The sequence below is a fragment of the Neofelis nebulosa genome, chromosome 3 (assembly GCF_028018385.1).
Source record: "Neofelis nebulosa isolate mNeoNeb1 chromosome 3, mNeoNeb1.pri, whole genome shotgun sequence".
Lineage (NCBI taxonomy): Eukaryota > Metazoa > Chordata > Mammalia > Carnivora > Felidae > Neofelis > Neofelis nebulosa.
In genome coordinates this window covers 134,933,755-135,943,580 of record NC_080784.1, presented here as the reverse complement: position 1 = coordinate 135,943,580, position 1,009,826 = coordinate 134,933,755, and the positions used below count along the sequence as shown (strand labels likewise).

The following is a 1,009,826-nucleotide window of genomic DNA, read 5'->3' as shown; positions in this document are numbered from 1 at the left end:
AAAATATTTACTGAAAAGCATACAAAAGTGTGTATAACAAATGCAATTTGGACTATAGAAAAATTTTAAATTCAGAAAAGTTAAAAGGCAGAAATAAAAAGTAGTCACTGGACATGCTAACGTAATTAATAAAATGAATAATAATATTTAAGATAAATAAGCTCACATGTATATTCACATTCATGGCAGCATTATTCACAATAGCCAAAAGATGGAAGGAGCCGTGTATCTGTCAATGAATTAATGGATAAACAAAATATGGTATATACATATTTTATACAATAATACTCAGCCTTGCAAAGAAAGGAAATTCTGACACATGCTACAACATGAATGAATATTGAGGACATTCTGCTAAGTGAATAAGCCAGTTACAAAAGTGCAAACACTATATGATTCATTTATAGGAGATACCTAGATTAATCAAATTCACAGAGATAGAAAGTTCAATGTTAGTAACCAGGGTCTAGAGGAAGGGGGTAATGGGGACTTGTTTAATGGTTGTAGTGCGTTGAAAAACAAAATACAGCTGAGTTCATGCGAAAATCTAATGGCTCTTTTAAACAATTCATGAATCAGGCACCATTCCATCTAGCAAGTAGAAGGAAGCTCCTCTGATTTAAATAAAACAAAGGTTTCTAAAGGCAGAGAGAAGATATTGAAGAAGAAAGAGGAAGATGGGGGGCAGGGGTGGCGGCTGTTGACTGTTTGAAAGCTACATTCCTAGGGGGTTGAGACTACAGTTAGGTTAGGTATTTAAGTATTAAGTCTTCGTTCACTGACTTGGGGACTTAACCCGAGGGATGCCATTTTGGGCCTGTGGTTTTCTTTTCAACAAGAGTTTCAGTTTTACAAGATGAAAAAGTTCTGGAGACTGGATGCTAAACAATGTAAATATACTTAACACTATTGAACTGTATACTTAAAATGGTTAAAATGGTAAATATTATGTGTATTTTACCACAAAAAATAAATTTTAAAAATGCAAAAAAAGTAAGTAAATATATAAATAAATAAAATCATTCAAGATACTAAAATAAAAATAAGCAGCAACTATGGAAGTACAAAGTCCTTGGATTTCCAAAAAACAGGCATAAATTTTATCTGAGACTGTGACCCACCCAGTTCCTGTCATGGTGATGCTCACTGTATGGCGATGTTCACTGTCATGGTGAGCATTACTGACGCTCCTTGTTGGAGAACAACTGTTTAAAGTCAGTGTGAGAAGCAGCATAGAGTAGTGTGAAGTGCATCGATGCAGAGAAAGCTAACCTGGGTTCAAATCCCTGCTTCTACTTTTTACTTGCTTTATGACCTTGAGCAAGCTGCTTGACTTCTCTGTACTTTAGTTTTTTCATCAGTAAAGAGGGTTAATAATCCTACATTTCTCATAAAATTGTTATAAGAATTAAGTTAAGAGTTTTAAAGTGCTTAGAAGACACTCTTACATTGTGAATTAAATAAGATAATAGTTTCAGACACACATTAGACCTCCTTTTCATAAAAGCTTGTTTTCTTTACTTTCTTTCCCTTTGGGTACAAGACTAGAAGAGTCTGAACTCCTTACAATAAACTGCTCCTCTAAGAGGCATTGAGTATTTACTCCATGCCAAGTAACCAGCAAGTGACAAATCCATCAGCCTTTCAATGATCCCTCTGTGCTGTGTGACCTGGACAACAATGGCCCTAGGATCTCCCACTGTCAGACCAAGTTTTCCTCAGGCAGGGATTCACTTCCTATTCTTTCATTAAATCTTTGAGCCCTCATTTCTCCACTCAGCATATGATGGGCAGGTAGAAAAACAATTCATGAATTCAACTCCCTTCCTGGATTTTATTTCTACATTTTCCCATGGAACATCTTAGTGTCCAAAAGAAAACATTAATTTATTTCATGAAGAATCTGACTTAGTGTGAACCAGTAAAATAAAATAAACTGTTATTATACTTTTATGTCAATTCATGGTGAAATATTAACCAAAAATAATCAAATTAAACACTTAGACATGACTTCAAAACCTAGAAATTTTGCCTGTTTTCTAATAGAGGACAAAATAATATTCCCTTCTTCAATTTTATTTTATCCCTTAAACATAGATTTGATATATGAATTTTATTTTTTTTTAATTTAAATACCATTACAAAGAGTTGGGTAACCTACCAAGAATACAAATACTTTTTTAAAAAAAAGAAAGAAATCTTATTCAATCATGAATAGAAATGACATAATGTACCTCAACATAGTTGAAAGGCAAAAAAGAAATATGTGTAGCTAAAGTGCATAATAATTCTAATGAATTAAATGGCCTACTTTATCTTTGTTGATTAATTTTTAATCCTCACATCTCTTGCTCTCATTTCTCAACAACATAGAAGACATATCATTTCTTTTATCATTATATCCTGAAGTTTCACGGACTAGTTAGTACTCACTAGTTCTACAGTGCACTTAAAAATTACAAGCATTGGAGAAATATGAAAGTTCTCCTTACCCTTTACCATTACTTCATTTATCTGGGCCGTCTCTAAAATACAGAATGTTAGCTTTGATTTTGTCATCAGACTGTTCATTCATTTAACAATTTCTATTGACTGCAAGGTGCAATATGCCAGGAATGGGAAAGTAACAGGAACAAGTTCCAGCTACATAAAGATTGCATTACAACTGCAGAAACAAATAGGTATTTAAGCAGAGAAGTTCATGTATTCAAGGGAGAAAGAATGGCAAATGCAAGAACCCTAAGACAGGACAGAGCTTGGTGTACTCAAAAAACAGCAAGGAGGTCACGGAGAAATGAGGGAACAGTAGGAAATGAGCCCAGAGGGGTAACCAGGAATTGTGGTAGGGACTTCAAATTATATTCTGTATAATGGCAAACCATGGAATGTTGAAAACCAAAGGGATGGTCTGACTCACACCAAAAACCCACTCTGGGAGCAGGAGATCGAGTCTAGATGGAAAAAGCAGAGGCAAGGAAATAAATTAGGCAAGAGATGATAGTGAGTTGAAAGAGGATAGTAGGAGTAGATAAGAAGAGAGGTGACTGGACTCAAGTATTTTGAATGCAGAGAAGACAGATTTGCTGGTTGTAGGACTGAATATACAGGATGTCAGTAAGTGCTTGTTTTTTACTTATGAATATTTCATACAAATTATGACAACTCATATTACAAAGTTTTAGTAGAGTAACAAATTGTCACTCACACCTGTACTAAAAGAAAACAACTAAAGTTTTAACAAATTCCAACTAAGCCAAAGAGAAGGAAAAAAAAACCAGGTTTCTAAATAATTACATATAAATTGCTTTCTTACACATGCAATATTCTTGGGCATATCGTTGGCATGGTAGGATTTATTTGGAATTTAAAAAGTACATAAAAATTTTTTCATACTTTGATATTCATTCACTTTTCCTTTACTGCTTATCTTTCTCAGTTTTAGAGGAAAAAAATAAGTTTTAATGTAACATAAAATAAGTATTTCTATAATTAATAAGTAGAAATATTGCCAAGCTGTTGATTAGCTAGTGTGGAAACATTTGGCAAATTTCTTGTTATGCAACCATTTTAATCTACCAATCCCTGTTGATTATGGTTACCAATCTAACAATAATTGCTAATCTACCATTTTAAAACGCAATGAAGCGAAACTCAGCATCGGAAGTGGCACAAGCTTTCCAAAGGATTCCCTCACAGTTAACAAAATTTCAGAAACAGAAATAAAAGCAAAACAAAGCAAACAAAAATAACTCAATGTTTGACCTCAACAGTGTTATTTCTCTTATCTCACTGCTTTGCTAACATTTCCTATATGCCTTTCTTTTTCTTTATAATAGGAACTATTTAATCATTGGTCTTTTACAAATCAGTCATATATCTTTAATATGAACTGATAATGGGGCGCCTAGGTGGCTCAGTCAGTTAAACATCGTACTTGGGCTCAGGTCATGGTCTCTTGGTGTGGTTCGTTAGTTTGAGCACCACATCTTGGAGAGTACAGAGCCTGCTTGGGATTCTCTCTCTCTCCCTCTTTCTGCTCCTTCCCCACTTGTACTTTCTCTCAAAAAAAAAAAAAAAAAAAACCTTAAAAAAATTAATATGACTGTTAAGGATATTTCTGAAAATCTATTTGGTTTCCATGAATTACTGCTCAAGAATTTTGAAATAAGGAAAATAAACTTAAGATTTAAAATTGTAAAAATCCACACACAATGTATATGATTATCTCCTAGAAGGGGTAAATCAAGAGATTGCCGAAAATTAAACTGAAGAGTTTGGAACACCCAACACTCCATGAACATTACCTAGGTATAATCTCCATGATTTCAGACTGGAAAGTGGTTATAACTTAGTAAAGTGAAACAATCAATTGTGTTGTGTCTCATGTAGAGAAAGACCATGTATAGCAAGGGGGTATTTAGCCTAAAGCACACAGAAAAGAAATCGTAGGATTCCATAGTATTTATCCAGACTTAACCAGGTAAAGAGAAACAAAAGGACCAGTAAAGGAAAAAATATGTTTAAAATATGCAATTCATCACTCAAAATCTGCCCCCTGAAAGTACGATACAAAAGAATTGTATCCCACTTCATCATTTGTAAGTATATGTTTAATATAGGCTTTTCCTTACCGGATTATAAATTCCATGAGGAGAGGGATCATGTCTGTGCACCACTGTAGCCCTAGTGCATTCTGTCAGAGTGGAACCCCATTGCCCCACTCCTGGATGACATGGAGATAACTTTCCTTAACTATCCTGGTATCTCTCCATCTCTTTATGCACTCTTCTTATAAGAAAAATGAAAAACTGGGAAGAATAATTGGGCATGTTTGGTTGCACCATTCTCTCTCTTGGGAGCTGCCTGCCTGTAAGAAGATGTTTTTCACCTCACCTCTAGGATCTAAGGCATCCTTATGCAGGAGAGGTCTATCTTGCTCTAGAACTGCAGTGACTTATGGGTAAGTATATCTAATTCTGAGATTCAGTTCATTAGTCTATGTGGTTCTCTCATGAATCTTTGCTCTCAATCTTGCTCTATGAGTGAGAGAGATGATATTTTGCTTCCCTCTGACTGGTTATTTTTTTCTCTTAGACTTTTCAGAAACTAAGCAGGAAGGAAAAAGGTCCTGTTTACGGACCCCCTTGAAATCCTACATGTAATACAATATCTGACTTTTTGCAGTTACTTAGCAAATATTTGTTGATTGACTGTAGAGATTATCACAAAAGGCTAATTGTGTAATTTCTATGCCAACAGAAAAGATTTATATACTATAGGTTGAAATTTGAAGGCTTAAATCTTGACTGTTGAGTGCCCACTTTTCAGGTAAGATAACAGAATGATCTAGGGCTCTGACATCTAGGTTGGGCTAGAATATCCCTGGAGACTGGTTTGGATGTGGAACATCATTTGCCTCAAGGCTTCAGTAGAGGAGTGGGGTGGGCTGTCTAAAAAGACTATTCGGTTAAAAAGATATACAGAAAGAGAAAATCTAGGCATGAAGACAATAGGATAAAAACCAGAGATATGTAAAAGAATAGATTAGAACAAAGGTCTGTGGAGAGGACATATTCTGGAGAAATACCCTGATCTGACTTGCATATAGCTGCAGTGTATTTTATTATGAATTCCATTACTGGAGGTGGGGTAGGGGAGGGATTTGGTCAAGTTGTGCTTGTTTGGCTGGTTCTGAGGAGGGCAGCAGTAATGGTCTGAGACAGACAGGATGTTCCTCAAGCTTAAGGATAGAACTAAACTGCATTTTACTTGAAAAGAAAAGATAATTTCCTGCTTGATTCAATTTAATTTTGCTAATGATTTTCGGCTCTTGGGTATTATTACCAAAATATGCCCATTATTAAAACAGCCACATATTAAATTAGAAACAATAAATTAGAGGTTTTTTTTCATAATAAACAACTATTTAGATACAAGTTTACCAAATCACACAATATTTAATCTTCTCAGCTCACCCAAAATCTTGACTTACAAAAAGTATTTCCTGATATTTGTCCTCAAAGTTCAGGTTTGGACTGGAGCAAGTCCCTGAGCACTTATCTCTGAACAGCTGGCACTGCATCTGCTACGGTGTTTTATTCAATCTCTGCACATTATTCAACACAAGTAAAGGGAGAGCCTTAGTCCCCTTGTTTGGAGGCTATTATATTCACTCTCATCATAGGGTAGAAGAAAAGGAAAAGAAAAAAAAAGGCAGGTACATAGTTCATGTTGACATGAAATGAGTAAACTGAAATGATTTTGTTCTTCAATTAGCAAGTGTTTTTCTATGTTTTAGATCCCTTCCAATATCAGATGTCTGTGTTTCTTATTGGATCTAGCCAACTCTTATTTATACGTTACTATGTACTACTTGAGTGTAGGGTTTATGATGGTTACTTAGCATGGTGAGAAAGTTGTCTGTTTAAAAATTATTTGGGGGCACCTGGGTGACTTAGTCGGTTAAGCATCTGACTTCAGGTCATGATCTCGCGGTTTGTGGGTTCGGCCCCACATTGGGCTCTGTGCGGACAGCTCAGAGTCTGGAGCCTGCTTCAGATTCTGTGTCTCCCTCTCTCTCTGCCCTCCTCTTGCTCTCTCTCTCTCTCAAAATAAACATTAAAAAATAATTTAAAAAATGAATAAATAAAATAAAAATTATTTTAAATACAGAGAACAAACTGAGGGTTGATGTAGGGAGGTGAGGGTGGATGGGCTAAATGGGTAATGGGCATTAAGGAGGGCATTTGTTGGGATGAGCCCTGGATGTTATATGTAAGTGATGAATTACTAAATTCTACTCCTGTAACCATTACTACACTATATGTTAACTAACTTGGATTTAAATTTTTAAAAATACAACAATGAAAAGAATATTTTAAATATGCAAACAAAAATATGCAAAAAAAAGTTAAAAATTTAAAAAGTGGTAAAAGTACTAAGCAAATGGTAAATTATCAATGTAAATTTATGAAGTTATAACTATACCATAATCATGTTAAAAATTCACATCCTAAAGAGTCATAATGTATAATTTAACTTGTGATTTATCTCAAATAGTTCATAAATAAAGTGTGTGTGTGTATAATACACACACGGCTTACATAAAACATGCTACAGTTACTATGGTGTTTACGCTATTTTTGTCAGTTAATGTGTATATATATTACAGCTATGTCTAAAGATATAAAAAATGTATGAGTATTAACTTTTCTATATAACTCTAAAATTAATAACTGACAAATGTTAATTAACACCCAAATACAGCAAATATAAAAGTGAATACAAGAAGAATCAAGAAGATTAGTATAGAGCCAATTCAGTTATTTGCCAAAAGATATCTTAGATGAATTTTACTTATTGGTCCTTATGGGTATTTGAACTAAAACAGCAAAGTGCATAGTGTCTGTGACTTACTGCCTCTGGAAATCCTGACCACTGGCCTGATGTCCAAAAACTTGCCTACCTCTGTTTGTATTTCCAATGTTATCATAACAAGTCAATTCAAGGATAACAATTGAATCTAGGTAACAAAGGCAATATCCAAATCATTTTTCATCATGTAACCTTAATATAATATAAACAGAAATATAAACACACATAAAGATAAATAATAAATAATACAAATTATATCATGACATTTCTGTTTTCAAAAAGAACACAGATTTAACACAACAGCTCATCATTTTGTTTCTAGCCCTAGAACACTGCCTGGCATAAAGTAGGCACATAATAAATTTTTGTTAAATGTTAAATGACCAAATAAATGAGTTAATGAATAAAATATAATGCATGTAATATTCTTAGTAAAAAAATTGAAATATAGAACTCAGTATACTAGCTCTTAGCAATAGACACCCAACTAGTTATTAATACTACTAAATTGTTGTTAGTATGTACTGTATTAAATAGATCTTTGCTCTCCTATGAAGGTAGTCAAGCTATTCCTCAATGGAAATGGTGTCAAAATTGTCAGAGATACCAGTATGTATGTATGTATGTACATATACATATACATACACATACATACACATACACAAGCACAATCCTCCAAGTTTTAAAAGAATTAAGGCTATACTTTAAAAATATTATTGTTAACAAATGTAAGCCAAGCCTTGAATTATAAAAGAATGGTGAAGCTTTTTTACCTCCTTGTAACTTTGAACTTATGCTAGGTATTTATAATAACAAGATATAGTAATATTAGCTAATATTTGTAAGGCATTTATTAAATACTTACCTTATAGCTTTTTATAAGTTCTACATGATTTTTAAGTGATTCATATATTTAATTTAACCCTGTGAGAAAGAGGCTATTCATTCTCCCGATTACACAAATGAAAAAATCAGGACATAGCCAAATCAGCCTGGAGTCCAGGTTCATTATTGCTATACTATTCCGCATTTCAGTGGCAAATGAGATTCAGGTGATAAGATAACAAAAGACAAAGGATGATACCACTATTCATAGCCTGAAACAAAACCACAAAGCTAAATTTGTTGCTTGGAGAGAGTTATGCCACCTATGCACAAACTCCCCAAGCAGAATAGACTACTGCTGTTGCATAGAACTTTCAAGAAGCATGGAGTTCATGAACTGGCAGATTTACAGAAGCAACAGCAGGTTGGTATTAGCTGTGGAAGCATGGCTATATGGGTCAGACTGTTGATAATAGTTTGGTCTGCAAAACATGTTCACTGAAATGAGTTGGGCTGACTTTCAGAAATAAGGGGCTGTCACTAGTTGGCTGGCCTCAAGAATTACATTCATCGAAGTGAGTTGTCATTGACAGGTTTAAAACCCGTTCTGGTAGTTTTGTTACCATGGCTAAAAAACAATTAGTCTTTTACTAGGAGCATGGGAACTATTATTCTTAAACCATCCTCTCAGTCCTTTCTCTTGGCCACAGTTGCCAAAGAAACCATCAAGGATTGTCCAGATTTTCATCACTGTTATTGATGCACCTTAAAAATAACATTTTGTTTGTAGAGATGTGGTTTTCCCTTTGAAGGTGAATCAATTCGATTTCTCTTTGTTTTATCTTTGAATCATCCATTAAAACAGTAGCTGCCTCAAAACATTTAAGGTTTTGGCTAATAGACATGGATGACAGGGAAACAAACAAGAAAAACTAAAAGTATTATAAAAGCGACTAGAAGGCACTCTGGGAACATAACCCTAGATTTCTCAGCTTTACCCAAGTAAACAAGTTCCAACAATTCCCTAAGTCTACCTTAGTGAGTTGTATTTTCTTTTAGTTTAAATATTATCAGGGGCTGAATTGTGTCCCCTCGAAATTCGTATGTTGAAGTCCTAAGCCTCACTACCTCAGAAACACAGAGGCACTTGGGATATGGTCTTCAAAGAGGTTATAATGAAGTCATTAAGGTCAGCCCAATCCAAATCCAATATGACTTCTAAGAAGTCCTTATAAGAAGAGGTCCTTATAAGAAGGGGAGATTAAGACACAGACAAAGTAGACCCTGTGAAGACACAGGGAGGAGAAAATGGACATCTACAAGCCAAAGAGAGGCTTCAGAAGAAACCAACCCTGTGAAAACCTTGATCTCAGACTACTACCCTCCAGAATTGTAAGCCAATAGACTTCTGTTGTTTAAGGCATCCAGTCTGTGATACTTTGTTATGGTAGCCCTGGCAAACTAACACAGATATAGATTGTTTCAAGTCACCTATGGCATTAATCCATTATTACATGAAATTAAAACAACAGTGTAAATTCCTCTCTGCTTGTCCAAATGAAAACCAAGTCTCTTCAATTTTCAATAAATACTTATGCTAAAGAATTTAGACATTTCTGTGCCCCCAAGGTACAGACACTATTGTTTGCTATATCAGTCAAAGTAAATAGAAAACTTTAATGACCACCCGAAGTTATCTCACACCTAGTGATGGTATTATTATCTTTAGGAGTTTCTTTCACCAATTATTGTTTATTTTACCAGGAAGAGTTTATTCCTGTCTTACCAGTTTCAACCTTTGGGTCCTTTCTGAGTCCGAGTGTGCTGTCTCTTGGATATGAGTTGTGATTTCTTGGCTTTTGTGTGCCTCAACTTTTTTATGGCACGCCAGACACCACACATAGAACAGTAGAAACTTAATAGTATTTATGCCTGGATATGGACACACTTCTTCAGCTAGCCGTTTCCAACTGTGAGACCATGTTCTGTACAACAAAACTTTAATCAGTTCCTTAAAATCCAACACAGCATGGAGATTAATTTAACCATGTTATATTGGAACATTACTTTTAATTCTGGAAGCAATATTTTAAGAAAAGTGTACTTCGGGGGTCACTCAGTTAGTTAAGTGTCTGACTTCAGCTCAGGTCATGATCTTACAGTTTGTGGGTTCGAGCCCCATGTTGGGCTCTGTGCTGACAGCTCAGAGCCTGGAGCCTGCTTCAGATTTTGTGTCTCCCTCTCTCTGTGCCCTCCCCCACTTACACTCTGTCTCTCTCTCTCTCAAAAATAAATAAACTATTTAAAAAAAAGTTTACTTCTTCATCTTTATGAAGATTTGGCCATATGGACAATCTTATATATGTGTACATTGCTATTAAATTTAGGGGAGTCAGTTAATGTTTTCATTACTTGTTATTATTTACTCCTATATTATTATCAATCAGCTTTCATTCAATCTTTCTACACTAATAAACACTCTATAACAAGAACTCTTTCAACAACTCTTTCATTTTATGCTCATGTTAAAGGCCCTTTGCTGGTGCAACAGCTGTATGCTCCCTGTTGTCTTCATTCTGGGACTCAAGCTAAAGGAGTACCCCTTGTTCAGGACATGCTATTCTAGTAGTGGAGGGAAAGAGCAATAGACAAGCCACCTGAAGACTTTCAAAACTGCACATCAGACATGCCATAAGTCACAGGTTGGGATCTTCAAAAGCAGATGCGAAAATGGAATCTGGGGGCATGATGTGATCTGAAGTCAACACCTATGAAGAAAGTGGGAGAAGCAGATTGGTCAGAACTAGAAGCAAACTGTGAAGCAGGGTTAAAGCTTTTGCCGACCCTGAGTGGAGCTCTGGAGCAAACACTGCCCATCAGAGTATCTCAAATGAGGCAAATATTGTTCGGTCTTGATACTCCCCACTCACTCAGTTACCAGATGCAGGCTGTCCTGGGAAGGTCATGATCCCAGGAGAGGTAGCTGTCTGCAGCTAAGGTGGATCTTAAAGAACCTAACAGCTAGAGGCTATCTGCCAAATGCACTTCCCACCTGGACAGTAAGTCCTTCCTTTTGAAGGAGGATCTGAGTGAAGCATCTCTAAAATGCTGCTGCATACATTCTGCTCAGATTTCTATAGCCAGAGAAATTCATATGTCCAAGTCTGTCATCAGAGACTGAAATAGTATTCCTCTCAACAGGAAGTAGGTCAGAGGAAGGTTAAGAGAAGATTCCAAAGTAGGAGCCCTGAAAGGATGGATGGACCAGTACAAAAGAGCAGCAAATAAGTAAGAACAGTAATAAAATGTATCACAATGTCCAAAGACCAAAATTGTCCAATCTTACCTCTTCATTTTATAGTTTAGAATGCAGAGACCCAGAGATATTAAGTGACTTGCCCATATGATATATGTAATTCCTAACAGTGTACCTGGCACATAGTAAGCACTCAAATTCTCTAGACAACAAAAATCCAAACATAACTAATTAACCAATTTGCTGACATTATTTATATATTATTCAAAGAGGTCATAAATTAGATAACTGGTGCTTTTCATGTTGGCTCGTCCCTCTGTGGATACTTAGGTTTCAGTTTTGCCTGCTCTGTAAAGGAGCTACTACTTACCCTCCAACTTTCCATCTTATGAAAGCTTGCTGCAAACGTTTATCTGCTGATGTCCTTGTAGGTTGTTATTCCTTCTTGGTCAGTGTAGTGGGTTATTACATGGTGTTGAATATTCCATGTTTAACCTAAAGTCCATAATTTAATTTAAACTACTGATATGACTGTGTATATGGTAACTAGTATGGAAGGAATATATTTGCATTCAGTAATCCAGTTTAAACTCTCAAAGCTTAAACTTTTTCATACAGATAACATGTATTTATCATATATATATATATATATATATATATATATATATATATATGTGTGTGTGTGTGTATGTAGATGTAGATGTAGATGTATATAAATATAATATGTTTACATTTAAAAAATTATATTTTCTGGGGTGCCTGGGTGGCTCAGTCATCTGAAGTCATCTGACTTCAGCTCAGGTCTTGATCTCACAGATTCGTGAGTTCAAGCCCCACATCAGGCTCTGTGCTGACAGCTCAGAGCCTGGAGCCTGCTTCGGATTCTGTGTGTGTGTCTCTCTCTCTGCCCCTTCCCCGCTGTGCTCTGTCTCTCTCTGTCTTAAAAATAAACACTAAAAAAAATTTTTTTAATAAAAAAAATAAATAAAAATAAAATCATCCTTTCTTTTTTAATGGACTTAGCTGCCATGTACAGGATGCTTAATTTTTAATACTACATGTTTCTAGGGTGATTCATTATTGAGACTTGCAGGTTTTTAAAGACTGAATATTTCATTGTGAAAGGATGTCAACCTAAAATAAAACTGGAGGATATGAAATGGAGAATCTATCTAATGCATGCACCTCAAAAGAATAGAACTTTAGATATGAAAGACTGATTTCCGTTGAATGCCTGATTTACAGAAGACTAAGACCTACCTCCTGACCAATGAACATCCACCAAGAATCTCTCTCCACCCTTAAGCCAATGAACTTACTGCATGGACTCTGGCTGCACTTCCCCTTCTGTTGCACTCCTTGCCTATAAATACAGCCCACCCCAAATGCTCAATAGACTCACCTGTAGCCTACTCCAGCATGTTTCCTGAATTGCAATTCCTCTGCCATTCTCAAATAAACTTACTTTCTGATAATTTAATTTTGCCTCAGTTTACCATTTCATCTGTTGAGTGGTTCTCAATCCTACTCAACCCAATATATACAAACTTTAATAACAAATCTTTTTATCACTCTACTACCATGGAGTAAAATTTACAGATAATACAACCTACCTACATATATAATTCTAGAGAATCAATACAATGCCTCAACTGTGAAATAAAGGAGAGATAAAATTTTATGTACATAGTAAAATAATATGCATTTCCTTATTTAAGTTTCAGGTATGCTCCACTGGAAAAGAAAAGGAAGTCAGATTTTTGCCCTCAGTTGTAATGAATTCATTTGGATTTAAGAAAAGGTAATATTCAATTGAATATTGTCAAAGTTTCTTCTCTATATATGTCGTTTTAAAATAAGGGATAAATAAAGATATTCAGGGTTGGCTAGATAAGAGGGAGAGGTTCTTTCAACACGCATGCAATAAATGATCCATTTTAGCAATTTTAATTCCACAATTGATACTGCCTTCAGTAACATATTTTGAACCCCTAGTAATTTTTAAAACATAAAAAGTTGTATAAAATCTTTCCTCTAGGGGCGCCTGGGTGGCTCAGTCAGTTAAGTGTCCGACTTCAGCTCAGGTCATGATCTCATGGCTTCTGGGTTCGAGCCCCATGTCAGGCTCTGTGCTGACAGCTCAGAGCCTGGAGCCTGCTTCGGATTCTGTGTCTCCCTCTCTCTCTCTGCCCCTCCCCCGCTCTCACTCTGTCTCTCTCCCTCTCAAAAATAAATAAACAGTAAAAAATTTTTTAAAATAATACTAACATTTCTTTACCAACTAAAGTGACCAAAAATGCTAAATAACTGAGTTAATAAAGCCCGTGCTCTTGATTATCAGATATGGAAATTTACCTGGCCAGATTTACCAATATTAGCTTTTACCATCTAGATGGAATGCATAGACAGGTGCTTAAGACTGAAGGCATCTTCATGAACCTGGTGCTCATTGTTAGGAGAGAAAAAACATACCCCCTTTGTGTACCTGTTTATACAATTGGTTCTTATTCAGAAAAGCAAAGTACAAGTGATAAGTGGTTTAATTGACATTTTATATACATATATAAATGTATACTAATATATTAGTATACTATATATATATTAGTTTCAGCATACCTTCAGCAGCCCACTGTAAAGAAAGTAGGCATATGTCTCTTATAGGCTTTGCCTCTTCAAGAATCAACTACTGTGAGTTACTCTTCATGAAGCTGCATTATGGTTGAACAGATAAAACATCATCTGTACTCTTGTATAAATCTCTCCCAGTGTGAAGGCAAGGATTAAAACAGTCTTTCCTGCAGTTCCCCGAGCTTATTCCTCTAATTCTATGCTGGACTCCAGTATTACCCTAGGGAAATCATTTACTCTCTTGGTTCCAACTGGAACTAATGATTCTGACATCCTAGGTTTGTTATCCAAAAGTACTAGCAATTTAGTGTTGTTTGATGTGCATGACTAGCAGGTGTTATATGTGTGTTGAGGCACGTATAGCTCCTCCCAAGGAATCCAACATTTGGAAGTGCTTTCCAAAGCATTTAGTCCAAGTTACTAATCTTCTGTCCAAGCAGGTATTACCCTTGGTAACTTCCTATGCTTGACTTTGAGAGAGTAGCAATCAGAGCCTATGCCACACAATCTATCTGAGAGATTTCATCATTTTACCTCTTTGTATTGTCAGTGCAACTTTTCTGAAAATATTAGAATATTGTTTAGGAAAGATCCTTTTGTTTTCACCATAACTGGATTCATTTTCAGATGTGAAGTCTACACACAAACCAGTTATAAAACTTATGAAAACAAAACCAAAGATGCATAACTTACATTCGAGCCTGTTTTTGTATTAATAGATTCTTCTTTAAGCACACTTTTAATACATAAAATTATATTTAAATTTCTCAAACTTGCATGTCACCAGATTCAAACCTCTATAAATATTATCACAGATCACCATTCTAATTATCATAGAAAACTCTACTTGAATAATTACCCTTTAAGATAAAAACAAATAGAAACAAAATCCATTAAAACTTTACACTTTACCCTCTGGTCATATTAGCCTGAATAGTTAAATCTTTAGTCATATGCAATCTTTGCTTACATGTGTTTTTCAAGTATCTTATAATTGAAGAATAATAGGACTATCTACTCTAAGCATTCACAACTTTTTTTGGTAACTCCACATCAAGCTAAGTGTAGAATGGAAAATGGGCACAGGTCTGCTTTTATGGCTTACAGAGCCAGCGGTCAGGCTACCTCTCTAGGCAGTGAACTCTTATCTCTGGTGATCCTCAAATGAAGGTTTGAATTTCTTGGGAGTGTAGGAGAAGAAATTCCTGCATTGAGTGCCAAATTAGACTGGATGAAGCTAAAAATCCCCATGCAATAAGATAGACGATATTGTTTATTAACATTAGGGAAGGAGATTGGGTCATTTAGGGGAAAGCTCTAGAATAGCCACGCAGATCATTGTCTTTTGATTACCAGGATGCACTCACATTCATTTCCTTCTAGGGAACCACGCCTTTCACATTCTCAGCCCAACTTCTTCACATAAATGAATTCTTCCTCTAGGATTCTTCCTCTAGGACCAATGTATGCCTTGGCAAAGCCAAGCAACACATTCCATCTGCTGGCCACACTGGTGATCTCTGGAGTGAGCACTAGATACAAAATGGGCCAATTAAGACCATAAAATAAACTCAATTCTAAAATTTTCTTTGCAGCATCAGAGAAGTGGAGTATCTCTTATGCTGGATTGTGTACTATTATGCTGTGAGCCGAAGTTCTGTAAGGCCAGCTGGTAGAGCATGAAAATGGAGCCAACTGAGAGGAAGCAGAGTAGAAAAGTAGATTCTGAAGATATCTTTTGAGTTCTGAACCAATGCATGTCTGTTCAGTCACATAAACCATTAAATAAAGTCTTTTTTGACTATTTGATAAAGCAGTTTGAGTTGGATTTTTAAAATAAAGTCTTAACAGGTAAAATGAGGATAAGAGTTCTCCACTCCATCCCCAGTCCTAAGGATGGTGTCAGACACATACTGGGTGCTCAATAAATACTTGCTGAACGAATGAATAAATTCCCTAAAGGGGCTTCAAGCAACTAGAAGGACTCAGAAAAGGAAAAGAGTAAGGAAGAATGGATGGTAACAATGTGTTGGTGAAGAGATTGTGTAGAAGAACAGGAAAGGTTATTATTATGAGTATGAAACTTTAGGGAGATAGAGAGAGGGAAATGTATTCTATTATAATCTACTCCTATATAAAGGAAATATAACCTAGTGTTCTGCAGTCTATTGTTCAAAGATTTGGGAGTTAGACTTATGTCTTTGAACATGAGTTCTTGTAAAGACTGGCTTCGAGACAGAGCACACTTGCCAGATTTAATAAGGATTACCCATATGTATGTAAATTCTTTAAGTAGAAGTTGAATTCAAATGTGCTGCTAAAAATAGCCATGTCTTGACCTTTCATCAAGGAAAAAAAAATAAAAGAAACTTTTCTTCCCTTTAAACATGGCAAGTTAAGATCATTCAGCAAGATAATTCAAAACGCTTATGCTATAAATCTGTGGATATTTTCTTCAATACAGTCAACTCAAATTTTTGGCCATCTAAGTTCATTTTTTACAGGTTTCTCTTTTATTTCAAATTAATGGTTTTGCTCCTTTTTTTAAATTTTTTTTTTAACATTTATTTATTTTTGAGACAGAGAGAGACAGAGCATGAATGGGGGAGGGGCAGAGAGAGAGGGAGACACAGAATCGGAAGCAGGCTCCAGGCTCTGAGCCATCAGCCCAGAGCCTGACACGGAGCTCGAACTCACGGACCCGCGAGATCGTGACCTGAGCTGAAGTCGGAGGTTCAACCGACTGAGCCACCCAGGCGCCCCATTGCTCCTTTTTTTAAAAGGAAGTCTTGGGGCGCCTGGGTGGCTCTGCCGGTTGAGCGTCCGACTTCGGCTCAGGTCATGATCTCACAGTCCATGAGTTCAAGCCCCACGTCGGTCTCTGTGCTGATAGCTCAGAGCCTGGAGCCTGCTTCAGATTCTGTGTCTCCCCCTCTCTCTGACCCTCCCCCGTTCATGCTCTGTCTCTCTCCGTCTCAAAAAATAAAATAAAAACATTAAAAAAATTTTTTAAATAAAAAAATAAAAGGAAATCTTTACTAGCCTTTGCAAAGAAAAAGATGTATATTAGAGAATTAAGAAATTTGATTGCTATATTGACTTTGACAATCCTATAATTTTTCATAAGCTTAGAAAAATATTTATGATTACCTGTAGTTCAGTAATTTATAATAAAAATTAATGTTTCTAACAGAACCACTACGACGCAAATATTGACAAGCCAAATATTTTAAGTATTGCTACTATAGCTTTTGTTCCATTAAGTCACAGGGCTTTTTTGAAATTTCAAGGAAATTTTTAACTTTTTAAAAACATGTGATGTTAACATGTGCACCTTTTATTTAAACTCTGTGAGACATTATCATTAAATCCGTGGGTCTGGTCAAACTCAAAGGCTTTAAGCTGAATGATGGAAAATGAAAACAAAGGCTCTCCATGACACCAGGGACAACAATAGTGATATGACTGCATGTTCTATAGTAACTCTCTATGTGACCTTAAGTGTCTGTCTTCCTTTATGTGTCACTAAGTCAAATAAGGTGAAGCACCTCTTTAAGGGTATTTAAGTCCCACTCAATTATTGCAACATTAGGAACACTTAAAACATGTTAGTGAAAAATGAAAATATAGATGACTAATAAGAAATAGGAATTGATAGTATTTGAAATTATTTCTCTTTGAGCAAATAACAATACATAACTGAAATACTGGCTTACCAGTATTTCAAAACAAAAGCATGTTTTAGTGATTTTTTTTTTTAGAGAGTATATATCTCCAAGGTATATATCAAAATTGGGGAAACATGCATAGTGTGAAAGTAACTATTTACCTTTTGTTTTGACTGATTGTTAAGTTTCAAAATGTTTGCTTTTAATCTCAAAGTGTATTAAAGAGGATTTTTAATTATTAACAGTGAGAAATAGTAATTTAGTAGGTTTAAGGAGAAAACAAAATTCACTTAGAAAACTGAAAACTCAGGAGACACAATTACCTATGGAAAGGGATATTGGGGAGAAATACAATATTTGACATTCTAGCACATTTTCTACTTAATTAGGATCTCATTTATTTTAAGAAATGAAATGAGATTTGGATCTACTATGACAGATTATGACAGAGCCTTTACCAAATCTTGGCTCACAGAGAAAACAATATTTATGAGATACTCTGGGGTAACAGATGAGATTGCTCCTAGCTGAGATGACAGCCAAAAGCTCTGGGCCACCTCCAGTCACAACCCAGCTGCTCTAGTGGCTGAGGGGATCAATATCTCCACACATCTGTGTCCATTGTTACATAATCTGTGGGAGAATTTTGCTCTCCAAAATGAAAGGGCATGTAAATTTTCCACTACTTTTGGAAAACAGCTCAAAGTACACATATTTACAGTAATGAGTCAGTGAAAATCCACTACATTATTGCAACATTAAGTATTCTATACAAGCTATTTAGGAGCCAAAGGGTCCTAAAATAAGCTCAGACTTGCACACAAAAACAAGAGCTGTTGCTTTCATTTGATAATCACACCAAAAATGAAGTACTCAATATTAGAGCGAAAGTTTGAATCCATATTTATTGGTTGATATCTAAGATATTTAAAAATCCAACTGTCTTATATTTGGACAATTAACCAAAATTAATTAACCAAATTTAATCTTATAAAGTAGATGCTTTCTCCTTGCCACTTGAAGTTTTTAGCTAGCCATTTTGATTAATGTCATTATTAGCTAACATATACCAACATTTTCTAAAACCATACTTTCAGGTAGTAACCAATAACTAAGAAGTGTTAATCACAAAAATGCCAAGAGGAGGAACAAAAGAATACAAGATGCAACTAAGTCATTGTGAAGAAAATGGAACAATATTAAATCACCAGATAATGATAATTGTAGAGGTTGGGCAAGGTACGGCCAGGGTGAGATGAGGTTGCCAGGGAGGGGGAATAATGTTTCACTGGATGCATCATACCCTCCTTTATATCTATACATAGGGGGCATTTTTAGGTAAACAATCCTTCAACATGGAAGGTCTGGAGCTCCTCTGTCAAATATGGTAGTCAAATATGGTAGCCACTAGCCACAGGTGGCTATTAAGTATTTGAACCGTGGCTAGACCAAATTGTGATGAAATGTATGTGTAAAATATACACTGTATTTTAAAGACCTCATTTCAAAAAATGTAAAGTATCTCAATAATAATTTTTATATTGATTACTTATTGAAATTAAAATATTTTGGATATATTAAGTAAAATACAGTATTAAAATTAATTTCACCCCATGAAAAAAGTCAACATGGCTATAAGGAAATTTAAAATTCCATAGGCAGTTCACCTTTGAGGCTCTTGTTTTATCTTTATTGGACAGAGCTAGCCTAGAATAAAACTATGTGGGAAAGAAGAAAAAGATAAAATGACCATACAACAGGAAAAAAAAAAAGATGCTTTAGAATAGATCAGGAAAAACATATTTTCATTAAACTCCTAAAAAGTTTCTATTAATTTGTCAGTAAGAAAGAACGATAAGAAGCCCACTATTGGCGTCACTAACTTAACTGTGTTTGGTTTTCACTCTATAAAGAGGATTTAGTCATGCTGAATGAAACCTTTCATTGTCATCTTAATAAATTTCTCCTTTAAGTGTTGTGATTGATAAGAAAGACAGACAGACATACATGTAGACAGATAATCTCTACTCCGTGGAACCTTACTGACAATTGCAAAAAAGAGATGAAGAAAATGTGGCCACATTACAATTATATATTTTATGAGGAATTGCCAAGGCAAAGAAGGACAACAACTTCAATTCTGTTTTCAAGGGGGAAGTAAATGATTCATTATTCAAAACAGATAGTTAACTTCTGTTTTAAAGATTTCCAAACATTTTGAAAGAAGAGATAAATGGTATTTGGCATCTTCCCCCTTCCTCATTGGGAACTTCCAGAAAGTGTTTGTCTTTCTCCCCTGGGCTCCAAGGTGCAAGATATCTTCTTTTCCTAGATTGGCAGTACCTACAATTATCCTCCCTGGGCAATACCCTCTTTTCCTCTTCATTTAGAGAGGTGTGTTATCAATTGCCATTTATTTGACACTTAGCACGTGCATTCAATTACGATCTATTTCAATTTATCCTGATAGTCAATGATAAGGGGGAAAAAACATGGAAATAGGCGTGGTTTCAGTTCTCCAAATGTTCTTCATAGACAGTTAAGTAAGCACTGAATCAGCTATGTCAAAATAAGCAAATTTTCAGGCTTTTCCTATTCCAATCAGACACCATGTAGAAAAAAAATGGTGCTTTTTCAAGATGTGGATATAGTGAACCACCTTCCACCTTTCATCTCTGTCCCCAACTATCATCATTCCTAATACAAGTGTTCAATGGAGTTATGGAGAGACAGATGATTGAGGATAGATAGATAGATAGATAGATAGATAGATAGATAGATAGATAGATGATAGAGACAGACAACAACAAAATTTGCTCTTTAGGTAACGAATAAACACAGAAATTTAATTTGGTGGAGGAAATGTCCCTAGTATACTACTTGTAAAGACTTTTTTTTTATTTTTAAAGGTTCAAAATCCTACAGGAGAAAATAGGCAACAATTGGCCTAGGTCACAGCAACTTCTTACTTGATGTGTCTCTGGAGGCAAAGGAAATAAAAACAAAAATGAACTATTGGGACCTCATCAAGATTAAAAAAAAAACCTTCTGCATAGCAAAGGAAACAATCAACAAAATTAAAAGGCAACTAATGAAAGGGGAAAAGATATTTGCAAATGGCATATCTAATAAAGGGTTAGTATCCAAAATATATAAAAAATTTACCAAACTCAACACCCAAAAAACAAATAATCCAGTGAAGAAATGGGCAGAAGACATGAATAAATGCTTTTCCAAAGATGACATCCAGATGGCTAACAGACACATGAAAAAATGCTCAATATCACTCATCATCAGGGAAATACAAATCAAAACCACATTGAGATACCACCTCATACCGGTCAGAGTGGCTAAAATTCACAATTCAGGAAACAACAGATGTTGGCAAGGATGTGGAGAAAGGGGAACCCCTTTGCACTGTTGGTGGGAATACAAACTGGTGCAGGCACTCTGGAAAACAGTGTGGAGGTTCCTCAAAAAATCAAAAATAGAACTATGCCATGACCCACCAATTGCACTATGAGGAATTTACCCAAAGGATACAAAAATGCTGATTTGAAGGGGCACATGCACCCCAATGTTTATAGTAGCACTACCAACAATAGCCAAAGTATGGAAAGAGTCCAAATGTCCATCAACTGATGAATGGATAAAGAAGGTGTAGTATATATATACAATGAAATACTACTCAGGGATGAAAAAGAATGAAATCTTGCCATTTGCAATAATGTGGATGGAACTAGAGGGTATTATGCTAAGCAAAATAAATCCATCAGAGAAAGACAGATATGATTTCACTGATATGTGGAATTTGAGAAACTCAACGGATGAACATATGGAAAGGGAAGGAAAAATAAGATAAAAGCAGAGAGAGAAGCAAACCATAAGAGACTCTTAAATACAGAGAACCAACTGAGGATTCTTGGAAGCGGGGATTAAATGGGCGACAGGCACTAAGGAGGGCGCTTATTGGGATGAGCAGTGGGTGTCATATGTAAGACATGAATCACTGGATTCTACTCTTGAAGCCAAGACTACACTGTATGTTAACTAACTTGAAAATAAATTAAGTAAACAAACAAATAAATAAACAAATAAATACCCAAAGATCTTGTTGCTAATTATGAATGAGTATTTATTATATGCCAGATGCTGCTTTCACCACTCTAAAGATGACTAACTCATTTCAATTCGTAACAACTCTATGTGGTAGGTAGTAGTATTATCAATCTTTTAAGTATCTTAAGTATCTATAATCTTTAAGTAGTATTATCTCATCTTTAAGATGAGAAGACAAGCTCAGAAAGTTAAATCACTTGCCAGCAGTCAAGCACGTGACTCAGGCAGAGCTAAGACTGAACCCAAATATGCCTGCAGAATCCATGCTCCCAGGTGATGCACAATTCTGCCTCTCTCAAGGCTGAATTCAAGGGTAAGTCAAAAGATTCTTACTGAACACATAGTTTTTCTTCTAGCATTAATGTCTCTTGGTATGAATAATATACAATCTCCACTTTTGTATTATGAATAGTTTGAGGGCAAGAATCACAGCTTTAACCCGCACCCAACATGACTTTATCAGTTGGTTCATTTGACAAAGCCACCACTGAGCACGTAACATACATTAGGTGCTTTAATAGGCACTGGGAGTAGTAGACAAGCAAGACAGTCTCTGACCTTCATGTCCTCACAGGTTGAGCTGGTTCCTAAGCTGCAATACGTGACAAATGCCACCCTAGTGGTATGAACCGAGGGCCATGAAAGACACAGAGAAGAAAACAGCTAATTCTGTCTAGCAATATGAGAAAAGAATGAAAACTTAATAATGACTTAAAAAGACATTTATTTTAAGTATTTCATAATGCATATAAAATTATACACTTGGTACAAAAAAATCAGTTAGATGAGATGTAAATGAGTATGTGGAACTACAGCCTTAAAAACATGATGCAACTCAAGAATTTTTGGGGGGCATGTATTGCTAATACATAAATATATGAATAATATATTCTCATACAGACATATAAATCTATTTTTCATACCTTACAATCACGTCATGTACAATGTGACTGCTAAACTATCATTATTTTGCCACTTATTGGAAATTTTAATGATATGCCTTAGGGTTAAAGAAGTTTCTGACAAAAGTTCACCTCTTCTCTGACATTAGTTACTGATTTTTTTCTCTTAGTTGTTGAGTATTATTTACATTGTCCTTCTACTAATGTATTCTTTCCCACATCCATATTTAGTATAGTTTCTCAAGACAAAATGTCATATTAAGAAGGAGCAGATATCTTTCAAGCCCTGAGGACAGTACTATAGCAATGTACAGGGAAAATAAACAGGGATAGTAATTATTTTCTTCTGCCTTCCTTCCTTCCTTTCTTCCTTCCTTTCTTCTTTTCCTCTCTCTCCCTTCCCTCCTTCTTTCCTTCCTTCCTTCCTTCCTTCCTTCCTTCCTTCCTTCCTTCCTTCCTTCCTTCCTTCTTTCCTTCCCTCCTTTCCCCCTCTCTCTCATTCCTTCTTTCTTTCCTTTCTTCCTTCCTTTCATAATTGCAGAGAGGCTCACCTTACTAGGAATAGTAAGTCACCACAAAGACACGAAAGCCCAACAGAAAATACCTTTTAGTTCCAAAGCCCATATTAGTGTACTCAAATTAGGATATTTTTAACAGTTAATTTATTTTCTATAATAAATGAGATTGAGCCAACTTACATTTTTCATAAAAATAAAACATTACAATAAACTTTCTAACTGTATGTTATTCAACATATAACAGATGCTGCTCTCTGAAAGAAGAGTTTAATGGTGGGATTTGCTCCCTCTCAGTTTCTTTGGAAACCACTTGCTTCTAATTCAATGACATTTTAGTGGCAAAAGTTCAGAGGTTTAACTGTAAGATCTACTTATAAAATAATTCTACACTAAGCTATAATTAACCATTATTCTTTTATTTTGTTAAAGAGTTACGTCAGATCCAAGATTTCATTATGTGCTTACATATGCATGAACAGTAAACATTGATTGCAAAATCAAATGTGGGTCATTAGGTCAATTGTCTCAGTAAACTGTAACTTACAGAATTACAAATTAATGGACTTATTATATCTGACTACATGCTTTATTAATGGAATTTCGTCTCTTATTTGTCTCTATTCCTTTAACAGTATTAAAAATATATTTAAAACAAAGTACTACATGAAAGGCACTAAATTTTGAGTCACAAAATGAATAGCAAAGTATGCCATAAATAAACAGTTTATCATTAGCTTCTTATACATTACAGCAGAAATTCAATTTGTGAAACGCTTTTTACATCTTGTATGTATGTGAATATATAATGTGGTATATAGGTACTCATTATTCTGTCATCTGCTAGGACTAGCTTTTACTGATTGACACTTTGGCTTCAGACTCTTGGCTTCCATTGAAAAATAATGTAAGAAATAGCATTAAAAATTACAATAGCTAAAAAAAAAATTGCAATAGCTAGAGAGATGTTTTTGAGATCGTTACCCACTAGAGCATCCTATATAAAGTGCTACATAATAAATATTTTTATATCTTATAGCCAGAAAAGGCTTTACTCCCATTACAAGTTGATATTTTTTTTCTTACTAATTATGTTCCTCATTTCACTCTGTCTACCTGGAAGCTTACACCTAAATGTGTGACCCAAATTCATTACATAGACCACTGTATTCTCCACATTCTACTCTGTATCTTCTAGTCTAACTTACACTTTTCTTTGTCTCACTTTTTAAATTTTACTCACTAACATTTTTCTATTTTATTGTATGTCTTGAAAGTGGAGTAAAAATAAATAAACTTATATATTTTATTACTGACCACTATGACCTTGAACAAATCCCTTAATCTCTAAATTTTTATTTTCCCATTTGTAAAATAAAGGTAATACGGGATGTTGTAAGACTCAAAATAGATTATTTATAGCAGTATTTACAGGTCATTTTACAAATACTAGGGCTTCTTATCTACCCAAAGAGAGCAGTACAGAAATTTGTATTAGGCTCATAACCTCAGTATTAGATATCTGCTACTGTTTTAGAGTCTCTTAAAATTTTCTTTTGAAAAACTATCCCACCTCCCTCACTGCATAGCTCCAGAGGTGGACGCACAACTCAGACCTGGCTAAAAGCACCCCATACCCACTAGTTCCATATGGGCACAGACCCAAGCTGAAACAAAGAAAGTCATACCTGAGATTTGCTGGAGCACAGGGACACTGGCATTCTCATTTCATTGAAATTATTCAAATGAGATGTCCTAAGGGTAGAGATGCTAAGTGGACATCTTTCTCACTTCATAGGGAGAGTACACTTTAGAATAAAACCAAACCAATGCAAAGGAAAGCAGAATTGAGAGAGACAGAGATGGTTTTCTGATCACAAAGTTTGGGTCCTCTGATCCAACCATATCTGAAGCCACCTGTACCCACAAACACAGCATCACAGGAGTTACCATCATCATCTCTTGAATTCACAATTTTAATTCAGGAAAATTCACAGAGCAGAAGAACTTATTTGATCATCCTATAATACTGTTTTAAAATATGTCCAATCAGTACAGAAAATATTAAAAAACTCATTGGCTAGAATATTTTAAAATAAGCCACCAAATATGTGAGCAAAACATTTGGGATTATGAGGGAAAATCCTCTATAGTGCAGTATGTTAATCCAGATTTTCTGAGCAGTAGATGCTAAAATGGGATAAAAAGTTTAAGGATTTCATTAACAGAAATTTCTGAGTGAAAAAAAAAAAAGGAAAGAAAGTTGGATGAATGCATTGTAGACTGCAGTGCAGTCTAGAAGGTCCAGCAAGACCACTAGGGAGACCTTGAGTCCAAAATGGCCCAGGTATCCCAGGAATTGGCTTGCCTTAGTATTCCTGCCAGTCGGTCATGGACAGGAGACAGTTCTGGAAACAGGGAGTGGGCTCAGATGCAACAGTGGATTTCAGAGTGAATAGACCGAGCACTTGGTCAATTACACCCTGCTGTTTGAGATCTGTGAGGCACAGTCTCACGGCCAACACCTATAGTGAGATCTTATGGCACAGGTGATACAAGGCTATAGCAGCAGTTAAATATAGTAATGATAGGGGCGCCTGGGTGGTGCAGTCGGTTAAGCGTCCGACTTCAGCCAGGTCACAATCTCGCGGTCCGTGAGTTCGAGCCCCGCGTCAGGCTCTGGGCTGATGGCTCGGAGCCTGGAGCCTGTTTCCGATTCTGTGTCTCCCTCTCTCTCTGCCCCTCCCCCGTTCATGCTCTGTCTCTCTCTGTCCCAAAAATAAATAAAATAAATATAGTAATGATAAATAGTGAATCAGAGGAACAATGGCAGGAACTAAGTCAAACTTTTCCTGATAGTTCAAAAACAAGAAAACAAGAAATACTATGGCTTCATATGGATTCTTGGCACTGGATAATATGGCATGGTTAGTTATAAGACTCATAGCCTTTGCCTAACTTTTTCAGAGGGAACCTGAGTAACCACTTTCTTCTCCCCCTTCTGGCCCTTTTATTTGTGTCTGCTTATCCTCCCAAAGTAAAAAAAAAAAAAAAAAAAAAAGGAAAAAAAAAGGTTGCTATGACACGTATAAACCAAAAACCAAGGTAATAATCATGTTGTCATGATGTCAGGTCCAAACTCGTAATTCTCAGTTGTAACCTCCTACTGTCAAGTCCCCAAATCAGAGCACATTACTTATTTCTTTTATATCTTCCCTGAGTTCTCAGTCAAGTTTTAGGAATGCATCTCCACAGTCTGAACAATATTCTGTTCCATTCTCATGAAGTGATCTTCACTCTGGGTGTACTTAACAAGTATACCATCTGCCTGATAGAGGAGAGGGTGGTGCAACAGTCAAGGCAGAAAAGCAAAGCCATCAGTGAATGCTCTCAGATCTCCTCTTGCAATTAACTCTTCCTGTGACAATTGCACCCTAAGGCTGAATGCACAGATTCTAGGACTCTTTCTTGAATCCCAGATTTCCATTACTCTTGATTCTTAATTCATTGGCATTTTTAATGTTAATGCACTCACCAATGCCTGTTTCATGCCACTTCCATATCATTCATTAGGTGTGATGATTTTTGTTTTTATATGCTATGCAAAAAGTATTTTATCACTGTTTAAAACTCTTATTATGATCTCTTTAAATTCAATTCTAGGAGCACCTGGGTGGCTCAGTTAAGTGTCTGACTCTTGATATTGACTCAGGTCGTGATCTCCCAGTCGTGGGATCAAGCCCCACATTGGGCTCTGCAATGACAGCATGGAGCCTGCCTGAGATTCTCTCTCCCTCTCTCTCTCTCTCTCTCTGCCCCACCCCTGCTCATACTCTCTCTCAAAATAAATAAATAAACATTTAAAAATAAATTAATTAAAGTTCTTGCTGTTTGATCCTGCCATTTTAAGTCCCATTTAAAATGAAAAGAAGCAATAACATTTCAGAGGAAGATAATCTGTAAGCAGAGAAGGACAAATCTATGCACAACACTGGAAGAAATCTTGAAGGTCAACATATGCACCAGATATTGAAAGCTCTTATTTCAAAGCCAGACAATAAGAGTAGTGCAGTGGTTAAGGACTCTTGCTGTGAAGACAGGCTACCTGGGTTCAAATTCCCTTGTGTATATTTCCTAACTCTATAACATTGAACAAGAAAATAGGGATACTACTATTACCTACTTCTGAGAAGGGTTTATGTGGATTAAACAAGAAAATCCTATACAGGAGTTTGGCATGATTCTGGCATGTATTCAATCTCATTTATTTTTGTTGTTTCATATAAAGCAATTTATAGCATGCAGCATTCAGTAAAAGGTAGCTCTTATTGTGCCCATAAGGACACGTGTAGTTGTCAAGCCATATTTGCTGATTTGGGGTTATAAAACAACAGTCTCCATATTAAGTCATTTTTGAAGATCTAGTCCAACTATGTATTTATCCTGCCATCTATCAGTTAGAGCTGGTTGATAAGGGAATCCATTAGGTATGGAAGCAAGGACCTAGCAGACATCCCATGCTGAAAGAACTCGCGGGAATTTAGGAGCCAACTGCCAAGTTAAGTGTTAGTTAGATAGTCAAAAAGGAGTTTTTCTTTATGTTCCCCTATTGCCAAGAGCCCAGGAAGGCTATAAGGAGCCAGAAGAAATACTGTGAAAATTTGAGCCTGCAAAGTAGGTAGTTCAATGTCTTTTATCCACACCCCCCCCCTCCCCGGTTTGACTGGAAATAATAAGCAGAATTTTCTTACTAAGAAAAGTTGGTGAAAAGGAAATTTTTACTGTTTTTTTTTTCCTGTTTTGCATTTTTTCCCAACCAGCTGTATTTGTTTATTATTTTTTAAGTAAGCTCTACACCCAACATGGGGCTTGAACTCACAATCCTGAGATCATGAGTCGTGTGCTCTACCCTCTGAGCCTTTCCAGGTTTATTGAGATCTAATTGACATATGATGTGTAAGTTTTAGGTACACAACATGTTGGTTTGATACACTTCTACATTACAAAATGATTACCACCAAATAGCATTAGCTAATACCTCCATCCCATCGCATAGTTACCACTTCTTTTTTGTGGTGAGAGCATTTAAGATTTACTCTCTTAGCAACATTCTAGTATATAATTCAGTATTATTAGCTATAATCACTATGTTGTACATTATGTCCTCAGAGTTTATTTGCACTGTAGCTGGGAAGTTTCTACCCTTTGACCAATATCTCCCCTTTCACCCACCCTCAGCCCCTGGTAACCACCATTCTAGTCTTTTTTTCCTCTGATTTTGGCCTTTTTAGATTCCACATATAAATGATAGCATACAGTATTTGTCTTTCTCAGCCTGACTTACTTTACTTAGTATAATACACTCAAGTTTCATCCAAGTTGTCACAAATGGCAGGATTTCCTTCTTTCTCAAGGCTGAATAGTATTCCATTGTGTGTGTGTGTGTGTGTGTTTGAGAGAGAGAGAGAGAGAGAGAGAGAGAGAGAGAGAGAGAGAGAGAGAGAGAAAGAGTGAGAGAGAGAGAAATCACATCCGATGTATCCATTAATTCATTGACAAACACTTAGGTTGTTTCCATATCTTGGCTTAATTGTGAATAATGCTGTAGTGAACATGGGAGTGCAGATAACTCCACCAGAACCTGATTTCAATTCCTCTGCATATATACCCAAAAGTGGTATTGCTGAACCATACAGTAGTTCTATTTTTAATTTTTTGAGGATCTCCCTACTATTTTCCATAGTGGCTATACCAATTTACATTCCTACCAACAGTACACAAGGGCTCCCTTTTCTCTAAGCCTTCATCAACACTTGAGATCTCTTAGATTTTTGATGATAGTCATTCTAACAAGTGTGTGGTGATATCCCATTGTGGTTTTGACTTGCATTTCCCTGATGATTACTGATGTCCAGCACCCTTCCATGTTCCTGTTGGCCATTTGTATGTCTTCTTTGGAAAACTATTCAGTTCCTCTGCCCATTTTTTATCAGGTTGTTTGCTTGTTTTGCTATTGAATTGTATAAGTTCTTTATACATTTTGAATCAGAAATATGATTTGCACATATTTTTCGCCCATTCCATAGGTTCCTTTTCATTTTGTTGATTGTTTCTTTTGCTGTGCAGAGGCTTTTTAGTTCAGAAGTCTCACTTGTTTATTTTTGCTTCTGCTGCTTGTGCTTTTGGTGTCAGATCCAAAAAATTATTGCCAAGACCAACATCAAGGAGCTTTTTCCCCTATGTTTTCTTGTAGGTGTTTTACAGTTTCATGTCTTATGTTTAACTTTTTAATTCATTTAGAGTTTCTTTTTCTGAATGGTGTAAGATAGGGGTCCAAGTTCATTCTTTTACATGTGGCTGTCCAGTTTTCCCATCACACTAATGGAAGAGACTGTCCTTTCCTCATTGCGTATTCTTAGCTTCCATGTCAAATATCATAGGTATGTATACGCAAAAGTTTATTTCTGGGCTCCTGACTCCATTCTATTGATCATTGCGTCTATTTTAATGCCAATACCATACTGTTTTGATGACTATAGCTTTGTTGTATAGTTTGAAATTAGGAAATGTGATACCTCTAGTTTTGTACTTTCTCAGGATTGCTTTGACTATTTGAGGTTTTTGTGGCTCCATACAAATGTTAAGATTATTTTTTGTATTTTTGTGAAAAAGGTTATTGGAATTTTGAAAGGGATTATATTAAACCTATACAAGGAAACCATTTTTAATACAAAGTTAACTAAAGGCTCCTTTAAGCCTGATGCTGAAATCTCTCCTATAGTCCCCTTGTCAGGCTAACTGCTGGGAAGAAGAGATATCTTTTTATAATTTGCAGAAAGTACCTATATACAAAGTTGGCCCAAGCCCTGAACCCCTATGTGTCATGTGTCTTTCTGGCCCTAATAATGTCTATCTGTTGTTGTGTTGTCTTAGTAAGTTCCTAAATTTATTTAGATAACTCCTTGATATAATTCTAAATCAAGAATCTTCTCAGAGCAATGGAGAACTGGCCACTGCTTTTAGACAAAGATTTTAACATTTCCCCATTGAAAGTAAACCACACTCCATATAATGGGTATTATTGCCACTATGTAAATAAAGTTATTCAACACTGAAAACATCTGCAGGCACTCCCCAGGGCAGTATCCACCTAAATTGCATGGGGAATTAGAAACCATAGGAAGCCTGTGTCTGGGGCCTTGGCTTAACCTTGCTAATCCTCCCCAAAACTAGAGCCTACTTCTAAACTTTAATATTTAACTGAAAGCCTACCTTTACCAAGGCCCATCTGGATTTCTACATTTTTCTCATACCTTACTGACTTTAGGGTTCATGGTATGTTGTACCAACTACATACTACTTCATCATAAACCTTCTACATGCTTATTCTGAAGCCAGTCTCCCTGGAGTCAATTGCCAGTGTCACCAGTTGCTGTGTGTCCCTAACAAATTTTTAACACTTCAAGGTTCAGTTTCTTCATTTTTAAAATGGGGATAATAATAGACCTAATCCATATGAGCAATGAACGATTTAGCATTTTAGTCTTAGAACAGTGCCTGGCACATGGTGAGCACTCCATAAATGTTGGTGGTAGTGACAGCTGTCTGTGTCTCTTATTGCCTGCCACCATGGTGTCCAGACACTGAGTTCCACATTCTGACTAGATTGTTCTCTTCTGAATTAATCTGGCTGGTGAACCAATCTGAACCAATCTAGTGGGCATTCCTGGTTTCTGGGTCGGGATTAACCAATTATGGGTTCAATAATAATAATGGATAATACCATTTCTCATATTACATATAATTTTTATATAGCCACAGACGATTTTCTGGTGTTAAAATGAAAAGAATTGACTGTTCAATATGACATAATGGTAGAGTGATATGTAATAATTGGCTATACACTTCAAATAACAGTTAAAGGAAAAATTTGGCTATGTTCTTTTGAACATTAATATTTACATTTTATTCTTTTAATTAAACATTTGACTTTAGTCCAAAGAGGAGGTACCCACATACTTTGGTTTTGAAAATTCAAACTCCCAGAATTCTTACTAGCCTTAAAGAAACCAAATGTAAATTTGCATACTGACATGGCACGCATATCATTTTCCCCCGTATTCAATATATGAAACTTACATAGAATTACTTCCTCAAATTAAAGGTAATTTTTTAAATACATTATAGGTATTTACCATCCTAACAACACCTAGAGCCACAGAATATGTGGGCACATATGATCAAACCTGATCATGCTATTGTACTAGTAACACATCCTTAGCTGGTAGAGTATTGGGTTTTCAGCTGTGTGACTTCAGGCAAGTGTCTGTTTCCTCATCTGTAACAAGCAAATATTGGAATCTCTATTCATAGGTGTGTTATGAGAATTAAATGAGTTAATTCTCTTAGCCCAGTAGGTGGAATGACAAATGTTAGCATTCATCATCATCATCTTCTTCCAACCACCCCAATAACTCACATCCATGTGATACTTTGTAACTGAAAAAATAGAAGAAATAGGGAGGTTAAAAAAAAAAACAAAAACGCAAAGCTTCAACCACCTGAGCAGAATAATCAATGCCTATGGCTGGAAAGAATTTAGGCAAATAAAGAAACCAGAAGATGTTCAAAAAAGATTTTCTTTTTCTTTTTCAACTTGGAGAATGTTTAAGGGTATGGGTTTTCCTTCTGGCAGCACTGCCTGCTATAATTTCACAGAGACACAAATGATTAACATAAGGCTATCCTATAGGAAGAGCAGGATAGCATATGAGAACTGGACATTTAAGAAGAATAAGGGTTAAGGGGAGAACTGTATATGGAACATGACTGTGCTGGCAACAAGGAGGCCAGCAGAGCCACTTGGCCTTTCACTGTGGTGAGTCCAGTTGGGTAAGCACTCCAGAAGCAGTAGCAGTAGTTCTCAAAATGTGGTCTCTGAACAAGCAGCCTTGGCTTCACCTGGAACTAGTAAGAAACACAAGCTCTCTGGCCCTACCCCAGACCGACTGAATCAGACATTCTGAAAATGAGTCTAGCCATTCTGCTGCAAGTTAAGTCTTAGAATCACTAGCTTACAATCTACTCAGAAAAAAAAGAGAAGTAAGCAAGAAGATACAAACCTCTGTGATAGGTACTCTGTACAATGATGCTATTCCCGTGCTACTGGAGTACACTGGAAGGTCATCTACCCCAACCCAGAATAGGAGGTGAGTCTGAGGTAAATCTTCAGATATAAGTGTGAATCAATCAGGTGAAGTAGGAACAAAAGACTAGATTGGATTCCAGATCGCTGCACTTTCACTGAACACCGAACACAGCTCTACCATAAGTAGTTAATAGCTACTATTTGTTTAGTACTCCTTATTTTCCAGAATTTATATTAAACTCTTTTAGGCATTATTACGCTTCACATGTAGGGCATCTCTATATGAAAAGCAATATTATTATCCCTACTTTGTTGAAAAGAAACAAAGCTTTAGAAAGCAAATGTTCCTGAGAAGATGGGCAAGAAAATGTGACCAAAAGTACACATGGAGGATGGGAGGAAGTAGACTTCCCTAGAGTCACAGAAAGGAAAACAGTGAGGGCAGAGTGGACAGGTTCATAGATTTGGTCTACAAATGTCTTCTGCTGGGTAAAAGGCAATGCTGGGAATTGAGCCCAGCCAGTCTGCCAGCAGAGTCCATGACACTAACCACTATATTTTGCTGTCTGATTACATTTGCCATATTGAATTACAATTGCCTGCCTGCCCCCCTCGTTAGATGAGGGAGCTCTTTGATCTCTGAATTCCAAGGTCTGAACACATAATGGGCTCTCAATTTTTATTAAATTTGTAAGTGAAAGAAAGAAAGAAAGAAAGAAAGAAAGAAAGAAAGAAAGAAAGAAAGAAAGAAAGAAAGAAAGAAAAAGAAAGACACTAAAATCATTTGTGTGGCTTATTTTAAGAATTGGGTAAGAGACAACTGCAATTAAGTGTGTATTTTTTTAAAAATCTGGGGGCGCCTGGGTGGCTCAGTCGGTTAAGCATCCGACTTCGGCTCAGGTCATGATCTCGCCATTCATGAGTTCAAGCTCCCCGTCGGGCTCTGTGCTGACAGCTCAGAGCCTGGAGCCTGTTTCAGATTCTGTGTCTTCCTCTCTCTCTGACCCTCCCCCGTTCATGCTCTGTCTCTCTCTGTCTCAAAAATAAATAAACGTTAAAAAAAATTAAAAAAAAGAAAAATCTGGCCATAATTTTAGGCCTGAATGAACATGATTTCTCCACAAGGAATCTCTCTCTCTTTTTTTTTTTTTTAATTTTGGTTCAGGTCGTAATGGACAGTCCGTTTATCATTCTAACAACCATTCTACCCCGCATCCATGATGTACACCCATGTGGTTCTAAAAAAGCTGGCTTTACCACTAAACTCAGGAATGGAGTACAGAACCTAGTCCAAACCAATCACTGCATTCCACCCTCTGTGCACTATTATCAGTTCATTCATGAGCATGTGATCTAGGCTAATACAATCAGGGAAAATCTCAGAACTTAAACTGGAAATTCTAATATACAGATAATCTCTACTTCTCTGAAATATGTGATGTGCAAGTGTAATAACTGGAATTGTTGCTGCCATTTTACTATCATGAAAAAAGCAATCTGAGGAACAAGCAGACACACAGAGTAGGGAAGAACCAAAATAATTTTATGAATCAGTGTCCTGATCAAACTATGCCTGACATCCATATTACTGCTGGATTTCCCCATTTTGAAATAAGTTCCTTATTATTTTGGCCAGTCTGTGCTGATTTTTCCCTAAACCTAGATAACTGATATAGTAGACCTCTTAATAGGTCTCAGTTTCTGCATTCTTTCTCTTTCGACAATTAGAACCATATGTATCTGGGAGTGATGAGGATGTTGAGTTTTCTAAATTCTTTATATATTTTGGATACTAACCCTTTATCAGATATGTCATTTGTAAATATCTTCTCCCATTCTGTAGTTGCCTTTTAGTTTTGTTGATTGTTACCTTTGCTGTGTAGAAGCTTTTTATTTTGATGAAGTCCCAATAGTTTATTTTTGCTTTTGTTTCCCTTGCCTCCAGAGACGTATCTAATAGAAAGTTCCTATGGCCGATGTCAAAGAGATTACAGCCTATGTTCTCCTCTAGGATTTAAATGGTTTCCTGTCTCATATTTAGCTCTTTAATCCATTTTGAATATACTTTTGTGTATGGTATAAGAAGGTGATCCAGTTTCATTCTTTTGCATGTTGCTTTCCAGTTTTCTCAACACTACTTGTTGAAGAGACTGCATCACACTACTAGGTAGTTACCTGAAGAATACAAAAATACTAATTTAAAGGGATACATGCACCCCAAGGTTTATAACAACATTATCAACAATAGCCAAATTATGGAAACAACATTAAGAAAAAAATTTTAATACAATAAAATTTTAAAAAGGGAGGGGCGCCAACTTCAACTCAGGTCATGATCTTGTGGTTCATGGGTTCAATCCCCACATCAGGATCTATGCTGACAGCTCAAAGCCTGGAGTCTGTTTCGGATTCTCTCTCTCGCTCTCTCTCTCTCTCTCTCTCTCCCCTCCCCCGTTCATGCTCGCTCTCTCTCTCTCTCTCTCTCTCTCCCCCTCCCCCGTTCATGCTCGCTCTCTCTCTCTCTCTCTCTCTCTCCCCCTCCCCCACTCATGCTCGCTCTCTCTCTCTCTCTCTCTCAAAAATAAACTTAAAAAAAAAAAAAAGATTTGCCTTATTTGGGGTCTTAGCCTAAAAGTTCTTACTCTCTTAGGGAAATGAAAACATCCTTCATACTGTAGAGTATGAATTATCCCAACTGAAGATAAGTAATAAATACATTTTGCATATGGATGCTATGTTTTATTAATCTATCACCCATATAGACTCTACATATGTATGTATGGTATATTATAGGGACTTGAGAAGTGAAGTGAAAAATTATAGAGAAAATACATAACGTATCTTTCCCAAGATTTGGCCTAAAATATAGAAATTTTCTTCATTCCAAAGCTATTCCCTTGTTTCAGATGACCTTGAACGAACCTTTTTCTCTAAACATACTATCACTTACCTCAACGAAACGTCAAGCCCCAAACAGCACATAGCAGAGCCTGACTCTACTGCAAATAAACACACTATTAATCATTTCAAACTACTAACTCCCTTTAGTACAGTAATCTACACACAGCATACACTCAATAAATGTTGGAAATTATGATTAATAGTATGAACATTAAAGGCATACAGTAATCAATAAACATTGTTGAATAACTTGATTTAACAGCAAATTGAGAGTGGATAGCTAGGGAAAGAAATGATTTTTTTTTAATCTGGAGTTATTTTTCTTAATGTGTGGTGTTTGCCATTTCTAAATCACCATCTAAAATGTGTTTTCTCTTCAAACATATTGTATACTTTTATCCAATGTCATAAAAAGTATTCTATTTTCAGACATCAGAGAGAAATTATAACTAAAATAAGAGATTATTAGACTTTTGGTAAAATCATTTGCTGTAAAATGTACCAAAACAGTAACTTGAAACTCATCAAGAAGACCTAATCAATTATAAGCTAAAATAAGCAACTGCAGATTTTAATATAAATGCTCCTCCTTTTGTTTTTTAACAGTCTTTCTTAAAGGCTAGATCAATTAAACTTATTTATTACAAAACAGTAATGGCAGAATATTTTCAAGGATCCACCTAGGATTTTCCTTTCACAAATTTGAAAATATATCTCTTCTGCTGGCTTTGAAGAATAGCCTTGACTACAAAAATGTGTCATTTTCTATACGAAAAAGTATTTCTTTATCACATCTCTGTGTTTTTATCAATTTTCCTGCTTTTGTTTTCCTTCCTTCCTTTGAGGGTGGTAAAATAATTGAAACATCAACTCTGCAAATTAAATACCATATGCAAAATATTACTGCACATTCTTATTTAACAATGGATCTCTACAACACATACACTTATGAACACAAAAATTGTATATATAGTAATTTATCATACAATGTGATCTTCCATAATTACACTGTAGGACTCAGATCAAATGAATATACCATCAGTGTTAGAGGAGATCACATTTTAAATCAACTCATTTCCATAAAATTTAATATATTCATGAGTAATAAAATTGAGTTGCTTTAATAATCACTTGGTATTTGTTTTCTGTATATATTTTACTTAAATTTCAAAATTCACCAGTTTTGATGAGTGATTTTGTAATGAAAATGAAATAACATTTCATAAAAAAAAGTATTCATTGAGATTAGAGAAAAAAAACATAACGCTTCAAAACACCTGTGTTCCAACTTCTGGCTTATTTTCTCTTACGACCTTTTCTAGAAATCTCTTTTGCTCAGTGGCATCAGCTAATATCCATGACAATAAATTGTCATTGTTATAAAAGGTCTTGAAAACAAATATCAAAGGACCCAAGGAAGAATATCTAACTGTATCTTAGTCATCACTGTGTCTACCAATAGAATTGTCCTCACTCACTCATTCCATCACCGATATTCTGAATGTCAGTAAATATGTGCCAAGTTCTGCACTAGGATAAACAAAAACTAAGGCCTGGTTTCTTTTGCTAAAAAGTTTAGAGGCTATAAAGAAATATGAGTCATAAAGGGGATTACAGTAAACACATCATAAATGTTTGATAAGAGGCAGCAATTCACTTGAGACACAAGGAGTTGGGTAGATTTGAGCAACAAATGGCTGTCCCATGCTGACACCTGCTTCACTTACTTGTAAGGACAGCTCTCAGTCCAGTTTTCTAAATACTGGAATACAATAGCAAACGAGAGCTTACTGAGAAATGAATCAGATGTGAAACTAAATATTTATTTAGGATTATTGTGGAACTAATTCTCTTATTGTTAAAACTTTTTCTTATTAACTATTATGGCCCCATCATTAATCCACAAATCCAGGGAACAATGGTGTCCTAAAGGACTAATGAAAAATTATATTAAGGTAACTGTCTAAAAATTCTAGTTTTTAAGTATACAAAATCTATTTTTGGATGAAGTAATTTAATGCATACACATGTGTATGTGTGTGTATACATGTGACTTACTCAAATGTGCATTAGGAGTTCCCATTTTCTGGGTCATTTCATCAAGTTCTACTGCTCTTTTTTGTTTCCTGCTACAGTGACAACAGTATCAAGTACCTGATTCATATGTTCTAGATTAGTGGGTAATGTGCTTTTTCTCACATTCTTTTCTTATGTTTAATAGCAATAAATTATTAATTATCTTAAAAATATTTTAAATTGCTTAGGTTTAAAGAGAAATGGGTAAGAGGACAAACTTTTTCTGACTTATTCATCTTGTCTTACCTAAATCATGATTACATTTTGAGCAATTCTTGAAATAATGTTTTATTTTTAGCTCTGTGTGTGATTGAAATTTTAGCCTTATAAGCAAAATGGAATTTAGCCCCCAAAAAAGTTGCTATTTAATTTTATCTAAAAATATTAGCGCTTCTAAGTAGTAACTGAATAAACATTTGCAGTTATTCCAGGTTTTTGAGAAACAGACTCTTCTAATTACTTCAATATTTACCTGATAGTGTATAGATATATTCTATTTATTCTCACTATGATTAAATTAGATGTCTGTGCATAATAACCAGGCAATGGAGAACTAGATTCTAATCCTTGCTCTCTGTGACTCAAGAAACACACTTAAAGGGTACCTGAGTGGCTCAGTTGGTTGAGCGTCCTACTCTTGATTTTGGCTCAGGTCATGATCTCATAGTTTGTGGGTTTGAGGTCCACGTCAGGTTCTACACTGACAGCACCAAGCATGCTTGGAATTCTGTCTCCCCTTTCCTTTGTCTCTCTCTCTCTCTTTCTCTCAAAAATAAATAAACATAAAAAAAGAAATACACTTAAACCTTATTCTTTCATGTGTAAAAAGTGAAGAGAAACTTAAAAATCTCTTAAGTTGCCTTTCATTATTTCTGCATTTTTAGTCATTTTTTTTTAAACTCACTGTATCCTAGACACCATGCTGTAAACTAAGAATACAAAGGTAAATAAATAATACATGGTCCTTGCCCTAAGGAGTTCATAGTCTATCAGGGGAGAGAGACCTATAAACATAATTGTAGTCCTATTTGAAAAGAACAATAATGGTTAATATTTAATGATTCCTAAGTATGTGCCAGGTTCTGTGCTAAGTATTTTGCATGTATTATTAATTTTTTTGTCCATAATAAAATAATCATTAAAGAAACACCATCATTACCCACATTTCACAAGTGAAGACAATAAAGCAGAGTTTGTGTAAGTTGACCAAAGCACACATCTCAAAATGAGGAGGAGACAGAGCTAAGATTTTAATTCTGGTGGCCTGACTTCAGGGCCCATGGCCTTAACTATTAAGTATACTACATCCAAGAGTAGGAGTACAGAATGCTGTGAAGACATAAGAAAAACCAACCTGTTTCTTTGGGATAGTCCATTTTACACATATTTTCCCAAGATTGTTTTCAATAGTGTCCCTCAAAATATCTCATGATGATGATAATTATTTGGTCATTCTATTCATGGAGGAAGTTGTGTTTGAGCTTATATCTAAAAAAGCAATAGGGTGCCTAGGTGCCTCAGTGGGTTAAGCATCCAACTTTTCATTTTGGCTCAGGTCATGATCTCACAGTTTGTGAGATCAAGCACCTGTTTGAGCTCCATGCTGACAGCGCAGATCCTACTTGGGATTCTCTCTGTCCTCCCTCTCTGCCCCTCCCCCTGCTTGCGCTCGCTCTCTCTCTCTCTCTCTCTCTCTCTCTCTCTCAAAATAAACATGTTAATTAAAAAAAAATAAAAGTAAAAAAGAAATAGAAGTTAGCCATCTGGACAATGGGTTGTTCAGGGAGGAATGATCCTGCTCCACGCAAAGGAGATACAAAGCACCAAGGAAAGGAAATTGAGTATAGCTCAAGAAGAAAGGGCCTGCCAGTCAATCTTTGCCCACCACTAACTAGCTGTAAATATTGTCTCCACCACAGTTAGAGCAAGCTTTTCAAAGCAACAATATCGTTCCAGCCCTCTGACAAAATTCTTTCAGGGGCTTTCCATTTGCTCTTAGAATAAAGCCCAGATTCCATACCATGACATACAAGTCTCTACAGAGTCGGGCTGCCCTCCTCTGCAGCCCCATCACGTACCTCTCAGCCCCATGCTCACCATACCCTGGGTTTACTCTCCTCTCTGTGGCCAACTTCAAGGCTTTTCCCATGATTTCCCAGTTCCTCAGAGAGGAACTTTCGTACTTAAAGTAGTCCTCCCCACTCACCAGCTCCACTGGATTATCTATCCTAGCACCCTGTAAGCTACGTCCCTGATAGCTTCATACATCTGTTAATTATTTTGTGCATTTATTTTGAGTATTTATTGGCCATCTGCCTCTGACATTTCAGCCCTCGAGAGCGAGAGCCTTATCCATCTTGTTCACAGGTACATGGTCCTGCAGCATACAGGTATTTCATGAACTTTAACTGGGTGAATGACGTGTACTATGCTGAATATATTACATTCCTAAGAGTACTTGCATTTTTTAAAGAAGAGAGAAATAGAAGAAAATGGCTAACACATGGGAATGATCCTCTAATGTTAAATTTGAGGGCATAGGCTGGAAAGAGATTCTTCTAAATACTTGAATCTTTTACTGACAATATATTCAATTTTGTCTACCACTTAACTGACATGGCCATCAGTAAGGACACCCACAATAACTACAACTATCACTGCCACCAGCTGTGAGTTCCACTGTATGCCAAGTGCTTTACATGTATTATTAGCTAGTTTCTTATTTGCTTTGAGATAGTGATATCTTTCTGGTCCTTTCATTGCATTGACACTTACTAAGGACTTAAATATTGAAATGAGAAAAAATGGCTATATATAATATTATTAATATGCCTATGAGAATAGCATAAGAATCAGAATAACCTATTTGTCTTTTGAGAAGTAAATATTACACAATTTTAAACATTACATATATTAACATCATTGGCACTGTCAGTAACCCAACAAAGACATAATTATCTTTAGTGTACTTCAAGGTGGCATATTTTTAACACTCACTAAAGTAAATTTCAAAGCAGACTGGCAAGCTTATAAACATAAACATGAAAAGTTTTAAGGGTATATGATACACAGGAGGGTATATGAAACTCAACTGGGAGTGTTATCAAAATGAGAACAGCCTGTTAAGATAATGAAAATTGGAAAATCCTAGCAAATAGGCATTACATCAGGAAGCAAAACACATTAAGAAAAGCATAAGAGTTATTTTTTAATGAATTTTAAGTCTTTTACCAAGCCTTTGTTGTTATTTGCTAATGCGCTTTGTGAAGGTTGAAAACTAACGCTTATTTTCTCATTAGCTTCACTCTTTTCCTCTGGCAGACATCAATACTCTCTTTCTAGACCCACACTTCAGAAAAACATAGAACTAAAATGAATATAGCAGTTATATTCCCCTCACAGTACATCAGTATCACAATGAAGTTGAAACAGCTTAGTGTACAATGCATATTACTTACAGAAGCAACTGTGAAAAGAAAAGGTATTCTAGGATAGTGACATTCTAAGAATGTTCCTAATTATTATCAGATAATTATTTCTATAAAAAAAATTCAAGTGGAACAAAATAATTTAAATAGCCCACCTTCAGTTGCCTTTCCATTCTTAAAATACCAGAGCATCAACATAATGCGGTGAATAATGACTGAGAATCTGTTATGCATATGACACTATATTTATACTCTGAGGATATAAAGAATCTTAGGCAAGGCCTCTATCTTAGAAGCTAAACATCCAGAAGCTAAACACAGAACACATATGCATATGCAATAAACAACAAATCAACCAGCGGATTTAGATGACAAAGGAATTAAGGCATAAAAGGAAAGAGTAAGGTGTCTGGGATCAAGCAGATCTTAGTTTAACTGATAGAATGAGTTCAGATAGGATACTTAGCTTTTATTAATAAAATGTTGGTAAGTAATAAAAAGTAAGTATTGACTAAGAAGTCAAACCAGTGAATGTATGTAAACTCCTTGGCATAAAATAAAACTCAACAAATAGTGGCAGTGGCTTTAGTATGGACAGCAGATGTCCTTGCTAATGGTTATGGCAGTTGGGTGGTCGATTATAGAAGGTACAGATAATTTTCAACACAGCCTAGAAAATCTGGAGGCCTTGCACCTGGCACATCTGACATGATGACAGCATCCCACACCAGTCACACTGTATCTTCAGGGTATATCTGAGATGTCCCCAGGCTGTGCTGAAAAGTATCAGTATCACACATCCTGAAATGTGTGTGTTTCCAGGCTGTGTTGCTGTGTGCTCTGAAAACACAGTCACATTGTGTTTTTCCGAGTGTGCCAAATACAAATTAATAATAACGGGTTTAATTCTCCATGTGAAACATAGGTCAAGAGATCCCTCTCCTTCTATTTCCTCAGAGTATTTACCTTAGAAAACTTGTGAGTCCTTTCTCATCTCTTTAAAAGGTATCCCTTTCACAACTAGATAGGTTTTTTTCTTGTCAGCTGGCCCTTTCTTTTCCTTTTTCTTTTTTTCAGCTTTATGACCTAGGTTCTTTTTCAAGAACCTGAGAGCCATCTTTTTGAAATATAAACATCAAAAGAGATCACTTCTCTAACTCCCAGTTCCTATGAGGATAGGAAAACAACCTCAGTGGGCACCTTGGTCCAATTTACAAAACTCCCTCTTGTTATGAAGATATGAGAAGTTTGTTTTTCCTCCGGATGAAACCAACAAACTAAGAGAGAGTCATCCCAATTATCAGATGCAGTTAGGGTGAACTATGTGTGACAAATGGCACTACCAAGTCCTCTTGAAGACTAGTTATTGTTTATCTAGAAAATATGCATTTAATGGGTTGTATCTGCTTGGCTACATGGCAGGGGTAAAGGAGATTTGTTTTGTTTTGTTTTGCAATGTCTGAGCATATTGCTTGTGATGCACATCACATTCTGGTCTAATGCTTATTAAATAATAAAAATGTTTCTGTCTCTACCAAAAAAAAAAGAAGAAGAAAGAAAGAAAAAAGAGAGAAAACCTGGAAACCTTACTTCACAAAGAAAACTTTGAATATTATTTTTTGTGAAGGGGAATAATACAGGGAGAGTGTGAGAATGGTGAAAGCCCCACAGGTGTGGGGCTTCACCTGTACTCTAGTGTGAGTACTGAGTATCTTGGTTTTCCTGGAATGAGGGTCCCATATAATTAAGTAGTGAGTATAGGTTTGGGAGGTTTTCATTGCCAGGCAAGCATTTTATCCTATGGGAAAAAAGAGAGTCAATATAATTTTGAGCAGGGAAGTGGCATGGGTAAAGACATTGTTTTAGGGAAAGTAACCTAAAAGTAGTATACAAAGTGTACTGAAAAGGTAAAGACTTGAAAGATCTACAAACCAATTAGGAGACTGCTGGAATATTCATATAAAGGAAGTGCCTCTGAGAGATCTTCCCCTTTATAAGGCTGAAGACACCTTATGCAAATATCTTTGATGATATGCTACAGCTCATGAAATTCCACCAGACTTCCCATCCTCAGACCCATTTCCTCAAGTCATACATCCCTTGTTTCCATCATTTTGCTTCAACTTAGATTCTCTCTGTCCAGCACCTTTGTGAAGGAGTCCTAGTTGGAGTGGCTGCCTGATCTCAATCTGGGCTCACCATAGGAAGCTGCCTATTAAGTTCTGCTTGGCCACCTCCACCAGTCCATCCTACCTTCATATTTAAGAAACCAGCCTGAGTCCAGAGCTTTGGAGTCTTGCTACTCTGAGGGTGAATCAGAAAAAAAGGAATTGTGAATAATTTGATGTGGGAGACAAAGAAGAGAGAAAAGTTAAAGGTGACTTAGATAATTCAAACATAATTGACCGTAAGAAATATGTCCTGCTGGCAGATAGAGGTGGGGAAATAAGTGTCAGGGGAAAATGTCACGGCCACAGTGGAAGATTTAAGGAGCATCTCAATGAGCCTCCTAAGGAAAGACTTTTGCGAGGGAACAACAGAATGTCAGGGGCTGAGCCTACACTCAGGGCCAGGAGAAAGAAGTACTAGCAAGGAAATAAAGGAGGGAAAGAGGCAAGAAGGTATATAGATAGTGAAAGTCAAGGAAAGAAAAAAACCGGTACTTAGAGGCAATGAAAACAGTGAAGAGGTGAACAAGATTAAGAAATGATGAATCCCCTCTTCTTTCTAATAGACTTTAATTTCCCCAAATATTGCTTGCTAGTTTAACAGTAGATAATAGAGCATTAGTCTTAAAACAAAATGACTATTAGTTTCGGAATTATTTCACATTTTAAAATGTCTCCACTGGAAGCTGCATGTATTAGTTTAGCTTATTTTAAAATGTTTAAATATATACATCATATAATGAAAATAAATATATATGTATATACTATAATATATATAGTATATATGTCTATAGTATATATATGCATACTATAATGACTCCAAGTATTGCTCCCAAGTAAAAAGAAATTCAGACTTTATTATTTTCACTAGACTCCTAAAAACACATCCATTTTATCTGTTGGAGATTTCAGTTTTTCTAAGATCCTTCTTCAAACCATCCAGTTTCAATGACTTAAGGACTCTGATTAACCTATGGTTTCTTTCTCCACTTGAACTTTTTTCTTTTACAGCTCTCAGAGACAGCTATATCTTAAATATGTCACAAATAAATTAAGATTTTTTTCTAGATTCAGTCTAAATTAAGCCATACTAAAGACTGCTACATTTCAAATGTTTGTTTCAAAAAGTCTCTGTATTCCTTTCCCTTTCAATGCTTTGGCCTCCCCTTTCCTTTTCAGCATTTTTGCCTCTATTGTTTAATCTAAGGACTAAATTAATTATGATTATTTCCAACATTTTCATTATTTCTATTTATGGTATACTATATTACTGTCAAGTATGCCATCTGTAATATTTAGACAAATACAAGAACAATGCTAAAACTTCCCTTTTTAAGTGTAATATATTTATATCCCCTTGTCTATAAATGTAATTTTTATTATGATCTTTACTAAAGCATTTATATTCAAAATAATTGGTCTGACACTATACATTGGATTTTTAAGTCCTTTTCAGAATAAAAGTACAGGCAGAGTGTGAACTTGGCTCAAACATCCAAATTCCCAATTTCTCTTTCAGTGTTCCTATAGTTTCAGACAGATATGAAGCCAGAACAATACATCAAATCCTGTACTGCCTCTTGGAAAATAATAATAATAACTACTTTTTGTTGAGGGCCACTGTGTGCTGGGCAATAGGCTAGGGCTATGTATAAACTATTTTAATCTTCACTACTTCTTAGTAAAAAGGTAACATCATTCTCATTTTACAGAAAAGGTAGCTGAAGCTCAAAGAGGCTAACATTGTGCTCAATAACATCACTAGTAATGAGTGGAAATAACATTCACCCTAGCTTTGCCTGACTTCAGAGTTCATGCTTTCTATTATACACACAAGCTTCCCTACAAATCATTCTAAAATTTGAAAAATGTAAATATATAAATGTAAATTTATTTGAATATTGTTATGGTTTTAAAGTATCGAATTATATTGATGGATAACACTAAAACAGCCACAATTATTAACCTGAATTTACTTAAGTAAACACTTATAAATAACTTGTGCTAAAAATTGCATAGTTTATCAGAACTTCAGAGATGTAATTTAAATATTTGAACTAGTTTACCAAATCATTTTAAGTCAAAAATGTTCTCCACTATCCAGTGGAGTAGATATTTTCATAATGTTTGCTGTAACTTATCCTCTCTATGAGATTACAAAGCCGCTTAGAGTATGTGTCCTCCTGTAATCTGTATGATGTCCTGCTCAATGTTGATACTCTGTTAATATCTAATAATAAATGGATTTAAACCACAGAAACAAGCAGAGAGAACTAACTAGCATTCAAACTAGAATAGTCCCCAAAAGCATCAGCAGAAAGTAGTGCATGAGAATGGTTTAAGCAAAAAGGTAGAGGTGGGGAGGGAGTATGGAAAAACTGGTGCTTTCATTTGAAATGCCCAAGATACAATAGATCAAAAAATCTAAAGCAATATTCTAGACCAAAAGGTGAAGTTTTCAATAAAAATAATTGAGAATCAATGTTATGATTTTAAAATATCCTCACCCACACGGGAGATAGTTTGCATGTCATCAATTTTTTAAGACTTATCTCTTTCACATTTTAACATTTCTGAAGTTAGCTATGTCTTACACTTGATGGCATATCATAATTGTCAAAATTTGTTTTCTTTCTTAGTGGTATATGAAATAAATGGTGCATTTACAATAAATTGTGTGGTAGCCAGCATCCAAGATGGCTCCCAATGACCCCACTTCCTGGCATTTGCAGCCTAGGTAGTCCTCTCCCACAATGCACCAGGCATGGGTCATGTAACCAAAAGACCATGTCAGAAGTTATAGTATGTGATGTCCAAAATAAGGTTATAAAAGATATTGCTGTTTTGTCTTGGTGTCTGTCTCTCTGTCTCTGTCTCTCTCTCTCTCTCTGTCTCTCTCTCTCTCTCTCTCTCCACTCACTTTGGGCTTTGGGAGAAGTCAGAACAATTCTGTGGATATCTCACATGGTGTAGAACTGAGTCCTTTTGTTAACAGGTAGGAAATGAAGCCTCTTGCTAACAACCTCATGAGTTAGCCATCTTGGAAGCAAGTCTTCTAGCCCTGGTCAAAGCATCAAGTGATGGTAGGCTAGCCAATACACTGACTACCACCTCAAGAAAGACCCTAGCCAAAATAACTTTATGTTGATCCAGGATTCCTAACCCTCAGAAACAGTGTGAGATAATAAATGTTTGTTGATTTAAATTGCTAAATTGGGGAATCATTTGTTATACAGCTATAGATAACTAATATAGACAATCTCTTAGATTCAATGAAACAGAATAAGAGGTGATTTGTAAGGAGAATTTAGTTAAAAGGACCCTTAAAATTCTATAAGTCCACTCCCCACCATCACCAAAGAGTACTAAGGAGGATGGAGAGGTGCTTGCCCCCTCATTTCAAATCTAGGAAAGGGTCTTTAAGTTCTAGTTAGGATAATATATGACCACTGTAGTTGGGCACACAAAGTGAAATGGAAGCTTACTCCCACCTAAGAAAGCCAATAAATAAGAAATCATAGTTGGCTCCCATAGGCCGGAAAAAGGGAGGAGCAGTGGCCACCTTGGCTTGGCCTCAAAAATACAAATGTATCAGGCCAAAGGATATATACATGTATTCCAAGATATAGATATATTCCAGAGGTGGGACACCTGAAAAAAAAATGGCTTGCAGCTATTTACATTTGGCAAGAGGACCACTTTGGAAGAGTGAGAGGGCTCAACAGAGAGGCTCTGTATGGAGCAGATAACCAAAAAAACAAAGCTGAGAGGGAAGCTGCAGCAGGGAAAATAGAGCATCACTGTCTCTGTCAGAAAAGACATAGGGAAGCTTCCAAAATACCCAGGAGAGAAAGATCCAGCATTAGACATCTGCCAGACGCACAAAGCATAAAGCCATGCTATAGCAAGGCAAATTAAGAACTTTCTGTCTCCTTTTCCCTCCCTCCCTCCTCCTGCTCCTACTGAGGGAGTAGCTAGCTAGAGAGAAATGCCACCCTGCGACTAGCCACAACTGGGAGAGAGAACAATATTTAATTGCTGACCTAAGACGTTGTTTCCAACTTAAAGTAAATCAAAGATTTTATTACTAAGTGATCAGAAAATTTGACATTGGCGAGTTTTCATCCAGGATTTCTAAAAATCCTGAAAAATATTTAGAGAGATGCATTTGTTTTGCAGACCACAAGTTATGCTGGTCAAACACGCCAATTTCACGTTGTGTACTGAATCCCCCTTTTAGGAATACATAAGATATCTGGAAAACACATCAAGAAAGTTGTATGCTAAACGTTCTTCAATCCTGTGTATCCTCAACTTTTTAAACATGGATCCCTTTCTATTCACTTACCATCTACATTCTTGTGCAAGTCACTTTGCCCAGTTCACCCAGGTTTTCCCCATATTTAAAATAGAGATAACAGTATATACCTAATATGTCACTTAAGATAATGAAATAGTTGAATGAATGTAAAGCACTCAGCACATGATAAGTATTCCATAAATGTTGGGAAAGGAAAAATCAACATCTGCAGAGAGTTGGTACTTAGTTTTTCATTTTTTCAACTTGATCACTTTTTTTAAGGAAAATATCAAAGCTGCATTAAATGATCAAATGTGGTTTCCAAGTCAAAGAAAACTGCCTATGTCACCTGTGCAACTCAGAACTATGTTAGTAGCTCAGTGTCTAGTGCCCTCCTAATTTTCTCCAGTTTCTCACAGTTGTCCTCTGTGAAGCTCCATTCATATTCCTACGGATCAAAATTATCCCTTCTTTGTCTCATCCAAATTTTCCATCCTTCAAGGATGGAAAAGAGTAGATGGTCTTTGAACTACTTACCAACATAAACTTTGTCTTATCTATCTCTGAATCCATAGCATCTACATAAGTTCTATTATACATCAGGTGCCCAAGAATGATTCAAAAAAGAAAAAAGGAAAGGAGAGAGGAAAAGATAGCAGAAGAGAAAGAGATGTGAAGAACAGATAGCACAAACTTCTCCAGTGTATACTGACAGCTTAAAAAGCTGAAACTAGGAGCACCTTGGTGGCAGAGTCAGTTAAGGTCTGACTTTTGATTTCAGCTCAGGTCATGATCCCAGGGTTATAGGATCAAGCCCCACATCAGGCTTCATGCTCAGTGTGGAGCCTGCTTGAGATTCTCCCTCCCTCTCTCTCTCCCATCTCTCTCTCCCCCTCTACCCTTCTCCCCAACTCACACTCTCTCTAAAAAAAAAAAAAAAAAAAAAAGCTGAAACTAATTTACATAAATAAATCTTTTATTTCCTATTTCTTCTTTGAATATATTGTCAATATTATGTTCTACTTCTCTTATTTTAGTGACTCGCCTAAAATGTAAAATGTATATTTATCTTAATGTCAGACAATATAACTGTTCAGGCCACACCCTTTTATCTTGAAAGCTACTGTTTTCCAGTATTTTAATTCACCTTCATCTTTTAACCCCACAAATTAGATAAAATTATTAACATTTAACATACTGAATTTTTTTTATACTTATCTACATGTTTACCATTTTCTTTGTTCTCCTTTCCTTCTTAGATCTTTCAAGACCCACTTGGAACAGTGGAACTCATTTTCCAACTGTTGTGCAACTGTTCTTGGAAGAGAGTTTTATGTGGCACAGAATTCAAGGCTAGCAATAATTTTATCTCTGCCCCTTAAAAGTTTCATTACATCTTCTGCCTCCTATTGTTGCTATGTAGAAATTAATTGTAAGTACTTATCATGCAGCTGTTAAGATCTTCCCTTTTTTTGAAGTTTTGCAGTTTCACCCAAATACATCTCCGTGTGGATTTATTTTTAAAGATTCTTCTAGGGATCCACTGGGCCTCCAAAATTTGACTTTCATACCCTTCACCATTTTTGGATAATCCTATTATTTTTTTTCCAAATATTGTCTCTCCCTCATTTTCTCTAGTCTCTCTCTGGAACTCCAACTAGATGTATGTTATGCCCTCTCTATCTTACATGCCATATATATCTCTTTCATAGTTTCCAGCTGTACCCCACTATGGTTCAGAGCATGTTACAGTTCATTATTTCTTTTATCATTCATCATCCCAAATCTGCTGTGTAAACAATCCTTTGAGTTTCTCACAAATTATTACATATTTCATTCCAGAGTCCTTCTTCTTCTTGTAAATCTAATTGCTTATTGGGGCACCTGGGTGGCTCAGTCGGTTGATCATCTGATTTCAGCTCAGGCCATGATCTCATGGTTCATGAGTTTGAGCCTGACATTGGGCTCTCTGCTCTCAGCACAGAGACCACTTCAGATCCTCTGTCCCCTCTCTCTCTGCCCCTCCTCAGCTCACACACTCTCTCTCTCTCAAAAATAAATAACCAATTAAAAATAAATAAATAAATCTAATTGCTTATTTTTGTTAGACTATCATCCTTTATGGTACTTTTGATCGTGTCCTGCATCTTCTTTAAAAATGTTAAATATTCAAACTACATTTGGCTTCTGATAAATTCCAATATCCACAGTCTTTGGTGGTCTGATTCTCTACTTTGATATTTTTACTGGTTCTTGCTCATGGTTCCACATATATTCTAAGATTGTTATTGTCTATTCATATGCATAGGAATTTTATCTGCAAGATTTCATTGAGGCCTGAATTTATAATTAATTCCTCCAGAAATTTGCCTTCGATTTTGCTGGGGCCCAGAAATGTTTAAATCCTGAGAGCACTTTATGTTTCAGCCAAAGGTTTCTTAATCCATAATAGTATGGATTTTGGCAAAGAAATCTATGTGAAGGCCAGTCTCATGGAGACTTCTCAAGGGACACATTTTCTCCTGCTTCACATAGACCCCAGGCAAAAACAGGCAAGAATGACTACATCACCCTCTAGGAGTCAGGGATTTTTCTTGTCTACTCACTAAAGATGTGGAGCATCTAGCTTTGTGGCCCAACCTTCCACTTTATACGAATCCCATAACTGGTCTCCCATACCTCTTTCACAGCTCATTAAAGGGATTCTGACTGTCTCTTGCCCTTCTGATTCATGCCTTCTTGCCATTTCAACAATTTTCCTTATTTTCCAAATAGGTCATCTAAGCATTAATTTTTAAAAATTTTATCCAGGACCTGTAGATTTTCCTTACAAGAAGGGTTACTCCAGATATGTGGTATGCCATATTATCAGAAATAGAAATCCCCGAATCTCTAAATAGTAATGTTTCTGGCACAATAGCACGCAGTGTTGCAGGAACTGTTCTCACTGAACTAAAATACCATCAGCCAGACACCCTCCTTTTCTATTTTTGCCTGGGATGGCCTTTCTTCTGAACATAGGGGATCACAGTATTGAGGAAATGATAGATAGATAAATAGATAGATAGATAGAGAAAGAATTTTCCTCATTTTTCCACTTAGCAATTATGACTTGTTTCTCTGCCATAAAAAAAAAAAGAAAAGAAAAAGTGCTGTGTTGTTTCAAAAATAGAAATGACATATTGAGTCCTTCGACAATGTAAGGCTAAGGAATTACTTCTTAATATTTCATAATTTTTTAACGCAAATTGTCCTCACATAAATTTTCTTCATGCAGAAGGAATATTAATAGTAGCCAGAATACAGCCCAATACTAGTATTTATGTACTAAATGATGAGGAAATATCTGCCCATCATTGTTAACTCCAAATAGACTGGTTTCTTTTTCATTTGTCAAGATGCAAATGTTACCATCCATTGGATTTATTCTGTACATTAAACAGTATTTACCAAGGTTTTTGTGGGTTTGGTTTTTTGTTTTGTTTCATTTTTATCTTTGGCTTGGAGGATTTCTGAGGAAGGAATCAGTATATATGAACAATAATATTATCATTCAACAAGGATTTTAAAAAATTGCTTTCCTCCATTTTGTATATTATCAGTATTTTCTTTTTTGGAAGATTATCTGGGCCTGCCACTTGCTTCCTCAGCACAATTGAACACATAATTACTATGTAAATTTGGGTTTCCACATGCTTCCAGAGGAACATAGACTATTTGGCATTGGAGATTTTGAAGCATTAATCATTTGGAATATGGTATGTTTGACTTAATCTGTAAAATGAAGATAATTCTTATCTGCCTTTCAGGGTTTAGTATTAGGATTAATTACTCAATTTTGGATAAGAAATCCAAATATGAAAGGCATTACATAAATGAAAATAAGTCCTAACATTATTAAAACAGAAATTATTGAGCCAATGTGCAAAGCAGCACAGAGATATCTTTTCTGTTTATTATTATTCTGTTGTTATTATTACTTTTATCATGTTGTTTACTAGATCATTATCTAATAGTTTCTAGATTAAAAAATATAAGGCAAGTGGACCTTTATTCTTCAAGACCTGACACAGAGGTGTTTTCCCTCCTTCACAAAAGTAGTATTAAGCATATGATTATCATTAAAATATATGATTCCCTAATACAATGATATTAACCTATTTCAAAAAAATATCATGATATGTCTAAGACCATTGAAATTTTTTTTGATTGAGAAAGTCTTGCTTAAGATAAAAGAAGTCAGATATATATAGATAATAGATTTACCTTTAAAATCAGTTCCCAGGGTTACCTGGGTAGCTCAGTTGGTTGGGTGTCCAACTCTTGGTTTGGGCCCAGGTCATGATCTCATGGTGCATGGGATCAAGCCCTGTATCAGGTTCTGTAATCCCTGCTTGGGATTCTCTCTCTCCTCTCTCTCTCTACCCTTCCCCCCACTTGCTCACTCTCTCACTCTCTCTCTCTCTCAAAAATAAATAAGCATTTAAAAATAAACAAACAATTCCTAAAACTAATGAAGAAAGAATGCATTTCATTTTAATTTAGGAATTACAGATATCCTACTATGTAACCAGGTAGATTCCTGGTTATATATAAAAAAATACTGAAGAAATAGTTATTGATTGAAAATCCAGCATTCTGTAAGAAGAGGGGGAAGAATAGCATAAAACATAAAACTGATCTCTGTTATTAAATGGTTCAATGGCTCTTCATTTTCTATAGCCTGAAGTATAAATTCATCAACATAGCATTAAAGTCATTTTCCTACTGCCTATTTCTTAAACCTCAATCATTCCTTCATTCAACCAGTAGTTTTTAAACAATTATTCATTGAGCATCCACCACATGCCAGGCCCTTTGTTAAGTGCTCTGAATACAAAAGGAGAGAGAAGAAGAAAGAAAGAAAATTCCCTACAGCACAGAGATTAGACTCTAGCAAAAAATACAGATACTTAATTAAACCTAATCTGAGGGATAGAAAAAACTGTCCCTAGAGAAGGGAGATGTAAGCTAAGAACTGAAGAATAAAAAATTATCTATCCAAGAAAGTTGTAGGAGCAAGAAGCGGGGCAGTTGACAATATGTGTAAAGGATCTGAGGGATAAGGGGTTTGGCAAGGTAGAGGAAAAGAAAGAACGTGGCTGGAGATAGGGCTACAGGTGTAGGCAAGAGTCCAGATTAGAGAAACCCTGTAAACCAATTAGTATCAAATCCTAAGAGCAACAAGAAACGAGTGAAGTCCTGGAAACCATAGTGTACTTTTCACAGGTGTACCTTTTAAGAAATAATTGTGGCTGTTGTATGGAGAACAAACTGACAGGGATAGGAATGAAAGCCAAGCTATTATTGTTAGAAGACTATTATTGTTGCAATAGCTTAGGCAAGAAAAGATAGTAGGAAAAACAGAAAGAAAGGAGGAAGAGAAGGAGGGAAGGAGGGAGAAAAGGAGGAAGGGGAAAAAGAGAAAAGAAAAAAGAAAGCTCTTAAACAATTTCAAAGGTCAAGTGACAATCAAGAAAAATTATTTTTGGGCGCCTGGCTGGCTCAGTCAGTAGAGCGTGTGACTCGTGATCTCAGGGTCGTGAGTTCAATCTCCACATTGGGCATAAAGTTCAGTTAAAAAAAGAAAGAAGAAAAAGAAAGAAAAAATATTTTCTATAATATTAGGCAAAGAGCTAATTCCCACAATATACACAGAGCTTCTACAAATCAATAAAAGACTAACTCAATTTTTTAAATGAGCAAATGATGAAGAGTTTATAGAAAAGGAAATAAGTGTTATAAATGTATGAAAATATGTTCATAATTAAAGTATTAAAAATTAAAATAATATCTTTCAATCTTTTTCATCTATAACATTGGCAACATTGAGGGCTCAACTAAGTGCCACTTTGGGAGTTTAGGGGTTACCTGACAAAATAGTTAAATAGGGTATCTACTCAAAATTTTATATTCTACTCATGGAAATTCATATTCCACTTTCACATAAAAGATATTTCAAAACACTGCAGTAAAGAAATTTAATTTGGTTTAACCCAGTGCAGGTCAGGTCTTCAGAAAACAGTTTCTAAATTAGAGATTTGTATGTAGGAAGCTTATTGGAGGTTGGTCCATCCTCTAGGAGCTAAAGCTGATAATAGGAGGTGCTGCTATAGAATTCCACTCACTATTGCAGTGAGGATGACAGAATCCCAGAATAGCAAAGCTAAGTGGTGGCACTTAACCCTTAGACACAAGAAAAGCATAATTAACATAATGGACAGCAAGGACAGAATGGTCTTATTTACAAAGATCAATAGAGAGGGCAAATGAGAAATAGAGTTCCTAGAGGAAAGATAAATGAACAGCCACTAAGGATAATCCTCAATTTATAAAACCAGAGGAGATGATGAATGAATGAATGGAAGGCTGAAGTCAGTCCAACCAAAATCATGAATCCTTGTGCAATTTCCAAACCTGAGCCAATTCTCAGACCCAGAATTCACTCACTGAAGAAGAGGCTGGATCTACATTAGGAAGGATAATAAATTGCCATGGAAAGTGTACATGGTAGTAATTCCCCAAACCTTCCCCCAAGGGACAACAGCAATTCACTCAGTTAATGATACAATGGAAAAAGAGAATAGCCAGATCTTTGGGGAGCTATTGCACACAGGGTCTGACTTCACACTGATTATCTGGTGATACAAAGTGTCATTATGGAGATGAGGTGGCATATAAAGTCCTGGCCAAGTCATCTCATGATTTGCATTCACATGACACAAACAACAATATTAATTCAGAGTCTTGACCCCCAGCTATAATTCTCCTGTTCCCTGTTACAATGAAGGCACTTGGGACAGTCTATAGAGCATCCCTTTAATTCACTATACTGATGATATCATATAAATCATACCTGATTAGCAAAGAAGTGACAAGTATTGTGGGTGTCATAGTAAGATCCACATGCTCCAGAGAGTGAGAAATAAACATTACAAAAATTCAAGGGCCTATCTCATCAGTAAAAACTTTTTTAGACTCCAGTGGTCTGAATCATGTTCAAGTATCCTCTTCAAATTAAAGAGAAAGTTATCCACCTCACAAATCTTACCATTAAGAAAGAAGCACAACACTTAGTAAGCCAATTTGAGATTTTAATGCAGTATATTCTGCATTTGGAAAATAACATCCAACCATTTATTGGGTGATAAAGAAGACTGCTAGATTTGATTTGGTCCCAGGGCAGGCAGGCAGGCAGGCAACAATGAATGAATGACTGAATGAATGAATGTCTTTATGGAAGGTCTAGGCTATGGCAAAAGCACATCTTGGGCCATGTTAACCAGCAAATCCCTAGCAGTAGATGTGACTTTGGTAGAGAAAGACATCAAGTAGAATTTCTGACAAGCCCCAACAGGGGTACAGACCCTTAGACTTCGAGAGTTAGGGCATGCTATTTGTAGCATTATGTGCTATGTAGAGTTATGTGCCATTTCAGATCGGTTTCTGGCTTGTTGCTGGGCTCAGGTGGAATTTGAACATCTGATCATTGGACATGCAAATGACACTATCAAACTCATCCCATTGTGTCATAAGGTGATGCTGGCTGAGGTAGATATGGAGACCTCTCAAAAAACAAAAACAGAAACAAACAAACAAACAAAAAAACTTGCCAGCCAACAGTAAGAAGTGAAAACAGCTTCCAGTTATCTGTTCCTTTCGGGTCTACCTCAACTACCCAAGGTCACCCTGTCTCCAGGGCCCACCTCTGGTGACTAAGGGAAATAAGGGTGCAAAGACCTGGCTGCTGCAGCCTGCTGCAAGACACTCCAGTGGATACCATTTGCTTCAGAGCTCCCAGCCAGGTTAGCTGAGACCTTGGGACCTGCATGGAAGTTTGACTTCTTCCTCTCCCCAATCTTGCTTCTTTCTACTTCCTGTCACAAATGTTGATTCTTTAAAAACATCTTGTCCCTCGAACTTTTTCCTAGGGTCTGCTTCCGGAGAACCAACCCTAAAAATACTTATAAAATTAAAGCGGTATAACTAGCAGGTTCAGAGTACCCAAGAAAGCTGTGCAACCCTGTGGCCCAGATTCCTATGTCATTCACCACTGTTGTCCAAATGCCTTTACCTCAGCTCATGCTGGGACCTAATAGGGGTAGGGATGGGGGAGATTCCCCAATACCAGCTGACGAAGAATAAAAACTGAACTTGGCTCACAGATGGGCAGCTCAGTATGTCAGTACAAGCTGATAATACACAGCTGCTGGTTTGCAGTGCCAATCAGGTTGACCCTGAAAAAGGGCAGTAAGAAGAAATTACCCCAGTGGGCAGAGCTTTGGGCAGAGCACCTGGCCATTCACTTTGCATGGAGAAAGAAGTGACTAAGATAAGAATATACACAGTTTCTGTGAGGCAAGTTTGCTTAGCTGGTTAGTCAGAGGCCTGGAAGTAGCAAGGTTGGTAAATCATGGACGAGAATGTCAAGAGAAGAAGCATGTAGGACTTAAAGCAATTGTCACAAAGATCTTTGTACCACGTGTTAATGCCTCCCAGAGAGTGGCTACCACAGAATAAGTGCTAAAAAATGAAGTGGACAGGATGACTCTGCCACTAGGATGTCAACTAACTTCTGTAGTTGGCCGCCCCAGTGCTGGAGTGCATGAACAGAGTCCACAGTAGCAAGAATGGAGGCTATGCATTCATGACTGCAACAGCACAGGCTCCCTCTAACCAAGGTTGATCTACCTGCTATCACTGAAGATTATGCAATATGTCAGCAATAGAGACAAATGTTAAGCCTCCAATACAGAGCCATCCCTCATAGATACCAACCAGCCTATTAATGTGAAATTGGTTACATCAGGTCCCTTCCTTCCCAGAAAGAGCAATGATTTATTCTGACCAGAATTAACAGGTATTCCAATTATAGGGTGAGATTTCTCATAACATTGTGTCTGGTCAAGGAACCCATTTTATGGGAAAGGAGGAATGACGATGAGCCGATGATAATAAAATCCACTAGTCTAACACATACTTCCACCATCCAAAGCTGCTGACCTGATAGAACATGGCTTCTTGAAGATACAACAAAGGACCAGTTTAGAGATGACACACTGTGAGGACAGATTACTAACCATCAGAACTCATTAAACCATGAGATTTTATTTGGTGCTATGTCTCCAAAAGGTAAAATATGTGGGAACAAAGGGGTAGAAGTAGCTGTATTATTCACAATCACTCCAGTGACCCACTTGATGAATGTGTACTTCCTATCTCTGAATCTTTAGACACTATATGTCTGACTCTCAGTGGGTACTCATTTCTACCGGGGGATACATTAAGAGCTCCACTGAACTTAAAGCTATAGTTGCTGCCTAGTCACCTTGTGTTCTTTGTGCCAGGAGACCAGCAAACAGAAAAGTTAATACACTGGCAGGGATAATTAACCTTGGTCACCGTGAGGATTAAGTACTATGGCTACATAATGGGGGCAGTTAGAATTATGGATTGATACTTAGATACAATCCACAGGACATCTTTTAGTATTCCTATGTCCAGTCTCAATTCTAAATGGGTAAATTCAAGAACTTTAGTTGGATAAAGACATCATAATCAGGAGCTCAGACTTTCTAGGACTGAGGGTCTTGATCACTAAAGTAGGCAGGCCATCTAGAGCTGAAGAAGTGCTAGCTAGGGGAAAGGAAAATAGAATGAAAGGTAAAAGCAGAAGATAATGAGCATCAGTTATGGATCTCGGGATCAACTGCCACAGCAGGGGCTGCAGTTTATCCTGCTAACCTTCCTCATATGGATGTTTCCAGAAATAGGGTCCAACCAGAATCTTGGAGAAGCTACACTTAGCTAGAGTGAGGTTAATATGAGAAGCAGAGGATTTCATCAGTGCAAGGGAGGACTGAATCAGACACTGTTGATGCCCCTCTCAGATCTCTGGACTCCATTAGTACCTCCATCATTTAACTATGTAATTTCTGTTACCGACTCACATTTGCCTCTTTCTCTCAAGAGTTTCCTGTGGACCATAGAGGATTTCTCCCCCACCAGGACATTAGTCTCCCTAGAAATCACAGCTGGAGCCAACCCACAGCTAATAACTGCCCAGTACAGAAAGCTAGCCTCCTTTCCTCAAGATGGTACCAACCTTTCAGTTCAATTAATACTCTGGAACTCCTCTAGTATTAGGTGGAAGTAAGGCTTCAGCTGACAGCACATTCATGGCTCACTTTAGCACATTCACAGCTCGCTTTTCTTTCTTCTCCTGTCCTGATTCCTTCACCCTCTTTCTTCTGAGAGTACTCCTGCAATAAATCATTTGCATAAGGAACTCCATCTAGGACTCTGCTTCTAAAGAACCCAAACCAAATCACTGTGCCTCACTTTCCTCACCCAAACCTACTATTATCATCCCTTTGTTCAGAAAAGGAAATTGAAAATTAATTAAAAATTCTTAGAACATGCCTGGCACATTAAATGTTCAGTGTTAGCTATCACTAATATTTCCTCCACAAACTTTATGAAAACATAATCTCAACTTGCAAAATTTAGAATCAGAATCCTTCATTAGGCTCAAAGAAACTGTCTTATTGTATTCTCATAAGAGGGATAAAAATGCTCAAGTTCCCAGATCTTTTCCACTATAAAATATAGATGTATCTCCAAATACTAGCTATTATATTTGTGTCCCATTTACCCAACCTTTAGTCCTATGTAAGTGACCACAACTAAGCAATGGCTAAGATTCCCCATGATTTACAAACTTTCAACACTAAATTTTGTCTTAAATAGTTATAGATACATATGTATAGTGATCTAAAAATGAGATAAACAGAGTGTGAGAAGAATAAGCCAAAAACATTCTTAGATATTGTCCACCTAAGAAACAAATCTCAGTAATGAAAACTGATTCCTTTTGAAACTGTACTTTAAAATTAAATTTACCAATCCTTTAAAAGGCAAGAATTTATACTCATTTATTGAACATTTATAATATGCCACATGTATCACTTATCTATCCCTCTGTAATAGCCTACTCCAATCAGTAGCTGAAAATAGCACCCATTTTACTTGTTTATGATCCTATGGATCAACAGTTTGTACTAGGTTTAGCTGGGTGGTTTTTCTTCTGGTTGCACATGAAATTATTCTGATCAGATGTCGTGTCTGGTGAGACCCCATTTCTTAATTCATAGATCAACTGTCTTCTCACTGTGTCCTCACATGGCAGAAGGAATAAGGGATTTCTCTGGGGCCTCTTTTCTAAGGGCACCAATCTCATTCTTAAGGGATCCACGTTCATGACCTCCCAAAAAAGTGCCACCTCCAAATACCATCACATTGAGCTTTGGGATTTAACATGAATTTTGGAGAGACACAAATATTCAGTCTATAGCAACTGGGCTGGGTAGGTTAATAGGCCTCCTTCCCATACCTAATGATTGATGTTGGCTGATGATTGGGCCTCTCTCTCTACCTGGTCTCTCATTCTCAAGAAACCTTCTCCACATGGAAGTCAAAGAATTTCAAGAGGATAAAAACAAAACCTCAAGACCCTTTGATGCCTCAACACAGAAGCATCACAATATTATTTCAACCACATTTTATTAGTCAAAGTAAGTTTGAATGCCAGCCCAGACTCAACTGGGAGCTGTGTGGGTAGATAGATCAGGGAGACAAATATCATCTCTGTATGGAAGAAATAGAAAATCATGTTACAAAGGAACATCAATATGGGGATGCAAACAACCATCCACCTATTGCAGGCTCCATGCAGATATTTTAGACATATTCACTATGTTATTTCTCTTCATAACAATATTGTAGGATAAGGATTTTCGGTCTCACTTCATAAATGCAGAAAATGTGGATCAGGCTTAGGGTCTTATTTTTATTTCTGGATTATTGTATTAAAATCTCCCCTAGCCTGCCCATATGTTTCAATCAAATTGATGATTTATTATATTAATCACTTTATTTTTTTCATAAATTTTTTTAATGTTTATTTTTGAGAGCGAGAGAAAGAGAGAGAGAAACAGAGCATGAGCAAGGGAGGGGCAGAGAGAGTGAGACACAGAATCTGAAGCAGGCTTCAGGCCCTGAGCTGTCAGCACAGAGCCCAACCCAGGGCTCAAACCCATGAACCACGAGATTATGACCTGAGCCGAAGTCGGACGCTTAAACAAGTGAGCCACCCAGGTGCCCATATATTAATCACTTTAAAAGTAGAAAGTAGACTAATAAACAGAGCTTTGTGAGCAAAGAAAGATATAGCAGGAATTACACATCAACTCTTTCCCATCTATAGTCCAGGGTCAAAATATCCTCACAGAACAGCTGATGGATTTGAGGTATTAATAACTACTAGGCCATGACTGGGCTGGGCTGGGCCAGTACCAAGACTCCAGAGCAAGGAAGCACTGAAGGAGTAAAATTCATCCTTGGTATCACCTACACTAGTATTTTTAAACTGAGGTTCATGACACATTAATGAGCAGTGAAATCAATTTAAGGAGCTACCACTAGCATTTCTTAAATGAGATGTTACAAATTACAACAGAAGAGAAACTATTGTAATGCCACCACAGCACCCATAGACTATGGCTAGAGCTCAAATATTTAAAAATGTAGGTCTAATAGCTCCTGTCAACCAGAAAAGGCTAGCTCTTCACTAGTCTCTTTTGTTCCATCTGTTATATTAGCTACAGAGTTTCAGTGCTTATTGGGTTCTGATGATTATTGGCTTAGTTGGTTAATAGTACTTATTTGGCTATAATCATACTTACTAAGCTGAGCCAAATTCAACTAATATTAGAAATAAAGTCTTCTTAAAGCCAGTGCAACATTATCTAAGAGTCACTGGGCATTTTAAATTATATCAGATTCAATATGTAGGGGCCTAGGGCAGGCTGCCCCAAGATGGGTCACTCTGGCATGAAAACTATTTTGAGTTAGGAGCAATCAAAACCCAGCTGGTTCAGGAAAAGCTCTTTACCTCCTCCCTCAACTGCCTAAATTTTCATTGGAAAGAGAGCCTGTGCCAGGAAGAGAACAATCAAGAAAGACTCTTTACCTAGGAAACTTATTTGTATAAGAGGGCAACCTTTGTTTTTCAAATATCATCTCTCACCTTCCTGCTAATAATCTTCCTCCTCTTTGTATCCCCAGACCCCATTCCTCTCCTTAGCTCTTGTTGCCTCTTGTTGCCTGTCTTTGGAATTTCATGTCTGTGTGGATTCCCCATACATACAAAACTAAATTTGATTTTCCCCTGTTAATCTGTCTGGTGTCTATTTGACTCTTAGTCCAGCTAGAAGGATCTTGAAAGGCAGATACGATTTCTTCCTCCTCAACAATATCTAACATCAAACTTAGTGATAATATAATAGGGAAAGATAGGATAAAATAGGCAGAGAAGGAAAGGTTAGTATATGAGTCCCTAAGTGGGGAAAAACACATATTTTGGAACAATGTTGGCAGCATTTGACTACAGCAAACCCTTTTGGGGCATAAGGTCCCTCTTAAGAATGTAACAGACATCACCTACCCCCCCACCTCAAGTTCCCCTCCGGAATTTGACAATAAAAAATACCTAGCTAAACCATAAAATTTATATGTGGGACAGTATAACCAGTCTGACTCCTCACAATGGAGTCAAGCCAATCAGGAATGGACAATCCAGTACCTAGAGCTGTCCAGCCAGTAAGGGTACAACCTAAGGAGGAATGAGGGGGAAGGGCAGGGGGTGCTGACTAGAACCTTATAAAACAAGGACCCTTGCCTATAGTAGCAAGTATTCACCTTCGAATACCCCCTATCTGTAAAGAGAGCTTTTCTACTATTCTTACTTTCTTTATTTTTATTTTTTTTATTTTTGAGAGAGAGACAGACAGACTGTGAGTAGGGCAAAGGCAGAGAGAGAATCTGAAGCAGGCTCCAGGGTCTGAGCTTTCAGCACAGAGCCTGATGCAGGGCTCAAGCTCATGAACCACGAGATCATGACCTGAGCCGAAGTTGGACGCTTAACCAACTATGTCACCCAGGCACCCCACTACTCTTACTTTCTAATCTTCTACTCTAATAAACTTTTGCCTGCTGCTCATTCTGTGTTCACCTCTTCCTTCTTTGAAGTAGCAAGACAATGAATCCTAGGTATTGAGGTAAAAAATCCTGCAACAGTAAGATTTATACCATATTATTGTTCTAAGGGGAAAATAATCACAATATTTTGCTTAAAATTTGTGTACAGAAGATAAAACCAACTTTTCTTTTTCTTTACCATTCAAGATGAAATAATCTTATAGAAAACTATAAAAAATGTCCTATTCAAGGGGTGCCTGGGTGGCTCAGTCTGTTGAGCATTCGACTATTCGTTTTGGCTCATGTCATGATCTCACAGTTTGTGAGTTCAAGCCCCACGTCAGGTTCTGAGCTGACAGTGCAGAGCCTGCTTGGGATTCTCTCTCTCTCAAAATAAATTTTTAAAAAATTTAGAAAAAAGAAATGTCTTATTCAATTAAGGAACTAGGAGAGTTCATCAGTCTCTTCTATCAACTAAAGAAATTTGGATACAGAATACTACCCCACTTCCCTGAATTTTGTACTTCTGGCACTCTCAGTCACTCTGAGCAAAACTAGACTCTAGATACAAGTATAAAGGGCTCTGAATAACTCCTAGGTGGCCAAAATGGAAGTCCCAAAGTCTAGAAGCTAAAATCCGTTCGGTTTTATTAAGATAATTTTTACCTCCTTTGTTTTTATTGATATCCCAATTATAGCACATCTGAAAATTACAGGGAAAAGTTTCAGTTAGAGGCAAACATAGTGACAGCAACTGAAATGGCAGCTAATAAATAGCCCACTGAGGTAAGAGAGAGGACAATTATTAAAAGTCTAATTAGAGGACACCAAAAGCATAGCAGTCTGTGGTCATTTCGTATAAGCACCATTTAGCTTTTTGGTGCTATTTTAAGTTGTATCTTCTTAAAATTTCTTTTTCCAATAGTTTTGTTGCTGGTATGTAGCAACAGAATTTATTTTTATATACTGGCTGATGTGGAAAACAAAGGCAGAAGGAAATGGCAGATAAAGTTAAATATCCTTACAACCTGCAGCCCACTGACAAATACTTCAGGCAGGCAGAGTATTAACATTTCTTCAGGAACTCCCTACTGTCTTAATGTGAATACTTTGCTAGAGGGAAAAACAACCTTAGCTGACAACAGCTAGGCCTCCAGGATCCTGTGAGTCTTCTTCAGCATATGAATACCCTTTTGAAAACTTCCCTTCGTCTTTACCTCCCCCAACACCCAAGTATATAATCAATTTCTTCTCACAAACCCTGGGCAGCTCTTTCTGCCCTTGGGTCCTGCCCCTGTGCGTTAGTAAAATCACATTTTTTCACCAAAGACACCTCAAGAATTCCTTCTTGGCCATCAGCTCCAGACACCCACCACTCCAAAACCACATCACTGACTTTATATCCAACAACGTAGTTAAGTTCACTTACTAATCCTAAAATTGACCTGTAGTCTTTTGGGTTTCATATGAATCTAACTATGTCATATGTGCATGATGATTGTTTTATTTCTTCCTTCCCAATATTTACGCCTTTTTTTTTTTCTGGTCTTTTTACCCTGGCAAGGACCTCACATGAAAAAATGAAGCACATGGTGATAAAGAACATCTTCTTGTCTCTTTCCTTATATTAGGACAAAGCCTTCAATATTTCACCGTACAAATAATATTTACCACAAGCTTTTTATTGATATTCTTTATTGAATTAAGGAAGTTCCTTTCTCTTCAGTTTGCTGATTTTTGTTTTTTGTTTTGTTTTTGTTTTACTATGCTTGGGTGTTAAAATTTATAAATGCATTTTTCCATCCATTTAGAGAACCTTCTAATTGTCTTCTTTTTTTCTGTTACTGTGGAGGGTTACTTCAATTTGATGAGGGCACAAAAGGTAAGCTGAGGGCAAAACACAAGCCTAACAACACCCACCCTCCCCTCCCAGGTGGGATGTATGCTACATTCCTCAGGCACTCCTGGCTGCCCAAGAACAAAGGAAAGGAAAGAAAACAAATGTTTAACTGATAGAAATCACAATCTTGCAGGACAGGAGTCTCTACCCGTTTACAAATATTTTAGTAAATTACAAGAAAAAGGCAATCTTATCAATATCCTAATCTCCAGAAACCTACCGACTCAGTTTCCTGGAGCCCCTAATATCACCAGCCCCTCCATAGTGATATGGGGAACAAAGACAAGAAGGAAATGGCAGGTAAAATTAAATTTCTTTATAACCTGCAGCGTATTGACAAACACTTGAGGCAAATGCAGAGTATAACATTTCTCCAGAAACCCCCTATGGTCATAATGTTAATCCCTTACTAGAGGGAAAACAACCTTAGCTTGACAATAGCAAGGCCTCAGGTATCTTATGAGTCCTCTTTAGCATATCAAAGTCCCTCTGGAGGCCTCCCTTTTGCCTTTACTTCCCCCAACTCCACAGTACGTAACCGGTCACTCCTCACAACCCCAGTGCAGCTCTTTCTGCCCACAGGTCCTGTCCCTGTGCTGTAATAAAATCACATTTTTGCACTTAAGACATCTCAAGAATCCTTTCTTGGCCATCAGCTCCAGACCCCCATCACTCCAAACCCCCATCAAATTGATATTTCAAATGTTAAACTCACATTCTCGTATTACTGAAAAAAAAACAATTGGATTATAATACATCATCTTTTTTAGGTTCTTAGATTTTGTTTGCTAAAAATGTATTTAAAACTTGTTGTATCTTTGTCTATGAGAGAAATTGGCCTTTAATTTTCCTTTACTATTACATCCTTGTCAATTTTATATTGATAATGATGAGGATGGAGAGGAAACAGAATACTTATATATGACTAGTGGGAGTATAACCACTTTAAAAAATTGTCTAGTAAAATCTTCTTACTCTGACCATATACATAACCTATGACCTTACAATTCTACTCCTAGTGATACACTGGGAATGCATACAGATATACACCAGAAGACATGTTCAAGTATGTTCATTACAACATTATTTGTTTGAGCACAAAAGTAAAAAAAAAAAAAAAATACTGATGTCCATCAATAGTAGAATTGATAAATAAATTGTGGTATATTCTTGTAGTGGAATATTCCACAACAATAAAAAAGAATAAACTGTTGCTAAATATACCATCATTAATAATTCAAAAATAAATAGTGGTAATTCAAAGAAGCTAGACCAGGGCATCCGGGTAGCTCAGTCAGTTAAGCAACCCACTCTTGATTTAAGCTCACATCATGATCTCACAGTTCATGGGATTGAGCCCCACATGGGACTCTGTACTGGCAGCATGGAACCTGATTGGGGATTCTCTCCCTCCCTCTCCCTCTGCCCTAATCCTGCTGGTGTCCTCTCTCTCTCTCTCTCTCTCTCTGTCTCTCTCTCTCTCTCTGTCTCTTAAATCAATAAACTTTAAAAAAAAAAGAAGCTAGACCAAAATAAAAGTATATGCAGAGTGATGCCACTTATATAAAATTCATCAATAGGCAAACAGATCTCTGGTGTTAAAAATTCAGGACACTGATTACCTCTGAGAGGGAATTAGTCACTGACAGCATTAAGTTGGAAGAGGAAGTGACTAGAAATGCTCTCATTCTTTATCAGGCTAATATTTTCACATTGTGAAAATTCATAGAGCTGTACAGTTCCATCTTATACATTTTTCTTTATGTATATTGTACTTCAATAAATTTTTTATGTAAGAAAAGATTAGGTAAAATATTTTTTAAATGTGATTGTGCATTTTATCTCTGGTGATCAAACCATAAAGTGCAAAAATGGAACTTGTGTTCATTCAAGTCCTACAAGAAGCTGCCAAGACAAGATTAAACATGCAAGGATTTTACTCAGAGAAATGCCTATGTGAAAGCAACTGAGTAGGAAGCTAGGGAGCTTGAGAAAGCCATAACCACCATGCAAGTGTGACTTGAGTGAAGAAGGAAAGGAAGGTTGGGCAGAAGTGTCCTACTCTACAGTATAATCTATGGGAGGTTCAAAAAGTCCACTGGAGAATCCCATGACTCCAGAGTATGGACTTGCCGTGTTATCCCTGCCATGCTCAGTCACTGGCAAAATGCAGCAAAGGATTTCAAGCACAGCAGCTGGGCCCTTTGGTCAGTCACTCTCCCATTTGTTGGAAGTGTGCAGTACACATTCTTATGGCCACTACAGATGCTTCAGCATGGTATTTTCTATTTCCTATAAAAATAGAATTTTAAAATTTTAAATTTAAATACAGATTTTCACTCATTTTTTAAATTTCCATAAAGTGAAATTAACTTTTTGACAGGCATTTCTATGAGAATTGACAAACGCATACAGTTGTATTGTTACAATCACTATTCATCAGTTCCTTCGCCCTAAAAGTTCCCTTGTGATACAACTTTAAAGTCTCTCTCTCACCCAGACCCAGTTCCTGGCAATCACAGAATTGTTTTCTAGCCTTATAATTTTTCTTTTTCTGTGAAATAAGTGGAACTATGTATCATGTGGCCTGTTGAGTGTTAAGGAATACCAGATGAAATCATATTCCTACATGCGTCAGTATTCATATTCATTTTTTTAGATTTCTGAGTGCTATTCCACTGCATAGATGTACCACTCTTTTTTATGCATTCATCAGTGGAGGCTATTTGGGTTGTTTCCAGTTTCTGACAATTATGGATAAAGCCACTGCAAATATTTTCATATATGTTTTTCATTTTCCTGGGTAAATACCTAGAAGTAAAATTGCTGAGTCATCTGATAAGTGTGTGTTTAATGTTCAGGAACAATCAGTTTTCCAAGTGGCTCTACCATTTTTGCACTCCTACCAGCAATATGGGACAGTTCTGGTTGTTCTGTGTTCTTAGAGACACTTAGAATTTGTGTGTTTGTCTTTTATCCATTACGATAAGTGTGTAGTACTCTCTCATCTGGAGTTTAATTTATATGTCCCTAAGGACTAATGATGTGGAGCACATTCTCGTGTCTTCAGTTGCTATTCATATAACTTTGGTGAAGTGCCTGCTTAAATCTTTTAAATACTGTGTAGTTTAATCCATGAAAAATAAATCTGGTTTTTAGCCCCAGAATTTCTATGTTCAAATTTTTTCTGAGTTTCAAGTGTACATTTTTACACGTGAATAAAAACAAAACCTTTAAAGGAGATCTTTCACCTCTCTCCAAAATGTAACTCTAAGTGGGAATACACATTCATATAACTTTCACATTCATATAGTTTGCAAAAAGAAACATTTCAAGGTATTTAACCACCAGTGCAGCACAGACACTGATCAATCAGGGAGTACACCAGCCCTAGACTAACAGCATAGCTGTACCAAGATACATGAACAAATAGTAGCCCTGAGTGACCCAATGCATCAAAATCTTCAAAATATGTATGTTTGTTGAGATGTAAATTCCATATCTAATAATTTATTATAAGGAAATAATCAAGATATATATCTATACACATATACATACCTACATATACATGTACATTCAATACAGTGTTGTGATATAAGAATGTTGAGGGGTGCCTAAGTGGCTCAGTCAGTTAAGCATCCGACTCTTGATTTCAGCTCAGGGCGTGTGATCTCACAGTTTGTGAGAGTGAGCCCCACATTGGGCTGCACGCTGATAGCACAGCACAGGAGCCTGCTTGAGATTCTCTTTCTCTCTGCCCCTCCCCCACATGGATTCCCTTTCTCTCTCTCACTCGCTCTCTCCTTTTCTCTCTCTCAAATTAAACAAATAAGCATTAAAAAAAAAAAGAATGCTGAACATAATCTAATAGTATGGCATTGTTGAAATAAAACATAATGTGTCCATATAATGGAGCATCATTTAAAATGGTATGAGTCTACTTATACAAAAAGAAATATTTATGATAAGTCACTATGAGAAAAATCAGATCACAAAAGATATTATTGAATGTTTCTATTTGTTTAAGAATGTATATACATATGACTGTGCATTTGAAAACACACAGAGTTAGCACTGATTATCTCTGAATAAGTGTAATAAATGGTGCTTTCCTGTTTGTATTTCTGATTTTCTATAATGAATATTGCTTTTGTGATAGAGACGGAGGAAGGAATAAAAGCAAAGCATTACAGACAGCTACAAACATCATATTTAATTATTAATAGTGATGGATGAATCATCAAGAAAAAGTTAAAATGTGTTTGGTATATTTATTAAAGAAAGCAGATTCATATTAAATATTAAACTATTCTATTTAGTTGAGTAAGTTTCATTCGTTTAGAGAAAACTTCATTCCTCAACAATGCCAGATAAAGGAGATGGGGTGCATTTGTGTGTGCATATTTGCATGTACACACCATGAATGTGTATGTGCCTGTCTATGTGTTTTACAAAGTAAACCTGGGACTCCCTAGGCTTGTTCACTTAGTCAGAGAGAATATCTGACCTAGATAAGGTCATGTTCTGATTCATCCTAAAGCCTCCACAAGAATTGCTAAAATATCCTTATTATTTTGCTACAGGCCTTGAGTTCACAAAGGAACTCATGCTTTGATAGTTTCTTCCCTTGGTTTGAGTCAAAAGACCTACTTTTTTTACATTACAGTTACAGAAACCTTTTAGCCACAAAGCACGTGTCCCAAAAACATGCTATTTCGCAAAAGAATTTTCAGGCTTCAAACTGTAGCTTTCCTAGTTCATATGGTTGTATGGATTTCTTTTCACTGAAAGCTACAAAGGTAATGCCCAGAGGACTTTACCTTTTTTATCTTTTTTTAATAATCCCAGACCTACTGACTACTAGAGCACAGAACGAGCATTTTCCTAAATAGAGGGTATTTTCTAAGTCATTCAAAAGCACTGTACTTTCCAAAGCAATCTTAAGCAAGGTAACAGCAATCTGATATAACATAAAGACTCTAATAATTTAGAAAACATGGACTAAGGTGTCAATCAGATCAGAGGCATCACCCAAACTAGAGGACAAGGAAAATCAGAAGATAAGACAAACAGCACTCAAGGAACATTCTGGTTCCCTGTATCGTACCCATTGAAGGCTCTTCTGGAGATTTCTGGTATTTTATTAATGAATAGAAATGGTTGTAAATTCCCTCAGGAGCTTGAAAAAAAATGTATTTCTAGGGACACAAAAGGAGGTCTCTTTGTGAGTTATTAAAATATGGAGACAAAAATCAAACACGCTCAACAAAAATTGTCACATTCCCTGGGAAATGCTAATGGAAACCAAATCAGACTCTGACTATTCCAGAGTAAAACTAATGCTTTGGTTTTCCATTTTATCCTTGATCAGTTAATCACTAAAAGAAGCATTAGTGGCATTTTTCAAATAAAATGACAACTAGAATAGGAGTGCTAGCAGATATATTTGTTCTAATTTGAGTTGACTATAGTAGAACTCGTGGCAATAATAACCCGCATAATGTTATTTTTAAGTTCATCCAAATTCTTAAAATATTTCTATCTTTTTTCATATTAACTTTTCTTTAACTTTCTATTATAAAAATTTTTAATGTATTAGAAATACAGATAAGCTGGGGCGCCTGGGTGGCTCAGTCAATAAGCATCTGACTTCAGCTCAGGTAATGATCTCATGGTTCATGAGTTCAAGTCCCACATCAGGTGAGCATGAGCCCCGTTTCTCCCTCTCTCTTTCTCTCTCTCTCTGCCTCTTTCTGTCTCTCTCCCTCTGCCTCTCCTGGGATTCTCTCTCTCTCTCTCTCTCTCTCTGTCCCTCCCTCACTTGCACCCTCAAGAAAGAAAGAAAGAAAGAAAGAAAGAAAGAAAGAAAGAAAGAAAGAAGCTAATTTAAAGCTCAAAACAACTACCGGATAAGTATCATTGCTGTCTCTATGTCAAAGCAAAGAAAATTAAAACACTTGGAGATTAATTAGCTTTCCTAAAGGTACACATAATTAAGTATTAATATTTTGTTATATTTGCTTTGAATCTTTTGTTCTTTTTGGAAATAAAATATATTACACACAGATGAAGTCTCTGTTTTATCCCTCACTGATTCAATTACTCCTTACATCTCCAGAAGGAATCACTACCCTAAAGAAGATATGTACCTTTCTATTATAATATTTTATTTTTATTACACATATATATATCCATAAACAACATGTAGAATTATTTTCTGTATATTATTCTACATCTTTTTTAATCTATGTTTTTATGATACTGCCACTTTAAATCATATAAATCAATGAATTCATTTAACTTCATTATAGTGTTCCATTATATTAATATACCACAATTTAATTATTCCTTTTCCTAATGACAGATATTTAGGATGTTTCAAACTTTTTCAATATTGAAACAATGCCACTGAACAGACATCCAGTTTCTAGGCAGTCATGTAAGGAGCTTGGAAATTGGCAGTCCATTATAACTGCAAGTAAAAAACTGAAAATCAACAACTCTTCTTAGAATCATCAAAGAAGTGAGGTCATAGGGCAAACTGGTGGTCCCCAAATTGGAGAGATGAATACAAAGAATCACAATTTACCAAAGCAGAAATACACAAGCAGAAACCCCCACTAGGAATCAATGCCAGGGTAGAAAAACCTGTACTGTAATTGAATTGCTGGAGAAATAGTGTGGACAAGTCCAAGAGTTAAAACTCCAGGGAGAGCCATTTTAGGGGACCCCACACTTTTATACACTTTAGCTTTAAGACCTTTACCAAGTTCTCACTGTGAATACTGGAAGAAAACCCTCTTGTGCTTCTGGCAGGAGGAGGAGTAAAGTAACCATTTTGAAATTGCCAGAGCATTTTGTTCTTTTTAACAAATGTACCCTCAGAAGAAATTATTTTACCAGACTTTGAACTACTGGGGTTTTATCATAGTCTAATATACTTAGGCAAAGGGACTATAGCCACTCAATCCCAACTCCAGTTCCTCTAATCATCCTACCCCACTTAAGGCAGGAGGAAAAGCTGAGATGCACTTGTGAAGTTGACAGACCAGGGTGCAGTTTCACTAAATGACTGAGACCTAATCATAGGATTATAGGAAACTTCCCCTCCCCCACACCTTACTACCCTACTGCTAAAGGTCTATTTACAAGAGTTCCGTTTAACCAGTATACCATGTTCAGCTTTTTAAAAGGTAACAAACACAATTTGAAGAGAATGAACAAGCATCAGAACCAGATTCAGATACGGCAGGAATGTTGTAATTATTAGACTATGAATTTATGATGAATATGCTAAGAGCTAAGAATAAACAAAATGCAAGAATAGATGGGTAATATAAGCAGAGAGATAGAAATTCTAAGAAAGTATCAAGTATCACACAATGACTCTAGCTATCATCTTATTTGAAAAATGCCACTAATGTTTCTCCTTTTAGTGGTTAACTGACCAAGGATAAAATGGAAAAACAACCCATTAGTTTTATTTTTTCTGGAGGAGTCAGAGACTGAATAGGTTTCCATTAGCATTTCCCAAGGTATGTGACAATTTTTGTTGAGTCTGTTTAATTTTTGTCTCCATACTCTAATAACTCACAAGGAGACTTCCTTTTGTGTCTCTTGATTGAAATAAAAGTTACTTTACTTTGAAAAGTATCCAAAATGAAATGCTACAAATCAAAAACACTATAAGAAATGAAGAATGCTTTTGATGGTCTCATTAGTAGAATACACATAGCTGAGGGAAAATTTTCTGAGCTTGAGGATATGTCAATAGAAACTGAAAAGCAGGGCATGAAAACAGACACTCAGATCAATGGAAGAGAATAGAGAACCCAGAAATGGACCAAATGTATGGCCAACAAATCTTTGACAAAGCAGGAAAGAATATCAAATGGAATAAAGATAGTCTCTTCAGCAAATGGTGTTGAGAAAATTGGACAGCGACATGCAGAAAAATGAACCTGGACCACTTCCTTACACCATACACAAAAATAAACTCAAAATGGATGAAAGACCTAAATGTATGACAGCAAGTCATCAAAATCCTAAAGGAGAAAGCAAGCAAAAACCTGTTTGAGCTCAGCCACAGAAACTTCTTACTCAACTCGTCTCCAGAGGCAAGGGAAACAAAAGTAAAAATGAACTATTGGGACCTCATCAAAATAAAAATCTTCTGCACAGCGAAGGAAATGATCAGCGAAACTGAAAGGCAACCCATGGAATGAGAGAAGATATTTGCAAACGATGTATCAGATAAGCAGTTAGTATCCAAGATCTATAGAGAACTTATCAAACTCAAAACCCAAAAAACAAATAGTCCAGTGAAGAAATGGGAACAAGACATTAATAGACACTTCTCCAAAGAAGTCATCCAGATGGCCAACCGACACATGAAAAAATGCTCAACATCACTCATCATCAGGGAAATACAAATCAAAGCCACAATGAGATACCACCTTACACCTGTAAGAATGGCTAACACTAACAACTCAGGCAACAACAGATGTTGGCGAGGATGCAGAGAAAGAGGATCTTTTTTGCACTGTTGGTAGAAATGCAAACTGGTACAGCCACTCTGGAAAACAGTCTGGAGGTTCCCCCCAAAACTAAAAATAGAACTACCCCACGACGCAGCAATTGCACTACTAGGTATTCATCCAAAGGATACAGAATGCTGATTCGAAGGGGCACATGTACCCCAATGTTTATAGCAGCACTATCAACAATAGCCAAAGTATGGAAAGAGCCCAAATGCCCATCGATGGATGAATGGATAAAGAAGATGTGGTATAGATACACATTGGAGTATTACTCGGCAATCAAAAAGAATGAAATCTTGCCATTTGCAGTTACATAGATGAACTTGAGGGTATCATGCTAAGCGAAATTAGTCAGTCAGAGAAAGATAAATATCATATGACTTCACTCATATGAGGACTTTAAGACACAAAACAGATGAACAGAAGGGAAGGAAAGCAAAAATAATATAAAAACAGGGAGGGGGACAGAACATAAGAGGCTCATATATAGAGAACAAACAGAGAGTTGACGGAGGGGTTGTGGGAGGGAGGATGGGCTAAATGGGTAAGGGGCGTTAAGGAATCTACTCCTGAAATCATTGTTGCACCATATGCTAACTAACTTGGATGTAAATTTAAAAATAAATAAATTGTTATTAATACAAAAAAGAAACTGAAAAGTAAAGATTAAAAGACTTAAAAAAAAAACAGAGCAGAACATTTGAGAACTGGGGACAACTACAAAATGTACAACATGCATATAATGGGAATACCAGAAGGAGAACAAAGACAGAAAGGAACAAAAGCGATATTAGAAGCAATGATGATTGAGAATTTCCCCAAATTAATGTCTGACACCCAATGATAGCTCCAGGAAGCTCAGAGAATAGTGGCCAAGATAAATGCCAAAAAATAAACAGACAAACAAAATTCATACCTAAGTATATCATATTCAAAACAGAAAATTAAAGAAAAAAATCTTGTTATCTGTCCATTATATTTCAATTTAAAAATAAAATTAAAAAATCTTAAAAGAAGCCAGCAGATAAAACACTTTGCCTATGGAGAGGAACACAGCTAAGAATTACATCTGACTTCTCTTCAGAAACCATGCAAGCAAAAAGAGAGTGCAGTGAAGTATTTCAAGTGTTAAGAGGGAAAACCACCAAAATAGAATTCTGTGTCCTGTGAAATTATTTTCAAAAGTGAAGGAGAAATAAAGACTTTCTGACAAAAATTAAAAATGAGGAAATATGTTGCTAGTAGATCTGATTTGCAAGAAACGTTAAAAGAAGTTCTTCAGAGAGAAGGAAAATGATATAGGTTAGCCACAGATCTATAGAAAGAAAGGAAGAATAGTGGAGAAGGAATAAATGAACATAAATACTAGTTTTGTTTTTCTTAATCTTAGTGAACCTAACAGACAACAGTTTGTTCAAAATAATAATAGCAACAATATTTTCAATGATTATTGTTTCTGTATAAGTGAAATGATGACAGCAATGATGCAAGGGATGGGAGGGAGGAATTAGGAATACTTGATATATTAGAGTTCTTCAGAGAAACAGAACCAATAGAAGATACACACAGACACAAAAACAGACACACACATACACACAACACACACACACACACAATGAGGGATTGGCTCACACAATTATGGAGGTTATGAAATCTTAGGATCTGTCATGTGCAAGCTGAAGATCCAGGAAAGTCTATGGTGTAATTCAGTCTGAGCTCTTAAGGCCTGGGAGCTAGTGTAGCCAATTGTGTAAATCCCAACTGAGGATAGTAAAAGATGAGATGAGCTATCTTAGCTCAATCGCTGAGGCAGGGGGAAAATGGGTAAATTCCTCCTTCCTTCAACTTTTGTTCTAGTCAGGCCAACAGATTGGATGATGCCCACTCATATTGGGGATGGCAATTACTTTATTGAGTCCACCAACTCAAATGTTAATCATATCTAGAAACACACCCTCACAGACACACACCCAGCAAAAAGTGTTTAATCTGGGCCCCCTTTGGCCAGTCAAGTTGACACATAAAATTCACTATCAGACTTGGTTAATGCAGTGCTTGCAGTGCTTGCAGTACCTGCAAAGTGGTACAGTGTTACTTGAAAGTGTACTTGAATTTGTTGTAAATGTATACAGCAAACGCCACTAAAAATAGTAAAAGCATGGTAGGAAAGCCAATTTCATAGATGCCATGGGTATCAATTGCCACATTCTTTAGAAATCCTAAAATAAAATATTTGAGAATTATATTACCTGATACATCCAATAAATTTTTTATTAAAAAAAAATTCCAGGAGCACCTGGGTGGCTCAGTTGGTTAAGCATCCAACTTTGGCTCAGGTCATGATCTCATGGCTCATGAATTTGAACTCCAAAAGAACAAAAAAAAAACTGTAGGAGTGAGATCTGTTCTTCCCCGCAGAGCCAAAGAAAACCCGCCAAACTAGCAGGAAAAGCAACAGTGGGTAGAAAAGTAAGGATGGGAGGCACCTGGATGGCTTAGTTAAGCATCTGACTCTTGGTTTCAGCTCAGGTCATCATCTCAAGGCTTGTGAGATTGAGCCCCACATTGGGCTCTGTGCTGACAGTGCGAAATCTACTTGGGATTCCGTCTCTCCCTCTCTCTCTAACCCTCCTGCTTTCACGCTCACACACTCTCTCTCTCTCTCAAAATAAATAAACTTAAAAAAAAAGGCACTTTCATGATCAAACTTTAAAAAAAAGAAAAAAGAAATTTAAGGATGACTTATAGAGCAGCTGGACCAGTCATGACCTTCTCCTGAGAACTGCTCCCTAAAACGAGGAGAATCTCCTGGGGAGGGGAGCACATTAGGAGGTCGGGGCTGAAGGGAGAAGATGAAACAAATGACAAGCAGAAAGATCCTCTGTCAGATCCTCTGTCCCCCTCTCTCTCTGCCCTTTCCCCACTCACACATGCTTGCTCTCACTCTCTCTCTCTCTTTCTTAAAAATAAATTAACATTAAAAAAAAAGATTTAAAAAAAATTCCACTGTGAATATGTCTCCCTGAGCACATGTGGATTGGAACTGTTCAGTTACAGGACCTTCAAGGGCATCTTACACTCTGCTAGGCATTACCACATTATCCCCAAAGTAGTTGTACCAATCTGCATTCCACCAGCAGTTCCTGCTATTGTTATCCCTCCCTGTTGATACTTCTTACCATAAAACTTTTTAAATATTGGAGTGTGAAATGATGTAACTCATTCTAAGTTGCTTTCCCATAATCATCTTTTCATGTGTTCATTAGCCTAAACTTCCTCTTCTATGATTTACCTGTGCATATCTTTGCTCATTTTTCTATCAGTTTGTTTGCCTTTTCCTTACTGATGTGTAAGAGACCTTTACATGCCCTAGTAATAAGTCTTTGTTGGTTCTATATGTTATAAATAAATATCTTTTCTCAGTTTTTGGAATTCATCTTTTCACTTATTTATGGTGCATGTTAAATTTTTATAACATGAACTCCTTACAAATGAAAGTATGATACTTGCAAAAACATGCTGTATAAACCAGGCCTCTGAATTACTCTTCCCTGTGTTTACAGCTTTTGTTTTTGTTATTTAATTTCTTTTTCTTTAATAAAGAGCATATGTGCATAGCACAAAATTCAAAATACACAAGATGATAAACATAAATAAATCTTCCTTCCTCTGTTGCCCAAGACATTCAGTTTCTCTCCCCCGATGCAAACACTAGTATTAATTTTTTTGTGTGTATTTGTGAAAATAGATCATATATTTATAAACATTTATCAATATATTATTTTTTCTACAAAAAATTATACACTACATCATTCTATTCCTTACAGTTTTCTCACAAAATATGTATCTTAGAATTATTTCTAGACAATCTAGATCATCGGTACAATATGTAGAGTGGCTTCCTTCTTTTTTTCACCTTCCTAGAATTTCACATGTATGGGAAAAACTATAGCTTAGTAAGAATATGTACACTCTAAAACCTAAGTTTGAGTCCAAGCCCCTCTATTTATCAGGAATAAGTTAGTTGTCCTTTCTGTGCCTCAGTTTCCCCTTTTGTAAAAAGAAGATAATAATGGTTCATTCCTCCTATATTTGTTGTGAGACTTAAATTAAATTATATATGTAAAGTGCTTACTACAGTACTTGGCATACAATAAACATTTCAAAAAAGCTCTTGTTATTCTCACAAACCATAGTGTATTTAACCAAGACTCTATTAAACAGCATTTGAGTTACTTCCAAATGTTTCTATTATAAACAGTACTGTCATGAATATCTTTTACATATTCATTATGCTCATGTATAAGTAGGATCAATACATAGAAAATATATATATGCCACATGAATTTCTTATATTGCTAGATATTGCTAGGTTACCCTCCAGACAGTTTTTATCAATTTACACTCTCACCTGTAATGTAGGAGGTAAGTTTCCCTATGTCTTGCTAACCATGTACTATCAAACTTTTCTTTACCAACTTAAAATAGTGAAAAAAGTGCATATTGGGGCACCTGAGTGGCTCATTTGGTTAAGCAACTGACTCCTGATTTAGGCTCAGGTCATGATCTCACAATTCATGAGATCAAGTCCTGCCTCAGGCTCTGTGCTGACGTCTAGGAGCCTGCTTGGGATTCTCTCTCTCTCTCTCTCTCTGCACCCCTCCTTTGCTTGCACTCTCTGTCTATCAAAAAAAAAATAAACTTTTTAAAAAAGTGGCATATTATTACGGTTTTATATCTGTCTTTCTCTTACCATGAGTGAAGTGTTTTCATCTGCTTGAGTCATTTTCATTTCCTTCTTTTGTGAGGTTTCCTATATTTAAAAATTAAGTACTTTTGGGGCACCTGGGTGGCCCAGTTGGTTGAGCATCCAACTTTGGCCCAGGTCATGATCTTACGGTTCGTGGGTTCAAGCCTGGCATCGGGCTCTGTGCTGGCAGCCACGAGCCTGGAGCCTGCTTCAGATTGTGTCTCTCTCTCTCTGCCCCTCCCCCACTCGTGCTCTGTCTCTCTCTCTCTCTCTTAAAAATAAAGAAACATTAAAATTTTTTTTAATTACTTTTGTATATGATTCCAATTTTTTCCAGTTTTATTCTTTTTCTATGCTTATGATGCTTTCAGTTTTTTTTATTTTCATAAAGTTGAATTAAATAATCTTAATGGATTTCAGAGGGTTTATGTCATTTATAGAAAGAACTTCCAAATGGTTATGAAACCATCCCCAATATTCCTCTGGTACTACTATGGTTTAATATTTTAATATTTATGCCTTCAACCCATCTGGTTTTATTTTGGAAGAGATAGGGGTTATCCTTTAAGCTTTCTTTGAAGAAACCATCCAATTTATTGGATAATTGACAATTTAGTGAACAAAGCATCTTTTCACCATGATTTGAAATACCACTTTTATATTAAAATCCCCTATACATCCAACTCTATTACATAATTTTCTATTCCTTCTATTAATATACCAGTGCCACACTTTTAATTAATGTAGCTTTACTGTAGCATATACATATTAATATATGGTCAGCAAATCTTTCCTAAATATCTCTCTCTCTCTCCCTCCCTCCCTCCTTTCTTCTCTTTCTCTCTCCCTTTCTCTGTCTTGCTAGAATCTTCCAGACTATAGTTCCTTGATCATTTTTCCATATGAAATTTAGAGTCAACTTGTCTCTTTAAAATGAAAATGCCTTACTGGTACTTTAGCTTAAATTAATTGATTAATTTAGGAATAAATGTCAGCTTTATAATATCATTTTCCTATTTAAGAGAATGGTATGCCTTAACATCTGTCCAAGTTTTCTTTTTGTTCTTTAGTGATATTTTTATTAATTTTATTACTTTCATTCCTAGTATTTCATATTTTATCACTATTATAAATGGGAGTTTTCTTCTATTACATCTTATACCTGGTTGTTGTTAGTCTCTTGTTCTTGGAGGCTCATTTTCTTATCTCCAGATCTAATACTCTGAAAATTTTCTATCCCCATAATCCATCAAAATTTTCTGGAGCTCTGACCAACAGTTACTAACCAAAAGATAAAATAAATGTCATCATGGTCGTGAAGTTAACATAAACATATGCATCCTATTTACTTTAGGGACTTAGGATAGAAATTCAAGCTAAAGAAGAAAAATAGTCACATAGATCAATGGAACAGAAGAGAGAGCTGAGAAACAAATCCACGTTTATATGATCAATTAATCTATGACAAAGGAGGCAAGAATATACAATAAGAAAAAGACAGTCTCTTTAACAAATGGTGTTGAGAAAACTGGACAGCTACATGCAAAAGAATGAAACTGGACCACTTTCTTACTCCATACACAAAAGTAAACTCAAAATGGATTAAAGACCTAAACGTAAGTCCTGAAACCATAAAATTCCTAGAAGAAAATATAGGCAGAAATTTCTTTGACATCAGCTATAGAAAAAATTTTCTAGGAATGCCTCCTAAGGCAAAGGAAACAAAAGCAAAATTAAACTATTGGGACTACACCAAAATGAAAAGCTTTTGCACAGTAAAGAAAACCATCAAAGAAACAAAAGGACAATCTACTGAATGGGAGAAGATATTTGCAAATGATATATCTGATAAGAGGTTAGAATCCAAAATATATAAAGAATTTATACAACTCGATATCAAAAAAATAAATAAATAATCCAATTAAAAATGGGCAGAGGACCTGAATACACCTTTCTCCAAAGAAAACAACAGGCACAAGAAAAGATGCTCAACATCACTAGTCATCAGGGAAATGCAAATCAAAACCACAATAAGATATCATTTCACACCTGTCAGAATGGCTAAAATCAACACAAGAAACAAGTGTTGACAAGGATGTGGAGAAAAAGGAACCTTCATGCAATGTTGGTGGGAATTCAAGTTGGTACAACCACCATGGAAAACAGTATGGAGGTTCCTCAAAAAATTAAAAATAGAATTTCCATATGATCCAGTAAGTCTACTACTAGGTATTTACCCAAAGAAAATAAAAACACTAATTCAAAAAGATATAGACACCCATATGTGTATTGCAGCATTATTTACTAGTTAAAAAATGGAAGATCTGAGTGTCCATTGATAGATAAATGGATAAAGAAGATGCAGTATATAAATCTTAATTAAAGACTACCAGTGGTTTCATTGACTCATATTTCCCATTATATTTCTTTAATTATATCTCAATTTACCATTTCATAAAATGAAATAAAAAAACTAGAAAACGTTAATATGACATATAATCTAATTAAATAGTTTTGGGTAACTAAGTACAATGGACTGTCCCCACCATGACCTTCAATGAGTCATGCATGCCTTTACATAATCCCTTCAATGCAAAAGAAACTATGGCTTGCTTCTTAGTCAACAGAATATGGTAAAGATAGTAAGATAATCATTCCCTTGATTAGATTATATTATATGGCAAAAGTGATGGCATAGTCACTCCTATGCAGTTACATTATGTAAGACTCTGTTTTTCAGACTGGAGAAAGAGATACTTCTGTTGATCTTGAGTCAGTATGCTGCCATACTGTAAAAGGGCCATGAGTCAGGATTATAAGAGGACTCTAGGAATTACCTGGTTAATTGCCAGCAAAAACATGGAACCTCAGCCTACAACCTCATGGATCTGAATTCTGTGAACAATCACAGGAGCTTGAAAGTCGACCCAGAAAGAAATGCAACCCAGCTGGCCCTTTGATTGCAATCTTGTAAAACCCTGAGAAAGGACCTAACTAGAGTATTCTTGAACTCCAAATCCAGGGAAACTGTGAGATAAATAAATGTGTGTTGTTTTAAGCCTCTAAATTTGTAGTAATTTGTTACAGCAACAGTAAAAATCTAATACACTACACAAATCCTGTCCCTGAATGCTACAACTATAAACAGCAAATAGCTCATAGTTTAGTAAATTTATGGTGGCACTTAATCTGGAATGAAATATCAGTATAACATAGTTTCATTCTCTCTCTAAATTTACGGTACTGTGAATAGGGAATTCCAGAATATCCTTTAGATACTTCAAAGCTCAAAACTTTAACATAACTCTTTCATACCACTTACTTCAAAACTTAAGCTAAATATTATTCATCAGCATTCAGAATTTATCTAAGTTGAAATATTTTCTAAGTGCAAGAGTCTATTTGAAAAATAAAAATATTATTTTAATTTTAACTGAAAAATTGGCAGGGAGGGGAACCCAGAGTCTTATTTTTCAGTAATTGAAATGCCTCATTGATCTCTGCTTCTGCCTCTTCAGATACCATTGGAGTGTAAAATCCAGTGCTTTTCTTTTTTTATGGTCAGAAACAAAATCACAATAGCCTATCTATAGTTATATCTATGGCAAAGCCAATTTTCAAGAATTTCACACAATATAGCTATATGAACAGCCAGCACATGGGTTCAACTTTGACATTCAACGTCTCAGTTTTAAGGCAAATTATTCCATCTCTTTCATACAGAATATTAAGATGTTGGCTTACAAAATAATATGCTGTCTGATCAAACCTTTTTAATGCCTGCAGTCCTAGAACTCAAAAATATTTCTTTTTCTTCTCCCACACATTGTAAGAGTCTATGAAATTAGCGTATGACATGCTATTGAATGTAAATCCTAGTGTATAATTTACCCTCAGTCACTCAGAGAAAAGAATCACATCCAAAGTCACATTTTAGAGAGACCCTGTAGGTTGTAGATAAGAGTTTTCTGAAGAGGATGGGAATTTACACTACAGACTTATAAAAGCTTGTCCCCACACAGGATCAGAGAGAAGCATAGACCAAAAATGAGGGAAGCAAGACCGTTTATTTGTAGAGTTGTATTCATCATTTAGTTTTAAGCTGTCTTGTTCTACACTGTTAATACTAAACCTTCTGGAAACCTGGTACACAACAACCTTATATTAGCCATACTGCTATAATTTATTAAATATAACAAACTACATATTCTGAGGATGAGGAAGTGAAAAAAGGAGACCTTCACCAAACCATCTTGCCTTAGACCAACATAGTAATAGCATGAATAATAACAGCCAACGTTTATATGATACACTATGTGCAAAGCAAAGCACTTATCTATAGGTAGTGAGTCAAATAAACTGCCTTAAGTTGGCTTCCTCTGAAGCAGACACTGGGGAAATGAATTGTGTGAAAGTATTTAATAAAAGAGTTTTTAGGAGACATAAGAGTGGTGAAATGGGACCAGGAAGTGAAGGAGGCCAAGCAAAGATGTGAGCCATGTTGGAGGGAGAATGACCGAAGCTCATGGGACCTCTGGTATAAAACATATCTCATAGTTCATTAATATCACCCATGTGTGACTTATGGCTAGGGGACAAGGAAGATGAAGGATTATACTCTAAAAGTGTTAGTCATTGATTAAAAGCTGGGGGAAGAGGGGAACAAGGAACAAGGAACAAAAAACTACTGAGTGCTTTTGGGTCTTGAGTAATACAAATAATGCAGGTTCTGACAGGCAAGTGCAGTTGACAACAAAGACACCAGGTGCTGGCTCGGAAGGGACAGCTCATCTGGAACATGCATGCACAAAAAATGGAAAAGAAATCTGAGGATACTGGACAACCCACTTGCTACATAACTCCCACAACCCAGTGAAGTAGCTATTGGTTTTATATCCATTTTACAGCTGAAGAGACTGAAATACAGAAAGATTGAGATGTCCAAGATCCTACGGCTGACAAGTGTCAAGCCAGGATTTGAAACTAGGCCATCTGGCTTCAGAGTCTGCATATTTATCCATTGTGTTATTAAATCAAGAGCTAGAGCAGAGCATGCAGTGGCCCAAGGCAGAACCAGAACCACGCATAGGAACTAAACAAGAGAGAACAGCCTAGAACCAGAAATGACTAGCGTGCAGCCCCAGTGTACCAAAGCAAAGTGATCCTTGTTTGGGGAAGGTGGGTAATTAGATCTTCTATTAAGTGATTAGAGCACATCCAGGCATCAGACACTTGGGCTACATACACAAAATCATTCATTTTTGCTCTAAGCTTGCAAGGGAGAGGAATTATTCCAAACAGGGAAGTAGCTGTAGGGAGAGGGCAAGAATAAAAGAAAAATTTCTCTCCCTTTTCTCTTTCCCTAATTCTCACTTCCTCCTTTCCTTCTGCAAACACACACACACACACACACACACACACAAACACACACAGAGGGAAATCTGAAAGCTTCTTTCAGTTTGCTTCTGATATTTATTGAAAATAATTAGAGAAAGTTGGCAAAGACATTAAACTCAACACACCATAGTGAAGACCAGTGTCAGAGAATTTCCTATAAGCTGAGTATGCCTATCAAAATAGCTTGGGGAACAAATAGCTTTTTAATTAATTTTAAAAGCTAGTTGCTTCAATATACAACTTGAGACAAGCTGAGAAGATCTGTGATCCATAAAATATCTTTTTGTTGATCAGGTTACCACTGAATCTAATTAGATCTTTCCTCATTTGAATATTATAGATTTTCAACTTTTAAAGAGTCCTTTATGGCCTTTAGCAACAGGGCAGACTGAGACGTACAGATTCTCCTCATATTACCAGCATAACAAAATGCTGGATAAAATATAAGCCCCAAATTAGTTTACATACCTGGGTAATAATAATAAATTAGAAAGGTAAATCTCAAGTGCCTGAAATGAAGCAGGAACTCAATGCCAGAAATGTAAGTAAAGAAACAGAAACCATGGATCTGGAAGGCAGGCCCAGGAATGATAGCACAGAAAATCAAGTCCTGGAGCAGGCTTAAAACCTAGGGAAAAACAAACAAACAAAGTAAAACAAAACAAAACACCCAACGGCACAGGCAAATGAGGAAATAATTTCAATCTGGACCTCAAGTTGAAGAAAAAAGGGATACTTAATTATCCCTTCAGTAATTAAAACCCCAAGGCTGAACCATACTTGGATAGATTTCTGTATTTAAAAATATATATTTATTTTTTAATTGGCATAGACATTTACAAATAGACCAAGAGAACCTGTTAAAGATGACAGAAAGAGATCAGATACAAATGGGAACTGGATATATGGCACAGATCACATTAAAAATACCAGAGGAAAAGGGATACAATAGCCAATGAATTCTGGTAGGCATTTTGATTATCCTTAAGAAAAAATAAAATACCCAAGGGATACAGGAGTGCTGATACATAGGGGCACTTTTACCCCAATGTTTATAGGAGCACTTTCAACAATAGCCAAATTATGGAAAGAGCCTAAATGTCCATCAACTGATGAATGGATAAAGAAGTTGTGGTTTATATATACAATGGAATACTACTTGGCAATGAGAAAGAATGAAATATGGCCTTTTGTAGCAATGTGGATGAAACTGGAGAGTGTTATGCTAAGTGAAGTAAGTCATACAGAGAAAAACAGATACCATATGTTTTCACTCTTATGTGGATCCTGAGAAACTTAACAGAAGACCATGGGGGAGGGAAAGGGGGAAAAAAGTTACAGGGAGGGAAGGAGTCAAACCATAAGAGACTTAAAAACTGAGAATAAACTGAAGGTTGATGGGAGGTGGGAGGGAGGGGAAAGTGATGGGCATTGAAGAGGGCACCTGTTGGGATGAGCACTGGATGTTGTATGGAAACCAACTTGACAGTAAATTTCATATTAAAAAAAAAGAAAAAAGAAAAGAAAATGGGGCCCCTGGTGGCTCAATCGGTTGAACATCTGACTCTTGATTTCGGCTCAGGTCATGATCTCATGGTTTGTGAGATCAAGCCCTGCATTGGACTCTGTGCTTGGGATTCTCTCTCTCCCTCTCTCTGCTCCCCACTTGCTCATGCTCACTCTTTCTCAAAGTAAATAAATAAACTTTAAGAAAAAAAAAGAAAAAAGAAAGTAAACTAAGATCTCTATCTCACACCATACCCAAAATTACATTCCAGATAGATCAAAAACATAAATATAAAAATCAAGTCTTCCAAAAAGTATAGGAAAGTATTTTTATGATATTTGATTAGGAAATTATTTCTTAAACATATCATAAAAGGCACAAATCACAAAGAAAGGGATTGAGAAAACTGGAATGGTAGAGTGTACCATTGTCAACATATTTGCTGCCCCTCCTACCAGGTTCAACTGTGGGAGATTATGTGCCTTCATCCCATGTCATTGCTTTGGCCAGTGAAATGTGGCCACTATCACCACGTATAGTGATATGTGCCTCTTGCAAAGAGAAGCTGAAGAGACTTCTTGTGGGTCTATACACTGTCATTTCTCTCTGCCACAAGAACAGCAGGCCCAAGACAGAAGCTGTGTCTTCATCTGTGGTCCCTAAAGTGAAGATATGGAGCAGACAGAGCCTATCAACCTATGTAAATAAGAGTGAGAAATAAACTTTTGTTGCAGTAAACCCTGAGATTTGGGAGTTTTGTTATCACAGCATGCTTTAACTTAAGCTGACTGAAACACTTAGCTACACTCAAATATAAAAATGCTGCATACATGTATACATACATATGTATATGTATGTGTATATGTATATGTAAAAGATACCACAGGCAAAAGATTAGGTATCAATATTTTCAATGTATATAATCAACAAAGAAATTAGTATATGGAAAACATGAAGAATATCTACAAATCAATAAGAAAAGCAAAACAACTCAAGAGGAAAAGGGCAAATAATATGAATAGCTATATTGCAAAAATAAATAACTAAATGGTCTATAAATATGCTAAAATAAGCCCAACCTCATTACTAATCCGGAACCAAAAACTAAAACAAAAAGATATACCAGTGCGTGCACAACAATATAGCAAAAACTTTAGTCTGACAATATAAAGTAATACAAGAATATGGAGCACAAGGAATTTTCAAAAAGTGCTGGAAAGAGAGATGGATATAAATGAGCACAACTTTAGAGAAACATTTGACAGTATCTAGTGGAACTCCAGAAACTCCACTCCTAGGTGTACACCCTAAAGAAACTCTTTTACATGTACACAAGTTAAAAGGTACACACCTAAAAGACTTTATTGTTTGTAATAGAAAAAAAAAGTGTTAAAACACCCTATGTATCTATCTAGGGAAGAATGGATTTTGAAAAACTGAATATTCCAATAAGGTAATGCCAAATAATAACAAATAGTTTAAAATAAATGAACTAGAGAGACATATATCAACACATGCAGATCTCAAGATTCACCACTTAGTGAAAAAAAAAGTGAAGGAGATATATTATGGATACAGATATAGACATAGATAGGTATAGATGTAGATAGATATAAATAGACATATTGTATGGATACCACTGAGTAAATGTAAAACCCATCAAACAATACCGTGGAGGGGGGATGTGTGTGTGTGTGTGTGTGTGTGTGTGTGTGTTTAGTGAATCATACATTAGCAGCAAAGTCTAATAACAACAAAAAGAGATATACATGCACCTTAGCATGGCAGTTAACTTTGGGGAAAAAAGGAAATAAAATAAGTTGTGAGGTTTCCCAAGATCTGTAATTTATATTTTTTAATTGTTTTGGAAACAAATATGGTTAAAAATGTTGACACTTGTTAAGTAAGGTGGTAAATAGTAATAATGTCGAGTTTTACTGAAGCCCTGTAATACTGGAAAACAGGGATGGTTGAAGAAATCTCCCCAACCAACCTTTTGTGTTTGGACAAAATGGCTTACTACAAAGAACCACTGGTCCCCGTATATACCAGAAAAGACTCACAGGTGTACCCTTGTTTATTTTAGACATGGCCACATACAGATCCTCCAAATTCTTTGCCTCATAAATGATTAGCTGAACTGCTTGTCCCAACTAAACAGTCAGAACAAAACATGTGTTGATCCAACTGAGGTTAAGCTTCTCTCCTAGCCCCAGGTCCCTGAACTTTGGCAAGCAAACAACTCTGCCTTCACAGGCCCTCCTCAGAACAGACTGGCCTCAGGACAGAATGTTCTCTAATCTACTAGTCAGCTTTCTAGTCTCTCCTTTCCCCACTTCCCCACACCTTTATACAAAAGAAAGTCCCCTTTCGCCTGACTCTTGAGATGCCTGCAGATTTTACTTCTTTGTGTTTTGAATACTTCATAATACAAAGTAGATTTTGAAGAACTCTTATTAAATAGAAAAAATAGTTGATTAAAAAGTTGAAACAGTTGGGGGCACCTGGGTGGCTCAACCAGTTGAGCATCCGAGTCTTGATTTCGGCTCAGGTCATGATCTCACAGTCATGAGATACAGCCCGCATTGGGCTGCTTACTGTGTATGGAGCCTACTTGCGATTCTCTCTTCCCCTCTCTCTGCCATCCCCCAACTTGTGCTCCCTTGCTCTCTTTCTCTCAAAATAAATAAATAGGCTTTATTTTTAAAAAGTTGAAACAGTTGTTTTTCAAAATGTGTTGATAAAAACAGCAACAGGACTCAAGTCATACCAACTTTCTAGTAGATGTAGGATTAAGAATTCTCAATTAGCCAGGCTTGTCAGGAAACTGATATGAAATACAAATGAAGGAACCGAGAATGTTAAATCTGGGAAAGAAAAGATTCAGAGAGCAGAGCAGCTGCCTTCAGATATACAAAGGGTTGTTATGTGGGAAATGGAATAGGAAGTTTCTGTTTGTTTGTTGCCATTAAGTAGAAGTGTGTTAAAAAAAAAAAAGCGTGATCAGTAAACAAGCTTTAGGAAGACTTCAGCACAATCTAATAAAGAACCATCTAAGAGAGTTGTCCAAAGGTGGTATGGGATACCTTGCAAGCCATGAGCACATCACCAGTGCCAGTATCCACACATGATCTGCATGAACACTTAGAACACAGTGTTGAATGGTTATTGGACCATGTAACCAGACAGCTTCTGGAGTCTATGGTTCTGTCCACTGGACAGAGAGCACGGAGAAAACTTTATTTTAAGAGCCAGGCCATCGTTTATTGCCAAGATTTTCCAATGCCAATAATTTCCAGTCTCATTAAACACAAGTAGCAGAAAGAAGATAGCAAATACCTTTCATTGGGAGATATATGCTTTAAGAATTTTTTTTTAAAGAGAAGGAGCAAAATCAAAACAATGAATAAGTACTAGAAATCATTCTTTCGTCAGAATGGGCACATAAAAATAAACCAAAATAACTCTCACTCCCAAACACCAGATGTAGCTATGCTTCTGTCTTTAATGGTACTGCATCCATTTTAGAGCTTTTATAAGACTAAGCAAACTATAAAAAAATTAATGTGAACTCTTCATCAAATTATGTGATGGCTGAATGTTAGGGCAAAGAGAGGCTTTTTCTCAAAAAGTCATAAAAGGAAAGTGAATGGCTATATCAATCAATCCAACATAATCTAGACAATACAAGGTTCTGGAATAGCAAAAGAAAATGACAGCTGATGTAAGAGTTAAGTCATTCTTTTAGACAAAGGAAAAAACTGTTTTGCAGATTTTTCTATCAATTATTTTCATATTCCAGCCTCCATGACCATGAAAGCCACACAAGGGGTATAATTATATTTCACAGAAGCTGTTCTTGTTTTAAATCTGCCCTTAATATAAGGCAGCCAACAGAGGAAATTATATTTAATAAGACATCTTGCTTCTAAATGAAGATGCATCCCATTTTTATTCTAAAATAATTTTAATTTGGTTTGTAATTGAAACATGAAATTGATGTCATTTGGAGTTTCCTGTCCCAGAGAATTATTTTTACCAAGAAAATACCAGAATATTTTCATGATACAAGACTATGCTTTTATGACAAGTCTGAATAGATGTTTTGACATTAACATCTTCTAGGAGAATTTAAATTTTTTTTATTCATGAGATTATGTTTGCTTTAACTAAAATGAATAACATAGGAGAATGGCTTTATCCTCTGATGTCTTTTTATTTTAATATTTATTTCCTAATCTTTTTAATCTATTTGTTTTTCCAAAGTTAGTGTTTTTACTTATTCCTGTTTCGGTTAAATAAAATTTCTTCTGTTTCATTTCATCTCCCCTATTTTTCTCCTCCTTTGCTTTTCTCTCATCCTGCATCTTGGTCCTTCTTTATTCTATCTTTGTAGCTGAAAGGCTTCATAACTATGTGGTATCAAGGGACACAACCAAATGTTAGTGGAAGGAGTTATTTTGCATGCAGAAAATCCTCCTTTAGGGAAAGACAAAAAAAGACTAAAAAATTTATCACAGAAGGTAGTTAAAAGGTGAGGTGACAAAATAATAAAAGAATGTCCAAACAAACCAAAGCAAAAGTCAGACTACTGAATATCTAGCAATTAAGATTAGTGGCTATTACATTTACCAAAACAAAGCAACTTATAAGTTCTATTTTTACTAAAAGACTTACTGATAACTTATTACTAATTAAAAAGTAAAATATTTGGTACTGACAGTACAGATGCAAGGAAAATTTGATACTATGGGGAAATTATCACTAAGAAAAAATTATTTCATGTCCAACATCTGATCTATTCTTTTAAAATAAGAGATTAACTGGCGAAAACTGAATCTAGTGAAAGCCTATACACAAAGCCATCACTTCTCAAAATAATTGGCCTCCTATGTCTTCTTAAAATTATACATGCAGTTATTCCTGAGTTTATCTGAAAAATAAAAATACACTTATAATTTAAAATAAAGTTGATTATATAAAAAAGGTTGTTTCCCCAAAATATAAAACATTTTACCACATTATTTCTGTTATCATATACATTATAATACAGATTTTATGAAGATCAAATGGAGTGTATTTGTTAGGATGCTGAAACACAGCTGGCTCAATTAAAATGCCTGAATGAGGCTTTTTGCCTGCAGCAGAAATTGTTACATAATTACTACAATGCATCTGCTATATTTTTACTTTTTTTAAGAAAGATGAACCCAGGTGATTTCTGGGTTCTCTAATAAGAATCAAGAAGAACAATTGTAGAAACTAAAAATGTAAATAAAATATGTGGAACTCAGAGTAATTCAAGAACTTTGCCTGTGAATAAAATTAGTCATTCGTTTTTCAAGAGTTTAGATTTTGTGGTAGTTATTAAGAAAATTTCATAGCAACGTTCATCAAAAATAAACTAATTGTCATAATAAACAATGTCATAATAAACTTACTGTATGTATCAGATTGAGTACAGCAAAATCAAATTAAGTTCAGGAAGACTCAAAATTGAGTTCAGGAAGCTGAAGTGCATTATATATATATCAACTTCTAATTTCAGCTGTTTTTAACCTTTAAATTGATGAACATTCCAAGTTAAAGATGTTTCCTTTTTAGAAAAATAGAACTCAGAAGTATACAAAGTTGTCTTGATAATAGGAATTTATTTCATTTTGTTTTTTTTTACAGTAGGCTAATATTATATCTTCTACAATCTTATTTTCCCACAATGTTTTTAATCTAATAAAAACAACTCTAAATGGTATTTATGAATCTTGTTAAGAAATCTTCAAATACAATGGATTAATGGGTTTATTGAATTATCCATTTGTGAACATCTGAGAGGAGTGGTCAGGCATTTTACTCATACAATGAGGTAAAAAAAAAATTATAGACTATAAAGAACACATAAGATTCATAAATGTGTAGGGGCGCCTGGGTGGCTCAGTCGGTTAAGGGTCCCACACTTGACTTGGGCTCAGGTCATGATCTCACAGTTAGGGAGTTTGAGCCCCATATCAGCCTCTGTGCTGACAGCATGGAGCCTGCTTGGGATCCTCTCTCTCCCTCTCAATCTGCCCTCCACCCTCTGCCCACAAATGGTGTGAACGTGCTCTCTTGCTCTCTCTCTTTCAAAATAAATGAATAAACTTAACCCAGTACTTTAAAAAATGTGTAAAATTTTATACAAATAACTACATAGGGAGAAAATATTCCTCGGCAGTTTTCAGGGGAAATCATGTCATTTCTGATTCATTTATATTTGGCAATGTAAATACTGTTTTTTAGACATTCTATGTAAGACCTGTGAAAACTCTGAAGTCTTTCTAAAATGTTTTGCTTAGAAATAGTGGCCTTAAAATATGTTGAAACCACAAGAATTGTATTTCTATTTGGAAGGAGTCAAAGTGGCCATATTTCAAAGGATATCACATATCAACTATAGATGTTACCTTACAACAACACAGTTAAGTTTTACAAAAAGAGGAAATGAGTGAACCACTGTGTAAGTTTTCTTAATTACTAAGAATTCCACTCAAACTAGAATAAGCATAGAGAGATGTGTTTTTTTTATTACATAAAAAGAAAAAATAGAAATATTTCAAAGGGGGGCACCTGGATGGCCCAGTGGGTTAAGCATCCGACTCTTGACTTTGGTTCAGGTCATGATCTCATGGTTCCTGAGTTCAAGCCCCGCGTCAGGCTCTGTGCTGACAGTGTGAAGTCTGCTTGGGATTTTCTCTCTCCCTCTCTCTCTCTCTGCCCCTCCCCCCACTGGTGCATATACGTGTGTGTGTGTGAGTGTGTGTGCGTGCGCATGTGCTCTAAATAAATAAATAAATAAATAAATAAATAAATAAATAAACTTTAAAAAGAAAAAAAGAAGTATTTCAGGGGACTTCAAGACAGAAAGTTCAGTCAGACTAACATAGCTGAGTCTTAGAAATTGGAAAGAGATCAAGAAATAGTCTTTCTTCCTTCACCCTCTGCCTAGTTTTTTTCTGCTCCTTCACTCCCGTGACCCAAACACCACCATGACTCCCAGTCCTAGCAAATTTATCAACACATCTGCACTCCGTGTCAAAATTATAAATACTCATTAGAGAGAATCAAAACTATTTCAATCGAGGCAATGCTTTCACCTTCCCTTGTTCTGATGTCTGTCCCTGAACTGCTAGCTGAGGTCAGGGAAAGGTAGGGACTTGTAATATATCTATAACTGCCAGAACTGCCCTTTCCCTCTGGAAAGGGAAAGCTCCCAGGGAAATGAGGTAATTTGGGCAACCGGTAATGCTATCTTCCAGAGATAAGTGTTATTAACAACTCAGTCCAGTTCTACATATGTTTCCATGCATATATATGTGCTTTGTTATTCATAAATGAGATCATGCACTAAGTATTATTTAGCAAATTTTTTTAACTTTACACTGTATCTTGTATTTATTTCCACTAGGAATTCAATCTCATTCATCTATGAAGGTATGTCATTGACACTCAGTTATTTCTTGGAGCTGAATGAAGTAACTATAAACCTACCTTTGATTATTTTTCCGGTTAACATGGAAAGTTTTAAAGGTTCTTACAGGTCAATCTGTAGCAGTGATTAAACGGTGTTGAAATAGCTTATGTATACAGTAATTGAACATCCTAAGACCGAATCCATAATGCATAATGCATGATGCAATTAATATAGTTTTGAAAAACAAAATGAACTAATTTACCTATTATTATATAATGAAATGAAACCCAAATGAAATACTTAAATTGGAGTTATTATGAATGAGAACTCAGAAGTTGCCCTTCAAAAACTTAGATATGCCCAAGCATCATTCAGCAATTTCCATTCCCTATTGTCTGTGGCAGAATGCACTGAGAATATTTTCTCGCACCCAATATCATACTGCTCATGAAAATCTTTCTCTTCTAGCTTCATCATCACCCTTGACCACTTCACCCCACTATACCCCAGTTTAGTTCACAAAACTAGAAAGGGTGCTGAAGGCAAAGTATTGACTAACATAGTACCTGACACAAAGTTGTTCCAAAGAAGCTCGACTAGACATATAAAGGAAGGAATAAATAAATGAGTGAACACATTTCGGTGGTTCTTCAGGAATCTTTGAAATACCCCCTTCCACCCTGGCACAATATGAAGAAAACAAATGTTTGGAAATAAAGGCAATAAAACTTATAGCCATGGGCATTAAAATCTAATCATCATAAACTCTGCCCAAATGCATTTCCTCAAACACAGCTTTGAAGCTGCAGGATTGTCCCTCTGAGAAAGTAGGGGAGTAAAACCTTTACCACTGTCATTCCCACCTCCAAACTTCTACAAGGTGTTTACCCCCCAATTAGTTTCCATTAAAATATTTGGTGTGGTTCTCCTCCATTAGTTGAGTGTTGACCTCAGCTGTGACACATAATAAACCTTTCCAGAAATCTCTCTCCTGGTGTGAGTTATATGCTTAAGGAGGCTTATTTGTCCTCAAGGCTGAGCGACCATTTAAGAACATCACAATGGAAAGAATGACTGAAAGGCAAGTATGAACTGCTAGAAACAGGTGCCTAAGACAACAGAGCTGTCTTATAATTTTAAGAAGACAAAAAATTCAAATTATCCCAATGCAACCATCTGTTGAAACCTGACAGGCAAAGTAAGTACATTTTGTTCAAGTCTGGATTGCTTGATTCTCTACGTTCTTGGCACTTTTGAGTTATTTTCTTTTGCTACTTTGAAGTCAAGTGGAAGTAAATCATGGAGTTTTAGTGATTCTAAATGAAAAGTCACAGAAAAGAACAACAGTAATGAAAGAAGAGAAGGGAGAAATATTGCAGCTTATTAGAAATCAAACTTTTCCAAAAATTTAAAATTTATTTCACAATACAATTAAGTATACTATTTCAGGGAGAGGATTCATTTTAAAGATGTAATGCTGGCCTTGTTTATTAACAAAAATTCTTACTAACTTAAAAATAAATTATAATGGGTATTAAGGAGGGCACTTGTGATGAACACCAGGTGTTGTATATAAGTGATGAATCACTAAATTCTGTACCTGAAAATAATATTACACTGAATGTTAACTAACTGGAATTTAAATAAAAACTTGGAAAGGGTGTAGGGGGAAGAAGAAAACAAATTTTTAATAAATTATAAAACAGACATATTTTTGCTGACTTGTACACTCCTACCTAGTTCATTTATAGGGAGATAGGGCAGATGGACATTGTTTTATAGCTCTTAAATTCTCCTCTGTGCCTAACACAGTGGTCAATGATTGTGAATTTTAAGTTGAAATTTGTGTAATGATATCCAAAGATCAGTGCTACTAGATTTCATTTTAAACAACCATCAGTCCAACAAAATAAATCCTACTTGCAGAATAAAATGCTGAAATTAAGTCAACATCTTAAATATTACACTCCTCTTTTCCTTTACTCTTTTCACCCTCACTTCTGGCTATCGAGAGAAAGAGAAGGTAACAGGGAGAGACAGAGACAGAGAGAGAGCTCCTGCCACCCTAAAACACCATGTTTTATTCTAACAATGAGAAACTATTGTTTATTGACTTGCCTCTTCCAATAAGCACTGTTTTGACAAAGGAAATGACCTGAAGAATCTACACTCAGTCAACTTTGGGATTAAATCATAGCAGACTTTTTATCTCCTCAACATTAAATCTGTTCATCCTGCCAGAATATGTTTTTGACATTTTACACATGGGGCCCAAGAGAATAAGGCACAGTACTCCAGCACTTTTGGTCATGTCTAGGATAACAGCCTAATGAAAGATGGAAATAAGAAAATTAAGATAAAATAAATACCTGCCACCAAAAGAGATTTGAATTTATTCAATTTCTTGCGCACCTGATATTTTTCACATTTTTTGTGGCGAGCATGAGATATTCAGCTTTCCAAAGAGCTAATTCTTTAGTGCAAGAAACAATTCTAGCTGTTATAGCAGGGGTTAAAATGTGCAAATGCCTGCGGCAATTCACTCTCTCTAAGCTGTCAAAACATTTAAATTGTGTCCCTGTCAATCCTCCGTTCCTCCTCTACCCTCTCCCCAGCAGGGGTTCCCAGCACTGAATCTTTGTCAAAAGAGAAGATACAGTCAGATTAGCAAACTATACCTTTCTCAAAGATTGCCACCTTTTTTGTGTTGCTTGTCATGTTTATTTCTTTGTGTCATTTTTGTATAATCCTTGCCGATTCTTTTTAGTTTGATTTAGTGTAAATGCCCATACTTCAGGTTAGTTAACAACTTAACAAAAGATAGTATGTGTGGTTAGTGATTGTGCTCTAAAAAAAATCCAAGTAACTGGAGATTGTCACTGTCTCTGAACCATGAGGAAAACAAGCACTTTGCAGAATCACTTTATAATTACTTCAACTGGTAAGTAAGAATGTAGAATAAACTGTAGCAGAGACTTCACTAAACATGTTGCTGAAATTCTGAAATGTGTACAAGGGAACAAAGGGTAACACAAAGAATGCTGAGCCACAAAACATCACCTTAATATTATAAGTAATTAAATAGTATTAAAATAGAACATTATATAACAAACACATTATATAAAAATCATTAAAATGTTAGAAGAAATTTTACTAGTAAACACCTGCCAAAAACAGGCTCTATGTCTCTAATTATTACATCTAATCTTCACACATCTAGCATTCATTGAGTGCCTACACTATGCTAAGTAAGTCTTGGAATATGAAAATGAAAGATACAACTTTTGTCCCTCTAATAGCTCACAGTCTAGGGACAGAAAATGACCAGCAAGCTTATTTATTTATTTTACTTATTTATATTGAACACAAGCAGGGGAGGGGCAGAGAGAGAGAGAGGGAGAGAGAGAATATGAAGCAGGTTCTGCGCTGTCAGTGCAGAACCTAATGTGGGGCTCAAACTCACGAACTGTGAGATCATGACCAAAATCAAGATTCAGACCCTTAACCGACTGAGCCACCCAGACACCCCATGTTTTTCATTGTGATATTACTGCAGCAATTTTGAAACTATTTTTGTGGGTACTGTAAGACTGAGAATATGAATAATGTGATGGTGTTGCTGGGAGCCAGGTTCCAACCATGGAAAAGAAAGATAAATTTATGGAATGAGGTAGCCAAAGAAAACCCTGCAATTATCATAATAAAGATTCATTCAGACAAGAATTATCTATGGATGCAAAATCCAGGAGGAAATGTTTGATAAGAAGCAGGATATGTTCATAGTCCTAAGGTGTTTCCCCACAGATTATTCACTGGTTGAAGGAGGAAAATAGTAACTGTTCAGTGGAGAAACTAGAAAACTCTTTGATTAGGTGATCAAATTAACATCACTACTAAGGGTAAGGCAGACATCAGATGCCACCAGTTGTTGTACCCTAAGAAGGACACATTGCTAATGCTGTATGTACCTAGGAACACACAATCTGAGTCCAGTCATTAGGAAACACCAGACAAACCCAAGGTGATGAACATTCTATAGAATAGTGGTCTTATACTCTGAAAATATCAGTGTTGTGAAAGATAAAAAAAAAAAAAAAAGGTGAGGAAAGCTTTCAAATTTGGATACTAAAGAGATAAGACAACCAATTACAATACATGATTTTGAACTGATTCCCAATATTGGAAGGGAAAAAATGCTATAAGAGACATTATGAGGGCAATTGACAAATTGGATTATGGACTATAGACTGGATAAAACTATTGTTTCAATGTTAAATTTCCTGAATTTGACAACTATACTATGGTAATGTAAGAGAGTATCATTTTTCTTAGGAAATAGACAATAAAGTACTAAGAAGTCAAAGGGAATGACATTGCAACCTATTCTCAAATGGTTTATAGAAATAAGTAAAAATAGCATATATATAGAAAAAGACAATACAATAAAGCAAAAATGGCAAAGTGTTCAAAATTATTAAATCTGGATAAAGGGTATATGAGAGCCCTCTATTATTATTTCAACCCTTTCATATGTTTGAAATAATTTCAAAATTAAACAAAGGCATCACCCTGATGGGGAATATTGATCATAAGGGAAGCTATGCATGTGTGAGGGCAAGGGGTATATGGGAATCTCTGTAGCTTTTTCTCAATTATGCTGTGAACCTAAAACACCCCCCAAAAATTCAGTTTTAATTTAAAAAATAATCAAATGAACAAACACAAAAGACAAGAGAGGTATAGGAGTTCTGGGTGATGTAAAGTCCAAGCTTTAATTTAAGGTAGATTGCTCAATAGTCTAAGTGACAGATATTATTGTCCTCGTTTTACTGAGAGGAAGTAGGGATTCAGAGGCCTCAAGATCTGATGCTACCTAGCAAAGAGAAGATAAGGCCCAGGTAAAGAGAGAATGAGCCAAGTTCCTCCCTTGGCTCCACTTACCATCTTAATTCAGTCCCTCAATAGTCATCTATTGATGGATGACTCACTGAAGGAAAAGCAGCCTCCCTCACATCATTTCCCCACCTCTTCCCACATCTGAAATGATGTGCTGCTCAAATCACTAATCATCTCCTTAAGGTTTCTGCATGTACTATTCTGTAACATTGACCATATACATTGTCCTTTTATTCTTTCGACATAGCTGAAGAAAAAGAACCCATTGTAAGATGTCTACTAGCAGTTTTCCCCAACAATAAGGGAAATGATACCTTTTCGTCGATATCTGGTTTCAGCTTTAATAAGTGTGATTTCTAGTTTTCTCAAGTTCCTTGCATACAATTTTATGAATTGGGTAATATCCTGTAACCCAATTTTCCTAATAATAGGAGGGTAGTATTAGAGCTACATTACTGGACTGAGTTGAAATAGTATCTAGGGCTAAGTCTTGTGCAACATTTAAAACTATTTTTGCAATACATATCCCTCTAATCACCCACACTTCTCTCCTATACTGGCTTTCCCCTTTCTCAGTAATTTCTGGTGTTAACTCTAGTTTTGGAGTCTGGCACATTTCTTTTTACTACATCATGGCGCTGAGCCCAAGTTAGGGTCAGTTCCAGGAAGAGCTATGAAGTGGACAAAGATTATCTTTACTGCCCACCTTTCTCTCTCTTCACACCCCTGCAGTCTTCACTCAGCCCAGAATCCTGTAGTAGATGGTGAAACATGGCATCAAACCCTTCCCCTCCTTGTAGTATTGTAGATCCTACCATCAAAAGAGAGATTCTATTTCTCTACCCTTTGAATCTGAATTTGGCCACAAGACCCTGCCAAATGGGACACTAACAAACATGAGGTACAGCAGAGGCTTGAAAGTGCTTGTACTTGTTCCCTTGCTACATCTGGAAATCGGAAACCACCATTTCACAGGCCTGTTGTAACATGGTAGAGGATAAGAGGCCACTGGAGGAGAACCACAGTATCCCAGCCCACAGCAGGCCAACTACCAGACATGTAACAGAGGCCATCTGGGACCAGCCAACCTCCAACTGACCTACCAACTTATCCAGAAGGATCTAGGAACCATAGACTCATGAGCAAATCCAGCTAAGACCAGCAATAAAACTACCAAACTACCAAACTGATCCCATACTTTAACCATCACATACCTTAGTGTTTTAGGCCACAAAGTCTTAAGGTAGTTGTTTGTGCAGCAAAAAAAGATAATTAATATAGACTTGAACACCTCCAAGTAGGAACTACTGTCACCCTGCCTCCTGGTTACCCATCTTTATCCAACTGTCAACCAACTACCCACCCAAGAGGTGAGATTTTCTCCACCATCAAAACTCATTTGTTTCACATATTTTACAACCTCAAAATCCTTGATTAAGCTGATAAACTGATATGAATTAATTCATTTATAATATAAAATAATTAATCATAATTAACGTGATTAGAGTGTAATAAATAAGACAACACACATACACACAGAAAAGGCCCAAAAATAAGTTTTCCCACTTCTTCCATCACTCTCTTATGCAACATTCTGACTAATAGCAGCAAGGAAAGGATTTCTCCTTCCAAAACAGCAACTTGAGAATTCATAGGCTTACTTCTTTTTTCTCCTTCCAAGAGATAAAAGTTAATTGTTACTATATCTGCTAGAGATATATCCAAGTTATGAAATCATTGCTGTAACTCCTTATCTCCTTCCCTCTAGTCAAATTTGAATGGTTTCCAAATGAGTTGATTAACCTTTCTCTACCAAAATCAACATAGCTTGAGTAATTTCCAACTCACTCTCTGAACAGTTAAGACCTTCAAATGTCCTTGTCTATTCCTCTATGAGTAGTCAATCCCCCCACCTCCAACGTCAAGGTTTATCAAAAATCTCAAATAACAAGCCAGATATGGTTTACATTCTCTCAATATGTTAGCAAGTCACAAAATGTTTATTTAACCTACAAAACTTGCCTCCTGAGTAGTCAACCATTGTTCTTTCCCAACTACAATTTTACAATAAACAGCATATCTGACTCTTCAAAAACATATCAATTCATTTGAGAAACACTCTGTACTTGCCTTACAGAGAAACTTCTTTCTCCTGATCTCATGATTCCATGAGTAAGAACTTCTGCAACAATAATACTCCTGGCCTTCCTCCCCACCTCCTCACTTATTCACCCCAGGGGAAATAAAGGAAGTATATTTTGTGGACTTTGGGAGAAAGAACTGAGTTTGCAGAGGTTCTTCTGAGCTGCAATTTTTCATATCTGCCAGGCATATCCTAGTTGACTCTCTACTATGTTATAAGCATAGCAGGCCAGGTTCTACCCCCTACAAAGAGAATCCTACTATTTTGAAGGGTTAATTTCAATTAATAGGAGATTATTTAATAACAAAAAACAAAAACAAAAATAAAACAAATATCTTCCTGCTTTGATCTCCTGACCACCTGCACAAAGGCACTGGCTCTGGGACAAACAGGGACTAGAAACTAGGCCAGCTTCTTGCATACCAAGCCTGCCCCTTGGCACGTCTCTTCCAGCTTGTCTACCCAGAGGCAGTCCTTCTGTACAATCATCTTCCAGGAGTGGGTGTTTTCTTCTAATTCTTATGCCCAAAGGAAAAAGGTGCCTTTTTCTAATCTGAACAAAGATAGTTATGTGCTAGCAGCAGCCTATTGATTTTCAGCTGACTCCTCTATCCCTTAATTGATTCCCAGCTTAAGAAGGAAAGCAATGTGTCACTTATTTAGCTCCTAAAATTCCAACACTACTATGTACCAGAAATTATGATAGATATTAGGGGGAAAAAGATGAAGCAGACAGTCTCTGACTTCAAAATGCTCACTGTCTAGCTAAATTCCCTATGTTCTCAAAACCACTGTTTGTTTGGTTTTTTGGTTTGTTTGGTTTGTTTTGGTTTTTTGTTTGTTTGTTTGGTTGTTTGGTTTGATTTTGTATAGAAAGATGCAGATTGCTCTCTTTCTAGGGATGTCTATATTCTTGGCTCCCCTCTCAGAGTCTTAAGGACTCTTCCAGACATGGGTGAAGTGGTGTGGACCAAGGGCTTAGAATAGGGCACAGTGATAGTGAGGATAATAACACTGTGACTGAGGAAAACAGACACAGGCATAGGATACAAGTTCCTTAAAAGTAGGTGAACAGCAACCAAGTAGGTGCACTACAAAGTTTACTTTACACACTGACAGCTACACACAGCGCAACCAAACTGACGGGCACATGTACCTGCCCAGTAGAGGCACCCACGTCATGATAGCTAAGCATTTGCTCAAGGTAAGATCCTGCTGTGTCCCTCAGAAAGCTCTCTCTTTGTCATTGCCACGGAGCTTTGTTATATCCTCCAAAGCCCACTCCCAGTTCTAGAGACTCTGACTAGGAATCTGCTTGCCCACCAGGGTTACTGCAAGCAGGTTTACCGCATGCTGGATGAATGAAAAGTCAGTGTCTCAATATAGTGTCTCTCAACAACTCTGGTTCAGGGCTGCCCAGGCCTACTCATGCGATCAGTAGAGACCCCATAAGCAAAGAGATGAGAAGAGCTGGGAGATGGGCAAGGGTGCTAAGGCCAAAAAATGACAGGAAGGCTAAAAATAAATAAGTAAATAAAAAATGACAGGAAGGCTGAAGGTTGTCAAATCCGAAATAGCCAGAAGCAATTTTCAAAGTGGAGTCAAATCCCAGAATCCAGGACCAGATAAAAGAGAGCCCAAACTACAATCTGGAAACAAATGAATGAGGAAAAGGAAACACAGAAAGAAGAGGATCCAGCAACTAACTAGAATATATAATAAAGACTACTCCGAGAGCTTTTTAAACTGGCTTTTTTATGCAAATACATTGCTCCAGTATAAGGGGTTAAGATCAAATGGACAAATAACAACTTACTCTGACATCCCTCATAGATAACACTTCTTTTTAAACTGCAATTTTTGGGGTCCCTGGGTGGCTCAGTTGGTTGAGTGTCTGACTTCACCTCAGGCCATGATCTCACGATTCGTGGGCTCAAACCTCACATAAGACTCTGTGCTGACAGCACGGAGCCTGAAGCCTGCTTTGGATTCTGTGTCTCCCTCTCTCTCTGCCCCTCTCCCACTCACGTTCTGTCTCTCTCTCTCTCTCAAAATAACAAATAAACATTACAAAAAAATTTTTAAACTGCAGTTTTCAGGTGCCTTCACCTTAGGAGTAATAGGTATTGTAAATATATTTCCTCAACCAAAACTAAAACATGATCTTACAGCTTGCCCAAATTGCTTAAAACTCAAGCCACCTTGGGAAATTTGACTCCCAATAGTAATTTTAGATAGAGAGCACATAACTTTATTCAACAGCTACAACATTCCCAGCATTTTGTTAAGCACTTTACATCATCTCATTTAATCATTATACAAAGAAATACGAAAAAATTATTGTCACTTTCCAAATAAGAAACCGAGGCCTAATGAAATTAGGACAAAGTCATGTGCATGGTGGTATTAGAATCTGAACTGATGAAGTCTGGCTCCAAAGGTTACACATTGAACCACCACTACATCACCACAGAGCTAACGAGGGTAGATGAATATTTTTATTTGGCCAAAAGAAGGAAGAGTATTCTGCCAACAAATGATGCCCGGGAATCAGGTGCTAATCTAGGGAAGAGAAGGGGAGAAGGGAAAGAGTTGGCCACAGCTCCTGATGTTAAAAATCCTACTTTATAAGGCTGCTATCCCTACAACTAAACTGCCTGCTGGTGTAACAGGATCCCAATCCTTATCATGCCTTCTCAAGACCTTCCATCAGGGTAATTTGCATGTCTCTTTTCACCGAATCTAGTCATTGCATGCCAAATCTGTAGGCTGTATTCTTACTTCTCTTAGCCTCAGAAATAAATTCACATAACCACAACCTCATGAACCAAGTTTCTCAATTTCATATCTGAATGCCTAAATCAAATTTCACTATTCTGATTAAGGAAAAAAGAAGAGGTGCCTGCCATTAACAAACCACTGTCTGCAAAAAGTAAAATAACTTACTCATTGGGACATTATTTTGTTTTCTTTTTGTTGTTAAGGATCCTTGCTAAAAAGGAAGTGGTTAGAGATCCAAATTAGAAGCTGGAGAGGACATTCACACTTAGTCACAATCCCTAGCCACACTCTATGTGTAAGGTAAAAAAAATAGACCATTTCTCATCTGCTGTTAAAAAATAAAAATACTTGTACATGCTTGAAAAATATAGAACAAAATTATAAGGAATCAGCATAAACAACAACCTATGAAGGACTTTTTAAAGTTTAAGCATTAAAGTGACACACCTTCCCACTGAGAAATAAAAATAGATTATTACCTGATATGGTACATGCATCTACATGCTTCAGTTTAGGGTCATTCTTGCCAGACAATAAAGTCTAAAGGGAAAGGATCCCTATACCAAAGCCCAGTTCATTTTCCTCCTTTACTCCATCCCTGCCCAGAAGGAAGCCCATGGTTAGGAGACACCATTTCCTTGTGCCTTTCTCTTCAGTATTAAGTGTCTACCTATGAATGGTTGCTGGATGGTTTTTGAATATACAGTTTCATAAGCTGCCCTACTTGGCTGGAAATTTTGAAATTGTTAAAAGGGGAGTATGTATATGTGTTTTATAGTCCTTCCTACCTCTCTTCCTCTGATCCCCAAGAGAAATAAGGTATGGTCTTGAGTCCGCCCTTCCTGAGACAGACTGGTCATCTCCCACCCCACATGCTACCACTGGCAGGCTCTTGCTCGCTTTCTCTCTCCAGGTTCTCTGGCTTCCTTCCCCATGTGGGTTGGTAATGGAAATGCATCCCATACAAGCTCTCCACTAGGTTTTGAGACAAAAGCTCTCTAGTTCCTTCCTCTGTATCTCATGCTGTCTTCAGCCTCTTGTTAGCAGATAATAATGGAGTAATAAGAATGCAGTTCAGATCCCTGCTATGGATTGGAAGTGAGCAGAACAGGCATTTAACCCCTTTTAGTCCTAAACTGTTCAGGCTAACATAGCTTGTTCAATGGAGTCTCTGGTAGAGTACAATCTAGCTCACTGGAATTCTTCAACAGAAACATGGTATATTTTCTTCATGCTTTTTTTTCAGGATCCTGTAAAGAAGGATTACTAGTGAGCGGCTGGATCAAGTTTTTCCTAGATCCCAGACCTACTACAATTAAGACACCACAACCCAGAGGCCCAATACTCTATTTCAAGAAGAGCCATTATGCAGTTTTCATATTCACTCTTTCCCTCAACCATGGTGATTTACAATGTTTCAGATGGTGGCTATTCCTTCATCTTGGATTCCAAGAGGAAGGAGACTTGAGCAAAACTCTAGCCAAACCAAGGTAGGCATGCAATGTAAAGTGAGAAATACATCTTGTCATAAGCCACTAAGACTTCACAGTGGTTACCCACCATAATCTACCTTATCCTAATACAGTGATTGATAATGATGGTGGTGGTGGTGTTTCAGGACGTAGTTCAAACCTAAGTAGTAACAATACATCAAATTTGGTGTGCCAAAATTTATGGTTGACAACATAGCCAGTACTGTCTCCTTGAGACTGGCCTCCAGGATGAACTGAACTATCCTAGATGTCTTAGGGCACTTTGAGAACAGCAGTGGAAACTGAATGTTGAGAAGAATCTGCTCAGGGTGCTGGGCAGCTCAGTCAGTTGAGCATCCAACTCTTGGTTTCATCTCAAGTCATGGTCCTGCAGTTCATTCTGTAAAGTCTCACAGAGTAGAGCCTGCTTGGGATTCTCTCTCTCCTCTCTCTCCTCTCTCTGCCCCTTGCTGCTTCCTCTCTCTCTCTCTTTCTCAAAATAAATAAATAGACTTTAAAAAAAAAGAGAAGAATCTGTTCAAGTCTCCTCTGAGAATGTAGGACTTGTAGTGAATGGTCTCACCACCACTCCCACATTCTAGTTAGGGCCAGACATCTATTGACACATAAGATAACACTGATGCCTCGATGTCTATTTACACCCACTTACATATATATTGAAGGTTTATTATGTAATTGTAGAAGCATAAGCAAAAATCTCTACCCTGAAATTTCTCTCCCTTCCAGATGTTAACAGTGCCTTTAACATCCCCATTTTCATTGTTCAAAGAATCAAATGTTAACAACTAAACAGGAGTTTTGGCTAGCTAAATTGAAATTCCCACCACAAATAATTTCTCTTTTGCATCCTTGACAAATAGCCATCCTGACTACTTACAAGAACAACTTGTCACAAGGTGACTTCTTTCATTTGGCCTGCAAAAATTGTTAGAAAATTCTTCCTTATAAGGTTGAAATTTGCCTCCACATTCTTTTCTTTTAATCTGACATTTAAAGCTTGTGACCATTCTACCTGTCTTGAATTTACAATTTTTTCTAAGTTTCCAGGGAAGAGGTTAATCTTGGCAAGAAATGAGGATTTGAAGAAGCAGATTAAAACGTTTGTTAGAAAAATATTCTCTCTCCGGGTCCTTGGAGTTAGTGTGTCCTGGATTCTGAATCATGTATAGTCCAGGACAATTACAGAGATGGGAAAAAAACAGCTCCTAGATAAATGGAATTAGTCAAACAGGGATAGACAGGAAGCCAGCTTGGGTTGATATAGAAGTTGTAACTTATTTTTTGTGTGCTGTTCTCCTTCACCTTTCTACTTTCAGTAAAGACTTGCTACTAATTATAGTCTTATCCAGGATCATTAAAACCTATTAGTCTGTAACTCGATGAAGGCAGGGACTTGTCTTTTTTGTTTCTTTTTTCTTTTCTTTTCTTTTTTTTTTTTTTTTGCTTACTTTCTTTTATCAGCACTGCCTATCCCTGAACCTAGCATATATTAGGCACTCAATACCTATTTGTTGAATGAATGATAAAACAACATATGTGGGAGTTAGGAAGTGGCCTGGGTTTATCTTGGGGATTATCAAGGGAAATAATTTAAAATCTGCAAGCATAATGCTTTATTTCAGACTGAACTGGATACAGGGGGCCCAATCTTGTAAAGGCACTGTAACCAATTTCTTGATATTTTAATGTTTAATTACGAAGAATTTCAAATCTACTCAAAAGTAGATAAAATGGTATGATAAATTCCTAAGTATCCACCTGGTGCCAATACCTATAAGCCCATGGTCAATTTTGCCCTATCCATATCTCCATCCACCCTCTCCCCCAACTATTTGAAGGCAAATCACAGGTATCACATGATTTGATTTATAAATATTTTAATGTGAATCTCTAAAAGATAACAACTTGTCTTTAAACATAACTAAAATACCATATCACACCTAAAAATAATATCTTGATGATATCAAACATGTAATGTCAACTATTTAATTGTCTCATAAATCTTACAAATAGGTTTTTCACCATGCTTATTTTAAACAGGACCCAAATAAGGGACAGATTTAGTAATATTTGTAGTCATTTAAGTCTCTTTTAATTTTCAAGTTCCACTTTCACCGCCTTTTGTTTTCCTCTTGCTATTTGTTGAAGAGCTGTGTTTGAATGTCCTATATAATTTCCCACTAAATTTGACTGATTATATCTCCTCAGTATATTCTTCTTTTTTTCACTTTTTTTTTTATTTCTGTTAGTTAACATACAGTGTTATATTAGCTTCAGATGTACATATAGTGATTCAACACTTTCATACATCACCTGGTGCTCATCAAATGTGCACTCCTTAATTTCCATCACCTATTTAACCCATCTCCCTACCCTCCTACCCACTAGTAACCAACAGTTTGTTCTCTATAATTAAAAATGAGTTTCAGGGGAGGAGCCAAGATGGCAGAACAGCATGGAAGCTTTTTGTGTGTCTCGCTCCCATGAAATACAGCCAGACCAGCACTAAACCATCCTACACACCTAGAAAACAGATCAGAAGATTAACACAACAATCTCCACAACCTAAACCACAGAATTCTGCAGGTACATGACATGAAGAGCTGCACTTGGGGAGCAAAAAGCCACGAAAGGTAGGGAACCCCTTTTGCGGGTGGAGACAGGACAGAGACTGGGGAGGGGAAGAGCATACAGAAAAGCACCCCTCCCCAAAAGCAGCTGGAGAGAAAGTGGAAAATTGGAAACAGCCACAGGGACTAAACTAAAAAGGGAGAAAGGAGAGGGTTTAAATTCCATTAAGACTGTAAACAAGGGGAGCACAAAGGCTGCAACTCTGCAGCTCGATACCTGGCAGTGCTCTGGTGGGAAAGGTGAATCCCCAGGAACAAAGTGGGGTCAGGGACATTCTCAGGCCACACAGGGAAAAGTGGTTCCACTGTGGGAAGGACATTTGGTAGAGACTGTGGAAGCCACCTGGTCCTAGCAACCCTGGAAGACAGCTACATTCGCTGGTGCTGGGGCAAGGTCATTGAAGGTGAAGCCTGGTGCCAGATGCGTGTTGCGATTTTCCATAGTCCCTGAAATGCTGATGCTACACTGTCTCACGATCTTTCTTTGGGGTGGGCTGGCACCTGGCCACCATCTTGGGGCACCAGCAACAGCATGGTCCAGCGGGCATTCCTGGGTGCAGCTGACATTCAGTCATTGCTCATGCAGCCATTGCTCGATGAGACCCTCCCACAGAGGGGCAGAATGGGTCAAAGCCACAGTCCTTCAGAAGTAAGGGGCCGGGGGAAAACAGCCGCATCTGAGACAAAACTTGGGAGAGAGGTACTGCCTGGGGCCTGGTCACGGAGAATGGAAAAGAGGGGAGTGGAGGAGAGCTGAAGATGGAGGACTGGTGCGCAGTTGCTGATCCGGGAGAACAGACTGGGTAGGTGGGTGGCACCATTGTCACCGCTCCCGCGCATGCGCATGCACACCTATGAGCACCGCAGCAATCCACCCCAGTAGGCTAGCAGTGCCATCTAGTGGAGAGCAGAGCTGTTACACTGAGCCCCGCCCAACTAGGCCAACTTCTCTCTTCAAGAACACAAACCTCACTGCCGGCTTAATTTATGGACTATAAACAGCTACATGGACTGACCTCTAGGGGAAACGAAGTAATTTCAGTCCTACTTCAATCTGTTAGCAGGTTCATCTATTCAAGTTTTTTTTCTTTTTTTTTTCTCTGTTTCCTTTTTCTCTTTTACAATTCTTTTATTTTTCTTGAATACAGAAAGAGAAAAAACTCATTTTTATTTTCAATTTTTATTAAAAATGTCTTTAATTTTTATTACTATATTTTTTACTTTTGTGTAATTTTTTAAAAATTCTACTTTACTTCCATCATTTCATTTTAGTCTACTTGAGTGTACTCACCTTTTCAAATTTTCAATTACCTTTTTTTTCTTTCTTTTTCTTTTTTTATCTTTTTCATTTCTTTTTCTTGAATGCAGAAAGAGAAAAACTCCATTTTTACTTTCAATTTCTTTTACAAATATTTTTATTTAATTTTTATTACAATATTTTTTGCTTTTATGTAAATTTTTTCAAATTCTATCTTACCCCCACCATTTCATTTCAGTGTACTACAGTGTATTCATTTTTCAAATTTTCAAACGATTTCTTTTTTCTTTTCTTTTTTCTTTTTTTAACTTTTTTCTTTTTTATTTCTTTTCTTTTTTCTTAAATACAGAAAATGAAAAAATTCATATTTCTTTTTAATTTTTATTAAAAATATTTTTCTTTAATTTTTTTCTACTATATTCTCTACTTTTGTGTATATTTTTTTCAAATTCTATTTTACCCACATTATCTCATTTTAGTCTACTTTAGTGTATTAATTTTTTCAAATTCTCAAATGATTTCCTTTCTTTTTTCTTTCCCCCATTTTTTTTTCATTTCCCTAATCTGTCAAACCACTTTCAACACCCAGAACACCCAGAACACACCTAGGTTCTAGCATCATCTATTCTATTTGTGTGTGTGTGTGTGTGTGTGTGTGTTTAATTTTTAATTTTTAATTTTAATATTTTTTAATTTCAATTTTTTTTAATTTCAATTTTTCTACCTCATTAATTCTTTTTCTCCCTTCAAAATGACAAAACAAAGGAATTCACCCAAAAAGAGAGAGCACAAAGAAACAACAGACAGGGATTTAACCAACACAGATACAAGCAAGATGTCTGAACCAGAATTTAGAATCACAATAATAAGTATACTAGCTGGAGTTGAAAATAGATTAGAATCCCTTTCTGCAGAGATAAAAGAAGACAAAATAGCCAGAATGAAATTAAAAATGCTATAACTGAGCTGCAATCACAGATGAATGCAGTGGCAGCAAGGATGGACGAGGCAGAACAGAGAATCAGCGAGATTCTATAAGTTTGAGAGAATAACTTATAGAGAATAATGAAGTAGAAAAAAAGAGGGAGATTAAGGCAAAAGAGCACGATTTAAGAATTAGAGAAATCAGTGACTCATTAAAAAGGAACAACATCAGAATCATAGGAGTCCCAGAGGAGGAAGAGAGAGAAATAGAGGTAGAAGGGTTATGTGAGCAAATCATAGCAGAAAACTTTCCTAACCTGGGAAAAGACACAGACATCAAAATCCAGGAAGCACAGAGGACTCCCATTAGATTCAACAAAAACAGACCATCAACAAGGCATATCATAGTCAAATTCACAAAATACTCAGGCAAGGAGAGAATCATGAAAGCAGCAAGGGAAAAAAAGTCCCTAACCTACAAGGGAAGACAGATCAGGTTTGCAGCAGACCTATCCACAGAAACTTGGCAGGCCAGAAAGGAGTGGCCAGATATATTCAGTGTGCTGAATCAGAAAAATATGCAGCCAAGAATTCTTTATCCAGCAAGGCTGTCATTCAGAATAGAAGGAGAGATAAAAGTTTCCCAGACAAACAAAAATTAAAGGAGTTTGTGACAACTAAACCAGTCCTGCAAGAAATTTTAAGGGGGACTCTCTGAGGGGAGAAAAGACGAAAAAAATATATATAAATAAATAAATACCAAAAGCAACAAAAGATTAGAAAGGACCAGAGAACACCACCAGAAACTCCAACTCTACAAGCTTCATAATGCCAACAAATTCATATCTTTCAGTACTCACTCTAAATGCCAATGGACTCAATGCTCCAATCAAAAGACATAGGGTAACAGAATGGATAAGAAAACAAGATCCATCTATATGCTGTTTACAAGAGACCCACTTTAGACCTAAAGACACCTACAGATTGAAAATAAGGGGATGGAAAACCATCTATCATGCTAATGGTCAACAAAAGAAAGCTGGAATAGCCATACTATATCAGACAATCTAGACTTTAAAATAAAGACTGTATCAAGAGATGCAGAAGGGCATTATATCATAATCAAGGGGTCTATAGACCAAGAAGACCTAACAATTGTAAATATTTATGCACCAAATGTGGAGTACCCAAATATATAAATCAATTGATCACAAACATAAACTCATCAATAGTAATACCATAATAGTAGGAGACTTCAACACCCCACTCACAGCAACGGACAGATCATCTAATCAAAAAATCAACAAGGAAACAATGGCTTTGAATTACACATTGGACCAGATGGACTTAGCAGATATATTCAGAACATTTCATCCTAAAGCAGCAGGATATACATTCTTCTCCAGTGTACATGGAATGATCTCCAGAATAGACCATATACTGGGACACAAATCAGCCCTAAGTAAGTACAAAAAGATCGAGATCATACCGTGCATATTTTCAGACCACAATGCTATGAAACTCAAAATCAACCACAAGAAAAAATTTGGAAAGGTAACAAATACTTGGAGACTGAAGAACATCCTACTAAAGAATGAATGGGCTAACCAAGCAGTTAAAGAGGAAGTTAAAAAATATATGGAAGTCAATGAAAATGATAGCACCACAACCCAAAACCTCTGGGATGGTCATAAAGGCGGTCATAAAAGGAAAATATATAGCAATCCAGGCCTTCCTAAAGAAGGAAGAAAGATCTCAGATACACAGCCTAACCTTATGCCTTAAGGAGCTGGAAAAAGAACAACAAAATAAAACCCAAAACCAGCAGAAGACAGGAAATAATAAAGATTAGAGCAGAAATTAATGCTATCAAAACAAACAAACAAACAAACAAAAAAAAAAAAAACAGTAGAACAGATCAATAAAACCAGAAGCTGGTTCTTTGAAAGAATTAACAAAATTGATAAACCACCAGCTAGTTTGATCAAGAAAAAAAAGGAAAGGACCCAAATAAGTAAAATCAAGAATGAAAGAGGAGAGATCACAACCAACACAACAGAAATAAAAACAATAATAAAAGAATATTATGAGCAATTATATGCCAATAAAATGGGCAATCTCCTAGATTGGACAGAAGAAATGGACAAATTCCTAGAAACATATACGCTACCAAAACTGAAACAGGAAGAAATAGAAAATTTGAACAGACCCATAACCAGTAAGGAAATCGAATTACTAATCAAAAATCTGCCAAAAAACAAGAGTCCAGGACCAGATGGCTTTGCAGGGGAATTCTACCAAACATTTAAGGAAGAGTTAACACCCATTCTCTTGAAACTATTCCAAAAAATAGAAATGGAAGGAAACTTCCAAACTTTTTCTATGAGGCCAGCATTACCTTGATTCCAAAACCGACAGAGACCCCACTAAAAAGGAGAACTATAGACCAATTTCCCCGAGGAACATGGATGCAAAAATCCTCAACAAGATATTAGCCAATCAGATCCGACAATACATTAAAAAAATTATTCACCACGACCAAGTGGGATTTATACCTGGGATGCAGGGCTGGTTCAATATCTGCAAAACAACGTGATTCATCACGTCAATAAAAGAAAGGACAAGAACCATATGATCCTCTCAATAGATGCAGAGAAAGCACTTGACAAAATACAGCACCCTTTCTTGATAAAAACCCTCATGAAAGTAGGGATAGAAGGATCATACCTCGAGATCATAAAAGCCATATATGAATGACCCAATGCTAATATCATCCTCAATGGGGAAAAACTGAGAGCTTTCCCCCTAAGGTCAGGAACAAGACAGGGATGTCCACTCTTGCCACTGTTATTCAATGTAGTATTGGAAGTCTTAGCCTCTGCAATCAGACAACACAAAGAAATAAACAGCATCCAAATTGGCCAGGAGGAGGTCAAACTTTCACTCTTTGCAGATGACATGATACTGTATATGGAAAACCCAAAAGATTCCACCGAAAAACTGCTAGAACTGATTCATGAATTCAGGAAAGTTGCAGGATATAGAATCAATGCACAGAAATCGGTTGCATTCCTATACACAAACAACGAAGCAACAGAAAGAGAAATCAAGGAATTGATCCCATTTACAGTTGCACCAAAAACCATAAAATACCTAGCAATAAATCTAACCAAAAAGGGGAAAAATCTATACACTGAAAACTATAGAAAGCTTATGAAAGAAATTAAAGAAGACACAAAGAAATGGAAAAAGATTCCATGCTCCTGGATAGGAAGAACAAATGTTGTTAAAATGTTGTTACTACCCAAAGCAATCTACATATTCAATGCAATCCATATCAAAGTAACACCAGCATTCTTTACAGAGCTAGAAGAAATAATCCTAAAATTTGTATGGAACCAGAAAAGACCCCGAGTAGCCAAAGCAATCTTGAAAAAGAAAACCAAAGCAGGAGGCATCACAATCCCAGACTTCAAGCTATACTACAAAGCTGTAATCATCACAACAGTATGGTACTGGCACAAGAACAGACATTCAGATCAATGGAATAGAATAGAGAACCCAGAAATGGACCCACAAACGTATGGCCAACTAATCTTTGACAAAGCAGGAAAGAATATCCAATGGAATAGAGATAGTCTCTTCAGCAAGTGGTGCTGGGAAAACTGGACAGCAACATGCAGAAGAATGAACCTGGACCACTTTCTTACACCATACACAAAAATAAACTCAAAATGGATGAAAGACCTCAATGTAAGACAGGAAGCCATAAAAATCCTAGAGGAGAAAGTAGGCAAAAACCTCTTTGATCTTGGCTGCAGCCACTTCTTACTCAACACATCTCCAGAGGCAAGGGAAACAAAAGCAAAAATGAACTACTGGGACCTCATCAAAATAAAAAGCTTCTGCACAGCGAAGGAAACAATCAGCAAAACTAAAAGGCAACCAACAGAATTGGAGAAGATATTTGCAAATGACATATCCGATAAAGGGTTAGTATCCAAAATCTACAAAGAACTTACCAAACTCAACACCCAAAAAACAAATAATCCAGTGAAGAAATGGGCAAAAGACATGAATAGACACTTCTCCAAAGAAGACATCCAGATGGCCGACCGACACATGAAAAATGCTCAACATCACTCATCATCAGGGAAATACAAATCAAAACCACAATGAGATACCATCTCACACCTGTCAGAATGGCTAACATTAACAACTCAGGCAACAACAGATGTTGGCAAGAATGCGGAGAAAGAGGATCTCTTTTGCACTGCTGGTGGGAATGCAAACTGGTCAACCACTCTGGGAAACAGTATGGAGGTTCCTCAAAAAACTAAAAACAGACCTACCCTATGACCCAGCAATTGCACTACTAGGTATTTATCCAAGGGATACAGGTGTGCTGTTTCAAAAGGACACATGCACCCCAATGTTTATAGCAGCACTATCAACAATAGCCAAAGTATGGAAAGAGCCCAAATGTCCATCGATGGGTGAATGGATAAAGAACATGTGGTATAGATATATACAATGGAGTATTACTCGACAATCAAAAAGAATGAAATCTTGCCATTTGCAAGTATGTGGATGGAACTAGAGGGTATTATGCTAAGTGAAATTAGTCAGAGAAAGACAAAAATCATATGACTTCACTCATATGAGGACTTTAATACACAAAACAGATGAACATAAGAGAAGGGAAACAAAAATAATATAAAAACAGGGAGGGGGACAAAACAGAAGAGACTCATAAATATGGAGAACAAACTGAGGGTTACTGGAGGGGTTGTGGGAGAGGGGATGGGCTAAATGGGTAAGGAGCATTAAGGAATCTACTCCTGAAATCATTGCTTCACTATATGCTAACTAATTTGGATGTAAATTTTAAAAAATAAAAAATAAAGTTAAAAAAATCTGTTTCTTGCTTTGACCCTCTCTCTCTCATTCTGTCTCTCTCTCTCTCAATCTCTCTTATTTTTTTTCTTTTGGTTGTTTGTTTCTTATTCCACAAATGCATGATATCATATGCTATTTGTCTTTCTCTGACTTATTTTGCTTAGCATTATACTCTCTACCTCCATCCATATTGTTGCAAATAGCAAGATTCATTCTTTCTGTGGGTGAACAATACTCCATTAAATATATACCGCATCTTCTTCATCCATTCATCAGTCAATGGACACTTAGACTGTTTACGTATCCTAGCTATTATGAATAGTGCTACTTTAAAGAGGGGTACACATGTCCCTTTGAATTAGTGTTTTTGTATTCCTTAGGTAAATAACCAATAGTGCAATTGCTGGATCATAAGGTAATTCTACTTTTAACGTTTTGGATTTAATTTAAATCCAAGTTAGATAACATGTAGTGTAATAATGATTTCAGGAAGACTCTCCATATTGTTTTCCACAGTGGCTGGCTGTACCAGTTTGCATTCCTACCAACGACACAAGAGGGTTCCCTTTTGTCCACATCCTTGCCAACACTGTTGTTTCTTGTGTTATTTTAGCCATTCTAACAAGTATGTGGTGATATCTCACTGTAGTTTTGATTTGCATTCCCCTGATGGTAAATGATGATGAACATGTTTTCAAGTGTCTGTTGGCCATCAGGATGTCTTCTTTGGAAAAATGTCTGTTTGTGTCTTCTGTCCATTTTCTAATTGGGTTATTTGTTTTTTGAGTGTTGAGCTGTGTAAGTTCTTTTTATATTTTGGATACTAGCCCTTTATCAGATATGTCATTTGCAAATATTTTCCCATTCCATAGGGTGCCTTTTAGTGTTGTTGACTATTACCTTCCCTTTGCAGAAGCTTTTTATTTTGATGTAATCCCAACAGTTAATTTTTCCTTTTGCTTCCCTTGGCTCAAGAGATGTATGTAGAAAAAAGTTGGCTATGGCCAATGTCAAAGAGGTTACTGTCTGTGTTCTCTTTGAGAATTTTTATGGCTTCAGTTCTTATATTTAGGTCCTTAATCCATTTTGAATTCATTTTTGTGTATGGTGTAAGAAAGTGGTCCAGTTACATTCTTTTGCATGTTGCTGTCCAGTTTTTCCAACACCATTTGTTGAAGAGACTGTCCTTTTCCCTTTGGATATTATTTCCTGCTTTATAAAAGATCAATTCACCATATAATTGTGGGTTTACTTCTGGGTTTTCTATTTTGTTCTATTGATTTATGTGTCTATTTTTGTGCCAGTACCATACTGTTTTGATCACTAAAGCTTTAGAACATAACTTAAGTCCAGAATTGTGATGCCTCCAGCTTTGATTTTCTTTTTCAAGATTGCTTTGGCTATTCAGGATCTTTTGTGGTTCCATACAAATTTTAGGATTGTTTTTTCTAGTTGCATGAAAAATGCTGTTGATATTTTGATAAGAATTGCATTAAATCTGTGGATTGCTTTGGGAAGTATAGACATTTTAACAATATTTATTCTTCCAATCCATAAGCATGAAATGTCTTTCCATTTTTTTGTGTCATCTTCAGTTTCTTTTATTAGCTTTTTATAGTTTTCAGAGTACAGGTCTTTCACCTACCTCTTTGGTTAGGCTTATTCCTAGGTATCTTATTGTTGGTGCAATTGCAGATGGGATTGTTTTCTTAAATTCTCTTTCTGCTGCTTCATTTTTAGCATATAGAAATGCAACAGATTTCTTTACATTGATTTTGTATCCTAAACTTTACCGAATTCATTTATCAGCTCTGGAAGTTTTTTGGTGGAGTCTTTAGGGTTTCCTATATATAGTATCACGTCATCTGCAAATATTAAAAGTTTTACTTCTTTTTGCAGACTCATTACTGTGGCTGAGACTTCCAGTACTTGTTGAATAAAAATGGTGATAGTGACCATCTGTCTTGTTCCTGATCTTAGGGGGAAAGCTCTCAGTTTTTCCCCACTAAGAACGATGTTAGCTGTGGGTTTTTCATAGATGGTCTTTATTATGTTGAGGTATGTTTTCTCTAAAACAATTCTATTGAGGGTTTTTATCATAAATTGATGTGGTACTTTATCAAATGCTTTTTTTGCATCTACTGAAATGATCATAAAGTTCTTCTCCTTTCTCCTGTTGATGTGATGTATCAAATTGATGTGTGAATATTAAACCATATTTGCAAGAAATAAATCCCATTTGATCATGATGAATGACTTTTTTTGATGTTTTTATTTATTTTTTGAGAAAGACAGAGTGCAAGTGGGGGAGGGGCAGAGAGAGAAGGAGACACAGAATCTGAAGCAGGCTCCAGGCTCTGAGCTGCCAGCACAGAGCCCGACACAGGGCTTGAACTCATAGACCATGAGATCATGACCTGAGCTGCAGTCAGAGGCTTAACCGACTGAGCTACCCAGGTGCCCCTGATCATGGTGAATGATTTTTTAATATATTGTTCAATTCAGTTTACTAGTATTTTATTGAGAATTTTGCATCTATATTCATCAGGGACATTGGCCTGTAGTTCTCTTTTTTAGAGGTGTCTTTATCTGGTTTTGGTATCAGGGTAATGCTGGCCTCATAGAATGAATTTGGAAGTTTTCCTTCCTTTTTTATTTTTTGGAATAATTTTTAGAGAATTTTTAACTCTTCTTTTTTTGTCATTATTTTTAATTTTTTAATTTAAATCCAAGTTAGATAACATATAGTGTAATAATGATTTCAGGAATACAATTTAGTGATTCATCACCTACCAATAAGACCAGTGCTCATCCCAGCAAGTGTCTCCTTAATGCCTCTCACCTATTTAGCTCCTCACCCCACCCAACATCCCATCAGAAACCCTCAGTTTGTCCTCTGTATTTGAGTTTCTTATGGTTTGTCTCCCTCTCTGTTTTTATATTTTTTTGCTTCCCTTCCCTTATATTCATCTGTTTTGTATCTTCAAATACATGAAGAAATCATAGGATATTTGTCTTTCTCTGGCTGAGTTATTTCTTTTAGCATAATACACTCTAGTTCCATCCATGTTGTTGCAAATGGCAAAATTTCATTCTTTTTTATCACCAAGTAACATTCCATTGGGTTTACATATACATATACATACCACATCTTCTTCATCCATTCATTAATCAATAGACATTTGGGCTCTTTCCATAGTTTGGCTACTGTCAATAGTGCTGCTATAAACATTGGGATGCATGTGCCCCTTCGAATCAGCACTCCTGTATCCTCTGGATAAATACCTAGTGGTGAGGGGTGCCTGGGTGGCTCAGTCGATTGAGTGTCCAACTTCGGCTCAGACCATGATCTCGCTATTTGTGGGTTTGAGCCCTGCGTTGGATTCTGTGCTGACAGCTCAGAGCCTGCAGCCTGCTTCACATTCTGTGTCTCCCTCTCTCTATGCTCCTCTCCTGCTCACACCCTGTCTCTCTCTCAAGAATAAAGGAAGATAAAAAAAATTAAAGAAAAAAAAAACCTAGTGGTGAAATTGCTGGGTCATAAGATAGTTCTATTGTAAATTTTTTGAGGCACTCCATACTGTTTTCCAGGTGGCTGCACCAGTTTGTATTCCCACCAGCAGTGCAAAAGGGTTCCTCTTTCTCCACATCCTCACTGCCATCTGTTGTTGCATGAGTTGTTCATTTTATCCATTCTGACAGGTGTGAGGTGGTATCTCATTGTGGTTTTGATTTGTATTTCTCTGATGACGAGTGATGTTGAGCATTTTTTCATGTGTCTGTTAGCCATCTGCAGGTCTTCTTTGGAAAATTGTCTATTCATTTCTTGTTCCCATTTCTTCACTGGATTACCTGTTTTGGGGACATTGAGTTTGATAAGTTCTTTATAGTTTTTAGGATACTAATCCTTTATCTGACATGTCATTTGCAAATATCTTCTCCCATTCTTTCAGTTGCCTTTTAGTTTTGCTGACTGTTTCCTTTGCTGTGCAGAGGCTTTTTATCTTGATGAGGTCCCAATGTTCATTTTTGTTTTTGTTTCCCTTGCCTCTGGAGACATGTCAAGTAAGAAGTTGCTGTAGCTGAGGTCAAAAGGGTTGTGGCCTGTTTTCTCCTCTAGGATTTTGATGGCTTCCTGTCTTATGTTTAAGCCTTTCATCCATTTTGAGTTTATTTTTATGGTACGGTGTAAAAAAAGTGGTCCAAGTTCATTCTTCTGCATGTCGCTGTCCAATTTTCTCAACACCATTTACTGAAGAGACTGTCTTTTTTCCATTGGATATTCTTTCCTGCTTTGTCGAAGGTTAGTTGGCCATACAACTGTGAGTCTATTTTGGGGTTCTCTATTCTGTTCCATTGATCTATGCGTCTGTTTCTGTGCCACTACCACACTGTCCTGATTATTACAGCTTTGTAACACAGCTTAAAGTCCGGAATTGTGATGCCTCCAGCTTTGCTTTTCTTTCTCAAGATTGCTATGGCTATTCGGGGTCTTTTCTGGTTCCACACAAATTTTAGGATTGTTTTTTATAGCTCTGTGAAGAATGCTGTTATTTTGATAGGCACTACAGGTTTTAACTCTTCTGTAACTGTTTGGTAGAATTCAATTGTGAAGCCATCTGGTCCTGGACTTTGGTTTGTTTTGGGAGGTTGTTTTTTTTGTTTTTGTTTTTGAGTACTGATATAATTTCTTTGCTGGTTATCAATATGTTAGGATTTTCTATTTCTTTCTGTTTCAGCTTTGGGAATCTATATGTTTCTAAGAATTTATCCATTTCTTCTAGGTTGTCCAATTTGCTGGCATATGGTTTTTCATAATATTCTCTTATGATTGTATTTCTGTGGTGTTAGTTGTTATTTCTCCTCTCCCATTTGTGATTTTATTTATTTGAGTCCTTTCTCTTTTCTTCTTGGTAAGTCTGGCTAGAGGTTTGTCAATTTTAATGATTATTTCATAGAACAAGCTCCTGGTTTCATTGAACTGTTTTATTGGATTTTTTAGTTTTTTTTTTTTTTTAATTTTTTTTCAACGTTTTTTATTTATTTTTGGGACAGAGAGAGACAGAGCATGAACGGGGGAGGGGCAGAGAGAGAGGGAGACACAGAATCGGAAACAGGCTCCAGGCTCCGAGCCATCAGCCCAGAGCCTGACGCGGGGCTCGAACTCACAGACCGCGAGATCGTGACCTGGCTGAAGTCGGACGCTTAACCGACTGCGCCACCCAGGCGCCCCGGATTTTTTAGTTTTTATGTCACTTATTTCCACTCTAATCTTTATTATTTCCTTCCTTCTGCTGGTTTTAGGTTTTGTTTGTCGTTTTTTATCCAGCTCCTTTAGGTTCAAGGTTAAGTTGTTTATTTGAGATTTTCCTTGCTTCTCACTATAAACTTCCGTTTTAGAACTGCTTTTTCCACATCCCACAGGTGTTGGACCATTATGTTTTCATTTTCATTTGTTTCCAGGTGCTTTTTTATTTCTTCTTTTATTTCCTAGTTGACCCATTCATTGTTTAGTAGCATGTTATTTAACCTCCATGTATTTGTGGTCTTCACAGATTTTTTTCTGGTGGCTGACTTCTAGTCTCATAGCGTTGTGATAAGAAAATATGTATAGTTTGATTTCACTCTTCTTGAATTTATTGAGGTTTGTTTTGTGGGCTAGTATGTAATCTATTCTGGACACTGTTCCATGTGCACTTGAAAAGAATGTGTATTCTGCTGTCTTAGGATGAAATGTTCCAAATATATCTGTTAAATCCATCTGGTCTGGTGTGTCATTCAAAGCCATAGTTTCCTTGTTGATATTCTGTTTAGATGATCTGTCCACTGATGTAAATGAGATGTTAAAGTCCCCTACTATTATTGTACTTTATCAATTATTTCCTTTATGTTTGTTATTAATAGCTTTATGTAGTTAGATGATTCCATGTTGGGCACATAAGTATTTAAAATTGTTATATCTTCTTGTTGTATTGTCCCCTTTATGATTATAAAATGTCCTTTGTCTCCTGTTACAGTTTTTGTTTTAAAGTGTATTTTGTCCTATGTTGGGATGAGTACTGGATATTATATATAAGTGATAAATCACTAAATTCTATTCCTGAAATCATTATTACACTATATGTTAACTAACTGGGATGTAAACTGAAAAATAATAATAAAAATAAGAAATAAATAAAGTGTATTTTGTCCATTATAAGTATTGCTACTCCAGCTTTCTTTTGACATCCATTTGCATGATAGATGTTTCTCCATTCTCTCACTTTCCTTTTTTTTATGTTTATTTATTTATTTTGAGAGAGAGAGACAGAGAGTGCAAATGGGGAGGGGCAGAGAGAGAGGGAGAGGAAGAATCCTAAGCAGGCTCTGTGCTGTCAGCATGAAGCCCAAGGCAGGCCTCAATCCCACAAACTATAAGATCATGACGTGAGCCCAAATCAAGAGTTGGATGTTCAACGTCCAAACCACCCAGGTACCCCCACCCTCTCACTTTCAATCTACAGGTGTCTGTAGGTCTAAAAGGTTTCTTATAGGCAACATATAGATGGGTTTTTTTTATATACATTCTGCCACCCTATGTCTTTTGATTGGAGTATTTACTCCATTTACATAAAAAGCAATTATTGATATATATGTATTTATTGCCATTTTATTACTTGTTTTGTTGTTTCTGATTTTCTCTGATCTGTTCTTGTCTTTCATGTTTTGCTGATTTTCTTTAGTGATATATTTCAATTTCTTTCTCTTTATTCTTTACATATTTATTAGTGGTTTTTGATATACAGTTACCATTAGGTTTGTATATAACCTCTTATGCATACAGCAGTCTATGTTTATGGTCATTTAAGTTTGAACCCATACTTTTCTCCTCTTCTCCCAATGTTTTAAGTATGTTATTATATTTTATACCATTTTTGTGAGTTCCTTGACTGATTTTTTACAGAAATATTCATTTTTACTGCTTCAATGTTTCCTGCCTTAAAGTGTCACTTTTGATCTTTCCTTTCCACTCAAAGAGTCCCCTTTAATACCTTTTTGCAGGGCTGGTTTAGTGGTCATGAACTCCTTTAGTTTTTGTTTATCTGGAAAACTCTTTATCTCTCCTTTTGTTCTGAATGATACCCTTGATGGATAGAGTATTCTTGGCTGCAGATTTTTCCTATTCAGCATTTTGAATATATTATGCCACTTCCTTGTGGCTTAGAAAGTGTCTGCTGAAAAATCTGCTAGCCTTATGGGTTTTCCCTTGAGAATTAATGACTTATTTTGTCTTGCCGCTTTTAATTTCTTTTCTGTATCACTATATTTTGCTAATTTAATTACAGTATGTCTTGGTGTTGGTCTGCTTTTGTTGATTCTGTTGGGGGTTCTCTGTGCCTCCTGGATCTGAATATCTGTTTCCTTCCCCCAGATTAGGTAAGTTTTCAACTATTATTTCTTCAAATAAATTTTCTTCCCCCCTTTCTCTCTCTTGTTCTTCAAGGTTCCTATAATACAAATGTTATTATGTGTGATGGAGTCACTGAATTCTCTAGGTCTATTCTCATTTTGCATAATTCTTTTTTTTCTCTCTTTTGTTCAGCTTGATTACTTTCCATTATTGTCTTTTAGGTTGCTAATTCATACCTCTGCTTCTTCCATCCTGCTACTTATTCTATCAAGTGTATTTCTTTTTTCATGTGTTGTACCCTTTATCTCTGCTGTTATTCTTTTTAAAAAAAAAAAACAATGTTTTTTTAATGTTTATTTATTTTTGAGAAAGAGAGCACGAGCGGGGAGAGCATGAACGGGGAGTGTCTTCTGCTCTTGGAAATAGTGACTTTGTGAAGAGGAGGTCCTGGAGTGCCCTATAGTGCAGTGTCTTCTGTTCACCAGAACCTGGCATTTCAGCAGAATATCCTATATGTGTTGCTTATGCCCTGCTCTTATTGAGTCACTTTGCCTTTCTATGCAATCGTCTGCACTGACTCTGCCTGTTGTGGGCTGTACTTGCTCTCTGTGATGTTAGTGGGACCCAGACAGGGCAGCTCTGTGAAGAGTATGCCCGTTGGGGAACTAGAAAGCATGGCTGCAGTGTTAGCAAAATGTGCACTGGCCACTAGTCCTATGCCAGATCTCCTTAAGTGCTCAAGTGGCTGGGGGCTGCATGCTGGCAGCCAGGGGCACAAGTCTGGGTGTAGCATGCAATGGTGGCTGGGGGTGTGTGGCTGGGAGTGTGTGGTGGTTTGGGCCAGTGTTGTGGCAGGGCACAGCACAACTGCAACTATGTACATGGCAGCTGCTTATTTGCTGGCAGGACTAGAGGAGACACACAAAGGTTGTTGGGGGTGGACAGCTAACTGCAGCAGGGCAAATGTGCATGGTGCTCAGTGGCAGCTGTGCATCTGTTGACTGGACAGGAGGCTCACTCAGCTTTAACAAAATTTTCCCTGAGCCCAGGACTGAAGACGGCAGGCTTGGAGTAGGCAAGTCTTCAGGAGATCTCATGGGCATGGTGTACTAATAACAGGTTAGGTTGCATGTGTGCATGCAGCTCCACCTCCAGCAGTCTGTGCTCATGCTGGGGAGCAGGAGAGAAATGGTGCCTGCCAGTTCCATTGTTTTTGGAGAAGTCTCAAAATGCCTCCCAATCAGCATGCAAGTCAGTATAAACAGATCTGTCTCCTGTTTGTCTCCTGCATTGTATAAACGGCTGTTTTTACATTGCCTTACATTGCCTCTCCACAAAGGCTGCTATCTCTTTAAGGGCAAAGACCCAGCTACCACCTGCCCTCCAGGCTTGCCCAGTGCATAGTCAGCGTTTCAAGTTCTACTGGTTTTACAAATTCACAGAATTCAGTTCCTCTGGTTTTCAAAGCCAGTACTGTGGGGATCACTTTCCCCCACATGAGCCCCCTAGTGTGAGGGCCTGTTTATCTGCCCTCTTTGCATGTGCAGCTCCCTTCCACCTGTAAGCAGCCTCCCTCCACCTTTCTGACCTTCCTAACCTTTCAGATACAGCTTCTCCTATATATTTAGTTGTGGAATTTGCTCTGCCAGTCTTCAAATGGCTCTCTAATTTATTGACTTGGATGTGGATGATATGTAATTGAAAACATGGGATAGGGTGAGCTTAGGGTCCTCCTACTCTGCCATCTTCCCAAGTTCTTCCCTCTCCTTAGTATATTTAACATGTTCTTCTGTCCTCTGGATTCCTTGGAAACCGGTAGTTGGATCTAGAGGTTTAACCAGATTCACTTTTTTTATAATATAATATATTAATTTCTACAAAAAAAACCCATTAATCTCGGTTTGGGCCAAAAATTTATTAATAAAATCTTTTTCCTAGACTTTATACCAGATGATATTAGATAAGATATCAAAAACTTAAAATTTATAACTGAACATAGGGCTCTGTTTTTTGTGAAAGAGAATACACACACACACACACACACACACACACACACACACACACATACACCCAGCACCAAAACTAAACACAAGAAAAGTTCAATACCAATGACAATAAATGATAGGAACAACAAATGCAAATTAACCTGAGTATCAAAGAAATTACAGAGTCTGAGATTCATTAAATGCTTTGCAGTCATTTAAATTGAGGCTCATGTGTTCAAAACCCTATTTTTGATTCAAAGAAATGAGCTCCATGCCCCAGGCTTCAGTTCAGCTTGCCTCGGCAACCACTAGAGGGAGGCCAAGATACATCTGAAAAACCCACACTTATCATCTCAAACCTGAAAGATTTAATTTTTACTACATAGTTTAAAAAAAATCAGACATAATTCCAATTAAAATTTTTAAATGATTTATTTTGTGTTTTACAATGGAACATCATACTAAAATAATTTTATATCTAGGACCTGCCTCTAATGTAGAGGAAAAAAACAGCCCTTGTGTGTTCTATACAAAGTTCATGACACAAAATGTGCTTCTGAAGACTTCCTTTACCCCAGTCCTTTTTAATGCATCCAAAGGTGCAAGAACCATGTAGAAATCATTTCAATAGTTGAATTGAGTTTTTAGAAATTCTAAGAATTTTTTTAAGTTTATTTTTGAGAGAGGAAGGGAGGGAGGGAGAGAGAGAGAGCATGTGTACAAGAGTGGGGAAGAGGCAGAGAGAAAGGGAGAAAGAGAATCCCAAGCAGGCTCCCTGCAGTCAGTGAAGAGCCTGATGTGAGGCTTGATCCCACAAACTGTGAGATCATGACCTGAGCTGAAATAAAGAGTTGGATGCTTAACCTACTGAGCCACCAAGGAGCCCCTAAGTAACTTTTTACATGCAATACCCAACTCCATTTCAAATTATAATTTTAAAACATTAAATTGTAAAATAAAGGTGCCTGGGTGGCTCAGAAGTTTAAGCGTCTGACTTCCATGAGTTTGAGCCCCTTGCTGGTCTCTTGTGCTGACAGCTCAGAGCCTGGAGCTGCTTCAGATTCTGTGTGTGTCTCTCTCTCTGCCCCTCCCTTAGTCACACTCTGTCTGTCTCTCTTGTTCAGAAATAAATAAGCACTAAAAAAAAATTTTAACTGTAAAATAAGCATAAAGATATCCAACAAATTCCTACCATTCCAATCATTAGTTTATTTGAGGGAATCAGGGAAGACAGCAAATTCTTCCTTCTAAAAGATAAGTAAATACTCCTTTGCTAGAGGACTACACACAGGCTTTATCAGACTTGTGGATAACCCAGTGATTTCTCATCTTATAAATAATAAACTAAAATGTGAGAAATAACTTATGTCTTCTTTTGCTGCAAAATATATGCTCTCCTTATAATGCTTATACTTTCTATTAATGTAGCTCTTTACGTTTTACAACTCATTTTCACATGCTATTTTATTTATCCTCAAAATTTTATAAATGGAGAATATTGTTCCCACTTTAGAAGAACACTCCAAGCAGTGAAATATATTTTGCAAAGTTCCACAGTTGTAATTTGCATAAACAGAACTCACATACAGAGGCACTGAACTTCTAAAACTCAGGTGCTCTACAACTTTACTGATAATACCACTGCTAGGAATTTCAGGTACCCCACGAACAAGCCTGTTTCTCATTGTCAACACCTGGAAGACTCTAAAAACATCAAAGTGATGCTTATGCTTTTCATCTCAGTAGACTTTGCAAGGAACTAGGAAGGCCTGCCTAGTGAGGTCATCTCAGTAGACTTTGCAAGGAACTAGGAGGCCTGAGGTGAATGGCCAGCCTCAGTACCAAATGAAAGATCCATCCTCGGGTTCCTTGGTTCTTCTAGGACAGAGGACTCAGAGCACAGACAGCACTGCGGCTGTTTAGGCGACAGGAGCAAGCCCAATGGAGTACATCCCTGGGAGGCATACAGATGTGCAGAGGCTGGACATTTTCCTCGTGATAATGAAAAGTGTGCCTTTGGTCACTGACCATGAACATCTCTGCTAGAATATGGGGACAGGGGGTGGTATTAACCACAAACCCAGAAGAAATAAAAATCCAGTCCAGGGCTAAGTAGTATGCTGAGGGATCTTTAACAACTAGCTCCAACAGAGGACAGGAAAGAAGACCGTGATTTGTAGTTTGCCAAATCATGCAATGATATATATACTCCCATCAGGGAGAGTTTCAATCTACCAAGGATCTCTGAATGTGGAGTTGAGAAGCAATGCTAACAATCAGTTCTTGTACACCACTTCTCTGGCTCTAGGCTTACAGCCGCCCTATTAGAGCGGGCCTAATGGGGAAAATCTACTTTTCTCTATGGAGTCTATAAGGATTGATTTTCTGTGAGCATAGCTGGATTCCTGAGCCATCCCTCACTTCTCCCTGGGGAATGAAGACCTGATTTATGTGATTTGTGTGTTAGGGACAAGGAACTCTGATTCCTCTCAGGTCAGACTGCCTGAAGAAGGTATACTTTCTACTTTGACTGCTGCCATGAGTTAAAAGTCAGTGACCTCATGTTATAATCTTCCCTGAACAGTCCTGACATTTCATCCTACTAGCACCTCCTTTAACTCTCAAAAGTGTCTTGGTTTGGACAATAAGTTACATCACCTTAGGTAAAAGAGACTACCCTGAAGAGCAAAGCCCACAGGTAGTCAGAAGAAGGGCTGCCTAGTCTGGGTGCAGTCCTAGGAAAACCAGTTACCACAAAACTGAGCCCCATTTTTATTTCATCTCCTTGACTCTATTATCTAGCTCTAATTATGTTTCAAAGCAAGGAAATAACAACAGAGGAATTATTTTTGGATACCCTAAAAACTGTAACAAACTGAGTGCCCTGAAAATTGACTGGTTGTGGTTTCTGGACAAAAAGAATGTGGAAGTCCAGTTGGATGCTTAGTCAATTAAGCATCCAACTCTTGATTTAGGCTCAGGTCGGTCAGGACCTCATGGTCTGTAGGATTGAGTACCGCATTGGGCTCTGAACTGGACGCTGCTGAGCCTGCTTAGGATTCTCTCTCTTCCCCTCTCTCTGCCCCTCTTGTGTTCTCTCTCTCCCTCTCTCTCTCAAACTAAACAAATTTTTAAAATTAAAAAAAAAAGAGAGTGGCCCCTGGATGGCTCAGTCAGGTTAAGCGTCCCACTTTGGCTCAGGTCATGATCTTACAGTTCATGAGTTTGAGCCCCACTTCAGGCTCTGTGCTGACAGCTCAGGGCCTGGAGCCTGCTTCAGATTCTGTGTCTCCCTCTCTCTCTGCCCCTTCTCTGCTAGCACTCTCTCTCTCTCTCTCAAAAATAAATAAACCTTAAAGAGAAAGAAAGAGAGAGAGAACATGGAAGTCTATAGGCATAGATACAATGGAGACGAGTTTCCTTCAAATGAGGACTTACAAGATCCCAAATCTATATTCCACAAACAAAAGATAAAGTTTTAGTGAGAGCTGACCCATCAACAACCTTACCACGTAAAAGTTTACAATAAAATAGGGGTGACTTTCTAAGCTATAAGTCATCACCACAAATACGTATTTCTTGTTGCCTAAGCATATTTAGGCTAGCTACCAATAGGGAGACCCTATGAGCTCCAACTATCATTCTTATCCAACATTACCCTCTCTTTAGCCCTGTAAGTAAACCTCAAACTTTCTTTAGCCCCTTATCTGTGCTTCTCTATAGATAAAGTTGTGGAACATTCAAGTGGCACTCAGGGTAAAATAACAAAGTTCTTAGTATTTGTGAAGCACTTAAATGTGCATTATTTCAGAATATGTCTCCAAACTACTTTCTTATCTTAAATCAAAGTCCACCTGACCATATGTTTACACCAAATATGGAATTGATCATTTACTTTTTAAAGATCACATCATTACAAAGAATCACAACTGGCTCATACAGCTCAAAACCAAAAATAAATAAATAAATAAATAAATAAATAGATAAAATGGACAAAGGACCTGAATAAACATTCTTCCAAAGACATAAAACTGACCAATGGGTACATGAAAAAGAGCTCAACATTACTACCCATCAGAGAAATGCAAATCAAAACCATAATGAGATATCACCTCACAACTGTTAGGATGTCTACTATACTGTTAGAACTAGTAAATAAATTCAATAAAGTTAGAGCATACAAAAATCAGCTGCATTTCACTACATCACCAGAAAAAGAAGTTTTTTTAAGCCCCATTTACAATTGTATCAAAGAGAGTAAAATACTTAGGAATAAACCTAATCAAGAATGTGAAAGATCTGTACATTAAAATCAGTAAGATATTGATGAAAGAAATAAAAAGAGACACAAATGCGTGCTCACAGATTAGAAGAATACTGTTAAAATGTCCATATTATCCAAAGCAATTTACAGATTTAATGCAACACCTATCAAAATTCCAATAGCATTTTTCAGAAACAGAGAAAATAATCCTAAAATTTGTATGGAACCACAAAAGATCCCAAATAGCCAAAGCAATCTAGAGAAAGAAGAACAACACTGAAGGCATCACACTTAGTGATTTCTAACTATATTACAAATCTATGGTAATCATAACAGTATGGTATTGTCATGAAAACAGATACATAGATCAGTGGAAAAGAAACGCCCAGAAATAAATCCATGCATATAATGGTCAATTAATCTATAACAAAGAATACAAGAATATACAATGGGAAAGGATAGTCTCTTTAATAAAGGGTGTTGGGAAAACTGCACAGCCACATGCAAAAGAATGAAACTGGACAACATTCTTACACCAGACACAAAAATCGACCCAAAATGGATTAAAGACCTAGATTTAAGACCTGAAACTACTAAAAGAAAATTTAGATGTAAGCTTTTTTGGATTTGACACCAAAGCAAATGCTACAAAAGCAAAATAAACAAGGAGGACTACATCAAACTAAAAGTCTTCTGCACAGCTGAAGAACCCATCAACAAAATGAAAAGGCAACCTAGTCAATGAGAGAAGATATTTGCAAATGATATATCCAATGAGAGGCAAATATCCAAATTATATCAAGACTCTTACAACTCAACATAATAATAACAATAATAATAATAATCTGATTTAAAAATGAACAGAGGACCTGAGTAGACATTTTTCCAAAGATGCATACAGATAGCCAACAGACACATGAAAAGATACTCGACATCACTAATAATCAGGGAAATGTAAAAAACAAACAAACAAACAAACAAAAAACCCACAATGAGATTATCCTTTCATATCAAACAGAATGGCTAGTATCAAAAAACCAAGAAATATGGGTGCCTGGGTGGCTCAGGAGGTTAAGCATCTGACTCTTGATTTCAGCTCAGGTCTTGATCTCACGGTTGTGAGATGGAGCCCCACATTGGGCTCCACACTGGGCATGGAGTCTGCTTAAGATTCTCTCTTGGGATACCTGGGTGGCTCAGTTGGTTGGGCATCTGACCTTGGCTCAGGTCATGATCACATGGTTTGAGTTTGAGCTCTGCATCAGGCTCTGCGCTAACAGTACCAAACCTGCTTGGGGTTCTCTCTCTCTCTCCTTCTCTCTCTGTCCCTACCCCTACTTGCTCACTCTCTCTCTCTCTCTCAAAATAAATTTAAAAACTTAAAAAAAAATTATTTTTCTCCCTCTACCCCTCCCATCCCCTCCAAAAAAAAAAAAAAAAAAGACAAGAAATAACAAGTGTTGAGAGGACATGGAAAATAAGGAACCCTTGTTGTGTACTATTGGTGGGAATGTAAATTGGTGCAGCCACTATGGAAAACAATATGGAGTTTCCTCAAAAAATTAAAAATAGAAATACCATTCAATATAGTAATTCAACTTCTGGGTATTTAACTGAAGGAAATGAAAACACTTATTCAGAAAGATATATATACCCCTGTGTTTAGTGAAGCATTATTGCAATAGCCAAGATATGGAAGCAACTCAAGGGTCCCTCTAAAGATGAATGGATGAGGAAGATTACTCAGCCATAAAATAGAATGAAATCTTGCCATTCATAACAACATAGATGGATCAAAGAGTATTATGCTAAGTTAAATAAGTCAGACTGAGAAACACAAATACCATACTATTTTACTTGTATCTGAAATATAAAAAACAAAACAAATGAACAAACAAACAAAAAACAGAAACAGACTCATAAATATGGAGAACAAACTAGTAGTTGCCAAAGGGGAGGAGGCTTGGGGGATAGGCAAAATAGGGGAGTAAGAGGTACAAACTTACAGTTATAAAATAAATAAGTCACAGGTATTAAAAGTACAGTATAGGAAATACAGTCAATAATATTGTAATACAGGGGCACCTGGGTGGCTCAGTCAGTTAAGCATCCAACTTCAGCTCAGGTCATGATCTCGCGGTTCAGGAGTTTGAGCCCCACATCAGGCTCTGTGCTGACAGCTCAGAGCCTGGAGACTTCTTCAGATTCTGTCTCCCTCTCTCTCTGCCCCTCCCCTGCTCATACTCTGTCTCTCTCTGTCTCTGTCTCAGAAATAAATCAAATATTTAAAAAAAATTTTTAATATATTTTGTAATACACTTTTTGAGATGAGCACTGGGTGTCATACATAACAGATGAATTGCTGGGTTCTACTCTTGAAGCCAAGACTATACTGTATGTTAACTAACTTGAATTTAAATAAAATAATAATAATATTGTAATAACTTTGTACAGCAATAGATGGTAATTACACTTGTGGTGAGCATAGCATAACATATAAAGTTATTGAATCACTATTTGCACACCTGAAACTAACACAATATTGTATGTCAACTATACTTCAAATAAAAATTAAAATTAAAAACATATGTATCATGAAAAGAAAGAATGAAAATGTGGCATACACATAAACACACACACACAATGAAATCCTATTCATTCTTTAAAAAAAAAAAAAAAGGAAATCCTGCCATTTGCCACAACATGGATGGACCTTCAGGGTATTATGCTAAGTAAAATAAGCCAGACAGAGAAAGACAAAGTGAAATAAGCCAGACAGAACAGTATCAATTATATGTGGAATCTTTTTTGTAATTTTGTAATTTTCTTTATGTAAAAAAATGTTTTAATGCTTATTCATTTTTGAGAGACAGAGACAGAATGTGAGCTGGGGAGGGGTAGAGAGAGAGGGAGATACAGAATCCAAAGCAGCCTCCAGGCTGAGCTGTCCCCACAGAGCCTGACGCAGGATTCAAACTCACAAAGGGCAAGATCATGACCTGAGCCGAAGTCAGACACTTAACTACCTAACTGAATGAGCCACCCAGGCAACCCTGGAATCTTTTTTTAAAAAGTTAAACTCATAGAAACAAAGAGTAGAATAGTGGTTATCAGGGGCTGGGGGAGAGTGGGGAAAATGGAGAGAAGTTGGTAAAAGGGTTAAAACTTCTAGTTACAAATAAATAATTTCTTTTTTTTAACTTGTTTTATTTTTTTTTTTTATTTACACCCAAATTAGTTAGCACAACTATGTACAACATAGTACAACATAGTACAACAATGATTTCAGGAGTAGATTCCTTAGTGCCCCTTACCCATTTAGCCCATCCCCCTTCCCACAACCCCTTCAGTAACCTCAGTTTGTTCTCCATATTTATGAGTCTCTTCCGTTTTGTCCCCCTCCCTGTTTTCATATTATTTTTATTTCCCTTCCCTTATGTTCATCTGTTTTGTGTCTTAAAGTCTTCATATGAGTGAAGTCATATGATTTTTGTCTTTCTCTGACTAATTTCATTTAGCATAATATGCTCCAGTTCCATCCACGTATTTGCAAATGGCAAGATTTCATTCTTTTTGATTGCCGAGTAATACTCCATTTATATCTATACCACATCTTCTTTATCCATTCATCCATCGATGGACATTTGGGCTCTTTCCATACTTTGGCTGTTGTTGATAGTGCTGCTATAAACATTGGGGTGCATGTGTCCTTTTGAAACAGCATACCTGTATCCCTTGGATAAATGCCTAGTAGTGCAATTGCTGGGTCACAGGGTAGTTCCATTTTTAGTTTTTTGAGGAACCTCCATACTGTTTTCCAGAGTGGCTGCACCAGCTTGCATTCTCAAAAAATAAATAATTTCTAAGGATCTAATATCTTACATGGTAACTATAGTTGATAATACTGTATTGTGTAATTGAAATTGGCTAAGAGAGTAGATCTGAAACATTCTTACAAAAAAAAATTTAAATAATTACTGTTAGATGTTCACATCTTTTTCCAGTTAGAATTTTGTAAAGTGAAATATTCCTTTCAAGCATGGTAGCCACCCCCTATGTTTTCAAACTCCTCCTAATCATTATCTAATGACAGTGATAGACCCCAGGATAACACACAGATAGACACATACTCATAGAAAGCACAGTATAGAAAGTTCTACAAAAGCAAAGTGGCTCTGTATTCCATTAATGTAATCAAACATTGAAAAGGAGATTTACTTGGGCACCTGGGTGGCTCAGTTGGTTAAGTGTCTGACTTCAGCTCAGGTCATGATCTCGCGGTCCGTGAGTTCGAGCCCCGCGTCAGGCTCTGTGCTGACAGCTCAGAGCCTGGAGCCTGCTTCAGATTCTGTGTCTCCCTCACTCTCTGCCCCTCCCCCACTTGCACTCTGACTCTCTCTCTCTCTCTCTCTCTCAAAAATAAATAAATATTTATTTTAATTTAAAAAAAACACAAAAAACTAGCCATAATAGTTATGGTGATTCAATTCTCAAACCAAAAATCAGGTCACACAATAAAAACAATTTGAATCCACTTATGGCAGAAGCATATCAGTTCATTTGAAATCAAGGTTGTGCTGGAACACCCAGATCATATGATTCTATTAGAGTTATTAAGTTCAAGCACGTAGCAGTAATCCTAACCTGATTTTCCACTTCATCAGGAAAAAGATAAATTTGAGTACTAGGTGATGATACACACTATACTAATCAGGAGCTTCAGTTTAATACCTAATTTCCAAAGTTAATTTCACAAAGGGTTCTGGGCCTCTTGAAATTTACATTTTCCCTTGAACATTGGTTATTTTGTAGTAATTACACCTATGCTTCTTTCTGTACCCGAAAGAAGCATTATTGGCACCTTATACTAGGAAACTCAGTTGTATATATTTAATATTTGCCTCACCTCTATATCAGTTTCCCCATAAAAGGATAATAATATTTACTTTTCTTCCAAGGTGTGTTGTGATGTTTAATTTATGTTTACAAAGTATTTAGTAACCTGCAGATGAAAGATGCTTGAGAAGTATAAAGTAATATCATTAGTCTGACTCATCAGTTACCTTTATTAGGTATGCAAAATGAAAGCCATATTGCTACAACTAAAATAGTTATGAATATGCATTAGGTCAAATATAAATCCCATAACAACTTAAATCTATATACTGCATCTACAAAGCAAATACAGGAAGCTCCTTTTTTATTAGAGCAATATGCTTTTTTTTCTGTAATAACTGCTTAAAACCCCTTAACTTTTAAGAATGTAAACTGACTAGAAAGTGAAGATAATAATAAAGACATGATATCTCTGAAAAACATCCTAAGTCTTTATATTTTAATATGAAGATAAAGATTCAATCTGCAGTGATTTGAAACCAAACAACTTGAAAAAAGAAAATTTGATTCTTCGTGACTGAAACTAGCAATAGTAACCTGAATGTCACAGGAGACTTAATAAACTGACAATTTAGTTGGCAGTTTAGTTTAACTGATGTTTCTTGAGTTTAAATGTGCACTATGTTGAGGTGTGTGCTATTTCATGTACAGTTCTCACAGTTTTCAGCTAAGTATACAGCTACTTATATAATAATAAGTACATATTTATATTTTATATATTTCTGAACCAAGGTATTATTTATAATATATACATTGTTTGGGCACATAAAACTAAAATATCATTTTATTGTGCAACATGGGGCTCTTTTTCAAGCTCTTTTCAGGTTCTATGTCCTAATTCCCACTTGCTTGTGTAGCAAAAAGAGAATTAGGAAATACAAAGTCCCCTATGATGAGAATTCTCTTACAATTAGTTGGGGTAAATCCATACTATTCATCCATAGCTTACCCTGGATGTATAGTTTCAAAAAAAACTAATGGTCTTAAGAGGGAAAACACAACACACACACACACACACACACACACAACACAAAAATACACATGCACACACACATATATCATTATGCAAAAAACAAATTCCACAACTGTTCAGAGAGACAAACAGGGTTTATCATTATATTGTGTCAGAGAATAAAATAATGACTGTCCTTCACTCAGAAAGTACATGGTTGAACTTTTCTGCCAAATTCCCTAACAATTTGATCAATTTGGAAATTTGTGATCTAGACAGGTTTACATGGATGGTAAAGAAGACTTGCATCCATTCCATTCCCAAAAAACATAAAGTTAACATTCTCCTGGTTGAAAGTAAAGACTATTTTTGGAATGATTAACTCTTTGCCAAAAAAATTGGTAGGTCATTGCATTACAGGACTGAAGAGGCTTTTAAAGGTCAGCAGATTCAATTACATCTTAATCAGTCCAGATATAAAGTCATAGAAGTGTTGGAAATAATCTGAAATTATTTTCTTCTACCTCTATAATGACCACTTTTCTCATCTCCATATCTTCTTTTCTTCCTCAAATGTGTCATGACCTATATATTTATAAGATAGATGTCCCCAAAATAGTCATCAACTCTTTCCATTGCCATATATTTTTAAAATATATTATGTGAATTGGGGGTGCCTGGGTGGATCATTCAGTTGAGCATCTGACTTCAGCTCAGGTCATGATTTCATCTCTCAAAAATAGGTAAACATTTTTTAAAATTTTTTAAATAAATAATAATTAATTAATTAAAAAGCAAATAATCCTTTATCTTACCATATGGTGGAAAACAGGTATCTCCCACCTCATGCCTAATATTTCATAAATTCTAAGGGCGCTTTATTCTGAGTCACTTCCTCAGATTTCTTGCTTCTGCTGAATTCTCAAATGTCATCTCTTATGAATGTTTCCTTAGCTTTATTCCATATTGATTCAACACGGAATACTTCCTAAAACACTAATTTCCCTAAAACACTTAATCTCATAAAAACTAATCACACTATAACTGTGATCAGACATCTTCACTGAAGTTTCAGTGACAACATGAGGTAAAAGGTATACTATATCATGGTGCAGCATAGTAAAAGATTTCAAATAGAATTATTTCTGTTCAAAGATACATTTTTCCTATTTTAATGTATTTCGAATGTTGATATTTCTTACAAGCAATTTGTGTATATTTAATATCTTGTTATTTTTTGCCTGAAAAGCTTTTATTAAATTGACAGTGTATCACATTATCCATGGTATCCTGAAATCAAAGAGATGTGATTAAAAGTCCAAAGCCACACTCACAATCAGAAACTTTCCACTGACCATCTCCCTTGGGATCCTAGCTCCTGTCCCATTCCCACTCCAACATTCACTACATGCCCTCCTATTTCTTCCTATCTCCCAATTTTTCCCAGGCCCTGGACTTTCTCACATTCTTCCTCCAGACTGCTCCTTCAAACCTCATAAACCTTCTTGTTTATTTGTCTTTACATTACCACTAGACCACTCTCAGCATGTTCTGAGTTGTATTTTCCACAACAATGTGTACCATCAAGACAACTGACTAAACAAAAATGCTCTTTTTGAGGAATTTTCTTGATATCTTTTGTTTGTTTACTTTCCTTTTTATCAATGTTTTAAAAATTTAAAAATTGAGGTATAAGTGACATATAACATTATGTAAATTTAAGGTATATATCATGTTGATTTTATAAATTCATATATTGCAATATGATCATCATAGCATTAGCTAAGATCTCTATCACATCACATAACTATCAGGTTTTTTTTTTTTTTTACAATTTTCTATTATACTCCCTCCTTTGAGACTCTAAAGGCATCTGGTGACTCGTGATCTTCTGACTGGCAGAAAGTCATTCGTATTTTTGGAGGTCTTGGCAAATGGATCCCACAGTTCTTCTTAGAATAAACTTTTGTTATTTAGCTTTGTAGTCTATATTGATGATGCAGAGAGAATCACCACCTCACAAAAAATTCCTTATTTTCCTTTATGTGCTAACTTTGAGTTGTCCATGGTAAGTTTTGGTGAAGATGCCTTTCAGAATGGAAACATAAGTCCAGAATATAGAAGGGCGATAAAAGTTGAAGATTGAAATGTGAGAGCCATGTGCTATCAAACTGGATAAGAATTGCAAGGGAAAGAATGTAAAAAGAGAAGAATATTAATTATAGGTGCTGGAAGAATTCTATATACAAGGAACATTAATTTTTTAAATTGGTGGAGAGGCACCTCGGTGGCTCAGTTGGTTAAGTGTCCCACTCTTGATTTTGGCTCAGGTCATGATCTGACAGTTTGTGAGACTGAGCCCCACACCAGGTTCTACGCTGGCTGCACAGCCTCTCTTTCTCAAAATAAATAAATAAACTTTATTTTTTAATTTAAATCCAAGTAGTTAACATGTAGTATAATAGTGATTTCAGGAATAGAATTTAGTGATTTATCACTTACATATAACACCCAGTGCTCCTCCCAACAAGTGTTCTCCTTAATGGCCCTTGCCCCTTTAGCCCATCCCTTCCCCCAGCACCCTGCCAACAACTTCCAGATTGTTCTATGTATTTAAGAGTCTCTTACAGCTTGTCTCCCTTTCTGTTTTTATATTATTTTTGCTTCCTTTCCCTTATGTTCATCTGTTTTGTTTCTTAAATTCCACAGGAGTGAAATCATATGATATTTGTCTTTCCTTTTTTTATTTATTTTTATTTATTTTGAGAGAGAGAACAAGTGGAGGAGTGAAAGAGAGAGAGCGAGACAGTCCCAAGCAGGCTCCACACTATCAGCACAGAGCCCCATGCCGGGCTTGACCTCACGAACTGTGAGATCATGACCTGAGCTGAAGTCCAGAGTCAGATGTTTAACTAACTGAGCCACCGAGGCACCGTGATATTTATCTTTCTCTGACTGACTTATTTCACTTAGCATAATACACTCTAGTTCCACCCACGTTGTTGCAAATGGCAAGATTTTGTTCTTTTTTATTGCCAAGTAATATTCCACTGTACATATATACCACATCTTTATCCATTCATTAGTTGGTGGACATTTGGGCTCTTTCCGTAGTGCTGCTATAAATATTGGGGTACATGTGTCCCTTCGAATCAGCACTCCTGTATTCTTCTGGATAAATACCTAATTGCTGGCTCGTAGGGTAGTTCTATTTTTAATTTTTTGAGGAACTCCATACTGTTTTCTAGAGTAGCTGAACCAGTTTGCATTCCTACTAGCAGTGCAAAAGGGTTCCTCTTTCTCTGCGTCCACACTAACACCTGTTATTTCCTAAGTTGTTCATTTTAGCCATTCTTTTCATGTATCTGTTAGTCACCCGGATGTCTTCTTTGGAAAAGTGTCTATTCATGTCTTTTGCCCATTTCTTCACTGGATTATTTATTTTTGGGGTGTTGAGTTTGATAAGTTCTTTATAGATTTTGGATACTAACCCTTTTATCTGATATGTCACTTGCAAATATCTTCTCCCATTCCATCAGTTGCCTTTTAGTTTTGCTGGTTAATAGATAAACTTTTTAACAAATTGAAGATATTATCTTCTGTTCCTGACCATCTCTATTAATGGAACTATAATTTTCCTAGTCACACAATTTAAAAAATTTAGCTTTGATTCTTCTGTCTTTGTCTTATCCTATATTCCTTCAATTATCTAATTCTTTTTTTTTTTTTTTTTTTTTTAATTTTTTTTTTCTCAACGTTTTTTATTTATTTTTGGGACAGAGAGAGACAGAGCATGAACGGGGGAGGGGCAGAGAGAGAGGGAGACACAGAATCGGAAACAGGCTCCAGGCTCCGAGCCATCAGCCCAGAGCCTGATGCGGGGCCATCAGCCCAGAGCCTGATGCGGGGCTCGAACTCACGGACCGCGAGATCGTGACCTGGCTGAAGTCGGACGCTTAACCGACTGCGCCACCCAGGCGCCCCAATTATCTAATTCTTTTAATTCAGGCTCTGAAACAACCTTTCCATTCCCACCTTTGCTACCCCATACTCTTTTAATAAAATGGGCACCTAAAATGCCTCTCTAGCCTCAGATTTTTTTTTTCCATTTAATCTAATCCTTCCCATGTACTGCTACCAATAGACAGATTTTTATGAAGTACATGCTGATGATATCACTTCCCTATAAAATCTTCAAAGGCTCTTTATTCCCTACCAAACTGAGTATACACTCTTTAGTAACTTTCCCATTGCCAAATTCAAGGATCAGTTCTCAGTCTTCATTTTATTCAACCAGTCAGAAACATTTGACTATTAATTTCTAGCCTGGATTTCTACAGCTAGTCTCCGGCTTCAACCCTTACCTAATAATTACTTCAAAAACTGTCATGGTGATACTTTTAAAACATAAGTCAGACTATGTCACTATTCTAATTAAAGTTCTCCACTTGCTTCTTTCTATCTCACACAGGGTAAAATCCAAAGCACTTACAAGGGCCTGCAAGACCCTATATGATGTCTGACTACCCACTGCCTTTCCAACCTTGTCTTCTACCACAATCCTCCATCTCTCTAAACCTACGCTAGCCTGTCTTCTTGTTGTTTCTCAAAGACGAGGAACAAACTCCCACCTCAGAGGCTTTGCACTAGCAATTCTCCTCCCCTGAGCTGCATGGCTCTACCTCACTCAAATATCTATTCAAATATCACCACACTAGAGAGCCTCTCTCTCTCCATTCTATTTGAGCAACACTCTTCTCAGACTACTTAGGCCCTCCCCATTCTCCATAACACTTAACACCACTTGAAATATTACAGTTATGTGTGTATTATTTTTCGCCTGTCTCTTCCCACTAGAATATAAGCTCCCTGACAGGAATGCTTTGTTTCTTTCACAGCTGTATTCCCAGAATCTAATACAGCACCTTGCCCTTAGTTCAATAAATATCTGTTGAATGAATGAAGAAATCTCTTACAAAATGACCCTCCTCACAGAAACCCTATGCTAGCCCAGTAGAACTCAACCTGTGGGCTAAAGACCTGGGAGGTATTGAAGTAATGTAAAGGGGTCTATGAATCCACACAATTCCAATTATATAGGTCTCTTCCCATTATATCATAAGTGCCTTTACTACTATATATAGAAGAGACACTGAAAAATATGCTGTGAACCCACTGTTCCACTGAAAGTTCTTCTATGGCAAAGATAACATAGGCAAAGCTTTAAAGCACCAACAGAGTAGGAGAAAAAAAAATGTGTGTGGTGTGTGTGTGTGTGTGTGTGTGTGTGTGTGTGCAGATACAGTTGAGATAGCTATACATAGCTGTAAGACCCAAGGGGATATGGGTGAGGACCTGACCACATCTGACCACCACAATATACATAAAAGTATGAGCATATATATGGATGAGAATATATAAGAAACATGTATCAAAAAAAGACTGAAAAATTAGATTGACAAATTAAAACATATCTTATAAATAATACCCTTGTCAGTGTTTTTAAAAGGAAAAATAATCGAGAAAAAATATTTTCCATATATATAACAAACTATTATCTGGAATATACAAAGAGTTCCCACATATCAAACATAGACAAAAACAACCCAATAAAAATGGATAAAGACTATAAACATGGAAAGAATAAGAAGCAATTCCCAGAAGATGAGATGGTCAGTAAACATAAAAGGATGAACAACCAGGAAAATAAAAGTAAAAATAACAATAAAACACCAGTTCTTAGCTATCAGATTGACTAAAAATTTGTTAAAGTTTGATAATATCAAGTGTTGACAGATGTGCAGACAAAGAAATGTGGAGAAAGAGCCCTTTGATTATCATTGCTGCTTCAGAGGGCAACAGCCTATCTATCAAGCCAAAAATGCACATACCCTGTGGCCAACAATTCCACTTCTCCACATCTCTCCTAGAAAAATATCCATGTGCATAAAAATATTTATGACAGCATTGTTTGTAATTCTGCAACAAGGCTAAAAAGGAGATATGCTAAATATTATGGAATACTATGTCACTATTTAAAATATAAACTAGAGGGGCACCTGGGTGGCTCAGTAGGTTAAGCATCCAACTTCCGCTCAGGTCATGATCTCACAGTTTGTGGGTTCGAGCCCCGCATTGAATTCTGTGCTGACAGCTCAGAGCCTGGAACCTGCTTTGGATTCTGTATCTCCCTCTCTCTCTGCCCCTCCCCTACTCATGCTCTGTCTCTCTCAAAAAATATAATTAAAAAAATTATAAAAAATAAAATATAATATAAACTAGGTGTATGTATAATAATATCATATATAAATCCCTAAGATGTATTCTTAAGAGTAAAAAGCAATTGCATACATTGGTATAATATTTTACTACTTGTGTTGAACATACTCACTCATACATACATAAACCCTTATTTGAGTTTACAAGAAGTATCAAAAAACTTCTGTGTGTACTTGTACATGTATCTCACAGCTTAAATAATATCCAGAAGTGTCCACAAACCTACCACTATGGCTACCTCTAGAAAGAAGAGAGGATTGTGAGTGGGGTGCCAGTCAAAGGAAAATTTAGTCATTTCTGTCAAGCTTCCATTTATGGAGAGAAGCATTATTCACACGCCATCTGTGTAGTTGATGCTAAAATAACCAACATGGTTTTTGATGGCTTGTGGATTCAAGAGCAGATCCTTGAAAACAGGTGCCAAGGCTCATGAGTTTGCACTTCCCACAGAGTTCTGCTCAGTACTGTTTACCTGGTAAGCTTGAGTAAGTATGTGCTTGTTAAAATGGATGAAAGGATGGGGATGAAGCAAGAGGGTGAAGCCAGGTCATGAGAGCCTTAATTTATGAGTTCAGGAGTTTCGAGTTTATTTGGTAGAGCAAGATAAATTAATTGAGACAATATATGTAATACAGTTCCTGTCGATATATTTTAGCATTTACGATTAATATCACATTTCAGTTCTATCCTGTTTCATGACCAGAAGATGGAGCTCCAAACATTTAAACGATTTTTTTTTTCTTTTATCCTGTTTCGTTGGAGTCTTGGTAGAGGTTATAGTTCTGTTTCTTACTTCTGTTTTTTTCCCTTCTCCATTTAAACCCTTCCGTTTTTATTCAGTTCTCAGATGATCAAACTCTCGCTGATTGCAGAGCAGAGGAATAACCTATAGGGGAAGCCGCAACCTTCGGTCTGATTTTCCTACCTCTGGGACATCTTCATTTTACATACTTGCTCATAGCATCTTTGTTCAGCTACTCCCACTTTGTTCCTTCCTCCCCACAAGGGAAACGCCCACTTACACAGGTGCTGATCCCATCTGTCCTCATGGGAAGTAAAATTCTAACCTGCTACACATGGACTTTGTCACTATGTGCAGCCAGGAACATGTACACTGAGGAAAGAACATGGCACGTGTGGAATATATATTTTGGACTGTTCTCCAGTTTCTATGCTTTTCTAACATAAATTCCTTACCCACAGAATTCTTCCTTGAGACCTCTAAAGACTCATGGGAAATAATGAATTTTCTTTCTATAACATCTGCTCTATTACACTTACGCTGATATTACTCATACAACTATATCTCTAGCTATTTATTTAAAATTTATTTATTCCCTTTTTTCAATAAATATTTATTGACCACAACTGCAGAATTGCAGAAGGGTTATGGATTGGTGGGACACGCACACACGCGCGCGCGCACACACACACACACACACACACACACCTCTACTCTGAATCCTCAGTGTATTTACCCAAGAATACACAACCCAAGAAAGCCAGAACTGACTCAAGCAGAAGCAGTGTCACCCATTAAGATTGTTCCTTGCCCTTTGTTTCTTATATTGAGGACAAAACTGTCAGTAACTCTGGTAAGATTTCATACTGGTTAAATTCTGCAAGAAAAAAGAAAAATTGCTTGCTTCACAATTGCTCTGTTAGGCCAAATTAGCATTTTGAAAATAGTTACACTAACAATATAAACACCACTGTTTAAGGAAACATTTATATACATTTGGCTCCTTTCTTTCTTGATCCAAATTCAGCATCAGGAGATACATCTTCACCCTGGATCAACAACCAGATGTATTCCAGCAAAATCTTTCTACTCCCTGCTTCCAGGTCCTTCACAAAAAATCCTGTGTCTATCCCTCCCAAACCTCTCCCAGGCTCCAAATGTCTACCTCTAAATATCTGCTGGTCATTCCCACTTGTAAACTGACAAGGTTTAAATTGAACTTATTTTCTTTCCTATTCCCTTTCCTCTCCTACACAAAACTGGTCTCCTCCCAGCTTTCTGGAGATCATTTTTCTGTAGTCATCTACTCAGTAATCTAAATTTAAAACCTTGCAGAAATTACTTTGGTTTTCACTTCTCTCTCACCTCCCACATCCCATCAGTCAGCAAGCCCTGCCCATTCTATAGCCACAGTGTGCCCCAAATCCAGTCCCTGGGTATCACTGTCCAAAACCATTCTCTTACAGTAATTTCAATCATCTTCCAGCTATCCCCACTTTCTCCCTACATCATCTATATAGACTATATAGACTATATTAACACCATAGGAGTGCCAGATAAAATATAGGGCATCCCGTATCGTTGTTCAGATTGCTAAATCCGGCAATCCTGCACCACACTCATCTTTATACACAAATTTCTGGTCAGGCAATGCTCCTATTGGGCTTTTGACTTCTGGCTTTTGGTTTTTGTTGTTGTTGTTTGTTGTTGTGTCCCGACCATTACTGAATTAAGGCTAAACTCCTCAGCCCCTCATTCCAAAAACACTCATTGCCACCTGCTATGTACACAATACTCTGATTTGGGTTGTGAAGTGTGCAAAATAAATAACTTATAGTCTCTGTCCTTAAGGAGCTGATAAGCTAAAGAATGACTGTTGACATAAAAACACCCCACAAGCTGACACAGAATGGTAAAACACAACTTAGAGTGAAGGGTGAGGAGGTTCCCAGGCTTACAATCATGTGACCTACATTTTAATTTGGCCTTAGGCCAATGAAAGCTTTTAACCCCACCCACACTCTGGTCCTAAAAACCAGTCATCACTGAAACAAGTCAACTTCTCAACATCTGCCTTTGGACTACGATGAAGGCAGTCCTGGCTATTAAAACATTTTCCCCAGTGTATAAAGAAAAAGAAAGCAAGTTGTCTTTATTCAGTTTCACAGCATAAAGGTTGCATAACTTAAACAGAATCCTAAATGATTCAGGGAGACAGGAATAGAGTCCAACATTATCAGTATTCTTTCTGAAGCTAAATTCCTTGCTTAACAGGACTTAAAACCTTTGAAGAATAAGGAATTTTACTTGAATAATCAAAATATAAGGAGTGATATAGTAATAAGCAAATCAAACATAATTAACATAGGAATAGCTGTTTCAAAGTTTCAAGATTAAAAAAAAACAGGATATTCTAAACATATGGTTTTGGGGATTTCAAACAATGAGATTCACTGGGTCAAAAATAAATAATGAGGACAAGATGTCTAGCAACAACTTCCGAAAAATAACCCTAAGGTGTGGAAATGTATCTAGCCCATATATTTTTCGTATATGTTCATCAGTGCTATAGAACTGATAGAGAATTGTATGACTATTTTTGGAAGCCTTAATATAAAGCAATTCTGTGATATATCTAGAAAGAAATATAACAACTGCATGGTTGTGGAAAGGAAAGGGGAAAAAGTTATCTTTTACTTTTACTATTTTCTTTCTCATGAATTCTGTACCATGTGTATATATAATCATCCAAAAAAAGTTAAACAAAAAACTTTGTCTATTAAGGAATATCAACTCTTTGTGGATGTGTAATGGTTTCATTTTTCCAACAAGTTTCCTAAACAGATACCACTTTCCTGCTGAATAGCAGCTCCCCAAATACATCTTGCCAATTATGTGCTTTTCAAGCAAATATTGTTATTACAACAATCTCATTCAGCTATTTCAGACTCAGCCCTGTTCATTTAAACATTCCAATTGTATATTCAATCAAAACTCTACTTGTTCCATGATCCAGAAGAGGTTAGGTTTTCAGTTTCAGACTAAAAGCTTAAGGTTGGCAGATGTGGGGGCTGGGGCTGGGAGAATGAGTTCTGGCTCTTTGTATCTCCCCCACTTTCTTCTACTAGATGTGAGCTGCTGTGGGATTGAGGCAGAACAGAAGGAGAAAAGAAACAGGCGCATCTCCTCATGTGACTGGGCAAGTTGTCACCCTCTCCTGGGTTGATTACAACTACTAGCCTGGACTACTGTCTATGAGCTCCATGAAGACAGTGGTGGCTCCAAGATGGTGCTCTGATGAGAGATTTGGTTATATCTTTTGGCAGATGCTCCCCTGGTGGTCTGCCCCCACATGTGGACCTTCTTCACCCCTCATACTGCATCAATACTGTGACAACTGTGGCTCCCAATCTCATATATCCTCACAGCCAACTCTCAGAGTCAACGTCTGTAGCCACGTGAGGACTTCCTCACCTCGACTGTGAAGGCAGAGGCCCCCTCTCCACCTACTTGCACTCCACTCACACCATCTTCACTAAGTCCTCTTCCTACATTCCAGGAGCACACAAGGCACATCAGCAAATCTGCTACTCAAGAAGGTCATACATCCTGGGAACAAAATGTCTACAAAATGTTTACTTTTCTTTTCAAGAGATTTACTTAGTTTTCCCCCCTCACATACCTCTCTTGAGAGAAGGAATAGAGTATACATTCACTCCCCAAAAGGCTGTCTTCACCTCTCCCAACCTCCCTTAAGAGGTGGGGATGTGTTGAGTGGTTGGACTAGTTCTCTAACTATGGGCCTTTGAGAGAGCCATGCAGGAGGGTGGCTAACCCCAACTGTCAGTGACTTTATAAATTAAAAATATGGAACACATTGTGTCTTTTGTCTTCAGTTTGGGTTGAAACAGTAATTAAGAGGCAAAACACAAATTCCTACTTGACATCCTGTAAAACTTGTCTGTGCACTTGGTTCCCATCATCCATATTCAGACACCATTATAATTCAGTTCTAAAAGAGTAGAATGTTTTTGGTAATAATGATTCTCTCTCTCTTTTTAAGTTTTATTTATTTATTTATTTATTTATTTGGAATCTCTACACCCAAAATGGGGCTGGAACTCATGATCCTGAGATCAAGAGTTGCATGCTCTTCCAAATAAGCCAGCCAGGTGCCCCTGGTAACGATGATTCTCCAACCTAGCTGCATATCAAACTACCTAGGAGGTTTATCGGGGGAGGTTTTTGTTTTGTTTTATTTTTTTAAAGAACAGAGTTCTAACTCCATCCCAGATCCACTTGATCAGAATATCCAGGATTGTCTGCAATTGGTGTCCAGGGTGTCTGCAATTGTTTAAAATACAAACATCCGACATTTAGGACCCTCTGGATGAGAATTCCAAAAGAGAAGGAAAAAAAAAAAGAGTTTTAGATGCAAAGTCAGGAAGCTTGGGTTAATATATATGCTTCATGGGGAAATTTACTTTTGTAGTTCCAACACTTAGAACAGGGACTAGCATACTATATATTTATATAATATATTCTATAAGTGCTATATATTATGTATATATGTATATATATAGCATATAGAATAAATATAGCATATACATTCCCTGCTTAAACAAGTGGATAGTGGAACATTTACATTTCATGGGCAAAGCAACTACCCATCTTACCAACATGTACCATAGTATATAGTAGGAAAACAAGAATCTACTAAAAGTAGTTGTACTTTTTCTATACTCATTATAATATAAACAAATAGCTCCTTTTTGAACTTGGACAAAATTAATTAGATGAGATGAGAAATGCTACTTAGGCTGACTGGCCACTTTACTAAGACTTCTCAAGCCTGCTTTACCACCGTGATGAGATCTTGACCATGCAGGATCTGGAACTAATCAGGAGGGAAGAAATTAGAAAAAAGTTGGGTGATCGCCATGATTGCCAAGCTAATGATCACTTGGTGCATCCTTTTACACCATAGCAATATACCTACCAACATGACCAGACCATTTAAAAAGTACTAGAGATTTACTAAAAAAAACTCACTCTCACTGGTTACCTTTTCTCCAGATTCCCTTCTGTTTATCAAACTCTAAGGTTAACCAGTCTTTGCCTAAGCAAGTAATAAAGTAATTGGTTCTATTAGAGCCTATTACATTAAATCATGTTTAAGACCCCTCACTCGGAGAATATACTGAGACACCCTTGATTAGAGTATATAGTGTATAATCAGATGAGTTAATAAGGAAAACACCTAACTGATACCTTGGGATTGATTTGATGTGGTGGTTGTTGTTATGGGTTATTTTACTATTGTGTTGATATTGTTATTCTTGCCACAGATTCACCAAAGAAGTATAAAGAATCTCTTTTCCCCACCCCACCACAGGAAAGAGGAAGCACTGGTTTCTAAAGGTTGAGCTCATCACCTCCCTCACCAAAAGAGAAGTAATCAGCTTTTGTATTTGAGGTAGATTAGAGGAGATTCAGCTAATTCCACAGCAGAGGTGGTATGGTGGTAAGATGGTAGAAGTTGCCACTAGAGGAAGAGAAGGGAGACTTCAGCGTAGAATGGGACAGGATTTGGAGTTGTAAGAGATGGCAAGTCAGCAAGTCATGGTGTCTTCTGACACAAAGAACCCAGGCTGGAGCTGCATGACCTGAGAAGGAGGCTAGACACCACACCAGGAAGACTCAGCAAAAGATCCCACCAACTACCAAGAAAGAGGGAAAGGAGCCACTCCTCCTTTAAGTAAATACCAGGGGCTTAGATAACAAGTTTCTGGGCAGCTACCAAAGATAAACCCTTACAAAGGGAAGGAGCTCTCAATAATGATTGACATTCGGCATCTCACCACCAGCCCCACCATGAATAAGGGCTTGGAGACAGATTTCATTTGATTTAGAAAATGAAGTACTGTGATTTTTCTCATGCCAAAGCATTGCAGAGAAATTTGTATCCCCTAAAGTCTGTCCAAACTCTTTAGACCCAGACTTACAGGCAATCTCTCGTGGTTTAGTTGTACAGGTGGCTAATCCACAGCTTGTGGGTAAATTTTAGTCTTAGCGATTACATATTTCTATACAACTAGGAAACACTTCACTTTGCTTCCATGTGCCACCAAAAATCTGTTCAAATATAATGTTATTTTCTACTATTCACAGAGAGTAGGAAACACTTACAAGAACCCACAAGACCACCAACTAGTCAGACAAGTCCAAACAGAAAATGAAAACAGCTACATCATTTTTACTTTCTCACTAATATAGACAACATTTTCTTTTTTTTTTTTTTTTTTTTCAACATTTTTTATTTATTTTTGGGACAGAGAGAGACAGAGCATGAACGGGGGAGGGGCAGAGAGAGAGGGAGACACAGAATCGGAAACAGGCTCCAGGCTCCGAGCCATCAGCCCAGAGCCTGACGCGGGGCTCGAACTCACGGACCGCGAGATCGTGACCTGGCTGAAGTCGGACGCTTAACCGACTGCGCCACCCAGGCGCCCCTAGACAACATTTTCTATAGAAGCACCACCTTCTGTGATTTCTGAGAAAAAGAAATTATATTTGTTGGCCTGTGTTATGTAACTTGGTCAGGATTCCACAGGAGAAAATATGCAGACAGATGATTCATTTCTCGGTTTTTCTTTCTTCCTTCCTAACTTTTGTTTTCAGCTGCCAGTAAAAAACTACTGGCATATAAGGAGTAGATAAACTGGTATCAGATTTCTTTTCAAATCCTTTCCTTCTTGTTCAGGCCTAGTGGAGAAATACCTTCAGTTACCTCACCATTTCACTACAGTCAACCTGCCTCCAATTTCGCTACACATTCTTATCATATTAATCTTCCTAAATTATAGCCTTGACCATGTTACCCCCATTCTGCCATCAAATTCCTGAATCTAACACCATTCCATCCAAAGAATGCTTACAGAGGAACTAAGAAGTTCAAGACGTTGTGGTTAACACTCTGAGAAACATGAATGTGAATAAAACAACTCTGCCTTCAGGCAGTTTCTACTCTCACAGCAGATACAACTATTTCCCAACCTACCAAAAGGTAAAGCATGCTGACTATTCTAATTAAGGTCTAGATTAAAGCTATAGGAGTTGAGGCAAAGGAAAGGATAAAGCTGGTTCATTTTTCTGATAATGCCCATTATTTACAAAATAATCAGAATCATTTAGCAATAAGCATACTTTATAAACTGGCATCATCAACCTATTCCTATCTCATTCTGCATTCCACAAACCCTCTGTAGATTCAGCCAATTGGTCTATTCAGCTCCAAAAGCATCTGGCAGTTTCCATCTCCCTCTCTCTTCTAATGCCACTTGCCCTGAGAAGATCATCCCTCCAGTCTTCCCTTCCTGTCCTAATTCTACCCACTCTATATACAGTCTTTTCTACGTAAACCTTCGGCAGCAACCTCTCTTCCTCACATCTGAGTCACTCCCTAGAATCTTTCCCTCCACCTCTCTGAATCTGCAGTTACCTCCATATGCACTATGACTCTGGAACTTACAGAATTCCAGGTCCTTCCTGCCTGATATCTCTACCCCAGTCTATCATCCTACACTCACACTATTGGCTTTAGCCTGTTAACTGGCCCTTCACTGCCCATATCCTTGGTGCTATGCCCGGTCCTCAATCTCCAGCTCCGCCTCTAGTAGCTAAGGGGTCTGGGACCTCGATATCCTACCCCTCCTATTGATGTTGCAGACTCTTGTCCTCTAACATGTGCTTCATGTATCCTCCTATTTACCTCGGCCAATGAAACTGACTCACAAAAAAAGCAACAATTTAGCATAATTTGACTGTGACTACTTAGTACAACAGGGGATGAAACATGAAAGATATTATGCTAATTGAAATAAGCCATAAACTAAAAGGCAGATATTATATGGTTCTGCTTGTATGAGGTATGTAAAGTAGTCAGATACACAGACACAGAAAGCCTAAGAGTGGTTACCAAGGGTTTGAGGGAAAGGGAAATAGAGAGTAATTGTTTAATGGGTACAGAGTTTCAGTATAGAATGAAGAATGAGCAGTGTTCATATATGAACAGTGGTGATGGTTGCACAATAATGGGAATGTACTTAATGCAACTAAACTGTAGACTGAAAAATGATTAAGATGGTAAATTTCATGTTATGTGTATTTTACCACAATAAAATAAATAAATAATTTTTTAAATGAATCATTCACAACATGAGAGAAAAAAGAACAGCACCAAAGAGTTTGATATAAAATCAAAATAGAGATCTCCATCAGCACTCATTCTCTGAAGATTCTTTTTTTTTTAAGTTCTCTTATTTATTTTTGAGAGAGAAAAAGAGCAGGGGAGGGGCAGAGAAAGGGGGAGAGAGAATCCCAAGCAGGCTCCATGCTCTCAGCGCAGAGCCCGACATGGGGCTTGAATTCACAAACCCTGAGATCATGACCTGAGCAGAAAACCAAGAGTTGCGTGGCTTAACTGACTGAGACACTCAGGCGCCCCATTCTTTCCAGATTCTTAACTACCTGGCTAAATATATCGCCTGCTAAGATTTCACAAGACTGAATATTTGCTCTGGATATGCCTTTGTTCTTTCCAGTTTTTGGCTCTAGTTTCTTCTAGGCCACTTTGTAGCCTGACTCCGAATAATGAGCTTTAAAATAAAGTATATAAGCGGTTCAGAGCCAAGGTTACTGAACAAATATATTTCACCAAGGTATTACTTCCTGCTCTCGGTCCTACTGCTTGATTTTCCCACCCTCTGTGGATTTCACGTCCCATGGACCCAATCTCACTTACTCCCTGACTAGTGAATATGCTTCTCCCTTGAGAGAGAGAAGAAGCAATCTCCTTTACTGTCTCAGTTTCCCTCCTGATCTCACAGAGGCACTACCTCTTCTGCATACAATCCTGGGCCCTAGGTGCCCTTAAAGACACAGCCCTCTACTGCCTCCTCAGGGATTCTGTTGCCATAGCCACTAAATTTATTTACCTTATACCTCCCAAAGCTCTTCATTAATACTTGTCTTTCCCACCACATAATGTTTCCTTATATAAGTTACCTCTCTGGAAGGCGGAGGCAGTGTCTGATATGTCTTTCTACCCTTGTCAGTGCCTTTGATAATGCATGCTATATTATTTTTGAAATATAACCAGAATATCACTTAGACATTTTCAAGAATCATATATCATAATTAACAATCCATAAAAAATAGTTTTTAAATTAGCCAATTTCTTTAAGTGTGAACCTATTTATTACTTTTAGATTTTACTTCTGTTTACCTAAGTTCCAACAAACTTCATGCAAGCTATGCTCAGAATCCACTGAATTCCACTGCAACGCTCCTCAGGTATGAATCACAGAGACTTAATACACTGTCAGTTTGATAAATCCTGCTCATCCAAATAAAAATTTCCAAGACAATATGGTATGAATACTCTTCCTCTGTCCTATAATTCACTTAAATGTCTTTGGTGGAATTTTCATAAAATTCCTCAGTAGGGTGGTTTCTGGTAAAATTCCTGGACTTTGGATCATGCCATTGATCACTATTGTGAAAACTGTCTAAGCTCTATATGTCTAAGTCAACCTATGCTATCATCCATTATGAAATTTCATCCAAGTATCATTCTCCAATGAAGGAACAGGGTTTCTCAGAGAAATGTTGATTCTAGGTCTTGGGTAGGACAAAAATAAGATGAGCCCAGAGCATTTGCAGTGCCGGAAAGCTCAAAACACAAAAGGATGGGGGTGTGTGATAGGTACACAGCAGCCAACCTGAAAGAATTCCCAATGGCCAAAGCTGGAACAATTTGAGCAACAAAATAATGTGGCACTGATTACAATCCAAAGTATAAAATAAATACTCAAAAGTCCATACTGATATAAATGAATGAGTGAATAAGTAAATAAATGGGGATGGGGGAAGAGATGTATTTTTCTTACAGATGACTTCCAAATAATATATGTAGAGACTCCTGCTTTTTGGAGGCAAAGATTATTTCCATGCACACTCTGTAAGTATGAGTGAGGTTTAGTGACTTGTTTCCAAAGAATAGGGTTTAGAAATAGAAAAATAGTAACTTGCCAATGGAGAAACCTGACAAAAAACAACTGATGTGGTTAACATCACTAAGATTAGTCATGTTGACGGCATGTGCTTCTGATATGATGTGATTAGAAGGGTGCTTCAATCCTGTGACATTCTTTTCAAAAACTTGTAATCTCAATCTTAATCATGAGAAAAACATCAAACAAATCAAAACTAAGGTATATTCTACAAAATCCCTGACCGGTATGCCACAAAACTATCCAGGTCATGAAAAACAAGGAAAGATTGAGAAACTGTTGCAGACTAAAGGAGATTAAGGAAATACGTTGACTAATTGTAATGTGGCATCCTGGATTGGATCCTGGAACAGAAAAAGGACAGTAGTGAAAAAACTAGTGAAATCCAAATAAAGTATGAAGTTTAATAAATAGCAATATACCAACGCTGGCTTCTTAGTTGTGACAAATATACTATGGTATTATAAAATATTATTAAGGGAAACTGATGAGAAGTATACAAAAGCTCTGTACTATCTTTGCAACTTCTTGTGAGTCTAAAATTATTACAAGATAAAAAGCTAATTTTAAAAAGTCCATTCATAGGGGCGCCTGGGTGGCGCAGTCGGTTAAGCGTCCGACTTCAGCCAGGTCACGATCTCACGGTCCGTGAGTTCGAGCCCCGCGTCAGGCTCTGGGCTGATGGCTCGGAGCCTGGAGCCTGTTTCCGATTCTGTGTCTCCCTCTCTCTCTGCCCCTCCCCCGTTCATGCTCTGTCTCTCTCTGTCCCAAAAATAAATAAAAAACGTTGAAAAAAAAAAAATTTAAAAAAAAAAAAATAAAATAAAAATAAAAATAAAAAGTCCATTCATGCTTTCTCCAGTCATCTTTAGAAGCAAATGGAAACATATCTGATCTTGCTCATTGGGAGGCCCCTGTTCTATCCTTGGAGTTAAAAAAACAATACAGTGGATTCATGTCCATTTGTGTACATGCCTTAATACTTTTTCTCTATTTTCTCATAACTGGCTTTTTGCATCCTTGTTTTCATTTTGAGTTTTCTTGGTGACATTAAAGAAATGGTCCCTTAAACTTCATATCTGGGAAGTGAACACCTGAGATTCTTCTGCCAAAGCCAGAAAATTCCACAATAAGTTTAAAGAATCTGAAAATTATGCTAGAAAATAATTCAAGCTAATTACTGCCTAAACAGTTTTAATAATTTATTCGAAATGGACAACCCAAGAATCACATGAACATATAGCCTAAGTTAATTATATTCCTTTCTATCAACAATATACTTAATTAACCTAAGAACACGTTTAAATGTGTGTATTCTTTATGCTATGAGATACCTCCATAAACTCTTTGGCCTGTAATGGTAGTAAAATAATTCTCAAAAGGAAAAGTGCTAAACTGGAAGAATTTGATCCAGCAAATTCCCAGAGCTGAAATGTTGAAACATTTGCTGTTACGATACTGCACAGGATACTTCAAAATGTTTTATAAAATGTAATACAAATAATATGAGAAAATTTCTATCAAATCTATGGCCATTGTATTTTGGGGGGATAGAATTAGACCCAAGAAAACTACGGGATGTATCCTCGAAATTCACAGTGAATCTATTGCAATACAATAAGAAAGAAATGTAATTGGGACATTTTATTTTCCCATGTCCCCAGACACTGATCAAACTATGAGGTTCTAGTCAATTGAAAATAGATACAGGAAAACTAGAAGGGATAATCTGGCTCAAGGCAAGATTGAGGCAATAATAGTACCTACTAAAGAATTTAGTGATATCGAGGAGAGTATAATCCACACTAAAAATCTCTTCAACATTCAGCAGGCAGTCTTTTTACATAATTCTTATACTAGTAAATATGCTTACATAAATCCATGCTTTTTTTGGACAGTTTTGGTTTTAATGTTTAATTTTATTTGACATAATTCAAAGAAGTGGAGCCAGGGCTAAGAAAGGGCTTTTTTGTTTATTTTTCTAGATGGAAACAGATGTGTATTAGAGAACAGTTCCTCATGAGCAACTAACGTACTGCCGTCACAAAGCCCAGACACTATTGCATTTATTCATCCTGAGGTTTCACATTCTAGTGAAAAGCTTTCTCTATTTAATTTTAACTTTAAAACTTTCCTGAGTTGGACTTCACATACTGTCTTCTTAAAAGGAAAATGCAGCCTTGTTAAAATTCAACTTAATTTTTCTTCTTTCAGTTGTAGAGGAAATCTCAAAAAAAAAAAAAATTTTCTTGCTCGTAGGGTTGTCTTTCTATCACTTTCCTCAAAAATAAAAATTGTCACGTATTTCAACATTGTATACTGTACTAATCAAAGAGATATTTCTATAAAATATAAAGAATTATTTAGTAAACAATGGTTCGATATAAGTAAAACTATATTTAAGTCATACCATATTCCCATAAAGAGGTAATTATAAAAAATGAAACTGTAAAGATCTAAAGATAGCTCTTCTTTTTCTCTTCTTCCTCCCTTCTTTTCCAGAACAACTCACTCATAAAGCCATTAGGTAAAAGACAAGCAGAAGAAGCATTTTCACCAGGATAGGGAAAGCCATGGTAGCCCAGAATGAGGTCAGATGAGCATCTGCATAGGAGGAAGGGCTAAACAGGCGTATTGGAGACTGTGCAGGGTGAGGAGGTACTCATGCATGAAGGTGGCCCAATTTAGAGTATGTGAGACTGGGTAAGAGGAAGAGGGAGTCCACGTGGTTGTGTCTGCAGTAGCAGCCCTGCAGGCCAAGTGCAGTAAAGTTGTTATAAGGAAGGTGATGGTGGTGGCAAAAGGAGATTGGTGTGTATAAAGGAATTGATTAAAGAAGTGAATGTATTAAAGATAATGAGAGCCAGGGAGAAAATGAGATTGAACTTCCTGATGATGGATTGGAATCGGAGGTGTCTGTGTGAACATAATGTTTTTCAGTATTGTAGATTTCTATGGAAATAAACATAGATATAAGGGTGTGGTGTGTGTGTGTGTGTGTGTGTCTGTGTATACAAATATTCTCTACCCCTGTCCATAGACAGGGAATGGGAGCAGCAATATCACAGTAGTAATAATTGCACCTACAATGCAGATCATGGTTTCCAAATACAATTCTTCCCTAAAAAGAATCAGGGATCTTTGAAGAAATGACTCACTTGGGGTGCCTGTGTGGATCAGTCAGTTAAGCACCTGACTTTGGCTCAGGTCATGATCTCACAGTTCGTGAGATTGAGTCCTGTATTGGGCTCTGTGCTGACAACTCAGGGCCTGAAGCCTGCCTTGGATTCTGTGTCTCCCTCTCTCTCTGCCCCTTCTCTGCTCACACTCTGTGTCTCTCTTTCATAAACACACAGAAAAAATTTTTTTTCAAAAGAAATGACTCATTCAAAGGCTGAGAAAAAGAAAGTGCAAATCAGCTTGGAACACCTTATTGTGGCATTAATAAGGAAGTAACAATGGGTGACATGCCAAAAGGACGAGAAGCCAGCTTACTGGGACTCAAGACTCAAAGCTTTCCTAAGAAATATTTAAAGTTCCTATCTTTTGCCTAATTTTCTATCAGGTTGTTTGCGTCTTCATCATACTGCTTTTCAAGATTCTTTACCTATCCTGTAAACCAATCCTTTCTAGGTTATATGTGTACAAAATGTGTTCTCACTCATGGTTTATCTGGTCACTATCTTTTGATAAACCACCATTATTAATTTAAATGTAGTTGAACTTACCAATTTTTTTCTTTATGGTTTGTGATTTGTGGGCCTTGTTTTATTTTTTTAATTTTAAAAAAATGTTTTAATTTATTTTGAGAGAGAGAGAGAGAATGTGAGTGGGGAGGGGCAGAGAGAGAGAGAAAGAGAGAGAGAGGATCCTAAGCAGGCCCTGTGCTGTCAGTACAGAGCCTGACTTGGGGCTCAAATTCATGAACTGTGAAATCATGACCTGAGCCAAGACCAAGAGTTGGATGTCCCTGTGGACTTTGTTTTATAAGTTTTTCCCACACCACGTTCATAAAGACAGTATCCTAAGTTGTCTTCTAAAAGTTTACAAGTTTTACTTTTCACAATTCGGTCCTTAATCCACAGTCTTTGTTTACACATGGAGGAAATGTAGAGATGCAATTCCTTTTTTGCATATGGGTAACCAACTATCCCAGCACTATTTACTATACTAAGGAAGAGTCACTCCTCTTCCCTGAGTATTCTATCCCAACATCACACCACACTGCTAAATCCTTATAATAGATCTTAATACCTGGTAATCCCTGTTTTAAATCTTTAAGTATATTTTAGATGATTTTAACCCTTTTCTACTCCATGTAAATTTTAGAATAAAGTTGTAAGGTTTCACATCCAACCTTTTAAGATTTTAGTTGGAATTGCATTGTACCCATAAACCAAATTGACAGGGGATGTCTTTACCATATTCATTTTTCCTATCCATGAACATGGTACTTCATAAAAATATTAAACTTTTGTAGATATAAAAATAATAATGAAAAGACAAAAATGGGGAACTATTTCTAACCAACATGATGGTTCGAAGGTTTATATGTGTAATATTTTTAAATTTCATACTAAAATACCATGGAATGATGAGAAAAGATTTGACCAGATAATTCATAAAGAAGAAACACGAATTAGAAATAAATATATGGAAAAATGCCTGGCCAAATTAATAGTAAAGAAATGCAAGTTTAAATGCCCACAAGATGCTATTTCACCTATCAAATTAAAATTATTTTTTAAAATGTTATTAATGGTCACATCAGCTTGAGTTTAAGTGAAAATCAGCCCTCATCAGGGTTGAAGTCATGGGGTGGGCTTGCTAAAAATCTATTTGTATGCAAACTGAAGAGCCTCTTGGAAGAGAACACTTTAGAAGGAAGAAATTAGAAATAATGAGTTTTGGCCAGTAAAACAGCAATTTTCCTTGGTACAATCTGGTCTGTCTTTCAGATATGTCTTCTAGTTCAGTTCCCCCATTGAACTCCTACAGAGGAAAGGAGAGAGGCCATGGGGGGGGGGGGGGGGAGGGGGGGAGGGGAGGAAAAGAAAAAAAAAGGAAGGAAAAGAAAACAAATCTAAAAGAGCAATTTCATTATTTTTGAAGCACTGGAGCATACCAGCACAGCTTGAGGCCTTTTAAAGTGACACACTGGGAGAAAAGGCACCCTCCTGCACTTTGCACAGAACTTTCTAAAGCTCCAAACCTCAGCTACTGGGCTGAGGCAAAGCCAATCAAAAGGAGGTTGGTATGTGAACACAAAAGTGAAGTCCTAGGCACTTTTAGAAAAACTTGATCACAGGGTTTAGAGAGAATTTCCAAAAGCACTAGAGGTCCCACATCGGCTAGCAAGGTGGGATAAAAAAGTAACATTGAACTTCTTAGTTTTTATATGGCCTCTTTCCATTCCCCTAAGTTAATAAACTAATGAGGGTTGGGAAAAGCTAAGGTTAAATTATTATTCATTATCAGCAAATGTACAAATCACATGCCCTCAAATACTGTTGTTGAGAGTAGAATTGAGACAAATTTGGGGGGAAATATTTTGCAAAATATATCAAGATTATTTTTTAAATTTTAAGTTTTGGCCCTAAAATTGTCCCACTAAAAATCTTGTCTAGTAAAATAAGTAAAGAGACATAAATAAATATGAGTCCTAGGACAATTGTTGTAGTACAGTTACAATAATAAAATCTCCAAATGATCTACTAAATGATCAATCATAGGAGTATTAACCTTAAAAAAATAATGTTGCCGGTTATTTTATCAGCAAAAATGAGTTTATTTGGAAAAAGCAGAGAATTGCAAGCCAGGACAAGCAAGCTACAGCAAAAAACATAGGCAAGTTCAGAGAACAAAGGAGAAGACCACTCTTTTATTGAGGAAAAGGGGAATTTGGGAAGGCTGTTATAAACAAAAAGTCCTTTGGAGTAAAGTAGGAGTTGGAAGTATAGTGGCTTATCCTTGGCTGAGTTGTGAGTGTCTCTCATTAGCTGGGCTGTCACCAGGGGGAGGAGGTAAGCCTTTCTTCCTCTTGCCCTGACAGTAAAGTAGTACTCCTGTTCAAGGTCCCTCTCTTCCTACTGGGTCTGCAATTGATAATAAGTGATAGGATATGAAAACTCCCCCTGACAAACCTCCTGACTCCATTTCATTGAAGTTTCTCTATAATATTTTCACAGGAGGAAAGTTAAATGAGCAATGGGACAACTAAACAAATGGGTAGATGATTAAATATTATGCAACTCTGTATTAGAAAACACTGTTGATAGTAAAACATAGGGTATCAAGTTGAATGTAGAAAGATACACCTATGTTGGAAATTTTTAACTAAGGGATTTTCCTTTTGTAAAATTACTTCTTTTGCCCTGTAGGTCTCCACCTACTGGATCAACCAATGCCTTAGGAGAAGAGAAATTCATTGGCCAACTTGAATGCATTTTTAACTCAAAGCCGGCTTACCACTCTAAAGCAAAGCATTGATACATAAGAGCTAAACCATTGTGAGAGAATTGGGGCTCTTTGGAATCAATAAAAAGGTCATGATTGTAATACTGAGGCAGAATCTAGAAGACTTGCATATAGACATGATAAAAATGAGTCACAGAATAAAAATAATGCAGTATTTAACATAAAGTCAATTTCCCACCTGGTGGAAGGAAGAAGAAAAATTCCCTCCTATGTGGCAGAGAAAAGACTGGAGAAAGACGGAAAGAAGAGAAGAAAGTCAAATGTAAGAAGAGTCCCTGAGAGGACTGTCCCCTTCCTGGACTGAAATTCAAGATGGATACTTGTGCTCCAAAGAGGTTCCAGGATCTGAGAAAAGAAGGTACTTTTGTTCCACTTCCTTCATGAAATCAGGGAAGAGCCACTTTTGGAATGCCCACTGACAACCTAGGGTGGCTACAGAAGTCTATGAACGGCAGCAGGTCAGGACTAGAGACAGAGGGGGCCTGTGAGAGCCACCTGCCCCCACAATCCGCATGGTTCCTGCAGAGGGAAATGGAAGGGAGCTGAGAACAATGAGACAGCCAGCTTGTGGGTGGGTGGGGGTGGGGGATGACCACAGCAGAGGATAAGGAGGCCCCATACTAAAACCAAGGGAGATGGGCTCTCAGCAACAGCAGGGAAAGATGACAAAACTCCCAGCAGCAACTGCACCGCACTGCAGTGCCGGTGCCCAGAACATAAAGGATGTGCTACATTAGCAGGAGATCGGTGGGGCCAGGAACCCATAGGCAAATCTACACAAGGCAAGACCAGAGTCAGAAAGGACTGGATGGTAACACGAAGACCAGATACCCATCCTGCTGGCAGGATGGCAGCATGAACTTCCTCTGTTCTTAGAGGCCATCACAGGGAGGAAGGAAGTGGGAGGAAGGGGTGAAAAGAAGAAATCCTGAGAGGGAGTCTGAACTGGCAACAAATTGACTTTAGTTCAAGAGAAATTTAAAGTTATTTTTTACTCGAAATTCTTTACTACAAAACTAGGACATCTATATACAATGCTATATCGACCTATCCAGTATTTGTTCTCTCTTCTTCTGATAAAAGCTACTTAGTTTCCTGGGTCCTATTTTTTCAAGGCCTGGGTGTTTCTTTGATTTTTGCAGCCTGCCAAGAAATTCCTTTCCTTCCTTAAATTTGAAACTAGGTCAGTTTCTGTTATTTGCAACTAAAGAATGCCGGCTGATATGAAATACATAATCCTAATTTTGTAAATGCACAAGAACACACTGGCACACACACACATCTACATGTGGAAAAGATTAGAAGGAAATAAACAAAACGTTAATAGTGATCACTCTGGGTAATAGGATTACAAATACGGTTATTTTCTTCCCGCTTCATTTCTAAATTTTCTCTTCTCCATAATGAGTATGCACTGTATTTTTATTCAGAATATGGAAAGATAGAAGTATTATGGACAGTGTCCAGGAAAATAACATTAGGAAGCCCAGTTACATTAACAAGATGTGTCATAGCTCTTTGTCTCTTGGCATCCAGGACCAGCCAGAAGCAGCAAGCATAAGAACTGGAGGGTAGGGTGGTACAGTGGGAAGAGCACGAGATGATGGGCCTAGAGACCTGAGTTACAGCTCTAACTCTGTCACCTGTTAGCTTCAAGTCTCACAACCTCCTGAGCCTCAAGTTTCTTCATATGTGAAATGAAGGGTTAAACTCTCTATAAGATCACAGAGGTCACGGACCTGTCAACCAGACCTTAGCTCAGGTTCCAACTCTCAACATTTCTGGGATATATGTGTGACAGGACAAAATGTCCCGGTTATGCCAACCAAAGTTTTAACTTTCGAACACCCTCAAAGGACCTCTGCTTATTATTCGGCTTCTGAGATAGAAACCTAACAATATCACTTTGATGTTTTCCAACTTGTTTTCCAACTATCTGTCAGAAGGGACACTTTACAACCCAGGATTGCCCGTTACCAGAATGAGAGTACAGTTAGTGCTTGACCCCGATGTCAGTCCCAGATCAGCCTAAGAACCTCAAACCCCACCATACTGGGTTGTGCCATATCTCTTCCTACCCATAGCACATTGCCTCAGCATGCAGTTGGTCATCAGAGCCACAGACAGCAGGGAAGAGCTTACAGAGGGACCTAGTGAAGGGCAGATTTGCTACTGCTGCCACTTCAATCTAGGAAATCACAAAGCCAAGGAAGCTCAAAGGAGTGTGGTACAATATTTCATACCACATCATCTGTTAGTGGGGGTCTGTCTTGGGGAGGGGACAGGGGACGTAGACATAGCCCAGATGAAGTAGGTACACAAAGAAGGGTGCGGTTTGAGTGGAGCTGTAGAAATAACAAAGACCATACTTGCAACTTTTATATCTATTCTAAACTAACCATGACCTCATCAAGCTAATCTCTCAGCTATTTTTTTTTTCTTCTTCCATTCTTGTATCCATGTCTTGCAACTTCCTCTGGGAATTTTCTTCCTCTTTTTATGTATAATGTCTAAAAGTCCTCTTTGGCTTGCTGAGGACAAACTCTCCCTGCACCAGAGTGATGCATGACCTGAGACTCTTTCCATCATGTCTCAGGAGACCTCTAACTTGCAGGGCTCTAAGGAAAATATAAGCCCCAAACCTTTTAATTCTGTATAGTAAAAATCTATGGCCCTTTTTTTCTGTTCATCTTAGTTTCTAACCTGAGGGGAAAAAATAAAATGGAAATGGACTGGCTAATCTTTTCCAAGAAAAACTTGAAATTTTTTAAGTGCTAAAAGAAGAACTAAAATTTGAATGCAGAAAAGATACAATTAAGCACACTTGCAACTTTGGCAAGTGCATTAAGGGGAGTGTAAAGGGAATAGACTGCGTGGGAGTCAGGCTCAGTCCAAAGAAAACAGGCCCAGGAATGTTTCAAGATGAGATCTAAAGAGATGGAGTGAGTCACTAAATGAAGAAGGGAAAGGAGAACAGAAAACACCAGAAGAAAGTCATTCCAGTGAAAGGAACCCCAAAACTAGCAGTGAGGAACTTTAAAGAGTAGAAATGAAAAAAATATGATAGAAATGTTATTAAACTGAGACTGAAGAAGAACAAGCAGAGAGAAATGGTGATTTGTCTCTTTGCCAAAGTCAGTGTTGCTGATGGGGAGGGAAGAGAATGGAGAATGTGGGAGGGATGGAGGAATTCCAATAAGAAGGTTATCTCCCCCAAAGAATGCCTGAGAAGGGTTTTTTCCACAAAAGATTAAGTCATTATTCTAAAATAACCCAAGAGTTCATGCATTGCCTCTCGGGTGCTTACTAGTTTAATCCCTGAGCAGAAAATCATTTTCTAATATGAAGTCCGGGAGCAGGAGGTAACAGAAAGGATAAAGATCCCTCAAATTAAAAACAAGAAGGCATTCAAATGACTTATGGTTTAAACGTGCCCCCCCCCCACCAAAAAACTGCTGATTCTGCAGACAAGGGTGACCTAACAGACTACATCATAGTTAACTGCCTACCAACCATTCTTACTGAAAATACAGCAGGATAGGAAGCAGCAAACATCTCAATAGTCCCTTGTCACTCTCATAAACTGCTTCAAGTCACAGTTTTAATTTAGTGAATCAGAGCATCACCTGCTTACATGCACCACTTCCAAATTTGCCACTGAAATTAGTGAGAAATGCAAACTAATTTAATAAACAGAGAAAATATATATAAAACAAACTGTAGCCACTTTAAGTATAGTTCAGTGATTAGAAAAAAAGATCACTGCTATTTTGTTGACATTGGGGATTTCTGGTAGTGGTCTATCTGGCAAGCTTCTCAAACAATAGTTCTATTGAACTGCTAGAAAGGAAGTCACTATGACCAGATTGCTTCCTGTGGTGAACAAAGGGCTTTTGCTGACAGAGCAACTTCATGGTTACAGAGACAAGCCCACGAATTTTGTCTTTCAACATTGAAAATTGTTCATTTTCTTCTTTTTTTTAAATTTCACTATTTCAAGAAGAAACAAAATCTTCCAACTTGCTTCCTAAGGAAGAGTTTCTAAAAGAAGAAAAGGGAGAAAGGAAGGAGGGCAAGAAAGAAAGAAGGGAAGAGGAACACAAGCACGAAAAAAAATATCATGGCCATGTTTCTCAGGGTTGTTTTTTGTTTTCTATTACAAAATATTAAGATGTTGGACAATAAAGAAGCCAAAAAAATGTTACAAAGCCCATGTGTATATCATCATAAGGTTAAGAAAATAGGACAGGGCTCGCACAAGCACAGATACCGGGTTTGGAAATGTGTGCATTTGTTCACCTGAAAACTTTTTAAGGAATAGAACAGATGTATCAGGTCAAAAGGGTGGAGCTCATGAATGGGTGCATGAAGAAATAAGATACTCTCTCCCCATGTCTTTAACTTCTCTCCCCTTGTCCCCAGTGTTGAGGGGATCTGATAAGACAGAAAAAGGCAGGTGTGCTCTCCCCAGAGCAACTTCTCCAAAACAGAAACTTTTCCCATGGTAGTTAAGGCCATGATGAAAAGACCTCAGAAGAATTACTAAAATATCATCTGAGATGGCTTTCCAATGGTACAATGTAGGTCTCCATGGTAATGGAAGAGAAATGAAATATGTCTTGATTGGAAAGTCTCTAATGAAACACATGTATGATTGTTGCATTTTTCCATTGCAGGACACCAGGGAGAAGACCTGCAGGAAAGTCTGGGGGGAGCATAAAGGCCCAGATGGACAGGAAGAAGAGATGTGTTGATGGGAAGAAGGAATACAGGTTAGCACTTCAAACATTTGTTCCAAACAGACTCTGACCAGGGACAGTTTGCCTTAGTCCTAAATATATCCAAACAGAACAAGCACTAATTTCGTGTTTTAAAAAATTAGTCATACATTAGACATACATTAGGGAGTATCTGTATCATTCTTCCTTTGAAAATAAAAGCAAACCACTGCAACAAAACTGGTTACATAACTTGCAAGGTCCACTGCAAATTGAAAATGTGGGGCTCAAAACTTACTAAGAATTTCAAAAGGGCAACAACAGAGCATTAAACCAGACAAGGGGTGCTGCTAAATGCAGGTTCTGTGTGACTGCACAGGACATACATCTATGAAGTCATTCCCTGCCCCACAATTAAAAGCAGATTTGGATGGTTTCAATAAAGCATTTTGAGGAAAAAAAAATCCCAGATGTAAGTTCCCACTGTAAGAGTTCAAGAGGGAAAGCTTGATAATGGCAGTCAGAAGACCACTTATTGGGGCACCTGAGTGGCTCAGTAAGTGAAGTGGCCAACTTCAGCTCAGTTCACGATCTTAAGGCTTGGGAGTTCGAGCCCCGCATAGGGCTCCCCTGTCAGCAGAGAGCCCGCTTCAGATCCTCTCTCCTACTGCCCACCACCCCCCGCCCCGTCTCTGCTCTTCTCTCGGTCTCTCAAAAATAAATAAACATTTAAAAAAAAAGACCACTGGGGGTCCTGGGTGGCTTAGTCAGTTGAGTGTCCAACTTCGGCTCAGGTCATGATCTCACGGTTCATGAGTTTGAGCCCCATGTCGGGCTCTGTGCTGACAGCTCGGGGCCTGGAGCCTGCTTCAGATTCTGTGTCTCCCTCTCTCTCTGCTCTTCCCCTGCTCACACTCTGTCTCTCTCTCAAAAATAAATAAAGATTTAAAAAAATTTAAAAAAAAAGACCACTTATCTCTGAATTTCTATGAGCGGTAGTAGGTCTAGATATCCTCAATGGTACTTCCAATCCTACCTAGCGTCTTTACTATTCCACTAGACCACAACCTTCTCACTATGAACAACAAGGGAGCTCAGAAGGACATCGTATATGGCTCTCAGAAATAAAAATGGCTAAAAACATATCCTGGATAGTTTTGGTTCTTTTAAAATACTTTTATAGTTTTAGAATACCATGAGACCCAACTAAATTGATGCTTTCACTGTTAAAGTTTAGTGATTTCCATTCTAGAGCAAAGTGAAAATACTACTGTTTATTTCATGTAATGCTAAAACACCAGTATAAATTCTAGCAGATGCCTGGATGGCTCAGTCAGTTAAGTGTCCGACTCTTGATTTCAGCTGGGGTCATGATCTCACAATTATGCGAATGAGCTCCATGTGGAGCTCCAAGTTGAGGGTGGAGACTCCTTAAGATTCTCTCTCTCTGTCTCTCTCTCTCTCTCTCTCTCTCACTCTCTCTCTCCCTCTGCTCCTCCCCCACACTTACACATTCTCTCTATATATAAAATAAAAAATAAAATATCAGTATAAATGATAGCATTTTATTTTAAAGTTTAAAAATCAGTCAAACTAAATATTCAATAGATTTAAAATATAAAAGTGTATAAACATATTACAAAGCATCAAATAAAAATGAAAATTTATAAAAGTATAAATATTAATCATTTATTATGGTTGTGATAAAAACTATTCATAGATGAAATTATTAAAAGTATTTTTAAGTATATTGAACGCTATCTTCAAGTTAATTGAGTGAACCATGAAAAATCAGAAGTGAAGTAATACACTTTTAATTAAAGGCAGTATAAAAACAAAGGTATTCATTATGTCATGATTAATTCTTGAGCAAAATTTTGAACAATTTCTTCCATCTTCTGTGAAAAGTATTCTGACTATATATTAGTTGGAAAATGGTGAGAAATAATTACATGTGCCAACACCAAAGAATTTCCTCTGGCCCTTTGTTTTTAATTAATTATATTTATTATTTGATAACATTGAGATAAACTTTGGGACCAACTTCTTTTTTTAGGGACTACAAAGTTTTAGTTGATTATGATTATATTGTTTTGCTGGTATTTTAAGTTCATTTTCATTTTCTTTAATTTTATCATGAATAAATGAAGACTCTCAGAGTTAACCATATCACTTTCAAAACTATTATTTTATATTCCACCTGTACAGAAAATCTTTGAACTAGAGTGAAAATTAATTTTTCAATAGAATCTTTCCACTACCACAATATGATTGCCTATTGAGACTCATATATATAAGCCTATTTGGAGTAGAGTTATCTTCCTGCATAAATTGAATTTTGGGGTTATTGATCTTGTCACAAATGATTCAGATGAAATAAATGATATTACAATGTGTAATGGTATTACATGAACAAAAATACCAATATGGAAGGGATCACAAATATCACTGCACAGGAAAGTAGCAGGTTACCAAATATCAGCTTTGTCATCATTATATGTTTCATTTACTTTTGTAATCTAACCCCTCACATATACACAAGAGTTCATTTTATTTTGAGAGTTTCAACATTATCCTTGAGAAAAGTAGAGATGCGCTATAGTATCAAAAGCCTGAGGTTGCAATTATTGCAATGAAATTCCGATCAATGAGAAAATTATAAATTTTGAGACAGACACAGGATGCCAAAGAACATGGTGTAAACAAGTCTTCAGCCATCAACTCATTTTTCATTCTTCAACAGCAACCAACTCGGGCTATGAGGTACCTTGGAAATGGAGGTTCACCCACCATGGAACAAGACAGAGGACCCTGGATCCTGACACAGTGGAGTGTCAAACTGCCCTTATATAACCCCTTCAAGACATTTACAAAGGAGGAAAAACTATTTTAAGCCACAATTATTTGAAATGTTCTGCCACTCAGAGTCAAATCTAATACTAACTAATACAAAATTTGCTGTACAAAATAGGCTGCTTCAAAAACAGAACCTGAAATATCGTGGCAATAGCTCCATGAAAGGAGTTGAAATACTTTCTTAAGAGCTGGAATGGTAACAGCCCTTCTTATGTCTTAGCAAAACATTTAATAAAACTGTTACCTATGATAATATGGAAGGCAGACAACCTGCTAATTAAGAATACAGTACTTGGTAAAGGATTAGAAAAACATCAGAATACCAGTACTTGTTGGCTGCATGAAATTCTTATAAGCTCGAGCTTGAGCTAGCCAGACAGCAAGCAAAGGTGGAAAGGACTTCAGCTCTGCTGCTAGAGACCTACTCTGCCTACAGCCTGCAATCAAAGGAAATTGAGAGTCTGATAAAGTAGTCTCCCAAGATTTAAAAAGCCAAGGCTTCTCTCCCCCAACACAGAATTATATTTCTCTCTCCTAGACAATAATCTCAGTTTATAATTACATATTCATTTTATGTATGTACATATGTATGTTACAGTCTGTGAAAATTAGAAATGTCTGTGTTCTCAGTTCTATTCCCTCCCAGTGCCTAGCACAGTTTTTGATGAAAATAGGCGCTCAGTAAATATTGGTTGAAAGAATTAATAAATTTTACCTATTAATTCCATTTATAAGCATTCTATTTTAAATACTTGGGATACAAAAATGATAAGTAGCATTATAATATGGCAATCAAAGTTCATTTAAGTTTATTTAAATAAAATACTTTTATCAAAAACTATACTCCCATCAAAGAAGAATACATTTAAAAAGACATAAGGCATATTATATCCTAAAAGTCAGGCCTCTCAGAACTTTTCAGGGCAGAGAATAAGCAAATCCATCTCACAAGTGATCTATAAATTATTATGTATTATAATCAGTACCATTCAAGAATAGCTTTCACGTCACCATAACTGCCAACTGTGTAGATTTACCATCTGCTTCAAGGACAAAAAAAAACTTCTTCATGTAAATGTTTCCTAAGAGACATCTTTCTCACAAACATTCTGAGCTTTTGCCGAAGGTGAACAAGTACACTTAGGACTCAAAAGTACATACACATCCATACCCACTGAGTCAGGGTCTCACAGAAAGATCTAATGTCATTGAAGTATGACAATAGACAGGCTTTTGTAGTATTTTGTGTTAGATCTACAAGGCTGATATAGCATTCAATATGCATCAGAATTTAAAATAGAAAAGACGCAATAGCGTCACTATAGAGCAGAATTTCATTAATAGAAAAAAAAAAAAAAGGAAACTTCCAAATGTCAGAGGTGTAATAGAATTCAAGTTTAATTCTTGCTCACTTGAAGTCCTCTGAAGCTTGCTTTTCTTTGTGTGTTGGTCCACTTTCTATGCTGCTTTAGTATTATGGCACTTGCCTATCAGCCCATGTTTCCACAACCCTGGTAATACATTTTCCTCCCGAAAATGATGTATATCACTTCTACACACATTTCATAGGCCAAAGGTAGCCAATAGCTATACCTCACTTCAAAGGAGGCAGGTAAATACAATTCTCTTATTTCCTTAAAATAGAGAAAAAGAAGAACTAAGTGAGCAGTAACAATGCTATCCATAGCACCTTAGAGTCATCCAGATTTGTGGCAGTTTGTATAGTTTGACCTCCATCTTATAATATTTAGAGTAAAAATGGTATATGTATATGTGTTAGTCCATCAAATAAACCTACTCATTGGTATTACAGAAATTTATGTTTGCTACTATTTAATGAGCACATGATATATGCTAAATGCAGTAATGTCAATTTTTTTATTTTGCTTTGTTTTTGCCTATGAATTTTCTTTTTTTTTTAATTTTTTTTTAACGTTTATTTATTTTTGAGACAGAGAAAGACAGAGCATGAACGGGGGAGGGTCAGAGAGAGGGAGACACAGAATCTGAAACAGGCTCCAGGCTCTGAGCTGTCAGCACAGAGCCCGACACGGGGCTCAAACTCACGGACCGTGAGATCATGACCTGAGCCAAAGTCGGCCGCTTAACCGACTGAGCCACCCAGGCGCCCCTTGCCTATGAATTTTCTAACTAGGCAAAACCAGATAAAAGAATTTTATTATAATTTTAGAAATTGCCTTTATTCAATGAGTAACTGTAATTAAGCTTGTGAGTGAATCACAAACAGTGGGTAAAATTTTGTCAAAAAGATCATTCCAGATTTTGAATTTTCATTAAAGATTAGGTGAAGTAGCTACTTCAAAAATAGCATGAATTTTCTTTTTCCAAAATATTTTCTTGCAACTCTTTACTGCCATAGCAGTTTGGGCCTGAATTTTATTTTCAAAAGTTCAAAGACAGATTTATATTCCTGCTGAGTTTTTGACATTAGAGGATACTATTAAAAGATAACTTTAGTGGATTAAATTGTATCTTAAAAACAAGGGGGAAAGAAAGAATCAGAAACATAGGGGTGCCTGAGTGGCTCATTTGCTTAAGTATCTGACTTCAGCTCAGGTCATGATCTCACTGTTCATGAGTTCAAGCCCCACATTGGGCTCAGCTGACAGCTCAGAGCCTGGAGCCTCCTTCAGATTCTGTATCTGCCTCTCCCCTGCTCGCTCGCTCGCTCTCTCTCTCTCTCAAGAATAAATAAACATAAAAAAAATGTTTTTAAAGAATAAGAAACACAAAAGGGAGAGTTTAAAAGAGGAAGAAAGAAAAAGAATAATACTCAGAACCTCCTAGTGGGGAGATCATTCTCCATGGGTCTCTGACATTTCTGCACAACATGCAAGCAGAGAAATGGACTTTTTTTTTTTTCCTGAATTACCTTTTCAGGGATGTCTGTACAAAGAGCAACAGCGGGGGGCGCCTGGGTGGCTCAGTCGGTTAAGCGTCCGACTTCAGCTCAGGTCATGATCTCACACTTTGTGAGTTCGAGCCCCGCGTCGGGCTCTGTGCTGACAGCTCAGAGCCTGGAGCCTGTTTCAGATTCTGTGTCTCCCTCTCTCTGCCCCTCCCCCGTTCATCCTCTGTCTCTCTCTGTCTCAAAAATAAATAAACATTAAAAAAAAATTTTTAGACAAAGAGCAACAGCAGGTATAGAAGGAGTATATCTCTTTAGAGCAGCAACAGAGGGGATAGAAGGAGTATATCTCTTTAAAGCAAAGGGCAGGTTTGTTTCTTGCACAGTATACTTAAGATAATGTTTCCCTCCAGGGCAAAGATTGGGCAGTTTATCTTGCAGCCCCCTTATAATTAATTGGAGTTTCCTAAGCTCGGGGTCCCTCAACTGTGATACAAACCCACTGCTTGTGCAGCACTCACCTGGGCCACTGCACATTTGCAGGGATACAAATGACATGAACATGAAACTTATGCTGCCTGATGTGCTATGAGTAATAAGTCCTTTTACTCTGACCTAGGGTCTCATGTCTTTTGCCAGCATACACAAAACTGTACCAAGTTGACTTGACAACTTTTGATGGCAAGAATGGGATAGTGACAGACATGACTTACTGGAAGACAAAAGACAAGAGATCCTAAGGACTGAGTTAAGTCTTATGAGAAGACTCTCCAGGACCCAGTGAGTAGTGAAGTACTTACCCAAACAGTGGACAAGGGGTGATGGGAGGTGGGGGAAGAACTAAGTGTTCTTAGAATGTTTAGAGTCTAAGTGGCAAGTGGCAGGATTGAAACAAATTACCTAAATGGTCGTCTGTTTAATTGTTACTCACTTCTTTCTGAGAGGGAAGAGAAAGGGTCAAGGAATCCCAAAGCTGATAGAGGACTTTGGGTAGTCTGAAACATCAAAATTTAGTTTTGGTTGAGCCATGAGTAGCCACCTGGTCAATCAAAATGGAAAGCAAATGTGCTTTGCTTACTGGCATGGAGCCACTCACCCTCTTCCTACACACCCCCAGATTCCTCCTTCCATCCCTTCTACTCTTACGTCAATTACTTTCAAGAGAAAAGTAATTGGAGGTGGGGTTGAGGTCTTTGTGTCCCAGAAAGCATGCTGGGGAACTTAAGGGAAGAGAAGGATTCAAACTTCTATGGCTCTGTTGGACACAGACACTCAAGTCAACTATATCTACCTAATTCTATGTGAAAGGCAGTGTTCAGACTCAATTTATATTTGGGTTTTCAGGGTTTCCAATATTTGGGTTGGGTCAGGGTTTGCAGTAGGGATGTAATGCTAATATGACCTCTGCAGGGTTTGCAAGATTTGGGTTGGGCAAGGGTTAACAGTAGGGATGTAACACTAATATGACCTTGTCTTCTACGATGTCATCCACTCCTATTTTCCTTCTACTTCTCTAAGAATGCTTCAGTTTTCTTCAATGGCTCCTTCACCCCAGATCACTTCTTCAATTGAAATTCTTTTTGGCTTTTTTTAGGTTTTTGTTGTTGTTGTTATTGTTTATTTCTTAAGTTTATTTATTTATTTTGAGAGAGAAGGAGAGAGCACAAGTGGGGGAGGGATAGAGACAGAGAGGGAGATGGAGAATCTCAAGCAGGCTCTGTGCTGTCAGTGCAGAGCCCTACATGGGGCTCGAACTCACAAACTGGGAGATCATGACCTGAGCTGAAATCAAGAGTCAGTGCTTAACCAACTGAGCTACCCAATCACCCTTTCAATCAGAAATTCTTAAGGAAACAGGACAGGAGAGTGAAGAAATTAGGTGCTATAATGGGACTTTGAGGGGAAATAACTGAATTGCCATGATTAGAGGTAAGCTGAGATTTTTGTATTTCCAAAAGGAGGCATGGGTTAAAAATGAAGGAGGGGCACTGTCTAATGTGTCTTAAGTGTTGATGTTTTCCACAGTTTCATCCTTGATGGCCATTCTTTCTTCACTTTTAGATACATGCTTTCACCTACATTCTGGAAGCTATTTATATGCTCATGATTCCCAAGTCTGTATCTGTAGTTCAAAATTCTCTTCAACTTCCAGTCCAGCTTTTTTGCAAATGCTTGTCAACTGGCTATTCCACAGGCACTTCAACCTAATGCATTAAAAAGACTAAAATAATCATATCTCTTTAAATATTCTCTCCTTTCCCATTATGGTTAATGGAATCAATATCCTCAAATCTCCTAATTAAAAAAAAAAAAAAAAAACCTTCATCCTAGAGGCCATCCTCTTCCTAAACATTTATATCCAAATCCTATCCATTTTCTTTCAGAAATATATCCAAAATACAGCCATTTTTTTCCCATTTATATTGCCACTAATCCAGTTTACACTTATGATCTCTATCCTAGACAAATGACATAGTGCCCTATCTGGTCTCTCCCTCACCAGTCTCTCTTACAATCCATTTTTACACTCCTGCCATAATTATATTCTTACCAAACAAATATGATTACATCCTTCCCTTTAACAATTTCTCCTGATTTCCCACTAGCTACCCTATAAAAGCCAAGCTCTTTGGGTACAATGCCCTTCCTGATGTAACCCCAATACACTGTTCCAATTTCATTTCCTTCCACTCTCCACCACAACCCTAAGCTCCAAACCACAATGAGCTCCTCACATATCTTTTCAAAACTCTATGCCTTTGCACATTTTGTTCTCTTTGCCTGAAATGCCCTTTTTCTCCTCTTCTTTCCATAGCAAATTCCCATTCTGTCTTCAAAACTATCCAGAGTTCATCTCCTTAGTCAAGCAATCCCTGACATTCCTAGAATCTACCACAGCATTCATTTGTTTATTCAATTTATTTCTTCATGTATTTGCCTCTTCCACTAAACTGACTTCTGTAAGAGTAAAGATTATCTCAAGGTTTTGCATTTTTTTGAGTCCTGCATGCCTAAGCAGAATGTTTTAATATGGCTAAATAAATGCTTATTGGTTTAATGACTTAATTCCTTATGTCAAATCAGGATCCAAGGATAGCCTTAGCTTGGAATCACTTGTTGAGCAACCAAATGCTGGTATTTAACAAATTTCCATATTCTATATTATATAAATTTTACTCTGTGAACCTTTGATTCTTTGACTACCACCATTTCATTATTTAAATGAACAAAATGAACTATCACAGGAAGAAAAAAATAACTTTACATTTCTGTTCCTTATTATAAGTTTAAGAGATTTTGTAAGAGAAAATACAGAAACTATTAGCTAAATTAAGGATGAAGAGCACTTTTGAATTATTCTTGCCTCCCTTGGGGTCATAAAAAAATCAAGAATGTAACTATTTGACTAGATATGAATGCATTACTAATTACATCATGCCTTATAATATCAAAAACTCCATTTATAAAATAAAAGAGATTAATTTGAAGATAACAAAAGATTATTATATTATATTATATTATATTATATTATATTATATTAATTATATTATATTTTGTTCAGAGTATGGATTACATTGCTATGAGCCATAGTATTTCATTGGCCACTGCATTTTATCTAGTCATTTTATCAAACTGATCAAACACCTCCTATACGAGTGGGAGCTCAGGGGCAAGACAATTCATGAAGAGGAATGGGAAAGCTGAGGCAACATGTGTTTTTATATTAAATGTACCCTGGTCTGTGTCCGTAGGTTGATGAAATTTGAAGAACTCTGAGTTCTCCACATCCCTAGAAAATTACAAGTTTCTTAAGGACAGAGAGTTTTGTTTTGTTTTGTTTTTCCTTTTTATTTTCAAGTTTTTATTTTGAAAATTTTTAAAGCATACAGAAATCTATACCCTCCACCTAGATACACTAATTAATTGATCATATAAGTATGAGTATATTTCTAGGCTCTCTATGCTGTCCATTGAGCTATGTATCTATTTTTGTTACAGTACCATACTATTCTAATTACTGCAGCTTTGCAGTGTATCTTAAAATCTGGGATTGCAATATGTCCATCTTTGTTCTTTCTCAAGATTGCTTTGGCTATGGTGGTTCCATACAAATTTTAGCATTATTAGTTCTAGTTCTATTTTTAAAAAATGCTATTGATATTTTGATAGAGATTGCATTGAATCTGTAGGTTTCTTTAGGTAGTATAAACATTTTAACAATATTAACTTTTCCAATCCATAAGCATGGAATATCTTTTCATTTGTTTGTGTCATCTTTAATTTCTTTCATCAGTGTTTTATAGATTTCAGAGTACAATTCCTTCACCTCCTTGGTTAAGTTTATTCCTAGATATTTTATTATTTCGGTGCAATTATAATTTAATTGCCATCTTAAGTTCTCTTTTTGGTACTTCACTATTAGTGTATAGAAATGCAATCAGTTTCTGGATACTAGTTTTGTATCCTGGAACTTTACTGAATTCATTTACAACTGTAATAGTTTTTTGGTGACGTCTTTAGGGTTTTTAATGTATAGCATTATGTCATCTGCAAATCGTGACGATTTAGTTTCTTCCTTACCAACTTGGATGCCTTTTATTTCTTTTTTCTTGTCTGATTGCTGTGGCTAGGACTTCCAGTATGTTGAATAAAAGTGGTAAGAGTGGATATCCTTGTCATGTTCCTGATCTTAGAGGAAAAGCTCTTAGTCTCTCACCATTGAGTGTGATATTAACTATGAGCTTTTCATATATGGCCTCTATTATGTTGAGGTATATTTCCTCTAAACCTATTTTATTGAGAGTTTTTATCATAAACAGATGTTGAAATTTGTCAAGTATTTTTTCTGCATCTACTGAGGCAATTATATAATTTTCATCCATCATTTTGTTAATGTGGTGTATTACATTGATTGATTTGCAAATATTGAACCATCTTTGCATCCCCAGAATAAATCCCACTTAATTGTGGTAGATAGTTTTTTTAATGTATTGTTGAATGTGGTTGGCTAATATTTTGTTAAGGATTTTTGCACTTGTGTTCATCAGGAATACTGGCCTGTAGTTTTCTTCTTTTGTAGTGTCCTTGTCTGGTTTTGGTATCAGGATCATGCTTGGCCTCATAGAATGTATTTGGAAGGTTGCCTTCCTCATCTATTTTTTGGAATTGTTTGAGGAGAATAGATGACTCTTCCTTAAATATTTGGTAGAATTCAGTTGTGAAGCCATCTGGTCCTGGACATTTATTAGTTGGGAGTTGTTTGATTACCAATTTGATTTTGTTACTAGTAATCGGTCTTTAAGATTTTCTATTTCTTCCTGATTCAGTTTTGGAAGATCATATGTTTCCAAGAATTTACCCATTTCTTCTAGGTTATCCAATTTGTTGGTATACAACTTCATCATAGCCTCTTTTAATCTTTTGCATTTCTGTGGTATTGGTTGTTACTTCTCTTTCATTTCTCATTTTATTTATTTGGGTTCTCTCCCTTTTTCCTTCATGAATCTGGCTAAAGGTTTATAAATTTTGTTTATCTTTTCAAGTAACCAGCTCTTAGTTTCATTGATTTTTTTTTCTATTATTTTTTAAGTCTCTTGTTCATGTATTTCTTCTCTGATCTTTATTATTCTAACTTTGGGCTTGTTTCTTTCTCTTTTTTTAGTTCCTTTAGGTGTAGGGTAAGATTGTTTATTTAAATTTTTTTTTTGTTTCTTCAAGTAGGCCTGTAGTGCTATAAATTTCCCTCTTAGAAAACTGCTTTCGCTGCAGAGTGTAAAGAGCTTTTATTCATCTCTTCTCCTCTCAAGATAAAACATTCTAAATACATCTTTACTGAATTATCTTGAATGGAATGCCTTACTATTTCTTTACAAAGTTCTAGATGATACTCTATTAAAGTATACTAATCTATTATCTGATATAATAAAAATAGCACATGTACATTAAAAAAGAATAAAAAGACTTGCTTTTAACTCTCATGTAATATTTAGTAGAAATAGATAAATATTTTTAGAGGCCAGAGGAAACTGCAAAGTAATTGCTGACATGGTCACTAGAGATGAAAATAATCTACCTCTGTCAAGTAAAAGAGATACTACATAAAACCAACCCTAGGGAAAGGAGAAATATTTTGATTTCAGAAAACAGAATTGTGATTGCAAAAAGAATTAGATGCTGAGCAAAGCAAAAAATATAGTGTTTATTTATTATGGAGACTTTTAAAGTCTGAGATACAAAAAGAAAAACTAAACCACAAGTTGAAAAATATCTTCTAAAATCTGAAAATCCTTAAATTTTTTAAATTTAACAACATAAAAAATGAAAAACATTTTCATAACATTGTCAAGATAGTCAAGTTGTAAGATGCTCTTACAATTTCCTGCTCAGTCTGTGCTCAGCTGTAACCTCTAGGACTTTTATTTTTTCGGAGTGGGCTAGGCAATGAAACCAGTAAGATTCGCCCTCTGGGTCAGAGCCATTTTAAATACCGTGCTCTGCCTACTCATCAGATACAAAAAAAGCAGTGAATCATTCATCTTGTAACCAAAATTAAGCTGGTTAAGTGCATGGCTATCAACCCTGACAGCTAATGTTTACATTCAAGTTTTGGGGTAAAGGGTAAATGAATTTTTAACAAAAGAAATATGAAGCGTTCCATTAATGAAATTCTAACTGGAGTGCAACCAAATCTTTTTTCTTTTTTTTTATGACAATAGTAAATGTTTTAAAGATGTCATTACTTCTTGTTTTCCAGTCTTTCCTGACCACAACCAGTATAAGATATAATAATTCTAAAATAACAACCTCCTAAGTTATGTTATTGTAGAGTAGTTTTACAGCCCAACCCAAAGCAAAATAAACACCAGTAATGAATTGCTCCCATGAACCAACCTAAGGAAAGGCTGTCACTAAAAACTAGTACATTTTAGAAGCCTAAGAAAGGTAAAACTCTGAGGTATGACAGTTTCACTGCTGATTTATGTCATCCAAGATTGCATCCAACTGAGCAATTATTTAATTAGGAAATAATATCTCAAGAATCTTATTGGCTCTAGTTGTAATCATTTGCAAACATCTAATAAACTGATATTTCAAAGGGTAAAATTGTTCACTTACTCAACACTAGCTGTTGAAATTTAATGAAATTAAAAAATGTTTAGTTTCATCCAAAAGTAGGTGTCAAATATTTTTTCTTATTAAAGAACATAGCGATGACTGATTCATCACAATGTTTCTTTTTGTTTTCATATCAGTTATTTGGCATTCAAGGAACTCAATAAGTCATGGGGAGTGGAAGGGAGGATGCAATAGGAGTCATATTTTTGAAAATGAAATTGCCATTTTCACATACTCTTTCCATTGACTCTTAAATTCAGGCATTTAGAGAAATGTATCTAATAACATCTTTATCCTAAGCAGAATCATTGTTACCTCGATGCTAAATAGTGGCAATAAATTTAATGTTTCATCCTTCCACCTACTCCCTAAGAAGCAATTCTACACTCAGTCATTCTTTAAAAATAAATACCTGAGGGCACCTGGGTGATTCGGTCAGTTAAGCATCCAACTCTTGATTTAGGCTTAGGTTATGATCTCATGGTTGTGGGATCGAGCTCCACATTGGGCTTGGACTGACAGTGTGGATGGAGCCTGCTTGGGATTCTCTCTCCCTCTCTTTCTGTCCCTCCCATGCTCATGCGTGCTCTCGCTCTCTCTCAAAATAAAGAAATAAACATTTAAAATAATAATAATAATAAAAATACATACCTGATTAGTTTACTGATAACACACAGAGGTAAAACAAAAATAAATAAAGTCTATATTTTTAATTCCAACTGGCTATAATTTCTAGTTTCAAACTAGTATTGTCTTCATTCTTTGATTAGCCTAGATTGAAAATTTAAATATAGAGCACCTAAACAAAACATATTTATGAACCAATTCATAAATTTAAGTCACATAAATCCAGGAAAGTGTATGCTTATTTGATGTTTCAGAATTTCTCCACCAACAAACAAGTTTTTATATTCCATCGACTTCAGGACTAATCATGAATCTTTGTACTTAGTTTGGTGTCTTTCATCTTTGGCCTTTAAAACCCTTTATGAGCCTTAATTAATTCTTACCACACCTCTCTGAGACAGGTTGGTATTATCATCCCCTTTTTATAGTTGAGGAAACGAAGACAAAAAAAGAATTAGTATGAGATTTGCCCAGTGACATAGACTAAAGCAGGGACTCGTTCAGTGTAAGCTACAACACTCCTCACAGATAACCATGCTGCTGGCCTCTTCGTTTCTCCTTCCCATCAGCATCAATGTTTTAACATCCTCAACAGAAAAACTATCTCATTTAGCAACATAGCTAAGTTGAATTGCTTTCTCACTCTGTAAAATTTACATTGCCTCTTGGAAGATTTATTTCATAGCTTTCTCTTTGCTACAAAATGGATTTTTGACATCTTGCAACTAAACGTACAACTTGGCATTCTGAAGAAATTAGAGTATACATTACTTACAAGTAGATAGAAAACATTCAGGAAATTCTAGCATACAGTATCAGATCACTTATAAAGACATTTTAGAGCCCACAGTGGCCATTCACCTAAAAATCTTTATGGTAATATTATGATACAACCTCACACAGTGACTCATGTTGGCTTGTCCAGGCTTGCGCTCTTTGTGAACTGAAGACCTGCATAAACCCAGTTACAACTAGTTTCTCTGCTATTGCATTATGCCTCATATTGACTGTCAAAGTAAATCTGCATATCTATTTTTCATTTAGAGTTCAACAGCAAAAGTTTGCAACCAAATGAGAAAAGAAAACTGACACTTTCTTGTTACTTTTTTTTGTTATTATCACTTATCACTTATTTTTTTATTGAGACATCCCAAAAAGTTCACCTTCAGACTTCACCAGATCTAGTGGCCTTGCTTTTTCTATCCTCCATATGATTAGCATCTCTTACTAAAAGAGATAATGTCCATCTTTCAAAAGAATATTAAAAATCACAGGATTTTTTAAATCTTATGGGTGAAATAGGCAAAAGGGATTAAAAGGTCTGAGCTTCCAGTTATAAAATGAATATATAAAATATAACATTGTATGCCAACTGTATGTACTTCAACACTTTTAAAAAGTAAATAAAAATCACAAGATTTTAAAAACTATATTTAAAATTACCTTGTCTAGATGGAAATACTTGTTAGGAGATATTCCCATTATTAGATTTATTCCAAGTTTGGTTTGCTTATGCTTTCTGGTTTTCTTAAAATGTCTTACAAGTCAAAAAAAAAAAAATACAAAAGCAAAAGTCCTACTAAACAATTAAGTTCTATCAGATCACGCTACCAGAAAATGGCCTCTCTTTTCACGATAAAGGGCCTCTCTCTTCTCTTCTTTCCCCTGAGTGATTTTTTATAACCATTTTGAATAATTTTTTTATAAAATACAATGCAATGATTACCTTTGAGGAAAAGGTAAAGACAGGAATGGCAAAAACACACCATTTTAATTTTGAAACTTTTGAAACTATACTATTCAAATATTTTATGTTGTGCTGTACCTTCATGCCCACTCGTCTCCCTTAACATAAAATCATCACTTTTTAAATTTAGGATATTACTAGACACATGATCTGAAGATTAAGCAATTTGTTTAAAAATTCTTCTATACTCAGTTAAATCAGTAAATTTAAAGTTCGCTATACGTGTGTGTGTGTATAGGTATATATATATATACATATAATATGTATATCATTTAGGGAAAATAGCAAGACTTTTCAATATGAAAGGATAATTTATTCTATGTCTCAGGGCCAGATTGAGTAAATCTCAATTGCTGGATATTTTAAATATTTTCCAAAGTCCATGTAGTGTGCCATAAAGCTTGGAGAGTGTATGCCCACATAGCTTGGACACGAACATGTTACAAAATAATCTTTTCTTCTTAAAATATAAATATGTTCCATTTCCTTAAATGACAGCTTTCAAAATAAAGACACACCTTTCAGTATTTATTGCAACTTATAATGGCATTCTTATTCTAAGGTTTGGATAGAATCAGTTACGCTTGTTTGTCTTACACTCACAAATATTTATTTCTGAAAGTAGTTGATAAACCTGCGTGTTCTATCTGGTCGCTTAGAACTAGGTCAATTTCACCATTTGGAGCTAAACACCATTCATCACCCTTATCTCTCTAACAGCTAATCTGAAGTAGTTAAGTAGTAATATATTGGCATTCCCTTTTTTAACTGATGTAGCAAGCTATAAAATTAGCATTGCAAAACAGAAAGGAAAAAAAACCTGTCCATTAATTCTTATTGATTTGGGGGTAGAAAGCTTGGTAAAGTATTTTCAATTCAAAATAAAGAGCCTTAAAATCATTTTCACACAGTTAGTCAGTGGATTCTTTCCTGCTAGGCACAGGACACCATGGAATATATTTAATGACCTGTGAAAATAATAAATAAAGCCTTTTGCTCTTATAGAGTTCATGTCAGAAACAGAGCAAAGCACATTAAATTCTTCTCACAATACAGTAAAAGCCCTGTTTAATATCCTCAATGACTCTGTCAGTTGCTGTGTATCAGGACTTTTTATGATATGTGTGAATAATATAATGCATAGTAATAGTAGTAATGGCAGTATTTCTACTAATCATTCAGTCATGCCTTAATAAACCAGACTCTAGTATGCTCCAGGCATATTTCAGCTGAGTTTCAAAAGCTCTTTTCATTTTCACTGAGAGCAATTCACAAACCTCTTCTCTCTTTCCCAGAATCAACTCTTCATTGTTGCTTCTCTTGTTGACTTACAGTGAATGAAAAACTGCTCTGACATTATTGAGGTCTGCTTTTTATGAAAAAACTAGTTGTGCTGGAGATAGATGATAGATAGGAGACAGAGTGAAATACAATATTAATTAGTAGCAAACACAAGGCATAATTATTTGAAAGCACACAGTATGAAAGTGGATAAATTAGATAAAAATAGATAAAGAAGGAAACAAGACACAGGCACAACCATTGCTCTCAGAAAACTGGCAATCTAGTTAGAAGAAATAGAAATGGTTTCCTCCTTTGCAATTTATGATGAACCATTATTTTTCCCCCATTCTTATTTTTATCACCCTAGTTTGGGCATTTACCACTTCCTGCTTAGATTACTACAGTGGTGTCCTCTAAAAAAAAGGCTAAAATCACTTAGCCTCTGGTAAATCCTCCCACTTGATCCTTCCTGGATTGACTATTCATTCTAACTTTCTTTTGGATAGTATTCACATGAGATTGTATAATTCTGTTCCAAAAGTTCAAGAATTAATACCGTTGGAATAAAGTTTTAATTTCTTAGTCTGGCCTCAGCCTCAATGCTTCTAAAATCAGATGCCAATCTATCTCCTCACCAACTTTCTCTGCTACAATATCCCCACATGTAAGTTAACTATATGACAAATCATTCCCTATATATGACACACACTTTCCCATTTTTCTACCCTGGATTATACTGTTCCCTGTGTTTAGCATTCCCTCTGTTGAAATCTTTCCTATTTAAGGTCAAGTTCTTACGCTGCTTCTTTTGTAAAGTCTACCCACAATTCCTCCAGCCGAAACTGATAGATCTCTATGTGTGTCTCTGTCTCTGTCCCTGTCTGTCTCATTTAAATGCTCTAAATTCTTTCTTGGTTTCAGTTTATGGCACCAGTCAAATACTACCTTGTACTGTTATGTTTATTTCTTTCTTCCTTACAAGCATATAAAACCCCCCGCATAACTCTTGGCATGTGTCATATATAGTGAGCACTTAGTAAATATTTGTGAGATGCTGCATGAAAACACTGAGAGGAGCAAGCAAGTGTGCAGAGATGAGGGCAAATGCATAGGTAGAGATAAATGTCATGTAAAGTTTTGTTAAAATAAAAGAAGTGGAATTTAAATTTAATATTGAAGAAAGGAATTTTATTCATAATTGTATCTTGATTTATAGTTTCCTTACAAGAAACTTCTAATTTCTCATGTAAACATTTCATTCATTTCTAAAATATGAAGGAGGTACAAAAAAGGTATTTAGGCCAGTGGATGAAATCATTTTGAAAATTCCAGGAGATGGAGAAATTTCAGAATAGCTAAAAAAGAATTTATTCAAAGGAGTGGCATTATCTGCTCCAAGACAAGTAAATGTCCAGATTTTATGTGCCGAAATATCTATTTAATTTTTGTCTTCTATGTTTATGGTATCATCAGGTAAGCAGGCCCATCTGGGATTGGAATAACTTTTCTGATTACTTAATACATATAACCTATTTCCTTCTGGTTTACATAGCTTTGAGGTGAACTATCTCCTGACCACTAAAAAATACTGGCTGTATGGTGCTTTGAAAAAGAAACACAAGGAGAGAAGAGGAAAGAGACTGCAATTGTCAGAAGTAGTACAGGAGTTGTCTCCCTGCAAAGCAGCTGGTCTCAGAGCCTCTTGCTTGTTTCCCCAGTACAGTCTTTCTTTCCTCCCTCCCTTAAGATTTAGTACTTGATTCAAAAGGAATTCTAGCTGACCACAGAAAAAAGATAAGAAGTAGTTGTGTAAGGCATTTATTTGCCCATGGACGAAGAGATGAGGAGATACCACCAAATGAATCCTGTTCTCCCACTCCCCATTCTGCAATGCAGACAAGTCCGTATGATCCTATTCAGGTATGGAGCCATGGGGAGAGATCCTTTCCCCTCTTCCTCCACACTTTAAGGAGATGGATGGAACAAGCAAATGTTCTTTAGGCTGGATTTAGGCCTCAAAGCTCTTGAAGGGGGTACATTTCCGGCAGGGCAAGATAGTCTTGGGGAGGAATTCTTCAAGTATACAAGGTCAAACTACTCAGGAGAATAACACAATAGAGTATTTGCCTAGGCTTGTGGAACAATCTACATTTATTCAAGCCAGAGATGGTGGGGGAGGTTCAAGGGCCTCCCACACTGGAAAGTGTGCTTAATGGTTTGGCATCCTGAGAACTTATCCAGACTAGCAGGAGGAAGTCTAACCCCACAAATGTGCTTCTGTGAGAATTCTTCTTACATTTCCCACTCCCACTTGAGAACACAGCTGGTTGCACATGTGGTAGCCAGATGGCTCCCCAATTCTCTCAGAATATGAGAAGATGGGGACACAAGAGAATATGGGTCAGCCTCCTACTGTACACTAACAACACATTAGTCAAATCAAACTCACCTATGGACAACTTTGTGTTTTAATAGCTCAGAGCAATACATTTTTATTGATGAAATTCAGAGTGTATTTTTATTTTTATTTATTTGTTTTTTTTAGAGTATATTTTTAAATTACATATACACTCATTTCTTACTTTTCTCAGAAGAATAAATCCATGTTAAAATGAAATAAAAGTTTTAATTCCCAGCATTTTTATTACTTTGTAGTGATATTAAAAGACAAGACAGAATACAAATATTAAATGTAGAATGTATTAAATAAATATTTCCTAACACTATGGTCGACTATAAACATGCTCTCAAACACAAATATTTTCTCTAAAAGATAGCACAATATCATAATTGACCAAAAAGTGAGACACACAATCCAGGCATTGAAAGATCTTCAAGCTCCTTCCAAATCATTAGAAATGAAATTGTATTTAGTTTGTTCTAAACCAACTCTAAGAGACATAAAGCACAATGAAAGCACAAGTAGATGGATATAGCATTTTTTTTTTATGTAGCACATATTTATATAGCAAAAATAATCCAATATTCAATGCTTCAGGCCGGGAATAGGTAAGTTTCAGCCTTTTTTTTTTTACAATGCTTGTTGCATATACCCTCCCCACCTTCCTGTCTAAGTTTCTGTGACAGCTCACCATTTCTTACATTCAACTTTCAAGTTTCTTTACTTGGTCTTTCTACTCACATTGCTCTCTAACACTTCAAATGTGTCTCCAATGACTTCCTTACGTACATAAAACTGCTCAAGATAAATTGGTCTATGCATTGTTTCCTGAATTCATCATTCACATCGTTCCTACCTTCATGGTTTTGCTCAAACCCTTCCCAACTGTTTTATCACTTTTCCATTACCTTTCTCTCTTTCTTTTTTTTTTAAGCTATTTTTTTAATGTGTATTTTTGAGAGAGAGTGAGAGTGGGGTAGGGACAGAGAGAGGGAGACAGAGGATCCAAAGCGGGCTGTGTGCTGTCAGCAGAGACCCCAATGTGGGGCTCGAACTCACAAACCGTGAGATCATGACCTGAGCCTGCAGTCCGACACTTACCCAACTGAGCCACCCAGGCGCCCCTCCATTACCTTTCTTGAAGATGCAGTTTAGGGGGCACCTGGGTGGCTCAGTTGGTTAAGTATCCGACTTCAGCTCAGGTCATGATCTCACGGTTTGTGAGTTCGAGTCCCATGTTGGGCTCTGTGCTGACAGCTCAGAGCCTGGAGCCTGCTTCGGATTCTGTGTCTCCCTCTCTCTCTGCGCCTCTCCTGCTCACACTCTCTGTATCTCTCAAAAGTAAGGAAAAAAAAAAAAAACATTAAAAAAAAAAAAAAAAAAGAAGATGCAGTCTAAGTGCTACTCTTCCAGGAAGACTTTCCCATCTATCTCCCTACCAACAGATCCACACATATTCATACCTTTATAGAACACCCCTTCCCTGTACTCATCTGGCAAGTGTTGTCTGAATTACCAGGTGGTCCTTACTGCATGTTATACCATCCATTGTTGTACTACATATATTCATTCCTCTTCCCAAGGTTAAGGATCAGGTCTACTATCTATTTTTATCCCCAGAAACCAGAATTAAAAAGTACTCAATATGGGAATGCAAGCTGGTACAGCCATTGTGGAAAACAGTATGGAGGTCCCTCAAAAAACTAAAAATAGAACTACCCTACAACCCAGCAATTGCACTACTAAGTATTTACCCTAGGGATACAGGTATGCTGTTTTGAAGGGACAAATGCACCCCAATGTTTATAGCAGCACTATCAACAATAGGCAAAGTATGGAAAGAGCCCAAATGTCCATCAATGGATGAATGGATAAAGAAGATGTGGTATATATACACAGTGGAGTATTACTCAGCAATCAAAAATAATGAAATCTTGCCATTTGCAAGTATGTAGATGGAACTGGAGCGAAATTAGTCAGAGAAAGACTTCTATATCATATGACTTCACTCATATGAAGACTTTAAGACACAAAACAGATGACCATAGGGAAGGGAAGCAAAAATAATACAAAAACAGGGAGGGGAACAAAACAGAAGAGACTCATAAATATGGAGAACAAACAGAGGATTACAGGGGGGATGTGGTGGGGAGAATGGGCTAAACGGGTAAGGGGCACTAAGGAATCTACTCCTGAAATCATTGTTGCACTATATGCTAACTAATTTGGATGTAAATTTAAAAATAAATAAATAAATAAATAAATAAAATTAAAAATTAAAAAAAAGTAATAAATACTGTTACTGATAATAATGTTGATGTGATGCTAATGAACCCATAGAAAACAAAGACTAGGGTAGAATCTCTTACAAAATAACTGGCTACAAAAAATACAAGTTTATCTCACTAAAAACACCCTATTCCTTTCCTAAATTTGCCAGATATAAAAGTAACTTACAACATGTTTTCACTGATAATCACCAATTTCTTTGTTTCCTTATGGTAATTACATTCATTTTGATGTACATCTTTTAAGACTCCACTTTTAAATTACCTCTATTCCACATTATATGTTTAAATATTATGTAAAAGTATGCTGTCTCATATTTGACAACTCAACACAAAATTATTTCCAGAATTTTTTTAAAGTTGTAGTCATATTGTTAGTGTTTTTCTCCCTAGGTGTATGGTAATTTCTTTATCTATGCTAGTCCATGCTGGTTTGCTTATACCTCTGAGTTTCCTGATAACTCATAATTCTTGAAATGGACAAGAACATACATACCCAAGAATATGTGCTGTGATTCTCTGAAAACCCTCTATAGCTAAGAAGCGTAATTTCTTAATTCTAATCTTGACTCTACTACTGTGTCACTTTCCTATCAGTTAAATGAGAATAACAACATCTATTCTTTCCTTACTGTATATTAGATAATAGATACGACAAAATAGATCTGAAAATCCTTATAGGAAAGGTAATACATAAAGTCAAGGTATTACTCATTAAGGTAAAAGTCTAAGATAACCAAGACTCACATTTCTTCATTGCTTGGGGAAAAAAATGGTTTTCTAACGTGCTAGGTTTTATAATGTGCTAGGTAGTGTGTTCCTGGGGACTCAAAAATAAATAAGACCAAGGACAGGTTCCAGATCTCAAAATATAGTAAAGGTAAAGAATTAAACAAACAGAACAGAGATCAGAATTCACTGCCTGTTTTTGTAAGGCTTGTGAGCTAAGAATGGTTTTTACAGATAAGCATTTGCAATCAGTTTGATGAATGGAAACACTAAATTTGAACTACAAGTAAGAGAAATGGTATCCTCTACAAAAGAATTCCATTCTTCGATAAATGTATCACTATTACAAAAAATTTGTACTTATTATTATTTTATTTTTAATTTTGTCAATAAAAATCATTAAACTTTATTTTCTCTCATTATATAAGTACCTACATAATATCCTTGATTTTGCCTCTTGGCCTGCAAAGTCTAAAATGTTTACTAACTGTAAACTTCACAGAAAAAGTGTGCTGACCCCTGAAATAATTAATTATACTATAATGTGGTAAATATAATGATAGAAAATATAAGTTGAGAATTCAAGTAATGATGAAAATATTGGGGAGGAGCACCTAAATCATCTTTGTGTAATGGTTTCAGGGCAGACTTCTGGGAGAAGATGGCATTGGACTGAGTCTGAAAAGCTAAGTAGGAATAAACAAAACAAGAGGGATGGGTCGAGGAGTCACTATGGGTGGTTGGTGGAAAAACTTTAGTCATCCATGGTCATTTCAGGTCCTCAGATAAGCAGATACCCAGATGGGATTAGATATGATTAGTTCTAGGAGTTGATGACTCTTCACTCTGCACCCCAACCATAGACTCAATTCCAACTATAACCAGTTGCCTGATGGTTTTTTACCAGCTCTAGAAGAGCTCTGTGAGTGCATGTAGAAAACCTGACCTGCCTTTAGCACATTCACTGTTCAGTTTTTAAAGTTGCATTGTTTTACATAAAAGAGTAAAATATTTCATTTTTTAGTGGCAGAAATCCATAGAAAATAAAATAAAATTTGAAAAACAGTAAGAGTCTTTGCACTGATACCCAACTTGTAAATATATATTTCCAGTAACAGATAATGAATAGAACACATGTATATGCTTATCCCTTCTGCCTCATAAACATCACAAAAATTATGGCAGGAAATGGCTTTTTGAAGATATAAAACATTGATGAAAAGGAAAACTGGAGAGAAAAGAGCAGAGAGAACTGTCAAAAATAAATTGACAGCTGCAAAGCAGATGATCAGGTAAGTAGTAACTAACTTCTTAGCAGACCAGAGGCTGAAACGTAAATGCTTGTAGCTGGGAAAGTCAAGGAGCAAATGAACTCATTATATAAAATCTTGGAAAACCTCAGGAACTAGAGTCACCTAGTACCTCTAAAAGGTAACTACCAGCGGAGCCACAAATAGGAGATTTGGTTAAAAGTCTGAACGAGAAACAGGTTACTCAATCCCCCAGCTCCTGACAACCACGTGAATCAAGGCAACTACCTTCCCTCAACTCAACGGAAGACTGGAGGTTTACTCTCCAAAGATTTTAAAACACAGGGACTCTAGACTTGAGGTCACTAAGCAAGATAACGGTTAGAGTGCCATAATCAAAACAATGAATTAAATTAAAAATCTATATCTTAAATGATGAGAATTAACCTGTTCTCCAAGTTAGCTTCCACAATGCTCGAAAGCATTCTGGGATATCTGGCTGCATATCTCCTCATAACACTACATTAAAGCTCAACAATTGATTTCTTGGTCACATAGTAAATTATAATTTAAGTGTATAATTAATTTATACGAAGTCAGCTATATAATGTGTCAGGTCTCTTGTTCAAAAAGCAGGGGGAAAAGTGTCATTAAAAATACTAAAATAGGGAATGCCTGGGTAGCTCAGTGATCTCAGCTCAGGTCTTGATCTCAGAGTCGTGAGTTCAAGCCCTGTGTTAGGCTCCACGCTGGGTGAAAAGGCTACTAAAAAATAAAAGAATTGAAATAGAAAGGTTTTTTTTTTTTCACCCTCAGTCTCTCTTTTGATTTGTCATGGTGTTTTTCTCTTTTCTTTTTTTCTTTCTTTCTTTCTTATTTATTTATTTATTTGGTCATGGTGCTTTTCTTATTTACTAATTAACATTTTTTAAGGAAAGGAAATTGAACATTTAAATTATTTAACCCACTGTTTAGCAAGTAGCGCTGGGAAAACTGATGGCAACATGAAGAAAAATGAACCTGGACCCCTTTTGACACGATACACAAAAATAAATGCAAAATGGATCAAAGATCTAAATGTAAGACAGGAAGCCATCAAAATCCTCAAGGAGAAAGCAGGCAAAAACCTCTTTGACCTTGGCTGCAGCAAATTCTTACTCAACACATCTCCGGAGGCAAGGGAAACAAAAGCAAAAATGAACTACTGGGACCTCATCAAAATAAAAAGCTTCCGCACAGTTAAGGAAACAATCAACAAAAAAAGGCAACCAAGGGAATGGGAAAAGATATTTGCAAATGACATATCCGATAAAGGGTTAGTATCCAAAATCTACAAAGAACTTACCAAACTCAACACCCAAAAAACAAATAATCCAGTGAAGAAATGGGCAAAAGACATGAATAGACACTTCTCCAAAGAAGACATCCAGATGGCCGACCGACACATGAAAAAATGCTCAACATCACTCATCATCAGGGAAATACAAATCAAAACCACAATGAGATACCATCTCACACCTGTCAGAATGGCTAACATTAACAACTCAGGTAACAACAGATGTTGGCGAGGATGCGGAGAAAGAGGATCTCTTTTGCACTGCTGGTGGGAATGCAAACTGGTCAACCACTCTGGAAAACAGTATGGAGGTTCCTCAAAAAACTAAAAACAGAACTACCCTATGACCCAGCAATTGCACTACTAGGTATTTATCCTAGGAATACAGGTATGCTGTTTCGAAGGGACACGTGCACCCCAATGTTTATAGCAGCACTATCAACAATAGCCAAAGTATGGAAAGAGCCCAAATGTCCATCGATGGATGAATGGATAAAGAACATGTGGTATAGATATAAATGGAGTATTACTCAGCAATCAAAAAGAATGAAATCTTGCCATTTGCAAATACGTGGATGGAACTGGAGCATATTATGCTAAATGAAATTAGTCAGTGAAAGACAAAAATCATATGACTTCACTCATATGAGGACTTTAAGACACAAAACAGATGAACATAAGGGAAGGGAAACAAAAATAATATAAAAACAGGGAGGGGGACAAAACAGAAGAGATTCATAAATATGGAAAACAAACAGAGGGTTATCGGAGGGGTTTTGGGAGGGGAGATGGGCTAAATGGGTAAGGAGCATTAAGGAATCTACTCCTGAAATCATTGTTGCACTATATGCTAAGTAACTTGGATGTACTAAAAACATAAATTAAATTTAAATAAATAAATGAATAAACAAATAAATTATTTAACCTAAATTTCACCATTCATCTTTATATTAGGCAATGCCTTTTTAAATTCAAATATAAGTTGGGGCGCCTGGGTGGCTCAGTCCGTTAAGCGTCCCAATTTCGGCTCAGGTCATGATCTCACAGTCCGTGAGTTCGAGCCCCGTGTCAGGATCTGTGCTGACAGCTTAGAGCCTGGAGCCTGCTTCGGCTTCTGTGTCTCCCTCTCTCTCTGTCCCTCCCCCGTTCATGCTCTGTCTCTCTCTGTCTCAAAAATAAATAAACGTTAAAAAAATTTTTTTTAAATAAATAAATTCAAATATAAGAGCATTTATTTCAGGGGCGCCTGGGTGGCGCAGTCGGTTGGGTGTCGACTTCAGCCAGGTCACGATCTCGCGGTCCGTGAGTTCGAGCCCCGCGTCAGGCTCTGGGCTGATGGCTCGGAGCCTGGAGCCTGTTTCCGAATCTGTGTCTCCCTCTCTCTCTGCCCCTCCCCCGTTCATGCTCTGTCTCTCTCTGTCCCAAAAATAAATAAAAAATGTTAAAAAAAAAAAAAAAAAAAAAGAGCATTTATTTCATATACACAATCACTGAAATTGCACAATTTATATTTTGTAGCTCATACATGCATATGTAATTTGTTCTCATCAAAATAGTGGAAATACTTCATAAAACTAACTCAATAATTTATTTCAAATCAATATGCACACATTCTACCAATTCTCTACTTTTGGCTTACTGGAATCAGCAATTTTACCGTAACTGTTTTACTGTGAAGTAACAGTGTGAAGTAACACTGTGAAGTAACAAGAATAAGAAAAAATATGACAGGATTTCTTACTCATTTGTGTTTCTTAGAATGCCATTATATTATTGCTGGATTAGAAATAATTGTGGGGTGCCTGGATGGCTAAGTCAGTTAAGCATCCAACTTCCGCTCAGGTCATGATCTCATGGTTTTTGAGTTTGAGCCCCACATTGGGCTCACTGCTGACAGCACATGATTTGGATCCTCTGTCTCCCTCTCTCTCTGCCACCCCCCTCTGGCTCTGTCTCATTCTCTCAAAATAAATATGTAAATAAAACTTTAAAAAAAGAAAAAGAAAAGGTAAGAATTCTGGTTCAGACAGAAAATATGGCTTCTAGGGGCTGTCTATCCCCACTTAGTCACAGATGTAACTCGCTTACCTTGTACAATCTTTGAGTCTCACTAAACTCTCATGCATCATGGGCCCACTGGAATTATGTGTTTATGGAAATCTTGAACACTATATGCAAATGGAGTAGCAAGTACTGGCTGAGTTCTTGCTGGTGTTCCAGTATTCCAACACAGTTTAATTATGAAACACAAGTTCAAGTTCAAATTCAAAACACAAGTACAAACAAAGATAAGATGAATAAGAAATTTCAAGACAGCAACAGTAGAACAGTAGGATAAGTAGGGGGGTTTTCCTTATTCAGTTGCACAGATCTCATCCCTGGGAAGCTGTCAACTATATAAGAAAGTGCCAAGTTGTTTTCCAATAAAGTTGTGTCATATTGCATTCCCACCAGTAAAGTTTGAAAGTTCCAGTGGTCTGCATCCTTACTATTAACTAGTAATGTCAAACCTGTTAGATATAGCCATTCTGGAATATATGTATAATGACATCTCATTGTAGTTTTTATTTGCAGTTCCCTAATGATTATGTTGATCATTCATTAACTAGTGAATTATTCATTCATAATTACAAATAATTATGTGCTTATTTGCCACCTGAATTATCTTCTGGGTTGTGTGTGTGTGTGTGTGTGTGTGTGTGTGTGTGTATGCCACAATGGTCCATGCTGTCTTTTATTCTTCTGTTTTGCTGCTTGATTCAAAATGTTTTCTTGTTTGTTCTCATTTTTGTTTTTAATATAATTTATTGTCAAGTTGACTAACATACACATTGGCTAATATGCACACGTTCTACCAATTCTCTACTTTTGGCTTACTGGAATCAGCAATTTTACCATAACTGTTTTACTGGTTAAAAAAACTGGCTGGCCATCTGGATATCTTCTTTGGAAAAGTGTCTATTCATGTATACAGTGTGTTCTTGGTTTTGGGGGTAGATTTCCATGATTCATCACTTACATACAACACCCAATGCTCATCCCAATAAGTGCCCTCCTCAATGCACATCACCCCTTTTCCCCTCTCCCCACGCCCCCTCATCAACCCTCAGTTTGTTCTTTGTATTTAAGGGTCTCTTATGGTTTGCCTCCTTCCCTCTCTGTAAGTATTGTTTTCCCTTCCCTTCCCCCATGGTCTTCTGTTTAGTTTCTCAAGCTCCACAAATGAGTAAAAACATATGATATCTGTCTTTCTCTGAATGACTTATTTCACTTAGTATAATACCCTCCAGTTCTATCCACGTTGCTGCAAATGGCAGGATTTCATTCTTTCTAATTGCCAAGTAGTATTCCATTGTATATATAAAACACATCTTTTTTTTTTAATTTTTAAAATTACTTTTTTATTTTTTTAATTTTTTTTAATGTTTAATTTTTGAGAGAGTAAGTAGAGTGTGAGCAGGGAAGGGTCAGAGAGAGAGAGATAGGGAGACACAGAATCCGAAGCAGGCTCCAGGATCCACACTGTCAGCACAGAGCCTGACGTGGGGTTCGAACTCACGAGCTGTGAGACCATGACCCGAGCTGAAGTCAGACGCTTAACCGACTGAGCCACCCAGGTGCCCTTAATTATTTTTTAAATATAATTTATTGTAAAATTGGTTTCCATACAACACCCAGTGCTCATCCCAACAAGTGCCCTCCTCCCTGCCCATCACCCACTTTCCCCTCTCCCCCAACCCCATCTACCCTTAGTTTGTTCTCAGTCCTTAAGAGTCTCTTATGGTTTGCCTCCCTTCCTCTCTGTAACTTTTTTTTTCCACTTCCCCTCCCCCATGGTCTTCTGTTAAGTTTCTCAAGATCCACATATGAGTGAAAACATATGGTATCTGTCTTTCTCTGCCTGACTGCCTGACTTATTTCACTTAGCACAATACCCTCCAGTTCCATCTACATTGCTGCAAATGGCCAGATTTTATTCTTTCTCATTGCCAAGTAAGTATTCCATTATATATATATAAATCACATCTTCTTTATCCATTCATCAGTTAATGGACATTTAGGCTCTTTCCATAATTTGGCTATTGTTGAAAGTGCTGCTATAAACATTGGGGTAACTGTGCCCCTATGAATCAGCTCTCCTGTATCCTTTGGATAAATTCCCAGTAGTGCTACTGCTGGGTCGAAGGGTAGTTCTATTTCTAATTATTTGAGGAACCCACATGCTGTTTTCCAGAGTGGCTGATGATGAGTGATGTTGAGCATCTTTTCATGTGTCGGTTGGCCATCTGGATGTCTTCTTTGGCAAAGTGTCTATTCATGTCTTCTGCCCATTCTTCACTGGATTATTTGCTTTTCAGGTGTTGAGTTTGATAAGTTCTTTATAGATTTTGGATACTAACCCTTTATCCAATATGTCATTTGCAAGTATCTTTTCCCATTCCATTGGTTGCCTTTTAGTTTTGTTGATTGTTTCCTTTGAGGTGCAAAAGCTTTTTATCTTGATGAGGTCCCAATAGTTAATTTCTGCTTTTATTTCCCTTGCCTTCAGAGACGTGTTGAGTAAGAAGTTGATGCAGCTGAGGACAAAGGGGTTGTTGCCTGTTTTCTCCTCTAGGGTGTTGATGGTTTCCTGTCTCACATTTAAGGCTTTCACACCTGGATATCTTCTGTAATGAAATGTCTGCTTAAATCTTTTGCTCATTTTAAAAACGGGGTTGTTTTCTTGAGTTTTGAGAGTTCTTTATATATCCTGGATATAAATTCTTTTATTATTATTATTATTATTATTATTATTATTATATCATCATCATCATTTATTTCAGTTTACATCCAAGTTAGTTAGCATATAGTACAACAATGATTTCAGGAGCAGATTCCTTAAAGCCCCTTACCCATGTAGTCCATCCCCCCTCCCACAACCCCTCCAGTAACCCTTTGTTAGTTCTCCATATTTAAGAGTCTCTTATGTTTTGTCCCCCTCCCTGTTTTTATATTATTTTTGCTTCCCCTCCCTTCTGTTCATCTGTTTTGTATCTTAAAGCCCTCATACGAGTGAAGTCATATGATATTTGTCTTTCTCTGACTAATTTCACTTAGCATGATATCCTCTAGTTCCACTGGATATAAATTCTTAATCAGATATTTTAAACAAATATTTTCTCAGGGTGCATTGGTGGCTCAGTCAGTTAAGTGTCTGACTCCTGGTTTTGGCTCCGGTCATGATTTTGTGGTCTGAGATCAAGCCCCATATCAGATTCTGGGCTGACAGTGTGGAGCCTGCTTGGGATTCTTTCTCTCTCCCTCTCTCTCTGCCCTTCCCCCACTTCTCGAAAATATATTTTTTTTCTCCTAATCTGTGGCTTGTCTTCTCATTTTTGCAACAATGTCTTTTGAAGACCACAAGGTCTTAATTTTGTTGGCTTTAATTTTAATTTTTTTTAAATTACATAAACTCTACCCTTAGCTTGGAGCTTGAACTCATGACCCTGAGATCAACAGTCACAAGGTCTACTGACTGAGTCAGCAAGGCACCCATAGGGTCTTAATTTTGATAACATGCATTAATTTATTTCTGTTATAGTTCATGCTTTCTGGGTCCTAAGAAATCTTTGCTAACCAAATGTCACATTTTCTCCTAGAAATTTTTACAGCTTTCTTCTAGAAATTTTTATAGCTTTTGGTCTATGGTTCATTTCAAGTTAATTTTTTTAATCTATTATAGGTAAGTTTTAGGTTTAGTATAAAATTTTATATATTTTTTTAATATGATATTCAATTGTTCCAGCATTTTAAAAAATTTTTTTAAAAATGTTTATTTTTGAGAGAGAGAGAGAGAGAGAGAGAGAGAGACAGTGTGAGCAGGGGAAGGGCAGAGAGAGAGAGAGACAGAGACACAGAATCCAAAGCAGGCTCCAGGCTCCAAGCTGTCAGCACAGAGCCCGATGTGGGGCTTGAACCCACCAACTGTGAGATCATGACCTGATTCAAAGTCGGACGCTCAACCAACTGAGCCACCCAGGTGCCCCCCAACACATTTTTTGAAAAGCTATCTTTTACACCATTAAATTACCTTATCATCTTTGTTGAAGATCATTTGACCATATACTTTGTATTTCGGTTTCAAAATAATTTTGCCTTTGCATTTTCAAATAAATTTTAGAGTAAATATGTCCATTTCTACCAAAAAGTTGCTTCAATTTTTATTTGAATTGCATGGATTCTATAGATAAATGTGAGATAATTAACATCTTTAAAAAAGCAGTTCTTTAGATCCATGAACATGGTATATCTCTCCAGTTATTAGGTATTCTTTATTTCTCTCACCAATGTCATAGTTTTCAATGTATAAATCTTCCATATTGTTCTTAGATTTATCCCATAATATTCATGTTTTGATTCTGTTGTGATTTTTTTTAAAGTTTCAATTTCTAATTGTTCATTGCAAGAAAAGATAATTGATTTTACAATTATTTAGCTGATTTCAATTATTTAGCTAAATAATTCACTCATTAATTTTAGATTTTCTTCTTTTTTTCACTTTCTTGGGATTTGGAGGGAATAATCATGTCAACTGAAAGTAATGATAGTTTATTTCTTTTCTTTTTTTTTTTTTAATTTTTTTTTCAACGTTTTTTATTTATTTTTGGGACAGAGAGAGACAGAGCATGAACGGAGGAGGGGCAGAGAGAGAGGGAGACACAGAATCAGAAACAGGCTCCAGGCTCGAAGCCATCAGCCCAGAGCCTGACGCGGGGCTCAAACTCACGGACCGCGAGATTGTGACCTGGCTGAAGTCGGACGCTTAACCGACTGCGCCACCCAGGTGCCCCTCTTTTCTTTTTTTTTATGTTTGTTTGTTTTGAGACAGAAAGATAGTGAGCAGGGGAGGGGCAGAGAAAGAGGGAGACAGAATCCCAAGCAGGCTCTGCACTGTTAGCACCGAGTCTTATGTGAGGCTAAAACCCACAGAGAGATCATGACCTGAGCCGAAACCAAGAATTGGCTGCTTAACCAACTGAGCCACCCAAGTGCCCTGATAGCTTTATTTCTTAAACATGAAAGGGTAGACAAGAATCACAAGATATTTGAGCAAGGCCTTTAACAAAAAGGGGAGAAAGAAAAAAAAAGAAAGAAAGAAAGAAAGAGAGAAAGAAAGAAAGAAATTTAAAAACTTTCCAGAAAATAGAAAAGACAAAGAAAAGAAAATTAAGGGAGAGTGGAGTATCAGAAAAATTAGAGGTTCATCATGTGATTAATGGTAGCTCCACAAAGAGTGAGCAGAGGCATTGGGGTGGAGGGGGGGTGGGAGGCACAAGCAGAGTTATTAATGGAGTTATAGTACAAGAAATTTTCCCTGAATTAAAAAGCCTGACTCTCCAGTACCCACCATAATGATATTAAAAAGAACTACATTATGCTCATCATTGTAAAACTTCAGAGGATCATAGACAAAATGGAAAAGGATTGTAAACAATCCACTGAGGAAAAACAATTTATATACAAAGATTCAGGAACTGAAATGGTATCAAACTTTACACTGCAACCCTATTTAAGTTAAGAGTCAATAAAACAGGGGCGCCTGGGTGGCTCAGTTGGTTAAGTGCCCAACGCTTGGTTTCGGCTCAGGTCATGATCTTGCAGTTCTTGAATTTGAGCATCACATAGGGCTCTGCGCTGACAATGCAGAACCTGCTTGGGATTCTCTCTCTCACTCTCTCTTTCTGCCCCTCCCACTCTCTCTCTCTCTCTCTCAAAATAAGTAAACTTTTAAAAAAAAGAAAAAGAAAAAAAGACAATGAAACAGTGCCTTTAATATTTTGAGGGAAAATAATTTCCATAATATAATAATTATATTTAGAATAAATGTATTTTAAGACATAATGTATTTAAGATAAAATGTATTTAAGACATACAGGGTCTACTGGAAAAGGAAAAAAAACTATAAGGAGAAAGAAGAAGGCATAAGATCCAGAAATAGGGGATCAAACACACAATAAAGATAAGAGGAATCTCAGGACAATGGTGCAAAGAAATTCTAGATGCTGTCTATGCAGTGAGGCCTAAAGAACATCAAGTCCATATTGGAGCAGGAGAAAGCAACACTCTAGGAAGAAAGTCTCCAAGGGGAAAAAATTGTTAATTTGCCAAATGTGTCCAATCTTATCAAGTAGATTTATGTTTCTCATAGATAGTTTAGGGATATTTAGCTACATAGAATACAAAGCAAACGAAAAAAGAAATTATTTACTCTGGGGAGGAAAAGAAAATATACTGAATATAAATGAATATACTAATATACTATGTGACTCAATTTTGAGTAATACATGGTCGTAATCATGATAAAGGCTGAATAGCGACATAAACAGAAATTGTGATAATTGTATTGGGAAAATGGGAGGAATAGAAGTCTAATGGATACAATATAAAGCTGGAAAATTATATAATTGTATTTATCTAGCAAATACTTATAGAACACTTAACTATACTAGGCAGTAAATACTTCAGAAATGCTATTCATCTACTGCTTATATTGGCTCTATGAGTTAGTACTATTATTAATTCTAATTTGCTGATGGAAGAAGGATATCACAGAAAACTTAACTTTCCCAAGATCAGTGATTCTCAACAGGGGGTGATTTTGTTTCTTCAGGGGACATTTGGCGATACCTGAAGACATTTTTAATTGTTACAGCTCGGGTGAGGGTAGAGACCAGGGATATTGCTACACAGGCTAAAATTCACAGAATAGCTCCCTAAGACAAAAAGTTATCTATCACACTGTGTCAATTGTGCCTATCAAGAAACATTGACCAAGATAAACAGAAGTGGTGCATATAGAGGTGGGATTTGAATCACAGAAGCTCTTGAATACCGCCTTAGTATGCTGCCTTTCAACAACAGCCTATGGATGTTATTTAGAAACATGAAAGTAAATATCAGAAGAAGGAGCTGAAAAATTGAAAGCAGTTGCCCCTACAGAGAAATAACTTGGGGAGGGGAATAAGGGCCAGTGGACTATTTGGGGGTTGTTTTTTACTGGGGGGGGGGGGGGGAGAGGGGGCGGGGAGTGTTTGTTGTTTTGTTGTTGTTGTTTCTTGCTGTTTTTTAAAAGACCTGAAGCACTATTTGAATTATACTTACTTTTAAATGTTACAATAATTATAAATATTCAAATCAGAAACTTTTTTCAGCTTAATTATTGTTTCCCTTATCTTAGAAGTGTTTAGTAAAATGCAGTTTATAAGAGTAGTCTCTCAGTAAATTTTGAAAAGAAGGAAAACTACACGAAGGATTGAATATACACAAAAAGACAACTTTTGTCTTGATTGACATCTTGCATATCAAGTTCCAACTTGCACCATAATGAAGTATTTCAGACAGAAAATCCTGATGATCCAGATTCCTAATGGAAAAACCATTTCAGACCTTATTATAAGGAAACAAGAAAAAATGGCTTTACTAGATAATGAGAGATTACCAGCTCTATCATTACATACATAAAAAAGCATCTATATTAGAGGAACAATGAAGCTACTTTTTAAAAAACATTGAAAGCGAGTTAAATAAAGGTGATACTACTGTTGTTCTTAATAATTATTTTTAGATTCATACATATCACTCAACCTTTAAAACTTTTTTTTTAAGTTTATTTATTTAGTGTGCGTGAGAGAGAGAGACAGAGACTCCCAAGCAGTCTCCATACTCAGTTCAGAGCCAGACACAGGGCTCAATCTCATGAACCGTGAGATTATGACCTGAGCCAAAATCAAGAGTCGGACACTTAGGCTGAGCCATCCAGGTACCCCTCACTCAACCTTTAAAGATCCATAGAGAAATTATAAATCCAACCTGGAAACTCATCCATCTCCCAATATCTTGTAACAGTAACAATAGATCTTTAACAGGATACACCGCAGACAAAAGGAAGAAAGATACTGATTTCCTGTCACTACTATAGCAATACATTGGATCAGCAGATTATCTCTACTCTCAGAGAAAACAAAAGCCATTTTCAAGAATCTTTCCCATCTCTATTTCTTTCCTCACAGTTCTATTTTCTTTTCTCAGATTTTCTTTTCCTGTTTAAGGTTCTATATGTGTGCCTTTTGTTGTTGTTTGAACCAGGTAATTTTACCTGTTTCATAAAGCAAAATGACATCAAAATGTATATAGTAAGAAGTCTTGCTCTTGCAAGACCACATTCAAGAATGCGGTCCATTCCTTCCTGTTTACAGGTAACCATTTTGAATAGCATTTTTTAATGGCATGGATCTTCTCAATATTTCTTTATGTAAATACAGTCAAATCTAGATATATGTGTGTATATACACGTGTGTATTTTTTCTTATATTTCCCACAGTTTCTTACTTTACTTCACAAAACAAGTTTTGAAATAAAATTTATTATGTCAGTTAGAGTCTGGCCATCCTAGAGATACTCATCACTTAACAAACTAGAAATTTTAAGTCTATATAGATGATATCTCTATTAAAGATATTGACTGCCATAATAATTATACAACAATTATTTAATTATGAAATAATTATTTAATAATTTTTAAAAGTTTTTCAGTTTCCAGATACTAAAAGAATATTTTTAAAATCAGGTGTGCACTTTCTATGTTTTTAGGATGTTTTTAAAAGTTACTAGTTAAGCCAACTTCAATAAAACCTGTACTTCAACAAATAGTTATGTTGGAAACAAATTCATAATGAGACCTAACAATATCCCTTGTATAAAAATAAATCAGTGGTATTAATTTGGCTAAATTTTGTATCATTTTCTGTGCATTCAATGGTAATTACTTAAAATTTAAATAACACACTGCTTTATCAAAGATTTTAATTTCTCATATTTAAAGAAAATATCAGGGTGCCTGGGTGACTCAGTCAGTTAAGTCACTGACTCTTGATTTCAGCTCAGGTCATGATCTCATGGTTTGTGAGATCAAGCCCCAGGTCGGCTACATGCTGACAGCATGGATCCTGCTTGGGATTTTTCCCTCTGCCCTTCCCCCGCTCATGTACTCACACGTTTGCTCTCTCTCTCAAAATAAATAAATAAACTTTTTAAAAAATTAAAAAATATCATTCTTGTTATAGTCAAAGGTCATAAAACAAATCCTAAAAGCCTTAGTAATAATGTTGAAATCAAATTTCTTTCAACAAGATTTTAATGGGAAACTATGGGGCCTGGAATTGAATAAATAATTAAACCCTTCTACCTTTCTTTCTGTCATTTATTTCCCATCCCCTCACCCCATGCAACCTGGGCAACTCAGTTGGAAACATACTTCTTAAGGTGGAGCTCAGAATGGGGACTTGGTAGAGGAGAGAAAGAAAAATGCAGCCCCTAACTATCCACCAACTTCACCTAGGAATACTCCTCTTCACAGGCTTCACAGTGAGACTGATTGGGCTTGGAACTGTGAAACCAAAGGAGAGTTTGTTTCTTTTTGGTTCTGCCAAGATTCTTCCCAGGAGCAAAGCCTATACCATAGTCACAGGAAAATCACTATTATAGAATGTCGGTGGTATCTGAATGAATGGTCTTCTATTCCAATTTAAAATAATATTATATTTGGGGTATATATTAAATTTATTGCCTCCTTTTTTATTTCAAGTGGGAAAAGAAATTACTTTGAACATAGGGAAACACCCAGCAGACAATCAGAAGTCATGGCACCATGTCTTTTGGAATTTCTGTAGGCATATGAACCTGTCCTTGTCTCAAAACAAAAACAAAAACAAAACAAAAACAAAAAAATGGAAAACTCAGCTCCATGGTCTCAAAACAAAGAGAGAAAAAAATAATAATAAATGTAAAGAAATATAAAATAATAAGAAAAAATTAAACATCTATTAAATAACCACCATAAGCAAATGTATATGTCCCTTCCAAATGTCTACAGGTCAAAAAATAATAATGTGCTATCAAAAATATGATAAAAACCATCAAACTATAGATTATATTAGCTCTCTAATTAGGAAAATTAAATTGAGATTCTTTCATGAAAATTATATATATTCACATGCAGGAAAATGAAAACGAAGAAAAACAATTAGTACTTTATCAAATCTTCACCAATGATATTTCAATCATATCAAATTCTCCTAGAAGATGTTCTGTCTTAACAAATATATATGTTCACTCTTATTCATTTTTGCAGAGTGAAGTTATCCTTCTTTGAGTTGTTTGTTATCATATTTGTGTTTTTTGGTGAAGATGAGATATGATATCGTGAAATTCTTTTTTTGAGTTTATTTCTTTATTTTGAGATAAAGACAGAGAAGGAGTGCCAGTGGGGGAGGGGCAGAGAGAGAATCCCAAGCAGACTCCACACCATCAGCTCAGAGCGCAATGTGGGGCTCAAACCCACAAACTGCGAGATCATGACCTGAGCCAAAGTCGGAAGCTTAAAGGATTGAGCCACCCAGGTTTCCCCCACTTTTTTCAATTTTTATTTATTTATTTATGAGAGAGAGAGAACACAATTGGGGGAGAGTCAGAGAGAGAGGGAGACACAGAATCCCAAGCAGCCTGCAGGCTCTTAGCTGTCAGCGCAGAACCCAACACAGGGCTCAAAGTCACCAACCATGAGATCACGACCTGAGCCCAAGTTGAACACTTAATCAACTGAGCCACCCAGGCACCCTAAAATTCTTTGTATAATTTACATCCATGCATCTTTGCACACACTATCATTTTTTAAAAATATTATTAATAGGAATAAAAGCATGACACTAACAGTTGAACTGCAGGATATTGGGTATTATTAGCTGGCATTGATGAATTCCTAAAAATCATCAAAAAAAACCATGCTAAGTCATTCCTACCTATCTTTAAACACTGAGGTGGCAAGTGAATCAGGTGATTTGCAGATGGCTAAATAAAAACTTATTGTCTGTTAAAGTATTATTAATCAGGTGCCAAATACAGTAAGAATTCTCCAGAACTTTACAGTGAATCTATAAGCTTTTTTCTTTGTCTTCAAAATTACAAGCAATATTTATCATATACAAAAGTGAAAGTAACAACAAATATCAAAGTCATTTATGAAAGAATAGAAAAAGTAAGCCAAAAGGAATCTCTAGTTGTTTCACAGTCAAAAACAATCAGTGTTGGGAAGAAGAAATTTAAAAGTTCAAGGCAAAATAATGAGTACATTTTCCTTTACACTATTAGAAGCACAGTATAAAATGATATTATTTTCAAGGGGAAAATGCCATATTACTAATATAAATAGATGCTTTCCAGATAATTATTACAGTAATAGTATGAAATAGACAAAATTAAGCAAGGGTTTTTGCACTCTTATCATATAAATATTAACTCAGGACCTTAGTTTTACCAGAACCATATAAACCTTAACTTCACTCGTGATCATGTCAAATTTACTTTGGCTATTTGTTTTCTCCTCCATTACAGGCCTCTTGTGCCTTAGAGCTGTTACATTTTACTTGGCTTAATCTATAACTAAAGGAAGATTGAAATGATCACCTGAGTTACCTAAAGAAAACACACTTGTATGACACTGGGGTGGGGGGGGTAGAGAGAAGCAGTGGCCTGGCACCAATGACCATCAAACAGAAATTGGGAACTAAATCAATGGACCTGTAAAGATGAGTAATTTGATAGCAAATTTTCTATAGTAACTGAGAAACCAATGCTACTAATATAACCTTTGTCAGATTTTTGGATTTAGTTGATAACTATATTTATATTTTTATCTTACTACTGTGGTTATAGTTGAACATGTTATTAATATAATTGTTGAAGTGATATAAAGAAAATTATTTTATGAAAACGTTATTGTAATTTTTTAAATTTATTTAAATTTGTTTTAAATTGAAATGCTTATAAAGTTCTTGTTTACTTAGAGATTCATAGAAAACTTATTATTACTACATCCGTATAACCTGTTCAACCTATTCTTACCAGCCACTGAACCAAACTGCCTGTAGTACACCCATGCTGGGGATACTAATGCAGAAGATACTAATGATTGCCTTAGTAATCCAGTATTCATTTCCAAACCCTGTTTCCCATGCCTGCCTTTGCTAGACAAGAAAAGCTAAGTACTTGCTTCCTTGCTTTCCTTGTATTTAGCTGGACACAATTTTGGCCACTAATATGTAGGCGAAAAGAGTAAAGTCTTTTAGGAAAAGCTTTTAATTTTATACACACACACACACACACACAATTATATATACATAGAGAGAGACAGACAGAGACACAAAGAGACAGAGAACAGCCAAGGCTGACTCCATATTTCCCATCCTTCATTTGGTCTTGAAAGAGGATTGAATATCTGGAGTTACAGCCATCCTATTATGATTTTTTAATTTATTTATTTAAAGTCAAGATAGTTAATATGCAGTGTAGTATTGGTTTCAGGAGTAGTGATTCATTACTTACATACAACACCCAGTGCTCATCCCAACAAATGCCCTTCTTAATGTCCATCACCCTTTTAGCCCATCCCTCCACTCACCTCCCCTCCAGCAATCCTCAGTTTGTTCCCTGTATTTAAGATTCCCTCATGGTTTGCCTCCCTCTCTGTTTTTATCTTATTTTTCCGTCCCTTCCCCCTATGTTTTGTATCTTAAATTCTTCATATGAGTAAAGTCATATGATATTTGTCTTTCTCTGACTTATTTTGCTTAGCAAAATACACTCTAGTTCCATCTACATTGTTGCAAATGACAAGATTTCATTCTTTTTGACCACTGAGTAATATTGCAGTGTGTGTGTGTGTGTGTGTGTGTGTGTGTGCGCACGCGTTGTGTATATACTACATCTTCTTTATCAATTCACCAGTCAATGGACATTTGGGCTCTTTCCACAATTTGGCTATTGTTGATAGTGTTGCTATAAACACTGAGGTGTATGTGTCCCTTAGTATCAGCATTTTTATACCTTTAGATGAATAGCTAGTAGTGTGATTGCTGGGTTGTAGGGTCCTATCATAATTTGAAGAGGAAGGCAAAGAGAACTGAAGTGCAGTGACCCTGGCTTGGACATCAGAAACAGTTGCTTACCACCTGGTTCCTATTTATTTATTTATTTATTTATATCCAAGTTAGTTAGCATATAGTGCAACAATGATTGCAGGAGTAGATTCCAATGATTCATCCCCTATGTATAACACCCAGTGCTCTTCCTTAATGCCCCTTACCCATTTAGCCCATCCCTCCTCCCATAACCCCTTCAGCAACTCTCTGTTTATTCTCTATATTTAAGACTCTCTTATGTTTTGTCCCCCTCCCTGGTTTTATATTATTTTTGCTTCCCTTCCCTTCTGTTCATCTGTTTTGTCTCTTAAATTCCTCATGAGTGAAGTCATATTATATTTGTCTTTCTCTGACTAATTTCGCTTAGCATGATACCCTCTAGTTCCATCCACATAGTTGCAAATGGCAAGATTTCATTCTTTTTGATTGTTGAGCAATACTCCATTGTATATGTATATACCACATCTTCTTGATCCATTCATCCATCAATGGGAATTTGGGCTCTTTCCATACTTTAGCTATTGTTGATAGTGCTGCTATAAACATTGGGGTGCATGTGTCCCTTTGAAATAGCACACCTGTATCCCTTGGGTAAATACCTAGTAGTGCAATTGCTGGTCATAAAGTTCTATTTTTAATTTTTTGAGGACCACCTGGCTTTTTATGAGAAAAATAACACTATCTGATTAAGCCACTACTTATCAGAAATTTTATTGCTTGGAGCTAACAGCCTTTCTGATGCACTGCCCTATTCTACTGAGAAAAACATGGTCAGACACCCAAAACAAAGGATTACCCTTCAACTAGAAGATATTTCTTCTATCTGAAAAAGAATGGTACTTATCCCCAGCACATTCTCCTGCAATATTCTGATTACCAGAGTCTGGCTATTTGCTGAACAGGAGGGCTGGTGGTCTCTCAAAGCATCTATTTGGAAGAGTTTATGCACAGAAATACTTTTATGTTTGGTTGAAGAACAGGGAAAGAGTATGTATGTGAGAGTATGTGTGTAGGGTGATGACAGTAAAGGGAAAGGAAGGCATGGCATGGTGACTACCTCCCTTCACTTTCATGTACTTAAAACAGTGAATTTCAACAGAGACATTGTGATATAATGAACATGAACAGTGCCACTTCAAGAACCATGTGACAAAATATTGCACAATGGTGCCTTACTTCTGCAGAGGAGCCCAGCCCAGCTCTGTCTCATTGCTGACAGCTTTGGGGAACACTTGAAGACAATCTCCTTGACACCGATACTCATTGTCTCTTGGAGGGTATGGGCCACAGCGGAAAGAGCAAGCACGTGCCTTCATGTGATGTTCAGGCATTAGACTTTCAGGAAGAGGTTTGAGCACAAGAACGAAGACAAACATTAGAGAGAACATGTAAACCATTACTTGGAGATTTCTAGAAGTATGAGAGGTAGACAACACATTTTCTGGAGTCTAGGGGTCCTCTGGGAGAAGACAGGACTCAATTTGTGTTATTTATGTAACTGGAATCCATCCAGTCTATAGCCCAAGCTGGTGAGAGTTTTAAACACAGTGATTTTTGGCTAACAGGCTTTTGGCTGATAAATACTGTAAGTCTTCATTTAGTTAGAGTTGCCATTGGTGGCACTGGAAAGACTTCCCATTAAGAGAACTGGATAAGAAAATGGAGGATCATTCAAACTATAATGAAGCAAAGGAATGTTTACTGAAAGCCGAGTAATTACAGTATATTCTCTGACCAAAGGGAATAGAGTTCATTACTCTTTGAGTTCATATTACCAGCAAAGTTTAGTAACTGTTTTGAGAGAGTAAGAAAAATCCCTTTTCCCCTCCACACTCCAAGAGTATACTGTATATTTGCATATTTTTTTAATTTTTTTTAATGTTTTATTTTTTTTTAATGTTTTATTTATTTTTGAGACAGGGAGAGACAGAGCATGAACAGGGGAGGGTCAGAGAGAGGGAGACACAGAATCTGAAACAGACTCCAGGCTCTGAGCTGTCAGCACAGAGCTCGACGCGGAGCTTGAACTCAAGGACCTTGAGATCATGACCTGAGCCGAAGTCGGACGCTTAACCAACTGAGCCACCCAGGCGCCCCTATATTTGCATATTAATATCTCTACTGTTTATCCTCACCCGTTTCTCTCTCCTTCTCCCAGTAGAATACCAAGAATAAAGAGATCAACCAACAATCAACAAAGATTAATATCTTCAGAACACTTGCTGGATATAACATCCTGTGTTAAGTGCTACATGGGGATTTTTTCAAAATAAAATAGCTCTATTAAATTACCTTCACTTGGTCAAACCACATTACAAGATTAACTGATGTTCTCCATTCCCTCTATAAAAACACACAGACTGATGTCCATGGCCGCTGAATGTTTACTAATGGGCTATATCATAGCATACCTGTACATTTCTGCCTCCTCCAGCTGAGTTATAACCACCAGCAGCCATTGATTCATTCCTTTAATAGTGTCTGAGTGTCCACTTTGTGACAGGCTCTATTCTAGGAGGGAGGGACACAGCAGTGAATAAAACAGACTCAAATCCTGCCCTCATGAAACTTACATAAAAATCAATTGTTTTGTGGGGTGCCTGGGTGGCTCAGTCGGTTAAGCATCCAAGTTCAGCTCAGGTTATAATCTTGCAGTTCCTGAGTTCGAACCCCATATCAGGCTCTGAGCTGACAGCTCAGAGCCTGCTTCAGATTTTGTGTCCCTTCTCTCTCTGTCCCTCTCCTGCTCTCTCTCTCTCTCAAAAATAAATAACATTAAAAAAAAATTTAAATAATTGTTTTAGTTTCCCAAACTCTTAATGTGAGTTATTCTTGCTAATGTACTTAGATAATTTAACTTTTATACACTTTATTAAGTATAAGTGCAAAGTGAAAATTAAGTTGAAAGTTATAAACACACTTAGAGTAGTGAGTTTTAGATTATGTATATTTTAACACAGTTTTTTTTTTTTTTTATTACTTTATTTTTGAGAGACAGAGAGAGAGACAGAGCATGAGCAGGGTAGGGGCACAGAGACAGAGAGACAGACTCTGAAGTGAGCTCCAGGCTCCAAGCTGTCCGCACAGAGCCGGACATGGGGCTCAAAGTCGTGAAAGGCAAGATCATGACCTGAGCCGAAGTCAGACGGTGAACCCACTGAGCCATCCAGGCGCTGCTAACACAATTTTTAAAAATGAAGTTGAATGCTATAAAAAAGCAAATTACTGCCACGAATTACCAGAGGTAAGAAAACTGTAGTGTCCTCAAGTTCTACGCTTCCTTTAATAAAAATCAAAAGAGAAAATTGTAGATTTTGCATTTAGGAAAGGTTTATGTAAAAAAGACAATCTACAACTCTCAACCACAGATTTATGGTCTGAAAAGCCTTGGCCCAACATCAAAAGATTGGCTAATGAATGTATAATGATAGGTTTTGGGTAAAAATAAAATACTTAATTTACATATGTATAATTTTTAATAGTTCTCTACTTTAAGGTGAACTAAAGAACTACTAATCTTAACAGCTTCAACTCTCCAAGTAAGACAAATTTCCTCTCTTCATGTGGTTGTAAAATGTGGCATTTCTCCTGTTTATATGAGTATTCTAACTCTGGATTTGGCCCTAAATCAATAATTAGTGTTTGTAGATAAGACTATTTTTCCTCCTAAGTTTTGTATTAGACATTATACGAGAAAACGTAAAAATCAATCAACTGCTAAGAAATTTTTTGCGAAGTGATGCTTTGTTTTATTAAACACTCCAGCTCTGCCTAACAAAGCCTTTAATGATCAACTTTCTTGCACAGCAGCTCACTCCCATGGGACAGTGTGAAATCACCCTCTTTAAAACAGAACATAAACTAGAAAGCTTCACTTCTGATTTGGTGTCCATTTCTGGGAACACTTAAGAAAATCAAGGTTAGCAGTCATGAACCCTAAGGCAAGGCCCTATAGGTCAGGTTTAGATGACAGTGTGTTCATATTAAGTTACTTTGTGTATGCTCAAACCTGGCTTCCTTTCAAACAACAAAAGAGCTGTGCTTATTTGCCATACTCCCTTCAACCAAACTGAACAGGCAGTTACATAACTTGCCAGGACAAGTAGTAGAAATGAGTCAGAGACAGGACCAGCCCTAGTAAAAATTGTGAATTGGCAGTTTGAGTTCAGTGCCACACCCCTTCAGTACTACACATACTTCCCTGATCCCCTCCCTTGGTATCATCAGCCCTGCGGGCCACCCTCATACCACACACCTCTCCCCCCACCAAATTCTTCTCTCCCTCTCTTCCACTCCCCGAAACTAGCTTCCCTCTTTTCTTCTTCCCCTTCAAGCTAATTAAAATTTGCCTCCCGAGTATCTCTCACCCTCAGGGTTTAAAGTGACAACTACCCTAATCTGATAAACCAATCTATACTAATGTGTGAAGAGAGAAAGCTGAAAGGTAAAGTGAATTTTTACTTCTACCTTCTAAAGTTAACACCCTTGCAGTTTAACTCCTGAAAGTGAGGATTTCTAGGTGAGGCACTCAGGAAACATTTGGGCTCAAGCAGAGCCATTAGGCAGCTGGCAAATCAAGAAGGAGTAGGTGAATGTTTTTAGCCTAACACACCGCCAGCCCTAATCAGAGTAACTGACAAACCCTGGTCAATTGGGGGCCGGTAGGGGGGAAACTGGAAAAGAGCTTAGAGTCTTGTTGGTAAAGAAAATTTGTTACAGCAGTACCACAATTAAAATTTTCTGAATGAATCTTTTATAAGAGTATCTAGCACTGGTACCTGATTTTTTTTTTTTTTTTTTTTTAAGTTTCTCTTCAGGGTCGCCTGGGTGGCTCATTTGGTTAAACGTCCAACTGTGGCTCAGGTCATGATCTCATGGTTTATGAGTTTGAGCCCCACATCAGGCTCTTTGCTGACAGCTCAGATTCTGTGTCTCCATCTCCCTGCCCCTCACTCACTAGCGCTCTCTCTCTCTCTCTCTCAAAAATAAATAACCAGTTTTTAAAAAAAGTTTCTCACTAAGGAATCTACTCCTGAAATCATTGTTGCACTATATGCTAATTTGGATATAAATTTTAAAAAATAAAAAAAAATTTTTTAAGTTTCTCTTCAGAATGAGATTTAAAAACTTTTTTTTCTCAATAAGTCTAAAACACTAATTCCAAAAAAGTCTGCATAGCTTTTGTTGTTATTGTTGCTTGATTTTCTTAAATAGCACTTTAAAGTTTACAAATATTCCATGAAATACTGCTGAATACTGAAATAACATTACAGGCTATTATGTGCAGAACATACCTGCTATTCTTATTTCCTTCTCTTTATAAATGAGGAAAATGACACTCAGAGAAGTGAGGAGGCTTGCCAAGGTTTGTACTTGGGTCTTTTGAGTGCAAATGCTATGCTCTTTCATAGTACTGAGCTACCAGGCTGCCTCCCAATGTTTAGAGTTATCTGTGCCATTGCTGTCATGTAACTCTACATCCTAGGGGAATTCTCACATTCTAAAGAGAGTTCAACCACTACCAAAAGAAAATAACCTGTTTATTCAATGGACCTGAGGGTAATTGTAGTCCTATCTGGTTTCCATTGCTGCACTTTTCCCCAGCTAATTCTTGGTTCACTTGGAAGTGTCAGTACTGTCTCACAAAGTCTTCCTTAAGCGCTGTCAGACTTTGTGCTCCAATTACCTGCTCATGTTTTGGTGGATTACTTATCTTGCTTCTGCTTCTCCCTTGGGCAAAGTTCCCATCACAGTCCTTACTCTGTAAGCAAAAAAGAATAATATGTTTCTGGGCTTAAAGGAAGAAAAACACTGACACAGTTAGTACAAGCGGGAATACAAATGTTTCATATTGAGATGAACACAAGAAGCCAGCTGGGAAAACATTGCTATTTACAGATTTAGATTAGCCTAGAATTCATTTCAACCTTTGAGGTAAAGGTGATGTTTTAAAACCATTGACATTTCAAGCACACAATCTTAACATTTTGGAAAGATATTAAATTTACCTTTCTGAACTTTCTGAAATGTATAGATACTTTCCCTAGAAAAATGCACAAATACACAGATCTGGAATACAGTCTTAAGGAGTCTGTTAAGGGATGATCCATGGGTCCACATAAAATATTCCTGACTTAAAGTGAGACACAAGTTTGGTCTCTAAATGATGAATATTCTGAGGTCCATGAACCACTTGGGAGCCCAATTAAATCTGTGTTAAGTCCAGCTGTTTAATTTCTTTATGTTAGTAGTGATAATCTGCTGACCTTTTTGCTTATTTATAGAAGCTGGCAAAAGAGAAATAATTTTTATTTAGTCTTTAAGAGAAAAATCAGCTATGCTAGCCTCTAAAGTAGCATTGTCCAATAGGACTTACAGTAATGATGGAAATGTTCTGCATCTGTGCTGTGTCATTCAGGAGCCAGTAGCCACACAAGGCTGGCTAGTGAGCACTTGAAATGTGGCTACAAGCACAGAGGAACAGAATTTTTTTTAATTTAATTTAAATTTAATTAATTTATAGAAAAGTTTTTTTCTTATGATGAAAACTTTTAAGATCTACTCTCAGCAATTCTCAAATATATGATACATTGTTATTAGCTATAGCCCCAATGCTATACATTACATCCCCATGACTTATTTATTTTATATCTGGCAGTTTGTCTTCTTAATACTCTAGACCTTTTCTAACAAAAGTAACACACACATGTTGTAAAGATTTTAAATAAAAACCTTTCAGAAATGCAATGTTTACGTAATTCTAATCCTCGGAGAAACTGTTAGTATAAATTTTGCAGTATATATAGATAGATGTATTTTTTAATGGATATCATATTATTTTTTATTTTGTCACAGGATAATATATATGGGTGGCTGTATTTTATTTAATCATTCTGTTATTATGGACATTCGTTCTGTTTTTAAATTTATGACTACCAACAATACTGCAGTGAATATTCTTGATCATATCTCTGGTTATATATGTAAATATTTAGGACAAATGTCCTAAGTGGAATCAGCAAATGGGTATAAACATATATTATGAAAGAAAATGCAACTACACTCCCAAATGGAACAAGTGAAACTGTAATCCTACCAAACAATCATGGGATGGTATCTATTTCACATGTTTTCACCAATACCAGATAGCATAAGTCTTTAAAATCTTTTTGATTTGATACTTGTAAATAATTTCATTTTTATTTTTTTCTTTATACAGTTGTATATAGACAACAGTGTATAAACTGTATACAGTTTATTTTCAAATATTCATTGCTTTTCTGAATTTCTTCTTTTGTAAATTTCGTATTCATTGTTGTTTTCATTACTATCTAGAAGCTTTGTATTCTATGTAGCAAAATTAACAAATTCTTTTAAGATTTGGGAGGCAAGTGGGTATCTGCTGCTATCACCAAAATAGATTCCATACAAATCAAAAAATAAAATGTGAAAAACAAAGCCATGAAAGTCTAGAAGAAAAAAATGGAAGAATATTTTTTGTAATAGAAAACAAAATGGCTTGTAAGCATGCAAAAAATACTCATATGAGAATGAAAACTATACTTGTAATGTGACAACATTCTGTACCTATTAGATTGGAAAAGATCAATAAAGTTTGATAATGTCATATTGGTGAGGGTGTGGGGAAACAAAATGAGCTATCAAACTTTCCACCTGTATTGGGATGACTAATTGGTACTACTTCTTTAGAGGGCAGCTTGGTTTTGTCTATCATATGTAAAATGTGCTTACTCTTTAATCCAGCAATTATACTTCTAGAAGCCAAACCTACAGTTCTGTTTCACATGTAAAACAGGACCAAGTACAAAGAAATGGATTTCTAATTGTAAGGAATAGCAGAAGTTTGGGAATAACCTATATGTCCATTAAAAAGGGAGGAGTTAAATAAATTATGTCGTATCTAAGCAATAGAACATTAAACAGCCATTCAAAAGAGCTAGGTGTATCTAGAGGATCTGATGATAGAGATCAAAGAGATATTACAAAGCTTAAAAAAAGCATTAGATAAGTATGTGAGCTAACCTTACTTCAAAAAAGAACATGTGTATGTGTGTGTGCCTGAAAAGGTACACAAGAAATAGCTAGATTTCTCAACACTATTCATTGAATGATACACATTCCTCTTTTATTATATGTTGCACCTGGTATATATCATATACTGTACCTGGTATTTAATTTAATGTGCTGGATAGAAATGACCGAGCCCATTTCCTCATGAGCTTTTTTTTTTTCAGATTTTTAATTTTATTTTTTAATTTACATCCAAATTAGCATATAGTGCAACAATGATTTCAGGAGTAGATTCCTTGATGCCTTTATCGATTTAGCCCATCCCCACTCCCACAACCCCTCCAGTAATCCTCTGCTTCTTCTCCATATTTAAGAGTCTCTTATGTTTTGTCCCCCTCCCTGTTTTTATATTATTTTTGCTTCCCTTCCCTTATGTTCGTCTGTTTTGTCTCTTAAAGTCCTTATATGAGTGAAGTCATATGATTTTTGTCTTTCTCTGACTAATTTCATTTAGCATAATACCCTCCAGTTCCATCCACATATTTGCAAATGGCAAGATTTCATTCTTTTTGATTGCCGAGTAATACTCCATTGTATATATGTATACCACATGTTCTTTATCCATTCATCCATCGATGGACATTTGGGCTCTTTCCATACTTTGGCTATTGTTGATAGTGCTGCTATAAACATGGGGGTGCATGTGTCCCTTTGAAACAGCACACCTGTATCCCTAGGATAAATACCTAGTAGTGCAATTGCTGGGTCATAGGGTAGTTCTATTTTTAATTTTTTGAGGAACTTCCAGACTGTTTTCCAGAGTGGTTGCACCAGTTTGCATTCCCACCAACAGTGCAAAAGAGATCCTCTTTCTCCGCATCCTCGCCAATATCTGTTGTTGCCTGAGTTGTTAATGTTAGCCATTCTGACAGGTGTGAGATGGTATCTCATTGTGGTTTTGATTTGTATTTCCCTGATGTTGAGTGATATTGAGCATTTCTTCATGTGTCGGTTGGCCATCTGGATGTCTTCTTTGGAGAAGTGTCTATTCATGTCTTTTGCCCATTTCTTCACTGCATTATTTGTTTTTTGGGTGTTAAATTTGATAAGTTCTTTATAGATTTTGGATACTAACCCTTTATCTTGTATGTCATTTGCAAATATCTTCTCCCATTCCATCGGTTGCCTTTTAGTTTTGCTGATCGTTTCCTTCACTGTGCAGAAGCTTTTTATTTTGATGAGGTCCCAATAGTTCATTTTTGTTTTTGTTTCCCTTGCTTCCGGAGACGTGTTGAGTAAGAAGTGGCTGCGGCCAAGATCAAAGACGTTTTTGCCTGCTTTCTCCTCGAGGATTCTGATGGATTCCTGTCTTACATTTAGGTCTTTCATCCATTTTCAGCTTATTTTTGTGTATGGTGTAAGAAAGTGGTCCAGGTTCATTCTTCCGCACGTCACTGTCCAGTTCTCCCAGCACCACTTGCTGAAGAGACTGTCTTTATTCCATTGGATATTCGTTCCTCCTTTGTCAAAGATTAGTTAGCCATACGTTTGTGGGTCCATTTCTGGGTTCTCTATTCTGTTCCATTGATCTGAGTGTCTGTTCTTGTGCCATAATCATTGGTTATTTCTAAAAGGTTAATATTGCAAATGAATTTTGAAAGTATTTTCTCAAATTCCCAAAAGTATTGTTACACATTTGGTTAAAATTTTACTAGGTATATAGATTACTTGTAGAAGATATTATAATTATATGATGTTTGAGTCTTGGTATTTAACCTAAAAGTATATCTCTTCTTTATTCAAACATTTTTTGTCTCATAAGGCCATCATTTTTAAAGTAAATTTTATTAATTTCTTTTGGTATTCATTTTTAGTTATTTAATTGTGGTTATTATAAATAGGATACTTTTTATATTGTATGTTCTAACTAGTTAGGGTTTGTACATGGGGAAAGCTGTTGATTTTGTATATTAATTTTTATAACTGGTTACCTTAACTCATTTTAAAAGTTTTTCAATTGATCTATGGAGTTTTCATATAATTTGCAAACAAATGACAATCCTAATCTACTTTCAGTATTTAATTTTGTATTTCTATTCCATGTCTCATTGGATTGGCTATCATATCCTTGTTTCTGACTTCAATGGGAATAATTACAATGTTTCATTATAAAGCAAGTTTCTGGCTTTGGTATAAAATACATATTGTTAAATTATCTATTTTAAATTCTTTAAAAGTTTTTAAGGAATGATGCTAGATTTTACAAAATACTTTTAATTATCAGTTGAAACATTCATACAGATACATAATGCCTCTTAATTTTGCCATAGCATTTGTGACATAGTTCTGGGTTCTAATTGTATTTTAGGTATTTTCATTTTCCATTATATCCAAAAGAAGATTAACTTGTAGATTTCTCTTTTGTATTATCAGGTTTTGGTATCACAGCCACTTATTTTAAAACCAGCCTTTTAGCTCATACGAAACAGAGGGATTACTGGTGAAAAGGCCTTGAGGGCAACCACCTGAAATGGCCTTAATGGGAAAAAAAAATGCTCACAACACTGTGGTTTGTCTACTTTTGTGAAAATTTCCAACACTCTACTCTTTACACTTTCCTTCTGACTTGAATTTGCATTTGCTTTCTTTCAATGGCAAATCGAGGCAGATATTCTACCTTACCACCCTGATACATCAACCAGAATACTTAAAAAAAATTCCTATTTCAGAAAATGGGGGAAGGACTAGGGAAAGGACTTCAATCCTTGACTTCTGTCTCCAATTTGACTGGGCTGGTCTTCTCTATTATTCTACTATTATCTACTTTCACCACTCTATTCCTGCTGTTGCACTTTGGTTTTACGTTGTTTGCCTCAATTTTCTGTTTCCTCTTCTGTGCTTCATTCATCCCACTAGGTACCCTTCAAAACCCAGTTTAAATTCCCCTGCTCCTTAATGTGACTGATCGAGTCCATTCTACCTACCACAGACTTTCTTTCATCTGCTCCTGTACTCAGTTTGGCTGCACATTCTAGCCCTGATCTCAAATTGTTTCAAGAATGCTACTTTTTCTTAGGCTCTGTGGTTAGCTCCTTGAGGGCAAGGACCTTATCTCAAAATTTCGCTCTGCATTTTCCATTGTGTTTAGCACTGTCAGTAATTACATTCAGTGCATACTTGCAAGGCATATTTGACTGAACACATACATCACAGTTATTCATTTAGTAAATGAGATAATGAAAACTCGAGTGCTCGCCAGAGGTAAATCATTACTATTAATTCCCTCATTCATCATACATGTACAGCAGCCTCAGGGGTTAGGGAGCCTAGGACTGCAGTTTTAATTTCGCCTCAGATCTCTCCATTTTGGAGCCAAGAAGTTTAGATTCACCTAGGGCTCAATGCTGTCAGTCCAGGACTACATTTACCCCCAGGTCCCCTTCCCGGAGTGGCCCAGGTTACCCTTATACCTCCGAGAATTAACCCAAACTTTTGAAACTCAAATGACAAGATACTGTTTGCTCTTGAATTCAGCAAGACTTCCTTCTTGATTGTTGAAATCCAAATCTTTTTGCAGGAGGGCAATTGCTGCTAGGACATCTACTTTGCCAAGTCGCAATGTGTAGTCCTACATAGAAAATTGGATATTCTCTATTTTATTCGATTACGTTAAACCTTTTAATTTTTTTAACTTTAGGAATATCTTAGTTTCAGAGGAATTTTAACATAAGAATTTACATACTTCCCCCCCCCCCCCAAAATATGAGTATTTGAGTTTTCCCGAGGGCATGTGGGTTGACGCAGCGCTGCCAGCACACCTTTGAAGATCACTTTACAACTGTGGGAAAACTCACCGAGCTGTTTTCATTGACCCCGCCATTTCCAAGTTGCTATATTGCTGCAGGGAGCTGGCAGAGCCCAGCCCTTTCTCTCTCTCCCCTCTTCTCCTCACCCTTTCAAAGCCCAAATCCGCCCGGTGAGAGTATGGAAACAAGGCTGGAAGCAAGGGAGGGCAAGGTGGGGGAGGGGTCACTTCGATTCACAGGGAAAGAGCGAGCAGTTAGACATTTTTCACTCTCCCCTCACACTCCCCAGGGCCAAAAAGTTCTGTTTCTGAAGTTGGAAGCGCAGGGGCGGTCGGCGGCGTTTTCGGCTTGGCCTAAAAGTAGGAGTCCACCGTGCAGGGGCTAGGGACTTGGCCGCCCGGCTATCAACCTGAGCTTCTGGTTAGCCAGAACTCTAAAAGCCAGGCCCTAGGCACCGGTTGTCAGGGGAACCGGGGCGCTGGTCTCCCCGGCGACCTCGTCCCTGGGGAGGGGGGCGGGGCTGGATGCCTGGCAGGCCAATGAGGCGGAGAGGAGCACAGGGTCGCCGATCGACGGTACTCCTAGAGCCCGGGAAAAGGCTTGAGTGACAGGGACGGGGGCGGGGCCGTGCCGGCTGCCTGAGGTGGAGCCCGAGCTGTGCTAGTAGCTCCGGCGGCCGCGGCGCGGCGAGGGTCACACACCATGGTCGCGGCCCCTGGAGACCGGCTTGCTGGCGCGCAGCACTCCCTAGCTCCCCGATCTGCCTCAGCCTTCTCGGCAACGCTCGGAGCTGGCTGCAGGCGTTGAGCCGCCCCCCGCCGGAGGATTTTGGCGAAGCTCTAGGAGGCGCGCACAGGACAGGAGCGCAGAGAGGGTGCGCCCGCACTCGGGGGTCAGGCGGTCGGTCGGGGTCGCCGCCGGAGGGGTGTTTCCGAGGCGTGGAGGAGGAGGAGATGCTGCTCCTCTTCGCCCCCTCCCCAGGCTCCTTCTTCAGCTACTTCGGCCCACGCCCGCAGCCGTTTGGCGGAGAAGAGGTGGTGGCTCTCGGCGCCCCAGGCGGCTGCCGGCGGCCCGCCCCAACGCTGCGTCCCCTCAGCCCTCGCCCCGCGCTCCAGTAGCAGGACCGGGTCTCCGGACGAGCGGGTAAGGACGAGAGCAGCCCTGGGCTGTGCTGGAGATATGCAGAAGTGCAGAACAAAGTACACCACGCTCCCTGTCCTCCTCTCTCGGCTTCTGCTCTTGCCCCTGCAATCAACTCTTCTGTTGCCCAGCTGGGAAAGGAAGTTTGCTTTGGTCTTCGTGGTGGGGTGGCTGGCGTGGGGAAGGAGGAGGCGAAGTTTCACTGTGAATTCTCTAGATCCACCTTCTCGGCCGGATTCCTGGGAATGAAACCCCAGAGGGGGCGTAAGAATAGGTTGTGGGGTAGTAGGGAGTGACATCGCCCCATCCTGCTAGTACAGCTCTGCTCTGTGCGTGCTGTGGGAAGGGATCCCGGAGTCTGTTTCTAATTTCTGTAAATGACTGTGGACATGGTGTGGTTAGAGGCCGCCCAGAAGAATGTGTATATGTAAGGGCTTAGAGAAGAAGGGGTGGGAAGGGGGGAAGAGGGGGCAGAGGGAGAGACACTGCCTGATGCAAGCTCTTTTATTGCTTTTCTCTCCGTGTCCCAGTTAAATACCGCCCCCCGCCCCGCCACATACCCGGCCTTTGCTCATTACATGATACTTAGTACAAAAAGCTGGAAAGCTAAAGTTTGCGAAAGTCGAGAAAGTTCTTAAAAAGTTTAATTGTGAATATACTGGAGAAGGGGGGATGGAGAGAACTATTACCACTAAAATAGAGTTGTAACAATGCAGTTTTCATTTGCTTTACACATATGTGATTGACACCTCCACACACTTCCAGCTAATCTCTTCGACGGCCTTGTGTGTCATGTTCGTTTAATTGCATCTTTGAAACAACAAACGCGGTGACTTCATAGGGAGCTGCCTGGAGCGGAGTTTACCTCTCAGAAAATGGGGCAATCGGGTTTGTTTTCAAGGCGGGGACCTAAACAAAATGTAGGACACCTGATCTGTGGGATGAAGGGCGCTGGTAACTAATTAGCAAGATTTTAAAATTTACATCTACATTGTTTTACTAAACGTTGGGAAAATTTAGAAAAGTTGCTGTGTTATGAAACAAGTGTTGGTATTTCCCCAAATTTGTGATGACCGGGTTGGCAGGATCAAAGTGAAAACTTGCTACCTGCTCACTGGTTGCTTCTGGGTGGTGCTTTGATAAACATTATTTCTCCTTTTAATATCATTAGCATTTTTATTCAGTTTATGCTTGTATTGATTCAGTGAGTTCATACAGAGGCGAACTAACTGCTTTATTAACCAATCCTAAATTTATTGTACTTTTTTATAATAACGTTGTGTTCTGACTTTGATGTTCTAGAGGCTTTGTATGCGTGGGGGAGAGGGTAGGATGGAAGCTGGAATTAAAACTAGAAACGTATCTGTGGTTAGTTATTAAGAAAACGGTTTAATTTGTAGTGACTTTCACTTTTACAATTAAAGAATTATTTCTTTTACCATTACGTACGTTTGACTTTTGAATTGACATTTGCCCCACCAAAATTTTTACTTGCATGTAAAGCCTACTTAGTTTTTGGAGGGTGATTACGAGCATCCAGAAATATTTATAAGTAACTTTTCATGTCACAAGTAACACACACACATACACAAACTGTTAAAACCAATGTCAATTTAAAGGATGAATTTTGACACTATGATTGGGGTCAAAAGTTGTAGAACTTATATTATCTTTTTCTGGAGGCGTGCCTCAAATGCAGGAAATGAGTGAGAATTGGCTAATCAGTTGTTTCTGGGTAGATAGGTGTCATTCTTTAAATGAATGGAGTTTATGTATCCTTTCTTAAAAAAAACAAAACAGGTCAAATCCTTGCTTTATTCCACTTTTAATAGGCTAAGGACTGGATGGGGGAGTCTTGTAGCTTCTCTTGTATCAATTGAGTATATTTTTTTCTAGCTCATCTTCTTACCCAGCCTTAAACATACTGGGGAAAAAGGCTGCTGGGGATTAAGCTACTGCTGCTGTTTTCTCTTTGACAGAGTTCGTAATTTTTAAATAAATTATGAAACATGTTTTGTGGTATAATTAAGTAGTAATTAATACCATTTGAAATGGAAAAGAAACACTGCCCATACACCAAGCCAGTGCATTTAGGAGTTAATCCTGTCAACGTATTCTTATTTTGGAACATGCTTTGGAAGAAGTCTGTGCCATTAATTAGAACAGTGAGTTGAAGGTATTCTCCTTTCTGGCCTCTGATGTAACCAAATGTGACTCATTTGAGTTAATGTCACTTTACAAGGTAGGGGCCTGAAAACGGAAGAAAGATCTTGAGTCTTGGGATAGAAGGATTAGTGCTGTTGGGAAGGGTGAGGACCTCTGTTCTGGATTTACCTTCTTTTTTTTTTCCTCTGAGAAGTTTTCTGCCTTAATTTGAAAACAAGGGAGCGCCCGTGTAGCTCAGTCAGTTAAACATCCAACTTCAGCTCAGATCATTGTCTTGTGGTTTGTGAGTTCAAGCCCTGCGTGGAGCTCTGTGCTGACAGCTTAGAGCTGGAGCCTGCTTCGGATTCTGTGTCTCTCTCTCTGTCCTTACCTTGCTCATGTTCTGTCTTTCTCTGTCAATAATAAATATTTTTTTAATTAAAAAAAAACAAAAAGAAAAAGAAAATTAAGATGCATTGAACAACTCAGGAACCGAGTTTTTAAAACATTGTTTTAATGAGTAAATTAATGTAAGACTTTCAATGACCTAGGATAAAATAAGAGTTCCTTACTCACTGTGAATATGATCATATCAAAACTGTGGTCTGTAAACTGCTCTGTGAGGAGTTCCTGTAATCCTTGGAGTGGAGGAAAAAAGGATTACAGCCTTTTAAAAGTCTTTAAAATGAAATAAAATAATAAAAATGAAAAAATAAAATGAAAAACTCTTTAAAACCCCTTATTCCTGTTTAGTGTCAGGCGCTGTGAATAAGCGTCTTGTTCTATCCTGTCCAAAGAATGTGTGACTATAGCTAATAGCTTATGAGACAGTAGGAGATCAGTTGTTTTAAGTTCTTAGGATAAGAGGCAGCAAGTCCTAAAAGGTCTAGTGTAGGGGCTGGTATAGATTTGAAGCATCGGCAAAGCTGTTTTCCCCAGGGTTTGCTATCAGATACTTAGATAATGCGGGAACAGGGACTGGTTTAAGTACCTGTTTAAGTGTGTTTGCCTTCTTTGCTCTACCACTGAATGCTGCTTTTTCTTTTTCTTTTCTTTCTTTTGTTTGATTCCAGTGTGAAAATTTACTGCAACAAACTTCCTCAGAGAGAACCCTCTACTGTAATATATAGAGTGTGGACTTTACTGTTTGATAAACGTGTCCAAATCCTAGAGAATATCTTTAAATTTACCTTCCACATCTGTAAATAAATTAATAATATCTACCTCCCAGCATATGTTGAGGATGAAATTAATAATATACACAAAAGTGGTGAGGGCAAGTTGATACTCAATATTTAGTTTGTTTCCTTCCTTTCTAATCTCTTTTACATAATTGAATAACATTCAGTAATCACAAAAATTTATGATTGTAAAACCCAAATCATTTATGAATGTTTAGAATGTTAAGCTCATATTTAGCCCTCAGGTGTTTTGACCTGCATCTGGGTTGTTAAAGGCTGCCCTCTTTGCCTACCAGCAAAGAAATGTCTTCAGTCACATATTACATCTATGCATAATAAATAATTTCTCATTTTCTTTCTAGTTTAGTAATTCTCAACTCTGGCTGCATGTTAGAATCTCCTGGGTCGCTTAAAAAAATTTTTATGCCCAGGACTCTACCCAGACCAATTAAACCAGAAGCCTGGGGAGATGAGACCCAGGCATCCATATTTTTGGAAGTTTACTAAGAAATTACAACATGGAGCCAATTTGTGAACCAATATTCTAGTCCTCCCTAGAAGGTGAGTATAGAAAATTTGATTCCCACAAATGCAACAACGTTTTTATGTTGTGACATAGTCCTTTCCTCTTTATAAATCAGAAAAGTAAAAACAAAAAAACAAAACAAAACAAACCCAAAACACTTATGTTTCAGAAGCATCTGTGTATATGTCTATCTACAGGATTTTTACTATTTGAATCCGAGTTTAAGGTACAAATCCCTCTACTTCCTTAGTGCTTCACTGTCCGATGTAGTAGTCCCAGCCATGTATCACTAAATTTAATTTAATTAGATGCAACTTAAGATTCAATTTCTCATTCCCACTAGTCACATTTTCAGTGCTCAGTAGTCACTTGTGGCTAGAAGCCACTATATTGGACAGCTCAGATACAGGACATTTCTGTAATCACAAAATTCTGTGTTACCTGAAGGTTTTTAAAAATTTTTAATTTTTATTGTAGTATAGTTTGATGCACACTACCTAGAGATTTTCAAATTTATATTCCATTTCTCATCATCTGAAATGGGTGTGTATATAAATATAGTCATTTCCTTCAGATTTATCATTTTAAATATGTTATTTTTGATACTTTTTTTCTAATAAGGAGAATTACTGCACGTTTGATGCTTATATTACATCTTTTCTCAGTCTGCTATACCTAGTTGTAAGAGTTTCCTTTCCAAAGTTAACTGAGGGGTGGAACTTTAGTATCCTTGTGTGTATTATTTGTATCAGTAAGTCCTGGATCGAACCAGTGGCTTAATTGCCCTTGTGTACTACAACAGTTTCAAATCTGAAAATAAAGTCCATCATTTCACCTGAAGTGTTGGAATTTGATTCAAGGATTTTCAATCCTTGGTGAAGGTTTCTTTTTCTCTTTTAGATATGGAGACTCTTAGTTGTCATATAATATGATTGAATTTTCCAAGAGAAAACCATCATATTAGTTTCAACATGAACATACAGAGGCATGAGAGATTTTATGTTTTTCCCATAAGGGAAAGCATCCCCTTCAACAAAAATGAAGTTCTTAAACTATTTGAGGTGATTGGAAGCTAACACTGTGTCATGAATTTTAATGGTGTTTGCCACTTGTTATCTACTGATGGGCAGCTTAGAAGAAACAGTAATGTTCCATCTCACGTGTCCTCCCCGCCTCCTTAATACATCTAAAAAAAAAAATCAGTTTTCTTTATTGGTTTAGTGTGTAAGTAGACAAGGAATCAAATTATTTTCTTTCTCTTTTTTTTTAAGTTTTTGTTTTGTTTTTTTTTTTAATGTTTGTTTATTTTTGAGAGAGGGACAGAGACAGAGACAGAGCACAAGCAGGGGAGGGGCAGAGAGAGAGGGAGACACAGAATCTGAAGCAGGCTCCAGGCTCCAAACTGTCAGCACAGAGCCCCATGCAGGGCTGGAACTCATGAACTGCAAGATAATGACCTGAGCCAAAGTTAGACACTTAACCTGAGCCACCCAGGTGCCCCCAAATTATTTTCAATTAAAAGTATTCTTTTTTTTTCTCCTGCAGGTAGATGGTACTTTTGTTTTTTTATAAACACATGCTTTTTTACCTACTCAGATCAGACAAGTTGCATCCAGAACATTGAGAATTATTTTGTTGAAAGGATGCCTGATGGAATATTTTGTATACAATATCATTTTAATGTTTTTCCACTTAGATCTTTTTTTTTTTTTTAATGTTCATTTTTGAGAGAAAGAAAGCAGGAGCCAGAGAGGGTGGGAGAGAGTTGGAGCAACAGAGGATCTGAAATGGACTGCGCTGATAGCAGAGAGCCCAATGTGGGGCTTGATCTCACGAACCAAGATCATGACCTGAGCCAAAGTCTGTTGCTTAACTGACTGAGCCACCAAGGCGCCTTTCCCCTTAGTTCTAATGTAGTCCATGGAACAAAAATGAAACATTCTTGTTGAATACCTTAAATTAAGGTTAGAATGACTATATAACCTGAGAATGTGGTAGAAATATTCAAAGTTGGTGTTTTTTGTCTGCTTCTTTTTTTGGTTTTTTTTTTGGAAGAAAGATAAAGCCTGGGAATTTTTTTAAATAAGGGAGCCTTTTTAAGAAATTTAGTTTTTGTCAGTACTGCTAAGTATTACTTATGCACTTTTTCTAGAGAAGTATAATTTTTAAACTAAACATATAAACTATGAGGAGATGAATATTTTAGGTCTTAGGGCAATCAGATATATCTTCTGGAGAATATAACGTAATTCAGTTTTGAAGTAAAAATAAATAATAAGTATTTTGGTACAGAAATTTCCCTTATTGTAAGGTTTTGATTTATTCTCAATGTCTTTCATATTCTTGTGCTGAGGTGTAATTTTATGGAATTATTTGAGCATAGTATTAATTCATCCTTCACACAATCTGTTTTAATTTAATTCTGATGTTAGTGTCTATACTTAGTTTAAGGAATGAGCTTCAGGCAATGATTCAAATATAATGTATTTCAGTTTTCTAAGTACTGTGTGAAATTTACCAAGGCTAAATTGAATTATAGCTGCACTCCATGAAAGCTTGAATAGGTGTTTTGTTAAAACAGAATACAAAACAAAACCCTGAAAATTAAAAATATATGTATATATAATAAATATAATAGAAACTTTAGTTCAAGAATGTTCAGTTGTCAAATCTAAGCTAGGTAAAACTGTATTGTAGATATGTACCATTCAGTTGAGTTCAATCAGAACTTCAAAATTCTGGCTCTACTTTGAGGGGTATACAAATGAATAGCAAATTGGAAATGTGTTATTACACAGTACCCAGCAATATTGTTACTTTAGTTATAATTCAACTCGACATATTCTCCAACACTCATATGATATAGTTCTTCAAGTTACAATGAGAAATCTAGACTCTTCTCCATTATTAAAATTTACTAGGAATTTCCTTTAATTTTTAAGTAAAAGAATATATTTTAATGTGGTCACATAATGTATCATACTCATTGTGTAACTGAAGACCAAACTGAGCTATGTCTTTAAAGTAAGATTTTATCTGAATCTTTCTCAGTGTTTATGTTAGTACACCAAGACTTCTAACTTCAAAGGGATTTTAAGATTGTATTGAGATACTAAGATTTAATTGAAAAATGAGTAATACTGTTCTTCTATCTAAATGGATACTAAAGAATCACTTTTGGTGAGCCAAGCTAGCTGAGTGTGTTTCTAGTACCAGTATTGATGAATCTGGACCAATCTGACCACATTCAGATGGGATGCCCAGCTCCCTTTTTAATTGTTCTTTATTCAGTAAATATATATTGAATTCCTATTTTCTGCCAGACCCTCTGCAAGGCACTGGTGGTACACAGAAAGGACACATTTCTAAGACAGCAGATAAATGGAGTAGTCTCTGGCCACATAGCTTTAATTACTCGAATTCATGCCACTGAGTCCACCTAGTGACAGGATATACTGACATAGAACAGCTGTGAAGATAAAATTAAATGACATGTAAAATTGCCTTATAAAATCCCATAGACACATGTATACCTATTTAAGTATGAATAGTATGAATTGTTTTTAGATGCTACTGTGCATGATGTTGACCACTTCTGCTTGATTTAGAGAGACAGAATAGCATGGTATAGCATAGACTCTGGAGCTAGACTTCTTGGGGTTTGATTTCTGACTATGATTTAGTTTGTGTAAGTTTTTTTTTTTAATTAAAATTTTTTTTTAACTTTATTTATTTTGAAAGAGAGAGAGAGCAAGCACGAGCAAGGGAGGGGCAGAGATAGAGGGAGAGAGAGAATCCCAAGCAGGCTCTGTGCTGTCAGCACAGAAACAGACACGGGGCTCGAACTCACAAACCGTGAAATCATGACCTTAGCCGAAATCCAGAGTCGGATGCTTAACCAACTGAGGCACCCAGGCACCCCTGTGTAAGTTTCTTAACCTTATTGTCCTTTAGTTTCCTCATCTGCAAAATGAGGATGATGATCAGGCCGCTTTCATGGGATTGTTGTAAGGACTAAATGAGTTCGTACATGTAAGCACTTAGAGCAGTGCCCATTGCATACTAAGTATTTAGTAAATATTAGCGATTATTATTTGTGATATACTTTTGATTTATCGCAGTTTGTTTTTCGTTTTGTTTTTTTTTTCTTTTTTTTAGCACTGGGTAAAGGTAATATGTGAACTTAAATATGCTTTTTTGTTTCAAATTTTATGGCCCTACTTTGTTCCTTGGACTGCATGTTTCTTCCACTCATTGTTTGGGCTCGTTGGTATATATAACGTGTTCCTGATTTTTACACAGTTAGTGGAACTTATAAATGTCATTCCTCTCAAACATTTTTAGAACAATATATCTCCTATTTTGAGTTACTTTTAAAGTGTATAGTGTGTTGTTTTTAACTTTTTTTTTTTAATGTTTATTTATTTTTGAGAGAGTGAATGAGCAAGTGGGGAAGGGGCAGAGTAAGAGGGATACCAAGGATCCAAAGTGGGCTCTGCGCTGTCAGCAGAGAGCCAGATGCAGGGCTCAAACCCTCGAACCCTGAAATCATGACCTGAGCTGAAGTCAGATGCTTAACCAGCTGAGCCACCCAAGTGCCCCTAAAACTATGGCATGTTTCTTTGAATCTCCTTTTTAGTGGCACAGCTCTTTAAGAGTATTTTGATTCAGTTTAATAATAGATTTATTCTTATTTTAGAAAGGTGAGCATGTAAGGAGGATAATTTGAATTAAAATGAAAAATGCTTATAAAATAAGGAGTGATTTTTAAAATATGGCTCAAAGCATAATTAGAAAAGAGAGTCCCAGAAATGTTTCTGATATCATTATGTTTGAGGACAAGTGTATGTATCTTTCCAAAATACCTATTTTCAAAGATAACACTCTCAGATATATAAATTCTAGTATAGTTAAATGTACATGTTCACAGTCTCACAAACAGAGTTATTACCTAATATTCGCAAATCTTGTGTGTCCTCTGGGAGTGTTGTGTAGCATAACCTAAAATTCTTTAGAATGTGTTTGTGGGCATACTTCCCCACTAATCCTGTGAACGCTTTTAGAACTTTTAATATACTGATATACCTTATGAATCTCCCAGATGATGTCATATGTGTAATTTTTCATTTATTTGGCAATAACTACAGAATTTATAGTACATGTCTTAGCATCACTCATGATAGAGGCACTGATTTGGGAAAAATGCTGCCTGAGGTATTCTTTGTGTCTGTCTTCTCCAAGACCACTGCAATGAATTACTTGTTCTGCTTTTTCTAATTAGAAGTTTCATTGCATTGCTAGTACAAGAGACCTGAATACAGTGTACAGTGTAGGATGGCCTAAAGAAGGGAGGGACTTACTTTTCTCTAACATATCATGAAATCCAGCCATAATATTCCAGAGTAAGTATGGCACTTTCAAGACATGGCAGTGAACCCAGACATCTTTTTTCTTCTCCACCTCCTTGGTGCATGGCGTTCATCTCAAGATGGCCTGTGGTCACAAAAGGACTGCCAGCATTCTACTCAAAATGCACTGTGTTTCCAGGCAGGCAGAATACAGAAGAAATGGCAAAAAAAGGTGTGCCTTCCAGATGAGTCAGATTCTTTCAAAAGTTTTCTTGAAAGCCCTACCCAGTGGCTTCTGTTTATATTGGCCACCCCTACTTGTAAGGGAAGCTGGGGATTTAAGTTTTTTGCTGGGTACTTGGCTATTCCAAAACTAATTAAGGAAACTAGATATTGGGGATTCAATTATTGTTCTTGCCAGAGTTCCCAACATCTGATGTCCATTTGTTTCCAGTTTAGTGGAATTTTATTGAAGTATATATACATAGATAAATTATAGACCATATGCTAGCTTTTGTGGGGGGATGGATGGGGACTTGGTTTTATTGACTTACCGGTTGATATCTAACACATAAATAATGCTAATTAAAGTGCCTTGACCCAGAGAATATTTAAGAAACTCTATTTACTGTCTGTGCAGGCTGGATCATGGCCATTAAGATTATTTGGTACTTTTATACTTTGTATTGTTTGATATTTAAATTCCTGGTGATAATATGTCTTCATTCATATGACTTTTAAAAATCAGTATTTGACCTACCATTGAAATTTTAAATTGAGTTATTGTTAATCTTTAGCAAAGCAAAATTAATGTATTTATATTCATTTTTAAGTGTTCAGCTTTTGTGAAAACTATAGCTAGTGTCATTTATTTATTCACATCCAGACATAAATTAGGTGGTATAGTGTAGTAGAAAGAACACATAATTTAAATTTAGATAGTCTTTGGTTTGTATTTAGCTCTTTTAGTAATTAGAGTTGTTTTGGATAAGACATTTACTCTTGGATCTGATCCATAAAATGGAAATAGTAATGTCTATCTCATAAGGTTTTGTGCATTTCTTCCTGAGTTATTGCACATACAGGTTATTGCCCACTGATTCACTTTACAAGAATTCTTTACCTTTCACTTCCCTCTTCAGCTGTGTATATATTGGAGGAAATAGCAGCCAGACGTATGATGAATAATCATTAGACAAAAACATAGTTTATCTCTTTATCACCCAAATTTTAGCCTCTCTAATATACATTGTCTTGATTATGTCATTGACTATGTCTTGGGTATCAGATTGGTTTTTATGTCTGATCTTTTTAGACATGGTAGCTACATATAGGTCATGTTAAGACAAAAATAGTTGGTATTTTAAAGGAAATAAAATAGGCAAATCTGCCATATCCCTTTGAATATGTGGAAAATTTGGAAGTTGGTAGAAAAGAATATCCACAGGATTCTCTGACTATAGTTAAAATAGTAACAATTAGAGCTCAGTTTTTTTTTAGGAGGGGGTTAGAAATGTTTTATAAGTAGTATAAATTTATTTTTGTCTTGAATGTCTTTTGTTTCTTGTCTAAATGAATTATACAGTTGTAAAGTATTTACTCTGTGTTCAGAATTTTTTTCTGTGTTTTTGAGAAATACTGAAAAATAAAAGGAAAATGGTTCTTACCAAAATACCTAAAATCTACACTAAAAAAATGTATATAGGAAACCATTATATTATAAAACACTGAATAAGTGCAATAAAAGTTTTAAGGAAGAAAATGTGGCATGATTCACTCAGGGTTCACTTGGGGGCCAGAGCCTGAGCTGGTTGGAAGACATTAGTAGATAGGTGTCTGGGAATGAGGATTGTGAATCAACAGGATAGAAGATTTGAGTGAGTGAATTCAGGAGAGAGGAAATGTTTAAAAAGTGCTGAAGATGGTATGTGAAAGTGAGAAAAGTATGGGGCTGGGGAAGGAAGTGTCTAAAGAGTAAAAGAGCTAGGAAAGTGTAATGTTGAAGAAAAGTGCATTAGGGGAGTCTGTCAAGGGAGTACGTGACTAATAGTGCCAGACGCCACAGGGATCCAAAGAAAGATGACTGAAGAAAAGCAAAAGAAAAAGAATGGTATGATCAGCTGAATATTATTACCTTCAAAAGAAGCATTTTACTATACTGATAAGAAGGGGAGGAAATAGCAAGGAAATTAAAATGGAGGATAGCATTTGGTGGCAAAACAGATGAGATTTGATTGATATAAGAGATTTCATAGGTAAGAAAAAAATTTAGTTGCAGGATTGAAGATGGTAAAAGAACAGATTCTGTAAGATTAAGTGATTTAAAATACCAGAAAGGGTGAAACAGTAATTTCCTCTGGATGGGAAGGAATGAGCCCTAGGTAGAATTGTTAGCATTAGTCATAAGGAGAGCGATTTTTCTGTAAGATTGAAGGGAAGGCTATGAAGATAGATGTGGGTCTATTGATGAATAGAAATGAAAATAAGGTTGTGTAGGAGATTTCACACTTAACGCTGTTATCTTCAGAAAGTGCTGTCAGAGGCAAGGTTACCTGTTTTTAAGTATGATTTGGGTAGTGGTGAAGAATTGGAGATTTGAGGAGAGAGGTAAAGGTTAGAAATCACGGTTAGGAAAGTGATGGGAGATTGATAAAGGACTTATAGGTCTTATCAGTTTAAAGTTGAATAATTTGAACAGTGTTGGGCTAAATCTGAAGAAAATGGAAAGTAATGGCAGGTATTAATGTAGTCTGTGATGTTCAACTAGAATATGAGACTTAGAATAATGAGGAAACCTCACCGAGGCTGGGAAGATTGGGTCAAATGGGAAGTAATTTTTTATCAGCTCTTACTGAGCTTGCTCAATGAGTCAACTATTGATTGATTGGAAGGTATTTATCATTTGCTATCTGCCACTTTAACCAAATAAGCTGACAAAGGATATTAACTCTGTGACGTGTGATTTTCAATTGAAAATGCTATGTAGACTAGTTACTGCTTGATTTGCTAAATCTAAGATTGGGGATTATATTTAAAATCAACTATCTCAGCTATAAATTCAGAAAAAGTGTTTAAATAAGAATCCATTTCTGTTGTTTAGTATTCTGCTATAATATTTGGATTATTTATTTGCCACTAGTGTGACTTTCCTGTCAGCTTGTATACTTAATTATTATGATGATGGTTACCAATAGGATTCAAAACTTAAAATTATTTAGAAATGTCTGCAGACTGCTTTAGCTACAAGAGATTTTTTAATCCTCTTCTTAGAAGTTAGCATTATCATTGGCAGATATCAACCCCTAAAAAGTTTAGCAATAGACTCTTGTTTCCATTTTCAATCCAAGTAAATGTTTTATCTGCTATATCAAGTGTGATGTAGGGAATGCAATTCAAAAATATATTTAGTATTTTACCAACTCAGAACTTGCTTTATTCTTTAATTTCTGAAACAACATACTACTAAAATCTTGGCTATTTCCAAATAGTTGGTTGATTGCCTAAAGTCACCTAGTTGATTGTTAAGTAATAGCAAAATTCGGTGTAGGTCTCTAAAAATAGTGTCTTAGCTGGCCAAATCATTTAAAGGATTACTTGTCATTGCCTTGATTAATAAAGTGTACATAGTGGTGGCTGGCGCCTTTTCCTTTTCTGTTGCTTTTTATAAACTACCAAATAGTTCTAAGGGGAAAAAAAAAAGCTAGAATTAATGTTACTCTAGCTTATAAATTAGTTCACTAGATACTAGTTCACTTAGCATCCTTGTAAGTATATTTGACCTTTAGTTATGTGAAAAAGTCTTAATCAAGAATTTATTCTGTCTGAAGAGAAATAGTTTCAATAACGTATGATATAAACAGTGAAATTCATTTCTTATGATGCCATTAAAACTATTAGTTAATCTTTAAAAAATTATTTAAATCCTCTTTATTACCCTAATGACAGACATTACAAAAATTTTCATATCTTTATTTTTTTTTTTATTTTTTAAATGTTTTATTTTATTTTTTGAGAGAAAGAGTGAGGGAAGCGGCAGAGAAAGAGCGAGACACAGAATCTGAAACAGGTTTCAGGCTCTGAGCTGTCAGCACAGAGCCGATGTGGGGCTCGAACCTAGGAACTGTGAGATCATGACTCGAGCCACAGTTGGACGCCCAACCAAATGAGCCACCTCCTATCTCTCTTTTTGACAATTAGCTTTTTAGACTGAACAATATTTTTAAAACTAACTATATAATGTAGCAGTATGTAAATATGCATCTGTGCCATCATAATCTAGAGATTAAGCCAATAATTGATACACAAACCACACACATATATATTTATGATGTCTTTGAAACCACCTAAACATTGAACATTAAAAATGTTTAAATGACAAGATGCTGTTTGTGTGTGTATTTACTATGTGCTAGGCACAATTTTAAGAATTTGACACATAGAATATTATTTATTTTGACTATAATCCCATGAAATGTGTGCTATTATTCTTATGTTATAGATGAGAAAACTAAGGCTTTAATGAGCTGTCATAGGTCACACAGCTTGTTGGTAGTGGAGCAGGGATTTGAATCTGTGTCTGACTCCAAAGTTAGTGATCTTAACCATAGCTTCTCATGTGAATAGAATCTTTTAAAATGAGGAATATCAAGAAGGGGCAAAAAAATTATCTCAGTTTGCATAGAAAATGTATAGAAAACTCCACAGTCTGTGTTGGAATCTAAATTTATGAAATTGTGAGCTTTTCAATAACTGTTCTTGCATTGGTAGTATATTTTCCTTTCAGCTTTTTTCCCCTGAACGTCTCCTTCTAACCTGTAGTCTTCATAGCATCAAGTTTCTATCAACTGTTATGTAAAGATAATAAAGCATCCTTTTGAAAATCTTTAAAAACTGCTTACATGCTCATCACAGCATTATTTGTAATGTTATAAAATTGGAAACAACATAAGTAGCTTACAGAGGAAGAATGAAGTATTCTAAATCCTTACAATGGAATTTTGTGATCATCAAAAATTAGGTTGGTAAGAGGTTGTTTATAACATAGAAATATGTTAGATAGAAAGAAGATAAAACTTAGTAAATCATAAGTATAGCTATAATTTTTGTTTTTCTTTATTTTTTATGAAAACTTTTTTCTTACATCATTGAGAGAATATGCATTGCTCATTAAATGAAAAGAATGACGAAGCTAGAACAAGCAATCCTAAAATTCATATGGAACCACAAAAGGCCCCGAATAGCCAAAGTAATTTTGAAGAAGAAGACCAAAGCAGGAGGCATCACAATCCCAGACTTTAGCCTCTACTACAAAGCTGTAATCATCAAGGCAGCATGGTATTGGCACAAAAACAGACACATAGACCAATGGAATAGAATAGAAACCCCAGAACTAGACCCACAAAAGTATGGCCAACTAATCTTTGACAAAGCAGGAAAGAATATCCAATGGAAAAAAGACAGTCTCTTTAACAAATGGTGCTGGGAGAACTGGACGGCAACATGCAGAAGAATGAAACTAGACCACTTTCTTGTGCCATTCACAAAAATAAACTCAAAATGGATAAAGGACCTGAATGTGAGACAGGAAACCATCAAAACCCTTGAGGAGAAAGCAGGAAAAGACCTCTCTGACCTCAGCCGCGGCAATTTCTTACTTGACACATCCCCAAAGGCAAGGGAATTAAAAGCAAAAATGAACTTTTGGGACCTCATGAAGATAAAAAGCTTCTGCACAGCAAAGGAAACAACCGACAAAACTAAAAGGCAACCAATGGAATGGGAAAAGATATTTGCAAATGACATATCGGACAAAGGGCTAGTATCCAAAATCTATAAAGAGCTCACCAAACTCCACACCCAAAAAACAAATAATCCAGTGAAGAAACGGGCAGAAAACATGAATAGACACTTCTCTAAAGAAGACCTCCAGATGGCCAACAGGCACATGAAAAGATGCTCAATGTCGCTCATCAGGGAAATACAAATCAAAACCACACTCAGATATCACCTCACGCCAGTCACAGTGGCCAAAATGAACAAATCAGGAGACTATAGATGCTGGCGAGGATGTGGAGAAACGGGAACCCTCTTGCACTGTTGGTGGGAATGCAAACTGGTGGAGCCACTCTGGAAAACAGTGTGGAGGTTCCTCAAAAAATTAAAAATAGACCTACCCTATGACCGAGCAATAGCACTGCTAGGAATTTACCCAAGGGATACAGGAGTACTGATGCATAGGGGCACTTGTACCCCAATCTTTATAACAGCACTCTCAACAATAGCCAAATTGTGGAAAGAGCCTAAATGTCCATCAACTGATGAATGGATAAAGAAATTGTGGTTTATATACACAATGGAGTACTACGTGGCAATGAGAAAGAATGAAATATGGCCCTTTGTAGCAACGTGGATGGAACTGGAGAGTGTGATGCTAAGTGAAATAAACCATACAGAGAAAGACAGATACCATATGTTTTCACTCTTATGTGGATCCTGAGAAACGTAACAGAAACCCATGGGGGAGGGGAAGGAAAAAAAAAAAAGAGGTTAGAGTGGGAGAGAGCCAAAGCATAAGAGACTCTTAAAAACTGAGAACAAACTGAGGGTTGATGGGGGGTGGGAGAGAGGGGAGGGTGGGTGATGGGTATTGAGGAGGGCACCTTTTGGGATGAGCACTGGGTGTTGTATGGAAACCAATTTGACAATAAATTTCATATATTAAAAAAAATGAAAAATTTGTCTACTTTTTTTTAGTCTTTTTGTATTTAAAATTATTAAAAATTTTTTTAAAATGCATTTAATATAATCTTTAATAGGCTGGTCTAAAATAAAACCTCTTTTTCTGAGATATAGATGGTTTTATTTATTTTAGTATTTTTTAAAGTTTTAGTTTAAATTCCAATTAGTTAGCATACTGTGTTGTGTTATTTTCAGGTGTACAACACAGTGATTCTAAACTTCCATACAACATCCAGTGCTCATCACAAGTGCACTCCTTAATCCCTATCACCTATTTAACACATCTCCCCATCAGCCTCCCCTCTGGTAACCATCACATCGTTCTCTGTAATTAAGCGTCTGGCGCCCGCCTGGGTGGCTCAGTCAGTTAGGTGTCCAACTCTCGATTTCGGCTCAGGTTATGATCTCACATTTGTGAGATCAGGCCCTACATCGGTCTCTGCACTGGGCATGGAGCCTGCTTGAGATTCTCTCTCTCCCTCTCCACCTGCCCTGCTTGTGCTCTCTCACTTTCAAAACCAAACAAACAAAAGTCTTTCTTGACTTGCCTTTCTTCCTCTTTTTTCCCCCCTTTGCTAGTTTTTCTCTTAAACTCCACATGTGAGTGAAATCAAATGGTATTTGTCTTTCTGTGATTTATTTTGCTTAGGATTATACTCTCTGGCTCCATCCATGTTGTTGCAGATGGCAAGATTTCATTCTTTTTTTATGGCTGAGTAATATTCCTGTGTGTTTGTATGTATCACATCTTCTTTATCAGTCATTGGACACTGGGCTATTGCTCTGTCTATAATTTGGCTATTGTAGATAGTCCAGCTGTAAACATCAGTATGCATGTATCCTTTTAAATTAGTAGTTTTGTATTCTTTGGGTGAATACAAAAAGAATACAAATATGAAAATTTTAATTCTAGAAAAGACCAGAAAGAAACAAAAATCCTCCAAATGGTGATATGTAAGGGAAAACCAACCTGTTTTAGGAGTTCAAAGATTAGGTTGTGAGGAGCTTATGACATATAGAAATGTTCTGTTGAGAAACAGATTATATTTTAACTGAAGATTTTTCTTTTAAATATGGAAGAGGCTTATTATAATGCATTGAGTTCTCTTAGCCAATTCTTCAGACAACTAGTAAATGTATTTGAGGCTGGGTTATTGTTTTATAAGAATATTTATTTAATAAAGATAATACACACTTATTAAGTGTACTGTTTAATGTAGTAAAAATTTAATTCCTTAAAGCAACCTTAAAAAAGATACTATTGTTATTTTCATTTTTATAGGTAAGGAAGCAGAGATAGACATTTGCCTAAAGTAATATAGGTGGTTAAGAGGGAGAGCCAGCATTATGAATCTCTTCAATCTGCTCCCTTAAGCCTTGTTTTCATTTTTTAAAAATGTCTACTTATTTATTTTGAGAGAGAGAGAGAGTGCATGCATGCAGGGAGAGGCAGAGAGAGCGGGAGAGAATCCCAAGCAGCCTTCACACTGTCATTGCAGAGCCCCATATGGGGCTTGATCTCACGAACCATGAGATCATGACCTGAGCCAAAATCAGGAGTCAGACGCTTAACCTACTGAGCCACGCAGGCTCCCCATGTTTACATTTTAATAGTGAGAATCATTTATAACTTAGTTCAGGGTTAGAAGTAATGATCTTATTAAGGTATGGTCATTAAGAATACTTTGACCAACTTGCCATTCCATTCTTAGTGCATTTAAAAATTGTTCTTTGATTTGTTGACAACTGTTATTTACAGAGTCCCAAACTGTTGGTGACTGCTAACAAAGTTTCTTTTCTTCTCCTTTGAATCAGCTCTTTCAGTAGGCCTGCATGCTTTGTATGTGGCAGTGTAAAAAATATCTGATAGGAGAACTCCAAAAAGGTTTAGTTTATCATGTGGTTTTAAAATTCATTCACAATATTATTGGCTGACGATTATTCTTATTTAGAGAAGTAGAATTTGTAAAGTATTTTGTGATATAAAATTAAAATCACTTACTAACCCTTTCCCTTAATTGCCTTCACATACTTTTGTTTTCTTTCTTTTTTTTTTTTTTTTGGCACATAAAAGTTGTATACTGTTCTCACACAATTAGTTTCGGTGATCATGTAGTTCTTTTGTTAAGTAAACAGTTTTGTTGCCCTATGAAGGGGTTGAGTTGTCTAGACTTTAATTATTATCGCAGATAAAGTTTGCTTTCTTAATTTTTAGAATAGATAAAACATATATATTGTATAAGATTTAAAGGTACAAAGATTGAAGAGAAGTCAGCTTTCTATTCCTATCTCCAGGTACCTTCCCTGGGGTGCTCTGCTGTGTTCTTCATTTTCAGTAGTGTCTCCAAAGCCAGGAGGAAACACTGAGTGATGTGCCAAACTGTTTTAGTCTTTCTTAATGTGAAACATGTACCATTTCAATATGGTACACATTTCTTGAAAATAATTTATACAAATAAAGTTTTCCTTTTTTATATATTAAATAGTGTGTCTTCATTTTTTTTTGCTTTTCTTTTTTTCTCTCAAGTTATGTTATCAGTCAACATTTCTCATACTTTTGGCCTGTTAATTCCCATTCTTTTATTACCAGTTAAAAATATGTTACAGTAATAGCAAACATGAATGACTTATCTCTAATTATACTGTTGTATTTAAGTTGAAAGAAATTTTTTAACTGAGGTTGACAAAGATTGGGTATAGCTGAAGTTGGATCCTTTTACAGTTGGAAGGGGAACTTAGACCCTATTTCAGTTCTCTTCTTATAAAGCACTGAGGTGCAGAGAAATTCCAATATAGAGATTTTTGGTGTATAGAAATTTGATGTATAGCATTCTTTTTTAAACATGCTTTCTTTTCTAGTTTTCTTGGTTGAAGCATGAATACTGAAAACTAAATACAGAATTACTCTTATTGTGTACCTAAAGTGTACCTAAAGTTCAGACTTTTTTTTTCTGCTTAAGTAGAGTGCATTGGGAGGAAAAGTATGCCAGAGCATAATTTTGTAGTAACATTGTTTTAGTTCTTTGTAATTATGCTTCCTTTTATGTGTACCTTTTAAAACATTGGCAAAAGGTAAGGTGGATTGTGGTTTCCAGATGTGAGCTATATTTGAATTATCAATGAATCTGTTAAAAATAAACATTTTGGGATACTTCCTAGACTCCCCAGGAATCTATAGTTTAAAAATGTGCCACAGATGCAGTTTTCCTACAATTGGTAGAAAATAAGTACTCTTTTCAATGTATCTTTCTAGGAATCAATCACATCTCCCCTTCAAAAAAATAAAATAAAAATAAAAAGATATTTTAGTGATGCTTTTATATGTTTGTTTTCTAAGTTAAAAAGAATGGGTTAATTTGTTAGGATATGATTATACATACCCTCAGTCAGGTGTCACTAGCCTAAATGTCTATAAAGACAAGAAGTGCTGGGGGTAGTTGGGGCGGGGCGGGGAGGGGGGGGAAACAGTAGTGAGTGATGGACACTGTAGTAAACTAAAGGGCTCAGACTCTAGCTAAAAGGGACATCTGCTCCCTACCTTGAGTGCTACCATATCTCTTTCCCCAAGATTTTTGTATGAAGTCTCTCCAATTTGTGAAATTTTCCAATTTATAAATATTGGCTACAAATAACACTTGTGTAAATTTGATATGACCATTACTTTATAGGCCAAATACAACATGTCTGCAGGCTAAAGAAAGTCCATGGACCACTGGCATAAAACCTATGCTGTAGGAATTAAGTACCTTACACTTGCGTGAACTTGCCATATTTTGTTTTGACATTTAAGGGATAATAATAATGCTTCCAGCTATCTGCTTATTAAGTAAGTAAACATTAGCATATTAAGTAAGTAAACATTGGTTTTTGTGTAGGAAGTAAGAAAAGAACAAAAGACTATTTTGTAAAATATATAGAAGATAATGTCTGATGTGCAAATGTATCAGATTTTTGGTTTCTGTGATTTTTCTTAGAAAAGTTTTATTTTCAACCCTCTCTCAAGGCCTGCTATTCTTCCTTTTTCCTGCCTCCTCCTACTTGGTATTCAGTATTTCCCTGCTCCTCCCATGAATGTTCTTTTCATTTGCAAAAGTTATAAAAGAAGAAAAATCCTTCTTATAGAAACTCTGTAGAATGAAAATCACTTTGTGACTTACTTAGCTGCACAAACTTCTAGACATTCTTCCCCATAGCATTAAAATTCCTTAGGCTTAGTACTATTTCTTTGAAATGTGCTTTTTAAACAGAAGAATGACTGCCTTTAAGGCAGTTGGAGAAAAGACCCACACAGAAACAATCTAAAGAGTCGGCCTCATAACCATGTAAGATTTGACCCCAATCCATCAGGGATTATTGAACTGAGATGCCATTTACAGTGGTTCAGTACAGAGAAATAAACATAATAAGCTAGTGAAACTAACCCTTATAGCCAAGAAGGAATAATAGGGATGGGATTTACTGTCTTGACCATGACAATTAAAAAATGGACAGAATATGTGAAACAGCAATTTTCAAGACAATGGAGATCAAATAGTGATATGCCTGAGAGATGGAAATAAGGGGAGGCTATGATTTCTCAGCTTACTACCTTGAGAGAGTTTCTGGGCTGTGGTGCAAGATATGGAAGCCAAGTAGAGAATGGTAGACTCCCTGCATTCAGGAGATGTTGCTGAAAGTCTAGAGAGACTGAGGCAGCTAGAGTTAACAGAGTACTGGAGAGGGAACAACAGCACAGAGAGAACCCTGAAGATCTACAGAGATCTACCCCTTCAAGTATTAGCCAAGTACTCAATAAGCACAGGCATATGAGGAACCTTCCTGAGCAGACAAGAACCACACAAAAGAATTAGAGGAAACAGTACTTGTGTAGTCCAGCAGGGCCAGGAATACACAAACCAGAAGGGAAAACCTCAGGATTCATGGGGCACTAGGTGGAGTGCACAAAAGAATCTTGTTCCAATAGGGAGTGATAATTAGACCTAGACTGAGCATTGCTCTGGACCAGGCTAACAAATCTTACTTAAAAGCTAGACCCAAAAGGATCAAACTTCAAGTTTTCAAGTAATTTAACTTCATTCCTGAGCAAACTCAAGATTTTTTTTAATGTTTATTTATTTTTGACAGAGAGAGAGAGAGAGAGAGAGAGAGAGACAGAGCATGAGTGGGGGGAGGGGCAGAGAGAGAGGGAGACACAGAATCCAAAGCAGACTCTAGGCTCTGAGCTGTCAGCACAGAGCCCAACGTGGGGCTCGAACTCACAGACCATGAGATCATGACCTGAGCCATCCAGGCACCCCCAAACTCAAGATTTTAAATGCTTTTTTTTTATATTTACTGTGAGGGAGAGGGAGGGACAGAGAGAGGAGAGAGAGAGAATCCCAAGCAGGCTTCATGCTGTCAGTGCAGAGCCTGACACAGTGCTTGATCCCACCAACCATGAGATCATGAACTGAACTGAAATCAAGACTCAGCTGCTTAACAGGCTGAACCACCCAGGCGTCCCAAGATTTTATTGTTTATTTATAAACGTATCCAGCATCCAACAAGGTAACATTCACAGTATGTGGTATCCAATGAAAAATTTCCAAGCATGCAAAGAAGTAAAAAAATAAGACCCATAATGAGAAGATAAATCAATCAAACTGCCCAAGAACTGATACAGAGGTTAGGATTAGTAGATAAGTGTATTAAAATAGCTTTTATAATAGTTGTAACTGTATTCCATATGTGTAAAAGTTAAGTAGGAACACAATGAACTTCTAAAGATGAAGACTATAATGTCTGAGATGAAAAATACATGGGATGGGCTTAATGGCAGATTAATTTTACTGAAGGAAAGATTAGTGAGTTTGAAGACATACCAGTATAAATGATTCAAAATGGAGCACACAAAGAAAGGAAAATAATTTAAAAAAATGAACAGAACATCAATGAATTGTGGGATACTTCAAGTGACCTAATAAACATTAAATTTGAGTCCCTAAAGGAGAAGAGAAAGAAAGCCTGCTGGGAAAAAAAATGTTTTTAATAAGTAATGGCTTAAACTTTTCCAAGTTTAATGAAAGCTGTAGACACTCAGATTCAGAATCTCAATGAACCCTAGCATAGAAAACATGAAGATTATACCAAGGCACATCATATTCAAATTGTGATAAAAAGAAAATCTTAAAGGCAGCCAAAGAAAAAAAGACACATTCCAGATGAAGAACAAAGATAAGGATGGCAGTATATTTCTGGTCAGAAACCTTACAAACAAGAGTATCAACATTTTTTACTGAAGAACTTTATTGTACAGCAATATCTTTACTGAAAGAAACTGTCAACCTAAATCTCTACCCAATGAAAATCATTCAAGAATGAGGTGAAATACTTTTTTAGAGATATAATAGCTGAAAGAATTCATCACCAACAGTCCTGAACTACAAGAAATGTTGAAGTCCTTCAGGCAGAAGGGAAGATCCAAAAAATAACAAAATGATAAACCTAACTGTATTAGTAATCACGTTGAATGTAAATTACTCAAAACCCCCAGCTAAATGCCAGAACTTGTCAGATTGGATTAAATAATCCTGAGCCAACTACATGCAAGAAAAGATGTACCATTTTGACTAAAACTGGCTATATTAATTAAAAACAGTTTTTTTAAAAAAAGAAAACTGGCTATATTAATATTGGACAAAGTTTATCTGAGGACAAAGAATTTTACCAGGTTAAAAAAAAATGCTGCTTCATAATGGCGGTGAGATCAATATATCTAGCAGATATAACAAGTCTAAACATTTATGCACCTAATAACAGAACTCCAAAATACACAAAGCAAAACAACTGTGAGAAGATGTTGAAAAATCTACAATTATAGTTGGAGATTTCAGTGTTTCCCTCAATAGCTGCCAGAACAAGTAGAAAATCAATAACATATAATACTTTAACAACGCAATCAACTAACATGACGTAACTAACATTTATAAAACACTTCACCCAACAATGGCAGAATATACATTCTCTTCTAGTGCACACAGTATATTCACCAAGTTAGTTCATTCTGGATCATAAAAGAAGTTTTAATGCATTTAAATGTAATCAAGTCATACAAAGCATCTCTGGAAAATCCTCAAGTATTTGAAAACTAAATAACACTTCTAAAAAAATCCATGGCGAAAAAAGAAGAAATGAGAAAGTACATTGTTTGTATACAAATGACAACATAATATGTCAGAATGTGTGGGGTGTAATTCCTAAAGCAAGACCTAAGGGAAATTTTATAGCACTAAATACCAATAATAGAAAAAAAAGTCTCAAACCAGCTTTCACCTAGATAAAGGAGCTAAGTAGTTAAGTAGCAGAAAAGTAAGTAGAAGAAAGAATAAAGATCAGAGGAGAAATCAAAAAGAAAACAAACAAAAAAACAGAAAATTAATGAAACCTGAAGTTTCTTCCTTGAGAAGAGCTATTACATGTATAAACCTCTAGCCCAACTGATCAGGAAAAAGAAAAGACTCTTAATTACCAGTATCAAGAATGAGAAAGGTGACATCACAACAGCTTCCGCATTTATTAAAAGAATCATAAAGGAATATTATCAACGATTTTATGCCAATAAATTCAATAACTTAGATGAAATGGGCAATGCTTTGAATAATCTACTGAAACTTAGGCACTTTCCAACTTTAAATATTACTATTTAAAGAGATGTCATGAACTAGAAAAGTTTTCCAACTGTTTCTTTTGTTTTCTTGCTTTTCTAGAGAAATTAATCTAAAATTTAAAATATTCAAAGAGTAAGGTCTTTAACCCTATCTTTTATATAATCACTTTTTTAGAAAGCTTGGAAAAGTACTTGTAAGGATTGTTTTCATTGCAAATGCTAATGTCTTATTTTTGAAATGTTAAACATAAGTCTGGAGGTAGGGCAGTTCAAAGTTTATTCAGCAGCTCAGTCATGCATTTCGTAAGGTTTGTAGCTTGCTCCTGCTTCCTTTTCTCCCCCCACTCTTTTTCTTAATATTTTCTTGAGTCCTTGAGGCTTATCATCTAGTAGTTGCCGTAAATATGGCTGCTAATGTTCCAGATACTGCCTTTAGACACCCTACTGGCGAGTGTTTTGAGGGTCTCCAAGACCAACCCAGGTTCCATGATTTGCTGGGAGAACTCATGGGACTCAACACAAAAGATTTGTCACAGCAAAAGGGTACTAAACAAAATCAACAAAGGGAAAAAGGCAGTGGGATTAAGGCCAGAGGAAACCAGGAGCCTACTTCCAAGATTCCCAGTGGAGTCACACAGGAGTGCTTATTCCTCAGCAACAGGTTGTTACAACACATGTTAAATATTGTCTACCAGGGAAACTCATTAGACAGTGCTCAAGTGTTTATTGGGGCTATTCAGGTGGGTATTCTCTGTGTAGCATGTACAAAATTCCAGACTCCCAGAAGGAAAGCAGGTATTCAGCATAAACCACATTGTTTGCACAGTTTAGACACAATGAGGCACTCTTCTGAGTTATGGGAATGGTGGGAACCCTCTCATAATCCAAGTTCCCAGACCCCAGCCAAAGGCCAACTTCGCCAGCCAGCCTGCTATGTTAACTTTTTCTGCATAGCTAGACAAAGAATAAAGACATTTTCTCTCATGTATCTTTTTATTAGGAATAAAAATCCTTCCTGGTTTCCCTTTTACTAGATTGTGTTTCAGTACCATTAGCTAGGTTGGGTTGCTATCTGTGTCCTGACTACAGAAGGCTGGGAAGTATCTAGAATTTCCAGCTTCTGTAGTGGCAGACAGATTCTGCTAACAAGAAAGAAGAGCAGTTGGGAGAGAATGTCTGTTAAGATGCTGAATATTTTTTTAATTCATAATGGTCAGTTCTAATATTTTTAAGGGTGAGGCACTAAGATACATTGGCTAGGAAAAATAAGTACCATGACCGCTTACTTTTAGTATGAAAGATCGTCGTAGCAAATTTTCAGCTATTTAGGAAGTTTTTGTTGTATTCTAATGTGTAAGACAGATTTGTAGACATTGTTTAAAACAAAAACTTTATCGATAAGCTGAACAGGAAAACAAAATTGTAGATTACTCCCATTTATGAGCAAAACAAAGTAACCCCACCATGACTTGCTCCTAAGGCTGATTCATTAGTTTAAAGGAAATTTTCTGTATTATAATATCACAATTTTATTTTCATATGAGTTTTTGTCTATGCTAGTATATGATTGATTTTCTAAGATGATAAGATACTATTCTTCAAAAAGATCACCTTATTTATCACAAGTATTTCATCATTTCTGAGTGAAGTCATTATCTTTAGTTTGACTTCTAAGTATTTCCTTTGCCTTTGACAGAATACTTTTGTCATAGTCAATTAAATACTTCACTCAAGTAAAAAATTCCATTGGAATTATCAGATAAATTTAATTACCTTGGGCTTTTACAATCAAAAGGCATCAGAATTCATTTCCTGATATGAAGGTTGTTCTGTGTTGGCCATGGATTTAAACAGAATAGTCCTGTAGTGGAGAAAATAAAACTTGCTTATCCAAAAATCTCAGTATTAAGTGAGTGGTACTAATTGCAGTAAGGATTGCTGATTTTGGAAATATCTGTAACATTAGACTACTAAAATGGAGATTTAGGTTTAAGAATGCTGAAATACCCTTCATAAATGAACAGGCTTAAAAATTATGCCTCGTTTTTGAGTGAAGAAAAAACATGGTATGAATATAATTGCGCTGATTACCTAAGATGTAATTACCAATGAAAGTAAGATATTGTCATCCAGGTTCTGATTATTCACTAACAAGTTTGAATCTGCTACCAAACTACATGGTTAGTACTAACATATATTTGAGTACACAATTTGTTTTAGCTGTTCTTTAAAGATCTTAAGAATTAATTGACCTATTAGTTGTAGATTTTAAGACCAACTCTCTATGGTCTACTGATTGGAACCAAGGACTTCTATTTTGTTGGTCTAAGTGAAATTTTAGAAGAAGGCATTTGCTATTGAATTCATTTTGTTTTTCTTAATCAAGTACTGTTAAATTATGACTGACTCTAATAGTGCTTATGTACAAATAACATTGTGACTATGGTAATAAGATCTGGCACGTTGTTTTAAGTTGAACCATAAAAATGGTCAAATGTCGATATCGTATGATTCAACCTGTTAGTTGGGTATATTTCTATAATACAGGGACAAAATATTCTTTTTTTTTTTTTAAGCTTATTTATTTATTTTGAGGGAGGGGCAGAGAGAATCCCAAGCAGGCTCCACATTCAGCGCAGAGCCCAACATGGGGCTGGATCCCATGACGGGTGGGATCATGATCTGAGCGGAAATTAGAGAGTCAGACGCTTAACTGACTGAGCCACTCAGGTGCCTCTAGTACAAAGTATTCGTAATTATTCAGTAGACTATTTGTGTGTTATAACTCTGTTTTGATTCTCATTTTTATTCCTTGCTGTCAGCTTTGTGACTTATTACTTGTAGCAAGCAGGAAGCAACTTGTCAGAAAATGACTGACACATTAACTTGCACTCATTATAGCATTTTACAGACAGTATAATGTTGGACTTGGAAAACATGTTAGAGGTTACCAAAGGCCACCCCACTCACCTAATATAGGAAAATATGTCATCCCCTACATGTAGTTATTTCCCTCTGCTTGACCACTTCAGGATATTCCCTCAAGAGTTTTTCTGTATTGTTAGAAAGTGTATGTGTTGAACTGAAAACTACCTAATGTTAACTCATCAGTAACATCTGTATTGTTAGGAATACTGTAAAAAAGACTACTCCTTCCAGATGGCAGATGTAATGTTAGAGGAGAGATGTGCTCTATACTCTTACTCTCATCCTCGTGAGAAACAATCCCAACTTATTCCAATTAAAATCATAGAATCAGCATTTTAAGATTTAAGAATCTTTAAGATTTTTCCAGAGGTGATCCAATTTACAAGGTCTAGGTTGCTTTCAGTTTGAATTCTCCACATTATTTGATGCAGTCCCTTATAAATAACGAGCACTGAATAAACATTTGTTGAATAAATGTGAGACTGAGAGAGGGTTAATGAGGTTTTAGTTTATTCAGTCATTCAATAAATATTGAGAATCTGTTGTGTGTCAGATACTGTCCTGGATATTTGAGATATACCAGTTAACAACAGAGACAAAATCTCTGTCCTCGGGAGTTTTATATTTTGCTGTGATAGCAACATTCAATAAAGATTAAATCTATAATATATGGTCAGGTATTGTAAATGCTGTGAAGTATTATATAATTAGATAAGGATATGAGAAAGAGGAGGTAATGCTCTTATTTTAGACTGAGTGCTCAAGGAATGCCTTTCTGTGAGGTAATTGATCAAGGACTAAATAAAGTGAGGATGCTCAGCCTTGTAAATATTAGAGACAGGAGCCTTGTGGACAAATGCAAGGGCTTGAGTCACCGTGGCTAAAATTGTATATGTCAGGACTGAAGGTAAGAGAATAGTTGAGGTGGAGAGGTAGCCTGGAGAAAAATTATGCAGGGAGCTATAAATCTAAGTAGAGATCTGAGATTTATTTCTAAGTGTGGTGGGAAACCATGAAGCAGAGGAATGACATGATTAGATCTACATTTAAACAAGATCACTTATAGCTACTATATTGGGAATAAGTTACATGAGGGTAAGAGAGGAAGCAAAGAGACCCATTCTAGCCCCACTGTTACAGTCTTCCAGACTTTCAGTGTCCATACAGTAGCTACAAGTTATATGTGATCATTTAAAATAAATAAAATTAAGTAAAAATGTAAAAATTCAGTTCTCTTGAATTAGCCATATTTCAAGGGTTCAATAGGCACGTGTGGCTAGTAACTTCATCATACTGGACAGCACAAATATAGGACATACCATCATCACAGAAAGTTTAGACAGTACCATTCTAGACAATGTATAGTAGCCAAGACTGTAGGGTAGCAATAGAGGTCATGAGACTTGTCAGATAGATTTAAGACGTATTTTGAAATAAGAGCTAATAGTATTTTCTAACAGATTGGATGTTGTATATGAGAGGAAGGTAAATGTCAGGTGATTCTAAATTTTGAGGCCTGAATAAATGGCTCAGTCCATTTCAAAATGGCAAAGAAGTTTAGTACTTGAATTTGAGAAATTCAGGTTTGAAATTGAGAAATGATATGCCTAATGCAGAGATTTGAGTATACAATGAAGATTAAATTTGGCAACAAGGAACTTAATGTTTTTAAAAAATTTTTCAAATTACCGATTTTTCTGTTTATTATTTGCCCTACAATAATTGAGTCTGTCTATATACTATGTACTTTTATCTATAAATGAGGATATAATTGTTTAGTGTGTTAACTACATCAGAAAAGTGTTCAAACTTCCAATTTAAGTAGATTGAACATATTAGCTTAATTTCCTAAGTCTTTGCTTAAATGATAGTAAAGAAATTAAAATGCTACAAACACAATAAAAAAAGTGAACCATCAAAAAAAAAAAAAAAAAAAAACAACAAGTATTGGCCAGGATGTGTTCAAAAGGGAGCCCTTGTGCACTATTGGTGGGATTATAAATTGGTATAGTCACTATGGAAAACAGTATGGAGGTTTCTCAGAAAATTAAAAGTAGACCTACTGTATTATCCAGCCATCCCACTCTGGGTATATATCCAAAGGAAGCAAAAACAGAATCTTGATGAGATATCTGCACTCCCATATTCATTTCAGCATATTCACAATAGCTTAGACAATGAAACAACCTAAGTGTCTGTCCACAGATGAATGAATAAAAAAGAATGGATAAAGAAGATATTGAGTTATATCAATAAAGTTGGAGACATTTTTAAGTAATTAAATTAAATTAAAATGCTACAATTATAAAAAGAAAAGTGAACTGATGGGGACCATCTGTAGAAGTTTCAACGACTATATATATATATATATATATATATATATATATATACACACACACACACATACATATATATATATGTATACACACACATATGTATATATATTTTTTAAAGTTTATTTATTTTAAGGGGGGGGAGGGGCAGAGAGAGAGGGAGAGATATAATCCCAAGCAGGATCTGCACTGTCAGCACAGAGCCCGATGGGGGACTCCAACTCACTAACCCATGAGATCATGACCTGAGCTGAAGTTGGACACTCAACCGACTCAGCCACTCAGGCGCCCCAAAGTTTCAAAAATTTTAAGTGATCATAAGGAGGAAAGGTATTTGAAGAATCAAAGTGGAAGAAATCAAGTGCAGAAAATAAACAGAATGGGATAGAAAAGAATGGACTCATCTTGTCCCACAGAACCCTGGACAAACCTAGGATTCAGAAACATTAGGTATGAAGGGGACCAGAAATGGGATGTGCTACAGGAAACAAGGATATGGATTGGAAGATTTAATACATATCAAGTTTATTAGTGCTTCAGGGTTTTTTTTAAAGGTTTTTTAATTTTTTTTTTAATCTTTATTTTTGAGAGAGAGAGAGACAACGTGAGCAAGGGAAGGACAGACAGAGAAAGAGGGAGACACAGAATCTGAAGCAGGCTCCATGCTCTGAGCTGTCAACACAGCCTGACGCAGGGCTCGAACTCACGGACTGCAAGATCATGACCTAAGCCAAAGTTGGACGCTTAACTGACTGAGGCACCCAGGCACCCCAGTGCTTCAGTTTTAATTTTTTAAAATCCCATTAAATTATTACTATTTTAAACAATATTTAACATCAGTGAAAGTTCAAAGTATACATAATATATAATTTAAAAAAATTTGTGAAAGCATTAAAACAATTTAAGACACTCCAAGCCTTGACCATGTATTCATTGTATGCTGAATCCCAATTAATTTTTAATTTTGGGGGAGACAATCCAGATATATAGCTCATGTGGCATAATTAGAAAGGAGGGAATTATAATGGAATACTAAATATGAAGGAATTATTTTCAAGTGCTTCCTGTCCCATTTCTTACTCTTCGCCTCAGTCAAAGAGGGAATTAGGAAGAATTACCTTTTAGCTACACAACAGGGAAAATTCAGTACATTGAAATCTTACTCTGTGTGCCTTCTCACCCCCGATTCTCTCTGTAATGGTGAAATTGGATAGCCTGAAATTAGACCCACTGAAAGAGGAGCAAGTTATGAATTCATTTATGTAAAAATGCTGTTTCTTTTGTTAAATTAGAAAATATAAAAAATATGTAAACACGTGATCTAATTGGAATGTTTAATTTAGGTATAATATGTTTCATTAAATCAGCAGTGTTGTCTATGTAGACATGAGATTCTGATGTATAGTTATGGGTCATGAAATTTGGAGAAAGAGGTTCTAGAATGCTTTTGCTCTCTTCCCCTACACAAATAGCCATTAAATGTTAGTGAGCCCATTAATGAATCATCTTCGTCTCTTTTCCCTTAAGAATAGAATTTCCTATAGCTTGTATTTCCCATACTTTCTTTATTTGTTTGAGTGCTGCCATTATACTATAATCTTTGCTATATCCTAATGCCATTTACTTAATATTTTAAAAATATCTCATTTTCATGCTTGAATTTCTTTAAAAAGGAAATCTTAGATCAATATTATTTCCTAAAGTGGAAAACAGTAAAATGTCCCATTAATGGTAGGTAAGTGCAAAAGTCAATACCATTATGATATCTGAAAACATAATAATGTTATGAAATGTCAGCTATGATAGGATGGCTTGCCTGTGCAGCAAGGCTTCAAGCTCAGGACATGTCTCTATTTGTTAAAAGGGAGATTAGCAAGTAAAACAAACTAGCACAACTGGGACTTTTTCCATGACCTGATCAGAAGTATTGAAACAATTAAAAACAGAGTAACTTGCTTATTATGGAATTCAGTTTTCTAAAATTTAGCTACAGAAATTCTTTATTTATAAGTATTACTCTTAGAAAAGCCCAACCATAAGCCAAATGTAATAATCGAGACGTAGGAAAGACATTTAGAAATATGGAAATATAATATAGTGATAGGAGTTGTATTTGGGTCTCTTCTCCACTGCCTCCTTTCCACTCCTCCTAAGAAGTGAAAGGCCTCAGGATATGGAAGGCTTCCAGAACTATCTGTATTTTAATTCAGTTTCAGCATGTTTGATTACTACAACGACCAGCTGTGCCTTTTTCTTCTTTAAGATTTACCATTGTATTAAATATTTAAAAGATCAAAGAGCTTGAATTTTCTTTCTTCAACTGTATTAAGCTCATCTTAGGCTATTTTGCTTGTAATAATGTAGCCTACATTCTCCTTTTCTTTATCAAATTATCATCTGTGACCTGTCAGAAAGACTGAAAAATCCAGGTGTTGTTTTTTTTTTTTAATTTCTTCACTGAGATCTCAATAATCTTTTTTTTTTTTTAATAATTTGAGACTTGGAATTTTTTTTAAGTTTATTTATTTGAGAGAGAGATCATGTGGGTAGAGGGGCAGAGAGAAAGGGAGAAAGAGAGGATCCCAAACAGGCTCTGCACAGGCAGCAGGGAGTCCCACATGGGGCTCAAAGTCACAAACAATGAGATCATGACCTAAGCTGAAACCGAATTTGGATGCTTAACCAACTGAGCCACCCAGGCGCCCCACAGTAATCTAATTTTTAACAGTAATAGCTAACATTTATTAAGCAATTACTTTGTGCTAGGCACATGTTCAAATTGCATGTACTAACTCAGCAATCCCCATTTTCAGATGAAGAAATCCACAGTGCTTGACTACACATCCCAGCTCCACAATTTACTAGCTGTATAATCTTGGGCCAATTATTTAATCTCTGCACCTCAGCTCCTCATTTGTAACATAGTCATAGTACCTACCTCATGGAATTGTTGAGATACGACAATATTTTCCTGTGTTCTTGAACAGAACTGTATAGAGCTATATCTCCTGTTAAATATATTCAGTTTGCCCATTAGCTTAATTCAAAAGTCAAGCCTTCCTTGTTCTGTTTGTTTGGTTTGGTTTGGTTGCAGTTTGGCATCAGGGAGAAAAATATACTCTATAACTTGTGAAGTTCTTACAATGGGACTGAAGAGAAGAACACACTTCATTTTAAAACAGTGCCAATAATTTAGTGCGTGTTCTTAGAGAAACCATTCACAAAGTTAAGTCTCTTTAATCAAAGCATGGTTTCAATGAAATGTTTGGAAATAAAGAACTTTAAAAAGAAAAAAGAAAACTATACGTCTTGAGCCCTGTGTGGAATGTTCTCTTGTGGTGTGTGTAGTGCCCTAGTAACTTTAAAAATGAAAATGGAACTGTTCCTACAGGGACTAAAAGTTGAGAACATGCCCAAATATTTCATCCATTTAGATACATGAAATATTTATATAGTACACCTTGGTGATTTGGAAAGTTTCCATCCATTTAGGCTATGATGTCATGAATATCACATATGATATAATATAAATAACAATATTTAAGCATCATATTCTTTGAACCATAATGTTCATATAAACTGAGTCACATTCTCCAGAAGTAATGAACATAGAACGTAATTAACTCACCACTGTGCTCATTAATCAGATGCCAGTGTTTAAGTCTTGTTTCTACAACCCAGATTACTGGAGACCCAGCCATCTGTAGATACCCTAAGATCTTCTCAAACTGATAAAGTCTCTGCTTTGGAAGCGAGTTTAGAAATAAAGGTCAAATAACTATTATTACTTTGTAGCCCCAGCTCTGCTTCCCTCTAATTACCTGAGTTTTTACAACTAATTAATTACCATTGAAGATTTGCCTCTTTTGTTTACATATTTATTGTCTCTGGAAGCCTCTCCTGAATATCCCTAAAGCACACATATGCAGTGTAACTCTCTGTCATGTACACTACCCACTACCTCTGACTGGGCCCTGTACTTCCAGTTTCTCGCTGGCTTACTGAATTCCTTATCCTCAGAAAGCAGACAAAACCCAGCCTGGGCTACACATGTGGAGTTCACACTGCAAACTATGAATGTAAACAGAAAGTTCTTTGTTAGGAATGTGATCGCTTTAACAATTAGAGGATCAACAACTCTTACATTCACAACAGGCAACAGAATTTTTTTTTTTTTTTTTTTAATTTTAATCTCTACTTTCAAAATAGTCCTTGGGGCGCCTGGGTGGCTCAGTCGGTGAAGCGGCCGACTTCGGCTCAGGTCACGATCTCGCGGTCCGTGAGTTTGAGCCCCGAGTCGGGCTCTGTGCTAACAGCTCAGAGCCTGGAGCCTGTTTCAGATTCTGTGTCTCCCTCTCTCTGACCCTCCCCCATTCATGCTTTGTCTCTCTCTGTCTCAAAAATAAATAAACGCTAAAAAAAATAAAAATAAAAATAAAAAAACAAAACAAAATAGTCCTTAAATATAATCTTGACTTTACCATATAAATTTTAATTGGGTTCAATTCCACCCTCAAGTCCTTAGCATTATGTCAAAGTGCTCCCTAAGGTAATAGAATTTCTTATAAATCTAGTGAGCCTCTTTAATGAAATAGATGTCCACAATCCCTTATCTGCAATTCTAGAAAAAGCAAAAACATTTTTGTAACTTATTTGAAGGCAGACTTGACCTGAGCTTTGTTGGTGACAAAGCTGACTTGACCTAAGACTATTTATAGTTTTTATTTATCCTACTTAGTGTGAATATTAGTAAGTTTGCTATAGAAATGTGAATGTATTGGGTTACTGGATGCTGATCCACACCTTTGCTGGAAATGTTTCATAGTACACAGTATAAACACTGCGTTAGTTTTCTGAAATCCGAGAAACTCTCATTATTAAAGCACAGTTGGTCCAGAGTTTCACATAAATGGTTGGGAACCTGTATACAAATATACATAAGAGATAGAGGGAAGCTAGACTTTTTTTTTTCTTTCTGATTCTTTTAGTGTTCCTTTGTCACCCATCTCCTTTCTCCCCATCCCTCTCTCCTTCTTTTCTTCCTCCCTCTTTCTAACAAACATTCAATAATTATAATCCAACCAGCAATGTCAGATGTGCTAGGAGTTCTGTTCTTAAAATATATATATATATATATATATTTTTTTTTTTTTAAACATTTTATTATTTTTTAAGTAATCTCTACACCCAATATGGGGCTCAAACAAACCCGAGATCAAGAGTCATGTGCTGTATCGACTAGCCATCCAGGTGCCCCTCTTAATACATTTTAATTGACCTTAATAAGTTCTGTAGTTTATCATTTATAATGGAATTCATAACAGAATCTAAGAGAAACACTATTCTTTTGTAAAATTTTTGCTTTGCCTCTGAAAGGTCATTTGAGTTAATATTGCAACCCTGTTATTAGGTCATTTTATTTTCTTCCTTCTGAATTGCACATTGGGTAATAACCTCACAGCATAATAAAATTCAGTTGAATTTATCTTTAGACTGGTACAGTATGAGAACTATGGCAGTTGCCCTATTCCATACCTGTAGACCAGTCTGAACATGAATTATAAGTGTTATTTTTTTATCATTTATTTTAGCTTGGATTTTTTTTTCTTTTCTTTTTTTTTTTTTTTTAGCCAATGCTAGTAAAGACTAACTTCAAAAACAGATACTGTAGTTTTGAGAGAGAATTGCAGAATTCATAATGCAGGCTATGGAGAGTCTTGGGTAATAACTAAATACATAAAATCTTTTTAAAGTGAACAAATGAAGACTAGAAAAACCTTACCTGTTTGCTGTGACTGTAATTCATCTGTTTCTAATGATGGGAGTCTAGAGCTTAAAATGAGAGAGAAAAAAAAATTGGACTTTAAAAGTATAATCAATTTGTGTTCAACAAATCACTGGCATAAAATAACTAAGGGATTATGTTTTAGATTAAAATATCTATACAGTGTACAGACCTTGTTTAGATCCTGACTTGAACAATTGCAATTAAAAGAAACCAAAACCCAGAGACATCTGGGTGGTTCAGTTGGTTACGCATCTGAATCTTGATTTTGGCTCAGGTCATGATCTTGCAGTTCATGAGTTGGAGCCCCACGTAGGGCTCTACATTGGTAACGCAGAGCCTGCTTGGGATTCTCTCTCTCCTTCTCTCTCTGCTCCACCCCTGTTTGCGTGTGTACTCTCTCTCTCTCAAAATAAATAAATAAAAAAAAAAAAACAAAACCACACACCTTAGACCACTGGGATCTCTAAGAGAAGTGTGCTTGAAGTAAAGCCATTCATACTAAGTGTTCTTTTCTTATTAGTCTTCATTCCTCCATCCTTGAGATTCAGGGCTTTCAAATGCCAAGTATATGCTGAAAATAATCTAAATCTATATTTTTATCCCAGACTTTTCCCATAAATGCCACACTCATATCCAGCTATTTACTTGGCATCTTCACCTGAATGTCTAATCAGCATCACAAACTTAACACGTACAAAAGTGAGCTCTGAAACTTCTTCCCAACCAGTTCCTCACACATCTTTTCCATCTTAGTTAATGGTAACTCCATCCTACCAATATCTCAGGGCAAAGAGCATCCATATCAGCAAATCCTTTTGGCCTTCCTTCAAAATAGTTCCAGAATCTGATTAATTCCCATCTGCCCCCAGCTACCATTTTGGGTCAAGGCATCGTAGTTCCTTGCCTGGATTATTGCCACAGCCTGCTAATTGTCTTTTTGCTTCCACCCTTGCACTTCTATATATTCTCACAACAGCAGCCAGAGTGGTCAGATCACATTTTAACTCAAAACCTTCTGGTGAGCTTTCCATTTCAGTGTATATTATCAGTGCTTTTTTCACTGACGTAGAAGATCCTCCATAGTTTATCTTGTATTTTTTCTTCCTCTCATTCTCCTTGGTATTCCTGGGACATCCTCCTGCCTCAGGATGTTTTCACTTTCTGCCCAGAATGTTCTTTTCTAGATATCTGCATGGCTTAATATCTTAACTTCCCTCAGTTCTTCGCTCAAATGACAAGCTTTTGACTTTTTTTTTTTTTTTAAATGTATACCTTTTAACCTCTCTGGTAATCATTAGCCCTCCTTGAGTTATTTTCCTCTATGGCATTAATAAACATATATTTTATTTCCTTATTTATTGTCTCTCTTTTCTAATAGAATGTAAATTCTATAGGGCCCAGTATTTTTGTCTGGTTTGTTCAATGCTATATCTTTAGTGCTTAAAAGAGTATTTAGCTTATAGTGAGTACTCAGTAAATATTTGTTGATTGAATGAATAAAAACTCATCACCTACCAATGCCTAGCTCACAATAGAGCTTTAATAAATATTTAAATGAATGAATGGTTAAATAATCTGGTAATGGCTCATCCTAGTCTTTTTCCTAATCTACTTGACTCTCTTGTAGTTTTATTTTCATCTAGCCTGGATTCCACGTTCCATCCCTTCAATAACTCCTTACAGCTCTCAACTCTTGTTCTTTTATCATATCCACCAAGCAAAGCTTTGGCTTCTCTGTTTTTATTCATTGGCTGCTAAGTGCAACCAGGTAAAGCTGAAGATCTGACTCTAGTTCTGGGGGCAGCCAAGAAAGAGAACACCCAGGGCCAGTATTGTCACTAGGAGATAACATATGATTTCATAGCTCCATGCTACAATTCCAGCAGTCCCTTTGCTTTGGTTAGTTTTCTACAATGAAGGGGTATCACTAAAATAGTCCTTTATTCATGATTTAATTCAAGAGCCTCCAATTGCTAGAAATCAAGGATGTATGGTAAGGAAGTACTCATCAGGCTGATTTCTGAGTCATAAAAAGAATGTCTGACATTGACTACTCCCCTTTTAGAATTAGTATCAAGATGGTCATAGGAGTTATTGGAATTGAGTGTTAAAGCTTTATCCAGAGATGGTTAGTGCAGTGATACTAACATTACTGTGTATGGGAATTACCTGCAGAACTAGTTTCCTGAGTACATTCTGAAAGAAAGTCAATCTTTGCAGTATGGTTACAAATGGACTCGAGTACTAAGCATTTTGAAACAAATCACAAGGACTGCTTCACTGAGCCCATGAGACATTTAGGCAAGAAGTCTTCCATCCAGTTTATTTCCATCTGCACACATGCTTCTTTCTCTTGACTTCAGTGGACTTGATGAAGCATCTGAAAGGTAATTACCCTTGCCTATTGGTTGCCCACTTCCTCCTGTACCTTCAATCTCTTTACTGGCTCTTTCCCTCAGCATGTAAACACAAAGCTTCTTACATACTAAAAATCAAAGCAAAGATCATCTAACCCTCACCTTGAAATTTGTCATCCTAATTTTACTTCTTCAGTTACCAACCAAGCTTCTAGGAAGTAGTCAACCCTTAAGATTCTGTTTGCTTCTGGGGTGCCTGGGTGGCTCAATCAGTTAAGCATCTGACTTTGGCTCAGGTCTTGATCTCACAGTTTCATGAGTTAGAGCCCCACATCAGGCTCTGTGCTCTGTGCTCCCAGCTCAAGGCCTGGGGCCTGCTTCAAATTCTGTCTCTCTCTCTCTCTCTTCCTCTCTCTCTCTCAAAAATAAACATTAAAAAAGTCTTTTTGTTTGCTTCCTGCCCCGCATCAATTTGTTTTCTGTCCTACATGACTAAAACTTCTTTTGATAATGTTACCTATGACATCCAGATAGGCGAATCCATACGCTCTTATATTGTATGACTTCTCTGTTATTTGAGACTGATGATGATTAATAACAATTATTGTGTAAGAACTTCATATACATCTTGTTTAATTCTTGCTAGCTTCTTATGAGATAGGAACTGTTAGTAATTTGTTTTGAGAAAAAAACTGAGCCTAGAGATGTTAATTGGCCCCAAATTACAGAGCTGGTGATTTGAACCTAGACAAACTGACACAAAGATCCACATTTTTAATCCTTGTTCTACAAATCTCTTGTTTGAAACTTCTCTTTCATCCTCTCTAACAACAATCATCCCGTTTTCTTCATATTTTTCTGGCTGTTTCTTTGCAGTTACCTTAGTAGGCTCTTTTTCCTCCTCTTATATGCTATTGTCCTCTAGGTCTTTATATTTGGTTCTTTTTCTTTATATGCTCCTCCTGAGAGACTCTACCCATGATTTTGTCTGTCGCTACCTATTGATCATTTCCAAATCTATAAGACCTCTATTAGTTTCACACTAAGAAAACTAATGAGCCTTTAAAAATTCAAAATAAATCATTGTATGCCTCACTCTGAAGTTTGTCAATGCTTCCCCATAGGTTTCAGTATAAAATTTTAAACTGTTTTGCAAATCACAAAAACACCTTTTAGCAGTGCCTGGCTGGCTGATTCAGTGGAGTATGCGACTCTTGATGTGGGTGTAGAGATTACTTTAAAAAAAAAAAAAAAACCCTTTTATGATCTGATTCCTATTGACTGCTGTAGCCTCATTTCTTGCCCCCCCCCCTTTAGATAATCTGCAGAATTTGAAAGCATACTACTGTTTTATATCTTTCTTTTCACATACGTTATTTCCTTTGCCTGGAAGACCGTAACTCTGACCCGTTGATATCTTCTCCATTTACCTTCTTCCTGTTTATTCCTCCAGAATGATCCAAAAGTCACCCTCCCCACTCCAATCTCAGAATTGTTTCTATGCTCTTTCTGGTCTAATTAAAAGCGTTTTGGAATCCCATGGTACTTTAAGCCATTATAACATTTAACACCGTGTGTTGCCATCATTGATTTATTGTCTCATTTACAGATACTGAGTTTGTTTAATATCAGGTTTCATGCCTTATTTAATTTTTTTATTTCAGAACTCAGTATATAACTTACTATGTAAGAGGTAGTCGATTAATATTTAAGTAGTGAGTTCATTTATGGATAAGTTTGGAGTTTATTTAGTAATCAGTATGGCCTTAGTTGAGGTTTATGAGGGAGATAAAGATCTGATGACAACTCTGCTTTAGAATTGCTAATTTAGAGGTGAAGTAGATCGGATGTAGTTTATACAAAATTAATCTTTTGTAGTGAGACTTTAGTAGATAACTCAGGAAACCTAGATATAAGTATGTTATACTTATAATGATGGTTGCTAAAGGTTAAAGTGTGTCCTCACCAAATTCATATATTAAATCCCTAATGTCTAATGCCTTGGAATGTAACTGGATTTGGAGATAGAGTCTTTAAGATGTAATTAAGTTATAACTGGGTTCAGGGTGGCCCCAATCCTGTGACTGGTGTCCTTATGAGAAGAGGTGATTGGGACAGACAAAAGATTGTGGGAAAACAGAGGGAGAGGACGTCCATCTACAAGCTGAGGAGAGAGTCCTCAGAAGAAAGCAACTGTGCCGACGCTTTGATTTTAGACTTCTAGCTTCCAGAATTGTGAGAAAATAAATTTCTAGTGTTGAAGCTACCCCGTTGGTGGCACTTGTTTTTTTTTGTTTTTTTTTTAAATTTTTTTTTAACGTTTTATTTATTTTTGAGACAGAGATAGAGCATGAACGGGGGAGGGGCAGAGAGAGAGGGAGACACAGAATTGGAAGCAGGCTCCAGGCTCTGAGCCATCAGCCCAGAGCCCGACGCGGGGCTCGAACTCACAGACCGTGAGATCGTGACCTGAGCCGAAGTTGGACGCCCAACCGACTGAGCCACCCAGGCGCCCCCCGTTGGTGGCACTTGTGATGGCAACCCTAGCAAACTGAAATAGTAACCAAATGTAGAAGGTTAATGTTCAACCTCATTAGTAATTACAAAAATGGAAATTAAAACTATAATATGGTTTCATACTTACTGGTTCGATATCAACCCTATCAATACCTACTACTGGCATTTGACACAGCAAGGTCTTTTATGCTACTTGAATGAGTATAGGTTGGTGTAACCACTTTGGAAAGAAATTTCGCTTTATCCAGGTGTCCAGGCTATGCGTACTATATGACCCAGAATTTCTATTCAATTATCATGTATGCAAAATGTTCATAGCAACATTATTTTTGTTAGTAAAAAACTGAAAACAATCTAGATTCCTAGATTCCAACAATGGAATCCTAATCAGTAGTAAAAGTGAATGAGTAACCCAAATGCACATGAATGACTCACAAAATAATTTGGAGTGAAGAAAGCAAGTCACAGAAGCCTATTTACAAAATAATTACTCTTTTAAAAACTCAAAAGTATGTATACCTACAAAAAATGAGGGGAAAGAATGGATGGTAGGAAAAATGAGACTTGAAAGAAAGATTAATTTGGGAGAAGTTAAGAGTGAATAAGCAACAGCTATTGATGGCAAGACTAAGAGGAAAGGGAGGAAAAAAGACAAAGAAGAGAGACCTTGAGCCTGGCAGGTGGAGGAATAGTAGTCCCATTAATCTCTTTGGAACAGTTAGAGGAGCTAATTTGGAGGAAAAGGTTGTTTTAGGCTTTAGATTTATTGAATTTTATACCAGAGGACAGTATTGAAGAAAAAAATGGACAATACATAGTTAAAAATTGAAAATCTAGTATTTGGAACAAGGCTATCTCAAGGCTGGAGTGAGATTTAGGAATAATCTGCCATAAGGTGATTAGGTGAAGTCTTGATAGCAGGTGCATTCTCCAATAAGAACTGGGTATAGAGAACACTAGCTCTAGGGGAACGGATGGAGATTATATGAGTAAAAATTCTGACCCTGAGTGTCATTCGTTAGAGTTAGAAGGGATGATGTGATGTAATCAGAAATTAAGCCAGAATTCTGACAAATGAATTGTAGTGGAGCATATTATTCCAGTTCTATTCTGTCATATGTTGACAGTAAATTTGAATAATTGATCCAGAGTGATTTTGTCACTTGTCTATAAGCCAGAATTCCTTTATCTTATGTAAAAAGGTCTCCATTGTTTTGCATATTAGTCATTTTTATTTATGGCAGTTACACAAGAGAACTGTGTAGTTAATTAAAATTAAAATTGTAGATATAAAAACTATACCTCGAGAAACACATTTTATAGAGTTAGTTGGATTGCAACAGAATGAGAAGCCCAAACCACGTGGTTTGAAATTAAATTCATGAGTTCTTGCAAGTCATGCTACTATTTAAGCTATAAGCAATAATCTAGTTTAGTTGTCACAATTATGTGAAGTAGTTTGAAAATGATATAATGAACAACAGTATTCAATATGAATATTTCTGTGTCCATTGCTTAGTGGTTTAGATTTGGGTTTTAGATTTCTTGAATTATTTACTAGATACAAAAATTAGTTATTTTTAAATATTTTTTTCTTAACTTTTTAAAAAAAATTTAACTTATTTATTTTTGAGAATGTGAGTGTGAGCCAGGGAGGGACAGAGAGAGAGGGGAACAGAAGATCCAAAACAGGCTCTGTGCCGACAGCAGCAAGCCTGATTCAGGGCTTGAACTCATAAACTGTGAGATCATGACCTGAGCCAATGTTGGACGTTCAACCAACTGAGCCACCCAGGTGACCCCAAAATTAGTTATTTTTAAGATTGAAATGTTGTATAACACATTTCAAAATGGAAATTGGTAATATCAAAATCATTATTAGAACAGAGTAGTTTAAGTAAAATTTTGACCATCTATGGTCAAAAAATTGACCAGCTTAATATTAATCTCAATATTCAGTTGAGATTATTGTTGGAACTACTGGAGTATTGTTCCAATAACTGGAAATTATTGTTGCAACTACTCAGTAGGTTTTATTATGCTTCTTTTGTGGCTTGTGGGGTTGTTTGGGCTTACTCTTTTCATTTATTTTCTCTAGAATCAAAGTTGATTTTATGCACATTAATATAGAATGACTCCTGCTACTTTACTTGACCAGCATATAAACTTACCCAAAACTTTTAGATATTGTAGCTTTGTAAGAAAAGACAAGGGAAGAAGATAGACCTCACTTTCACCTTCAGTATTCTAGTAGTTGCTGAATAAGTAATGTTTGTTACCTTCTGCTTTTAATACTTCTAATAGCCAGCTTCTTGCTTATCAGATCATAAAGGTACATACTGCTTGGTCATGAGAATGCTAAATGGTGGAAAATCAGAAAAGTGGCAGCAATCTCTTTAATGGGCTGTCACTGCCTTGCTTATGTTAGTACTTCACTTTGGAGTAGAGTGAGCTTTGATCAACCTTTCTGGATCATCTAACACTACATCCCAAACCTAATATTATAAAAGCCACCTCAGTGCAAATCGCTTTGCCAATTAAAACATGAAGTGATAGGTTTGTAAGAAGCTTGAGGTCTTGAAGCTCAAGAAAGACAATGATTAATTTACTTAGAATGTTCCCTGTCTTGTAAGATTTCTTTTCAGTCTAAAAACAGCATCCAGAAAAACTCAGAAGTGTAGTAAGAGGGCTTGCTGTGTTACATTTTTTTCAAAATCTATACCCTGGTTGTATTAGTTTTCTCTTGCTGTATAACAAATTAGCACAAGATTAGTAGCTTCAAGCAACACATGTTTATAATCCTACAGTTTCTGTGGGTCAGGAGTCCAAGTGCAAGTTAACTGGGTCCTCTGTTCAGGATCACATCAGGCTGAAATCAAGGTGTTTGCCAGGGATAAAATCTTATTTGAGGCTTGGAGTCTTCTTCCAAGCTCACTGGATATTGGCAGGATTCAGTTCCTTGCAGCTGTAGATCAAAAGGTCATGTCTACTTGCTGGCTGTCAGCTAGGGTCTACTCTTAGCTCATCAGTGTTACTCTTGTGTCCTTGCCATGTGGCCCCTTCCACAGGCAATTCAAAACATGGTTTTTTTCCTTCATCATAGTCAGCAGGAGAAATTTCCCTGCCTTTGAATCTCCCTACCGTCTGCTCCAACAGAGTCTTCTTTAACATAACCCAGTCAACTGAGAGACTGTCCTTTGATACTGATAGGTTCCACCCACACTCAAGGGGAGGAGGAGATTATACACATCTGGTATATCAGAGAGACAGGAATCTTAGATAACACTTCAGAATTCTGCCTACAACAGTCTGCTTTCTGGGCTCCAAGTATTCATGTCCCCCCACCCCATACACACAAGGAAGCAAAATCTACCTGTTCCTGTGGTTTCCAGTGTTCTCATCCTATTGAAGCATCACCTCAAAGTCTAAAACTTTATTTAAATCATCTAAATTGGATATAGATAAGGCTCCTGTGTATCATCTTTCTGTGAACCTGTAAAATTAAACAGTATCCCAACATAAAATGGTGGTAGGGGCATGGGGTAATTATTGTAGACATTATGGTTCATAACAGGCAAGGGCAGGGGCCCCTGGGTGCCTCATTCAGTTGAACATCTGACTCTTGATTTCAGCTCAGGTCATGATCCCAGGGTCGTGGGATTGAGCCCCACATCAGACTCCATGCTGAGCATGGAGCCTGCTTAAGATTCTCTCTCCATCTCCCTCTGCCCCTCTCCCCTTCTCACTCTTTATAATAAGTTTTTTTTTAGTTTTTAAACATAAAAAAAAAAAAAAACAGGCAAGGGTAGAATAGAAGGTTAAAAAAGGAGTCACTGGTCCATAACAGTTCTGAAATCCATGTTGGCAGACTCCAACAGGGTTTTGGTTAGGTTTCAAGGCCTGGGAACTGCCCTTCATGGCTCTCAACCCTGTCCTTTCAGTCTTGGTTCCAGCTTCTGGAACTGTCTTCCTTTTCTAGGAAGGTAGCATATGTTTGCAGCTGCTTAGTTTTATCAGCCTCTGTTTCACCAGTGGCCTTTGGGATGAGTCCAGCAACCTCTTTCCATTTTCTATTCCTTCTGTTTCCTTTTAGTTCAAGCTGGCAGTGTTTATGCTGAAACACTTTTCTCAAACTCTGGGTTTTGAGTGGATTTTTCAGGGATTCACTGCATTAGACAAAAGCTATGCTTGCAATGTTTTCAAGAAATGAAATAATCTTTTTGTGTCTTTGTCTCTTGCTGAGATGGCTAATAGACAACTCTAAAGTTTACCAGAGACCCTTAAAACATTGAAAGGGTCCTTTGTGCACTAAATTCTTTGGCCTTTTGATCTTTCTGAAATTTTACCAGAAGGTTATCTTTTGCTCTAGTGTGTTTTTGGCAGCCATTTCTGATTTTTAAATCTTTTGCTATCTGGAGAGGCTGGGCATTTTCATCATCTAGTCCTGTTTCCTGACTCCTTAATAGCTATTTCCTCAATTTGTCACTTTCCCCTTGCATTTTACTATAAAGAGCCAAAGTGAACCAGACGGTGCCTTCAACACATCACTTGGAAATCTCCTTAGCCATATATCCAGCTGTGTCACTGATAAGATCTGCTTTCCATATAACTATAGGACATAATGTTGCTAAGCTTTTTGCTCCTACATAACAAGGATTCCCCTTATTCCAGTTTCCAGTATAGGCATATCCCATTTTGTTGTACTTCACTTTATTGCATTTTGCAGATACTGCATTTTCTACAAATTGAAGGAAGTTTTGTGGCAACCTTGCCTCAAGCCAGTGTTTTGGTGCCATTTTTCAAACAGTATTTGCTCTCTTTGTGTCTTTGTGTCACATTTTAGTAATTCTTGTAGTATATCACATCTTAAGTTATTTTGTTATGGTGATCTGCGATTGATAATCTTTGATGTTACTATTGTAATTGTTTTGGGGTGCCACAAATGTGCCAATGTAAGATGGTGGATCGAAAAATGTTGCATGCACTCTGGCTGCTTTACCAACTGGCTGTTACCCCATCTCTCTCCCTCTCCTCAGGGCTCTCTCTCTCTCTATTCCCTGAGATACAACAATATTGAAATTAGGCTAATTCATAACCCTACAGTGGCCTTTAAGTGTCCAAGTGAAAGGAAGAGTCCCATGTCTCTTGCTTTAAATCAAAAGCTAAAAGTGATTAAACTGAGTGAGGAAGGAATGTCAAAAGCCAAGATAGGCCAAAAGCTAAGTCTCTTGTGCCAGACACTCAACCAGGTTGTAAATGCAAAGGAAAAGTTCTTGAAGGAAATCAAAAGTGCTGCTCTAGTGAATACAGGAATGATAAGAAAGTGAAACAGCCTCATTTCTGATATGGAGAAAGTTTTAGTCGCCTAGATAGAAGATCAAACCAGTCACACAACATTCCCTTAAGCCAAAGCCTAATCCAGAGCACAGCTCCAATTCTCTTCAATTCTCTGAAGGCTAAGAGTGGTGAGGAGTCTGAAGAAGAAAGTTGGAAGCTAGTAGAGGTTCATGAGGTTTAAGAAAGGAAGCCGTCCCTATAACTTAAAGTGCAAAGTGAAGCAGCAAGTGCTAATGTAGAAGCTGCAGCAAGTTATCTAGAAGATCTAGCTAAGAAGATTACTGAAGGTGGTTTCACTAAACGGATTTTCAATGTAGACAGAACAGACTTCTATTGGAAGAAGATGCCATCTAGGATTTTCATAGCTAGAGAGGAATAGTCAATGCCTGATTTCAAAGCTTCAAAGGACAGGCTGACTCTCTTGTTAGGGGCCTAAGGCAGCTGGTGACTTTAAGTTGAAGCCAATGCTCACTGACCATTCTGAAAATCCTAGGACCCTTAAAAATTAGAAATCTAATCTGCCTGTACTTTCAATGAAACAACAAAACCTGGATGATAGCAAATCTATTTACAATATGGTTTACTGAGTGTTTAAGCCCTCTGTTGAGACCTACTTGCTCAGGAAAAAAGATTCCTTTCAAAATATCACTGCACATTGACAGTACACCTGGTCACCCAAGAGCTCTGATGGAGATGTACAAGACTAATGTTGTTTTCATGACTGCTGACACAACATCCATTCTGCAGCCCATTAGCCAAGGAGTGATTATGACTTTTAAGTCTTATTATGTAAGAAATACATTTTGTAAAGCTTATAGCTGCCATAGATAGTGATTCCTCTGATGGATCTGGGAAAATACGTTGAAAACCTTCTGGAAAGTATTCACCTTTCTAGATAGCATTAAAAACATACATGATTCATGGGAAAAGGTCAAAACATCAACGTTAATAGTAGTTTGGGAGAAGTTGATTCCAACCCTAATGGATGCCTTTGAGGAGTACAAGTGGAGGAAGTAACTGCAATTGTAGTGGGAATAGCAAGAGAACTAGAATTGTAAGTGGAGCCTGGATGTGACTGAATTGTTGCAATCTCATGATAAAACTTTAACAGATGGGGAGTTGCTTCTTATGGATAAGCAAAGAAAGTGGTTCCTTGAGGTAGAATCTACTGGTGAAGATGCTGTGAAGATTGTCAAAATGATAACAAAGGATTTAGAATATTACATAAATGTAGTTGATAAAGCAGCAACAGGGTTTGAGAGGATTGACTCCAGTTTTTAAAGTTCTACAGTGCTATCAAACAGCAATCCATGCACAGAGAAATTATTTGTGAAAAAAAGAGTCCATCAATGTGGCAAATTTCACTGTTGTCTTATTTTGAGAAACTGCCACAGTCACCCCAACCTTTAGCAACCACCCCCTTGATCAGTCAGCAGCCATTATTATCAAGACAAGACTCTCTACCAGCAAAAAGATTACAACTCACTGAAAGTTCAGATGGTAGTTAGCATTTTTTTAAGCAATAAAAATTTTAAGTTAAGGTTTTTTTTTTTTTAGATATAATGTTATTGTACACTTAATAGACTACAGTGTAAACATAACTTTGATCTGCACTGGGAAACCAAAAATTTCATTTGACTTACTTTATTGTAATATTCGCTTTATCCATGGTGGTCTGGAACTGAACCGGTAGTATCTGTGAGGTGTGCCTATGACATGCCCCTCATTTCCTTCTGAGTCCTCACCAGCAGCATCCAGATTAAGATCCAGATGTTTATTAAAAATCTATTCAATGTAAGTTAGGCTTTCCCTATCACACTTCTGAAAATTCTTGTAGTTTCTGCCCAATATCTAATTCCAAAGCCACTCTCACATTTTTATTGTTAATGCAGCATCCCACATCCAGGTACCACAATCTGTGTTAATTTCCTGTTGCTGTCTAACAGATTACCAGCTTAAAGTTTTGCATCTTAAAGCAACACATTAAAATCACAATGTATGATTTTACATTTCTTTGGTCAGGAGTCTGGGTACAGATTAGCTGGTTCCCCTTTTCAAGATATCGCCAGACTGAAATCAAGGTGTCAGCTGAGACTACAGTATCATTTGAGGCTCAGAGTCCTATGTGAAACTCATTGGTTATTGTTAGAATTCAGTTCCTTGTGATTGTAGGACCATTTTCTCTCTGGTTGTTGGGTGGAGTACACTGTCCATTCCTAGAGGCCACCCTTTGGTCTTTGCTGTGTGTCCCCTACATAGGCAGTCATAACATGAAAGGAATATTGAGGGCAATCTCAAGGTTCTGCCTACCAAAGTAATTTGTTTATTACAATATAAAGGACAAATATTATTTTTTTCTTGGTCTTTTATGCTTCATACATATTGGTTTCCTTTAATGGCTGACCACTCTGATACGCTTTAAGTTGACATTTCTTGAAGAAGACTAGCAAATACTCTAAAGCAATGATCTTATCAAGAGTCAGTAGGTGGGGAGGAGGGGTGATATAGAAAGGCACTGCTCAAAACTGAAATTCTACCACTAGATTATTTTCTGTTGGTAACTCTCAGTTGGTAAGAAGAAATGTAACGTTGAAATTAGGGATTTTTCCTTCCATTTTACTTCTCTCCTAAGTTTAAATGACATATAGAGAGTGAAGAATTCCACAGTTTTTCTTCTTGTTTTTTGAAGCTGTCCCCTGAAAGCAGGGAACAGGCATATATGATTTCTATTTAGATAAGTGGTTGACATGAACCAGAGGCCCAGAAAGGCAATTTAGACTTGTGTTTGTTTTAGTTTCTCTTCTCTCACTGGAAAAATGTAATGGAAAAGTTGACAAATATTAAGCACTACTCCAACTTCAATAAAAATGTTTAGACACATGCTGTTTTCTATCTTGAGGCAACATCCAATAAAAATTTCACTGAGTTTTATCTTTTTCTCCTTAAAATCCCAATTCTTCCTCAGTCTTTCCTAACTATATTAGGCAATAATGCTTTTTCTCTACTACCTGATCTATCTATACCTACACCCTAATAGAAAGAAATAGTAATGTATTTTTTTAATTAGCTTTTAGTCTTCTAGAGTTATAATAGTGCTTTTATTGTTTCCACTTCGTATATATCGGTCTTGGTGTTGACCATTCTAGATTAATAGATAAAAGAAATACTTTCACATGATTTAACATGTCCTCTATTGTAATTATCATTTTGGATTTAAATGCTTAGGAAATTAGAAGCTAAGAGAAAAACAACGGATTGCTACCTTGAGTAATGGATTTTTAAAACAATTGTGTTATCAGTTCACAAATTCTAATTTCAGTAACATCTAAGTGGCATCTTAGATACGCTTTGGCTGTTTGAGGAGGGAAGATCTTAGACTTTAGCCATAGAATTTGGTTTCGTTAGCCTTAAACCTTTTTTTTTTTTTTTTTTTTTTTTTAAATAGGAGAAGTTTCCTTTTAGAAAACACATCTCTTTTGTTTTTTGTTTTATCAAAGTATGTGTTACCTGAAGTTGGGGCTTGTTTTTTTCTGACAATAAAAAAACATCCAGACAGCTTCATGGGACAAAGAAAGGCAGTGCTGTCTCACTTTTGTCACGTTTAGTTTGTTTTTTCTCTTGTAAACAGCATTGTTGAGGCATAATTGACATATGTATAAAAAACTATACATATAAAGGGCACAATTTGGTAAGTTATGAAATACAGATGCATCTGTAAAACTCATCATCACAGTAAAGGTAATGAACATAGCCATCATCTCCAGACATTCTTTTTTTTTTTTTTAATTTTTTTTTCAACGTTTTTAATTTATTTTTGGGACAGAGAGAGACAGAGCATGAACGGGGGAGGGGCAGAGAGAGAGGGAGACGCAGAATCGGAAACAGGCTCCAGGCTCCGAGCCATCAGCCCAGAGCCCGACGCGGGGCTAGAACTCAGGGACCGCGAGATCGTGACCTGGCTGAAGTCGGACGCTTAACCGACTGCGCCACCCAGGCGCTCCAGACATTTTCTCATGTCCCTTAATAATCACTACCACATGCTTCTCCAAAGAGCAATGCCATCCTCAGGCAACTGAACTATTTTCTCTAACTATAAATTAGTTTGCATTTTCTGTAATTTTTTACATGTGTAATCATAAATTATATACTTTTTTGGTCTAGCTTCCTTTATGCAACATGATTATTTCGAGATTCATGTTGTTGCATGTATCAATAACAGTTCATTCCTCTTTATTGCTGATTAATAATCCATTGTGGAAATACACTAAATTTGTTTATCCATTTACTTGTTGATAGACATTTGCTTGTTTCCAGGTTTTGGCTTTTACAAATAAAGCTGCAATGAAGATTTGCATATAAGACTTCATATACATATGTGGTTTAATTTCTATTGGGTAAATACCTTGGAGTGGAATGACTAGACCATATGGTTGACTTAAATTTAATTTTTTAAGAAACTTTCACCAAATATTTTTCCAAAGGGTACCATTTTACATTCTCACTAGCCATTGTTCTAGTTCCTTGTCATCTTTGTCAATACTTAGTATGGACAGTCTTTTTCATTTTAGCCATTCTGATAACTATGTAACAATGTCTCATTGTTCTAATTTTCATTTTCCTAATGACTAATGATGTTGAGTATCTTTTCATATGCTTATTTGCCATCCGGATATTTTCTTTGACAAAGTGTGTATTCAAATATCTTGCCTATTTTTTTTAAGTGGGATTGTTTCCCATTATTGACTTTTGACAATGCTTTATATATTCTGAATAAAAATCTTTTATCAGCTATGTGATCTGCAAATATTTTCCTTTAACTTGTGGCTTTTTTCCCCCATTCTTTTAGCAGTTCTTTTCAAGAAGCAGAGGTTTCAATTTTGATAGATTCTAATTTATCATTTTTTTTCTTCTAAGGATCAAACATTTGATATTGTATTTAAGAAAACTTTATGTAACCCAGGATGATTTTCTGAGTTAATTGATTTTTTTTCCTAACTTTGAAAAAATGGCCTCTGGAGTATTATTGTGTGCAAAAAAGATTATTAAAATTATTTTTAAATTTTTATTAAATTAAAAATTTTAAAACCTAGTTCTTAAGCTTCTAAGGTCGATTTAATTACTTTATTGTAGAAAAATTTAAGTCACTTTCAAGGAGTTATTTAATTGGGTATATAATTTTAAAACTTTGTTAATTAAACTTTTTAAAATATTTTAAGCTTCATTCATATTTTTAAATATTAAATAAATATTAAATAAAAATTTTTTTAAGTATTTCAGTTGTCTGACAAAAAAATCATCTTCCTGATTATTTAAATAAATCTGATGAATGAAAACTTACAAGTATGCTAAGATTAATTTCTTTTATATGTTCCAGTGGTATTTGATACATTTTAAAATACAAGTCTGAACTCATTTTCTCAATTACATTATTTAAATTGATATCAAAGACCAGATCTATTATTCTAACTGACCTATTTCTCCTAAATATTAGAAACACCTAAAATACCAAATATGTACAGATTCTTTAATTTTAAAAAATACTATTATATGGGCTTGCATCTCTTAAACTTTTTATAAACTTCATTGTGAATCTTTTGGATCAAAAGATACTTAAAATTTTGGAGGTTGCCTTCTCAACTCATTATGATTTCTTTTCTTTTCTTTTCTTTTTTTTATGTTTATGTATTTATTTTGAGGGAGAGCTTGAGTGAGCAGGGGAAGGGCAGAGAGAGGGAGAGACAGAGAGAATCCCAAGCAGGCTCTGCACTGTCAGCACAGAGCTGGTCACAGGGCTCGATCCCATGAACTGTGAGATCAAGACCTGAGCCGAAATCAAGAGTTAGATGCTTAACTGACTAAGCCACACAGGTGCCTCTCATTATTGTGTCTTAATGGCCAACGAAGTCCTTAGCTAGGATGGTGAATAGATCTTTGCCCACACAAAGAGCTCTGTAGTGGCACACACAGAGCTCTATTTTATAGTTGTTTTGTTCTTAAAATAGGGTAATCTTATAGCCCTATTTCCTTAGAATCAATTTAAACAAACCTAATTCATTAGTCTAACCCCAGACGGATTGTTACATGACTTGATTGGATTCAGTTAATCTGTTTACTATTTCAATCTTTTTGGAAACACTTTTCTATGCTTCCTATTTTTGAGTGCCACAAATCCCTCAGGATTAAAATGACATCTGTTAGAATCCTTCTGTGGCTTTTCTGACTGGGCACAGTTTTAAGGTCATGACCTAATATTTGTGTTAACCAAAAACACAAAGATTCTGGTTATGTAATATAATTAATTTTTCTTATTTGAAAATCTTCCCTTAACCTTCATTATCATGTAGCCTACCACATTCAAGGAAACAAGTAAATAATACAGGTATGTTAATTGTAAAACAGAACCTCTTTGATGGTAAAATAATGCCAGTCATACATCTATACCCCAAGTTGTCTAGTACTGTGTCTAAAGGAAACAACTGAAGTTAATACACTTTTAAGAATTTTCATGACAAATTGTTTCTGTCATCTATTGGTTGACTTCAAGCTTTTTTTCCTCCACTTTTCCACTTTTTATTTATTTTTTATTTGCATTCTTCTTCTACTTCTGCATTTCTTTCATTCCCTTGTCTTCTTTCAAAAATTTTTTTTACATTTTTTATTTTATTTTTGAGAGAGAGAGAGAGAGAGACAGAGACAGAGACAGAGCACAAGTGGGGGAGGGGCAGAGAGAGAGGGAGACACAGAATCTGAAGCAGGCTCCAGGCTCCAAGCTATCAGCACAGAGCCTGATGCGGAGCTCAAACCCGCAAACTGTGAGATCATGACCTGAGCCGAAGTCAGTTGCTTAACCGACTGAGCCACCCAGGTGCCCCTCCCTTGTATTCTTTCAGAGATAGTGATATGGAAAGCCATAGTAAAGGTGAATAAAAATAGAGAAAACTGATAACGATAATGATGGCAATTGTCAAACATGGTGATGGTAGATAATTTGTAAATTATAGTGTTGTTTGATTTTTAGAAAGCTGTTTTAGCAGTACATTAAGTTTTGAGATTGGATGATTTGAGGGGCGAGGCAGTTTTAAAAAGTCTTAAGCTTTTTTTCTAGCAAGCTGTAAATTAAAAATATCAAATCTATTTTGTTAGCTATATAATATTGCTTTCAAAAATAGTGTTCCTTCTATGTTTTGAAGTTCTAACGAGTTCCAGCTAGAGATGCATAGAGATCCTACTTCACTGAATAGACAAATACTTTCTAATAAAAATTAACAGGAGACTAATACATAATTCAGCCTGATTGAGTCAAATAACAGAGGTATAATCAGTAATCTTTATAAGACAAATCAAGCACTGAAAAATTCTGTTGTGTTCAGAAGTTACTTTTACTTTTTCATTTTCTTATAGGAAGTAATTATATATTTATTATGGTGATTTTCTTTCTTTTTTTTAAATTTAAATTCTAGTTAGTTAACATACAGTACAATATTGGTTCCAGGAGTGGAATTCAGTGATTCATCACTTACATACAATACCCAGTGCTCATCACAGCATATGCCTTCCTTAGTGCCCATCACCCATCTAGCCCATCTCCCACCACCTTCCTCCATCAACCTGTAGTTTGTTCTCTATCATTAAGAGTCTCTTGTGGTTTGTTTCTCTCTCTTCTAGCCCCGCCTTTCCCATATGTTCATCTGTTTTGTTTCTTAAGCTCCACATATGAATCAAATTATATGGTATTTGTCTTTCTCTGATTGACTTATTTTGCTTAGCCTAATACATACTAGCTCCATCCACAACATTGCAAATGGCAAGATTTCATTCTTTTTGATGGCTGAGTACTATTCCATATTATATATATATAAACACCACATCTTCTTTTTCATTTCATTAGTCAATGGACTTTAGGGCTCTCTCCATAGTTTGGCCAAAATTGAAGAAAATAATTATGTTTTAAAAACCAATTTCTTTAACACTAAGTATAAACCTGTATCTTAAGTTTTAGAACTTTGTATATGATACCAATCATTTGCTTTACAATGGAATGCATAAGGTGTAATCATAAGCAACTTATTTTGTCTCCTTCCTTCCTTCCTTCCTTCCTTTCATGAGGGAAGTTCTTCTCTTGCCTCTATGTAGAAATTCAGGTCCATAATTCTCTCCTTACAGTCACTTAAGAACTACAGTCACTCAAGTTGAAAATACAAGGTCAATTCCATCATTAAAAATGCCTAGTCAGTATATTAATCAACACTTCAGTCTTCAAAGCTATTCCTTCCCATAGCTACGATTAGCTATAGGCGGGAGGCAATGTGCTTAGCTTCTCCTTTTGTTACTTATCTCCTCACCCACTTGCAAGTTGCTTTATCTGACCCAATTAGGATTTAAACTGGGGGAAGGAAGAAAGAGAGGCAAATAATTTTTTTTGCCTGACTTGTAACTCATTTTGAACTTGGTATGTGCTTAAGGCTAACTGTTTCTCTTATGTGTACTTTATTTTTTTATTTTTTTAAATTTTTTTTTTTCAACATTTTTTATTTATTTTTGGGACAGAGAGAGACAGAGCATGAACGGGGGAGGGGCAGAGAGAGAGGGAGACACAGAATCGGAAACAGGCTCCAGGCTCCGAGCCATCAGCCCGGAGCCTGACGCGGGGCTCGAACTCACGGACCGCGAGATCGTGACCTGGCTGAAGTCGGACGCTTAACCGACTGCGCCACCCAGGCGCCCCTCTTATGTGTACTTTAGTGTGTTCTTCAGAGACCTTCACTGGAGCTGTACTTTCTGTGACACTTCAAAATATGATCCCTTCTACTAGCCAGTACCTAATTCTTCTTCTGCTTCCTTCTCCTTCTCCTGTCTTCCTACCCCCTCAGCCTTCCTGTTCATCCCTCCTACCCCTCTCCCACCTTTCTCCTCCTGATGGTACTCGGGGAACCACAGGAGGTACTCTGAGTAGGATTACTTTTTTTAGACAGCTTTACTGAGATATAATTGACATACCATAAAATTTACCCTTTTAAAATTTACCTTCAGTGGTTTTTAGTATAGGTACAGAGTTGTGCAACCATTGCCGCAACCTAAATTTCATAACATTTTCATCTGGGTAGAATTTTGTTAGCTCCAAGCTGTTTATACCCCACCCCAATTACAGCATGTTTCCTCACTCTGAGTCTTGTATGCTCTCTCCTCTCTGGCTGCTGTCTCAGAGTGACAGCCAAAACCTGTAGATTCCTGAAGTATCAGGCACCAGTCTATGGTGTCCTCCTTTTGGTGAACTCCCTAACACCGGGGAAGCGCTCCTGGGGGTTCCATTGAGGCCTCTTTTGCTGGCTAGATGTTAAACAAAGGCACCTTCCTGCATCCCTTCTACTTTGAGGGAGACATGAAAATCAGTACAACTATCTTCAAAGAAATTCCTCACATGTAATGTTCTCTGTACTCTTTATACCTTATGTGTAGGTTTTAGAGCTATCTAACCAGTTCTCAGACATATTACTTTGGAAATTTGCTGCAGGGTAGACTTACTCACAAATCCTGTTGGGTATCTGATTCCTAATAGTATCTTGACGCATCTGTTGAAACTTCCAATTCAATACAGTATTTTACGTAGAAGATAATAACTCCTATCTCTTAGAAAGGAATGAAGCTTATTATTTTTTAAAAAATAAATATGCTGCCATTTAATAAAGTGAATATGAAACTGGGAGTTTTTTGGGGGAAGGGGTGTTTGAATAAATAATCACTTCTATACAAGCTAAATAAAAATGACTTTGGCTTTTTCTAAGCAGTATCTTCTGTCTTCCCTTTTAACTACCACATTGTTGCACTTAAGTACACACCCCTCAAGGTAGACTCTAAGCATCAAATGCTATGGTAAATATTTGAAAAGAAAAGTAACAGGACAAGGCTGACCTCATTTGTAGCTGGAGTTGCTTTTTTTTCAGTCTGGGTTAAAGTATCATAAATGTAATTTGAAACAAAATATTAGCTATTCTTGTTAGTTGAGTAAACAAAATCAACTTTTCTCTAAAACAGCTGTTTTTTGTTGGTTAATTTTAAAATTTAATGGTTATAATTACAGAAAATAAGCATTTAACATTTTTCACTCCCTCTAGCTTCTTTGCTAAACCCATCTGCTTCTACCTACCAGTAGATACACATTATGCTCAAATTGGTTAGTTTGGATAGAAATCTTAGTGATCATTGTAAGGAATAATTTTCTTTTCAAGGAATGTCAATGTAGGACACTTTATATAGATGATATCGACTCCCCCCACCCCCTGCCTTCATAACAAAAATAGAATTATTGAACACCGTAGAAAACCTTAAAATTTATTAATATTATCACCCACTTAATTTAATGCCATTGAAAAAGATTGTCCCTACAAAAATGTCACCACAGAGTCAACCTCCTGATTTTTTATTAATTCAGCCTCTACAGAGTTAGATTACAAAGCATGTTTACAGGAATAACCCTTTTCCCTGCCATAGCCACCCCAAAATGGCAATGTTGTTACTATTATTATTATTCCCATGTCACGGATAGAAAACTGAGGTTAGAGGTGAAATGGTCTTTCCAGGGGCAAATGGTAAGTTGGCAGCAAAGTTGGGTCTGAAAGTAGTTAAGTCCATCAGTGAAAAATTTTATAGTTATACTGTATATATTGAAGATGTAGAAATCAATTAGTGAGTAGAAGAAATGTGTTCCATCTTATTTCAGCTTCATGCACCATGGCTGTAGAAGCTCTTCTCTACTCTTTTTTACCTGGGATGGATAGGATGAAGCCTGGAAGTATAATCTGAAAGGCCTTCAGTTCTGCTCTGATTTAATCATCCACACTTTGGTGCCTCCTGGTACCTTCAAGTCTCTCTCTTCTGCCATGAAATAGTCACCACCTATTTTCCAGTTCAGGCTCTGAAGCTGATCCTGTTGGGCTAGGGCAAGTAGTTATTTTGAGATTTTTTTTCCCTCTAATTCTTCTATCCTCCATGAGTTTAAGCTGTAGGATTATGTTTAGATTAAAGGCCATATTGAGAAATTAGGTAGATAGGAACCTCAGTCTCGCATCACTGATGTAGAACTTTCACCACTACAAATGCAGTGCAAGTTGCTGATATGTACCCCTTCTGTTTCCTTTGTTTCTTAGGTAATATGCACGTGTCACTAGCTGAGGCCCTGGAGGTTCGGGGTGGACCTCTGCAGGAGGAAGAAATATGGGCTGTATTAAATCAAAGTGCTGAAAGTCTCCAAGAATTATTCAGAAAAGGTAAGTTTTTTTTGTTTTTCTGGGGTTTTTGTTTGTTTGTTTGTTTGTTTGTTTTTCTGTTTGTTTTTTTTTTAATCAGGTAGCTGAAAAGGGCAAAGTATAGAAGGAATACTTCCCCTTATCTTTCTTTGGGCTAAAAAAAGCTCAGATATCTGAGCTTCAATATCTGAGAACATCTTCTATGTCCCTGATACTGTGCTAGGTGCTGAAAGTATAATGGTGATCAAAACCAAAAACATTCCCTGTCTGGAGCTTGTAATCCAGTGTAGAAAATAACTATTAGTAAAATACTTATATAAACAAATGTGAAAAATGCAACCATGACAACGGCTACAAAGGAGGGGATTCAGTGATTCTATGAAAACCTGTAATAGGTTTGACCTGGTCATGGGGACGAAAAGGAAGGTTCCCTGAATAAGTCATCTCTGAGCTAAGATCTGAAAGAAAACAAGTTAACCATATGAGAAGGAGGGGGAAAGGTTCCTGGCAAAGGGGATAATATGTGCATCCCTGTAATTCTAAATTGGGTTAATGTGGACCGAATAACTAATTAGTTTGGTGCTTCCCTGTAGAGACAGTCACCTGGTCCAAATGACTGTGTAGCATTTTGGAGCTAGAAAAGTTAGGGAGTCACTCTTTGTCCAAACACATTTAATACTATACTGAAAGTCTCCACGTGAAGACTTTGAAAATGGTGTTTGCCATCCATTCACTCCACATGGCCAACTCCTATTTAGAATAGGAAAGATACCAAGCTTCATCTAAAAGAAGAATTAAACTGTAAAATTGATTTGCATGATATAATCAAGCACAGTAAACATTACAGAAATGGGGGCAGATTTGAGTGTATAGTAGTTCTCAAAGTATGGTCTCTGGATGAGGAGCATCGGCATCACCTGAAGCTGGTTAGAAATGCAAATAATGCAGACCCACACTAGACCTACTGAATAAGAAACTCTAGGGGTAGAGCCCAGCAATTTGTGTTTAACAAGTCCTTAAGGATATTCTAAAACGTGTGTTAAAATTTGAGTCATTGTACAGTGGAATTGCTAAAGACATGAACCATGGGAACCTTTTGGAAGGTGTAGGGGTAACCACTGATTGAGTGTAGGAAGGTCTAGAGAAGAAAGGAAGAATTTTGGGGACAGATGGTAAAGCTTTGTTATTGTTGCTATTACTTTCTAACCCTGGGACAGGGATTTAAAATAGTGTTACGGCCCACCTAATTCTGCTAGAACCTAGATGTTTGAAGATCTTTGATTAGAGTTAGGATTAACCTAAAGAAAATTTATTCATTTTCTCTAATGCCGCTTACCTAAAATCTAGCTATGTTAAGTAGACTTTGTTGTTTTGTTTGCTTCATTTTAATTTTGGGGAAAATTTGGAAGTATAGACACTCTGGAATATAGAGCGGTAACCATGCTCCATAGATGCTGTTGAAGGAAGGGTATGTTGGTGACATTCCTTAATTAATTAACAAAAGTCAATTTAATATTTAAGAAACAGTTCTTGCTTGTGAGGTAGATCCTCTTACTTGCCTTACTTGTCTATTGGGAAGATCCCAATAAACAGAGGATGAGACTATTGCCCTTAAGGATTCATTCAGATCAGACAGATGCATGTGGAGAGTTTACTACTTCAAAACTGTGCCAAATGAGTGATTGGGATGATAAGTACCACAGATGTTCAAAGGAAGGAGAGATAATACCTCTTTTTATTATAGTAATGGCAGGATCACTGCCCTGTTCATGATTCATGCAATATAAAGCATCTTCCACACTGTGAATGCTTAAGGAGTTTTCTTCTTTCAAATTTTGAAATGTTAATAAAGGTTTTATTGTCTGAATGTAAAGTACTTGTAATTAAGATGCAATTATTGCATAACATATTGACACATTACAGAGAAGAGACTTACTGGATGTGTTATAAAATTAATTGTGAGGCAGTTATATTTTAGACACTGTTCAGTGGGGGCTGGTTACCATAGGGCCTTCAGTTCAATTCACAGGGTAACATCAGTAATAGAGAGAAATTGCATTTGGCTTCTTTGGCAGTCTGGGAATTGCCAACTATTATATTTGCCAACTGGGAAATTTGTACTTCTTTGGAGGAAATTTATGCTTATTTGATTTAGTTTATCTGAAATCTCTGTAGTTTTTCATTCCTCGTTTTGATAGCACAATGTCTTTTTGGCACAAGTTCATCACCTGTTATAACAAATTGAAATAAAATAATTATTAGTTTGCTGATTTTGTGAATGAATGGTGTTGGTCTTGGTTTTCTATTAGACACCCTTATGAATATAAAACTAAGAATGGTGGAGGGTGGAAGCAAGTAGAATACAATGGTCCTTAAGAAGTTTGTTTTTCTAAAATGTATTTTCTCAGTTTTATCTTTCTGTGTCTATTACATAAACCTTAGTTTTGGCTCTTTTGGCGTTTTTTCTTCTTGAATTTGTATATTGCTCCTATGTCATTTTCAGTATGTAAGTGCAAGTTTGCATTCTTATGAATACAAGGCTGGAAATAAACATTTCTGCTGGGGGATTATTGAACACAAATCAAGAAAATGTTGTTTCTTTATCTTTTTGAGCCTCTTAGCAATTTAAGTCGTTTAGACTTTTTTAAAACAAAATGTTGGTGGCTGTTATTCAAGAATAATGATATCTAAGCATGACCTTATTGAAAGACACCATATGTAAATGAGTTTCTCTTCAGAGAAGGAAAAATATAAAACTTTATTATTAAAATGTGCAATCTATGTTGACTATTTCTTAAAATTTTTTGAGTTTTTTTTGTGGCCTTGCATATGGTCTATTTTGTAAAATATTCTGTGGGAATTTGAAAAGAATATATATCTTCTATTTCTAGGATACAAATTAAGTTGGTTAATATTCATGCTTTTAAATTTTTTCTGTAACCATAGTTAACTTTTTTCTGTTTGAGTTTATTTTTATTTATTTTGAGAGAGACAGAGTGTGCGCTCACGCAAGCCCGGGAGGGGCAGAGAGAGGAGACAGAATCTTAAGCAGATTCCATGCTGTCAGCGCAGAGCCTGACACAGGGCTCAGACTCACAAACCATGAGATCATGACCTGAGCCAAAGTCAAGAGTCGGCCACTTAACTGACTCAGACACCCAGGCGCTCCCATAATTACTTAAAAAAAAATTTTTTTTTTTACATTTATTTATTTCTGAGAGACAGAGAGACAGAGCATGAGCAGGGGATGGGCAGAGAGAGAGACACACACACACACACAATCTGAAGCAGGCTCCAGGCTCCGAGCTGTCAGCACAGAGCCCAACGTGGGGCTTGAACCCACAAACCGTGAGACCTGAGCCGAAGTCGGACACTTAACCGACTGAGCCACCCAGGCGCCCCTCCCATAATTACTTTTTATACTTAATCTGTCAAATTCATAGAGATAGTTAAAATCTCCCATTATAGTAATGTCTATGCCTATCTTCTTACTACTGCCAGCATGTGTTTTCATGTTATTTTGTATGGTACATATAATGGCTAATGACTAATGACTAATTTAAATGGACTGAATATTTTATCAATATAAAATAAGGCTTTTTTTCCCCTTTTTACTACTTATTGACTTAAATTCTATCTGGTCTGCTCTTAATATTGCTACATCTTCTTCCTTTTCCTCACCATTTACCTAGTATATCTTTTTTCCTTCTTTATTTTCAGACTGTATTGCAATTTAGGTATCACTTATAAATAGTAGACAGCTAGATTTTATACTTTTTTTGCCTATTTTTTAATTAGGAAATTAAATGTGGCCAGTGAAATGAAAGTTCTGGAAGAATTTCATTAAGGGTCCTTCCATACTATGACTTTCTACTTGTGTGCTTCTCAGTCCACTTTATAAATTGATTGGGAGGCATAGCTAATGCCAGAAAATAGATATACATTTAAGATTTTAGCTTTTACATCATGGATGAACTCATGCAAGACTCAGTGGTCCTAGATAATGAAAAAACAATTCCATTCTCATGTGCATTCTAGATAATCTTTAGAACTGAAATTATTGCTGCCTTGGAAAATTTAGTTTACAATTTTTTTAGTTCCCCAAGACTGTGATTTTTTATTCTTAGTTATGGAACTGTTGCTCTTTGAAGAAAACAGATGTTTTGAATCTAAGGGATTTCAAAGTATTAGGGTGGATGATTGGTTGTTGCTAAAGTTGCTGCTTCATGACTAATCAGAGGAAAAGAGACAATCTTCCTTTATGAATCAAAGATATAAATCCCTTTATATGTAGTCATTTCTGGTTCCCTATTTATTAAGTAATAATTAGTGAAATTAGTAAATTAGTTACAAAGATAATAAAATAAAGCATTTTGATAAAGTGCTAAAAAACAAACATTCACTGTCTAAATAAAAACATTCAAAGAGTTACCAGCAAGTATCCTTAGAAAATTAAGAAGACTAGGGGCGCCTGGGTGGCGCAGTCGGTTAAGCGTCCGACTTCAGCCAGGTCACGATCTCGAGGTCCGTGAGTTCGAGCCCCGCGTCAGGCTCTGGGCTGATGGCTCAGAGCCTGGAGCCTGTTTCCGATTCTGTGTCTCCCTCTCTCTCTGCCCCTCCCCCGTTCATGCTCTGTCTCTCTCTGTCCCAAAAATAAAATAAAAAACGTTGAAAAAAAAATTTTTTTAAGAAGACTATGTTATATTTCATATTCTTTTTGGGAAACAAATCTGAATAAGGTTGCAGAGAGCAGGGCATATAGACTCCTTTGGCTCTATTTCATGTAAACACTTGCTTATTATATGCATGAGTGAAAATACATTACAACAGATATCTGGGACAAATATCAAATAAACTTCTCTGTTCTTATTGAAAAGTGTTTAAAAATTAGAGTTTTGGAATACCTTTTTAAAAAAGTCTTATGAGAGAATTGCCTATTATTTTATTATCAAAATTAAGTGAAATATTAGGTTTGTTATTTTTTGTTGTTGTTCTGTGGAATTGCTTTCATGAATAAATACTTTCAGGGAAATTTTCTTGCTACTAAAAATGAAAAATAACATACCAGAAACATATAAACTTAGAACCACACATACATATGTTTTTTTAATTTATGGAATCAAACTCTTTGAGCTGGAAAGATCTTAACCCATTTCACCTAATCATTTTTAGAGATAATGAAATAAGGCCCAGTTTAAATGACTTGTAAGAATATTGGCAGAGCAGAAATAATATAACTATTTTAAAATAAGTCATTGTCATCCGGATGGCCAACAGGCACATGAAAAGATGTTCAACGTCGCTCCTCATCAGGGAAATACAAATCAAAACCACACTCAGATACCACCTCACGCCAGTCAGAGTGGCCAAAATGAAGAAATCAGGAGACTATAGATGCTGGAGAGGATGTGGAGAGACGGGAACCCTCTTGCACTGTTGGTGGGAATGCAAATTGGTGCAGCCGCTCTGGAAAGCAGTGTGGAGGTTCCTCAGAAAATTAAAAATAGACCTACCCTATGACCCAGCAATAGCACTGCTAGGAATTTATCCAAGGGATACAGGAGTACTGATGCATAGGGGCACTTGTACCCCAATGTTTATAGCAGCACTCTCAACAATCGCCAAATTATGGAAAGAGCCTAAATGTCCATCAACTGATGAATGGATAAAGAAATTGTGGTTTATATACACAATGGAATACTACGTGGCAATGAGAAAGAATGAAATATGGCCTTTTGTAGCAACGTGGATGGAACTGGAGAGTGTGATGCTAAGTGAAATAAGCCATACAGAGAAAGACAGATACCATATGGTTTCACTCTTATGTGGATCCTGAGAAACGTAACAGAAACCCATGGGGGAGGGGAAGGGAAAAAAAAAAAAGAGGTTAGAGTGGGAGAGAGCCAAAGCATAAGAGACTGTTAAAAACTGAGAACAAACTGAGGGTTGATGGGGGGTGGGAGGGAGGGCAGGGTGGGTGATGGGTATTGAGGAGGGCACCTTTTGGGATGAGCACTGGGTGTTGTATGGAAACCAATTTGACAGTAAATTTCATATATTAAAAAATAAATAAATAAATAAATAAATAAATAAATAAAAATAAATAAATAAAAAAAAATAAAAAATAAATAAATAAAATAAGTCATTGTGAGCAGTACCTATTTAAAGCCATAAAATTAATTCATGTATACATGACAGTAAAGTTTTAAAATTGATAACTTTCCTATGAGCATATCACCAGGATGTTTAGAGAAATAATATTAGATGACAAAAGTGACATCACTTCAGATTCTACACATTTTAAAAGAATAATAAGGGAAAGTTATGACCAAAGGTATTGAAAAAATTGAAATGGAAATTGAAATTCAGTGCTGGAATTGAAATACACACCTTATAGATAAAGAAGATGTATATATGTACAATGAAATATTAGTCATCAGAAAGAATGAAATCTAGCCATTTGTAAGAAGTGGATGGAGCTAGTGTGTATTACACTGAGGTAAATAAGTCAGAGAAAGACAAACACCAATGATTTCATTAATGGGTGGAATTTAAGAAACAAAACAGAAGAACATATGGGAAGGGAGGAAAAAAGAGAGAGGGAAACAAACCATAAGAGACAGTTATGTTGGAGAACAAACTGAGGGTTGATAGAGGGAGATGAGTGGGAGAAGGGCTGGATGGGTAGTGGGTATTGAGGGTACTTTTAATGAGCACTGGGTGTTGTGTGTAAGTGATTACTCAAACCAATAATGCACTGTATGCTAACTAACTAGAAATTAAATAACAATTTGAAAAGAAAAATATCACAATGGTATTGGATAGATCCATAGCAACATTGAATGCCATATCACAATGGAGTGATGTCTTCAAATTACTGAGGAAGCATTCTTTCCAAGCCAAATCATCAATCAAATGTAAGTATCAAATAAAGACATTTGCAAACATACAGTGTCTCAAAAAATGTACCTTCTATACACCATTTTTTAAAGAAGCTATTACAAAACAAAGGAACAAACAAATAAACAAAAATGGAAGACCCTGGGTTGAAGGTGCATGATATATGCACAGCCGAGAAGTGAAGGTAAATCCTGGGCTGATAGCGGTTCAAAAATCCTAGAACATGTCTAATTTAAAGAGCAGGAGACAAGAAGCCTCCATTAAGATGTCTTTCAGGGAAAAAGAACTACTAATCATTTTCAGAGAGGTTTAACAATTCTTTGGAGGGTATAGGAAGGGCAATGAAAATGAAGCAAATGACTACTAATCAGCCTTCTAAAGATATTTGATTTATTAATTTGTGTATACATATTGCTTTCATACAACATTAACTTTAAAATACTTGCACAAGAATGCAAAATGCAAAGATATCATTATATCACTGTATGTTATATCACAAAATTAAAAATAATCTAAATGTCAGTAGGAGTATGATTATATTATGGTACTGCCAAATGAGAGATTACTATGTATCCTTTAAGAAGGAGAGAGAATCTGGATGTGTACTAAATGAGAGCTAGATATATGTTTAAAGGGGAAGAAGGGAACAGGTTCAAAACTTGGCTACATAATGTGATCCTGTTTTTTAAAGTAAAAAAAATTCTTCTAAATATATATTACCTTTAGACATTGAAAAACAAAAAATTGGGGAACTTTGGATTTTTACTTCCTAATTAAATTTTTTTGTATTGAATTGTTTACAATGAGGATGGCCTTTGTGTACTCACAAAAATCAACACAGATGAATTTTTACGAAGATTACTTTTGAGCATAGAAGTCAATTTTTCCATACTTTCATTTAACAAAATTCACTCATCAAACTATTGTGTTTGGTATTGGGGAGACAGAGATGAATAAAGTATATTTTCTGTATTTAATTAAAAAAACAAAATGGACACCTTAAAAGACAAAAACTACCAAAGCCCATTCAAGAAAAGTAGATAACCTGGATTGCCCTATATCTATGAAGATGAATGGATGTATATTTTTAAATGTTCCACAAAGAAAACCCCAGGTCCACATTGCTCCACTAGAGAATTCTAAGAAGTTATAAAGAAATAATAATAATTTTATATCAAACACTTGAAGAAAATTGAAGAGGATCAAATACTTTCCAACTAATTCTGTGAGGTCAACATTAATATCAGAATCAGATAAACCCATTAGAGGAAATAAAACTGTAAACTAATATATCTCATGAATGTAGAAGCAAAACTTTTTAACAAAATTTTAACAAATTGAGTCCAATAATATATAAAAATGTTAATATATCATGACCAAGTAGATCCCAAAAATACAAGACTGGCTAACCATTCACAAATAAATCAGTGTAATTCACCATATTTATAAACTATAGAAGCAAAACCACATATTCATCTCAGTAGATGCAGGAAAAAAATTTAATAAAATCTAACATCCATTCCTGATTAAAAAAAACAAAAAACAAAACAAAACAAAAAAACCTCTCTGCCAACTGGAAATAGAAAAGAACTACTTCAACTTGATAAGGGAATCTACAAAAAACCTATCACTAACATCATACTTAATGGTGAAACAATGAATTTCCCCCCCCCTGAGATTATGAATAAGTCAAGGGTGTCTGCTATCATTATTTATACTGAACATTGTGCTCAATGTTCTAACCAATGCAATAAAGCAAGAAAAGAAATGGAAGGTATCTGGATTAGAAAGAGGTAAAACTATATTTATTTGAAAGCAACATGGTTATCTACATAGAAAATCTGATAGATCTACCAAAAAAGAAATGCATTAGAACTAATAAGTGACTTTAGTAAGTTACAGGACACAAGATTAATATACAAAAATGAATTGTATCTTTACATAGTAGCAATGAACAATCAGAAATTTAAGTTTTTAAAAAGCATATTAAAATGATAAAAGGAGATTAGAAGATGGTGGGCAGAATAGGAGGACTGTAGGCTCACCTCATCTCATGGATACAACTAGATAACTATCAAATCATCCTAAATATCCCAGAAATTGCCCTGAAGACTGGCAGAACTCCACAACTAAAGGTAGAGAAAAAGCCACATCAAAGAAAGTAGGAAGTGTGGAGACATTACTTGGGAGACAGACAGATTGGCTGCTGTACTGGGGAGGGAGCCATAGTTGCAGAAAAGAGTGAGAAACAGTCCAGCACAGAGGGGAGCACACAGGGAAAACAAATCCTCATAGCAATTGGCTTGGAAAGGGAAAGAGCCTGAATTTCATGAGTTCTTGCAACCAGTGGGGTATAAAGCCTGGACTTTTAAACGTCACTGGCTTGGCTCTGAGAGAGCTTGAGCAATATTGGGGCTGCTCTTGGAGAGAAGGTAGGCAAACAGCCTACAAATATATAGCATGGAAAACAATGATCTGAAGAGCACCTGAGGCACACATTGGGGAGGTTATTTACTCATTTTGGAGTGTGTCCCAGAGAGACTGCATTTAGGGAGAGACCCCTCTGAGAAAAAAGGAACTGACTGGCACCATTTTGTGCCCCTGGCACTAGGCATAAGCACAAGGCCAGCTGCAGGAAGAGCTCAGGGCCTACATTCACTATCTAACTTGTTCACACCGAGCCAACCCCCACCCTATGCTCCGGTGGAACCACCGCTCCCAGTCACATTGGCCTTAGTCCCAGCACAGTGGGCCCGTTCTCCCAGAACACTGGCCCAAACCCCAGCCAATACCACATTTCCCCACACGAGAGTTTTGCAGAGCCTCAGTTCCTGCCATGGTGGCAACAGGTTTTATTTCACAAACAGACAAGAGCACATCTGGTTACAATGTACCACATTCAGACCAGAGACCAAACATGCCCACAGCAGTCAAAGAAAGCCTCTGCAGAAAACTGGCCTGAAGGACAAAGTGTCCAGGACAAAACATGAGAGTACATGCTGCCTACATTGGAAATATTCCCAGAAGAGCCAGACCTTGGGAAACATGAGACATTACATGGCAGGGCACTCCAGGACCTCTTCTTTATAAGGCCATTATCCTCAAGAACAGGAGACATACCTGATTTTTCCTAACATAGAGAAACAGGCACAGACTTACACAAAATAAGAAGACAGAAAATATATCCCAAATGAAAGAACAGGACAAGGCAATGGCCAGAGACCTAAGCAAAACATAAAAGTAACATGCATGATAGAGAATTTAAAATAATGGATCATAAGGATACTCACTGGAATTGAGAAAAGAGTGGAAGACACTCTTTCTTGACACAGAGATAAGGAATAACATAGTATAGATAAAGGGCTCAATAAATGAAATGAGAAACATGCTTGATGGAATGAACAGCAGGCTGGAAGAGTAGAGGAATGAATTAGAGACCTAGAAGAGAGTAATGGAAAGTAATGGAACTGAACAAAAGAGAGGAAAAAGAATTATACAAAACAAGAATAGACATAAGGAACTCAGTGATTCCATCAACCGTAATACCATTCTTATTATAGGAGTCCCAGAAGAAGAAAAGACAGAAAATAGGGCAGAAAATTTATTTGAAGAAATAATAGCTGTAACTTCTTTAATCTGGGGAAGGAAGCAGATGTTCAGATCCAGAAGGCACAGAGAATTCCCATCAAAATCAACAAAAGCAGGCCCACACCAAGACATATTGTAATTAAATTGTCAAAGTATGGTAATAAAAAATTCTAAAAGCAGCAAGACAAAAGAAAACAGTAACTTAAAAGGGAAACCCCAGAAGGCCAGCAGGAGATTTTTCAGCAGAAACTTCATGAGCCAGAAGGGAGTTGCATAATATATTTAAAGTTCTGGGTGGCTCAGTCGGTTGAGCCTCTGACTTCAGCTCAGGTCATGATCTCACGGCTTGTGAGTTGGAGCCCCGCGTTGGGCTCTGTGCTGACAGCTCAGAGCCTGGAGTCTGCTTTGGATTCTGGGTCTCCCTCTCTCTCTGACCCTCCCCCATTCATGCTCTGTCTCTGTCTCAAAAATAAATAAATATTTAAAACAAAATTAAAGTGCTTAATAGTAAAACTCTGCAGCCAAGAATACTCTATCCAATATGATTATCATTTGGAATAGAAGTAGAGCTACAGAGTTTCCTAGACAAACAGAAACTAAAGGAGTTCATGACCACTAAGCCAGCCCTGGAAGAAATAGTAAAGGGGAATCTTTAAATCAAGAGACCAGAAGTGACAGGATAAGGTGTGAAACATAAAAACAGTAAAAATGAATATTTCTGTGAAAAATCATTCAAGGAACTCACAAAATAAAAGGATGTAAAATATAAGAACATATACCTAAAAATGTTGGAAGGAGAGGAGTAAGGAATGGATTGCAACTTAAACAACCATCAACTTAATATAGACTGCTGTGTGCAAAAGAGGTTACATACAAACCTAATGGTAACCATATATCAAAACCCCCTAATCTGCAAAGAATAAAGAGAAAGAAATTCAAATATATCACTAAAGAAAATCTACTAAACATGAGAGAAAGACAATAAAGGATCAGAGAAAATCTTTAGAAACAATCGCAAACAAGTAATAAGATGGCAATAAATACATATCTATCAATAATTACGTTGAATGTAGCCAGAGTAAATGTTACAATCAAAAGACATAGAGTGACAGAATGGATTAAAAAAAAAAAAACAAGACCCATCTGTATGCTGCCTATAAGAGACTCATTTTAGACATAAATACAGCGGCAGATTGAAATGAGGGGATGAAGAAATACCTATCATGCACATGGATGCCAAAATAAGGCTGGAATACTAATACATATATTGGACAAAATACACTTTAAAACAAAGACTATAACAAGAAGCAAAGAAGGACACTATGTATAATAATAAAGGGGACAATCCAACAAAAAGATATCATAATTGTAAATATTAATCCAATATAGGAGCACACAAATACATGGAACAGTTAATAACAAACATAAAGGAACTAACTGATAATAATACAATAATAGTAGGTGACTTTAACACCCTACTTAAATCAGTGGATAGACCATCTAAACAGAACATCAAGAAGGAAACAATGGCTTTGCATGACACACTGGATCAGATCGGTTTAACAGATATATTCAGAACATTTCATCCCAAAAAAAGCAGAATACAGTGTTCTTTTCATGTGCATATGGAACAGTCTCCAGAATAGATCATGTATTAGCCCACAAAGCCAGCCTCAACAAATTCAAGATAGAAATCATGCCATGCATATTTTATGACCACAATGCTATAAAACTAGAAGTCAACCACAAGAAAAATATGTGAATCTCACAAATACATGGAGGTTAAATAACATGCTACTCAACAATAAATGGGTGAACTAGGAATTAAGAAATAAAAAAAAAAGCACATGGTAACAAATGAAAATGAAAACACAATGGTCCAACACCTGTGGGATGCAGCAAAAGCAGTTCTAAGAGGGAAGTTTATAGCAATACAGGTCTACCTCAAGAAGCAAGAAAAATCTCAAATAACAACCTTGCACCTAAAGGTGCCGGCAGGGGGCTGGGGGACTAAAACCAGTGGAAGGAAAGAAATAATCAAAAACTCCCAAACAAAAGTCCAGAACCAAACTGCATCTCAGGTGAATTCTACCAAACATTTACAGAAGAGTTCATACCTATTTTCAAACTATTCCAAAAATAGAAGGGTAAGGAAAACTTCCAAATCATTCTATAAGGCCAGCAATACCCTGATACCAAAACCAGATAAAGACACCATGGGGCAGGGGCGGGGTGGAGGAAGAGGACTACAAGCCAATACTCTGATGAACAGAGATGCAAAAATCTTCAGTAAAATACTAGCAAGCCAAATCCAACAATAGATTTTAAAAAATCATTAACCACAATCAAGTGGGATTTATTCCTGGGATGCAAGGGTGGTTCAGTATTCACAAATCAATCAGTGTGATACATCATATCAATAAGAAAAAGGACAAGAGACATGATCATTTCAGTAGATGTAGAAAAAGCATTTGATAAAGTATAATATCCATTCATGATAACTCAGCAAATTAGGTTTAGAAGGACCTATACCTCCACATAATAAAGACCAAATATGAAAAACCCACAGCTAACATCATCCTTAATGGGGAAAAACTGAAAGCTTTTCCGCTAAGGTCAGGAACAAGACAAGGATGTTTATGCTCACCATTTTTATTCAGCAGTCCTGGAAGTCCTCGCCACAGCAATGAGACAACAAAAAGAAAAGGAATCCAAATGGGTAAGGAAGAAGCTTTTTCACTATTTGTAGATGACATGATACTATATATAGAAAATCTGAAAGACTCCACCAAAAAATCTGCTTGATCTGATAAATGAATTCAACAAAGTTGAAGGAAACAAAAGCAATGTACAGAAATCTCTCACATTTCTATACACCAATAATAAAGCAGCAGAAAGAGAAATTAAGAAAGCAATGCCATTTACAATTGCATAAAAAATAATAAGATACCTAGGAATGTACCTAATCAAAGAGGTAAAAGACCTGTACTCTGAAAACTATAAAATACTGATGAAAGAAACACAAGGAAATGACACAATGAAATGACACAAGGAAATGGAAAGACATTCCATGTTCATGGATTGGAAGAATACTGTTAAAATGTCTACAATACCCAAAGCAGTCTACACACTTAATGGAATTCCTGTCAAAGTTCCAGCAGTGTTTTTTACAGAACTGGAACAACTTGTGTGGAACCATGGAAGACCCCTGAATAATGAAAGCAATCTTAAAAAAGAAAAGCAAAGCTGAGGCATGACAATCCCAGACTTCAAGTTATATTATAAAGTTGTAGTAAAAAAAACAGTATGGCACTGACACCAAAGTAGACACATAGATCAATGGAACAGAGTAGAAACCTAGGAATAAACCCACAACTATATGGTCCATTAATCTTCAACAAAGCAGGAAATAATACCCAACAGGAAAAAGACCCTGTTTAAAAAATGATGCTGGGAAAACGGGGCAGCAAATGCAAAAGCAAGAAACTAGTCCATTTTCTTATACCATACACAAAAATAAGGTCAAAATGGATTAAAGACCTAAATATGAGACAGGAAACCATTAAAATTCTAGAGGAGAGTGCAGGCAGTAACCTTTTTGACATCAGTCGTAGCAACATTTTTCTGGATATGTCTACTAAGGCAAAGGGAACAAAAGCAAAAATAAACCATTGGTACTACATCAAAATAAAAAGCATCTGCACAGCAAAGGAAGCCATCAGTAATACTAAATGGTATCCTATGGAATGGGAAAATTTTTTGCAAATGACATATATGATAAAGCGTTAGTATCCAAAATATATAAAGAACTTATACACCTCACACTCAAAAAACAAATAACTCAATTAAAAAATGGGCAGAAGACATGAGTAGATATTTCTTCAGGGAAGACCTACAGATGACCAACAGACACATGAAAATATGTTCATCATCACTTACCATCAGCGAAATGCAAATCAAAGCTACAATGAGGTATCACTTCACACCTGTTAGAATGACTAAAATCAACAACCCAAGAAACACAGTTGTTGGTGAGGGTGTGGAGAAAAAAGGAACACCCGTGCACTGTTGGTGGGAATGCAAACTGGTGCAACCACTGTGGAAAACAGTATACAGGTTCTTCAATAAGTTGAAGATAGAAGTACCCTATGATCCAGCAATTGAACTATTGTGTATTTACCCAAAGAATACAAAAACGGTAAATTCAGAGGGAATACATGCACCCTTATGTTTATAGCAACATTATTTATAATAGCCAAGATATGGAAGTAGCCCAAGTGTCCATTGATTGATGAATGGATAAAGAAGAAGTGGTGTATATAGCAATAGGATGTTATTAAGCCATAAAAAGAATGAAAATTTGACATTTGCAACAACATGGATGGAGCTAGAGAGTATAATGCTAAGCAAAATAAATCAGTCAGAGAAAGACAAATGCCATACCATTTTACTCATATGTGGAATTTAAGAAACAAAACAAATGTGCAAAGGGAAGAAAAAAAGAGAGACAAATCAAGTAACAGACTCTTGATTATGGAGAAAAAACTGATAGCTACCAGACGGGAGGAGGGTGGGAAAATAAGTTAAATAGGTGATGAAATTTAAGGGGTACACTTGGTGTGATGAGCACAGGGTGATATGTGGAATTGTTGAATCACTATGTTGTACACCAGAGACTAGTAGAACACTGTATGTTAACTAACTGGGATTAAAATAAAAACAGATAATCAAAAAAAAAATGTAAAGTGTAAGTTGTGAAGTAAAAAAATATGAAACCATTAGGAATAAATCTGACAAAAGATGTGAAGACTTATATAATGAAAACAAAAACGATGTTGAGAGAAATTAAGGAATATCTAAATAAATGGAGAGCTATGCTGTGTTCATAGATTTAAAAACTCAATATTGTCAAAATTCTTTGAATTGTCAAGTCTATAGATTCAGTTGAGTCCCAGTGAGCATTTTTTGTAAAGATTGGTGAGTTGATTCTAAATCCCTATAGAAATTTAATGGACTTAGAATGGCCAAAACAACATTGAAAAAAGAACATTTTGGAAACTCACATTACCTGATTTTAAGACTTATAAATTACAGCAGTCAATGGGATATTATAGAGTCTATGAAGAGACCCATATTCATATGCTTGTTTTTGGACAAAGATACAAAGTATGATTCATGAATGGTGCTATAACCACTGGATATCCATTAAATTTTATTCTTACCTCATGCTACAGACAAAATTAATTTAAACATGGATCATAGATCTAATTATAAAACTTAAAATTACAGAAGTTTGGGGAAAAAGCATAGGAGACCATAACTGTGACCCTGGGTCACAAAGACTTCTTAGACATGATACCAAATGCATGATTCATAAGACAAAATAGATAAAATGCAGTCCAGAATTAAAACATCTACTCTTAACACATTATTAAGAAAATAACAGAAGTCACAGGCTGGGAGAATATGTTTGTAAATGATATAAGTGATAAAAGGTTTGTATCCAGAATATATAAAGAATTTTAAAACTCAGTAGTAAGAAGAACATGACCCCCCCCCCCAAAATGGGTCAAAAGATTTGAATAGTTCACCAAAGAAGATACACAGATTTCAGATTTCAAATAATTTGAAATTTATTAGTCTCCAGGGAAATACACAAATCTCAGTATCATTAGTCATCAGAAAAGTAATAAGATTAAAGCCACAAAGAGATATTACTACACATCTATTGGAGTGCTTAAATTAAAAGGTTGACCATACCAGGAATTGGCAAGGAGTTGGGGGAACTGGAGCTTTCATTTACCATTAGTGGAGATATAAAATGATATAATTTCACATTTTGGATGCTTTTAACAATTTCTTTAAAAGTTAAATATATACTTACCATGTATATTTCTAAGCATTTATCCCCCCAAAATTAAAACCTACCTCCATCCAAAGACTTGCATGTGTATGTTCATCTTAGCTTTATTTGCAGTAGGCAAAATCTGGAAACAAACCAAATTCTATCAACAGGTGAATGGATAGACAAACTGTGGTATGTCCATGTAATAAACACTATACAGCAAGGAAAGGGGGTAAACTATTGATACATGCAGCCATGTGGATTAATTTCAAAATAATTATGCTGAGTGAAGGAAGTCAGACCATAGAAAACTGTATTGTATGGTGCTAATCTAAAATTCTAAAATATGAAAACTATAATGATAAAGGAGATAAGTAGTTACTTGGGGATGAGAGGTACAAGAAGGGATAGGATGCAGGAATTACAAAGTTTGTGAGGAAAATTTTCAGAGGTGATAGATAAGTTTATTATCTTGATTGTGATAATAGTTTCACAGATATATTCGTATCAGAACATCAAAGTGTACTCTTTCAGTATATGTAGTTATTGTGTGTCAATTATGCTTAATAAAGCTACTTTAAAAATATATCAAACATTCTGTAACCATTATTTTTAAATTTAGAACTTGCCTTTTTTTCTTATTCATTTGAAACTCTGTGTTTTTAAAAGAAAATCTTTTCTGGGGCACCTGGGTGGCTCAGTCAGTTAAGTAGCTAACTCTTGATTTCTGCTCAAGTCATGATCTCACAGTCATGAGATCAAGTCCCACGTTGGGCTCCTTGCTAAGCATGGAGCCTGCTTAAGATTTTCTCTTTCTCTAGCTCTCTCTCTCTCTCTCTCTCTCTCTCTCTCTCTGTTTCTGCCCCTCCCCCCTGCTTGTCTCTCTATCTCTCAAAAAAAAAAATGTTAATTAAAAAAAAATAAAAAATCTTTTCCAGTCGAATGCTGACTCTGACTGCCTTGGTTTATTTTTCTCTTCATTAATCAAACAGCAGAAGTAGATTCCCCACCTTAAAAAATTAATATCATCGGGGCGCCTGGGTGGCTTGGTCAGTTATGCGTCCAACTTCGGCTCAGGTCATGATCTCACGGTCCGTGAGTTCGAGCCCCGCATCAGGCTCTGTGCTGACCGCTCAGAGCCTGGAGCCTGTTTCAGATTCTGTGTCTCCCTCTCTCTCCGCCCCTCCCCTGTTCATGCTCTGTCTCTCTCTGTCTCAAAAATAAATAAACGTTAAAAAAAATAAATAAAAAATTAATATCATCTAATTCTAAGAATAGAATCATCTAATATGTATATATAAATTAGTATATTAAGTTTAATATATTAAAATGATTAAAGATATGAGGGGAAAAACAAAGTTCAAGACACTGAAAATTTAAAAAATAGGTAGTGCTACAGGCTGTATTTTGTTTTCTCAAGAGTCATATATTGAAGTCCTATCCCCCAATACCTCACAATATGATTGTATATGGAGGTGGGTCTTTAAAAGGTTAATTAAGTTAAAATGAGGTTATTTGAATGGGCTCTAATCCAATATGACTGATGCCTTTATAAGAAGAAGAAATTAGGACATACACACACAGGGCAAAGACTATGTGAGGACACAAGGAGAAGATGGCCACTAACAAGACAAAGATAGAGGCCTTAACCAGAAAGCCCTATTGGCACCATGCTCTTAGATTTCTAGACTCCAGAATTGTGAGAAAATTCATTAATTGAAGTTACTCAGGCTCTGATATTTGTAATGGTAGCCTTAGCAAATTAACACAAGTAGGATGAAAAAAAGTTAAATAAAACATCTAGAAATTAAATAAATAGATCCTAAATTTATAACCTCATAGGAGATCTTTAACAGCAGTTGACACAGATACTTTTTTCTTTGTAAAGAGAAAATTAGTAATATGGACATAGAACTGAGGAGTTCACCTGGATTTAAAAATACAAGGGAGTTAAGGTTCACGGAAGATTGAATGAGAAGGTCCAACATACCTCTAATATGAGTTCCTAAAGAAAGCTCTAGAGAAAATGAGAAAGAGAACAATAAGTGAAAATATAGTAGTAGAGAATTTTTCAGAGTTGATTAAATACATAAATCTATATTCTAGAAGTTTAAATCATAGTCAAAATAAAAATATATCCATACCTAGATTTGTGGGCTTGGACATACAGGACACAATAGATAAAGAGAAGATTTTTAAAGCCATCAGAAAAGGAAAGATGGATTATTTACAAAGAAAAAACAGGCTAATAGCAGACTATATAGCAGCAACAATAAATTAGAATTTGGTAAGATATTAAAACTGCTATGAGAATGTGTTATAATTATTTTAAAAATAGTAAAACAGAAAATCATTGAAGAATAATAACCTAGAGCAACAATGTCCAATGGCAATACAATATGTCATATATATATAATTTAAAATTATCTAGGAGCCACATTTTAAAAGGTTAAAAAAGAAATAGATGAAGTTAATTTTAATATATTTTGTTTTATCCGATATATTAAACTGTTCTAATATGTAACCAATATAAAAATATTAATAAGATATACACTTTTTTATACTAATGTAAAATCTGTTTTACACTCACAGCCCATCTGAATTCAGACTCTAAATTTCATCCAAAATATTTAGGTTTTATACAATGATTGATAAAAAAAATTTGTATACTCAAGTTGTTGTGAGCATACTTTTATTTGTTTGTTTGAAGTTTATTTACTTTTGAGAGAGAGAAAATAGGGGAGGGGCAGAGAGAGAAAATCCCATGCAGGCTCAGCATTGTCAGCAGAGAGCCCAACATAGGGCTGACTTCATGACTGTGAGATCATGACCTGAGCTTAAATCAAGAGTTGAATGCTTAAGTAAGGGAGCCACGCAGGGGCCCTGCAAGCAAACTTTTTAAAGTTTCCCAGTAAATGATTAAATATTCATTTTAAAATTTAAATATAATGTAAAATTTAGTTCCTCAGTTATGCTAATCATATTTCTACTTCTTTAAGGCCGTATGTGGCTAATGGCTACTGTACTAGAATGTGCAGATAGAATTTAATGTCCTCCTAAACTGTGGTTGAAGAAACAGGTCAAAACAAAAGCATTTTCACATAAAAACTGAATATTTACCATCAACAAAACATCATTGAGGAAACTATTAAAAGATGTATCTCAGGAAGAAGGAAATGTAGCCCAAAAGGAAGAAGAATACTTCCAGAAGGAATGATAAGCAGAATAATTCATTAACTTGACAGTAACTCTAAATAGGCATTGGCTATATTAAAACATGAATAATAATGATGTCAAATTTAAAATTGTGAATAAAATAATGACATTTAGACTAGGATAGATGATAGAAGGCAAAACAGTTTAAGAGTTTGACTTATGAGAATGGTAGGTTTATTGACCATTTTTAGACCTTGCATAATCAAATATCCTTAAACTTTTGAAGGATGATCACAAAACAAAAAGAAATGTAAAACTTCCAATATGGTAGAACCACATGCATGAGAAGGGAGACAAAGCACTGAACTTCAAACTGATTTCCTGGTTTTGTAAACCTTTGCAGGAAATATAGAAAGTTCTTATGGATTAAAAGCCTTTGAGTAAATCTTTGTATAGTCTGTGCAGCTTTTAAAAGACCAAATCCTAACTAGTCTCTTTATATTACATTCCTAATTATCTACAATCATAATTTTCTTGATTAACAGGGTGTATCAGTTGTCTTGACAAGCTACATCTTGCCTTGCCTTTTTAAAGCCACAATGAACAGGTCCTTCAAGTTAAATGTGTTGGAGCCAGACAACATTACCCCATTTTCTCCCTGGAAACAAACTATAAAACATGAAATTAATATCTAGCATTCTTAAAATGAATAATGTCCCTTGCTTAACAAGTGTAACCACCCCCCACCCCCAGAAAATACACAGTCAATACACTGTTTTGATTTGAAATTTTTTTGGCTCTAGATGTGACAGACTATTTTATAAACTTAAAGTCATACAGGGCGCCTGGGTGGCTCAGTAGGTTGAGCCTCCGACTTCGGCTCAGGTAATGATCCTGTGGTCTGTGAGTTCGAGCCCCACGTCGGGCTCTGTGCTGACAGCTCAGAGCCTGGAGCCTGCTTTGGATTCTGTGTCTCCCTCTCTGCCCCTCCCCCACTCTTCGCACGTGCTTGCTCTCTCTCTCTGTCTCTGTTTGTCTCTCTCCCTCTCTCTCAAAAATAAACAAACATTAAAAAAAAAAACGCTTAAAGTCATACATTTATGAAGGAAAGTTGCTACAGATCATGCTTTCTAGCCTCATCCTAGGCTGATAAATACAATTTTACTCACCATATATATTGTTTAAATTTTATAGTTACAGGATTTTAAAAAATATATATTGAAGTATAATATATATAGTAAAGAGCGTTATTCTTTTTCTTTTTTGTAACTGGATGTTTGTACCTCTTAATCGGCTTCACAAGAACATTATTGTTAATTGTACAGCTTGATGAATTTTATGAAAGTACACACCCGTGTAACAACCACCCAGATCAAGATATAGAACATTTCCAGGACCTGATAACGTCTCCCTCATGCTTTCCTAGTCAATTATTTTTTTATAATGTTTATTTATTTTTGAGAGAGAGAAGGATCATGTGCAGGGGAGGGGCAGAGAGGAAGACACAGAATCCAAAGCAGGCTCCAGGTTCCAGTGGACAGCGGAGTCCAACGCGGCGCTCAAACCCACCAACCAGGAGATCACGACCTGAGCAGAAGGGGGGATGCTTAACCGACTGAGCCGCCCAGGTGCCGCCGCCCTTTCTTTTTGAGTGTAGTTAACATACAATATTATATTAGTTTCAGGTATATAGCATGGTGATTCAACTTCTCTATATGTTATGCTATGCTCAACACAAATGTAGCTACCACCTGTTGCCATACAACACTCTTACAATGTTATTAAGTATACTGTGCTTTTTATTCCCATGACTTACTCATTCCATAACTGGAAGCCTGTATTTCCCACTTCGCATCACTAATTTGCCCACCCTCCACCTCCCTCCCTTTTGGCAGGCATCAGTTTATTCTCTGTATTTATAGATCTGATTCTGATTTTTTGTTTCTTTATTTGTTTTTTAGTTTCCATATATGAGTGAAGTGATATGGTATGTGTCTTTCTTTTTCTGACATATTTCACTTAGCATAATACCCTCTAGGTCATGTTGTCACTAATGGCAAGATCTCATCCGTTTTGTGGCTGGGTAATATTCTGGGGTCTGTGTGTGTGTGTGTGTGTGTGCATGCGCGTGCGCGCCACATTTCCTTATCCATTTGTCTATCAGTGGTCACTTATGTTACTTCCATATCTTGGTTATTATAAATAATGCTACAGTAGACAGAGGAGTGCCTGTAACTTTTTGAATTAGTGTGTTCATTTTCTTTTGCTAAGTACCCAGTAGTGGAATTACTGGATCATATAGCGTTTCTATTTTTACTATTTTGAGGAACCTCCATACTATTCTCCACAGTGGCTGCACCAATTTACATTTCCACCAGTAATGCGTGGGGGGTTCCTTTTCTCCACATCATCCCAACACTTGTTATTTCTTGTATTTTTTAACTATTCTGACAGGTGCAAGATGCTATCTTGCTATAGTTTTGATTTGCATTTCCCTGCTGATAAGTGATGTTGACCATGTTTTCATTTATGTGTTGGCCATCTATATTTAGAAAATGTCTTTTCAGGTCGTCTGTCCATTTTTTAATAAGATTGTTTGGGTTTTTTTGGTGTTGAGTTGTAAAATTTCTTTTTATATTTTGGATATTAACTTGTTATTGGTTATATCATTTGCAAATATCTTCTTTTCAGTAGGTTGGCTTTTAATTTGTTGATGGCTTCCTTTTCTTTTTTTTTTTTTAAATTTTTTTTTAACGTTTATTTATTTTTGAGACAGGGAGAGACAGCATGAATGGGGGAGGGTCAGAGAGAGAGGGAGACACAGAATCAGAAACAGGCTCCAGGCTCTGAGCTGTCAGCACAGAGCCTGATGCGGGGCTCAAACTCACGGACCGCGAGATCATGACCTGAGCCCAAGTCGGATGCTTAACCGACTGAGCCACCCAGGCGCCCCGATGGCTTCCTTTTCTATGTAGTCCCAAGAGTTTATTTTTGCTTTTGTTTCCCTTGCCTTAGAAAATATACTTAGAAAAATGTTGCTACAGCTATGTCAAAGAAATTTTTCCCTGTGTTCTCTCTAGGATTTTTATGGTTCAGGTCTCAATCCATTTTGAATTTATTTTTGTGTATGGTGTAAGAAAGGTGTTTCTTCTTTTGCATGTAGCTGTCCAGTTATCCCAGCACCATTTGTTGAGGAGAGTCTTTTCCCAATTATTATATTCTTGCCTTCTTTTTTGTATATTAATTGGGCATGTAAGTATGGGTTTATTTCTTTTCCTAGATAATCCTTGGTTACCAAGAGTAATCATTATTATGGCATGTTATTATGGCATAGATAGATTTTGCCTGAATTTAAACATCATACAAATAGAATCATACAATGTAAATTAAACTCTTTTCTATCTGATTTCTTTTAGTCAACATTTGAGATTTAACATTCTGTAACTAAGCTTTTTAAAGAAAGCATTCTACAATTAATTCTCTATTCCTGTTCTCAAATATAGAAATTAAAAAGGGGCTTTATGTCTTGTATCATTTAGTAACAGGTTAAGATTTTTACCTTCTTGGGGTGATGTGTATCAGTCATTCTTTACGTTTCCACAAGAAATGTTTCCTTTTGGAAATGGAACTGTTTACCATTCAAACATGCCTCCTTTTCCCTTTTCTCTTTGAGAAGGAAAAGTTCTTGAAAATATAAATAGGGAGGTTATATTTGAGGAGCAGCAGAGAATGGCATTAGTAAATACAAAAATATTTTTCATAAATAGCTTCAGATCATGGTTATGTGGAATCATGTCATTATAATTAAAGCCAGTTTCTCTCTGGAAAACTATATATTTCCTTCTTCTAGAAACCGAAAATATGCAGTAATCTTCATCGACCTTTTCATCCAGTTCTCCAGAGATAAAATAAATGCTAGTCACCCTTGATATTATTAGTTTTCCAGTCTTTGTATAAATTACAAGTCCTCGAAAGCAATTACAGGTTGCTGAGTTCATTCTTAAAAATGTGTAATCTTTTTTCCCCTGGTTTTATGCAGATAGCCGGAGTAGAGGAAGATGTTTTTTTAGGAACTTGGAACTTTGTGTTGGGGGGAGAAAAAGTAAAACCTGCTATCTTATAATGGCCTTTCCTATAAAATTCATTTCTGTTGCTAATTCCCTCCGTTATACTTTAATTTGGCAAAATATAATGCAGCTACTGTGTGATCTACAGAGACTGTCATGAAGTTGCTGGGTGGCAGTAGAAATGCCACTGCTTCAAGATTAGCACTTGGTTCCAAAATTGTTCAGTGAGCGATATAATCAAGGCTTTAAATAGACTTTACCATTCAAGGTGCACATTTTTGCAACTACTTCAGTGGAATGGTGAAATAAGATACGATTGATGTATTTTTAAAAAAATTTTTTTAACGTTTATTTATTTTTTGAGACACAGAGAGACAGAGCATGAACGGGGGAGGGTCAGAGAGAGAGGGAGACACAGAATCTGAAACAATCTCCAGGCTCCGAGCTGTCGGTACAGAGCCCGACACGGGGCTCGAACTCACAGACCTTGAGATCATGACCTGAGCCGAAGTTGGACGCTCAACCGACTAAGCCACCCAGGCGGCCCCGATTGATGTGTTTTAAGAAAGAAACCATTTTCAAGCAAATTTGTCTTTAAGAAGTCTACAGCGTGAAAGATTACATATGGAGGAAATAGTGCTGCTCTTGCCGTTTGGACCCTCCTTCAGGAAATAAAAATTGCTATTGGTCCCAGGATGTTTTGTAGGTACAAGCTGTATGCTTAATGACACATGCATATATCAGACAGGGTAGGGGATCAGGGTGCTCACCGCAAGGCTTAAGGAGATACAACACATATCCTGCGTTTCTAGAAAGTGTTGAAGAAGAAACAAAATGCATAGGAAGTTCATTTGTAGTTTGCTTTACTTTGGGAACAAGAAAGAAAAAAAACAAAAATTAACTTTATTAGGTGGGTAAGGCAATTTCTTTCTAAATGCACAGTGAGATCTTCAGTTTGATGCCATTTATTCAGCTTTTTCCTTATAAATAGAAAAGAACTATTTAGGTCTCACTTCCAATCTAAAGTTATTTATGACAGCCATTCTGCCTTTCTAACACAAAATGACTTTATTATAATTTGGATAAAATAGTTACTTGTTAACGCTTTCTGATTTGCCATATCTCTACCTCACTTGTGGCATAAAGCTGAAAAAAAAATTTTAAGCATTAGGGGAGAATATAAAGGTATACATACTCCTCTCATGATGTTCTTACTATCAGTTAGTTGACATAAAAATGAGGCAAGCACAAGAAGCAAGTTGATTGAGCCATGATACCATTTTACTGACTCTGTTAAGGGCAATAGTTCTCATACGTGTGTCGGATCAACTGGTATGGTTATCCGAATCCCCAGGAAGCTTTTAGAAAATACTGTGTAGAATCCTGTGCCCTGTCTCCAGAATCCACACCAAAATCCTGTGACTTAGGAGACCGGAGGCTTGTGTACTTTCTTAATTACCCCAACCCTCCTAAGGCAGATACTTCATAAATTTGACTTTGTTTCAATATTCTGATTAACAAAACTGACACTTTCTTTGAATCATAGTTGGAAAAAAATAACTGAAAATAATAAAGATTGGAGAATAAAATAAAGATCCAGAATAATCTCTTAGTAAATAATTTAAAGTTCCAAAGAAAACTTTAGTTTTTTTGGAGGATTTTTTTTTCATAATGAAGCTCCAAAATAACCTTTTTTTGGTGACCAGCAAAATGTAAATTGATAAATTGTGGTCATAACAGAACAGGGCAGAAGGACACCTTTAAAAGATTGCGGACCTGTAGTATAGAGTTGGAATTGTAAACAAGTTCATTTTTTTCAAGTATCGCGATTGTATTATTATGATAGCATTATACTTGATCACTAAGAAATTCATAGTTCATATCCTTAAGTCACTTACATTCTAGAAAAAAATGTGTAAAAACAGTTACAAAAGCATTTTTTTCAGTATTTTGACATATAATTTTTGGATTTGCAGGGGCTTTTTTGTTTTTGTTTTTAATTTTTTAAAAGTTTTTGAGAGAGCATGCAGGCAAGAGAGGGACAAAGGGAGGGAGGGAGGGAGGGAGAGAGAGAGAGAGAGAGAGAGAGAGAGAGAGAGAGAGAGAATTCCAAACAGGCTCCACACTGTCAGTGCAGAGCCCAACTTGGTGCTCAATCCCACAACCCTGGGATCATGACCTGAACCAAAATCAAAAGTCAGAATTTCAGCCAACTGAGCCACCCAGGCACCCTGGGTATGCAGGTTTTATTGATGAGCATAAAGAAAGTTGGTGGAAAAGGTAAACACCAAAGAAAAATGAAAAAGTAGGAACTTAACATATGAAAAGAATGAAGTGGGCAGCTTCCTCAGAATATAAGAATGAAAGAAGATGTGATAGGAACTGCTATTTCTTTCATGCTGTTTGGATCAGGTGGCCCGGAAGTTTGCTGAAGAAGAGAGCAAATTCTTAAGACCAGTTTCCTTCTATACATATTGTCTAGCCATATATGCCCTGTTGCCTTTAATAATCATAACCAATTTAGTTTTACTAATAGATTCTCTACATACCACCTTTGTTAAAATCAGATATCACTGGTGTTTTGTTAACAAGATGCATGATTTGGAATTACCTCAAGAATCTTGCAAGTACATAACAAAACAAAACTACTAGAAGTCTAATTGATCAGATGCCCTACCAAGATTCCAGTGGTTGTGGTTTGGATAGGTGGCTTACATGTGTTTAGTGTTTAAAAGCAAAAAAGAAAAACAAATGTGTGTACTTGTGTGAGTAAATGTCATCATTAAGAAATAAAAATGTCTTTTTTTTTCCTCTTCTAGTGAAGAAAAGCTCATAAAAATACATCAATTAGAGGGCCTGTATGCATAATTTCATTTTATTGGCATGCTATAAAATTCTGTTACAAATAAAAATTTCTAAAACTGTATGCTGACACCATAGTTGATATGTGTACATTCAAATTAACATCATCTAATAATTCATGTCATACCTTAAGGTAATCAATTTCACATGAGTAGTTTACTCAGGAAATACAAAGTGTATTGATTACAAATTTGGGTTTAAAAAAATTTTTTTAATGTTTATTTATTTTTGAGAGAGACAGAGACAGAATGCAAGTGGATTAGGGGCAGAGAGAGAGGGAGACACAGAAGCAGAAGCAGGCTCCAGCCTATGAGCTGTCAGCACAGAGCCTGATGCGGGGCTCAAACTCAAAAGCTGTGAGATCATGACCTGAGCTGAAGTTGGTCGCTCAATCGACTGAGCCACCCAGGCACCCCTGATTATAAAGTTTTAAACTAGGTTTCCTAAATTTGAGGTCTATGCTAACTAGGAATACCATATAATAAATGAAACATTATAGAAGATAGATTCCCCCAAGGAACTAAAGAAAAAAATATTTTATGATACCTTGTACTTTAAATCATCTGTATTTCTTATGACTTCTAGGTAAGAGATGCCAAAAAATTCCTAAAAATCTAATATTTTCTATTTTTCTGAAATTTACAGTACTTCTAATACAGGCACCTTCTTCTTTTGGAGAAAAAAAAGCTAATAGGTGATAAAAGATGAACTTAAAAATTTTTTTTTAATGTTTATTTGTTTTTGAGAGAGCAGGACGGTGTGAGCAAGGCAGGGGCAGAGAGCAAGGGAGACACAGAATCTGAAGCAGAATCCAGATCTGAGCTGTCAGCACAGAGCCTAACACAGGGCTCGAACCCACGAACCATGAGATCATGACCTAAGCCGAAGTCAGATGCTCAACCGACTGAGCCACCCAGGCACCCCAAGATTAACTTTAAATAGTGTCTTTTTATTAGATGTACTGTCTACATCTGATATCTTCAGAGAAAAGACTTATTAAATAATAACAGCTACCACTTTTGTGTATGTGCTGCCAACATGAGCATAACAGCTACTACTTTTGTATTGTACTTTCTGTGTGCCAGGAACAGGTCTAAGGGCTTTTTCCATGAATCCTCACAACAACCTTACCTACCTGAAGAAGTTGAGGCACAGAGAGGCTAGGAAACTTATTTAAGATCACAGTATAAGTTGTAAAGGTCAAACCTAAAATATTAACCTAGGGATTCCGGCTTCAGTCCAAACTCCTAACCATTATACCATACTTCTGCTCTTAAATAAGACTACATCCTAAATTAACAGTCAGATACTAAAAGGAATGATATGAAGCTGACAGCCGTCTGGTATGTTTCTAAGTCTCCTGGTTGAGTTTAGAGATTTTGATGATTAGCAAAGTCTGGGACCTATTGCACCAGAATATAAATTCTTGAGGACCAAAGATTTGTAGGCATTTATTAAAAGAAAATATACGTGATGTAAACATTAATGTCTTTGAAGACACTATCATTATTAATGTACACTATATAGATGTCTTAATTCCCATTATTTACACAATTTGTTCAAAACGGGATTGCTGTTCTATTCTGATTCATATTAGAAAAACTGAAGTTTTGGGGCGCCTGGGTGGCTCAGTCGATTGAGCGTCCGACTTTGGCTCAGGTCATGATCTCACAGCTCATGAGAGTTCGAGCCCCGCGTCAGGCTCTGTTCAGACAGCTCAGAGCCTGGAGCCTTCTTCTGCTTCTGTGTTTCCCTCTCTCTCTGCCCCTAACCTATTCGCATTCTGTCTCTGTCTCTCTCAAAAATAAATAAACATTAAAAAAAATTTTTTTTTAAAAACTGAAGTTTTAAAAAAGTAGTAACAAAATTTATGAGGTATCAAATTTTTAACTGGGAATTGATCTATAGGATAGACTGTAATTTCCAGTAAATCTTAAATAATTTATCACAAAGTTTTACTAATCAAGAAAATGTTAAAACATTCTAAACCAATTATTTTTTTCTGTTTGTGCATTGTTATACCAGATGATTTATCTAACAATGTCTATATTTGTATGCACATATGAACTGAATTTTTTAGAGAATTCTGTTTTATAGAATGAGTTCGTGGAATTCTTCGGAGTTTGGAACAGTGACCTCTGCATAGATTTTTGCCAATCACTCTAACAGAACATATAGAAGTAGGACTACAATTTCTGTATATATATTTAAATAAGGAAAGGGATTTTTCAGGTCAACATGATGTTGTTGTTCTAAGTCTTTAGATGATTTCCTGATACTTTTATTTAGTTCTGTTATCGTTTGTGTTACCAGTTATGATCATTTCCCTCTTAATGCCATAATTGAAAGGCCAAAAAATAAAATGAAGGGGACAATAGAAAGTAAGCTCCCGCAGGAGGAAAAAAAAAGCATGGATATGGGTCTTAGTTTAAGGGAACGTCAGAAAGAAGCTCTAAGTAAGATGCTTCTTTGCATATCAGATTTTTGCTTATTTCTAACTTTGCCTCTAGCTGCTTGAAATTCTGTTTAAGCAACTTTTTCTGTGGAATGTTGGTAAAAATCTATAAATAGAATCATTTGACTCCTGGAATCAGTTCACATCAGATTTACTGTTTCATAATAATAGCATTCTTGAGGATAATCATCACACAACTAAAACATTGTAGGACATCAAATTACAAGCTTCTGGAATTCCATTTTTAAATATTCTTTTGTTAGCGTTCTGTGAAGGATTCTGAATGCATTTGCTTTAAATTCTTTCCTTGTAGTTAGACCAGGACAGTGAATTACACTCATTTGAACCAGTACCCTACCTCTCCTCACTTGTGGGTTTGCATGTGTGTATGTTTTGGGTATTTGACAACAATGTAGTGTGTTGTTGCAGCTGCTTTAGTTTTATTACAAGACATTTAAAAAACACATTTGAAAACAATGAAAATAATCCATGTCATTCCTTTATGTGTGTGTGTTTTCTAACAAGCAAAAATATGACCAACCTTAGTAATTCTGTTTCTCACTGCTCTCTACCATTTCTCTGCCCAAAGTTCTTGCTGTTCCTTGTACAAACTTAATAATTTCCTGGCCACGTGTCTTTACTTTGGCTGTTTCTTTTCCTTGGAATCTCCCCCTTAACCATGGTCAAATCTTACTCATATTAAACAGCCACATATAAAACAAAGAAATTAATTCTTTCTTCATTGTAGTTAGAGTAATTATGTTGCCTCTAATACTCCCTTTGTATTCTTTTTTTCTCAGATACCTCATGCTTTCTCTCTGTAATACTGTGGACTCTTGAGCAAATGACTTGTCATGTTGGGAAGATTATGTTTAAATGTGAATAGTGTTTATAATAATGGCATACTTTACATAAACACAAACCTGTTGTACAAAGTACAATTTGAAAAATAAAGTTCTTGCCATAGTAACAGTAGTTTTGCTGACCTTGGTTGTGCTCATAAATAAATCTCTTAATTTCAGACTGTTAAGCGATTATGGATTGCTTTCACCTTTTACAGTTTCTATACTGTGCTACCCTGTCAAGGATAGGGTTAGTCTGCGGTCTGGGATGAGGAGGAGAGTAGCAAACTCTTTTGGGTCTAAGTGGACACCAGTATCCAGTATGGCAGGACAGAACATAGCCTTTAGATTTCCGAGTGGCATTTATGCCTCGAGTTAGCTGTGATGTCCAATTATTTACAAATTCAAGTGGTAATAGATATACTAGAAATCATAATTCTATCCCCCAAATAAGGCTGACAGGAATTAGATATGAGAGTTAGAATCCCAGCTTCTTCTCTTAGCTTTAGGATTAGAAACTGGGCAGCTGTTTGGAAAGACTAACAAAAAGAATTATTTAAAATAGTGAGGTGGAGATTGGGAGTGATGAGTGAAAGAAGTGTGAGAGGGAGATTACAATACCATGCTTGCACAGATGCCCAAGAGAAGAACAACCTGTAGAAAAAAGACTGACAAGGGGCAGTCAGTCTTAATGTTGAAGTACCCCAGGGTACAATCCTTGTCCTTGATTTCTTTTCTATCTCAACTCATTTTTTGGTGAGTTTACCCAATCACAAGACGTTAAATACTGTCTAGTAGGCCAGTGACTCCCCAAATGTATGTCCAGTTCAGACCTTTTTCCCAGTTCCAAATCCAGCTGCCTACTTGATACAGATCTAGTAGATACTAAATGTAGCAGATCCCATTCCAACCACCATCTTGCAAGCCCTACCTCAGCAACCTGTGCCATCCTGTATCTTCTCTACCTCAGTTGATGACCCTCCATCTTTCCCATTACTAAGACCAAAATCTAGGAGTCATCCTGATTCTTCTCTTCCTCTTGCTTCACATCCAGTTTGTCAGGAAATTCTGTTGTCACTCCCTTTAAAATACATTCAGGTTTTAACAGGTTCTCCACCACCCCTACTGTTACTAAGATGGTTCTAGGCCATCAGTATCTCATATCAAATATTAGTGAATTGCCTTCCTTACTGGTCTCCTAGTGTTTGTCCCCTTTTATTGCTAATTTGAAAGGAATTGGTTGTGGACTGTTTTATAAATATCTGTGACATGGGAAATACCAGTATTTCAGATAGCATCATTTGGCAAAGAAAATATTGTTCTGCCTTGTTTGAGTTCTCTTTAGTTTGATTGTGTAATATTTGTGCATGAAATACCCAAGAAGAAGCATTTAACAGAAAATGTGTAAAGTGGCTGTGAAAGACAACAATATACCTAGGTTTACCAGCTGCAATGATTCATTAAAACATACGTTACCTTAAGAATTGTGAGCCGTGTTTTTAGCGGTCTGATATGTGATTGGGTAGGACCGTAAGGATCATTGGTCTGTAACTCAGCTTTGGTGCAACGTAAGATGTGCTGACTGATCAAAGGATACGTTCAAACACACTTTTCTCCCTTGACACAGTTATTAAAGACATGTTTCAGATTCATGAAAAATGCAGGAGAACATATAGTTGTCCTTTTAGTCTTCAAAAAAAGAATGAATTTTAATAGTTTACTTTTTATTTCATTTTATTCTGATGGTCAGAATCTTGACCATAGGTAGAGGTTTAAAAGTCAGAAAGGATGGATGATTCAGTTCTAATAAAAGTTGTTTTCAGGAAAGAATAGGTACTATAGGATGTTTAACAAACTGTGCCATACACTCTGGCAATTTCTTATGATTTGACTTAGATATCAGTACAACCTGTTCAGATTGCATAATAGCGGCATTGGCAGTCACAGGTCTTTTGTGACTTTATAGCAGTTTCTTGAGTCTGTGATCCAGTTCACATAGCAGTTACCTTAAAACTTATATTAAATTCCTTTTGAAATGGGAAGACAAAATAAAATTCCCTCTAATAAGTATATTTTGTTGAGCCTAATGTATACCTTTACTTATGGGAGAAGGCCTGCTAAAATCTAAGGAATTATTTTTTTCAAGAGATTTTTTAATTTTTTTCTTTATTTTGGAGAGAGAAAGAGTGTAAGCAGGGTGGGGGGGGCGAGGCAGAGAGAGAGAAAGATTCTTAAGCAGGCTCCCCACTCAGTGTGGAGCCCAATGCGAGGCTTGATCCCAAGATCCTGGGATCATGACCTGAGCCAAAACCAAGAATCAGACGCGCAACTGACTGAGCCACCCAGGTGCCCCTAAGGAATTTTTTGTAATGCTTTTAAACATGAGCTCTTAGGCACCACACAGGCAAGCATTGAAACAAAAAATTGTTAGAGACCCCAATGATCACATTTGCTAGTACAGAAGCTGCCTGAAGTTCTAGTGAAATGAACAAACACAAACAAAACAAAAATTAGAATTCAGACAAATACATATTTTGTTGCAAAACAAGAGACTTTCATATAGTTGAGACTTTGCTAATTCCAAATCTGATGAATGGTCAAAGAAATTATTTTTTATGTTTGACAACACTATAGTCTAAATCAGGAAATCTTACTTAGCATAGGGTCCATAAAAGGGCTATAGGGAGATCCATGAATCTCTTTTGTGTACAGTTTTATATTTTTTATCCATTTCCATGAAAAAGAGACCATACTTTTCACCAGATCCTCAAAAGAATCCATGATCCCCCCCAAAGTTTAAGAACTACTTGATCCTTGTGCACATTTGTATCACTGCGGTAAAGTTTTTGAACCACATTTAATTCTCATGACTGACAGTGAAAATCTGTATTTCTACTTTCTAAGGTTTACCATCTAAGTTTTAAAAGATTAAGTCCAACCAAGGTGGTGTTGCTGGTAATGCTAGTAGCAGCAGATACGTGAAACCCACTCTGTTTGTAGCATATTGATTTGGTGTTTGTCACTGCACTTGGACACAATATGCATAGGCTGGGATAGTCATTTAAATGATCTATACTTTGATTATAATTTTAAGCAGTTTTTTTTTTTTCTTTTTATTCTATGTGGTTACAAACCAGTAAGCGTGGCTGATCCTGCTGCCCTTGGTTTCATCATTTCTCCATGGTCTCTGCTGTTGCTGCCATCTGGTAGTGTGTCCTTTACAGATGAAAATATTTCCAATCAGGATCTTCGCGCATTCACCGCACCAGAAGTTCTTCAAAATCAATCACTAACTTCTCTCTCGGATGTTGAAAAGGTAACTGTTAAGTGTTTTTAGCTTGGTTTTGTTTTTTTATTTTGGGTGGGGGTAGGAAAAGTAAAAGACCCTGGGCTACCCTCCCTCCACCCTCTGAAAAAGAGCCACTGAATTTTAAATGATCATGTATTCCAAGAAGTGCGTATTTATTTTGTGTGAGAATAGTTTTATAAAAATTTATGGATCTAAGAAACAATATTTTTTATTAGTAAGGTGAGCCATTATTAAGTCATGTTTAAAAATACTAAATGCCTGCTGTGTTTAAAGCACTGTATTTGTGAGGAAGATGCAAAAATAACTAGAGAATTGATCCTGATCAATGTGTATAGAACAACCTGTAATATATGGATTAAAATAAATATATGGGGTAGACTATTTTAGAATGTTGGAAGAGGAGCAGTTAATTTTTAGCTTAGAATGATATCACAGGAAAGGTAGCATTTGTGTTGGGCTATGAAGAATGAGTAGAATTTAGAAAAGTAAAAATAAGTAGATGTGAACGTTCCACTCAAGGTTGTTGGTATATGCAATGATAAGAGATAAAAAATTGTCCACTATGATAAGGGAATGTTTGGTTAGACTAGCTAGGCTAGAGCATTAGGTACCTGGAAGCCTGTGGTTAAAGAGAAGGAGACTATTAAATCAGAATAAAGAAGACTTTGAATACCAGTACTTGAGACTTTCTTCTGAGGCATATTTTCAGGAGAGTGATTATGATGTGACTTGTGATTTTAGAGGGGAAGTTTGACAAAAGTGTGGATAACTAGATAAGATGAAAGATTATATAGGGATTGTATTAGATAGGAATATATACAATATACAAAGTCTATACTACACACATCTATACACACATAACAAACTGTATAGGAATTGTGTAGAAATTTAATAAGGGACTTTTAATAATCTGGGGAAAGAGCTGAAAATCATGTGATGCCTTGGGAATATAAAGGCATGGATAAAAGGGATACAATGGAAGCAAAGCTCACAGTTTGACAATTCATTTGATGGAACAATTAAGAAGGAAAAGTTCATGATGGAAATATCCAGTCTGAGGATGGCAATAGCATTGACATCAGATCTCATTTCATTGTCAAGGCTATGAAAAAATTTATATATATATATATATATATATATATATATATATATATATATATATAGTATATAGTATACTATATATATAGTATATAGCAGGTTGCGATAATTTAGATATGGAACTCTGGAGAATTAAGAACTGGGTATGAATATTATTTCCCTTACATTATTCCACATAAGTGTAAAAACTAACATAATAATTTCCTGGTAGTAAAACCTAAAAGTTTGTGCATTTTTTTTTAATGTTTATTTATTTTTGAGAGAGAGTGGGTTAGGGGCAGACAGAGAGGGAGACACAGAATCCGAAACAGGCTCCAGGCTGCGAGCTGTCAGCACAGAGCCCGACGCGGGGCTTGAGCTCACAAGCCGCAAGATCATGACCTGAGCTGAAGTCGGCCGCTCAACCGACTGAGCCACCCAGGCGCCCCAAAAAGTTTGTGCATTTAAAATTTTGATATACATTGCCTAATTTCCATGTAAAAGGGATTGTACTAATTTATCCTTCCATCCTATCACTGTCAGTGAATGTTTCCCTTTTCAGAGAGGGAGAGAGAGAAGGAAAGAGGAAGAGAAAGCGTGTGTATTTGTGTATGTGTGTGTGCATGCATACATGTGTATTGATTAAGCTAGAAGAAGGCATCTTGATTTGAGCCATTGTGTTTCTAAAAGAAGACTAAATAGAATTGGTAGAAAATCCAGGTTTATCTACCCAGTTTATCTACTCCATGAACTGCTTAAGAATTTTGGGAGTGTTGGTCATTGTTATAGATCATGAGAGTATTCAAATGTACTGGTAGTGTTTTATTAAGCTGGATAGCACATATATAGTTATTTACTGTTATTATTTAAATAGCATGCATTCATTCTGTACATTCTGTATGTGTGGTTCATTTAATAATAAACTTTTAAAAGATATAAGGTAATTAGAACATTGGAAATAGGCATAGTGTGTGTGCAACTTATTTAACACTTGATATCTCTAGATCTTAATTGAACTCCAGGATATCTACAAACCAGTGAAATGGCAAACTAAGTTTTGCATGTTTGAGCATGTTCAGAGAAGGGTGTCCATAACTTTATCAGTCTCTCAAGTGGATCTGGTGACCTCTGCAATAGAGTAAAGCCATGGATGTCTTAGTTTTGAAAACTTCTACTGAATTATAATAGGGTTTTTTCAAATTATGAAAAGTTTTGCACAGTGGTTTATGAATTCTTTCTGGAAGGCATTTAAAATCCACAATAGAAGAAAAAAGTACTTAGTAAAACTTTTAGGTGCACAAGTGCCTTTCTAATTTGCATAAGCTTTCCCATTTTGCCCTGTGATGTCAGGATACCCAAACAAGTAAACTGCCTTGTGTTTAGGTTAAATTGTTAGAGCACATGGTTGAGAACGTGATTGAAGCCTGCCTCTTAACTAGACTAAGTTTTAGGAGCCAGAGCTGAGATGCGATGGGTGTGGTATTGTTGCCATTACTGTGGTAAAGTAAAGTTGATTTATTTGTGAATCTAATGGGAACTTCTGTTTACCTCATCTCTTGCCTTAAAAGCTCCAGTGCAATTCTAAGTATGAAGAAAATCAAAGACAAGTGTTTTGATCCCATTCCTGTTTGCAATATAAGTATGAAGCAAAGGTCAGAGGAGTAGTCTTATATTCTAGTATTCTTTTTGGGGAGTGGAGCAAAAGGAATTACATTTATTTGACCACTAATGGCCAATAAATTCATGGAAACTTACTAATTTCACATTGTGGTGTGAAAATTAAAATTAAAAAGCACTATTCTAGTATTATGATTTTAATGGGGCAGGGGTGTACTGAAAAAGAGGACGGTAACTGCATTTCACAACTTTTATGAGTTAAGAATATGTCATTAACTAGTATGCAATACATTCTTGCTATTGATAGTATATAATATATCAATATTTTTTTAAATAATACTCGATGCCTAGCACAGTATTGTGAATAACAATGAGTATTTGGTAAGATCTTGATGCATAAAAATGTTTTCTTCATTCAATGGAACTTGTTTTGTAAACTGTATATGTACAGCTGTATGAAAAAATTTACCTCAACTACCAGCTCTATAAATAGGCACTTTCATTTATTTGCCTTAAAGTTTTACTTTTCAAGATAACATGACTCTTTAAAAACTCGACAGGTTTATACAGGTCACACTAAGATTTTTGATCCTCTGGCTTTTCTGTCTTACTGGTAATTGTTCACTTCCTGCTTGCATGGTACATGCTGTGCTTAATTTGGCAGTTCTTTTGAAATCAATTTGATGGGAATGGAACCTGAGACAAATTCTTGTTGTGATTTGTCTTCAAGAATATTGATATACTCCAGGGATTTGTACTATATCCCTGATAAACTAAAGGAATCTTAGTTTAAGTGTTTATTGCCACTAATTTGTAATCTAAATATCAGGAATTGTGGCCCCTATCATCTCTGTTCTTCTTGAAAATCAAGGGTCATCTTTATAAGAACAATACTGGAAATTTGCTTCTCCAACCTTAGCAGAAGCTTCAACTGAACTTGTCAAAAAAGACCAGGGGCGCCTGGCTGGCTCAGTTGGTGGACTGTGTGACTTTTGATCGAGCCCCACATTTGGTAGAGATTACTTAAAAATAAAATCTTTAGGGGAGGGAAGATGGCGGCGTAGGAGGACGCTGGGCTCACCGCGTGTCCTGCTGATCACTTAGATTCCATCTACACCTGCCTAAAGAACCCAGAAAACCGCCAGAGGTTTAGCAGAACGGAGTCTCTGGAGCCAAGCGCAGACGAGAGGCCCACAGAAGAGGGTAGGAAGGGCGGCGAGGCAGTGCACGCTCCACGGACTGGTGGGAGGGAGCCGGGGCAGAGGGGCGGCTTGCCGGCCAAGCAGAGCCCCCGAGTCTGGCTGGCAAAAGCGGAGGGGCTGGACGGACTGTGTTCCGACAGCAAGCGCGACTTAGCGTCTGGGAGGTCAGAAGTTAACAGCTCTGCTCAGAAAGCGGGAAGGCTGGAGGACAAAGGGAGGGAGAGCTGCTGAGCCCCCGGACGGCAGAGCTCAGCTTGGCGGGGAACAAAGGCGCTCACCAGCGCCATCTCCCCCGCCCATCCCCCAGCCAAAATCCCAAAGAGAACCAGTTCCTGCCAAGGAACTTGCTCGCTCCGCGCAAACACCCAACTCTGTGCTTCTGCGGAGCCAAACCTCCGGCAGCGGATCTGACTCCCTCCCGCTGCCACAGGGCCCCTCCTGAAGTGGATCACCTAAGGGGAAGCGAGCTAAGACTGCCACTCCTGCCCCCGTGCACCTTGCCTACCCACCCCTGCTAATACGCCAGATCCCCAGCACCACAAGCCTGGCAGTGTGCAAGTAGCCCAGACGGGCCACACCACCCCACAGTGAATCCCGCCCCTAGGAGAGGGGAAGAGAAGGCACACACCAGTCTGACTGTGGCCCCAGCGGTGGGCTGGGGGCAGACATCAGGTCAGACTGCGGCCCCGCCCACCAACTCCAGTTATACACCACAGCACGGGGGAAGTGCCCTGCGGGTCCTCACCACTCCAGGGACTATCCAAGATGACCAAACGGAAGAATTCCCCTCAGAAGAATCTCCAGGAAATAACAACAGCTAATGAACTGATTAAAAAGGATTTAAATAATATAACAGAAAGTGAATTTAGAATAATAGTCATAAAATTAATCGCTGGGCTTGAAAACAGTATACAGGACAGCAGAGAATCTCTTGCCACAGAGATCAAGGGACTAAGGAACAGTCACGAGGAGCTAAAAAGTGCTTTAAACGAAATGCAAAACAAAATGGAAACGACGACGGCTCGGATTGAAGAGGCAGAGGAGAGAATAGGTGAACTAGAAGATAAAGTTATGGAAAAAGAGGAAGCTGAGAGAAAGAGAGATAAAAAAATCCAGGAGTATGAGGGGAAAATTAGAGAACTAAGTGATACACTAAAAAGAAATAATATACGCATAATTGGTATCCCAGAGGAGGAAGAGAGAGGGAAAGGTGCTGAAGGGGTACTTGAAGAAATTATAGCTGAGAACTTCCCTGAACTGGGGAAGGAAAAAGGCATTGAAATCCAAGAGGCACAGAGAACTCCCTTCAGACGTAACTTGAATCGATCTTCTGCACGACATATCATAGTGAAACTGGCAAAATACAAGGATAAAGAGAAAATTCTGAAAGCAGCAAGGGATAAACGTGCCATCACATATAAAGGGAGACCTATAAGACTCGTGACTGATCTCTCCTTTGAAACTTGGCAGGCCAGAAAGCTTGGCACGATATCTTCAGTGTGCTAAACAGAAAAAATATGCAGCCGAGAATCCTTTATCCAGCAAGTCTGTCATTTAGAATAGAAGGAGAGATAAAGGTCTTCCCAAACAAACAAAAACTGAAGGAATTTGTCACCACGAAACCAGCCCTACAAGAGATCCTAAGGGGGATCCTGTGAGACAAAGTACCAGAGACATCACTACAGGCATAAAACATGCAGACATCACAATGACTCTAAACCCGTATCTTTCTATAATAACACTGAATGTAAATGGATTAAATGCGCCAACCAAAAGACATAGGGTATCAGAATGGATAAAAAAACAAGACCCATCTATTTGCTGTCTACAAGAGACTCATTTTAGATTTGAGGACACCTTTAGATTGAGAGTGAGGGGATGGAGAACTATTTATCATGCTACTGGAAGCCAAAAGAAAGCTGGAGTAGCCATACTCCATACTTATATCAGACAAACTAGACTTTAAATTAAAGACTGTAACAAGAGATGAAGAAGGGCATTATATAATAATTACAGGGTCTATCCATCGGGAAGAGCTAACAATTATAAATGTCTATGCGCCGAATACCGGAGCCCCCAGATATATAAAACAATTACTCATAAACATAAGCAACCTTATCGATAAGAATGTGGTCATTGCAGGGGACTTTAACACCCCACTTACAGAAATGGATCATCTAGACACACAGTCAGTAAAGAAACAAGGGCCCTGAATGATACATTGGATCAGATGGACTTGACGGATATATTTAGAACTCTGCATCCCAAAGCAACAGAATATACTTTCTTCTTGAGTGCACATGGAACATTCTCCAAGATAGATCATATACTGGGTCACAAAACAGCCCTTCATAAGTTTACAAGAATTGAAATTATACCATGCATACTTTCAGACCACAATGCGATGAAGCTGGAAATCAACCACAGGAAAAAGTCTGGAAAACCTCCAAAAGCATGGAGGTTAAAGAACACCCTACTAAAGAATGAGTGGGTCAACCAGGCAATTAGAGAAGAAATTAAAAAATATATGGAAACAAACGAAAATGAAAATACAACAATCCAAACGCTTTGGGACACAGCGAAAGCAGTCCTGAGAGGAAAATACATTGCAATCCAGGACTATCTCAAGAAACAAGAAAAATCCCCAATACAAAATCTAACAGCACACCTAAAGGAAATAGAAGCAGAACAGCAAAGGCAGCCTAAACCCAGCAGAAGAAGAGAAATAATAAAGATCAGAGCAGAAATAAACAATATAGAATCTAAAAAAACTGTAGAGCAGATCAACGAAACCGAGAGTTGGTTTTTTGAAAAAATAAACAAAATTGACAAACCTCTAGCCAGGCTTCTCAAAAAGAAAAGGGAGATGACCCAAATAGATAAAATCATGAATGAAAATGGAATTATTACAACCAATCCCTCAGAGATACAAACAATTATCAGGGAATACTATGAAAAATTATATGCCAACAAATTGGACAACCTGGAAGAAATGGACAAATTCCTAAACACCCACACTCTTCCAAAACTCAATCAGGAGGAAATAGAAAGCTTGAACAGACCCATAACCAGCGAAGAAATTGAATCGGTTATCAAAAATCTCCCAACAAATAAGAGTCCAGGACCAGATGGCTTCCCAGGGGAGTTCTACCGGACGTTTAAAGTAGAGATAATACCTATCCTTCTCAAGCTATTCCAAGAAATAGAAAGGGAAGGAAAACTTCCAGACTCATTCTATGAAGCCAGTATTACTTTGATTCCTAAACCAGACAGAGACCCAGTAAAAAAAGAGAACTACAGGCCAATATCTCTGATGAATATGGATGCAAAAATTCTCAATAAGATACTAGCAAATCGAATTCAACAGCATATAAAAAGAATTATTCACCATGATCAAGTGGGATTCATTCCTGGGATGCAGGGCTGGTTCAACATTCACAAATCGATCAACGTGATACATCACATTAACAAAAAAAAAAGAGAAGAACCATATGATCCTGTCAATCGATGCAGAAAAGGCCTTTGACAAAATTCAGCACCCTTTCTTAATAAAAACCCTTGAGAAAGTCGGGATAGAAGGAACATACTTAAAGATCATAAAAGCCATTTATGAAAAGCCCACAGCTAACATCATCCTCAACGGGGAAAAACTGAGAGCTTTTTCCCTGAGATCAGGAACACGACAGGGATGTCCACTCTCACCGCTGTTGTTTAACATAGTGCTGGAAGTTCTAGCATCAGCAATCAGACAACAAAAGTAAATCAAAGGCATCAAAATTGGCAAAGATGAAGTCAAGCTTTCGCTTTTTGCAGATGACATGATAGTATACATGGAAAATCCGATAGACTCCACCCAAAGTCTGCTAGAACTGATACATGAATTCAGCAAAGTTGCAGGATACAAAATCAATGTACAGAAATCAGTTGCATTCTTATACACTAACAATGAAGCAACAGAAAGACAAATAAAGAAACGGATTCCATTCACAATTACACCAAGAAGCATAAAGTACCTAGGAATAAATCTAACCAAAGATGTAAAAGATCTGTATGCTGAAAACTATAGAAAGCTTATGAAGGTAATTGAAGAAGATTTAAAGAAATGGAAAGACATTCCCTGCTCATGGATTGGAAGAATAAATATTGTCAAAATGTCAATACTACCCAAAGCTATCTACACATTCAATGCAATCCCAATCAAAATTGCACCAGCATTCTTCTCGAAACTAGAACAAGCAATCCTAAAATTCTTATGGAACCACAAAAGGCCCCGAATAGCCAAAGTAATTTTGAAGAAGACGACCAAAGCAGGAGGCATCACAATCCCAGACTTTAGCCTCTACTACAAAGCTGTCATCATCAAGACAGCATGGTATTGGCATAAAAACAGACACATAGACCAATGGAATAGAATAGAAACCCCAGAACTAGACCCACAAACGTGTGGCCAACTCATCTTTGACAAAGCAGGAAAGAACATCCAATGGAAAAAAGACAGTCTCTTTAACAAATGGTGCTGGGAGAACTGGACAGCAACATGCAGAAGGTTGAAACTAGACCACTTTCTCACACCATTCACAAAAATAAACTCAAAATGGATAAAGGACCTGAATGTGAGACAGGAAACCATCAAAACCTTAGAGGAGAAAGCAGGAAAAGACCTCTCTGACCTCAGCCGTAGCAATCTCTTACTCGGCACATCCCCAAAGGCAAGGGAATTAAAAGCAAAAGTGAATTACTGGGACCTTATGAAGATAAAAAGCTTCTGCACAGCAAAGGAAACAACCAACAAAACTAAAAGGCAACCAACGGAATGGGAAAAGATACTTGCAAATGACATATCGGACAAAGGGCTAGTATCCAAAATCTATAAAGAGCTCACCAAACTCCACACCCGAAAAACAAATAACCCAGTGAAGAAATGGGCAGAAAACATGAATAGACACTTCTCTAAAGAAGACATCCGGATGGCCAACAGGCACATGAAAAGATGTTCAACGTCGCTCCTTATCAGGGAAATACAAATCAAAACCACACTCAGATATCACCTCACGCCAGTCAGAGTGGCCAAAATGAAGAAATCAGGAGACTATAGATGCTGGCGAGGATGTGGAGAAACGGGAACCCTCTTGCACTGTTGGTGGGAATGCAAATTGGTGCAGCCTCTCTGGAAAGCTGTGTGGAGGTTCCTCAGAAAATTAAAAATAGACCTACCCTATGACCCAGCAATAGCACTGCTAGGAATTTATCCAAGGGATACAGGAGTACTGATGCATAGGGGCACTTGTACCCCAACGTTTATAGCAGCACTCTCAACAATAGCCAAATTATGAAAAGAGCCTAAATGTCCATCAACTGAAGAATGGATAAAGAAATTGTGGTTTATATACACAATGGAATACTACGTGGCAATGAGAAAAAATGAAATATGGCCTTTTGTAGCAACGTGGATGGAACTGGAGAGTGTGATGCTAAGTGAAATAAGCCATACAGAGAAAGACAGATACCATATGGTTTCACTCTTATGTGGATCCTGAGAAACGTAACAGAAACCCATGGGGGAGGGGAAGGAAAAAAAAAAAAAAAGAGGTTAGAGTGGGAGAGAGCCAAAGCATAAGAGACTGTTAAAAACTGAGAACAAGGGGCGCCTGGGTGGCGCAGTCGGTTAAGCGTCCGACTTCAGCCAGGTCACGATCTCGCGGTCCGTGAGTTCGAGCCCCGCGTCAGGCTCTGGGCTGATGGCTCAGAGCCTGGAGCCTGTTTCCGATTCTGTGTCTCCCTCTCTCTCTGCCCCTCCCCCGTTCATGCTATGTCTCTCTCTGTCCCAAAAATAAATTTAAAAAACGTTGAAAAAAAAAATTAAAAAAAAAAAACTGAGAACAAACTGAGGGTTGATGGGGGGTGGGAGGGAGGGCAGGGTGGGTGATGGGTATTGAGGAGGGCACCTTATGGGATGAGCACTGGGTGTTGTATGGAAACCAATTTGACAGTAAATTTCATATATTAAAAAAAATAAAAAATAAATAAATAAATAAAATAAATAAATGAATAAACTTAAAAGAAAAAAAAATAAAATAAAATAAAATAAAATCTTTAGGCGTGCCTGGATGGCTCAGTAGGTTAAGCATCCAAATCTTGATTTCAGCTCTGGTCATGATCTCACAGTTTGTGGGATTGAGCCAGCATTGAGCTCTGCACTGACAGCACAGAACTTGCTTGGAATTCTCTCTCTTCTCTGTCTCTGCCCCTCCCCCTGCCTGTGCACGTGCTCTTACTCTCTCTCTCAAAATAAATAAACATTAAAAATTAATCAATTAATTAATTAAATCTTAAAAAAAAAACGACCGAATATCTTTACCCCCATTATACTATACTTACTCCATATTAAATCTTATTAATGCATCCTTTCTCCCCTCCTTCTCCTTTGTTTATTCATTCACCCATAAATTTGATAAGTATACTTATTATATGACAGGCACTATGCAGATCACTAAAGAAGAAACTCCAGGACTGTCTAGTACCAGAGTCCAATATGCAGTAACACAATTAGATTGAAAACTTTAAATACTGGGGTTGTGGTGATGTCTACCTCACACCTACTAGGATGGCAACTATCAAAAGAACAGAAAATAGTGTTAATCAAGGATGCAGAGAAATTGGAAGCTTTGTGCACTGTTTTTAGGAATGTAAAATGATGCAACCAATATGGAAAATAGTACAGAGTTTCCTGTGTGATTACTGTGTAATCCAATAATCTCACCTCTAGGTACATATCCAAAAGAATTCAAAGCAAGATCTTGAAGAGATATTTGCATATCCATGTTTATTGCAGCTGTATTCTTAATACCCAAGAAGTTGAAGCAACTCAAATGTCCATTGATGGATGAATGGATAAAGAAAATGTGGCACGGGTAAATGTGGTAGGGGTAACTCAGTCGTTTAAGCATCCGTCTTCGATTCAGGTCATGATCTTGTGGTTCATGAGTTCAAGACCCACATCAGATTCTGCTGACAGCTCAGAGCCTGGAGCCTGCTTCAGATTCCATGTCTCCCCTGTCTCTTCCCCTCCACCACTCACGCTCTGTCTCTCTCTCAAAGATGAACATTAAAAAAAAAAATGTGGCATATACATCTAATGGAGTATTATGCAGCCTTTAAAAAGAAGGAAATCCTGTCACATGCTGCAACATGGGTGACCCTTTGGACATCATGCTAAACAAATAAGCCAATCACAAAAAGACAAATACTCTCTGATTATACTCATGTTACATATATAAACTAGTCAAACCTTAGAAACAGAAAGTAGAAATGTAGTTACCCAAGGCTGGTGAGTGGCTGAAGGAGGAATTTATGTTTAGTATATACAGAGTTTCAGTTTTGCAAGATAAAAAACTTTGAGAGATCTGGTATACAACAAAGTGAATATGCTAACACTGCTGAACTGTACACTTAAAAATGATTAAAATGGTAAATTTAATGTTATATTTTGTACCACAATTTTTTTAAAGAGTCAAATGCTATGGTTGTGATAGGTACAGAGCTCTATACAAACTTAGTTCTTTTTATTTTTTTTAATTTTTTTTTTTTTTTTTACTGTTTGTATTTATTTTTGAGGCAGAGAGAGACAGAGCATGAGCGGGGGAGGGGCAGAGACAGAGGGAGACACAGAATCGGAAGCAGACTCCAGGCTCTGACCTGTCAGCACAGAGCCCGGCGCGGGGCTCGAACTCACGGAGTGTGAGATCATGACCTGAGCTGAAGTCGGACGCTCAACCGACTGAGCCACCCAGGCACCCCTAAATTTAGTTCTTTTTAAAGTATCATCACCTCTGCTAAGTGAAATAAGCCATACAGAGAAAGACAGATACCATATGGTTTCACTCATATGTGGATCCTGAGAATCTTAGCAGAAACCCATGGGGGAGGGGAAGAAAAAAAAAAAAAAAAAAAGAGGTTAGAGTGGGAGAGAGCCAAAGCATAAGAGACTGTTAAAAACTGAGAACAAACTGAGGGTTGATGGGGGGTGGGAGGGAGGGGAGGGTGGGTGATGGGTATTGAGGAGGGCACCTTTTGGGATGAGCACTGGGTGTTGTATGGAAACCAATTTGACAATAGATTTCATATATTAAATAAAAAAAAATTCTCTGAAAAAAAAAATAAAGTATCATCACCTCAATATACCATGTTCCACTAGCTAATAAACTAATTTCTGATAATATGTTATTCAGAGCTAATGGCATTATGTGGTACTCTTGTCAGGTAATATAGTTTCATCATATTAGTCTTTTAGTATATAGGGTCTTATATACTTGAATAATTCTTATGATGGAAACTTAAACCATGAAAGAGAGACACAGGAGACCAAAATAGACCCTGAAATATCCCATTTCAGCAGATTCCTGAGGCCAGTCTATAATGAGTGGGTCTCCTCCAGATACTCATGGTCTGTAGTGTATATAAACTAATGTTTCAAACCCTACAATAGCTTAGAGTAAACTAAGTTGTCAGATAGGTTAAGATAGTAGTATATATCAGAAACTAGCTGAATGTACTTCTCAAATATCTAAAGTGTGCTGAGATGTAGAAGGTAATGGGTGAGGGGAACAGGTTAATTTTAAAACTAGAAAATGCCAACCTGCTGATTTGAGATTTCAAAATAATTGGGGGCGGGGGGGAGGTACCCCCTCCCAGGAAGTACAGAAAGAAAAGAAGAGTTATGACCAAGTAAATTTTTACAATTGTTTTATATATTGGGATCCTAACCCATGATACCCTTCAAAGTCAAAGGAATGGATTCAGGAGGCCATTAAAGTTTTTTTAATTATATGCCAAGAAAATATGAATACATGTATTTTTCTGGATAGAGGGCTCTTGGCTTTTATCATATTCTTGTTTATTTTTATTTATTTTTTTATATGAAATTTATTGTCAAATTGGTTTCCTCTTTTTTAAAGGCTAAACATCCATGACTATCTGCTGCTAGCTCCCAAACTTATGTATCTTTTTTTTTTTTTAATGCTTATTCATTTTTTTCAGAGACAGAGCATGAGCAGGGGAGGGGCAGAGAGAGAGGGAGACACAGAATCTGAAGCAGGCTCCAGGCTCTGAGCTGTCAGCATAGAGCCTGATGCAGGTCTTGAACCCACAGACTGCAAGATCATGACCCGAGCCAATATCAAACACCCAACCAACTGAGCCACCCAGGCACCCCTCAAGTTTATATATCTTTAACACAAAGCTCTTTAATTTAAATATACAGCCACATGTTAGATATATTCACCAGAATGTCCCACAGGCATCTCAGATTCACTAGATCTGAAACTAAATATCTTTTCACACACTGGAAGCTTTCTCCTCTTTTGTGTGCTCCCTGTAAATAAATAGGCCATCATTTCCCCAGTTTGCAAGAAAGACTCTTAAGATGTCATTCTTAACTTTTCATTCACTTCAGGCCCTCGTTCCTAAATCTAGTCAGTGATTAATTCCTATTGATTCTAATTCTTCATTGTCTCTTACATCCATCTATTTCTATTAGTCCTCAGTGCCTCTACTTTGTCCAGTCCATCATGAATGACCAGTGCTGCAAATACTTTCTAATAGTCTCCCTGCCTCCAGTCTTGCCCCTGGCCAGTTCATTCTTTAAACTAGCCAGTGCATTTTTGAAAAATCATATTTGATATTGTCCCTTTGCTGCTTAAAATTATTCAGGTTCTTGGGGCGCCTGAGTGGCTCAGTCGGTTAGGCATCCAACTTTGGCTCAGGTCATGATCTTGCAGTTCGTGGGTTCGAGCCCTACGTTGGGCTCTCTGCTGTCAGTGCAGAGCCCGCTTTGGATCCTCTCTCCCTTTCTTTCTGCCTCTCTCTCTCTCTCTCTCTGTCTCCATCTCAAAAATAAATAAACATTAAAAAAATATTTAGATCTGTATTTCACTTGAAGAAACTTTAGACTCCTTACCATGGGCTTTGAGGGTACACTGCACCAGCCTTCTCTCTGAGCAGTCTTTATCTCAAGCTTTGTGCCTCAACCATTCTGGATTTACTTCAGTGTCTTGGATGTGCTAAGTGCTTTCTTTCTTCTTAGTCTTTGCACATTCCTTTCCTCCAGCCTCGAATACTCTTTCACATCATCTCAGCTCTTGCCTCATCTCCTCATTGTCTGGCTAACTTTTCCTGTAAATCTAAAGTTTTCTCTTACACTAATTGTAGTCTCTTGTACACCACATTATCTTGTCTTGGTTACTGAAGTAGAAGGTTTGAGATGGAAGGGACCCTGTCTCATTATTATAATACTCATTATTATCGCCTCTGCTCTATGCTGGTGGTTCTCAAAGTGTTGTCTCTCAGCCATCAGCATCAGCATCATATGGGAACTTGTTAGAAAAGCAAGTTTTCAGGGACACCTGAGTGGCTTAGTTGGTTGAGCAACAGACATCGGCTCGGGTCATACTCTCACAGTTTGTGAGTTTGAGCCCCGCATCAGTCTTGCTGCTATCAGCACAGAGCCCGCTGTAGATCTTCTGTTCCCCTCTCCCTCTCTGTCTCTCCCCCACTCACACTCTCATGCTCAAAAATAAATAAAACATTCTTTAAAAAAAATTTTTTTTAAAGAAAAGCAAGTTTTCAGACCCCACACCAAATCTACTAAATCAGAGATCACAGAGGTAGGACCCTTATCTGTGTTTTACCAGATGATTCTGATCTGTGATAAAGTTGGAGAACCATTGCTGCACTCCATATCTGCCTCTTAGGAGATGCTCAGAATTTGTTGAGTGAGCAGAAACAATTAAGGATTTTTTTTTTCACCCAAAGATATTTATGCTTTATTGCTATTAAATAGAGAGCCACAAAATCTCAAGGGGTTTTGCTAAAAGGAGCTATGTAGCGCATATAAAACAGTTCTTATTTCTTCAGAGAGATCACTGGGTGGGAGGGATCTGCATATCAGACTGTAGTATCTTACCCAGTGTCTTATGGTCAGTGAGCCAAAGCTTTGAAGACTTTCCAGCTCCTCTTTACAGAATGGATGTAGAGGTAGAGGGTATTCTTTGAGCCTTCTCAGTGATGACTGTTTCATTATTATCCCATTTTGTTTTTCAACAAATATTTATCAAATGTGGGTTCTGAGTAAAATTTCTGGCTTTGTCACTTGAAAGATGTGTGACCACATGCAACTTGCTTACTGTTCTATGCCTCAAGTGACTTCTATATAAAGAGACGATGATATTACTTGCTTCATAGTGTTATTAAAAAGTTAAATAAAATAGTACTTAGAACAGTACTCAGCACAGAGTAAGCACCCACTAAATATTATCTATCTCTATTATATGTCAAGTGTTATTCAAGGTCCTGGGATAGAGTAGTGAATAGGACAAAGTCTTTCCACTGATAGAGTTTACATTCCAGCCCATTATAGCTAACTGTAAAGATAAAAACACATTTTTGTTCCCCATCAGTTATATTAACTAGCTCACTCAAGTGCCCTCCTGTCCATGCACGTTTTCTTTGTATCTTTATCTCTGACTCTTCCCTTTTCACATATCCACTTAATTGCCTAAATTTCTTAAGTCCAGTTCCCAAGCCTAGCCATCCTTGTCCTTTCCAATGCCAAAGGCCTGAAAACTAGGATAACTGATGGTAAGTTCCAGCCTGAAAGCCAGCAGGCCTGAGACCCAGAAAAGCTGATGTTCAAGTCCAAAGGCAAGAAAAAAGCTGGGCACCTGGGTGGCTCAGTTGGTTAAGCATCCAATTCTTGATTTCCACTCAGGTCATGATCTCACGATTTCTGGGATCGAGCCCCATGTCAGGCTCTCTGCTGACAGCCAGAGCCTGATTGGGATTCTCTCTCTCCCTCTCTCTCTGCCCCTCCCCCACTCATGTACGCTTTCTCGCTCTCACTCTCTCTGTCACTTAAAATAAATAAACATTAAAAAAAATTTTTTTTAAAGCTTATGTCCTAGTTCAAAGACGGTCTCACAGAAAGATATTTTCTATTCCTCAGGAACGGGTAAACCATTTTATTCTATTCAGCCTTCAGATGATTGGATGAGGCCTACCCACAATAGAAGAGCAATCTACTTTACTCAGTCTACTTAATTATGTGTTCATATTATCCAAAAAACTCTCACAAAAATTCCCAAAATACTATCTAGGCATCCTGTGGTCCAGTCGGGTTGATACATAAAATCAATCATTATAATATATACATAGATGATCAGCAGGTATACAGTTTTATAACCTAATTTTAATAATTGTGCTACTAACTTTATATAGTCATTTATAAAAATTAATATATAGTAACTCATTTGGCATATTGAGAAGTAAATATAATAATCTTAGAGCACTATCTCATAATCACAAATCAATATTAACGTGTTAAAAGAAATATATTTGAATATGTAACTAGTTTTTTATGCTAAAGCCATGAAGTATTTTTCATATATGTGGGATTCACATATGAGGTTCTTTGAAAAGAAACCGAAACTGAAATATGCCAATAGCCTGCACTATGCTATCTTAAACTTAATGTACATTTAATTAAGTCCAGCAGGCATGAATTGAATATCTACTGTGTACAAGTTCTGTGTTAGTAGTTGAGAGATATACTTAGCTATGTAAAAAACACTTCCTCCAGGAAGACAAACATGGACACATCTTAATTATATTATAGGCAGTATTAGTTAACTCTTTTATTAGAGATGCGAATGAAATATATCTGTACGTGAAAGAGAGAATCTTTATCCTGTTTGGGAAAATTTATATGGCATACATCTCTCGACCATCAGTAATATGTAGGAATTTTATTGACAGATGGAAAAAAATTCTTAGTAGAAAGAACTGCTCAAGAAAAATTGAGAGAAGGTTTTATTTTGCCAAGAGAAAATTATTTCGTAGTGCTGAAGTGTTTAGGTTGTAATCGGTAGAGGAGTATTACAGAGGAAAACTTATAAATCTGTCTAGAAAATGGAAGTGGAGGCAAGTCAGACTGACTCTTGTTTATCATTATAAAAAATTGGGATTTTTTTTAAGATGGGAGCTATAAAAATATTTGAAAAGAAGAACAACTTTTCTAATCTGTGATTTGGAATAAATTAGGAGGCAAAGTTAGAGTAGGTTAAAGTGCTGTGAGGTTATAAAGAGCCAGTTTTGTTTGTGCATACCCCACCTATTTCTAAAGAGGATTTGACACAGTTTCCAGAATTAAAAAATAAAAATGAGAAAATAAGAGCAAAGTGAAAATAAAGACAAGAAAATAAGATGATGTTGGAATAAGATTGGTGAAAAAAAATACACATAGTAAGGGGCACCTGGGTGGCCCAGTCAGTTAAGCACCCGACTTCGGCTCAGGTCATGATCTCATGGTTCTTGGCTTTGAGCCCCACGTCGGGCTCTGTGCTGACAGCTCAGAGCCTGGAGCCTGCTTTGGGTTCTGTGTCTCCCTCTCTCTCTGACCCTTCACTGCTCACACTGTGTCCCTCTCTGTCTCTCAAAAATGAATAAACGCTAAAAAAAATTTTTTTTTAAATACACATAGTAAGATTACACAGTATTGATAGAGATGGGCTAAAAGTTTAGCTCTGAATTTCTTCACAGGAGGAAAAAATGGGAAATGATTACTTATAGGATTAACTGTCCTCACTTTCATCCCGCTTCCTGTCTCACAGGAAGGAAGTAGAAGCAGTCAGAAGAAACTTTTCCCAGGATCTCACTACCAGATTACTCAGCTAAATTCCCACATTCTCTGCCTCCTTACTACAATTGAGCCACCCTGTGCTTCTCTGTCCCGCCAACTCCTTCCCTGGTGCTGTACCTTCCGCCCTCTCCCACTTACTCAACAGTGCTATCCCAGCAACCTTGCTGTCTCCTGCACTTCCAGTTTTCCCTGTTGGATCACTTGTATCAGCAAAAAAAATGTGTTGTTATTTTTTTAATCTTTAAGGAGCAAACAAACAATGCAAGTAAAATCTTTTTTCACCCAACGTCTTCCTCCATCTACCACCCCATCCATTCTTAGTAAGAAAAATGCTAATCAAAATTTCAATTCAAAAAAAATTTCAGTGAGATTTTTTTTCCCGTTTCAGATTGGCAAAAATCTAGATCTTTGTAGCACATACTATAGACAAAAAAAATTTTTGTGAAAAAAAATCTCTTATATGTTGCTGGTAGAAATGCAAAATACTACAACTTCTTTGTAGGAGAATTTAACAATGTGTATCAAAATTACTGATGATTTACTCTTTTATTCATAATCTCTGAGAACCAAGTCAAGAGAAATACCTGCATGTACAAAATGACATCACCTATATCTCTTGTTAAATTAAAAATGCAAGTGCAGAGTAATTTTAAAGTTTCTGACATTTTATAAAAGGGGAAAAATTAAAAGATGTATCTGTGGGGTGCCTGGCTGGCTCAGTCTGTAGAGCATGTGACTCTTGATCTTGGATTCAGGAATTTGAGCCCCACCTTAGTCATAGAGATTATTTAGTTTTAAAAAGAAAGAATACTCAGGTTTCTCTTCAGATCTAATAAATCTTTCACCTTTTATTTAAAAAAAATATGCAGTATTAGTGTGAGTTTACATAAAGAAACTTTAAAATAAATAAGAACTAATAAAATTATTGACAGATGATAGGCTAGGAAATAAAGGGGGAAATTTGTTCTGATCATTTCTAGTCTTATTTTCTATTTTAAGTTCTTACATACGTTTATGCAAAGTATGAAATGATTAATTTCTCAAATCATATGTTATACTTTATCTGGGACAAAAAGTCATGAATATATAGTACTTGCTAATTTTTTTAGTACTTGCTAAAGTTTTAAATTTTATTTTACCATAATATGATTTTTAAAATTCTATTCCTAGATCCATATTTATTCTCTTGGAATGACATTGTATTGGGGAGCTGATCATGAAGTGCCTCAGAGCCAAGTAAGTCAAATTGTCACATCTGTACAACTTCACCCTTTTTAGAAAGTTCTTCCCTGTATTTATATATGTTCTACAGCATATTATCAGGCATACCAGCATTTCTATGCTGTTCCATTAATAATGTCATACTCTCAGAAGGAAATAATAAAATTCTAAAGACATTATTATTCTCAGAATGTTCTTGGAATTATATCAGTTGCTACCCAGGTTTCAACAATTTAGTCTGTGAAATGTAATGGCCTCTTCAAAAATTACAGCAAGTCCACATAATTTCTTCTAATTTAATGACTTATAAGAATGGTTGTAGATGTTGATGATTTCATTCTTGAACTAAAGTGATAACCTTTTTTGATGCAGAAGCATAGGAATAATAGATCTCAAAGTATATGCTTCATTACTTTTTTTTTTCTTGTCCCTTCAAAAGTATACTCCGCTAAGCCTATGGCAGCAAACACCATTATTAAAGCAACACTTTCTGAAGTCTTAGGTTCCAATGATCATTGCGTTGTTTCTAGTCCTTATTTTCTAAAATAACTGATTCCTAAAGACCCAATATAAACATAATAACAAATAGTAACTGAAACTATAAAAATAACTTATTTCAGACTATCTAAGTGGCTCAGTGAATTTAGCATGTGACTTTTGATCTCAGCTCAGGTCTTAATCCCAAGGTCATGAGTTCAAGTCCTGCACTGATGTCTGCATTGGGCTCCATGCTGGGCATGAAGCCTACTTAAAAAAAAAAAAAAAAAAAAAAAAAGATAACTATATTTCATCAGAGCAAAGATTTAACATACATAATTAGGTTTTATTTTAGGCATTTAGAGTCGAAAAGAAAAATAACTAGGTGTAAGGGTTTGTTTTAATTAAATTAAGAAGTAACAGGCTTTTTAGGCTTTTATTCTAAAATCCAGATATCCTAAGATCCGTGAAAGATGGATGATGTCTTCAACTTGGTTCAGTCTCATTTTGTATCATGAAAAACCCTCAGTTTCAACTTGATAAATAGAAGTGAAAAGTTAAATTATTACTGGATATATTGGTATCATATATTATACAACCTAACATACGTACAAAATGTGATCACAGCCTATGACTAACACTTTATACTCTTCAGATAACTGAAAATTAAGTCAGTATCAATAATGTGTAAATTGGAGAGGAAGTATATAAACTTTCACTAGTATTTTGCTATCAGAAATCATAGTCATTTTGCAAGTATTCAATACCATTTCAAAAGTTGAAGCCCCGTCTTGTGTCAGACACTGTACTAGATACTAGGAATAGAATGGCCCGTGCCTGTGGAGTATATCCATGAGTCCAGGCATTAAATAACCAGTTATAACAATGCGTGAATGCTGTGGTAGGGAACTGGAGGGTGCCATGGAACACCAGAGTCAGAGCCTTTAACTAGATTTAGAGGGTTAGGATGTGTTTATTAAAGGACACTGCATCTAAGGTGAGATCTAAAGGATGACATAATATACAAATGGATGAGAAGCGGAAAGGAAGGGTCACAGGGAAAGCATGTTTCAACCAAAGTGGATGTACCAGTTTAAACTCCCACCAGCAGTGCTTTTCTCCTTATCAATATTATCAGTCTTCTTTTTACCCATTCTGTTTAGTCATGTAGTGGCTTCTTTTTGTAGTTTTAATTTGCATTTTTTTGTATGCTTATTGGATATGTGGATATAATGTTCTACAAATCATGTCAACTAATTAAAAAATCTTACATTCCAGTTTCTCTGATTCACCAGCATAATGAGAACTGATATTCAAATGACTTGAGTCATTGCAGTATTTGAAATCTAAGTTATCATGAGAGTATCAAATTATATTTAATATATAATGAATATGTTACATTTTGTCAATTGTTAGGAAATCATTTATTCACCCAAAATGTACACACACACTCACATAACTGCTTACCAAAATATTTGAATGACCTAGGAATTCCATTTCTTTATTATACCCTACCCCCCTAACCCCCCTACCCCAAAAAAACTGTTTTTCTGTAATACTTCCTGTCTTGGGAGATGTGTGTTAACCATCCTCTGCTAATTTTTTGGATTATGAAAAGATAAAATACACTAAAATGTACATACTGCTAGATAAGGAGCTCATTTCTTCCGAGTATTTGAAATGTGTTTGGTGTGGTTCCTATGACTCCTGAAATGGCTTGTTTGTTAGATAAGATTTACCCACACTTCTGAAAGTGCCTTTTCTTTCATTACATTAGCCTATCAAGCTTGGAGATCACCTCAACAGCATACTGCTTGGAATGTGCGAAGATGTTATATATGCTCGAGTTTCTGTCCGGACTGTCCTGGATGCTTGCAGCGCCCACATTAGGAATAGCAACTGTGCACCTTCATTTTCCTACGTGAAACAGTTGGTCAAACTGGTTCTGGGAAATCTTTCTGGGGTAAGCCACAGTTCCGACTGATGCAGATAGTCATATTTTAAAATTTAGCAGAGTATCACAGGATTTTCTTTAAAGATACTATTGGTAGCATTTTCTCAATGAAGATGAGGACAGGAGAGTAAATTTCTTGTTCTAATGTCAATGGTTTATTTGAGATGTCACTTAAAATTTAGAAGCCCAATCAATGACTTAGTCTCCTAGATTTCATAAGAATTAGTCTTTTTTTTTTTAGAACTGTATTCCAACAAGTACTATAGAGTCACAGCATGTTAGAGCTGAAATCATCTGCTCTTCGTCCTTTCTTACATCCTCAGCAAGTGGTTCTGTCTATTATGAAAAACGCACTGACATACAAAATGGGTTTTCACATTAATAACGCACTTTCTGTTGCTCTGTAACCTCTTTCTTGACCGCTTACTTGTCTGGACAAGGCTATTCCTGAAATCCTCTCCACCCTCTGGGGACACTGTCACCTGATGGGCAGGGGTGATACATGCTTGTATCTCTGCTAGATTGCCCCAAGACCTGGACTCTCCCATTCTCTCTCTTGTCTCATATGTGAAGAATCCCCAAAATAACACACACGGTATTTATCGTCCCACCTCTGCGTTTCTTGAGCTACATTCTATCCCATTTGCCTAGTTTCCCTTGGTTTCTGATATCTGTTTAGATCCAAACTTCATCTGCTCTTACCCTTTCAAGTGAAGTCCTTCTCCTTCGTGTGGGCCACAATTTGCTACTGTCACACAGTGTTCTTGATGGCTTCTTACTTCGTCCCTAGGAGTTCAGCTCTGTCATCTTAACCAGGATGTTGTATGGCTGGCAGGGGTATATCCAAATTCCATGCAGTTTGCCAGTTAACAAGAAACAGGCTCATAGATTCTTCCGGGCAAATGGTTTGTAAACTGTACCCCATGCAGCCTTGGTACTTCTGTAGTGAAAGGAATACAGGTAGTAGAGGCTGAGTGAATGCGATTCTTGGCTGCTGATTTCCCCTCCTTAACTAGAGCTGCCTCCAATTTTAATTGATTTATTTGTTTATATTCCTGCATGTGACTTAAAAAAACAAACAAACAAAGGTAAATCTACTAAAAATCTATGAAAGCCCTCTATCCAGACTAAAGTTTCCCAAATATTTTCAAATATAGTTTTGTTTTTAAAAATTCCTGTGTGGGGATGCCTGCGTGGCTCAGTCAGTTAAGCATCTGACTCTTGATATTGGCTAGGTCTTGATCTTAGGATTAGTGGCACTGAGCTCCACATCGGACTCTGCACTGACAGTGTGGAACCTGCTTGGAATTCTCTCCTCCTTCTCTCTCTGTCCCTCCCCAACTTGTGCTGTCTCTCTCTCTCGCTCTCAAAATAAATAAATAACCATTTTTTAATTAGATTAATAAAAATTCCTTTGTGATCAAATAATTTCAAGGAAAATCTAATATTTAAGAGAAATTAGAATATATTTTCACTGCAAAACTTCTCAGAACCTTTAATACACTAGACTGTATTACTTTCAAGAATGATATGCCTACATGTAGCTGAAACATTTCCCAAACTTATTTGTGTCTTTTTTTTTTTTATAGATTTTTCCCATAATACTAATGTTCTGTAAAGCTCCCTTTGAGAAATATTGATCTGTACTAACTTACTTTATAAAGAAGGAAATTGAGACTCACACAGCTTATGGGGTATATGTTTCCTATTAGTCCAGGGATCTTTCTGTTATACCACACCTCCTCTAAGACTTGTCTTGCTATTTTTTTGATACAGTAAAATTGTTGAAAATACTTTTTCTTCCCATTTCCATGAAGAAATATTCCTCCATGAAATTCTATTATCCTTCTAATAGTTGCCCATGTTAGATAAAAGATGTCTATCTCTTTACATTTAGTATTTAGGTCAGTTTATTGCAGTAACTATATATTGCTCATCTACATATGAAACGTGCTAGATACTGCAGATATATATAAATTTGAATAAAATGTTTGTTCTACCTTCTAAGAGCTCTTATTTAAAGACCATTTGCTTAATTATAAAATGCAGAGAACGGTATGGAAAGCAACACAGGAAGAATTTTAAAAGCATTTTGAAGGTTTGAGGGGAAAAGATACAAATTATGACTGCATTGAAAAATAGCACTTTGAACTAGATCCAAAAGTCTAGATAGAAAGTAATCTAGGCAGAGGGAAGTAAACCTAGATAAATGCTGTGAAGTAGGAAAGAACAGGGTATGTTTGAGGAACAGTATTAAGTCTGTATGGGGAGTGTTGTGGGATTGGTTAGTAGGAGAGAAGAATAGAAGGGTCAATTAGAGTTCATATATAGGGAGCCTGCCTTTCCATAGGCAAATTTCTACTAAGAAGAAATAGCAACGTTCCAGTCATCGTTCCATTGCTCTTGCTAGTATCGCTGGACAGAACTCCCAACAGCTACCGTTTTGTTCTGTTTTGTTTTTTAATGTTTACTTATTTTTGAGAGAGAGAGAGAGAGAGAGCAAGGGAGGGGCAGAGAGAGAGAGGGAGACACAGAACCTGAAGCAGGCTCCAGGCTCTGAGCTGTCAGCACAGAGCCTGACGCGGGCTTGAAGTCATGAACCATGAGATCATGACCTGAGCTGAAGTCACATGCCTAACGGACTGAGCCATCCAGGTGCCCCTGGATTTATAATCCATATGCAAACAGATTTCACTAATGGAGCAATATTAAAATATGTGTGTTTGTATGTGTGTAAACAAGTATGTATGCATTCCCCTGGTGCCAGATTTAAATAATTTCTCTTCATCATTATCTCTCCTTTTTCTTGGAGTTTTTACTCTAATTGATCATCTAAATAAACCTAGTGTTCTAATTTTTCATCCCTAATCATGTGGAATTTGATCTAAGTTGATACACTTTTATTTATTTTTTAAAGGTAATGTGCTTTTTTTCCCACCAATACATTTTTAATTTATTTTTTTTTAATTTTAATTCCAGTATAGTTAACATAAAGTGTTATATTAGTTTCAGGTATACAATATAGTGATTCAACAATTCTATACATCATTACTCAGTGCTCAGTTGCTCATCATGATAAGTGTACTCTTAATCCCCTTTACCTATTTCACCCATCTGCCCACCCATCTCCCCTATGATAGGCTTTATTTTATTTTCAATTTTTTAAAGTTCTTACTTTATTAATCTTCTCATGAGAAATCTGCACAATCACCACAGTCACTGCAGAATCTTTTTATTCCTTCTGTTGTCCAGTCTCCTGCTCACTGCTAGATACTTCATTTCTTTTTGTCAACACCAATAATTGGCTTTTGCACTGTCGTCTTGACTTTCTTCATTCTGTTCTTGTGTTCCTTTCACTGTTTTCTTGAGGTCTTTTTCTTCTCAAACAGGCCATCTCTTTGTTTGGGTTCACTTTTCTTTGCATAATCCAAGGAATCCCAAATCATGCCAAAGCCAGTTGTCTTACCACCACCCGAATGAGTTCTGAATCAAATACAAAGATGGTGTCTGGTGTTGTCTTGTACATTTTGGGTAGTTTTTCCCAAATTTCTTAGGTACTATCACCTTTGGGGGATGAAGAACATCAATAACCATTTGTTTCCGCTCAAGTACTCGGTTGGTTATGAACTTCCCAGTCCGGATAGCTAACTGTGTCATTCATGATGGCAATCGAGCTTCAAGGAGCCAGGGAGGAAAAAAATAACATGCTTTATTTCAAAGGAGTACCCTTAGTTAAAGTTATTAAAGCTTAAGACTACTTAAACATTTTATTATAAAGGAGATTTAAAAGAGCATTGATTTAAATTTAATTGTCATCCCTCAATATGTCATTTAGTTTAAAACATTTCTCAAATGTAATTTCTGGCAGGAAAAATCTGGTAAATTATTTTTGAAAATAATTAAGTCAGTACCCTCAATGCATAGTTAAATCAGGAGAAAATTTATTATACCAGAATTAATATGATTTTAAAATTATAATCTAACTTGAGAGAGTAATGTAATTATCAGGAAAAAAAAAAAACTCTTCAAGTTTACTGTTTTCAGATGGAACTCATTTTAACTACTTCAGTTTGGCTTTCTTCTATAACTCTGCCTTGCCTTTCATTTCCTGAAGAGTAATTGGCCAGAACTGAGCTACATAAATCCTGTTGAAGGAATACAAATTAACAATAGTAAGTGTTGAGTGTCTTTAGTTAATGTTTTACTCCAAAAATTGTCTAACTAATGTCATTCTGTAGACAATTACCATGAAAACAAAAGGCAGGTTGTTTTGTCAAACTTGATTTTTGATTATCTGTGTACAGACGGATCAACTTTCCCGTAACAGTGAACAAAAGCCTGATCGAAGCCAGGCTATTCGAGACCGATTGAGAGGAAAAGGATTACCAACAGGTAAGAATATATTAATGGGAAACTTTTGAGCTTTAACCTTATTTCATTGTTTCTTTTATGAAATCATATTTACCTGACTTGGAAATCTGATAATTGTGACCATAATTAGAATACATGTATGCAGGGGCGCCTGGGTGGCCCTCTCTCTTTCTCTCAAAATTAAATAAACATTTAAAAAAAAAAAACAGAAAAGAATATAAGTATGCAAAGTGGAGTCAGGGAACCGACAGGAACAGTAACTATATTAATATATAAATCCTTTAAAATTATGCAGAAAACATTACTAAGACAGCCAGGACTCACATAGTAAATCATTTCCTTTCCAATATTGTTATTATAGCAATAATATAATTTATTTACTTTATCATGGAATTTTATATTAAAAATAAATTTTTTTTTGAGAGAGAGAGCATGAGAGAGCAGGGGATTGGCAGAGAGAGAGAGAGGGAGAGAGAGAATTCCAAGCAGGCTCCATGCTGTCAGCCGAGCCCGTGCAGGGTTCGAATGCATAAACTGTGAGATCAAGACCTGAATCAAAACCAAGAGTTGGATGCTTAACCAACTGAGCCACCCAGGAGCCCCAAAAATGCATTTTAAAGCAAGGTGAAATAAGCACATGGACACTATTGAAACAAAGTTTCAGAAAGCAACATTACTTTTGCTGCACTCTATTTTGTTTCTTTGTTTCTTTTTTTTCAAGATTTAATTTTATTTTTTTAAGTAATCTCTACACCCAAACTGGGACTTGAACTCACAACCCTGAGATCAAGAGTCCCGCCCTCTCCCAACTGAGCCAGCCAGGCGCCCCTACTACACTGTTGTCTATTCTATTTCTTATTTTAATCGGAATCACAACCCCCTATGTCAATTTCATTACCAACTAATTTTATGACTTGCAGTTATCAAATACTGTTTTACGTTATAAGATACTTAGTAAATAAAAACTAATGAAAAGTGGTTTTGCTGTTACAAACAGCATTAGATAATTATGGGTCCTATATAATCACTTTTTTAAGAAAATGATTACAAATCCCAAACATGTAAAATGAAAGCAGAAAAAATTAATTTTTACATGAAAATTTATTTTTGTGTTAAATTTCAAGCTTGGCTTATTTATGAAATGAACTTTTGTTTTTGCTGATTATCTTTGTTCTCTATTTCTTAAGCAATATTGACAATTATGATAATCTAAACATGAAAAATATTTTATAGGTGAAGCATTTTGTTGTCTTAAATCTTGGGGTTGTGAAAAGTAAATGTAAATATTGCTTAAATATATTCTAATAAAACATTCTAATTGATAATAGATTAAAAAGCTAAGATGTTTAACTTTTTAATTTAATCAGATAATCAGGGCACAGCTGTCTTAGTTAAAGCCTATGAAAAAAGTCTCATTGTGAAACCTAAATATAGCCACTTGATTATCTGAACCAATTGTTTTACAGAATTCAGAACTCTTATATTGAGAAGGAAAAATGTGCCCCTCAGCAAGTGTAGTGCTTATCTTGAGAAATCAAGGAAAAGATAAAATCGTTTCTGATGGAGTGATTCTGTAAATGGTTTAGTTAAGTGGCTGTTTTGGTACTTCTGTTTTACTTATGGAATAAGGACTACTTTTTTGAAAAAGTACCTTTGCTTTCATATCATCAATATAATCAATTTATTTCTGGTTACATAAGGTTACTTTTCTAACACATATATTATTTATGCATGGGTCAAAAAAACAGAAGGCAGAATATATGTGTGTATATATATATGTGTGTATATATATATACACTATATAGTATAATGTAGTATAGTTTTAAAATAAAGGGAAATATTTTTACCTTCTTCTTGTAGGTAAAAATATTTCCCTTTATTTTAAAACTATACTACAACTTGAGATATTGATATAACGTGAACTTTGGTGCTAAGAAGAGCAGCATTTTGTTAATCCATCAACTTTTCAGTCAGTCTCCTGTTTTAGAGCTGAATAATAATAGAAAATTATAGTTAAATGTCAATGGCAAGCTGGAAGAGTCTTTTTCAAGAAGACATAGTGAGCACTTTAATAAGTGAATGTTAAATTTAAAAGAAATTTTTCTTTCTTTTCTTTCTCTTATTTATCATCTTTCTGGTTTCTCCTCCCTTTCCCCCATCCCTCTCTCTCCTTCCCTCACTCTCCGTTTCTCTCTCTTCTTCCTTATTTCTCATTCCTTTCTTTCTCTAATCTTTTTCTGGAATTCCCTTCTATCATCTCCTACTATCATTAAATGGCCATGTTATAGAATTGAAGTTGGTTTTCTTGTTTGTTATTTGTTGAGTTAGTAACTATAATGTTATATTATTAATTGTTAATTTTTAAGTAGTTTTTTCCTTAAAAAAAAAAAAGAAATGTTCCTATATATATGAGTCCCCCATTTTATCCCTGTCCATCATATATTCTATAGAAAAAAAAAAAGATCTTCATGCCATATTTAAAGACTTAAGTGTTAACATTGTTTAGATTGTATTACTTTCAATCACTCAGTCTTATTGTTACAGACAGTAATTATTACATACTATTTTAGTGTTGATAGTTTGAGCTGAATCTATATCTACTCTAAAACATACTTTAAATAGAAGGTTATTGGGGCGCCTGGGTGGCTCGGTCAGTTAAGCGTCTGACTTCGGCTCAGGTCATGATCTCACAGTCCGTGGGTTCGAGCCCCGCGTCAGACTCTGTGCTGACAGCTCAGAGCCTGGAGCCTGTTTCGGATTCTGTGTCTCCCTCTCTCTGTGACCCTCCCCCGTTCATGCTCTGTCTCTCTCTGTATCAAAAAAATAAATAAACGTTTAAAAATAAATAAATAAATAAATAAATAAATAAATAAATAAATAGAAGGTTATTTTATTGTCATTTACATTTATACATATTTATACATATTTTTTAATAAATGTGTATACAAAATTAAGCTTTCTGGACATGTAGATGCTAAGGAAAGAGAATACCTATTATATTAAGCACACTAGTTTTTGTAGATGAAAAATGAATATTTGTCAATTCAATGGATATGAGAAAAAGTTTTATAAGACTATTAGATTTCATAATACATTTGTAATACAATTTTAATGGTTCCATAAAGAAATATATAAGACTCTATGATTTATTGTTTTAGATAATCTATGTTTAAACATTAAGTTGTATGCAAAGTAAAAAAAAAAAAAAGCTGTAGTTCACCATCTTGGCTCATATTATTAGACTATTTTCTTACTATAAAAACAAATATATCAGAAGTTTTAGGGGCGCCTGGGTGGCTTAGTCAGTTAAGCATCTGACTCTTGATTTTGACTCAAGTCATGATCTCATGGTTTGTGAGTTTGAGCCCCACTGAATCAGGCTCACGCTGACATTGCAGGAGAGCCTAGTTGGGATTCTCTCTCTGTCCCTCCCGCACTCAAACACATGCACTTTCTCTCTCCCTCTCTCTCAAAATAAACTTTAAAAAAAGCTTTAAACCAAATTATTAATGCCTTTTGTGATTTTGTTTTTATAATATTAAGAGGTATTCAGTATTATTATCTAACAGTTCTTTAGAATGCTTATGATTCATAGACTATCCAAATGCAGATAATTTTGGCTTGACTGTAGTGAGTTTACAATTTTGACAGAGAAATCTTTAGACTGTCCATTGATTTTATATCCAGTCATATCCTTTTATTGGAGAATTAAATCTTTATACCAATACTCAGGAGAATTTGTAAGGAATTACAATTTATCATTCAAGATAAACCAAATTTTGTTTGTGTTTACATTTTGGATAGAATTAGAGGTCCTTATACTTAAACAATAGCCTTTTTTAGATCACGTGTCATGGAAGAGTATTCCTCAGTTCTTAGCCATTGCTTTGCACAGTAGTATTACTGCTCAAGGGCTCTCTTAATTACCTTTAACAAATGTATAAAACCACATCTCAAAGATAGAATCAATATAATATACCACTTATAGCCAGTACCAGACAAGCAATTAGCAGCTAATAGTCAATGGTATATACTAATATAGCATATATAGTTAATATAAAAACTTTAAGATTAAAAAAATTACCTTGTGAAGAAGAAATATTCTTCTAGGACACCAGTGTTACTTTTGGGCAGTGCCAGGGTTTGGTTTTGTGTTGTTGTGTTTGTTTGTTTGTTTGTTGTTTTAATGCTTGCTTGCTTATTTATTCATTCATTCATTCATTCATTCATTTATTTTGAGAGAAAGGGAGAGTGTGGGCAGGGAGGGGGCAAAGACAGAATCCCAAGCAGACTCCACAATGTCAGTGCAGAGCCTCATGTGTGGCTGAATTCCATGAGATCGTGACCTGAGCCGAAATCAAGAGTCGAACACCTAACCAGCTGAGCCGCCCAGGTGCCCAGGCAGTGCCAGTTCTTAACTGTCAGTGGCCACTTGCAGCACAGGGCCTTGTTATACTACATCAGTACTAAAACATTCTCTTTGATGCAAACCAACCTGAAACCTTTATGTAGTGATAGCTTTAGTTTATTAGGTTCCTAGCCACAGTTTTCAGAAAAGAAAATTTCAAAATGGGCAGTGAGATACAAAATTAGGTTAAAAGAAGTAAGCGATTTTAGGGTTAACGCCTATATCTAAGTGATTTGGTCGTCAGATTGAAACTTAACAATGACATTTTTATCTATCAGTAAATGACCTTAAAAGGTCTTTCCTCGTATCTTACCTCTCAGATCTGTTACAAAAGCTTAAGGCCTAGGGGCGCCTGGGTGGCTCAGTCGGTTAAGCGTCCGACTTCAGCTCAGGTCACGATCTCTCAGTCTGTGAGTTCGAGCCCCGCGTCGGGCTCTGGGCTGATGGCTCAGAGCCTGGAGCCTGCTTCCAATTCTGTGTCTCCCTCTCTCTCTGCCCCTCCCCTGTTCATGCTCTGTCTCTCTCTGTCTCAAAAATAAATAAACGTTAAAAAAAATTAAAAAAAAAAAAACAAAAGCTTAAAGCCTAAACTATTGGGCTGTCTGCCCCCATTTTGTTATTTTATACTGCCAATGCTGATAAAATGGCTTCAGTAAGCAGAAAGAAATCAAACGTTTCCTGCCAAGCTTAAGGCAGAAACCTACACCGTGATCAGATCAGCATGATAGTGCTTCAGAACTTGGACGTATTGACAATATCACGTTTCTTTTTTTATGTACTTGAACACACTTGTGAGGACAGATGGGTAATCGGGGAGCCTCTTTTAATACTGAAATGTCATTTTGAACTTAGCTTCTAGGGGACACTTGAATTTTTGAGTCTTGTCTGAGCGGAAAGGTGAATGATGGTATCCAAGTAAGGATGATGTTAATCATATGTAACAAAAATAATTAAACACAATGTACTTTACAAGGGAGATTTTTTTTAATTTAGCTAAAATAAATGGACTATGTTCTATTAAGAAGACTTTTTATATTCTTAAAATCTTTTATTTTTATTTATTTTCCCCATTTAGTTTTTAGCAAGCTGTGTATTCTCCAGAAGGAAAATGTTTATGGATTCATTTTATATTTGGATGCTCATAATTGTATGTAAAATAATTGTGTCTGTAAACTCTCTCTGAACTCAGAGCCTTTTTGAGAGATGAAAAATCCACCTGTAGTCACCATTTATCCTGTTTTGAATAATTTGATTTTTTTAAATTATACAATCTAAAACTTTTGTTGGAGATCTTTTGATTTCTGGTTTCATGATTTCTTCCAAAGGAACTTTTAAATTCCCCCTTGGTAGATAATTATATGCTGAGGAAAATAAAGCAGAAATGAAAGGGAGGAGGAATTTAGAATTTTATGTTGCCCTTATTCAGAAGATCTCATAATAGTTCACTAGGGGTTAGTTCATTTATCCTGTCCTCTTTAAGAAGAAAGCATAACAAGTTATGTCCACGGTTTTGTAAATGAAGTGAGAAACATAGATATTAAGTGGCTTGCCCAAGCTCATGGATTGAATTTGGTAAAGCTAGAATTAAAACCCAGGTGTTTTGACAGTAATCTTTCTGGTAAATTATGCTACCTAAATTGGCTTTAAAAGGTTTCAAGAAGTTATGCATTCAGTCCATTCTACAATCATTCTTTTGGAACGTCTTTAATCAGGAACTAGAAATACAAAAACAGGTAAGACGTGGTTTCTTATGTTATTGTTCCAGTGGGGGAGGGGTGAGGAAATGAGTGGGAGTGATGACAGATACCAATATAATGGATAATTTTAATATAGTGAAATGTCCTAAGAAAGGGTCAGAATGCTCTATGAATATAGTGACAGGAGCTAGTAATTCTCCCAGGATGGGAAAATATTAAAGAAGTTTCCACCTGAACGCTTTTAAGAGTAGTTACAATGGCACTGCCTTCAGAAATAATTAACTTCCTATAATCAAAATGGGTAGTGAGCACAGCTCTTAGATGTACTTAATGTTTTCAGTGCTGTTTACTGCCTGTTAAATAAAATAATTGTAATAGCCCAGCTATTATATATATATATATATATATATATTACATATAATAAAATATATATAATACATATAATAAAAATACCTGGAAAGCAGTTGAAGAAATTGCACTTTATGCAGCCTCAAATAAAGTTAGTAAGTAAGGGGCACTGGTGTTAACAACAGTACATGGTTCTCGCTCGTCTAACAGACTTGTGCACCTAATAAATGAGTCTGGAATTCCATGTTTCTCCTCACTTAAAGGGCCAGATTCTATATTTGAACAGATTGGTGATATTTTTCCCACAGTGCTTTAGCAATTCAAGGCAACCATGATATGTTATTTGATGTTGTATATATTTTATCCACTTGTGAAATGTTAATCAGGCAAATACATACCCAGTTGTATAGTTGAAGATAATGAGTATCATTGACATGACAAAATGCACTGAGACTCCTGCCAGTTAGTAATATGTGATTTAAAAATGGTGTGTTTAGGGGCGTCTGGGTGGCTCAGTCGGTTAAGCGTCCGACTTCGGCTCAGGTCATGATCTCACAGTCTGTGGGTTCAAGCCCCGCATCAGGCTCTGTGCTGACAGCTCAGAGCCTGGATCCTGCTTCCGATTCTGTGTCTCCCTCTCTTCTCGGCCCCTCCCCTGCTCATGCTCTGTCTCTCTCTGTCGCAAAAATAAATAAAAACATTAAAGAAAAAAAATTTTTTTAAATGGTGTGTTTATACCAGCCCAAATCCATCTCTCTGTTACCTACCTGAAGGTTGTCTTTTTTTTTTTTTTTTTTTTTTTCCTCATCTAAAAAGCAAACAAAAGCAGTCATAAGCCAATAGGCCCACTGGAGAAAACACTCCAAACATCTCTTTCCTAACCCTTCTTTTTTCTTCCTTAAAAAATGATCTACACTCAGTTTCTGCCTTTAACGCTTTTGTGGTTCATAGCTCTTACAATTTTACTTTAGAGCATATACATACCAAGTATATACATATCACTTTGAACCTTGTTTCACATGACCACAATTTTTTGCCCATTTTCCTCAAGAGTATCAATCCCTCACCCATCCCTTTTTTCTTTCTCACTCCCCTTCCTATTTCACCATTCCTTCGTTTTATTGGCTACCAGAAGAGACATTATTATGGTTCAAAACTATCTTTTATTCGTAATAGTCATGAGACTTTAAGTTGGCTATCATAATGTGATTTTCAGACATGGAGAGCAAATTGAACCATGGTTAAATTTGGCATATTTTGTAGATGGAGAGCACCAAAGTAGTGCAAACTTTTAAATGGATTATTTTCTTTTATTTATTTTTTAAAATTTTTTTAATGTTTATTTATTTTTGAGAGACAGAGTGCGAGCAGAGGAAGGGCAGAGACAGAGGGAGACACAGAATCTGAAACAGGCTCCAGGCTCTGAGCTGTCAGCACAGAGCCCGATGCAGGGCTCAAACCCATGAACCTTGAGATCATGACCTGAGCTGAAGTCGGACGCTTAATTGACTGAGCCACCCAGGCGCCTCTTAAATGGATTATTTTCATTATAATTTTGTCTGACCTCACAGAATTTAAAAATGATAACTTTCTGGACTTTTAATAAATAGGAACTGAAATATTTTTATATCTACTATTTTGCATAAAGACAAAAACCTAGCATTTATAGAGCAGTAGTTATCCAAGAACCACCTTATTAGCAATTAGTTTTAAATTTTATATGGCTGGTGAGAAGACACGGTGCTTTTAGGATCCCATGGCCCATTAATATATTGTTAGTAAATACTAATGACCTAAAAAAGAATGATAAATCTACCTGTTACAGATAGAATAAACTCATGGCTCATATGGTGATTATTTCAATAGTGGTCAGAGTAGGCCTCACTGAAGAAGTTATATTTAAAATAAAAGTATAGGATAAGAAACAACTAATCATGAGAAAGGTCTGGACCATTCAGGCCAAAGAAAACAATATGTATAAATGTCCTAACATAGAAGAGAGCTTAACAAGAAAACCTGTGGCCTGGATGGAATAAAAGAAGTGGAGATGAGACTAAGAAAGATTCAAACAGCAGACCTGAAAAGAGTCCGATTTTATTTTGAGTATGATACTATGCCTTTGAGACTTATTTAAAAAGGTAGTGGCATCATGGAATTTATCTTTAAGAAGATAACTCTGACCGCTGAATAGAGAGTGGATTGAATGAAGAAAGAATGGGGTTGGATGAAGAAAGAATGGGGGAGGGCTATCCAGAAGCCATTGCAGTTTTCTAGTCAAGTGGTAATGTTAACTGGGAATAGGGTGATGCCAGTGAAAATCGAAATAATCACATGGAGTAAGTTATCTTTGAGAAGTTAAATAGTCAGTACTTCTGATGGATTTGATATGGGCAGTAAGGATGATGAAGGATTTCAGGATGGTGCCTTTATTTCTGTTTTGAGCAATCAATTGGATAATGATGCCACTTTCTGTAATTGGAAAGATTGGCATTGAATGGATATCTCTGGATGTAGGAAGCAAAAAGTTGGTTTTCAGCATGTTCAGGTTGAGGTGCTTCTAAGATTTAGTAATAGAAGTTACAACTATGTTATAATGGAGCTCCCAGAAGACATTGGTGCCAAGAATTTAAATTTGGGAGTTATCAGTATATAGATAATACTTAAAGCCTTGTTAGCAGATGAAATTATATAAGAAAAGAGTGAAAAGATAGGGTTCTAAAACTGATATCTGAGGACATCCAACATTTGAATATCTGATAGAGGAGGAAAAAGCAAAGACTAAGAATGAGCAATCTAAGAAGTAGGAGAAAACACTCTTGTAAAGAGAGGATTGTTCTTTATTAAGTGACTGTCATCACCATCAGTTGTTGCTGATGGGTAGTTGTTGCTGTAGAGGTAGGTAGGATATGGATATAAAATCATTGGATTTGGCAATATGGGGGACATTAGTGATACATAAGGAGAGTTGCCCAGGTGTGGAGGAGTTGGAAGTTGGCTAAAGTGAGACTACTGAATGCGAAGTAAGAAATTGGAGACAGCAGTGGCAAGAGGGAAATGTGGTAACAGGGTAGAGGTTTTGTTTAGTTTGCTTTTTATTATAGAGACATTAAAGCATGTTTATGTACTAATGGTAATGACTCAATAGAAAGAGGGGTTAATTAACATGGAGGACGGAAGTTAACCAAAGAAGCAAAATCTCTGATAACATGAAAGGAGAGGGGATTGAACACGTATTGGGAATTGGCCTTCACCTGGTAAAAGATTTCATCTTTTGAGACAAGGGAAAAGATTGGCAGACATGGGTAGATGTGTAGAATTAGCCATGGAAAAGTGAGAAAGCTCTCTTCTGACAGATTCTATTTTCTGGTTGGAATATGAGATAAGATCATCAGAAAAAAGAAGAGGGAATTAAGGTGGGAAAATTGAAGAATGAGAAAAAGTGCAGCATGGTAGAGAGTGAGTGAAATTACTATTAACACATGGTGCTGAGTGTCCAACTTGTTTGACTATGAATTTATGACATTGCCAAAATACTCACTTGTTTGATTTTCTAAGTTTGGCTACTTGTTGGTAGCTAAGTGGTAAAAGAAAGCAGCAGATTGTTGAGTTCGTCTGTGGTTGTATGACCCTTAAGTCCTTTCAATTCTTATTTTTTATCTAATGTATTCTATCAATTTTGAAGAATATCTGTTCTACATTTTTAATAAAATTCTAAATTAATGAGTTTCAATATGTGGTTTAAGAATGTGATTTATCTCTAAAATACTGTAACATAAACATGTGTTTATCAGTTTTAAATTATCTTAGATTAGAAGCTAGAGTCTGTGATAATCTATGTCTAGATGTGGTGTGGTATATTCTCAGTGATCTTGATATGACATGCCCCAAATATTGATGTTATATTATACTTATTTGCATTTAAAAAGATCCATGTTCAGGGAAACATGAGTTGCAAGAAAAGCAAAGTATTTGAATCTAATTCTCCAGTAAGCAATTATTTGTGGACCATTCTGAAATAAATTCACTTTTCTAAGATTTTTAAGGTAAATTTTGAAGTCAGGGAATTAAAGCTTATAGCTATCGCCCTGAAGAGGCAATTGACTTATACAGACGAATTACTAAGCAATTTAGTATTACTAGGAAAGTTTTAGTCATTATTTTATATTGTGTACATAGCAAATAGGTTATTAGGGATCACAGAAAGTCACACAGGAAATCTTCAGTGTTTATGGGCTACTGGGTTAGTAACTCTGAAGTATTTTTCTACATTTCTTTTTCTATAGTGGAGCCATAAATATATGACTTTTTTATTCACTTTATGGATTTCAAAAATTAATTTCTGGTTGGACATTTTTGCTGTGTCTCAATGCATTTTTAGACTGGTGCCTTAGAAAAATTAGAATGGCTTACCAGTTTTTAACTACATCAAAGACTAAAGAATAAAAAGACTTTATTCCAGTTGACAAATATTGATGCATTATGTTTAAGACAAAAACTATTTTAGTACATGATGGTCTGCCATGGAAAAGTTAAGTTTTTTACATAATTTAAACAATCAAATTATCTGGATTTCAAACGTTTCTGAAAACATATCTAATTATAATAAAATTTTGATACTTAAGGATTCTAAATGCTACAGTCCTTTTTTCATCCAGAATATAGCAAGAATTCTTTGTTTCTTCTTTAAAAATATTTACTTAAATGACCAGAAAATACCAAGGCTTTATGTTGAAGTGATACATGTTTGAATTATACCTTTAGAAGTTAAAGGAGTATACTCTACCTTCTATTATTGTGCCAAATCATTTCATGGATAATTAATATTTTGCCAAATTGGATAATATCAGAAACTTTAGTCTATTTTTTAAAACCAAATAATTCACCTTTGAACATAAAATAACACTGCTCAAAAAAGTAAGTTCACTACATTCTTGTTTTCATTAGGTAAGAAACATTGGACCATGAAAAGTTACACAAACATAACTTCTCTTTCCACTTTCACTATCGGCACCATCCCATGTCATCTCTGATCCTCCATTAGGAAATTTAGAAAATTACAAGCACTTTCACTGTCAATAGTAAGATTACATTCCAGTTATTTTCTAAAAATTCTGTACATACATGATAGATTCTTATCATTCCAGGAAGAAGCGCTACTTCTGATGTACTAGACATACACAAGTCTCCATTCTCTCATCAGACCTTTCTTAACAAAGGGCTTAGTAAATCTATGGGATTTCTGTCCATCAGAGATACACAAGATGAGGAAGATTATTTCAAGGACATTTCATCAGATAATAATTCTGCACGTGAAGATTCTGAAAATACTTGTTCCCCTTACCAGTTCAAAACTAGTGGCCCAGAAAAAAAAACTATCCCTGGTATTGATGTGCTTCCCAAGAAGAAGATTTGGGCTTCATCCATGGACTTGCTTTGCACAGATGAGAGAGACTTTTCTGGGGAAACTGGTGGATTCCGACAATATCTCCCTGAGGCAGTAACAGTGAGGACTTCAACTACTCCTAGAAAAAAGGAGGCAAGATACTCAGATGGAAGCATAGCCTTGGATATCTTTGGCCCTCAGAAAGTGGATCCAATGTTTCATACTCGAGAATTGCCCACTTCCTCAGCAATATCAAGCGCTTTGGACCGAATCCGAGAGAGACAAAAGAAACTTCAGGTTCTAAGAGAAGCCATGAATGTAGAAGGTTAGTAATTTTGTGTGTGTTTGAGAGAAAATTGAATTGAAATATTTAAAATTGTGTTTTGAAATAAAGAAGGGTTATTAAACCATTCCACAAGTCTTATTTCCACTGTCAAACCTTTATACCCAGGTTAGTCTCTTTGTCAGTTTCTGTTCTCCTTTCCACCAAAACTGTAATCGAACTGTATTGCTCCCACAAAGTCATCTCTAGTAAGCATCCTAGTCTGGGCACTTTATAGCCCTACAATATTTGGGGTAGTAGATTTTTTTAAGATTGTAATCTTCTCAAGGCAGGAGCCATATTTTCTTCTTCTTTTTAATCCTCCACAGCACCGTCTATCATGCACTGTCTCATAAGAGGCTTCCCTAAAGGACTGGTTCATGGCAATAAGAGGCAGTTAATCAAAATCAGAAACTCTAGGGAGGCAGAGTGGCATGGTGATAACGCAATAGTTCCCAAACCACCAGCTTCAAGAAACAAACTTAGGGACACAACTCCTGAAGATCATAATTTGTTTGCTCTAGAATGAAGTTTTAAATCGATATTTTAAAAGTCATAGTATTTAGGTTTATAGATCTAAAGACAGACAGCCTAGGTTTGAATTATCTATTGCATCAGTAGCTACATGATCCTTACTTCGGCTACTGGGCTTAATCCCTCCAAACGTAAGTTACCCCATCTGTAAAATGTGCTTAACCAAAATAGATGAATTAGGTAATAAATGTGAAGTGATTAATAAATCAAATTATTACAATGTTAGTATGAGGGGCATAAAAACAACTTTATAAATGATAAATTCCTTTTTTTAAATGTTTGTTTATTTATCTTTGAGAGAGAACAGGGACTGGGGAGGGGCAGAGAGAGAGGGAGGGAGACAGAGAATCTGAAGCAGGCTAAGTGCTATCAGCACAAAGCCTGGCATGGGGCTCAAACCCATGAACTGTGAGATCATGACCTGAGCCAAAGTCAGGCACTCAACCCACTGAGCCACCCAGGTGCCCCTATAAATGATAAATTCTTATTATTTGCAGGACAAAGCTCTGGTTCAAAATACCTGATTCACACACAAACCTCAATATATTGAGTAGAATAAAATTATGTTTTAGACATATGGATAGAGGCCATTTTTAACTTAAATAAATGGAAGAGAAAACAAAATTAGACTTACCAATCTAATCCTCTACATTTTTGAAGATTAAAGCTATGTTATCTTCCTTTGCCTCCCAGACAAACTTTGGGACATAGTTCAAATGTCACTTTAAGGTGCCTTCTAGTTTAGCAAGAGTAGTGACATAATCAATTGTCATATTCATGTTTAAGGCCATTGTTCCAGTGGAATATTTTTGATTCATAGATTACCTTTAAAGTGCTTTGCTAAAGGTTTGTTCTGTTACTTAAGCTTAAGCATAGCCCTGGGCTGAACATACTCTACATGTTGTACTTTACTTCTAATAAAAGAAGCTTTGCTTCTTTTTTTTCAATTCAGGAATTGCAAATTAGTGATGAATTTGAAATAAAGGAAATTATCAAACACTTAATTGATATTATGGGTATGTGTGTATATATATATACGTATATATATATACACACACACACATATATACATACATGTATATATACACATATATGTATATATATACATGTATGTATATATGCATTTTTAAAAATTAGCCACCTTTATGAGATTGTTGTATATATTCTTGATCTGAAAACTTACAAGGACAGAAAATAAGAACTTAGAAATGTGTCTTATGCATGATTTTACTGTTTAACTCTGATCAGTAAACTTTTAGAGTTATGACAGCAAACAATAGGCACTTTCTATAGCTTAAGGTCTCCTCTTTCAGAAGTTGTACTTCATGATTATTTAATGTTACACAACAGCTAGCATATGAATAAAAACGTCGCCTGACCTTCTTATGAACATGCCTTCATAGAGACATTGATGTGAAGAATTCTTGCCCATCATGGACAAAAAAAAAAAACTAAACCTTTAATTATTCAAGTAGATAAAACCATGATAGTCTCAGAGTATAAACAGTGGAGATACATACCGATATAGACGACTAGTTCTAACATATATGTGTTTTTTAACATGTGAAATATATTTTCTTAACATGCAAATATTAAAAATTAACTCATAATTTCTAATGTTCTCGTGTGTGTTTCAAAAGAATATTTACTTATTATTTGGTAAATGAATAGTAGTGTGTATTAGTGAAGTCTGAGGAAAAATGTGTTTCTTTTAACCCCTTGAACCTTGGTTTGAGAGTTAAACAGTAAGAAATTAAACACTAATGGAAATATATTTAATCTGTTAAATTTCACTACAGTAGTCTGATATATTTTGTTTGAATAGGTAATTTTTTTATTACCTATAAAATGAGTATTAAGCTAAGCAGTGTCCTAGTTTGCATATGAGCCTTTTATCAGGGATTGTGTGCCAAGCACATGTAAAAGAAACTTGTTTGCATCTTGTTTCCAAATATACATGTATATCTACAAAGATGATGCATATAATGTTATTGACACTTATTGGTTAAAAATGTTAACTTGTTATGAAACCTAACTTCCAGATTAGGAATTTTATATTTATTACAAGAAATACAAAAAAGATTTCTTTTTCAAAATAAAATATGCTTTGAATTGTTTGATTCAGGACCATTTCCATTCTGAAAGGCTATTGACAAATTTCCAAAAAACATTTGTTCTCACAAAGAATCTATACATTTTTTCCCAGAGTATATTTTATAATCAAGTTAAACAAAACACCTTGAAAATGTTGGTATATTATGGAAATGCTTACACCATCTTAAAAAAACTCTATTATTATACAGTAACTTGTAAGTAGTAATAAATTATAGTTGCTTTAGATGAAAAATATTCTTCAAAAAGAATGTTTCATGCTTATAATTCAAAAGCAATTACTCTTAGTTACTTAGTTGAATACTTTGCTGGTTTTATGCTGTGTTTTTTCTAAAAGTGAAATAATTTATATTAGCTGTTCAAACACAATTGCAGATTGCTATACAGAGGTTTTAGCTAGTATACAAAGGAGAAAAAAGAATTGAAAATGATACAAATCCCATTTATTTCATTTAATTCTCATGAAAAGTAAGCTCCATAGATCCCTTTTATGTGTGAGAAATCAAGTAGAACAGTGGATATTATTAATGTACACCTATCTTTTTAAATATTCTTGTTCTGAAGCATTTAATGGGGCACGTGGGTGGCTCAGTGGGTTAAGCTTCCAACTCTTGATTTCCGCTCAGGCTATGATCTCATGGTTCATAGAATCGAGCCCCACTTGGGGCTGTCTGCTGGGAGCAAGGAGCCTGCTTGGGATTCTTCCTCTCTGCCTCTCTCTGCTGCTTCCCAGCTTGCACAGCACACTCACTCTCTCTCAAAATAAATAAACTTAAAAAAAATAATAATAAAACATTTAAAAAAATTAATAGTGCTCTGTACAATTTTTGTGATCTTTAAATTCAGCAGTTGCTACTGGCTACCAGTAATTTTTGAATTAGAAGAGGTCTTGGAGCTCAATATCCCTGAGCTTGTGAAGATTTAATGACTTACCCAAGATCACATAAGCAGTTAATGATAGTTTCCGTCATTGTGGGAGTTTGTGGATTTACATCTAAATTTGGGAGCTCCAGTATAAGAATTTCCAACTACATGCTACTTCCTAATTTTTAAAAAATATGTATTTCAGTATTCATTGGGTTAATAGAGCAATTGGAAGAAAAATTGCTAAATTTCAGTTTGTCCTTTTAGGCTTGCGGGGAGGCTCATTGAACTAATGGGAAAGATGTTATCTCCTCCAACCTCAGATATATAGCCCTTTCCTTAGTGCATCCTCTTGAAAGGAGCCTTTACCCAAATCACCTCTATGACATCTCCTTAGCTGACATCAATCAGCCAACTAGCACAGGGAAGACCGGAATTTGGTATGGGGAGAAATCCGGATACTATTTAAACCAAACCTCTCATTTTCAAAACCCCAAGTAGACTAGTTTGCCAAAGGAGATACATAATTCATAATTTATAGTAGAGCTGTATTTAGAATCTAGATCTCTTGAAATCCAGAATAAGATTTTTTTCCACTCTGCCATTCTGATTTTAAGCAGAAACAAGATACATTTCAGATACATTGTTTGGAAAATTTATTACTGCCAGGAAAGTTGGACATTCAACTAACCACCTAACAAAACCCTTAATAAAGTCTTTTCCTAATAAAATTATGTAATTTTTAATACAGTAAAACAAGATAGTACAATGAAAAAAAAGGCTCAAGTAAGGCACTTTTAGTTCTTTCTGCAGCAAACCACACTGGATAGGGGTTAAGATGGAGCTCTCTCCTGTGTCGCATGGACTATTGTGGTAGTGTTTTGTGTTGTTGTTTTTTTTTTTTTAATTTTTTTAATGTTTATTTATATCTGAAGGAGAGATATACAGAGCATGAGTGGGGAAGGGCAGAGAGAATGGGAGTCACAGAATCCAAAGCAGGCTCCAGGCTCCAAGCTGTCAGCACAGAGCCAGACTCAGGGCCTGAACCCACAAACCATGAGACCATGACCTGAGCTGAAGTCAGACACCCAATCAACCTAGCCACCCAGGCGCCCCTATTGTGGAAGTGTTTTAACAGGACTTTCCTACAGTAGGATGTAAGACAGTTATCCTGTAGCTGACAAGATAAGAAAGTAAACTATTAAAAAGCTGTGGTTGGCATTGAGTGCTCAGATTTCCTTAGAAACAAAACAAGAAAGGAACAGAAAAGACCCCAGGAAAGAAACTGTAGAAGTTTAAAAATTATAAATGTAAGATTGTTTCTATAATCATTAAGCTCACGCTTAATCTTTCAGATAGTTCTCTACATTACAGAAAGCAGTAAGGATGGGGCAGGAAGAAACAATAACAGGTTTCTCTTGTGGAAAATAGTTTTAAAATTTGATGTGACTCTGTTTGCTTTATTCTTTTTTTTTTCAATATATGAAGTTTATTGTCATATTGGTTTCCATACAACACCCAGTGCTCATCCCAAAAGGTGCCCTCCTCAATACCCATCACCCCCCCTCCACCCCCCATCAACCCTCAGTTTGTTCTCAGTTTTTAGAGTCTCTTATGCTTTCGCTCTCTTCCACTCTAACCTCTCTTTTCTTTTTTATCCTTCCCCTCCCCCATGGGTTTCTGTTAAGTTTCTCAGGATCCACATAAGAGTGAAACCATATGGTATCTGCCTTTCTCTGTATGGCTTATTTCACTTAGCATCACACTCTCCAGTTCCATCCACGTTGCTACAAAGGGCCATATTTCATTCTTTCTCATTGCCACGTAGTACTCCATTGTGTGTATAAACCATAATTTCTTTCAACGTATTTTATTTTTATTTTTTTTTGGGATAGAGAGAGACAGAGCATGAACGGGGGAGGGGCAGAGAGAGAGGGAGACACAGAATCGGAAACAGGCTCCAGGCTCCAAGCCATCAGCCCAGAGCCTGACGCGGGGCTCGAACTCACGGACCGCGAGATCGTGACCTGGCTGAAGTCGGACGCTTAACCGACTGCGCCACCCAGGCGCCCCCATAATTTCTTTATCCATTCATCAGTTGATGGACATTTAGGCTCTTTCCATAATTTGGCTATTGTTGAGAGTGCTGCTACAAACATTGGGGTACAAGTGCCCCTATGCATCAGTACTCCTGTATCCCTTGGGTAAATTCCTACCAGTGCTACTGCTGGGTCATAGGGTAGGTCTATTTTTAATTTTTTGAGGAACCTCCACACTGTTTTCCAGAGTGGCTGCACCAATTTGCATTCCCACCAACAGTGCAAGAGGGTTCCCATTTCTCCACATCCTCTCCAGCATCCATAGTCTCCTGATTTGTTCATTTTGGCCACTGTGACTGGCGTGAGGTGATATCTGAGTGTGCTTTTGATTTGTATTTCCCTGATGAGGAGCGACGTTGAGCATCTTTTCATGTGCCTGTTGGCCACCCAGATGTCTTCTTTAGAGAAGTGTCTATTCATGTTTTCTGCCCATTTCTTCACTGGGTTATTTGTTTTTCGGGTGTGGAGTTTGGTGAGCTCTTTATAGATTTTGGATACTAGCCCTTTGTCCAATATGTCATTTGCAAATATCTTTTCCCATTCCGTTGGTTGCCTCTTAGTTTTGTTGGTTGTTTCCTTTGCTGTGCAGAAGCTTTTTATCTTCATAAGGTCCCAGTAGTTCATTTTTGCTTTTAATTCCCTTGCCTTTGGGGATGTGTCGAGTAAGAAATTGCCGTGGCTGAGGTCAGAGAGGTCTTTTCCTGCTTTCTCCTCTAGGGTTTTGATGGTTTCCTGTCTCACATTCAGGTCCTTTACCCATTTTGAGTTTATTTTTGTGAATGGTGTGAGAAAGTGGTCTAGTTTCAATCTTCTGCATGTTGCCGTCCAGTTCTCCCAGCACCATTTGTTAAAGAGACTGTCTTTTTTCCATTGGATATTCTTTTCTGCTTTGTCAAAGATGAGTTGGCCATACGTTTGTGGGTCTAGTTCTGGAGTTTCTATTCTATTCCATTGGTCTATGTGTCTGTTTTTGTGCCAATACCATGCTGTCTTGATGATGACAGCTTTGTAGTAGAGGCTAAAGTCTGGGATTGTGATGCCTCCTGCTTTGGTCGTCTTCTTCAAAATTACTTTGGCTATTCGGGGCCTTTTGTGGTTCCATATGAATTTTAGGATTGCTTGTTCTAGTTTCGAAAAGAGTGCTGGTGCAATTTTGATTGGGATTGCATTGAATGTGTAGATAGCTTTGGGTAGTATTGACATTTTGACAATATTTATTCTTCCAATCCATGAGCAGGGAATGTCTTTCCATTTCTTTAAATCTTCTTCAATTACCTTCATAAGCTTTCTATAGTTTTCAGCATACAGATCTTTTACATCTTTGGTTAGATTTACTCCTAGGTATTTTATGCTGCTTGGTGCAATTGTGAATGGAATCCGTTTCTTTATTTGTCTTTCTGTTGCTTCATTGTTCGTGTATAAGAATGCAACTGATTTCTGTACATTGATTTTGTATCCTGCAACTTTGCTGAATTCATGTATCAGTTCTAGCAGACTTTTGGTGGAGTCTATCGGATTTTCCATGTATACTATCATGTCATCTGCAAAAAGCGAAAGCTTGACTTCATCTTTGCCAATTTGGATGCCTTTGATTTCCTTTTGTTGTCTGATTGCTGATGCTAGAACTTCCAACACTATGTTAAACAACAGCGGTGAGAGTGGGCATCCCTGTCGTGTTCCTGATCTCAGGGAAAACGCTCTCAGTTTTTCCCCATTGAGGATGATGTTAGCTGTGGGCTTTTCATAAATGGCTTTTATGATGTTTAAGTATGTTCCTTCTATCCTGACTTTCTCAAGCGTTTTTATTAAGAAAGGGTGCTGAATTTTGTCAAAGGCCTTTTCTGCATCGATTGACAGGATCATATGGTTCTTCTCTTTTCTTTTATTAATGTGATGTATCATGTTGATTGATTTGTGAGTGTTGAATCAGCCCTGCATCCCAGGAATGAATCCCACTTGATCATGGTGAATAATTCTTTTTATATGCCGTTGAATTCGATTTGCTAGTATCTTATTGAGAATTTTTGCATCCATATTCATCATGGATATTGGCCTGTAGTTCTCTTTTTTTACTGGGTCTCTGTCTGGTTTAGGAATCAAAGTAATACTGGCTTCATAGAATGAGTCTGGAAGTTTTCATTCCCTTTCTATTTTTTGGAATAGCTTGAGAAGGATAGGTATTATCTCTGCTTTAAATGTCTGGTAGAACTCCCCTGGGAAGCCATCTGGTCCTGGACTCTTATTTGTTGGGAGATTTTTGATGACTGATTCAATTTCTTCACTGGTTATGGGTCTGTTCAAGCTTTCTATTTCTTCCTGATTGAGTTTTGGAAGCGTGTGGGTGTTTAGGAATTTGTCCATTTCTTCCAGGTTGTCCAGTTTGTTGGCATATAATTTTTCATAGTATTCCCTGATAATTGCTTGTGTCTCTGAAGGATTGGTTGTAATAATTCCATTTTCATTCATGATTTTATCTATTTGGGTCATCTCCCTTTTCTTTTTGAGAAGCCTGGCTAGAGGTTTGTCAATTTTGTTTTTTCAAAAAACCAACTCTTGGTTTCATTGATCTGCTCTACAGTTTTTTTAGATTCTATATTGTTTATTTCTGCTCTGATCTTTATTGTTTCTCTTCTTCTGCTGGGTTTAGGCTGTCTTTGCTGTTCTGCTTCTGTTTCCTTTAGGTGTGCTGTTAGATTTTGTATTGGGGATTTTTCTTGTTTCTTGAGATAGTCCTGGATTGCAATGTATTTTCCTCTCAGGACTGCCTTCGCTGCATCCCAAAGCATTTGGATTGTTGTATTTTCATTTCCATTTGTTTCCATATATTTTTTAATTTCTTCTCTAATTGCCTGGTTGACTCATTCATTCTTTAGTAGGGTGTTCTTTAACCTCCATGCTTTTGGAGGTTTTCCAGACTTTTTCCTGTGGTTGATTTCAAGCTTCATAGCATTGTGGTCTGAAAGTATGCATGGTATAATTTCAATTCTTGTATACTTATGAAGGGCTGTTTTGTGACCCAGTATGTGATCTATCTTGGAGAAGGTTCCATGTGCACTCGAGAAGAAAGTATATTCTGTTGCTTTGGGATGCAGAGTTCTAAATATATCTGTCAAGTCCATCTGATCCAATGTGTCATTCAGGGCCCTTGTTTCTTTATTGACCGTGTGTCTAGATGATCTATCCAATTCTGTAAGTGGAGTGTTAAAGTCCCCTGCAATTACCACATTCTTATCAATAAGGTTGCTTATGTTTGTGAGTAAGTGTTTTATATATTTGGGGGCTCCTGTGTTCAGTGCATAGACATTTATAATTGTTAGCTCTTCCTGGTGGATAGACCCTGTGATTATTATATAATGCCCTTCTTCATCTCTTGTTACAGCCTTTAATTTAAAGTCTAGTTTGTCTGATATAAGTATGGCTACGCCAGCTTTCTTTTGACTTCCAGTGGCATGATAAATGGTTCTCCATCCCCTCACTCTCAATCTGAAGGTGTCCTCAGGTCTAAAATGAGTCTCTTGTAGACAGCAAATAGATGGGTCTTGTTTTTTTATCCATTCTGATACCCTATGTCTTTTGGTTGGAGCATTTAGTCCATTTACATTCAGTGTTATTATAGAAAGATATGGGTTTAGAGTCATTGTGATGTCCGTAGGTTTCATGCTTATAGCGATGTCTCTGGTACTTTGTCTCACAGGATCCCCCTTAGGATCTCTTGTAGGGCTGGTTTAGTGGTGACGAATTCCTTCAGTTTTTGTTTGTTTGAGAAGACCTTTATCTCTCCTTCTATTCTAAATGACAGACTTGCTGGATAAAGGATTCTCAGCTGCTTATTTTTTTCTGTTCATCACATTGAAAATCTGCCATTCCTTTCTGGCCTGCTAAGTTTCAGTAGAGAGATCGGTCACGAGTCTTATAGGTCTCCCTTTATAAGTTAGAGCACATTTATCCCTTGGTGCTTTCAGAATTTTCTCCATATCCTTGTATTTTGCCAGTTTGACTATGATATGTCATGCAGAAGATCGATTCAAGTTACGTCTGAAGGGAGTTCTCTGTGCCTCTTGGATTTCAATGCCTTTTTCCTTCCCCAGATCAGTGAAGTTTTCAGCTATTATTTCTTCAAGTACACCTTCAGCACCTTTCCCTCTCTCCTCCTCCTCTGGAATACCAATTATGCGTAGATTATTTCTCTTTAGTGCATCACTTATTTCTCTAATTTTCCCCTCATACTCCTGGATTTTTTTATCTCTCTTTTTCTCAGCTTCTTCTTTTTCCATAATTTTATCTTCTAGTTCACCTATTCTCTCCTCTGCCTCTTCAATCCAAGCCATGGTTGTCTCCATTTTATTTTGCAGCTCATTGATAGCATTTTTTAGCTCCTTCTGGCTGTTCCTTAGTCCCTTGATCTCTGTAGCAATAGATTCCCTGCTGTCCTTTATACTGTTTTCAAGCCCAGCGATTAATTTTATGACTATTATTCTAAATTCACATTCTGTTATATTGTTTAAATAGTTTTTGATCAGTTCGTTAGCTGTTGTTATTTCTTGGACGTTTTTCTGAGGGGAATTCTTCCATTTGGTCATCTTGGATAGTCTGGAGTGGTGCGGAACTGCGGGCACTTCCCCTGTGCTGTCTTGAATAACTTGCGTTGGTGGGCAGGCCGCAGTCAGACCTGATGTCTGCCCCCAGCCCACCGCTGGGGCCACAGTCAGACTGGTGTGTGCCTTCTCTTCCCCTCTCCTAGGGGCAGGATTCACTGTGGGGTGGCGTGGCACATCTGGGCTACTTGCACACTGCCAGGCTTGTGGTGCTGGGCATCTGGCGTATTAGCTGGGGTGGATCGGCAAGGTGCACAGGGGCGGGAGGGGCAGGCTCAGCTCGCTTTTCCTTCGGAGATCTGCTTCGGGAGGGGCCCTGCAGCACCAGGAGGGAGTCAGACCCGTCGCCAGAGGGATGGATCCGCAGAAGCACAGCGTTGGGTGTTTGCGCGGTGCAAGCAAGTTCCCTGGCAGGAACTGGTTCCCTTTGGGATTTTGGCTGGGGGATGGGCGAGGGAAATGGCGCTGGTGAGCACCTTTGTTCCCCGCCAAGCTGAGCTCTGTCAGCTCTCCCTCAACAACTCTCCCTCCCATTGTCCTCCAGCCCTCCTCCTCTCCGAGCAGAGCTGTTAGCTTATAACCTGCCAGATGTCAAGTCCCGCTTGCTGTCAGAACACACTCCGTCCAGCCCCTCCGCTTTTGCAAGCCAGACTCGGGGGCTCTGCTTGGCCTGTGAGCCGCCCCTCCGCCCCGGCTCCCTCCTGCCAGTCCGTGGAGCGCGCACCACCTCTCCGCCCTTCCTACCCTCTTCCGTGGGCCTCTATTTTGCGCTTGGCTCCAGAGACTCCGTTCTGCTAATCCTCTGGTGGTTTCCTGGGTTATTTAGGCAGGTGTAGGTGGAATCTAAGTGATCAGCAGGACGCGTGGTGAGCCCAGCGTCCTCCTAGGCCGCTATCTTCCCAGGATCCCCCTGTTTGCTTTATTCTTTTCACTTTTTTACCTCAGTATAGGACTTTCCTAGTCTACTTGTTTCTTCTTCCTTGTTCCTGATATCTTTTTTCTACCACATTACTCCATCTCAATATCTGAGAAATTGTATGTTTTCTAGTAGAAGTATCTTTCACCATCTCTCTTGTTTGTAATTATCACACACTCCCTATCTAACATTGCCTTGTGAGTTGGCAACACATTCCTGATTATGAGAGATTGACTTGGAACCAGTACTGTGAGTATAGTATGAACAGCACCCCACCCCCTGGGTGGGGACCATGAATACCATTTTGCTTCCAACAGTTAAAACTCCTCTACATTCTGTATAAATACTGGAAAAGGACCTGAAGAATAGATATAAGTAAGTCCTTCAAAGGTGACTGTGGTTAAATGTTACTATTTAAGGAGTTTTAAGTCAATCTACTATACATCAACCTTAAATATTGCTTAAAAGACAGTATTGTGACCTCTGGTCTAGCCTAGTTTTGCTGTTCTGTGACTGCCTTGTGAATGCAGCTTAAACTCTGTGTTGTGCAACTAGAATATGTAAGCACTAAAGTATGTGAGCCTGTTCTTATTATTAAGGCACCTTAATGCTTCATTTTCATGAGAAGATTGAATTTGAAAGTTCATACATTTTTATAGTTGCATTTTAGAAAAGCAAGGGGATGGATTTATAAATATTACAGTTCACCATGTAGGATACTTCTAGTGACATGTTCTAAGGGAGAAATTTTTTTCAAAAATTATCTCTCCTCTAAAATCCAAACTATTCAGTTTTTATTTCTTCACCTTATTTCCCTTTGAAAAGAAAAAAAGATATGATTGAGTTGTTATTTGGATTACTTCATGAACTAAAATAATTTAATATTCAGTTTCTGTTTCACTCATATCAGTTCCACAAAAGTAAATATGAATAATCAGGGATTTTAGGTGATATTGGTCAAATATCACATGTATTTCAGAATTGATAACTCTATTATTCTACCAAGATGCAAATATATTTTGTATCTCTGAAGAACACACTATTATAGATGGAATCAACATCTTAGCCAGAAAGAATAAAGTGCCTGCTATATTTCTAGGACTAAATTTTAAAGATTTGTATTTTAGACCAGCATTGTCCAATAGAACTTCTTCAGTGGAGGAAATGTTCTATATCTACAAAGTCCCAACTCAGTAGTTACAAGCCACATGTAACAGTTGAGCACTTACATTGTGGTGGCTAGTGCAACTGAGGAACTGAATATTTTATTTACATTTACATAGCTACATATGGCTAGTGGCTGCCATATTAAAATAGTACAGCTTCAGACCATTCTCATATAAAGTTAGTCCAGTATAAAATACCAGTATTTAAATGAGAGAAGATTTGGTTTGAGAAATACTTGGGAAGGAGAATAGACAATTTACTTCCGTTCTTTAGATTTATCCAAGTAGAAAGAATGAAATTGCATTTAAAACACTAAAGAAAGTGAATGGTGAAACAAATACAAACTTTCCAGTATCTATATTCATAGTAACATAATATTGATTTTGGAGTCTAAAGAAATCATAGGCTATTTTATCAGAAATTAGGGACCTAATTTAAATTGAACTGATACATAATTAACATATACCCAGTTTGGCTTTGGCATAGATACCTGAGAAGCATGGATTGATGTGTTTTAAGAAAGATTTAAGATGCATCATACTAGCAACAGTATCATAGCAATTTTTGAGACCTGGCAATTTAAATCTCTGAAAATTTCTTCATTTCATCCCAATCTCTCAATTCCTTGCTCCCATGGACTATGGAAATAGCTTTCTAAATTGCTATTTCAACTACCATTTACGTCTTCCATTTTCCTGCCACACAAATCTGAATAATTTCTTCTCTGCCTCAGCCATGAACTTGTCATCATCTGAACAGGGTAAAATTCTAGCTCCTTAGATCATGTCTCTCCAGTCTCATCCTTTAGCATTTCCCATCTCACACCCCACTCCAATATGTGGTGCATTCTCTCAGTCTGTCTCTCTGTCTTCCCCTCTTTTCCTCCCTCCAGCCAATTGTTGTCATTGCCAATTGTCATTTCCATGCCTTTATTCATACAGCTTTCTGCCTCAAGACTATCAAAGCTTTCAGGCGTTTCTGGTTCCGGAAGCTCTCTCTCACCTTCCCAGTTTAGGATGATGGCCTCATTTTCATTGAAATTATTTGTTTTAAGGAGCTTGTTTCTCCTCCTATAGATATCAGAAATTTGGCATAATCTAGTCCATAACTGTATCCTTAGTATCTACCACTATATCCTACATGATACTGTTTATTAATCTAAACTGAGTATTGCAATGTAGCTATTAATATTAAATATTTGGCATGTGCTGTTTCAGATATGTGATACAACAATATTCTCTGATGAATTATGCATAGTGAGCAGAAATCCTTCTTCTCCTGTGTTTTATCCAACTTCAAGAGAACTCATAACCTGACCAACCAAGAGTAAAGGCAATCAATTTCCTTTAGAACTCTATACTGTTCATTTGAAAGATTTAGAATGGGCAATAAAGTCATAACACGGGATCCTGGAGGATGCTAGAGGAGTGGTATAGCCAACCCAGATGCAAGACACAGCCTACATTGGTGGCCACTACATTGCACAAGTCTCCTGTGAGGGAACTGGAAACTTTGTTCTTTTTACCATTCCTGCTTTGCACAAATTTTACATCTCTAAAGTAATTTATAGTTCACAGAGCATTCTCCTATGTATCTTTCCTCAATTACATATGTTTATATTTGCATGAGTTCTGTTCCTCCTGTTGACAAAAATTTTTGACTTTGTCTAGCTCTCAATAGGTTTTAGAACATGGTTTGTTCATAGATCATGTAGTATGGTATATGAATACAGTGGACTCTAGTGAACATATAAAAGGTATAATCTTTAATCTCTGAAAATTACTCCCTTGAAAAGAAAGCATAAAGAAAAACATTTCATACATGGAAACATAGTATCATTATTTTGGTTTCTCTGTTTATTTGAAAACTGAAATATTTTGTCAGGGCTAATAACCCTAAAAATGCAGGGTTTGAAAAATTGTTATAATTCTTTAATTCCTGATGCTGCACTTGTCTGAGTCTCTCTTTCTGCATGTTACATGTCTGAGCTTGAATATGTGTCACTTGTAAATGATGTTTTTAGATTACAGTTTGTGCTGGTTTAGGTTCATTTTAATGTGAAGATTATAGATTTGAATGTTTCATCTGAAATAGCTTTATGTAAGCTCAGAATATTATGCAAACCATAATACCCTAAATATTAAGAGTATAGTGTTCATGATCATGTCCCACAACTTTATATGTTTAAAGTGTTAAGTGTGAAAACAAAATTTTAACTGAAGTGTTAAGTATTGGTGCAAATTGGAACTCTTAGTTGTCAAGAACTTATGGCTAAATGCTCTAGCCTATTGAAAAGCTGCTTTTCATTGGTACTATATAAGTAGAGTCAATAGGATATTAGAGTTGGAGTGAATTTTGTTTAAAGGATCAGATTACAGGGGCGCTGAGCGGCTCAGTTGGTTAAGCATCCAACTTCGGCTCATGTTATGATCTCATGGTTCATTGGTTCAAGCCCCATGTCAGGCTCTTGAGTTGACAGCCTGGAGCCTGCTTCAGATTCTGTGTCTCTCTCTCTCTCTCTCTCTGTCCTTCCCCCACTTGTGCGCACATGCTCTCTCTCTCTCTATCAAAAATAAAGAAACATTAAAAAACTTTTTTAAATAAAATAATCAGATTTCAGCTAAAGAATAATAAAATATTTGTCAGATTTTCATATCTTGTATTCTTACAAGAAATAGTATACTCTTAATTATGGTAAAACAGTACTAGAAACTAAAAGATGTCTTCAATTGTCAGAGTATGTATGATTACCGAATCTCTATAAGTAGACCTCTCTCCAAATGTTAATTCATTAAGCCATCCTTCTGTAGACCCTATTCTTCTCATCCTCTCACCACTGTTCTACTAAGTGTAGGTTCTTTCCTAAAACTTCATTTTCCACATCTAAAAACTAAGTACTCATAGGGAATCAAAGAGAAGGAAATCAGTAAAATGAGGAATAATCATGACCCTAAATGGACCCTGGTACACTGATTTGTTCAGTATAGGTTTCATTTAAATGTTTACTGAGAAATTTGCAAACCAACAAATTAATCTAATTTTTATCCCACAAAAGCCAAATATAGTTCTGCAATTATAATGGTGAAGGCTTAAATTTTTGCTATATTTCAATGAAAGTGGCCATTGTACATTTTATAAAATGCCTATTTGGTTTTCTTAATTTAAATTTTAGTTAACATACAGTGCAATATTGGTTTCAGTAGGAGAATTCAGTCATTCATCACTTACACACAACACCCAGTGCCCATCACAAGTACCCTCCTTAATGCCCATCACCCATGTAGCCCTCCTGTCACCCACCTCCCTCCATCAAGTTTGTTCACTATTGTTAAGAGTCTCTCGTGGTTTGTTTCCCTATCTCCTCTTTCCATCCCCCACCTTCCCAGTCATCTATTTTGTTTCTTAAATTCCACATATGAGTGAAATCATATGGTATTTGTCTTTTTCTGATTGGTTTATCCCATTTAGCATAATACATTCTAGCTCCATCCACATCATTGCAAATGGGAAGATTTCATTGTTTTTGATGGCTGAGTAAGATTCCATTGTGTGTGTGTATACGTGTGTGTGTGTGTGTGTGTGTGTGTGTGTGTGTGTGTGTATACATGACATCTTTATCCATTCATCAATTGATGGACATTTGGGCTCTTTCCATAGTTTGGCTATTGTTGATAGTGCTGCTATCATGTACGCCTATATGTTGATAGGGTGCATGTACCCCTTCAAATCTGTATTTTTGTATCCTTTAAGTAAATAACTAATAGTGCAATTGCTGGATTGTTCTATTTTTAGTTATTTGAGGAACCTCCATACTCTTCCTAAGAGCGGCTGCATCAGTTTGCATTCCCACCAACAGTGCAAGAGCGTTCCTCTTTCTCTGCATCCTCACCAACACCTGTTGTTTCTTGTGTTGTTAATTTTAGCCATTCTGACAAGTGTGAGGTGGTGGTATCTCATCGTAGTTTTGATTTGTATTTCCCTGATGATGAGTGATGTTGAGCATCTTTTCATGTGTCTGTTAGCCATCTGAATGTCTTGAATATTCTTAATAGGTCCATTGCACATCATTCAAGAATGTTGGCATTCATAAAACTTTGTAGTATACTATATAAATACTTAGGAGCATTTCTTTGTTTAAAAACATAGTCTGACACTTTTTAATTAAAATAACAATCACCAGGTTGTATTGATCTGGGTATGTGATGATTTATTATACTCTCTGTTTTTGTGTCTGTGTAGAAGTTTTCACAATAAAAAAGCTGGGTTTTTTTTTTTTTTCTTTTTTAATCACTCAGTTAATACCACATTCCTGGGATCTAGGACAAATCTAAAGTGCTTAAATTATACATTTAAATGTAGATAGAAAACATGTCTGTGGTATCTGGATCCTTCAAAAAGAAAGTTGTCAATAATGTTAGGACACCTCATGGATAATTAGGGATTAACCTTCTTCTGCAGATCAGAATAGAGGATGAAAGCTGCCTTCAAGTAGGTTGCCTTCAAGTAGGTTGTCTCAGAAAGCCAAGCCATGTTCCTGTCAGATCATGTGATTTGTAAGCATGCAAAATGTGCCTCTCCATATACACCAATGCAAGATATACTCTTGGTAAAGATTATGTTTGTAATAATTTATGTTTGTAGTGAATTTTATAATAATTCCTGAAATGATTGAATTTATTATTTAATTCAGAAATAGAAAGCGTATATTTACAAAGGCTAGCCTTTCTCATAAGCATGACTGAGTAGTGAATGTTGCCTGGAACTTGAATCTGGCCATGCCATTACATGAAAGGAACATGGCTAGCAGCATTATAAAAGATACATTCCAGAATGAGAAGCTTACAAAAGAGATTCCTACACTCTAATTAACATAGGCTCCCCATTCCCACCCCAGTCCTAGAAGAAAACAAGGAAGTCTTCCCATCCCCTAGTAGTGCTGCAAAACTAGCCATCGATCGCATGTTTCTGAAGTGCTAGTGCCCCATTACTATAAAGCAATAAAGGATCATAAGGCAGTGCCCACCCTCCCCCGAACATGTGGTGCTGATAACATTTGCAGACCAATACCTCATCAAGGGGAAATGATTTGTTGTTATACTTTTAGGAGGGGATAATCAACATTGTATTAATTTGTCTCACACAAGGAACCCAAGAATTATAAAAAGGAAAAGGAATATGGACACATGAAATAATATAAGAACAATTATAAAGCACCACCAAAGAATGGAAATTTTGGTTAAGATGTATTTGCTGTCCTACAGCCACTTGGCAGAAATGGTTATAAAACAATAAATTCATTCAATGTGGGGTATGAAATTGTTATTGTATGGCATAACATCTAAGTGACTGAAGTTCTCTATCTACTAAGTAGGCATATTGCAACTTCGTATTTTTCTTTGTAAAGTAAAAACAGTATTGCCTCTGTACTTTTGAGTCCACTCCTTGGCCTTGTTCGTTCTATTTACTGTGCTGTGTACATCGCAATGCCAGGTTTGTAATTTGTTCAAGTTACCTTGGAAAAATCCCTCAGAAGTTTAACATGGGGATTCTATAACAATACAACAAAAAGCTTGTCAGTGCCCCTTGAAAATAGCAGTTCTTCTTAAGTAACCATTTAACTATGTTCATTACATTTAAATAGAATTAAACAAAACCATTGTCTGATGTCTTCTACAATCTTTTCAAATCACATTTATCTTAAGCCAGAGGAGTTTTTTAAAAATTATCTTATTTACTGTAAGACTTCCTTGTGGTAGAATGGAATCATTTTTTAGAAACACTGGTAAATATTTGGATTTTTAACCCTAAAACCCTTTCCACTAATTATAGTATTATTTAATACTCATTTTCAGTGTGTATAAAGCTAAACAAAGTAGGGGTCTTCTATATTAAGCCTACTGTCCCAGGTAAACATTGGCACAAGAACAATGGCAACTCCATCTCCATCAAGCCCACGGCCATTTTTACTTCTACTCCTCTCACCTCTTTAAAGTTTTGCCTCAGCATGACCTCCTGATCCTGCCAGCACATCATTTCCGCCCTGGTTCTGTGATGCCATTTGACTATTTCATTCATTTATCCATCTCTTTTTCTTTCAACAATCTCTAGTGAACACCTTGCAGCACAGGAATAATTCATTCTGCAAAGTTCCTGTTCTCAAGCTTGCAAACTAATAAAAAAAGAATCCCTCACATGTCTCCATTGTGTGCTGTCATACATCCCATGTCTCCCCTCAGTTCCAGGAGTTTCCCATGGTTTTCCTTCTCTACTGCCAAGAAAAAGCCACAAAACCATTCTGATTGGTTCCAATAAAATTCATGCATTCTAACCTAATCTATACTCTCATGGCTATATAAAGGGTGTCATGTGGTTTTTACTGACTCTTATCAATAAATTCTTCATAGCAGAATTTCTTTACTCTTCTGAAGTTCCCGGCCACTGATTCCCAGGAGTAATGCACTTTTTCATTACCAGGAGTAAGGCAACTTCTGATATGAGTATCCTGGATTCCTTCTATATTTTCACTCTTTCCCTGTTCATCATTTCTTTCTCTTATGAAGAAAAGGTTCTTCCTCCTTGCCAAACTGACCATCCATGTATGTTGGGGTGTTTTTCCATTTCCTGTCTCCTTCAGCACATTTTTTCATCAATTTTCCCCACTATCGTTTGCAATTTCAGTCTTTCCCAATCTGCAGGCTTATTATCCACTGATTAACATCGTGCTCAGACGTTCCAATCTGCCACAAAGATTCAGATAACTCATTCAGTCGATTTTTTTTTTACATTGAGTTTTTAAAGCCCTATTTAAATGTATTTTTGTATGTTTTGGGGAGTGGGTAGAGAGAGGTTTGTAGTTTCCATCTAATTCTAACAAGTGTATCTGTGACTTCACAATATGAAGAGCCACTGCTATAAATGTAGTCAGAGACCAGGTTGTTAAAGGCTTTGAATATCAAGCTAAGGAGTTTATAAACTGTATTTTGAAACTTTAAGAGATGATAGCAATATGCCCAGATTTTTATTTCTGGAAAGTTCACTCTCTGTAATGTGAATCATAATATGAAATGGGTAAGATTGCAGAAGAGGGAATCTAGGATACATGAAGTAGTCTAGACATGAGATGAATAGTGATCTATGACTGTGAGTATGAAGAAGAGAAATGAATTAGAAACATTTAGAAGATAGAATTTTTATTTTAATGTGGTCCTACCCACCTTTTACAGGGCACACACTGCACAACCCCACAAAGTACCCCCCCACACACACACACTCCCAATGCTTATTCATCTCATTCTGGTAGATCTAAACATCCTGTCTTCAATTAAGTATTTTTGTCCTTAAACATTTTAAATTATTTGAGCTTGGGACTGTGTCTTTGGGTTTTCTATTCCTTTATAGCATGTAACACAGAGAATTACACATAGTGACCTTTCAAAAACTGCTTAATGATGATGTTTATATAACATCCACTGTGTTCTAAGAGCTTTGCATATATCACTTCATCTGATGCTCGCAACAACACTACTAGGTGTACACTATTATTATACCCCCTTTTCAGCTGAAGATGAGTCACAGGAAGCTTCAGTTACCTTCTTAAGGTGTCACACACCTGGAAAGTAGTGAGCTGAGATTCAAACCCAGGCAATCTGGTGTCAGAGTCCAGGTTCTTAACCAGTATGCTAACCTGCCTCAAAATTGGAATCACGTTGTTTATCATCCAGCAATTGGTAAATTTAAAGCAATACATAAAATGTTCTAGTCTCATAAGAGTAAATGCAATATCGGATTTGTGTGGAACAGAAACGGATTTGCTTTCTAATGTTTTTCTTTTAATTCTTTTAGAACCAATTCGAAGATATAAAACTTACCACAGTGATATCTTTAGTACTTCCAGTGAAAGTCCATCTATTATTTCCTCTGAATCAGATTTCCGACAAGGTGAGAGGCATCTGAATTACCAAAATGTTTTTAAGAATCCATGAATTTTCAGGGGCACCTGGGTGGCTCAGTCAGTTGAGCATACGACTTCGGCTCAGGTCATGATCTTGCAGTCCATGAGTTCGAGCCCCGCGTCGGGCTCTGTGCTGACAGCTCAGAGCCTGGAACCTGTTTCAGATTCTGTATCTCCCTCTCTCTGACCCTCCCCCGTTCATGCTCTGTCTCTCTCTGTCTCAAAAATAAATAAACATTAAAAAAAAATTTTTTTTTGAATCCATGAATGTTCTTCTTATTCAGTAGTGTTAAGATATAAGGTATCAAAAGAATAATTTTATATGAAATTTAAAAATTATAAAAAGCTGCCAGTTACTCATATTAACAGTATTATAGGAACTTAATAGCAGTTTCATCAAATAACAATATAGTCATTTTCATAATAGGAAATAATTCACTGTCTTCAAAAATAACTTACCTCTGAAGAGTTTAATGACATATCATTAATTTGGTGGTATGAATATAATTTGTAAAAATTATCTTATGTATCTGCTCAGTGCTTTAGTTTTAAATAAGTTACTTTATATTTTTATTACCTGTGTTATTTTTTTTCATTCTTTAGTACGAAAAAGTGAAGCTTCAAAAAGGTTTGAGTCCAACAGTGGTCTCCCAGGGCTGGATGAAACCCCAGGTCAAGGCCCATCACAGAGACCAAGGTATGTGATAGGAAAAATAGTAATATATTTCCAGTGACACATGGGTTTTTTTCCTTTATTAGAATCAAGGAGAATTTTTGAAAATTATCCTTTTTTCTCTATTTTCTCCATTTTCCCTTTCCCTCCTCTTTTTAATTCTTGGAAATTCATTTAATTATGTGAAAGACATTGTAGTAGTTTGAGTTGTTGCATCTTTTAAAATTAGAATTAGCTCTGATTATTTATAGTCTGTGTTTGAAATTAAAATTGTTAATATGAATATAAAATCATTTATTAACAGGAAGTTCAGAAGGCATGGCATTAAGCATCTGTGAGAAGATAGTAAACCTTGATTTCTAAGACAATAATTTCTCTTTTGAAAGGTTGAATAGGCTCCACAAGCAGATTTTCAGGGAGTATTATTTGTTGAATGAATAATGAATAGGTTACTACTAAATAACCTATTATGTAAAAAGTTAATTATTCACTACATATTTACTGGCTTACAAGAGGTTACTTTGTGTTTTTTTGTTTTTGTTTTGTTTTTTTTAACTTGTGTTTTTTTTTTAAGTCCAGTTTGGGCTGTTTAGAGTTCATTTTCATACTGAAATGGTCGACTTTGTAATAAGGTGTTAGGTATTATTCATGTGTTGGGCTTAGGATGGTAGTATCATAGCTGTATATTGATTTACTTTGTTTAAAGCAAAAAGTGTCAAACCAGTAGTGAATATATTGCTGTGTATCCTTTTCACATGTGCACAGTTCCCTTACATGAATAAAGCATATTGTTAATGTTAAACATTAATTTGAAATTTATAAAAAGGTTGCTTTAGAATTTACTTAGAAACCATGCAAATCCTTTTAAATTTGATACCTCAGTTCGTTTAGTTCAAGTGCCACCATATACAAAAGAATCATTTGGAGATTAACAGAAACTTGCCCGTAAGCTAATTAATTCTGGTAGACACTGTTTCACACCCGTAAACTATTAATAGACCAGGTAACCCTAGCCATGTGATTAAAGCAGACAATTTATCTAGGGTTTAGAATCCAAGCAATTAATTACATTGCACTAAAGTAATTCCTTTCAGCATTCCATTTTTTATTAAATTTATGTCTTTTTCTCTTCTCTCTTATGCTTTTTTAAGATAGTCCATGATACTTTATTTACTTTGAGGAAAGCTCTAATAAGTATTCATTTACCTAAAGCTGTGTTATATTTGCATAATAGAATTTTATATTAATAAGACCCCAATGTGGTGAGACCCCGACTTAGTAATTTTGAACAAAGAGGTAAGAGACAAAAAGATTTATGTTTGGTATTATACATTTTCTTAAAGACACAAAAGCATTTGGAGATGAACAGCAGTAAGAAGCAAATATTGAAATGCACTAAGCTCTATGATGAATTGAGGGAGTCACTCCTATCTATATGTTTAATTTGGAGAAAATTTATATTAATAGTATGATGCCCTTTAGGTTGATGAAAAGCATGAGTAAAGATAACAACAGGAGAATTATTAAGCTTATGATTTAAAAATTAATTGATTTTATAGTTCATTTGTTAGTTATTTAAAAATATATTCCTCCAAATAAAATTAAGTCATTTTGTGAGCCTTATTTCAATTTTCTTGGTGAGTTACCTCAAAAGATTATGAGAGAACCTTAGTTCTGACTGATTTTATTTTTAGGGGATGTTAATTTTAAGGCCACTTTAGCTTATAAAATTGTGTTCTAATGATAAACTATCTTTTAGTTCATACTTTAAGAGGAGAAAAAAACTCCATGTAGCATCCATAGCATCTCCATTAGATGAAAACATAATAAAAAATATTTCAAGAAGTAGATTGTTAAGTCTGTATATATTAAACTTGATGTAATATGCTAAACTCAACTTCTTTTAGACAAGTCTCACCCTCTTTTTCTGCCCACAGGAAAACACATTAACTAAAATACTCTAAATTCCTTATTCAAGCACAGAATTTTCTGAATGTATACAAAGGTTTCTGATAACATCCTTAGCATGCTGGCACACAATTAGGAGGTCCTGTTTTGTTCTTTAGGTCATATATTTGTGAGATCTATAAATAGTGTTGTATTTTGACATGTTGCATGCTTCTTTATAAAAATTTCCATTCCCTTTAGCTGGAATCAAATGGAAGAACAGATCCAGGCAGTCTATTGATTTGTATCGTAAAGGGTGGGGGGAAATTAACAGGAAACTATGAGTCAGATGCAGCAGAATGAGTAATTTTTTGATTCTGAGTTATCAAAAGTGTCTTTCAGTGACCAAAAAGGATATTCAAAGCTATTTTCCAAAGAACATCTCTAAGTTTTTTCTGTGTTAACTTACAAAGTTCAGTTTATACGTAGTACAATTCCCATGGCTTCTGAACCTATTTGCTTGACATGGTAGCCTGTTTTTCTGACTTAAAACAACCTGTTTATTCATTCCTAAATGATCCAGATTTTCTTAGTTTTGTTCTTTTGTTTGCTTTGTCTTTATTTTTGTTTTATTTTGGGTTTTTTGTTGGGTTTTTTTTTTTTTTTTTTTTTGGTCTCAAACTTTTTAGCCTTTATAGGAACTTCAACCAGATATTGTGTTGAGAGAGATTAAATGATAATTAGTCATTTTGGCTACCTGTTTGTAGCTGTGGTATAAAATAATTTGAACAAGAAGGCCAATATAGTTGATGAAAATAACAGGTGTGGGTTAAAATGTCTAGATTCAAATTCTTATTATTATACTAGACCCCCTTAAGTGAGAGAGCCATAATATTATATTCTGTCATTTGCTCAAGAAATGATTCCTGTGAACCTACCATGTACTGGCAACTTTTAGGTACTGTAGATAAAGCCATGAACAAGACCATACAAAAAAAAAAAAAAAAATCAGATAATGATGGTGCTTTGAAAAAAAATGAAGCATGCTAAAGGGATAGAGAGTGCACATAGAAGGAAACCATAAACAAAATGAAAAGTCAACCTATTGAATGGGAGAAAATATTTATATGAAAATATCTGATAAGGGACCATAGCTAAAATATAAAGAAATTATACAACTCAACCCTCCCCCCAAAAAAAGCCAAATAATCCAATTTAAAAACCACAGTGCATATCATCTCATACCTGTTAGAATGGCTAAAATCAAAAAGATAAGAAACAAGCATTGGCGAGGATATAGAGAAAAAGGAATCCTCAGGCACAGTTGCTAAGAATGTAAAATGGTGCAACCACTGTGGAAAACAGTGTGGAGGTTCCTCAAAAAATTAAAAAGGAACTATCATATGATTCAATAATTCCACTAGTGGATATGTACCCAAAGAAAATTAAAATATCAAATTTAAAAACATATATGCACCTATATGTTTATTGCAACATTATTTATAATAACCAAGATGGAAGCAACCCAAGTGCCCATCAGTAGATGAATAGGTAAAGAAAACACGGACTCTCTCTCTCTCTCTCTCTCTCTCTCTCTCTATCTCTCATACACACACACACACACACACACACACACAATGAAATATTACCCAGCCATAAAAGAGAATGAGATCTTGCCATTTGCGACAACATGGATGGACCTAGAGGGTATTATGCTGAGTGAAATAAGAGAAAGACAGATACCATATGATTTCACTTATATATGGAATCTAAAAATCAAAACAAATGAACAAACACGAACAGACTTACTAATCAACCAACTGTTAATTGCCAAAGTGGGAAGGGATGAAGGAGGATTAGATAAAGAGGATTAAAAGGTATGGTCTTCCAGTTATAAAATAAATAAGTCACAGAAAGGAAAAATACAGGATTGGGAATATACTTAGGAATATTGTAATAATGTTGTATGGTGATGACACTTAATGTGGTAAGATTGAATAATATAGAATTGTCACATCACTATGTTGTTCACCTGAAACTAATAAACCACTGTATATCAACTACACTTTTATAATTTAAAAAATTGTTTAAGGGAGAGCAGATACATGCAAGCGGGAGAGGGGCAAAGGGAGGAAGAAAGAGAATTTTAAGCAGGCTCCAACACCCAGCATGAACCTGACACGTGGGGCTCCATCTCACAACCATGAGATCATGACCTCTGCCGAAATCAACAGTCGGATGCTTAACCACTGAGCCACCCAGGTGCCCCAATAATAAAATTTTTTTTTCATTGAAAATTTCATTAAAAAAAAAAAAAAAACAAAGAGAAGGCAGGCTAAAAGGATAGAGAGTGCAGGGGTGTGATGTCCAAGTTCTATTTTACATAGGTTGGGCAATTAGAGAAGTCCTCTCCAAAGGGTTACATTTGAAGAGAAAACTATTTTAAGGGACAGTGTGAACTATGCAGATATCAGGAGGCAGAGGGTTTCTTCCAGACAAAAGAAATTACAAAAGTAGAGGCCTTGAGGAAGTAGAGGTATGGGAGATGTGTTGCATGTTAGACTGTTAGAGGAATACAGGAAGGACAGTGTGGGTGCAGCAGGATGAGTGAAGGGGGCAGAGTGGGTGGTAACCAGGACCCAAATCATGTCAGACCTCAGAAACTTAGGTGGATACTTTAGATGTTATTCTAAGTTTAATGGGATGCCATTGGATGGCTTGAAAACCTAGATCTAATTTACATTTTAATGGGATTACTCTGTTTTGTTCTGTGAAGAACAGATTAGAGCAAGAGACCAGTTAGACAGTGATAGTAGTACATTTGGATGGATACAGCACAGACTAGTATGTTGGTGATAGAGAAGACTCAGATACAGATATTTTCAAGGTTCTGCCTACAGGATTTGCTACTCAATTGGACATGGGATTTGCAAGATAGAGGAATCAAGAATGATTCCCAGTTGTGTTAATTTACATTTTAATGGGATTACTCTGTTTTGTTCTGTGAAGAACAGATTAGAGCAAGAGACCAGTTAGACAGTGATAGTAGTACATTTGGATGGATACAGCACAGACTAGTATGTTGGTGATAGAGAAGACTCAGATACAGATATTTTCAAGGTTCTGCCTACAGGATTTGCTACTCAATTGGACATGGGATTTGCAAGATAGAGGAATCAAGAATGATTCCCAGTTGTGTTGTAAGCAACCAGTTTGAAAAAAGCTTCCACATGGGGGAGAAATATCAAGAATCTGGTTTGAGACATATTAACCTAAGGATGGATATTAACATCCAAGTAAAACACTCACGTAGGCAAATAGAATTAGAATTCAGAGGAGAGACTGGGTTATAGGAAAATGTAAAGTAATTAAGGCCATGTAATTAGATGAGATCATGTAGGTATGGAGTATATATGGAGACTTGGAAAATCTGGAGGGCTGAGGGCTGTTGTAGTCTAAACACTAGATTATAAACGAAGGAGGAGCCAGCAAAAGAGACTAAGGAGGAAGAGCCACTAAAGTAGAAGGAAAATAAAAAGAGCATGGACTTCCCAATGGGAAATGTTTTAAGAATTGGAAGGACTGAGCAACTATATCTTTTGGCACTTAGAGGTCAAGTAAAATGAAAATTGATAACTATCTTTTGGCTTTGACAGCATAGAGGTCAGTCATTTTTGTGAACAGCTTCGGTGGAATAGTAGGGACTAAAACCATTGGTTTGAGTCTAAGAGACTGGGAGATGAAGTAGAGATAAAGCTTAAATAATTTGAAGAGATTTACTCTAAAAGACAGCAGGAAAAAAAATGGGATAGAGTCTAAAAGGGGTTGTAGAACCAAAGGAGGATTTTCTGTTCTGAGTAGGAAATAGTATATCATTTTTGTATACTAATGAAAATAACATAGTGTACAATGCATGTGAGGGGATAATTGCAGGAGCAAAGTCTTTGAGTAGGAGAGGGGGTGGAATTTTATGCACAGTAGAGGTATTGGGCCCATGTGAGTGTGCAGGAGACCATAGTTGTAACAGAAGAGAAGGCAGAATATATGGACGTAGATGTGGAAAGTTTGGTGGTAGAAGGATGAGGAAGTTACTTCCTGATTGCTTCTTATTTCACCAAGACAACTGGGGAAAGGTCATCAGTAGAGAAGGAGAGAGTATCTGAGCTTTGAAAAGAAAAGGGAAGGAAGAAGATATAAAATAGTTCTCTAAGAAAATGAGTTACCAGGCAGTGCTGAGAGCCCAATGAGATCAGTCAGCATGGTTCTGCAGTTTCAGGAGAGTTGAGATTGTTTGCAAAGGGGTGATTTTAATAACGGGCTTTGGAATTCAAGCAGGATAAGGGCAAAGAGATAACAGAAAGTGATGGAGTCAATGAATTATTTGAAGAAGGGTATTCGAAGTAGTGAGCTAAAAAGAAAAAGAAAAAAGACAAAAAAAGAAGGGATTATATGGAGAGGCCATTGGAGGATAGAAATAGACAATTATTGTTTATAGGCAGCATGACCATGGGAGTAGATGGCTGGCAGAAGTGGAGGAGGCCAGAGTGCTGGAGGACTCCTCAGTCTATGTGACACCACCTTAAATGATGACAGGAGCACTGGTGGAGAAGAGGACTGAGTCAGGCACTTAAATCTTTAATGAATAAGGGAGTGTTGATCAATAGGACAATAAATATCTACAGCAAAGCAGAGCAGTGGATTGAGTGATTTCATAGCATGTACTTCAGGGAGGCTGGGGGCTGTTGTAGGTCAACAAGGGTCAGGAAGCTGATAGAAGAATTAAGGGAAATCTCTATCCCATCTCCAGGCCCAGTGGTACATACAGGACTCTAAGAATAAAACAGCCCCATCTGAAGAGAATCGCAGTGGAAGCAGTGTTCAGAGGATGCTAGAATGTTCAGAGAAGAGGTGGAACATATAGATCTATCCAGTGAAAATGGGGCAGCATACTATATCGATACATTTAAAAAGTAGGATTGAAATGTTACTGCACGGGTTATTCTGAGATGACAAAATAAAATCTGTGTAAATTCTTGATACCTTACTTAACATGTTTTTTTTTCCCTTGATTGGACTTAAAATAATTATTTTCTTCCCAACCCTTTTCTCTTTTCTATATAGTAGACAATATGAAACACCCCTTGAAGGCAACTTAATTAATCAAGAGATTATGCTAAAACGGCAAGAAGAAGAAATGATGCAGCTGCAAGCCAGAATGGCCCTTAGACAGTCTCGGTTGAGCCTGTATCCAGGAGACACAATCAAAGCCTCTATGCTTGACATCAGCAGGGATCCCTTAAGAGAAATGGCCCTTGAAACAGCCATGACCCAAAGAAAACTGAGGGTAAGTTAATTCTCAGATTACTGCATTTAAACTTGGTCTCACAGGCTCTTAAAAACTGAGAACAATCTGAGGGTTGATGGGGGGTGGGAGGGAGGGGAGGGTGGGTGATGGGTATTGAAGAGGGCATTTTTTGGGATGAGCACTGGGTGTTGTATGGAAACCAATTTGACAATATATTTCATTTTAAAAAAATTAAATAAATAAATAAATAAATAAATAAAATTTATTTATGGAAAAAAAATAAAATAAATAAACTTGGTCTCACAGGGAAATAGTATGCAAAATACTTTTTGAATTCTATAGGTGTCCTAAAGTTGCCTGTAGATGAAATTGAAATCCCATATTAATCTATTAGTGTTAAATATCATATTGGTTGATGTTAAATATTTAGCTGTTTTCATGATTTCATTTTTAGAATAACATTAAATGGATTTATAATAACTGTATATTTTAAAAATATATTCATGATCCTTAAAGTCACCTAGATTTATTCAGCAATGTAGGAGATTATCTTTTAATATTAAGAAATTTATTATCCCACAAACCAAGATCAGGAATAGAGAACTAAATGTTGGTTCAGAAGCTCAAGAATGTTATGAAATGCATTCAAACTTTCTGCTCTGCCATTTTCAGAATTTTGATAGCAATTTATTTTGTAGTCAAAAGATGACCACATTAGTTCCAAGTATCATATCTTTATATTACAATATTCAAAGACAAAAGGAACAAATCTGCATCTTGTATCAGTGGAGGATTTTTTAAATGTTCAGTTAGTTTATATTTTTCTTTCAACATATGTCCTATATAATTTTATAAACATAAGCTCAAAATAAACAATTCTCTCATGTAAAATACCTTGAACATTTAACATCTTCTATAATATTGTTAATGGCTGTAAAATACTCCATTATGTGCCTTTATCATGTATGGTGATTTCTTCAATCAGTTTCCAGTTATTGGACATGAAAAATATTTCTAATTTGTTGTTGTTGCTATTGTAAGCAACGCTCTGATGAACATCCCTTTAGCTAAATCTTTGCAGGTAATTTCCTCCCAATAGAATAGCGAAGTCAAAGGCCAACACCTTTTAGGACATTTGATATGTATTGTCGAATTGCCCCTCAAAAGTTTGTACCAATTTATGCTTCCTGTGATCATGCCTTTTCGTGATATTCTTAACTACTCTGGATACTGTCATTTTTTTTATCATCATAAATTTGATCGGTGAGGCAGTATCTTTTTTTGTATTGTTCCTTCACAAATAACTCTTCAAACATGAAATAAATAGTAGTAAAAGTAATAAAATCTAGAGTGAATTTTTTTCTTTTTAGCTCTGCACAAAGTGTGTTACCCCATTCTGTTTTGTTTTTTGTTGCTTATTTCAAAGAATTATCTTAAAAGCACATTTGTATGCCCTAGAGTTGAGAGAATTCAAATTTCTGTCATAGTTTTCTAAGAAGAAATAGTATTGGGTAAAAATTGCATTGAACCACACATTCGAAGACTTGGTTTCTATTGTTAATAATGCTGTTAAATGACTTTAGGTCAATTTTTAAACCAGTTTGTGCCTTACTCATGCTAATTTTTAGAATGTGGTATTGGGTCATACTTTATAAGATATCCAATTTTAAAGTTATTAGATTCTAATAAAACATAACTGAATTTATTTTAAGCTGAAAGGAAGAAACTCAATGAGGTCTCATCAATTTATGATTAGAACCAATACCTTTGTCAAAAGTAAGCACTAGGCAGAATATTGTACAATTTAGTTGGGTCCCCAATAATTAAAGGCATGCATAAAGCATAAAGAGCGCATATATATATATACACAGTTCTAATGCAGAACTGTGGCTCATTAGAGATTCATAAATGGTATTCTTTCCCTTTAATTTTTTTCTGTTACTTTTGGTGCAGACACACTTTAACTTGTTTATATACTGTTGCCTTAGTTGATCTGTATTAGATTCTGTGTTTCCCACGGCAGACCATTTTCATCTTTTCTGCTCTATTTCTATTCTCGTTTAAAATGTGGCCTACCAATTGGTTCGTTGAGTATTAACAGGCACTTAATGTTAAAGTTTTACTTAAATGGTATCTGTCACATGTTCCACACTTGGTTAATTGGATAGAATTCCCACACCATGAAGCCAAAGAAGAAACCAAAAAAAAAACAAAAAACAAAAAAACCAATAAAACTCTGGTAGCCTTCATTAGTGCAAACACATGCATGTGCATTAACGCGAGCACACACACATGCACACACACCACCTGTTGTCTTTGGCCTCAAGATAGCCCTTGTCCATTTGGACATAAGCTTTCAGTCTATTCTGAATCCTACTCCCATCTAGAGTTTAAGTTGTTTCCTCAACTAGTTATCCACTCTTGGCAAAACTTCTAGATATACAAGAGGTAAAGGAAAAGACTAGATTAAAAAGCAGTAAATGCAGTGTGTGGACTCCACTTTTGTCTCCCCCATCTCCCCCATCTTCTGAGACAATGTTTTCTCACTAGAGGCAGCAGTTGGGGACAAAGACTGATGCCTTAATATCCCTAGTTGTCACTATTTAGAGAAAAAGAAAAAAGATACAGTGTCACAGTGTTCCAAAAACATGATTATGAATAGATATGTATATTTTGTAATTACAAGTACATGTTGTCCTTTAACTGTGATTTGTTTTGGAATACTTTAAATATCACTCTCTAAAACAAATGAAACTGTGTTCAATCACTTGACACATTAGCAGTACTAAACCGAATCCTTATCATGAACTTGATAATTGTATTACATCGGTAATTAAGACTACCACTGTGTTTGAGCATCTGAGTTTATCTAAAGGCCAAAAAAAGAAAAACTTATAAAACAGTATGAAGCAAGGCTTTACATTTGACATCACTGTCGAAGATGAAACTGAGGAGGAACTTCTGTTTATATTATTATTGTATTATTTTCCCTTTAAGGAAAGCACTAGAGTAAATGGTAAATACTGTTCATTCTACCTATGTGATTTGCAGAATTTCTTTGGCCCCGAGTTTGTGAAAATGACGATTGAACCCTTTATATCTTTGGATTTGCCACGATCTATCCTTGTAAGTAATAAAACCAATTTGTGTCACTCTTAGAAACTATTTTCCGTAATGACTGTTTTAAAAAACAGTTAAAATTCTTATAATATTCATTTTAATAGATGTCCTTCCTTTTTTTTTTTTTTTCAATTGTAGACCAAGAAAGGGAAGAATGAAGATAACCGAAGAAAAGTAAACATAATGCTTCTGAGTGGGCAGAGACTGGAACTGACTTGTGATACCAAAACTATATGTAAAGATGTGTTTGATATGGTTGTGGCCCACATTGGCTTAGTGGAACATCATTTGTTTGCTTTAGCTACCCTCAGAGGTACCAAGATATTTTAAGTTCAGGGTGTAGTATAGAAACTTGGCAACAAGCTGACTTCCATACCTGTTATTGCCCAACTTGTCTTGGGAAATGTTAACTACATGAACATGTCAGCATTGAGAAGTAGGAGTTAGGAACTCCCTTCTCCTAATTAGGTTCACTGTTTTAATAGCTGTGTCTTGTAGCGTCTTCTATACCTGACCATGAAGATTTTCCTTTAGCTCTCACTATACAAAAGTGGATTTTAATTATTCTGTTTTGGGGACCATTATATATGTCAATTGCCTACATATGTACTCTAGAAATTAAGTATCCTGCTAATCTGAATTTGAATATATAGCAGGACCTGTTTCTGAATCCCCACTCACATCAACTTCTTCAGCCTACTATCCAAAAAGAAATATACAGTGTCTTTTTTAAATGTTTTCAGTACATGACTGCAAATGAGTCATTTTACATATTTTTTAAGCTTTATGTGCACTGAACTTTGAAACATTCACAGTGGGCTCAGAGCACAGCTTCAGTAGAAACCACTCCTATTGGGTCGCCCGGGTGGCTCAGTCTTGAGCATCCAGCTTCGGCTCAGGTTGTGATCTCACAGTTCATGAGTTCAAGCCCCACAGTAGGGCTCGCTGCTATCAGTATGGAGCCTGCTTTGGATCCTCTGTCCCCGCGGCGCCCCCTCTGCTCCTCCCCTGCTTGCACTCTCTCTCTCAAAAAATAAAACATTTAGGGGTGCCTGCATGGCTCATTCGGTTAAGCATCCAACCCTTGGTTTTGGCTCAGGTCATAATCTCACAGTTTCATGGGTTCAAGCCCCTCATCCTGCTCTGCACTGATGGTGCAGAGCCTGCTTGGAATTCTCTCTCTCTCTCTCTCTCTCTCTCTCTGTCTCTCTGTCTCTCTCTTTCTCTCTCTCTGCCCCTCCCCCACTCACACTGTCTGTGTTTCTCAAAATAAATAAACTTAATTTAAAAAAAAATTTTTTTTTAAAAAGAAACCATTCCTATTTATCATTTCAAATTTCCATAGCTGCTGCTTGCTTTGGAGTTGGGCTTTAATAAATGCTTCTTTAATAAATCATTATATTTATAAGTCACTCTTTAATATTTTAGATTCCTATTTACCTCAAAATTTCACTTAGCTTAGACAACAGAGTACTATAAATTACAACTAAGGATCAAATTATCCTGAAACCCTACAAGATCAGGATAATGTCTTCTTTGTCACAAAAGAAATGTTTTCTTCAACTTAGTTTTTGAATTCTTGTTTCTTAAAAACTAATAATTCACTTGGTAGAGTCATCCAATAAATATTAAATTAGTGCCTACTAATGTTCTGTCACTTTACTAGTTGTAATTTTGGACTAATCAGGTGACACCATTCACATGAATAATTAATCAGAATTTCTATTTATAATACATTAATTTCTTAAACATTCTGGACAAGTCAGATTTTATTGAATAATTTTTACTTGGAAAATCAGTAATATTTAAATGAATTAAAAATAGAAATAAAATGATGATTATTGTTTCTCCTAGGTTTCGGTTGGAAGCTCAATAATAATAAATAATAGGTAATATTTATTGAATGCCTACCATATGCCACGTGTTTTACCAAGTGGTTTATATACGTTAGGTCATTTGTTCCCTACAGCAATGCTAGAAAGCAGGAATTTGCACTATCCTGATTTTACAGACAAGAAAATTGATGTCTAGAAAGGCTAAATAATTTATTGAGCGTCCCGCAGATAGTAAATGATGTAGTGGTGTTGAAGCCAGTTCTGTCTGCCCATAGAGCCCTCATTCTTACAAGACAGAGCCCTAGCATCTTGCCCCCATCCACATGGAGTGCCTCAGAGTTCCTTGCCATACTCCTTAGAAATCCGGTTTTATTCTCGTGTGAAACTGTCTTGTGCAAGTCTGATAAAAAAGAAAAAAAAACCTGACGGAATCAGAAGAAAACATTAAAGTATTTTACTATATCTGAATGTTTTCTCTTTCTGTTTTAGATAATGAATATTTCTTTGTTGATCCTGATTTAAAATTAACCAAAGTGGCCCCAGAGGGATGGAAAGAAGAACCAAAGAAAAAGAGCAAAGCCACTGTTAATTTTACTTTGTTTTTCCGGATTAAATTTTTCATGGATGATGTTACTCTTATACAGTGAGTACACAAGAGTTTCTGTCTTTCTCTTTTTGGTGCCTAGTCTTTTGACCATTTAGTTTACTTCTTCTGAATTATTTGATTCTGACCAATGATAATGTTATTATCATAAAAGGAATATTTCCTTCAACATAGTTTATTAAATTCTTGTGCCTTAAAAGCTAAATAATAGGGGCACCTGGGTGTCTCAGTTAGTTAAGCGTCTGGCTCTTGATTTTTGGCTCAGGTCATGATCTTATGGTCATGAGATCGAGCCCCTTGTTGGGCTCCATGCTCACAGCACAGCCTGCTTGGGATTCTCTCTCTCCCCGTCTCTCTGCCCTTCACCTGCTCATGCATGCTCTCTCTCTCTCTCTCTCTGTCCCCAAATAAATAAATATTTTTTTAAAAAGCTTAATAATAAACCATCTTGGGAACTAAATTTATAGGCCAATAATAAAAACCACCTTAGATTCAAGATAAAGTTTACATGTTTTCTGCATGCATTTATTGTTCTAGACATACTCTGACCTGTCATCAGTATTATCTTCAGCTCCGAAAGGATATCTTGGAGGAGAGGGTGCACTGTGATGATGAGACTTCTTTATTGCTGGCATCCTTGGCTCTCCAGGCTGAATATGGAGATTATCAACCAGAGGTAGGATTTGCTTTTCTCCAGGGCCACCTTTTTATTAATACTTTTATCCTCAACATAATTAAGAACTGAACCCAGTTCATGTGTTTGCTATTTAGATTTGGAGATTTTTGAGGCTAGTTTAGTACCTCAAAGTGACCAGGTTCCCTGCATACATTTGTATATAAAATCATACAGCATAGGGGCTCCTGGATGGCTCAGTTGGTTAAGTGTCCGACTTCGGCTCAAGTCATGATCTCACAGTTTGTGGGTTCCAGCCCCACGTCAGGCTCTGTGCCTGGAGCCTGCTTCGATTCTGTGTCTTCCTCTCTCTCTGCCCCTCCCCTGCTCACACTCTGTCTCTGTCTCTCAAAAATAAACATAAAAAAAAATTTTTTTAAATCATACATTGTAGCTTTCCTTTTTTTTTTTTCTCCTATGTAAAATTTCCTGTTTCATAGTTTCAGGATATCTTCTCCCAATTTCTAATTAATAGATACTAGGCACAGGGGTTACCAGCCTAATCTAGATCTAAGGGGTCTTCTGCCTTCCACGTGGGTCCATGCAGCAATAGCCTGGGAACCTGACAGAGCTCACAGTGCAGAGAACAGATGTTCACGGCCAATTATTCCAGAAAAAAGTGGATCTCAGAAGAAGCAAGGGCAAGATTCTGCGACTCGAGTAGCATCCTTCATAACATTAACCCTGACTGTAGTGATATTTGCCCCTTCTTGTCTGTCTCCTTAAGCTTGTTAATCAGTTAAATCATTTTACCTCACAATGAAAGACAAAGATTGATGCATTCCCTCTAAAACTCCTCAGGGAGAAGTCTAAATAAAAGTGTCTTACTTCAGGATGCCTGGGTGGCTCCATCCTTTGGGCGTCTGACTTCGGTTCAGGTCATGATCTCACAGATCACGAGTTTGAGCTCTGTGTTGGGCTCTGTGCTGACAGCTCGGAGCCTAGAACCAACTTCAGATTCAATCTCTGACTCTCTGCACCTCCCTGCTCTCTCTCTTTCTCACTCTCTCTCAAAATATAAATAAACAAAAAAAATTTTTTTTTTTTGGTGTCTTACCTCTCAGTTTAGGCAAGAACTTTAAGATAGGACGAAGAAGGCAAACAGAATTGCTTATAAAAACATTCTCTTGGGGCACCTGGGTGGCTCACTTGGTTAGGTGACCAACTTCGGCTTAGGTCATGATCTCACAGTTTGTGAGTTTGAGCCCCGCATCGGGCTCTGTGCTGAAAGCTTAGAGCCTAGAGCCTGCTTCAGATTCTGTGTCTCCCCCTCTCTCTACCCCTCCCCTGCTCATGCTCTGTGTCTCTGTCTCTCTCTATCTCTCTATAATAAATAAATGTTTAAAAAAAAATTTTTTTTTAATTTTCTTTTCCAGGTTCATGGTGTGTCTTATTTTAGACTAGAACATTATTTGCCTCCCAGAGTGATGGAGAAACTTGATTTATCCTATGTTAAAGAAGAGTTACCCAAATTACATAATACCTATGTGGGAGCTTCTGAAAAAGAGACAGAGTTAGAATTTTTAAAGGTAAGTATGTAAGATTACAAATGATAAACTTTGTATCTTTTTCAAAGTAAGCAAGAAATATTGGAGGACATATATCTAAAACCTCATTTGCCAATAACTGGATACTATTCATTATCTCATGTCACTTATTCCTGACTAAAACCATGATATTTTAGTTATCTTGTAAAAGAGAGAACTGAAGCTCAAAGAGGAAATGTAGTGCTCCCAAGTCGATGGCCGGTATGTAGGGTGAAACAGTGATTTGAACCCATATCTATCTGGCTATGGATTCTTTGCTTTTATTCCATTCCACACTCAAAATACATTATAAACATATCAAGAAGCATTATAAAGTAACAACTGAATTTTGTGACTGGGTATAGGATTCGCGTTCATATTGATTCTAGAATTACTGTTTTTTTTTTCTTAAAAGGCTTAAAATTCAATTATATCTTCTAAAAATGGTCTTTCAACTAACATCTAATAATTCACATAATGGAAGGGGGCCAGAAAAAACTCACTTATGATTCTAGTTCTGCCACCAGCTTTCTTTGAGACCTCAGACAAATAGTGCGTTTGTGATCAGGAAAGATAGTTAACTTCCAATAAGAATAGCAAGTATAGTATTCTGTTGAAAAGAGAAACTTGCAGAACATTCTCCTGGTTCACCTCCCTAGCATGTAACAGTATTCCTTCCATTTGCTGCTCCTTATTGGAGGGAGCCAAGTTTCCCAGCCTTAGAAGTGTCTATGAAAGGGTTTCACTCACAGACTTACACCAGCTTTAATCTAGAGTTTATGGTATGAAAGACAAGGTGGTTTGTTTTGTTTGAGTCAACATTTAAAGGCATTAAATTACGTAGTTATATTTTCCCTTGGTTATTACATTTTTATACTTGTAGGACATAAATATCAAATTCTGTCATTTTTTATTAGCAAAGATAGAAAGCAGATTAGCACAGTGGTAAGAATTTGTATGGGGATTTCTAGTCAGAGAGTCTTGCACTTGAGTTCTTGTTTCAACCAGCTGTGTGAACTTGGACAATCTGTTTAACCTTTCTGAGCATTAGCTTTCTCTGTGTAAGTAGTGTGCATAATGCATCAGTAGGTTGCCCTACTCCTAATAATGTATACTGTTACTCTGTTCTCTTTAACTTCAGCATCTTTCTTCTAACCTGAGGTTTTTTAAATCTCATGAATACACCTTTCTAAAGTTACACTTCTGCTATATATTGCATTACCTTTGAAAAACTTTTATCTTTCTGCAAATATGCTTTATTGAGGCATAATTGACATACAATAAAATTCATAACTTTTGAGTGTTCAGTAAATTTTGAGAAATATATATAGTTTGAGAAATATATATATACCACCATCTGTATAATCATGATGAAGAACAAGGATTAGCAAACTGTGGCTTGCATATTTTGTAAATAAAGTTTTATCAGAACTTGGCCATGCTCATTTGTTTCCATATTGTCTATCTGCTTTAGCACTACAACAGCAGAGTTGAGTAGTTACAGCAGAAATCGTATGACGCCTCCCCCAAAAGCCTAAAGTATTTACTATCTGGCCCTTTATATTTTTTTAAATTATTTATTTAAGTAATCTCTACACTCAGGATGGGGTTGAACTCACACCCCTGAGATCAAGAATCATATGCTCTTTGGACTGAGCCAGGCAGGTGCCCCATATCTGGCCCTTCAAAGAAAAGGTTTTACCCACCCCTGATATAACACATTTCCAATACCAAAAAGTGTCTTCATGTCCCTTTACAATCAGTCCACTTCCCCCACCCCCACCGCAGCCCTTGGCAACTACTGATCTGCTTTCTATCACCATAGTTTTTTCTTATTTAGAATTTCATATAAAGAATTACGTATTATGTAGTCTTCTATATCTGGCTCTTCTCACTTAGAATAATACTTCTGAGATTCATCCATAGTATGGTGTGTATCAGTAGGGTTTTTTTTCTTTTCTTTCTTTCCTTTTTTTTTTTTTTATTGCTGGGTAGTTTTCCTTTGTACTACACTTTCATCAGTTGATGGATATAGAGCTGCTATAAACTTTCAAATACACATTTTTATGTGAACATATGGTTTATATTTCTTCTGAGTAACTACCTAGTAGTAGGGTTGCTGGGATCTATGGTAAGTGTATGTTTAACTTTATAAGAAACTGTCAAATGTTCTAAGGTGGTTGTCCAACTTCATAGTATTACCAGCAGTGTGTGAAATTTCTAGTTGTTCTGCATCCTCAAAATTCTTGGTATGTTCAGTCCTTTACACTTTAACTATTGAAATAGGTAAGTAATGGTATATCGTTGTGGTTTTAATTTATATTTCCCTAATTACTTTCATATTGAGCATCTTTTCATTATTTGCCATTCATATATCTTTTTTGTTGAAGTGTCTAATAAAATATTTTGCCCCTTTTTGTATCTGGTTAAGTGTCTCCTTATCGCTGAGAAGTACCTGGTTTTTTAATATATTCTGGATGCAGTTGCTTTTTATATATATCTCCTAGTCGGTGGCTTGCCTTTATATTTTATCATTGACTTTTGAAGAGTAAAATTTTCAGTTTACCAATTCTTCCTTCTAAGATTCATGTTTTTTATGTCCCATTAAAGATATCTTTGTCAAACCCACACCCACAAAGATTTTCTAAGCTTTACAGCTTTAGCTGCTATATTTAGGTCTGTGATCCATTTGGGGTTAATTTTCATATACTGGGTGTAGTAAGGGTCAAGATTCATTTTCTTGCATGTGAATATCTATTTGATTCAGCACATTTGTTGAAAAAACTGTTCTTGCCATGTTAAACTAGGATGGTACAACTTCTGTATCTGTATGCCACCCTTTACTAAGGTGCATTGCTATGGTGTGGTATTGTTCCCACAGGTCTGTCAAAGGCTGACAGAATATGGAGTTCATTTTCATCGAGTGCACCCTGAGAAAAAGTCACAAACTGGAATATTGCTTGGAGTCTGTTCTAAAGGTGTCCTTGTGTTTGAGGTTCACAATGGAGTTCGCACATTGGTCCTTCGCTTTCCATGGAGGGAAACCAAGAAGATTTCTTTTTCCGTATGTCCATTTTAACCCCTTTCCATTACATTTTAAAATAGGTGTTGTCAATTTCAAATGTAACATATTAGTTGATTTTCCTCAAGTAAACTCTACATCCTTCTATTCAGTAGGGCTAATACATTTTAATACTATTTACTCTCCTTTCTTAATTGTAGGAAGTATTATTAGGATTTTATTTGGTTTTAGTTTTCTCAGGAAGTAATTTTTAAAAGAATAGTATACATTCCTAGCTGGTTACATGCTCAGTTAACTTTAGTTAAATTACAACCAAGTTGACTTTTCTGTTAATTCAGAACTTATTCTAGCATACTAACTTCTCACATGGAGAAGCTCCTCTAATATATTTAAAATAAATAATTACTTAACCCTAGTAAATTTTATCTAGCTCAATGTTGGGTCCCTCACAACAACTGTTTTTGAACCTTAGCAGTCCAGAGATGTATTGGATTTTATGAACTAAAGGACTTTTTTTTTTTTTAATGTCCCAGGACTTTCTGCAGATTTAAGTTTTAGTGTATACTTCCTGTGATGATAACACTTTTAGAATATCATGTTTATGAAAGATAGTGAGCTGTAAAGGCATATTTTGATTTTGGAAATTGTTGTGGAGTATCTGAACATTGAAATGCAATTGGGAAGCCCCAGAGATGAATCAAAAATTATGTTGAGGTATTTGTTTTCCTAATGGTATTCGGGGTCCACTGACATCTCTAATTCATACTTGGGATGAAATAGGGTCTCACTAGTACAAGGGTTATAAGGATACCAGTCTCAAAGTCCCAACTCACTCTGGTTAATCTTCAACCTAGAGACCCTTTGAAATCAGTTCTAGACTTGGCGGTTAGCTGGTTGGTTTTCTGTGAAACTCTGAGATACACTAAGATTACCAGATAATAATGTGTTCTCTCAGGAAAGCCCAGACATTCTCATGTTCCCAAGATAGTCAAGACCAGGAAATTACCAGGGTATAATGTACATTCCCCAATGGAAATGCTGGCAGCACAAATATCTGGAGGAAACCTTAGATTAATTAAATACAAATCTAATTTTGACCAGTTTAGAAAAGGCAACAAATCAAATAAATTGTCTAGCATATAGCTCTCTGTTGTTTGCCAAGCTATCACACCAGCCCCGCTATATATAGAACTGACTGTGATTAGCTCATATTTAAAGATCTCCAGTAATAGAGAATAGACCACATTCCCAAGCAGACTGATCCTTGTGTTTAGCAAAACTTGTTTATCCTAAAGTTCCTTCTCCAACACAGAGCTCTCTTTCTAACCCTCCTTTTTTTTTCCCACTAGCCTCTGGGGAGCTGGAAAAGTCACCCTTTGCCCTTCTCATCTCTCACAATTGAATTCCCTGGGGCACATTTCTTGTCCAGTCTATCAGTAAACACTTAGAATCAATTATTTTTATGATTTGTTTGAAACCTGTAACTATTTGAATAGTTACTAGTTGTATCACTGATAGTCAAGATACTAGTTTGGTGCTACTATGTCTTTAACTCCCCTTTAATACTCCCTGATTTCCTTTTTTTTAGCAAAGAGAGAACAGGGTCCCAGAGATTTCATTGGCAACACATCCAGCTAGAATTTAATGATCTCATTTTGTTCTTATTGCATTGATTACATATTTTTAATAGCTGGACTCTATTTATGGCAAGTGGTACTAGTTTTCTATTTATAGCTGTGATACAAAGCTTAAATGAATTTATGTAAATAAGCAAAGTCAATTTTAAAATTTATGAATAAACAAGACCAGAAATTATGAAAAAGCCACCTGCATGATTGAAGTTTGAGTAATACTCTGTTATTGTGTCATTTGTTAGCCTTACCAAATTTGACTTTCCCATGCCTGCTTCTCCATTTGAAGACAAGGGACATGAATAGGGAAAATAATTTGCACAGTAGAAGCAACCAAGAGCTAGAGTAGAGTCTAACTGGATGTAAGCAATTCTCCAGAGACATTATTCTTAGATCCCTGGCATGCTGAATGTTAATCTTTTAAGATATACGGATCACCTGCAAGCCTCACCACAGAGGTTGCAACATTTCAGATGCCCTCTTAAGCAGGAGACATCATTTTTCAAGAAATATATGAGAGATAACACTAATTGGTGGTTCTCCTGTTTCCCCTGAATTTGAATGCAAGAATCACTCTAACTCTAAATATCGATTTATTTTATCTCTCATCCCAGCAGCCATGTTACCCAGTGCCTCTCCATTCCCACATTTTAGCTTCTCCCAATTTCCATCCCAGCCTACAGGCCACCAAGATTCTTCTTGGTAGAATCACAGCTCTTATATATTAATAAATCAATTTTTGCCAAACTTCGTTTTCTTACCCAAGAAGAACATATTTCCGTGACGTCTTTTTCAAACAGCTTTGGTATTTGTAAACATTGTAGTAAACTCAAAATGTTAATAATCTCATTAAGGGTAATTTTTCCCTTGCCAATAGCCGGTACACTGTCTGATCTAGGCTACGATTTCTGAAAGTGACAAATAATATTAATTTCATTTATTTCCTGAATCTGTAGTAATAACAGGGTTATATTTTTTCCATATTTATGTTAGAGGCAGGTCAAGGAATACTCTTGCCTCGTGGGAAATAAAAATAATATCTCTACTTATTAATTACTGTTTACAGAATTTAGTCATAAGGTGATAGGAAAACATCCTAATTATTAATACCCCTAATTAATATTGCAGAAAAAGAAAATCACCTTGCAGAACACATCAGATGGAATAAAACATGCCTTCCAGACAGACAACAGTAAGGTGTGCCAGTACCTGCTGCATTTGTGCTCTTCCCAGCACAAGTTCCAGCTGCAGATGCGAGCGAGACAGAGCAACCAAGATGCCCAAGATATGGGTAAGGACAAGCAAATTGGGTCAGATGATCAGGATATGTGCTTGATTTTTGCCACAAATTTTAAAAGAATTTCCATGTTGAGGATGAAAGTTAGACTAAGTCAAGTTTATAAAGGTGCCACAGATGAAGCCAAGATTTCAATTTCATGTTCATTTTGAAAACAGTGACCCAAAACTGTCAGGTAGTACCTGTTGAAATGTTTATTTTGTGCTTATCATTAGGCTAACTGATGTAAGTATTACATTTGGGTCACAGTCGCTACCCATAGTAAAGTTACATGCTATTTGGGAAGGTAAGACCAACATACACGAAACAATAGTACACAATAGAGGGTCAAGGTTTTAATAACAGATTATATCATACAGACTACATGATCTACACCGTAAGAACAGAGGGAGGTCAGAGGCCAGAATACTCCAGTGGTGGCAATGGAACTGGAATTTGAAGGACAAAAATAAGTAGGTTAAAGATAAATGGCAGGGCTTTCCAGGTGAGGGAAAAAACCTGGGAAACAGGGCAGGGAGCAGGGGGAGTATGCACCCAGGACAGTGAAGTGACATACCATAACAGTTGGGGGTGGCAGATTTCCCACGTGTTAGTTTTACTTGAGTGTGTCCTTCTTCAGAGACTGAGGTCAATAACCACCATACACAGTGTAAATGCTCAGGAGAGTGGTTTCAGTTCCTTTTGAAAAGGAACCATCAGAAGGAACTAGTTCAGCTCTGAAAAAAATATCTCTGTCAGAAATGAAATATTGAAAGTTTACTCTGTAAGACCACATGTACAGATTAAAGTTACACAAAACCTAGTTATGCATAGTAAATTCTTATAGTTTTCTGTGAAATATTCTGAAGAATTTGATTTTTAAATTTAATGGAATGGCACTGGTGACCTTGTGCAGCAGAGAGAGTCCTATAAATCCTGTGTGCAAACTTTCTCATATCCTGAAACCCTACAAAAAGTGTGTTCCCTATAGGATCAGACTGGGGTTATGGCAGCCTATGTATAGATGTTTCTCAGCCTTTCAGAGCCAAGACGGTAGGGGCTGTATGCTTATTAAAAATGAAGATTCCAAAAACCTACCTGAAACTTGGTGAATCATCATATTTGGGTATTGGGTCTCTGGAATCTGCATTTTAACAGGCTTTCCTCAGTAATGATTTTTATGCATGCTAAAATATGGTGATTACTGCTGTAATGTAATCTAATTATTCCTTTTCTTTCCCTACTTTGCTCTGCTAGAAAAATTGTATGCTCTTACATATTTTACAAGTGCAGTGAAATATCAAACTTATTAGAGCTATCAGTTTTCCTACCTGGACTAATATTCTATTCAATACAAATGAAAATTGAACAGTTGAAGGTTGCACCATTACAGATGTGGTATAATGTGCTGTAATGAAAAAAATCTGAAGACAAAACTACAAAGTTAGTCCTGCATCCTCCACATTCCTTATACTGAAAAACAATATAGTATAGGAGTTAAGAGCATGAACTGTGGAGCCAGACCCCCAGCATACAAACCTCACTCCATTACTTACAAGCTCTGAAGCCTTGGGCAGGCACTTAAACTCTCTGCCTTAGTTCCCTGTCTGTAAAGTGATTATCATAATGGTAATACCTACATCATGAGGTTGTTGTAAAGATGAAATGAATTCATACATGTAAGCACCTTAAAGGTGCCTGACACAGAGTAAGTATTGAATAATATTATTGTTATCATCACTATCATCAACATTGTTTTACCACTACTACCACTGATGGAAGCAGTAATCGTAGCAGCAGTATAATGACCCCTTATGAAAGGAACTGACTTCTTGGAGTCTCATTTTCCTCATCCGTGAAATAGGAATGCCCTGTGTAACTCACAGGTTTGCACCGAGGAACACAACAGCTGTGTGTCCTTGAACTCCTATGTTAAAGCACTTTAAAACAGTATTATCTACATCTTATCCTAGATTTTGTTAAACCTTCAAAATAATTATTTTTTGCTTAAAATGGCTTAAAAGTAACTACCTGCCTACTTAACTATTAGTACTAAACAAGTGAAAACAACTGGTATTATCTGTAGGAGGCTGGTGGGCTAACAAATGTATGTTACTTCTTTTGCATCGTAGAATGTTGGTGCTAGAACCTTAGAGGCCATTAAGTCAAACTTCTACTGACAAGGAAACAGGTTCACAACATAGTGTCTCACCTAATTTCAAAAAGGCCAAACGAGGCTGGAACCCTGGTATCTTAATTTCTATTTGATGAGTTTTCATCAAATAGAATCAACTTCATACATAGAATGAAATTAATAATCATTTATTGAGCACTTAACTACTTGTAAGATATCATGCTGGGTGCTGTGGGATAACAAAAATAAATGAAGTTCCTCTCCCCAGAAGAGCATACAGTTAAGTTGACAGCGTAAGGGAATACAAAAGGGTACAAGGGACTGAAACAATAGCACAAGCAGAGATGAGGTAATGTGGATTGCAGAATCAGTGTGGAACTAGCAAGCCTTTGAGTTCACATCTGAAACATTAGTATTAGGATGTAGGCTCATTCCAATGTCCTTTCCAATCCTGGCAGTCCATATTGGAGTCCTTTCTAGGTGAAAGGGATTAAGGACAGACCAGATAAATGAATAGTTTATGCTTCCATCCAATGAATATATACAGTATTTTAAGTCCTACCCAGGAGTAGGCTATGAATGGGATTGAATAGCATAAGCTTTGATATGTTTACAAAACAGACTGTCCCTATTTCTCCCAAAATCTGGTGTACATTTTCCTTATGGGTGAAGAAATCTGTTGGGTGTAAAGGCATTTCCTGGTAGTTGAATCTATGTAAGACTCAGTTTTGTATCTTTGATTACAGTGTGCTCTCAAAGCAAAAATAATAGATAGATATAGATATAGATATAGATATAGATATAGATATAAATAATATTACTTGCTCTAATAAAACTGTTATTTTAAGCTAAAAAGTTCATTCTGGGAATTTTTAAACCAATATCTTATTTTTATTCTCATGTTTTAACTTGGTGTCCACTCCTACGTCATAGAAAGAACAGTGAATTTTCCTGTTGACAAGGAGATTGTCTAAACTTCATTCTGATGCATATTAAAAACCTTAAGTGTTTTCCTATCTGTTTAGGCCTGAGGTGAAATATTATTAATCTTCCTAGGAATTAGAAGATAAATGAAACAGAGTCCAAAGATCTAAGTTAGCAACATTTGACAATTATTTTTTTAAAGGAAGTTGTTGTAGCTGTTTTACATAGTGGTCAAACCAGAGTCCTTATAGAGTGTAACACAGGGTTGGTATTTTCCATGGGGACACCAAACAGGGTGCATTATAATGTGAATTACTAGTTCATGAACAACTGAATCATGTGAAATTTTGTGCTCCTGGCCCTTTATATACATGAAAGAATTTTGATGCTAAAATTCTGTGATACAATGCTCTTTCATTAATAGCCTCAAATGGTCAAGTACTGCCATGACATTGGCTCTCACAAAATAGAATAACCAAGCACTTGTTATAAAGTATCTCTAAATTTAGCCTCTGCAAGACTTTAGATGTGTATTTCGGAGTGAAAGGAATTTAAGCATAAAGAGAACCCCAGCTCCTTCATCATGTTAATAAAAAGAAACCAAAAAAGAAAGAAGGCAAATAATACCTGATTCTCCCATGCCCCCTGAGCCTCACTTAAATCACAAAAAATCAACGAAGTGGGGAAGGTGAGATTGGCATAGTAATGAAATAACAAAAAAATAATTTTCTGTAAAAGCTTTTTTTTTCTTTGTGGTAAAATTTTATTGAGGTATATATAATTCACATCCTATATAGTTCACCCACTTAAAGTGTACAGTTCAGTAGTTTTTAGTATATTCATAGACTTGTGCAACTATCACCACAATCCGCCATAAGCTTTTAAAAATCTAATAACCAAGAACTTTTTCTCTGAGCAAAATTCTCCTATGCATAGCTTCTTTTTCAGGCATGATCTCACTATGTCAGTCGTCCAGGCTTCATCTCTCCCTCTCCCCATCCTTGGCTTGCCGATATTTTAGCAGAGACACTACTAGGGTTGAACATTTCCATGCCAAATGTTGTTGTCATTTTTAACTGAAACCCGAAATTGGGAATGTGGAGTCAGCAAGCCCAAAGCCCAGACAGTATTAGATGCACAAGTTTCGTTAGATGGAGTAGGAAGAGCTACAGGGATGGAAAGATGGTTTGAAAACCAGGATCTTCTAGCCTCCTTTTTCAAATCCTTGATTGCCACAGTTGGAAAGCCACTACTTACCTTGGCAATCAAGACAATTAAAAAAAACTGCATGCTGTATTTTATTTATTGAAATAACTCTTCTCATAAAGGTACTCGGTGTTTCCATCGTGTAAAGCCCTCCTATTTCCTTGTAGAGAGAGCTTCGTTTAGGAGCCTGAACCTCCAAGCAGAGTCCGTTAGAGGATTTAATATGGGACGAGCAATCAGCACTGGCAGTCTGGCCAGCAGCACCCTGAACAAACTTGCCCTTCGACCTCTGTCCGTTCAAGCTGAGATTCTGAAGAGGCTATCCTGCTCAGAGCTGTCGCTTTACCAGCCATTGCAAAACAGTGCAAAAGAGAAGAGTGACAAAGCTTCCTGGGAGGAAAAGCCTAGAGGGATGAGTAAATCATACCACGATCTCAGTCAGGCCTCTCTCTATCCTCATCGGAAAAATGTCATTGTTAACATGGAATCCCCACCACAAACCATTGCGGAGTTGGTAGGAAAACCATTACACCAGATGGCGAGATCTGATACAGAATCTTTGGCAGGATTCACAAAACTTAATAAGTAAGAACATAATTACCCAACTACGTCTTTGTAAATTCTACATTTCATACATTTGTTTTTGTTTTGACGTTTTATTATTTTCACCATATCTTTTTACATTGACACATCCCCCTCCTACTTTCCTTTTCCCTCTTTAGTTCAAAGTCTGTTGCAAGTTTAAATAGAAGTCCTGAAAGGAGGAAACATGAATCAGACTCCTCATCCTTTGAAGACCCTGGTCAAGCATATGTTATAGGTCAGCATAAACAAGCTTACCTTCTTTCTCCCGTACCTCATGCTCATAGTGAAGTGAACGAAATAATGTTAGCTACCAAGATAATATCTTTGCTTCTTTGTCCTAATTGCCAAAACTGCTCATGTATATGAAATTTTAGGCTGCTTACAAATGCACCAAGTCAAATCAAAAACTGATTTAACAGGTGATTACTTCATGGCACAGACTGTTACTTCACTTTCTCTTGGTTGCAGAGAAAAACCATGACAGTCTTGCTGAGAGAACCCACACAGCCTGGTACCGTGGCTTTGTTTTGGATAGCCTCCCTTTGGATTCTCCCCTACAAACCTGTGAAAGTGGACCCCACTCATACTATATTTTTTAAAGAAATGTTTCTTTAGGGTACTTTCAGCTTAGCATGAATGGAATTGTCTCTGAGACCAGATAATTTTATGAAATATACTATGGTTGGTAGGTGGAAATTCTTAGTTGATTTAAGTTTTTTTCCAGTTCTCCCAGCTAGCTGGGTCACATTAATTATTTAAATGTAGAAGTGTATAAACACATACTACCTTATAAATAGTTCAGGTTTCCTGTTGTTTTAGGCATCTTAAAAGGGAAATGCACTGCAATCTTTCAGAGGAGTAGATATTTAAGCACAGAAGTGTGAACGACTACTCAGAATAAGAAATAGCTGGGGAGACAAAAAAAAAAAGAGAAACAAGGACACCCTCTTCTGCTGTTTTACCAAATAATACTAATTAACTTACTTAGACCAAAGTTTGACCATTTAGCCCTAATTACACAAAGTTAAAAAATATTTTATTTGTAGTTGGATTGAAGATCTATGGAGTAAATGAAGTCAAAAGAGAACTCTAGTCTATAGTTGACAGTTGATATTTCCGGAAAGTAACATTACTGTATTGATGTAGGTTTCCACAGCTTTCAGAGATGATACTATCATCAATTTAAATTGAATTGGTGAAAAACTTTAGATTAAAGGCAAGATTTCACCCTATAGGTCACTCAATATGTTGAAAATAGCCTAAGAAACTAATTCAATCTTTCAAAAATACTTTTCAAAGTATATTCATATATAATGGGATCTCTTATAGATTCTAAATAAAAATTCTACATAAAAATTCATCACATATCAGATGTAGAATAGTAAATATTTTTCTGAATTTGTTTTTTGATTAAGATTATTCATTCTGATTACTGAATTTTCTTTTAACATTTGACCAAATGCTTTTAAAACTCATTTCAGTGTCATCATTTCATATTTGACATATCAAAATGTCATTATCAGAAACAATACACTTGTGTTTAAATTTATTCTGCAAAACAAGCTGATATGCTTAATTTGGACATTAAAAATAATAAGCCCATGTCAGAAGACATTTTTCTGAGTGTAAATTTAAAAAATGTTTCCGCCTTAATGTTTTATTGATTTTTATGAATTTATCAGAAATTACTACTATAGTATCTGACCACTTTATAAACTGTCTAATAATTTAATTTATGCCACAGGAATGACTTTGCATAGTTCTGGAAATTCTTCATCCCAAGTACCCTTAAAAGAAAATGGTAGGTTTATAAAATGTTTTTCCCCTCATTTCCATCGTATCTTTTCTCTTGTACCTAATGAGATCATCCTGGACGTAATATTGAAGAGTCTTCAACTCCATGCTGAGGATTTTAGGCCTTATCTTGGAGTCAAAGGACAGCTGTATTTTTCAGCACCATGGTGATGTGATGGGACCTGTGATTTAGACTAATATTGATGAACTAGAGAAATGGCAAACTATAAATACAGACACTAATTGGGAAGCTAAGATAGTAGTTCAGGTGAAAGGTAATTTTGATTAAAGAGTTTTAACTGAGGCAGTTATTTCAACTGAGGATGCTTGAGCTGGATCTGAAGATAAAAGGAGAAATTATCCAGGCAGGCAAGTGGATAAGCATTCCAGACCAAGGTCATAGTGTGATCAGACAAGGAGACAAGTGAGAGGATGACAGACTTAGGTAACTGCAAGGGTCTCAGGATGGAGGCACATGGGGCCAGTGTGATGCTTGAGAACTAAATAGGGACTACCTCCGAGTCTTATCCTAAATATTATGGAAAGAATTTGAAGACATTAAGTCTTGAGATTTATGGTTCAGAAGGAGTCTAAGAAGTAACAAAGTTGTAGGAAGAAATTTTGTGTAGTGACCTGAGCCCGTGGATTCAAATTTTTTAGTTTAGATTATAAAATGCCTTCATCTACATTATCTTACTTGATCCTTTTAACAACTTTCATGAGTATAAAGAATATTTTATTACTGTGTATATACAACTTTTCTCCAAAAATGTTTCAGTCTTACCCTTAAGTTTAGTTCTAATTTTCCTGAGAGCCAAGGCAAAAATGAAGGTATGAGAGTAGATTGAACCTATGAAACTGCAGTTTTTGTAGGTTAAAACTGTCAGAAACCAAGTACCATTTTGTATAATTATCATTTTTTAATAGACATACCCACAGCAATTCTTCAACACAGGAAAACTTTCCTCAGAAGTAAAGTTGAGTCAAAGGGTAAAAATACACACAATATCTTAAATACTCATAGCAAATGAAAGATATTTTATCTCATTTTTTTAATGTATAAATACTCAAAAAAATCTGAGGGTGTATCGTTAAAGAAAAAAACAGTGAATTTATGCTTTGGCTTAAGTTACTAAAACCCTGATATGTAGCTCTGTGATGATTAAATGTCTCGCATGGACTGAATTTACAATATTTATGTACCTGAAATAACTCAGTTTTAACATCTCCATAATGGTAAAAATTTTGATTAATAGTTATTGAGTGCTTACATGTGCCAGATACTGTTCTAAGCACTTAGTGTTTAATCCCTCATTTAATCCCCACAACAATCCTGTGAGGCAGGTGCTAATGTTATTTTCTTTTCACAAATGAGAAACCAAAGCATACAGAGGTTGCGTTGTGCAGAAGTTTACAGAACTAGCAAGTGCTGGAGCCATGATTTGAACACAAAAAGTGTGTTTCCAGAGCCCATACTCTACTCTTTGGAGTGTCTCTAATGCCTAATCATCTGTAGGTGTTATTTCTCTAAGTAAAGGTTTGATAGAAGCTGGGTAATAATATATTAGAAGATGAGAACCTAAAATGTTTTAGCCTATGTTCTGATGGAAAAGAATATGAATTTACACTGGACACCAAATGAACAACAATGTACAGGGTAATTGCTCTACTTAAACCTTCAGAACCCTCATCCTCTGAGGTTAGTGCCGCTTACTGATGAAGGCAGTTCCTTCATGAGGAAGATGACCAACTCACCTTCCTGAGGAGGTGTGCACCAGTTGCCTTGCAGACAAGTCTTATTTTCTTCAAAATTCTCTTTGAATCCACCCACATAGCCCTGAATTAGTGCTGTGTTGAGAATCAAGTTTTCACTCAACAGAGCATGGCAAACACATTTTTCCAAATAAGGTAACTGAGTCCCAAGAATTTTAAATTACTTGTCCATGAAGCAGATAGAGGACTTCTCATTGTCATTTCAGTATTCTTCTTTGCTAGTCAGGATTATTAGGAGACAATTAGAAATGAGCATCAGTTAATATTGAACTATTCATCATTTAATACAAAGACCAACAAATAAAATTCAATCTTAACCTCTTATGATGTTCAGAGACCCTTAAAGAATGTGAAACTTGAAAAAGAAGATAAAGGAAAAAGGCATGAGCCTTCGAATCATATAAAACAGAGATATGGGAAGGATTACAATCCTCTGATTAATTGTGATTTCAGAAAAAAAAAAGTTAATCTTTGAAAAAACAGACTTCTTCTATTTCTTCCCAAGAGAGTAAAAACCAAACAAGAAAATATAGAACTGATGCAAGAATTATGTAAAATTGGTTTTCAGTGTTTCTTGTTTTACTATAAGTCAGAATTCCCATATAATTGAAAAGCAGCTTTTAACTTGTTACCTTCCTTCCTATCCAAACCACAAAAATGGGGTCAAACACTGGACTCTTTTTTTTTTTTTAATTTTTTTTTTTTTTTTAACGTTTATTTATTTTTGAGACAGAGAGAGACCGAGCATGAACGGGGGAGGGTCAGAGAGAGGGAAACACAGAATCTGAAGCAGGCTCCAGGCTCTGAGCTATCAGCACAGAGCCCGACGCGGGGCTCGAACTCACGGACCGCGAGATCATGACCTGAGCCGAAGTCGGCCACCCAACCGACTGAGCCACCCAGGCGCCCCAAACACTGGACTCTTAAAAACAACATGCAAAGAGTACCTGGGTGACTTAGTCGGTTCAGCATCCGACTCTTGATTTCATCTCCGGTCATGATCTCATTTCGAGTCCTGCATGGGGGTGGAGCTGGGTGGGGAGCTTGCTTAAGATTCTTTCTCCCTCTCCCTCTGCCCCTCCCCCACTTGCCCCTCCCCCACCCACCCACACACACATACACACACACACACTCTCTCTCTCTCTCTCTCTCTCTCTCTCTCTCTCTCTCTCTCGCTCTCTCAAATAAATGCAAAAAAAAAAAAAAAAAAGACAGGTAAAGTAGGTCATTCCAGTGCAGAGTAACTTGGTACAGACACTGAAATAAGCTTTTTAACCCAATATTAGGACTGATTATTGCCCTTCTAATCAATCTCAATTCCAAGGAATAAAATGTTATACAAACAGATTTTAAAACCCACTTTGTTTAGTCAGATGTCAAGGAAGAATGTAATGCTAATGCTAGATTTTTCTACCTAAGTCTTAATTAGAATACATACAAAGTTGAAAATTATAATAAAATTGAAGCCCAAAGTGCTCACAAAAGAATTCAACAGATAACAGGAATTAACCAGAAGAAAAAAATAAAGTCAACTAAATTGAGACTGAAAGGAACTTTATAGTATATTCAAACCAAGCCTTTACATCCTGTGGGTTGAGTTGAATAAGTCCTAGAGATGTTATATGGCCCCAAATTTACAGAAATAAAACACCAAAATTGCCATTATTGTCCTCCTTACCCTACCACTGAGGCAGTTAGTATATTAGGTAGGATAATAATGAAAAATATCTGTCTTTGTTTTTATACCAATAATGTGCTACAGATTCATCATCCCCAGGATTTGAAATGCATCTTTTTCTCTAGAGTAAGTGATGAATTTATCCAGAGTCTCCTCTACATACAGTCCAGTTCCTCACAGAATCAGTGGCATGGAACTGCTTGATATTTGACAAGGGTCTTTATCTATAACCAACAAAATCAGTTTTTCTTGCAAAAAAAAAAAAATTTGTTGGCTCATACTTAGATTGATTATGTGACCTTGGCCTTATCAGAAATATGCTCGTCCTGGGAAATTTCGTTTACTCATAGATATATCTATCATTAATATGTAAAGTTATTTGAGGGGACTATGTCCACGGGAACCTTAAGAGAGATGAGAAAGGCAGCAGTGGAACAGATATGATGGAGAGAAGGTATACATTTTTCTTCCTAAATTTTACATTTATCAATCATTCTAAAGAAATTTCCCAGGTAAACATTGGGAATGACACAAGCATTTGAGTTGAGTCTCTTTTTAACTTTAAAATATTTGTAGAATTTGCTGTGGTCATAGAGTATACTAATGGGAAAAGAAAATTATTTTAAGGACTTAAAAATGTGTATTTCTCCAATATTAAAGCTTGTTTTATATAATAATACCGATAACCAAGAAATGTCTTCGTACTTGTGAGATGCCTGCCTGGCTCAGTCAGTTGAGCATCCAACTCTTGATTTCAGCTCAGGTCATGATCCCAAGATCCTGGAATCAAGCTCCACATGGAGCTCTGTGAGGCTGCTTAAGATTCCCTCTTTCCCTCTGCCCTTCTATCCCATTTGCTCTCTCTCTCAAATAAAAAAAGAAGAAGTAGAAATGTCTTGAAATATCTAGCTGCCTTACTTTCAAACTCATAAATTCTATTCAGTCCTCATTGAACTCTGTAAATATCTTTTCAGTTAACTTGAGTTGTCATGTACTATATATTTCAGATACTTCCTCCTCCATCTTTTTTGTTAAACCAGTGGAAAAGTATTTGAGCATCTATATGAATAGAAGGCATGTAGAATACAAATAGAAACTGGGTATGTTCACGGTATTGTCTAGTAACATGCAGCAGCACACCATCCTTCCTTCTTTCTGTTCCTCACATTAGTAAGTTACTTTATATCAGTGAGGTGGGATGAGGGGCCAGATGAAGGACATCCCTGTTAAAAAAGAGTGGGCTAGCAAAGCTTCCCTTTCCAAAAGAATACTTACCTCCACCCTATTCAAATCTTGTACTCTAGGCAAACTGATCAATGACATTTCTCCAGGACCCTTTCTGCCTTCTTTCCATCTCAGCTTTTGCTAATTCCTTGTGTTGCTACATAACCAGCTCCATAATCTACTTATTAAAATCCTACACCATTTCCTTGAAGTTGTCTTTATTTCTGGCAGGAAGAAGCCTCTCCTCTCTTAGAAGCTTGATTCATGCCTTTGTAATGCAGCTATTTCACTGACAGTGTTGACATTTCTATGTGTCAGTCAGGCTAGATCTTTGCTCTTACAGCCTGATCTGATTCAGCTCACAGTTACTATGCAGCAGCTTTCATATATAGAATCTTGTTTTATTTTCCCAAATTGCCTAGTGAGAGACTTTGACAGGAAAGTTGTTCAGTCAACATTTTAAGGATGAAATAATCAAATGAATGATTACTCACATCCCACTGGTGAATCTCTGAATACAGAGAGCTTAATCTGTTGCTTCTAGTTAGGGAGATAAATATGTAAAACAATATTGCACATTTATTTTGTGTGTGTGTGTATTCTATTAATGTTTACCTGGGAAATATCTTTACACACACACACACACACACACACACTTATTAGTCAAATAAATAATATAAATAACCTATCTTGTTAAGTACATACATTGGAAAAGAAAATGGCACTTTTATTCTTTGAATCAATACGTTTGTCTTCTAACAGATACCCTTAGGAACATTAAGAATATTGATCGGTTTTGGGGCGCCTGGGTGGCGCAGTCGGTTAAGCGTCCGACTTCAGCCAGGTCACGATCTCGCGGTCCGTGAGTTCGAGCCCCGCGTCAGGCTCTGGGCTGATGGCTCGGAGCCTGGAGCCTGTTTCGGATTCTGTGTCTCCCTCTCTCTCTGCCCCTCCCCCGTTCATGCTCTGTCTCTCTCTGTCCCAAAAATAAATAAAAAAAAAAAAAAAAAAAAGAATATTGATCGGTTTTATAATTGAATGCAAAAACAATTTACATAAAGCAAATGGACTTTGTCTTTACAATGGTGACAAAAGTTTACATTTAATACCTAACCTGACCTTATTCTCGTGTTTATTTTATTTTATGGATTTTGTTCTCTTGTGGTTTGTATTTGGTTCTAGCTGAAAATTAGGATACTTGTCTATTTTAGGATAAAAGTATTTTGGATACTTAGATGATCATATTAAGCTAGGCATTAACTAATTCATGTACTTTATGCTTATATACGTATGTGTATATATATAAATATACATATATCTTTATATCTTACACATATGTTTATATACACACCTAATATAAAGGCTCTGCACACCATTGCCAAGGGAATTTTTTTTTGGAATCTTATAAATTAATTAGAAATACTGAATTACTACTCTTATTGACTATAACTAAGTTTTAGTCAAAAAGAAACAGTGAAATAGGAACATGTATACTACAGAGCGCTAGCAAACTTGCATCAATGCTTGGTGTTTAAGGGATAAAGTTAATTTACTCCAGAGAGCAAATGATTGCTGTTATTCCTTATGATATTAAAGTGCCTTATTTCTAGAACATGAAGTATCACATTTGCATCATTTAAGCATTAATCCATGTTGTAAAAGTTACTTATTTTATATCATTCATATAATCTCAAATCCATAGATATTCTTATGTTGGCAAATAATCTGTAATTTTCAAAAAGCTTCAATGTGTATAAGAACCATGCAGAGATGAGTTGGAGGGTTTAGTTTACAAAAATATCTGAGTGTGTTGTTTTCATCTACCACCACATCACACACAAACCATTTTGAACTAACAAATTATAATTGACGTTAAAAAGGTGTATTAATTTGCTAGAGCTGCTAAGACAAGGTCTCTCAGACTGGGTGGCTAAAGCAACAGAAATTCATTTCTCACCGTTCTGGAGGCTAGAAGTCTGAGATCAAGGTGTTGGCAGCATTGACTGCTTCTGAGACCTCTCTCTCTCCTTAGCTTGTAAGTGGCCGGCTTCCCCCTCTGTCCTCACATGGTCTTCCCTCTGGGTGCGCATGTCAGTATTCAAATTTCCTCTTATGAGGACACCAGTCATACTGGATTAGGACTTCACGTTAATTTTTTCTTAATTTAACAAACACAGTTAAGTTCTGGGGTGCAGGGACTTAGGAGTTCAACATATAAATTTGGGGGTGGGGTAAAATTCACCCCATAACAGGAAGAGCTAGAGAAAGTGGTGTGTTTGTGTGCATGCGCGCAATTTCAAATGTTCAGACTGTTACGTAAATGAAGTAATTTTATTAACAGACAATTAAGTAGCATGTTTATTGGCTTAATTTAGGTGATATTTGTGAATGATCAACCTACTCAAAAAAATAAGTAAATAAAGCCCTCATTGGAAGTAAGAAAAAGTAAATTCTAGTTCTGATGCTAACATTCCCTCAATTTATTTAACTAGCATTTATCAAGTACTGACTTTAGGCATTTTGCTGAGAGTAATATTAACTTGTAATGTTGAACAAGTCATGAACTATTCCTCATCTGCAAAACAATGATTTAAAATTTCTTTACCTAATTCAATTCATGAGATTGCTTCACAAATAAGAAATAAATGAAAATCCTTTGAGAACGTAAATGTGCTAGCCAAGTCATTATTAACAGGATTTTAAAAAGTAAATCCAGGGGTGCCTGGGTGACTCAGTTGGTTAAGCTTCTGACTTCAGCTCAAGTCATGATCTCACGGTTCATGAGTTTGAGCCCCACATCAGGCTCTCTGCTGTGGTCAGGCTCTCTCCTCTCCTAGAAGAGCCCACTTCGGATCCTCTGTTCCACTCTCTCTCTGCCCCTCCTCTGCTCGTTCTCTCATTCTGTCTCTCAAAAATAAATAAGCTTTAAAAAAGAAGTAAATCCATTTTCTTCTTATTGCTGCTTTACCATACAACTTACCATGAATATTTTATTCATTATAAATAAAAATGTGAACCACTTATTAGTTGAAAATTCTTACCATAGTGAGCACTGTCAAATGCAGAAAGTCAACTGTGATATAACAGGAACAGTGTCAGAAAACCTAAGTTTAAGGTTCAGCTCTCGCCTGTACTAGCTGAGTAAACCTGTTCAAATCATTTAAACCCTTGAAATTTATTTACTCATTTGTAACTGTAATATACTTATTTCACAGGCAATCATTTATGAGGAATAAATGTGATATCAGTGGCAGGCTAATCACATATCGAACCATGTGGTGATAGTATCAGTCCTTTCGTAAACTATAAATCATATCAAAATAGAAGAAGATCAAAATATCAAATCATACCTGAAATACAATATTAAAGTGACCAAGTAATCTATTAAATCTGTTAAATGTTAACATTTAAGTTGGAACAAGCAGACAGTCTTAGTGCCTGAGCATGTTATGTTTATCTTAACACTATACTTTTCCAATAGATGTTCTACACAAAAGATGGAGCATGGTATCTTCACCAGAAAGGGAGATCACCTTAGTGAGCCTGAAAAAAGATGCAAAGTATGGCTTAGGTAAGTCACTGTAAGATTCTTAAAGGTTTGTAAGAATCAAAGAGAAAAGGTCTATCTATATAGCAAAGCATTGGCATTGAGCACCGGTTGTCTACCCACAGCCCCTCCACCCCACCCACCTGGTCAGGAAATGTGAAAGATGAAATGTTCACAAGCAAATCTTCCACCAAACTTAGCAGTCCTATTTCACATGTGTTACCTACTTATTATATTTGATATGAGAATCTCTACACTTCTGTGTATTGGACAGACTGATTATTAATCACTGAAAACACCAATATAGTGAAACTCTTTTTTCAATGTGCTATTTCACAGGATTTCAAATTATTGGTGGGGAGAAGATGGGAAGACTGGATCTAGGTGTATTTATTAGTTCAATTACCCCTGGAGGACCAGCTGACTTGGATGGATACTTAAAGCCAGGTACTTTACATATTAGATAATTTCTTACGTACTTAACTGACAGGCATGAATTTGGACAGATGGCGAAAGTGGAACTCAAGCAAAACAAAAATAAAGAAGGGGGCAGTGACATTTCTAAGACTTAGCATGAATTTCTCTTTAGTTCTGAAAATATTGGATTGTCTGTTTTTACAGGAGACCGTTTGATATCTGTGAATAGTGTGAGTCTGGAGGGGGTCAGCCATCATGCTGCAATTGAAATTTTGCAAAATGCACCTGAAGATGTGACACTTGTTATCTCTCAGCCAAAAGAAAAAACACCCAAAGGTAATGCTGTAGATGTTTCTTAGCTGTGTGTTCTGTTTCACTTTTCACAAGAACTTCACTATCATGGCCTAATACATTGGATTTAAGTTCCTTATTTCCTTTCTGAAAATTTGATGTATGTAGTTCTAGTTTGTTTTAATATTATGCATTAGTGTAACTTTTCATTCATCACTTCCAAGGTTTCCTATCTCATTCATCTTTAGTAATATATGCATAAAAATGGATTTGTTGTGCAAAATTGATGTCACTTAAGTAAATGTCTTAGGCCAAATCAGAAATAAAATTCTTTATCATTGTCTAATTCATGTAATTGTATAATAGTTATCTATGAAGTCCCACCCTGAACAAGATTATATAAAGTAAAAAGACAAAAACATTAGAAATTTAAAAACAAGACCTTGTCATTTTGTCTCTTAATTTCTGCCATTAGCAAGTTGCAGGAGAAAGGGCACTTAATGAAGATTTGATGACTTGAGTTTGAGCCATGGTGTTTTTCTGTCTTTAAGGAGACAGTGATCTTGGCTCTCCTTGTCTACCTTGCACAGAGTTGCTAGGAGGCTCAAGTGGTGAGGCAGTGTTTGTGAAAGAAGCACAAATACTAGGGGCACCTGGGTGGCTCAGTCGGGTAAGCGTCTGGCTCTTGATTTTGGCTCAGGTCATGATCTCACAGTTTGTGGGTTCAGGCCCCACGTCAGGCTCTGTGCTAATGCTGCAGAGCCTGCTTGGGATTCTCTCTCTGCCTACCCTCTCTTTCTCTGTCTCTCAAAATAAATAAACTTAAATTTTTTTAAAAAAAAGAAGGAAGGAAGGAAGAGAGAGAAAGAAACAGAGAAGGAAGGAAGGAAGGAAGGAAGGAAGGAAGGAAGGAAGGAAGGAAGGAACGAAGGAAAGAAAGAAGGAAGAAAGAAAGAAACACAGAAACACAGAAACACATATTGTACATGCCGGACAGTGGGAATGGCTCCAAAGTCTAGGCTCAGACTCTGTTTCTGCCGCTTAACACCATGTACCTTGAGTAAATCACTTAACATGGTAAGCCTCACTATACTCATATATCAAATGGTGAACATAGGAGTGCCTATCTTACAGATTTTGAAAATTAAATGAGATAATACATGTAAAGAATTAGCATATTGCCTGGTACCTATTAGGCACTTAAATGTGAATTTTAGGTGTCATTATTTCTTTTTTAAGTTTATTCATTTATTTTGAGAGAGAGAGAGAGAGAGTGTGTGTGTGTGTGTGCATGACTTGGGGAGGAGGAGGGAGAAAGAGAGAGGGAGAGAGAGCACAGAGCCAGAGGAGGGGCTGGAGCTCACAAACGGTGAGATTATGACCTTAGCTGAAATCAAGAGTCAATGCTTAACCGACTGAGCCACCCAGGCACACCTAGGTGTCATTATTAATGGTATTTTTCAAAAACATTGAAGTGCTAATTATGTGCAAGTTACCTTCATCCCAAAGATACTAAGAAATATGTAAAAGAATAATTAAATATTAGCTGAGAAACAAGTTTAGATAGTGAATTTTAGGCATAACTTCAGACAATTATGATAAAATAGAAAAAATATTTTGTACAGTGTGTTGTGACATAAAAATTTCTTACATTTTATACAGATGAGTTATTTTGACTATGGTTTCTTATATTCACTAAATACTTTGTATGTATATAGTGTATGTGTGTGTGTATATATATGTGTATATATATATAAATATGTACGTATATAAGTAATATTTTCAACAGATAGAACAAACACAACAGATAGAAAACACCATCACTGCCCAAAAGAGCCTTATAATCTAATTGTAGTCTAGTCATCTTAGGCAAAGGAAGATGATTGCATTTGAAAATGTTGTAGCATACTTCTGAGTTTCAAGCACCCAAAACCAAACCAAATCAAGCAAAACAAAACAAACATTGGGTTCTTTTACTCACCATGTTTTAGCAAAAGAAGCATATGATTCAGAAGAAGCTCATTTTTCCTCTAAATATTTAAAGCTCTAAGGGATTCACATCTTAATTTTCTTTTCAATAGATATTTTATAGAAAATTCACTCATTTGTTCAACAAATTTTTTTTTTTTTATGTTTATTTACTTTTGAGAGACAGAGATAGAGCATCAGCAGGGGAGGGGCAGAGAGAGACGGACACAGAATCCAAAGCAGACTCCAGGCTCTGAGCTGTCAAACTCACGAACATGAGATCATGACCTGAGCTGAGGTCAGACACGTAACCTACTGAGCCATCCAGGCACCCCTCAACAAATATTTATTGAATGCCTGTGGTGTGCAAGACACAGACACTCTACCCTCATGAGACTTACACTTTATCAGGGGAGACAAATATTGAAATATTGAACTAAGCAAATAAATGTTTCATTGTAAGTATGATAAACATTAGGAAGAAGTTCCAAGGTGCCAAGAGAGCATTTAGCAGAGAAACTTTACCTAGTGCAGGGATCAATGAAGCTTTTTTTTCCAGCAGACTTTCATGTGGTTATTTTATTTTTTACTATTCATTCTCAATAAAAGTTAAAAGCAAAATGTTAAAATACAGTTCTGTGAAACAGTTTCTTCAGAAAGCTAGATTACTCTTCCCATCACGTGTAGCTATACTGTAGTGTAACTTAAAATAAAACTCAAAGAAGGTAGAACATTACTGGCATGTATCTTAGACTATCCCTCTCAAGTATCAACCACCAAAGAGGAAGTTTTATTTTTCTTTGTGTTTGCTAATTTTTTTAAGTTATAGAATACATACTAGTTTGTTAAAATAAATCCAATTTATACAGAAATCTATGAAGTAAAAAGTCTCCTTATCCCATTTTCTAGGGAAACTGTTTGGTGTCTATGTCACTTTCTGTATATTATAGATACATTATTGAAAAAAAAGTGGTAACTGTATGCATGTCCACACAGACACACACACACTTTTTTTAACTAAAAATCCAATTATTTTTTATAATCTAAATATCAATTTGTCACTTGCACACTGCATATTCTGAACATCCATGAATATACACCTTTTTCATATGGCATTATATTTCGTGTCATGGGTGTATTAAATTTTAATGTTTTTCTGTTGTACATCTAGGTTAGCTATAATCCTTTTATAAATGTTGCTTCAACAAATATACTTGTATACACACCGTTGGAAAATGTACGTATTTCTAGAGGTTATATACCTAAAAGTGTATTTAGTATGCACATTTAAATTTTCGACAGAATGCTATCAATTTGCCCAAGTTTTATCAATGTATATTTAGCCAAGTAGATGTGACAGGGCTCTTCTCACACCATCAGTGGTATGAGAGATTATCAGTCATTCTCATTTTTGTCAGCCATACAGGTAGAAAACTGCATTAAGTTGCATATCCTTGAGCAACAATGAGGATGTTGCTTTATATATTTATTATTTGTATTTTACTCTGAATTTCCAGGCTACAGGGGCACCTGGTTGACGCAGTCGGTTAAGCGTCCAACTTCAGTTCAGGTCACGATCTCACAGTTCGTGGGTTCAAGTCCCACGTCGGGCTCTGTGCTAATAGCTGAGAGCCTGGAGTCTGCTTCAGATTCTGTGTCTCCCTCTCTCTCTGCCCCCCACCCCCAACTCTGTCTCTGTCTCTCAAAATTGAATAAATGTTAACAAAAAAAATGAATTTCCAGTCTACACATCACACCCTTGTTGCATAGGGGTTTTAAATCTCTTTCTTACTACCTTTTAGAAACTCTTTGCATATTAGGAATATTAACCCTTTGATTATTTTTTGTTATTTTTGCAAATATTCCCTTTCCAGTTCCTCATTCTTCTTTTAAATTTTCCTTGGTTTCGCATGCTACATAAAACTTTCAATTTCTTATAAATTTGCATCTGTAATTTTTTATACAAATCTATGATTTGTGTCTTACTTAGATACACTTTAAGTGGTTTTTGGATAAGAAATATATATATATATATATATATGTATATATATATATATATATACATATATATATATATATATACACACACACACACATATATAATGAATTTGGAGTTGCCTTTATAATTATTTGGAGTCCAAAAAATGCAGTCTGGGAGGACAATATAAAATAAATAAATAAATAAATAACCATTAAATAAGGATTAAAGAGTTTGGGTGATTCAAATTAATTTTAGTTAGGGAATCAAAAAAGTCTTCACAGAGGAGACTCGTTTGAAGTAGGTCTTGGAGAATGGAAATAAAAAGTTAAGGCAAAGGGGATATGCATTTTTATAGGAGATGCAGCAGGAATGACCAAAAGAGGGGACAAAGGAATCACAAAGCACCTGCTACACCTTTTGGGTCCTTATTTTGGTTCCAGGCCCCAGATCAGGTGTTGTGGATATGTTATCCTGTGTAAAATTCTCCCACAATCATTAAGAAACGCTCTGCAAGTATGTAAGCCCAGACATGTGTGTCACTAACCTGTTACTCTCCTTGATGGATTTTTGACTTCTAGCGCCTTCTACTCCTGTGCACATTGCCAATGGCATGAAAAACTACCTGAAGAAACCTTCCTACATGCAAGACAGTACTGTAGATTCTTCTGAGGATCACCACTGGCCACATGGTACCCCAAGGCACATCTCAGAGAGCTCTTGTGGGCAGTCTGGGGGCCTGCGTGAAGGAAGCCTGAGTTCTCAGGATTCCAGGACTGAGAGTGCCAGCTTGTCCCAGAGCCAGGTCAATGGTTTCTTTGCCAGCCCTGCGGGTGACCGAACCTGGCAGGAATCACAGCACGGCAGCCCTTCCCCTTCTGTGATATCCAAAACCACTGAGAAAAAGAGGGCTTCCGCTGACAGTAATGGAAACAAGACTAAAAACCCAGGCATTTCTGATGCAACAGATTACTCTGACCGTGGAGATTCAGACATGGATGAAGCTACTTATTCGAGCACTCAGGATCATCAAACACCAAAAAAGGCATAGTTTAATTTAAATCTCTGGTTTGTTTTTGTGTGTGTTTGTTTTTTTCATTTAATAAAGCAAACAATAGCAAATATATTACAGAGCAGGATAATCTACTCTAAACTGCTTTTATTAGTCTGGAAAGGAGGAATCGTGTATATATTATGTTACTAACTAACTGCTGCTGCATTTGATACTAACTTTCTGACAAATTAGCAGCTTTGAATACTAATTCTAAAATGGCTATTATTCTGGGAACTTGCTACCTGATAACAGAAAGGAATGAATAATCAGGTTATGATTATTTTTTACAAGTCATTTATATCTTGCATATTTAACATTTCTATTAATAAGAGAATTTAATATCTGAAAATTCTGTTCTTAAGTAGCTCACATGATGGGCAGTTGACTTTACTGTTGATAGTCTGAATTCTTCTGAAGTTCTGAATGTACAAAAATAATAAGAACAACAACATACAAAATTGCTCATTTCCTAGAAATGACATAAATTTAAACTCACATTCACAAGCGGATTCAGAAAAGACCCATAAGCTCTTTGTTCATGGAGGAACCAACATTCCTCACAAGAGGGTAATGCCCTTACAAATGGGTCTTAGGTATTGTTTATATTGGATTTGTAAATATAAGCAAAGTAAACATGAAGCCTACTCATCTTAGAGGTCCAAGTTAAAAGCTGCTGCTTTGATATATATTGATTTTTAAAGGAAATAGAAATACTTTCTACATTCAGGAGCATAAAAAGCATTGGACAAGGATTATGTAAAAGCTAGGTTTGAACTGGGTTCTGGGATTCCCTCTGCCTTATCTAGCTGTTTGACCTGAAGGAAGACCTTTAATGTCTAGACCTCAATATCCTTAACCATAAAATATGAAGGCATTGGATTAAATGATCTCTAAGATGTCTTCCTGCCCTCATGATCTTTGAATTTACTCTATCCTTTAATATCTTGCTTTTTCTTAATTTTTCTAAAAAACACATATTGATCTTCCAGTAGTAATTCATTCTGACTCTAACAAGAAATCTTTTTGTTTTTCTTTGTTAAGGAATCCTCCTCCTCAATGAATACATCCAACAAAATGAATTTTAAAACTTTTCCTTCATCACCTCCTAAACCTGGAGATGTCTTTGAGGTTGAACTGGCTAAAAATGATAACAGCTTGGGGATAAGTGTCACGGTACTGTTTGACAAGGTTTTCAAATGTTTTCTCTTCTCTATTTCCAGCAACCTATTGTATGCCAATTTATTAATTTATTTTGCTTCGAAAGGGAAACCTGTCAAATATTTCCAAAATTAAAAATTGAATTGTATCTTAAAACTTTTTAAAAAATAACTTTTGTGCTAGGCACTTTTTCCTGTGATTTAAAAGAAATTAGACAAGTCTATCTACTCAAACCCCTTACGTTTCATAATGTTTAATCTGAATACAAGACTTAGAAAACATAAAATTAATAAGTATGTTTTGCATACATTTGACACTTCTGCATAAGCATGGAATAATACATTTTAACCCACATGATAAATAAATTCTAATGTATATTTATATGCCCTTTCTCTCCATAATATATCTAAATTTGTAAATGTGATTAGTATATTAAAATTAGAGGTTCCCAAGGAATATATGTACTTTTAAGGTAGTTAAAATATGAGCATAGGCTATTTGATGAAAATGCTTGAGACTTGTATTAATTCTAAAGTGTAACATTATCATTTATGACAGTTGAAGGGTATTGTTAGGTAGGAAAAGCCATTTAGAAACATGGTAGAAATAGCACTATTAATATACCGAGGTCAAAAAGAAAACCTAATGTTCTAGCACTTTTAAAAATATCATAATCCTTTACCTCTTGTCCTTAACTTCTTTAGAATTTTATTATCTTTCTGTTGTGTAGGGAAAGAAAAGCTGTATATCCACAAAAGATGGAGAATATACTCATTAGATCTCATCTACATTATAACAAAACTTACCTACCAAAGCCTTTTAAAATGAAAAAAAAAAAAATGTTTTTCTTGACTCATGAGATTTGCAAGTTTCAGTTTAGCAGATATGATCTGAAGCAAATTATTCTATTTGCTGTTTTTTTCAGACAGTCATCTTCTACTAATTTTGCATAGATGGATTTTGCTTCCTGCTTGCTCATAACTCATGGTATAGACTTACAAAGGGAGAGCAATTCTTCATACAGTCAAGATCTGACATGTTGTTTTCTGAGTAAAGAGTTTTTCTAAAATGTAACTGCTTTACATTTGGAAAACTTGGCTAGAAATATTCTTGGGTTTCGAATTAATTGCATGTGCTGATGTGGTACTGCTGCTTTGGCTGATGGATTGAACGCTTTCTAGGTCTCAGATTTGAAAGATGGAGTGTGAAATTTCTCATATTACAAAATGTTATTTTACTTGTCTTTTTCCATTTAGGGGGGTGTGAATACCAGCGTCAGACATGGTGGCATTTATGTGAAAGCTGTTATTCCCAAGGGAGCAGCCGAGTCCGATGGTAGAATTCACAAAGGTAGAGTGTGTGTGTACAGGAATTGCATATAGGATTATCATTTCAACAAATAAAGTAGAAATTAGGAAATTCATAAAGACCTTTAAATATTCATAATAGAAGAACACATGCAATTTTTTTAAGACTAAAGCATTAAAAAAAACTCCTTGATGTCATTCCAAAACTCTTCTTTCCAGCCTAATCTCTAGTATCAGAAAATATCTTGACAGTGTTTCAGTTCATGTTTTGTACTTTCTGAGAAGCAAATTGCCAGAAAATGAGAAAGGAATAGTGCTCTTGTAAAAACACTGGCATCTACATTTTTAATAACAGCTAACTAGGTTAGTGCCCTCCAATCTCTCTACATTTATAGTCAGTTTATTTAAATTGACTTTATAGGGGCGCCTGCGTGGCTCAGTCGGTTAAGCCTCCGACTTCAGCTCAGGTCACGATCTCGCAGTCCGTGAGTTTGAGCCCCGCGTTGGGCTCCGGGCTGACGGCTCGGAGCCTGGAGCCTGCTTCCAATTCTGTGTCTCCCTCTCTCTCTGCCCCTCCCCCGTTCATGCTTTGTCTCTCTCTGTCTCAAAAATAAATAAACGTTAAAAAAATTTTTTTTAAAATAAAATAAAATAAATAAATAAATTGACTTTATAATATATACAATATCTTCTTCTAAATTGTATTTAAGATTAGTCATAAAATTAGGAAAGAAAGTAAACACATATTAAAGAAACTCTGTGACAGAATTTTGTCCAGAATTTGTCTGAGTCTCTCCTTAAACAAATTAATACAAAACAAGACCACAAGATATTAGAAAGCATATAGAATCTTTATTTTATCATCTACTTTTCTCAAAATTGCTGCCTAATTTATAGGTGATCGTGTTCTTGCTGTTAACGGAGTTAGTCTGGAAGGAGCTACCCATAAGCAAGCTGTGGAAACACTGAGAAATACAGGACAGGTAATAAATAGCTCATTATACCAACCACTTAAGATAGCTTACAAGAACATAAATAATTTGTGAATAATATCTGTCTCACTAAGATCTCCAAATTTATTAGTCAAGAAACCAAGCCTGATTCATGTAAACGTTCTAATATTTTTTTCCCTTCAAATTGGGAAGCAGGTATTATTGCAAGAGGTTTTTCACTGAGGGAACTTGACTGTCTATATCACATTTAGCCATAATATTACCAGATCTGACGGGAGGAAGGGTGGAGTTTGCATTTTTTTTAACTTTTTGTCAACAAGGACAAACATCTAGTGATTTTCACTTCTAGTCATTTTTCAGCCCAAAGCTGAATTATTTTCTAAAGTTTACCAAATTATTTATAATGGTCTATGTATTATAGCATAGTGGTGTTTTTATTCTAGTGCCCAAATTTCTTATAACATGTTTATGTTATTTCTATAAGAGAGAAATTTCTTTTTAATTATTTTTTATACAGAAAATAAGAAAAACTTGACTCTGAAATTTTCAGTCCGTTGCTTTGTTTTTTGTTTTTGTTTTTTCCCCTCCCTCTATCTATGTTTTTGGGTTTTCTTTTTTTTCTCTCCCTCTATCTATATTTTGGTGGACCAGTTACTTTAAATGATTTTATAAGATCAACCATATAAAGTCCTCAAAATTTACCTACTTTCTTATAATTCTTCTTAGTTAATGAAATGCTATTCCATTTGTCCAGGTGGTTCATCTGTTATTAGAAAAAGGACAGTCTCCAGCCTCCAAAGAACATGTCCCCATCACCCCACAGTGCACCTTTCCAGATCCAGATGCCCAAGGTCAAGCCCCAGAAAAGATGAAGAAAATGACTCATGTCAAAGACTACAGCTTTGTCACTGAAGGTCAGGCCTTGGGAGACTGTCATCTCACCTTTAACTTATTCTTGACTTACTCAAAATTTGATTTTTGTATGTTGGATCATAATTCGTGCCTGAGTCCCTCTAATTACTCTTGTCAAGTATAAATAATCTGATGGATCACTATACCATTTTTTTTTAAGGACATATATATGCACCTCTTAAGTCTGAAAGACCTCAGGTAATGAAGTCATGCATGAAACAACTTTTGGTCACTTAATAGTCCTTTGAATAGTTATAAAATTCAAATGAAATTTTTAAGGAAAAAAATAACTATAAATAATTGCTGAGAATGGCTTCAAACTCATATGAAACCTTGACTTGTAACATTTTCTATATTTTTGATTAATTCTGTGGACTTGTCAAGCTAACCCTAGGTAGAAATTCACCTCATAGTTCCCAGATCATGATCTTTCTTACAAACTTTGCAAGCTCTTGGACATACTGCTACTTGGTAGTAAAATAAGAAATTAAGAATAGGGGCACCTGCGTGGCTCAGTCCGTTAAGCATCTGACTCTTGATCTTAGCTCAAGTCATGATCTCACAGTTCAGGAGTTCGAGCCCTGCAGAGTCTGTCTGGGATTCTCTCTCTCTACCTCTCTCTCTGCTCCTCACCCGCTCTTGTTCTCAAAGTACATAAATAAAAGTTTTTAAAAAATAAGAAAATTAAGAATGAGGTAGTACTGAGCTTTTCATAAAGCTAAGTGTTCATAATACAGAAATACCCTTTATTCTGAGATTTCCATCTATCTCATTTTAAGGGGCATAAATGTCCTTTACTTTAAAAATGCTGATGGTGGTATATACCATTGTTTTGCTTTTTATTTTAAATCCTTATTTGATTACCAAATGCTTAGTGCCTCAGAATTAGTTGCAAAAGTAAGGAGAAAAAATAGCCCAGCCTGTATTATTTTATCTGATTATGAAAATAAAATTAGCATACCTACTTTACCTCTTTATACTGCCTTGTATTGTTTATTTCTTCCATCACTCCTTCCTTAAATATGTTACTTCATTCTTTTCTGGTTATTGTTCTTTGAACTTCTTTTGTTGATTGAAATTTGTCTATAATGCCATATCAATTTACTGGATTAAATTATACCTCACTGAAACACTGGAATGTCAGCTTACTTTCCCCTACCCTTCTCTAACATTTGCTTCACTCTTCTTACCATCTTTCTCCCATTGTGTCCCCAAACTTCCTTCATTCTTACCCTTCCCCAGATTTTTCTCTTTTTTTTTTTAAATGTTATTCTATAATCTTTGAAAACACATGGGATTAAAGCATAATTTTATTTTCAGAACCCAGATATCAAACCCTCTCTTCTGTTCAAGTAGCTTAGTTCATGCAGCTTAGTTTATTAAGTTTTTTTAATGATAGAGAGTGTGAAATAGGATTTGAATATAGAATAAAAGTACAGTAAGTACCTGTAAAGCTGTAAATATTCTGAGAAGATGGGTTTTTTTAAATGTGTCTAAAAGCACATACGTTTGTATGTACATATGTGTACACAGCACGATAAGAATATTTAAATTTTTTTAATGTCTTTTTTTCTCCAGAGAATACATTTGAGGTTAAATTGTTTAAAAATAGCTCAGGCCTAGGATTCAGTTTTTCTCGAGAAGACAGTCTTATTCCTGAACAAATGAATGCCAGCATAGTAAGAGTTAAAAAGCTCTTTCCTGGACAGCCAGCAGCAGAAAGTGGAAAAATTGAAGTGGGAGATGTTATCCTAAAAGTGAATGGAGCCTCTTTGAAAGGACTGTCTCAGCAGGTGAGCCCCCAGGTGTTGAATGTAATACTTTTAATAATGAGATGGATTAGCCTTTCATTATGATTTCATAGTGCTATCTTAACTGTATCTTCATTTGTCATTCATGGTACCCCTAGGAAGTCATCTCTGCTCTCCGGGGAACATCCCCAGAAGTATCCTTGCTTCTATGTAGACCTTCACCTGGTGTGCTACCAGAAATTGACCCTGCTCTTTTGGTGAGAACTATGAAAAGTTAATTTATATTTTTATAGAATAGCAATTGAGTGATTAATTCAGCTGTCATGGTTTTGTCACTGATTGATCTCCTGGGTCTCATCTACTTTATTCTTTAACTAGGAGTATCTTGGGTGTGTCACGTGACCTCCAAGTGCAGTCTGCATATGTAATATAAAGTAATTCAATTCACTTTCTCTTCTCTCCTTTCCACTTATAAAGTTCTAGGATTTTAGGAGTTTGTTTTCTAAGCATAAATAGGAAAAGATTTCAAATCATGGTTACAGGGGTGCCTGGGTGGATCAGTTGGTTAAACATCTGACTCTTGATTTTGGCTCAGGTCATGATCTCATGCGTTCATGGGTCCGAGCCCCGCATTGGGCTCTGCAGAGCCTGCTTGTGATTCTCTCTCTCCGTCTGTCTCCCCTCCCTGCTCACACACTCCGCCTCTCTCTCTCTCAAAATAAATAAATAAACCTAAATTTAAAAAGTAAATAAATTAAAAATAAAATACAATAATGGTTACAAAGCCCTTCTGTCCATTTCTTCATTGAACCAAACTGGGAAGCATAATTCTCATTCTGAGCTAGTTTAAATAATAAAAACGATTTGAGGGGAGCCTGGGTAACTCAGTCCGTTGGGCGTCCAACTTCGGCTCAGGTCATGATCTTGCGGTTTGTGGGTTTGAGCCCTGCATTGGGCTCTGCACTGACAGTGTGAAGCCTGCTTGGGATTCTCTCTCTCTCCCTGTCTGTGTCTGCCCCTCCCCCCACTTGTGCTCGCTCGCTGTCTCTCAAAATAAATAAATAAACTTTAAACAAATAAATACATAAATAAAATTTATTTGAGAGTTTTTGCCCTTATTTTTAATACTAGAAATCACAGAGCAAGCAATATGTTTGTCCATTTCCCTTTCTTATGTCAAGGAATAGCTAAAGGATCCAAAATCTATTTTGATGGTTATTTATAAATTACATGCTGATAGGTAGGAATCCATACATAGATGGATAATAATATTAATACAATTGAAGGACAACTTTTGTCCTCTCTACTTTATAGTGTGTTCCATTACCAATAAACATGACCCCTGGGTATGAAAGGCAGCAGTGTCTGGCCCCAGAAACTTTGGTCTTTATGTCCGGGAGAGGGGTAGTTGTAGGATATTAATAGGAAAATATGATTTCTGTAAGGTGTATTATAAACAGCATTTTATGAGACTCCATTGATTTTTGGCAACAGATAGGAAGAACTGAGTAGAACTCTCCTCTTAATGAGTATATAAATTGATACAATCTTTGTAGAAAGCAGTCTGGAAATACTTAGCAAGGCCTTTCAAAGCATCCTATGTACTGACTATTATATAGAAAATTATAAGGAAATAATGAGAAACTCAGGTGAAAATGTACATACAAAAAAGCTCTAGATTTCTATTGTAGCAGAAAGTTGGAAGCAACTCTATAAAATAAAAGAATTCTGAAATAAGTAAAAGGTATAGCCATCTGTGGGATCATTACATAGTTTTATGCAGTTTTTTTCAAAGCATATTTAAGGACCTTAGAAAAAACTCATGATCGAAACCTAAATTTCAAAGTAGGCTACAGGGGTGCCTGGCTGGCTCAGTTGGTGGAGCATGTGAGTCTTGATCTCAGGGTTGTGAATCTGAGACCCACATTGGGTATAGTGATTACTTAAAAATAAAATCTTCCATGCTGTTCCACCATCTTGGCTCCCCCCTACTTAAAAATAAAATCTTAAAAAAAAAAAGTAAGATATAATATATAATTCTGATGTAAAGTATAAGTCATATGATATTGTTATTTTCGCATATATTTATATATGATTTTTCTGTGTAATGAGCATAGGTTACCTTTATTATCAGAAAATAATTGAATATTTTAATGGAAAGTGCTGCTGTTCAGCATGTTCCTTTTCAATTAAGTGTTTTAGCGTTAATATAAGTTGTCACACCCCGATCTCTTTAAATGTGTCCATTACAGACCCCGTTGCACTCTCCAGCACAAGTTCTCCCAAACAACAGTAAAGACTCTTCTCAAGCAGCATGTGTGGAGCAAGGCACCAGCTCAGATGAAAATGAAACGTATGACAAAAACAAGAAACAATGTACATCCAGGAGAGACAGTTACAGTGACAGCAGTGGGAGTGGAGAAGACGACTTAGTAAAAGCTCCAGCAAAGATACCAAATATGAGTTGGAGTTCAGCTTTGCATCAGACTCTGAGCAACATGGTATCACAGGCACAAAGCCAACGTGAAGCATCTAACGATCAGGAAGACACCATTTGTACCATGTTTTACTATCCTCAGAAAATGCCTAATAAACCAGAACTTGATGACAGGTATTGTCACTATTATGTGACACTATTATGTAGCACTGAAAGCAACTGCTTCTTGTTTGTGACAGGAGCAGCAACATACATTTCTCTAAGAATGAAATATGTCTGTGTGAACTTCACAGTGATCAGGCAGATGATGGCTGTATTGGATATCCAGTTACTGTGACTGACAGTTTTAGTTAGCAAAACCGTAAGCTCTCTAGCCGTTCAGCCTGAGACTTGCTGCTCTCTTGAGTATATTTACTAGTAATTGGGAAAGTTGTTTGTATTTCACCATAATTCATATTACTTACAAGAAAGAGAAAAGACCTATTTTGATACTGATGGGGTAGGAGAATAGGGAGTACTAATATAAAGAGAAGTGATTGGTGGGGAGGAGACAGTTTGCAAAAGGTAAGCATAGAGGCAAAAAAAGGAAAAGACTACATCTGTACCTCTAACAATTAATCATACATTTTACTGTTTGGTTACATCTTTGTGTATATCTAGGTGCAACCATACTTGTTCAAGTTCTTTTGGTGTTTTGGGGCTTTTTTTCCCCCATTGGATCATCCAAAATAACCACAGGAATAAGACTTATATTCTTTTTCTATTTCTTCTCTTTCTTATTATGTTGAAACACACATTAGGCTTCTGAAAATATTGGCTTCAGCCTTTAGTTAATGACTAGGAATCAAAAGTCTATTTATTTAACCTGTCTTACTAATTTATGCAGCTTGAAGAGCTTCAAAATAGAATCTGGACAGGGGCACCTGGGTGATTCAGTTCAGATCTCACAGTTCTTGAGTTCGAGCCCCATGTTGGACTCTGTGTGCTTTGGATTCTGTGTCTCCCTCTCTCCCTGCTCTTCCCCTGTTTGTGCTCTCTATCTCTCTGTCTCAAAGATAAATAAACATTAAAAAAAAAAAAAAAAAAAAGAATGTGGACAGAGAATAAAAATGGGTATTGTTAGCATCTAGCAGACATGAAATAAATTCATAGTCCAGAGTTAGGCAAAAATTAGCTAGGAATGCAATCATAAGCAGACATGAATATGTGTTAAGCGCTTTCTGTTTGTGGCACAAACTTACTGTATTGACATTGAAATGTATTTGAAAATAGTCTTGCTTCTTTCTCTCTGTAGCAATCCTCCTTCCCCTCTACCACTGGACATGACTCTTGGGCAGAGCTATCAACCCCAATCAGAATCTGCTTCCACTAATTCAATGGATAAATATCATATGCATCACATTTCTGAACCAACTAGACAAGAAAGCTTGACATCTTTGAAAAATGACTTAGAAAACCACCTTGAAGACTTTGAGCTGGTGAGTTGTTTCCTCTGTATTAAGAAAATTCTGGGGCACCTGGATGGCTCAGTTGGTTAAGTTGATTGGCTCAGTTGGTTAAGTTGGTTGATTTCATGATCTCATGTCTTGATCTCATTGTTTATGCGTTTAAGCCCCACGGAAGTCTCTGCACTGACGGTATGGAGCCTGTGTGGGATTCTGTCTGCTCTTCCTCCACTCACACCTTCACACATGCAATCTCTCTCTCTCTCTCAAAATAAATAAACGTAAAAAACAAATTCCATGTTTTGTCAGTTAAGATGTAGTTACACAAAGCTTCCCTTTAGGGAAAAGGCTGTCTTTTTGAGTAGGTTCATATCCAGGTCCAGTAAGTAGATAACATATCTGCTGTGTTTCTCTGCCAAGAATCAGGGGAAAAGACAAAAAGACCTGGAAATAAATCCTGACGCTACAACTGACTTGCTATAATTTGGCAGATGCCTATGGAATTACTTCATTCATCTGAGCCTTAGTAGTTCTGGCTATAAAATGGGGCTAGTAACCTCCTAGGACTGTGATGAGGATTAAAAGAAATATAGGTACAGTACCTAATACAGTTATCTACTATTTCCCGAATCCTGATGAGTTGCCTATTTAATTTTTAATCAAATTTGAATGTAAGTTTTTCTCTTCCACACTTTTTTGTATATGCCCAAATGGAATCCTTTACATTGTACAAATAACCCTATAACTTCTGAATCTTTAAATTCAGTTTGGAAGCCAAATCTCCAAGAATAATATCCTTTACATTGATTGAAAGTCAGCCTTTTTCAATATTGTTTTTATTATCCAAGTAATAAATATTTATCATTGGAAAATTAAAAAAACAGATTTAAAAAATACTGAAACCACTGATAATCTCACCACCTAAAAATCATAAACATTTTGGAGTTAATCTCTTCAGATACTTGGTTTGCCTAGAAGAGTGTGTGTGTGTGTGACATATACATCTTCAGTTTCATTCTCAGCAATAGAAAATAATCTTTTCGAAAAGAGAAAAAAAGCTTTGCAAGATTTCCTTTAGAAGTGTGTCATCACCCCTGTAAACTATAAGCAACCTTCATATCTCATTCAAAATCTTTTTTTTTTTTTTAATTTGAGAGAGAGAGAGCATAGGCAGGGGAGAGGGGCAGAAGGACAGAGAGAGAGAGAGAGAGAGAGAGAGAGAGAGAGAGAGAGAGAGAGAGAATCGCAAGCAGGTTCCAGAGTCAGCATGAAGTCCAACACAAGGCTTGATCCTACAACCCTGGGATCATGACCTGAGCCGATGTTAAGAATCGGATGCTCAACTGACTGAGCTACCCAGGCACCCCTCAGTCAAAATCTTTAAAAAAAAATTTTTTGTACAACTAAATGAAGTTGTAATATCTAATCACCTAAAGGCTTCATGTTTTTACAAGAAAACCTTTTCTTTTGTGGCTCTTGGCATCTATCTTAATTGCTCAGAAATAGATGAAGAATTTTCCTACACCTTCCCCTCAAAATATACATCAAAGGATCATCAAAGTATAACCATTCATGTGTCCTTGTTTACCTTGAAAATACAAAAATTGAAGCATGAGTAAGTTTTGTCTCAGCTATCTTTAGACAACACATAGTGTTGCTTCTAAACCCAACTCTTAGATGGGGATACATTCTATCTAGAATTGGATAGACCTAGCTTCACTTGGCTGAGATCAGTAATCTTTTAAGGTTTGATTTCCTCCTCTGCTATTCAGTAGAAATAATAGTCATCTCTGTTCGTCAATGGGCAAAAATAGACAACCTAAAGAGTCGCTGTTTTCTTCCCTAGGAAGTAGAACTCCTCATTACCCTAATTAAATCAGAAAAAGGAAGCCTGGGCTTTACAGTAACCAAAGGCAATCAGAGTATTGGTTGTTATGTTCATGATGTCATTCAAGATCCAGCCAAAAGCGATGGAAGGCTAAGACCTGGGGACCGGCTCATAAAGGTGAGACATTAAAGAATGGATTTATGCAAATGTGGCCAGAGACCAAGTCAGGGCTGGAGAAGGAAGAACAAGAAGGTTGAGTTAATATAACACTCCATTTCTTTGTTTGGTTTATGTTTTCCTTCTCCACCTCTTAAAAATAAAGGCCTTTGTATAGTTAACAGTTTAGGGAATGCTGAAAGTGCCCTTTTTAATTTGAAAGTTCCTCTACTCTTACTTAAAGCATTACATAAGCTGTCTTGAGTCTTAGGGACAGAAAGTTTCTTAAATTACCATGAGGATAAATTTCCTATATTAGCAAAATAATGATGCGTTTGTTAGATATTTTATGTTATTATTTCACATGTAATTACTTGCTCATTGTACTTATGATTTCCACAGTAAAGGGAATTAGCAATAAATTAGAGACCATTCTCTTACTGGCTAAGGTAGAGCTAGGGAGATTGCTGTATTTTCATGGCAACTTCTCTTTCCAAAACTGTAATCTATTTTGCCTCTTTCTCATTTTTGTAGGTTAATGACACAGATGTGACAAACATGACTCACACAGATGCAGTGAATCTGCTCCGAGCTGCACCCAAGACAGTCAGATTAGTCCTAGGACGAGTTCTAGAATTACCCAGGATGCCAGTGCTGCCTCATTTGCTACCTGACATTATATTAACATGCAACAAAAAGGAGTTGGGTAATGCACATTCAGGCTGTGTGCAGTGTGATTTTGTTGGCTAGGTTAAAAGTAAGTACTCTTAAGACTAAGGAAAACCAATATTTTCTATTCCCTGAAGGTTTTTCCTTATCTGGAGGTCATGACAGCCTTCATCAAGTGATATATATTAGTGATATCAATCCGAGGTCAGTTGCAGCCATTGAGGGTAATCTCCAGCTATTGGACATCATCCACTATGTGAACGGTGTCAGCACACAAGGAATGACCTTGGAAGAAGCTAAGAGAGCATTAGACATGTCCCTTCCTTCAGTGGTGCTGAAAGCAACAAGGTACTCTGCAATTACTTGTGGGTTTTGTGTGTTTGCTCATGTTTCAGGCTGTTGATCACACCTACGTTATCTTAAAAAGATATTCCTGAATTAGTAACTCACAGACTAAACTGGCAGTTTATAAAGCTAGAACAGACTTCTTAATAGGAGATTCCAAGAGCACTTTAAGTGGATTAGTGTTTGGATTCATATTTGCAGTTGATAATAGGGTGGTTACCACATTTGTCAGGATGTTTTCAATTGCAAGTAAAAGAAAATACAACTCAACAGTGGTTTAAACAATAAAGGGAACTTACTAGTTTATAGGATTTAAAAGTGCAAAGATGAGGTGGTCATCAGGTGAAATTTGATGCAGGCTATGGCTCCATTTTTTGCTGTTTTCAATTACTCTCTTTTCTGTGTATGTGTTTCCTTCATGATTGTTAAGTGGCTTTGTCACTTAACACATGGCACCGTCCAGAGCAATCTTCTAACAATTCTCACCAATAACCATGGTAAAGCAAGGACTGTCTGTTGCTTGCCTTAGACCTAAATTAAGGCTATCCCTTGAATTGAGACCAAGAAATAAGAATATGTCAATTGGCCTAGGCCAGTCCTGGCCCATTCCCAGAGCTGGAACAGACTTAGTTCTGCCCAAACGTCATGTCTACAGCCAATGAGGCATAGAATTGTCACTTTCACCATACCTCATGACAATTTCACATTGTAAGAAATGCTAATGGCAACTTTTCCTTCACTTAATAATAGAAATAAATTGAAAAAAAAAATGTATGCATTAGTTTCAAATTACTACAAATATAGTGGCATAAATGATAAGTTTATTAATAGTTCTGGAGGTCAGAAATCCAAAATGAAAAAAAAAAAAAAAGATCCAAAATCCAAAATGGATTTCAGTTGGCTAAAATCAAGATGTTATCAGGGTTGCATTCCTTCTTTAAGAGGTTACAGGAGAAAATCCATTTCCTTGCCTTTTCCACCTTCCAGAGCTTCCCTTCCATCCTCAAAGCCAGCAGGCATAACACTCTACTTATGTTGTCACATCTCTTTCTCTGACTCTCTTTCCTCCCTTCCTCATTCATTTATAAGGACTTCTGTGATTACATTGGGCCCACCCAAGATAATCTCCTCATCTTTAGATCCTTAACTTACATCTTTAAAATCCCTTTTACCCTGTAAGGTAACATATTGACAGGTTTGGCAGATTAGGATGTAGCCACCTTTGTGGGGCCATTATTCTGCCTACCGTAATGTACATACAGCCAGACTTTCTAAATTACACATTTATGTTACATTTATGTCTGTGATACATGGTGAGTTTTACATAGTATGTCTTTAAAAGTATAGAAAATGTAATTAAATAATTTGATCATAAACATTTGTTCCTTCTAAACCTTTAAATTTGATTGTGTACTTTTTTTCTTTGAATATAATCCCTAGTCTGTTTCCCTCATATATTTCTTTTTTTTTTTAAGTTTATTTATTTATTTTGAGAGAGAGAGAATCCCAAGCAGGCTCCAGACTAACATTGTTAGTGTAGAGCCCGACATGGGGCTCAATCCCATGAACTCCAAGATGATGATCTGAACCAAAATCAAGAGCCAGATGTTTAACCTACTGAGCCATCCAAGCACCCCTACCTCATATATTTCTAAAAATTAGATTGGAATACATTTATTTTCATAGGTGTAGCTGAATGTTAATGAGTGGAAGAGGAAAGTGTTCAATCTGGAAAATATTTTTGTGAAAATTAACATCTCTGTGAACCATAGAGCCAGCTAATTTTTTTTGCCTCAAAACTAGTAGAGTACCCTTCATGCTAGCTCTAAAATCACTCTCTTTTGCCCTTCTGCTTTTCTCTTCACTTTAGTCACAACAGATATAGTGGTGCTAGTCACAATTACTTTCCCCTTCATTCTTCTTCCAGCTCTCTCCACTACTATATATATCTACCCTCTTTGAAGCCCACAGCCAGCAATAACAGAGAGGTATATATTTGTGGTCATTGTCTGTATATCAAGAACTGTACAGGGTCTGTGGTCTTACCCAACTTGCAAGCTAATAAGCCAGCCTGTTATTGTTTCTTGGATGCTGGTAGAATGTATGAAACTCCTGGGTCAGAGACAAAATACTTTTTTGGTAACCACAAGCAACAATGGCATGGTATTGGGACAAGTTCCACACATCTTCTAAGTCTCCTGAAGATGACACATGTGGCCTAGTGGATTCCTGCACATGCAGTGGGTTGTAGTACCAGAGAGAAATACCATGAGAAGAAGAGGAACCCTGCCCTTCATGGCAGCCTGTAAGAAAACCTGCTTTTTATTTGGAGAAAGAGCCTCCCTCATCCCTCAAGCTTGCTCATCACAAACATAGCCTTGAGAACTGGCCCATATAAAAAGCAGTCAGGGCCTTTCATTTCTGGGGTACCCAGGAAGAATATGTAGGATGTGTAGGGCCCATAGTAAATTGCTTCTCCCAGCACTATATACTTTAGGCAACCTCCCTTTTCTCTCAAGTACTAGCAGTGTTAAGATTGCATACCAGTCCTGTTTCCAAGGTGATGTCTTTAACAGTTTTTCACATTGGGTGGTACTATCCTTCTTATAATCTTTTAAATATATATATATATATATATATATATATATATATATATATATACACACACACACACACATATATACATATATATGTATATATGTATATATATAATGTATATGTATATATAATATATGTATATTGTATATATGCATATATGTTTATATGTATATATATAATGTATATGTATATATAATACATATGTATATATATTGTCTAGATTTTCACTTTAAATAACTTTTTTAAAAGCATGTATCAAGGGTTTCAGATATACAAAACTTAGTCATCTATAATTCCTAAGTTATCTTTGAACCATCACCTGAATGACAGTGAACTAAGTTATTAGATCATGAATATTACAAGTGTTTTAAATGAGGGGAAATACAGTAATGTGTTAATCCTAAACCCAGAGAAAAATTATGTAAAGAAATGATTCTTAATCTTTTTTGGGTCAAGAATATCTCCCTCTAGAAAAGAGGTAGATGAAAACTGATAAATATTTTGTATACAGCTTCCGGGTGCCTAGACCCCCTGAAGCCTATCTGGAATAAAATTCTTGTGGCTCAATAGTTACCAAGTGGTTTGAAGGGTATTTAAACAAACATCTTAAATAATTTGGAATTGCCTTTTTTTTTTTTTTCTATGACACAGAGATGGCCATCCAGTGGTCCCCAGTTCCAAGAGGCACACTCTTGCAACCCCACAGTCAACCAAAGTCAACGGTAAGGATACATTCATTTTGTGACACAAGTAGTTATGCAGAGATAACTATTTTTTTTCCCAAAAGCAAAATTGGAGACTATCACTACAGTGTTTTTATCACCCTTCCAGAGTGCTTTTCAGGATCTAAGTACAAAAAATCACATTTAAATAAAAGCATCTCTAAAATTCAGTGCGTAATAGGAAATAGTTGAGCAGCATGGACCATGGGATTTACAGCCAGATAGACCTGAGTTTATAAGTTCTGTGTGCCCTTAGGAAGTTACTTGATCTGTATCCAAGCTTCTATTTCCTATTAGTAAAATAAAAATGTTAGTACTATCTATCTTATAAGGTTATAATGAAGCATAAATGCAATAATAATATGTAAAATGCTTATCATAATGATTGTCACATAGCAATTTATTCAGTTATTGAATCTCTTCTGTGTGCCAGGCATTGGTCTGGGCATTGGGAGCATGGCAATGAATACACAAAGTATCTGTCTTACATCCTAGCATAATAAAACAAATTGTAGTATTAGTGGTCGCGACCCCTGCTAACATAAATTTAATGCTTATTCTTCAGAATAAGCATTCTTCTAAGTGCATTAGTCCTCAAAACAACCCTGTGAGAATAGTGTTACTATTATCCTCCGTTTATAGAAGGAGAAACTGAGACACAGAGAAGTTTGATAACTTACCCAAACTCACAGAGTTAATAAATGGGAGAGCCAGAATTTAAACCTGGGGTTTCTGATTCCATGCTCTCATTCACATAATCGGGTTCAGTAAACGTAGCTTCTGATGCCCATGATAAGAATGATAGACGTGGGAATGTGGTTGAAATTAATGTATTTGAAATGTGAATTCAGTACTTCATACATAACTAAACTTTTAGGTCATCAGGCAGTAACATCTACCAAAAGAATCTCACTACTACAGTTGTAGTTTATCTTCAAAACACTAAATTACATCTGTTCCCCTCCTCGCCAGTTTTCTTGAATGCCTTAGGGATCTCAGCTTCTCTCTAATAGCTCCAGTTCACGTTAGAGAGGGACTATCTCACAGAACGGTCAGGAGAGCATTTTTTCTAGTGACTTACGGGTAGTTACTTGTTGCCTGTTTGTAGTTTCAGAGCTAAAGAGAGCTAAGCCCTGCCCACCTTGTAGAAACTGCCTAGTGAACTGTCTTTATGGGGTTCTCTCACTTGACTCCCTTAGAACTGATCCTTTATGAGTTCTGAAAATCAGTATCAATAATAGGAACTCTCTTATAGTGATGGGAATATAAAATGGTACAACCATTTTATAAAACAGACAATTTCTTTAAAAAGTTCAGCATGTGCCTCCCATATGATCCAGCCATTCCACTCCTTTTTGTTTACCCAAGAGAAAAGAAAGCATATATCCATACACAAAAAAACTGTACATGAATGTTTTAGCAGCTTCCTTTGTGAAAGCCAAAATCAAAAACCACTCAAATGTCCAAAAACTGCTGAATGAAGAAACCAATTGCAAAATATCCAAACAACAGTACTATTCAGTAATAAAAATGGTCTGGTACTCATAGCAACCTAATCAAAATAACCCCTCCAAATAAGACAGCTGAGTGAAAGAAGTCAGACAGAAAAAAGTTTATACTGTATGATTCCATTTATTCAAAATTAAAGAAGATGGAAATCATAGTGACCGAAAGTAGATTAGTGGTTGCTTAGAGACAAGGTGAAGGGCAATTAGGGGAACAGGAGGGAGACAGTACAAATAATAAGCCATGATGTTCTGAACTATTCCAATATGACTTTTTGAACTAGTAGTTTATTACTGGTATGCTCTTTCAGTACTTTTCTTGGAAGGTTGATAATGTTTTATACCTCCTGGAAATAATATTAAAAAACATTCTTGACTGTAATAACATCATCCACATAATTATAGAAATTCATGTCTAAAAATTTCCTGTCAACCTTCATCTTTCTAGGTGGAATTATTTTTAGGTCATTTTCAAATAGAAGTCCTTGAGTACACAGATGGGTACATTTTTTTTCTTTTCTGTTCTTTTCTTTTTTAACTTTCCAAACTCTGCTATATGTTTCAAAGTCTCTTAAAGATATAATTTGATGAATCAAATTATTTTTAAATATGATTTTTAACTGTAATACGTATTACATTTTTAATGTAATATGTATTGAATCTTTGTACTGGTGGCTAAGAGTTAAAAGTAACATTTGGTTTAGACATATATTAAAAGTTCTGTTTAGTTGTATCCGTAACTTACTTTACTGTGTTAAATTGATAGCCGTTATGAAATGATATGAATGGCTCACTATCTTTCCTTAAATAGTGAAGTTAATGTAGATCAGTACCTGTGATGCCTCTCCCATTCAGTTGAGAGAATTTACATTCAGTGTCTGATACTAGAACCATTCAGACCGAACTGAGCTTTTGTGCAGACTATAGTATTTTCTTTTAAGAAATTAGCTTTTTCCTTGGGATAAACCCTTTTCTAATATTTGATTTTGTGTAGCTGGTTTTAAATCATTTTGCAATATGACCTCTTTTAGTGCACTAATGAAAATAAGAACATGCACAGAAGTGTGGGTTTTCTTTCACTGTTTTGATGTCCCTATTGGGTTCCAACTGGCTCTTCTCTTACTCTCTGTGTTGTTCCTTTCAGGTCACCACACTGTGGAGCCTTGCCACAAGCCTGTCCTCACTCCTAGTAATTCATCCTCCAAGGTAAGGAAAAGGCTACCTTCTTCCTGTCATACTGCCTTATCTAAATACCCAGCTTGTTTGTGTCTTGAACCAAACTGATTTCGCATTTAAATATTTGCCTTTTTTAGATACACGTACTGATATAAGGAATATATTTTAGGGAACTAAATAGACCTTGCTGAATAAAGCACACAGTGTAAAGGTCCTACATGAGCAACCCTACATCATTTGGCACATATTCAGCTCTTATATAAGCTAATCTCTTAAATGGATAGCTTCAATACTTAGATCTTTTTATGAAAGTTCACAGTTCTTTTGGTTGTGTGTTAGATACCCAGAAGAGAAGAACATACATAATTAAGAGTAGAATTGGTCCTTTGAGTTAATATTGGTCAACAGTGACCCTCAAATGACAATCCTCTACTGCTAGTAAGGAAAAACAGTACTGACAAAAGAAATAGACATACTTGCTTTTAGAAGGACATGGAAAATGCTTTACCTCATAATAAAATGTAAGAACCTGGGGCGCCTGGGTGGCGCAGTCGGTTAAGCGTCCGACTTCAGCCAGGTCACGATCTCGCGGTCCGTGAGTTCGAGCCCCGCGTCGGGCTTGGGCTGATGGCTCGGAGCCTGGAGCCTGTTTCCGATTCTGTGTCTCCCTCTCTCTCTGCCCCTCCCCCGTTCATGCTCTGTCTCTCTCTGTCCCAAAAATAAATAAAAACGTTGAAAAAAAAAAATTAAAAAAAAAAAAATAAATAAATAAAATGTAAGAACCTAAATCATTTAAGATTAACAAAGAAAAATCTGGAGGTGAATTAGCAAAGCTACTTTAATACATAGCTGAATTCCACTTCAAGCTTTCTCTTTAAGGCTATGTGTATGCCCATTCGTTTGGCTAACATTTCTTTTTATGATTTTCTTTTGGCATGTAATGAACATTCTAAAATGATCCCAGCTGGATATCCACTTTGTGGAATTGTTTAATCCCACACACACCCCATACAGTCTGAGCCCCACTATTTGAATGCCTTTCCACATAAGCTCCAGAGCTGAGGCATTGCTCTCCTAGTAATCTGAAAATCCTGTCATCTCAGCAAAATCTGGACAAAAGCTGGATTTAACATAGAAGGAAAATTTAGTGACCAGAAGGCCAAAATTCCATGCCTTTCACCTCACTGGTCCAGCAAGTCTTTAAAAGATATTGCAATAGAAGAATTATTAGGCAGAAATGATTGGGGCACAGAAATAAAAATGCCTTGGTCTTGGTATGTTTGTGGATTGAGAGAAAGCAAGACCCACTATTCCCTGTTTATTCATAAGGTCTACAGTTACACAGAGCTGGAACACCTGGATTTTCATGTATTTCTAGTGTTAGTCATGTTGTATGGTGCTTATTTTCTTTTTAAATATCAGCATGTTGTTGAAAGGGAGAAGGGGAGAATTTCTTTTTAAGTTAACATAAAACACTCAGAAGCTAGGACCTTGGTTATTCATGGTTGCAAACATTTTTTGTTGGAGTTAAAGTCTTTCAGGAAGTCTCTCAAGCAATACTCTGTCCTTGATGCTAATGTCTGTGCTATGAATTTCTCATGAAGATTGGAGTTTCACAATCCAGTAAAATCTGACATTGTGTAACCATTATTTATGAAGAAATAATTCTATTGCGTCTATCATTTCTACTTTTTATCTTGATAAAAAGAGTAAAATCTTTGGAGCAAACCACCTTTTATTTGTATAAAATTATTTCATTTTATCCTAACCATTTAATTTTGCATTTTTACCCAAATCATTTTTCTTTCAATAGGCCATGTACCATGAAGTGTTCACAATTTACCATTGAGTTAGAAAGTTAAATTCTGTTCAATAAGTAATTTGTAGTTATGAATCCATTGTTATTCTTCTTAAATTGAGATGAGATTTAGACTAGACTTAAAAATCTTTATATCCAACAGTTGACCAGGATGTGAAACTGGAGTTTATGTCCAAGTCACAGCTTCACAAATACTTAGAAGATTTTTTCCCTTTCCCCCAACTTATTAGTTTAGTAATCCTATAAAACTTTTAGAAAAGATTTAAAGGAAGACAAGTCTCATAAAATATGCCTCAAAAAAGAGATTTCTGCACTCAAATAAGCTTAGGAAATACTACATAATAGACTCTTGGCAACTCAAAATTTATATTAGTAAACACTGTGAGAATTCTTAGAATAGAAATACTGATTTGATGTTGTATTATCTGCTGTTTCCAGAGGTTTTTGGTGATGGAAAGTCCCATTCTCTTTGTACATTCCATTGTACTGATGTTTCCTAGAAACATTCATCTATCATGGAGAGATATCAAATGGATTATGTACAAAGAAAGAGGGAGAGAAGGACACGATGGGGCAATCTACAGTCCCTCCCTAATCCTGGAAGTTAGCAAAATAGTAAACTAATGATTTGCTCTGGTTTCATACTTTAGGTTAATGGGGAAGAAATAATTGAAGTTGTGTGCCCTGAAGGAAAATGCTCTACTTATCAGATGAAGGGATCAGCAGACTTGATTCTCTCCAAAGGTAGTTTTTCCAAATCAGTCATCCAATTACTCTAAATGTCCTAATAGTTCAGGTAATAAAGAAATATTAGGTATTGGGCTTACATGTTTCTATAGTGTAACAAGGAAAGATTGTTGTTCAAAGAAATAAAAGAACAATGTAAAATTAATTATTGTTCATTCATTACTGTACAAATGTGCTGTATCCTAATATTAAAAATATTTTTAGATGATTAAAAAGATAGCTGGTTTTGTTTGAATAGTGTTTCTTACATTCCTTGGAAGCAGCAATTCACAGGTAACCTAATTAGAAAATTTTTCTTGGACATGTATGGGCTACCCTATTATATCCTTAATTTTTGTAACCTAACTTCTTGAGTTTCTTTCATGAATTAGTAATTTGGAATCAATTTAGGAAAATAAGCATTAAATTCCTGATGTCTCATGGAAAGATTTATTCACAGACATAGATTTTGGTTTGTTCTTTTTAAGCTACATTTGTGTGATCTTCTGTCACAGCAGCCAGAGGAGTGCTAGAACTAGAAATGGCTGGGTTGCATGAGTCTAACCGCTTTTCCAATCATGGCTGCCTTTCAAAGTAGATGCTTGAAATTTGAAAGACCTGATGTAGCGTCTCTTTCTCAAATCAATATTTTTAAAGTAAAATCTCATATAAAATTACTGTTTTTCAAGAATCTAATGTACAAGAAGATGATATTTATGATGATCCTCAAGAAGCTGAAGTTATTCAGTCTCTGCTGGATGTCGTGGATGAGGAAGCCCAGAATCTTTTAAACCAAAATAATGCAGCAGGAGATGTCAGTGTTCCAGGTAGATGAACCAGAATGAATAAGTTGGTACACTAAGGAGTGCAAGAAGGAGGCCTCTAGGAAGCATTTTAATTTCTCTTGGCCCACTTATTTCTTCCCCAGGTTCATTGAAAACCAATGGGAAGTTATCTGAAGGGAGAGCAGAAGATACAGACTGTGATGGTTCACCTTTACCTGAAGACTTTACAGAGGTAAGGATAAGAGCTAGATAAACACCATAGGAGGTTATCTCTTGTTAGAATTATGTATCTTCTTACATAAAGTTTGTTTTCTCTGCTGAGGCCTTATCTCTGCCTCCACCAACCCCCCATTTCTGATTTTCCAACACCGCTCATCCCCTGCCCCAACTCTGGCATTTGCAGGTTTATGTTTACTTGTCTGGTTCCTGTAGACATTTGACTTTGCAGCCTATCCTAGTGTGCTAGAGCTGCCACAACAAAATACCACAAACTGAAAGACTTAAGAAACAGAAATTTATTTTCTCATAATTCTAGAGGCTGGAAGTCCCAAGGTGCCAGCAGAGTTGGTTTCTGGTGAGACCTCTCTCCTCCGCTTGCAGATGACCACCTTTTCACTGTGTCCTCACATGCCCATTCGTCTGTTTTCATGAACCCCTGGTGTCTCTTCCTTTTCTTATAAGGACACCAATCCTATTGGATTAGAGCCCCATCCTTATGACCTTATTTAGCCTTAATTACCTCCATAAAAACTGTCTCCAAACAGTCATTTTGGGGTTAGGGCTTCAACCTGTGAATCTTGCGAGGGACACAATTCAGTCTATAACAATCTATTCTTTAACAAGTTATAAAATATAATTAAATAAAATTTCATTCACAATAGTTAAATAAAAGTATAGGCATAAATTCAACCCAAATGTACGAAACCTATATTATGAAAACTTTAAAACTCTACAAAGAAGCAGAAGAAATATTAAAGAGAAACATTTCTTATTCCTTGATAGAAAAACCCAAAATTTAACTTCTCCCTAGATTTACCCATAAATTAATATGGTCCCATAAAATATTTCAACTTTTTTTTTAATGTTTATTTATCTTGAGGAGGGGAGTATGAATGGGTAAGGTTAATAATGATGGGTAATGGGACAGATAAAGAATGGGTAAGGGGCAGAGAGAGGGGGAAAAGAGAGAATCCCAAGCAGTCTCACTCTGTCAGTGCAGAGCCCAATGCAGGGCTCAATCCCATGAACCATGAGATCCTGATGCTGAGCCTAAATCAAGAGTCCAACACAACTATCTGAGCCACCTAGGAGCCCCTTCAACTTTTTTTTAATGAGAGGCAGGCTAGCTTGGTAAAATGATTTTAAAGTTCACTTGGAAGAAATTAGGATGCAAAACTGTTAGGAACAAATCTAAAAATTAAGGTTTATGGAAGGAGAATATTCCTACCAATTATTAGTAAATATCATGTAAGTTGTTCTACCACCAAAGTGCAGATAGATCCCGCAAATATACACATTGAGAATTCAAGATGTTAAAGACCAAACATTTTGGGACAGTCCATCCTTTAAATTTAATAAATTGACGCTTGAATATATGGGACATCTGCTTCAGAAGAGATTTTGACTAATAGTAAACAAAACAAAGAAAGTGAAAAAACAAATTCAGGAAAGGAGAAAACAAAGTACTGAGATAAAAACATGAAGAAGTTATATTTGTATCAAACTCTAAATGTGTTAAAATCACTATGGAAATTATATTCATAAGCAGACAAATTCAAAAAAGACAAATATGACTAATCTTTGTAGCTGAAAGGAAGACTAAGCCAGTATTCTGGAAACGTTTTCTGTTTCATTTTAAATTTCTAGAATGTTGCCTACATTTGAGTAGTTTTAAGAGTTACCTAGAATTTCTGAAAATATTTAGTTTTTCATAAGTATGCTTCTTTGGGACCACCCTAAACAAATTGTAGATTATTTATTGAACTGGCTCATAATAGTGTGTTCTACAACCCTGGAAGTTGTTTTGTTTTTGTTTCTTTAACTTTTATTATTGAAGTGTAGTTGAAATACAATGCTCTATTTTCAGTTATGCAACATAGTGATTTAACAATTCTATACATTATGCAATGCTTACCACAGTAAGTGTAGTTAACCACCTGTCATCCTTCAAAGTTATTACAATGTTATTGATTCTCTTTCCTGTGCTATACTTTTCATTTGGTGACATTTTTATAATTAATTAATTTATTTTAGGTAGCTCCATGCCCAGAATGGGGTTTGAATTCATGACCCCAAGATCAAGAGTCACATGCTCCACCAACTGAGCCAGTCAGGTGTCCCATGACATTTATTTTATAAAGTTTGTATCTCTTAATCCCCTTCACTTATTTCACCTATCCCCTCAGCCCTGCCCCCCCTGCCAACCACCAGTTTGTTCTCTGTATTTATGAGTCTGTTTCTGTATTTTGTTTGTCTATTTATTTTTTAGATTCCACATCTAAATGAAATCATATGGTATTTGTCTTTCTCTGACTTACTTCACTTAGCATGATATCCTCCAGGTCCATCCATGTTGTCACAAATGGCAAGATCTCATTCTTTTTTATGACTGAGTGATATTCCATCATGTGTATATACCATATCTTCTTTATCTATTGTTAGGCACTTAAATTGGTTCCATATCTTGGCTGATGTAAGTAATGGCTGCAGTAGGGGTTCTTGTCTGGCTCAGTTGGTAGAACACGCAAGTCTTGATCTCAGGGTCATGAGTTCAAGCCCCACACTGGGTGCAGAAATTACAAAAAAAAAAAAAAATGTTTCAATAAACATCGAATTTGTGTTTTCATTTTCTTTGTGTAAATACCCGATAGGGAAATTACTTGGATTGTATGTACAACCCTGAAAGTTTTAGGGTTTTAACCCTGAAAGTTTTCTCATGAGTCAAAAGTTAAGCTACTTTTGACATTATAAATGATATGATGATGATATTATAAATAGTATAGTATCACACAGGGTCATTTGTCACTGTCTTGTAACTTGTCTCTCTACACTTAACTACCTTTTAATGAAGTACTTCAGGCCAATGTCTGAGCTTTATTTATGAATGAAGGAATGAATGCCAGTCATATACATAGTGTAAATCATCATCTAAAGTTTCAAAACTATTCACTTAGCTATTGCTGAACTCGTTTGACCCTGATTAAGCTGGGGATAACAAGGTAAGAAGGTATATCAGGGTTTCTGTCCTCAATTTGCTTGTATAGTCTAGTAGTCAATTTGGGAGCTGTACAATGTAAATAAGTAAGTACAATTTTTAAAACTATAGTAAAAACATGTCCTGATAAATGTTTATATGGAATCCAGAGAATGTTACAAAGAATTGTGGAATAATAGGGACTATACAGGAGTTGATGGGTATGGTTATTAAGGCTTCTGAGAGAATTAGCATTTTATTTATTTATTTTTTAATGTTTATTATTGAGAGAGAGAGACAGAGCGCAAGTGGAGGAGGGGCAGGCTCCAGGCTCTGAGCTGTCAGCACAGAGCCTGATGCGGGGCTCGAACCCACGGACCGTGAGATCATGACCTGAGCCAAAGTTTTAGCATTTTGAAGGTATTCGGTAGGTGAGATGCAATAGGAAAGAGCATTCCATACTGAGGAACTGCTTAGCAAGGACATGAAGGTCTGGATCAGCCTGGGACATTCAGGGCACTAAATCATCGCAAGTAGGGTGTCATGTGGTATCTTGAAAGCTAAGACTGAAGAGATAGGGAGGGGTGAGTTGAGCAAGTGACTTAGATGTCATGGCAAGGAATTTGGTCTTTCTACACCTCTGGACAGGCAACTTTCCTGAGAGAGATAGAAACATGTCCCCCATTAGCTCAAAACATCTAAGATGGAGAGAAGAAAGGCATGGCCTCCTAAGACATGACATCATTGTGCTGAAATACATCAGCACACTTCCTATGTTGTTTCTAATACTGGTTATTAATCAGTAAACAATAGAAACTTTCAGTGGCTTTCCATCACCTATAAGATAATCATGCTTGACTGACTGTAGGATCCTGGCTTTACGGGCATTCGACTGATGTAGTCACACAGCCCTATGCTTAGAAGAGCTCCTCATGTGCTGTGCCATCATCTTGAAATTCTCAATTTTTTAACAAGATATCCCATATTTCCATTTGACAATGGGCACTACAAATGATACAGTTTGGTCTTGGACCCAGGAGATATCTCTACTCTTCAAGTTGCTGGATCTGGATTCTTTGAGCAATAGGATAACAAACCAACCTTCAGATGGGCTGGCCATGGTAAAATCTAAGTCTTTTCCTTGAGGCAGTGCTGCAGCTGCCTTCTCTTCCAAGGAGCCTACAATCCAGAATGAGAAGAGAGACCGAAGGCCATCTCCTTGACCCAAACCTACCCCATACACAGGTGAACTTTGCAAAATAGTGGGAAATTTTTCTTTAAGTTTTTAAATTCCAGTTAGTTAACATACAGTGTAACATTAGTTTCAGGTGTATAGTTTAGAGCACTTCCATACAGTGCTCATCATGACACATGTGCCCCTTAATCCCCATCACCTATTTAACCCATTCTTCCACCCGCCTCCCCTCTGTGGTAAACCATAGAATTTCTTCTCTATAGTTAAGAGTCTGTTTCTTAGTTTGCCTCTCTGGTTTTTTCCCCATGATTGTTTGTTTTGTTTCTTAAATTCCACATATGAGTAAAATCGTATGGTATTTGTCTTTAACTTATTTCACTTGGCATAATACTCTGTAGCTCTGTCCACATCCTTGTAAATGGCAGCATTTCATCCTTTTCATGGCTGAGTAATATTCCAGTGTGTGTGTGTGTGTGTGTGTGTGTGTGTGTGTGTGTGTGTACACATACATATCTTCTTTATCCATTGATCAGTCAGTGGACATTTGGGCTCTTTTCATAATTTGGCTATTGTAGATAATGCTGCTATAAACATGGGGGTGCATGTGTCCCATCAAATTAGTATTTGTATGTCTTAGGGTTTAATTACCCAGTAGTGCAATTGCTGGATCATAGAATAGTTCTATTTTTAACTTTCTGAGGAAACGCCATACTCTTTTCCAGAGTGGCTGCACCAGTTACATTCCCACCAACAGTGCAAAAGGGTTCCCCTTTCTCCACATCCTCACCAACATCTGTTGTTTCTTGTATTTTTCATTTCAGCCATTCTGACAGGAATATTGATATTGGAAAATTGATATTGTTGTAGTATCACTATATTTTATTTCCAATTGGGTTTTATCTCACCATTTTCATATTAATAACAGTTGACTCTTATAAAAGGCTTTATACTTTTCAAAAGTATCACACTCATGGTAGATTCTTAGACCAGGCTTTTGATGGGAAATACAAAATCCAAATAACTTTACTTGGAAAAAAATCAACCCAGACTAAAATTATCAACTTGCAGAAACAGGTAACATCTAAGAAGCTTCCTTTTAGTGGATAAAAGCTTCCTTTTATCCATGGATAAAAACAAGCTACACTTTTTTTCTTCCTCCATAGAAATTCTGCATTTTCCTCAAACTGAAGTTCATATCAGAATAACTTAATTATAAATACTTCTTAAGTCTAAAGGTCTATAACTGAAAGATCGTATTAAAGATTATTTATATCTTGGGGCACCTGGGTGGCTCAGTCGGTTGGGCATCTGACTTTAGCTCAGGTTATGGTCTCACGGTTTGTGGTTTCAAGCCCCATGTCAAGCTGTGTGCTGACAGCATGGAGCCTGGCGCCTACTTCAGTTTCTGTGACTCCCTCTCTCTCTGTTCCTTCCCCACTCATGTTCTGTCTCTGTCTCTCAAAAATGAATACACATTTTTAAAAATATATTTTTTATATCTTTATTAAAGAAGTGAGACAACCTTCCGTGGCTCAGGCATAAGCACGTGTAGGCACACAGTGGTAACCAGATGTGGTTCCTGCCCTTGTGGAGCTTATAGTCTAATGAAGAGGACAAGACAATGATCAAATAAACACCCAAGTAAACATGAAATTACAAGTTGTGATAAGGTCTATGAAGTTTAAAAAGAAAAGAAGCGGTGCCTGGGTGGCTCAGTTGGTTTGACGTCCGACTCTTGATTTCAGCTCAGGTCATGATCCTGGGGTCATGGGATTGAGCCCCACATCGGGCTCCATACTGAGCATGCAGCCCGCTTGGGATTCTTTCTCTCTCTCTCCCTCTGCCTCTCTCCCCACTCGTGCTCATGCTCTCTCTCTCTCTCTAAAATAAGAGAAAAAGAAAAAAAGTGCTACAAATAAAAGCAAATGGATTATGGAGGTAAACAGCAGCCAGATAATTCAGGGTCTTGAAATGAAAGGACTGTCCCATTTGTTAAGATAATTTGTCCTAATAAAGATTGGAATGTAAGATTTATTAATCATCTAAGAATGAAACTTGTCATCTTCTGATTGTAGCAAACTGCACTTGCAGTATTTGGGTCTCTGAGACACCATACTCACTTAAAGTATGAGCTGATTGGTCTATGTTCTCCACAGAAGGACCCATCACTTTAATAATAAAAGGGCAAGATAATTTAACACACTGAAAATTACTAAGATTTTTCTGGAGAGCCCATTTTCAGATTTTAAAATTGAAGTAGTGTAAAAATATATACAGAATATGCATGTCTAATCATACTTCAGCTATACATCTTGTCTTCTCCTTACCTCTGTACCATTAATATCCCTTATGAGAAATGAAAAGCCAGTCAGTAAGTGGGACCAGCAAAACTCTTGGGCCACTGAAGATGCCTTAGCCACAGTTTGACATTAATTGAATGTCATACGTGTGTTTGTTATATGAGGATGGACATGACAGAAAATATAGGAAATAAGTAACAGAAACAAATTGAACACTGAGATTGTTTGATTTTTTTTTTTACAATGGGCTAATGTAATTTTTATTTCTCTTTATTGTAGTCTATCAAAATGAATGGCTGTGAAGAATATTATGAAGAAAAAGTAAAAAGTGAAAGGTAAGAAAATAATCCCTTAAAGTATATAACAGGGGCACCTGGGTGGCTCCATCAGTTGAGCATCTGACTTTGGCTCAGGTCATGATGTCACAGTTCATGAGTTCGAGCCCCATGTCAGGCTCTGTACTGACAGCTCAGAGCCTGAAGCCTGCTTCAGATTTTGTGTCTCCCTCTCTCTCTCTGCCCCTCCCCCACATGTTCATTCCCCCTCCTTCTCTCTCTCTCTCTCTCTCAAAAATAAATAAACATTTAAAAAAATTAAAGTATAAAAATTCCATTGCTTTTTAGAAGTGCTCTGAGGTGGGGGTACCTGGCTGACTCAGTTCGTGGAGCATGTGACTATTGATCTCCGGGTCATGAGTTCAAACCCCACCCTGGGTGTAGAGATTACTTAAAAAATAAAATCTTTAAAAAAAAAAAGGTGTTCTGAAGATTTTCATTTAGATGTTGCTTTTGAAATTAATTTATTCTTTTCCAATGAAATGAGAATGTTGACTAAATTATGGACCTATGGCTGAATATTAAGAATGTTTTTAAAATACTGTTATAAGGGTTCAGGTGGCATGTGACAATGTATTTGTTATAGCATTCCTCCAAAAAACAGTATCCTTGACCATGGGGAAAAAATGAAAGAAAGGTCTAAAAGGGAAAGTGCCAACAATGAGGAAAGTCTGGCAAATATCTGGGCCAGCTGCCAATAATTGTAAAGATACAAGCTCTTCCCTGTTAGGCAAGGGAAGGGGAGGAAGGAGGTCGGGGAAACTAGTATATCTAATTTATTTGAATGGCAGTTAGAAACCCTATTAACATATAAATTTTATCTACATGTTACTAATTCTCGGATACACTTTCTTTTTGATTTTAACATTTCTGAAATCATGAAGGGCCTTACAACCATCAATATAATTTCTTCCTTAATGTGAACAAAATAATAGTGTATCTTACAACGATGAGCGTCAAAGATTCAAAGAATTGTAATACATAACCTTCAATCTAGCAATTTCATTTCTAAAAAATGGCTCCCACTACCACATGTGTGCAAAGACATTTCTACAAAAATGTAATTGCAACATCATTTATACTTGTAAAAAAATAATTACACAAAATAAATTAGGGTATACGCCTACAAGCACCCATGAAACACTAAAGCAGCTAATCAAAGGAATGATAAAGGAGGGAATGCCTGACGGAAGGATCTCCAAACTATACCCTTGCAAACAAAATATATTTATTACATGACAAAAGCAACCTCATTGATGCAGAACTTGCAAATTAAATGTTAATTGCAACCCATAATTATCTGGAAGAGAGGAAAACATTCACCATAAAAGCAACATAATTGCTACCCCGTTATTGATGTTGTGGGACCATTGTACATGTCTTGTTTTAATGGTCGATACTAATGTTGTTTTGTTCCCCCTGAATATCATAAAATGCAAAAATGTGTTCAGCCTTTTACATTATGCTTTTTCATCTCATTGCTAAACTTTTGTCCTGCCTGGATTCTCTTTTCTAGCCATCCACCCTACCAGCAAGATGGCATCTACTGTGTACCCCTAGAATAATGGGAACTTGTACTGTGTTTTATTACATTACCTGAGTGTCCTGATGCAGAAATGTCCCTCCAGCCTCCACTTGTAGCAAAAGACAGATGTGCATCAACAGAGACTTCTATAAATAAATTAAGATACATCCATATGGTACAATAATAGTAGGTAGCTGTTAAAAAGACACAAAGAGCTCTACTGACACAGTTGTAATTGGTTATCTGTGTTGGAGCGGGCAACAAACCACTTTCTCTGTCTCCAAGGGACGCCTTCAGTCTAACGTCCAAAGACAGGATTTGTTTGAAAATAAATTTTAGACTATATTAAACAATTCTGTACTTCAGTTTAATTTACATCTATCAATAAATCTTAGGACTTGTAGGCTTGGGTTTTTCAAATCAGATCATCTGTTTTTTTGTTTTTTTAATTTTCTTAACATTTACTTATTTTTGAGAGACAGAGAGAGACAGAGCATGAGCAGGGGAGGGGCAGAGAGAGAGGGAGACACAGAATCTGAAGCAGACTCCAGGCCCTGACCTTTCAACACAGAGCCCGACGTGGGGCTCGAACTCACAAACCACAAGATCATGACCTGAGCCAAAGTCAGATGCTTAACCGACTGAGCTACCCAGGCGCCCCCAGACGATCTGTTTTTAAATATCTTGATAATTGTATAGGAAATAAGGAGTTCAAGGATATTCTTTTTTGAGAGAGAGAGAGAGAGAGAGAGAGAGAGAGAGAGAGAGAATGCATGTACACATGAGTGGGAGAGGGGCAGAAAGAGAGAGAGAGAGAGTGAAGGAGAGAATCCCAAGAAGGCTCCACACTGTCAGCACAGAGCCCAATGCGGGCTCAATCCCATGAACCATGAGATCATGAGCTGAGCTGAAACCAAGAGTCAGACACCTAACCGACTGAGCCACTTGGGTGTCCCTCAGGGATATAATATTTAAATGCATTTGGGGGAGAAAACTGAAGAAAATATTACAAACGTGTTTTGTTGTCATAGCTTGATTCAAAAGCCACAAGAAAGGAAGACTGATGGTGACAATGAAGTGGCCTGGGCAAGTGATGAATTGCCAATGGAAACAACAAACCTTGAGGATTCCAATAAAGGCAAGAATTTTATAAGCCATTTTTTTCATCAAAAGCAATGGATAAAAAAATAAGTGAAAATCACAGTTTTCAGAATACAGAGATACGCTATTTCTCTATATGTGTGCATTATTTGGTTCTATACATTAAATGAAATTACATAGGCAAACATCAGCATTCAGTTCTCTAAATAGGTATTTGCACAGTTGGAGGCTAAAATTCTCAGTGGCTTGAAGTAAAACACACAAATAAATGTGTAAATATGTTAATTGGAAACACAAAGTCACAGTTTTGCCAATCTGGAACGAGAAGTCAAGGAGTACATTTAATTTATAATAAAACAGGTAGAATCACTCAAAGAGGGAAAATTATTACCCTTGAATCTCAACCTCATTTTTTAAAAGCGAGAGTCAATTGCTGTGTCCTGTTACTGCCTCTGTGACTTTATAACTGAGCCAGTAGAGAAATGAAGCTCTATTCAGTGTTGCATTTCTCTTTTTTTATAGAAGGCAGTGTTACACTAATGCAACAAAAGACATGGTTTTGTAATTTGAAGTGTTAGTTGTTAAAGGAAATTAAAGTAGTTGAATGAACACCTTTTTGATTTATGTGGACTGTTAGTGTCCGTGATGGTGCTTTTGTCAAATCCCGTAGCCCATGCCCATCTCCAGTGTTTGAGCTCCCATCGCCTTTATGCTCAGTTCTGTAAAAGTTTACAACTACTTTCAAGGAGTGAATTCTGTGTTTACAACTAGCCTTCACCCCACCAGATGTTCCATTTCTTGAGATATTGTACAGCCTCCTATGGCCTACAGAGCCTGGCATTATTGTTATCTATGTAGTAACTGTCATCAGAATGCTTTAGTTAACTAATTTACAGGTATGTCTGCAAAGTGACACTTATGCAGACTATAGCAAGAACTCCCTCCTACTTTTTTCCAGGATAACAGTTGCTTTCTGATACAAGTAGTTTCCACAGAGCAGGTACTAAATTAGATACATATCTCTTCTAAGACACTGATATCACTTATTTGATAAGCTCCTGAAGACCCCAACGTTTCACTTGTATTGATAAAACTGTCAAATGCCAGAGATACTAGCACTGAGTACCAAGGGTACTTGGTAGAGAGGGTAAGAGAGAGGAGGGTAGAGAGAGGAGACATCAGTGTTTCTAATGCAATGTCCCATTATGAAGAATTTCTGAAGCATGCCACTTCATCTTTTCCCCATGTGCTTGGAAGCTAATTAAAGTGCAAAGCAATAAGAGGGACTAGATACGTTCTCATCAAGAAAATAGTGCCATCCAAGTCAAGAGAAGCAAAAAAAAAAAAAAAAAATTCAAACTCTTCTAGAAACTGTAAGTACACAAGAGCCAAGGGCCTTGCCATGGCCAAGATTTTCCTATGTTGATTGTAGGTATCTGCCTACCTGTTCTATTGCCTTGTTAATTCTAAAGACTCTTCCTTTGGTAAAAATAGAGGAGGTAAGAACATGCGCAAATCCGTTCCCTTATTGGCTAAATCAATTATGTGGGAATTTTTTTTTAAAACATCGACTGCTGTCTTCCTGTTAGATCATCCGTTTCTGACAAATGAGGAGCTTGCTGCAGTCCCCATCGTCAAAGTGCCCCCCTCCGGTAAATACACCGGTACCAAGTTGAAATCAGTCATTCGAATGTTGCGAGGTTTGTTAGATCAAGGGATTCCTTCTAAGGAGCTGGAGGTAAGTGGCTTCTGCCAGTGATTCTTTATCAAAGTTTTATATGCAGGGTTAGGAGAAATTTTGAAAAGGCCCATTACCTCACAACTCTACTTCCAACCACAAGCACCATCCTGTCCTGTCTAGCAGGAAATTAATTTTTCCAGTTAGGATCCTAATAGTACTGGTTTAAAGAGATCTCTTTAGCTGCTTTGGAGCTTGATAAATCTCCCGAAAGATTACCCTTCCTGCCTCATAGGAGTGATAAAGAGGCTTTTTTTTTTTTCAAGTTAAGTGTCAATTCCAACCATCCACTAAACTTCATAATTAATACACTGTTGATGTAGTTCATTAGCAGTAGTTTCTAGTTTAATACAGCTCCTTCTGGAGCTGCCCCTCAGTTCAAAGAGGCAATGGTTCAGAGCCCTTGCTCATGTCATCTTGCTGGCAACATCCATATTTACCATGAGACAAAAGAGGAATGTAGCACCCCTGTGGTTTTGGGGTTTACCTGGCTCATCTCTCTCAAACCATATACTTGCTTTGCCTACTTCCTGAGCTTTTCATAACCACTGAAGTGAAAGGAGCTAACTTCTCCTGAGAGCTTCTGCAATGTGCTAGATGCTTTGTATTAAATACTCACGATAATGTAATTCCCATTAATAGATTTGGAAACAAGCTCACAATAGTTGAGGTATACTCTCTTCCATTTTGCAGAAATGATTTCTTTCTTTAAGGTTTAAATGTCACCATCCCACAGACCTGCCATCACAACCCTTTATAAAGTAAATCTTTATTTTTCTCTAACACAGTAGCTTGTTAAGTTCTTGACACATATATCACAGTATGTTTACTTCTCTACTGCCTCTTTCGCCCAATGGTCTGAAAGCTCTAGGAGAACCAGAATCATATCTTCCTTCTCACTACTGTATTCCCAGCACTTACTACAGTGCCCTGCATCTAGTAGGCATTTTCAATATATATTTGTCAAATGGATGGATGGATGGATGGATGGATGGATGGATGGATGGATTAATGAGTGGATGAAAAGTGACAGAGTTGACGTTAAAACATAGGACTGTCTAACCACAACTCTACCATAAAGGTTATTCTATGACCCCACAGACAGTATTGTCAAAAAATTCTGCTCCATCTCATTTTTTAAGTGCAAGTTGTTTTTATAAGTTGTTTTTTTTCCCTAAAATATAATTATAGACCTTTTTAGACTGAAATGTAAAATTAAGATACAAAGTACAGCCTCACAAAATTAGTTGAGTGACTGCAACATGTTAAAGATATTTGCAGAAATATATTTCAAATATCAGATTAATATCGGGATTTTAGGCTTGCTTATCTTGCCAGGACAGATCTATTTCTTAACATTCAGCGTCTGCCCTGATCAGTAGCCAGTTTTGCACCCTGCATATTTAACGTATTTGCAATTATTACTGAATTCCTGCTTATTTCAACAAATTTAACTTTATTTCCATTTTTGCTTGCAGAATCTTCAAGAATTAAAACCTTTGGATCAGTGTCTAATTGGACAAACTAAGGAAAACAGAAGAAAGAATCGATATAAAAATATACTTCCCTGTAAGTTCCAATTTGGCTTAAAATCAAATGTATGTCTAATATAATTTGAACTGATTGAAAGCTTTTATGCTAGTTTACCTATTTCTCACATAAGTGTGTGTGCGCACACACAAGCACATATTCAGAGATTTACATAAGTAACAAATACATTTAGATATAGAATGTGAATTCCTTTTCAAATCATCTATGATATACTGAAAATCACACTGAGGAATCTTAAATATTTCTTCAGACATTTGTGAGTTTTTACAGCATAGTATTAGAAATTAATCAGTGATGCCAAATCAGTAATTTTAAAGTCTTGAAAATATGAAATCAACTTCTGGATGAGTGGTTTCTTAGTTCATGTGTCATGCCAACATCTATTTATTCCACTCACTTTATGGTAGAGAAACGTCTCTGATATATGTGCATGTGGCTGCAGTGGTACCAACGGTGGTACTACCAGGTTGCATTATAGTTTGAACTGTTTCAGGTACAGGAAGGAAAAAAAGCAGTTCCTTTTTACCCACATTTTACCCACTCCACCAATCAACATGTGATTTTTTAAATTATATCTGTTTGTAGCCGAAATATCAATGTCTAGCAACTTTTTGTTTTCTTTAGCCACTTCTCATCGTAATGATCAGCCACATATCTATGTATTAGCACATTGGATTCCACCATGTGTGACACAATGAGCCTATCCTCAAGGAAGTCATAAATTCAAAGACCCGTAACGGAGCCAATAGTGACAAATCATGCAATAAATAATAGCTGAATTTTTTCAACCCAAGACAGAGACACAAAATTTATTTTGGCAAACTTCCTGCGAAAAGTGAATCTTAACATCTTAAAAATTAAATTGAGGGGTGCCTGAGTGGCACAGTCAGTTGGGCATCTGACTCTTGATTTACAGGTCATTATTTCTTTGTGGGATTGAGCCCCACGTCAGGCTCTGCACTGACAGTGTGGAGCCTGCTTGGGATTCTCTCTCTCCCTCTCTTTCTGCATATCCCCCACTCATGTGCACACGTGCTCTCTCTCAAAATAAACTTAAATAAATACACATGAAATTGATAATGGTTCAGTATAAAGTAGGTGGGAATTATTTCAGGCAAAAAAAAAAAAGAAATGGTCAGACTAGTATCTTAAAATCAAATGGAGTAAGCCATGAATCTAAAACTACTGAGTGGATTTATTGCCATGAGTTATGATGTAAAAGTCAAGTAATTGAAGGGCAATTGATGGAGGATTTTGAAACCTATTAATAAAGTCATAATTTGATAATTCTAGAAATTACCAGTTAAATTTATAAATGTTTTAAGTAGAAATGGCTTCTGATGTGTAAGTACATACAAATTAATTATATTGGATAAGATGGCTTACATATACTTTCACTGGTTTGAAAATTTATATTCTGACTATGAAATTACCATCAGACAAAGACAAGAGCCTACATACCTGGAGAATAAAGTGAGCTACCTTTTGATTTATCGTGTTTATAGTTGGCTGCTGATTTAAAAGAACATAATTTAATTAGATGAGCAAGAGGTAATTATGCCAATTATACTTATAATAAGTACTTTAGTAAACTCAGTATAATATTAATATTTGTTTCATGAAATAATCTTTTGGCATTGTCATTCATTAAATTCAATCTTATTGTCATCATTAAGATAAGGATGGATAAGAAATAGTAAAGTTAAGTTTGTTTCTCTAGGAACTTGTTAAGAAGTTCTAAATGTATTAATTTATAAATTTCAGTTTTTCAGCCAAATCTATGTACATAATATCTAATTGTCTGTCAAACTCATTGAGTTGACATCTTAGATATACTTGTAATGAGTGAAATGGGTAAATATAAAATGATTTGGCTATACTATAATTTGAAAATATGCCTTTATTAAAATGTGTTTGTGACTTCATTTATGGCTCTGAGGAATTTCTCATAATCTTTGAGTGACCCTGTTTGTAAGGCTCTTGTTTAAAAATGCATGATACAGGGGTGCCTGGGTGGCTCAGTCAGTTAAGTGTCGGACTCATGATCTTACGGTTCACGAGATCGAGCCCATGTTGGGCTCTAAGCTGACAGTATAGAGCCTGCTTGGAATTCTTTCTCTCCTCTCTTTCTGCCCCTCTCCCACTTGAGCTTGCAAGCATACACAGTCTATCTCTCTTCGAATAATTTTAAAACCTTGAAAAAAAAAGAAATAGAACAAATTCTTTAAAAAATAAATAGAGTGGCTCAGTCAGTTAAGCATCTGACTCTTGATTACTGCTCAGGTCATGAGCTCATGGTTGGTGAGTTTAAGGTCTTCATTGAGCTCTGTGTTGACAGTGTGAAGTCTGCTTGGGCTTCTTTCTTTCTCTCTGCCACTCCCCACTTGTGTGCTCTGTCACTGTCTTGCTCTCTCTCTTTCAAAATAAACTGAAAGAAAGAAAAGAAAGAAAGAAAGAAAGAAAGAAAGAAAGAAAGAAAGAAAGAAAGAAAGAAAGAAAGAAAGAAAGAAGAAGGAAGGAAGGGAAAGAAAGAAAAATGCATGATACAGATGGCTCTGTTTTGTGGTGGAAAATTCACAGATGACGCCACAAGAGTGCCTCTTGGAGATGAAGGTGGGTATATCAACGCCAGCTTCATTAAGATACCAGTGGGAAAAGAAGAGTTTGTTTACATTGCCTGCCAAGGACCTCTCCCTACAACTGTTGGAGATTTCTGGCAGATGATTTGGGAACAAAAATCCACAGTGATAGCCATGATGACCCAAGAAGTAGAAGGGGAAAAAATCAAATGCCAGCGCTATTGGCCTAATATCCTGGGCAAAACGACCATGGTCAGTGACAGGCTTCGGCTGGCTCTTGTGAGAATGCAGCAGCTGAAGGGCTTTGTCGTCAGGGCAATGGCCCTAGAAGATATTCAGGTAAGCAAATTAAATCTTTCCATCTCCCAAGGCTTATCTCCTACTTGGAATGTAGGCCTAGATTCTTTCTTTGATAGCATCAGTGTATTCCTAAATGAAAGCCAGCAACTTCTGGTTTCCCATTTCAGTGGCACTAATGTCACCCATTATTTTTTATCTAATGTAAACTTAAATGTGACCCTCTTCATGACTTCTACCAAGCCGTTTCCTCCAGTATGTACTGTATTAGAATGAAAATGAGAACACAGGACTCTTAAGGTGACCATCTATCATCCTTTGCATAGTGATAAACAGAATGGCTCGAAGCTATGTGCTGGAAATGTTTTGGTTTTTTTTTAAGGTCAAACCTCTCAGTAGAGTGAGTAAAACTTTTTAAAAAATCTCTAAGTATCAAGTACTCCCCCATAAACAATATATTTAGTTTACTTGCTAATGAGGAAATACTAATGTTGATGGTGCTGTGGAAAAAACCCTAAAGGAGTTGACGAAGCCATAGGGATGGGGGAGGGTAGATTTCAGTCAGAAAGAGCAAGTGCAGAGGCCCTAGGCTTGAACTGTGCCTTAGTGTTTTTAAAGAGCCGCAGAGGTCTCTGTGGCCATAAGGAGCAGGTTAGGTCTGAGAGTAGCTGGGCCAAATTTTGTAAGGCAATTAAGCCATTGCAATGACTTTGGCTTTTATGCAGAGTGAGTTAAAAGTGCAGTCATTTAGAAAAGGTTGTTATTCACATCAAAATGTAATTTACTTTTAGGATTTCCAAAAAGTAGTTTTTACCAGTATTTAAAATGTGGAGTTAGCAACCTCCTTGATAAAGACCCTCCATGTGTTGTTTGATAGAGTCTTTTTGTCTCTTTCACCTTTCCTTTCATCCGATCCAATGGGCAAGTCAAAATTTGAAAGAACAGTATATTATTAAGAATTAAAACTTATGGGTGAACAATACAGTATGCCTTTATCTATTTCTTTTGTTGTACAATTTCAGACAGGAGAGACGCGGCATATTTCTCATCTGAATTTCACTGCCTGGCCAGACCACGATACACCTTCTCAGCCAGACGACTTGCTCACTTTTATCTCTTACATGAGACACATTCATAAATCGGGTCCAATCATCACACACTGCAGTGCTGGCATTGGACGTTCAGGGACCCTGATATGCATAGATGTGGTTTTAGGATTAATCAGTCAAGATCTTGACGTGAGTACAAGATATAGGCTGAAACTAGGGCCACCTGAGTGGCTCAGTTTGTTAAGCATCTGTCTCTTGATTTCAGCTCAGGTCTCATGGTCATGATTTTACAGTTATGAGATCAAGCCCCACATCAGGCTCTGCACTGGGTGTGGAGCCTACTTAAGATTCTCTCTCTATCTCTCTCTCTCTCTCTCTCTCTCTCTCTCTCTTTCTCCCTCTGCCCTTTCCTCACTTGTGCTCACTCTGTCTCTCTCTGAAAAAAAAAAAAAAAAGTTATAGGCTGAACTAGCATTTGACCAGAACTAATGGTAAAATCTAATTTTTAATAGTGTGATATAATCTTGGAATTTTTTATTTAGCAGTTTCTATAAATCTCTCAATTTTCTTACTTCATCAAATTATAATTTAGTAAATGTTGTTCAAAACTACCCAGATCATAATCAAGAAGAAATAATACTTCAAATTTATATTTGATTTTTTGTTTTGTTGTTGTTGTTTTTATTTTTTTATTTATTTTTTGGGAGAGCGCAAGCAGGGGAGGGGCAGAGAGAGAGGGACAGAGGATCTGAAGCGGGCCTAGCACTGACAGGCTGACAGCAGTGAGCCCAGTACAGGGCTCGAACTCATGATTCATGAGATCATGACCTGAGCTGAAGGTCGCTCAGCTGACTGAGCCACCCAGGTGCCCCAAATTTATATTTGTTTTACTGGTTTTAACTGTGCTCAAAAGTCCCTTATGCACTATTGCATGTTACTCTTTATAGTCTGTAGGCTTGTATAAGATAAAGTCAGTGTCACCATCACACTTAGGAATAAAAATATTGAAGCACTGGGGCTGGTTCAGTTGGTAGAGCAAGCAACTCTTTATCTTGGGGTCCTAAGTTCAAGCCTTACATTGAGTTCGAGCTTACTTTATATATATATATATATATATATATATATATATATATATACACACATATATATATATACACATATATATATATACACACACATATGTGTATATGTGTACATATATGTATATATGTATACATATATTTTGTGTATATATATATATGCACAAAAGAAAGTATATTGGGGCGCCTGAGTGGCTCAGTCGATTAAGCATCCAACTTTGACTCAGGTCATGATCTCTCAGTTCATGGGTTCAAGCCCTGCATCAGAGTCTGTGCTGACAGCTCAGAGCCTGGAGCCTGCTTCAGATTCTGTGTCTCCCACTCTCTCTGCCCCTCCCCTACTCTCTCTTTCTCTCTCTCTCTCTCTCTCTCAAAAATAAACATTAAAAAACAATTTTTTTAAAAAAGACATATTCTTTTTTTTGTTACTGTTACCTGTAGGTGGAAAATGTATTTAATATTTTAATATTTATTTAATATAAATAATATATTTATTTTAAATATTTTCATGTTTATTTTATTATCATATTAATATGTTAACATTAATATATTAATATTTATTTTAAATATTTTGATATTTTAAAAATATTACTCAGTAAACAAAATTACTGATTACAATCTTATTAAAATTAAATTAGTATAAACCTTACTTACAATGTTAGAACATCTTACTGTATATAAGCAATTAAAATCATCATGTCTTAAAGAATTTTGGTTAAAAGCAGTTCTGTCTTGCTCTTCACATAGTATTGTATCTACCATTAATGATTTAAGTGGAACAAAACAAAACAGTCTATTTCTCCCTTGTTTCAAACTGCTAACATCAGTGAAAATAAAAAGATCAGGAATTTCATTCTGAAAAGCAAACTGCAGGAAAAATAGCTTGCCTTGTGTTTTTTTAAGGGTGATATGAGGGGGCACCTGAGTGGCTCAGTCAGTTTAAGCATCCGATTTTTTTTTTTTTTTATATTTTTTATTTTATTTTTGGGACAGAGAGAGACAGAGCATGAACGGGGGAGGGGCAGAGAGAGAGGGAGACACAGAATCGGAAACAGGCTCCAGGCTCCGAGCCATCAGCCCAGAGCCTGACGCGGGGCTCGAACTCACGGACCGCGAGATCGCGACCTGGCTGAAGTCGGACGCTTAACCGACTGCGCCACCCAGGCGCCCCTAAGCATCCGATTTTGACTCAGGTCATGATCTCACGGTTTGTGGATTCAAGCCCCACATCAGGCTCTGTGCTGACAGCTGAAAGCCTGGAGCCTGCTTCAGATTCTGTGTCTCCCTCTCTCTCTCTCTCTGTCCCTTCCTCATTTGTGCTCTCTCTCACTCTCTCTCAAAAATAAATAAATAAACTCAAAAAAAATTTTTTTTAATAAAATAAATGGTGATATTAGAAATAAGTCAAATTCCAGAGGGAAGACAATTTCTGTTTGGGACTTTCAAATAAAACAACTTCCCCTAATTCTTACAAAGAACATAAATAAAATTATGAAATGATGGCAGAGTTAGTCCATTGACTTATTTTGTCTGGAACAATTTCCCAAAGCTGCTATAAGGGGAAGGAGAATGAGATATAGAAATCTATAGAAGTCCTTCCTCTGTGAACCTTTGGGGTTCAGATTCGGTGACACTTTCTCTAACGGATAGCCGTTTCCTTTGGCAGTTTGACATCTCTGACCTCGTGCGCTGCATGAGACTGCAAAGACATGGGATGGTTCAGACAGAGGTGAGTCTTGGTGTCTTCTAATTAGGATTTTCATGAGGATTCGGATCTTTTCAGAGTTCTGGTTAAACCATTTCTCTTCTTAATGGGCCTTCACATTATTCCTTAAAACCAAACATCGGTGGTAGTGAGGAACTGTTTTTTTTTTTTCTTTAAGCATGAGGACTAATTCAGAAAAAAATGAAAATATTTAAATTTTGCCTTTTAATTTTTTTAAAAATGAAGAAAAAGGGAGTGCCTGGGTGGCTTAGTCAGTTGAGTATCCAACTCTTGATTCTTCTTGGGTTGAGATCCCCAGGGTTGTGGGATCGAGCCCTGCATCTGGTTCCATGCTGAACATGGAGGCTGCTTGGGCTTCTCTCTCTCGCTCTCGCTCTCGCTCTCGCTCTCACTCTCTCCCCCTCTCCTCCCTCCCTCCCCATCTGCCCCCCCCATCTCTAAAAAATAAGAAAAGGGGCGCCTGGTGGCTCAATTGGTTAAGCATCCAACTTCAGCTCAGGTCATGATCTCATAGCTCGTGGGTTCAAACCCCATGTCGGGCTCTGTGATAACATCTCAGAGCCTGGAACCTGCTTCGGATTCTGTGTCTCCCTCTCTCTCTGCCCCACCCCCACTCATGTTCTGTCTCTCTCCATCTCTTAAAAATAAGTAAACATTAAAATAAATATTTTTAATAAAAATACTTTTTTTTTTTTTAGTTTTTTAAAAATGAGTGCATCTGCACTGCAAAGAACAGGGGGGCATGTTGGGGCAACAATTGGGGATGGTACCAAATAGCATATAATTAGTGGCATTCTTTCCCCGTTTCCAACTTAAAGATGTTAAAGGTAACATTCTTGCTACAGAAATTCCCCGAGAGGGAATGGATTCAGCAGCACTGAGCAGAAGGCCAGAAGGCAGGCTGGAGTTGCTTAGCTTGGATGAGGCACTCTTGGGGGAGAGTGAATGTGTGGATCTGTATCTCCTGTTTTGATCATGTTCATTTCAAACGATGATAACAAACCATGGGTTATATCACCCACTGACCTACAGACTTGTATCTTTCCAAGAACTGCATTATGTAGATTATCTGTCTGTTCTGAGCAGTTCCACTATTCTTATTGTTTGTATTGTGGGGAGGGATATGGAAGCTTTTTATATGTCTGTAAGTTCACATTTCTTTTCCTCCTGAAGAATATAAAAGTTTATGACTATCTTTAAAATTAAAGTTTGCCTGCCTTCCATTCATGTACACTTTTAATTCAAGTTAAATCTCCTAAATATTAAGCTGATACACATTTTTTAGGTAAAGAGAACCTACTGATCTGAATAAGTTCTTTATACCCAGGAAATTCATTCACTCAACAGACACTTATTTACTGAGTGTCTGCTGTGGACCAGGCATGCTTCTAGGTACTTGGAGCACATCTGTGAATGACACAAAGATCCCTGCTAGAATAGCAAAGATCTTCTCAAGGGGTGGTGAGGAGGAAGACAGATATTAGGCACACTAACTAAGTAAGTTATCTAAGATCTTTGAAAGCAATAAGTACTTTAGAGGGGAAAAAAAATAGATCAGGGCAAAGAGGAAGCATGGTGGCAGGCTGGGAGAGGTACTTTCAATAGGGGGCAGCACTGAGAAAGTGACACTGGAGCCAAGATCTGAAGGAAGGGCAGTGCGGGTCATTGGCTATCTGACAGTAAGAGCATTTCAGGCAGACAGAACCACCCATGTGGAGATCTGAGGCAGGAGCAGGTCTTGCGTGTTTAAACATGGCCATGGCTGGTGTGGCTGAGGTGGAAAAGGGAAGTGACAGGACCAGGGCCTGGGCTTTCTTCTGAGTGATGTGGAGCCATCATAGGATGTGGACTGACCTGATCTGAGTCACATTTTAAAGGTCCTCTCTGGCTACTGTGCTAAAACAATACGGGATTTGGGGAGGAGGCTACAGGGTTAGAAGCAGGTAGGTCCATTAGGTGGCAGGGGTGGTGCAGACTGGAGTGGTGGGTATAGGGGGAAGGGGGCATCATGGGAAATAGGTTTGCTAACGGTTTGTTTGTGGCGTGCGAGAAAGTCAAAGATGAACTTGTGCAAAATGTGGGAAAGTCAAAATACAGAGAAGCAAAAAGGAAACGAAAGGGTTACTTGTATTCCTACTCTCCAGAATTGTCAACATTTTAGGGAACGTTCTTTCATTCTTTAGTCCAAACAAGTGCACAGGCATGACTGCTTTGAATGAGTTTCAACTGTAGTTGTTTTATTGCTTTCCATTTAGTATATCGTGAATTAATTCCTTGTATAACAAGAAAACTCAGATCACTGCACCATGAACTAAACAGAGTAATTTCACCAAAAAAAAAAAAAAAAAGTTAATTTCAAAAGACTTTGATTCTTTGATTTCCATATTCTTTTGTTCCAAATATTTCAAGAAAATTATTTTGTGTGGTGTCTTGGATTTTGACATTTCAGAACACCAAGATGAGCTCAATAAACTCTACAGGAAATTTTGTAGGAAGTTTATTTTTCCCTTATAAAAGCAAATCATAAGTATTACCAAAACACAAAACATAAAAGTGGCGTACCACAGACAGTTTCGGTTGGGACTCTGGGATATTTCCACCCCCAAGGCTTTTCCCCTCCTCGTTTTGTCCATCCAGTTTCAGCTTCTTATAATTTTTATGATACTGCACAATTCTATGTCCTGCGTCTTAATAGTAACTATAACAAAATTCTCCATATTTCCAAAATTACTCATGACGTATCTATTTCACATTATAAATCTAGAATCTGTCTCTTTTTTTTTTCTCTTTTGGCCATAGGATCAGTATATTTTCTGCTATCAGGTCATCCTTTATGTTCTGACGCGTCTTCAAGCTAAAGAAGAGCAAACAGAACAGCCACAGCTTCTGAAATAACAGGAAAAGAACAGCCTTCTGGATGCTTCTTCATCTCTCTTCCGACCTCCAACAGATTTTCCTGCTCCCTGTTTAAAATAATGATCACAGGGCCGCAAGTCCATACAACATTATTATGCTTATTCTCCTCTACCTTAGAGGGGCATTCTTCACAACAACGATGGTGAAATGCTGTATTTTTACAGCTACTTCAGCCTGTGATGATAATTTAAAATTTTTTAGCACTAACTGAACAATGCAGATCTTAGCGATGATTAAGGCAGCCTTTGATTATAGTTGACATTGTTACAAAGACACACACACCAAGTCTATTTTTAATGCACCAATCTTGTTGATAGCAAAATTCTTTTCCAGTATTTTAATAGAGTTATTTTATAGGAGATACTTGAAACCAGTATTTAAGCTTTAAATGACAGTAATATTGGAATAGAAAAACGTAGCAAATGTTTACTGTATCAGTTTCTGATGTTTACTATATAGAATTTCCTATAATATATTTATATACTTTTTCATGAAAATGGAGTTATCAGATACATTTGTAACTGCATTATCTGTTATGCTTCATCTCACTCTGTAAATAAAAATACATCTTAAAAATATGAGCAAGCCAAAGTGTGTGCGGACAAATTCAACATTTTCAGTGTGTTATTTCTTAACACCCAGGCACTGGGGAGACAAGAACTTCTGGACCCCAACTTTCCATCTCCCCAACTTGGCCCCAGGCGTGCCGGCCCCAGGCGTGCCGGCCCCAGGGACCAAGAGTGGTGTTAGAAACCCTACTGGATCTTCATCAGGGTCTGACGTGAGGGTCATGTCCTGACCGACAGTAGCTAAGACATTCAGTCTCCCTTCCTTCCGCCTCGCTGTGAGTGGTGCCAGCTTTCTGTGCCTCATACATAAATCAGAATACTTTCAAGTTCTAATTGTGGTAAAACTCAGAATATCTAAGCTGACAAGGGGTAATCAAGGAAAACAATATCACATTTCCTGGGAGGTTATATTTGGCTCTGCCTGAAGGGAAAGAGATCTGCCTCAAAGAGCCTGCTTCTGATTCTCAGCACCAACCGCTGCGCGTCCCTCAGTCCTAATTCTGTCAGCAGTTTTCCATTCAGCTGTGAGTGAGGACATCTCGAAACCTGGGACACTGCTCAGTTCATCCTCATGGGACTAACCAGTTCTGAACTAGTCAACTTGAATTTCTGATCTCACCCAACTGCAACGATTGGATGGAAACTAATCCTGAGTATCTGAGGCTGTTTGAAGGCAAAAGACACCAGGGTCTGGACAGAGGGCCACAGTGATACAGTTGACTCCCCACCTGGTCGGAAGTAGTTACAAATCTGACAACAGAAGCATCCACGCCACCATTCCTACCTCAGAGCAGTTTTTATAGGGGCACCTGGGTGGCTCAGTGGAGTGTCGGACTCTTGGTTTTGGCTCAGGTCATGATCTCACAGTTCGTGAGATTGCGCCCCACATCGGGCTCTGTGCTGACAACATGGAGCCTGCTTGGGATTCTCTCTCTCTCTCTCTCTCTCTCTCTCTCTGTGCCTCCTCTGTGCACTTTCTCTCTACCTGTCTTTCTCCCTCAAAATAAATAATAAAATTTAAATTAAAAAAAAAAAGAACAGGTTTTGTAGATTGCATTGTAGCTGAAGACTTCATTTGGGAGAAAAGGGTTCTATTGCTTTAAAAGATATTTGGAAACCTCTGTTCTGAGTGAGTTGGAATCCTGAGGCCTTGTTTTCCTGTCATAAGCACAGGAAACCAGGCCAGCAGGGCTCTGGGAGGCAGTACAGCTGGAGATGATTAGCTATCATCTGAAGTCAACAGAGATGGGAGAGCAGAAAGCTGAAGAAGGATCCTTTTCTGGAAAGAATGTAGCTAGGAAATGGAAACTGTGGCAAGAAAATGTGGTTTCAGTTTACAACCCCTGAATGGAAACTTCATTATAGTAAACATGTTACTGCTCTCATCTGGGCCCTGGCTCCCACTGCCATAGAATGGAAGGAGACCTTTGCTAGGGCCACTCTGGTTAGAAAGCATGGCAATGCCACAGAGCCAGAGTGGCACATGAAGGCACTCAAATATCGAATGAATAAACACCACTTGGCTCTTAACACACATTAGGTACCTAAGCACTATAAAATATACACCAGAACATAATGGCTCAAACATAATAGAAGCTTGCTTCTCATTTCCTTAACAGTGCTGGGCAGGTAAACAACTAAGCAAGATAGCTCTCTCCAGTGTGCAGGAACCCAGGTTGACAGAGGTTCTGCAGTCAACACACAACTTCCAAGGTCATCCTGGGAATTGTCTCCATTCCCCCAGCCAGAAAGGGGAAAAAGCATAGAGGACCACCTGTGGGGGATTTTAGGAGCTGGGCAGGCCTAGAAGCAAGGTACAACATTGCCTCTCATTCCCTCAGCCAGAACTGGCCAAACGCTGCCCCTGAGTACTAGGAAGCTGGGAAACGAGTTGGCCGAACAGCTGTTCCCCATGATAACTCTATGCTACAGAAGGGGAAGCACAGATTGTGATGGAATCTGTGTATAAAACTAAAGTATGTTGTAAAAGAATGGTATCTTGGGCCACCTGGGTCACTCGGTTAAACATCCAATTCTCGATTTCAGCTCCTGTCACGATCCCAGGGTCTGAGATCAAGCCCTACATCAGACTGTGCTAAGCACGGAGCCTGCTTAAGATTCTCTCTCTCCCTTTGTCCCTCCCCTGTTCACGCCTTCTCCCTCTCTCTCTAAAATAATAAGAAAAACTAAAAATTTTAAAATTTTTGTGAAAAGAATCGTATCTTAAGTATAGTCTTAAGCATTGCAAGGTTAGAAACAGCACTTATCTGGGGCACACGGGTGGCTCAGTGGGTTAAGCATCCGTCTCTCAGTTTCAGCTCAGGTCATGATCTCACAGCTTCGTGGGTGTGAACCCCACATCGGGCTCTCTGCTGGCAGCGTGGAGCCTGCTTGGGATTCTCTCTCTCCTTCTCTCTCTCTGCCCCTCCCCCTCTTGGGCTATCTCTCAGAATGAATAAACTTATAAAAACAAAAACGCATTTATCCCCAAATCACAACTTTGGTAAATGTCATTGATAAAAGTATTTCTGAATTACGTTCAAAGGAGAAAAATGGCTGTTGAGAAAAAATCAGGTGTTCACATCTATGGTTCCAGATAGCCTGCTTGATCTCTTGCTTTTAAAATGACAAGTTATCAGGGTGTCTGGGTGGCTCAGTCGGTTAAGCATCTGACTTTGACTCAGGTCATGATCTCATGGTTTGTGAGTTTGAGCCCCGCATTGGGCTCTGTGCTAACAGCTCATGGCCTGGAGCCTGCTTCAGATTCTGTGTCTCCCTCTCTCTGCCCCTCCTCCACTTGTGCTCTGTCTCTCAAAAATAAATAATGAAAAAAAATTTTTTAGTGATTAGTTATCTAAATGCAATCTGATAGATTCAAGAAATTAGGGGCGCCTGCGTGGCTTGGTCGGTTAAGCGTCCGACTTCGGCTCAGGTCATGATCTCACGGTCCGTGAGTTCGAGCCCTGCGTCGGGCTCTGTGCTGACAGCTCAGAGCCTGGGGCCTGTTTCAGATTCTGTGTCTCCCTCTCTCTCTGCCCCTCCCCTGTTCATGCTCTGTCTCAAAAATAAATAAACATTAAAAAAAAAAAAAAAGAAAGAAATTAAAAGAACAGTTCACCAAAGCTATCCTCTGGTGATAGATGCCTTGACAGTGAAAGAATGTGTTTCCATTTTACATTAATTCAGAAATATTTAAGGTACTTTGTTATGGTGGAGATAAATGTAACAAATTATGCATTGACCTGCATAATATTTTAAAGTCAATGTAAATTGTAACATATTAACTTGGAATTACATTTGACTGCAAGTTGTCAAAAGCTAGCCAAACAAGCTTCTACAAATCAGAGATTTCTGTCCTTAAGAAAACAAATTCAAGGGGTTCCTGGGTAGTTCAGTCAATTGAGTGTCTGACTCTTGGTTTCAGCTCACGTCATGATCTCACAGTTCGTGAGTTCAAGCCCCACATTGGGCTCTGTGCTAACAGCACAGAGCCTGCTAGGGATTCTCTGCCCCTCCCCTGCTCACTCTCTCTCTCAAAATAAATAAATAAACATTAAAAATTAACTTAAAAATTCAAAAGTAGGCAGTTGCTGGCATTGATTCTATAGTTCAAGAATGCCAACAGATACATAGTTATCCTGACCTTTGCTTCGCTGTCTAGAAACGGCTGCTTCAGCTCCAGCTACTTTATCCATATTCTAGGAACGAAATAGTATTGACAAGGAGAAAGAGTCCATCAGTCCCTCTGGCAAGAAAGCAAAATTTTCCAAAAATCACAAGCAGACTTCACTCCTATCTTATTAGCAAGAACTGTGTCACATGACCATCTCCAACTTCAAGAAAGCTATTTTTAGCTACATATCGCTTCCCTGAACAAAATCTTGGTTCTGTTAAGAAGGACAAAGGAAACAATACCTATATGGTAGCAGTGTGTGCCTTTCCAGTTCTCCCAGTTTCCACCATTCCTTAGTAGCTAACACGGTGTCCATCTTCTAAGATCTCCCTGACCCCAGAGGTATCTGAATTTATAGCTGTTGAAAATTCACAGACCAGAAGTATTTGAAAGTGATCTTCAGGGGGGACTGGGCGGCTCACTTGGTTAAGCATCCAACTCTTGATTTTGGCTCTGGTCATGTTCTCATGGTTTGTGGGATCGAGCCCTGCATCGAGCTCTGCACTGACAGCATGCAGCCTGCTTGCAATTCTCTCTCTGCCCCTCCCCCATCAATAAACATTTTTAAAGACATTCATACTATTTTTTTTTTAATGTTTATTCATTTTTGAGAGACAGAGTACTAGCCGTGGGGCTGGGTGGGGGGGGGGGGGCAGGTAGAGGGCGGCAGAGAGAAAGAGAGGGAAGACACAGAATCTGAAGCAGGCTCTAGGCTCTGAGTTGTCAGCATAATGTGGGGCTGGAACCCATGAACTGTGAGATCATGACCTGAGCCAAAGTTGGACACTTAATGGACAGAACCACCTAGGTGCCCCAATAAACATTTTTTTTTAAAGTAGTCTCCAGCTTCATGGGTTTAGAAACCTAATTATATCCATTCACGCAAAATTCAGTATATTCTAGAGATCATGCTAAGCAAATCTCAGGATGCCTGCTGATAAGTCATGTTGCCAGTTTCTTAGCTTAGCTCTATCCAGCCGAATAAGTGATCGTTCAGTTTGGGCTCCTCCAGGTGGGCGAAGTGCACACAAAGGCTGGTCAGAAGGTTGCTTAGAGGCTAAGATATGACCCATTGAACTGTGTTAGGCCGAACTACCCTTTGTACTCCAGGATGAATTATGACTGCACAAGGAAGGGAAAGGTTCACAACACTCACTGAGCACTTCCCATGTATTAAACCAGGTATTTTCAAGGTGTTTAGGGTTGAATGTTACCACCCTTTTCAAGAGAGGAAACTGAAGTTCAGAGGGACCGTCACGGGCCTGATGTTGCCCAAATAACAGAGCTGGAATTCAATGTGAAGTTGGCCTGACTTCATCCCACTACTCCCAAGGCATCCTAGCTTTTTAAGTGGAACAAAGCAAGTGGCCCTGGCAAAGCCATGTGCTTCCCACTGTGCTGTGCTGCCTCAAGTATCCAGTGGCTCTTTTCAGGACATAGAGCTGGACTCATTCTGCTTGGCATAGTTCTCTGGCCCCACTGCTGAGCTTTATATAGGCACTGGCTTTCATGAACCCATAATTATTTAAATCAGTTAAATAATTAAATCTGTTAGAATACAATTTATTCAGTTAGAGCCTTTTTTAATTTATTTTTTTATTTTTTTTAGTTACATTCTTCATGCTAAAGGTAACTGTAGCCTCCAGGACAACATGACCGTTTCCAGTTCTCAGTGACACGTTTACAAACCGTTTCTGGAGATGGCAGTCTTCTGATGGGACTTTCAGACCCTTGCATTGATTTGTGTCATGTCTGTCTTAAGTGATGGCTTTTGGTGGTCTTATCCCCATACCAATCCTGACTATTGTAAATACTGACCACGTACTTAATGCTTTTGGAACAGAGCATTGGATTTCACCACTTCGTGTTAGATGCCTAGGTAGAGAAACAATTTACAAATTCATTGTCTATGGATTCTTTAAAATTCATGTTAATGCTCGTTGTAGGACAGGGAATCTCTGTGAATGCCCAACTCCACTGACTGTGTTCATTGCAGGGATCTAGTCCCACTAAAGTGTGAACCATGCCAGCAGGAAACCTTCCTGCCTCATTACTGCCCCATGTCCCAAGTGCCTGTACACAGCACAGACTAGCTTCTCAACACCTAAACATTTATCAGGTGGATAAATGGAAATCCTCACTTAGTAGTAAAGCAGCAGTTGAGAATTAACAAACATGTCACAGTCTGCATAGTTCTTTTCCGTGTAAATATACCTGTGACACTTACTGAGGCTCTTTCTGTACTATCACAAAGATGTTCTTGGAGCACCTCGGTGGCTCAGTGGGTTGAGCATCTGACTTGGCCTCAGGTCATGGTCTCATGGTCTGTGGGTTTGAGCCTCGCATCGGGCTCTGTGCTGACAGCTCAGAGCCTGGAGCCTACTGTAGATTCTGTGTCTCCCTCTCTCTCTGCCCCTCCCCCACTCGTGCTCTGTCTTTTTCTGTCTCAAAAATAAAGGTTTAAAAAAAAATTTTTTTAAGATGTTCTTCATTGTCATGAGAATACCTTAATAATCGTTATCATTATATTAACCTACAAGCTCTGGGGAATGCTTACAAAATAAAATTGCCAAGGACTAAATCTCAGACAATATACTTTCTCACACATTTCAAACCTTACAAATAAGAATAGACAGAGAAAAATGGAACTAAATACAGCCCCAACAAACACACATTATATAGGAAATTATGTGAGAAAGGTGGCATTTCGAATCAGTGGAGAAAAGATGAATGGTTCAATATATGATGTTGGAGCAGTTAGTCATAAAAAAAAATGTAGATTCTTAACACACCATACAAAAACATAAATTCAAAATGGAATAAACATGTTTAGCTCATACAAGTAATAGAAAAATATTTGGGAAATATTTTTAATAATGTCAGAATAGAGGAAGAAGGGTTTTACCTACTCCCAGACAGCACACACAGCAGATGGTAAATACAGGTACAAACCCCCAAATAGAACACCTTGCAAAGGGGCTAAATACATTCTCAAAAAGAAATACTATCATAATTCACAATCCACACAAAAATAGAACATTTGACAGATATCAAGGTCAAAAAAACATTTTTCAATAGACTAATAAACTAAATATATAAAAAAATATAAAACTTCCATACAGCAAAAGACATAGAAAAACAAAAGCTAAAAGATTAAAAGTAGGCAAAATGTTGACATAATAGGTCAAGGTGTCACTATCCATGATGTGCTACAATGTTATCAATCAAAAAGGAAAAATTATAATAGTAAGGCAGGCAAAGGACCTGAATAGGCAAGTGATCATGGAAAATACTCTAATTCACTTATCATTTTTTAAACGCAATTGTAAATGAGATATTTTCACAAATCAGAACTGATCATTCTTTAGACTGGTGCAACCATGGGAAAGCCAGGCCCACTCAGTCACTTCTTACATCACCAGAGAGCAGCCTGACCAATATCTTAATATGCACCTGGCCTGGCTGTTCAAGTCATAGGAAGTAATCCTCCAAAAATGCTCGCACAGCAGTACGGGTGTTCGTAGCAGCATTAGAATACCAGTGGATTGAAAGCTATCTAAATGTCCACAAATAAGGAATGGTTAAATAAATTACAGTACTTCTATGCAATGGAACACTTCTACGAAGCCACGGTTCTAAAGAATGAGGTAGGTCAACAATGACTGACATGTAAAGATGCTCCATAATGCGTCATTGATTTATGAAATAGTACATATGGAATGATCTCAATCTATGGAATGTTTCTTAACATGATATATAAGCAAAAAGTGTTTATATATTGTGCCTATCATTAGGGACTGAAAATATGGGGCATTCACATTTTAACCACAAGTGGTCGTTAAATTCCCTCTAAACTTATTTTGCATCTACAGTCCAAAAAGATTTCCAAGCCCTAAAAAAAATTATTATTATTTGAGAAATGGCCTCATTTTTTATGGGAACTGTATGCTTCCTCCCCAGTGCTCCAAAGAACCTGTCCAAAAATCAAGTGGGTCCAGACTCTGTTCTTTCCCTGCTGCAGGCAGTGGAATCTCCTCTACAGAGTACTAGGTCTCAGGAAAATTAAGATCCAGGATGACTTTGCATAAAGTGTTACTCTTCACTACGTGGGAAGACAAGAACACACAGCAGCAGCTAGTAAATATATTGTGCAAACCCCCAAAAGACTCCCGGAAATAGGCAGAATACATTCTCAAAAATGGATCCTATGACAGTTCACAAACCACATGAAAATATAAATATCCAATATTCCCATAGGCCCTGCCAATGAGATCCAAACATCAGTTCTGCACTGTCTTTACTGGCCACTGAGGAAGACGGAGACCAGTCAGGCCAGCAACCCTTACTAGGTACCAGAAGAGATGTGGCCAGTTGGCTCAAGGGTTGTGTGGAGATCCATCGGCATTGATGGCCCAGAAGTTATGGTGACTTCCTCATTCACCTCCAAAAAAGCACCAGTCTCTTTGGGAGAAGTGGATTTCTTGTTATGGCAGCCTTCTTCACAACGTGTGTTCTTTTTTCTGTGCTCATTCTTCAATCTCCTCTTGTACATCTTGTATGCTAGATGTTAAAACATACAAGTACTAAAACATCACTTAGCAAACACTGTAATGTAGTGATATTGTGTACTTGTCAATACTTTGGAGCTGTGTTTGCTTTGGGCCATATATGTGAAAATACACAGGAAAAAGAAGGAGAAAAAGAAAGGAAAAGAGATGGAAACAGGGGGTTCTGGTTCAAGGAGGCAACATAAGTAGATTCTGAACTCGCCTCCTCCCATAGACATGCTAAATGCCTCTGGGAAAAAGCCCAAACACTGTCAAAACAACCCCACTGCATCAGACAAATGAGAGAGAAACCACATGGGAATGAGTAGGAAAGGTCAAGTTATAATCTTGTCAGAAACCCCACCCAGAACCCCCCCCCCCAGAAGCCCCACCCCAGACAGGGCCACCAAAATCAGGAGGGAACTCAACACATGGAGCTTCTCCCTCAGGAACAAAGGACTCATACCCAACATCAGGTACCCCAACTTTTAAGACAGTCACCTGAGAGATGAGCTCCCAAAACATCTGGCTTTTAAGACCAACAGGTCTGGTACCCATGAGAACCACAGGGCTGTGCTGAATGGAGGAACTGTATGCCGACTCACCTGCCCCAGGGCCCAGCCCAGAAGCAGCCCTTTGAAAAGTGCCCAGAACTTTATGTGGAAGAGATTCATTTCTTCATTTTACAGCATCAGACTGAGAGGCAGGAAGAGAAACAGACATCCAGGTCCAGAAAGAGAATTTCAAATAAGACAAACTCAAAGAGAGCTATACCAAGACACATTATAATTAAAATGTCTAAAGTTAAAGACAAGGAAAGAATCATAAAGGTGGCAAGAGAAAACAACTTGTTACACATAGAGGAACCCCCTCTGAGGGTTGGCAGATTTTTCAGCAGAAACTTTGCAGACCAGAAGGAGTGGCATGATACATTCAAAGTGCTGGAAAAAAAAACAAAAACAAAACAAAAAACTCCCAACCAGGAACACCCTACTCACCAAACTTATCATTCAGAAGCAGAGGTGAAATAAAGAGTTTCCAAACAAGCAAAAGCTAAAAAGAGTTCATCAACACTTACAACTAATGTTAAAGGGTCTTTTTTAAGCTGAAAAGATAGGGTGCTAACTAGTAACAAAAATATATATGAAAGTATAGATCTCACTGGTAAAGGTAAATATATAGAAAGGTAGTGAATTAATCACTTATAAAGTTAGTATGAAGGTTAAATGACAAAAGTAGTAAATATAATTATAGCCACAATAATTAGTTAAGAAATATACAAAATAAAAAAAAAATGTAACATGTGACATCAGAAACATAAAACATGAAAGGGGATAAAAATGTATGGCCTTTGAATGTGTTCAAACTTAGGTTGTTATCAACTTAAAATAGACTCTTTTTTTTTTGAAAATCTATTTTTGAGAGAGAGAGACAGAGCACAAGCAGGGGAGGGGCAGAGAGAGAGGGAGACACAGAATTGGAAGCAGGCTCCAGACTCCTAGCTGTCAGCACAGAGCCCGACAGGGGTTGAACTCATGAACAGCGAGATCACGATCTGAGCCAAAGTCAGACGGTTAACCAATTGAGCCACCCAGGCATCTCTAGACCATTATAAATACAAGTTGTTAAATGTAAGCCTCATGGTAACCACCAAGAAGAAACCTTTAGCATATACACAAAAGATGAGAAAGGAGTCTAAGTACACCACTGAAAAAAGCCATCAAACCACAAAGGAAGAGAACAAAAGAAGAAAGGAACAGAGAGGAAATATAAAACAGCTAGAAAACAATGAATGTCAATGTCAGTAAGTACATACCTACTAATAATTACTTTAAATGTAAATGGACTAAATTCTCCAAAAAAAGACACAGAGTGGCTGAATGGATTGAAAAACAAGATCCAGGGCACCTGAGTGGCTCAGTTGGTTAAGCATCCAACTTCAGCTCGGGTCATGATTTTGCGGGTTCATGAATTCAAGCCCCACATCAGGCTCTCTGTTGTCAGCATGGACCCCACTTTGGATCCTCTGTCTTGCTCTCTCTGCCCTTTCCTCAGTCTCTCTCAAAAATAAATAAACATTAAAAATAAATAAAAAAATAAATAAATAAATAAATAAACAAAGATTTAAACAAACATTAAAAACATATTTAAAACATAAAAAAACTATAAAAAAAAAAAAACAAGACCCATCTCTATGCTGCCTACAAGAGACTCACTTCAAATGTAACGATACACACAGAGTGAAAGTGAAGGGATGGAGAAACATGTTTCATGCAAACAGAAACAAAAAAAAGCTGAAGTAGCTATACTCATATCAGGTAAAATAAACTTTAAAACAACAACTATAAAGACAGACAAGGACATTAAATAGTGACAAAGGGGTCAATCCAACAAGAGGAGATAACATTTATAAATATATATGGACACACAACATAGAAGCACCTAAATATATAAAGCAAATATTAACAGACTTGAAAGAGAGAAATTATCAGCAATATAATAACAATATGGGACTTTGACACCCACTCACATAAATGGTTAGAATGTCCAGAGAAAAAAATCAAATAAGAAAACATTGGCCTTAAATGACACATGAAACCAGATGATGTCAACAGACATATACAGAACATTCCATCCAAAAGCAATAGAATACATATTCTTCTCAAGAGTAGATAGAACAGTCCAGGACAGATCATATGTTAGGCCACAAACGTCTTAATAAATTTAAGATTGAAATCATATCTAATATCTTTTCTGACCACAGTGGCATGAAACTAGAAATTAACTGCAAGAAGACTGGAAAATTCACAAATACGTGGACACTAAACAACATGCTACTGAACAACCAGTGGGTCAACAAAGAAATCAGAAGTGAAATAAAATACCCAAGACAAACAAAAAGGGAAATATAGCATGCCAAAACCAAGCTCACGGAGATAGGCATGAGCCAGAGGCAGGGGTGGGGGGTAGCAGGGTGGGGGATATCAGTGAAGGGAGTCAAAAGGTAAAAACTTTCAGTTATAAAATACATAAGACATAGAGATGCAATGTACAATAGGTGACTATAGTTGATAACGCTATTGTATAGCTGAAAGTTGCTGACAGAGTAAATCTTACAAGTTCTCATCACAAGGGAAAAAAAACTCTATGTATGGGGCAGATGTTAAATGGACTTCTTGTGGTGATCATTTCATAATATATACAAATTTGAATCATCATGTTGTATACCTGAAAGTAATATATTGTATGTCAATAATACCTCAATAAAAAAAAAAAAGAGGAAACAATGGAAGAAAATCATTTGATGTATCAAAATGGCTATTTTTATCTGGAAGGGACCGTTTGTGATTGAAATATTCATCAGGTCATTGATGGCTCATCCATTCAGTCAGTCAGTCAGTTAGCAACACCTGTGGAATGCTTCCTGTGAGTCAGATGCTCATCTGGGTGCTGGAAGATACCTGGGAATGAGCCAGACATGTTCCTTCCCTCACAATCTCACCAAGGAGAAGGAATTAAAACTTGGATCTAAGACCAGGGAGATTTATTCTGCTAAGATTTATCTTATTTTCTGGTAAAATTCAACCCCAAGTATTCCTTACATTGATCGTTATATTAGCAATCAGTATATAATCAGTTATACCAGTAATCTTACACAGAACCTATTCCCTGATAACAGTGAAAATTTACAATGTCCCAAGATTAAAATATATGTGTGTATGTACATATCTATTTCTTTTTTAATTTACTTTCTGTGAACCTACCTAATTATGGACTCTAAAATGATGTATATTTGGCTGTATGGATAGATACATATGATATATATGTATGCAAATATGTATTTCAATATCTGTGTATGTATTATATTTCATAGTTGAAAAATATTTCACAGCCATTCAGAACAATTCTTGCTCACAGAAGCATTGTGAAATAACTTGGCATTTGGAAGACCTCATGACTCTTGATGAAATAGAACAAATGTCATTTTGAAGATAAATTATTGCTCATGGAGACTTATCAAGTCCTAGAATCTAAGTTCTAATAGTGCATTGTCTTTTATGAAGCATATTTGTTTGTAATTATAAGCTCACTGTCACATGTTTTTAATGTTTTTCTGTGAAAGCAAAGGATCTTGTTTGTGCTCTTTATTTTCTCTAGAAATGTCAGGCTAAAAATATATCACAAGAGTTGCACATGCATGTTCAGATTGAAAAAGAAGTTTGTGGCTTGGGTTGACAATTTTCAATCACATCTACACAGTGGAGGCTCTACTCACCTGCGACAATGAGAAATCCATCCAACAGCTGGAAAAGTCCATAGGCCAGTGGGAAGCTAAGCATCTGGACCAACTGCTTGGCAGTGAAAGATAACTGGAGCATGGTGACGCACATCTGAATATTCTGAGCTCCAGTTTCTAAGGAAATCGTCCTGCATCTACCAATGAAAGAATTTTTCAAGAGTTACATACTAGAATTAGGACTCTTCTTAAATTTTTCTCATATATATAGCAATAAATGTAAGCTATGAGCTTGGGCCACTAAAACTGTTTACTCGCAGGGCGCCTGGGTGGCTCAGTTGGTTAAGCCTCCAGCTCTTGATTTGGGCTCAGGTCATGATCTTACAGTTCGTGAACTTGAGCCCTTCTTCTGGCTCGGAGCTGACAGTGCAGAGCCTGCTTGGGATTCTCTCTCTCCTTGTCTCTCTGCCCCCAAAAACATCTACTTGTTTCATAATAATGTGCTGAATGTGCCTGTTCTGTGGGTGGTCTTCTCTCCAAGAGACTCTTTGGAGCAGGATCCCAGGAGCCCCACCCTAGGAATCAGGGTGGAAAGACATGATATACACACAGGAAAGGCCCAGTAACAACACAAGACAAAATATGATGGAGGGTCAGGGAGATGCTATAGAAATTCATAGAAGTGGCATATATGGTTAGAGAAGGCTTCACAGAGGCAGAGGGGAATGAAAGGGTGAGGGTGGGAGACGCATTTCATATGGGACAGTGACTGAAATTAAAGATCCAGGGACAGGTATGACCTGCACCTACCAGGAGGTGGTGCATATGCTGTAAGCCAATCTGTGTGGAGTGCAGAGTTGGAGATGAGAATGGAAAGATGAAATAGGTAGGAAAAAGTATAAGCTCAACAACACTTGAAGGTAAACACAAAAACCCTAAGTGAAAACCAAATGTCTAAAACTCTTTGGTGAAAGAGTTTAGGAACACGTTTTTTTCCTACTTTCTATTTTTCTATATTTTATTGGTTTCCTAATTGGAAAAAAAAATTCAATAAACCTCACTTGAAAAATAAAAACCAGGAGAAAGTAAAAGGAAGACATAAGCAGGACCTCAGGGGCTGGGTTAACTGATTTGTCTGTCTGTAATTTATAAAGGGGATCTGCAGGTTTCTATAGATGGAAGTGAAGAGGGAAAAGAGGTGTTTCAGAATACATGGGGTGCCTGGGTGGCTCAGTCGGTTGAGTGACCGACTTTAGCTCAGGTCATGATCTTGCAGTCTGTGAGTTCAAGCCCCGCGTCAGGCTCTGTGCTGATGGCTCAGAGCCTGGAACCTGCCTCGGATTCTGTGTCTCCCTCTCTCTGTCCCTTCCCCACTCATGCTCTGTCTCTCTCTGTCTCTCAAAAATGAATAAACATTAAAAAAAATTTTAAAACGAATACAAACCAGCATCTCTATGCAAGTGGGTTTGGAACAGGGAGGTAACAAGGAGAAGGTAATGTGGGCATGAAAACATTGGTACAGAGCAAGCTCTACCGCTCTTATTTTATTTCTATTTACTCTCTTGCTTGCTATGCTTTCTTTAGACCACTCTCACTCCTTTCAGACCCCTGTCAATTACCTGATATCATTAAGCTGCAAAGGTGGACCTCACATCTGGACCATTCACAAGGCAAATGCAGTGTCTCCATCCTGATCTTTCTCAAGCCATCAAGTATGGAGAAAACAAGATTGTTAACTACACTTTGCCATAGGAATACTTTCTCTCCAGATCTGATTATATTTCAACCACTCAACAGCCTGTGTTCCTAATTATTGGCTTTGCAAACAAACTCCAGGTCAAATCCTAACTCCACCACATTCTGGCTCTACGAACTTAGTCAAGTTCCTTAACGTCTTGAAGGATTTGCTCATTTGTAGAATGAGGGTACTAATAGTAACTACTTCTCAGGCTCATAGTAAGAAGTAAATGAGATACCATAAGCAGAGCCTCACTCAGTACCTGGGATAATCCTAAATGCTCCCCAAGTAGACTAGAAACAGATTTCTTCTACAAAATAAACATCACAACACACACCACTTTCTATTCTCTTTGACTTAACTCAATCTTTTAAGCATTTTAATTTCTCAAACTCCACCTTCGAAGTTCAACACATAGCGCACGTTTCTTCAATAATTCTTTTCTGACTTTAGAGATAGTACATACTCATTGAAAAACTCAGGAAATATACCAAGAAAATATTAAGAAACAAAAATTACTCTTAATCCTACTACTCAAAATTAAATACTCTTAGCATATGGTATATTTCTTCCAGTATTTTTCCATACATAAAATTCTTCTGCTTTCTTCTACAAGGTGGGAATCAAAATGCTTACTGTTTCCTATTCTCTTTTAAATTTATCTTTTAAGTATTTCCCAGAAGCATTAAAATTGATGCATCATAGTCCATCACATAGATACCTTATGAATTAAATATCTCCCTATTGTCAGATATTTAAATTGTTTCTATTTTTTATATTTATAAATAAAACTGCAATTAACATCCTTGCACATCAATTTTCGTGTGCTTATCTGACAGTCCTAGATTCAGGACAGATTTCTAGAAGTAAAATCACTGAGTGAACAGCTATAAATATTTATAAGGCTATTGATATGACTAAGTTGCCTTCCAGAGAGTTTATACCAATTTACATTCCCTCCAACAACTCATCTCCAGACATAACAACATGGAGTATTATCATTTTTAATATTTCACAATATTTATAAATTATATGCCCCAGCTTGTAATGACAATGTATCAGATACATTCCCATCTTATATCTCCAGTTTGCCCTTCCTCCTCTTGCCCCTTATAATTAGCACTTTTACAGAATTTGGCACAAACAATGGATAAATGCTTAGTCTCGAATTTTGCTCATGCCCTAGAATGATCTCTATATTTAATGAAACCATCTCACCCCTATCTAATTACTAGGATAAGAAGAGAAATGTGTCCAGATTTCAACATGTGGTGTTAACACCCCAATCCTAATTTCACAGATTACAATTTCCCATCATTCCAGCCTTTGTTCTCATTTACGCAAGAAGTACTGTGATCTTTTCACTCTCTTTATGAGGAGTCATCCTGTTCCATCCACCTTGTAAGTCAAGACTCTTAATGTCTCCTGACATAGCCTGGCAGCAAAGCCTGCCAGTGGCAGTGTGTTTACTTTAACTTCCTCAAAAAAAGTGTACGGATAATTTCACTGTACCTCTGCCAAGATTGGTGGGTAAGGAGTGCCAGCAGAAAGCCTGTGACATGGCCAATCAAAGGGAAGATGAAACTGATGGTCAGAAGAGTGATGTCTGAATTCCAAGATCCTTTTGCCAACACCACACCAGCAACTGCGACCACCAAAAGGAGGACCCCACCAACAATGGCCCCAATCTAAAGCAAACCAACAAAATAAGTACATGTAAACATCATGTTCTCTCAGCTCTAGGATGCAAAGTCCATCACTGCTTCTAAAAAGCTGGGAACTGGGGCGCCTGGGTGGATCAGTTGGTTAAGCATCCAACATTGGCTCAGGTCACCTTGGGCTCTGTGCTGACAGCTCAGAGCCTGGAGCCTGCTTCGGATTCTGTTTTACCCTCTTTTTCTGCCCCTCCCCCACTCATGCTCTGTCTGTCTGTCTGTCTGTCCCTCTTTCTCTCTTAAAAATACATAAACTTCAAAAAATAAATAAAAATAAAAAGCTGGGAACCTAGAAGTTTTGGAACAAAGACAGGACTTACCACCAAATCCAATCTCATTTTATAGAAAAGAAACCTAAGTTCCAAGGTGGTCAACTGATTTGGCTAAACTGGAAATTCATGGGGCTCAACACGATTCCAAGTCTTATTTTAAGATTAGTATTTTTTCCCTGGAAGTAGATTTTGCCAGAAGGATTGGGGAGTGGAGTTTTTCAAGGATAGGACAAATTTGTGAAATAAGCAAAATGTAACAATAAGCCTCCACCATCCCTTCACATGCTTCCTAGATCCCTCACTGGTACCCTCTTGTCTAAGATTTGTCCTGCCTGGCCGTCTGCCACTCTCTTCCTATCACTTCTTCAACTACCAATGGATTCCTACTGCTTTCATCCCTGTTCTTCTCTCCTCCAAATAAAATTTACCCATTCTTTACTAGATAATCTGGGCTAATATTATTGGAATAGAGGTACTAACACATACCTCTTCCCTCTCCCAAATGAATACTGTTCTTACTTTTGTTGTTCAACAAAAAAGAATTTCCAATAGTTTGAGTTTTAGATCAGATGGGGAGAAAGCCAGACCTAGAATATTTGGAGAAAATTAGGATTTTGACAAGCTCCCATTCCATGTAGACCATAAACTATAACCTAGTTATAGCCTCAACCTGGATTTGAAATGATTCAAGACGTGGAGGAAGGTGGTCATGGGGGAGCAGAACAAAATAAAAATAACCCAATGCACCAGAGATGTTCTCTGGGTTTATTTTTACTGGTCAAATACAAAGACAGACTGGGCCTCTGCTTAATGGGAAGATGCCGGAACACGCAAGAAGACCTACAATTGTCAAAATCCCTCTCCATCTATCAAAAAAGGATCTCAAAGTTTAAAAATTCACTAAGAGCAATTTGTTCAGAAAATGTATCAGATCTAAACTTAAAAGAGGACCAAGAACAGACAATGAAAATATATCAAAATAATGATTAGATTATTCTAGTTTTTTACCAAGGTGCTCTAGAATATTTATGCTTACTATTAAAATTTTTTCTGCCAAAAATCCTATAAAACAGGCAAAATAAAGGGGTTTTAGATCTGCTCTCTACAGATAATATAAGTGACTACAGAAATTTATCTGATTTCTCCATTGACACTGAGGGACTAATAGAGGATCTGGAAACACCAAAATTGTAGGGTTTTTTATTACAGTACCTAAAAAGTACTAATAAAATAGAGTACTTGACAGTACTTCATCAAAAATAGAGTATTTGAAAAGTAAGAGGTTCCCACTGTTATACTCTGTCCTCTTATTTTGTAAGTAAAATTAAAACCATACACGGCCACATTGGAAATTTTCTCCTACTGAAATAACAAAGTCACCCACTGACACGCAGTCAAAATGTACAACATTTAAGCCTTCCTCCAGTTCTCTGTGCTCAATTGATTTGTCTGCTTGTCAACCCCTCTTCCCGCTCTTGATCTCACTGGAGAAACAGTGAGAGCTGTTCAGTCTTGTGCCAAAGTGAGAAAGCAGCACCCATTTGTGCAGACAAGTGGAGGGGCAGCACTCCGTCAGGGGGAGCCAGACAGCAGGAACTTACACTGAACCAAACCATAAACCCCAAACTAATATGACCTGAGATGTATTTGTTGAACCTTCAATTAGCCCCAAATGTTTATTTCTTTATACATGTAAAATATAAGTAAAGCATTTTAAAAATCTTCATAAAGCGGCACATAATGGAATCTCACATCTTCTAAAATGATACATAATTGTAAACACTGAAAACACCCTAGGATATTGACACCTTTGTTGAGAATGCCTCGAGATTTAAAAGTCATTTTTAGATATTTTTAAAAGTCATTTCAGAGATATTTTTAAAACAAGGACATTTGCTTGTTTCTCCAGCAGACAAAAGCCAATGCTGGAAAGTCAAGAGGAGGTAGGAGGTTCCAGTTACCATCATTCCATGACCAGACTCTTCAATGCATTCTGCATTTCATTCTGACAGCTTTTCATGTGGTCAGCAGCCACAGCAGTTGTTCATGTGTAGAGACTACAACATCGAAGCTTCCCCAGGAATGCTTCTGAAAAACAGCCCTACTTTTTCATGAAAGCAGCCAATACTCTTCAACACCAGGGCTCTATTGCATGCACACCTGAGCAGCTTTCACCTCGAGAGCACTCATGTGGAATCTTGTGAATAGATGGGCTCTGGGTTCTCTCTGGCCACACATAGGCCTTGGCTTTCCTGTCACTAAAACAGAAGTCCCATTCTTGACTGTGTCCATAAGCCTCAGTGTATGGGCCTATGGGAATGACAGAGAATGGCTGAGAAGAGTGGAGGAAATATGGAGGTTAGATCAAAAAAAAGCAGAACTGGGGCGCCTGGGTGGCTCAGTCAGTTGAGCATCCTACTCCTGGTTTCAGCTCAGGTCATGATCACAGGGTCATGGGATCAAGCCCTGCATCAGGCTCCACGTTGAACATGGAGCCTGCTCTCTCTCTCTCTCTCTCTCTCTCTCTCTCTCTCCCTCTGCCCCTCTCCCCCCAGACTGCCTCTAAAATAAAATTAAATTTAAAAACAAAAAAAACAAAAATTGCTGGGTGTGGGGTTGTATCTGACTGGCCAGTCTGTTACAGTCATTGTCAACATCTGTCTTTCCAGTGTCTAAGTCTAAAGATACATTAACTGCCATGTGGAGCTGCTTACCTTGAGAATGATTTTGGATTGCTTGGGCCACCTATAATTCACATAGACACCAAAGGCCACAGGGATGGTCAGGCACACAAGGGTGATTCCTGGGGAGAAGAAAAATCCATCAGATGATATCTCCTCTTACCTTGACTGCCCAGTCCTCAACAATTTCTAGTTCAATTAGATATAGGCTTTAATTAAAGCTTCATTTTAGGGGTGCATGGGTGGCTCAGTTGGTTAAGCATCCCACTTTGGCTCAGATCATGATCTCATGGTTCACGGGTTCAGGCCCCACATTGGGCTCTGTGCTGACAGCTCGGAGTCTGGAGCTTGCTTTGGATTCTGTATCTCCCTCTCTCTCTCTGTTCCTCTCCTGCTTACACTCTGTCTCTCTCTCCCTCTCTCTCTCAAAAATAAATAAACATTAAAAAAATTATAAGCTGCATTTCATTTCTGCATCCACCTCCAAATATAAAGAAAGAAAACATCTTTGGAAGACAGCCTTTGAAGGGTATATGTTACCACTGAATGCCACCATTCTTGTTCCATCATTTCTCTCTCAAAATCCCCCTGACAATCACATGGAATTTTAGAGACAACCAGAAATGTAAACATTAGAAAACAGGCAGACTCTGCAAAATTCTTTGGTTGCTATGCATGAGGTCACTTCTCTACGACCACAGCTATTACTTCCCTATGTGAAGCCAATGGGCCATTTGTTTCGCAAAGTAAAGAATACCTATTGCAGATAGAAAAAACAGCATCTGTTACACATACCAAAGAATTTCTCATATTCTGCAAGTGTGACCAGGTAACCTAAAGGTGGGTAGAAAAAAAAATGCCTTTTAATTAACACAAGTGAGTAAAGGCATTGAAGGCAGGCTCAGGAGAGCAGAGGCCCACTTGCCAGCAGGATCCACACACTAACCTTTTCCAGTGTTGTTTTCCAAATCTGGCCAAATGCCTGCAATACTGGCTCCAAAGTTACATGAGTTGCTCATAATATGTTGGGTTTTAATTGTTTACAAGTGCCTTTTAGAATATATTATCAAAACAGAATATGTTAATTTACTGATCAGAATAAGTTGTGCATAAAATCACAATTTCCTAAACTAGGATTTCACTCAAATTTTACAAATTTAATGGGCTCCAGCTGTCATTAGCACATGTTTTTCAGCTATGGGTCATGGTTTGTAAAGCCCTCCAAGTGATGACTAGAGACTCCAGATTAACACTTTAGACTTTTAAGAATCATAATTTCTGCCAATTCTCCAAAAACTCTGAGCAAACGAGAATAGCCATCTCATTTTACCAAGGTTTCCTTCTAAGCCTAGTAAGTAAACTGAGATCTCTAGGGAAAGGGCAGAGTTTAATGAGAAATGACAATCAGGAAAGCAGATATGGAAGAGATATGGGTACGGTTGTGACCTGTGAATATGCTCTCTAATAATCAATAGGAATCATTCATGCTGGATCGGTAAAGATATCAAGATTCACAGGCCATGTGAAAGGTGGAACTGTAGGAACTAAAGTCTCATTAGACCCACTGTGATTCAGTTAACCAATGGCATTACAGTGAATTATATATGGTGTTTTTGGTGTTTTTTTTTTAATAAACAAGTTCTCTTTATTTGCAAAAATGAACTCTTGCAGTGTTAAGAGCTTGGCTTTGCAGTCATATTCCCAAGTCAGAATTTCAGTTCTTTGCTGACCAGCTGCACATTCTTAGCGAAGTTAATTAACCTCTATCATCCTACAAATCTAGGAAATGGAACTAATAGAATCAATGTGGAAGTGTTATTTAAAGAATTAGATCGTTTATTTTTTATTTTTTATTTTTTTAGAGAGAGAAAGAAAATGAGTGGAGAAGAGGAACAGAGGGCGAGAGAGAGAATCTTAAGCAGGCTCCACATTCAGCACGGAGCCCAGTGCAAGGCTCAGTCCCACAACGCTGGGATCATGACCTGAGCTGAAATCAAGAGTTAGATGCTCAGGAACATGACAAGGATGTTCACTCTCATGGACATCTCTGTTATTCAACATAGTGTTGGAAGTCCTAGCCTAAGCAATCAGACAACACAAAGAAATAAAAGGCATCCAAGTCAGAAGGAGAAAGTCAAACTTTTACTCTTCACAGATGACATGATACTTCATGTGGAAAATCCAAAAGACTGCATCAGAAAACTACTAGAACGGATACATGAATTCAGCAACATCACAGGATATAAAATCAATGTACAGAAATTGGTTGCATTTCTATATATCAATAATGAAGCAACAGAAAGAGAAATCAAGGAATCAATCCCATTTACAATGGCACCAAAAATACCTAGGAATAAGCATAACCAAAGAGGTGAAAAATCTATACACTGAAAACTATAGAAACTTATGAAAGAAATTGAAGAAGATACACAAAAAAATGGAAAAACATCCATTCTCATGGCTTGGAAGAACAAATATTGTTAAAATGTCGATACTACCCAAAGCAATCTACATATTCAATGTAATCCCTGTCAAAATAACACCAGCATTCTTCACAAAACTAGAACAAATAATCCTAAAATTTGTATGGAACCAGAAAAGACCCCAAATAGCCCAAGCAATCCTGAAAAAGAAAACCAAAGCTGGAGGCATCACAATTCCAAACTTCAAGCTATACTACCAAGCTGTAATCAAGACAATATGATACGGGCACAAGAACAGACACATAGATCAATGGAACAGGATAGAGAACCCAGAATTGGATCCACAATCATATGGCCAACCAATCTTTGGCAAAGCAGGAAAGAATATCCAATGGAAAAAAGACAGTCTCTTCAGCAAATGGTGTTGGGCAAACTGGACAGCAACATGCAGAAGAATGAACCTGGACCAATTTCTTACACCATACACAAAAATAAACTCAAAGTGGATGAAAGACATACACGTAAGACAGGAAGCCATCAAAATCCTAGAAGAGAAAACAGGCAACAACCTCTTTGACCTCAGCTGCAGCAACTTCTTATCTGACATGTCTCCAGAGGCAAGGGAAACAAAAGCAAAAATGAACTATTGGGACATCATCAAGATAAAAACTTCTGCACAGCAAAGGAAACAATCTGCAAAACTAAAAGGCAACCGACAGAAAGGGAGAAGATATTTGCAAGTGACATATCAGATAAAGGGTTAGTATCCAAAATCTATAAAGAACTTACCAAACTCAACACCAAAAAAAACCCCACAAATAATCCAGGGGTTTATTGTCTTCTTTTCCAAAGACATCCAGATGGTTAAAAGACACATGAAAAAATGCTCAACATCACTCCTCATCAGTGAAATACAAATCAAAATGACAATGAGATATCACCTCACACCTGTCAGAATGGCTAACATTAACAACAGATGTTGGCAAGCATGTGGAGAAAGAGGATCTCTTTTGCACTTCTGGTAGGAATACAAACTGGTGCAGCCACTCTGGAAAACAGTATGGAGGTTCCTCAAAAAGTTAAAAATAAACTACCCTATGACCCAGCAATTGCACCACTAGGTATTTATCCAAAGGATGCAGGAGTGCTGTTTTGAAGGGGTACATGCACCCCAAAGTTTATAGCAGCACTATTGACAATAGCCAAAGTATGGAAAGAGCCCAAATGTCCACCAACTGATGAATGGATAAAGAAGATGTGGTATATACATACAGTGGAATATTACTTGGTGATCAAAAAGAATGAAATCTTGCTATTTGCAACAACGTGGATAGAACTAGAGTGTATTCTGCTAAGTGAAATAAGTCAGTCAAAGAAAGACGGATATCATATGATTTGACTCATATGTGGAATTTAAGATACAAAACAGATGAACATAAGGAAGGGAAGCAAAAATAACATAAAAACAGAGAGAGAGACAAACCATAAGAGACTCTTAAATACAGAGAACAAACTAAAGGTTGTTGGATGGGAGGTGTTGGGTGGGAGGAAGGGCTAAAGGGGTGAGGGGCATTAAGGAGGACACTTGTTGGGATGAGCACTGGGTGTCATAAGTGATGAATCACTAAATTTTATTCCTGAAATTATTATTATATTATATGTTATCTAACTTGGATTTAAGTATAAAAAATTTTTTTTTAATTTTTTTAACGTTGTATTTATTTTTGAGACAGGGAGAGACAGAGCATGAACAGGGGAGGGTCAGAGAGAAGGAGACACAGAATCTGAAACAGGCTCCAGGCTCTGAGCTGTCAGCACAGAGCCTGATGCAGGGCTCGAACTCACGGACCGCAAGATCATGACCTGAGCCGAAGTCAGCCACTTAACCAACTGAGCCACCCAGGCTCCCCTAAAAAAAAATTTTTTTTAATTTTTTTTGGAGTTGGACACTCAACTGACTGAGTCACCCAGGCTCACTCTCCAAGTAGTTTATTTTAAAATCCACATAAAGGAGGCACATAATAAACAATGGCATAAACAATGGTATTACCATCACCATTACTATTACTGTTCTGTTTCACAAGCCCAGTACAGACCTATATTCTGATATGGAATGGTGAGATTCTGCTCAAGATTCCAGGACAAGGTGTAGAGATACAGGCAGAGCGGCATCATTCCCAGGGCAGCCACAGTGGAACAGGTCGTCATAGTGATGCTGAAAGTGAAAATAAAAGGATGCATAAGAGGAAGAGTTTGAAATGATGAAGTCCTGACCAAAAGCAACTCCCAGAGCATACCTTAGAGATCACATGGGGTGAGTTACTTGAAGCTCACTCCTATCTTGTTATTCAACAAATGACTTCATATGTGACCCAGAAAAAGATTTCCAGCAGTATTTGACGTTCATCAATTAACTCCTATTTACTTAAGAATCTACTTGTTCTAAATGTTCTGCCAGGTCCTAAAGGGTTTTTTTCTTTATAGAGTTTTTTTCTATTGAGATATAATTCATAGACCATAAAATCCATTATTTTTAAAGTGTTTTCAGTACATTCACAAGATTGTGCAAAAACATTATATATTTCTATACTTTTTTCATCATCCCAAAAAAGGAACCCCACCCTCATTCTCTTCTCCTAGCCACTGGCAACCAGTAACCCACTTTCTGTCTTTATAGGATTTCCCATTCTGGACATTTCATATGAATACAATCATAGAATATGTGGTCTTTTTGGTGTGTCTGGCTTCTTTCACTTAGCATAATGTTTTTGAGCTTCATCCACATTTTAGCATGTATCAGTACACCATTTCCTTTTTATGACTGAATCATATTCCATTGTATGGATAGACCACATTATTTCTGCCCATCCACTAACTGATAAACATTTGAGGTGTTCCCTCTTTTTGGCTATTATGAATAATGCAGCTATGAATATTTGTGCACGATGTTTTGTGCAGACATATGAATTCAATTCTCTAAGGTGTATACCAGGAGCAGAATTGCTGGATCGTAGTTTAATTTTTTGAGGAAATGCCATTTTCAAAGCAGCTGCACCATTTTACTCTCTGCCATCAATATATGAAGGCATTCTGTTAAAAATTTTTGCACAAATATTCATGAGGAATATTAGTGTGTAGTTCTATGTTCCTGTAATGTCTTTGTCTAATTTTGCTACCGGGATATGGAAATAGGGCAAATTTGCCACAAGGCTAAGTGTTTGCCCAGTGTGAAGTGCTATAAATATCTGTCAGAAGAGGGTATCCAAATACCACATGCCCTAAGTTTCCCATTGGATAGAGAAGGGACCCCCACAGCACAGATCCTCAGAGCAAGCTGGACAGAGCCAGCGAAGTTACAAAACCATAGCAAAAAAGAATTGATATGGGATGCTAGACTAAATTAAAAGTTCTCTTTGGGGCACTTTCATGGCTTAGTCAGCTGAGCATCCAACTCTTGATTTGGGCTCAGGTCATCATCCCAGGGTCATGGGGTCGAGCTCCACGCTGAGCCAAGAGCCTGCTTAGGATTTTCTCTCTCTCTCTCTCCCCCTCTGCCCCTTTCCCCTGATCACTCTCTTCTCGATCACTCTCTTCTCTCTCTCTCTCTTTCTCTCTCTCTCAAAAAATTCTCTTTGAATTCTAATATTGTATAACCCCATGATTATAGATAGGAATTGAAGTAGAGTGAAAAAGTAAGATTTCTAGACTTCAAAATGGTGGTGTGATTGACAGAATAAGTGGTCACTTAACATCTGAGAGGACATGTTAAGTTAGGGATGACAACAGAACATCCACCAGAAATATCCCAGGTAGGCAAAGGAAAACTCAGGACCGCAGCCACCAGAAATATCCCAGGTAGGCAAAGGAAAACTCAGGACCGCAGCCACCAGAAATATCCCAGGTAGGCAAAGGAAAACTCAGGACCGCAGCTGCTGTCATCACTAGACACACAAATCCGGCCATCTTGGGAAGTGAAATGTAGGTGCAAAGGCTGAATGAACCAAATCCAAACAGCCTGACAATAGCCAAGCCACACAACTTCACCAGGAAAACAAAGGTGAATGATCAGAACAGAGTTTTGGTCTTTGTTGAACAAAGCTGGGATGATTTCTGATAGACAACTGGGTTTGTTTATCTCTGTCATTATTGAGATTATCTCCAAGTGAAAAAGATAACAAAGTTAGTGCTGTGGGTCTGGAAGATTTGCAAATACATAATATCTAGAGTAAAAATCCATCAGTTTAGAACCTTTAAAGACTCTGTATCTTGACTACTGTACTTTTATTGCATCCTATCAAATGTTATCGCTTCATCAATTTATAATATGTTGTTTCTATTTTTTCTGACTAATAAAGACTTGTTTTCCAAGTCTCTACATGTCTTAATTGGAGAACAGGACTTAGTCACACATTAAAATGCATAGCTTCAGTGCAAGGGGTAAAGCATGCATAATGGGACCAGGGGCATGGGGAGCAGAGCCGTGGAAAGAGCTCTCCTGCTTTGGACTGGGGCCAGAGAGGGGCCACCGTGCATGTAAAGAAAGACAGAGAAGCGAGTGGAGAGCTAGGAGATTACATTGGATGAAAGCTGAGAAAAGAGAGACTTCAAATGTAGGCTAAAAGCCAAAAGTAGATCAAAAAGGATGAAAACCCAAGAAGTCCACTTAGGACCATCCAACCTTCCCCAGTGTTTTGTGCCTCTACCCCAGAACCATCCTTTCCTCCGCTCACCTCCACCCCCAGCTCCCAAACCCAAGCTGCCTTTTGTCCCTGTCTGGATGACAGAACCAGTGAAAGAATAAATCAAAAGGAAATGGGTAAATGGAAATGAGAGATCCTTCAGGCCAACAAAATATTTTCTAACTGATGGGGAAAATTACACAATCTGTCTAAACATGCACAAACTGCTTCTAGACACTGTTAACGCTGCTCTATTCAATGAGGTGAGGCAAATGGAGCATCGCATAACACAACCCGCGGGAAAACAAGAGTTTATCCACCTCAAATCCAGGTCCAGAGTCTGGAAACTTCTTAATATTCATTGTTTGAGTTCTCACAGCAGACCGCTTTGTGCAGGGTATATGTCCAATCTGTGTCCGTGGCCCAAATGGCCAAGAGACGGGGAGGTGAACCACCTCCCAGCCCACCAAGGGGAAGGAGACCCTCTGCAGGGCTAAGGTCTTCTGCAGGGATAACAAGGGTCCTCCAGCACTTCATCAGGCCTTCAAGTCACCATCGTTCTTCCTCATAATACAGATCACCAATGTTTCCATCTAATTACCTTGCCTACAAACCATCTATGATTATTTTGACATTTTTTACCAGAGTGTTCATACTCTTGGCAAAGCACCAACCGCTCTGTTTCAAGGATATTAAAAATACTCCTCTGCACTCTCATTCATTGCTGATGAACTTGCAAAATGAGATACTTTGACGATATAGATAAATTACACATGGGTTTACGCTTTAGCCCAACAATGCTATAGGTTATGGGAATCTATCCCTAGAATGTACTATCAAAACTATGAAAAGACATGTGCCCAAGGTTATTATATATGTATTCAATATACCTTTTCTACCTGGCAATCTCTGGCAGTAGTGTTCCAGGAGAGTAGAAGTGGAAACTGTAAAGCCCCTTGAAGCTTCAGTTTGGAAGCAATAGGGCATCACTTCTGTGTCATTGTATTAGTCAAAGTAAGTCACCAGACCAGCCCAGATTCAAGGGATGGGGAATAGGTACCCCCATCTGGATGGGAGGACGAACCTTATCACATTACAAAGGAAGGTGCATACAAGAATGGAAGGAATCTGTGGCCATATTTTGCGATCTATCAAAGACAAATACTAAAATATTCGCAGTCAAAATAATACGTGGAGCTGGCCTCAAAAAAAATCCATTGGGTAAGTGGGGACAGAAATGAAATGCGATGGATCATAAGTTAATAATTGCTAAAGCTGGGTGAAGTATACCAGAGGGTTCACTATTCTTTCCACTTTTATATATATTTGCCATTTCCCACAGTAAAAAAATAAACAAATGTCCCTTCCATCTTTGTGGGAGACTGTATATCTCCCACAGTGATAGCAGTGGGAGACTGCTATCAATCTGGTGATTCAGGATTTTTTTGTATCATATTTTACGTTGAGAGGCTTTGTTGTAAATCTAATATAATGCATACACCGGCATGGGGGTATCTAAAGCATCTTCTGCCCAACCCTGGCTGGCCTTGGGCTTTTCCTTCCTCAGTGCTGCTGTGTACCTCTCTGCACTTAGAATATTCATCCTTGAGGAACAGCTCCCATTGCCCTGTAGACATTTTTATTTGCATTATCTCACATACTGTACCTTACATAAGTGCTTGTTTACCTATCAATGTGTGGTACACTTATCAACTCTGAGTTGCTTAAGGGCAAGGACTATATTGACCTCCACACCCATAGGATCTGGCAGTCTCATGCTATAGCATCTTGGAGGAGCTCATTAAATACCAAATAAATGTATAAATCAAAGAATGAACCAATGTATCAAAACACTGGTGCTAGGACAATGTTCTCTCTGCTCTTCCTCATATGTCACATATCTGCAAGTGAACGTTGCAAATCTTAGTGAAATGATCCCTTTACACTGAATTGCAATGGTAAACATCCCAACCGTAATCCAGGAACAGAAATTTTCAATTAAGAGATAACTAAAACCATGCTTTCCCAAGTTCAAATGTGAAAAACATTTTGAGGAGCAAATATTTAGCTGATTGGAGTCCTTTTCAGAAATCCAGACTTAGGTAACTCACAAGTGATTATAATTTCCCTTCTCCTCTTATTTCTTTTAATCTTCTATTTTCTTTTTAGTCTTCTAAGATTTTCTTTTATGCAATCCTATTTTATTGCTGCTTATTCAATGAATAGAGGCTTTTTCTTTGTTTCTCTTTGAAGCAATCACACAATACACCTTACTCTGTAGCTTGTTGCTTTTTTTAATCCACTTAATCATAGGTATCCCTTCAGGACAATACATGAAGCTTAAACTCATTTGCTTAAAGAATGAAGAGTACACCATGATCTAAATATGTCATAATTTCTTCAATCACTTCATTAATGATGAATAAATTGCTTTGAGTGTTTTTCCATTATAAACAAAGTGATGATAAACATTCTTGTATGTATTTCCCTTGAAATAATTCTTTTATTTCTGTAGATTCCTCAAAGTGGAATTGTTTTATCAAAGGTTTGTTTTTTACTTTTAATAGATACTGCCATATTATTTCACAAAAAGATTGTTACATTTCACAATCTTTCCCACACTGAATATGATCAATCCCTTTTAATTCTCATGAGAACATTGAAAAATGCATCTCGCTGATAGCTTGTTATACTGTCTATGTGCTTGTGCTTTCTGTCATAGTCCCTGACCTTTTGGATGTCCTCTCCCAAGCAGCCTTGCTTGTCTGACTTCTTTACTTATAGGAGCTCCTTTAAAATTAGAGTATGTATGATCATGCATAATCAAATAGCTTCAGCGAGCTTATTGCATGGTTTTGACTACACTGATGGATTTTGCCATAATAAATAATGAACACTGAGATATTCTCATGTGTCCATTTTTTTTAATGTTTTATTTTTATTTTTGACAGAGAGAGAGAGAGAGAGAGAGAGAGAGAGAGAAACAGCATGAGCAGGGGAGGGGCAGAGAGAGAGGGAGACACAGAATCCGAAGCAGGCTCCAGGCTCTGGGCTGGAACTCACGGACTGTGAGATCATGACCTGAGCCGAAGTCGGTCGCTCAACCGACTGAGCCACCCAGACGCCCCCACGTGTGTCCCTTTTTTAATGGCTTCTGAGTTTCTTGTCTTGTTAAAGATCTCCTCTCCTGAGGGTATTCGAATGTCGTCCCCACTTTTTACTTCTTTTTAGGTTGATATTTTGTATTTATATTTTTAGCTCATCTAAAATTTATATTTTATATGGTAGAAGATCAGAGGCTAATCTATTGTCTTCTATAAAGAGGGGCAAGTATGTTAATCTAATTCACTAAATAATTTTCCACTAAATTGAAGTCCCAACTTCATTATGTGTTACATGTCGAAATGTACTCAAAATGTACTCTAATCAAATAATAGACTTTTAAACACGGTGTTTTCATAGTGAGTTTTCACATGTGGTAGAGCAAATACTTCCACATAAGTTTTTTTCAAACTTGTAATAGCAGTTCTTGTACATATGTTATTCTTTATGAAGTTTAAAATTATTTTATCCTGGGGCACCTGGGTGGTTCAGTCGGTTAAGCTTCTGACTTCGGCTCAGGTTATGATCTCACGGTGTGTGAGTTCGAGCCCCCATCAGACCCTCTGCCGTCAGCACAGAGCCCACTCCAGATCCTCTGCCCACTCTGCCCCTCCCCTGCTCATGTTTTCTCTCTCTCTCCCTCTCTAAAATAAATAGTTTTAAAATCTTCAAAAAAATAAATTAATTAAAGTAATCTATCCTATTAAGAATGTTTACTTTGGGGCGCCTGGGTGGCTCAGTCGGTTAAGAGTCAGACTCTTGATTTTGGTTCAGCTCATGATCTCATGGGTTGTGAGTTAGAGCCCCGCATCAGGCTCTCTGCTGTCAGCACAGAGCTTGCTTCAGATCCTCTGTTCCCCTCTCTCTCTGCCTCTCCCCCACTGGTTTTCTCCCTCCCTACCCCCCCTTCTCTCTCTCTCTCAAAAACAACTAAAAAAAAAAAAAAAGAATGTTTACTTTGAGCAAAGACTTCTTCCTAACTAGAGGAACAGGTAAAGGAAGAAAAGCAGTTTGCCACAGTTCTCAAACCCCTGTCCACAAAGAAGGTGTTTGGGAAGCATTTCCCAACTCTTAGCCTACAATAATGCTACATTCCTTGACTCTTCATACTAAGTCCTGGGAGAAATTCCATATTACATCACTCTGATCTTGAACTTCTGGAGAAATTGCACAGCATGTTTCCACTGAGTTGCTTTGGCACAAACAGCAGAAAGGTAAGATTCATGACTGTGGGAAGCAAATGTGAGATTTCTAGCAGACTGATTCTATATCCTCAATTACATAGGTTTCTGCTTCCATCCTTTACATGACTGTCCAAGCCCATGGTGTTTGGCAGATGGTGCTCTGCCAGCTGTTACAAACACCCGCAGAACTGTAAACAGTGAATGTGTGTGAGTGCAGTGCAAAGTCACACCTTTGGTTTTATTGCCATGAAATTCCAGTGTGGCATAAATGGAGGATGTAGCTAACTGGGTCTCTTGGCTGTTCACATATAGGAAAATTGTTGGCCAAGGCTGACTTCAATAAAACAAGATTCCACTTGCACTGAGAAGAATGGCATCATCATCCCCAAACTATTACAGAAAATCATGAGACTGCCTCAGCAAGTCTGGACAAACAGGTAAATCCTGCACCTCTCTTAAAATAAGTAGATTATCTATATACGCATTATATTAAAATGCAATGTGTGGAAGTATACCATTTTGCCATTGGGTTTAAATTATTCAAATGCTCTTTTAGTATCAAACTAATAAAATTAGGAACTCTGACACTCAAAACTATGACAACACACACTTGCTTCTCCACTAGAAAAAAAAGGAAAAACCATCTGGCTAAGCAGACAGACATGGGGTATGCTATCATATCAGGTGAACAGAGCCAGTCCCGGAAGAGTTAAAGGCCAGGTTTTCCATTCCCAGATATAAAGTTACTCCTGTCTGCTGCTTCTCAATAACAATAACTAGCATTTATTGGGGCGCCTGGGTGGCTCAGTTGGTAAGGCGTCTGACTTCAGCTCAGGTCATGATCTTGCAGTTTGGGAGTTTGAGCCCTGTGTCTGGCTCTGTGCTAACAGCTCAGAGCCTGGAGCCTGCTTCCGATTCTGTGTCTCTCACTCTCTGCCCCTTCCCCGCTCACACCGTCTCTCTGTCTCTCACAAACACAAACATTAAAAAAAAAATTTAAAAAACAATAACTAGCATTTATTCAACACTGCCTACTAAGTGTTATACCCCATGCTTTTAGATATATTTTATCTTTTCATCTATACAATAACCATATATGTTATTGTAGTGTTTCTTTTTTTTTTAATTTTTTAAAATGTTTTACTCATTTTTGAGAGAGACAGACAGACAGACATAGACAGAGCACGAGCAGGGGAAGGGCAGAGAGAGAAAGAGACACAGAATCTGAGGTAGGCTCCAGGTTCCAAGCTGTCAGCACAGAGCCTGATGTGGGGCTCACCCCTACGACCTAGGAGATCATGACCTGAGCTGAAGTCAGACGCTTAACCAACTGAACCACCCAGGCACCCCATAGTGTTTCCATTTCATAGGCAAGGAAACTAAGGTACAGAGAGTTACCAAAACTTGCATGAAGTCACATGGATTCAATCTAAGTTCTGTCTCTTAAGATGATCTCTGGCTCTCCACCGGGCCATGTCAGACTGACCTGAAGAATCTGAAGTTCTATTTGCCAGATGTCTGCTAAAGGACCAAGAGCTACTTTAAAGGTCAAAGGTCAAAATTGGCCACTGAAGCCCTCAGGCTCCACCACCACCCTCAGTCAGAATCCTTTCTCTGCAGTTCACGACACAACTACATCCTCAGGTAAGTATGGACCTTGTATATCAAAAGTTGTCAAACTAAAGACTGTGGCAGCTGTCCTGAGTTGCACCAATAAACTGATTGCATTTCAAGCGGGGTTTTTATAACACACACAGGCAATTAGAAACTTTCCTTCAGTCATTCACTCAATGTCGGTGGAGCGCCTACCACCATCAGGCTGGCACTGAGTATGCAAAGCTGAAGAAACCCTCAAGGAGATTACAGACCTAGTGGGTGAGGCGGATTAGGAGATAAGCTATTAAAACGCCCTCCTACAGATGATAAGAATTGCATACTTGATGCTATGGGGACAGATTGGGAAGCCATCTCTGTCAAATAGTTTAAGGAGAAACATTAAAAACTGGGGTGGAGGGAGGGGGACACAGAGACCTTATAACTTGCTTATCTTTTCCTGTTGTACAAAATACTTAAAAAGACCTCAGATCCACTTCTGGTTTATACCCAAAAGAATTGAACGCAGGGACTCTGACAGATTTGCACGCATTGCATGCATAGCAGCATTATTCACGACAGCCAAAAGATGGAAATGACGGACGTGTCCATCAACAGATGAATGGATGACTACATGCGCTATATACGTATGATATACAGCCTTAAAAAAGAGAGAAAATTCTGACATGTGATACAACATGGATGCACTCTGAAGACATTATACTAAGTGAAGTAACCCAGATACAAAAGGACAAAAGTTTTATGATTTCACTTGTACGAGATACTTAGTCAAATTCACAGAGACCGAATGGTGGTTGACAGGTCCGAAGGGAAAGGAGAGTTATTGTTTAGTGGGTACAGAGTTTCAATTTGGGAAGATGAAAACGATACGGGGATGGGTGTTAGTGACTGTACAACAGTGTACTAAGACCACTGAACTGCACACTTAAAAATGGTTAAAATGGTAGATTTTTATGTACTGTATACTCTTTAAAAAGGACCTCAGAGAGTCTAACCCATTGACTTTACAAAAGAGGAAACTGAGGTCCAGAGAGGTAAATTGCTCAAAGTCACACACCTCCTTGGGCAGAGACTAAAACACAGACCCTGACACAGTTCTCTTTTATCTGCCTCATATAATAACTCATGCAGTATTTTGTGCCTGGTGAGATTCTAAGTACTTTATATATATATTAATTCATTCAACCTTCACAACAATCCATGAGGTAGATTATGCTTCCCCCTATTGTAGAAGTGAGGAAACTGAAGCATAAAGAACTTATATAATCCGCCAACATGACAGTTAGCAAGTGACAGTTCTACTTCCTGGCTCCAGAGTAGACTTTACTACTACTCTGTAATGCTAGATCTTAGTTTTCATGTCCTACCCTCAAAGGCAAGAATACTGTCCATCTTTAGGACAGTAGGTTGCAAATATGTCCCCAATTCTTCACCCCATTCTTAGCCATGCCCTCTGCAGTGTGACTTTGCAGCTCATCCTTCAAGAGGCAGAATCTACTTCTCCATTCCTTGGATCTGGAAATGGCCAATGGAATGTGGTGGAAAGTAATGATGAACTGGTTTCCAGCCCAGACATCAAGAGACCTTATATGCTTCCTCTTTTTCAGAACCCTGCCTCTGACATATGATTGGGTCTAAGCTAGCCTGCAGGAGATGAGAGACCATGTGGAAGAGAGCCCAGCTGTCCCAGATGAGGCCATCCAAGACCAATCTACATTTATCTAGTCCCCAGACATGTAGAAGAACCCAGCCAAGGTTTGCTGAGCTCAGTCAAGGAATAGGATAATTTTTTAGATTCCCCGTACATACCAGCCAGTAGCTTTCTAGCACAATTATAATGAAGGATAATGTTATGACTAGAAGGGACAGAATTGGCTTTTCAGGCTGTGGGAACAACACGGGCAAAGGAAAGGTGGGAAAGTGCAGGGTATATTCAGAGAATAGTGAATAGTCCATTTCGACTATAGACCATTGTGCTTATTGGGAAATAAACCCAAAGAAGTAGGGTAGACCTGGCTTAGATGCTACCTAAGTTACTAGATTCTGAGAAGCCTTTAAATGCCTAACATGTTCATTTTCCCTTTACAATACCATAGGGAAGTGTTAGGATTTCCAGCTACAGGAAAGAGGTCCCAAGTCAGGATTTAAATATAAATAGTCTGACCCCAGAGCCAGCCTCATCCACTTACTACAAAACCATGGTGGAGAGAATACTGTGAAGATACTTCCATTGGCCAAGAAAGAAAGTATGAGGGCCTGCCCTGAGGAAATGGCCTTGGAGATAAATAGGAAGCACTGGCTGTAACAAGCAAGAGGATGGGCGACAGGTCTAGACATCGGATTGAGTGAATGAGGTGAAGACTGAAAAGAGCCACAGGGGACTGCTTAGATGCTGAGCCCAGATGCCTGGGACGGTGATCAGCATTATCTTCAGATACACAGAATGCAGAAACTGACTCATACGTGTTGATTCTGAAATGCCCTGCTTGGGGTGAACAAACACATGAGAACTACAGGTAGATTGAACGAAGCACAGAATTAAGGCATGAGAAATATGTGAGATCTGCAGAGAGCTAAACCGCAATTTCCTCATTTGTGAAATAAAGTTATTGTTATGATTCTTCATGAATTTTATCCAGCATGAAAACAGAATTCCAATCAAGCACTGTCTCCTTTATTTTTATTTTTTTGGCCTAGAAGTTATTTTTGTTGGTAATCAAGTGGGAAGAAATGTAGTGAACTTCAATATCGTTTCACTCAATAATACTGAATTTTCTCCGACTTGCAATTTTTATTGAGTTAAGATTTTATTCTCATATCTATAAGCTTTTGAAAATGTAATATTTAGTCATCATTCTAAAATTTCATTTCTTACAGGTTGTATTTTGCTTATTTTTTGCTTTGTTTGTGAGACTCAGAATCAATTTAAAAGGCAGGGGTAGGGGGGATAGTTAATAATTACTGCATGTACCTGGCATCCTGCATGTATATTTCCTCCTTAAAATATAGTCATGTGGGGAACAGGTAATTTTAACCCCATTTTAGAAATGGGGAGGAGGCTTATAGGTTAAATAATTTGACTAAATGAAAAGCTAATTAGGTATAGAGTTGGCAAAGGGAAGCAAAATGAGTTTTATCTTTTATAGACTTCCTACTCACTGGTGCTTTTATTATAATGTTGGCTAAGAAAAGATGAAGTTAATAAATGTTCTCTTTCCCAGAGCAGAAGTGTTTGAGAGCACTGGTTTAAGATTTATGCTCCTACTCAGAACAGAAGACCGAGTTGTGTTAATAAATTCATGGAAGAATGTGCCTAAATGGCAGACTGATGAGAAACAGATGTGACTTCAAATCTGCCTTCTTCTATGCTCGGCTGCAGCACTTGGCAACCTCCTTAGCCAATCTGAGTCACAATTTTCTCAGCTGTAACATTCAGAAAAATAAAAGGTCACTTACAAGGTTATTATGGGAACCAAGAAAGAAGAGAGAGTACATGAAAGCATCTACCTCATGCCCCTCAACAAATTCAATAAGTAACATTTCCTTTCTCTTTCCAAAAGCAGATAGGTCCCGCATTTATCGCGGATAGGTAGACTCTGTGGAAAGAATATTTATCATCTTCCAATTATTACATTAATGATCAAGTTTATTGAATTTGAAACCACAATGCAAATTAATGCATTGTTTTGAATTCGTGATTCTTTTCAAGTCCCTGGTAAGTAGGTAACTAAAAACATTACCATATGAAGATTAATTCCTCTGCATGGCATGAGCCCCTTAACATTTACAGGTGAAATATGTTCATGTGCTAAGCATTCAACACATGCAGGGAACTAGAAACCCAGAGCTGCAGCTGATTCACTAAAGTGAACTCCCAGCACCATCAGCACCTCTGATTCATTCCGTGCATCGCATAATAAATCTCAACTAAATGGCACACACATTGAACAAAGATTTACATTTATAAGTCATTCTTCCCCTGGGCAGGAGGTGAAACAGTTTGTTAATAAGGAAGCAAAGAATCTAGAAACACCACTGGGTTTTTTTTTGTTTTTTTGTGTGTTTGTTTGTTTTTGCTTTTATCTTTCTGATTGTGACTTCTCTACTCTTTCTTCAAATGCTCTTTTTCAGCACCAAAACATGTACTCCCAAAGATATTTGATTAATTCATCCTCATTAAAGTGTAAATCGATGATAAAGCCTAATGTCTCCCAAGGGCATTTATTTACACCATAATTGGAAATAAGGTCCCTGACTTACATGAAAGGAATTAGATTCTAGTGATGAATGTTTAGTCTGCAAAGCAACAAGAAAGAACATTTTTAGGGACACCTGGGTGACTCAGTCAGTTAAGCATCCAACTCTTGATTTCAGCTCAGGTCATGATCTCACAGCAGTGGGTTCAAGCCTCACGTAAGGCTCTGTGCTGAGTGCGAACCCTGCTTGGGATTCTCGCTCTCTCCCTCTCTCTATGCCCCTCCCCCACTCAGGCATGCACACTAGCTCTCTCTCTCTCTCTCTCTCTCTCTCAAAATAAATAAACATTAAAAAAAAAAAAAGATAACATTCTTAGTCCTAAAACTCTGTATGTTGCTCTCCAAGTCAACTCATTAGGCCATCCCCCTGCACTTAAAACAAGATATGTCTATCATATACCCTTAAAGCTCCTTTATCCAGTCCCCCTAAAGACTTGTTTCTTAAAGTAGACTCAAATGTAACACCTGATGAGAGCATGGAGGGTCTCATTCTGGTTCTGCCGCCACTACTACCACCACCACTCCAGCTACCAAACAAACCCATCATTAGCTTCCTGGGATTCTCGGCCTACATCTTGGGAGACTGTGAGCCAGGACTGTGGAAGCTACCAGTGTGGGTGAGAATGAGTTCATACCTAGGAAGGGCCACAGGGTGAGGCGGAGACCTGCTTCTCCTATGACATATGAACCAACCCCACTACTCAGAGAAACAGTTGCCAGTGAAACAGAAGATGATCACAGCAAAGTACATCTTAAGCTCAGAAAGGAAACTCCTTGCAGGACTTAACTCCATAATCTCTACCTAAAGATTGGCAGGGTTTTGAACATGAACGTTTCAGTGCTATCAGGGGCGGGCTTCTGGGTTTCCCTAGTGTAACTTACCTGAGATCCATATCTCCATCGACCCAGAAGGTGAAAATGTTTGAGATGGTTCCCCCTGGGCAGCACCCCATGACGAGAACAGCAACGGCTTGGGCTGGCTTCAGAGAGAAGCTGATGGCCAGGAGATAGGCCGTAAGAGGCATGAGGCCAAACTGGCAGAGCAGTCCTACAGCAATGCCCCAGGGTCTCCTGATGTGCGACCATAGCTTCCGGAACTCCACAGAGCATCCCAAGGAGAACATGAGCAGGCCCATCATCACAGCCGACACCACTGTGAAAACAAGTTCCAGGTTCCCATGTACCTCCGGTCCCACGGGCAACTCCTCCTCCGAACTGTTAGCAGGGCAGGCTGAGCTGCTGGAACAGTTTGCTCTCATCTCTTCATCTCCTTAAGACAGCATGACAAATGAACATCTGCCGCAACAGCTAGGCAGGTCTATTCTTCCACGTTTTGTAATAACACAACCAAGTCATGCATGGAGAGTCATTCCAATAGCTATTGGCCAGCCAGGTGATTCATCCTAATCTGATCAATGTATTCATGAGTGGCATTATAAAAGTAATTATCATGGGCATGAAACATATAATAAACTGGTAAGTAAGGCTTTCCACTTCTGTTCTTACTCACCACTGAATATTCAAGCGAAATGAGACAAGCAAATTTATTGTCAAGTGGAGTGACTGGGCTGTGTCGTCAGCATCACGCTATGTTCCAAGAAAATAGGTTGAATGCCAAGACATAATTTCTCCAAATTCAATGGGATTTCAAAGAACCAGTATGCAATGTTTTGCAGAGGGGAAATCTAACTGGAAAAAACAAAAGCACTAAGCCAAAAGCCACTCCCCATAGCATTAGCAAAAAAACTCTATCGAAAATATTAAAGCGAAAGATCAGTTATGGAAATGTTGAGAGGGACTAAGGATATTTTCAAGAGTGCTTCAGAATTAGTTTCAGTTTCTCTTCTTTCTGTTTCTACTAGAATTTGTCTCTAAAGCCAATAATTAAACACCTGTAAGAATAATATGGTACTAAGCACCTGATTTGTTTAATCAAATGTGGAATAATTCTGTACCCAAAATAATTCAAGGAAGCTGTCACTTTCCTTTGGAGAACAGAGTCGGCTTTCAGATGCCACACCCCTGGCCCTCGTGGTGAGGTCTGGGAATTCTGCAAAAGAATGTAGTTAAGAGTTTGTCATGAAGGCTGGAGACAAAGTCTGAGGCCAGTTTCTGACCACAATGGCCCAGGGGCCCTTCTGTGTTTCTTAACCACACAGATGCATATTTCATTGGCAAAACCAGACAGGAAAATATGGTTCCATGAAACTAAACCTACAAAAGAGCAGATGGCACACCCTTTCTCACAGAAAGCAGAAAGTTTATTTATGTGGCAAAGGTTGGCAACAAGGCACACTTTGTAAAACACCTCTACCTGTCTTAAGAGGTGTATTAGCTATGCATTGTTTATTTTTGGACTAGCAAAGTATTTTCCATGACAAAATGCTCTGAGCCTGTTTACTACATAAAAATACAAGTTAAATACAAATGCAAAAATAAAATCTAACTATTCGAAGAAAGTATAAACTGGCTCAGGCAAAGATACCTTAAAAGCAGCTCTGAAGTTAAAACCTTGCTGGAGGCCATCCGAAGTCAGCACGAGGGCCTGCTGCCACCAACTCTTGATTCCTGCCCAAGAATAAGCCTACATTTACACCAAGCTTGGTAAGCCTGCCAGAAGACAACCCAGAACCACCTGTGCTGACTGATGCAGAGCTAGGCAGAGAAATGGACACTTAGGAATTGGGTTAGGTCTCTGGAAAGCAGAGATGCGGTCAAGCTGAAGAAGAATGGAGGAGGGAGACAACAAACATTTCTGAGCACTACTATGTAACAGGACATGCTAGGTGCTTTACACATATGTGTGTGCCTGGTAAACCAGAACTTTTTTTTTTTTTTTTTTTTTTTTTTTTTGCTTTAGTGAGAGAAGGTATCACATTATTTCTGTCTGGGTAATGTCAAAAGGGCTTTCGGTACATCTTCTTTGTTCCTGGAATCAATCAAATGGCCCTTCTTAATTATACAAATTTGAGTTTAATAAACCACTCAACATCAAGGACAATGTGATAGGAACTTTTGTGATTTGGTTGGTACTTAGCCCTGAGAGCTGGGGAGAAGGGGGTTATGTTTTCATAGTGGATGTTAGGAAACTTCTAAATTGGAAGGTGACCTTGGACACTTACTTTTTGAAATGCAGTGTTATCAGAATCTCTCAAATGAATTAGGATGGTTCCAACTGAGGTCCACTCTTAGGAAAAGATACTAAAGTCCAACTGCCCACCATGAAAGCAAGGGGTGTCTGGACTGGTAACGATTTCCTCTGGATCAAGTCACCCTGGTACAGCTGTCACAGGATGATACAGGACACAATGTTTGAGTATGTAGATACAACCTGAAAAGAAGTAACCTTGAGAGGCCAAGTTCAGCACCACCATGCTGTATGCAAGGATCTGGACTAAAAGGGGCGTGGTGGCAATGGGTAAGAGCCATGAATTGGGTGGAACCAGTTCATTCAAAAGGTCCCAACAAAACAGCAGTAGCTAAAACCAGGACCTATCAATGAATGCCAGGCTTTTCCCAATTTGTCTCCCAAAGGAGAAGGAGACTCCTTTGAAAGAGTAAGCACCTGGAGTTCTTGTCAATATCTAAAAGGAGATTTTTAAATAGGGGATTCTAAATTTATTGGCATGTAGGGATTCAAGTGACTAGAAATTTTTAAAAGGCATGACCAAATTTATACCCTAAGCTAGTGAGGTAGTTCATGAAATCCCATTCAATCTTTACATCTGTTCTAAGAGGTAACTACTATATTAAAAAAATAAAAATTAAAAAAAAAAAAGGGGGCGCCTGGGTGGCTCAGTCGGTTAAGCGTCCAATTTTGGCTCAGGTCATGATCTCACAGATCGTGGGTTGGAGCCCCGCATCAGGCTCTGTGCTCACAGCTCAGAACTTGGATCCTGTTTCAGATTCTGTGTCTCCCTCTCTCTCTGCCCCTCCCCTGTTCATGCTCTGTCTCTGTCTCAAGAATAAATAAACATTAAAAAAAAAATAAGAGGTAACTACTATCATTTCCACTTCACAGATAAGAAAACAAAGGCCTACTAGGGTCATATAATTTGTCAAAGGTTATTAGACAAGTAAATTGTAACAGTAGAATTTAAATCCTAGTCTAATCCTTAGCTTGTCCTCATTTCCCTGAAACACATTGATGGGAAGCAATGAAAGTAGTTGATAGCATGATCATTCTGAAAAGACTGACAATCAGTTAAACATAGTTCAGGGATAAAACACCACAATTTGGCATAAAGATGGAGAAACAAACCAACTAATCCCTAATCTCTAAATTTGTTTCATATGCTCACAAACTTAAAATGCATCTGACTATGTGTAAAATATATGCATCTTAATTTTGAGATCCAGTTGTACAAATCACAGGAAATATTTCATGCATTTCTATTCTCTGCAAATAGAGTTAGAGGTGAAAGATATTCTTCAGGAAAACCAACTGAAAAGCTCAGCCTTTTCTGTCTGGGAATGTAAAGGCTAAAGGAAAGTGCCAAAAAGAAAGGTAATTAAATGTGGCTGAGGAACTGTTTACCGAACTCTGAAAATTAGTACAAGGAGAAACTTCTAGATGCTTGAAGGACATAAAAAATCCTACAGGTTCCAGGGTACCTAGTTGGCTCAGTTGGCAGAGCATGTGACTCTTGATCTTGGGGTTGTGAGTTCAAGCCCCGTGTTGGGCAATAGAGCTTTTTCTTTTAAATGTTTATTCTTGAGAGAGAGACAGACAGACAGACAGAACGTGAATGGGGGAAGGGCAGAGAGAGAGGGAAACACAAAATCTGAAGCAGGCTCCAGGCTCTGAGCTGTCAGCACAGAGCCCCATGCAGGGCTCCAACTCACAAGCTGTGAAATCATAACCTGAGCCAAAGTCAGATGCTTAAACGACTGAGACACCCAGGTGCCCCTCGAGCTTTTTTTTTTTTTAAGGGGGGAAAAATCCTATAGGTTCCAAGAGTTTAGGTAAACTCATGTGATATATCCAAAACAAAAGGAAATTATGTTTTTGATCTAAATTATTTATTACTAACTTAATCCAAATTAATTATTTAATCCAAAATTAAAAAGAAATTGGCAGCAAAAAAAATACAGTGTTATATGACACAAGGTAAAAAACCTAATTCTATATATATTTTTTAGAAACCAAACCTCAAAAATAAAAATGCTATCACACTGCAGAAAAAAACAGGTGGGTATTTGAACAGAAAATTCACAAAACAATAGTCAACAACCATAGATATCAATATCACAAATAACTTTTTTAAGTACATTAAAATAAGATACTATGTGTTGCCTATCACTAAGAAAACAATTTTAAGGTGAATGACCTTGTTGATAAGAGTTGAGTGAAAGTATATTCTCATATACTGCAAGTAGGATTGAAAATTTATATAATCTTTCAGGAAAAAGTCTCACATTATGTACTAAATAGCCTTTGTCTCTGTAAGTCTAAAAAGCTGTCTTAATAAATAAGCGGTGATGTGCCTGGGTGGCTCAGTCATTGAGCATCTGACTCTTGATTTCAACTCAGGTCATGATCCCTGGGGTCATGGGATCAAGCCCTGTGTCAGGTCCTATGCTGAGCATGGAGCCTGCTTGGGATTCTCTTTCTCTCTTGGTCTCTCTCTCTCTGCCCCTCTCTCCTCCTCATGCACTCTCTATAAAATAAAAAATAAATAGGGGTGCCTGGGTGGCTCAGTTGAGCATCCTACTCTTGATTTCAGCTCAGGTCATGATTTCACGGTTAATGAGTTCGAGCCCCACATGGGGTTCTGCACTGACTGCATGGAGCCTGCTTGGTATTCTTTCTCTCCCTCTCTCTCTGCCCTTCCCCCACACGCTCAATAAATAAATTAATTGATTAAATAATTATTAAATAAAAAATAAGGACACCTGGGTGGCTCAGTTGATTGGGCATCTAACTCTTGGTTTCAGCTGCAGGTCATAATCTCACAGTACGTGGGATCCAGCCTTGCATTGGGCTCTGTGCTGGCAGCATGGAACCTGCTTGAGATTGTCTCTCTCCCTCTGTCTTTGCCCGTCCCCTGCTCACACACTCTCTCTCTCTCAAAATAAATAAATAAACATTAAAAAAATAATAAAATAATAAGTAAAGTGCTTATCTTAAAAGATAAAAAAATAGGCTGCAATACTGGCAAAAAATTTATTAATTACTTGGCAGCAGATGTTTCTATTTATAATAGAATTGTTATTTATAAACACATTCTTATTTATAATACCATTATTATTTATAAAAGCAGAAAACTGGAGATTTAAATTCCCAAAGTGAGACTAATTTAAGTAAATTATTATACAATGATATATTATGCAATTACTTAAAGGGTAAACATTTTGACAATGAGAAATATTTATGTTAGAAGGTTAAGCAAAAAAATAAAAGAAAATAAAAATAGGTATGGATATATAATGCTCCCAGCCATGTTAAAATAATAAACACACTGGGGCGCCTGGGTGGCGCAGTCAGTTAAGCGTCCGACTTCAGCCAGGTCACGATCTCGCCGTCCGTGAGTTCGAGCCCCGCGTCAGGCTCTGGGCTGATAGCTCGGAGCCTGGAGCCTGTTTCCGATTCTGTGTCTCCCTCTCTCTGACCCTCCCCCGTTCATGCTCTGTCTCTCTCTGTCCCAAAAATAAATAAAAAACGTTGGAAAAAAAAAATAATAAACACATAAAGAGACCAAATTTGACTCCAAAATTTTCAGTGATTGCTTCTGTACGTAGGATTATGGATGACTTTTTTCTTCTTTATATTTTTTGTACCATGTAATATCTTTGAAATGGCTGTGCGTTATTGTTTTATAACCAAGAAAAAAGGAGCTGAAGAAAAAGGAACAGAGATGGAGGAAGTTGTGGTTATTTCAAGCAGCTCCTAAAAGTTGATAACAGTCTGGTGACTCCACGAGGAGCCAGACTGTTGAGATGATTCAATCATTGTCTTTGTTCTTAGGTTTTTATAAGGGAGGCTTACAAATACCAAAGCTTCCAGGTAAGAGATACCTGCATAACATGGAATGTAAGGGCGTGAGAAGGATTAATGGGCCAAGTCAGGACACAGACAAATGGACTGACAAAGTGTTTAGCCTGAAACAGCACCTGCTCCACCTTCAGAATAAAATAACCAGAAGGGAAAATGAAGCACCTGTAACCAACTGGAAAGGCCTGTTTACCTGCACAGGTGGTATGCTATTTATAATAGTATTTGTGGTCCTTTTCCCAACACCCTTTTCTGGCCTCAGCTCATCAGATCAAATGTTATTAAGATTATAACCATAAATTTTCATAGACTGAAACCCTACAATTATGAGAAGAAAATCTACAAGTTGTAATAAATAAAATTAATGGGATTTGTCAGCCATTACCACAAATTACTGATACTAATTTTCTGTGATAATAACAGTAGAAACAACTACCATTTATTGAGTCTTCCCTATGTACTGGGTCCTGTGATAGATCCCTTTTATATAAAGGGTAGTCGAATGTGCCACTCCAAAACATGCCACTTTGGATAAGGATTATTTTAAGCAGAAGACAACTGAGAAGAAGCAGATACCAGAACAGCTCCCTGCCATCCCTCTATATGCCTAAAAACAGGACAGAAATTTGTAAAGGTATCCCCCTTCCCCTCTCCACCAGGAAGGACAGAAGTTAACACCAGAGACAACTCTAGACCCTCATCAGCCCAGAGAAATCCACATCAGAAGAATCTACATCACAAACCCTGCTAGAACTAGCTAGCCCTTATCTACCATTAGTTACCCAGTATTTGTCTTCCCACAATTTGCCATCCCTACAGTCTCAAAATCCTTTTTCTTTGTCTTGTCACTTCTCTATTATTCTTTTAAGATGCTATAAAATCCCAAGTTCTAATACCTCTTTGAGATACCCATTTCTGAGTGCTCCCATGTGTATTTGCAATGCACATGTTAATAAACTTGTTTTTCTCTTGTTAATCTGTCTTTTCAGTCTGCACTTGATCTTAGCCAAAAGGCCGAGAAGCGATTGTCTTTTCAGTCTGATTTACAGGGCCCCAGCTGGGGAGTCCAACATGAGGAGAGAAAAAAAAAAGTCTTTCCTCCCCTACGCATATCTCGTTTAATTCTCCCAACAATCCTGTCATTTAGATACTATTATTACCCTCATTTACCTATGAGTGAAGAGAAACTTAGAGGTTAAACAACCTGCATGGGCTAAGCTAATAAATGCTAAGGCAGATCATGAGAGTTGAGTCTAGGGTCCATACTATACATGAAAAATAGATGAAATAATTAAAGTTCATAAGTTCATGAGTTCCACTTGTATAAAATATTATTCTTCCCACTCAAACTGTATTGCACATACTGGTCACTATTAGTCACCTTCCTAAACCCTTAACTCATGTGCCTTATCAGATGCTGCAACAGGTGCACAGTAAATATGTGTTAACTGACATTATGAAAGAATAATATCCATGCTGAAAAGGGTAATATCCTAATTTACATGTCTGAATAACTCTTCATTTTGAAGGAGCTACCCAATTCAAACATTCATGATCCTATATTCAAAGAATATTTCTTAATATTCCCTGTGGGTTATAAGCTACTTTATAGTGCCCCCCCCCCCCAAAAAAAAAGAATGCATAAGCAAAACAGATCCTTGACCACATAAACCAGCCACTGCCAGAAAAGAAGGGTGGGACCAGGGAAAGTCAGACATTTTTCAGTAATGATGAAAATGGCCATTTATCCCTTCTTTATATACTCTCAACAGAGGTTAAACCCTAAAGCCACGGCTTGAAAGGCTCAGAAGTGTTTTTTCTCCACCCTCCATCGCTAAGCCAGAGGACATGCACCTAGTACTCTAGCCAAAATTAATCAAAATAAAGGGTGCTGTGGAGCTCAAGCATTTCATAGGAAAACCAGGGATTAACTGTAAGCATCTGGTCCAAACTTCCAGCTTTTTGATCTGACATTTTCTAGCTACTATGCCTGGAACATTTTAAGTGCTCAATAAATACTAGCTAGTGTGTTGGTTATTATTATTAATAACATCTGTTGCATCTAACCCAGAAAAATAACAATGTCAGTATCAAAAAATAAATTCTCCTTTCCTCCTGCTTCCAATTTTCTGATTTAGTTTTCAAAATCTTTTGTTATTACAGCTTAGAAATTTCTTTCAAATACTAAAAAAGCCATGAAGGGAAAAGAAAAAGAATTTTATATATATATTATATAATTTTTAATCGATGTATATTAATATATTTTATTATATATATATATATATATATACATTTGTCATGTGATTTCATGATAAAGAAGATCATTATTAGGAAATAACCCTCCTTTTATCTCAAAGGAAATTATGTCAGCTTTTTCTACTATTCACATAAAGCAATTTTTTTTTAACACTTATTTATTTTTGAGAGACAGAGAGAGACAGAGCATGAGCAGGGGAGTGCAGAGAAAGAGGGAGACACAGAATCCGAAGCAGGCTCCAGGCTCCGAGCTGTCAGCACAGAGCCAGATGTGGGGCTCGAACTCACAAACCACGAGATCATGACCTGAGCCAAAGTTGGATGCTTAACCTACTGAGCCAACCAGGGGCTCCTAAAGCAATTTCGATATCGTTAAACTGCAGTGCTAGAATTCTGACATTCATTCTCCTGGGAATACCTGTGTTTTGATACAACAGAGCTCCCGGGGAAGGAGGTGGTGCACCCAGTAAATGTTTGTATATTAGGTTCCAGTTATACTTACCTTACCTGTTCTACATATGTGGTGAAAGCAGGAGGCTAAATTCCTCAGTAACTAGTCACATGGTGAGCAATCTCTAAAACAATGAGAGAGGAAGTCTGCTTCTGGAACTTGAAAGGCGTTGCTTTGACAGAGAGTTAATTTGATGCAAGAAAAAAACCCGACACCTGCAATTGATGTCCCTGAAAAAGATTACACCTACATTCCAAGGCTGTGAAGGTTGCAAAGTGCAAAACAAGTCCTTAGAGTGGAGGTGGAGGATTTGAAAAGGAGAGGGATTGAAACTGAAAGGAGACATGAATGGAAGGTAGAAAATTCCAAAATAGAGCCTGAGACTCCTGGTACATTGGCAACTTTTTCTACCCTAGGGATCAATTAAGACTGATACATTATACCCATAAGTGCAATTAAATTGCACCAAGATCACTAGGTTCTTCTTATAGGTTGTATCAGTTCTGAGGTACAGTGAAAACCTCTGTAAACTTCCCTATCAATGCCTCTGTTGTCTTGTTCCCCTTTTTTTCCTCAATGAAGCAAAAGAAAATTGTAATTGAATTTCATCTTCAGGTCCATAATGGCAGGCTGATGGCTCAGTGAAGTCTGAATAGTTTCAGCAACCCCTCTGCCATCTTCCCCAAATACCAAAGGAGGAATCTCATGTCTGTGGCCCAAAACCATCTGCAAGACTAAAGGGCCAAACCTTTTCATTATATATATTACCCTGTTTTCTCTCTATCACACTATATCGACTGTGTTAGGGTTAATGGTGTATTATTTGCCCATTGGTTGCAAGATCCAGACTAAAGACAACTGAAACCCTGGACTTGGGGCTATGGCAGTAAGTGAATATGATTTTGAGAAATTAGTGAGTTTTATAATATGGAAAAAAGAGTGTGAGTGAGTGTAAATAGCCACAGGACTGGAGACATCTGTTGATTGATGCCCTGTGTTCATTCGCCTCCTGTCATGGTCTGCATTTCTTTTGGGGAAATACCCACCTCAGGATTCTCAGCCATGCAGTTTGACCCAACCTTCTGTTTTGCCAATGTGTCCTGAGTAACTTAAACCAGTCAGCTAAATCAGGGTCTCTCAGCCTTGACACTCTTGACATTTGGGGCTGGAAATCTCTTTGTCGTGAGGGACGTCCTGTATATTGCAGGCTATTTAGCAGCATCCCTGGACTTTACCCATTAGATGCCTTCGTGAAACCCTATAGTTAAGATAGCCAGAAACATTTACAGATATCGCCAAATGCCCTGAGGGGCAGGAGAGGCAAAAATCACTCTTCATAGAGATCCTCTGAGCTAACCTCATCCTCATTCCAAATTTTAGTAAAGGACCTACTTGTCTCATACGAGCCATATTCTCCAATATTTGCTTTTTCGATAGGCCACACAGGCAGCCAGGCCAAAGGTGGACCAAGCATAGTCTTCTGGAAAAGTTTAGATTTTGAATTCACATGGATCTAGAATTCCATCTCAGTTTCACCTCTTTTAAAGCTATGTCACCTTGGGGAAGTTACTAATCCTTCACCTAGCCCCCTAATTCCTTCAACACTAAAATAGGGATCCGAAAATGGGCTGAGTTAAACATGTACTTGCCATACAATGATGCAACCAACTGTTCCTCTCCTTGATTTATTACTTTAAAATAAATGAAAGGACATGACCATACAATGCTCACAACAGCTTTATTTGTAAGCACTCAGAACTAGAAACTTATCACGGCACCTGGGTGGCTCAGTAGGTTAAGCGTCTGACCTCAGCTCAGATCATGATCTCACAGTTCGTCGGTTTGAGCCCCGCATCAAGCTCTGTGCTGACAGCTCAGAGACTGGAGCCTGCTTCGGATTCTGTGTCTCTCTCTCTCCCTCTCCCCTGCTCATGCTCTGTCTCTCTGTCTCTCTGTCTCTGTCTCTGTCTCTCTCTGTCTCTCAAAAATAAACAGGAAAAAAAAAAAGAACTAGAAACGTATCAACAAGTTTATGGATAAACAAAGTATAGGATATCTGTGCAACAGAATGCTACTCAGCAATAAAAAGGAACACATACACAGCAACATGCATGAATCTCAAATAATTATGCTGAGCAAAAGAAGCCAGACCAAAAAAAAGTATATATTGTATGACTCCGTTTATATAAAACTCTCAAAAACACAAATTAATCAGGGCACCGGGGTGGCTCAGTTGGTTAAGCATCCAACTTTGGCTCAGGTCATGATCTCATGGTTCATGAGTTCGAGGCCCACTTTAGGCTCTCTACTGTCAGTGCGGAGCCTGCTTCAGATCCTCTGTCCCCCCCTTTCTCTGCCCTTCCCCTGCTCAGGTGTGTGTGCACTCTGGCGCACTCTCTCTCTTAAAAATAAATAAACATTAAAAAAAAAACAAACAAAACACAAATTAATCTATAGTGCCAGAAAGCAGCTAGATCAGTCACTGCACGGGGGAATGGAGGGTGGAGCAGTGCTGAGGTTGAGAGAAGACCACTGAAAAGGGATGGAATACATGGGGCACAAGAAAACTCTTGAGGGGATGAAAATGTTCTTTATCTCGATTGTGATGATCATCCCACAGGTGTCAAAACCCATCATACTTACTTCAAATACGTGCAGTTTATGATGTAGTAAATTATACCCAATATACCCAAAAAAAATGTGTGTCAAAGCATATATAGGAAGGGGTGCCTGGCTGGCTCAGTCAGAAGAGCATGCGACTCTTAATCTTTAGATCGTGAGTTCAAGCCCCACGTTGGGTGTAGGGATTATTTAAATTAATTATTTAATAATCATATGTATTATCTATTATTTATATATATAATATATATATTATTATAATTATAATAAATAATATATATTATATGGAGAAAACAGCAAAAATCAAACCCTCTGACCACTCTCTTCAAAAGTGGCACCTTTTCAACAATTTTTAAGGTAATACACTCATTCATTAAACAAATACTGATAGAGTGGCTACTATGGATAGATACTATTACAGACAATAGAGACACCACAGAGAAATACCACAGACAAACAAGTGAGCAAATAAATAATTGCAGATAATGATATGAGTGCTGTAAAGGAATTAAAACAGGGTGCTGTCACAGAAAGTGACTGAGTAAAAGGAAAGGCTAATTTATTGGGGGGGGCGGTGGGGAGGTCACAGGGAACCTCCCTCAGGAGATGTCATTTGAGTGGAGCCCTAAAGAGATAGGAGATATCTCTGTGACAATCCAAGGGAAGACAATCCTAGGGAAAATAAACAGCAAGTGCAAATGTTCCAAGACAGAAATAGTTTTGATATGTCAGAGAACAGGAGGTTAATGTGTTTGCACCCAGTAGGACTGAAAGATGAGTGGAAGGAATGTGGTCCAAAAGGAAAGCAAGTGTCAAATAATATAGGGCCTTGTAAGCCATGGGAAAGGGTGTTACTCAGGGGAGTGAGGTGATCTTTTTGGCAATGACATAAATGCCATTTTTTTTAAGTTTATTTTATTTTTTTTAAGTAATCTCTACACCCAAGGTGGGGCTCAAAGTCATGACCCTGAGATCAAGAATGCGTGCTCTTTAGACTAAGCCAGTCAGGGGTCCCTGCATGAATGCCATTTTTAAAAGATCACTATGACTGCTAAGGGTAGACTACAGAAAGGCAAAAAAGGGAAGAAAGGATGTCAGTTATAAGACTTTATCTGCATTCCAAACAAGAAATGGTGGAGGCCTGGACAAGGGTGAGAGTGGTGGAGAAATAATTGGCATATTTGGGATATTTTCCAAAGGTAGACCCAACAACAGTTGCTGGGATAGAATGGACTGAGAGAGAAGAGGAGATGGGGGACACAGGAATCACAGATGGCCCATAGATTTTTGGCCTGCATAATGGAACGGAAACATCACCATTTACTAGAACGAAAAAAAAAATATAACTATTCTTAAGACCATGATGAAAAGAGCCTAGAGAACCCAAGTGACACAAGACCCCAACGATTTGTCTGAGGTGACACAGCGATTAAGTGGTGGATGGATCCCAGGTGGCCCATGCCCTACATCTAATGTTCTAAATCTATCTGTTCTACATTGGGTGTAAATAGTACTTAAAGACAGCGAACAAAGAGAGAGTTCCTTTTTCCCCCCGCATGCTTGCCGCCCTGTCAACCGTTGGCATAAGTTCTGCCTCATCAAGCCCCTGGGCCAGTTCTGTCCCCAAACTTACCCCTCTGATGTCAGAGCTCCGCTCTGTTCTGTCATTGCCCTTTCTTCCTTGTTGTGAGGACTACAGGATATAAATAGAGTACCTAAAAGAGTTTCTACATCTAAGTTTTCACCACATAGGGTTTTTTTTGTTTTCTCTTTTCCCTTCTCTCTCCCTCCTCTGACCCTTGATGAAATGTTTTCATTGAGGAAATTTTTGTCAACTGAAAACAATGAAGATTCTCACCAAAAATTTCAATCACTTACTATTAAATTTCTACACCAGAATAATTTTCACTACAAATAAAATACAGCATGCAATTCACCCAGGGTTTCAGTATCTAAGCCATTTTTTCCTAAAGGTCTGCCTCTTCTACGCTGCCAACCAAAGTTTCAGAATGTTCACTATCACTACTCATTCATTCTTCTCATTCTGCCTACTCCTCCTGGATGAGCTCAAAGACACCCATTGTTTTCACCTTTCTTCTCTATACTCGCTCCTTCCTGAGCAGCACACCTGTAAAGCCCACTGCTACTGGAGATCTCCGCTCTAGTGTCTACCAAGAATTTCAAACATCTATGAACCTAAAATTAATGTATCTCACACACACACCCAAGACAACTCTTCCTTTCCCAAGCCCACAATCTGGAATTCATTCAAAATTCCTCCCTTTCACTCACCCATATCCCTTTAACTCACCCACATCCCTCTCACTCAACCACATCCAATCAGTGACACTATCTTGTGGTTTCTACTTCTTCCATGACTCCTGAGTCAGACCTGTATTATCCATTCCACCTTTACTTCCTTAAGTTATGCACTGTCACACCTGGATTACCGTGACAGCTTTTAACATGAAAGAAAGAAATAAAAATTAACACAAAAACAGTGTTGAGGAAACCCACACAATGCAGGGAGAACAATCTATTTCACGTCCTCAGGGAGGTAAGGGAAGATAGGCAATTATAAATAAAACAGGTTACTTTTTAAAAAGGAGAGGAGTAAGGCTTCAGAAGGAAAAATATGATAGCAGAAATTAAAAACTTATAATGGGTAGATGATAAAACTGAGAGCTTCCTCCAGAAAAATGGAGCAAAAGACAAAAGGATGGAAAGCAGAAGGGAAAAGATAAAAAAATACAGCCAGTACAGAAGATGTAAAATATGAATAATAGTATTTCTAGAAAATATAGAGAAAAGGAAAAGGTACAAATATCTACAAGAGAATTTACTACAATCCCCCAGAACTGAGGGATATGAATTTCCAGATTGCAAGGGCTTTTGTAGTACCAAGCACCATGGGTAATGGTAAGAGTAGCTAATGCTATCTGTGTTAGTGCTTATTCTGTGCCGGACACTATTCTAGGTGCTTACATATTTAACTCATTTACTTGTCACGACTATCACTATCCACTTATTACAGAAGAAGAAACTAAAGCACAGGGAAGTTCAGCAATGGGTCCAAGATGACACACAGCTTAATAAATGGTAGAACTGGCATTCAATCCCAGGGGGCTCATGATTTACACCCAGTGCTCTAAATCACTGTGCCACATTGGATTATTAGTCTTACACCATGTTTCCTAGCAGAACAATGGGATCTAGGGGAAGATGCCATAGTTTCCAGAGAGAAAAAAGTTCTCAAGGAAAGCATTCAAAGTAAAAATGGCTTTGGAATGCTCACTAACAATACTAAAAACTAAAAAGAAATACATAAATCCTTCGAATTTTAAAGGAACATTATTTACAACCTATAATTCTCAACTCAGCCAATCTATTAATGAAATAGAATAAAATAAAAACTTTGGACAAGAAGACCTTAAACAAATTTCCTCCCATGCATCCTTTCTTAGGGAACTACTGGAGGATATGCTCCAATGTAATAAAAAAATAAATAAATAAACCAAGGAAGAGGATAATCAGGAGGCCCTACACCAGAAGAAACAGGAGGCCCTACACCAAAGAGTATGAAGTGAATCCCCTAATGATCATGTAGAAATCATAGAAGAGCTACTTATGAGTGTGGAAATAAGCAGTTCAGGTTAGGGCAGGACAATATTTCTCAGAAGACTTTGCAGGAAGATGAAATGAGAGAATATGTAGGAATGTTTTCAGAAGACTGACAACTGGCAAAGAGCGTGGGGTTGATTTAGTGATAAATATATTGCAAACTAGGCAAATATTAACTCTACTAAATACTGGTGCACATGCATACACACACACACACACACACACACACACACACATAATGGCAGGAAAGGAAAAGCAATTATAGTCTACTACATGGCTAGGCTGTGAAGTATTTACACATCATAATGTTAACATAATAATGTCATAATAATGTTAACATTTAATACTGATCTAACCAAAATTATAAATATAATCTATATTTACAGGTAGATAGAAATGGCATATGTATGTGTATTGAGGATGGAAGAAAGAAAAGAAAAAAAAAATTCTATCTTCTTTACTGGGAAGTCAATACCTAAAAAGGAAAATCCAAGAAGTAGCAAAATCAAAGTATTATTTAGAGACATAAAGGTAAATAATGAAACAGGTAAAAGAGATTAAATTAGTTGCCTCCATTGAAGTGGAAATGAGTGGTGAGGATCCACAGAGCTATGGTTTTTAAAAACAAATCTTTATTTTACCTTTTAAAATACATTCATAATGGATTAATATCTTTAAGTTTTTATTTTAATTACAGTTAGTTAACATACAGTGTTATATTAATTTCAGATATACAATATAGTGATTCAACAATTGCATACAATACCCGGTGCTCATCACAAGTGTACTCCTTAATCTCCATCACCTATTTCACCCATCTCCTCACCCCCTCCCCTCTGGTAACCATCAGTTTGTTCTCCATAGTTAAGAAACTGTTTCTAGATTTGTCTCTTTTTTCTCCCTTTGATCATTTGCTTTAGTTCTTAAATTCCAAATATGAGTAAAATCATGGTATTTTCTTTCTCTGACTTATTTCGCTTAGCATTATACTCTCTAGCTCCATCAATGTCATTGCAAATGGCAGGACTTCATTCTTTTTCATGGCTCTGAATAATATTCCATTATATATATACACCACATCTTCTTTATCCATTCATTACTCAATGGACATGGGCTACTTCCATAACTTGGCTATTGTAAATAATGCTGCTATAAACATATGGATACGTATACATAATTGATAGTTTGTTTGGTTTTTTTTTTTTTAAGAGAAACAGACTTAGTTCCATTGAAGTTAAGAAGTTTTCTCAGGGTACCTGGGTGGTTCAGTCAGTTAAGTGTCCAACTTTGGCTCAGGTCATGATCTCATAGTTCATGGGTTTAAGCCCCACATGAAGCTCTGTGCCATTGGCATGGAGTCTGCGTGGGATTCTCTCTCTCCCTTTCTCTCTGTCCCTCCCCCACTCATTCTCTATCAAAATAAATAAACTTCTACAACAAAAAAAAAGGTTTCTCAAGGATACCTGATGAATCAGGGAAAGAAAGGGAGGGGACTAGAACCCAGATCTATTAACTAAAACCTACAGTTTTCTTTCTACTACTTACTACTACTTAACTTTCTACTCCTATCTACATAAATATGACTTTTAAGAAATTAAAACTTACTAATAGCAACAATGTTAGATACAGTGTGCAGTAGAATTGTGGGCTATAGATTGAAAAATATTTCTAGTTTTCAAAGAAACTATTTGAGGTGTTATCTCCAGTCTAGATGAATTAGTAACAGTGACCCTAAAAGGGAAAATACACAAACTACTCCATGGGATGTGAACTACAAAAATAAACATGCAATTAATCCCCTTACTGTCCAAAACATATGTTGATACAGCTGGATGTGATTAATTTTTTAAGGAAAACAATGAATTGATTTTGATTTCTAAAGAAATAGAAATACACTGACTTTTTGCCTAAGACTGGTCTTTGGTTGAGAAATTATAAAGTGGTATTTTCCACATTTTAAGCAGTCAGCAACTCAGCTGCCATATTTATGATAATAACATTGGTGGAAGGGGGAAAAAAACTAGTCAAATGGAAGAAAGAACAAGCGGAGAGAACAGATGTGGAAAAAAGGGGAGACACGTGGTACAACTGGGTAACATAGCGAAAATCCCACACACTCAGCCAAGAAACTTTGGGAGTGGCTCTGGTTGGCAGCTAAGCATCTTACATGAAGCACATCTGAATTTTGTTAAGCAAATCTAACCAGGAATGTGGCAGTTCCACCTCCTCAAGACTACATACAGACAGCTTTTTCCAGGCCTGAGGATCACTAAATCAAATGGGTCACTGACACACTTCTAAAAACAAATGACCTTCATGTGAGCCACCATATCATAGGTAGAAGAAAGTATCTGAAGATAATTCAGACAACAGCTTCTAAATATTGTCAAACAGCAACCACCAGATCTAATTCCCTAGTTAAGAAGTCAAACTGTGGGCCCACAGAGGTGTATTATGGCCCCCTAAGTATGCTTTGATTCATCTAACAAACACTAAGTTGTGCTTAAATATAACTTTGATATCCAAGTGTGCCTTAATGGATTCAAATTCTAGGAAAATTGGTTCACACAAGTCCAATATTTTCCAGCTAATCAGTTCCCCATTCTCTAGCCCTTCTGCAAATAAGAGTTTTCCACATAATAAGGTCTTTGCGTTTTCATATCATTTTCACGTGTATGTGTGTTCCATATGTTCCAGGGCATCCCAGAAAGATAATATGAAATTAAGCAGAAAGAAAAAGATTATTTTTTAGGAGAACAAAAGCAAAACGTAAGTTCTACTTGCTGCTTTAAAGTACTACATAAGAGTAGTAAATGATGTTTCACTGAACATTGGAAACTGAAGAGTTACTAAAATGAAATCTAAAATTTTTCTCGGGGCTCCTGGGTGTCTCAGTCAGTTAAGCATCTAGCTCTTGATTTTGGCTCAGGTCTTTATTTCATAGTCATGACAGCCCCATTATTAAGATTCTCTCTACCTCTCTCAAAAAAAAATTAAAATTTAATTTTTCTTAACCAAAAAAATTTTTAGTCTATCATTTTTAAAAGAATTTTTCTTGGAACACCTGGGTGGCTCAGTGAGTTAAGCATCTGACTCTTGATTTTGGCTCAGGTCATGATCTCACAGTTCATGAAATCAAACCCCACCTCAGGCTCTGCACTGGCAGTCGGAGTCTGCCTGGGGTTCTCTGCCTCCCTCTCTCTCTCTGCCCCTCCCTGTTCTCTCTCTCTCAAAATAAATTTTAAAGAAATAATTTTTCTTGGGGCGCCTGGCTGGCTCAGTTGGTGGAGCATCTGACTCTTGATCTCACGGTTGTGAGTTCAAGCCCCATGTTGGATGTAGAGATTACTTAAAAACAAAATCTTTAAAAAGAAAAAAAGAATTTTTCTCTCTCCTTTTTTGGTATCTCAAAGATGCAAATTCAAAATAATGTCTCTGACAAGGAGTTTCCTCTTTCCATAGTGCAATTTTACAAAAATCCAAATGAATAGCATAAATGACTCAATCCCAACTACTTTCATCTACTTACAGTGTTGTTGCTTGTGACACAAAGGAACAAGTATGCGGTAGGGACACAGAAGATCTGTCAGAGCTGCCCATCAACCCACAGGAGCTGGTTCATCCACCAGTGGGTACTCATGTCTGCACCAAACTTCACACTGTGAAAGCTTGGACACCTTCATTGCCTTTGGATGTGGAAAGCTCAGAGTACAGATTCAATTATGAGATGATGGTCACTTAGGTGGAAGGGGTCTTCTCAAACCAACTTGCCTTTCCCTTAGAGAAAACTGAACTTCCTCAGCTAGGATTTTCTGACATTTCAGGTTTTTCAAGCGCTTCATCTCATACTCCCTTTCAAGTTTGATGGCTGGAAAATAAAATACATGAAGCAATCCAACTGATATTTTTCACCAGTCATAATATAGTTAAAACTGAATATTTCATCACACAGCAAACCACACATTCTTAAATACTAAACAAGAAGGGCTTCATAGATGAGGGGTATGGGTCTGAATAAGCATATTTAAACATTTATCTGACAATAAACAAAATGACATAGATAAAATTTGCTATTTATTAAAGTAGTTCTTACAGAACTTACATTCTGCAGAAGGGAGCAGAGCACTCTTAGTGGTTTTATTTTTTTGGAGGTAAAAAGGACTACCAAATGTAATTTCTTCCAAGAAAGGCAATTTGATGTTGGCTAGGTTCATGTACCAGGTCTTTGTAAGCAGTGCAAGATCCCAAGGTTCCTGTCTGGGGCAAAAATTCATTAATTCATTCAATAAATATTTATTGAACATCTAATGTGGAATATACAGAAGATATCTTAATTCTCAATTCCATTTTCCACTAGACATTTTGGTTTAAGATGGGAATTCAGGATTTTCCAGAGTTGTAAATCTAGCCAAGAGAAGGAGCCTTATATTAATGTATAGTATGTAATGTATATATACTAATGTAGAGATATATTGCAAAATTACCATAAGTTATAATGACAGGAACTTTTGTTAAAAACAGCCTCCCTGCAGTCAAGCCAATCTTTCTATGTCTTTTAAGAGGATGTGGTTAAGAACTGTAAGCTCTAGGTCTTTTATGGCTGATCACAAATATGGTCACATTAGGGAAAGAAAAAAAGAGAATAATCATTCATTGAGCAGGTACTTGGCATACACTAAGGCTTCAAATGTGTGATCTTATTTTAATCTTTACAACCCCCCTGTGGATAGACAAGGAAACAGACTCAGAAGTTAATTAAGAACCAGAGCTGGTACTTAGCCCAGCTGGAGTTATTCAGAAGCACTAGTAGCAAGAGAATCCTCGGAAAACTGGAGGAGATGAAATTCCAAACTATAATATTTAAAAATAATCACTAACATTAAAAAAAAAAAAAATTAAAAAAAAAAAAAAAGGGGGGGGCGCCTGGGTGGCTCAGTCGGTTGAGCGGCTGCCTTCGGCTCAGGTCACGATCTCGCGGTCTGTGAGTTCGAGCCCCGCGTCAGGCTCTGGGCTGATGGCTCAGAGCCTGGAGCCTGCTTCCGATTCTGTGTCTCCCTCTCTCTCTGCCCCTCCCCTGCTTGCTCTCTGTCTCTGTCTCTCTCTCAAAGATAATAAACATTAAAAAAAAAATTAAAAAAAAAATAAAAATAATCACCATGAACTTCAAATGAATTGTTTTATATATTCTAATTTGGAAATGCTAAATGACAACTACATGTTTCTCATCTCACTGAGTCAATATGAGTTTCATATGTCCTAGGAAAGGTGAAAGACCTGCTTTGGTACAAGTAGAGGAAGTAAGGGTGTAATATACAAGTGTCTACTTGTTTTCCTCCTCCAGCTTCCTTGCTACTTTATCATCTAACTTTAAGGAGCAACTTGAAGTCTACAATTATTATAAATGCATTTCAATAAGGGCACAAAGATGTATTTATAAGAATGTCCACTGAAGCACTGTTTGTCAAAAACAAAACAAACAAACAAAAAAACTCACAAAATAGCCTTAATGTCGATCAAGACGAGCCTGGTTAAACAAACTGTGGTACACATGTTGATGAAAGAATGAGGTTTATCCTTATATGTCGACTTGGAAACATGAGCAATAAAACAGCTAATTTTATCTAGCACTTACTATGTGCTGGGCACTGCACTGTTTCAATCAGTTTATGCATACAAACACATTTAATTGACACAGTAACTCTATGGAGTAGGCAGGTACTATTATTAAACTCATTTTGCAGATAAGGAAATAAGAATAGAACAACTTGTTCAAGGTCACAGGGCTGTTGGTCGTGGGTTTGGGATTTGAACCCAGAAAGTCAGACTCTAGAAACTGTGTTCATAACCATTAGGCTATACAAGATATAGTGGGGGCCAGGGCAAAGTTCAACATAATCACACATGTAAAAACACATACGTGTGTATGTGTATATATGTGTGTATCTTGTATAGCAGACGGAAATTCTAGAAAAATATAAAACATTTTACCTCTGAATGGGACTGACATAGCCTTTTTATTTTCTTTTCAAATGTTTCTATACTGTTTGAAATTTTTGTGTGTATTTTCTACAACTCTCTAAAAATATTTAACCAAAAAATCAGTGAGGAGTTGTCTTAGCAAATTAATTCCAAAGAGTGTCGTTGCCATTCTTTTCCTCTTAATTTAGCTGTTCTTATAAATAATATGGTATCAAACACTTTCTTATAAGTATGATAGAGAAGGCACTGGTGCTGCAGAGACTATTCATGATATAAAATTCTACATAATCAAAACTGCAGAATAAATGCTTTAAGTTATTCTCCAGACATAGGATTATCTTTATTACAAAAATTACATTTATAATAATGTTGACTACCATGGTACTTGTCAGTAGTTCAATGTCTAAACACATACGGAAATGACAAAACTAAATAAAATGCAATGGTGAATTTGCTCTGGTTTTAGAAACCCAAAGGGTGTCTCCACTTACTTCTCAGAATATTGTTTAAAAAGAAAAATTCAACTGACCCATAATGGCAAGTATGTCATAGACTGTGGCAGAGGTTAAAAAAACAAGTGCAAAAATTAAAAATAAACAAAAAACAACGTCGCAATAGACACCACACAGTGAAACTACCATGTGGTAGTAACAGTCCATGTTCATTATGGGTTTACTGTATGTCAAGCAATATGCAAGTATGTAACACACATTATTTGTATTCCACATCATACAGACAGGTAGTGATAAGTTCATGTTACACATGTGGAGACCAAGATAGAGAAAAGTAATTTACTCAAGTTGGCATAGGGAGCCAGGGCAGGACCAGGCTTCGAACTCAGGTCTTCTGTTTGTTTGTTTTTTTAATGTTTATTTATTTTGAAAGAGAGAGAGACACACAGAGCGCGAGCAGGGGAGGGGCAGAGAGAGAGGAAGACACAGAATCCGAAGCAGGCTCCAGGCTCTGAGCTAACAGCACAGAGTTGGATCCAGGGCTCAAACCCACAAACCGTTGAGATCATGACCTGAGCTGAAGTCGGACGCTGAACCAACTGAGCCACCCAGGCGCCCCATTTTTTTTTTAATTTTTTTTTTAACGTTTATTTATTTTTGAGACAGAGAGAGACAGAGCATGAATGGGGGAGGGTCAGAGAGAGGGAGACACAGAATCTGAAACAGGCTCCAGGCTCTGAGCTGTCAGCACAGAGCCTGACTCGGGACTTGAACTCATGGACCGCGAGATCATGACCTGAGCTGAAGTCGGCCATTTAACCGACTGAGCCACCCAGGCGCCCCACCCCATTTTTTTTTTTTTTTAAATAAACATGTAGATTTATTTTAAATCAGTTCAGTGCATGATACAAATTGGTTTTGCAGTTTAAAAATATGGAAGCTTCACGAATTTACATGTCATTCCTGTGCAGGGGCCATGCTAATCTTCTCTGTTTCGTTCCAATTTTAGTACCTGTGCTGCAGAAGCAAGCACATGGCTCAGATCTTTCTGATTGCAAAACCCATGTTGTCCATACCAAACATCACCTGCAAAAACGTACAGGATGCAAAACTGACTCTTTGTACCAGCCAATCAAGTGCTAAGTTAAGATATACCTGACACCAAGACACTTTTAGGTAGATTTACGCTATCTACAGAGATATTTTAAGGTAGTTGACAGTAGTCGAAAATGTTGCTTTGGAGTACGAAGATGAGCTTCTATCCCTGTCACTTCTTTACTACATGACTGTATGACTTTGATCAAATCACTTCTCCAAACCTGTTTGGGTTGTTTTCTTATAACAGCCAAGTACGATAATTTATAAATTCTTACTAAAAGCATTTACCTTTAAAAAAAAAAAAAATCACTATTCAGATCACTGAAAATACCTCACATGGTCCAGTAGCTCATCAGGGTTTCCGGTACTCTCATTTTACCAAGGACACTCCCCATCCCCAGTCAATGCTCACAGTGATGAAAATACTTACACTTTAAAACAACCGCCCCGCAATATGGTTTTCACTGTGTTCTTTCTTGGCAAGCCATAAGCCATGGTGAATTATCACAGTCCAATTTCCTCACATAGGTGCCTGATGTTATGACTGCAGTATTCTGTTCACTCTGCCTGAAATGATTGCAATACACAGAATTAGTGGCTTTCACTTTAATATTTTTTAATACCCAAATAATAAAAAGATTTAGAAAAAGCATTTCTGGATGTCAGGAAATTCCTAATAAATGTTCCTTGAAGCTTAACTCCTAATGTACAACTGTGTTCTCTTTTATTTGTCGTGAACTCATTTTATCATTTCTGGCCACGTATGGAGAAAATGCAAAGTTAACATCGGTATTCCGTCACTGCCCAAGCCTGCAAAACTGGCTTAAACACCTCATCACCCAAACGTATCTGACTTTGGCAATATTGAAAGACAAATGGCTCTGCGGGGTACACGAACTTCCCGTTCCCCGCCCAAGCCCCCTTCCCAGGTTTTCCCTTTTTCAAAAGCCTGAGCTAACCAAGCGACCCCCTGTAAGTGCCCCTCCCACTGCGTCCCGCCAGGGTGCGCAGTTCCGCGCAGGAACCGGCTCTCGGGAGCGGGTGGAGTCTCGGCGGTCCGCGGAGCCCGGGGCAGAGGGACGGACTGGCGGACGGGCAGGGAGGCCGGGCCCTCCCGCCGCCTCTTCCCACGTCCGCGCCCAGCTCTCCTCCCACCCGCACACAATGCGCGGCGGGCGCACCGGGTCGGCCGGGGCCTCGGGGGCCGGAGGGGGTGGTGGTCGCCGGAGCCCGATTACCGGCGCTCGCGGGTCTCGGGGGTTGCGTTCCCCAGCGGACGGAGGGCGGAGCGCGCGCCCGACTAGGCGCTCATGGCCGCGCGCACCAGCGGGCCCGCGCCGCGGGCACACGCCTCCTTCCCGCGGGCGCCCGAGCTACGGGCCGCGCCCCAGGCCGGGACGCCTCGCGTCACGCCCGGGCCTCAATAAAGGGCTTTGTGGTGACTGCCCCGCCCTCCAGGGGCCTTGGGAACTAGGTCCGTGATGGGGTCCCGCGGGGGCCTTCGGGTTAGGCAAGCGAGACAAGCACACACTTGACGGAACAAAACTTAGGAGCAAAGGAGTTGTAAGCGAGGTCTTTCTCTGAAAACGACATTTAAATGTCAGGAGGTTGTGTTGCAGTGACCTGGGAACTTCGTTTGGGGGCCCATTTGGGGGCACAATTTAAAGAAACGTGCTCAGCTTTGACTTGTTCTCTTTGAGCGATGCTCACTGGTGACGCCTGAGGAGCGGAAGCGCTATTGTTACAGTTCGCGCGCCCTAGTGGGTCAAGGCAGCTATAAACGCTAAAGCCCCAAGCCCAAATGTGGTGTTATGTGTTCGTCGTGGTAAGGGCAAGACAGAATGGAAAAAGTGGCCTGATGGACCAGTTTTTGAAGTCATTACACTGTGGTGATTCAGGAGGAATCTATATTTTAATATGCCAATGGTCATCACTTAAACATCAAATGAAAATGGCTTACCTGTCCATTTTGCAGGAGGGTCTTGGAGTCAGAACTGGTTTGGAATTCTAGTTCTGCCAGTTGACAACTTTAAGGTCTTGCCTATGTAAATTCTCTAATCCTCAATTTCTCCGTCTATAAAGCAAGCATAATACTCTAGGACTTGCAAGGTCGTTGTGAGGATTAAAGATCTGTCTGTAAATTCCCTGCCACATGGTAAGTGCCTAATTGTCTAATTTTGAGCCTAGTAACACTTTATGACCTAAGCAAGGGATACTTACTCCAATTGTAGAGAGGAAGAATGAACTAAGAGAGGTGACATAGCTCTCGAGTTACAGGCCCAACAGTACCTGACGGGCTACCTCTGTTACTAGCTCCTGCCTAATTAGAATAGTGGTAGGCTTGAACCAGCTTTTTGCCTTCCTGAAACTGGAAGGCGAGGACACCTTTACTCTTTAACATTTCTGGGAAAGGAGCCCCAATGGGTGAGAGTGAGTGTTAGTATTTAACACGAAGAATGGTGAATCCATGAATGGACTATGAAATCAATGTAGTAGATTTTGACCTGGATTTTTTCAAATGAATTAACATAGAATGGGGTGGAGTGTGGGGAATGAGAGTTCATCATGCAAGTAAGTCTAGGTATTGTTTTGTGGAACTTATATTTTTGTTATCCATATGTACTCTTTCTCATGCTTTTGTGTGTATGCAGTTTCAGTGTAAATTGTAGTTCTCACAGTGGGTCTAAAAAGTTTGAAAGCCACTAACATTTCATTTTAGAGATGAAAAAAGTGGAGACCAAGTTGTTAACTGAAATCACATTTAGATGGAGCAGAAATAGGCCACTTTAGAGTTCAAGTGACACGTGGAGCTATGGCCTGTTCTCTTTTTAATAGAAGAAATCAATAATCCAGAGAGATGTTTCCAGGGCCCCACTGAAAAAGGCTAGACAGCCTGTGATTTCTCCATGTGGGAACTTCATTTCCTGTATTCATTTCCTTCATAATTCCTGAGAATTATGTTTAGTTATTTTCTAAGTGATTTACTTTGAACAAATATGGTGGAAGTTACAGAATATGACTTTTTTATTTAAAATTTTTTTAATGTTTATTTATTTTTGAGAGAGAGAGAGCGCGCGCAAGCGATGAAGGGGCAGAGAGAGAGAGGGAGACAGAGAATCCGAAGCCGGCTCCAGGCTCTGAGATGTCAGCACAGAGCCCGGTACAGGGCTCGAACCCACAAGTCGTGAGATCATGACCTGAGCCCAAGTCGGATGCTTAACCAACTGAGCCACCAGGTGCACCCAGAATATGACTTCTGAGACCAGGTCACAAAAGACCTCTGTGGTCTCTCTTAGATCACTAACCCTAGAAGAGATCAGAACCATGTTAGGGAACACTCAAGCCACCTTGTGGAGAAAGTCACATGCAAAGGAATCAAGGCCTCTAGCCAACAACTGGTGAGGTTCTGAGGCCTCATTCCACCAACCATGTGAGTGAGCCAGCTTGGAAGCACATCCTCCAAAGCTCCATCAAGCCTTCAGATGACTGCAGCCTCAGCTGATGTCTTCACTGAAACTTCACGGGAGACCCTGGGTCAGAACCATCTAGCTAGCCAGTCCAGGATTCCTGGCCCTCAGAAAATATAAGATAATAAATGCTTATCATTTTAAGCCATCAAACTTTGGAGTATTTGTTACAGAGCAACAGATACCTAATATAACACTAAGTGTCTTATTGTAGAAGGAATATTTTACACAGAGGAAAATAGCCATATTTTTCTAGTTGAGATTAATAGTTTGATTAAAAAAATGAGCAGTAAAGGGGCACCTGGTGGCTAAGTTGGTTGAACATCCAGCTCTTGGTTTGGAGTCAGGTTGTGATCCCAGGGTTGTGGGATCAAGCCCCACTATTGGCTCTGTGCTGAGCAAGTCCCTTCTTGGGATTCTCTCTCTCTCTCTCTCTCTCTCTCTCTCTCTCTCTCTCTCTCTCTCCTACTCTCCCTTGCTCATGCTCTCTCTCTCTCTCTAAAATAAAAAATAAATGAACAATAAAACATTATGCTTTTACAGATTCTTTCTGGGCAGCTGATTTTGCTAAATCTCATCTAGGACCAGTTGAAAGGTTTAGAAACTGTCAACACAGAAAATATGGTAAGTACCAGTCTCCCATGTCTCTATTTTTTTTTAATTTCATTTATTTATTTTGAGAGAGAAAGTGGGTGTGGGGAAGGTATCAGGGAGAGAGGGAAAGAGAGAACCCCAAGTACACTCCCCACTGTCAGTGCAGAGTCCAGTGCAGGGCTCCATCTCATGAACTATGAGATCATGACCTGAGTCGAAATCAAGAGCCAGACACTAAACCAACTGAGCCACCCAGGCACCTCTCCCACGTATATTTAAAAACAAAAATAACACTAGATCACCCTACCCCCATAATGACAATTTTAGTATTTTCTTTTGAAATATCAAATCACCTCTAAACATTACTGACTCCCATAAACATTTCTGTCTCCCGCCTGCCTACTCTCTCTCTCTCCTGTCCTTCTCCTCCTTTCCTTTCTTTTCTCTATGATCTCTCTCCCACTGCTTTTCCACTGCCCTGCACACATCTATCTTCCTATTGGGTAAGCCTTCACTGATCTCTATTCCAGAAAGTTGGCAGGTTTCATTTGAATTGGTTAAGAGAGCATTGCTGCCACCTACCGTTAAAACTAAGGCACGAAGATGAATACAAAGAGACCTGATAATAATAACAGGTAACAAAAAAACAATACTAGTGTGATGTTTACTACACTTTGGGCACTGTTCAAGGTACTTCATATACATTGATTCATTTAATCATCACAAGAAGAGATGCTATTATCAATTTAGTGGTGTGAGTTTAGGGATACTAGGGAAGTAAAAACTGAGGTACCTCATGCGTGAATAACTTTTCCAAGGTCACAGGACTCAAGACTATGCAATTCTGATATTTTTCTTTCTTTTTTTTTTTTTTTTAATTTTTTTTTTTCAACGTTTATTTATTTTTGGGACAGAGAGAGACAGAGCATGAACGGGGGAGGGACAGAGAGAGAGGGAGACACAGAATCTGAAACAGGCTCCAGGCTCTGAGCCATCAGCCCAGAGCCTGACGCGGGGCTCGAACTCACGGACCGTGAGATCGTGACCTGGCTGAAGTCGGACGCTTAACCGACTGCGCCACCCAGGCGCCCCTGATATTTTTCTTTCTATCATACTATACATTCTCCCCGGATTGTAATTAAGACAATGTTTTAAGGTGTATACTTGTAAATATTTTTGTACTTCCCTGTTTAAATACTCTGTTAATTTCTCATCATATATATATTAACAGAATATTCTTGGACACCTACTCCATGCCAGCAGTCATTCTTCTCCATGTCATCTGAGCCTCGCAGTTTAGTGGAGAAAAGGGTAATAGTTTCCCTAGAACAGTTAAGGAAAAAAAAGGTTTATAGGGCTACTAACTGACTTGCTTACAATTACACAACTAGTAAATTACAGAACCTAATTTAACCCAGGTCAGTTTCACTCCTGACCTACCTTCTCTGAGTTCTCTGACTTAACTATATATTCCTCAGTCCATGAAATTTCCATTGCATCCTTACCATAACATTACTACCCACCCATTTTATTTGACAGAGTAGGCTTCTGTACCTTAAACACATTAGTGCCTGACCAGAACAGAAAATAATAGCCACAGCTAGAGTCCAGACTCCTCTGCCCTCTTTAGAGGTAGAAGTTAAAATTTCCTAGGTGCTCAGTTGATGAACTCCTGTTGTTTAGGAGGCAAAGCAGGTAAGAATGTATTACCCTAATCCAAGACTATAGTATGTGATTTACAGCCTAGGATTCTCCCCAGGACAAACTCTGGAGCAGTAGGGATCCCTGGCTGCCTCTCAGGCAGGCACTGTGAACCTGCATCTGTCACAGAGCAGTACATATCAGGGTAGCTATCCCGTGACAACTACATTTGAATTCCTCCACCGTGCAAGCGTAAAGCATTAGTTGTAAGAATAGGAAGAAAAGTGTTTCTTTACACATCTTAATATATGAGGGCTTTGGAGTGTTACAACGTCACCCTGTAAAGTACTAGTTTCAAACATGCTAATTTACAATAAGTCACTTTAGGAATAATTAGGAAAGTAGGAGCAATTTGGAAATTAAGAAGAGGTTCTTTTTGTGGTGCTTCAGAGGCGGTAGGCTGCTTCAGGATGAAGCCGAACATCTCTTTCCCAGCTACTGGCTGCCAGAAACTCATTGACGTGGATGATAAATGCAAACTTCGAAGGGAATGGCCACAGAAGCTGCTGATGCTCTTGGTGAAGAGTGGAAGGGTTACATGGTCCGAACCAGTGGTGGCAATGACACACAGGGCTTCTCCATGAAGCAGGGCATCTTGACCCATGGCTGTGTCCGCCTGCTGCTGAGTAAGGGGCATTCCTACTACCGACAAAGGAAGACTGGGGAAAGAAAGTGCAAATTTGATCGGGGTTGCATTGTGGATGCCAATCTCAGTGTTCTCAACTTGGTTATTGTGAAAAAAGGGGAGAAGGATACTCCTGGACTCACTAGTATTAGTGTGCCTCGTCACCTGGGGCCCAAAAGAGCTAGCAGAATCCGCAAACTTTTCAATCTCTCTAAAGAAGATGATGGCCACTCATATGTTGTGAGAAAGACCCTAAAAGAAGGTAAGAAACCAAGAACCAGAGCACCCAGGGCTCAACATCTTGTTATTCCATGTGTCCTCCAACACAAACGATAGCGTATTGCTTCGAAGAAACAGTGTACTATGAAAAATAAGCAAGAGGCTGCAAAATATGATAAACTTTTGGCCAAGAGAATGAAGGAGGCCAAAGGAAAATGCCAGGAACAGATCGTCAAGAGACAGAGGCTGTCTTCTCTGAGAGCTTCTACTTCTGAGTCCAGTCAAATATGAGATTATCTACGAGTAACAAATAAATAAGATCAGACATCAAAAAAGAAGAAGAAAGAAAAAAGAAGATGAGGTCTCCAGTCATTCATTAAATATTTGTTAAAATGAGTCACATTTTATCGACTTTTGAAATATATAATAAGTCATAGCAGTTGAGCTCTTTTCCTGAGGAGACACAGACCAGATGGAGAGGTGGCATGCTTTGATAGAAAAGGTCTAACTAGGAATAAAAAATAAACTAGGCTGGAGATCTTTTACAAATATGAAGCTTCTAAACCTTCGTACCATTTATGAAACCTAATCTATAGCACCCCACAATATTTTTTTAAGATTTATTTTTATTTATTTTGAAAAAGAGAGAGAGAGAGACCACAAGTATTGGAGTGGCAGAGAGAAAGGCAGAGAGAGAATCCCAAGCAGGCTCTGCATTGCCACCGCAGAGCCCAACATAGGGCTCAATCTCACAAACCATGAGATTATGACCTGAGCCATAATCAAGAGTCGAGCCCCTAAGCAACTGTGCCCCTGGTTGGTTCAATAGGTAGAGCATGTGACTCTTGATCTTGGGGTCATGAGTTCAAACCCCATGTTGGGCATGCAGATTACTTAAAAAAATAAATAAGTAAAAAAAGAATTCATTAAAGTTCATATTGGATAGAAATCTTGTCCTAAAATTTCTTTTTTTTTTTTTGAAGATTTATATCCCAGGCTTATAATATCTATATAATCTTTTTAATTTTATTTATCTCAGTGGTTCATTCATAGTTCATCTTAAGCTTTAATTCAATTAGATTCAAGGCAATTTAACACATATCTATTGAGCATTTTCTGTATGCAAAGCTCTGTGATTAGCCCCCAAAGTCTGAAATTTGTCCCTCACCCCTGCCATGTGTAAGAAAAGCTTAGAGAGTTTTTAACAACTATATGCAAATGAATGAAACTGGACTGCTTTTTTAACACCATATACAAAAATAAACTCAAAATGGGTGTAAGACTTAAATGTAAGACCGGAAACCATAAAATTCCTAGAAGAAAACAGAGGAGGTAAGCTCTATGACATTGCTTTTGGCAATTTTTTTTTTGGATCTGTCTCTCAAGGCAAAGACAGCAAAAGCAAAACTAAACTATTGGGACTACATCAAACTAAAAAACTTTTGCACAGCAAAGGAAACCATCAACAAAACAAAAAGGCGATCTGCTGAATGGGAGAAGATATTTGTAAATTATATGTATCCCATAAGGGGTTAACATTCAAAATATATAAAGAACTCCTATAACTCAATATCAGAAAAACAATCCAATTAAAAAATGAACAGAGCTGGGTGCCTGGGTGGCTCAGTCAGTTAAAGCATCTGACTTCAGCTCAAGTCATGATCTCACAGTTCATGAGTTTGGGTCCCACCTCAGGTGAGCTTGAGCCCTGCTTTGGGTGAGCCCTGCTTCTCCCTCTTTCTCTGCCCCTTGCTCATTGTGCTCTCTCTCTCCCTCTCTCTCTCTCTCTCAAAAAAAAAAAAAAAAGAAGAGAGAAAGAAAGAAAGAAAATGAATAGAGGCCCTGTCACTTTTCCAAAGAAGACATCCAGATGGCTAACAGACACACTAAAAGATGTTCAGCATCACTCATCATCAGGGAAATGCAAATCAAAATCTCAATGAGATATCACCTTACACCTGTCAGAATGGCTAGTATCAAAAAGACGGTGGGGGGGGGGGGATGACAAGAAATAACAAATGTTGGCAACAAAGTGGAGAAAAGGGAACTCCTTGGTGGGAATGCAAATTGGTACAGCCACTGTGGAAAAGTGTGGAGGTTTTTCAAAAAATTAAAAATAGAACTACCATATGATCCAGCAATTCCACTTCTGGATATTTAGCCAAAGAAAATGAAAACACTAATTCAAAAAGACATATGAACTGCTATGTTTATTGCAGCATTACTTACAATATCCAACATACAGAACAACCTAAGTGTCCATTGATAGATGAATGGATAAAGAGGATGTGGTATAAATAAAAAATTTTAAAGAAAAAACAATTTTTAAGGGGATGTGGTGTGTGTGTATATATATATATATATATATATATATATATATATATATTTACACATGTATATACATATATATACATATACAATACCATATATATATACATATACCATATATACATATATATGTATACCATATAAATACATATACAGTACCATATATATATATATATATATACACACACACACACACCATATATATATACATATACAATGGAATATTACCTAGTCATAAAAAAGAGTGAAATCTTGCCAATTGCAACAATATGGATGGACCTAAAGGGTACTCTGCTAAAGGAAATAACTCATACAAAGATAAATACCATATGATTTCACTTACATGTGCAATCTAAAATATAAAGCAAACAGATAAGCAAAATAAAAGAGAAACAGACACAGATATAGAGAATATATTGTTATTTGCCAGAGAGGAGAATAGGGGGTATGAATGAAATAAATGAAGGAGAGTAAGAGGTATGATGTTCTAGTTATAAAATAAATAAGTTGTGGGAATGAAAAGTACAGATTAGGGAATATAGTCAATGATATTGTAATATCTATATGGTAACATATAGTAGACATATTGTGATGACCATTTCTTGGCATATATAAATATTGAATCACTATTGTACACCTGAAACTAATATTTTATGTCAATCATTGTTCAATTAAAAAAATAAAGAACAGCTCTCTTTTCCCATGTAGAGTTAAGTCAATTATGAAAAGTGTACATTCTCAGAAATACAGAAAAAGAAAGGATCACCACTCTGTCACTTGTGAAAGCTGTCTTGAAAGAATTAAGTTTCCCTTTTTAAGCCAAAACCTAAAATTGAAATGCATATAAACCCCTAAAGGCAGTAAATAACAATCTACCTAAATTCAGGACTGAAGAAAAAGGAATTATTTCAAAGTGTAGAACTTCTTGGACTTTCTCAAGCACTGACTTCTTAATGATAAACCTGTCTGTGAAATTTACTCCTTAATTCTTTTCCATCTTCTTGATTTTCCAAGTTAAATTCTTTTTTAATTTTATTGTAGGATAATTGGCAAATATAATGTAATGATTTGATAAGAATATACATTATACGGTGATTACCAAGATCAAGATAATCAACACATCACCACCCCACATAGTTAATAGTTAGCATAGTTAGCTCTGTGTGTGTGTGTTAAGAATGCTTAAGATCTACTCCCAGCAAATTTCTTTTTTTTTATGTTTATTATTTATTTTGATAGGGAGAGAGTGAGCAGGAGAGGGGCAGAGAGAGGGAGAGAGAATCCCACCCAAGCAAGCTCCATGCTGTCAGCGCAGAGCCTAACACAGGACTCAAACTCATGAACAGTGACCTGAGCTGAAATCAAGAGTCAGATGCTTAACCAACTGAGCCACCTAGGCACTGCCTCCACCCCACCCCCCACCCCAGGCAAATTTCAAGTGTACAATACTATATTCTTAACTACAGTCACCAAATCTTGTTTCTCATCTTCCCGTTCTACCTTCAGGGTACCAACAATAAATCAAAGGACACCCCCTGTGGCTGTAGTAGGCATTGTGATCTAATATGCTTTCAATTTTTAAGGTTTGTCCCCTATATACTATATATTTGAGAAACAAACAGCGGAGATAACACAATGCTAGAACAAACTCCTCTTTATCCCAAAGGTAAGCAGAGTCTCAAATGCATCTAAGCATCTCTAGCCTCCCTGGCTTGGTTGCTGTTTCCCAAGCCTGGAAGGCGTATTCCCACATTTCATGGGTTGAACCGAGTCCACCAAAAAGAAATGTTGAAGTCTTAACTCTCAGTACCTATGAAAGTGACCTCTTTTGGAAAAGGGTCTTTGCAGATGTAATCAAGTTGTGATGAGGTCCTACTGGATTGGGCCTAAATCCAATCACTGTGTCCTTACAGAAAAAGGAATGCCAAGGGTTGCCAGTAAGGATTAGAAGCCAAAAGAGACAAGGAACAGATTCTCCCTCAGAGCCTCCAAAAGGGACCCAACCCTGCTGACACTTTGATTTCAGACTTCTGGCCCTGCAAAGTATAAGAGAATAAATTTCTGTTGTAAGCCACTCAGTTTGTGGTACTTTGTTAGAGCAGCTCTATGAAACCAAATACACCACTGTAGGTGGTAGGTGTAGCTGTTCCTTCTACCTGGAATAGTCTTCCTCCAGACATGGATAACTCACCTCCGTCATGCATTTGCTTAGTGAGGCTTTCCCTGACACTCTAGTCAAAACCACTACCCCTCACCCCTGTGCTGCCAATCCCCTTACCCTGCTCTACTTTTTTTAATTAAAAAAAATTTTTGTAGTGTTTATTTTTGAGAGAGAGAGACAGAGAGCAAGTGGGGGAGGAGCAGAGAGAATGGGAGACAGAAACTGAAGCAGGCTCCAGGCTCCAAGCTGTCAGCACAGAGACCAATTCAGGGCTCGAACTCATGAACCATGAGATCATGACCTGAGCCAAAGTCAGATGCTTAACAAACTGAGCCACCCAGCCACCCCACTCCTTTTTCTTTTTTTTTTTTAAAGAAAACTACTTTATTAGGGCACCTGGGTGACTCAGTTGGTTGAGCATCCAACTTGATTTTGGCTCAGGTCATGATCTCACAGTTGGGTTTATGGGTTCAAGCCCCTTATCAGGCTCTGCACTGACAGCACAAAGTCTGCTTGGAATTTTCTCTCTCCCTCTCTCTCTCTGCTCCTTCCCTGCTCACACTCTCTAAATGAATGAATTAATTAATTAATTTAATTAATTAAATATTTAAAAAAGAAAACTACTTTATTAACAGCTGGCAATTCTTACAAATTCCAGGCATGTTGCATAGCCTCTGCTCAGCCCAGTCATCTGCTATGGGCTCAAAAACATCCATTTCTAAAACAGCTGCCTAAATTTTGTATAAGTATTAAGGAATACTTTCGTGCAAGCTAATTTTAGCTTGCATAAAACAAATTTGTAGTAAACAAAAAGCTTCAATGTAGGAAACTGCTCTCTAATTAAGAATTTAGTACTTCTTTTTACCAAAATGTAAATAAAGGGGTTTCAGCTCAGGGTCTTTTCAGCAACCCTCCAGGTGAGAAAAAATCTTTTAACCTCTCACTTTTCCTTCTCTACCTCTTATTTTCCCTTTCTTCCCTCTTCTTACCATCTGTTCTGTTTGCTTTCCCACCGACATTCTTCTTCCTGTTGTTTCCTCCTCCTTTCTCCCTCTTTATTCTTTTCCACCCTCCTTTCATTTACTTTCTTCCCTCCCTACTTTCAGTTTTATCTCCCTTTTTATCTCCCTTCCAATGTTGAAATCATTACGTGCTTATAGAGCCAAGTAAACTCCAGCTCTGCTTTTTTTTTGCATTTATCACCTTCTAACATACTATACAGTTTATTCATTATGTTTATTGTTAATTATATGATCAATGTTTATTGTTAGCTGTGAACTCCATAAGGGTAGAGAGTTTGTTTCTTTCACTTCTGTATCCTTAGGGCCTTGAACACTCAAGGGAATGCATATGTAGGTAGTAAAAAATAAAGAATGGCAAGGTGAATATCATGCAAGATGAGACTATAGTTACCTTTGGAGGGAGATGGAAAGTTATAATTTGGAAAGTACATGAGCCTTGCGCAGTGGCAGTATCATAGCCAATGAGGTTTATCCGAGGTGCAATTATTGCTAATTGGAAAGTGTATGCAGGGCCTTCAGACTTGCAAGTGGGGCTCTATTTCCTAACCTGGTTAGCAGTTAAAGGCATGATTACTTTCTCACAACTTGGTAAATTGTACATTTATGTTTTATACATCTTTCTGCATGAGCCATTTTTCACAACAAAGAGAAGCTTTAAGAATTACTTTCATTTTGGGGACGCCTGGGTGGCTCAGTCCATTAAGCGGCTGACTCTTGATCTCAGTTCAGGTCATGATCTCACAGTTCGTGGGTTTGAACCCTGCATCAGGCTCTGCACTGACAGTGTGGAGCCTGCTTGAGAGTCTTTCTCTCTCCCTCTCTCTCTGCCCCTCTCCTGCTCTCTCTTTCTCTCCTTCTGTCTCAAAATAAATAAACACTTAAAAACATTTAAAAAGAATTACTTTTATTTTTTTCCTATGGGGAAAGTTATTGCCTAAAAATATTATTTATAAAAATGTCACAACTTTGATGATTATATTAAATGGTACAACATAGGGGTTCCTGGGTGCCTCAGTTCATTGAGTACCCAACTCTTGATTTTGGCTTGGGTCATGATCTCACAATTCATGAGTTCGAGCTCCACATCAGGCTCTGCACTGATGGTGTGGAGCCTGCTTGGGATTCTCTCTCTCTTCCTCTCTCTCTGTCCCTCCCCCCAACCCCCTGTCTCTCAAAATAAATAAATATTAAAAGCAACAACAACAACAACAACAGTACAACATAGTGTCCCCAAAAGCCATAAAGGCATTTTATTTTAAAATACGATCTTAATAGAAGTGATGTGTAAAGCAGCAACATGACATACATAGCTACTGTCACAAAACAAATTACATCTCCCTAAACTTAAATGTTGGAGCTGTAAACTGCACCCTTCCCAATGCGACTGTATTTAGAGAAGAGGCCTTTATGAAGATAATTAAGGTCAAGGGCTCCTGGGTGGTTCAGTTGGTTAAGCGTCTGACTCTCGATTTCAGCTCAGGTCGTGATCTCACAGTTTGTGGGTACAAGCCCTAAGTCAGGCTCCGTGCTGGCAGCGTGGAGCCTGCTTGGGATTCTTTCTCTCCCTCTGTCTGCCCCTCCCCTGTTCAAGCTCATGCGCACTCTCTCTCTCTCTCTCAAGATAAACATTAAAATTTTTTTTTTTTACATTTATTTTCGAGAAACAGAGTGAGACAAAGCGTGAATGGGGGAGGGGCAGAGAGAGTAGGAGACACAGAATCTGAAGCAGGCTCCAGGCTCTGAGCAAGCAGTCAGCACAGAACCTGATGCGGGGCTCGAACCCACGAACTGTGAGATCATGACCTGAGCCAAAGTCGGACACTCAACCGACTGAGCCACCCAGGCGCCCCAAACATTAAAATTTTTTTAATAAAAAAGTAAAATTAATTGATTAGAAAAGAAGATAATTAAGGTTAAATGAGGTCATTAGGGTGGGTTCTTGATCCAGTAAGACTGGTATCCTTATAAGAGGAGGAGACACCAGGAATACACACAGAGGAATGGCCACGTGAGGAAACAAGAAAGTGGCCACCTGCAAGAGAGGAGAGAGGATTCACCAGAAACCTGCTCTGCTGGCACCTTGATCCTGGACTTCTAGCCTCCAGAGCTGTGAGAAAATAAATTTCTGTTGTTTAAGCCCCCAGTTTGTGGTATTCTGTTGTGGCAGTCTGAGGAGACAAATATAGCTGCCACCCCAGAGTCACTTTTGTTCCCATTCTTTTATACCTCTTACCCTTGTCCCTCTCCCCCTCTCAAAAAAACTGAGGTGTGATATGTTAAATGATATATAGATGTGATAGTTTAAAAAACATGTCCACAAATCCTCTGATATATCTCCCTTCAAGAAGAAGAGCTTAATTCCCCTCCCCTTGAGTGTGACCCTCTTCTAACTCATAAAATAAAGTAAAAATGATGACATATGACTGAAGAGACTCTGTAATAAAAGGCACTATGGCTACCTTCATGTTCTCTCTCTCTCAGATCACTCACTTTGGGAGAAGCCAGCCATCATGTTGAGCCATCCTATGGAGAGGCCATGGAGTGAAGAACTTAGGCTGCAAGTCAACAGCTGTATGAGTGAGCCATCTCAGAAGGGGATCCTCTAGCCCCAGTCGAGCTTTTAGATGACTGCAGCCCTTGCACACATCTTGACTGAAACCTCATTCAAGATGCTGAGCTAGAAACATCCAACTAAGCTACCCTCAAATTCCTGACCCACAGAATTTGTGACATAACATGTTTATTTTAAGACACTAAATTGGGAGTAATTTGTTAGTCCAATAGGTAATTTCTAGAGGCTAGATTACTCTTACATAAGAAGGAGATAAGGAGACATAGAAGGAAAGATCTGGAAATGAGTTAGGAGGAAAAAAGTGGAAAGAGGGTTTAGTGAGGAGAATTTCAAGTGTTCACTCATTTGGAGAGACAGGATGAGGTTAGGGCAGTGATATATGAAATGGGACTTTGGAACAGAGAGATGTTAAAAGGTTTATTCAAGAAATTTTTCTGTGTTATATGGTATAAATCTCTCCCCTGTGTTCCTAAAGAACTTTAAATAAAGATCTACATATCTTTAATAATAAATAATAATAATCCAACTTGCCCAGTGATTTAATGTGTCCTTGGGCTCATGAATGACTTATGTAAGTCAATGCTAGTAATTTTATCCTTCTTTACTAGACACTCAATTTCCCAGTTCTTCTTATTACGTGGAGCCATGGACAAAGTTCTGGCCAATGAGACATAAGGGGAAGTCTACTGGGAGCCCCTGGGAAATATTTTGCTTCCTGCTGAGTAGAGACACACACTTAAGAATTCACTAGCATTTCCCTGACCTTTCTTCCTATCTTACAGGTGTGTCGAAAAGTTGTATGAGGCCACTGTCTTGTGCCAGTGAGAAGCTAATTGTGATGATGGGAAGGCATCAGGCAGGGGTGGCTAAGCATAAGGACAGAAAGCACCTAGAGCCATGGAGGCAGCCTGAGTGGTGGCATTGAACCTGGAGTGCCTTGTTCCAATCTCATTAGGTGAGAATATTAATGCTCTTTTTTGCTTAAGTCACTTAAGCTACAATTACTATGGTTTTCTGTAATTTGTGTCAAAATCATTCCTAACTGATACTTAAGATGAATATTTTCTTAAAGATGGTGCCCTCAAGGGCACCTGGGTGGTTCAGTCGGTTGAGCATCCAACTTTGGCTCAGGTAATGATCTCATGGTTCATGATTGGAGCCCCACGTTGGGCTCTGTGCTGACAGCTCAGAGCCTGGAGCCTGCTTCAGATTCTGTCTCCCCCTCTTTCTCTCTGCCCCTCCCCTACTTTTGCTCTGTCTCTGTCTCTCTCTCAAAAATAAATAAACATTTAACAACTTAAAAAAAAAAAAAAAGATGGTGCCCTCAAGCCGAGCCACATAATATGTGTGGACCTGAGACATACTCCCTGAGTTCAAAATCCCCTTCCACTTCATCTAGTAGCCCTCTAGCCAGAAAGTTACCTCAGTGCCTCAGTTTTTCATCTATAAGATGGAGATAATTCTACTTTCACCATAGGACTGTCATGACCATTAGTTGCCTTGCCCTAAATATTATACAACAAATATAAATTGTCATTATTTTAAGAGTTTAAAAACCAAAAATTTAGTATCCAAAATCTGCAAAAAACCACACAATCCACGGGGCGCCTGGGTGGCTCAGTCGGTTGAGCGTCCGACTTCGGCTCAGGTCATGATCTCACAGTTCGTGGGTTTGAGCCCCGCATCAGGCTCTGTGCTGACCACTTGCTCAGAGCCTGGAGCCTGGAGCCTGCTTCAGATTCTGTGTCTCCTTCTCTCTCTGCCCCTCCCCCGCTCACGCTTTGTCTCACTCTGTTTCTTAAAAATAAATAAATGTAAAAAAAAAAAAAACAGAACAATCCCCACAAAATGTGAAGTTTATCAACTACGAATTTAGGGCCTGTAGATATTCTGCTACTGTACATAATCATCATATTTTGGATGGATGTGAAGTGACTTCGGTTTTTAACTCTTCAATGAAGAAAATTTCAAATCTATACAAAAGCAAAGAGATTCATACACTGAATCTCCATCTACCCATCACCCAATGTTAGCTGCTTATCAACATATTTCCAATCTTGTTTAATTTTGTCACTTTCCCTGTAAACACTGAGTGACTTTTTTTTAAGTTTAAGAGAGAGAGCATGAGAGAGAGAGAGAGAGAGAGAGAGAGAGAGAGAACGAACCCAAGCAGGCTCCTCACAGCCAGCAGAGCCCAGTGCGAGGCTCAATCACACAAAACATGAGATCATGACCTGAACCAAAATCCAGAGTTGGACACTCAGCTGACTGAGCCACCCAGGCAACCCCTAAGTAACTTTTAAAAATTCATTTATAAGTCACTTTAATTTCACAAAAAATTAAATATGAACTATTTAATTTTTTTTTTAAGTTTTCCTATATTTGTTTTGAATGTAAGACCTCAGACTGAGATCTTAATGATGACAGTTGAAAAAGTATGGATTTTGGAGCCATCTCTAGATTGGGTTCCACCTCTCTCTAGCTATGTGATCAGAAGCACATCACTTACTTTCCTCTGGGCCTCAGTTTTTTCACCTGCAAAGAGGAGCAGACCAGCAGTCACGACCCACTTTCCAGGGTCACTTTGAGAAATAAATAGCAAAACAATGGTGAGTAATACCTATAATTTACTAAACAAGCCAGCCACTGCCCTAAGCACTTTTCTGGTAGTATTGTCAGTCCTTGGCACTTGGCACTTGCCTGGTGCCCAGCAAATGTCGCCTTTCAGTCCTTGGAGCAGGTTTTACTACAGTAAAGTTGACCAAGTGCTGGCGCTGGTTATGGCAGGCTGGTGAGAGAAGGTAGTGCCTTACCAGACACAGTCCTCCACAAAGTGGGGGCAGCAGGGGTGGCTGAAGAAAGCCTTCTCGATTTACTAACCAGTCCAGTTTGTAGGGAAGATGACGGATGGAAAAGGAGGAAAGAATGAGGATAAAAGGGAGTGTAGAGTCAGGAAGAAACGAAAGTACCATGTTTTGTTTTGTTTTTTTAATTGTTATTTTTAAAGTTTATTAATTTGTGAGTGAGAGAGAGAGCACAGGGGAAGGGGCAGAGAGAGAATCCCAAGCAGGCTCCCTGCGGTCAGGGTGGAGCCTGACAAGGGCTTGATCTAATCAACAGTGAGATCATGACCTGAGCCAAAATCAAGAGTTGGAGGCTTAACTAATTGAGCCACCTCTGAAGTACCACGTCTTTGTCTCTCTCTAGTGCTCTCACACATTGGCTTTTCTGGCTTCACACAGCCCCTCCCAGCAGTTATCACTCTGCACTTACCTTTGGGGCTCAGTAGCTGGGAATGTCGGGATGGGATGGCATAGAGAAGCAGACAGGTGACCTGAAGTTAGCCCCAGAATGACCATGGCCCCATTGTTCAGGAAGACAGTTCCCAACACCCCCAAGTCCTCTGCAGTTCCCATTACTGTTTGATGGGCCTTTATACATTTAGTCTGCAAACCAGGGCTCCCTCAGATGGGCCCATTAGAAGAGTCCTTACCACCTCAAGGGGTATGAAGGCTGCCTGACCTTGCAAACCCAGACATTTTCCAGAAAAGGCTCAGAACAGCGATAAGCTGGGAACGGATTCGAACAGTTAGGAAGGAGTGATTCTAAAATCAATGTTTATTAGCAAAGCTTTCCCTTTTTTTTTTCTGTTTCTCTCTCCAGAAGACTTTGTGTCTGAACTGGGCTTCAAATTCAAAGTAGGAAATCTACTAATTCTTCTCAAAGGGGTCTGTGGATTCATAACAATCAAGTGCTTGGGTGGCTCACTCGGTTGAGCATTTCACTTTGGCTCAGGTCACAATCGAACAGTTCAAACGGTTCAAACCTACATCAGGCTCTGTGCTGATAGCTTCAGATTCTGTGTCTCCCTCTCTCTCTGCCTCTCCCCCACTTGCTCTCTCTCTCTCTCTCTCTCTCTCTCTCTCTTTCAAAAATAAACATTAAAAAAAATGTTTTTTAAGTAGGAGATGAATTTAAAATGCATATTCCCAGGTCCTGCCTCCAGAATTCTAATTCAGAGGGATCAAGAATCAGCTGTTAAAAAATAAGTGCCCAAATGATTCTCTTTCAGGTGTTTTTGGACATTTCTCCAAAACTGGCCTAAAGACCATTGCATCAGATGAGTCCCTGGAGTCTTGTGAAAAATACAAAGTCCATAGATATCCTGAATTTTAATCTGCAGGGGCAGAGTTGGTTGGGGGAGGATGAAGAAGGAAGTACAGGATTCTGCATTTTATTTTATTTTTTTTATTTTTTTAACGTTTATTTATTTTTGAGACAGAGAGAGACAGAGCATGAACAGGGGAGGGGCAGAGAGAGAGGGAGACACAGAATCTGAAACAGGCTCCAGGCTCTGAGCTGTCAGCACAGAGCCTGACACGGGGCTCGAACTCACGGACCATGAGATCATGACCTGAGCTGAAGTCGGATGCTTAACCGACCAAGTCACCCAGGCACCCCTGGGATTCTGCATTTTAAAGAGACTTCCCAGGTGAAGGTTTACTCCTGAATTTTAAGAACCACCCACCTAAGGAATAACAAAATGTTCTCTTAGATGGGCTGTGGCCTAGAGGACCTACTTCTGCTGAATCTCATGAAGCTACTTTGGGTGTATGTTCATGAGGAAACCACAACCCCAAGAACTCAACTAAAGGAATGAGAAAAAGACAAGGTACTGAGAATAGGAATTAAGTAATAACCAACAATGGTTCCACATCAAAGAATTTTTATAAAGTCTCTCCAGTAGGAACACTGCAACACATTGGTCCTCTATTCATCCATACTTGGCCTGCAGTGCAAATTTTCTTATATGTAGATGCTCTATAAATACCCATTAAGTTGACTTGAATGTATTCCCTTTGGAGAGCCATACTTTCAACAAGGACTTCCATAATTTCTTCCTAGTGGTGTTTGGATAAGCATACATGTATGTACAGGCAAGGGGCAGAGAGGTGATGGTGAACAAAAGTGGGTTTGATAAAGTAAGGAAGATAAAACTTAATGAGTTGCTAAGCAGACTTCAGTTGTAAGTTAGGGAAAGCATAACTACAAGTTCTAATTTGGGTTTACTTCCTCTTTTGCTGCAGAATCTTAAGCAAGCTACTTTCATTTCTCTCTTTTTTTTTTTTAAGGAATATGCCTTGTGGAATTATTTTAAGAAGTAAGTAATCAGAGATTGGAAAGCACCTTTTCCTCTTAGCCAAAATTGTGAAGAGAATCTCCACCATCTGGCATCTAGGCCAGTTCAATGAGGCAAGTAGTTTCTTTCTTTCTTTCCTTCTTTCTGTAAACTAAAGATCATTTAGTAGATGTTTATTGAGGATTCATTATGTGCTAGAAGCTATGACTTCTGGGATAGCAAACAAGATACAGTTACTACCTACTATTATTGAAAAAGTGAGGAAATCAAGTGAAAAGTAGAAGTTGAAGGATCAGAGAAAAATCACTGGCCAGCCTTCCTTTAGTGCTGGCAAAGGTGGGCAACATGAAGCTTGCAAAGTCATCTGGGAATCCAGGTGCTTCAGCTATCAGAGTGGAACCGCCCAGCCTGGAGTCACTTCTGGTCAACAGGGCCTGCACTTGACAAAAGAGTCTGGTACGGGGTAGGAGGGAGCAAGAACATACGGAACGTGCCACCAGTGTGGTAGAGAGTGGGCACAACTGAGATAGGCAAACCTCTCTGTGTGTTTCCTCCAGAGCATGGCTGCTCTTTCCCTACTACCTACCAAATCGCATGCTAGCTTCTTTTTTTTTTTTCCAACTCTAATGCAAATCACACAAGGAAGGGGATTCTGGGAACTGTAGTTCTAATTTGTCCAAAGTAACACCATATATATAAGGAGTTGGGTTGAGAAGTGATGAAAGTTGACCAGGAGGCCAATGCATGATTAGAGGTGACATAATCAGGATGCCTGGTGGTTCAGTCAGTTGAGCATCTGGCTCTTGATTCCAGCTTAGGTCATGATCCCAGGGTCATGGGATCAAGCCCCATGTTGGGCTCCATGCTGAGCATGGAACATGCTCTCTCTCTCTCCCTCTGCCCCCCCCCCCTCTCTCTCTCTCTCTCTCAAATAAAAAAATTTAAAGGTGACACAGTCAATGCAAAGATTCTGAGCAAAAGTGCTTATTGAGATCCCAAGCTGTTTGAGACTCCTCAGGACTTCTCAAAGTCCTGTGTCAGCACTAGAATTGTCTCACTTAGAGCAAACTGGTTGCATAAAGTGAAGTCAGCTCATAAATATAAGTCTGATACCCCAACACAGTGACCACAGGTGCAACAATTACAGATGATCACCGAGTTTTTATCTCAGTGTGACACAACAGCTATTAACAGTTACTTTAAGATTTATGTTTTTTTATCAGATTCAGGTTTACAAGGTATATAATGCTTATCTGTTCAAATATTTATCAATGCTTACTTTACATCACACAGAAGAAGTGAAACATTTTACTAGTCTCTGCACGAACTGGACACACGCCCTTCTACCTGTTCTTGCATACAACACCTCAGATTTCCTACCCAAGCATACCAGATTCCTTGTATTGTATACAAGGTATACAATAAATAAAATCTGGTGATAAGGGGGAGAAAAAGATGCTCTGAGACACAAGCCCTCAGGTTTCATAGCCCTACCCAGAAGGATTGGTCATAACTCCTTAAATTAAGATGATGTAGTTAAAAATAGCAGAACTTCCAGGGAACTAGTTTAAATAAATAGGAGGATTTAAAATGAGGAGACTTGCTTATCTCACAAGACACAAGGGCAAGGAATGCAGCCAGCCCTCAGACAGGAGCTGAAATCAAGAAGTAGAAAGCCAACCCTCTCTCTCTGCCCCTCCACCGCTTGTGCTCTGTCTCTGCCTCTCAAAAATAAATACATGTTAAAAAAAAATTTTTTTTAATGAGGGGGGTCATAGGTGACTTGGTTGGTTAAGCGTCCAACTTCAGCTCAGGTCATGATCTCACGGTTTGTGGGTTCAAGCCCCGTGTCAGGCTCTGTGCTGACAGTTCAGAGCCTGGAGCCTGCTTAGGATTCTGTGTCTCCCTCCCTCTCTGTTCCTCCCTCACTTGTGCCCTCTCTCTCTCTCTCTCTGCCTCTCAAAAATGAATAAAGGTTAAAAAATTTTAAAAAAAATAGGGGCACCTGGGTGGCTCAGTCGGTTAAGCGGCCGACTTCAGCTCAGGGCATGATCTCGCGGTCCGTGAGTTCGAGCCCCGCGTCGGGCTCTGTGCTGACAGCTCAGAGCCTGGAGCCTGTTTCAGATTCTGTGTCTCCCTCTCTCTGACCCTCCCCCGTTCATGCTCTGTCTGTCTCTGTCTCAAAAATAAATAAACGTTAAAAAAAAAAATTTAAAAAAAAATTTTTTTTTAAATAAAAAGAAGTAGAAAGCCAGGAACACTCCACTCCATCTCATTGTCTGCTTTCTCTTCTGCATTTGCTCCTTCTCCCTGCAAACTGATTTCTCTGTTCCTCAAAGCGCAAGATGGAATGCAGCTGCCCCTCTTGAGTTGGAAGTGATAGTTTGAAGCAAATGGAGACTGCCTTTCTTTCAGTCCTAATACCAAATAGGGAGAGAATCTGATTCAGTATTCTCTCCTTGGACCAATTAGCCTTGGTGGTAATGGGAAATCAGGAAGGCTTCAGTACAAACCTGCAGCCAGGACCCCATCTCAATGGGTAAGGGAGCACCGGTGTCAACACTCTGACTTTACTTATAGAGGATACAAGGTTAATCTAATGCTAGCCAAATGTACAGAAATAAATGACTTCCTAGGGAGACTCCAGAAGTCAATCCTACTCTTCGACTTCCTGCAGTGACTAGAACAGCAGGAGCCAAAGCAAAGTCAGAAACCTAATAATATGAGCATTGGGGACACTGTAATCAAGTCAGGATTAATGAAATAGAATATGTCCAAGAGTGTAGCACACACTGTTGATTCCCTTCCAAAACCATTTCCCTGCTTCCTTGCTGTTGCACCTCTAGTTTTGTTCAGGTATCTAAGCTCCTCCATTTGGTCATGTGCTTGTGTGCCAGTTACTTCCAAAGCTCTTAAAGGTGAATCCTGATTAAACCAACCAAGGTAGTACCATTCCCTTTATCTTTGATTTAGGCTTGGGCATGTGATATATATTCTCACCAATGAAACATGAGGTAAAATCAACTGGGTGTTTCTGAGAAAGGTTTCTTTATTCCTAGAAAAGATATCAATGAAGAGATTATCTCTTCCTCCTTTATACTTTCGTGCATCCGGATATTGAATACAACCTGGAATTGCTCTCGCCATCTTAGGACCATAAGGAGAACTAACCTAAGGGAAAAAAGAGAAGGGAAAAGTCTGGGGTCAATGGTAACATAATTTATCAATGAATTAACTCTCCTTGGAGCCATTCTGCATTTGGACTTCTTGTATGAGATAAATTTTATTTTTTAAGCCACTTCAAGTTGATTTTCAACTGCAGCTGAAGGCAGCCCAACCAAAACAGAGGATACGGTGGGAATTAAGGTGAAAAAGACAAGCAGACAGAAACAGGAGTCAGAATGAAGTCAGACTTCTCAGCAACAACCATGAAAGCTAGATGATGAAATTTTGAAGGAAAAGATTTTCCAATATAGAATTTTCAGACCAGCCAAATTATCATTTAAGTATGAAAGTAGAATAGGAATATTTTAATACACAAAAGGTCTCAAAAATTATACCTGTGCTGAATTCTTTATAGGAAACCAGAGAGAATGTGCTTCTCCAAAATGAGGGAGTAAACCAAAAAAGAGAAAGACATGGAATCCAGTACACAAGAACCTCCCTTAGGAGAGGAAGACATGAAGTACAGTAGACAAGACATCCTTCAAAAAAGGAAGACATGGAATCCAGTAGACAAGACCAGACTTCTATCACGAGGGAAGACAGGTATAGTAAATAAGACCTTCATCATGGGAAGTGAAGAAGGAAGATAATCATGGGCAAACTTTGAGGGCACTTCTCTAAGGGGCAAAGCACCTTTGGCATCTGGCACAATGTGTAGACAGGAAAGATGTAAATGTGGGTGTGTGTACTAAAAGAGTGAAATTTTTAATAGTAGAAAGTCCATAGATACCTAAATTTTTTATTGTTTTTTATTTTAATTCCAGTATACTTAACATACAATGTTTTGTTAGTTCCAGGTGTCTAAGATAGTGATTCAACAATTCTATACATTACGCAGTGCTCATCATGATAAGTATATTCTTAATCTCCTTTACTAGTCACCCATCTCCCCACCCACGTCTCCTCTGGAAACCATCAGTTTGTTCTCTATACTTAAGATTCTGCTTCTTGGTTTCTCTCTCTCTCTCTCTCTCTCTCTCTCTCTCTCTCTCTCTCTCTCTCTCTCTTTTCCTTTTGCTCGTTTTGTTTCCTAAATTCCACATATGAGTGCAATCATGGTATTTATCTTTCTCTGACTGACTTATTTCTCTTAGCATAATACTCTGTAGCTCTAACCATGTTGTTGTAAATGGCAAGATTTCATTATTTTTTATGGCTCAATAATATCCATTATAGCAGGTGTCCCTTTGAATTAGTGTTTTCATATTTTGGGGGTAAATATCCAGTAGTGCAATTATTAGATAGCAGGTAGTTCTATTTTTAATTTTTTGAGGAACTTCCATACTGTTTTCCACAGTGGCTGCACCAGTTTGCATTCCTACCAACAATGCCTGAGGGTTCATTTTTTCCCACATCCTCACCAACGTTGTTTTGTTTTGTTTTGTTTTGTTTAATTCTTGAGAGAGAGGGAAAGTGCGCAAATAGGGGTGAAACAGAGAGAGGGAGAGAGAATCTTAAGCAGGCTTCATGCCTGGCACAGAGCCCAACACAAGGCTCGATCTCATGACCATGAGATCATGACCTAAGCCAAAATTAAGAGTTGGATGCTTAACCGACTAAGCCACCAGGTGCCTGTCTTGTGTTTTTTATTTTAGCCATTCTGACAGGTGTGAGGTGGTATCTCATTGTGGTTTTGTTTTGTATTTCCCTGATGACAAGTGATGATGAGCATCTTTTCATGTGTCTGTTGGCCATCTGGATGTCTTCTTTGGAAAAATGTCTGTTCATGTCTTCTGCCCATTTTTTAATTGGATTATTTGTTTTGGGAGTGTTGAGTTGTGTAAATTATTTAGATATTTTGGATACTAACCCTTTATTGGATATGTCATTTGCAAATATCTTCTCCCATTCAGCAGGTTGTCTTTAATTTTGTTGATTATTTCTTTGGCTGTACAGAAATTTTTTTATGTTGAAAAAGTCCCAGTAGTTTATTTTTTCTTTTATTTCTCTTGCCTCAGAAGACATATCTAGAAAAATGATGCTATGGCTAGTGTCAGAGACATTACTGCCTATGCTGTCTTCTAGGATTTTTATGGTTTCGAGTCTCACATTTAGGTCTTTTTTTTTTTTAACTTTTTATTTATTTATTTATTTATTTATTTATTTATTTATTTATTTATTTATTTATTTATTTTGAGAGAGAAACAGATCGAGCAGTGGAGGGTCAGAAAGAGGGAGAGAGAGAATCCCAAGCAGGCTCCACACAGTCAGCCCAGAGCCTGATTTGGGGCTCGAACTCATGAACCACAAGATCATGACCTGAGTTGAAACCAAGAGTCGGACACTCAATCAACTGAGCCACCCTGATGCCCCCACATTTAAGTCATTAATCCATTTTGAGTCTATTTTTGTGTATGGTATAAGAAAGTTGTCCAGTTTCATTCTTTTGCATCTAACTGACCAGTTTTCCCAACACCATTTGAAGAGACTGTCTTTTTCCCTTTGGACATTCTTTCTACTTTGTCTAAGACTAATTGACCATATAATTGTGAGTTTATTTCTGGGTTTTCTATTTTATTCTATTGATCTATGTGTCTGTTTTGGTGCCAGTACCGTGTAATGTTTCAATTACTACAGCTTTGTAATATAACTTGTAGTCCGGAACTGTGATACCTCCAGTTTTGTTTTTCTTTTTCAAGATTGCTTTGGCTATTCAGGGTCTTTTTGTGGTTCCATACAGATTTTAGACTGTTTCTTCAAGTTCTGTGAAACTGCTATTGGTATTTTGATGAGGATTACATTAAATCTGTAGATTGCTTTGGAGAGTATAGACAGTTTAACAATATTTGTTCTTCCAATCCATGAGCATGAAATGTCTTTCTGTTTCTTTGTGTTGTCTTCAATTTCTCTCATCAATGTTTTATAGTTTTCAGAGTACAGGTATTTCACCTCTTTGGTTATGTTTGTTCCTAGGTACTTTTTTATTTTTGGTGCAGTTGTAAATGGAATTATTTTCTTTACTTCTCTTTCTGCTGTTTCATTATTAGTGTGTAGAAATGCAACAGATTTCTGTACATTGATTTGTATCTTGTGACTTTACTAAATTCATGTATCAGTTCTAGCAGTTTTTTGGTTTTCTATATATAGTATCACGTCATCTGCAAATAGTAAAAGTTTTACTTCTTCCTTACCGATTTGGATGCCTTTTATTTCTTTTTATAGTCTGAATGCTGTGGCTAGGACTTCCAGTACTGTGTTGAATAAAAGTGGTGAGAGTAGACATCATTGTCTTGTTCCTGATCTTAGGGGGAAAGCTCTCAGTTTTTCCCCATTGAGTATGATGTCAGTTGTGGGTTCTTCATACAAGGCCTTTATTATGTTGAGATATGCTCCCTCTAAACCTCCTTCATTTAGGATTTTTATCATGAATACATGTTGTACTTTGTCAAATACTTTTTCTGTATCTATTGAAATGATCATATGGTTTTCATCCTTTCTTTTATTGATGTGATATATCATGTTGATTTGTGAATATTGAACCACTTTTGCATCCTGGAAATAAATCCCACTTGATAATGGTGAGTGATTTTTTTTAATGTATTATTGTATTCCGTGTACTAGTATTTTGTTGAGGATTTTTGCATCTATGTTCATCAGAGATACTGGCCTTTTTTGTGGTATCTTCATCTGTTTTTGCTCTAAGGGAATGCTGGCTTTGTAGAATGAATTTGGAAGTTTTCCTTCCTTCTTTTCTATTTTTTAGAATAGTTTGAGAAGAACAGCTATTAACTGTTCTTTATTTTTTTTTATTTAAAAAAATTTTTTTAATGTTTATTTATTTTTGAGAGAGAGACAGAGCATGAGTGGGGGAGGGGAAGAGGGCGAGGGTACATAGAATCCGAAGCAGGCTCCAGGCTCTGAGCTGTCAGCACAGAGCCTGACACAGGGCTTAAACCCATGAGAAGTGAGATCATGACCTGAACTGAAGTCAGACGCCCAACCAACTGAGCCACCCAGGTGCCGCAGCTGTTCTTTAAATGTTTGGTAGAATTGGCCTGTGAAGCTGTCTGGTCCTAGACTTTTGTTTGTTGGGAAAATTTTTAATTGAATAGCAACTTAAGCATTTTATTTAGAAATGAGGATGAAGATATGAAAATAATCAACAAGCGTGAAAGTCGTAGCCTGCAAGGAGAAGGAAATTGTGATGGACAGGAGACTGATCCACACTCTTTGTTTTGCTATGGGCATTTTAAACTATGACTTAAAACATTTTAATGACAGGATATAAAAAGAAACAATCATTGCAAAAGGAAAAGTAAGGAAGGCTTAGGTGAAAAGTGTAGATAGAAATGTGAAATATGAAAAATGAAATTAAAAAAAAAAAGAAATGTGAAATATGGTCCCAAGGAATAGGGAGTGAATGGCCTCTGTTGGTTGTAGCTGGTTGCATAGCAGGAGGTCCTTGAATGCCATCTAAGGAAGGCAAATTTTATCATGGAAGAAATAGGATTTGAGGAGTTTCAGTGTGGGCAGATTAATCCTTGGAAAAATGGAACTTACTATGTGGCAGGATAGGGGTGGTTTGGAGATGTAATAACTAGGGACAAGAAGACCAGTTACAAAGTTTTTCACAAAGTAACCAAGTCAGAATGGAAGGCTGGAACCAGAGTGGTGGTGAAGAGAAGCAGAACAACTATGGGGAAACTGAGAAGAAAAGGCGTGATGACTTATTAGATGTAAGCACTATTGAGGGAGGAAGGAAACAGAAGACTCTGGTTTGAGCAGTAGGGAGATCCCAGTGGCAGCCCACTTCCATAGGAATTTCCCCAGCTAGTTAGTTCTCTGAAATGAAATCAAGTTGGCATAATTCCTATCATCCCACCCCATGTGGCACCCCACTCTTCGGACTATCCAACACATGGGTCAGATCTCATATCACAAATTTTATTAATAGGCAGAATTAACACAAAAGCATTACACATTAATTTCATAGCTGGTATACGGGACTGAAAAGCCCCTGGAACTCCACCAAATTCCTGGCCTTCTGAGCTTAGATGAAGATTTTGGAAAGTTTTCAGAGTCTTTTTGTTTTTGTTGATTTCTGTGATTTATTTTCACTACTACAATATGCCTTCCCGGTGTTCCCAGTAAGAATACTAAGTGCTTACAACGTGCCAGGCATTTGACTTACTTTTTCCCTTTCTATTTTCTATTGTCCTATTTACAAATGAGGAGCTGAGGCTGAGAAATGTTAAGGAACCTATTGTCAATACATCACTTAGCTGATAAATCCAGAACTGAGATCCAGCTCACTCTTGGTGTGGATCCAAAGCTTGGTCTCCAAGCCACTACAGGCCCCTGTGCCCCCATTGTAAATGGCCCCACTCTGCCTTCCTGAAATGAACAGTCTCCCAATAGTCAATGCCCACCTTTATCCTTATGTAAGCTGCTTCACTGGCTCTCAGAATGATATTTAGAAACCAAGATCTGGGGACTGTTTTTGCTCATTACTATTGAGATGTCACTACTTCCAAGTTCCTTCAGGAGGCATTTCTAATCAATACATGTGTGTACATATGTATTTATGCATGAATGGACATGTATATGTGAATACATGTATGTAAATGCATGTACATTTCTATATTGATCTTTTTATATTAAAAACTATGAGTTTACACCAATACTTCCAATTCTAATCCACCACAAATTTCATTCTAGTTTTCTTCCTTTCTATACTTTTTTTTTTTTTAGAGCACACACATGACCAGAGAAGGGGGCAGAGGGAGAGAGGGGATCTTAAGCAGGCCCCACACTCAACATGGAGCCCAACATGGGCTTGATCCCACGACCCTGGGGTCATGACCTAAGTCAAAATCAAGAGTCAGATGCTCAACGAACTGAGCCACCCAGGCGCCTCTCTTCCTTTGTATACTTTTAATCCATTCTCCAATTGTGGGAACCTGGCCCTTGTTATCCTTAACATTTTATCAATATTCCTGAATATAATCAATCTCCCATTACCTCCACTGTCCTCCCCCCTCCCCCCGCCCACCCCATGCAGATACCCTTCTCATCTCACTTCTATACAAATACTCTATTCCAGGCTACTGTACTCTCAGTATCAAAGCCCTCTCATGCCATTTGGGCTCTCAAGTGCACTGAGCCACCCCGGCATGAATGCCCTTAATTGCCTATTCAGGTTCTGACTCTCCACACCAGGATGCTCCCATGTGTGGTTGCCTTCCTTCCTTTTTTGGGCTCCCGCACCCAATTCTGAATCATCCCCATGCATGGATATTCTCCTAGTTTCTCTGGGTTCTAACCTTTCACATTTGGCCACCCCTGAGTAGAGGTCCTTCTCACCTTATTCAGGCTCTGATGTCCCATGCTTGTGAGTCATTTTTTTTTTAAACATTCTTATGACTCACCTGAAGTATTTGTGAGATCTTATGTATAAAAGAAACAGAGGTAAGCTTGAGATAAGCTTTTGTACCAAGTACCAAGTTTAAAAACAACAAGTGTAGCAAATAAACAAAAAATTAAAAATAAGTTGTACACCTGAAGTCAACTATACTCAAAAAAAAATAATTACAAAAAAAAAAAAAGCAACAAGGGTAGCATGTTAAAAATCAAGTGACCAACGGAAAAAATGAATAAATTGGACTTCAAAAATTTTAAATTTGTGCTTCAAAGGACACTATCAAGAAAGTAAAAAGACAATTGCTTATATATAATATATAAGCTATATATATATATATATATATATATATATATATATATATATATTTAATAGACCTTCTTCCAGTGAAGATGTACAAATGGCCAACAAGCATATGAAAAGATGCTCAACATCATTAGCCATTAGGGAAATACAAATCAAAACCATGAGATACCACATAACACCTACTAGTACGGCTGTAATATTTTAAAAGACAGATAATAAAAAGATCACGCTAAGGTGTGGAGATATTGGAACTTTGGTGAAAGTGATACAGCTACTTAGCAAAATAGTCTGGCAGTTCCTCAAAAAGTTACACAGTGTTACTATTTGACCCAGCAATTCCACCCTTGAATGTATACCCAAGAGAAATGAAAATATATTTCCACCTAAAAACAGTCCCCAAAGCTAGAAACAATCCAAAAATCCATCAATGAGTGAATGGGTGATATATCTATATCTGAAATGTGATATATCTACACAATGGAATAGTATTCCATTGTATACTATTGAATGCTACTCAACCATAAAAAAGAAGTACAAATACATGTAACAACATGGATGTACCTTAAAACATTATGCTAAATGAAAGATGCCAGTCACAAAAGATCATATATTATATTATTTTATTTATATTAAATGTCCAGAATACAAAAATCTATAGAGACAAAAAATAGTTAGTGGTTGCCTAAGGCTGGTGGGAATGGGGGAATTGAGGGGAGGGGGAATGATAGCTAAAGGATGTAGAGTTTCTAGGGCACTTGGGTAGCTCATTTGTTTAAGCGTGGACTCTAGATTTTGGCTCATGTTATGATATCACGGTTTGTGAGATCGAGCCCCACATCAGGCTCTGCACTGACAGCACGGAGCCTGCTTGGGATTCTCTCTACCCCTCTCTCTCTGTCCCTACCCCACTCACGCTCTCTCAAAAATAAATAAATAAACTTAAAAAAATAATAAAATAAAATTGATGGTGATAATGGTCGCACAACTCTGTAAATTACAAAAAACTATTGAATTGTGCATTGTAAATGAGTGAATTGTATGGTATGAACTATATCTGAATAAAGTCATTTAAAAAAAAAAGTTCTCTGTCTGATCAGGAGGTGAGGAAGAGGCTTTACCAACTTGCAAGTTACTCTTCTTACACAACCCTATCTCTCATGTACCCAGCCATCCTTGAATTCAAGTCAGGGCCCTCCCCAGGGGCTAATCATCAGGTCTCTGCAATGGTCTCTGGTTCCTGCAATGTTTTTGTATATATTTTCTTGTCAAAATGAACAATAAAGACAAAAGAAAAGGAAAATATATAATTAATACCTATTCTTTTTCTCTACCACAAACTTCTTCTTCTCCTTTTTTATTTCAGAGCCCTGTATTTCCTTGGGAAACTACCCCACCCCACTTTTAGTACTCATTGTTTGGGTGCACCTGACCGCACCCCAAGTTCAAGGAATGATCACATGCTATTGGCTTACACTGATCAACATAAGTACCACCATAAGTAGCAATAAGTCTGGCTACGGTTGATTGGCGCAAGGATGAAAGAAAGAATCAAGTTAACCCAAACAGCACATATCCCAGAACCTTTGGGTTTAGAGAGTTTATAGCAAAAGAAGTGTTTTCCATCTTGGGACTGTGAAGACATAAGCCTGAAACTCCTGGGAACAGATGGGGCACACCTGACCCAATGAACAGAACGAGGAGATGGAGCAAGACAGCTTCCTAAAACCTATTCTGAGCATCTGAATTCAGCCATGCTAGATGTTACATCTACTCATGGATTTTAAATCTACAAGAGGTAATAATTCCCCCTCCTCTCTTTGTTTTGCTGTTTTGTCTGATCCTGTTTGGATTGAGCTATCTATAATGTGCGAAAGAAAGAATACTCCCAGATACAGACATTTACCAAAGTCAACTATAATAGGAAGGAGGAAGGAGGATGTCCAAGTGGAAAAAACTGAGTAATGGTAGGTTGAGCTCTATATTTAGTTTATAACCGGTTTTATCTTTTTTGGACCATCCACTTTATGGAGCTGAGAATACTAAGGCTCATGGTCACACTTAGTTAATGAAAGAACTATGACTTAAACTCAGGTCTTCTGACTACAAACTCAATTCCCTTTATAACACTCTGCCACAAAATTACTACGCGTAACTACATAATATAAAGCAATGTATATGTGTATACATTTATACATTTATACCCACTTCTGCTATCTCCTCCAAACTCTGAGACAGCAGTATAAGGGAGAGTTGGATAGGAGTCTGTCAATGGTAACCTCCCAAATATCTTCTATGTGATCCTTCCATCCCCACTGTCACTGTCTGTGGTTAGCTCTCACCTCCCAAGTTCCTTGCTGAAAAAAATTGTACATTTTCTTCTATTAATACATATTTTCATCTTTCATATTTATGCTCTTAAATAATCTTTAGTTTACCTCTGTACATAATGTTAGGAAGAGATCCAGTTTTATTGTTTCCATATGGCAACTTAGTTTTTTATCTATTTCTGTGTTAACAACATCCAGTATTTCTTATTGCATCTTTGTAATATGCCCTAATATCTGATAAAGCAAGACCTACTTTTTATTCTACTTTTCTAAGGTTGACTTAGCTATTTATGGACTTTTACTCTTCTCTGTGAGTAAGTTAACAAATTCCTTAAAATTTTCGACTAAAATTTTGATGGGATCTACATTGAATTTATTGATTAATTTGGGAAAGTTAGTATCTTTTTAATAAGTTATCCCAGGAGCGCCTGGGGTGGCTCAGTCAGTTAAGCGTCTGACTCTTGGTTTTGGCTCAGGTCATGATCTCATGGTTTGTGAATTTGAGCCCCTCATCAGATTCGCTGCTGTCAGCTCAGAACCCACTTTGAATCCTCTGTTCCTCTGTCTGTCTGCCCCTCCCCCACTCATGGTCTCTCAAAAAATTAAAATAATAATAATAATATTATTATTATTATTATCCCACCCAAATGCATGGAATATCTTCTCACTTGTTCAGATCATCCTCTGGTCCCAGGTCATTTATTACAGTTTGACATTTTTCTCCATAAGTATATTGCTGCTAAATTAAATGGTGTCTTTTCTTAAATTGTATCTTCTAGTTTACTGTTTTTGATGTAGAGAAATGAAACTAATTTGTGTATGCTGTGTTGGTATCAGAAACATTGTTCAACTCTATTATTCTAAGTTCATAATTTGATTCTGTTGGTTGTTCTCTATAGATGATTATATTATCTGGAAAAATATTATAGTTTTATCTCTTATATCCCATCAGCTTTTTTTTTTCTTTCCTAATACCATTGATCAAGACAGTAATATCATCAGTAATATTGGACAGTGTTTTCTTTTTCCTGATCTCAAAGGAATATATTTAAGATTTCTCCATTTGTTTTCATGTTCACTGTTAAGTAATTATATACCACACATTAAATTAATTATACTTTAAAACTTGGGTAGAAAAAAAAAAAAAAAAACTTGGGTAGAAATTGGAATGCCTGCCTGGCTCATTTGGGAGAGCATGTAACTCTTGATTTCAGGGTTATGAGTTCAAGCCCTATGTTGGTATAGAGATTACTTTAAAAAAAAAAAAAAAACTTTGGGTAGAAATTATCTGTATAACCATGTAGGCCTTGAGACTTTGTTATGTTTTGTTTAATCCTTATCGATCTTTTCCAGTTCCTACTTTCTTCTTGCATTATTTTTGCAGTTTTGTGTTTCTTGGGTTTTGTCCATTTCATTTAGTCTAAATTTATTTTATTTTAAGTTTATTTATTCATTTTGAGAGGAGGGGGTGGGAGAGAACCAGTGGGAGAGGTCAGAGAGAGGGAGACAGAGGATCTGGAGTGGGCTCTATGCTAACAGCAGAGAGCCTGAAGCAGGGCTACAACTCATGAAACATGAGATCATGACCTGAGCCAAAGCTGGACACTTAACTGACTAAGCCCTTCATTTAGGTTTTAAAATGTATTTACCTACAGGAGTGCTTGGGTGGCTCAGTTGGTTAAGCATCTGACTCTTGAATTTGGCTCAGGTCATGGATCTGAACCCCATGTCTGGCTCTGTGCTGACAGTGCAGAGCCTGCTTGGGATTCTCTCTCTCCCTCTTTCTCTGCCCCTCCCCCATTAACACTCTCTCTTTCAGAAATAAATACATAAGAACTTAAAAAAATGTATTTATATATACTTATTCATAATATTATTTTTATTAAGTTTTCATTTCTGTTGAGACTGTGGTTAATTTCCCCCTTTTCATATTCTATTCTCTCTCTCTCTCTCTCTCTCTCTCTCTCAATCTTGCCAGAGATTTTCATCTCATCTAATATTTCATTAGTATTTTCTGTCTTTTAAAAAATATTATTGGTTTTATTTATTTTCTTATTATTTGCTTCCTTCTTGTTTCTTAGATATTACTGTTTTCCACATACCGTAATTATTTAGCTGCTTTGTTTTAAAACTATCTTGTTTCTTAATAAATATATGTAAATTATCATTTATTTCTCTAAGAACTGCCTTATCTGTGATCCAAAAGTGCTTACATGTAGTATTTTCATTATTTTTTTTAAATTTTTTAGTGTTTGTTTATTTTTGACAGAGAGAGAGAGAGAGAGACAGACAGAGCACAAACATGGGAGGGGCAGAGAGAGAGAGAGACACACACACACAGAATCTGAAGCAGGCTCCAGGCTCTGAGCTGTCAGCACAGAACCCAACATGGGGCTCGAACTCAAGGACCATGAGATCATGACCTGAGCCACAGTCAGACGCTCAACCGACTGAGCCACCCAGGTGCCCCTCATTATCATTTAGTTCTAAGTACTAATTTACTCTGCACTTCCCTTTTTAACATAAAGATTATTTAGAAATATGTAACTTAATTTTCAAATATGTGAAATTATATCCTTTTGTAATTAAATTTTAACTTCATTGCAATATGCTTAGGCAAAACTCCACTCAGAAATCACCTAGGGGCGCCTGGGTGGCTCAGTCGGTTGAGCGGCCGACTTCGGCTCAGGTCATGATCTCGCGGTCCGTGAGTTTGAGCCCCGCGTCAGGCTCTGTGCTGACAGCTCAGAGCCTGGAGCCTGTTTCAGATTCTGTGTCTCCCTCTCTCTGACCCTCCCTGTTCATGCTCTGTCTCTCCCTGTCTCAAAAATAAATAAACGTTAAAAAAAAAAAAAGAAAGAAAGAAAGAAAGAAAGAAATCACCCTAATGGGCAATAGGGAAGGGAAATGCTCATAATAGGATTGTCTACTGTACTGAACTGAATAGTGTCCTATCCCTAAATACATGTCCACTCAGAACCTATGAATGTGACCTTATTTGGAAATAGCATCATTGCAGATGTAATCAAGTTAAAATGAGGTCATACTGGACTAAGGTAGACCCTAACCCAGTAACTGGTGTCCTTATAAGAAGAGGGAAATTTGGACACGAATACACAGGGAAAATGCCATGTGACTGCAGAGGCAAAGATTGGGGTGATACATCTGTAAGTCAAGGAACACCAAGGAGTCCCAGCAGCCATCAGAAGCTAGGAAGAGGAGAGAAATAATCAGTCCCTAGAGCCTTCAGAGAGAGCATGGCCCTATTAACACTTAGATTTCAGACTTTTAGCCTCCAGAACTATGAGACAATAAACTTTTCTTGTTCTAAGCCGCCTCATTTGTCACTTAGAAATGAGGAAACTAATATATCTGCCTTGTCTGATGTGAGAAGACAGATTATGTACCTACCCTTATTCATGTGTGGTTGCTAACAATTTGATTGGATGGTTAGGGCTAAGTACACAGATTGAAAAAAAGTATGGAGAAGAAGAATGTTGGTGGTCTTCCTGGAAAGGACACAGACTGCGAATATATTTTTGTCTGTGTGAATGATCACCAAAAGAGATTCACTGCAGAGGAGGCTCTTAATAATCAAGTGGACAAAATGGCATGTTCTGTGGATGTCAGACAACCTCTTTCCCCAGACACCCAGTGCTTTTTCAATGGGCCCACGAATAAAGACTATGGCAGGGATGGAAGCTAGCCATAGACTCTGCTACATGGACTTCTCATTACCAAGGCTGACCTGGCTAATGCTATTGCTGAGTGCCTTATCTGCCAACAGCAGAGACCAGCACTGGCCCCCTGATAAGGCACCATTGCCCAGCCACCTGGTAGTCGGTTGATTACATTGGAATCCTTCCATTGTTGAGAGGGCAGAAAATCTTCCTCACTATAATAGACACATATTCCTGGTATAGATGTCTTCTCTATCCATAATTCTGTCAGGACCTCCATCAATAGACTCACAGAATGTCTTATTCACCATTATGGGATTCTGCACAGCACTGCGTCTGATCAAGAAACTCATTTCATACCAATAGAAATACAGCAGTGAACTTAAGTCTATAGAACTAAGTGGTCCTACCACATACTGCATCATCCGTAAGTGGCTACTTTAACTTAACAGTGAAATTGCTTACTGAAAACTCAGTTATGGTACCAGATGTGAGACAACGCCTTCAGAGACAGGATTCTGTCTTGAAAAATGTAGTGCATACTTTGAATCAGAGGTCATTACATAGTGCTGTCTCCTCCACAGCCAGAATACGTGGATTTGGGAATCAAGGGATGTAGGTGGGAGTGGCTCCTCTCACTATTACATCACCTAATCTACTCACAAAATTTTTGCTTCCCATCCATGCAGCTCTGAGATTTGCTGTTTTTAAAGGTCTTCATTCCAGGGGCATCTGGTGGCTCAGTCAGTTAAGCAGTAGATTTCAGGTCATGATCTCACAGTTTGTGGGTTCGAGCCCCGCATCAGGCTCTGTGCTGACAGCTCAGAGCCTGGAGCCTACTTCAGAGTCTGTGTCTCCCTCTCTCTCTCTCTCTGCCCCTCCCCTGCTCACAGTCTCTCTTTGTCTCTCAAAAAATGAATAGGGGCGCCTGGGTGGCGCAGTCGGTTAAGCGTCCGACTTCAGCCAGGTCACGATCTTGCGGTCCGTGAGTTCGAGCCCCGCGTCAGGCTCTGGGCTGATGGCTCGGAGCCTGGAGCCTGTTTCCGATTCTGTGTCTCCCTCTCTCTCTGCCCCTCCCCCGTTCATGCTCTGTCTCTCTCTGTCCCAAAAATAAAATTAAAAAAAATGTAAAAAAAAAAAAAAAAAAAAAAAATTAAAGGTCTTTGTTCCAAAGGGAGGAATGCTTCCATCAGGGGACACAACAATGCATGCTCTAAATTGGAAGGTAAGGCTGCCAGCTGGCTCTCTTGGGCTTCTTATGTCACAAAACCGAAAGGCAGTAAAAGGAATCTCTCTACTGCTGGACTGATCCCAGTTACCAAGAGGGAATTTAGGTTGCTGCTAACCCATGAGTACAAGTAGGACTATATCCAGAACCCAGTGCATTTCCTGGGGCATCTCTTAGTACTTCCATGCCCAATAGTAAGTGTTAATAAAAAACCATATTCAAAAAGGGAAGCGGCAGGAATATTGAGGACTGAGATGCTTTAAGGAAGGTAGGTTTAGGTCACTCCACTAGGAAATTGACCAGCTGAGCTTCTGGCTGAGAGCAAAGGAAATACAGAATAAATAGTGAAAGAAGGGGATCATAAATATCAACTATGGCCTTGTGACCAGTTACAAAAACAAGGACTGTAGCAGTTTTGCATATTTCCTCATTTGTTGTGTACATGCGTTCATTTGTAAATATCAACCATTTTCTTTCTTCCATTATTTTTTTTAAAGTTCAAAGAACTTTACAACAAACATCCATATATCCACACTTTGATACTTTAACATTCTACTAAACCTTTTATTTTTTATTTATTTATTTTTATTTTGAGAGAGAGACAGAAAGGAGCAGGGGAGGAGGGGCAGAGAGAGAGGGAGATGGAATCCCAAGCAAGCTCAAACTCACAGATCATGACTGAGCCAAAGTCAAGAGTCAGATGCTTAACCAACTGAGCCACCCAGGTGCCCCTCTTCTTCCATTATTATTTCATATATAAATTTTTGGAGGTTAACTTTGCAAGTTAGTCTTTAGTCTTTAGGTAATAGAATAGTAAAATTGTGACTGAACTTGAAAAGCAATTAACATAGTGTTAAAGTATAATTTTTTTAAAAGATTTTTTTATTTTTAAGTAATCTCTACATCCAACATGGGGCTTAAACTCACCACCGCAAAATCAAGAGTTTCATGCTCCACCAACTAAGCTAGGCAGGGCCCCTAAAGTATAATTTTAAATTTTTTTTATTTTTAAAATTGTGGTAAACTATGCATAACAAAATTTACCATTTTAACCATTTTTAAGTGTAGGGTTCGGTGGTATTGACTACATACACATTGTTGTACAACCATCACCACTATCTTTCTCCAGAACTTTTTCATCTTCTCAAACTGACACTCTGTACCCATTAAATCATAACTCCCCATGTTCTCCCACCAGGCCTTGGCAACCACCCTTCTACATTGTAACTCTATGAGTTTGGCTACCCTAGGACTGACTTATCTAAGATACAATTTGTTTTGAAAGTTAATATAACCCTCATACAGATATAAAATGAAAAGGGATCAGAAGTTTTGTTTACCTCATTAATTAATGAGGAAGCCAATAAGATGTTACAACTAGACCAAAGGAGAATTCAAATAACCACACATATATAGGCAACAAGGAATGCTAGAATGAATTTACAAAAAGATACAAAATGGTCTAATCACCAGGAAATAATAAATTGCATTCCACTGACACAATTACTTTCCATTTCTATGGGCCAAGTCATTTTCATTATTGTTAGTTTTCTTCAACCCATAAAATAGTAAAAAACCCAAAAAAACAATGAAAGAAAAATATATTTAGGAAGGGTGCTCAAGGCAGTATATTCAATAACTATACACAATGAACATGGATGAATAATGACAACACTGAATAGGGGAAAAAACTGGGAGAGGCTTATCATCAATTTATTGCCTGTCAGCTCCAAAGTCACTTGGAGCTGGACCTTGTAAACAATTCGTTTGCTAGCAGGTGTAATGTTAGGCCTTACAGCAGAGGGCACTGGAGGGACACCGCAAGACAAAGCAGAGAAGGTGGCTTCTCAGATCTTCCTGTGATGTCTCTTGTGAAGACCCAGTGGCACATTTCACCACCACCCTAAATGAATGGCTTCCAGTTGACTACCCCTGACATATAGGCTAAGGCTACCCCCCAGTTCTGGGCTGCAGCACTCCACTGAACTTTTCTTTAGACTATAGCCTTACCCTCTCCAAGGAGGTTTGAATCTCAGCCTCACCTGGGGGATAGAATCTGTTCCAAGTTTCTTTTTCTCTTGGATATTCTCCCTCAAGCTTAGAGGTAATAGTGTTGTTTACATTTGCTATTCCGTAGAGTTAACTTTTACCTCTGTTAATAGTTAACCACCTTTTATTAGTTCATGACTGTTACATTAAATATTTCCTGATAAATTATAGGTGTGGTTTCTGTATCCAGACTGATACAAACATAACCTTATTTATTTTCTTCCTATTCATTTCCTAAACTTGTCACCTCTGTATTATTGTCCTAATAAATATATATTAGCATGCTCTCCTTTCCCTTTCATATCCTCTCAAAGCATCTGTTATATTAATAATATCTAGGATTTTAGTTCTGCAATGTAATGGATATTTTTTGTCTTTGTTCTTTGGTTCCAGTTGCTTTTTCCTTTTTAAGGCTACAACAAACTCCTGATATCTCTTAGAGCACATCAGGATTTTCAATTTTTCTTCTCATTTTTGTACTTCCTCAAAAATGTTTTCAGTGTGAGTCTTCGTGTGGCAAGTTTTCTGAGAACTTGTATACTTGAGGCTGAATATCACTTTTCCTATGCCTTTATATTTGAAAGACAATTTGGTTGAATACAAGATTTTGGCTCAAGTTTTTTTCAGTACTTAACATATATTGCTCCTTTGCCTCCCTGCAGCCAGTATGCTGTTGAGAAGACTAATATTAGTATGATTCTTATTCCTTTGTAGATTGTATGTTCTTTCTAGAAAGTTTCAGATTTTTTCTTTATCTCTAGTACTCTTTCACTATAACCTGTCTAGGTCTGATTTTTCCTTATCTCCTCTCTTTGACATTTTATGATCTGAAATCATTCATTTTTCATTAGTTGTGAGAAATTTAACTATTATTTCTTCAAATATATCCTCCTCTTCTTCTTTAAAATTTTGTCTTTTGAGACTCCTCTTACAAAGATGCTGACTCTACTATTTCTATTCTCCACATCTCTTTGCTATGTTTTATTCATTATCATTTCTTGCTAGCTTTTCCATTTGTTTGATGTGAGTTTCTATGGGAGAGATCAGCAAACTACAGCCCATGGGCTAAATCCAGCTTGTCATCTGTTTCATTGGAATAGTTATATTGCAGTAAAGTTTCATTGGAATAGTTATATTCATTCATTTATGTATGATCTATGGTTGCTTTTGTGCTACCATGGAAGAGTTGAGTAGTTGCAACAGAGACGGTGTGATCCACAAAGTTTAAACATTTAAAATACTTGCCATCTGGCCCTCACAGAAAAACTTTGTCAATCCCTACTCTACAAGATAGTAACAATTTTCTTCTTCTTTCTATCCTGAAGGCCTAGAATGTGCCTTGTCCAGGTTTGTTGAATCAATGAATAAATAAGCTTTGAAGGGCAAATATTATATCAATAGGTAGAACTGAGAGAGATATTATTTCAAAAGATGAAAAGATAGCATTCTAGCTAAAGAGAACAGAAATAGTATAAGCAAAGATATAGGGGCGCCTGGGTGGCTCAGTTGGTTAAGCGTCCGACTTCAGCTCAGGTCATGATCTCACAGCCCGTGAGTTCAAGCCCCGCGTCGGGCTCTGTGCTGACAGCTCAGAGCCTGGAGCCTGCTTCAGATTCTGTGTCTCCCTCTCTCTCTGCCCCTCCCCTGCTCATGCTCTGTCTCTCTCTGTCTCAAAAATAAATAAAAACATTAAAAAATTAAAAAAAAAGATATAGAAGTGAAAATCAAGGGTAGATTTCAGTAGAGCAAAATATTTAGCAAAAGTGAGGCCAGAAAGATTGATTAAGAACTATTTTGGGAAGCTTGGCGTCTAGAAGGGGGAGTTGGTGCTTAGTTCTCTTTGCAACTGCCAGATATGTCACATGACCAGAGATAAGCTTAAGGAGGACTCATGTATCAGCCCTGTGAGAACAGACTAGAGATAGAAGACAGAGGAGGGATGGAGAACAGTTCAGAGCTACTGGAATAGTGAAATACAAAGGAGTGAGCTCCTTTGTATGGTGTTATGTTGATGTAAGTTCAGAGAGATGATGCAGCCCGACAGAGTCACTATACTTGGTCTACATCTCAGCCCCACAGTATCCTAACTGTGGGATACTAAGCAAGTTGCACAGTCTTTTCTGAATTTCAGTCTATTTGTCTGTAAAACATGGTGATTCAGTGAGGATCCAATTAGAAAAATAACATGCATGCCAGGTAATTTAATAGAATTTAATAAGGGAACTAGTTACAGGTACAGACTGAAGAGCTGAAAGACCAAATGGGAAGGCAAGGTCATCCAGGGATTAAGCAATTGCAGAAAGCAATGACCACTTCCAAGGCTGGGACTAAGGGAAGAGAGTGTTACCAGAGCCCAGGGGGCAGAGCTGCTGATCAGAATGTGTGGGAACCAGAGCTAAAGAGGAGGTGCAGCCACTGGGTCACAGCTGTGCCCAAAGCAGAGAGAGAAGAGAAATGCTCTGGAGTCTCCTCTCTCCCTGTCCTGCAGTCTTCTCCCAGTGACATCTATTGGCCAAACCTAGACAGAATCAATTTCCCAGCAAAGAAACCTGGGAAAGGTGATTTGCAAGAAACAACCCCCTGTGATTCACAGCAGACTGGAGGAAGAGCAGGGGCTGGATTTGAGGCAAACAATCAATCAAGCAGCACACATGGATATATCACTGGGGATTACTGTGAACACCTCAGCCGAGATCACACCGCATAGTATGCAATCAGTAAATGATCAAGTGCTGTTTTTTTCTTACCCTTTCTTACATCTCTATCCTCATCTTTTACCATTTCCCTCCTAATTTTGGACATATTGAAGTATTTCTAGTTTCTAAAATTCACCAATTCACCATGAACTATCACTTTGGGACTTGTATTTAGCTCCCTCTGCCCACACAGCATTGTGCCCTTTCCTGATGACTCACATTTCCCCCAACTCCCTCTTTCCCTTTGTTATCATCCTAGGTTCTGCGTCTAGCAGGATGTCTTCCCTGAGTCCATCAGCGTTTGTTAAATGCCCCATTGATACTCTGAGAGCATCCTCTACACACCTCTCTCATAGCACCAGGCAGACTGTCTGACAATGAATCTCTCTCTTTGTTTTCTACTGCCTTTTCTACTGCTGCATAACAAATTACCACAAACTTCGCAGTCTAAAACAACACACATTTACTACCTCACAGTTTCAGTAAGTCAGAAGGCCAGCATCTTTACCTGGGCCCTCTGCACGGGATCTTACCAGACTGATATCAAGGTGTTGGCCAGCTGTATCCTCATCTGCAGGCTTGACCAAGAAAAGATCAATTTCCAAGTTCCCTTGGCAGAATTCATTTCCTTGCAGTTGTATGACCAGGCTTCCTATTTTATTGCCAGCTGGTGGCCAAAGACCACTCTCAGTTCCTAGAGACACTTTCAGGTCCTTGTTAGATGGCCCTCTCTACAACATGGTAATTTGCTTCTTCAGAACCAACAGGAGAGCTTCTGCTGTAGCTTCAAATATCTCTGCTTTCCTCTTCTTTGGTCCCTAGATCCTCTTTTTCAAAAGAGCTCACCTGATTAAGTTGGGCTCACCTACACTCAAGGAGAGAAAAATTAAATAACAAATACACACCAGGACTGGGAATCTTGGGGGCCATCATAGAATTCTGCCTTCCATACTGTCCTTCTGGATGTAAACTGTCCCAAGACAAGGCTAGTCTCTTATTTGTCTTTGTATCTCAGAATCGAACTGTTAGTACCTGACACTTAGTAGCTATTCAATGAAAGAATGAAGAAATACAAGGAAAAAAGGGGAAGGGAACTTGTAGGGGAGGGAGATCTTTAAATGGAAAGTAAATATGACTTGGTAGGTAATGGACATTGGAACCTGAATTCTGGGTCTATAATGGCACCATTAACAAAAGTTAAAAACTTAGGAGGAATGGGGTTGGATGGGTTGTGGGAGAATGGGTGGACAGAATGAAATACTATGTGTTTCATTCTTCATATTCTGAGTTGGTTTTGCCTGTGGCACAACCATGTGAAAATTTCCTGTGAACAAATGAGGATGATAGTGTGTAACTTAGAAGAGAGATATGGGTTGAGAATACTATGAATTACAGCATTTAGTACTGAGTGCTTGAAGTAGTACCATAGTTTGTAGGGTACTCTTACCGCCAATCCTGCTCCCATGGGGACACCATAATTTGGCTCTTATATTCTGGCTCTGACTTTTTTCTTTTTTTTTTTTAACGTTTATTTATCTTGAGAGAGAGTGCGTGAGTGAGGGAGGGGTAGAGAGAGAAGGAGAGGGAGAGTCCCAAGCAGGCTCCATGCTGTTACTGAGCAGCCCAGTGTGGGGCTCAATCTCATGAACTGTGAGATCATGACCTGAGCCAAAATCAAGAGTTGGACACTTCAAGGAATGAGTCACCCAGGCACCCCTGGCTTCTGACTCTTATTTCTTTCCCTTTTCTACTTCCCAACTATTTGATTTTCCCATAATTACTCAGATTTTCTTATCCTCTTCCTATACCCTCCAGACATAACCCTCCAGATATAACCGTCAGAATAAAAATCCATTGCCAACTCTCTTGGTCCTGCTGATGTGAATTTAACTGTAATAGACATTAGTTGAGATATTTATACTGATCTAATTCTGTGTATAGTGGTAAGAACATGACCTCAAGCCACAGAACAGCTGAGTTCAAGTACCGTTTCTGTTTATTTGCTGTATAATCATGATCCCGATGAATGATCTCTCTTAAGTTTATTCCTTCTTTATACATAAACTAGATACACACACATGTTTTCAAGAGAATTAAGTAAAATTTTGTGTGTGAAATGTCTGATAAATTGTAGAAGTTCAGTTAAATCCCTGCATTAATTTTTTTAGAGAAAAATGTGGATGTTGTGCTCATATTCTTTCGCTCCAGATTCATTGGGATTTTTCAAATTACTGTTGTAAATATGAAATCAGTTTAACAATATTATCACATGACTAAAACATATTCCTAATCCCCACTGGGATTGGGAAGTAGTGTGTAGTAGCAATGAGTAAAAAAAGCACAATATGAAACTCATATTGTACTTGCTAGAAAAAGTGATGTCAGGTCATTTAGAACTGTATTTTCTGCTAAATATTTATGATGAAACAAAGACAGTTATTTTGATTATAATAATATTGCACCTAATTCTTTTTATAGCAAAAGATAGCAGGCTTGTATTTGCATATCTGCCTCCCAGGTTGAGATGGAAAGCTAGGAATTTCTGAATCTGCCTGCAATCTATGTTGAGCTCTCAGCACACTTTCTTACGTGGCCTTGGGGATTATGACTGCGGCCTTACCTTCTCCTACTCATTTTCATAAGGCAGCTACAGTAGTCTTTCTAAAATGCAGCCTGATCAAATCTCCTACCCACTGCACTTCGCATGAAAGGAAATCTCTCTGGGTTGGCATGTAGGGTACTTCACCAGCAGTTTCCTATTGACCTTTCCTGTCTTACATCTTATCGCTCCCCTTGTAATCTTTGTCCCAAGCTCCTACTACCCCTCTTTGTGTTCTTTTTTGGGAACTGGCTCTTCCTCCACTTCCTTTTACCTGGTTTTGGGCTAATCCTTCCAGCTCTGTCCTCACGGTCACCTTCTCCTCATCTACGTACCTCCCAATTCTGGGTTGCTTGTTTTCTTTTACAAGTGTTTGGTTAGGATTTATTTACACTTTGAAGAAATTATCCCTTTGAAATAGACACGCAGTGATTTTGGAGTAACTTAACTTAAACTGCTCGTCTTGCTGACTGCAGAGTTCAGGAGTACTTCAGGTTGGCCAAGCAAACAGCTGTCTGTGTTGTGATGCCAGCACATTTCCTAACATTATGTTCCTGCCCCTTCGTTCCATTCAGGCCCTCTGAGAATACAGCCTATGAGTTTCTGTGAGTCCCAGGGGGTTCACTTGTCTTTAAATTTTAAGGAAAATCATGGCTGACAATTGTCAACTAGCATCCCAGGAGTCCTCACATAAGGAGGCAGTTTTAAAAGTACCCTTTAAAAAAGGAAAAATATTTCTTTTAGTTCTGTTGAAAAAAAAAATCACTGATGTCAGAGACCTGTTTTACCTTAGCAGAAACAATTAGAAAAATATGTGACTAGGTTGTCAAGATTAAAAAAGTGCTAGAATTTCATCAAGTGAACTAAAAATGTAATTTAAAAATTCCTGGGGTGCCTGGGTGGCTCAGTCGGTTGAGCATCCAATTCTTGGTTTCACCTCAGGTCATGATCTCACAGTTCGTGAGTTTGAGCCCCAACTCAGGTTCAGTGTTGACAGTGCAGAGTCTCCTTGGGATTCTCTGTCTCCCTCTCTCTCTTTTCCCCCCATCTCAAAAATAAATAAACTTACAAATCCCTATAAAGAAGTAGAAGAAAGCATAGCTAATAAAGCTCAACGTCTGCATCTCTCATAATTTTCTTTTATGTCATAATTTTTAAAAATTTAAATGTAGTATAATCACTATTTAAAATAGCCTGTTTACTAACCATTTATATAATGTGACCTGTAGAAGAGGAGGAAAGGCAATTTTTTTTTTTTTTAAGTTGATGTAGTTTTAGTAATCTCTATACCCAACGTAGGGCTCGAACTCACCACTCTGAGATTAAGAGTCACAAACTCTTGGGGCACCTGGGTGGCTTAGTTGGTTAAGCTTCTGACTCTTGATTTAGGCTTGGGTCTTGATCTCACAGTTCATGAATTTGAGCCCTGCATCCTGCTCTGCGCTGATACTGTGGAGCATGCTTGGGATCCTCTCTCTCCCCCTTTTTCTCTGCCCCTCCCCAGTGCATTCCTGCACTCTTTCTCTCTCACTCTCTCTCTCAAAATAAATAAATAAACAAACAAACAAAAAAGAGTCCCATGCTCATCTGATTGAACCAGCCCGGCACCCCTGAAAGGCAACTTTTTGAAAATAAAACAAAATAAAAAAATCCAAACAACTCAGTGGAATAACTCTCCCGCTTTTTATTTATTATGAAAAAGTTAATTTTGACTTAAGTGTTGTTTTTTTTTTAATTTTTTTTTCAACGTTTTTTATTTATTTTTGGGACAGAGAGAGAGCATGAATGGGGGAGGGGCAGAGAGAGGGAGACACAGAATCGGAAACAGGTTCCAAGCTCCGAGCCATCAGCCCAGAGCCTGAAGCGGGGCTCGAACTCATGGACCGCGAGATCGTGACCTGGCTGAAGTCGGACGCTTAACCGACTGCGCCACCCAGGCGCCCCATTGACTTAAGTGTTTTTAAATAACCTACCATCTTTCTAGAAAGTAACCAATAGAAGTATATATTGGAATTGTTTACATACATGTTTGTTTCCGCTAGGCACTGAACCTTTGTTATTGATACGGCCTATCACCTAGCACATTACCTTAAGAATATTCATATAAATGGAATGAACTACTCTCTGACAAAACTATATTATCTTCAACCAAAAAATTTTGCAAAATTACATCCCTCAGTTCCAAAAGCAGGAAAATAAAATTATCAAACCTTCAGTCAACATTACTTACTAAGTTGACCACAGTTTGAACATATTAGGAAGTAGCATAGGATGATAAAAAGCAATATGGCAAAGGAAAAAGTTTTAGATAGGAATGGTAAAGCCCTTTACGTTATAAAATATTATGTGTATATGTATTACAATGAAGTATATTAGTTCTATAACAAAAAGGTTAAAATATTTGTTATGATTAGAACAGATACCGATCTCTATTAGAAGTTTTAAGAAGTACACAAACATCCTCTGTCAGAGGTGACTCCTGTCCCACTCTGCTCAGAGATGACTTCCAAAGCTTTCATCTAGGGCACACCAAATTTCATCAGGGACCACTTAATTATTTTAGCTGTTAAAGTAACCCAAATCAATATCATCATGGGAGCATAGGGAGTAGGAAGAAGAGTTGAATTTTGGAAAACAATCCATGGGAAAATGTTTAATTTGGAAATGCAAATATCTATTGATTGGGTTTTCAATCAACACTATTCATGTGCACAATAAAGGAATAATGAGGGGCAAAGCAATAGTGACAAAAAAGAAACAGAAAGAAAGAAAGAAAGAAAGAAAGAAAGAAAGAGAAAGAAAGAAAGAAAGAAAGAAAGAAAGAAAGAAAGAAAGAAAGAAAGAAAGAAAGAAAGAAAAGAAAGAAAGAAAAGAAAAAGAAAGAAAGAAGAAAAGTAGAAGGAAAAGCAGAAGAAAGAATACAGAGGGCACTGAGGGGGTTATTTTCATATATTATATTAATTCACATTATATTACATTTGAATAAGGTAATTTTCTTCGTCCAAATAATTTCACCACTTTAAACTGTTAAGATATTGGGGGCGCCTGGGTGGCGCAGTCGGTTAAGCGTCCGACTTCAGCCAGGTCACGATCTCGCGGTCCGTGAGTTCGAGCCCCGCGTCAGGCTCTGGGCTGATGGCTCGGAGCCTGGAGCCTGTTTCCGATTCTGTGTCTCCCTCTCTCTCTGCCCCTCCCCCGTTCATGCTCTGTCTCTCTCTGTCCCAAAAATAAATAAAAAACGTTGAAAAAAAAAATTAAAAAAAAAAAATTAAACTGTTAAGATATTGGAAAAACCCACCTGGGCCATTCGATATAACCTTTCTTTAAAAATGCCTTTTTCAGGGGCGCCTGGGTGGCTCAGATGGTTGGGCGTCCAACTTTGGCTCTGTTTGTGAGTTCGAGCCCCGAGTCGGGCTCTGTGATGACAGCTCAGAACCTGGAGCCTGTTTCGGATTCTGTGTCTCCCTCTGTCTCTGCCCCTCCCCCACTTGTGCTCTGTCTCTCTCTGCCACTCAAAAATGAAATAAATGTAAAAAAAAAAAAACTTTTTAAAAATGCCTTTTTTCTAATGCTTGTTTATTTTTGAGAGACAGAGACAAAGCATGAGCAGGGGAGGGGCAGACAGAGGGGGAGACACAGAATCCCAAGCAGGCTCCAGGCTCTGAGCTGCCAGCATAGAGCCAGACATGGGGCTGGAACTCACAAGCCAGGAGGTCATGACCTGAGCTGAAGTCGGGGGCTTAACCGACTGAACCACTCAGGGGCCTCTCAATGTAATCTTTCTGCATCTCTTTTGCTGGGGAGATGAGACGGTGCAAGGAAGACAATGCTTTCTTGGTATGCTCATAAAAGGAATCAGGTAGCATTTTAATTAGACATTAGCTTTGGTTCTGTTTGCCAAAGTCCTTCCCCTCCTAGGATTTTCTGGGGTTGGACTGGTGAAATGTAGATACCCAGAGGTTGGATTCAGGAAATTTGTTTCCCATGCCACTGTGTAGCTTGTGACATTGGCACAACACTTAATTTTCAGCTCTTCCATTTTATTGTTTGGGAAATGACAATAATGATGTACCTGTTTTATAAGGTTGTTGTGAAAATGAGTCGGGCCTGTGAATGAAAAGCCCTTTATAAAGTGTAAAATACTCCCGAGATGTGAGTTATCTCCCTTAAAAGGACACAGAATCTGTTTCAATTGTATAGGAGATTGCAGAAAGACTCCTTGACACTTTTAGTCAGAACTTGACCCTGCCGAAGCTCTTTGCAAAACGAAAGGGTTCTTGTGCCCCACGTCAGCTTGGGGCAGGGTCACCCACGCTGCCGGTGCGGTCACTGCAGTACTCCATCCTCAGCGGCTGCTTCCCCCTCATCCTCCCACTGGTTTCTCGGGGAGGGCGGCGATGTTCCTAGCCATCTGGGTGGCGCCAGCTAGAGGGCGTGGGCCGGGTGGATCCGCGTAGCGCGGCTGCAGGGTGAGGGCGGGGCGGGGCCTTCCGAGGAGGGCGTGGCCTTGCCTCCCGGCGTCCTGGCGCTGCTGGCGCGCGGAGCTGGTGAGCCAGCGAGCGGACTGGCGCGCGGCCCCTACGCACTGGGCTGCCGCCTGCGCGCGTCGCGGGCGCAGCTGCATTTTCGCCTCCGCGGCTCGAGAGCCCAGTCCCGTACGAACCACCTCTGAATCCCGGGGGGACGCGTTCCCCTACGCCCTCCGCACCCGCGCCCCTTCCCCACCGCAACAGGTCAGGGGAGGGCAGAGGCGGAGAGGGCGTACGACTTGCGACTGGAGGAGCAAGGGTCCGGAAGGTAAGCGGAGCCTTTTGCGCCCCCGAGCTGGGGGTCAGCCTGGCCCGGAACGCCGCAGCCGCTGACTTCTGGGAAGCCCAGACTCTCCCCGCCTCGCTGCCTGCTTCCCAGCACGCTGACTCAAGTAGCTGGCGTTCCCACTTTTCCGGTGGGAACCTTGGCGGGGAACGCGCAACGGAGACGCGGGGCTCGCACCACCCTTATTTGCAAATCCAGGGCAGGTAGCGTCTAGAAAAACGGTGTGGAGCGGTGGGAAACACTGGAAGAGACCCGTTCTCCTTCCCCACTCCCCCAGATCTGACATCTGCTGGTGCGCCCCGCGTCTTGCGGAAAGATGTTTGGTTTTGGAACCTGCTCTCAGGGTTGCGTAATAAAGTGTCCCAGAAGTTTCTCGGGCGGTAAAAACGGGGTTTTTCTCCCTTCCACCCGGAGTCTCGGAGTCTCCCTCCCCTCATCATTGTCACCCCTCCCCCTTGCGTATAGTTGAGAGAATTTAGTGGTTCCAGTCCGATCTAATTGTGCTTGAGAGGGAGGCATGTGCCGGTGGTCCGCAGCCTCCAGGGAGGGAGGGGAAAGTTGGAGGCACCTTCTGAGACTTGCCCCTGGGGCGGAGGCAGGCTCCGTTTGCCGAACGTGGGACTGCTTAATTTCTCTTGCTAATTTTTTACGCCAGTGTCAGATCCTCTGACTTCTGCTAGCGAGCCCTCAGGCGTCGCGTGCGCCAGGGTCATCGAATTAAAAGGGAGAGAAATTGGGAGAGTTGTGTGAATCGTACTTTCACCTTGGTGTAATAGTAGTTACGTTAATGAATCTGCGAGATACCTTCGAGCGCCTTGATACTTTCTTACTAGGTTAGTTTTCCAGGAGTTTCTATACACACTTACACCCCATTGTTGTTATGCAAATTGTCTCAGGAAGACCTTTGGATTTGGAGGTGGAGATGTCCGTATCTTCCGGGAGCCCGTCTCTTTTTGGGGGAGCGCTCGCAGTTTTTTTTGTTTTTGTTTTTTTTAACAGTGTGTTTTTTTTTCCAGTGTTAGATGGGGGTAATTTTAACCCTGTTGGTGTACGTTGAGGGCGGGGCCGGGGAGATGATACACCGTCGAGGAACCCGACAGATTTAAACCTTCAAGGAGAAACCGTAATTAAGACGAAGACCCAGTGTTCCCTGAGACAGTTGCAAAGTGAAAAAAGCTCAGAAATTGAGGCACAGAAAAACATCAGGCGACCGAACGGCCTGAGAGGTGTGGGAATTTTGCTCGTGCAAGATTATTTCAGAGCAAGGTCATGCAGAGTTCGTAGAAGGTAGGCAGAGGTGGGATACTTCTCCTGGAGCTACCTATGTCAGGCTCCGGGTGGAGATAGAAAAAAGAAAAGACCTTTGGACTGGGAGTCTAGTTCTGCTCGGAGGCTTGAGCATACCTAGGCATGGCCCTGTTTCAGTGTTTACTTCCTCTGTCTAATGTATTTCCTTAGCTTGCCTTTCATCTTTAGTGGAAAGGATTCCTTGAGTGGATATTCTGGAAATAAATTCACAGGAGAGTTGAAAATTCTGGATGGTTCTCCTGCTTTAATTTAAAGACAAATTTAATTTGTCTCTTGCCAGTGTCAGAAAATATTGTATTGGTGATAAATATGCAGAAAAGTAATGGAAAGTACTAAACAATAATAACCCAAGAAAAGGAAGGGAGAGTAGGAGAGAAAGCAAGAGAGTAACTCCTGGTACTTGTGTAAAACTAGAAAAAGGAATTTGAATTTAGCTAATTTAGAAGGGGGGAACCACAGAAAGGACTTGGGATGATTTGGTCACTTTAAGACAAAGAAGTATCGAAGAGGAGGACGCAAGGCTTTGAAAAAAAAATAAGTTTAGATATTGAGAGCTTACTTCCATCCCCCGCACCCTCCCCTTCTTTTCTTTTTCTAAATATAACTTGCAGGGATGGTGAGGCTGGAGGTATGGGATTTGCAGACATGTTGGTGTGAACTCTTAGCTTTCCACCTGCAGAAAGAAAATGAACTGTTACATATCAAAGTTAACAGGTTTTATTCATTCACTATAGCAATTCAATTTCTGTAGTGGCTTTGGCACTTGTGATTTGCTTAACTCTTCAACTTTGTAAAAATACAATTTTGAAGAATCACAGCGTGTTAAATTAGAATACAGAAATCATCCAGAGATAGAATTTATGGTCAGAAAATTTCAGTGATTTTAAACATTGCTTTCTCCTGCAAAATGTGGAGTATGCATGCATTTTTTTTTTGCCACCAGAAGTCACTGTTTCACTGTAGGGTTATAAGACCTAGTACTTTGAAGCAGTAGTAGTTAGAGACTACATCAAAACTGTCTGTCTCTCCTATTTCCTATCTGGTTTGACTGAATTTTGGAAGCAGTGGGTTGAGCTAAAAGTTAACTGCTTTATTAACCAAGAATCTCAATTGGATTTTGGATTAAATTTGGGAGAGTACCGTTCAATTAAGATACACAGATGAATTGCATGTTTGTTAGGAACTTCTACAAATCACTGTAGCTATGTGAGTGTTTAGTTGAAGTTATATTGCCTTGAGTTGAGAAGTAAAAAAAATAGGTTTAGAAAAGGTAACCTTGTTTTCCATATATTTTTTTCCTTTTTTTCAAGAAGCATTTGGAAGGAATTTCATGCTGCACGGTAATTTGTGTTTTCATCAAACAAATTTGCGTCATCATTTATGAAGTTAATTGGTTTTTAAAAGTACAAATCTTGAGATGGACTTATGCTTTCACTTTTTAAAAGGCAGAGCTAATTTATGTATAAATATTTGGATCGTTATAAGACACACACAGGGAACAATATACCCTGCAGGTGTTTCTGAAGGTATGGCAGCATAATTAGGATAGTGTCCTTACTATTAAAGCCCTACACTGAAAGCTGACCTTCAACTTGAATTTATTAGCTAACTTAGATATGTCTGTGGAAGATAAATGCTTGAAGTTCCCCTATTTTAAGACTCCAGATAATTAACTAATTTTTCAGGAGATTGAGAAAGTATGTTGGAGAGAGTACAAATTAAGGAGCTGCCTGAACATAAATGTACAGAGTTTTGTACATAAGTTATATTTTCCTTATTAAGTTACAAATTCTGTTCCCAAATGATATTTAATTGGCAGTAGTTTTCTAGCTGTCTTTTTTATCCCAGTTTTTTTTAATATATGCTGAATTGATTCTCAGATTTTATTAAAATAGATTTCATAAACCCTATAATCCATTTATTAAAATTCTACCACAGTGCAGAAGTAAATGTGAATATGTAGTTCTTTGTAGGTACATATCCTTTATTCCTGACTGTTTACATAGGCACAACAGATTATTGTACACTTGAGACTGAGAGGTTCTAAGGCCATCAGGGTTGCTAATAGGAGTTTCTATTCGCTTTAGTACAGAACTCCTTCAGTAGTGTTCTCCAGGGGAAGAAAATCAGCTGATTTTCTTAAATTAGCTGGCCCATTTTAAACATGACTAAGGATTTCTTGTTAGAGTGACTTTTTCCTATTAAAAGGCTGAAATTATTGTGACAAGTGGAGCCCAGAGGAGTCAGTTACATCATTCATATAATACCTCATATTCATTCCTAATACCTCATAAGTATCGAACATCTTCTGTGTGCCTCTCAGTACTCTAAGCTTTGGAGAAAATGTGATAACACCATGATCAAGAAAGAGAAAGTGCTCTTGCAGGTGGATTTTACGTTCATGTAGCATAAAATCTATTTACCAACAGCTTTCATTTAAGCCTAATTACAACTCTAAAGTTGGAGTTCATTTTCCATTTTAAAATCAGGAAATTGAGTTGAAGAAGTTAAGTGACTTGACTCTGACTCAAAGCCTGGTGCCCTTTCCACTATGGTACACTGAGTTGGCTTTGTTGATGTGTGGTTTCCTGTTTTTCAAGAATTACAGCTTGACTCTAAAGTATAAATAGTGTTTCTCCTTGGCTAAGTAATTCTTTCTGATCATTATGGGAATAAAAAAGCAGGTATTTTCATTTAGCATTCTGGACATGTATTTGTGACTCCAAAGGAAAATATTGTGCAGGCCTATTAAAAAGACATGTGATGTTTATTTGCACCATATAAAGATCCTTACCTTCCTAAGAATGATATGCAAGGGCTTATAAACCATCTCCCTTAGTGCTTCAAATCTATTAGAGTTATGAAAGGTCAGTCACATCAGTGTGTAAATCAGGATATAGCCATACCATTTCCTTCAATCTTATAGATTCAGTGAATTTATGCAGTGTAGCAGTGGTTTGCAAACTTCTAATGTCAGAATCTTCTGGAAGTCTTGTTAAAACACATCTTCCACCCCACCCCCCATCCCCCTCCCAAGCTTTTGATTCAGTGGGTCTGGGGTAATACCCAAGAATTTGCATTGTAACATGTTCACAGGTGATACTGATGATGCTAGTTCTGGAACTACACTTTGAGAAGTGCCATACGGCAGAGCATTTAAAAGCACGGTTACTAAGCCACACAGCTTGGGCTTGAATCTTGCATATGCCACCTACGAGCTGTCAGACCTTAGGCACATTAACTTTTTGTCAAAAATTGTGAAGGCTTTGAGATTCTACCCTACTTTCAAGCTAACAAGTTAACCTGCTACAGTTTCATGGGCTCTTGGGAATGACTTTATTACTCACAGTAATAGCTGTAGAGAGAGTATCAACATTTCCTTATACTGGTTCCCTAAGCCCCAGTTTCCAAAGAGAGATGTGGAGAGAGTCAGATGACACTTGGAAACAAAATGGGTTGCATTACAGGTGAGGAATCCTGAGCTTAGGGAATTCTAATCTTTTTTAATGGGCAGTAAGCATGTCTGCCCTTTGCTCCAGAGGGGGAGATATCTTGTTTATACTGCACAGTAAACATGCTGCCTTGTACTATAGGAGACACTATCTCTATTTTCCAAGGCCGTTCTCTATACAAACATCCTTAAAGATCGGAACAAAGACAGCTGGTGTCTCTGCTTGTATAATGTGCAGAAATGCCATAGACCTATGGAGAATTGGCTTCTAACACTTTTCCATTCCCTTATAAGAAGGGGTTAATAAGACTGTTACTCCTAATAAGATCTCCCTTATTAGATAGTTGAGTAGATTAAATGTACTAAAATTTGGCAAGTACTTGGAGAAGAGCATAATCTGTGCTACATAAATATTTCCTATTATTTCTCCTGAGGGAAAAAGTGTGTGTGTGTGTGTGTGTGTGTGTGTGTGTGTGTGTGTTTAATGGTAAGGATTGCCTTATAAGATGAAATAATTGTTTCAATGAGTATCCCTAACTTTGAATTTGTTCCAAGACACTTCTTTAATGGGTCTAAATTCTAAAATGGAATAATACATTGTTTTACCAGCCTGTGGAGAATGAGGCAGAAACATTTACTACCAATATTCATGTGTTCTCTCATGTTTCACTGCCTCATTATGATTATGTAGACTCCTGTGACTAATTCTGGGGGTGCCTGGTTGGTTCAGTCTAAGGAGCATGGGACTCTTAAAGAGCATGCAACGCTTGATTTTGCGGATGTGAGTTCGAGCCCTGGGTTGGGTGTAGAGATTACTAAATAAATAAATAAATAAGCTTAAGTAAAAAAAAAAAAAAAAAAAAAGAATCATATGACTAATTCTGTCCAGTGGACTGTCTATGGGAGTAACATGTGTTTCTGAGCTCAAGCATTTATAAGTGGCTCTTGTGAGACCCTCCAACTCTCTTATTATGGCAAACCCTGAAGCCACATTTTGAAATAATGGAGATTACAACAGCTTGGGTTTCTCAATGTGGAGAAAAGCTCCCTGCCCTCTTTCCTACCCCAACACACCAATATGCAATGGACATAAAGAGTGAGTATGAACGAAACCTTTGTTCTGTCAAACCACTGGGATTTTGATGTTAATTTGCCACTACAGGATAACCTGGACTATTCTATCCCAGTGCCTATATATATATATAATACCTGTCTACTTTATTTTATTTTTTATTTATTTATTTACTTTTTTTTCAACGTTTTTTATTTATTTTTGGGACAGAGAGAGACAGAGCATGAACGGGGGAGGGGCAGAGAGAGAGGGAGACACGGAATCGGAAACAGGCTCCAGGCTCCGAGCCATCAGCCCAGAGCCTGACGCGGGGCTCGAACTCACGGACCGCGAGATCGTGACCTGGCTGAAGTCGGACGCTTAACCGACTGCGCCACCCAGGCGCCCCTACTTTATTTTAAAATACAGGCTCTAGACTTGGAGCTTGCATTCTTCTGAGAGGATATGAGCAATTCACATTTATTGTCATTATTATTTTGCATAAATTAATTTCACATGATAAGCACTATGAAAAATATGAACAGTACTATTATTTTCCTACCCAAAGCCCTTCCCCTTGTTGTTGTTGTTGTTGTTGTTGTTACTAAAAGAACCTTAATTGTGTGTGGGGCTACACTGTGCCTAGCCTTAGGTGATAGATCATGCTTCTTCTCAGTGCTAACAACTTGTATCCCAATGTACCTCCCTCCCCATGCACCTTTAGGAGGCCGTGTGACCTAGCTCTGGTTTTTTGATAGGCAAGGTCTTGGGGAAAGATTTTCCTTTCTTGAAAAAAGGAGGAAGATATGGCTGGCATTAGCCACATCCTTCTCTTCTCATCTTCCTGCGTTAAATGCAGGTAAGATGTCTGGTTATAGCAGCAACCTTTTCATACCATGAGGTGACAGGCATAAAGACAACATGCTAAATATGGCCGAGCAGAAAGAGCCAGAGTTCTTGATGGCCTCATTGAATAGCTAAAACGGTATCAGTAGCCACCAACTTCTGGACTTGCTCTGGAAGAGTAAACTTCCGTTAACCAAGCAGTTGCTCCTTGCAGCTAGGCACGTTCCTAGAGTATAATGGAATTGAGAGTGGGTTGGCTGCAGGATGTGGTTGAAGGCACAGTAGTACTACAGTAGCTACTGTGGTCTCTCTGAAAATGTATCATTGAGCAGAGACCTGAGTAATGAGAGGGAGCCGACAGGATGTGGCATGTATATTTGAGTTTGGGGTAGCACCAGAGCCCTCTTGAACAAGGATTTGCAGTGAAGAGGTGGTTGGGAAAATCGTGTTCCATTATAGATTTCTAAGCTATGGGCTCATGGCATTGGAGAGCCAAAGGAACTGGGAGTGATCATATCAGTTTGGGACCTGGGGAGATTATGATCTGCTTGGGGTAGAGTTCTGGAGAATACCGACGAAAACAGTGTATGATGCGTGACTCACCTCTGACACATTGTCTGTTCCCAGGAGACTGTTACTCCTGGAGGTCTGTGTGGGGACAGGAAGGGAAGTAGACTTGATGGGGACTTCTGACCAGACCAATCCACACACCCTCTGGACTCTGGACAGAGTTATTTTCTCCTTTGGGAACTGGGTCATGGTCATGGGGCCTTGAGACCTGCTTAGGTCAGTTTGTTGTTGAAAAGCAATATATGGGTTCTCCCAAACATGTGCTTTGATTAGCAGAAGAATAGCCAGAACAGCAACTACTACCATTTTACTGAGTGCTTAACATGAGCCAGGCATTGTGCTAAAAATATTACAAACATTTAATTTAACCCTATGACAATCCTGTGAAGCCCTGTATTACTGATGAGAAAGCTGAGACTTTAGGGAAAAAATTAGTAAAAAAAAATTTTTTTTGAGATTATGTAGGTAGTAGGTTGCAAAGCAGGCCTTTTAACCAGCTTGTCTTAAAAGACTCCTGAGAGTAGGCTCCCTAGAATGTGCTAGGTTTTGGAAGCCCTTAAAAAATGAAAGAAAAAAAAATTTTTTTTTTACTTGAATTGTTTTTACCTGCTATTTGGGGGACCTGCTATTTGGGGGAGAAAAGCAATTTGATATACATGACATTTTTGTTTTTGAAACAATTTGTTGCAAGAGGCTGAAGGAGTGTAGAAGACCTCAGCAGGGTGCATTCCTTTTTTTTTTTAATTTTTTTTTCAACGTTTTTTATTTATTTTTGGGACAGACAGAGACAGAGCATGAACGGGGGAGGGGCAGAGAGAGAGGGAGACACAGAATCGGAAACAGGCTCCAGGCTCTGAGCCATCAGCCCAGAGCCTGACGCGGGGCTCGAACTCACGGACCGCGAGATCGTGACCTGGCTGAAGTCGGACGCTTAACCGACTGCGCCACCCAGGCGCCCCTAGCAGGGTGCATTCCTAAATGAAACCCATTTGTTTCACTTATATAAAATGTAACATAGATGTTACTGACTTAAATAACCAGAGAGGCTCCATATTCCCCTCTTCCCCACCCCCTGGCTCTGCAAGAGCTGCTGTGTATTGGAAACCTACGATGTGTCAGCTGGCTAGGCATTTCAGCTGGATTCTGTAATTCAGTCTTCTCAGTAACTGTAGAATGTGCTATACTCCATTTTACAGCTGGGAACACTGAGGCTGGTATGGTTTAATTTGCCCAAACTGATCCCTGGTCTCAACCTGAACCTGTTCTGTTGCACAGCCAAGTTGGTGTCTTCTCTGCTTTTTTTTTTTTTTTTTTTTTTTTAAGTAGGATTTTAAACTGCTCCCCCTATTTACCCCATTTTGTCTTTATAATCTAGGGAAATAATATAAAAATGTATGAAAATTTCAGGAAGACCTTCTGATTTCAATATTTGTAGGCCAGTCCATTTTCTTCCAAGCCCCTATATTTTAGAGGCAAAACTGTTTACATAGATAATAAAAGATTCATAGCATATAGAATAAAAGTGTCCCTTTCCAGAGAAGTCACCATTTACAGTTTGGTATATGTGTGCACACATGCACATTTGTGTGTATATGATACATAAACATTAAAATAAAACATTTGCTTTTTTAAAAAAAAGTCAATGTTTATTTATTTTTGAGAGACAGAGAGAGCATGAGTAGGGAAGGAGCAGAGAGAGAGGGAGACACAGAATCCAAAGCAGGCTCCAGGCTCCAAACTGTCCGCACAGAGCCTGACGCTGGGCTCGAACCCATGAACTGCAAGATCATGACCTGAGCTGAAGTCGGATGCCCAACCAACTGAGCCACCCAGGCACCCCTAAAGCATTTGTTTTTAAAACAAATTGGCTCACACTGTCCATATTGTTCAGCATCTTGTTTAGGTAAACATCCTTTTTGATGTTTTGTTGCATCTCATGATGTATCATAATTGATCCAGCCATTTCTGTGTTGGCATGTATTAGGTTGTTACCAGTTTTCTTACTGTTACAAACAATATTTTATTGTACATAACTCCTTGTACACTGTGACTGTATTTTTAAGAAAGATTCTTTGAAAGAGACATTAACTGAAGCATATACTAATTTCCTTTCTTAGCAGTGGTTTAGGTTAATAACTTCCTGACTACAGTAGGTCTCTATTCCAACTTTTTAAAAAATTTTTTATTTATTTAATTTGAGAGAGAGAGAGAGAGAGACAGCACCAGTGGGGGGGGGGGGGGGCAGAGAGAGAGAGAGAGACAGGGACAGAGAGAATCCCAAGTAGGCTCCTTGCTGTCAGCACAGAGCTTCACTCAAGGCCCAAACTCATGAATCTTGAGATCATGACCTGAGCCAAGATCAAGAGTCATACACTTAACTGACTGAGCCACCTAGGCGCCCAGCTAACCTAACCTATGTGAGTTGCGTGGCTATTCCATACAGAGGTGTAAATCATACATCACCTAAACTGTCTGTCACGGGCTGAATTTGTTCTTTTCTGTGAGACATAATTGAGATAACAGTCAATAATCTGGTGATGTAGCTTCCTAGCACTTGTCTCTGTGGAAAGGATTGTGCCTCCTGGCAAATCAAAGAATTTGAGTTGTACAGACTCTGGCTGTGCCTGGGGGCAGATCCCTGAGAGAATATGTCTCTTTCACTTTGTACACTGCCCACTCACCCAAGATTATTTTCAGAGAGAGAGAGTGTGTGCACATCCAGGGGAAGGGGAGAAGGGCAGAGAGAGAGGGAGTGAGAGAATCCCAAGCAAGTTCTGGGCTCCCAATGCAGGTTCAAACTGTGAGATCATCACCTGAGCCGAAATCAAGAGTGGGATGCTTAACCACCCAGGCACCACCCCTAGAGCAGTTTTACATTCACAGCAACATTGAGAAAGTAGAGAGATTTCCCTTAAACCACCCCACCCCTGTCCCCATGCACAGCCTTCCCATAATCAGTGTCTCCCGCTAGAGTAGTATATTAGTTACAAATGATGAATTTACACTGACACATCATTATCATCTAGAATTCTAGGACCATCTTTCACTGCAGGTCTGCATGGCTTGCTCCTCACTTTAAGTCTTTGCTCAAATGTTACAGTCTCTGACCACCATATATAAAATTGCAAGAGTCAGAGGCTCAACCAGCTGATCTACCCAGGCGCCCTTTATTGCCTTTTAATATCTAACATCTATGTATTTTTATGTGTTGTCTTTGCTAAACTCTAGTTTGCAAGCTCTGTGATGGCAAGTCTTTGTTCTTCACTCATATTCTTTGTACCTGGGCTGGAGTAGATGCTCAGGAAACATTTGCTGGCCTAGTGAGTAAGTGAATAAACAAGGGAACTCAGGACCCTTCTCAGGGTTGGTGTTTTTCCACAACTCAACCTACCTCCCCCCTCACTGCTTGCTCACTCCCCACCAACAAGCCCCAGGGAAAGCACTGTTGGTCTGCAAGCAGGTGGGGCATCTTCCTTGGGAGGGTCCTGTGGGAGAGACCATCAGGACTCTTCAAAAGGGTTTAAATGAAAACATACTATTTTATTGGCCATCTACTGTGTGCCAGCCCTGCATGTCAAGAGAGAGAAGGTGAGAGCAGCAACAGGGGTGGAGGGAGAGAAAGGTGGGGGAGGGAGAGTAATGGCAGGAAAGAGGGTAGAGAAAGAGAGGAAAGGAAAATAAAAGTGTATTTGAGAGAGGGAAAGTGAGAGAGAGAGAAGGGGGGGGGGAGGGACGATGACTGGGATTTAAAATTGGAGAATTTAGGAAACTTGGCTAAGCTGGGTTAAGTAGGGCTGCTGTAGCTGGTTAGAGGAGTGTGCGAATCCAAAGCTTGTTCGACCCTGAAAAAGAGAGCTCTACTAGTGTGAGTTTAACTAGAATATGTGCAGTATCCATGTTGCGTTCTTTTTTGGGGGGAGGAGATAGAGTGTATATCTACTTGTATGGAAACATTGTGGTCAGCAACTTTAATTTCAGGGAGGAGGAGATAAAAGGACCTTATCAGGTGTCAGAATAGCACTGGCCTATATTCAATGTTTCAGCCTCAGGCTGGAAGTGTAACAGCCTCTTAAACATAAGAGCAAGCTAAAACTGTTACAAATTTAGTGTGTTTTCATTTGTATCACAGTTTGTTAAATATGTGCTAAGATAATTTGTAACATATCCTTTGTCTTAAGGATGTTTGAAAAAAATTGAACTATTTAAAGCAAGTTAGGATAAGTGCAGTAAATTTACAAATACATATACAAGAAAGGGAAAAGGAAACAGCTGTTGATAGTGTTAACCAAAGACAGGTTGCTTCTAGAGATACACAGGACAGTACCAAGGCCATCTGCCCAGGTTGTATAACTTTTTCTTTTTCTAATTTTTGACCAGAACTGTTTTGAGAGAAGGTTCAAAAATGACTTTGGGGATTAAACACATTTTATGAGTGGAAGTAAAATCTTAAGATTGGCTCCTATTTGGCCTACATTTTATTCAGTATTGAATTCTTATATAAAGACCAACTGGTTGATTTCCTTTCTTGTGCAACTCTTACTTTCTTTTGATTCTGTTTCCTCAGGCAGATTACTTAAAACTGGGTTTCCGTTTTCTTATCTATGAAATGGGTTATTAGTATGTGGGATATTAGTATATGCCTTTCAAGTTTATTGCAATGTTTACATCAACTTTCATTTTAAAAAGGGATTAACACAATGCTTGGCAAAAGTAGACACTGGGGACATGTTATTCCTTTCATACTCCTCATGATTAACTTATGCCTATCTCTTCTTGCTGAAATGGCTTTGAAATTTAAAAAAAAAATTTTTTTTAAAGTTTATTTGTTGAGATAGGACAGGCAGAGGAGGGGCAGAGAGAGGGAGAGAGAGAGAATTCCAAGCAGGCTCCTCACTGTCAGCACAAAGCCCCACGCGGGGTTTGAGCTCACCAATCATGAGGTCATGACCTGAGCTGAAATCAAGAGTCGGACATTTAACCAATTAAGTCACCCAGGTGACCCTGAAATGGCTTTGAGTAACAGCCTCAAAACTGAAAGTACCTTTGCCCTATGATATATGGTAGCCGGTTTGTTTATGCAGCTTGAAAGTTGATGAAGAACCACACTCCCTAATTCTAATAAGAACATTGAATTCTGTTTCCAGTAGGATTTTCTTGCAAGTTATGCATGCCTAGGAGTTTACTTATGGACTAATATTCAGATTGCTGTTTCTCTTTCAGATGAACAGACTTGTTACTTTCCACTGACTGGCAGCAATGGCGTTTACTGAAAGAGTCAAAAGCAGCAGCAGCAGCAGCAGCAGCAGCAGCAGCAGCAGCAGCAGGTAACAACTGTGAAATCCCTGATTCAAAGATGCGACAACATTTAAGTTTATAATCTATGTTTCAAAGAATAAGCTTGATCTTTTTCATTTTTGCAATGCAATAAGATATGTGAAAATGTCAGTTTTCAGTTTTCTCTACAGGAAGCCAAACCTCTTAGACTGGCTACATATTTTCTTTAAATCTAATACTCTCTCAGCCTCGTAACTCCTTTCTTTAACATGTGGATGTTATATATAGTAGATCAGCATCCTAATTCTGTGTTCAAGATACTGGTCCGTATTCCACTGATCTGCAGAAATGAGCACCTATTCAGCCTGTGCTGGAACAAATATGAGATCTACCTTATCATGGGAGCTTCAAAGGAGGGAATTCTGTCAGTTACATTTTATTTACTTTCACATCTCTCCCTCCAAGTGTGCACATACAGTTAACTTCCTTCTTGCATATACTATGGGGTCAGGGTTGATTGAGGGGAGCATGTTAACATTCTGAAGCAGCTATTAAGAATAATTCATATGATAGCCAGAAGGCATTCTTAATATCACTGATCAGTTTTTTTTTTATACTGTTAGATATTCCAAAACATATTAAAGTATGAGACATGTAGACTCAAACTTACTCAACTGATATTTATTGAGAGACAGATGATAGTGCATGCAATTCTGGAAGGTCCTGCCTGGATGCTTTCCCACTTCCCCTTTCTGGTTCAGTTAGAAAACTTGTCCTCCATTCCAGGTGGCCCTGGTGGGACTGTTGTTAAACTTGGTGCACTGTCCTCCCCCACAGAGGAAGGCATGTGACCCAGGCTGCAACAATTCATGTTCTGCTAGAGCTGGGGGAAGCTATTGTCATCTGTCTTTAGGCTTGTCCTTGTGTTCGGTTACACATAAGTTTTAAATTTGTATGTAGTTAAATGTCTTGTCCTTTATGGATTCTGGTTTTGATTGTGCTTAGAAAGGTCTTTCCAGCTCCAAGATTGTGAAAATAATGTCATGTGTTCTCTGCTGGCACTTCAGTGGTTTCATTTTTTGCATTTAAATCAGAACTTGTGAGCTGGTGGCCTATGGGACAGATCTGGTCAACAGATGGGTTTTGTTTGGCCCCTCACAGTGTTCTAAAAAAATATATCTGCCAATGTTTTTTACATAACAATCTAGACTTCCATCTTCTCTTTAAAAACTTAAGATTTAATAACATTGGGCTTGCATTGCTATATCGCAGCACTCAGATACAGTCAAATGGCTGTTGCTCTTTTAGACAAGGCCATGAACTTAGACAAGTTCTAATTCAGAACTTACCAAATGGTATGCCATCAGTACTTTTCAGGTGTGCCAACATGTTTGTCCCCTCAGCCTGCCAGTCAGCCAGAACTCCAGGATTCCTACCTGCATTCCCCCTGCAGACTTCTGCTTTGTCGGGATTCCCCAGAAAGACTTGATGTAAAAAAAAAAAAAAAAAAAAAGAAGAAGAAGTCAGGAGGGATGCCTGGATGGCTCAGTCGGTTCAGCATCTGACTTTGGCTCAGGTCATGATCTCATAGTTCATGAATTCAAGTCCCTGGTCAGATGAGCTTGAACCCAGCTCCAGTGAGCTGGTTTCCAGTGAACTCCTGCCCCACTTCTCTCTCTCCCCCTCCCCTGCCCTTTCCCCTCCCCCCACTCTGCTTCTCATGGGATTCTCTGTCTCTTCCTCTCTCTGTCTCTCTCCCTCCCCCCCCCCTGCTTCTCATGGGATATTCTCTCTCTCTCTCTCTCTCTGCACCTCACTCGCTCCCTCTCTCTCAAAAAAAAAAAGAAAAAAGAAAAGAAAAGAAATTAAAAGAAGTCAGGAGAGCACAGCAGCTTTCTAGTTCACCACAGTTCCCACACAGTTGGACTCCCACATTCACCTCACTGCTTAGCCCAATTAACTTGTGACCCTTTTCAGATCTTGGGCTTTTAATTTTTTTTTTTAATTTTTAATTAATTAATTTTTGAAGTAGGCTGTATGTCCAGTGTGGGGCTTGAACTCATACCCTGAGATCAGAAGTCACATGCTCTACCCACTGAACCAGCCAGGCGCCCTAGATCTTGGACTTTTTGTGGTATTTTGATCCATCTGTAATTAATTTTAGTATAAAGTATGTGCTGTAAATTTCCATATTAATAGGAAAGTGAAAAGGTCCAAGGGATGTTAGGGAGCCATTTTTTTTAAAAAGCTAAGCAGTTGTTTGACCATAGTTTATTAAATCATCATCTTTTCTCCACTGATTGAGTGCTGCACATGTAAATTCCACCACATTTTTAAGTCTCTTGTTGGACTCCTTTGTCCCATAGATTGTTTCTTCTGCCAGTGGTGCCAGTGCTATTTCACTGTATTCCCATAGCTCAAAATATGCCGACACTTCTTTGTCGTTACTTTTCATTTTCAGAATTTTGATAGTTATTCACATCTGATTACATTTCCATATGTACTCTGATGTCTTTAGTCATTTTCTAGAAAAATGTTGGCATTTTGATTGGGGTCCCTTTGAATTTCGCCAGTTGGGGCAAGTCAGATTCTATAGCTTATTAAAACTGGGTCTTTCTACAAAAGAATCTAAATATCAGAATGATGAAATTTTAAGAGGTTGAGAAATTTTATTTTTTTCAAAAAAATTTTTTTAACGTTTATTTATTTTGAGACAGAGACAGAGCATGAACGGGGGAGGGTCAGAGAGAGAGGGAGACACAGAATCTGAAACAGGCTCCAGGCTCTGAGCAGTCAGCATAGAGCCCGACGCGGGGCTCGAACTCACGGACCGCGAGATCGTGACCTGAGCCGAAGTCGGCCGCTTAACCGACTGAGCCACCCAGGCGCCCCAAGAAATTTTAAATTTCAGTTGTATGGTGTTTGGAGGTAGGATTTTTCAAAAATTTCTAGTTGTTGACCTTTCATCCTATACAATTTCTGGTAGAAGAATCAATTGTAATAGTTACAGTATTCTCAGTGGCAAGATTAAAAAGGTATTCTGTATTCTATTATTTACGTATGTTTTCCATTGTTGCTAATTATTAAGTTAGGATGCAAAAAGGGCCCTTGTAGTAACATTGTAGCACTTACAGAACTGGTTTTATTGTTGGTGACATTTTTTCAACTCATCACCTTCCTGATGTGCTCCTTTTAATTTTAATACCCAGTACAAGTGATAAAGCCAGGGAAAATCCTAAATGGAGCTCAATTTTTAATATAAACCAATAGCTCACTGTTTAAATGTTTAATCATGATACTTTAATCTTTTGGTAGTCCAGAAAAAAAACCCCACAAATTCATGTGGAACTGGTCCAGGGCTATCACATATTTGAAACAGATGTGTCTTGAGTGTGCAACTCTAATTGTTCAAATGAAATAGAAATCTGAGTGTGAGCCCTTACTTTGCTCAGGGCTATCAAAAGTCATAAGCGTGGACAGAATATCAATGTAATGGGCAAAGACAGTATTTGTTTTAGTTGTTATAAATAATGGGCTTATTCTGTGATTTCCAGGTTTATCACCGTTGAACACTACTGAATCTGAGCTCACCTGTATTTCCCCCTACCCTCCTTCTCCCCCTCTCCTTTCTTTTTGTTCTTTCCAAAAATTGTTAGTGGAGTATAACCAACTGGAAAGGGCAGACGTTATTAGTACAGTTCAGTGTGTTTTCACAAAGTGAACACACTTGTGTAACCGATGAAGTGACAATACCAGCTCTCCAGAAGCCTCCGCCTGTCCCCTTTTAGCTACTAACTCCCTCAAAGGCTGCCGCTATTCTGACTTCTAACACTATGGATCTGTTTTGCTTGCTTTTAGATTTCATTTCATATAATCCTACAGTATGCTTTTTATGTTTCCTTATTCAGGTTTAATGTTTGTTATTTTTATTTCTTCTGTTTCATAAATTGTTATCTTTACCATTTAAGTATTTCAGTAATGTATTTTATTTTGAAATACTATATTAGGTATATTTTATATAGTTGATATTAAATACGTTTATTTTCCTTTCAAGTTTCCATGGTCTGATATAACATAATTATCCTTGCTCTTCCATTTCTTTCCTTCTAACCTCCAACTATTAGCTCTTTAGTTTTATTTATTTAATTGTTTTTAATGTTTATTTTTGAGAGAGACAGAGTGCAAGTGGGGGAGAAGCAGAGAGAGAGAGGGAGACACAGAATCCGAAGCAGGCTCCAGGCTCTAGGCTCTGAGATGTCATCACAGAGTCTGATGTGGGGCTTGAACTCACGAGCCGTGAGATCATGACCTGTGCTGAAGTCGGATGCTTAGCTGACTGAGCCACCCAGGCTCCCAGCTCTTTAGTTTTAAATTGTCCAACTTGATAGCACATTTTATTTTATAGTTACCTGTACCCTTGAAACCTTGGTCTTTAAATTGATAACAGAAGTTGAAAAACCAACAGCATTATATACATTATTTTGATTGGGAAGTAAAATAGTGTATAGAGTTTCATTTCATATATGGGTTCAAAGTCATCACAAGAAACACTTGGAAGAGAAGGTTCATTTTGGTCAGGACAAATCAACCCTTGACTTTAGCTAATTAAATTGTTCAAATTCATGGCACATTTTAAATTGCTTCATCTTTGGGGCACCTGGGTGGCTCAGTCAGTTAAGCATCTGACTTTGGCTCCAGTCATGATCTCGTGATTTGTGGGTCTGAGCCTCACATCAGACCTCTGAGCTGTCAGCACAGAGCCTGGAGCCTGCTTCAGTTGCTGTGTCTCTCTCTCTCTGACCCTCCCCTGCTCATGCTCTATCTGTCTGTCTGTCTCTCTCTCAAAAATAAACATCTAAAAAAAATTAATTGCTTCATCTTTGAACGTATGTTTATTTATTTAGAGACAGCACATGAGTACATGCTCCCACGTACATGCGTGGGTGGGAGGGGCAGAGAGAAAGGGAGAGAGAATTCCAAGCAGGATCCCTGCTGTCAGTGCAGAGCCTGACCGGGCTCCATCTCACGGAACCATGAGATCATGACCTGAGCCAAAACCAAGAGTTGGACGCTTAACCAACTGAGCCACCATGGCACCCTAAATTGTGTCATCTTTGATTTTTTTTAATGTTCATTTTTGAGAGAGAGAGAGAGAGAGAGGGAGAGAATCTGAAGCAGGCTCCAGACTCTGAGCTGTCAGCATAGAGCCCGATGAGGGGCTCAAACTCACAGACCCGAGATCATGACCTGAGCCGAAGTTGGACACTTAACTGAGCCACTCAGGTGCCCCAGTTACTTTATCTTTGAATGGTGTTTTTATTTTTTGCTGGAGTTTTTAGTTTTTCCTTATTGAGAGAACATGCCTTTTTGCTATTTCACCAATCTGTTCCCCTTCTTCCCCTTCAGTATCTATTGTACAAATCTCTCATTTTCTTCTTGGAATCCTGAAACTGAAATTAATTTTTACAAATTGTGTGCTAAATTACATTCTTCTGAAAGTGGGCCCAGATAAATGAAGCTAGTGAGTAAAGCTGGGATACATTCTAGGAAAATGTTAGTTGGTGATGGGGTTTGGGGGCGGGGGATGGGGAACATGTGAAGGTGAAACATAAGAATGAAATAAATTTTATTTCAGGCTATATCACCAGATTTGTGGGACATGATTTTATTGTTTTCTGCCATTAAGGGTAGGTACGTATACATGTTTTAGAAGATCTCCTGAGATATGCTTTTCAGTCCTTGGGAAGATTTAAAAGATTAAATTTTGTGAATGCTGGATTATATTATAGTACTGTACTCTTGGAAGCCTGTCTTCCCCAGGAGAGTCCGAAATAATGTTTAACTCTCCTAATTGAGAAGAGTCCTCAATTAGTAAGGAAGCTACAAGGTGTTAAGCCGATTAACACCTATTATATGGACAGATTTTCTCTGTGTGAGTAAATCAGAGACCTAACTTCCAAATGCTTACTAGAGAGATTACTGGCTATAGGCCATATTTTTCTGAAACAGTGATTGGCCTGGGCATTGTAAATAATCCACACCTGGACTGTGACCTGGGGAAATAGGAAGATTTCCTGTATTTCCCAAGCAAGTCATTTAAGGCCTGATTTACAAGTGCAATAATGTTTCTTATATAGAATTCATTGTATCCCTTCATTTAGAAAATGGTTCCTCATCCTTTAGTATGTGACATTGTCATTAGTAATTTAAGATGAGTCACTCAGTTTGATGGGTTTAGAAGAGTTTGGTTTCAGACTTACCCCAGACCCGAGGAAATCTTTTTCAAAATTAGTTGTCTCCCAAAGGGAGAGTTAAATCAGGGGGTGGGGTGGGGTGGGGTGGGGTGGGGTGGGGACTGAGGCTAAACTGTAGAAATACTGCATAATTTCACTAGTAAAATCCAGTGGAGCTGGTATTACATCTGTGTTATAGTGAGCTGGAGTGTGGGACTCTGCAGTGGGATGGCTATGTTTAGTTCTCTGACACATGGGTTACTTGGGCAAATTGCTCAACTTTTAAAACCTCATTAAAATGGGGATAAGAATAATGTGTGTAAAGTGCTTATGGTACCTCCTACATCATAAGTCCTCAATAAATGATTAATTCTACCGCTTTGGTGATGATGGTAGAATGGTGGATGGATTTCAGGGGGAGTCAGAAGCTTTCTTATTTCTGTTTTGAGGGGAAAGGCTTTATTTAGAGGCAACTCTTTGGATAGAAGAGATTGTTTTGTGAGCTACTCCAGGAATAGCATTCATAGAAAGAAGAATGATAGAGGAAACAGTCTCTTAAAAACAAAACACAGAGGGTGTTTATTTGGAGAGCATGTAGATACAGTTATAAGTATTGCTGTGGTCTATTTTACATTTAATATTGGCTATTGGATTGTCCCTAAATCACATACAATATAAAAAAACACTGCTGCATAGTATTTTCCTTTCTACAAGTAGTGTAGTCTTAAAAAAAAAAAACAAAACACTTTTTAAGTATACAGTTTAAGGATTTTTAATAAATTTACTGAGATATGCAACCATTTCTACAACCCATTTTCAGAATTGCACTCCCAGTAGATGCAACTGCCTGTTTCCCACCCCAACCCCAGGCAGCCATTACTCTACTTCATACTTGTGCCTATTCTGAACATTTCATGTACACGCAGTCACATAATATGTGGTTTTTGTGACTGGCTACTTTCACTTAGCGTAAAGTTTTCAAGATCCATCCATGTGATAGAATTTATCAATATTTCATTCCTTTTTATTGCCAAATAACCCATTGTATGGATATACTAGTGGTTTGTTTTTGTTTTTGTTTTTACTGTGCACCAATTGATGGACATTTGGGTTGTATCCACTTTTTGGCTGTTATAAATAATGTTGCACATGTGTTTTCATTTCTTTTGGGTAGATACTAGAAGTGGCATTGCTTTCTCATGAGGTAGATTCCTGTTTAGAGACATCTTTAGGTTATTCTAAGTTCCAGATTATTGTGCCAGTGGGTCAGTTTCAGATTCGTTTGCAGATGGTTTTTCCTTTTGCCTTCAGCCCTGAACTGTACCAATGCTAAGAGTTGGAGAGAATGAGTTAATATCATTTAGTGCCTTCTATATAATGGATACTAGTTTAGGTAATGGCAGTATATCATTTTACATGATACTTTGGTCTGCGGTGGTGTATAAGAGGGACATTGAGTTACATTGTTTAGGATTACACTATCTTTGTAAGGATACAAATTTTATGCTATCCTGATTTGGAGAAGAGCCTTTTTCTTTGTGTGGAGTTTCAATTACAATAATCCTTTTCTTCTGAAGTTACTGAGCAGTTAGCCTCCTTAAGAATCTGTGAAACATGGTTAGGAAGAAGAGAATTTCAGTTCAGGTTCCTGTGGCTTATGAGAAGCCTGTAGGACATTATTTCAGAATCAGAGTCTTGTTTTCTTCTGCTTCATGATAACCCTGTAAAGTGGTCAGATTAGATGGTAATCCACCTCCTTGTACCAGAAGAAGCAAAGGCCTGGAGAAGTCAATAGCTGAATGTGTGAATCAGAGTATAGGGAATGCTGGGGGCAACTGGTTTGTTTTGGTTGTGAAATTTTTAAATTACTATACAGAATAACATTTAACATACGAGGCACATTCATTGTGTGCAATTCATTTCTGCTTTTGACCAACAAGTTTGGATGCCTTCATCAGACGAAGCCTTTTTCATAAACCGCATCACAGACTGCTGCCATTTTGTTGCTAAAATCGTAGACACTGGATTGTATATGTTTTCGTAAGTAAGATGTTAATAGATACAGCTAAGAGAACATGTCTTATTAAAGCTATTGAAAGCATGAGATTGTCCAAGACTTCTTGTTAAGAGTCTAAAGGGAAGGGGGGAGGGCAAGATAGACAAAGAGGAAAGGGAGGGAGGGAAAGGAATCTTGTGCGTTGAAGCAGCAATAAGGAAATAATATTGGCTCTGATTGGCCTTGATAATCTATTATATGGACTTCATCATAGTTCTTGCCTACCCTCTCCTTGTCCCTCCTTCACTTTAAAAGACATTTTTTTCATAGAAATATTTAGATATTAGGAAAAGTAGAAAAAATATTTCATTATCAAATACCCTTTTCCCATATTTAACATTCTCAATATTTTGTCACACTTAAAATCTATCCTTTTTCTTTGCCCCTTTTCCTTTTTTTTTCTTTGCTAAAGGATTTTATTTTTTATTTTACTTATTTATCTTAATGTTTATTTTTGAGAGAGAGAGAGAAAGAGCATGAGTGGGGAAGGGGTAGAAACAGAGGGAGACACACAATCCAAAGCAGGCTCTAGGCTTTGAGCTGTCAGCACACAGCCCGACGTGGGGCTTGAACTCACGAACCATGAGATCATGACCTAAGCCAAAGTTGGATGCTTAACTGACTGAGCCACCCAGGCATCCCTTTGCTGGAGTGTTTTAAAGTAAATCCCAGGCATCTATTTTTTCACTCCTGCATACTTTATGTGCATCACTAAAAAAAATACAGATATTTCACTACATAACTGGACACCAATTTCATACCTAATTAAATAAACATTTTGGATTCATCTAATGACTAGCCCATATCCAAACTGTTGATATTGTTTACAATGTCTATTAAAGTTAGGGGCACCTGACTGACTCAGTGGGTAGAGCATGTAACTCTTGATCTCAGGGTCATGAGTTTGAGCCCCATGTTGGGTGTAAAGATTACTTAAAAGGTGGGGGGGGGTGGCACTTGGGTGGCTTAGTTGCTTAAGTGTGCAACTCTTGATTTTGGTTGAGGTCATGATCTCATGGTCATGAGGTCGTGCTGTGCTTCGTGAAGCCTGCTTGAGATTTATTCTCTCTCTCTCCCTGTTCATGCTCTCTCTCAAAAAAAAATCCATTAAAGTTATTAACATTCTGATTCCTGATTTAAGCAAGCCAAAGCACTTACGTTGTGTTAGGTTTTGCTTCTTTTTGTTGTCAAAATTTTATTTAGGTAATTTCTACACCCAGTGCAGGGCTTGCATCATGACTGCAAGATTGAGTCTCATGCTCCTCCTGCTGAGCCAGGCAGGCATCCCTAGGTTTTCTTTCTTTCTTTTTTTTATTTTTTATTTTTTAACGTGTGTTTATTTTTGACAGAGAGATACAGAGCATGAGCAGAGGAGGGGCAGAGAGAGAGGGAGACACAGAATCTGAAGCAGGCTCCAGACTCTGAGCTGTCAGAACAGAGCCCGACGCAGGGCTCAAATTCACAGACTGTGAGATCATGACCTGAGCCGAAGTCAGAAGCTCAATTGACTGAGCCACCCAGGCGCCCCTCTAGGTTTTATTTCTTGAGTCTTAATCTAGAGCAACTACTCTACTTGAGGGGTGGAAGATTGGTTGTGGAACTGAGCTAAATGTATGTCCTATTTTGTGGATTTATCTGTTTCCTCTTAATATGTTTAACTTGTTCTTATATACCAGCAGTTCTTAACCAGGAATATTACTCCCCAGCATTGGGGAGACATTTGATAATGTCTGGAGAGATTTTTAGTTGTCATCATCTAATGAGTAAAGGGCAGGAATGCTGCTACATCTACAATGCACAGGTTACCACCCTACCTCCCTTCCCTGCAAAGAATATTCTGGCTCCAAATGTCAGCATTGCTGAGGTTGTGAGACCCTGTGGTTCTATCCCAGGAAGTTAGCTCTAAAGCTCAGTTAGAATTAAGATAAGTCTTTTCACTAAAAATAGTTTAATAGTTCAAGAGTGCTGGTATTGTTCTGTGTTTTGATCTGGGTGCTGGTTACCAGAGTATGTCTCTTTGTGAAAATGTGTGCCTGAGCTATGCACTTCTAAAAAATTGAAATATAATTAATATACAGTGTTATTAGTTTCAGGTGTACAATATGAGTCAACAATTTTATAGGTTACCCAGTGCTCATCATAAGTATACTCTTATGAGTATATACTTATGAGTATACTCCCCCTTTACCTATCTCACCCATCCCCCCCCCCCCCCCAGGTCCCCCCTGGCAATAACCAGTTCTCCATATTTGAGTGGCTTTTTTTGTCTCTTTTTTTTTTGTTCATTTGCTCTTTTTTTTTTTTTTTTTAATGTTTATATTTGAGAGAGAACGAGAGAGTGTGCATGCACACACATGTGCTCAAGCAGGGTGGGGGGGTGGGTGGGCAGACAGAGGGGGACAAAGGATGTAAAGTGGCTCTGCTGCTGATCCAGGTGGGGGGGTTGCACCCATGAACTGTGAGATCATGACCTGAGCCGAAGTCAGATGCTTAACCGACCGAGCCACCCAGGAGCCCCCATTTGCTTTGTTTCTTAAACGCCACATGAGTGAAATCATATTTCTCTGTCTCACTTATTTTGCTTAGCATCATATTCTTTAGCTCCATCCATGTTGTTGCAAATGGCAGCAAGAGCTGTACACTTTTTAAATGTATGTTATATTCTAATTTTTAAAGTTTACTTGAAAAAGTCTTAATCGCCCTGCTGTGTACTTTTGACTACCACATTGGACTCTTAGATATGTCAAGAAATCTTTAAATCCTCTTCCGTTTTAAACTTTCTTAACACTCTGGGATGCCTGGGTGACTCAGTCAGTTAAGCGTCCCAACTTCGGCTCAAGTCATGATCTCATGGATCCTGAGTTCAAGCTCCTCATCAGGCTCTGTGCTGACAGCTCAGCCTGGAGCCTGCTTCAGATTCTGTTTCTCCCTCTCTCTCTGACCCTCCCCTGCTTGCACTCTGTCTCTTTCTCTCTCTCAAAAATAAATAAACCTTAAAAAAATAAACTTTCTTAACACTCAATTCCATTTAATATAAGACAGTGGTAAAGATGGGGTAAAACAGGTGCCTTGTGACCTAGTTATTGGGATGGTTGAGTGTCTGTTATGGCCACGTCAGGTATTTTTCTTGCTCTGGAGCATTGCCATGAGGGAGAGAACACCTAAAAACAATAAGGCCATTTGGGCTTTGTCTGAAAGCTTAAAGGAGAGAGAGAAAGTCCTTCCAAAGGGGATGGAGTGTCAAGAGAGAAGGTGACCTTTCATGAGTGGTGGGATTTGAGAAAGGGGCATTTTGGGCTGAAAGAACCGGCAAAGATCCGGGAATGCATTAGGGATGTGCTGGGAACCCTTTCTGGAAAGTTGTCTTACAGCCAGCTTCTCTTCCCCCATCTCTGATAAATCATTGGAAGGAAAGGCCATGAATTTTTTCTGACAGTTGGTTCTCACTGAGGCCAAGGCTTCGTTTGCAAATGAAAGGACTACTGTTGGAGTAGCCAAGATCACAATGGGCTCTGACTCTTTTCACATCAAAGTGCAAAAGAATCTCCAGGGGTGATAAATGGGGGCTGCGGGACTCATTACTTGTAAACAAAGCGGAGGAGTGACCTCTAAATTTTTTTTAATTAAAAGAAAACAGGGTTTCCTAGTGGTTGAGTGTGGGGCTGCTCTTCGTCTGAATTTTGACTGCTCCCTCAGGAGAAGATTTCTGTTCAGGTTGTAAGGTGGCAGCCGCTGTTACCCCGGCTTTGCTCTGACTCACAAATCCTGTGTAAATGTGCCCTGCCCAGGGTGGCCTCACAGGTGTTCCTCCTGGATTGAGATTTGAAGTGCCCTGGGGTCAGCTGTGTTGTTGTTGCAGTAAGGGGAGCACGGCAGAATTCTTTAACTCTGTACCACTGAGGAGGCTGAGGGCTTAGACCCTTCCTCTGCTCCTTTTCCCACCCAACATCAAGAGAAAAACTCCCTTACTCTTGTGCGGTGCAGAAAAAGGTCATTTTAAGTGAATTCTTGGAACTTTGTACAGAGGTCCCAAAGCCATTGTTTTTAATTTTACATTTAAAGTTTAAATTCCTATCCCCTTGTTTTCATGTAGTGCAGGGCTTTGCATGTGATTGAAACCTTTAGCAAAAATGATGGTATTTGAACACTTTACGTTCAGTGTTTATATTGATATATTAAAAGCAATGCTATTATTAACACAGGTAATCTAGCATTTTATGGAACCAAGACTTGGAAACTGCTCTCTAAATTCAGGCCTGCAGAGTTGAAGGTCCACTTTCGGTAAACTCCCTCCCTGTGTACCCAACTCCCCATCAAGCTTATCTCTTGCTGGCTTTTCACCTGGCTCCTTTGTTGCAGTTAGTCTAAGCTCCAACCAGATTTTAAACTAGAGGTCAGAGACTGGCCTTTGTAACTCCAGTGAACTAGTAAGGTACTGGGCCCAAGAATGCTAATGTGTTTACTAACTTCCCAAATGTTTGGTAATCACCTTCTGAGCATATCTTCCAAACAAGTTGTAAGATTTGAGAAAGGAGCAGAGGTCACAGATGGAGGGGGAGTAAGCAGGTCCGGGGACTGTGGGTAGACTCTCCGTCCTCCAGTTGAGGTGATTCAACTAGAGATAAGAGTATTCAAGGCCTTCCAGTCCCCTTTGATGCTGGAAGAGCCAGACTGTGGGAGACACTGCTTTTGTGAGTTCAGATGCCAACAGCAGCCAACATTTAATGAGCACAGTGACCAGATTTTGTGTTAATAAGTGTTTGATAGGCGTGATTTCATTTCAGTCTCAGTTCCCTATGCAGCTATATTTTACAGATGAAAAAAAGGAAAGGAAAAGGTAACTGACTCATCAGTGGTAGATATTCAAGCTACCTTCTTTTTATCACCAGACCCTTAACCCCTTAACAGGGGTCCTTAACCCCTGTTCCATGTTGTCTTGGCAGAAGCAGGTGGCAGGGAAGCACTTTCTGAGCTCTGACTTGAAACTCTGAGGCTTGGACCAGAGATCTTCTGCAGCAGACTGTTCTTGTCTGACACCATAAAGGAGTATTGCATCAAAGGTTGCTCCTGGGACAGCGCTTCAGCCTGGCTCCTGTAGTCACAGGAACATGCAACCCTTCTGGTGAAGGGACAAAGCTACTTTCTTTACGTTGAGGTGTAGAAGGTGGAGTCGGGAGAAGAAAGGGAGGTGACTGATGAGCCAATGGCAGGAAAAAGATGAACTGAGGGATAGAGGTGGTGCCCAGCCTAGGAGAAGTTCAGACCGCCCCAGCTTGCCCTAGCTGAGCTGTTGTCATCCTTGTGGTGAGGTGTCGTGTGCTGTTGTGGAGAGCGCCTCAAGCAGTCCGTGGAGCACTGCACACATGTCAGGTGGTGGCCCTGTTAATGAATCAACCCCTCAACGGTTAGAAGTTGTAGCAGTTCTCATTTTAGATGATCATTTCAACATCCGGTGAGACTTCCTTTCCTCAAGTGAGCACTTGATGACTGAGATATGAAATCGTCCTAATGTAAGAAGGGAGGTGTTGATTTTCAAAGGGGGCACAGTAATAAATGAGAGCGGAGAATAACTCTTGTCTAAAAAATATATTTAAAAATATGGGCTAGGCAAAGGCAACGAACTGGGTGAGAGGAGAAGATAGTTTAGAACAGTTCTTAACATCACTGTTACTTTTCCTTTCTGTCTTCAACCTGCAGTAGTGACCCAGGTGAGTGGAATTCATACAGGCTCACTGAGACTGTGCCATTGGATTTTCACCTGGAGACAGCTGAAGTTCAAGGGAAAAAGTTTGCTTTGAAATCCGTTAGACCTGGGCTTGAAGTCTAGCCCCACTAGATTGTGTAATGCTGGGCAATTTACTTAACCTCTCCAAACTCTACTTCCTTCATCTGTAAAATAAGAATAATAATGAGGAGTGCCTGGCTGGCTCAGTGGGTAGAGCATGTGACTTTTAATGTCGGGGTTTTGGGACACCCGGGTGGCTCAGTCGGTTGAGCGTCTGACTATGGCTCAGGTCATGATCTCGCGGTTTGTGAGTTTGAGCCCTGCGTCAGGCTCTGTGCTGACAGCTCAGAGCCTGGAGCCTGCTCCGGATTCTGTCTCCCTTTCTCTCTGCCCCTTCCCCGTTCACACTCTGTCTCTGTCTCTCTCAAAAATAAATAAACATTAAAAAATAAAAATAATCTCAGGGTCTTGAGTTCATGCCCCACACTGGGCATGGAGCCTACTTAAAAAAAAAAAAAAAAAATAATAATAATAATAATAATAATGAGAATTATAGGGGTTCCTGGGTGGCTCAGTTTATTAAGTGTCTGGACTCTTTGATTTTGGCTTAGGTCATGATCTCATAGTTTTTTGAGTTCAAGCCCTGTGTCAGGCTCGTGCTGCTGGTGCCGAGCCTACTTGGGGTTCTCTCTCTGCCTCTCCCCCACTCATGCTTTCTCTGTCTCTCTCAAAATAAATAAATAAACTTTAAAAAAAATGAGAATCGGGGCACCTGGGTGGTTCAGTTGGTTAAGCGCCTGACTTTGGCTCAGGTCATGATCTCACAGTTTGTGGGTTTGAGCCCTGCTTTGGGCTGTGTGCTGACAACTCAGAGCCTGGAGCCTGCTTCGGATTCTGTGTCTCCTTCTCTTTATGCCCCTCCCCACTTGCACTCTGTCTCTCTCAAAAATAAATAAACATTTAAAAAAAATTTTTTTTAATGAGAATTAGGTGAGATAATATTTTTCAAAACCCAGCAGTGTGCCTGCAGTGAGCCAGTGTTTAATAAATATTAATTTGTTTCCCTTTCTGTTGACCTGCCTTTGATAATTTTAGTGTTCAGGGCCTCTCCAGGCCCTGAACTCTGTGATGTTCCTAAAGCCCATAGGAGGTTTAAAAGGGGGCTCCATTGGGCAGTATTTGGGAAATAACCCTGCTGTGCTCTTGAGACCCAGCTCAGAAACCTGGTGGGTGACAGAGGTCTGGTAGTGTGTGAACTGCCTAATCAAATGTTCCTGCTGACTGTGGGCTCAGGTGATTGAGATTTGTATTTTTATTGTTTTGTTTTGTTTTTTTTAAGTTTATTTATTTTGACAAAGAGAGAGAGAGAGTGCAAGCATAAGCAGGAGAGGGTCAGAGAGAAGGAGACACAGAATCCCAAGCAGGCTCTGCACCAGCAGCACAGAGCCCGCTGATGTGGGGGCTTGAACTTACGAACTGAGAGATCGTGATCCGAGCTGAGATCAAGAGCCAGACGCCTGACTATGCCACCCAAGTGCGCTGTTGTTGTTTGCCTTTTAGTACTTGTGCTGCTGAAGCGAGCTTGAGAATGATTTTTCTGTTGTTGTTACTGTGGGATTTATATATTAAGCGTTTGGGTAAGTTAAAATGGTAGGTGACACTATGCATTCATTTCTCAATAAAATTCTTATTTCATATTTCTTGTTAAAATGTTACATTAAGGAGGAGCCAGTGGCTCAGTTGGTTAAACATCTGACTCTTGATTTTGGCTTGTGTCATGATTTAATGATTTGTGACATAGAGCCCCTCTTTGGGCTCTGGGCTCAATTTCTGCTTTGGATTCTCTCTCTTTCTCTGCCCCCCCCTCCCCCCCACCTCCCTGCTTGCACATGCATGGTCTCTCAAATACATAAATAGACATCAAAAAAATAAAAAATAAAGGTCCGTGTTTTAAGAAAATGTTACATCAAGAATATGGTTTAGGGTATATGTAAAGTAAGCGTAGGGGCACCTGGGTGACTCGACTGGTTAAGCATCCCACTCTTGGTTACAGGTCAGGTCATGATTTCATGGTTCATGAGTTTGAGCCCTGCTGACAGTGTGGAGCCTGCTTGGGATTCTGTCTGTCTCCTTCTCTCTCTCCTCTCTCCTCTTCTCTTCTCTTCTCTTCTCTTCTCTTCTCTTCTCTTCTCTTCTCTTCTCTTCTCTTCTTCTCTCTCTCTCTCTCTCTCTCTCTCTCTCTCTCAAAATAAATAAATAAATAAAATTAAAAACAAAACAAAATGGTAAGTGTGCCTTATGTGTAGAGAGAATGTTTAATAATACTTTTTACACTTTTAAGGAAATAAATCATGTATTTCCTTTGGGTTAGCTTGATTTTATTTTATTTTTTAAGTTTATTTATTTATTTTAAGAGAGGGAGGGAGAGAATCCCAACCAGGCTCGGTGCTATCAGCATAGAGCCCTATATGGAGCCCTACATGGGGCTTGAATCAATGAAATTGTGAGATCATGACCCAAGCCGCAATCAAAAGTCAGTTGACCGATGGAACCACCCAGGCACCCCTGTGGGGGTTTGATTTTAAATGAAGGGTCTTTTCTGTTCTGATAATCCAAGATCTGCTCATTCATTCAGCAAAGACTTCTATAGGGCCTTGATGTCACAAGTGTCTACCAGGAACTAGGGGGGAGTGGATGGTGAGGGAAGGAGCTGGGGTGGGAGTAGGTTAGCTGGTAGGATCTGTGCGGGAGCTTGCATTCTAGTTACTAGGTAAAGGTATTACCGTCAAGTGGTTTTCATTTAGTGCTTTAAACTTTTTCAAAGCATTATTCATAGTCTTCTGTTGCACTTTAACCTCTTAGGTATCTTATAAGGTGGGTAGGCTTAAAGAGGTTAAATGGTTTGCCCAAAATCCCAGAGTTAATAATAAAACTGTCCTCTCAACCTGGAATGAGTTTTCTCTCACCTTCCCAGCCTCCCCCTCACCCCCAGCTCTTTCAAAATCTTACTCATTCTTCAAGGTGCCACTGAAACAACACCTCTTTTAAAACTCTGATCACCCGAGAAATTCTTTGCTCTTTTTGTGCCTTTGTCCTTTCCTCTGTGCCACATTTTAATTAATGCTTCTCTTTTCTGAATTCACCCTTCAGTACCTGCTCTGTTATAATAGACTCTAAGCATTTCTCCTTTACAGTGGACGCGGTGTTCAACTTGACCAGTAGAGGGTACTGGAGGGACATTGTGGAGTTAGGGAGATTCTTCCTTTGTTTGTGCTTGCTTTTTCTCAGTCCTGCTGTGCAGCTTGTCAGTGTGAGCATGCACACTCTGTGTGTCCACATACCCAGTGGTGCTTTGCTTGGCACGTGAAGTCTCTTGGCGACTTTGCAGCCTGGATCCATCGATCCTGTCAGTGCAGACACTGCACGCGCCCGGTCTGATTCCCACAGAAGTGCACAGCTGGCTCTGTGTACCTGCATCAGCCTCGGCCCATCGCACCCCAGAGAGTTGTCCCCTGCTGCTGTTAGTGTAGCCCAGTTCCAGTGACCTTATCTGCCACCCAGTGTGCTGCAGCCACACCCCCGCCCGTGACATCTCAACCTCAGTTTTGGGGAGGGACTCCTCTGCAAAGTTTGTTCTTCCCTGGGTACCCTCTCTCAGCTCAGGGTACCCTTTAGAGTTCTCTTTATGTCTTTATGGCTGTTCTGTCATAGTGGGATTGCTTTTTATATTCACTTTCTGTTTACATTGTTGTGTGGTTTCTCTTTCCTGATTAGACCCAGACTAATACAACCTCCAGTGCTTATTTTCCTTGGTCCCAAGTGTTATTTCACACATCTGTGTAAATTGTTAACTTCTTTTACAGCAGGGGCCTGTTTAATCCCTCAGCATTATCTCTGTGCTTTGCAGAGAACCCATGATTAATGAATGATTGAGTTTGCCGCTGTTGTGGGAGAGAGAGAGAGGGAGGATGGTTATTTGCTCTTTATGGGAAAGGCAACTCAAAGTTCTTGCTGTATTACTAATGCGTTAACTTGGTGTTTTTGTGAAATCCTAGAACTGCCGAGGCAATTACTTGGTGACCCAATTATTGAAAAGTAGGTTTTAAGGCCTGTCTGTGAAGTCTTCAGGATTGTGTCAATAGTGATTTACTCTACCTATTTGTCTTCAATGACCTTTTAAAAACAAATTGCTCTGAAGTACAGCAAGCCTTTTAGCCAATGGTGCTTAACAATCACACATATTCCATTTCTTGAGGCTAATTTGTCAGTGTCCTCTCACAGCAGCCTCTTCTGTTGTAGGCAGGGTGGTACTTAGGTTACTGTTCAGGTTCTATACACACACTTGCTAAGCCTCTTCTCTCACCAACCCATGAGCAAAGAGGAGTAAAGGGTATAGCTCATAGAGGAAAACATCTTTTTTTCTCCATTTGGCTAAGTCTATGTCTAGGGAAGCAGTGTAGCCAGAGAAGCAGGAATATTGCCTGTATTTTGAAAGGAGGTGCTTCATTATGGCTCAGAAAGGAAATATTGATACTTGGTATCATTATGAGGCTAATGAGCATTTTTTGAATCTTTAAAAGTTATTTGGTTCAGCCAGTCTGCTGAGTGACCCCCTTTATGTTGTGCTGATTTCAGCTCATGGGTATTTGGCTCTGCCTTTCCTTTACCCATGCCTGGTCTTCACCAGTGTTTGTCTTTCATTGTCCAAATCTTTGTACCCCTTCTTGACTCCACCCACTCAGATGACCTTTTTATGCTAAAGTAAGATTCCTCTCCTTTATGAAGATAGGATACTTTAACCCCCAATTTGAAATGTTAGAGGGTAATTATTTGCATGAAGAAAATTTTGTTTCTTTTCAAAAGGATTCACATCTGGCATCCTTTGAATCAGGGAGTGGGTGTGGTTTTTCAAAACATCTCTCAAACGAACGCTCTGTAGTAAGATAGTAACTTAAATAATCTGAGAAATATATGCAGTTTCTTTGGAATACATGTAACCTGAACAGAGGTGCTCAGTGTATTATTTTAACAATGCTCAGCACCTACTGTGTGCAGAGTGCTGCACAGTAAACTTGGCACACGATGGGACATTTCCTTCCCTCCTCCCTGGCACCTTCTCTGGGACACTCATGCTAGCTCATAAGCTCTTTACCTTTCCGATTGGCCCCTCCCACTTTCGCATGTAACTTCCTTTTTTTCCTGCTTAATAAAAGTTGTCATTCCTCACACCTTTATCCCTGACTTCTTTCCCTCTTACAGATTTTTTTCTGTGCAGTGTCTTATTGTGGCTACACTACCCACAATAGGTGACTCCCACATCTGGTTTTCTAAGCCAAAACTGCTCCCACAGTACCATCATTTCCCTTCCCAGATTCCTCTGTGCCTCTAAATGTAAGTCATTATCTCCCCATCCTAACTTCATTACTGTTACTCAATAGGAGGGAAGTGCATTATGCTAGGTTTCCTGTGTGTTCATTTTGCTCCTTTACTTACAAAACTTAATGGGGCGCCTAAGCTGGGTCAGTCGGTAGAGCACACAACTCTTGATCTTGTGGTCGTGAGTTCAAGCTCCACTTTGGGTGTAGACCTTACTTTAAACAAAAAACCAAAAAGAGGGCGCCTGACTGGTTTCATTGGTAGAGCATGCGACTCTTGGTCTCAGGGTCGTGGCTTCAAGCCCCATGTTGAGTGTAGAGATTACTTAAAAATAAAATCTTAAAACAAAACAGGGGCGCCTGGGTGGCTCAGTCAGTTGAGCCTCTGACTTTGGCTCAGGTCATGATCTTGCACTCTGTGAGTTCGAGCCCCATGTCGGGCTCTGTACTGACAGCTCAGAGCCTGGAGCCTGCTTCAGATTCTGTCTCTCCCTTCCTCTTCCCCCACCCCCACTCTTCTCACGCGCGCTCTCTTTCTCTCTGTCTCTCTCCCTCTCTCTCAAAAATAAATAAACATTAAAAATTTTTTGAAAACAAAACAGAAAAATCTTCCAGGGCTCCCAATCATCTACTGTTTATAGTTGGATTCCTTAATGTGGCCTTCAAGCCTCCATCCTTTGGGCCTCAGCATTCTCTTCGGGTCTCACCTCCACTCACTCTTGTGCTTCCACCAGCCTTGATGCCTGGACAGAAGTTCTGATAATTCCATACGCAGACTTTTGTCTTTAAAATAACATGCTTTGGCATATGTTATGCCTTTCTCCCATCTTTGCATCATTCACCTATAAGTGCTATTCAGGAAGTACAGGGCTTTACAGGAGCATGTAGAAAGGACACCTAAAGTCAGATTTGCAGAATAATCAGGGAAGACTTATTGGAGGAAGAGGTGCCCAGCAGCAAGTGAGTGTATGTTTAAGAGTTAATCAATTGAAAAAGTTGGGTGGTGGAATAGGGAGCAGAAAAATGTATTCCAGCTAAAAGGAAACATACTTGTGATGGTTTGGGTTAAGAAAACACACACACGGGGCACCTGGGTAGCTTTGGTTAAGCACCTGACTCTTGATTTCAGCTCAGCTCACGATCTCATGGTTGTGAGATCCAGCCCTGCATCAGGCTTTATGCCCAGCATAGAGCCTGCTTAAGATATTCTCTCTCTCTCTCTCTCTCTCTCTCTCTCTCTCTTTCTCTCTTTCTCTGCCCTTCTTCTCCTTTTGTGCATGTGCTCTCTCTCTCTCAAAAATAAAATAATAAAATAAAGTGCTTTAAAACACACGCATGCAAACACACACACACACACACACACACACACACACACACACACAAATATGGCTCCTTTGAGGAACTGAATGGACTTCAGTATAGCTGGAGAATAGAGCACCAGGCCAGGAAATGATCTGGTGGGCCATGCTAAGCAATTTGACTTTATATTTAGGGGTACGGGAAGTTATTAAACAATTTTAAGTAGGTGAATGGTTGACATGATTTTAGAAGGTCAGTTATAAAGTACAGAATGAGTGTAGTGGGGCAGAAGCAGAGAAACCAGTTGGGGGGGATTAGCAAGTGGGTTCATGGGTTAGCTGGAAAGGACCAAATTGATTTTGGATAATTTGGGAGAAATAGTGAAAAAGGATTTGTAGGTGTTTGGATGTAAAGCATGTGTAAAAGAAAAGGGTCAAGTGCAATTCCTCATTATGTGGTGTTGTTAACGGGAAGGGCTGTGGTCAAGGTGGGTAGATGATGTAAATGCTTAGGGGGAGAGTTTAAGTTTGTGATGCCTTTGAATCCCCTTGCTAGTGGAGGTGTCAAGTGGGCAGTTGGTTATCTAAGAGTGGAGCTCATTGGGGAAAATCTGGGCCTAAGATACACATTTGTTTGGTAGAAATTGAGGGGCTCCTAGGTGGCCCAGTTGAAGCATCTGACTTGGTTTGGGCTCAGGTCATGATCTCGAGGTTTTGTGTGTTCAAGCCCCGCATCGGGCTCTGTGCTGGCAGCATGGAGCCTGTTCGGGATTCTCTCTCCTCCGTCTCTCTCTCTCTGCCCCTCCCTAGCTTGTGCTGTCTCTGTCTCTCTCTCAAAAAAAGAAGAAATTGAATCACAGTTATACATGAGATTTTCTTGGGAGAGGGAGAAGATGAAAATGCCTAAGAAGAGGAAACTAAGTAGCAAGAAGTTTTCAAGAGATTGAGAAGACAATAGCAAAGATGTGGGAGGAAAAACAAGGGAGTGCTGACTTGGGGACCAAGAGGAGAGAGCATACAAGGATGGCTCAGAGTATCAAATGGTGTGTAACTTCTGGTTCACTCACCTTTCAGCATGCCCCTGTCACCCTTGGGCAGCAATGGTCCACCACCTCTCAAGGTACAAGTCTTTTATTATGGCATTTATTTCTTAAATTGCCGTGATGTTTGTCTTCGTTACAAGATTCTGTCATGAGACAGCTGATTTAAGGGCTATCATCTTTGTGTCTTCAAGGGCTGGCATTGTATCTGGTCTAAGAAGACACTCAATAAATTAATAAATATTTTAAAAATAAATGAGAGGGGCATCTGGGTCGCTCAGTTGGCTAAGCATCTGACTCTTGATTTCCACTCAGGTCATGATCCCTCGATTCTTGAGATCAAGCCCCATATTAGGCTCTGCACTGACAGCAGGGAACCTACCTGGGATTCTCTCCCTCTCCCCCTCTCTCTGTCCCTCCCACGCTCGTGATCTCTCTCTTTCTCTCTCTCAAAACAAATAAATTTAAATCTATCAATATTCCTGTATAGCCCCTTGTAGAATTTTCTGCACTCACAATAGCAGAAGTAATGACATTTTGACTGTGCCTGGTTCTTGTGATGGACAGAGACCTCAGGAACTAAACTTTTGTGACACAGGGGGCTTACACTAAGGGAGTATGGGAAATGGCAACTCTTGTAAAAATAAGCCAGTCAGTGGGTGGTAGGTAAGCTGAGGGAAAAGATTTATGAGCAACATCCTGCTCTGAGATCACTGCTGGGGACAGAAGAGGGGGAGAAATTTCTGTATAAATCATGAAGGCAGCTCAGGAAATAAAGTCTGCCACAGGAGAGTCTCAGGGGGGCCTTTTATGGATATCTTTTGGAGAACACATGGGTGAAAGAGAATTGATAGGTGGTATTCTTCTTAAGTTTCTGTAGGGGTTAATGCTGGGCTGAGGTAATCCATCTTTCGGAAGGAGGGAAAAAGGAACAAGAGAAAACAGAGACATAACCCAGAGGGCCCAGAATTATCTGTAGCTATAAATGCATGCTGAATAGTGAAAAAGAGAGCGAAGGGGCCATTTGGCAGGGAGTGGAAGATGGTGTTCGTTGGTTTCAGATCTTCTATGGTACCCTCTGTGTGGAGTTTCTGCCTGTTCCTTCATTAATCTGCATTACTTTCTGCTCTAGTTCTGGATGCATAGGTGAGATTTAAAGTCTTGGCCAGAGGGTGAATTATTTGGCCTGGGAAAAACAAAACAAAACAAAACTCTTTTGTCTTTTCAAATGAGAGACACTTGAATTGGGGTGCCTGGGTGGTTCAGTAAGTTAAGTACCCGACTTCGGCTCAGGTCTGATCTCACCGTTTGTGTATTCGAGCCCCATGTTGGGCTCTGTGCTGACAGCTCGGAGCCTGGAGCCCGCTTCAGATTCTGTGTGTGTGTCTCTCTCTCTCTCTCTCACCCTCCCCCAATCACACTCTATGTCTTGCTCACTCAAAAATAATAAAAAAAACAGTAAAAAAAAAAAAAAAAAAAAAAGACACTTGAATTATCCCATCAATAGGGGATTGAATTCTAAACTAGGATATACTACAAAATAGAAAAATAGCTATTAAAAAGAATGAGATAATTCTAAGTATATGACCATGACATGATACAGTGTACGAACTACAGAATAAAATCAGATATGATCTTGTTTTTGTGAATAGGAATGTAGAACTCTGTCAAGACAAACAGACATACAATGGGTCTGAAAGGACATTTACCAACCTTGCAAAATAGGACTATTTAGGTTGCTCAGTAGGATGACTTTTGTTTTTTAAATGTATATACTTTCAAGTAATTTTTTCTTGATGTGCATGTATTAAAATGAAAATATTTTCTAAAATATTATTGGGGGGCTCTTGGGGGGCTCAGTCGGTTAAGTGTCTGACTTCGGCTCAGGTCATGATCTTACAGCTTGTGAGTTCTAGCCCTGCGTCGGGCTCTGTGCTGACAGTTCAGAGCCTGGAGCCTGCTTTGGACGCTGTGTCTCCCTCTCTCTCTGCCCCTCCCCTGCTCACATTCTGTCTCTGTCAAGAATAATTTTTTTTTTAATATTATTGGAAAAAGCGAAGAAATGGTCTCTTGTTCTGCTATTTTTCAGAAGAAAGATAAAGTGTAGCTTATTAACTTACTCAGCCAGTAAATATTTGTTTGTTTTGCATTCCAGGCATTATTCTAAGCAGTGAGGATACAGTAACAAATAAAACCAACAGGATCCTGCTTTTCTGGAGCTTAGGTCCAATGTAGGGGTAGACAAAGTATAAGCATATAACTGCTCAGGGTTATAAAATAGCATAGGTAGGAGTAAACAGTGTCAGGTGTATGAAGGAAAGCTGGGCTATTTTATGTCCAGTCATTAGGAAAGTCTTCTCTGATATGGTAATATTTGAGAAGAGATCTGAAGGAGTATAAGCCACACAGATGATTGGAGCTGGGTGTGTGTGTGTGTGGGGAACTTTTCAGGCAGAGGGAGCATGTGCAAAGGTCCTGGGGCAGTATGTGTGTTCTTCATATTTGAGAAACAGCAAGGCTGTCAGTGAGTGATGCTGGAGCAGTGATGAGGGGCAGAGTGGTTGGAATGAGGTATGAGAGAGCTAGCAGGAGGCCAGATTATGCAGGGCCTTGTAGGCCATTGGAAAGTTGTTGGAGTGAAATGGAAAACTTTTTTTGACCAGAGGAGTAGCACTGTCTGAGTGTCCTTTTAATATCGTCACTTGGGGAGCTTTATGGAGTTTACACTGTGATGGGCATGAGCAAAAGAAACCGTTCCTGCAATGGATAGGGACTATCCTTCCCCCTAATTTCACAAGTAGAGAAAGTTAAGGTTGGTATAGGAACATGAAACATTACAGAGTAGGGACCAGGTCCCGAGTTTTCCTGGTTGTTGTTTCAGCACTCTGTTATTCAGGTAAGGGTATCTAATCTGGGAATTTCCATTGTCTGGTATATTATAACATGTTATTTTTATTATTTTTTAATTTTTTAAAAGTGTATTTATTTATTTTGAGAGAGAGAGAGAGAGCGCAAGCATGCGCCAGCAGGGGAGGGGCAGAGAGAGGGGGAGAATCCCAAGCAGGATCCACACTATCAGCACGGAGCCCAATGCGGGGCTCGAATTCATGAACCATGAGATCATGACCTGAGCCAAAGTCAAGAGTTGGACACTTAACCAACTGAGCCACCCAAGTGCCCCTAACATTATTATTTTTAAAAAAATTGTTAATGTTTATTTATTTTTGAGAGAGAGAGAGACAGAGCATGAGCAGGGTAGGAGCAGAGAAGGAGGGAGACACAGAATCAGAAGCAGGCTCCAGTCTCCAGCTGTAAGCACAGAGCCCCACATGGGGCTTGAACTCACGAACTGCAAGATCATGACCTGAGCCAAAGTCGGATGCTTAACGACTGAGCTACCCAGGCGTCCCCTAACATGTTATTTTTAATAGTTAGATCTCTGATGAATTATTATGAGCATGGCCCATGATGCTGTACAGAATTTCCAGGGGTTCTGGCTTCAGTGCTCTTCTTGTATGAAGATAATGCTTCTGATTTATGACATTTGCTAAAATGTTGAGTCAGAGTATGAGTTAGTGTTGCTTTGTCCATGGCAGGGTTTGGATGCACCTACACATTCAGCACTTGTGTTTTCAGTGGGTAGTATGCACTGGTTAAGCTTACCTTGGAACCACACTTGAGTGTTCACGTTAAGGGTACAGTTATTTATCCTAAGTCTGGTAAATTAAAGAGTTCACTTCACCAGAAGTTAATCAAGGTCTGCTGTATGCAAAGCAGTGTGCCATGTTCTTTAGGAGCCGTAACATAAACAGCAATACCATGCCCTTAAAGAGTTTACAGTCTTGGGCACAACAGCAAAAACATCAGTGTTATTAGAGAGTTGCTAGATGATAACTGGGAGTATGAAGAATGTAGAGATGAATTATGGGGGGGGGGGGGGTATGGGAAAGGCTTGTTGAATGAGACAGCACTTGAACTGGGTATTGAAGTTTAGAGACATTTTGTACTTAAGGGACAGCCAGAAGAGCACCAGGGAAGGACATGGGTTTAGGACAGGATGACTACAACTGGATTAAAGTATTTTCAGGAGGTGAAAAAGAAGGAGGCAATGGGGCCAAGTGAGACTATTGCATCTGAGCCTGAGCTGTTACAATCCAGTACGGTGGCCACTGGCCACATACGGTACTTGAAGCACGGCTGGTCTGAACGGAGATGTCCTGGAAAAGTACAAGACACCCAGATTTCAAAGACTTGGTCTGGAGGGGGAAAAAAGTAAAACCACTCATCATTAACTTTATGTTGGTTAAAAGTTAAGCAATGAAATTACTTTTTGGTTATATTGGTTTTAAACAAAACAGTATTAAAATTTATGGCACTGGTTTCTTTTTACCTTTTTAATGTGGCTACAGGCAAATTAAAAACTACATTTGTAGCCCCCATTATAGTTTTATCGGTCGTAGCTGATCTAGGCTAGGCTTGCTAACCCTGGGAGAGGGGGTAGAAGCAGGGTGGAAGGAAAGAAGGAGAGAAGGGATAGAAGAAAACCAGGAAAGGAGAATCTACATGATTTGCACTAGTGGGTGTGGGAGAGGTCAGTGATACCCCTGAGGCTCTGGCTGATGTCGCAATCAACTTGACGGAGCACACACGGAGGCGTTGGAGGGTGGAGGCCAGTGATGATTTCATTGGAGGCCTCTTGATCACAGGCTGTGCTGTAGGGAGATTAATTTGGCAGCAAAATGTGGGGCTGGCAGGAGCTGGAGGTGGGGAGACCAGTTAGGTTGGGTCCCATGCCCATCACAACTGTTTGCTGTAGCCTCTTGGAGGGGGGCAGGGTGAGAGCGTCCTGCACTGTAGAAATAATCTGCAGAATTGCTTTGTAGTTTATGCTGAATTTTATAATTCTGCCTCAATCCCTATTTTTTCTTAAATTGCCATACTTTTACCATAGGGAGAAAAGGAAGTATGCAAATTATGATGCGGCCAAAAAATTTTAATGCAAATATTTAGACTAGTATAGCAACTTCTCTTTTTCCTTATTATTTCTGGAAGCAGACTGGTTTGTAAAGAGAAAGAAGGTATCCGTTTAACAAATTTGCCAAACTTTATTTCCTAGAATCAGAGTGAGGACTGACAGGGGTTTTATTAGGAAAGCCCTCCCTTTGGGGAATTTTCATTCATTCAGAAAGTACTTAGTAAACATTTACTATGGCAGGTAGAACATTACAATGTGATGTATCAAAGATTATCAAAATAAGAGTCCCTGTCTGTTTAGCCAGGGAGATAGGCACACAGATAAATTATGAAACTGTGTGACAGATAAATGCTCTCAGGAAAGTCTCAATAAAACTTTATAGGATCGTGGGAGGCAGTGATGTGTCCTACCTAAGATCTTTCTGGTTAGAACCATGGATATTCTGTTCATTCTCACTTTCTCTTGGGGGTCTTGGGGTCATACCAGTTTTCTTGAAGTGTTGCTAAGGCAGAATTCAACTTGTGGGTTTAAGTTTAGTCCTACCTAAACTTTGAGTTTCTGTAAATGCAGAGATTTAACTTTTTTTTTTTAACATTTATTTTTGAGAGACAGACACAGCATGAGTGGAGGAGGGGCAGAGAGAGAGAGAGGGAAACAGAATCCAAAGAAGGCTCCACTGAGCTGTCAGCACAGAGCCTGATGCAGGGCTCGAACTCACAAACCTTGAGATCATGACCAGAGCCGAAGTCAGACGCTTAACCGACTGAGCCACCCAGGCACCTCAGGATGATATTTCTTCTAATTAATGGTATTCATATAAAATATATTAAAGACTAACAATGTGGAATCACAGGAAAGCCTTATTATACACTTAAGAGAAAAAGCTGGACATAATGTTTTGGTCATGTAAATTAAATTCAGAAAAGACTTTTGGGGACTAGCTAAAGATGCAAGTCATGATACAAAGAACAAACTAGCAGGGTGTGGTCTAGGAGATACCACCATTCTTTCAGTTCTCAGATTCCAGGTCGCCTTCATTTCCTTCCATCTCGTGAATGTTATTGACGGTATGAGCTGGATTTTTACAATGGGTTCCAATTCCCTGTACCTCCAGCTAATAGCTGCCTCCTCCATCCTCCTCTGTCTGTTGGAACAATCTTTCGATAGCCACAACTGCTTTGAAAACTCTGCCAGATCATTGCTGCCTAAACAGATGCAGGTCTTTCTGCAGCCTGGTATGCTCACTTCTTCAGTGCCTTCCTTACCTCTCTCATGGGCTCCCTTGTGCAGAGCACCTTTTCTTTTCTTTTCTTTTCTTTTCTTTTCTTTTCTTTTCTTTTCTTTTCTTTTCTTTTCTTTTCTTTTCTTTTCTTTTTTTAACGTTTATTATTGAGAGACAGAGAGACATAGAGTGTGAGTGGGGAGGGGTAGAGAGAGGGGGAGACACAGGATCTGAAGCAGGCTCCAGGCTCTGAGCTGTCAGCACAGAGCCGGACGCAGGGCTCAAACTCACAGACCATGAGATCATGACCTGAGCTGAAGTTGGACGCTTAACCTACTGAGCCACCCAGGTGCCCCAGAACACCTTTTCACCAAGAGCCATGTCTCTCTGTTTTTGACCATATTGGTCCCATGCCTTGAATGATCTTCAAAACTACTTTGTTTTCCTGGGGAAAATCCTGTTTATCCTACCATAACCTTTAATTGATTTCGGTTCAACAAACACTTATTGAGGTTGTTCCATGTGCCATATGCTGGGGATACAAACTTGTCAAGATAGTCTTTCTTTTAAGGAGTTAATAGTCTAAGGAGGTAGGTACACAAATATTTATTAATATTCCTGTGTGTTAGGGTTAGGTGTTAGAAATATCATGACAGAACAGACAGGCTTCCTGCCCCCATGAAGCATATGTTCTGGTTGGGGAGAAGATATCAAATTTTAGAAACTGATCTGTGAGAAGTTCTGTGAAAGTGAAAAACGACTTTGATCTGAGAAAGTAACTAGGAAAGATAGGAAAGTCAATTTTAGATTAAAAAAAAAAAAAGGGTCAGGTTTGGCTTCTCCAAGGAGGTGACACTTTTAAAAAAGACATTTAAGCAAGTAATTATAGTAAAGCATAATAAAGCTTAATTTTCATAGGATAAATGTAGGAGACCTATGTGTAAAAATGTAAATGCAAATGAATAGTCATAATATGATGTGATGAACTCAGTGATACAGGGATGTAACGAAGGATACTTTGGCAATATGAAGGGCCCACAAGGTGTTTTCTGCCATGCAGTGGAAGAATTTGGTGAAGGGTGGCTGAAGGGCTTTCCATGCCAAAGCACAGAGGTTTAAAACAACTTGTGTTCATAGAGTTTAAAGTACGTTGTTGTTAGGAGGAGCCTAGAGGCAGGAAATAAGGCTAAGAAGTGGGTGGTCAAGAAGGGGGCTCTGGAGCCAGAACTGGGCTCAGATCTCAGCCTCTGGCATTTCCATAAATAGGACAAAGTTTAATAATAACAAAATAAAATCTTTCTGTGCCTCCAGTTTCCTCATTTGTAAAACTGAGATGATGATAGCACCAACCTTATCAGGTTATTGTGAGGATTAAATAAGTACCTACAAAATGCCTGGAACACTGTTTGACATATCAGGTGCCCACTAACTGCAGGGGTGGTGATTATGGACATAGCATTGCATGGAGATAAGCTATGACTGACTGCAGACCTGTTAAGGGTTACTTGCAGTTGAATGGCTTGATCATTCTTGTGTTCCTCAAATATCATTTTAGAGCAAGTTTAAGCCTGTGTATTGGGGAGGAGGGGACTGGGATTGTATTTTTGTGGATTCTCTGACCTCACCTTTTCTCTTCATTCCCTGCATAATTACGTGTTCCTTCACCTGTGTTCCCACATCATTTTATCTCCATGGTGGCATTTTCCCATTGAATTTTATAGTTTGTGTTTCTCACACTAGACTGAATTCCCTCAGGGTGTTAAAGACTATGCGTTACTCCTCTTTACATGCCCCTGCCAAGGGCAGTGCCTAACACTGGCACGTATTGGGCACTCAACAAGTAGTTGTTGAATTTATTTGAAAGGTTTACTAGGGAGTTGCCCTAACTTATAATTCAGGAGAAAGGTCCTCCCATGGAAAAGTCTGGGCATGTTGCTACGGGAGGGTGTTTTCATTCTTTCATACACCAAGTATTTATTGAGTGCCTACTGCACATGGCGCTGTGGGGGATACAAAGATGAATCAACTGTGTACTCTGCCCTGGGTTGCGTTGGCTCTTACAGTTTTAATTGTGGATGTAAGGGAAGAGGTAAATGGTTGCTGATAAAATGAAAAACAGGCTGGGGCACCTGGGTGGCTCAGTCGGTTAAGCGGCCGACTTCGGCTCAGGTCATGATCTCACGGTCCATGGGTTCGAGCCCCACGTCGGGCTCTGTGCTGACAGCTCAGAGCCTGGAGCCTGTTTCGGATTCTGTGTCTCCCTCTCTTTGACCCTCCCCCGTTCATGCTCTGTCTCTCTCTGTCTCAAAAATAAATAAATGTTAAAAAAAAAATTAAAAAAAAATGAAAAACAGGCTATGCATTGGTTTGGTTGTATTGGGATTTCTGTTTAGAAGTGTAATTGCTTCAGTCAGAGAATTTCAGAATGACTTTATTTTTTTTAATGATGTCTCACTGAAGGTAGCTTATTTCTTGTTGTTACATTTCAGTTTTCTGTCACAACAGAATCTGTCTAATAAACTGAGCAAGGTAAAGTTCACAGTAAGCCTGCTCATTTCTCAGATTTTAATCCTGAATAGAAATTACTCCACACATGTGGGAAGGAGGGGTATATCCTTGCCTTTGGACCAAGTACCTTCCTGGGCTCTTTGTTTTTGCACTTAATCCCTAATCAGCATCGAGTATTATGTTTGATTAAAGGTACCTAGTTACAGGTTTTTATTACAGCTATGGTTTTAAGCTTTTGGTCGTATCTGTCCCTACTTTTCTCACCATAATTCTCTGGCCTCTGTAGCCTACCCTGCTGCCTTTTTATTTTTTCAAATAGAAAAGGCAGCCTTGTTCTGTTGTGAACATTTATCACTCTTTGCTCAGACCATCTCTAAACCCAGAAAAAAAACCTTTCTCTTTTGGCCCAATGCATAACTCCCCCCCCGCCCTTTTTTAAACGTTTTTATTTATTTTTGACAGAGAGAGAGACAGAGACAGAGCATAAGTGGGGGAGGGGCAAAGAGAGACAGGGCGACATAGAATGAGAAGCAGGCTCCAGGCTTTGAGCTGTCAACACAGACCCTGAAGTGGGGCTCGAACTGTGAACTGTGAGATCATGACCTGAGCCAAAGTTGGACGCTCAACCAACTGAGCCACCCAGGTGCCCCCTCAATGCATTACTTTCTATTGAAAGATAGATGCTCTCGGGGCGCCTGGGTGGCTCAGTCGGTTAAGCGGCCGACTTCGGCTCAGGTCACGATCTCGCGTTCCGTGAGTTCGAGCCCCGCGTCCGGCTCTGTGCTGACAGCTCAGAGCCTGGAGCTTGTTTCAGATTCTGTGTCTCCCTCTCTCTCTGCCCCTCCCCTGTTCATGCTCTGTCTCTCTCTCTCTGTCTCAAAAATAAATAAACGTTAAAAAAAATTTTTTTTTTTAAAAAAAGAAAGATAGATGCTCTCAACTTCAGTGATTTTTAAATCACTGGGATCCCTGCTGAAGATCTCATCCTTAGCATCCCCAAATGCCTTAACCTCACCTGCGTTAGTACAGCAGGGGCAGGTCCTGGTACACCAAAACCCTCATGTTTGTGTTGATAGGGTGAACTGATACAAATAAAGCATATGTGGGAGTGGAAGTGTATTTAAATTACTCAGCTTTTTAAAGAGTGTGTTTAATAGTACATTTTGTCTTTGTGAAAATTTTATTTGAAAACTCTTATTCTAAAATATCAAACTTGTCAGAGCAGTTACAGTGTCTTTTTAATTAGAAAAGATGCCCAATCATGCAACATAAAAGAGATGGAAATGAAAACTGCATTAAGCTATCATATCTTGTCTATCAGGCTGGTAAAAATAAAAAGTTTTACAACATTTTTTATTTATTTTTTTAATGTTTACTCATTGTTGAGAGAGCAAGAACTTGTGTGAGCATGGGCGGCATGTAAATGGGGGAGGGGCAGAAAGAGAATCCCAAGCAGGCCCCGCCTCTCAGCACAGAGCCCAACTCTGGCTCAGTCTTAGGAACCTTGAGATCATGACCTGAGCCAAAACCAACAGTTGGTTGCTTAACTCACTGAGCCACCAAGGCACCCCATACAAACAAGTTTTATTGATAAGACTGTAGGGGACAAAGTTCGTTCATCCGTTCTTTTCTTTTCTTTTCATTTCATTTTTAATGTTTGTTTATTTTTGAGGGAAGAGAAAGAGGGAGAGAGAGCAAGTGAGGGAGGGGCAGAGAGCGAGAAAGGGAGACCAAGGATCCGAAGCAGGCTCTGTGCTGACAGAGAGCCTGACCTGGGTCTCTAACTCATATACCATGAGATCATGACCTGAGCCAAACTCAGTGGCTTAACCTACTGAGCCACCCAAGTGCCCCTCCTTTTTTCTTTCTTCTTTTTTAATGCTTATTTATTTATTTTGAGATAGCACGCATAAGCAAGCAAGGGGAGGGTCAGAGAAAGAGAGGGAGAGACAGAATCCCAAGCAGGCTCCCCTGCTGTCAGTGTGGACCCCAACATGGGGCTAGATCTCAAAACCGTGAGATCAGGACCTGAGCGGAAATCAAGAATCTGCTGCCACCCAGGCGCCCCAAGGACAAAATGCTTTCATACATAGCTGGCAGGAACGCAAAATGGTATAACCCTATGAGGGGAGTTTGGCAGTAAGTAGCAAAATATCATTTGCGTTTACCCTTTGATTCAATCAGCTCACGTCTAGGAATTTATCCCCAAGATACACTGGCAAAAATAAGGAAAAGGTATCTACAGGTGTATTTATTATAGAGTGTATGTAATAGCAAAAGACAAAATAATCCAAATATCATTAGGGAGTTGGTTTAAAAGCAACCTGGCTGGCTTTAGTTGGAAGAGCCTGCAACTCTTGATCTTGAGGTCTGAGTTCAAGCCCCATGTTGGGTGTAGAGATTACATACATATATACATACGTATGTACATAAACTTAAAAGAAAAATCTGGTATTTCAAAATAATGGAGCATTATACAAGTTTAAAATGGAATGAGGACTCTATTTTCTACTATTGTGTGATCTCTAAGGTCTGTCGTTTTTTTATTTTATTAAAAAAATTTTTTAATGTTTATTTTTGAGAGAGAGGGAGGGGGAGAGAGAATGAATGAATGAATGAATGAATGAATGAATATGACTGGGGGTGGGACAGAGGGAAAGGGAGACACAGAATTTGAAGCAGACTCCAGGCTCTGAACTATCAGCACAGACTCAGGGCTTGAATCCGTGAACTGTGAGGTCATGACCTAAGCTGAAGTCAGATGCTTAACCGACTGAGTGACTCAGATGCCCCAGGATCTATCATTTTTTTAAAAAGTAAAGTGTAGAATAGCATGTTTAATTATGTTACCTTTTATTTTAGTAAGGGAAGGGGCATCTGGCTGGCTCAGTCAGTAGAACATGATCCTGGGGTTGTGCATTCAGGTTCCACATTGTATGTAGCAATCACTTAAAAAAATAGTAAGGGAAGAATACGAAAATGTATGTGCTTTGCTTATATTAAAAGAATAATTAATAGATAACTCAAAAACTTGATGGGCAAAAATAGAAGCTAGACTTTCCTGAATGTGCCTTGCTTTGTGGCTCATCTTGGAACTACTAAATGTTATACATAATTATAAAACAAAATTAAATCAAAATTGTGAAGGTGAAACCAGCCCTTAAAAGTGGAAAGCAATGGGTGCCTGGGTGGCTTAGTCAAGTGTCCAACTTCGGCTCAGGTCACAATCTCCCTGCTTCGGATCCTCTGTCTCCCTCTCTCTCTGCCCCTTCTGCTCCCCACCTCAAAAATAAACATTAAAAAAAATGTGGAAAGCAACAATTAACAAATGAATCTAATAGTTTGTCAAGTTAGTGGTTTGCCTTTACTGAGAGGAATTACAGTCAGCCCTTGCTGTGAACGAATTTCAGTTATCATGGTCTCAGTAACACCAGGTCTCCAACAGAGTGGTTCAGATTTCAGTTAGCGCAGCAATTTCATGAAGTGCAAACTAGCTAATTCCTCCACAAATCACTGTGTAAATAACAGAGGGCATCATGATCGGTAACCAATCATCTCACTTCTTTTAAGGCCTGCCCTGATTGGTTGCTGTAGTTGTGTTGGCTCCTTGTCTCCCAGTGATGAACCCATGGGACAGTTCACATAAATGGATAATCTAAAGAGAGACTTGGCCAACCAATATGAAAGTGCAGAAAGAAACAAAAGGTGGCAATGCTGAGAGAGAAATACTGAACGAGCATAAAGGAAGCTACAGAAAAAATGGCTGAGTGGGAATGTGCAGACAGGAACACAGTGGAGAGGAGCTTACTGACATAAATGAGGAAAGCAGTTGCAATGAGAGGGAGGATGATGTCCTAGAGGATGAGCTGCCTAAGAAATGCTCACATTAAAGGAACTCTTACTTCACCACATTGAGACATTTCACCACATTGAAAGAGCCAAGGATGAAATGTTGGAAGCTGATCCATACTTAGAAAGGAGTATGACAATTTGCCAGGGTGTAGAAAAGATGTTTGCTTTGTGTTGTGACTTATGTGACAAGAAGGCGAGCACTGTTCAAAGCACTCTTAGAAAGTTTTTTTTTTTTTTAACAAGCAATTCTTTTTTTAAAAAAAATTTTAAACGTTTATTTATTTTTGAGAGAGAGGGAGGGAGGGAGGGACAGACAGAAAGGGAGATACAGAATCTGAAGCAGGCTCCAGGCTCTGAGCTGTCCGCACACAGCCTGACGTGGGGCTCAAACCCACGGACTGTGAGATCATGACCTGAGCTGAAGTTGGATGCTTAACCGACTGAGCCACCCAGGTGCCCCTAACAAAGAAATTGTTTACTTCTCAATGTGTTTAATGTTTTAAATCACAGCATATTTAGTAGATATTTTACTGTTTTGTTCATTTCCCTTAAACTATAACTTATCTATGTTATTTGTATGTTATTTATATATAACTTGTATGTTACTTCTACGTTATATATGTTATTTCCCTGTACACCTATAGACTTATAGCATACATTTTTAGTATTTTGACAGAAATTTGTAAAGGACATGGAACAATTTGTAATTTTGCCCATTGATATTAAGATTGTTTTTGCAGAGTTTCAGTTTTTTATGGTCCTTCACTACTCTGCAAAGTGAGGATTATCTATATTTCAAGTGACTCTAGTGACAAGCTGTAAACTGTTCTCAGCAAACATGGTTAGTAATGCTAGAGGTATTGTACTGTTAGGAAACAAAATTTCACAATCAAAGAGGATAAGAAAAAACACTGTAATCCTAAATTTAATTGGAAATATCAATGGAAACTAATGATGTCTATTATCTTTTTGAAAATTGCATTTCCTTCTGTCTCTTGGGTGGTGGGGGGAAGCCTAAACATGGCCAACTCAGCATCAGGGCTCTCTCCCAGATCCCACAGTGTGGATTTTATGTGCCATTTCCCAACAAAAGGAACCAGGCCCCTTTGAAGTGAGGACTGGTTCTACATCTGGGTCTAGAAATGTATAAGATGAGCCTCAAATTTCTCATCATTACCAGAGAGCAAAACACTATTAAAGACGGTTGGAGTGATAGCGAAAAGAAACAACTTGAAGGGTTGCAGCAAACGGCAGCCAAATGGCAGCATAAAAGCATAAAACTTAAGTGGATTAAAACATATCAAATATGGTTAAACCCATGGTTTAAGTTGATACTAAAACAATACAAAGTCCATTAATTACCTTTGGGAAATGGTGGGAAACCAACTCATAACTTTTTAAAAATGAAAACAGAAGAAAGTATCAAGCAATTTATCCTAGTTTCCTGAACAAATTGGGTAACCAAGTAATTAATGAGGGAAAGATATTTACAGGAAAAAATTAATAGATAAAGAGTGATAGCATTGGCGGGGCGCCTGGGTGGCGCAGTCGGTTAAGCGTCCGACTTCAGCCAGGTCATGATCTCGCGGTCTGTGAGTTCGAGCCCCGCGTCAGGCTCTGGGCTGATGGCTCGGAGCCTGGAACCTGTTTCCGATTCTGTGTCTCCCTCTCTCTCTGCCCCTCCCCTGTTCATGCTCTGTCTCTCTCTGTCCCAAAAATAAAATTTAAAACGTTGAAAAAAAAAAAAAAGAGTGATAGCATTGGAATATTACTCTAGTATTTGCATTCTCACACTGAATAGGCAGTCATTACCAGTAGCTGATAATATCATTAGGTTAAAAAGTGGTAAGAAACTTTTCAGTGGGATGCTTTAGGGTGGCTGATAACACCTGAATCCATTATTTAAGATTTTAATGTTAAGATTTTTTTTTAAAGAGATAACTGTTGTGCATCCTGATGTGATTCAATGGGATGTTGACAAACCACTTGCGGAACAGTCTTTCCAAAAGTTTGGACAGGAATGTGTTCAAGCCAGTTTGTAGGAAATACACTAGACCAAGAAAGGGGTCAAAGGATACTTCCAGCATGCTGTCAGCAAAATCCATAATGTGAGAATGCTACAGGAAGTATTTTTTTCCTCCAACAAATCTCTAGAAAAAGAAATAGATTATTTAATTTATTTTTTAATTAAGGGTCAGTATTCATTTTACTTTTACTTTATTACTATTTTTGAATGTTTATTTTTGAGAGAGAGCACGAACAGGGGAGGGGAGGGGGAGTGGACAGAGGATCTGAAGCACGCTCTGCACCAACAGCGCAGAGCCCGACGCATGGCTCGAATTTGAGAACTGTGAGATCATGACCTGAGCTGAAGTCGGATGCTAAACCAACTGAGCCACCCAGGCACCTTATTTTAAAACCCAACAGACATAACCCTGTAGTAAAAGGATCCTGTCTGATCTAAGCACACCAATTAAATTTGTAGACTAACTGGATACTTGAGGAAATATATTATTAAAGGAAAATTTTATTAATAGTAAACAATAATTACTATTAAAACATTTTAGATGGGCTACTGGTATTATAGTTATGCTTTTTAAGAAAATCTTCATCTTAAAAGTCTTTTTAAACCTGGAACTCCCTGGCACTTGAGTTTCTTACCATAAAATAAGAAAGAGGATTAGATTAGAGGTCTTTCCTGTTTTTTCTCTGCTCCTTATGTAATAGCCACTCCTTGTTTTCCTTCTCAGAATCTTCTGTTATGTGCAGGCAGTGTGTTGCATGTGGATAAGGCTTTATTTAACAGTTGCACCTCTGTGGGGCAGGAACTTCAGTACTCAGTCTGAATGGCCTGATTGACCCTAGGCCCTGGAAAGCTCCTCTGATTTTTTTCCTGGCCATTTACCCTCTCCTGAGTAGGGTCTGAACACAACAGTTCTAAGCCTTGAGTCAGGGGTCCAGCAGGGGCTTGACGACCAGCAATTTATAGACGAGGCTGAGTCAGACTTGGCAAGAGGTGGTAACTGATACCCAGGTAGAAACCAGAGGCAGTAGCCATTGTAGAGTAGTAACGATTTAGCACTTCTTTAAGACCGCATAAGTTGTAGAAGGTACCAGGACCCCCTCAGGAAGAGCCCTTGGCACACTGCTTTGGTCATAGTCAAAAAGCCTTGGTTAGCTGTTGATGTGAAAGAAGTATGAAGTGAACACGAGGCCGTATCCATCTCGAGAGAGCTGTACTCCAGAGCTTGTGTACAGCACAACTTCTTGAAATGCCAGGTTCCCCAAGAGCAATTTCAGACTGCCCTCGGAGAGGATGCCATCCATGAGCAACGTTGCTAGCCGCTACCAGTAAGGAGAGTGCAAGGAGGCACTTGCTGAAGATGCCTTGGATAACGAACATGCTGTAGATGCCATCAAAGTTTATGGAAAAACTAGGGCTTAAGTGTTACATGTAGGCAGCGGGAGGCTGTTCAACATGGCATATTTGCCAGGAATGTGGTTCAACTCAATAAATGTATGAGAGTTAGGAGAATTGCATAGAAAAAAAAATTTTTTTTTTGATTTATTATTTTATCGGCCGTGATCCTCTCATTTAAGGTTGGAAATATGTGACCTACGTACTTGGCTCCCTGAAAGGGTGCATTTATTAAAAGAGACAGAAGAGGGGTTGAGAGGAGAGGGGGTAAAGAGAGCGAAGCTATTACTTGAAGTTGTTTCAACCAAGTTAGTTTTTGTTCTAAAATCACTTTCTCGTCATAAGATGATTGCCCTGGAAGGATACCACCATCAATAGCTGTGTGACTGTTACTGCTCAGACTCAGTCACATTAGCTTACAGCTGTCTCTGCAGACTTTCTGCTCGGATGGAGGTGGGCGTCTCTTAACCACATCTTCATGGCTGGAAACTTCAGTGTTCATAGCACCTGAAACATCAGGAGAAAATTCAGGAATGGAGTTCCGTGTTTACCTCAAATCAGGGGTTTTTTTTGGGGTTTTTTTTTGTTTTTTTTATCCTTAGTCACTGAAATACAGTAGATGCCCTGATCCCAGGTATCACATTTCTTTCAACCCCAAACACTCTTGGAGAAAACCAAACCAGGGTAACCATGATAATAAATCCCTATTTGCCATCTAGCTGAGTTCAAAAATAATGTCACATTTGGGAATGCTGTAATGAAACATAGCTAGATGTCAGGAAGAATATTTCCTAAAAGACTGTAAAAGTGTTCCTGGGACTGTTTGCTCGACAGTGTAACAGTAGCCTCTCCAGAGGCTCCAGGCATAGTGATTAAGAGCAAGGTTCTTGGAACCAGGGTGCTAGGCTCCGTAGCTCCGTCCCACCACTTACCAATTGCCTTCGTGGGCCTCACCATCGTGTAGGCTTGTATGTAAAGCAGGGATGGCAACCCTGTACTTGGTTTAATAGTTTGTGGTGGGAATTAATTTAATACAGGCAGAGCACTATATATGGTGGGTGCCATGTTTACAATTCATATCAGTAACAGAATTATTCCCAGCACCTTGCTTGCCACTGTGCCCAGACTTTGGTATCTAAGACTGTTGCCAAACATCTCAAGCACATGTACTGAGGAAATATTGTATGTAGAAGAATGTCATCTTTCTGCTAATTTCCAAGTGGAAGAAGCTTAGAGGCCCATTAAGTTGTTAATCATTTTAAGGCACGAGGCCATTGAGCTTTGAGGTGTTAAGGGCACTGACTAGTCTGTCAGCTGGGAGTAGAGATCCCAGCTGAGAGTTTTCACCTTGACCACTGGAACTGGATGAGTTCTAATTGGATTAGCCAGGAAGTCTCCTCCTGGGCTATAGGTAACACTGTGAACAAAAACTGCTGTACTTTTCTTAAATGAATCCTTCAGCATGATGCTTAAAACTAATTAGCTCAATAACTTAGAGATTCTTGATCATGTAGAGGTGTAATTGGTGATTAATCAACTTTTTGTTCTTTAGATTTGTTGTATTTTCAAGGTGTTTGGGACATAGAAAATAGAGTAGCTCTTTCTCTGAGTTAGTAAGTGCTTAGAGGACAAAGATTTTTAAATCTCTCCTATGGGGTTGTGCAGGGTTTGGGACCAAATAGATGCTTAATAAATGCTGCTTTGATTTCATTTTAATCTTTCTGTTCTGCATGTGACCTAGGTAGGAGGCAGAGCTCATGACCTCAAATGAAACTCCCCTGGTTTTTGGAGGAGATCTGTTGCCCTCCAATGGAATGCAAAACTCATGCCTTAAGTTAGATTTGAATTGTTTGGATTAAAATATTTGCTAGGAATAAAAACACATTTAAGACAGGCCTGGCTATCACAGACAAACGTCAGTAGTTGACGTAACCTCTTTTTATTTGTGTGGAGATGAGATCTTACTGTAATTTATGAGCTGCAATTTACTGATCATTGTGGCTTGTCTGTGTATGTAAACTTTTTTTTTAACAAAAAGGAAAAACAACCCTGAAAGCCTGGGAAATGTCTCGTCTCTTCCAATTCTTACATCCTTCCCTTTTTCTTATGTGTATTCTGGAAAATTTGAGGGTATTTTGAAGGGATAGAAAAGTCCCCAATGCATAGAGAACTTCACGAAAACATTGTTTAGAGATTATTGTTTTAGACTGGATATTGGGAAGATATTGATCACTTGTCTTTGAGAATTTAAGGAATTCTTAAATTTTATACATTTTAATTTAAAAAAGTTTTTTAATGTTTAATTTTGGGAGAGAGCACAAGTTGGGGAGGGGCAGACAGAGGGAGACACAGAATCTGAAGCAGGCTCCAGGCTCTGAGCTGTCAGCTCAGAGCCCGATGTAGGGCTTGAACCCATAAACTACAAGATCATGACCTGAGCTGAAGTCAGACACTCAATGGACTGAGCCACCCAGGCACCTCACATCTTGTTATCTTATAATGCAGTGATTCTTGGACTTTATTGGGCATATGAATCACCTGGGAATTTTGTTAAACTGCAGACTGTGATTTGGTATATCTGGAATGGAACCTAATATTCTGTATTTTTTTTTAATGTTTTTATTTTTTAATATTTTTTTAGTTTATTTTGAGAGGGGGAGAGAGAGACGGAGAGAGAGAGAGAATTTGTGTGTGTGTGTGTGTGTGTGTGTGTGTGTGTGTGTGTGCGCGTGTGTGTGCGCGCGCGCGCGCAAGAGGGGCAGAGAGAGGAAGAGAGGGAGAGAATCCCAAGCAGGTTCCACACTGTCAGCATAGAGCCCGATGCGAGGCTTGAGGCTCGAACTCATGAACTGTGAGATCATATCCTGAGCCGAGATCAAGAGTCAGACACTTGACCGACTGAGCCCCCCAGGCACCCCAAGATTCTGGGTTTCTAACAAGTCTCCCTGTGGGGCTGTCACTGCTGCTCTCCAGCCCTCACTTGGAGGAGTAGCAAGGCTTAAAAGCAGAGGTTTTCAAACTTGGCTTCACTTTAAATTACCTGAGGACTTTTAAAAAAATACTGACTCATAGGTCCCACTTCCAGAGAGTAATTGGCCTGGGGTGCTGCCTGGGTGTCAGGAACTTGTAAACCTCCCCAGGTGATTCCCATGCAGAGTCAAGGCCGGGAACCATACTGCTTATTCTGAAGGATCTGAATTGTTTTCATTAGTTGACATCTGTGGGGAAGTACCTGTCTTCAAAGTGATGTCCTCTGTGTGTGTTTTAAAGTACTCTTGTTTTCTTTTATTATTTCTCTCTTCTCCTTTGGAGCCCATGTTTTGGAAGAGTCCCTCTACTAAACCACATTTTAAACAGCTTTGCTGTTTTCTGGTTTTAAGTTAATCAAACCACATAAGCTGGTCAGTTAGACTTCCTGGTGAGCATGAGCTCCCTGGTGTTACCACACTGAGTTAGCACAGAGTCTAGGAAGGCCCAAAGCAGAGGCCTGCACATACTTTCCACGGACAAATAAGTGATTTCCTTTGGACTTTTTGAAATGTCGAAAATAGTTCACTGATCGCCATTTGTGGACGTGGGTCAGAGTCCAGAGATTACATAATCCAGGAGCTTCTCAGGTTGTGTGGGTTCCAGGCAGAGCTCTCCCTTGGATTCAGGTGTCGGAAGCAGTCTGGCAGCTGCAGCTGGCAGAGTTCTTCACAGCTCTCTGTTTCAGTAATTATCTGTTAGCTGTGTTATCTTTTGGCTTCCTTTCTGCTCTGCTCAAACAAGCAAACATTCCCCTTGATCCTATCCCACCTCGTGACTTGATATACATGAGAGCTAGGAGCTTGTGGGATAGCATGAAGGTTCAGATAGCAGAGAAGGCTTCTGAGAAGAGCTGCCTTGGTTGGGATTTGAAAAATGGTAGGGGGTCTTCAGCTGGAGAAGAAGGAAAGGGTATTCCAACAAAGAGAAAATGCTCTGCAAAGATGGCTGGCATGAGAGGTGTCTGGCTGGAGGGTGTTTGTGGTGATAAAGTGAGGAAGCAGTGGACGGGGGTTGGTTTTCTTTTTCTTTTTTTCCACAAGAGAGTAACATCTGATGTGTATTTTAGGAATGATATATTCTGGCAGTACTGTTGAAGGCTGAGTGGAGAGAGAAAGTTGGCAAGAGAAATCTTAAGCTATTGAAAAAGCATGATGATAGAAAGAACCTGAACTAAGAACAGTAGGGGTTCTAGAAGACCTTGTGATTATTTTTAATTTCCAAAATAAATTAGATGATGAAAGTGTCAGCTGGGAATAGGTACAAGATTGAGTCTAAATAGAATTTGGTTATATAGAGGATGCATTCTATTAGCGCTAGAGCAGTGGTTTCTAAACTTGAGTGTAAAACAGGGTCACCTATAGGGCTTATTGAAATTCCAATTGTTGCGCCCCACCCATAGAGTTTCTGATTCTGTAGGTTTGGGTGGGGCCTGAAAATTCACAAAAGAATGCAGGAAAGGAACAGGAATCTAAAGGGAAAGTGGAAGACAGGTAGCAAGTTGGTAGAACTTAAACCCAACAATATCAATAATTAAAATAAATGTCTAAACATTTCAGTTACAAGGCAAAGATCCAGCAGACTGGGCTTTACCCAGCACAATACCCTTACAGTAGATGCATTTTAAATATAAAAACATGAATCGGTCTAAGGAAAAAGGATAGAATAAGCAACACCCTCAAATGTAAGCATGAGAAAGCTGGACAGTTCCATTAGGATCAAGAGGACAGAATAGAACCAATGGATGAGGGCTGCAGGGAAGCCAATTTTAGCTCTATGGAGCACAGAACTTTCTGGTGCTCATCACTGGCCAGCAGTGGAAGGGGCTGCCTTTTAATTACAACACATGTCCCTGGAGATTCCCAAATGGGCTAGTCTACACACAGAAAGAGCATTCTTGCATAGAGATGTGGATTAGATGACCTTGGTCTCCTTTCTGGAGCTAAGATTTGATTATAGTTTATTTTTTACAATAATTGTTATTTTTTTGTTTTAATGGCTAGAAATGTGGGTATGTTCATTTTATAATACTTAGAAAATGTTAAAAACTTTCGTTTTAACATTTATTCATTTTTGAGATACAGAGTGTGAGTGGGGGAGAGGCACAGAGAGAGAGGCAGACACAGAATCTGAAGCAGGCTCCAGGCTCTGAGCGCAGGGCTCGAACTCAGAGACCGTGACATCATGACCTGAGCTGAAGTCAGACCCTTAACCGACTGAGCCACCCACGAGCCCTTATAATACTTAGAAAATATTTAAATGCCCAGAACAAGACAAGCCACTTGGTCCTTCCATCCAGAAATACCTACAGCTACTAGCATTTTGGTACAGAGGCCCAGTCAATCTCATGAATACAAATATTCACTTAAATTTTGATGAAGTGGGTTCCTAACAAAGGCACTGTATTGCAATTGCTTTTTTTAAAAAACTTGTATTATATTATATCTTTCCATGTTGTTAAATATTTTTGTAACACAAGAGGGTGAAAGCATATTCAACCCAGGGGGAGAAAAAGCACTTAGGGACTAGTTGTATAAATTGAAAAAAAAAAAATAGAGAAGTGTTTCAAGAGAAGAGCCCCCCCCCCCCCCACCCCTGTATCCCTGCATTTTTACTATCTCAAGAGACCTCTGGGATTTGGGTGGTGATTACATGTGGAGAAAGAACCAGGAAAAGGAGTAACTGATCTTTAGTTTGGGTGATGGAGACCAAGGGGAGAGGAATGGGTTGGAGTTGAGGTCAGATGAATTCTGGCCCTGGTGAGTGTGAGTTGCTGGGGGTCACTGCCTGGCCTGGGGCCATTTCTCAGGCTGACTTTGTCTCTCTTTCCCTTACCTGTTTGCCTTTCCTTTTTAAAGGTATCACTACTCTGCATACCACCTGTTACTGTGCATACTCACTGTTTTTTGCTAGTAAAAAATTTAAGGAGGCAGGTGTTATTTTAAGATGTTTATTGCTGTTCATTACAGTTAAACACAGTATAAAGATAATGACATTTTTTAGTTTTATGTTACCTTGTCTCTCCTGATTTGCCAGTTAGAAGCCCTTTTTAAGTTCTGCCTTCTGCTTTTATTTGCAAGAATGGAACCAGTTCTAGCCCTCCTCCCTCAGTTCTTTCCCTCCTTTGGGGAGGAAGACATTGTCTCCTTCCTTTGTAGAGAAAATGCCCTTTGCAGACCCAAGCATCAGCTCAGGCTGAATGACATGTGTTTCTTGGCATCTCGAGGGTAAAACACTTTTCACTAAGTGAATGATCCATTTTGGACAACCTCCCAAATGCCTTTCCATTCCCAACAAAGTGTTTCTGGGCAGCTGGAAAGAATGAAGTTGGAGTTGTGAAGAAAGGTTTGGGCTAGAGTTAAACTTTTGGAGAGTCACTTATGATATCATACAAGACCACAAACAGACCGAGAGATAAGTGAAGTTTTCTAATGTCTTATATTGAATTCTGGATGTGTGAATAGAAATTGTAAAATAAAGTGAGCGTCACCCCCCCACCCCCCAAGTAAAGTGGTACCCTAAAAGTCCACAATGAAGAGGACTTCATTGTAAAGGAAGCTGACAACGCTTCCTACATTTTTATGGCTGGGAAATTTGGCTGGGATGGCGGGAGGTCTGAGCTGAAGTACAAAGCCTGATGTGGGGCTTGAACCTTGGGATCATGCCCTGAGCTGAAGGCGGACACTTAACCAACTGAGCCACCCAGGCACCCTGAGTGGGGATAGCATTTTAAGAAGAGGATGCTGATATGTGGGAGAAATGGCTGACTCTAGAACTGGGGCAGAGCATACAGAAAATAGATGGTACCTGAGCATCTTGTAGCAGAAAGTAAGGAAGTGTTCAAAAGACAAAAGGATGGGAGCAGGTCAAAGGGACAGAGAGAGCTCACCTGAGAACTCCCAATGGCCAGGGCTGGAACAATTGGAGGACTAAAATAAATCATGTAGCCCTGAGTTATAACCCAAAGGATAAAATAACAGTGAGCCCCATACTAATATAAAGAAGTGATTAAATATTAATAAATGGAGAAGAAGCAAATCTTCCTCACAGAAGAATTCCAAATAAGATGTATAAATACCACCCACCCTACAGGAGGTGGAGTGTAATTCCCTCCCTCCCCTGAAGGGAAAACATCAGATAAACCCAGGCTGGTGGGGGACATTCTACAGCGCACGTGGCCTGAACTCCTCAAAACTGTTAAAAGTCATGAAAAACCAGGAAAAACTGAGATACCATCATAGAGTGCAGTGTGTGATACCCTGAATTGGCTCTTGGAATAGATTGAGGATATGGATGGAAAAACAATTCAAAACAAAGTCTAGAGTTCAAAGTAATATACCAATGTTGATTTCTCAGTTTTGGCAAATGACAGTGCTATAAGATGTAAAAATGGGGAAGCTGGCTGGAGAGGTATATGGAAATTCTTTGCAACTTTTCTGTAAATCTAAGATTATTCTAAAATAATTTTTTTTAAGGCTGTGGTGTGTGTTGGGGGGGCGGGTGTTGGGAAACTTGAGCTCCTTTGCAGGCTGAGAATAAGTAATTGGTATGGGTCTTGGGGAGGGTGAGGAGAAATGGTCTAACAATGTGCCCATAGAAGGAGACAGAAAAGTGTAAACCAGAAGTAGAGAAAAAGACATTCATTCAGTGAAGAGCTGAAGTTGGATGGTAGTCCTAAACATTGTTGCTTGTGTACTCTCCAACAGAGTGCTGAAAAACCATAGGTCTTCATTTTCAAACCTGTTAGAGAAGATCTACCTCATTTTGTAATTCTGCATAGCTAGATAGGAAAGGCATGGGCCTTGCTACAGGTTGGTTACCTGGATGTCTTTAATGAGGAATCACCCATGAATATTTCTTGATTTGAGCTCAGGGATTCTCCTACATAGATATGTTCCTTTGGGGTCTCAGAGGCATTTATATCCCAGAACAATGTACCCCGATTTGGGATGAATGAGAGGCAGGCTTTTCTTGTTCTGGTAGGGAAAGGCAAGGGGGAAGTTAAAGGAAAGCCTGAATCCTTGTTTCAGGAAAGAGGACATTTGGAAATTAATGACCTTGGAAAGAGATTTACCTAAACCTTTGCCCTCAGGCCTCTTGAGGATTTCCTTGTACCCTCAGTTTGAAGACCATACTAGAAGACCCAAGAGATGTGGGGGCGTCTGGGTGGCTCAGTCAGTTGAGCGTCCGACTTTGGCTCAGGTCATGATCTCACGGTTTGTGAGTTTGTGCCCCATGTCAGGCTTTGTGCTGACAGCTCAGAGCCTGGAGCCTGCTTCAGATTCTGTCTCCCTCTCTCTCTGCCCCTCCCCTGCTCATGCATGTGCATGCGCGCGCTCTCTCTCTCTCAAAAATAAATAGACACTAAAGTGTTTGTTTTTAGTAAAAATATAAAAAGAAGACCCAAGAGATGTGGAGTAAAGCTTTGGAATAGTGCCTGGAGAGGAGGGTTTTCTCGGGACCAGTGAGGGGAGGACTACTTTGTGTTGAGGTCACAGCTGAAGGGGGAGCCAGTTAATTCCCAGTGATGCTTATGATACTGTTTTCTCTGCTAGCTCTGACCTCTGGGGACTGCTCATCTTTTTTTCTCCTCCTTTGCCTCTCCTTGTTTTTCCTGTGTCTGCTTTATTTGAGATCTTCCAGTGGCAACTTGGAGCACTTTTCTTTTGTGAAGTGATTTTTTGCAGTGTCCATGTTAAGAAACATCTCATTGTAATGAAGTAGCAGTTCTTAGGAGATTTGACCTGTGTAGCTAACTTTTAGACCCAAAATGCTATTAAGGTGTGGAATCATTGAATGACTGTTGTGGACCAAATGCATAGTACATTGAATAAGGCATTTTACAGTTTGGATTAAGGCAATCTGAGTAACCTTTTCTTCTCCCCTTTAATTTCAACTAAGGTATGTTAGAAAGATATTGCCCTCTATCTAAATAAAAAAATATTTAAATGTAAATATGTATATATTTCTAAACATATGTCTGTATATTTTGCCAAATAGGTAATGGAGCACTGGAAAGATTATTCTATTTTCACTCTTGGATAACAATATCCAGTACACATTTGTGATTGTAATTAAGATGTGTTACATATGCTATATGTTGTTGCCACTACATATGTTCAAGTGTCACTTATAAAGCTCATTAATTTAAAGGGCTAATAAAAAGATACTTTTCGGGTGCCTGGGTGGCTCAGTCAGTTAGGCGTCCGACTTCAGCTCAGTTCATGATCTCACGGTTCGTGGGTTCCAGCTCCGTGTCTGGCTTTGCGCTGACAGCTCAGAGCCTGGAGCCTGCTTTGGATTCCGTGTCTCCCTCTCTCTCTCTCTGCCCCTGCCCCCCCCCCCCCCTTTCTCTGTCAAAAAATGAATAAACATTAAAAGAAAAAAAAGATACTCTTGTGATTCAAGAACACGTTTATGATTGTAAAATAGTCCCACTAACCTTATAAATTCTACCCTACTTATTAAGTTGTGTAGCGTACTATTGGTTTTAGCATATGTGGTCACTGTTGGATTAATCAGGAAACGTAGACTGATTAGCATATTCTCACTGTATAGAGAAACCTGTTATTTTGTTGTGCAGGTGTTTTGATGGCATGTCACATCTTTCTCTTTTCATTAGTAGTCCTTCACTGGGCAATGAATAAGACACATCTAAGTTTTTAAGGGACAGTAAGGATTGACAGGTGGTCTTACCTCTTACTTGTAAGCTAAGCTGGGTCTACGAGCTGGTCCAGTTTGAGTGTATTTCAGGGCCCAGCAGCTCTTCACCTGAAGTCTACAGAGCCTCCGGGGCTCCAGGGAGATCTTAAACACATAAAAGTATCACAAATGTATGCAGGGGCTATCTCCTCAAATTTCATCTGAAAGCCAAAGAATTTTGTGTGCCAAAAATACCATTTTTGTTCAGTTTCATCGCTGAACAAGTCTGTGGTTAGGACACAATAGTGTTTTGAAAATGTTTGGAAATAATTATACCCATGTTTGTATTGCAGTACTTCAGCCACAGGCAGTATCTAATTTCAGAAAATTTCTCTTGCACTTTCCTCTAGTATTTTTAGATATGGTATAAATGTAGTGTAATCTCACTTCTGTTTCAAATTACCCTCACTAATTTACAAACAATTTTGAGGGCCCAGGTAATCACAGGTGTAATCGTGATCTGGTGATTCCCATTTTCCTTTTGGGTAGCTATTTGCTATGTTCTTCCATTTCTTCATATTTAAATAGTGCCAGAACAATTAGCACAGTTCAAAGAGGAAACATGTAATTTTAATATTACTGATGTTACATTTCTAGACTGTGGTAAATGGAGAACCTGTGAGTAAATGCTATTATGAAATACTATTGCAGAGTGCCTGGGCGGCTCAGTTGTTAAGCATCTGACTTTGGCTCAGGTCATGATCTCACAGTTCAGGAGTTATAGTCCCACATCAGGTGAGCAGGAGCCCCACTTTGGGTGAAACACGATCCCTGCTTCCCTCCCCCTCTTCCTTCCCCTTCCTGCCTCCCCTTGCTCACTTGCGCCCCCCCCCCAAAAAAAATACTGTTTCAGGTTGCTTAGATGTCTGATACCAATTTGTTCGAAGTACAAATGATCATAGTTGGTATTGAAAATAATAAGAAAAAAAACAGGAGGAAATGGCAAGCAGAAAATTCTTAGGAGTAGACTTTTGCCTGAATTTATATTTGTCTCCTTGAAGGTTTATCACTCTACTGTGGCAATAAGAATATATGTGTGCAGTGGTATTTTATTGTTTAATAGAGATCTCTGACAATGAATATAAATGTTGTCCAACCGTGATCCTTCAAATGATTCAGGAATCATAAACCAATAGTGAATCAAAAAGCTTTTAACATTATTTTCTAAATATGCATGATCTAGGTAAGTGGCTCTCATGTACAAGCAGACAACAAGTATTACCTGGAGAATGTACTGAAATGTGTATCCTGGAGACCTCACCTCACAAAGACTTTCATTCAGTAGTTCTGGACTCCACTGTGTTTTTGACATAGCCCCAGGTGATGTGAGCATATTTTGTTCTAGGTGCTAAGAGGTTATATGGGAATAGCTACAATATAAGAACATTACCTGTAGGGCCTGGGTGGCTCAGTCTGTTGAGCGTCTGACTTCGGCTCAGGTCGTATTTAAAATAATAATAAACCCATTACTTGGGTCTATTATTGGAAATAATTTCTTATTGGGAAAGAAAACTATTTCCAAAATAAAATAAATTAGGAAGGGGAATGGCATTATTTCACATTTATGCAAATCTCTTTACTGTTAACACAATAGAAGGTTAATACAGTATAGAGGGCATCTGGATTCTCATAGATGCTTCTGTATTCAATGTGTTGCAATGTTTTGGTTGAAATCTATGAAGAAGATCCAGTCTCACACAGAAAAGAGGGAAGTATTTTAAAGCCTTCTTTGATATTATACTAAAACTATACAAGTCACATTTTCTTAAAGCTTAATTGCAGTATGGAATCTGGAATTCTATCACTGAGTTTTGTTTTGTTTTTTACTTTGATACATTCAAATCCATTAGTCTGTTTTACACTTTCAGTGAATTTTTTACCCATGCATGACTTTGTACCAATTAGAAGACATTGGTCACGAGGTTATGCAGACCTTCTAAAATCACATTTATTTCTCTCATTTTGTTACTGGAGCCCAATGGTGCAAGACCACCTAGATGCATGGGGGCGGCCAAAACAGACCAGGTTGTGTCCCATGCCACTAACAAAATCTGAAGTTGGAGAGACAAGTGGTGGTGAAACCAGAAAGGAATTTCAGTGAGGTCAACACCAGAAAGACTGGGGACTAAAGTCCTAAGAATGTCTCCAAGGTGCTGAGAATACTTCTAAGTTTATATAGGGAAGACAGGGAACAACAAAATCGGTAGGTACTTGCAGCTGAGCAGCAAAGGTCAGTTTGACAATTGTCCTGAGGTCCATCACGTGGGGGTCTTGCTGACGTCAGGGGAGTAGTTATTGCCTGAGGGGGTAGTTTTGGTTCCCAGGGGATGTTTTGGCCCCCTGGGTCTTTGCCGGTGTTAAAAGATAAGCCTGAGGGGAAAAACCGAGCCTTTAAGAGGAAAAAAGGTTGAAGGCAAAATGGAGTCAATCAGGGCAAAGACTGGGTCCTTCTTCAAATCCTCACTGTCAAGTTATTACATTTCAATAGAACAAGAAGGGATGATGATGGTCATTTCTGCTGTAACTACTTCCTGTGGACCAGGGATGATGTAGGAATTTTGGGATGGAGGATTTTGACAGGTTAGAATTGTTTTTTGTGTCCCTGCTGGGGAGGACAGCAAGGGCATCTCCAAGCTAGTATGAGTGTGGGCTCCTGTTTGACAAATACAGAAAGTCAAACAACCAAAGAGAAGAAGAACAAGACATATGCAATGTTTAGCAGGGCATATTTCCATTTGAAAGGAATAGAATTCAGCAAACTGCTAAAAGGATCTAGAACTAGGGCATCTCTAGCAGTTATGTGTTTGTTTAAATCTTTAGTGGCTTCAGTTACATTTTTTGAATAATTTGGAATAGGAATACAGCATTCTGTTTGTTTGTTTTTTTTCAACTTTTTATTTATTTTTGGGACAGAGAGAGACAGAGCATGAACGGGGGAGGGACAGAGAGAGAGGGAGACACAGAACGGAAACAGGCTCCAGGCTCTGAGCCATCAGCCCAGAGCCTGACGCGGGGCTTCGAACTCACGGACCGTGAGATGGTGACCTGGCTGAAGTCGGACGCTTAACCGACTGCGCCACCCAGGCGCCCCCAGCATTCTGTTTTAATGACAGTACAATTTCATCCTTGGGCTGCAGTCAAACGTCAATGGCCATCCAGTTTTGAAGGGCAATTTTTTGAATTTGTGTGGTATCATCATTTAGGAGAGTGCATGCTGGGTTTGTTTCAAGGTGGCCTTTGTATGCTTGGCTAAAGCCTCTACTTCTAATTCTACATTGATAAAGGCAGCTCCTGGGACAAATATGGCCAAAGAATAAAACCATCAAAAAGCCCTGTTTGCCTGATGTCTAGTTTTAACAGTATCCCTATTATGAGAAATCACTGGCAAGTGGGAGGTAACTCATTCACAAGTGCATGCATCATCTAATCCATTCATAAGGTAAGGCCATCCATTATTTCCACAAGTCCATATAGCTAACCCCATGGAGTAGTGGGGTACTCTTGGCTCTTAAGTAGCAGTTTTGCCATTCCAGTCACATAGAATCAAAGTGACAGTTGCGTTACACAATTCTCAGGAAGTCCACCCCATTGCCTGGGATGATCCCTAAATACCATTTAACTTTTTAATACCTGGGGGGGGGGGGGGTGCTCTTTACTCCTTTGGACTTGCTCAGCAGTTAGCTACCCAGTTCCACCATGTGCTGCATTTCCCATACCTGGGGTGGTGTCTATCTGTTCTTTTACTAAAGCAAACACATGTGATGAGCTGCAGGTCCCCATCAGGGGAGCAAGGTATACCCAAAGATATTCAGCTTCCTCTGGTATTTCCTCAAGGAGGTACTGTGTGACCTGGGTGAATAATTTGAGAGGGAGTCCAGTGGGCAACTTCAGACTTCATGTGGACTGAGAAGGGAGCGGTAAGAACTCCTAACAAGCAAGTGTCTTCCATTGTCTAGCTGTTTACTCATATGCCCGTGGGTCCTCTTGTCATCCCCACAGAGTAACAGGCATGAAGACTGTCTATACATGCCTCATTGTGGCAATTTCTCTGTTTACCTCAAGTTGTGTAGGTTAGGTGCACAACAAACATTGAAAGACAAAACTAGAATCTAACATCCACAAAAGTGTTTATCGAAACATAATTTTTCTCTCTAAAATCATCCTCATTTCCAGCAAAGAGAGCCAAATCAAGACATTTGTAAAACGAGTCCAATCTTAACAAACTTGGCCTAATTATTTACATAAGCACAGCTGGAATACTGATTGACCATATAAATTCTTTAAAATCTACTTTGCTGGAACTTTCTATAAGGAGGTTCAGATTGAACTTTTAACAGCCTGTCAAGGTGAGAAGTCAAGCCAAATACTTGCCGTCAGGTTGCCTGCAATGCTTATAGATTTGGGTGAATTCCTCTCTTCTTGGGGTCCCCCAAACATCCTCCCTAAGGTTCCTGTGTCTGCCAGGAAGTGACATTCTTTATTCACCTGGGAGTAAAGCTGCTGGGGACTCTGTAAGCAAGGTGTCAGGGAACATCTCCAAGGGGCTCTGTTGTCTCCATAAAGTCAATTTCAGTTCCTTAAAACTGTCTGGTCATATCTGAGTCTATGTATGTCTGTCTCAAATATGACATTCCAGTCAAAACCTTGGTAATATACCCAGTGTTTCCAATGGTGTCCTGTTACTAGGAGAACAGATTCTTACTGAACTTATATAAACAATTATAATTGTCATGAAAGAAAGAATACTCACTGAGAATTTCTGAATTCTAGAGGGTTCAGATAGGGAGAAAAGAAATGTTTTCACTTGTCACAAAGGAATATTTTACCATATTTCTGTAAGTCATACATACTTTAAGAGAAAAAGTTTCCCCTAAATCTAAAACAGCAAACATTAGAGAACCAGCAGTGTTTCAAACAAGAGTCAGAAAAACTATAATCATCTTCCTCAATTCATTCAGTTCCTAATTATTAAATCTGGTTCTGTTCGCAGCTTTTCCATTAGTTCTGGAGATTCTTACCCAGTTTAGTTTTGTGATCTCAAAGTATCAGAAAGATGTATTTGTGCAAAGTTTTTTTCATGAATTTCCTTGAAGATGAAACACATTTTGCAAGAGCATCAGAACAATAAGTGTAAATGACAAAAAGACTCGAAGATGGACATGGTTAAAGATCTGATGAGCATTTGTTATAATGCAATTGACAAGGAAATCCAGTTTTTTCTGTGACACACAACATAATAATTACAATGTCAAGTGATGACCTTATACCAGGACATACTTAAACCTTAGGAATTTCATATAATTTGTAGGACAGTTTTGCATTTGCCCATGAAGTGTAACCTAAGAAAGTTTATCATCATTTGTTTGACAGTGCTTCCCATGTAACTTAATATACCAAATTATCAAGCCTCATTAGTCAAAAAGACTTCATTTAGAATTTGAATTTGGGGGAAGTTTTGTTAAAGACCTCAGGTTTTAAAGCAAAATGCCTAGGTAGAATTACAGATCATTATAAGACTTAATATTTAATTATCTATTTAACCAAAGTGGCAATAGGAGATTCTACAGAAGGTTACATAGTTGTTAGCAAAACTTAGCTCCTTTAATACTGAGAAGTTTTAACTTTCTTAAATAATCAAAGACCTGATAAAGACGAAACAGAAACTTTGGTTGTCTGGGCAGATAAAGAAAAAAAACCTTTGTTTATAATTTTTTTTTTATCAAGGGTAGACCAATAATCTAAGAAAACTGTCATTTTAATAGAAATGAAAAAACACCCCTCGAATTCCAATCTTATACCAGTATACTTTTAAAATTCATTTATTCCAACCTTACTCCTGACTGTGCATAAAATTGTTTTCCAAAGATTCCCCTTCACAAACCTTCTACAAAGTTTTTTTTTTTTTTGTATATATTCAGATTTTATCCTAAGTTTTCTCTCTCTAACCAGTCTCAGTTTATAACAAAATTATTTTTCTTTACATTCAGATTTTATCCTAAGTTTTCTCATTCAAAAAGACTCAGTGTAGGACAAAATTACTTTCTTTTCTGTCACCAAAAATGTATTACCATTTTCATACCTTTTTTTTCGAAAACATATCGTAACTTTTCCTACATACTGAGTTATCTTCCTTATTGTTTCTAGCAGTTTTAATTACTTTTATCAGAATTTCACTCTTAGAAACCTTAGTTTCCAGTGAAAACTAGGTAGTAACCAATTGTGAACTATTACACTAGAATGCTTTAGACTGGCAAATTTATGAATATATTTCATTTTTAGAAATATGTGTTTTTTCATAGTACATCTTTCGATAAAGCATAAAATGTTCATTAGCAGACCCAAGTATTGTTAGTTTCTCTGTAATAAGCCAAAAGCAGATAAACCTGTGTTTAGTAATTAATGTTTCAGTATTTATTATCTTATTTGGAAAAGACATAGATATCCAGTGAGTTCAAACCAATCTGTCATTTAACCTAGCAAAATTTAAGGGGCACCTGGGTGGCTCAGTCAGGGAAACGTCCGACTCCTGATTTCAGCTCAGGTCATGATCTCACGGTTCCTGAGTTTGAACCCCACATCGGGCTCCGAGATGACAGCGTGGAGTCTGCTTGGGATTCTCTCTCTCCCTCTCTCTCCCTCTCTCTCCCTCTCTCTCCCCCTCTCTCTCCCTCTCTCTCCCTCTCTCTCCCTCTCCCTCTCTCTCCCTCTCCCTCTCCCTCTCCCTCTCCCTCTCCCTCTCCCTCTCCCTCTCCCATTCTTTCCTTCTCTCAAGATAAGTAAACTTAAAAAAAAAAAAAACCCAAAAAACCTAGCAAAATTTAAAGTTTTAGGTTACCAAAGATTTTGAAAGCTATTTAAAAGTTTATCTATAGGGACACTTAGGTGGCTCAGTTGGTTAAGTGTCCAGCTCTTTATTTCAGCTTGGGTCATAATCTCATGGTTTGTGAATTCAAGTCCCATGTCAGGCTCTGCATTAATAGCACGGAGCCTCCTTTAGATTCTCTCTCCCTCTCTGTCTGCCCCTCTCTTTCTGTCTGCCCCTGCATTCTCTCCCTCTCTCAAAATAAATAAACTTTAAAAAAAAAAGTTCACCTGGGGAGCCTAGGTGGTTCAGTTGGTTAAGCACCTGACTGTTGATTTTGGCTCAAGTCATGATCTTGCAGGTTTGTGGGTTCGGGCCCCACATTGGGCTCTGTGCAGGAACTTTGGAGCCTGCTTGGGATTCTCTCTCTCGCTTCCCTACTCATGCTGTCTCTGTCTTTCTCAAAATAAATAAATACAACTTAAAAACAATTTTTTTAAAGTTTACCTATAAGCCTTTTTATTTTAATTTACTTGCTCTGAACAATTACCCATGAAAACTTCATGCCAGAGACTACGTTAACCATTATTTTAAGTCATCTTTTTTGCTGATAAACTGCAATAGAGATAACATGAGCTTATTTGACCTTCAGTAAACCTTGGTAGAATAAGTTTTATATTTAATGCTGATAACTCTAAAAGACATGTCTATTTTAATTAAACCAACAACCTCGAATTAGCTTTAATACTGGCTATGTTGCACCTGTGTCCACTAAAGTCTATCAGTTTGTTCCCTGCTGTCAGTTTTTCCTGTGGGGAAATCTGAAGTGGGTAGTTGGAGTCCTGGGAAGCCCCTGGACTCCTTTGTGCTGCTTTGGGAGGTGCTTCAGGTTGAACCTCATAAGGAGGTGACCCAACAGCTTGGGGTACTTTCTGCTCATTGATGGTGAAGGTGGGAACAGGAGCTGGGGCACCGAGGATAATATAGGAGCCAGTGGTGCGAGCCTGGCCAGTGGTGGTACAGGAACAGGAGGAGGGAGAGGTGCCTCCTCAGCAAGGCTGATGGTGGATTTAAAGTCTGGACTAACATTCCTTTATCTCCCTCTCCTGCCTCTTCCTCCTGCAAAACAGACTTTTTCTCTGGTTGCTTTTTAGCTCTCTGCATCACTTATTCAAAATATGTCTTAATGGACTTTCTTTGGGAGCAGAAGCATCCCCCATCTCCATAGGCAAAAGTTAAGAACACAGAAGATACAAAATTGTAACCAAATGAAGCTCAGAGTACCTGTGGTAGCATTCTTTCTTTCCCAAAAGTTGGAGCTTCACTGGCTGAACCAAATAGCTTCTATTTTTTTCCTTTTTATTTTATTTTATTTTATTTTATTTTATTTTATTTTATTTTATTTTAGTTTAGTTTAGAGAGCACACAGGAGCAGGGGAGAGGGACAGAGGGAGGGGGAGAGAGAGAGAGACGGAGAGTATCTTAAGCAGGTTCCATGCCAGCACAGAGCTGGATGCGGTGCTCAATGCCACGACCCTAGCATCATGACCTGAGCATAAATCAAGAGTTGGCCGCTCAACCTACTGAGCCACCCAGGTGCCCCTGAACCAAACAGCTTCTAGACAAGCTAAGAGAGCCAGATCAAAATCTCCTGTTTGGTAGCAACCAAATGGAGGAAGAAATCAAAGAGAGCCATTCAGAGCCGTCTTTTCTCTGAGCTTAACATATACACAGGCCAGGCAGCATTACAATAAAATACTTCTTTTTAGTCATAGGTTCATAGCTAAAAGTAGACGACTCAGCCAATATTCTCCTGAGGGGGCTGGGAGCGGGAATAGAAATAATACTTCCCATTCTCACACAAATTTCAAGAGATCTTCCAAACACATATCCTGGCTTCCCTACTTGCCCCACATCCCTTCTACTCTTCTAATGGTGTCTCTAATTAGAGATTTCTTGTTACAAGTCATATGAATGACCCACACAAACTCAGAATGGTTCCTAGGAGGTCCAACAACAGGGAAGTAGGGAAGGATAGGACCCGATGTGCACTGTCGAGGAACTTACCAGGAACCAAATCTTTCAGGATGCACTTCTCAGTTCATTTCTCTGCTTCAATAAATGTAGTTAAGGCAGTCAGTGCCTGTCTGGGGTGAGCAGAAAGGACTGTCCCCAAAACCAAACAGATTTTGGCAGCTGTAAGGGACTGTTCTCCTCACTCTCCCTGCCTGGCATCAGCTAGTCACAGTGGTTGGCTCTGACCTGTCATAGTCAATTATTAGGGGAAATGAATGTGTGAGCCCTGGGCGCTGCAGCCTGCAGCTCCATCCTGGAATCCCAAAAGGGTGGGACAGATTGGAAGCAGCTTCTGTCTGGCTCACCAGAAAATGTGTTACTGGAGCCCAAGGGTGCAAGAACACGTGGCCCAGGGGGCCCAAACAACACAGTTTCAGCTACTCACCGCCAACAAAATCTAAAGGCTGAGAGAAACATGGCATGAAGCAAGAAAGGAATTTATTCAGTGAGGTCAGCACCGGGAAGACAGGACTAACGTCCAAAGAATCGTCTCCAAGGTGCTGAGAATACTTCTAAGTTTATATAGGGAAAACGTGGAACAAAGATCTGTGGGTACGCAGCTGAGCAGCAAAAGGTCAGGTTGATTATTGTCTTGGGGTCAATCTCACAGGGTGTTGCTGGCGTCTGGGCTGTCCTTCTTGCTCGAGGGGGTAGTTTCTGTTCCCATCGTTGGATGTTTTGCCTGCTGGGTCCCTTGCCTGAGTTAACTGATAAAGCTGGAAGGGGAAAAACAAGTAAGAGGAACACATTGAAGGCAAAAATGGAGTCAGTCAGGGCTATGACTGGGTCCTCCTTCAATCTCATCAGAAAAGTCTTTTAATTGTGGAGAAGCTATCAAGCTCACAGTGGCAGATGTAAAGTTTTACAAAATGCTTGAAAGCTCAGATTTTACCATTGGCAGTAAATAGTGTCGGTTGTTTTCCTTGAGGAAACAGACTCACTTTGTTCATTTTTGAGAGAATGACTGCCAGAAACCCAAGTCAGACTAACCACAGTCCATCAATTGTTCTTTGACGTAGAAATGGTAGTCCAGGAACAAACAGCTGGGCTAGCTTGCAACTCAATTACACACAAGTGCTTTTCTACTAGGCCGTGATTGTACTTAACTTCTGCAGCAGCAGAGTGCTTCGGTGCACTTCCCATTCAGTCCCAAAGAACATCAAAAAGACCTACTCGGGTAGATTTAACAAAAGTAGTAATTCCTTCTGCTTGCTTCATTAAGGACATTCGTGAAGGACACTTGTTGTAACTGCTGATGTGTGGTGGTGAAGAATGCAGTGACTACTAGTTCCATTTGCTGCCACTGTGGCGATTAGGGCTCAGAGGCCTGCAGTTACCCCACAATTGCTTTTGCATCATTAGTGCAAATGGCAGCACAGTGAAAAAGACAAATAAGGGCTTTGTGTTACTCTAAAAATAGTTTTGACCTCTGCGAAGTTCTTGGGGACTCCCAGGAGTCCACTAATCACACTTTGAGAACCACACATAGAGATGCATTGGGCCTTCCTCCCAGCATTGTCATTTTCATACCAGAGATCAACATGTCACTATTCCATGGCTTCTTAGTAGCACAGTCTGGATTATCTCTGTGAGGTAGACAACCCTGTAATGATTCTAGGTAGAACTGAGGAGCCTACAGGGCAGACATTCGGTCAGCCTTCATTTCCAGCTCTTACAGTGTGCTGCAGGTCCCCAGGAGATATTGTAGCACACCGTCTCTCCATCTCTGCCCACCTAAGGGTTTTCCTGCTTACCTTTAGGCACTGTTGAAACACAAATGCCTTCCCTAGTCCTCTTAGTACGACCCGTTTTTGTTTGTACTAACTACATAGCGTTTACTATATTGGTAGTTTGCATCCTCAATTTTTTTTTTTAATGCCAATCCCTTAATTTACTAAAGGACCAAAATGAGTTACTGTTTACTTTGCAATCTGTATGTTGTCCAGAAAAGGCAAGGCATTTTGTAAATGTTTTCTCAGTGTAATGAAATCAAAACTGAAAGCGAACAAAGTAAAACAAGAGTGCGTTGGTTGCACATTTCCTGACTGCGAGCATTGGAATGATCAAAAGTAGCGAACGTGGTTTACTGCTGTGGTTTTTATTCCTTGCTCACTGCAGCCTCTAGGGGCCCAATATTCAACAAATATTCAAATTGGAGCCGGAGTTCTGAGCGGCCGGGTACTGTGTGTTCCGGCGGTGTGTTTGTACATTGTTAAAACCTGGCAAGAGAGCACCAGCCAAGAGCCGGCAGGCGGGGCTCGGCCACGAACGAGCGAGCGGGGCTGTGTCGGCGCTCGGGCTCGGTGCCCCCGCCCGGCGCAGCCTCCGGCTAGGGCCGGCGGAGCGCCGTGCCCATTTAAGGAGGCGGACCGTACCACGAGAACTTTCTTGACAGGGGTAGTCAGGCGAACTCGGACAACTTTCAGGGAGCCTAAAGAGGCTTTCGTTTCTCTTCTAACGCTGGCCCGGGTTCTAGTGGCGCTCAGGGGGAGCTGTGCGCTGGTGGGCTTTGGTCGTGGGGCTCCTCGGGTTTCCCTTCTCCGAAATCGCCCCGAGGGTCTTCACTTGCTCTCATTTCGGACGCAACATTCCCCGAGCTGGTCCAAAGTGTAGTTCGCCTGCAGAGGCCCCAGTGCCCGGATGTCCATCAGGATTAGTGCGAGCCAATACGCTCGGAGCCCGAGGCTGCGCTGAGGACGCCCGGGCTCGGGAGCAGGTAGTCCCGTAACACCGGGGAGTTGCGCTGGGGAGCTCGTCCCCGCCCGGCCCCGGCAAATGGTGAGCGCGGCGCTAGCAGAAGGGCCGCGGGTGGAAGGCTCCGATGGACAGAAGACCTTGAGCTCTGCAAAGTGAATTATGGCAGCCCAGTCAAGGTAAGCCAGGCTCCGAGAGAAACTTTTTAAATGTGTTAGTGGCTAGGGGAATTGAAGGTTGAGGGCGGGGGGTGGGGGAGGGACGGTTGGGGTGCTGCGAAGACGACCGGCAGGAAGCAGCTTTGTCATTGCTCTCTCATCATTCCCGATGCTGTGGTTCATTACTTAACGTCAGATTAAAAAAAAACAACAACAACAAAAACCGTTGGGAGAGCGTACTGGACAATTTCTGCAGAGCGGACGAGAGGGGTTGAGTTAAAGTTAAACGTTAAATTTCTTCCGTCTTCCAAAATAATTATTTTCGGAGAAAATAAGTTGTTTGAACTTGCTTACCTTTGCCCAAATTTTCGTTTAGTTTCTTTGTGCACCTCTCTTTGGTTCGCCTGATTTGGGGGGGGGGGGGAGGGGGAGCGCTAGTATTTTTGATCGGAATTTTAGAAGTCAGTAAATGTAAAAACAGTTCGCCTTAGAGAAGGTGGTTGAGAATTTGGCTGGTGAGTGATCGAAAATGTTGCTGCTAAAATGTAGGATTACTCATAAAACGCACGGCTTGCGAGAATCTGCTGAGTAGGCAAAGACCGGGAACGTACCGGGGTTGGCGAAGGGGAGAGGATAATGAACTGCAGTTGCTGTCAGAGGAGCGCTATTGTAAGGACCTCAAGCTCTGACTTTGCCTGGTTGGTTCCTTTTTTTTTTTTTTTTTTTTTTTGCAATGAGTGTTAAAGAGTGATAACAAGGCGTTAGTGGTTAGTATACGATTCAGACTGTTGTGTGTGAATTCATTTTAGATGTGACAGCAGTTGGTGCTAAGGGAAGCTTAAAGTTATATTTAAGTTCTTTTCAACTGTTTTACTAGAAAGCAGTTTGGTGTCACATATTTAAAATAATAATAGGGCCCTTCAAGTTGACATTTGTTGTAGTATAGTGATTTGGGGATGTCTTAGGCTAAATACGTTTCGGGTCCCAAAACCCTGGTGTACCACTAAAAAAAATAGATGCTCGAATGCTGACGATTGGGTGAGATGAAATTCAAAATTGTTTCCTAAGAGAACTTTCTAGGAAGAGAAACAACTTCTCTAATGTAGACCACCTCTTGTGTGATATCTGCTGTATATATTTTAACATCTCAACTCAGTGGTTTATTCCCTGCTCCATGTTATTGGTTGTTCTGAGAAAGGGGCTCTTGGATCCAAGTAGTAGGAAAACTTTGATTAGAAACAAAAGTTGCATCTTTGTGTGCTAACCTGTAATGAAAATTAACTGCCAAGGGGGCCCGTGGCATAAAACCTTTGATAAGATACCTTGATCAAAATAATTAAATACTATTCAACAAAACTCCTTCATATAGAGGTGCGATTTGAATCATTGCAAGTGATTTCAATGCCTCCACTCTTAAGCTAAGAATAAAATAAGATAGTAACTAACTGAACACTGCAGCGTGCCAGGCACAGCTGCTGTAATTGAATTATCTCTTTGATTCTTCTCAGTCACTTAAATAGGTAAGGAGTTTTATTTTTCACATTTGGAGTTAAAGAAACTGAGTCCCGGCCTGCCTGTTTCTTGCCCGAGATCACACAGGTGGAGCAGTGCCTGAGTCCTGAGCTGTGCTGCAGATTTGCTTACTTCCAGGATGCTTCTTTAATGGTGAGGTGTGAGGTGTGAAAAGGGATCTGCAAAGCCTTAATATAAGTATACAAAAAGCAATTTCTGCTCAAAGTGCTCTGCTACAAAATGGAAAAATCGGAATTATCGGTCTGGTAGTTCAACTTGTGGGTAATTGAAATAGGACTGCCTGTATTCTGCTCTTCTTCTCTTCCTGGCCTTCAGATGTGCCCTTGAACTAGGAACAAAGCCACAAGGCCATGATGTCTGTTGTTTTCTTAGCCTGCATGATGGGAGTAGATCTCTTAAGTTATAAATATTCATTTTCTTCAGTTACATTTGGAATGTGGTCTACGCTCATTTAGACGTTGTGTTTTGTGGGATAGTAGGTAATTTCTGAGATCCAAAGAGAAGATTGCAGATATTTTTGGATTTCAAGGAAACCTCAAGCTGGGCCACATTGTTCTGAGTAGTGCTAAGAGAAACAGAACCATCACCTCTGATTTATGATCTGGAGCAGTAAAATCTTGTCCATGTGCCACACACAGTATCTGTTTGCTCTTGAAACAATTAGTTTAGATTGTTGGACTCATTGGTCCTCAGGATTCATAGCTCAGTTTGTTCTAACCACAGTCATTTCATTGTGCACTATTTAAAGTAATTTGACTTTTTTTTTCTTCGAAGAGGTAGATGAGAGCATAGATCAAAATGAATTTTGTGGCACTGACAGGGACTACACGAGAGGACCATGTCACTTTCCTCTCGTTATTTGGCATTGCTTTCAGGTAATATTTTTCATTTGATACTTACGGTTGGTATATGACTAATTTTTTGTGTGACTGAATAGGCTAGGCAGTGTCTTCCTTTTCTATAGTCAGCTCCTTAAGGCAAGACATTGTCTCACATTTTTATTGTCTCCTGCATAAGCTAGAAGAATTTTGAATGAGGAAGAGACTACGTAATTATTTCTTAGCTTGTGAACCTTTATAAATTGAGTTTGTACAGTCCTCTCTCTCATTTTAAAACCTAAAAGGAGTGAAAAACAACAACAACCTAAAACTAGGAAATTGATTATTTTGTTTTGCTTTGTTGTTGATTTCTTCCCCCAGAAGTGGAAGACATCTGTTGAATGAAAGGTCAGTTGCCTAAACTTTAAAAATTAGATTTTGGGTCAGTATTTTGAAAACATGTAATATTTGATTTGAGTATTCAAGTTGTGGAGAAACGCAGTCATTTAGAAATGCAGTACCAGTTGGGGCACCTGGGTGGCTCAGTCGGTTAAGTGTCCGACTTCTGCTCAGGTCATGATCTCGCGGTCTGTGAGTTCGAGCCCCGCGTCGGGCTCTGTGCCGACAGCTCAGAGCCTGGAGCCTGCTTCGGATTCTGTGTCTCCCTCTCTCTCTGGCCCTCCCCCGTTCATGCTCTGTCTCTCTCTGTCTCAAAAATAAACATTAAAAAAAAATTTATAAAAAAATAAAAAGAAATGCAGTACCAGTTCAAGCAGGACATACTGTGCCTCTGCTCTCACTCTCAGATTCGTGTGTGCTTTCTTTGGAACCTTTAAGCACAACAGATACACTGGCTACTTTCTTATGGGAGTTGTAATAAACTTGCCTTCTTTAACTTGAAATAGTTACAGATCTGTGGCTTTAGTTTCCAAATTCTGATCTAAAGTACCGAATGCTTTATAGAAGTGTATATAACCTGGCGTGCCCTCTTTGGATAATAGCAAGCCTGTGATGGGGTAAAGGTGGGTATGGCATCTCAATAGTTTGTAGATCTATACTTTTCGGTGAGGATTAACTTACTTTATATTTAGAAGTGTGTTGATAGATAAAACAGGAGGGCTTTGTCTGGTTCCCCATCTCTGCTAACCCCCTCATTGAAGCAATCCTTGAATTCTAGAAAGGAATATATACGTACCTTCAACTACTGCCAGGGATTAACCAGTTTTAAAACGCACCTTGTGCTAAGGGAGAAGCCCTGGTCCACCCCCACCCTGGGAGGGAGGGGAGTGGGGGAGTTGAAATTCTGTAGAAGAACAGCGTCTGGTGGTTGAGCACATCTCAGAAGAAAGCACTTTCAGACAATTTGCAAAAGGAAATTAGGGTTAGTCAGTTCTCCCACGGTGTTTTTGTTTTCAATTTGACTGAGGTTAATGTTAATGAAGTTTAAATAATAATAATAACAATAATAATAATAATAATAATAATAAAGCAAAGTCAGATTGTTCCCAAGATTATTATGAAGCCGGTTTTTGGTGGATCTCTTTGGTGAGGGAAATTTTGCATTGCAAAAAGCATTGCTCTTAAACTGGTACAGAACCAGTTTTGTTCTGTCTTCTGCCCTCCTCATTTGTGAGCTACCAATTACCTTGGAAGAAAATTCACGAAAGCAAAGAAGCTCTGATTATTAAATATGAGCAGATATCAAAGAAAAATGCTGTGGTATTTTGGGAAGTGCGGTTCAAGGACGTGATTTCAAGAAGGAAATATTTATGCAGTATTTTGACCCAGCGAATGTCTTCATTTTTTCCTTTGTGACGCCATGGTAAACAGTGTCCTTGACAGGAGAGAAACACAGACAGGTCTCTTAAGTGATTTCCTACTAGTTCATCCTGAGAGCCAGCCGAGCTTCCTGACTCACCAGACTACAGTTTCTTCCAACATAAAGAAGAATTGAGTCATTTTTTTTTTCCAGTCAGCTGGTTTATGGAGATGTTCTTTGGCGATATTAACGCACGTGATCTCTCAAGAGATTTAGGGGATTCTTATGGGATAGCATGAAAAGGTGTTTGATAGTTTCTATACTCTTTTGAAAATGGAATTTAGTGAATGCTGCATTGAAGCAATTTAAATGTCACATATTCTCAGGCATGAGAAATGTTCTCTTAGTCACGGATAAGAGGGAAATCTCATTTTGGTGCTGTCGTTCGTTTTGAGCCTCCAAATCTATATATTACCCAGTAGCTGTAAAATGCAGGAAATAAAGCTGAGTATCTTCGTTACTGCTTTGAGGTACAGCATACAACTTGATTGCTTCCAAATACATAAACTTAGTTTTCTATTAGGGAATTTCTCTATTTCATTTGTTTTCCAAGATTGGCATATAAACTCAATTCCAAAAGCTCCTGTCTTTTAAAAGGGAAAGTTCTGTATGTGAGTTGTGGTGGGAACTACAAGCAGTAGCATTTCTGATGATCCCTCCGAACTAGTTGGAAATACAGTCTACATCTTTAGGACAAAGTTTCTTGACTCAGAAGTAAAAATGTAACAAACTTGGATATCATAGTCTCTGTTGCAGTTCAGTTACGTTTTATTGGTATAGGGTGTGTGCATAACTTTTACAGCTTAAATGATTACCTTTTTTACATAAGTGAAAAAAAATGGGGAGAGAACTAAGGCTGTATTTTTGTTCATTCCTTTTATTATGAGTATACATGTATTCATTTGCTCAAAATAATGCAGTAAGTAGAAGGCACAATAATGTTTTGCTGAAATATAGATGTATCAGGTGGAGTTTAGTATTAGGCCTTAAAGGGAAAAATAAGATTTATAACTTGCCGTGTTAATGCTCTAGAGACCCTAAAGTAAAAATTAACTTCAAAACCATCCCAGTGCTGACTTTCTGTGACTTGGCAGTGATCGGTGTTGAGAATCTTTCCCCTGTGCAAACTTTTCCCTTTTTCTAGCTATGCCTAGTGAGTTAAAGCTTAACCCAATGGCCACAAAGCCAGCAGACTTAATATCCTGGAAGTCTTGTTCTCTGATGAATGTCTGTTTTCTTGTTATGGTTTATTGGCTTTGTTTTTAATTTAACCAGATTGAACTATCCGATTCAAAAGGCTGTTACTCAAGCAGTAATTTTATGTCAGATTTAGTATGGTAAGAGGAATCCCAGTAGCGACATCTTGTCAAAAAGAACGAAAACTAACTGAAGGGGGGAAATCTATAGTGTATTTCGACTGATGCCTAAATTGCCTTTGCTTTGGTGTTAGGTGTTATATTTCCAAAGGACACCCACAGTTTGACCACATTGTTAAAAAACTTTTTTTTAATGTTTATTTTTGAGAGAGAGAGAAAGACAGAGTGTGAGTGGGGAGGGGCAGAGAGAGATGGAGTCACAGAATCTGAGCTGTCAGCACAGAGCCTGACATGGGGCTTGAACTCACTAGCCATGAGATCATGACCTGAGCCGAAGTTGGACGCATAACTGACTGAGCCACCCAGGTGCCCGACCACGTTCTAAAGGTACCAAGAATTGTTGTTTCTCTCTATTGGCTCATATGATGATGAATACTTGGAGACCTGCAGGCCACATGGTCCTTTGGGTGGGCTGTAGAGAGTTAAGGATGCAACTCTTGAGTCACTGGCTTGCCTTTATTTTACCCTACAAGATCTTGCTTTCTTTTTCATATTGCTTACTGCTGGGTTGGCAATTAAATAAAAGTAAAAGAATATTTTAGGTGCAACGTGGTCATATTAAGTTCAAGGTTCTCTTTCAAACTTGACACTAGAATCACCGGGTTTGGGGGGGGGGGGGTGGTTGCTAACATGCCGATTCTACTCCTTTTTTCCCCACCCTCAGAGTCTCATTAGACAGGTGTAGGGTGGAGCTTGGGTGGGGAGCCCTGCCGGCTCTGAGGCCAGAGGCCCACCCTACTACCCTTTGTGAAATGGAGTCTGTGTGAGAGAGATATATAAAGTATATCATGTAAAAAAAATAAATAAATTAAAAAAAAATATATATATATATATATATTATACAATGCAATTACATTTTGACTTAATATATACTCACATATCCTCCTCCCCCCCCCCTTGAAATAGACAAGAGATTGGTAGAAAAAGTAGATCTCCATCTCTATTTATATATATATTACAAACTGTATTTGCTAAAGTATCCAGATGCACCTAAATTTAAAAAATAAAAGGAAAAGGAAGGCATCAAGAAGTAATGCCCAATTTGATCATGCAGCACTTTCCCAAGAATTGTTTCTTTTCAAGGACCTAAATATTTAATTTACCCTTTCCTATCCATTCTGGGCTCCTTCCCAAAACTGCTAACTCGCATTCTGCCACACACACCCCAGTTTATCAGGTGGCAGTTGTTTTTGTTCCCAGAGAAAAGTTACAACTGTGAATTGGTCAATTATATCCAAACTCCATGAAACTAAAAGGTGGTGGTGTTTTGTTTTTTAAACAATATACTGTGTCCACTGTTGTTGAACAAATAATGTTCAGTAAAAATTTTAAGTGAGACTCCTACTGGGAAGTAAATGTTCAAATTATAGCAGATGTCAGTTCCTGTAACAAAATTCAGGAAACACTTTCTGGTATGTGGGTGTTGTAACTCTTCAGTTCTTGGAACTTTCCTTCAGGAAACTGTCCTGTCAAAAGCAGAGCAGTTGATAAAATATGTAGCACAATTCACAAACGGTGTCGTGCAGTGTGATTAAATTTTGATTTGGTGCATATGTTTTTGTGGTCATGATAGAGCCGAGACTCACGTGACATTCATCCCGGACAATGTGCATCTGGATAACTTGTTAAATCGATCCCCTCATTCTCATTGCCTTAAAAATGCAGGTGTAGGGGCGCCTGGGTGGCGCAGTCGGTTAAGCGTCCGACTTCAGCCAGGTCACGATCTCGCGGTCCGTGAGTTCGAGCCCCGCGTCAGGCTCTGGGCTGATGGCTCGGAGCCTGGAGCCTGTTTCCGATTCTGTGTCTCCCTCTCTCTCTGCCCCTCCCCCGTTCATGCTCTGTCTCTCTCTGTCCCAAAAATAAATAAAAACGTGGGAAAAAAAAAATTAAAAAAAAAAAAAATGCAGGTGTATCTGATTTACTCTGGATGTGAATTTTTGGTAAGTGGTAAAATTAACCAGGCCCCATTGCTTCATATAAAAGAATGAAACATGTTTCCTACTTAGTTTTGTGTAGAAATTACATATTTTTGTCTCCTGGTCGATAAACTGATATTTTACTGTAGACATTTTTAAGTAAGATGGCCTACCTAGTCAGTTGGTAGCTTTAGCTGTCATGAGTTCATGAAATTATGCTGTGTGTGTGTGTTTAAAGGCAAACAGAACCTCTTGAATTAATATGCTGAATATTAAATATTTCTAAAAGTTTGTTAAAAGGGGATATTTAGTGGTACAAAATTCTGGACGGTAACACGTAGCTAACACTCTCTCTCTCTTTCTCTTTAAGTAATGTTGACCTGCAATTGCACTTCTAGAAATTATGTTTTTCTGTTATTTTATGGTCTGTGTATCTCTCTTTCCCCCCCTCACTTCCCTTTTAGAGTTAAACCATACTTGTGCTAACTCTCCATTTTAAAAAGCTGTGTAAATATAAACTTTGTACCACATGGAAGAAATTAGGCAGCTACATTTACTGACATTAGCATAGTAAAAATATAGAATGGAACCCAGTGTGTTACATTTGTTTCCAAAACCAAGTTCTAGCTGAAAGTGTTGTAAAGCATACAGAGATGAGTATTGTCTGCTTGTCACTTGATTTTAGTAAAATCGAGAGTAAACCAATTAAACACAGTTTTTTAAAGTGGGAACTGTGCCCAGAAGACAAAAAGCCCTAGATTGGAAGTTATAAAAGATTGAATTTGGTAGTTTCTATCTTTTTGTTGATAGTGTGGGGTTTTTATATTAAAACTCATGATAGGTGCCTTATTTTATTATTTTTTTAATGTTTATTTATATTTGAGAGAGAGAGTGCGTGAGAGACAAGGTGCGAGCAGGGGAGGGGCAGAGAGAGAGGGAGACACAGAATCCAAAGCAGGTTCTAGGCTCTGAGCTGTCAGCACAGAGCCCCAAGCAGGGCTCGAACTCACAAGCCATGAGATCATGACCTGAGCTGAAGTCCAACTGATGGAGCCACACAGACACCCCAACAGGTGCCTTATTCTTACAAATGGCATCATATTTTTCTTATTTTAACAGTCATGTTTTTCTAAGGATAAAGTGAAAATCATTAGATTTACTCACTGTGGACTTTAGTATGTAGGCTTTGAAAAAAATCATGACAATTCTCATAAGCCTAGAATAAAACTTGGTTTCTTCCTGAGGTCACCCATATTCTGTGGTGATATCCCTCTAAGGTGTTGGTATTATCCATTATATTAAAGAGTGAAGTGGAAACTTTACTCCTACTTCGTTTTTTGATATCTTGGCAAATGACTTTTTTTTTTTTTTTTTTTGGCAGGGTGGGAGGGGAGCAGATTGCTTTAATCAAGATACAGTCACTATCACCCAGATCTTTCATATCTCTTTTGTGACTTCTCATTTTATCATTTTTTCCTCAACCCAAGTTTTTTTTTTCTTTACAACTTTGTAGTATATTTTACATATCCTAAGAGTTGTCCATTTCAAGTGTGCAACTCAATGATTTCACTTTATTATGTTTACCTTCTTAAGTGGTACAGCCATCACCATAAATCTTTTTTAGGACATTTTATCTCCCCAGTAAGATCCCTCATGTCCATTTACAGGTAATCCATGTTCCTAGCTCCTTGCTAAATCTTTCTGTGTGTAAATTTGCCTTTTTGTCGTTACTTCACCTACATGGAACTTTGAGGTTTTTTACATCTGGCTCTTTGCACTCGTGTAATTTTTTTGAGATTCATCTGTGGCATAGCATATGTCAGCTTTGTCCTTGTAATTACCAAATAGTATTCTGCTGTCTGAGTATGATAGACTGGTTGTTTCATGTGTGTTCACAGGGGAGTGGCTATTACAAATAATGCTCCTGTGAACATTTGCGTGCAAGTCTTTGTGTAGACATACATTTTCCTTTTGCTTGGTTAGATACCAAAGAGTAGATTTGCTGGGTCCTTAGGATAGTTTTATGCCTTACTTCCTTTTTTTTTTTTTTTTTTTTTTTTTTTTTAATGTTTGTTTATTTTTGAGAGAGAGAGAGAAAGAGAGTGCGAGCCGGGGAGGGGCAGAGAGAGAGGGAGACACAGAATCTGAAGCAGGCTTCAGGCTCTGAGTTGTCAGCACAGAGCCTGATGTGGGGCTCGAACCCATGAACTGTGAGATCATGACCTGAGCCAAAGTTGAATGCTTGACTGACTGAGCCACCCAGGCACCCCTATACCTTACTTTTTTGAGAAACCACTGAACTGTTTTCCAAACTGTATGTCCATCCTAACCCATGTTTAAACTGATCTAGTTCAGTTTCTTGCAAGTTATTTTACTGTCTTTGTAGTCAACTGGGCTGTGGAACTGGTGGTTCTGAGATCTGATCAATTTTGCATTTGAATGTTAAAAAATAATGTGTTTTAAATACATATGGCTAAAACACAACTTTTTTTCATAGAAGATACTATGAAGATTTCTAAAATTGGTCAGACTTTGTGATGAAGAAGCTTACATCAAGAAGTATTTAAAGAAAGTCAAATTGACATTTAAAATATCAATGCATGCTTTTGTCAAAATTGCAAGTGAAACTTCCAACACACAACTTATGAACCCATCAAATCGATATATATGTATACATATATATATGTGTATATATATTCTATTTTTCAGAACTGCTAAACAGCCCTAGAAATTGTCATTTAGATGTGTTTTTAGTAAAAAAACTTTCAGGCAAATTTTAGCTGTTCTCATTAGCTACAGTCTTGAATTTGTGCAAAGATATGTTATCTGAGTGGAGCTTCTGGAAATTATCTTTAAAACTGGGGTTTTGCTAGAGGAAGGTGGTGACCATATTCCCCCAATTGGTAGTGTGTTCCAAACTTCAGGAAAAGGTGGATCTGCTTTATGAACAAGAATACTTCGTGAAGTGCTCTGAAATTATCTGTGGGTGTATGTGTGATGGTAGTGAGAGTGAATCCCCTTTTCAGCACTCCCGTTGCTATTCTGTAAAGGAGCTGTGAGGCCACACTTAGTTGTCTCCTACATGGCTGCCTTTAACAAGTCTGCCCATGCGCTTTCAGCTTTGGGGCCTCAGAACATTGTGGCATGTGACTGGAATTCACTGTTTCTGGGTATTAATTTATCTACTTAAAGATTATATCAGCATTAATAGCTTTATGACTGTGGCCAATTCACATACATGAACAGTGCTTTTAATATTATCCATATCATGTATTGACGAATGGCTTGTTGCTCACTGAGAGCCAGCCACTGTGTGTGCAGGTCTCTAAGCTGGTTCATGTGGGGAGCTGTTGTGGGGGTGGGGGACAGAAAATCAGCAAACAAAACTGGCCAATGAAACAGTCGCAAACTGTTACAGCACCATGACAAAAAACAAATGGGGGTGTCGTGACAGAGAATAATGGAATGTGGGGGACTTTGTCAGCCACAAGGACCTCTGGTAGAGTTGACTGAAGCAGAGAAAAATCAAGTCATGATATATGTTAGAACTGCGATTTCAGAATGTACATGGAAATAAGTGATAGTGGAAAGAATGGCATTTTTTAAACAGGGCAGATAGGATTTTAGGAAACACTGTCATGTGGCAGTTTCTTAAAATAAAAATTGTTTTTGTGGATTAATTCGACCAAAACTCAGTCCTGTGTTTTTTGTTTTTGTTTTTTAATACAGATAAAATGAGCTTCATAACATAACATGAGCTTTTAAAATAGAGACTGTTTTCTAAGAGTTTGCCTTAATTGGTGCATAAATATAAACAAGTTAAACATGCAGAAAATAAATTTGAGAGGACATCTTTCTTAGTTTGGAAAGCCATCAAATAAGAGATGTGATAGAATTAGAGAAGTCCCAGCTCAGGGAGTACAGTCATAAGGAGGTGAAGATTTAGACAGTAAAGAGGATGTTTAGCCTGGCTATTAAATACAAAGGTTAATTTACAAAGCAACCTTTTATGCTTGTGAAAGACTGCCATAGGAAGTGTGGTGAAAGATGGCTTGCACTTCTGCCAAAAACAGACCTTGAATTAATAAATTATATATGTTAAGGGGTTTAAGGAAAGCCCAGCAACGAACTTCTCATTGAAGATAATTAAACATGAAAATATAGTGGAAGGTGGAGTTCTTTTAGTCTATTGAGAAATAGGAAATAGATAATCTCTACCTTGGATATTTTAGGAAGTAGCAGATGGTTTGAGTACCTTTTTCTCAAGGGATTTTGTGGCTTCTTGAAAAAATGTTATCACAACAAACTGCTAGAGGAACTGAAAGTTCTTATGCTCTGCATGCATCACAGCTATGTTTAATTATATAAAGTTACTATAAGGGTCCTGCATTCAGTGTCACCTCATCTCTTTTGTACCTCTATTTACAGTTATTTTCAAATAAATATAGTTAGTCATGGACCTTTTGTGGCCTAATAGATGATAAGTCCATGAATGTGAACATAGAATGTATATTCTCTATTTTCAGGGTCCAGAGTCAAATGTGGGTTTGTACATTAGACCTGTCTTGCCTTATTTCTATATTCATTTTTTTAAAGTTTATTTTTTGGGAGAGACAGAACATGAGCAGGGGAGCAGCAGAGAGAGAGAGAGAGAGAGAGAGAGAGAATCCCAGGCAGGCTCGGGGCTCAAACTCCTGAAACCGGGAGATCATGACCTGAGCCAAAATCAAGAGTCGGACGGACGCTTAACCGACTGAGCCACCCAGGCGCCCCTTATTTTTGTATTCTTATTTTATCCATTCTGTGGACTAAGAGATGAATAAGTCACATACAATTAATGAGCTTCTATTTCTCCTAATAATCTTCTGAAGTTTTTGCTTTGTGAATTTTTTTAAATTTTTAAAAAATTATTTATTTAACATTTATTTACTTTTGAGAGGCAGGGAGGGGCAGAGAGAAAGGGAGACCCAGACTCCTAAGCAGGCTTCAGGCTCCAAGCTGTCAGCACAGAGCCCGACACGGGGCTCGAGGGGCTTGAACTCACGAACTGTGGATCATGACCTGAGCTGAAGTCAGACGCTTAACTGACTGAGCATCAGGACCCCTGCTTTGTGAATGTTGATGCAATGTTTTTGATGCATAGACACTCATAATTGTTATGTCTTCATTTTAAGTTGTCCTCTTGAAGGTATTAAAGTATTCTTGTAGAAGGTTTCTTTGAGTGTTGGTGATAAATTTTTTAAAAAGCTGTGTCTTTACATCTTTTATCCATGTGGATTTTATTTTGGCTTAAGGAGTGTGGGTTCTGGATCCCCCTGTTCTCTCCCCTCAAAAGGAGCTATTCTATTCTCTCTATTCAAGAGCCATTGTCAGACTCCATCACTATACCTAACTTGTCCTGCTTTTGGTATTTTCACAGATATTTTTCAAGAGCAGCTTGAGTATTTTGTTTAAAAAAAAAAAAAAGTGTGTGGCCTTTTAATAGGATAATTTCCTATAAAAACCTCATCCTGTTTTTCAGAAGCATTAAAGTTTTAGACAGGATTACTGTCTAAATTTGCAGATTTTCATGGAATGGAAAAGAGTAGGTTTGAGTGCCAGGGACTCCTGAATCACTGGACAGACACCGCTTGTTTATCTTGGACACATTTGGGAAATCTTGTTTGCCTCAGTTTCTTCAGGAGGAAGTAAAAATGTACGTTTGCTCTTGTCCCGAATGAGCGTGTTGTTAATCTAACTCTCTAAGGGGAATCCTATTTCTGTGAGTGACTACATCGGACTTTAGGCAGGAGGAGGATTTTGTGGTCTCTGTATTGCTGTAGAGGGGATCTTACTTTTCTGTTTTGTTTTTAAACTTACTCTAATTTTTTTTTAATTTTTAAGATAATTTTATTATTATTGTTGTTATTTCTTTAGATAGAGTGTGTGCGAGTTGGGGGAGAGGAGCAGGAGGGAAAGAGAATCCCAGGCAAGCTCCACCATCAGGGTTCAGTCCCACAGCCCTGGGATCCTGACCTGAGCCTAAATTAAGAATCAGATGCTCAATTGACTGAGCTACCCAGGCAGCACCCCCCCCATCCCCACTTGTAAACGTTTTATTTTAAGTAATCTCTGCACCCAACGTGGGGTTTGAATTCACAAACACGAGATCAAGAGTTGCATGGCCTTCCAACTGAGCCCTCTACGTGCCCTGAGAAGTTTTCACTTTCTAGCAGACTTTTTTCATTCACGTTTCCTTGACTGTAATAGATATAATTTCTACCTTTTGAAATACTCTGTAGTTCAGTAAAACAAAAGAATATATTAAACTTAATTGTAATTAAAATGAAAGAGGAGCATTTTCGTAATTTTTAACAGCTTGACCAAACATTTTCTTCTGTTCCTTTTCTACTTTTTCTTTATATGTTAAATGTTACCGCACTTTGAATCATTCTTGGTATATATTTGGTAGGTGATGTGCTCAATGTATAGGGGGAAAGGTGAGGTGGGGGTTACTTGAGGCAGTTGTGGTTTTTTTTTTTTTAGATTTTCATTTTGTCTTAAATTTGAAGAGGAACATAAGACTTTGAGATCTTTTTTATGCCTGGAAATGCAATGCTAAGAATACATTTTTAAAAGTCAAAAAGTTAATATTGCCCAAAGCAAGGTGTTGTTTTTTTATACATTGCGCTAGAAACCAAGGTGGTAACAGATAATAACACACTTCCACAGATAGATGTTATGTGATTCATGATGCTGGGTATGGAAACTATACTGAGTACCATGTTTATGAACTTCACTCATTCTTATTTTATCTGTCTATATTTTAGCGCATGAGTGTGCAAGGGGAGGGGCGGAGGGAGGGAAGGAGGGAGGGAGAGAGAGAGAGAGAGAGAGGGAGAGAACCTTAAACAGACTCCATGCTCAATGTGGAGCCCGACACCAGGCTCATGACCTGAGCTGAAACCAAGAGTTTCAACCAACTGAGCCACCCCGACACCTCTCATTCATATTTATGTATAAGACTGTCATAGTTGAAGAACAACATATAACTCAGAAACTGCTATAAATTGAAGACCTCTTCTAGTATTTTTTCCTTTGTATTCATACACGCAGGTATATGTACATCATGCTCACACAGAAACACAAACGTTGCTTCAGTGGTAGAAGCTGGAATCAGAATGCAGACAAATGATTTTTTTTTTCCTTGTGCTTTTAAATATTAGCTTAAAATTAGCTGATGAAAAATTTCATTTGTTTTGTTTTTAAAATTGATAAGGAAATAGATTTTTGGCAATTGTCTTTAACTTTGTAAATTTTAATCTAATTGTTTAAATTATCAGGAATAGAAATTTTAGATCTTATATTTTTATTGAATTCCTTTAAAAATTGTGCCCAAACTGTAGGACAGCAAGAGCCACCAAAATTATTCATTTTGTTTTTGAGAGAAACGTTTCTGATTTAGTTCAAAAATCATTTCTTTCACTGTTTTCATAGTTGACTTGCTAGTAAGAGTGGAGGTTATTTCAGTAGATGTTGGAAATTTAAGAAGAAAGCCTGCACGGTTTCCTATTTACAAACTGCTTTTTCTTCTAGAAATGGGTTTGGAGCACAGAAGATATTTTGCAGAAGCAGCTACGAAAATCATGTGATGAAGGTTAGGCCCAAGGCTGAACCCAGAGTGTTTCTTCACTTATGGTGCCAAAATGTCAAACATGTGGTACAATAATGGAAAACAGCAGTTTTGATTAAACAAAGCATACAAACCATGCTTGAGTAAGACAGCTTACCTTCTACCTAAGTTGGTTCTTTTGGTGGGAGAGAGGAGTGCTCTAAGGGATCCTTAGGTTTAATAGGAACAAAATATGAGCAAAATGAATTCTTTTCGGAGTATTTGTTGGCAAACTTGAGTACTTTGAAGTACAGACATTGTGTATCATTTTAGTATATGATAATAGCAATCATTTGTGCAGTTATATTCCGAGTCAGAAATTTGCATATCTGGTATCACTGAATCTATAGCAGAAATTATCACTCTGAGTGTACAGGTGAAGAACTGAGACTCCTGGAGATTGGATTTGACTCTCAGTGATTGACCAATAAGGGTTACACAGCCTCTGCTAATCTACTCTAGACTTTTATGTAAATGTTTTTGTCCTTCACACACGTATCTATGTGGTCAGTGCTCCTTGGTATACTAATGGAGCAAAGGAAGGATGGAGAAAATGGAACGTGATTGTGTGTGCGTGCCTGTTACCTGAAGTGTATGAAGCAGGAAAAGGGAACGAGATGAGAGTAGGGAAGCATGGTATGTGTAAAATTCCTTGCAGAGTGAAGACATGTACAGAAGAAATGTGAGGTCAGTGTTCCCTAATGCCCAGCACTGGGAAGTGCCTTCCCCCCACAACTTGGTTACCACATGGGGAATTAAGGAGAGATGATACAACTGTTTGAAGTTGTGGTTATTTTTAACTCAGGGAACTCCTGTGATATTTGGAAAGGGAGATTTATGTGGGGTGGAACTTCTCTGGGTAAAAGATGTCAAATCCCTTGTACCCCTCATCCTCTTTCAGGATGCTCCTTCCTTATAAGAAACTCATTTTGGAATGAAAGTCATCCTCTGCCTCTTCCTGTTTAGTGTGAAATGTGTAAACCCCTTTGCCTCTCTGGCAGGACACCGCACTTTACATGCTATCTTTGGATTCTCCTTTTTTTCTTCTGTTCTCTTACCCTGCTTCACACGCTGTCAGCTCTAGGGACCATCGAATTGTTTTCAGTATTGAATTACCTTACTTTCTCCTTGGGGAGATGGGTGGGAGGAGCATAGAAAGAATAGGTGAGAGGAGAGCCAAGGCCCGTGCTGCTTTGCCAAGCACTTGAACTGCAGCCGAATATACTTATTAGTAATAGCTCACAGGTATCAAATACTTTAGCCAGGCACTGGACTAAGCACTGTGTATGTATTAGTTAATTTAAATCTTACAACCGTCCTAAACCTTTTGGTACAATTAGAGCTTAGAGTTTGTGACTTACCCTGTTGGCCATAGCTAGTAGTGATAGAGTCTCGAAGGTGCCTTTCACAAATATAGCTATTAGGAAATGTTTCCCATGTCTGTTTTCAGTGTGCTGCAATGTGGTGGCTGTTGTCTCAGTAGAAAACTAACACTGTGACATGGAGAATATCTCTCGTTATCTACAGCATTGGCTCTCAATATGGAGGAGGCAGGGAAAAGAGGAGAAGGTTATTTTACCCCCACCCTAAGCACAGGGATATTTGGCAAAGCTTAGAAGTATATTTGATTGTCACAGCTGGGAGGAGAGTGTGCACTGTCACCTAAGATGGAGGCCAAGGACCCTGCTAAGCATTTTACAATGCACAGGACAGCCCTGACACAAATAATTATTTGGTTCAAAATGTCAATAGTGCCATAGTTGAGAAGTGCCCTGCTCTGCTGGTTCCCCCTGGTTCATAGGTTTGGGGGTGTTTGTGCTCCAGACAACATCAGTACATCATAACCAGACTCCTGCTCAGCCAGTGCTGACTCTAAGTGTTAGTTATTTGGACTGTTAGTTTAGACACAACATGTGCAGGATGCTGCTGGGCACTGTGTGGATAACACAGCCCATAGGAAAGGGAAAAATGGAAGTGTGGTGGGGAGGAAAGGGTTTGTCGAAGCAGAGGGGACGTGGGGTGGGGAAAGGCTTGGATAGGTATAAGCTGCAAAACTGGAAAGTGTAAAACCTGAGCGGGACAAAGCACAGCTTGAGGTGCATCTGGGGTCGTTTTCAGATTTCCCCTTTCTTACTCACCTGAGTGCTTTCCCTTTACTCTGTATTGTAAGCCATTAGCTCACTTAAACCTCGCATTAATTTTAGGGAATTGGCACCATTATTATCTCTACTTTTTTAAGAAGGCCGACATTCCTGTTAAATGACTTGACCCGAAGGACAGGACGAAGGACAAGGACGAAGGACGCTGCTAGAAAGTTGCAGAGCCCGAGTTTTAACCCATTGCTAACTCCAGAGACCATGCTCTTGACCAGCTTACTCTGCTGGTAAGCAGAGTGTTCCATCCTGTTGTCTGTCGCTCAGCCTCCTCTCTGCCTTCCCTGAATTCAGCACAGCTGCTGTGGGAGACTGACAGCAGTCTCCATTCGGGGACCTTGAGTGCCCATCCGGTTGCTCTGTACTGGGAGGTGATATAGAGGGGTCAGAGGTGAGGGAACACATTAGCAGAGAACTAAGGGGAGCCTTTTAAAGCAGCAAGGAAAGAATTCCGAGTGGCTTGGGGCCTCAACATATCTGGCAGGGAAGAGGTTGCCTGCAGAAGCATTTTGAACTAGCTCAAGGGAAAAAATAGGCAGAAAGGGAGATTGGTAGGTATAAGGTAACCGCTGATTGTATTACAAATTTACTTGTGTAAAATGCGTGTCTAAAATCTGGACCTTTTGTATCTTGGATATCAGTTGTAACCTAAACTAGGGAAACCATAGAATCAGGCCCGCCTTAAAGCTCAAAGCTTTCTGCCTTGGTAATTTTGTAGGGAAGGACTTGCAGGAAAAACACTTTGAAATATGAAGAAGGAAATGTGATTCCAGTGGTTCCTTTATAGGCACTAAATCTGTCCATGAAGAAGTAGGACAAGAATTAGAGAAGATTGATTTTCTGAAACCTCACAACCAACCTAGTTCTCAAATGGGGAAAAACAATGATTTTTTTTTTTTTACAAAGATGAAGATTGGAGGAGGAAAGACGGAAAGGTGAATTAAGTCTCCACGGGGGCTGTGAAGGAGACTGCCTGAAAGCTTTCCAGAGGGGAGTCTGAAATGTATTCCTCCAAATGTATGTATGTATCTCTACTGGATCAGTTGTAGTTTCTCAGTAGAACAAAAGCAGAAGCCCAAGCAGGATTTTGAAGGAACAAGGTAAGGTTTTGCTCAGCGCGCACTCATAGATCAACTCATGCAGCGTGCAGGCATACGTACACTCGAGCTGTCTCAGTTCTGCCAGTAGCAGCTGTTATTGTGTGTCTCACGGAGCTCAGGACCACTCCTCAGTTCCTTTCCTTTCACAGATCCACTCTACTAGTTAATAGATGAATTTGTGATTCCCACTTACCCTTTTCTGACGGAGACGTCTGCTTAAACTTCAAGTTTCTCTGTAGATGTGTGTGATGGAACCCCGTGGGATTTCTTGGTGTTTGGCAGCCTCTCAGATCCTATCGTATTTACTAGTTTATTCTTGGGGCTATTGTTCCTAATGTTATATTATACAGTATAAGTTACTTTATGCATAGTTATATGTAGTATATATAATTATAATTTAAATGTAAATTTTTCTATATAAAATACAAATTTCAAACATTCAGAAAATTGGAAGAATTTCACAGTAAAAAGCCTTATTCCCAGATTATACTCTTGTTAACTCTTATACTTGTGTTTCCACGTAAGTACTCATCTCTTCATTGTTATATCCATCCATTCATCTCTTAGGCTTTTTGTGTGGGTTTGCAGATCTCAGAATACTGCAACCTGTGTGTCATTAACTAAAGTTAAGTATTACAGTTTTTTTCCTTTTTTGCCTTAAAGTTTAGATGCCGTGAAATGCACAGATTTTAAGTGTACTGGTACATTTTGACAATGTATACGTCTGTGTAACCCAAACCCCTATTAAGATACAGGACTAGGGGCGCCTGGGTGGCACAGTCGGTAGGGCGTCTAACTCTTGATCTCAGCTCAGGTCATGATATCGCAGTTTGTGGGTTCGAGCCCCACATCGGGTTCTGTGCTGATGGTGTGAAGCCTGCTTGGGATTCTGTCTCTCCTTCTCTCTGCCCCTCCTCCCCACCTTGTGTGTGCATGTGCGCACACACACACTCTCTCTCTCTTTCTCTCTCTCTCTCTCTCTCTCAATAAATATAAAAAAAAGATATAGGACTAATGTTAGGGTTATTTTTTGGCATGTATGTGGTAAGATGATTAGAAGATAATTATAACCTCATTTGGGTTTTATTTTTCCTTCTTTCAAGGTATCATTTCTATATATTCTTAAATTGTATTTATGACTTGTATGTTTGATAATGTCTCATTTTGTAGAGACTAGGTAATTTCTTGGGGTCTCAGGCTAAAACCTTTGGATTAAGGTAGAGGTTTCCTTACCTAGGTTGTCTCTTGCTAAGAATTCTCCTCAATTACTGTATTGAGTTTCTAGGATTTTTGACCTTCCTAAGATATATTGAATCTTGTTTCAAAAATGACTTCTCCCATGACTGTAACTAAAATTGCTTCTTGCTTCTGTGATGAGGCATATGGTGACTGCTTTCTTTAAAACAAGCAAAGCCTGTCTTTACCGAGTGCTTTGAATATTTGAATCTGACTCCAAAATCATTAATTGGGGGGGGGGGGGGAGTGATTTAGTCCTTTTCCCAGTGGAAGACTTCATGGAGAGTAGAGAGTTCTGTCCACTCTTTAAGACCTTCCTATTTCTGGGTAACAGAGAAATGCATGTGACACAATGTACTTAAAGCCAGCTACTTTAAGAGTGTATGTAGTAGAGAGGTGCCAGGATGGTTGGGTTGTGTTCTTCCAGGATTATGCTGTGGAAGTCACAGGTAGGGAGATGGGCTCTCTCTTGAAAGAGGTGGACTTAGTTGATGCCACTCATCATGTATGGGTGGGCTCAGGACTCTAAGAGCCTCCTTCTTGGACCTGGATGAATGAGAGAAGTCTGGGGGTGAAGGAATGCCTTTCCAAGTAACCTAGTGGTGGGTCTGTAGATAAACAGGGGCCCCGAACTGAAGTGAGGCAAGTTGTGTTTTGTTAAATTATCTAGTTGAATGTTACCTGTTTATTTCTGTTCTGTTATCCTCCAGCTTTTGGTAGTCTAATGTAAATGTTTCAGCCATTTCTCAGCTATTTATAAGGGAATAGTTGAGTTTACTATTGGGCCAGAGTTGTAGGGAGGCGACATTCCCCCGAGGGCAGAGTGGGAGTAGTAGCAGCCTTAATTAGTGAGAGATCCCCTAGAAGGTTTTAAGTCCAAGGAATAAGATTAAAACGTGTAAGAGGTTCACTCTACCTACATTTGAACATCTCAGTTTAATTTTATAAAGGCTGTCAAGCCTGTTTCTTTATACTGTCAACCTGACAAGTGTCCTTTTATTTAAATAAAGGTTTTTGAATCTAGTGATGCAGTCTCCCACCACACTTTTAAAAAACCAGGACATTTGAGGAACAGTAAGTTCTGACCTTTAATAGCAGCCACTGGCTTAATTCTTCATATTTTCCGCAAACCACACCCGCCTGCTGGAGTAGATAGCTCAGGGAAGTTGGATGGACTCACTGTGCCTTGGGAGGTTTTAATTCCCGAGCTTCTCCCAATGTTTTCTTCTACTCTGCAATCTCCCTCATATACTCTCCTTCTCCATTCATTTCATGCTAAAGTCATACAGAATTGTAGTGTGAAGTCCATTACTCCATTGAAGATGCAGCTGGAACCAGTGACTGGGATGTTTTTTATGCTTCCTACATCTCCCAAACTTCACCAACACAGTCTTTTTACAACCCTTTTGAGACTGTTGACCATTAGGCCCCAGGGCAGGGTATTAGAGATGAAGAAGCTGAGTCCTGGAAGTAATAGATAACATCATACAGTGAATGATGCCAGATTCTGGAGGCAGCCAGCTTGGCACACTTTTCACCACACACTACATTATGCTAATCTTTTGGAATAATAGAGTAAGGCATTAAAATGAGATCGAGATGAGTAGATTTCTCATCTTTCCCCCCAAGTCAGGAAAGCTGATAAGAGAGAAGTTTGATGTTACTGAAAGACTTGTGTGTTTCAGAAGAAATTATTTCAGAAATAGTCCTTACTTTACTCCTTTAAAATGAAACACTTCAAAATAAACTTTTAAAAATCACCCTTCATATTTTTTGATACTTTAGGGTCTAGTCCAAGGACTGACAACTCTTTTCTGTAAGGGGCCAGGTAGTAATTATCTCAGGCTTTGCTGTCCATGCAGTCTGTTGCAACTACTACTCTCTGCAGTTCCAGGACCAAAGCAGCCATAGACAGTATGTAAACAAATGGGCAGGGTCGTGTTCCAATAAATCTTTATTTGTAAAAACAGGCAGCTGGGGCAGATTTGGCTCATGAGCCAGGTTACCAATGCCTGGTCTAGTCCATCTTTTTATTTCTACTAACTTTGTTTACCATACAGTTTTAGATTGCAATTTAAGCATTGATCAATGTTAATGCAAATTGGAATATTTAAAAAAAAATTTCCCCTCTTTGCCACTGTAGCCTTATTCTTTTTCAACTAATTTTACTTAAAATTAGGCCTGAAGTTTCTGGGCTAAGCAGGCCAAGAAATCAAGGAACAGTTTCAGGTGGGGATGTTCTACTAAATGCTCCTTTTAGATATATCACAGAGTTTGTAAAATCATGAAATTGTGATTGATGGCTCAACAAACACGAGGATACAAGGAGGTCTGGAAAATAGTGTAAAATCATTTGAATTAGGAAGTCAGGCCAGACTTTGCACAGCAAGGCTCTGTATTGAGTGGGCACCAGGACTGTGTTCTTTGGGGGCAGTGGGGAGGATTAAGGGTGGGAGGAGTGGTCAGTTTTGCTTCTGTGATCCTCTGAGGCCGCAGTTAAGTCCGTTTGCATTCCAAAGTTTGACATCCCCACTCTGTTCACTTCCTAAAATTGACAGTTTTTCATGTGCAAAGTAATTTGAGGTCATTATTTCAGGCAGAGGAAAGCCTGCAGGCCACTCTCAGGGGATCTGCTGCCTTAAAATATCCTCGAGGCTCTAGGCTAGCCAAGTGGAGTGGATGACTGCAAAAGGCTGTCATCCTCATGAATTATCAGTGGTTCTTTGGACCCTTTCTGGACAAATTTGGAGTTGGGGAACGAGGTGAGATGGTGCAAACACCCCATGGTGAATGATCACCCCTCCACGACTTACATGCTTTCTTAGCAGGGGCATGGGGGCCCCTTCCCCTTTTTCAAACTCCTCATTCTTCAAGCTCAGATGTCACCGCTCCTAATTAAATCATCCCAGGCTCCTTCCTTTAGACTTGGTGTTTTTCTCCTCTGATTCTTTAGCACTTGTAACCAACCTCTGCAAATCACTCTTAGCAGTCTGTTCCTTACCCTAACCCACCCTCCACCCCCCTTTGCATTTCTCCTACTAGATTGTCGAATCCTTACTTCTTTTGTCCTTTAGGTCTAGCACATAGGAGTGGAGTCAATATTGACTGAAAACAAATAGATTTTCTGTTTTTATTCTGTGAGGCTTACGATGTTGAGTTGGACTACAGAAAACCATAGAAGTGCATTTGTGCTCTTAAATAACTTTAAGTGGCATGAAATTTAAAATGCAATTCTGTTTGAAGACATTCTTTTACAGTCAGAGAGGCTTTTAATATAAATCATCAGTGCATTTGGTAATTTTAAATGTTTGCTTATTGTTTCCTTACAATGGATGTATTAGCTTCGCTTTTCAAATAGAGAGTTAAAAATGGAAATTTTAAAGCATTATAAAAGACACAATCTCTAATACTCCTGAAGTTTATTTTTTTAAGAAAAAATTAAGTGAACTCTCAGATGCTACTTTACCAGTGTTGAAGAAGGTGGAGGGTGATGTATTAAGTTTGATAAATACCCTTTGTTTCATGTAAGTGAACTGCCTGTTGACAGTGATGGGGAAAAGATGATATATTCTGCATATAAATGTCCATGGCTGGGCCAAAATCCAGCCCAAAGAATCCTGACAAGCTTTGTAAGGCTCATAACACTGCTTAGCAGAGGTCAAAATGAAGGGAGACTTCTCCAGAAAAACAATGACTTACTGTTTAGTTTTAAGGAGATGCCAATTATAGCCAGTGGTAGGAGGTGAGCTGGGGTTATGATGAAAATGAGAATATTTAGAAACATGTAATTGTTGCTTGTTGCCATATAAAATACCAATACATGTTTTCAGCTTTCTTCTCCTATAATAATCTCCCTGTTCTTCCTACTTGAAATGTCTGTGGAATGAAACGGAATAGAATAATGAGGCTGCCTCTAGTTTTTATGACATTAAGCTTTCTCTCTGTGAAGACAAGTGTGACATGTGCAGTTAACCAAAAGAAGATAACTGGAAGTCAAGAGATTAAAGTGATGATTCTATAAAAACATGAACGCTTTATTCTTACGTAGTTGTCTGTTTTGTGTGCTATGCAAATAAGGTTATATATCTTTGTGTTTTTTTATGTCCAGGTGTTTGTTAGAGCCTAAAACAAGTTTTTTAGTCATAGAAAGTTTATCTCTTCTTATGGGGTGTCCATAGCAGCCTGTTTAACTAGGTTTAAAAATATAATTGCCGGTGGCTTCTCCTGCAAGTTGTGTGTTGCCTGGTCTTTAGTTTTAGATATACTCCCATAATGGGATACATTTCATTAAATGAATAGAGGAGGGGGCTGTACAGTTGTTTTGGTTTGTTCAGTAACTGAAATGTGTTGATGTGTACTTATTTAAAGAATAAATGTTTCTTAATATTCTTTAGAGAAATAAATCGCCTCTTGCCAGTTTTCTTATTATCTTATCAATACATAGACATTGTTTTTCCTTTCATTTCCCAAATGAAGCCTTTTCCTGTTGCTTTTTGCTGTTGGTTAGCAAGTCTAAATGCTGAGCATTTATTCTGGCTGGAGCAGTGCTTGGTACCTTGGCCCAGTTTCAAACAGTTCTTCTTATCATATGTGGTGCAATTGGTTCTCTGGAATGTGCGTGTTAGAAGTTCAGTCATTGGGAGGGACTCTTCCTTTCGGAGTGGTAAATCCTGTGCAGTTTTCTAAGCTGCTCTACAGAATGTAATGCATTCAGTTTGATGTATGTCGGGAATTATCTGGTGCTCAAAATGTCAAGTGACAAAAAATATCCACTTAATATGTTTGATCTCTTATGACTCTTCTTAACAAACAAAAAATAAACTTACTCCTGAATAATTACTTGAGAGAAGAATTGCTCTCCTCCCCCCTTCAATCTCCCTAAAGACATTTCAGCAGTCTCGTGAGACACAAGATGAATTTGGAAATGATTGGTTTGTCTCTTGCTTTCTGTGTGGTACTTGAAAATTTGATGTATAAATCCGTTATTTGGTAGGATGATCTCCATAACTGCCTGGTTTTTATGTATGTATGTATGTATTTTTAAAATACAAAAAAAAATGTTTATTTTTTGAGAGAGAGAGAGAGACACAGAGCACAAGCGGGGGAGGGGCAGAGAGGGAGGGAGACACAGAATCTGAAGCAGGCTCCAGGCTCTGAGCTGTCAGCGCAGGGCTTGAACTCACAAACTGTGAGATCATGACCTGAGCTGACGTCAGATGCTTAACCAACTGAGCCACCCAGGCGCCCCTATACTGCCTAGTTTTAAAAAAATAACACACTATCTTTTGAAAATGTTTGTTTCAAATTGTATGATTTGTTTTGTTTTTAAAAAGAAACCACGACTTCAGGTTCTGCATCTGTATGCAGAATTCCACCCATTCAGCCAATACTCATTTAGCCTGATGGGTTAGTGCTGGGTATACAGTGTGGAGCTAGAAAAGGTGACTGGGCGTCTGTAACTCACATTCCTGGAGGAGGTGAGCGTGGAGAGCCAGACGTAATTAAACAGATAAGTAAATAGACCAGGTAATTTTAGATAGTGATAAAAAGAGATGGAGGGTGGAGTGCTGGAGGGGTAAAGTGCCCGTTCAGATCTGGGACCTCGCTGAAGAGCTCATTTAACCTGAGGTGTTAGTGACAACGTTGCCTTCAGCTCTCTGGACAGAGCATCCAGGTGGGAATCAGCAGTGCACAGCCCCACTCGTTCCAGGCATGAGAAGGCCAATGTGGCTAGTATTTGAGAAGGGCAGGGGGGAGGGGAATGTATCCGGAGGTAGCAGTTAAGAGGAGGTGTGCTGGGGAATGGAGCCTTATAGATCCAGCTTCTGGGTTTTCATCTTGAATGCTAAGGGAAGCCTGTGGTGGTCAGTCAGCAGTGGAAGGAGCCACATAATCTCATTTGCATTTTAAAACTCTCTAGATCTTGTATTTTTTGTTTTGTTTTCCCCATGATGCGTTTGTGGCAGCATGGAAAGATTTTTCATTGTGGAATTTTTGTTGGTGAAGTCGTAGTCCTAGAGACAGCTTATTCATATCATTCTGAATCTTACTTGACTTAAGGGGCTCCTGGGTGGCTCAGTCGGTAAGCATCTGACTTCAGCTCAGGTCACGATCTCACGGTTCACGAGTTCGAGTCCCGTGGTTCACAGGTTCGAGTCCCACGTCGGGCTCTGTGCTGACAGCTCAGAGCCTGGAGCCTTCTTTGGATTCTGTATCTCCCTCTCTCTCTGTCCTTCCCCCCACTCATGCGCGCTCGCTCTCTCTCTCTCTCTCTCTCTCTCAAAAATGAACAAACATGAAAAAAATTTTAAAGTTAAATGTGTATTTGCTATAAATGTTACTCAAAACTTTTTTTTTGTTGTTACAGTATACTTGGGCTTTATGAGTAATACGGCAAACTGAAGAATAAACCTGTCGTATTAGCTGATAAACATATGGTGTTAGCTGAGGCAGCTTTCACAGCTGACCTGGGAAGGAAGATGAGTCATTTGATGGGTACAACAGTCTGGTAAAATCGGTTTTAGGTATTAGACAGTGAATCATGTTTTGTCATCAAATAATGAATAAGACTGGCAGACTTCAGTACAATTCTGGATTGTTTGAGTAATACTCGAATATAATCATTAAATCAATGATGTATATTAAGCATCATTTTTTGCTAAGCACTGTGCTCTCAGAAATAGTCCTTGCCATTAAGGTGCTCACAGTCTAATAAAGAAAATCTGTTGGCACGTGTACAGTCCATCTCATTTTTGTAAATGTAAACATGGGCAGATTTGCAAGGACAAATGTATCCCAGAGAAAGGAATCATTCACAGCCAGGTTGGGAAGTGAGAGTGGAGGTCCCGGCTGGGGACTGTGATGGAGAGGCAAGGATATTTCAGAAGGCTGTGAAAGTAAGGGGAGGAATTCATTAGAGAATTGGCCAAGACCAGGGCTTTGCTTTTCCCCACGCATCCCAGTTCCTTGTGTTCATAGTGTCTAGGAGAGAGAGAGGGGGCAAAACTGGGTCTTGCACATTTTTGGGTGAGCAATGAGAAAGAAGTCTTAACCTGCGTGCCCCCGCCCCAAGATTAAAGGTAAGTTGAAGCCAGGTAGTGAAGGGTGTTGCTTGGCTTAACTGTCTGTCAGTTTTATTTTTTAAATTTTTTTTTTTCAACATTTTTTTATTTATTTTTGGGACAGAGAGAGACAGAGCATGAACGGGGGAGGGGCAGAGAGAGAGGGAGACACAGAATCGGAAACAGGCTCCAGGCTCCGAGCCATCAGCCCAGAGCCCGACGCGGGGCTCGAACTCACGGACCACAAGATCGTGACCTGGCTGAAGTCGGACGCTTAACCGACTGCGCCACCCAGGCGCCCCATGTCAGTTTTAATCTTGTAGGGAGCGTTGGGGTCAGAAAAGTTGTAAATTGCTGAATAGCAAGATCAGATTCATGATTTTTAGAAGTTCACTGAGGCAGCTGTGTGGAGCTGAGTGGCCCAGGACAAGGAGCCTGTTGGGGCTGTGCTCCAAATGAGAAATGAGGAAGTCCACACAACACTTTATTTGAATTGTGGATGCTTAATAGAGTTAATGACCCCCGTTTTTGAGTATAAATTAAATGAGGGAAGCAATGAAAAAGCCCAAAACTTTGAGCTTGCTACTCTACTTCTTTCTTAGTAACCACCACATTCTTTTAATTTGAGGCTCTAAGGATACAGACTTTCCCCACCCTCACTTTATAGGTATGTGATGTGGTCCTTAATGGTCAGTTGAGTGTGTAAGAAGAATGACATGGTAGGGAGGCCAGTGCTCTGGTTGATTCTAGTACAGATGAGACCTGCAGGGGGAAGAGCCAACAGCTTCTGCCCATGCTTCTGACTGGGGCCAAATGTGCAGTTGCCAGTAAGGCAGGTGGTCTGAGGTAGCTCCCAACACCAACACCAGGGGCCTTTATAAGTAAATAGGAGGACATAAATCATCAGGTGGCAGATTTATTTCTAGTGAGCCTGTTGCCCCTATGGGAGGCGGTGATTTCTGTATGTGCTTTCAGTTAACGTGGGTAAGAACTGCATTTTAGGGAACCCCTGTCAGAGGCTGCATTTTCTAGAATTTCTCAGTAACAGTAATATGTTCTCATTTCAAATGGCATTAAAAGCAACTTTCATTAAGCCCTCACACATAGATTGCCAAATCTTCAAGGTCAGGAGTGATTTCTTTTCACTGGTGTGGTTTGTGTAATTGTTCCATTTGCTTGATGGCCTTCCTCAGCACTAGTTTTATTTTTTGTTTGTTTTTGTTTGTTTTAATGTATGTTTAAAATGTATTTAAAAGGTGAAGGACTTGGAGTGCAGTAGCAGAAGGACACATAGTGCAGTAGCTCATCTGTCTCCTTTCCTCTCTCCTCTCCTTGTTGGGGCTGTGTATCCTCACACATACAGCTTCCCCCACTGCTCTTTGAAAATCAGTGAAGACAAATTCTTGTGCTTTTCCACCTATAGGGTAAAAAAAGTGCCTCTTGGAATATATTTATGATCTGTTGAGGTAACCAAAACAGGCTATAAGTGAGACTACTTTTCCAAAAAACAGCTGCTCGTGTTTGAACTTTGCAACATAGTCTCTGATACACTGCTTTATGCAGATGGGTCTATAATTATTCATAATGATCAAAGTTGGAGTCCAGGGTCCAAAATCAGTTTTCAGGGCTTCCAGTGAGAGTTACTGCCAAAATGTTCAACACCGTTCTTTAGCCCTGATCTTGATGTTGTTATATAAGGCAATTTCTTTGTTTTTTAAAGTTTATTTGTTTATTTTGAGACAGAGAAAGAGGGAGAGAGAGAGAATATCCCAAGCAGCCTTCTTGTTATCAGTGTCAGGGCTTGAACTCACAAACTGTGAGATCATGACCTGAGCTGAAACCAAGAATTGGACGCTTAACCGACTGACCCATCCTGGCGCCCTAGTTTCTTTTGTTTTCAGTCAAAAAATTTTAACCACACAAATGTTAAATGGACACTTTTTAAAAAATTTAAAAAATTTATTTTATTTAAAAAATTTATTTTAAAAAATGCATATGCATTTTGTGCATATGCAGGGGAGGGGGGAGAGAGAGAGAGAGAGAGAGAGAGAGAGAGAGAATATCAATCCCAAGCAGGGCTCGAACTCATGAACCGTGAGATCATGAGCCAAAATCAAGAGTTGGACACTTAACCGACTGAGCCACCCAGGCGCCCCAAACGGATACTTGCTTGTGAAAAGAATGTTAAAATACTCCCTAAACCACCACACTACCAGTTAACTTCCTCCACCATAATCTGGTGCTCCTTCTTGATAGATTTTTGTAAAGTTAACCCTTTCGGACCTTTGCCACATATTAACATGCATGCGGAAAAGTACCTGGCACGCGGCAGGTTCATTTTGAAAGGTAAAAATTAGCATGTCTCTTCTTAGAAGTGACTTACTTTTTCAGTTGTTTGCCCAGGTAGAGGCTGTCTCAATTTGAAATTCAAAGGATTCCTTGTAAATTATGTCAACATATCTTAAAGGTTGATTTAATTTTGCAAAATGAAGTTACCTACAACTCTTTCAGTATCCTAATGAGGCTCAGTCTTCTGTGGCCAGCAGAGAGCTGTCACTTTGAGAAGATCCCCTGGGAGTGCCTCCAGGAAAACAACAGTGGCAGAGTGCTATTTTGCCCTTTCACTATGCTGATATTTTATCTTTTATGTTAAATCAGATTTTGTTTTTAAAATTAAGGATTCTTTGTTTTGTTTTTTGTTTTTTCTTATGAAGGTGAAATTCCTGGAAGATTTAGTGGAGTGATTTTTATTGTGAGAAAGCCTGTTGCAAAATTTTTCCCATGCAAAAAGTGAAAGAGGAAAAAAATCCTCCGTTCTTTGTTTTTGTTTTTTAAATGTTTATTTTTGAGAGTATGAGTGGGGGAGGGGCAGAGACAGGGAGGGAGGGACGGAGGGAGGGAGGGAGGGAGGCACAGAGTCTGAAGCAGGCTTCAGGCTCTGAGCTTTCACACAGAGCCCGATGTGGGACTCGAACCCACAAACCATGAGATCATGACCTGAGCCGAAGTTGGACGCTTAACCAGCTGAGCCACCCAGGTGCCCCAATCCTCCATTCTTTGAAGCAGCATTTCTTCTGCTTTCAAACTTGGAGCCACTTTGATTTCTCATGTTTAAATTGTGTTTATGAGTGATACAGTTTAATGGCAAGACTAATTTTGTGCTTTGAAGCATATATTGACCTTTTTCTGTAAAGCCAGTGTTTGAAAAACGTCCCCTGGATGTTAGATTATAGGACTAGAGGAACATGGGGAAAAAAGGGCCAGAAGATGGACTTAAAAAGTCAATAGAGGGTAGCTTTGAAAATAAAAAAGTCACTTGCACAAGAGTAAGAACCCAAGCCTGCTGTTCTTTTGCCTCTGTGACACATATATCACCAGTTTCTAAACCAGGGTTGCCCAACATCTGTGAACAGACTTGAGAGTTTTACGTTTTGCTTTATCCTTGCTACATTCAAATCCGAATGGCATCATTTTCCCCTAAAACAGTATAAAAGACTTGTTCCTTTCCAAATTTAATGCACGTGGCTGATTTTAGGATTTTTCCTTTCCTTCCCGCCAAATGTCTCTTCCATGCCTAGGGAGATAAATACACAGGAGAAATTACACTCTGTCCCCCAAGGGAGAATTAAACTTTTAAACGTGAGTTCTAGAGAGAGTTGGTCCCATCTATCAGAGGCAGGTCTGTGTGAAGTGGCCAGTCAAGAGTGATAAATGGGTAGTCAGCTGTGCATAGCCTGCCCCGTGGGCCCAGGGTTGCCATGGAAGCACCCAGTGGCATTCAGCAATCCTGCATGACTAACCTAGATTAGCAGCAGGGCCCGTGGGCTCCAGCCTGGAAGAAGGTGCTCACAGCCAGATGATGGCCAGGCCGGCACGCCGCCCCACTGCGCATGTTCAGCTTGGGCCTTCCTCTTGCCGTCTTTTCCTCCTTCCACATACGGTCTTTCCTTTTTTGTATGAGGGAAAGTGAGAAAGAGGGATTGCTCTCATTAATGCTCACAGAGCTGGGATTTCTTCATTTTTATCACGGTGTTCTAACACGTCCATCCGAAACCCCAAGGAGGAGCATTTGAAAAGTCGGAATCAATGTGCCCTGACAAGCCCCAGCATGGGGTTGACTAAATGACTGCATTCAGGGGCTGAATGGGCAGCTCTGAATTCCTCAGGAGTTTCACAACCTCTCTGAAAGTGAGAGCATCCTATCCTGGCTTGTTTTAGACTTCCAGGCTTCATCCCGGCTCCTGCGTGGATGAGAATGGTGGGATTCTGTCACCGAAGACATGGGTGGTGCAGGCCAGCACAGCGATGTCTCGTGCGGTTGGTTGTGTTCTGCAGGGCACACTGGGCCCTGGGATGTGAGGCCTGTGCTTCCCCCTTTGGTCCTTCTAGTTCACTTAAAAAAAAAAAAAAAAAAAAAAAAGTGGCGGGAGGTGGTTTGTTGCCATTCGCAGAGATCCTTTTGGTGTATCAGTGCTGCAACCTTTGCAGATAGATGGTGGACGGTAGCATATGATCCAAAAGCAACAACGTGGCTCCTGAAAGGAATCCCCTGATTTAGAATACTTAAAGCAGACTTTCCGTGGAACTCATGGATATCTGCCGGGTGAGCAGACTTTGCACCCTCTCCCCAGGGGTATTTCAACACTATGGACTTGTTTTTGAATGCATTCAGCTGCTTGAAGTCGTCACGTGACTTGGTCTTTCTCTCCCCAGGTAGGGACTCCTGGGCCCACCAGACAACTAGCATTGAGGCCTAGGTCAGTGGCCAGAAGTTACTGGGAGTGGAGCCTGATATTGGGCATGTAATGGCTGCTTTGGTACAAGTTTATCTGCAGCCTGTTCTTTAAAGATATTAATGCGAAGAGCCTCTAGCATATTGGACATGACTTGTGAATCCAGAGGTTATTATGGGGCCAGTGACCTCAAATCTGTAAATTCAAGAAAGCTCTAACAACAAAAAAGGTTCCAAAATGAGAATTTGTAGTGCAGTGTTTATAATTTGAGGAGCCACTTCATGCTGCCAGCCATCCCTCTCTCAAAGGGCTCTCTGTTAGGTCCTTCGGCAAAGACAGACCTGTGTGGACACATTTAAGCAAACGCATCTTGCGGCTCTGAGATTGCTCTGCCGGCAGGGATAAAACCTGAATTAATCGACGTGTCCCTCTTTGAGACCAAGGAATTGTGAACACACAGCCCACCTTCTTTGTTGTTGCCCTATTTAACACAGCCTGAAAGCTTTGCCAGCAGAACTGTGGTTAAGAGCACACGCTTTGGTGCCAAGCAGATCTGCATTCGAATTTTAAGGTCTATTATTTAATAGCAGGTTAATCTCTGAGCTTTCTTTTTGTTCACCTGGAAAATGGGGTTAATAATCTCCCTCTCACAGAGTTGTTGTGAAAATTAAATAGGAGACTGATGTGCTGTGCCTGAATCAGTGCCGACTGAACAACAGATGCTAAGTGGTGGACGTGCTAGGCTCTGCTGCTGTTGCTGTCTTCATTGCTCTTGTTTTTCGGTAAGCTTTGTTCGAGTGCTCCACATAGCCCAAGAAGAGTGTACTATCTTGTGCTCCTCAGGACCACCTAGAAATCTGTTACACGTGCACATCTCAGGCCCTGCGTTAGATCTACTGGCTCAGAAACTCTGGAGGCAGGTCTTTGCCCTCTGTGTTCTGATCCCCACCCCCCCACCACCCCCCACCGCGTGATGCTAATGCTTGCTGGTTTGGGAACCTCTCATCTAATGGAAAGGGAAGGAGAACTCCCAGCTCACTCCATTCTGCATGGAACCGTGAGAAAGTCTAACAGTGAAATGCTGATGTTGGGATGAGGTTATCCTATGAGGGAGAATATTTTCTCCTCCACAACAGAGGAAAAATGCCACCTTTAATTAAATGAAGTGGTAGTCAGCTTGTAATTATTCAAAGGTAATTAACAGTTTGTGAATCTTGTAGGACATGTACTGCTACCTAAAACCCCTCATTTAAAATTCTGTCCACTCACTCTTTGCTTGTACCTTGAGTTAAAAACAATGACATATAAGGCTGAACAGTGATTTACTTACTCATGCTACTACTTGAGTTAATATTTTTAAAATTTGTATTTCCCCCGATGTCAGAATAGAACCAAGAAAAAGAAGATACTCATGAAAAAGTTTGCTTACGAACTTGAACAAACCATCCTTGAAGCCATTGCAAACTTACAACAAGTAAAAGCCAAATAAACCAGAAAGCTCCCTACCTAGTACAGTTGGCAAAACTCTGTTAGTTGCAAGGTGAGAAGGTGGACAGTCCAGAAGAATGAGGTCTCACCTTGTCCTGTGTAGTCCTGGCAACTGTGGACTGGTCACTTCCTGTCTCTTCTGCCTTCCCCGGCCCTCTAGGGAGTGAGACCCAAGGGACAGGGTGGGTGAGAGAGAGTTTCTCTCTCAAAGTCTAGACCTCCTAAAACTCATCCTATCAGTGACATTCCTGAGGTCTTTCCTCATCTCCTTATTTTTGGGTTTTCCAGTCGAAGGGTAATAATTAATAAAAAAATACATTCAACGCTTGTTTCAAGATTGGTGTAGTATTATGTATGTTGCCAATAAAATCTTGGTGTGGGTTTTTCACTTTTTTTAAACTGATGAAGTAAAACTTGTAATTAAGCAGAGTCCCTAATTTAATAGGATTTCTCCCCTGTGGGAGGTACCTTGATATTTGAATCACACAGCAATAAGCCAGTGTTAGGAATTTTGTCAAATTGGTTCTTCTCGTTATTTCCATAGCAGTCTTTATACCTGGAAGCGAGCGTGGTGGAATGTACCAGATGCTAAGATAAGGCTGTGCTGATTAATTTGGAAATACTTCAGTCATTTTAAGCCAGGGTAGCTTTTCTTTTTTTTTTTTTTTTTTTTTTTTAATTTTTTTTTTCAACGTTTTTTATTTATTTTTGGGACAGAGAGAGACAGAGCATGAACGGGGGAGGGGCAGAGAGAGAGGGAGACACAGAATCAGAAACAGGCTCCAGGCTCCGAGCCATCAGCCCAGAGCCTGACGCGGGGCTCGAACTCACGGGCCGCGAGATCGTGACCTGGCTGAAGTCGGACGCTTAACCGACTGCGCCACCCAGGCGCCCCCAGGGTAGCTTTTCTTAAAGGTACATGTGGAGTCAACAGGAAAACTAAGTGAGGACCCCAAGCAGCTTGACGGTTGAGGTGCTGCTATTCACATCCTCGCTTTTCAGTCCTGAATGGAGACTTAAGCCATTTGTGGTTCCCTTTTCTGAGACAAGGGTAGCAGTTATTCAGAAGCAGTTACTCATGAAGCAGAGCCAGAGGCTGTGAACACGCCATGCCAGTAAAGCTACAGGGACTCTGCCGTTGTCCCCAGCAGAATCCAAAAAGGGAGAACTTCCTTCGTGGCGAGAATGGTAAAGCGGACGCCCTTGGGAGGCCGCTTCTCCTTGTGCGTGCCTATTCGGGGTACAGTACCAAGTAGGTTTGGAAAAGAGAAACTTGGCAGTTCAGGTTGCCCAGAGGTAGTTGCATGCCCCACGCCTTCTGTAAACAAAGTGGCTGTAAAAGCAAGTTTGAAAGAAGAAAGTTATTTCCTGATCAACCCTCTTATTGGCTCCCATGGATGTATGTTAACGTTACGTATGTTAATGTTATGTGATTGTTTTTTGGGCCAACGAGGAATTACCAAAATTCTAAGCTAATTGAAAGGAATTTCAGAGTGGTTATCAAGTCCACTGTGCTTCTTTCAACCAGAAATAAATCTAATTGTCCAAAACATGTGAGATTCAGACTTTGTTAAAGAATACTCCACGGCTAGTTTCTGGTTTAGTTTTTCTTTCCTTCACTTTTTTCAGTATGTTGACTGACATAAATTGTTCACTTTGTAGTTCTCTGAAAGTAGGACATCGAGATATCCATCATTTAGGAAAAGTTTTTGGTAACAGTGGTCTGAGTAGGTAATTCTTTGCCACATCCTGGTGAATTTAGCCAGGTAGCTTAGCCCCCCACTACCTTAAGGCTGTAGAAATAGCTGCAAATCACTTTTTAGAGGGCTATGTTTAAAAAAATATATATTTATTGTTGAGAGAGAGAACATGAGTGGCAAAGGAGCAGAGAGAGAGGGAGACAGAGGATCCTGAAGTGGGCTCAGCACTGACAGCAGAGAGTGCATGTTGGGCTCGAACCCACAAGCTCAAGCCTTGAGATCATGACCTGAGCCAGAGTCAGGCGCTCAACCGACTGAGCCACCCAGGTGCTCCTAGATGACTTTTATTTTATTTTATTTTATTTATTTTATTTTATTTTTTTAACATTTATTTATTTTTGAGACAGAATCAGAGTATGAACGGGGGGAGGGTCAGAGAGAGAGGGAGACACAGAATCTGAAGCAGGCTCCAGGCTCTGAGCTGTCAGCCCAGAGCCCGACGCGGGGCTCGAACTCATGGACCGTGAGATCATGACCTGAGCCGAAGTCGGACGCTTAACTGACTGAGCCACCCAGGTGCTCCTAGATGACTTTTATTTTATTTTATTTTATTTTATTTTATTTTATTTTATTTTATTTTTTTAACATTTATTTTTGAGACAGAATCAGAGTATGAACGGGGGAGGGTCAGAGAGAGAGGGAGACACAGAATCTGAAGCAGGCTCCAGGCTCTGAGCTGTCAGCACAGAGCCCGACGCGGGGCTCGAACTCATGGACTGTGAGATCATGACCTGAGCCGAAGTTGGACGCTTAACTGACTGAGCCACCCAGGCGCCCCAATGACTATTTTTTAAAAATTGTTTTTGCATATGTCTTTCAGCGTTTTTTTGTTTGTTTTGTAATTACAAGTAAGTTTTAAAAAATATACTGTAAGCAATAGCAGCTGTTTTTTTTTTTTTAATTAAAAAATACTTAAATGATAAGCTTCAATGCAAAGTACCATGCTTTAGTATCAGGAAAGAGAGAAATATGAGTCGTTCTGTTTTGATGGAGTTCACATTCTAGGGGAAAGGGGAGGAGGAGAGAGAAGCAATCAGTATGTTCTATCAGCACATACTTGGTGGATTTGAGGAACCCTTTAGGGTGAGTAACACTGGAACCTTCACTCCAGAGATTTGCTGGTGGCTGAAAATTGGGGATGGGTGTGAGGTTGAGAGAGAAGCAGAGGAAATTGTTTAGAATGAAAGCATTGAAGTTCAGGATGTCAGTGAGGAGCAGGGAATAGTCTGGTATGCCTGGAATATAGATGTGGTCTGCAGGAGAATCATATTTTGTGTGTAAGCTGGTCCTGGAAGAATTGGATATCATTCAGGGGTTTTGAGGTGGGGATTGGAGCAAGAGGGTATCTTTAACAGGGTATGTTTGGGGAATGGACATGACTGTCAAGAGAATGCTTGTGGCAGGCCTGCAAGGAAGACAGTAGGATAATGTCTAGAGACAGTAGGATAATATCTAGGGTAGATCTGTACCCGATTATGGGGGAATTTTAATGCCAAAGCAAAGATTTAGAGTTTATTCTGCAGCAGCAAAGAGCTGCCCAATTCTTGTTATTTTAAAATATGGATAGTGCCATGAAAACCAGAGTTTTAGATTGGATTTCTTTCCATGAGAAGGTTAATTTAGAGGGACAAGATGTTGGGGAGGCAGAGAGACCAGTAAGTAGGCTCTTGCCAGAGGAAATAAAGAGACATGAGAGCAGAGAGGCCAGGAAAAGGGGTGTCTGAGATGGGGGCGAGTTTCTAAAGGTATATATTGTCTTGGCAAGACAATTGAAACATTTCTTACTTATTTATTTACATAATGTTGAGGGAAAGGATTCAGCAGATACCCTAGAAGGAGGTGTTATGAGGACAAAAGTTGGCTTATAGTTCTTATTTTCGTTATTCTCATACATCACCTTGTGGGGGGTCGAGAGGGTGTGGCCTGTGTTGCCCATCTGAGGCAAGCCCACTTTTGGTTTATATGCTGGCTAAAACTGCACTCTTGTTGGTTTCCATCTCTGCAATTTATTTGTCAGTGAATGCATTTTTAACTCCTTTGGTGCCAGGGCTGATGATTTAGGATGTATTTTTATGTGGTTTAAAAGGATGTAGGATATAGTTTTATGTGGTTTAGGGCAAGCAGATTATCAGACTTCTCAGTAGGTAGAGATGACATCTACAATTGGATTTTCCCATCCTTGACGTTTGAAATGAGAAATAAAAATTATCTTTTCGGATTTACATGCCAAGACACTCCCAGTAGAATAAGCTGAGAATAAAGTAAATGCTGTTTGGGGTGGTTGGTAATCTTTTAATTATGAAATAAGCCTTTTGATTTTAATCTTCCAGAATGTATAATACTGATCCAGGAAAACAGCCTTTTTAAAGTTCACATCCTGCTGACTCCTTCAGATGAAAAGCTTCTACCTCTACCCCATATTTTGCAAGCGAAAGTAAAAATATCATTAATCTTGTCTCTCTTCCATGACTGCCTATAAAAGACTGTTCAGTTTGGAATCAGTCCTGAGCCATGAAGGCAGTATTCCAGAGTGAATGCTTAGGTTTCTGGAGCCAGGACCCACAGCTGGAGGTTCACAGCCTTAATCCAAGAGTGGGTTGAGGGGACTTAGGCTTTCTTGAAAACATCTCCCTTGTCATACCTTCTTGTTGACCTATCCTGGCCTCCTTCACACATCTACATATGCATAGCAAAACTTTGGACATGATAAATTTTATTGTTTTTGTTCTTTTGTGGCATCTGAAACAGCTTGTACAATGAAGACAGAAATCTGCTTCGAATTAGAGAGAAGGAAAGACGCAACCAGGAAGCTCACCAAGAGAAAGAGGCATTTCCTGAAAAGATCCCCCTTTTTGGAGAGCCCTACAAGGTATTTATTGAATACTAGAAAGTCTGATTTATCACCGTGTTTAACTCTGCATTGAAAATGAGTTTGAACAAGGGTCACAAACGTGAAAATAAAACAACTTATCTTAGGTTGGTTTTGAAAACAAACTATGAAAATTCTCTGAACACTGTTGTGCAAATTACCAAAGTTTATAGTCTTTTGTAATGTCAGTCTCTTGTCTTTAGTAATATTTGTCCATGACAGGCTTCTCAACAGGGGAACTGAGTTTAAATTTCATGTTACGTTTTCTGTCACATTAAATTGAAGTTTTGTGGGTTTTTTTCCCCTTTTAAATGGTATTATGTAACATTGTTTATTAAATAGTGGTTTTTCTTAGTTGTTTTTTTTTTTTTTTTTTCTTCTGGTATCTAACTCTGCTGTCTTTCCTTTTTCAGACAGAAAAAGGTGATGAGCTATCCAGTCGAATACAGAACATGTTGGGAAACTATGAAGAAGTGAAGGAGTTCCTCAGTACCAAGTCCCACCCTCATCGCTTGGATGCTTCTGAAAATAGGTTGGGAAAGCCAAGATATCCTTCATTTCCTGAGAAGGGGAGCAGCATTCCACCCCACCCCTTCCACACCAGTGCCCACCACCAGCCTATTAACACTCCTGCCTCCGGACCACTTCCTGTTGGTAACAATAGCCACAATCCAAAGATGGCACAGCCAAGAATGGAACCAATGTCAAATCCTCATGTCAGAGGCTATGGCCCACCAGACAGCCAGCACCTGACCCAAGATCGCCTCGGTCAGGAGGGGTGTGGCTCTGCTCATCAGAAAAAAGGTGACCGCAGAGGTGATGGAGACCGCTGTGCTTTGGTGACAGACTCTGTTCCAGAGAGGGAGCTCTCTCCCTTGCTCTCCTTGCCTTCCCCAGTGGCCCCCTTGTCACCTGTACATTCCAACCAGCAGACTCTTCCCAGGACACAAGGAAGCAACAAGGTTCACAGCAGTAACAGTAACAATAAAGGCTATTGCCCGGCCAAATCTCCCAAAGACCTAGTGGTCAAGGTCCATGATAAAGAGACCCCTCAAGACAGTTTAGTGGCAGTTGCCAGCCTTGGGGTAGCCCCTCCCCAGCCACCTTCTCAGACTTTCCCCCCACCTTCCCTCCCCTCAAAAACTGTGACAATGCAGCAGAAGCCCACGGCTTATGTCCGGCCCATGGATGGTCAAGATCAGGCTCCAAGTGAGTCTCCTGAACTGAAACCACTGCCGGAGGACTACCGGCAGCAGACCTTTGAAAAAACAGACTTAAAAGTGCCTGCGAAAGCCAAGCTCACCAAGCTGAAGATGCCTTCTCAGTCGGTTGAGGTGAGTGAAATTTTGTATCTGGGACAATTCTAGTGTGAAGGAAAATTTGAGATGGAAGGTTCTGGAGAATTGGGGGCATGGGTGTCAATGGCTTTTGGGTTGTGAGACTCCTTTTTGGCTTTGGGATCATGTTGACCCAAGAGAACTCAGGTCTGAGCTAAATTGCTGATGACGGATACTGAAATGTGATTTTCAGGAAGGTCTTTAAAAAAGTACTTTTACTGGGCCATAACTTATATGCTGTAAAATATAGAAATCATGAGTACCGTTCGCTCCGTTTTATAATCTACAACCCAATCACGGTATTTATCATAAGAAATTTTCAGGAAGGTTTTGAGCTATTGTTTTTGTTTGTTTGGGGGAACACTGACTTCTTTAACATTGTAGAGCAAAAAAAAAAAAGTTAAGACTTCCTCTACCCCAGTTAGTTTTTCTGAGATCTAAACCATACAAAAGTGAAAGTAAGAGGTTAAAATGTTGAAGGCAAAGTATTTCTAAAGATTATAAAGATTTCCCTGTAAATTTTATAATTTCTTATGAAACTCTGAAACTGAAGTTCTGTTTTATTTACCACCTAAAAAAGGAGTGGGGGTATGGTGACCTCTCATTTGAAAGTGAGTCACAAATATAATACAGAATGTTATTCAACTCTGGCTTTTTCAAGTAACCAAAATACTTTATCTTTTTAAACAAAGAAGAAATTCCTTTTTCTGCTCCTTTGTAAATGGCAGCATTGTGTTTGAATGAAGAGAATCAGAGCACACATCTTATCACTGGAATTCTAAATTAGCACCAGTTAGTTACTCCAAAATTCAGATTAGTAGTGCAAAGTGAAATGTTTGAAGTGAATTTGTCTTGAAGCTTATCTGTTAAGGTAATGTCCTTGGTTTAGTCACATCTATTGTATAAACATTCTAATTTGCATATCCATTGCTCAAAGGCTTTTGTGGGCACCCAGATATCAGTCTTACCTAGTGCTAGAAGGTAAAATTCCTTAAGGTTTAAAAACAAAACCAAAACAGACTCCAGGATGCTTAACTGGAAAGATAACCCTTATCTTGAAGAAGGAAAATCTGTTCCTCTGGGGTGTCAGCTTTTGGTTTAAAGAGGTTATGGCTCCATCCACAGTCAGCTGTTGAGATGGAGTGTCTCTGGATGTTTTCACCATGTGACTTATTTGGAGGCTGAGGAAAAATGGGAAAGCGGGAGGAAAACAAGTGGTAGAAATGGCCAAAATGGCAGAACTCATAACTCCCATAAGTTATGAAAATTCACTGTAATGATATTTACTAAACATTGTGTGCTGGGCTAGGGGGAGAGGTAGGCAGCAAATTAAGTTAGAGTGAAATGAAGTGAGATCTTCCCTCACAATGGTCAGTCAGCCAGCCTGCCTTATAATTCAGACAGTAAAGAATTTAGTGGGATTTTCTTTGCCTTATTTATCAAATAACTGTTTTCCTAGTTTAAAAAACAGATAAGGGGGAAATTTAAACATATTTTCTTTAAAAACAAAAAACCATGCCACTAAAAATTGCTTTAAAACAAGTTTAAGGCAAATTAGCAAATATTTGCATTGTCTGCCAAATGCTCCACCATATGCTTAAGTGCAGGGTGGGATGCCAGGCAAGTATTGGTGCTGCCCCAGGAGAGATGACAGTCTAGTGTGTACCTCAGCCTCCACACATGAAACAGTTAGAGGTCAGTGGAGTCCAAACTATCTACTACTTGGTTCCTAGGAGAAAGTTTCAAGTGGCCCTCATAAAGCGGTGAACCTAGGTAAATTGAACCAATGGGATTTCTAATAGACCTTCCAGGGGAGAGAATCCTAGTCAACTTTTTGCTTTCTTGGTGAAGAAAAGATAAGCCAAGTTGAGATTTCTCCAAGGTCTCAAAGCTCCTCAGATGTAATATGTTAGGCCATAGGACCATGCTAGATGGCCCTGGAATATTTTCTGAATGGATATTTGAAAGGAACAAAATCCTCTATAGGTTTGGTGATTGGAGCATGGGGTTTTCTTGGCCCAAGGTCATCTGCTGTCAACAGTTTGAGCAGATGTGAACCTTTCATCTTGGGCCTGTGCTGTGTTCCCAGTTAGCATTCATTTTAACATGGTGGTGGCTCCGTCTAGTTTCTGCTCAGGGTTCTCGGGCTGCTGGCAGCTGTGGTGCCGACTGCCTTGAGCCCCTGGAGATGGAGGGCTCAGGGCAGCCTATGTGAAGGGGGGGATTCAGAGTCTTAACTTGGAATGAAGGAGGAATAAATCTGGAAAGCAGGGGTATTAGTGTTATCTGACTAGGTTTCAGATCTGTTTAGCTCTTTTATCTAATATCTCACATTTCATAGACTTAACATTAACTTCACACACCTGATAAAATGGGTATTTTTAAATATTTTTTTTAAAAGTGTAGGTTGAATTTGAGGCACCTGGGTGGCTCAGTTGGTTAAGCAGCCGACTCTGTCTCTTTTTTTTAATTTGAAATCAGTCTTATTTTATTTTATATTTTATTTTATTTTTTAATGTTTATTTTTTAAATTTACCTCCAAATTAGTTAGCATATAGTGCAACACTGATTTCAGGAGATTTCTTAATGCCCCTTTCCCATTTAGCCCATCCCCCCTCACACAAGCCCTCCAGAAACCCTCTGTTTGTTCTCCATATTTAAGAGTCTCTTATGTTTTATCCTCCTCCCTGTTTTTATATTATTTTTGTGTTCCTTTCCCTTACATTCATCTGTTTTGTCTCTTAAAGTCCTCATATGAGTGAAGTCATAAGATATTTGTCTTTCTCTGACTAATTTCGCTTAGCATCATACCTTCCAGTTCCATCCACGTAGTTGCAAATGGCAAGATTTCATTCTTTTTGATTGCCGAGTAATACTCCATTGTATATTTATACCACATCTTGTTTATCCATTCATCCATCGATGGACATTTGGGCTGTTTCCATACTTTGGCTATTGTTGATAGTGCTGCTGTAAACATGGGGGAGCATGTGCCCCTTTGAAACAGCACACCTGTATCCCTTGGATAAACACCTAGTAGTGCAATTGCTGGGTTGTAGGGTAGTTCTATTTTTAGGTTTTTGAGGAACCTCCATACTGTTTTCCAGAGTGGCTGCACCAGCTTGCATTGCCACCAGCAGTGCAAAAGAGATCCTCTTTCTCCGCATCCTCGCCAATATCTGTTGTTGCCTGAGTTGTTAATGTTAGCTATTCTGGCAGGTGTGAGGTGGTATCTCATTGTGGTTTTGATTTGTATTTCCCTGATGATGAATAATGTTCAGCATTTTTTCATGTGTCAGTTGGCCATCTGAATGTCTTCGTTGGAGAAGTGTCTATTCATGTCTTGTTCCCATTTCTTCACTGGATTATTTGTTTTTTGGGGTGTTGAGTTTGATGTGTTCTTTATAGATTTTGGATACTAACCCTTTATCCGGTATGTCGTTTGCAAATACATTCTCCCATTCGGTTGGTTGCCTTTTAGTTTTGCTGATTGTTTCCTTTGCTGTGCAGAAGCTTTTTATTTTGATGAGGTCCCAATAGTTCATTTTTGCTTTTGTTTCCCTTGCCTCTTGAGATGTGTTAAATAAGAAGTTGCTGCGGCCAAGATCAAAGAGGTTTTGCCTGCTTTCTCCTCAAGGATTTTGATGGCTTCCTCTCTTACATTTAGGTCTTTCATCCATTTTGAGTTTATTTTTGTGTGTGGTGCAAGCAAGTGGTACAGGTTCATTCTTCTGCATGTTGCTGTCCAGTTTTCCCAGCACCACTTGCTGAAGAAACTGTCTTTATTCCATTGGATATTCTTTCCTGCTTTGTCAAAGATTAGTTGGCCATACGTTTGTGCGTCCATTTCTGGGTTCTCTATTCTGTTGCATTGATCTGCGTGTCTGTTTTTGTGCCAAGGCAGCCGATTCTTGATCTTGGCTCAGGTCATGATCTCACAGATTGTGGGATTGTGAGATTGTGAGATTGTGAGATTGCGCTCCGCATGGGGCGCTGCACTGACGAGAGTCTGCTTGGGATTCTCTGTCTCTTTTTCTCTTTGCCCCTTCCCGTCTCTCTCTCTCTCCTTGAAATAAATGTTAAAAAGTATAGGTTGGGTTAAAGTATCAAATTTTAATATTCTCACGAATCAAAGGGAAGCATAGAGATGGGACGTCAGAGAAAGCAGGGAATTAGCCCCAGAGCAGTTAACCTCTGAATTTAGGACCAGAATATTAGCAATTATCTTCGGCTGTTTGTGGCATTGGAGCAGAAGGATAGAGAATGGGGATAGAGGAAATCGGCTGTTGGTGCCCCTTCGAGAAGGGGTGTGGGGGTAGCTAAGTGGTTTTCCTTTATTTGCTTAATTTGTCCTAAGGCAAGTCAGAAGAGGTTTTCTTTCCTGGCTTTTTGAGTGTGAGGGTTTTGCGGTTTGTTTGTTCATCTCCACCCCCTTCCCCGTGGCTTCCACGAAACAGTATTTTTAAAAAATGAACCAAATTGGGAAAATCCTCTTGTCTGCTTGGCTCTCTTTCATTCTCAAGCCACGTACATATGAATTCCTTACACAGTCCTTTCCTTTTGTGGGAGATGAACATGGTTTGTACATTTTAGTTGTTTCTCCTAAAAAATGGTATTCTTCTCTGGAATAAATCATCTTCATAGTTAAAACTTAGTCTTTCCTGGGGCGCCTGGGTGGCTCAGTCGGTTGAGCGTCCGACTTCGGCTTAGGTCACGATCTCACAGTCCGTGAGTTCGAGCCCCGCGTCGGGCTCTGGGCTGCTGGCTCGGAGCCTGGAGCCTGCTTCCGATTCTGTGTCTGCCTCTCTCTCTGCCCCTCCCCCATTCATGCTCTGTCTCTCTCTGTCTCAAAAATAAATAAACTTAAAAAAAAAAAAAGTTTTTCCTAAAATCTACAGGAAAGAAAGTGATCAGCAGGTCAATATTATGACCACCTAGAGGCCTGGCTCACAAAAATCTGCACTTGGTCTTTCTGGGGGCGTGTTAGTTCTTCTGTATCAGCTGGGAGATGTGTAGTGGCGTGAAGTGATCCGTGAGGGTACAGCCAGGCCTCAGCGATCTTACATGGGTGCCTTCCAGGTGTAGAGTTGCCCCATTGGAGATGGACCTGCCTAAATGGAAGGCTGAGGTTCCTCGCTTTCTCCCCTTTCTGCCTAAAGGTAACAAACGGATGTGAGAGAGGAGCTGTGGTATTTCTGTGTTGTGCTTCTGAGCATGGACCCTGAGAGAGGGAGAGACGGAGGGGAAGGGGAAGGGAGGGAGAGAGAGTTAGATACAGGATTTAGGAAATAGATGTTTTATTGAAACAGACAAATGGGTTGGGGCGCCTGGGTGGCGCAGTCGGTTAAGCGTCCGACTTCAGCCAGGTCACGATCTCGCGGTCCGTGAGTTCAAGCCCCGCGTCAGGCTCTGGGCTGATGGCTCGGAGCCTGGAGCCTGCTTCCAGTTCTGTGTCTCCCTCTCTCTCTGCCCCTCCCCCGTTCATGCTCTGTCTCTCTCTGTCCCAAAAATAAATAAAAAACGTTGAAAAAAAAAATTAAAAAAAAAAAAAAAGAAACAGACAAATGGAATATGCTGAGATGGGAATTTTAAATATATTGGATTTAGAATATTAGACTTGTGAAGCTAAACATACAGCCCTTTCATTTGGTAGGAAGGCCTAGGCAGGTGAAATCACTTGATTTTGCCAAGATTTATTATAATTAGTAACAGAGCCAGAGCTAGCACCCTCAGTACTGTGATCTTTCTACTTCTGCTTGTTAAGTAGGAATGGATACCACTGGACCATCTTGAGCATAACAGTGATAAATCTTTCTTTAAAAAAAAAAAAATAATAATAATTCTGGCTTCTGGGTGGAAAAAGGCTTGAAGGGGCAAGGGTTGAAGCAGGGAGACCAGTTAGGGGCTGAGAAATGATGATGGCTTAGAGTAGGATGATAAGAGTGGGCTTGGTGCACACTGGGCAGATTTCTGGATGTTTTTGACCGGGAACTGGTAGGGCTTTGATTGGTTAGAGATGGGAATGAGACTGAGGTGAGGGAAAGTGAGGCATCAAGGATTTTTTTTTTTTTTTTTTTTTTAACTTGATAGGTGTGGATGCTGGGATGATAGCTGCTACTGAGGTGGAGTTGATCTTGGTGTAGCAAGTTTGGAGGGAAAGGCAAGAGGTCTGAGTAGATCAAATACCTAGTTTGAGATGCCATTATTTGTCCAGGTAGACTCGACAAGTCTCTGAGACCGGCTTAGAGAAACTGTTAAGACTGGAAATGATAACTTTGGTCTGTGTTTGCATACAGTAGGGATTTAAAGCTTTTGGACTGGACTGCCTGAGAAGTCCCTGAATCAAGCCCTTCCTGGCTCAGCTTACCTGTGGCTAGGGGCAAGTGGGTGGGAAGAAATGAGGGTGGCTTCATCTTCAGAAGCAAAAACTGAAGATCATTCTGGGAACTTGAGAATCTGCTTATAAAAGAGTAGAAATGAGAGGTTTCCATTTTTTTTTTTTTCACTTAGAGTTTGAAGTGTACATGTAAATGGTACAATTATCTTAATTTACTTATTGGTATCTAGCAGAATTTAGTATCAGTTTAAATTCGCTACTGCTTCTATCTCCTTATGTGGTCCCATGCCATACCCCTCCAGGTAAATTTGATTTTGAGTCCTAATGGTCTCTGATTACCTTGTGGCCTCTTAGGGCATCAGTGAGGGATGATTTATATTACCAAATGCTTCTAACTAATTTCCAAAACCCAGGTGTCACCTGCAGCTGTCAATGCCATTTTGGATCACCTTGATTCATGGCAACTCTTAAACTGAATCTTCCATTTTCAGCCTAACAGTGTGAGTTGGTCCATGGTGGAAAACTCTGTGATAGTGGTTTCACTTTACATTCGTTTGTACAGTCTTTCCTTCTTCCATATTTAGTTCTCTTATTATCTTAAAGTTGAAAAGAGCAACTTCCCTATTACACAATGATGTAACCCTTCAGGCAGTTCACTTTTGGTGTGTCGATGGTATGTGTCCTGCTGATAAAACACTCTTGTAGAGTTAAGAAGCACACCCTCTCCCCTATACACCATGAATTCTCCAACTTCTAACTAAAATATCTAGGGCACCTGCTATGTGCCAGGCGTAGTGCTGGGGATGGGGTTACAATGGTGGGCCAAACAGATGGTTCTGGTCCTCTTGGACCTTAACTGTCTAATTGGGAACTGACATTCAAGTAACCACTCAGATTAAGTTGTAAGAACTTTGGCCAGCACTATAAAGGTATCCACAGATGATTTATTATAAGAAGGATAAAGGGGAACTGCAGTTTAGAATGCAGGAGCTAAGAGAAGAATTCACACAAGACCTGAATAGTGAGTAAAAAGAGGGAAAAAAGTGAGGGATTGTCCTAGTCTGATTGGGCTGCTGTGAACAAAATATCACAGACTGGGTGGCTTATAAACAACAGAAATTTCTCACATTTCTGAAAGGTGGAAGTCCAAGATCAAGGCAGTAGCATGACCACATTCTCAAGACCTTCTTCCTAGTTCCCTGTTGACATCTTCTCACTGTATCCTCACTTAGTGTAAGGGGCAGGGATCTCCGTGTAACTTCTTTTGTAAGGCACTAATCCCATTTTTGAGGGCTCTACCGTTATGACTTAACCATCTCCCAAAGGCTCCACCTCTTACTGTCCTCACCTATGGGGTGTCAACATGAATTTAGGCTTTCCACATGAATTTGGGGGGCACATGACCATTCAGACCATAGCAGATGTGCCAGGGGTCAGGGAGCATCAATATTCCAGGAAGAGGGAACAGCATGTGCCCCTGGCTTATGCCACGTGATGTGTGGAGACTGTTACAAGTCCTCTTGGGTTAGAAGCCCACTACTGTCGATCAAAGAGAATTTTTACATTCATTCTGAAACTTGGCAACACAGCAGAATCACCTGGGGGAAGCCTGCTAAAGATACAACTTGTTCAAAATTCCTTTGCTCTAGGAGATTGATTCAGCAGGTATACAGGTAGGCTCAAGAATCTGTATCTTTGATTTTCATGAGGTTTGTTCTAGGGTCTAGAAATGAAAACTGCTGCAGAAGAGCTGAAATGGACCCCAGCAGGGTTAAAAGAGTGCCCTCTTCTCAGCGGTCCCTGTCTCCCATGTGGGCCTCAGGCTAGAAGATCCTGCTGAATTGGTGGGGCTTTTCCTGTCCAGAAGGAAATGAGAGCAGCCTCAGGGAAGAAAAAGGAGTAGGACCCCAAAGACTCCACTTTGTTGTGCATCAACACTCGCAAGCTTGTGGGCAAAGATTCTGATGCAACCTTATCTAGTTTTCCTCAGTTTTCTAAAGATGTTTTTATTACAGTAACAGTAATTTAATAGCAAATTAGATTCCAGGAGCTAGTGCTCAGTGAACTTGGGCAGACCTGCCCTACTTAAATGTTTATGTTAAGAAAATGATAACAAAGCAGAAAGGTCATCTGTGTACAAAACTCCCTGATGATGCCTGCAGCAGAATACTTCCTATCTTAGGAGAAATACTGAATAGTAACCAACCTGGATCTGCTTAGACACTGGCTAAAATTTAGAGCCCCCAAATAACTAAATAAAGAAGTGAAAAAGTAGTAGCAAGTGACTGATGGAAATTTTAGAGCAGAAGCTACAGACAGACAGCCTGAGCACTAGACAGGGCCTGTAGACGATTTTGTTTTGCTTCTGTAATGTGTGTATTTTTTTAGGGTTTGGGGGTTCCCCCCCCGACCGCCTGGCCTTTGAGCCAATATTTACAAACTGGAGAAAATCAGATTTTCAATTTCACCATTAGAGCTGAGTAGAAGCTTCCGCCTTTAATGTCCTGATCCTGGTAGTTGTTTTTGAGTTTGAAGAAACACTTTAAACTTTGAAGGAAACATTCTAAGTAATAAAAGCAAGACATTTTTGAAAAGTTCAAAAATTGCTAGAAATGAGTTAGTGTGAATAATAGAATTACTTATAGTAGCCGAAGAAGCAAGCCTACAATTGAACCTTGAAAATCTTTTTGGGTGGTATTAATTGGAGTTGTTTTCTTTGTACGTTTTATGTTCTCTTCCTTCTCAAAATGCCAGAAGTACATTTGGTACCAGGATAAGAAATTCCTGTTCCTCCTTGTTGTTTTCACACTTGAGATGTTTGTGGAGAGTTATTGGATCCCCCATGGGTCCCTCACATTGTGCCTTTGCCAAAATGGAGACATTCAACTCTTTAGAAGCTTTCCAGGCCGTGCGCTCTCCCAGGCCCTCATGTAGCCACCGGAGTCATTTCAGCTCTTGTCTAGATTAATTGTGATTTATTTTGAGCCAACTGATAATCTTCAGGGACAGAAAACCCAAAGGAGAGTCTTGTTGATGAGTGAGTTTTAGTAGTTTTGATTTTGGTTGTTTTGATGGGAGTGACCATTACTAATGGGATATTTAAGCAGAAGTCCTTTTAAGAGAGAATCCTGGTTCCTGTTATCATAACAAGTTTATTTTTTGGCCTTGTATTTCTCCTCTCCAGTTGCCAAGATCTGTTTGAAAATCGTTATTTTCCGAGGTTAACTTTGCTGCGTGTTCACATTTTCCAAGAACTTTAGAAGCAGCTATTTTTACACTGATGCTGTTTCTTTAATTGTTGAAATCACTAGGTTGACAGTTTTTTCCCCCATAGAGGTTCAGGGTCCACACACACCATTAGTTTTCTCTTGAACTTCATTTCATTCCCTATTTAAGCTTGGCCTACTTTCTCTCTGCATATTTTCCCCCTAACCCTGTGGTAATTTGTCAAGCCTGCTCTAATCTCCTTAATCCTTTGGCTGAAGGGTTTTGAGGTTTAATGTTTTAATCTGGGGGCCTCAGTATTTAAGTAATTAGAGGTCCTATTTCTAGCTCTGTCCCTTAGATAACTCACCGTAGGTTTTTTGTTGTTGTTGTTGTTGTTCCAATTTACAAATAGTAGAACTCTGAAAATATATATTGGACAAGAATTTGAAGCTTGAATTGAACTACATGAATTAAGGAAAGAAAGCATTCCGTATTCAAATTTCCTGTAGTTACAAACTCAAGCTTTATAGATTCTCCTTTTCCTTACAGGCAATTCTTAAAAAATCTTCTGCCTCAAAGCAAATATTTGCTAGTGCATTGTAGGGAAAAAGAATTTTTTTTTTTTAAACAGATTTTGGTGCTGTAGAGTTTCTTATGTTGCTTCCAACATTTTTTCATACTTGAGAACATGTGAATTTATAAAAAAAATTCTGTTTTTCCCTGGTATCAAATAATCTAGACATTCTTTAAAAATGTTAAAAATTCTTTTCCTGTCAAGAACAGTTTGGTCAGAAAGTATTCACATTGTTACATTCTAGGTTTCCGCCTTTTTAGGCAACAAGTATTTGAACACCTACTAGATATAAAGGGAGCTAATGGGAGAGAAAGACATTGACACAATACATTTATTATATAGTGCAAAAAAATAACAAAGTATCATCAGGATGAAAAAGGTAGTGTGGAACCACTAATTACAGTCTTAAAGAGCTCACACTGTTTTCTTGTTTATGGTGGGACCAGTTCTGAATGCTTTATGTGCATTAACTCATTTAATCCTTGCAACTATCCCCATGTTTAATAATAATCCCCCTATTATTATTGCAGTTTTATTGAGAGACTCAGAGTTAGAGAGATTCAGTTGTCCAGGCTTACCCGGCCTTAAGTGCTGGCTCTGGAATCCAGATCTAAGTAGCCTGGCTTGAGTCCACACTCTTAACTGTGACCCCTATATTAAGTTGCCTTTCAAAAGAGGAAGCTGCACATTCTTTTAGAGTTGACTTTTGTAGCACTTTGGGTTTTGGGTATTGGCAAAAGTGCATTCCAGGCTCAAGTACTCAGGGGAGAAGAAACATGGAGGCAAGACACAGTGAGGAGCCCAGCAAGAATGTCTGGGCCTGTGGTTCAAGGAGATTGGGTAGAGACAGAGCAGAGCAATGGGGAGATGAGGAATGGGGCCAGTATGTGAAATTCTTTAGTTCCTTACTGAGTACTTTATCCAAGAACTGGTGGTTAATAAAAAGGAGAAATTACTTTGGGTTGATGGTAGACACTTCAGCATGGTGTTAAAATTCTGTGAGACCTTGGGCAGGGAAATTGACCTGGCTGTGTTGTTAGTAACAGGGCTACTAGATTGAGGGTAGTCCATATGAAATGCTTAGAACGGTACTTGGTACATAGTAAAAGCTCAATGAGTGGTAGTTGGAGCAGTTAGAGTTAAAATTTGAACTAGGCTTTAGGGAAAAAGGTAGAATTTGGACATGAGAAGTTGGTGTTGTTGGGAAGGTAGAAAGGCTCTGAACCCATTCTTGTTAATTGGTGTATACTTTAGAAACGTAGGTGGGGGGGCGCCTGGGTGGCGCAGTCGGTTAAGCGTCCGACTTCAGCCAGGTCACGATCTCGCGGTCCGTGAGTTCGAGCCCCGCGTCGGGCTCTGGGCTGATGGCTCGGAGCCTGGAGCCTGTTTCTGATTCTGTGTCTCCCTCTCTCTCTCTGCCCCTCCCCCGTTCATGCTCTGTTTCTCTCTGCCCCCAAAATAAATAAAAAACGTTGAAAAAAAAAATTTAAAAAAAAAAAAAAAAAGAAAAGAAACGTAGGTGGGGATGCCTGGGTGGCTCAGCTGGTTGAGTGTCTGACTTCAGCTCCGGTCATGATCTAGCGGTTCACGAGTTCGAGTCCCGCATCAGGCTCTGTGCAAACAGCTCCGAGCCTGGAGGCTACTTCCGATTTTTGTGTTTACCTCTCTCTCTCTGCCCCTTCCCTGCTCGTGCTCTCTGTCTCAAAAATAAACAAACATAAAACAAATTTAAAAAGAAATGTAGGTAGAATAGATCATGGGAACCAGGAATTCCCAGTTAAGATGCTAGGTGAATAAAACCCTAAAATTTTGGTGTACGAGTGTTAAAAATAAACTAACGAAGAGCCTAGGGGGAAAGACGGCACTTGCTTAGGGTTTATCAAGAACTGTTTAAAGAACTGACTTGCTGAGGTGAAGGCCCCACTGCCGGGCCCTGCCTGATAGCACAGGGGTTTGCACTTGCTCCTGTAGAGCAGATTCCATAGCTTGCCAATTCCTGGTGTAAATGTTCCCCTTTATAAAAACGTCTGTGCTTGAAAATATTTTACTGCCGCCCCCACCCCACCCCCTTTTAATTCCAAAGCACTTGCTTATTTGTTTCTCTCTCCATTGTTACAGCAACCTTGTGAGTTAGGGAAGTTGGCACAGATTACCATTTTACATGCCATGGAACTGAGTCTCTAAGGGGGTTAATGATTTAAGCTCCTAAGTGGCAGTGATGGGGGCATGAAACCAGGACCCTTGGCTCCTGTTTCTACCACAGGAAGTGGTTTCTGTGGAGCAATGATCATTTGTGGAACACTTTTATTGGAAGCGTTAAGAACTCTGGTTTTCTACATGGCCTTGCCTTCATGTCAGTGCCTGATAAATGCAAATGTTGGGCGATACTATGACTCAGATGAGAGAATGATTAAAACTCAGATTTGCTCATGGTGGCCATGTGGCTTTCTCTGAGGTTTCTACCCTTTTGGGGCGCCTGGGTGGCGCAGTCGGTTGAGCGTCCGACTTCAGCCAGGTCACAATCTCGCGGTCCGGGAGTTCGAGCCCCGCGTCAGGCTCTGGGCTGATGGCCCGGAGCCTGGAGCCTGTTTCCGATTCTGTGTCTCCCTCTCTCTCTGCCCCTCCCCCGTTCATGCTCTGTCTCTCTCTGTCCCAAAAATAAAAATAAAAAACGTTGAAAAAAAAAATTTAAAAAAAAAAAAAAAAAAAAAAAGGAGGAGGCCACCAGGAATGAGATCTCTGTTCTCTCCATCTACATTGATTTCCTCCACCCCCACAAAAGTCCATATTTACATCCACCATTTGCCTCTTTCCCTTTGGTCTCAGAGAAGGAGGTGATCTTTCTCTTCTTGCCTTCCACCTGCATACCCTTTTTGGTTACCTTCAGCCTTTCCCTCCTCACTTGCCTCTTTCCTAACAGTCTGTAGTTACATTCAGGCCTTTCCTAGCTTACAGGGCAAAACAAACCTTTTCTCACCCCTGTCTTACTCTAGTCACCTCTTTCTTGCTCCCTTCCTAGCCAAGGCTCAGGAGAAAGAAGTAGGTAGACGTTCTGTGCCTGCTTCCTTTCCTCCCAGCCAGTCTCTAAACCCTTTGCAGGCTGGCTTGTGCCCCTGTGCTGCCTCCAGTGGATGCCTGATGGTCAGAGTCAAGGAGCACTCTTGAGGCGTAGTAGCCTGCTTGACCTCTCTGGGGCGTTTGACACTGTTGACCACCGCCCTCATTTGGCTGGGTTCGCTCCTACCTCTCCACACATGCTTTAATCCCCTCTGGAGGCTGCTTTTCCCACCGCTTCCCCAAGCTCTGCCTTCAGCCATATTTTCTCCTTCTGTAGCCTTTTCCTGGTAATCTCCTCTGCACATAGATTTCAAATGTTGACACACTTATGACCACCAAATTGATTTTTCTAGCCTAAAGCTCGTAAAAAATTTTTCCGGCTCTAGATCCTTTCATCCAGCTTTTCTTGTTGGTGTTGCACAGGCATTTCAAATTCAGTGGCTCTAAGGGATTTTATCACATTTCCTGTACCTCTTCATACACGCAGAACACTCTCCTCCCTCTTCCTGGTCATCAGTCCCCATTCCTTTCTGTCTCCTGCATTACCCATTTGGCAACCCAGTCCTATGGATATTGCTTTCTAGATATTGTTGAAAGCTTCTTTTCTCTGTTCCTCACTGTCCCATGTCTAGTTCAGGTTTTTGTCTTCTTTCTTGAACTGTTACAGCTTGTTTCTAATCTGCCTTCTTACCCTTTTCCTTCTCTTCAAACTGTCTGCCATATTGTGCACAAGAGAGTGATTCTATTATATGAAAACTGAATCAAGTCACCTCTGGTTTAAATCCTTCAGTACCTCTTTATTGTCCAGGATACAAATCCAGGTGTTTCCAGTTGCCGCCTTCTCTCCCCCGCCCCCACCTCCAGCTGCGCCGCCCCCCTCCCCTCCCCCCCATTGCTTTCTCAACCGGACTCTTGCCTGTCACTCCAGGCCTGGGTCGAGGACCCCTGCTGACGCTTCCTTGTCCCCACTCCCACCACCCAGGCCCTGAAAGATGTGATTTTCTCCTCTGTGCTCCTGGTACCCAGACTTCTGGTCTCAGCACTTCTTGGTGTTGTCCTCTGTCTTTCTCCAGGTGCTAAACATTTTGAGGGCAGGATCATGTGTTGCCTTTTCTTCTTTGTCCTTTGTGTTTAGCACAAGTGAGGCAAAAATGGGGATTTTCCTGCTCTGTGCTGAGCTCGAGTTCTTAGTTCACTTGGATCTGCAGTCTGAAAGACAATCTCTTATAAATGTGGGAGTAATGGAGGTAAACAGTTTGATGCAGGACCATATTTATTATTTAGGATGCTGGGATGGGAAGCAGGTACTTCAGCAGTTTTTAAAAGAAATTGTTTGACTTACCATTTTCAGCCTAAGTATTTCCCAGGTCATTTTAGGCATTCTTACATGTGGATTTGAAAATAAGCAGTCGAATCCGATCATCAGGTATTCTTAGTAGAGCTCCAGCCTCCTAATTGCTGTGCTTTCAGTATTGAGTTTAGAGATTAATCAGGTGGTTTTATGTACTATAGAATTTGGAAAGTGAAGATTTTTCTGTGTCTGTCATGTATTTGGGTGCTTTCCTCTCTATTAAACAAGACACCAGATTTCCTTTGGTGTATTTTGGGTGTCTTTTTATGTAAGTGGTTACATATGATAAAATTGCTGTTACTCTCAGAGGAATCTCAATTTCAGATATTTTGCCATCGAGTGAATCACTTTTTTGGGAATGAGCCAACCATTTTGGGTAGGGGCATTAACTCTTCTTAGGGCACTTGGGTGTCATTAATTGGTATCCTAGTAACTTAAGAATTACTGACCCTGAAAATGCCCGACTGGCAACCTGGGTTTAATTTTCTAGTAAGATTAATTATCATGCAGGAAAGGGTGAGACAGAGACAGCAGGGTTCTTTATGTCCCTTATATTCTCTCAAGATGCCAGTGAACTAGTTGCTACGATGAGGGAAAACACTGGTGTGTTGTTCTGAACCTAATTGAGTCCTTTATTATGTTATGACTCACCTATAGTTCACAGGTTTATTCCATGCAAGTCATGTAAAATAACTACACTGTGGTTTGTTTTGCTTACTTAGTTCGCATTTCTGGTGATCTGTCAGGCTGCATATGCCAGTCCGCCGAAGCAGGCTTTGGCAGGCACTCGTGCAGCCAACAGGAGACCGTCACAGAGTGCAGCCGGCAGGCCGCCTTGTACCGTGTCCCCCAGACAGAGGGCCTTTTCAGTCTCTCAGAGGGAACTGAAGATGTCCATAATGTATGTGGCACTGTGCTTAGTATAAAAAGAGATTCATCTCTTCAAAATGAGCGTGTTTCCAAATACCGTGTTCCCCGAAGCCCCCATTTGTGAGAGAAGGCAGCATTAAAGCCAACTTGGGAGAGTGCTCCCCTTTGAAGGGACAGCGTCTTGTATGGTGTACTGATTGAGTTGCCAGCATCTGAAAATTAATATACTTCACATTGAAATCTGGATATTTATTTATTTATTTTTCCGTAGGCATTGGAAACATAGGTTTTGCATTTCTGCAAAGCAACAGTTGGCTGACCTTTAGGGCAAACACACTGGCTTGTCCCAGTCCTTGCTTGAGCCCTTTGAGTGTCCGTGCTCTCTCTGTGAATTCAAGTATTTCTGTATCCTTGATTGTCCCTCCCTTTGGGCAGATCCAATGGATGAAAACCCAGACATGCAAAAGACCTATCTTTTCGGAAGGATTTATAGTGAAATGTGTTTAATGGTTCTAGTTGAAGTAAAAAGCAATTGATTTTCAAACTGTTTTGTGTGTGTTTTAAGTAAGCTCTGTGCCCAGTGTGGGGCTTAAATTCAAAAAACCCTGAGACCAGGACGCCCCAGTGGTTTAGTGGGTTGAGCGTCCGACTCTTGATTTTGGCTCAGGTTGTTGGATTTTGGCTCAGGTTGGTTGTTTGGCTCAGGGTTCTGGGACCCAGCCCCATGTCAGGCTCTGCACTGAGTGTGGAGCCTCCTTGGGATCATCTGCCTACCTGTGCCCCTCTTCCTTGGAGTGAGCGCTCTCCTGCTCGCTCTCTCTTCCTCTCCAAACAAAAACAAAAAGCCTGAGATCAAGAGTTGCATGCTGTACTGACTGAGCCAGCGAGGAGCCCCTGATTTTCAGACTTTTAAAAGAAATTACCTAAAGTTGGTCCCACTTCTTTATCTTTTGCCCTTGTTTCCAGATATGGAGATGTTTTCTGATAAACCTTTAAATGTGTAGTTCAGACACTTACTCATATTTTAAAGAAAAAAAAACCCCACAGTGTTAGGCTACTTAACCACTTGTTTTTTGTTTTTAAGTTTGCTACTACCCAAAACCATGGAACGTGGATTCTTATTCTGTTTGTCACCAAATCGAAATGTGCTCACTTAGTTTTCCTAAATGAAGAGGTGGGTAGTCATTTCATGCTCTTCTCAGCTCTAAAATATTATGATTCTTTTTTAAAAAGGAGTTGAATTCCTACCAGTTGGATGCTGATGCTGTTTCCTATACTGAGTTCAGTAGCATATTCTCTAAAATCTTTTATTCAGAAATGCTTTTCTTGTTTTTAAAGTGAATAATGGGAAATTGGCTTTCAGCGCCCATTCAGCAAAAAAGAGCTGCATTCCTTTCTTTGATCTTAACAACGTGTATACATGTTTTTATGATATGAACAGCTTTTATTGATTCAAACAGAAAACGTAAGAGAGGAAGGGATACAACAGCTTTGGCTCCTGTGTGGCTCTGGATACTCATCATCTTCCAAAAAGGCTGATCTTAGCAATATTGATCCTGTAGTTTTATGGGCAACTCATGTTGAACTTTCTATAGAGTACAGGTTTCTATACTTGTACAAATATACACGTATATGTAATTAGTATAGGGTACTATTTAAGAACTGGGGTGTGACTGTTCTGGAGAACTTCTAAGCTATTTTTTTCTTGTTGGATAGGATTTTTTCCCCCTCTGTCAGTGTCATTGCTGAAAAGTTTGATGTGTTAATATTTATAACTAGGGATAAATAATAAATCTATAATAGAACATGCAATCCATGGAACACTGAGAACTTTGGAGTCATTGGAGGGAACAAAGACATACTTTTTAAGTTTTTCTTTTCTTTTTTTTTTGGTAATCTCGGATTTGTTTGGTTTCTTTCTTTTTTTTTTTTTTTTTGGCTAATTATAGATGGGACTTTAGGGCATTATACATAGTGGTTAAGAGCATGAAGTTTTGGATTAAGGAAGACTTGGGTTTGAATCTTTATCTCAAACTAGCTATTAGACCAAGCAAATTACTTAAATACTAAAAATTACTGGTCAAGCCTCCATTTCTTAGCTGTATAACAGAAATAATAATAGAATTTTCTTCACAATGTAGTTGTCAGATTTAAATGAGAAAATGAACATGAAACTCTATTAGTTACTGCATATAGTGAATATTTCATAAATAGTTGCTGTGTCTACATCATTATCATAGTTATTCTAACACTGTCTAAGTGTATAAGTAAATGTAGTAGATTCATCTCTTTGCATTGGCTTAGAATCTGAAATTTGGGTAGTTTTAATAGTTCTGAATTTTAAACTTTAAAGAAATAATACGTGGGAGATAATGTTAGATGGCATTATGGAGTCAGAATACTTGGGTTAATTTTTCTCCATCTTTTTTTTTTTTTTAAGTAATGCTTATAGCACTTTATCAGATTTTTTAATTGTTTATTTTGAGAGAGTGAGAGGGAGAGAGAATCCCAAGCAGACTCTGCTCTGTCAGTGCTGAGCCCAACCATAGGGCTTGATCCCACGAACCATGAGATCACGACCTGAGTCGAAATCAAGTTGGATGCTTAATTGACTGAACCATCCAGATGCCCCATTTTCCTCCATCTTTTTTTGTTTTTAAGTTTATTTCTTTTGAGAGAGAGAGTGAGAGCATAAGCAGGGGAGGGGCAGACAGAGGAGAGAGAGAATCCCAAGTAGGCTCTGATGCAGGGCTCGATCTCACGACCCATGAGATCTTGACCTGAACCAAAATCAAGAGTCAGATGCACAGATGACTGAGCCACCCAGGTGACCCCTTCCTCCAAGACGTTTCTGCTTGAGCTACAGGGCCTGTGTGAAAATGAATGGGGTACATGTTGGTCTGGCACACAGTAGGCTGCATGATGTCCCACCTTCGTTGACACGCAGTAACAGTAAAAGCAAATTCACACTGTCAGAAAATCATATTTAACCGTCTTCAAGTTGTCTTTATTGACTTTACAACTATGTTTAGAAGTCACTAGGATCCTAAGAAACGTCCTGATATTTTGTGTTGGTTTAATTATGTTTCTCAATTGTTTTGGTGAGGTAGTGAAATTCTGCATCATGCATTTAATTTTACTCAGATTTTAAAATATGCCTTTTAAAATAAGTGACTTGAATGAATATTTTGTACCACTAATTAAGTATTGAGTACCTGCTGTATTTTCAGGATTCCAGAATTGGTATTAGTTGTTACAAGGACTCCGTGGGGCTAGTGAAGAACTTTCAGTTGTATTTGGGCATCATGAAATACATGGGGGGAAAGTTATGTACTGAACTGCAGATCATATAATGTTAATTTTGTAGTCTGGATCACAAATCCAGTAAGGATAGGCATGAGTAGGCATACTCATGTAATTTGTAAAGGCTTCTTGAGTGTGGTATAGAGGATGGACGACACATAAGCTAATAAAATAGGATGACTTTATGAGCTAGGGAAGTCACCACATCTTTACTGGAAAACATCAGTGAAGTATGCCAAGGCATCCATTCAGTTTTTGGTTTAAATAATAATGGTTAGCACCTGAACTTCCAAGAGAGTATAGGAGTACCAATATTTATTTATCTTAATGTGAGTTAGAAAAAAATATATGTACCATCACATCAAATTTAGGATTACATAAATATTGTTACTTAGGGTGAGGCCAGTAAAAAAGTTAATCATAAGTTGATTTAAAGAAAATAGCATAGGTAGTATTATAATATGGTGTCATTGTCAAGATACTGTGGAAATGACTGAAGTTTGTATAAAGCTGTTTTAGACTATACTTTGAGTCATGGAGGAAAGAGTTGACAAAGTTTGGTTAGAGATGGGGCAGTATCAAAAAAAAGAAAAAAAGCTTGAGGCCTGGCGGTGATCTAAAACATTTCCTTGTCTTCACCACTGGAGGACTTCTTCATGCTTGAAGAGCTTCTCTCAGTTCAGAACTAAGTTGTGTCCATTATTTTCTTTTCCCCTTCTTCCACCCCCTTTATTTAATTGGTTCTTAAGTGTTTCTACTACTGACTGCTTCTACCAATACCATCTATAAAATTTTTCATGAGTAAGGGATATTTTTTAGAAGACTTTTTTTTTAATGTTTATTTTTGAGAGAGAACGGGGCAGGGGGAGGGGCAGAGAGAGAGAGAGTGTGTGAAGGGGTACAGAGGATCTGAAGCAGGCTCTGTGCTGACAGCAGAGAGCCCGATGTGGGGCTTGAACTCAAACCGTGAGATCATGACCCCAGCTGAAGTCGGATGCTTAGCCGATTGAGCCATGCAGACACCCTAGAAGACTTTTATGATAATATTGTTTGAAATTTATTTCAGACTGTGCCAGCAGGTTGTCCTGCAAGTTATTAGGTATCTATTATTTGAAAGAGATTGGGCCTTAACTCTATTTCAGTATTTTCAGAGGTGGAAGCAATGCAAGGGCTATAGATTTTCTTTAGGATATCAGAATAGGGTATAGTATCACTGCGTGGTAATGAAGATACAACTGATTTTGATGAGTGTTACACCCTGTGTCTTATTTCCCTTGCTTGAAGACTTAATTTGTTGATTGGCACTGTGGGATAGATAGGTCATGGCATTCATCCTTAAGAGCAAGTCTCATGCCAGAAGCATCAAAATGGAGAAATTATCAATAATGCTGTAGTTGGTTAAGTAAACCCCAGGGTTTGGCTTTCTAGTGACCCCTCATTGAGTGCCCTCTACAGGGCACTCTGTAAGGGCATTGCTGGCATGACCAGTCCTTGTTTTCCCATGCTAGCTCTGAAATCCTCTCAGGGAAAGCTTTTTGAACTTTCTCTCCTTGTTCAGTAAATGGCTTGACATGAGGGGTATCCTGGAGGCAGTCTCAACTGAACCCTCAAGGCTTATCAGCACTTGCCTGGTGGACAGCACCACAACCCCTGCCCTGGCTCCCTCCATTCTCCCAGTCTCTAGGGCTCAGGATCCCAGTTTCTACAAATTACCAGGTTTCCCCCACATGAATTAATTTGGAAAGAGGTGCAGACAAGAATGTCCATAGGTGATGGCTGCTCCAGAGCTGAAGAGACTTTGGCTATTTAAGGATAAATCAGGCACCTGGGTGGCTCAGTCAGTTGAGCGTCTAACTTCACTTCAGGTCATGATCTCACACACAGTTCATGAGTTCGAGCCCTGCGTTGGGCTCTGAGCTAATAGCACAGAGCCTGCTTTGAATTCTCCCTCTGTCTGCTGCTCCCCCCCCCCACCCCCACTGCTCTTTCTCCCTTGCTCTCTCTCTCTCTCTCTCTCTCTCTCTCTCTGAAAAATAAACATTTTTTAAAAAAAGGAAAAATCAGAGGGAGGTGCAAGCATAGATTGTCCTAGAACAGTTACGAAAAAATATAAAATTTGTTGTCATTCATTCCTTCAGCATTCCCTTCCTCCTTCCAGAGGAAGGTTTCATTAAATAAAGTTTGTGCCTGGGTGATGGTGTGGAGAAGTGGGAAAGTTTAATAAAATGGAAAAAAAGGAAAAATAAGATTGAGACTTTTGTGTCATGGTAAGAGTATAGCAGTAAAACTGATATATTTTATTGAGAAGGTACTGTGTGCTAGGCACTGTGTTTAAGTCCTTTCTATTCAGTGAGCTTAGAGTTGGTCCCTGGCAGGGCCATATCTGGAAGCCAGTGTGTCCAACTCAGACCCTTGCTCCTAAGCACTACCCTGCAAGGCCAGAACCACTGGGGATGACTTAGAGGAACATCTGAGGCTTTTGAGAATCCCCAGTTGCAGAGTACACTCAACTTTCTTTAATAAACTGCAGTAAAAAGCCTGACTTCACAAGAATTACTGTGTGCATCTGGGCAAGTAGTGAGTGATGAGCTACAATGAGAAGTGAGTTTGAAGGTGTTGAATTCATGTTTGTTGGCTAAGCAGGATTACAAATCCATGCATGTTAATGGGATTTCAGGGCTGTGATTAAACCTACAGAATCAAGGACCTTTTGGATGTATTTTTAGTGGTGTAAGTATCACCCAGTCTTTTCTGCTTCTTATGAGCACCAGGTAGAGACTTGATGAGACCAATAGGTCAGCCTGCCCTTTGTAGCTGGAGCTCAGTTCCTACAGAATGTCTTTGAAAACATGTGTTTCTGATCTGTCAAAATTGGTTTGGCCAAAAGGAAAATTGTAGCTTTTGTAGCCTGGTTTGTTTAAAGAAACAAAAATAACTGCACACCAAAGTTTCAGTGCACAGAGTATGGTTTAATTCTTCATTGACTTTTATGCTTTTTATTACTCTGATTTTTATTTCCCATCAATGTGCTAGGTAAGTAAAATTATATGCAGGACATATGTACTGCCTATAAAATACCCATGTTCATTTTTATCTTTGGTTATTATGTGCAAAATTACAGCATTATGAACTACTTTAGTGTTAATGAGTAACTTTAGTACAATACTTAGATTACTGTCAGGAGATAAAGAAAAAGCTTAGGAAACTAAGATCATTTGTTTTGAAATACGTAGTGTTGGAATTACTTAAATGAATTTTTTTTTCCCTCTAGACTCTTAAAGAGTTCCTTTGCCACTGATCTGTGTGTGTGTGTGTGTGTGTGTGTGTGCGCGCGCGTGCGCGCGCACGCGCGTGTGCGCATGCGCACGTTGGTGTATTTTTGTTGATGATGTTGGATTATAACGTGGGCATGAAAATTGCCCTGTCTATTCCATGAATACATTGCCTTATACCTACACATATTAACTAATACATATTTTATCTTATCTAATACATATTTGCACATAATACCTGGGGATAGAATTAGTTATATAGAAAATTTCGAGCTGAATGGGAATTTTAGTTCAGACACCTCAGGTGTCATTGTGCAGACACTTATTAGGTGGGGCTTAATAGGAACTCCCAGTGGTGGCTTAAATATTTTGCTTTTATACTATTGGCAATTTTAAATCATGAAGATTTTTATATGGACCTTGAAAGCAAAGTAAAGATTTAAACCACTTTGGGGGTCTTCACAACCCTGGCTTTGATGGAAAGGGTGGAGGATTGCCCGTGTCATAAAGCCGTATGTTTTTAAACTGTGAGCATGGTGCTTTGCACAAGTAAAAGCTGCTAAAGGGACAGATGTTGCCAATTTCAAATGTACAGGGGGAAGGCAAATATTGCTAAGCAACGGTGTACTTGAGAGCATTTTTAGGAGCAGAGCCAGGGGAGTTGTGCCTGGGAGCACTCGCTGCCGCTTATGGCTCAGTACAGGGGAAGAGATTCAAAGTTCTTTCCTGTCAGGGCCGCCATTGCAGCCGCTAGCACAAAAGACAGTGGCCCAGTGGCACCGATTAGGGCTGGCAAGGGGATGTATGAAAACAGGAAAGCTTTTTTGCCATGTAGGAAGGCAGTAAGACATGTTCACAGAGGTAAGTGCCCCACAGTGAACAGCTGCCCCACAGTAAGTATGAGGAAGTGCAGGCCTGAGGTTCAGGTGGGGAAGAAGGAGGTGAGAGAGTGAGGCCTCAAACAAGGAACGTCTCTCCCTCTCCTTTTCTCCCATTCCATCCTTCCCTTTCCTCTCCTCCTTCCCTTCTTTCCACCTTCCCTCCTTTTCTTCTCTTTGCTTCTCTGTTAGGGGCTAACATCAGAGAAGAGAAGGATCCCAGTAACCTCTGTAGTTGAGCGAGGCTGTGCATGACCTTCTAAACAAGATAAATAAGCTTTCCAGCCACAGGTATCCGGCCCCTCCCATGGCCCCTCCCTTGGTATACACTTGATAGGTAGCTGACAGGTGGTGTGGCGTGGCTTTGTTGTTGTTGTGTGCGTGTTTTTTTTCTTTTGGCTGCCACCAGAGACTGAATACCTCTTGAGATTTTCGTGGTTGTTGGGTTGGATTATGGATTTTCCTTTCTCTGTCTCTTTCTTCCTAATGAAATAATGGAATTAAAGTAGAGAAAGTGTAATATTATCATTTTATAACTGTATGAAATCACAGCCTATTTTTGGCAATGCATTTTAAAGAAATTAAAAACATTTAAAAATAAGCAGTTCCTTACCATTCAGATTTTTTCTGTTCATCTTTCAAGCTCTGGTCTTGAACTTCTGAATCGCTTGGCAAATATTGATGGTTTCTTTTGTCTTTCTAAAGTACAGGTACACACGGAAGATATTGGCAGTTTAAAAGCTTATGTATGTGTGTATACACGTGTATGCTCCCCTGCTTTGCTTTCCCTCCCTGCCCTTCTGCACCCTCCCTTTCTGTCTCCTCTCCCCCTTGATTTTTATTGCTGTGTTTTTGTTTTTCAGCAAATGGCGTTTAAGTCAAATTCAAAGGATTGTGGGGCTCTACCCAAGTTCTAACTTAAATTAAAAATTGATTTCCAGTGGTGAAAGAATATTTTGAAGTAATTTTACTTCTGTATAGGCAGGTATAGGAGATAAATTTTAATGTTCTTAGAGTTATATGGTTCCCATTAATTTATTCACCAGGATTTGTGGTCATGTAGCCTATAACTGTGTAGGATGTAAATGTATGTGATGAAAGGCTAGTTAGAGAAGATGACAGTGTTTACAATCCCCACCCCCACCCCGCTTTAGAAGATAGAATTTGTTTAAAGTTAAGCACTAGTGCATTTTCTGTCTGCCACAAGAGAGCTGAGAAATTGGGCACAAGTAATGAGAAAGGAGGGAGAACCCTCAAGTTATTATAATGTGAACTTTTTCTTGATTGATTTGAATTCAGGTTATACCTTTGAGCTTTTTTTTTTTAGGAACTGTGTCCTAAAATGAGTTGGAGGACCTGTTAGCTCCAGATTTAGGAAGGAATAGAGTTTTTTAGTGACTTGAATCCCTCACGAATAATGTTTTTTGTTTTTGTTTTTAAACTTGTTCTAATGAAGTCCAGAAGAAACTGGCTAATTTTCTCCTACAAAAAGCTTTTGAGAGAATTTTATTAAGGAAACAACTTTTTGACATTGAGATGCCTCTGAAAAGTTTTACTAAAAGAGATAATAAAACGAATAAGACTGACCTGCTCTGGAACCGGTGTAAAACTTTTCAGGTTCACTTAATGTTACTTGGCAGATAGCATTATTATGGCATCATAAATAATAATGCTTATTTTTACAGAGGATTCTGCTGTACCAGTTAAAGAACTTTAAGTTGAAAGGACTGTTTATTTTTTATTTAAAAAAAAAATTTTTTTTAATGTTTATTTATTTTTGAGACAGAGAGAGACAGAGCATGAATGAGGGAGGGTCAGAGAGAGAGGGAGACACAGAATCTGAAGCAGGCTCCAGTCCCTGAGCTGTCAGCACAGAGCCCGACGCGGGGCTCGAACTCACAGAATGTGAGATCATGACCTGAGCCAAAGTCGGCCACTTAACCGACTGAGCCACCCAAGCGCCCCTGAAAGGACTTTTTAAATAGCAGGTGCCCCTTCTCATGTTCCAAACTGGCAGCGTGATTATGATAATGTCAGTAAAAAAGTGACCAAGGCTCCAGGAGCATTTTCCCAGCAGGCCATGTGCCAGGTATAAGGAACATTCAGGAGGGCCACAGTTGGATTTATGTACAACTGAGATGTAATTTATTTCTGGTTTGACCCTACTATCTTCTTTTTTTTTTTTAAGATTTTATTTTTAAGTAATTTCTACACCCAACGTGGGACTTGAACTCACAATCCCAAGATGAAGATTCACACATTCCTCTGACTCAGCCAGCCAAGCGCCCTGACCCTTCCATCTCCTAAAGGCAGTTTTCAAAAGGAGTTGGTTTTGTTGCTGCTATTAGAATGGTTGACTGTTTTTCATATTCTCTCTTCTGTGGCACCTAGATTGTATATTCTAGAAAAGTTTAGAAGGAAAGAGGGGAAATGGGAACGACAGGGAATGCAAGAGTATTGAGAGTTATGATAGATGTGGTTGAGTCACCCTGTGTCTTAAAACACTCAAAAAGTTGGAGTCTTGGTTCAAGGGGCTCTGGGTTAAAGTCAAAAGAGTACTTTGAAAACTCCACTGTGGGTGTGTGTCAGTGTGAGGGGATGAGAAGAGCAGAAAGGAGACGGAGCGTGGACAAGATTGAGATGGAAAAAGTTGCAAGGATAGTCACTGCTTCATGTTTTCAAAGTGGGCACACACCTATTGTTTGCTGCTGCAACTTTTGGAATCGTGATTATATATAGTATGAATGCTTAAAATGCTTTTAATTCAGCAGGTATTAGAGTACATTTATTTTACAAGAATGTTTTTCCTCGGCACATATGAAATAGCTATTTAAAATAAATGCAAGAATAAAACTTATATGTATATATTTACCTTACCCCTTGTATTTATAAAAGAAAAAAATACTGGCACTTGTGGAGTGACTAAGTATTTATTCAGAACATTGTTATTAAACATTTTCACTTTGGCCAGTTTAGTAAATCACTTTATAAGATGAACTTTACTGGAAACCTGATGCAATTTGTCTGTATTTTCTGACCAAACTTACATACAAAGATAATGCAGGAAAAGAAAAAGATTATTAAGTCTCCCAGAGATTCAGTGGAATTAGTAAACTTTTTTTTTTTCCTAAAAAGAATGACTGAATCTGGTTCTTGGTAGATTATAGAAAAGCAAAATAGTCTCTTAAATGGAGGTGCTCTTTGATGATAAGATTAAATGAGTGATTTATAATCATTCATAATGTTACAATATTAGATGAATTGTACTTTCCCAGAATGATCTTTGGCCCTTTTTCTACACTCTGGCAAGTAACCTGGTTAGTTGTTACCAATATTAAAGCTGAAAGAAGGGAGGGGGGAATTTACTTGTTCAGAATTAAGATATAAAGCATGAGGCCATCTTTATTTGCCTTCTCTCCTCTGTGTTTATTATAGTATCAGTAATCCCCAAGGTAGTGTGAAGTTCAAATTGCTTCCTCAGTGCATATATGCCTGCTTCAGTAATTTTCTTTCCTTTTTTTCCCTGGGTTCTGTTTTTTGTTTTTAAGAGTCAACATGCCAGGAGACAGACAACCAACACCTAGCCCAGAGGGGACTGTTGAGATTACTGCTGGAATAAATCCAAGATAAAATCTTTATGTTCTTTCAGACAAAGCATGGATTAAATGGCTTATCTTATTCATATGACTTCAGTTTCTTTCAACCTAATCCAGAAACTGATGGAAAGTTTTTTTCTGATGCCTCTTGTAGTCTTAGCTTATGCTCAGCTATGGGAAAAAAAAAAAAAAAAGTCCAGGCACCCTATGGAATGTAGAATTCGACATGGTTTCTGAACATTGTTTGCCACTTAAGTTTGATAGACACCTATACTCAAAGGAGGTGCAGAACACAGGTTTATGTATCTATAAATCTGGTCATGGTTGACAAACTAGTAGTGTTGTTTTATATTCACAACCATCAGTTAATACAATTTAACTTGTGTGTGTGTGTGTGTGGGAGAAAGAGAGAGAGACAGAGTGAGCACTCAAGGGAGCGAGAGGGGGCCGGTGGGAAGAGGGAAGGAAGGGTAGGATGGGGATTGGAGTAATAAGCATGGTCACAAAACACCATCACACTGCAGTATAACACCTTCTCTACAGTGATAATATTTTAATTGAAAAGACTACTCATGCTTTGCAAAGTAATGTACCCAGTCAAAAAGAAAAATTAAATCTCTCTTAGAAAAAGCTCTAAAGATTGTTTTGGTGAGGAGGACTGGTTGTGGTAGGAATAGATCATATAGTTTGGTACTTTTGAAAAAGGTTGTCAATTTATTATCACTGGAATGGAACCATTGTCTAGACTTGTTCTTTGTGATGCCTTTTCCCCTCCCCTCCCCTCCCCTCCCCTCCCCTCCCCTCCCCTCCCCTCCCCTCCCCTCCCCTCCCTTCCCTTCCCCTCCCTTTTCCTCCCTTCCTTCCCTCCCTTCCCTTTCTTTTTTTAAAGCACTGCCTTTTTAGCTAGTCTTACTAAATCATTCACAGTTAATATGCCCACAGTGGGCTTCATGGGGTCTCATGTGATCTTTCATCATAGGCACAGTGTTTTCAAGTCTTAAGAGCATTGGAGATTTCTGATACCTTATTACATGGTGAATGGTAGTGATTCACAGGCAAAAGTTAGGAAGTCAGTGAATAACTGAGATTAGACATGAGTACTATCAAACAATGGTAAGTTTTTTACATTTGTTTTTCATCCAACTACTTTGTTTTTAAGTCAATTTAAATTTGGCTCAGGTATACCCCATTCCTCTTAACTTTTACACCAAGAAACTAGTTGACATTGTCATAATATCTACTGAAGACATTTCTGTGTATAATGCATAAACATATATATATTTTTTTTTAAATAGGAACTGTTTCATGTGGCTTTACAGAAGCCCTGGGAATACATTAAAATGTACACACTCAGTTGATCTTAGGAAATATAATAGTAATAAAATAAACGAAACCAACACTTTTATTACTCCCCTCGTGTTCATTTGTACATTTAGATCAAGTTTTTACAATTATATGTGGAAAACAGCTACTCACTGTTCTTTTTATTTATTTAAACCAAGTCTTCAAAACTAGATCCTAGTTTTCACAATGAAAAGATACTTTCTTTCAATAGAAATCAAAACAGAATTTCCAGAATATTTTAACTAATTCAGTTAGTACAATTTATGAGCTTTCTTATAAATTCATATACTTTTGAAAAATAAATTCTTTATGACACTAAAGCAAACCACTTCAGGTAAAATCAGTGACTGGAAAGGAAAAATAAACTCTAATTATTCATATTGATATTTAAAAGTTCAAAATACTTCTTTCTGTGAGGTTTTTTAAGTTTCAGTAATGATATTTAGGGTTCTTTTCATTTTTAGACCACTTTGCTCTAGTTGGTGAAAGACAAGTAGATACATACAGTTTTTGCCTATAAAAAAGTTTACTTAAAGGTGAACTTTGAAAAAATCAGGAATATTAGCTCTCATTTAATAAGTGAATTGGGGGGGTGCCTGGGTGGCTCAGTCAGTAAAGCATCCGACTCTTAGTTTTGGCTCAGGTCATGATCTCTCATGGTTTGTGAGTTCAAGCCCCATGTTGGGCTCTGTTCTGACAGCATGGAGCTTGCTTGGAATTCTCTCTCTCTGCCCCTCCCTTGCTGTCTTTATCTCTCTCTCTCAAAATAATAAACATTAAAAAAAAAAAAAAAGTGAGTTGGGATGCCACCACATCTTCCAAAGCTTCCAGCATTCTTTTTCTGTTTTTTATCCTGGAGTATTTCTTGATCTCCTATCTCAAGGATACACATGTCTTTCCTTACCCCCACCCAAGCATGCCTGATGTACCCCCTCTCCCAACAGTCATGATCTCATGCAACTCTCATATCTGAAACTTTGCTCAGAGAAATTCATGTCCCCACACTGCACTTAGGAAACTACTCCTTGGGTGAAAAACATCTGATTGGGTTGTTGGTGGTAATGGAATTTTGTTATAATAGTTTTTGTTTGTTTTTTTGAGGATTTCTGTTTCTTAAAAAGCATCATTGTTCTGTGGAGATGTCTGTAATATTACAAATGTGAACAAACATGTTGCTTCTAATATGTAGGGGGAAAAGGGAGAATTCACCATAACATATTACAAATTTTTGGTAAGCTCATGTTTCTGAATTTCGTTGAAGATGCCACGAAATGACAAAATCAAATTCATTCATTTGACAAATACTACTTGCATATCTGTGTTAGTCCATAATTATGCTGAGGTCATGGGAGACACAGAGATGAATGAATTAACTCCAGACCCCACCAAATAGGAAACGAGTCTGGGGAAAATAAATGAAAACACCAAGGGTTATCTTGGTGTAAGAAGACTTATAGAAAAGGTCTGTATTTCTGACACCTGTTTCTACACTTCCCCGCTTTTCTGGATCCTCCAATACGAGTAGAAGGCATGATCTTTCCACAATAAATTTTTGTTTGATGGTAACTGTAGGTGACCTATAGATTCCTAAAATTGTTTTAAATAGCCTTGTCCTTTATCAGTCTCTTTCCTCCTCTCCTTGAAAAATTTATTTGGGGAGCTGTAGAGATTTCTGCAATTAGCATGACGTTAATTGTGGGAGCCTTCGTGCCTGGCAGACAGTTTGGCATTAAAAAAAGGGATCTTTGCTACATGTTGGAGTGTATCAATTTTATTTTATTTTTTTAAGTTTATTTATTTATTTTTGAGAGAGAGGAAAAAAGCATGAGTGGGGGAGGGGCAGAGAGAGAGGGAAAGAGAGAGAATCCCAAATGTGGGGCTCAAACCTACCAACTGTGATATCATGACCTGAGCTAAAGTCGGACGCTTAGCTGACTGAACCACCCAGGCGCCCCTGGAGCATATCACATTTTAAAAGGTATCCAAAACCTCTCCATTATTTGAAAATACTTGGGGAGAGGTGGGAGGGTGTTTAATTTTTTGAAGGGAGAACTTAACAATTAAAGTTGGTTTGCACTTTATATAATACTATTACACTGTTAAGAGTGCCTTATTCTGTCAGCTCATTATCCCTCCTTTCATAGTAACAATCTATAACTTTCTTACTTACGAAAGCTTATACGTTTTGTACTGTAAGTGTGCCCATAAATTTCACTAGGGATCTTTTTTTTAAATTTTTTTAATTTTTAATTTTTTGAGAGACAGACCATGAGCAGGGTGGGACAGAGAAAGAGGGAGACAGAATCTGAAGCAGGCTCCAGGCTATGAGCTGTCAGCACAGAGCTCCACACAGGGCTCAAACTCAGGAACCATGAGATCGAAGTTGGATACTTAACCAACAGAGCCATCCAGGCGCCCCAGTCTGTCTAGGGATCTTAAAAATTCTTTTAAAATACCAGGTATGGAAGTAGATGCTTAGGTAGTTGCCCAAAGGGCATGATGCTTCTGAAGAAGTAATATTGCTAGCACCTTCATACCTTTCCCAGTCTAAGTAGGCACACCCAGGCAGTATAAGTGTGTTCTTGTAATAGGGCTCGCTGTTGAGGTAATTTACTGTGTATTCACAAAGTAAAATTAATTTTGTGTCAAAACCTTGCTCAGGCAGGTCTTTTGGTTTCCATCTCTAATCTGTGTCTTGGAAATGTTGATTATGGCATCTTCATGATAAATGCGTTATTTGTATGACATTAGCTTTAACATGTCTTGTCTTACTTCTTCCTCACAGCAGTCCTGTGAGGTTTTGTGTATTTCGAATGTGTGTGCTCGGTATTTAAGTATGGCTGATTTCTTAAAAACCAAGCCAAATAATGCAGCTGTTTCAAGGACTTTGTAGTTTAGTTTGGGAAGAAAGAATGAATTAGCCAGCAAACACTGGATCAGGCCTTGATAGTAGTCCTGGATTTCCACAGGAACACCTCACAGTCTGTGGTGGAAGGCTGACTGCAAATCTGTGAATAGCTCAGTGTGCTAAGTGTTATGTGGGGCAAGCCCAGAGCACCGAGGAAGAAACTGGAAACTGATTCACATAGGTGTGTGTTTGGGAGAAGGAAAGTTACATTGACTGTACTTTGAGTAAAAGTTTTTATCCCTGTTTTTTAAAAGTATCAATTATGTTTTTATTTATGAACAGATATATTTTGTGATCCAGAATTTAAAAGATAAAAATATGTAGTGCAAATCTTCCCACTGCTCCACCCCTCTAGCCACCTAATTCTCTTTTCTACAAGGCTGATGTCACAGGCTTCTTGTCTGTATTCCCAGTAGTATTTTTTTTGCATGGTTAGTAACTACATACATGTTCCCTTCTGTCACCTTTTCATGTATACAAATCCTGGCATATACTGCACCTATATTTTTCCCTCTTGCTTAACAATATGTCTTAGAGATTACTCCCAAATCAATACATGAAGAGAGTACTAATTCTTTGTTATAGCTACATAGTATTTCTGTGTAAGGGGCATGTACCACAGTTTTCTTAGCCAGTTAACTTCTGAATGGGCATTTAGATTGTATCCAGTATCTTACTATTTGCAAACGAGGCTGAAATGAATAGGTTTGTACATATGTCTTTGTGTACATGTAGAAGTTGGTGCTATAAGTCAAATTGTTGTGTCTATGGGAAATTAGAATTTGGGGGCGGTTGCCTAATTGATGCCTTTAGAAGTTGTGACCCTTTACCCTCCCACAAACCAGGGTATTAGAGTGCCTTTTTCCTCATATTTAACAGATACAGTATCATCAGTTTTTTGTTTTGCCAGTCAGTATGTGAAAAATAGTTTCTACGGAGTCATAGTGTTTTTGAGGAGAAAACAATGCAAAACAGTTTCCCTTTTGTCCCTGGTATGTTTATTTCCAGTAGTTTGTTATTTAAGACATTGACTTATAATTCCTACAAGCTACAGTATTTAGGAAGTCTCTAAAGCTCTAAAAATTGGAAATTTATTTTCATGTTCTGAGTTCTGAGCCTGAAAACATACCAGCAAATGTTTATTGGTTGCCTCTGTGTGACAGGCATTGTATGATTGGTGGTTCACCGAGGTAGTACTGGCCCCCGCTCTCATGGAACTTGTGATCAGGAAGTAGCAGAGATGATGCTACATGAGGTGCTTTAGCAGTATAGAGAGCTGTGGGAGCACGTGAACAGTTTTGGGAGGGAGGGATTGGGGAATCTTTTCCAAAAGATGTTTTTTAGGCTGTGACCTGAAGTCTGCGTGGGAGTTATCTGGACACCAGTGAGGGAAGAGAGTTTTAGATAGGGACAAGAAAAGTATGAGTCATCTAGCTAGATGGGGATTGGTGTGCAACAAGTAGATACTACAGGCCGAACCGTAATCCAAAAGTTGACCTGTGTTTGAAGAAAAATAGCACGAGCCTTATCTTTTAAAAATTAAACTGATAGAGAACCCTCTTGAGGTTTCTGTCCACACCATTAAAGAAAGGCTTAGGGTGCCTGAGTGGCTCAGTCGGTTAAGTGTCTGGTTTCAGATCAGGCTTTGCCCTCATGACTTCATGGGTTCAAACCCCGCATCAGATTCTGTGCTGGCAGCACAAAGCCTGCTTGGCATTCTCTCTCTCCCTCTCTCTGTGACCCCTCCCCCACTCATGCTGTCTCTGTCTCTCTCAAAATAAATAAATAAACTTTAAAAAATGTTTTAAAAAGAATGCCTTAATGATGTTGGCACCAGGGATTTCACATATCCCTGGGCCTTTTGAAAGTTTTTAGAGTTTCACATTTGACCTTCATACCAATCCTGTGAAGCAGTTAGTTTTGTTAATATTATCCCCTTTATCACCATGAGGAAATAGTCACAACGAAGTTGAATCTCATCCAGAATTGGAGAGAGCCAGTCCTCAGCAGGGCCAGAACTAGAATCCAAGATCTTTTTTGACTTCCTTTGTCAGCATGCTGCCTTCACGCTCCCTGCAGTTCCTGGTTAGTGATAACTAAGCCTTTTTGAGACTGGCATTGTTATAAAAGTGCTGCTCCGTTGAAACTTGAGAAACTTAAAACACAGTACTGCAAGAGCCTCCAGGTCTCAGTGGTGAGGTATATTTCTTCGTCCTGCTCTTTTTTAGCTTATTAAAACAAACTGTGTCATGCTTAGAATTCATTTACTAACATATTTTATTTTGGTATCTGTGTATTTCCTTATGATTACACAATGTCATTCCAAGAGCAGTGAGAAATCAGACTGAGGCCAGCATTGCTGCCTTTTCTGGTCTGAAGCCGTGTAGTAGGAAGAGGCAGCTAAATCTGAATACCAAAGCGCTTCTTTGTACAAACAGAAGCAAGACATTGTTTTTCAAAGAATGTTTTTGGTCACGTGTAGGACAACTGGAGTCACATCTCCTTAAAATGCTAATATATTTGCCTCTTGGCTGAAGGTTGAGGTTTTTGGAAAGGTAGTATTAATATTATGAAACCAGGCTCAGTCACTTCAGAGCATTGTGTGACCTTGGATATGTAATTTAATTTCTCTAGAATTCAGTCTGGGGTAATACCTACCACAGAGGTTAATATGAGAATTGGAGCATTATACGGAATTTTGTCAGATTTTTTTGTTGTCAAAGTATAATTGACATACAATATTCTATTAGTTTCAGGTGTCCAACGTAGTGATGCAACCTTTATACATTACGGAGTGATCACCATACTAAATCTAGCTGCCACGTGTCACCATGCAAAGTTGTTACCTATTATTGACTATATTCCCTATGCTGTACATTGCATCCCTGTGTCTTATTTATTTTAGAACTGGAAGTTTGTACCTCTTAATCCCTTTCCCTTATTTCAGCCATCTCCCATCCCACTCCCCTCTGGTAACCGAATTGTTCTATCTGTGAGTCTGTTTCTGTTTTGTTTTTTAGATTCTAAATATAAGTAGAATCATACAGTATTTGTCTAATTCTGACCTCTTTCACTTTGCATAATACCCTCTAGGTCATTCACATTGTGACAAATGGCAAGATTATGTTTTTCTTTGGCTCGGTAACATTCCATTGCATGTATATACTGCATCTTTATGCCTTCATCTATCAATAGATTCTTAGGTTGTTTCCATATCTTGGCTATTGTAAATAATGCTGCAGTAAATGTGGGTTTGCTTATATCTTTTCAAATTAATGTTTTTGTTTTCTTTGGATTCTTTGGATAAGTACCCAGAAGTGGAATTGCTGCATTGTATGGTATTTCTAATTTTACTTTTTGAGGAACCTCCATACTGTTTTCATAGTGGCCACCCCATTTTGCATTCCCACCAACAGTGCGCATGGGTTCCCTTTCCTCCACATACTCACCAACACTTGTTATTTCTTGTGTCCCCCCCCCCCCCCCCACCCAAATGTTTATTTTTGAGAGAGAGAGAAAGAAAGAGCACGAGCTGGGGAAAGGCAGAGAGAGTGGGAGACAGAATCCAAAGCAGGCTCCAGGCTCTGAGCTGTCAGCACAGAGCCCAATGTGGGGCTCAAACCCACAAACCGTGAGATCATGGCCTGAGCCAAAGTTGGATGCTTAACTGACTGAGCCACCCAGCCACCCCTTCTTGTCTTTTTGATAATAGCCATTCTCTTAGGTGTGAGGTGGTATCTCATTGTGGTTTTGATTTGCATTTCCCTGGTGATCAGTGATGTTGAGCATCTTTTCCTGTGTCAGCTCTCTGTATGTCTTCTTTGGAAAAATGCCTATTCAGGTTCTGTGCCCAATTTTTAATTGGATTGTTTTCTGGATAGTAGTTGTGAGTTCTTTGTGTATTTTGGATATTAACCCTTAGTGGGTTGTTTGAAAATATCCTCTCCCATTTGGTAGTTTCCCTTTTTCGTTTTATTGATAGTATCCTTCATTGTGCAAAAGCGTTTAGTTTGATGTGGTCCCATTTGTTTATTTTTGCTTTTGTTCTTGCCTGAGCAGACAGATCAAAAAAAAAATATTGCTTAGACTGATGTTCAAGAGATTACCGCTTATCCTTTTTTTTCAGGAGTTTTATGGTTTCCGGTCTTAAAGTCTCTAATCTGTGTTGCGTTTATTTTTGTGTATCGTGTAAGAAGGTGATGTAGTTACATTCTTTTGCAAGTAGTTGTCCAGATTTCCCAGCACCATTTATTTAAGACTATCTTTTTCCATTTGTATGTTCTTGCTTCCTTTGTTGAAGATTAATTGACTGTACAAGCATGGTTTATTTCTGGACTCGATTTGGTTCCCTTGATCTGTGCATCTGTTTTTGTGCCAGTACCATATTGTTTTGCTTCCTATACCTTTGTAGTGTCGTTTGAAATCAGGGAGTATGATACTTGCAAGCTTTGTTCTTCTTTCTCAAGATTGCTTTGCCTATTTGGGGTCTGTTTTGGCTGTGTACAAATTTTCATACTATTCTAGTTTTGTGAAAAAATGTCATTAGTGTTTTGGTAATTTGCACTGAATCTATAGATTGCTTTGGGTAGTATGGGCATTTTACTTTATCTTATTTTACTTGTATTCTATTTTGGGGTAGTATGAACATTTTAACAGTATTCTTCTAGTCTATGAGCCATGTTATGTCTTTTTATTTATTTTTGTGGTCTTCAGTTTATTTCATCAATGTCTTACAGTTTTCAGAGTACTGGTCTGGTCTTTTACTTCCTTTGTTAAATTTATTCCTAGTTGTTTTTGTTTTGTTTTGTTTTTTTTTTATGTGATTGAAAATGGTATTGTTTTCTTAATTTCTCTTTCTGATAGTTATTAGTGTGTATAAAAGTGCAACAGATTTATGTATATTAATTTTGTATCCTGAACCTTTACTGAATTCTTTTTTTAGTTCTAATAGTTTTCTGATGAAGTCTTTAGAGCTTTCTATATATAGTTTCATGTCATCTGCAAATAATGATAGTTTTACTTCTTTTCCAGTTTGGATGCTTTTTATTTCTTGTCTGATTGCTATGGCTAAGACTTCCAATAAAAGGGGCAAGAGTGGGCATCCTCATCTTGTTCCTGATCTTAGAAGAAAAGCTTTCAGCTTTTCACATTCGAGTATAATGTTAGCTGTGGTATTTCTTTTTTAAGTTTCTACAATAAGGGCTATATCTGCAGTTGATGGGTACATTTAGTACAGTCCCCCCCCCCCCCCCCCCCGCCAAGCTAATGATGTTGCATCTTACAATAAATGGTATCAAATAGAAGAAATAACAGTACATAAAAAGGTTAATTCAATGTCAGGTACAATATGTATTCAGTAAGTAGCTGCTGTCATTTTATTTTCAATTGAATTATGGTTCCTGTGTTAAGTCCATACCTTTGTGGGGAAGCAAGGTCAGTCTACATACAGGATACCAGATTTGTGAGGCAGTCAGAAGTAGGTAGGCAGGAAGGAAGAGCTGCATTCCCCTAGGAACCTAGATACTGCCTGTGAGAGACAGCAGTGGGATTTGTGGTTGTAAGTGCTAAGGTCACTGTCTACACCGTGGAAGCAGAGCTGGACAAAGAAGGACCTGCAGACTAGAATTTCTTGATTCATGCAACCAGCATGGATTATTGTTGTTGCTTTTTATCATGTCTTGTGCTTTGTGGAGGTCTTACCTGCAGACCTTCAGCCTTAACTAGGCTGTGCTTTAGAGAGGCTGATTGTTTACTATTTGGCTGCAGTGTTTGTTACAGGGACCTGGCTTCTCTGAGCAGGAGTGGCAGTACTCTGCTGGAGACCCTGTGGCAAAAGTGGATTTTAAGGAAAGGATTAGGCCCTAATGGTTTGTTGAGCTTCCCCTCCCTTTTTGGAAAGTCTCCTTCCAGCGGCCGACTTGGAGGTGCCAAGATGTACTTTATTAAACACAAGAGAGCCTGTCCTTACAGCTCTTTCTCTGCAGACAGATTTGAAATACCTGTACTCTAGTTTAAGAGTCTCTAATTTGAGCCAGAAGAAGAGTAGAGATCTGAATTTCAGGCAGATGGAACATAAAATGGGCCCATGTTATACAGACTCTCTTTATATATCTCTGTTATAACCTCTCCTCTTTTAAATACAGTTTGAAAAATATATCTTGATAAAGGGGAATTAACTCTAATTCTGTAACTTATTCTTAAATGGTTCAGTGTAGAGGTATGGGTGGGAGAGAAAAATACAAAGTAAATGCAATAGAATGCCAGCATTTGGGGAGTTTGGGTGAAGGGTTCATGGGAATTTCTTTTATTATTTTTGTAATTTTTCTGTAAATATAAAATTATTTCTAAAAAGAAAAGTTGAAAATATCGTGAGCATCTTTCCATGCAAGCTCATACATTTATATTATTATTTTAATTCTCTGACACACTGCTATATAGATGTACTATAAAGGTCTTCAGCTGGATTCCTATTGTTGGGCATTTGATTATTTCCAGTTATTTGCCATTATAAACAGTGCTGCTTGGAAGTCTTAAAAAATTTTTTTTTAAGTTTATTTTGAGAGAGACACAGACCGCATGAGCGGAGGAGAGGCAGAGAGAGGGGTAGAGAGTGCGGGAATCCCAAGTAGGCTCCACGCTGCCAGCACAGAGCCTGACGTGGGGCTTGAACCCATGAAACTGTGAGATCATGACTTGAGCCGAAACCAAGAATTGGACACTTTAACCAAGTGAACCACCCAGGCGCCCCAGGGAGGTCTTTAAATATATCCTCATGTATTTGGAATGGAATCCCCACATCCCTTTGAAATACTCCCACTTTCATAATGGATTTAATAGGAACATTCACAGTAAATTAACCGATTAATGCTTGAACCTAAGACCTTATTTATAATTTTAAATGGGTTAAATGGTGACTCCTTAGCAATGTTTATCTTATCCAGATACTAATAAATACTGAGCTATAGAAAAATTTCTTCAATTCCGCTTCATCTCATATAATAACTTTAGGGACAGCTTGGCGGCTCAGTTGGTTAAGTGTGTCACTCTTGATTTCCACTTAGGTCATAATCTCACGGATTCATGAGTTTGAGCCTTGCATCAGGCTCTGCACTGACAATGTGAAGCCTGCCTGTGATTCTCTTTCCCTCTCTCTCTGCCCCTCCCCCGCTCAAAATAAATAAACTTTAAAAATAAAAACTTTAGAAAAAAAATCTTTTAGTGACACGAAACATCTTGGCTAGGTATTGACTCCTTGAATAATTAAGAAGTTCTGGGGCGCCTGGGTGGCGCAGTCGGTTAAGCGTCCGACTTCAGCCAGGTCACGATCTCGCGGTCCGTGAGTTCGAGCCCCGCGTCAGGCTCTGGGCTGATGGCTCGGAGCCTGGAGCCTGTTTCCGATTCTGTGTCTCCCTCTCTCTCTGCCCCTCCCCCGTTCATGCTCTGTCTCTCTCTGTCCCAAAAATAAATAAAAAACGTTGAAAAAAAAATTTTTTTTTTAAAGTTCAGAAAATCGTTTAGTGTCCTGAAGTTACAGCTTTTTCATCTCATTCTGTTGGAAGCAGTGGAGAAATCTTTTTCTCTCTGATTCCTCACTTTCATTGATTCCCAGATATGTTAATTGGATTCCTATTCTCATTCCAGGAACAGATGGGATGAGGGGACTACTTGACCAGAGTCAGTAGTAATATGCTGTATCTCTGTTGTGTTGATCCACCTTCAGCTTATAATTATTATTTGTCCTAATTATGCATGTGAAAAACTGAAACCATAGAATACTCTTAAATTTTATCATGATGTCAAAACAGCATTCATTTCTGTTCCTGACAGTTGTCCTGAAATGTTGGGTTATTAGTATTTGGTCCAGTTTTTAGGCATCTCTTAATGGTTTTGAAAAACAAAGAGCAGGTAAGCAAGTCTAGTGTTTGACATGCATAATGCCTAAAGGCAGAGCTGATAGGACAGGCGGACTAAAGGGATACCCTTTATTCTTTGGATGTACCTTCTGACCTCCAGAGCCAGTCAAAAATATCAAACTGCAAACATTTCAACAAAACTGTTTGCATGAAATTCACGTTTTAAAACCTGACCCCAGGCAAGTTAAATTACATTTGAACATTGACGGATCCGTTCAGTTTGATTCCATGGCAGTGTGAATGTTGTATGCTCTTTTCTTTCCTTTGCCTTCATCCTTCAACTGGAATGGTGGGTTAATGAATCCTAGATCAGGAATTGGCAACCAGTGCTGTATTAAATTACACTCAGATCAGAAATGAGAGCCAGGAAAAGAAGCCTTTCATCTACTCTCCAGCTATGAGGCAGGTATTGGACCAGACAGACTGGGAAGACCAGTAACGGGAGGAGTGTGTGTTGTATAGAACTTGACCGGGGCACTTGGCTGTGAATTGACACAGACCAAAAAGTTGCTTTTCCAGGGAAAATCATGAGGTCGTGGGATTTCATGTCTCTAGTTAAGGAAAAATGATTTTTAAAGTTTTTTTTTTTTTTTTTAAACTTTTGCATTTTCTTTGCACTTATAAAGACTGTAAAAAGACATTTCCTAGACACCATCTGTGGTGGTGATATTGGTGGCAGCAGCCGTCATTTGTTTAGCTGGAGATAAGGAAGAGAAGTCTAAGTAGTAGATCTTTTATCCAAGACACTAGGAAATCTGTTTCTCCTAGGGTCTTTCTCTGAGGAAATACATAGTATGTGTTTGTGTGTACACACGTGTATGTGTATATTTGCATATATAAGGTGAAAATGCTGGCTGGAAGCAGGGGCGGAGACACTGAAGTGAATGTCTTTACCTTAAAGTGAATCTTTGGCCAGTTAGAATATTACAAAAAAAACTCTGTCCGTGATTCGATGTTGGCCTTTTTAACTATGAGGTAGGTGTTCAGATGATTTCCATCTTTGTGTTCATTTTACTTGGCTCACAGGACACATGTTGCTATGAAGCGGCAAACTGCAACCCCAGTTTTATTTCTTTCTGCCTCTACTTTTGTTATATCTGTTTTCCCCATAGATTTAGTAATTTGCTAATTTTCATTAATACACACGTTTTCCTTTGGAAACTTTGATCTGAGGGTCAGAATTAGTCTGCCATTGTCTCCTGCAGAACCCCCTCCCCGCTCATTAAGTCAGGTTAGTCTCTGGTCTTGTTTTATCCAGAATGTGAAGTTCCTAATACTTAGCTAGTAAAGGGTGGCCCTGAGGTGATTCCACTCACCAGAAGGTTGCCGTATGAATACCAGCGTCTACTAATACCATCACCCGAGTTCTTTTTGTTTCTGTGCTAATCTTTCCCTTCTTGGTTTTCACTTTCAGCAGACCTACTCCAATGAAGTTCATTGTGTTGAAGAGATTCTAAAGGTGAGTTCATTTACTGTTTTTCATTTGAAGAAATGTTTAAGGAGGCAGGCATATCTCCATTTACTTTGACTTTAATGAACAGTTGCCATTTCCATACCCCTTTAAACTGTTCCCCTCCTCATACCTTCAAATGCAAAATAAACCAGAATAGTAACAGAAGGACTTTTAAAGCATTATTGAGCTCTCTGACAGACTCTGTTAATTAAAATGAAATCTGCAAGCTGCAAGGCATTTGTCTCAGGTTTTTCTGGTGGCTCATAAAGACCCACAAGAGTTGCTCATTTCTCAGAAAGGAAAGCCCTCTGTATTGAAGGGTTAAATGGTGCTTCATTTATACCTCTGGGTGTTTTGTAATGGACACTTGCTATGTATGGCCTCCTCTTCAGTGAGACCATGAATTTTTAAAAGAATGAAGAGGGGCGCCTGGGTGGCGCAGTCGGTTAAGCGTCCGACTTCAGCCAGGTCACGATCTCGCGGTCCGTGAGTTCGAGCCCCACGTCGGGCTCTGGGCTGATGGCCCAGAGCCTGGAGCCTGCTTCCGATTCTGTGTCTCCCTCTCTCTCTGCTCCTCCCCCGTTCATGCTCTGTCTCTCTCTCTCTGTCTCAAAAATAAATAAACGTTAAAAAAAAAAAAAAAAATTTAAAAAAAATAAAAGAATGAAGAAAAACAGGAAGTAAATGGATATCTATAAACTTACCTTGAAGGGTTATTTTTCACTCTTGTTTCTTGAGATGGTGCTGTGAACATTTTTGCTGTTTCTACAGATACATCATTGAACCCGTTATCTGTTGGTTCAGGGTTTTGTTTTGTATTTTTCCCCCCACAAGGACAACAGATTCTTCCTAGAATTCAGTTCCAGGAAAAAAATAAATTAATTCTCCTCATGAACCAGTGTGCTTTCATTTTATCAGAGAAGAATTACATAAACTCTTTAGTTTCTTACTGTGGCTTCAATTTCCAGGAAATCTAGAGCTAAATTGAATGCTCAAGTACTATAATTGTAATAACTAAGGGTTTTGTTTATTTCTCATTGCTCCTCTTTGGCTTTTAACTTTCTTCCATGTCAGTGGAAGCATGTTAGTGCTATTCTTGCTTTATCTTTTACTGTAAGTTTTCTGATTTTTTTTGAAGTAGAGATCTGTATGACACAAGTACCTATTCATTTGTATTTTCACCGTTCACTTTTCCTCAAAATATATGCTTATCCAATTTTTCCTTTAATTTTTTATTATAAAGTATTAAGTGGGTGGCATTGAAACCAGTAATTCTCACTTGCAAAAAAAAATTTTTTTTTTCAATGTTTATTTATTTTTGAGAGAGACAGAGACAGGATGCGAGTGGGTTAGGGGTAGAGAGACAGGGAGACACAGAATCCAAAGCAGACTCCAGTCTCTGAGCTGTCAGCACAGAGCCCTACACGGGGCTTGAACCTACGAACTGTGAGATCATGCCCTGAGCCTAAGTTGGGCCCTTAACTGACTGAGCCACCCAGGAGCCCCTCACTTGCAAAATTTTTGACAAAGGTAGTGTCTAACCAGATGTTCAGATATTTGGAAAGCAGTTCCATCATTTCTGTTTTATAATTTTTGTCCCCTACTTTTATAGTTGGAATCTTCTAAGAAATATCTCTAAGGAAGCACACTTTGTACTGCTAAAATTGAACAATTTTTATGAACAAGCAAGTAAGATTAATAATAAACAGGTTATGTTGGTTAAGCTTTTGTCTCATCCTCTTCTTCTGATACTTCTGAAATCCTTTGGTGTGATGAGTAATAAAACAACAAATGACTTAGTTATAAAATATGGCCTTAGCATTTTCTCTGAAAGTGTGTGTGATTTGTTTTATAGTTATTTCAAAAGTAAATGCAACAATATAGATTATTTGTCTTCTGTATATATCAAATGTTGCTCTTAGATTTTGATGTGTTAATATACTCCTCATGAAATCCCTTATTTAGGATGATGGTATTAGAGTATCAGACAAGCAGTTTTAATTTAATAAACCTATTCATCGTCCCTCCCCTCTCCGCCAGTGTCACTTTCATGGGTTCTTGCTTACCTGGAAAGGCATGAAAGTGAACAGTTAATGCAAGCTACCAGGTGAGTATTTTCATTTGAAAATCATAGGGAGAGCAAATAGAAGGATATCCTGGACTGAGGAGGGACACAAGCCTTTGCATAGTGGAGACTTGGAGTCTTTCCCCCTACACTCACCCTCTCTTGGGGGCTCCAGCCATGTTATATGCATTCCTTGGGCCTCAGTTTCCTTGTTGGTAAAATGAAGGCCCTGGGCTAATAGATGATCCCTAGGGTCCTATCTAGCTCTTACTCTCTAGTGCTGATCCAGGTACTTTCCTCTGCCTCGTGGTTCATGTTCTTCTCTTTTACCAGCAATTTATGAAGATTACCAGGAATCCTAACACAAATATTTCTGATGGGTGATAGAAGCAGTAAATAGTTTCCTCACAGAAAAAACAATCATAGAAAATCTTTCTTGGTTCTCTGGTGGAAATATGAAGAGTGGAAGTGTTTTAACAAAGGCCTATAATTCCTGCAGGCTGATGGGGTAAGAAGATAGCAGACAGTACTGGAGATTAGGAATTGGTCACACATGAGTTCCAGACAGTGGACTGTGCCCTCATGTCCTCAGTGGGCATAGGGCAACAGCTCGGGTTTTCTACTTACAGTGCCATGGCCTGGACGGCCTCCTGGGGAAGTCAGCACAGTACCTGTAGACAGTACCTCAGTGCAGCATTCTAGCAATTCTGGTACAGTGAGTGGTAGCACTGTTACTTGTTCATTCATTTATGCAACAAATAGCCACTAAGCCTCAAGTACTTTTCTAGGCACTGGCGATGCCACGTGAATAAGACCTAGTTCTTGCTCTAATGGGGATTACAGGAGGAAGATAATTACATAATAAAAATATCAGGTATTGATGAGTGCAGTGATTCCCATAGCAGGCAAATGAAGAGGATAAGCAGAGGAAAGAATGCAAAAAGCCTTGAGGTGGGAACAGGTTGGTGTATTCGAGGAGCACCAGAAGTTAGAGGAAGCAGACAGTGTGTCTAGAGCAGAGTGAGCAAGGTAGAGAGCAAGGAGCAACAGCTCCGTGGCACCTGGAAGCTAAGACCCAGGCAGGTGCCACCTGATTTACCCTCATTCGTGTGGTAAGTCATTGTTAAGGTAGGGAGCGAGTTCATGGCCTTGTGTGCAATTCTGGGCAGCCTCCTTGCCTTATGGCCCCAATTCTCCTAAGGCCTAACTCCCTCCAGTAAGCCAGGCATTTAGGGAAGTATATAAATTCTTTCAGGCTGTTGGCAAACAACTTAGGTCCTGAAAGAGTTTATGCACTTTCCAACTGCCTAATTTAATAGCTGGGGCAGCCCTAGGCATTGTGAGCACAATGGACATTTTCTGGAAATAATTGGTAACTAAAAGTCATAGATGCCATTGGGATTCTAAAGAAATTCTTGGAAAACAGAAGGGGGGATACTTTCAAACACCTCAATTAATTATATTTTTATATTGTAGCATTATAATGATCCTGTTCCTTAAAGGATAGTCAAATAAATAAAACAGCAGGGCGCTCGCTTTGGTGCAGTATTGAAATTCTTTCAAAACTAGACTTAATTAAAAGTTGTGATGCTTTTAATTTATTAAGTACTTTTTATGACCATGTATCCAAGCATTTTACATAAATTACCCTCATTCTACTTAGAAAAATAAGTGGTCTTAGTTCACCCCTCACTGAGAACAGAGGTGCAGAGAGCTCAGGGACTGTAGGCTGCCAGGGCTGGTGAGGATCAGTTAGGATTCCAGTCTGGGACTCTGGCTCCAGAGTGGTTACTCTTTCCATTATATTCTAGGACAGGATTCTTCCTTTGTGCTGAACAAAGCAGATGGTTAGTCAGTAGGCATGGACATGTCTTCACCTTTAACAAAAATTACTCAAGAAAGCCAGCATCAGTTACTCTTCTTGTCACTGTGCCAGGTCATTTATGTCTGTCCTGGGGTGATAGCCACCAAGAGAGTGGCTGTGGGGAAAGGCAAGGGGAAAAGTGCAGAGTCTGGGAATGGAAATACTTGCTAGAGATCCATCTCCAGTTGTTCAAGGATCAGATGGCATTTCTGTGGCAATGGAGAGGTTGGTCCACACTCTGAAAAGAAATGCTATAGTATACAGTGTGTTATACAGGTGAAGTAATTCAGCAGTAAATCTGGGGTCACGAGCTTGCTCATAGGGAGTCGCCTATCCATCTTTAAGCCAGTTTACCAAGCAAGTCTGACATGTGTGGGAATGAACTTCTTTCTCTTAGACTGGATAAGCGAAAGGGCCCACACCCTGTGCTCTCAGCCATCAGCTTCCTGGGACACCAAATCCAGTCATTTCAGACTTCAGTTTTCTCATCTGTAAAACGAAGGGGTTGATATTCATGATCTCCAATGCCATTTTAAGAAATTGTGTGTGTGTGTGTGCACCTACATATATTTGTGATTGGGCATATTTAATCTGACATTCTGTTTAGGGCCAGGTTTTTAGCAAAGCAGAGTATAAGTCATGAATGCACTCAGAAAAAAAAGAGTTCATGTCAGGATATATATATATATTAATTTGGAAGATCTAAAAATCTTGCCTCCATGAAAATAGTGAATAGAAGTGAAACTTCTGTTGCTGGAAAGGGAACGTAATTTTTAAAGGCCCTTTCCTCCAAAAAAAGTTCATATGTACTAATAGTGTGTATCAGGGAAGGGTCAAATCCATTAAAACTTTCCCAAGTGGAACAAGTGACCTGAATTACTTGTTTGCTTAAGTCAAACAGGAAAGTTCTTCTTCCTTTGAACTTAAATAATTCCAGGAAATGCAATAAAGAAGCTGAGGGAGAAAGAACGCATTGAGTAGAGACTCTGTGTTCACGGTTACATAAGCTCTGTTAATACCTATTACTGTTTATATGCTTTATAATATTCAGTGTTAAGACCATTCATGTTCTGCATTCTTGTTTTTCTTCTTTGAACTGATTACTGTTTTGTGAGTTGGAGATCTTTGGTGTTTGAACATAGCCCATTAAGTAGGGGTTTTTTTTAAAGTAAAATAACTTTTAAGATTTCACTTTTTATTTACTATCAACCCACTTTAAAAAGCTGGGGCGCCTGGGTGGCTCAGTGAGTTTAGCGTCCGACTTCGGTTCAGATCATGATCTCACGGTTTGTGAGTTCGAGCCCTGCGTTGGGCTCTGTGCTGACAGCTCGCGGCCTGGAGCCTGCTTCGGATTCTGTCTCCCTCTCTGTCTGCCCCTCCCTTGCTCTCTCTCTCTCTCTCTCTCTCTCTCTCTCTCTCTCTCAAAAATGAATAAATGTTAAAAAAAAAAAAATTTAAATAAAGTTAACTTACATAGCAATAAGTGTTCTATTTATAATTGTTCATCCTTTTCCAAATCTCTTTCCAGGAAATGACCCATTCATGGCCGCCTCCTTTGACAGCAATACATACGCCCAGTACAGCCGAGTCCTCCAAATTTCCTTTTCCGACAAAGGTAATTCCTTACAAGTACAGTAGGCACTGTATCCACATCAGTGAAAAGTCTTAAGTATTGCTGTGAACCAGATTAATCTAGCACTAGCTGTTGGAAATCTTTGCAGATAAGGTTAAAATTGCAGTTAATTTAGCTCTTAAAATGCTTCATAATGTTTTCAAACACTTCACTCTCCAAACTATGTCAGTAAGAACATCTTACATTTGTACCAAGTTTTATAGCTTATGAAAGCATTTAGGACTTTTCAGTAAATTCTCTGGGAATTCTGGGAAAACAGAAGTGTAGGGAAAGTAAGTAAGGTGAGTGTCTGATTCCTAGTTCAGGTCTAATACATAAATCTTCCACTTCTTATGCTTCCTAATTTTCTTAAAGTTTGATATGATCATCTACATTAGCGCTGGTTTTAGTAACAAGTGGATCAGTTGCTGACTTGCATGTTTCATTGAAGCATTTGTGAACAATGTATTTTAAACACTGCCGTTTTCCTTTGCTTATTTGTACTTTTGGATCTCCTTGGAGCTATAGAAATAGCACCTTCAGATCTGTGTTTTGTCCAGCTTTGTATGCATGCACATTGTTAATATATTATAGCTATTCCTTTCCATGGTATTGTTTTCAGAAGAGGTTATACCTACCCAAACCGGAATTTGCCATGTTAGATACTTCCATATTTTCTCATGATAGTTTTTAAAAAATGTTCATTATTACTGGTTTTAAGGTAAAACCTTATGCTTTGCATAAAATAAAATAAAACAAATCTATCTTTGCTGTAAGGAAAAGTAAACTCTAGGAAACAGCAGAAGAAATAAAACCTATTTTATGTAAAAATTAGATTTACCAGTGTTCATCAGACTTAGTGGTGATGCTACGTAAGATTTATAAACCTTAGTATTTTGAGAACTAGAGATTTTTATTTTTCTTTCTAGGATTCTCAGCACATCAGTTCTGCAACTCAAAACCAAAGTAAGTAAATTGCGTGGAACTGATTTTTGCATTGAAAAACAAAGCATAGTTTTTACTGTTTTAATATAAGAAAATTAATGAAAAATGGCCTAGCACAGATGAGGGCTTCCTCTATTGAAAGAATAGGAAAGGAGGGAAAACATAAAACTGTTTTTTGGATGGAATTTCAGATTGTTGCAAAGACTTAATGAAGAGGTCGTAGTAAAATACTTAACAAATATAATGTGTTACAATTATAACAGTTAGCTGTATATATAATTAATATATAATTATATAATTAGCTGATCTGTGCTACACATTTTGAATGTGACTCTCAAAGCATTATAATTCAGGAATTATATATAAGAATAGATTGGAGTATTTTGTGTGGTTCTTGTGGTTTTTTTTCTAAAAAAAGTAAGAAATTTGTATAAGGAATAGAGCACACAGATGCTTTAGTTTTTCCTGTATGTATTCACCCTGTAATTCTTGCTTGTCTCTCTTTATGGATTGTAAATAGTTGGGAATTTAGGGGGAAACAGAAGTAAGCTAACTGGATCTAGCCTTTCTCTTCATCAGTAACCCCTTGGTTCAGTAAATTTTTTTGTGTACCAACTACATACAAGGCATTTGAAACCTTCTAAAAATGACTCAGGTATTTGCAGTCATTTAGTTTAGTAATATACGGTGAGCATCCAAGTTACGAAGTGCTAATCTTCAAAAAATAGGGCTACCAAAGTAGGATATGTATGTATGTCAGGAAAAGATTGTTCTTAGATATTTCATGGAGGTGACTCTTCCTCAGATCTCCCCACCTCATTCTTTTCCCTTACTTACATTTTTCCCTTTATTATTCTATTGTTTAAATTACAAGGATGTGGGGAGAGTAGAAAAGGTGAGGAAAGCAAGAAGCAGTATATCCTTTCCTCTAGAATGGGGGTGGGCCCATCATAGCCTGAGAGTCCGTCTGTTCTGCAACTATATTTTGTAAAGGTTTTATTAGGACACAGCCTTACCCATTCATTTATTATTATGCTACGAGGTACAGCATGCAAAGTCCACAATATTTACTGTCTAACCTTTATAGAAAAAGTTCGCCATCCCCTGCTCTAGATGTTGAATAAGATCTTCAATGAATTTATTACTGAATTTCCCCTACATGCAGAGAAGTAAACCTGATCATCTTGCCACAGTATTGTATAAGTAGCAAGGTAAAATTAACAGAAATTGGTGGCTTCTTGGGGGAGATGGGGAAATCTTTTTTTCTCAACGTCTTGGCTGCCTATACAGAGACAGATAAGCAGTGAGAGTGGCACAAGCCTTAGATGCATTGCCAGCTTAGCTGTGGACAGGAGTAGTATGTGCCCCTTTTACTTGTTGCTCTCCCTGCTCCCCCTTTGCTAGGTCTGCCGGTCAGGCAGATTGTATGCCTTCCACTGGCTTACAGCTCTGATTGCTCAGTCTTGGTTTAGAAAGATTCCCTTTAATTCTTTGTTTGATTTCCTTCTTATAGCAAAAATATAGTTGAAGATGAGCTGGTAAGCACTTTTTTTGGCTGCGGATGGATGGCCGCTCTCTTGGCCACTGGAGTAGCATGGGCTGATTCCCCCCTTGTTCTGATACGTTTTCAGACCCTGGCAGGACTCCAGTAGATCTTGGCTCACTAGATGCTTACCCTGGGGTTTTTCCTGCTGCTGCCACTCTGTCTGTTGGTGTTCTGGGGAACCTTGTCCACTTTTGTGAGACTGGCCTTTGCAGGGCCTCGTTGGACCCTAGAAGGGTCTAGTTGTATGTTGGATGAAGAGGGAGTGGATTATGTGCCGATTTAGTGGTCAGAAAAGTAGAGTTTGACATGTGTTTCTCAAAGTATGCTCAGCAAGAGAATTCAAATTTCTTGAGAGGTTATCTTCAGGTTTTAGAGTCTGTAGAGAATGAGGTATAAGGGTTTTACTTGCATGCCCCAGTATTTATGTTCACAGGTTTGCAAAAACATGACTGCCTGAGGATAACCAAGCCTCGTGGTGCTTAAGACCCAGTGAAGACCACTGTATGGGAGTCCCTGTGACTATGTTGAGGAGTGACCTTAGCCCCTCCCATTTGTAGTCCTGCCTCCAGCTTTAGCCCCAAGGGGAAGCAGTTCAAAAATATCATGCAAGAGCTGCTGCCACCATGAGGACAGAGTGATTAATTGCAGGGTCTCCATATGACATTTTTGGGAAATCTTCAACTGTGTCTTAAGAGGCACCCATATTGCCATTCCACTTCAAGCTCTGTTTCAGCTATTACCTCACACCTAGAGCAGGCTCCCAGCTGGTTCGTTTCCTCCACATTTACTATTTCCCCATTCCCTTCTAGGTTCTATCAGGTGGCACCACTAGACTAATCTTTCTGAGGAATCTGTCATGTTCCTGTTTAGACCTTTGGTGATGTCTCATTGCCTAACAATGTTATAACTTACCATCGTGGCATCCAGTGCCCTCTAAAATTCAACCTTCACCCATCTTTCTGTGGTGTCCACACCTTTTGCGCCCCACCCTTACCGTTTCCAAATCTGTGCCATTTTAAATCTTCCCTCTTCTCTGCCTTGGCTCACACGGTCTCTTCTGCCAAAGGCCTTCCTCACCCTCCTGTCTCTCTATGGCCAGAGCAGTCATTCTGTCAAAATCTCCCCCATCTTTTGTGACACAATTCATTTTGCTCCTTGTCTAACTTGCCTTCTTTAGTCATAGTCAACAGACCATTCCCTAGATTCCTGGTACAGTTAATTTATATGATTGATTTGTGTACTCGTCTCACACTGCCTGGGGTCATAGATATTTGTGTGCCTGTCACGTGTTCCTCAGTTAATTGTAAGCTCATCGAGGACAGGGTCAAATGCCTTGAACATCTTGTATCTGTGAGGCATTCTGCAGGTAGCTGTTGAATAAATGAATGGGGGCAGGTGTTGAATAACGGGGGTACGGATGAGAAGGGGAGCACACTTGACCAAATACAGAGGCTGAGAAAAGGGAGTGCTAGCAAATCACTGAAAGATAGGTGAGGTCAGACCAGGTGAGAGTGAGTGCCGCCTTGTCATAGTGCTAACACGTGAGCCGCCCCCCACAACCCGACGTCAAGGAAAGTCAGGTTCCAGCACATAGGAAAGTTACCAGCCATGTGGCAGTGTGTGCTGCAAGCAGTTCTTTTCTGTGTTTTTGCTCTGTTCAGGATTCTTTGATTCTGAGCAAGTCTACTCTAGAGGTGATGTAAGTTATTATATAATGGTGAGATTGTACCAAGTGCGGTGTGTATAGCAAGCACTGTGGTTGACTGAGTTCAAGTATACTAAATGATTAGGTGGAAAAGATGAGGACAGGGGTGGAGGGACAGCAAAAAAAAAAAGGGGGGGGTGGGGGGTTATAAGAAACTCATGAATATATCTCACTGTGTTGCTTTGATCATTTTCCTTTCCCCACAGAACAATATGATACATCTTCAAAAAACCACACTAATTCTCAGCAGGGAACATCGTAAGTAAAATGCTTTTGTTTATTAAGAGTTTATAACGTAACATTGTAATTTCCCACATAAATCTATTGCCTAGATTTTTTTGCCCTACTGCTTTCAAGTAATGGCTTTCTTTCATGAACTACCACTGCTTTGTAAAAGGAAGTAATACCCTAGATTTATGCTTGGATTAAGTTCTCCTGTTGAGGGTTCAGGTTCCATAACAGAGTTTGCCAAGGGGTTTTCTCAAAAGAAAAGCATTTGAGCTGTTATTTACATATTAACTGTGGAAAATAGAAGGTTTTAGCTTAGTAAAATTCAGTCTCAAATAGCTTTGGCTTTAGGAAACAAATTTGGGGGGATGTGTACAATTTAAGATTTTTTTTTGCCACTTTTTTGGCCTAGTTTTAACTAATAAAGAACAAGTCCTGTTGCCCAGCTGTTCTTTATTAAGGCCAAGTAAGTCCAGATACATTTGGGGTTTTTGGAACAGTTTGAAGTACATAATAAAGATTTTTAAATCAGCATTTTGACCTAGTTTGTCATTTCTTGATGGTATTAAAGTAATATTTCTTGCTTTTCATACAACTAGGAAGGGTTTTTAGGAACTAGGTGATACTCCTTCAGTATCTAATCAGTAACTGGCCAGGAGCTGCCAATCTCCCAGAATTTGAGGTTCGAGCTCCAGCTTTGCTCTGGGCACGGTATTTGTCCCATGTGCTTTGGAAGGAGGCATTGCTGTGGGTTGAATTTTTAAAAAGCTGTGTAGTTGAGGCAAAGAGGTTATTTTATCTTTTCACCGTAACTCTGAATGTGAGACTGGATTCAATCCCTGTTCCTAAGCACCAGCTCCTCGATGGAATTTGTTTTCATTTCTCCATAGCAAAATCAGAAGGGAAAAAAAAAATATATATATATATATATATATATATATATATAACATGATTTTTTTTTTAAAAGATTAACCTATTATAGTTTGAAGGGTGGACTTTTCTGTGTGTATAATAAAAATTATTTTATTTATAGTACTGGCAGATGGTGAACATTTGCTTGTTTTTATTGTCCTTTTACCAGAAAAAATGTTTAACCCCTATGTGCGTTTTCTTTCCTTTTTTCCCTCTTTTCTGCTGCTGCTGCTGCTTCTGCCTTTTCTCCTTCTCCCTTCCCCCTCCCCTCTGGCGCCCCTCCTCCTTCTCTTTGTCCTCCTCCTCCTCCCTTTTTAATTCTTCTGGCTCCTAAATTCTGAAAGTATGGAATCACTGACTTAGACTACATTGAAAGGAGGAGAGTTTTTAAACCAGTTGATGGCTGGTAGAAAATAGAAACTATAGATCCAGGGACCACAATTGCAATAATTCTGTGGAAGCTCTAACTTCCCCAGGGTTGTACACCTTGTACTCTTTGTAATGGTTGGTAGTAAAGCCCTTTATACAATAAAAGGCCCTTGTCAGTGTCTTTGGGGACAGTGAGGAAGAGGGAATTAAAGAGCCTGCATCCCCCTTGGCAGTAAGATTAGCAGGGAGGAGTTCCCCTTGGAGCAGCGCTTGGAGGCAACAGCACTAAGAGAAGGAAGCAGCTGTGTGCCTGGGCCTGGGGGTAGAGGAAAAAAGGCAACTCTGGTATGAGCTAGGCCTGAGGGCTAGGCAGCCTCAGACTGAGCGGGCCAAAGTTACAGCTTCCCACACCAATTTCCATCAGCTTTCAGGCTTGGGTAGTTGGGTAGACCATTTTCTCTGACAGTTTGGCTCCTCAGAGGAATAGGCAGTTCTCCTGCCGAGTTAAACCACTGAAATCAGAGGTGCCTGAAAGTGTATGGCAGGTAAACTTCTGTCTTGTGACGTACATAGTGCTTTCTTCGTAAAACTGTTCATTTGCCAGAAATAAAATCACACAAGAAAGAATATTTATTATGATCCTGATAGGTTGAAGGAGGGGAGGAAAGCAGGGCCTGTGGAAGGTGAAGAGGAAAAGGAAGCATGAAATAGGAGAGAACGTAGTCTCCAGGCTCAGTAGAATAATGAGGGTGGTATGGCTTTGGTTGGATGGGGGTGGGGCTGGTGGTATCGATAAGTGCCAAATGTACCTTGGGGGAAAGGAATCACTTCAGTGTCCCAATTAATTTGTAAAATGCAGTCGTAGTTTCAGATTTAGTATGTCACATCTGTTAGTGCTCACGGGTTAATTTGATCTAGCGTCAGCATTAAGGTTCTTTGACATGTAGTTAAACGATTTGAGTGGCACACAGAGTACCAGAGGGATGGCCTAATGTACTTTGAATGTCGGGGGGAAAAAATGTTAATTTTGGGGTCGTTTGTACTTTGGCTTAAAAAAATCAATCCAGGTCTTAATGCTTTTTCTTTCAGTCGCAAATATTTTGGAATCCTTAGAAAAGTGGAGTAGTGCATGTGAAAGGAAAACAGAGTGACCCAGTACTGGAGAATAAGTTTGTGGAGAGTCTGTATTAACTCTTAACATCTGTCCAGGCTTGGGGTGGGGAGCAGGGCAGGGCAGCGGGGGCCATTAGCTAGGTGGTGGAAGGATGTAGGTGTGAAAGAAATATGTGCTGAATCCCTTACTTTTTAACCTCTGAAGTTGAAACTCTCAAATGATGAATTCCTTCTGCCAACCTTTGCTAGGGAGTGAATAGCTATGATGTTAGTGCTGTTTGCCCTTAAATTTAGGGGAAGTGGTATTGATTTAAGGCCTCCTGACTTTGGAATCCTTTTCTAAGGCTTAGATCTGTTGAGTTCCCAAGGCAAAGTGTAAGGTATAGCAAAACCTTGGATTGCGAGTAACTTGGTCTATGATGTTCTGCGACACGAGCAAACGTTTCTTTTTTATTTTTCTTTTTTAATTTTTTTTTAACGTTTATTCATTTTTGAGAGACAGAGACAGAACTTGAGCAGGGAAGGGGCATAGACAGGGAGACACAGAATCTGAAGCAGGCTCCAGGTTCTGAGTCGTCAGCACAGAGCCCAATGCGGGGCTCGAACCCACGAACTGCAAGATCATGACCTGAGCCGAAGTCGGTCACTCAACCGACTGAGCCACCCAGATTCCCCACGAGCAAGCATTTCTAATAAGTTTTAACTTGATAAATGGATGATGTCTTGCAGTACGAGTAGTACATGATGCCGAATGTGACATGATCACAACTGAGCCAGTGGTTCTTGAAATTCACTTTGATACATGCTTTGGATTACAGGCATGTTTCTGGAACAAATTATGCTTGCAAACCAAGGTTTTATTGTATTTCCTTCTTCTATACACTTAGGTCCTTTTATAATTCCCTTGTTGTGCAGCCAGATATAGTTGACCAGTGTCATTGTTTTTTGTCAGCCTCTCAAAAGAGATCATGTGTTTATTCTAGAAACTACAAAGCACTTGAATAGGTGTTACCGTGCTAACTTCTTTCTCCCTTCCTACCCTACCTTCAAATCGCAAGTTTTTACTAGAAGGTGTCCTCCTTTATTTTTATTGGTTCCGCTTCCAAAATCATCAGTATTTATTGGGACTAAGAGGCAGAAATTAACCATTTTAGCAATTTGAAATTTTTATTACTCACATGGGAAGTTTCTTCTGACATGAGGAGAATATCTGGATATGAAGGCTGGGATTGGGATGGTCCTGGAAGTTTGACAAAAAGGAATGGTGCAAAGTTAATAAAAGCTGGGAAGAGTCTGATACCTTTTTAAGTGAGTCTGAGTTTTCATCTCTTGCTCAAAACATTATTGGTTTTTAAATATCTTGGTAAAAGAACTAGGGAAAACCTATTCTATCAGTTTATTATAATATAAAATCATCACTTCAGGACATTTGACAGTTGAAATGTCCCAGAATGAAGTCTAAAGAAGTGGCTTATCTACACCAGTTCATCTAAATCATATTTAGCCTAAGGAAATTATTATTTTTGTTTTTACTATTTGCTGATACACATTTCAGAAGAAGTAGTAGAAATCACCCTAATGTGCATAGCTTATAAATTATCTGTCACTGAGGTCACACTCCTATGGCCTTATTCACAGTTCTTCAAAACAAAGAACAAACATTTGTGCTGGTCACTTATGTGTTGGTAGGACTACATTAAAGTTGAGCATCACAGAATGTAAATGGAGAGCCCATTTTTAATGATAATTCTCAGTACTCAGGACCAGGTGTTGCTGGAGAAGAATACGCTTCATATTCATTCCCAATTTGTCTGATGAATTCGGGGATATTGGTGTTCATAATTATTTTAGTTACCTAGGTATTTTAAGAAGTGTTAGTTTTCAGGAGAAAAGGTAGAATTGTAAAATGAAAGCAAATAAGGATTATAGCATTTTATATTTATTTATTCTAATTAATTTATTTTTTTTAATGTCTATTTTTGAGAGAGAGCATGAGTAGGGGAGGGACAGAGAGAGAGAGGCAGGTAGAGCCCAGAGCCTGACACGGGGCTCAAGCTCCTGAACTGTGAGATCATGACCTGAGACGAAATCAAGAGTTAGAAGCTCACCCAGGAGCCCCATGGAATATAGCTGTTTTTAAAAAAGGAATTAATGTTAGCCATGCTATAGAGAAATGAGAATTTATAAAATGGAGTATTAAAGAATTTCTTTAAAAAAATTTGTGTTAAAATTTATTTTAGAGCATAAATTGGGAAGAGAGGCAGGGCGGGGGGAAGGAGGGAGAGAGAGAGAGAGAGAATAAATGAATGAATGAATGAGAATGAATGAATGAATTTAAGCAGGCTTCACACTCAATGCGTGAGCCCATCATAGAGCTCCATCCCGTGACCATGGATCATGACCTGAGCTGAAATCAAGAGTTGGACCCTCAACCAACTGAGCCTCCCAGGTGCCCTGCCCACCAAGAATTTCTACTCTTAAGTGAAAGCAAACAAAAAGAATCTTGGTGTGCAATATTTTACAAAAATCTGCTTATTTCAGAATTACAGTCCCTCAGGCACATTAAACCAATATTTAGAAAATACTGAAACTCCCAAATGTAGAATCACCTCTTTTTCTCATTTGCACTGTGCTGTAACCAGCACCTGGTAGAATTATGGTCTCTTGGAATAATCATTTTAACTCTTAGATTTCTAGCTTTAGTAGATGATATTCTTGAATCCCTTGGAGGGTAATATTTGACTTAACATTCTATACAAGCTCATGCTGGAAACTTGCATAATATTGAAGGGATATTCTGATGAGGCTATGAAATGAAGCATACTTTAAATAATTATAAAACTAATACTAAGGTGCTAGAGGATTGTCCTCTTCAGAGTTTTCACCTTGGAGCTGAATTTTCCCAAATGATCCAGCCATGGCTTAAACTACTTTGAGAGTGCCCCTTTAGGATAAAATAACTGCTATATTTGGTCTTAGACCAAAGATAAATAAAATGGACCAGAAGAATAAATTTATCGCTTGTCTGTTGTATAATAGGTAAGTGCTAGGAAAATGAGTTTCTTCTACAAAAGAAAAATTATTCTCCTTATTTAACATGCTTTAGACCCCAATTATATAAATCTTATTCTGAGGGCTTGGCTCCAGGTGACTTTGGAGATATTTCTAAAAATTGCTTCCATTTATGCATTGAGTGCATAACTAGTGAACACATGCTGTGTGCCTGGTGCTCCTTTAGGGACTTGGAAACAGTGGCCAATAAGACAAAATTCTTGTCTTCCACATCTTGTAACTTAATGCGGGTGGCATGTAATACAAACTTGGTGATGTGTGATGTGATAGTGACAGGCTCAGGGAGGAGTTCTTTTGGGTGGTGGTGAGATGTTTGGGAGGGAGGTCAGGAAAGGTCTCTCAGAGGAGGTAACATTTGATCTGGAGCCTGAATGATGAGAGAGGAAGGCAGAGAACTCCTGCCACGTCTAAAGGGGTTTGATAGATTTTGCAGCAGGCTCTGAAGCCACTTGAAAACATCAGCAAGTCATTCTTACTTGGGGTGACAACTTTGAAGTAGTTCCTTTGCATATGCAAAAACATGGTTTTAAGGGAGCCCATGAAGGTCGATTCAAGTCTCACTTTGGATCATAACTGCTGATTTACTGCAGTAAGTGACCATAGACTAATTTAAACATGGGTTGAAAGATTGAATAAAATGTTTTAATTTGCTAAGAATCTGTTAGCCCTAAAGGCAGTTTGTACATTCCACCCACTGTGGGATGGTAGGCTATTACTCAATGAACAAGATGTGGCCTACTTCCCTAAGAATGTCTATTCTGTCTCATCCTGCATGGGCCTCCAAAGCCCTCTGATAACTTACCTCTCTACCCTCCCTTACTACCCCTCTTCCTGAATACTCCGGTGTACTTTGCACTGTGGCCACGTTGGCCTCCTTGCTATTTTCTGTGCCCTGATCACTCTACCCTCTATTTGTGCAATGGACGCCACCCCCTTATCAGTGCAGACTTCTTTAACTACCCCATGTAGAAAAGGAACCCGAACCCATCTTTATTCTTTTATTTCCCTCCATAGGCTTTTTACCCATTGAAAAAGTATATAAAAAGTTGTTTATTTCCGTTTTCATAAGGGAAAAGTATTTATTTTAGTTGTTCATCTCCTTCTCCTAGACTGTAAGTGCCACAAAACAGAATTTGTCTGCTTAGAGTTGTATCCATTGAGTCTAGAGCAGGGTTTGGCATATAGTAAGTACTAAGAGTAAATGTGGAAGGAAAAAATATTACACATAGATTTGATTAAATATATGCATAAGCAATATTTTTTATTAATTTTTTTAATGTTTACTTAGAGCATGAGCGGGGAAGGGGCAGAGAGAGAGGGGAGACAGAATCCTAAGCAGGCTCCACACTGCCAGTGCAGAGCCTGATGCGGGGCTTGAACTCGCGACCGTGAGATCATGACCTGAGCTGAAATCAAAAGTTGGATGCTTAACTGACTGAGCCACCCAGGCACCCCAATAAGCAATATTAGCAGGATTTTCAGCGGTAATTTTTCCCGGTTCTTCCTGGTTGTCCAGTAGGTCATTCTTGCACTAGTATCTTATGTCATACCTTTTTTTTTTTTTAAGTAATCTCTCTGCCCAACTTGGGGCTTGAACACACAACTTTGAGCTCAAGAATCGTGATGTACTGACTGAACCAGCCAGGCACCCATGTTACATTTACTGATTTAATCTTATTATTTACTTCAGATTTCCCTTCATTTATACTATTGTGATTTTTCTCATGTCCTTATGTGACCTCAGATAATCTTCACCTCTTCCATGGATTTTAAATCATCTTTTACACCTCTGACAATTTTTACTTAATCAGCCATAACCTCAATTACTACAGTAGATCATGTACTAAGCCACTTTCCCCTCAATCTTGTTTGTCCATAACTTCCCATAGTTCATGAATTTGAGTAATGCCAACACTGTCACCATTTATGGAGAGTTCCCCTTAGATGTAGTGTCACAGCTGCTTGAGATTTGTTTTTTCGATTTTTCATTTAGTGTACGTGGAACCTTCTTCATAATTTGTAATCTTCCATCATCTGCAAAACATTTTGCAGTCCTTATTGCTGCCCTTTACCAGAAAAGGAATCACAGCCTGATTGAATTTTAGATTTGAAGAATTATGTATGTCCACTTTGGAGCCCAGCCTCTTTCTCTTTCCCTGCACTCCATCACCCGTCCTATTCCCAAATCAGTTTTAAGTTTGTGAGATTGTTCAAGTTTACACATTCTCACGTGTTCATTAGCGGTTTCGAAAAAGTATTACTTACCGTTTTAAACACACCTAATACCAGGGTTGTGACTTATTAATTACCGTGAGCTTGCCTTCACTTGCTCTTTCCCCAAATAAAATGTATGGCATGATCATAGGAAATGTTGAGCCAAAAAATCCATTTATTTACGTCGTTTTGGGGTTTGCGTTGAGATGTTACAGAATATTGGCAGTGAAGTCTTTGGCAAGCTCAGTACTGAGGAATGGGAAAGGAATAAAGGCTTGTCTTGTGTGTCTTCGCACAGTAACAGTCGGGCCATGAGTCACTGAAGCGCGCCTGCCGGAACCTGTACGTGGCTCTGTCGGCTCTGTGGAGCAGCTGCCTGAAGAATGCGTTTGTACAAAGGGGTTTGAGGGTTGTTTGTAACCTTTAAGTGAAAACTCTCCCTCACCAGTAATGTGAAATGTGGTTAAACCTCCGTGTTAGTTCAAAGAGTTGCTGTACCTGAGTATTTGGCTTCTTTTGAACAGTGCTACGGTAGGCCGTATGGTGTCCTATGCTTTGAAATAACTGTTTTGTCTTGGCGTTTGGAAGTGAAATTTGTTGTTTCACCCATTTTAAAAGTATATAAGGGTTCTAGTTCATTTATTTTCATAAGGGAAAAATAGTGTATTCATTTTATTCCAACAGGATAATTACTATTTTCTTTTAAATCCAAGTCTTTCAGGGGATTCTGAAGCTTAGATTCCATCCCATCAGGTAGGTTTTCCAGCCCTTGTGTCCTTTATTGGCCAGAGCAAGGGGGTCATATAAGATGGAATGGCTTTTGCATTCTGGATCCAGCATGTACCAGCCCCATGATCTTCAGCTAGCAAGCTAGGTGGCCATTCTGAGCCCATTGCCTCACCCTTAGAATGTGACGGGATGATGAGAGGCAGCCTATAGGGTTGTGAACAAAGGCAGTGATTATAGAGTTGTGATCATGCAGTGGGCGCAGCTATGTGGTACTGTTACTTATTCAGCAAAAGCAGTGCTGTTCATTCAGCCAGCCTTTTAGGGTACCTGCCAAGTTCTGGATATAGAAGATATGAAGGTGAAAATGACTTGATCCTGCCCCAGAAAAGCTTACAGCTGAGTATGTCCCTTGAGCCTTATGCTCTCTTGACCTAGATCTTACTGGTATGAGTGAGACTGGGTCTAAGAGATTTGATTCCCTTCTAGGGGTGCAAAGGTGGTCACCCAGATGTGCTATAATTAGTTTTGCCATTTTTCCCATTAAGGACCTGTTCTTCTACATACGGTATGTGAAGTGCAGTATAGTAATGTACTTGGCCTCAGTCATGCTTGTTAGTGGGACAAACGGGGTTTTAGCAGCTGGTTCCTTTACATTTTTTTCTTTATCTCTAACAGTAAAACTTTTACCTGTCATCTGGTTAGATTTTCTCCTAACTATATAGATTCTTTTTTTTTTTTTTTTTTTTTTTTTTGTAAAGTCACAATGGCATTCATGATTAATTTTCTATATTGGCAAAACTTAGTTATGGTTCTTAAGTTAACTTTTTTTGTTTTTGTTTTTAGTGTTTACTTATTTTTGAGAGAGAGAGAGAGACAGAGCATGAGCAAGGGAGGGGTAGCGAGAGACACACAGAATCCTAAGCAGACTCCAGGTGTCAGCACAGCCCGATGTGGGTCTTGAACCCACAAACCATGAGATCATAACCTGAGCTAAAGTTGGATACTTAATGACTGAGCCACCCGGGCACCTCAAGTTAATTTTTTTCTTAATACAGATGTAGTACATGTTTGTTAAAAAAAATTTTAGAGGTTCCCGTCCCCCACCCCCCATTAGCATGCTGGTTTATGTTGAGCTACCCATCTGGCGATAATAATAAACTATGGTTTCTGGAAGATTCCGTGGTTACTTTTGGCAGACACTGACAATATAATATGTTGATTTTTGCATCAGGGCGCCCGGCTGGCTCAGATGGTAGGGCACACGATTCTTGGCCTTGGGGTCACGAATTCAAGCCCCACATTGGGCATAGAGCTTATTTTTAAAAAATCTTGATTTTTGCATCAAATTGTATCTTGAATTTTGATTCAGTGGAATACCAAGTGTAAATAACCAGTATATCCTACGTAAGTGATAGATTTTGTTTGCCTATTGGTTTATCATTGCTTTTTGAGTGAATGTTTCTTTAGAGCTATCTGGAGCAGTCTGCCTTCAGAGGCCACTCATCTCTTTAGGTGTCAGACCTGCGGGCCTATTTTGTTATTGCCTACATAATGTTCTGAGGGGGAAATTCTCGGAATCTGGGACAGCACTTTCACAGTCCCTTTCATTCCCTCAGAGAAATTAGAGCTAAAGGTCAGAACATATATTTTCTGACTTACTTTAGGAGAGTATATTCATGGAAGCCAGGCAGACAGCTTAACAGAGTATCTAGCCCTCTGCTTACGACAGGAAGGTGATTGGATTACATGATCGTTGATATTTTGGGAAGTTAAGACAAACCAGTTTTATCCAAAACCCAATAACTAAGAAACAAAGAGGTCTGTTAACTGTGGTTTTGGTGGTAGTGGCTAACATTGAATATACTTTGTCAGGTTATTTTTTTTTCTTTTTTTCTGGTTGCGTTATACCTTAAATTTATTCAAAGATATATATATATCTTTTATCTTTTTTGTGTGTATACCCCAGCCAAGCCACCCTTCAGCACTAACATTGTTGACTGACTTTTTTTCTTACACACCATTATGATAGCTACTGCCAGGTTTTGCATCTGAAGTCTGTGTTTTTCTAGCCTTATGTCATTAGATAAATATTGAGCAGCATCTCCATTTACAAGTAGCTAACAGCTTTTGTATTTTTAAGAGACTTATCACAGGATAGTTTTCGTACATTTGTTGGTGAAAATAGTTCCGTGGCACAATTAAAACATTGCATGTAGGTGGTCATTTACAAAAGAGCCATGTTTTATAATTTATTTTCGTTAGAAAATAGAGTGATTTTACCAAGGATTCCCAAAATAATCATGCCTGCTTTTACTTCAGTGGCAGCTAGTGGGTTTGCAGTAAAAATTGTTGGTCAGATTATTGGAGAGGTATTTTTAGAAATACTAAAGGATTGTAACTAATATAATTTTGCTTTTTGGAGCATTTCTTATATACTTAAGCAGATTGGTTTTTGTTTTTGTTTTTGTTTTTTTTTCACCTTCACTAATAACATTTCCTCAAATAGTGATGTTCATAAATTTGGGGGAAGTGGGAACAAACAATTAATTACTGATACATTCTTTTGATTGTAGCTTTATCCTTAGAAGATGGTAAAAGGGAGGAGATAAGGAAGGGCCAAGAGTTGAATAAACATGTAGGGACTGGAAAATGGCTTTTTTTTTTTTTAAATTGAAGTATAATGTTTGCTTTTTTTTTTTTCTCTTAAAAATATTTTTTTATTTTATTTTTGAGAGAGAGAAAGAGAATAGGGGAGGGGCAGAGAGAGAGAGAGAGAGAGGCAGAGGATCTGAAGTGGTCTCTGTGCTGACAGCAGAGAGCCCAGTGAGGGGCTTGAACTCAAGAATTGTGAGGTCATACCCGAGCCGAAGTTGGAAGCTTAACTGACTGAGCCACCCAGGTGCCCCTGATGTTTGCTCTTAGCACTGAAGTTGATCATAGACCAGAATTCCTAGAAATGAGTATTAACTATAACTTTGAGGAAGTGAACTGAGGTTTTATTTTCACCAGAATGATAGCAGTAAGGTTAAACATATTTTCTAGACAACAGTGTTATTGATATTACTACTCTTTCAACTAATGAGTGTTTAAGCAGACAAAAGAGAATTTGTGGGTGGGGTGAAAAATAAAGTTTAATATTAATAACGTCCTTTGAACAAAAATGTAAGATACCTGCAGTATTTGGCGGCAATGGCCTTGATAGCTTCGTATATCTTACTATATATTGAATTCACATATAACACTTGAGTGCCTTGGCACTCTTCTAAACACTTTACAAATACTTATCCAGTGTTAACTTATTTACTGGTTAATCACTTAATGTAGTTAGAGACTATTGAAGAAAATAGAGTGTATTGTGTATATTTTTTCTGGTAGTCGTTATTGTTTGTTTTGTTTGTGTAGACCTAGGAACTTGAGTCTCCGGGCTGGTCACAAACCCCTGTCTCGTGGTAGTTCTGCTTTTAATGCTCAGAACGTGTGGAAGATTCAGTCTTGAGATAGTAAGGAGCTTGGACTAAACTAGTTTCTGTGTTATAATAGTAAAACTTAACGTTTCTGAAAAATAAGGCATTTGATGAATAAATAAAAATTATACCTATCCCATCTCTCTGTTGTTTTTTTTTTATCATTAAGCATATTTTCTATTTATATACTAAAAGAAGTTAGTAGACAATACTTTAAATCCTACAATGTCTGTGTCCCTGCCCATTCCAGCATGCTCGAAGATGACCTTCAGCTCAGTGACAGTGAGGACAGTGACAACGAACAAGTAAGTTTTGTACACCCCCGTAATACCAGGAATCCTTAAAAATGTAAGCTTTCCAGCTGCTTATCCTAACCTGTTGTTTTGTTCTTTTCCTGGTCCTTCTTGCCCTTATTGTGAATACCTAGAGCCCAGAGAAGCCTCCTTCTGCATCTGCACCTCCAAGGTATTGTGTGCGGGCAAAGTGTTTGCGTTTCTCCGTTAGTGCTTTCATAGCTTCTTCATGGAGAAGGACGTGAAGGATCACAGTTAGAAGAAAGTACCTATTTAAGTTTTTGGAAGCTTAAATCAGCCTAGAGAGGTTGTTAGCTCTATAAAAGAGAAAGTCCCTGTACCTACCTAGATCATCAGGTTGGAATTTAAAATTTTTTGAGAGTTAAAAAAAAATAAGCTTAAATCACTTTCATCAGTATTAATATAACCAGTGTTTAAAAAGTTATGCTGAGGAGCATAATGTTTTTATTCGCTGTTTTCAAAAATTACAAAGGTGAATCATATCTAGAAATTGTTTTCCATAGTGCCTGTTTTCTCAGTCATGTGAGTTTTCTAGTTGTTTCAGCTGCTTTAAAAAATTGACCTAGAGTACATTTTAGTGTGATGAAAAATGGCACTGTTTTCACTTTGTAAGTAGCAGCCATATTTCAGAAAATAAGGTGCTTTAGTTTTTGGAAGTGGGAATTATCTGAACTGTCTTTACAATATTTTCCTCTGGTATTGAACTTAATGATTTAATATATTGGCACCTGCCTTCCATGGACAAAGGGTTAAACTATGCTGTAGCTGCTTTACTTCTTGAGATGTGGTCATCCATTCCGAGACGTGCTCAGCAATAAAAACCTTCCTGCCACACAGGTGACGTTACAGTTATTGTGGAGGCAGACCATGTAATTATCGTGTAATTATGTGAGGTTGTCTGGATTCAAAAGCTCTGCTCATTTTCTCTTCTGTTCAGTAACTTCTGGTGGCATAAAATATGACAAAATAGCCTAACCTTAAAGTGGAGGAAGAGAAAATAGGAAAGATGGGGATAAATTAGAAGCAGGAAGCACACTGAAAGTGCATCTCATTCTAATCCTCACTGGCTGAAGCTCTTCAGCTACCAGGGAGAACGGGATCGCAAATTTGATGTAGCGTTTTATATGAGGCAGTTACATCATTTGTAGTATAGTGTGCGTGTTTTAAAATTACCTCAACTAGTGACTTTGGTATTTTTTTTTGTTACTCTATTTTGTTTTAATAAAAAAATTTATTTAATAAATCATTTAATATTTTAGGTGGTTGTGGAGGCTTTCAAGATTATAGTTCTTGATTTATTGCCCTGGCTGATCCCATCTGGGACAAGTTTTTAAGATAGGCTATGAAATTCTGTATGGGCCCAGCAGTGTGATCAGTGTGTTTTCTCCCTGAGTAGAATTCTTGCCTTATTCTTAAAACTTGTAGTAGTTAATCTCTACTTCAGCTGGTATTTGGGGGTGATCCTAAGCCACTTATAAAGAATGGCCTCTTCTATAACTCTGCCCAAGGGTGTGACTGGATTACCTTTGAGGCCACTTTCCAGAGGAGCGCCATTTATATTCAACGGTCTCTGGCTACCATTCGGTTAGTTTTCATATAGAGAACAGAGGGAGGTTTTAATTTATTAGCTATTCTTTTATAAACTAACTTCATAAAATAACTTAATGGGTTAATTTATACCCATTTAAAGCAAACACAAAGGGTCAGAAAGTAAATATTTTAGGCTATATGGCCTAAAAACTATTTAGCTTTTGAAACTATTCAGCTCTGCTTTTGTGGTATAAAAGCAGATCTAGACAATACTTAAATAACAGGTGTGGACATGTCCTAATAAAACTTTATTTAGAAGAATAGACAGGCAGTCCATGCCGTGGTTTACTAAACTTCTGATATAAAGTGCTACCATCTAACTTGAATTTTGTGTAACTCAAAATGTTCTTCAGGAGCAAAATATCCACAAGCTTCTCATTTATGTAGTTATTTGGTGAGCCATTTTAAAGATTTTTCACTGACTTTTTGAGCCACTGTGGGCCTTTCTCTCAACTGGATGATGTGGTAATTTAGTAATGTTAGGTATTATTAAGGCCCTCTCTTTTGAGTAGCAGAAAAATGGTTGGAGGGCAGGGTGGGGTGTGAGTAAAGAGGGAGAAAATCCACCTTGTGAGGTGTCTTCAGATTCTCTCTTCGGTTGCTTCGCAGTGCTCCACAGTCGCTTCCAGAAGCCGCGGCCTCAGCACATTCCAGTAGTGCCGAGTCAGAGAGCACCAGTGACTCAGACAGCTCCTCGGACTCGGAGAGCGAGAGCAGCTCAAGTGACAGCGAAGAGAATGAGCCCCTAGAAACTCCGGCTCCTGAGGTATTGTGTCCCCTCCAGGAGGCAATCTAGGATGGCGGCATTCTGCTTTTGGGGCTAGTCTGCTGTGGGCCAGCACTGGCTGTGGACTGAGTGGTTCTGTCCCATGGGGCAACTCTCTCCTACCCCTGTGCTGCGTAGGGCCAGCTATTTCTATTTATTTCTTACCAAACATTTGGCAATAGAAGTTTGGGAGAGAGGTCTTCTCTCTCCTTCTATAAAATGATAAGTTCTTCTCTTTGTGGCTAGTGTTGTTTGGAGGAGCGACTCATTAAGAATGTTTGCACACCATTTTCTTTTCCCTTCTATTAAAAAAGACAACTCGCTTTTTGTGTGTTTTTTTTTTTTTTTCAGTAGGCTGCTGTTTTAATATTAATGAGAATTCTTTTTGAAATTTCAGGAATGCATGAATTAAGGAAATCAAAAGGAGACAGCCCAATTTAGCATAGGACAGGAACGTGAACTAGAAATAAGTCATCAGAGGTTCTATTTTTGAATCACTAAAAGCCATGCATTAAATGATGGCAAAGTGATCTTGCCAGGGCTGTGTTTCTTGCTCCCTGTGTTCCATGTAAAACAGGGATAATTGTGTGTGCCTGTCACCCACCCTTGGGAGAAACTGTAAGATAAACAGATGAGACTGCAAATCGCAAGCACGTTTATCTGGAAGACTTATTCTATTTTTTTACTGGATTGTTGAATACAAGAAGTCTAGTAACAACAATCAGGGTTGCCAGAGGCCCTCAAAACGTGGAGTAGCAATGTAAAAATTATACTTGGTGGAAAGGGAAGACCTTTTTGGTGAATGAACTAGACCAGTTTGTATAGAGAAAATTACTCTGCTCATTTTAGATGGGAATCCTGGGAAATGAGCCTTTCTGATTAAGAAAGCATTCAAGTTCCCAATATTTACATCTGTTTAGAAATCAGGGCAGTTCCACTAGAGCATTAACTGAATGCATCTGGAGATAATGTAGTGAGACTTAACAGCCATGTCTGAGGGCAAGGAAAAATAACTGAGTGTCATTTTTTTGTTAGACATGAATTTATGTCTGGCACAGACTAAATGCTCAATAAATATTTTTTTGGAGTGAATAAACATGAATCAGCATTAACTGTACTTAAAATGCCTTGCAGATTTTAGAAACTACTCTATGTGTTTCTGGGGGCTGTTTCCTTGTGTGATTCTAATTACTGTTGAAATAATTATTCTGTGCATCAGGGAAAAGATACTGAAAATGCTTTGTAGACAAATTGCTTGTTCCCTGCTTATAAGAACTTTGCTTTATGTCTCCTTATTCAATTAGAAAAATCTTCATGCTTGTTTGGTTACTAAAAGAAGGAAGAGAATTGAATTAAATAATAAAATACAGTTCAAATAAAATGGAAATGGTACAGATTTGGCTGAATAATTGAAACTTGAAAGAAAAATTTCATCTAGCATTTATATTAATGAAACCATTATATCTTGTTGTTCAAAAGTTACTGGAAAAGATTGAGACTTTTCGAAAAAATTGTTCCCATCCTACTTTATTTTTTTAAATTGCCTTACCAAACAGGCTCATATTTGCACGTTTGCGCTGATGAGCAAGTCTAGATTTGGGTACAGTTTATATGTCATGTACTGAGATGTCACCAGAAATAATTTGTCTTTGTGTAGATTTTAAACCTTTAATTCCCATCCCCACCCCCCGGTGTATTTAACTACCTTTTTTCCTTTTATTATTTATTTATTTATATATATTTTTTAAGTTTTTTTTTTTTTTTTTTAAATGTTTATTTTTGAGAGAGAGTGAGACAGAATGTGAGCAGGCAAGGGGCAGAGAGAGGGAGATGCAGGCTCCAGGCTCCGAGCTGTCAGCACAGAACCCCACGCGAGGCTTGAACTCACGAACTGCAAGATCATGACCTGAGCCGAAGTCGGACACTTAACTGATTGAGCCACCCAGGCGCCCCATACCTTCTTTTCTTTTCAAAGAAACACCTGCATTATTGTAAATCTCATGTGTGAGAGTATTTTTTTTTTAAGTTTATTTATTTATTTTGAGAGAGACTGAGATAGTGCGAGCAGGGGAGGGTCAGAGGAAGAGAGAGAGAGAGAGAGAGAGAGAAAATGAAACCCAAGTAGCTGAAACTCCAGCTGTGGAGCCCAACACGGGGCTTGAGCTCAAACACCGTGAGATCGTGACCTGAGCTGAAACCAAGACTCAGATGATTAACCGACTGAGCCACCCAGCCGCCCCGTCACCCTTTTTTAAAATCTATTTTTAATGCTAAGATTTGTGCTTGTTATGGCTCCATTTTAAATCCATTTGATAAAGTAGTCCAGTGATCTTAGGCGATCTGAAATGCCGTATGCCCACCAATGGGCTGGCAATTTGGGGGAAGCTGCTTTCGGTGTCTGCTTTAACAGACTTTTTTTTTTTTTTTCAACGTTTTTTTTTATTTTTGGGACAGAGAGAGACAGAGCATGAACGGGGGAGGGGCAGAGAGAGAGGGAGACACAGAATCGGAAACAGGCTCCAGGCTCTGAGCCATCAGCCCAGAGCCTGACGCGGGGCTCGAACTCACGGACCGTGAGATCGTGACCTAGCTGAAGTTGGACGCTTAACCGACTGCGCCACCCAGGCGCCCCTCGGTGTCTGCTTTATAGTGTGAATCGAAATGTAAATCTCAGCTTTTCCAAATATATGGGACACATCGTCTTTTTACTGCTTACATTAAGAAAAAATGATTCTATTCTCCGTTATTCAAGGATCTACTTGGTCTTCTAATGTAGATTCATTGTCCCACTTTGTTTATAGTTAAGTGCCTTTGTTGATTTGCCTCCCATACTCTTGGTATTTTTTAATGAGTTATTTGCCTTAGCTCTCCATCAACCGTGGGAGGTTGGGAACTGTCTTTTTACCAGTTAAAAGGTAGCAACACCAAGATTTAGGCCCATGGCCATCTGACTCCAGAGCATTTTTTGCTACTATACCATGCCTCTCTCTCATAGTCCTTTTCTTTCCTTCTTTTCCTTACATTTTGAGACTCATAACGACATTTTTACGAAGAAAAAAAAAAAAAAAAGGAGACATGTTTGTGCATAGCTCAAAACTTTTTATTCAGAATCACAATTTATCCTAAAATGCATGAACTTCCACCAATTTGAGGAGTTAGGAGATGTAAAGGGACGTATAGTCAAACATTTCTTAAAACTTAGTGAGGAGCGCCTGGGTGGCTCAGTGGGTTAAACATCCGACTTTGGCTTCAGGTCATGATCTCGCAGTTGGTGGGTTTGAGCTCTGCCCTGACAGAGCGGGATTCTCTCTCTGCCCCTCCCCCACTCGTGCATGCTCTCCCTTTCAAAATAAATTAAAAAAAAAAAAAAAACCTAGTGAAAATCCGGTATTTTTTTTTCACACCCAGTGTGCAGTGTTGGGGTTGCACCAGCACTGGACTGGGAGACTGGTGGCGGGACATGAGGAAAGGCAGGGGAAGAAAGGAAAGTCCAAATCTTGATCCTGTCCAGCGCTTAAAATTCATTTTAAAATCTATTTCATTCAATCCCTTAAAGTAAAAGTTTTCCTTATCCCAACACCCAAATAATATCTGATCTTAAAATAATTCTATCCATTTTACATCTTTATGGCAGGTCTGTAGAAGGGATTGTCCATACCTTTTCTCCTTGTCTAGGCACATAAATTCAATTTTACCCTGCAATTGGGCCATATGCCTTCCTTTTGGACAATTTTAGGACCATAGTTGAAGAAAATGTGTTTTATTTCTGTAACCAGGACATTCCTTTAGTAGGACATTCCTACTAAATGTATCTTATACTGCCCTGTTTTGGGGTGGGGGGAGAACAGATGTTATTTATACCAGGAATGACTTTCCTTTTTGGTTCACGAATAAATACTCTTCTGTAGAGCATGTCAGTGATGTCAGTGGGGCTGTAAACTTAGCCTTGGTGAGAGATCCATACCTCTCCCAAGAAAGGATTTGAAAGTTTTGGTTCCTAAGGTGATTGGCAAGTGATATATCTTAATGCCTTGTTCCTGGTTCGCACCCAGATTACCACACCCTCAAGCCTTTGCAGGAAGTCACATTTGACAAGTAGGTATTGGGTGCTAATCTTTTCTCCACTATTAACAATCATCCTGCCTTGTTAGAATATGGAATACAGTTTTAGATTTCCTGTGGCAAAATAAATGCCTGGCACATTAGAGTAGTTTCCTTCTTCCTTCCCTTCTGCTCTGAAATTCAAATGAGAGCCTGGGTGTAGAGTTGATATTGAAGGAGATATATTAAGCAGCAGTGAGGGGTAAGCAGAAAAAAACATTTCTGCAGCCCTCCTTCTGGCTGAACTATGGTCCTACCTGGTTCCTTACAGTTCCTCTTCTGTTTTCATCACACCAAGCCCAAACTACCTACCTGATCATTTTATTACCCAACTTTTTTTCTGGTCAAAAATCCTTTACATTATATCCACGTCTTGACGTATCAATTTGTAGTGTTTTTATAGAGTTGAATTATTTGGGACATTCCACTTCAGAAAGTTGTTAGCAGTCTTTCCTGTAAAATATCATCCCCCTACTGGAGTGATCTGCTTATCCCTAATCTCTAACCAGTTAAATCCTATGTGGAATATCTTTCAGTTAACTCTCTGGTACATTGCATATATGGTTTCGTCACTCATACAAACCACAGATCAGAATGGATCTTAAAAAACATGTAGCATGTGGGTGATGTGCTGCCCTTTTAAAAGGGATAATCATTGCTTACTCTATTAGACACTAATGTTTCCATATGGCGTAAAATGTATAGGTGCTGTAACATGCCTGTAGAAATGCTTTAAGTAAATATCTCATGTACATCACTGTATTGCAAACATAAGAGTGGAACTTGGAGACAGAAACGTCTTTGGGTCATTCTGTTAATAATCTACTTGGAGAGACGTGTTAGGATGCATCAATAGCCAGTGAGCAACAAAGATTTGAAAAACAGTTAAGATACCAGGAGAAGCCAGGAACTTCTGTTTGTTTGTCCTATCAGATGTACGTATAATCAGTGTCATCTCACTGCTCTTAATTGTGTGTTCTGGAGCCACCCTGTGTTTCTTAGAAAAATAGATGCTATTTCAGATAAGATTGCCTGTAACAAGAGACGTAATGTTTGAGTTTTAAAGACTTCAAGTGGGACTAAATTCAAGTGGTTAATGCACCTTCACTTGATTCTTTTACCCAAGCGAGGTGTAAAATTTGAAAATCACGCAGTATTCCACGACATACTGCAAACCTTGTCATGTATAAATGTTTAATGTTTTTAAGTAAAGAAATGAAATCAAGTCTTGCAGAAAGTGCTTTTCAGTTGAAAAGTATGTCAAAAAAAAAAAAAAGGATAAAGCCTATAGGTAATCACTAAGATTATTAGTTTACTCATTAGCCTTCTGAAAATCCTTGGTAAAAGGATTCTGTTTATTCTTCATTTCTCCCTTTATTTTCTGATAGGATAGTTTAGGAGCCAAAATGTGTCATTTCTGTCTAAATTACACTGGAATTACTATTAGAACAGAATACTTGCTACAAAGATTTCTCCCCAGTTGTCAGTGGTCTACATCGGTCAATATCTCATGGTCTGTTATTAGTCGATATCTGCTACGGCAAAATTCCTGTAGTACAAAAAGATGGGAAGATTGTTTTAAGAGTTAATTATTAAGAGGCTCTGACCTGTATCTAGAGGGGATAAAAAGGACTCAAATTCCTAGGTTTGGAATGATTACGTCTCCCTGGGAGAGTCCTATACAATTGGGTGACTAGCACAGAAGAGTTTATCATCCTTGGTTAGCTCACATTCTTCTCTACTCCTTGGTTTTTAGCCCGAGCCTCCTACAACCAACAAATGGCAGCTGGACAACTGGCTGACCAAAGTGAGCCAGCCAGCAGCAGCGCCGGACGCCCTGGGGAGCGCGGAGCCTCCGCCTCGGCACCCAGAGAGTAAGGGCAAGGGCGGGGGCGACGGCGGCGGTGGTGCCGCCAGCCACGAGCGCTCGGAATCCAAAGATCCTGCCCTCAAGAGCTCCGGCAAGGGCCCTCGGGGCCCCTCGGAAGGCCTGCACGCCGGCAAGAGGAGCTGTCAGAAGTCCCCCGCCCAACAGGAGGCTCCCCAGAGGCAGACCGTTGGAAACAAACAGCCCAAAAAGCCCGTCAAGGCCCCTGCGCAGGCAGACTCGCGGGCCAGCCTGCAGGTGGAAAGTGAGCCGGGACCCCCTCCCTACGGCTCCAAAGACCAGCCTTCCAAAGACAAGCCCAAAGTGAAGACGAAAGGGAGGCCCCGCGCAGGAGACGGCCGAGAGCCCAAGCCCGCAGCGCCCGGCCCCAGCCCCAGCCCAAGCCCCAGCGAGAGGAAGAAGCACAGGAGTGGGCCACTGGCCCCCTCGAAGGCGCTCTCGGGCCCGGAGCCCACGAAGGACAATGTGGGGGCCAGGAGCCCCGAGCACTTTGCCCTGGTCCCCTTGACCCAGAGCCAGGGCCCGCCCCAGGGCGGCGGTGGAAGGACTAGCGGCTGCCGGCGTGCCGTGGTTGTCCAGGAAGACCGCCGGAAGGACAGGCTCCCGGGGCCCACGAGAGACCCCAAGCTGCTCTCCCCGCTCAGGGACACCGCTCCCCCGCCGATCTTGATGGTGAAGATAACCCTCGACCTTCTTTCTCGGATACCCCAGCTTCCTGGGAAAGGGGGCCGCCAGAAGAGACCGGAGGACAAGCAGCCCGCCACAGGGAAGAAGCCTGATCCCGAGAAGAGAGGCGCAGACAGTTCAAGCAAGTTGGCCAAAAAGAGAAAGGTGAGTGTAGGTGCCTGGCCTCCCCCAGCCGTGTGGATTGTACCTCCTGTTGGCTTGGGGCTGGCTCTGACCCCTGAGTTGTCCTAGAAGAGACGGGGAATCTTTGCCTTGATCTGATACAGCCTTTGCTCCGACACCAGAATTACCCTCTCCCTGAGGATCTGCATGCTTCCCCCTCTGCCAGCGGGCATTACCAGATGCCAGGTCCCTTCAACAGTCTGAAAAGGGGAGGCAGTCCTCCTAAAGGATGTCTTGTTTTAGGATAATGTAGCATTTTGGGGGTACACTTTTATTTTTTCCGATAACATTGGTATTTACCACCTGGCCCATGATTAGGTTTTGTCCTAGAAATTAAAATCTTAATGTACGGAAATGTTAATTAGTATTCTGAATTACTGAAAGAACTGCTATACTCTAAATTTTACTCCCGTAATATGATTCTTTTTAACACCACCAATATTACATCTATATTTTAACTCACGGCCGCCTAACACTTCATTAATTTGAAACTACCAGATTTAGAATTTGTGACCTCTATTAAAGACTTTTATTAATAAGCAGAACATTATAAAAAAAGGTTATAGAGCTATTAAACACATGGTTGGGATATCTTGTTGAGTAATACAGGCTGGTAATGGTATGTTGTGAGGTATTAAAAATCTGTCATTTCATTTATCATAATTTTTGGAAACTTCACTTTAAGGAATAAACACAGTGAAGAAGGTTAAAAAAAAAAAATCTCACATTACTTAAGACCCTGAGTTAACTTGGACATACTATTCATTTGGACAATCTCCTTCCTTCCTGTATTCTGAATCACTGAGCTCCTGATACTCTTCATGGTGAAAGATAAGCGGGTTTTTTCCCCAGTGGCATTCCAGCCTAATCTGTCCCAAGATTCAGAACGAAAGGCACGAGAAAGGCCAGCTCTTTCCTGCTGACAAGGGATAAAAAGTTTTAACACTCTCACAAGTCCACCAAAACCTTCTTACTCAGTTGTGGAAATTGAGCTAAGAATAACAGAGGACAAAAAGATCATGAAGCCTGCTGTCCTGTCTGTGATTTGACCAGTTACTCCACTAGGTTAAAAATATAACATGACTTTATCAAATAGCGAAGGGTGACTGTTTTCTCCAGAAGCTTGTTGAATGAGACCTGAGGGTGTGCATTACCACCATAACCGCAGCCGGCAAGTCAAGCGGGGTGGGATCCAGTGCCGATTGGTGGTGCTGTTTCAGCTAGAAGGGGGCATGTCCCAGGTCAGAAAACCCTTAAAACGGTATGTGTATGTGTTGAGGGTGTAAAACTTCACGGATAAAATTGTGATGGTTCTGGGTAGGAAAAAGGTGCCTGCATCTCATACCCATGAGAAAGGTTCAGAAATATACTCCTTCACCTCCCCTTCCTCCTGGGAAATCTTTTTTTTTTTTTTTTTTTTTTTTTTTTTAATTTTTTTTTTCAACGTTTTTTATTTATTTTTGGGACAGAGAGAGACAGAGCATGAACAGGGGAGGGGCAGAGAGAGAGGGAGACACAGAATCGGAAACAGGCTCCAGGCTCCGAGCCATCAGCCCAGAGCCTGACGCGGGGCTCGAACTCACGGACCGCGAGATCGTGACCTGGCTGAAGTCGGACGCTTAACCGACTGCGCCACCCAGGCGCCCCTGTCCTGGGAAATCTTTTAATCACTTAACCTCCAGCCACCATGATCTCGTCTAGTCTCCAGTGACCCTTCTGCGGTAGCTGGAGTGGGGAGAAATACTGGCTTCTAAAATACTTACTAACCCAGTGTGGATGTTAGAAATGGAGGCTCCCCCGGACAGTTCTTAGCCCCGTCCATACCCCAGCACAAAACTAGAAGCATCGCTTGCAGCTCCGTAAAGGGAAACTCAGCTCTCCCTGTTGAGGATATGAGCTGTGCACTCTAAAAGCCATTCCCAGCCCTTGGCCTTGCTCCACCGGGGCAGCTAATTGATCTCTTTGTTTAGAGGATGGAGAAATAATGACCCCCCTCCCCCCCATCTTAGTCAGATGCATGCTTTCTTGGGTGTTCGGCAGGCGGCAGAGAGAACTGCCCCTGGGAACAGTTTGCCTCTCTGCTGTGGTACTGATAGGATCGGGGTCTGAACCAATGTGATGGTCACCAGGGAGCCTTTGATGCTGATGGCAAGGTTTGTGTCCCCTCCCTTCCTCCCTCCATTGGTGTTTCCTAAATCCTAAAGTCTAGTGGAGCTGGGGACCACTGGAGCAGAGTCATACCACAGGGCCAAGATTGTACAAAGTTAGTTCTTTGGATTGAGAAGTACCTCCCGTGTGCTACTTTTCAACATCATGGATCTAGGCAGTGAGGAATTCCTTACCTAACGGATATCACTAGTTAGAAGCTTTCAAATGAATAAACTTAAAAATAATTCAGCTGTATACTTATTTCATGATTAGAGAATCATGATCCTTTGTTTTTATACCTGTTGTGTTCCAGGTAGTATGAATATTGGTCATAGGAACCTGAGATCCTTCCCTTTGCAGGTGGGCTTCCCCCTTTGCTGTTGAGACCCCATTGACTCCCTTTGTTCAGGGCAGCGTGACTGTGGCCTTTCCCATAGTGTAGCTACTCCTCCGGCATGTGGGGTTGGACCCCAAGGCAGGCAGGACTGTTCTTGTTTTAAGACTGAGCGCTTTTCCACAAATTTGGATGGTGAAAATTTGTTCATTGCCTTCATTTTAAGTGGGAGCACTAGAAAAAGCTGTCTGCGGAAGTAATGAGAGCAGTTTGAAGAATGTACCTTATCCTTCACATTAGTGAAGTTTAGCTTTTCTTTTGTATTTTCTTTTCATTTTTTTAGGTAGGCTCCATGTCCAACATGGGGCTTGAACTCATGACCCTGAGATTGAGTCACATGCTCGACTGGACTGAGCCAGCGAGGTGCCCCTGAAATTTAGTTTTTCATTTAAATTCAGTGTGTTCCTTTCCTGATGCAAAATTTGGCAACTATTTTCAGAGTGTTAATGGAACCTTAAAGCCACTGTAGGCTTAAAACTGTGAGAAGATAATCCTAAAGACTTACAGTGGATGACAGTAGCTGTGATGAAGCTGTCAGATATGGCACCTGAAAGAGTGGGCAAGGAGCAGTTTGTGAGGAGAAGTGGAGAAAATTAGGGGAAACACGCATGACTTGACCGAGTGCTCCTTACATAAACTACAGAATTTCATCAACTTGATTACAGTTTAGGATTTAGGGGGCGCGCCTGGGTGGCTCAGTCGGTTGAGCATCCGACTTCAGCTCAGGTCATCATCTCCCGGTTCATAGTTCGAGCCCTGCATCAGGCTCTGTGCTGTCAACGCAGAGCCCGCTTTGGATCCTCTGTCCCCCTCTCTGTGCTCCTGCCCTGCTCACGCTCTCTCTCAAAAATAAATAAAACATTAAAAACAAAAAGAACTAGAATTTAAAACACAACTTATGGGGCGCCTGGGTGGCTCAGTCCGGTTAAGAGTCCGACTTCGGCTCAGGTCGCGATCTCATGGTCCGTGAGTTCGAGCCCCACGTCGGGCTCTGGGCTGATGGCTCAGAGTCTGGAGCCTGCTTCCGATTCTGTGTCTCCCTCTCTCTCTGCCCCTCCCCCGTTTATGCTATGTCTCTCTCTGTCTCAAAAATAAATGTTAAAAAAAAAAACAAACACAACTTATGTTTTCATTTATATAATTTGTAAACCAAGTTTATGTTGCTCAGACTTGGAAGAAAAATGAAAGTCAGGAAGCACAATATAAGAAATACAACCAGTCTAGTGCAATTGAGAGCATTTAACAACATACTTAACACACACAAAGCTCCATGCGTGAGTTAAGCATTATTCTAGGCACTTTTGTTGACAGTATCTCATTTAATTTCAATCATTGTATAGATCATCTTTCAAATGAAATGTCAGCATGTCCTAACCATGGTGTAGACATATGTCTGAACAAGGGGGTATATTCATTCAAGCCTGTCTTTTCCTTTCTCTTAATAGCTGCTTTACGGACCAAGAAGCTTTGGCATTTTGTGAAATACAATTTCAGAGCTATCATTTATGTCAGTTTTGGAGAATGGGTAAATGAAGTTAGGGGATGTAGTGCATTTTTATTGCTTCAGGATGGTTGGTTCAGTCCCTTCGTTCTCTCCCAAGATCTGTCTTTCCTTAAACTACCTATTAAGATCAACATTCCCAGTTACTCTTCTTCAACATCAAGGGTTTGAAAAGTCATCCCTATAAAGAAACTAGAAGTTTCCTCAAGTCACTGATATCTAATTACTTCATGCCTTGTTAGTTACTCTGCATCATGACCATGTGAGTGTGGTGTGAAGACTGTCTTAAACCATTCTTAATGCCTGTGTATTTCCTCACCAAAAAGAAGGGCCAAAGGTGGGCTAATTTTCCTTGTCTGTCGTACTTATCCCAGTGAATGTAAGCTGTCTTGTCTGTAAGTCCCTGCCCTCGTTCTCGGTGCTGATTGGACCACTGTGTCGTCGTCTTAGTGAACTTTGTGCAAAGGCACATCCCAGAAAGTCCCTGAATTGCCCAGAAGATTCTCCACTCTTCCCACCCCCAGGTGCTTGCCAAGCTCCTTTGCTTTCCTGAGGGAGAGGACAGTCTGGTAGTTTGAGTGCTGAGACACTGTGGGTTCCTTGTTCAGCTGCCCCCTTTTCTAGATGAGATCTAGGACGGCTCTAACATCGCTTGGCTGCTTAGCAACCAGTGGGTCTGGAGCTCACATGTGCTGACCCCTTCCAGTCCAGCAGTGCTCTTATCTTTCACACCTGAAGGGGGCTTCTTTTTGTACACAGGTGTCTGGTGGGGGGATTACTGGAGAGAGGCACAAGGTTACAGCTCAAGGGCAGTGTATGGACACTGACAGAGTGTCATCCCTGGCCCAGTCCCTGCATTGTCCCTGCTCCTGCCACTCCAGTGCTCCCCCCACACCCTTCTACATCAGTTTCCCTTTCAGATGCCCCTCATCTCTCCCTGCCATAGCAAAGCTTGTGGTAGACCATCTTTCTACCTGTTAGAAACTTTATGGCCTAAAGCTGTCTTCATGTTCCCTCTGCCACCTTTGGGTACATAGATGGTGAGCCAGATGCTGGGGTGGGCATGAGGCTGCCCTGGGGGTGTTCTTTTTCAGGAACCAGCTTGGCCCAGCACAGTCCCCATCTCTTCCTTGTATGGTCTTCATGCTTGCCCTTCCACTGGACTCTGTAGGTGGAGCGCCATTTGGCAGATAATCCTTGGCCGCCTGACCCACCGGGTTAAGAAAAGCAAACAAGTCAGTTAGGAACCAGTCTTCAGCCAGCAGCCTCCTTTTGTTGTAGATATAGGCCCTGTTTGAGATGCTTATCCTTCTAGAAAAAGAGAACTTCTGAAGCCCAGACCTTAGACAAGGGTTCCTTGTAAGGGGGGGTGATCTGTGAATAGGCCAAAGGGCAAAGGAGACGTCTTTTTCCTCTTGAAGACGGAGTGCATCGCTCTTGTCTCATTTTCTTTTTCTTTTTTTTTTCTTTTCTTTTTTTTTTTTTTTTTTTACATTTATTTATTTTTGAGAAACAGAGTGAGACAAAGCGTGAGTGGGGGAGGGGCAGAGAGAGGAGACACAGAATCCGAAGCAGGCTCCAGGCTCTGAGCAAGCGGTCAGCACGGAGCCTGTTGCGGCGCTCGAACCCACGAACTGTGAGATCATGACCTGAACTGAAGTCGACGCTCAACCGACTGAGCCACCCAGGTGCCCCTTGTCTCATTTTCAAATGGCTTCGCGTCCCAGGAAAATCTTAAGAACTCCTTGCCTCCTTTTCAGTCTTGGAATTCAAGTGTGCATTTCCTGCCGCTCAGTATTGCTTGGCTCCCTGTTTAATGGCCCTTTCCTAAATCCACCCCCTGAGACTTGTCTTGCAGTCCTGTTTCCAGGGGCTTCAGCTGTGCCGTCAGCTGCTAAACTTGCTTTCTGTGCCACCGGACAAATACTTACTCTGGGGAAGCCTCTGTGACTGTTCCAGACAGAGGATGACAGGGTTCCAAGTGCATAGTGTACAGAAATACTAACCTCAAGCCCACAGGTTTGAACTCAGGCAAGGAAAATCACCAGAAGGGGAATGTTGCTTTATTTGGTTTAATGGCTTACTTTCTACCAGCTTAAAGAATATTATCAGCTTGTAAGTTCTACACATCAATATAATCAGTATATTATTCCAGTAAGTGCCAACACAGTTGTTAAATGCTTGTGTTGAAGTTATTGTGTGGTAACTTCTTGGGGTTTTTTGGCTGTTCTCTTGAGTCGCTGATTGGCGCAAGCCAGGGTTATGTCCGGTCTGTGAGGATTGACTCATTATGAATCTTATTTTCATGTGTGGTGTATAAGGTCTGCCACTTTGGTTTTATAGTCCTAAGCAGGATGAAGATCTATAAACAAAAATTAACTCACATTCCACCTCTGGGGTTTGGTGGTTTTGTTTGTTTGTTTTGTTTTTAAGGAAGTAACCTTGTGGACAGTTTATGCCTAATTTTGCCTTGGGAATTTACCCTAAATGTCATTAATTGCCTGGAAACACCTTCCACTGGAAAAAGTATGTATTACTAACCACTCCACGTGCAAGTTAATATCTGTATATTTTAGCAAATTCTGTGACTTTCCAAAGATAAATCTCCCATCTTCTTGCACTGTTTGCTTGCCAACTTTCTAGCCTTTAATCTAAAACTCAGGAGAATTCATTGGGTCCACTGGTGGCAGAGACTCTTGGGCACAAGTAGGTTCATTTGTTTTTTTACTATTTATTTATTTTTGGAAGAGAGCTAAAGCACAAGCAGGGTAGGGGCAGAGAGAGAGAGAGAGAGAGAGATTGAGAGGGAGAGAGAGAGAACCCCAAGCAGGCTCTTCACTGTCAGCACAGAGCCCAGTGCGGGGCTTGAGCTCACAAACTGTGAGATCATGACCCGAGCTGAAATCAAGAGCCGGCCACTTAACTGACTGAGCCACCCTCATGCCCCAGGCATAAGTAGGTTCTTAACTGACAAGGAGGATAGTAGGGTTCTATTTTAACCCAGTCATTCCCAATTTGCTCTCTTTTCTCTGCCAACATGGACTATCTCTCAAGTGTTACCATTATGAATTGTTGAATGGGGATCCATGTGCTGGGCAGAATCCCAGGAGGCTTCTCCTGGCATGTGCCAGTGCCTTTCATTTCTTCTGAATTGTGCTCCTGAATTCTGCTGCTGGCCTGTGTTTAATGTCACAGGAGAAACGGCTGTGCCTTTTAGATGTAGCTATTCATTTACATCACGTTATCTCCTTACTAGGTCCCCCGAGATACTTTTTCTCCAATATTCTGTAATAAATAGTTATATTTTTGAGCAGCTGGTTTGTTTTTTTATCTTATTTAGCCTGTACATTTTATTATTCCTTCTTTGCATTAGCTAATTGGAAGTTCAGAGCCCAGTTTGCAGATTGGCTCTTGAGAACTGTAGCACAGCACTGTCCACTAGAAATACAATGTAAACCACATATGTAATTTAAAATGTTCTAGTAGCCACATTAAAAATATAAAAAGCCTCACCCAGGTGACTCAGTCCTTTGAGTGTCCAACTCTCGATTTTTAGCTCAGGTCATGATCCCAGGGTCATGGGATCAAGCCCCACATCAGGCTCCATGCTGAATATATGGAGTGTGCTTAAGGTTCTCTCCATCTCTCTCTCTCTCTCTCTCTCTCTCTCTCTCTCTCTCTCTCTCTCTCTCTTTCTGCTCCTCTTCCCTGCTCTTTTTCTCTCTAATAAAAAAATATATATATATGCACACACACACATATATATACATACATAATATATGTAGCACCAAAAAAAAAAAAACAGTGAAAATAGTTAAAAAAAAAAAAACAACAACCTGTATATCTGTTTTTGAGAAAGGTATCACGCAGGGGTAGGGGATCAGAGAGAAAGAGAACCCCACGCAAGCTCCTTGTTGTTAGCACAGGGCCTGACATGGGGCTCAATCTCACAAACTGTGAGATCAAGACCTGAGCCGAAACCAAGATTCAGATGCTTAACTGACAGAGCCACCCAGGTGCCCCCACAGTGAAAATAATTTAAAAATTTTTATTTAATCCAGTATGTCCAAAACATCACTACTTCATTGTTTAGTCAATATAAAAATAATTACATTTCTCATTTTTGCACTGTCTTTGAAGTTAATCACTTTGGACTACCCATGTCCAGGTTCTTTCTAGATGCTGTCTGGGGGCTGTCCAGAGTGTGCAGGTCCCACAGAATCAGCCTCCAGGAAGGTAAAGGCTTTCCCTTGGATTTAAGTTCTCTTCTATATCCATATTTACCCTTTTTAATAATCTCACTTGTACATACACCAAGAGATTAAAAACCTGTTACCTTTTCTAAGCCCCTTTGGTCAATTTTGGAACAGGAAATAAAACTGTTTTTCCAAAGGAGATAGGAAGGGCTGAATGCATGTATACACTTAGGCACATTTGTTTGCAGAATGTCTGGAGGAGAAAGGGTATGTTTTTCCTCTTTCCCCATCTTTTGATCAGGGTCAGGCTGTTAGGGTCGGGGCAGAGCTTGAGCCTACACCTCTTAATTTATTCATTTTTCTTGGAGAAATTCAGGGAATGAAGGAGAGACTGTGGTGAAAACCAGGGCCTCCCACAATCAGTTAATATGAAGAATGTTTTTTTCCTTTAAGGCTTTGAGAGAGGATCTTAGGTTTTTTCGGGATTGTCCTAGTTTCACTGGCCGTGTCCCAGATTTCTCTTGGTGAACTGACAGTGGGAGGAGTTTGGTTCTAAATGTGCATCAGAATTAAGAAGGACCTCCCACCTGTCACTTCACTGCTGCTTACTGTTCTTCCCACAGAGCGGTCATGTGAGTCCAGACCAGTGGGAAGGAAGCCATTGCGAAGTCACTCGGTCTGTGTTAGACTTGCTGTGAACTTGGTCTGCATGTTGACAAATGAAGAAAGACTTTGCCATAAAGAATTCTTTGCTCTCTTAGCGATTGCATATGTTTATCTTGTACTTTAGTTGGTATAAACGTGTTTTTGCGATTACGTGCGTCTCTGTAGAATTAAATATCTGTTTTGCTCATCACTCTTCTCTCAAATTATACTTATCCTTCAGTTTTTTCAAATTTTTTGAAAAATAAAAACATTGTGTCCCCATATCTATGTAGAGAAATATAGGGGCGCCTGGGTGGCTTAGTCGGTTGAGCGTCTGACTTCGGCTCAGGTCATGATCTCACAGTCCGTGAGTTCGAGCCCTGTGTCGGGCTCTGTGCTGACAGCTCAGAGCCTGGAGCCTGCTTCAGATTCTGTGTCTCCCTCTCTCTCTGCCCTGCTCATGCTCTCTCTCTGTCTCAAAAATAAATAAAAACATTAAAAAAGAGAAATATAAGAACAGTCTTTAAAAAAGGGAGATGTCTGGGTGGCTCAGTCGGTTGAGCATCCAGCTTTAGCTCAGGTCATGATCTCATGGTTCGTGAGTTCGAGCCCCTCATTGGGCTCACTGCTGTCAGCGCAGAGCCAGCTTTGGACCCTCTCTCTGCCCCTCCCCTGCTCGCGTGTGCGTTCTCTCTCTCTCCTCTCTCTCCTCTCTCTCTCTCTCTCTCTCTCTCTCTCTTTCTCACTCAAAAATAAACATTAAAAAATTAAAAGTAATAGGAGAAAAAAATTAATAGGCGTCAAGTGGATGGTTCTTGTGAAAGAAAGGGAGATACCCTCATTCATAAAATCATCTTTTATTGCTGCGAATATGCGTGTTTTGATTCTTTTATGTTTAAAAAACTTCAGTAATTTGTTGAAGACCATCACTCTTGTCAGCTATTACTTAGACATCCTCCCTTTCCTAGGTGGGAAGAATACTCCTTCCTCAGGCAGAAATCTGTCTCAGTACAAACCTCATCAAATCTAGATTGTCTGTTTCCCTCCACCCCCCCCCGACACACACATGGTGTAGGTACCTGTAAGTCTGCTGTGTGGTATAGATGTCGCCGAAAGTCTAATGACTGTCGTTACTTTGCCGTGTAGTCTTTTCTGTTTTGTCTGCATGACTGTGTTTATAACTGTGTACTTTGTTATGCTGCACTCATAGGGTGACACAGAGAAAGACCATGATAGCAAGAAAGCCAGACTGGAGAAAGAAACCAAGGCACAGCCATCATGTTCATCTTCCCACAAAGATTCTTCTAAAATAAAGTGAGTATAGAGATTAACAACAGCCTTGAAAGGTGATCGAGTCTTCCTGGGTCTTGACTGGGCAAAAACATTTCTCTCTTGCAGTAGGAGTGGATTAACACACACGTCCAGCTCAGATGTGCAGATAGGTTGGTTTGATGTTGCTTTTGTCCATGGAAAAGGACCTTTTAGGAATTAGCAATTCACTGAGCAGCAAACTTGGGTTTATCAAAGGCATTTTAACAGTGGAAAATCTCCAGAACTTCTGGAAACAACTTCTTTCTAAAAGCATTTTAAATAAAAACTAGAAAGGTGCTGCTATTACCCTACTCTTCAGAATTGGAAACCAAGGCACAGAGAGAGAAGATGACTTGTCCGTAGTCACAGAATTCTTGAGAGATGGAACCAGCACTTGAACTCTGAGAGCCTCGGTTCAGCGCTCTTTCTTGAAGCAATTATTAGGAATGTACATGCCTGCTCACTATGTCTCTTGCTTTGGAGAGAGAGGGCCAAAGGGAAGGGGAGTAGTTCCAAGAAGGTATGAATATAGAAAGTAATTGTTATTCACTCTCTGGTTAAGTCAAGAAATCACTTCCCAACAGGACTCGGCAAAAGAAAGCGCATAGTGTCACTGGCTGGGAGCCAGCAGAGATTTGAGAGGGAGTCAGGGAGGGAGGGTGAAGGTGGCAGCTGGGCTTGCCCACTTGTCAGAGAAAAATACAGGTTGGGGAGTAGCTAATAAGACTAACTGGGTTAGGGGAGGTTAGGATCTCTGGCAGGCTCTGCAAGCTTAGTGACAAATTCCACCACTTAATCCATTGTTCATAGATAGAACTAGATCTTTCAAAGGTACCAAAAGTCTCTGAAATTTGGCCTTTCTACAAGAATGGATTTCATGGTCTGATTTCTTAATTTTTGGTGTCAGCAGCCATTTATCTTACAACTAAAACTAAGTTATGTGGTTTGTGTTCTTCCTTAACTCAATTTTGAGTGATGTTTCTTTCCAGAACACCCAGGCCCTCCTCTGAGCCCTCAAAGAAGGAAATGCTTTCCCCCCAACTTGTGTCCTCCTCGTCCTCGTCCTCATCCTCCCAGAAGCCAGCCAAGCCTGCACAAAAGAGGCCAAAGCGGGAAGCGGACCAGGACCCTCCCCAAAGTGCCAGTAGTAGCAAGGGCAGCCACAAAGACTCCTCTGCTCCGAAGCACAGAAGAGTGGAGGGGAAGGGATCTGGAAGCTGTACAGAGCACAAAGTAAGCAAGGGTTGCTGGGACATAGGGAACGGAGTCCATCGATACATGTTTAAATTCCCAGTAAGAGAAGTTCCCAGTGGTGATATTGCAGTGAGTTATTTGTGTTTAAAGTTCTACTTTTTAGAGGGAGAGTAAAAAGATGGTTAATATTCCATGTAAGTTTAGATGTCAGTTTATTCATCTTAAAGTGACTCAGAGGTTGAAAAATCAGAATCAGTTTTTGTGTTAATTTTCTCTCAGGTGATTTGCAATAAAAATTGGTTACTCTGGTTAGTTCTCGGTTTGGATGTTTGATGTCAAATACTTTCACTATTGGTTATAATGGGACAAAATTAGCCACTTTTCAAATACAAGTCAAATACAGCTCTTCTCTTCCCACTAACCTGTGTGTGTGTGTGTGTGCGCGCGCGCGCACGTGTGTGTGTATTGACTAAGAGAAAATGTTATGTTTAGCTTTGTTGAATATCTCTTCTGGACATTCTTGTCTTTTTAGTTCTCAATATAATCAGAACCTACAGTGTCAGTCGAATCTAGCCGGGAAAATGCTAAACCAAGCTAAACTGTGCAGTGCTTGATTTCATCTTTTTTGAACTACTATTTTGGTCTAATTTAGAGGGGTGGTACCTTTAGGTCAATGGTTTTAACTGTTGGAGTGTGATCTGTATGATGATTTTTTTTAAAGGGATCTTCTGGAGATACTGCAAATCCTTTTCTAGTGCCTTCTTTGCCAAATGGTAATTCTAAACCAGGGAAGCCTCCAGTGAAGCTTGACAGGTAAGACCCCGGATGCTCACCGCTCCTGCTTTTTTTTTTTACTTTCCCTCTGCCCCTTCTCTGCTGACTCCCTCCTCTGCCCTCTGTCTCCTCCCATTGCTTTCTACCCTCTTAGTCTTAAGTCCTCTTGCCCCCAGTAGTAATTTCTAGGTTCCTGTGACCCACCCCTGATCTTTGCTTCTCTTTCAGACAACAAGCAGATTTTCACATGAAGGAGGCCAAAAAGTTGAAGCAAAGAGCAGAGTTAATGGTCAGTTTGGCTCTTCTTCCCTTTGGTAGAATGTGTTCTGATAAGTTATCTGTAGTTTGCCATCTCACTGAACAGCGGGGGTGGGGCGGGGATGGTGGGGGCAGGGTGAACATTGGCCACAGTGTAAGTGGGATCAACAGGGTCTTAAGGAACAAGGAGTAAGGGATTCTTAGTGAAATTATTTTCTCTGACTCGGTCTGAGCATGGGCAAATATACAGTGTACCTAGTGACAAGTTTTATATCTAAACGAATGGAAGTTAAATCCACCTGGTAGTGTTTGATTTAATGCATGAGTGCTTCCTTGTGCCACTGAATGAATTCTTTGGATGTGAAAGACAAGTTCTGCTATTGAAAGTCTATGAATTTATGTTCAGCCTGAAACATTTCAAAAGGTGAGATAGTCTGTTTGCCTCCAAAATTAAAACCTTTGAGATAGTAACCCGTGGGAATGCAGACCAAAGGCTGTTAGGTAAAATTTTAAGATGAAGGTAATGATTATACTGTTGGTAAATATGCTTTTTAAAAATGAGCTGTCTTGGGGCGCCTGGGTGGCTCAGTTGGTTAAGTGTATGACTTCGGCTCGGGTCATGATCTCATGGTTCATGAGTTCGAGTCCTGTGTCGGGCTCTGTGCTGACAGCTCAGAGCCTGGAGCCTGCTTCAGATTCTGTGTCTCCCTCTCTGTCTGCCCCTGCCCTACTCATGCTCTGTGTCTTTCTGTCTCAAAATAAAAAAACATTAAACAAATTAAAAGAAGAGCTCTCTTTACCCAGTGGCTGTTGGGACTTCTGGAAAGTGATGCTTTGTGCATGTGCAATTAAATGTGCTTTTACATTTCTGCTGTAGTATAATTAGATAATGTTTGCCCTTTGTTATGTTGAAACATCTGAGACTCTGGGCCTTTTGTTTAACGTATTCCCCAGACCTAAACCCCTGCCAATACCATATATTGAACCTTGTACCATATGGGAAGAACATGGGTTGCCTCTGTTCTCCCACATACAAACCGACCCACACATTCCAGAAGCCCTTGGGGATCGCAGTCGGACCAGGCCGTGGTGGCCACTGAGATCCTGGCCTGGTGCTCTTCAACCCCAACCTAGACATCTCTGCTTAGACTGACTGCCTAGGGAGGGCTGGACTGAGACCCTTTTATCAGCCCCGTTCACCAGGGCAGTATGTTTATCAAGTCCTTACTATGCTGGGTGCTGTAAAAGGGGATCAGAGACAGCCTCTGTAGACCTATCTCCAAAGCTGCCCTGTCACTAGGATGGTCTGAGTCAGATTAAGATGTCTGACTCTGTACCAAATGACAGTGTTCTTCCAGTGTCTGCCTTCTAGCTCTCCAAAGTTGGGGCCAGAACTGTCAGAACCTTTTGCGTTTTGTAAAAGAGCAAATATTCAGCACTTTGTCAGCCGGTTATCTAAAATTTGTCTTGGCAGTGGATGCTTTCAGCGTCCCTTCATTACTAGATCCCTTCATTATTCAAACAGTAGTACAGGGAACTTTGTTTTTCTTTTGCTTTTTATTTATACAGTTGCACATCTTCTTTCTCCCTGCCTAAGCTGTCCTTATATCCCCGGTTGCCCAGGATAGTCCTGATTTATACCTGTTGAATCTCATTTTAATAAATAACAGCTCATTTTGCTGTGAAAATATGCCGGTTTGGACAAAAACCTGAATGACCAGCCTCTTTGTAATTTTTTTTTTTTGTAATATTTTAATGGCACGAGGTCTCAACTACGTCCATTTTGGATTCCAAGGAGTTAAGCTCACAACTGAATACAGAGGGGTGTATTTTATCTCCACATTGGAGTCACTGTTGAGTAGGGAAGTGTGAATACTACTGCTGGAACACTGTCTCCAGAGCTCCACAGGAGCCGGCACAGGAATATTTGCGTTAATGGCCTTAGAAAATAGTTACCTCTAAGAGACATCTTGTTTTGCTATAGTTTCTTTTGTGTATAGGCTAAGGCCAGTATAAATCTTGGAAATTCTGTGAAGGAGTTGGCATTGAATAAATAAATTTCAGGAGTTAAATTCTTACCAATGAAGCAAACCATTAAGCCTCTACTGCTGATTCACTGGAGCTTGCCACTTTGATCTTTATTCTTTCTGTCGCTAATTCTCTGAGCCTACCTGCTCTAGAAAAAGTATTTTAGAACCAAGTTATAAAAAAAAAAAAAACAAAAAAAAAACACAAAAAACTTCTTTAACGTTTATTTACTTTTGAGACAGAGAGAGACAGCACAAGCCGGGGAGGAACAGAGACAGACAGGGAGACACAGAATTTGAAGCAGGCTCCAGGCTGTCAGCACAGAGCCCGATGTGGGCCTCAAACCCATGAACTGTGATATCATGACCTGAGCTAAAGTCAGACACTCAACCGACTGAGCCACAGAGACGCCCCAGAACCAAGTTATTTTAAAAACTTAGTAGCCCCACACTATCTTTCTTTGCTGATATGTCACCATCTCCTTCCACTCCACTTGCATCTTCGCTGTTATTACTTCTTTTTGAACGTATCAGATCGAAAGCCTTGGCAGCAGCTACAAACTTGGAAATGTCATGTTAATCAGTTGCTCTTATGACATGTGGTGCAGATGCCAAGTGTAGAGAAAAGACTGTGCTTATCACAGCCTCAGAGGAGCTGGCTTCGCTCCAGTGAGGGGGCATTAAGTGACACAGTATGCCTTCAGGTTTGGGTGACCACCGGTATCTGATTTCATTCATAGATTTCTGCTTGCCCTTTAAGGGACTCTGCAAGTTTATCCCTGCTAGCCTAGGGGATAGCCTTGTGCACTGAACCCTGACTTCCAGAGACGATGGGATAATCTGTTTGGCTGTAAAATACATAAAACGATTATTGTTAGACATAATATCTAAGATGCTCATAAACCGTAATGTTTTCTACTGCTTATAAGATAAAGTTCAACACATAACAAAGATATTTGTGTCTGCATCAGTCTAGATGTGTAGAAAAATCTATTTCCCAAGAAAATTATGTAATGAGTAATTGCACACTAACAGCAAGGGGACTTATTGCCTTGGTTTGAATATGTAGTTTAAGACTTTGAGAGAACAGTCTTAACAACATTATTTTCTTCTTCCTACCAAATTTTTGCTAAAAGAAAGTTTTCAGCGGGTCAGAGCCAGCAGGCTTTTTGGTTATCATTTTGAGTTCACGCTTTTCCCTGGCCGTAAGTAAACTAAGACAGTTGGAGGGAAATGAAGGTTAAAGAATGTATTTGAGAAACTAAACAAAAGTCTAACAACGACCGTGTTCTCCTCCTGCAGACAGACAAGGTTGGGAAGGCTTTTAAGTACTTGGAGGCCGCCTTGTCCTTTATCGAGTGTGGGATCGCCATGGAGTCGGAGAGCCCGGCGTCCCAGTCAGCTTACTCGGTGTACTCAGAAACCGTAGACCTCATTAAGTAAGTGCCCAGTCATTCTGCCATCTCCCTAAGTACTTCTCTTTCCTCTCCTTTATTGCTTTGATCCATTTGAACTTAGTATGAAGACAACTTAATAAAGGGGAGCCTTAAAAAAGTAACTGATCCAGGACCTCTTCTTGGAGCCCAAACTAAGGGTGTAGCACTTCTAGATGATGCGCTAGAGCAGAGTGACTGAGTCTGGCACTCTCATTTTGCCAGGTTCACTGTGAAATGCCAGTCCTTTCAGGGAGAGGCTGGTTTTTCCAGTTTGGCTTTCTTATCAGCTCACTGTAAGCTCCCTTCCTTATCGACTGCATTTCGGCAGGGGACTCAGTGAGGACGCAAGTCGCAAGTCTACGTGGTTTCCAGCAGGTAGACAGGCCAGAGAAGAGACATGCCCTCGCCTGCTTTTCTGAATGGCTTGAATTACTGCTCTAAAGCCTTGGGGTTTTTTCTGCGCGGTTTTCATGTCTTCACATCTTCAGGAAAATCAGCAGAAAGCTAAGACAGACATAGTAAAATGTCTTTGTGCCTGGGATTTTCTAACTGCTTTTGTTTAACCTGATGTATTTTTATGTTTTCCTATAGATTTATAATGTCATTAAAATCCTTCTCAGATGCCTCAGCTCCACAAGAGAAAATACTTGCTGTTTTATGGTGTGTACTTTTTTTTGTCTAAATAGCATTTGCTTTTGCCTCTTTTGCTGTTACAAAAAAGATTTTAAAATTTGCTTTCTTAACATGGAAATGATAATGAAAGGTGGAACAAAATCAGAAAGTAGTAGGAGGTGTGGTCAAGGGGTTAAACCTAGTGATAGTTACTTTTTATGAAAGGCATCTAGTGCCATGTTACCGATGACTCAGTAGATGGTTTGGTCTTGTAACTTCAACTATGTTCTTGTATATTTGTGTTTTTCCACCAATATTTACTTTTGCTGATAGTGTGAATAGTGTAGTAAGATTGTTAAGATACTCTTCCTAGTGTAGAGGAGGAAAACCCAGTGTGTTCTTTAGGCTATAAGAGATTAGTTAGATGGCTTTCTGTAGTGGTGATACTCGTGTCTGTAAAGTAGTAATGCTTCACTTAAACTTCTGTGTATGTCCACAGCATGCGTTGCCAATCCATTTTGAACATGGCGATGTTTCGTTGTAAAAAAGATATAGCAATAAAGTATTCTCGTGCTCTTAATGAACACTTCAGCAGTTTTTTCAAAGTTGCCCAGGCACCATCTCCATGCGTTGCAAGGTAATGAAGAGTCTAATTTAAATAATTTTCAAAATTGAGTTATTTCTTTAATTACTTCTTGCTTTTGCAACCATCTGTATGACTTTGGCTTTGCAAAGATTGTGTACATCTGTGTGCTAATCTCCTTAAACTTAAATTATTATCATATTTCTACCTTTTTAAGGAATAGTTATAAGTCAACGTGTTGGCTTATTAAGTAATATAAAAAGATAATTACAGAGAACATAGGGTCTTTAGATTTGCCTGACAACAAAACAGAGGCAGAGCCAGTCAGAGCCAGTCTTTTCTCCCTCTAGATAGCATGTTGTCTTGGTGTTTCAGTAAACAAGAACAATCCAGAACTGTATGCCCTCCACCTCCTCTAGGATCTATGACAGTGACAGTGATATTAAGAATGAAGAAAGTTCTAACTAAATTCACACACACACACACACACACACACAAACCCCACCCCACCTTGTGAACTGAAATTGTTCATCTGTGCCATAATATATTGCAAAGCAATTTTTGTGCAGGTGTTTTTAAAATAAAGATAGAATTTTCTTCCCTGTAGCACTTGCCTAGTATTTTTAAAAATTTGGTCATACTCCTTGAAAAATTCCCAGTTCTGGTAAGTTTTGCTATTTTAAGAGTATCACCTAGAAGGTTGCCCCATTTCCAGCGCACTCAAGAGATTCCCATATGGCCTCTCAAAAAAAAAAAAAGTCCTGATTGAGAAGTGACTTCGTATCTCTGAAAATTTTCATGACCCTCACCCCTGAGATGTCAGACACATTATTTGAGAAAACTTCAGTTTGTCCAGTCACTATATAGCAAGCCACCTCTGTACCAAACCTTGTTGTTAGGTACAGGGAGTATAGCAGTAAACAAAGCAGGCAGGAATCTCTGCCCTCATGGAGATTCCACTCTAGTCTTTCAGAATGCACACTCTCCTGGAGACACTTCGGGTCCCTACAGGCCCCCCGAGGGCAGACATACCCAGTCGTGAGGCTCCTGCCACTGGCCCATCTTCCCATTACTTTTTATGTGTAAGTGTTCTCCTTGTGTTTCGCATTTGATGCACATCAAGGCGCTCATTAACTTGCATGTGCAGGTGTGCAGGCAAGATGAGAGCAAAGAGAAGACTGTGACTCCCCTGACGCATAATACTTCTTGCTCAGTCTCCTCAGAGGCTGTCCTGTCCTCATCCAGTCATTGGTTCGGCAGATATTTGTCAAGAGCCCACTCTTTGTGCTAAGTGCTAGAAATGCAAAGGTTGATAAGAAATGGTCCCAGCCTTCAAGGAAGGAAAAGGAATAGACAGAAGGGTATAATGGGATGTGATAAATGCAATGGATAAATTGATAGGTAAATGCAAAGAGACGCGTTCAAGTGGTGGCCTAAAGGAAGCCATGATGTTTCCCTAGTGTCTAGAAGACTGCCGGGTACGGAGTTTTACTCAGTAAATGGGGAGGATGAAAGAATGAATATATAGAAGGTTAGGACCATCTTCACAGGGAAGCATTGTCTTAGTAGAAGTTGGAATTGAGGGTGGGGAAAAGGAGGGTTTCTGGGCTGAGGGGGTAGACTGTGTAAATGGAGTAGGCATACTCAGAATCCAGATTTGCCTGCCTGATTCTGTGGAGGACACCTTGCCTCTGTCCTGTTAATTTCTCTACGGGGGGGGGGGGGGGGGGCATTTTGTTGTATTTTATGAAATCCCCAAATATTGAAGGTAAAAAAGGGTATCTCTGATCTGGTGGGAGCGATTGTCATTTTGGCTAATACACATGGAAACTTTGTAACTAGCACTGTGGTCCCAGAGACAAGAAATCCGTAATCTGTGGGTTTAGATGACTAACCAGTTCTTTTCTTCACCTTTCAGAAGTACAGGCACACCGTCCCCTCTTTCCCCAATGCCTTCTTCTGCCAGCTCCATGGGTTCCCAGTCAAGTGCTGGCAGCGTAGGGAGCAGTGGGATGCCTGTCACCATCCAAAACATGACATCTTCTTATGTCACCATCACTTCCCATGTCCTTGCCGCCTTTGATCTTTGGGAACAGGCTGAGGTCCTTACGAGGAAGAATAAAGGTAAATGGCTCTGCTGGTAATTCCTGGGGCAGGGGGCTTGGGAGGGAAGGATGTTGTTGGTTTGTATTTTATGTGCATTTTATCGAAGAAAAGGAAATGTGTAGGTATTTACTCTTTTCACATTTTGGCCATTCTGCTCCATCACCTACTCACAGTTCTTTCTTGAGCTCTGGTGGCATGGAGCCAGATTTCTGTGGCTCAATCTTAGCAAAATTAAGTTAGGAATGGTTTCGGTACCTTGCGCCTTCAGGAGTTCTGGCATTGTTATTTCAGCCTGAACTGAAACTCCAGCACAGGGACAAGGGACAAGGCAGGTGAAGAAGGAAGGCTCCTGGCCGTCTCAGGGCACAACAGATGGCGCGGTGTAACCTAAATATGGAGTTGCCTGCTTGTTTTCAGTGTGTGTTGAGAAAAATGGTTAGCGACAGCGGAAAAAATACGGCATAGTGGACATTCTTGAGACTCCTTTGAGAAGACGGCCCCTGGAGAAATGCAAGATTTAGGAGACGGTATAGGGTGTGCTGTTAGACCGCTCTGTGGCAGTGCCAGTGACCACTAAGGAGATGCGTATATGTAAATGCCACATTAATGCCATTACATATTTTTTCCTGGCTGCAGGGAAGGCGGTGGCCAGCTGGCTGTAGCCACTTAATTTTCTCATAGCCTCTTAGAACTTTCTTTCCTAGCAAACAAATGATGCTTTTAACATGTTGGGATTGTTTTGTTTTGTTCTGATTCATGCATCTGCTGATCCAGTAGTATAAATAGGGTATTCTCCAACACCAGCCACTGTGCCAGGTATTATGGATTCAACTCTAAAACCAACTCAGTTCTTAACCTTTCTGGTCTAGCAGAGGGGTGTGAACTAGCAGGCCATTAGAGTAGATCGTGATTTTTTTTTTGCCATGATGAAGTACAGAATATTGCAGGGATACAGTTGCTGGAACTTTGACTCTTTATGTTTCCTGTATTATTTTTGTGTATGAAAATGTGTTTGCTTAGTTTTGGTTTTGCTTTGTTTGCAGAATTTTTTGCTCAGCTCAGCACAAGTGTGTGTGCCTTGGCCCTCAACAGCAGTTTGATGGATCTGGTGCACTATACAAGACAGGGTTTTCACCGGCTAAAACAAGCAACCAAAACACCTTAACGGAGGCCCAAGTTGATTTGATGGCTTGGGAACTTTTTTGCACATTGAAAGCCTCAAAAACAGTTCAGACATTTGTCTCATCAGGACACCAAACCAAGAAGAGAAGCACCGTGAGATGGCCAGGACATTTGTCCACTTAAACTTTCAAGAACTTAAGTGATCATTGGTTGGACACGGTGGTTATGCAGGAGCAGAATGAGGAGGCTGGCCTCAGAGATGATCTTGCCTTCCCTAACTAAAGGACAGAAGTGCAATGTAGACTTAAGTGGGCGTATGAGTGGTCTAGAAACATTTCCATACTTTTTTTAACCAGCAGGATGCAAATTGCAAATGAAATGAGGAGAAGCAGTTTCAGCTCTGAGAGCAAGTTCATGTCATCTCAGTAGCCACCTTAGTCCATTCCCAGAAGGAAATTTTTTAAACAGTGAATTTTGGTGTAGGGTTTTGTGGATGATTTTTTTTTTTCTTTTAAGTTTAGGGGGGAAATACTTGTTTAGTAAATTCTAATGGTCATCTATAAAGCGTAAGTTGTGAAGGACTCCACTGTACCCCACTTTCTGCCCGTGAACAATCACTTTGATAATACCAAGTATTGTCATAATTTATAAAATTGAAGGCAACTCCCCCCCCTCCCCCGTCCCCATCCCCCAACCCTCCTGTTGCCTGGAGTACCGCACGTTCACCCCAGCTCCGATTTCTCAGTCACTGCTGCAAGTCCGCCTACACCAGAGCTGCGGAGGGAGGGGCTACCGCACACCGGGAAGCCATCTTGAGATCGCATGCGCAATGGAGGACACGGCGCTGCCATCCCCACCACCCCGCTTCCGTGAAAGGCAGTCACCATTGACTATATTATGAATTTTCTACCTTGGGGAAGAAGGGAACCAACGTTTATACCTGACCAGATGATGGCTAAAGTGCTTTTTAATGTTTATTTGAGTAGAGCTGGAATTTGAGGTGCTGATCTGTGGTCTACAGTTATGTGGTAACTCATGTTGTCTAACCAACTCAGAATTTTGTCAGCAAAGAAAAATGAAATCTACTTCTTAGGCTATATTTTTCTGCTACAAATTATTTTATATTTATAGCAAAAAGTAGACTTTCTGAGCCCTTGATTGTCTACGGTAAATCAACTCCCTGAGAGGATGTGGGGATTTGGGTGGTTAATTAGACTTAAAAAAAAAAAAAAAAAAAAAAAAAGTCACCACATGCCTTCACTCCAAAGTGTTCTCAGTCAACTAGATTTGATTGGATTAAAGAGGAGCTGTGGCCTTCCCATGTGCTGTTAGTGCCATGTTATAGACATTTAACCAAGTTCATTTGGAATGACCTAGAATGAAAACACGATCAAAATTCCCACATAACCATAAGCACAGATTTTTTTAATTAAAACTTTGAAGGTTATTGGAAGCATTGTTTTGAGTGCAGTGTTTTTAAAAGCCAATTCTTTATATCTCTTTTAGAAGTAGAATTTGCACATGTACTAAAATTGAGGAGTGAGTGTTACCTCTGTAGTTGGTTCATTTTCCACTACCTTTACCCCATTCTGCCCCTCTACATTTTGTTTCCTACCAAGAACGTTTTGTCATTTTCGTATCATTAATGAAGAAGGGAGTAATGAACAGGTTGAAGGTCCATATGAGGAATGTAAGTTTTGGTCTATCTTTAAAGGGATGTGTAGAGGGTGGGAGTCATGATTATTTTTCACATATGAACTGTTTGTGTGAAGCTGTTCCCTCAGTGTCTTATCCAACCTATTTTGTTACCAGTAGCTAGTTCAGAGGTTTGTTACCTCATGTTTAGGTTAAAGCCGGAGAATTACGGCAGTAGTAATACCTGAGCGTAAGAATTTGATGTGTGATTTCGATGGACAGATTACCTTTATCGATGTTCTAAAGCACGGCCATTTAACAAAACTTTTTGTTAAATGAACAGTAATTGCCTGGTGGGTTGTGGCATTGTGTCCATCTCATAAAATGTGGGAGACCAGACACCAGAATCAGCTTTATGTGATTATTTAATGCCTTTTTCCCCTTATTCACTTGGCCTTCCCTCTCCCTTTTACCCCACCATTCCCCAATGCAAGTCACCTGTCAGTTTGGAAGTGTGTGTTTTTTAGGACAGGTTCTGATCTATGCAGATTGTGTTGGAGAGAGAGAAAGAGAGAGAGAAAGAGTGTGTGGGTGTGTGTGTGGTCTTCCGGTGAAAGACAGTGCTCCTGTGACTGAAGACGTTTCTAAGTCGATTTCTCAGCCACTTGTAAAAAAATAAATAAACCTGATTGCTTTTTCAGTGGCCTTATTCCTTGTGTGTAGCGTTGCCCCCACCCTGACCTTTATATTAAAAATTTATTTGTCCCTTGAAAAAACATTAATTTGCAGAGATCAATTTGTAGTATTTTGATCATGGAATATTTCTGATTCTTACTGCATTGTACCTAAAAGAGGATTCCCAATGGCTACTTTTAAAATAGAGTATATGAAAAATAGTGGCTGATGAGTCCTTAATGTTCATAAGGTCTTTTTCCTGTTACAGTTGTATATAGAAGTCTAAAGAATTTTTAAAATCGCTGCACTTTTTCACTGCATGCTTAAATTCCCAAAGGCAGATTTTTTGTACTGAGGTAGATGGTTGAAAGGACTAGATTATAAAATGAGACAAATACAAAACATCTTAAGAAGTGAAAATCTTGCCTTTGGCACTACAGTTGTGTGTGTGTGTGTGTGTGTGTGTGTGTGTGTGTGTGTGTGTGTGTGTTACTAAGAAATGGAAGAACACTGTTTTACTTTTTAAAATGTTGAATGTTTCTGTCCTTTCTGGAGATAATTAAAATGTGAATCACTGAACTTGAGATTTTAGCCAGACTAGGGGCCCTGCTAAACAATGAAAAACACTTCACTGAAATTTACCAAATCACACTGGGTTAAGAATGTGAAAACACTCACCACATGCTGGCTGTGGTGAGGAAGTGGGGGTCCAGCAGGTATAGTATCAAGAAGAGAACTGCAATAGAATGGTTTATCTGACATACTCAGTACTGAATGAGACTGAATGAGTCTGATTTTTTAAGCCAAAAGGACCTTGATTTTATAGATCTGTTTTGACCAAAATATTTAGCCTTTTCCTGTAGACAAATTAGAACACATTTATATCCTTTAATTCCAGATCTCAGGCTGTTGAGAAGCTAACAATTGACCCCTTTCTGGCTGAAAACTTGCCTTAATTGGTACCTTAAATATTCATGTTAGAATTGGGAGCTTATTACTCTTGTTAGGTTTCCTGTCCAATAATTTTTAGAACTAAAAAGATTAACCATTATGTCCTCCAAAACGAACAGCTCTTCTTATATCTGATAGATGAAAGGAGATGTGTGTGTGTGTTGTATGTGTTACATAAACATTCACACACACAAGAATATGAGGCTGGTTGAATTGGATGTATTTACTGTGCCTTTGTTGACCAAACATAATTTTGAAGTAATGGTAATTTGGGGATAATGCTGTATTTATTTTGATACGGCTTTAAGACCTGTTAATGTGGGTCTTAAATGTTAATGTGTACCTTTGCTCTTCTGCTTCATGGAGTGTGATGCATATTTGTATACCTTAAGGTAAATGAATCCAATAAGGCTTGATTCCATACCTCCTATCACAGATTCTACTTTTTTTTTAAGGATTTGTTTTCCCAGACACTACACAAATCTTTGAAAAACTTTGCCACTTCATCTACTACACTCTTTACTATCAATTACCAACATTTAAATTTTGCAAGAATATTTGGGCTTCTTTTAGAAACAAATGCAGAGATTCACTCCCTGGAAAGTGAGTTCTGCATAGTGGCCATGGAGGAGGAGTGTCAGGATTATGGCGGTACTTACTCCTTTGTTCCCTTTCTGTGGTGGGTTGCCTCTTTTCATTGTTTTTGGTTCTATTGAGAATTGATGTAAGGTTTTTTCCTGTGCCTTTTTTATCTTCTGTCATTTTGTTTGCTGGAGGTGGACTGGCAGAATAACATGTCGGGGGATTTTCCTTCAAACATTGCAAGTGGTATTTCTACCGTATAAACCTCCAGTATGCAATCCAGTTGTGTTGGTTTCTTGGTGACTAAGAACGATGACCACTGGCCATGTTCTTTAGTTTTTGTGATGAGTTGAGAAGCACCATCTACTTAAGGGAGCTGTGAATTTCCTGTCGTCCTAGGGAAATCACAATATGTTCCACTGTGCGCCAGATATCAACAGGTACTGTGATGGGCAGAAAAGTGCCTATATTTCTCTACCCACAAGGGCAGGAAGAAGACCTACAGCTCCCCGTGAGCCTAGATGGTACTATATTGGCCTGGAAGGACAAGGGAATAAGACCACTGGCAGCAAGGTGGCCATGCTGCCCTGGTGAGACCGGGCAGTGGCTGACCTAAGGAAGATAACTTGCTTTGCTTAAAAGTAGATGTTGAAGTGATGCTTAACACAGGCAGTATTAACTTCGCCTTTTGTTCAGGCCATCAACATGTATTGTTAAAATTACTGCACATCCCCCCTCAGATATCAAGTATACACTGTTCATGTTGGTGTGTGTGTGTGTTTATAGGCATGTGTCCCAAATCTTTTTGTTGTTTTGTTTTTGTTCTTTTTTTTTCTGAATGTGATCATGTTTTGGATGATACCTGAGCAGGGTTGCCTTTTTTTTTTATTTATTACCATTATATATTATATTATATTATATATTTGTTGCTTTCTTATAACTTTAGAGGAAGTCAAATCTTGGTATTAAAATTGTTTAAAAAAGGAATAAAATTGTCCAGTTGATAAATGATCACTGGTCTAAAATATGAATTTTTCTTTAGTTATTGTGGAATAATGTGCCAGCTGTCTAGTCCATACAGTGATTTTGTATGTAGGATAGGGAAGCAGTGATGCTCTCAATGGGAAGATGTGCAACACAAGGGGACTCCATGTATTTTATCTACTTCAGCAATGGAACTGCAACTTGGGGCTTTTGTGAATAAAATTTAGCTGCCTTGTATAGTCCTTTGAAAGAGACATGTGATCTGTGAAAATTATAGTTTTCTTTTTTTAGAAGAAAAATTTGCAAAAGATCTTTCCAAAGATAACTGTGCCACAGATCTTTTGTTTGTTCTCTGTAATGAGGATTAATTGCTGTTTAAAAAAAAAAAACAAAAACATGTAATTGACTTGTTAATCTTCAAATTGTTTCCTTTTCACAAGAGGATCGAGCTGTAAAAAAAAAATTAATAAAAATTTAGAGAAATTGTTGGGGTTGAATTCATGCTTTCCTTTTGCTTGAATAAACGAATTCCTAAAATTGCCATATATAATTCCCATTATATAGCCAAGGCGCGAGACTCACATGGTGGAATAACATGCCGTTGTTCACAATATGTATTTATTGTTAAAATGGGAACAGAAGTGGGGGCAGAGGGTGCTCATCCTTCCCTTTGATTTATTTGCAAGAACTTCAGTCACAAATTAGCTTGATACCACCACTGTGGCATCTTTTCTTTCTGACCTCAACTGCCCGGTGCAATGGTGACCATAATTTGCCTATTTTTAACTTGTTGCGTGGACAGATTTGTATAATGTTAGTATTGAAAGGAATCTAAAGGCATATGGTCTGTCCTCCCTTTGTTACTCTGAAGGCGCTAATGTTTTACGCCAGTGGTTTTAGAAAATCGGCAAGAACCTAGATACTGAAATCTGACTTGGCGAATTTGAATTCTGGCCCCTGAGTTTGCTATGTGTCCTTGGGCAAGTTGTTTAACCTCTGTGGGGTTTTTTCATTTATAAACTTTGTTGATTTGGTATGTACCTAGTAAGATGGTGAGGATTGTACAAGAGGATATGGAGAGTGTTTAGCATAGTGCCTGGCATGAACGCTCTTAAATTGGTGGCTCCTTTAATTTATTCCTTCCCCTTGCTGCACCACACTGCCCACAGCTACCCTCCAGCCTCAGACCTCACTACCCACCTCTTTTTCATTTTTTGTTCCTTAGGTTAGGTTGACCTCTACTTATATTGGTCCTAATGAATAGATACCCACCCTCGGCAAGCTTGTGGTAAAGTTGACAAGCAGCAAGAAATGGTAAGCATGCAATGGCAAGTGTGGGAAAAGGGAGTGTTTCAGTCATTAAGAGAAGGGAAGGGATCTCTAGGGAAGAGCTCTCATTTGAACTAAGCCTGGAAAAATGGGTCATAAAATCTCTGGTTTTCATCTTTTTCACAAATGCTATCCGTGTCCTATCTTGTCCATTATAGATTATCAGTAGTGGTTGTCCGTTGCATGGTTGTAACAGTTTATTTAACCAACCTTGTTAGACATGGAGATTATTTCTAAGTAGGGGATATTATAAAGAATGCTTCCACAAGCATCCCTGAAGCAAACTGTTTGGACAGATTCAGCACTTAATATTGTAGTATATTATCCTTAGTATATGTGTGCATGTATATGTTTATGCTGAATTAGATTTCAGCCCTAAAAAGTTGAGCATGCATTTCCCAGGACATTTTCCAATGTCAGTAACATGTTACCAACTAAGAAAACTTTTTCACAAACATCTAAAGTTCAGTTCATGTTAAAATTTCAGCATTTGTCCCTGAAAGGCCTTAGGGCTTATTTTTCAAACCAGGATTCAGTCAAGTTTCATGAATAACATTTATTATATTAAAAACATTTGTGTGTTTCCACTAAGTGTCCTTTAATTCATTCCTCTAACTTCTATATTTCCTGCAAACTGGATTCAGTCTTAGACTCTTGATTATATTTGAAAAGACCCTACAGAGTATGTGGTATACTTCACACGGTGTTACATCAGGAGACACCTAAACTCTCCAGTGATGCTAACTTTGAGTGAGTGGTTAAGATATGACCACCAGAACGCTATTGTAAATACAGGCTTTTTCCTGTTTCAACATCTTCCAACATCCAGTTATTTTAGCATACATTGATAATCCATTGCCTTTCCGATTCTAGATATCATGTTTAGAAAATGCAAAGGGCGGGGCGCCTGGGTGGCTCAGTCGGTTAAGCGTTCAACTTTGCTCAGGTCATGGTCTCGCGGTTCACGGGTTTGAGGCCCACATCGGGCTCTGTGCTGATAGCTCGGAGCATGGAGCCTGCTTCAGATTCTGTGTATCCCTCTCTCTCTGGCCCTTCCCAACTTGTGCTTTCTCTTTTTTTTCTCTCAAAAAATAAACATTAAAAAAAAATGCAAAGGGAAAAGTTACCTAATTTGATAGATGGGAAATAGTATCTTCTGATGTTTTCATTCAGATATTATTCCTGTGGTACATAGTTTTTTTCCCCATCACATACCAAGTGGCCATTTGCAGTGCATGGGTTATGTGACCAGTACCCCAAATCCAGTTCAAGTGTCCAATTCAGTAGATGTGGGGAAGGTTTTCACCGAAATCATGTAATGAGTTCACCATTAGGAAGGGTTTTGTTAACAAAGAGAGAGGATGCTGAGCAGAAAAAGGAATAGATGACTTCCCTTCAAGCTATTAATCTTTTTCCTTTTGATTTATGTATTTACGATATTAACCTCTCCTTATGTTATAAAGGTTTCCTCCAAATTATCTTTTGCTTTTCAGTTTTTATTAGGGCCCTTTTAAGCAGAGCTTGTTTAGTTTTAAGTAGGCCAACTTCTGCCAATGTCTTTGCAGTTTCTGCTTCTGGTGTCTTGTATGTGTGGGCTGCTTCCCAGACCCTGAGAGGCTTTGTATTATTTAAAACCAGCAACAACTCTGAGGTAAGTAGTAATTTCCCTCAGTGGCCTTGTTAGTATTTGTATTAGCAAGTATTTAGGCACTTGTGGAGCCTGAATTATTTAAATAGATATTTGTTCACGATTTACCAGAGTTGTTGGAAATGTAAATTGTCACATTCCAGGCTACTTTTACTTAGGACATCTAGGTGTTTAGAACCCTCCAGTCCATTCCAAACAACTTTGAAGGCCAGCGGGTGTTTACCGTAATATAATCAGAATTTTATCTGCTGTTATTTTGGCTGTGCTTAGATAAATGTACCCCCGTCTAGTCTGTTTTGTCTTAGAACAGGACTCTTTCGGTGTTTGCGGTTTCCCTGTAGACCACACTCCGCTGACATCAAGGCTCTGATAATAAAGACCTGTGCCCTTCTAACTGACTGCAGGGTGGACCTTGAATGCTTTCTAAACAGACAATTCTATTTTAGCTTCAAAAGACCATGTGCTTGCTCTGGATAAGTGCTGTAAATCACCCTTCTCTGTTGCTGCAGCCCAGTCCTAACATCTTATTTACCTTATTTCGTGTGTAGGCGGCAGAAACAATTATGCGTTTGTATCTCTCTACTGCTAAGTATTCCTATAAATTATCATCTAAGCAACAATACACACAAACAGGCGTACGCACACACATTTTTCTGTAGGTACATACACGATTAGATGTGAAAAATGAGTTGTACTCAACTGCATGGGCCTTAGAAAAATGTCTTCAGTTAACTATTCAATTCCCTGCTTTTCTATCTTTGTCCTACAGTCTCTGAAGAAACTCTTCCTGCTGGTAGGACTTAGCACGCAGGATTGTAGTTGAGGACTTTACAAGCATCTTAAGGGAGTGATATGCTAGAGTGGCTTTGCAGAGCTTCCCAATCATGTAAATTATTTTGGATTTTTTTTTTAAATCCTGTTTTCAACTGATCTACAGATAGGCCATTAAAAGAAATCAAATGAGGGGTTCCTGGGTGGCACAGTGGGTTAAGTGCCTGACTTACTGCCAGCTCATGTCATGATCTTGTAATTTGCGCGTTTGAGCCCTGTGTTGGGCTCCACACTGATAACTCAGAACCTGGAGCCTTGCTTCAGCTTCTGTGTCCCCCTTTCTCTCTGCCCCTGCCTCCCTCTCCCTCCCTTTCTCTCTCTCACGCACTCAAAAATAAACCTAAAAAAAAAAAAAAAAAAAAAAAATCAAATGATGGGGCATCTGGGTGGCTCAGTTAGGAGTCCAACTTTGGCTCAGGTCATGATCTCATGGTTCATAGGTTTGAGCCCCACGTCAGGTTTTGTGCGGACAGCTCAGAGCCTGGAGCGTGCTTCGGATTCTGTCTCTTTCTCTCTCTCTCTCTGCCCCTCCCCTGTTCATGTTCTGTCTCTCTCCCTCAAAATAACATTAAAAAAAATTTTTTTAAATCAAATGACATAAAAGCATGTAGAGCAAAAACTACAAGAGCAGGGGCAGCTGGGTGACTCAGTCGGTTAAGCATCCAACTCCTGATTTCAGCTTAGGTCATGATCTCACACTTCGTGAGATGGAGCCCTCCATTGGTCTCCGTGGGCTGTCTGCTGACAGCGTGGAACCTGTTTGTGATTCTCTTTGCCCCTCCCCTACCCGCACTTGCTCTTTTTCTCTCAAAATAAATAAACATTTAACAATCAACAAAAAAATCACAAGGGTAAACGTATTTCATCCATTTCCCTCCAGAGCTAATAGCCATTACTTTTGGTGCATCTCATTCCAGAACTCATTGCGCACTTATACGTTGTTTTTAAACATAAATTTGGAGTATATTTTGATTCTTTTGATTTTATATCAGTGTTTTTATGGTAATCCTATTTTGGATGCAATATATTGTGTAATAAGGATATATCTCCCTTTATGTAAACATTCTCACATTATGCATACAAGCCTCCCCTGGGCCTCTGCCGTTATTCTGTTACAAACAGCTGTACTGAGGAATCTTTTCTTTTTCTTTTTTAGGAATCTTGATAAACACATCATTGTGCATTCTTTTAAGTATTTTTACAGGATAAATTTTTGTAAGAGGGATGTCTCAGTCAAAAGTGAAGTCAAATTTAAAATTTTTGATGTTACCAAACCTACTTCTCCCAAAAAGCTCTTATAGCAACTGTGGATGGGTATACATTCTTTCTTTTTTTTTTTTTCTTTCATTATGATATGTGTATTCTTTAATCCTCCCCTCCCCACTTACTCTCTGGTAACCATTAGTTCTCTAAGTTAAGAGTGTTTCTTGGTTTATCTCGCTACCACCACCCACCACCGCCTGTTTTGGGCTTCTTTCTTAAATTTCACACATGAGTGACATATGGTATTTGTCTTTTCTGACATTTCATTTAGCATTATATTCTAGCTCTATCCGTGTTGCAAATGGCAAGATTTCATGCTTTTCTATGGCTGAATAATATTCTGTTGTGTATACAACACATCTTTATACATTCATCTTTATACATTCATCAGTAGGCACTTGGGCTGCTTCCATAGTTTGGCTATTTTTAAGTTTTGTTTGTGTGTGCGCGTGTGTGTTTTGGTTTTTGGTTTTTTTGTTTTTTTTGTTTTTTTTTTTGGAGAGAGCACATGTATGCACACATGCATGAGTGGGGATGGAGAGGGAGAGAGAATCTTAAGCAAACTCCATGCTCAGCACAGAGCCCTATGCTTGGCTTGATCCCACGACCCTGGAATCATGACCTGAGCCGAAATTAAGAGACACTCAACAGACTGAGCCACCCAGGTGCCCCTATAGTTTGGCTATTGTAAATAATGCTGCTATAAATGTAGGAGTGCATGTATCCTTTTGAATTAGTGTTTTTGTATTTTCAGGGTAAATGCCCAGTAGTGTGATTACTGGATCATAGGGTAGTTCTATTTTTAATTTTCTTGAGGAACCTCCATACTGTTTTCCAGAATGGCTGCACCAGTTTGCATTTCCACCAAGAGTGCAGGAGGGTTCCTTTTTGTCCACATCCTTGCCAACACTTGTGGTTTTGATTTTAGCCATTCTGAGTGGTGTGAGGTGGTATCTCATTGTGGTTTTGATTTGCATTTCCCTGATGATGAGTGATGTTGAGCTACTTTTCATGTGTCTGTTGGCCATCTGAATGTCCGTGAAGTGTCTGATCAGGTCTTCTGCCCATTTTTAAATTGGGTTGTTTGGGGGGTATTGAGTTGTAGCAGTTCTTTAATGTTTTGGATACTAACCCTTTATCAGCCATGTCATTTGCAAACATCTCCCATTGAATAGGTTGTCTTTTAGTTTTGTTGATTGTTTCCTTTGCAGAAACTTTTTTTTTTTTTTAATTTTTTTTTCAACGTTTTTTATTTATTTTTGGGACAGAGAGAGACAGAGCATGAACGGGGGAGGGGCAGAGAGAGAGGGAGACACAGAATCGGAAACAGGCTGCAGGCTCCGAGCCATCAGCCCAGAGCCTGACGCGGGGCTCGAACTCACGGACCGCGAGATCGTGACCTGGCTGAAGTCGGACGCTTAACCGACTGCGCCACCCAGGCGCCCCTGCAGAAACTTTTTATGTAGTCAATGGTTTGTTTTTATTTCTTTGACCTTAGACCTATCTAGAAAAATGTTGCTACAGCTGACATCAGAGAAAATATTGCCTATGCTCTCTTCAAGGATTTTTATGATTTCAGGTCTCATATATTTAGCTCTTTAATCCATTTTGTTTTTGTTTGGTGAAAGAAAGTGGTCCAGTTTCATTCTTCTGCATATTGCTGTCCAGTTTTCCCAACACCATTTGTTGAAGACTTTTTCCCATTGTATATTCATTCCTCCTTTATTGAAGATTAATTGACCATATAATTGTGGGTTCATTTCTGTGTTTTCTATAACGTTGATCTTTGTGTGTTTATGCTAGTACCATACTGTTTTGATTACTACCACTCTGTAATATAACTTGAAATCTGGAATTGTGATACCTCCAGTTTTTACTTTTTCAAGATTTCCTGGGCTATTCAGCATCTTGTTATTCCATACAAATTTTAGGATTGTTTGTTCTACTTCTGTGAAAAAATGCTGCTGGTGTTTTGATAGGGATTGCATTAAACCCATAGATTGCTTTGAATGGTATAGACGTTTGAACAACTTTTGTTCTTCCAACCCAGGAGCATGGAATGTGTTTCCATTTCTTTGTGTCCTCTTCAGTTTCTTTCATGAGTTTTCAGAGTAGAGGTCTTTCACCTCCTTGGTTTATTCCTAGGTATTTTATTCTTTTTGGTGCAACTGTAAATGGGACTGTTTTCTTAATACTCCATTGCTTGCACCTCAGAAAACATCATCTGTGAGCTGCTTACAATTCCCATTTCTTTTTTTCCAACCCTGTAGGAGGCAATGATCAACCCCTAAGTGAAACTGCATACATCATTGATACACAGGATTTGAAGCTCCATTAATCTTTAAAACATATTCCTTGTCCAAGCAGATGACATTTATCCTGGATAAAATGGAAGCTATGAAATATGGGCACAGTTTTGAGGATCTACGGAATGAATTTCACCATAGGTTTCTCTATGGCCTACAGAGATCAAATCTAAAATTTGTTACAGGTCAGTCCCCAGCCTCACTTGATTATCGTCCTAATAACCTGATAATTTGCTTATTTTAGATGAAGATAAAAGAGCAAGGGAAGACTGATTTTTTATCCCCATGAAGTTTAATTCTATCCATTCAATAGTCTGAGTGATTCCTTTGTGTAAAGTGACATGCTTCAGAATGTGTGTAGCACAAAGTATAGGTCAAGGTGCCTGGCTTCCGGATGGCATGTCTCTTTTCCATCCAGGTGACAGGTTAACTTCAGATCTGGTATTTTCCCATTCAGATAGCCATTGTCCTTGCCTCTGGCCCATCCTAATATAGATGCTATTGTAAAACTAACACCCTGTAGCTACAATGTTCAGACTGAGTTATTTCAAGCTTGACAGCATGGCATATGTCAGTGTATCTATTAGGCAAAGGACAGCACTCCTCTTGTGTCTATGTATTTGTCCTGAATTCACCAGAGCAAAATGGAGCCACTCAGTCTTTTTCCCTTTCATTTACTACCTCCATGATACACCCCATCCCCAGAGCCCAACAGACCTAGAAAATGAAAACATGGAGAAGGGGAAAAGAACATGTGTTAAGCCACTTGTCCTGTATACCTTCCATAGTTGTATTTTTAAAACCACCTTCCAAATTAGTCATTATTATCATGCAGATGATCAAATTTAAGCTAAAGAGGAGTAATTTATGGTCAAGCAGCTAGCAAAAGGTGAAACCCAGATTATGATACTGATTTGTCTGACTTCACTATGAAGAATTTTGCTTATGAGAATGAACTAGAGGAAACGTGGCTTTTGTTGTTGTTGTTGTTGTTGTTTTTTAAATAAGCTCTTTTAATGTCCTCTACAAACAGAATCGTAACACTCTTAACATTTAACCACTTTTGGATTATACTAGAGGCAATTAGTAAAATTGGATTGTGGGTAGGAATTAGAGAGGTTTTATAAAATGGAGCTCAAGGGGCACCTCAGTGCTTCTCTCTGCCCCTTCCCTGCTCTCATCCTTTTCTCAAAATAAATAAACTTAAAAAAAAAATTTTAATGGAGCTTGAGAAGGAAGTCCTGAGAATATGTAGTCACTAGACAATGACTAGCACAGTGGGGGATTTCCCAAGTCAGATGTTGCCTTACATATGCCTTGTAGATTTTATCCATTTACCTGAACCAGTCAGAACACGAGTACATCTCTAGTCCTTGCTGAAATAGATAGGTTTTTTCCTTTTTATGAGGACATGTATTATTTAATAAAAAAAAGTATCACTAGATTTTACTTTTTTGTTATAAACCTTTAAGGAAACTAGCATAAAACAAAAGTTTTAAAGTCATGGAAAGTAACTTCAAAGGTTAAAATCCCAACAAATATGAAATAACTGAAACTGGCAACAGTGTGAATCCCCCCAGGGTCCTCCAAGTTGTAGAGTAGTGGGACCAAATAAAACTTTAGCTTAGAAACTGACAACTTTGAAGGCTGAATGCCTTGGCCTAGCAGGATGCGTCTCACTTTCATGATACAGTATCTATAAAATACAACCAGAAGCCAAAACAATAATCATCCTCTACCTTGTGCAAGTTACCTAAATGTCTGATACTATTTCCTATCAAAACAGAAAGGGGTTGAAATACATACTATCCTAAAGTCTATGAAAGTAATAGTAATCATGTATTTCTGTTAAATGTGATGGGTTAAAATTTAGAGATACACAGAACTCACTAAAAGGACTACTGTCCTACAAAATCATCATCTTGGGTGAGGGGGAGGAGTACACATCAGTGAGCACTGCTCAGAAAATATGTAGAACACTTTAAAGCTGTTTGCAGTACTCGATGGGTAAGCATACACACACCTTACTATATGGTAGTTTTGTCCATATAAATAACTCACCAGACTTAGCTCTAAAACACGTATTTTCAAAAGGCAGAGGAAAAAATAGTATGTCCCTATTAAATACTTCCAGTATCTCCTTACGTTTGTTTTGGGCATGATGGCAGCATCACTGGATTAATGAAAATCTCCACATATTCTTTGGAAAGCGCTATTCATTATATCAACATTTTTGAAGTTCTAATACATGTTTAAAAATTGTATTCACCCCAGAATATTTTAATTCCCCTTTATATCCAGTGCTTAACCCAAAGTTGAATAAACTTTATCCTGAACCTTATACGCTTATATCCACCTCGATTGGAAACACAAGTGGACTGGACTATGGAGTAGAACTACTGTGTACAAAAATGTCACAGATGTGTTTCTTCCTCTTGTTTCCCCTTGACTGGGACATTAATCAGCCATGGCAAGACCCCTCCATTATATTCTCTACAGTTCTATGTTCAGGCATTTGAGTATGCATATGTATTTTTGTGCATATTTACACAAATGATGAATCTCCATAATCATTTAATGGATAGGTAAGGATAGTAAAATGCATTGTTAGCATGAAACATTTACCTAAAACACAGGAAGTTAGGGAAATTTCACATATGGACACTTAAAAAAAAATATCCTGTTGCAATAAAACAAAACTTGTAGGTTCTTACATTAAACCATTAAATGTTTGGTTCTACTTCCCTAATTTCCTGAAGCCACATCTTTCATTACTTACCAAATACACATTCCTGTAAGTTAAGTAAATCACTGGCCAGGTTCCTTCCTTGGCTCAACTTTTTGCTATTTTTAATGTGCATAGTGCTCTCTCCTTTCAGCAGAGCCTAGAAGCCTAGGGTCAGCTGAGACCCATTCTCCTAAAACTTTACAACTCCCTACAGGCATATTTACAAAGTGTTACCTGAAAATACCAAGGAGCCACCAGACATTCCATTTGTGTGCAATTCATTAAAAAGAATTTACATTCATTCCACTAGTAAGAATTATTTACTTCTCTGGCTCTGGCTTGAAAGGATGTGGTAGGTTTGAGTCAACAAAACCGTCTCTGGCCTCTTCCTCCCCTTATTCATAGGCATTAGCCACCCTGCAGGTGTAAACCTGTACACCAAGAGATCTGTGTGCATAAAGAGGAGGAGATCTGAAGCAGAAAAGCTTAGGGTTTTGACTATAATGTACCTCTGGGGATTAAGTAAAAGCCACAGCCAACCAGCCAGCTCCTGAGGACTATGAATAGTGGTAATGAGGAAAACATTTTGAACCTGGGCCTCAAACTGCACTCGGTGTGCTAAGCAATGCAGGCGCAACATGAAATGAATGAATTTTAACAAGTTTTAGCTTTAGGCTTCTCATTAGGGCCCTTTTCCCACGTGTAATGTGCAGAATGCACCACTAGAGAGCAACCCTTTCCCTTAGGAAAAAAATATATGAATTTAACCACATGAAGCTATACCTTCACACCCAGTAGAATGGCTATAATCAAAGAGGACAACACACAGTGTTGTTAAGGATGAAAAGAACCCAGAAAACTCATACTGTGCTGATGGGAATATAATATAGTACAGCTGCTGTGAAGAAATTTGGTAGTTTCTTAAAAATTGTTACCATACAACCCAGCAATTCCACTTGTATGAACCTATGAAGATAAATGAAAACATGCTTACATCAAGACATGTTCATGAACACTCATGGAAGTGTTAAAAAACAAATGGAGACCAGCCTTGAAAATTCTCTGAACAGACAAAATCCGTTTAGTCATATAAACAAAGCTTGATTTAGCTTACTTTGCAAGACTAACTTGACCTGGGTCATTTCTTGCTTATGCCTCTGAAAATAAGCAAAACTTGAACAGTTCCCAAAGTTGGTATGAAGTAACACACTGACCAATTCCCTATCATTTAAGAAAACACTAATATATTCTAACACTGAATAAACAGTTACTGTTTTCTCATTGTAAAAGCAGCTGCTTGATAACAAATATTCCCCTGAGTCTCATTCCACATATTGGTTTGAGTGTTTCTGGTGTGTGCATAATAAACTTTTACTAATTAACTACTTTGGTGATTGATTGGTTTTACTTCTGTTATTTCTGAACTTCTGACATCTCCTGGCAAAAGAAGTGGGATCCAAAGACCCTGAATGTCTCCAAGGCCAGTGAACACATAGGTGCCTAGTACCCACAAAGCCCAGTGAACTCACTGCTTTCTAGCTAACCCGGGAATTTGAGGGTAAGTCTCTTTGAGATCTGAGGTCTGCTCTTTGTGTTTTGAGCACTCCAACTTTGTTGTGCACACCTGCATTTTGCTTGTTGAAGCTTCTTGGTTAGTCACTCTGTGCTGTTCAAAGAACGGGGGTGGGGTGGAACGTGATTCCCTGTGTTTTGAAACAGTTGTTGGAAAACAGGGCCTCTCACAGTTAAGACATTAAAGGTAAAGATGGGTTCCATCTGGCCTATGGATGAGGCTCTTGTGCCTTTTTGGAAAATGGCTGATCTTTTGAAATTGTAGTGGCCACTTTGGGGAATTTTTAACTTAGATAGGTCCACCTTAAGCACGTTTAGAAGATTCCAAACCTCTCAGAAACCATGGAATGTATTCTTTAAATGGCATGTAGGGGCGCCTGGGTGGCGCAGTCGGTTAAGCGTCCGACTTCAGCCAGGTCACGATCTCGCAGTCCGTGAGTTCGAGCCCCGCGTCAGGCTCTGGGCTGATGGCTCGGAGCCTGGAGCCTGTTTCCGATTCTGTGTCTCCCTCTCTCTCTCTGCCCCTCCCCCGTTCATGCTCTGTCTCTCTCTGTCCCAAAAATAAAAAAAATAAAAAAAAAAAAAAACGTTGAAAAATAAATGGCATGTAGAAGCTTCTAAAAGACGAAAATGACTCCATAAAGAGCTCTGAAAAAAATCCTTACAGCATGCAAATAGTGTCTTTGGCCATCTAAGTAGGTACTGTTAATTTAGTCCACCTGCCAGAAACACAGTTTGTATCCAACAATTCTTTTGACTGTTGTACCTGAGACGTGGCTACAGTTTTCAAAACAAAAGCTTTAAGAACTTTTTGGATGTCTGTATGTTTATGTAGGTCTATGTATGTTACAGATAGGTGATATTTTTCTCTTTCCAGATGGTATTACCAAAATTGTAAAGAGCTCTATTTAAAGAAAAGTGTTTTATCAAGATACTCTCAGAAATATAGAAACTAACCCAGATTTTTTCAAGTTTATGATCTAAGACAATCCTTGATAAATACAAGCTAGTTTAAGTATGCTGGTTTAATAAAAGCAGGTATGTCTTCAACATTTGCCAAAAAATACAATAGTTGTTTATGTCTAATCCAAGCACAATTGTTTAAAGTAATAATTTAAAGTTTATACTAACTCTAATTGAATAATGGGTATTCATTGAATATCTAAATCATTTCCAAACTTACACTTAGCATTTAATGTTAATATACTTTTGGCTTTTTAATTTTCTACAGAGATAAAAGATATTTGGGTCCATTAATAAACATGATTGTGCCACACTGAAAAATCTACTACTTTAGAAATTGTGAAATATATTTATAAATTTGCCAACCCACAATTACTTTTTTTTCTTAGTTTTCAACTAGGAATTAAAGATCCTAACAGTTAAGAATTCTAATATATATATATATATATATATATATATATATATATATATATTTATATATTATATATTTATTTATATATATATATATAAAACTACTAGAAATAAAAGGGCTAAAAAGACCAACTGCATATGAAAAGAAGGTAAAGAAAACAATGTTTTTTGAATAAGGAAACATATGAAGGACTTTTGGGGGTTTTTTTCTTTTTAGTAAAAAAATAAAAATTTTGTCCTAAAATAAAATGATTGTTCCAGAATAAGGAAAAAGGACAAAACCTAATTGGATATAGAAAGTTACAGAAGGTTTGTGAAAAGGGAATCTTGAGAAAGGAATTTTATGTGATCAAGCTTAGAATGGACTTGTTTTAAAAAAGACTTTAATATCAGGGCGCCTGGGTGGCTCAGTCAGTTAAGTGTCCAAGTCAGCTCAAGTCATGATCTCATGGTTCGAGCCCCACATCAGGCTCTGTGCTGACAGCTCAGAGCCTGGAGCCTGCTTCAGATTCTGTGTTTCCCTCTCTCTCTCTCTGCCCTCCCCTCACTCATTCTCTCTGTCTCCCTCTCTAACCCCTTCAAAAGTAAACATTAAAAATTTTTTTTAACATTTAATATCAAAAGTATACCGATGCAAAATTAAAATTTGGTTTCCTCTGTTAAAACAACTGTTTTTTCTTAGATTATTGGTCTGCTCTTAAGAAATTATAAACAAAGTTGTTTTGTTTTTACCTTTATGTAATTTGCCTAGAAAACAGATTCTATGTCTTATGAAAATAATTTGTGGTTCAAATCTTTATCAATCAAGTCTTTGGTGACTAAGAAAACAAGAGTCTTCTCTATTAAAAAAGCTAAGGGATTTTGTTTTGTTTTTACAACTATGACTCTTTCTGTATTTGCCTTTGAAATCTTTTGTCACTTTGGTTGAATGGGTAAGTACTGTCTCACAGTGACTGATGGTTGGGGTTCAGTCAGTTAAGCATCAGACTTCAGCTCAGGTCACGATCTCATGGTTCGTGAGTTCAAGCCCCACGTTGGGCTCTGTGGTGACAGCTCAGAGCCTGGATCCTGCTTTGGATTCTGTGTCTCCTCTCTCTGCCTGCTCATGCTGTGTCTCTCTCTCTCAATAATAAATAAATGTTAAAAAAAAAAAAATTAAAAAAAATTTCAAGTATGTCCTAGTATAGTGTTATTAGTCATAATTTCAACTATTATCTTAAAATATATTTCACAAAAATAACCAAATTTTACATGTCAGTTGCATCATTTGGGGGTTGTATATAGAACTCTCACTAGATCCTTTTTAAGTGGGTAATTTTAAGGCTTTTGACATTTACAGACAGTTGTTTTACTCTGATGGTTTTGCAGAAATGTTCCTGCAAAAATGCTTCATTTTGAAAGAAATTCATGTAAAAGACCTTGACAAGTACTCCAAAATGCAGGCTTCTGACAATATCATAACAGTGAACTAAGAATTTCTAAAGCTCTAATGGAAAATTGATTCATAAAGCTGCTTACCCAAGGAGAAACAAAACAATTACAACTACATGAACTTATGAAAATGATTAGAATTTTTATGACTTCATTTAGAATACTGCTGGTTATTTAATGTTTTCCAGATTTAAAGGACCCCTTTTGCTCCTCGCTTAAGCTATCTATAGCTTACAGCAATTTGGTAAAGGGTACATTTGCAACAAAGGTTGAAGCATTTATCCCTTTCTTCCCACCTGATCTCTGAATTTGGAAACTCTTATACCATTAGATATACTGCCACGAAAAATAAGAATATTTAATTAGTTCAATAAGAATCTGTTCTCTTTGTGACAGGACACAGCTGGATTAGTCACAGGCTTTTCAAAGTCTAGTCTGAGATTCTTTATGAAAAGTCCTGACAAAGCAGATTTAAAAGAGCCTATATGGTCAATCACTATTCTTGTTGTACTTGTGTAATTAGGCTAACTTCATTGAAATTAGATTTAATTTCCAAACAAATTAGCCTGTGGTTATCTCTGGTCATAATGGGGGTGACGAGAGAAATTACATTTCAATACTACACCTTTGTGGACACTGAATTGTAGTGCTATTGTCTTTGAGGTTTTCTTTTCTACCTATAAACTAGACTGGATCCTGAATTCTTCTAGTTTGCTCCAATATTTCAATAGAACTCTCCAAACACCTCCAGTTTCCTCCCACTCTTTTGACTAAGAATCACCTGAAACTAAAACTGCCCTTTTTCCAAAGCCATGCAAGCTAAAGCTGGACAACTAGACATGAACTTCAGAGAAATCACATTAGCTCACCTGTGGACATTCATGCTGCAAACCAGGAAAATCTGTCAGACTGCCACTGTTTGCCCTCACTTCCAGATGCTCTGAACCTAACACTAGGAATCTTCTCAACTGACTGCTCTCCAAACTCAAAAACTAAGTCTATCATTTGCTGAAACTATTAATCTTTGTCTTTCTTTTCTTTCCATAGAGCTGCATCTCATTAAATTACCTGTTTGCTCATATTATATAGAGGCCTAATTTGGGTAAAAGATCACCTAAAACATGACAGGATGAATATAAGGAAGTTTTAAGTAATCATGAGGATGTGAATGCTAATACATCACATTGTACCTATGGAAACAAATGGGTTTCATTTTTTTATTCTAAGTGGTTATCTCTGCTGTGGGGAATTTTTCAGTCCTTGGTGGTGTTCTTACAGTCCTCATGTTCACCTCTCCAGTGCACTGTATACTCTTGAGGGTTTTAAATGCCTATCAGCAGGCACTCACATGACAATTATCATCAGACAGCTGGATGAAATCAACAATAACCACATAAATGATGAAAACGGTGACTAGATGACCCTCTAGTCTGATGATTCAACTGGATGAAAACACTGAACATGTGATTATTTGGCCTGACTACATAACGGTGGTAACTGAGAATAATGCTATACTGATTAGTAATACTCTCAGACTGCTAAGAAAATTACCAAAACAGGGTGAATTGTTAAAATTAAAAACAAATGGAGACCAGCCTTAAAAATTCCCTGGATAACACCAGTTTAGTCATGCAAAATAAACTAAATGAAGCTTAGTTTGTAAGACTAATTGACCTAGGTCATTTCTTGCTTATGCCTCTAAAGTTCATAAGCAAAATTTGAAATGTTTCCCAAAGTTGATATGACGGAACCACTGACCAATTCCCTATCATTTAAGAAAATTCTAATATTCTAATCAATCACTGTGAAGAATAAACAGTCACTGCTTTCTCACTACATAAACCATTTGATAATAATATCAATTTGATAATAATACCCCTGAGCCTCATTCCATGGTTTGATTTGAATGTTCCCAGTGTGTGTACAATAAGCTTTTACTAATTACTACTTTGGGGATTGGTGTTACTTCTGTTATGTGCAATGCTGCTGTCAAAAGTTCAGAAATAACAGCCAAAAATTGGAAACAGTCCAGATGTCCACCGTGTGAACAGATAAACAACAGGTGATATATGCATAAGATGGAATACTATCCAGCAATAAAAATGCTACAGTATAGAGTAACTTTTCAGGTGAACCTCAAAAAATGTATACTAAGTAAAAAGCCAGATGCAAAAATCACCATATAGAATATGATTTCACCTATACAAATTTATAGATAGAAACCACATTACTGATTGGGGAGAAGTGGAGATGGACTGCAAGAAGTGCTCATGAGAATCTTGGGGGTAATGAAAATGTTTACATCTGGATTGTGGTGATATTGCCACAACTCTAAACTTATTAAATCATGAATTGTAAACATGGTGAGGTTCTATAAATTATACTCCAATAAATAAAGCTGGATCCCCAAAATACACTGACTTAGTACTGTATTAGAATAGGTACTGACAAATGAAACAAAGAAGGAAAACTAGAGCGCTGTTAGCCTATAACACACACAGCCACTGTATCATTCAGTCCTGAGCTCTGGTTTCCAGACAGGAAAAAAGATCATTGTTTGCAGATGAATGGGGGGAAATAAAGGAATTTATGGTCAGGTAAAAATTTTATTACTTTTGGCTAGAAGCCAAAACAGAAACATAAAAAAAAAAAAGTTGCAAGTTTCAGGCAGAATGCAATTATTTTCTGAATGAACACCAGTACTCTGGAGTCACATTTATGAAGGGATTTATAACATCAAGTTAACTTAAGGGTCTGGTGTATATAGAATAAGTGATAAACTTGAGACAAGAAGTGATAGACACATCTTTGCCAAGTAATGTTACATATTATGAATTATCCTTTATAAACTAATATTTATTCACGAAAAACAGGTATGATAAATATATGGGACTAAAAACCTCAATCTGTTAAAGTCTACGAAGTTATTCAACAAATTTTACAAAGGGCTCTAGCAGTAATAAGAGAAAGGTAAGTGATATCAAGACAAAGCTATGCCCTTTTCTTTGGCTGTAGAATGGCAGTGGCCACATTCTACTTGTGCAAGTTACTAAAGACTAGATTTTTGTTTCAATTTTTTTTCCCCAATGTTTGTTTATTTTTGACAGAGACATAGAGTATGAATGGGGAAGGGGCAGAGAGGGAGACACAGAATCCGAAGCAGGCTCCAGGCTCAGAGCTGTCAGCACAGAGCCCGACGCGAGGCTTGAACCCACGACCTGTGAGATCATGACCTGACCCGAAGTCAGGAGCCCCTAGATTTTTTTTTTAAACAGAATACTTCATGAACTATTGAGACCTCATCAAAATAAAAAGCTTCTGCACAGCGAAGGCAACAGTCAGCAAAACTAAAAGGCAACTGACGGAATGGGAGAAGATAGTTGCAAACGACATATCAGATAAAGGGTTAGTATCCAAAATCTATAAAGAACTTATCAAACTCAGCACCCAAAAAAACAGTGAATAAATGGGCAAAAGACATGAATAGACACTTCTCCAAAAAAGACATCCAGATGGCTGACACATGAAAAAATGCTCAACATCACTCATCATCAGGGAAATACAAATCAAAACCATAATGAGATACCACCTCACACCTGCCAGAATGGCTAATATTAACAACTCAGGCAACAACAGATGTTGGCAAGGATGCGGAGAAAGAGGATCTCTTTTGCATTGTTGGTGGGAATACAAGCTAGTGCAGCCATTCTGGAAAACAGTATGGAGGCTCCTCAAAAAACTAAAAATAGAACTACCCTACAACCCAGCAATTTCGCTACTAGGCATTCATCCAAGGGATACAGGTGTGCTGTTTCGAAGGGACATATGCACCCCCATGTTTATAGCAGCACTATCAACAATAGCCAAAGTACAGAAAGAGCCCAAATGTCCATCGATGGATGAATGGATAAAGAAGATGTGGTGTATGTGTGTGTGTGTGTGTATGTGTATATATATGTATATGTAAATATACATATACACACACACACACACACACACACACACACATACATATACATACAATGGAGTATTACCCACCAATCAAAAAAGAATGAAATCTTGCCATTTGCAACTACATGGATGGAACTGGAGGGTACTATGCTAAGTGAAATTAGAGAAAGACAAAACTCTCATGACTTCACTCAGATGAGGACTTTAAGAGACAAAACAGATGAACATAAGGGAAGGGAAACAAAAATAATATAAAAACAGGGAGGGGGACAAAACAGAAGAGACTCATAAATATGGAGAACATACTGAGGGTTACTAGAGGGGTTGTGGGAAGGGGGATGGGCTAAATGGGCACTAAGGAATCTACTCCTGAAATCATTGTTGCACTAAATTCTAACTAACTTGGATGTGAATTTAAAAAATAAAAGAGGGGCACCTGGGTGGCGCAGTCGGTTAAGCGTCTGACTTCAGCCAGGTCACAATCTCGCAGTCCATGAGTTCAAGCCCCGCGTCAGGCTCTGGGCTGATGGCTCGGAGCCTGGAGCCTGTTTCCGATTCTGTGTCTCCCTCTCTCTCTGCCCCTCCCCCGTTCATGCTCTGTCTCTCTCTGTCCCAAAAATAAATAAAAAACGTTGAAAAAAATAAAAAATAAAAAAAGAAAAAAGAAAAAAGAAAAGAAAAAAATAGAATATTAAGTAAGAGCTAGGCCCAATTTGGGGCTTGAGCTCAACCTTGAGATCAAAAGTCACATGCTCTACTGGCTGAGGCAGACACCCTCTGAAGGGCTCTCCCATTACTATTAGTGCTTGGATAAATAAATAAATTAATTAAAAATAAATAAATAAATAAAATAAAATAAAATAAAAACTTTCAAACGCTTTCTAGATTCCCAGAAAAGCAAGGAAACCTCCTATAAGCAGGAATGGTAAGTAAACAGAAAAGCCGTTGCCCTGAGGAAAAATGCCCTCAGCATTAGGATTGGGAGACTAAGCCTTGGATGACCAGTAAAGGGCGGAGCCAGGCCTGAGTACTCCATATTAGGTCTGGAACCATGAAGAGGGCTAAAGTGTCCCAGGGGCAGTTCCTGGCCTAGAGAAGCAAATGCAAAACCTCTCTCAGAGAACATGCCCAATTTAGAACCTCTAGATTCCCATGGGTTTAACTAAGAAAGCATTCACCACACACAGAATGGCACCATAAGGAAAAAACCCAAAGACAGTAAACAGATTTAGAACCCCCAAAAACTTCAGATACTGGAACTACCAACCACAGGATACAAAGTTAACTGTGTTTGAAATGCTCAAAGAAACAAAGGAATTAAGCAAAAAGAATCAAAAAGCTTTAGGCCAAGCCTATCGAAAAAGGAATGAAATAGTACTTTTGGAAATGAAAAACATAGCAGTGAAATTAGAGATTCAATGGTTTAACAGCAAATTATTTTATTACCATTTCACCCTGTGTAAAGTCCCAGAAAAAGAAAAGTGATATTCAAAGTCCATGGTTGAACTTTTCTGAGCAGAAAGACCTACATGATGAATAATCCAGTGCATTTTAATGAAACTACAGATCAGACCAGATGAAAAGATCTTAACAGAAGAAAGTAAAAGGAGATACCATAAGAAGGAAAGGGCAGCAGTTGAGTTAAAACTAGAAAGGAAATCAGATAGTAGTGGAATAATAACTTCAAACTGCTGAGAGGAAAGTATTAACTAGAACCATACCCAGTAGAAGTATCAAGAGTAACAATAAGTATTGTGTACTTGAAATTTGCTAAGAGTGGATCTTAAGTGTTCTCACCAGACACACACATAAAGGTAACTGTGAGATGATGGATGTGTTAACTAGCCTGGTTTTGATGATTATTTCATAAAGAATGTGAATGTTAAATTTTTAAAAAAGATCGTTAAGTACCCCCCAACTTTGGGCTCAAACTCACAACCCAAAAACCAGGAGTCACATAGTCTACTGACTGAGCCAGCCAGGTGCCCCTATGTTCTACAGTTTAAATACACAATTTTGTCAACTACAACAGAGCTAAAAACAATATTTTAATACAAAAACGGCAGTAAAATGAACAAAAACCCAAGCAGTTACTTGAACTTCCTTAAAGTCACTTCTAGAAATACATCCTTTAGAAAACAAATTACCTAAGAAGGCATGTCTGAGATACTCAAAAGAAAAATGATCAAAGTGAACTCAAATAAATATTAATGTTTAAATGTGGGTTGGGTAACAACTAAAATACTGTATAACAAAGGCTGGAAGAGAGATGATGAATTTTACTGTTCTAAGGCCCTCAGTGTTCCAGGAAAGCATTTAACATACTAGTTAGATGTTGAAGATTTCAACACATTTAAGGTTAACGACTAAAAGAATACAAAGGTGTGGAGGGGAAACACAAAAAATCATTGAAATGAAGGCAAAAGTCTTGGACAGAAACTAAAGTGCTGGTGAAATTTCTGACAACTTAATCTGCTCCCTGCCACTCCCCTACTTCCCCCACCAAAAACACACAGGACAAATATGGATAACAAAATTAAAAACCTATGTACAACATCCTAATTAAACTACATGTTTCAGGAACCCCAAATTCGAGCAGATACAAGACCTGTGTAAACTAGAAACTGAGCAAGGAGAAAGCAACCAGGTTTGTGAAGCACAAAAGCAGGAAACAAACTCACTGGAAAATTCAGGGGACTAGATAGCTCCAGAACAGCACTAAAACTGGATAGGGTTATGCCTTCTCCATTAGCAAGTAAGAGTGCAAAGGGTCTGAGGCAGGTCTGAATGGGCTGAAGTATTTTTGGGCCCATGAACCCTCAAAACTAACCAGTAAAAGCTCTCTTCAGGGTAAAGTCCCTGGAAACAGAATCAAATACACATCTGAAAACATACAACTTAAAATGCTCAACTCTACACCTAAAGCCTCAACACACACAACTAATCATAATACAGAATGTCAACACACTTCCTCTGTTGATACGTCTAACAGCCAAAAGAAAAAAATAGCAACGTGTAGAAGATTGAGCAACACAAATTGCTAGTTTGATACACTGCACAAGTACAGAAACTGCACCAAAACAGAATACATAAATAACAAAATTTAACTACATAATTGGCCATAAAACAAGTTTAGTATATTTCCCTGGAGACAAACAGATCATGATCACTGATCAAATGAAATTAACTTAATAATTTAAAGATATACTTCTAAACTCAAAGAAAAACTTGTAATGAACATTTAAAAAAATATTCAGAAGTGAACATTAATGAAATAATGAAAATAAAACTTGTAGGATTCAGAAAATGATGGCATTTTAAAAATCAAAACTTACCAAAACCAACTTAAAAATCCTAAAATATCCTACCATTGATAAGACAATGAACTGGTAGTTAATTTTTCTACAAAAGAAAACTGGAGGTCCAGATGGTTTTATAATTAAGTTCTATCAAATGTTCAAAAAGTGAATTACTTCAATGTTAAGTAATTCAGAGAACAGAAAGGAGAGAGTACTCCATAACTCATTCTATGAAGCTAAAAACTATGAAAACAAAATAACAGACCAATCTCCAGAGTACAGATGTTAAGAGTCCTAAGCAAAACATTAGCAATTAAAGTTCAAAAGTGTATTTTGAAAATGATCATGGGGCACCTGGGTGGCTCAGTTGGTTAAGCACCTGATTTTAGCTCAGGTCATGATCTTGCTGTTTGTGGGTTTGAGCCCCGCTTTGGGCTTCGTGCTGACAGCTCAGATCCTGGAGCAGGTTGGATTCTGTGTCTCCCTCTCTCTCTCTGCCCCTCCCCGGCTCACGCTCTCTCAAAAATAAAAATAAAAAAAATTAAAAACAATTTTTAATTAGAAAAAATGATCATTCTTTAATGATCAAGCTGGCTTTAGCCCAAGAATGTAAAGGTGGCTCAACATTTTAAAACTTTTAAGTGTAATTCGCCACATTATCAGATTAAAGTAAAATAAACACAATTTACTTCAAGAGAAAAAAAAACTGATAAACTGCAACCCCCATAATAAAAGCTTAATAAAATAGAAGGAAACTTCCTTTCCCTGATAAAAGAGTAGAAAAACCTAATAAAATTCAGTACTGTAGGGCTGTCAATACTCCCTAATTAATCTATAAGATACATGATTCTAGTTTTAACCAACCGAGCCACCCAGGCTCCCTATTCTAGTTTTAAAAAGGAAGAAAAAAACCTCCTGGAGTTGTTTTTCTTCCCAAAGAATTTGACAATGATTCTAATATTTAATGAAAGAGCAAAAGGTCAAGGATACTTCTGAAAATAAGACGAGACTTGCTCTACAAGCTATCAAGACCTTTAATCAAGTTACAGCAATTAAAATTAGGTGCCACTTGGCTCTTGGTTAGACAAACTGACCATTGGAATAGCACAGAAAGTCCCAAAATAGACATTTATTTCCATGGAAATTGGCCGTGTAGATAAAGTCCCTAAGGAAAGGATGGATTAATCAATAAACAGTAGAAAGAAACTCGTTATCCTCATAGTAAAAAGATGAAATTATTTCTCACACATACATAAATAAATTCCAAGTGGACTGAAGACAAATATGAGACTTTCTGACTTTTAGAGGAGACTATAAGAAATATCTTAAGACACAGGGCACCTGGCTGGCTCAGTCAGTACAGCATGTGACTCTTGATCTCAGGATTGTAGGTTTGGGCCCCATATTGGGTATAGAGATTACCTAAATATAAAATCTTTAAGAAAAAAGAGGGGGTACCTCGGTGGCTCATTCAGAAGAACACTGACTTGATTTCGGAGTTGTGAGTTTGAGCTCTATGTTAGGTGTAGAGATTAATTTTAAAAATATCTTAAGATATTAAAATAACTAAATTTGAATATGTTAAAATTAACAATATAACTATTCGTATTGTATTATGAAGAACTCTTTAAAAAAAAATTAAAGGACATAAGACACTAGTAAGTATTTCACAGAAGAAACAGGAATGACTAATCATGAAAACATGCTCAACTTATTAGGAAAATGCAAACTAAAGTACAATGAAATGTCATTTTACACCTACCAGATTGGCAAGAATCAAATCTTACAGTAGTAAGCAAATGATAAACTGTATTATAAACTAGCACAACCACTTTGGAAAATAACTACATTATCTTATAAACTGTTACAAAGCTAATCAGGTACATACCTTATAACCAACTCTGCTTCTAGATACATGCTCTAAAGAAATTCTTGAACATCTTTACCAAGAAACTATGTATGAATGTTCATTTTAAAATTGTCTGTAAAAGCCAAACAGAAAAAAAAGGAAAACTGTACCCATTATAAGTTATAAAAATGAACTTGTGGAATGAAAAAAAGTTAATGTAAGACTACATACAGTACAATATTATTTTGTATAAAGTTCACCAACAAAAGTAAACATCATATGGGATATGTGTATATAAAACAAAAGGCAAAAACCAACTGATTCTGAACAGTAGTTACCTCTGGGGAGGAGGGTAGGCTGGGTACTGGAATTGAAAAGAAACACTAGGGCACCTGGGGGGCTCAGTCTGTTAAGCGTCCAACTTTGGCTCAGGTCATGACCTCACAGTTCGGGGATTCAAGCCCCGCATTGGGCTCAGTGCTGTCAGAAAGAGCCTGGAGCTTCTTTCAGATTCTGTGTCTCCCTCTCTCTCTTTCTCTGCCCCTCTCCCATTCACTGTCTCTCTCAAAAAATGAATAAACATAAAAAAAAAAGTTTGTTTTTTAAACACCAAGGTACAGTCAATAGATCAGAAATGTTCTAGTTCTTAATTAAGGAGTAGGTACACAGGCATTTAATTTTTATTCTTCATTACTTCCATGTTGCATGTATTTCTTATATATAAATCAAACATTACATAAAGAACTATAGTGACCAGTGGTTACCAGAGGTTGGGTGTAGGAGATAGACAAAGTGGGTGAAGGCAGTCAAAAGTTATAAACTTCTAGTTATAAAATAAGTCCTGGGGATGTAACTACAGCGTGGTGGCTGTAGTTAATAATGCTGTATTGTATATTTGAGAGTTTCTAAGAGAGATCTTAAAAGTTCTCACAAGAAAAAACTGTGTGGGGCTGAATCTTTTTGTTACATTTTTTTAAACATGTTTATATTTTGAGAGAGAGCGTGCAAGCAAGGGAGAGGCAGAGAGAGGAGGCACAGAGTCTGAAGCAGGCTCCAGGCTCTGAACTGTTAGCACAGAGCCCAACGTGGGGCTCGAACCCACGAACCATGAGATCATGGCCTGAGCCGACATCGGACACTTAACAGACTGAGCCACCCAGGTGCCCCTGTGTGGTGATGAATCTTAACTAGATGTATTGTGGTGATTGTTTCACAAAATATACACATACTGAGGGGCATGGGTGGCTCAGTTAGTTAAGCATCTGACTCTTGATTTTGGCTCAGGTCATGATCTGACAGTTTGGGAGTTCAAGCCTCACATCGGGCTACACGCTGACGCCTCAGAGCCTGCTTGGCCTGTCTGGACCCCTCCCTAGCTCACAAACACACACTCTCTCTCTCAAAATAAATAAACATTTATATATATGTGTGTGTGTGTGTGTGTATGTATATACATACATACATACATACATACATACATACATACACATACACATATTGAGGGGTTCCTGGGTGGCTCAGTTAAGTGGCTGATTCTTGATTTCGGCTCAGGTCATTATCTCACAGTTCATGGGTTCAAGCCCACCACTGGGCTCTGGACAGACAGTGTGGAGCCTGCTTGGGATTCTCTCTCTCTCTCTGCCCCTTTCCCACTTGCATATGTCTTCTCTCCCTTTCTTTCTCTCACTTAAAATGAACATTGTATATATTTAAATATATACATATACACACATTGAATTATTATGGTGTACACCTGAAATTAATGTTGTATGTCAATTATATCGCGATTTTAAAAAATTAAAGGGACAAAAAACAGATACCACAGTGACCAGAAATACTTTTATACTGCTAAGACACTATGAAAAAGGAAATCAACTTTCCTTAAATGTATGTATACTACCTTGTAAGAGCAGACATAACAGCTGGTTAGGTTAGCTGGCCAATCACTCATTAGTTATGGATCTTGGATGTCTTTGAATCTATTTTTTAACTGTAAAATACAGAATTTTTGAAAGATTAAAATGTTATAAAGTGACTGGTACAAACTACATGCTTAAAAAAATTATAGTCATTAATTCTCCCCTCAACTATTATCCAAATTTAAGAAACCCCTTATATTCTAAAGAGTTTGTTCAGGTAGACTGAACTTAGTATGGACCATCAAGTAACTTTTTTAAACAACAAAATCCATAAGATTTTTGTATCAAACAAGGTTATCCTCAAAGGAGCTACATACTTCCTTCATTAAAGTTACTATTGCTCAAGATGACTAGAAATCTTCCATTGACTTGCAAAAAAATTTTCTATTAAAAAAAAAACCCTTATTTTTTGATGGTAGATTTCCCGTTATAACTATAAAATATTTTTAATCAAGTTTGATGAATAAAGTACACATGGCCATAATCAAGTTAAGATTCTAGTCAGAATTAACATCTGACTGGGATGCCTGGCTGGCTCAGTTAGTAGAGCATGCGACTCTTGATCTTGGGGTTGTAAGTTTGAGTCCCACATTGAGTGTAGAGATCACTTAAAATCTTTAAAAAAAATTTTTTTTATTAAAAAAAAAATCAACATATGACTAAGATGAATGATGAGACTAATCCTCTTGGATGCCTTATAAGTAGGCTCTTGGGGCCATTGTCAGAAAAATGTTTAGCAATGCCAACATAATCGGAAAAAAAAAAGGAAGGGTTACTTACTCAGAAGGGCAACATTCATCCTAACGCATCTTTATGCATTTATCTCATTTCTAGATAGTACAAGTCTGCAGCTGCTGAAGAGACCACTTCTTCATCATTTGCTTAGTGAAACCTTTTATATTAGTTGCCTTTAACCTTTAGTATTTGTAAGGATAACAAAAATCTATTTTCAGTTAAACAAAAACATCCTTTATATAAGAAAAAATATTACAGCCAACCTACTAAATCAATTTCAAGGATGGAGAATAAACAATTATATAGTTTTGATAGGATTCTGTAAAAGCCATCAAAAAAATAAGATACAAAGTTACATAGACCTTATAGATGTTGCTATTCATAATACATATATGCAGTATATTTTGAACCAACTGTACTGATGTGAATCCAACTCTGATCTCAGTATTTGGTAGTATATATCATAATTTATTATTTTGATTTGTTAGAGTATTACTACACAATTTATATATGGCTCTAAGAAAATACTATTGCAACTTTTAATTCCACATAAAGAGACAGCCAATGACACACCAATAATAATTTCTTTAGGAGTCTGATGTAAGAAATCACAGGAAACATTCTTAACTTAAAAGATATGAATTAGATTCTTAATGCATTCTCTATAAGACACGAAGAAAAAGGAACAAAGAAAATTCTTAAGTTTACCATTTCCAAGAGGAGTTTATGTAATGTCAACAATCTCTTATCTAGGCATTTAACAGCATTATAAATTTGTGTGGGAATTAAGAGAATAAATAATACTCCTTAGAGGGAGTACAATACAAAGTTTATTCAAACACTTAAAATAATTTAAAATAATCAGTTATGCAGAGTACAGTGAAGTTAGTAAAAAACAATATCAAGTAATTTAAAGTGGCAGTACCATATAGGAAAGCAGTGGCTTTAATGACTTTATGGGAGAACCACACATCTACAATTCTTCTTGAAGAAAAATAATATGTGAACCTTTTTTTAATTTTTTTCCAGAATTTTTCTTTATTTCAGAATGTTATCTCTATTTCAGATCACTGTTTGGTATTCCTATTAACATCAAAGGTTAAAATGAAAGGCCTCACAATTAAGTAGCCATATTGTTTTGATAATGTCATGTCTTTATTCCTATGAATATAATTATCTTTCAATTGCAGGAGTCCTTCAGCCTGATTGTCATTTCCTATCTCAAAAATGTGTCTTTAATAAACTGCGTATATTGATTCCACTATTTATCTTTTCATACTATTGTCAGGTCCTTCAAGACTATGCTCCTAAGTATCTACACATAATATAACAGACAGCTACATGTTTCCTTTACTTCACTTTACTTCCCTTATGAGTAGTTCCTATTTTATGAGTAGCCAGGGTACCAATTTAGTATGTTAGATGACTATAGTATAATAAAAACCAGAAACAAATGTAACACCTATATGCTCCTAAACTCTACATGTGCTAGGCAGAAATATATTAAAGAAAAAAAGCATTTTAAATAATCTTAGAAACAGTAAGATCAATGAGATCCCCTCTCCCACAAAATAAAAGTAAAACATATTAGTAACCACAGCCAGACAAGCATTATTCACAAGAATTCCATGAGACATAAGAAATAGACAGTTGAAGCCAGGTGTTGAGATTTATTCTCCATATCCAGCTAGTTTATAACCTGTCCAGTGAGTGCTATTGAGTTAAATGCTTTGGGGACTGACTGAAATATGGTTATAGTTACACAAGAGAACACTGATTCAAGTCTAGCAATGACTTACGAACTTGCCTATGAGCTGATAGCAAAAAAAAAAAAAAAAAAGGCACAATTTAGGAACTTTTAAATCTGCCTCATGAAAGACCTTTATCTGCTAGCCCTCTTACTATTTTTTTATTTTTTTGGTCTAATATACCAAATAGGCACTGGCTTTTGTAATGTGGCTTTCTACCCTGCTGTACTGACAAGCCCAGGTTGTTTTGTTGTTTTTTTTTAAGTTTTAAAATTTATGTTAAGTAATCTCTATATCCCACATGAGGCATGCTCTCATGACCCTGAGATCAAGAGTAGCATGCTCTTCTGACTGAGCTAGCCAGGTACTCTTGAGGTTGCCTTTTAATGAAGGCCATCAGTTACTAGGCAATGAACTTCAGAGTTGGATGGATGGGGGTAATGTTCCTCACTGCCCTCATTCTTTGTGAACCAGATGACTGCCAGCAATGAAACTACACTAAATTCTGAGGCATGACGACAGGAAAATTTAGGAAGGCCTGGAAAAAAGGTACCAAAGTGCATTACAAATACAAAACAGAATATTTTAATATTCTTCATAAATATTTATATAAATATTTACATATAATGAATAGGCCATTTTATAATACTGGTTAAAACCATGAAGAGCTGTTAAATCAATAGGTTTATCAATATCCTGGCTTCAAATTAATGAACAGAAATATTTTCAGTTGAAGCTCAATAAATATACTGGAGGGGATTAATTATACAGAAAAAACAGTAGTTTCAATCTTTCTCTGTTTTTACCAACAATATCTTTTATTGGTAATGATGGGCTTGAACCACATTCTGTAAACCACACTCTGTAAAGAATTTTTGTAAAAATGCATTCATTTTCTGATAATAAATAAACTCATGTTTGATACTGTTTTAAAAAAAAGAGCAAAATGGAAAGATAATAATCCTGGGCTCAAAAACAAATGATTAAACTAAAGAAATATTTTCAGATTTCTCTCAGTGAGTCATGTAATTGACACCATTTCTTTTCAAGGTGTCTCAACTGGGCACTAGAATAATATTAACTCTAAAGCCATTTCCTCTGATTCAATTTTTGCTAATAAACAAATCTTTCCATATGAGATGAAAAAATGAAGGTATAGATTTATTTAGATGGAATTAGTTCAGCTAGGTATTTGGTGCCCTAACAAGTCAAACTGAAATTAAGCGCTTGGATAGCTCTCCCATAAAGCTTCTGAAAATTCAGCTAGTGGCACTGAGAAAGATTAAACATTTTTTCTACTTCTGTAAATATCCAAGAAATTTAAAAACTGACATCTAGAAAAAAGCAAGGCATAAATTCATCAGCACCAAGTAGAAATGATCTTCAAAAGGAGGTCTCTCATGTATCCTGATATAATATACTTGTGTTGATGAATAGGTTCTAATCACCCCTCTAGGAAAAGTCCACTGCCTACAGTCAACACTTTTAGGCAAAAGGAAAGATAAAACTCAGGCAAAATGGAAATGATTCCATTTTACATTTTGATTTATCCAAAATGTTTTTAAAAAGGGATTTCAAGGTTTTTGTACTTTTTTAAACACTTTTCAGAGGAGGTATAATTTCAGGTTAGATTGTTTTTCTTCCCTATCCCATTATTTGCTAAAGTGGGAAGTATCAAATTTATCTTTATTACTAATAATTCTTCAGCTACCATCTAAATGCTGCATTTAGTCACACTACAACAGCTTCCATTTAAAATAAGGCTCTAGCAGTAGTGAAAACTGTTCAAAAGTGATCATACAAAACCTTGGTTGTCTTTCCTGCATATGAAATATGACTAAATTGTTGGTGGCTAGACCTCAAATCACATACAGTCCACCACATTATTGGATCCATGACCTACATCTCGAATTTGGCTAGTTAGACAGGCGCACACAGCTACACCTGCTCCAGCTCTGCAGTGAGACACAGATCCAACCAGCTCCCACCTGTAAAGATATAGGGAAAAGTGTGTTATCTTAAAACAAAGCATGATTTATTTTACTCAAAATGCTAACTGAAAACAAAAACTCCCTATTATTGAGACTGGTTTTGAAAGGTAGCAAGTTTCCTCAGGGAGATAAGATACCCCAAATGTTTTAAATTAATAGCTATGACTGTAAGTATTTTAGCACTCTGGAGTAATCTGCTACTGGAAGATCCCATTAAAGCATATGGAAAACATGAAAATTACCTATTCAGCACTGGGTCAAATGCTTCTACTGTATTTAAGTATGCGTTGCCATTATGACCACCAACTGCAAAGATTCTGCCCATCACTGTTGCGATCCCCACGCCACCCCTGGGAGTGGTAAGTGCTGCTACATAATCCCACTTGTTGCTTCGGGGATCATACCGCTCAACTGAACTCAGAGGAGAATTATCATCAAAACCACCTATATTAAAAAAAAAAAGATTTTTAATAGTACTACATCTCATAGAAATTAACTATTAAATTTCAATCCAATAGCTTCTACAACCAAGTCTTCTGACATTTTAGAAAATAGAGAAAATCCAGGAAAAAATTCACCCCAATGCCCATCATCACTACCAAGTCCAATCAGACATTTTCTACAATTCGAGATAATTTAGATAGTATTTTACCTCATTACTAAGATTAAAAATCTTAAAGTGGAAAAACTTGAAGTCCCTGTCTCTAAGCAGATAATTTAGAAGAAAAAACCCCCACAAACATTTATATAATTTGTCCTTAAGCCTCCTAGAGGTAAGGAAGATAGTACCGAGATTCCTTCTCTATGTGTACAGTGTGTATCATATTTTTAAACAGAGGGCTTGAGAAGAGAATAAACTACCACTGAATCATTTGACTCACTTAGATATGTTAAAGTTTTCCAACTGTTTCCCTTAATACTGTTAATGGCCTTCATAATTACAGAGATGGCTATGACTGAATTTCCACCAATTTTTGCCAAAACTACATCTTCATGCTACATATTCTAGATGATGACAGTCCTCTCCATATATCATTCTAACAATGTTACTTATTATATTCCTGAGGGTTTTTTCCTTTAAAGATAACTGTGCCTCTTTTTAGACTCCATCTCAGTCTACATGAGTAATAACTCTCCTGAGCAAGTAAGCCTATTTTCCTGAGGACAGGAAGTATTGCTATAACGATCAGTCTATTTAGAAACAAGGTCAGTAAAAAAAAAAAAAAAAAAAGCAACAACCAACAGTTAACTCTCTAATGGATTTAACTTTACTAAATCAACTTAAGTGAGGTAAAATTCACCAATTTTATGTGCATAATTCAATAAATATTGACAAATGCATACAGTAGTATCATTACCACCATGACCAAGATAGGGACAGCTCTCCTAAACAGGGAGCTGTGAGAGACAGCAGTGGTGTGCTGCAAGAACTCTGGTTTCTCATAGACTCAAGTTCAAATTCCAGCTTTGTCAGTAGTACAGGCATGTGACTATGAGTAATTTATTCATGCTGAGTCTCTGCTACCTCACAAAGCTATGATGGTCAGATAGGATCTGAAGGTAAATTATGTTATTTCTTTTCTTTAATACACATAAGCACATAGAAACATTACTTCTATTACTTGCAGATATTTCAATGCTAATACTATCCCACATTTCCTTATCAAGAACTGTAAGTTATGTAACACTAAACATACATTTACATAACACATCATGTAAGATAAGTTCACATTATGTTTATGTTATGTTTCTCTGTAAAGAAGGGAATTAGCAATCACAATATTGCTATCTATTAACTGGGTAGCTACAAAGTACCAGATGCAGTTTGAGATGCTTCATATATATTATCGCTAATTCTTAGAATAAGTCTCTCAAAGATAATTCTCATTAATCCTCATTAGTAATTCTATTATTCCCATTTCGTAGTTCTTTAAAACCCTGCTAATGAAAGTGTGCTGAATGGACCAGAAGCAGCATTGATTATCACTTGGGAGCTCTTAGAAATACAGAATCTGGGCTCCTTCCTTGCAGTTTAACAGTATCTCCAGAATATTCATATGCATATTAAAGTTTGAGAAAGCACTGCCCTATGGTTCCTTCCAATTCTGCAGTTCAGTGAGTCAAAAAGCATTTGCTTAAAGAAGTCAACATAATTCCCTTGAAATGAAGATGAGAAAAAATGTCTTAGATCTTTAAAGATTTATTATAGCAAAGCACATTTGTGTCCTTACACTAAAAAACATATATCTTAAGTATAATCTTCTACTCTAGATATATTTGCTACTCCTAGTAAAAATATGACAGTAGAAATTTTAAACATGAAAGATGAAGATGTAAACAAAAAAGCATGAATGTGAACCTTAATAATTCAAAAGCAAATCTTAGGACTAATTCCACTTGAGCCTAACTGCAACATAATCTGTGTTATTGTGTTGTCCTATGACACTATCATTGTATATCCTTCAATAAATTAAACTAGAGAAATACCATCCACTCACCAACAACATATAAGCAACCATGGAGCTCACTAACTCCATTGCCTGCTCTTCGTTGACCCATTTCTTTAACTTCTATCCACTTATCCAGATGTGGATCATACCTCTCCACACTAGATAAAGAAGCAACTCCATCATTGCCACCTACTGCATAAACATGGTTCTAAATAAAGAAAAAATAAAAACACATGACATTAGATTTTTAAATGATTTATATGTGGTCTTAATGGTAGACTGGACTGTGCAAGAAAGCAGTGTGTGCAATCAATCTCTGCATCCTGGAGAAATGAATATAGCAGACTTTTCCTTATTTGGTTAGGGATGTGACATGATGCAATCCAATAAGCAAACTGCCACATAACTTACTATAAGAGCCACAGAGCCAACTCCTCCACGGGGAGTATTCATTGGTGCCACTGTACTCCATTGATCAGATTCTATATCGTATCTCTCTACATCATTGAAGCAAGTGTTGTCATCTAACCCGCCAATTGCATAAATTGGACCTCCCAAGGAGGCCAAGGCTATGCCTCGCCTGCAAAGACAATAAAAACACACTTTAGCATCCAGTTGTGTTTCCAGGAAAAAAAGTAGTGAAAATATCATGCTAACAGGAAGTCGTTTACTTTGTTAAACCTCAGTGGTTTTTCCCAATTATTTTTAGATTTATCAAAGCTTCTAAACAGATGACTACAAGGCTGCCAAACTGTATGACTCTATATGAACAGTGCCCTCTGGAGTTTTATAATATGCAGCCTACACAGGTTACTTTAAACTCAAATGAAATAAAGTAAAACCCAACAAAATACCATAAGTGGAGTCCAAAACATTCAATTAGCAAAACACACAGCTGCATAATAAGAGATTAATGAACTGACACATATTTTGCTATGGAGGTCAGAAGTCAATCTCAATTCTAAATTAATGTAATTGCAGAGCACGTGTTATTGTTTTTTTTTTAATTGTTTAATGTTTATTTATTTTTGAGAGAGAGAGAGAGAGACACAGCGTGAGCAGGTGAGGGGCAGAGAGAGAGGGAGACACAGAATCCGAAGCAGGCTCCAGGCTCTGAGCTGTCAGCACAGAGCCTGACGCAGGGCTCCAACTCACAAAGTGTGAGATCATGACCTGAGCGAAGTCTGACGCTTAACCAACTGAGCCACCCAGGTGCCCATCAGAGCACGTGTTTTGATGCAGGGTTTCACTGTACCACACAAAAGAATCAATTTTTATATTACATGATTTATATCACATTGGTTTACTTCTGATGGGCATTTATTTCTCTTTTTGAAAAGAAGGAGACAGCCCTTGTTAAAAGCTAACTCACTGTAATGGTGACTAGAAAAAAAATTCCATCAATTTCTTAAAAAACACATTCAAAGCAATCAAAATTTAAACTATTCTAAAACTGGGGCGACTGGGTGGCTCAGTCAGTTAAGTGGCCAACTTTGGCTCAGGTCATGATCTTGCGGTCCGTGAGTTCGAGCCCCGCGTCGGGCTCTGTGCTGACAGCTCAGAGCCTGAAGCCTGTTTCAGATTCTGTGTCTCCCTCTCTCTGACCCTCCCCCATTCATGCTCTGTCTCAAAAATAAATGTTAAAAAAAAAAAAAAGATTTAAACTATTCTGAAACTATAATCCGTCCCTGAGTTGGTATGTACTTTGGATAAAGCAGTATATTTTATAAACATCTACTACCTTGCTTCTTCATCTGTAACCCATTTGAGAAAGGAGCAGACATGGGTGGTATTGAGTTAATATAGGTAAAGCACTTAGAATGGCAACTGGCCCATATTTAGTGCTATGTATTAGCTATATTACTGGAGAGCACAGCTGTTTAACTGAGATTCTAACTCTTTAATTAAAGAGAATCCTAGGAAGAATTCTTAAAGATAATGTTGTTAACTCATTTTCAGTCCCCTTAACCTCTTTTCTCTTGAGTATCAAGCAATGACTTACAAAATACTGTGGCAATAAAAACTCACAGGTGTGTGAATATGTGTGTGCATGCTAGGACATACAGGTGTTATATCGTGGCAGACGTGTGCCAGATAAATCTCCCTCCCCACCACCATCCCAAACCACAAGAGCATATAACATATTGGCTATCTCCTACTACTCAAAACTCTGTTGATCTTCATGAAATCACACGTGTGAATTCCCTCCTAAATCTCTGGCTGGTACTATTCTGTTTCCTTTATCAGCGCCTTCTTTTCTACTTCATCGTCAAATTCTGAAGTTCCCTAAGCCCTCTTATCACTTTTACTTTCTCTCCCAAGGTAATTTCATTCCTTCCATGGATTTATGGTAACATTTATTTATATTTCTAATAAATGTAATGGAGCATTCTGTAATTCCTCCCAGTGAATTACATGAATTATATGTGTATTTGTTAAAATAATATCTATTTTGCACCACATGGGAGATTAAATTAGATTACCTTTTCCTTTTCCTTTTTCAAATTCACAATTCAGCAAATAGAGTGAGGATGTCAAAGACAGCTCAATAATTCACATAAACCTAGATATGAGAGTAATTCTGCCTTCTTGATTCAGAGTGAAAACGTAATGGAAGAAAAAGAGTTATCTGGATAAATACTGAAAATCTTGCCTAAGAGCAGCTTTGTACAGAGAATAAAATTCAAAACACCTTAATTTTATCTTGCAATTTTATTTAAAGAAACAAACCCAAACTAATAAAACCTAACTTCAAATATTGAGGTTTATATCAAGGTTTGCAAACAGTAGCAACATTCTGTAAGAGTTAAAAATGGCTAATACGAAAATGAACAATTTTATTATTTTTTTAATGTTTTTGTTTTTTTGAGTGAGTGAGGAAGGGGCAGAGAGAAAGGGAGACAGAGGATAAACAGCAGGCTGTGCACTGATGGTGGGACTTGAACCCACAAACCATGAGATCATGACCTGAGCCAAAGTCAGACACTTAACCAACTGAGCTACCCAGGCGCCTCGTGATGAGCAATTTTAAACTGAACTGCACATGGGGATACACTAACATCTAATTTTCTATTTTTAATTAATTTAACATAAAATGTTTTTAACTGGGTTTTCTTCTCATGTTATAGTATGAGATATTAGATGGAAATGTGAAGAGAGTTCTGCTGAAAAGAGATTTTTAGCTTTTCTTTTTTCTTCACAAGGAGAAAGAATCCTAAGGAAGAAAAAAACTGGTCTTAAAATACACTATTACTTGTCACTTACCTAGAAATAACATTTTAATACTTTAATAGAACTGAATTTATGCTATATAGTAACTACCAATAGCTTAAATTATAATGTGTAGATTAAAACATGGGAGAAAATTCTAAAGTACACTTTTAATTTTTATACCCTTGCCTTTTTATCATGATGCTAAGCTGGTTTTTAGCCAAGACTTGGACCAACATGTGAGGCCTGAAACCATAAAAATCCTACAAGAGAGCAAAGGCAGTACTTTCTCTAACGTTGATCATAGCAACATCTTTATACTTATGTCTCCTGAGGCAAGGGAAACAAAAGCAAAAATAACCTACTAGGATTACATCAAAATAAAAAGCTTCTGCACAGCAAAGGAAACAACCAACAAAACTAAAATATATTGAATGGGAGAAGATACCTGCAAATGACATATCCAATAAAGGGCTAGTATCCAAAATATATGAAGAACTTACACAACACCAAAATAATAATAATAATAATAATCCAATTTAAAAATGGGCAGAAGACACACACAGACATTTCTCCAAAGAAGACATCCAGATGACCAAAAGACACATGGAAAGATGCTCAACATCAATGATCATCAGGGAAATGCAAATCAAAACCACAATGAGATACCACTTCACTCCTCTCAGAATGGCTGAAAATCAAAAACAGAAGAAACAACAATGTTGGCAAGGATACGGAATAAAAGAAATCCTTGTGCATTGATGGGAATGCAAACTGGTGCAACCACTATGGAAGACAGTACGGAGGTTCCTCAAAACATTACAAATAGAACTACCCTAATATCCAGTACTGGGTATTTACCCAAAGGATATAAAAACACTAATTTGAAGGAAAATATGCATCCCTATGTTTACTGCAGCATTATTTATAATAGCCAAGCTATGGAACCTGACCAAGTATCCATCAATAGATGAATGGATAAAGAAGATGTGGTATATACATACAAAAAATATTACTCAACCATAAAAAGGAATGAAATCTTGCTATCTGCAACAACACAGATGGAACTAGAGAGTACAGTGCTAAGCAAAATAAGCCAGCCAGAGAAAGATAAATACCGTATGATTTCACTCATATGTGGAATTTAAGAAAATAAAACAAAGGAACAAAGGAACAAAAAAAAAGGAGAAACAAACCAAAAAACAGACTCTTAAATATAGAGAACAAACAGATGGTACCAATGGGGAGGTGGGTAGGGAACGGGTGAAACTGTTAAATCATTATATTGTACACCTGAAACTAACATAACACAGTATGGTAACTACACTGGAAGTAAAATAAAATTTAAAAATCCTCTCTCCAAACCAAAAATCTTCAACAATTTTTTATATGACACAGTTTTCAGGTTTCTTACTAACCTGCTAGTCCTTGCATGCATCCCAGGTTATAACTCTCACATTTACAACAATTTTTGTGTGCACCCATTTGCCATAATTATTTTCAAATGATAAACATATATTACTGTATTAGCAGGTTAAATTCATTTAAAAAATCCAATCAGAATAAATTTAAAAGGATGCAATAAAAAAGTATAGAGTCTAACTTTTATTACCATCTCCCAAATGATGTTGTATATATCCCACTGAGACCCCAGCTATAGATACAGACAGATCAGCATAAAGAATACCACTACAATCTTCCTTGATATAAAGACTCCACTTCTCAAGACAGGCAACTACACTGTATTCATTTTCCTTTTCTTTCTTTCTTTCTTTCTTTCTTTCTTTCTTTCTTTCTTTCTTTCTTTCTTTCTTTTTAAGAGCTGTGCTTCATATTGGTTCATGTACTTTTCTCCATAAGAAACATAAATTAATTGCAAACCTGGTTTTCCACCATGTTGTACTGGTATATTTCATAATATCTAAAGCAGGCTTTTAACCTGTAACCTTAATATTTTTAAGTATTACTGCCTATCAATTTAGAGTATGTTTGGTCTACTATGCTTTTGAACCTTGATACCACCTTAAGATACCTGAAAATTCGATAGAATAGTCATTAAAAAAATTCTGAACAGGCTAGTCAACATCCACTAAGTCATGCTACTGCAAATCTTTCTCCTCTTTAGACTGATCCACTTAGCAACATATATTTCAATTTACTGTAGATGAAAAGTTTAAATATTAATGCTAATAAAAAATAAGTAAAAAATGAGAGATATTTTCTTAACATGTTAAAATACTATGCCTTAGTCCTAAAGCCAGTATCTCATTTACTAGGGAAACATCAGAGACATTTCTACTAAGATCAAGAATAAGATAGAAATGCCTACTATCTCTGCTACTATTCATGCTGAATTAGATTAATAGCCAATATAACTAGATAAGAAAAACCAATTCAAAGCATAGGAATATGTGGAAAAACTGGCAAAAGTTGAATAAGGTCTACAGATTAATTAATATCTTTGTATTAATGTTAGTTACCTGGTTCAAATAATTGTACCACAATGGTGTAAGATGTCAACATTATAGGTACTAGGTAAAGAGTATATACAGCAGGATTTCTCTATCTCAGCACTACTGACATTTGGGGCTAGAAAATTCTTTGCTGTGGGGAGCTTTCTTGTGCATTACAGGATTTTTAGCAGCATCCTTAGCCTCTCTCAACTAGATGCCAGCAACAACTCCCCCAACATCCCCGACCCCAAACTATGACAACCAAAAATGTCTCCAGGTATTGCCAAGCATTCCAAAATGGGAGTGAAATCATCTTTAGTTGAGAACCATTGGTATACAGGAACTCTACTATTTTTGCAACTTTTCTGAAAACCTAAAATTATTTCAGAGTTAAAAGTAAAAAAAAAAAAAAAAAAGTCAATGCTCAGGTTTACATGGAAACTATATCAATTGTTACTATATTCTAAAATATAAAAATTTTAAATATATTCTCAATGGATGCTTTAACAAAATGTGTTTAAGAAGGTATTTTAAGTTTCTAAAAGTGTAAAAAGCAGAAAATTAGCCCTTTAAATTATTGGGAGCTTTATTTTCCAACAAATCAAAAAAAATTTCCATGCTGATTCACCTCTTTGTGTTCATTGAAGCCTTCATCATCCATTTATTAGTGAGAGGATCAAACATCTCCATGCTACCTAAATGTTCATTGCCATCATGTCCACCTACTGCATACACTTTACCTGTCAAATAGAGAAGCATTTTCATTTGATTCCAAGTAAGTAAACTGTTATATAGATTTATACTCAACATATAATTAGAATAGCACGAGAATTTCAAACTATTCTTCTGTTCAACATCATGAATTAATGTCAGTTAAATAGTCAAATTAAAATAATTATAAGCTTCTACTTAATAAAATGCCTGGAATGTGCTGCTGTATATGAAGTTACTTAAATGCTCAAACACTATCCTACCTTAGGTTTCCCAACTTATTACTTAGTAGATGAAATCACTAATCATGCTTTCAAAGAATGTTTGATAAAATTTTTAAAATGCTCAGTATGTTAAAGAAAATATAAAATTCAATACATATGATCAAACTTTTTCTAAATGAAATTATTAAAAACACACATACAATAACTGTAAAGATTATATACAAAAATGTCAACTAGGGTTATTTCTGGGTGTTTGGATTATAGATGATTTTTACTTATTAGAATGTTTTCAAATTTCCCCCAAAAAAGCTTCTATAATCAGAAAAAAAGTTAATTTTTCAAGTCTCCTATCACCACCCAAATATTTTATTGATAATATTGAAACATTTTATAATTTAGCAATTTTCTTACAGAAAGAAATTGTCAAAGTTTACATATTTATAAAAAGTGTTATCATCATGTGCTATGACTTAAGACAATAATGGACCTACCTTCCACAGAGATTACACCAACGTGTCGCCTTCGACTATTCATTTCTGGCCCAAAAAACCAACTATTTTTGTTGATAGAATAGCATTCAATACTGCGAAAGGGGTCACCAGATCCACCTCTACCACCTACACAAAACAGCACACCTGAAGGTAAAGCCACAAAATAGATATCAAAATTATAGCTCCCTAATTTTTTAAAAATTAGTGTGGAAAAAATACTTAGAAAGTCAAAATTTTGATGAACTGCTAAAAAAATGAGTTACTTGGATAACTTCAATGTCATTGTTACTAAAAAATCTGATTTTCTTTTTCCCAATTTGAATGTCTCAAATAGGATACATCAGCTATCTCTGTTTGCAAACATCTCATTATAGTATGGTTTAGATCTTCACCCACTCTGTAAAATTTCTGTTGCTAAGGTCATAACTATATCCAGTAAACTCCTAAGTTAATTTCTTATTGAATACAACTGCCACATTTGATATGTTGATCACCCTGTTTTGGGGGAAACTCCTTAACTCTTCTGATTTCCATAATATCAAGGTTTCCTTTTGTCTCCAATAATTTCTCTTTCACGTTTCCCATATTTCATCCTTAGCCTACTTCTCACATACTTCATGATCACACAGGAAAAGTACATTCATTCCTTGATTTTAAATTCCATCTGTATCATAATGCCTTCCAAGCTAGATATCTAAGCCACATTTCTACTTGATGTCCCACGTAGTAGTCTTTTGGCTTTCAGACTGTCAACAGAGTAAACTAATTACAAGACTCTTTCAACAGCTTTCCATTACCTACATCAGTAGTTTTTAAAAACTTTAGTGAATGTCACTAAACTATATGCATTTAAAAATGGTTAAGGGTGCCTGGATGGCTCAGTAGATTAAGTGTCTGGCTCTTGATTTCGGTTCAAATCGTGATCTCACAGTTGGTGGGATGGAGCCCTGTCTCCAGCTCTGGCTCTGCATTGACAGTGGAGAGCCTGCTTGGGATTCTCTCCTCTTTCTGCCCCTTTCCTGCTTCACACACTCACTCTCTCTCCCTCTTTCTCGCTCTCTCTCTAAATGGATAAACACTTTTTTTTAAATGGTTAAAATGGCAATTTTTATTTTATACATATTTCACTGCAATCTAACAAATATCAAAACTTCAGTGAAGTTTACAGAATCATCTGGAAGGCATAAACCAGATTTATGGGACTGACCCCCAGAGTTTCTGATTCAATAGGTGTGGAGTAGATCCAAGAATTTGTATTCCTAACAAGTTCCCAAGTGAATGCTGATGCTGCTGGGCCAGGGGCCACCACTTCCTTTATACTTTGAGAACCAATGCCCTACAAGATAAAGCCAGCACAGCATAAGGGCCTTGTTGCACTGTCTAACCTGATCTTCTCCCTCTCTTTCTCTTAAATTTCATGTTTCTGCAACATGCATACAGTGCTCATCCTCAATGGTTCCAATGGCAATTTTTGGTAATATCATTCACTTAACACAGTTTAGAAATGATTATGCTGATATCTGTCTCCAGAGTCCAAGATAGGTTAGGACTATATGTTAACTTATATTTTGTACTAATCAGGGCTATCACAGTGCCTGGTATGTACTAGACATTCAAGAGATGCAAAAGGAACCGAATACCCCTTTCCTTAACTGGCACCTAGGAAAACTTCTGTTTATTATTCAAAACTAAGGTTTACTTTCTCTATAAAACCTTTTCTGACCCTTCCAAGGTAAAAATAACCACTCTTTTGTGTTTCCCATTATACTTGTGAATATATCAATGTCCCTTTAATACTTCAGTGCATTTTTTTATTCACATGTCTATTTCCCTAGATCAGACGGCATGTTCTCTCAAAATAGGGCTGGCTATGTGTATCTGCATTTCTGATGCCTGCCCCAGAACTTGGCATGTGGTAGGCACTAGATAAATATTTGCCAAATGACTACATTAAAAAAATGTCTAAAACTGCTTTGCCATCTTTTCCAATTCAATATTTTTTTTAATTTTTTTAAATTTATTTTACTTTTGAGAGAGAGAGACAGAGTGTGAGCAGGGGAGAGGCAGAGAGAGTGGGAGACACAGAATCCGAAGCAGGCTCCAGGCTCTGAACTGTCAGCACAGAGCCCAATATGGAGCTTGAACTCATGAACCGTGAGATCATAACCTGAGCCAAAGTCGGACGCTTAACCGACTGAGCCACCCAAGCGCCCCACTAATTCACTATTTTTATTTGTTTAAGTTTATTTATTTTTGAGAGAGAGTGAGCATGGGGAAGGGGCAGAAAGAGAGGGAAAAAGAGAATCCCAAGCAGGCTCTGCACCGTCAGCACAGAGCCCAACACGGGGCTCGAACCACAAACCATGAGATCATGACCCAAGCCAAAACCAAGAGTCAGACAACCAACTGACTGAACCACCCAGGTGCCCCCTTAGAATTAAGTTTGGGCATACATAACCAATATTCAGATACCATAAAGAACCTTCAAGTAGGTGATAAAATGAATAATTTCATTACCAGCAGTATGTTTCCTTGGAGTAGTCCGAATGGAATATTCAAAGTCAGGTACTGCTCTGCTACTCAGATGAAGATGGTAATTTCTTGCTTCATCCAATAAATCTCTACATTTTAGATTTTGCTTGACAATCTGTTCTTTTGCCACAACACCCATAAGAAAATCAACTGGCAACAGCGGCAGACGAACCTAAGATCATGAATAGTTGTGAATATGAAGTTTAAGTTGTAATTAGAGAGCTCATTCTCTACTTCAACTGTAGTATGTTTATGTTCTCTTTTTTAAACTCATTTACCTCACAAAGCCTTTCTAACATGTGAGTGAAGTTCAATGAGCCAAGTTCTATAGTGATTTTTCAGTACGGTGCACTGATGAAATCAGATTATATGTTAAATGCATCTTCTCCTCTTTAAAAACAGATTTAAGTAGACTGGATAAAATAATTCAATGCCTTCATTCAAGTTACTTACTTCCAAAAATGGTTGTGTCACAATCACAAGGCCACACTGCTGCTAGAGAAAAGGTGCAATCAAAACAAAATCGCTATGTTTTGTTCTTTTGCCTTTTAAAGCTAAGACTGAACAAATGGAAATGTGATTTCTTTCTAAAACAGAAACAGTCATAATATTAAACAAGCGTTGTTTTCTTCAAATCAATGACCTTGTAAGGTTATATACTAAATCAGGGATGCATCCCTTCTTTCAGTAGAGGCACTCACCATTCTTCCCTTAAAGATGCACTGATTTTCTAGCAAATAAAGGGGATGATCAAACCAGGAAATATGATTTTCAGTTAAAAGTATATAAGCATTCACACAAATAAGATATAGCTTTAAGATAATAAAACTTTTTGTTTTTGTTGACAAACATATTCAAAGTAATTCTAAGGCTTATTATCTCCCGATCCAAGTTACCCTGTTGACAATAAGTAAATAAACAAATAAATAAAAAACAGCCAGGTTTCTGAGGTTACAAAAGTAAAACTGTGGTGAGAAAAGAAAATGGAAAGTGATGTCTTGTGGTTCTTTCCAAATAAGAAATTCACTAAAATTTAGAAACTTCATCATAAAACAATAGTTATTTAGAGCTGTTTCCTCATAACCATTTTCTATCAACATAAATAAAATATTCAGTACTGCAATCTCAAAGGGCTATTTTAAACATTCATGTTAGGGGTGTCTGGGTGGCTCAGTGGGTTAAAATTGCGACTTCAGCTCAGGTCATGATCTCACGACTCGTGAGTTCAAGCCCTGCGTCAGGCTCTGTGCTGACAGTCAGAGCCTGGGGCCTGCTTCAGATTCCATGTCTCCCTCTCTCTCTGACCCTCCCCAACTTGTGCTCACTCTCCCTCAAAAGGAAGGAAGGAAGGAAGGAAGGAAGGAAGGAAGGAAGGAAGGAAGGAAGGAAGGAAGGAAGGAAGGAAGGAAGGAAGGAAGGAAAGAAGGAAAGGAAAGGAAAGGAAAGGAAAGGAAAGGAAAGGAAAGGAAAGGAAAGGAAAGGAAAGGAAAGAAAAGAAAAAGAAGGAAGGAAGGAAGGAAGGAAGGAAGGAAGGAAGGAAGGAAGGAAGGAAGGAAGGAAATGAAAGGACGAAAGAAAGGAAGAAACAAAGAAAGAAAAGAAAGGAAGGAAGAAACTTTAAAAACAAGAAACCCATTCAGGTTAAAAAGCAAAGAATGATATTTCTAATTAAATGCAGTTCAGACTTATCCTTAAACAGCATAGGGAATAAACAGAAAAGTAAACAGAAAGCCATTTTCACATCATATTACACAATGATTTCTATATTCCTTCGGGTAGTCTGCACTTTTCTTGATAAATGACACATGTTAATTTGCTTCCATATCATTTCATTTCTATACACAATCTTATTTCAGCCCCTACCTGTGCAAGTGTTTCATCCAACCATTTGGAATGATGCTGAGGATTGGCAAGAAGCCACTTGATGGCTGCACTATAGACCTGCTTTTCATTCTCAATATTTAGATCACTGGAGGACAAAAGCTTATGGAGATGCTGGGGTGACACACTCACAAAGTCTTCACACTCCACCACTTCAGTAAAATGCTCACAGGCATACTGATCCGCCATGTCCATTAAGTCTATTCGATTGTGACTTTCTGCAAAGGCTCTTACCGCCAGGCAGTTGGAGGGATGAAAATGTAACTTCATGTATTCACAACAAGCTCTAGCCACCAGTTCAACCTGTAGAATACAGGCTGCATATAAAAGAGGTTGGACATTGTCAACAGTCAAAGTGAGCCTTGAAGAATAGACAAACTTTACCAAGTCTTCTATTGCATCACCATCAAAATCTCTGATCTCAATCAGTGTTTGCTTGGCTTCAGCCATTTCAGAGAGAAACATGGCTCTGAAGTAAGGGATAACACAAGCCAATACTAGTTTGTGACAAGAGATTAGCTTTGAGCCAACCTGTTCAAAACAAACAAACAAAAGGAGACAGTTTAATATCAAAATCAGTTTTACATCAGCATTGAGCATCTGTTGTAGCAGGAACAAAAATTTCACACAAATTTAGTGTATTTGTTTAACAGTGTAATCCTTTGGTCACTTATTTTAACGTAGGGCAATTTCTTAAAGTCAGGCAACTTTCTTCTTCCAGATTAGCCCCTTATCTTCTACACTTCTATCCACAATGTATATTTGGTAAGCTGATTTTCTGTATTAATCTCAAATTTCAGAAGCATTCTGTGAATGAAGAAGAACAGCATACATCTTCTAGCACTACTTGGGCACTATTCTTGTTTTTGGTCTGTGAGTCCCTTTTCTAAAAAAAAGCTTTCCAGTTTTGTGGATATAATTGACATCTAACATTATGTAAGTTTAAGTTAAACAACATAATGATTTGATGTATGTATATATAATGGAATGATTATCACAATGTTTAGTAAACATCTAACACCTCACATAATTCTGAATTTTATCTTTCCCTGTAACAAGAACTTTTAAGATTTCCTCTCTTAGCAACTTTCAAATATACAACACAGTATTATCAACCGCAGTCATCATGTCAGGCACTAAGTGCTTTTCACATATTAATTAACTCACTTAATTGTCCCAATGCCCCTATGAGTAGGCATTATTATATAACCACAGTTTATCAGTGAGAAAATTGAAGCACAAAGTAAACAGACCACTATTTAGTAGTATTTACTATGAGCTTAAAGTTTTTTTCATTCCTTATTAAATTATTTTGAAATAATATAAAAAACAGAATAACAATGAAAGGACACCTGGATGGATCAGCTGGTTAAGCGTCCAACTCTTGATTTCAGCTTAGGTCATGATCTCACAGTTCGTGAGTTTGAGCCATGAATTGGCTCCACGCTGACAGTGTAGAGCCTGCTTGGGATGCTCTTCCCCCTCTCCTTCTCTGTCCCTCCTCTGCTCTAAATAAATAAACTTAAACACTAAAATTTTACCTTATTTCCTAAAAAATTACACTACTGTCAATAGTTTCCTATTGTAAGTGACACTGTAATAAGTTTTGCTGTAATTGAAACTTTATTCACACTCTATTTAATTTCCTACAGATAAAATCCTAAAAAGAAATGGTATTTCAAAGGATAGGCACAGTTTGGGATACAGACTGCTAAATTGTCCATCTCTGATCTCCCTACAATATTTGTGCCATATTCTGAGTACTAACTTATTAAAAAGTATTTGTTAATTTAATGCATGAAAATATTATCTATTTTAGTTTATCTTATACTAATATCATCGAATCATTCATTAATTTTGGGCTATTTTTACCTCTTCTATAAACTTATTCTATGATTTTTTTCTTATGTTTTTGTAAGAACTCCTCATATATTTAGAGTGTGAGTCGTTTGCCATATATTAGTTCAAAATTTTCTCTTTTATGGTGTGCTTTTTTAGTCTCCCCCTCTAGATTTTTACACAATCAAACCAATCTTTGTCTTTATAATTTCTGCCTTAGATGCTATGCTTAATATTAAACACATTAACTTCAGGTATTCTAGGATTTTTAGGGTTTTATGTTTTATACATACACCTTTATTTCCATCTGGAAGTTCTGGTACTGAGTACCAGTTATCTCCTTATTAACACAGCAGTAGTTACCCAGTTTTCTTAGCACTTTGTGTTAGGTAATCTTTAAAGACAGTAGGCTACAGGACACCTGGGTGGCTCAGTCGGTTGAGTGTCCAACTTCAGCTCAGGTCATGATCTTAAAGTTTGTGAGTTCGAGCCCCACGTCAGGCTCTGTGCTGACAGTTCAGAGCCTGGAGCCTGCTTCGGATTCTGTGTCTCCCTTTCTCCTTCCGCCCCTCCCCTGCTCATGCTCTGTCTCCCTCTCAAAAATAAACAAACATTAAAAAAGAAAATTAAATACTAGGCTAGTGTTTTACCAATATTCCTGTTTTCATGTAGCATTTTGACTATGTAATACACTTACAGTTGTGTCTCATTATTTGGGAATGAATTTTAAAATGAGAACGTCTAAAGAAAAAGGCCTGAGGAGTATTACAATGTATAATAAATGCTTTTGTTTATAAATGTTCCTCCTGACCTTTTCTCACTAATGTGGAGGAAGAATGAATATCCCTTCAACAAATACAAGATTATGGGGCGTCTGGGTGGCTCAGTCGGTTGGGCGGCTGACTTCAGCTTAGGTCATGATCTTGTGGTTCGTGAGTTTGAGCCCAGCGTCAGGCTCTGTGCTGGCAGCTCGGAGCCTGGAGCCTGCTTCGGATTTTGTGTCTCCCTCTCTTTGCCCCTTGCCTGCTCACGCTCTGTCTCTGCCTTTCAAAAATAAATAAACATTATAAAAAGAAAACAAAAAAAAACAAATACAAGATTATCATCTCTGTTGGTTATATTGTATTTAATTTTTTAAAAGAATCCACAGGTAAGATTCAGATTTTACTGAGACTCAAGTTGCACCCTATACTAAAGCAGAAAGCTTGGCATGTTTTCAAATTCACTTAAGCCCTAAAATGGGATCTGAAATCTGATATTAAGCATGTTAAAAACAGGCTGAAAATATCCTTTTTTAAAATTTTCTACACATGCCACCATTGAGATTTAGTTTCTATGCAAATATCTGTAAACCTCACATGGCATAAATCTGCTTAAATTTGCCAACATGCCATTACATAAAACAATTCTACAATTTCCAGATAAACATTATTTTAACACTACCTTCTCACCCCAACTGTACAAATCAATGGTCCACAAATTATTTTCATACTGTTCATAAGACTTTGCTCCTCAACAACTCTATTTTAATTTCTTGATTCAATAAACTAAAACTTGAATATTTAATACACAATCACACCCCCAGTCAAAGTGATTAAAGATAATACACCCACTCTTTTTTTTTTGAGAGAGAGAGAAAGAGAGGGAGAGAGGTGCAGAGAGAGAATCTCAAGCAGGCTCCGCACTGTCAGCACAGAGCCCAATGTGGGGCTCAAACCCACAAACTGTGAGATCATAACCTGAGCTGAAATCAAGAGTCAGATGCTTAACCAACTGAGCCACCCAGGTGCCCCCTTAATACTTAATACTTTTTTAACATTTGGTCATTCTGGTAACTATTCTTTTGTGAACTAGTTGTTATTACATAGGTTCACTTTACTTCTAAGTATTAATTGTAAAATCCCATTAATACAGACTGTTAAAAATCACTTACAAATACACTAAACTTGTTTTTAAATCATTGAAACAAAAACTAAAGTGTATTAGTTTGAAATGTTCATAATTATGCCATTTAATTAAAACTAAGTGTTTGAGAACTACACTGAAATAAAAATGCAGAAGACAAACAGTGAGACAGAAATAGAGTGGAAGAAAAAAATCCAAATGCCTGTCTTTTATGTTTGTTTAGAAGCTATATTCTAATTTCTCAGTTTTAATCCCTTGTTAATTTTGTCCTTTTAACCTCTTAGCTACTCTTTTCGATAATCCACCAATTTTAATCAGTTTGAATAGTCAAAATAGCATTTTACAGCCAAGGTCAAGAAGGGGTTAGATATACAAAACCAAGATAGTTTGGCTTACATGTAGTGAATTATCACATTATAATGTCTAGCCACATTCACTATGCTATAATCTTGGTTAATCTTACTACATTCATTAGAAAAACCTGCACAATGGAAATGATGGATAACATTTTAGGGGTCAAATAAACAAGAATCTACTAATATAAGTATTTAAATACACCTTCTGAGCAACATGAAAAAAGTTAAAATATCAATTTATTACTTGAATGTCAGAAAGATGAACATTCATTAGACAGCTTAACATAGAATGCTTAAGTGTTAAAGACAGAATCACCTTCTCATTTATCATTTCATTAGATTATGTCTGCCTTCCCATCAGGAGTTAACTGTTACATTTATAAATATAATAATTTTATCATTTCTACCTATTGGAAGTATGGTACTATAATGCAGTTCACATATTTTGTTTCCCTGCAATCTTTCAGAGTACTTATTCTTACCTGGTCATTTGGAAGTTTGACACCAAAAAATTATAACACAATCTTGAAAATATTTATCCAAATCCTATAAATGTCTACTTTAACAACTCAAAGAAACATGTATTTTCAAAAAAAGAAGAAGAAGCCAAATAATATGAATAAAACTATTCAGTGGAAGCATCAACAAGTTAGGGGATTTCCTTCCTCTAATAATCTCTGTTAATCTCTTCAAGTAAAATTTAACTATGATCTTTAATAAAAACAATTACATTTCCTCAAACTATCATAAAGAAGTAGAAGCATCTTTGTAAACGTTACTTTTGTTGACCTAGAACACAAGGTTTAAGCATGAGTGCTATGCAACCTCTGCAAGACAAGTTCCCCTGTCTTTTATCACCAAACTGCTGCCCTTAAGAAAGCTTTCCCCCTATATAATTTTAGACCTGCTACTGGATATATTCTTTAAAATGTTTCCACTGGGGCACCTGGGTGGCTCAAGTCAGTTAAGCAACGAACTCCTGATTTCAGCTCAGGTCATGATCCCAGGGTCATGTGATCGACTTCCATGTCAGACTCCGTGCTGGAAGTGGGGCCTGCTTAGGATTCTCTCTCTCCCTCTCTCTCTCTGCCCCTCCCCTGCTCGTGCTCTCTCTCTTAAAATAAACATCTAAGAAATAAATTAAAAAATAAAATGTTTTCCCTAATAAACAAAGAAAATATATAAGCAAATTTCACCTCTCCCTGGAATGACCTCAAGATAATAATCTCTTATGTGAAGCCTTTCCAATCACCTTTCAGGCATAATTCATAGATCTCTCCTATGCTGCCATAAAAATAACACAAAAATGATAATCACTAAATTATATTATAGTTAGGTGTGTATGTGCCTTTCTCTGGATAAATTTCAAATACCCTCAAGGCAAGAACAGAATATTACTCAAATTTATTTATACTCTCCACATACTACAGTAAGACCTTAGTAAGTATCTGCTAAATAAACTTTTTTTTTTGTTTCCAATATAAGTGCTCATTTTGGAATTTTAAAATTGGCTAATGACCTTATATATGGACAATAAAATATATTTGGATAACTGTTTGGTTTTTTTTTAAAGATTTTCTTTTTAAGTAATTTCTACATACAAAGGCTCAAACTTACAACTCTGAGATCAAGAGTTGCACACTCCACTGACCGAGCCAGCTGGGTGCCCCAATAACTGTCTTTCTAAAATGTTTGCCTTAAAAGCAATAATGGTCAAAGGAAACATACTAATTAAAAAAACAACAGGAGATGACTTTATATCAGAGAATAATCCTTAAGGTTAGATGAATATAAAAAGTGAAATTTATGTTGAACAGGGCATTATGAATTATCTGTAATCCTATTGACTTAATTGTTCTATGACAGTTAAATTCTGACAGTTGAAGAAATGTTGAATTAGAATTAAGAAACAAATCCACAGGGCACCTGGGTGGCTCAGTCGGTTGAGTGTCCGACTTCAGCTCAGGTCATGAACTCACGGTTCGTAAGTTTGAGCCCCGTGTTGGGCTCTGTGCTGACAGCTCAGAGCCTGGAGCCTGCTTGTGATTCTGTCTCTCTCTCTCTCTCTCTTTCTCTGCCCCTTCCCCACTCATTCTCTGTCTCTCTCGGTCTCTCAAAAATGAATAAATGCTAAAAAAATTAAAAAAAGAATTAAGAATTAAGAAACAAATCTAATGAATAGGAACAGAATACACGATAGGTAGAATTATCTGATACTCTTGGAACTATTATAGTAGTATACATAATGATCCAAAGAGCTGATACTTATTATTATGTACCAAGCACTGCCATAAGGACGTTACTTGTACCAATTCACTTATTCCTCACAAAAACCTAATCATCACTCTAATTTTACAGATGAAAAAATAAAAATGATGATCCCTTTAAATTACTGAAGTGATTCTCATGCCTAATGAAGTGTTTCTCAGGTCACTGTTTACTTTTTTTTTTTTAATTTTTTTCATGTTTATTTATTTTGAGAGAGGGAGAATGTGCCAGGAAAGGGAAGAAAAAGAGGGATAGAAAGAATCCCACGCAGACCCTGCACTGCCAGGGCAGAGCGCAATGTGGGACTCGATCCCATGAACCACGAGCTCATGACCTGAGCTGAAATCAAGAGTTGGACACTTAACCAACTGAGCCACCTATGCGCCCCTGTCAGTGTTTAAAACATAGTATTTTAATTTTCAACCACTGACTCTTTGGGAGTTTTTATTTCAATCTATTGCTAAAGTTACACAATAAACAAAGTTATGAGTTGTCCTTAAGTGGCTATATCCCTATTTTTCACTTAATATCTATATGCAGTATGTTATATGTTATATAAATTATTCTAAAATTCAGTTATAAAATTTATAAAATCAATACTCTAATTATTTTCCATTTGCTGAATGATAACTGAATTCCAACAATCTATTTTACATTTTTATTTTTGCTAAAGCCAGTGTGGGTCACTGAATCTCACACCACAGTTAAAAATTAGAGCAATGGCATAAAATTAAACAATATACATACAGAACAAAAGAACTTAAGTGTTCTACATTAAAATAGATATACATAGCTAAATTTCACACAGAGCTAGAATTATATAATGGTTTTCTTCTCAAAATCTTAGGGCCTAGAAATACATAAAACCAGTAACAGTTTAAGGAAAGAGAATATAGCTCATTTATCCACAGTATAATACTATACCCCTGGACATTCTGGACCTAAAATTCAAAGCTTATACTTTCAGTTTATAGACTCCTGTTGAGTATTCTCTGGTCTGATTCTTCAAGTATGCTTTCCATCCCTATGACTCAGCTTTAAAAAGCTGTCTGATCAAAAGCAAAAGCAAAAGCAAAATTTAAGAGATCCCAAAGTGGCAAATCAAATGTGGAAAATGCTTCATGGATGCATATGAATCATCAAAAAAAATTTAATATTACACTGAGATATAAGAATAGTAAAAGTACTTTAAACAAGTAATGAGGAACAATTAGACTTCCACACTGTTTTATCACTTTTCCAATTTTACTAAAACTGTCTTTTGCAGCAGAATAACACAACATGTGGTCTATAGACCACAGACTTAAAACTTACTACACTTTTTCATCCAAGTCTAAATAGATTGTACTTCATTATCAGGTATAGAGAATCTCACTTAAGAGACCATTGTTTTAAAGTAGAGATTAAATTACCAGAATAGGAACATGTACGAAAATACTATTGCAGCTGAGTAAACAACCAAGAATTCCTAACTTTTAACTTACATTAAGAGTAAGTGAGTAACCCAGGATTTTTAAATACACAAGTTAAAAGCTTACTGGTCAACAGCAATTTATTAATTTCAGTAATAATAACTATTTGTTGTTGTAAGGTCCAGAACTCTCAGAAGTTAAATTAACTATGAAATAAGAATATTAATACTTAATAAGTACAAGTTTACCTTGTGCTAATCCTCCTTTACTCACCTTCCTTTATATCCTTTCACCTTCAATAAAAAAGGATTGAGACTAAAATCATTTTGACTATAACAAGTATGAAACCAAAAATTCACCCTCTATGGTTATAGAAACCCTCATTTTTCATAATACAATAAAGAGTTTGAAAAAGAAGAAAAGTCTTACCTTTAGTGTGACATCACACAGTTCTCCATTTTCATAAAACCGAAGAAGGGAACCATGAAAATCTTTCCAAGCTTCATTTGCTTCAAAGATAAAAGAGTCTTCTCCATCACCATCACTAATTGAAGACCTATTCTTTATTTGCTGGTGCTGTTGCCTTTTCCCCTTTGTGCAGTGATTCCTAGCTTGTTTTGCATTCACAGACTCTGAAGCCATTTGCAACACTCTTCTTTTAATATAGCTCTCTTCTCAAATATTCCATTTATTCTCTTAATAGGGGTGTGGAGGAAGCAGAAGGTAGATGCAGCCCACTAACCTTCAGACATTTTTCAAAACCCAAACTGCCATTGTCCAATTGGCTGAGACTGAAAAATAAACAGTAAAACACATAAAAACAAACTAAAAGAAAAGTATCATTAATAATTATAGTTTACAAAACTGGATATAAAATGACCACATAAATTACTACTTAAGAACAAGTAATTTTGCAGCTCTATGCTAAATGTCATAATAATTACCTGAGCTAATTATATCGGTGAAGGAATGCCTTTAAAATCTAATTTGAAAATTCTGGGAAGATGGTGGAATAGAAGCAGCAGGAATCTATCTCCCATACCTAGGCAAAAATTGTACTGGTAGAATCAAACTGTAGAGTCTGTGGAAGGCTTACAACTTCAGGGAAAGACTGAAATGTTTAATTTTGTCAACTTCAGCTCTTAAGTACAACAGCACCTGTCCATCCCCACATCCTCAGTCAGATGGCGAGTAAGCAGCCGGGTACATGTTCCTAGAGCAGCTTACACAATTTTCAGGAGTTGGGGTGGACAAAAAGGACCTAGTCCTCCAAATATCAGTGATCTCTGCTGAGTGCTGACTACTGCTTCTGATCACAGAAGTGCAGGTAAAGAGGTGGACAGTCATTGGTAATACACCTCCACCTACTGTTATAAGTCCCTCCCTCTCAGCTGACATGCCTTGCAGGGAATTTAAAAGGCTCGTGCCCTTCCTTTCCATTCTTACTGTTTGTCCCCCCCTTCTCCTTTTCACAGTCAAGACAATAAAAAACAAGAGCATATACAAGGAAAATTAGAAAGTGACAATGCATGCCAAGGGAAATGCTCAGAAAAGATGTGAGAAGACCTTAAATTATATACCTCAGGCTGATCATTAGCACAGAGATGGCTTACAACAAACAAAAAGAACAATAACAAAAGCAAAAAATAGCAGACCTTAAAGAAGAATTAATCTGGACAATGATTTCCAGAATTACTACATTATTAGATTCAAATACCCAGTGTTCAACAACAACAACAAAAATTACAAGGGATACAATGAAACGGAAATATGGCCCATTCAAGGGGTGGGGTGGGGAGAGGGACAACAAACTGTACTAAAAAAGAACTAATGGAGTTTATAGTAAAGACTTAAAAAAAAACTCTTTTAAAGATGCTCAAAGAACTAAAGATATAAGGAAAATCAGGAAAATAACTAATACATTCAAAAAAGAAAAAGAAAAACTAAATAGAGACCAAAAAGAGTTTCTGGAAGTGACAAGTGCAATAACTGAAATGAAAAAGTCACTAGAGACACTCAGTGACAGATATGAACAGGCAAAAAAAAAAAAAAAAAAAAATTATCAAACTTGAAGACAGTGGGAAATATCAACTCTCAGGTAAATACAGAAGAAAAAAAGAAAAAGACTGAAAAAACATGAACAAAACCTAAAAGACCTATGAACCAGCAAACAGACCAACATGCACATTATGAGAATCCTAGAAGAGTAAGACAGACAAAGGGGAAGAGAAAATATTTAAAGCAATAACAACTGAAAACTTCCCAAATTTGATTAAAAGCATCAATATAAGCATTTAATAAGTTCTAAGAAAGAGGAACTCAAAGGAAACCACATCAAGACATAATCAAACCTTCAAAACCCAAAGATAAAAAGAGATTCCTGAAAACAAGAGAAAAGTGAATTGTCAGACACAGGAATCCTCAATAAGAGTTTTAGCAGATTTTTTTTATCAGAAACTTCAGAAGCCAGATAGAATAGGCAGATATGTTCAAGGTACTAAAAGACAAATCGAAGATATTATATCTGGCAATACTGACCTTCAAAAGTGAAGGGGAAAATAAGACATTCCTAGATAAACAAAAGCTGGGAGAGTTTGTGACCATTAGACCTGTCATGTAAGAAATATTCAAGAGAGTCCTACAAGGTGAAATGAAAGAACACTTAACAGTAACTCAAAGCCATATGGAAAAATAAAGAGCTCAAGAAAGTAAACACATGTATGACTACAAAACCTAGTATTACTGTAGCAATGGTTGGTAACTACACTTTTTGTTTCCAACAGGTTTAAGAGACTACTACATTTAAAGAAGAAAAAGCAATTATTAACGTAAAAGCTGCTATTACTATAACTTTGGTTTCCAACACCAAATCTTGTTTCCTCTACAATTCAAGGGAATAATTTAAAATAAATTTAAAAAATAAAATTAGGAGTGCCTGTGTGACTCAGTCGATTAAGCATCTGACTTCGGCTCAGGTCACAATCTCCCGGTTCATGACTTTGAGCCCTGCATTAGGCTCTGTGCTGACACCCTGGAGGCTGGGGCCTGCTTCAGATTCTGTCTCCCTCTCTCTCTGCCCCTCTCCTGCTAGCACTCTGTCTCTCTCTCCTTCAAAAATAAGTAAACATTAAAAAACCTTTTAATTAAAATTTAAAAATTTAAACCAAAATTTAATAATTACTAACTGTGTCCAAAGACACAAGTTAAAATGGAAAGGATGGAAAAAAAGATTTTCCATGCCAAAAGTAACCAAAAGAGAACAAATATGGCATATCAGATAAAACAGACTAAGTCAAAAAATGTTACAAAAACAAAAGGATATTATGTATTAACAAAAGGATCAACACAGCAAGAAAATATAACAATTACGAACATTTATGCATATAATGACAGATCATGAAAATACACAAAGCAAAAACTAACAGAACTCAAGTGAAAAATAAATAGTTCCATAATAATAATTGGAGACTTCATACTCCATTGACAATAAAGGATAAACAGACAGAAGAAATAGAGGACTTAAATAACACAGTAAGCCAACTAGATCTAAGACATATAAAGAACAGTCCACCAACAACGTAATACATATTCTTCTCAAGTGCATGTGGAACATTTTTCAGGACAGACAATATATTAGGCCACTATTTAAGTCTCACAGATTTAAAAAAATACACAGCATACCAAGTATACTTTTTAAAAAATTTTTTGATGTTTATTTTTTAATATAATTTATTCTCAAACCAGCTTCCATACAACACCCAGTGCTTGTCCCAACAAGTGCCCTCCTTAATGGCTATCACCCACTTTCCCCTCTCCCCAACCCCCCATCAACCCTCAGTTTGTTCTCTGTACTTAAGGGTCTTTTATGGTTTGCCTCCCTCCCTCTCTGTTTTTAACTATTTTTTTCCCCTTCTTTTCCCCATGGTCATCTATTAAGTTTCTCAAGATTCACATATGGGTGAAAACCTATGATATCTGTCTTTCTCTGACTGAATTATTTCACTTAGCATAATACCTTCCAGTTCCATCCACGTTGCTGCAAACCGCCAGATTTCATTCCTTCTCATTGCCAAGTAGTATTCCACTGTATATATAAACCAAATCTTCTTTATCTACTCATCAGTTGTTGGACATTTAGTCTCTTTCCAAATTTGGCTACTGTTGCAAGCACTGCTATAAACATTGGGGTACATGTGCCCCTATGAATCAGCACTCCTGTATTCCTTGGGTAATTCCTAGCAGTGCTATTGCTGGATCACAGGGTAGTTCTATTTTTAGTTTTTTGAAGAACCTCCACACTGTTTTTCAGAGTGGCTGCACCAGTTTGCATTCCCACCAACAGTGCAAGAGGGTTCCCATTTCTCCACATCCTTGCCAGCATCTATAGTCTCCTGATTTGTTCACTTTAGCCACTCTGACCATCATGAGGTGGTATCTCAGTGTGGTTTTGATTTGTATTTCCCTGATGAGTGATGTTGAGCAACGTTTCATGTGTCTGTTGGCCATCTGGATGTCTTCTTTAGAAAAGTGTCTATTCATGTCTTCTACCAATTTCTTCACTGGATTATTTGTTTTTCAGGTGTGGAGTTTGGTGAGTTCTTTATAGATTTTGGATACTAGCCCTTTATCCAATATGTCATTTGCAAATATCTTTTTCCAGTCCATTGGTTGCCTTTTAGTTTTGCTGATTGTTTCCTTTGCAGTACAGAAGCTTTTTATCTTCATGAGGTTCCAATAGTTCATTTTTGCTTTTAATTCCCTTGCCTTTGAAGATGTGTCAAGTAAGAAATTGTTGCGGCTGAGGTCAGAGAGGTTTTTTCCTGCTTTCTCCTCTAGGGTTTTAATGATTTCCTGTCTGACATGCAGGTTCTTCATCCATTTTGAGTTTATTTTTGTGAATGGTGTAAGAAAGTGATCTAGTTTCATTCTTCTGCATGTTGCTGTCAGGTTCTCCCAGCACCATTTGTTAAAGAGACTGTCTTTTTTCCATTGGATACTCTTTCTTGCTTTGTCAAAGATTAGTTGGCCATACATTCGTGGGTCCAATTCTGGGTTCTCTATTCTATCCCATTGGGCTGTGTGTGTCTGTTTTTGTGCCAATACCATACTGTCTTGATGATTACAGCTTTGTAGTAGAGACTAAAGTCTGGGATTGTGATGCCTCCTGCAGGGTCCTTTGTGGTTCTATACAAATTTTAGAATTGTTTGTTTTAGCTTTGAGAAGAATGCCAGCACAGTTTTGATAGGTATTGCATTGAATGTGTAGACTGCTTTAGGTAGTATTGACATTTTAACAATATTTACTCTTCCAATCCATGAGCACAGAATGTTTTACCATTTTTTTGTATCTCCTTCAATTTCCTTCATAAGCTTTCTATAGTTTTCAGCATACAGATCTTTCACATATTTGGTCAGGTTTATTCCTAGGTGTTTTATGGTTCTTGGTGCAACTATAAATGGGATCAATTTCTTGATATCTCTTTCTGTTGCTTCATTATTGGTGTATAAAAATGCAACCAATTTCTGTACCTGGATATTTTGTACTTTGAGACTTTGCTGAGTTCATGTATCAGTTCTAGCAGGCTTTTGGTGGAGTCTGTCGGGTTTTCCATGTAGAGTATCATGTCGTCTGCGAAAAGTGTAAGTTTGACATCATCTTTGCCAATTTTGATGCCTCTTAATTCATTTTGTTGTCTGACTGCCGATGCTAGACTTCCAACACTATGTTAAACAACAGTGGTGAGAGTGGACATCCCTGTTGTGTTCCTGATCTCAGGGGGAAAGCTCTCAGTTTTTCCCCATTGAGGATATTAGCTGTGGGCTTTTCATAAATGGATTTTACGATGTTTAAGTATGTTCCTTCTATCCCAACTTTCCTGAGGGTCTTTATTAAGAAAGGATGCTGAGGGGTGCCTGGGTGGCTCCGTCAGTTGGGCAACCGACTTCAGCTCGGGTCATGATCTCGCAGTTTGTGAGTTCGAGCCCTGCATCGGGCTCTGTGCCGACAACTCAGAGCCTGCAGCCTGCTTCAGATTCTGTGTCTCCCCCTCTCTCTGCCCTTCCCCAGCTCATACTCTGTGTCTCTCTGTCCCTCAATAATAAATGTTAAAAAATAAAAAGAAATATAAGAAAGGATGCTGAATTTTGTCAAATGCTTTTATGCATCGATTGACAGAATCATATGGTTCTTATCTTTTTTAATTAATGTGATGTATCACATTGATTGATTTGCGAATGTTGAACCAGCCCTGCAGCCCAGGAATGAATCCCACTTGATCATAGTAATTCTTTTTATATGCTGTTGAATATGACTTGCTCGAATCTTGTTGAGAATTTTTGCATCCATATTCATCAGGGATATTGGCCTGTAGTTCTCTTTTTTTTGCTGGGTCTCTGTCTGGTTTGGGAATCAAAATAATGCTGGCTTTGTAGAATGAGTCTGGAAGTTTTCCTTCCATTTCTATTTTTTGGAACAGCTTGAGAAGGGTAAGTATTATCTCACTTTAAATGTCTGGTAGAATTCCCCAGGGAAGCCATCTGGTCCTGGACTCTTATTTGTTGGGAGATTTTTGATAACTGATCCAATTTCTTCACTGGTTATAGGTCTGTTCAGATTTTCTATTTCTTCCTGTTTGAGTTTTGGTTGTGTGTGGGTGTTTAGAAATTTGTCCATTTCTTCCAGGTTGTCCAGTTTGTTGACATATAATTTTTCACAGTATTCACTGATAATTGCTTGTATTTCTGAGGGATTGGTTGTAATAAATCCATTTTCATGCGTGATTTTATCTATTTGGGTCCTCTCTTCTCTCTTTTTGAGAAACCTAGCTAGAGGTTTATCAATTTTATTTTTTCAAAAAACCAACTCTTAGTTTCATTAATCTGTTATCCTGATTTTTTTTTATTTTGTATTGTTTATTTCTTCTATGATCTTTATTTCTTTTCTTCTACTGGGTTTGCATTTCTTTGTTGTTCTGCTTCTAGTTCCTTTAGGTGTGCTGTTAGATTTTGTATTGGGGATTTCTCGTTTCTTGAGACAGGCCTGAATTGCAATGTATTTTCCACATAGAACTGTCTTTGCTGCATTCCAAAGGGTTTGGACTGTTGTGTTTTCATTTTCATTTGTTTCTGTATATTTTTTTAACTTCTTCTTTAATTGCCTGGTTGACCCATTCGTTCTTTACAAGAATGTCCTTTCACCTCCATGTATTTGGAGGTTTTCCAAGCTTTTTCCTGTGGTGGATTTCAAGTTTCATAGCATTGTGATCTGAAAGTGTGCATGGTATGATCTCAATTCTTTTATATTTATTGAATGCTGTTTTGTGACCCAGTATGTGATATTGGAGAATGTTCCATGTGTACTCAAGAAGAAAGTATATTCTGCTGCTTAAGGATGAAAAGCTCTAAATATATCTGTCAATTCCATCTGGTCCAGTGTATCATTCAGGCCCTTGTTTCTTTACTGATTTTGTCTAGATGATCTGTCCATTATTGTAAGTGGAGTATTAAAGCCCCCTACAATTATCACATTCTAACCAATAAGATTGCTTATGTCTGTGATTGTTTTATGTATTTGGGTGCTTCTGAATTCAGTGCATAGACATTTATAACTGTTAGCTCTTCCTGATGGATAGACCCCCACAATTATTATATAATACGCTTCTTCATCTTTTGTTACAGCCTTAAGTTTAAAATCTAGTTTGTCTGATGTAAGTACAGCTACTCCAGCTTTCTTTTGACTTCCAGTAGCCTGAGAGATGGTTCTCCATCTACTCACTTTCAATCTGAAGGTGTCCTCAGGTCTAAAATGGGTCTCTTGTAGACAGCAAATAGATGGGTCTTGGTTTTTTATCCATTCTGATACCCTATGTCTTTTGATTGGAGCATTTAGTCCACTTACATTCAGTGTTATTATTGAAAAATATCTTGTCATTATTGAAAGATAAGTCATTGTGTCATCTGTAGGTTTCATGCTTGTAGTGATATCTCTGGTACGTTGTGGTCCTTGCAACATTTCACTCACAGAGTCCCCCTTAGGATCTCTTGTAGGGCTGGTTTAGTGGTGACGAATTCCTTCAGTTTTTTGTTTTTTGTTTTTTGTTTTTTTTGTCTGGGAAAACCTTTATCTCTCCTATTCTGAATGACAGGCTTGCTGGATAAAGGATTCTTGGCTGCATATTTTTCCTGTTCATCACATTGAAGGTCGCCCACCATTCTTTTCTGCCCCGCCAAGTTTCAGTAGATAGGTCTGCTACTACCCTTATGTATGTTAAGGCCCGTTTATCCCTAACTGCTTTCAGAATTCTCTATCTTTGCATTTTGCCAGTTTCACTATGATATGTCATACAGAAGATCGATTCAAGTTACACCTGAAGGGAGTTCTCTGTGCCCCCTGGATGTGAATGTCTGTTTGGGGAAGTTCTCAGCTATGATATGTTCAAGTGCACCTTCGGCCCCTTTCTGTCTCTCTTCTTCTTCTTCTGGAACTCCTATGATATGGCTATTGTTCCCTTTTATTGAATCACTTAGTTCTCTAATTCTCCCCTTGTGATCCAGAATTTTTTTATCTTTTTCTCAGCTTCCTCTTTTTCCATAATTTTATCTTCTAATTCACCTATTGTCCCCTCTGCCTCTTCAATCCCTGCTGTTACTGCCTCTATTTTATTTTGCACCTCATTTATAGCATTTTTTAATTCAACATTACTATTTTTTAGTTCCTTGATCTCTGCAGCAATAGATTCTCTGGTGTCTTCTATGCTTTTTTCAAGCCCAATTAATCTTATATCTGTTTTGATCAATACTTTAGCTGTCATTTCTTCCTGGAATATCTTTTGAGGAGAATTCTTCTGTTTCATCATTTTGGCTAGTTTTCTGTACCTTATGTGTTTTAAAAGTTTGTTATGTGCTCTGCACCTGTGAGCACTGCTATATTAAAGAGGGGTCATACACTGTCCAGGGCCTGGCCCTTCAGGAGGTGTTTTTTGGAGAGTGTTACTTGCTTTGTGTTGTTGTGACTTTGGTTATTATATTTCCCTACTCATAGTGATGCTTTGGACTCTCCACCAGATGTGCTTTGATTTGTTCCTTGAAGTAGCCCTGGAAAGGAAAACAAACAGAAAACAAAACACAGAAACACACAAATAAAAAAAGAAAAGGAGGGGCGCCTGGGTGGCGCAGTCGGTTGAGCGTCCGACTTCAGCCAGGTCACGATCTCGCGGTCCGTGAGTTCGAGCCCCGCGTCAGGCTCTGGGCTGATGGCTCGGAGCCTAGAGCCTGTTTCCGATTCTGTGTCTCCCTCTCTCTCTGCCCCTCCCCCGTTCATGCTCTGTCTCTCTCTGTCCCAAAAATAAATAAAAAACGTTGAAAAAAAGAAAAGGAAAGGAAAAAAACAACCCAAAAGCAAAAAACCAGAAACACCAGCTGCAAGTAAAGAACAGGGTAGAGGTGGTGCTGATGGAAGAGCACATACAAAGAGAGAAATGACAGGGGTAGGGAAAAAGAAAAACACTGACGAGGCAGAGAGACTAAATGGCTTAATCCAGAAGGACAGAAAGGAAAGTAAAGGAGCAGGCCAGGGGGAAAAATAAAAGAAGGTAAGGTTGTCCAGACAGAGAAACTATACAGCTTAATTATTCCAGAGAGAAAGTAAAGAAGGAGGTACAGAACATGTATCAAGAGGGCGCCTGGGTGGCTCAGTTGGTTGGGCGTCCGACTTCAGCTCAGGTCATGATCTCACAGTCTGTGAGTTCGAGCCCCACATCGGGCTCTGTGCTGACAGCTCAGAGCCTGGAGCCTGCTTCAGACGTTGTGTCTCCCTCTCTCTCTGCCCCTCCCCTGCTCATCCTCTGTCTCTCTCTGTCTCAAAAATAAATAAAAACATTTAAAAAAATTAAAAAAAAAAAAAAAAAAAAAGAACATGTATCAAGAGAATGGATTAAGTATGTCTGCTTAAACAAACCAACAACCAGCGTACCCAGACTACAGGAGGGAAGAGATAAGGAGAAAAGGAAGGAAAAATATATCTATATAATAAGAATTGTCTGCGAATTAATCCAGGCAATGCAGCAGCACTGGTCTGAAGGAGGGGCCATCTAGTTCCTCAGCATCTATGCCGCTCCAGTAGATACGCAGTTACCAGGAGCAGAGTGGTGTGGTTTGATGTAGGGGGGTCCCGCCTCCAATGTGGGCCCCACTGTCTGATCCCTGAGGTCCCACCTTGGTGGTGGTGGGGAGAAAAATGACGACACCCTCCCCCCCGCCAGTCTCTCCTCCACAGACCAGTGACCCAAACTACTCTGTAAAAGCCGTCCTCACTGTGCCGCAGGCACAAACGAGGCAGTTCGTTTCATTCCACCAACTCCCATGCCCCAGCGCTTGGCTGGGATTCAAACTCCCACTCCATGCTCCCTGGTATTGGGGAAGCACAGCTCTTCACCACCCCATATGTGGTCCCCCGACAGGCTTTGTCCTGTCCCACAGCACTCCAAGGGAGGGGATCACTTTCTCCTACTGCAGACTGCACCCCTGACCTAGCCACTGAGCCCAGGGCTGGCTCTCTTCCTCCCCAGGTGCATGAACAGGGCAGCCGGCCCCAATCCGGAGAAAGGCCCACAATTAGAGATTGGATCTTTCTCCATCCCCGTCATGGTTCTTCTCTTGTCCAGATACAGTCCTATGCTTCCCCAGCCGCTCTTTCTTTCCCTTTGTCTCTCCACAGAAGGGGATCCCTCCCCTCCATTTGTTTTATCTCTGCCAGTTCACAATCACACACCTATGGCCCGGCAGGTTGTCCCAGTGTACTCCTGGTAGCAACCCAGTCTCTTTTCCTCCCAAACTCTTGGGGCTCAAAGTCCTTTGGCTTCAACACTTCTTTGTTTGAGAGACGCAGGAAGTTCAGATCCCCTTACTTCTCTGCCATGTTGGCCCCTCCCCCAAGTATCCTCTTGAATCACATCAGGATGAAGTTAGAAATCAATGATAAAAGAACAATGGAAAATTGGAAGAAATGGGAAAATTAATACCCTTTCAAAAACAACCAATGCATCAAAGAGGTAATCACAAGGGAAATTAGAAAACACTTAGAAGCATGGGACACCCGTGTGGCTCAGTTGGTTAAGCATCTGGCTTCGGCTCAGGTCATGGTCCCATGGTTTGTGAGTTCGAGCCCCACATCAGGCTGTCTGTTGTCAACATAGAGCCTGCTTTGGATCCTCTGTTCCCCTCTTTCTCTGTCCCTCTCCTGCTTGCACCCTCTCTCTCTCTCAAAAATAAACATTAGGGGAAAAAAACAAAGAAAATACTTAGGAGCAAAGGAAAATAAAAACACAATATACCAAAACTTACAGGAGCCACAGTGAAAGCAGTGCTAAGTAGGAAACTTATGATTATAAACACATTTTTTAAAAATCCAAATCAATAACCTAGCTTTACAAATTAAGAAACCAGAAAAGGAAAACTAAACCCAAAACTAGCAGAAGAAATGAAATATAGAGTAAAAAATAAATAAAACAGAAAACAGATAAACGGCAGAAGAAAACAACCCAAAAGTTGGTTCTTTGAAGAAATCAATACAATTGACAAAATTTCTGGTAAATCAACTAAGATAAAAAGAGAGAAGGCTCAAATTAGTAAAATTAGAAATGAAAATGGGGACACTACTTCTGACTCTACAAAAATAAAAATAATTATAAAAGAATACTATGAACAGTTATACATCAACAAATTGAATATGAAATAGACAAGTTCCTAGGAAATAAAACCTAAATCACAAAGAAATAGAAAATATAAATAGAGACTTACAACTACTAAGAATCAATTATTGGGGTGTCTCAGAGGCTTAATTGGTTGAGTGATTGACTCTTGATTTCAGCTCAGGTCCATGATCTCACAGTTTGTGAGACTGAGCCCCACATTGGGCTCTGCACTGAGACTGTGGGGCCTGCTTGGGATTCTCTCTCCCTCTCCCTCTGCTCCTCCCCACTCATGCTCTCTCTCTCAAAATAAATTAATAAACTTAAAAAAAAAAGAATCAATTATTACATCAATAATCAAAAATCTCCCCCAAAATTAAAGACCTGGACCTAACGGCTTCACTGGCGAATTCTACCAAGCATTTTATTTAAAGAAGAACTAATATTATTCCTTCATAACATTTCCCAAAAATTGACAAGGACAGAATATTTCCCATCTCATTCTGTGAGGTCAGCATTACCTTGATATCAGAGACAAACAAAGACTATGAAAAAACTACAAACCTATAAATCTTTTTTTTTTTTTTTTTTTTTTTTTTTAACATTTTTTATTTTTTTTATTTTTGGGACAGAGAGAGACAGAGCATGAACGGGGGAGGGGCAGAGAGAGAGGGAGACACAGAATCGGAAACAGGCTCCAGGCTCCGAGCCATCAGCCCAGAGCCCGACGCGGGGCTCGAACTCACGGACCGCGAGATCGTGACCTGGCTGAAGTCGGACGCTTAACCGACTGCGCCACCCAGGCGCCCCAACAAACCTATAAATCTTAATGAACAGTAACGCAAAATCCTCAACAAAATAATAGCAAACAAAATTGGTGACATATTAAAAGGATTATACACAATGACCAAGTGGGATTTATTTCTGGAATGCAAGGTGGTTCAACATATAAAAATGAATAAATATAGTACACTATATCAAAATGAAAGAAAAAAAACCACATGATCATCTCAACTGATGCAGAAAAATAATTTCACAGTACTCAACACACTTTCAAGATAAAAACACTGAACAAACTACAAACAGAAGGAAACTGCCTCAACATAATAAAAGCCATTCATGAAAAACTCACAGTGAACATCATACTCAATGGTGAAAGAACACATTTTTGCTAAAATCAGAAACAAGGCAAGGATGCCCATCCTTCACCACTTCTATTCAAGAGTACTGCAAGTTCTAGCCAGAGCACTTAGTCAAGAAGAAATAAAAGGCATGCAAATTACAGAGAAGATTACCTCTACTCATAGATGATATGATCTTATAGGCAGAATATCCCAAAGACTCCACAAAAAAACCTGCAGAATTAATGAATTCAGCAAAGTAGACTACAAAGTCAACACACAAAAATCAACTGCATGTCCATACACATTTCTAATTCTCAGTTTCTTCATTTATAAAAGAACAAGATTGGTCTAGGACAGGGTCAGCAATTTTTGTCTGTAAATGACCCAAAAAGTAAATACTTTAGCCTCAATGGGACATGAGGTTTCTATCACAACCACAGTCAACAGTAAATAACTGAGCATAATTGTGTTCCAATAAAAATTTATAAAAACAACTGGTAGGCATGATTTAGCCCCAGGGCCATAGTTGTAATAACCCGAGAAGGATGACTGATTTAAACCCAACTATATCAAATCATGTTAAATATAAACGGCCTAAACACCAACAAACAAAAAAGGCACAGATTATGGAATACTACTCAGCAATTTTTTAAAAAGTTAGCCACTAAAACATGTAACATACTGAATGGAAAAAAAAAAAAAGCCAACCTCAAAGGGTTACATGCTTTTGGAATGTATGATTCCATTTATGTAACATTTTCAAAATAACCAAAGTATAGAAATGGAGAACATATTAGTGGTTTAGGGGTTAGGGAAAGATGAGAAGTGAGGAATGCCTGGGTTTGTAAAAGGTACTTGTGATGGAACTGGAAAAAAAGATACTTGTGATGGAACTAGACCTTGACTATGATGTGGTCACATGAATCAGTGTCAATTTCCAGGTTGTGATATTGTACTAAAGCTATGTCAGATATTACCATTGAGGAAAACTAGATGAAGGGTATACAAGATTATTTCTTACAACTGCAAATAAACCTAAAATTATCTCAAAGCATTAAAAAAAAGATTGTCAGACTGCATGAGAAGTGTGACTCAACATTAAATTGCCTATGAAACAACACCAACTTTTAAGTATAAAAATACAAATAAGTTAATGTAAAGGATAGAAACAGATATACCATGCTAACAGTACTTAAAAGTAAACTGAAGGAGACACATTATCTCATAACACAGACATCAAAGCCAAGAAAATTACCAGTTATAAAAAGACATTACCTAAAAAGCGGATAACCAACACACAAAAGAATGAAGTTAGACTCTTTATACCATATGCATAAATTAACTCAAAATGCATTAAGGATCTAAATTTAAAGCCCGAAACTATAAAACTGTTAGAAGAAAACAGAAGAAAAGCTTCATGACATTGGATATGGCAATGATTTCTTGAATATAACACCAAAAGTACAGACAACAAAAGAATCATGTCCATACAATACCCACCCACATCAGGCATCGGGACTTGCACTGGAAAGACAAATTTCCGTAACATTTGGCTTTGAAAACCAGTAAGGATTAACTACATGAGTTTTTACAACCGGTGGGGCTTAACTCCAGGTACTTAAAATCAGCAGGCTTGACTCTGGGAAAGCCAGAAGGTATTAGGAAATTGAGTCCTTGCCCTGAAAGACCCAATATAAAAGCAGCAATTTGAAAAGCACCTGGGATACGTAGGAAGAAGTGTTATTTAATCTCAGAACATGTGCTGGACAGGCAGGAATCTTTAGGAGACTTAAGAACAAAAGATCTGGCCGGTGCCATTTCTCCTCCCACCCCCAAGCCTAGGTAGCTGGACACTTCTAGGAACATGCTCCACTGCACTAGCTAACACCACATACCCTGCCCCTGTGTTCTCCTGTGGATCTGCCCCATCCAACCCTGTCCAACTTGGCAAGCATCCCTCCAAAGCAGTTCCTGCTACAACACATCCTATAAGAAGCCCACAGGGAACAGCACCACTCCCTGTGCCTGGGGAGAGGGGAAGAGAACTACACACACCAGTGCAACTGCAGCCTCAGCAGACTTACTGGGGGCAGGCATCTGGTCTGATATCAGACCTGCCAACGAACAAAAGCCTCTCAGGGGACAACACAGGAAAAGTGCCCCGCAGTTCAGTGTTACCACAGCTGCAGCACACAAGCTGAGGGCAGGCATTTGGTCTGACTGCTGACACCACCCAACTACAAGCCCACAGCAGCCCCAGACTAGCAACTTAACGGCATGGCAACCAAACCCTGCAAACAACAGAGAAGCTGGGCCACTCCAACCAACTGGACTTGAAGCAAACACAGCTCAGCCACAACACACATAGGAGGGTGCACGCAACACACATAGGGGACACCCCTGAAGTGCCTGGTTCTGGTGAACAGGAGACGCTGTACTACAGGGCACCACTGGAACTCTTCTTCATAAAGCCACACTTTCAAGAACAGGAGACACAGCTGATTTTCCTAATACATAGAAACAAAGACACAGACTTAGATAAAATGAGGAGACATAGGAATATGTCCCAAATGAAAGAATAGGAAATCACAGCAAAAGAGATAAATGAAATGGAGATAAGCAATATATCTGATAAAGCATTCAAAGGGTCATAAAGATACTTATGGAACTTGAGAAAAGACTGAAAGACCTCCGTGAGACTATCACAAAAGGGAAAGAAAAAAGAACCAGAGATGAAGAACTCAATATCTGAAATTAAAAATGTATACACTAGACGGAATCAACATCAGACTAGAAAACACAAAAGAATGGATATGGAAATTGGAAGAGAGAGTAAAGAAAGCAACCAAGCTGAACAGAAAAAGAGAATGATAAAAATTGGAATAGGTTAAAACAACTGAGTGACATCATCAAGTGCAATAACATTCCCATGATAGGGATCCCAGAAGGAAAAGAGAGAGAAGAGGGAAAAGAAAACTGATGTGAAGAAAGAATAGCTGAAAACTTCCCAATTCTGGGGAAAGAAAGAGACACCCGTATCTAGGAGGCACAATGAACTGCCAATAAAATCACCACAAGGAGGTCCACACCATGATATGTAACACAGTGGAAAAAGGAGTAATAACAAGAGAATTTTAAAAACAGCAAGAGAAAAGAAAACAGTTACATACAAGGGAAAATTTATAAGGCTATCAGCTGAGTTTTCAGCAGAAACATTGCAGGCAAAGGGGAGTGGCATGATATACTCAGGGTGCTTAAAGGAAAAAAACCTGCAGCCAAGAATACTCTATCCAACAGGACTATCATTCAAACTACAAGGAGAGATAGTTTCCCATACCAACAAAACTAAAGGGAATTTTCTGAGTGGAAAGAAAAGGCTGTAGTCAAGAGTAAGAAAATTAAAAAATGAAAAAATTTCACAGGTAAATACAAACATAATAAAAGCAGTAGATCAAGGGGCGCCTGGGTGGTTCAGTCAGTTAAGCATCCTACATCAGCTCAGGTCATGATCTCATGGTTCATGGGTCTGAGCCCTGCATCAGGCTCTCTGCTAAGCTGTCAGATTCTGTCTCCCTCTCTCTCTGCCCCTCCCCCACTTGCGCTGTGTCCCTCTCTCTCAAAAATAAACATTAAAAAAAAGAAGAAGAATGGGTTTATGGGTTTAAAGTAAATGACCTTCAACTTAACATAGATGGCTATATGCATACGATGTTGTATGTGAACTTAACAGTAACAACAAATTAAACATCTGTAATTCATATGCAAAAAATGAACAGAAAGGAACCCCTAAGAATATCACTAAAGAAATCCATCAAACAGCAAGGGAAGAAAGCAAGAGAAGAAAGGAACAGAGAACTACAAAAACAACTATAAAGTAGGTAACAAAATGACAATAAGTACATACCTACTGATAATTACTTTTTTTGATGTATGTCTATGAGAGAGAGAGAGAGAGAGAGAGAGAGAGAGAGAGCAAGCAGGGAAGAGGCAGAGAGAGAGGGGGACAAAGGATCCAAAGCAGGCTCTGCACTGACAGTAGAGAGCCTGATGTGGAGCTCGAACTCACAAACCTCAAGATCACAAACTGAAGTCAGAAGCTTAACCAACTGAGCCACCCAGGCACCCCCACCTAGAATTACTCTGTACGTAAATGAACTAAATGATGCAATCAAAAGACATATGGTGACTGAATACGTAAAAAAGATCCATCTATATGCTGCCTACAAGTCACTCGCTTCATACCTAAATACACGCAGACTGAAAGTGAAGGGATGACAAAACATTAATCATACAAAATAGAAGTGAAAAGAAAGCTGGGGTAGCAATATTTATATTGAACAAAATAAATTTTAAAACAATGACTGTGACAAGAGACAAAGAAAACTACATAATGATAAAGGGCACAATCCAACAAGAGAATGTATAACAATGATAAATATTTATGCACCCAACATGAAAGCACTTAAATAGAGTAACTGTTAAAAGACAAAGGAAAGAATTTCAGTAATACAATAATAGTAGGGGACTTTAACCCCCCACTTAATGGGATAGATAATACAGATAGAAGATCAACAAGGCAACAGTGGCTTTGAATGAATGACTCACTTGACCAGACAGATGTATTTAGAACACTGTATCTCAAAACATTCAGATGTATTCAGAACATCCCACCATCCCAAAACAGTGAACACACATTCTTTTTTTTTTTTAAGTTTATTTATTTTAAGAGAGAGAGAGAGAACGTGTGCAAATATGAGTTGGGGAGAGCAGAAAGAGAGGGAGAGAGAGAATCCCAAACAGGCTCCATGCTGTCAGTGCAGAGCCTGACGCAGGGCTCCATCTCATGAATGATGTGATCACGATCTAAGCAAAAATCAAGAGTTGGACGCTTAACAGACTGAGCCATCCAGGCACCTCAGAATATGCATTCTTTTCAAGTGTACATGGAACATTCCCCAGAATGGATTACATGTTAGACCATAAAACAAGTCTCAATAAATTCAAAGACTGAAATCATATCATGCATCTGTTCTAATCACACAGTATGAAACTAGAAAGCAATGACAAGAAAAATCCTAGAAAGAACACAAACACATGAAGGCTAAATAACATGCTAGTAAACAATGAATGAGCTAACCCAGAATTCAAAGAGGAAATCACAAAATACATAGAGACAGACTAGACAGCAGCAGCTGGCATGGAGCTCCTTAGATGCTAGGGCTTGGATAGCACAGTAGCTCCCACCAGGTCGCCAGCCTCTACCCCAGGAGACCATTGCAATTGGCCACCCCCTACTCCTCTGTAACCACGTGCTACTCTAAAAGGTCTTGATCAAAACTGCCAATATGTTGGCGGAGATGCAAAAGAACTCAGTGGAGTGTGCTACTCAAGTGTTGAAGAAATATAGTCATCAAAAACAAGAAAAATCTGAGATATTATGACAGCCAAGAGGAGCTTAAGAAGCCATGACAACTGTTATGTGGTATCCTGAATGGGATCCTCTAACAGAAATAGGACATTAGTTAACACTAAGGAAATATGGGTGGCTCGGTCAGTGAAGCATCCAACTCTTGACCTCAGCTCAGGTCTCGGTCTCAGGGTTATGAGCTGGAGTCCTGTGTTGCGCTCTGCGCTGGGCATGGAGCTTATTTATTATTTTTTTTTTAACGTTTTATTTATTTTTGAGACAGAGAGAGACAGAGCATGAACAGGGGAGGGTCAGCGAGAGGGAGACACAGAATCTGAAACAGGCTCCAGGCTCTGAGCTGTCAGCACAGAGCCCGACGCGGGGCTCGAACTCACGGACTGCAAGATCATGACCTGAGCCGAAGTCGGCCGCCCAACCAACTGAGCCACCCAGGCGCCTCACATGGAGCTTATTTAAAAAATCATAAAACAAAAACATATGAGAAAATCTGAATTAAGTATGGGGCTTTCGTTAATAATGTATCATACTGGTTCATTAACTTTAACAAATGTACCAATTTAGTGAAAAATGTTAAAGGAAAGTGGATGGCGGTATACAGGAATTATCTGTACTATCTTCACAATTTTCCGAGAAATCTAAAACTATTTTAAACGTAAAAGCTTAAATAAACAATGACAATGTGATAATGGACAGACATATATATCAATAGAACACAGTTCAGAAACAGACTCACAAATATAGCCAATTGATTTTTTTAATCTTTATTTTTTTAAGTGATATCTCCACCAAATGTGGGGCTCAAACTCATGACCCCAAGATCTAGAATCACATGCTCTACCAACTGAGCCAGCCAGGCACCCCTGATTTTTTTTATTTATTTATTTAAGTACAATTGAAACACAACGCTGTACTGGTTTCAGGTGTATAACACAGTGATTTAACAATTCTACACATTATGCAATGCTCACCACAACAACTGTAGTTACCATACATCACCATAGACTGTTGTCATAATATTATGAACTATATTCCCTATGCTGCATTTTTCATCCCTATGACTTATTTATTTTATAACTGGAAGTTTGTACCTCTTGATCCCCTTCACCCATTTTACCCACTCCCAACCTCCTCCCCTGTGGTAATTACCAGTTTGTTCTCTGTATTTGTCAGAATGTTTATGTTTTTTGTTTGTTTATTTGTTGTTTTTTAGATTCCACATATTAGTGAAATCATATGGCATTTCTCTTTCTCTGTCTCATTTATTTCACTTGGTATAATACCCTTTTGGCCCATCCATATTGTCACAAATGGTAAGATTTCATTCTTTTTTATGGCTAATATTCCATTGTGTGTATATCTAACGCCCTTATTCTTTCATCTATCAATTAGCCAATTGATCTGAAAAGGTACAAAAGCAATTCAATGGAGAAGAGATGGTCTTTTCAACAAATGATGTTGAAACAATTGGATATCCATATACAAAATAATGAACCTTGACCTAAGCCTCACACCTCACATAAAAATTAACTAAAAATGGATCAGAGACTACACATATATGTAAGTTTTAGACTAAAACTTCACAGAACACCAAAAATATAAAAATTTACTGTATGATAAGAAATAAAATGGAAAAATAAAATCTGATAAAATAAAATAGAAAAAAGACAGTTACATTCCAACATATTCATGATAAGGACACAAAAGGCAATATAATCACAAGCCAGTCTATTTCCTAAAGGGATAAATCAGCCCACTAGATTAAGATATAAAGGCAGACATCATCACCATCACCATCATTTGAAATACTACCATCATCAACCTCACGATCCAAAACCCTATCTGCCTACCTCTATTTTCAGTATTTTATGTCTAGTAAATCATTTAGCTCCCACTATGGCTCTGTGAGGCAGCAATTTTTGTCTTGCCCCTTTCACAGATGAGGAAACTGAGGCACAATGAGATGGAATGCAGCCCAAGTAAGTGGGAGAGCCAATATTCAAACCTAGGCAGCACAGCTCCAAGAGTCTGTGTTATCAACCACTATACTACTGTTCAGAGCACTTAGCAAGTGAAAAAGAAAAAAACAACAAAGACATGAAAAATCAAGGTCCCTCTCTTCTCCCCTCTAAAACCAGCCATTCTAATCCCCCTACTTTTGCATGTAGCAATGTCATTTTTTTTTTAAGTTTATTTATTTAGAGAGAGTGCAAGTGGGGAGGGGCAGAGAGAGAGAGGAGAGGGAGAATTCCAAGCAGGCTCTGTGCTATCAACACAGCGCCAAATGCAGGGCTTGAACTCGCGAACCTCTGAGATCATGACTTGAGCTAAAAACCAAGAGTCAGACACTTAAACAACAGCTACCCAGGTGCCCCTGCAATGTCATTTTTTAGGTTGCCCTAGTTCATAACCTGAGCCATACCTAACTCCTCTGACTTTCATAACCTATCACTTTCAATTCCCCTGAACCTGCTTGGGAAAATCTCTCCTATTCCTGAATTCACTGAATTCAACTCTCTTTCACTGTACAGTAACCCCCTTATCTGCAAGGGATATGTTCCAAAACCCCCAGTAGATACCTGAAACTGCAGATAGTACCATACCCTATACATACTATGTTTTTTCCTATACATACATACTTATGATAAACTTTAACTTATAAATTAGACACAGTAAGAGATTAACAACTAATAATAGAACAATTGTAACAATATATGGTAATAAATGTTATGTGAGTGTGGTGTCTGTCTCAGACGTTGTGTGTACTCCATCTGAAAGTATCTTATTGTACTGTACCCACACTTCTTGTGATGTGAGATGACAAAATGCCTACATGATAAATTGAAGCGAAGTTGTGAAGTGAGATGAATGATGGGCATTGACACACTGTTAGGCTACTACTGACCTTCTAATGATACGTTAGGAAGATCATTTGCTTCTGAACAGCAGTTGACCTCACAAAACTGAAACTGCAGAAAATGAAACCATGGATAAGGGGGGTAGGAGACTATGGTACTCTGAGACCTACAAATCTTGCCTGGATTAGAATAGCTCCCATTAACCAATCACCATGCCCCTATCATCCCTAAACAACTAATAAGGGCAATGCCAGATTTATCTAGCTCTCAGTGTCAATTCCAAACTGTTTGATCAAACCATAGTTCAAATTGCTTCTCCTGGCATTCAAAGCCAACCCCTCCTTGCTCTGATTCCAACTTACCTTCCAGTCTTTTCCTCCATTATTTTTTGACATAAAGTAGGAGAAGGGAGGGGGAAAGCCTACTGACTAAACCACTGTGTGTCACATTTGCCAGAAGTCTTACACATACTCTCATTTAAGCACCACAACTACATTATAGATGGCCTAAACATCCCTGACTTGCCCAAAGTCACACAGGTAGAATATGGGAGCTTTCAATTCAGCTCTAATTCAGCCCATTCTTTTTCTACTTTATCAGACTTCACTATTCCATTTTCCTCAAGTATATGTGCAAGTACTCAAGCTATTTCTTGTGAGGGAATGATATGTAGGCCAAACTTAAACAATGTTTCTGAATTGTAGGAAGCCTTCTCTAAATTCTCCCAATGGGGTATGATCACCCTTCTGTGAATCCACACAGTACATTGTAGTTCTCTGAATGATTTTATTCCTTTTGTGTTTTAGACTTGCCTGCTTAATACAATGTTAACTCTTAGAGAAGAGTATCTTAAAAATACCTATAAAAAAAAAAATCTATGACCCACATAAGCCTGGGTCATAAGTGATTGAGTCAGCATGATTTTGTTGGCTGTGTTTTTCCCCCAGCATAAAAGAACAGGGTCAACTCTTCATTGCTAGTTAAGCTAGTGAGTCTTCCTTCATCCAGAACTTTCATCATACCATATTTTGTGCCCAAGAGTCTGAGTATTATGATGGCAAATATTACTGATCTTACTTCTAAAGTTCACAAGGTTTATGTACACATGATTCAAAACTATCGTACACATTTTCCCTTGTATCAAACCACTCTAGCTTCTGTTTAAAGGTTTAATTTATTATTGTCACAAATCTATTTCCTTTGTCAGAGGACTGCTCTATGAAAAGGACATTATAAATATTCATTTTTATAAAATCATTTTTACATTTGACATCAGATTTGGGTAAGACACAACAGCTCAAAAACTTTCTATATCAAATTCTTTTAAAATGGTCTATTCAAAGAACACAGCACCCTCAACTTTTAAAAAATCTATTATATATAATAAAATGGGAGATAAAAGCAGGAAATGAATATTCCCTACAACACTTCACTCCTCCAAGGAACTTAGCAGACTTTAGGACTTATAAAGGCTGTATGTTAGTATTAAGTGAAAGTAAATCTCAACCTAAACTCTATAACCCAAAATGTTAAAAAAAAAAAAAAAATGTACTTAGATTCTGACCCTTAGGGAGAAAAAAATAAGATACTACTCCTTCCTCAAATATATTAAGAGATTAGAAAAAGAAAAAAAGAGATGATCCATGGAGGTCTGTTTCTACCACACCGTACTGTGTTAATCCTACTGAAGCAGACAGGAAATGAGACCATGTTTTTGTTTCCCTAAATGCTAGTAAAATCATTATCAATCCAGAAAATAAGAAGTTCTGAAGAAAAGGTATTTCAAACAGAAGCAGACGGTTTTACTGGTTCGATGCAGAGAATATATAACAAAACTAATGTGTTTTTACATGTAAACACAACTTACAATGAATTATAGAAAACAAGACTTACAGCAAAAGCATAAAGATACTACATTAGGTCACTCTATTTTCTTTTTTCTAACTTCTTTGCACTTATAATCTACATGTGCTATCAATATATAATACTGTTATGCAGAACACTATATTAATTCATACTGTATTATTCTCATAACTAAAGTCTTTATAGGCAAAGAATGACTTTTATACTACACATTAATCAGAACAGTACTAAGTAGAAAGAGGAACTCCAAATGGTACTTTGAAGAATCTCTATATAGTAACTACTGCTATATAGGCAGCATAGTGCTATTAGACTCATTCTTCTCATTTCTTTTTTAACTGAATAGTTGACATACACATTTTATTTTTTCAAGTGTATAACACAGTGAGTCAACAGTTCTATGCATTATCACCACAGTAAGTGTAGTTACTATATGTCACCTACAAAATTATCACAGTGTTATTGATCATATTCTCTATGCTGTATTTTTCATTCCTGTGATTTACTTGATAACTGGAAGTTTATACCTCTTGATCCCCTTAATCTATTTCACCAGTTTCCCACCTACCTCACCACTGGCAACGACTAACTTGTTCTCTGTATTAAGAGTCTGTTTAGTTTTTTTGTCTGTTCATTTGCTTTTTAGATTCCACACAGAAGTGAAATCATATAGTATTGGTCTTTCTCTGATTGATTTTACTTAACATAATACCCTCTAGGTCCATCCATGTTGTTGCAGACAGCAAGACTTCGTTCTTTTTTATAGCTGAGTAATATTCCACTGTGTTTATATACCACATCTTTATCCACTATTGATGGACACTTGGGTTGCTTCCATATCTATTATAAATAATGTTATAATAAACATAGGGGTGCATAGGTAATTTCCATTTTTAATTTTTTGAGGAACCTCCATACTGTTTTCCATAGTGGCTACACCAATTTACATTACCAACAGTGCATAAGAGTTCTCTTTTTTTCATATCCTTGCCAAGACTTGTTATTTCTAGTCTTTTTGATAATGAGCATTCTGACAGGTGTGAGGTGATACTGCATTGTGGTTTTGATTTGCATTTCCCTGATGGGTTAGTAACGTTGAGCATCTTTTCATGTGCCTGTTGGCTATCTAAATGCTTTCTCTGGAACATGTCTATTCAGGTCCTCTGCTTGTTTTTCATATTTGACCTGTATTATGTTGAGATATGTTCCCTCTAAACCCATGTTGAGTTTTTTGTTTTTTGTTTTTTTTTTTAATTTTTTTTTCAACGTTTTTTATTTATTTTTGGGACAGAGAGAGACAGAGCATGAACGGGGGAGGGGCAGAGAGAGAGGGAGACACAGAATCGGAAACAGGCTCCAGGCTCCGAGCCATCAGCCCAGAGCCTGACGCGGGGCTCGAACTCACGGACTGCGAGATCGTGATCTGGCTGAAGTCGGACGCTTAACCGACTGCGCCACCCAGGCGCCCCCCATGTTGAGTTTTTAACATGAATGAATGTTGTACTTTGTTAAATGCTTTTGCCGCATCTATGGAGATATTCATGTGGTTTTTTTTCTTTCCTCTTGTTAATGTGATATATCACATTGAATTATGACTACTGAACCATTCTCACATCCCTGGAATAATCCCACTTAATATTGGTGAATGTCCTTTTTATGTATTATTGAATTTCATTTACTAATAATATTTTGTTGAGGACTTTTACATCTATGCTCACCAGAGATAATGGTCTATATGTAATTTTCCGGTTTGTTTTTGTTTTTGTTTTTTTTTGGTGTCTTTGGTTTTGGTATCAGAGTAATGCTGGCTTGGTAAAATAAATTTGGAAGCACTCCTTCCTCTCCTGTTTTTTGGAATAATTAATAAGAATAGGTACTAATTCTTCTCCAAATGCATGGTAGAATTCACCTGGGAAACCAGTGGGTCCTGGACTTTTGTTTGTTGGGAGTTTGATTATCAATTCAAGTTCATTACTAGCAGTCTATTCAGATTTTCTATTTTTTTTTTTTAATTTTTTTTTAATGTTTATTTATTTTTGAGACAGAGAGAGACAGAGCACGAATGGGGGAGGGGCAGAGAGAGAGGGAGACACAGAATTGGAAGCAGGCTCCAGGCTCTGAGCCATCAGCCCAGAGCCTGACGCGGGGCTCGAACTCACGAACCGTGAGATCGTGACCTGAGCTGAAGTCAGACGCTCAACCGACTGAGCCACCCAGGCACCCCTATTTCTTCTTAATTCAGTCTTGGAAGACTATGTTTCTAGAAATTTATCCATTTCATCTAAGTTGTCCAATTTGTTGGCATATCATTTTTCACAGTAGTCTATTATAATCCGTTATATTTCTGTGGTATTGATAGTAACTCTCTTTCATTTCTAATTTTATATATTTAAGTCCTTTTTTTCTTCTTGATAAGCCTGGCTAAAGGTTTATCAATTTTGTTTTCAAACAACCAGTTCTCAGTTTCATTGATCATTTCTGCCATTTTTTAAGAGCATTTTATTTCTGCTCCAATCTTTGTTACCTTTTTCCTTCCACTAATTTTGGGCTTTGTTCTTTTTCTAGTTCCTTTAGGTATAAGGTTAAATTGTTTGAGATTTTTCTTGTTTCTTGAGGTAAGCCTTTGCCACACACCAGAGTGTTTCCATTCTCATTTGTTTCCATGTATTTATTTTCTCTTTGATTTCTTCATTGACCCACTAGTTGTTCAGTAGCATGTTGTTCAACTTCCATATTTGTGTTTTTTTCCAGGTTTTTTTTTTCTTGTATTGATTTCTAGTTTCATACCGTTGTGATGAGAAAAGATGCTTGCTTCTTAAATGTACTGAGACTTGTTTTGCAGCCTAACATGATCTATCCTGGAAAATGTTCCATGTGCACTCTGCTCTTTTGGGATGGAATGTTGTATATAGATCTGTTAAGACCATCTGATTTATAGTTCAAACCCATTGTTTCCTGATCTGGATGATCTGTCCACTGATATGAGTGGGGTTTTAAAGTTCCCTACTATTACTGTATTACTGTCAACTTCTCCATTTATGTCTGTTAATATTTGCTTTATATATTGGGTGCATAGATATTTAAAATTGTTATATCTTCTTACTAGATTGACCTCTATCATTTTGTAATGCCCTTCTGTCTTTTATTATACTCTTTGTTTTAAAATCTATTTTGTCTAATATAAGAATTGCTACACCAGCTTTTCTTTCACTTCCATTTACAGGTAATGTCTTTTTTTTTACATGTAGTATCTTTTTGCATCCTTTCACTTTCAGTCTATATGTGTCTTTAGGTCTGAGTTTAAGCAAGATGGGTCTTGATTCATTAAACATTCAGTCACCCTATGTCTTTTTATGGGACATTTATTTCATTCACATTTAAAGTAACTACTGATATGGTATGTACTTGTTTTGTTGTTTTCTGGTTGTTTTTATAGTTCTTCTCTGTTCTAGTCTTTTGCTCTCTTCCCTTGTGATATGATGACTTTCTTTAGTTGTATGACTGGAATCCCTTACCTTTTGTGTAACCATTATAGAGCTTTGATTTTGTGGTTACCATGAAGTTCATATATAACATTCTCTGTATATGGCAGTATATTTTGTCACTTAGGTTTTAATCCATTCTAAAAGCACTACATTTTTACTCCTCCTTCCACATTTTATGCTCATGTTATATTTTACATCTTTTAATTTTGTGTTATCTCTTGATTACTGTAGATACAACTAATTTTGATACTTTTATCTTTTTAACCTTCATACTAGCATTTTAAGTGATTGGTCTACTACCTTTACTATATGTTTGCCTTTACCAGTGAAATTTTTCCCTTTCATGATCTTCTAATTTCTAATTTGGCCTTTTCTTTTCCACTTGAAGTTCCTTTAAAATTTCCTGTAAATTCTATTTAATGATGATGAATTCCAACTTTTGTTTTTCTGAGAAACTCTTTTAACTCTCCTTCAACTCTGAATGATCTTGCTGGGTAGAGTATTCTTGGTTATAGGTTTTTTCCTTTCAGCACTTTGAATATATCATGCCACTCCCTTAAAGTCATCAAAGTTTCTGCTGAAAACTCAACTGATGGCCTTAGGAGGTTTCCCCTGTATATAACTAGTTGCTTTTCTTTTGCTACTTTTAAGAATCTCCAATTTTTAACATTTTATAATTTTTTAAAGTTTGTTTATTTTTGAGAGAGAGAGAGCACACAAGCAGAAAAAGGGCAGAGAGAGAGACACAGAATCCAAAGCAGGCTCCAGGCTCTGAGCTGTCAGCACAGAGCCCAACACAGGGCTCAAACCCATGAACTACAAGATCATGACCTGAGCCAAAGTCACAGGCTTAACGGAGCCAGCCAGGCACCTCTAATTTCTAGCATTTTTATTAGTATGTATCTTGGTGTAGATTTGTTTGGATTCATCGAGTCTAGGGACTTCCTGGACCTGGATGTCTGTTTCCTTCTTTAGGTTAGGGAAGTTTTCAGCCATCATTTCTACAAATAAATTCTCTGCCCCTTTGTCCCTTTGCTTTCTGGGGTCCCTATAATGCAAATGTTAGTATGTATGATATTGTTCCAGAAGTCTCTTAACCAATCCTGATTTTTTTAAACGTTTTTTTCTTTTTGCTGTTCAGCTTGATTTCCACTCTCTCACCTTCCAGATCACTGATCCATTCTTCTGCATCTTCTAATCTGCTATTGATTCCCTTTAATGTATTCTTCATTTCAGTTATTATATACTTCAGGTCTGATTTTTTTTTTAATTTTCTCTTTGTGGAAATTCTCACTCAGTTCATCTATTCTCTCAAGTCTTGCAAACATGTTTATGACGATTACTTTCAACTCTCTATCAAGTTGCTTATCTGTTTCATTTACTTCTTTTACTGAGGTTTTATCATATTCTTTTATTTGGAACATAGTCTTCTCTCTCCTCCTGTCATTTGACTCTGTTTCTATGTCAAATGGGTCAGATAAGTCTCCTGGTCTTGAAAGTAGCAGCCTTGTGTAGAGGACTTCCTATGCAGCCCAGCAGCACAATACTTCCCTGGTCACCAGAACCAGGTGCTCCAGGGATATCCCCTGTGTGGACTGCATGCGCCCTCTTATTGTAACTGGGCCATGACTGCAGCAAGTACACTGGTTGATGGGGCTGGCACCCACCCATAATGACTGCAATGACCAGCCTCAACTACCATGGGCACACTGACGAGCAGGGCTGGCCCCTAGCACAGCTGGCTAAATGACCCAGATGCAGCTATTATGGGCATGCTGGTGGGTGGGATTAACCCCTGGTGCAGCTGGCTGAGAGGCCTAGCCATAACTGTTGCAGGAGTGCTGATGGGCAAGGTTGCTCCCACCTGGGGCAGGAGTCACTGGGAGGAGCTGCCTGCTGGGTATGATGGGGTAGCAATTGCTTTAGAGGGAAAGGGAACACCAAGGCTGCCTGTTGGGTATGGCAGGATAAGAGTTGCTTTGAGGTCAGATCCACAAAAGAATGCTGGGTGGGGGAGCAGTACTAACAGGGTAGATGGAGAGTGTCAGAACTGGCTCCCATCAGCTTTGGGCCAGTTAGGCTGAAGGAGGGCAAGAAAAATGATGCCTGCCAGCACTTATTCCTAGAGAAAGTTCCTACAGGTCTCAGCCTCTCTAGCATGTGCTCTAAAATTAGTCAACAAATCTCTTCCACATATAAGCCAGGTACTTTTCAAGGTGCTGCCTCTGTGCTGGGTCTCAGAGAGAGTGATATAGTGTGGGGGCCCTTTAAGCAGAGTCTCCATTTCCTATAGCACTCTCTCTTAGAGTTAAGCTGTGGTGATTTTCAAAGCCAGATGTTATTGAGGCTCATTTTCCCAGCACAGGTCTCCTGTGGGGTACCCAATATGGGGCTTGATCCCTTCACTTCCCAGGGAGGACCTCCAGACCTGTGAGATCCCTCTCCCTGTACAGGGGTTTTGTTCCCAGCCACATCTCTGTCCCTCCCTACCTTAGTCAATGGGGCTTTTTCTATATGTCTTCAGCTGTGAAACAGCTCTTCTGTTAGTCTTCAGGTCATTTTCAGAGTAAGTTGCACATTATTTAGTTGTACCTTGGTGTGTCCATTGGAGGAGGTGCACTTAGAATCCTCCTACCCGGGCATCTTCACAAGCTCCTGTTCTAGAAAGCCTAGACTCATTCTTCTTTAAAGTAACTTTGTACTTTGTACTCTTTATAATTCAGTTATGTGAAGATTTTAGATGATACAAAATATTACATCCTAGGCTATATTCATTATTTCCTTTTTATTTACAAAAACAATAGAGGGTTTTTTTTTTTTTTTAATTTTTATTTATTTTTGAGAGAGAGAGAGAGAGAGAGAGAGCATGAGCAGGGCAGGGGGAAGGACAGAGAAACAGGGAGACACAGAATCCAAAGCAGGTTCCAGGCGCTGAGCTGTAAGTACAGAGCCTGACGTGGGGCTCAAACTCACGAGCCATGAGATCATGACCTGAGCTGAAGTCAGATGCTTAACCAATTCAGCCACCCAGGCGCCCCGCAAAGAATAGAGATTTTAAATTTTGAATCAAACAGTCCAAAAGAAAGAAAGAATATTGTTAAAATGTCAATACTACCCAAAGCAATCTACACATTCAATGCAATACCTATCAAAATTGCACCAGCATTCTTCTCGAAGCTAGAACAAGCAATCCTAAAATTTGTATGGAACCACAAAGGACCCTGAATAGCCAAAGTAATACTGAAGAAGAAAACCAAAGTGGGAGGCATCATAATCCCAGACTTTAGCCTCTATTACAAAGCTGTAATCATCAAGACAGTATGGTATTGGCACAAAAACAGACACACAGACCAATGGGATAGAATAGAGAACCCAGAATTGGACCCACAAATGTATGGCCAACTAATCTTTGACAAAGCAGGAAGGAGTATCCAATGGAAAAAAGTCTCTTTAACAAATGGTGCTAGGAGAACTGGACAGCAACATGCAGAAGAATGAAACTAGATCACTTTCTTACACCATTAACAAAAATGAACTCAAAATGGATGAAGAACCTGAATGTGAGACAGGAAACCATCAAAACCCTAGAGGAGAAAGCAGGAAAAAACCTCTCTGACCTCAGCCACAGCAATTTCTTACTTGACACATCTCCAAAGGCAAGGGAATGAAAAGCAAAAATGAACTATTGGGACCTCATCAAGACAAAAAGCTTCTGCACTCCAGAATCAACAAAACTAAAAAGCAACTGATGAAATGGGAAAAAATACTTGCAAATGGCATACTGGATAAAGGGCTAGTATCCAAAATCTATAAAGAACTCACCAAACTCCACATCCAAAAAACAAATAATCAGTGAAGAAATGGGTAGAAGACATGAATAGACACTTTTCTAAAGAAGACATCCAGATGGCCAACAGACACATGAAACGTTGCTCAACATCACTCATCAGGGAAATACAAATCAAAACCACACTGAGATACCACCTCATGACGGTCAGAGTGGCTAAAGTGAACAAATCAGGAGACTATAGATGCTGGAGAGGATGTGGAGAAATGGGAACCCTCTTGCACTGTTGGTGGGAATGCAAACTGGTGCAGCCACTCTGAAAAACAGTGTGGAGGTTCTTCAAAAAATTAAAAATATATCTACCCTATGACCCAGCAATAGCACTGTTAGGACTTTACCCAAAGGATACAGGAGTGCTGATGCATAGGGGCACTTGTACCCCAATGTTTACAGCAGCACTTTCAACAACAGCCAAATTATGGAAAGAGCCTAAATGTCCATCAGCTGACAAATGGATAAAGAAGATGTGGTTTATATATACAATGGAATACTACTTGGCAATGAGAAAGAATGAAATCTGACCATTTGTAGCAACGTGGATGGAACTGGAACGTATTATGCTAAGTGAAATAGTCAGGCAGAGAAAGATAGATACCATATGTTTTCACTCATATGTGGATCCTGAGAAACTTAACAGAAGACCAGAGGGGAGGGGAAGCGGAGGGAAAAAGTTACAGATAGGGAGGGAGGCAAACCATAAGAGACTCTTAAGTACAAAGAACAAACTGAGGGTTGATGCGGGTGGGGGAAAGGGGAAAGTGGGTGATGGGCATTGAGGTAGGCACCTGTTTGGGATGAGCACTGGGTGTTGTATGGAAACCAATTTGACAATAAATTATATTTAATAAAAAAAAACAGTCCAAAAGAAAATATATTGAACCAATAATTAAAAGAGAAGCCCCTGCTTTGACAAACTGGATTACAGTTTCAATTGTTACTACTTGGTCAAGGTACACATGACTCCTAACAATTAACTACTGTGACTTAAAAAAATGTTTTTCTTTAAAAAATGCTTTTCTTAGCATTACCACATATTAGATACAATTGTTATCAAAGTCTGCTCGTTAAATACTAATGTCATTTCCAGAGTCTATGATCAACGTTTTTACTACACTGAATACTTTGTAAGATGTTCCTATTTTGGGGTCTGTTTTATTAAGAAAGCTATCTAGTATTGTTTCACTATCATAATCATCCCCCCCTTATTTGAACTGGATAACAAAATTTATTATAGTCATAATAGTCAGAAAGTCTAATATAAAGTAGTAAAAGAAACAAAAATATTTTTTAAAAACTTGAATTTTTACCTAAGTATGTGAGCAATGTGTATGAACTCTCTCTTAAGTAGGGACTCTATTACTAGTTTTGTTTAAGAATGTCACAGGAGTGGGGTGCCTGGGTGGCTCAGTCAGTTGAGCATCCGACTCTTGGTTTACACTAAGGTCAAGATCTCGTGGTTCATGAGTTTGAGCCCCACATCGAATGATGCCAGCACAGAGCCTGCTTGGGATTCTCTCTCTTCTCTCTCTCTCTCTCTCTCTCTCTCTCTCTCTCTCTCTCTCTCTCTCTCTCTCTCTCTCTCTCTCTGCCCCTTCCCTGCTCATAGTCTCTGTCTCTCTTAAAATAAATAAATAAGCTTTAAAAGAAATTGTTTTAAGAAGGTCATAGGGGTCACAGGGTTGTACTTAAATTAATAAATGACAATCTGAATAAAAATATAAAGCCTACCAAAAAATAAATTTACCAATAATTTGTTTCTGACTGTGAAAAGATGTTTCTCACTCAATAGCCAATCAAAATAAAGAACACAAAGCTAGATAATAATTACTTACTTAGGGAGAGCTATGTTGGTCAGGCACAGACCTGAGTAGAGCAGATTGCTAATCTTATATAGGGTTTAGGAGGAAATCTGGAGTTCAGGGATTGGTGGATTTTTAGAGGCTTAGAAGCAGTGCTACTAAAAGGGCTACCACTGACTAGCTGGCTTGCAAAATCCTGTTCAGTAAGGTAGGTTGTTATTGATTGATCACAGTGACTTAAAAACAATTCCAAAGAACTGTCATGTATTCAGTAAGCAGGTTTAAAACTGGTTCAAGTGACTAATTGTTATCATGGCTATACAAGAATCAGTCTTCTAGGAGTTTGGAAACTTCCTTTTACTTTCACAAGGTGAGCACAGGAACCAACATACACACACACATATATATATATAGATACTGTGTATGCAAGTCACATGGTTTTAAAATCACATTTCAAGGAATTGCAATAAAAATGGAAATATTATCAGTGTTAAGGGGAAACACCATTTATTTGCCTTGAAACCTATTCATTCCGTCAACCAGTCAAATGTTATATTGCAGGTTATGGAAATTCAAAGATGAAAATGAAAAGCAACAACCAAGTGCTTTACAGCAGTGCTATTCAAGGTGAGTCTGGCAGCACCTGGGTGGCTCAGTCGCTTAAGCACCTGACTCTTGATTTCAGCTCAGGTCATGATCTCACAGTTGTGAGATAGAGCCCCACATTGGGCTCCCATGCTGAGCTGGATGCAGAGCCTACTTGCAATTCTCACTCTCTCCGTCTTCCTCTCTGCCCCTCCCTGCTCATACTCTCACACATGCTCTTTCTCAAACTAAATAAAAAACTTTTAAAAAACATATGCACAAAAGTAGTCTAACCTTTTAAAAAGTTATCTAAAATAAGTCCCCCTTGAAAAAGGATAAGACATGACATAAATCCTACCATTAATGAGCCTGAATTATCCAGATGGGACAAAAACAGATGATAAAAATAATGTAGTAAAGTCAACAGTAAAGAGACGTACTGGATATTAAGGGAGAACACAAACTATCCCAGATGATCAAGGTTCCCCACTGAATGCGAAAGCTCCCATGCATTCAAAGTTCCCACTCCACTCTACCTAATTATAACCAAGTTTCATACATTATGTTTCCTCAATTTCTCTCATATAATGTTGGCCCTTCTTCTCCAGCAACACCACTTTAGTCACAGGCCCCATCATCTCACAGCTATGATGACAACCTCCCAAAGCCTCTTCTCTCACCAGTGCATCCTTCCAACTGCTGCCAGTTATCATTCCTTAATTCAAATCTGATCATATCAACTCAATGCTTAAAAAATTCCATGGAGGGGAGCCTGGGTAGCTCAGTTAGTTAAATCTATCTTCAGCTCAGGACATGATCTCGTTGTTTGTGGGTTCGAGCCCCATATTGGGCTGTCTGCTATCAGCAGAGCCTGATTCGGATCCTCTGTCCCTGTCTCTGCCCCTCCCCAGCTCACACTCTCTTTCTCAAAAATAAATAAACATTAAAAAAAGAAAAATTCCAGGGGCATCTTGGTGACTCAGTCAGTTGGGCGTTCAACCTTAGCTCAGGTCATGATCTCATGGTTCGTGAGTTCGAGCCCTGCGTGGGGCTTTGTGGTGACAGCTCAGAGCCTGGAATCTGCTTTAGATTCTGTGTCCCCCTCTCTCCCTACCCCTACCCCACTCACACTCTGTCCCCCCCCCCTCAAAAATAAATAAAGATTTTTAAAAATGTGTTTTTTTAATTCCATGGATACGGGTGCTCAGGAGGCTCAGTCAGTTAAACATCCAACTCTTGACCTCAACTCAGGTCTTGATCTCAGGGTCATGAGTTCAAGCCTTGCACTGGGCTATGTGCTGGACATGAAGAAGGAAGGAAGGAAGGAAGGAAGGAAGGAAGGAAGGAAGGAAGGAAGGAAGGAAGGAAGGAAGGAAAAGATTCCATGGATAATGTAAAGGTAAATGGAAAGAAAACTGGATGCAAGATGTACAATCTCTATTTTGTAAATATGGAGATGTGATAGATTTCCAGCTACAAGATAGGTTCCAACTGCAATTGCTGTTTCAGAATCAATTAAGGAATGATTACAAAAATTTCTATTTACTATAGAAAAATCTGTGAAGGAAAATAAGGAAACATAAGTTGAAAGTGGGCCACAGAAATTTATGGCATGGGACATACAAAGCATATTCCCAAAATTTCTTCAAATTTTAAGAATAAAAAAGAAATGACTAAATACTTACTATCACAGCTAGCATGCCTGTTTTAACTAGGTTAAATATTCTTATGGGTCAGGGCACCTGGGTGGCTCAGCTGGTTAAACATCCAACTCTTGATTTCAGCTCAGATCATATCTCACAGTTTGTGGGTTCGAGCCCTGCATCAGGCTCCACACTGACAGTGTGGAGTCTGCCTGAGATTCTCTCTCCCCCTCTCTCTCTGTCCCTTCCCTGCACTCTCTCTCTCAATCTCAAAAATAAACTTTAAAAAGAAATATTCTTATAGGTCATAAACATTTTACAATACTTTACAGTCCCTCATATAATGACCATAAGGTACAGTTGTTTTTAGAACTTAAAAAGAGGTAGCATGCGGCACCTGGCTGGCTCAGTCAGAAGAACATGTGATTCCTGATCTCAGGGTTGTGAGTTCGAGCCCCATGTTGGGTAGAGAGATTACTTAAATGAATAAATAAGTTAAAACTTTAAAAAAGAAAAAGAAAAAGAGGTAGCATGATATAGCAGAAGTAACAGTGAGTTAATCAGTATAATTGGATTTTAACTAGCTACATTTTGGGTAAGTTACCTAATCTCCCCAAGTCTCAGTTTCTTCATTTATAAAAAGAACAGGATTGGGCAGGTCACAGATCATCAATCTTTTTCCATAAAGGACCAAACAGTCAATATTTTAGGCTTTGTGGCCCATACGGTCTCTTTCATGACCACTCAAGTATGCCATTACAGTATGAAAGCATCAAGAGACAATACATAAGGGAACTAAGTGTGGCTGTGTTCCAATAAAACTTTATTTACAAAAGTGAGAATAAGCTGAGTTTGGCCTCTAAGACCCTAGTTTTAGGTAATCACTGTTTATTTCTAAACTATGAGAGTACTTTTCTTGTATTTGAAATTCCTTAAGCTATTGCTTAGATTTTTAGAAAAATCTGTTAGCAATAGCTAACACAAGGCACATAAACTAATGATTAATAGCAGACCTTACGATCAGTTTGGGATTCTCTGTTAGCTGTTAGCCTTAGGCACATCACTCAAAATCACTCTGGGGGTGCCAGGGTGGCTCAGTCGGTTGAGGTTGAGCATCCGACTTCGGCTCAGGTCATGATCTCGCAGTCTGTGAGTTCGAGCCCTGCGTCAGGCTCTGTGCTGACAGCTCAGAGCCTGGAGCCTGCTTCAGATTCTGTGTCCTCCTCTCTCTCTGCCCCTCCCCCACTCATGCTCTGTCTCTCTCTGTCTCAGAAATAAACATTAAAAACAATTTTTTTTAAATAAAATAAAATCACTCTGAACCTCAGCTTTAAGTTTGTTGTGAAGTTTAAATGAAGTAATAATATATAAAATGTTTAACCCTGTATCTAGTTTACAATAGGCATTCAATAAATGAACATTATTGCTTTTATAAATTATGTGATCCCGAGTCCTTAGTCAGGAACACAATACTCCAATCAACATCTTTTCCAACAAATAAAATATGCTTTATAATAATTTACATGCAGATGCATTTTTCATTACAGAAAAAGATAAGGACTGGTTATATTAGCCTAAGTCTTCCTTATTGTTGTTGTTCTTTCAATGACAACAGTCAGCTTTGAGTGCTTACTATCTACTTACTAGCTTATGACCTTGGTTAAGTTATATAACTTTTCATTAGCCTCAGTTTCTTCATCTGTAAAAATGTGGAAAACAACAGTACCAACTTTACAGGACTGTTACAAGAATTAAATGAGTTAATAAACTGTCTAGCACATAAACTATACAAGTAACTGCTATTATTTGAGCTAGATATGTAACATTTGTTCATTTCAATCCTTGGGACAACCCAAAGAGGTATTATTCCTACCTGACAGTTGTGGATAAAGAAGTTCAGAGAAGCTAAGAAAGCTACCCAAGGTCACAAAGCTATTAAGTGGCAATGCCAAGGACTCAACATAGGCTTGCCTGACTACAAAGCCAAAAGTCTTACCACAAGGCCAAAGATGACGTTAACTATATCTTTGTATGGTATATATAAATTATAAGAACTAAAATGGGGTATTAATAATTATCCCCCAGGGGCGCCTGGGTGGCTCAGTTGGTTAAGCGTCCCACTTCAGCTCAGGTCATGATCTCACGGTCTGTGAGTTCGAGCCCCGCGTCGGGCTCTGGGCTGATGGCTCAGAGCCTGGAGCCTGCTTCTGATTCTGTGTCTCCCTCTCTCTCTGCCCCTCCCCTGTTCATGCTCTGTCTCTCTCTGTCTCAAAAATAAATAAACGTTAAAAAAAAAATTTAATAATTATCTCCCCATACAGGAAATGTTTTTCAATTTTTTAAAGTTCAAAGATAAGAGAATACACATAAAATCACTGATCTTAAAATGATAGTTTTTCCATAGGTAAAATTTTTACTGAAATGATCCCCCTTTGTTTTAGATCCAATTAATTTAACTCAAACTTTCATTATTAAAGTAATAAGCAATCCCCTGCATTAAAATAACTAAAGATGCAGCATAGTGACTTACCTTGTACATGCAAAGTACTATGCAAATGCTAGTATCCACCTCTAATTGATCTTTGAGATTTATCTAAACCTCTCAGATTAATTTTATTAAGAAGCAAACCTGGTGAGTCAAACACAGTTCTGTTACACTACTCTATAAATTGCCAAGAATTGACTTAGAACCTGAACTTCGAAAAGCTTTCCAATTCATATGAAAATACCAATATCAAAAGGAAAAGTAAAAAATATCTCAAGGAAAAAGACAAAAAGATACTACTCTGCTGCATACATTTGTTATTAAGTTTGTGCTGCAACACTTAACTCACTTCCTACTCTTCAGGCCTTGTGAATGCTACTCGAAACTGATCCAGAAACAGAAGTTGGCTTCACACCGTAAAGCCTCAGAGCCCAGCAACCTAATACTAAAAAGAAAAATAGGGCAGTTTGATATAGCTTACTTCCAAACTCTATTATAAGAATGAACCCAAACTTAAAACTCTAACCTAACTCTAAAATTCCCCAAATGCAAATAAGATTAATTTTAAATGTTATAAACTAAAATTATAAATTATAATCTAATTTATATAAGCAGGTGGTCAATTTCTTGAAAAATCATACCCAAATTCTTTCCAAACCAGCAACACCGTAAGTCAAAACAACCATCAATTAGGATTTAATAAAACTTTACACTCCGTGCTATACAATAAGAAATATCACATAACAACAAATATGTAGTTTGGAAAACAAAATACTTAATTTTCTTTAGCATTTGGTGTTCTGTAGAGAAAAGAAAAAATGTTCAAATTTTAAAATAAGGAAATCAAATTATCTTTAAGCATTTCAAAATAAGATTCTAACATGCTGGATTGTATTTGGGTGTCATTCCTTGGGACCTATTCTATTGCCCATCAAGAGTGGAGGGGAGGGGCGCCTAGGCGGCTCAGTCCATTAAGGTTCCAACTTCAGCTTAAATCATGATCTCACGGTTCATGGATTCCAAGCCCTGTGTCTGGCTCTGTGCTAACAGCTCAGAGCCTAGAGCCTGGAGCCTGCTTTGGATTCTGTGTCTCCCTCTCTCTCTGCCTCTCCCCTGCTCGTGCTGTCTCTCTCTCTCTCTCTCTTTTTTTTTAATTTTTTTTTTTACATTTATTTATTTTGAGAAACAGAAAATAGGATTTTTTTTTTACATTTATTTATTTTGAGTGAGACAAAGCGTGAGTGGGGGAGGGGCAGAGAGAGAGAAGGAGACACAGAATCTGAAGCAGGCTCCAGGCTCTGAGCAAGCAGTCAGCACAGAGCCTGATGCGGGGCTCAAACCCACGAACTGTGAGATCATGACCTGAGCCGAAGCTGGACACTCAACCCACTGAGCCACCCAGGCGCCCCCCTCTCTCTCTCTTTCAAAAATAAATAATAAACATTAAGGGAAGAGAGGAATGGGCAGTATCTGCCTAACAACAATGGACCAATTAGTGGTGTCATCTCCATATATAAGAAGCAGCACTATTATTTATATGAACATAGTATATCATTAATATCAACTACTAGTTCTGGAAGAAAAAAAGGCACTCACGGTGCTTCAAAGATTACCTTTCTTAAAAAAAATTTTAAAAACCTAATATTAAAAATAATCTACAAAATGTTTAGCAAACAAGCCTGCCTAGATAACCGATCCTAATAGTTCTTAAAACCTTTGGCGGTGGGGGGGGAGGGGAGGGAGGGGGCATGAACACCTTTTGAACATCTACTGAAAGCTAGGGGTCTTTTCCCCAGAAAGTACAGATACACAGAGTTCACAGACTCTGGGAAGACTATTTATGGACACCCTCATAGATCTAGGTTAAGAACCAGAGAGATGAAGTAGAAATTTTCCCAAGGCATTTTTGACTCTCTTCCATAATTTTATCTCTGACTCATCAAACTAAATCATTCATAACCAGACAATAAACTCATGTTCTGCCAAACAAACAAAAAAAAAGTTTGATGGTATTAAGCCGTATTCACCTGAAAATATGATGAATTGGCAGAATTTCAAAATACAGCATCTAACTAATGATATCAATAAACATTAGTGTATTATGACAGTTTATAAAATGATTTCACATTATAACAACATTTTATATCCCTTTTACAGCTAAGAAAATAATGATTATTTTTGTTATTCTATGAAGAATTTCTTCTCATTCATCTCTTTAATTCTTAATATACAAAAACAAATAAATAACTTTGTTGAAAATTTAAACATAAGAAACCAAAAGTTTAAACACCCAATTTTTTTAAAACACAAAAACTAACTGAAATTAATTTTTAGGATGTTCAAAATATCTTGTAATCTTTTTTTGTGGGGGGGGGGGTTATTTATTTAGAGAGAGTGTGTGTGTGTGTGTCTGTGTGTAAGCAGGGGAGGAGCAGAGACATGGGGAGAGAATCCCAAGCAGACTTCTTCAAAGTCAACTCTGAGCCCCATGTTGGGGTCCATCCCACCAACTTGCAAGACCATGACCTGAGCCAAGATCAAGATCAAGAGAGTCCCACGTTTAACCCACAAGCCACCCAGGCGCCCACCCTTGTAATCTTTTTTCAATAACAATACTCATTTCCATTCTCTACAACTCTTAATTAAAAGTTCTCTAAAAAAAAAAAAAGTGTTATTTGTCTAAATCCCATAGAATATACAACATCAAGAGTGAACCCTATTTAGGGGCGCCTGGGTGGCGCAGTCGGTTAAGCGTCCGACTTCAGCCAGGTCACGATCTCGTGGTCTGTGAGTTCGAGCCCCGCGTCAGGCTCTGGGCTGATGGCTCGGAGCCTGGAGCCTGTTTCCGATTCTGTGTCTCCCTCTCTCTCTGCCCCTCCCCCGTTCATGCTCTGTCTCTCTCTGTCCCAAAAATAAATAAAAAACGTTGGAAAAAAAAATTTAAAAACAAACAAAAAAAAGTGAACCCTATTTAAACTACAGACTTTGGGTGATAATGATGTCAATGTAGATTCATCTTTTCTAACAAAACTACAATTCCCACGTGGCAATTTTGATAGGGAGGCTGTATATATGTGGAGCAGGGCAGGAGCATATGGAGGCAGAAGGTATATGGGAAATCTGTACCTTACTTAATTTTGCTATGAACCTAAAACTGCCCTAAATATAAACTCTGTTTTGAAAAAGGAGTCGGTGGGTGTGTCAAAATTTACCTGGCTTTCTTAACAAATGAGGAAATACTGTTTTCTAAAAATTACCCCGACTGTGGATTAAGTTTCCTGCCAGAATACAGAATGTGCAATTATTACAGAATATATTATCATTAAAAAAAAAACCACAGTAATAATAGTAATCTTATCAAATACTAAAAGAATGTTTTAAATGTTAATACGAAACAGTGCATATGTGAGTACAGTTATCTTAAGATTCCTTTTTATATTTATGTTCCATTATTTGATATTTTAAAAGGCAATATACAAAGGGACTGAAAGTTGTAGTTCAGGAAGGAAAAGGAAAAGCAGCAGCCAATGAAAAAAGCCACCGCCAAGCAGAGGTCCTCCTGTTCTCCCAAGACCACCCTCTGCCAGGGTCAGGATTCAAGGGAGATGGAGAAAGGGTTTCCTCATAAAGTGAGAATAAAGAACAGCAAACGTCAATTATCAACTTACAGAAAACAAAAATAATGAAAAAGTGCAACCAGGAGATAAACTACTTTCGTCAACCCAGTTTTTTCAAGACGCTTTCCCCAAAGTATCCTCCCAAGGCGGTAACATTAGCATAGGGTAAAGGGCCAAAAACAGTTATGCTATTAAAACGGATAAAAGGGAATTACTGAGAAAGGTTCAATTTCCTACGTAAAGTCATCGGATTCAACACTGCCAAGTGGGAAAATACGTAAAATGCTTTTCACACCCAGGAGCGCAAACGCTACGACTGTGCAAATCCAGTAAAGGGTAAACCCCGGACTAGAAAACTCCCAACTATGTAGACAAATCGCCCTCCCTGAAGAAATCAGCAAGTTAACTAAGCCCAGAAGTGAGTGGAAGGAAGAAAGAGCTGGTTGTGGAGCAGTAAAACAAACTCCACGGAGCGGCTGCGTGTTCAGAAAGGGGCTTTGGTTACTGGTGTCACACCAGGAGGCACTCTTCCATTAGGATCTCTACTCCCGCGGAAGGGACATCTGACGCGAGCAGCAAACCCCCGGTACCAGCAAGTCCCAACGGGCAGCGAGCCCCTCCGGCGAGCCAGTCCCCGGCGGGCTGCGAGTCCCCACGCCGCAGGGCCAGGAGACAGCCCACCTGCCGCGCACCCACAGGCCGGCCGCCCTCCCTGGGCCCCGAACCCGGCCGGCCGCACCGCTACTGTTCATTCCTTGCACGCCACCAAGCACCTGCCTGTCCGTCTCTTCTTCGAAAGACCGAGAGGAGACAGCCAAGGGGCCACCGACAGGGATGACAGAGCCAGAGGCTGGGGATCTCCTCGAGGAAATGCGACCCCGTTCCTCCCGCCAACCGGAGCGACAGAAAACGTGCAGCGGTTTAATGGGCCCCAAACCCTCTCAGCTGTGGAGTTTTAGTTACTGCCTGGTAAGGTTGGAGTATCCCGGAGCCAGAAGCGAGAGCTCGAGCGGCGTAACGATATTTAGGGTTGGGTTAAAGGAGGGCTCGGCGTGAACCCACAGCACCGCACAAAGGAAGAGAGGAATGAGGGGGGAAGAAGAGCAGTTACCTCGGTCCTCCGCTTGTCCCTCCGCTCGGTTCCTCCCGGCCTCGCTAAAGCTGCAGACCCGCAACCAGGCTACCGCAACCCAGCGTCTCCCCGCAGCACCTAGCGGCGCCGCACTAGACCCGCGCGAGCACCCGACGGACGCGCGCCCTCCTGCGCGGCCCCGTAGAGCCCTGGCAAGCGCCGGGCTTCCTCTCGGCTCAGCCCCGAGAACGGCGGCCTCTGGCGCGGCGAGAGAAGCGCGCGCCGAGGCCCGCGCACAGCATTCTGGGAGGTGTGGTTTATGGTTACCTCCGCCGGGTGCCCGCCCCCCACCGCGTCCTCCCCGCCCCCTCTCGCTCACAAGCGGCTGGAGGCTCTAGGGGACTGTTGATGCGGTGCTGCCGGGAGGCGGGGGAAGGTTGACCAGGGCCTAAGGGACGTCCTCAAAACAGATCGAGATAGGACACCGCATAAATAATTCTGGAGTTATCCATTGCTTACATTTCCATGGCCGTGCAAAATTGAGTTTCTTTTTACATCCACCAACTCCCCTCCTATGCGTTGGGTATTCTTGGGGTTTATACCTCTTTTTTTTTTTTTTTTTTAATTTTTTTTTTCAACGTTTTTTTTTTTTATTTATTTTTGGGACAGAGAGAGACAGAGCATGAACGGGGGAGGGGCAGAGAGAGAGGGAGACACAGAATCGGAAACAGGCTCCAGGCTCCGAGCCATCAGCCCAGAGCCTGACGCGGGGCTCGAACTCACGGACCGCGAGATCGTGACCTGGCTGAAGTCGGACGCTTAACCGACTGCGCCACCCAGGCGCCCCTATACCTCTTTTTTTAAAAAAGGTGGGGGAGCGGGAGGACTTCCGTTTTTATTCCTATGACAGTTTCTCCACGCTTTCTGCAGAGGATATACACAGCAGCTTGTGTTTATAAATATAGACCCACAGTTTGTAAACTTAAGCAGTTAACTGACCTAAGCACACGCTGCCAAAAACCATTGCAAGTAAAAATGATGTTGAAAGAAAACAATTTTTCCATAAAGTCAATGGAATGTAGAGGTGGGAGATTAAGAGAGAGCAAAGAAAAAAATTTTTAAGTATATTTTCCTAATATGTCTTTTGTTAGACAACCTCAAGCTTTTACAACCCCAGAAATATATTTCAGAATAAATTTAACTCTAGGTACATTTATGAATATTAACACATAGGTTTGTATTGACACATAGGTTTGCTGGAAAAAGAGCTTTTTAAAAAAATATCATGTTGGGGCGCCTGGGTGGCTCAGTCGGTTAAGCGACCGACTTCAGCTCAGGTCACGATCTCGCGGTCTGTGAGTTCGAGCCCCGCGTCAGGCTCTGGGCTGATGGCTCAGAGCCTGGAGCCTGCTTCTGATTCTGTGTCTCCCTCTCTCTCTGCCCCTCCCCCGTTCATGCTCTGTCTCTCTCTGTCTCAAAAATAAATAAACGTTAAAAAAAAAAATTTTTTTTAAATAAAAAAATATCATGTTAGGTAAAAACCCAAAAATGACTACTTGAATCTGAAATTTCATTTCCAGAAAAAAAATCACTTTTTTTACATAACAGAAATTGAAATAAATAATCCTTAAGATTTCAAAATATTTCTCTTCAGAGCATTGTATTTTACAAATTTAATGTCAATGCCCTTAGAAAAATAGAGCAAGACCCGTTTTAAAGTGTACACACACAGAGCTCCAGCTCAGTGAGTTAAGCAAACCACATTTGATGTCATGCCTGAGGCTCTCTGTTGACAGTGTGGAACCTGATTGAGATTCTCTCTGCTCCCTCCCTGCTCACACACAGAGTCTCTCTCTCTCTCTCTCTCTCTCTCTCTCTCTCTCTCACGCATACACATGAATAAATAAATAAATGCATAAATACATAAAAAAAACAAAGTGTGCACACACACACAATTATAAAATTTGTCTGGAAGCATGATGTAATACAATATATATTTAATAAAACCGGGACATCTGGGTGGGTCACTGGAAGCGTCTCACTTCCACTCAGGTCATGATCTCATGGTTCATGGGTTCCAACCTTGCATTGGGCTCCGTGCTGATAGCTGGGAGCCTAGAGCCTGCTTCGGTTTCTGTGTCTCCCTCTCTCTCTGCCCCTCCACTGCTGGCTCTTGCTCTCTCTCTCTCTCTCTCTCTCTCTCTCAAAAATAAACTTTAAAAAATGTTTTTAATAAATAAATAAAACTGTGTTCTAATAGAATTTTTTTCTGTAATTAGAACTTTTTTTTTTTAATCAGGTGTACTATGTCTCCTAAAAAATCTCATAGAGGGGGCCTGGCTGGCTTAGTTGGTAGAGCATGTGACTCTTGATCACAGGATCATGAGTTCAAGACCCCTGTTAGGCTTAGAGCTTACTTAAAAGAAAAATGAAATAAAAAATGCTTATACAGTAGAGCTGCTTTTTTCTCTGCTGAATATACAAAGCAATATACTACCTGTAGTCACTAACTACATCAAAGAAATATACACAAAATTTCAATACTCATCATTTATTTATTCAAAAATATTTATTGAGCATTTACTATTTGCCAGGCACTGAGCCAGGAAATGGGAAATACACAGTGAACAAAACTAAATAGTCCCTGCACTCCTGGAGACCTGAGATCTAGTGGAGGAAACAGAAAATGAACAGAGAAATAAAAAGGTATGCATAGAGTGACAAAGGGAGTGGGGAACACATAAAGTAGACCAATCTAGAATTTTTCATTGGGAGAGGAGAATCACACAAAAAACCTGAAAATTAAATTAAATTCTCAAACCAAATGTCAATAAACTAGGAGTAGGGGGGGAGAGAATCGTTCCCTAAAAAATAATATATCCACAGCAGTGCTCTCAATTATTTTAAATATATATATATATCTCACAAAACAAGATATACCTTTGAGGGGGTTCAAGACATGCTATCCCAGAATATGGCACGTTAGCATATGGAATAAAGCTAAAGGAATTTGAGAAAAATGGCAGAAGGAGGAAGGTCACTCTGCGCTTCACCCTCTCACCTTTCTTCCCTGAAAGAGTTCATAAAACTACCATGTGAAAGGTGCCTTCCCTGTACCAGGAGGAAAGAAGACATTTTAATCACCAGAAATGGAATTTAGGATGGAGAAAGCTATATGAACGAACCTTGTTAGGGGCGACTGGGTGGCTCAGTCATTAAGTATCCTACTCTTGGCTTCAGCTCAGATAATGATCTCTGATTTCCTGAATTTAAGGACCCAGGTCAGGCTCCACACTGGTAGCCTGAGCACCACTATGCAGCACCACCTCGCCCGTCCAAGTCCTACAGAGTCACTGGACTGCACTTTCTTACCATTCCTCCACCCCATCTTATCACCTCTTTCACAGCCAAACTCTACTGTGGTGCGTTAACTTCCCTTAACTGTCATTTCCTGACTTCTCCCCCACAACACACTGATGGCTACATTTTCTGGCCTTCACCCTGCAGCCCAGCTTATGCTATTTTAATTTATGACAGTTCTAACCTTCGTTACCCTTGCCAATAATCAGACATGGGTATCTCTAAACCTTCGCTAACCTTTTTCCATTCTAGTCTCTGAAATATTTGCATTTCCTTAATTTCTCTCTGGGCCTTTGTAATTCCTGTGCCTTCTCCCTCTTTGCCTGGCTAACTTCCACTCATCATCCAATATCAACTCAGATACTATTTTCATGAGGAAGTCTTCCCTGGTTACAGTCCCCTCTCCTCAATTCTGGGTTAGTTTCTTACATATATGCTCACATTGCAACCTATTTTTGCCCCAAATGTAGCACTTACCGGTGAGCATTTTAATTAGTTATCTACCTCTTTCATTCATCCCAAGGATGCTTAAATAGAAAGTAGGAGCATAGTACTTGATTTATGGTAGCTGTTTAATAAACACTCAGACAATAAATGAATCCATATCAACTTTGTGAAGTAAAGGAGAATTGAGTAAATATATTCAGAAAAGGGCCAAATAGGAAATATTTAAGGCTTGCAGACTCTAAGGCCTTGTTTCAACTATTCAACTCTGCTTTCTAAAGGATGATAGCTAATTCCTACTGGTGGCTTCAGAATATCTCTGTAAGACAGAATTTGAGTTAAAAAAAAAAGTGAAAGGAGTGGGGGAAACTCTGGGCTAGAGAACATTACTTGAGGATATATTTACACAGTAGATACATAGTTCTTGTTTACAGTAATAAGTTTTTTGGGTAGTCTGGGTCAATGGATGGAGCTAAAACAGAAAGCATCTTTGGTATGGCCATTGCTGGTTCAATTTGTGTACTAACTTTTTCTTTTGAAAATTACTTGTGTTTGTGAGTTTTTACAATTTATAATTTAATCCACGTTCCCCTCATTTTTAACATTTCACTTTTGCTACTCCATCCTGCCCAAGTCAATTTCCTGTGAACTTGCCTAGACATGTTTGAGCTTTCAGGCTATATATTCGGCTCTCTAGAGCAATCCATGAAGTCACAGGATGAGAGCAATTTGCCTCCATCCCTACCCCCTCTATAAATATTGTGACTTTAGTCATCAGAAAAACAAATTTAGAGAAATTCTGTTTTCCAATATCTATGTTTGAAATATGTGCAATACACTCCTGAGCAAAATTGTATCCATATACATGGTAGAAACTGACACAGTGTAACAAATGCAATTGTGTTTCAATTCCAACGTGTATTCCAAATGTGTGATCTGTATGCAAAGTACTTTTTTCAGGGCACCTGGCGGGCTCAATGGAAGGAACATTTGCCTCTTGATCTTGGGGTCATGAGTTTGAGCCCCACATTAGGTGTAGAGATAAGTTAAAAAAAATAATAAATAAAAACTTTAAAAAAAGGAAAAGTACTCGTTTCATTAAGATTTAGATCTAGGGGCGCCTGGGTGGCACAGTCGGTTAAGCGGCCGACTTCAGCCAGGTCACGATCTCGCGGTCCGTGAGTTCGAGCCCCGCGTCAGGCTCTGTGCTGACAGCTCGGAGCCTGGAGCCTGTTTCCGATTCTGTGTCTCCCTCTCTCTCTGCCCCTCCCCCGTTCATGCTCTGTCTCTCTCTGTCCCAAAAATAAGTAAAAAACGTTGAAAAAAAAATTAAAAAAAAAAAAAGATTTAGATCTATATTACATTAGGTTTCTGATAACATCTTCACATTCTTATAATGGAACCTATCTCCAAAAAGTCTATTTTTTGAAATATTAGTTTAATTAAATTAAATGCAGCATGGCAGATACTGCTAGTTGCTTAAACAATATCTTCTTGCCTTCTTTGTTAATAAAAGAACCCCAGTTTCTTGAGGGGTGGCTATGTACCTAGCTAACAAATTATCTTTCAGCCTCTCTGACAAAGTAAGTTCTAAACATTAGATAAAAGCATTGCATGGAGGTTTGGGGATGGCTGCTTAAAGGGAATTGATTCAGCTGGGAGGATCGTCTCATCTTCTCTCTTCCTGGAAGTAATACCTTCTCGGCCTTTTGGGTAAGATCAAGTGTAGTAATAGCTTGAGTTCTAGCAGCCATCTTGGACCAAGAAGTTATTTGAGTTATGAATAGGATGGCAAATGACAGAGGAGCCTGAGTCCTTGATGACCATTGAACCACCGAACAGTCTCACTATAGGCCTTGAGGAGTGTGAATTTCCAGTCGCAAAAAGAATAATATCTCTATGTGATAAACAAAATGGAGCTGCTTCCAAATTTTGGAACTGCCACAGAGGCCTGCCCAGGCTTGCAGGCTTTCTTTCCTTGTTAATTAGCAATTTAAGACTGCTTTTTCAATGGGTCAGTAGAGAAAGATGGTTCAACAGTCAGGAGCCAAGAAGAGATGAGCAGATGAAAACCACTGATGAAAAGTGATAAACCAAGATTGAGTAATCAGACAGAGGATGTACAATGGATGTGAATTTACTTCACTAGGCAGTGACCATTTCTCATAGAAACTTTAAGACAATACTTTGAGGCTATCACGTTGCAACCTTTTGTAGATGTTGTAATTCTTTCACTTCAATAGTTGCTGGCTGTCCTGTAACCCTCCTGCACCCATAATATCCCTACACAAGATGGTCCAGAAAGAAGCTCAAATTTCAGATCCTCTCTGTAAGTAATTGTTTTCAGGAGTTTACAAGCCAACATTAAACAGGAGAAATTGTTGTAAGTTCATTTATTTTTTAAGGAAGCAGAACCAGTGAAACTTTCAGCCAATTTCCTCAGAGGCAAACTGGATTACTAGTAGAATAGCATGTTGTTCAGCCTAGTTGGACGGTTTCAGTTGCTACTTTTATCATCAGCTGAAAACTTGTATCATAGAAGACCAGTGGGTAATTGGATATGTGCCTACCTCGTGGAGGTACCCACAAAAAGACTTCCTTTATGCTCCCAACTGTTGAGTAGAAAACAAATGAGGCCAAAGAGAGTTCAGGATAGAGAATATGAGATGACCTTTGCTGCATGCTCATTGGCAAACAGCCATTTGCATGTCAGTCAAGAATGTTTAAATTTCAAAAAAAAAAAAAAAAAAGAATGCTTAAACTTCACTCAGAATATTATCTTCATATTTGTAGTATCATTTTTCTTTAAAGGGGTACCTGGGTGGCTCAGTCGGTTAAGTGTCTGACTCTTGATTTTGGCTCAGGTCATGATCCCACAATTTGTGAGTTTGAGCCTCGTGTTGGGCTCTAAGCTGATGGTACTTGGGATTCTCTCTCTTTCTCTTTCTCTCTCTCTCTCTCTCTGTGTGTGTGTGTGTGTGTGTGTGTGTGTCTCTCCCTCTCTCTCTGACTCTCTCCTGCATGCATGTATTTACGTACCCGCTCTCTCTCTCTCTCTCTCAAAATAAGTAAATAAACTTAAAAAACTTCAAAAGAAAATGTCCATCTTACCTGCCTCTACTCTGCAACATGAACCATTTCATCAAGTTCTGTCAAACATTTCACTCTTCTCTCAACAGAGCCTCCTCCCATCCTTTCAATCAGGCAGCTGACAGAAAACTCACGGTGTATTTGAGGAGCAATTTGAAATTTAATAAAGGTATGAAAAGGTTCTAGATTCTAGGAAAAGCTCCTAGGAACAATGCAGTATTCCTGAGCTAGCAAGATAGTAGTTGCTAGAAGGTGGAGAGGAGAGAAAGCTGTGTGTACAGGTCCTCCTGACTACAGTAAAGACTTGCTAAAGGAAAGCAGCTAACTTGTAGTGACCCTGAGAGAAGGAAGTTGGGATAGTCCTTGTCCTTCTCTTTCACCTCAAGCACAGCCCCTGCCAAAGGTGGCTGCTGGGAGCCAGAGGGCAAGGAAGTCTTTTAATTTTGTCCAAAAGGTCAGATTTTCTGGCACCAATCAGGATAGAGACAACAGGAAGATGTTCAGCATACCTGCTATTACACCTTTGTTGGTGCTGGGCTTATCACCTAGAATGCCATTATTGTCAATTGTAATATAATCCTCTGGTCTGGCCTATGATTCAGTGTATGACCTACTTTTAAGTATGGAAAGGCCTCTCTCCTCAACATTTTATCTGTATCACTGGCACTGACACTTGACTATATACATCCTTATTAACACTTTAAAGTTTCACATGTATATACATTCCATTCTATTGTAAGCTCTGTGGACCAGAATTTATGAATTACACTTCTTTTATTTTTTTTAATGTTTATTTTTGAGAGGGGGGAGGGGCAGAGGCCAAGGGGGAAGGAGGGGGTAGGTACGGTGGCAGGGGAGACAGAGGATCTGAAGCAGGCTCTGCGCTGACAGCAGTGAGCCCAATGCAGGGCTTGAATTCACAAACTGCAAGATCATGACCTGAGCCGAAGTCAGTCGGATGCTCAACCAACTGAGCCACCCAGGCACCCTGAATTACACTTCCTTTCTATTTCCACAGCATCTAACAGTGTTCAGCACAGACCAGTTAAAACAAACTGTAGACTTCTTAATCCTCTCCTTCTTTTGATCATCATCACAACCTACCTACCCCTTCATATTGTACCTTCATATTATTATGTAGGCATTCAGTGGGGAAAAAAATCATTCAAAGTCAGTATTGGAAAGTGGGAGATATCCAGATGTTAGGACTTTTACACACTGTGTCAGTAGGGGTTTTCCTGAAGTTTGGCAGGTGGAACCTAGGCTTCCCTGTGCAGACATCTGTGACTCTTTACCTGAGGGTTTTTTTGTTTGTTTGTTTTTTGTGGGTTTTTTTGTTTGTTTTGTTTTTGGCTTCCTGAGTACCCAAAGGCAAAGGAGGCCAGAAGCTGGGAAGTTAGCTGTCTTCCCTCTCTTTTACAAGCATCTCTCAACCAGTGACTGAGGGAGTTGACTAAAAATCAAAGCAAACTCACTTACATGGCAGGGGTGGGGGGTAACTCTGAGGTACCTTCCACACAGTTTCCCAGAATTGCTCAGGGAACTGAACTCAATGGCCCACAGAGGTAGTCTACATGATAATGCACCTTTAATAGCTTCCTTCTCTTTCTCATTCTGCATCTCTGCTGCCCCTGCTTCTGGGAATCACCTCCCAAATGAAATAATTCTAACTTAAATTCTTATCTTCAGCTTTACTTCTAGGGTAGAATGATGAGATATACCAAAGATAGCTTACTTGTGGCAGGAATATATAAAGGACGTGCTTTGCTGGATATAACTTCTCTATCCTGATGTTTTCCTTGTTCTTTGCTTTCATGACATCTAAACATATTTTTTTTTTTTAATTTTTTTTTTCAACGCTTTTTATTTATTTTTGGGACAGAGAGAGACAGAACATGAACGGGGGAGGGGCAGAGAGAGAGGGAGACACAGAATCAGAAACAGGCTCCAGGCTCCGAGCCATCAGCCCAGAGCCTGACGCGGGGCTCGAACTCACGGGCGGCGAGATCATGACCTGGCTGAAGTCGGACGCTTAACCGACTGCGCCACCCAGGCGCCCCAACATATTTTTGAACCACTGCAGAAAAATTGTAAAGACATTTTTAAAACTAGAAGTAAGTGTTAGTGTAATTTTATCTTATTATAAAAGCACCATGTATTTATTGTTGAAACAGCATCATTATTCTAAAATAGCAACAGTTAATATCTTGCTGTGTATCCTTTGGACCATTTTCTTTACATGAATTAACATTCTTTTTTTTTTCTCATTTGAGAATATATACTGAATAAATTGTCAAGTTAAAAAATATTTATGTTTGACAACATTGAAAAATTGTAGCCTGTTTCACTGTATGGATTTACCATTACTATCCCTTTAATAAAGCTTTCATTTTTGGTTATTTTGAGTTTTTTGATTTTCAAAAAATGCTGTATAACTTGTAGCTAAATCATCAAGATATTTCCCCAAATGTGAAACTACAACATCAGAGGGCACATAAATTCAAAAGATTTGTGATATCTTAACCTAAGCGGCCCCTAGGAAGGTTCATCCTCTTACCAGTAATGATAAAATTGTTTATTTCCTGACAACTCTATCAATTCTATTTTCTTTTTAAAGTCCTGGGGCGCCTGGGTGGCTCAGTCGGTTGAGCGGCCGACTTCGGCTCAGGTCATGATCTCACGGTCCGTGAGTTCAAGCCCTGCGTCGGGCTCTGTGCTGACAGCTCGGAGCCTGGAGCCTGTTTCGGATTCTGTGTCTCCCTCTCTCTGACCCTCCCCCATTCATGCTCTGTCTCTCTCTGTCTCAAAAATAAATAAACGTTAAAAAATTTTTTTTGAAGTCTTTGCCAATATTTATTTCTTTGATTAACAATAAGGATGAACTTTTAATATTCCCATTGGTAATTCTTTTCCTTTTTTTATGAATTGCCTTCTTTCTTTTTATTTTTAAGTTTATTTATTTATATTGAGAGGGAGAGAGAGCGAGAGAGAGAGGAGGGAGAGAGAGGGAGAGAGAGAGAATCCTAAACAGGATCCGCCCAGAGCCGGATGAGAGGCTCAAACTCACGAGCCATGAGATGATGACCCGAGCCAAAATGGAGTCGGACGCTTAACCCAGGCGCCCCTGAATTGCCTTATTCCTATTCATAAGGACACTTATAGGAAGATGCTGCTGTAGTGCTAGCTGAAGGTCATGCTGTATTGCTCTTTGTTACTCAGTTATTCTTCTTGCAGAACAGACCTGTCTAATAGAGTCCTCTGACATCTTCTGGCTTCAGGTGTCGAATTCACATTTAAGTTTTACCTTGATCCCTGTACCAGTGACCCCTCACATGAAGGTTTTTTTGTTTTTTTGTTTTTTTGTTTTTTTGTTTTTAGTAAGCTCTATATCCAACACGGGGCTTGAACCCATAACTCCAAGATCACGAGTCATAAGCTCACTGACTGAGCCATCCAGGCACCCCTCACATGAGTCTTTCTAAAAACCTAGTGGATCCCTCCACTGGATGTCCTATCAATATTGAGTATCAGCATGTTGAGTCCTGACTTCCAATCAGTTACTATTCCCAACTTCCTCAGTGACACCCAAATTCTCTTGGCCTCCAAAATTTGAAATAGAGGAACTTCTTTTTAATCTCTTTTCTTTTTTGTACCCCAATCCAAATATGATTTTGCAGTTTCTTTGTTCACAATATCTCATTTTCTCCTACAGCAGGATTCTCACACAATCATGACACCGAGGTTTTTCTTTCCAGGAAGCAACTTTATTTGTGCTGGCACGAGCTCAGTTGGGTCTGTACCCAAAAAAACTGAGCCCTGAACACCACAGGGGCTTTTTACGCGTTTTCTACTTCTTTGTCCCCCATATATGGATAATGTATAGACATACAGTCTGATTGGATAGTCTCATGTTACAAGGGCTTGAGGGATGTCACATAGGCATGGCACATAACATAAGGAAGGTTGCCTTCCCTTATCTTGAAGTCTTTTCTTACCATCTTCCTTAGGGAGGAGACCCTACCACACTCCTAACACTTTATCTCTACATTTGTGACTCAAATTTAAACCTATCACATTCTGGGGGCGCCTGGGTGGCTCAGTCGGTTAAGCGCCTGACTTTTGCTCAGGTCATTATTTCATGGTTCGTGAATTCGAGCCCCATGTTGGGCTCCGTGCTGACAGCTCAGAGCCTGGAGCCTGCTTCAGATTCTGTGTCTCCCTCTCTCTCTGCCCCTCCCCTGATCACACTCACTCTCTCTCTCTCAAAAATAAATAAACATTAAAAAATTTTTTTCTTTAAATCTAACACATTCTATCAGAATGACTTATCTCAATTCAGAGCTAATTATATGTTTAATACAAATTTTTAAATGTTCTAAAATAATTACATTTATTTGGCACTTAATGGTATATGTACATGTACCACTTAAAGGTAGAAAGAAAAAAAATAAAGGTAGAAAGGGTAATTAAATAAACTGTGTACTTACCCTGGTGGGGTGCTTTCCAAACGCATCCCTCTCTCTCTTCCACAGATAAACACTATCCTGAAAGTAATATTTATCATTCCCACATATTTATTTGTAGTTTTATCATATTTGCATTTATTTTTCATGTTTTTGAACTTTAAATTAATGGTAACATATGTATTTTTCTGCAACTTACTTTCTTTGCTCACTATTGTATTTGAGATATTTGTCCTTGTTAATGTATTTGGTTATGGTTTATTCATTTTTTATTGTTGTATGGTATTGCATTGAATGCATATACCATACTTTTCTCATCTTTTCTGTTGATGGGTTATTGAGTCATTCCTAGTTTTTTACGATTACAGACAACACTGCTATGAACATTTGTGACATGTATAAGTTTACATAGAAAATTAAGAGTTTCTCGGGGCACCTGGGTGGCTCATCGGTTAAGCATCTGACTTCAGCTCAGGTCAGATCTCACACTCCATGAGTTCAAGCCCCGCATCAGCCTCTGTGCTGACAGCTCAGAGCCTGGAGCCTGCTTCAGATTCTGTGTCTCCCTCTCCCTGACTCTCCCCCATTCACGCTCTGTCTCTGTCTCAAAAATAAACATTAAAAATAGTAATAAAAAAAAGAGCAAATTTAAAAAAAAAATTAAGAGTTTCTCAAGAAGTAGAATTGCTGATTTCATAGTGTTGGTGACTTTCATGTCACTAAATAGTGCCAAATTGTCTTCCAAGATGGTTATATCACTTACAGTTTTGAGAAAACTTTCTGAGGATTTCAGTTGTTCCACATTCTGGCCAACACCTAGTTTTCCCAGACTTTTTCATTTTTGTCAATCTGATAGATAAAAATAGTATCTCCTAGGGGCCCTAGCCGACTCAGTTGGTGGAGCATGTGACTCTTGATCTTGAGGTTGTGAGTTCAAATCCCACATTGGGTGTGGAGCCTACTTAAAAAAATAGTATTTCCTAGTTCTAATTTGCATTTATCTAGTTATAAATGAGTTTTAATATTACATATTCAGATTTCCTTTTCTGCAAAATTTTTGTTTAATTTTCCCTCCATTTTAAATTTGATTTTCATTCTTTTTCAGATTTTTTTAAATTAAAAAAAATTCAAGATAGTTTTTTAGGAGTAATTTTTATAGTCTAAATAGTAATTCTCTGTTTATTATATGAATACTAAATATCTTCTCTGGCTTATGGCTTGTCTTCTTGCCTTTTTTTTTTTTTTTTTTTTTTTTGAGAGAGAATGAGTGTGTACAAGTAGGGGAGGGGCAGGGGAAGAGGGAGAGATAGAATCTTAAGCAGGCTCTGCTGTGAGTGCAAAATGCAATACAGGGCTGGATCTCATGACGGTGAGATCATGACCTCAGCTGAAATCGAATTGGATGCTTAATGGACTGAGCTACCCAGGTGCCCTCTTCTTACTTTCTAATGGTAACATTTGATAATCAGAAATTCTTAATTAAAATGATAATAAAATGTATCAAGCTTTATCTAATGGGTTGAGCTTTTCATAACTTAAAAATCTTTCCTATTCATGAAACATAAAGTTTTTTTTTTTTTTCTGAAGCTTTTGAGGTTTACATTTTATATGTAAATCCTTAGTCTGCCTGGAAGTGATTTTTACAAATGAAATTTTTTAGCATCATAGCCAGCCTATAGAAAATACTCAATATTTTCCATCTCTTTTTTCATTGTTTGATTTATTATTTTATCATTTTTTAAAAAGTTTTAAAAAATTTTTATTCATTTTTGAGAGAGAGAGAGAGAGAGAGAGAGAGAGAGAGAGAGAGAGAGACAGTGCGATCTGGGGAGGGGAAGAGAGGGAGGGAGACACAGAATCTGAAGTAGGCCCTGAGCTGTCAGCACAGAGCTGGATGAGGGGCTTGAACTCATGAGTTGTGAGAACATGACCTGAGCCAAAGTCAGATGCTTAACCCACTGAGCCACCCAGGTGTCCCTAAAGGTTTTTTAAATTTTATTTTTGAGAAGGGGCACCTGGGTGGCTCTGTGGGTTAAGCATCTGATTTTGGCTCAGGTCATGATCTCATGGTTCATGAGTTCCAGCCCTACATTGAGCTCTGTGCTGACAGCCTGCTTCAGATTCTGTGTCTCCCTCTCTTTTTCCCCTCCCCCACTTGGGCCCTGTCTGTCTGTCTTTCTCTCTTTCTCTCTCAAAAATAAACATTAAAAAAATTTATTTTTTGAGAAAAGAGCATGAGCAGGGAAGGGACAGAGAGAGAGGAAGACAGAGAATCTGAAGCAGGCTCTGCACTGACAGCAGCAAGCCTGATGTGGGACTTGAACTAATGAACTGTGAGACCATGACCTCAGCCAAAGCAGACACTCAACCAACTGAGCCACCCAGGTATCCCTTGATTTACTATTTTAAATAAATATTTTTTAAGTGTTTATTTCAAACTAAATGTATCTTTTAGAAGCATTCCACAATGCATTCTTTGTCATTGTTTAGACATTGCTTAAACTATCAAAAACACAGGCCAACTAACAATTTGCTATAATCAACGTTCAATTATTGGATGGATCAGTACATTCAGAGTAGGATGAATTTTGGGTCCATATTGTAGGTATAAAGATATTTTTAAGGATTTGACCTGCTAAACTAAGAAAATAGAAAAAATATTCTTCTATTTACAATAGCCAAATTATGGAAGCATCCCAAGTGTCCATCAATAGATGAATGGATAAAGAAGATGTTTTATACACATACACACACACACACACACACACTCACACTGGAATATTACTCAGCGAGAAAAAGAATGAAATCTTGCCATTTGCAACAAAGATGGATCTACAGGGTATAATGCTAAGTGAAATAAGTCAGTCCAAGAAACACAAATATCTTATAATCTCACTGACATGTGGAATTTAACAAACAAAACAAACTAACAAAGAAGAAAGAGACACACCAAAAACAAGACTCTTAAATACAGAGAACAAACTGCTGGTTACCAGAGGGGAGGTAGACGAGAGATGGGTGAAATAGGTGAAGGGAATTAAGAGGACACTTACTGTGATGAGCACTGAGTAATGTATAGAATTGTTGAATCCCTATATTGTAATATAAGTAATATAATTATACTGGGCTTAAAAATTACATAAATAAATCAACAAACAAACAAATAGATAGATATAAAGGTATAGAGTCCAATCCCTGCTTTATAAAAATAAACACATTTGTATATGCATAGGAATGTTAGTTATGTGGCACACTGAACAGTGGTCATCTCTAGTGATGAGATTGTGAAGCATAGAGCATATTGTCATTAAAAAGTACCGTTCCTCCAGGAAAAAAATTTTGTGTGTCATCCTTTGAGACAACTGGACAAGCTACACCTTTGTTGGGGGTGGGGAGCAGGGGAGCATGGTTGTTATCATTTAATCATCATCTGTTATGATATCTAACTATAACAAATCAAGTGTTAAAAATGTTCTATACTTCATATTGAATATTTAAATACAGCCTTAATTGAATATGGAGATTTATGATATAATACAGTCTTTCTCTTCTAGTTGTTCAAACCCTACCAGCTCCTAATGTAGGATCCAGGGAAAAGCCAGACCCATTCAATGATTTGGCACCAGAATTAGATTAAAATTTGTCTTTTGGATGTGTGGAGTGGGAGGAAGTGAGACTCCCTAATAGTTGTAAAGCCCTTGGAGCGCCCTCTGCTGGAGCATGTTGGTAAAGGAGCAGTAGTGAAGGAAGCACTCTACCTTCAAGGTGGAAGGAATGGAAACAAAAGGAAACAACTCTCTAAAAGTTAAATTTGATAGCTTTGATACAAGTTAAAGAGAAAGTTTAAAAAAAAAACAACAACAGTAGTCTCTCTCCTAGGGATTTTGGTAAAATTTGCCATGTTTCCTTCTATTTTAGGAATATTTGCCTTATGCTAGGAAAAAACCCCATGAACTTGATTTGTTAATAGATAGATACCTTATGGGAGGCAGCCTCAGAGAAGCACATGGCATCATTTTAGCAGGCTGATGATAGAGAATTTATTCCAAATAAATTTAAATAAAATTTAATATTTACATAAAAGCTTAGACTTTTATTCATTGTGTAACTTTTGGGAAGTCATTTAACTTCTCCATACTATGTCTCTCTAATTTTAAACTGAAGATGACAAAATCAATCCCAACCACTTTGATAATGAGAGAATAAATGAGAAGACAACAGATGTGAAATGAACTTACAAAGTGTCACATATTCTCATGGCTAAAATCCCAGAACTGGCTGGTAGCCATGTTCCCAGATGAATACAGTGTTGAGTCTCAGGCACGGTACCAGGCCCTGGTGACACAGTGATGAATAAAGCATGCTCCTCACCCTCCCAGAACTCACAGTCTACCAGTCTACTAGGGAAGACACCATAACACAAATAATAACAACAAAACATGGCAAATCCTATAAAACAAAAATATATTGGAAAATTATGGGAACACATAATTTTTCCAGAAGATCAGAAAAGTCTTCAAAGAAAAGTTGTATTTGCACTGGGACTTGAGGGATGAGGTACTTGCCAGTACATTTTTCTTTCTTAAAATTGTTTATTTAGCTGTTCCCAGTAGAAATTCTCTTCCAAGAAATTTTTTTTAAAGCATAATTAGAACAGAGAGTTAGCCTAGTTCTAGTTTCTTTCATCAGAAGGCTCAACAAACAACATAGAGATCCAACCATTGGTTAAATAAATAAACAATTAGATTGAGATAGATATGTCAGCGTGGACATAAGGAAAATATTGGCTGATTGACAGGGAGAAATTAATGGAGTGTTAGTTTCTAAGTTTTACATTTATTATTTATAGCCTATTTCTGAAAATAATATTAGGCTTGATAGCTTTTCGTTGGTATATTGAAGATAATAATACAAATTTAACATTGATAATGAGTTCTGCTCTTGCTCTTCTTGCAGAAAAACAAATCTGTGTCCTGTTAATACCTTTAGGTCTTCGGATGCTAGGCAGTACAACTGATATTCCATGCATTTAGTCCTGAATGACTTATCAACAAGCATATTCTTTTTTTTTAAATTTTTTTTTTCAACGTTTTTTATTTATTTTTGGGACAGAGAGAGACAGAACATGAACGGGGGAGGGGCAGAGAGAGAGGGAGACACAGAATCGGAAACAGGCTCCAGGCTCCGAGCCATCAGCCCAGAGCCTGACGCGGGGCTCGAACTCACGGACCGCGAGATCGTGACCTGGCTGAAGTCGGACGCTTAACCGACTGCGCCACCCAGGTGCCCCTCAACAAGCATATTCTTAGAGCAGGGTGAAAAAGCATATAGCTGCAAATGCCTATATCAGAAACAAAAAAAACCAATAAAGAGCTTAAATCAAGTAAACTGAAAGCAAATAGAGGTTAGGAAATAATAAATGAGTGGAATTATATAAAAAAAATTTTAATGTTCATTTATTTTTGAAAGAGAGAAAGAGAAAGACAGTGTGCAAGCAGGGAAGAGGCAGAGAGAGAGGGAGACAGAATCCAAAGCAGGCTCCAAGCTGTCTGTATGGAGCCAGGTGCAGGGCTCAAACTCACAAACTGCAAAATCAGGACCTGAACTCAAGTCAGAGGCTTAACCAACTGAGCCATGCAGAGGCCCCAATGAGTGGAATTATATAAACTGGAGAATGTAAAAACAAAAGAGAAAATTAAGGAAACTTAAAGTTTTTTTTGAAAAATAGTAGCAAAAGGGTAGATTTAGCAAGACTGATGAAGAAGAAAAGGAAGACTGAAATTACTAAAATCACAAGTGGAAATAGGGTAATTACTACCAACTTAAAGAAACAAAAAGGATTACAATGGAATACTGTAAACAATTAAATGTCAACTGAAGGTCTAGATAATCTACATGAATGAACAGATTCCTATAGCTGTCCCAATTTCCCAGCTCATTCTGTGAAGTTAGCATTATTCCATTACCAACAAAGACATCACAAGAAAACTATAGATCAATATTCTTTATGAACACAGATGCAAAAATCTGCAACAAAGTACTGGTGAACTGAATCTAGCATCACATTTAAAAGATCGTACACCACAACTAAGTGGGATTTATCTCAGGAATGCAAGTACAATTCAACCTATGAAAATCAATCAATTTAATATATCATATTGAAGACTGAAAGGGGGAAAAAACCTACATGATCATTTCAATAGATGCAGAAAAAAACACTTGAGAGAACCCAACAACATTTTATAATAAAAAACACACAACAAACTGGAAATAGAAGAGAACCTCCTCATCCTGACAAAGAATATCTGTGAAAAACTCACAGCTCGTACACTGCAAACCATAAAACATTGTTGAATAAAACAAAAGGAGACCTAAATAAATAGAAAATCATCTCATGGTCATAGGTTGGAAGATTTAATATCGTTAATATGTCAATACTTCCCAAATTAATCCAGAAATTCAACATAATCCAAACTGTTCTTTTTTTTTTTTTTGCAGAAATTAACAAGCTGATCCTAAAATTCACATGGAAATACAAAGCACACAGAGTAGCCAAAACAATCTTAAAAAGAAGAACAAAGTTGAAGGATTTATACTTCCCAATTTCAAACTTACTATAAAGGTGTGGTAATCAAGACAGTGTAGTACTGCTAGATGGATAGACATACTAGCCAGGATGCGAAAGAATGAGTTTGGATCCCTCTCCTACACCATATACAAAAATTAACTCAAAATGGATCAAAAGCTAAACTATAAAACTCTTAGAAGAAAACCTAGGCATAAATCTTTGTGGCTTTGGATTGGGCGATGGTTTCTAAATATGGTATCAAAAGCACAAGTAATAAAAGATTAAAATTAAAAATTCTTAAGTGGGCTTCCTCAACAATAAGAACTTTTGTGCTTCAAAGGACACTATCAAGAAAGTGAAATGACAACTCATAGAATGGGAGAAATATATGCAAAGTATATACTTGATTAGATACGTGTAACCAGAATGTATAAAGAATATTTACATCTCAATTTTAAAATGGGCAAAGGACTTGAGTAAGCATTTCTCTAAAGAAGATACACAAATGGCCAATAAGCACATGAAAAGATGTTTAACATGATTAGTCATTAGTAGAATTGCAAATCAAGACCAAAGTGAGATACCACTTCACACCCATTAGGATGACTATGCTAAAAAAGGCAAACAATAATGAGTGCTGATGAGGAAGAGGAGAAATTGGAATCCTCATATACTGTTGGTAGGAATACAGAATGATGTGCTCACCTTGGAAAACATTTTGGCAGCTCCTCAAAAAAGTTAAAAGTAGACTTATTACGTGACACAGCTATTTCATTCCTAAGTATCTACCAAAGAGAACCGAAAACTTATGTCCGTACAAAAACTTGTGTATGAATATCCATAACAGCATTATTCATAATAGCCCCGAAGTGGAAACAATGTAAATGTCCATCCACTGATGAAAGGATAAACAAAATGTGGTATGTCCATACAATGGAGTATTATTCAGCCACAAAAAGAAATGAAGTACTGGTGATACATGCTACAACATGGATGAACCTTGAAAATACTATAGTAAGTGAAAGAAGTCAGACCTTAGGGGATCTGGGTAGCTCAGTCGGTTGAGCCTCCATCTCTTGAATTCAGCTTGGGTCATGATCCCCAGGTCATGGGAACCCCGACATCGGGCTCCGGACTGAGTGTGGAGGCTACTTATTATTGTCTCTCTCTCTTCCTCTGCCCCTCTCCCCCACTGGCACACTCTTTCTCTCTCTCAAAAAATTTTAAAAATAAAAAAAAAAATCTTTAAAATTAAAAAAAAACAAACAAACACAAATCAGACACAAAAGGCCATGTAGTCTATGATTCCATTTATGTATAATATCCATGACAGGCAAACCCATAGTATCCAAAAGTAGATGAGCAGTTGCCAGAGAGTGGGGAGTGACTGGTAACATGTACAGATCTGTTTTTGCAATGATGAAAATGCTCTGGAATTACAGTGGTGACAGCTGTACAATTTTATGAATATACCAAAATCCATTGAACTATGTACTTAAAAAATTAAACACAAAGAAAGAAAGAAAGAAAGAAAGAAAGAAAGAAAGAAAGAATCATAACCTCAACAACATTTTAAATCTTTGGAGGTAGCTAATAATAATAATATAGCACTAAATATCATAGCACTATTTTTAGTATTCAAAATCCATTATAGATATTAACCCATTTGTCCTCAGTACAAGCCTATGACACATTCCTATTACCATCTCCACTTTTTAGAGGAGAAAACCTGAACTCAGAGAGATTAAGTATCTCGGGAACGTTACACAATTTAAGAGGCAGAGCTGGGATTCAAACCCAAGCAGTCTGACATGGAAGTATGTTCAACCAGGACATTCCTTTGGGTTGTCACTGTGACTATGCAACAGAGTTCCAAAGGAACTGGTAAACAGGAAGTAACTTATAAAAAACAATTCATAGTGACAAAAATTATTGTGCCTTCTAGAGAATATTGGGAAATTTAATCCTTAAAATTTTTTTAATGTTTATTTATTATTTTGAGAGAGAAAGAGAGAGAGAGAGAGAGAGAGTCAGAGTATGAGTGGGGAAGGGGCAGAGAGAGGGAGACACAGAATCTGAAGCAGGCTCCAGGCCCCAAGGTGCCAGCACAGAGCCTGAAGTGGGGCTCTAGCCATTGGATCATGACCTGAGCTGAAGTCGGAAGCTTAACAGTCTAAGCCACCCAGGGGCCCCTAATCTTTTTTTTTTTAAGGTTTATTTATTTTTGAGAGAGAAAGAGCATGCAAGTGGGGGAGGGACCGAGAGAGAGGGGAACAGAGGATCCCAAGCAGGCACCATGCTGACAGCAATCAGCCCCATGCAGGGCTTGAACTCACCAACTACAGATCATGACCTGAGCCAAAGTCAGACGCCCAACCGACTGAGCCAACCAGGTGCCCTGGGGAAATTTAATCTTTTAAAAGAGAAGAATAAAATAATTTATTATTAATTACCCCGGTTTAGGAAAGGTCCGTTCCTGGCACTTACATTTCAATATTATTGGCAGCATGCAAACCCAAAAGCTTTCATATTAATTCTTTCTGAAAGGTGTGTTTTTTTAAATCTTTGAGAATTAGAAATATTCACTTTATTTTGAAGTAGAAGCTGGAAAAACCCGAATGGGGCATTTAGCTCTGATAATTAACAAGGGCCGAGTTTCTTTTAATGCTGCCAACTCCAGCAGGCTCAGTGAGGCTTGTGCTACAAGCTGCTGCAAACAGTGGGGTTTAGTTCATACTGGCAAGTCTCACCAAGGGCCACTTTGTCTCTGCACAGAGGGGAGCACTTCAGAGCAAGTGAGGGCTTATTCTCTGCCATGCCAAGATTAATCTGCTGTATGTTCATTCATGTTAATTATCAAGAATCCCCAAAAGAAAGTTGTCCCCTGTCCCAAATAGAACTGTTTGGTAGGAAATGTCTACATCCAGTGTAGTCACTGATAATCTTGAAAACAGGAAAATCTTCATGTGAAGTCATAGCCGAGGGACACAAGATTAAGGGCAGTATCTAATGCTGGAGATGGCAATGACTCTGCCTGTTTCTACTCCTGCCCACTACATAATCCATTGTCCACATGAGAATGAGGCTAGAAAAAATTGAGATCACATTTTATTTTCCTAATGACCTTCCATTGCACTTAAAACCTGAAGTTCTCACAATGGCCTATAAAACCCTTTATATGCTTGCATATCTGAGCCTGTCTCCTACTTTCGGTTTTTTCAATAACAGACTACCAAGAAAGAAAGTGTTCAAGGGAGAACTCTAAGTTTCAAGAAACTTAAGAGACCTAGAAGCCACATGCAATGTGTGAATTCTAGTTGGATTCTGAATTGAACAAAACAACCATAAAAAAATTATGAGGCAAGAGGAGTAACTTGAACATGTATTGGATATTTGGATTAAGAATTCTTGTTAATTAAGGGGCGCCTGGGTGGCTCAGTCGGTTGGGCGTCCAACTTCATGCTCTGTCTCTCTCCCCCCCGCCAAAAAAGAAAGAATTCTAGTTCATTTTTTAGGTGTAATAATGGTATTGTGATTATAGATTTTTAAAAATTTGTTTCATGTTTATTTTTGAGAGAGAGGCAGCGTGAGCAGGGGAGGGGCAGAGAGAGAAGGAGACATAGAATCTGAAGTAGGTTCCAGGCTCTGGGCTTTTGCACAGAGCCCAACGCGGGGTTAGAACCCATGGACCATGAGATCATGCATGACCTGAGCCAAAGTTGGGCATTTAACCAACTGAGCCACCCAGGTGCCCCTATAGATTTTTCTTTACAAAAGCCCTTGTCTTTGGAGATACACTAAAATCCAGGTGAAATAACCTGGTATCTGGGGTGCCTGCATGGCTCAGTTGTTTACGTGTCTGACTCTTGGTTTTGGCTCAGGTTGTGATTTCATGGTTCATGGGTTCAAGCCCCAAGTCGGGCTCTGTGCTGACAGTGTGAAGCCTATTTAGGATTCTCTCTCTCTCTCTGCCCCTCTCCTGCTCGCATGCACTCTCTCTCTCTCTCTCAAAATAAATAAATAAACATTTTAAAAAATTAAAAAAAAGAAATAACATGGTATCTGGGATTTCTTCAAAATAATGTAAGGAGTAGGGTGAGGGGTGTGCAAGTATATATAAAACAGGATTGGCTACAAGGAGATAGTTACTGATGATGGACGATGAGTACATGGCAATTTATTATACCATTCCTAAATACTTCTGTAGCTCTGAGAAGTGGCACAAATGTACTTTATAAGTTTTAAAAATAGGAGACAGCATGACATCTTGGAAAGGTATAATCTTTGAGGTAAGACATCTGGAATCCTAAACTCTGTGTTTTACTATTACCTTGAGTAATCTCTCTGAGTATCTATTTTCTTTTCTATAAAACTAGGGATTATAAAACCTACTCTGAAGCAAAGCAGTGAGAACTCAATGAAATCACATAGGTACGTGGCTTACTACAGTGTCTAGCATGCAGAAGATATTTAATAAATGGCATAAGAAATGGTAAGAGAGGAGCACGTGGGTGGCTCAGTCAGTTAAATGTCTGACTCAGCTCAGGTCAAAGATGATAAGGTAATTTAATGGTGTAAAAGGTAAATTTTCAAAAAATGTGCTGGGGCCACTGGGTGGCTCAGTCGGTTGAGCATCCGACTTTGACTCAGGTCACGATCTCACGGTTCGTGGGTTTGAGCCCCATGTTGGGCTCTATGCTGACAGCTTGGAGCCTGCTTTGGATTCTATGTCTCCCTTTTTCTCTGTCCCTCCCCACTTGCACTCTGTCTGTGTGTCTGTCTCTCTCTAAAATAAATAAACATGAAAAAAAATTTATTTTTATTTTTATTTTTTAAAATTTTTTTTTCAACATTTTTAATTTATTTTTGGGACAGAGAGAGACAGAGCATGAACGGGGGAGGGGCAGAGAGAGAGGGAGACACAGAATCGGAAACAGGCTCCAGGCTCCGAGCCATCAGCCCAGAGCCTGACGCGGGGCTCGAACTCACGGACCGCGAGATCGTGACCTGGCTGAAGTCGGACGCTTAACCGACTGCGCCACCCAGGCGCCCCAGAAAAAAATTTTTAAAAAAGGAACAGTAAGAGAAATATACCAGTTTACTCCTGGTTATGAGTCACTCAGTTCTTATTTCTCTGTACTGTTATTTAACTTTTCCTATTTGTACATTTTTTCTTGCAGACCAAAAAAGCTTAAGGAAGGTTTAAATTAAAAAAAAAATTTTTTTTTTAGAGTAGTCTTCGCATCCAGTATGGAGCCCAACATGGGATTTGAAATCACAACCCTGAGATCAAGACACGATCTGAGATCAAGAGTCAGATGCTTAAGTAACTGAGCTAACCAGATGCCCTGGAAGCTTTAATTAAAAAAAAAAATTATATATATATATATATATATATATATATATATATATATATTTGAGAGAAAGAGAGAGACTGTGTGTATGTATGAGAGAGAGTGGGGGAGGGGCAGAGAGGGAGAGAGAGAATCCCAACCAGGCTCCACGCTGACAGGGGCTTGATCCCATGAACTCTGAGATCATGACCTGAGCTGAAATCAAGAGCTAGACACTTAACTGACTAAGCCACCCAGGTGCCCCTGGAAGCTTTAATTTTTTTTTTTTTTTAAATATTGTTTATTGTGCCTGGAACAGTGATGGGCATAATGATTAGTGATTGAACAAAGCAAAACAAGATGTTCGGCCTCTGAGTTTGGACATCAAGAACTAACACTGCATCACTAACATTAACAATGTCTGTGAAACATCAACAGGTGTATGGTTTTTTACTAGAGTTCTTAAATACATATTCACATGTACCAAGCTCTGTTCTAGGCATAAGAGAGTGCTGAAAGTTGGAAAGAAGAAAATTTTCTTTTCTTTTTTAAAAAAAAATTTTTAATGTTTATTTTATATATTTTTGAGACAGAGAGAGACAGAACATGAATGGAGGAGGGTCAGAGAGAGAGGGAGACACAGAATCTGAAACAGGCTCCAGGCTCTGAGCTGTCAGCACAGAGCCCGATGCGGGGCTCGAACTCCCAGACTGTGAGATCATGACCCGAGCCGAAGTCGGACGCTCAACCGACTGAGCCACCCAGGCGCCCCAAGAAGAAAATTTTCAAATACTGGGTAACATTATGAGATTATATATATTTTTTTCTATTATTTTCGTTAATGTAAATAGTAGTTCTTTCTTGCACTCGCTGCAGTTCTGTCATGTTTTGTATTGAGACCAATTTACTTGACATTGTATGTGCTTGGCATTAAAAACAGGGTAAGAATTCTATTTTCAAAAGGGGCATAGTTAACTGTTAGACTCTGCCAAAGCCATTTTCCCCTCCCTTCCTTTAACCTCCCAAGGAGACAATTGGTTACATTCTAAGCAGATGCTTGCTCAGAGAGTGGGCAGCAAGCCGTGGGCAGCCTGCTAGCTTAATTTTAAGCAAGATCTTTGTGTGTTTTATTATATTAATTAGTGTATTGGCAAGGTCGAATGGGATTTTTAAACCAGCAGGGGTTTTGCTGATCCCTTAATTTGCAGTTTGTGATGGCTCTTTTGTTTTTGTTTTTGTTTAATTCTTCCACCCATTAAACACTTCAATCTAGCATTAGCAGAAACTCCCTGTAATGCTGGAGCTTTAGGGAGTGATGCATGAAGACGGATGGCGGCTGTAATAAAGACGGCAAAGTGCACTTTTTCTTTGGTACTGGTTACAAAGGGGGCAGCTGCTTTCCTTTTATGCACGTGGGCATTTCACTATAGGAATGAGCTCTGAGAACGATGATACCACATTGTATGTGCTTTTTAGAGATGTGTAGAAAAATTCTTCAACCTTTCATTCTACTTTTAGATTATGCAAGCAAAAACACCTGATTTAGACACCCTAGGCCAGCGAAGACTGGAGGGAATGCATCGGAAAGGGCTGTTATGAGGGCGCCTGGGTAGCTCAGTCGGTTAAGCCTCTGACTGCAGCTCAGGTCATGATCTCACCGTTTGTGAGTTCGAGCCCTGCATCGGGCTGTGTGCTGACAGCTCGGAGCTGGAAGCCTGCTTTGCATTCTGTGTCTCCCTTGCTCTCTGCCCCTCCGGGACTTGCATTCCGTCTCTCTCTCTCTATCTGAAGAATAAATAAAAATATAAAAAAAAGAAAGGGATGTTATTTGTGGCTTTGTGTAAATGAATGCTGATGGAGACTTTCCTGTTGCCTTCTCACTGCTCTGTGAGGGCAAAGAAGCTTCCTGTGTTACCTCATCTAGTCGCTACCTATTCTAGTTAATAGTACTCAGTTCACTCCAGCTTAATGCTTCATTCTTAAATTCTATTTGAATCTTGCTTCTTTCTCTACCCTCCTTGCAGGCTTGACCCATGGCTTTGAAGGGGAAAATTATGTGCTTAGCTCTTACACCCCTCTGTCTTCAGTCAGAAAGAGTTAGGGATTCCCAGAAAAAGAAAGATGAGACATAGCTTTCTGACATAAGAAAAGTCATGTTAGGCCCATAGCCATCTTGTGACCTATGCCTGACTGGCACTACTTGTCCAAAGTACACTTCTTGCAGAACTTGCTGGGGTATGATGAAATTGCAGAAAAGACCTCAGTAGTCAATGATTTTAAAAGAACAAAAGAATGTAAGAGCAAACAGCCATTATCATGCCAGGAGATAACCTGAGACAATAAATCAGTGGTAAAACTCTCAGTGCTTATTCAAAAGTAAAGATTGAGCTGACTCACATTCTTGTGCTAACTTTGCAGGGCTGAACCCCCGTTGAGCACTCAGATACCGAACTAACTGGAGCCAGAGAACTGATGATGCCTCAATTCCGTGCTGAGCTACCCATTGCTCAAGCCCAGTCATGAATATGTATGCACCCATAGCCTAAAATTTACCCAGTTTTGTTGTTCAAACAGACACTGCTTTGGGAAATATCCCTAACACTCTCCTTACCTTTTATATTCTTTGGCCTGGTTGTGTTTTTTGGCTAGATCATAAGAGGTGAATCCAGTTTCGGGTAATATGTCCAACACCTAAAAAAATGGAGGAAATTCCTTATTACTTAAAAACATATTTTATTGAATATTCAAAAAATGTTTAAATGGGACCAAGGTGGGGTTATGGGAGAAATGAAAAGGAGTTATCCCAGAGGAAAATTTGAGAATTAAGGATTGATTAATTAGTAAATAGATGCCTTATGGTTAATTTGAAATATAATAAAACATCCCATTTTAAATCAGGTTTCTTTTATATTTTCTTAAATGTATTTTGATAGATTCCCAATGGAACAGGTAAAGTTCATGTAAAAAGATCATAACTGAACACATTCTTCCAAAATGAATGGGGCTTTTACTTTTCTGTGTGTGTGTGTGTGTGTGTGTGTGTTTGGTAGGAAGAGGGGCATTTGTAACTGAAGAGGGAATGAAGTGAAATGGCAACTCTTATCCTCCTCCGCCTGCCATTAGATCAAGGTAATTGCTTGGGAACACTAGGATCCTGAAAAAAATAAAATAAGATAACTTAGAAAAAGAAAGATATCAATATGAGAGTCATTTAAATTATTTATAGAGGCGCCTGGGTGGCTCAGTCAGTTAAGTGTCTGACTTCGGCTCAAGTCATGATCTTGCAGTTCACAAGTTCAAGTCCTGCGTTGGGCTCTGTGCTGACAGCTCAGAGCCTGGAGCCTGCTTCAGATTTTGTGTCTCCCTCTCTCTGTGCCCTTCCTCTGCTCACACTCTGTCTCTCTCTCTTTCTCTCTCAAAAATAAATAAAAACATTAAAATAAATAAATATTAAATAATTTACAATAAAATAGCTAAGTTATAAATAAGCATGTAGAATGGTCTCCAAATTATAAATTAATCCATCTTGAAAAACATCAGGTAGTGGGTCTAAAATCAATTTAGCACACACTGTTTCCTGTTGCTTTCTCTTTATATTCCTTTTTCAAGGAAATGGTGTTTGAAAGGATATGTGCCATATTTTAAAGTGTTCTCTTTATTCACTGATAATAGGAAATAAAGACAGAGACAATGAAAAAACTGTGGTAGGAACATTGGCTGGGACTGTTGAACACCGTGAAGGCTGTCTAGGTTCTGAAAAATAATTATTTTGAATTTTTTAATGTTCATTTTTTTAATGTTTAATGTTTATTTTTTAATGTTTATTTTGAGAGAAAGAAAGAGAGAGAGAGCATGAGTGGGGTGTGGGGGCACTGAGAGAGAGGGAGATACAGAATCTGAGGCAAGCTTCAGGTTCTGAGCTGTCAGCACAGAGCCCAACGCGGGGCTAGAACCCACGAACTGTGAGATCATGACCTAAGCAGAAGTTGGATGCTTAACCGACTGAGCCACTCAGGCACTTTGAAAAATAGTTATTTTGGAAAAGTCAGCACTATTAGGGGTTTTCAGGAAGACTCGGGTAAGGTGTTTGTAAAGTGTTATGTTTTTTTCTGAGAAATGTTCTGGATTAGGTAAGAAATATTAATGACAATTATGCCTTAGAAGGGAGTCTTCATTATAGTTAAAACTTCCATTTAAATTTTGTTTTGTAGTATTTATTCATCAATGACTTGTTGATTGTAAAAGGTTAGTCAATGGTTATCTGTGTGGCTTCTCATTTTTCAGAGGAAGAATTTTATTTGTAAACCATATCTGGCTTCTGCTGTTCCTTAAACTCTTTGAATATTCTTGTAAGAAAACATCCACCTTGGAAAATGACACGGAATGATATAAGGTTGTAGACAAAGCAGTGATCTTCAGAGTCAGATGAACTTGGCTTGAGTCCAGGCTCCACAACTACTGATTGTGATGCTTTGAACAAGTTACTTATAACCTTTGTGTGTGTGTGTGTGTGTGTGTGTGTGTGTGTTCCCCAAAAAACTTCATTTACAGATACTGAAATTTCAGTTTCATATCATTTTCACATGTCACATTTTTTTTTCTCAGTCATTAAAAAATTTAAAAACCATTCAGGTGGACCAGATTTGGCCTGTAGGTCAGTCATAGTTTGTCGACCCCTTATCTAAGGAGTCTATTCTTCAACCTAATACTCTCCTCAGTCCCTTAGCAGAAAGATTCTCCCAGGCCAAGCTGAAACAGATCACGCCCTAAGACAGGAAACAGGTACTTCCCACTCAGCCCATAGTCTTAGGGAAAGGCTCTATTCAAAATGTCACTGTGTTACTTTTATAATTTAGAAAGGTAAGTAGATAAAGGAACAGAATGTCACTTTGTTGCTCCTCCTGTCAGATGAATGGTGGAGGCTTTAGGAATGCTGAGAACCACACTTCGGGTTCAAGTCCTAAACTGTTACTTTACAGCTCAGAAACACCAGGACCCAAAGAAGAAAGCCATGGGCTAAGGTGAGTGGCTATGGGAACTCAGGTTCACTCCTCCTCAGGTCTAAGGACTCCTTACTTCCAAACATAGCTTCTGTAAAGTCAGGACTCAGATGTGAGGGTCCTTAATTCTGGTCAAGAGGTAGATGAGCAGGGCCCTCCTTAGCTCCATCCAGAGTGATTACACACCTGCCCTTCTGGGCTGTGCTCAGAACCAGGGTGATCCCTGAACCCTCTGCTGGTCTCAGCCACCCATCGGTGAAAATTAAGGCGAGGGGCTCTGCCTGCAGACTGCGACTTCTGAAGAGCTGTCGTGCCTTTATAACCACCACCTGTTTTGGAAGGAAGGGCATGGAGAACGGTGGCCATTTCCTGAAATAGAAAACTGAAGACAACGGCAGCAAAGTGAGGTAGTAATGGAGCCAGGACTCCAGCCCAGGTCCCTGAACTCCCGTCCTGCTCTTCCTCACTACCCAGTACACAGGCCTGGGCTGGAATCAGGGACTCTCGTGCACCCACCCAGGTGGCACCCTAGAACCTTACTTAACCTCTTTAACCTTGTTTTCTGATCTATAAAATAGACATTATACGGGTGCTTACCTCTAGAGTTATTATGTAACACACAGGAGGAACTGTGCATAAATGTGCTTAGCACATTGCCTGATACATATTAACACTAGAGCTGAGTAGCTATAACTATTTCTTCAAAGACTATCACTTTATAGAAATAGCCCTGCCTTTGTTTAAGAAACAGAGGCACATGTCTGCTCTATGTAGAATCTTATCTCATTGAAAGTTCACAGAATGAAAATCATAGATCCCGAATCAGGTACAAGTTCCTATACATGGGTAAAGAGCACTTTAATGCTTTCCAAGTTTCCGCAGAACAAGCAGAAGTCAATAGGAGGGATCTGAAAAGTAAAATAAAAACACAGCAAACTAAACTTCTGGGTGTAAAGCATTGATATGTCTGTCATAGTACAGTGAAAAACAGCACAGACTGTTTGACCGGTCTGTCTGGTTTCAAATTCCAGCTTTGCTGGAATATTGGGCAAGTTACTTAGCCTCTCTGTACCTCAGTTTCTTTCTCTAAAGTGGGATAATTCTGAGTGAATATTCATAAGGTGCATAGGACAGTGCCTGGCACACAGTAGGCACTTGTTCAATAAATAAATATGGTCATTTTCTTAATACCTTAAAACAAATGCATGTTTAGATTGCTAGGGTAATTTAGTATGAAGAGAGTCTTGGAAGAAATACCTGTAACTTACCCATGGCCCATGTTTGCATTTTCCCTGTCTCCTCTTTTCTTCTTCCTTTTCTCAAAAGCGATATGTATTTTTATCCATTTTATTGTGGAGGGAAGAGAGCTATGATTTAAACATTTATCTTTTTAAAGCCTTGTTTGGTGCATGAACTTGGTTTGTTGGACACACAATTTGGTGTTCACCCTTAATGCTTTCACAACTGGCATTTTGGGACCAGACAGACCATAAGGGTATAGGAAAGCAATGGAAGAATTGGCTTTTGAGGTGTTTTTGTTTATTCCTCTAGCTCAGATGATCAGAGGGACCAATACAGAGTATGCTGTTCCCAAGATTGGTAGTAAGCCCCCAGCCCCCCAAACACTGGCAGCTTTCAAAGAATTGGAGGCTTTCATTTTTGATGACATTGTAACAGATTTTTATTTTGAAACAGAAAGCTTTTATTCTTTTTTTTTCTTTTTGAGAGAGAGAGAGAGAGAGAGAGAGTAAGAGATTATGGGCAAGTCGGGAAGGGGAAAAGGAGAGGGAGAGAGAGAATCTTCAGCAGGCTCCATGCCCAGTTCCCAATGCAGGGTTCCACCTCACCTGTACCTGAGATCTGTACCTGAGATGAAATCAAGAGTCAGACACTTACCCGACTGATCCACCCAGGCACTGCAGAAAGCTTTTATTCTTGATAAAGGTCTACTTGCTGTTCATCATGCATCATTATTGCTGTCTCTGAGGTAATGTTTAGGGAAAAACATATCCCCAGTTTTCCTTCTGAAAGTAGTTCACTAGATCTTAAAGCAGTTTAATCTTTTTTTTAAGCCATCGTATTAGTTTTAATTAAAAATATTTTTGCTGATTAAAATTCAATTTGTTTCCCTAACAACTAATGTTTTATTTGCTTATTAATTACAGAGTTGCTACTCCCAAAGCAATTCCAAACCAGGTAACTATAAATAACAATCTCATTGCCTGATTTGGAAGTTTCCCGTACAGGCGGTCCTCTGTTTACACACTACTATGGGACCATAAAAATGACTATGCAAACTGGAACCATGCCAAGCAATCTTAATAATCAATGGGAAGAATTACAGTTGTCTTGTGACCCTTTGTCAAAACATTAAAAAGTGTCTTATTGTTGGTTATAAATGTATAAAAAAAAAGAAAAAAGAATAGTAAAACTAATATTTGTTTAGTAATAAACAATTAAATAATTATCGTTGGTTATAAATGTATAACAAAAAGAAAAAAGAATAGTAAAAGTAATATTTGTTTTGTAATAAATAATTAAATAATTTAAAACCTTTGATTGAGAATTAAAGTGTTTATTTGTAAAACAATTATCCCAAGTAGTTTGAGTAACACTTGCCTTCTTCTCATCGTGTAATTTATGATGTGGAGCTAGCATCCTTTTTCTGCTTTGGCTAATTCTCATACTCCTTTTTTTTTTTAATTTCTTTTTTGTTTGTCTTTATTTATTTTTGAGAAAGAGACAGAGGGTGAGCAGAGGAAGACAGAATCTAAAGCAGGCTCCAGGCTCTGAGCTGTCAGCACAGAGCCTGATGCAGGACTTGAACTCATGGACTGCAAGATCATGACCTGAGCTGAAGTCAGATGCCTAACCGACTGAGCCACCCAGGCGCCCCATTATACTCCTAAGTTTGAATCAGTTTCTAACATTTTATCCTTTGTGCTTTTAGTGTTGTAAAATAGCTCTGAGAGTTGCTTTATTTTATTTATTTATTTATTTTTTAAATTTATTTTTGAGACACACACACACACACAAAGAGAGTGAGAGAGAACAGGTGGGAGAGGGGCAGAGAGAAAGGGGGACAGAGGTTTTGAAGCAGGCTCCTTACGCTCAGCAGAGAGCCCCATGTGGGTTCAAACTCGCAAACCATGAGATCACGACCTTGAGGCAAAGTTGGATGCTTAACTGACTAAGCTAGCCACGCGCCCCAAGAGTTGCTTTAATGCAAAGTTTTTTTTGCTGTTGCCATCCCCTGGGACATTTTTATCCTTTTAGTCACTACTTTCCTGCTTTATGTTCATAAGTTTGCCTTTGTTAAGTTCTTCTGGCTGCATATGTAATGTCACCAGTCCCATGGTCAGCTATTTCATCTAGTGTTACTATGTTACATCTAGTGTTACTACTTTTTGTTTCTTTCCTGTACTTCCATTTTTCTTGGCCAATTCCCTCTTTCAATGGTCTCTTTTCATAAAATGTCACGTGGGTTTATCACTGAGAGACAAGAAGCATCTGCAACTACATCCTTTGTTATCTGTGAATTGAATTACAGATGTGCAGTGATCAATCACTAACAGACTTTGAAAACAGTGATGTGATTAGTCACTGATCATGATATGCAGCTGTTATTTACACAGTGATTTGTGGACCGAGGAAAAGTGGGGAAGTTGATACCTTATATAATCATGCAGTTACTATACCCTGATAACAGAGATTTCAACTGCATCCTTGAGGGATAGTGCTATTTAACTTAAACCTATGATAACTAAATTTTGTGCATATCAGAACCATGCAAAGTGGTGACTGTATATAACTTGTGTGTTTTCTGTAGTATAATTTGAGGGATTAAAGCAATGCCTCTCAATACACTGTTAGGGTGATCATTCTAGAATGTCCATTTGATTACATTATTCCTCTGCTAAACATCCTTGAGTAACTTTCTGTACAAGATAGCAAAGAGGACAACAATCCTTCATTCCTCCCTGTACCTCAGCCCTTTCCAATATGACTTTTTTTTTAATTAAAAAAATTTTTTTTAACGTTTATTTATTTTTGAGACAGAGAGAGACAGAGCATGAACGGGGGAGGGTCAGAGAGAGAGGGAGACGCAGAATCTGAAACAGGCTCCAGGCTCTGAGCGGTCAGCACAGAGCCCGATGCGGGGCTTGAACTCACAGACCGCTAGATCGTGACCTGAGCTGAAGTCGGACGCCTAACTGACTGAGCCACCCAGGGGCCCCTCCAATATGACTTTTTATCTACCCCCCCCCGCCCCCACCATGAAGAGATGAAGTCTCTTTCCCCACTCCTTGAATCTCTGTTGGCCTTGTGTCTTGCTTTGGCCAATAGGATGCAGTGATGATGTGCCAGTGCTTAGCACACTTCCTCTTATTCTGTTGGGAACTTCCTCTCTGCAGTGGGAAGCTAGCCTGCTTCAGGATGAACGTACCAGTTGCCAGATGACCCATCAGTTGTAGACACATGACTGAACTAAGCCAAGATCAGGAGAATTATCCAGCTAAATTACCTCGAAGTATTGACCCCCAGATTTAAATAGCTTTGTTTTAAGCCATTAAACTTTGGAGTGGTTTGTTATGTAGCAATATCTAACTCATATTCTTCCCAATGCTTGTAGGACCAATTCTGACCTTCCAGCCATGGCTTGGACACCCCCAGCAACAGAGAACTCCCCACCTTTAATAGTAACCTTCTCTACTTTTGTGTAATATGAGATTAAAAACAAAACAACCCCTCCCGCAAAAGGTGGCTCTGATATTTATAGTTATCAAATCTTTAAGTAGAACTGAATATATTTGAAAGTTTTTTTTTTTTAACGTTCATTTATTTTTGAGACAGAGAGAGACAGAGCATGAATGGGGGAGAGTCAGAGAGAGAGGGAGACACAGAATCGGAAGCAGGCTCCAGGCTCTGAGCTGTCAGCACAGGGCCCGACGCGGGGCTCGAACTCACGGACCGTGAGATCATGACCTGAGCCGAAGTCGGACGCTCAACCGACCAAGCCACCCAGGCGCCCCGAAAGTTATTTTTTTTATAATAACTGAAATCTATTACCCTGTAATTTCTATTTATTGGACCTGGTTCTACTTCTTAAGAATAAATAAAATAATCTAAGTCTCTCTTCCACATGGATGCTTTTCAAGTACGTGAAGGTAGCAATTGTGTGCTTCATGACTCTGCTTCTTCATGCTAAATATTTCCAATTCTAACTGACATATACCTTTCTCCTGAGATTCTTTTTTTTTTTTTTTTTTTTTTAACGTTTATTTATTTTTGAGACAGAGAGAGACAGAGCATGAATGGGGGAGGGTCAGAGACAGAGGAAGACACAGAATCTGAAACAAGCTCCAGGCTCTGAGAAGTCAGCACAGAGCCCGACGCGGGGCTCGAACTCACGGACCGCGAGATCATGACCTGAGCCGAAGTCGGCTGCTTAACCGACTGAGCCACCCAGGCGCCCCAGAGATTCTTTTTTTTTTTAATGTTTATTTATTTTGAGAGAGACAGAGAGAGCAAGAGCAGATGAGGGGAAGAGAGAGAGAGAGAGAGAGGGAGAGAGAGAATCCCAAGCAGCTTGCACTCTGTCAGTGCAGAGCCTGATGCAGGGCTCCAACCACTGACCATGAGATCGTGAGCTGAGCTGAAATCAAGAGTTGGCTGCTTAACTGACTGAGCCACCCAGGCACCCCTCTCCTGAGATTCTAGTCATTTCCACTTCACCAGCAAAGGCTTGTTTACTGGTTAGAGTTTGCCACAGAGTAGCAATTCCCCTAGTCACTTCCTCTATATGATAAAACTGTCAGGCAAATCAAGACATTTTCAGATCATTGCTCTTCAGCTGATTCAAATATAGCAATTTTGTAATTTGCATTAAGAAGGCAGCGTCCTTATTCTTTTTTTTTTTTTTCATCTGGCCTGCCATAGCAGGGCCTTTTTGGAAATGATCTTGAAACTGTTTCAAGGACAGAAAAAAAATTAGAAGAGGCTGGGATTCAAGTAATTGCACTTGCCAGACACAGGTTGAGAATATTCTAGAATATTTTGCAGCTAGTGTTTTTGTTTTAGGTGTATTCCTTGGATTTTTATTTTTTCAGGTGTTGGAACCTTGGAGAAAGACTTGTTATACTTTGCATATTGCTTATGTTTATTTAATGTTGTTATTTGGGGCTTTAAGGCCATAAATATTGATTTTCATCTAGACGCCCTCTCTTTATATCTTGGGTCCAGGGGCAAGGGTGTGGAATCCCCACCTAAGATAATAATTGCTGCTTCTTCAAGGGAACTGTACAAATTAAGCAAGATCCTGGTGCTAGCACAGAGTGCCAGAGGAGATACCAGGAGTAAGAACATATGCAGTTTGCTGAATATGCAGAGAGAGCCAAGAATCAAAGCTGGGAAGATGTGGGGTTTCTTAGGTGAATGGCTTGTATATGGGAACACCATTTCCTGATTAGAGAGAGTATAATACGTGGATGTATAATCAGCTATTTAAGGGACCAGAGTGAACAAAGGGGACTAAGTTACCTCTATAGCACTCCCGAATCTGAAGTGGTATACCTTTTCACCCTGGGTGAGGGAGAGAAGGAGATCCTTGAACTTGACTTTTTATAATATTTTTTTGCTTAAATCACTATTAGAGCAATGTCTTCCAACTGGTCCTGTTTTCCAAATTGTGTTCCCTGCCACCTTGTTGCAACTTTCATGCAAAAGTCCTTTGAATATTAACATATATAGAGAGATCTTTCCAAATTTGCATTTTGCAATAGCCTCAAAATTGGCATATGACTTGTAGCAATTTTTTCTTGAGGTCTGGCAAGCATTTTGTTACCAATATAAATGCACTGATGCCTTTGCCCAGTGCTGGACCCTGCTCGTTTTACATTAATAGCCATTTTTTCTTTGTGTCAGTGGTATGTTTGGCTTATAACTCCAAGTCCTCCTGTCCTATCCTTGCCCTCTTTCAAATTGTCTCTAATAACTGGACTCTAGACGAGGGTTCCCTGTATCTGCTTGATCACCGTCTCCACAGAAGCCATTCAGTCTTTTGAAAATCCTTTTTAGGTAGGTAAAGTAGGATAAGGGCTAGGGTGGGGGATATCAACATCCAGCCCCCCAGGTCATCAAGACTTTCTTGGATTTTTGCATTCCAGGAAGCTCATACTTCACTGGGTATGCCTGGGCCTCTGTCTGAAATATTCTCTCTTAAATTGCACCTCCCGTAACTCTCAATACCCCCCGTCCCAGTCTGTAATCACTACCCCAGCAGTCTCCTTAATTCCCCTGTGACACAGTTTGAATTCCAAAGGCTCTTACAGCTCATACCCCCTTCCTCCACATGAGTCTAACAGTTTGGCAGTAACTCTGAGGGGCGTGCCTGGTTCTAAAATGATTTCATCTGAGATCAAACTGGACTTTCTACCTTCATTCAAAGCAGCCTGGAAAAGTTGAAAAACAAAAACCACAAAATGAAACTGTGAAAGGTAAAATGAAATGGAGTCACTTATGTCAAGGGGTTTTAAAATGGAGCTCCCCCTGTTTCCGATTCTGTGTCTCCCTCTCTCTCTGCCCCTCCCCTGTTCATGCTCTGTCTCTCTCTGTCCCAAAAATAAATAAAAAACGTTGAAAAAAAAATTTTTAAATGGAGCTCCCCAGGAGACCATCAAGGAAGTGGGCCTTGTGCAGTCCTGAGCAGATAGAACCATGAATTTTTGAACTGGGCCAAGCTGCAAATATTCCAAAGACTCTGCAAAAGCACCTGCAACTTGCTGCTTTGCTTAGTGATAGCCTTACCAACCGATTATATTCAGCCAAGGTTAGTTTTTCTGCTGACAACATCAGTCAAAATTCTTTGTAAACAATTGTACGAGCATTCCCTTTCATCTTTTAAAACCCTTGATTTTTGTTCCCTATGGGGACACAATTTGGGTTTATACTCATGTTTATGCTCCCTGAATTGCAATTCTGATATGCAGTAAGTATTGATGCAAATAAATGCTTTTGTTTAATCTGCTCTGTCTCTTTTCTCAGTTCACAAACAAATAACTGGTTACCTATATGTCCTTTGGGCACGTGGTCCTTCAAAGAGTTGGCTAAACTTGATTCAAAACCCTAATATCATGGCTTGTGAGGGTCTGATGTCCTCTTGATTCCTCATGCTTTCCTCAGCCTTTACTAATTCCTCTTTCCTTCGGATACATCTCTGATCAGCCCCCACGACACCCTGGAGATGAAATCTGTACATTCACCATTTCCTACTCACTAACCTCAAGCCTGCCATGATTTTTTTTCCTGTAGATCTGCAAGAAGAATGGGTTGGTAGTCTTAAAGAGCTGTCACATTGTGGCTTCTATTATCCACCTTCTACCACCTCTCTGCCTCTCTCTCTTCCTTTCCTGAAACCACCACAAAATTCATCCCCTTGTCCTCCATAGGGCATTCTACCCACACTCAGACACTCTCAATTTCTCAGCTTCCAACATACGCAGGTTTGACAAAGCTTGTCTTCTGTACTAATACAGCCCTCTCCCTGAAGGGAGTTCTGGTGAATTCAATTTTTCCACTTCAATGCACTAGGAAAACAGATTTGGAAAGGTCATGCTATGGCCAGAACTACTTAGTGCCACATTTGGAGGAGGAGGTAATATTTCATCTTTACTTTTGTGGTCTATTTTTTTTTTTTTTTTTTTTAGTTTGTTTTGCCAAATAGCTTCAAGTAGCACCAGCTGGAATAATTTTTATTCCATAGATAGGCTCCATAGATAGAGGAATACTTCACCTTTGACCCAGATATTGTTGATTTGATAATGCTTTCTATTTTATCACTTTTCCTTAAGACTCTAATGTGATGCAGAATCGCTGCTATTGTAATTACCTGATTTCTCTTTATTGCTGCGAAAAGTAAAGCTGAGATCCTCCTTACCCTTGTCCCTTGCCATTCTCCTTATTCTGCTTATCTACTTGTCCCTATTTAAACAGACTGTTTGAAGAGAAGAAGGAAAAGTTAGAGGAAGAATGAAAGGAAGAAGGGAGGTGAAGGGCTACTTAATCATTGCTGCTGTTTTCCCTTATGTGCTATACAGTCTCCAGTCCATTTGATATACATTATTAAGCATGATATTAGTAGGTGATGGGGAGAACAAACTATTAATGGAGTATTTGACCAAGAATGGATTATAAGGAAATGCCTTTTTTCATCTTTATAGTATCATCAATCATTGAGGGGAGGATAGGAGGTTTCATCCTTTTGTTTATTCCATTATTTCTCTTTCTTGGGGAATCTCTGCATTTTACTTATTTAGTCAAAACTTACATGAAGGAATTTAAAGAATACTTTTTTAAAATTTTTAATTTTTTAAATGTTTATTTAAAAATTTTTTTTTTTTTAATTTTTTTTTTCAACGTTTTTTATTTATTTTTGGGACAGAGAGAGAGACAGAGCATGAACGGGGGAGGGGCAGAGAGAGAGGGAGACACCGAGTCGGAAACAGGCTCCAGGCTCCGAGCCATCAGCCCAGAGCCTGACGCGGGGCTCGAACTCACGGACCGCGAGATCGTGACCTGGCTGAAGTCGGACGCCCAACCGACTGCGCCACCCAGGCGCCCCAAAATATTTTTTTAATGTTTATGTATTTTTGAGAGAGAAAGAGGGAGAGAGAGCAGGGGAGGGGCAGAGAGAGAGGGAGACACAGAATCTGAAGCAGGCTCTAGGTTCTGAGCTGTCAGCACAGAACCCGACGTGGGGCTCAAACTCACAGACTATAAGATCATGACCTGAGCTGAAGTCGGAAGCTTAACCCACTGAGCCACCCAGGTGCCCCAACTTTTTAAAAGTTTTAAGTGCTTGGAGAATTTACAGAGCTATTTTCCTGGTTCAGTATTAAATCCATCCCAGCTGAGACTTCAGAGTCTTTGCCCAAGGTTTATGTAATAATAAAAATTGCCAAGTTATAAAATTTCATTCAATGCACTTGTGCTCTCCCTTTCTTTTCCAGTTTTATTCTGTTTATAATACTTTACAAATATTTAACATTGTTCCCTCTTTCTTCTTTTGACACTGAGAATTGTATGCCACTTCCCTTTTCAGAAGGAAGGAGAATATGCATATAATCAGGCTGCAAAATGACTCAGTGTTCCTTACAAACATGGCTTCTATGAAAAATGAGAAATGGTGAATGGAAGGCAGATCAGAAGCTTATGGCTATTTAATGATCCATTGTTGACCCACTGCCTAAATTGCTTTAGGCCTTTCCTGATTAAAAATTTTTTTTTTTTTACTATTGAACTATAGTTGACCTATAATGTTATATTAGGTTCAGGAGCACAGCACAGTGAGTGATTCAATAATTCTATACATTATGCAATGCTCATACGATAGGTGTAGTTACCTAATTTCTCTTTGTTCCAGGGTCATGGACCAGGACTTATTTTCATGGATGACTAATTACTTTGCTCTTTCTTCAGATTCAGAGAGGACCTGCACTAGCCAGAATAGACCACTCTTTAAAAATATGTTAAATAAAACAGATTTATAAAGTCATCATTTTTCATTTTATTATATACTGTTTGATACTGCTCCAAGTAGTGTCAATTTTTAACCATCTGTCTTTCTTATAATTTAATTTAAATACACGTACTCAGATTTTTTTCTAAGTTTATTCATTTATTTTGGGAGAGAGAGAGAGAGAGAGAGTGAGCATGGGCCAGGGAGGGGCAGAGAGAGAGAGAGAGAGGGAGAAAGAGAATCCTAAGTAGGCTCCACACTGTCAGCACAGAGCCTGACACAGGGCTCACGAACCATGAGATCATGACCTGAGCTGAAATTTAAGAGTCAGACGCTTAACCGACTGAGCCACCCAGGTGCCCCCAGATTTTAGCAAGGCTTGTAATGAAAAGCGTCATCCTCTGCCACACTCATCCAACCATCATCCTTCTCACCAGAAGAAACATTTACTTATTAAAAAAATTTTAGGGGCGCCTGGGTGGCGCAGTCGGTTAAGCGTCCGACTTCAGCCAGGTCTCGATCTCGCGGTCCGTGAGTTCGAGCCCCGCGTCAGGCTCTGGGCTGATGGCTCAGAGCCTGGAGCCTGTTTCCGATTCTGTGTCTCCCTCTCTCTCTGCCCCTCCCCCGTTCATGCTCTGTCTCTCTCTGTCCCAAAAATAAATAAAAAACGTTGAAAAAAAAAAAAATTTTAAACCGTGTGTTATTCACAATGTTCTACACAAAACAAAAAGATTTCTAGACATGCCAAGAAGTGGAAAAGAGTGAACACAAAATCAAGAAAAACAGGAATAGAAACTGACCCCAAGATGTGTAACCTGTTGGAATTACCAGAAAAACTAAAAAAAAAAAAAAAAAAAAAAAAGCCCAAGTCTGCCTCCTCTCCTGTCCTCACTACCATAACCATCCCTACTGATCTATGTGAATCTATGAGGATGCTTTTTTGTTTGTTTCTTTTGTTTGACTTTTAACTTCAGTAGTTAACATACTGTGTTATATTAGTTTCAGGTATACAATATAGTGATTCAACAATTCCATATAGTACTCAGTGCTCATCCAGATAAATGTACTCTTAGGGGCCCCTAGGTGGCTCAGTTGGTTAAGCACCTGACTTCGGCTCAGGTCATGATCTCACAGTTTGTGAGTTCAAGCCCTGCATTGGGCTCCGTGCTGACAGCTCAGAGCCTGGAGCCTGCTTTGGATTCTGTGTTTTCCTCTCTCTCTGCCCCTAAGCTGCTCACACTCTGTTGCTCTCAAAAATAAAAATAATGTTTTTAAACATTGAAAAAGATTTTTAAAAAAGGTAAGGGTACTCTTAATCCTTGTGATATGTATATCTATATATCTATATCTCGATCTCTATATCTATATCTATATCTGTATCTATATCTATCTCACATCTTCCTTATCCATTCATCAGTCGATGGACACTTAGGCTGTTTCCATGTTAGCTACTGTAAATAAAGCTGCTATAAACATAGGGGTGCATTTACCCCTTTGAATTAATGTTTTTGTATTTTTTTGGTAAATGTCCAGTAATATGATTACTGAATCTTAGGGTAGTTATATTTTTATTTTTTTTAAGGAAACTTCATACTGCCTTCCAGAGTTGCCTGTACCAGTTGGTATTCCCACTAACAGAGTACAAGTGTTCCTTTTTCTCCACATCCTTACCAACACTTGTTGTTTCTTATGTTTTTTATTTTAGCCATTCTGAGAGGTGTGAGGTGATATATCATTGTAGTTTTGATTTGCATTTCCCTGATGGTTAGTGATGTCAAGCATCCTTTCATGTGTCTGTTAGCCATCTTTGTCTTCTTTAGAGATACATATTCATGTCTTCTGCCCATTTTTTAACTGGATTATTTGTTTTTTGGGTGTTGAGTTGTAAGTTCTTTATTTATTTTGGATGCTAACCCTTTATTGGGTATGCTGTTTGTAAATATCTTCTCCCATTTTGTAGGTCGTTTTTTAGTTTTGTTGACAATTTCATTTGCTGTGCAGAAGCTTTTTATTTTCATGTAGTCCCAATACAGAAGAGGCAAGGATATGCAATGGGAAAAAGACAGTCCCTTCAACAAATGGAGTTAGGAATACTGAACAGCCACATGCAAAAGAATGAAACTGGACCACTTTCTTACACCATGCACAAAAATAAACTCAAAATGGATTAAGGATTTAAAGGCAAGACCTGAAACCATAAAAATCCTAGAAAAGAGCAGAGCCAGTAATGTCTCTGACATTGGCCATCACAACATTTTTCTAGATATATCTCCTGAGGCAATGGAAACAAAGAAAAAAAATCATTTACTTATTTTTAACTGGCTGTCAGGTATTTATTTCCTGATAAATATCAAGTTCACCCTACTATTTTTTCTCCAATTTCACATACTTTTTTTTAATGTTTTAAAATTTATTTTTGAGAGAGAGAGGGAGAGAGAGAGGGACAGAGCATGAGCAGGGGAGGAGCAGAGAGAGAGGGAAACACAAAATCCGAAGCAGGCTCCAGGCTCTGAGCTGCCAGCACAATGCCCGACATGGGGCTTGAACTCATGAACCTCAAGATCATGACCTCAGCCGCTCAACTGACTGCGCCACTGAGGCACTCAGGTGCCCCTCCAATTTTACATATTCTTTTTTTTTTTTAACATTTATTTATTTTCGAGAGACAGAGAGAGGCACAGCATGAGCAGGGGAGGGGGAGGGAGAGAGAGATACAGAATCTGAAGCAGGCTCCAGGCTCTGAGCTGTCAATTTTACCTATTCTTAATTGCTTTCTACAAATTAGTTATCTTACACCTCAACAACTTACCTTTTTTGTTTTTAGCTTATTCTTTTTTAAAAGTTTTTAAATTTATTTTGAGAGAGAGAGGGAGAAAGAGAGCACACACATGGGCAGGGGAGGGGCAGAGAGAGGCAGAGGGAGAGAATCCCAAGCAGACTCCTCGATGTCAGCGCTTAACCACCAAGGTGCCCCTTTTTTTATTCACCCATTCTTTATTCATTTATTCATAATGTTTGATAATAGGATAAATGTCCTCTTAAGTCACACATATGTATCAGGTAAGCTATCTGTGCCCCGCAAGCCCTTTCTCTCTTACTCTTGCTCTTTCTGCAAACAGCCACCCCTTGGATCTCCCTGCTCTTTTGTTCCAATTGGGATTGGTTTCTCTCTAGGTCTGATGCACAACTGTCATTCTGGAACTTCCTTGGCCTCTCTTGTGTTGGACTCCCTGTTTCCTAGATCCTTCACCTTCTTTAGTTAAGTTTCCATTGTGTAGAGAATCTCTTCTAAGTAGCTTCCCAATAAGAGATACATGATAAAGATAAAAGTTTTGAAAACTTGGAATGTTTGAAGATGACTATATTCTATCCTCACGTTGATTAATAGCTTGGCTGGGAATTTAATTCTTGGTAGAATATAATTTCTTCTGGGATTGTGAAGACATCATCCCATCGTCTTCTAGCTTCTTGTATGAATTAATAAGCCTATTTTTTTCATTCACAAGATTTTTAAAATATAAACTCTTCTCTTTCTGGAAGATTTTAGGAGGTTTTCATCACCCTGGTGTTCTGAAAATTCATGATGATGTGCTTTATTGCCAATATTTTTAAATTTATTGCCAATGGTATTCAGTGGGCTCTTTTTATCTAAAGAGTTATAACCTTCATTTCCGAGAAAGTTCCATGACGTCAGGAAATTAACTGCTTTATTGTTTACTGCTGAATTCTCATCACTTAGTACAGGGTCTGACACATATTAGGTACTCACTAAAAAGTGAATAAGTGAATTCATGACTAAATGAATAGGAGAATTTTTTGGTGATAGTTCTTTGTTAATTTTCTTCCTCTCTTTCTTCTATTCTCTAGAACTCCTCTGGTTTTCTTGTTTTCTTTCTTTCTTTTCTTTTTTTAAATGTTTATTTTTGAGAGAAAGAGAGACACAGAGCATGAGTGGGGGAGGGGCATAGAGAGAGGAAGACACAGAATCCAAAGCAGGCTATAGGCTCTGAGCTGTCAGCACAGAGCCTGACGCAGGGCTCTAACTCACAAACTGGAGATCATGACCTGAGCTGAAGTCAGATGCTTAATCGACTGAGCCACCCAGGTGCATCGGTTTTCTTATCTGTCTTTCCTTTTATTTTAAATCTCTTTGTATTTATTTTAATTTCTGTGAAATTTCCTTCACTTTATCTTCTAACCTGACCCCCCCCCCCTTTATTTGGCATTTCTAATGTCCATAATATATTTAACTTCCAAGTTACCCCTTTTGTTTTCAAAATGTTCCTTTTATAAAATAGCACATTTTTCTTGTTCTAGAAATATCTGATATCTTATATGTATCTTAAATCTTGAGGATATCATGCTTGTTTGCTTTTTTTACTTTAATTTACTCAAAACTTAGGTGCCAAGAAGATTAGTTTGCTTCTTTTTGTTTTATCCCTCTGGGGGGTTAGGCTTCAGCTTTCTCTGTTCTCCTAAGTTATTTACCACTCCTCCATCTGCTTTCTACATTCTCTTCTCTGTTGTAGTCTTTAAAAAAAAAATCTTGTCACTTTATACTTTTCAAAGATTCCCTAATTGCCATTTTTGAGAAATTATGAAAAGGAATAGTTGTAAGTTTATGTTTCAATCTCTTAATTTAACTAGAACTCCCCACTACATTTTCAGTGAAAACTTAAAGGATTAGGCTTAGGTAATGTTTTTATAAAGACTTGAGCAAAGCATGGGAAAATAATCTTTATCCCCAAAACGGTGAGTGGAGTTATTATTTTTTTTAGATAATAAAATATAATGTTTTAATAAATTGTCCTGGCATATAAAATATTTTTTTGTAAGTGTAAAATTACTCTCCTGGATTTTATTTAAAAGTTCTAGTGAAATTTTTGAGGATGTATGCTACTTTTGATGACATTTGTAAAAATCCCAAGGCAAGGTAATACTAAACATTTGTCTACCCAAAATAGGGAGGAGAAGAGGGAAAAAATAACATCTCTGAAAATTATTTTTCCATATATATTAAACCTAGAAACAACAACTCAAGGACATTGTCAATATGCTTGCATTCCAGCATAGGCCTTTAGATGGCAGCTTCATTTGCTCCCTTTTGGTGGAGCTGTCTGCAAGGAGTTTAATGAATCAACCGGAAACCACTGATGTCCAAAGGAAAGCGAAAGGAGTCCGTGTAAAGACTGATCATCTCCTGGAAGTACAGATTATAAAGTCAAGATAAAATCTTGGTTTCTCTCAATAATCTAAAGCACCCAATGTCTACAGCAGTAGTTTGTCATTTTAAAAACAGTTTACTTAAGGGGTGCCTGGGTGGCTCAGTGGGTTCAGGGTCTGACTCTTGATTTCAGCTCAGGTCATGATCTCATGGTTTCTGGGATTGAGCCCTGAGTGGAGACTGCTTGGGATTCTCTCTCTCTGCCCCTCCCTCACTCTCTCTCTCTTTCTCAAAATAAACAAATGTTTAAAGACAATTTACTTAAAAATAGTTAATATATACACATATACTAAAAGTCAAGTAGTGCTAAAGACGTCTAAAAATGTATGCCCCTTGGAGGAGAGGTTCAGAAGATGGCGGTGTAGGATGATGCTGGGCTCACCTCGCCCTGCTGATCGCTGAGATTCTACCCACATCTGCCTAAATAACCCAGAAAACTGCCAGAAGACTAGCAGAACGGACTCTCTGGAGCCAAGTGTAGACAAGAGGCCCACCGAAGACAATAGGAAGGGCAGAGAGGTGGTGCGCACTACACGGACTGGCGGGAGGGAGTCAGGGCGGTGGAGGGGCAGCCTGTCCTGCAAGGCAGAGCCCCCGAGTCTGGCTTACAAAAGGGGAGAGGCTGCACTGCATGAGTTCTGAAAACCAGCAGGACTTAACATCTGGAATGTTATAAGTCAACAGCTCTGCTTGGAGAGTGGGAGGGCGAGAGGACACCAGGAGGGACAGGTGTTGAGCCCTACAAGACAGAGCTCAGCTCAGCGGGGAACAAAGGCGTTGGGAAGTGCCATCTCCCTCTCCCATTCCCCAGTCAAAATCCCAAAGGGATTCACCATCACCGAACGTGCTTGCACCGTGCAAACACCCAAAGCTATGCTTCTGTGGATCCATCCCTCCGGCAGGCCTGCGTCCCTCCTGGTGCTGCAGGATCCCTCTCACGGGGGACCACAGCAAAGCGAGCTAAGCCTGCCCCTCCCCTCCCTCCCCCCGTGCACCTTGTGGATCCACCTCGGCTACTACGCCAGATCCCACTGAAGAAGCACCACAAGCCTGGCAGTGTGCAAGTAGCCCAGACAGGGGCCACACCACTCCACAGTGAGTCCTGCCCCTGGGAGAGGGCAAGATAAGGTACACACTAGTCTGACTGTGGCCCCAGTGGTGGGCTGGGGACAGACATCGGGTGGCCCCGCCCACCAACACAAGTTACTCCAGATAGCACAGGAGAAGTACCCTGTAGTTCCGCGCCACCCCAGGGACAATCCAAAATGACGAAATGGAAGAATTCTCCTCAAAACAAACTCCAGGAAGTAGCAACAGGTAATGAATTGATCAAAAACGATTTAAGCAGTATAACGTAACAAGAATTTAGAGTAATAGTCATAAAATTAATCGCTGGGCCTGAAAAAAGTATAAAGGACAGCAGAGAATCTATTGCTACAGAGATCAAGGGACTAAGAAATGGTCATGAGGAACTAAAAAATGCTATAAATGAGGTGCAAAATAAAATGGAGGTGACCACTGCTTGATTGAAGAGGCAGAGGAGAGAATAGGAAAATTAGAAGATAAAATTATGGAAAAAGAGGAAGCTGAGAAAAAGAGAGATAAAAATATCCAGGAGTATGAGGGGAGAATTAGCGAACTAAGTGATGTAATCAAATGCAACAATATCCATATAATAGGAATTCCAGAAGAGGAAGAGAGAGAGAAAGGGGCTGAACAAATCATAGCTGAGAACTTCCCTGATCCGGGGAAGGAAAAAGGCATTGAAATCCAAGAGGCACAGAGAACTCCCTTCAGACGTAGCTTGAATCCATCTTCTGCATGACATATCGTAGTGAAACTGGCAAAATACAAGGATAAAGAGAAACTTCTGAAAGCAGCTAGGGATAAACACGCTTTAACATATAAAGGGAGACAAATAAGACTAGTGACAGACCTATCTACTGAAATTTGGCAGGCCAGAAAGGAGTGGCAGGAAACCTTCAATGTGATGAACAGAAAAAAATATGCAGCCGAGAATCCTCTATCCAGCAAATCTGTCATTCAGAATAGAAAGAGAGATAAAGGTCTTCCCAAACAAACAAAAACTGAAGGAATTCATCACCACTAAACCAGCCCTACAAGAGATCCTAAGGGGGATTCTGTGAGTGAAATGTTGCAAGGACCACAAAGGACCAGAGACACCACTACAAGCATGAAACCTACAGACAGCACAACGACTCTAAACCCATATCTTTCAATATTAACACTGAATGTCAATGGACTAAATGCTCCAACCTAAAGACATAGGGTTTCAGAATGGATAAAAAAACAAGACCCATCTATTTGCTGTCTACAAGAGACTCATTTTAGACCTGAGGACACCTTCAGATTGAAAGTGAGGGGATGGAGAACTATTTATCATGCCACTGGAAGTCAAAAGAAAGCTGGAGTAGCCATACTTATATCAGACAAACTAGACTTTAAATTAAAGGCTGTAACAAGAGATGAAGAAGGGTATTATATAATAATCACAAGGTCTATCCATCAGGAAGAGCTAACAATTATAAATGTCTATGCGCCGAATATAGGAGCCCCCAAATATATAAAACAATTACTCACAGACATAAGCAACCTTAGATAAGAATGTGGTAATTGCAGGGGGCTTTAACACTCCACTTACAGAAATGGATAGATCATCTAGACACACGGTCAATAAAGAAACAAGGGCTCTGAATGATACATTGGATCAGATGGACTTGACAGATATATTTAGAACTCTGCATCCCAAAGCAACAGAATATACTTTCTTCTCGAATGCATGTGGAACATTCTCCAAGATAGATCACACACTGGGCCACAAAACAGCCCTTCATAAGTATACAAGAATTGAGATCATACCATGCATACTTTCAGACCACAATGCAATGAAGCTTGAAATCAACCACAGGAAAAAGTCTGGAAAACCTCCAAAAGCATGGAGGTTAAAGAACACCCTACTAAAGAATGAATGGGTCAACCAGGCAATTAGAGAAGAAATTAAAAAATATATGGAAACAAATGAAAATGAAAATACAACAATCCAAATGCTTTGGGATGCAGCGAAGGCAGTCCTAAGAGGAAAATACACTGCAATCCAGGCCTATCTCAAGAAACAAGAAAAAACCCAAATACAAAATCTAATGGCACACCTAAAGGACATAGAAGCAGAACAGCAAAGGCATCCCAAGCCCAGCAGAAGAAGAGAAATAATAAAGATCAGAGCAGAAATAAACAATATAGAATCTAAAAATCTGTAGAGCAGATCAATGAAACCAAGAGTTGGTTTTTTGAAAAAATAAACAAAACTGATAAACCTCTAGCCAGGCTTCTCAAAAAGAAAAGGGAGATGACCCAAATAGATAAAAATCATGAATGAAAATGGAATTATGACAACTAATCTCTCAGAAATACAAGCCATTATCAGGGAATACTATGAAAAATTATATGCCAACAAACTGGACAACCTGGAAGAAATGAACAAATTCCTAAGCACCCACACGCTACCAAAACTCAAACGGGAAGAAGTAGAAAATTCGAACAGACCCATAACTAGTGAAGAAATTGAATCAGTTATCAAAAATCTCCCAACAAATAAGAGTACTGGACCAGATGGCTTCCCTGGGGAATTCTACCAGACATTTAAAGCAGAGTTAATACCTATCTTTCTCAAGCTGTTTCAAAAAGTAGAAATGGAAGGAAAACTTCCAGACTGATTCTATGAAGCCAGCATTACTTTGATCCCAAACCAGACAGAGACCCAGCAAAAAAAGAGAACTACAGGCTAATATCCCTGATGAATATGGATGCAAAAATTCTCAACAAGATACTAGCAAATCGAATTCAACAGCACATAAAAAGAATTATTTACCATGATCAAGTGGGATTCATTCCTGGGCTGCAGGGCTGGTTCAACATTCGCAAATTAATCAACGTGATGCATCACATTAATAAAAGAAAATATAAGAACTATATCATCCTGTCAATCGATGCAGAAAAAGCATTTGACAAAATTCAGCATCCTTTCTTAATAAAAACCCTTGAAAAAGTCGGGATAGAAGGAATGTACTTAAACATCATAAAAGCCATTTATGAAAAGCCCACAGCTAATATCCTCCTCCATGGGGAAAAACTGAGAGCTTTCCCCCCTGAGATCAGGAACATGACAGGGATGTCCACTCTCACCGCTGTTGTTTAACATAGTATTGGAAGTTCTAGCATCAGTAATCAGACAAAAGGAAATCAAAGGCATCAAAATTGGCAAAGATGAAGTCAAGCTTTCACTTTTTGTAGATGATGTGATATTATACATGGAAAACCCGACAGACTCCACCAAAAGTCTGCTAGAACTGATACATGAATTCAGCAAAGTTGCAGGATACAAAATCAATGTACAGAAATCAGTTGCATTCTTATACACTAATAATGAAGCAACAGAAAGACAAAGAAACTGATCCCATCCACAATTGCACCAAGAAGCATAAAATACCTAGGAATAAACCTAACCAAAGATGTAAAAGATCTGTATGCTGAAAACTATAGAAAGCTTATGAAGGAAATTGAAGAAGATATAAAGAGATGGAAAAACATTCTGTGCTCATGGATTGGAAGAATAAATATTGTTAAAATGTCAATACTACCCAAAGCTATCTGCACATTCGATGTAATCCCAATCAAAATTGCACCAGCATTCTTCTCAAAGCTAGAACAAGCAATCCTAAAGTTTGTATGGAACCACAAAAGACCCCAAATAGCCAAAGTAATATTGAAGAAGACCAAAGAGGGAGGCATCACAATCCCAGACTTTAGCCTTTACTACAAAGCTGTCATCATCAAGACAGCATGGTATTGGCACAAAAACAGACATATAGACCAATGGAATAGAATAAAGACTCCAGAATTGGACCCACAAAAGTATGGCCAACTAATCTTTGAAAAAGCAGGAAAGAATATCCACTGGAAAAAAGACAGTCTCCAACAAATGGTCCTGGGAGAACTGGACAGCAACATGCAGAAGAATGAAACTAGACCACTTTCTTACACCATTCACAAAAATAAACTCAAAATGGATAAAGGACCTGAATGTGAGCCAGGAAACCATCAAAACCCTAGAGGAGAAAGCAGGAAAAAACCTCTCTGGCCTCAGCCACAGCAATTTCTTATTTGACACATCTCCAAAGGCAAGGGAATGAAAAGCAAAAATGAACTATTGGGACCTCATCAAGATAAAAAGCTTCTGCACTGCAAAGGAAACAATCAACAAAACTAAAAGGCAACCAATGGAATGGGAAAAGATATTTGCAAATGACATATCAGACAAAGGGCTAGTATCCAAAATCTATAAAGAGCTCACCAAACTGCACACCCGAAAAACAAATAATCCAGTGAAGAAATGGTCAGAAAACATGAATAGACACTTCTCTAAAGAAGACATCCAGATGGCCAACAGGCACATGAAAAGATGCTCAATGTCACTCCTCATCAGGGAAATAAATATCAAAACCACACTCAGATACCACCTCACCCTAGTCAGAGTGGCTAAAATGAACAAATCAGGAGACTATAGATGCTGGTGAGGATGTGGAGAAACAGGAACCCTCTTGCACTGTTAGTGGGAATGCAAACTGGTGCAGCTGCTCTGGAAAACAGTGTGGAGGTTCCTCAAAAAATTAAAAATATATCTACCCTATGACCCAGCAATAGCACTGCTAGGAATTTACCCAAGGGATACAGGAGTGCTGATGCATAGGGGCACTTGTACCCCAATGTTTATAGCAGCACTCTCAACAATAGCCAAATTATGGAAAGAGCCTAAATGTCCATCAACTGATGAATGGATAAAGAAATTGTGGTTTATATACACAATGGAATACTACGTGGCAATGAGAAAGAATGAAATATGGCCCTTTGTAGCAACGTGGATGGAACTAGAGAGTGTGATGCTAAGTGAAATAAGCCATACAGAGAAAGACAGATACCATATGGTTTCACTCTTATGTGGATCCAGAGAAACTTAACAGAAGACCATGGGGGAGGGGAAGGAAAAAAATGGTTAGAGAGGGAGGGAGCCAAAGCATAAGAGACTTTTAAGAACTGAGAACAAACTGAGGGTTGATGGGGGGTGGGAGGGTGGGGAGGGTGGGTGATGGGTATTGAGGAGGGCACCTTTTGGGATGAGCACTGGGTGTTGTATGGAAAACCATGTGACAATAAATTTCATATTTAAAAAAGTAAAATAAAAACGTATGCCCCTTTATCACTCCTTTTAGCTATTTCTTTTGATATTTAAGTACATATTCTAAGAGAAAAAGGTATATACAGCTATCTTTTGATTAATTAATTTTAGGTATTATTAATTGATATCTATGTTAGTATAGACCCTCCCAGAGACGGACACAAAAGTGGGAAATTTATTAGGGAAATACCTATAAGGAAAAATGGAGAGGGAACTAAAGGAAAACTGAAATGCTATCAGACTGCTATATAGTTCTTACTAAGTCAGGAGAGAGGAAAAGGGGGAAGATTGTGTAGAATCACTTTACAGCACAGAGAAGTTCAAAGGAAAGGTCAGCAAGCTCTTGGGGAGTCTTTGAATCATAGTCACCTATTGGAGAAATCCCCTATCTCCTAGAAACCAGTCTACCTTAATATCCCTTTCTCTCTCAGTCACTGGTTTGGAGCAGCCCATGGGAAGTATGGCCTCTGCATAAATGTAGTGATAGATTTCAAAGTGCAGCAACAGGGCCCGATGTATAGATATGCTCCCTGCAGTTAGAGATCTGAGAAGGGACTTTCTCATGCCTGCCACTGCTTCCAGTATGACAGGTGAAGATTTTAGCTCCCTTTCACAGACCCTTTACCTTCATTTCTTCCTTCCAGTATAATTATACTCCAATTTTGATTAAATCCGTATTTAGTGCTTTCATTATTATGATTATGTAAAATTTGCTCATCGCTGAGCCAGATAATGCATCATAATTATAGTATATTTATTGTGTACTTTTTGTTTTTCCTAGAGATAATAATTGCTTCATTTTTTCCCATTTGTTTAGTTTTCAAATTATGGCTAATTCCCCACATTCCCAATAGCTTTGTAAAAAATCTCTTGCTACAAATTTCCATATATTCAAACTTAGGGGCAAATCTGCTAAGTTCAGGAGTGGACTGGTAAATGTTTAACAAGTAGCCCTCCTTGGGGGGTAGAAGGAACTGAACCCTAAGCTTTTTCCCTTCCACTGTGTAAATATGCCCACCATGATAGATTTCAAAGTACCATTTGTGATGCCACCAAATGAAAAGTTGGAAAGAGAAGCACACCATCTACTCTTGCAAGCCTGTACAGGTTGGCTTTGTCACATTACTGAGATAGCCCTCTTGGAACTCTTCTTCCTCTTGCTCCAATCTGGACTTGTCATTCTGTAGGCCTGTTGTAACTTCACCTCTCTTGTGTTTCCCTGTTTTTCTTCTGATTCTTGCAATAGGTGTTGTCTTAGTTTATCCTGTCATTTTGACAAAGCATATCCTCTGATTACTTCCTGTGAAAGGCTGGAGAGTGGGTTGACAAGCTTCCAGTTCTGCCTGCATTTACATTTGCAAACTTGTGTTTCTGAGAATCTCTCCCTCTACCCTATATTTCTCTGATCTTTTCCTTAGATAAAGCATTCTGGTTTTAAAATTATATTTCCCCAGAATTTTGTAGGCATTGCTCCCTAGTCTTTTAGTTTCCCAATGTTGCTGTTGACAAGTGTGATACCATTATCTCTTCAAACTTTCAATGTCAAGTTTTTTTTCTTTCTGTGAGCTTTGAGGATCATTTCTATCCTTAGTGGTTTGCAATTTCATGATGATGCACTTTGGTATAAATATTTTCTCATTCACTGTTTGTAGCAATCTTTCAATCTGGACACTCACGTATATATAACTTGCCCTTTCAATTTGAATAATTATTTCCAACATTCCTGGTTACCTTTCTTCTTTGGTTTTATTGAAATTTCCTTCCTTTCTTATTTTTAATTGGACATTTGTTTTTCTGGCCTTCCTGTTAGACAGGTACTTAGGCATGCTGGATAGCCTTAAAAAACAAACAAAACAAATAAATAAAAAATCAACAAGAAAACCAAAAACCTTTTCCATGGTGCCTTGATTTTTCAGTCGGTTGAGTATCTGACTCTTCAATTTTGTTTATTCTTTCAAAAAAAACAGCTCTTTTCACTGATCTGTTCTACTGTGTTTTTTTTTTTTTAATTTTATATTGTTTATTTCTGCTCTAATTTTTATTATTTCTCTTCTGCTGGCTTTGGCCTTTCTTTGCTTCTGCCTTTCTTTCTAGTAAGGTTAGGTTGTGTATTTGGGACCTTTATTGCTTCTGGAGATGGCCCTAAATTGCAATGTATTTTCCTTTTAGGACTGCCCTTGCTGCATCCCAAAGGGTTTTGGACTGTCATATTTTCATTTTCATTTGCTTTCATATATTCTTAAATTTCTTCTTTTATTTCCTGGTTGACACATTCATTCTTTAGTAGGGTGTCCCCTCTATGTATTTGGGGACTTTCCAGATTTTTTCTTGTGGTTGATTTCAAGTTTCATAGTGCTGTCATCTGAAAATATGCATGGTATGATCACAATCTTTTTATACTTGTTGAAAGCTGTTTTGTGACCCAGTTTGTGATCTGTTTTGGAGAACGTTCCATGTGCACTTGAGAAGAATGTGTATTCTGCTGGTTTTGGATGAACCATTGTGAATGTATCTGTTAAGTCCATCTGGTCCAATGTGTCATTCAGGGCCATTGTTTCCTTATTGATTTTCTGCCTAGATGATCTGTCCATTGCTATAAGTGGAGTATTAAAGTCTCCTACAATTATGGTATTATTATCTATACATTTGTTTATGTTTGTGATTAATTGATTTATATATTTGGGTGCTCTCATGCTGGGGGCATAACATTTACAATTATTAGCTCTTCTTGATGGACAGACCCCTTAATTATGATTAATGCCCTCTTCCATCTCTTTTTACAGTCTCTGTTTTGAAATCTAGTTTGTCTGATATAAGTATGGCTACTCTGGCTTTCTTTTGATGTCCAGTAGCATGATAGATGTTTCTCTGTGCTCTCACTCTCATTCTGCAGGTGTCCTCAGGTCTAAACTGAGTCTGTTATAGGCAGCATATATTAGATCTTATTTTTTTTTTTATCCATTCTGATACCCTATGTCTTTTGATTGGGGCATTTTGTTCATTTACATTCAGAGTGATTATTGAAAGATATGGATTTAGTGCCCTTGTGTTATCTGTAGGTTTTTGTGTTTGTGGTAATGTCCCTGGTCCTTTGTAGTCATTGCTGCTTTCCACTCGAAGAGTCCCCCTTAGGATTTCCCACAGGGCTGGTTTAGTGGTCATGAGCGCCTTTAGTTTTTGTTTGTCTGGGAAAGCCTTTATCTCTCCTTCTATTCTGAATGACAGGCTTGCTGGATAAAGGATTCTTGGCTGCATATTTTTCCTGTTCAGCACATTGCATATTTCCTGCCACTCCCTTCTGACTACCAAGGTTCAGGGGACAGGTCTTCTACTGCCCTTATGTGTCAACCTTTGTAGGTTAAGGCCCATTTGTCCCTAGGTGCTTTCACAATTCTATCTTTGTATTTTGCCATTTTCACTGTGATATGTCATGGTGTTGACCTGTTTTTGTTGATTTTGAAGAGAGTTCTCTGTGTCTCTTGGACTTTGACGCCTGTTTCCTTCCCCAGATTAGGGAAGTTCTCAGCTATAATTTGTTCAAATAAACCTTCTGCCCCTTTCTCTCTCTCTTCTTCTTCTGTAGTTCCTATGATACAGATATTTAGTTTCATGGAATCACTTAGCTCTCTAATTCTCCCCTTGTGGTCTAATAATTTCCTTTGCCTCTTTTTTTCAGCTTCATCATTTTCCATAATTTTATTCTTCTATTTCACCTATTCTCTCCTCTGCTTCTTCCATCCTCACTGTCACTGTATCTAATTTATTTTACATCTCATTTATAGCATTTATAGCATTTCTTAATTCACTGTGACTATTTCTTAGGTCTTTGATCTCTGCAGCATTAGATTCTCTGCTGTCTTGTATGCTTTTTTCAAGCTCAGCTATTAGTCATATGACTGTTATTTTAAATTGTTGTTCAGATATATTGCTTATATCTGTTTTGAGCAATTTTCTGGCTGTCATTTCTTCCTGGATTTTCTTTTGAAGAGAATTCTTCCATTTCATCATTTTGGCCAGGTTTCTGTCTTTTACATGTTTTAATAGCTTGTTATGTGTCCTGCACTTGCAAGTACTACTATAATAAAAGGGTCATATACTGTTCAGGGCCTGGAACTTCAGGAAATGTTTTTGGAGTGTGTTGCATGCACTCTGTTGAATTTTGGCTGCTCTATTGCACTGGTCAGTCCTCTGCAAAACTTATCCTTGCTTGCAGTGGTGGAGTGTTTGGAACTTCCACTAGGTGTGCTTTGGTTTTTTTGTTGCAGTAACCCTGGAAAAAAGCGAAGGTGGTTGGGTGGGGGGAGCCTTATCTCACACAAAGAGAAAAATGAAAGGGGCACATAAAAGATCAAACAGAGAATTAAAAAAAAACCCATAAGGCTTAATCCAGAGAGAGAGAAAGGAAAATAAAGAAGGAGATATAGAAAAGGTGCAAAAAGAATAGAGTAAAAGGGGCACCTGGATGGCTCAGTTGGTTAAGCATCTGACTTTGGCTCAGGTTATGATCTCATGGTTTGTGAGTTTGAGCCCCATGTGTTCTGTGCTGACAGCTCATAGCCTGGAGCCTGCTTCTGATTCTGTGTCTCCCTCTCTCTCTGCCCCCCCTCCCACTCATGGTCTGTCTCTTTTTCTCAAAAATAAATAAACATTAAAAAAATTTAAAGAATAGAGTAAAAATGCCTGATTAAACAAACAAAACAGAGAATATATATATATATATATATATATATATCTGTGGATATATATCTACGGATACATATATCTGACCAAAAAAAAAAAAAAGTCAGAAACTATGAGCCTGACATGAAAAGAAAAAGAGGGTGGAAAGAAAAAAAAAGAGAGAGAAGAGAAGAGAAGGAAAGGAAAGGAAAGGAAGGAAAAAAAGAAAAGAAAAAGACAGCCTGACAGACAAAAACACAAAACAGCTGTCTGTTGGTGCCTGGGACCAGTAGGTGTGCTGGTCTGGAGGAGAGGTCGTCTGGTTGGCTCAGTGTCAGTCTTCTTCCAGTAGATAATCAGTTATCAGGCCCAGAGGAGTGGGGTTTGGTGTAAGCAGGTCCCGTCTCCACCGGGGGCTCCTGTCCTGTTCCCTGAAGGCCCACTGTGTTGGTGATGGGGAGAAAAATGGCGACACCCCAGTCTCTCCTTCCTGAACTGGGTGTCTCATATCACGCTGTTCAGGCAGCCCTCATAGAGCAGCGCCCACAGTTGGCTTGCCCTGCTCCACAGTCTCTCATGTCTCCTAGATGTTTGACTGGGATTCAAAACCTGATGTCTTAAAGGATCCCACACCCGCGTAGACCCAGTTCTCTGGTGGTGCCACTCTGCCCTGCCAATAAAGGGCCTTTGGTTGGCACCTGCAGGGTCTTTTATCCTTGGGGAGGCAATAAGCCCTCTTTGCACAGTACTTGAGGAAGGGGTCTGTTCTCTCCCAATGTGACCCTGAGATCACTACTGCCACTGGGGCCGGCTTCCTCCCCACAGACATGCACATGTGGCTGTGGCTTCTGTCTGGAGAAGGTCTCGCACTTTTGAAAACTCTGATCTTCAGCTCCTGAGACTTTCACAATAGTAACAGGTATGCATTGTATTTCTTGTTCCCTACTCCGTGGTCCGGAGAGGTTTTCCTCCCGTACTAATTCAGTGCCACAATCTCACAGCCTCTCCATCTTTCCCTTTTGTCTCTCCACAGAAGGGCTTCCCTCCCCTCTGTGCCTGCACCTTTTATCTCCCTCAATTCACATACACGCCCCTGACCCCACCAAGTTGTCTCCCTTGACCTGTGGAGATCCTTCTGCCACTCCATAGATTTCCTGGGTGTTCCAAGTGATCTGACTGCAATATAGCTGTGTTTCAGGGATGAGGGAAGGCCTGGTCCCCCTACTTCACCGCCATATTAACTCCTCCAAGTGTCTGACTCTTGAATTTGGCTCAGGTCATGATCCAAGGGTTTCAGGATCGAGTCCCACATCAGGCTCCACCCTGAGCATGGAGCCTCTTAAGATTCTCTCTTTCTCTCCCTCTGCTCCTCTCCTTGCCTTGCACACACACACACACACACACACATACTCTCTCTCTCTCTCTCAAAACAAACTAGAAAAAAACCTTTTCCTTATTATTTTCCATTTTTTTTTCTCATTTGGTTCCTCTTTCTAGATATTTCCTCAGTTTCATCTGTCAACGTTTTCACAGAATTTTTATGCCTGCTATGTAATTTGTAATTGTCAAGGACTCGATTTTGTTCTGTTGTTTCCTATTAATAATATCCTCTCTTATCTCTCTGATGATATCAATTAAAGAGTAAGTTTTTATTTTCCTCTTTATTGTTTCTCTTTTAGTATTTTAAAATTGCTTATGACCTTTACCTGCCATGCAGAAAACATATTTTTCAAGTGTCTGGCAATCTTTGTGTCCCCAGATACTAAAAAAAAAAAAATTAAATTAAAAAAGTTCTGGAGAGGGGCACCTGGGTGGCTCAGTCGGTTGAGCGTCCGACTTCAGCTCAGGTCACGATCTTGTGGTCCGTGAGTTCAAGCCCCGTGTCAGGCTCTGGGATGGCCCAGAGCCTGGAATCTGCTTCCGATTCTGTGTCTCCCTCTCTCTCTGCCCCTCCCCCATTCATGCTCTGTCTCTCTCTGTCTCAAAAATAAATAAATGTTAAAAAAAATTAAAAAAAAAAGTTCTGGAGAAATGGGTCAGTAGGTCTTGTTAGGTCAGCTTCACTGTAGGTTTTGTTTTGTTTTTTTTTTTTTTTTTTTTGCAAAACCACTAAATTTTTCCACTTTGGACCCTCAAATGTCAGAATCAATAGATCTTCTCTCTTGAGTGATTCAGTTTCTCAAAGAAATAGCTGCCAGTCTCTTATCTAGGCTGTTGCAATAATCCAGGCAAAGCAAAGATAATGACTTTGGCTAGGACAGCAGCCCGACAAGTGGTGAGAAGGGGTTGAATTATGGATGTGGTTTGAGTGAAGAGTGGACAGGATTTGCTGATGATTTAGATATGAAGATGGAAAATGACAGTCAATGACAACTCCGAGGGTTGTAGTCTGAGAAGTCAGAAGGATGAGGTTGCCATTTACTGTGACAGAAAAGACAAGAAGAGCAGGTTTGAGAAAGAATATTGAGAGCTTCGTTTTGGAAATTAAACTTGACATGTTTTTTAGATATCATAGGCATCAACTTATTGATTGCCAAAGTAATTCTGAAAGTAGGTATTGTTGTCAATTTCATTTTACAGATGAGAAAACCAAAGCTGAGAGAAGTTAAGCAAGTTGCCCATGCCTGTACACTAATAAATGGCAAAGGCAAAATAGAACCTGAGTCTTCTGGAATCCAAAATCAGGGTTCATCCCACTACCAATTTGTGCCACCTGTTTCTACAGACTATTTTTTACCTTGTTCTCTATGACCTAGAATTTCTTTAAGTTGCTTTCAATACAAATTCTTCTTAGTAACTCTCCATCTCTGGTACCCGGTTACTACATATGGTCTGATGGTTAAGCACAGGATTTTAATGTGATGACCACGCATGGCAGAGATTGCTAATAATCAAATATCCCCTGAGTTTCCAATGTGTTCATCACTGTCTAGGTAGACACTTAACTCTCAGCTCCCCCTGATAACTAGGTGTGACAATATGACTAAATTGTGGCTGAGCCATAGGAATGGAAGTCATATGTGACTTCCAGGTCATTCACTTGGAAGGAAGCTGCCTTCCTTTTTCTTCTTCTTTCCCACTTCCTTTGGACTGGAACTAGGATGTGCTAGAGCATAAGAGATACACGCTAGGAGAAGATGGAGCAAGAAGAGTCTGGGTCCTTAAATGATACTGTAGAGCAGAGCTCACGAACCCATGAGATCATGACCTGAGCCGAAACCAAGAATCGGATGCTTAACCAACTGAGCCACCCAGGCGCCCTGATAACATCTTAAAAGGTGAGAATGAACTATTAACATTAAAAGCAAATAATGGCTCAGAAATTTTATTGGAATGGAGAGAAGTGAGGATCAGGCAGGGATTATTTTTAAAAAGAATACTTCAGTGCTTTGCCCCTTTCCCTTCCTGGTTATGGCAGAAAGGCTAGCTGTCCATCCAAACTTTGTGCTTCCTCTTACAGTGTGGTGTTCGCACTCGCTATTCATTCCTAGACCCTCTTAATTAGTTCTTGGCTGAGGGTTTTGTTATTATTATTGTGGTAAAATATACATAACATAAAATTTACTATTGTAACCATTTTTGAATGGTTCAGTTACAGCCCAGTGGTGTTTAGTACATTCACGTTGTTGTAACAGTTGTCGCCACTACCCATCTCTAGAACTTTTCATCATCCCAAATTAAGCTGCATACATTCTATTTATTTATTTATTTATTTATTATTTTTTAAGCTTTAGAATTTTTTGTATTTTAATTCCAGTATAGTAACATACAGTGTTATATCAGTTTCAGGTATACAATATAGTGATTCAAGAATTCTAGATATTATCAGTGCTCATCATGATTATCCCCATCACCTATTTCACCTGTCCCCCCACCTCCCCTCTGGTAGCCACCATTTTGTTCTCTATAGTTAAGAGTCTGTTTCTTGGTTTGTCTCTCTCTTTCTTGTCCCCTATGTTCATTTGTTTTGTTTCTTAAATTCCACATATAAGTGAGATCATATGGTATTTGATCTGACCGACTCCATTCATGTTATTGCAAATGGCAAGATTTCATTCTTTTTTATGACCAAGTAATATTCCATTGTATATATATTTCATTGTCTATACATCTATATATCATGTCTTCTTTATCCATTCATTAGATGATGGATACTTGGGCTGTTTACATAATTTGGTTGTTGTAAATCATGCTGCAATGAACACAGGGGTGCATTCATCCTTTTGAATTAGTGTTTTTATAGTTTTGGGTAAATACCCAGTACGGCAATTACTGGATCATAGAGTAGTTCTATTTTTGACTTTTTGAGGAGCCTCCACACTCTTTTCCACAATGGCTGTGCCAGTTTGCATTCCCACCAACAGTGCACAAAGTTTCCTTTTTCTTGACATCTTTGACAATACTTGTTGTTTGTAGTGTTTTTGACATTTGCCATTCTGAAAGGTATAAAATAATATGTCATTATGATTTTGATTTGCATTTCTCTGGTGATGAGTAATATTGAAACTCTGTATGTTTGTTTCTTTGTTTCTTTATCTTTGAGAGCGAGATAGAGCATGAGAAGTGAAGGAGCAGAGAGAGAGGGAGACACAGAATCCGAAGCAGGCTCCAGGCTCTGAGCTGTCAGTACAGAGCCCGATGCAGAGCTCAAAGTCACGAACCATGCGATTGTGACCTGAGCCGAAGTCAGACACTTAACAGACCCACCCAGGTGCTCTGAAACTCTGCATGTTTTCAACAGTAACTCCCCATTCCTTTCTCCCATCTGTTTCTGACAACCATTGTTCTACTTTCTGTTTACACATATTTGACCAGTTCATATACCTCTTATAACTGTAATTATACAATATTTGTCCTTTCCTCTCCGGCTTACTGACCATGTCTTCAAAGTTCGCTCAAATTATAGTTTGTGTCAGAATGTCCTTCCTTTTTAATGGTGGAGTGGAATTCTATTGCAGGCTTATGCCACATTTTGTTTATTCATTCATCTATTGGTGGATATTTGAATTTTTTTTTTTCAACGTTTTTAATTTATTTTTGGGACAGAGAGAGACAGAGCATGAACGGGGGAGGGGCAGAGAGAGAGGGAGACACAGAATCGGAAACAGGCTCCAGGCTCCGAGCCATCAGCCCAGAGCCTGACGCGGGGCTCGAACTCACAGACCGCGAGATCGTGACCTGGCTGAAGTCAGACGCTTAACCGACTGCGCCACCCAGGCGCCCCTATTGGTGGATATTTGAATGGGGCTACAGGATTTTTAGAAGTAGATGCAGCTTCTCCATCTCTCTTACACTATCCAATTTAGAGAGCCTGAGATCTTGGAAAACAATTAACTACAAGAAGGAAGGATCTTGAGCCCTGGAATAACCACGGGAACTGCCCTCTGACCAGGCATACCTGCATGGGTCCTTTATCTGAGTGAGAAATACACTTTCATTGTATTAATTAACCACTGGAAATGTGGAGTTTATTTGCTCCAATATCTTGTGTTACCACGGGCTACTCATTCTCCATTACTTACTTGACAAAATACTTTTTGGTCACTGACCCACAAAAATAATTTTTTCCCTCTCTCTACCACCACAGTGTCTCTGCTAGAAAACCACAGTCCCTCAAAAATCAAGAAAGCAAGCAATATTGAAAGGGGGCTTTGCGCTTTGCCCCCATCATTAAGAGTAAGAATCGTGACTTCTTTTCCAGAACCTACTCAAGATTAGCTCCTCTTTTACCTTGACTGAACTAAGATATTTGTCTGTGTGACCCTGGATCATGTTTTAGTTCAAATACTGAATTTTCTTTTATGAAACTGCGCAAAGCCCTTCATGCCAAAATCATCAGGCCTTCACCTGCCAGGGCCCTGAAAATCAAGAGTAACTACTGCCATTTGTGTTGGCACCACCCCCAGATGTGTTTCATTTGTTTTTGTTAAAGCTTTGCTAGCCAAAATTTATAATGTTCACCTTTCCCTTATTTGGTAAGGCTCTGCAAACAGAAGGCATCACCTTTTGTGAAATGTGTACAGATTGATCTTAACAGCATCAGGTGACAGGTTACGTAAGTGTGAATAAAACACAGTAACATTTCCATGCTGAGAAGAGTGACTACAGAGTCAGACTGGACTGCCCAGATTTCCAAGATTCCAGGAGCCTTCCAGGTATCTGGTCTATCTCCTCCCTCAGATCCATTTTTCAGGTTGTTTCAGAGAAATAGCTTGTTTTCTAAGACATCCTTTAACTGAAAGGTGGGTTTTCCTTGTATTCAGTCTGGAATAATTAGGAAGCAGGGAATACAAATTTAAAACAATTTTTTAAAATTTTTATTTATTTTTGAGAGAGAGGGAGAGAGAGAGAGAGAGTGCATGAGAGTGCACACCAGTGGGGGAGGGGCAGAGAGAGAGGGAGACATAGAATCCGAAGCAGGCGCCAGGCTCTGAGCTGTCAGCACAGAACCTGACGTGGGGCTTGAATCCACAAACTGTGAGATCATGACCTGAGCTGAAGTCAGACACTCAACCGACTGATTCCTCAGGTGCCTCAGGGAATACAAATTTTAAATGTGTATTGGAACAGTCAAGGGGCAGTAGTTCACCCCATCTCTGCAGGATCAAAAGGACCCGAGAGCATGGTCATTTTAAGACTACAGAGCTGGCATTGGCTGAAATGCTAAGCCAGGTTGTCTCTGGTCATACTGGCTCCCGGGACACCAGTTCTTGAGGGTCTCACCCTGAATGAGGAATGGGGTGGGTGAGGATTAGATAGAAGGGAAAGAAGAAGAGGAGAGTGAGAATTTGAAGCATTAGAAATGGGACAGAGGAGGCACAATGAAGGAGGAAGAACTGGCTAGTTGGTGGGTGAATCAGGAGGGGAAGAAATGAAAGGAGAAAAAGGAAAAGGAGAATGGATGAAGACTGATTGGTATTGGAGGTGTCTTCAGCTAGGAGCAGGTCCACAATTTGCAAGGTCCTGTACAAAATGAAAATGCAGGATCCCTTGTTCCAAAATTAAGAATTTCAAGATGGACAGCAGACACATGAAAAAATGCTCAACATCACTCATCATCAAGAAAATACAAATCAAAACCACATTGAGATACCACCTCACATCAGTCAGAGTGGCCAAAGTTAACAACTCAGGCAACAACAGATGTTGGTGAGGATGTGGAAAAACAGGAACCCTCTTGCACTGTTGGTGGGAATGCAAACTGGTGCAGCCACTCTGGAAAACAGTGTGGAGGTTCCTCAAAAAATTAAAAATAGAACTACCCTACAACCCAGCAATAGGACTACTAGGAATTTATCCAAAGGATACAGGAGTGCTGATTCATAGAGGCACATGGACCCCAATGTTTACAGCAGCACTATCAACAATAGCCAAATTATGGAAAGATCCCAAATGTCCATCAACTGATGAATGGATAAAGAAGATGTGGTTTATACATACAATGGAATACTAGTTGGCAATGAGAAAGAATGAAATCCTGCCATTTGCAACAATGTGGATGGAACTCAAGGGTATTATGCTAAGTGAAATAAGTCATAGAAAGACAGATATCATGTTTTCACTCATATGTAAAATTTGAGAAACTTAATAGAAGACCATGGGGGAAGGGAAGGGGATAAAAGAGAGGGAGGCAAACCATGAGGGACTCTTAAATACAGAGAACAAACTGAGGTTGATTGAGGGGAGAGGGGGAGAGGGGAAAATTGGTGATGGGCGTTGAGGAGGGCACTTGTTGGGAGGAGCACTGGGTGTTGTATGCAAGTGATGAATCACAGGAATCTACTTCCGAAACCAAGAGTACACCATATACACTGTATGTTAGCTAAGTTGACAATAAATTATATGTGTGTGTATATATATATATATATATATATATATATATATATATGAAGAATTTCAAGATGGGGATAGCAAACCATTAAACAATCGTGGGGCCATTCTTAGCACAGAGTTCTGTGCTATTGCACAGCTTGCATTTCCACGAAGCTGATCTTATCTTCAACATGTTAGCAAAACCAGAAAGCTGGAAAAGAATTAACATTTCAGTAGTGTCTATATGATATAAAACCATCTGGTTTACTGAAATTGGATCTTTGGCACCATTGCTTGGTTGCTTTGAATTTTTCTTAGGCCATCTATTTGCCTTGTGTTATATCAATTTAACTCAGTTGTTTTTTTTTTTTCGTACTTGGCTCTGTTGCTAACAGCTTTAAGATAAGACCTGTGCCTGCTTACTGGATAATAACTACTGTGAAATTAATGGCTACTCATAGTTTTCAATATCAGGCTCAGAGATGTTCTTAATTGCACATTAAAGGGTCAGGCACTAGCTTAAATTTATTGAACATAGAGAGACCTTATGATAAGTTCATTCAGACGCATAGGAAGAAAGCATGAAGAAGACATTCATGAAAGTATAATTATGTCCAATTATTAGGAAAACAAAATTAGTTTACTTGTATATTTTCCTTTATGCTAATGATAATAAATTAAAATGACACTAAGTCCCCTTTCTCCTGTAGTCTGCATGGCTCTAAGTTCCATATTTAGTTTGTCTTTGTGCAGATAAGAATCCCATTTTATATAAAAAGTCAAAGATTAAGAATTTGATGGGTATCTATGCTTAGTTATTGGTATCTGGCTCTCCTTTACACATCAAAAAGGTAGCTGGGTCTCTGGGCAGGAAGCCTTCTGCATGTCTGCTATTTGCTGGGATGTAGGGTAACTAAGACCATCATCCTTTTATTTTTACCTTCTCACAATGTGCGTTTCTCAATTTCTAAACCATCAAGCTTGAAATTTTATTTTGTTTTATTTATTTTATATATATATATATAATTTATTTATGAGAGAGAGCTAGCAGGGGAGGGGCAGAGAGAGAAAGGGAGAGAGAATCTCAAGCAGGTTCCTCACTGTCAGTGCAGAGCCCGGAGTGAGGCTGGGTCTCACGAACTGTGAAATCTCACGAATCTGAGCTGAAATCAAATTAACTGACTGAGCCACCCAAGCCCCCTGGGTGGACAAATCTAAGTTTTACTCAGAAGATGCCAATCATATATAGAGAAACTAGCACTCAAAACCTTTTTCATTTTGAAATGATTTCAGATTTACAGAACTGTGGTAAAAATAGTGCGAGTATAAGCTTCAACCAGTTTCTCCAAATGTTAATATCTTACATAAACCAAAGTACAATTATTAAAACTGGGAAATTAACATTGTTATAATTTTATTCAAAATTTGCCATTTATTCTACTAATTTTAAAATGTTTAAGGGGCTCCTGGGTGGCTCAGTCGGTTAAGTGTCTGACTTCAACTCAGGTCATGATCTCACGGTTTGTGGGTTCGAGCCCCGCATCAGGCTCTGTGCTGACTGCTTGCTCAGAGCCTGGACCTTGCTTCAGATTCTGTGTCTCCTTCTCTCTCTGCCCCTCCCCCACTCATCCTCTGTCTCTGTCTCTCAAAAATAAACAAATGTAAAAAAATTTTTTAAAAATGTTTAAACTACAAGGGTGTCTGGCTGGGTCAGTCAGTGGAGCATGTGACACTTGATCTCAGGGTTGTGAGTTCCAATCCTATGTTGCGTGTAGAGATAACGAAAAATAAAATCTTTAAAAAAATAAAATAAAATGTTCAAACTACTTAGAGAACAACCTGGTGGTTGCCAGAGGGGAGGTGGATAGGGGGATGGGTGAAATAGATAAAGAATATTAAGAGTACATTTATCATGATGAGCACTGAAGTAATGTACAGAATTGTTGAATCACTATATTGTACATCTGAAACTAATATAACACTGTATGTTAATTATACTTGAAAAAAATTAAAATGTTCGTACTGAGTTTTAGTAAGATATAGCTGATAACATGTAGTTTTCTGATTTCAGAATTTTTCCCTAAAATGTGTTTACCATCTGACTTGTTTGTAGTCTTAGAGCAAACACTGATACTGGTGAAAACCTGAAGTTGTCATATTAAGGCAATCTCTATATAAATTATCCAGTTTTAGAGCTTGAATGGACTTTTGTTGCCTCCTAACTCTGGAAAGATAAACTGGCGAGCTTCAATATCAATGCAACAACCTCCTAGATTTAAAAAATTTGAACATTTTATTCACTGATAAGCTTTTTCTTCTTTTATTATGCCCTTTGCCCAATTACATATCATTTAACATAATGATTATCCAGATGTATATAGGCTATAATCCTTCCATTTCTAGAATGTGATCTTTTTCAATACTAACTCTAGAGGAAAAAATGTCTGCACATAAACACATAATTTTGCATATACAATATGTAGTTGCTCATTATGAATCTATTTTGAAAGATTTCAAAATGGATCTATTTCTTTTTTCATCCTAAAGATTTTATTTTATTTTTAAGTAATCTCTATACCTAACATGGGCCTCCAATTCACAATCCTAAGATCAAGTCACATACTCCACTGACTGAGCCAGCCAGGTACCCTGAAAGACTTTCTTGAAAACAAGGAAGGAGGAGCGCCTGGGTGGCTCAGTCGGTTAAGCGTCCGACTTCGGCTCAGGTCATGATCTCGCGGTTCGTGAGTTCAAGCGCCGTGTCGGGCTCTGTGCTGATGGCTCGGAGCCTGGAGCCTGTTTCGGATTCTGTGTCTTCCTCTCTCTCTGACCCTCCCCCATTCATGCTCTGTCTCTCTCTGTCTCAAAAATAAATAAAGGTTAAAAAAAAAAATTAAAACAAAAGGAGAGCATTTAAAAAAAAGAAAACAAGGAAGGAGTCATTTCCCATATGGTGTAAGTATAGGTTCTTTTTATCTCATAGCAACAAATAATATTTAAAAATAGATTTTTTATGGGGTGCGCTGGGTGGCCCAATGGGCTAAGCGTCTGACTCTTGATTTCAACTCCAGTCATGATCTCGCGATTTGCGAGATTGAGCCCTGTGTCAGGCTCCATGCTGACAGCATGGATCCTGCTTGGGACTCTCTCTCCCTCTCTCTCTCTGCCTCTCTTACTCTCACTCGTGTGTGTACTCTCTCGCTGTCTCTCAAGATAAGCAATCATTAAAAAAATATATGAATATAAATATAAATATAAATATAAATATTTAATTCCAGAAGGATATACACTGAAATATTTCCAGTGGATTGTAGGTGATGATTTTTTATTTTTTTCTATTTTCATCTCTATTTTCAAGGTCTTTTCAGGTATTTATTTATTTATTTGTTTATTTATTTATCTGGGTTAGGGCTTTTTTTTTCTCTTTCATTTTGACAGTCAACATTTATTTTTTTTTTAACACTTATTTATTTATTTTGAGAGAGAGAGATAGAGAGAGAGATGAGAGAGCATGAGTAGAGGAGGGGCAGAGAGACAGAGAGAGAATCCCAAGCACTCTCTACACAGCATGGAGCCCTATGCGGAGCTCAAACCCATGAACTGTAAGATCAAGACCTGAACTGAAGTCTGACACTTAACCAACTGAGCCACACAGATATCCCAACAGTTAACATTTAAAATAAAAAATTTTCATAAGAGAAAATCTATTTTCATTTTGGATAAAGAGTGCTGTGTGATTAGAAATTATGTTAAGATATTATCCAGTAATTGAAAACCTTTGTATTTTTTTTCTTGGCTCTCTATTATAGAGATTTATAAAATATACATTAAAATAGTATAATGAATCTCTTTACACATCATACAGCTTCTCCAGTTGTCAGCTCTTGGCCAACTTGTTTGATCTATATTTCTACCGACTTTTGCCTCCTCTATTAGTTTTTAAATATATGATTTTAAAAACACTAAATTTTCCTTCTTAATAATTTTCAAGTGCACAGTTCAGTAGTGTTAAGTGTATTCACATTGTTGTGTAACACATCTCTAGAACTTCATCTTACAAAACTGAAACTATACTTTCTTAAACTGTTTATCGTTAAATACGAATTCCCCTTTTCCTCCTGCTCCCAGTCTTTTTATCTCTTGTTTCTATGATTTTGACTACCTTAGATAATTCATATGAGTAGAATAATATGGTATTTGTCCTTTTATGAGTGACTCATTTCACTTAGCACAATGTCCTCAAGGTTCATCCATGTTGTAGCATGTGACAAGATTTCCTTCCTTTTTTAAGGTTGCATAATATTCTATTGCACATATGTACCACATTTTCTTTGTCTATTCGTATGTCAGTGGACATTTGGATTACTTCCACCTCTTTCTTCTATTATTTTTAAGCAAATCCTATATGTTATATTATTAGAAATATTCTTTATTTCATATTAATCCAATCCAAGTTATATCATTTCATATTAAATAAGTCAAGCCCCTAATTCAATATTATATCAAGACAAGATACAGTTGGAAGATGGTTGTTCCATGCTATGCTATAGGATTCTAAATCACACACTCAACAGGATCAGAAAACAAATTCTTCACATGTTCCTGCACATTCTAGATCAGATTTGAATTTGTGATTATTATTTAAAAAGTGCCATAGCAATCTTTGAATGATTGGAAGCCAGTATTTATAGGTAGCACAATGGATAATGCAAAGTGAAAGGTAATGATGCAACTAATATTAATAAATGGTAGTAAGGTATTGTAGAGGCTAGAAGATTCATATTATTTCAATACAAACATGTTACAAATGCCATGGAATTATGAGTAATAACAGCATTGTTACTGTTTCTTGTGGCAAAACATATGAAATTAGCAATAAATAGCTCATTTGGTAATAAAGGAAAAAAAAAAAGGAAAGTGGAAAATGATTCCTGGACCAAACAAGAAGAGATGATAGCTGGATATCAAGAAGAATCTTTACATGCACTGATTGAACAATAAAGAAATCTACCTATTATTTTAAGTCTTCATCAATAAGTCACTATACTTCACATGGACTTATGAATTTTATAATATGTATTTAAAAAAATTTTTAAGTAACCTCTATCCCCAAAATGGAGCTTGAACTTATGACCCTGAGACAGAGAGTTACATTCTCTACCATCTGAGCCAGCCTGGTATCCTTTTATAATATATTTTTAAATCACCTTATTTTTAATTAAAAAAACATTTATTTTCAGGGAGAGTGCAAGCAGGTGAGGGGCAGACAGAGGGGAACAGAGGATCCGAAGCAGGCTCTGCACTGACAGGCTGACAGTGAACCCAATGTGAGGCTTGAACTCACGAACCATGGGATTGTGACCTGAGCTGAAGTTGGCTGCTTAACCAACTGAGCCACCCAGATGCCCCTTAAACTGTTTTTTTTATTTTGAGAGAGAAAGACAGAGAGAGAGGGAGACACAGAATCCCACGCAGGCTTCAGGCTCCCTGCCATCAGCACAGAGCCCAACGTGGGACTTAAACTCACTAACTGCGAGATCATGACCCGAGCCGAAGTTGGACGCTTAACTGACTGAGCCATCTAGATGCTCCTAAATCAACTTATTTTTATAGACAGGAGCCCTGAAGAAATATTTACCCAGGGACCTGCATACCCTCGAGACAGCCCGAGAACTGGGATTTTAGTGGGAGTGGGAACCTGCAGGGAGGATCATGACTGGATGCCTGTCATAGTAAAGCATTTAGAAACTCAGTTGGAACTTATAAGGAAGAAGTCTACACTCAAAATATTTAGGAAAACGGGCAAAAAAGAGCTCAATATTTGTGCTTCCAGGCATTTCTCTGAGTTTCCCTCATAAAGGATTAAAACCAAAAATGGAAATAAAAAGAAATGTTTTCTTTGCAACTAACACAGGATTTTATTTATTTGGGTCAATCCCTAACTCATATTTCTCAGATCCTTCCTCTTACACTCAGAAAAATAAAAACTTTTACTAGTGTCCTATGTGGTCCCCAGTAATCTGGTCCCTGCCTACTTCTCTTAGTGTATTACCTACAATTCTACCCACTTGTGCTGCCACTCTGGCCTCAAACAGTCCTTCACAGAAGTTTATTTTTTGTCAGAGTGTGCATGTTCCTTTCCTTAGGTATTTGCATGAAGGGATGCCATCACTTCACACATATTTCTGCACCCAAATGTTGCTTTCAGAGAGGTCTTCCCTGACTCCACCATTTTAAATATGCTCTCATAATACTTTTCGTTTGTTTATTGTTTACCCCACCTACTAGAATGTGACTTTCACTAAGGCAGGAAACTCATGTTTCCCCCAGGCCTACTACTGTGGCTGATACTCAATTATTTGTTTGTTTGTTTGTTTGTTAAGTATAATTAACGCACAGTGTTATATTAGCTTCAGGTGTACAATCTAGTGATTCAACAATATACATACTCAGTGCTCTTTTTGGTAAGTGTACTCTTAATCCCCTTTATCTATTTCATCCTTCCCCCCATCCTGTCCCCGCTCTGGTAACCATCAGTTTGTTCTCTGTGTTTAAGAATCTGGGGTGTTTTTTTGGTCTCTTTGTCTTTGTTCATTTGTTTTGGTTCTTAAATTCCACGTGTGACTGAAATCATATAGTATTTGTCTTTCTCTGATTTATTTCATTTAGCATTATATCCTCTAGCTTCATCCATGTTGTTGTAAATGGCAAGATTTCATTCTTTTTTATGGCTGAGTAATATTCCATTGTATATGTATATCACATCTTCTTTCTCCATTCATCAGTTGATGGACACTTGGACTGCTTCCATATGTTTGCTATTGTAAATAATGCTGCAATAAACATAGGGGTGCATGTGTCATTTGAATTAGTATTTTTGTTTTCTTTAGGTAAATACATAGTAGTGGAATTACTGGATCATATGGCAATTCTGTTTTTAACTTTTTGAGGAACCTCCATTCTCTTTTCCAGGGTGGCTGCACCAGTTTGCATTCCCACAAAGAGTGCACGAGGGTTCATTTTCTCCACATCCTCACTAACACTTACTGTTTCTTGTCTTTTTGATTTTAGTCATTCTAACAGGTATGAGGTGATATCTCATGGTGGTTTTGATTTGCAGTTCCCTGATGATGAGTGATGTTGAGCATCCTTTCATGTATCTGTTGGCCATCTGTATGTCTTCTTTGGAAAAATGTCTATTCATGTTTTTTGCCCATTTTTTCATTGGATTATTTGTGGTTTTTTGGTGTTGAGTTAAAGTTCCTTATATATTTTAGATATGAACCCCTTATTGGATATATCATTTGCAAATATCTTCTCCCATTTAGTAGGTTGCCTTCTTGTTTTATTGATGATTTCCTTCACTGCACAAAAGTTCCAATAGTTTAATTTTGACTTCGTTTCCCTTGTCTCAGGAGACATGCATAGAAAAATGTCTCTATGGCCAATGTAAAATAAATTATTGCCTAGGTTTTCTTCTAGGAGTTTTATGGTTTTAGGTCTTACATTAAGTCTTTGACCCATTTTGACTTTATTTTTTGTGTATGGGCTAAGAAAATGGCCAGGTTCATTCTTTTGCATGTAGCTGTCCTGTTTTCTCAACACTGTTTGTTGAAAATACTATCTTTTCCCATTGCACATTCTTGCCTCTGTTGTTGTAAACTGATTGGCCATATAGTTGTGGGTTTGTTTCTGGACCCTTTATTGTGTTCTATTGATCTATGTGTCTATTTCCACACCAATGCCATACTGTTTTGAGTACTATAGCTTTGTAATGTATTTTGAAATCTGGAATTGTGATACCTCCAGCTTTGTCCTTTTTCAAGATTGTTTTGGCTCTTCTTGGGTCTTTTGTGGTTTCATACAGATTTTACGATTAATTGTTCTAGTTCTCTGAAAAATGCTTTTGGTATTTTGATAGGGATTACATTAAATGTGTAGATTGTTTTGAGCAGTATGGACATTTTAACAATATTGGTTCTCCCAATCCATGAGCATGGAATATCCTTCCATTTGTTTGTGTCATCCTGCATTTCTTCATCAAAGTTTTACAGTTGTCAAAGTATATGTCTTTCACCTCTTCATTAAGTTTCTTCCTAGGTGTTTTATTCTTTTTGGTGCAATAGTAAATGAGGTTGCTTTTCTTTCTCTTTCTGCTGCTTCAGTTTTAGTTCTAGTTTTTCTTTAAATAGTTTTTAAAGTTTTCTATAAATAGTATCATGTCATCTGCATATAGTGTCAGTTTAATTTCTTCCTTACCAATTTGGATGCCTTTATTTATTTATTTATTTATTTTTCTCCTGATTGCTGCAGCTAGGGCTTTGAGTACTATGTTGAATAAAAGTGGTGAGAATGGGGGCATCTGGGTGGCTCAGTTGGTTAAGCATCTGACTCTTGATCTTGGCTCAAGTCATGATCTCATAGTTTGTGAGGTTGAGCCCTGTGGCAGGCTCTGTGCTGACAGTGTGGGGCCTGCTTGGGATTCTCTCTCTCCCCCTCTCTCGGCCTCTCCCTTGCTTGTATGCATGCTCTTTCTCTTGTTTCTATGTTTTAGGACAGTTAGTTACATCTCCCGATCTTGAAAGTAATGTCCTCATAAAGAAGAGGTCCTAGGCAGTGTCCCCAGTTCATCAGAACCAGATGTTTCAGGGGGTCTCCTGTGTGTATGGCTTGCACTTTATGTTGTGGCTGAGCCATGTCTGCTTTCAGTCCAGTTGGCTGCAATGGCTCACTTTGCCTGTCGTGGGCAGGATTTGGTGTCTGTCCTGTTAAGGGGCCAATCTGGGGGGGGGCCTTAGGCTTGTAGATGGGTCAGACCACATGCCTGCCCTAAACTTGTTTGCCAGGGCTGTGGTTGCATGGAACTGTAGGGCACCATTCCTATGTTGTCCTTTGAAAGGCTTTTGTTGATGGGCAGTGCCTACAGTTAGACCAGATATCTTCTCCCAGTCTGTTGGGATTTCAGTGACCCTGAACTATAGGACTCTCTCCTTGTACTACCCCTTGTGAGCTTTTTGTGGTGGGTGGACTGGCAGTCAGATCAGGTGTCTGCCCCCAGATCCCTGCTGGGGCTGCTGTCAACCTGGCATGTGTGGTTATCTTCCCCTCTCCTTTGGGAAAGGAGAGGGGAAGATAGCCATTGGTCACTTTTGAAACTGCTTGCAGAATGAGCTATGTCAGGAGCCACCCTGGAGTGGGGTGTGCTGCGGTGGATGGGACAAGTCCACAAAAGAACATGGGAGCAGGGCAAGCAGTGTTAGCAAGTTATATGGAGAGTGTTGGAGCTGTTTCCCGCCAGCGTTGGGCGATCTTGGCTGGGGGGGTGGGGGAAAGGAAGCATGGAAGAGAAATGGCACCTGTCAGGTCTTTTGTTCTTTTTGTTTGTTTGTTTAATTTTTTTTATTGATTATTTATTTTTTTAAATTTCTTTATTACATTTATTTATTTTTGAGAGACAGAGTGAGACAGAGCATGAGCAGGGGAGGGCCAGAAAGAGAAGGAGACACAGAATCCAAAGCAGGATCCAGGCTCTGAGCTGTCAGCACAGAGCCCAATGTGGGGCTCGAACCCACGAACTGTGAGATCATGACCTGAGCTGAAGTCAGACACTTAACTGACTGAGCCATCCAGGCACCTCTATTGATTATTTATTTTTGTGTGAGAGAGAGAGAGAGAGAGAGCGAGTGTGGGAGCGGGGGAAGGGCAGAGAGAGAGAGGAAGACACAGAATCTGAAGCAGGCTGCAGACTCTGAGCTGTCAGCACAGAGATCAAACTCATGGATCAGGAGATCATGACCTGAGCTGAAGTCAGTCTCTTAACCAACGGAGCCACCCAGGCACCCCCAGGTCTTTTGCTCTTGAAGAAATATCCTAAATGGCTAACAGGCACATGAAAAGATGCTCAACGTCGCTCCTCATCAGGGAAATACAAATCAAAACCACACTCAGATATCACCTCACGCCAGTCAGAGTGGCTAAAATGAACAAATCAGGAGACTATAGATGCTGGAGAGGATGTGGAGAAACAGGAACCCTCTTGCACTGTTGGTGGGAACGCAAATTGGTGCAGCCGCTCTGGAAAGCAGTGTGGAGGTTCCTCAGAAAATTAAAAATAGACCTACCCTATGACCCAGCAGTAGCACTGCTAGGAATTTACCCAAGGGATACAGGAGTACTGATGCATAGGGGCACTTGTACCCCAATGTTTATAGCAGCACTCTCAACAATAGCCAAATTATGGAAAGAGCCTAAATGTCCATCAACTGATGAATGGATAAAGAAATTATGGTTTATATACACAATGGAGTACTACGTGGCAATGAGAAAGAATGAAATCTGGCCTTTTGTAGCAACGTGGATGGAACTGGAGAGTGTGATGCTAAGTGAAATAAGCCATACAGAGAAAGACAGATACCATATGTTTTCACTCTTATGTGGATCCTGAGAAACTTAACAGGAACCCATGGGGGAGGGGAAGGGAAAAAAAAAACAGAGAGAGGTTAGAGTGGGAGAGAGCCAAAGTATAAGAGACTCTTCAAAAATAAGAACAAACTGAGGGCTGATGGGGGGTGGGAGGGAGGGGAGGGTGGGTGATGGGTATTGAAGAGGGCATCTTTTGGGATGAGCACTGGGTGTTGTATGGAAACCAATTTGACAATAAATTTCATATATTAAAAAAAGATAAAAAAAATAAATAAAAAGAAAAAAAGAAATATCCTCGGGGCGCCTGGGTGGCTCAGTCGGTTAAGGGTCCGACTTCGACTCAGGTCACGATCTCGTGGTCCGAGTTCAAGCCCAGCGTCGGGCTCTGGGCTGATGGCTCGGAGCCTGGAGCCTCTCTCTGCCCCTCCCCCGTTCATGCTCTGTCTCTCTCTGTCTCAAAAATAAATAAATGTTAAAAAAAAAAAAAAAAAAAGAAATATCCTAAAGATCCCTGCCTCACCAGGGCATGTTCTGAGTTTAGTAAATAAATCTACTTCTCACATACCTTAGATGCTTCTCAAAGTGCTGTTTCTATGTTGCATCTTGGAGGGATTGTTTGTTATGCTGTCTCTTTAAGGGTGGGGACTATTTCCTATTGCCTTTTGGCTCTCCCAGAGCCTGAACCCACAGATTTTGAAGGTACCTGGAGTTAAGTCCCATTGATTATAAAAACTTGCAAAGTTAAGCCCCATTGACTTTTAAAGCCAAATGTTGTGGGAACTTGGGTTCCCAGTGCAGGTCTCCTGTTCTGGGGTACCTGATGTGGGGTCTGTTCCTCTCCCTTCTTCATGCTTGTGGCATCCTTTCCATTTGTGGCTAGTTTCCAGGAGTTTTGTTCCTGACTGTGTCTCCCTTCCTACCCTTTTTTAATGTGGGCTCCTTTCTACAATGAACTGTGGAGAGTCTGTTGTGCCAGTCTTTTTCTGGGTTAGTTGTGCCTGTGTGGCTGTTATGTAGGTGTGTCGTGGGACAAGGTGAGCTCCTCTTACTCTGGCATCTGCCCAGGCTCTCTAACAGGTATTGGTTAAGCAAAAAAAAAAAAACAAAAAACAAAAAAAAAAAACCAACAAAAAACAAAAAAAAAAAAACAAACAAGTGAATGAACTGAGAAAAATTGGAAACATCATACATGTCTATTACAAAACAATCGTTAATTATAATATCATTTAGTACTGTTTGCCCAAGAGAAAGCATGAGGTTAAACTTTAATGAAAGATAAAGCTCTTTGTGATGCACTGGTAAGTTAAAAAAAACAAGTTACAGAATATGATGTATGTTATCAACATATTATGTAACACATACATAGAATGTAATGTAATGTATTTATCAAGAATGTAATGTATTTATCATATGTATCCTTGTGTATGCCTTAGAAACTGATCAAAAGATTGTGCTTTAGTAGCCTGACCTCTGGGGAATGGGATTGTGGGAGATAGGCTTATGTTTTCTATTTTCCACATTTCTCTTTTGAACCTTCATAAACACACTTTTATTTATTTTTTTAAGCTTATTTATTTATTTTTTGGAAGAGAGAGAGAGAGAGAGAGAGAGAACCAGCTGGGGAGGGGCAAAGAAAGAGGGAGAGAGAGAATCCCAAGAAGGTTCTGTACGGTCAGTGCAGAACCTGATGTGGGGCTCAATCCCACAAACCATGAGCTGAAATCAAGAGTCAGACACTTAACTGACTGAGCCACCCAGGCACCGCATGTAATTAACACTTTTTTTTTAATGTTCATTCATCTTTGAGAAAGAGAGAGACGGAGAATGTGAGTGGGGAAGGGGTAGACAGAGAAGGAGACACAGAATCTGAAGCAGACTCCAGACTCTGAGCTGTCAGCACAGAGCCCAAGGCAGAGCTTGAACCCCACGAACCGTGAGATCATGACCTGAGCTGAAGTCGGATGCCCAACCGACTGAGCCACCCAGGCGCCCCTAAAATGTATTATTTTAGGGGTGCCTGGGTGGCTCAGTCGGTTGGGCATCCGACTTCAGCTCAGGTCATGATCTTGCGGTCGGTGAGTTCAAGCCCCGCATCCGGCTCTGGGCTGATGGCTCAGAGCCTGGAACCTGCTTCCGAGTCTGTGTCTCCCTCTCTCTCTGCCCCTCCCCCGTTCATGCTCTGTCTCTCTCTGTCTCAAAAATAAATAAATGCTAAAAAAAAAAAAAAAAAAAATTAAAAAAAAATAATACATTTTAAAGCTTCACTTATAAAGTTCTTAGTTTTATTATTTTTAAAAAATTTATTATCTTATTATTTTTACATTTTAGAGAGAGAGAGAGAGGAAGAGACACAGTACATGCAGGGGAAAGGGGCAGAGGGAAAGAGAGAGAGAATCCCAAGCAGGCTCCACGCTCAGCATGAGCCCAATGTGGGGCTTGATCCCACAATCCTGGGATCATGTCCTGAGCTGAAATCAACAGTTGGATGCTTAACTGACTGAGCCACCCAGGCATCCCTACAGTTCTTAGTTTTAAAGCAAAAAATTAAAATGTCATCATGAACAAAAATTATTGCCAAAGTAACAAGGGAAAAAAATATCTCATAACAATCATACTCTCCTCAGTGCCACACATAGAAAGGATTCAGTAAGTCATTTGATCAACCAACACTCTATCAGAGAAGCCAAAGTTGAGAGAACCCCTGCACCCCTTAATATCTGGATGCTATTACTATCTAGACCCTTGCTTCCTTAAGGAGATTCATAGACACTCAGAGATTAGAAATGAAAACTCTATTTTATAAACACAGGAGGTTGTTTTTTAAAAGCACAACATATTTATCATTTATTTTCAATAAATTGTTTTTATTAATGGTTTATTTTTCATCATTTGTTTTTAATGAAAAACAGGAGGATAGTTGATGTAAAAGCAGTCTCTTACATATGAGAAAAACATAAAAACAAGATTAGTCTTGATGTGGTGGGAATCAGATTTCTTCTCTATTAAAAAAGAGACCACTCTTTTTCTCCTGTCAGATCCATCGTCTAGTATTAGGTAGTCAGCCTAATTCCTTTTCCAGTGTTAGTTTCCATTTTGAAGCTCAAAACTATCTAAACATATCTGGTACCAATGATATGTGAAAGCATAAACTATAAAGAAAGAGATATCATGAGGTTAAAATTTTAGATATTCAGAGATTCAAGAGAGGGTCACCTTTTGTAGTGTCATAGTATTTTAAGAGATTATGAAAAGGACAGAAAGTATGGAGGGCCCACTCTTAGTGGATATATAAGACCTATATAAAGGACAGAATCAAACAAGAAACCATAGAATACCGTTGCACTGTTTTGGGCTGATGAAAAAGGGAGAAGCTAGAGAAAGATTCCAAATGTTGAATTTCATAGAAATAACCTCTCTGTCCTTTGGAACACAGTCGCCTGCTTAAATTTGTTTCTAACTGCTATCTCACACTGTGTGCATGTTGATAAGGTCTTCAAACTTCCTTGTGTAAATAAGTTCTCTTTGTGTTTACTTTTGGAGAGGTAGCTTTGTTCCCCTGTTAGCAGAAAGAAAAAAAATAAAATCTCTTAAAAATTACCTTTTAAGTATGTTTATGTAAGCATAAAAGTTTTTAAGAGGTGTGGAATGAAAAATGGATCTGACTAGTAAAACTACATTAATATTCTTGAGAAAGACAGGTAATTAGTCTTGTTCATTTGACTGCTGCTAATGTCAAACCAATGTTTTTATTATTAACATTATTGAAAAATGTGTCATAAAGCTTTGAAGCATTAATTCTAAACTGAGATTTACATCATTAAGCTGCATTTCTGGCTGGAGCTCGTTTATTCACTTCCTTTTGGTTTTGTGGCCAATCACTGCTTCAAACTGAATATTCTGTAAACGATTTATAGCTGCCAAGGCACGTTCAGGAAGAAATCTGTATGGGAAAAAAGTAGAAAAGTTTTCAATTAAAAATTTTTGACACCAAAGTTCTTTTTTGTCGTCAGTTAGGATACCTTGAGAGTTATCTGGTTTGCATTTAATCTTTCTCTGTTCTTCCTTTCTTCCTTCACAGCAACCTCTCTTTCCTTTGTGTGTGTGTGTGTGTGTGTGTGTGTGTGTTTTAATATTCATCGTTCAAATACTATAGATATATAAGGAAAGCACTGATATATACCACTCTTCAAGCCTCCTCATATTAGTAAAATCTTATATGAGATTATATGTGATAAAGATCTGAAACTGAAGGTCTGGACTTACTGCTGAAACTGTCCATGAACCCTGATATTAAGCATTCACAGAGAGACACCACCAGAACCCACTCCATCCTTCCCTCCACCCCTCCTTAACTATTTACTGAATATCCATTATGTACTTTATAATAAGGTAGACAAAAGTCCTCGAAAAACAGCTCCTGCTTGAGGAGCTTATTGTTGAGCGGAGAGGCTAAAATGAGATGAGAGATCACCTTGAAATAATTATTAAAAAATATTAGCCTTCTCTAATTAAGGACTATAACTGTGAGGAGGATTAATATGGGCTGGAATAGTGAAGGGAAACTTCAAAAGTGTTCAAGGATGGGTAAGATTTGAGCAGGCAGATGAAAGGAAGAGCCGACATGTGAATATAATAAAGCAGATGTAGTCATGTGCAAAGAAAGTCATATTGAAAAATACTTTGGTATTGTTGACTAATGCAAGATTTACATCCTTGCCTTAGGTAGAGTGGAAGATGGATGAATAAGCAGAGAGGCAGGGAAGTTCTGGCTGAGAGAAAGACAAATATAAGAGAACTTGTACATGCCTTGTAACTATTCTCACGAGGAAACCTCCATGTTAATACTTGCATCTGCTCACAAAATTGTCTATGTCTGTAAAAGGAATTTTATGTGGAGAATATTAACTATATTTCCCAGTTGCTCAGTAACAAACCACCATGACAGCTCCACAATAGTACCAAAGATTTTGAGCCTCTTGTTTATTGTACAGGGATACTTATTCTCCAACTCTGACAGGATAGGGATGCTCATTCTCTTCTTCATATGCAAATATTCTATGATTTTGATTTTTTCTACATTAATATGACCTGGTTTGAGCCCCAAGAGAGGAGGAATCCCACAAAACTCATTTCCTACTGTTGCTTGGCAACAAAACACTTAGTCAACTCTTGAGATGATGTTGCTATGAGGTCAAGGTTAGGCTAATTTAAGTTAGTCTATTTAAGCTAAAATGGAAGATTGAAATTGACGCAGCAATGCAGTTTGTCCACTGTTCTTGAATTGGTCTATTCCAAATTAGCAGTTTATATGGATTTGTTTCAAAATGACCCAAGGGCTTATCAAGTTTGTATAGTTCTCATTGATATAATTTCAATTTATTATAAACTGTCCCTCAGAAGAAAGCTGAGAGATTATCTCCTCTGGGTAAATAATCCTATTTCTTCTTAGCATTTTTTTTAAAGGTCTTTTAAAGTAATCACTACACCCAGTGTGAGGCTTGAACTTATAACCCCAATATCAAGAGTTGCATGCTCTACCAACTGATCCAGCCAAGCACCCGTCTTCCTAGAATTCTATGTAAGTTCTACCTCCTAAACCCTTAACATCTGACTTCTGTGTCTTTTTTAATGGCAGGGGCTTTCCTTGCGTTATGTTATTTTATTCTTATGGTATGCTTAGACAGGAGGTATTATCACCATCCCCATTTTATATATGGAAAATATGAGGCCATAGAGGCTAAATAGCTTATCCATGGTCAAAGAACTGGTAAGTGGTAAAGTGGTTTTTGATCTTAGGTGGAACCTTCGTTCCTAATCACTTTATTATATTGTGTTCCTTTAAAAATGATAGAACAGCCTCTAGCAGAGATAATATGGAAGTCATGGAGGTGGTAGAGAATATCATTTAAGTACTGAAAGACAAAAATCTGCCAACCTAGATCAGTGAACGTATCTTTTAAAACTTAAGGCAAAATAAAGAGTTTGTTAAACATACAAAAGGTGCAAGAATTCATAACCAGCAGAACTTCCCTGAGAAACTGTTAAAGGATACCCTTCAGGCAGTGGGGAAATGATACCAGATAGAAGTCTGGATCTATACAAATGAATAAAGAGCGCTAGAAATATTAACCACATGGATGAACATTTAAGAATTTTCTTTGTTATTTAAATCCCTTTAAAAAGATATTGGCTGTTTAAACAAACAAAAACTATGTAGTCAAAGTAAAATGTACAACAATCATAGCCTAAAGTAGGAAGGGAGAAATAGAAGTGTACCATTGTAAGGTTCTTAGACTGTACATGAATTTGTATAATATCATGTGGAGATTGGCTGTGATAAGTTAAAGATGCATACTATGAACCCTAAATCAATAACTAAAGTAACAAAACAAAGCATTATAGCTAGTAAGCCACCAAAGGAAATAAAATAAAAACATGAAAGTATTCAATCAAACCAAAAGGAGGCAGAGAGAAAAAAAGGAACCAAGATTAAATGGGATAAACAGAAAACAAATAGCAAGCTTTAAAGTAAGTTTTAGATCTAACTATATCAATAATCATATTAAATGTAAAGAGTCTAAATACCCCCTATTAAATTGCCCCTGATAGATTGTCAAATTAGAGTAAAAAACAAACAAACAAACAAACACCTATATACTGCTTACAAAAGCACATTTCAGACATAAGGAAACAAATAGGAGTAAAAGACAGAGTAAAAGGACAGAAAAAGAGTAAAAGGACAGAAAAAGATTCAGTAAGATAATATTAATATAAAGAAGCTGAAATGGTTATATTAATATCAGTAGATTTCATAGCAAGGATAAACAAGGTCACTTCCAACATGACAAAGTAGTTAACTCATTTAGAGGACAAAATAATCCTAATTGCTTATGCACATAATAAAAGGGCTTCAAAATACATGAAGTGAGAATGGAAAGAAAAGCAAAGAAGGTAGACAAATTCACAATAGCTACAGATTTTGAGCCTCCTTTCAATAATTGATAAAATAAACAGAAAATCAGCGAAAAATACAGAAGATTTGAACAACACTATCAACCAGTTTGACATAAGCTGACATTTATAGAAAACTCTGTATGGCTTATTTCACTTAGCATCACACTCTCCAGTTCCATCCACGTTGCTACAAAAGGCCATATTTCATTCTTTCTCATTGCCACGTAGTATTCCATTGTGTATATAAACCACAATTTCTTTATCCATTCATCAGTTGATGGACATTTAGGCTCTTTCCATAATTTGGCTATTGTTGAGAGTGCTGCTATAAACATTGGGGTACAAGGGCCCCTATGCATCAGTACTCCTGTATCCCTTGGATAAATTCCTAGCAGTGCTATTGCTGGGTCATAGGGGAGGGGAAGGGAAAAAAAAAAAAAAAGAGGTTAGAGTGGGAGAGAGCCAAAGCATAAGAGACTGTTAAAAACTGAGAACAAACTGAGGGTTGATGGGGGGTGGGAGGGAGGGCAGGGTGGGTGATGGGTATTGAGGAGGGCACCTTTTGGGATGAGCACTGGGTGTTGTATGGAAACCAATTTGACAGTAAATTTCATATATTAAAAAATAAATAAATAAATAAATAAATTTAAAAAAAAAAAAAGAAAAAAAAAAAAGAAAACTCAACAATACAGAATACTCATTCTTTTTGGGTGCATGTGGAACACTTCCCAAGATAAACCATGTTCTGAACTTAACCATGTCTCAGTAAATTTAAAACATTCAAGTCATACAAAGTTTAATTAAATTAGAAATCAGAAAAATGTCTAGAAAATCTCCAAAAAGTTAGAAACTAAAAAATTCATTTCTAAGTAAACCATGATACAAAAGGGAAATTAGAAAGCATTTTAAGAGAATATAAATGAAAACGTAGAATGTCACAATTTGAGGGACAGAACTAAAAACAGTACACAGGGGGAAATTTATAGTGCTAAGTGCCTATGCTGGAAAAAAAAAAAATCCATGAACTCAGTTTCTACATTGACAAACTGGAAAAAGAAGACCCAATAAGTGAATAATAGAATAAAAGGAATAATAAAGATCAGAACAGATATTAGTGAAATAGAACACACACAAAAAAATAGATAAAAAAAATAAAAGAAACCAAATTCTAGTTCTTTGGAAAAATCACTGAATTGATAAACCTCTAGATAGACTGATGAGAACAGAAAAATAAAAATATAAATTTCCAATATCAGGAATCAGACATTTTAAACATATTACAAGTACAATAAGGGAAGATTTTGAATAAATTTATGCTTATGAATTTGACAACTTAGATGAAATGGACAAATTCTCTGAAGGACACACATTACCAAGAAGAAATAAGCAGCCTGAAAAGCCCTATAGGTTTTAAAGAAATTGTATTTATAGTTAAGAACTTGCCCTTAAAGAAAGCACCAGGCCTAGATGGCTTCACTGGTGAAATCTCCAAATGTTTAAAGAAAAAATAATGCCAATACCACACAAGCTATTCTGGAAAAGAGAAGAAGAGGGTGTACTTTCCAACTCATTCTATGAAGTCAATATTATCAGGATGCAATATCAGACAAAGACATTACGATGCGAGGGTGGTTTATTCTTTAAAATGAATCCGTGTAGTTCACCATATCAACAAACTAAATGGAAAGAACATATGATCTTAATATCATCAGCAAAAGCATTTGACAACTGATATTTACTCTTGGTAAATACTCTCATCAAAATAGTAACAGAAGGGAACTTCCTCAACATGATAAAAAGCATCTATGAAAAAACATCTACAGCTAACATTATACTTAACTGTGAAATACTGAGTACTGTTCTTCTAAGCTCAAGAAGACTGCTTGGATGTGTGCTCTCACCAATCCTATGTGACATTGCATGCAAAGTTCTAGCCAGTGTCATATAGTAAGAAGAAAAACCATACAGATTGGAAAAGAAGTATAAGGGTCTTTATTTGCCGACAATACTATCATCTAAAATAATCTGTAAAAAAATCCGTTAGAATTTACAAAAAACTGCTAGAGATGAGTTTAGCAAGGTTGCTAAAATACAAGATAAAATGCAAAAATCAAACACACGCACCAACACCAAACAATGGGAAATAGAAAAATTGTTTTAACTGCCTTTTGAAATACCATCAAAAACATGAAATGCTTTGGGATAAACCTGATAAAAACTGTGTAAGACTTTTACACTGAAAACTATAAAATGTTGTGTGGAGATATTGAAGAAGATAAAAGGACAAAATGGAAAGATATTTTGCGTTCTTTGTTTTCTTGGATTGAAAGCCTCAAAATTGTTAATGTTATTTCTCCCCCAATTGATCAATAGATTCAATGCAATTTCAGTCAAAACTCCAGCAGGCTTTTAAATAGACCCTTTATTTTTAACGATACTGTGTTCTCTTGCAACTGTGTTTCCTTCAGTTGGAATAGTCTCTGGCAAAGATTAAACTGAGATGTTAGAGCAAATGAATCATTCTTTTTTTTTATAGATTGAATAAGGAAATAACAGAGACAATGTAACCGTTCTCCTCAGGCACAGAGAGTTTCCACAGCAACTTTCACAACTGAAAGACTCTTCATCACGACAGTAGTTCCACTGGTGTTTTAGCATTTTAGATGTTTTGTGCTGTACTTACCTTCCTAGTATTAGATGTAGATTGATATATGATGGAACAAAAATCATTTTCTTATTGGTAAGTATTCCATCTATCAAGCTTCTTGCAACTGCGTCTGTCTCCAATACAGGCCATAGTCTATGATTAAGAAGAAAAAAGTTTGGTGTTTTTTGTTTTTTTTGTTTTTTTTTAATTTTTTTAACGTTTATTTATCTTTGAGACAGAGAGAGATAGAGCATGAACAGGGGAGGGGCAGAGAGAGAGGGAAACACAGAATCTGAAACAGGCTCCAGGCTCTGAGCTGTCAGCACAGAGCCCGACGCGGGGCTCGAACTCACGGACTGTGAGATCATGACCTGAGCCGAAGTCTGACGCTTAACCGACCAAGCCACCCAGGCGCCCCAAAAGTTTGGTTCTTTTTGTTGTTGTTTTAATTAACAAAGTCAGGAAAATTAACTTATATCACCAAATTAGGATTTAAAAGTTTCCAGGATTCACTGCACAAACACCACCTGCCCCCACCAACTCCCTCCCCCCCCCCCCCATGCCATGGGAATGTTTTGTTATCACAGTCTTAAACTTTCACACCAGGTATGCATGTTTTATGGCTCACTCAGTCAAAATATCAAAAGGGTGGAGAGGAATTAAATGACAGATGTGAAGAGGCAAGGAAGAATGGTGGGTAGGATTACTCATGGGACAGAAAGGAAACATCTGACGTCTTTCTTTGGGGCTTATTTAATACAAAGCTTTGCTAAGCATACTCTCTTTCTTCTGGAGTTATCCCATAAAGCTGGATTTGAAGGCATTCAGTACTTGAGATCCACCTCTGAATCACCTATACTGCAATTTAATGAGAGTTCCAGATGTGCACAGGGAGTATAGCATTGCTATTGGAGGTATATAGCCTTGCTTATACTGAAGACTGTGTACATGGGCCTTCTTTCTCTTTCTTTCTTTCTTTCTTTCTTTCTTTCTTTCTTTCTTTCTTTCTTTCTTTCTTTCTTTCCTTCTTTCTTTCTTTCTTTCTTTCTTCCTTTCTCTTTTTTCTTTTCTTTCTAGAGAGAGCAGAGGAGAGGTGTGGGCAGGGTATCTCAAGCAGGCTCCATGCTTAGCTCGAGCCTGATGCGGGGCTTGATCCCATGACCCTGGGATCATGACTTGAGCCAAAATCAAGAGGTGGACACCCAACCAAATGAGCCACCCAGGTGCCCCTACATGGGTTCTTGAATATTTATTCATAACCACAGGCCCAGTGTAGAATGCCCATTAGTTCAAGATGATGATTAGAGTTTAAAATGTAAATGGATTGGAAGTGTTGCATCAAAATGAAGATGTCCAGGCATGGGCTGAACGGCCAGTGAATAAAAAGGTTGTGTAGAAGAGTTAAGTAAGCAGTTAATGAATTTTATAACTTCCTTCCCTGACATATTCTGTGATATACTACAGGTTATTATGTGATTGAGGTTTCCATGGCATTGAGTAGTAAGCCAGCAGAGAGTAATGCAAATCAATACCTCTCTAAATTATTGGGTTCTGCCTTTTGTCTCCCTGATTTGTCCTAGCTGGTTTCATCAACCCAGTCTCTGAGCCAAACCTCACTTTATGGACATTTTAGCTTTTGCTGAGGAATATTCAGAATCCAGCAGTCTGGGTGTAATCAATCCCACATCTTTAGCATTGGCTGTCAGACTCTGGGGTTGCTCCCAGGCATCCACACCACCTAGGATGTTATTAGCCTACTCTTCTCATCTATTGTGCCTTCCCTACCAGTGTATCTGGTTCTCTTGGCATACACTAAGCTTAAATGCTTCCCAGGAGGGTTTTTATTAGGCCCAGTTTGCTTTTTAAGAAAACTGAGCCCAGAGTCCCAATCGTACCATAGTATTTACTTAAATATTGTATTACTGCTAAGTATCTATGGCCTAACACTATTAAGGACTCCCCTGCCAGGGGGTGACCACAGCTCCAGAGACAACCCAGATAATTCAGAGTTCAGGGTTGATAGCTTCAAATGAGGCTAAGCTTAAAGGAGAATCTGTTAGCTCTTTTGAATGAATGTATTTAGGACTAATTCCCCTCCAGAAATAAACTGGCTTCAGATTTTATTAACCTGCAGCAGAAAAATACCAGAATTGAGGCAAATTTGTGAAGAAGGTATCTTAATTTTAGCACCCTTCTGCTCACCTTTCTGCCTTTTTACTCTCCTTTCAGGACCAATTTCTCCTCTCTTATGGTCTCAAATCCTCCTTTACCAGAGACAAAGTTGTCATAGAAGTTCACCTTGACTAAAGGATTAGGGACTCAATTTATTGCTGCTTCTAAGAATATTTGCACTTTCACGGAGGACAAGGTGGTAATGGTAATCAAATGGTAATCAAGGTGGTAATCAAATACTGTGATTATATTTAATACATCAATGTTTTCCAAACCTGTCTCCAGACTCACCTGGTAGGTATGCTTGTAAAGCAAAGCAAAACAAAACAACTCATTCTTGGAGCTCATCGCAGCCTACTGAATCAGAATCTCTAAGGAAGACCCTAAGAACATTTATTGTTTATGGAAGCATAGGTGATGATTCTTAGGACAAGTTTGAAAGATATTGGAGTACTTCATGCTAGCACTGTGGAAAATGGAAAAGTACCTTTCCATACTCAATTTGAGGAGGATGAACCACAAATGGGAGAGGGGGATGTTAGGTATCGCTCATCTTGGGAGTGGGTTTCCAGGAGAGGACATTCTTGACATCCCCTAAGCACATCTATCCAGGGGCGCCTGAGTGGCTTAGTCGGTTGGGTGTCCGACTCTTGATTTTGCCTCAGGTCATGATGTCATGGTTTGTGGGTTTGAGCCCTGTGTCCAGCTGTGTGCTAACAGCACACCTAGGAGCCTGCTTGGGATTCTCTCTTTCCTCTTGCTCTCTGTGCCTCCCCCTATGCTCTTTCTCTCTGTTTCTCAGAATGAATGCATAAATAAACTTAAAGAAAAAAAAGCACACTGGGGTGCCTGGGTGGCTCAGTTGGTTAAGCATCTGACTTTGGCTCAGGTCATGATCTCACGGTTGGTGAGTTCAAGCCCCACGTTGTGCTCCATGCTGACAGCTCAGGGCCTGGAACCTGCTTTGGATTCTCCGTCTCCCTCTTTCTCTCTTCCCTTCCCCTGCCTGTGCTCTCTCTTTCTCTCAAAAATAAATAAACGTTAAAAAAAAAGCAAAAAAAAAAAAAAAAAAAAAGCACACCTCTCCAGCCTGCCTCACCCCTTCACTCCCTCTTGGCACCTGAGTGTGTTGAACCTTTAACCTGATCACAAATAAACCCCAGTTGCCTAAATCATTGGTAGCTGGTCACTCCTGCCAGTCCTCAATGAATTTTTTCCCTTTGTTCATCTCATTTCAAAGTGAAAAAGGCAATACAACATTAAGAAAAACATTTTGGGGTGCCTGAGTGGCTCAGTCTTTTAAGCATCCAACTTCGGTTCAGGTCATGATCTCACAGTTTGTGAGTTTGAGCCCCGCATCAGACTCTGTGCTGACATCTTGGAGCCTGGAGCCTGCTTCAGATTCTGTGTCTCCCTCTCTCTGCCCCTACCCCACTCCCGATCTGTCTCTCTCTCAAAAAGAAATAAACATTAAAAAAAAACATTTTTCCTTTTTCACTTTTTTTCTATTTTTTCAGTTGACCCACCTAAAAACCTCCTACAGTTTTCAGGTCAATTTCTCATGCCATATTTTCATCCTGACTTGACTTTAACCTCACCTTGTGCTTGGGTTTTTGGTGAACCCAGTATTCACAAAAACTGGGCAGAGACACGAGGTTTGGATTCCAGTTTTTCCCAAGGCTTCAAGTTCTAATGTCAGAGCTCTGTGGAAGCCAACAGCAGCAAATTTGCTGGAACTGTAAGAGAATTACCCACCATTGTTAACTAAGGTACAGTGAAACACATTCTCCAGCTTTCTGTAAGAAGGCAATGCTGATTTGGTTCGAGAATAAGTAGAAGCCAATTTTCCAAATCTTCCACTTGGTCATCAATTTTCATTTACTTTTTCTTAAATGTACCAGTTTCTTACTTAGCGATGATAGCAATAGAACAAATCCTAGTAATGTATTAACTGGCTTACTGCTTACTTTTCCACCCTACAGGTAAGGTTTTCCATTCAGTCTTCAAACTCTTGCCTAATCAGTTTTAATTGCTGTTTTATTTTGAAAAATATGAATCAGGAAAGACGTATTTAGAAAAACTACATAACTAATATCTACATTGAAACTTCTGTGGGACTGTATACATTTCTCCTCTCTTGTTAACTTAGTTGCTAGTTTCTCTTTTGACACTGGAGGCCACTTTGGCTTCTTAATTGTGAAAATCTGGAGTAAAAAGACCTTAGGTGATGTGTGTTTTGTGTGCAGCCTTCAGCATATCACTTTATCTTCTTTGATTTTCTGATTTTTTTTTTTTTAATCAGTTTTGAGAGAGAGACACACACAGAGCATGAGCGGGGGAGGGGCAGAGAGCAGGGAACACACAGAATCTGAAGCAGGCTCCAGGCCCTGAACTGTCAGCACAGAGCCTGATATGGGGCTGGAACCCACTAGCCGTAAGATCATGACCTGAGCCAAAGTCGGACGCTTAACCGACTGAGTCACCCAGGCACCCCTGATTTTCTCATTTCTAAAGGCAGGTGACATGAGCTGAAATCAAGAGTTGGATGCTCAATTGATAGAGCCACCCAGGTGCCCCTATTCATTGTAGTTTTGACCCAGGTGACAAGAAGAACAGTAAAGTTAAAGACTGGCTGCTTTCTTAAGGGAGAAGAGAAAACGGAAAAGTATTATTATATTGGGATTCCACATTTCTAAACCTTAAAACAATAGCAAATGTTTAATCTGTGAAATTCTTACTTGTGTTTTAAGATGTGCTGACAGCTCAGAGCCTGGAGCCTGCTTCAGATTGTGTCTCCCTTTCTCTCTGCCCCTCCCCCACTCACTCTCTCTTTCAAAAATAAGTAAACATTAAAAAAAAGATGGTAGAGACAGCTTGAAACACCGTATGTCTGTGCAATGACCCCTTAACTTCATTGAAATGTAGCCATGTCTGTGACCACATTCAGTGTCAGAAGTAATTTTGTCCATGACTCAGTTTAACCTTAACCATTATGTATAAGTAAATAATGAATCCATTAATTATGCACCCCTACACCCTCCCACTGATACTCATGTGTTGACTGTTACAAAAAGAACTGGACCAAATGTTAGCAAGTTAAATTTTTCTATGAAGTTGATATAAAGCAGAAGTAAGGAAATGAGATGCCATTGAAGAAGTTTATAAGGAAAAGATATTTTGCAAACAGTGTATCCTCAGGGCCTCTCAACCTTTTCTCTTTGTGTCCTTGGTAGATCATGGAGTGTACTATCTGCATCTTTTAATCAGGTAGATGGTTTCTCTTAATCTCTCTGTCTCTGTCTCTGTTCTTCTCTCTCTCTCTCTCTCTCTCTCTCTCTCTCTCTCTCTCACACACACACACACACACACACACACAATCTTTCATGGCATGAGAATACTGGAAAATGTTTTGATTCAGGGGTCGCCCTAATCAGCTTATCTTGGGCATGCAGGCTATGGCATACATTTATGTTCATTTGGACTTCTGTATGTTTTACTTCTTAGTCCGTGGGTTCCCTGTTTCTTTTATCAACGTGTACTCATTCCAGGATATGATGGAAGCATGGCATTACATTTCATTGCTTTACAGAGGAGTTTTCAGAAATCTGAAAATATTTTAAACAATTACAACCAGTTTCATAGATAACCCTGCTATGAAGATTAGAATCTAAGGTCTAATAAGCCCTTAAAAGTATGTGAGTGTGTATGTACATATTATGTATGTATGTATCCATCCATCTATCTATATGGCATTGCTGGAAAATAATACTTACCAATATGGAATAAGATATGGAATCACCCCATGGCCACACACTGAAGCCACTGTGACGATGTGGCCATGATTTCTCTTCATCATTGAGGGAAGAAGTGCTTTTGTGATCTTAAAGATCATTGAAGAAAGAAAAAAACAATGGCACAGGTGTTAAGTTTCTAAAGTAGGTAGTTTTATTTTTAAGAAAAAAGAGCACTTGAGACTTTTGTGATGAAATGGAATATGTGTCAAGATTTCATGATTACTTCTACAGAAATGAAAAAGATTGAAATGTATTTGTTTAAATTGGCATTGAGGGCTGTGCACTGAATATCACATGCTAAGAACTCATCTTAATATTCCTCTGTCTTGCCTTCAGAAGCAATTAAATATCTCCTTTATGGATATATCATATGAACAATAATATCAAGGGAAAAATTCAGAGTTTTCAGAACTGAGAAGATTTCCTATGGTAGTCTGGTATCATGTAACTTTTTTTCTTAGTTTGGGGCTTTACCATTCTAATGAGAAGAGCTGAAATCATGTGTAACTATAGCAAGTTAACTAGAAACAGCTGAGTTCTGTCCTGATTTACAATCATTATCCATCATGAATAGATTTAGTATCTCCCTATTTGCAACATCATGTATTATATATTGATGTTACAGGAAATAAAAAGTCTTTCTTTATTTCCAAAAAGCTTTTACTGTTTTGTGAGAAATATTAATAATATTTTATGAGAATTTTATAAACACACCCTATGGGCCCTATGCAAATTCATAGAGCCAGAACTGGGAAACCAAGTCACTCCCAAATTTCTGACCCATAGAAACTGTGAAAGGAAAATGAACACTTATTGTTGCCTCAAGCCACTAATTTTTTAAATTATTTTTGTTTGTTTTAACGAGAAGTTAGTGATTCATCACTTACATATAACACCCAGTGCTCATCCCAACAAGCGCCCTTCTTAATGCCCATCACCCATTTAACCCATCCCCCACCCATCTCCCTCCATCAACCCTTAGTTTGTTCGCCATCATTAAGAGTCTGGGGGCTCAGACTCTTAGGTGTTCAGTCAGTTGAGCATCGGACTCTTGCTTTTAGCTCAGCTAATTGTTTTGAGATTGAGCCCTGTGTCAGGCTCCAAGTTGAGCATGGAGCCTACTTGGGATTCTCTCTCTCCCTCTCTCTTTGCCCCTCCCCTGCTCATGCTCTTGCTCTCTCTCTCAAAATAATAACAAAAAAGTCTGTTTTATGGTTTGCTTCTCTCTTTTTCCCCCTATGTTCACCTGTCTCATTTCTTAAATACCATATATGAATGAAATCATGTTATTTGTCTTTCTCTGACTATTTTGCTTAGCATAATACATTCTGGCTCCATCCATGTCATTGCAAATGCTAAGATTTCATTCTTTTTAATGGCTGAGTCATATTGCATTGTGTATATATACATCACATCCTCTTTATCCATTCAGCAGTCAATGGACATTTGGGCTCTTTCCATAGTTTGGCAATTGTTGATAATGCTGCTATAAACATCGGGGTTCATGTGCCCCTTTGAATTAGTATTTTTGTATCCTTTGACTAAATACCTAGTAGCACAATTGCTAAATTACAGGGTTGTTCTATTCTTAACTTTTTGAGGAACCTCCATGCTGTTTTCCAGAGTGGCTGCAACAGTTTGCATTCCCACCAACAGTGCAAGAGGGTTCCTGTTTTTCCACATCTTCACCAACATCTGTTGTTTCTTGTATTGTTAATTTTAGCCATTCTGACAGAATATGAGGTGGTATATCTTCCTAGTTTTGATTTGCATTTCCCTGATGATGAGTAAGTTGAGCATCTTTTCATGTGTCTGTTAGCCATTTGTATGTCTTCTTTGGAAAGATGTGTATTCATATCTTCTGCCCATTTCTTAACTGGATTACTTGTGTTTTTGGGTGTTGAGTTTGCTAAATTCTTTATAGATTTTGGATACTAAACCTTTATCTGATATGTCACTTGCAAACGTCTTCTACCATTCAGTAGGCTGCCTTTTAGTTTTGTTGATTGTGTTCTTTGCTGTACAGAAGTTTTTATTTTATTGTATTATTTTTATTTTAAGAGAGAGAGAGTAGGGGGGGGAAGGGCAGAGGGAGAGAGAGAGAGAATCTCAAGCAGGCTCCACACTCAGCACAGAGCTTGACCCGTGGCTCAATCCCACAATCCTGGGATCATGACCTAAGCAGAAATCAAGAGTCAATCAATGTCTTGAGCAATCAAGACACTCAACTGACTGAGCCACCCAGGCACCTCTGTGCAGAAGCTTTTTATCTTGATGAGTCCCAGTAGTTCATTTTTGCTCTTTTCCCGTTGTCTCTGGAAATATGTCTAGTAAGAAGTTGCTACAGCCAAGGTCAAAGAGGTTGCTGCCTATGTTCTCCTCTAGGATTTTGATAGTTTCCTGTCTCATAGTTAGGCCTTTCATCTATTTTGAATTTGTTTTTGTGTATGGTGTAAAAAAATGGTACAGTTCCATTCTTCTGCATGTTGCTGTCTAGTTTTCCCAACACTATTTGCTGAAGAGATTATCTTTTTTCCACTGGACATTCTTAACAGGTTTGTCGAAGTTTAGTTGACCATATAGTTGTAGGTCCATTTCTGGATTTTGTATTGTGTCCCACTGATCTATGTGTCTGTTTTTGTGCCAGTACTATATGGTCTTGATGACTACAGCTTTTTTTTTTTTTTTTTTTAATTTTTTTTTTCAACGTTTTTTATTTATTTTTGGGACAGAGAGAGACAGAGCATGAACGGGGGAGGGGCAGAGAGAGAGGGAGACACAGAATCGGAAACAGGCTCCAGGCTCCGAGCCATCAGCCCAGAGCCTGACGCGGGGCTCGAACTCACGGACCGCGAGATCGTGACCTGGCTGAAGTCGGACGCTCAACCGACTGCGCCACCCAGGCGCCCCTACAGCTTTGTAATATAGCTTGAAAGCCATAATTGTGATGGCTCCAGCTTTACTTTTCTATTTCAAGATTGCTTTGGCTGTTCAGGGTCTTTTGTGGTTCCGTACAAATTTTAGGATTGTTCTAGCTCTGCAAACAATGCTGGTAATATTTTGTTAGGGATTCCATTAAACGTGAAGATTGCTTTGGATAGTACAGACATTTTAACAATATTTTTCTTCTAATCCTTGAGCATGGAATGTTTTAACATTTCTTTATGTCTTCTTCAATTTCTTTCAAAAATGTTCTGTAGTTTTCAGAGGACAGATATTTTACCTCATTGGTTAGGTTTATTCCTAGGTATCCTATGGTTTTGGGTGCAATTGTAAATGGGATTGATTCCTTGGTTTCTCTTTCTGCTGCTTCATTATTGGTGTATAGAAATGCAACAGATTTCTGTATGTTGATTTTGCATCCTGCAACTTTACTGAATTTATGTATCAGTTCTAGCCATTTCTTGGTGGGGTCTTTTGGGTTTCATCTTATTTTTTTTTAATGTTTATTTCTTTTTGAGAGAGCACAAGTGGGGGAGGAACAGAGAGAGGGGAACAGAGGATCCCAAAAGGGCTCTGTGCTGACAGCAGCAAGCCCGATGTGGGGCTTGAACTCATGAACTTCAAGATCATGACCTGAACCAAAGTCGGACACTCAACTGACTGAGCCACCCAGGTGCCCCTCGGGTTTTCTACATAGAGTATCATGTCGAATAGTGAAAGTTTGACTTCTTCCTTGCTGATTGGGATGTCTTTTATTTCTCTTTGTTGTCTGATCACTGAGGTTAGGACTTCTAGTTCTATGTTAAATAACAATGGAGAGAGCAGACATCCCTGTCTTGTTCTTGACCCTAAAGGAAAAGCTCTCAGTTTTTCCCCATTGAGGATGATATTAGCTGTGGGTCCCTTTGTGATGTTGAGGTATGTTCCCTCTATCCCTACTTTGTTGAGGTTTTTTATCAAGAATGGATGCTATACTTTGTCAAATGCTTTTTCTGCTTCTATTGAGAGAATAATATGGTTCTTATCGTTTCTTTTATTAATGTGGTATATCATGTTGATTGATTCATGAATATTGAACCACCTCTGCATCTCACATATAAATCCCTCTTGATCATGGTGAATAATTCGTTCAATGTATTGTTGGATTCAGTTTGCTAGTATCTTGTTGAGAATTTTTGCATCCATGTTCATTCAAGATATTGGCCTGTAGTTCTCCTTTCTCATGGGGTCTTCAGTTTTAGAATCAAGGTAATGCTGGCCTTGTAGAATATGTTTGGAAGTTTTCCTTCCATTTCTATTTTTTGGAACATTTTGAGAAGAATAGGTATTAACTGTTCTTTAAGTGTTTGGTAGAATTCCCCTGAGAAGGCATCTGGCCCTGGACTTATGTTTGTTGGGAAATTTTAAAAATCTTTTTATTTATTTATTTTTTAAATAAAATTTATTTATTTATTTATTTATTTAGAGAATAAGCAGGGGAGAGGCAGAGGGAGTGGGAGAGAGGGAAACTCAAGCAGGCTCCCTGCTGTCAATGCAGAACCCGATGCAGGGCTCAAACCCACTGACTGTGAGATTATGACCTGCGCTGAAATCAAGATTCGGACGCTTAACCAACTGGGCCACCCAGACATCCCTTTTTGTTGGGAGATTTTTGACTACTGATTCAATTTCTTGTCTGGCTATGGGTCTGTTCAAGTTTTCTATTTTTTCCTGTTTCAGCTTCGGTAGTTTATATGTTTCTAGGAATTTCTTCATTTCTTCCAGATTGCCCAATTTGTTGGTATGCAATTTTTCATGATATTCTTCTTTAAATGTGTGTATTTCTGTAGTGTTGGTTGTGATCTCTCCTCTCTCATTCGTGATTTTATTTATTTGGGTCCTTTCTCTTTTCTTTTTGATAATTCTGGCTAGAAGTTTATCAATTTATTAATTCTTTCAAAGAACCAGCTTCTAGTTTCATTGATCTGTTCTACTGTTCTTTTCTGTTGTTTCTATATCATTTATTTCTGCTCTAATTTTTATTATTTCCTTCTTTTAGGCTTCATTCCTTTTCTAGCTCCTTCACAGGTAAGGTTAGGTTGTATATTTGAGATTTTTCTTGCTTTTTAAAAAGATTTTTTTAAATGTTTATTTCTTTTTTTTTGAGAGAGAGAGAGCATGAGTAGGAGAGGGGCAGAGAGAGAAGGAGACACAGAATCAGAAGCATGCTCCAGGCTCTGAGCTGTCACAAGAGAACCCGATGCGGGGCTTGAACCCACAAACTGTGAGATCATGACCTGAGCTGAAGTCAGACGCTTAACCAACTGAGCCACTCAGGCACCCAAGATTTTTCTTGCTTCTTGAGAAAGACCTGTATTGATATATACTTCCCTCTTATGACTATTGCATCCCAAAGGTTTTGGATCATCATGTTTTCATTTTCATTTGCTTCTATGTATTTTTTAAATTTCTTCTTTACTTTCCTGGTTAACCCATTTATTCTTTAGTAGGATGTTCTTTAACCTCCATGTATCGTGTTCTTACCAAGATTTTTCTTGTGGTTGATTTCAGGTTTCATAGTGTTGTGGCCACAAAATATGCATGGTATGATCTCAATCTTTTTGTATTTGTTAAGGCCTGATTTGTGACCCAGTATGTGATCTATTCTGGAAAACATTCCATGTGTGCTCAAAAAGAATGTGTATTCTGATGCTTTAGGATGAAATGTTCTGAATATATCTGTTAAGACCATCTGGTCCATTGTGTCATTCAAAGTCATTGTTTTCTTATTGATTTTTTTGCTTAGATGATCTGTCCATTGTTGTAAGTGGGGTTTAAAGTCCTCTGCTATTATTATATTATTATCAACGAGTTTCTTTATGTCATGTTATGTTATGTTATGTTATTTATATGTTTGGGTGTTCTCAATTTGGGGCATAAATATTTATAATTGTTAGATCTTCTTGTTGGCAGTAGACTTATATGATGATACTGTGCTCTTCATCATCTCTTATTACAGTCTTTGGTTTAAAATCTAGTTTGTCCGATATAAGTATGACTACTCTGGCTTTTTTTTTTTTTTTTTTTTTTTTTTTTGATGTCCATTAGCTTGGTAATGGGTCTCCATTCCTTCATTTTCAATCTGGAAGTATCTTTAGGTTTAAAATGAGTGTCCTGTATGCAGCATATAGATAGGTCTTATTTTCTTATCCATTCTGATACCCTATGTCTTTTGATTGGAGCATTTAGTCCATTTACATTCAGAGTGATTATTGATAGATATGAATTTAGTGCCATTGTGTTATCTGTAAAGTCATTCTTTCTGGAGATTTTTTTCTGTTCCTTTCTAGTCTTTGTTGCTTTCGGTCTTTTTTTCCCACTCAAAGAGTCCTCTTCAATATTTCTTGCAGGGCTGGTTTAGTGGTCACAAACTCTTTTAGTTTTTGTTTGTCTGGGAAACTCTTTATCTCTCCTTCTGTTCTGAATGACAGCCTTGCTGGATAGAGTATTCTTGGCTGCATATTTTTCCTGTTCAGCATGTTGAATATACCATGCCACTCCCTCTGGCCTGCCAAGTTTTTATGGCTAGATCTGCTGCTAACCTTATTTGCCTTCCCTTGTAAGTTAGGGATTATCTCTACCTTGTTGCTTTTAGAATTTTTTCCTTATCTCAGTATTTTGCAAATTTTACTATGATATGTCTTGGTGTTGGCCTGCTTTTATTGATTTTGATGGGAGTTCTCTGTGCCTCCTGGATTTGGATATGTTTTTCCTTCCCCAGATTGGGGAAGTTTTCAGCTAAAATTTGCTCAAATAAACCTTTTGCCCTTTTCCCTTCTTTCTTCTTCTGTGACTCCTATGAAGCAAATACTATTATGCTTTATGGGGTTGCTGAGTTTGCTAAGTCTCCATTTGTGATCCAATATTTTTTTCCCTCTTCTTTTTAGCTTAATTATTTTCCATAATTTTATCTCCTATATCATTTATTCATTCCTCTGCTTCTTCCATCTTTGTAGTCATTACATTCAGTCATGTTTGCATCTCAGTTATAGCATTTTTTATTTTGGCTTGACTAGCTTTTAGGTCTTTTATTTCTGCAGTAAGGGACTCCTGGTGTCTTCTATGCTTTTCTCAAGCCCAGCTAGTATCCTTTTCATTGTTGTTTTAAATTATGAGTCAAGCATATTACTTATACCTGTTTCAGATCCCTGGCCATGACCTTTTTTGTTCTTTCTTTTGGAATGAATTCCTCTGTGTTGGCATTTTGTCTAGATCTTTGTTTTCTTCTCTGTGTTAGAAAAGCCTGTTATGTTTCCTACTCCTGAGAGTAATGGCTTTATTAAGAAGAGGTCCAGGTTCTGGTGCTTCATGAAGTGTTTCTAATGTATGCTCTGCACACTCTGCTGTTGTGTTTTGGATGCTCTTTCCCTCAGGTCAGTACACTGCAGAGTTTTTCCTTGCCTTCAGTGGGGAGTATTTGGACCTTGTCCACTGTGAGGTGAGTTTCAACTAATATGGTTTCGTCTTCTTGTTAAAAGAGGACAGAACTTATTTCCACTGTAGCTAAGGCTTTGCAGCACTCTATGGTCAGTATACTTGGTGCATGTGGGGGTTTGTGCTGGTCTTCTGGGGAGGGGCCCACTGCTGCTCTTGCTCTCAGGTATACTTGCCCTCATATAAAAATACCTGCAGAGCACAGATGGACAAGGCTTGGTGTAAGCAGCTCAAACCTCCACTGTGGATGTTGTGCTGCTCACTGAAGTCTGTCCCTATTTCCATGATGTGGCCTCTTTTCTCCCTCTATTTGTGCAGTTTGTTCTCTGAGTCCTCAGATCAATTTCTTGGGTGTTCAGAATGATTTGATATTTATCTAGCTGAGTTCGAGGGATGAGGCAAGCATAGTGTCCCCCTACTACTCCACCGTCTCAACTCAGGCCACTAAATTTTAATAAATTTGTTATGCAGCTATAGACAACTAAAACAGGAAGTCTCTATGTACTTTTGTGGTCATAATAATCAATCCTCATTACCATGTGTGAGGGGTTGGGGAAGATGGAAAGAACATATCTATTTTCTTCTCTCTTCCAGAATCCAGATTTGCTCCACACTGATATTGGGGCACTGTAAGATTAATCCATAGAAATGTTTTCTACAAAGGTATATTTCAGTCTTCTACTAACCAACTACAAGAGGTTTGTAGAGCCATCTATCTAAGTTCCAGCATGGATCTAGAGCTTATCTGAGTCCCATGCAGAAAATGTCCAACCCCTACATACATAGAAGTAGTGATTTATGTTGTCCTTTCAGTTCTAAAATTCCATGACATGAGGTCACAAGTGAATGTATATTGTATATATTTCCTCTAAAGTACTGAAAAAATGTATACTGACAACCCTTAGCAAAACTCCACAAGTATTTTTTGAGCACTTGGTCCATCCATGCCATGTTTTGTGTTAAATTCTGGTGGATAAGACAGACCAACTAGCCTACATTCTGGTGAGTTGTGTCTCTTCAAACTCTGTGTCCTTCTCTCAGAGACTCTTCCACTCAAATTAATTTGGTAATTCTTGATTTTAGGCAAATATAAAGGTGTGAACTCAATTACAAACTTCATGTACCTTAAGAGGATGAGTCAGACATGCACAAACCAGAAATGTTTCTCACACTCACCCAAAAATGTCCTAGGATGTTGACCTCAAAAGTTTTGGTAATCTCTTCATCCTTGGTACTAAGAAGGTCAGCTGGATATACTACCCCAGCATTATTCACCAAGATGGTTACATCTCCTACTTCTTTCTTTACCTGTGAAGGGAAAAAAATTACTGGGTATGTTATAGAAACTCAAAGTTTTGGGGCTGATGTAATCCACGAATTAGATTCTTCATTCCACTTGATAAGAAATCTCAGAGTTCAGGCTGGAAAGAGCTTTAGTCCAAAAAGTGGATGCAAAGAGAACACTGTCATAAAGTTAGGAGAAACTATGTTTTTTAACATCTGAATTTTCATATTATGTAAATCATAGATTTTTAAACTTTATCTATAAAGTGAATTAATATTCGTGTTGATTAATTGATATATTGGTTCTGATCAAACATTTTTATAGTGCTAACTGAGTAGTTTTGTTTCTACCACCTACTAATTATATGATCGTGGACTGGCTTAACTCCTCCTTAGCAGAGCAAAATCTCAGTTTGCTCATCTGTCAAATGAGGTTAATAGAGTTATTGTAGAGATGAAATTAAAGGATGCAGTAGTTTATCAGAGTGCTCGGTTCATTTGATATTTACTCTTTTAAAAATTGTTACAATAATTACTAACATTACATTTTCTATCGAAGACTAGATTACTGGCAACATAAATAAAATACCAAAAAAAAAAAAAAAAAGGAATTACTGCAAAAGTAATAGGATTAAGATAAAACTAAGAAAGTGATTCTTTCTCCTGGTGATGAATCTCTTCTCTGTCACTCTATACCACTGCTCAAACTTCTGATCAGAAAGAAATTGGTTAGTAATATGAAATAATAATAATAGGCAGAGTTGAGTGGGTTCTATACAAGGAAAGAAATGTATATCCTACCTTATTCATACAACCACCTTAGTTAGCAGAGGCTAAAATAGAATTTAAATCAGGCAGCCATAAAGAATCTTTCCACTGTCCATGGAAATAGATACAAAATTATTTGAAGGGATTTGTAGTTTGAAATCTCACCTGCTTTACAGAGTTATAAATGTCTTCTCGGTTACTGCAGTCTACGACAGATACATGCACGGTGGCCCCCAGTTTTCTGCATTCAGCTGCTGTTTCCTCAACACTGTGCTGTAATTGGAAAAAACAAATGTAGAAAGATGTAGGTCAGTTAGGGGACAAGACAAAGGGAGAAAGACTTGGAGAAGACATTTCTTTAAAGATTAAAATTCATGGGATGTCTAGGTGGCTCAGGGTAAGTTATCTGACTCTTGCTCTCCTTTTAGGTCTTGAGCTCAGGGTTGCAAGTTCAAGCCCCATGTTGGGCTCCACACTGGGCTCTGCACTGGACATGAAGCCTACTTTAAAAATAAATAAATAAATAAATAAATAAATAAATAAATAAATAAACAAATAAAAGATTAAAATTCATGTCCAAAATGCCCTCCTTGTTTGTACAAAAGCTTCATGAGAAACACTGCCTGCCTAACTTGCAAAGGGAGTGTATGTGATGTTTCTGCCAGTGAATGCTCATACTAGATATGGGTTTTTATCTTGTTTGACTACATTCTCAACAGCCATTCTGCATCTAAACAAAACAAACCAAACCAAACACCCTTCATGTTTTTCCAGCTTTTTATCTTGGGTTAGAGGTTCCTCAAGAGGCAGTTTTTTTAAAGCAGACTATTCTCATAGACAGAAGAACATGCTTGAAAGATGTTGCTCTTTGTGGGGTCATGAATGGAGGTGTTGGGGTACATAGAAGAAAAGAAAATTCAGCTTTTCATTTGACAGATTGTCAAATTGTTGTTGAGCACCAACCATATAGTAGCAGTAAAGCACCAGGTAGCAATTCTAAACTAGTGGTAATTTTAAACCATATGCCTCTGCCTGTCATACTTTTCTTGATGATTCTGATTTAAGCCACTAGGAGGGAAGGAGAAAGAAGGATCCTTATTCGAGGAAGCCTTTCCTAGGGAGGCAATGCTACCACTCTTGGTGATATAATATTATGTTCAAGTGTTTTGGAGTGAAAATGGGCAAAGGCCACAGCTAGAGTCTCATCTATGTAACAACTTCATACATGTAATAAGTTTATAGTAACTTTGTATGCAGAAACCCAAGACATGGATGTAGAGAAACTTTTTTTCAGCCTAAATTCAAAGACCTTTTTCCTAAGATAAAACTGTCCTGATGTTTCTTGATCTGTATTTCCGGAAAACTAGAATTCTTTTCAAGTTTTGACATCTGTTAATTTTACAGAGATTATAAGGTTTTAAAAATTACACTTTTTGGGGTGCCTCAGTGGCTCAGTCGGTTAAGCATCTGACTTTAGCTCAGGTCATGATCTCATAGTTCGTGGGTTTGAGCCCCACGTCCGGCTCTGTGGTGACAGTGGGGAGCCTGCTTTGGATTCTGTGTCTCCCTTTGCCTCTCCCCTGCTCATGCTGATGCTCATGCTCATGCTCTGTCTCTCTCTCTCTGAAAAATAAACATTAAAAAATTTTTTTTAATTACATTTTTTCCTCTCACAATTTGTAGATTCTTCCCTGTGATGAAGAGGCAAGGCCGCCTGAAAGCCCTTTTCTCACACCGGGATGTTCACAGTGCGGCTGTTACTTGAGGTGGTCCCTGAATGAGTGGCAAGTGGTTCCCTTAGCCAGTGCTGCCTCCCTTGGGTCCTTCATATTCCACTACCTCAGGCTCAGCCCCAGAGTAGCAGCCTGAAATCCCAAAGAACAGACCCTCACAGACATTAGGACACCAAGTCACAGAGCCAATATCCCCTCATAGCCTTTTGGGGCTTGCAGAGGAGTAAAGAGGGAGGAGAGGATCTCTTTCACCAATTTATTTATTTATTTATTTTTAATTTTTTTTTTTTTATGTTTTATTTATTTTTGAGAGAGAGAGAGAGAGAGAGAACACAAGTGGAGGAGGGGCAGAGAGAGAGAGACAGAATCCGAAGCAGGCTCTAGGCTCTGAGCTGTCAGCACAGAGCCCGATGCGGGGCTCGAACCCACGAACTGTGAGATCAAGACCTGAGCCGAAGTCAGTTGCTTAACCAACTGAGCCACCCAGGCGCCCCTTTCTTTCACCAATTTAGACGTAGCTTGCTCATAGTCAGATTACAAGAACCACCATGCATTTTTTTGTCTCTAGACTCATGGTCAGTAGAGAGAATTCATGACCAGAGCTTTCATCAGATGCTTTGATTAAAGAATTAATAATGTGTCAGTCTTCTACCCGAGCTAGAGAATTACAAAATGTAATGTCTTGTTTTTTTGTAAGCAAAAATATTTGCTGTAACCTCAACCCCAGTTTGCAGTGACTCCACTTTTCAGAGTGTTCCTAAAGCAACAGTTTAGATTGAATGAGGGCACACTGCTAACATGACTCTAAGGCAAAAGAAGTCAGCCATAACCAAGAGAGCTGGCACCTTCCACAGGTTGAAGGAGATCTGAGTTACATTTATAGCCTTACAATGAATCATTTAACACCTTGAATGTTTGGTTTTAAGTTTTGTTTTGTTTTTTTTTTTTTTTGAGAGAAAGAGAGCGAGAGCACACTCACACATGCAAGTGGGGGAGGGGAAGAGAGAGAGGGAGAGAGAGAATCTCAGGCAGGCTCCGTCAGGGCAGAGACTTGGGGCTCAATCCCACAAACCAGGAAATCATTATTCAAGTTGAAAGCAAGAGTTGGTTGCTTAACCAACTGAGCCATGCAGGTGCCCTTAATACCTTCATTGTTTAACCATAAAATTCAGGGATTCAAAGATACCCTATAAGGTTAGGTGACTCATCCTTCAGGCAGAATCTTAAATAAGTCATTTTTATTCCTTGTCACTGGAATTAAAAAAAATGTAATCAATAGGGCACCTGGGTGGCTCAGTCAGTTAAGTGTCTATGCTGACATCTCAGAGCCTGGAACCTGCTTTGGATCCTATGTCTCCTTCTCTCTCTGTTCCTCTCCTGCTCACTCTCTCTCTCCCTCTCTCTTTCTCAAAAATAAATATTAAAAAAAAATTTAAATAAAAAAATAAAAAAATGTAATAAATATCAGTCATCTCTCCCAAACACATATCTAGAAAGAGATTAAAAGGTTATATTTTTATCAAGGCTTTTTCCTGGATTTATACTTCTTTCTTTCTTTTCTTTTTTCTCTTTTTTCTCTTTTTTCTTTCTTTCTTTTTTTCTTTCTTTCTTTCTTTCTTTCTTTCTTTCTTTCTTTCTTTCATTAATGCCTAAGAACAGCAGACAGCAGTTTTCTCAATTTGTAAATCTTGTCCCCTTCTAGAAAGCTCATTGGAATCTCTTCAAGGACCAACTGATGCCAAATCACTTCCCTGTATATCAACTCATCTATTAAATGCTTGTGTATGTTATACAAAATGTATCAACTTTTCCTTGTACAGTATTCTTTACTGTCTGGAAAGAACCAGAGAAAACTGCTTTTCTAAGATCAAGTGACTTATTTTTTTAAAGATTTTATTTTATTTTATTTTTTATTTAAAAAAATTTAACATTTATTTATTTTTGAGAGACACAGAGTGTGAGTGGGGGAGGGGCAGAGAGAGGGAGATGGAATCTGAAGCAGGCTCCAGGCTCTGAGCTGTCAGCACAGAGAATGATGCAGGTCTTGAACCCACAAACCACAAGATCATGACCCGAGCCAAAGTCTAACACCCAACCAACTGGGCCACCCAGGCACCCCTCGAGTTTATATATCTTTAACACAAAGCTCTTTAATTTAAATATACAGCCACATATTAGATATCTTCACCAGAATATCCCTCAGGCATCTCAGACTCACTCAGGGCAAGCAGTGTTAAAAAGTTATATGGAGAGTGTTGGAGCTGTTTCCCACCAGTGTTGGGCGATCTTGGCTGGGTGGGGGGGAGGAGGAAGTAGGGAAGAGAAATGCCACCTGCCAGGTCTTTTGTTCTTTTTTTTGTTGTTTAATTTTTTAAATTGATTATTTATTTAAAAAATTTTTTATTACATTTATTTATTTTTGAGAGACAGAGACAGATCACGAACAGGGGAGGGGCAGAGAGCGAGGGAGACACAGAATCTGAAACAGGCTCCAGGCTCTGAGCTGTCAGAGCCTGACATGGAACTTGAACCTATGAGCTGTGAGATCGTGACCTGAGCCAAAATTGGATGCTTATCCGACTGAGTCACCCAGGTGCCCCTAAAGATTTTATTTTTAAGTAATCTCTACACCCAACGTGGGGCTTGGACTTACAACCCTGAAATCAAGCGGTACACGTTACCGACTGATCGGGGCACCAGCCAGGTGCCCCAAAATGACATTTTTGAAGGCTTTAAGAAATAGGACAACTGGACATGACAGCAAAGAACATCAGAGAGTAGTAATATAATGGCCATTAAAATCTCACTGTGATCTGTGGAAAATCTGATTTTTTTTTTCATGTTTATTTATTTTTGAGAGAGTGAGCATGGATGGGGAGAGGGCAGAGAGAGAGTGACAGAGGGTCTCAAGTGGGCTCTGTGCTGACAGCAGAGAGCGCGATGTGGAGCTCAAACCCATGAACCATGAGATCATGACCTGAGCCAAAGTTGGATGCATCATTCACTGAGCCACCCAGGTGCCCTGAAAATCTGATTCTTAAAAAAACTTCACAGTTTTTCCAACCTAAAAATCCTGTCACATTTTTCTGTGTATTATTTTTATGGACTTCCAGAATTCACAAGTGTAGGGGAAATGATACAAAATTTCAGTTTTATTTTTGAGTAGCTAATATAATGTTTACAAAGAAAAATATGAATGCTCAAGAGAAAGCCTGACCCACTGCATGTTGTTGTTGTTGTTTTTAAAATGGCTTATGTTTAGTATGGACAGACATTGTTCTAAGTGCATAAAATTCACTTGTTTAATCCTCTTGCCAAGGAGTCCACAAACTTTTCCTGTAAACTGCGAGAGAATAAATATTTTAGGATTGTGTGGGTGGGAGTGGAGGCAATAAGAGGTTCTGTCGGATGTTCTTCTTTGTTTCTTTATTTGCTTGTTGCTTTGACAACCCTTAAAAAAGGTAAAAAACATTGCTAGCTCAACAGCCTGCCCAAGGACCAGGTTTGTTCCATTAGCCAGAGTTTGCTAACACCTGTTATTACCCATCCTGTGAGATATTATCTTCATTTCAAAGATAAGGAAACTGGAAGCTTGGAAGTAGCCTGGCTCCTGAATCTGTGTTATCAACTTAAATATCATGGCATAAAAAAATCACTGCTTAGTTCTCATTTATGTTCCCTTTGTCAAACCACCCCAATACGTGTAGAATAAGGCACCAGGGAAGTTAGCTATTAACCATTAAAAAAGAAAAATACAAAGGTTCACAGATGCTAAGTCAAATAATTTTCGAAACATATGCCTTACTTATGACTTTAAAAGATGGGGCAAATGAATCCATTACCTTATTAATATCCCACAGAACCAGTCTGCTCTTCCGTTTTGCAAATTCATAGGCAGTCGACCTGCCTATTCCATGTCCGGCTCCTGTAATGAGGATAGTCTCCCCAGCCACAGATTTTCTCCTTTGGGGAATGAAAATTTTCACCAATGCCTCCAAATAGGAGTAGATGATGGTGAGCAGAAGAAGGAGGAGATCCAAGATAATATTCATGGCTCTGCTCTGTACTCCTTCTCTGGCTCAATCCTTGTCTACCCGCAGCTAAGAGCCACCTTCTGCACAAAGGTCCAGGGGAGAGCTGTGCTCCAGGTGTTGATAGGACTGGCAGAAGTAAGCCAGATTTCCTCTACGTGTTCTGATAGGCTGGCTACACCGCGAGTTTGGAAATGATGCAATTGCTACTAAAAGCTTGGCACAGGGACAAAGGAATCCTGGAGAAAGTGCTCTCTGGACTTGCTCACGGAGAAGCAGTTTTGTGCTGTGTTACACAATTAAGTGCAATTATTCTACAAATAATTCTAGAGATGGTGCATCAGCTAATTGTCTCTTGGTAGTCTCTTGGTATCTTTCTGTAAACGTGTGTGTGTGTGTGTGTGTGTGTGTGTGGGTGTGTTTAATTGAAGGAAAAAGAGAAAGTAGAGGTATTGTCCTAAGGAGACTTAAATAAAGTTATGGGCCAACCAAGCTTAGTTTGGTTCATTTATTCATGAAAGCTCAGCATCAATATTTCAGTTAACTAATTTTTTTTTTACATGAGATGCACATTTCCCTGAAACCCTCTTAAGTTTGGGGGAGATTGGAGGTTATACAAAGCAATCAAATCCCTTTGTGATACTATGGGAATGAGCATTAAATCTCCTGATTTATGCTCCAAAAGTCTCCACTTAAAAGTGGTGTGACTTCCAATACCCCAAAGTAGAAACAGTCCAAGTGTCTATCAACAAATGAATGGATAAACAAAATGTTATATATACATACAATGCAATATCATTCCTCTTTTAAAATGAATGCGATTCTGATATATGCTACAACATGAATGAACCTTAAAAACATTATGCTGAGGAGTTCCGGAAGATGGCGGCGTAGGAGGACGCTGGGCTCACCGCGCGTCCTGCTGATCACTTAGATTCCACCTATACCTGCCTAAATAACCCAGAAAACCGCCAGAGGATTAGCAGAACGGAGTCTCCGGAGCCAAGCGCAGACGAGAGGCCCACGGAAGAGGGTAGGAAGGGCGGCGAGGCGGTGCGCGCTCCACGGACTGGCGGGAGGGAGCCGGGGCGGAGGGGCGGCTCGCCGGCCAAGCAGAGCCCCCGAGTCGGGCTGGCAAAAGCGGAGGGGCCGGACGGACTGTGTTCCGACAGCAAGCGCGACTTAGCGTCTGGGAGGTCATAAGTTAACAGCTCTGCTCAGAAAGCGGGAAGGCTGGAGGACAAAGGGAGGGAGAGCTGCTGAGCCCCCGGACGGCAGAGCTCAGCTTGGCGGGGAACAAAGGCGCTCGCCAGCACCATCTCCCCCGCCCATCCCCCAGCCAAAATCCCAAAGAGAACCAGTTCCTGCCAGGGAACTTGCTCGCTCCGCGCAAACACCCAACTCTGTGCTTCTGCGGAGCCAAACCTCCGGCAGTGGATCTGACTCCCTCCCGCTGCCACAGGGCCCCTCCTGAAGTGGATCACCTAAGGAGAAGCGAGCTAAGCCTGCCCCTCCCGCCCCCGTGCACCTTGCCTAACCACCCCAGCTAATACGCCAGCTCCCCAGCACCACAAGCCTGGCAGTGTGCAAGTAGACCAGACGGGCCACACCACCCCACAGTGAATCCCGCCCCTAGGAGAGGGGAAGAGAAGGCACACACCAGTCTGACTGTGGCCCCAGCGGTGGGCTGGGGGCAGATATCAGGTCGGACTGCGGCCCCGCCCACCAACTCCAGTTATACACCACAGCACGGGGGAAGTGCCCTGCAGGTCCTCACCACTCCAGGGACTATCCAAAATGACCAAACGGAAGAATTCCCCTCAGAAGAATCTCCAGGAAATAACAACAGCTAATGAACTGATCAAAAAGGATTTAAATAATATAACAGAAAGTGAATTTAGAATAATAGTCATAAAATTAATCGCTGGGCTTGAAAACAGTATACAGGACAGCAGAGAATCTCTTGCTACAGAGATCAAGGGACTAAGGCACAGTCACGAGGAGCTGAAAAACGCTTTAAACGAAATGCAAAACAAAATGGAAACCACGACGGCTCGGATTGAAGAGGCAGAGGAGAGAATAGGTGAACTAGAAGATAAAGTTATGGAGAAAGAGGAAGCTGAAAGAAAGAGAGATAAAAAAATCCAGGAGTATGAGGGGAAAATTAGAGAACTAAGTGATACACTAAAAAGAAATAATATACGCATAATTGGTATCCCAGAGGAGGAAGAGAGAGGGAAAGGTGCTGAAGGGGTACTTGAAGAAATTATAGCTGAGAACTTCCCTGAACTGGGGAAGGAAAAAGGCATTGAAATCCAAGAGGCACAGAGAACTCCCTTCAGACGTAACTTGAATCGATCTTCTGCACGACATATCATAGTGAAACTGGCAAAATACAAGGATAAAGAGAAAATTCTGAAAGCAGCAAGGGATAAACGTGCCCTCACATATAAAGGGAGACCTATAAGACTCGTGACTGATCTCTCCTTTGAAACTTGGCAGGCCAGAAAGGCTTGGCACGATATCTTCAGTGTGCTAAACAGAAAAAATATGCAGCCGAGAATCCTTTATCCAGCAAGTCTGTCATTTAGAATAGAAGGAGAGATAAAGGTCTTCCCAAACAAACAAAAACTGAAGGAATTTGTCACCACGAAACCAGCCCTACAAGAGATCCTAAGGGGGATCCTGTGAGACAAAGTACCAGAGACATCACTACAAGCATAAAACATACAGACATCACAATGACTCTAAACCCGTATCTTTCTATAATAACACTGAATGTAAATGGATTAAATGCACCAACCAAAAGACATAGGGTATCAGAATGGATAAAAAAACAAGACCCATCTATTTGCTGTCTACAAGAGACTCATTTGAGATCTGAGGACACCTTTAGATTGAGAGTGAGGGGATGGAGAACTATTTATCATGCTACTGGAAGCCAAAAGAAAGCTGGAGTAGCCATACTTATATCAGACAAACTAGACTTTAAATTAAAGGCTGTAACAAGAGATGAAGAAGGGCATTATATAATAATTACAGGGTCTATCCATCAGGAAGAGCTAACAATTATAAATGTCTATGCGCCAAATACCGGAGCCCCCAGATATATAAAACAGTTACTCATAAACATAAGCAACCTTATTGATAAGAATGTGGTCATTGCAGGGGACTTTAACACCCCACTTACAGAAATGGATAGATCATCTAGACACACAGTCAATAAAGAAACAAGGGCCCTGAATGATACATTGGATCAGATGGACTTGACAGATATATTTAGAACTCTGCATCCCAAAGCAACAGAATATACTTTCTTCTCGAGTGCACATGGAACATTCTCCAAGATAGATCATATACTGGGTCACAAAACAGCCCTTCATAAGTTTACAAGAATTGAAATTATACCATGCATACTTTCAGACCACAATGCTATGAAGCTTGAAATCAACCACAGGAAAAAGTCTGGAAAACCTCCAAAAGCATGGAGGTTAAAGAACACCCTACTCACGAATGAGTGGGTCAACCAGGCAATTAGAGAAGAAATTAAAAAATATATGGAAACAAACGAAAATGAAAATACAACAATCCAAACGCTTTGGGATGCAGCGAAGGCAGTCCTGAGAGGAAAATACATTGCAATCCAGGCCTATCTCAAGAAACAAGAAAAATCCCAAATACAAAATCTAACAGCACACCTAAAGGAAATAGAAGCAGAACAGCAAAGGCAGCCTAAACCCAGCAGAAGAAGAGAAATCATAAAGATCAGAGCAGAAATAAATAATATAGAATCTAAAAAAACTGTAGAGCAGATCAACGAAACCAAGAGTTGGTTTTTTGAAAAAATAAACAAAATTGACAAACCTCTAGCCAGGCTTCTCAAAAAGAAAAGGGAGATGACCCAAATAGATAAAATCATGAATGAAAATGGAAATATTACAACCAATCCCTCAGAGATACAAACAATTATCAGGGAATACTATGAAAAATTATATGCCAACAAATTGGACAACCTTGAAGAAATGGACAAATTCCTAAACACCCACACTCTTCCAAAACTCAATCAGGAGGAAATAGAAAGCTTGAACAGACCCATAACCAGCGAAGAAATTGAATCGGTTATCAAAAATCTCCCAACAAATAAGAGTCCAGGACCAGATGGCTTCCCAGGGGAGTTCTACCAGACATTTAAAGCAGAGATAATACCTATCCTTCTCAAGCTATTCCAAGAAATAGAAAGGGAAGGAAAACTTCCAGACTCATTCTATGAAGCCAGTATTACTTTGATTCCTAAACCAGACAGAGACCCAGTAAAAAAAGAGAACTACAGGCCAATATCCCTGATGAATATGGATGCAAAAATTCTCAATAAGATACTAGCAAATCGAATTCAACAGCATATAAAAAGGATTATTCACCATGATCAAGTGGGATTCATTCCTGGGATGCAGGGCTGGTTCAACATTCGCAAATCGATCAACGTGATACATCACATTAACAAAAAAAAAGAGAAGAACCATATGATCCTGTCAATCGATGCAGAAAAGGCCTTTGACAAAATCCAGCACCCTTTCTTAATAAAAACCCTCGAGAAAGTCGGGATAGAAGGAACATACTTAAAGATCATAAAAGCCATTTATGAAAAGCCCACAGCTAACATCATCCTCAATGGGGAAAAACTGAGAGCTTTTTCCCTGAGATCAGGAACACGACAGGGATGCCCACTCTCACCGCTGTTGTTTAATATAGTGCTGGAAGTTCTAGCATCAGCAATCAGACAACAAAAAGAAATCAAAGGCATCCAAATTGGCAAAGATGAAGTCAAGCTTTCGCTTTTTGCAGATGACATGATATTATACATGGAAAATCCGATAGACTCCACCAAAAGTCTGCTAGAACTGATACATGAATTCAGCAAAGTTGCAGGATACAAAATCAATGTACAGAAATCAGTTGCATTCTTATACACTAACAATGAAGCCACAGAAAGACAAATAAAGAAACTAATCCCATTCACAATTGCACCAAGAAGCATAAAATACCTAGGAATAAATCTAACCAAAGATGTAAAAGATCTGTATGCTGAAAACTATAGAAAGCTTATGCAGGTAATTGAAGAAGATATAAAGAAATGGAAAGACATTCCCTGCTCATGGATTGGAAGAATAAATATTGTCAAAATGTCAATACTACCCAAAGCTATCTACACATTCAATGCAATCCCAATCAAAATTGCACCAGCATTCTTCTTGAAACTAGAACAAGCCATCCTAAAATTCATATGGAACCACAAAAGGCCCCGAATAGCCAAAGTAATTTTGAAGAAGAAGACCAAAGCAGGAGGCATCACAATCCCAGACTTTAGCCTCTACTACAAAGCTGTAATCATCAAGACAGCATGGTATTGGCATAAAAACAGACACATAGACCAATGGAATCGAATAGAAACCCCAGAACTAGACCCACAAACGTATGGCCAACTCATTTTTGACAAAGCAGGAAAGAACATCCAATGGAAAAAAGACAGTCTCTTTAACAAATGGTGCTGGGAGAACTGGACAGCAACATGCAGAAGGTTGAAACTAGACCACTTTCTCACACCATTCACAAAAATAAACTCAAAATGGATAAAGGACCTGAATGTGAGACAGGAAACCATCAAAACCTTAGAGGAGAAAGCAGGAAAAGACCTCTCTGACCTCAGCCGTAGCAATCTCTTACTCGGCACATCCCCAAAGGCAAGGGAATTAAAAGCAAAAGTGAATTACTGGGACCTTATGAAGATAAAAAGCTTCTGCACAGCAAAGGAAACAACCAACAAAACTAAAAGGCAACCAACGGAATGGGAAAAGATATTTGCAAATGACACATCGGACAAAGGGCTAGTATCCAAAATCTATAAAGAGCTCATCAAACTCCACACCCGAAAAACAAATAACCCAGTGAAGAAATGGGCAGAAAACATGAATAGACACTTCTCTAAAGAAGACATCCGGATGGCCAACAGGCACATGAAAAGATGTTCAACGTCGCTCCTCATCAGGGAAATACAAATCAAAACCACACTCAGATACCACCTCACGCCAGTCAGAGTGGCCAAAATGAACAAATCAGGAGACTATAGATGCTGGAGAGGATGTGGAGAAATGGGAACCCTCTTGCACTGTTGGTGGGAATGCAAATTGGTGCAGCCGCTCTGGAAAGCAGTGTGGAGGTTCCTCAGAAAATTAAAAATAGACCTACCCTATGACCCAGCAATAGCACTGCTAGGAATTTATCCAAGGGATACAGGAGTACTGATGCATAGGGGCACTTGTACCCCAATGTTTATAGCAGCACTCTCAACAATAGCCAAATTATGGAAAGAGCCTAAATGTCCATCAACTGATGAATGGATAAAGAAATTGTGGTTTATATACACAATGGAATATTACGTGGCAATGAGAAAAAATGAAATATGGCCTTTTGTAGCAACATGGATGGAACTGGAGAGTGTGATGCTAAGTGAAATAAGCCATACAGAGAAAGACAGATACCATATGGTTTCACTCTTATGTGGATCCTGAGAAACGTAACAGAAACCCATGGGGGAGGGGAAGGGAAAAAAAAAAAAAAAAGAGGTTAGAGTGGGAGAGAGCCAAAGCATAAGAGACTGTTAAAAACTGAGAACAAACTGAGGGTTGATGGGGGGTGGGAGGGAGGGCAGGGTGGGTGATGGGTATTGAGGAGGGCACCTTTTGGGATGAGCACTGGGTGTTGTATGGAAACCAATTTGACAGTAAATTTCATATATTAAAAAAAAAATAAATTAATTTAAAAAAATAAAAAAAATAAAAAAAATTAAAAAAAAAAAATAAATAAAAAAATAAAAAAAAAAATAAAAACATTATGCTAAGTAAAATAAAAGACACAAAAGGACAAATATTGTTTGACTCCACTTATATAACCTATATTAGTCAGATACATAGAAATAGAAAGTAGAACGGTGGTTTTTGGGAAATACCACTATTTCTTTGGAGACTATAACATGAGACATTTACAGGATTTATGTACATTGCTATAACCCACTGTTTTAGTCTAACTATAGTAGTCTGCCAAGTAGAAGTTGAGGATTATAATCTCTTCAAATAAATAATTTCCCCTTCCTTTCTGGAGGTTTAATTGTCAAAGGTTCTGTGCCCTGCGAAACTGATAAAGCAGTATTAGGTAGTCTTAAATGTCTTATAAACTTCTTGAAGCTCCAAAACCTAGTTCCTACCTGAACAAATCCCAAGTTCACATCTTGTAGAGGCCTCTGCATATTTTCTGTTTATGAAACCCGTTGCTTCATCTCTGCATATCAATCCTACTTTTTTTCTTATAGTAGCAAAGAAAGGGTCTTGATCGCTATTGTGTACTTCTCAAGAGTTCTTTCCTTGTTCCTCCAATTATTCTTTTTTCCCTATTAATTCCAACTTCTTCCTGCCTACAGGACCTGTCTCTTTTGCTTTCAACTACCTTCTGATCTCTTCAATTATAAAAATATTCTGTGAAATCTTTCCCTACCCAATCCCCTTTTACCATCCTGTCTTTCATATCTTACTGTCAAATTATTATATAGCAATTACCTCTGTTCTCTGGCTACCCATTTCCTTGGGAGGATAGAAATCTCTTGTTTCTTTATTCTTCACCTGGTGCATAGTGCCATGGTGGTCCTAAATATAAAGAGCTATGTGAGCATCACCAGTCCTGAAGATGGAAGGTGGGTGGGAGGTGAGCCATAAATGGGACCTAAAGGGTGAGCAGGGGTTGACCACATGGTGAAGAGGATAAGAATGCTCCAGATATAGGAAACCATGTGTAGAGGCACCGGGATGTGAAAGATCATGGCACATTGAAGGACTAGGTCTGTCTTGGATAAGAGAGTGTAGGGCAGAGAGAAGATAATGTATAGGTGCATAGAGGCTCAATCATTGAGAGCCTCAGCATCAAGGAAGGCTAGTGAAATGTTTTGAGCAGAGGATTTAGAAATGCCACAGGATGGAGGATGCATTGGAAGAACGGCAAGAATAGATGGAGGGAAACCAGTTGGACAGCTGTTAGGTCACCCAGGCCAGAGATGGTGGTGGCCTGAATGAAAGTGGTGGCAAAGAGATATTTGGGAGAGGGAATAATAGAATAAATGGGCATTAATTTAATAAATATACATCAAACTCTTGATATAGTCTTAGGGACTGTTCCAGGCATTGGGGATACAGCATTGAACAAAATACATCAAAACAAATCACTTCCCTTGGGAAATTTATGCTCTAGGGGCAACGTAGACAATAAAGATGATAAATAAGGAAGATATATAGTATGCTCCACAATGGTAAGTGCCAGGGAGAAAAATCGAGAACAGAGGCAGAAATGGAATCTGGTAGGGCATGGTTGTGTAGGCAGGGTTTTAGGTAAGGAGTGCTAAGTTCTGAAAAGACCTAAGGGAAAAAAGACTTAAAAGGAAGATGGAGCTAGCCATGTGGGTATCTGCAGGAAGAACATTCTGGAAAGGGAACAGTGACATACAAAGGTCTTGAGATAGGAATATGTCTGGTGGGTCATGGAACATCAAGGGCGTGAACTGAAAGAAGGTGAGGGTAGTGTGATAGTTTTATGGGTCAACATGGATAGGTTATAGTTTCTAGCTATTCAGTGTAACAGTAATCTAGGTATTCCTGTGAAGGTATTTTGTGCTTAATATCTATGATCAGTAGTCTTTATTTTTTTTTAATGTTTATTTATTTATTTTGGGAGAAAGAGGGGAGGGGCAGAGAGAGAGAAGGAGAGAGAATTTCAAGCAGGCTCCGAGTTGCCAGCACAGAGCCCCACTCAGGGCTCTATCTCTCTCTCTCTCAAAGATAAATAAACATTTGGAAAAAAAAAAAAAAGAGACTGAGAGAGAGATACCAGAGACCTCCCTTGCCCCTTCTGCTATGTAAAGACACAGAAAGAAGACAGGCTGGCTGGTTGTAAACCAGGAGGCAGGCTTTCACTAGACACCAAATCCTTGATATTGTCAGCCTGAACTAAGATCTCCTGAGTTAGAAGAAATTCTGCCTCAAGACTGCAACATCAACTTGTGCCCAAGAGTTCCCAGTCTTCCTGTCTCCTCAACAGATTTCAGAGTTGCTAGCCTCCCACAATCACATGAGCCAATTCCTCAATTCCTTGAACTGTATCTCCTCTTGTATGTATGTATGTATGTATGTGTGTATGTATGTATGTATATAAAATCTCCTACTGGCTCTGTTTCTCTGGAGAACTCTAATACAGGTAATAAGGTAGTGGGGAAGAAGACTAGATTACATATGGCCTTCTAGGTCATGGTAAAAACTTTTGCTTTAAGTTTTAGACGAGAAGCTGATGGGGTATTGTGAGCTGAAGCATGATGTGAACTCATATTTTAAAGACCCATTCTGGCTGCTGTGCTGGGGGTAACAAGAGGTGATGGTGGCTTGCATCAGGGTGGTGGCAGTAGGGGTGATAAGAGGTGATAGAATTCTGGATATAGATATAGATATATCTGATGTTTATTTGTCTATTTTTGAGAGAGAGAGAGAGAGAGAGAGAGAGCAAGGGAGGGGCAGAGATGGAGGGAGACAGAGCATCCCAAGCAGGTCCGCTGTCGGTACAGAACCTGACACAGCTGGAACTCATGAACCACGAGATCATGACCTAAGTTGAAATCAAGAGTTGAATACTTGACTGACTGAGCAACCCAAGCACCCCCGTATATATTTTCAAGGTAGAACAAACAGAATTGTTTTTGTAATGAATGTGGGGAGTGAGAGAGAGGAATCAAGGATGACACTACATTTTTGACCTGAGCAACTGGAATAATGGGGTTTGGAACAGTTTTTGGATAACACGAAAATCTCAGTTTCAGAAATACTGCGTTGAAATGCCTGCAGGTCATACAGACAGAGATATCAAGAAGGTATTTGCATTTGTGTGTGGCATTCAGAGGAGAGATTCAGGCTGGAAATATAAGTGTGGGAACGGTGACCAATATTTAACGTGTGTGCCAAGGACTAGAGGATTTTTCTGAGATGAGGGATGAAGGTGAACAAAAGGAGGCAGGTGTAATTCCAGGTTTTTAGCTTGGACACCTGTTAGATGTGCCATTTTCTGTTGGGGAACACAGATGGTGTAGAGAAGATGCTAGCTTGAATTACTACACGAGGCCACCTGCAATTACAGGGAAGTCTATGAAAGTAAAAGGCACATCTCTTTCATCCTGAGATTGTCCAGTCATCCCTAGACCAATTAAAAAAAAAAAAAGAGGGAAAGAAAAAGGAAAACAAAACAAAACAAACAACAACTGGAGTGGTCAGATTGGCTCTAAAGTGTACCGGGAATTTCTATCTATTTTGGGGAAGGATGTGATGGCCAGTGCAGATTAAGACTATCCCAATATTTTCAGGCTCAGCGTTTTAATTTCAGGAAACTTTAGACTGTTGCGATATTGGGTCAGTCCAGGCTAGGTTTTTTGTTTTGTTTTTTTTTTTTTAGGTAGAATACTTGAGCAACTAGGATTTAGGATTTCATTCTACCTTAAAATAATTCCTAGATGAAATAGCTTCAATTCCCATTGGAGATTTTCATTGGCTAATTATGGAATATTGTCTGAATACCAAGGGGAGCTTGAGTAAAAGGAAGCAGAGGGGGCTTAGGGTGATGGTTCAACTATCCAGGAATTCCACTGAGGTTGTAGGATAATGAGTCAGAAAACCTGGGCTCAAATCCTCAGCTTGACCTCTGAGTAGCAGTGTGATTTCAGGTAAGTTTGGTGAATGCCTTTGGGCTACCTCATCTATGAAATGGGAATAATGATGTCTACCACCCAGAATTCTTCAAGGGAGTAAGTCTATTGCCCAGCCTGGGAGAGGAGGCTCTTAATAATTGCTCCCCTCCCCCACAGTAATATCCTCATTGCTATTTACTTGCTAGCCAAGTTGATGTTGACAACCTACTAAGGGTCAATTTTAACCCTTTTCCTTGGCTTGATTCCTTACTCTTTCTAATCCTTATTTCCATTAAAAAGAATAGATTTCTGGCATGAGAATAGTAGCATGAGGACAGGGACAGGGAAGAGTGCTTCTGAAGGCAAGAATGGGAATATTCTCAAAGGGAATAGGAGAGGCCAGTGAGTCCTAGTTGTCCCATAGCAGGGCTCCAGGGTGATAGCAAGGACTCAGGAAGACTTTATGATGTGTCCAAGGAGTGTTAGTTCCTTACCAACAGTCAGGATTTCTGTACCCCACAAAAGAGAGAGCCGTCTGTTATCAAGGTCCTACATTAGGACCACAGAGTACCATGATAGTTGACAGAGAAGTCTTTCCTGTTTACCCCAAGGCAATGTAAGCCTCTTTGATTTTGGTGTGACTCTCAGAAGTGGCCCTATTGGTGGTTGAGATGAGTTTTCCCACTAAACTGTTAGGACGTGGGTTCAGAGTTAGAATTCATTCATTCAAATAACAGTTAAAAGTTTTCAGACTTAGAGTCAAAGAAGTAATTGACTGATGTTAGTGAATCAGAACAAGCTTTTTTTTAACAGCAACAACAACAAAAAAAAAAAAAAAAAAAAAAAGGAGGGGGAAGGCAGGGAACAAAAACCCAGAACTCCTACAGCATTCATTAACCTTTCAACAGAGTTAGGGCGTCAGCCTCTAAGGTTCTGAGTTACTGCTTGCTACAGGAATTTCAGCAATGCCTTCGACGCCTACTACACAGAATCGCTGGAAGATTAAATGGCCAAGTGTGCCTAGCATATGGTTAACATGCATGAAAAGGACTGATTACCATCCTGTCAGCGTACTATCCAAGAAGTAGTACTTATTTCTCATAATGGTTAATGCCAGAATCCTTCCAAGTGTTAATTTCAGACAAGTGTGTTAAGAGGTAAACATGTTTTGGGGTGCCTGGGTGGCTCAGTCGGTTGAGTGTCCAACTTCGGCTCAGGTCATGATCTCGCAGTCTGTGAGTTCGGGCCCCACGTCGGGCTCTGTGCTGACAGCTCAGAGCCTAGAGCCTGCTTCGAATTCTGGGTCTCCCTCTGTCTCTGCCCCTCCCCCACTCATGCTCTGGCTCTCTCTCTCTCTCTCTCTCTCTCTCTCTCTCTGTCAAAAATAAATAAATACTAACAATAAATTTTAAAAAAGAGGTAAACATGTTTATTGTGAAAAGAGGAAAGTCATCAGTAATCTTGGGGCCTCAGTCACCTTACTGAAGTTTCACTGTGTTTTCTCCTCACCTACTTCATTATTCTTGGCAAGCTGGAGCAGGTATAACTTAATCAAAATAATAAACACTACATGTATTTCAAAATGAGTCCCAAGCTGACTGGAAGAGACTCTCCAACCTTCTAGTGTCACTCTCACCTAACAGGACAGAGTTCAGGTAAATCTATAAATTCTGTGGTTATTCATAGAACTCTACTCTAGTAGAGTGCTACCAGAGCATGGCTAATGTTGGAGAAGAATCTAAGTTATGTTATTTAAATGTGACAATGTTTTTGAAGGAGGCATTTTTGACTCAGATATGTATTTACATCAACCGAATGTAGAATGTAGTCTGACAGCAATTGTATTTGGATTCTCTGTATTAGAAGGTAGTTGATGGGCAGGGATAACATTATTGCAGGAATACCTGCTGTGAAACATTTTCATATATTATAGAATCTACAATATAACCTTCCTTAAGCTGATTATCTAATGATCCTTATCATCTGCAGTGGCACTGATGACATAACTTAATTGTTCAATAAGCCAACTGTTTAGGAAAGTACCAGACACATATTAAATAAATATAAGTTTTGGGAAGCCTGGGGGACTCAGTCAGTTAGGTGTCTGACTTTTGATTTTGGCTCAAGTCATGATCTCATGGTTCGTGAGTTCGAGCCTCGCGTCGGGCTTTGTGCTGGCGATGCAGAGCCTGCTTCGGATTCTCTCTCTCCCTCTCTGCCCCTCCCCTGCTCTCTTTCTCTCTCTCAAAACAAATAAACTTTTTTTAAAAGTTAAAAAAGTAAAAATAGGTATGTTTCTGTTTAGAAACAGAATCAAGATCTTTTACCATGAAATTTCTGTACCTAAATGTGACTCATTTACTACATTTCACCAGGGTCAGTGATTCTGAGTTATATGTTTTCTAAGTATGAACCTTCTGATGGAAGGATCAAAGTTCTTTACTTTGTGTATATTAACACAGTCTTGGAAATATTTTTTTTCAATAGAAATCCAACAAACCTGAATATTTTTTCAATTCATATTCTCATCTCACTGAGCCTCACTTGCATCCAAGAAATTTCCAGATATTAAAAAAATAAAAAAAGATATTTGATTATATAATGCATTTTCCTTTAATTTGAAGGATAAATCAAGTTTTCTTTTCAAGACAAAAAGACAGAGACAAAAGTTTAAGTTTGATTTGTTTATTGTTGCCACTATGGGTACATTCTCTTAATTCTCTGCCTCAAATCCCAATGGTGCTTCTATACCTGCAAGATGTGTCCATCTCTAGTTTCCTTGAGCTGAAATGTTTGGCTTCGGAATGAAACAGTGTGGTAGTGTGCAGGATGAAATGTTTGAGCAGTATTTCTTACATCACATGAAACTCACTGTGAAATGCCATTAGATACAGTTCTTCATTAAATTTAGAGAGCCTGAAGTTTCTGTTTTTATGGAGAATAGAAAAGGAAACATGTGAATTATATAAAACTTAAGTGAAATTAGAAATACCACTATATCTTACATATTTATAATACAAATTTTGCAAAGCCTTCACAAGCCACAAACTCTTAGAAATTATTATAAAATTATTTTTGTTCCTTTTCTCCATTTTCTGTGAGGTCAATGCCTAAGATATTCCCCTCTTTGTATTATATGAAATTAGCTTTCAGCTAGAGGAGAGGTGGTAATAAATGTGCACTGCCAGGGCCTCAAAAGAGGATACTGAAGAAAAAAAAGATAATTAGGAAAAGCAGAAGTCTAAACGTTAAAATTCTGGTGAATATTAGATGAAATCCACTGAAACCTGCTAAATCAGTTTTATTTATCTATGGCTAACGTATGAAGAAGAATTTAAGTTATGTTACTTAAATATAATGATGTTTTGGAAAGCAAGCATTTTTAAGGTATATATTTACATCAACTAAATGTAGAATGCAGCCCATGTAGAACTTATTGTCCTTTAGTTTTATATCCAATAACTGCATCAAACCTAATATCGATCTTTCGTTTTAAAAATGCCAGGAAACGCTCAGGAAGGATCCTAAAAAAAAAGATACATGAAAATAATTAGGAAATTAATATTAAATGCACTTGTAAAATATATTCTTTTAAAATACTTATGTCTATCATGTATCATCTTTTTTTTTGCATGAGAGAAATAACTTTTTAATATATGTTCTATGATTAGGCAGCTATATGCAATGTAGAAATCATACTGGAATACAGTCAGGGAGCCCTGTGATAAAATGAGAGTAAAGTGGAACAGGCACATAAAAGACAGAAACTATTGTGTTGGGCTTCCTCTCTCTCTCTCTCTCTCTCTCTCTCTCTCTCTCTCTCTTTTTTCTTTCTCTTCTTCATTTAAGAATAAGGAAATTTTTTGGGGCGCCTGGGTGGCGCAGTCGGTTAAGCGTCCGACTTCAGCCAGGTCACGATCTCGCGGTCCGTGAGTTCGAGCCCCGCATCAGGCTCTGGGCCGATGGCTCGGAGCCTGGAGCCTGTTTCCGATTCTGTGTCTCCCTCTCTCTCTGCCCCTCCCCCGTTCATGCTCTGTCTCTCTCTGTCCCAGAAATAAATAAAAAACGTTGGAAAAAAAAAAAAATTAAAAAAAAAAAAAAGAATAAGGAAATTTTTTGGATATTTCTTAAAAAAACCAGAGTTTAGCCCCATTGCCCTAGTCCCCACCTAATAATGAACATACATTTTTTTTTTTTTTTTGTAGGCTTCATGCCCAATGTGGGGCTTATACTTATGACCCTGAGATCAAGAGTCATATGCTCTACTGACTGAGCCAGCCAGGCACCCCAATAATGAATATTTCTAAAGTCCCCCATTATAATGCTGTTTTCTCATCCACAGCTGGTTATGGAAATACCTTTAGGGTGGAGGCTTCCAAGCCTTGGATAAATATGTGCAAACAAGCCTTGTCTGAAAACTGAAGATATGATTTGTCTCTTACTTCTCTGGACTATTTTCTAGTGAATGTACGTGCTGCTGTGACAGCTAATTTAACAATTATAAGGAAAGCAGTACCATATTAATAGCAACTTCTTGTCATCAGCAGTTTCATAATCAGTAGAGATAATACACATCTATAATCTGCCAGTATGGGTGTATCCTTTATCATGTATCATCTTAAACAAGATTAAGAACTTTAACTCTGAGTCACTACTATATGTTCTTTTCAATTAAATCCATTTTGGTTTCAAAAGGGAAAGGAAGGAGGTTTAACCACCTTTTAGGGTAGGAGTCACTTGAAATATTTAGTTTTTGAAATAAATACGCTCCTGTATTTTTCAGAAGATCCAGAGAAGAGGTGTGTAGAACTGAAAAGCTGAGATGTTAAAGACTTTTGAAACAAGAAACATCACACTGGGAAGGAAGTGAGAATAGGAACTACTTTTACACTTTGTAATTCAAAATATTGTTCAAATGCTCCACTAAGAGACTAAAGAAACAGAACCGCTAAATGAAAATGCAGAGAATGAACTTGGTTTTGAGCATAATGCTGAACAAATTATTTAACTTTTGAGATTAAACTCCTCACATGAAAATGGAAACATTAACACCTACTCCACACTGTTCTTGTGAAAAACCAATGCGTTAATATAAAATACTTTAAATATTCTATTTTGTGCATGATGGATAAGTGGTAGGTCCAAATTTTTCTTCCCACCCTATATAGGCATACCTCAGAGATATTGCAGATCTTGTTCCAAAATACAGCAATAAAGCGAATATCACAATAAAGCGAGTCAAATGAATTTTTTGGTTTTCCAGTGCATATAAAAATGACGTTTACACTATACTGTGGTCTATTAAGGTGCAATAGCATTATGTCTAAAACAATTTTATACACCTTAATTAAAAAATACTTTACTGCTACAAAGCACTAACCATCATCTGAGCTTTCAGCAAGTTGAAATCACCGATCACAGATCACTGTAACAAGTATAATCTTGAAAAAGTCTGAAATATTGCGAGTTACCAAAATGTGACACAGAGACATGAAGTCAGAAAATGGTGTTGGAAAAATGATGCTGGTAGACTTGCTTGATATAGGATTATCACAAACCTTCAATTTGTTAAAAATACATCTGAGAGTACAGTAAAAGGCAATAGAATGAGGTATGCCTATATTTAAGAATATTGAGGAACTTGTCACAATCCAATGAGTCTGAGGGGATCTAAACAGAATATATGAGTCAGGTAACTATAGTTGACCCTTGAACAACACACATGTATCTTTTGACTCCCCCAAAACTTAACTACTAATAGTCTACTGTTGACTGGAAGCCTTCCTGATAACATAAACAGTCAATTAACACATGCTTTATATGTTATTTGTATTCTATACTATATTCTTATAATAAAGTAAATCAGGGTAAAGGAAATGTTATTAAGGAAATCATAGGAGAAAATACACTTATAATACTGTACTGTACTTATAAAAAAAATCCACCTATAAGTGGACCCCTAAAGTTCAAACCCATGTTGTTCAGGGTCAACTGTATATACAGACATCTGACCAGATGGCATTAAAATAAAGCTTGGGAATTGAGCACTCAACATTCACAGTCAGAGAAAAATCAGGGCAATGATAATAATAGTGTTAATTATAATAATAACAGTTGTATATAACTTTTATTGAATACTCCAAATGCATCATTTTATTTATTCCTCACAGTCCTATAAAGCCTTACTGTCTCCATGTGACAGATGACGACACAGCTTCAAAGAAATTAAACAACTCATTTAATGGATAAAGAAATTGTGGTTTATATACACAATGGAGTACTACGTGGCAATGAGCAAGAATGAAATATGGCCTTTTGTGGCAATGTGGATGGAACTGGAGAGTGTGATGCTAAGTGAAGTAAGCCGTACAGAGAAAGACAGATACCATATGTTTTCACTCTTATGTGGATCCTGAGAAACTTAACAGAAACCCATGGGGGAGGGGAAGAAAAAAAAAAGAGGTTAGAGTGGGAGAGAGCCAAAGCATAAGAGACTCTTAAAAACTGAGAACAAACTGAGGGTTGATGGGGGGTAGAGTGGAGGGGAGGGGAGGTGATGGGTATTGAAGAGGGCATCTTTTGGGATGAGCACTGGGTGTTGTATGGAAACCAATTTGACAATAAATTTCATATATGACAATAAATAAATAAATAAAAATAAACAACTCATCTGTGTTCATGTGTGAGCAAGTCACAAACACAGCTTCACCTAACCTCAGAGCACAAACTTTGTGGCTCTATGCTAAAGGTCTAGGAAATAGAATTAATTTATTCAATCAACAAACATTTTGGTGCCCCCTATGTGTGCATCAACTCTCCAAAGTACAGGGGCTACATACAGTGATGAAAAACAGGCAAATTTCCTTCCCTCATAGACTTACATTCTAAAGGACTGTAATCACTGAGTGCTTACTTATGAAATGTAACAAGCAAAACGCTCAACACTTCACAGGTTTTAACTTAATTACTCACCAAGGAGATCCTTGGTGATCTCCTTGAGTTTCATTATCTAAACCTCTAAGGTATGTTCAACCATAATTCCTTGTAGAAGGAGCTAAAAAGCCTGACATGTGTCGTGTATGCTTTTGATCTCTTGAAATGTTTTCAGTTCCTAGGTCAGTAATTCTCAAAGTATGATCTTTCAACCAACTGCCTGTGGCAGTTGCCTGTTAAAATACAGATGTCTGGGTCCCAACCAAAACATCCAATATTAAAGCCTCTAGGGGTGACATCCAAGAATCTATATTTTTAAAATTATCTTCCTAAGTGATCCTGATGCCCCACCATGTTGCAGAAGCCTGACTGTAGGGACAAAGATCAAGAGGCTTCCTCCCTTCCTTCCTTTCTCTCTTCTCTCTTCCCTCCCTTCCTTCCTCCCTCCCTCTCTTCCTTTAACCTAAGCCATCTCTTCACCTTCCCCTCACTACCTGGATCAGCCTCACTGTCACACAGTGTTAACATATGAATAATGAGGCAATGTGTTATGAGGAAGGTGGTTAAACCAGTGGTTTCCAATCTTGGCTGTACATCAGAGTTACTGGGGAAGTTGTATCTCTCAGAGACCAGACCACACTCCAGACCAATGGCATCAGTCTTGGGGAGTAGGTCTCAGGCGTTAGTATTTTGAAAACTCCTAAGCGAATTCCAATGTGACCAAAGCTGAGAGCTACTGCTCTAAAGTAGTACTTCTCAAATTTGAATATGTATTCAAATCAACTACATGGCAGATCTTACTAGAATTCAAATTCTAGTTCAGGACACCAAGAGAGTCTGTATTTCTTCCTTCCTTCCTTTCTTTCTTTCTTTCTTTCTTTCTTTCTTTCTTTCTTTCTGTCCTTCTTTCTGTCCTTCTTTCTTTCCTTCTTTTTTATTTTTTTTGAGAGTCTGTATTTCTAACAAACTCCTAGGTGGTGCTGATGTTGCTGGTCCTGGAAGTAGCAAGGCTCAAGGATCTTTAAAGTTGTAAAAGATTATTTAACAATTTCTATGGTTCGGTATGATTTGTACAAAACAAGAGCTCAATGATTATCTGTTGTATATTTAAATGAGTATCTAAAACCTAAATCTCTAATATGGTTGTCCTATGATTCTATTATGTAACAATGCTTAAAAAACTATCCTTCTTTGGGGCGCCTGGGTGGCTCAGTCAGTTCAATGTTGAACTTTGGCTCAGATCATAATCTTATGGCTAATGAATTTGAGCCCCACTGTTGGGCTCTGTGCTGACAGCTCAGAGCCTGGAGCCTGCTTCAGATTCTGTGTCTCCCTCTCTCTGCCCCTCCCCTGCTTGAGCTCTGTCTCTCTGTCTCTCTCTCTCTCAAAAATAAACATTAAAAAAAATGTTTTTTTAAAGAAACAAAAAAACACCTATTCTTCTTTATAGTCATTCATTTATGAGACAAGACTTCTAGAAATATACACCTTCTCTAAAAACAAAACAAAACAAAACCAAACTTTAAAACTTGTGGAAATTATTCAGTTCATTTACCCAACTGCTATATAAACCTTGCTTCAAGTATTAACAAATGTGGTTTTAAAAACTGAGGGACTGGGGTTCAGGTAGCTCAGTTGATTAAGCATCTGGCTCTTGGTTTTGGCTCAGGTCATGATCTCACAGTTTCGTGAGCTGGAGCCCCACATCCAGCTCTGCACTGGCTGTGCAGAGACTGCTTCAGATTCTCTTCCTCGCTCTCTGCCCCCTCTCTGTTCACACTCTCTTTAAAAAATAAACTTAAAAAAAACACACTGAGGGATTATTTAAGCCTATCATTTTTATTACTTTAATTCCATTTAATTGTACTTTATCAAATGTCTGGTTTTAAATCTGAGTGAAAATATATAACACATAAATCTTTGTTTATAATGCTGATAGACATAACTGTCACTTACCTTTCCAGTACTGTTAACAAGCATATAGAAGATGGAATAAAAATCATTTTCTGTTCAGTCAGGATCCCATCCATCAGCTTGTCTACCACTTCCTCAGGTTCCAGAATGGGTCCCAAACTGAAATCAGAAGCAGTCTTTAGCAACAAAACATTTACTGAAACTTTAGCTTTAGTTTGGTGCTAAACAAATGATAAATTACCACAGGACTCATAACATAAAGGACTTTGTAGCATCTGATCCATTATAAGTGCTCAAAAATAGCAGCTGTTTTAGCATTAATAGTAACAACCATTTATTTAGCGCTTATCATGTACTGCACATTGTGCTAAACACTCTTACAGAGGACATCTCACTGAAGTTTTACAACAGCCTGTAAAGGAGACACAACAGTCCCTATTTTGCAAATAAGAATTACAGAAGGAGCCAGGACTCAAAAATAAATCAGCTAGATTAAGACTGACAAATTCACTTCTAAATCTTTAGAAGTCTTGGGGAAAAAGTCAAATACCATTACACAAGTTTTATTACACACTAAGACTCTTAGTTAACAATTTCTAAAGTGTCAGGGAAAATTAAAATACAAAAGTGTGCTCAGCTCAAGGTCCTTGATCTCCATATGGAACCCTTATATTTACTAGGTCTTGATTTAATTTTCAGCTTTGTTACTTAGTTCCATGTTGGATCTTCACTGTCTAAACACCCTGGCATATGCACTATGTGGTCCCTAAAGAGTGGCCTTTGTTAGAACATGTGCACTTAGAATGGTGTTACACAAGGGGTGCCTGGGTCGCTCAGTCGGTTAAGTGTCTGACTCTTGGTTTCAGCTCAGGTCATGATTTCGCGGTTTCGTGAGTTCGAGCCCTGTGTCAGGCTCTGCACTGACAGTGTGACGCCTGCTTGGGATTCTCTCTCTCCCTTTCTCTCTGCTCCTCCCCTGCTCTTGCTTTCTCTCTCTGAAAATAAACAAATAAAAATTTAAAAAGGGTGGGGGGGCTTCTGGGTGGCTCAGTGGATTGAGTGTCTGACTCTTGGTTTCGGCTCCGGTCCTGATCTCATGGTTTTTCAGTTCAACGCCCACATCAGGCTCTGTGCTTGCAGTGTGGAGCCTACTTGGGATTCTCTTTCTATCCGTCTCTTTCTGCCCGTCCCCTGATTGTGCTCTCTCTCTCTCTCTCTCTCACAAAATAAATAAATAAACTCAAGAAAAAAAAGAAGGATGGGTGTTACACAATTGATTGTCAGTTTTTAACATTTTATTAATGACTTAGAAAAAAAGGTACATAATTGAATACTCTCATGAAATTTGTCAACATCACCAAACTGACTAACATTTTGGGGAGGCAGACTTTAAATGTGTGTGACTAGTTAAGAGAAGTGAGACAAAAAGAATTGGATGGGATTCATTAGGAACAAATATAGAATAGTTCATTCAGATAGAAAACATATGCAGCAAAGTAAAATTGGGACAGTTGAGAAGTATAGTAGTATGCTTATAAGTGAGTGTGATCATTGACTACATGAAGGAGGGCAGAGTTTAAAATATATATATAGGATATCATCTTTCATTCTCAGCATAGGTCAGTCATTTATTAGAACACTGTGTTCACCCTGGACTCTGAAGAATTACATAAGAAAAATCTGGAGAGCAACAGGAGAGAAAATATAATAATAAAGGCGATAGCTTTTGGTCCAGAGGAGGCAGTGGAAGCTTGAAGAAGACTAAGCACTCCTTTAGCCTGTGGCAATAGGCAGGGTATTAGGGCAATAGGATGATGAATCTAGGAAGTGAAGGATGCTTGTGCCTTGAAGTATCCAGAAGGAAATTAACTTTCTAGCATATTGCTGCCAGACTTCACTATTCCCAGGCTCCATGAAAGCTCACAAACACCTGTGTAAACAGTACGGCATACCCCCTTATTCACACTGTGGTCTTGTGAGCCTATCAATCAAATGGTGTTGCACTGACTAAACTTTTCTTAGTGTGTTTGATCTCTTTATCCAAAGTTTTAGCCTCTGCCAGAATAATTTTCATGAAATTTAATGGCTAGCCAATATCATGATTTTTAAAAGACCAAAAGACTTCTAGAAAATCAACTTATTGGCAGAATAAAATCTTAAACATTAAAATATCAGTACATGGAAAAATGTTTTCCTATGACAGTCTAATGTTAACAAGAGTTGTAAATCCTATGAAATAAATGTTCATGACCGATTTTGTAGAAACTATTCAAAAACACTTCAGGCCCATCTGTTGGTGTGGGGTAGGAGAATGCATGTGGGGCATAGGAATACTTAGGGACAAAGGGTATTTTCAGGTAGAAGGACTATGTTTGATTAATCGAACTACCACTTAAGTAGCTGAGTAATTTGGGGGAAGATATTTCTACTCTTTAAAGTTTAGAAGTTTTTGTTTTTGTGTTTTATCTGAAAACTGGAGTTAATGCAGTGGTTTGCTAGTAAATGTTTCACAACTGGCTCTTTAGGGCACAGAATTATCTGTTTTGTACCATTTACTTTCTATGGTGTAAGAACCATGGCCTATTTCAAGCTATTAACATTGTGCCCCCAAATGAGTCTAAGCTGACTTCAGCACTCCACTGGTAATGTGTAGGGAAGTACTTAATACAGTCATATGACACAAATGTTACCCATCACCTTCTTTCATAACATTTTCTTTCTTATGGTGCTAGCCAACAAAAACTAGTATCTTTCTGTAGCGCACACAAAAACTAAATTTTTAGAGAAAAATTTTAATGCATATTTTATGTAGGAGGATAGATGTTTTTAAAAGGATATTAAACAAAAATAAATCTTGACTGTCAAAAAACTCCATCAGAATATCCAATTTCACTTAATTCATAAATTCAGATTATGTTACATTGTTTATATCACTAATTGGAAAGAGAGAGATAACTTATTTGAGAGAAAAACATTTATTTATTTATTTTTTAAAACAAATGTTAAAAATTTTTTTTATCTTGGGGAGAGAGTGTGCACAGGAGTAGGGGAAAGGCGTAGAGAGAGAGAATCTTGGGGCTCAGTCCCATGACCCTGGGATCATAACCTGAGTTGAAATCAAGTGTTAGATGCTCAACTGATTGAGCCACCAGGTGCCCCAAGGGAAGAACATTTTATGAAAAACTGTTCATATACCTAACGATATAGCTCCAAAATACATGAAGAAAAATTGATGGAATTGAGAAAATACAGTTTAAAAATAAGAATTGGAGACATTAATTTTACTTTCAAAAATGAATTGAACAACTAGAAAGATTAGCAAAGAAATAGAAGACTTGAACAAAAATATAAATCAACTAGACCTAACAGTATCTATAGCTTTGAAGGGGCTTTTCTCTACATTATTTAAATTTTGTTTATAATCATTATACATTATCACAAAAGCAATAAAGATACCTCCAATGACATATCTAGTACACATTTTAAATATGGTGTTTCTCAAGACAAAATCTTCAATTAAAAATTTATGTAAAGTGGGGCACCTGGGTGGCTCAGTCAGCTAAGTGTCTGACTTCGGCTCAGGACGTGATCTCACGGTTTGTGAGTTCGAGCCCCGTGTCGGGCTCTATGTTGACAGCTTGCTCAGAGCCTGGAGCCTGCTTCTGATTCTGTGTCTCCCTCTCTCTGCCCCTCCCCCATTCTCTCTCTCTTTCTCTCTCTCAAAATAAATAAACATTGAAAAAAATTTTTTTTAATTTATGTTAAGAAATAAAGCTAGGAATAGCAGGGCAGTTGGAGTTAGGGAGCTAGTAGGAATTCCAGTCTGCCACTTTCAGGCTGTGTGACCTTGAGCAATCTTCTTAACTTCTCCAACTTACAGTTTCTTTGTTCATAAAATGGGCATTGTAAGACTTATCTTGCAGATAAACATTAGAGCAAAGATAGGCAAACTATGTCCTGGTGCCAAATCTAGTCCTCCTAGATTAGAGATTAGAGGTAATTTATATAAGGTATCTACGCCTAGTCGGGCACCTATTTAGCAGGCTTTCAAAAAATGTTTTTAATAAAACGATTTCTTGATATCCAATTTATTTAATGCAAATAACTCTTAGCTGTCAAAAAAAATTACTCAGAACACCTGATTACACTTAATTCCAATTAACTCAGATTATGCTGAATTATAACTGCTATAGTAAACCAGTTTCTTTGCAGTGTGTTAGATGTGTAAATATAAGAATCAATAAACGGTATCTTTGATGTGCTTTAAAAGGGAATGTAAGTCCCAACATTAATATGATATAAATTCTTTGGAATCAATCATTTCGAGGTTTGTTTAGTTTCCTTCTTTCAGAAAGGCCCTCCTCTGTGTAAAAAGGGAAAAGGTTTGGCCTGAGGCTCAGTTCTGTTCCTTACAGGTAAATTACTTAATCTCTACAAGCAAAAGCATTGTCATGAGTTTTAAGAAAATTACAAATTTTGGGGCGCCTGGGTGGCTCAGGGGGTTGAGCGTCCAACTTCGGCTCAGGTCATGATCTCGCGGTCTGTGAGTTCAAGCCCCGCGTCAGGCTCTGGGCTGACAGCTCAGAGCCTGGAGCCTGCTTCATATTCTGGGTCTCCCTCTCTCTCTCTCTGCCCTCTCCCGCTCATGCTGTCTCTCAAAAATAAATAAACATTAAAAATATTAAAAAAAAAAAAAAAAGAAAATTACAAATTTTATGTAGTGTCCACAATATAGAGTAAGATCTGTCTGTCTTCTAATTAGCACTAAGTTTCTAGATTAAAACCAACTTCACCGTTGGTATCTACTCTAATATCAGTTTATCTTCAAAGGGGTTCATGTGGCAGGGACCAAGACCCAGACCCTTGTTAAACCAGGTTATATTCCTGTGATTGGTCTAGACTCCTCCCAACTTTGATTTATCCTTTTCCCCCCATAGCAAGCTTCCCAATTATTATTTATTTATTTCCCCCAATTATTTTTTTAATTGTCACTAGTAGAGCTTTGCCAGAGAGGGCACTCTTGCCCACAAGGAATGTTAGTTTATGTAGCCTTGTCCTGGGGGCAAGGTTAAAAAACCCAATTATAATTTTATAAAAATATGGTACCTGTTTTTAACTGCTGAAAGACAGTCTGAGTGAAAAAGTTGACTCAAAATATTATATTAGGATCCAATGAGAGTTTTCCCCCTGAAAATAATTAAATAATGGAGGAAATTGGCAAATCTTACCCTTGAGGATGGTACTCTTCTCTCTGACACTCCCTTTTATTTTATTTATTTATTTTTTTTTAATTTTTTTTTCAACGTTTTTTATTTATTTTTGGGACAGAGAGAGACAGAGCATGAACAGGGGAGGGGCAGAGAGAGAGGGAGACACAGAATCGGAAACAGGCTCCAGGCTCCGAGCCATCAGCCCAGAGCCTGACGCGGGGCTTGAACTCACGGACGGCGAGATCGTGACCTGGCTGAAGTCGGACGCTTAACCGACTGCGCCACCCAGGCACCCCTTAAGATGTATTTAAATAGAACCTGATATTTTCCCAAAGTGCCACATTGAATATTCTTCATTAATTTAAAACATATTTTTACCAAAGGCAGATGAATTGGGGGAAAGAGGCAAAATGAAATTTAAAAATTGAATCTTAGGGGCACCTGGGTGGCTCAGTTGGTTAAGCGTCCGACTTCAGCTCAGGTCATGATCTTGTGGTTTGTGAGTTCAGGCCCCATGTAGGGCTCTATGCTGACAGCTCAGAGCCTGGAACCTGCTTCAGATTCTGTGTCTCCATCTCTTGTGGCCCCTCCCCCACTCACACTCTGTCTCTCTCAAAACTAAACATACATTAAAAAATAAATAAATAAAAATTGAATCTTATCAGCATGATAGATCCCAGTATGTATGCAGATTTACTATAAAGATAACATTTCAAAGTAGTGAAGGAAATGATGTATTATTTATTTATTTATTTATTTATTTTTTAACATTTATTTATTTTTGAGACAGAGAGAGACAGAGCATGAACGGGGGAGGGGCAGAGAGAGAGGCAGACACAGAATCGGAAGCAGGCTCCAGGCTCTGAGCCATCAGCCCAGAGCCCGACGCCGGGCTCGAACTCACGGACCGTGAGATCGTGACCTGAGCTGAAGTCGGACGCTCAACCGACTGAGCCACCCAGGCGCCCCAGTATTATTTAATAAATAATGCAAAATAATTCATTAACTATTTGGGAAAAACAAGCTATACGGTGACTTTTTTTTTTTTTTTAATTTTAGAAGGAGGGCGAGAACATGCAAGCAGAGGAGACAGGCAGAGAGAGAGAGAGAGAGAGAGAGAGAGAGAGAGAAAATCCCAAGCAGGGACACAGGGCTCAATCGATCTCATGACCCTGGGATCATGACCTGAGCTGAAATCAAGAGTCAGAGGCTCAACCAACTGAGTCACCCAGGTGCCCCTACCATGACCTTATTTCTTAAAGTAAATTTGTGTGGAGCAAAGCTCCAAATGTGAAAATCGAACCATAAAAGTACTGGAGAAATAAATATAGGTGGGTATTTTTAAAAGCTTGGGCTGAAAAAGACCTTTATAAATATCTCGCCAAACCTATAGGCCATGATGGAAAATAAACTGAGAAGTTTTAATGTAAAACTAAATAAAAAGAAGTTGAAAGGCAAATAGCAAACTGGGGAAAAATATATGCAATGTGTATGACATATAAGATAGTATCTTGAATGTACAATGAACTTATAGATATTAATTTAAAACTCTATAGCTCAATAGAAAAGGTGAGTAGAGGTCATGAAACAGGCAATTCACAAAAGAAGTCAAACTACTGGGGTGCCTGGGTGGCTCAGTCAGCTGGGTATTCAACTCTAGATTTCGGCTCAGGTCATGATCTCATGGCTTGTGGGATCGAGCCCCGTGTCAGGCTCTGTGCTGACAGCACAGAACCTGTGTGGGATTCTTTCCACCTTCCCCTTTCTGCCCCTCCCTTGCTTGCACAGTCTCTCTCTCAAAATAAATCAATGGACATTTTAAAAAATTAAAAAAAAAAAAAGAAGTCAAACTACCAAAAAATAAACATTTAAATAAAATTTAAAAAGGGGCACCTGGGTGGCTCAGTTGGTTAAGCATCCAACCCTTGGTTATGGCTTAGGTCATGATCTCACAGTTCATGGGCTCTGCACTGACAGTGGGGAGCCTGCCTGAGATTCTCTCTCTCTCTCTCTCTCTCTCTCTCTCTCTCTCTCTCTCTCTCTCTTGCACGCACTCTCTCTCTGCACCCCCCCCCCCTTGTGTGTGTGCTGTGTCTCTCTGAAAATAAATAAATAAACCTAAAAAAAAATAAAAAGAAGGAAAGAAGCCCTACTACCAAAAAACATAAGAAAACACTTTAATGTAGCTACTAGGTCATCAGGAAACAAAGATGATCCTTCCTGTATGGAAAAGGCAGAACATCACCAGAAAGCAGGCTGCTGAGGAAGTAGAAAAGCGGTGGCGCTCTTCCTCCCCCGTGGGTACAGGTGCAGATTGGTGAAACACTTCCGGGGCAGTTTGGCAGCACGTACGAATATTTAAAATGTGTACACCCTTGGACCCAGTAATCCCTCTTCTAAAATCTACCTGAAGGAGACACCACCAAAATGTGAAAATATGTGCGCATTAGTGATGAGGGAGCTTGGGGCAAGCTGAGGGCAAAATACAGGCTGGCACACACATACCCACTCCCCCCACCCCCCAGGTGGAATGTGTGTGATATTCCTCAGACACTCCTGGCTACCGAAGAACAAAGCAAATTGCCATGGTGATGTGGGAAACTAAGACAAATGAAAAACTAAATTCCCTTACTGCCTACAGCCCATTGATGAGTCCTTCAAACCAGCAGAGTGACCTCCCTCTATAGGGGCTCAGCTGCCTGGATGATGACAGTTTGCTAGGGGCAAAAGAGAACCTTGGCTTAACACTGTCACAACCTTGAGGATCCTGTAAGTCTACTTCCTTTATCTCAACTGCCCCAAGATATATGTTGTCAGTCATCCTCCAAGTTTATGCCCCCCTCCCCATATACATCTGAAGAGTCTCATGACTGGGGTTTTATTAAATGGTAATAAGTGGTGTTTCCCTAGGAACAGCTAGCCACTCAAGGTCCTAAAAACCTTGCTTCCAAAATACCTAGAGACTTACTCTATCTTTGACTCTGCCCCAACCTGAGGGTATACAATGAGTTACCTGTCACAACCCCATGTGGCTATTCCTGCTCATGGGTCCTGTCCCCATGCTTTAATAAAATCACTAGTTTGGCACCAAAAACGTCTTCAAGAATTCTTTCTTGGCTGGCAACTCTGGACCTTACGAACCCCCCATCACCCCAAAACTTCATCACTAGGGTGTTCATGACAGCTGTGCCAGGGTAAAAATCACTAGTAGATACTAATGTTCAGACTAAGTAACCAACACAATTTATGATAAAGTTCTGTCTTTACTGACATGAAATGATGTCCATGACATAATGCTGAGGGAAATAAGTAGTTTACCTACAGTTTTCAGAACCCCACGTGTAATATATGCCAGTTACATATAATTTAGACATTTAAGCTATACATGGAGAGATGTCTGGAAGGATGTTCATCAAAATGTTGAGTAGTTTGCGGTAGATAGAAGGTTTCAAGGCAATTTAAAAAGAAACTTTCTTACTTATTCGTATTTTTCTGTATGTTGGAATTTTTAAAAATTATGCATCATGTTACAAAGACATTAAAACTACTCCCAAAGAAAAGAAACATTAAAAATTAACCTCTGGGGCACCTGGGTGGCTCAAATGGTTAACATCCAACTCTCGGTTTCAGCTCAAGTCATGATCTCACAGCCTCATGGGTTTGAGCCCCACATCAGGTTCTACAATGGCAGCTCGGAGACTGCTTGAGATTCTCTCTCTCACTCTCTGCCCATCCTCACTTGTGCTGTCTCTGTCTCTCTCAAGATAAATAAACTTAAAAAAAAAAAACTAACCTCAGAGCTTATCCTTTATAGTTTTATAAGTTTTTATTTTTTTTTTTTTAAAAAATTTTTTTTTCAACGTTTTTTATTTATTTTTGGAACAGAGAGAGACAGAGCATGAACAGGGGAGGTGCAGAGAGAGGGAGACACAGAATCGGAAACAGGCTCCAGGCTCCGAGCCATCAGCCCAGAGCCTGACGCGGGGCTCAAACTCACGGACCGCGAGATCGTGACCTGGCTGAAGTCGGACGCTTAACCGACTGCGCCACCCAGGCGCCCCTAGTTTTATAAGTTTTTAAAAAATGTTTATTTTTGAGAGAGAGAGAGTGCACACAGGGGAGGAGCAGACAGAGAGGTAGAGGATCCGAACAAAGAGGTCTCTGAGCTGACAGCAAAGAGCCCAATATGGGGTTTCAACTCACAAACCATAAGATCATGACCTAAGCTGAAGTCAGATGCTGAGCCATATAGTTTTATTTTTTAACTAAGTAAAGACTAGTGCTCACTATGGAGGATAATCTCTAGATTACCGATGATGCTTGTTAAACAGAGTCCCAAGGCCCCTTCCCCACCACTACCCTCTCCTAGCCAAACGCAAGCAATCAACATCTCTGGGAGTTGGACCTCTACATGGTTCCCAAGCACTCCTGGTGAAAGGTATGTATACTTAAGTCAGAAAACCACTGCTCAGGAAAAGAAAAAAAAGGAGGATTACCAAGTTCACTTGAGTTCCTCATATTTATGTTTACATATATTCTCCCCTTCTCTTTGCCTCACCTGCTTTCCCACAATCTGCAGGAGCTGAAATTGAGATGAGCTAAGGGAATTGAATGTCAGGTGTTTTAAGGATTAAAATATTTAAGAAAACCCACGGAATGGCTGATATTCATAGCAATCACCAATCCTTTTGTCGTCATTTCTGTCTCAACTTACCTGGTACTTGCGTTTTTGATGAAGCCAGTATTTATGAAATTAGGGCAGAGACATGTTGTTTTGATTCCGGTTCTTTCTAAGGCAGCCAGTTCTTCAGTCAAAGCTCTATGAAATCCGACAGCAGCAAATTTGCTTGAACTGGAAATAAACAGGCCAGAAGATAATTAGAGAAAGCTGTGGTATCTATTGAATTCAGATGTCTGTTTTCTCTAGTTAAGTGTGGTCCTCTGCCGAGCCTCATGGCCATCAGCTGAGTCTCAGGGGCCAGCCCAGACCTACCAAATCAGAATGTGCATTATGGATCCTCAGGTAAATTTATAGGCATTAAAGTCTAAGAAGCATTGACACAGAACACTTATTGGAGCGAGAACTGAGTGGGTTTAAAGGTCTTGCTAGGAAAACTGGTAAAGCGTTGGTTTTTGTTGTTGCTGTTTCCATAAGATTTAATGTCGCCATAGCCTGTTAATTATTTAATACATCCAGGGAATTCCTGGGTAAATTCTCCTGGACAAGTCCCATTTTCCCTTTCAGACTCTGCTTCACTTCCTCAAAGAGGCCTTTCCTGACCCCTAGTCTAAATTATTTCCATTATGTAATAATCTTCAGTTTTACATGACAGCCTGTTTTGGATTTGTGATTAAATACTTGTTTGGGTGAATTTTTTTTTTTTTTTTTAACATCTGTCCCTCAAACTTGTACTATAAGCTCTGTGACTATTTTGGTTTCCAAGGAATCCCCAGGGCCTACCACAGTGCTTGGCTTATAATAGCTGCTCAAAAAACATTTGTCAAATAAATAAATCGAAATGCAAAGCAATTCTTACTGTCACATCTCCTTCATTTGCCAAGAGAGGCAAATTAATAATATTTTAAGCAGACATTACTTTTCCAGTTAGGTTTTTTTTCTTTTTAAATCAAATTTATTGAGAAATAAATTCATGTATCATATAACTCTCCCACTTGAAATGTATAATTCAGTGGTTTTTGGAATATTACTGATTTTTAAAAATTATGTGAAAATAGCGGTGCTTGGGTGGTTTAGTCGGTTAAGTGACTGACTCCGGTTTAGGTTATCATCCCATGGTTCGTGGGTTCAAGCCCCACATCAGGCTCCGTGCTGACCGCTTAGAGCCTGGAGCCTGCTTCGGATTCTGTGTCTCCCTCTCTCTCAGCACCCGCCCCACCCCCCCACTCTCTATTTCTTTCTCTCAAAAAATGAATAAACATTAAAAAAATTTTTTTAATTGTGTGACAATATACATAACATAAAATTTGCCATTTTAACCATTTTAAAATGTGCAACTCAGTGCCATCAATTACTAGATTATTTTTCTATAAGTCTGTATTTATTAGCAATTACACAAAGTAGCTGTAAATTCTTGCCAATTAACCTGTGCTTTGGAAAATACAAAGCTATGCAAAGTTCTCTTTCAACTTTTTTTTTTCTTTTAAACCTTAGACATATACTGAAGGCTTAAAAGATAGATGGCTAGATTTACTCATGAAAAATGTAAATCTTGGGGTGCCTGGGTGGCTCAGTCAGTTAAGCGTCCGACTTCGGCTCAGGTCATGAGCTGCCGGCCAGTGAGTTCGAGCCCCGCGTCCGGCTCTGTGCTGCCAGCTCAGAGCCTGGAGCCTGCTTCAGATTCTGTGTCCCCCTCTCTCTCTGCCCCTCCCCCACTCATGCTCTGTCTCTGTCTCAGAAATAAACATTAAAAAAAAATTTTTAAAAACAGAAAGAAAAATGTAAATCTTAACTTGAAAAACCACACAGAAATAATCACACGTAAAATTGATTACTACACATCAGGCACTGTCCTCAGTTTTTCCAATGTATTAACTGCATTTGCTCCTCACAACAACTCTTTGAAATAGGTATTACTATGATCCCCATTTACCAAAAAGGAAGCTGAAGCACTGTGGAGGTTGTTGGTTTGCAATCTCCTCTGGAGCTCCTTGAGTACGATCTGAAACTGCCCCCACCCCTCCCCTGCACACAGAGGGCGGGGAGAGAGCAAAGAAAGAGGCAGGCCACTCCAGATTGGCAAGTGGCAGATTTAACAAGTAAGGGAACCTGGAGGTTTGTCTTGGGCAGCCGCAGGGTGAGGTCCTCACACCCACCTGCCAGAATCTTACAAGTTTATATACAGGCCTTTTGGGTTCAGTCATATATACATCCAGACAGTCACAGCACATTTCTATTTCTAGCCCAAAGGGTGCCTTTGTGTGAGTCAGAAAAACCTACTCCTCTTCTAAAGCTACTTTACTGCCATCTCCTGGAAGATTTTTTAAGTTTAAGGGGACCCGAATATGCACAGTGCCCCCTAGAATTGTGTAGTGTGCAATCTGCACACAAACTGTGTATGCCATTCCTGCTTTGACAACACTTGATGAGAACTTTTGCTTCTGCTGAAAGCACTATCAATAGTTTCTCATACAGAACATGTTCTCTCGGTTTTCATAGCTAAACATTCAGTGGAGTAGAATCAAATTAGAATCAAGAGAGTTACAGGGGCGCCTGGGTGGCTCAGTCGGTTGAGCGTCCGACTTCGGCTCAGGTCACGATCTCGCGGTCTGTGAGTTCGAGCCCCTTGTCAGGCTCTGGGCTGATGGCTCAGAGCCTGGAGCCTGCTTCCAGTTCTGTGTCTCCCTCTCTCTCTGCCCCTCCCCCGTTCATGCTCTGTCTCTCTCTGTCCCAAAAATGAATAAACGTTAAAAAAAAAAAAAAAAAAAAAAAAGAGAGTTACAGTATTTACCATAGCAAAGAGGAGGAAGCATGACAGGGCATTCACAGCCCTGTTGGATCCTCTGATTCTCTTGGGTTACCTCAATGCCCAGGGACTAAGAATCTGGCAGAGAGTAGAAGTTCGTGTAGTAGCTGAGTAGCAACACCTGCAGCTAGCTTTCATCAAGGGAAACAATGCCAAATGATGTGAGCCTTTGATGGCCAGGGGACAATCACCTAACCTAAACTGGGTTTGAAAGAGACAATACATGATCTGCATCACACATCTGTTCTGTAACTGCTTCAACAGCTATTTCATCTTAAAAAACAAACAAAACCCCCCCAAAACCCAAAAACTCAATCCAAGTCTATGTTCATAAAAAAAATGTTTTTAAGTTTATTTATTCATTTCAAGGGAGATGGAGAGAGTAAGTGGGGAAGGGGGAGAGAGAGAGAGAGAGAGAGAGAGAGAGAGAGAGAGAGAGAGAGAGAGAGAGAGAGAGAATCCCAAGCAGGCTTCCCATTACCAGTGCAGGGTCCAATGTAGGGTTTAAACTCATGAAATGTAAGATCTTGACCTAAGCCAAAAACAAAAGTCAAACATTCAACCAACCGAGCCACCCAGGCACCCCATTTTAGAAACTATTAGAAAACAAATATATGTTAAGAAAAGAAAGGAAAGGAAAGGAAAGGAAAGGAAAAGGGAGGGAAGGGAAGGAAAGGAAGACAGAAAATATAGATGAACAAAATAAAATTACTTGTCATTACCAAAGAATAACCACTCTCTAGGTGTGGTTCGAGTAAAATGGCTTGATATATATCCTTGCAAACTTTTATTTATTTTTTTCACATAATTCCAGATTTAATAAGTGTCTATATACTTTTTTGTGCCATATTAGAAAATATAGTTACAGGCTTTTTGGGGTTATAGTACATGCCACAAGGTCACATTAGAAAATAAATTCCATCTTTAACGTCACTAAGATATGTAATACACAAATTACAACGCTTAGAATGATTTCTGCCACTGCAGTAAAGTTCAAAGATAATTAGATAACTCATTTCAATGGCTTCTGGATAAAGCTACAATGAACTGTTCCTGAGAGATCAAAGAGTAAAAACAAAACAAAACAGATAAACAGAAGCACAGTAAGCTCATCTTGACTTTTCAAGGAAAATAAACATTCATGAATTACTTACTATACCCACAGTATATGGGACCCTCAGGTAAAAGATAACTGAATTGTTTCTGGACTATTTCCTTTTGGACTGGATGGGAAAGCCTTAGCTTATGCATACCATGTGACAGAGGAGTTTTGCAACGGTCTAGGGATGAGGCTGGGAACCACACACCCCTCTTGTTGCTGTTGTTACTTAATAGGTATTGAGGTCCAAGTGCAGTAGAGAACACATAATTAGGCATGGTTTCTGACCAGGATATTAACAACTTTTGTTAAAGGAAAATGTCTAGACACTAAAACAATTTATTCTCCTCATCTTTAGTAACCTTAAGGCATATCAAATAATGATTTGATTTGGTTTCCTATGGGAGATGAGTTTTGTGGAAAGATTGTAAAGAGTGCAACTTAAGAATCAGACGTCTTAGAATGACCTTGGTCTCCCCTGTCAAATGTCAGTCATTAAGGCTAAATTACTGCATTCTCTGGATAAAAGTTGATTCTATTTTAATTATAGAATATAAGTTTCTTCATTGGTTAACCTACCTAAAAAGTTCAAGCTGTTCCTTGGACATTTTCAGTAGATATACCTGCCTTTGCCTTAACATATTGGGAAATACTAATATATATGAGTTAATTACTGTGGACCATCTTATCATATTTTTCTTTTTTTTTAATTTTATTTTTTTAAATTCACATCCAAATTAGTTAGCATATAGCACAACAATGATTTCAGGAGTAGATTCCTTAATGCCCCTTACCCATTTAGCCCATCCCCCTCCCACAACCCCTCCAGTAATCCTCTGTTCACCATATTTAAGAGTCTCTTATGTTTTGTCCCCCTCACTGTTTTTATATTATTTTTGTGTTCCTTTATCTTATGTTCATCTGTTTTATCTCTTAAAGTCCTCATATGAGTGAAGTCATATGATATTTGTCTTTCTCTGACTAATTTCGCTTAGCATCATACCTTCCAGTTCCATCCATGTAGTTGCAAATGGCAAGATTTCATTCTTTTTGATTGCTGAGTAATACTCCATTGTATATATATACCACTTCTTCTTTACCCATTCATCCATCGATGAACATTTGGGCTCTTTCCATACTTTGGCTACTGTTGATAGTGCTGCTATAAACATTGGGGTGCATATGTCCCTTGGATAAATACCTAGTAGTGCAATTGCTGGGTTGTAGGGTAGTTCTATTTTTAATTTTTTGAGGAACCTCCTTACTGTTTTCAAATGGCTGCACCAGCTTGCATTCCCACCTTGCAAACTTTTAAATGCAAGATATATATCTTTTATATACATGCATACATACATATGTATACACGTGTATATATTATATAAAAACAAGATACCCACCCATGCCTGTGTTTATATATTTATACACATACAACTATATCTGTTGTTTCTAGAAATTGGCCAAGCACTGTTGGGGTGTGTGCAACCCGTAGGTTCCTGTTGGCTATGGTGGCCTCACTATATTGCAAAGAATTGTCTTTACAGTATACAGTGGAGCACACCATTACTGTTCCCTGCTTGTGATAGTTAAGTTCTTCAGTTATTACAATGGCAGGGATTTTTAAATGGATAACTATTATAGTTTTTCTTTTTTACAATTCCACTATTTAGATGTTTACAACATTTAGAATCCTGGATTATACTTTCTCTTTACTTTGTTTCCACAAAGTTACTTTATTAAAAATTATTAACTTTATTAAAAATTAAAACAGAAATTAAAAATTTCTACGGGTTGCACACACCCCAACAGTGCTTGGCCAATTTCTAGAAACAACAGATATACAACAAGATTACTCTTGTTGTATAATTTCTTGCTCCTACAAGGGATGAGAACTGCTTTAAGAGCTGCCTTCTAATTGGACAATTTCCCTGCAGCCACCTCTAGAATGGTCAGCCTGGAGGGGATTAATGATTGATAAAGCTATTGTACAAGAGACTGTGCAACCGACTATTTCGGCAACTTCAAGTTTATCATCATTAACGGTAGTTTTCATTAGGGTAAGAAATCACGTACAAGCATAGGAACAAATTAAGGAACCACATCCTGACTTACCAATATGCCAGTAAGAAGGGGACCCCAGTATGCCCAGCTGCTGAAGCCACAGTGACAATATGGCCATGATTATTCTTCATCATCACTGGAAGAAATGCTTTTGTAGTCTAGAAATAGTGTTGATTAAGAGACAATGGTATATTGTTATTTCTGATTTTGTAGACCTATTGGGAAGATTTCCAGACAAAACTATACTTTATTAACATTTTCCTAGTATAAAAGAAAAAAAATTTAGATTAACTGCCAAATGTGGCCACATGAGGCAAATGGATAGGATGCCTGGATTAGAAAAACTAAGCAAGGCAATGGATACTGAAAACTTAAGAATCCATTTCACTTAAATTGTGAACTTCTAATATGCCCTGGTCCTCTCTTTACCTTTTGTCACTGATACTTTCTATCATTTCATATATTGAATAGATATAATAATCTATAGTTATCAAAAGAATTTGTATGCAATGTGAAATTGTTAGCAAATAGTTTGGTTATGTCATTTACCAAAATACTGAAGTGAACAGCAATCTTCTAGTAGTCACCGAATGCAATAAATATTTACTGAGCACCTATTATGTGATGAGGATTCAAAAACAATTAAGGCAATGCCCTACATTCTAACAGAGGCAGAAAGACAGGCACACTTGTAAGTTATAAAAATACAAAGACATAGGTCAATAATTTGGAAATACTGACATAAGATAATACTGCATTTTTACCAACTCCAACATTCTTTTGAGATTATGCTTCCCAAACTGACATCCAAGAAAACTTTAAGAGGCCCTTTCAGGAATGGGCTATTTGGGCAATTTTCAGCCTCTTCAGAAATTCTTTTTTTTTTTCTCTATATATATAATCTATAGACCTTGAATGGTGAGATTTATAATAAAGTTTGCAGCTTTGGGGCCAGAAAATACTCAAGGCCTGAGTCTCCTGAGAATCTGAAAAGCAAACTGGGCTCACTTTTAACAGAACCACAGAAGAGGACTTGGATTATCTCTAATTTCTTCTTTCATAAATAAGATCACATAGAGATATGAGAATCTATTTTATTTTTGTTTTTAATTTTTTTTAAGAATCCAGTTCAAAATTAAAACATATATAACAGCTGAAGTTTATTATTAATTAATTATTATTATTAATATTTTTAAGGGGCGGGGAGGGAAAATGGTTGATGAGATTTGACCACAGCATGAAAATTGACTGGATGCACCTGTGTGACTCAGTCGGTTGAGCTTCCGACTTGAGCCTGCTTTGGAGACTGTGTCTCCCTCTCTCTCTCTCTGCCCCTCCCCCACTCATGCTCAGTCTCTCTCTCAAAAACAAATAAACATTAAAAAAAAAGGAAGAAAGAAAATTGACTTCTTTGGGGGGCACCTGGGTGGCTCAGTTGGTTGAGCGCCCGACTTTGGCTCAGGTCATGATCTCGCCGTTCATGGGTTCGAGCCCCATGTCAGGCTCTGTGCTAATTAATAGCTGGGAGCCTGGGGCTTGGAGCTTGCTTCAGATTCTGTGTCTCCCTCTCTCTCTGTCCCTACCCCCTTCTCTCTCAAAAATGAATAAACACTAAAAATTTTTTAAAAAATAAAAGAAAATTGACTTGTTTTTTTTTAAAGTTTCTTTATTTTTTTTAGTAATCTCTACATCCAACATGGAGCTCGAACTCATGACCCTGAGATCAAGAGTTGCATGCTCTTCTGGATGGCACCAGCCAGGCACCCTCAAAAATGACCTCTTTGTATGATGTTATCCTTAGTGCCTGGAGAAAACTTCCGTATTGATTTGACACATCTTTATGTCTACTGAAAGCTCCACTTTAAACATAGTCTTTGGGTTTTACAAAAGGGAATGTTCTTGTAAAAGAAGTCATACCTACCCAGAAATGTGCAAGTATATTAACTTCAAAAGTCTTTTCAATCTGAGGGTCTTGTGTAGCAAACAAATCCGATGTGTAGACTACACCAGCATTATTTACTAAAATACTAACATCTCCAATTTCTGCTTTCACCTTTAAAAATAAGACAAATATCTGCATCATTAAGAGTTACAAAGGAAGGTTTGCATACAAGGATCATTAAAGAACTATGTGTTTTTTACATCAGATGTGAAAAAAAGAGTAGTTTTGTAATCTATGTGCCAAAATGGAAAAAAGAACTTTTTAATCTTAGCTACTTAATTTCAAATCAGCTAGACCTGGAAGTCTGGCAGGTAGAAATTTTCTTTTGCAATTTAGTCTCTTGACTTTGCTCTATTTATTATACCCGAGAGGCATCTGGCAAATAAAAACAAAACCGGTGACAAAAACCTAGCATTTATTTTTTAAATACTACTTCAAAGGGTAAGCAAAAAAAAATTAATTGGCAAATGCAGGGACTATATAAGAAACTATGTAAAACTGATTATACCATTAAGCTAGTCACACCTTCTATTGCTTTATTTTTGTGGTCTGTCACTCCATTCTGTTGTTCACCAACTATCTTCCCCTGGTGGCAGTTGGCCTATGGGCTGGCAACAAAAGAATATCTTATCTGATATTCTTACGGTTCTTTGAGTAACTAAGCTTCTTGGTGGTTGGACCCTAGAGTTACAATGCATTCTGTTATACATTGTGTTCTAAATAAAAGCTAACTTCTGTTAGGAGTTACCATTATTAGATAGTGTTGCAGTGTGCTGGGGGACTGAGGAGGACGTGACAAATAGCCTATTAAAGGCTTTAATTGTGCTATGCATTTTGCACGATTTCATTATTTATCTCATTTAATTCTCACAATAATTCTATGAGCCTGCAACTCCTGGTATGCTTACTTTAGAGAGGAGGAACATGAAACACTGAATGCCTGTTTCTTGCCCTAGATCACATGGCTACTAAAGGTCACATGGAGCTGAGACTCTCCCAGATCTTCTGACCTCAGAGCCCAAGACAAGCCTCAAACCTCAAACCTCAAACAGAAAGGAAGCCAGGAGGTGGAATACCCATCAGCAACCCAGCAGGACATGATGTAACAACTGCTGAAGGCTTGTCAGACAGAAATGAATTTCATCAGGTTGTATTTAAATTATTAAAGAGTCAAGCTAGGGGCACCTGGGTGGCTCAGTCGGTTGGGCGTCTGACTTCAGCTCAGGTCATGATCTCGTGGTCCGCGGGTTCGAGCCCCGCGTCGAGCTCTGGGCTGATGGCTCAGAGCCTGGATCCTGCTTCCGATTCTGTGTTTCCCTCTCTCTCTGCCCCTCCCCCGTTCATGCTGTGTCTCTCTCTGTTTCAAAAATAAATAGACATTAAAAAAAAAAAATTAAAAAAAAAAAGAGTCAAGCTAAGGTATTTGGCCTTTGATCAACACTATTGGTATGTATACCCACATCTCTAGCACAAAATGAAAACTGTTGTTCAGAATAATGCCCCTAAGATATTGAAAAAAACAGGACATGTATGTGGTTGAAATGATGGAGCTGCTATAACGCCTTCAAAGTAACAGGACTTTGATTCTTTTACACTGTCAAAGCATTTACCCAGACACACTTGTCCCTTCCTTCATACTTGAGTTCCCCATCTGCATCTATTGTCTCCCCACAGTGTGAATGTCTGGTTTGCACATTTCTCAATAATGGAAGCAAGCCATGGGGAGTCTGGGTGGCTGTAGGTTAAGCATCTGACTTCAGCTCAGGGCATGATCTCACACTTCGTGGGTTTGAGCCCTGTGTTGGGCTCTACGCTGACAGCTCAGAGCCTGCTTCAGATTCTGTCTCCCTCTCTCTCTGCCCCTCCCCCGCTTATGCGCATGCTCTTTCTCTCTAAGATAAATAAACTTAAAATTTTTTAAAAATAAAAAAGAAAGAAAGTCATGAGTTTAAATGGTCAGGTGACATAAAAATGTTCTGATACTAAAATAACCACATCAAAACAACTTCAGAATATCTGATAATCACATGTCATTGTGTATATTCTGTTTAAACATATAGTTTATCCTTGAGCAATTTCAGTAAAAAAAACAGCATGGTTAAAACACATGGAATAGGTTCAAATAATGAAATTATCTTTTCCAGAACAGCTTATTCCAAGATGAGTCTAGAAGTGATTACTGTGTGCCAGGCACTGATATAAAAACTTTACGTCATTAATTCACTTAATTCTCCTAACAACCCTGAGGTAGGTGCTGCTGTGATCCCCATTTTATAATTGAGAAAATGTAGGCACAGAGGGGTTAAGAAATTTGCAGTGATACACCTAGTATTAACTGGAAGCATGTAGGTCTCTATGAAGGAAAACCATTGTTAATTTTAGGTAAAACAGTTATTAAGTGCAGACGTTTCTTACCTCCAGGCCCTGCTCTTACTGTACTCCCTTCCAGGAAAGCTATTTCCCACCACTAGCCTGGGTCATTTCTACTTATTGTTTTGTCTAAGCTCAGGCCTCACCAGTAATAGAGGCATCAGTTTGAAATAAAAGATTACAATTCAAGAATAGAAGTTCAAAATGTCCTCAAACTCAAATTCCCTAAACAAAGAGGTTCTCAAGGCTGCTTGAATCAGAATCTTTATACTGTGCTGAAATCAGATTTTCTGGGGGTGAGGTCCAGGAATGTGTATTTTAAGGAATTTGCCCAGGTAATTCTACTGATTCTTCTTACTATCGTAGTATTTAGTTAACAAATATATGTACGAGTTCAGAGTGAAACTCCATGATATATATACATAGCACATCTCAGTTATATACAGAAAAAGCAAATAATGCTTTATAGAAATCTATCTATGATCAAAGCCTGATAAGCAATTAAATTTAGGGGCACCTAGGTGGCGCAGTCGGTTAAGCGTCCGACTTCAGCCAGGTCACGATCTCGCGGTCCGTGAGTTCGAGCCCCGCGTCAGGCTCTGGGCTGATGGCTCGGAGCCTGGAGCCTGTTTCCGATTCTGTGTCTCCCTCTCTCTCTGCCCCTCCCCCGTTCATGCTCTGTCTCTCTCTGTCCAAAAATAAATAAAAAACGTTGAAAAAAAAAAAATTTAAAAAAAAAAATAAATAAATAAATTTATCCTAACTCCCTAACCCAGTTCTTTGGGTGTCAGAAGACCCTGTCAGTGTTTCGCAGTGTCATCCAAGAATTTACCTGTAGCAGAATTAGATGGGTGAGGTGTGGGTGTGTAAGGTATTATACATGCAGATTCCTGGGCCCAGCCCTTGATTTGCTGAAAGAAACCTTTGGCATGTCTATTTTTTAAAAAGTTCTCTGGAAGATTCCAGAACACACCAAAGTCTGGGAACCTCAGTTCTAGATTCTAGTTCTGGGTCTGCCATGAGCTGGCTGCCCAACCTTGGGCAAGTCACAAAACTTCTGCTACTTTGTCTGCATCATGACGAGGTCACCTCCAGAATCCCTCCTAGCTCTGACATGATACGATCCTAACCAAATGTAAAATTTCACCTTCTTTGCAGAGCTGTAAATATCTTCTCGATTACTGCAGTCTACCACAAAGGCATGAGCGTTCGCACCCAGTCTCCTGCATTCCGCAGCTGTGTCCTCAATCCCATGCTAGGAAAGGCAACAACAACAAAAAAAGAGAACAAAATAAATAACATGAACATATATCAACAACTGAAAATAATGAAGGATAGTCAGGTTGTTTGAACTAGCATTTGGCAATAATTTAACTGGATGCATTTTTGGCAGGGATGCAGGTACACTTTGCTCTCACTACTTTGACTAGCTCCTTTTATTCTGAACTGAACTTAAAGCAACCTTTTCTAAGGAACATAAAAATCTTGGACACCTGAGTGGCTCAGCTGGTTAAGTGTCCAACTTCATCTTAGGTCATGATCTTGTGGTTTATGAGTTCAAGCCATGCATCTGGCTCTGTGCTGACAGCTCAGAGCCTGTAGCCTGCTTAGGATTCTGTCTCTCTCTCTCTCTCTCTCTCTGTCCCTCCCCCTGCTTGCACTAGGTCTCTCTCTCAAAAATAAACAAAAAAAAATCTTAAAATACTAGTTTTGTAGTCATGAATTTTACATACTTTGTGAATATATGCATGTATGTATTCCATTTCAAGATTTTAAAAAATAACATTAACCTTTTTTTTTTTTATGTCACTAAAAAACTATTCACGTACATTTCCGGCTGCAAAATAAACAGATAAAGGGTTAATTACAGTTCATTCATCCATTCATTCACTCATTCCTTTAACATTTTAATTTTTAATCACGGTGCTTGGAAGAACCTGGTGGACACAAATATGAAGGAGACAGAGAATAGACCTTAGCCAGCTCACAGTGTAGTAGAAAGAAACCTAAAATAAGACTTAGGTGGGACATATGAAATTGTTAGTGTCAGAATAAAGGACTGAATAATGGCAGTGTCATAGGGTTCACATTAATGCATTGTGGTAAGCATAACAGAACAATATACAGAGAGTTATGGGAACACAACAAAGGAGGGACATGCAATACAATTCTAGAAGAGGTACCAGAGTTGGATCTTAAGGGTGAGTAGAACAGCCAGGTAAAGAGAAGGAAAAAGGCATGCCAGGCAGAGTGTAAACAAAGGGATGGATAGGAGAAAGGTCCAGTGGGAAAAAATATCAGCAAACTGGTGTTGCTGAGTCATAAAGTTCAAGGCCAGCAGGAGTCCAGATTAAAGGGCATTGTATGACATACTAAGTTTTATCCAAAAACTCAGTGGGGAGCCACTGACTAAATTATGGACTTAGATTTGTTATCATATAGTTAGTATTACATGTCATGTAATCAGTATTATATTGATTACTCTTACTAAAGTATGGAAGACAGATTTTAGGGGTCAACACTGAAGGAAGAGAGAAAAATTAGTAGGCAGTTCCAATGATTCAGCCAAGAGATGATACAAGTTTAATTATGGCACTACTAGAAAGAATGCAGAGAAGAGAATGAGCCTTAAAATATATCTTTAGGAGGTAAAATCAGCAGGACTTGGTGACTGGATGAGGAAGGCGGGAAGAACCAAAGCTGAAGTCCATGCTTTTTAGTTTATGTAACTCGCAACACGGTGTTGCAACAAGTCAGATGGAGGTCACGAGCAGATTTGAGAAACGGAATGATGAGCCCAATTTGGAGCACTGATTTTGTCACTTAAATTCAGGATCAGACCACAGAGTTGTTTTGTTTTTCCTTTTTTTTGTTTCCATTTTTGCTTGTTGGTTTGCCTTTACCAATTTTGTAGCTTCTTTTTATTTTAAAGAATGTCTCAAATAATACCTTGGATTGAGTTTTAGTCTGTGAACACTGCAAGCCAAGAAATTATTGTCAGCTAACCCACAAGTGGATGGACTTACTACATTTACCCACAGAAAGAATGGTAGAACAGAATACTAGTGTTGCGAATTTGCTAGTAACCTGCAATTACTCTTGCAGAAAACCCAAATCTGGAGAGCTATGGAAAGAATGTGCAGTTTGCTCACTGAACTTAATTAACTGTGGCAATAAAAGGAAATAGGGTATTTTCCCTTTTACTGAAATCTCTCACACAAACTGTTGTATACTCTGGAGAGGAGCCCTTACTCCCCAAGGGACACTGAAACCTTATGTTGCCCTCCTGTACCTAACAGGCAGCTTTTGGCTCTTTCCTTTAAAAGTAGATTTCATTACTCAGCCATGAAAAAGAATGAAATCTTGCCATTTACAACGAAGTGGATGGAGCTTGAGTGTATTATACTAAGTGAAATAGGTCAGAGAAAGACAAATATCATATGATTTCACTCATATGTGGAATTCAAGAAACAAAACAGATGAATGTAGGGGAAGGGAAAGAAAAAAAGAAAGAGAGTAAGCAAATCAGAAGAGACTCTTTTTTACTCTTAACTACAGAGAACAAATGGAGAGTTGCCTGAGGGAAGGTGGGTGGGGGATGGGCTAACTGGGTGATGGTAAAGGAGGGCACTTGTGTCCAGCACTGGGTGTTATATGTGAGCGATGAATCACTAAATTCTACACCTGAAACCAATTTTACCATATAAGTTAAGTAACTGGAATGTAAATTAAAACTTGAAATAAAAAAATAAAATTAAAAAAAGTATATTTCATTTATGTAGTATACACACAAAATAGAATGTTATTCAGCCTTCAAACGTATAAAAATTTGAGGGGAGCCTGGGTGGCTTGGTCGGTTAAGTGTCCGACTTCGGCTCAGGTCATGATCTCATGGTCCGTGAGTTCGAGCCCCGCAGCGGGCTCTGTGCTGACAGCTCAGAGCCTGGCGCCTGTTTCAGATTCTGTGTCTCCCTCTCTCTCTGCCCCTCCCCTGTTCATGCTCTGTCTCTGTCTGTCTCAAAATAAATAAACGTTAAAAAAAAAGTATAAAAATTTGACACATTCTACAGCATAGATGAACCTTGATGATATTAAGCTTAGTGAAACAAGCCAGAAACAAAAGGACAAATATTGCAAAATTCTAGTTATTTGAGATACCCAGCATAGTCAAATACACAGAGACAGGAAGTTGAACGGTGGTTGCCGAAGGCTGGGGGAGAGGAGGCTGGGGAGTAATTGTTTAAGGGGTGCAAAGTTTCAGTTTGCAATGATGAAAAAGTTCTGGAGATGGCCAGGAGAGGTCATTTCATAACGACGTGAATGTACTTAACACAACTAAACTCAACACTTAAAAATGGTTAAATGGAAATTTTTGTTATACATACTTTCCCACTATAAAAAAAAAAGTTTCAGTAAGTATATTACACTGATTTTTTGGGTCTGTACAAAGTTTGGTTCTTATTTGGAACAGATTTTGCAATTAAACTCCATTTGCCATGTATTCCATTTGCAGAGATTTGCTTAGTACTGGTCGGCTCTGTCAATGCACAGAGTGGGTGCTGGCAAATATGCCCTTCCTTTACACTGGCAGTCACACTTTTCCTACTTCCCTGGTCTTCCTCACTTAGGGCCAAGGTTGGCACTCCACACCTTCTTAACTATGCCAGAAAAGATTTTATTTATTTATTTATTTATTTGGAATTTATTGTCAAATTGGTTTCCAAACAACACCCAGTGCTCATCCCAACAGGTGCCCTCCTCAGTGCCCTTCACCCACCCTCCCCTCCCTCCCACCCCCCATCAACCCTCAGTTTATTCTCAGTTTTTAAGAGTCTCTAAAGTTTTTTTTTTAATGCAAGAAATTTAAGTTTAAAATTCTGCCAGGAAAAATTTTAGACAGCCTCCATATTCATTTGGTGAGAAGTAAAAAATAAGCAGATCCTTAACATTTTTCTCAGCCCAGTGGAACTGCTCATCATTCTTCAAGATTTCCCGTGTTAACCTTTTTCCCTAGTATGTTGGATGCAGTTCTCAATTTTTAATCCTGGGCTCTCCTTTAAGTCCTTACTAATCCTTTGTCCTCTATCCCTACAACTAAAACGCTGTTCATTACCTAGACTACTAAACTTCTATAAGTTTTTCTGATTATTTCCATTGCTTTTTCCCATTCATTAATTCACTTCTCCATTTGATAAAGTCTTTGAGTATATACTAACTAGGTGCTCAGCACTTTCTATAAATTTATCTTCACAGACTTATCTAATGAGGCATGGGGGTGAGAATGGTCAAGAAATGTGAGAATATCTACATTAAGCAATAAGGAATTCATGGCATGAATCTCAGTAGAATAAGAAAGCTGAAGCCACCACTAATCCCTCCCGAAATTCATGCTCCTTTTTTATGGACCTCAGGACGAGTAGGAAGATGGAAGACTTCTGCCCTGAGTAGGATATCTTTAGACCTGGCTAACCTTGCTGCTTGACTTAATCTGAGAAATTATCTCTGGGGACAATTTGTCTTTGAACCCTGGAGGAAGAATTTGATCTGGCCCCTCCCTGCTTCCTGCTTGTTCTGAAAACAATCTGAAACTCTCTTTTTTCATTCCTTCTCCACTGAGCCACCAGCCCAGAAGTCTCTAGGATCTGCTGCCTGGATGGACTGCTTGAAATTTCCACTCTACTCTCCTCCCCAGTCAGGTTTAGTGGTTCTCAGACTTTCATAATTTTAAAATATGCAAAATTTCAAGGGAAGTGGACTGTGGTGTATATACTGAACCAGGACTGCCAATCTTTTTTTTTTTTTTTTTTTTTTTTTTAATTTCAATGTTTATTTATTCTTGAGAGAGAACAAGCAGGGATGGGGCAGAGAGAGGGAGACAAGAATCCGAAGCAGGCTCCAGGCTCCGAGCCGGCAGTGAAGAGCCAGACAAGGGGTCTGAACTCACAAACTGCCAGACCATGACCTGAGCCCAAACCGGATGCTTACCCGACTGAGCCACCCAGGCATCCTGGACGGCCAATCTTTTATGTGGCCAAATAAGGACATTAAAACTAACACAGTTTTATATATATATATATATATATATGTGAATTTATTTATATATATATATATGAAGGATATAATCTCAAAATTGTTGAAGGCTTATTTAAATGAAATAAACTTAACATAATAAATACTACATTATTCTTGATTTTCTGCCACTTCCCTTACTACCTCTCTGGCCTACAAAACCAGCATCATCTCTTGTTTGGATTACTGCGGGTCTCCTAACCGCTCTCCCTGCCCCTCAGCAGCCTAGAATCTGTCTCAAAATCCTCCATTGGCTCTCCCAGGAAAAGCCAAAGCACAAACAATAGTTTACAGGAAACTTTATGATCTGGAGCTGCTGCTACTTAAGTTTCTAGACCAGCGCTGTCTCATAAAAATATAATGTGAGCCATGTACTTAATTTCAATTTTTCTGCTAGCCACACCTGAGAAAATAAAATTTAATTTAGTAATATGTTTTATTTAACTGAAAATAATCCAAAATATTATTTTGGAATATTTATTATTATAATGAAATATTCTATTTCAATATGTAATCTACAGAAAAGCTGTAAGATATTCAACATACTTTTTTTCATACTGTCTTTGAAATCCTGTGTGTATTTACACCTATATCACAATTCAGATGAGTCACATTTCAAATGCTCAACAGCCACAAGTGGCTAGTAGCTACTACTAACCATTGTGTTGGAAAGCACAGATCTAGACTTTTCTTTTACTTCTCTCCTTTCCCTCACTCTGTGCCAGGCTTTGCATTTGCTGATCCCTTTCTGCAGAAATAGGTGAGGGGCTCATTGCACCCTCAGCCTCTTCTGATCTTGACTCAACTATCTCCATCTCAGTGAGGTTTTGTGTATAAGATCAACACGATCCCTGTCCTCCACCTACCATACAAAGTCCAACTCCCCTTTCACACTTTTTCTTTATACTTATCACCATTCAGCAATTACATAGTTTATTATACAGCATGTCCTGTTTATTTTCCCTAGTTCATAAGGTTTGTGTTTTTCTCACTGCTGTGTCCTCAGTTCTGCATTAGAACAGTGTCTGGCAGATAGTAGGTGCTCAATAAATACTTGTTGGATAAAAGCACTTGACTCCAAAGCAGAAAAAAATTGTACAAATGGGCACAGGGCATTGGGAGTCATTAACACAGATGTGTAACCTAATACTTATACCTGAATTCTTCAATGGTAGCTTAAACTTCACTTTGTGAATAAGAACTAATGTGTGTTTACCATGTGCCAAATGCTTTGTGCATGCTATTGCTAAATGCTATGTGCTAAATGCTAAAGGCTTTGTGCATGCTATTTGGTATATCTGCTACTTGGTATAATTTAAGGCAAGTACTGTTATTTTATTCCTTTTACAGAAAAGGAACCTAAAGCTCTATGAAGTTAGAAGGTAGCTTGTGAAGAAGTGGAGAGCTCTGCTGAGTCTGACCATACCAACCTGCCAGACATTCACCACCAGTGACCACATCAGATTGGACTGGGCCTCGTTTGTATCTTTCATTGCACATAATTATTTAAAGTCTATTTTCCCTATGAGATTGAAGGCAGGGGACCCTATGTCCTGTTGGGCACTGTGTTCTTAACCATCTATGCAACAGATATTAAAAAAATGCTTGTTGATTGCTATCTCAATCACACACTCATTGGATGAACTCTCATCTAAACTTGCAATCCCTAAATTCTTGTTTCAGCACTGGGTGTTGCCTAACGTGTAAGGGATGGCATTTCAGGCCTTCAGGTGCCTTCTGGAAATCTCTCTGCCCATCTACCATTGGCCAAATAAAAGATTAGATTCAAAGTCCTCCTCTCTTCCTTAAGCCTACACCTATTCTTGTAAAACACTGTGTACATTGAAGAGGTTTTTTTCTTTTCTTTCTTTTAAATTTTTTATTTTGTTTTATTTTTAAAGTAAACTCTATGCCCGATGTGGAGTTTGAACTAAACGACTCCGAGATCAAGAGGCACACGCTCTGCCGACTGAGCCAGCCAGGCACCTCAAAGAGTTTTTTCTTTTATATGGTTTTTAACAAAAAGATAATTTTAAAAATTACTTTTGGCAACTGCTATGATCCAATAATGTTGCTTTCTGTTGGCTATCTTTTTAAACCCACTTATCTCAGTAATGGACAGTAGGATTTTTTTTTCTTAACAGGTGCAAACCTCTTACTTTTAATAGACTAGTTTAAAAAGATTACTTTCCCCATCTGATTAAGATAGAAGGGTCGGCGAAATCAGGCCTTGGAGGAGATTACAAATTATTTTCAGGGCAAAAGGAAGTATATGTTTACAATGCCAAATTAGTGATGGGTAGTAACTGGGAATCCTATATTGTCTAAGTCCATTTATCCTGTAATCATAAATACATTAATGAATCTATAAAATACCAATAGTAGTTTTTTCTACCTACTTTATAGAGATGCCGGAAGGGGATGTTGCCTACAGAATGCATCCCTGTCTACAGATCAAAGGTGCCAAAAAGTAAAACACAGTGAGCACTATTACCTTATTTATATCCCACAGAACCAGTTTGCTTTTAAGTTTGGCAAATTCATAGGCAGTTAGTCTCCCAATTCCGTGTCCAGCTCCAGTAATCAGGACGATTTCTCCAGTAACTGATTTTCTCTTCTTAGGAATGAAAAGCTTCAGAAGCGACTCTAAGCTGAAGATGATCAGTAAGGGCAGAAGCTGAAGACACTGCAGAAAGAATTTCATCCTTTTTGTTGCTGCGAGCTTTTGGTGTGTTTCCTTTCACCAATCACTCTAAATTGCTTCTGGAGGGCTGTTCCGTCCAATACCAGAGAGAATAAAAGCAAAAGCAAGGAAGGGCTCCTTTATCAGGGAGAAACAAACAACTCTGAAACCTTTCCTTCCGCTGGGCTGGGCTTCGTTCAGCCTTTCACAATTGGCTCTGGCTGCAGTGCGGAGCTGCTGCTCGCCAGCTCAGAAATCTGGGAGGGACAAAGTCCGGAGGAGGGCAAGGCTTCCCCTTCTGGTCCTATTTGACCCACTACCTCCGGGTCTCGAGAGCCGACCATCTACGCTTAGCTGCCGCCTGCTTTCCTCTCAAAGTTACAAAGATAGCTGACAGTGTCCCTGGCCCGGGTCTGAGGCTTCTTTGAAACTTGATGCCCATCATTAGCGAAAGGATGCAAATGTAGTTTCCTGTCTTGAAAGGAACGTGGAGAGAGGGGTCAGTTGTTCCATACCCTCCAAACCCGCCCCGAAAAATTATGCTGCCTCACATCTTAGTTTGAACTAAGCTCGATTCCCGGAGAGCAGAGAAAATGTTGTCTTTTCAAGGACAGCAATAATCAAGGTCCAGGAAAAATCAGATCGTATCATAGGGGATTGTTTCCACAAGGAAGATCAGTATATTTTTTTTGGATAACCTTTTTCACTCAACCTGTTAGAACTTGGGAAAAAAAAAAATATATATATATATATATATATTACACTTTGGTAATTGCATCTTTATCCAGGTTAATAAATCATTGCCTCCAGAATGAATAACAAAATAGAAAGAAAATCACCTTGCATAAAGATTATTTATGTAATTTTTGGTTTAGTAGCCTATTTATATAAGTATTTTTAAAAATCCTAGAGATTGGTTACTGAAAAAAAAGACCCAACTCTGGGTTTCTGTGTAGTAAGAGCTTAATAATTGTCTGTTACATGTAGTTTTTCAATTCAGTTTTTGACAGTAATTGAATTTAGGCTTTTTGTGAGACACTATAGTACTTTGAAAAGAGGCTTCAGTCATGTCGGTGACAGATGGTCACTATATTTATATTTATATTTATATTTATATTTATATTTATATTTAAGAAGCCGGAAGGGGTGCCTGGATGGCTCAGTAAGTTAAGTGTGGGGCTTCTGATTTCAGGTCAGGTCATGATGTCACAATTCATGAGATGGCGCCCCGCAAGGGGCTCTGTGCTGACAGTGTGGTCTGCTTGGGATTCTCTGTCTGCCTCTCTCTGCCCCTCTGCTGTTTGTGTGCGGGCTGGAGCACTGTGCTCTCTCTCTTTCTCAAAATAAATAAAGACTTAAAAATAAATAAATAAGGGGCGCCTGGGTGGCTCAGTCGGTTAAGCGTCTGACTTCAGCTCAGGTCATGATCTTGAGGTTTGTGAGTTTGAGCCCCGTGTGCGGCTGTGTGCTGACAGCTCAGAGCCTGGAGCCTGCTCCCGAT

The 1,009,826-nt window shown here is 38.2% G+C and overlaps 7 protein-coding genes, 2 long non-coding RNA genes, 1 other non-coding gene and 2 pseudogenes across 37 annotated transcripts; 6 read left to right on the top strand and 6 right to left on the bottom strand.

Moving 5' to 3' along the window:
- Positions 1-211,776: 211,776 nt before the first annotated feature.
- PTPN13 (protein tyrosine phosphatase non-receptor type 13) lies at positions 211,777-446,914 on the top strand. 8 transcript variants are annotated; one of them, XM_058719580.1, is made up of 48 exons: positions 211,777-212,222; positions 268,207-268,326; positions 301,158-301,336; positions 320,087-320,152; positions 322,392-322,577; positions 326,873-326,960; positions 338,537-339,100; positions 359,227-359,322; positions 359,939-360,032; positions 367,017-367,239; positions 370,252-370,326; positions 370,459-370,633; positions 372,645-372,798; positions 373,297-373,435; positions 374,809-374,961; positions 377,840-378,022; positions 380,740-380,902; positions 385,319-385,736; positions 385,874-385,971; positions 387,481-387,537; positions 395,687-395,776; positions 396,092-396,199; positions 396,374-396,505; positions 400,988-401,451; positions 402,502-402,633; positions 403,875-403,968; positions 404,823-404,908; positions 405,633-405,792; positions 407,369-407,583; positions 407,700-407,798; positions 409,794-410,152; positions 411,273-411,456; positions 413,270-413,428; positions 413,942-414,113; positions 414,214-414,424; positions 417,671-417,741; positions 420,391-420,452; positions 422,892-422,985; positions 423,657-423,794; positions 423,896-423,984; positions 430,720-430,775; positions 433,332-433,438; positions 434,991-435,139; positions 436,618-436,708; positions 439,271-439,608; positions 440,589-440,804; positions 443,361-443,423; positions 446,220-446,914. In XM_058719580.1, the coding sequence occupies exons 2-48, from the start codon at positions 268,212-268,214 to the stop codon at positions 446,313-446,315; spliced, it is 7,461 nt and encodes a 2,486-aa protein (XP_058575563.1). In that variant the 5' UTR covers positions 211,777-212,222; positions 268,207-268,211; the 3' UTR covers positions 446,316-446,914. The 8 variants fall into 8 exon arrangements, with proteins under 8 accessions (XP_058575563.1, XP_058575562.1, XP_058575568.1 ...); XM_058719579.1 differs by having other exon boundaries at positions 402,502-402,648; XM_058719585.1 differs by lacking the exon at positions 338,537-339,100 and having other exon boundaries at positions 402,502-402,648.
- A 6,520-nt stretch (positions 446,915-453,434) lies between these two features.
- Positions 453,435-484,530, bottom strand: SLC10A6 (solute carrier family 10 member 6). Of its 4 annotated transcripts, none has more exons than XM_058721984.1 (7): positions 483,909-484,530; positions 470,288-470,406; positions 465,802-465,890; positions 465,248-465,397; positions 462,613-462,788; positions 459,402-459,559; positions 453,435-455,138 (listed from the first exon to the last, which is right to left on the bottom strand). In XM_058721984.1, exons 1-7 carry the CDS (start codon positions 484,283-484,285, stop codon positions 454,924-454,926), a joined length of 1,284 nt encoding a protein of 427 aa, XP_058577967.1. In that variant the 5' UTR covers positions 484,286-484,530; the 3' UTR covers positions 453,435-454,923. The 4 variants fall into 4 exon arrangements, with proteins under 4 accessions (XP_058577967.1, XP_058577968.1, XP_058577969.1 ...); XM_058721986.1 differs by having other exon boundaries at positions 455,067-455,161; XM_058721987.1 differs by lacking the exon at positions 453,435-455,138 and adding an exon at positions 455,518-455,821.
- A 6-nt stretch (positions 484,531-484,536) lies between these two features.
- LOC131507359 (uncharacterized protein C4orf36-like) lies at positions 484,537-508,567 on the bottom strand. Of its 6 annotated transcripts, none has more exons than XM_058721993.1 (8): positions 508,457-508,567; positions 506,927-507,063; positions 503,070-503,224; positions 502,497-502,835; positions 486,149-486,309; positions 485,512-485,594; positions 484,946-485,076; positions 484,537-484,715 (listed from the first exon to the last, which is right to left on the bottom strand). In XM_058721993.1, the coding sequence occupies exons 2-4, from the start codon at positions 506,989-506,991 to the stop codon at positions 502,702-502,704; spliced, it is 354 nt and encodes a 117-aa protein (XP_058577976.1). In that variant the 5' UTR covers positions 506,992-507,063; positions 508,457-508,567; the 3' UTR covers positions 484,537-484,715; positions 484,946-485,076; positions 485,512-485,594; positions 486,149-486,309; positions 502,497-502,701. The 6 variants fall into 6 exon arrangements, with proteins under 6 accessions (XP_058577976.1, XP_058577975.1, XP_058577977.1 ...); XM_058721992.1 differs by lacking the exon at positions 508,457-508,567 and adding an exon at positions 507,678-507,884 and having other exon boundaries at positions 506,927-507,059; XM_058721994.1 differs by lacking the exon at positions 508,457-508,567 and adding an exon at positions 507,735-507,884 and having other exon boundaries at positions 506,927-507,059.
- On the bottom strand, positions 506,325-506,431 carry LOC131508166 (U6 spliceosomal RNA). The gene has a single exon (XR_009259877.1). It is a non-coding gene; the product is annotated as a U6 spliceosomal RNA (small nuclear RNA).
- Positions 508,548-764,308, top strand: AFF1 (ALF transcription elongation factor 1). 7 transcript variants are annotated; one of them, XM_058721978.1, is made up of 26 exons: positions 508,548-508,651; positions 510,507-510,587; positions 521,095-521,339; positions 521,968-522,140; positions 529,906-530,093; positions 537,578-538,009; positions 568,055-568,158; positions 664,662-664,782; positions 665,196-666,116; positions 706,144-706,188; positions 711,640-711,726; positions 712,653-712,689; positions 716,126-716,177; positions 728,271-728,325; positions 728,448-728,485; positions 730,534-730,690; positions 736,548-737,510; positions 747,623-747,726; positions 748,713-748,956; positions 749,639-749,730; positions 749,920-749,980; positions 753,279-753,415; positions 754,004-754,072; positions 754,524-754,661; positions 756,526-756,731; positions 757,757-763,159. In XM_058721978.1, the coding sequence occupies exons 7-26, from the start codon at positions 568,091-568,093 to the stop codon at positions 757,876-757,878; spliced, it is 3,717 nt and encodes a 1,238-aa protein (XP_058577961.1). In that variant the 5' UTR covers positions 508,548-508,651; positions 510,507-510,587; positions 521,095-521,339; positions 521,968-522,140; positions 529,906-530,093; positions 537,578-538,009; positions 568,055-568,090; the 3' UTR covers positions 757,879-763,159. The 7 variants fall into 7 exon arrangements, with proteins under 7 accessions (XP_058577961.1, XP_058577964.1, XP_058577960.1 ...); XM_058721981.1 differs by lacking the exons at positions 508,548-508,651; positions 510,507-510,587; positions 521,095-521,339; positions 521,968-522,140; positions 757,757-763,159 and adding exons at positions 525,744-525,857; positions 763,888-764,308; XM_058721977.1 differs by lacking the exons at positions 508,548-508,651; positions 510,507-510,587; positions 521,095-521,339; positions 521,968-522,140 and adding an exon at positions 525,744-525,857.
- On the top strand, positions 512,601-513,751 carry LOC131507358 (small ribosomal subunit protein eS6-like; annotated as a pseudogene).
- LOC131508140 (U4 spliceosomal RNA) lies at positions 519,046-519,122 on the top strand (annotated as a pseudogene).
- LOC131507360 (uncharacterized) lies at positions 627,378-636,138 on the top strand. The gene is made up of 2 exons (XR_009259464.1): positions 627,378-634,480; positions 634,723-636,138. It is a non-coding gene; the product is annotated as an uncharacterized LOC131507360 (long non-coding RNA).
- A 25,036-nt stretch (positions 764,309-789,344) lies between the features above and the next one.
- Positions 789,345-859,068, bottom strand: KLHL8 (kelch like family member 8). Of its 6 annotated transcripts, none has more exons than XM_058721959.1 (10): positions 859,044-859,068; positions 814,798-815,159; positions 806,571-807,119; positions 804,693-804,879; positions 802,176-802,319; positions 801,378-801,489; positions 795,498-795,666; positions 795,135-795,294; positions 792,879-793,080; positions 789,345-792,633 (listed from the first exon to the last, which is right to left on the bottom strand). In XM_058721959.1, the coding sequence occupies exons 2-10, from the start codon at positions 815,008-815,010 to the stop codon at positions 792,510-792,512; spliced, it is 1,860 nt and encodes a 619-aa protein (XP_058577942.1). In that variant the 5' UTR covers positions 815,011-815,159; positions 859,044-859,068; the 3' UTR covers positions 789,345-792,509. The 6 variants fall into 6 exon arrangements, with proteins under 6 accessions (XP_058577942.1, XP_058577941.1, XP_058577943.1 ...); XM_058721958.1 differs by lacking the exon at positions 859,044-859,068 and adding an exon at positions 855,898-856,037; XM_058721960.1 differs by lacking the exon at positions 859,044-859,068 and adding an exon at positions 855,898-856,037 and having other exon boundaries at positions 802,176-802,301.
- Positions 859,069-932,729: 73,661 nt separating this feature from the next.
- Positions 932,730-959,923, bottom strand: HSD17B13 (hydroxysteroid 17-beta dehydrogenase 13). The gene is made up of 7 exons (XM_058721975.1): positions 959,613-959,923; positions 954,203-954,310; positions 953,162-953,293; positions 944,549-944,655; positions 942,374-942,511; positions 938,640-938,756; positions 932,730-932,942 (listed from the first exon to the last, which is right to left on the bottom strand). The coding sequence occupies exons 1-7, from the start codon at positions 959,820-959,822 to the stop codon at positions 932,852-932,854; spliced, it is 903 nt and encodes a 300-aa protein (XP_058577958.1). The 5' UTR covers positions 959,823-959,923; the 3' UTR covers positions 932,730-932,851.
- Positions 959,924-973,232: 13,309 nt separating this feature from the next.
- Positions 973,233-1,008,515, bottom strand: HSD17B11 (hydroxysteroid 17-beta dehydrogenase 11). Its single transcript, XM_058721974.1, has 7 exons — positions 1,008,137-1,008,515; positions 1,000,721-1,000,828; positions 997,183-997,314; positions 995,313-995,419; positions 989,335-989,472; positions 979,453-979,569; positions 973,233-974,087 (listed from the first exon to the last, which is right to left on the bottom strand). Exons 1-7 carry the CDS (start codon positions 1,008,344-1,008,346, stop codon positions 973,997-973,999), a joined length of 903 nt encoding a protein of 300 aa, XP_058577957.1. The 5' UTR covers positions 1,008,347-1,008,515; the 3' UTR covers positions 973,233-973,996.
- On the top strand, positions 987,282-1,008,123 carry LOC131507352 (uncharacterized). Of its 2 annotated transcripts, XR_009259458.1 has the most exons (5): positions 987,282-987,389; positions 989,548-989,643; positions 998,160-998,350; positions 1,006,993-1,007,120; positions 1,008,049-1,008,123. It is a non-coding gene; the product is annotated as an uncharacterized LOC131507352 (long non-coding RNA). The 2 variants fall into 2 exon arrangements; XR_009259457.1 differs by lacking the exon at positions 989,548-989,643.
- Positions 1,008,516-1,009,826: the final 1,311 nt, after the last annotated feature.

What these genes read in the sequence shown, in the direction of transcription:
- PTPN13 (XM_058719579.1), top strand. Translation starts at nt 268,212, where the DNA reads ATGCACGTGTCACTAGCTGAGGCCCTGGAGGTTCGGGGTGGACCTCTG. An exon ending in CCAAGATGCCCAAGATATGG is followed by an intron (nt 380,903 to 385,318) that starts GTAAGGACAAGC and finishes ATTTCCTTGTAG; the next exon opens with AGAGAGCTTCGTTTAGGAGC. An exon ending in ATGCAACAAAAAGGAGTTGG is followed by an intron (nt 414,114 to 414,213) that starts GTAATGCACATT and finishes TATTCCCTGAAG; the next exon opens with GTTTTTCCTTATCTGGAGGT.
- SLC10A6 (XM_058721984.1), bottom strand. Translation starts at nt 484,285, where the DNA reads ATGAGAGCAAACTGTTCCAGCAGCTCAGCCTGCCCTGCTAACAGTTCG. An exon ending in TCGAGGTGAAAGCTGCTCAG is followed by an intron (nt 462,789 to 465,247) that starts GTGTGCATGCAA and finishes GGTTTGCTTTAG; the next exon opens with ATTGGGGCCATTGTTGGTGG. An exon ending in ACCCACCAATCTTGGCAGAG is followed by an intron (nt 459,560 to 462,612) that starts GTACAGTGAAAT and finishes TTTCATTGGTAG; the next exon opens with ATGCAGGACGATTTCCTTAG.
- LOC131507359 (XM_058721993.1), bottom strand. Translation starts at nt 506,991, where the DNA reads ATGGCTTATGGCTTGCCAAGAAAGAACACAGTGAAAACCATATTGCGG. An exon ending in CGGGGCGGTTGTTTTAAAGT is followed by an intron (nt 503,225 to 506,926) that starts GTAAGTATTTTC and finishes TTTTTGCCCCAG; the next exon opens with ACAGGAACCTTGGGATCTTG. An exon ending in TCTGCTCCCTTCTGCAGAAT is followed by an intron (nt 502,836 to 503,069) that starts GTAAGTTCTGTA and finishes TTTATTTTCCAG; the next exon opens with CCATCAAACTTGAAAGGGAG.
- AFF1 (XM_058721978.1), top strand. Translation starts at nt 568,091, where the DNA reads ATGGCGTTTACTGAAAGAGTCAAAAGCAGCAGCAGCAGCAGCAGCAGC. An exon ending in GTGTTGAAGAGATTCTAAAG is followed by an intron (nt 706,189 to 711,639) that starts GTGAGTTCATTT and finishes ATCTCTTTCCAG; the next exon opens with GAAATGACCCATTCATGGCC. An exon ending in GAAACCGTAGACCTCATTAA is followed by an intron (nt 753,416 to 754,003) that starts GTAAGTGCCCAG and finishes GTTTTCCTATAG; the next exon opens with ATTTATAATGTCATTAAAAT.
- KLHL8 (XM_058721959.1), bottom strand. Translation starts at nt 815,010, where the DNA reads ATGGCTTCAGAGTCTGTGAATGCAAAACAAGCTAGGAATCACTGCACA. An exon ending in TGGATGAAACACTTGCACAG is followed by an intron (nt 804,880 to 806,570) that starts GTAGGGGCTGAA and finishes TCATGATCTTAG; the next exon opens with GTTCGTCTGCCGCTGTTGCC. An exon ending in TTGGCTCTGTGGCTCTTATA is followed by an intron (nt 795,295 to 795,497) that starts GTAAGTTATGTG and finishes TTCTTTATTTAG; the next exon opens with AACCATGTTTATGCAGTAGG.
- HSD17B13 (XM_058721975.1), bottom strand. Translation starts at nt 959,822, where the DNA reads ATGAATATTATCTTGGATCTCCTCCTTCTTCTGCTCACCATCATCTAC. An exon ending in TTCTGTGGGATATTAATAAG is followed by an intron (nt 954,311 to 959,612) that starts GTAATGGATTCA and finishes TTCCAATTACAG; the next exon opens with CACAGTGTTGAGGAAACAGC. An exon ending in TTTATAACTCTGTAAAGCAG is followed by an intron (nt 953,294 to 954,202) that starts GTGAGATTTCAA and finishes TTCCCTTCACAG; the next exon opens with GTAAAGAAAGAAGTAGGAGA.
- HSD17B11 (XM_058721974.1), bottom strand. Translation starts at nt 1,008,346, where the DNA reads ATGAAATTCTTTCTGCAGTGTCTTCAGCTTCTGCCCTTACTGATCATC. An exon ending in ATATACTTGCACATTTCTGG is followed by an intron (nt 995,420 to 997,182) that starts GTAGGTATGACT and finishes CACTATTTCTAG; the next exon opens with ACTACAAAAGCATTTCTTCC. An exon ending in CCCTTCTTACTGGCATATTG is followed by an intron (nt 989,473 to 995,312) that starts GTAAGTCAGGAT and finishes GTTTATTTCCAG; the next exon opens with TTCAAGCAAATTTGCTGCTG.